Raw genomic sequence first — 889,405 nt, forward strand, 5'->3', positions numbered from 1 at the left:
GTAATCTTTCCTTATTATATTTTCTGAAGAGTTTCCTCGACATTATTCTTTCAACTACATACCCAACAATCTCCCATGTTCAACTGTTTCCCCCAACCCTCCCCCCAATTCCTTGAGGTATTTGACCCATTCTCCCAACCTAGCACCCCTCAAGCCTACAAAGCCCCACCCAAAGTATCTCTATGTCGCCATGTTATCCCTTCCCTGTACAAATACTTACCTCCACTTTATCATAGATTTAGAAAATTGTATAGTCTAAAATATAAACCATAATGTAAACCAAAATGGAACCACGTTTGATAGGTATGCTTTGATATCTGTACATGAGCTGCAGCAAATATAGCATGAACATGTAAAAAGATCATTGCTGGGGAAGGAGGAAGAGGGTTTGATGTTGGATATATTAGAATCCCCTATATAGTATATGTGACTTTACTGTGATCTAAAAATTTTTTGAATACAAAATTAAAATTTAGGGAAAAAAGAGATGTAGACACTGAGGAAGAAATGAAAGAAATTTTCTTGCCCCATACATACAGGGCAACACTTGTTACAGTGATGAAAGGCAAAGCATCAAAAACAAAGTTTTATGATATTTTTCATTTAATACCCCAATTTATTTTTACTTTATTTTAGTTTTTCTAAATTAGTATGTATTCTATTTCTAATCTTTAAACCTATCATTACTATTTCATTATCCTATTAATTGAATTTGGAAATATAATAGGTTTCATTTTTGAAGAAGTTTTGGATTACAGAGGGGTTCAACTATGACAGGGGAGGAACGCTAGTGTGGGGTGTTATTGATGGGGGACACACGGTTGGGAGGGAGTTCTCCAGGGCATGTATATAGTGTATATAAAATTGTTTGGATATTCATTGGGTATTTTCATAGTAGTTAGGATTACAAATGACAATTGAGGGAGTGCTGAGTTCCTAGCCGGGAGAGCTCTGTCACATTCCCCAATGGAACAGCAACAATCCCCTAAGTGCAAGGGCAAAGACCAGTGAAGAAGGATGGTACAATGATGAGCCCTTGATACTGATGACTAGGCTTATGAGCCTGTGTGCCTGAAACATGAACTAGATCTAGAGCTGCAGGGTACCTAAGGGTTACCTCCTGAGAGCCTCCATGTTGCTCAAATGTGATCACTCTCTAAGCCAAACTCAGCATGTAAATGCATTACCTTCCCCTCAGTGTGGGACATGACTTCCAGGGATGAGCCTCCTCAGTGCTGAGGGATTTCTACCAGTCACTAACTGGTGATGCAACTAGAAAAAGGCCTTGAATAAAAGGGGGAAATGGTAAAGACAAATGAGTTTATATGGCTAGGAGTCTTCAAAAAAGAGTTGGGAGGGCATCAGAGGGGTCATGCTTATGCAATTCTCAGCAGGATCCCAGATACAGCCAAAGTAGATACAACCCCTGGTGCTCATGCTCCTGAGGGCTACAGAGACACACAGCTTCTATGGTCATGGCAGTTGGCTCTGGAGTTTAATGCCTTGTCAGTGGGCCCCAGTTTGGAATTTGTGTTCCTGAGTGTTATGGAGTTGGACTCAGATGTGACCTTTCTACACATGCCTCTTCTGTCACTTTTACTGAACCTGTGGTAGGTGCTGGGGTTGGTGTATACCCAGGAAACTTGAATCTCTGGACTGGCCTTGTGCCAGCTGGGCCTGAGTCTCAGTAGTGTTGCAGCTCCTACTCTCTGGTTCATTGGACTTACCCAGGTCAGATAACAGGGAGGTAAAGACGGTCAATCACAACAACAGGGAACTGAGAGTGTCTACAATTGCAAGCAGGAGAATTGTATCTATTAACAATGTGGGATCTAAGACCTGTCTCAATATAGAGGTGGAGTGGACATCACCATCCCAGGGTCCTCGGGATGGAGGAATAAAATATGGATTAGAGTGGACTTACTGGTATTCTACTATAGAACTATTGTGACTAGTAATGAAAGAAACTGTAGCATTGATGTGGAGAAAGTGGCCACAGTAGTTGCTGAGGGCAGGGGGAGGGAAGAAGAGATGTGATGTGGGGGCATTTTTGGGACTTGGAGTTGTCCTGAATGATATTGCAGGGAGAGATGCTGGACATTATATATCCTGCCATAACCCATTGAATATGTGTGTGTGTGTGGGGGGGGAATGTAAACTACAGTGTGAACTATAATCCATATGGTGCAGCAATGCTCCAAGATATACTCAGTAAATGCAATGGATGTGCCACAATGATGAAGAAGGTTGTTGATGTGCGAGGAGTGGATGTGTGTGGGGTATGTAGGAACCTCTTATATTTTTTAATGTAACATTTTTTGTGATCTATGTGTCTTCAAAAAATATAATAAAAAATAAATGCTCATTAAAAAGTTCTTGTATTTTATTTCTTTTTTTATAACTACATTACCATATCATTTTCTTACTAATTGTATTTGGCTATTTTGTTGGCTTCATTTTTTAAGAAGTTTTGGATCACAGAAGGGTTACAATTATGACAGGGGAGGATCATTTGTGTGGGGTATCGGTAATTTTGGATACATGGGAGGAGGTTCACTTGGGCATACAGACAAGGCACATAAATGTATTCAGTTGTTCATTGGGCATTGTCACAGTGAGTGGAGATTCACACAATAAACAAACGAATTTTGAATTCCCATCCTGGGGAGCTCTGCCACTCTCTCTAATAGAACAGCAAGTATCCCCTTAGTACAGGGAAAAAGAGCAGTTAAGAAGGATAGTCCATTGATGGGCCCTTATTATTGATGGCTGTACTTATGAACCTTTACTCCTGAAATTGAAACTTAGCCTAGTATTATAAGATACCTACTGAGAGCCTCCTTGTTGCTCAAATGTGACTTCTCTCTAAGCTGAACTCAGCATATTACCTTCCCCCCAGCATGGGACATGACTCCTGGGGATGAGTCTCCCTGGCACTGAAGAATTACTAACAAGCACCAGCTAGCAATGCAACTGCTGTAAAAAAAAAAAAAAAAACTTGACCACAAGGAGGAAAAGGTAAAGACAAATGAGTTTATATGGCTAAGAGACTTCAAAGTGAGTCAGGAGGACATTCTAGAGGTTACACTAATGCACGCATCAGCAGGATCTCATTGACTGCCTAATTAAATACTACCTCAAATTGTGGGGCTTCTCAGGGCTCTGAAGACATCCAGATACTGTAGTCAGGGCAGATATCTCAGGAATTTGATGCTTTGCCAATGGGCACTACTTTGGAATTTATGCTCCCTCAGTGATAAGAGTTGGATTCAGTTGTGGTTTCTCTAAACATGGCTCTTCTGACCCTTTATCTGAACCTATAATTAGTACTAGGGTTGATAGATGTACGTCCAAAAGACTAAAATCTTTGGGCTGTCCATGTGCCAGATAAGCCCTGATTCATAATGGAGTTGCAGCACCTCTCAAGTTCATTGGACTCACCACGACAACTAACAAGGAGATGATGATGGACAATGACTATCCTGAGGAACAGACTGAGTCTACATCTGCAACCAAGAGAGTCCCTTACATCTGCCCCACAGGATCAAAGCTCCCTCTCAATTAGAGGTGAAGTGGACATCACCATCCCTGAATCCTCAGGAATGGGGAATGAACTATGAACTAAAGTAGACTTACTGGTATTCTACTATATGCTTATTGTGATTCTAGCAGTGGGAGAAATTATATCTTTGATATGCAGGCAGTGGCCACTGGAGGTTCTGTGGGTAGGGAGAGGGAAAAACAGGTGTAATATGGGGGCATTTTTGGGACTTGGGAATTGTATTGAATGATATTACAATAACAGACACAGGCCATTACATATCTTGCTATAACCTACAAAATTGTGTGGAAGAGAGTATAAACTATAGTGTAAACTATAACCCATTCTTAGTGGCAATGCTCCAAAATGTTTTCATCAATTGTGATGAATGTACTACCCTAATGAATGATAACTGTTAATGTGAGAGTTGTAGAGAGCTGTGCATATGGGAATCCTCTATATTTTTATGTAACATTTATGTAATCTAAGAATCTTTTTTAAAAAGCATAAAAATATATTTAAAAAAATAAATGCAAGGTACGACCATATGACATGTCATGAAAATGAGCAATAAAATTGGTATGTGTAGTTCTTGAAGAAGAAGAAGAAAAGAGAAAGGGGAGGATGAGGAAGAAAGAGCTAAAATTGAAGACCTAACTGCACACCAGGAGGACATAGAAAAAGAACAGCAAAATAATCCCAAACCAACCTGAAGGAAAGAATTAGTAAAGATCAGAGTAGAATAAATGAAATCAAGAACAAAAAATCAATAGAGAGAATCAACAAAACCAAAAGCTGGTTCTTTGAGAAGATCAACAAAATAGACAAATCCTTAGCTAGACTGAAAAAGAAAAAAGGAGAAGATGCAAATAAATAAAATCAGAAATAAAAAGATACTATGAACAACTGTGTGCCAAAAAACTAGAACATGTAGATGATATGGACAAATTCCTAGAAACAAACAAATCCATCTACAATGACCCTAGAATAGAAGACTTCAACAAAACAATTCAAGTAAAAAGATTGAAACAGTCATCAAAAACCTCCCAAAGGCTGTGAACGGATGGCTTCACAGGTGAATTCTACCAATCATTCAAAGAGGACCTAATACTGCTCTTGCTCAAGCTCTTCCAAAATGTTGAACAGGAATGAATGTTACCGAACTCATTCTATGAAGGCAACATCACCCCAATACTGAAATCAGATAAAGACATTATGGGAAAAAAAAATTACAGACCAATATCTCTAATGAATGTAGATGCCAAAATCCTCAACAAAATACTTGCAAATGAAATCTAAAAGCACATTAAAAGAATTATACCCCACCATCAAGTGGGTTTTATCACAGGCTGTGCAAGGGTATTTTATCACAAGAAAAACAATTAGTGTAATAAACCACATTGATAAACTGAAGGGAAAAAATTACATGATCCTCTCAACTGATGCAGAAAAGACATTTGGCAAAATACAGCACACTTTCTTGATAAAAACACTCCAAAAGGTAGTACAGAAGGAAGCTTTCTCAATATGGTAAAGTGCATATATGAAAAACCTACAGCTAGCATTGTACTCAATGGTGAAAGACTGAATGCTTTCCTGCTGAGATCAGGAACAAGACAAGGATGCCCACTGTCACCATTTTGATTTAATATTTTGCTAGAGGTTCTAGCTAGAGCAATTAGGCTATCAAAGATAAGGGAAAAGATTATATGATCCTGTATCTAGAAAATTCTGAAAAATCCACAACAAAGCTACTAGAATTAATAGACAAGTTCAGCATGTGGCAGGATACGAGATTAATATGCAAAAATAAATAACTTATCGATACACTATGTGCAATCTGAGGAGAAAATCAGAAAAAAAATTCCATTTATAATAGTGAATAAAAGAATCAAATATTTAGGAATAAACTTAACCAAGGATATAAAGGACCTAAAATCAGAAAACTACCAAACATTGCTAAAAGAAACTGAAGAAGACAGCTGATTCAACGGGAGTAAATATTGGCAGTCACATATCTGATAAGGGTTTAATATCCATGATTTATCAGGATATTATACAATTTAATGATAAAAAGACAAACTATATAATTAAAAACATGGGGAAAAATTAAAAATTAAAAATTAAAAATGGGCAAAAAACTTGAAAAGGAGAAATACAAATGGCAAAGATATGAAAAGATGTTGAACATCACTAGTGATCAGGGAAATGCAAATCAGAAAACTACAATAAAGTACCATTTCACACCTATTAGACTGGCTGCTATTAAGAAGTCAGAAAACTAAATGTTGGAGAGGATGTGGAGAGATAGGAACGCTTATTCACTGTTGGGAGTGTAGAATGTACAGCCTGTATTAGTAGTCGAAAGAGGTGCTGATGCTGATGCAAAGTACCAGAAGTCTGTTGGCTTTTATAAAGGGTATTTATTGTCACAAGAGTTTAACAGTAATTTACTCCCCTCACCAAAATTTGTTACCCCATGTTGGAGCAAGATGGCTGCTAGTCTCTGGTCAGCCTTCCTCTTTCTCCTAAGGCTCTGTGGTCCCTACTTCTTCTGATCTCAGCTGGAGGCTGGAGGGCTCATCTCTCTGGAGGACTATTTGGCAGTTCCTAAAGAAGCTGAATATAGAGTTGCCATGGGACCCAGCAAAACCATTCCTAGGTATATACCCGGAAGAGCTGAGGTCAGTGACACAGATAAACATCTGCAAACTGATGTTCATAGCAGCATTTCTCATAATAACCAAAAGTTGGAAACAACCCAGGATGAAACATTATGCAGTGGTAAGTTGAAATGAAGTCATGAAACATATAACAACGTGGATGATCTGGAGGACATTGTGTTGAGGGAGGCAAGCCAGACACAAAAGGACAGATAGTAAATGACTGCCCTATTGTGAACTAAATATATTGTGTGAAATATAAATATATTATGTGATATATGAATATGGATAAAATTGCATATATAAGACCATTTTTCTTTGAAGGTGAACAAATATAGGTAAATACAGCAAAATGTTAATAACAGACCAAAAAAATTATACTAAATGAAGGAGACCAGACACAGATTCCTATAAATTGTGATTCCATTTATATAAAATGTAAACATAAATCAATTTATAAAGGTGAAATTAGATTAGTGTTTATGTAGGGCTGGGGAAGGAATGCAAAAGGGTGTAGAGTCTTTCTTTTTAGAGTAATGAATTTGTTCTAAAATTTTTGATTTGGTGAATGTGCACCATTGTGAGTATTCTAAAAGCAATCAATTACACACTTTGGATAGATCATATGGTATGTGATTATATCTCAGTAAAACTGCTTAATAAAAAAATAAATAATTATGATAAAATAATGGTGTCCAGAGGACTTTTCTGGCATCGTTAAAATTGGCCAAGGTTTTTTTTTCCAAGCAAAATGTATGTATTACAAATTCAGGGCTTGCTATGGAAAAGATAAGGAACTTGAATATCTTCTTTCTCTCCCCCATACCTATAATTATGTTTTCTACCCTGTTACCCAACCATAGAGGATGTTTCAAAACACTTTTCATCTTTATACATGGAGGATAAACTGGAATAAGAAACTTTAGTCTTATTAGTGCGTAATTTATAAGAGCAACAATTCTTTGAATGTTTATACAGGTATTATACTAAGTACATGAACTCTCAACTCTTTGAGGTAGATATTATTCATCCTATTTATTAGATGAAGATACCATAATTTCAACAACACATAATTTGAAATAGTAGAAGCAGTACTTGAACCTAAATCTGTCTGACTCAGCTTATTGTTCTAAGCTGCCAATAGCTTCACGATCCTTGGGTCATTCTTTCTCAAAGGTTTTGGCCCCAAGATCTTAATATTGATTGTGTTTTAGTTTGTTTTGTTTTTCTAATTTTTTAAAAACATACATGAAAGAAAACAAAATATTACAGCAAAAGACATCTCCTGACACACATACCCCCCAAAAAGAAAGGAAATAATCAGCTACTAAAAGCATTAATAATAAAGGAAATTTTGTAAGTATTAATTCCTTAAGAGTGCTCTCTTTTTCTATTGGTATTCTATAGCAAAATGAACAATAAACTTGTAACTGTTCATTCTAATGTAAAAGAAGCTATCATTATGGGATAGTAGAGAAGATAAGGTTGGTGAATCCAAATTCTACCATTTACCATCTGTGCAAACTCTGAGAAAGTTACTTAGTCTCTCGTGTGTAAAATGAAGAAGATAATAATCAACCCACAGATTAGCTAAGAGGCTCTTTCCTATATTAGGGACCAAATCAGTGAGGCTCTAATCAGAGTAGCAGAAACCACACTTCATATATCAAACCATATATTTGACACAGGAAATTGGTTGTATGGTAGATGCAATGGTTGAAAAGTCAAAGTGAGGACAAGAAGAAATCTAGAGATTATAACAGCAGGAAGCCATTGCTACCTCTAGGCTGAAGGGACAATGGAAGGAACGGTTATAGGGCAGCCCAAAAACAGGCATCACCAGGCAGACACTGGAGCCGTAGACCAGAGCTGGAGACATAGAATAGATGTAGCTGCTGCTGAAAATGGAGTCCAAGGCAATGAAGGAGTGGAAAATATTCTGTTCTTCTTCTACCTGCTCTCCAGTCTCCTGCTGGTGCCTAATTGGCCAAATCCAAACTGAAACCAGCTGACACAATAGTGTGGAAATGCAGCCTATGGGTGTCCTCCCCTACTCCCAACAAAACAAAGAGGAGCAGGGGACACATGAGAAATAGAATTGAGGCACATAGGCCCTGCACCAGCAACGGAGCCTTTCCACATGTTATCTCCTTTGCTAATAAGAATTTCCCTGTATCCTCGATCTCAGCTTAAGTGTCACTCCTCTGAGAGGGCTGCCCTGGTCACCCTACCTAAAGCAGGGTGCTTCCCCGTACTCTCCTCCCCATTTTTCTTTTCCTTCTCAGCACTTATAACTGATTTTAAATATATGCTTTATCTGTTTATTTATGTGGCAAGGTCATAATCTATACAGTGCATATCAGAGATACAGAACACCATAAATTTCTTTATTTTAATAACACATTTTTGTGGGACTTAAATTTGCCAAATGAAGGTAATGAACTCTTTTCCAGTTTAAAATTATTCATTTTGTGAAGATATCCAATCAATTCAAAATTCAGACCCACTGTCAGAGTTGTTATTCTCTCAAATAATTTAGTCTCCCTACCTCATTCACCAAGAAGGTGTGAGTACAGAAGCAATCCATGTCCTTTTATGGCACAGGGAGCCCTGGCACCTATGCTGCCCTCTGTGTCACTCCTGGCCTCAGCCAAGAAGTCCCTCATTCCATCTGGTAATTGACTGGTCTGTGCTGTTAGTGTCTACTCAGGTTTGATGGTCTCATTCAGTTGAGGACCTGAGCTAACATTGGCTGGTGGTCACCAGGAATTAAGCTTTTGCTTCCAGTCTTGAAGGTCCCACACTCTAGAGTTCTTATCCCAACTGCAGCCTCTTCTGCTACACTTTGTCCTCTCAGAAATTGTCTTCCTAGCCACAGTGGATAGTGATGGTCAGCTATTGAGCCAAATTATTTTTCCTTCTTATTACAGGAACTTCACTTATGTATACTAATTCCCCAAACCTAAATTAAAGAAAAGCTCAAATCTTCTCATTCTCTCTCTCTCTCAATCTCTATCACTAAAACCTAGTTTTGCAAATGATCTTTCATCTATTAACTTAATTTTATTTTGAAACTCAATAGAGAGCAACAAATTAATAGGGAAATTGATAGGGAATGAAAAAACACCTAATTTGTATTTTAGATGATTATGCCTGCTATGTTGGTTTGGTTTTTGTTTCGTCTTTTTTTTTTTTTTTTTTCTGTCTCCCCACGAAACATTCTTATAAGAATACTCTTTTTCAGTCCCTGACTCAATCTTCTGGTCTCTCATGGTCTTTGGCCTTTCCCTGTACTATTTTGAGATGATCTAGACTGCAGATGACATTTGTGACAATCATTATTGCTCTCTTCCAATTCCCCTGAGCTCCAGGCCATGATCTGACTGAGATTCCTTATATTTCCATGCAACCACACATAAGCAGTCATTTACTGCTTGGATGATGCCCTTTGCCTAACAGCTTCCTTCTATGCTCAAATATTGAACATGGTAGAGAAAACTCAGGGTCTGGGAGGTCGGTTTACATCTTAAGGACTTCATTTGTGTGGCCAAGTGGTACAGGCAGAAGTAAATGCTAAAACATTTAAGAATTCATCCCTACAACAGTGTGAATCCTATCTTGTACTTTCACAATACAAACTAAGAAAATATCTGATGTCAGAACACTTCTATCTTGGTTTTTATATTTTTCTGAGCTCAAAAAAGCAATTTATGGTTTCCTTAAGAAAGTACTTTGGCCCTCATCTCAAAACCTATAAAAGACACATTGTAGAGAACCAGCAAGTAAGCAAAAGAAGAAATAAACAAACAAATAAGTAAACAGGATGAATTAATAAATAGTGAGCAAAAAAATAAATAGCCTAAGAGATGCCACAAATCTATAAATTAAGTCTGTGTTTCTCACCCACAGGTAACTCTGTTCACTGTAGCTGCATATACAAGTATTTTAAGAATGAAAGAAAAAAAAACCCTAAATAATAGCAGCAATAATTGAAAACTATAACAGCCTGAAGTCACTAAGGATAAGACAATCCAAATATCAAAATAATCAATGTGAATATAATCATGTCATTTTTTGGCTTATTAATTGATATTCATAGTCCTGAGACAGTAAGAAAATGTTCAAGTGATGTCAGAGTCCTCCTTTGAAAATGCGAGAGAAATGTGTAACTCATTTAAAAAAGGCTCCATTCAAAGAAAAATTAAATTTTAAGCCCTTATACAGATAAGCTTCAGCCATCTAAAAAAATTACATACATGGATAATTTCATCCATACACACCTAAAATATTAGTTTACCACTGTAGTAGTTTGGCATTGTTTATGAATTCCAAAAATAGTTATGGGATTATGTTTGTAAACTGGTCTGTCAGAGTTATCAATTTTAATCAATTAAATTATGATTAGGGCTTTGATTGGGCATGGAGTCCCTGCCCCTTGGTGGGGCTCACAGAGAAAAACATGTCCAAGGACAGGGTTGGGAGTTTTTTGAGCTGGAGCTGGGGAAGTGAACACACAGGAGAACACAGAGGAATAGAGACAGCTCCTTAGATCAGGCAGAAGCCGTTGGGAGAGAGACAGAGCCATTCACCTGATAGTCTACAGCTGGCCTAGTGGAGTGAGCACTGCAGCTAAGCCCAGAGAGAAATGGAGCCCTGGGAAGACAGGAACCCAAGAAAAGTGAACACTTAACAGCCGTCATTAGCTATCTTGCCCCAATACATGGCAATAGACTTTGGTGAGGGAAGTAACTTTATCGCCTGGTAACTGTAAGCTTCTACCCCAAATAAATACCCTTTATAAAACCCAGCAGATTTCTGGTATTTTGCATCAACACCCATTTGGCTGACTAATACAACTACTAATATTAATATTATTCCTGTATGGAACTTTTTTTTTAATGGATCACTTAGTCTTTTCCTGAGACTGAAAGATAATGATCTTGGCTTCTAGAATCAATAGAAATCATTAGCTTTCCATTTCTTTTTGGAAATGCATGAGAAACATTCCTTCTTGTTTCTCATCCAGCCTGATACCAACTAGTTCAGTATCCAGAGAGTCTATGAATGTTGTTTTAAGCATATGTCATTGGCTACCATTTCTAGCAATTCTTTTTTCCATCTAATCTCCATAGTCTGTGAGGTAAATCAAATAGAGCTGAAACAAATATGATAAATGTATTCCAAGATAGGAATTATGAAACAAAAATTCTTGACACTAAAAGAGTTGGTCTTTTCTTCATCGGTCAATTCTCAGGGAAGGCAACTTAATTAACTATCACAATTTTGTCTTCAACTAGATAAACTTTAAACTGTGAGGTGATAGATCCGATATAGAATTATAATTCATATATAATGTCTTTGTTTAAATTAAAGAGAAACCACTCCTTCAAATCACATAAGGCTAGTTGGGGATAATTTCCAAAAGAAATACAATTTCTTTTCCATATCAACTTGGATGCCAAGAGCCAGCCTGTGTGATATAGGAGCAAAAAAAAAAAAAGGAAGCAGATTTTCAGTCACCTTTTTGGATATGATCTCCTTACTATAAACCTTGTAAATTTACAATTCAATAGGGATAAATCATTAACTGGAACACAAAAGAATAAAACCCTTGAGCATTTATTTGACTCATGAAGGCTTTTTTTCCTTGAAATTGCCCTGTTTTCTTTAAATGGAAGCACTTGGCTGGAACTTCTTTATGGAAAACTCTTGTTGAATCTCCTCCCGTCTGCTCAAGCGAGACACCAGGATTCAGACTTGACTCTCCTCACTTGTACCCCCTCACGTAAAAAAAAATAACAAGTCCAATGTCCTAAATAATTTTCAAATTGAATCCTTTTTTTCTCTGTCCACACTGTCACAATATTAGTTCAAGTCATCACATCTTTTGCTTAGATTTCTGCAGCAGCATTGTAACTGGTTTCCCTGCATATGTTTCCATTAAATGCATCACTGTGACACCAAGAATGCTTCCACCCCATCCACTCCCTTCTGCAGATTAGGTGACTTTTAAAAATGCAAAATCTAATCAAATCACTCCTCTGCTTATAACCCTTCAGTGGATTCCAACTGTCCTTTGGAAGAAACCCAAATTCCTTAATGCAGTCTAATAAGACACTCCTTAATCAGACATTTTGGATACATTTTCAGCCACATTTTGTATGAGGGATCAACACCTGTGGAAGGAATAGAGAAGAAATGGATTGGGCAGAGGGAGAAGTTGACTTATGATGCAAGTTTTAATAAAGCTTCATCCCACCTGGAGAGAACATCTGGAGCAAATACTGCCATTTAGAGTCATCCTTCTCCTAGCTGAAATAACTAGGCCTTTATGACCTCACATCAATCTATCTTTAGATAAGGGCTTCCAGGAATAGAGTGACCTTGAGTGAAACAGCTCTATGCAGCTGAGACAGATCTAGTAGAACTGGCAGGTGGAAGCCATCTAGTAACCTTACTCTCCATATTTGGGCATTGAGATATTTTTTGGAGGAAGAATTGGGCAGTGCATGTCTGTATCTACTAGTCCATGTCTTTCACCACTTAGAAATAACCCTCAATATACATTTGTAGAACATCTCCTCCAGTGGGCCTCTTTTCCTGAGGAAAATGTAGAAGAAAAAGTTTAGTGGGATGAATGAAAACTTTGTTTTTGTAGCTGTCTTAGGTCCAAAATTCATACTCCACAGCTCCTTCCTCTACTATCTAGTCTAGATTTCCCACATACTTAACTACCACCTCTTCTGTTCTCAGTTTTTTTGGTACCATGAGCCAAATATTCAAACTTCAGGAACTTGGACCTCTGGTCACCATGTCTTCTTTATACTGGTGTTGTTGTAGCTATCCATTTATAGTAACATGTGGGGAAAGGAGCACCAAGAGGCCCCCACATGGATCACCTGGGTTCAACACATATTCCTTCCTGTCTCACTGGGTAATACTAGGTCCATCTCCTGATGATTAGAGTCAGTTACTCCTGCCAAAATGTTAACTGTTCTTGTCTGCCGATCCTAGGATATAAGAATCCCAAAGTACAAAGCTTAAAATTTTATTGTAATCTACAATATAGCTACTAGTGCTAATAAATGAATTAATCAGTTTGGCAGGTGCAAAAAGAACATGCAAAAATCAGTGGTATTCTACGTATTAATAATGACCATTAAAAATAATATCAAGAAACAATACTAATTAAAGTACCAAATATCTAGGAATATATTTAACCAGGGCTACAAATGACTAGTACACAGAGAACTACAAAATATTGCTGAAAGAAATTTTAAAAGATTTAAATAAATGGAAGAATATTTCATGCTCATGGTTTGGATGACTGAATATTTTTATATTAATTCTACCTGTTGTGATTTATAGATTCAAAAGAATCCAAATCCAAATCCCAACAGAAATAGAAAAGTCAATTATTAAATTAATATAGAAGTTTAAGGGTCTCAAAATAACCAAAACCATCTTGAAAAAGAAGGCCAAAGTTGGAGGACTCACACTTCCTAATTTTAAAACTTATTACAAAGCCATAATAATCAAAACAACATGATGCTGGCAAAAGGACAGACATACAGACAAATGGAATTGAATTTAGAATTCAGAAATAAACCCTCACATCTCTGGTCCTTTGATTTTTCACAAGGATGCAAGTCCACTTAATGGGTATAGAATAATTTCTTCAACAGATGGTGCTGAGAAAAATAGATATCTACATGAAAAAGAATGAAAGTGGACCTCTGCCTCACAACATATAAAAAAATGAACTCAAATGGATTAAAGACCCCAACATAAAATCTAAAGATAAAAATCCTGGAAGAAAATATAGGGAAACATTTTCAGGACCTCCTATTAGCCAATAGTTTCTTAGACTTTAAACCAAAAGTACAAACAGTAAAAGAAAAAAATAGAATAAATGGATTTGCTCAAAATTAAAAACTTTATATTCATCAAAGGGCATTATCAAGAATGTGAAAAGACAGCCTCCAAAATTGGAGGAAATAATTGCTGGTCATATATCTTATAAGAATTTGATATCCAGAATATATATATTTTTAAAATCCTACAACTTAATGACAAAAAGATAGGGAAAAAAAACAATTAAAAAATGGACAAAGGATTTGAATAGACATTTCTCCAAAGAGAAGATGTATAAATGACTAATAAGCACATGAAATGATCTCAACATCATTAGTCATTAGGGAAATGCAAATTAAATCTACAATGAGGTATCATTTCACACTCATGAGAACGGCTACTATTAAAAAAAAGAAACAGAAATTGACAAGTGTTATGAGGGCATGAAGAAAAAACAACCCTCATATCTTGTTGATGGCAATATAAAATGGTGAAGCTACTATGGAGAACAATTTAGTTGTTTCTCAGAAATTTACGTATGGAATTACCATATGACCTGGCAAATACACTTCTATGGGTATATACTAAATACTTAAAGTAGGAACTCAAATTGGTATTTGCATATTGATGTTTATAGCACCATTATTCACAATTGTCAGAAGGTATAAGCAGTGTCCATCAATGAAAGAATGGATAAACAAATTGTGGTATATGTATACAATGGGATATCATTCAACTGTGAAAAGGAATGAAGCTTTGATACATGTGACAATATGGATGAATCCTGCTAAGTGAACTAAACTCACACACAAAAGGACAAATATTGTATGATCTCATTGATATGAAATAATTAGAATAACCAAATTCATAAAGTCGGCAATTGAAATACAGGTTACCAGGGACAGGGATAGGGAATGAGGAATTTATGTTTAATTGGTACAGAATTTCTCTTTGGAGTGATGGAAAACATTTGGTAATGGATGGTGGTGATGCTACCACAACAATGTGAATATTTCTAACAGCACTGAGTTGTATACTTGAATGTAGGGGCAGGGAGTATATGGGAATTCTGTACTTTCTGCATGATTTTTCTGTAAACCTACAGAACTACTCCAATTTTTAAAAATTTAATGTGACTTTTGTTCTGTTCCTTGCTGAAAATGTGTCCCTTTGGAGCCGAGGACCTCTAACACTTCAAAGTCAAGGGTTCAAAGGATGTGAATCATAAAGTGTCCAAGATGGTTACTGGGAGTTATGGTAAGTGGGGCCACTCCTGCTTCTACCCCTTGGTTTTCCTTCCTATTAGGAACACAAAAACAAAAGAGGGGTTTTTTAAACAAATCGGTTTTATTAATACATGTTAATAAAGCATATAATTCATCCAAAGTGTATAATCAATGGTATTTGGTATAATCACATAGTTGTTCATTTATCACTTCAATCATTATTAGATCATTTGCATTACTTCAGTAATACTAATAAATAAAAAACAAGCAAGAAAATTCCTCACCTCAAAAGAGGTCTTTGATTCAAAGCATATGCATCCTGAAATTTGGTTCACCATTCACAGAGATTATCATCTCCAACACTAGCACTTCAGTAGGCTGTTTGAGGGCTCTATTGGGCTATCAACTTCTAGACAGTGCAGTACGTGATATGACCAATTGATCCCAGGATCATGGGCCCATTTCCACACCACATTTGATGTAAAGGGTGCCTCCCCAGTCAAATACAATGTTATGTGGGATCCCAAACTAGTGGCTCAATCACTCAAACCTTCAGATAATGGTACTGCCTAAGAAAAAGCAAACCCATACCTGAAATATAAGTCTATTGTTATGGAAATGAGCCACTGGTTCTTCCAGAATGGAAAGGGTTGAATATAATCAGCTTGCCACCAAGTGGTGAATTTATCTCCTCAAAGAATGGTGCCATATGGGGTGCACACTACTTGTCTCTATTACTGGCAGATTAGCTATCAATCAGCATGGTAGTAGCTAGACCAGCCTTGTTAAGTAGGAGTCCATGATATTGGACCCATGTGTGATCTCCATCTCTGCCACAAGGCACTTAAGTCATATACCTATCCTGCCAAACATGAGCAGACAATGATAGAGGATAGTCACTGTCAAAACTGGATGTGTCATATTAAGTACTTGGTTTTTCAGTTACCCTCCCAGTGGTGAATGTTCTCTGGCAGGCATCACAATGGGTTGGCTGAAGCGGGAAGCATTTATTAGCTTGCAGTTTCAGAGGCTGGAAGTCCAAACTCCAGGCTTCAACAAGGCCATGCTTTCTCCCCAAAGTCTGTGGTATTCTGGTGCTGACTTGCTGCAGTCCTTGGTGTTCCTTGACTTATAACTCTGCCTCCTATCTCATTGTGCATTCTCTATCCTTGCATCTGGTCTTCTGGTTTCCTTTGACTTCCCTGTTCTGGCTCCTCCCTGTGGCTTTCTCTGACCTGTCTTTATAAAGCCTCCAGTAATATGAGTGAAGGCCCACCTTGATTTATTTGGACCACATCTTAACAAAAAATAAAATATTCGAAAGGTCATATTTACAAATAAATTCACACCCACAGGAATGCATATTAAGATTAAGAATATGGTATTTTTAAAAGATTTATTTATTTTTTAAATATATCCCCCTCCCCCAGATGGTTCTCTCATCTGTCTGCTCATTGTTTGCTCACCTTCTCCAGGAGGAACCTGGACCTCCCAGATGGGAGGCGAGTGCCCGACAGCCTGAGCCATTTCCACTCCCTGTGCAGCCTGTGGGCTTCTGCTGGCTTGTGGCATCTGCTCATTTTAGATGTCTGCTCGGGAAGTGGGTGCGGTGTCTAGATCATCGCTGTGTCTAGCTCATTGCGGCGGGTATGGTGTCTACTTCATTGTGGCAGGTGCAGCATCTAGCTCACTGTAGTGGGTGTGGTGTCTAGCTTGTCTTCTTTAGGGGGGACTGGGACTCAAACCCAGGACCTCCCATGTGGTAGGCAGACACCCAGCTGGTTGAGCCATATCCACTTCACCAAGAATATGCTTTTCATTAGGATATATAACTCAACTCCCCCACAACATATTTCTATTCCAGACCACCTTGTCCCCAATCTGCCAACCTTTTATAGTCCAAACTCCTCCTAGTCCATCCACCTCTTCCCATAATTCATTAATGTTCTAACCAGGTGCTCCCCAATAACTCTGCTTATTGGGAGGATTTTAGATCACCACTACCTTTCAAAGCCACCCCTGAGTGAGGTTGCAGGCCTTTTTTTTTTTTTACCAAAACATACATTCTTTTATTCTTTGAATCAGCCTTTACTGAGCACCTTCTACATGCCTATTACTTTACTAATGATGGGGACATCAAAGAAAAATAAGATACCATTCTTTCTCACGAGATAATAACCTACATGTAGGAAATTAATAAAACACATTAAGTGATATCAGCAGCATCAATAGTATTCTTTCAAGGAAACAGCTATAAATGTTAGATGTTTCAAAAGTGGAAGTAGCCAACAAAGATACCTCACTAATGTAAAATATTAATAGGGAAAATTATATGGGCAGGGGGTGGGAGCACATATATGGGTACTCTATACTTTCTGCATGGTTTATCTGTATACCTACAACTGCTCTAATAAAAATAAGAATTTAAAGGATGTTACTAAGTAGTATAAAGATTAAGCCTGAAGACTGAATTTATATAATTGACAAAATTATATTTGTAAGGAAACACACAAACATTAATTAATGTATATCCTGTAAAAGTGATCATCAGTCATAGAGATGAAGCTGAGACTATACTTTGGGAAGCTGGGAAAACAGCCCCTGGTTAATACTATAAATGCTGCACACAAAGTTGGGAGCTAATGTAATTCCCCTTTTGCAAACATAATGCTCAGAGAAGCTCTCAGTTACTATGGAAATGTGATGGGAGATAGTATCAAAGGAGGCAAAGAGAGAAGGGCGACAAGTGTGAGCAAAAGAAAGATTAAGTATGACTAGAACAGTGTGTTCCTAAATAATATAGATGTGCTTATTAGATTTCAGAGTCCATGTGGTTTCTGGCACAACTCCTCAAAACAAGTCAATTAGATATAGGCAAATGTTCTAGGCATTGCAAGTGATTGGTCAAGAGTCCAAAAAGGAAATCATATTCTAAAAGAGATTTTGAAATAAAAAACTCAAGCTATTCCAAAAGGAAGAAAGCCAACAATACACTAAAAAATAGGTAGTGTTTATATAAAATTTGAGGTATCAATCTAAGTCACCAGTGGGCCACAAGTGACCCCAAGCTAGGAGATTACCCCAATCCCTGGTCAATTGCAACAGTCACAGAGTAAATCCATTCCTCAAACTGGATATAAACTCTGACCTCTAATTATAGCAAGGGAAAAAAATCAGCTAGCTCAACCCTGAAATTCTAAGAGAATAGCATTGAACATTTAAAAAATCTACTGATACCTTTTTTTAAAAGTCCATAATTTCCCAACTTGAGATCTGACTATAACTACCATGGAAAAGACAATCTTATGGTATTTCCAAAACTTCCTGGATTTAATCAGGATCTCAGATCTCCTGTGTGACTCACCCTTCGTAATGATGAAATGAAAATCAAAGCATGTTTCTTCGAGGATTAGCTTACAATATTTGAGTGAAAAACAACAGACAAGTCCAGAATTACTATGAAGGCATCTTGTCCATCTTGGCATGCAGTCTTTAAATATCATCTGACAGTGAAAGGCATTTTGTGAAAAAGTAAATCTTGCCCAAAGAGTGAGTGAGTTCTTGCCAATGACCATAAGGCATTACTTATATCTAGTAAACTATACTATACCAGTCAATAGGCACTACTTGCTTCCCATAGAATCATTTAAGGACCTAATAAATCTAGCACCACATGCAGTAAGTGAATGGCATAAGATATTCCATTGTTGAGGAATATGCCATCGGAATATTGGTACCATCATCATTTAATGACTGTGAGTACTTCAGAGACTACACCTTCTTTATTATAAGATTCATGATGAATTTGTCTTATGCAAACATATTTAAATAATGAGTAGTATGTTGAACACTGTTAAAATGAATTTTTTTTAAAGATTTATTTATTTTATTTAACACTGCCCCCCTCCCCCCCCCCCCCCCCCCCCCCCGTTGTCTGTTCTCTGTGTCTATTTGCTGCGTCTTGTTTCTTTGTCTGCTTCTGTTGTCGTCAGCAACACGGGAACTGTGGGAGGCACCATTCCTGGGCAGGCTGCACTTTCTTTCGTGCTGGGCGGCTCTCCTTACGGGGCGCACTCCTTGCGCGTGGGGCTCCCGTATGCAGGGGACACCCCTGCGTGGCACGGCACTCCTTGCGCGCATCAGCACTGCACATGGGCCAGCTCCACACGGAGCAAGGAGGCCCGGGGTTTCAACTGCGGACCTCCCATGTGGTAGACGGACACCCTAACCACTGGGCCAAGTCCGTTTCCCAAAGTGAATTTTAATATTATTGTTCCTATGCAATATAGAGTGTCCATAAAATTGCTTTTCATTATAATTGTCTATTTGTTCTACCTCTTTCCTCATAACTAATCCATACCAGGCCTAAGTCTCGAATTTTAAACTCACTCATTTTACAAGAATTGTTCATTGCTTCTCTAAACAGCTAGGGACATGATCAAATATCAAATGCCTTTTATTCTTGGAGGTAAGAAGAGATTTATATAATTATTCATTTTAGCCGAAGACTTAATTTTCCTATAGCCTTGCTAAAAAGTAATCTTATTTTTAAGAGAAAGCATACTGAAACTACTGTTAAAACTGGAGTTTTTATCAAATTTTGCTAAAGGAAAAACATCTAAGGTGAAATAATGTAGTGCTTTGACAATGAACTAGTAGAGCAGACTGTTTCCTGGTCTGCCCTTCATTATAAATATTATCATGTAGCAGCAGCCCAAGGCAGCACCATTCCCTGGAGATTGATAATGCCCTATGGGCCTTAGCCCCACATTGTTTGCCATAGATATCCCCTTTTCAAATTTGCATGTTGCATCGTGAAATGATGAGCTCTTATATGGTTTAATAACAGAAAAATGAAAACAGGAATATTAAAATAGGGTTATTAACTATCTGGTTATGAGTCTAAGGATTTAGTGGCAGGTAAGTTTTAGGTAAAAGTAATAGAAGCTTATGGAAATTTAAACACTAAGAAAATTTATTAGCTAACATAACAGAAACACAAAAAATTCAGGTTTCTGGGTAGAGTACTTCAGCAGTCCAAAATGTCATTAAGGTCCCAGGTTCTTGCCATCTCTCCACTCTCCATTTTTCCCTTCTTGCTTTGACCTCAAGCACAGGCTGTTAGATAGATGGCTGCAGCAGGACCAAATGTTTAATGCAGATAAGAATAGCATACAGACAGAACAAACAGACTATATCCTTTAATGGATATGTTTTAGGATTGCAAACATTCTTCAGAAGATGAGCCAGCAGATTTCATTTCACAGCACTTTTAGGGTCACTTTTCCATTCTTGGACCTATCATTAACAGGTAATCAATAAAGTTACCCTTAAAAACTAGGCATGCACACTCTTGTAGCTGGGAAGGGGTGATCTTCTCTTAGGGGCACATGGCTGCATGTGAGAATTCTGTATACCCGAACAATTTCATGTTTTCTTAGGGAGATGGGGGAAAGTAAATAGATAGGCAACCAATAACAACAATTATAGTTCTAAAGGCAAAAGGTTGGGATTAAGGTGGGTAGAATATTACTGAGGGGGAGAGGATAAGGCATTAGAAATTTAAATTAAGCTCATATTTCTTTCTGTAGAATAAGGATCAGAGAAAACTGAAATATAAATGCTCAACTGATAGAGACTAAATCAAAGGAAATGCATCTTTCAAGAATAAATATTTATCAATACTGAAATGTCCATGACTATGAAAATTCCAGTTCAGTTCCTTGAGTTTATAAATAAGGAAAATGAAGCTTTTTAAAAAATTTCTCTCCCCTTCCCTATAACCCCCACCCCCACCCCGAGTTGTCTGCTCTCTGTGTCCATTTGCTGTGTGTTCTACTGTGTCCACTTGTATTCATGTCAGCAGCACCTGGAATCTGTCTTGTTTTGTTGAGTCATCTTGCTTCATCAGCTCTCCATGTGTGCAGTGCCATTCCTGGGCATGCTGCAATTTTTTTGCACTGGGCAGCTCTCCTAATGGGAAGCACTCCTTGCATGTGGGGCACCCCTATATGGGGGACACCCCTGCATGGCACGGCACTCCTTGCTCTCATCAGGGCTGCACATGGGCCAGCTCTGCACAGGGCAAGGAGGCCTGGGGTTTGAACTGCGGACCTCCCATGTGGTAGGCAGACACCCTATCCATTGGGCCAAATCTGCTTCCTGAAACTGAAGCGTAAAAGACTAAATTATGCAAGATCACAAAAGAAGTAAGTGATAAGCAGATGGCTAAAATCCATGCTACATTCTTTCATAGGTACCCATTTCCATATATACCAATTATAATTTTTAAAAATGAATATTAAAAGTAACATTCCCAATTGTACACAAATGCTTTTATGTTTTACTAGGACAAGAAATGAAGTACCTCTTTTCTCTCATAACATCTCTGTATCTTCTTATAAATTAAGCTGTTATTGAAGTTGATTACAATAATTGGTCATCTACTATGAAGCAAGTAATATGGCAGGTACATTATAGGCATTATCTCTAATTGTCCCATCACCCCAAAATGGAACTCTTTTTTTTTTTTATTTTTATTTTTTTTAAGAGATACATAGACCACCCAAAATGTTACATTAAAAAATATAGGAGATTTGGACAACCAGCAAGATGGCAGCAGAGTGAGGAGCTCCTAAAGTCAACTCCTACCACAGGGCAGTTAGTAAACACTCAGAGCTAGCTGGAGCTAGCTGAAGCACCTGTATGGGGGCTCCAGGAGACCAGAAGAGCATCCTGCTACATCCTTGAAGGAATGGAAGGAGGAGACTGCCCATCTGTGGAGAAAACTTGTAAGTAGAATGCTCCATACCACAGGGACCTGTGCCTATCCTCCACTGGAGGCACAAGACACCTTAGGAGCTGTTCCACAGCTGGAATTGAAAGCTCCACTTCCCAAAAATGGGGGAGGAAGAGATAGCTGGGCACTAACTTCACCTACTGAAGAATAAATTCAGCAGACTAAAGTATAATCCTGAGAACAGTTAAAATTTGAGCCTGTCCAAGTCAGAAAGAGGCCAGTAACCGCTATCTTAACTCTGCAACTGGCATGAGGGGAAGTGGGATGAACTGAAATCCCAGTGCAGGTGGGGACCAGCTTTTTTCCATCCAGATCAGATTGTAGCTTTAGCTCAGGCCCTGTGCCACCTCCAGGAGGGAGGAAGCTGTGGGGACCTGCACCAGCCTCTCCAGGAAATTATTTGCCAAGTCATGGAAACCAGTGATTATCCTACTTTGGCAGCACTAGTCACCCCAGGAGCTATTCTGTGGCCAGAACTGGAAGCTTCATTTCCCAAAAACAGGGAAGGAAGAGAAAGATGGCTGCTGATTTCGGCCACTGATTAGTAGACTTGGTTGGCTAAGATATAACCCTGGGAACAGCTGGGGTGTGGATCTGCTCAAGTCAGAAAGAGGCTGGTGGCTGCCATTTTTACTCCTCCCCCAGCCTGAGGGGAAGCCAGGAGCAAAAATCACAGTGACAGTAGGAACCAGTTTCTTTCACCCAGATCAGCCTGCAGCCCTAGCCTAGGTTTCAGCACTGCCTCTGGTAGGGAGGAGGCCAGCAGGTCCTGCACCAGCCTATCCAGGTAATGGCAGGTACCTTTGGCTGACACAGACTGAAAATTGGAAGTCTACTGGGGCAACTAAGGTCATTTTGGACCCACACTGCATAAATTGCTGCCCACACCTGCAGCTCCATCCCCGCACCCCAGGCAGGGGAGAAAGGGGTGTAAAGCTCCATCAGTCTCCCTGGGCAACTACAGCCTAGGCTTACATGACTTGGATTATCCTACACAGCTGTGATGCTGTCCCTAACCCTGGCAAAGGAGAAAGTTGGGAGAAACTTTTCATCAGTCCTGGGGTAATGAAGGCAGCTTGAGCCTCCACAGATATAATACCAATTACAACCTTGGCTCCTACTACACAACCAGTAAGAGAGAAAGGGCAGGAAGCCCTAACCTAAAAAGAAAAACTGCACCCAGAATAAATACTCTAGTAAGCCAAAATTACAATCCACACCAAGAAACAGGAATCTATGGCCCATTTAAAGGAACAAGCCAGATGACATAAAGGAGTTGAGACAACTAATGATAGACATTTAAACAAATCTCTTTAATAAATTCAATGAAATGGCTAAAGAGATTAAGAATACTAAGAAGACACTGTATGAGCACAAAAAAGAATTCAAAAGCATATGTAGAAATATAGCAGATCTCATGGGAATGAAAGGTGCAATCAGTGAAATTTAAAAAACATTGGAATCATATAATAGCAGATTTGAGGAGGCAGAAAAAAGGATTGGTGAGCTTGAAGAAATGGCCTCTGAAAGTGAACATACAAAAGAACAGAAAAAATTGAACAAGGTCTCAGGGAACTAAATGACAGCAAAGGTGTGCAAACATATGTGTCATAGGTGTCCCAGAAGGAGAAGAGAAGGGAAAAGGGGCAGAAGGAATATTTGAAGAAATAATAGTAGAAAATTTCCCAACCCTATTGAATGACATAGATATCCATGTTCAAGAAGCACAACGTACTCCCATCCAAAAAAATCCAAATAGACCAACTGCGAGACACATACTCTTCAGAATGTTAAATGCCAAACACCAAGAGAGAATTCTGAGAACAGCAAGAGAAAAGCAATGCATAATATATAAGGGATACCCATTAAGATTAGGTGCTGATTTCTCACCAGAAGCCATGGAGGCAAGAAGACAGTGGTCTGATATATTTAAGACACTACAAGAGAAAAACTTCCAGCCAAGAATCTTATATCCAGCAGTACTGTCTTTCAAAAATGAGGGCAAGATTAGAATATTCACAGATAAACAGAAACTCAGAGAATTTCTATGCAAGAGACCAGATTTTCAGGAAATACTAGATATAATAAAGGGTGTGCTAGAACCTGAAAAGAAAAGACAGGAGAAAGAGGCCTGGAAGAGAGTCTAGAAATGAAGATTATATCGATAAAAGTAACTAAAAGTGTAAAAAGAGTGGTAAAAATAAAATATGACAGATAAAACTCAAATAGGAATAAACTTAACCAACGATATAAAACATTTGTATTCAGAAAACTGCACTCAATGTTAAAAGAAATTTTAAAAGGCCTAAATAACTGGAAGAACATTCTATGCTAATGGATTGGAAGACTAAATATCATTAAGATGTCAATTCTACTCAAATTGATAAACAGATTCAATGCAATTCTGATAAAAATTCCACCAGCATTTAAAAAAAATTGAAAACACAATCATCAAATTTATTTGAAATGGTAAGGAGTCCTAAATAGTCAGAAACATCATAAAAGGGAAAAGCAAACCCTCATCTCCAGACTTTAAATCTTATTATCTAGCTATAGTGATAAAAACAGCATAGTGCTGGCATAAAGACAGACACATACACCAATGGAACCAAATTCATGGTTCAGAAACAGACCCTCACATGTATGGTCAAGTGATTTTTGACTAGCCTGTCAAACCCACACAGCTCAGGCAGAAAAGCCATTTCAACAAATGTTGTGAAAGAATTGGATACTATAGCCGAAAGAAGGAAAGAGGACCCCTATCTCACACCTTATCCAAAAATTAACTCAAAATGAACCAAAAACCTAAAAATAAAAGCAAGAACCATAAAACATCTGGAAGAAATTGTTGAGAAATATCTTCAAGCCCTGGTGGTAAGTGGTGGATTCTTAAAGGAGATAAGAGGAGGACTGAGATGGACTACTGATATTTAATGGATATAGAAGTTTCAATTAGCTTTACTGTAAAAGTGTGGAAATGTATAGAGAGGATGGTAACAAAGAGTGAGTAACAACTAGTTTATAAATGGGGATGTGGCTGCAAATGGTAGTCTAGGTATGTAAATACCAATTAACAGAATACTAGAGAATAATCTAGGAACTGAACAGCACAGTAAACCAAGAGTTGGGGAAGAATTGTGGTTGATGGTACAGATGCAAGAATGTCCTTTGTAAGCTAGAGCAAATGTTCATCACTACTGCAGGGTGTTGGGAATGTGGAGAAGCATGGGAAAAATACAGCTAGAGTGACCTATGGACTGTGGTTAGTAATAACAATATAATATTCTTGCATCTATGAGAATGACATACTGTGTTGATAATGAGGCAGTATGGAAAATGTGAGCCAAATGCACACTATGGACATGGCAACAATCAGATGCTATTATCTGTAGCAAATGTTTCACCACATTGTGGTGTGTTGATAGAGGGGTGTTGTTTGGGAATTCTGCACATGTGCATAATTGTTTTATAAGTTTACAACTTCTGTCATAAAAAGTATGTTTATAAAAGAATAATAGAGTGGGTTGGGGGAAAAACACCAAATGTAAGATAAGAACTATGATTAGTAGTAAGATTTTGACAATATATTCTTTCATAATTTGTAAGAAACATCTCATGACAATGCAAAGTGTTGGTGAAGTGTTGGTGTATGGGACCCCTGTATGATGTTATGCATGTTTGCTTTGTAAATTCACAACTTTTACTATACATTTAATTGTTTATGTATGCTCATATATAAATGATACAAAGATAATAACAGGGTTGGTTGGAGGAAAAATACTTTGGTTAGTAGTAATATTTTGACAATGCTCTTTAATCATTAGTTAAAAAGGTTTAACAACAATACAAATTATTGGTGGTAAAGTGAGTCATTAGAGCCCTGTATGTTAATTATGTTTGTTTTGTAAGTTCACAACTATTAACATACACTTATTGTTTATGTATGTTTATGTATGAGTGATATACTTCAACAAATTAATTTTAAAAATACATAGGAGATTCCCATATCCCCACTCCCCACAACCCCCACTTTTTCCACATCAACAACTTCTTTCCTTAGTGTGGTACATTCATTGAATTTGATGAATACATTTTGGAGTATTGCTACACAACATGGATTATAGTTTACATTGTAGTTTATACTCTCTTCCAGTCTATTCAGTAGATTATGGCAGGATATAAAATGGCCTGCATCTGTCCCTGCAAAATCATTCAGGACAACTCCAAGTCCCGAAAATATCCCCACATCACACCTCCTTTTCCCTCTCCCTGTCTTTAGCAATTCCCATGGCCACTGCCTCTACATCAATGATATAATTTCTTCCATTGTTAGAGTCACAGTAATTCAATAGTAGAATATCAGTAAGTCCATATTTTATTCCCCAATCCTGAGATGGTGATGCCCACTCCACCTCTAACTTGAGAAGGGTCTTTGATCCCACATGACTGATGGGTGGGATGCTTCTGCCCGCAGCTGTAGACTTTCTCAGTCAAAAGGGAACTCTTAATAACCCTTTTTTTGAAGATGAAGTAAGACTCAGAGGTTAAGTTACTTGCCCGAGGTAAAGTTGGCTCTGGAGCAGGAGCTTAAATTCAGGTTTGTTTGACTCTAAAACTCTTTCCATGATATGAAGATAACCCAAAAAGTCTTTTGCTCTATGATGATCCTGCTAGATGCTCCATGAAAATAGAGCCTTAGTTTCAAATACATTCTGTAAATACTGTGTTTATACTCCTCTTAGAGATTAAAGATGCACAATAATATTAAAAATAATGGGAAATACTTAAAAGACAGAAATTTCCCCAACTCAGTTTAAGCCCATATTTGCTATTCCTTAAAAATTGAATCCCTTTTTCTCAAAACAAATATTAATATTCAGGAAACTGATGTTCAATGGCACCCACTTTAAGCAATTCTACACTATATTATTTGGCATTCAAACTACATTAATATATGTTAACAATAAAATTATATTTGAATGATAATATTAATATGTAATTATATCATGAATATGTAAACAGTTTAGGATTCTCAACAGGAAATGATTTTTTTTTCAAATCACTGTTCTTACATGTCAAATCTTGCTTTTCCACTTAGTAGCATGTCTCTTCACAACATATTGCCCAAATTACCTCTGTCTTTATAATTCTTTTTCATATTTAAAACTTAATCATTAAAAAAAATAAATAAAATCAATCAAACCAAATGCTGGATCTTTGAGAAGATCAATAAAATGTAATTAACTTTAAGGCAAACTGATTAGGAAAAAAAGGAAGCCACAAGTTAACATTATCAGACATGGGTAGTGATCCTCCAGCTATTAAAATAATAATAGGGGAATATTATGTACGACCTTATGCCAATAAATCCAACAACTTAAATGACATGGAAAAATTCCTTGAAGACATAAACTGCCAAAGCTCACTCAAGAAGTAAATAATTTGAATAGCTCTAGCTCAATTAAGAAATTGAATTTGTACTTTTAAATCCCCCACAAAGAAAACTGCAAGCCAGATGGCTTCACTGGTGAATTCTAATGAATATTTAAAAATGAAATCATACCAATTCTAAACAAATTCTTCCAGAAAATTGAAAAGGAGGAAATATTTCTCAATTCATTCCATGGTGTCAACATTACCCTGAAATCAAAACTGGAGAAAGACTTTCAAATAAAAGGAAACTACAGAAAATATTTCTTATGATTACAGATGCAAAAATTCTAAACAAGATTTTAGCAAATTGAATCTAACAATATATAATCATGATACATCACATCCAAATGGGGTTTATTCCAGGAATGTATGGTGGGTTTACTTCTCAAAGATCAATCAATGTAATTCACCATATTAAGAGATTAAAGAAGTAAAACCACAGGGTCTTGAACAGATACTTGTATATTCATGTTTATAGCAACATTATTCACAATAGCTAAAAGATGGAAAGAGCCCAGATGTCCATCAACAGATGACTGGATGAACAAAATGTGGTATATACACACAATGGAATATTATTTGGACATAAGCAAGAATGAAGTTATGAGACCTGCTGCCACACAGAAGAACCTTGGAAGTATTATGCTCAGTGAAATGAGCAAGGCACATAGAGACAAAAATTGTGTGATAGCACTTATAAAAGATAACTAAAAATAACATATTTGTAGAGACAGAAAGCAAACTAGAAGTTACTGGGTTAAGGAGGGGAGTGAGAAAAGGGGAGTGTTTATGTAAAAATAAAAACATAAAAAAATAAAATGAGTTTAAAAAAATAAAACCATTTGATCAAATAAATGCAGGAAAAGCATCTGACAAAGTCCAACATATCTTTTTTATTAAAAATAAACTCTCAGCAAACTAATACCACAGAACTTCAATCTGATAAAGGAAATCTGTGAAAATTCTCCCACTCACATCATACTTATGATGAAAGACTGAATGTTTTTCAACTAAGGGAAAAAAAAAACAAGACAAGGATGTCGCCTGTCATGACTTCTGTTTATCTTTATACTAGAGGTTCTAGTTACTACGATAAGATATGAAAAAGTAATATGAAGCATCCATATTGGAAAGTAAGAAGTAAAACTGCCTTTATTAACAAATGAAAAGATTGTCTATATAGAAAATCTATTATCTATGCAAAATAGCTACTAGAACTAGTAAGTAGGTTTGGCTAGGTAGTAGGATGTAATAAAATATAAAATTCAATGGCATGTCTATATAATAGAAACTATCATAAATCTAAATTTTAAAGAATCATTTATAATAGCATTATAAATATGAACTACTTTGGAATATATCTGGAAAATATGAGAGAGCTATACATTGGAAACTACAAAACATTGCTGAGAAAATTTTTTAAAATTTCAAAGTGGAGAAATATATCATGTGCAAGGATTTGAAAACTCAAAATGTCAAGATGTCAAGTCTCCACAAATCAATATATAGAGTTAATGTAATTCCAATCAAACACTCAGCAGTACTTTTTGTTAAAGTTGATAAACTGGAAAGGAAATTCAAGTGACCTGGAAAAGCCAAAACAACTTTGAAGAAGATTTACATTACTGACTTCAAGGCTTATTGTAAAGCTATAATAGTCAAGGCGCTACGACATTAGTATAAGGAAGACAAATAGAGGAATAGTTCCACACATATATGGACAAGTAATTTTTGCCAAATGTCCAAAAGTAATTCAGAGAAGAAAGGATAGTCTTTTCAAGAAATAATATTGGCTATCCATATGCAAAATAAAATAAAATAAAATAAAAAGAACCATACCTTCTGCCATGTACAAAAATTAATTCATACTTGATCATATACCTAAATGTAAAATAAACTATAAATCCAGGAGAAAACCTATGAGAATATCTTTGTGATCTTTGGTAGATTTTTGCATTTATTTATACAGTATGAAAAACCTCATTCGTAAAAGAACAATTTGAAAACTTGGACTTTATCAAGATCTAAAACTTCTACTCTTCAAAAGACACTTAAAAGAATAAAAAGAAAAGCCACAGACTTGTAGAAAATATTTGTAAATCATATATCTTATAAAGGGATTATACCCATAATATATAAAGAATTTCAAAACTCAATAATAAATGACAAACCACTATAAAAATGGACAAAAATTTTGAACAGCACCTCACCATAGAAGATATACCAATGGGAAATACATCATTACTTATTAGGGAAAAGCAAATTAAAACAAAAATGAATATGGGTATTCACCTGTTAAACATCATAATCATGTTGAATAAAAGAAACCAGACAAATAGTATATGATCTCACTTATATAAAGTTTGGGTGGGGTAGGGAATGGAGTGTTAATGCTTAATTGGTATGGGGTTTCTATTTGGGGTGAAGGAAAAGTTTTGGCAATGGATGGTGGTGATGGTGGCACAATACTGTGATTGTAATTAAGACAACTGAATTGTGTAATTGAAAATGGATAAAATGCAAAATTTTAGTTTATAAATATTATATGTTACCAGAATAAAAATTTTAAAATAAACAGAATTGTAGAACACAAAGAGTGAGTCCTCATGTAAACTGTGAGCTATATAGTTAATAGTATAATTATAACTTAATGGCTTCATCAATTATGTCAAAGGTACCACACTAATGTAAAATGTTAATAATAAGGGAAACTGTGTTTTCAAGAAGGGTTATATGGGAACTCTGTACTATCTTCATGATTTTTCAGTGATGCAATAACTGCTGTAATTTTTTTAAAAAGACTAACGGATGTGGCTCAACCAATTGGGCTCCCATCTACCATAGGGTTCAATGTTCATGGCCTCCTGGTGAGGGCAAGCTGGCCCACACAGCGAGCTGGCCTGTGCAGACTGCTGGCCCACATGGGAATACAGCCCCATGCAGGAGTGCTACCCTGTGTGGGAATGCCACCCTGCATGGGAAAGCCACCCCACAAAGGAGTGCTGACCAACGTGGAGAACTGGTGCAGCAAGATGATGCAACAGAAGACATAGAGGAGAAAAATAAGAAGATGTAGCAGAACAGGGAGTTGAGGTGGTACAAGAGAGTATTTGCCTCTTTCCCACTCTGGAAAGTCCCAGGATCGGTTCCCAGAACTGCCTAATAAGAATACAAGCAGACACAGAAGAACACACAGCAAATGGATACAGAGAGCTGACAACAGGGGGAATGGAGAGAATGGGGTGAGGGGGAGAAATAAATAAAATAAATCTTTTTAAAAAAAGTCTTATTAACTACTGGTGAGAATATTTAATTGCCCACTCAGACTAGAAAACAGTCCATTTCTAAATCATTTCATCATATATCTACCATATGATGCATCCATTTCACTACTTAGTATTTACCCAAGAGAAATGAAAGCATATGTCCATAAAAAGACTCATACACAGTGGTCATAGAAATTTTATATGTAACAGCCAAAAATTGGGCATAACCCAAATGTCTATCAATGGGTGAATGGCTAGACAGATTATGAAATATCCAAAGTAATACTATTCAGTAAAGTAATACTACTCAGTAATGAAGAAGAATGAACTACCAATAAAATAACATGGACAACTCTCAGGACAAGCATGCTGAGTGGAAGAATCCAGACAAAAAAGAGTTTATGCTACATGATTCCATTTACATAAACTCTATAAAATGCAAACAAATCTACAGAAACAGAAAGCAGATCAACACCTGGGATAGGTGTTGGGGGGGAATTAAAAAGGACATGAGAAAACTTCTGCAGGTGATGGATATGCTCATTACGGATTGTGCTAATGGTTTCTGAGGTCAAAATTTATCAAATTGTACACTTGAAATGTGTGCGGCTCATTGCATGTCAATTATACCTCAATAAAGCTGTTAACAACAATAACAAGAAAACTTAATCTCACTCACTTTTGAAACTTCGAAGTTAACCCAAAACCCATTCCTTTTCCTCCCCCTGCATAGATAAACCATGCAGATCCCAGCTACATGGAGTAGGTAGAGTTCGAAAAAATAAACTTCTAGCTCCTCCAGCGTAGGGCAAGGTCAACAGAGAAGTCATGGTCTCTTTGTGTGATTTCACTCCTGTTGGAAGTTGGGAAATATACATGCCCTTATTTGGAGTGAGCCTGGTTTCATCTGACTCTGGGTCCTTTAATTATTAGAGTCTTCACATGTGCATGGTTGTGCATGGTCTCCTCGGGGTAGTGCTCACTCCCTTATTTGGGGTGAGCCCGGTTTCATCTGACTCTGGGTCCTTCAATTAGTAGGGTTTTCATGTGTGCATGGTTGTACATAGTTTCCTCAGGGTGGTGCTCACTCTCTCCCAGCCTTCCTCCAGTCCTCAAGAGCATTCCTTAGGGGAAGATCCATGTCTCACTTGGGTCCCACCAGCAATAATACATGCCACTCAGCATCTTCTCTGGGTTGGTCATTCTGTCACATTTCTCAGTGGCTACTTGTGCAACATAACAGAAATAATCCATTTATAACCCTCTATATTCCTCCATGTGCAGTTACTTTTCCAGGTCTTTGAGGATCTGGAGTGTGGGAGAAATTGCCTTCGTTTTCTCCATCAGACAAACTACAGTATACCACTAATCCCCCAAGTCTCATTACTCCAGGGGGCCTCCTGTCTTCTGTAAGCAGATCCCAGTCTCTGTTCAAGTAGGCCCCTAAAGTTCTTCTTTCTAGAATGGAGTGGAAGAACTTGGTAGGACAATAGCCATCCTCCTAAACACCCTAAAGCTCTCCCAAGAACTCTCTCACCATGCTCTCTGATAAGGAGGGCTCTGAAGATCAGTAAGCACCCACCAAGTGAAGCGATCTCAGTTTCCCCTTTTTAAGATACCACCGATTTTCAAGTTTGATATTCTTGGGTTCCCTCTCTCGGTTTCTGTAAGGGAGAGAGGGAAAAACTTTTCCCCACAACTTTATTTCACAGAGACAACTAGCTGATTACCAAACCTGTTTTCAATTTTTCTTGGGCACTCAACAAGTCTGTATTTCCCAGAATCGCTAGCATTTACGTGTGGCCATGAGACTCAGTTCTAGCCAATGAATGTGAACAGGAGTGAAGTAGTCAACTTCTGGCCGTATCCCATTAAAACCTCTAAGGCATAATTTTCTCTGTCCTTTCTCCAGCTGCAGGCTGGATGTCGATGCCCAGGAAGACCACAGAAGCCAGTGCTAATGACAGCACAGCCTCCAACAGCTTGGGTCCCTGAAGGAACACATAGATCCAAGATTGCCACCCTCTGCTGGACCCACTTTCCCTGTCAAATAAGCAAAATTTAACTTCTGCTCTCTTATGTTTCCGAAGTTTTTACGTTTGTCTGTTATAGTAATTAACCTACAACGAATTATACAAAAATTGATATTTCGGGTGGGGTGCTGCCTTAAACGAAACCTAAAATATGTGGCTTTGTCTAATCAGACAAGCAGTAAGGAAATATAATATTGGAGGCCAGAAAGATGAACACTCAAATTATGCATTGGCAAAACATTTGACAAAACTGTTTCCTGTTTGGAAGGTAAAGCAATTCTGCCAGGTCCTGGATCTCTGTAAGTGGTTGAAAAAAATGAAAGTGAAAATATCTTGGTTTACTTTCTGCCTTTAACAAGGTATTAACAGAGAGAGATAAGATTAGGAAAGAACTGTATAGCTGTAATCAGAAATGAAAGGAAAAAGACCCCAAAAATGTGGGACCTCAATCATTTGGAAAATCCAACTGTTTCTAGACCCTAACCTGTAAGAGTCTAATAAAGCTTTTGAGCAATAGAAGTACAGCAAGACTTAATTGAACTTGGTGCTTCCTTTGAGACTGAATTAAAGATAGTGCATTCCACCCCAAGCTAACGTTTCATCTGGCCTCAAGACAATTTTCCTTAAGCTGACAGTGAATGGTGATGGGGAGGCTGCAAAGAATAAAGCAGATTTGACAGCTATATTTGGGAAAGAATTTCAGATGTGCTTACTGGTACATGCAACAGATTGGAAACAACTAGATCAAAAGACTTGTAAGATTTGGAAAGAACTGTATTGCAAAACAAAAAGGTGCCTTTGCTTGTTCCTCCAATCTTCATGAGCTCAAATTTGCCTGAGCAGGAAGTAGTTTGCAAAATCTGAACAACCCCCAAAGAGAATATCCCCAATGCCTATTGAAGATACAGTCATGAGGAAAATAGACAGGAAGGAGCCTCCCAGGAAGCAGAGACTAGGGTCTCATAGAACAGTAGTCAGAAATAGCCCTCCGAGATTGCAGAATGAGGGACTAATCAAGCAATTCCCAAGCAAACGACCTTTATTTGCCTACCCTGCAGGTGTTCATCATTGCTATGACCAGACACTGCTGTTTGCCTATCATTCTTCCTGATTTGGATAGTTTATTGCTATAATCTTGTCCCTTCTCCACCATTATATATTGGGTTATAGAGGGAAAGGATAAGCAGATAACTTGTCTTTTTTGTTTAGTTACTAGACCATGAAAAGCTACACCTAGACCATAAAGAGAAGACAGCATATCACCAGAGGCAGGGTAAGTAAATCCCAATCCCATGAATGAGACCTATAAAATGAGTATTTGGTGATCAGACTGTGGAGGCACTGCTCCCTAATCACCAAATCTATTTCTTCACTCTCTTCTTCTTCCTAGGCACATGCGTAGTTTACATTTCCTAAAACCCCTTTGCATTAAGATATGCCCATGAGTCTGAGTTCTAACTAAAGATTCCATTGAGTGGAAGTGATATATAACACATCTGGGCTTGGCCCATAAAATGCTCTCATGTGCAGTCCTCTGTGTTCTCCCTTTCTGGCTGGTTGAAATGAAGATGATCCCAAGGTCAAGCCTGGGAGCCATGTGTTAAAAATGGCAAAGCTGTAAATTGGAAAGAGTCTGGTTGAAGGAGAGGCATCCAACCAGTAACACTCATGCTGTTCTTTTACATGAGTTTGAAAATAATCTTTTACTCTATTAACCTACAGTAATATGGGGGATTGTTAGTTACAGAAGGTAGCATCATTCACTGTCATCTAAAACACCTACAAGGCTGATGATTCCCCCTTTTCTTTCTGGTACTCATAGCAGCCTTACCTCTGGAAAAAAAAATGGAGTAATGTGTCATTGAACTAATATATTGGGTAGCTTTGAAGAAATTATAATCGAGTTCAGAGCATTTATTTGCCCTAAATTATAGGTGGAAATTAGAATAAATCAGAGGTCCCCAAGCATTAATCTGGCATCAAAGATAAATGGGCACTACTGTATGTTCTTGGGCTGAAGGAAAGCAGAAGAGATGGGATAACAGCTGAATGTATGAGCACTTAAAAAAAAGAGACCTAGGGGTAACCAATGGATAATCAGCCCAAATCACCAACCAAAGCCATGACTGCAAACATACCCTGGGAAAACCCTTGGTAAATTGGCCTTGGAAAGTGCAAAGAGAAGTCTTAACATCTAACACATTTCTCTTCAGGTGGGGTGACAGTATATCCAGTTTGTCCAATACGGCCCCAGTTTATGCTATAATACTGCACTGATATAGGTGGCAAATTTTATGAACACTCTCGTGGAATAGATTAAATACACGTATTGAGAGGAAAGACAGCAGAAGGGGTTCCCTAGAAAACTGATGTTTTAACCTTGGAAACTTTAAGTTGTTTTAATTACAACTACATTCCTCATTCCTAGAAGAATCATGTCTTTTCTTTTCCTTGGTTCTTCCTGAAAATGTTTGTGGTTTTTGAGGTACCTTTTTGAATAGTTTTCCTACAATATTACCACAGTTTAAGTGGAATTGTATTTGTGTGTGTGTGTGCCCGTGTATACTTCAATCCTTGGAAATTGTCATGGCATTTGACCAGTCTCAGTTTTCCAGGTTGCTCTCACAAATACCACACAGTGGCTTAGCTTAAACAACAATAATTTGTTGACCCAGTTTTGAGGCTAGGAGAATTCCAAAATCTAGATGATATCAGCAAGGCTTCCTTTCTCCCCAAAGACAGTTGCATTCTGGTGCCTACTGCAGAGCAATCATTGGGTTCTTTGGCTTTCCTGTCACATGACAATGTCCTCTCCTTTCTCTTCCAGGTTTCTGCTGGCTTTCTGCTTCCAGTTTTTCCCCATGGCTTTCTCCATGTCTGGACTTCTACTTTTAAAGGACTCCAGTAATCCAGATTAAGGCACACCCTCATTCAGTTGGGCCACACCACACCCAAAACAGGGCATTTATAAAAGGTCTTATTTACAATGGGTTCATGTCCACAGGCATGAGGATTAAGAGTAAGAACATGTCTAAAACTGGGAGACATGATTCAGACTACCGTAATAGGTGAACTTACTTGTATGGACAATTTTATTACTTCATCAAAACAAGTATGAATTTATTGGGTGGGCCTTGGTTCATTATGAGTTAACATGATTTAGGATACAATGTGAAACAAGCTTATTTCTCACCTTAAGGGCCGGCCATAATTGATAATTGGATAGAACTGTATAGTTTGAATATAACTTCTTACTTATATTGAATACTTGTTAATGAACTACTATAGCAGAGGGTATCTACTGTCTTAAATTTCTTTTTAAGTAAAATTTACTTTTACTTATAACTTAGGTTTCTTGGCAACATACTCTTGCAAGTTTATAATGCTTTTGTCTTAAACTCATGACTGAACCGCATATATGTTCAACTTACAATTACATATATAATACATATTATGCAGATAAGAACAACAAAAGAAAGTTTATATGTATAAGATCTATACAGATAGGGCAAGATGGCATCTGAGTGAGTGCACCTTACGGTCTCTCCTGCGAAGAAGCAGCCGAGTAAGGTTGGAGCCTTGCCAGAGCAGGCTGTCTCAGGAGCTTGCAGGGCGGAGAATGTGTGGACATCGATTTGGAGAGAGAGTGGCGGAGGTGGTGCTTGCTAAGGGTAGAATTGCAGTTTACAAGTACAGAGGTCAGAAGCTGTGGACTGGCAGGATCCTTCCCTGTGGGGCTGTTGGCCACAGTGTTTCCAGAGAACAGTCAGTTGTGCAGTGGTGTTTCTGGGCCCCATGGTCCCGAATGCATGGTCCCCAGGTCAGTGTCCCCTAAGCTCCCATAGCCTGTGTTCCACGGACCTACATGCCCTGGGTCTGTAGAGTCCTGGACTTCCCTTTCCCAAGTCCAGCACTCCTGGAGGCCCAGGATTGCCTTAGCCCTCCGGTTTTGGACTGACTCGGTGGGTTGGGAGGGTTTTGGTGGGGAGTGTAATAGGGGGGGCCCTGGCTAGCGTGGGCTTGATTTTCTGGAGTTCCCCCCAACACACGCTTTTTTTTTCTTTTCTTTTTTTCTTTTCTTGTGCTTGGAGGAGCATACCGGCTGGCTTGGGGAGAGTCTGGGAAGAAAGGAATGGCAAATCTGCTGAGAAAGCCGGATTCACCTAAATACCCTGGGATAGGAAACTTGGCCTGGGAAAAGGTGGAGTCAGAAAATCAACAAGCCCTCTCATAGCACACCTAAAGAAGAGGGACTATAGGAGTTGCTTTCCAGGCCTCCAATAGCATACTTGGGGTTCCTGGTGAGGTGTGGGTGCTCTCTCTCTGGAAATGAAGAGTCATTGTTTTCTGTGTGAAGTTGATTCAACAAGGACCCACTTGAATCAGCTTTCCTGCTGCCTGGGAGAGAGGGAAGTGAGGAAGGGAGAAAAGGGGGAACGTCAGATCCCTAAGCATTTTATTAAACTACAAACAGGATTCCTTGCTTGAAACTTTCCCTAGTATTTGGTTGGTTTTTCCTTCCTTTATCCCCCCAAGGCCTATTTTCTTTCTTTTTTCTTTTTTCTTTCTTTCTCTTTTTCTTTTTCTTGCTTACTTCCCCACTCCCTTTTGTCCCATTTTTTTTTCTCTTTCTTTCTTTCTCTGCTTTCTTACTCTTCTTACATTAGGTGCTGCAGGGAGAGCTTCACATTTGCTGTTTTTCCTCATCCTCCATTTACTCTTTTCTGTGTATATTGATTTTGGCCACCAACACTATTCCCTTTCCTCTACATCTTTCTATGCTCCATCACTGATTATTTCTCTTACATTACACCTCACTTTGTTTGCCACCCTATATTTTTTTACTTTTTATTACTAATACCTTTGTTCTGTTTTCTGCCTTATATTCAGCCTTTATATTATTGTCCTCTCTTTTCTCATTCCCTCTTTCCTAAATACACAGGCCTTTTAATTCATACTGTATTCCTCCCCATATTCAGATTTTTATGTACTCTACTTTTCTTACTGTCATAACTCTACATACCTTACATGAGTCTAATATGCATTCTCCTATATCTCACATGGTTCCTCTGTTAATATTTACTATCATTACTACTATTATTCATTTTCTTTTCTTACTCCTATTGCTGTCTCTGGCCCTAATATTTTCCTTTAAGTAAACTTAGCCAACATGAAGGAAATAAAATAAGAAGAACAAAGTGACAAAGAGAAGACTTAACACACACACAAAAACAACAACTAATTAAACTCCAAACTAGACAAAGAAGCTAAGCAACTGATTAAACACATCAAGATAAAATAATGACCAGACAGCAATAAAAAACTACAAACCAAACCAATAATCAGGAAAACATGCCCAATCCAATGAACAAACTGAAAACCAGGAAGAGGAGCAGAACATCAAACATGTAATTAAATATCTCAAAACATACATTAGGGACCAATTTGATGAGGTGAAGGAAGAGATTAAGAATATGAAGAAAACAATTGGACAGAATACAGAAGAAATTGCAATCATATGCAAAAATATAACGGATATGATGGTGATGAACAGCACAATTCAAGAAATCAATAATAAACTCTCAGCAAATAACAGCAGACTCGAAAGGGAGAGGAGAGAATAAGTGATGTGGAAGACAGTACATCTGAAATCAAACAGATAGCAGAACTGGTTGATAAAAAGATAGGAAAAATCCAGCAGGGGCTTTGGGACCTGAATGGCAAAGCAAAACATGCAAACATATGTATTATAGGCATCCCAGAAGGAGAAGAGAAGGGAAAGGGGACAGAAGGGGTGTTGGAGGAAATAATGGCTGAAAACTTCCCAAACCTATTGAGGGAGATGGATGTACAAGTCCAGGAAGCACAATGCACCCCGAACAGCATAAATCCCAACAGGCCTACACCAAGACATATACTTGTTAAGTTATCCAATGCTCAAGACAAAGAGAAAATACTAAAAGCAGCAAGAGAAAAGAGAACCATCACATACAAAGGAGGCTCCATAAGATGAAGTGCTGATTTCTCATCTGAAACCATGGAGGCAAGAAGACAGTGGTATGACATAGTCAAGGTACTAAAAGAAAAAAATTTCCAACCAAGAATACTCTATCCAGCAAAGCTAGCATTCAAAAATTATGGAGAGTCTAAATATTCACAGATAAACAGAAACTAAGAGAGTATGCCAACAAGAATCCTGCCCTTCAAGAAATACTAAAGGGAGTTCTGCAGGAAAAAAGAAAAAAACAAGAGAGACAGAGTTGGAGGAGAGTGTAAGAGAAACTAAAAAGACAAAAACAGAAAAAGAAAATCAAACAGAATATGACAAACACAAATCCAAAGAAAATATGGCTAATATGAATAATTCCTTGAAAGTAATAATGCTGATGTCACTAGATTAAACTCATCTGTCAAGAAACTCAGACTGGAAGATTGGATAAGGAAATATGACCCATCTATATCCTATCTGCAAGAAACACATCTTAGAGCCAGGGATTCAAGGAGGTTGAAAGTGAAGGGGTGGAAAACAATCTTACAAGCAAACAAATTACCAAAAAAGGGCAGGAGTAGCTATATTAATATCAGACAAAATAGACTTTAAATGCAAAACAATTCTGAGAGAAAATGATGGACACTACATATTAGTGAAAGGGATAATCTTTCAAGAAGAAAGAACAATCATAAACATTTATGCTCCTAACAAGGGTGCCTCCAAATATGTTAGGCAAACACTGGAAAAACTAAGTGAAAGAATAGATGCCTCTACAATTATAGTGGAGACTTTAATACACCTCTATCAACTTTGGACAGAACATCTCAAAAGAGAATCAATAAAGTAACAAAGACTTTGAACAGTATGTTAGAGGAGCTGGACTTAATAGAAATATAGAGAACATTACACCTGAACACAACAGGATATACATTCTTCTCAAGTGCACATGGATCATTCTCCAAGATAGAACACATGCTAGGCCACAGAAAAAGCCTTGATGAATTCAGAATGACTGAAATCATACAAAATAATTTCTCTGACCACAGTGGAATGAAGCTGGAAATCTGCAAGGGCCAGAGACCCAGATTTGGCACCAAGATTTGGAAGTTAAACAACACACTTTTAGAAAAACAGTGGGTCAAGGAGGAAATCTCAAAAGAAATTAATAACTACCTTGAAACTAATGAAAATAATAACACAACATATCCAAACTTATGGGATGCAGCAAAAGCGGTACTGAGAGGGAAACTTATAGCCATAAATTCATACATCAAAAAGGAAGAAAGAGCTAACGTTGAAGAACTAAATGCACACTTAGAGGAATTAGTTAAAAAAAACAACAAACTAACGCCAAAGGAAGAAGAAAGAAAGAAATAACAAACATCAGAGCAGAACTAAATGAAATAGAAAATAAGAAAGCACTTGAAAAAATAAACAAAACCAAGAGCTGGTTCTTTGAGAAAATCAATAAAATTGACAAACCCTTAGCTAGATTAACAAAGAAAAAAAAGAGAGAAGATGCAAATACACAAAATAAGAAATGAAGAAGGAGATATCACCACTGACCCCACAGAAATAAAGGCTATCAGAAGAGGATACTTTGAAAAACTATATTCCAACAAAAACAACAATTTAGAGGAAATGGGCAAATTCCTAAAAACACATAAGCAGCCTACATTGACAAAAGAAAAGTTGATGATCTCAACAAACCAATCACAAATAAAGAGATAGAATCAGTCATTAAAAACCTCACAACTAAAAACAGCCCTGGACCAGATGGCTTCACAGGTGAATTCTACAACAACATTCCACAAAGAACTAACACCAATCTTCCTTAAACTCTTCCAAAAAATTGAAACAGAAGGAACATTGCCTAACCCATTCTATGATGCCAACATTACTCTAGTACCAAAGCCAAACAAAGACACCACAAGAAAGGAAAATTACAGACCAATCTCTCTAATGAACCTAGATGCAAAAATCTTCAACAAAATACTTGCTAATCATATTCAACAACACATTAAACAAATTATGCGCCATGACCATGTGGGGTTCATTCCTGTTATGCAAGGATGGTTCAACATAAGAAAATCAATTAATGTAATGCACCACATAAACAGATTGAAGGGGAAAAATCACATGATCATATCTATAGATGCAGAAAAGGCATTCGACAACATATAGCACCCTTTCTTGATAAAAACACTGCAAAAGATCAGAATAGAAGGAAACTTTCTGAACATTATAAAGAGTATATATGAAAAACCCACAGCTAACATCATTTACAATGGTGAAATCCTAAAATCTTTCCCTCTAAGATCAGGAAAAAGACAAGGATGCCCACTATCATTCCTCCTATTTAACATAGTCTTAGAAGTACTTGCTCGAGCACTGAGGCAAGAACCAGACATAAAAGGTATCCAAATTGGAAAGGAAGAAGTCAAAATTTCACTACTTGCAGATGATATGATCCTATACATAGAAAACCCTGAGAAGTCTACAACAAAGCTTCTAGAACTTATAAATGAGTTCAGTAAAGTCACATGTTACAAGATAAATGCACAAAAATCAGTAGCATTTCTGTACACCAACAATGAGCAATCAGAGGAGGAAATCAGGAACCAAATACCATTCACAATAGTAAATAAAAAAATCAAATACCTAGGAATAAATTTAACTAAAGAGTTAAAAAACTTATACATGGAAAACTATACAACACTGTACAAGGAAATCAAAGAAGACCTAAGTAAATGGAAGAATATTCTCTGTTCATGGATAGAAAGACTAAATATTATTAAGATGTCTATCCTACCAAAACAGATCTACAGTTCAATGCAATCCCAATAAAAATGAACACATCATTTTTTTGTCTTTATTTCTTTTTTTAATATTACATTCAAAAAATATGAGGTCCCCATATACCTCCTACCCTCCTCACCCCACTCCTCCCCCCATAACAACAATCTCCTCCATCATCATGAGACATTCATTGCATTTGGTGAATATATCTCTGAGCACCACTGCACCTCATGGTCAATGGTCCACATTATAGCCCACACTCACCCACAGTCCACCCAGTGGGCCATGAGAGAACATACAATGTCTGGTAACTGTCCCCGCAGCACCACCCAGGACAACTCCAAGTCCCAAAAATGCCCCCACATCTCATCTCTTCCTCCCACTCCCTACCCCCAGCAGCCACCATGGCCACTTTTTCCACACCAATGCAACATTTTCTTCGATTACTAATCACAATGTTCATGAATAGAATATCAGTAAGTCTACTCTAATCCATAATCTATTCCTCCATCTTGTGGACCTTTAATGAACTAGAGAAACTATGAAATTTATTTGGAAAGGAAAGAGACCCCAAATAACCAAAGACATATTGAAAAGGAAAAATGATATTGAAGGAATCACATGACGGGACTTCAAAACATACTACAAAGCTACAGTAGTGAAAACAGCATGGTATTAGCACAAGGAGAGACACACAGACCAATGGAACCAAATTGAGAGTTCTGATATAGATCCTCATATATGTAGTCATATGGTATTTGGCAAGGCCACTAAACCCTCTCAACTGGGAGAGAATGGCCTCCTCAACAAATGGTGCCTGGAGAACTGGATATTCATATGTAAAAGAATGAAAGAGGATTACCAACTTACACTTTATACCAAAATCAACTCAAGATGGATTAAAGACCTAAATATAAAACCCAAGACCATAAAGACCTTGGAAAGCAAAGTAGGGAAGCATCTACAGGACCTTGTAATAGGAAATGGCTTCATGAACTTCACACCAAAAGCACGAGAAGCAAAAGAACAAATAGATAAATGGGACTTACTCAATATTAAAGCCTTTTGCACCTCAAAGGAGTTTGTCAGGAAAGTGAAAAGTGAGCCTACATAATGGGAGAAAATATTTGGTAACTATATATCTGATAGGAGACTTACATCTTGCATATATAAAGAACTCCTATATCTTGAAAATAAGAAGGCAAATAGCCCATTTTAAAAATGGCAAAAAGATTTGAACAGACACTTCTCCAAAGATTTTATACAAATGGCTAAAAAATGCATGAAAAATGCTCAAAATCCCTAGCTATTAGGGAAATGCAAATCAAAACAACAATGAGATACCATCTTACTCCCATAAGACTGGCAACTATCAAAAAATCAGAAGACTACAATTGTTGGAGAGAATGTGGAGGAATGGTAACACTCATCCACTGCTGGTGGGAATGCAGAAGGATCCAGCCATTCTGGAGGACAGTTTGGCTGTTTCTCAAAAAACTAGCTATAGATTTGCCATATGACCCAGCAATTCCACTGCTGGGTATACACCCAGAAGATCTGAGAACAAGGACACAAACTGATATATGCACACCAATGTTCATAGCAGCACTATTCACTATTGCCAAAAGTTGGAATCAACCCAAATGCCTATCAACAGATAAAGGGATAAATAAAATGTGGTATATACATACAATGGAATACTACTCAGCTTTAAGAATGAATACACTACAAACATATGTGATTACATGGATGAATCTTGAGAACCTTATGTTGAATGAAGCAACCCAGGTCTTGAAGGACAAATACTACATGACCTCTCTGATATGAGCTGTTTCAGAGAGTTAGAGACTGGGTGAATAACTTTAAGGTAGTTGGAGGGTGGAGGAAGGTTGTGAGCTGACAGCTACTTGGGTGAAATCTATGATAAGCTGGAGGTAAGTATTTGTACAGGGAAGAGATAAAATGGGAGTATAGGGATAACTTTGGGTGGGGCTGCATGGGCTTTAGGGGCACTAGGGATGGGAAGATTGGTCAGATTGCCCAAGAAATTGGGGAGAGGGTAAGGGGAACATTTGATCATGGGTGATTGTCAGGTATGTGGTTGAAATTGTGGTGCAGAGAAACTCTTTAGAGAATGTAATATGGAAGGTTGCCTGTTTGGGATGCTTAAGGAGGGGACATCTGACACAGGGTAAGCTTCTGGGGAGTGTGTGAGTGCTCATTTTGTCATAGTGGATTATATCCTTGGGTGAAGACCCATACAGTGAGAGTGAAGTTATACCCACATCCTGAGGAGGACTGATTTCTCAAACAGAGGGAATTGTATCTCTTGAGAGAATCAGTGGCTCCCAATGGGTTATGGTAGTCAAGTATGTCAAGCCCTCAACATTTTTGCAAGTATCTCTGAATATGGTCCCTCAAGTAATGAAGATTGATTGTCATGGTGGGCCCTGAGGGGAGGGGGAAAGAGGTGTTGAATACATGGAATCAGTGTAACTGTGGGGCAGGAAGTGTTCCACAAGATCATGCCATCATGGATATAGGTCATGTTAAATTACACCAAAAATGTATAGAAGTCCATAGGCTAAAATGTAAACCATAATGTAAAACATAAGATAGCTAAAAATTTAGAAAATTGTATACTCTTAAATATAAACCATGATGTAAACCCCAATGGAACCATGTTTGAAAGCTATTGTTTCAATATCTGTACATTAGCTGCAACAAATATAATATGAACATGTAAAAAGATCACTGTTGGGGAAGGGACAAAGGGTTTGATGTTGGATATGTGGGAATACATATATTGTATATGTGAATTACTGTGACCTAAAACTTATGTCAAGAGAAACTTAATAATCAGGAAAATAAAAAAGAAAGAAAGGAGGTAGACACTGAGGAAGAAATGGAAGAAATTGCCTTGCCACTGTACATACAGAGCAACACCTGTAGCAGTGATGAAAGGCAAAATGTCAAAACCAAATCTTTTTTATTTTTTCATTTCTTTGATACCCCAATTTATTTTTCCTTTATTTAATTTTTCCAAATTTCTATGTATTCTGTATCTAACCTTTAAACCCATCACCGTATTCCATTTTTCTATTAATGGAACCTGGCAATATATTGAGCTTCCTTTTTGAAGAAGTTTTGGACTACAGAAAGGTTCAACTATGGCAGGGGAGGAGCACTTGTGTGGGTGTCATTAGAGGGGAGCACATGGTTGGGAGGGAGTTCTCCGGGGCATGTATACAGGTACATAGAAAGGTTTGGATATTTTCATAGTGGTTTCAGTTGGAAACAGCAGATGAGAGAGTGCTGAATTCCTGGCCACGGGAGCTCTATCACATTCCCCAAGTGCAATGGCAAAGACCAATAAGATGGATGGTCCAACGATGAGTCCTTGATACTGATGGCACCAATTATGAGCCTGTGTGCCTGAAATATGAACTAGGCATATAGCTGTGGGGTGCCTAAGAGTTACCTTCTGAGAGTCTCCATGTTGCTCAAATGTGGCCAATCTCTAAGCCAAACTCAGCATGTAGATGCATTGCCTTCCCCCCAGCATGGGACATGACTCCCAGGGATGAGCCTCCCTGGCACCAAGGGATTACTACCAAGCACCAGCTGATGATGAAACTACAAAAAGACCATGAACAAAGAGGTCAACTCAGACCAGCAGAATACTTCAGCCTACATGTAATATCAGGTGTTAAAAACTGCTTTTTGACTTTGGATAAAAAAGGGGAAATGGAAAGGACAAGTGCGTTTATATGGCTAAGAGTCTCCAAAAAAGAGTCGGGTGGTCATCAGGGAGTGATGCTTATGCATGCCTCAGCAGGGTACCAGAGACAGCCAAAGTAGATGGAAACCCAGGTGCTGGTTCTCCTGAGGGCTGCAGCAACCCACAGGTTCTATGGTCAAGGCAGATGGCTCTGGAGTTCAAGGCCATGTCAATTGGCCCTACTTTGGAGTTTGTGTTCCTGAGTGTGATGGAGTTGGACTCAGATACAACCTTTCTACACATGCCTCTTCTGTTACTTTTATTGGACCTGTGGTTGGTGTTCGTGTTGGTGTATACTCAGGAGACATGAATCTCTGAACTGTTCATGTGACAGCCAGGCCCTGGGCCCTCAGCAGACTTGTAGCTCCTACCCTCTGGTTTCTTGGACTTACCCTGGCCAGCTGACAGGGAGGTGAAGAGGGTCAACCACCACACCAGGGAGCCAAGAGTGCCCACAGCTGCAAGCAGGAGAATTGCATCCATCATCCATGTGGAATCTAAACCCCCTATGGATGTACCCATCCCAGGTCCATCCCAGGTCCACAAGATGGAGGAATAGATTATGGATTAGAGTGTACTTACTGGTGTTCTTCTGGGGAACTATTGTGATTAATAAGGGAAGAAATTGTAGTAGTGATGTGGAGAGGGTGGCCACAGTGGCTGCTGATGGTTGGGAAAGGGAAGAAGAGATATGGTGTGGGGGCATTTTCAGGATTTGGAGTTGTCCTAGGGGGTGCTGCAGGGATGGATGCTGGACATTGTGTGTCCTGTCGTGGCCCACTGGGTGGACTGGGGAAGAGTGTGGACTACAATGTGGACCACTGTCCATGTGCTGCAGTGCCTCTCCAGAATGTATTTGCCAGGTGCAGTGGATGTGCCACAATGATGGAAGAGTTTGTTGATGTGGGAGGGGTGGTGTTTGTGGGGTGGGGGGTAAATGGGGACCTCATATTTTTTTAAGGTAAAATTTAAAAGAAAATAAAGAAGAAGAAAAAATAAATAAAATTTATGCAAAAAATTAAAATAAAAAAGATCTACACAGAAATTATAATATAAATATATGAACAGATTAATAAAGAAATAAATGAACATATATGAACATATATGTATATCTCTTAAGTATATGAACTATCTCATCAGTAGTAGTATTTTCTTTCATGTTGAGTTTCTGTAAAGAGAATGTCCCACAAATTCAAACTCTCTGTAATTGAAGGAGGAGTTGACTATGGAGGAAATCACTTGGATGTCCAGGAGGTGAAGGTAGAGGATCTCCAGCCCATGGAGGAATTTCCATTAATCCACTGCCTTCATAAACTCTCCAGTGGAAGAACTGGAGAGGGTCATTTCTGCCTGTTGGCTCTGCAGAACTGAGTGGAGCAGAAGTTCAGTGCTGCTTTAACACCGACCCAGGCCAACTGTGGAGGAGGGACCAACAGGAAGCGGAAGGGATCCCAAACACACTGAATTTGGAAAAGTGCCTGGTGCTGTGGTGGTTCTCATGAGCTATTCTTGGGAATATTGTTTATCCTCTCTTCACAAAGAAAATTCTCTTCCTTATTCACCTTGTTCCTGAGGTCACTTCTCAACATTGCCATAATTGCCTTGAGATAATAATCTCCAACTAACATTAATAAAATGAAAAGTCTGAGCACAGTGAATACATAAACCAAAATTATGGATTGATGATCATGGAAGTACTAAGTTTCAATAACAAACAGAGGGGAATAGAAGTCTCTCTCTTCTGAACAAAAAAAGAGAACCTCTTATATAGTTCTCTATAATTTTAGTGAAATCATTAAATGTACAGGAATATCACATAATAGCAAAAATATATTCTGCATTTTAAAAACAGGACAAGTAGACTTTAAATTAATAGAAAGTTTCAACTTTAAAAAGTGATAAGGCAGCAAACCTTTAGAATGTCTGAAACTTTAGGAAGAACTGGGTTATGTTATAAATGAGATTGTATAATATATCAGACAAGTCTATCCAGATGTATTGACATTGGAATAAGAAGTAAGAGAAAAGTAATAATGAGGCCTGGCTTCAAAGCAGATCAAAGTCCTATGGGCAAGGCTATTTTTATGAACAGACAATGGGGAATGACAGATTCAATAAAGGAAAAGATAACAGAGTTTCTTCTAAATAGCGTTTGGTAACATCTTATGTTCCCAGCAGGACTTAAAGAAGATGTTGAATGCATAAGGAGGTAAGGGATGGCAAGGGTTTTAGAACAAAAATTATAAATGATACCTCAGAGGATGCAAAAATAGGAAGTATTTAAAATCTATCTGGCAATAAAAGTTTTAGGGATGAACTTGAGTCATTGGTTTCCCACCAAATTCCCTCTTGCCAATTTCCTTTCTGTCCTCTACAGGAAACAGTTCTTTTTACCTTAAGCCAGATTGCTCCTGGTTGCAGATGCAGATCACAAATGAAATAATAAAATTTTGTAAAAGAAGAATCTTTTCCTATGATAAAACTTTGCTGTTGTTGCCTATTGAAAGTGTCTTACTGTTAAAATAATAATTAAACCTTATCAAGACCTGGGTTCTGTCAACCATCTCTCTCCTCCAACAGGAGATTTCTTTAATACTAATAGGAAGGAATTTACCTGAACTGAGAAGAGAAGGGAATCTTCTGCTGATTGAGTCAGAGAGACTGAGGTATAATAATTCAGATGGGAGAAAGCCAGGAACTGCATAATTATGCAACTTTGCCCAACCTCAATTCTTCCCCACAAGCTGCCTTTTCTTTTTCTTTTGGTTTACTTAAAATTTTAGACAAGCTAACACCATTAACTGAAGCCAAGATAGAGGCCATGGTAAAATGTTGTTAATTCAAGAACATAAAGTCTACGCCTTGGAAATCAGATCATGCCGTGTTAGTCTCACTTAGAGTCCTCCTTGAATGAGACCCGTGGAAGTAATTATTCCCACAGCTACCTTTAGGATTCTCTAGCTGTTTAAGTTAAAGCAACTCATGCTTACCTTCTGAGTCTTAATCAATGCCCCAAATCCTCACTGATCCCTGATGGTTTCCTCACTAACAATTTCATAGCTTCATTTTAATTTCTGCTATCATCCTTTATGGAGTAGACATAGACCCTGCTCATAGGATAATTGAAATGATATATGTATGGGGTAATCATTCAACAATCATTTGAGTATCTTCTAAAATACCAGGCAATTTCACATTTTGTTCATAAGCTCACAGAGGTAGTTTCTTCATCTTTCCATCCCTTTCAGCCTCATCATCTCTAGTGTCCAGCATATTTTAGGAACTCCACAATATTCTAAAATATGTTTATTAGAAATAGAATTAATTTAGGGTCAGATTTATGTGTGAACCTGTAAAATTTCTTCTCATTCATTCTATGAGGTCTGTTCACATGTTTCCCTGAGGGAGTATTCTAGAGCATCTTGAAAAGTGAACAGTTAGTGGATTGAAGAATTTTATGCCTCTCTTCTTTCCACTTATATGATCTAGGCAAATTAATTCACTTGTCTTAGTGTCGGTTCTGTCATCTGTAAAATGAAGGTGATCATGTCCATGCCACATAATTTTTATTCTTTTAGAATAAATGAGCTAATATATAGGCACTGTTTAGCTCTGTGTCCAATAAGAACTCAATAAATATTTACTATTATTATTTTAGTATTTCATCTATTAGCCTCTGTAGTGTCCGTGTTGATCTTCCTGACAGTCTCCTTTCAAGTATTCACCAATTACTCACAACCACTTCTAGAGCTTACACCAACCTCCAATCCTACATTTTTAAATATTCCCTCAGATTCCTCCTATTCTTCACTCTCACATCCAATCAGGCAACTCTATTGATTCTACTTCCAAGCCTACCTTGATCTGTCGTCTTCCTCCCAGTTATACTACCTACCCAAGACCCAGCTGTCATCAACTCTTGCTTGCATTACCAAAGCAGCCTCCAAAGTGGTCTTTCTGCTTCCACTCTTTTTTTTTTTTCATTAGAGAGGTTGTAGGTTTACCAAACAATCATGCATAAAATGCAGGATTTCTGTACACCACCCTTCCAACACATTGCATTACTATCGAACATTTGCTACAATTGTACTATTACTTATGGTTCATGGTTTAACTTAAGGGTCACTGTGTAGTGTAGTTCCACGGACTTTTAAAAATTTTTTATTCTGCTACCATATATACAATCTATATATACAATCTATATATACCATATATACAATCATTTCCCCCTTTTAATCATATCCAGATATATATTTCAGGGCTGTTAATTGCATTCAAAACGTTGTGCTATCATTAACACCATCCATTACCAAAACATTTCCATCATTCCAAATAGGAGCCCTGTATATTTTAAGTCTTAACTTCCCATTACCTATCCCCATTCCACCCCCTGGTAACCTATATTCTAGGTTCTGACTCTATGAGTTTGTTTATTCTAATTGTTCAAACCTGCTTCCATTCTTAACCCTCTATAATCTGTAGTCCACAAAGCAGTCAGAGTGATTTTATAACCCCTAAATCCTGTTATATCATTCTTGTTCTCAAAACTTCCCATTTACTTTCTATAACAATTGGAATTAAATCCAAGACAACATTTCTTTGTTTTTTTCAAATATGCCTTGCTCATTCCCAGCAGGCCTTCACACTCACTGCTTCCCCGACAGGGAATGCCTTTCAAATGATGCTTGTGAATGTCTCTTTCTTCTCTTTCAAATCTCAGACTAAACAACATCTCTTCATGAATGCCTTCTATAGCCACCTAGCCACTCAGATGTTCCTGTGTTCAAAGAAGTTACTGTCACTTTTATTGGTATATGCCCTCCCTTCTTCTGTTTGCAAAGTGCTGCATTCTATTCTTCAGTGACATAAGCCAAAGGAAAAACTCAAGTGTGAGTATCTGTTGATTCCTTCTGGGATGTATTTCTCATTTGGAGTAATTTTCCTACTATCAAAATGAAGTCAAAAGTGTGAGGGGAGGAGATATGTGGCTCAAGCAGTTGAGAGCCTGCTTCCCACATGGGAGGTCCTAGGTTCAGTTCTCAGTGCCTCCTAAAAATAAAACAAAAAAAGCAAACAAGCAAATAAAAGAAAAAACCAACTCAAGGGAGCCAATGTGACTCAATGGTTAAATGCTGGTTTCCCACATACAAGGTCCCAAGATCAATCGCCAGCCCCTGGGCATCTTAAAAAAAAAATAGTGATTGTGATAGAAATGCTATAATCCCTATTTACTTTGTTTGTGTGGCAAATGCTTATTGGTCTTCCATTGTGCAGAGGGCACTGAGATAAGTATTCTAGGTGGTGATGAGAAGAAATAATCTTGCTCCTCTACCCACTGTGTAGGGCAAATATGTGCTTGTCTTGGTTCCCAGGACCCTTGATACACAGTCCTGAGTAAACCAGAAATTCTTGGTCTTGTAGAGACTATATTCTAGCAGAGGAAAGTAGATTACTATCAGATAGATGAAAGAAAGAATGAATAAGAAAAATATCAGGTAGAGATAAATAAGGAAATATGATAAACAATTATTTCTCTGAAACCTAATATTCTGTTAGCAGAAGGTGTAAATAGATTGGTTGCTAGTAAAGGGAGAGAGTTTCAATGAACAACTATCCTTTAGTGACTGTCTCAACAGATGTATTACCTACACGTTCAACTATAGAATTTCCTTCCTTTGGTTTTGTTCATATTTATCCTGGGATGTTTCAAGTGATGGCCAGGCCTGTTGATAAGATGGCTTCTACTAAGGAGGCTCTCAAGAGTGGATGCCACCAGTAGTCTAGATTTGTAACAGTCTGTAGATCTTTATAGTGCCCTCTGCAAATGTTCATCTTCCTTAAATTCTTTAATGAACTAGTGATTTGGGGGCATAAAATTTCTTTTCACTTTATGTATAGAAAAGATACAGTAACAGCAGCAACTGAAATAAGTTTCTAGTTTGGAAAGAATTTGCACACTGATCTCTCAACCTCACTCAAGTTCAGGAGAAATTCAGTTCAGGTCACCTTTCATCATCCTTGGTATTTATTTTAGAAATTCCATCATTGACTGTAGCCCAGAGCATTCTTAGCCACATTGACACAGCAGAACTCAATTTTTCTAGGGACTAGGAAAAGAAAACTCCCAATGTGTTAAAATGGTTTCTGACCTCTATGTGACTATTTTAAATTATGAGTGGAGAAAAATCTAATTGCAAGCTTTATTGGCAGAAATTTTAGGGGCATATTTTTCAAATTGTCTAAACAACACATGATATTTCCTTCCATTCTGTATATTTAAACTCTATATCAGGATCACATAATCTTGGAGGGAGGAGGAATTTCACATTTTGTTCCTCCAGAAGCATGACCATCTGCCAGAAGTTTGACAATCATACTTTGTGCATACTTCTGAACATGTGAGTGCTTCAGGGAATCTCTTCCTGCACATTAGATTAGAAAAAATAATACCACTAATTGGAATCATATTTTAAGTATTAAGATATTAATTTAAATATCATTGAACTAGGCATCTTTTGACCTGTCCATAATTACATGTGTCTCAAGTCTATCTCACCCAACCTGACTCTGAGATTTTCCTACGGGGAACACTATCCGAAAGGTCAGAAATGTAAATGAAAAGAGTCACAACTGGCATTTTTAATTTAGATATAAATGGGTTTGTTAGCACCTTATAAAACACACCTTATTAATACTATCAGCATTGTTTTTAACAGAAATTTCCTCTACTCTGATTTTCATAAAGCAAACAGATACAACATGACTAAGCTGCTGGGGAAACACGCTTTGCTTTGTATTTACGCTCTGGCCATTTTTCAGTTATTAAGAGATCTACCTTAATTGGGAACCAGAAATGAGCATAGCTGTTGCTTGGGCAACACACTTGATTTGTTTGTGTACTTTTGCACTTGGTATATTGTTGCAGGCTATAAAGGTTAAGCTCTTATGATCTGTAGTCACACATGCCAACTGCATGAACCTGAGCAAGATATTTAACCATCCTGTGCCTCAATGTTCATGTTTATAAAATGAGGCTAACAAAACTTCTGCCTTGTAGTGTCACTATGACAATTAAATAGATAATATTTGCAATGATAATACATAATCGGTGCTTAATAAATATTGGCAGATACTACAACAGAGCATCTAATTAGAATGTGTAAGAAGTAGTGTGTAAACATTAATGCTAGAGATGTTAGGAGAGGGGATGGAAAAGGTATATGAAGTAAAGGCTGATTTTGTTCAGTATTGTTTTGATTTTAGCTATTAATTGCTATAAAATTATTATCAAAATTCCTTTAAGGAAACTGACAGCAAGAGCGAGGCTGAAACTCTCCAGTACTACCCCCGATCTTTGTATTAAAGCAATTGTTTTTATAACATGGTTTATGACAACTCAAGTGTTCTTAGAAATGCAACACTTAGTTTATGGCTTAATATTAATTACATAGTCTTATATCCACAGTGCTGATAAGAAAATTAAGGGAAAATGGAAGAGGATATTGAGAATTATTAAAGATTTTACACTAAAGTATTTTTATACTCAATAGACAGCTCACAGGAGAGAATTCTCTCCACCAATGCTTTCAACACTCTTGAAAATTTCCGCCACAAAATATTTGATCCAAGTGGCTTGATTTGACATGCAGACAAATTAAGGAACTCTCAGTGTTTGAAAAATAAAACATTTCCCATCCAGGTAGTATTATCTGATCGGGAAGGCGAGAAGGAACAGATCAAAGGCAAATAAGGTGAGCAAGCCCAGTAGGGGAAATCCATTACAATCCATTTCATAGTGCAGTCTACTAAGTAAATGATGACATAGTGGCAAAAATCACATTTAATCTTACTAGAAGCTAACAAATTTGCCCTCCTTTGGTTTCAATTCACAGGTTTATTTCTCCAACCTTGAAAAGTTACATGAAAATTCAGTTGTCTCTCTAATGAGCAAATTGATTTGGTGCTTAAACTTCTATTCTTATTTTAAATTATTCCTTTCTGGAAAACATCCCTTAACAACTTCTTTGAGTAGCTCTCTCCTTGTGAATGTTCATAACTTCATTCTCTTTATTTTTTTCATAACACTTATCACTATCTGAAAGTATTTGTTTATTCAAGTGTTCCCTAGTCTAATGTTTACCTCCCCAACCTCATTAGCTCTGGTCCCATATGTGCTTGGTTTTTTCATAAAACTTACCTCAATGCCTACCACTAGCAGGCATGCAACCTGTCTCCAGAGATCATATGAAAAGAGATAAAAGTTGTGCAAGAGGCAGATTCAGAAAAATTTCTGCCAACCTCACATTTATTGTTGGGCAAAGGAACAGCAACACAAGTCTGTTAAGTGTATAAGAAAACAACTCACTCTGACACTTCAACACAGTAGTTTTAGTTAATTCTTCCCTTCCCTTTGTTTGTATTCCACTGTTACTGATGGTTTTTCCTCCTTGTTGTTTATTTTACCTTCTTTTGTCAGGATGGATTTAAAACAAAAAACAAACATGGAATGGCAGCACTTTATGCAGTAGTGGTTTTTGGACAACATATCACTAAATGAATTCCAAAAGAGCATTTCTACACTACCTATGGGGAAGTGGATGTCTACACTCTTAACAAAAGAGATTTCAACCTTTTACTTTCTTGCCAGATATTCAAGAACAAGTTTTCCAGCAAATCAACAAAGTGAGGAGTGTAACTATTTGCTGAAATGAGCATTAGTTAGGCTCTACCACAGCCAAATCTTTTTCATCAGAGTAAACTAGTCTTTACTTGAATTCCTATTTCAAGTTAGAATGGATGTGTCTGTCTTTTAAATTTCTAGCATTGTAAAATGTGTTCATGAATCAAAATAAAATAACTCCAGCTACTTGTACTTGATTACTGAAATTGAAAAAAAGAAACATAATTTGTGGAGAAAATCATGGACAAATAACAGTCCCTCACCCAAAAATATGCCAAAACAACTTTGTTAATAAAAAATTACCAAGTCTTTCCTGCAACCAGTGATTACACAAACAGGGTGATAATGTTGTCCTTCAACAGGTGTATCATGGAAACTAATGTTCTGGCACTTTTTGAACTCAACTAAGCTTTAGGAAATCATCTTAGGCTAGATGTATTACATCCTGAGTAACAATTTCCAAGCCATTTGCCAAAATATTTTGTGAAAATTTTTCAATTGTAACTGCCGGGCAGTTACAGCAGGTTGGAATTTTTCCAAAAATTTTATGTACTTACAGAGAAAGAACCCTGAGGACATTTTGTGGTAGTAATCCTACAATGCAAAATGGCCTGAGAGTCGGGGGAACTGATGCTTGGTGAATTGATGCTTTAACTATTTTTCCCCATTCAATTTCCTCCAAATCCCTAGGGAAATCAGAGAATCTAGTACTTAATTCCTTTCATGGGTGAATACATTTTTGACATTTTAAATGACTAATGATAAAATCTATAGTTTCTTTTATGCATTTTATCATACCAAAAAGGGTTTTATGCAACATAAATAAAACTCAAAATAGAATTTGATTTAAAAATTAATCATACAGCTATTGGCAGTGTCAAGAGCTATGACTGATACTTAAAAGAGATACCTAGGACCCATAGGTCAAACAGAATCTATTGTTTTGTTTAATTTCCTTCGTACCATTTTTCATTTTTTGAAATGGCCTTGTTTGTTTATTAGTTACTTGTATATAGACTGTTTCATCTCCTCCTCTCCCTCTCTCCTATTCAGAGTATCAGCTGCAAAAACTCAGGGAGTTTTACCCTGTTATCTGCTGTATCCCAGCCACATATTAGATTTTCAATCAATATTTGTTGAATGAATGAATTTGGAAGGATGGAACAGCCATTGATGAAGAGCATGAAGAGACTGTCTTGGCAAACTATTTCATCCAGTAGAGCTATAGTGGATTGCATAGTGTCTCCAAAAAAGGTATGTCCAAGTCCTAACCCCAATACCTGTGCATGTGACCTTATTTGGAAATTAGGTGTTTGCAGATATAATTAAATTAAGAATCTCAGCATGAGAAGGATCATCCTGGATTTATGGAGACCCTAAATCCCATTGCTGGGATCTGCATTGAAGAAAGGTTGGAGGGGAATTTGAGACAGAGGGACACAGGGGGAAAGGCCATGTAAAGACAGAGGCAGAAATTAGGGTGATGCACCTGCAAGCTAAAGAATGCCAAAAATTGCAGACAGCTATGAGAAGCTAAGAGAGTGGTTCTTCCTCAGAGCCTACAAAAGGAACCAATTCTGTTATCTTGATTTTGGACAGAGAGCCTCCAGAGCTGTGAGGCATATAAAGTTCTATTGTTTTAAGTCACCAAGTTCGTACTAATTATTCGCCACAGCCATGGGAAATTAATACAGTAGCAAACTAGAATTTTTATTTAACTTATTCTTTCTTAGACTGGCAGAAAAGGAAGGAAAAAAAATATCTCAACTGCACGTTCATCAGTGTATGATGAAAGGAGATGATGTCAGGAGCTTTCACTAATAACATTTTCTAATAAACAGTAATGAAAAATCAAAACAGTGGATGAAGTAGTTTGATAAAGTAATGGGTGTGTGAAGAAGTGTCGGCTCTTGGGGTCAGACATCTGCATCCAAATTTTAGTTCTACCATTGACTAGATATATAACATTGGACAAGCTATTTAACATCTTCTGGAAAAGAAGGGCAATAATAGTATCTTTCTCCTAAGGTTGTTGTGGTGATTAATGCAAATAAGACTCTTTGACGGTGCCTGAAACAGTGCTCAGTAAGTGTTAGTGATTATGCATGAGCTTCTTAATCATTGCTTAAGAGAACACAAAGTTATTTAAATAGAGCATGAAATTAACATTGGCTGAAGACAGCATGAAGGGGTAAAACAAAAAATATGTTCCCAATTTTAAAAGGTTTCCAAATTGAAACCACAGGTTTTTAAATCCTGTGGCTTAAAGGTCTCTTCCTCCTTTTCTCTCCCATTCTCTCTAGCACAGCTTTTTGTCTGAAAAGAAATGTTTCCTCTATCCTTTTTATTCAGGTCCATACTTCAGAGAATGGAAGGAATGGGAACAAGGAATGGGGGGAAACCACAGTGTTCCATTTTCCTTCTATGTTAATGGCAGAGATTAGAGTATTTCATTTTAGAGCTTGAAGGCACATTCAAAACCATCCAGTTCTAGTTCAATTCCCTTATTTTACAGATGCTCAGAGAGTTTATGAAACTCATCCAAGGTAACTCAGCTCTGTGAAGGTAAAGAACTTGGGTACCTTATTAACTACTACATATTTATATGCTAATGAGCCTGGCATATAAAAATAAACAACTGAATGATTAACAAGCAAGTTAATGCCATCACCACTGGTATGGTATTACTTTCACATCTCATTGTGAAAGAAAACAAAATATATGATAATATAGTGAAAGACAAATATACTGACTTATATTCAAATGAAGCTAAAGGATGTAATTTTGACTATATTATTGTAGAAAGATGAGCCTTTGTATTACTGAAAATTTATGTCACCTCACCAGTATCTATGCAAGGAGCAAAGATGATTTTATAGGCCTACAGACAGAGTAATAAATGTATTATATTTCTTTTCTTTTTCTTATTCAAAATTTCTCTCCAGGAGATATTAGTGAAATAGCATCTATTTCCAGAAATGCTAGAACCTCCTTTTAGCCCATCTGCAAGACATATGCAATATATAGCCATCTCTACTCTCCTTCAGAGGGAATCAGCCTATGTCCATATCCCAGAAAGTAAATTTGGGAAGTTGGAGAGAGTGGGAGGTGGTAGGGAAGTCAGCCAAAAATGAGCAATTTCAACTTTATTTACTGTAAAAGTATGGTGGCCAAGACCCAAACAGCTCTGGCTCTTTTGCCTGCATATAGTCTTTTCCATTGCTCCTCTCTGGCTAGAACGTTGATCCCAGAACATCACTTATGAGTTCATTAATCTTCAGCTCTGTTTCTAGGCCCTCTTAATGGATATTAAGGAAAACAAGGGAACATGACCATATTAATTATAAAATGCACAAAAATACCCCTTGTCACTTTCTCCAATATTTGCCTTACTGCAAAATCACTTTAGACACATGATAGGTTCATAATAGTATCCCATAAATGGACTCCCTTTACTCACAGATGTTACAATGGGAGGATGAGGAAAAGATTAGACATTTACACAGAAAGTAATTTTTACTTAAAATACATGAAATACAAATAATTATCTCCTAATGTTTTATTCCTTCTAATTTACTGCAGAAGAGAAAAATGAGTTCATTTGAACAAAGGGAAGCCCTGATTCCAGATATCAGAAATATCAGAAGGACACTGCTAGGAGACTATTCATGATGAAGCCTTAAGATATCAGAGTAAATGACCTGTAGAATTTGGAATTCACATTGTACCTATAGCCACTTTATGGTTTAAACTATTCCTTCACACTGATATAAAGGAAGCATCTTTTATTGACTAAAATGTCACCTTCCTTCTATATTCAGCAAGATGTGGCATTGAATTATTTGCTGAAACAAGCTTTTTTTTAATTCAGGGGGGAAAAGTCATGTGCAGGTCACAAGGTCAGCCAAGTCCCCCAAGGAGATCTTTCCTCATACCTAAGTTTCCTGGCCAAAACAGACAGAAGTTCTTATAATTAACAGGCTTAAATTCCCTCAGAACATTGACACCAACTGTCACTTGTGAAATTGTAAAAAACAAAAACAAGAACTCTTAGTGCAGCATTCTTTGTTCCCCATGCATCTCCTAGAATTGTGTTTTCCATCCTTCATGAGTATGTATAGCCAGTAGACTGTGAGCTTTCAAAATGTTTTCTCCAGTTGCTAGTGACATGTTTCTTGTCACTATCACTCTGACTGTGCTCTGCTTTAAACGGAGTAAATATTTGTGAGGTTCTGGTGAACATAGTGCTCATTTTGTTACCATAGCTCAGAGTTTTCCTTTGTAAAGTTCATGTTTTCTTTAGCAGAGGATCATCTACGAGACCTCCTTTTTTTTTTTTAAGATTTATTTTTTATTTGTTTCTCTCCCCTTCCCTTCCCCCTGCCCTACCGCCATTGTCTGCTCTCTGTGTCCATTCGCTGTATGTTCTTCTGTGCCCACTTGTATTCTTGTCAGCAGCACCAGGAATCTATGTCTCTTTCTGTTCCGTCATCTTGCTGTGTCAGCTCTGTGTGTGTGTGGCGCCATTCCTAGGCAGGCTGCACTTTTTTCACATGGGTTAGCTCTCCTTACAGGGTGCACTCCTTGCGCATGGGGCTCCCCTACGCAGGGGACACCCCTGTATGGCACGGCACTCCTTGCATGCATCAGCACTGCGTGTGGGCCAGCTCATCACATGGGTCAGGAGGCCCTGGGTTTGAACCTTGGACCTCCCATGTAGTAGGTGGATGCCCTGTCCATTGGGCCAAATCCACTTCCAGAGACCTCCTATTTTAGCATCTCCGCTTATTGTTTCTTTTTAATGTTTGCCCCTGGCATTCCTCCTTTTGAGAGGTGGTTTGTTTTCTTTCTATAAGACTTATTCACCTCTTGAACAGCTCTTTGAAATAACAAGCCTAAAGAAAAATCCAACAGGGAACAAAGATACTATTTTAGTTTCCTAGCTCTTAAAACAAATACTGTACAAGGGATTAGCTTAACAACAGAAATTTATTGGCTGACAATTTCAGAAACTAGAGGGTTTGATTCCTCCACTGTAGGTATCTTCTAACTGGCAATCTTTGGGGTTCCTGGCTTTTCTGCCACATGGCAATGCACTGGACAGCGTCTTCTCCTTTTCCCCTCCAGTTCCCTTGATTTCCAGTTTCTGGCTGCTCCCCATGGCTTTTCTCATGCCCAATTTCCTTTGCTTATAAGGTCTTCAGGTATATTGGATTAAGACCCATGCTCCTTCAGTTTGGGTACACCCAACTGCAAACATCTTCAAAGGTCTTATTTAAAAATGGGTTTACAACCACAGGACCAGAGGTTGGGACCTGAAAATGCTCATCCAAGGGTGTTATGTTACATCTAGGGCAGGGAAGGTAATGAGCTTATTTGCAGTTTGTCTTAGAGAGGGCCATATTTGAGCAACAAGGAGGTTTTCATGGGGTGACTCTGAGGGATTAATTATAATCAAGCTTAATTTCATCATTACAGAAATAAGTTTCATAAGCACAAGCTTCAAGATCGAGGGTTTGGCTCACTAGCATATTTCCTTTTATTTGGCAAGGCCTATATAGTCTGGTTTATTTTCATAGTCTCCCTGTTATAAATTCATGGGGATAATTTATGGTTAGGAAGATTGTAGGTAAGGTTTTTGGCCTTGGTAGATGGAAGGATTCCAGTAATTTAGCTAATTGAGTTTTAAGATACTATTTGTTCATTTTATCTTTCTTTTGAAAATTGAAGATGGTAGGGACAGTTGAATTTTTGGATGCAAAGTTCCTTGATTACAGTTTTAGTAAATTGGGAACACTTATTACTTGAAAGACTCACAGAAAACCCCAGGTAGTAAAGTTTAATAGTTTTTTCAGCTACTATGAGGGCAGTACCCTTGTGCCCTGGTAAAGCCTCTATCCATCCAGGGAATACACATATAAAAACAAAGACTCATTCGTAACTCATAGAAGTAAGTACCTGTATAAAGTTCATTTGAAAGATGTCCAAAAGGACCTTGTCAGTTGAGGAACCGGCCCCTGCCTCACCTTTACACTCTTAACAAGATTATGTTAATTGACAATTAGAACGAATTTATATACTCACCTTGCTTCTCATTCAAAGTCCTTGTTGCTGAAGATAAAGCTTCGACTGGCAGCTGACTGCATGCACTTTCTGAGAAGCATCAGAATAAAATAATATTTCAGAAATTATTTATAATTTATTTCACTGGAATACTGATAAAATGATAAACTGAAGAAAGCAATATTTCTGGAAACCATCCCCTAAAATAGCTATGTTTTCTGAGCTTTCTTCAATTTAACATTATATCAATATTTCAGGGAGATATAGTATGAATAGTTTTGAAACAGTTTTCTAGAGGCAAGTAGGGAGGACTCATTTACCATTAGTGTTAAGCCATGATTTAATTGTAGGCTTATAAAAGCAGCCAACATTTTTTCTTTTTTTTTCAATAAAGTTGTTTGGTTCAAAATCATTATAGAAATAGGAAAAGACTAGAATTGTTGCTGTATTTTTTGCAGTTCTATCTGCCATGTGGCTGCTAGTGCTTTCGTCTGTATTTGCCTAAGCATGGCTAAGAATTTTAATTATATTCCAAAATCTTTGGTAACAGTGTAGAATATAGCAATTTCCTAAAACAAGAGCTGTTTTCTATTTTTATGCCATTGAAGATTGAAAACCTCTTTTCTCCATAACATCCCACAATTATGAACAACCCCAAAAGCATCCTATCAGGCTATGGAAAATGTACATTTGTTAGATTTATTTCAAGCATAATATAGGAAAACCATTCCATAGCTCTCAGGGACATTTTCCTTTACCTACTGGACCTTTTCAAAGTTGGTTATTGGATTTTACCAAGGCAATAAATATATTTTAATAATGATTTGTCTACTATGGCTACCATCACAAGGTGTTATTAGAAAAAGTAATTCTAAATTGGGGATTCTCTCAGAACTCCTCAGCAACTAGGAATCCACCTTGCATGACAAACCATGTAAAACATGGCCAATTTTGCAACATTTTCCTTTGCCCATCACCACCAATTCCCAAAACCAGTAGAAAAAACTCCAAACCAAACCCGCACCTCCCGAATATTCCTTACATCCAGTCATTTCCCCACAGCTACCTCAACTAACTTGTTGCCACAGTCTTAATTTGCTACTTTACTTCCTGCCAGTTCTGACAGTTTTTCCTTCTGGAAGGATAATTTATGTCTATCGTTTCATAGTTAGAGGTAACAGCATATCCAGCTTGACAGATTCCTTAGTTATCTTTAAACTGGGAACCCTCCATACACCCAATAACATGTATGATCAATTGGGATTCCTATGCCTTGTATAAAAAAAACCTAAGGTGTTCCTTTTGCATTCATGGACAAGGAGAAAAAGAGTAATTTGTAATTACGGTGTCCTAGAGCAGGAGTGCTGAGCAATATATGTTTTATTTTTTTAAATAAAACATTTGGACTAGTTTCATCCCAAATAAGGGGTTCAATTTGTTTAACTTTAAAAAAGATACATAAAGGTTGAGCCATCAAAGAAAAAGTAAGAATCCAATTTCTACAATATCCTGCAAGGCCAAAAGTACAATCTTTTTAATGGAAGGTTTTGGTCTTGGGAGGGAAAGTTAGAATGCTTTGGATACAGCCAAGGTATAGAAGGAGACCCTGGGGGTAGGGATGGGCAAGATAGAATGACTGCAGATAAATGGACTGAAACAGTATTTAAGTGGGTGGCAAGTAGCTTTAAAATTTTATTTCTTTCACTTAAAAGGACAACAATGTGTATGGAACTTAACTCCTTATCCTGGTCTGTTGAATTTGGTTTTAAGATTTCCAAATGAGGGTGGTGGGATTTAAGACAGATACGATGGCCCTAGTATCTGGTGCCTGTGTGCCCTCCTTTCCAACTGATTCCATTTACCAGATCTATTTCACCTAAAGATGTGAAGTGGACAGTTGGAAAAGCCTCTGCCTAGCCGTCATATTGAAAAGCACTTTGCTTTCTTAGAGGGCAAAGAGCATTGCTACTCTTTTAGGGAAGTTTTGGACTGTTCTTTGCCCATATTCAGGTTGTTTACAATAATTTTAAGTACTAGCACCCTGAACCCTGGTACTTAGAGGGTTTACTGGGGCTTATCTAGCTTCTGTTTTAGCTTGGGAGGATTTCTTTTTCTCAGCTTTTTAAAAAGTGTTGTCCAATTGATCTGTAAGATTTATTAAATTACTTAGTTCCATTGTTGCCGGCGGGTGGAGAGGAGCCGCTGGAGGCCTCTGCGACTTCTCTCGGTGGCTCCGAGGCGTGGAGGGCGCGCGAGATTCCGGAAAGAAACTCGCGGAGACAGGCTGGTGGCACAAGTCTGGTTTATTCCGGAAGGGTACACACTTTTATAGGGCTTAGGGTGGCGTAGAGGGCCATTTAGATTGGCTTAAGCTAAAGGCGACTTGTGGTTGGTTGCCATAAGCAGTTACTAGGGACGGGGGCAGTTATCAGGTTAGCTCTGCTATCTATAGGGACGGGGATTGGTTGGGGACTGCATGGAGAGATTTGATAGGTGCAGGCGGGTACTGCTTCCTGATAGGTGGTTGTAAGCAGTTGCTAGGCAGAGGGCAGGCGGAGAGGTTAGGAATGGGGGAGGGGAAAGGGGAAGTGAGAGCCGACCAGATGTTAGGCTAGGCGGGAGATAGTGGGAGGCGACCGTTATTGATGTATCTTGCCCGGGTAGGCTGAGGGCGCTTCGCCCGCACCAGGCTGAGGGCGTGGTCGCCCGTTCCAGCCACCCTGAACTGCGGCTTCAGGCTGGGCACACGCCTGTTGCCAGGTCGGCTTAGCAACGGTGGCTCGCACTCCCACACATTGTGGTCCAATTTAATTGTTTAGGCCTAGTTTTTCTGAAAGACTGTTAACAAAAGTAGAATTAAATAGTGTAAGGGTTGGAATTATTATGATCAAGACCTGAGAATTACTTAAATGTTTTTTGTTGTAATATCCATATATGGGTTCATCAAATTTTGGGGTACATTGTTAGATTTTTCTCCAATTAATAATTTGGGATAAACTTCAGGTATGACCATGAACTCAGTAACTCTTCATTTTTAAAAGTTATTTAAGGGCTTTTTCTCAATTAGTTTTGTCTATCCAGATTTTGGCATGACGTTCACCAGCAGTCTTGTAAATTAATTGGTAAAGGTCTGAGTATTCAGGCTTATAAGACTGAATGATAAGACGTAATTCTTTTGCAAAACCCACTGAGTCTTCAGTAGGATTGGAGAAATCTTATCACTAAAGAAGGGGAATAAGCCTAAGCTAGGATATAGAAGAGGAAGTCAGGAGGAATTACAGAAGGGTTAGAATAGTCAAAGTCAGGAGTCCTAGATAAGTTTTGAAGCTTGATAATGCACTTGAACTTTTAAAACATTTGGATTTAATTTTAAAAACTCTTTTTACATTGGAAGTGTCAGAAATTTGGTTTCCTTGATTCTTGGACTTTAGCAGTATTAATTTCATATATATAGAAAAGTTTATCTTTAAGCAATTTAATAGAGCTCTTTGAAGAACTGTTTATTTGTTAGTTTGGCATTACCATCTGGAGGTAGGAAAATATACATTAAACAGACACAAATAGAAAGTTTATGGCTTTAATTAAATATTTTTTTAGCCATGAATCAGACAGAGAAACCAGCAAATACAAAACTCAGTGGTTTGAACCATAATTTTGTACCTCTTCTATAAATTATTGTTCTGATAATAGGACAGAAGATTGAACATTTGTCCTATTTCTCTTCCCCTTTACAATATAAATCTAATTGTAGGATAGTATTAAAATGTAAAGATTCACCAAACAGGTTGGACATTAATCCACAATAGATCTTCCCTACTCCCAGAAGGAGACTCTAACCAACAATCCTAACAGACAAACATTTGACAAAAGGATAGGTGTTCATATGAGGTTATTCTCCCAAAAGACATCTATTCCTAGAACTAATTCTTTCCTCAAACTTGAAAATAACACTGAATGGTCTGATGTGCTAGGCCAGGACTGAGGGGAACCTTATCATCAAGTCTGTAGATAAATTGGTCTAGGTGGCCATTTAGGGCTAGCAAGGGGGATGTCACACCCCTCCAGAGCTACAGAACACTGGACAGGCAGTCCTGAGACAAGAAGTCCCTTTACGGTCATCAAATTTGTTACTGAGCAAGGACTCACTGCCCACCATGCATAGAGGCCAATACTATGACTTTGGAAAATATATATTTTTTCATTTCATTTCTATTTTATTTATTTTATTATTTTATTTTTATTTTATTTGTATTTCATTTTGAGGTTGACCAGGAAGGACAGGAGGCAAGACTTAAGTTTGTCTTCCCAGTTTGAGAGTTAAGGGAGACTTAATGGGAATGGGAGACAGAAGTGGGGAAGTTTGACTTGGTGTAGTACAAATGGTTATTATAGAGTTGTCCATATGTGGTATAGTGGATTCTAGGCCGGACCTTCCTTACAGAAGAGCATCTCACATTTTATTTGCTTCAGATGTCTCCTTATCCTCATAATCTTGATTACAAGGGAGGTGACCTTTGTTTCTGGTGTCCCAAAGGTCATCTAAAGGACAAAAGTCAGTGTTTCTGCACATGCTCAAGTTATATGACCTTCAGTTAAGTTTAGCTGCCTCTAAAGAAGCTCAGAAGAAAAGTTTACAGGAACAAAAGAAATCCCTACAACCTGGTTTCACCCTGCCCATGGTTTCACTGTTCCCAGTAACAATTATGCACCATTTCTGTTTTATGATCTTGCATGAGTCACTTAAAACTATTCTAGGGGAGCGGATGTGGCTCAAGCAGTTGGGCAACCATCTCTTACATAGGAGGTCCTGTGTCTTTGATTCCTGGTGCTTCCTAAAGAAAATGAACAGACACAATGAGCTGACACAATGAGCTGATGCAACGAGCTGACACAATGAGCAGACAGATGAGGGAGTCATCTGGGGTGGGAGTGGGGAGAACAAAATAAAACAAACAAACAAAAGAAACTATTCCAAATGTAATTTCTCTCATCTGTGAAATGAGGGGGTTGGACTGCTTTATCTCTAAGGTCTTCCCAACTCTAAACATCTATTACATCAGAGAATTTCTAGAAGACCCTAGGATTTTTAAAAACATCCATGATAGAAGACAGGCAAGAGATTTATATATTAGAATCCTAAAACAGATTTTTTTAAAAAATTATTCAACTCTCATAACTGTCTCTTTCATCCAAGTCAGAATACATTCACAGGCATATTTGTGAGGCCCAACAAGCTTGGTATATAAGTTGCTAACAATCTCTAAGATAAGAATTTTACATGTACTTTCACTTGTTTTGCTTGAATGAAACTTCTGAGCTTCTAAATATTCTGGGTACTAAGGAGATAATAACACAGTAATCTCACTTGGATACAAAATAAGGAAAGATAACAGAGAGGTCCTTAAGAAAAAAATACTTCAAACCAAACCAGTTATTGGTTAAATCATGTACAAAGGAATAACAATTACAAAAAATAAATTACAAATGCAAAAGAAAAATTCTACTCTATAAATAATTTTCTTCCAAATAATTTACCTATGAAGTAAACTAATTTTAAAAGTAGAAGGAAAAAAAAAATCTCTCCTATGAGGTCAAAATAACATCCATCCTACCTGCAAATTTAAATGATAATGAAATGAAACTGCATGAATGAAAGACTTTTGTCTGTATACCTGTAACTTTATTTTGAAATAATTTTATTGCAAGTGGCAAGAGAAACCTTAAAAACATTCCCACTGGTTAATGAATGCAGTTTGAGGCAGAACTCTGCCTTGAGACCACAGTATTTGTCAGAAAACGTCCCTGGTTCCTGGGCTTTGCTGTGTGTTTTCCAGCAATGTACTTAGCATGTGACCTTCATGTGGCTGCAAAATTTCCCAACTGTTTTCATAGATCATAAAATGCTTAGGAAGTGTTTATAAAAATTTCTCAAAGAAATTGGACCACAAAAAAACTTGTGCTTCATAGATCTCAATGGTCCAGCTTTAATTTAGTTTTTCAAAGAAGGAATTTTTTCATTGTAAATACACTGGCAACATCTGTATTTCAGGTTTTCTTGGAAGGTCAAGTAAGAAGTTCTGCCCAATGTATATTATTTGGCTATCACTTGAAATATGTGATGCTCCAATTACTCTTCCCATGAAATCATATACAAAAATGAATCATCCTTCTCTTGCTAACATCACCCTCCTTTTGTTGATCGCTTTCAGTTATCTGACCATGGCAGAAAGACATTATGTCATCACCAGCATAATAAAATCTGCAAAAAAGTCCCTTTGGAATCCACTGCTTGAGCTGTCAAAACCAAAGTGTACTCTTGGATCTGAAGTCCACTACTTACAGGGGCTAACCTTTAGCCTTGTAACAATTGAATATTTTTTCATATAAGTTGCTAAGGGATACATTCCCAGAGAAGGATCTCAAACAAGATCTCCATTTATAGCTGTCTGGAGAATCACTGAACTGAGCAACAGCAAAACATTGTAAGTATCAGATTGCCTTTTCTATTTGTTTTTGATGCTTTACAGTATAGAGGGTAGTACTGGACAATTTGAGTTTAATTGAATGTGCAATCTTTGCTCTGAGATGCTGGTTTGGAGCTCTACACTTGGGTTTTATGCCGTGCTTCATGTAATATAATTTTGTACAGGGTAGGCTAATAAATACATAACATATTAAGTGAGTTCATTAATACAAACTCAGCAGAGGAGGCTGTCAGACCAGCTCTAACAGAGCCGTCTCATCCTTGAAGCCCATGTCCCTGAGAAAGGCTCTTGGGGCACTTATACCTAGTCTTCCCTTTTCAATGATTCTATTGATCAAGATTATAACATATATATTTTTTTCAATCAGCCTAGGTCAATAATTTGGGAAGAGAAAGGAGAAAGGGAAGAAACAAGAAATCTGAAAAGATCTTCCTTCTGCCAAATAATGCTACAATTTTTGCTTGACAATTCACAAGTTATATGTAACACATGGACTTTTAGAAAAATACATGTGTGACATTTGTATTTCAGATATCTTACCCAAAGGGAAATTATAATGGAGATCATTTTCCTGGTTATCTGTCTTTGAAGAAGACACAAACTCTTTTCAACACAGAAGGGTTTTTTCCTTTTAAACTAAAGTGCTTGGAGACTAAACAATTAGGGGAGATTGGAGTCCTGAAGCCCAAGGTCATAAATTCCTACTTCACACTGCATATACAAGATAAACTAGGGACCATGTTGTCTGTATTCCGTCATGGCTCATTACCATATGTCTGTTGGAATTTTCCATATGAGGTAGAAAATTCAAAATCTTCTCAAGCTCGCAGTATGTTTCCAGTCTCCTGAGGAAATAGAACCTAGCCTGCCACCTCACTCCTATCTCCTCAAAATCCTGACAGCTGTAAGACTATAAACTACTTTTGAAAACTTGAGAAAAATACAGATATTATACGAAAAAGGATAGATGTAAAATGTGTTTAACTGAGGAAGCTTACCCACAAAGCTGAAAAGAAAAAGGGAGAATGAACTCTATCTGTAATATAGGAACCACTATTTGATTTATGGAATATATTCTTGGCTAATTGTTCCAGCATTCAGTTACATCATAACTTGCATAATAAGAGATTCCATGTACCTCTTAAGTCGTAAACAAGTAAAACTGGACCAACAGATAACAAGCGTTTACCAACTCTTTCATTCTGAAATAAGAAAACTTTGGAAAAGCACAGTGCAAGTTTGAACCCACTCCGTTAAGGAGTTTGTCCCAGTCCAGGTCTTGATTATCACTGCCTGAATCAAGATAGAGCAACTAAAGCCAAGCCTGTACCCAGAAAGAGCCATCAACAGGGGTCACATTCAGCTCATTGTCCTGGTCACTGCTTTGGCCTCCAGAAAACAGGCAAGGCATGGCTGCTTTGGCACCAAGACAGGGTCCCTTGGAACACTCCTCCTCCAAAGTCAGTAGATGATTTTACAAAATAAGAAAAACCTAGAGATTTCCCTTATTTTTCTAGAAAAGAATAAAGCTCTGGGATGAACCTATAGTGGCCATAGTAGCTTGCAAAGCATTTTGACCCTTCACAAAATGGTGCTAATGAGAATCAAGAGGCAAAGAAAAAGTGGGTAAAGGCCCATTCTCTAGGTCTTTTAGGAAGGCGGGGAATTTAAAATATTAAATAATTAAGCCAGCAGGAATGCATGGGAACTTTCAAGGAGAGCTGATACCCCAACCAATCATATGATTCTCAATGTTATTTGGTGCCACAAAGTTACACAATTGAGCAAAGAGTTAGAGTAAGGAAGTTGTAAGAAACAAAGCTCAAGATCCAGTCTCTAGAAGGAAATGGGCAAAATATACTCTGGTGCTCTACTTGAGATTCATGGCAAGGTACTAACTGTACCAGGGAAATATGACAAGAGGCAAGGTAACCAAGTGGATTGCAGATAGAAAATCAAGGCATGTTGAGGGTCAATCTGTAAATGGGAAGTGGGTGCTAGAAATTGGAGGCTATATTATGTCCTCCATAAAATTAATACAAATATGATTTATCTAATTTAAGAAATATAACTCAAGAAGATTTTCTTCTCCTAGATTTATGATTATTGCTTTTTTCTTTGGTCCTGTCTCTCCTTCAGAAATATTTATTATCTGTATTTTGACACTACAATTTCTAATCCCCATTTCTATTGGTCTTCTATCTCATTGTTTTCATCTCTTTGAACATTTCTTCTCTCATTTTGATGAGATCTTAATTCCCGACAGTATTGTTTCCAATTCTGGAATTCCTAGAATTACCCAGTACTATACATTTGACACACTTCCAGTATATGTTTTCTAGTTACTGGAGGAGAACAAGACCATCATAAATAATAAAGCTTAAGGTTTATTTTTTCTTTTTACCATATATATTAGTCAGCCAAAGGGGTGTTGATGTAAAATACCAGAAATCTGTTGGCTTTCATAAAGGGTATTTATTTGGGGTAGAAGCTTACAGTTACCAGGCGATGAAGCATAAGTTACTTCCCTCATCAAAGTCTGTTGCCATGTGTTGGAGCAAGATGGCTGCTGACATCTGACAGGGATCAGGCTTCCTCCCCCTCTTAAGGCTCCATGGTTCCAGCTTCTTCCAATATAAGCTGTAGGCTGGGATAAGTCCCATCTCTCTCCTGGGGCACATTCCTCTTCAGGCTCAGCTGTTCTGCTTGCTGCACAAGCGCAGCTGTAAACTATCAGGTGAATGGCTTTTCTCTATTCCTGGGGCCTCTGCTGTGTCTAATGGAGTCATGTCTAATGCAGTCATCTCTGTTTCCTCATGTAACTGCTTCTCTGTGTTTTTACTTCCTGTGGCTCCAGGATCAAAACTCTATCTTGTCGTTTCCTCTGTGAGTTCTTACCCATCAAGTGGGTGGGCACTGACATCCTCCTGACATGGCCCAATCAAAGCCTAGCCAGTAGAAGTGAGACCTCTGAATTCAATACAATCTTTTTTTTTTAAAGATTTATTTCTCTCCCCTTCCCCAACCCCCACCCGCCCCAGTTGTCTGTTTCTATTTGCTGTGTCTTCTTCTTTGTCCACTTCTGTTGTTGTGAGCAGCATGGGAATCTGTGTTTGTTGTGTCAGCTCTCCGTGTGTGCGGCACCATCCTTGGGCAGGCTGAACTTTCTTTCGCTCTGGGTGGCTCTCCTTACGGGGCACACTCCTTGCGCGTGGGGCTCCCCTATGCAGGGGACACACCTGCATGGCAGGGCACTCCTTGCACGTATGGGCCTGCTGCACACGGGTCAAGGAGGCCCGGGGTTTGAACCGTAGACCTCCCATGTGGTAGACAGATGCCCTAACCACTGGGCCAAGTCCACTTCCCTCAATACAATCTAAGGGTATCACTAGCCGAGAGGAACAGACCAGTTTACAAACATAATCAGTATTTATTTTTGGAAATCATCAGTAATATCAAACTTCCACACCATACATTCATTTTTTTGTTTTTTTTATCCTTTTACCATACATTGTCTTCTTTTGGCCTAAAGAAGTATAAAGTAATATTGGTGTGTGGATGATGATAGCCTTAAGATGTTTCCTGCCCAGCATGAATTCCCATTCCCCTTGGTTTCTGAGAAACATCTCTCCCAGTCTATGTGTTGCTAGAGAGGCTGCCAATCATATGACCAACCCTACCTTGCTGAAGGAGTGGGCACATGATTAAGGTTGATCTAATCATAATACAACATTCACCCATCAATGTAATAGAATTTATATAAGTGCAGGACCTAAGCTTGGCCATCAGTGTACTCTCAGGGATCCTTTAATTTGTTTCAAATTAAATCCTTTAAGCTGTTTCAAAGCATTCTTTTGGTTGAAGCACAAGTTCTAACAAGGTACACCTGGGATTACTTTTTTGCAACATGATAAGAGTCTGTCTACATAGAAGAGGGGGGTCAATACACAAGTATAAGCAATGGCAAACAGAGCCAAGATATTGAGAACTCAAGCCATGAAAATATCATTTGAGCCTGGATTCCAGCCTTGACCTGCACATTACATGAACTAATAAATATTGCTCTTTGTTTAAGCTAGTTTAAATTGGGTTCCAGTCACTTTCAACTAAAAGAGCCCAAGGGTGTATAAATGTCAAATACGATTAACAGCAACACAGTTGATATTAACATGAAGTCTCCATGGTTTAATGAAAAATGACTAATGTATGCTGCTAACTCTTCCCAGAAATTCTTGATGCCCCATGCCAGTATTGTTGCACATGCTCAGTGAGCTTGGTGAGCATATCAGTTACTATGGCTTTTAGAAGGATTGCCAAGTCACTAATTTCTTGATTTTTTGCAAACTTAAACAGGGTTCTGGATCATGGATTTTGGACTTAGAATGATGCAGATCATCCTGATAACAGGAGGCTATACAGTACTGAGCATGGCACAGTTAAGTGGTAAAACCATATCCTGCTGAAGCCAGAAGTAAAATCTTGTAGTCTTATAGTCACCCACAGGAATTGTTTCATACTTAGTGGTGAATATAGGCAACAGACCAATGAAAAATGATTAATTTGGGATAGTAACAAAAGTTATAAAGAAAAATAAGTTGTGTAAGGGAATAGAGAGGTGAAGGCTTCCCTGAGGAGATGTCATTTCAGAAAATAGCTGAAGGACATGAAAGAGTAACATAAGAGAAGTCAGGAAATTAGAAATTTAAAGTCCTGCTGTAGAAATGAGTTCAGCATATTCAAAGAACAAGAACCCAGACAGAATAAAGCAGATGAGTAAGGCCTTGTGGGCCTGGGAAGAGAAATTGTTTTATTCCATATGAGATGCTAAAGAACTGGAGGGTTTTAATTGAAAGAATAGCAGACTACTCTGGGGGTAGGAAGAAGGCAGCAATGGTAGAGGCAAGGAATAAATAGCCAATTAGGGAGTTATTATTATAACCTAAGTAAGACCATATGATGGTTTGAAATAAGAAGTTGGTTTTGTGATATAATTTAAAAGTAGAGTTGAAGTGACTTGCTAACAGATTGACTAGTGGATATGAGCGAAAGACAATAACTAAGGATAAATCTAGGTTTTGGGTTAAGCAACTGTAAATTATCATGGCATTTACTAAGAGAGAGAATGCCAAGAGGGCTGTATGCTTCAGGGTGAAAATCCAGAGGGGTTTTCTGCTTTCCATTTCTGAATGGGACCTGAGGAGTCAGCCAGACCCCAGGAATCTTCTGTTTCCAGCATGACAGGGAGGTAGAGAAGAAGTAGTTTGTACTGTCTCAGCAGAGAGGCCTGAAACAGTCCGAAGAGTTTTCCACACCTAAATGTGATATTGGAGCAAGTACATATTTTCCCTACACCTCAGAACATTGCCATGGCACAGAAAATTGAGGATCATAGACCTTGATGATGGAAATAGGGGGAAACACATCAATGATCTGTGGCAAGACAATGAAACTTTTCAGGAGAGAGCATATGTCAGCAGAACCCAGTAGGAATCAATGACAATAATTCAGACAAGACATACCACCTACCTTGCCCCATTTACCACCCAATGCCTAGAAATGAGGTAAACCCCAACTCCCAACCTTCTTCCATTGAAGGACCTAGACAAAGTACTATGAACATGTGAAAAGATCCATGCAAAATTTAATTTACATCATGCAGTTGAGTAATCAAGTTACGGAAAAATAAAGATAGCTGCACTGCTCTCACCTCTGAGCTTCTGGACTATGATTACTATCTTTTATATATGGCAACTTTTCTAGGGATGATTGGCATCTATTTTGGAAAGACAGGACAGAGAAGGGAAATCATAAAAGTATGTGAGAGTCAAACTGAGACATATTCCCTCGTAATATTTGACCAAGGATTGAAATGGGAATTAAAAGTCATTGCTAAATTCTAGAGAAAATATATTGAAATAATGCTGATTTTACTTTGCTAAAAGCTGCCAAGGCAATATACTAGAAGTGTGTTGGCTTTTACTTTGGAGATTTATTAACTTATAAGCTTATGGTTCTGAGGCCATGAAAATGTCTAAATCAAAACTTCATCAGGTGATGCTTTTCTCCCCAAAGACCAGCTGCCAGCAACCCTGATTCTTGTCACAGGGCAGGACACAATGGCAACATCTGCTGTCTCTCCCTTCTCCTTGAGGTCTCATTGATTTCAGCTTCTGGCTTCCGCGACTTTCTCTCTCAGCTTCGGAGAGTTTTTCTCAGTCTCTGTGACCCCTTCCTTCAGTATTCACCCATTTCTAAAGGACTTCAGTGAAAGCATTAATTCCCACCTTTGGTCATGCCTAACTGAAGTAATCAAACAGTCCCATCTACAATTGGTTCCCACAGGAATGGACCAGTTTCAAAAAGATGATTTTTTGGTGGTATAGACAGTCTCAAACTACCACAATATGAGAAAAGCATAAAATATTTGTAATGTTTAAAATATTCATTCTAAAGTGAGTTGTAAATGGCATAATTATAAATCCTTAATGTGGTTCTGATGATTATCAATTAATTCATTTGTTTTGTGAGATCATAAGTTAAAGAGATTCTTCAGGTACTGTCATTCAAGCCCTGTGCCCCCTAAGTGACAATGACAGTCATGATACTGATGCTCAGACAGGGTATAACTCAGGTAAACAGCATCACTTGCGGAACATTTTCTTAACCAGTTCATTTCCAATCTAGTTGATACATGGAATAACAGTGAAGATTTTTTTGTAAATTTGTTATAAATATAAGCTATATATGATGTTGTTTTGAGTAGTCCAATGCTATCTCAGCCATCAACATTTTCTGCCTGTTTTCTTGAGAACTATAAGGTTATACCTTTCTGTTCACTATAAGGGACAAACAAACATAGATTCAGAGGTTAATCATATTCCAGGGGAAATAATTGCCATTTTGAATATCTAATAATGTAGAATTATTACTTTGTAAGACTTTAGTATAAAAATCTAGTGGAATTCATTTTTACCTAGAAATTTTTAGGTTTTTGCTTAAGAATTGTTCACAACATCGGTGAATTTTCCCAGGAATGATATGAAAACATAGGGTGATGACATCAGAAACTATGACTGCCCATTGTTCTTCCTTCAATTATTTTCTTTTTGTATCAAAGACAGGCAACTTCCTGAGATTATTTGCTGAGTTCATGTTTCATTGATCCCATGATCCATTTCCATATCCTAAAATGTAGAATCAAATATGAAATCTTAGAAAACACTGTCTCCAAAAGGTAATGAAAAATTCTAAGAAAAGCAGATATTCCAAACTGAAGGATATTACCATAAAAAATATTTTAATGAAAAATTAGGGTTTGGTCATCTCTGTTAGCATCATTGAGAGTGAGCTGTGAACAAACCTGGAAAAAATCAAATATTTTTAAAAGTTCCATTCTATAGAAAAGCAAGAAGTATATTTTCTTTTCTTAGGAATATGGGTGCAAGTCTAGTGCTCTTGCTCACAGTGCTTTTTTGTAGTCTGTATGGAATATATTTTTACGTGAAACTGCAGTGCTGGACTAATTATCATGAAATCAGCATTGAATCAAATATACCTTGTTGTTTATCTGTTTAAGTATCTTCAACAGATATTGCTTTAGAAGAACAAAATATCCTGAGCTTTCAAGTGGAATTGGTATAATACCTAAATACAGTTGGGAAAATACTGACTTTCCCAAGAAAGTTCCCAGTTCCTCAGAAAATAGCTTAGGAAAATCTAGTGCCAACTGTGTAATTTTTGAAACAAATATCTCATGGTGACTTCAAATACTTTGGTACAGGTAACATAAGAAAATATTTTAGAATATTTTAGAAGCCATTCTTTTATATTTTAAGTACCTACCCAGTAACTCTTTTCTTTCTCATTGATATAGAAGTCTTATTTACTTTTTAGAAACTAACTTCCTCCAATTGAAATGATTTTAATAATATAAATATCCCAACCATCTTTTTCCCTTCCTGCCTCAACTGAGACTTAATGAACTAGATCCTATTTTTCCCATGACCTGATTGTTCAACTCCCACTTAGATTCCATGGAATGCCCCATATACTTCCCATAAGGTGACATTTTTTTTACTTAGCTTAGCCAAAGAACTCTGATACAATATACAATAATCAAAATCAACTTGGATTCCATTCTTGATCATTTACGAGAATTGCCATAAATGCTACAGTGTTCTGAACCGTGTTGCCTGTAGTCACTGGAATGAAATAAAACTCCTGAGCTTCAATTATCACCTGACTGAGCAAGGTGTTGAAATAAAGGCACTAACCTGTGTTTCATCTGGAACATACATTTTCTGTGTTTTTCTGTCTTTCCATACTACAAACAACTTTCATATTAGAAAATGGTCTCAATTTTCTTACATATGATGATACAGTCTCACTTGCAAGGGCATTTTCTTGGGTCATTACAAATGTTGTTCAGGCAAGAGACATTGTAATACCTTTACATTTTATAATGCTTTATATTGTACCATAAAAGTTCAAGTATGATTCCATTTACTCTGGTTGATAGCACATAGATGAGAAAATTGAAGCTAAAAGAGGTTAAATGGATTTCCCAGTTACACAGTTGATATATGTCAGAAGAGGAACTAGAAGTTTTCTAATTCAAAAATCCAGTGTTGGTTACTTTATATCATAACAGGTTCTCTCTAGAAGATCTACTTTCTAACTTTCTTTCTAATGGGACCCCATGCATTTCTCCCAAAGACATAATACTAGATAGCAGAAAAATTGGCAAAGGACTAACAAATGTCATCAACTATCCATTTGCTGGGGCAAAAATTAATCTGAGTTGTTCACCCAAATTCAGAAAAAAAAATATGTTAGGAAATTTAAAAAACAAAAATTCAAGAACAGTAATATTGAAGCTTACTATAATCTCTTGACACTCCTTCCTCACATTTGTTTAGTTTCTTTAAGGTGGTCTGGCTGAAATGTGCTTACAAGCCCCTATAAACACAGCTAAATAACAGACAAAAAACTCTGGAGCTGATATGTATTTTTGTATTTAGAATATTCATAGTACTGCTTTTAAAATTATGCAGTAAGTTTGCTGTTCTTGTATCCATTATCTATTGATGAATAACAAAATACCCCCAAAATGTAATATCTTAAAAAGCAACCTCGATTTATTTAACTTAAGATCCCGTAGATTGTCAGTTTGAGCTAGGTTCCCCGAAATGTTTATTCCACTGGTTTTAGCTACAGTCATCTGATTTGTGATCAGTCAGTACTTGGACTGAGACTGGGCTGGTTTTGTCTGGGATAACTGGGAAAATTGGCAAATGTGTCTATCATCCAATTGACTAGGCAAGCATAATCACTTGGTAGCAGTCACAGATTTCTCAAGAGCAATAAGAAAGGGCAAGCCCGAGCTTGCAAGTGCTTTTCCAACCCCTGTTTAAATCTTGTTGGATAATGTCCAATTGGCCAAAACAAGTCACAAGGCCTGTCCGGAATCTGCGGGAGGGCACTACTGATGGGAATGAATAGAAGAAAGGAGATAATTCGTAGTGACAGATCTGCCACAGTTCATATAATTTTTGATTGGCTAAAGCATTTTCAATAGGAGACCAGGTTAGGATGTCCTATGTGGCATTTGCTATAGGCATGTTAATGAAATTTCCATTGAATTGAAAATTGGAAAAGTTAGACTATGCCTTTTTAAATGAACAATTTAAATCTGTATCCACTTGAAAAGTGAACGGATACATTCTAAGGCCTTCAAAAGTTCCTAAATTCAATAATAGAACATAATAATAATTTTGTACATAGAATGAAATATGCTTCGTTTGTTTAAAGCATAGCCTGGGGCAACCATCAAGTGTGAGGCTATATTCCATTTTTTAATTTGTCCAAAATTTCTATTTTCTGGGTATGAAGAACCACTTTCTTAGACCTCATCCCTTTTCTTATTGTCCATCATCAGGACTAGTAATTGGCTTTCTTTGCTTTTACAAACACAAATATATACTTACACCAGGAACCCAGAACACTGTTCTCACTTCAGTTTGCTTGGGTTATTCCATATCGGATGATTAGTAGAAAAAGCAAACTACAATAAGGCAATGGAGAAGTATAAGTGGTCAGCCAGGCTCATCCACTAATCTAATAAATACTCAGTTTATTATTCAAGGAAGGTCTCAGCAAAATTACTGATTTATTATACATCATGAAATTTCCCACACAAAGAGTTGTAACCAAAAATGTTAAATCCTTGATTATCAAGATTTTACAAACTCTTATTCTTTATAATCAAGAAAAGCTTTTGAAATATTTGGAAACACTTAGATATATGGATATATATAGATGCTGGGTCAATTTCAAGACAGGAAGTTGTATTATAAAATACAGAACTTGCTTTTAATAATACCAACATCATTTGAAACTTCTTGATACTTTATATTTATAACAAATTTGGCCTAAAAATTATTATCAATAAAAAACTCTGCCAGACCACATAGATGCCTCTTTTACAATTCAAAGCATAAGATAAGTGGGCTGGTGTATTTCTAACATATGCTTCCGTACAGCCTGTCATTCATGGACCCAAGCTTCTTAGAAGTATTTCAATTGCATCCCAAGGTAAAGTTCTGTTTCAAGTCTAAACTATATTAACTTGACTGTAAAAGAAAATAAAAAAAACAAAACGTTTCATTAAACTATTTATTCAACTTAAAGTGGGATGAAATTTTTCTCTTCCACATTAGAAAAAAATATCAGTCTCAGCCACCAAATAAAAATGAAAGGTTGGTAGCTAAAAAACAGCTTTGTTGGCCAATAGAAGAGTCACAAAGGAAACGTCTGGGAAATAACTTTGATCTCTACTGGGTGTGCCCATCATGGTTAGCCATCACAGTTAGTCCTTTACATAGAACAAGGACTCAGGAAATTTCTCCATACTGTTGGTTGAGTCTGACAATGGGGGAAGTTTGCTGGGAAATGAGAACTAAGAAGTAAGTATATTGGATTTTCTTTTTCTGTCGCACCATGTGGTTGTCTGCTTTCCAACCTCCCTATGTCCTGCACTTTTCCTCAGCAAATTCTTCACACCCTCCAACAAGCTTCTTGAATTATGGTCAAACATCTACATACTGTTGTTTTAAAAAGATAATAAAGAAACACTGTAACGTGCTACATTTGGACAGCCTTCTCAGAGAGGCAGAACAGATGTCAAGAGAGGAGGACTATCAATCTAAAGCTAAAGTGAGAGGAGAAAATTAAAATAAAAACTTCAAAATAAATCATTCACTAGGGAGTCAATGGATGACAGAGTATGATAAAGTGGGGTAGCGGCTCAGAGGAGGAGGCTCGAGACAGGCTCAAGATTCTGTTTCAGAACCAGAGTATGTTCAAAATGTCACAAGTGCCTCATTTTAAACAGGATCATCTGTGGATCCACAAAAGAATTGCAAGAGGGAGAATTTCTTATGAAACCAATCTTATGATTCCATTGGCCTCTTTAGAAAGTATTGTCCAAAAACTAATTAGGAACTTTTAATCTGCATGGATTCATCGCTAGCATTCCCAAGCTTCAGCCTTTTACCCTTTCCACATGTTTGTTGAGTTGCTCTATTGTGGTTCCTTTCTTCCTTTCTTTCTTTCTAGCATTTCCCCATTTAGATACAGATAGAAGGATAGATAGATGGTAGATAGATGATAGATTATAGATAGCTGATATATAGCTCTTTGCCAATTTAAAAAAAATCTTCCCCCTTTAAACTACAAGGCTCTGAACAGCAGGAACAATATCTGTTCTTCAGTATACACATTCTAGTGTTTAATTCATATGGTGACTGCTGAGAAACACTGTTGCACTGATTAAATGATTCAAGAATTCCAAAAGTATTAATGTGCATGTAACTGTATATATACAATGAGAACCAAGTGTTTTTGAATGTTTCAGAAGAAAAATGCCAAAACCGTGCTTGGGAAAGACATATGCCTTTATTTGATTTCAGTGGCACTTCAAGAGGCACCCCAGAGGCCAAAACTTAATAGTTTTAAAAATATAGAAAATACCCAGAATCAGCAGTTTCTTTCTGTTTTTGTAAGTTCTATATTTTGGCACTGGAGAAATTATATTTCTGAGGCAAGATTGTCACATCTTCTTGATCCTGTGGCTTATAATTTGAAGATTTCATAGCACTGAATTAGGCAAGCATTGATTCAGTTAAAGTTCAGAAAGCTCTGGTTATGCAAAGAATTCATCTGGCCTAAATCAAACTGGGTGAGAACTTAGCAGCAAAGTAGGGAGAGAACTGTAGTGAGGTATATAAAACTGTCCAGGTCTCTAAGGAGATGAAATTCCAGGAGAAGACGTAGTCTCCTTTGAGTGTCATTTACGCTTATCTCCAGGGGTAGAGTACTAGAAAGGAACTAAGTCAAAAACTATTTTTGTAGTTCTGTACAAGACTGTATCTCAAGTACCCTACATGAATAACTGCCTCTCCTACTCAACATCAGTCCCACAGCACCATCATCAATGTTAATTTCATCCTTTACCAAAAGAGATTCCACATTTTTGCAAGATCTCATTTCCAAGCATCTTACAGCACCTATACCAAGATTCCCTTACTACCTATACCCTATACAAATTTAAGCCCATTCACTTTTATAATCTAAAACACAATGCATGCAGATACTGGTGAATTATCAAAATATAACAAGTGTGATTTAAGCAGACCCAAAGTATGACCCCTTATAATTAAGAGTGATGCAATAAAAGAATAAGGAAACACCTCAAGTGTACAGATCAAAGAAACACAATCACTTTGTCTTGCAATTTTAGATACTTTTGTAATTCACCTGGGCATGCCTGGTTTACTTATTCATATAGTCTCAAGAGACACCAGAATGCCTTTCTGGATGGCTGAAGGAGTTTAAGTTTAATCCACCTGACAGACAACAGGCTGCTCATTTCTATATTCCAAATGATGTGAAAGTTACTTCAGCTCAAAGGCCTGTTAAGAGGCCAGCAATGTAACTGCATTGCATTAACTTTACTTCTGGCCTCTGGATGGTAGTTGTAAAATTGTAGGTCTTGGGATGAGCACTTCACAGATTTGATGATGAGTGCTTTTCCACAAAAGAAAATGTGAGTCACGCAGCTTTTACAAGGCTATCTGCTTCATGAAGACTGAAGAGTGGGAATGAAGTGTTACCTCTGCCAAAAGAGTGTCAGGAGGCATAGGAAAAGACAATATGAGAATTCAAGTAAGATACACTGTATAAATCAAAGTTCCAATTTGCTATTTATAAAATGGGCTTTGGCCCCCAAATTATTTATTGTCCTGAGGAAAAATAGTAGGAACCAGAGTGGTTGCTATGAAAGTTTACAAGGTTTCATGACCCAGTATCTGTTGGCACATTTCCCCAATATTACTCTGGTAGATAATACTTAAGTATATTTAAACACTGTGTGGTATGTGTGGTATGATTCCCTATACCATTTTTAGCTGAAGTGTTAAATCTATTGGGGAGCTTGATAAAATAGGAGGATAGAGGGACAATATGTGTTTGCCATGCAACAACTAGCAATTAAAATCTTCTGTTTTATATTTAACATGGGTGTATTTCATGTAAGGTATGAAATTATGATAATTTGGAAGGGTTGTTAAAGGAATTATATAAATCTCAGAAATAAATATTTATTTCTATAACTGAATCAAAAATATTTGTCAAATTGATTTGAATTGAAAAATGGTACTTTTCCAAAAAATACTTATTTTTAAAACATTTTTATATTTTAGTTTTCTTAGTATTTGCATTTTCTGAATATACTTCCCTGAATGCTAACATTTTTAACTTTTAGGACTTACAATAGGCTAAGTATAAGGATCTTTTCAAGTAATAAGTAATGCATTATCTTTTGCTTTGAGGTTTTGCATTTTTTTCTTTAAATAAAAATGATTTCCATTTATTATGTAATTTTTTAGAGGAAATGTATGAAGAGGTAGGTCTCTAAAATTTAATAGAAAAGCAAGGAGAATTTTAATACATTTCAAAGGTGTTTTGGAAAAATGTCTATTATACTTCCTGTGTTTCTGTGTCCACATAATTCTAAATCTTTTTGTTTACAGCTAATGACAACACCAAAAGACAATAAAAATGAAGTAGACATAAACCTTTTTTATTAAGGAACTTAATTGAATTTAAATAAAGAAAAAAACAGGGTTTTACTCATTAAAAGTCTGACTCCAATTTATGCTGTGTGCTCTCAAACCTTTAATGCCAGATCTAACAATAATAGGGCCAGATCTGTTTTGTGAAATGGCACATACATGAAGACCAATCCTCATATTAGTAAGTTATCCAGATTTTGATAACCGTGAAAAAAATTCTGTGGAAAAGTAAATAAGACCATAGACACATATGTCACGAATCTAAGTTTTATATACCAAATTGCAACAATTATTAGTCAATGACTGTTGTTCACTTAGGAATGCATAGATTTTAGTTAGTTGTGAAAAATATACCAACCAATACCCAAATTGTGTTATCTTTTCCCAGAGAAAATGTAACTCCATTGCTTTCTTGCCCACCTTACAAATTCTATACAATCCTCGTGAGTAATAATAACTATTAGAGAGTTAGCTTCCAATTGAGTCTGATTTTTTAAAATTAATTGCTTTAAAATTTTTTTGGTACTCTCTTTTGCAATACATCCCTGGAAATACAGTTCCCATCAAGTTTTAATTTGGTTCTCAGGGTACTATGGCTGAATATACTACTTCAGAAAAAAACATTTTTTAACCTAATATTCAATACCGGTTTACTATGAACATTTTTGAAAGTAAATGCATATCCCAAAAAGCAAAAATAAATTGGTTACCAAAAAGCATGTGCCAGAGACCACATGAAGGCACACAGCTGCTTGCTAAATCACATGTTTATGATGAAAAACTAGCAATCTGACTTGTTTTCCAAAGCATAAGCCTTTGTACTGAAGGTGACTTTTCCTAAAACATCAACACTTGCAAGCATTTATCCTGGTGTTTGAAAACTACAAGTAAAATAAGTGAACATTCTGGTGCCTTTAAACACATGCTATTGTTTCCAGGACTTAGAAATGAATTATTCAAACTCTTAATTTCTAGGGCCAAATGCCAATGACCTCTGGAAGCAAAAGGGAAATAATTAAAACATCTTCCCTGTGACTTTGTGTGAGTGCCACTGTGAATTTTATGTAAGTATATTAAATCATGAACTGTGAGAGAAAAAACCACACAATTCCAAATTTTAGGTTCATGAAGAAGATTGCTTCTATATAAAGAAGGGGAAGCTAGATTTTACTATTTGAAATCAAAATAAAGTATAACATTTTTCTCTTCATGTTATCTTCAAAGCCTTTGAAAGTGCCTGAATTCAGCCCCTTTCTTGCCTACAAATATTGCTATTTTTAGTTTAATATCATTTGTCCTCCTCAGGGCTCTTTCCTGGAAGGGACTCAATCAAGCCTCAAGGTTAAATTCTGTGTATGTTGCATTCATAAGAAGATTGTGGCACCAAATATCTTACTGTTAACCACACCAATTCATGGCATGCATGGAGAGGCTTGGTCTCCATCCATCCCAGGATATTGGCCTGAGAAGTCAGCACCTTATGAATATTTGAAAGGATAAGTTTCCCAAACAGATGGCAAAAGCTTCATCAACTTTTAGCCAGGGATCACAAAAGTGGGAAGAGGTTTATGTGAGTCTCTCCAGAAAATACTTGCCACGATTTGAAATGATTACCATAGAAAAAAGTTGCCACCACAAAATGGCCAAAATTAGCACAGAAGTAAAGCTTATAATACTGCTATAGTTTGGAGAGGAATAGAACACAAAGTATTTTCCTTCTATCCTAACCTGCTCCTGGAGGAAAAAGCTCACCGTTTAATACTTTCAATAGACTTTACTTCCCATCTTGCATAGACCAATGACAGAAATTGGCTATAAGTTCAAACAGTACTTACTATCCCTCTTCCTAAGTACATATTTTCTAGATATGTACTTATAAATATAAATATACTTCTTGTATATTTTTCACCTCTGCTCAGAGGTAGTTAAGACAGGTAGATATTCTTTGGGCTCTTTCTTCTTAATTACAGGTGAATGATATCAAGTAAACCAGAAGACATATATGAGAGATGGAGAGTCACAGTGTAGAAGGAGTTTAGATCCCTGAATGAATGCATGGGGCAATAATATATGAACTCATTAACATATATGAACTACTCCTCTTCTTTTGCTCAACTTTTTCCTTTCCTCACTACACACAAAAACTCCAGCCTGAAAAATTCCCAAGTGAAGCACAGAGATAGGAATTGGGTCTCTGAGCAACATGCCATGAAAATAATATCCACCAAATGAAAATCCTACTATCCAGTAGTTTCATTTGCTATTTAAATACCTAAGGTATTACTACAATCATGTATATAATCTATTACTCTGGATTTATAGAGAATTTTTTTTCATTGTGGAAGGAGGCTACCATGGCCAAACCAGTAGGAGCTTTGCAAAGGATCTCTCAGCTGGAGTTTTTCTTTAAATCTTCCTCACTCTTGACTCATCCAGTGACCATTCTAAAACCATTTCCTTCTTTGCTACTATAACTCACTTATAAGAATGGGGGAGGTTCTTACAGTAGGATAATGACCTTACAGGTCCACAGAGAGACTAACAGTATGAAGCGGAGATGAGATCACCATGTACTGAACCCCATAACTATGATATCAGAATCAGAGAAGTGTTAAATCATGTTAGCCCACTAACTTTGGTCTTGCTGGAAATTTTCATAGCTCTACAGGATAATAAAATCTTCCATAAACCAGAGATATGTGGACAAAGAAGGAAATTCAAGTAGCCAAGTAGAATTAGCCTTATCTTGTAGATATTGCAAAGTTTCCTACATTTAATCTTTGAGAGCAGTGTGCTTCAATTCTTTGGGGATGACAAACATAGGGAACACATTAGAAATATAAACTCCACTGTTTGACACAGTGGAATTTTCAACCATTGTTTTTAGTTGGAAAAGTATAAAATAATAAACTTAGATGTTCTAAGTATAGCCTTTGGAAATTTCTTTGTTGATGCTATCATGAGCACACATATTAAAATAAAATAGAAGATGAATAGTTTATAGGGTAGGGAAATATTTTCCATCTTCACAATCTACAGTTTCAAAGTTCCCCTAAGGCCCTAAAATGAAGTCTACTTGGTGGTCTCAAATCTAAGCCCTGGAGAATGCACTCCACATCTCCAACACACAACACCTGATTCTGCAGAATTTGACACTTATCTGCAGCCTCCACATAGAAGAAATGTAGGACTTGACATGCACGGAAATTAAATTATCTTCCACCCCTAGAGACGTGCTGTCCTCCCAGGTCAGGGTTACATTAAGGTCAAATGAAGGAGCTCACATTTCAACCAATTCCAACCAAGCTGTGAATCGACAGAAAACACATCCTTTCGAGTCCTTGACAATCTGCTACATTTTATGTGAGCCATCAAAAATAAAAAATAGAAAAAGCACACTAAGTAAATCAGTTTAAATGAAAACTGCTTTTGCATTACCAAACTAGGTGATTACCTTAAAGGCCAGGAGTTGCCTCTAAAGTGTGAGTTTCCCATGGGTTCTCAAATGTGTACAAAAAGTTCTGAATATATTATGTCATAAAAATTCTGACTGAGTTGGCAAAGACTGACTCTAGTAACTTTCATAGATACCTAAGGATCATTGCCTTGCTTTGATTAGTAATTTTCAATCCTATGTCTGAATGGCTTAAATTCAATAAAAAATAGAAAAAAAATTGATTTTAGCCTCAATGAAAATATGGAGGCACCTAGAATATGAGATAAAAATCTTTTTAATCAGAGCTCATTATTCCCATTCAAGGATATCCAATCTATGCATCAATATATTAGATTTACTTAAATTATATATTTTTTCAAACAGTATTTGCATTGCCAAAAGTAGACTATTTTACCTGTCCGCTTCTGGTCAATTCCTTCTCAGCTGATATATCTCTTGGCTAAAATAGGATAAATCTCAGCCAAATCAGAAAAGTTAAAAATAATAATAATAAATCTGAGTGCAATAGAATTTTTCAACTCACTCAGAACATAGTTCCCACCCCCCAGCCAAAACTTGAAATGTTTAATGAATTTATGTGATTATGTATGCAGATGAGGATGACTTGGTTCTATTCCCATGAAGACGCCCAAAATTTGCAGATAATATAAAGTCTTCTAGATTCCTAGATGCCACCTACCATATTCTTCTTCATTCTTTGGTTTGCCTAATCCAGGTTGTTGTTATTATGCCAGAGAAATGGTATCAACAAACAAGCTTTCTTTCCTTCCTCACTTACCCACAGCCTCCATTGAAGACCCAGATGACAACTGTACTACCTCATGAGTAGCAGTAGGTAAATAAGGTCAGGCATGTGCTTTGCCGGACTCAGGACATCCTTTCAAGAATGTGCATGCTGGGCTTAAGCCCATATCTTCATCACCGAGTTATTTGGTCTACTGCACTCATATTTTAATTGACTTATGCTATAAATAAACTGTAAAATTTTTTGCAATAAAATTTCATGTCTGGGAGATACCTGATAAATCAGTAAATACACGTGGCAAGGCAACTCTACTCACTTCCAGAATTAAATAGGAAAAAAGAGACTCCTAAGAAAAGGGAAAATAAAGAAAAACAAAGCATTTCACAAATGGATTCAGAAGAGCAATATAAAGACAGTGTGTTGCGGTCACCCCTCGGGCTGAAGTGTGGTTTGCTGGCCTGGCTGGGGAGCAGCCGCGGCAGGCCAAGCCGCTGCTCCCATAATAGGGTGGCTGGTCGGACTCACCGCCACCCCTGAAGGGAGCTCGGCATGGGCGCAGAGTGCCCTCGGGTCTCCCCTTCTCGGCAGCCATGCTTCCATAGCCTCCTCCCGGATGGCGCCACACGATGCCTGTGGGGCAGTACCCTTCTTCTTCTTTCTCCCTGCCCAGGCGCAGGGCGGAAAAATCCAGTCTGCCCTTTCCCCTCCCCCAACAGCAGCAACAGCCAGGCGTGGGCGGGAAACTCCAGTCTGCCCTCCACCCCAGCAACAGCAGCCACCAATCCCTAAACCCTGCCCCTTCCCCCAGCAACAGCGACAGCCAATCCCTAACCACCACCCCTCCCCCGTCCAGTACCTCCCACTGACCTTTCTCTGGCAACCAATCAGAATAGGGCGTGGCTTCGACCAATCAGCCTTCCCCAGCCCCTATAAAACTGTTGCCTCTCCCTCAATAAAGTGGACTTGCGTGTTTACCTTGTCTCCGCGGTAGTTCTTCTGCCGTGCGCCCTCCAGTCCTGAGAGCCCCCGACAAGGGCCTGGCCTCCCTTGTCCCCAGTTCGTCGCCTGCTTCTCCGGGCGACCCCGTCAGCCGAACCGCACAACCCCTGTGAGACCGATCCCTCGTCCCAAATGGGACCGACCCCTCGTCCGCAGCCAGACCCCACCTCTACCGACCGAGCAAGCCGCCGCAGTGTGTCACCCATTTGACCTCTCACCTTAAAACTGCCTTATTAGCCTCTACTAATTCATCTTTTCATTTGGGCAAAATGGAAAAGAAGCATTTTCAATCAGTATATAATAGTTATTAAAAGTTCAAAGAGTCAAATTACTTAAAGAACTAAAGTCTAAATATCTGCTGGCTTATCAGCACATTAGTAATTTCTCCCACCTTGTTCCAAACAGGGTTTCCTACAACCTGATTGTATTAGAAGAGAAGGCTCTCTAAAAGGCTCTCTTCCATGGCAGATTTTCTAACAATATTCCTAGGTTCCCAGCCTGATATTGCTCACCCTAGTCTCTAAAAAATCATTATCCTCATGGCCTCTCACACTTTAGAATTCTTTGTGCCCAAATACATGTAAGCAAACCTTTCTGGTTAAAAATGCGAAAACTCCTGGGAAACAACAAAAATGTCCTACTAGGCCTGTGATAGTTTGAATTTGGTGAATAAAAAAAATTATATCAGTGAGGCATGACTCAGGTTGGTTTCTGCCCTCTTACGGGAGCATTATGAAAACAAAGACAGAGAGAGAGTGAGAAAGAGAGCTGGGGGAGGGGGGAGGGAGAGAAAGGAAGCTGGCAGTTTGAGTCTGCCTTGTGAGAGAGAGGAAGATAGACCTGAGAGAGGTCCTAGAGTCCAGAATCAACAGAGCACTGAGGCACAGAAAGAGACCCCCAAGGTGCTGGGTCCACAGAGCAGCTCAAGTCTGATGAGAAGAGCCCTATGCCTGATGCCCACAGCTGGGCTCAGGAAGAAAGCAGAGCAGCCAAAGCTAATAGAAAAGCACCAGAAGGAGAAAAGCTATAGGCCTTATCACCCACAGCTGCGCAGGGACCTCAGCAGAGATGGTTGCCATCTTGCTTTGCCACATGGTAGGATGCCAGGAACACCAGAGCTGACTTTGGTGGGAAAGCTTCTCCCTGATGCTTTGACTTGGACATTTCACGGCCTTGGAACTGTAAGCTTTGACTGTAAATAAAATTCCCATTACAAAAGCCAATATTTTTCTGGTACTTTGCATCAGCAGCCCTGTGGAAAACTAAGACAAAGCCTAAGCAGCAACTGCAGAAGTGAGTGACGGTAGCAGTGGTGGCAGCCTTGGTATGGGCAGCAGTGCCCAAAGAGCTATTCTGACTTGAGCACCTAAACTCCTGGTCCCATATGGCCTTATGAAATGGCAAACTTGAGCTGCTTTCTGCCCTCCAGGTAAACTGAGAGTAATAGGAACCACATCAAGTTTCCATTTGTAAAAACCAAATATATTCCCTAAATAGTACTTATTGCTTGCTTATTTATTTTATTTTAATTTAGAAAATAATAAAACAAGTAATATGTGCTGATTATAATAACAAGAATAAATAGGAATATCTACCTTTCCCAAATACCAGAACCTTCACCAGAGATAAGTAACCTGTCAAGCCACTTTCTATGCACTTAAAAAATATGTATAACATGATAATCAAAACTTATATATTGCTTATCATGTGCCAGAATTTTTACCAAGCACTCTTACAAAGATTAAGTTGTATAGTCCTTATAATCAATTAAAAGTGAGCCCAACTTTAATAACAATAAATTTATTAGCCCAATTTTATGGGTAATAAAACTGAGGCACAGAGAAAGTAAGTGACTTGCCCAAGTTCACCCAGCTAGTAAGCAACCCAGCTGAATTTGAATCTAAGATCCTTTGTTCCAGAGCCTATGCTTTTACTGCCATGCAATACCATCCTGAAATAGATATAACAAAAGAAGTGGAGATGGAAGTGCAAGTGAAGGTGGAGGAAGAGTTAGAAATGCTGGCTTTATATAGAAGACAGAACAGACGTAGATGTGGACATACATATCGACATAGGTGTAGACATAGATATAGCTCAAGATAATTTGTGTTATTTTCTGTTTTTCTTGCATTAATAGGATCATCCTCTCTGTATTATTCTGAGATTTTTTTTGTATTATTCTGGTTTGTTGAGATATAATTTCCATAAAATCCAATCCAACTGTTCTTTAGCACATATTGTATGAGTTTAGTTTACCATTTGATTATCAGCACCACAATCAAAATACAGAATATTTCCACTACCCCAAAAGATTCCCTTATGCCACTTGGAAGCTAGAACCTCCCCTCACCTCACAGAAGTCTACCTTCTGTGGGACTTGCTTTTTAAATTATCAGTACATGTTGGGCATTTTTCTGTGGGAATGGAAAGAGTAGAATAAATTACAGTGATTATGCAAAATATACATTATATTAGATAAAATCTGACTTATATTTTCATGTTTAAAACAGACTTTTTTACAGGACATTGGAAATGGGATTGTAGAACAGATTACCAAGTATCAGGAAGAAATAACATGTTAATTTGCCTTCCTTTAATTTGCTGAAAGGCCAAGGGGATAGTTAAAGAGAATTAGTGCAAAGGTGAGGAAAAAGAAAAGAAACATTTAAAACACTGTAAAACTGATTGCATATTTTTAAGGCCATATAAATAAGATTACTGTATATGATGGAGTTGAAACAAATTGAATTGTGCATAGCCTTCCCTCCAGCTGAGAAGCCAAGTCTGCAAATAGTGAGGAAATAGCCAAAAAACAAAGGACTTTTGAAAGAACTTGGGGTGGGGGGGTGGGGGGAAACTCATGTAAGTTCTTGATTTCAGGTAGTGGAAGAAAGCTTGAATAATGTCTTCAGCGCAGTACAACCATGAACCTCAAATATAAGACTTAAAATTCTCATTTAGCATTTCATAAACTTCTGCAAGTTTTCAAAGAAGACCAAGAAGTTTTTTTTCTCTCTTCAGATTAATTTTTTTGGCAGCCCAAATGTGTCCAGAAGAAGCCACAAAATTTATTCATTCACAAGTGCACAGAAAAAAAGCTCAGGTTATTGACTAACAAGCTGATAAATTGTAACTTAGCCAGCAGCTGGTTCTCAAGGAATTGCTTTGCTGTGCGGTGAAATGACAGAAGCAAAATGCCTATTGTTTCTCTATATGGATTGAATCTAGTAGAGTATAGAATTACAGAAAATAAGGCTATTTTACTAAAAAGAAAATCTGTTATACTTATATTTTGTGTGTCAAATTAAACTTATTGGCTTAAACAGGTATAATTTGATGGCAGACATATATCCCTTGGATATTCCTGGAAGGGGTGATAGAGCTTTAGACTCATGGGTCAACTGCAGGATGGTATTTTGGAAGTGCACTGTAGAAAAGAGCAAGGGTCCTGTTCCAAAGCTCATTCATTCTAAGAGATACTTGAAAGGCCCAAATTCTGAGCGCCAGGGTGCACTCTGAAAGAAGCATATGTGTAATGTATGCTCACAGAGATGACAACTAGGTACAGCAGTCTCAAAAGCAGGGAGACCCTGCTGTTTGGTTACCTAAGACATTGAATCCCCTATTCTATCTGATTTTCTGACAAATGCATTCCACCAAAACACCTAAGGAAGAATCATTTCCTTCCTTTACTTCTTTTACTTCCTTTACTTCTAAACCAAGGGATTTATTTTTAACCATTGAACACTCCACCAAACCTCAAATGGTCTAAAGAATTAAGAGCCCTCATCCATGGTTTAAGCCAAAGAGAGAGCTGAGTTGTGGATTGTTAGTGTGTCTCATTCTGCCTTAGGGAAACATCAGTTCCCAATCATGAGCACAAACATCCCAGTAAATTGAGAGGCTTCTGGATTTTTATCCTTCTGAGTTACTTCAATAACTCCATCCTTCAAAGTAAGCACAGTAGGTAGATTGAGAGAGGAGCACAAGTTGAGTGTTTGCTGCACTATTTTACAGGTTTCATCATATTAGTTCTACGTAAAAGAGGATGGGTTAGAGATTAGACTATCTGAGAGAAAACAGCATTTCCAAATTCAGGCAGCAGATGCAATTTTAGAGAAAACTTAAAAATACCAGTCTCAAAACTTAAATAGGAACCAGGTTGTAATATATTGACTAAAAATACATACTAGAGTCTAAAATTCATATCTGTCTTCTGCAAATCAGTCTAATTTCTGCCTAATGCTTTAATTTAAATTGAGATTACATCATATTTGCTGTTTATTGTATAAGACAAATAATATCTATCATTTATCAAGCACTTCATTTTGAGCACTCTCCACAGTTAATCTCACAATTGCCCTGTGAAGTAGGTAGTGATTTTTTTCTGTTTTATTTGGTAAAATTGAATCTAGGAGAGATTGAGAGACCTGCCCAAAAACAGTTTTTAAGTTAAAGAACTGGTATTTCAGTTCAGTGACATTCTTCTATGCCACAGCTGTCTCCTAAATTACTTATTCCCCAAATGAAGAGGTAGTGAAAATATCAAGGCCAGATTAAGGAGAACCCTAGAAATTGTGAGACCCTAATGATTTTAAAACTATTTATTTAAAAATTGCTCTTTAAGATCCTAAAGCTACTAGTAAACTGATTTATTAATACTGGGCTCCCTTTATCGTGCCTGAAATCCACCCCCCAAGATTAAATCTTGCAAATGTCCCAGAACCTGATATAGAATCTATCTCAGTGAGAATAATAACTGGAAATCAGAAATAAAGCCTTGTCTGCTGTTGAGACAGGCGGTCTCAGAACTTTTGTTAGAGTTTGGGGATAATCTGGTTTCTGGCATCAAAGTCATTCAATAAAGAGAATTGAACTTTTTGGAAGAAAACAAGTAGTAGTTTTCTCTGCATATTTATTGGGGATATTTAGACAGGTCAATAGTTTAACTTCTCATTAATTAAATCAAAACTTAAGCATAAGTGCCCAAGGTAAGAAGAAAATTAGATTGATATCTCCCAAACAAACAAACAAAACAGTATTAATAGATGGTATAATTAAGCTTAAAGAACAAATCTGGTCAAAATTTCTCTTCTCCCCAAGGTTCCATGGTGGCCACCACCTCCACATTGCCTGGAGTTGATTAGATAAACATATTTCATAGCACTTTGTGCATATCATTGTCAATATATCCATTTAACTAAGTTCCTGGGATATTGGAACATCTCTTTCTTCTATCCAAAAATAAAACCATCTATAAGAGTTTTCTATTCTGAGATGGCAATTAAGTATCTGTTGAATTGGTCAATTCATTCTGATGTCTTATACTTGATTTCATTAAGACAAGGTTTATCCTAAAGCGCAAGGCACTTAGCCATCTTCAGAGTCATTGGATTGTGGTACTTATTACATATAATTCCAAATGCTAAAGTCCCTTCCGATATATATATATATATTTTGGTGGGAGTAAGTCTGCTTGATGGATGGTCCTGAACAGGAGTTATGTGATCTCTGGCCTTTGTGTGATAGAAAACATTTTTTGGAAAACACTGTCTCAAATAATCCATCATGAAACAATCTTTCAATTTATCTGTTGTGAATCCAGTCTTCCTACACCAACATAAATGTGCTTCAGATAATGTTAGTCCCAGTTCAGATAAAATTCTGCATTTGGCAATCCACCCAACATTGCCAGCTGGAACAAAGCCTCTGAGCTAACACACACATTTAGAATCCAGGCCCAGATACGGGACGAGCTATTTGTTGAACACAGATCTTGTGTGTGAACGCAGCAGATGTGAAAACACCACTACAGCCAGACCCACGCTGCAGGCAGCAAAGGATTCAAGGGGCTCTCTGTGACCCAGGCTGTGCTGAGAGAGCCAGAGGCCATTTGGCTAGCTCTGTACCACTGATAGAGCTAAGAATGCCATTTGCAGTGTCCAAGTGAAACCTTTGCTTTGTTTTTGTTAATTTTAAGTAGCCATATCACTCACCGAACAGTCATTTTCTCACCATGTTTATGCAGGTGACAAGCAGCAGGAAAAAGATCTTGGCCAATGAGTTAGAAAACCTCCTATTGTCGCTTGAAACGATTTTTAGAGTATTGAAGGTTTTATTTCTGTTTTGGCTGTGGTTTCACAACCTTGAAGAAGCCAAACTGTGGGTGTGCAACATTTTTGATTACTTACAATACAGATTCTTAAATCTCTCTGTTTCAAATAGCATTCAGAGCAAAGAATCTGTTTGTAATAATAATAGGCATAAAAATTCCCCACTTCCCCCTAGCTAAATGGATGGCAATACTAGAACTGCTGTGTTTACTTTGCACCTGAATTCCACTGTGGTGAGTATTTGGAAGATTCATATTCCAAGAGATGATTCCAAATGGCATTCTGGCAGATGACAAAGCATACAAATGAAGTTCATTTTTATATTAATTTATAGGCAGCCATGTCCCAAGCCCCTTGGGCATCCTAACAGAATTAGGAAAAAGAAAAATAACTACAAACACATCCAAAAGAAACATATCCAAATAAAACCAAGATCAGGAGCTCAAAATAAATATTGCTATAATGAATACTGCAAATTACAAAAGAAAAACAAAGCCTAAATTACTCAGAGCCCTTAGGCCTGAATATGTGATTAATCGATTAACAGTTGCAAAGCATTTGGAGCTTTAAACCTTCCTATCAATGAGAGAATTATAAATTTGGAATAGTGAATCACAAGAAGATGCCCTTCTCAGATAGCCTTAGTGGAAATAATTCCAGCTCTGTAAGCTACTTCCAGGGATTGAGGCAAGACCCAGGGCAGAGCATCCATTATTTGATTTATTTCACACATGCTTCAAAATAAACAAACAAAAATCAATAGAGCTCTTCTATAAAGGAAGTTGTATATTTCCATCACGAATACCAAGAAATCACTAGCTTTAAATGAGGAAATTAGAAAGGTAGAAATCATGGTATTAAATGAAAAGAAGAAATAAATATTTTTAAAATATATATTCAATTAATTATCTTATATATAGTCAATTAATTATAGTACAAATTAACCTGAGAGTAGGGAGAAAACATTTTTCCTAGGAATAGTGAAAGAGTATACATCACTTAAATCTCAGAATATGTCTACTACATACAATCTTTGACTCAAACTGAATTCAAGGTGTTAATTGAACTCTGAACTTTGGTCCTCCTCCCCTCTTAAATGAAGTAAAAGCAAACAAGGGAACTTCAGCAAACAAGTTGCTTAATATTTTGATTTGTAGTTATAGAAAATAATTGATGCAGCCATTTCATCTTTCTGGGTGAAGCTAGCACAGTATGGAGACTGGCTAACACAAGAGTTAGAGCTGCCCTCTGCAGCATACCAGAGAGCTCTTATGGATACGTATTGCAGAGTGATGCCAGGATTACTTCCACAGTTGAGCTTTTGCAATATTTGTCTAAGGATAACTGTCAATCCACTATTGCCATGTGGAAACCATATAACAAAAATTTTAGTAACATTCCCTTGCCTTGAATGACTGAACTTGAATGTGAAAGTGACTGGGAAATAAAACTCAAACTATGGCATCAGCAAATTTGTTCAAGACTGCAACTGAATAGATTGAGATCTCTGCCAACACTGAAAAATATGTCCAGGCATTTTCATATTTAAAATCTATTTGTAACTTTTATTTAAGGGTATTTCTGAAGAAATCACATGGTCTCATATATTTGTTCTCAGACTTATTTTTAAGCAGTGTAGTGGTGCGTGTTTATATGTCCTTTTAATGAAATCTTAAACAAAATGGCAAAATTTTATCTGGTATTATGGAGGCAGGGCCAGGGGCCCTGCGCTTTCTGGTTTGGCCTCTTCTTTCTCATATTGTTATCATAATCACTTGCTTACTTGTCTTATTCTTCCACATTATCATAAGCTCCATGAAGCCAAAAACTGTATTTTGAATTTTTTATATTCTGAGTGCCATACACAGTGCCTGCCCATAGTGATGATAAATTTTGAGGGAGAAAAGGAGGGAAGAGAGAAAAATCATCAGAAGCTTGGAACGTAAATGAGCACATAGAATACCATACACTACTATAACCATTAGTTTCAGCAGAAGTGTAAGTTGTATCTTGGGTGGGCTATAAAAGCCAAACAGAAACTAAAACTCACCAAGTGTTCCCACTTGGTGCACATTTTTCTGCCATAATATCCATCATATTTTACTTCAATATTTGTTACCACATCTTCCTCATTCTACGAGGCAACATCCACCTAAAAGGTGGTAACTATTTCTTATTCAAACATGTATCTTTTCCACTTAGCACAGGGCCTAGGACATAGTAGGTATTCAATAAATACTTGAATTGATGACCTTTTTCTCTGCTTACAGTGTCTTTTGTGGGAAAAGGTAGCACTTAATTTAAAAATTTTTATCTGCAATATATCAGCATATATTTTAATCCTCATATTTAGGAAAGAATCATTAGTGAATTTGTCATTAAAAGGAAAATGCATTTGTCTTTTGTCCAGTACGAGCAATCCTAAAGGTCAATCTGCAAAGACTGGGAAAGGTGTTTTTTTATTGATGTTGCTTTTGTTGTTGTTGTTGTTACTGCCTGGCATCCAAGGAAAGCTCTTTCATAGCATTAAGCATTAGCTGGATATCAGCTTAAGGAACAGAAGCTTCAGAATCTAACTTCCAGCAAAACACATTAAAATTTCAAATGGTCCAGGTTTTAACAAAAGATTAAAAGAAATAATGACTAAAAACTTTCCAAATGCAATGAAAGGCATGACTATATATATATATACAAGACTCTCAAGACTTCCAACCAACTCCGAACAGAATAAACCCAAATAGACTCAGGCTGCAGCATATTACAATCAAACTGTCGAATGCCAAAGATAGAGAATTCTGAAAGCCACAAGAGAGAAGAAACAAGTCGCAAATAAGAAAGCCTCCATTAGATTAAGGGCTGATTTCTCATTGGAAACCATGGTGATAAGAAGACAGTAGATATCACATTCCAAGTGTTAGAAGTGAAACACTGCTAAGGAGGAATTCTATATCTGGCAAAAAATGTCTTTCAAAAATGAGGGAGAGATGAAGACAGTCCCAGATAAACAAAAGCTGAGAGTATCTGACTACTAGACTAGCCCCACAGGAGAAGCTCAAGAGCAGTCTGAAAGGAAAGGACAATATACAATAGATCACAGCCACATGAAGACATAAAGGCCTCTGGTAAGAGTAATGACTGGGGTAAATAAAAATGCCAGTAGTATTGTATTTTTGGTTTGTAAATCCACTTTTTACCCCCATAAATTCTAAAAGGCAAAGGCATAAAATGTAATGAGCAATCAGTGGTTTTGGACTCATAAAGTAAAACATGTAATGTGTGACAAGAACTACATAAAGTTGGGTGGCTGAAGGATAGTTTGTGTAGACCAATGAAGTTAAGTTGGTATCAAAGCAAACAAGACTGTTACAGATTAGAATGTCAAATTTAGGTCCCATGGTAACTACAAAGAAAATATCAGTGAATACAGAAGCTCATAGAGACAGAAATTAGAGTACAGGTTACCAGAGGTGAGGGATAGGAGGGACATGGAGTTAATGCAAATGGATGTAGTGTTTCTGTTTGGGAAAATGGGAAAATTTTAGCAAAGGAAGGTAGTGAGGGTATTGCAACACAGTAAATGCAATCAGTCCAGTGAATAGTATACTTGAAAGTGGTTGAGATGGGGAAGTGTATATTGCATCTATATGTTCCTACAATAAAAAAGAACAACTGAAGAGAATGACAATTAAAGGCAATACATAATTCTGAATGGGATCTAGCAAGGGATGAGAGAAGGCTCGAAAGGACATCATCTGGACAGATGAAAAAAATTGGGATATAGACTATAAGCTTGATGTCAATATTAAATTTTTTGAACTTGATAACAGCACATAAGGTGGATATATAAATGAATATCCTTGTTTTCAGGAAATGTACATGGAAGTAGTTAAGTGTTCAAGGAGTCGGATGTGTACAACCTACACTCAAGTATTCAGAAAATGCATAGATAAATAGATGGATAGATAGATAGATGCACTGATAGATTGAGGATAGATAGCTAGAATGACATAGCACATGTGGCAAAACGTGAAAATTGGTGGCTCTGAATATTTGAGTATAGGCGTATGTTGGAGTTCTCTGATGAGGTATGTATTATTTTTGTAACTGCCCTATAAGTTTGAAATTATCTCAAAATAATTTTTTTAAAGTTTGCTGCATTATGATTTATTATTCTGGGAAATGCAAATTAGCTAAATGTCAAGAAATTGATAATGGTCAATTATAAAGTGATTATATATTCCCCTAATGGAGATATTATATATCTACTTAGAGTGATTATTTTGAAAGTCATTTAGAAATGCTTAAAATAATTAAGATATATTTATGAAAAATACATGCTAATGTTTGAGCATCTAAAATTTCTATGATGTTAACTACTCCATGAGTTTTCTGATTATGGTTATCTATAGAGTGAGAAGGATAACCTCTTTTCCAGTGCTATAAGTTTATTTGCATATTAAAACAAACTTTATTCTGATAAGACGTAAATTCAGTTATTCAAGGCATTTTAACTTCTGCCTTATAAGAATACCTGTTTCTTCTTAGTGGCAATTAAATAACATTTGTTTATTTATTTAGAGTATAAAAGGGAAGGAACTAACTTTCAGAACACTCTTTCATGAAAAGTATGTTGTTTTGTTTTAACAGCATTTAATTATACCTATTTCCTTCTCCTCATTCCTTCGAATATGACAAGAGAGCACTGAGTAAAGTCACCTGCCTGAGATGCCTCCAAGAATGTCTTATTCAATCTTTCAAATACCTCCATAGTTCTAGCATGCACACCATCATCTGTTCATCAGTGACTTGGAGCAGCTTAGAAATCTTACTCATCACATTTTGCAAATTGACTAGCACACATAATTGAGAAGGATGCCTTCCTCCTTCCTGGAACCCAAAATGATCTTGATAAATTGAAATAACAAATATTTGGCAGGAAGGCAGTCAAGAGAAACACAGATGCATGACACAAATTCAGAATGGGGAAGAAAGGGTTTGCCACAGAGGATAAGATGTGGCATTGTGAACCATTAGCTGACCATGAGTCAGCAGCATACTATTATTTTAAAAACCAGCAAGATAGAGGAATGTACTAAAATGAGTATAAAGTGCAAGAGCTATGAAGTAATTGTCCCACTGGGCATTGGTCAGGCACTAACTAGAGTACTAGATCCAGTTTGAGGCCCAGAAATTAGAGGAGGATAAGGAAACTTGGAGGAGAACAAGAGTAAAGCAAGAAGAATGATGAAAAGTTCAAATAAAAGGGTCTATAAGGAATTGGAATTCACAAAGAAGAGCCTGCAAAAAGTGACTTTTCTAAATGTTCATATAGTTCCATGTTTTTCCCATAAACTTTGTACTTATCTAGGAGATTGTGCAATCTTTTCTTGAGCCCCCTACAGGTTTTTTTACACAACAATGGATAGGAGGAGATAAGAGTAATAAGATAGAAATATTAGATTCTAATTCTGCATCCATTTGTTAATAAAAAAACTTTTGCATAACCTTACACCTACCTGCATAGCATCTATTACTGGCATGTCAGGCCTAACAAAATAATTTCCTTCTGTCAAATCTATGTTTCTTCTCATATCCCCTTATTTTATTTAATGTGAAATAACTATGTGTCCTGACACCCAAGATTTACAAGGAGCCATCTTTGACATCTGAATTTCCAGTGATTCTAACCCCCAGTATTTCTGAGTCTACTCTCTCCTCCATTCTTCCTCCAGTTATCTCCATCCAAGACTTAATCTTCTCTTATTTGGACTATCTACATAGATATGTAACATCAGTCTTTCCCTACTCAGACTCAATCCATACTATAACCCTAAAAGACCTATCTAATTATATTGCTCCTCTGCTTGAAGACTTCAGTTTATTCATGCTTCTTAAGGACTATAATCAAAGTTTTGTAGCATGGCATGCAACACCCTTCAAGTCCCCCACCTCGCTGCTAACCTCAATCCCATTATATCTCTTCTACATACCATATATTCCAGTCACAATGACATTTCTTTCTATTTCCTGACTATACAATGCCCTTTCATGTCTCTATTAATTTTACAATGATTTTTTGCTCTTTCTGAAATGCCCTATCTCTTGGACTCCTATGCATTGGTGTCATACATGTCACATGTTATAGCACCCCACGATTTCCTACTAACTCTTGTTCAAATTTTACATGAGACTCATTTCCTATGTGCACCTTTGTGCTTTTTCCTTTATAGCACTTACTGTACACTATTATAAGAGCTGTCTGACTAGTATCTCTCAAGTCAATCTGTGATCCCCTTAAAAACCCATAATGTATCATTTGCTATCATTATAATTTTGAATTCTCAGTGCCTGGCATACAATAGTCAATAGGTGCCACAAAAATATAACAACTATTTCCCCATTTGGCTCATGTATCTTAAATGAACAGATGTTTTATCTATCTTTGTACAGTCATTGAATAAAACCTGGAGGAATAAACAATTTAAAACCAATCAATTATGAAACTCATAGGGTGTTTATCTCTCTGGTAAGTTTCCATTTACAAGCTATATCTTTGATTTTAAAATTCATTATTAATATAAGGGTTGGACTCAAATTTGCCATAGCATACCAAAGAAACATCATCTAATTTTCAATGGCTCTCAACTGTCATTCACAGGATTTTAGCCTGGGAAAATTGTCATCAAATCAATCACATCTGTTGAAATGACAAAAGCCATGCAAAGAGTAACTAGCCACATGAGCTATACAGTTTTTTTTCCCTTACAAACACAAAAAATTATCAGCTCAAGATAAATATTGGCAGCCCTTACAGATTCATCTGCCAAACAACTCAAGGAAAATTTCAGCACTTTCAAAATCCCAGTAATCTCATCTTCAAAAAAAATTAATTTTATGATTCCTAAATTTGCTAAGAGATTCAAAAATACCTGTTTTAGTTTGATAGCTGCTGAAAGCAGATACCTTAAAAGGAACTGACTTTAACAATTGGAATTTATTAGCTTATAAGCTTACAGCTTTGAGTCCATGAAAATTTCCAAATCAAGGCATCATCAAGATGATCCTTTCTTTCTGAAGACCAGCAATCCTGGTCTCCTCTGTTACATGGCAAGGCACATGATGTTGTCTGCTAATCTCTCCCTTCTCTTAACAGGTTTCCTTGTTTTCAGCTTCTTGCTTCCATGGTGTGCCCGCCCCCTTTCCCTCCCCCTCCCCTTCCCCTTCTACCCCTCCCCCTCTCTCTTTCCCTCTACCTTTCCCTCTCCCTCTCCATATTCATCCTGTTTATAAAGGACTCCAGTAGGAGGATTAAGACTCACCCTGGGCCACAACTTAACTGAAGTAACCTAATCAAAAGGCCCTTCTTGCTACAGGTTTATACCCACAGGAATGAATTAGTTTTAAGAATATGATTTTCTGGGGTACATACAGTTTCAAACCATCATAAAACCTCTATTAATAATTAATTCAAAATAAGAAAACTTATATTTTAAGTATGGAAATAATTTAGAAAGCAGTATACTCAGATATTTAAAATTTTTAAAATGACAGATTCCCTGCATATACTGCTTAAGGAAAGAAAACTTTACACACTTGTGAAATATATTGTTTATAATGATTGCCTATTTAACTGTATGTTGACATCAGTAAAATTTTCTAAAAATTCTAAAATATTAAATAGAATTATCATTTATGTAACAGTTCTGTATCTATAGTAGATTTAATTGTCTTAATTACTAATTACTAATAAATTAAAATTTTTAAGGTGTCACTTATACATATATTCCCAGCTTGAGAGAGAACCTATGCTAAGTAGGTTCTTAGAAAAATATCAGTTTCCTTCCTGTCTACATTCCTATTTTGAGGATAAGAAAATAAATATTTGTGGAGAAATAATGTGCTATAGTTGTTAGAGAAATGTTAAATGTTTATATACAAATTTAAATGGTATTTAATATAGTTCCCAAGTTTAGCCATTGTTCATTGTTGTTATTAAGGTATAATTTACCCATAGTGCCATGCCCAAATTTTAAGTAACTGTTCCATGAATTTTGAGAAATATCCATTAACCTATACCTCAAACAAGTAAAAATACATTTGTGTCACTTCTGACTGTTCTCTCATGCCCTTTCCTAGTCAACCTAGGGACAGTGTTCTGAGTGTAGATCTAACACTATAGATTAACTTATGGACTCTTGTGCTGTGTTTCTTTCATCAGGCATTTATAGAAATATACACATTGTTCATCAATAGTTTATTCAGTTTATTGCTCAATAGTAATCAATTGTATAAATATTGTATTCTTTGTTAATCCATTCTCCTATTAATAGGCATTGTTGTTGTTAATTGATTTACAATAAAATATGAGTCCAATTCAGTTGGGAAAGAAAAATGTTTTGGGTGCTAAAACAACTAGATATCCATATAGAAAAGAAAATCAGTATTGACAGCTCTGCTGGCTATTCCTAGACCTTAGTTTGTTCCCTTGAACTATTTGACTAAGTCATAAACCTTGATTACTGTAAATTTAGGGTAAGTTTTGAAGTCAGATAAAGCAAGTCCTTCGACCTTGTTCTTTTTAGTATTATTTTGGCCATTCTATGTTCTTTGTATTTCAATATACATTTTAGAAGCAATTTGTCTATTTTTATACACACATGCAATTTAGCTGGGATTTTTATTGGAATTGTGATAAAGCTGTAGATCAATTTGGGGAAAATGACATTTAACAATCCATGAATATAGCATATATATATATATATATACACACACACATACATATACACAATTATTTCTTTCAGCAATGTTTTATGGTTCTCATCAAGGAATTCTTGCACATACCTTTGCATCAGACCTTTAAAGATATTGTTCCATTATATTCTGACCTCTATATTTTCTGATAAGAAGTCATCAGTTATCCATATTGTTGTTCTTCTGTATGCGATGTTTTGTTTTTCTCTTTTTTTTTGTCTTCAGCAGTTTGACTATGATGTTCTTAGGTGTTGCATTCTTTGTATTTTTTCTCCTTGAATTTCACTGTTTCTTGGGTCTTTAAATTTGTCTTTCTCTAAAATTGGGAGTTTGGAACAATTATTTATTCAAATAATTTTTCTGTCCCAATCTCTCATCTCTTTCTGAGACTCCAATGTATGTTAAAATTCTTAAATAAATAATTCCATTTATGTTAAAATTTTCAACATTATCCTGGAAGTCCCTGATATTCCATTAATTTTTTTAAATCTTTTTTCAATTGAGATAATTAAATGTCTTTTTAAAAATGTCTTCATGGTCCTTGAATTTTCTACTTGCATTTTCATTCTATAGTTAAACCTAATATTTTAGATATTCCATTTTTCAATTCCAGAATTTTCATATGATTCTTTGTCCTAATTTATATTTCTCTGCTGATATTTCCATTCATTCATTCAATACAAGCATATTTTTCTTTATGACCTTGAGCATAGTCATATGAGCTGCTTTAAAAATCCTTGTTTGCTAGTCCTAAGATCTGAATCATCTCAGAATTGGTCATGATTCTTACTGTATTTCTTCTCTATGTAATGTGGCAATTCAACATTTCTTTATTTGACTGTATTAATACTAGCTTATGTGTGGTTTTAATTGTGTTCATCCTGATTGTAGTCCATTCAGATCCTTGGATTTATAGCTAGATTTTTAAACCAAATTTGGAGACATTTCAGTTATTGCTTTTTCAAATATTTTTCTTACCCCAATGTCTCTCTCCTCTACTTTTGTGGCTATATTTTATCACTTAATATTGTCCCACAGCTCACTGGAGCTCTGTTCATTTGTTTATTTCAGTCTACATTTGCCCTTTTGCTTCAGTTCACACAGTGACTTGTCTTCAAAATGGCATCCATTTTATATTAAGCCCATCCAGTGAAGTTTTCATTTCACATACTATATATTTTAATTTTTAAAATACATTTTTTTAAAAAAACTTGTTTCTCTGCTCAATTTCAATATCCATTTTCTCATCAGTTACCTTTTCCTTCAAATCCTTGAATGTATTTTTAATAGTGGTTTTAAAGTCCTTGCCTGTTCAGTCCAACATCTCTGTCTTCTCTAAGTCTATATCTATTGGCCTTTATCCAACTGACTATGGGTGACAGTTTCTTATTGTCTTATTTCTTAACATTTAGTATTTTAATCATTGGGCATTGTAGTGAATCTGGATTATGATGTCTACATTTAAAGAATTCTGAGTTTTGCTTGGCAGGCAGTTAATTTACTGATGTCTGATGCTTAATTAGTCAGGATTTGTTTCTAGGTTTTGTTGAAGCAGGTCTAAAGCAGTCCTGAGATGTGGAATTATTTCTAATGTGCCACCATTTGGGGCATCTTAGTTGAATTCCTAGGGTATTCAGTGTGTTCTCTCCACTCTGGTAGAACACTTATCTTTTCCCAGTACTGAGTGCCCTATAAAAGCTTCTTTGAGTCCCTATTCCCCCAGTAGGTGCCTTTTGCTAGGTTTGAAGAATCTCACACTGTACACGTGCAGGTTATTATTTAGCCAAAGACTCAAGGAGACCCCTATGCAGACTTCTGGGGTTCCTTCTCTACAGAGAATCCCAGCATATAGTATCCTTACCTACAAATTCCAAACTCTGATCTCTGTTTCCTAGCCCCAGTGAGACCACTGCTCTCTTTTTGGGCTCCACTTCTCAGTGCTGCATTTTGAAAATTACCGTGGGCAGAAAGCCAGAATGAATGTAGAACTCACTTCCTGTGTTTTCCTTTTGTGTAGGATGATATCTCTGTTCTATCTTGAAAATATATTTTGTACAGTCATATAGGTGTTTACTACAGAAGAGTAAATCTGATGTCTTATTCCACTATGTCAGAACAGGATTCCAACATGTTTTTATAAAAGTGCATTTAAAATGTATTAGTCATCTTCTTAAGTAAGGACCAGTTAGCTTCCATTTTGCATTTAAACTAAACCAAACATTAATTTTACTGGATTTCTTTTCTACCATCTGGAATTGAGGTTCAGTGGAAACACTGAAGAATTTCATAGACAAAGCAAGTTCAAGTATGTTATACCTCCTTTCTGTTAGGTCAATTCCAAAGAGATACCAATGTGTAAGTTCACCTTTCATTCTCCAAATGATAAAGAAGTAGTTGTCATTTTTATCATTACCATCAAGCATCTAGGATTCAAAAAGTTTATCTCACAATTGGCAAAACAATGTCCAGGTCCTGCAAACAGCTTAACAGTAAACAAACCTCTTTTTTCTACCCCACAAAAAAAGGTGTAGCATTGAAGTAGTCCTCCAGTTATGCAAAGACATTTGAAATAGTTGAAGGGAAGACTTCAAGGAGGCCTTAGAACTAGTACTGATAATAACTTATTATTATTATTTAAAATTATCTTAAGTAGACAATAAAAGGTCTGTGTTAAAACTCCTTTCTGAAACATTTGCTTCTCAAATAATATAATTATTATGTAACCTATTCATTAACAGGTGCTGGAAAGAATGCGGGAATTTCCCCTGATCTTCCTCAAAAAGTACCCTAAAACTCTAGCACCTAGTACATAAGTGAAAATTCCAAATACAATTTTATAGTAAAATGGTAAAATATTGCTTTTAATCTATCTATGCTTTGTTTTCAGTCATAATCAAGAAGTGGATTCTAAGAAGATGCCCCTAGTTAAATTTGAACTATTTTCTGTAACATACTCCAGAATTAGCAATAGGCAGTTCATTTGCCTTATAGACAATCTTATTTGACCCAATTCATATATGTCCCCAGACTCAGGTAGGTATGTTAAGAAGATATCATTACTATTTCTTAGGATTAGTTTTATGATCACAGGAGAAATAAGGGAAACAGAAGCAATAAGTAAAGTAAGAAAATTTTATGTGGGAGAAACAATTCATTACACTTTTTTCTTTAATTAGTTGTTGTGCTATTCGAATTAAAGTATAATGTTTTCAACAGAGAGACTTGCTGGTGAGCAAGAAACTGTAGACTGGGTGCTTTGGTCATGAGGAAGGGAGCACTGCTTTTCTGACAAGTATCCATTTTGACTTGGCTCATACTCATGAGGTTTTTTGGTTTTGATTAGAAGAAAAGAGAGAGTCATTTTGGGGCAGAACTCTGAGGGGACAGGAAATGAGGACAATGGAAAGGAAGGGATGGTTTTTATTCTCTTACTTCCCAACTAGTCCGAGACGTAGGTTGTGAGCCTTCATTTCAGGACAGGAAGCTGAAGTAACTGCGTGAATGAACAACTGTGAGACTCTGAAGAGAAGGGTCTAAGGATCTAGGGAATGCATCAAACACACAGTTATGGAAAGTGTCCACTGCTTGACCCCACTGTCTTCAATACTAAAATGCTTGGCTGTGAGGAAAGACATCTCAGGGAGCTAAAAGAAGTGGCAGGGACAAGGATACTGTCTAAGTGGCTATAGACACGTGATCATTAATGACGTGCCTGGAGCAGAAACGTCTCCCTAAATACCTAGAAGATGTCTTGGGTCAAAGGCAGCATTAGAATACAGGAAATGTGTTCCTTAAAGCTAAGGAGACCTGATTTACACTCACAGTTGGAGATACCCAGAGCTTTCATGCTATACTTAAAAGCAGTGATGAACTTTGAAGTCCCTCCTGGTATGTTTAAGGGCATACATACCTATAATCAGACACAAATTATTCCCCTTTCTTCCTGAAAGTACCCTCTCTGTCAGTGACTACATTAAACAGTAACCAAGCTGTGATATTCATACTTAGATCCTTTTATTTTCACAGCTCAGCAAATTCTTCTGCAGGAAGATCTTTACTTAGAGATAACCACACAGCTACAATACCCTTACATAATTTGCTTGGTCACCTAAGAAATACATTTACCCTACTTCTCTTATTCATTTTCTTTATGAAACACACACACACACAAAAAAAAGAGTTGTTGAAAAAGTATTCATTGAGCGCAGATGCTATACAATGCCTCATACTCTGTGTATTTTAAGTTATCCTCTGGCTGCAGAGAAACTGAAATCTTTCAAGGAAAATTGAATATTGCATAAATAAATAGAAAATAAGATGGGATGTGATATAGTTTAAGAGATAACTTGTCTCTAGGCATTTAGAAGGAAACAATGAGCAACGACAGCAATAATATCCAACATTTATGGAGCACTTTTAATATATGCCAACAGAATGCTATTCTAAGTCACATGATTTATATCTATTATTTCACTCAATGCTCACCATAAGCCACTAAAATAACTACTAAAATTGTCCCCCATTTTTTAGAAGAATGCACAGAGGCTTAGAAAGGTAAAGTAACATGTATAAGGTCATGAAGCTAGGAATTGTCAAAGCAGGAGAACAGAACAATAGGAATTCACTACATAACACAAAGAAAACCCATAAACTTAACGTCAAATTAGACACAAAAAAAGGTCAGTTCCTTTAACCCCCAAAAATAATGTTGAGAATTTTCAAAAGTCTCCTTCCACTTTTTATTTTTCACAGATTAAATATGAATTTTCTCAAATACAACTATTGAAGGTTAATACATTTTCTCATTCAATTTTGTTTTTCTGTGCATGCACAATTTCTTTTGAAGTAGTATTGATTTTACTTGTTTTCTCCATAATCAGAAGTGTTGCTGACTTTCATGGGCAGCTTGAAAATCTAATGATGAGATTTCTAAAAACCAACTTACAAAGGAACATTTGAAACATACTCACTATATGAGTTGAGAATCCTCAAATACATAAGGAAGAGGATTCATCAATATATGCTAGGTACTGGAGTGGGTACTTGGAAGGTACAAAGATGAATTAAGGAAAGATAATGCCTTGCAAGAATTTCTATTATATAAAATGAATTAAGACCAGTAAATAAATAATTACAATTTAAAATAAATATGCCAAATGCCATTAAAGAGAAACAACTACTATGTCTGTTTGGAGAAATCATGTGTTAACATCAGAAATCAATGAAGACCTTTGGATTCATGCCAACAAACTTCCCATACTTCAAGGCAAATTGACCACCACCAGGCAAACATCCCCACTTTTAAGTAATTGCCTGAGTCTCTGAACCAAAAGGAGGAAGTGCTCAAAACAAAACAAAAATGCTAGTAGAAAAACCAGGACACCACAAACACACACAGCAGAAATGGCAACAATATACTTTAACTTAATGAAGAGTTCCTCCCAATTGGGGCAAAAAACAATTGTAGGAATTAAGATCTACTTCCCTTCCACCCATTCCCACCCTTCTATATACATATATATATATACAAACACATACACATAATATTTACAATGCTTTAAAAACATTTGTTTTACAAAAATATTAACTGTGGCTATTTCCTTCCTATATTTTAATATATTTTGGATTTTTTTTTTTGCAAAATTGTGATCATATTTTATAAATGATTGTATTTTTTTCACTTAACAATTTATTGAATATATCATTCATATATGAACATACAAGAACACTATGTATGTCATAAAGGTTGTGAACTTACAAAACAAACATGCATAATGTCATACAGGGCTCCCAAACATCACCTCACCACAAATTCATTGCTGTGAAACTTTTTCAACAAATTATGAAAGAGTATCATCAAAGTATTACTATTAACTATATTGCATATCTTATATTTGGTGTATTTTCCTCCAACCCACCCTATTATTTTTTTTGTTCATAAACCATACAATTTATCTAAGGTGTACAATCAATGACATTTAGTATAATCACAGAGTTGTGCATTCATCACTTCAATCAATATTAGAGCATTTTCATTACACCAAAAAAAGAGAAAAAGAAAAACCACTATCATACACATGTTAGCACTACTAATTACAAATTCTATGATGTGCTTTCACCATTTCCAAACATTTACAATTTTTCACCAATTCTACACAAATTAAACCTCAACTTTCCGTTCTCTAATGACATTCTAGTCTCTGGTGACATATTCTAGTATTAACTCCATGAGTTTGCTCATTATATTTAGTTCATAATAATGAAATCATACAATATTTGTCCTTTTGCTCCTGACTTGCTTCATTCATCGTAATGTCCTCCAGTATCATCCATGTTGTCATATGATTCATGACTTCATTTCTTCTTACAGCTGAATATATATACCATGTATAGATACCACAGTTTATCCATTCATCGGGTGATGGACACCAGGGTTGTTTCCATCTTTGGCAATTGCAAATAATGTCACTATGAATATTGTTATATAGATGTTGGTTCGTGTCATGCTCTCAGTTTTTCTGGGTATATTCCTAGCAGTGGTGTTACCAGATCACATGGCAGATCTATATCCAACTTCTTTAGGAACCACAAAGTCTTCCACAGTGACTGTACTATTCTGTATTTCCACCAACAGAATATAAGTGTTCCTATCTCTCCACACCATCTCCAACACCTGTAGCTTTCTTTTTTTAATAGTGGCCATTCTAAAGATGTAAATGATATCTCACTGTAGTTTTGATTTGTATTTCCCTAATCAATAATGATGTTGGACATTTTTTTATGTGGTTCTTTGCCATTTGTATTTCTTCTTTAGAAAAATATCTATTCAGGTCTTTTGCACATTTTTAAATCAGATCATTTGTCTTTTTATTGTTGAGTTGTAGAATCTCTTTATATATATGGATATTAGACCCTTTTCAATTGTAGGATTTCCAAATATTTTCTCCTATTGAGTAGGCTGCTTATTTACCCTTTGACAAAGTCCTTTAAGGTATAGAAATATTTAATTTTGAGAAGATCTCATTTATCTATTTTTTCTTTTGTTGCTTGTGCTTTAGGTATAAGTTTTAAGAGGCCGTCACCTATTACAAGGTCTCATAGCTATTTCCTTACATTATCTTCTAGGAGTTTTATGGTCCTGGCTTTTATGTTTAGGTCCTTAATCCATCTTGAGTTAATTCTTGTACAGTGAGTAAGATAGGGGTCTTCATTCTTTTGTTAATGGATATCCAGTTCTCCCAGTACCATTTGTTGAAGAAACTGTTCTGTCCCAGAGAAAAAGTGGACTTGATAGGTATGAAAAATCATTTGACCAAAGACAAGAAGGTCTATTTCTGATCTCTCAATTCTGTTCCATTGATCAATGTCTCTATCTTAATGCCAATACCATGCTGTTTTGAACACCATAGCTTTATAATACACTTCAAGGTAAGAAAGTGTGAGTCCTACAACTTCACTGCTTTATTTTAGGAGTTTTTGGATATTTGGGACCCTGTTCCCTTCCAAGTAAAGTTGGCAATTAACTTTTCTATTTCTGTAAAGTAGACTGTTGTAATTTTGATTGGTATTGCATTCAATCTATAAATCAATTTGGATAGGATTGACATCTTCATATCATTTAGTCTTCTAATCCATGAACACAGAACATGCTTCCATTTGTTTAGGTATTCTTTGATTTCAATTAACAGTATTTTATAGTTTTCTGAATACAAATCCTTTACATTCCTGGTTACATTAATTCTTAGGTATTTGAGTCTTTTTGTTGCTATTGTAAATAGAATTTTTTCTTGATTTCCTGCTCAACTTTCTCCTTGCTAGTATACAGAAGCACTACTGATTTTTGTGCATTATATCCTGCCACTTTGCTGAACTCATTTATTAGCTTTAAAATCTTTGTTGCAGAGAGTATTCATGTCTTATTCCTGTTCTTAATAGGAAAGATTTCAACCTCTCTCCATTGAGTACTATATCAACTGTGGGATTTTCAAATATGCCCTTTATTATGTTGAGGAATTTTCTTTCTGTATGCATCTTTTGAAGTGTCCTTATCCAGAAAGGATGCTGGATTTTGTCAAATGCTTTTTCTGCATCAATTGAGATGATCAAGTGTTTTTTTGCTTTGATTTGTTAATGTGTATTATGTTAAATGATTTTCTCATGCTGAACTACCCTTTTATACCAGGAATAAAACCCACTTGATCATTGTGTATAATTCTTATATTATGCTGTTGGATTTGATTTGCAAGTATTTTATTGCAAATTTTTGCAGCTACATTCATTAGAGAGATTGGTCTGTAATTTTCTTTCCTTGTAGTATCTTTATCTGGCTTTGGTATTCTGGTGATACTGACTTCATAATATGTGTTGGGTAATTTTCCCTCCTCTTCAGTTTTTTGGAAAACTTTAAACAGAACTGGTAGTAATTCTTCTCAAAATGTTTGGTAGAATTCACCTGTGCAACTATCTGGACATTTTTTTGTTGGAAGATTTTTTATGACAGATTCAATCTCTTTACTTGTGGTTGGTTTGTGGAGTTCCTGTATTTCTTGTAGAGTCAATGTAGGTTGTTTGTGCATTTCTAGGAATTTGTCCATTTCATCTAGGTTGTTTAATTTGTTGGCATACAGTTTCTCATAATATCCTTTTATGATTCTTTTTATTTCTATGGGATCAGTGGTAATATCTTCCCTTTTATTCCTGATTTTATTTATTTACATCTTCTCTCTTTTTTTCTTTGTTAGTCTGGCTAAGGGTTTGTTGATTTTATTGATCATCTCAATAGCTTTTGGTTTTGTTGATTTTCTCTTTTTTTGTTCTCAATTTCATTTATTTCTTCTCTAATCTTTGTTCTTTCTTTCTTTCTGTTTTCTTTGAGATTGTTTTGCTGTTCTTTTTCTAGTTTCTCCAGATGCTCAGTTAGGTCTTTAATTTTAGTTTTTCTTTTTAATATAGGTATTTATGGTTATACATTTTCCTCTCAGCACTGCCTTTGTTGTATCTCATAAGTTTTCATAAATTGTGTTCTTATTTTCATTCATCTCAAAATATCTATTAATTTCTCTTACTGTTTCTTCTTTGGACCATTGATTGTTTGGGAATGAGTTGTTTTAGCCTCCATGTATTTGCAAGTTTTCCCCTTTCCTGACTATTATTGATTTCCAGCTTCATCCTATTATGATCAGAGTTGCAATGTATGATTTCAATCTTCTTAAATTTATTGAGAGCTGTGTTGTGACCCAACATGGGGTCTATCCTGGAGAAAGATCCACGAACACTTGAAAAGAATGTACAACCTACTGTTTTGGGATGCAATGTTCTATATTAGTCTGTCAGGCCCAACTCATTTATCATATTGTTCAAGTTCTCTGTTTCCTTCTAAATCTTTTGTCTAGTCGTTCTATCTATTGATATGAGTGGTGTGTTGAAGTCTCCAAGTGTTATTGTAAAGATGTCTAATTTTCCTTTCAGTTTTGCCAAAGTTTGCCTCACATATTTTGTGGCACCATGGTTTGGTGCATAGGTATTTGACTGTTACTACTTTCTAGTAAATTGTGCCTTTTACTGATATATAATAGCCATCTGTATCTCATCACTTTTTTGCATTTAAAGTCCAATACCAGTTTAACTATCCCTGCTCTCTTTTGGTTACTGTTTGCAAGAAACATCTTTTTCCAACCTTTCACTTTCAGTCTATTTGCATCCTTGGGTCTAAGGTGAGTCTTCTGCAGACAGCATATGGATGACTCATATTTTCTTATCTATTCTGTTAGCCTATATCTTTTGATTGGGGACTTTAATCAATTAAAATTCAATGTTATTACTGTAAAGGCATTACTTACTTCAATTATTTTCTCCTTTGGCTATCATATGTCATATCTCATTTTTGCCTGTCTTTTTATCCTTTTGGTTACCTTTTCTGATTGTCTTCACTTCTACACTCTCCTCCAAGCCTCTCTGCATTGTGTTTTCTTTTCTGCCTGCAGAACTCCCTTTAGTGTTTCCTGTGGAGATGGATTCCTGTTTATGAACTTTCTTAATTTCTGTTTACCTGTGAATATTTTAAACTCACCATCATATTTGAAGGACAGTTTTGCTGGATAAAGAATTCTTGGATGGCAGTTTTTCTCTTTCATTACTTAATTATATCATAGCACTGCCTTCTCACCTTCATAGCTTCTGAGGGGAAAACCACACCAAGTTTTACTGGACATCCCTTGTATATGATGTTTTGCTTCTCCCTTACTACTCTGAGAATTTTCTCTTTATCTTTGGCATTCTAAATATTATGTGACTTGAGATAGATCAATTTGGATTTATTCTAATAGAGTGTGCTGTGCTTCCTGGACACATATATTCATGTCTTCCATGTGATTTGGGAAAATTTTGGCCCTTATATCCTCATATAGATTTTCTGCCCGTTTTCCCTTCTTTTCTCCTTTTTGAACCTCCATAACATACATGTTGGTGCACTTTGTGTTATCAGTCACCACCCTGAGCCCCTGCTCAATTTTTTCCATTGTTTTCTCTCTTTTCTCTTTTCATTTTCAACTGTTCTGTCCTCTACTTTGCTGATTATTTCTTCCATGCTTCCGAATCTGCTGTTTTATGCTTCTGTTGCAGTTTTACTCTCATTTATTTTGTTCTTCATTCCCATAAGCTCTGTTACATTTCTATTCAAGGTTTCAAATTTTTCTTTGTGCTCACCCAGTGTCTTCTTAATATCTTTTATTTCTTTAGCCATGTTGTCTTTCAACTCCATAATTTGATTTAGGAAATTTGTATGGACCCCATTGATTCACTGTTTCAAGTCCTATCTCTCATCTGGGGCTTTGATTTGTTCTTTTGCCTGAATCATACCTTCCTTATTAGTATGGCTTATTGTTTTTTGCCGTTGGCTAGTCATCTGATTATGATGCTGAGAGTACTCTGATGTTAATTAATTGTGTACTACCACTGTTCTTTGATTTTTGGTTCAACTTGCTCTAGATATTTAGGATTGCCTCTGTTTAACTACTCAAACCTGAGCCAAGGACCTGTTGGAAGCTGAGGCACAGTGGTCTCACAAGGAGAGACGTGCTGTCTCCATGGCTACACTTTCAACCTAAAGAATGCAGTAATTAAGAGTTCCCGGCAAACAGGATGAAGCTGTTAAAGGCTGAAAGAAGAGATGAGCACATACCTTTTATAGTAAATAGAACACTTAGACTTTGTTCCTTGAGAAAAGATTTTTTTGAATTCCTTAGACTATGAGTAATGCTGATAGTTAACTGCATGTTGCTGCTTGTTGTCACATAGACTGCATGTTGCTGCTTGTTGTCACATAGACTGCTGTATATAGAGAGCCCCTTGTAAACAATGAAGTTGTCTGAGGAGTCATTACTCGCAGACCCCCTGATGCCAGTTCACTCGTTCTTGCTCTTTGTTTCCTTCTCCCTTTTCTCTTTCTTTCATTCCCGATACCCTTCAGGTCCAAATCTCCAACAAGGACCCAGTAATGGGGTGCAGGCCAAGGTGCAGGGCCTTGGAGAGAGAGGCAATAAAGGCACCTGATTGCCTATTTATTTATTTATTTCTCCCTTCTTTTCATGCACTTTTCTGGTCTGCCAGCAGTTGGCACTCTTTGGCAGACCTCTAAGCTCAGACCCTAGATGCTAGGGAGAATGCATTCACTGAAACCTTGCCCAGGTGGGCTGTGCAACAGCAATGTCTTAAGGGTGGCCCAAGCATCCCAAACAAATTTTTTCAGAAACTGCTCTCTTCCTTTGCCTGGCTGCACCTTCCCTCCCTCTACCCAAGGCAGTAGAGAGGGTGTTGAGAAGGAAAATTATCTTTAGCTCCCTACAGACTCTCACTGTAAATAATGCCATGGCCACACCCGGCCTGGAAGTGTGCACCCCTCCAATGCAGCAGACCTAGGTGGCTGGTCAAAATCTGAATTTACTGTAGGCTGTGTCCTTCCCTTTCCCTACTCTTGGGGAAGAGGACCCCTACAGACCCCTCAGCCTGTAGCCACTGGCCAGGGGCCAGAGGACCCACAATTGCTCCAAGGTGGGGGGATGGAAGTCAGCAGCTGCTGCTCCAGCTTTACTTAAGGAAATTTTCCTGTCAGAGGACTACAAAACATATTTACTGTGTGAAGAATAACTTAAGTATTTTCCTTTATATAGAGAAATTTTTAAATGTACATATTAAAGGCATGTTTTCAAACAATTTAGTCCTAAAATTAGCATCTCAAATGAAATTATCAAGTCACAATACTGGGATTTTAATTGATTATATCTTAAAATTCATATTGTGTCATGAAAAAAATCCCATCTAGTAGTTAAGAAAATATTTTTAGTTGACTCCAGTGAATTTTGAAGTTTCCCCTTACTTAACTAGCTAGTAGAGAAAGTTATTTCTGCCTATTCTTTATTATGAATAAGGAATATTTATATTATGCTAAAAGATAATTTTTGAACTATTGCTTCCACTTAAAATTTCGTACAAAGAGTTTTTTCTCCCTTGATTACTAAGATAAAAATCACTCAACAATGTAACTTTGAAGCAATTCTTAGGAGATAACATGGGTGTCACAAAAACTTGCAATTTAAAAACTTAGTTAATTCAATCAGAAGCACATTCTAAAATAAAAATTAACAGAAAAATAACTTCCAACAAAGTCAGCATATTAATGGCTACTTCCCCAGATATTATCGTTATTTTAAATTGTGTGAGCTCAAATAAGAAAGTGACACTTCCCAATTAAATTACTCTGATTCCCATATCTAATTACATCAAGCTGTACCTGCTATTTTGACAAAGAATGAAGTAACTTCAGAGTTATAAAATCTCTAACGTTTTTCCACATTTTTAAGAGCAACGAAAACTTTTCCTTCTATTTTAAGCCATTATTTTTCAAAGGAAATTTGATTATGAAGGTTTCTCAGGGTAAATGGAAGCTTCTGTTAAAACAAACATCAAAAAGCATTCTAAGTAATTTAGGGGATAAAGTTTTTTTAAGGCAGCATTTCAGAGTTGAAATTCTGGAATTGCCACATGGGACAGGAACTTGAAAAAAAATTTTGTTCATAAGTTATAACTCATTTTCTATTAGATTCTGAATTTAGTACATTGATTTATCTCTTTCATAATTTAAATCTAAGAAATCTTGGTAAATTATTTCTGGATAGAACTCCCTAGCAGACCTAACAGTACTTGGCTACTATTTTCACAGAGATTTATTTCTGTGAAGTGTTTTAAGAAGGATTGAAAAAATAATGGGCCTTTAATTGCAATCCAATTTATTAGTGGGACTTAGAAAAAAATTATAAGTGAATAGTTTATCCCTTAGCTATAAAGAAGGTATCTTGGGAAATAAATTAATTAATGAAGACAACCATTTAGTAGTTACTATTTTACTTGAAATGTTTCCCCAACTTTCTCAAATATGAAATTTGATGTATTATACCACTATGTAATTGAAGTAGTACTTATTCTTGCAATTGTGATGTGATTAATGTTACCAAGTTATTAATAAACATGATTTCTCAAAATGATGCATAAGGTATCAAAACTGTAAAGAGTCCTACAAAAAGATTTTTCTATGTAAGAGCTAGATAGAGAATAATTATTCAATATCCTGCTTTGAAAAGTATAAAATTTGTTTCCTAAATTTGGCAAGACACAGATATTATCCAGATTTTACCTTTTTGTGGAAATATAACATACATACGTCCTATGAAGTGTACAAACTTTTACAAAGTTGTCATGCTGTGTAACCACCATCCAGTTCAAAATATTTAACATTACCAGCTCTCCAAAAGTCACTTCACCAGCACCCCATTCATTACCTCCACTGCCAGCTAAGGCTACCACTATTATGACTTCTGTCATCACAGATTACCTTTCTTGTTTTTGAACTTTAAATAAATTGAATGTGCTATGCACACACATACTTATAAATGATCTCTTGTGTCTGGATTTTATCAGTTAACTTTTTTGTGTGAGATTTATCCTCATTGTTAACATGTGCAGAAATTCATTATTTTTCAATGCTATATTATATTCTACTATATTAATACACAGTTTGTAAATTTCTAATTTTGCTAGATGTATGAGCTGTTTCTAGTATTTGACCATTTTGAATCATGCTTCCATGAATGTTCTTCAATGTTTATATTTTGATACAGATAAATATTATTTTCTGTTGGATAAACATCTACCAGTGGAATTTCTGGGTGGCCGTAGGGTATGTATACTCTCTGCCTAAAAGATACTGCCAGATTTTTTTTCACAAGTACTTAAAGTAGTGTATGAAATTTTGAGATGTACATACATACTGGAAATGAGTCATTTGTTAGCTATGTGTATTACATATATCTTCTCTCTATGACTTGGTTTTTATGTTTTCAATGTGTCTTCTGGCTAAAAGAAGTTGTTAATTTTGATAAAATTCAATTTATCACTCTTTCACAGGGCTACTGTTTGACAGGTCATTTGAGAAGACTTGTTTACTTTAAATCATGATAATATCCTACTAATTAGCTATTATAAGCGCTATTGTTTTGCATTTCATGTATTGATATATGTTATGAGATAGGTGGTCAAGTTTCTTTTTTATGAATACATAATTAATCCAGTACCTTTGTTTAAAAGAAATTCTTTCCCTAGTACATTGCAGTACCACTTTTGTCATAAATCAGATATATATAGGTCTCTTTGTTCCATTAATGTATATGTTTATCATTGCTCCAATACAATACTGTTTGAATTGCCATAACTTTAAAATAAATTTTAGTATGTGATAATGTAAATTTTCTACTTTTTTCCTTCATTTTCAAGATCGTCTTGGCTATTCTTGAAACTCTGCATTTCCATATAAGTTTTAGAATCACTTTATCAATTTTTTTTCAGAAACTCTTTCAGGGATTTTATTGGGATTACATTGAATCCACATATCTGTTTTGGGGAAATTCACATCTATATAATATTAAACCTTCCTATCACTCTTGTGTTGGCACTTCAGGATGGCCCACACTGTGGAAGCACTGGCAAAGATCTTTAAAGGAATTTTGGGAGCTGAAGTTATAGACATTTTTGGAGCTTATTTTTTCTTTAATAAAATGAACCCAATCCAAGATTTCTGGCAAATAATGAGCAAGAAATTTCTCTTCATCTTAGAAGTTCATTACAAATCCATTGAACAGTCTGGAATCTATGGAATCAGACAGCAAAATCAAGAAAAATGGTTAAACAGCAAAAATTAGGAACAGTCATCATGCTCAGCTTCCCATTTAAGCTCTTTGAGACCTTGGGAGGGGGGGAGAAAAAAGATGAGCTCAGCACACTGCAGCCTATCAGAAGACCCAAAGAACACCCTACTGAGTAACAGGAACACCTGGCCTGACATGCCTACAGCTCGTTTCCCACCCACTATGCAAAATCCACTGCTTATTTGTTTTCTTCTGTATCATTATTTATTGTCCAAGAATAGTATTTTACAAATTAAAGATCAGGAAGAATGCAAATGCTTTAAATATTTCCCCCCTTGAACAAACTTACTGGTATACAAATAGAAACCTATATTATCGATACCAGAAATAATTAAAATATCTATAAAGCACAGAAAGTTAGTTAGCAAACTCACACATAAAAGTGGCCTACCTCCCTAAAACAAATTAAAGTAACATTTAAAAGGCTGTAGCCTAAGTGCCTTAAGTCCTACAGGCTGGCCGGCTTGGGAGATGAGAAGCCATTCCTTCCAGATTGTAAGGTGCTATAAAAAGGTCTACCAAAAATATTTACATCTTCAGAAATTCTAAGTCAAGGATATTTTGAAACCTCAATAAACAAGTCAATGGGAAGTGGACTTGGCTCAATGGATAGAGCATCCGCCTACCATATGGGAGGTCCACGGTTCAAACCCAGGGCCTCCTTGACCCATGTGGAGCTGGCCCACACACAGTGCTGATGTGCATAAGGAGTGCTCTGCCATGCAAGGGTATCCCCTGTGTAGGGGAGCCCCATGCATAAGGAGAGCTGCCCAGCATGAAAGACAGTTCAGCCTGTCCAGGAGTGGTGCAGCACACACGGAGAGCTGACGCAGCAAAATGACTCAACAAAAAGATACACAGATTCCTGGTGTCGTTGACAAGAATAGAAGCGGACACAGAAGAACACACAGTGAATGACGCAGAGAACAGACAACTGGGGCAAGGGGGTGGGGAAGGGGGGAGAAATAAAAAAAAAAAAAAAAGTCAAGTACTTACTTGCATTACCTTTGTTAGCCATGGTATTCATGACAATGTTATCAATGTTGGATCCCATGTTTTCATCCAATAAGTGGCCAAACTTTTTTTAAAAATCCACGATTTTATTAGAAAAACTTAAAATATATAAGATAGTTAACTTTTTAAAATAGAAGGTTAAACTTACTTCTTCAGCAGATACAAAGAGGCTGGAGTTGTTGAGATTTCTTTTCTTTTTCTGCCTTGATCCTGGAAAAAGTATAATTTTAGATTATGCAGTTGCAAATTCAATGATTTATGGAAAATGTAAATCTTTCAACATCATTTTGTTTAAAAAATTGTATTTGGCTTAAACTCCACAATTGCAATTATTTTCTAACCTCATTAAATAACATTTAAAGACAAAAATATAACTTGGTTTTTTTTTTTTTAGTTAATATCCTAATGAAGCTGTTCAGATAACCAAAGTGTTTTCTTGCCTTCCAGATTTGACCACTCATCAAAGATTACCCATAAGTGAAATACCATGGTATCAGGCAGAATTAAAATTCCTACTTTTCAAGGAAAGGTTTGGGAATATTTAAGTCAAAATGTAAACTCTAAGTAAGAGGGTCATTCTTCAGAGTAACTGTGAAAAAAAACTGAATATGTTTGTGTGGCATGTTGTATCATGTAGCAGTACTTTATTCCTTTTTTATGGCTAAACCACTAGCCAGTCACCAGTTATTTCCCATTTTTGGCTATTATGAATAAAGCTGCTGTGAACAATTGTGTGTAAGTCTTTGTGTGGATATATCAGAGCCACTTTTGATAGTTTCTATAGCATTTCATCTTCCTTTTTATCAAGGAGAAATGTATGATATTTAAGATCTGTTTATGATGCTATTATTAAATACTTTATTTCCAGCTAAAATATCTATTTGCATAGCATTAGGACAGGATTGTTTGGTCCCCATTCATCCTGTAGGTAATATATCTGTGACCCCAAGAGTAAGCACTTACTATACTGCTTTCTTAAAGTTTTCTTAAGGTTTTCTTTCAATGATAGCCAACATATATAAATGCAGGTTAATACCCCCTCTCAATATCAATTAAGAAATTTGTTTGAAATTTTTAAAAAAACGAAAACCTACCTGCTCTGGTTATATATTACTTCATGCAAACCATCCCAAAAATGTGACTTAAAAAATAAGAATTATTTCTTATTCAGCTGAGCAGTTCTTGATCAATTTCCCTCCTGGGACAGCAATCAAATGGTGGCTGACATATTCTAAAGCTTCTCCGTTAACATATCTGGTGCCTAGTTTGGGAGGATGCAAACAAGCGGGAACTAGATGAGCTAGATTTCCTCTGGTATCTCTTTCTATCTTTCTGAATTTATATATTTAATTTGCATATGTATATGTGTAATTATATGAATATTTTCCTCCAACCTTATCTCTTCCTTCACCATTGTGCTTCCATTCATTGTATCTTTGCTGGAAAATTCCCTTTAGTGTTCTTTAACTGAAATCTGCTGGTGATGAATTTGCTCTGCTTTCTTTTTCTCAATTGTTGTTTGAAAACATCTTTTTTCACCAATTCTAAATGGTATTTTTGCTGGATATAGAATTCAAGTTGGCAGTGCTTTCTTTCAACCTAAAAAAAAAAAAATCAACTCTTCATCTTATGGCCTCACTCTTGAACCACAGACTTACAAACAGAAGTCTCCAATAATCTGCGGGAAATACGCATACTTATCTATAAACCATCATGAGAAGCTGCTGACAAAGCCAACCAGCATAGATGTGTTTCAAATGGGTCAGTAACATGTTTATTTTGAAAAGATTTTGTAAATCCTGTTGTTTTTCTGTTGTAATTTTTGTAAGAAAGATGTGACAATTTTAGACAAAGAGCTCTAATATAACTTTATTAAAAGAAGGTGTCTTTTCATGAGCTTTTTTATTCTATTTATAAGTGCTTATATCTCCAATATTTTACTATAAATTTCAGTTTTTGTTTAAATTATTTCCCAATTTGGTGTTTAGATTTTTGTTGATGTATATGATCTCTTACTTTATAAATATATGCTTCCACCCCTGAGTTCCTTCTCAAGATACAGCAACTACTTTTCATGTAGAAATAAACTCACTGGTAGTAATTTTAAATACCAAACTCACAGTAGTGATGTCATCAACATGGTGATATAAACATCCAGTGGAAAAGTCTTCTCCCCAAAATCAACTACTAAAAGGACAAATCCCACTTGCTTAGAACTCTAGAGAACAACAGAGACTGGAGAAGGACTCCACAAATGCTGAATCAAAGAAAAAAAAGGGAAAACTCTCCAAGAGCAGATAGGAGATTTTCTTCCCGACCCACCTGTCTGGACCCCTCTCCCTTCCTGGTCCCCTGCAGCTTGGAAGTCACGCAGAGGCAGAATGGCCCAGGTCCCTCCTAATGGCTGCAGAGCCTTTCATGGCAGTGAGTTAGAACCAAACACATGTCCATGCACAAGGGTCCAAGTCTACAGAGGCCCAGAGCAGAGCACCAGCTACTTGGGAGTACCACTACCAAAGAATCTCCAGGGGGGATAAAAAAGAGAGAGAGAGATACAGTGGCAGAATTGTCGGCAAGATGTGTGCCAACACCTTAATCCAGTCTCTGTTTGCTGGACCACCAAAAGTAAAATGGGCCTTTCTGGATTGACCACCTTTCTAATTGTCCACATCTGGTTCCCTGTGACAGGGTACACTAATGGAGAAGAAACTGTAGGGAGAAAAGCTTCACAGGAAATAAAAGGGGGGAAGGGGCAGCTACTGTAAGACAAGACAGGTTCCAAAACTGAAACATGTAAGGAAAAGCGGGCCCTGAGTGAAGGAAAGAATTTAAACAAATCATAGGAACTGGGGAGAAAATTCTGCATGAAAATAAGCAAAACAGATCAAAATTTCTGGAGAAGAAACAGGAAAAGAACATTTCTCCTGGAGGTGAACCAATCGTACAAAAAGTGCAGTCTTAAAAATTGCACTGCATATCCAGGGCAAGAAACAGATGAAGAAAAGCTGAGAAAATCTCAATAATTAAATATGGACTACTCTAAAGGTCCAGAATAATTTGGACCAAACAACAGAAAAAGAGTCTTAAAGCCAATCAACAGTAAAACTCTACATAAAAGGGAAAAACTGACCTGAAAAATTAATACACACAAATAAAAAAAATTCAAGGGAGCATATATAGTTCAGTGGTTGAGCTCTTGCTTCCAAAGTATGAGATCCTGGGTTCAATACCCTGTACCTCCTAAAAAAAAATAAAATTCAATTTACAATGGCCAACTAAAAAAATCAAGTATCTAGGAATAAATTTAACCAAGGATGCAAAGGACATGCACACAGAAAACTATAAAACTTCACTTAAAAAATCAAAGATGATATATTATAAATACATGGAATGACATTCCATGCTCATGGTTTGGAAGAGTAAATGTTGTTAACAGGTCAATTTTACTCAAAATGATCTACAGATTCAATGCCACTCCAATCAAAATTCCAACAGCCTACTTTGCAGAAATGGAAAAGCCAATTACCAAATTTATTTGGAAGGGAAAGGGGTCCTGAATAGCTAAAATCATCTAGAAAAAGATGTACAAAGTTGAAGGACTCAAACTTTCTGACTTTAAAGCTAATTACAAAGCTACAGTGGTCAAACAGCATTGTACTGGAACAAGAATACACCAATGGAATTGAATTGGGAGTTTAGAAATAAACCCTCGCATCTATGGCCTACTGATTTTTGACAAGGCTGCCAAGTCCAATCAATTGGAAAAAATATTCTTTTCAACAAATGGTGCTAGAACAGGATATCCATATGCAAAAAAGCATGAAGCGGGACCTCTATCTCCCACCATGTACAAAAATTAACTCAAAATGGATCAAAGAGCTAAATATAAGAATAAGGATAATAAAGCTCCTAGAAGAACATGGAAAATATAGGCCAGCATCTTCAGGATCTTATTAGGTAATGGTTACTTAGACTTCATACCCAAAGCACAAGCAACAAAAGAAAAAACAGATAATGTTACCTCATTAAAATTGAGAACTTTTGTGCATCAAAAGACCTTATAACAAAAGCAAAAAGACAACCACTCAATGGGAGAAAATATTTGGAAACCCACATATTAATAGTGGTTTAATATCCAGAATATATAATGAAATCCTACAACTCATCAATAAAAAGACTACCCAATTTAAAAAAGGGCAAAATGCATGAACAGAGAATTCTCCAAATAGGACATACAAATGACTAAAAAAAACAAGAAAAGTTGATCAACATCACTAGCTATTAGGTTAATACAAATCAAAGTCATATGAGATGCCATTTCATACCCACTAGAATGACTACTATTTTTAAAAAAACAAAAAACAGAAAATTACAAGTGTTGGAGAGGATATGGAAATACAGAAACATTCATTCATTGCTGGTGGGAATGTAAAATGATGCAGCCACTGTGGAAGACAGTCAGTTTGGCAGTTCCTCAGAAAGCTAAGTATATAATTACAGAGCTGGCAATATGTTTACTAGGTATATACCCGAAAGAATTGAAAGCAGGGACTCAAATATTTTCCCACCGATGCTTATAGTGGCATTATTCCCAATTGCCAAAGGATGGAATCTACCCAAGTGCCCATCAACAGATGAGTGGATAAACAAAATGTGGTATATATATATATAAAATGGAATATTATTCAGCATTAAAGAGGAGTGAAGTTTTGGTTAATGAGACAATATGGATGGTTTTTGAAGACATTATGTTGAGTGAAATAAGCCAAACACAAAAATTAAATATTGTATAGATCTTACTGATATGAAATAATTAGACTAAGCAAACTCATAGAGTTAGGATTTAGAATATAGATTACCAGGGGCTGGGTTGGTGTCAGAAACAGGGAGTTAATGTTTAATTTGTACATAATTTCTATTTGGAATGATTGTAAAATTTTGGAAATGGATGGTAGTAATGGTAGCACAAAAGTGTAAGTATAATTAACAGTACTGAAGTATATAGGTGGATGTGGTTAATAGAGGAATTTTTTAGGTCAAAAACTACCAGAATAAAAATTAAAAGATAAACATGGTACTGTACCACACAATAGCCCCTATTGCAAATGATGGATTGTATTTAATAGTAAAATTGAAAAATGTTCATTCATGAATTATTATAAATGTATGACATTAATGCAAGGTGTTAATAATAAGGTGACAAACTGAAAGAAATTACCCCCTAATATAAATGACGGACTGTAGTTAATACTAGAGTTATAATATTCTTTCATCAACTATAACAAAGTTACCACACTAATGCAAAGTATTAAAAATAGAGGGGATAAATGGGACACATGATTTTTGTAAACCTACAACTTCTGTAATTAAAAAAAAAAAACTAGCAATGAGTTTTCTAAATGATTCATACTTGCCAGAAATGTTAATTATCTCTCATAATTCAGTTTAGTCTTGTCCTCCTTCATTATTCCTTTTCAACTCTTTATTACTAGGCTTGCATCTAGTCTGGGGGTCCAGGAACGTGCTTTCAAATGCCTAAAGAAGAAAAGGAAAAAAAAAAGATGCTGTATTAGTCAGGGTTCTTGAGGGAAAACAGAATCTACAGGAGATATTTGTATGAGATTTTTGTAAGAGTCTCTCATGTGACGGTGGGGATGCACAAGTCCAGGTTCCACAGGCAAGCTACAAACCAGGGGATCTGATGACAGTCCAAGGAAAGTCCTTGATGAGTTTCTGGGAGACGTTGACTGTCAAAAGACCACCTGGGAAATTCTCTCTGAATGCTGAAATCACTTCCCCTTTTAAGGCATTCAATTGATTAGATAAAGTGCCACTCATGGCTGATGGCAATCTCCTTGACTGATGCAGATGTAATCAGTTATCAAGGCAATAAAGTCATGGTGACTAAAGCCCATAAATGTCCTTGTATTACAATTAGCCCAGTGCTTGCTTGACCAAACTACTGGGCACAATTACCTGGCCCCATTGACACACTAGCCTACCCATTACAGATGCTTAAAATTACCTTACAAATAGATGTTAATAGAAAGTTAATACAATAGTAAGTAAAAAATGATGTGGACTGTGAAAGGAAAGAATGACTAGATGTGCCTCAGCTCTTTGTTGTTGTTTTCTTTTTTTCTGCTTCTTCCCTGGTATCAGACTAGCAGGATTCATTTCCTTGTTAACCTCTGTATTTTCATCTAAAAGCATACTTCCTGCCTTCTAATTTGTTGTATCTTTTGTGCTTCCAACTTGGGTGAGAACTAATTAAGTTGGTTAAAAGTTATTTTGTTAAAAGAAATAATATAGGTTCAGTTTGGGGTTTTTTTGCCCCATATGAGCCATGATGTCTGAATTTTTCTTACTGCCTGAAATAATTAAAAATACAGAAAAATTATGAAACAACAGTTATTTTAAAATTGAACTTCAGAAGAGGAAAATGGATAAAATGGATAAGCACTGAGAGATGGAGAAAAACAAGGTGAACCCTATCATTTTCCCAGTTTACTGCCTGGAAAATGTTTTTCGAGTTGAAGAGCAATGAGAAGAAACTCAGGTAACAGTCTCTCTGAGTTGAAGAGATGGAGCTGGAAGTGTGGGGAGGCTTAGGCAGCTGTGGTTGAGGGGGCAGAGCACCAAATAGGAAAAAGTTATCTAGGGAAGAACTCTGGAGATAGAGGATTCAGCTGCTTACTGATTAGCATATGCAACCATCTGAGAGTGGGTAAAGAACAATTCCCAGAATTTACAATGGGACTGGAAAAGCTCCTGTAAGCATCTGGCATTACTTTTCTTCTTCCTCAATGACTTAACATTTCCTGTAGAGCATGTCTGATGGTGATAGTCATTCAACTTTTCTAAGTCTGAAAAAGTCTTTATTTTTCCTTTGTTTTTGGAAGATATTTTTGCTGAGCATAGTGTTCTAGGTTGACAGTTTTATTTATTTCATACTTTAATGATGATCCTCCACTGTTTCATGGCTTACATTGCATTCTATTGGAAATCTGTGCTACTCCTTCTTCGTCACTCTTTGAGAATGTTTCTTTTTCTTCGTATATCAGGATCTAAAGAAAGGAATGAAAAGCACTGAAAAAGGGAACATTGAAAATGGGAGCACTAAAAATGAAAGTATAAAGATTTTTTTTCTTATTGCTTTAATCTCTTCGAAGAATATTAAAGAAAAATAATAACCATTTATTCTGGGCAATAAAACAAGTCTCAGTGAATATGAAAGGATTCAAGTTATAAAAAGTATGCCTTCATGCCCCAGTGAAATTAAATTAGAAGTCTGTAATAGAAATATATCTTAAAAATCCCTACATATTTGGAGAATTAGTAAAACAATACTAAATATGTTTGGGGAAAAGAATAAAAGAAAAAAATAGTATTTCAAACTATATGAAAATGAAAACATACATATCCAAATTTGTGGATGCAGCAACATCAGTAGAGGAATCAAATTACCAATACCAGAAATGAAAAAGGAGAGATCACTATGTATTCTGTAGATATTATAAGGATAATAAAAGATTATCATAAACAAAATTATGACCATAAGTGTAACAGTTTAAATGAAATGGAAAAATTCCTTGAGAGACACAAAGTAAGAAAGGACACCAAAAAAGAGAAAAACTAATCTAAATAACCTTAGGTCTACTAAAGAAATTGTATTTGTAGTTAAAAAACTTTCCAACCAAGAAAACTCCAGGCCCAGATGGCTTCATTGAGTATTCTGCCAAATATTTAAGGAAGAATTAATAAATATTCAACAAACTAAAATAAAAGAAACCATATGATTATTTCAACAGATTCACTGAAAGCATCTGATAAAAGTCCCTCACACCCATTCTTGATTTAAAAACTCTCCAAAAACTAGGAATAGAAGGGATTTCCTAGGTATGATAAAAGTCATCTAAGAAAATACTACTAGCACCATTCTTAATGATACAAGACTGAAAGTAGTCTCTTGAAGATCAGGAATAAGGGAAGGCTATCTACTTTCACAACTTTTATTCAACAATGTACTGACAGTTACAATGTGTGCAATAAAGCAAGAAAAAGAAATAAAAGCTACCCAGATTGAAATGAAAGAAGTAAAACTGTTTTTATATGCAGCAGACATGATCATGTATATAGAAAATGCTAAGAACTCTTTAAAATTTACTAGAATTACTAAGTGAATTTAGCAAGGTTGCAGGATATAAGAATCAAGTTGCAAAGAACAATTACTCTATTTATAGACTAGCACCAAATCAGATATTGAGATTATGAAAATAATAAATTTTACTTTATTATCAAAAAATGTAAAACACTTAAGGATAAATTGATTTGGGGGACACGTGGGATAAGGTGCACCTGGGGCAGGTTTCTAGGGAATGAATAGTGTTCATCTTGTCATAGTGTATTGTATCAGTGGGTGGAGACACACATAATGAGTGGGAAGGTGTTGGAGTACCATCCTGTGGAGTCCTGTTATGATCTCAAATAGAGGGGCAGGAGTTTCTCGCGAGTATAAGTAGTACCTAATAGGGGAGGGCAGGCCAGTATGTCAAGCCCTCAATGTTGTTGCAAGTAACTGTGAGTCTTGTCCTTCAGTGAATTAATCTTGGTGGTTATCTTGGGTCCCAAGGGGTAGGGAGGGAGGAATAGAGTAAGTGGAACATGGAGCATTTGGGGGGTAATGAAAGTGCTCTTACATCATCTCGTAATGATGGATACAGACCAAGGAAAACTTCATCAAAATCTATAAAAGAGTAAGGTCCAAAATGTAAACCATAATGCAAATCACTGACCATGGTTAGCAGCAGTGTTTCAATATTTGTACATCAAATGTAACAAATGTACCATACACATGTAAAGTGTTATTAGTACAGGAAAGGTAGAAAAGTGGAAGGATGTCAGGTATATGGGAATCCCCTGTATTCTATCCGTAACTTTTCTGTAATCTAAAGCTTCTTGAAGACAAACTGAAAAAAATAAGACACAGGAATAAATGGAAAGAAATATCCCTGCACATACAAGACAGCAGATCTGACAATGATGAAAGACATAATGTCAAAAATGTTCTTAATTTTATATTTTTAATTTTTTTATTATTTCAATTTTTTAAATTGTAATTGATTTGTTATTTTTAAACCTATCATTATTATATCATTTTCCTATTGTATTCGGTTATTTTGTTGGCTTCATTTTTGAAGAAGTTTTGGTTCACAAAAGGGTTAAAACTGTGGCAGGGGAGGATCTGTGGTGAGGGGTGTCAGAGATAGGGGATCCATGGGAAGATGTTCACCTGGGGCATACCTATAAGCCATATGAATGTGTTCAAGTGTTCATGGGGCATTGTCACAGTGAGTGGAGATTTCACACAATAACCAAAAGAATAGTGAATTCCCATCCTGGGGAGCTCTGCCACATTCTCCAATGGGACAGAAAGAATCCTCTGGTACAGGGACAGTGACTAGTGAAGTAGGATAGACCATTAATATGCCCTTAATAGTGTTGACTGTACTTAAGAACCTTTACTTTTGAAATTGTAATTTAGCCAATATAGGGTGCCTAAGAGTTATCTCCTGGCAGCCTCCTTGTTGCTCAAATGTGGCCTCTCTCTAAGCAGAACACAGCATATAAATGCATTACCTTTCCCCCAGCATGGGACAGGAGTCCTGGGGATAAGCCTCCCTGGCCCTAAGGGATTACTACAAAGGATCAACTAACAATACAACTGGAAAAAGACCTTGGCTAAAAGAGGGAACGGGTAAAGATAAATGAGTTTATATGGCTAAGAGACTTCAAAGTGAGTCAGGAGGTCATTCCAGAGGTTATGCGTATGCATGCCTCAGCAGGATCTCACTGACTGCCAAAGTAAATATTGCCCAAAATAACAGGGCTCCTGAGGGCTCTGGACATATCCAGACACTATAGGCACAACAGACAGCTCAGGAGTTTGGTGCTTTGCTATTGGGCCCTACTTTGGAATATATGCTCCTCAACGTGACAGTGTTGGACTCAGTTGTGGTTTTCCTATGCATGGCTCTTCTGCCCTTTCTATTTGAACCTATAGTTAGTACTAGAGTTGATAGGTATATGTCCAAGAGACTTAAATCTTGGGACTGTCCATGTACCATTTGGGCTCTGAATCTCAACAGATTTGTATCACATATTCTCCCGGTTCATTAAACTCACCCAGGACAACTAACAAGGAGATGATGATGGACAGTGACCATCCCAAGGAACAGAGAGAGTCTCCAGCTGCAAGCAAGATAGTCCCATCCATTTCCTCCATGGATTCTAAACCCCTTCTCAATTAGAGGCAGAGTGGGCATCACCATCCCAGAATCCTCAGGATTAAGGAATGAACAATGGACTAGAGTAGACTTACTGGTATTTTACTATAGACGTATTGTTATTCTAACAATGGAAGAACTTTTATCATTAATATGGAGTTGGTGACCACTGGAGTTTCTGAGGGGAGGGAGAGGGAAAAATAGGGGTAATTTGGGGGCATTTTCAGTATTTGGGAATTGTCCTGAATGACATTGCAATGACAGATGCAGGCCATTATATATCTTGCAATAACTTACAAAAATATGTGGGACAGAGTGCAAACTACAATATAAACATAATCCACACTCAGTGGCTGGCCTTCAAAATGTGTTTATCAATTGTAACAAATGTACCACACTAATGAAGGATATTGTTAATGTGGGAAAATGTGGGCATGGTAGGAAGCAGGGCATGTGGGAATCCTCTATATTTTTTAAGTAACATTTATGTAATCTAAGAATCTTTTTTTTTAAATAAAAAAGTATATTTAAAAAATAGTGAATTAAAGAAAAAAGGATAAATTGACAAAAGTTTTGGAAGACCTGTACACTCACACTATAAAACATTGCTGAAAGAAGTTAAAGAAGATTAGAAAAAGAAGGGATGCCTCATGTGCATGAATTGAAAGACTAATATGTTAAGAAATCAGTTCTCCCCAACGTGATATATTGAAGTGTAGATTTAATACTATACCAATTAAAAATTCCAGTAGGTTTTTTTTGTTTGGTTGGTTTTTTTTTTAGAAATTCAAAAGTTGATTCTAAAATTCATATGGAATTCAAACTAGAAAATCCAGAACAACTTTGGATGAGGGTAAGGTCAGAAGATTTGTGCTGCCTGATTTCAAGACTTATTATAAATCTACAGTAGTAAAAACACATGGTATTTACATCAAGATAGACAAATAAAGTAATGGAATCGAGCCTTTTTTGTTCCACAGACCTCTTTGCCATTCAGATGGAAACCATGAAGCCCTTACTAAGTCCACACTATACTGTGTATTTTTGATACAATATCACACCCACACCAACATTTCCCCACAAGAATAATGTTTCTTTGAATTTCAATTCAAGCTCATGGACTCCTGGTTAAGAACCCCTGGTGTAGACTAAAGAGGATATAAATGGATCTATGATTGTTTTTCAACAAAGGCACAAAGCAATTTAATGGAGAATGGGTAGTCTTTTCAAGAAAAGTTGCCAAACAATTGCATTTTTAAAAAAAGAACTCTGATCAATACGTTGCATCATATGTAAAATGAACTTGAAATTGATCATAGAACTAAGTGAAAGAGCTAAAAGTATAAGACTGGAAGAAAGCACAAGAGAAAATCTTAGTGGCCTTGGATTAGGCAATGATTTCTTAGTTGCAACACTAACATTATATTCCATAAAGAATCAAAATTAAGAACGTCTGCTCTTTTAAAGACACTGCTAAGAACATTGAAAAATAAGTCACACTGCAGAGAATATTTGCAAATAACTGATTTGCATATAACTGATAAAGGACTTGAATCAAAATATATAACAAGCTCTCTAAATTTAACAATAAAAAAAACAAAGAATCCAGTTTAAAAAGTGGGCAAATGACTTGGACACTACTTCTATGTGAAGACAAATAAATGGCAAATAAGAACATGAAAAGATTCTCATCATCACTAGTCATTAGGAGATGCACATTAAAAACACTGCACTATTATTAGAATGTCTAAAATTAAAAAGACTGATCATACTAAGTGTTGGCAAGAGTATGGAACAACTTGAACTCTCATACAATAATAAGAATATAAAATGGTATAATCATTTTGGAAAACAGTTTGGTAGTGTTTTAAAGAGTTAAACATAACATCTGTTATGTGACTTCTACTTCTAGCTATTTTTTGTTCCAGAGAAGTGAAAGCATATGTCTATACAAATACTTGCATATGAAAGATTATAGCAATTTTATTTGTAATAATCAAAAGCTTAAAATCCAAATGCCCATCAAATGGTAAATGGATAGATGAGTTATGGCATATCCATTTGATGAAGTATTACACAGCAATAAAAAGAAAACATATCGATGCAATCAGCAACTTGTTCATACATCTTTCTACAAGAGTTTCCACATAATTGCACTGAGTGAAAGAATCAAGGCAAAGAGAATGCATATTTTCTGATTCCTATATATCAACTTCTAAAAAATGGAAACTGATTAATAGTGATGGATATCAGGTTGGTGAAAAGAATGGAAAACAGGAATTAAAAGGGGCATGAGGAAACTTTGGGAGGGTTATGTGGAAATTCATTATCTTGGTTGCAGTGATGGTTTTACATTTGTATCATATGTCAATCTTTATCATGTTGTGCACTTTAAGTATATCCAATTTCATGTGTGTCAATTGTACCTCAATAAAGTTTTTTTTAAATGTTTAAACTATATGGACAATTTTTAAAAAATTTTCCTCTCATTTGGTGACCTTCAAAAACTACTAATATGGAAAGGGAACAACCATATTTATTAGCAGCAAGAATAAACGAATAGAGTGTAGTCATACTTGGCTGTATACACTTGTCTTTATTGCACTCTGCAGATATTTCTCTTTTTAAAAAAAATTGAAATTTTGTGGCAACTCTGCATCTAGCAAGTCTCGGTGCCATTTTTTAATCAGCATGCACTCACTTCATGTCTCTGTGTTACCTTTTGGTAATTCTCTCAATATTTCAAACTTTTCACAATTATATCTGTTATGGTGATCTGTGATCAAGTAATTTTTGATGTTATTATTGTAACTGTTTTAAGGCACCACAAACCACAGCCATATAAAACAGCAATTTTAATCCATACACATGAATTCTGACTTCTCTACTGAAGAGCCAGTCCCCATCTGTCTCCCTCTCCTCAGGCTTCACTATTCCCTTTGATGTAACAATATTGAAATTAGGTCAATTACTAGCCCCACAATGTCCTCTAAACATTTAAGTGAAAGGAAGCAGTTTCATAAGGCCATAGCTGACATACATAGTGATTCCTCTGATGTATCTGGGAAAAGTCCATTGAAAACCTTCTGGAAAGCATTCACTATTCTAGATATGATTAAGAATAATCATGATTCATGGGAGGAGCTCAAAATTTCAACATGAACAGAAGTTTGGAAGAAGTTAATTCCAACCCTTATGGATGACTTTGAGGGATTCAAGACCTTCATGGAAGAAATAACTGCAGATGTGGTGGAAATACTAGAAGAACTATTATTAGAAGTAGAGCCTGAAGATGTGACTGAATTGCTAAAATCTCATGATAAAACTTGAACAGATGCGGAGTTGTTTCTTATGGATGAGCAAATAATATGGTTCTTTTTGATGAAACCTATTCCTGGGGAAGATGCTGTGAACATTGTTGAAATGACAACAAAGGATTTAGAATGATTCATAAATTTAGATGATGAAACTGCAGCCGGGTTGCACAGGATTACTCCAATTTTGAAAGAAGTTCTACTGTGGGTAAAATGCTATCAGAGTATTGCATGCTACAAAGAAATCTTTCATGAAAGGAAGAGTCAATCAATGTGGCAAACTTCATTGTTGTTTTATTTGAAGAAATAGCCAAGCCATCCCAACCTTCAGTAACCCCCATCCTGAGCGGTCAGCAGATATCAACATCAAGCAAGATCCTCCAAGGGCAAAATGATTATGCCTCACTGATGGATCAGATTATGGTTTCCATTTTTTAGCAATAAAGTATTTTATGATTAATATATGTACATTGTTTTTAGATATAATGCTATCATTGCATTCTTAATAGACTACAGTATAATGTAAGTATAACTTATATATATGCTGGGAAACCAGGAAATGTGTATGGTCTGGAGCCAAACTCGCAATATCACCACGGTATGCCTAAATATAGAAAGCCCAAGTATGGGATCAGCTTAAACCAAATGGCTGAGTGTTTTGCACTTAAATAAAATATTAGCTTTGGGAAGATAAAACGATGTTAATTCTAATAGTCATCATCAAATCTTTTAAAACTTCTGGTACTTCAGGTATTTTTCATAAAGGAATATTTTGATAATTATATATAAAAGAATCAAGAAAAATGGGAGTTCTCTTTTTCATGTTATACACCTAGGTTTTAAAAGAAAGGGGATCATGGACTTAAATTTTTATGAAACATTTCCTGGATATGTAACATTTGAGAGTTACTATGAAATACTAAGTTATACCCAATGTGTTTATCCTCATCCAATTCAGCACATGTAGCATTATGGGAATGAAATATTTCCATTAAAGTCTTTGAATAGAGGATGAGATATTGAAAAAGAAATAGAAGACAAGATTTCCCATTTTGTTTGGACCAATTTTCAACCTTGCATGAAGTTATTGACTTGGCCTGTATTAGTTTCATTTTCAATTCAGAAAACCTTTATACTTCAAAATAATTTTGGGCCCATGAATTAACAATTAACTATATACCATTCTCCTTAGAGATCTGCCTAATTATTTTCAGTACTTCAGGTATTACCACACTATCAGAAAATAAATATCCAATATACAATGCATCTCAATACTGGCAAAGACATGATAAGAAAACAAAAAAATAGTTTTCCTTAAGTATTTATGTTTATTGCTTTGTGATTGAGGTCGATTTTGGCACCTAATTTGATGAGATAAGGATCCACATCCATCAGCTGAATAACCAACATGATTGACACGTCTACATAATCTCCTAGTACATATCATCACATGACAGTAAAAGGACCATCACCGAATTGTGTGATTATTTGAATGTGGTTATAAGGAGAAATTTTAGGTTTTATATAATAGGATAAAGTTTTTTAAAAACACACACAATAAACCCTAAGGTAAACTATGATCTATGTTTAATAGTATAGTTATTATATTGTTTCATCAGTTGTAACAAAGATACTGCATTACTATAAATGTTCATTACAGCAAAAGCAGTGTGTGCAATTGGAGGTATATGGGAACATTTTATATACTTTCTCCATGATTTTTCTTTAATACTACTTCTCTAAAAAAATTTTTAAAACACTTGGCAGTCACAACCAAATTAGAAAGGGAAAGGAAGAAAAAGACATAAGATACCTGATTGGACATATGGGATGGAGGAGAGGGTTTATAAATACCATCTTCAGAAACCTTGGTAATGGGAGAAATTTAGTATAACTGATAGGAAGAAACATCAAAGGAAGCTCTTACTGGCTTGCATTTCATGGTGAACAAGAAAGAAAATAAGAAGCATGTTTCAGAAAAGAGAAATAACTATGCAAATGTATCATTGTGAGAGAACATGTATATCTGGAACTTAGACTGTGAGTAGGTTGGAGGAAAAGGGCAACTAGAAATTAGGTGAGAATGTTAAGAAAAGGACAGAACATGGAAAATTATACAGATTTTGTCTCTTCCCAGATAGCGCTCCCAAGGGGGTGTTGACTTCAGGTTGGGCCTTACCTCTGGTGTCCGGGCATCCCCAGAGCCCTCAGAGGCACTTTTGTTTGAGGCTTTGTTTACTGTGGCAGTTTGTGAAATCTACCGGAGGCCTACATTAGTGTATCTCTGACATGCCCTCCTGACTCAGTTTGAAGTGAACAATTTTATTTAATATTTCCCCCTTTTGATCAAGGTCTTTTTACAAATGCTTCACTGAAATGCTTAGTAATAATCCCTCTGTGCCAGGACGCTCATCCCTGGGACTCATGTCCCACATTGTGGAAGAAACTGAAGTATTTTAAAAACAATCTTGATATGCTTAAAACTTTATTTAGAAGGATTATCAGTCATCATATGGAGAATAGTTTCTTTTTCACTTTTTCAGGGATTGAAAAATAGTCATCATATAATTGTGTTGTCTAAAGCTGTTTAAATTGTTTAAGGGAGATATCATTGTTAGCAAGCAAGTAATCTCACTTGGGAAATTCAATGTTCCCAAAGTAAGCATTTTTAAAATCAAATACAAGCATGTCTAGAAATTTTTTTTTAATTCAAAAAAACAAGTAGGAGGAGGAAATTTAAACTCTGAGTCAAAAGTTATGGGTTCTTGTTCTGCCAGTTTCTAATTTTATGATCATGAAAAATCAGTTTCTGAGCTTCAGTTTTCTCACCTGAGAAACTGGAACGATGAACACCTACATCACGGTTCCTTGTACATATTTAATGAAACAATATGCAGTTATAATGATCTGTAGACTATAAAGCACTATACATACACATAAATAAGGTATTGTTAGATGGCCAGCTAGGGAAAACAGAAGAGTGAGGATTCGTGTTTTGGGTCTTTCTTACTTCTATCAGCTAGTAGGTTCATGAACCATTCCTTATTTCTTATTGAGGGTAACCCTTATGTTTCCTTTAAAAGCTGGTTTGAGGACCTGAGATGAATGGTTCTATTTCCCTGTATCAATTCAAATTTGAAGGGATAGTTAGTCAACCTTTCAAGCCAACTTGGAAAATAGGTATTTTCCATTAAATCGTAGATTCGTTATTCTATTACATTACTGCCAGGATGACTTATGAAAGCATTTTTCCATGTATTTTGTTAAGTTGCATAACTGATATGAATAATGTTCTGTTGACATGACTCCATGAAAGAGAGGGTAACAAGATTAAAGCTGCATGATCCAGTTACTTTGGCATTAGTCACTCCATGAAATAAATGCTTGATGGTATAGTGTAACTAATTTTCATTTGACCCATTAAATATTCTGATGTTTTTTCACATTTGAAAATAATTAAAGGGCCATCTACTTCATTGTTTGAATTAGTCCTTTATACATTTATTTCTTCAACTATTTTGTCATTAGGATAGCACTGACATTCACCCAGATGATAAGACCTGTCAGTACAAATATAAATTAAATAGTATACAGTAGGTAATTACATGCTAGATCCAAAACCTTTATTCTGGATATCTGAAATAAAGTAAATGTTGTTTGTTAAGAGGACTGAGTTCACCGGTAAATATGACATAAAGTTCTAGGCAGCAACTGAATAATGCTTAGCATCCTTTTCTAGGCTTCAGGGAAAAGAATGGAAGACCAGAGGAAGAGAGAAAGCATTTTGTCAGGGACAGACAGCTGCAAAGTAATGAGAAATGCAGTAAGAACTGTTTGAGATTATTTGCATTTCAATGCCATTTTACGTTTTTAAGATTTTTTTTAATTTGGCTTAAAATTTTAAGATAGGATTAATTTTAGAACTAGAAAGAAAAAATGGAGTAATTTGTTTGAGTGGTGTTGCCTCAGTGTGTGAAGACAGAAAGACAAAGTGGCACAAGCAATGGGACATAATTTGGATATGGCAGCATGACTCCTCTTCTGGCTTTCCAAGATTGTGTTCCAAGATTACAGTGCCGGTCAAGCTCTTTGTGGGAGGCTACATGAGCTGGCTATGGTACATGCAGTCAGCATGGATGGATCACCATGGATGGGACTTGACGCTGTTTTCTCTGCCTAACTCCACATAATTACATTTTTTAGTTGATAGGGAATTGATTTTCTCTTGCAATGCTTAGTTTTCCCTCCAATTGCAGTCATTAACTTCATAGAGGAAAGTAATAAATCTTTGATACTATAATTTTGAACAGAAGTCAGAAAAACTGAAAATGTTTAAATATATAACTTAATATCCTATTTTCAGATCACTAAACATAAAGGGAGTAGCAAACCATAAGGATTCTATTTGACTTTTCTCGCTTCATTCAGTTGGCATCTTTTTTCAAGTTGCTACATACTTGCAACTAATAATTACACTCAAATAATTTTATTAAACAAAATATTTCTATCGACAATCCATAAAATTATCTCATGATGAAAAATAGGTTAAAAATTAAATTTGTTTTCAGCTGTTTGGTTTTATTTTAAATTTACTGTGCAAGTGTTGATGATACATTGTTGAATCTTTGGAAGTATTGATAAAACTACTACTGTTCAATGGAGCAGCAAGTAAAATAATAGAAGGTAAAAAAAGTAAAGCAACTGTTTCAAATAATCAAAATGGGCAAAACCATAATAAATACTGCAAAGGATTAATTAATTTACTCAACAAGTAGTTATTGATCACCTGACTATATACCAGGAAAAGAAGAGTAAACTGATTATCAGGAACCCTTTTTATGAAAGTGTCCTCCAAAGCATATTGGGCAAACATCATCATATCTGTCATTAGGAATTGTTCTTTATTACTCAACAGAGAGATGCAAAAAGATATGACATATGTCTCCAAGCCTCAATTTCCTCACTTCACAGGGCGATGGTAACAATAGTACCTGTCTTATATATTATTGTGATGATTAAATAAATAAAATACTTTAAAAAGTGGTAAAAATTAAGTATACAATAAAGCATATTAATATAAAACAGTGGAAGTATACTCTATTGTCTACAGATTATAAAGGACCTAAGATGTACAAACTGTAGGTAAACTCAGAATTCCAGTATCTTAGAATACAATCTATATAATGTTTCCTTTAAGCACTAGATATACCTGGCAAGATCTCTTTCTTGACCTGCTCCCATTTCCTTTACATTTTCCCTGACCTTTGGGAATTTCTGTTCATAATCCAGTATGTTGATCCTACACAAGGACCCTATCAGAGTAAATTGCCTTTGCCCCATCTTCTTGCAATAATGTCAATACAATGTTATTATTGATGGTGGTTTCCGAGCTTTAAAATTAAAGGACAGTAAAATTCATAGTCATATTCCAGGTAAGAGAGTATAATAGAGATGAACCTCCTTGCAAGAATATGGTTCTACAAAACTAACTCTTCAGACTGAACTTTTGCTTTGCTTTAGAAATAGACTACATCCCCAGTGAAACTACCAGATCTCTGTAAATCATTAAGAAAGGAAGATATCCCCTTCATCTTCTTATGGACAACAGTCAATATGGGTTAGAGCTGGCTGGCCCTAGCTTCTAAGAACTGATTGCTTGTGTCTCTTCCCATCTTCACATTCAATGACAGTTGGTGTCAAAAAATTACTCATGTCACCGGATCTTTCAGAACAGCGTTGAGGGACTCTTATTTCAACCACCCAACCACTAACTATCCATCCAACAGCCCATCTCTGCATTCATCCATTGTTCCATCCATCCTTCCACTCATCTATCCATTGAACTGCCCATCTCTACATCCATCTATCCATCCATCTATCTACTTACCCATATACCATCCATCCATTCATTCAACTGCCCATGTCTATATCCACCTACATCTACATCTGTTATTTACATCTTCAATTTAGTAACTTGAAGTGACTCCATAGATATTGAAAAATTCATCAATTCCAGGCTTTTTGTACTTCTGAAGAGCCAGTTGGTAAGCACTTACCAGCACATTATTGACACTAACCTACTGACTATTGCCTTCTTCTGATGTTCAGAAAAAGAAAAATTCTGAGAGTCAGAATTTTTTTGGCAGGGGAATAGGATGGACAAATACAAATTTCACTCCGTAAACCTTAGTGTGAAATAAATGACTAAATAAACATTATTTTTTCTATAACTTAATTTAATTTCTCTTTTGAGTCTCATTTCACTAAGTTCTGGAAACTTAATCTCTGTCTTCATCACTCTTTCCCCACAGTAATACATAAATTCTAGTCCACAGTGTGGATTGGAGAGGTTTGTAAAGCTGATCATTGGTGATATCAAATACCCATATTGGCATCTCATCTGGTGTGGTATACTCACTCCCATCCATTTTTCCATCATTATTTATTCTGGTCACTGTTAGCTATCTTTGCCACAAGGAAAAAGTATTCTACTGCTCCCATCCAGCTTCTAGCCTCAGGAAACACTATGAGATTAGCTCAGGACAATCTGCCCAGACATATTCCACAGGTTTTCCACTCCCCCAGTTTCTGCCTTGAATAGTCTAGAGAAGGCGCTCATACAAGATCCTTCTGCTCTCAGATACGCTAATTTAGCTGAGGATTTCTGACACCTCTCTCCCTTCCCTGGCATATAGTAGAACCCTTTCTATAGGAACTGATGGCATAAAATGATTTATTCTTTCTAGTTCTCCCATCTCTACCTCTCATCCGGGGGAATGTTTTTCTTCTAGAAAAAGAAGACATTCTTTAATAGTATCAAGTACTTTATATTTCCTGAGTCCTCAGCACCTAACCTTTTGCCATTCAAAGCTTAAGTTTGCTTAACTTTATTAAAGGGCACTTTTTTCTGCTTTTCTGTTGCATGTTTCTCACCTAAGATGATTACTGCTGACTGCATGGGGAAAATGTTATGAGGTGGAGGTAGAAATAAGCACAAAGAACTGCAAGCACATTTGATAGAACTTCATATAGTCATATCCCACCACACACTTACCTTAACATAATTCTGTAAGAGAGAAAAGCAGAAAAACAGAAACTTCTTTTAAAATGATTACATGACTTATGTTTTATAGGTGCATATAGATTCATGAGAGGTTATATACAGAGTATAGATGGAAAGCAAGTAAGCTGCTAAGGATAAGATCCAGCAACTTCTAGTACAGATTACTATCTGATACCTGTACCAATGGAGGGGAGAAGAGGGAGGATTAGTTAAGGAAACAAGAATAGTTGCATGCATTAGACATATTTTTTTTTTTTAGGTATTCCACATGTAATTGCCTTACTTTTTCCTCCTAGATCCTTGAAAGTTAAAGTGAGATCATAGCTCTCCTGTCGCACAGAAAATTAACTCTTTCCTACTTTCCATTTCAAAACTTGGCACTGAAGAATTAGATTAAAAAACTAATCTAGAATATAAGTCATTACAAAGTTTTATTAAATGTAAAGTCCAGCAATATCTTTGTGCAGCTAGAACACAGATTGCTCCCTAAAACTCCTGTCTGAAGAATGTGAATGGCTGATAGAATCACAATTTTTTGAAACTCTTTCCTAAACTTCCTCAATTATTCACAGCTTCTCCTAACTTCTATAACCCCATAAGATGGTAATGAATCATTGTGAGTGTGAACTCAGTGTAAGTTATCTCACTTCCTAAAGAGAGAAAAAAAGTCACACAGAACATTCTAAATGAAAGGACTGAATGAATCCCATAAAAGAAAATTCATTCAAATACATCTGTTAATTTTTCTCACAAAGACAGATTTTGCAAGACTTGGCCAAGGCAGGGCAGATAATATAACATGGAAATCCCATGCTTGATTACAGTATTTCTCTAGAGCATGCTTATTGTTAATTTATGACTTTGCACCTTCAACAAAAACTATTGGGGAGAAATTCTTCTAGGCACTCTTACTTCTGAATATAAGCTCATAAATATGAAAAATATTCTGGGAAAAATTATGGAGCAATATGCATTACTTAAATTAGTCCCTAGATATTCATTGACTTCAGAAGTGTAAAAGGGTAAATAATGAATGGAACAAGAATTATTAAATTAGAGAAAACTTTCTATGCAATCTCCTATTAAAATACTATAGCATTTTAAGAACCCCAGGGACCAAAAATAAGCAGGAAGTCAAAGGAAGCTATAAATATTAGCACCAAACTAAGGCATCCCATGATGCATAATATCCATTTTCACTCAATGCATATAATACACTACACATCAAAATAGATACCTTTTATCCAGGATTAAGCTGAAAAATAAAATATAGCATAATATCAGTGACTCTTCACCAGAGAAATAATACTAATTTTCTTTAATTTTGGTTTTGATGATAATACCTAACCAACAACAACAAAAATAACAGAAAAAGTCTATAACCACTGTTGTTGTCAAATTATCTTAGAAGAAATAACTCTATGGCAAATGAGCAGACTATGCTGATGAGGCTACACATTGGATCTTGAATACCACAGAGTGTGTGGCATCATTTGTAGTAACTGGAGGTATTATTAGTTCAATTCTGTAACTCTTAGCAAAAATTCTTTCATGGTAAAAGAGCAGAGGGTAGCATTAGGTTCAAGTGGAGCATCTGGAACTAACTATGATTGTCTTGTAATTTCTCCATGAGTCTTGATAGACATATTATTTTGCCCCTATTTTCTGTGCTTAAAATCCTTTCTGGCATATCATATCTTATAACTGATTTAAACAGATTTAATGTTTAAAGAACATGTGTTTTTGGAGACAAATCTGAATTTCAATCCCACTTTCTTTCGCCAATAGTTGTGTAAATGTACACATATTGTCTAACACTTTTTGAGTATCAGTTTCTTCATCTGTAAAATGGTGATAAAATTACCTAAATGGTAATATTGTTGTAAGCATATGGAATATGTATGAAAAACTATTAGCAGAGGGTCCAGCCCAGAATCATTACTGGCTAAATACTCATGCTCTCTAAACCTCTTTCCCTCTTCTGTTGTTGAACATAGAAAGACATGCTGAGCATATGAGGAAAACACAAATCTTACTGGTCATTCAGCTTTAAAAATCTGCTTTGGAAAATCTGTCTTAGCCCAGTTGCCTTGCAAATATATCATAAGGCAAAGCTTGAGTACTGATCCTTTATTGGGAGATGCCACAGCAGAAAAAAAAGGGAATTGAAGTGAGAAAGGATGGGAAGCAAATAGGTTGTGCATTACCTTGATTCATTAAGAAAAACAAACCTCTCTATTTCCTGCAACAACAGGAATAGGCTAAACAGAAAGACAATGCCCAAGGATGGACATGAGGGGGACTGGAGAGGAACTGTCTCTATCTGCTTTCTCTATCTTCCTTTGGTCAGTTTGCCCAGGGGTAGTGCTGGTATGCATTTGGAAGTTTAGAAAATGGAACTGCCCAGAAGCTCCTGCAGCTGCAGCTAGTGCTGAGTAAGAAGTCAAGGGTCCCAGAGATAAGTAAAAACCAGAATAATCTGAAGCAATACCTTTGAGGTTTCCTATAGTGAATCCGTGAATATTAGCATCTTTTCTTCATCAGATTTTGCTTCAGTGTCAGGTAGTACCAAGCTCCCTTTCCAAGTCCCTTAAATCCTATTGTTGGTTTTTAAGCAGACACAGATCAGGGAGGTCTTCAAACTTCAGAAATACCTGTGTAGAAGTATCATAGCACAATCTGAGTCAAATTTTTGAGCCTCAAAACTAGATGTTCATCTTCTAGTCAGTTGTTCAAGCCAAGAGTCACAGACTATGGACAATATTTATGGGGCTGGGAATATTTTAACACAGGGATATAGATGTATCCCAAACTCTCAAAAGAAGTTTATGGTAAGTAGAAATTGAAAACATTAGCCTTAGGAGCATACCGTAGAAATCTTGACTCTTGCAAAAGTAGCAAAGTTCTCACTCTTATTTTGTACCCATTTCCAAGAATCTGACCACGAATAGTAAACAGTTGGAGACTGAGTACCTTCTCACACTGTGTGGCCCAGCGCAACCAAACGGATGTATAATACATTCATTCAGACTTTGAAGTAAATTATTGTTTGATTTTCCTTAAAAGGTATCATGTGGATAATTCTTAAGTCTCAGAATATCTTTTTCCTGCAAGGGATGGAGGAAGTTGGTAATAGTTACATTTTGAGAAAAGAAAAAAAAGCATAATAGAATGATTTGGGGAAAACCTTATTTTATTTTTTGTCTAGGGTAGTTAAGTTTTTTTTAACAACCTGCTTTTCGGAGGTAAGCACAATTGAGGTAATATAAAGAGGTTACACTGGAAGCTCTAATTCTTTGTTTCCTTTGTTTCCCATCAAAATGTTCAATGCATTCAAATGTTATGAGACTTCCATAAATCTTTACATAGGTTTGTCTAGTCCTTTTGTAGAATAAGTATTTAATTATTTGGGCAAAAATGCTCATTTTAATGACATCTGTTCATCCTGTCCCCATCGCTAACTGTTTTGGGGTTCTCAGTAAATTATCTCACTTTTCTATTCCTTAGTTTCCTCATCTATAAAATGGAAATAATAACAGTTATTTTGATGACTGAGGGAGTTAGTTACGGAGTACTTTAAGAAGTGCTAAACATTTTTCAGGTGCTCACGAAAAGTTTATTATTTCTAGTAATATTAGTAGCACTGCCATCATATAACATAGTCATAAATTATGGAAGAGTTCAAAGAAAATCATGAATCACATAAATTCTACCATGCATAAATAATTATCCTTAATAATAATTGAACATTATTTTGGGATCTCTCTATGCATGCATACAGATAGAAGAACACATAGATATAAGAATATATAGTCCACCAAAAATAATCTTCCAAAATTAAAATAATTCTCTATTTTCTATTCTAAAATAAAAATAGTCTAAAAAATGAAATTAAAATATCAAGTTTAATTGTACCTTAAGTACTGAAGTGAAACTATCGGGATTATTGAACTTCAAAATTTCTCTAAATAATAGATATTATTTCTTGAAAGAGGCCTCTGAGATTAAGAAACTATTCTAAAAATCATCATAAAATCTCAGAAGAGTCAGTAGAGCCAAGTGATTCCCTTAGGGATTTTTTTTTTTTTTTGCTTTGATTTCATAACAACTGTCTCCAATTCTCAAAAGATAAAAAAATAAACACAATTCCTTCCACCTTCCCATCCCATTTCCCTTTTTAAAGATATTTATTTTATATTTTCAATGAATATAACATTTATATGTTGCTCTTAAACTGTAATTCCCCAATTTCAAACAAAAATTTGTGTTCTATATTTAAATGAACTCAAATATTTCCTCCTTTTGTGTGATTTTGTTTTTGTTTATTTTCTGTTTTGTTATTTAGTCTTTTGTTTTAAACCACAGCTTCTTTAAGTCTGAATCCTCTGTTTTAATTCCTCTCTTGGTTGTCTGGATTTCATCATCAAGTAAATTTTTTCAAGAAGTGCTCAAATGTGCTATATTCCTTGTGCCTGCCTGAGATGTTTGTCTCTTGCCTTTATCTTCAGAAGACAACTTGGCTCGGTATAAAATTCTTAGGTCTGGGTCACATTTTCCCTTCATAATTTTTATGGCCATTGCTCCACTGTCATCTGGCATGGAGCTTTGCACTAGTCAAACCATGACTTCCCTTACAACCCTGGCTGTCTGGATTTCATCATTGAGTATTCCTCTTTTTTCAAGATTTCCCAGTGCTCTACTCTGTGAGCTTTTCCTGTTTAATAATATTTGCCAGTTACTTTTACCCTTGCGTGGCAACTCAGCTGTGTGTGCAATATTCTTTAGACATAGTTTCTCACAATACTATGTAGATGTTACTTCATTGTGTTTTATTACTGACTATTGCTATAAGTGACATGTATGTATGTGTGTGTGTATGTGTGTGTTTCAGGATTACGAGGATTTATTTATTTACCCTTAGTTTTCAATAACTTTCCCTGACTACGTTAATAATTCTGTATCCATTTTTCTCTGGAACATAGGTATCCTTTCATCTGTAGATTCAGTTTTTTTCTTTACTTAAGAGAAATTATCTTCAATTATATATATGAATACTACTTCTGCCCTATTTGCTGGATTATCTAACACACATATTCTAGTTTTTCTAATCTTGAATAGTCTGTATCCTATTTCTCTTCATCTTCCAGTTATTTTAATCTCTTTTTATTTTATTTTTTGTGTGTGATGATATTGTTTCTTTTAATAATTATTTCAAGTGTCAGCTGTGCCAAATATTTCTCATTTCTGATTTTATTATATAATAGCATTAGTTTGATAACAAGTTTTTTACTGTCATTTTGCAATCTCTATTTTTATCCCAGTCTTCTATTTTGTCATTTTACCTTTGAGGTTTTGTATAGTTGAATTTGTGTTCTTATTAAATTCTTCCATAAAACCAAGCACCTACCCCATTTATTGTGTTTTCCAATACTGGATTCTTTTTCACTTTTTTATATTATATTCCTTTTCTTCATTTCTAGTAATACTATGTTTTCATATATGACATTTCTTTTTTATCTTGCTGTACTTAAGCCAGGTAGCTATATCAATCCTTCTATTTTATCTACTAAAAAACTGAAATTTTCTCCTTGATTGCCTTTTCATCTTATTTGAAACCTGATTTTGCTCCACACAAAAAAGTGGGGAATAGAGGTATGGGAGAAAGAGACAGGGACAACTTTACTGAGGTTATTAACAGCCTTTGTTGGATGACCTTGGCTCTACTGCCTCTTCTGAGATTTCATTAGACATCCTGTACTGGAATTCTTTACACTTGGTCATTGCATTCCATTCCTGTGGGAGGACAACCACAGGTTTCAGAATGTTCTCCCAATTCAATGTGGAGTCCATCAAAAAGAGTCAACCCTGTAATTTACATTCACTATTTTACTCATCTGTTAACCCAGCAGCTGTTTCCATCATCTCACCTCCAGTCTCTCAGTAATAGTTCACATCATGGGAGGGAAACTTTAGCTGAGATTCTCAATGAACACACCCATCCTGTCTATGGTGTGTTTATTCTATTTTCTCTCTCCTGGCCTCATCTATGTGGTTTCATAATCAGAAGCTCACTAAAATATGCATTTAAGTCAAACAAAAATCATTCCAAAGGTAACATAAACAACAAGCTAAAAGTAGATTACCACCTATTGTGTAGCTGTAAATATTTTCAACAAGAAAAGCTGATTTATTCTGAGTCAGCCAGAATGGGCAGTCAGAGAGGTCAGAGATAAAAGTGATCAAGCACTGCTGCAAAGGAGGCACTGAAGCCACTGACCTTGCCCACAGAGCTGTATTTTGGCAATACAGCTGACCAAGTAAGTAACAATGTCTAAAGTGTGCATCAGTCTCAGTTCAGACTAAATTATTGTTATTTAAAAAGTACAACTTAAGAATCTCATGAATAGAGCAGAAACAATGGTTGTAAGATGTAAAGTAGGCAATGCTTACTTAAATATGTAAGCATGTGTAATTTGTAGGCTCTGAGCAAAACTCAATCAGCAGGCTGGGATTCAGGCACAGACTCCTTGGAAAGTGGAATCAGCAAGAAAGCAAGGCTTTATGAAGAAAACAGTGCAACTCTATTATATAATGAAATTAAAACTCAGAACATGCACTGTCTTAGTTTGCCAAGCTACTATAACAAAAAACACAAACTAGGTTGGCTTAAACAACAAGACTTATTTTTCATGCATCATCAAGTCTATTCTTTCTCCTGGATGTCTGTAGCATTTGGTGCTGATTTGCCACAATCCCAGGAGTTCCTTGGCTTGTATCTCTGCCTGCCATCTCATGGCAATCTTCTCTCCTCGTGACTGCTCTTCTGGTTTCAACTGACTTCCAGCTTCTGGCTCCTGTCGTGCCTTCTCTGACTTCTGGCTTCCAATTTCTTCTCTTTATGAGGACTCCAGTAACAGGGACTAAGATCTGCTCTAATTCACTTGACCACTTCTCAACTAAAAATAATATTTTCTGAAGGTCCCATTTATAAATTGTTTCACAGCCACAGAAATATGGGTTAAGATTAAGAACATGCCCTTTCTTGGGGTACATAATTCAATCTGCCACCCAAACCAAAGCCTAACTCACAGAAATGCTTACAAACATGGAAAGTTAGACCTAGGGTATGAGGATGCCATTTAAGTACTAGGAATCTGTATCCCAGGTCTGACTTTCTATACACTCCCATTTGATCCACCACTGGAATAACCTAGTATTTTCTTTTCCTCTCAGGATCGAGTCAGGAGCTGAGTTGGGAAAGAGTCTTCATGAAGGAATATCATGTCTGCCATGTAGGTCTGAAACTGGAAACAGCAGAGGCCGAAGAAAGGTCTCCAGAAACACACTGGTAAGCTTGAATGTCATCAGGTTTTTCAAAGAATTCTCCTCAGTAAAAACGTAAGATTTTGGTTCACTAGAGGAAATGAATATGAATGCCATACAGATTGTTCCTAAAGCATGTTGTTTCCACAGTCTCACCTTACTGATGTTTTAATTTTGAGCACAATTGCAATAGTCAAGTGACTTTGTACAATGTGTTTAAAGACATCTATTTGATTTGACATTATTTTCTCTCATAAGATCTGTAAATTGCTTGGGGAAATTGGCTATCTACTTCCCAAACTCAGGCTATTAGATGGTATGTCTCTCTTAAATATTAATTCCTACCAAGGTAAAGTAGTCTTTTCCAAAGACATTTTTCTTAATTTTATTTTAGTTATTTCTCTCCTGTTCCCTTCCCCCCCCCCCCCCCCCCCGTTGTCTGCTCTTTGTGTCCCATTCGCTATGTGTTCTTCTATGGCTGCTTGCATTCTTGTCATGTGGCACTGGGAAATTGTGTTGCTTTTTTCTGTTGCACCATCTTGCTACATCAGCTCTCCACATGTGCAGCGCCACTCCTGGGTGGGTTGCACTTTTCTCGTGTGGGGCAGCTCTCCTTTGGGGGGGTGCATCCTTGTGCATGGGGCACCCCTACACGGGGGATACCGCTGTGTGGCACAGCCCTCCTTGTGCATGGCAGCCCTGCACATGGGCCAGCTCAACACACGAATCAGGAGGCCCTGGATATAGAATCCTGGACCCTCCATATGGTAGGCAGATGCTCTATCAGTGGAGCCACAACCACTTCCCCCAAAGACATTTTGGTGCAGGCATTTTCTTGCCATAGGAGGTAGAAATTTCTTTGTGAAAAGGGATACATTACACGTTCCCAATACAATTTCCAAAAATATCCTCTATGTATTAATTTTAATCCAAAACCTAAAAATAAAGCTTTAGAAAACTTGTGATGCTTTCTTGTGTTTTAGACTTAATGTAAGAACCTATATATTAAGTGTAAAATCAGCAGTTAGTTTAAACTATAGATGAAAAGTATTCTATACAAGTACTCAGCCATGGTATCTCTATGACTGTATACCTTAGTTTACAGGATTAAGAAGGTGATGAAAAAGTTAGCCTCAGGTCTACAGGAGTAAGGAATCTGCATCTTCAAATAATAACACAGATGCCTCAGAAGAGAATAGGTTCCCATTCATGGAGTGATACAAGCAGAAAGTCTGAGGGACAATTTGTCAGGGATACTGTGGGAGCACATTTGTATTTCTTTGAGATGCATAAGATTCTCACCCACTGTAGCAGTTTGATATTGTTTATGAATTCCAAAAACAGATATTGGATTGTGTTTGTAAACTGTTCCTCTGGGCATATTAAATTGTATTAGGTTCCGCGGTTTTACTTTTACTTTATTAAGTGAAGATTAGGGCTTTTATTCGACCACTGATCATCAGGGTGTGCAGTGTTGAGTCCCCATCCCCTTGGTGTGGATGAAATAGACTCTTATACAGAAGTAAACATATGGAGAAGGAGAACACAGAGAATTTAGTTTTGGATGCTGGAGCCCTGGGTAGAGAACCAAGCCATTCACCTGATAGTTTGCAGCTGAAGAGACCAGAGCCCTGAACAGCTGAGAAGTCCCAGAAAGAAAGGAGCCCCAGGGAGAGAGACAAACTTTATGCTAGCCTACAGCTGAGACTGGAAGGAGCTAGCACCACAGAGCCTTAGGAGGAAGAGGAAGTCTAAACCTTTGCAGAAACTGGCAGCCATCTTCCTCCAACACAAGGCAACAGACTTTGGTGAGGGAAGTAATTTATGCTTTACAGCCTTGTGACTCTAAGCTTCCCCAAATAAATACCCTTTACAAAAGTCAAGAGAGTTCTGGTACTTTGCATCAGCACCTCTTTGGCTGACTAATACACCCACTCTACGAGTTCATGATTCTTTTCTTTCAAGAACTTTATGGGAAAGCAAACATGGCTCAACTGATAGAGCATCCACCTACCATATGGGAAGGGCCAGGGTTCTATACCCAGGGTCTCCTGACCCATGTGGTGAGCTGGCCCATGCACAGTGCTGCCACACGCAAGGAGTGCCCTGCCATGCAGAGGTGCCCCTACATGGGGGTGCCCCATGCGCAAGGAGTATGCCCTGCAAGGAGAGCACCCCAGCATGAAAAAAGTGCAGCCCGCCCAAGAGTGGTGCTGCACACACAGAGAGCTGATGCAGCAAGAGGACGTAACAAGAAAGAGACAGTTTGCCAGTGCCACTAAGGGTGCAAGTAGACACAGCAGAAGAACACACAGGGAGTGGACACAAAGAGCAGACAATGGGAGGGTTGGGAAGGGGGTTGAGGGGGAAGGCGAGAGAAATAAATAAAGTAAATCTTTAAAAAAAATAACTTTATGAAAGTTGATTTAGGACATAAAAAGGGAAGGAAAAAAGATGACATCCCGTGGCTTGTAGGTTCTCAAAGAAAATATTTGCTCAAAGGAGATGGGGCATTTTAAAACTAATCTACCCATAAAATCTCAATAAGGAACAAAGAGAAAAGCATCAAAACCAGCAGTTCTACAAGTGTGGCCAAGTCCCACAGTTCTTTACAAAGACCTTTAAAAAGGTAGCTGCAAAGTCAAAACTATTTTTCCAGTGACACTAAGGCACTGTTTGCCGTCTTTCTTCTCACTTTCTCATGAGTGTACAATGGAGTTTTCCAGATGCTACATGTGTAATAAATCACTACCGTGATAGATAATGAGATGTATTCTTGTGTTTTCTAGAATTTTTTTGGGTGGCAGATTTAAAGCCTAAATATGTGCATTTTCAGAAATTGTCAGTTTGTTCTCAGTACTAATGTGCCCTTACTAGCTTTCTTCACTTATCTGATGTAATCTCTGTAGTCATATTATCATCCATAAATCATTATTTTGAAATTTCAGAGTTTTTCTTGTGCCTATGTGGAAGCACAACAAATTGATATGCTTTGTAGTCTTGTTTTGCAATAGCATTTTAAAATTTTTCTCAGCTTTAATTTGTAATACAATAAAGCTCTTTGGAGTTTTGAATAATTTAAAGAATGTAAAGGGGTCCTCAGACAAAGAACTTTGAGAAGCACTGATCTAAATTAATCTCTATGCCTAAACGGAGATCTCAGATTCATTTAGACTTAACAATTATACAAAATATATCAAGAGGGGCCACCATGGCCAAAGATATATCCAAATATTGTATAAAATTAGTCATTAATCAGAAAATTCAATATCAAAGACTCTTTTAACGATTTCAGAAAAAGAAAATAAACCAAAAATAAGAATTTTGCCTGTGGAAGATGGTTTAAAGGTAAATGGAGACACAGAAAATTGGTTCCAATATTATGTATACAATTTAAAGTAATTCTTCAGTTAACTTATTCTGGATCAAGGGACAATAAATCTGTCTACTCCTTTCTTGTTATTGTGGTAGGGCATTGCTATGGAATATCGTATCCCCTTTCTTAAATGGTCGGGCAGAAGATTAAAAAGAAAAGGCAGACATGAATTATAAATGCATAACTGTATATTTTGTTTAATTAGTTCTAACATATGTAAACTTTTTGGTAGCTCAGAATGTTAAAGAATTTTATAACACTGCTAAAAATCTGTATGTTAATGGTTAATTATTTAATAATCTGCTATTATTGAAAAAAGACAGTTCATATATATCAAAACTTTGCATGTAAAATTCTTTCAAATTCAACATACATTTATACCATGCATTTTTAACATGAGTTTTATTGTCAGATTTTGGGGAGTCTATAAATGCTTTATGAGATTGTCTTAAAAAATATTTATGTAAGAATCTACTGGAATTTTTCTAAGATGAGCTATAACATTCATCAGATTTCCACGGAAGTTCATGACCCAGAAAATATTCTTGAAATAGTGTTCTGAAGTAATGGCTATTTAATCTTTAAAGTAACAGTCAATTGATATGGTTACATATGAATAGTGAAGCATTTTTTTAGAATCCTTTGTTATCAGGGTCATTATAATAAGATATAAATTTAAGAAACTGTCATTTACTTTTATCTATCATTTACAGATATATACACATATAAGGCTTTGGAAATATCATATAAGTGTTCTACATAATTCATTGGAAAGAATGTTTGCATTTAAGAGGACTGCCAAAGTTTCCAAAATAAACAAGGCACGTGAATAACATATATTCTGTTTAATTGGGGATAATTCACATTCTTCTAATGTTTACTTTACTAGAAATGTTTTAAGACTATATGAAAAGCAGCTGATTAAATGAATAGAATTCATAATAATGTGTGTTTCATTAGGTTCTTAGTATTCGTTTAACTTTGCATGTATCCTCTAAGCCTAAAATCGGGCATTTCCTGTCTATTTCAGCTGCAGACTTACAGTCAAATTTTCCTCTATTTTTTATTCTATTGAAAAAATTACAAAATTGGAGTGTATGGCATGTCGGTTTTGAAGACAAGAGAAAGGAGAATCAGACATTACTAAGAAGACAGAATTTATTTCACAAACAATAAATATTATTGTTATAATTATATGTGAATGTCATTTTAAAATCTTGGATAATTGTTGTCATTCACACTAAATATAATGAATTGGGGAACCAAATATTACATTATAATTTTGTCAGTCCCTGCTACAGAATATCAGGAACTGAGAAAAACTCGGTTTGGATAATATGTTTTTCAGGAGTAGATTAAACCACATATAACAGAAATTTTGAATAACAGAGACTTAAATAAGAAGTTTATTAGGACTACTGAGTTGACTTTACAGAAGTATTCACACTCCTCCTACTTTCCCCAGTCTCAGCCCTAAGGTGAGGTCCAGTCCTCCAGTTTCAAGGACAGCTGCTCCAGCAACCCAGGTAGAAGAATGAAGACAGCATGAAAACAGGCCTCCCTCCTCCATTTAAGGAGACTTTCCACAAGTCCCACACAGTACCTCAAATTCCATTCACAGTCGGAACTCCACAATCACCAGGGCAGTATTCAAACTACACCCCACCTCACCCCCCAAAAGATGTCCACTCCCTAATCCCTGAAACTTGTGAATGTTACATGGCAAAAGTCACTTTGCAGATGTAAATAAGGTTACAGGTCTGAAAAAAGGGAAAATATGCTGAATTATCCAGATAGAACCAATCTAATTGCACAAGACTTTAAAAGCTCTGAACTTCTCCAGCTGGAGGCAAGAGAGAGGGAAGTCATAAGGAGCACTCAGATTCCAAACACAAGGATTCAAGGCACCACACCACTGCTGGTACACCCCAAGGGCAAGGAGAATACACAAACATCTAGGAGCCAGCAAGGAAACAGTGTCCTCAGTCCTAACACCCCAAATAAGTAGATTCTGCCACTAACCTGAATGAGCTGGGAAATGGATTATTACCAGATCCTTCTAGTATGAGGTCAGCAAGTTTCTCTTCAAAAGTAGGAAAAGATTTACAATTTTCCTTTATCACCAAAAATCAACTAATGAAAACCAAAACACTCATTTTTGTCTCTATCTAAAAGCTCAGTCTCTGGCTTCATTGAGACCTTGGATCTATAAGTACCACAAACATGTAGAGTTATCAATAAGTTCTTCTCACACTCAAAGAACTGTCAAGGCCTTAGAAAAATTAAGTATATAATCTTCCTGTTCCTCTTCCTTCTCTTGAGTCCTAGAAGTCAACAAGAGTTTCTTGGACTAAAGGGTGAGATGGGAGAGAACTCAAAAAGCATTTAAGAGTCTCAAAATGAGGAGGATGGCAAGCTGGGTGGGAGCCCATCAGATAACTTAGCTGCCTTTGGTTGCTCCCTGATAAAGATCATCCTGGGTGAAGAAATTGCTGTCAGTTATCCCCACCTCATTCATAGTCAGAGGGACTGACGGTCATAAACACCCCTGGGGTGGGGATGGGAGGTAGGTTACGGGAGCATGGAGACCAGATATCTCTGACTAGACAGAAAGCCAGTGATCTTGACAAAAGATGGGAAAGAGGGGCCTTGCATGTGGAAGATGAAGGAACTGTCTGGAACCTTCCCATCCCCATAAGTGAACACTAGAGAGGAAGAGACAGCCCAGAAGGAGCTCCTTCCTCCTTCTGTACCAAGCACCTCCAGGGCAGGATCATACCCTTCAACCATAAAATAGAGGTGAGATTGCCTAGGAGCCACAGGATCAAAGGGAAGTGCCCACCACACCCTGTAGTCCAGATCAGTCCTTGCTGTCAGGGACACTGAGTCAAAAAGGAAACCGAGCTGGAAGACAAATCAAGCAATGGAGAGGTTGATTATTTTATTGTGGCATGAAAAAACACAAGCTGTTTCTTTCTCCTCCTCCCCCCACAAAGTGTGTTCACAGCATTTAAAGGGAAAAAAATCCTACATTATTTTTGGCTGCCTGGGATGGGATCCATAGAGCTGGGTGCAGGGAAAAGAAAAGGAGGAGTATGAGATTCTATTCAATAAACATTCTCTATTCTGAAAGGCTGCTTTAATGGGAATTTCTGGGAAGGAAAAGTAAATCTTATTTTCTAGTAAAACAATTTTTAAAAATTCATCTTCATGAACTAAACTTTTTCTGCCAGAGAATTTCAATTATGTCCTGATCTCCCAAACTTTTTTGCATTAAAAGTATGTTGTACTTTTCATTTGAAGATGATTTCTTTCTGGTGCCAGGCTTTAAGATTCTGTCATGGATTAGTTGAACAGTTTTAATTTATTTATTTTAAAATAACAATAATAAATTACAATGCTGAAATAAATTATTAAAGATAAAATTAACTATGACTCTTACTAGTCCAAAATGACTATTTTCCTTTCAAATTTATTGTGCAGCATTTTGTCTACATGCATATATGGTTTTTACATAATTGTAAACACTAGTATATGCTTATATTATTCTTTTTTCATTTAACATTATATGATAAACATTCTTCCATGTTTTTTAAATAATTTTCCCAATTACCATGTGGAGAATTTTTTTCTCAGCTAACATATGCTTCATGTTTGCACTGACATTCTCTCTGTCATAGCCTTCATTGTCTTACTGCAACATGAGGTACTTGGTCATTAGCTATCTACAGGCAGAAGCAGATGGTGTTTTCTGTGAATCAATTTTCTGGCATTGGTAGCTGTGTGACTTTGGGAAACTTGTGTAACCTCTCTGAAATTGTGTCATCTGTAAATTTAGAAAAAATATGTAATATTTAAGCTGAAGAAAAATTGCAAGGATTGAGAAAAATAATGCACTGCCTTTAGCTCTCTATGTGGTGCCAGCCACATTAGCCCATGATGATGTACACCTCTGCCAGCCTCTCCCTGGCCCCTGTTTCTGCTCTTTTGTATTGTCATATATCCTGATCTGAACCTGTCATTCCTTTTCAGCTATAAGTTCCCCAAGGCTGAGTTAATATCCTACCTCTTTGTGAGCTCGATACAGGAAGATATGATCACACATTTAGCTTGTTATGTCTCGAAAGCAGTGTCTCCTTTGCCCAATATTTCCACTTTGTCCTAGCTGTTGGCATTGCCTTCAGTATTATTCATCTTCCTTACACATTCTAAGTGAATTTTACTTTTTCTCTCATCTTCCTTGGCCTGACTTTACACATCTTCTAAATTAATGTTAAGAATGTTTAGATTTAGAAAAGGGAGATTGTGGTAAAAGAAAATGCAGTTTTGGGTAGACAGATTTTTTCAAACACTAAAATAGGTAAATAAATTGAAAACCTTTATTTAAACTTGCTTTCCATTATATTTATTTATTGTTACAAATCCTTAACTATAAGAGTCCTAAACACAAACATATTTGAAATAAGAGGCTTTTTAAACATATGTGCAGGCATTATCCAAATCTGTTCAATAAGCCCAGAATCAGCAATGTCACTAAATTTGGCATGCTTCAAAACAGATTTTTATAATGGGACCCAATGGATTCACAAACTTCAGGTGTACTTTATGGGTTTATCACTCAGATCCCCCACAGATCAACATTTACAGACACAAGAATTGACAGAAACCCATTTTGATGACCACAGAAAAGTCAAATGAAATTCAGGCGAAACAGCTCTACTGTACATTCATATCTGCAACCTGAAAGTGTAGTCTGTCAAATGTCCAACTCAATGCTGGCAGTGGTTTCAGATAGCCACATTGTATTCTGCTGCTGCTAAATCAAAAGTCATTACTTTTTAACTTGCTGGATCCTTAACATACCGCAACTTATAATAGAGAAATATCCAGCTGACCACTGTACAGGAAATAGAGGCATAGAATATAAAATCACAAGTGTTGAATAGGTATAGTGTGAAATCTCAGCATCCTTTTAAATCTAATTATACTTATGAATTATAAATGGTTCTTAAGTTGGTGAAAGCCTTATATGTGGCATGTAGAGTTCACTTAGGATGAAAATAATATCTGATTAAAATTAAGTTTGTACAGTTCAACCTCATAAATTTATGCTATGGCAAACCACAGACCAAGTAAATTCACTGAAATTAAGTCCACTCATTTTTTTCCGGGCAGAAGATAGGAGATATCCAATACCCTTCGTCTCATGAGGCATCGTGAGGGAGCGGCATGTCAGGCAGATATCCAAAACCCATAACTTCCACTGATAAGTGGCTATTTTTAAAATTAGGATTAGTGAAATGTCTGATCAATGGGTAAGAGCAATTATAAACTAAGAAGAGGCTGATCATAAAAGAGATATAAAAGAAATACATTATTTCTAAAATGAGTAGGAACTCTCTTTAGATCCTTAATGAGCCAGTAGAATTAAGTTGTTTGAAGAAGTGCCTGGTTAGAATTCTATCTTTGCTTCCAAAGCTCAGGTCACCTATTCAGAAAAGCTTTTCCTGATACTCCAGGGATTTTAGTTCCCATTTTAGAATATTCTATTCTCTTTAGTACACTGAGCCATCATATTTATCACTCCTGTTAAACCCAGAATTCCCCATCCACAAAACCATCCTTGAGAAAAATGAGTCTAATTTGTATTTCTTCAAAACTACTCAAAATGACAGCATCATTCCATATTAACCTCTCTTGATTCTAATCCCACCAAAAACATTCTTTTCATCTGTTATATATTCCACATTCCCTGAGAGGTTTTGGTATTTAGATTAGTTCTTTTCTTACCTATTTTTATAAAACCATTGAGACCAAGTAATATGCCATCTCTTTATGTCAGATTTTCATATGATTCATACTCCTATGTACTTTCCACATTGTAGATATTCCATAAGTGGTGGTAGTGCTATATATTTAAATCTTAGAAAACAGGTATAAAGAGAAGGAAGAGATTAATTTCTATTAGCAGAGTAGCTGTGGGCTAATTAAAATAGAGAGCAAATTTGCAATGTTTAATATAGTCACCAGAAAATTATATTCAGCAAATTCAACAAATGCCAAGAACAGTTCCACATGCTTGGGCTGCATCAGTGAACAAACCAAAGAAAGATCCCTGCCCTTGATGAGATTGTATTCTGTTGGATGCAGAGAAATTATCTGAAAATTTTACTTTAAAGTAAATAATACAGTACGGTGGAGACGATAAATAGGATAGGGCAGAAAGGAAGTACTAGAGATGGAGAGCACAAGCTTCAGTATTAAATAAGGTGATCAGGGTAAGCGTCTTTGAGAACGTGCAATTTGGGCAAAGATTGAAGGAGATGAGAGGATTAGCTAAGCAAATTTCTGAGAAAATAACATTCCAGGTGAAAGAAATATCCAAATCAAAGGTCCCAGAGTGGGAGAGTCCCTAGAGCATGAAAGGAATAATGAGGAGCCCCCTGTGACTTCAAAGGACTGAACAAGAGAGAGAGTAGTAGGAGAGAAAGTAGGAGAGGAAATGAGAGATGCTAGCCTTATAGTCCCTGAATATATTTCAGCTTTTACCTTAAGTAAAACGGGGCTCTATTTCAGGGTTTTAAGCAGAGGAGTGTCATGATATGATTCAAATTTTCAGATGCTCACTTTGACTAATTTGTTAAAAATGGATTCTAAGATGTATTCACCAAATGCAATGAATGTCTCATGATGATGGAGGAGAATGTTGCTATATTTTTTAAATATGTAATATTTAAAAAATGAATAAAGACAAAAAAAATGGATTCTAAGTGAACAGGAATAGAAGAAGGAAGAACTGGTTAGGGAGTCTAGGGATTCAGAAGAGGGGATGAAAAGTAGGTAGATTCTGCCTATATTTTGAAATTGGAGCCATGAAGTTCTCTGAAAAATTAGTGTTGACTATGGAAGGCAGATGTGGCCTGGAGGTGCTAATGGGAGTAATTATAATTTTGATGATATTAAGTCCATCAGGCCAGGAGAAATCACAAAGGTGTGAGTATAGATTTTAAAAAGAGGGGGAAAAAAATAGAAGAACCTCATATTCCAAAAATTACAAAGTCAGGAAAAAAGGATTCAGCAAAGAAGACTGAGAAAGAGTAACTGGTAAGATTGGAAGAAAATGAAGAGAGTGTGGTATCATGGAAATCAACTAAATGAAGTTTATTAAGAAAGAGTAATCAAATGTGTCAAATGCTGCTGATAGGTCAGGTAAATGATGACTGAGAATTGCTCATTGGATTTAGCTTCATAGAGATCATTGGTGTCCTTAACAAGAGCAGTTTTTTCAACTGATGGAGAAAGTTTTATTGAACTGGATTAAGAAAGAATGGGAGTAGAGCTGGAGCACTCCAAAGGGGAGCTAAGAAATGGAGTGAAAAGTGGGGTCAAGATAAATATGTTTAAGATAAAAGAAATAGTATGTATCTATATGTTCATGAAAATAATTCAGTAGACAGGAAAAATTTGATGAGGGAAATAGAAAAAGTATTTTGGGGGCAATGTCCCTGAGTAGGTTAGAGGGGATAGGATTTAAAGCATAGGTAGGGAAACTAGCTATACATTAGAGCAGGATAGTGCATCTTTAGTATTAGGTGAAAAAATAGAATCTGTAGGTGCAGAAGCATGTATTTGATAGACGGGTTCATGGGAGTCTGTTGAAATTCTCTTCTAATTGCTTTCATTTTCTCAGTGAATTAGAAAGCAAGGTGTTCAGGAGAATCTAGGAGACATCAAGTCTCAAGTCTAAGGATATGGAAGAAGGTGTGAATTAGTTGCCTGGGAGAGGGAGAGAAAAAGGACCAGAAACATATGTCATGGTTGCCTTTTAACATTAATGGCCCACTGGAGGTTCTTACTCCAGTGAGATTAGTCAGTATGTTTTCCTCCAGCCATATTCAGTTGCCAGGGTACAGGCAGGAAGTAGGCTGAAAGTAAAAGTTAATCAGAGCTATAGTTTTAACAATATGGGTATATAGACATTATTAGTAAAGAGCAGGGAAATCAAAGCTATATGATTGAAAATAGTTAAAATTATTATTCATGGAATTTAAACTGGTAAGGAAATGAAGGAGTATATGATTCGGGTAAGGATAATGTAGAGGTAGATCAATAATTGTGTCCTGGAGAAAAAGGATCATTATAGTCAAGGGTGCTAGAAGGAGAGAGTTGGGCTGATTAGTTCAGTCAGATGAATGTCATTGAGATGATGGAGGAGTTATAATTACTGGTGATAACAAAGTCTAGGATTATGATCATGAAAATGAGTAGCTGAGGTGGCATGGAAGATAACATCAGAGAAGTAAAGGACTTCAAGGCTCTAAGAGGCCAGATGTTGGAAGTATCCTTTACACTCACAGGTATACTAAAAGTGCCAAATATAATACACTAACATTGGCAAGAGTGACTGTGAGCCACAAGTTAAAATTGATGAGAAATAGGAAAGAATCACTCATGATTTTTAACTGATAGAAATATGCGGCATAAAGGATTATATAAACTGTGACATAGGATTCAAAGCTGGGAGATATTAGGGAGGAGAGTGAGAGAAATCATCAGAGAAAGGCAAAGAGAAAATTTACCCCATTTCCAGGCCCAATGATTCAAAGTCATGAAGAAAAAAAATAGGCAGCCATTAAGAAGACCGTAGGGAAAGCAATGTCTTAAGGGAAAAACTGGATTTCTATTAAAGAAAGAAGGAAAAGGAAACATTTGGAGAAGAGGTTCAGGATAAAGGAGATATTATTGGATCCGAATTGAAGAGTGGTGGGAACGAAAAATAGAAAAGGAATGTAAGGCGCCTGTATGGGGATGAGCACATTTCTGCCATTTTCAAGCACTCCAAGCACTACTTGTATAAGTGTTTATATAAACTTAAACACTCCACTCTAAATTTAGTATTTTAGTATTTGGCAATTGGTTGTTCAATGTATACATTATTGAATTTTTCCATTCCACTGCTCACTCTAATCAAATATCAATCTAATGCTAATCAAAGGATTGGTAAGGAAAGGAAATAAAGATAAAACTCAAAATCCATACTAATTTGGACATTTTAAGCCAATCATCTGATTGAAAAAGAAAATTAGGAAATCATAAGAGATTATTTACAAAATAAATTTAATGATTTTCTGAGGATTTCACTAATCTTTGTTATTCATGACATTTTCTGTTGTCATGACATTTCCAAGTTTCATGTCTGAGTATAAATCTATGGACTGCAACTCAAAATTAGTTATAAAAAGGACAGAGGGTAAACCTGATTAGGAGGATATCTGGGATCTTTGGCAAAGATAAAAGAGAGTTTTAGTTATTAATTGCAATAAACACACATGTTCATAATGACAGAGTTTATTTATAGCAATGGAGCACATTACTTCAAAGGAAAATAAAAGAATTTTTTGCAAACACACGTTAAAAACACCTTAAGTGCCCGTTGAATAGAGGGCTGGCTGAAGAACTGCAATGGAACACTGTGCGGGCCTTAAAAGAAGTCTATCTGTATGCCTTCACATGAAAAGAATTCCAATATTTTCTTGGCAAATCAGGCTGATTACAATATCATGTCTAATATGACACTCATAGAAAGTTAGAGTAAGATGATGCTCCTTGAAGAATATTCAATAAAATATAAATGACACCTCACAGTGGTAGGAGTTCAAGTGATCATCTTATTCTCCACATTTTTCCCTGTTGCTTGAATTGTCTCCAATATTATCTCTATGATCAGGGAAAAAATAATAAATCCATTATTATTTTGAATAATAAAAAAGTAAATGATTGGATAAGGTACTGAATCATTTCAGCTATTATCACAAAATACAGGCCTAGACTGCTAACTTCTAGACTTAATTCTATCATTGTCTTGTTTGTGTGGCTTCAAGGAAATAATAGAGTCATTTTTTTACTGTTTTCTCATTGCAAAAAAGATAATAAAGAGTGATTACATCAGTGAGTGGTAGAGTAAATAATCAGAGCTTGAAAACAACTTTAGAAAAGTGATGTCAATAATTTTGAAGATTTTTAAAAAATGTATAGATAAAAACCTGTTCTTTTCCAAGAAAGGAATTCAGACCTACAGAAACTTTTAGTTCCAAAAGCTAAACTCTGTCCTTAGTTATGTATATGAAATTCATTGCATGTACATAATTGAGGGCAGAATCTGATCCTTGAAATTTGAAATAATTTGGATTTTTTTTAATCTGGAAAAAATTAAAATCTTTTAGATAAAATAAATTATAATGTGACCCAATTAAATGAGCTTTGATGTGTTGAGAAAATAATGTTTTCACTTATGTGAGAAAATATTTATTTAGCCCAAGCTAGGACAGACAATTCTTAAGAATAAGAGGGGAGAGACTATCACCACTGACCTCCGCAGGTTCACTCTCTTAGGCCATTACTGCTAAAGACAGCCTCACATAACAAAAGAATTTTTTTAAAAAAGGAAAGGATAAAAGTGGAGTGGAGAAGAGACAAAAAAGAAAGAAAAGATTTCTATATTCTAATTAACTCAACCAAAGAATTTATAGAGGAGGCTTTCGCAGGCATCTGGTATACTTTCAGTATCCACAAGTCCCCCTGCTCTGCCTTCTCGACCCACTGCTAGGGTAAGCTGTTCCACAAATAGGCCTTTCACAAAGTCACCTATCAAGTATAAAATCAGCCCAAACAAAGTGAACTTTCTTTTCAGCATTTGTTTCTACTTCAATTTGAACATAGTTTGTAAATGGGACCACCAAAGTCTTGCTTCTAATAATTTCTGAAGCCACTTTGAATTTTTCATTTTGGAAAAGTAAATTGAAGAAAAAAGTACTTATTAACAAACTGCATACCTAGATTGTTATCATTTTCTAAACTTTCCTTTCAAACGTCACATTTTAAATTCTGACATATACTTTCTACCTTTGCCAGGTCGCTGGGTGAAAGGTCAGCCTGGAGAAATAGAAAAAGCCCAACTCCCCTCCCCCACAGCTGCCTTCAAAAGAAATAAAGGTTAGCTGTGCAGGGTTCCTAACGTTCATTCCTCTGGCTGTGTGTGCTGAGCTATTTATCAACCCACAAAGTATGATCTGTTTCTCCTTTATGGTCCTTTCAACACACAAAAATATTGGCATTCCTTCTGCTTGCCCCTCAAGAGAGTCATCTGAATTATAACCACACTACCCGTGGGTTTAAACCACTTGTAAAGAAGTGGAGTTCTTTTCATTTGGTTTCATGAAACTTTGAAAGCAACCTTAAGCTATCCTCCTTAAATATTAAAAGGCACATTTTTGTGTGCTTTTCGGGCATCTTTACAAGTTCTTGTGAAAGGATAAAAGTGGCTGCTTTGCATTTTATATGGTCATTATGTTGAAATAGCCTTGCCTATCACCACAGTAAAATCAGAAGAAAAAAAGCCAAAGTCTATTTAAATGGCCGTCACTTTAAGGCTGTTTCTGTGTTCCAAAGGCAAGATATTTCACAATTAAATATTAATATGGTCTCTTCTCACTGCTTAAATAATAAAAATTAATGTAATTGGTTAGAGACCCTGGTTCTGCTCATCTCCTCCATCCAAGAAATCACAATTTTCAGCTTGAATTTTTCAAAAGGCTTGTCTATCTTATCAAAATTAAAGCAATTATTTGTTTCCCAATTTTCACCCTAGCAGTCCCCATGAATACCAGTAGATGTTTTACATTCTTTGAAGTTAAACTATGTTTGGAAGGTATTTTAAATTCTGAGGATTAAAAACAACAAGAAAAGAATTGTGATGGAGGCATTCTAGCTTGTACGGAGAAGCTTCCTTATGTTCACGTCACACATACACACATATATCTTCCCAGTAGTTGAGTCCAATTTAGTTAGGTACATCTTGGGGAACTTTACATTTTAAAAGTTTGAAAAAGTTTGTAGGTTATGAATCAATAGTATTTTGAAACATTATTTTTCATGTAGATGAATATGTGGATTTCTTGCCTTCACAGGGGGATGAAATTAATGAATATTTGATAACTGATAAAGGAAGTGAATTGAGTAAGTGAATTTGTCAGTTACATCAATTTTCAAATTGCAACACCTACAATTACAAGGTTTGTGCTGCAATTTTCTAACTAAACGTGCTTCTTGTAAGTCCATAAATGTAAAGATTTTCTTACTATAAATACCTTCCTAATAATTTTTTAATCCCAAATAAATTTTGTCCAAGAGAAAAAAAAACTTTAATTATCCACAATATTAGGTAGGATCAATTCAGCAATCTGGTGATTCAGTGATTCGTGAATCAAATCACTAGAGATTTCCCAAGGAAGTTCTGAGTGCTTCACCGGCCCTGACTGTGCAGGCATTCCCCAGGTCCTGTCAGCAGCTCTCCTCTAGCTCACTTTGCGTAGTTCTCTTGATGATCTCACCCTTCCCCACGGTTTTACTCTCACTTTTATACAGATGACTCCCAAGTCTATATCTCTTCCTGAGCACCCAAAACCACAATCCAACCCGCTGCTGAATCCCTCCGCAGTTCTGCAGGCAGTCTACACAGAAGCCATCTTCTCAAAATCTCATAATCATGTAAATGTTAAGAACATGATTTAAGAATCATACTGATTGGAGTTCTAACTCAAGTGTCCATACCTACTAGTTGATAATATTGGACAAATTACTCAAGCTCTCTGAGCCTTGGGTTACTAATTAATTAAAATAAAATCTCCCTTCCCACCATGGGCTCGCTGTAAAGATTAAATGAGGTAATAAATTTAAAAAGCATTTTCAAAGCATATCCTCAATAGATTAGATCACTACAATACCAAGAAGAAGTAAGGAGAAAGACAGGGAGGTGGGAGGGAGGGAGGAAAAAGAAAGGGAAAAGAAAAGGAAAAGGAAAAAATTTTAATATATGTACATCTTTACTTTTACATATATACACTCTCCATATTCTCTCTATAGGTGTAAGCATATATAACAAATAATATCTATTTTATATATTTTAAATATATATATGGATAAAATCTATTGATTCTCCTTCTAAAATATGTCCCTGATACATCTCCTCTTTTCTACCCTGTTTCAGTTCTAACTTTTATGATTTCTTCAGCTGGTCTCCTAACTAGTCTAATTTTCTCCAGTTTTTCTTCCCTCCAACCTTCCCCCATTGTTTTTATCCATGGTCCTAAGACTTCCTTCATACTTCATACATACTCATATCTTGTTTTTATCTTTTTAGTATATGACTTTATCAATCAAAAATCTTCCACGGTTTCCTCTTGCATAGAATATCAACAAACTAACATTTGTTCTACTCTATTATAACCAATATCTTTTCCCTATTAAAGTACCTAAAGCATCCTAAGCTCCAGCCACAAAAGAGGCATCATTCACAGACACACGCTGCACTTTCCCACTTCTGCTGGCTTTTATTCACAGCATTCCTGCATCTAGAATACCTCCTTCCATAGAGTCACGTATCAAAATGCTACACACTGTTGTATTACGAGAATGATAGTTAATACCAACTCAGTGTTCTTGCTGATGTTCTGAATTGAGTAAGAATAGACACAGTGATCAGTCACATGGGCATTTAGTCAAATAGACATTTAGACATTGTGAAAGGATCAGTTTTATTATTGGTAATATTGGTAATATTGAATCAGAGAATGAAGCTTGATCTGTGACCAGAATTAAGTCTTTTTTCCCTCTCTCCCAACCTCTTCCTTCCTTCCTTCCCTCCTTCCTTCCTTCTTTCCTTCCTTCCTTCTTTCTTTCCTAAATCTGCAGATCAAGACAATTCCTCCAAAGGGAAGTTTAGGTCTGCATGGCAGAAACATTTACCCAGAATCCCTCTCCCAGTTATCAGGCCTCTGGAGTTGGGGTCCCCAAAGATGTGGCCCTGCAGATACAGCTCTGGAAGGTAGGTTCAGAGTCCAGGGACATATAACCTATGGAGAAACGTAGAGAAAAATATACATGTTCTCAAGGCAAGTAGATATCAAAGCTGGGAGAGAGAGTTATATTTGAGCAAGCTTGTATAATGACCCTCCTCTCAATTTCACCAATTAGGCCAGTCTTCTTGGGGGAAGAGGAGAGGTAAGAAATGGATGAAAGAGAGGACCTTTCTCTTTTCATTACTGATGGAAGGATAAAAGTTTCTATTTCTCAAGTCCTGGCAGGAAAACTGTGAGAGGAAGAACATGGTCCCTCCTAGGTCTTTCGCTGTTTAACTCTGAAGCCCTTTGAATGTTTAACTTTGAAACTTTGTGAAGGGAATAAAAAACAAATTTTTCTTTTGGGGAAAGTGGGTAAAGTTATAGCTAAAGATTTTTAAAATGTATAGAAATATGAATACTTTAATGAAAATAATCAGGTAATAAAAAGGAAAAAAAATAAAAGTTTGACTAGTTAAAATGGGGTAAGAAAGAATAAAGGACATATTGAAATCTTGCTCTTGCTTTGCCATTTATTATTATTATAATAGCTTGTGGGACAAAATAAATGAATATAAAAGTTTGTGTATGTTTAAATGCATTTACATTCCTTTTTCTCTGTGGTAGGTAATATCATAAGGCATAACAAATAAGGTATAGTCCATAAGTTTCTGCATTATGTAGTTGCATTGTTTACATTTCCTGAAAGAACAAGTAAAGACTTCTTGACCTTTTCCCAACATACTGTAAATGTGGGATTATAAAATTTTGTTTGGTTTTATTGCTGACTGTACTACAGTGTCATGGTATAATTGTGGTTGAGAAAAACTTCACTAAGACTGAAAATGGGTACTTGAGTTTTTCTCATAAGAGAAATATATATATATATATATATATATATATATGCATGTATATATTCTTAGGGCTGAAATTTCTCATGTTTATTTTTCAGTAAATAAAAATTTTTTTAGAAGCGTGAAAAGATTCCACCCCACCATCTGTGATTTATCTGATATTTTTGAAATCAGGCTTTTTACATTAAAAATAGATTTGAGGGAAACGGACTTGGCCCAGTGGTTAGGGCATCCGTCTACCACATGGGAGGTCCGCGGTTCAAACCGGGGCCCTCCTTGACCCATGTGGAGCTGGTCCATGCGCAGTGCTGATGCGTGCAAGGAGTGTCCTGCCATGCAGGGGTGTCCCCCGCATAGGCGAGCCCCACGCGCAAGGAGTGCACCTTAAGGAGAGCCGCCCAGTGCAAAAGAAAGCGCAGCCTGCCCAGGAATGGCGCCGCCCACACTTCCCGTGCCGCTGAGGACAACAGAAGTGGACAAAGAAACAAGACGCAGCAAATAGACACAGAGAACAGACAACCGGGGGAGAGGGGGATATTAAATAAATAAATAAATCTTTAAAATAAAATAAAAAATAGATTTGAGGTGTGTGTGTGTTTTTTTATCTCAGATAAATTCCAACTATGCTTTTGAAAAAGAATTTTGAATCTGACACTCATTAGAAGTATCTTTGACATACTAGGGAAAAAAATACACCTAGAATTAGAAATAGCCAAGTGTCAAAATCTTCAGAGTTATGTTCAATTACCTCAAATTTTAAATTTTCCACTAAACTTATAGTAAAGTTCAAGAGAAATAGAGTGTTCCAAATTTCTGAAGTAGAGAACATACTAGAGTCCTCACATTAATTCATTAAGAGACAAATTAATTGTGGTCCATTTATCCATTATTTTAAAATATATGTATTTGGTGTCTATCAGGTGTTAAGCACAGTTTTAGGTAGGTGCTTGTTCATAGTAATGAACAAAAAAGATAAAATGTTCAGTTCTTTTGGAGTTTGTATTTCTGTGGGAGAGAGAGATTATAAATACGATAAACAAGAAAAATGCATATAATGTTGTTAAGTGCTAGGAGGGAACATGAAATATTGCAGGAGAGGGGGAGATAACCACTATGCTAAAAATGTTTGTCCTTTTTCAAACATCAGGCCAGTGAATAGTCAGTTTCAGGATAGTAGTGTCCTTGCTTCAAGAACAATGTCTTTTTGGGTCTATTTCTGGTTAGGAGACCATGAAAGGGACACTAGTTCAACCCTACCAGGTACTCACCCTCAGGAGTACTAATTAGACTTAGCAGACATACAAGAAAAGTGTAGAGCACTTCTAGGTAGCAGCCTCAAGGGAATCATGGAAATAAAAATCAGACCTTGAAGATTAGATCAGTTCTCCATTTTAAAAGTGACCAAACAGAGTCCACAGGGTTTAAAACAGAATAATCAAGGTTAGTTAGTGGCAGGATAAGTCATAAAAGATGCTATTTAAACTGTGATCAGAGCTGCTTTATAAATGTTATTTTCTAGTTCTTAGCCAGATATGTACAGAAAGGAAGAAGAGACATTTAGAAGCTCCTATAGCAATTTGACAGAGAAATTTTATTTCTATTATCCTAATAATACAAAATTGTGTCTTGTAGTTTTTTTGTCTCTTCATTTTATTTTTCTAGTAATTCTTTTTTATTATATTTTTACAATCTGAGGCAGTTCGGAAATTCAAAAAACTGATTCTTCTTCACGGATAGTTTGAGAAGCACTATACTAAAATACTGACCCTTTGACTCAAAGCCATTCCAAAAGTAACCATGAACCATAGTGAGGCACAGTGCTAGGTGCCAGATTTAGGCATAAGCAAAACAGAAATGGTCTTTGTCCTCACCGAGCTTACGAGAAGTGAGACAACACACAAGTAAACAAGCAGCATATGCGCAGGCTTGGGGCATGAAAGAGCCCAAAGTTTTCCATTGAGACTTACTGCCTCTCAATTATTGGGACTGAAACATTTTTGTGGATCATGTGGCCATCCATTACCCTAGGACAGATCCACATGTGTAAACAGCAGTTGGAAACACACTTCTTACCCATGTTAGCTAGGCATTTATTTTGAATAGTGGCCTGAGTTTAAGTCTATCTGTCTGTTGGAGCTGAAAATTGGGCCACAAGATCAGGGCATTTGTTCTTATCAGTTGCCCTCAAACAATCTTGCTAAATTGTGCATTCCAAATGTGGTGAAAGGGATACTAAATCTGCAAACCCCCAATCATGATGCTTTCTTTCAACTTTAAACTGCCAAATAAGTCATTCATGAATTTTCATCGGCCTATGACTAATAGCTTTAAGTCTTTTTATAAGTCTCTTAGATTAAATAGTATAGGTGCTAATTAAAATAAACAAATTATTTAAGAAGTATATTTTGAGAAAAGTTTGGGGATCTGTAAGTATTTCAGCTTTGAATCTACGTTAAGTTTCTGAAGAGGTTTAGCCTCTTGTGTTCATCTTTCTTTGCATCTTTCTTTTTAAATCAGTTATTTGTTACAAAGAACAATGATAAAAGGTTGAAATAGAAGAGAGAGGGAAGAGGTGTATAAGACATTTTGAGAGATTTTGAAATGTCCATTTATTGGTCTCTGAGGAAGTACCTAAATTCATGCAGCAGTAAAAATCAGTGCTACTTTGTACCATCTAGAAAATTAGCAGGGTTGTATAAAGAGGATTTTATACTGAAATTCCATAGCTAGAGAGAAAATAAGAACAAGTAAAACTGTTAAGCCAAAGGGGATGGCCAACAGATGGTGAAGGTTGTCCCAATATTTCTCATGACAAAGTAGCAAGAAAGACAGTCAGGAATAATACATTGGTTCAGCTCTCTACATCATTATGAGTAAACGATAAAGCAAATAGACTTGACATGCTAATAAGCAGACCTCAAAGATATTACTGAGGCCCTCTAGTTATCTGATAGATGTTTCATTTCGCTAAAAGACTAGTGTCTGATAAAGTTGCAACTTGCCTTGAAAATCTCATCTCTCAAAAGTTGATGAAACAATGAGAAAAAATTCTTACCCACAGGACCCAATTGTTTGTAAAAGGAAACACAGCTATTAACATGTCACTTCCCAGCTCCAAAACCTCAAAGGCCAAAAGCTGTTGGCTGAATAAAGTACTAATAGCAAGGAACTCTGCAGTTTGGCTCATGCTTCCTTTCCAGGCTTAACTCCCACTTACTTACAAGAAAAGAGATGGAAAGGGTAGAAAGATTTATCTGAGGACATATTGTAAGCCAAGCACTGTATTATGTTATTCCTTTTTATCCTTACAACCCTTACATCATAAAATTATTATGAGGGCTGAAAAAGGCAATGAGTGCAAAGGGCTTTATATAGGTACTTGAGTTAATGCCATTAATGTGTTTAGAACAGTGCCTCACACATAATACGGCCTCAATAAATGTAAGCAATCATCATTATTGGCTTAGGAGAACATAGGGAAAAATAAAATCAACCTGTCTCTTCAGGATCAGGAAACTGATGATCATAAACATTAAATCTCTTTCCCAAAGTGGCAACAATACCAGGATTTTATGTGACCTCAAATCTTTGTTTTCCCAGTATACCAACTTTTTTCTGTGACGACACACTACACTTCAAGTAAAGTGAATATTTTACTATTCTCTAAAACACATCACAAACTTTCCCAACTTTTTACCTAGGCTCATGCTTTTGACCTTTCATAATAATGCCTCTGCCTTGTTGACCACCTGCTGGAGACTGAGGATCCCCTGAAACAACTGTCCACTTCACATCTTTCCAACATACATTTCCAACACCCTGCACAGTCCTGCCCCAGTACCAACACAAAACAAATGTGTTGACTAAAGTTAGACTGGCTCATTTATGATTTTTTTTTCTGCATTATCGCCACTATTATGGCAGAGGAAAGACTCATATTTTTAACTTATTTTAACATTTACTTAGATAAAAATTTGTTTTTAAGATTTTTATTTTCTTATTTATTTCTCTCCCCTTCCTCCCCCCTCCCCAGTTGTCTGCTCTCTGTGTCCATTCACTGTGTGTTCTTCTGTGACTGCTTCTATCCTTATCAGCAGAACCGGGAATCTGTGTTTCTTTTTGTTGCGTCGTCTTGTTGTGTCAGCTCTCAGTATGTGCGGCGCCATTCCTGGGCAGGCTGCACTTTCTTTCACGCTGGGCGGCTCTCCTTACGGGGCACACTCCTTGCGCGTGGAGCTCCCCTACGCGGGGGACACCCCTGCGTGGCACGGCACTCCTTGCGCGCATCAGCGCTGCGCATGGGCCAGCTCCACACGGTCAAGGAGGCCCGGGGTTTGAACAGCCCTATCCATTGGTCCAAGCCCGCTTCCTTAGATAAATATTTATTGAATTTCTGTCACAAGCCTGACACTGGGTATAGAGCAGAGAACAACAAAACAAGGTAGAAAAAAGAGAGTTATACCAACCAAGGCTCAATAAATACTTAACTGTCCTATAATTCAGCTTTTTGAAAAACAAACTCCATCCCCAAATTGCATAGAATAAACTTGTTTATATTTCAGCTACCAGTACATAAACTGATAATTATATTTTTAACACAACCCCATACCCATCTTAATTTGGGGCAACAATATTCCTATACATTGTTGGAATGAATTTTTGCATAAAATATTTAGGTCTCATTTTTCCTTATTCTTCAGATTTTTCCCACACTCCTCTCCTATTGTACCATGTTGGAAGAAAAATGCAAAGATGTCTCAATCTTGGAGACTTGCAAAGTAACTTTTCTAGGCTTGATAATAAGCTGTTCATAGGAGACCCACCAAATGTGCTTTTGGAATATCCCAGACAATGTTGTTTCCTCAGAGACCAAGAGATTGAGCTGTTTATAAATTTCTTTTGGCATTCTATCCTCACAGCATTGATCATCCTCTCGGTTCCTCAAAGTCAACTGACATTTGATTAATTGGAGGCTTACTTTGCTGTTTGATTAATTCCTCCCTCCTCATCCCAGCCCCCTCCCCTGCCCTCAGCTCACATTACCTTGTGTTTTATCAAAAGACCAAGACTTTTAGATAGATAACCCATTGGTTTTTCTTTGTTACACTGTGACACTTCAATTTACCTCCCTAACCATACACTATCTTCTTTTAGATGTTACTATATTTTATTGCTTTCTATGGATTGTTAAAATGCTTTCTTTAAAAAGGAAGTTGTTCAGCCATCCCAATATAATGTTGAATATTAGTTAGAATTTGGCTTTATTAGGTGAGCTCTTTAAGCAGATTTTTAAAAAAACAAAAACAAAAAACACTAGACATGCATTTCTAACATCATTCAAATAACTCGTTGAAACTTCCCTGAGAAAAAAATATGATTCTGGGTTTTGCAGTCACATTGTTAGGATAAGAGTTTCTCCCCACTCATAATAAAGTTTGGCCTGCATTAGATTCCTACAACCTGTTTCCTGTGAGTCATAGTGTGGGGATCTACAGACAATTCTAAACTGACATGTGAGGTAGCCTTGGCCAGGCTGTTTTGGCATAGTTTTAAAATGATGTTCTTCAGTTATTCTACATGCAAACTCTCCAAAGGCACCCCCTTGCCATTTGAATTAAATGTAATGGCCTGGACTGCCCAAAGACTCTGTCCCATCTGGCCCTCAGGAGTCTCTCCAAACCCACCTCCCATTTTCTCACAGCATTCCAATCATACATGCCTTCTTTATAATCCTTTGTTTCTGCCAAGCTCTCTCTCATATCTGAGCCGCCAAACTGGCAAATCACTCACTCTGGTATACTCTTCCTCTAGACCTCATGTAAATGCCTCCTTTTTCCTTTTTAATTTTTCCCCTTTATTAGAGACATTATGGGTTTACAGAACAATCATGCATAAAATACAGGATTCCCATACACGCCCGCCACCTGGCACTGGTGTGGAACATTTGTTACAATTGATGACAGTGAGGGAATACCTCCTTCTCGACCCTGAGGTCTTGGTTCTCAGGGGATGTCTCTGCAGAAGCCCTTGCTAATTCTGTCAGATAAAGGCTCTGGTCTGTGCCCATCCTTCCCATTCCCCACCCCCAGTTGCTTTTTATCACATCAACTTATGTTCTTCACAGCACACGCCAATATGTATTAAATATTATTTAATTATTTTGCTTTATCATCTGCCCCCATCCACCAGAATGTAAATGCCACTAAAACAAAGATTTTTCTCATCTGCAGCTGTATTCTCAGCTGTCAAAGCAGTGTCTATCACAAGGTAGGCTCTGAATAAGTATTTGGCGAGTCAAAAAATACATATTTATTTATAAGAAAGAGCACTGCATGTGGTAAGATCTAAGAGAGAGGGCAGTTATTGACAGGTGTGGCCTCTACCCTGCTGTCCAAGTAATTAAGTACAGCCCTACTCAGCAAGACCTAAACCCTTGGATAACCTGACCACCCTCCTTGCAAGACAATGTGGTGCTGTGCCTATGCAGAGGTGTCTCATCACCCTTCACCACCTAAGTGGATTATGAATTGTTTTTTTCCTTCCAATCACTTTGAGTACTATCCCTGAAAGGATTTCTAATATCTAACTTTACCCCCACTGATATCTTTCCATTGAAGTTTTAGCAGCTCACATAGACTGTCCCAATGAATGGATTTCCCCCTGGTTTGGAAAAACTTCAGTATAGCACACAGAGACTTTGTAATTAGATCCTCTTCTAATTACAGTTCAGAGAATGTGCCTTTTTTCACTCGCTCAGCAGTACTTCTGGAACAGAAGCTACCATGTTTCAGGCACCATTCTTGATACTGGAGATAAAGCAGTCAAAAATGTATAAAGGAGGGGGAAAAACCCCCTCTGCTCTCATGTGATTCACATTCTAACAGCATCAATAAGGCAATAGACAAAATAATAATGTGAACTGTATAGTAAGTTCGATGGTAGTAAATCCTATTGAGAAAAATATAATAGGAAATGGGGATAGGAAGTGCATTAGGGAAGGGGTTACAATTTTAGCAGGATGACCACAGAAGTCCCTACGAAGAAGGAGAAATTTAAATAAAGACTTGAACAACATGAGGGAGCAAGACGCATGGCGAGCTGGGGGAAGAATGGTCCCAACAGGAACAAAGGTGCATGTAAAGGAACAACAAAAAGGCAAGCATGGCTGGAATGAAGTGAGAAAGTTGCTGGTGGAGAGGGGAAGGTGGAGCAGCAGGATAGGTTAGAGAGATGAGAGAGGGCCAGTCAAGGGACCACACAGACAGTGGTGGTAAAACCATAGTTATTTCTCTCAGAGAGATGGGAATGCATCAGAAGGTTTTGAGTAGAAGAGTGCCTTGATCTGCCTTGTGTTTTCATCAGACCACTCTGGCTTCTGTTAAAAATATACTAGGGGGAAGCAAAAGCAGGAGTAGGAGGACAGGCCAAGAGGTCAGTGCAATAAGCCAGGAAACAGTTAATGGAACTTGGATTAGGATAGTTACAACGGTTGTAGGAAATGTTTTGGTTATGAGTAGTCAATATTTGTTGATGAACCACTGAACTCTTTCAAAAAGGAGACACAATATGGTAATTAAGAATACAGCCTCTAACTTGAAAGGGTTTGGGGTACAACTTCTGACTCTGACACTTCCTTAATGCTTAGAGTTGTACAAATTGTCCTCTTTAAATCTCATCATATTCACCTCCTAAAAGAGAAGAGAATGTGTGAGTGTTAAAGTAATACTTAATAAGCTAGCAAACAACTTGAAATGGCAAAATGCCTCTAATGAAAGAGAATTTTTTTTTCTAATTAGTGGTGTCTCTCCTCCAAGAAGTGATTCAGAGGCCTGGCTACTTCCATCTTATGGGTTTGACATTTTTTAGCACATGACTTCTGAGGTCTCCCTAGGCATTGATTTCCAGCCAGCGGATGAGCCTTGAAGCAGCACAAACACCTCTGCCCCATTGCACTGGTTCTTGATCTAAACTCGGTTCCTGGTCACCTGCTGCTGCAAGGGAATCTAGGATACCTGGTCTCTGTGTGCCCAGAAAAAAAGAAATGGGTTTGGTGAGCAGTGATCAGTCTCTACCACTATCAGCATCCATCAGAGGACTATTGTGTCTATTAGGTGAGAAAACATTTGCAAAGCACTTGCCAGAAGGCCTGTAACAATGAATGGCTGTTATTATCAATTCAGAAATGCTATGGGGAAGAGGAAGACCCCACCACTGTTGCTTCTTCCACCATCCAATTCAGAGTTGTTTCTCATTTTTCCCTTCTAGGAGTAGAACCCAGACCTTTTCCATTCAGTATAATAAAAATTTATTGAAACAGGAGAGGTATCCAACTTTCTCGTGAGACTGTTTTTAAGATGTATTTCCTTTCTACCACAATCTTAGATGCCATGCTTGGTAATAGCTATCAAGAATTCTCAAACCGCTTTTAATAGAATGTATTGAGCTGAGAAAACAGGCAGAAATCACAATTTATACCCCTTTTCTTTAAACAGCTTTATTAAGTTATCGTTCATATACCATAAAGTTTATTCATTTTAAGTGTGCATTCAATGACTTTTATTTACATTGTTTTGCAAGCATCACCACAATCTAATTTTAAAACATTTCCATCGTCCCAAAAAGTTCCCTCATGCCCATTTGCAGTCAATTCCTGTTCCCACACTCAGCTCCAAGCAACCACTAATCTACTTTCTTCCTCCTTAGATTCGCCTTTTCTGAACGTTTTGTATAAATGGAATCATAAATATGTAGTCCTTTGTGTCTGGCTTCTTTCACTTAGCTTAACGTTTTTGTGGTCCATCCAGTTTCATCCATTTTATAGTATATGTCCGTAGTTCATTCCTTTTGGTTGCTGAATAGTATCACAGTTGATCCTCATTATCTATGGTAGTTATGTCTATAAAGTCATTTCTAACACTGAATTACAAATACTGAACCATATTCCCAAGGAGAAATACAAGATTAGGTTCTGGTCTTATTTCTCCAAAAGTTCAATATGTAACTTTGTTTTCTGAGTGTTCCTATTTAAAGATACCTAATATCTTTTGCTTCCTCCTTAAATTCTGAAATGATGATTCTGTTGAAGTTCTTTATTTCAACAGTCCCTTAAAGCCTACCCCACTTAATTCCATCCAACAGTATCATTGCCTTCAGAACATTTTAGAGCAGCATTTAAAGAAAGACTCTGAAGATAAATTTAAACCAATTTAATCATAAATCGCATTGGGGACAGGAATAGGAGCTCATTAAATAAGTTATTGATTCATTAATGCTGAACTCACAGCCAACAGCACTATAACTCATATTTATCTAACACATATTTTCTCCATAAGGAATACCACAGTTTTCTTGCTCTTAAGAACACTAGACAGCCCTCTTGCACAACACTTGGGGGCCATTTTAAACAACAAAATCACCACCAAAAAGCACAAAAATATGAAAAATGTAACACTAAATATAGCATGAAAGGATACTTGTTCACAGTATGAGGAGCAAAAACAAGACAGCAGAGCATCATCTTGTTGGACCTCTGCTAGGAATGTGCACATTGAGCAACCCCAGTTTTCTTCCCACTCTGTACCAGTCTATATAACAGCAAAAGCACTGCAAATATTGATTTTGGGGTTACAGTAAGTCTCACCAAGGAGGCAAATTTGCCAAAAATAATGAGGATCAAGTGTATATTGAACGGAGAGATGACATTTTGTTTATACATTTAGCAGTTGATGACCATTTGGATTGTTTCCAGTTTATGATTATTATGAATAATATTAACAGGTTAGCCATCCTTGCAACAGTAGTCAGATGCTACCCTATAGAAGGCTTTGTCGAAGTATGGTGATGACATTTGTATTAACACAATAGTATAGTGGATACATGGTGAGATTTAACACTGAAATGGCTTGAACTTTACATCTTCTCTCATTTCCTAGCTGTCTGGCTTTAGAGAATAACCTCACATTAACTGGGTTGTGGTAGAGATTAATGATATTCCAAATATTAAGAGTCTAGAATGGTATTTCACATAATGCTACACAAATATAAATTCCCATTCTGTTGCCTTCTAGTCTCACATTCTCCTCTAAAATAAACTCAGAACCTCCTAGCAGCATCCCCACATGCCTAGCCACAATTTTCTCTATTCATGTGAACTCATTTACCAAAATTTTGGGTAAAATAAGGATAATGTCAATGTGTAGTTTGGGGGAATCCATTTTCTCTTTTCCTACTGGCTGATAAAGAGAAGATGCTGCTCTCTCAGAAGTATTGGTGAGAAGCATCTATCTCTTCTTCCAGATCTCATTTGTTCTTCCCCAAAAGAGAAATGATTTATCTGTTTAACATGTTGACAGTGTTGTCAGATTTCCCTGGGTTCTTGACTTTGTACATAAGAGAATTTAAGAACATGCCAGTTTAGTTAGTCCAGTAGTTTATTTAGAAAATGAGAGAACAGAAATGGGAGAAAAATAACAGATTACAGGTTCCCAGGAATACTGGCACACTGGTCTAGGCAGAAAGAGGAAAAGGGATGATTTAGACTCTGTACTTGCTTTTTAAATGATTAATTAGTCCTCCCCTTGTTAATATTCAGGCAAGGGGTCCCCACCCATCAATTCCCATGTGGGGAATGGGCAATGATAAGTCCCCTTGAGAATATCCAGGGTTTTTCCTTGATCCCAGACAAAATCCCATTCTAAAGGGGGAATTCTTGTGGGGTTCTTCCAGCAGCCTTCTGGTGGGGGTCTTTCCCTCAGAGGGGTTCCAGGTTGAATTCCATAGCCATGTGTTTCATAGCCATGTTTTTCTTCCAGTTCTGAGAGTTGTCTTCTCATTCCCTAAACTAGCCTGCCTCAACAGGTCTGATGGTCATGGTTCTATTTTTCTAGTGGTCAAAGTTAGCATGGTAAGTCACTGCACACAGGTAGCTTCTTGTGAAATCTTGGGCTTTCTGACTCAACATGGTGAGTCACTGCTGACTGGATAAGTAACTACTCTGGAAATCTTACTTCTCAAATGAATTCAAATATAATTCTGGAAAAAAAATACCCAACCTATATTTGCCCAGCTAGCTTTACCTTCAATAAAACTGGCATTTCAATTTTCTCTGATTGCTGTTGCCTAGTTTGCAATCGTTTGCCATTTTGAGGGGGAAAGGATATGATTAATTCCCTCAAACTCAACATATGGAGGTTTTCTGTCTCTTTCAAAGAGACAGAGCTAGGAATATATTTAGGCAGACCAACTTTTATAGTCTTTTTCCTTCTCCGTGTGGAAGACTCTCTTAAGGACTAACCACCAGTAATATAATATTACTATCCTATCACTTAACAAAAGTTTATCCAATCCCTCTTCAGTTTCCCAAAAAAATTTGTTAGCTTTATTTCTCTGAAGTAACAAATTACAGTTTGAGCCTGCCTCATACACCACATCAATGGCTTGTTCAGCCCCTGGGATTGCTAAATGGTTGACCCAATTGGGTAGTTTTAGCTGTCCAATAATTTGGGGTGTTAAAACAACTGAAGTGGTCTGACTACTTAGACTTAAAATGCCTGACTTAAACCACTATGAAGGCTAAAACATTCAATTTAGCTGGAAAACAAAGTTGTGGAATCTTTTAGATGTCTCCACATCTGTGTCCATGCACACAAACAGTACCTCTCAGGTTCTCTCGCTCACTTGCTCTCTCTCTGTTTCTCTATTCTCACTCTTTATCTCTTTCTCTGTGCCTTTCTACCTCCTTTTTTGTTCTCCCTCTCAAAGCCAGCAAATATCCATAATGGTGAAATATGTGATCCTTACTAGCAGTGCTTATTTATCATTTCACCCAATATTGAATCTAAGATAGACTAAAAAGAAACATTCACACTTGTTTTATTGAAGATTGAAACGAGTCAGTGAATTAGCTCATCCATTAGAAGAAAGAATTTGATCTTGGCAGAAGGAGTTGAATTATAAGGAATATCTTATAGACTGCAATAGGCCACAGCATATCGCTAACATAGGGCAAGCATCCCTGTGGCCCTAGCACTATCTAAATCCTTAGAATAACAGCTTGGAAGTTGCCATGTTTATTTACAACTCAATGTTATTCTCTTGGCAGCCAGCCTTATCCTTTGTCTCTCTTCATCTCTGAGTGCTTTTGGCCATGGATGTTTGGCTGGAGTCCCTCAGAATGTGAATAAATCACTAACTTTGTGAAGATCCAAGCCCAAGAATGATCACTGAAGTAAGATAAAAGCTGAATAATCAGAAAGTAGCAGGAGACACATTAAACTTTTAGCAAATGAAGGTCATCTACTTCTGGGCTACAAGTTAGCCTCTGCTATCATGAGGTCATCCATCCTTTATGACTGGGAAATTAAAGCTGCAGGTGCCCTTCCGTTCTCCCCTTAAATTCCCTCATATGAACACAGAATCAGCCAGAGAAGACACAGCTGGGTTATCCCAAGAGGAACAATGCCTTATCAATAACACAGCAACAAGAGTTAGGTAAATCCCATGAGCAGATCTCCAAAGTTGAGATTATTGGCCATCATTCAAGGTTATAAAATCCTCATTTTGAAGACAACTCTCAAGGACTCTGCTTTTGAAACTTTGGCTCATCAAAGCATATTGCTTTCAATTCTACTGAAATAACCTTATTCAAGACACTACAGAGCCCTGTCCAAAGAAAATGAGAGAACATTTCTCTAATTTGTATAAAGGGAAAAGTACAAAAAGTCTTAATCAAAACACTGTAAGATTGGGAAAACACTTTCTATTACACAACAGATTATTCAGTACATCAAATGTTTTTTGTGAAACATGGAACTATTTAATCATAAAATCATTAATGAATTTCAAATTCATTTGGTTTCAGTTCTTTTTTATTTCTTTTAAAATAAACTGATTATGGTCCTGCTGTCAAGACACTCTAAGACACTATACAGTTTGAATATTTTATTCTGGTTTTTACTTAGACCTGAAAAATGACATAGAGCCTGAAAGATGGGAAAATCTTATACTAATTATTACATATAGATACTTCATTTTAAAGCCTATGGATATCAACCTATCAAGAACTGTAATTCATTTATAATGTTGGATAACATAGTATGGAAAATTTAGCATCTTCAACTACTCTATAAATGCTCAGGAATGATACATGTTCACAAAATTCATTTACACTTTTCAAGGATTCCATATCTATGAATATTAGAATATTTTAGTCCAATTTCTCATCATTCATAGCTCTATTGGAAACAGTTTTACATAATACAATGAGATCATGTAATTATCTTCAGTTTAACCCTACCATAAAAACGATCATTTTGTTTAATGTTTAAATATGAAAAATCATATGCTGTTGATATATTAAGCAAACCACTACCCTGGGACCAACACTTATAATTCTTTGTGCTGGGTTGTCCACTGTAAATAATTTTCTTTCTGAGAAATGTATCAGGAGATGAAAACATGTTGACTATCCAGCATATATTCTATAAAAGTGTGCTGAAAGTTGTCGAGCCAAGTAGCGCACTCCACAGTTAATTTAGTTTCAGTTACAGGTTGATTGCTTACTCCATACATGTTCTTTTTCTCTTTATTGATTTTTATTATGGAAAATTTCAGAGAAAAAAAAATAACAAACACCTATGTATCCTCCACATGGAATTAACAAATGTTAACAATTGGATATATTTACTTCAGATCTGTTGATGGAAGTCTTTTGTTTGTTTGTTTGTTAATAGGAAATAAAATATTACCAATAGCATTGAAATCTTTGTATCTTTAAGTTGTCATATTCCTCTCCTTCTGTACCCACAAGATATTTCTGTCTTGTGTTTGTTGTAAATCCTTCCTGCAGGTTTTATTCTTCTCTCTATCGAAATGGAAATGATAAAGTTAAAAATATCCAAGTTCAGTATATATGACTATTTTATCATAGTATATGTGTGCTTCTTGAATTTTATTTATTAGATTTGTTTGTTTTATTAATGTTGATCCATATAAGTATAGCTTGTTTCTTTTAATTATATCAATGTATTTCGTCATATAAACTTACCACAATCTATTTATCCAGTCCTCTATTGAGGTGCATTTAGATTGTTTCCAATCTTCACTATTATAAATGTCTCCTTGTGCACATATGACAAGAATTCCTCTGGGATATACCAAGAAGTGAAATTGCTAGGTTTTCAGATATTTACAGTTTTAACTATACCATTGTCAAATTAATTTCCAAAATGTACACCTACCAGCATTGTGTGAGAGCTCCTATTATTTGAAATTCTCCCTTGATAGAATTTTCAATATCAAAATTGTGGCTAATGTACTGGTCATAAAATTATACTTTGTTATTGTTTTAACTTGCATTTTATTCATTACTAAACACAGAGATAGATACCTTTCCAAAATTTTTTTTTTTTTTTTTTTTTTTTACCTTTCCAAAATTTAGTAGCCATTTGATCTTCCTCTTTTCCAAGTTGGATCTTCATACCCTTTGCCCATTTTTACAGGATTAAGGAGTTTATGTGAAAAGAGGCTGGAACTATGAACAAAAATGCCAATTTTCAGTTTTGTAAATAAGTTCAAAATGCTCAGATTATCTGTTAAATTTTAAAATGCACATTCTTAGTGTGATGACTAAGTTCATGTGTCAGCTTGGCCAGCTAATAGTATCCAGTTGTTTGATACCTAAGCACTGGCCTCTTTGTTACTGTGAGGCTATTTCATGGATTTATATCATCAGTAATTGATTGCACCTATGACTGATTACATCTACAATCAACTGAGGAGATTGCCTTCAACAATGAGAGAAGTCTCACCTAATCAGTTGAGGGCTTTAGAAGACATGATTATTTTCAGCAGTCAGAAGAGAGTTTCCATCTCTACTTCAGCCAGTCACCTTCTCCTGGGCAATTCATCAAAAGCCTTCATTCGAATTTCCAGGTGGCGGCTTGCCCCACAGTACTGAACTTGCCCATCACCATAGTCATGTCAGGCAATTCTAAGAAAAATCTCATAATATTTACAACTCTCTCCTGTTGGTTCTGTTTCCCTAGAGAATCCTGACTAATATGCTTAGGTTAATTGTGATCTTGTAAACTTGGTTAGCATCACCTGTACTTCACTTACCTGACAAGCCATAAAGATTACTGTATCATCCAGGACACTTGAATGACTTCTTTGCCCCCAAGATCAACAACTTCTCTGACAAAACCAGAGATTTTAGACTCTTCAGATTGGAGTGAAAAAATAGCCCCAAATCTGGAATATTCTTTTGATATATTCCAATTATAGCTCTGTAGCCATATTCTTAAAACAAGGTAAGCCATTTATTTACCCATATTCATATGTTTGTGAGCTTAATCACATGCTTTCAAGCCAACAAAATAAGTAGTAAAATCCATTTTTTATTGGGTTGACTCTTATTGATCTGTAGGATTCCTCTCTATATATAATATATTCTATATATTAGTCCTTTTTCTGTGATAGTAAGCATGTTCTCTCATTCTATTTATTGCAGTCTTTTATTGGAAAGAAATATTTAATTTAGATTTGTAAGTACGAGCATTGATAACAAGGGCCTGGCATATTGGTCTGTCCTTCGCTAGGTGCTGCCTATGTACACTCTAGAGATTCTATTAGAGAATGTAACAGGAATCCCCATCATGGGAATTTAATAATAGTTTGTTGGCTAGTGTGGGTCTCCACCCTCCAGTTTTTCAAATGTTTATTTTATTAGCTCTTCTTTGAAATAGTCTTCAATCATGATCATCTTAATTTCTATTTCATTAATTTCTCTTCTTACCTTTATTATTTCCTTCTTTATACATTCATTGAGTTCAGACTGTTTTTATTTACTAGGTTCTATAGTTGAAAGCTTGCCTATTTATTTTCAGTCTTCTCATTTTATTATATATATATAAAGTCACTTCTCAGTTCTCTTAAACTATACTGTTTTACAAATTTCTTTAAGAAATGCTTTAGTTATATCACGTTTTAATCTGTAGTGCTCTTTTTTAAATAATTTCCATGATTTCTTTTATAATCTACTAATTATTTAGGAGTTTGTTTTCACTTTCTAAGCATATGGGAGTTTTTTACTTTTGTTTCTTTATTGATTTTCAATTTTATTGCATTATGCACAGCAAACCTGAATTTCATCATATAAATTATTTGGAATTCATTGAGAATTTCTTCCTGACCTGGTATAAAATCAACTTTTGCCATATTTTCTAAACATTTTGTTTAGAAAAATTTCCTTCACTATTTATTGTATGATTGTATATATGTACATATACATGTATGTATATAAATGTCATTGTATAAATAAATATATATCATACAAATGACATATATATCTAACATCAAGGTTATTTGTTCTGCTACATAATAAAGCTTCAATTTTATGAAACACTGTTTCAGAAAATGGATAGTTACATCCTCAGTTCTAAAACTCAAATTAACAAATACCAAAATTTGTTTATTTGCAAGAAAAATACATTTAGTGAACACTTTGCTAAATTACGGTTTTCAGTACTTGGGAGAATATAGGAAATATCCTAAAAGTCTCTGTCAACCCCAAATTTTTAATACATTTGTCTCCTCACTTAGCAGGCTATAATGACCTCAGGGAAGGTAATATTAACAATAACAATAATGACTAAATTTTATTGAGCTCTTATCATATGCCAAATATGGTTCTCAACACTTCACTGTTTTAACTCATTTAATTCTCACAATAAACCGGTGAAGTAAATACTATTTATGGATAAGAAAGCTGAAACAGAGAGCTTAGTTTGCCCAATCGTACTGCTGGTTCTCTGAATTCAGAATGTGAACTATTTAGAGTCTTTTGTTCTTAGCTGTAAACCCTAAGCACAATTCTGGGACAATAGAACTTCCCACGTGGTTCCTAACATCGCACTAGTACAATATTTTCATTTACAATGATCTTATCAAAGCTATAACTGGGGTCTTAGAGTGTAAATCATTACAGCTAAAGGAAAACCTTTCCTTCCCTTAAAGTTGCCCCAACTCCACATGCTCCTCAGAGAAATTTTAAAACAGCCATAATTGGATTCACTTTCAAGCCTTTTAAAAACTCAGTATGCTAGTTGGTTCAAATTCATTTGAAATATTCTCCTTCATTGAAAAACACAAGAATTCTTCTTATTAACTGTTAAATGAAGAGCATATTTGATCTTCTATGTTTATATTTGGAAACCAGAGTTTTAGAGGGCTATAAAACCTCACAGTTCAAAGTCTCATGCGACTCAGATTTGGAGTTGCCCTTCCACAGGTTTCCCAACTAATCTTCTTGTTTGATCTTCCATAAAATGCAGATGGAGAGCTGACAACTTGGTGATATTGAAGATTAAGCTTAAAATAATGTTTACCACCTGATACAGTAATATCATTTCTTCAAAAAGAGCTTAAACTAGCAAGTATTTTTATCATGGATAAAATTTGATTCCTTATTTAGCAACACAGAGCTTCAATTTGGGAATATGTAGGAATCCAATGATAGTCCTAAATAAAGTCAGGATTTTGTCTCCTTTAAATTTTACAGTCTGCTTATTGAAATTTGATTTCATTTACACATTTTTTCAGGGTTTGTATTTTAGAACAGGGGCTTTCAAGCTATGTTGCAGGGTGCCCTGGGGGCTACCTATATGCATGGGTCAAAGGAAGACCCTAAGTGCTGGAGCTCCAGGCCCCCTCTTCATCTTCTCTTCATGCCTGTGAGAGATACTGGGCTGAGGCATAAAAGAGCCTTAAAGAAATGGTTCTAAATCCACTGTCTTAGACCTTCTAATTGACTAACATGTCTACTTATCTAATGTGCACATTTCATCATAAATCTTTATTGCACATGTGAATCATAAAGCCATAGACTATGGTCTGATGTCAAATGTGACTTGCTTCTCTGAAAGAAAAGCACTTTTCAGACAACACAGGATAAGGATTATGCAGTGCTACCTTTATTTATTTGATGACTTACATAGAGTTCATTCCTTTGAAAGCTGGGCCGGAAACAACCTCTATAAATACCCTAGCACACCCCCAAAGAATTGATACCAATTCATTCTTAACTTTTAGCTGTTTCTGACATCTTCAGTTTACTTGGCTTTGGTCCTGATACTTAATATTTGATTTTATTTCTGTCTGACACAAATAATATATAAACATTCATAAACAAACACAAACAGTTTTAAAGCTATATTTGGTCTGTGATTCAGATCAACAAAAAGCAGAATATTTGTTGCTGTTGATATTTGCTGTCTTTAGATGCTTTTGTTGTACTGAATCATGTATTAGATCACTAAGTATTCAAGAGTAATCTAGGGTATGTGCTGAGAGCTGAACCCCTTTCTGGTAATGGTGCTGAGCGCAGAACTGAACAGGAGGTATGGATACAGGCTCTGGTGTTTGAACCTCTGCTCCTCTGCTGTGGCTGTGCTGTGAGACGTTGGTCACATGCCTTAGCCTCTCTAAGAGACAATAATGACACAAAGTGAATTCATCTCTCCCAAGTCCTACCCTCAAGGGGTGTATACACCCCTAGAGTTGTTGTGAGAACCAAATGAGAAAATACATGTAAAACAAGTGGAAGAGCATCCATTATATACCTGGCATATAGTAAGAACTCAATCAACATCAAGTTCTGACACATAATAAATGTTACAAACTGTTTTGTATCAGATTTTTAATTTCCATGATTTCTATATTTGCAAAAAATGGACATGATTTTACCTGAAATATAACTGAATCTGTGTTATAATGAGGTGTATTTTACTGACACAAATTGCTTAGGGTACCCAATTAATATAAAAATTCAACTTTCTAAATGTTAATGAGTGACTATTAACCTTTCAATTTGGGGGTATTAACATTTTTGTTAATCTTTGGTTTCAAAATCTCATAAAGCAATTTGTTTTCTGCTCTTTCCTGGGAATCGGTCTTCCCGCCTAACGTTTACTCATGTTCAAACATTAGCAACATTTAAACATCCCTTTTGTCATGGTTTGTTTCTCTAAGTTGTCTCATATTCAAAACAAAAATGATAAAAAACCTGAAAGAATTAGGGTTGTTGTTTGGCTCTGCTCAAACAGACCTCATTCAGCAGAGCAAGGACTTATTTGGATTAGGCATCTTTGATATTCTGGTCAATTCTTTCAATTTTTTGATTCCCTACCTGTTTTATTATCATCCATCATCCCTATCCCTGAAAGTGGACATATTTTAAGGAAGTATACCACCTAGAAAAAGATACTATATTTGTCATATACCAAGAAGGGTCCAGAAGCTATATGGAAAGGCTAGGGGGAAGGATGAGAAAATTTTCTGCTGTAAATACCAATCAGAATGTAATACACATAAATGACATCTGGGGTCAGGCTACTCCGGAAGGAAGCAGAATATTTACCAAGTGGTATGTGAGATTGTCTGAGTTATCCTCTACCACTTGATGGTTTTTAAATACTTTGGGAGAAAGTATAACCTTTCACACAAAAGTCAGCCAAGACCAAAATGCAAATTTGTATGAGCTGCTCATGCCTGTTTTGCTGTCATCATTGGCTGTGATACCTGACTGTTCCATTATGCGTCTAGTAACTTAACTTTAGCTTCAAATAAGGTTTTTTGAACACCCAACCTCCACCCGACTACAACATAAAAGTGTGAAAAGGTTCTGAGGCTCTCACTAAGTATTACTTCCCAGATCTCAAAGTCTGACAAGTCACTGTGTACTTTTGTGACACAAGTGAATTAATCCCAAATCCTATCACAAAGGGGTGTGGTTTTATTTTTTTCTACATTCTGACTCTTTTAAAGGCATTCATATGGATAAGTAAGTCATCTGTAGAAGATCTACCTTCTTGAAAATCCCCTAAGTTTTCTTTCAAGTAAAATTTAATATTTAACAGTTTCATTACACCTATATTTTAGGATTATTATAAATGATGCCCTTTGTATCCTCGAATGTGCCCCAGTTAGGTAATAAATTAGATGGCCACCCTATTCACGCAGCACTCACTTGGTGTTCTAAGCAATTTCCATATATTAACTCATTTATTCCTCACAATATCTCCATAAGGCAGGTTCTAGTATTGTCCCATTTTCAGATGAAGAAACTAAGCACAAAATGGCTAAGTAAATTGCCCAAAACCAGACACAAATGCATAGGAAATATGGGATTTGAATCCGAAAAGTCTGTCTTCTACCTTCCACTTTTTTATATAAATACCCTATGCTATTTTATATTCCATGAAGTTAAATACTTATTTTCCTTTTTTCCCCTTGTGTGTACTTTTAAATGACCCAGACAATCTTTGGGGTTTCCTTGAAACATTTTATACCTGAATTTAGGCTCTCAAATGCCTTGACACTCAGGGGTGTTTTGATCCAAACCTTCCAGAATTGGTTATCTGAATACAGACTCTGGTGCATGGAAGAGAAGGAAGAAGGAAGGACCAAGCACCATCATCACACACCATTACAGGAAGCTAAGCCTGTGTTCTCTTTAGTGCCATGCCATAGAAAATAGTGGAAATGAGAAGAGAAGGTGAGTAGACATTTGAAATTTGGATTTGCCTCTTTTTACAACACAGAGAAAGATCATTTTTTCAGGTTTGTGTAAAGATTATGATGTTTAAGCTAAGAGAGCATTCACTACAAAAAAGATAATTTTTAAAATATAGGGAGTATATTAGCCAAAGGCATGCTGATACAAAGTACCAGAACTCAAAGTTAAGAACTCTGTTGACTTTTATAAAGGATATTTGTTTGGGGTAGAAGCTTACAGTCACATGGCCGTAAGGAGTAAGTTACTTGCCTCACCAGAGTCTCTTGCCATGTGTTGGAGCAATACAGCTGTCAGTCTCTGCAAGGGTTTGGCCTTCCTCTTAAAGCTCCATGATCACAGCTTTTTCCAGTCTCAGCTGTAGGCTTGCATAAGGCTCATCCCTCTTCCCGGGGCTCATCTCTTTCTGGGCTCAGCTGCTCTGCTCTCTCCACAAGGCCAGCTGTAAATTATCAGGTGAATGGTTTGGCTCTCTCTCCAGGTTTCCAGTATCAAAACTATGTGCCCCCATATCATATCTTTTCTTCCCTCCCCCTGCCCTCAGCAACTCTCATGGCCACTGTCTCCCCATCAGTGATACAGTTTCTTCCATTGCTAGAGTCACAATAATTCTATAGTAGAATACCAGTAAATCCTCTCTAATCCATATTTTATTCCTCCATCTTGAGGACCTGGGAACCTCTTATATTTTTTAATGTAACATTTTGTGTGATCTATGTATCTTTAAAAAAAAAAAAAAGATAATAAAAAAATTAAATCAGAAAAAAAAACACTAAATGCTGTCCTCTGCCAGGTGGGTGAGTGTCCGCCCACCAAGGGGGCGGGGATTCAAGGTCCTACTGACTTGGTCAAATCAATGCCCTAATCTTAATTTAATCAAGTAAAAGTGAAATCTCTGGATTTAATACTATCAAAGGGAATCACGTCCAGAGGAACAGACCAGTTTACAAATATAATCAATACTTCTTTTTGGAATTCATAAACAATATCAAACTACCACAGGGAACAAGAACTCACTTTTATTCACAGCACTAGAAGCCAAGGCCATAGTTCTCAGCTGTTGCCAAGATCCACCCAAATATGCCAGATCTGAGGTCTTTCGTCACTTAAACCTACTGTGGAGAGACAGATTCACATCCAGGGACTTATATTAAGAGGTTTCTCCTGTTTCTTTAAACTTGGTCAAAAGACAGTATGACTGATATCCTGTTTTACTGAAATTCCTATCTTAGCCATTCCAGCTCACATTTCCAGACAGCTGTGGAAGATTTTTTAGATAATCAAAGGTCCAAAACAGGAATGGGACCTCCAGTTTTCACCAGTTTATATCTCTCCTAATCCCAATATACTGTTGGGAACTCAAAGTGTTCCCAGGTAGAATCAAGAAAATCATAATGAATGTGACTTAAGCTTTTTAGACATAATTTATTTAGGTGTATATAAATTTTTAAATTTCATATTAAACAATTTTACTTTTCTGCATTGCTTTGAGTTAATTTTGCTTTTTTCTGATTTTTTTCTTCTTTGACAAACTAACTAAATGATTTGCAAATACATGGTAACTTATTCAGAATTAATATTTGTTTCCAAGCTTTTTGCTTCATATTATCCTGTCATACATGTAATTATGAGGAGTGTTGGGAGGTCCCTACACAGCGTCCCCAGGTTCAATGATTCACTGCAAGGACTCAGAGCATATAGTCATCCTTATAGCTAAAATTTATTACAGCAAAAGGATAAGATGCAAAATCAGCAAAGGGAAAAGCCATATCAGGCCAAGTCTGGGGAAAATCTGATGCATATTTCCAGAGTCCTCTCCCAGTCAAATCACACAGGACATATTTAATTCCCTCAGAAAAAGTTGTGACATGTATGAAATGTTGTTTACCAGGGAAGCACATAAAGGACTAGGGTTTTGTTGTTTGTTTTTTATTTTTATTAGAGAAGTTGGAGACATACAGAAAAATCATACAGAAATTACAGAGTCCCATATAACCTCCCTCACATTCTGCTTTCCTTAATATTAACACTTTCCATTAGTGTGGTAACTTTGTTTCGAGTGATGAAACAATATTATTAGAATTATACTATTACCTACAATCCATGCTGTTCATTAGGACTCACCAGTTGTGTTGACTGACCTGTGTATTTTGAGTTTTTTGTTTGTTCGTAATTTTTATTTTGACTACATAGAGACAACCTATAATATCTTTCTTTTAACCACTGTCAAATATACAATTAAGTGCTGTGATTTGCATTTACCATATTGTGCTACTATCATCACCATCCATTGCCAAAACTTTTCCTTCACCTCAAACAGTAACTCCTTACCAATTAAGCATGAACTTCCCATTCTCTACCCACACCCCTGTCCCTAGGCAACTTATATTCTAGTTTGTGATTCTATGACTTTGCATATTCTAATTATTTAATATAGGTGATATAATATGATATTTGTCCTTTTGTGCCACAGCTTATTTCACCTCACATGGTACCTTCAAGATACATCTATGTTGTAGCATATATCAGAATTTACTTCCTTTTTATGGCTAATATTCCAGCAATAATCCAGTGTACATAGAACATCTTGTTTATCCATTCATCTCTTGATGGACACTTAGATTACTTCTATCTTTTGGCAAATGTGAATAACAATGCTATAAACACAGGAGTATAAATTTCTGTTCAAGTTCATACTTTCAATTCTTTGGGATATATACCTAAAAGCAGGATTTTCAGGTCATATGGCACTTGTATACTAGCTTGCAGGGAAACTGCCAAACTGTCTTCCACAGTGCCTATACAATTTTACTTTCCCCTCAGCAATTAATGAGCATTACTATATTTCCATAACTTCTCCAATACTCGTTATTTTACAATTTTTAATATTAGCCATTCTAGTACACTGTGGTTTTGGTTTGCATTTCCCTAATGGCTAATGATGTTGAGTAGCTTTTCCTATGCTTTTTGGAAATTCGTATATCTTTTTGGTAGAAATGTCTATTCAAGACTTTAGCCCATTTTCTAATTAGCTTCTTTTTGTCTTTTTGTTGTTGAGTTGTGCCAATTCATTTTATTCTGGATATTAAACCCAAATCATATACGTGGTTTCCAAATACTTCCTCCAATTCTGTAGATTGTCTTTTTCTTTCCCAACAAAGTCCTTTCATGCACAAAAGTTTTTTTATTTTCATGAAATCACATTTACGTCCTCTTGTGTTGTTTGTGCTTTTGGTATAAAGTCTAAGAAACCATTGCCTACTACAAGGTATGGAAGATGCCTCCCCATGTGTTATTCTAGGTGTTCTATAGATTTGGTTCTTATATTTAGGTCTTTTGTCCAACCTGAGTTAATTTTTGTGTATGGTGTGTATGGGGTCCACTGTCATTCATTTGCATGGGGATGTCCAGTTTTTTCAGCCCCATTTATTGAAGAGATTATCCTTTCATCATTGAGTGGAACTAATACATTTGTCACAAATGAATTGGCCATAGATATGAGGATATACTTCGGAACACCCATTGATCCCATCGGTCTACATGTCTGTCGTTATGCCAGTACCACACAGTTGATTACTATAGCTTTGTAATAAGTTTTAAAATTGGGAAGAATGAAGCCTCCATCTTAATTCTTATTCAAGATGTTTTTCACTATTTGGGGTCCCTAAACTTCCATATTTATTTGATGATTGGCTTTTTCATTTCTGCAACAAAGGCTGTTGAAATTTAGTAGGGATTGCATTGACTCTTTAATTGCTTTGAGTAGTATTTAAGTCTCAATAATATTTAGTTCCAATCCATGAACAAGGAATGAATTTCCATTTATTGTAGTCTTCTGTGTCTTCTTTTAGCAATAATGTGAAGTTTTCTCTATATACGCTTTTTACCTCCTTGGTTAAATATATTCCTAGATATTTGAGTCCTTTTACTATTATAATTAGAAATTTTCCTGATTTCCTTCCACATTATTCATTAACAGAGTAGAAAATACTATTGATTTTTGCATGTTCATTTTGTACCCTGCCACTTTGCTGAATTTGTCATCAACAAATAGAGGAAGTTTTATTCCTTCCTATCCAGTTTTGATGCCTTTTGTTCTTTTTCTTGCCTAATTGGTCTGGCTAGAACTTCCAGTAAAATGCTGACAGTGGGCATCCTAGTCTTGTTGCTGATCTTAGATGAAAGATTTCAATATTTCACCACTGAGTATGATTTTAACTGTGGGCTTTTCCATATATGTCCTCTATCATATTAAGGCAGTTTCCTTCTATTCCTGGTTTTCTAAGTGTGCTTTTCAAGAAGAGGTACTGGATTTTGTCCCATGTTTTTCCATGTCAATTGAGATAATCTTCTGGTCTTTTCCCTTTGTTTTATTAATGTGTTTTATTTCATTAAATGGTTTTCATATGTTAAATCTTTCCAGCATATCTTGGGTAAAACCCACTTGATCATACTGTATAATTATTTTAATGTACTGTTGGATTCAGTTTACTAGTATTTTATTGCAAAATTTTTATATCTGTATTTATAAAGGATATTGATCTGTAATTTTCTCTCCCAGTGGCATCCTTACCTGACTGTGGTGTTAGGATGATATTGGTCTCATAAAATGAATTAGGGAGTATTTTTCCTCTTCAATTGTTTGGAAGAATTTGAGCAGAATTGGTGTCCATTCTTCTCGGGAAGTTTGGTTACATTCACCAGTGAAACCATCTCACCCAGGGATTTTCTTTGTTGGGAGGTTTTTGATGACTGGCTCAATATGTTTAATTTTTAATTGTTACTGATATTTTCTAATTCTTCTAGACTCAAAGTAGATAGATTGTGTTTCTATGATCTTGTCCATTTCATACAGGTTATCTAATTTGTTGACATACACTTACAAATAATATTTTCCTATAATCTTTTTTTTATCTCTGTGGTGTTTGTAGTATTGTCCCTTCTATTATTTCTAATTTTCATTTTTTGCATACACTCGTTTTTCTTTGTCAATCTATTTAAACTTTAGTCAATTTTATTGATATTTCCAAAGAACCAACTTTGTGTGTTGTTTCATCTATAGCTTTTTTCTAATGTGCTATTTCATTTCTTTCTGCTCTAATATTTGTTATTTACTTTCTTCTTCTCACTTTGGGTTTAGTTTTCTTTTTCTAGTTCCTCCAGTTGTGATATAAGGTCTATCCTAGAGAATGACCCATGTGCACTAGAGAAGAATGTGTATTCTGCTGCTCTTGGGTGAACTGTTCTACTTATGTGCTAAGGCTAGTTAACTTATAGTATTATTCAAGACTTTCTTACTGATCTCTTGTTGAGGTGTTCTATCCATTATTGAAAGTGGTGTATTGAAGTCTCCTACTATTAAGGTAGATCTGTCTATTTCTGCCTTCAAATGTGTCAATATATCTTGGGGCTCAGCTGTTAGGCTCATATATAATTGTTATGTCTTCCTATTGAATTGAACATTTTATCCATACACAGTGGCCTCCTATGTCCCTTGTAATAATTTTTTACTTAAAGTCTTTTTATCTGATATTATTATAGCTACCCTAGCTCTCTTTGGTTATAATTTGCATGGAATGTTTTTCCATCCTTTTGCTTTCAACCTCCTTGTATCTTTCAAGTTCAGTTGAGTCTCTTGCATACAGCATATTGTTTAGGTAGTGCTTTTATTTTAATCCTCTCTGTCAGTCTCTGCCTTTGACTGGAAAATCTTATCCATTTACATTTTAAATAACTACTGCCAATGCAGTAGTTTCTTTGGCAAATTTGCTGTTTGATCTTTGTTTTTTTTTTTTTTTTTTTTTTTTTTTTGACTTTGTAATAATATTACATTAAAAATATATATGTGAGGTCCCATTCAACCCCACCCCCCCTCCCCCCCCCAACAACACTCGTTCCCATCATCATGACACATCCATTGCATTTGGTAAGTACATCTTTGGGCACCTCTGCACCTCATGGTCAGTGGTCCACATCATGGCCCATACTCTCCTCCATTCCATCCAGTGGGCCCTGTGAGGATTTACAATGTCCGGTGATTACCTCTGAAGCACCATCCAGGGCAGCTCCATGTCCCAAAGACGCCTCCACCTCTCATCTCTTCCTGCCTTTCCCCATACCCATCGTCCACCATGTCCACTTTTCCCAATCCAATGCCACCTCTTCTATGTGGACATTGGATTGGTTGTGTCCATTGCACCTCTATGTCAAGAGGAGGCTCAGATTCCACATGGATGCTGGATGCAATCCTCCCATTTTCAGTTGTAATCACTCTAGGCTCCATGGTGTGGTGTTTGTCCTTCTTCAACTCCATCTTAGCTGAGTGTGGTAAGTCCAATAGATCAGATTGTAGGTGCTGGAGTCTGTTGAGGCTCAGGACCTGGCTATCACATTGTCAGTCCAGAGATTCAAATCCCCTAAATATATCTTAAACCCCAACATTAACTGCACCTCCAGCACATTAGCATGAAAGTCTTATGAAGGGAGATCCCATTTGAGTCCAGATTCATCACACATAAACACCATTTCCAAAGAGGGGCCATCTGCCCTGGTAGTTAACCCCATCGGCCATGACCATAACTCCCATGGGTCTCTTTAGCCCTCAAAGGAGCCAATATCTGGGGGTTGTATCTGCTTTATCTGTCTCTCTGACTCTGCTCAGTTGTGCATGAGGGCAATCCTTCTGCCAGCCTCCAGACTCTTTTTTAGAAACTCGTAGCCATATAAACTCATTTCTTCTTTCCATTTCCCCCTTACTTTAGGTCAAACAACATTTTAAAGTCATAGTATTTTATGTAGACATGGATATTCTGCTGATCTGCATTGAACCTTCCATATAAGGTCATTTTCCAGTTGCATCATCAGTTGGTAGTTGATAGTGGTCCCTCGTTGCCAGGGAGGCTCATCCCCGGGTGTCATGTCCCACGCTGGGGGGAAGGCATTGCATTTACATGCTGAGTTTGGCTTCGACTGGCCACATTTGAGTAACATGAAGGCTGACAGGAGGAAATTCCCAGGCACAATGTTGCTCTAGGCCTTGTTCTTATTTTAGGTTTATCAGCTCACAAGCATAGTCATTAGCATCAGGGGCTCACTGTTGAACCCTCACTCCCTCCCGGTCCCCGCCACTGTACCTGGGAGACTGTCGCTGCTCCCCTAGGGACCACGACAGAGCACCACTGGCCAGGAACCCAGTACCCCCCCTGCTGTGGTTTTTAATTGTTGCCACTATGAGTATATCCAAACATTACCATGCACCCTGGACATATGTTCTGTACAGCTCCCTGTCAGCCATATATCACCTGTCATTGGTATCCCATACCAGTATCCCTCCATTGCCATTGTTGAAACACTCTGTGATCCAGAACTCCCCGAAATTTGAAGCCCAATATAATGTCATGGTCCCTTACTAGAGAATGGCATATAGCGATGGGTTTAAAGGATAGATAAAGAACTTGGATAAAGGTAGATAAAGAGCTTAGATAAAGAATGTTGACTTGAAAAAATTCCACATCCTATCTTTTTCTTTTTTTTTTTTTTTTTTTTTCCCGCCCCCTAATTATTCAGCTTTTCTTCACAGGAGTCCTAGACCACAGCAATGTATATATATAATATACAGCACTCCCACACATCCACCAGAAAACCTTTTCCCTTCCACAGTGATACTCTTACGCCCTATTCATATCATATTTACTTAAAGTGATGTACAGAGTCTGAGACATTAGCTTTCTAACAAGGTGACATCTATGCTTACATTACTGTAGGATACACAGTTCTTTACATTTTTAGTTATCCTATGTTTTACATTATGGTTTACATTATCAGTCTGTCATCTCCTATATGTTATGGTATAATATTGCATGTTTTATATCCATCCTTGTGTACTCTCAAGAAACTCCTCTCTTACCCCCCATTTACTTTGGTTCCACACATTTAACGTCCATTTTCCCTTCCACCTTGGTGCCCACAGTGACAGCCAACCTCCGTTTCCTGAGGAGCCACTTCCAGAGATAGATGGAATAGTGTTCAGGGCCTAACTTGCTCAACTGCCCCAATGCCCTGGGAGCCACCCTTTCTCTCAAGGGATACAGTTCCCTCTATTTGATGGCATTAGTCCTCCCCAGGATGTGGGTCCACCCCCACTCTCACTACTTGGGTTTCTACCCCATGGTGTCACCCACTCTGGCAGAATGAGCATTTAGACATTCCCCAGGAGCCCGTCCTGCATCAGACCCTCCCCTCCAAGCATTCTAAACAGGTAACCCTCTTTATTATATTTTGATATGATTTTCTCGGCATTTTACTCTCCACCAACACCTGACCCTCTCCTGTGTTCGTATGCTACCCCTCCCTCCCCCCACTTTTGGGCAACGTTACCCATCCGTCCCTCCCCAGCCACCCTCAAACCCGCAAAGCCCCAACCAAAGGCACCCCCTTGCCCCCCTTTTATCTCTTCTTTGTGTTCATACTTACCACCATCTCATCTTAAATTCCACCCCTGCAGACATCGGCTCATATCCTTCCTCCACCCTCCGATTTCCTGTAAGCCTATCGTTCAGTCTCTTGCTATCTAGGGCAGCTTGTTTATTTCATATCATTGAGGTCATGTAGTATTTGTCCTTCAATGTCTGGGTTGCTTCACTCAACATAAGGTTCTCAAGATTCATCCATGTTATCACATGTGTTTGTAGTGTGTTTGTTCTTACAGCCGAGTAGTATTCCATTGTGTGTATATACCACATTTTATTGATCCACTCATCTGTTGATGGGCATTTGGGTTGATTCCAACTTTTGGCGATAGTGAACAATGCTGCTATGAACATTGGTGTACATATATCAGTTTGTGTCCTTGTTTTCAGTTCTGCTGGGTATATACCCAGCAGTGGTATTGCTGGGTCATATGGCAAATCTATGGCTAGTTTTTTGAGAAACCGCCATACTGTCCTCCAGAATGGTTGGATCCTTCTGCATTCCCACCAGCAGTGGATGAGTGTTCCCCTTCCTTCACATCCTCTCCAGCACTTGTATTCTTCTGTTTTTTTCATAGCTGCCAATCTTATGGGTGTAAGATGGTATCTCATTGTAGTTTTGATTTGCATTTCCCTGATAGCTAGAGATTTGGAACATTTTTTCATGTGCTTTCTTGCCATTTGTATTTCTTCTTCGGAGAAGTGTCTGTTTAAGTCTTTTTCCCATTTTTTAAATGGGTTGTTTATCTTTTTATTTTCAAGATATAGGAGTTCTTTATATATGCAAGTTATAAGTTTCTTATCAGATATATGATTGCCAAATATTTTCTCCCACTGTGTGGGCTCCCTTTTTACTTTCTTGACAAACTCCTTTGAGGTGCAGAAGGCTTTAATTTTGAGGAAGTCCCATTTATCTATTAGTTCTTTTGCTGCTCGTGCTTTTGGTGAGATATTCATAAATCCATTTCCTATTACAAGGTCCTGTAGATGTTTCCCTACACTGCTTTCTAAGGTTTTTATGGTCTTGGCTCTTATATTTAGGTCTTTGATCCATCTTGAGTTGATCTTTGTATAAGGTGTGAGATGGTAATCCTCTTTCATTCTTCTACATATGGCTATCCAGTTCTCCAGACACCATTTGTTGAATAGGCCACTCTCTCCCAGTTGAGAGGGTTTGGTGGCTTTATCGAATATTATGTGGTTGTATATGTGAGGTTCTATATCAGAGCTTTCAATTCGATTCCATTGGTCTATGTGTCTCTCCTTATGCCAATACCATGCTGTTTTCACCACCGTAGCTTTATAGTATGTTTTGAAGTCAGGTAGTGTGATTCCTCCAATTTCGTTTTTCTTTTTCAGTATGTCTTTGGCTATTCGGGGTCTCTTTCCTTTCCAAATAAATTTCATAGTTAGTTTTTCTAGTTCCTTAAAGAAGGCTGCATTGATTTTTATTGGGATTGCATTGAATGTGTAGATGAGTTTTGGTAGGATAGACATCTTAATAATGTTCAGTCTTCCTATCCATGAACAAGGAATAGTCTTCCATTTATTTAGGTCTTCTTTGATTTCCTTGAACAATCTTGTATAGTTCTCGGTGTATAAGTTCTTTACCTCTTTAGTTAAATTTATTCCTAAGTATTTGATTTTTTTATTTACTATTGTGAATGGTATTTGTTTCTTGATTTCCTCCTGATCTTGCTCATTATTGGTGTACAGAAATGCTACTGATTTTTGCACATTGATCTTATAACCTGCGACTTTACTAAACTCATTTATGAGTTCTAGAATCTTCGTTGTAGATCTCTCAGGGTTTTCTATGTATAGGATCATGTCATCTGCAAATAATGAAATTTTGACTTCTTCCTCTCCAATTTGAATGCCTTTTATTTCTGGTTCTTGCCTCAGAGCTCGAGCAAGTACTTCTAAGACAATGTTAAATAGGAGCGGAGACAGTGGGCATCCTTGTCTTGTTCCTGAGTTTAGAGGGAAGGTGTCTAGGATTTCTCCATTGTAAACAATATTGGCTTTAGGTTTTTCATATATACTCTTTATCATGTTCAAAAAATTCCCTTGTATTCCAATCTTTTGGAGTGTTTTTATCAAGAAAGGGTGCTGTATTTTGTCAAATGCTTTTTCTGCATCAATAGATATAATCATGTGATTTTTTTCCTTCAATCTGTTTATATGGTGTATTACGTTGATTGATTTTCTTATGTTGAACCATCCTTGCATACCTGGGATGAATCCCACTTGGTCGTGGTGTATAATACGTTTAATGTGTTGTTGAATACGATTAGCAAGTATTTTGTTAAGTATTTTTGTGTCTAGGTTCATTAGAGAAATTGGTCTGTAATTTTCCTTTCTTGTGATGTCTTTGTTTGGCTTTGGTACTAGGGTAATGTTGGCATCATAGAAGGAGTTGGGTAATGTTCTTTCTGTTTCGATGTTTTGGAATAGTTTCAGCAGGATTGGTGTCAGTTCTTTCCGGAATGTTTTGTAGAATTCACCTGTGAAGCCATCTGGCCCTGGGCTCTTCTTAGTTGGGAGATTTTTAATAACTGATTCTCTCTCTCTGCTTGTGATTGGTTTGTTAAGATCATCAATTTCTTCTTTTGTCAATATGGGCTGCTTATGTGTTTCTAGGAATTTGTCCATTTCCTCTAGATTGTCATTTTTGTTGGAATATAGTTTTTCAAAATATCCTCTTATTTTTTCTGTGGGGTCAGTGGTGATATCGCCTTTCTCATTTCTTATTTTGTGTATTTGCATCTTCTCTCTTTTTTTCTTTGTTAGTGTTGCTAAAGGTTTGTCAATTTTGTTCATCTTCTCAAAAAACCAGCTCTTGGTCTTGTTTATCTGTTCAAGTGCTTTCTTATTTTCTATTTCATTTAGTTCTGCTCTTATCTTTGTTATTCCTTCCTTCTTCTTCCTGTTGGGTTACTTTGTTGTTGTTTTTCTAATTCCTTCAAATGTGCAGTTAGTTCTTCAATTTTTGCTCTTTCTTCTTTTTTGATATATGAATTTATGGCTATAAACTTCCCTCTCAGTACTGCTTTTGCTGCATCCCATAAATTTTGGTATGTTGTGTTATCATTATCATTTGTTTCAAGGTAGTCATTGATTTCTTTTGAGATTTCCTCTTTGACCCACTGTTTTTCTAAGAGTGTGCTGTTTAATTTCCAAATCGTGGTGTGAAATCTGGGCTTCTGTCCCTTGCAAATCTCCAGCTTGACTCCACTGTGGTCAGAGATAATGTTTTGTATGATTTCAATCTTTCTGAATTCGTTTAGCCTTTCTTTGTGGCCTAGCATATGATCTATCTTGGAGAATGATCCATGTGCGCTTGAGAAAAATGTATATCCTGCTGTGTTTGGGTGTAGCGATCTATATATGTCTATTAGATCGAGCTCCTCTAATATACTATTCAGATGTTTTGTTTCTTTGGTGATTCTCTTTTGAGATGTTCTGTCCAGAGTTGATAGTGGTGTATTAAAATCCCCCACTATAATTGTAGATGTATCTATTCTTTCACTTAGTTTTTCCAGCGTTTGCCTGACGTATTTAGAGGCACCCTTGTTAGGGGCATAGATATTTATGATTGTTCGATCTTCTTGACAGATTTTCCCTTTGACTAAAATGTAGTATCCTTCTTTGTCTCTCACAATTGTTTCACATTTAAAGTCTATTTTGTCTGATATTAATATAGCTACTCCTGCCTTTTTTTGGTTATTGTTAGCTTGTATGATTGTTTTCCAGCCATTCACTTTCAATCTCCATGCATCTCTGGGTCTAAGATGTGTCTCTTGTAGACAGCATATGGATGGGTCATATTTCCTTATCCAATGTCCCAGTCTGAATCTTTTGATAGGTGAGTTTAATCCGTTGACATTCAGTGTTATTACTATCAAGGAATTATTTGTGTTAGCCATATTTTGATTGGATTTGTGTTTGTCATATTTTGTTTGTATATTTTTTTTTGTCTTTTTTGTTGTTGTTGTTGGTCTTATACTCTCCTCCAACTTTGCCTTTCCTGTTTTTTCCTTTCTTCCTGCAGAACTCCCTTTAGAATTTCTTGAAGGGGAGGTTTCTTGTTGGTATACTCTTTCAGTTTCTGTTTGTCTGCGAATATTTTGAACTCTCCATCATGTTTGAATGCTAGTTTAGCTGGATAGAGTATTCTTGGTTGGAAATTTTTTTCCTTTAGTACCTTGACTATATCATACCACTGTCTTCTTGTCTCCATGGTTTCAGAAGAGAAATCAGCACTTAATCTAATTGAGCTTCCCTTGTATGTGATGGTTTTCTTTTCTCTTGCTGCTTTTAGGATTTTCTCTTTGTCTTGAGCATTGGATAATTTGACAAGTATATGTCTTGGGGTGGGCCTGTTGGGGTTTATGACTTGTGGAGTGTGCTGTGCTTCTTGGATATGTACATCTGTCTCTTTCAGTAGATTTGGGAAGTTTTCAGTCATTATTTCCTGCAACACTCCTTCTGACCCCTTTCCCTTCTCTTCACCTTCTGGAATGCCTATAATACGTATGTTTGAGCGTTTTGCATTGTCATTCAGGTCCCTAAATCCTAATTGGATTTTTTCTATCTTCTTATTAACCCCTTCTACTATCTGTTTGATTTCTGATGTACTGTCTTCCACATCACTAATTCTCTGCTCTGTCTCTTCTAGTCTGCTGATATTTGCTGCAAGTGTATTTTTGATTTCTTGAACTGTGGTGTTCATTCCCATCATATCTGTTATGTTTTTGCGTATGTCTGCAATTTCCCCTCCAAGTGATGTCTTCATGTTGTTAACCTCTTTCATTACTGCATCAAATTTGTCGGTGATAAATGTTCTGAGATCTTTCATTGCTTGTGCCAAGTTTTGCTCCCCTTCGTGATTATTGGTTTGTTGATTGGATTCAGCCATGTTTTCCTGATTATTGGTTTGGTTTGTAGATTTTTGTTGCTTTCTGGTCATCTCTTTATTTTGACGAATTTAATCAGTTCCTTAGCTTCTTTGTCTGCTCTTGGAGGTTAATTAGTTGTTATTTTTGCATAGGTGTTATATCTTCTCTTTGTCACTTTTTTCTTCTTATTCTAGTTACTTGTTGTTGGTTAAGCTCACTTTAGAGGAAAGTATTAGTGTTGGGGAAAGGCAATTGTGTAAGCAAGGGAAAAGTGTAAAGTAGTATTGGTGATGTATGTTAACAAAGCAAGAATATTAGATCTGGGAGGATGGAGGTTAGATTTGTGTAGATTGTATAGAGTTATAGCTGTAGGTAGAGTACCTTTTATGAAGTAGATGACTGAATATGGGAGGAATATGGTATGAACTACAAAGCTATTGTTTTCATGAGAGAGGGAAAAAGAAAAGAAAGGTAATAGTTTCAAGAGTGGATAACAGAAAACAGAACAAAGGTATTAGAAATTAAGAGTTAGACACTTTGTGGATCAAAGAACGGGAGGTGGGGGGTGGAATGTAGGAGAGACAGTAGATGATAGTGGATATCAAGATGCAGGGGAAGGGGGATAGTGTAGGTAGCCTAAATCAGTTCACACAGAAATGAGACAGTGGAGGATGGGAAAACCCCAGCAAATGTGAGGTGTTCCCTGTAGCACCTATTGTATACTTGAATTAAAATAAGTGGAAGATGAGGGACAAGAGGGAAAGAGAAAACCGAAAAACAAAAAAACTAATTATAATAAAGAAAAAAAGAAAGACAAGAAGAAAGGAAGAAAGAAAAAGAGGATGGGCAAACGGTGGGGAACAGCTAGGGGGAAGAGAGATACAGGTATACACGTGTCACAATTGCAACACTATCTAAAACAACAACTTCCCCCCGCTTTGCCCTAAAACCCCCCGTCTGTCTGCCCAAATGGGTCTGCAAGCACCTCCCTTCTCACAAACCCCCAATAGGCTGCCCAGGGCCCACGAACTCCCCAGTACTGCAGATGCTCCAAAAAAAAAAAAAAACAAAGAACAGAAACCCCTCCGCAGGCCCGGCTCCGCCTGCCGCTGCCCGCCGCAGAGGCCTGGACCGGCTCTGCCCGGCTCCTTACGCCGCCGCGGCCTGGCCTGGCTCCGCCCGGCTCCGCTCGCTACAGCGGCCCAGCCAGCTCCCGCGTCCACCTCCCGCCGCCACGGCCTGGACCGGCGCCGCCCGGCTCCGTACGCCGTCGCGGCCCGGCCCGGCTACGCCCGGCTCCGCTCGCTACAGCGGCCCGGCCCGGCTCCGGCGTCCGCCTCTCGCCGCCGCGTCCTGGACTGGCCCCGCCCGGCTCCGTACGCCGCCGTGGCCCGGCCTGGCTACGCCCGGCTCCGCTCCCTACAGCGGCCCAGTCCGGCTCCGGCGTCCGCCACCCGCCCGGCTCCGCATGCCGCCGCCGCCCGGCTCGGCCCGGCTCGGCCCCGCCCGGCCCCGCTCGCTGCCGGCGCAGCCCGGCCCGGCTCCGGCGTCCGCCGCTGCGGCCCGGCCTGGCTCAGCCCCACCGAGCGGGGTTAGATGCCTCATCTCTGCCTACCCAAGGAGGGAATCCTCTACAGGTAGCTGGGATCTCCGTGTATATTTCACAGACAGATCCTCTCTGTTACCTTCCCTCCAAATCGATGTCCAGACACCTCCGGACCAGCAAAAATCCCGAAACAATCCGGTCCCAAAGAGTCTCCAACGCCACCCAGCCGATTCCCTGCAGAAGACCCTAACAGGGATGTTCACTCAGCTGCCATCTTGCCCCCTCTCTCTGATCTTTGTAAGTCATACCTTTTATGTCCTTCAATTCTTCCACTAATGATCAGCTTCATATTTTTTAAAATTTTTTTTATTGTCCCATTTTGAGACATTTCTCATTTCATCTATATATATATTTTCAGATATTTTATTTATGGTTACCATGAAGCTTAAATTTAACATAAATTTATAACAATCACGTTTGATTTTATGCCATTTGTCTTAATTTGCCAAAGGACTTCCAATGCAAAGTACCAGAAATGGGTTGGCTTTTGTAAAGGGGATTTATTTGGAGTAAAAGATTACAGTTCAGTGCCTTGCCAGTGGGTCCTATTTTGGAACTTGTGCTGCTGAGTGTGATCGAGTTGGACTCAAATGTGTCTTCTCTACACATGCCTCTTCTGTCACTTTTACTGAACTCTAGTTGGCACTGGGGTTGGTGTATACCCAGGAGACATGACTCTCTGGACTGTCCATGTACCAGCTGGACCCTGAGCCTCAGCAGAGTTGCAACTTCTACTTTCTGGTTAGTTGGTCTTAACAAGGTCAGTTAAAGGGAGGTGAAGGTGGTCAACCACCACACCAGGGAACCGAGAGCACCTACAACTGCAAGCAAGAGAATTTCTTTATATTTGAAGAGGGAGTGAGAAAAAAATAATGCATGTAGAATCAGAAAGACTGCCATTTAATCAGCTGCGTATAGGCCAAATGATTTTAAGTAAATTATTAACTTCCACTTTGTCTATCTTTGAATTTTCTTTGATTCTTTGGTTCCCTCTTCTGAAACATACTGCCCCTTTTTCCCCACCCCCTCATCTCTCTCTTTGTCTCTGCCTCCATTTATATCAGACCCAGCAAGAGGGCAAAGATACAAGGTGGTTCACACCTTACTGATGTAGTTCACACAAAAGCCCAAAATAGATCTTATCACGTAATCTGCTCAAAGGTCCCTAAACTGAATTTAATGTAATCAAAGGACCCCACAGGGATGGATTAGTTTAAGAACATAACGTTTTTCTGGGATTCATAAAATTCATACTGTCACACAAGCTTAACCTAAATGGCATGCAAACATTGCTTCAGGGCCCTTTAACATCCCCCCTACACATTTTTTGTTGTATTTGTTACAGATATCTTTACATATTATATTCCAGAATCATAGAATTATCATTCCTATTTATGCATTTGCATTTTAGATTCCCTGAGAAGCAAAAACTGGAGTTAAATAACAAAAAAATATAATATATTAGTACTGGCATTTAAAATTACCCAAATGGTTAGCTTTACTGGAGATTTTTATTTCTTTATGCCACTTTCAATCTGAAGAACTCCCTTTAGCATTGCTTTTTGGTCATTTCTAGTGGTGACAAACTCCCTTAGTTTATGTTAATCTCGGAATGTCTTAATCTTGCTCTCACTTTTGTAAGGCATTCTCTGTACATAAAATTCTTGCTTGGCAATTGTTTTCTTTCAACACCTTAAATTTTTTGTCCCACTGCCTTCTTGTCCCTATGGTTTCTGATGAGAAATGAGCTCTTAATCTTATTGGGGCTCTCTTGTTCATAACATTTTGCTTTTCTCTCCCATCTTTCAGAACCCTGTCCTTTTACTTGACATTTGACAGTTTGACTATTATGGGTCTGGGAGTGCTTGTCTTCAAATTTATCTTGTTTGGGGTTCACTGGGATTCTTGAATGTGTATATTCAAGACTTTCATTAAATTTGGAACTTCTCTGCCATTGTCTTTGAATATTTTTCTGCCCCTTTTTCTCTTTCTTCTCCTTCTGGGACTCTGATAATGCATGTAATGGCATGGCTGATGGTGTCCCACAGGTATCTTAGCTGTGTTTGCTTATTATAAATTCATTTTTCTTTTGCTCCTCAGCTTGAATGATATCAATTCTCATCTTTAAGTTCACTGATTATTTATTCCTCCACCTCTAATGTGCTGTTGAAATCGTCTTGGGAATTTTTCACTTCAGTCATTGTGGCCTTCAACTCTAGTATTTCTATTTGGTTCCTTCTTAAAATTTCTGTTTCTATTGAAATTCTCAGATTGTTCATTCATTGTTTTCCTGATATGCTTTAGATATTTTTCTGTGTTTTCATTTATCCCTTTTAGCATATTGAAAATATATTTATTTTCAGCGTTTATCTGGTATGTAAAAAGACTAATATTCTTCATTAGTGTTTTCTTAATTTATATCTTGTTCCTTTGCATGGGCCATAACTTTCTATTTCTTCGTATGTCTCGTCATCTTTTGATGTACGCTGTGCATTTTAATGTTTAACTTTATTAACTTTGGCATTTAGCCTCTGAGATGCCTATTCCCTAAGTTTGTATCCAGACAATATGACAGATTTCCTTGAGTGCCAGGAGCTAACAAAAACAAACAAACCAATGGGAAAAAAAACTTTCAGAGTGTTTGCAAATCTCTGTGCTGATTAGTACTCTCCTTCAGAGTTTAATCCTCCTATCAAGAAGACCAGCCAGAGACTATTATGAGAGATAATCTACATCTTTTCTAACCTCAGGTCTTGTCCTGCCTTAGGAATTCCTCCATTTATAGGAATTTGAATGTCCCTCTTCTCCCCATGAAATAGACTTTACTATTCTTCCAGGTGCTGTACTGTATGTCTTAAGTGGGTAAGCCTTTGCTACAGGGCACTCGGAGCTAATTGTTTCTTACTGGTTTAACTGCCCACAAGCTGTTTCTGCCTGCAGCACAATTTTGGGTGGGCTATCCAGTGCTGAATGACCTGGTTCAATTTTGTCCATGGTACTGATAGATTAGTACCAATATAGTCACCCCAGTATGAACATAAGAGTTACTTTGCTCCTTCTAGAATAGGGCCAAGGACCCACAATGGGGTCCAGAGATTTGAGGAAGATGGCTCTGACAGTCTTTACTATTTGTTCAAAGATTCTGTGGAGGAATTGCATGCTGGTGCATCTTATGCTGCCATCTTGGTTGACTAGAACATATCCAGGGTTTTATTGCTACCCTTTACCTGGCACATACCCAAATTCCAAACTCCCAGGAGGAAATCAGCTGTTCAGCATAAACCCATATTGTTTGCACAAATAGTTTGGGCAGAGTGAGCCACTCTTATCTGGAAATAGTAGTAATGCTCTTAAATTCCAAGTTCCCAGATGCCAGCAAAGACACAACTTTGGTAGGAGGTCTTTTAAAGGTTAGCAGTCTCCGGTATACTATGTTGATTACTTTTCTGTACATGAGAGAAAGCTTTGATTCATACCTTGATTTTCTATAAGTGAAAATAATTTAAAATATCCTAATTATTTTCTTATAACTATGAAGTTATGGTTGAGACAAACCTCAGCTACACTAGCTCCCTACCTAATATTCTTTCCAGTAGATTGTATACCTGTTCAGAAAAGCTTCTCATAGCTGAGCAACTAAGACTGATTTAAATAACTGAAGTGACTAATAATTAAGGAAGCAGTTCTGCTCTTTATCCCTTCACATGAACTGAAAATAATTATTAGTACTGTCCACTAAAACTTTCCTCTGTGATAGAAATATTTTATAATCTGTGCTGTCCAACAGAGGAGCCACTATCCACACACGACTATTAAGCACTTTAAATGTAGTGTGATTGAATATTTAATTTTGTTTAATTTTAATTTAAATAGGCACAGGTTGCTAGTAGCTACATATTGACAGCACAGTCCCTAAATGGTTTAAGATTAAGACTTACTTCACTGAAGCAAGTACATTGAGATTCCTAGATTAAATCAACTCTGGGAACCAAGAACTACTTTGGGCTTACCTGAGGGTTAACCATTACCACAATATGGTCCCCCCAATGATCCTACTACTTCAAGTCTTAATCCAAACTTAGAAGGTTTACCCAGAATAAATACTCCATTTTCGCCAGCCAGACTCTTTTCAAGGGATCATTTCAAAAATAACCTAGTTTCTGGAGGTTGGTAATGCTTCATTTGCAGAAATGGTACTGAATGAAAGCCCTTACATAAAAGAACAGCCTGCCACTTTGTAAGACCAGAATACACGTGCCCAAAATCAGTTAGTGAAACTTAATGGTAATAAATCAGTTCACCTTATATCTTTAGAGTTAACTGGTAATTGTGCTGGAAAAGAATGGAGAAAAAGCAAGAGCAATAATTTTCTCCAAAAAAGTGCCCCCAAAAATAAGTAAATAATAACTTTCAACTTACCCCAAATATTATAATTGGCAAGCAGATCTTCAAAATATTAAATCTCAAAAATTCAGTAGAAAAAAAATCTTTGTATATATGTAAAAATATGATAAAACATATGAAAACATGAAATAAGCAATGTCCTTTTTGTAATGTAGGTCAAAGTTCTATTTTTGCTTTATGTGCCAGTGTTAAAAATCACAATTTTTTCAAGTTAGAAATTAAAAACAAATGAGTGCCATCTTGTGGTGGTATCTACCACTACTACATATTATAAATTGCCCCCTCCTTCCAAAGAGTTTCCACTGGCCTCAATCTTAGGCACCCTCTCATATTTGGTCTCTGACTCATTTCCAGAGTATAGAAGATAATTAAAACAAAAATAGAATAACTGGAGGTAGAAGGAATGGCCTGAGAATATCCTGATAAGAGGTGAATACCAGAGTAAAAAAAAAAAATGTTGCAGTGGAAAATAAACATATTGGTAGTAGGAAAGGGGATTTCAAAAATACACATAGTGAAATTGGGAGCCTTGGGAGAAAATAAATTAAAACATACATAATGCAAGGTCCTTTTTAAGGCAGAAGAAGGAAAAGCACATAAATTAATGTTCACCCTACTGGTAGTAAGGTTGCTAATCATCAAGGAATAGAATAAGAACCAAAAGGGAAAACATGGCTAAATCTATTTTATTCTATTTTTTTAATGCTACAAAATAGTCTAACCATTATGATTAGTGCTTTTCTACAATAAATACATAAAATTGTTCAGTATAGGAACTGGTATTACAAAGTAGGCAAAGTAGAATACTTGATTATAGTGTGAGTCAAAGGAGTTTACTCACATATTTTTCACAATATGTAATACTAAAATATAGAATTCTATGGCAAGTGTTGGGAAATCTGAGGTTAAAACCAATGTCTAATTATGGAAGGATCATTTATAAATTTTAATATGCCATTGTACTTTGTGAATATTCAAGGGAGAGATTTAAGTTTAATCATTTTCTGAACTTTCCAGGTAAAGAACCTTTTTTTTCCCCTTTAGCACATATCTGAGGACTAGTGTTCTATGTGAAATATTTTGAGAAACATTGCTTTTATGCAGTGGTTCCAAATCATTTTAACTGAGGAAGACTTTCAGAATTCTTTCCACTTGCTGTACCTAAACACATGATAGAGGGAAAGTAGTATATAATGAGAAGGTTGTCTTATTCTTAAATAATTATTTGCCCTACTAATTATGATTTGGGAATCACCATATTGTCAACAGAGCCAATGACTTCTTTAAAACTTTTGGTTGTATTTATTGAATTATGGTCCATTCATGGTGTTTAGCACCACTGACAATGTCTTTTGCCCTAAAAACTTACAAAAACAATGAATATGGCAACAAATGTTGATAAATTGACTCTTGGTAGCATAGGCACAATATGTAAAGAGGTCTCAGTAGATATATGATGTGTGGAAAAGACTGGGTTAATGTTCACCAAATTTATTTCACTTTTATCCTAGGCACAAACCTAGGATACATTTTCCAGTCTTTTTTGCATATTAATGTTACAAGTGACTAATGTCTGACCAAGGGAATGTGGATAACATAGTGTATATCACTTCCAGGTATGGGCCATAAAAATTTCCCACATGATCCTCCAATCTCTTCCTTTCCCCAATTCTCCAGTAGCAATTGATGCCAGAATGACCTTGGAAGCCATGAATTGAAAATGGGTCTCCCTCAGTCTGGATTCATGAATAACTGCTCTGATTGGATTTTACATGACGAAAAAGAAACAATTGTATTGTCACTGAGATATCAGGTTTATTCAGTTTATCACATCTACTAATACTTTAACTACCAGTGAAGGACACCTGGCTGTTTGATCAAGCCCAACAGTGGCTTTGCTAAATATGGTTAAATTTATTTTAAATTTTACCACGGTGCCTAGGTTTCTTCTTTTCCATGTCTCTGTTTATTTTCTTTATATTTGAAGAGGCAGTGAGGAAAAAATAATGCATGTAGAATCAGAAAGAATGCCACTTAATCAGCTGCTTATAGGCCAAATGATTTCGAGTAAATTATTAACTTCCACTTTGTCTATCTTTGAATTTTCTTTGATTCTTTGGTTCCCTCTTCTGAAGCATACTGCCCCTTTCTCCACTCTTAAACACATACACACACATATACACATCCAACTAATGCATCTAACATTCCCCTTTGCCTTTTTGGGGCAGGCTTATCTTTTCTTATTCTGCCTTTCTCAAACGCAACTTTCTTAAATCCAGCTTGCAATTATGTCTGCTCCCTTTAACTTACACTTTCTAATTACTGGCTGATATGAAACTCCTCTATGGCCCTCCACCATCTGCTTTGCCTGGCTTTATGTGTGTCACCCACCCCCAGGACAGGCTCGGGTAACCTCAGTTAAGGCTGGACCATGTTCCCACCAAGGTCTTCTATCTCTAAATCCTGTCATCTTTCCACTCTATTACATGCCATTTCCACTACAACATGAAAAAAATTACATTGATAACATCTGACTTGTTTAGTATAATTCATCTATAAACAGAAAAATTAGCTGAAGCAGAGCTAGAGCAGGGAAAGTAGTAAAAGAAAACATTGCATTGGCATACTAAATTTCTTGAAGCCACTACTTTTAGTTATGCCATGTACTCATAGAAAAACAACCTTAGGTTTTCATGTTGAGTCCTAATATGGATGCTTATGAGTATTAAGTTTAGAGAAATGAGCTGATAAATATTTCTGGGTTTCTTTTCTCTCTCCACCACTCCATCATCAACCCCAACATTCAAAGAATGGTAAGTGTTTTCTACATGCACCACTCTTAGGGGTTAACTGTTGGAGCCAAAATCAGAGTCAGTTCTTGATTGTGGTTTCTAAAATAAGCTCTTGTAATTTATAACAAAGATAATAGAAGTCAAAGTCAGAACTCTCTATTTTAATTCTGGACCTTTGAAGAGAGGAAATATTAATATTTTTGAGTGATAAAAAATTAGACTTCGACCATTAAAAGCCTAAAAATCCCAAACATAGCAATTATACAACAAACAATGGCTTCAAAGGAATCTCAGGTTAAAGCAGCTTCCTTCTTGAAAAAGATCCCTCAAGTTCTGAAAGAAGAGGAAGTGGAATGAAGATCCTAATTGGTGAGTGACAACCATTGGTCTATGGTTCTCAATTGACTGGAGTTAATCTAGCAAAAGTCTGTAAATAAAGGAGATTTCATCTCTTTCTACCATTTTTCCCCTGGCACATTGCAAGATAACAATCCTGGATGCATCTGCTCTCTACACCCAACTTCATCTCTGGTGGGTAGTTCCAAGGTCCAGATTAAAAGGTGGAAAGGGCAGGCTAAGTTTCCAATATCCCAAAGTGATATTTTGATCAACTCTCCCACTCCCGTACCTGTCTCTCAATTGGTTCCAAACATAAGAAAGAAATAGGAGTGTTATTAGTGGATTTTACATGAACAAGAAAGTAACAATTGTATTGTCACTGATATTCAAATTTATTAATTTTATAGCATCTAGTATTACTTTAACTACCAATGAAGGACACCTCTCAAACTGCAACATTACCATAAGCAAGTATACCTTGGTTTACTTTATAACGAAGTATTTGAAATACCATATTATGACTATTTCATTTGTTTCTCCAGTCTGCACCTCATATTTTAAAAAAGCTCACTGAAATATATTTTATACAGTGGATAAAAATATATGGAGAAGGAAATTATGGCAAAGAGAAAATAAATGTAGGAAATAACATAAAATGTGAGGTGAGGTTAGAACCCAAGGTTATATGCTAGAAGACCTGAGCAGAGAGTAATGAAGAATGAATTTGTCTCTGAAATTCCTTAGAAACCAACATTGTAATTTTCTGGCCCACTGGATTATAATCTCTTAGAAATGTTACTACTTTAAAGTGAATCAATAACCTGTAGATAGTACTGAATGCTTATAAAAAAGAGACAACATTAAAACCAAATAATCTTTCCTGCGTCTCCTTTTGTTGCATCATCTTGCTGCATCAGCTCTCCATGGGTGCGGTGCCACTCCTGGGTGGGTTTTTTTCACGCGGGGTGGCTCTCCTTATGGAATGTACTCCTTGCACATGGGCACCCCTACACAGGGGTGCCCCTGCGTGGCACAGCAGTCCTTGCATGCAGCAGCACTGTGAATGGGCCAGCTTTCCACACAGGTCAGGAGGCCCTGGGGATCGAACCCTGGACCCTCCATATGGTAGAAGGATGCTCTATCAGTTGAGTCACATCCGCTTCCCAGAACCCAGAGGTTCTTGAGCCTTGGTCTTTAATAGCTAATTAGGATAATTATGACCATTCAAATCTATATGTGATAGTTTTCTACCTTCTTGCTTTAAAAAAAAAATGAGTATAGTCCGTTATACATTTTGTCAAAATCTATAAAATTGTGCAGTGAAAAATGTAAAACATAATGTAAACTATAGACCACAGTTACTACAAAGCTTCAATATGTGCTCATCAATTGTAAAAAATGTACCATGCTAATGAAAGATGATGTTAATGGGGGAGAGTATGGGAGGTGGTGGAGTATATGGGAATCCCCTATATTTTTACTGTAACATTTATAAAATCTAAAGGTCCTTTAAAAATAAAGAAACAAATTATTTTAAAAATATAGTAAATACAGTAGCTAAGCAGGTCAGCATAATCTTCATTTTGAGTCCGAACAGTTTTTAATCAAGAAACATCAATTCCAGTAGGAGAAACTCTACTTATTATTGTCCATGCAGATAATATGTTATTTAATATATCAAATAATACTTCTTAGTCAGTAGAAAACTTCATTTCTGAGGCTTTCTTTTTCATTGGAAAAAATATACCAATATCCCATTTCAATGTCCCATGGAAAGCATTTCCAAAGTAATTTAACTCCTTAATTCAGTTCTGGTGTAAACATAATTTTGCTAGTTTCATGGAAGCTTTTGTAAATAAAAATTTGGGAAAGATGCAAGAAATTCTAATCCTTGGTGATTTGCTTATTGACATGTATGCTCTGGTTCAATATTCTATAATGCATATTAATAATTTTTCAATATTTTCATAATTCTATGCATTCACTATCCTTCTTCAGGTTACACATAATTCATTTAGCTATTTTCCCCCAAAAAATGCAAATATTTCTATGGGATTTGAAGAGAATAGGAAAAATGGCTCAAATTAGGAGGAGAAAGGTTTTCCTGGAGATCTTCATAGCTGATCTGAGGAGACGAAAGATGGAAATAAGAAATAACAAACAGGTTTGTTAATGTAGTAAATGTACTCATTATAAGGTTAAGTAAGAAAACTACATTAATAATTAACTCAATATATTCTATTTATATTTGACCATTCTTAAAGTTCTGTTCACTTTTAGCTTCTCTTTCCTAGTTTCCCTATTCCCTCTAAAAATGCATTTATTCATCCACAAATATTTATTTAGCATATACTTCCAGCTACTATTGAAGATGCTGAGGAGATAACAGTGGACCAAAAATAAGACACTATCTTCTTTCTAGCCAGGGAAAGGCAATTAAAGACAAGATAATAAAAAGATCATATAGTTTCCATTACTGATGACAGTGCTTTTCCAAAAATGAAGCAGGGTAAGAAGATTAAGAGTGATGGAATAGAGGTTATCATTTAAGATACTTCAGCAAAGCCTCTTAGAAGATGTTATTTGAGCAGAGCCTGACTGAAGTTAGGAAGTAAGCCATGCAGATTGCACTTTTAGAAAGCCATGCACTTTTGGAAATGGAAATGGCAATTCCAAAGACTCAGTGGCTGGAACATGTTTGTTCTTAGATCAGAGAGACCCCTATGACTGAACCAGAATGCTGGATGGAAAGAGTGGAAGGCAACAAGTTTGGAGAAGGGGACAGAATCTAGATTGTGTACCAGAGTAAGGACTTAAAATTTCATTCTAAGTATCATCAGAAGCTATAGGGAACTTACGTATCACAGATGGCTTTTTAACAGTGGAGTGAAATGATTTTCATTGTTTTTTAAAAGGATCACTGTGTACTGTGACTGCTTGAAGGAAGGCAAGAATGGGATTTTTCTACCAACTTCAAGATAAATTCCAAATAGCTAACTTGGTTTAATAAGACTTTCATAAACTAGCTCCAATTTATATTTCCTATATCACTTCCTTTCTTAGAGACATCATACAATCTTTACCAAACTATAAATAGCACCCTACTCGAGAAAAACGTTCTCATGCCTTTCAACTTTATCTTTTTATAATGAAATTATAAGAAAATATGCTAGTTGACTTGATTCTATCAAATTCAGATGCTTCCGTTTTGGAATTGGGTGAGAGGTCTGGACTTCAAAGGCCCAAATCTTGTGCTCCGAGATTAATCTTTCTTGAGATTAATCTTTCATTGTTAGTCTCACTGTTGGTCTCAAGGAAATAAAAATAAGAGGGAAAATGCTTGGGGGTAAAAAGAGATTGGCTTAGATAAATTTTGATTTGATAAGGGTAAATTTGTCCATGTAATAGTCATGTAGTATTTATCTTTACCCTAAAGAAAAACACTGTGAATGATGGGAATGTTCTTTTGGCAAAAATGACAGGGGGGGTTACTGGTGCAGGTTGTCAGGGTTGAGGGAATATGTGGGACAGGTCACACCTGGAGCATGCTTCTTTGGGATATGAAAATGGTCATCTTGTCATAGTGCATTATCTCAGTATGTGAAGATCCATACAATAAACAAGAAAATATTAAAACCCCATCCTGAGAAGTCCCGTAATGTTCTCAATTAGAGGGGCAAGAATCTCTTGAAAACATAGGCTGTGCCTAATAAAAGAAAACAAATATGTCAAACCTTAATATTAATACATGTAACTATAAATCTTATTCTTCAAAAATTGAAATTTAGTGGTTACCATAGGTCCCAAGGGGAGGGAGAAGGAAGAATAGACTAGATGGGACATAGGGCACTTTTGGAGCATTGGAATTGTTCTGCATGATTTTACATGACAGAGGCCATAATACATTTTGTCAAAACCTATAAAAGTGTATGGTGCAAAATGTAATCCTAAAGTAAACCATTAACCATAGTTAGTAGCAATGCTTCGATATTTGTTCATCAATTGTAACAAATGAACCATACTCGTGTAAGATGTCATCAGTAGGGGAAAATGTGAGTAAGGGAGGGGGTAGAATATAGGGGAAGCCTCCATGGCACTGAGGGATTATTACCAAGAGCCAAATTTGGAATACATTTGGAAAAAGACCTTGACCAAAATGGGGAAATATTAAATAAAAATGGCGTTTTATGACTAACAGAATTCAAAGTGAATCAGGAGGTCATTCCAGAGGTTACGCTTATACATGTCTCAGGAGGATCTCATTGATTGCCACAGTAAATAGTGCCTCAAGCAGGGGTGCTCCTGAGAGTTCTACAGACACCTAGATACTATAGACAATCTCAGGAATTCTGCACCCTGTCAGTAAGCCTTATCTTAGAATATATGTTCCCCAATGTAACAGAGTTAAACTCACTTATAATTTCCTTAGACATGAACAACACTTCCTAGAATTATTTATTTTCTAGAAGTAACATATCCCACATATCTCACTTTGCTTACAGTCTATATAAAAAAATCATATGCACATCTGCTTTCCACTGAGGAGTGCTCTAACAGTGAGCCTTACAACTGGCACAATAGGTCACTTCCTAATCCCACTGGGAACAGATTTTAAATTAGAGGGCCTTGCAGTCCTTGGACTGTGTATGGCAAATCCTGCTTGCTTACTGGGCTCTTCTAAAAATGGAGGCCACAACCCATCGGAATGCACATGCAAATTCCCATAAATGCTATGGGTGAGAGATAATTCCCAGTATGAGCTCAGCATGGTCACTAAAACCTCACTTGTAAATTGGAGATGGAACCTACAGGAGAGGGCTAAGCCTGACAAACAGGACTTCTCCAAATTACAGGGACATGTGGCTTTCCACATGTTCAGCCTCTTGCCCATGGATCTTGAGATGCTGTAATGGCATCCCCAATGTCCCCTCCTCTAGCCAAGTGGGGAGCCCCAAACTGCCTGACATTAAAAGGAGGTCAGTATATGTCACTGATTGCAATGCTAACATTGTGTGCAACACAGCTTTCCCAGCCTCAAACATCCCACTTCCTTAGAGTGGCCATTTGGGGTCTGCAGAGTTGGCAGAGCTAGAAGTGGTTCACTTAGCCCTCCAGGATGCGCTGAGCTACCAGATGCCAAATTTCCAAATCTTTACAGATTCTTGAGCAATGGCCAAAGGGCTGGAGGGAGGGGTTAGGTCAATGCAAACAAAATAATTTTGACAAAAAAGGAAAAATATTAATACAAATGAGTTTTATGGTTAAGAACTTTCAAAGTGAGTTGGGAGGTCATTCCAGAGGTTATGCTCATGGATATCTAAGTAGGATCTCATTGACAGCCACAGGAACAAGTACCTCAAACAGTGGGGCTCCTGAGGGTTCTAGAGACATCTAGACACTATAGGTAGGGCAGACAATCTCAGGAATTCAGCACCCTGTCAGTGGGCCTTACTTTGGAATATATGTTCCCCAGTATAATGGAGTTAGACTTGTTTATAATTCCCCTACACATGACTCTTCTGCCCCCTTTATTTGAGTCTATAATTAGTATTATACTTGTTAAATATATGTCCCAGAACTTAAATCTTTGGTCTTTTCATATGATGGTTGAGCCCTAAATATCAGCAGAGTTGCAATACCTACTCTCTAGTTCATTGGAGTCACCCAGAACAACTAACAAAAGGATGATGATGGAGAACTCTTATCTCAAAAAACAGAGTATGTATAACTGCAAGCATGACAGTATCATCCTTTTGCCCCATGGTATCTAAGCCCCCTCTCAATCAGAAACAGAGTAGACATCACCATCCCAAAGTCCTCAAGACTGAGGAATGAACAAATATAAGGGGGGAATGCAGCTATGACTAAAGTAGACTTATTACTATTCTAGCAATGGAAGAACATGTATCATTGATATAAAGCCAGTGGTCACCAGAGGTTCTGAGGGGAGGGAGAGGGAAGAATAGGTTTAACATGAGGCATTTTGGGGAACATTGGAATTTTTCTGAATGATATTTCACTAATGGGTACAGGCCATTATACATTTTGTCAAAATCTATAAAAATGTGTGAAAAGTATAATGTAAAGTATTGACCATGGTTAGTAACAAGGCTTAAATATGTGTTCATCAATTGTAACAAATGTACCACACTAATGAAAGATGTTGTTAATGGGGAAAAGTGTGAGAGTGGGAGGAGGTGGGGTATATGGGAATCACCCTATATTTTTGATGTATTGCTTATGTAATCTAAAGCTTTCTTAAAAATACAAAATAAAAATAAATTTTAAAAAAATATTGTGGGTTTGCAAACAATGTGATATGCGATGTGATATAACTAATTCATGTACTTCTAAAAGTTTTTCCCAGTAATAGAATTTCCAGAACAGAGAAGAGGACATTTTCCCCCTTATTTCCCTTCTGCTTTTCTCTGCTAAGTACCACCATAAACCCTGTAAAAACCAAAACCTAAGGAAAACTCAGAAAAATAGTAAGAGGAAGTGAACTGGTCTGAGACCCCAGGATTACAGGTACCACCCAAAAACAGGGCATCTTATGTCCCCCAACCTAACAGGGGAAGGCAATTCAGAACCAGATTCCTGACTCCTGACCTAGCAACAGAAGAGAGCCAAGTAGTTTCATTTCTCCCACAGAAGTTCATCCAACAGCACCAAGCAAGCCCAGCACCACCAGCGAAATGGGTTAATTAGAGCCCTGCTAACAATAAGCTGCCAAGGGAAGCATTCTTCTATCCCATAGGCCTGAGATTCCCCTCCCCAACCAAAAGATACAGGAGCAGTTAGGTGGAATCAACAAGAGGGACCCTGACACACACACACACACAAAAGCCTGATGGGGATGAGCAGCTTTGTCCCATTGGGCTGAGACTTTCCTCCCCCACTCAGAGATACCAGCACTGTGAGAGGCACTGGCAAAATAACTCAACTAAAACATTTAGCCTTGAATGAGAAGAATCTTTGTCCTGCAGCCTCAGACTCCCCTTACCCATTGGGAGACATGAGGGCTGGGGAAGGACATCAGCAAGGGGGACATCATTACCAAGCAGCCTGGCTCAGGAAACCTCTTTACCTCCACTAAGAGATCACTGCAGGCCAATGTATGGCCCAACCTTAAGCACCTCCTGCAATGACAAATAGGAGCCACAACAGCACCAAATAAACAAAGCAGACTTTTTTTTTTAAATTCAAAGACTCTGAAAATTAAACTGATGATAAAACCAGAGCTCATGAAAGTAGGCCAAAACCTTCATGCTAAACCTAAACAAGATGACTGCATGCTAAAATAAAGTATTAAAATAGGACCCAGATCTTCCTAATACAATAGTTAAAATGTGCAGAATACAATAAAAAATCAGCTGCCCTGGCAAAAAGAAAACAAAAAAATCACAATTTAAGTGAGAAAAGGCAATCAGCAGATACCAACACTAAGATGAATCAGATGTTGGAATTATCTGACAAGGATTTTAAAGCAACACTTATGAAAATGCTTCAGTAATCAGTTACAAATTCTCCTGAAAAAAAACGCAAAAATAGAAGATCTCAGTGACGTAACAGAAGTTACAAAAAATAATCAAATGTAAATTATAGAAATGAAATCATAATAATAGATATAAATTTTTAAAACTCACTGGATGGGATCAATAGTAGAGTGGAGAAGACAGCAGATAAAGTTAGTGATCTTGAGGGCAGTTCAATAAATTTTACTCAAGCTGAACAAGACAGAAAATGTAGACACACATGCACAAAAAAGCGCAGATCCTCAGGGACCTATGGGACAGTAAAAAAAAGAAAAAAAAATCAGCACTCATATCATTAGCATTCCAGAAAGACAGGAAAAAGAAAGTAGAGCTAAATGAGTATTCAAAGAAATAATGGCTGAAAAGTTCTCAAAGTTGGTGAAAAACACAAATCTATAGATTTTAAAATCTGAGTGAATCTAAATAAGATAAAACCAAAAAAAAATCTGCATCAAGACACATCACAATTAAACTTATTTTAAAAAAAGAAAAGAAAATATCTTGAAAGCAGCCGGATGAAATCATGCATTACCTAAAGGAGAACAACAATTAGAATGGCAGTGGATTTCTCATCTTAAACAATGGAAGACCTAAAAAAAATGTCCCAATTTTCGAATACCAAAAGAAAATTCTATATCTGATGAAACTATAATTCAGGAATGAAGTGGAAATAAAAACATTCTCAGACAAATACAAACTGAAGAAATTTGTCACTAGAAGTTCAACTGCTAAAGATTAATGGAAGGAAGTCCTCCTAACAGAAAAGAAATGATTTTGAAAAGGAATTTTTGGGCACAGAAAAAGACAGCTGCCATTTTACCCTGACATGGGATAAAGGACTCCAGGGTTGCCTACAGTTGTAGAAAGACAAAAACAAAAAACAAAAAACAAAACCCGAGAAGCTGAGAGAGAGGCAGGAAGCTTAAGAAAGGAGCAATATGCTGATCACCCACAGCTGAGCCTGGGGAGAAAGTGAGCCTGAAGGAGAAAGCAGAGATTGCTGCCATTTTGCTTTGCCATGGCACAGGAGTCCAGAATTGCCAGAAGGCATCCTTTAAAGAGAAAGCATCTCTAGTGGCCTTGATTTGGACATTTTCACAGCCTCAGAACTGTTTACACAATGTTCTCATAACAATGCTACAAGGAAGGTACTGTTATCCTCATCTAAGAGATGAAAATACTGAGACTTGAAGAATTTGTCATTTGCCCAAGATCACCTGTCTATTTGGGACAAAGTCAACATTAAAATACAGGGCTGCCTGGCTTCCAAATCCAACCTCTTTTTTCTATAGTAGAAAGAATCAATCTTTGATATTACTTTACTATGATGAAATGATGTAAAATCAAATACTGCCTCATACCAGAAAAAAAAATCTTTGCATATAAGAAAGGAAGAACAGAAATATGAATACAGACAATAGACTATCCTCATTATGAGTTTTATAAATCATATTTGATGATTGAAACAAAAATTATAATACCATCAAGACAATAATAATTAAAAATGGGGATATTTTACCTCTCCTTAAATGTAAATGAAAGTAAAGTTTCCAAATTTCACTCAAAGTGGTAAAATGTTTATACCATTACATGGTATGAGTTACATATATATACAATAATACACAGAGGAACTACTCCAAAAGCTATACAAAGTAAAGCACTCAAAACCACTATAAATAAATGAAGACGGAATCTTTTAAAAATGTTCAATTGAACTACATGAAATTTTTTTAAAAAGAGAAATGAGAGCCAGAAGATAAACAGTAAGCAAATAATAAAATGGAAGCTATAAGTTGTAACATATCAATAATTACCTTAAATATAAATAATCTTAACATACCACTCAAAAGACAGAGATAGGCAGAATGGATAACAAAACACAACTCAACTACACACTGTTTATAAGAAACACTTCAAATTCAACAACATAGGTAGCTTGAAAATAAAGGGATGAAAAATATCTAACCCTACAAAATGTAATTAAATAAAGCAGAAGTGTCTATATTAATCAGATGAAGTAAACTTCAAAACAAAAAAACTTTAACTAGAGGCAAAGACATAATTATAAAGAGAATTCACCTGGAAGATATGATAATTATAAATGTATAAGCAACAAACAACAGAGCATAAAGCAAAAAAAAAATAGAGAAATCCACAATTATAGTTCAGAACTTCAGCATCCCCTCTCAGCAAATGGTGAACATAGTAGGCAGAAAATCAGCAAGGATATAGAAAATCTGAACAGCAAAATCAACCAAAAGGATTTAATAGGCATACACAGAACATTCCACCCAACAGCAGAACAGACTTTTTTTTTCAAGCACTATATAACATTCACCAAGGTAGATAATATCCTGAAACATAAAACAAACCACAACAATTTTTAAAGAATTTAAATCATATGGAATGTATTTTCTGACCACAATGGAAGTAAATTTGAAGTCAGTAACTAAAAGCAAAAAAGAAAATGTATAAACATGTGGAAATTAAGCAACATACATCTAAATAATCCACAGGCAAAGAGAAAGTCTCAAAACACATTTTTAAAAATGCATCGCACTGAAAAAAAATGAAAAAAAAATACGTGGGATGCAGCTAAAGCAGTGCTAAGAGATATTTATAGCACTAAATGCTTGAAGTAGAAACCAGTAAAGTTTGCAAATCTACAATCTCACTAGAATACAAAGAAAAAAATAAAACTGAAGCAAGCAGAAAGAAATATTCAAGATAAGAAATCAATGAATTGAAAACAAAAGCAAGAGATAATGAAACAAAAAAGCTGACTCTTTGAGGAAAAAATCAAGAAAATTGATAAACCTCTAGCAAGACAGACAAAAAATAGAGAAAACATACGAATTTCTAACATCAAAAATGAAAGAGTTTCCAACTTTTGGCAATGATGAATAATGCCACTATGAAGTTGGTGTGCATGTATCGGCTTATGTCCTTGTTTTCAGTTCTTCTGCGTATAGACCCAGCAGTGGAATTGCTGGGTCATATGGCAAATCTATAGCTAGTTTGTTTTTTTTTTTTAAAGATTTATTTTTATTTATTTAATTCCCCTTCCCTCTCCCGGTTGTCTGTTTTCTGTGTCTTTTTGCTGCGTCTTGTTTCTTTGTCCGCTTCTGTTGTCGTCAGCGGCACGGGAAGTGTGGGCGGCGCCATTCCTGGACAGGCTGCACTTTCCTTCGCGCCAGGTGGCTCTCCTTACAGGTGCACTCCTTGCGCCTGGGGCTCCCCTATGCGGGGGACACCCTTGTGTGGCAGGGCACTCCTTGCGCGCATCAGCACTGCGCATGGGCCAGCTCCACACGGGTCAAGGAGGCCTGGGGTTTGAACCGCGGACCTCCCATGTGGTAGACGGATGCCCTAACCACTGGGCCAAAGTCCGTTTCCCTATAGCTAGTTTTTTGAGGAATCACCAAAATGTCCTCCACAATGGTTGGGCCACTCTACATTCCTACCAGCAGTGGCAGCGGTGGATGAGGGTTCCCATTCCTCCACATCCCTTCCAACACTTGTAGTCCTCTGCTTTTTTAATAGCCACCAGCCTAATAGGGTAAGATGGTATCTCATTGTAGTTCTGTTTTGCATTTCCCCAATAGCTAGTGATGCTGCGCATCTTTTCATGTGCTTTTTAGCCATTTGTATTTCTTCTTTGGAGAAGTGTCTGGTGAAATCAATTGCCCATTTTTTTAGTGGATTGTTCATCTTTTTATTTTCAAGATACAGGATTTCTTTATATATGCTGAATATTAGGCTCCTATCATATATATGGTTACCAAATATTTTCTCCCATTGGGTAGGCTGCCTTTTCACTTTCTTGACAAAATCTTTGGAGGTGCAGAACGTTTTGATTGAGGAGGCCCCATTTATCTATTTTTTCTTTTACTGCTCATTCTTTGGGTGTGAAGTTCATTAAGCCATTTCCTATTACAAGTTCTTGTAGATGCTTCCCTACGTTGTCTTCTGAGGTCTTTATGGTCTTGGCTCTTATTTTTTAGGTCTTTGATCCATCTTGAGTTGATTTTAGTATAAGGTGTGAGAAGGTGTGAGATCTTGCAGCCACTAAAAGGCTAATAAAGGAATACTATGGGCAACTTTTCACTCATGAATTTAACAACTTAAAAGAAATGGAGAACCTATAAATGAGTCTAACTCCTTTATACTGGTGGGTATAAATTCCAAAGTAAGGGTACCCACTGAAAGTGTGCCAAATTCCTGAGCTGTCTGCCCTGCAAATAGTTTCTGGATGTCTCTAGAGCCCTCAGGAGCCCTGCTATTTGAGGCATTGTTTGCTGAGGCACTCAATGAGATCCTGCTGCTACTTGTAAAGTGGGGCCCCTGAAATGAACTCCCAACTCATGTTGAAGGCTCTTAGCCTTAAAAACTCATTTGTATTTACCATTTTCCCCATTTGGTCAAGGTCTTTTCCTGGAAGCATTGCTGTGTGGCACTTGGTAATAATCCTTCAGTGCCAGGGGGGCTTATCCCCACGAGTCAAGTCCCATGCCAGGGGTAAGGTATTGAGTTTATGTGCTGAGTTTGGCTTACAGAGAGGCCACATTTGAGCAACAAGGAGGCTTTCAGGAGGTACATCTTAGGCAATATATAATACTAGGCTAAGTTTCAATTTCACAAGAAAAGGTTCATAAGTATAATCATCGATATCAAGGTCCTGATGTAATGGTCCATCTTCCTTCACTAGGCACTGCCCTTTATACTTGGGAGATTCTTGCTGTCCTATTAGAGAATGTAGCAGAATTCCCCAGAATGGGAATTTAAGATTCTTTCAGTTATTATGTGGCTCTCCACCCACTGAGACAATGCCCCATGAACACTTGAACATATTCGTGTGCCTTTGAGGCATACCCCAGGTGAACCCCTTTCCACATATCTCCTCATCACTTATACCCTGAACCATTGATCTTCTCCTGCAACTGCTGTGACTGTTCTGTGATCCAAAATCTCTCAAAAATGAAGCCAACAAAATAACCAAATAAATTTAGTAAGAAAACAAAATAATAATTTAAAAAATAATCAATATACAAAAATATTTTTAAAATTTGAAATAAAATTAAAAATTTTTTTAATACATTGTGTCTGTCTTTCATCACTGCAAGATCTTTTGTCCTGTATGTACAGTGAAATTTTCTTCCATATATTCCCTCTGTGTCTTATGTTTTTCATCTTTTCTTCAAAGAAACTTTAGGATTCAGAAAAGTCACATAGAGAATATAGGGGATTTGCATTTACTCAGTGCCCTCCCGTTTTTCCCCTATCCCCTACTAATAACATTTTACATGTGGATGGTACATTTGTTACTCTTTGCTCCTTTTAGTTGAACCTATAATTAGCACTATACTTGATAAATATATGTCCCAAAGACTTAAATCTTTGATCCGTCCATGTGCCAGTTAAGCCCTAAATTTCAGCAAAGTTGCAACACCTACTCTCCAGTTCATTGGGCTTACCCAGGACAACTAACAAGGAGATGATGATGGACAATGCCCATCCCAAGGAACAGAGAGTGTCTGCAACTGCAAACAAGATAATTCCACCTATCTGCCCCATGAGATCTAAGCTCCCTCTCAATTAGAAGCAGAGTGGGCATCACCATCCCCAAATCCTCAAGATTGGGAATGAACAATGGACTAAAGTAGACTTATTATTCTACTACAGGCTTACTATTATTATAGCAATGGAAGAACTCTTATCACTGACATAAAGGCAGGGGCCACCAGAGGTTCTGAGAGATGGGAGAGGGAAAAATAGATATAATATGGGGGCATTTGGGGGACAATGGATTTGTCCTGTATGACATTGCAGTGATGGATACAGGCCATGGTATTTTTTTGTCACAACCTACAAAATTGTGCAGGACAGAGTGTAAACTATAATGTAAACTGGATTTCATAGTTAGTAGCAATGCTTCTATGTATATTATTTGCCGTTTTTCTTGTCTTGCCTTAATGTGAAATGGATGAAATAGTGCCGTGAGCCAACACCAATTTTTCCTACCATTCTTTTAAATGCAACGGACAGAATATGTTAGCTTACATGTCAAAGGCAAAGAAAGAATTGACTTTCAGAGTGTCTGTCTCACTTCTATTTAATGCTGTAAAAGCTTTCCCAATGTTAATTTGCATTTTATTAATGTTTTTTATAGCAGAAAAAAGTTTTAATAAAATCAGTAGTAACCTTCCTTTGGAATCAAAAATTATTTCCCTTTGTCTTCTTACATTATAGCAAAATATTAACTTTTCAAGCTCATGAATAAACTGTTTTACCAATATGGAGCTAAAAAAATAATCTGTTTCCATATATGCTTTTCTACTCAACTCACAATGATAAATCAGAAAAGAGAGAAAAATAGAGAGTGAGAGACAGTACGTGTGTGTACAGCTGTAGAGAAATTTTATGGGTTTCTTGACCTTATTTTGGCAACTTGAAAAGAAAACTGCTAGGATTTGAAGTTGTTTTCAAGGAAACTGACATGTGCTGAAGCTGACACGTGGCCTTCTGAGCCATTCCCTCCAGCAGTTAAAATGTTCAGAGAATCTTGGCTTTTTCATGGCAAGACAGCTATAAATTTTTTTAAAAATAATAAATAAATAAATAAAAGAAATGACATTTTAACTAAATAGAAAAAATATTTACTGTTCATTTTTAAGAAAGGAAATATTTTGAAATTATCATAAAAAAAAGCTACTCATCATCATTGATCTTTTATAAAGAATTTTAAGTACTTATTCTGCTTAAGAAATTATAGTTCTCTGTAGGATGAAGGGAAATATGCCTACTTCAGTGTCTAATCCAAAAAAAGGTTAATATTGGACTTCTCTAATGTGAAGTTGTATATTTGTTTTCTAATGGTAATTTGCCTCTTGTTTTCCAGTTATAGTAGGAATAAAATACTATATGAGGATTCAAACACTATCTTCTAATAGTTCCTAGAAACTCACTATGAATATATCTTTCATTTTTCAAGTTCTTAACAGGTCTGAATCCCAAAAGAAGAGAGGCACATAACAGGAGATACATATGCACAAAGCGTCTAAAGTGTGTTCACAAATCCACCATCGCTCTATCATCCAAATTGCAACTCCCCTATAACTCTGCCTCCAGTCCAAATCCCAATTTAATCATAGATTTAACTCCATGTTAGACATTGTTTCAAACCCAGATTTGATAATCTTGGCCCTAGGTTTTGGATACATACTGCCATGAATTGCTGATATTTCACTAGTTAGCAGGATCTAAGTACTCCAAAAAGAAATGGCTTTTATTTCAGTTGATGGTAGAAGGGGTAGAGTGGGCTAAAAGAATTTTCTCAATGTTTAGTTTTCCTGTGATACTTTTTATATATTTTCGGAGGCATTATTTATCTCCTGAGATATCCACATCATATTTTGCCTCCATCATCAACTCTGTCCCGAGAACACTTTTTCTGACTGGAACTGCCTCGGTAATCTTCTAATTTATTAGAAATGGCAAAAACAATGACATTATTAGCCATGGAGAGTTCACCTTTTATAATCAGCTTCAACTGCAAAGTCTTTAGAAAGAATTAGCTTTCTAGGATAAAACTAAGTATTCGAGTCATGAAAATGTATCTTCATCAGTGAGTGTAATGCCAGGCTATGTTCTCTACTCTTCCAAAGAAGAAATCTCAAATGTCTTTCCACATATTGAAAATCCATGTAGTACTATACCTGAAATGAAGGGTAGCAATCTGTGCTATTGTTTTTGTTCCCTTTGGGATGAGTTCATTGAAAATTCAAAGTTTTCCTTGTGAGTCTGGAGTGTTCTCTTAAGCCATTTTGAAAAAGGCTTTTTAGTAAAATGCTCCTTTCGTTGACATATGCAATGGCTACCATTATGACACATTTCACACACGTGAGAATTCTGACCTGGGCCATACATAGCCATTAAGATGCCTGACAGGTTTAGGGAAATATCTCAGGAGTGAGCATGGGCCCAGTGGTGGTGGTAGTGATGGTAATGCTGGTACGGGTCGTAGTGAAGGTCGTTTGATGATACTGGTGATTATGGTACTACGGTGAGTGTTGATGGTGGTCTGGTGACAGTGTCAGTGGTTGCTGCTGATGATATGGCAATATGATAATAGTGGTGACTATGGTGATGGTGACGGTAGCAGTAATAGTAATGGTGGTGGTGGTGATGGTGATGATGGCGGTGGTGCTAGTGTGGACAGTGACAGTGATAGTGGTGGTTACTGTGGTGGTAATCTGATGGTGATGGTTACCATGGTGGTAATCTGATGGTGGCAGTAATGGTAACAGCAGTCGTTTTTAGTAATGACAGTTTTGGTGGTGGTTAAACTAGTAGTGGTACTTTCTTCGTACTGTATTAGAGAGAGAACACAACACTAAGAGGGGTGGATTTTAAACAATCTCCTGACATCTTTTTTCTACTAATATCTGAGAGAAATTGAATACTCAATGAATAGTAAGAAAAAAGCTTTCATTTTATATTTTGGTAATATGGTACTCACAAATATGGCACAAGTCCTTTAAAATAATTTCTTAAGGCCAGCTGGCATCTGCCCCATACCCACCCCCCACACCTCCAGACCACACATACCACAATTTCATTCACTCTTGAATTATTTATGTAAAGAACTCAAACTTTTCCTTATTTCCTCTGAAAAACCTCCCTTGATGCTGCCCCCCGTTATAGTTCCCAGGGCTTTCCACTCTCCAAGCAGGTATCCCAGATTTTAACTATCCACTAGTCCATCTGTCCCAGCAAATAAAAAGATACTTGAAGACAGGCAAAAGTATACTTTTTCATCTTTGTATTTTAATATCTAACATAGCGCATGAAATAAATATTTGTTGAATACCTGCTTGAAAAAAAAGAATGAATTTCTCTATAATATGATGGGCTTCCTTGAGGGGAATTATGAATTTTCCATCTTTGTTGTTTTCTATCTCTCAATATTTCCTATACAGTGAGTGCTTTAATAATAATCAAGGAAATTAAATTCTAAACATAGCTTATTTGAGATAAGCAGACATATTATTTTCCCAAGATTCTTCCATTCTTAGGATTCCAAGGCACTGTTATTTGGGTGATGTATAATTTACAGATGAGAAAGTCTCACTTCAGTTCACATGTTATTTCAGGAGGAGGCCCAAACTGAGCCCAGGCCTTGCTACTCCCTTTCTAGTGCTCTCTTCACAAAATCATATTAACTTACACCTCACTTCTCTTACGTGTCTCTTTTATCCAGTACTAAGTACTTAATTCAACAATCTTCCTCTAGTAAGACATAGAATAGTGGTTAAACTATTTCTGTGCTTAGGCCCTGCTTCTTCTCCAGTTCAAGTAGAGTCAATCACCTTGGAAAATGACACCTGCAAAGATATAGAAAAAAATGATTTGGTCCAGATGGTAACATTTGGCAATTGATGACTGATTTGCATGGCCAGAGCTTTAGGACAAATCAATTCCATCACACCTTTGCTTGGAGATGGGCGGAAAACAAAAACACGATCAGTTCCCAGTGTCATTATAGTTTCTTTGATGTAGAGTCTCACCCATTAGGGACATAGTAGTGAAACCAGAGATCAAAACAACTGGTCTTTATTATCCTTTGTTAGTTCCCCAGGATACCACTTGCTCAAAGGAAAGGAGGTGAATGATTTCCAACTTGGGTTCAGTTCCCCTGAGAAGCTTGTGGTTTCATGAGTCTGAAAACAGTACAATCATTCCCAAGACTACTTTGTCCAATAGTGTTCATAGGATCCCCTGCTCCCAAAGCAAAGCTCCAAAAGCCTTTCCTTCCAGAAAAGCCAGTTCAACCAGCAGCCAAGAGTCAACCTTGATAAATACGGTTTTAATAAGTGCTAGAAAATCAGGAAATTGTAGACTCTTGGCTCTTGTGATTTTTATCATACTGTTTCCCTTTGGAGAACTGCAGAAGAGCCAATAATGTGTCATCCTTTCCATCAGAGAGAGTCCCACAAAAAATCAGTGTTGAAGAGACATCTTCCTGTCAGGTACTACTGTATATCAAATGCATCCCTCTTGGAGAAAAAGATGAAATTAATTTGAAAACAAAGAGAAGAGTCTGTAGCAACACTGGCAGAGGACAAGGCTTATAAGCCGGCCCAAGGGTACTCCAAATCTACCATAAGGGAAACATCTGACAAAGAAAAATGTGTGCTGGCAACTTGTTTGATTGTAATTTCAATGAAAAATTGAAACCATACTTCCATGGGATTAGGCTTCCCTCATTCACCAGAAGGAGGTTCCTGTTAACAATTACGGACCATGTTAGCATCCCTTGCACTTCTACTTTCAGGCTGCTTGCCCCTAAGTATACATTGTGGGCTTTGGATTCCTTGAAATGGAAGAAACCTCCTCAATGAGTCCAGAGATCATAGAATTGGTTTTCAGTAACTTAATGAGGACTACAGTGGTTGTAGTGATGGCTAAAAAGTGGGCATATGTCTTGCAGATGCAGTATTAGTTAGATAAATAAACCAAAGGGTTTCCCTTCCTCTGAGACAATAAGGCTCTCTTAATAGTACTCAAAAGAGGCCATAGTTTACCCACTATAGTGTAACAATGTGGAATGGAGGGAAGACACTTTAATATATTTTCCCATAAGGGAAGTATCTTTATTTTTGTCATACCCAGGAGAATGGTATATGAAAATGGTCATGTTCATAGTTTGCAAAAAAACAAATGTTCAGTAAGGAAAAGCAGTATACTGGACTCTATGAGGTCCTTCACAGTATGTGTTGCACAGAATACCAGAACTGTTTACAGTGTGTAAATATCCCGAAGTGTGAGTCAAAGAGGTGATAATTAATGTGTTTAAAGATTAATGAGCTCAAGACCAGTTTATGGAGAATACAGCTGACGATTTACCAAACGTAAAGGCTGCAGAGGGGTGGGGGGGGGTGGAAAGCGTAATTTGTCTCTGTCTTTATTTATTTATTTTTGACCAGGACTGCTGCTTGTCCTGCATTATGGTTCTCATTTGCCTCTTTGGCAGTACTCTGGTCATCCACCAAAATATGGATATTAGCCTCTTGTGACTAGGTATTTCATAGAAAAATAAATCCTTGGGACAGAGGAAGGATTCTCTGATCCTGTGTAAAGTACTGAATTATACTGCAAGTGAAAAACACATCTGACAGGGGAAAGAGAATGCATCTAAAGGCTAATTCCTTACCAAAGGGCCTTAGCCAAAGAACCTGCTATAGAATATGTGAGGAAATACACTTTTCCAAGGTAGCTCCAATTATGTAGAAAAATGTCCAGTGTTGCCTTGCTATGTCTACTTTTCATGTAAGTTCCCAGAGGCCAGGAGCCACATCTTTTAAACCTTGACCATATTATCTGGCATATGACGAGTTAATAGAATCAAATAAAATTTCCTTTATGTAAACTGTTTTAACACAATTCAAAAGAAAGCACGTAAAAATCCTAAGTTGAATCTTTCCAATAAAAAAAAAAAATAGGACTAACTACAACCAAAGAAAACATTTGTAGGACTTTAGAAGCTACATTAAATCTAACTCCAGCTCTGCCAATGTCAGTCCAAGCCTGATTTGTCTTTATGTATTCCTTCCATTGTTTCAATAGGTAGCTGAATGCCTAAGAATTATCATTGCATTTCCGAAGAGGCTAAATCACTGAGTATGGGCACAGAAGGAATCACTCTAATGATTCTAACAGCTCTCTGCCTGCATAACACCCTGTCCAGTCATAGTGAAAAGACAGAATAACTCATCACATATCTCTGAAGGGTAGGTGTAGAAGCGATTCAGGGCCCAAAATTTTCTATATATTTTTGGCCATCTCATCTGACTTTGTTTAAGAATTGTTCTTCAAAGAGATGAAGCCGGCTAGTAAGGGGAATCAATAGATGGATCTGGAACCTGGCAGAGAGTCCACATGAACATCAATAACCCCAAGACGGCTGCTGGAAGACTCTCACCCCCAAGATTCTGCCATCCAGAACAAAGACTTCTTCTGGAAGCCAGGAGAAGCCCCAGATATTCCCCAAGGATTTTATCATTGGGCCTCACAGAGAATTGATAGGTGGGGTAATCAATCAAAACAACAAACAGCTGGGACCCTTGCCCTGCCATTAGCGAAGGGGTGAAATAATTAAACAGTTCAAAAAGGCAGGCACAGAACCTATAGCACACTGGCTCTTGCTCTCTTACTTGTGGACTGGTTCCTGCCCTCTGCGCACCACTCTCACCGTTTTTCCTCAGCCTTGTGGCCATACAAGTAAACCTAGGGATTTATAATCTATAATGGGGAATTGTAGTCTGTAAATCAGCCCGCTTGACCACTTTTCAGCCCCTTCCTCTCTACCTGGGACCTCTGATCTGTTATTTTCTCTCATTTCTCATCCCTCCGTGCTTGAATAAATTATGGGCCTAACTCAACTGAAGTGAAATTCATTTCTGCAGCATAGTCAAAGAACCTAGATAAAATCCGGTAACAGAGGGAAAAGCTGTTCTCCCATGTATTTTTTGGTTCTAGAAAATAGGGCAAGACTGTGGTAGGAAGCACCTTATATTACAGATGAGCGTTGTGAACTGATATTAATGATCTTGAATCCAAACATTCTGCACATACTGACCACAATTAGAATGTAAACAAATTAAGTTAAACATGTTTTCCTAACAAATGGTAATTCGGCAGGATATATGGACTGGCTTGATGCCTGCCAGTGAGACACTCCCTTGATACGGACTTTACCTACCAGAGCTCTGAGACATAAAAATCCAGTGCAGATGCCACTGTGATGAGCAGCAGAGGCACAGTCTTACACCAGGGTGCTCCGACTTCCAGTTCCAATGCCCATGCTGTGTTTCAAGGCTGTTTGCTGTCCTCACCGCACCACCACCAGCGTCTCCTGTCAATAGCTTTGGATCCTCCACTGATGCCTTATCTGACCTGCTCTGGAGACTGTTCATTAAAAGTATCTGCCTGTCAGCCTACGGCCAATGGGCTTTAGAGACTCTGGTATCCTTCACCTTTAAATGTGGTGCGTGCCCCGGACCTGGTTATTGCATATTGGTTGTGTTGGCAGCTTGCAATTAAGCAAGATTAATTGTATCAAGCATCCAAACTAGAGTTGTTCCAAATCTGCTTTAGATTTGCAATCATTTCGCAGGTCATTTTACGACAATTTTACGACACTTTTGCAACACTGCAGGAGACTCTACTCTGTGAGAAGTCATTAAAGCTCTACCAGATGAAGATGCTGCTTGGAGGTGAAAAGGTTAATGAAACCTCAAAGACTTCGGGTAATTGAAACTAATAGAGAAGACGGTTTTGTTTGTTTGTTTGTTTTCAACAAAATTTTAATCTAATATACCAAAAAGCAAATGAAGAAATGAAAATAACCAGAAATTCGCAGAATGCATGGTCTGAAAATGTGGACCTAGGGCCAGCAGCATCGGTACCCACAGGGAAGCAGCTCGAAATGCAACTTTAGGGACTCTCCCAGCCCTATAGAATTAGAAACTCCAATAGTGCAGTCAAGCAAACTCCAGATGATACTGAAGCTTGCTGAAGTTTGAGAACCCGTAATGTAAACAGTAAGGATGACCACAGGGAAGGGGTAACTGGGAGAAATGAATGTATGCCAGATGGAGATGATTTGAGAAAACGGTGGCAGAAAAAAAGATGGAACAGCAGAGATGATAGTTGCAGACAGCGGATTAACTGATAGAATAACTTTAAATTGTGATCCTTGGAGCAGGTGTACCTCGGTGGTTTAAAACCTGGTTCACGTATATGAGTGCATGGGTTCAATCCCTGGTGCCCCCTGAAAAATATAAATAATTAATCGTGATCCTTAAATGTGTATCCGATTTGATCTGTAAAACAATGCTCCTATTGCCTTCAGTACTTTTTGAACTTCTACTTCATTAATTAAGGTCTACAGTTTTGGAGAGGAAACAACATTTTAATTATTTGGGGGAACATCTCTAAATAAATATAAAGCATTAGAAAAGAAATAAAGACCAAATAACCTAGAGAACAGTTTTGGGGAGAGTCAATGAATATTTTTTAACAGATTCTAAAGCTTAATAATCAGTAATCCTTCTCCGTGGGTGAATAGTTATGAAATATATCAAAGGATTTAAATTAGTTAAGCAAAGTTGTTAAGCAATGGGATGGTTGACACAAATCAGGTGTATAACCTCCTTTTATTGAGATCTTAAATCAATTCTTCTAGAATGGTTTATAAGAAATTCATTCAAATGTGAAGGAGATACATTACTTTCCAGTTCATCTTCTGATATGAAGTCTATGGGTTCATAACATGTATTTCCCAGCCATATATAATTTGATAGATTTGTCTTTTCCTTCTGAAGGGAACCCCAAAACCATAAGGTCATGTTGGGAAATCAAGCTTTTAGGAGGCAATATGGTATAAAAGAAATTTTAAAATAGTTTTGTCTTGAATGCTTGGGTCAGAAGAATTAAGTTGTACTCTGTTTCATCCTAGCTTTGGCACAAGACCCAAAATCTTTCTGAGATTCACATTCTTTATTTTTAATATCCATGTAATCATACTTTTTCAAAAGGTTTTTAAGCTTAGATGTATAATGCCTAGGAAAGCCTTGGTAAAAAGTTTAGTTTGTGTACTACATAAGAAAAAGGTATGGGTTTTCTTAAAATCTAAAACTTACATATGACTTAAAATTTGTTCTTGAAGAATCATTTAGGGAAGTAGATGTGGCTCAAGCGATTGAGCTCCTGCCCTCCACATGGGAGGTCTCTGGTTCAATTCCCAGTGCCTCCTAAAGAAGATGGTGGACTGGCATGACGGGCAGGCATAGCAAGCCAATACAGCAGGAGACACAAGAGGAGGGGTGTAATGAGAGACACAGAAAAGCAGGAAACAGAGGTGGCTCAGGTGATTGGGCACCTCTCTTCCTCATTGGAGGTCCCAGGTTAGGTTCCCAGTGCCTCCTAGAGAGACAAAGAAGATGAACAGACACAGCAGATGCAGAAAAGGAGGGAGTGGGGAGAGACAGATACCTAAAATCTTTTAAAAAAGAGAATCATTTAGCATAAAAACTACATACTGCCAAAATATTCCCTGAGGACTGTTTAATTTTTTATCAGCAAATTAAAATTTTCTCTTTATGTTTAAAATAATGACTAGATTAGGTTCTTCTGAACTACCATAATAAACTATTTTTATTACATTTTAAGAAGTTGTCATTTATTAAGATTAGCCAAAAATAGAACCTGATGAGCACTATTCTGGCTAGTGCTGATACAGGGAGCAATTGTAAAGGGAAATCCTTTGTCTTCTGTGTTCACTTAGCAATTTTATAGCCCAAAATAGAGATGCTCAAAGTGCTATTTTGCAATATCTCAGTCCTTCTAATGTGCCACAAGGCCAGGACGCTGTAGCCTTTGGGAAAGGAGATGTTGTGAGAGCTATAAACAGAACAGCAGCCTAAAATGCTCAGGTGACCTGGAACCACAAATCACACAAAGATTTGCCAAACAAAAGCAAAAGCCAAACATAGCAGAGAAATGAGTTGATCTGATGAACTTTGCCTGATTCATGGTCAAAATACAGTGAAATATAAGAAGACCTGAGAGATTCATTGAGAGCCTATTAAACCATTCCCAATCTTTACTCCTCCAGAGAATCTAGTTATCTGAAAAATGTGACATATAATCGTTTCACTCAATGCTAATCCAACTCTAGGAACACTGCTCTATGCCCCATTTTACTGGTGGCAGTATTTGATTAAATACCCTATTTATAGAGAATAGAGGGTAATCCTCAGAAAAACTAACATTCCTAAGAAATTCTGGCTTTGTAGTTTCTGATGTTGAATTTTACAGGGAGAAAGATATTTTGCTTTGGGAGAAAATCCAAAATGAAGAGACTTGGGAAATAGGACATGCTTCACTCTGTGGAGACAGCAGTGACCCTGGCATTTGCTGAGTGTGTATTCTTAAGTATGGTTTGCATCTATTAAACTCTTGAGCACCCTATATCTTCTGCATTTCATTGCTTAGTGAATTTCCCATTAGTTTTAATTATATAAGTAAACTCCTTCCAGAATGACACCTTTTGCATTGTATGCTCTACAGCTTTCACTAAGGTAAATAATTCTGTGGCTTTTTCCTGTTACAGGAACTTCATTCATTTCATTCAACAAATATTTATTGTTTCTGTATTACATAAGAGGCTGGATACTGCTTCATTCTCTCTCTAATTCTCACTGTTTATTAAACATTCACTTTGAGAATTGGTAATCCTTTGAACATTATCTGAAAAAATTCAAAATGTTCACCAATTACTATTTAAAATGTTATGTTTATTTATGTACCCTACGTAGAAATTAGCACCTGATGAAGAATAGGACACCTTGATTTTAGTCACTGGGCACCAAATTGTTGTGTGATCTTAGATAAATCCCTTAACCTCTCTGGTCCTGGCTTTCCTCCTGAGTAAAATAAGGAGTTAGACTAGAGAATCTCCAGGGTCCTTTTGGTTCTAGGAAGTGTGGACTCCTCCAAGAGCAGTGTACTATCAAGATATAATCTGAAATTTCTGCCTCCCATGGCAGTTATGATGACAATTCCTAGGCAAAATTTTGATTTCAGCATTCATTATCTGAGACACAGATCACTTGAGGTGGACACTATAGCCACACTCAGAAATTATTTTCATCATAAACTATGACAACCACTTCCTTCATGTTCAGTGTCAACTCAATTTCTCACCAGAAGGTTAACTATTCTGTGGTCTAACTGTCAGCTGCATACGTCTGGTCAAACCTCTGATGGCTGGCTCCGGCTGTTGGCCTAGAAGTGAGTTAGAAAATACTTGGATCTTGGACATTTACTATGGAGCTTTCTGATCCAGAGGGAGGTATCAAATATTACGTGGATCAAGCTCTAAAACTCCACTCAGCATAGTCAGGTTTCCACTTCAATTGTGATGCTATGAACTGGATAGTAGCCACTTTAGTGCTATGTACCTCAATCTAAGGAGTCAGCATAGTCTGGGGGGCAGTGAACTTTTGAAGCCCTCCCAATCCTAGAGTTAACAGCTGCCCCACCTCCACCCAGGCAGCACACAGCTGCTTGCAGCCTGCCTACCCTGCACTGAACCCTTTCCTGACATATACTTAAGTCAGCTGCTCTTGGATTTGTGGGGCCAGAGGGAAATAGAGAAGGGGACAGAAGGTGAGAGAGAGGGAAACAGGGGTTTTCATGTCCTGTATCCTCATGGGGTTATCTTCCGGATAAGTTTGAGAGTTCTTTCAGTACATTGTACAGACCCACTGTGTTTTTCAGCATGAGAAAAATGATCCTCATTATGCTTAACAAAAATGCCTTCAGCTTTATTGAAATAAGGTCCATTGCTTGGTCAAGTCCCTGGAGAGTAGAATTCATCAGTCAGTCTCCTCCTCCCTGATTTTCACAACTCCCTCCCATTCCCTACATCCCAGGGCTCTTTTTCCATCCCTTAGCCTCCCCCTCCCCAATCCTCCCATCCCTCATCTCACTTCTGACTTTCTGACTCAGTGTGTCTTGTATTTCTGTCTCTCTTTGTGTCTGTGTGTTTCTGCCTGTGTATCTCTCTCTTTGGCTCGATGTGTGTGTCCAAGTTTGTCTTTTTCTGTATTTATCCGCCTGTCTCTTTATGACTTTCTTTTCATTTCTCTTGCTCTATAACTGTGTGTTTCTCTTTCTGTCTCTTTCTATTTCTCCCTCGCTGCTTCTTCTCCAACCCATTACTAATCACGTTGAAAATAAAACAAATTTCATGCAGCTAAATACACATTAATCACCAATATTATTACTGGTTCTGCTCTCAAAAGTTATGATAGCAATACAAATGTATACTAAAAAGGAAAATTAGATAGAATTGCTTTCTTCTAGGTATCTCCTATAAAATAAAGTGTGGAAATAAATGAAGAATCTTCAAGCAAGAATGAACAAAGTATTTTTTCAGACCTTTCAATGCAAGTGAGTCAACTACCATCACTGGTATTTGGCAGAGGCTCAAAGGCAGGCAGAGGAGTGCAAAAGTTTTATAGTAGAAAAAAGGGAAGACTTCAGGTATGCCCTGATTGGAAGCTGATGGCATGGGAGGCTGGAAGTGGGATAACTATAAGTGGAACATCCTGTGTGTGACAGTGAATTTTGTAAATCCCAAAAAACAAAAGATTATGTTTTAAACTAATCCATTCCTGTGGATGTGAGACCCATTTGACTGGATTATGTCAATGGGGCATGATTCATGTTGAGTCTCTGCCCTCTTGCTGGGTCTGATATAAAGGGAGACACAGAGTGACAGACACAGGAAAAGGAGCTGCCATCTTTGATTCTGCCACGTGAGGGAGAGGACCACAGGAAAACAGAAACTCCTGAGAGGCTCAAAGAGCTGAGGCTCAAAAAGAGATAAGACCTATGCATCATTGTTCACACCTGAAGTCCAAGAGATGGTAGATTCTGGAGGGGATGGCACATCTCCAGAGATCAGCAGCCATCTTGCTTCACCACATGGCAACAACACCAAGATCAACAGTACCTGACTTTTGTGAGAAAATATCTCTGCTGTTACCTCAATTTAGACATTTCATGACTTTGGAACTGTAAGCTTTTACCCCAAATAAATATCCATTATAAAAGCCAACAGATTTCTAGTACTTTGCATTGGCAGCCTTTTAGCAACTAAAACACTATGTGATTGGTTAGTGGAACATATTTGGCTTTCTTGCATTGATCCAAAATTGGAAGTGATGGCAAAATGTAGGGAAGTTATCAGTTAGTGTTTAAGTCCTGGCTATTTTGGGTAGATCATTGCAGGGATTGTGGTTTAACTTCCTGAGATGTTGCTGTAGATAATGGCCAGCTTCCTGGACCAATTGTTGCAGGGAATGGGCTAGACTTTCCTGGTCTGCTTACTGCTGATAGTGGGTTAGTGTTTCCTGGTCATTGTTCATTTGTATTTCATTCTTTCAAAAGGGTCAGAGCATACCTGGAAATTCTTTTCCCAGGCTTGAGAATGTACAGTCAGGAGGGCTCAGTGATGGTTGCCAGAACAATAGCTATGGTCCCAAGGATCCCAAGTTAAGCCTCCAGCCTGTTGGATCCCTTGAGGTGAGGCCAGCCTTGGGAGTGATGGTGAGAGATTTAGTAGCAGCCCATTCATCTCCAGAGCCCTCACTATCTCCAGGGGCTGGTGTTCATCTCAGGCTCCTGGAACTCTTTCAGTAGTTGTTTCTACTAAGGTAGCAGAATAGATTTGTAGAAGTGGCACAAACTTTGGAATTAAAAGACCTAATTTCATAGTCTTCACTTCTGATGATGAGGTGGATCACTTAATTTGGTCTCTTTAGTTTTCTTCTTTTATGAAATGGAGGCAGCAGTAATCTGCCTTATGAGATTTTTGAGGTTGCTGGGACAACACAATGAAATAATATGTAGGGTTGTTATTGTCATGGTTTGGGTTTAGTTTTTTTTTAATTCTGAGAAGCATGATAAATATAAGTTTAAGGCAATGGTTCTCAACCAGGGATATTTTGTCCCCCAAGGGACATTGGACAATGTCTGGAGACAATTTGGGTTGTCACAACTGGAGGGATATTATTGGGATCTACTGGGTAGAGGCCGAGAATACTGCTAAACTTCCTACAATGCACAGAACAACCACTTAAAACAAAGAATTGTCTAGTCCAAAATGACAGGAATGCCAAAGTTGAGAAATCCTGGTTTATAGTGGTAAACTTTTTAGAGTAGTCTTATTTATTTATTATTCTATCTTCATTTTACTCTCATCCTTTTATATTTTTTAGCATGTCCTTTTTGTAAGTGTATTTCACCTATTTTATCTCCTTGGCACAACTATAAGGATATTTCAAACCCTAAGGAAAAGAAGTTGGCCCCTTCTACCCACTGGCTAGCCAGCGCCTAATCTTCCTTGCTTTGATGAACTCCTAAACAATAAATAGAACTTACTTTTTGAAGTTATACAAAAATTCACCAGTCAAAATTCCTCCTCATGGTACATTAATTACAGGTCCAGGGGCAACATGGCTAAGTTTATTCATTCAACCATTTGAGAAATGATTATCTAATTGGGCATGGCATTGTGCTAAGAACTGGGGAGACAATTTTAATATAAATTCAGATATGGACTTTGACAACATTAAAGTCAAGTGGAGAAGGCAGAGGTAGTTTTTATTTTTAATCACACAAATAAATATATAATCATAATTGACAGATCCAGGAGTCAGAAAGTCAGTAAGGATAGAGTTAAATGAACAGCATCATCAACCAATGGGATCTAATTTGAATTTATAGAATACTTCTTCCAACAACAGATTATACAATCTTCTCAAGTTCACATGGAACATTCACCAAGATAGACCAAATCCTGCTCACAAAAACACACCTTAACAAATTTAAATGAATTGAAATCATTCAGAGATGTCCTCAGACCACTATGTAACTAAACTAGAAATCAATAACAGAATAATAGCTGCAAATCTCATCATGTTTGGATATTAAACAACAAACTCCAAAATAACACGTCAGTCAGAGAAAAAGACTCAAGAACAATTAAAAAATATTTTGAACTAACTAAAAGTGAAGATACAACTAATAAAAATTTGTATGATAAAGTAAAAGCAATGCTTGGTGGTAATTTATTAGAAAAGAGGAAAGATCCAAAAATATAATCTAAGCCTCCACCTCAGTAAAGTAAAGAAAGAGGAGCAAATTAGATCTAACGTAAGCAGAATAAAAGAAACAATTAAAATTGGAATAGAAATCAATGAAATTGAAAATGGAAAATCAATAGAAAAAAATCAATGAGACCAAAAGTTCATTCTTTGAAAAGATCAATAAAACTGATAAACCTCTAGCCAGGATGGCCAAGGGTAAAGAGAGACTACACACATTCCTAATATCAGAAATGATATAAACATCATCACTACAGATCCCATGGACATTAAAAGGAAAATAAAGGATTATTATGAGCAAGTCTATGCCCACAAATCTGGTAACTTAGATGAAGTGGATCAATTCCCTAAAAACCACAATCAATCAAAATTCACACAAGAAAAATTAGATAATCTGAATAAGTCTATATCTATGAAACAAATTGAAACAATAATTAATAACCTTCCAAAACAGAAAGCACCAGGCCCCAGATGGTTTCTCTATTGAATTCTACCATTCATTTAAGGAAAAATGATACAAGTACCCTACAATCTCTTCCAAAAAATAGAAGCAGAGGGAACAATTCCTAACACTTCCTAACATTTCCTCATGAGGTCAGCCCTACCCAAATACCAAAACCAGACAAAAACATTACAAATAAGAAAACCTACAGCCCAATATCTCTCATGAGCATAGATGCAAAAATCCTCAACAAAATATTACAAATTAAATCCAACACTGTATAAAAAAAATCATACAACACAACCAAATGGTATTTTTTCCAGGTGTGCAAGACTAGTTCAACATTCAAAAATCAAGTAATGTAATCCATTACATCAACAAGTTAATGAAGAAAAATCATATAATCATATCAACAGATACAAAAAAATTATTTGACAAAATTCAACATCCATTCATTACAGAAAACTAGGAATAGAGGTGAAGTTCCTCAACTTGATAAAGAACATCTACAAAACACCTAAAGGTAACATCAGACTTAATGGTGAGAAACTAGATGCTTTCCCGCTAATATCAGAAACAAGACAAGGATATTCCCTCTTCTAACTAATGCACCAAAAAATGAAAATATGTATACAGATTAAGAAAGAAAAAATAAAACTGTCATTGTTCACAGACGATATGATTGTCTATGTAGAAATCCCAAAAGATTTGACAATAATTTTTTAAAAACTCCTGGAACTAAAAAGCAATTACACCACGGTTGTAGGATACAAGGTACAAAAGTCAACTGCTTTCTATACACCAGCATTGAATGACTGGAATTTAAAAACACAGCACCATTTACTTTAGCACCAAAAAAAAATGAAATTATCAGATATAAAACTAACAAAATATGAGCAAGATATATATGAGGAAAATTACAAAGATCTTATGAAAGATCAACTAAAAAATCTAAGAAGTGGAGAAACATTCCATGTTCATGGATAGGGAGGCTCAATATTGTTATGGTATCCGTTCTTCACAATTTGATCTATAGTGTCAATGCAATCCCAATCAATCCCAGTAAATTTAGTGGGTATTAGCAAACAGATTCTTAGGTTTATATAGAAAATCAAAAGACCCAGAAGAGAACTTAATATTGAATTTTCAATATACAAACCATTCCTTTGCTTCAGATTAGAATTGTGTCTTTGTAACCTATGGAGATTCCAAAGTGAGATGAGGCTTTGGAATTGTCTACTTTACTTCATTCAGTACTTATCTCTTTCATGGGCCTGGGTCTTTTGAAGCCTCTCCAGTGACTATATCTGTTGGAATCCACTGGAGTACAAACCTTTCCCCTTTGGACCTCTTTTCTCTTTTTTTCCCTTTTGCAAAGAATATTGATCCTTTTAAATTTTCGTTTCCCATGCTCCACCCCCAGGCCCCACCTTAGCTCCTCAGTCTCTGCCATGAGTGGCCATTTCAAGGCTCTTCAGTTCCCCTTTGCATGAGCTTAGGGCACTTGGATCCTATCTTTGGGTAGTTACAAAATAATCAGAGATTCCATATAACCAGCTGGACTGCTCATATGTTTTCAACACCAGAGGGAATTACATAAAAGTGAAAATGATGGGAAATTTTAACAGCAATACACTAATTTTGTTTGATTTGCCTTTAGCATAGTAGTTTTCAAAGGATGATTTTGCCCATAAGAAGGCATTTGACAATGTCTGGATACATTTTAGGTTGTCACATTGGGGGTAGGTGCTACAGGCTTCTAGTGGGTAAAAGCCAGGGATGCTGCTAAACATCCTAAAATGCACAAGATAGCCCCCACAGTAAAGAATTATCCATCCCAAAATTTCAATAATAATAATAGTAACAATATAATAATATAATATAAATATAATAATAATTGAGAAACTTTCCTCTTGCACATGCCCTAAATAAGTTTATTTCCATCTTGTCTTTTGAGAGGGGAAACTGTGTTTGAAGAGTGATGAGAAATAATTCACTAAGTCACATGAAAATATTTGTTCCATTTTGTTCTCTTGCAGAGTGATGAAGTTCTTTTAAAATCACTCTGAGTATTTAGAAATGTAGAACAATGTTTCCCTTTTAGCCAGTGGTACATGGTCTCTGTCATGAAAAATTCCATTTTCATGTCCATGTACATTTACTCTCTTTAATCTGGAACTAAATTTGTGAACTTTTGGCACAAAGCCACTTCTTTTGTGGTGCCCTATTCCCTTTATGATATCAACTTGCTCCTATTAAACTTACAGTTCAGACATGTGTTTCAGTTCTTATATTCTGTCTCCTCTTTTTCCTGTCTCTGTTCTTTACCCCTCCATATTTCTGGTTTTACTAAATTTTGAAAACTGGTGGACTTTAAAAAAGAAAAACCTGCCAAGATTCTAAAATATTTTAAGTAAAATCATAACTAACAGAAAACATGAAGGTGACATTTTGTTCCTTCAGCTACGCCATAGGTTGATGCTGAGCATCAGGTTACCAAATCTGAATAACTTCACTTAACACCTCCTCTTTCCAACTAATATTTTAAACCACCTTGTCATGCTGCCATTTTTATCTTTTCTGTCAGAATCACTTGTTATGCAAAATGTTATTTCACTACAAATTTCTCAGCAAATTTAAATTTCCTCTTTTGTCTCTTTGTACCATTTTTGTTTACCTTTCCTAAAAGATTATAGCTAATTGTGGCCATTATAGGTGGTCATGTGAGTTCTACCATAGATGGAAGAAACCCAGTTTGCAAGTATGGTGAACTAGGAGATAGTAAACAATGATGAATTACTTAAGCTCGGTTCTGCAACTGAGTTGTTATATAACTTTGTCCAAAAGAAGTAGTTAGCCTACTGTAGGTAATAACTGAGTCCTCAACCCTGAACATCCCTTCTATGCAGATTGACATGGCTCATCTTCATCTCAGCCTTTAAGGCTGAAGCATGAAAGGGCTGGTTTGGGATAAAATATCTCTTATCATACTGGGTCATAACTCTCATATGGGATCAGCAGTTGTAAAAGAATAAAGTTAGAATGTAGGAAGAAGGGTATATTCTATCTCACCCTCATAGCATTTAAAATAATGGTTTTAAGGCTGTCTGAGTGACTTCAGATGTTTCAACTCTTTGAGAAGATTATTATCCCTTTTTGTCACATCATCACATTGTTAAACATCAAGATGAATTTTCTAGGAAACAACAGGAAATAGATTTCTTTTTGAAGAAAGGAATTAAATGGCCTGAGTGAGGACTTGAGTAGGACATTTTTGGAATAAATATCACAGGTTTGGAAGCCAGAATGCCACCCTTAATACTAATGATTCTGTTTTAATAATCACTGGAGTGTAAGCACTGCTGCAGAAAGACACTACAACTTCAATTACGTAGAAATCTACTCAGTGTTGAAATAATACATATTGTCAAAAATGTACCTCAGTCATATTAAAATGAAAAATATAGGTCAGTAAATTCTGTTCCCTATGTAAATTTAAATGACAGGTTGTTGACCCACAAAATATGCAGTGATGACTATATTTCATCAAATCTAAGAAATTGTCAATTGTCAGACAAATTGTTATTCCAAGTACAAGAAAGAAAAGAAACACTCTCAAGCAATTATAAAAACATTTTAAGTTCAATTAAGAAAGAAAAAAAGAATTATGACATAATGCTTTCCTATTACACTGAATATGAGACATCTCAATTCCAGATGTGTTAAAATATGAAAAATGGGCATCTTAGAATGGATAAAATATGGTAGGTCTGTTTTTTCTTTTGAGTTCTGTTGCATAAAAATGTGTTGAGAAAGACTTTTTCTTCTCCTTTCCCATCACTTCTTACGAGGCTTGGATTATTCTGAAATTGGGAAAACAAAAGAAACAATTTACTAATGTTCTTCAAGGTGGACAAAGACACAGAAACGCTCTGAGCATTATCCTGAAGAGAATTTTAAATTCAGGTTAGTGCCGAAATGCTTTTTGCTCTTGGTAGACTAACAGACCATCATGAGAGGCTGTCTTTGGTAGAATGTTTATTGCTGGGAAGACTGCTTAGTATTTTGTTAGCAGGTCAACTGTTTGACATTTTAACAGTTAAGACTTATCAGGCAAACTTATCTCAAGAAAGAGAAAGTATAAGAAAACAACTGGGTAGATTTAATCTAGTTTATATTTGACTAGACTGCTTATAGCGATGGCTTCTTTCAGTCAATAGTCAAAATAAAGCATTCAGGGGAGCTGGTGTAACTCAGTGATTGAGCGCCTGCTTCCCATGTACGAGGTCCTGGGTTCAATCTCTGGCACCTCTAAAAGAAATACATAAAGCATTCAATATGGCTAACCATAAGCTATCATATCCACCTGGTAGACTATAACAATTGAGTCCACAAATGCCTTCCAATGCTCTACACATCTTTCTCTAATCTGACTTCAGGATATACCACTCCTACCAATCTACTGCTACCAACATCACTGTATGTGTTAAGGTAGTTTTCTGTATCTTAATTTGCTAGGTCTGCTATAACAAAATACCACAGATTAGTTGGCTTAAACAACAGGAATTTATTGTCTCAGTTTTAGAGGATAGACATCATAAATCAAGGTGTGCATAGCATTGTGCTTTCTCTAAAGTCTATAACATTCTAATGATGGCTTGCTGGCAATCTATAACTCAATCTCTGCCTCCATCACATGGCTGTCGCTTTCCCTGTCTGTCTTCTCTTGACTGTTTCCAAATTCCCTTTGCTCATAAGGATTCCAGTCAATTTGGATTAAGATCCACCCTGACTCATTTGGGCCTCATCTTTAACAACATGTTCAAAGATCCTACTTACAAATGGGTTCACATCATAGGAATGGAAAGACTTGAATATGTCTTTCTGGGGGACTTGATTTAATCTATAACATACTGTGACAGATATACCCAACATGCCAGTGTCTTAACCCAATAAAAGTCTATTTCTGCTCATGAGGTAGTTTAAGGCAGGTATTACAGGCCAAAAGCTTCCTAAATTTCTCTCCTCCAGAAACTCAGGGACTCAAACCCCTTCTAAAGTCTATAGAATCTTCTCTACTCATGTGGAGGATGAAGAACTAGAATGGAAAATCATATGAGTAATTCCATTGGACAGAAATTAGTCACGTGGCCATATCTAACTGCACAGGAATCTGGGAAATGAAGTATGCTGTGTGACTGAGAGGAAATAGGAAATAATGAGTTAGTTTCTGCTATGATTATGAATGCTTTTAGGTAACCAAGTGTGTTTCTATTACTTGGACTCTCAGCAGAATTTAAGAAATTTGATCAAACATTCTTTAAAATACTCATTCCTTGGATTCTGTGACACTCCACTAGTTATCCTCCGACTTTAGTGCTCAAAATTGCTTAGTCTCCTTTGTTGACTCTATCTTCTCTGCCTACAGCCAGATGTTGCTGCACTCCAGGACTCAGTTATAAACCTTCTTATTGTCTTTTTGTACTTTCTTCTTAGGTGATTTCATTCAGGCCTATACCTCCAAACACAATTTAGTTACATATGACTTCCAAAATTGTATTTCTGGACTTCGCTCTCCACTATTCTCCAGAATCATTATACATCCAGTTTTCTACTTTGCATATCTATTTAAAAGCCTAATCTATATGTTGCTTAGTACTTCTGTTATATCTAATTATGGGGGAAAAAAAAGCATGTTCTAAATCTTAATCCATTCCTATGTGTGTAAACCCATTGTACCCATTGTAAATAGGACCTTGAAGATGTTATTTTAGTAAAGATGTGGCCCAACTGAATGAGGTTGGACCTTAATCTTACTACTGCAGGTTTTACGAAGACAAAATCGATCAAACCTGGAAGAGAAAGGAGAAGATGCCATATATGTATTGTCACGTGATGGGAAAGCAAAGGACCTAATGAGTGCTGGCAGAATGCCACAGTCTTCAGGGAGAAAGCATTGCCCTACACACCCCTCATTTTGGACTTTTAGCCTCAAATCTGTGAGGTAATAAATTCTTGTAATTTAAACAAGCCTGTTTTGTGGTATTTGTGATCACAGCTGGGAAGCTAAGACACTAGTTGTTCTGATTAACCACAGTTGAGCAGGCAAGATTTTCTTTCCTTGGACAGACAATTCAAGAACTTAATCCAACCTTCACTTGTGCGTGTATGTGACGTGTGTGTGTTATTTCTGCTGTAATTTATCAGTAAGATTATAGCACTCACAGTGAAGGCAGAAATATAAAGTTGATAGAATTTGGGGGAGGAGTACAATTACAAGAGCAATATTAGAAAATATCATGAAAGTACAAGAGAAGGACCTAAGAATAGGTGAGTGAGAGATAAAAGAGATATGGTATTAATGAAGATATAAGGACAGCCAGATTACACTTCAGATATCACTTAAGAATATTGGTTCCACAAAATACTTCAAAAAAGGGTTTTGAGATCAAATATGTTAAGAAATTGTACTTAAGAAACACTACTCTTGAAGATCTGTAATGTACATTTACTAGTGAAGCTTATAAAGACTAGTTGTTTGAGAAATGACCAAATAATTGGATGGATGGATAGATGGGCGGCTTTTTGAAAATTTCTATAAATATTGTTTAAAGTAGTTGTGTTGATTTGAGCAAAGTTAGTGCACCCCAGAAAATTATGTTCTTAAATGGAATCTCTTGTGAACCTTTGATTAGATTAGATCTGTTAAGGGCCATTTGATTAGATTGCTCCTGAAAGGTAGAACCTAGGGTGGATCCTAATCCTTTTACTGGAGTCCTTTATAAATAGAGGACTAAAAAGCCACAGACACAGAAAGAAGGCTGCAGAGACAGAGAAGAACTCACTAAGCCCAGCAAATGCCATGAGAGCTAGTAAGCTGAAAGCAATGTGGACTGAAGGTGAAGGCAAAGATCAACAGAGCTGCCATTGTGCCTTACAACATGGCAGGAGTCCAGGATTGCCAGGAGCTTTACCTGATGCCTGATTTTGACTTTTTTCTCTACCTTGGAACTGTAAATTTTTTCAACCCTCCCCCCTTGCAGCTTTTTGTCTTGCTGTCTGCTCTCTGTGTCCATTTGCTGTGTGTTTCTTCTTTGTCTGTATTTATTTTTGTTTATTCCTTCCCCTTTGCAGCTTGCTTGCTGTCTGCTCTCTGTGTCCATTCACTGTCTGCTCTTCTGTGTTTTTATTTGTCTCCCTTTTTGTTCTGTTACCTTGTAGAGTCAGCTCTCCAAGGCATTTGAGCTGCCAGAGTGCAGGCTAGCCTGCTTTCACAAGGAGGCCCTAGGACGTGAACCCAGAGCCCAACTGATTGAATCACAGCCACTTCCCTGGAACTGTAAATTTTAATTTAATAAATCCCATTGTAAAAAACAACCCATTTCTGGTATATTGCTTTGGCAGCATTTAGCAAACTAAAACAGTATAAAAGTGATACGCATATGTTTCTGTATCTATATTTTGTCTTAAAACTTTCTAAAAGCTGTTACTTTTGTTTTGTGAATATAAAAATTGCCATTACCTACTGCTTACATCTGCATGTGAAATATTTGCCCTTGATCTTCTAAAATTAATGGAAAGTTGTCATAAGAGTGTTGGGGTGGTTGGGTTGAATTTTTAAGGTAATCCTTCCATCTTTAAGTAAATTGTGTAACTAATGTCTGCTATTCCTCTATAACCCTATATTAATCTTTCTCCAAGGATCTATGTCATACATCAAGAAGGATATAGTTCTTTCCAGCTCTGAAATATTCTAAAACTATGATATTTTAAAGTAAAGTAGACTATGGATCGTTAAGTATTAAAAACAAGTTTTCTGCTTGTGTATGGATGTGGAAAGGAAATTAATCCACCTTAGGGTTATTTAAGTAACCATTGTTACAAGAATACTCTTGGCCATAATGACTTTATAATTTAAAGATTTTTAAAAATGTATTTCACTATTATGTAGTATTACATTGATACAACTCTTCATAGAAAATATTTAGCATAGTTGGGAACACCCTACATTAGTTTATTATTTCTGCTGTAACAGTTTACTACAAATTTAGTTGTTTAAAACAACAGAAATTTCTTTTCTTATAGTTCTGGAGATCAGAAGTCTGAAACAGGTCTTATGGAACTCAAATCAAGGTGTTAGCAAAACCATGCTCCCTCTGGAGGCTCTAGAAGAGAATCTATTCCCTTGCTTTTTCCAACATATAAAGCTGCATCCCTGGCATTCTTTGGCTCATGGCCCTTTTCTCCATCTTCAAATCCTGTGGCATAGCATCTGTCTCTGTGACTCAGCTTCTGTTTCTGTTTCATGGCTTTATCTTCTGTATTAAATCTCCCGCTGCCTCCATTTCAAAAGGACATATGTAATTCCATTTAGATAATCCACGATAAGATCCCCATCTCAAGATTCTTAGCTTAATCATATCTGCAATGTCTCTTTTACCATATAAGGTAATAACCACAGTTTCCAGGGATTAGTCTACCATAGTCTGCCCTCTGACCCCCAATGAATCATGACCATCCAACCTCTCCCCAGATAGCCAATTGAAAGGATTTGTATTTATTGTATTTTATTCTGTTTTTGCTTTTGAATAAGAATGTTTTCTCTGGTTAATTTATTTATCTTTTTGGAACAGCCAAGTCGAGCTATTTAGAAATATGTTCTGATTTTCAGAGCCTGGTTTTGTTTAGGCACCAATGTGTGAAAGGCAGCAAGCCAGCTAGAGGCAAAAGTTTTGTCAGTTATCCAAGGCCATCTGATGTTCTGCCTACCATGGAAAATATGAGCCACTAACACAGATATCACACAATCTATTTCTATTTTCTACAGACCTACTTTTTCACTCTTAGGAGTGAGCTATTCATAATGCTGTAAATTTACTTTTGCTTTTTCATTTTAAGTTTTTTAGGGGAGCCTTTTTTTAACCTAGTGGAATTAGAATTCTGTTCAAACTAAAGTTTTACATGCCCATGATTTTTCAAAATTAGAGTTTCTTCAGCTATGGAAAGAAACCAAGGTTTTTGGATAAAAGATTCTGAAATTCAGATGACACAACAGAGGAAACTAAATGTAATAGTAGCAAAAATCAACCCAATTACATGATGGAAATACATATTTGTACTGCTCAAACCCTTTCCTTGTTCAATAGAGTTCCTAGTATATGTCTGTAAAAATATCATTGCATTGTGTCAGCTAAACTGAGAGAGATAACTAAAGCATTAAAAAAATAAAAGGATGGAAAACAGAGGAATGTATAGGAAACATATATAAAAGAAATTGTTTTTTAATTGAAGTTCAAGGTAAGAAGAGGTAGACTGGGACAGATTTAATATCTGAGAAATAATTGTCAAAAATTATCCAAAACTGATAAATTATGTCAACCATGAATTTAAAATAGTCCATGAAATGCAAACAGGATAAGCAAAAAGAAGCATCACACCTAGGTACAGTATAGAAAAAGTTCTTAAAAATCAAAGACAAAGAAAAAAGAAATCTTCAAAACAGAGAAAAAAGTACATACAAACGTTAAAAAATAATAGTCTTTCCTCTGACTCCTCAACAACAACAACAAAAATACAGGACAAAGAACCAAATAAATGGCATATTTAAGTTCTTAAAGGAAATAAATCAACCTAGGATTCTAAACACTCAAAACTGAAGGTGAAAAGACAAAGATGCCAAGACAATTCAATGGGGGAAAGAAGTCTTTTCAACAAATGGTGCTAGGTCAATTGAATATCCACATATAAAAGGATTAATTAAGTCAAAGTAGAACATAGACCTAAGTGTAAAAGCTAAAACTGTAAAACACTTCAAATGAAACAGGAGAAAATCTTCTTGACCTTGAGGTAGTCAGTGATTTCTGAGATACAAAAGCAAAGAAGCATAACTTATAAAAGCAAAAATATGACTGTAGCAGTTTGATATTGTTTATGAATTCCAAAAATAGATATTGGATTATGTTTGTAAACTGTCCTGTCTAAAGTTCTACTTTTACTTAATTAAATTATGATTAGGGCTTTGCTTAGGTCACATCAGTAAGGAGTTGAGTTTTATCTCACAGATAAAAGACATGTCAAAAGACAGAGTTGGAAATTAGGTTTGAGCTGAAGCCTGGGAAGTGAACACACAGGAGAAGAACACAGAGGAATAGAGATGGCTCCTTAAATAGGCAGAAGCCCTGGGGAGAGAGACAGAGCCATTCATCTGATAGTCTAGAGCTGGCCTTGTGGAGTGAGCACTGTAGCTGAGGCTGGAGAGAAAGAGTCCCAGGAAAAGAAAGAGAGGAACCCTGGAAGCCTGAACTCCTGGCAGATATGGGCAGCCATCTTGCCCCAATACCTGGCAACAGACTTTGGTGAGGGAAGTAACTTATGCTTTATGGCCTGATAACTGCAAGATTCAACCCCAAATAAATACCCTTTATGAAAGTCAACAGATTTCTGATATTTTGCATCAGTACCCTTTTGTCTGACTAATACAATGACTTCAGTAAAATTTAAAATATTTGCACTTCAAAAGACATCATTAAGAAAGTGAAAAGGCAAACCATGGGCTGGGCGATAATATTTGCAAATCATATATTTAATAAGCAACTGATATCAGAACGTGTAAGGTACTCTTATAATTCAATAATAAAAAGAAATGTAATCTAGTTTAAAAATTGGGCAAAAGATTTGAATAGACTTTTACCCAAATAAGAAACACAAATGACAAGTATATGAAAAGATGCTCAACATCATTTTTACAAACTGCAAATCAAAACCATAATTAGATAGCACTTCTATCACTACTAGAAAAGCTATAAGAGCAGCAACAAAAAACAGACAATGACAAGTTTGGGAGAATGTAGCGCAATTGAAACCCTCATACATTGCTTATGAGAATGTGAAATGGTTCAACCACTTTGGAAACTAGTTTGGTAGGTTCTTAAATTGTTAAATCTACATTTCCTATTTAACCCAATAATCTCACACCTTGATATATACACAAGAAAAAAGAAACATAAATCCACACAGACTTGTATAGGAATGTTTTTGGCAGGATTATTAATAATAGTCAAAAAGTGAAAACAGCTCAAATTTCCATTAAATGGTGAATGGCTAAAGAAAGCATGATATATCTGTACAAAAGAATACTGTTTGGCAATGAAAAGGAAAAAAATGCACTTCTGTGACATCATGGATAAACCTCAAAAACATTATGTTAAATAAAAGAAGCTAGGCACAAGACTACATATTATAAGATTTCCATTTATATGAAATGTTCTGAAAGGGCAAATCTATAGAGACAGTAAGTAGCTTAATGGTTGCCTGGAATCTCAGAGGTATAAATAGGGAGTGACTGACATGAGCACAAGATTTTTTGAGGGGGCAAAATAATAAAAATAATTGGATAATAAAAATAGTAAGGCCAGGGTCTATTTTTCAAATGGTATATAGTTTTGGGCTATGAATTGCATGGTTTTGTCTACATTGTGATTCTCATATTAGGGTATGCCATAAACTCTACATGGTGTGTTTTCTCACCACTCATATATCTCATACTAGAGGTCTGCTTTGTTTTGTAGCCCTTGTAGCAGGGCTGCTTGCCCCACAGTCAAGTCTTCTGCAGAGCCTTACCTACTGTGGGCCCTACTAAGAGTAGGTGATCTTCTGTGCTATTTGGTAAATGAGTCAACCCATTATTCCCAAGTGTGGGTTATGCTACTCTGAAGACTTCAAGTAGGCATTGTATTTCCTTCTTTGTGATGAGAGATGCAAGACACAACAATTTGCCCCTTACTTTGGAAGAAATATCCCAGCACACCCCAGACCACTGGACACTTACAAACCTCACTGATGTGGTTGGGACCTGAATCTTTGAAGAGTTTATTTCTCCCTCTGGAGTACATGTACCTTACTAAGGCCTCCAATGTACATGCTACGTCTTGTTCACCCTGTCCACTTAACTTTATGACATTGATATGGTGAACCAGTAAATTGTTCTCTGGAATTTTGAGATAGTCCAGATTGCTTTGTGCTATATTGTAACAGAGAACGGGAGATTTAACACTGTGCTGGGGCAAAACCATAAATGTATACTCTTATCTGCCCCACATGAATGCAAACTAGAGTTTCTTTGGGGGGGCGGGGGAGGGAGATGGAAAGGAAAGTAACCACCAGATCAGACTTGACAAAAAAGCTGCAATCAAGGCTACTGCCTGATTAAGTTTTCAGTAGTCCATTGTTGTCTTCCAGGATCAATCTGAATTTTGTAGGGGTCACCACCCCTGCATCCTCTATATCTTTAAGGGTATTCTCTGACATTCCTCCCAGGATGTGAAGTTGTGTTTTTTTTACTTATTGTCTTAGGTAAAGTGAAAAGGGAGTGACAGCTTTTAAAGGATTCTGCTTGGCCTTCCCTCCACTATTATAGCCACACCATACAAGCCGGGAGTCAATGTGGAGACTCTGCCAACTATCAAGTAGAAATCATCCAAATACATACTTTTGGTCAGGATAAGAACCACTGAGAGCTAACAGATCTACTATGAGCCAGATTTGAGCCAGGACTCCATTTATTATCTGGTTCCCATATAGCTTTAGTCCAATAGAAGGATCCTTTTGATGCTTCCAGTTCCTAGGTATCAAGTCCACTTGGTCCCTGTGCCAACATGTTAATGGCCATAGGTCCTTTTGGGGAAGGACTTAGCAAATGACTACTATATACCCTAGTCTCGATGATAGGGGGTTCTTCCTAATAGGGATGACACCTCTCTTCAGTCAGTGGGTTTGGGAATGAAACCTTGCTGAAATCAAGAAATAGTTGAGAAACTGTGAATTTTTATTGGGTGATACTCCTTAGCTTCATCCATCCTCAGTTTCTTTTGATTGTATATATTAAGCAATACCCTTGTTGATTTCTCATCTATTTTGGCCTTAGGAATGACTTATTCTATTAACCATCTCCATAGCTTTCTGTGATCAGACCTCTGACTGCTATTTTGATTAGCCACTCTTTATAATTATCGTCTGTGTTGTTTCTGGTAGTTAAATGCTACCGCTTGGTCTCTAACTTCAGAATATCATCACCTCATTGCTATCAAGGAACTGAGTTTTGTAACAGAATCTCCTACCATCAACCTTAGCCTCCAAAGGACAGCCACCATCTACCTCTACATTCCTTATCACTTTGGTTTATAAAGTGGTACTCCAATTTATTTCATAGATAGGCTATTTTGTTTACAGCCTTAGGTAGTATATCCACTCCTATATATACAGTTCTCCGAGCTCTTTGATCTCTTCTGTCATCTGCCATGGATTTCTGGTACTTCTCTTTCACTTGGCATAAGCCATCATTTTTCCCAGCCTCTAAGTGCTATTCCAACTGCATGTTAGCACCATCTCCTGGGGTCCTTGCCAGGGCGATAATATGAGAGAGTGCTCCTATATCAATAAATTCTCTCTTACACCAGCCTTATGTTCCACTCTACTTGATCCAACACCCTCAGGATCTAGTAGGTTTTTAGTATATCTACTACCATTTATCTAGCACCACCCTTCTGCCAGGACATGTTGGTTGCAGCTTCTTCAATGTAAAATTCCTTAATTCCTTTATCAGGCTTAGCACATCCCTGGCTGGGTTATATTTTATGGCAAAGCATTGGGGAAAAAACTTTATATAGATATTTTAGTCAGTTCCACATGAATTCAAAGGCTTCACATCCTCGTGTTGAAATAGAAAAGAATGCATGTGCCAAATCGACAGCCACATACCACATATTTGAAGACTTATTAGTGTTCTCTAGCAATATATGATACCACACTGGTTAAGTAGGCTACTGTTGGATGAATTTGAAGATTCTACATGGAGAAATGGAGAAGATCTTAATATTTTTATATAATGATGGGAAAGGGAGAAATTAAAGACGCAGGATAAAGAGAGGCAAGTGGCTGAAAAGGTAGGAACTCACTTATACATTAAGTGCATTGTGGTAACTTCTGTGGAGAAAAATAAAGGAGATAAGGGAATAGAGTTTACCAAGGGGAGTATGAGCTATTTTATATAAGGTTGTCAATAAAGAACCTCACAACTAAAGTGACATTTGAGCAGAGACCTGAAGAAAGAAGGGAAATATACCTATTGATATCAGGAGATAAAGCATAGAGGCAGAAGAAATGGTTTAGCACGTTTGAAATGGAGGTGAATATGATTAGAGCAGGACAAAGTAGGCATTGAATGGGAGAAGATGAGGGAAAGGGTTGAGACATGGGGGTCAGGGGATAGGGAATAAGGGAGCAGGGACTTGTAAGTCACTGTAAATTCTGTAGATTTTATTCTGGGTGAGGAATAAGCATTTTGATCAGGCAACTGTTGTGACCCAATTTATATTTTAACAGGATCCCTGCTAGGTTAAAAATATACCATAGGAGAGCTAGAGTAAAAGCAGAGACTAGTTAGTAGCATAAAAATTAATGAATATGGTCTGAATCTCCAGTAAAAGAAACTTTACATAGGAAGAAGTTTTCATGTTCCACGGAAATGGGTAAAAAGGAGAAAATTATGCAAATAGAAAAAGCATATACCAAGGGCTAAATATGAAAGAAAGCTCATCTAATATTCTTTCTTCTGTCAAGCACTGAAAATTATATAGTATAGTCCTCCATGTTTCCTTTTGGTCTTGACTGTCAAGAAGGTCAGAGTCAAATTTAATGCTTAATGAAATCATTCCACAATTTACTCATTCATTCACTCACTCTTACATTCACCCAGTAGCCACCTATTTTGTGGCCAGTATGTGCTAAATACTGTGCTACAAGATATAGTCCCAGCTCTTAAAAACCTCAGCCAAGACAACTGTGAAAAAGAAATCTTTGGGATTATGTGTGTCTATGTGTTTTGTTTTTGCCAAAGATAGAGTCTAGAAAAGTCATTTTTTAATTCTTAAAATTGTGTCACCAATAGATATTGACAAATTAAAATTTGGAAAAAATGCTAAGTATTATTTCAATCAAATAATGGTTAACCTGACATTAACCAACTCATAGTTTTTAGAGTCAAAATTATTTTTTTCTCAGAAATTACAAATATATGAATTGTGAAAATATACTGGGTTTTAGATTTTTTGAAATGTTTTTAATGGTACAGATAACTAATCTAGTCATCCTCAAGGTATTTAAAAATAATATTTTTCATTTAAAATTTTTAACTTGTACAGATGCTACGTAATGAAAAAACATGTGGTTACAGAGTTCAAGAAACTATATGGTGTAATGAGAGCTGGTATGATTAAAGTGTTCTATTTTTACCTCGGCACATGCCTTCAGTCTAGCTCATCAAGGAACTTTTATGGTAACCTATAAATGCTCTTTTTATCCATGATATGGTGTAAATAATCGATGTTGTACCAATAAACCAGGCAACTCAACCAAGTATAGATTAAGAAAAATAATAAACAGTGTCATATTCATTTTAAGACTTTTTAAAAATCTGGAAATCATTGTTGAAAGCTCAGCTTTTGGCATTTAAAAGAACAAATAAATGGTATTGAGAATGATAATTTTGGGGGTTCAAATGTAACCAGCCTGTGATTACCCAAAGAGGAAAAAAAAGTGAAATTTCTTTGTTTTTGTAATTTAAAAACTCTAGGAAAACCTTAAGGGGAAACAAAAGTAAATCTGCTGGATGTCAGCAAAGAAACAATTTTAATTATCTATGGATTTTACTTAGAGTTATTTTCCCAATATTTGGGAATGCATCATAGTTATGATACTTATTTGCAAGTTTTATATATAGAAATTGGAGAATATATAAATAGCAGTCCTAAAATCCTAAGGATTAATAATACAGAAGTGCAACCAGAAAATATAAAATGCAGGCCTTTAAAATACTTGAGATATATACTTCTCAGTCATATATATTTTTCAGTCATACTTAACCATATTATCATCTTCTTGGTCTTTGACTGACCAATTTTTGAATAGTTTCTATTACTGGGGGGAAGTCATTAGATGTATGATTAAAAACAGAATTTCTTCAAGAGTTCTCAGGATGAATACTATTCTGCCTAACTCTTCAGCTTCTATAAGATTTTTTTAAGACCTCTATAGACCAAAAGAAAATGATATTTCTTGAAATATTTTTTCAGTTGGCCTTTTATGTGATTTGGTCCAAGTCAGGATAACATACTTAAGGAAAAAAAAGCAATACATGGAAAAATGCATTTATTCAACAGATATTTATTGAGACATGTACTGTTCCAAACATTTGGGTACAGTAGTGAAAATACTCTGTAGAAACTGCTCTTCTCAATGACTTCCATGATGATCAACGAGTTGGTTTTCATCCTTATCTTTCTGAATCTATCAGCAACATTTGTCACAGTTAACCACCCCTCCTCTTTGATATACTTTCTTCACTCTAATTCCAAAACACCATACTCCCTTGGTTTTCTTCCTACATCAGTTATCACTCCTATTTACACTCCTTTGTTGGTTGTTCCCTTATCCTGATTTTTTTAATGTTGGAGAGTGTTTGGTCTAATCTTTGCTCACTTTCTCTTCTCTATCTATACCTCTCCTTTGGTGAGCTCATCCAGTTTCATAACTATAAAAGCCATCTGTATGTCAATGACTCCCAAATTTATTTTTTCCAATCCTGACTTCATTCCTGAACTCCAGAGTCATATGTATAAATCACTAGTTGATATCTCCATTTAGCTATCGCAAGGACATTGTCAAAATTATGTTTGTAATCGAACACCTGCTATGTCCTCACAACCTTGCTCTATCCCTAGTCTTCCCCATCTTGCATCTGACAATTAATCCCTGAGAAAATCCTGTTGTTCCTGCATTTAAAAGATATTCAAAATCTGACTATTTCTTACTGTCTCTACTGCTACAACCCTGGTCTGAGACACTGTCAGCGATAGTGCACTAACCTTTCAAATTATCTCCCTCTTTCCTCTCTTGCCCTTTGCCATGTCCTTTCCCAACACACTGATTCATTTCAATATAATTCAGATCTTATCACTTCACTACGCAAAATTGTTCAATGACTCTACAGTGTACTCATTTTTAAAAGCCAATGTTTTTAAATCTAGTGACCTAGATACAATATAAGCACAGTTTACTCTTTATTAATGATGTGAGGAAGAGGCCCTACAGACTGCAAAATCTAGGCTTCCTTCTCTATTAGCTCTCTCACCTAATCTCCTTCTACTTTCTTTTTATTTCACTCCACTAGCCTACTTGTTATTTTTCCAACAATATAAACAACCTATTGACTTAAGGCCTTTGCATTGGTTGATCCCTCTGCCTAGACTACAGTTCCCACAGAAATCCACCTGACTCTCACTTTCTTCAAATCCTTTTCAAATGTCAGCCTTTCCAATATGTCTCATCCTAATCATCCTATTTAAAATTGCTAACTGTTCCTTTCACCCGTACTCCTGATTATCTTTTTGCCACCTCTAACATAGTATATATTTCTCTATTATGTGCCTTGTTTATTGACCTGAACTCCAAATGCATATATCCCCAAAGTATGCAAGTTCCACTAGGGCAGAGATTTTTGGCAATTTTGTTCACAGTTGAATTCTCAAGTAGCCAGAACAGTGAATGACATGTATTAAGTAAGTAATATATATTTATATTTTAATAATTTAAATTAAGATATTTGAATATATTTTTCTCATGAAGATAGGAAACAAAAGTTACCATCATATTTCAGAAAAACAACCCAAACTTTTCCCAAATAAACTTAACCTATGTTCAGTGCCTCAGTTTGGTGTCATTTTTAAGGAATAGTCATTATAACTATAAAAACTAAAAGGCCACCCAGATGGTCAGAGTACAAGCACACAAAGTATTGGAGAACAGGCTGATTGGCGACATTGATCCCATAACAAGGAAAAGATGAATGATGAGAGACTGCTCCTGCTATTGCTCTCTTGGCTACCCCCCAGCTTTTCAAAATAATAACATGAGTGTCATAAAAAGCAAAATGGTATAAGGTCATAGAAATTAAGTGACTTATAGTAGTTTAAATAATTGCATACAACAAACCACCCTGGCCCTTGAGAAGATTAGTTGAGTGACTCTATCTTGTGCATGCCTTGATTTTACCCAGGGCATAAATATTTACTGTGTATAACCAATAACGTATTCTAACTCATTGTCTTTGACCTTTCCTCCTGACTGGAAAACACTGTCATCTCATGGATATTTGAGCAATCCAGGGCAAACCATAGACTCACTTCCAAGTTGGATTATATTTCCATTCCAGACATGTTAATTACTATGATAAGGGGTTCACTTTCCATTTGTTTTGATTCATTTATTTAATTGAGTATTTTAAAATCTTCAAAATATTGTCCTAGAAAACAATCAGGTATTATTATGTGATCGGTCAGGCACAGAATAGACATTCAGTATGCAACATATACAGAACATAATAATGGCATAGTGAGTTACACCACCACCCAAATCCCAGAAAACATTTTCAAAACATTAAAACCAATTGCATATATATATATTTTTAATGTAATATTATTACAAAGTCAATAAAAAAATAAATAAAGGAGACAGGTGGAGAGATGAAAAAAAATAAATAAATAAAACCAATTGCATATATAGCTAGTCAATTTTTGGCTCCCTCAATAATTAAATTATTCACTCAAAAATAGATTTTCTTTACCTATATAGCAATTTTATTAATATTTATACTTTCTAATAATAACAGAAATACATGTTCATTGAGAAAATTTTTTAAAAATTGAGAGATTCAATATCCTTGTTCCATAAAGTATACCATAGTCACACATCAGCAATGTTTCAAGGGCAATTAAAGAAAAATAGCTGAGAGAAGGATCTGAGACAGCTCTTCACTTGAAATCAAGAATGTGTTGCTACCAATCCACTTTCAAGATCTGGTTGATGAATTTTCTAAATACTATGCCACTATTCCTTACCATTATTGTGTTTGCAATTAAGCTCAGAGCTGCATGTGCTGACAGAATTTTTTAAACCTATAAAAACAATGTACCTCCAAAGTAATCTTGGAGTCTCAAGATTTGAAATAAAATTTTCAGTATTTAATTCTTTTGCAATCTACTGTGAAGAAAAAGGAATTTTAAATAACCCTTATTGTGGATGGGAAAAAAAAATCTATGCTCCTTTTTTTAAGGGGAAGAAAATACCATAACTGAATTTCATGATTTCTTGAACTATTTTAGTCTTGTTACAGAGCAAAACTAGGTTTTATTCCTTTAAAAATTCTTTCTCTCAAAACACACAATTAAAATTAATAAGAGAAATACAATATAACCTTAAATGAGAGTTTACACAGTGCATTCCTTACAACAGCTGCTTCTACTTCATTTTAAACTAGCCAAGCTTTATGTGGAGTGTTTGGAGCTGAACTTATAGAACTTCAATACTCTTATCCCTAAAGCACATGTTTCTGATTTTGTGTGTCAGAGATACCATTTTTTATAATATTGGAGAAATAAAACTGCATTGTGCCTAAGAGGAAAAGAATTTGTGTATCTTTTAAAATATTATTGAAATCAATATTGATGTTATTCTTTGGGGGAACAGAGAACTATAGACTTTACCATGCTTTTATTTAATATACCATTTCCACCATCTAGAGAGTCTTATCTGGAAAAATAAAAATAGGGCCCATAACTCTGACATTTAAAGAACAGGGTAAACAAGATAAAAAGAGGTATTCTCCACTCAATTTCTCTTCCCAGTGAAATTTTATTTATGTGTATGACTTCCTTCTATGTAGGTAAAGGAATTTTTTATACACTAATTGGCAAATCCTTTCAATAGCCTTTAAAATAGGCAGGAAGTTCCTTTTGGTCAAGAAATGGAAGCAAAATTGCATTCTATTATTTAAGGCAGAAAAGGAAACCTAATGAACAGCTACAAGGAAACTGTTTATTAGCCATTCTTCATCTCTGTTGAGAACCAAAAAAAGGAAATTGATTGAAAATGTTCTTAAATTACAGAAGGGAATATACAATAGCAATAGGTAAGATTTTTCTAATGGTGAGTGTTGAATAACACTGGTTTAGGTTGCTCCAACTACATGGTGAACATTAACAGTGGCGCACAAGCTGCCAGGAAGGGCTGAGATTAGGAAGGGGCACAAGATACCCTCTCACCCTCTGCCCTGTAACCATTCCCCACCACAGGATGTCCAAACACTTGAGCTTGAGTTGTTTTCCCACCACAGTTCCAGCTCTCAGGAAACATATCTTCTGTGTCAATGGTTTTATTCAGGGCAGGCCCCAAAGCTCCTTGATACAATAGTGCCTCGTGAACCATCATTCTCATTTTGAAAGAAGGTAAATAAACATAGATGTCAGTTGTCATTTTTCAGATTATGCCCAGAGGAAATTAATTAATTTTCACCTCAAACTCTTCTACACTCATGAAATTCCATATCAGTGAATTGCATCCTCTCTTAAGGATATTGTCTAAGAGATTATTGACTGAAGGGGTGGGTCAACTAAGTTTACCATAAGGTGCTTTAAGATCCTACAAATCAAAATGCTTTAACAAATTTATTGTCTCTCCTATACTCAGTGAGCAACTATGGTTGTGAAACTTAGAGATTTAGTTATACTTTTTATTAATCTTTCCATGCTATCCCCAAATGTTGTAATTGCATCAACGGTTCAGAGTGCTATGCCTAGCATTTCCTCCCCCAAAGCATGATCTCATTGATTTAATACAGTCCAGTTATATAATTTTTCAAAATTGCCAATTAAAAATTTTCCTTCATTTTAGAGACATTTGTCAAACAAATGAATTCAGAACCCAGGGGGATAATTGTTGCTCTAAAACTGATCTGCCTCTCACTATTCCAAAAAAATATCAAAGCAACAGCCTGTAAACATTTTCAAACTTTTGGGTCTCAATCCAAGGAATCTCACATTTTGTGGTTGTCGGCCATTCACAGATATCATCCCAAATGGCAGGAATCACCAAATAGATTAAATTAATTGACTTAATTCAAAGAACTTTTCTCTTCAAAATTTCGTGTGTTATCTCCAAAAGTATGACTTTGGATCAAAACTTTAATTAGAAGCTCTTTCAGACATAATCCCCCACTTATTTTCTAAACATTAATGTTTGGAATAAATGAAATTTCATAAGATAAAATTAATAATGTGTACTGATTTTCATTCAAATATTCAGCTTGTTCATTTATTCATTTTCTGTAGAGAATAAGAGATCCATACCTCTTGTTTGCAAAATTATTCCACAAGTATCCCACTACAATAGGAGATCTAAGGCAATATAAAAATCATTATTCAATATCTCAGTTATTACTGAGATGGTCTATTCATTTAAATTATTTGATCATTTTAAGATTTCTATTCATACTCTTTTGGCCAACCATCCCTAAAAGTAAAGTCACTCATTAATGCTCTTATGGCAAAATAAAGGTTTTTTCTTTTAAGATGGTACAATCACATTTGCATATTTTTGTTCTAGTATGAAAAAAGACATTTCACATACAAAAGAATTTCTCCAATATTTTTAACAAACTTAGTGTGTTTTAGGGTTCTCCAGGGACAGAACTGACAGTATATATACAGTAAATATTATGAGATTTATATTAGGAATTGGCTCATGCAACTGTGGGGATTGGTTGGCAATTCCAAATTCTGAAGGGCAGTCCACAAACTGGGAACTGTGATGAAGATTCCAATGAATTCTCCAGGAGAAGTAGGCTGGCTGAAATAGAGATGGAAATTATTCTTTCTGACTAGCAACTTCTCTCATCGCTGCAGGCAATCTCTTTTGTTGACTGCAGATGTAATCAGCTATAGAAGCAATCAATTGACTAATAATTTAAATCCAAGAAATATCCTCACAGTAACAAAAGGCCAGTGCTTACTTACCAAACAACTGGAAAGATGACACATGAACTTAAACATCATAGTCCACTCCTTGTCAACTTGGCACCCATAACACATCTCCTAGAATCAAACTTAACCTCTAAATAAACACAGTATCAGTCATACTTTCATTCAACATAATTCAACTGCCCTAAAAACAAACAAAAACACTCTATTTTTTTCTCCAGAACAGGATACAAGTCCCTGGGTGTCTCACTCAAAATATCCTATACTTTAAATACTATGACATAAAGTTAATACAACTTAAGTGATATGATAAGGGGATGTAATAGGAAAGAAAACAAAGATATTTGCTTTGTGTATATATACAAACATATACACAACAAAACAAAGAAGAAGCATTCATAACCATTACAATCCTCATTTCTGCAACTGGACAAGTGGGTGTAGCTCATATTTATAACTTCCTTTTTCCCTGACCCATATTCTCTTTACCCTTAGCAATCTCCATATTCTCTTTACCTTAAGCAAGCTCCATTTTTTTCTTTACCCTTAGCAAGCTCCATATTCTTTTTACCCTTAGCAAGCTCCTCAACTGGCTGTGGTTTTTTGACTGGTGGAGTGAATCAAACCTTCATTCCTGAAGAGTCTGGACCGTTAGTAGTCCTGCTTGGATTGAGATTGCAGTTTTCTATTGACTTTAAACACAGGGCATGGTAGTATTAAGAGACGCGCTGGGGATCTCCTTATTCCAGGCATACTTTTTTTACCTCCATTATATAGTAGCAATCCTATTTCCCCTTGATAATCAGGATAAATTCCCAAAGAGTAAAATAATTCCTATCTTTGCCTGTTGATTCAAAGGCATGAGAAGCCCACAGTGACTGGGTGGAAGCCTTACTTTCCCATCAATGGAATCACTATTATGTCTCCTGGTGGAAGCACTCCTCCTTGCTCTTGGAACTGAAACTATAGATCAGCAGAGGTTAAGGTTGCAGGGACAGAAAGCAAAAACTTTTCCAGTGGATCTTAAGGATTAATAGTGAGGAAACCACCACTTGGTTCCTGGATCCCTGAATTCTGACTATGAGAGAAACAGCACCACAAAGTGTGTGAAGATTAGGCTAATGTGTCACGTCTGCCCATAATTGTGCCCAGTTGTTTGGTCAAACAAGCACTGGGCTAATTATAATACAAGGACATTTAGTCATTAGTAAGTTGATTGCATAGATGGCTGATTACATCTACAGTCAACCAAAGAGATTGCTGTCAGCAATGAGTGATATTCCAATCAGTTGAATGCCTCATTTTTTGTTGTTGTTCTTTTCTGTTGTTGTTAAATGCCTTAAAAGAGGAAGTGATTTCAGTATTCAGAGAGAAATTTCCAGCTTGACTTCAGACAGCCAACATCTCCTGGGGACTCATCAAGGGCCTTCATTGGATCCCCTGGTTTTTAGCCTGCCTGCAGAATTTGGACTTGTGCATCCCCATGGTCACATGAGAGAATTTTATAAAATCTCCTACTATTTATGGATATCTCCTGTGATTCTGTTCCCTAGAGAACCCTGACTAATACAGACTGTATGTTGATTTAGAGCATATACAACTCCTGAGAATATTTCCTCAGGCTTCCTCGTGCCATAATGAGTCCTCAAAAGCTATTCCACTGAACTATCAATCCGGCTGCTTCAACACAATGGGGAACATGGTAAAAACAGTGAATTCCGTGAGTATTTGCCCATTCTCTCACTTCATTTGCTATGATGTGTGTTCCTTGATCAGAAGCAATGTTGTATGGAATAACATGACAGTGGATATGGCATTCTTTAAGTCCATAGATAGTAGTTTTTGCGGAAGTATTGCATGCAAAGAAAGAAAATCTGTATTCAGAGTATGTGTCTATTCCAGTAACAACAGAATATTACTCCTTCCATGATGGAAGTGTTCCAATGTAATCAATGTGCCACCACAGAATGGTGTCAGGTTGGGGAATGAGTATGGGTCTCTGCTACTGGGTGTTTGGGTATGCAGTAATAGCAGTAGCCTGGTTAACTGGTGAGTGAAAGACCATGTTACTGAGCCCATGAAAAACCTAAACCCTTATCACCATAGCAGCTTTATTCATCAACCATTGGGCAATAACAGGAATGATGGAAGAAAGAGGCTGACTGGTATCCACAGAACAGGTCATCTTATCCACTTGATTATTAAAATCCTCCTCTGCTGAATTCATCCTCTGGTAAGCATTCACATGGGACACAAATAACTTCATGTTTTTGCCAACTCAGAAAGGTCTTTCCAAATAACTCTTCTCTTCATCACCAATTTTTCAATCATGTTCTTTCCAAATCCCTAACCATCCAGCTGAATCATTGGTCACAACCCATAAATCAGTATACAAATGCAATTTGTATACTTCAGCAATTTCTGGAAGTTCTGCCTACTGGGAGGATTTCCCTTCACCACTGACCTTCAGGGATATCCCAGATAGTGACTCTAGTGCTGCCTTGTCCACTGATGAGTGCTACCTTTATACTGTACAGAACCATCTGTATATCAGGCCCGAGGTTTCTTTTCCTCAATTAACTTGTCACAGAGAACTTCCCAAGAGGCCTCAGATGCAGGCTGGGAAACAGAAGATAATATAACAGGAATGTGGGCCATGGGCATTTGGGCCATATCTTAGAATAACTTGCTTGTGCTTTCAGGGCCTATTCAAAGATGATCTCATATATACCACTTCTATTTGAAAATGAAGTGCTGCTGTACATGCCCAACTTTACTGCTTGGTGGGCCAGACAGCATTCAGTTCATGATGGGCAACTCAGGTTTCATGGTAACTTGCTGGCTAGTGGTTAAGCATTTATTCAGAATAAGGCCCTGTCAATACCCAAAAGCTGTTTCTTAAAAGGAGAGGAGGTATGTGCAGACAATGGCAGGACTTTGCTCCAAAATCTTAATGGTCTGCACTGTGATTCAATTAGTGGGGCCTGCCAAAGCTCCAAAGAGTATCCTTTTGCCACTGAAACTTCTAACACTAATGTATCTTCTAGATCATATGGACCAAGGGGCAGAGCAACTTGTTTGGCACCCTGAACCTATTGCAGAACTTCCTTGTATTCTAGGCCCCACTCAAAATTAGAAGATTTTTGCATCACTCAATAAATAGGCCAATTAACACACCCAGATGAGGAATATGTTGCCTCCAAAATCCAAAGAGGCCAACTAAGTGTTGTGCCTCTTTTTTAGTTGTAGTTGGGGCCAGATATAGCAGCCTATCGTTCACCTTAAAAGAGATATCATGACATGATTAGAAATTTCACTAAGGTGGAAGGTGCCTGAATTTTGTTGGAGCTATTTGCTATCCTTTGATGTGCAATGCCTTCCCAATAAGTCAAAAGAACTTGCTATTTCTTGCTCACTATGTCCAATCAGCATTATATCAATATAATGGACCACTGTGATGTCTTGTGGAAGGGCGAGTTGATCTAGGTCCCTGCAGACTAGGTTATGACATGGGACGGGGGAATTGATACACCTCTGTGGTAGGACAAGAAGGTATATTGCTGGGGGGTAGGTAGTGGGTTATATGGGGACCTCTTATGTTTTTTAATGTAACATTCTTTATGATCTATTAACTTAATTTAAAAAGTGTTTTTAAAAAAAGAAGGTATATTGCTAGTCTTGCAAGCCGAAAGAAAATAGATTCTGGTGATCTTACTAACAAATATTGAGAAAAAAAGCATTTTCCAGATCAATAGCTGTATCCAGTACAGGGGATGTGTTGATTTGCTCAACAAATGATACCACATCTGGAACTACAGCTGTTATTAGAGTCACCACACGGTTAAGTTTATGATGATCCACTGTCATTCTCCCTGATCCATCTATTTTCTGCATAGGCCAAATAGGAGAGTTGAATGGAGATAAAGTGGGAATCACCAACCTTGCATCCTTCCAAATCCTTGATGGTGGCACTGATCTCTGCAATCACTCCAGGAATTTGCCATTGCTTTTGGTTTACTAGTCTGCTAGTTAGAGGCAGTTCTCATGGTTTGTGTTTGGCCTTTCTTATCAAAAGTGCCCTCACAACACAAATAAGGGGACCGATGTGGAGATTCTGCTAATTGTTAAGTATGTCTATTCTGAGTATGCATTCTTGCACTAAGGAAATAACTGTAGATTGGGTTTGAGGACCCAAAGGACCCACTGTGAGATTCCTTCCTATCCCATCAATACCCCACTTTAACAGCAGACTCCCTGAAAGGTTGGGAATTCAATTTACATTGTAATTCAACCAGCTGGACAATGAGACTCTGAGTCTGGTTATCAGAAATCTCAAGTCTGCAGCTACAAGAAATAAGAGTTTCTTCAGGGCACACATAGAAAATTTTATGTCCTCCCTCCAGTACTTGAGCTGGGAATTTGAAGCTGTGAGCTTATCCCTTTCTTTAGCAACTGTATTCAGCATATTTTGGAACAATCAGCCAACATCATTACTTTTTGAACTCCACAAAATTCTGATAATATATCTAATACACTGTCACCCAGAGCCTTACCTCTTATAAACATTGAGTAGCATATCCAATGTTGGTATTATATGTATCTCTATTGACAGCCCATGCTGTGGACTATCAATGCCATCTTGGATCATTGTAAATAGAATCATTAGTGTCTTTTAATCTAATTGGATTAGGGAACCAATTAAAAAAAAAACAGACTTGGCCCAGTGGTTAGGGTGTCCGTCTACCACATGGGAGGCCCGCGGTACAAACCCGGGCCTCTTTTACCCATGTGGAGCTGGCCCATGTGCAGTGCTGATGTGCTCAAGGAGTGCTGTGTCATACAGGGGTGTCCCAGAGTAGGGAGCCCCACGGGCAAGGAGTGCACTCCGTAAGGAGAGCCGCCCAGCACCAAAGAAAGTGCAGCCTGCCTAAGAATGGCGCCGCCCACATGGAGAGCTGACACAACAAGATGACACAGCAAAAAGAAAACACAGATTCCCATGCCGCTGATAACAACAGAAGCGGGCAAAGAAGACACAGCAAATAGACCCAGAGAACAGACAGCGGGTGGGGGGAAGGGGAGAGAAATAAATAAATAAATAAATCTTTAAAAAAAAAAGAGATGAGTGGTTCTCAGGAAGCACTCTCGGGACCAAAATTTGAATAAGTCAGGATTCTTCTTATATACATATGTAGGCCACTAGCTGGGCACTTCAATAAAGATTTCAGTGAATTCCCCAGGAGAAGATGACAAGCTGAATTAGAGATAATCTTATTTTTTTCTAACTGATAAAGTCATACGTTCTCCCTTTTAGGACTTAATTGATTAGATGAAACTTCTCTAATTGCTGAAGTCAGTCTTCTTTGTTGATTGTAGATGTAATCAGCCATAAATGCAATCAACTTACTAGTGACTTAAGTACATGAAATATCTTACATAATTCTTAATAAAGACTATAAGCTATGGTGTCTTTGAAGATAAATTGGTTAGGAAATTAAAATTATATTTGAAATCTTAAAAGATTTCAAAATCAATCAAGACTTCACTAGTTTAAGTGTATGCTGCATATGGTTGTCTAGTTATATACATAAATCAGAAAATCTACCCCTACAACAAAATTCAGGTGCATTTTTAAAAAAATTTTTTTAAACTTTACTGAAGTATATCATTCATAGAAGACTATACATAAACAATAAGTGTATAGTAAAATTTGTGAACTTACAAAACAAACAGGTATAACATCATACAGAGTCCCATACATAAACCCACATCAACACCTTGAATAGTTGTGAGACATTTGTTATAAATTATGAAAGAATATTGGGAGTGGATGTGGCTCAAGCAGTTGAGCAATGGCCTCCCACAAGGGGGGTCCCAGAGTCAGTTCCTGGTGCCTCCTAAAGAAGACAAAAAAAACAGTGAGCAGACATCAAGCAAAATCAATGAGGAAACAATGAGAAAAAACAAACAATGAACAAGACAACGAGCAAAACAATGAGCAGACAATGAGCAAAAACAAAACAAGCAGGGAGCAGATGTGGCTCAAGAAGTTGAGCACCCAATTCCCACATAGGAGATCCTGGGTTCAGTTCTCAATTCCTCCTAAAGAAAAAACAAAACAGACAACAAGCAGACAACAAGAAAGAAAAAAAAATATGAGCAGACAAGGAGTAAAAAAACAATGAACAAACAGATGAAGAAGCCATCTTGGGGTGGGGGGGTATATTGTTAAAATCTTACTACTAACTATAGTCCATATGTTACATTTGGTGTATTTTTTCCCTACCCTAGGTGCATTTTTTACATGACAAGAATAGTGTACTTTATGGACAATATGAACCTATTGCTGGATACTGAGAATGTGTCTTTAAGTATTCAAACTCATTCAAGTTCCTCTAAAAACTGTCTCCTGAAAAGACTACTAAAGAATTCTAAAGATACTAAAGGATAATATGAGAAGGTTAAGATAAATAAACCAGAAATGAATAGATCTACATATTTGGATTTATACATTTAAAAATATTTCTGATCAAATCTAGTGACAAGTAATCTGATAGCCTGTTTGGTATAATAACAGAATCACTCCATCTGTTTTTGTGCTGTAATTATCTTTCTAGAACAAAATACCCAGTTATAACTGTTTAAAAATTTCTGATTACTAGGACAAATCAAACTCTTTATCATGGTCTTTAAGAATCCTTATATTCTGGCCCCATCCTACCACCCCAGCCTTTCTACCCTCATCTAACCAATGTACTCTGAGTTTCAGCTACCTAATATTCCCTCACTTTAATCTTCCCATTCACACCTTAATCCTTGGTTAAGTTTTGCTTCAACATGAAAAGTCATTCCAATCTCCACCGCAGCAAGGGAATTTTCATTTATTTTAAAATATTCCCTCAGTGTGAAGCTCTTCCTCACACCACCCATCTTCACAGGTGAAATTAGTTGCTTCCTACTCTGTGATCCCCACAGCTCCTTGTTAGTCTATTATGTTACATAACCTATAATATATATTGTTTCATTACTTTTTTGTTTGTTTCAGGTACTTTTTAATAACATCTATTATACCATATATAATATATTATATCAGACTTATATCTATTACATCATGTACTTAGAATGTAATTAATATTATTTACCTTTTTTCTGTTTGTGAGCCTCTTAACTAACAACACCATGAAAGAACATATAATAGTTATCTTTCATTTCCTATAGATCCACGTTTATGATTAATTTGTTTTCAAGTAAATATAATTTCCTAACTAACTTCTTTCAAATGTATTCTTCACTAATGCATAGTGCCTGCACAACCAGGAACTTGGAAGTACTTGATAAATGTTTGCTGCATAAAATTTTAATTTCCTATTATTGCTTGGCTACTGCTTATGATGTAGCTGAAAGCCTTCCCTTTTCATGGACTGTGATTTGATTAAAGTTAATTTTGATAATGCACATAGAACTTCAATAGAATAAATAGGTTAAGTTAATGAAGCAGCAGCATAGAGTGTATCTTTAACTCAGAAATTGCGCTATGCCTTGTATCCCCACATAAGAGAACCCAGAATTAATTTGGGGCATAAATAAACCTGGGCGTTAGTTCACGCCTAACTAAGCACTGAAGTATGAAAAATGTTTACTTATACCTGCAAAAGTATCCATTTTATTTTTATTAGTGGAAAAAATGTTTTAAGTTAATCAAATATGAAAAGGATAAAAACAATCTTTCCTTAACTGTTACATTCCTGACTGATCTTGTTAAAATATTCCTTTGAAAATTATGAAGGCACATCAAAAGACCCAGGAACTCCCAATGAATGACCAAAACTGGAACAATTTGAGCAACAAAGTAAATATCAATAGTATTAGATTATAACTAAAACTGATATACATAAATAACTGAATAAATAAATAGAGGGCAAAAGGAGTAACTATTCCTTAGAGCAAATCATCATTAACCAAGCATCACAGTAATAACTATCACAGGCAAGATCGTAAATAAATGCTAAAATCAGTGAGCTTAACTTTGGTAAGAAACAGGATATTTGCATAGTCTTAAAGTATCTCCCTATGAATGATTAATTCCAAGGGGAAAAATAGTAACTTTGTATAGTGGAAGTCAGGCAGAGACTACTGTTAGCAAGTGATCAAGGTTAACATCAACCAAAAAAAGCTATATCAACATCAATATACTCCTGATATGATGTACTGAAAAGATCACAACAATATTTCTATGTTACTATAACAAAAATTTATAATCTCATTATAATCTTGAGAAAACACCAGACAAATCTACATCATTGAAAGACATTGTTCAAAATAACTGACCAGTAATCCTTAAAAATGTCACTGAAGACAAAGAAAGACAGAGAAACTATCACAGATTGGAGAAGACTAAGGAAACATGACAATTAAATGTAATGTGGGGTCCTGAATTAGATTCTGCACCAGAAAAGGAACATTATTGGGATACTTGGCAAAAATGCAAATAAAGTCTCTCTAAATATACATATATATATTTACAAAAGTTAGTAGTAACATATCAATGTTCATTTTCCAGTTTAGACGACCATGTTATGTTTATGTTAGACGTTAACATTAGGAGCAGCAGAATGAAGGGTATACAGAATCTTGGTACTATTTTTGCAACTTCCATATGTCTATAAAATTATTTCAAAATAAAATTTTAAACATTGAAATCATTTTTTTTAGTTCCTTGTTCAAAACGAATCTACTTTATTAAGTTCCCTCTAATAACCCTAACCAAAAGTGAATTGGAAAGTCTAGAGCCGTACTGCTTGAGCTTGAATCCCATCCCCACAACTTCCTAGTTAACGAAACCCTGGACAAATTACTTTATCTTGCTGTGCTTAGATTTTTCTCATATGTAAAATGGGAGTAATAATAGTACCTACCTGATAGGACTGTTTTAAGGGTAAAATAATTAATATTGTTAAGAACTTAGAAGAGTGCCTGCCACATTGTATTCACTACATACATTGTTATAATATTCTTATCATTACCCTATATACATGGTTTTTATCCCACATTTCTTTCCATTGCAATTCTCAAAATATAAATCCAATCTTGTTTACAGTTCATCACACAAAGACTAAGAGTTACAGGGCTGTGTTTTATAGGTAATCCCCTACTTTTGTACACAATCCATAAACTGTAAATGTCAGAAGTTAAGTTAATACCAATTTATAAGTATAATGGGATTAGTTTATCAGTTGATACATCAAATCCCAAACTCACATTTGAATAATGTTTTGGAAATGTCAATGAATCACACTGGAAAGTATAGGTTTATCAAAAGTTGAAAATATGTAAGAAGGGCTAACCTGAACTCAACTTTATTCCCACACCCATATACAGTGACTTGCACAGGGCTTATCCGATAATAAGCATGAAAACTTTAGTGTAAGGATGAATAAATAAATGAATTTGTATTAAACAATGTTTTATCAGTAATAAATTTGTGTAAAAGCATAATTTGATGCCACTGCTCAAAGTGTAGAAGCTAGGATTATTATCGGGTTCTTTTTTAGAAGTATTTACTGGTTTATTTAATTCTGTTACAACATAAGAGAGTGAGTTGTACCTTGTTCTATTTTAAAGGAGAAATTAGAGTTTGTGGTTCTAATTTGGTTAGGGAAGGGTAAATGAAATTTTATACACAAATAATTACATATCAAATCCTATGAAATAAAGTAGGTTCCCAAACTAAATATGTGACTAACTTAACAACAAGACCATAGGGGCAGAGTTTTTTGAGTAATCATTTAGATGCTTTGAAGGATCTATTTATAATCTCCCCTCCTTACACACATACTACTCACACAACACTCATGAGTTCATAATACCATCAAATTTTCACATTCTTTTTCAGTTTTGCTTTTTTTTTTTTTAAGTTAATGAAATCTTAGCAGCAAAGTTGTATAAATGGTTTTCCCTTCATCATCATATTCAGGAAAAAATGACACCCAAATTTATGTCCTTGAAAATATTTGGAAGAAACCTTTCTGTATGTGTGTATTAGTCAGGGGTCTCTAGGGTAACAGAACCAACAGGAGACATATATAAATATCATGAGATTTTTATAAGAATTGTCTCACATGACTGTATGGATGGGCAAGTACAAATACCCTTGGACAGGCCACAAACTGGGAATTCTAATGAAGGTTTTTGATGAATTCCCCAGGAGAAGCTGGTTGACTGAGGTAAGATGGAAATTCTTTCTTCTGACTGTTGAAATCATCACTTCTTCTTTTAAAGCTTTCAACTGATTGGATGTGACTTTTCTCATTGTTGAAGGCAATCTCCTCAGCCATAGACACAATCAACTTACTGATGATTTTAAGTCCATGAACTATCCTCACAGTAACAAGGAGGCCAATGCTTGCACCATAACTTGGCCAAGTTGATACATGAAATTTACCATCACAAGGGAGAAAATAAACTGCCTACTGAGCATAATGTTCTGATATTTATAAGAAATAGTATTTGAACCAAAATATTATATACAGAATATTATATACATTTTTTAAATTTTAAAAACAGTATATTATATATATTTCTTAATTTTAAGAACTTCCCTTAAGGATTTGAACATCAACAATTCCTCTAAGAGGCTTTCTAGGATCAATTATACCTCTGGATTTAAGCCTAAATAAAAATCAAGCCACAATAAAGCATGTGCCATGTTAGTTTTTATATGAGAGTGTGGGAAAGAAAATCTAAATAGTGACTTAAAATAATCTAGATTGTTAGATTATACTTGAGGTTAAAAGTCACTTTTTATAGAATGAAAAATATAAATTAGTAATCTCATCAGCTTTTTTGACTTTAAGACAAAACATGAGGAAATTTTTAAAGTACAAACACATGTAAGTGGTTTTTTTGCATGTTTTTTGCATTTTGGAAGTGCAATTTGCTTCAGATCTGAACTAAATTAAAAAACAAACAAACAAACAAACAAAAAAAACAGACAGACAATCCTATGAACCAGAGCAAAGATTCAAATAAACTTTATACATCTATTTTTCTCTCAATTTTCCCAATTGATGCCATTTGTTCATCTTATAAAAGAAACTAAAAGTGAAAACACATACAGAAAATTGCTTTATATTTCTTAAGCGTATGTTTTGCCTTTAAATATACCCATTATTCAACTAAATAATTTCTAATATAGACTCAAAATATGATCACCCTTAAAGCAAAACTTCCCTGGGAACAATGAGTAAAATATAGAAAGAAGACAGGGTACAGTTAGCAAGTGATCAAGGTTAGAGATCTCAGGTCTTCTCTTTCTTATGTGTATTTTCCAGTATGCAAATGATTTTACAGAAAACAGTCACTACTCAGAGCAAACAGTTTTCTTTGGATTGAGAAAACTAATGAGTACACAGAAACCTACAATTATTCTCTCTGAGAGATTTTATCTCTGTGGGTTATGGAATTACTGGTTTCGGCTCTTGAATTTCTGACTAGAATTTTCTTCCTGTAAACTGTATAAGTTTATCAGAATGGCATGAAGTTACATACTGCATGCTCTCTGGAGAAAAGAAGGAATGATCATTCTCAATGAAAATCGAATGTAAAGCAATCAAACTCATGGCAGTGCATTTTCTAGGGAAACATTTCATTATTTAAGTTAAAACTTTGTCTAGTGAACTGTCAGGACCATAATTTAGTACATAATAGAACTTAGTCTTAGAATACTATCCAGGGACACTTTGAGGAATAAAATATTTGAGTTTTGTATTGATTTCCACCTCTTAAAGTAGATGGTTTTCTTCAGTCATTCAAAACCCTTAATGGGGCACCTATTATATTGTCAGGTGCTCTACTTGTCCCATCTTCAAGGAGTGTGGGGTCTTAGAAATGGCTGCATAGCACAACCAACAGCCGTAGCACAAAGTGCTTGGAGAGGTGTCTGCCTGGGATTGGATGGGAGCACCTAGAAGAAGCACTAAACTGGACTGGAGTAGGGGCTAGAAACATACTCCTAGCTGGGGTTACTTGAAGGATAAGTGGTATATTCCCACACAGAGAAGAGAAAGGAAGGCTTCCAGACTGAGGAAGAAGCACAGACAGATCTGAGAGCTTTTAGAAAGTGAAATAGTACTTGCTGATCAGATAGGAGTGGGCAGAGAGTGAGGAGAGAGATGAAGGTAAGATAAAGAGAAAAAAATCAATCTCATTTCCCATATATGTGTAACTTTATCAGTACTTCAATCTCCCAGGCAAAATATTAGGTAAGCCCTAAGTAAAATATAAAAATAATAATATATGGTTGTTGTTCTTACAAAGCTTCAAGTCTAGTTAGTGTGGGATTGGGGTTCGGGAAAGGAGTACAGGGACACTTTGTAAAAGCAAGCACAATAAAATGTTATAGGTGGCATGACAGAATTCTTAGAGTTAACAGTTGGTATTCAAGGAAAGGGGCTAATTGTATCTGCGAATTAAATAAGTACTAATAAAGTTGTGATTCATGGTGCCAGTCCTATCCCTTCCCATGGCTTTTAGAGAACACAGCACTCTTGCCTGCTAATCCCACGTTCACTTCTCAAATGATACTCAAGGCACCCACAGCCTATCAGAGTGGCACATAAGGTAAATCAGTATACTCACCAGCTTGAAGACCTTGTCTTTGAAGGGAAAGGAAGAGAAAGTGATGTGGGATTTAAAAATCATGGAGGGAGGAGCCCTGAAAAAATAGGCTCAGGTGACATTGGTTCTATCTCTCCTAACAGGGGGAGGAGTCTTGAAGGGGAAGCAGAGGAGCCAGAAAGATCTTCAAACTGGAGGGCTAGCTGTCTTGGCCCATGCCAGCCCAGGGTGCAACTGGTCTCTGGAAGGAATAGGTAAAGGGCTCCATGGCCCATACACATTTTGATTCAACAGTAAAGAAGAGGAATAGGACCAATAAAAAGGGGGGGGGGGGGGAGATGTCACAGGAAAAGGCCATGCCACCTAAGTGGGGAAAAAGAATAAAGTAGATCAGACATCTTGTTATGAATGGCGGCAGGGACCAGTGGGACCTTATGGGAAGGAAGCCAGGCTTCCTTCAATATAAAACTATCTCAGCATTGCATTGGAAAGAGAATGGAATGCTCATCAATTATATTAAAAGTAGATTGACTTATTTAAAATGTAGCGATGTTTGCCAAAAGCAGATGGAAAACAGAAATTCAAAACAAGGTGAGGTCATTTGCAAAACCCCAGCCCTGCCACTAACTCCGAGCAGCTGACAGATCTCCTCTATCAGTTTGGCGTTGATGGGAGGTGGATGGGAAAGGGAGAAAGATGAGGCCAAACCAAGGAGGGGAGAGGAAAAACCCAAGAACTGGTTTATATGTCCATTCCCTTCCATCATTTCCAATATGGAGAAGGACATCTCCCTTTCCCCTTCTATTTAATAGGCATTGATATCAATTTAGAGTCAGTGAAATACGGGTTGCTTCCTTGTGGGAGTCAGGATTTCCTCCATAAACCTATTCTGGATACATTCTCATTAATCTTAGGCACTGCAATTTATTACAGCTAAAACCAGCCAAACTCTTGTACTTTCTGAGACTGAACTTGGATGATCACTTTCTTTCTATAATATTAGAATTGTAATTCTAAAGTTTGAAATAACCTTAGAAATATCTACTCCATTTCCCTCAATTTCCCTTCTGGGGAAAGTCAAATCCAGAAAATTCGGGTGATTTGCCTTAGTTTACAAAACATGTTTTAGAAACACCAGGGCTAGAATCCAGGACTTCTGGCTTCTTTTACATTGTAAAATTGAAGAAAATGAATATTTTGGCTTTAAACAATTAATTCAAGAGTAAGTTAAGAATGCTATTAAGTGGGTATTCTAACAGTACTTAGTTATTATATTGCTTTAATGGGATCCAATAAGTGGTGATACAATAAACAGCAAGAATGATAAACACATACAAGCATCAATCATGACTCAAATGACTTTAGGGCACCATATCAAGCTTTTATCTTTTAAAAAGTGTTCTTAGGTCTATTACCATCATTGCAACTTACTTTCCTTAAAACAAAAACAAAAACAAAAAAAATAGGCACAGGGAAAAGTAAAGCAAAAAGTTTCCCACCTATTTCTGGGGAAATCATAGTGGTGTGATTGGCAGAGCTTGCACAGGAGAGATTTAGTTAAAAGAAAATCAGTGGAGCAGGTATAGTTCAGTGGTTGAGTGCCTGCTATGTATGTGCAAGGTTTTGAGTCCATTCCCCATACCTCCAAAAAAAAACAAGCCCTTGCTACTTTAATCATTGACCCAGTGGGAATTTTTTTGACAATCACTGTCAATTTGCACATTAAGTCACTATTGAATTATCCCAAATTTGAAACAGAAAGTACTGTTTTCTGCTACAGTGGGATGAAAAATTAAGACATTACAAATTACAGAAATGTTGCCTGTAATCAACTGCTCTTATAGTTCCTTTTCTTCTTTTCTTTTTAATGATTCTTCAGATTAGAACATACAAAACATGGTTTCCAGAAAGACAGATGTGGGTGGGCCTAAAAACACATCGAATACTACTTTTTCTCAAGAGAAAGAAGTATAGTACTTTTCAAAATTAGAGAAAATAGCTAAAATTATTTTTATACTAGAATCCTCTTGGTTTTAAAATAATAGTGAGTTTCTAAAAATAGATAAAATTGATAGATATATGTTGACTGCCTAGAGGCAAAGCATTAGAAATTTAATAGCAGGATCTAAGGGCCAAGCATTAGAGGAATTGACTACTGTCCTGCAAAGATCGAGAGGCCCACTAAGGAGGGGCTATTCCCAGGTCTGAGTGTCTTAGGCCACCAAAGGGGTAAGGACTCCCAGGCCTGCCATTGGCCACATCTGCCAAATTACCAGGAGGGAGGCTGGAGAACAGCATTGTAGCAAGATGGGAGCCTAAGTAGCTGTGTCCTGCTTGAGCTGTGTCTGCCACACCCTGTCCAGGGGTATTATACCATCTGGGGGTTTAGGGAACGTTTCCTCTGCCAGAGCACAGAGGAAGAGGAAACCTTCCCTCTCTGGATACCACGGCACCCCTCTGACAAAGGGCAGCAAGGGTCTGCAATGCTTACGTTGCTGATGACTACACTGCTGAGGCTTTTCGACTCCTGACCCCATGGGTTATAGAGGGCCCAGTCCTTGGCTGTGGACCCTACCCCTCTGAGGTCAATTGGGACACCCTGGAGAGAGAGGTGGTAGAATATGAGACTGTGCAGAGGGTTACCCCTTCAATTTTTCCAGCAACAACCTGCAAGTGTAAGGAGGATACTGAAACCAAAACCAGAATTTTATCAGACAAAAATCTGAGCTGTTCTTAGTTCAGCAGGAAGGAGAAACTGTAGTTGGCTGGTTACTAAGTGTATTCAACCTAGGTCCAAATTTTTAATAACCCCCAGGAGATGAGACAATTGGCAGGCATTGTCAAGGAATCCAAATTATACAATAACCCCCAGGCCTCCATACTAAATTTATTCATGATTACCAGGGTCCTGCTATACTTAAAAGGAACAGGGGCCATCCCATACCTAGGGTAAAAAAGTCAGCAATATAGAAGAGGAGAGTGAGGATGGAAAGGCCTCAGACCCCTCTTAATCCCTGCTCACAGGGATTTTTATGGCCTGGAAGAGAACCCCTCTCTCAGGGGCTGTTGCTGAGACACTTGGGGGAGCATGGAGGAAGTAAGGAACCTCCTGCATACAACAGAAATGGTACGGGTACACCATTTTGATGCCCACCTTGATAAAGCTTTTGTTCACTGGGACAAGGAAAATGCAGCAGATTAGTTGCTGAGAGTCTTTAATATGGGGTCTGAATTGCCCCTCTTCTCCTCCTCAGTAAAATGAAGGAAAAAATGTGGCAACTGACTGGTGTCTTTAAAGATGTCAAGCTCCATCCCTATTGACTTTTTAAAAAATGAGACAAATGAAACCCAACTGTTACTTTAAAAGGTTGAGATGATGCAATGGGCATGAATTTCTTTGACCATGCAGACAAAAGAGAACTAGAGTGGGTCTCTGGCCCTGGGGAAGTCCCCTTTGACACTAGTTTCCTTACCAGGAGTCCCTTCAGCCTCCAACTTACCAGATCGCTTGCTCAACCTTACAAGCAAGGTTCAAACTATCAGAGGCTGTGGGTGGAGTGGTACTATTGGGAGGACTTGTGGCATCAAAGTCACAGATCCTGGCTTATCAGACCCATGTGGCCAACCTGCAGGAGCCACAAGGCCTTCTCCTGGAGAGGTCTTATGTCCTCCTCCTGCATATCAAAGGCTTCTATTTTTCATACCCTGTAGTTTAAAGCTATCAATCCCCAGCATTCACAGGAAAGCCCTTGCTCCTTCCTTCTGGGTCACAATAAAGGCAAGAATGTAGAACTAATACCTTCTTTTTCTTCCCCCCTCCCCCACTGACCCTTGTGGGAGCTTCAGTTAGGTAAACCCTAGGACCTCTGCCACCCTCATTCTCCCTTCTCCTCCTCCAGGCACTTTGATCTAGCAAGCTGTAATTTCATGCATCTATACCACATCACCCAAAGAACTTCCACATAACATCCAAAACAATGGACTCATACAATATAGTCTTTTCTAACAGTCTTCTTTTACTTAGCATAATGCTTTCAGTGTTCATCCATGTTGTAGCATGTATCTGCACTTCATTTCTATCTATTGCCAAACAATATTCAATTATATGCATATACCACATTATATTTATCCATGAATCAGTTGATGGGCATTTGTGTTGTTTCCATTTTTCAGTTATTATAAATAAAAGTGTTGTATTAGTCAGGGTTGTCTAGGGAAACAGAACCAAAAGGATATATATATATATAATATATATAATGTAAATATATATAAATGTAATATATTTATATATAATGTAAAATTTGAGACTTTTTTCATGGGAATTGGCTCATGTGACTGTGGGGATGGGCTACACCAAATTCTGTAGGGCAAGCTGCAAGCTGGGAACTCCAAGGAAGGTTTTCAATGAATTTTCCAGGATAAGCTAGCTGGCTAAAGTAGAGATGGAAAGTTCCCTTCTGGCTACTGAAATAATCACTTCTCCTTTTTTTCTTTTTTTAAAAATATTTATTTTGTTTATTTCTCTCCCTCCCACCCCCTCGTTGTTTGTGCTCACTGTTTTCTCTGTGTGTCTGTTCATTGTGTCTTCTGTGTCTTCTCTTTTTTTTTTTTTTTTTTTAGGAGGCATTATATAAAGAGTTGTAAGAATTCTTTATATATTCTGGGTTCAAGTTTCTTATTAGATATATGATTTACAAATATTTCCTCCCATTCTGTGGACTGTCCTTTTCACTTTCTTGCTGGCATCCTTTGAAGCACAAATGTTTTTTAATTCTGATCATGTCCAATCTATCTATTTTTTCTTTGTCCCTTATGCTTTTGGTATCTTGGTGTCATATCTAAAAAGTCATTACCTAACCCAAGGTCACAAAGATTTACTGCCTTGTTTTCCTCTAAGAGTTGTGTAGTTTTAGTACTTTCATTTAGGTTGACTATCCATTTTGAGTTAAGTTTTGTGAGGTAGGGTGCCAACTTCTTTCTTTTGCATGTTGTCCCAGCACCGTGTTTGAAAAGACTATTCTTTCATGTTGAATTGCTTTGGCACCTGTACCAGATTGAGTTATGTACCCCAGGGGGTGGGGAGGATACAGGTTCTTTAATCTATTACTGTAGATGTGAACCTATTTTTAATAGGGCTTTTTGAAGATGTTAGTTTTAGGTGAGGGGTAGCCCAAATGAATGAGGCTGGGCTTTAATCCTATCACTGGAGGCTTTGTGAAAAGAATGCCATTCTGAGGAGCAGAAGCTAGAAGTCAGTAGAACCCAGAAGAGAAGGGAGAAGACATCACTAAGTGATGGGAAAACAAAGAAACCCCGAGGATTGCAAGACTGCTACTGACCCCAGAAGGAGCAAGCCTTCCAGTGTCAGAAACCATGAGACAATAAATTCTTGTTAATCCAATACATTTTGTGAAATGTATCATTGCAACTAGGACGCTAAGACAGCACATTGATAGAAATTTGTCTGACCATAAATATAAGAGGCTTATTTCTGAACCCTCCCATTCTATTCCATTTATCTCTGTGCCTACCTTTATGCCATAGATGTTTTGAGTCTTGAGGGAATATTTGCCAGCCAGACTAGGGCTCTGGGGGAGCTGGTGTTGGGAGCAGAGAGTATTCAAGACAGAGATAAATGCGTAAGTGGAAACATGGAAGAGGAACATCATGACCTCACAGGGACCAATAAAGAGTAGCCTTTGGCTAGATCATCAACAGCTAGACAGTGTAGCAGGGGGTGGAAAGAGAGTAAGGTCTGTGAATAAAGAGCTTGACCTTTATCCTACAGAAACATGAAGACTTTAACGCGTGATTATATTAGACTCTGGAAAGGCCTCTCTAGTAGTGTAAAGAATGAATTGGAAAGATGATAGGGAAGGGAGAGAAATATTTCAGAAATTTTCTTGTTAAATCCAAGCAGGCAATCAGAAGAGCCTGACGTAAGGCCTTAGCAATGGGGCCAGAGAAGAGGGATGGACGTACTTGAGAGATGTTTAAGGAGAAAGATCAGTAAGAGTTGTTTACCATGTGGATGAGCTAAATTGAGAAAAAGGGAAGAATTATGCTTGACCTCCATGTTGCTGAGTTGTGTACATCACCAACCAAGAGAGAACAACAAGGGGACTGGATTTGTGCAAAACCTAATCACTTTGATTTGGGACATGATGAATATTCCTGAGTACCTTTGTGTGTAAAGCACTATATTAGCTGTTTTATTAATTTTTTTAAAGGATTTATTTATTTATTTCTATCCCCCCCACCCCCCACCCCCTGCCCTGGTTGTCTGTTCTCTGTGTCTATTTGCTGTGTCTTCTTTGTCCGCTTCTGTTCTTGTCAGTGGCACAGGAATCTGTATTTATTTTTGTTGCGTCATCTTGTTGTGTCAGCTCTTCATGTGGGCGGCACCATTCCTGGGCAGGCTAAACTTTCTGTCGCGTTGGGCAGCTCTCCTTACGGGGCGTACTCCTTGCGCGTGGGACTCCCTTATGCTGGGGACACCCCTGTGTGGCAGGGCACTCCTTGCGCGCATCAGCACTGCGCATGGGCCAGCTCCACACGGGTCAAGGAGGCCTGGGGTTTGAACCACGGACCTCCCATGTGGGTAGACGGACGCCTGGCCAAGTCTGCTTCCCTATTAGCTGTTTTAAATATAGTATTTCATTTAATTTGCATGCATTGTCACTGGTCCTATAAAATTTTATTGACTATATTTTACAAAAGAGGAAACTAAGTCTGAAGGAAGATACAAAACCTATCCATCATGTCATATGGCTAGTTGGTAGTAGAACTGAAATTAAAACCCTCATCTATGGTTTTTAAATAACTATACCCATTTAAAGTAACTTGATTGACGATATTTCATTCTAGAAAATCACTGTGGAAGAAATAAACTGTGTAAATTCAAAACCTGAACTCTAATCCGTTCTTTTCCACTTTCATTCTTCTAGGCTGAATAAACTACTTTTGATTTTCACTACTGTCACATTTGGAAAGACAGTCCAAAATAAATATTCAGGTTGGAATGTGGTAGAGAATGGAAGAGAAGAGTATTTAAAATATGCCTTTTTGTAAATACAAATTCAAATTCAACTGGTATTTATTAAACATCTACCACAGCGAGGCTCTTTGTAAGACACATTCTTATAGACTATCTGCCTTAACCAATACTAGAATCATTTAAAACAGGTCATTTCTTGCCTTAATAGAAGTAAACTTGGCATAGAGACTTCCATAATTTTTAACCCAGTTCTTTCTATTTTGGTTCTAAATATAATGCCTTCACATAGAGGTACCCATTTAACAATAATGTATATGGGTGACTCTGCTTTACAGGCGCTAATATGGGAGAAAAACCAAGGCAATTGAGCCTCCTGATTTTGTAACAATGACCTTGAGCAGGTGTGTCCAGAGTCTGTAAATTTTTCACTTTTTAGTCTTTTGGTATTTTGGTGAAATATAAATAAACTTTAGAGAAATATACTGATAAAGTCCTAGAATTTAAGTTGCATCATAATCATTTTATCAAACCTTCTGATTTCTGGAAAACGAATATATCCATCACATAGTAGTCACTCAATAATATATTTTATATTTACTAATTAATTAACTATTTTGAGGCTCCACTTAAATAAGCTTCATATCTTCTTTAATATCTATGGTGTTGGTATACATTTTACTGAACACATTTCAACAGTAGTTTATTTTTTTTAATTGTTTAAAAATAATTATTTTAAATAACAGTTGCCATTTATTTCATTTTTGTTTAATGCATAGAAGAAACAATTATAGGAGAAATGTAGGTTTTCATACTAAGTGTTGTAAATACCACTCATGATACCTTATTGTTCTACCAGGTTGTGATGTCATCTATGTGTTTATTTAGTATAACTTCCCTAAATATTATCTTTTGTCTTTTAATATCTGGTAAACTTGAACCCACCACAGAATGTAGGAATTGCTTTAAAAATATCTGACTTAGCCCTTAAAAACAAGCTATTTTAACCCAGAATTGAAAATGAAATCAGTATCATATAAATTACCACCTTGGGCCACGAGACTGTTTTGTCACTTATATATGCAATCTATTTCTTGCCTTTTTTTTTTTTTTTTGCGAATTAAGCTTATTGTTGGACTATGTAAACATGATCTTTATTCCGTTTCATAATATCCTGTATACCTTCCCAAACTGGCCCAGAAAACCAAATTAATCTCTTCGACCACAACTGAGGTTATAACAATATGCTTCAATATGCAGGCTCTCCAAATACAGCAGGCCTGCAGTCTGTTCCTTAGCCCAGCAATTTTATAGCAACATTGTAAAGCAATGACTTCAATTTCACATAATCATGCTTGGCATAGATAGTGGCCTTTACCCAGGCCTATTTAATTACACCTTTTAGGAATTATGTAAATATCATATGTCTCTTTTCAAAATTTACCACTACTGTGCTCATTACTGACCTCATCTTGCAAAGACCACAAAATGTATCAACCATCTCATTTGTCTTTTTTGCACTTAGCTCATGTGGTGAGCACCTGAAAACCATTCCTAAAACTTACCACCCACTCTCTCGCCTGTGCTGCCTCTGACTTTTAAATCACGCTTGTTAATTTCGGTGGAGACTCAGCTGACAAGCAGGATGTGATGTACTGTGCAGGGTCATGATCACAGAGGTACAATACCAGGTCAGTGTAAGATTTTAACAACGCAGTTATTTATGATTGTTGAGTATGAGCCGAATTAAGTAGAACATAAGCCAAAGGCTTGTGCAAAGCAGTTAACATTTTTCTTATATATCTATATTCACTTTAGAGTATAATCAATATGCATATGATCTCTGGAGTCAGCAGACCTGTGTTAGAGTCCCACTCTGCCACTTCCAAGCTGTGTAAACTTGGGAGGATTCTTTACCCAAGGCTTGCTATGAGAATGACAAGAAAACAATTCATATCAGTCATTTAGCATTTACCTGCCTTCTGGTAATTGCCAGGCAAAATAAAGCTGCTGTTGTTGTCGGTCGGCTGGTTTGGGGGTTCTTTCAGAATATGAGATTGGGCCTGAAAGAGAAGCAAAGCCAATTTTTTTTCTTCCCCTCCCCCAAGCTCACCCCTGCCCCAGCTTTCTGTGTCCATTTACTATGTGATCTTCTGTATCTATTTCTCTTTTTGTCTTCTCATCTTTCTCCCCTAGGATTCACCAGGACTTGATCCTGAGGACCTCTGATGTGAAGAGAGGTTCCCTGTCAATTGTGCCACCTCAGTTCCTGGTCTCTGCTGCACTTCACCTTGACTCTCCCCTTCGTCCCTCTTTTGTTTCGTCATCATCTTGCTGCGTGACTCACTTGGCGTGGACACTGGCTCACTGTGTGGGCTCTTGGCATGCCACGTGGGCACACAACTTGCAACAAGGGCACTGGCTCACTGCACACGCACTGGCTCACCACACGGGCACAGAATGGGCACTTGCAAAGCCAAATTTTAAGTAACTTTGTATAAACTTCCTTTTGAAAACATCTTATTCCTTGATTTTGTGTAAAATACTGAATATTTCCCAAAACATTTTTTGGGAAGGAGGTATAAGAACAAAGTGTACATATATTGATGGTGGTACTTGTCCTGTGTCCCTTTCTTTTCTTCCAGCATTCCTTCTCCCTCCCCTCCATTCTGGCATGTCACCCTATTGTTCTGGCCAAGTGCTGTAGCTGAAAACAGTAAATGGCTGAGAGGATGTGTATCAACAACTACACCCTGGAACAAAGGTGTAACCCTTATCTTGCCACTTACCAACTGTGACCATGAGCAAGTTACTTAACTTCTGTGCCAGCATGTGCTTTAAAATGGTGTCAATAAATTAATACTACCCACCTCAGAGGGTTGTATGAGTTACTACATTAAAATGTTAGTGCAGCGCCTGACACATGGTATTACCTTTTTAATACAGCATGCTGAACTCATACACGTACACACAAACAAACCTGACATTTCCTTTTCTGCCTCACGAGAACTACCTTTCTTTCTACAATGTGACTTTAGGAATCTACATGGGATGACACTCATTTCATTCTCCTTTTCTCATATCTCAGTAACATCTCAGTATTGTTAGCAATTTGGAAATCTCGAACTCCTGCCTTAGGTCACAAAAATTCTGAGACTGTTGTTTTATCTTTAAAGGCTACCAAAAAAAATGTGCCATTACATAGTAAAGTTTGCCATCCAAGGGTTTATCCCCTGAAAATACTCAAGACGTGAATTTTATACTAGTAATTATAGCTAACATATATGGGTCTGAAAATTGTCACATTGCCTCTGATTGATGTGTTTTGTATAGCTTCATTTATGGTTGCAGATCATTATTAAACAAGTAATAAATACATGCATGCATACACCGATATACAAATACACACACACCTGACTTCAACATGAGAGGGAAAAATAGTAAAGGAGTAAGAGACTTTCCTGATCTTTTCATGATGAATTGACAGTCTCCCTAATTGATCCTATTATCTCTGGCATTTTGTTATCAGCAAATTCTAAAACAGGTATCTGGGAACATTGCTCCACATTATAGCTTTGTCTAAGAAAAATAAAAATTTATATTTTCTTGGAAAACAAAGAATAGGTTGTTTATAATAAAGAATAGGAAGTTTATAAATTTATTAGGTTACTGTTATTATTACACAGGCTCTATTCTTCTTGACTTGATAGTCTCAATTCCTTCCCCAAATGGAAAAAAAAAAAGATTTCCTATAGAAAGGGAGATTTTGTGGTATCAAGTCCAGGATGAATCAAGGGTGGCATCAGATACCATGGCCATAACTTTAATTTTAACTACCATGTCCATGGCATTCCTGATGCTTTGGCTCATGATAAAGAAATTATCTCGTTCTTCACTGAATATCACTAGAAGAATTTATACATTTAAGTGTTTGGAGTTGACTCATGTACCTGAGATAACTTGATAAGTTGAAGCCAGCTTAGTGTCTGATCCCAGTGTGTGAGGGATTAATAGCTTTATTGATGATTATAAGACCCTCAGCCTCTGTGCATTTGGCTAATAAAATATATTCATCCCTATGGGTTGAGTACATGTTATTTCCTAGGTAAGAAGAATAAAACATACAATGTGCGACAGGTAGTATTATTTTTATATGAACGTGTTTTCAGTGGTTTTCTGTATTATGTTATCTTATTTCTCTAGAGTGGTTAAGTAACATCTTTTATTAAAGAAAATCTAAAGTCAAGGTAATAGGGTTTATAGAAGTTCTTTAAGAATAAGGCTTGGAAGGGGAGCAGATGTGGCTTAAGCAATCCCCCACATGGGAGGTCCCGGGTTTGGTTCCCAGGGCCTCCTAAAAGAACACAAACAGACACAGAGAGCACACAACAAAAAGACTCAGAGAGCAGACAGCAAGCGCAAACAATGAGGTGGGATATAAATAAATAAATCTTTAAAAAAAAAGAATAAGGCTTGGGAGCTTTGGGATCATTTGATAGTTTTCGAGAATCTAAATTAAACATGCTTGTTTTGCTGAAATTGTTTTATCAATATATAATTTACCTTTAATAAGTACAATATTAAAATTTTGCTGATTTTTCTCTTAGCTTTCAAGGTTGTATCCATTTCTTCAATAATGGTATATATGACTCACTATACTATGATAGTAAGCAATGACATGAGGATTCCAGCAATTCTTAGTTTTCAACCTAATTGGCTCAGGACTGATGACCAAAAATTTAGTTATCGTAAGTCAAATCCTTATTCCATAGGCACCAGATGATAAATTTAGTTTACATTCATGGAAATCCACTTCAAACTATAAAAAATACCAAATATAATTACATACATGTGTATATGCATATGCATGCACACACAAGCAAACGAATATGTAAAGCCAAACCCAAAATAAAAGTCACCTCAGAAGAAGAAAGGGGGCCTAATGCCTGAAATGGAGGTGACTATACATTAAAAATAAAAAATATGGGCAAAAAAATGTATTTATTATAGTTTAAATTACCAAAATTTTCATGACGGAAATGTTAAAAGTTGTCAGAGAATCACCTCCAGAAAGGTACTGGGCCTAGTTGTCTTCAAGAAATTTTTTTCAAACTTTCTAAGAATGCACAATTGCCAAAGTGTCTAAATTATGCAGAGATGAGCATATTTCCAATCTGAAAGCCTGACAAATATAGCATAAAAATATAATGCTCTAAGTCAATCACTATTAATATTGCTGCAAAAATTCTAAATAAATCTTAGAAAATTGAATCCAGTGTTATAGAAAAAGAATACTAAATCCTAATTAAATAATTCCCAATAGTTAATTTTGCCTTCACACAGTTCATATGATAGACATACTCCCATTATTAATTCCTCTCATTACACCAGTAGCAGTTCTTAAAGAGAGTAAATAAGGACAGGATGTTGGTAGTTTGTAAAAGTATATGTGCCAGCTAGCCCCTGGGTCCAAGGAAATATTTTTAAATTATCCTATTTTACTTTCTGTTCTTTTCTGTTTTCTAAATCCTTTGAAATATGCAGATTACACTTATATTCAGAAAAAAATATTCTGAAATACTCAGAAGGGAAATAAACAAAAAACAAAAGCAAATGAAGAATAACATCACAAATGTCCCTGTGTATGGATGAAACTGACAGAGCCTTTAAAATATGAAGTCAACCAAGTTTGGACAGAAGTAGCTCTGTTCCCACAAATACTCCTGTCCAGACATGAACATTCTTCCTTTCTCCAAGAACCTTCAAACTGCATTCAGATTAGGACAATCTGTCTCCAAAATTTAAATTGTTGACAGTGTTCTCTAAAAGTTTTTGAAAGGTGAAATCTGATGCCTTGTTCTGTAAGACCAACTCAAACTGAGTAAATTGAGTCATCACCAACCTCAAACACCTTGTCAGTGTGCCCCTAATTTGGTGCACTGTTGACAAAGGCTAAAGTATTTGGTCATCATAAATACAGATTTTTGTTATTACTCCAGAGATCTTCTTCATTATGAAAAGAAATATCATAAGAGCAAAGGGGTTCACAACTCAAGCTGGTGTAAGATGGAATTTGTCAAAACTGTGAGAATTCCTTTAAATCAAATTTGCTGTAAGGCAAGAACTGCCTATACTAAACTTCATTTTAATGTGCATAGAGACACATAAATTATATATATACATATATATATATACACACACATATGTAATAAATTTGAAATATAATTGTTACTCATGTCAGCTGGAGTCAGCCTTATCCCACAATATCTCATTTCACGGACTGTAAATACTCTAAGGTCCTCCAAAGTTTCCTGAAAGTTCCAGGGGACTGGTATCCTTCTAGCTTCAACCTCCTGCCTCTCCTGAATTACTTCAGTTAGATGTTATCTCACAAGCTCCAGCTGTGTGGTTCCTGCTCTAGGCTAACAGGAACCTAGGGGTGGACCTCAACAACTTTCTGTTCATTTTCACTGAAATAAAATAAAATGCTAACAACAACCAAGAGCAAAACAAAATCAGCTTTACACTAGGTTAACTATGAATGTGGCAGACTTTACATCACAGCAATACAAAGAACATAAAATTGGACATTGGCTGTTTCTGTTCTCAAATAGCCCCTTAGTCATTTCCACAGCTGGAAAATCCAGCTTTCTGCTCTGTTATAGTTCTTATTCTTTCTGCCTTCCTCTCTCTCAATCCCTCCCTCCCCTTCATCCTCTCTCTCTCTTCTCTGTTCTCTTCTCAGCTCTTCCCCCATCCCCAGTAGTTTGGCTATGAATTTTGGGGAGTTTAGCTCATGTTGTCAGGATCTCCACCTCAAGTAGCTAATCAAACTATTTTTTTAAAGAAATACAGTTCCTTTCTAAGATGAATTCTGATGCCAGAAGTTAAAGACCAGTACATTTTATTCCTGCTGTATTACATTAGCTGTCAGCAAAAGGAATGAAGGTAATTTTTCAAGTTGTTTCTAAACTTGATTCAAAAAAGAATTAATAAATTATTCAATATCAACTAATATCAGTAAATTGCCATTCCATATGACCTCTAAGTTGACTGATTAGAAATTATTTAAAAATGTTTCAGTCTCATTGGATTTTATAACCGTATTTATGAACTCTGACCTTGTATTTTAAGCAGTCAACTGTTGCATTCAGCAAATGATTTAAACTACGATTACAAAGTGGAAGGTTTAAAGAAACTAAGAACCCTCTTCGCTTGCTCTGTCCTATCTAGGAGTGTGGGAAGAAAGGCTTGGTTTTTCCTTTCTTCAAAAGATTCCCCACTCAATTAGTATGTGCGGTTATACGCTGCCTAAATGAAGAATGTCAGTTTTTGGTTTGAGGAAGAAAATGAAAATAAATTCTGGTTCAAAATAATTTCTTAGGAAACAGGCTGCTACTGCCATCTGGGGGAGGTTCTTTCTGCTTCATTCAAGAAAGCCAAATGTGCATGTCAGATGAATGAATCCCGTTCTTGTTTTCCCTTGTCATATCCATACAGGAAGAAGACTTTTTAACTCTTTGCCCATGAAATCATAAAGCATTCCAGATGCCGCCAAATTCTCTTCATACAGAAATACATATTTCACAGGCTTTTTCAGTAACAGGAGACTGTGAACCAGAATATAGCCACACTACGGTTTTTATATCTTATACACCAAAAAATATTTTGGAAAGTATAGACTGTATACTAAGAAGTGGAAAAAACAGATTTAATCTTTCAAGAATAAAACCTAAAATTTTAAGCAAAACTTACTTGGTTCTGAGTTTTATATACTGAGTTAATTTGAGTTAATTATACTCCTTTTTAAAAAATATACTGTCATTAATTGATTTGGAAATTGCATGTGCCAATCGAATCATGCCAGTGGTTTAATCAATTAGAATATGATAAAAATTTCTATATAGAAATAGCCGAAAGAGTTTTCTTAGGAAGTTTTTAGTTTATGAGATAAAACTATTATTAAATCACTATCCAATTCTCACACATTTATTATAAATGAATATTTTGAAATGTTATGTGAAGTAGTGTTTTGGTGTTTGTCAATTAAAAGGGAAAAATTGTGACTTGTTATAATTGTGTCTAATACTTACTGATCTTGCATTTTGTATGCTATAGATAAATTATTACCTATTCCAGACTCTAATAAATCAAAGCATTTAGTCCTGGAAATAAAAGTTTCAGGAAGTACCTACTGAAATTGCAAGTCTACTAAATGACATAAAAGAGTCAGTGCAGATTAGAGGAAGACAACTTATCATTTATAAATAGGATGTCTGGTAATAGATTAACTAACTAAAAGACATATAGTGCCAGGCCCAGAGTGGTACGAGAACACTGTCAGAAGACTAAAGTTCATACCAAGGAAAAACAGTACCAGCTTCAAGGACGTCTTTGTGGAGAAAGTATTTTTAAGACTGGGAAAGGTAAGTGATATACAACATATGGATTGGGATAACATATGCAATCTTCAAAAATATCCTGGGCCTGATTCAGGAGAAAAAAATAAATAAATTAGCACCTAAGAGCAGCTGACACTGCTAAAAGATCTGAGTGAACTGGTGTCAACTGAGGGGATCCCAACGAATGTCTTTTTTCTGGTGGAGGAAGAGGAGGTACAGTTTCTTCAAGGTGTACATATTAGGGTCTGGAGAATTGGAGTAAAGGGCACTTAGAGGACAAGGAAAAACCCGAGACACATAAAACCAGATAATGTAGAATTAAGTAAAAATAATAGATATAGGATATTATAATATTTAAAAATTAGCAGATTGAGCACATTTGGTAATTGGCCAGTAGCACTACCTTATCAATCTAATGAAAATTATTGATGACCTTCAAACGTCATAAGATACATATGCTATGCACAAAAGGTTAACTGAACTACACTTTTCAGATGTTATAAATGGAATAGACTCTCACAAGATTGTGCTGCCTCCTAACTGAGCTGTACAATGTGTTGGACTTGAGTCTCTATCTTAAAGAGCCAACAATTGAAAATAATGGGCCATCAAAATAAAAAAAAAGGAAAAAATGAAAAAAAAAGGGCCATCAAGATGATTTATTAATTATTTCATAACTATAAGTAGTTCACATTTCATCAGAATGTTACCTGGTTGTAAAAAAAAAATCTTTAGTAAATAGAAACAGAAGTCTACTTAACTTTATTCATGTTTCATGGGAGAAAAGCAGTCAGGAAGTCAGAAAAGATGATTTTTTGCAGATGCCACTTGTATATTCAGGGTGTGGGGGACATTGTTAAAAATGCAAGAGGGACTGTTTCTTCTACTGTTCTGTCCCCAGTATTCTTCCAAAAGTGAATGTTTTCCAAATACTGCTGCTGCTTGTTACCTGAGCTCAAGAAACTCAACACCCATTCCTAAGCCAACTCACCTATCACACCGATGAGTTAACGTATTTCTTCTAAGCAAGGTTTATATTATCTTCATGCAATTTGAGAGGTTTTTTTTTATTTTGCTGCAGTTATTGCTTCTTCCTTCCCCCTTTCTGACCTGTTTTTTACTTCTCTCTCCCTTCTCACTACTAATATTATTTCAATCTTCCTTTCTGTAACTGGGGTATCTCAACCCCTCCATGATTTAGCTACCGTGAATGAGCAGAAGGCAAATCAAAGGTAAAACTTGGACTGGTCCCGGCCAGGTAGTATGTATATGGAAGCCTCCCTGCTTAGGTTGTGCCTTTGTCTACCCACAGCATGACAGACCCCAACAAAATGATTATCAACTTGGCTCTCTTTGGCATGACTCAGAGTGGAAAAAGTTCTGCTGGGAACATTCTGCTAGGGAGCTTTGACTTCCACAGCAGTTTTGCTCCGTGTTCTGTGACCAAAGATTGTTGCCTAGGCCGCAGTTGCCCCCTGCACAGCTTCATGCGTCAAGCGGGTCAGGAGAAAGCCCTGCAGGTCCAGGTGTTGGACACTCCAGGCTACCCACACAGCAGCCTGAGTAAGGAACAGGTGAAGCAAGAGGTCAAGGAAGCCCTGGTACATCACTTTGGACAAGATGGTCTCCACCTTGCACTGCTGGTCCAGAGAGCAGACATGCCTCTCTGTGAACAGGAAGCATCTTCCCCAATCCAGATGATTCAGGTAAGACAAAGAGGCAAGGGCATTACTGCCAATATTCTCATGGTAGGAAAGAACCACTAAAAGCTGGTTAAAAAGAATAGTTTAAAGCACAAAGTACTGGTCACATAGGAACATTTGGTAAAAACTACTTGATTTTTCCCACCAAGAATCATTTTTATAATTTCCTTTAGGGGAATTCAGCCACCTATATTTAACTGAGTCATAGTAAAAAAAAAAAAAGGAGGGGGGTGGAATATAAAATTTCAGAGGTTAGTTAAGTCTCAAAACCTCGAAGAACTGAAAACTGGAATCTGTTTGTAAAGTGTGGTCCCCAGAATATCTGCACCAGAATCACCTGGGATTGCTGATTAAAAATGCATATTCACCCAAGACCTACTGAAACAGATCCTCTAGAGTGGAGCCCAGATATCTGCATTTTAATAAACTCTCCACAAGGTTCTTAATATTCAAGTTTCAGAATCGCTGACTTATAATACTGACTTGCAGGCATTTGATGTCAAAGGGACAGTCTCTTACAGTTCACCAACAAATGGGTGTTCACTCCCAGATTTGCTTATTGAGCACTGTTTATTGGGCATTTGCAGAGAGCTTAATAATTGGTGAATAAGACGTGGGCTACCCTCAAAAAGCTTACAGTCTAGAAGAGACAAATTGACAAACAAACAAGAATAAGTAAGGTGTTAAGTGCCCAAGAATTGTGACATATGAGGAGAGAAAAGGGAGGCTTCACAGAGACTTTCATTTCAGTAAATATTCAGGGAGATCTATGCTTCGTATAAAATAAAAAATCAGGAATTCTGGGTGCTTTGCTTGCTTCATCACTAAGCCACTGAGCTCAGTCTACTAGATCAATATCTGTTAGAAGCTCCACAGGTAAATCATTTGGAGAATAGAAAGCAGATATTTTCCATTCAAGAACAATTTCTGTGAAGCCAATCTTAGACCAGACTGACAAAGGACCAGTTTTGCCCAGATAGATAGCATACTTTGCTTTAAATAAAGATTTCTTTTCTTTTAATAGTAAAGGCATAAGATTGTTCTAAATTACAGACACACATTGTGTGTTTCAGTAACTGTGCATGTTTTCTAAAAATGAAAAAAAAAAAGCCATATGTATAATCACAAGAAACTAGCAGAAAAATTTAGGGTGACAATAGCATAAAAAATAACCCTAATCATCTAACTCCTGAAAAATCAAGGACATGCTGTACAAAAGCAAAGACGAGAAGATGATTGCAATTAAGAAACAATGTGGAATTTAAGAAAGCCCATTAACCTCCTCCAAACTATTAAATCCTGCATTTTAAACAATATTTCTGTAGAAATCAAGTATGTGTATGTTGGGGGTGGGGAGGGAAGACTTCAATCCATTACATCAGTGTAAATTTTAAATTGTTTTTTTTATTCATTTAAAGCTACTATTAAATAAACGTTTAGTTTAGCTATCAACGGATGTAATTCAGTAAATGCATAAACAATTATTTCACAAAAGCTAACCTGACTCTTGCCATAAGACCTATGATGGCCCCATGCTGAGCCAAAAAGGAACATTTAAAAGATATACATTTTGAAAATAGATTTGTTCAGTTTTAGGATATAAAACAATTTTGTAATCCCCTCGTTTTTACATACAAATAAATCAGATTCGTGCATGTCTCTCGGGTTTTTAAACAGTGTCTGGTATATAGTCTTCTCTTCTTACAGCTGCTCTCTAGTTCAGGCAGAGAGGAGATTGGCTCAGGCAAAGCTCAGATATAGAATTTTTTTTGTCCCCAGAATAAATGACTTCTCTCTTCCAGGAGCTTTGGGAAGCCTCAGAGGTGCCCAAGACCCTGAGAAGCCCAGCAGATCTATTTTGGCGTTCTGCCATGTCCCTTGGTCGAAGATTGCCCAAGCATAGGCTGGCTGTCCATGAACTTCTTCCTGAAGGGGCCTCAGACCCTGGTGGCAGCCATCTGGGTGCGCTCACAGATTGGGAGCAGCTGCGGAAGGTCTGGATGGTCAATAGGTCCAGCAGCTGCTAGGAAGAAGTACGGAGCAGTTAGGGCCCTCTTGTTCAAGAGACACCGGTATGTCTTTTTCTTCCTGACTGAAGCAATACAGAGACTGGACTCTGCTTTTGTCCCCTTTCTTCCCCCCGTTCTGGGGCACCAGTGCCTGCCATGGAAGGAATCTGTTAAGACCAGTGCCAGACAGGTGACTTCTTCCCTGTGCCTCCCTGTTGTTGCTTTACCTATCTCCCCCAATTTTTGTTCTAACGTTTTGGAGAGGGATTATAGGCTACTAGTGTGACAATTGAAACATTTCCCCAAATGATCCTTTTTCTTTATTTATGTTAGGCTATTATTTATTTAGAGCAAAATGATGGAAACATCAGTGAGTCATTTTCCCAAATTTGGGAAATAAAGGGAATGACTCATTTGAATATGATCTGAATTACCACTTGAATGTTTAAAAACATACACAAATAATGGATCAGAGAAGGCACAAGTAAAGTCATCTTAAGAAAAGAGCTGACATTCAGCCAAGATTCTCCAGGAATTGACTGAAGTCCACATTCTTTCCACTATCATAGTATCATGTATTACCACTGTGTACATGGAAGCTTTAAGCATGTATTTTTGTTTCATAATCAAAATTCTGAGGGCCTGAGAATACTAAACAAAGAACATGGGCTTAATCATTAAATAGAATATATTAAAAAATGGAGCCTGGCTACTTTCTAGGTATGTGGCTATAAATAAACTAATGAGCCTTTCTTGGCTTCCATTCTTCATTTGTAAAATGGAGATAATTTTACCTCTTTTAAATAGTTCTGAGGGTTAGAGTTAAGAAATATAAAGTGCCTGGCATTGTTCCTGACTTACATTTGCTTCACAGAAAATGGTAAATTATTACTATCATTGTTGCCATTTTTATTATTATTGTTACCACCCAGATGGTGATTAGTGCTCATTCAAATGAACTACTGGATACAGGCAACATATTACAAAGGTTAAGTACATGGATTTAGGAGTAGTTTCATCTCAGTTCAAGTTCCCAGTTAGCTAAGCTATTTATTTGCTTTGTGACCCTGGGCAGTTAAGAAGCTTCTTTAAACCTTATTTTCTTCATTGGTAAATTGGGAATGATAGCAGGTCTAGTTCATCGGGTTATGTTTGGGATTAATGCCAAGTTAACAGAGCAGTAAATTGTTTAACCCAGCCACTAGAGCATGGTACGTGTATAATAAATGTTAGCTATGGTCATTATTATTTTTTGTTAGTATTTGTTTTGTCTCAAAATAGAACATATTCTTTGTATAAATAGCTTTCTTTGGGGTTATCTTGATAGGCTTCAGAAGAAAGTAAGAGTGAAATCAGATTTACTCAGGCCTGATTTAGAATTATAGTGAATTCCTCATGAATTTAGAAAAAAAAATATTGGAAAGAAACTCACTGGTTCCATAAGGTTAAACTGAGAAATCCGCAATGTAAGGTAAGGACATGGGCTGGCAGTCAGGGGGCGTTTGTTACAGTACCAAGTCTGCCAATAATCAGTTATGTTGGCTTTGGCCAAGGTATGTATAGCATCAGAAGGCCTCAGTATCCTCATCTGTAAAATGAGGCAATTCGGAAAGATGATCTCAAAGGCCTCTACCACCTGAATAGTCTCTGAATCAAAATTCACGATCTTATTTAATGAGGTCTTATCATTCAGCTTTGGCTCTCTGAGAAAGAAAGATGTGGCATTTTAAGTGGAATGAGAATAACGGAATAGCATAAAATATAAAGAATTGTCTTTATTGTCCTCCTTTCGCATGATAACTTATTTTTTTCAGTTGATGTAATAGTTGGCTTTTTAAAAAAGTTTCCCCCTGAAAGTCCAGATGCTATGATTTCATCAACCACAAACAAATGGGGCAGGGTTGGTGAGGTCCTGGGAAAATGATCATAATTCCTGGAAAACAAAGTTTATACTCTAACTAGTTGTCCCAAAAGGACTAGACGAACTCATAACCATTAGCCTTCTGAAACTAAACAATTCATGATTGATTGTAAAATTTCCATCTAGCTTAGTACTATAGTTAAATTATTAACACCAGATAACTTACATTAACTTATCTTGCTCTTGGATTTTTATGTGAGGTATCAATCAACTCTGATTATTCTTTCTCTGGGTCCATGGAGAATATGTTTGGCCACTAACATGATGACTATACACCAAGCGACACTACTTTCAAATATTCCACTATTTTCTGGCCAAAAATCAATCTAAAGGTTATAGGCTAAATCAACCACTCTCTTCTATTTTTGGCAATAATTCAAAAGTGCAATTTCTCTCACAGTTTAAGATATGAGCATCCTTTCATAAATAATTATCAACATATAAAAACTTTTGAGTGACTGAACATATGGTCTCATACATGGCATAGAGCTTACAAATCTATTATCCTTAGGTGATTTACCTTCTTGTTCCTGAAAGAGATTATGGCTTAAAGTGTAGGAAATTTCTAGTGTGGACAAAGAGGAAATGTGTTAATGTTATAATGCAGAAAACCAGAAATCAAAGGAAAATTGTGAAAATGATACCATGTAATGCAATAAGCACTAACCTTGAAAGAGAAAAAATATGCTAGGATATAATTATAATTTTTAACTCAGGAAAGGACTGTTTGTCCCCAAAAATTATTTAGCATGAATTCTTATTAGGGCAATAATGACAAGTATGGCCCAAGCCATCAGTCAAATAGTAGCTGTTTACAAACTTTAATATAAGCATTTCAATATTATGACAACCAGTAAGGCCATAATACAATGTGATTGGGTGAATATTAGGTCTGGCTCTAAATTTGAGAAATCTCCAGAGACAAGAATGATCAAGGATCAAATGCAATAGCTCTGTTTGTAGAAAAATAAAATCCCAATACTATATGATATCTCATATGTTCTCTCACTCTCTTTACTTGAAATGTTTTTACTGCCCTTTAATTCTCTTTTAATTCCTAGTCATTTTTCAAGAATGATCTCAAGGTACCATCACATGCTGGAAATTTTTCCTGAATCCTCCCCTTTATCCTCCTCCATCCCAAACTTGGCTAATAAATATCTGTTCTTTGGTGCCTATCATTTTTTCTATCACAACACTTGTAATTACAATAAATTGAAAGTACTTCTTTCCTTCTGTCTCCCTTGCTTAGTTCTAATTTTGGTAAGAACACAGTAATGTCCACTAGATTCAAACAGGGATATTTTTCTGTCATGTTCCCCATTGTGTTCCTAGCATTTGGAATTGCCTTGGCTAAAGTAGACTCTTAATAAATATTTGCTGAAGGAATAACTCACCTGGGATACTTTTAAAAATTCAGATTCCCAGACTCATGTCTAGAGATTCTAACACATTTTTTGCAAGCATCCCAGCAATCCTGGTATAAAGAGTCCAGAAATATTTTTATTCCCAGATCCTAGATCTAATATATATAGTACTTATTAGATTATAAACCCTATTCATTTACTTTGCCACTATACTATCCCTCCTTCACCAGAGATCTTTTACAAAATATTTAATATCTGACAAGCTTTGAAAAGTCTGCTAATTTTGTTATTTCACCATAAAATAGGATGGTCACATATGTTTAAATTTACACAGACCTATGTTCTTTTAAAGTTGAGTTAAGGCTTTGTAAGTGAGTTTGTGTTTTTAAAGTCTCATAAGAATATTTCAATCAAAGTAACTCTTTGGAAGTTTCTTTTGAAAAGTTTAGAAGTTTTCTGTTAATGCAAATAATTATTTTCTAATGAATAGTTCTTGAAATTTCAATTCAGATTTTCCTGAAGCAGGGCATTGATGGGAGAATTAGGAATTTAAATTATTCTATGATGTAGATAGACAAATTTTGAAAAGATATGAAGAAAACACATGGTAATGAAACTTCTTCAAAATTAAACCTTCCAAAAAATGAAAAATAAAACTCTATACCTACTATTTGAGCTGATAATAAGGGTCTAAGTTCCATATTAATCCAACAGACATTTATTGTGAGTTTACAAAATGCTAGAACCTTTGACTGACACGGAAAGACATAGCCTTTAAGGAGCTCACAGTGAAGTTGTAGAGATGGTTGTATAAATAAATGGCTCTGATAAAAGGCAGACTGTATCATGAGTTGCAATTAGTCACCCATGATCTGAAGATGTTTCTAATTTTAAACATTTTGTCCCACAATTTCCCATGATTATTTTATTAGATTTACATGTCCTGATTTCATCTCTTTCCATCCTTCCTTCCCCCTTTCTTCTTTTCTTTCTTTCCAATTTTTCAATAGCATGAATACTAATTCTGCATTTGTTATATACATTGAAAATATTTTTCCAGATCTTTCTCTTTTCTCAAGATTTTATTTTAAACCAGAGTTTGTATTAATACATGTAACTCAGTCTTTATATCACTGTCCCCACACTATAATGGAGATAATAACAGGGTTTCCCACAAGGCATAATTTTGAGTTTCAAGAGCTTGTGACACAAAATAAGCACTCCCTAAATATTAGTTGCTCATCTTTCTTTCTTTTGATTATTTGAGATTCTGGATATTTCTTGCTATGTTTATTCTTAGGCATTTTATATTTTTCTTGTTATACTATAAACTAATAGCAGCTATAGAAATATTTTGGTAATGGGAGTTTTTAAATGGAAGGAATGTTATTTTATTTACACATTGCTGTGATTTCATATAGTTTTGGAAATATTCAAAGAAAGTTAAACGGTTATTTCTAGATGCCTTTCATCTTGTGTGTGAACAACTTGCCACATGCTGTTACTTCTGCTTTTTATCAGTCTATTTTCACTAATCAAACAAGAATTTATTACATAACCAACTTCCACATATTAATAAACAAAAGAATACCAGTCCTCAATGTTTTAAACCACATTAGAAGGCATCTGATAAATTTTGTTTGATCCTATGCACATGAAGTGAGGAGGACGAAAATCACAGTAGTATTTTGTAGTTGTGCCAAATCACCAAGTGTATTTTGACCATAGCTTTCTTGTTTCATGTCAGTTGATTAATCAATAGAGCATAACCATGGAATTATATAAATATAAATTTTAATAGATGGTTTTAATGATGATGATAACATTCAAACAAGATATGACATATCCCTTAGCCATGATCCTCTGTCTTAAAGGAAGTGGCTTTAATAGATTCAAGTTAACAGGCAAGTAACAATGATTATAGAATATTGTAAATGTAATTATGTCATGTGCACCATGGATAATAAGCAGTTTTGAGTTTATGTATGGGTCAATTACAACAGCAAAATAAAATGGAGAATTGAGACTTTTTCAGGAGTTCCATTCCATTTGCTTAAAATAGATATTTAATACTTGACCCCATTATCACCTTACTTTACATTTGTTAGCTTTTTGAAACCTAATGACAGATGGATCTGTTAGCTGTCTATATTGAACCCTAATAACTCTTTTGCTCTTTTTTGAAGAATATTATCCAAGGCAAACAGATCTCTAACTTCTTCTCTGTTTTAGGAACTTCTGGGACATGCTTGGAAGAATTACACTGCCATTCTCTTCACACACGCAGAGAAAATAGAAGAGGCTGGGTTGAGTGAAGAAGAATATTTACATGAGGCCTCTGAAACTCTGCTAGCCCTACTAAATTCTATTCACCGCAGATGTGTTTTCCAGTATAAAAAAGGAAACTCACTTAAAGAACAAAGAATAACAGTCTTAGAAAGAATCATGGAATTTATAAAAGAAAATTGTTACCAAGTTATTACCTTTTAATAAAATTTAGGTGAAAGGAAAAGAGCATAGGATTTTGGAGCCAGAAACCTGGTTTCAAAAACTAGCTCTATTAATATGGACATGGACTATATCTTCTCGTGAGAGTATACATTGATGTAACCACTTTGGGAAACTTCTTGGCCATTATCTACTAAAAAACATTAGGGATTCATGATTTCGAATGCAAACCTACAACAACAATCCCATTCCTAGTTCCATATGTAACAGAATGTGTACGTTTGTGTATTAAAAGATATGTACAAGAATTAACATAGAAGTACTCTAAATAATAGCTAAAATTGGAAACTCTCCAGACATTAGAATGAATTACGCAAAGGAATATTACAAAGTAATAAGATGAGCAAACTATGACTACAATAAAACAATATAAATGAATTGCTCAAATATCATGTTGAAAAAAGGATCCAGACATAAAAGAGCACATACTTTATGCTTCCATTTGCATAATAATCAAAATAATCCATATTAGTCTAATCTAAACTACTCTGGTGTTCAAAGTGTTAGAACTCATGAGAGTTACCTTTTGGGAGAGTAGAGTGAGTAAAAGGAGGTACTGGGGAAGCTTCTTTGATTCTGGTAATGTTCTGTTTCTTCATTCTGTTCTGTGGGAGCTAGTTACAACAGAATGTGTTCACTGTGTGAAAATCCAACCACAAATACTTTTGATTTATGAACTATACAGTATGTATTTTATACTTAAATAAATGCTAAAAATATATAAATTGTTATCATTTTTTGAAAACTAGCTCCTTGGCTTACTTGAAGCTAGGTGAGGAAAATTACTTAAGCTTTTCAGAGTCTGTTCCCTCACTGGGAATACCTAGTTCCTAGGTATTATAATAGTTAAATGACATGGCAAATAATAGATGCTTGTGGGAGTTAGGTCTCACAGCTGTGAGGACTGAAAGAAAGAAACCTGTGTCAGTCATAATAGCAAGTCTACCAGTCAAAATCAGAATAACCTCATAGTCAACATTTGTCCATGAGCTTTATAATTTAGAAAGTGCATTCACATAAATAATTCCCAATTTACAAACAGCTTGCTTTCCAAAAGTTAATTTATAAATTGGGTTTTTTGGTCTGTGGGCACTGTACTATATTTTCCATTAGAAGAAGGAATATAGCAGGTGATTAGTCTCCCAGGGCAGTCCTCAAAAACCTATTTAATGCTCAGTAGTACCTGAACTTTAGCACAAATGGTGTTAGAAAACCTGTAATCATAATTTATAAACCGTGTCGATGGAAAAACAATACATTATACATATTCCAACTTGCAACAACGTCTCGCTTTATTTCCCCATCCAGCTCATTCTGCTCTCATTGTGTGTTCAGGATTGTGAAGTGGGAACCTCAACAACGGGTAGAGTTTGGGAGTTAGCAGGAACTGACACTTTCCCAGGGGTAGGTGGTATGGCAACAGTGAAAAAGGCTTGAGGCCAAGAAGCTGAAGGGAACATGGAAGATTCAGGCTTTGAGTCCTTCATATCCTACATTCAAGTGGTGTCAACTAAGCTTTCTAGAACACAAATCCTAAGGCACTTTCTGGGAAAATATATTGTACAGAACATTAAGGATTTAAGATTTCTGATGCTGGCCTGGTGTTAATGATGAATAGAGGAAAGATGCCTTTATAGTCAAGGATACAGACTTCTGTGCTCTTCCCTGAATTTAACATATTTTAGATTAGTAAATATATGCATATATATATATACTTATATATACATAATTTTATGTAAATACTCAAATGGGATCAATATTACCCACTTGACTTTCTTTTAGAAGTGTTACGTTTTGCTTGCTTTGGGTTCTACTTTATCTCTCTCTTCTTCCCAACCTTCCTCTTTCTCTATATGAAAATCACCCCATTACACTCAGATAAGTCATGTCAACCAAAAGCCTGGTATGTACTCATTCGTAGTTTCCTGCATGCCCAAATAACCACACACGCACACACACACAGTGTGTATATTCATAAACACCTATTGGGCTTTGTGTCCATTTTACAAAACATTTTTTTATTCACTCTACAGCAACTTTTTTTACTTAATACCACTACTTATAAATCCCTTTTTGGGGGATTGAATCATGTCTCCCACAAAAGACACATCCAAGTCTCAATCTGTGTTCCCATTGGCGTGAACGCATTTGTAAATAGAACCTTTGATGATGGTCTTGTATTATTAGTTAAGGTCTGGACATCCTATTTAGATGAGGCCAAATTGAATCAGGGTGGGCCTTTAATCATTTGGCTTAAGTCCTTATAAGCAAGCCATAGAAATCAATAGAAGTCAGAAGTCAGTAGAAACCAGAAGTAGGAGAAGGCAGATAGAGAGACAGCTATGTGACAGATGATTGTCATCAACAGAAGGCTTATAGACATTGGAGAAACCATGGTCTAGCTGACCTCTTGATTTTGAACTTCCAGCCTTCCAAATTGTGAGCCAATAAATTTCCATTGTTTAAGCCACAAGTGTATGTTATTTTTCATAGCATCCTGGCAGATAACTCCAACACTAAAATCTAGCTCAAATTCATTCTTTTTTAAGGCTGCATAACATTTCACAGAGTATCTGTAACAATGTATGCAACTATTCATCTACTGAAGTACATTCCACTTTCTGGTTTTCAGCCACCCACAGCAAAGCTACAATTTTTCTTATACTGTATTTTAATATAATATTAGACACTTCCCCCTGTATATTATAAATCCAAGAGTGGGGGTTTTGGATTGTAGCATATATATATTTTAACTTTAATATATCTTACTTGATTTTTTTCCAAAAATGTAGCAAACTTTATTTTCAACAATAGGAGTACACTTTTCCTATACCCCTGCTAACACCAGTTTGATAAATGTAAAATATCTTATTTTTATCTTAATTTGTATTTCCCAGACTACTACTAGATTTGAACATGTTTTTATAAGCGTATTAGTCATTTCATCTGTTGGCCTATGAATTGCTTCTTCACATATTTTTGCCTTGTTTCTAAACTTTATGTTTGAAAGTGCTTGGGGCATGTTAGAGGATTGGTAAATAGTATACTTGATATTTTTGTGCAGTTGGAGATAGAGTCTTAATAGAAATCCAATTTTCTTTTGGATTATTTTCTGCTTGGCAAATTTGAAGAGCTCTATGCATATCATAGATATTCATCATCTTTCTGTCCTTTGTGCTGCATTTCCAACGCCCCCCCAATCTATTATTTCCCCATTTCCTTTGTTTATGGTAACTTTTACTGAATTAAATTTGTGAATTCTTAGTCATGTATTTTTATGTAGATGATTCAGGATAGATATAAATAGAGTTAAATAGATATAGATAAAATATCTTGCATAGATTTCTGGTTTCTTAATTCTTTTCCATTATCTATTTTATTTATACAGCTATTAATACCAGAATGACTTAATTATAATGGCATTATATGATTCCTTGGTATCTAGGAAGGCATGTTTCCCTTGTTGATTTTCTTTGTTCAAAATATTTTCTGGCTACTCTCAGGAATTTATTCATATATTTCACCAATTTCCAAAAATATGTATTATTTTTTATGTGTTTATGTATGACAAACAAATACAAACATAAGAACATAGGATGTTTCTCCATTCCTTCCATCTTACTTCATGATTATTTGTCTTAGATTGCCAGGCTGCTATTACAAATACCACACTATGGTTTGGCTTAACAACAGGAATTTATTGTCTCATGATTTTGGAGACCAGAAGACTGCTTTCTACCCCAAGACTGCTGCATTCTGGTACTGGTTGCTGGCAATACTTGAGGTTCTTTGGCTTTCCCATCACGCAGCAGTGTCCTGTTCTTTCTGGTTTCTGTGACTTCCAATGCCTTTTTATATGGCCTCCTGTATTCAGGATTAAGATCTGCTCTTATTCAGCTGGGCCACATCTTAACTAAAAATGAGATGATTTGATCAATATTAAGAACATATCTAAGTCGGAGTACATACTCAGTCCACCACATTATTTATTTTCTATTACTGTATTTCTTTCCATTTTTGCTGATTTGATAAAGTTGCTATTAATTCCATCTTTCTCCTTTATAATATGGAAGATCAACTCTAAATCACATCCATTAAGGATTGCTTTCTTGTTCCTACATATTTCTCTACTATTGCCTGATAGCAAAATAACAACTATTTCCCTAAGCAAGATGTTTTCTCTCTTCATCTTCCCCTCAACAACAAAAATAAGACCCTCAGAATACTTTCATTTCCTTCCTATTCTTTTTTCTTTTCCCAATTCTTCCCAGAGGAGAGGGCTTTGGAATGCTTTTCCCTTTCCCCATATTACCTGATTTTGCAGACAGTTAATTATGTCATTCTGGAATTTCCCTTGCAGGTGGCACTTTTTATTTATTTAATTTTTTCTTAGGTGGCACTGGGTATTGAACCCAGGACCATTTACATGGGGAGCAGGTGCTCAACCATGTGAGCTACATCCTCTCCTCAGCACTTTCCTTCTTTACACTTATATTACTCATTCCTTGGTAGTCTATCATTATTTTTTTTATTTAATTATACAAATACTGGAAAGTTCACTCTTTTCCTTCCTTTTCATCTTCCACCATCTTTTGGGGTAGTGTGCTTTCTCAAGTAGTTTATTTTCTGAATTCTAGCATAGTGTCTTAAGAGGCAACTCACTTTATCTTTTCAATTACAGGTATACTCTTTCTATACCACTAGGTAATAGGAATCCTAAGTCCTCCTGGTAATCAGCATTGTGAATGTAGGGAAATAATTTGTCAGTTGGTGGTGGACTAGTTGAATCATATGATAGTGGGGTACTGAAATGTACATCTTGCTGCTATTCCTGAGTTTGGGTTAGTCAGCTTTTTCTCAGTGCCAGGGCATGTGTATTTGTTGAATAACCTCACCATTTCTGGAGATAATTAAAATCTGTAAGAGAGGACCCTCACTAGAGCACATAACCAGTATTAGCTCTAGGTAAAATAAATGATGTCCAGAAAAATTGTCTTTATTGTCCCACCTATCACCTTTCCTATTAGTCTTTTTTTTCTATTGATGCAATTTTTTCTCAGATGCGCAAGCTGTAGGTTATTCTTTTTTCACTGGAAAGCCCAAAACCCCTATTAAGTTTTTTACATTTGAAAGCACTTGGAACATTTTAGAGGTTTGGCAGATAGCATATATGATATTTTTGTGCAACTAAATTTGAATCTCAATAGTGGATATCATCTTGGAACATCAGTGATCACCCTTAATTTCCATCAACACTTGGCACTGACCCTTGCTAGGTTTAATCTCTTGTATATATCACCACGGCTAGCAATTTCAGACTTTCCTTTTATTTGTCTTTACTCTGCCTGTTTTCATAAATCATCTGCTTAGATTTTCTTTTGATTTTCAGACATACCACAATTCTTGTACGTATGCTAATGTTTTTAAGAGGCATTGATTCTCATTCAAACTATATCCTAAAAATAACTCTCGGGGAGCAGATGTGGCTCAAGTGGTTGAGTTCCTGCTTCCCACATGGGAGGTCCTGGTGTAGTTCCTGATTCCTCCTGAGAAAAGAAAAACAAACAACAAGCAAAACAAAAGACTAACTCAGAAAAGCTGATGTGGCTCATTGGTTAAACTCTGGCTTCCGATATATGAGGTCCCAAGTTCAATATATGGTCCTGGTACTCAAAAAAAAAAAAAAGGAAGGAAAAGTATCTTTTCACAAGCTTCTTAAAAATTTTTGTTTTTAATGTATGATGCTGTTTTTAGAGAAAATGTTATCCTTTCATACAAAAACTGAATATATGTGGAAAATTTATTTCTACTAAAATTATTCTTTTACTACAGTGATTTAAAGTGACTTTTGGTTTGTGTTTTTCATTAATCATTTTCAAAGAGAAATCCAGTTGTGGTGTTGATTTTGGATGATGCTTGCACTGGTCCTTCCAATTTCCCCAGGTGTGAAAAGTTAAGTGGGTTTTAAATTAACAAGTCTCAGCCAAATATGTAATCTTAGGGCTAAAAAGTTAAAATGAATGCATATATTGAGAAGATTTCTCCACTGGGATGTATGATATTCTAATGAGGCAATTTGCAAAAATAAATGTGTAACATTGTCAAAGCAGCCTTTATAGGAAGGCTTTATCACATTAGTGTCATTGTTGAAATGATATAAATTAATAATTGGTATTTGAATGATTTGGTAGGCATTATGTAGCCATAAAGACACAATGCATGGTCAGCTCCTTCATCAAAAAGGATTATTCTTTCTTGCATTTATTAAGTCCTGGGCTTTTTTCTGCTGCTGTTGCTAAGGACAATATCCTGCCAGATAGGAAATGTGTTGATTAAGGCATAAAATAACACTTACACACATTTTTACCAAAAAATCTTGAGAATTGGGAGTAATGTATGTTAGGTAGGGGTGCGAGTTAGGAAGGGGAAGGGGAAGGGAAAAAACCCAAATGGGAATACATAAGATAAAAAATACAATACACAATAATTAATTCACACTCTGAAATTCCAAATGACTCACTTTCAAACAAACAATTATTTCATAGTTCTGGTTCTTTGTCCAAATACTTCTGAGTTATACTCCTATGAATTCTCTCTGCCAACTTATCGAAAGGAAAAACCATATTATAAAAAACACTATAAGCAAGAATGTGTAAGCCACTAAACCTCCTGATTCCAACATATTAAGTGCAGTTTTGTGCAGAGGCATATTAGTCACCGGCCAAATTATCCAAATTTTCATTACTCCTGCAAATATTGGGGTTATCATCCAAGTACTGCAATGGGATGTAACTACAGAGTTGCTTCTAAATCTATCGGTATCTCTCTCTTAGTGTCTTCTCTCCTACACTGACTTTTGGGATGGACTGCTATGAGAGAATCAGTGCCCTGAACAACAGTGCCCTGAACCCAGTTAAGGGAGTATGGCTCTTTTAAAAAGGCAACTGCTGGGAAGTGGGTAGCTCAAGCGGTTGGGCCCCTGCTTCACACTTGCCAGGCCCCTGTACCTCCTAAAAACAAACAACAAACAACAAACAAGCAAAGGAACCAAATTGGGGGAGCCAATGTGGTTCAGTGGTTGAGCGCCGGCTTCCCACACATGAGGCCCAGGTTCAAACCCGAATCCTATTGCTTAAAAAAAAAAAAAAAAGGCAACTGTTGGCAACAGAGTAGCCTGGTTTTGCCAAGAGCATTGTTCCTATGAAATCGCACAGCGAAAGGAAAAATAATTTGATAAATTCTCTTTATAACCCCTCCAAAGGAGTATTTAATGATCTCATCTCCCTCTTCTGAGTTTCTTAAATACTCCACTAAAGGAGCTACCCAAATCTCCTTACATGAATGACTAGAGTTCAAATACTTTTGTATTTCATGCTTTCCCTAGTTTAAGGAAAATAAATTAGGCTTTTCATTCAAATAAAGATCTTAATTATTTCATAATACAATTCATGAAAGTAGACAGATATTATTAATATACCCTTTCATTTGTTGGAGAAGGGCACAATTATTCCATAACAAAAGTTTAAGAGGGCACAGATTTTTCCTACATGGAAGTAATAGTTTTCTCCACAATCCAGCAATTTGTAATACTGTCTGTTGTTATGCTAACCTGCTTCCCCTGGTTCTTGCTTTTATTTTGTATCTTGATGATAATTAGTTTTCACCCTGTTGCACACCACTTAGAACCATGACTTGTCTCACAATTTATGTAGCTAAAGTACATGGCTAATACTATGCACTTCCAACAGTTTTATATTTTTTAAAGGTACAAAATGTCATTTCCCTGTAAAGTTGAAGAGGGATACTCACATCCCTTAGTGCCCCAGTTATGAGCAATAGTAAGATGCTTCCCCACCAATCAAGAGTTTGAAAATATGATTTCTTCCATTTATCACTTCAACCAAGTAAATCAACATACAATGGGTAGAGTCACAATATCTTCCTAGTCTAAGAAATAATAATTACAAAACTATTTGAGGCTTTATCGGTGGTATAAAACCATTGAAAGGGCATCAATTAGCAATGCTGGTCAGCATCCAAAATTGATTTCAGTGAAGATGTGACATCTTTAACGGGTAAACAGAGAGACAGTACATCTGGTATACAGGAACTACTGGGTCTGCTGACATGGCCACAGCCTGTATGAAATATTCCTCGATTAGTCACCTATCTGCTTATTTCATATATACCAAGCAATCTCACGAACAAGAATTCAACTTTTTGCGAGTATCAAAAGTGATGAGAACACTAGTTTCTGGAAAAGACATATCCCTATTACAAACTGATACCAACATAATAAGTTAGTTAACATCTATTATGTTTCAGGCAATGTTTTCAATAGTCTATGGGTACTTGGTCATACAATCTTCACAACTCTGAGGTATGTACTATTATTAGTCCTACTTTACAGATGAGGGAAGTAAGGTACTGAGAGGATAAACAGTTGTCCAAGTTCACATAGGCATGAAGTTGTAGAAAATGGAATAAAAATTAGGCAATCTGTGAAGCGGACTTGGCCCAGTGCATAGGGCGTCCGCCTACCACATAGGAGGTCCACGGTTCAAACCCCAGGCCTCCTTGACCTGTGTGGAGCTGGCCCATGCCCAGTGCTGATGTGCGCAATGAGTGCCCTACCATGCAGGGGTGTCCCTGCGTAGGGGAGCCCCACGCGCGAGGAGTGCGCCCCGTAAGGAGAGCTGCCCAGCGCGAAACAAAGTGCAGCCTGCCCAGGAATGGCGCCGCACACACAGAGGTGGACAAAAGAACACACAGCAAATGGACACAGAGAACCAACAACTAGGGCAGAGAAGGGGAGAGAAATAAAAAATAAATCTTTAAAGAAAAAAAGTTAGGCAATCTGGTTTCAAAACCACTACTACTAAATTCTCTAGATTCCTTAACATTTGAGTCATCCACAAATACAGCTCTCTGGACCTGAAAAAGCTAAGGTCCAGAATCCAGAACATGATTTAATATTTTCTACAGGGTCCCATGTTTAAGCCTTGCAGTGTCCATACCCTCAACCTTGCCAACATGCTTCTTATTAAAATTCCATGAGTTGTATCAAGGAACTTTTCGTCTAAAACGGGAAATTAGTTTTAAATTATCTGTTTGGTGGGTCCTTAATGTTCTTGGAAGAAACAAAACAGGAAAAAAATTTCAATTTTTAATTAAAACCAACCCCCCAAAAGAACTCAAAAGAATACATGGAAATATTAAATATAAGAAATGTTAGTTGAAACAGTCACTATAAGATTATGGGCTGACCTTTCATGAGAATGCACGTTGGGAAAAGACTTTTTTTCCCCTGGTTTAGTTTGCAATACATAAATAAATGTCAAAAGGTTAATGCTCATTATTAATCATGGGCATCAGCTGTTTATCCTATGACCTAACACCACATCCTATCGCAGACATCCTTAAATGGCAGAATACCAGTTAGAAGTCAGGATTATGTCCAGTTTATTAACAATGAAACTTTTTGTTGATTCAATACACTCTTCCATCCCCGAAATCCAATATAACATAATTTTGTGTGAAAATGAGTAGGGACCAAGGTAATAATTTGATTGAATAATGCTTTTAACATTACTAAAAAGATGTTCATTATTGACTCTACTTCATTCTTTAGCACTTCCATGGATTTTTTTTTTAAGATTATTTATTTCTCCCCACCCCCTCAATGTTTGCCCTTGCTGTCTTGTTTCTTTCTAGAAGGCACTGGGAACCAAACCTGGGAACTTCGATGTGGGAGGGAGGTGCCTAATTAATTGGGCCACCTCCATTCCTTGCTTTGCTGTCTCATTGTTTTTCTTTTTGTGCCTCGTTGTGTCAGCTTACTATCTCGTGTTCTTTAGGAGCACTGAAGAATTGCCTGCTTTGTTGTCTCTCATTGTTTTTCTTCTTGTGTCTCATTATCTTGTTGTGTCAGCTTGCCATGGCTACCCATCATGCCAGCTTGCTGTCTTCTTTAGGAGGCACTGGAAACCAAAGCAGGGATCTCCCATATGGTAGGTGGGAGCTCAACTGCTTGAGCCACATTCACTTCCCCTTACATTTTTATATGTTAAGGATTTGGGCAATTATGGTGGGAAGCATCACCAGTTGATAAAATTGGCAGGTTATATAATAATACAGTGCTCGAGAAAGAGAAATATGTTAAATTTTTGCTATGTACATTTTTGTGCTGAAAATTCACAAATAAAACCACTTTCCTGCCATGGGCTTTAAGAAAAGAACAAACTGTTTTTATTTATTATTTCTAGGTTCTGTGTATGGTATAATAAATACAGGTTTCACTATCAAAACTTTAGATAATTGACTTGAGTTAGAGTATTCCATACTTAATTGAGAAAAATGTACAGGGTGGCTATTTCAACTATCTAAATATAGCTGAAATGTTCTTCAAACTTTACTAGAATTATTTAAACAAATATAATTGACAAAAATATAAAACTCACAAGATTTTTATCACAGAAAATCTTTATTTCCCAAGATGAACCTATCGAGCATAAAATAACTTGAAATTCATTTTTTGTTCAGTTATCAACAGAGGTTAATGATGCTATTAGGACTCAATTTTTCAGAAAGAAGATAAAATTTTTATGATAGTGCCATGTCATGGTCTACCAGAGCTCCATGGACTTAAATAAATGAACTTTAATTATATCTTTTATAAATCTGCTTGAAGGACTGATTTATAGTTTTGTTTTGCCTTGCTTTCTGATTGGAGGCTGTAGACAGCTACAGCTGTAGAATGTTTTTGTGTATGATTTTTAAAAAACAACATCTATACTCTTCCTTCCATGAATGAATTCCTTTCTTAGTAGCCTACATTCTCTCTCATCAGCTCAAGGCTGACGAGCACCATATTGACAGCATCATGGCCAAATAAAAGCAAAATAAATCAAACTTAAGTGATCTCCCTAGGATAATAAGCTATAAATACTCTTATTAGACATCTAAAGAATTTTTATAAGGCAGTTATAATTTAAAAAATGGACTCTTTTGTCAATTGTTTGGAAATTACACTGAGAATATTTGGCAATGTGTTTATTCTTTAGAGTTGGCCAAAGCTTTGTTACTGATTAATATGGCAAATGGAAGGAAAAAGCTAAATACACAATTTGAAATTTCAGTTATCTTTTTAAGAAGTCACCTTAATTATAGCAAATCCAGGTTAATATATTTTTGGAGCAAGAGCAAAAATGTTAAAATAGCATATCTCCTAACTTTTCTGTTTGGTTCGCTAGAATCAACAGTCGATCACTTTCAGCATTATAATAATATGGCTAATTAATAAGTTTGTTAAAAATTCCAACTTGTCATTTATTAAGAAGAAAGGGCATTTATAATGCAGATAAACAATACACTAAAAATCCAAAGGCTTTAAATTTTATGCATCATGTGGTCACAAGCAAGGAACTAAATGTTAATCTAGTTCCAGTTATCTAAGTAACTAAAAAAACTAAAAAAAAAAAAAATCTGCTAACCAATATTTAACCTGACAATCAAATTATCACAAAATTTCCTCCCCACATTATAAATGATCAAAAAACTAGGTAAAAATGTAGTTTCCTAATCAATTTAAAACTATATCAGGTAAAACATACATAATAAAGTCTAAAAGAGAAATACAAAAATGAGCCAGTCATACTTTTGAGGTACATATGGATATATCCCTTTTTATTGTTATTAATATTTTCTCCAATGAATCCCAATACTTGAAATATTTTATTTTATTTGATTCCACTGTTGGCCATGGTTTGAGCCTTGCACACTCCCTTCCCTTTCACCTCGAAGGGAGCTCCTTTGTATGTAGCCACACACTCATCATTAGTGTAAAGATCGGGCTGTATCTGCTCCCATATCTTCTTCTTAGGATTTAGCTCCTTGTCAGGCTCTCCTGTTGGGGAAAAAAAAACAACAACAACTGCATAACTAACATACAAAAATATTAAAGAAATTGTCCATAGAGATTTCCTGTGAGTTATCTCAGCAGCAATTTCCAAAGTTTTAGATCTGATAAAATTTTAACATTTACTATATTTTTTATGATGTCAGCAATTTATATTCTTGAATGGTAAAATAGAAGTTGTCATTTTATTAACATTTCTTAAAGATATTAGATATTATTTTTTTCTCTTTTAATAAGTGTACTTTTAGGTAATAGAGCTCAATGAATCTGTTCACCAAATTATTAAAAGAAAAAAGAATTGCGAGCATAATTTGATGTGCTATATTTTTACACCTGGGAGACAAAGCTTACGCTTTGCTATATGTTTCAATATACAAAGTCAGTGATTAATGTTGGGAATAATCGAGCTAAATATATTAACTACTTTGGGTTTCATCTCCTGCCCATTCAACTTGATGGGAGGAAAAGATACAGAGGGTGTGGAAGGGATACAAGGACTTGTATTTGCTAAGCACCAGGAATATATATTGTTGCATGTGATTCCTACAAACCTGATTCTAATTTTAAATATAAAGAAATTGGGACTCAAAAGATGTTACTCAAAGTTTCATGATGAACAAGAGCCAGAATTTGACACTAAAGCCCATGTTCTTCTATAGAAGACTGCCTCTTAATAAAATATGCTTCAGAAATAACCTTCTTACATGTGAATACCCTATCTTCTCTCTATATAATAACACACTATATACTCTACAGTCAGGAGAAAACAAATAAGTAGTAGAAAATATCTGGTCTAGGCCTAAAGACAAATAAAATACCAACAATTCCTCTGTTTAATAATGGGAATGTAGAAAATAAAGTATAATATAACTTAGGTGTAATAGTTGGGATGTTCAATAATTTGGAATTAAGTTTCAGTTCAAGAAACAGTGAAGAGAAGCAATGCATCTCTTTTTCTTTTTTTACATAAATTTTATTTCAACTTCAAAAAATAAAATAACAGACAAAAGGCAGCTTAACAAACTACGGAAACATTACTCTAAAAAATTCTGTCCAGGCACATTTATCTTACTTAATTCTAAAAAAAAGACTCAATTGTTACTAGTGTTCGGAAAGATACATAAATGGGTATAGACTGGTTATATGACATGACCAAGGTCTCCTTGTTAATGAAGAAAATGAAGAAAAAAATGCTTAATTATATGCATATCTCATAAAACTAAACTCCATATTCTTTTTTTGCCCTTTAGCACTGATATAGTACCTTTTTTGTCTTTGCTACAAAAAATATTACAATATTACTATTAACTAATCTATAAGTTACCTTAATTGTATTTTTCCATATTCTTAACACCTTGTAGAACATTCTTGTATTTATACTATTAGCAATAATCCTCAGTTACCACCAAAATATTATGATTTAGTCAGTAGATTATTCTCTAGCTGTTTTTTAATTAACATTAACCTCCCTAGATTATCCCTTTCAGCCACAATTACATTTATAAATGAGCAGTTTGTTATACTTACAACGTGCTGCCATCAACCCCATTACTACAAATTCACTGCATCCTATTTAGTTTCCTATCAGTGAGACACACAATTGTATCTCTTAAGCATTAGGTTTCAATTAGAAAATAACTTTCCTGGACATAATAAAAAGAAAATTACAGAAATACAATTCAATAATTAAAGTATAAACCTTATACAACATTTTCCTCCTGGTGACTCCCAAGTTGAAATCTCCTGAAACTACTTAAAAATAACCCTTTAAACATTATCATAACTGCTTATCTTCTATATTGTGTACCTTATTTTCTAATATTTCCCACAAACATATGTAGATGAACAGATGAATATGGCTACCCGTGGTGGTTTTGTTGCTTATCAGCTCTTCAGAGGCCACAAAACAGGCAAAACAAAACAAAACTGCCTTTTAAAATATAGATTTTTAGAGATGAGAAGAGTTAATTGAATGATAAATCTATAGAACACTCAATAAAATTAAAACGGAAAGACTTATAAACAATGAGGATTTCTCTTAGTACATTAGAAGTATGTGGATAATAGAGAAGCTCTAATAACAGAAGAGAAAAATAAAGTACACTTATGCTGCCCTTCACATCTATAAACGGTACTTTTTTAGTTTTTGTTTCTTAACGATTCACTAAGCTATAAGCATAAACTTACCCTATGCACAGATCACGTGCAGGGATGAGCAATAGTCTCTTATCTGCGTTCTGTCATAAGGATGTGGTCATACTGACAATGAGTTAGTTCAAGAAGCAGAGGGTTCAAGATTTTTGTAAATATTTCTTATTAAGAGTATAGATTGTATGGGTAAATTCTTGCTGAATTTTTCCATAAGACTCAAGTATAAAAAGGCTGTGGTGCAGCAAAAAATTAAGTTCTTGGATCTGGAAAGATATTGCCCTGTCTAGGAAATACTTTTCATAATAACAGATAACATTTCTATAGTTTAACTATACGCTACTCACTGTACTAAGTGCTTTACAGATATTTACTCATTTAATCCTCTTGGTACAATATATAAACTATTAATTACACCCGTTTTAGAGATGAGGAAATTTAGGCACAAAGGTTGCAGCTAAGAGCTTAAAATATCAAGCAGTTTATTAAGTGTTTTAATAGTCAAACCTGGTGGCGGACTTAGCCCAGTGGTTAGAGTGTCCGTTTACTACATGGGAGGTCCGCGGTTCAAACCCCGTGCCCCCTTGACCCTGTGGAGCTGACCCATGCGCAGTGCTGATGTCTGCAAGGAATGCCGTGCCACGCAGGGGTGTCCACGCGCAAGGAGTGCGCCCCATAAGGAGAGCCGCCCAGTGCGAAAGAAAGTGCAGCCTGCCCAGGAATGGTGCCGCACACACGGAAAGCTGACACAACAAGATGACACAACAACAACAGAAAGAAACACAGATTCCTGTGCCGCTGACAAAAACAGAAGCAGACAAAGAAGACGACGCAGCAAACACACAGAAAACAGACAACCGGGGTGGGGGGGAAGGGGAGAGAAATAAATATATAAATAAATCTTAAAAAAAAAAAAGTCAAACCTCACAAAACCAATTTGAGACAGACGCCATTAATAACCCTTTTTTAATGATGAAAAAGCTGAGACCCAGAAATGTTCCCAGGACACCTAGCACTTGTGAAGCCATGATATGAAACAGTTTTAAACTTCTTACATAAAACTGTAGTAATTTTTAAAGAACAAAGATTTTAACTAAAAACAATACTAATAAAAGTCATCACCAAAGCTTGACTGTTACATACCAGATTCAATACCTGAACACCATGAATGTAGCTGCAAGACTTTAACAAATCATTATATGAAACAATGATCATGAAAGTGCACAGTAAACTAAAGTACTAGACAAATGTCTATTCTTAATACTAATGCCAGAAAGATGAGCACATTCACTGCTTTAAGCTAATTTTAAACTATTAGAAATTTTGTAAATTATTGCTTGTTTTTAACTAGATGGGGAAAATTTATATTTTGAAGATTTCAAATTACCTTTAAATAATTAACTACCATTACTTTGCAACCAAAATTGAGATAATAATTAAGACCTGTCACATTAAGGACACTGAATATAAATCACAGAGTTGGAAAAGGATTGGATGCATTATCAATATTTTTGCTTACTCAAAATGTTTCTCAATGATTTATTTTTGGTAAGGTGTGATAGCTAGCTTGAAATGAGACTTTAAATCTCCTGCTGGGAAAAATATCTAATATTTTAAATAAATAATTTAAAAAAAGAACTATATTTCCCAGAGCTGTCTTTCATTGTCCCTGTGTATTGTATCCTTCCTTCTTTTGAATGTTATTTTCTCTTTTTTTTTTAGACTGGCAAAAGGTAAGTGCTGATAGCAATAAAAGTTCCTAAAACTAAAAAGTGCTGTGCTTCTGAAATTGCTAGTGCCAAAACTCACCATTTGGAAAGGTTACATATTTTGTAAGAAAACTAATCATTCAGAAATTACTTTAGGCCAACTCATTCTAAACAAAACACATAGGGAATAGGAACTAGTTCAAAGGAGAAGTCCAGAGACTACCTTTTTAGCATTTAAAATTTAGAAAAAGGAATAAATACAAATTCCAGGGTCCTGCTCATTCAGTCTTTCTCAGTCAAGATTAAGAAAAGAACCTTCATTTTAATTAGGCCATTCTTTTGCCCAGAATCCTCTTTGATCATCAGTTTCCATTTGACATCCAACATGGTCATAAAGCTACCAGCACTAACTCAATTATTTTATTTTTGACTAGCAGGGATCTTGAGCTATTGTAACTGTAACTATTGTCAATGGTGGTTCAAAAATTAAAATAAAAGTTTGCAAATAAGGGGTCAATTAATTTTACAAAGCTATTATATAGACAAGAGTATTTTGGTGGGAATAAACTTGGTAATCATGAAGGAAGACATTCAGATCTATTTGCCAAAACTGTCCTTCCTCCCTCCCTCCCTTCCTTTCTTTATTTTTAAAAACATTTCACAAATACATTTCTTTCTATTTACTAACTAACCATTTTATTGAGGTCCTATTCTATGCCAGGCACTCTCCTAACTTCTAGGAATATAGCCACAAATTAAAAAAGAAAAATCCTAATTTCATGATACTTAATTTTAGTGCAGGCAGACATTATATTGAATGGCATTAAATGCCATTGAATGGCATTTAATGTTATAAAGAAAAATAAAACAAAAAGTTGACATTTGAAAGATCCAAATAGGCCAAGGAAGCAAGTCACTAGCTATCTGGGGAAAGAACTAGTGGCTCAATTGGAGTGAGTGAGGAACAAAGGACACAAGGTTAGTGAAGTAATGCGGAGCCTGACTGCATAGGCTTGTCAGCCAATGTAAGGACACGGGCTTGTATCTGGGGTGAAACAAAAAGCTTTTGAATGATGTTGAGCAATGAGTAATATAATCTGACTTAACATTTTAAAAATATTATTTACAATTACTTCATATCCACTAAACATACCCAAATTCCATACCCAGCAAATCTGACTTACATTTTAAGTGCACCACTTTGGCTACTAAAATTGTGTAATGAAGAAGGGCAAGGGCAAAAACAGGAACGTTACTGGTGATCTTGAACAGAGGAGTTCTGGTGAAATGGCAGAAGGGGAACTGAACTAAAATGGATTTAGAGAGTAGGAGGAGCAGAATTAAGTACAGACAATTCTTTAAATGGGTCCAAAAGTTAAATACTCTTGTATATTAAACAAACTTTGTGATTAAATAGTACTTTAGGGACCAGATACCATATTTAAATACTAAAATTTACAGCTTACATATTTAAGATTAAGAAAGTGTTGGATAGGTAAGTTTTAGGCACTGTTAAAACTCTATAGACGATTTTGACTTTGTAAATGTAGAAGTATTTTCAAGGCCAAATAGCAATTCAAAGTTTGAACACCAAATGTAATTTCTATACTGCACTTAATACATATAACAAGATATATAAATCTCTAAACCCTGAACACACCAAAATATACCAGCCGACACCTTAAACTTTACAACAGATGCTGAAAAGAAGCACTGATAAATCATAGCTTTCCCTAGGAAAATAAAAAACAAAACAAAACAAACTATAAGACTAATGGTCTGTTGTGTAGCAGTAAATATTATTTCTTTTCAGATTTCCTCCTACAGAAGCAATATCTAGTTGTGGAAGCATAAGCAAGATACTATTACCAGACCTCATGCCCTAAATTCATTCAATTATTCCAAGCTATTCAGCTTGGTTAAGCATAGTATGTGTTAGAAAATAATTCAAGTCACCTCACTAACCATTGTAGAGTTAGGTTTTCCCTTCGTTTACTTTACAAATACTTTTTGCACCTTCTCCACATGTTCAAATGATTAAGGCACAGGCAGATTGTGAACTTGAAAGAAATATGAGATTTTAGAACATGTATGCATAAATGTACAAGGAGCCAAACAGAATAATATATTCTAGATTATAATAAATACAAGAAATTCACACCAGGGTCTTTTAGCATCTTTAATGCTAAGTCAGTGGGTAACTGAAAAAAAAACCTATTTCATTTACTTTACAGTAAAATTTAGCTAATAAAAACAGTTTCAAGGGCTGAAATATTAACCTGTTAATTCTAAGAGACAAGGGAATGGAAGAGATCATATTAATAATTTATAAGCCTTCATAAATTAAATAGTCCACATTAATTCATGGCAAGCAACAAATGACAAAGAAAATACTATAGTGCTAAACTAGAAATTCAGTCACATCTATGTTTTGATCCTACCACTAACTGTATATAATCTTAAGCAAGTAACTAAATTTCACTGGGCCTCAGTTTCCTAATTTGTAAAATAGTGAGTATATGTATTTATTTCTTCCAGTTATAAACATCTGAGTATACAAGTTACGTCAAAAAATAGAACTTAAAAAAACAAAAGCAATGTACTAAATCTTAGGTATTTAAATATAAGGAAGACAAATGTTAATCTGTAAAGATAAGACTGGGTTTATTTGTTTTTTTCGGTGTTTCTGAATCTTACAAGAAAAAGTTTACTTTTACTGCCATTCTACTCCATTATAGTGAAAAAAAGATGTGTAAATAGAATTTCGAGTTTGTCCAATAAGCACATGATAGCTTACCTTAATGTATGAGGTTTTGGGAAGTGTTTTGACATTACGGGACTAGAGTGGTGATCATAGGTGCCTATCATCCAAAGGTATCATATTTCTTTGTAAAATGATTTCCCTAAAACCCAATTTACCAAAAGGTTCTTAGATCACAGACATTATGTTTGCCAAGCTACTGAGGACACAAGACACACATATGCATTAGAAGTCATGGATACTTGTAAATAATGCCCTATGCTTTTTTTTTAACAAGTCAAATTCACTGATACATATTAATAAAACATACAATTCATGCAAAGTATGCAAACTATGGTATCTGGTACTCACCCAGTTGTGCATTCATCACTTCGGTCATAATTAAAGGATTTTCATTAGTTCAATAATAATTATAATAAACAAAAAGACATACAAACAAACCAAAAAATTCTTCACCTCACGATCTTTATTTCCCCTGCTGTACATAGTTGCTATTTTTGGCTATTCTTGCACAATTATTTATTAAGCAATTTTACTGAGAAATATTCACATACCATAAGATCTATCCAAAGTGTATAATCAATAGCTTTTAGTATAATAATAATGTTGTACAGTCATCACCACACAAAATTTTAGAACATTTCATTACTCTCAAAAGAGAAATTCACACCTCTTAGCACGCCTTCCCCAGCCCTACATGATCTCTAATCTAATTTCATCTTTATAATTGATTTATATTTACATTTTACATAAATAGAATCATACAATAGTTAGTACTTTGTGTCTGGTTTCTTTCACTTGGCATAACATATATGTTTTTCAGCTATTAACATTTTGTAGAATTAACATACATTTGTTTAGCTTCAAGGGAAAATGGTCTTATATGAAATTTTACCCACATTCATACTTCACATGTGATTTTACTATGCTATACAGCATGTTACATATTTTAGCTTTCCCTTACATAATATACTTGTCCATAGTTTTTCCCTTTAAACCACTTTCATACCCACATAATAGCACTGCTAGTTACAAGTATTATACTGGGCTTTCACCTTTTCTATTCATTTCCAAAGATTAACACACATCCTTTTAACCAATTCTATACAAGTTAACCCTCAGCTTTCCATTCTCCAAACTCACTGTATTTCCTGGTGACACATATTTAAGTTCACAACTCCAGAGATTACACAAAATATTTAGATCATAGTTGGCTATTTTTAAATTGTGCTTGTCTTTTTATTGTTGAGTTACATACAACATTGATATTAAACCTTTATCAGAATGTGATTTCCAAATATTTTCTCTCATTGAATTGGCTGCCTTTTAACCCTTTCCACAAAGTCCTCTGAGGTGGTAAAGTGTTTAATTTTAAGGAGGTCCATTTATCTATTTTTTCTCATTTCACATGCTTTGTATGTAAAGTCCAAGAAATCACCACCTACCACAAGATCTTTAAGATGTTTCCCTATATTTTCTTCTAGTATTTTTATTATCCTTGCTTTTATATTTAGGTCTTTGATCAATTTTGAGTTGATTCTTGTATAGGGAGTGAGACCTCTTTCATAATTTTGGTTATGAATATCCAGTTCTCCTAGACCATTTGTTGAAGTGACTGTTCTGTCCTGTCAACATGGACTTGGTAGGTCTGTCAAAAACCATTTGGTGGGAAGCGGATGTGGCTCAAGCGACTGAGCTCCTGCCTACCACAAGGGAGGTCCTGGGTTCAGTTCCCTGTGCCGAGTGGAGACGAAGAGCAAGAGAGTGAGCTGACGCAACAACATTATGCAACAAGGAGACACAAAGAGGAAGCACAATGAAAGGCAGCTCAAATGATTGAGTGCCTCTCTCCCACATGGGAGGTGCCAGGCTTTGTAATGTTTCAAAGTCAGACAGAGAAATTCCTCTCCTGTGGCTCTTTTTTTTTTTTTTAATGATTTTGGCTATTTGAGTGCAATTTCCCTTTCGAATGAATTTAGTAACTGCCATTTCTATTTCTGTAAAGTAGGCTACTGGAATTTTGAGTGGTATTGCATTGAATCTATAAATTGGTTTGGTTAAGATTGACATCTTCATGATATTTAGTCTTCCAATCCATGAATACAGAAAATCTTTCCATTTGTTTAGGTCTTCACTGATTTCTTTTAGCACTGTTTTGTAGTTTTCTGCACACAGATCCTGTACTTCTTTGGTTAAATTGATTGATAGGTATTTGAGTTAGTATTGCAAGTGGAACTTTTCCTCTGATTTCCTCCTCAGATTGCTCAATACTAGTGTATAGAAACATTATCGAATTTTGCATGTTGATCTTGCATCCCGCCACTTTGCTGAACTCATTTATTAGCTCAAGTAGCTTTATCTTAAGATATTTTAGAATTTTGTAAATACAGGATCATATCATCTGCAAATAGTGAGAGTTTTACTTCCTTTTTACCTATTTTGATGACTTTTATTTGATTACTCATTTTTCTGATCTTAGTGCTCTAGTTTTTTGGAAGAGTGTGAACAGGATTGCTATTAATTCTTCTTGAAACGCTTGGTAGAATTTACCTGTGAAGTCATCTGGTCCTGGATTTTCCTTTGTTGGGAGATTTTGATGATGGATTCATCCTCTTTAAATGTGACTGGTTTGTTAAGTTCTTGTATTTCTTGTAGTGTCAGTGTAGGTGTAGATTTGTGCTTATCTAGGAATTTGTCCATTTTATCTAGGTTGTGTAGTTTGTTGGCATACAGTTTCTCATAATATCCTCTTATGATCCTTTTTATTTCTATGGCGTCAGCCATGACTTCACCCCTTTCATTTATGATTTTATTTATTTGCATCTTCTATCTTTTATCCTTTGTTAGTTTAACTATGGATTTGTCAATTTTATTGATCTTCTCAAAGAAACAGCTTTTTTCCCCCTTATAGTTCTCCTTTAGTCTTTATTAATGATTTCCTTTTGCTTCCTTTAGCAATGGCTTGCTGTTCTTTTTATAGTTTCTACAGTTTTCAATTAGATCTTTGATTTTAGCTTTTTTTTACATTTTTAAAATATAGGCACTTAGGGCTATAAATTTCCCTCTCAAGACTGCCTTTGCTGTATTCTGTATGTTTTGGTAAGTTGCCTTCTCATTTTCTTTGGTCTCATATATTTATTGACTTCACTTGCAATTTCTTCTTTTACTCATGGTTTAGGAATGTGTTGTTTAGCCTCCACACATTTGCAAATTTACCTCTTTCCTGTTTTTATTGACTTGTTTTATTCCATTATGATCTGAGAAGGTTATTTGTATAATTTCAATCTTTTCATTTATTGAGAGCTGCATTGTGACCCAAAATGTGGTTTATTCTGGAAAAATTTACATGGTCACTTGAGAAGAATTTATAATCTGCTGAGTTGGGGTGCAATGTTCTGTATATGTCTATTAGGTCTAGGTCGTTTGTTCCAAGTTCCCCATTTCCTTGTTGATCTTCTGCCTAGTCGTTCTATCTAATGATGCGGATGGTGTGTTGAAGTCTCCAACTATTACTGTAGAGATGTTTATTTCTCCCTTCAGTTTTGCCAGAGTCTGTCTCATGTATTTTGGTGCATCCTGGTTAGGTGTATAGATATTAATGACTGTTATTTCTTTCTGGTGGATTGTCCCTTCTGTTACTATAAAATGGCTGTCTGTATCTCTTAAAACTTATTTTGCATTTAAAGTCTGTTTTGTCTGATATTAGTATAGTTACCCCGCTTTTTGTTGGTTACTATATGCACAGAGTATCTTTTTCCAACCTTTTACTTTCAGCTGGTTTGTATCCCCGGGTCTAAGGTGAGCCTCTTTTAAGTAGCATATGGATGGCTCATGTATTTTTTAAGCCATTCTTTCAGTCTATCTTTTAATTACAGAGTTTAATCCATTCACATTCAATGATATCACTATAAATGCATTATTTACTTTCACCATTTTATTCCTTAGTTTTCATGTGTCATATCTTATTTTCATATGTCTTTTTACACTTTTGGTTACCCTTTCTGCTATTTTTTCTTTTATACTCTCCTCCAAGCCTCTCTCTCATCTTTTTCTTGCAGGCTATAAGGCTTGCTTCAATATTTCTTGAAAAGGCGGATTCTTTTCTATGAACTAGCTTAGTGTCTGTTTGGTTGTTAAGGTTTTAAACTCACCTTCATATATGAAGGAAAATTTTGCTGGATAAAGAATTCTTGGTTGGCAATTTTTTTCTTTCAGGACCCTAATTGTACCACACCACTGTCTTCTTTCCTCCACGGTTTCTGATGAGAAATCCACAGTAAGTCTTACTGGGCGTACCTTGTATGTGATGGTTTCCCCTTCCCTTCTACTCCCAGAAGTTTATGTTTTGGTTTGATATTCTGAGTAGTATGTGTCTTAAAGTAGGTCTATTCATATTTACTCTTATTGGGGTATGCTGAGCTTCTTAGACTTGTAAGTTCATTCTTTCATGAGAGTTGGAGAAATTTTCAGCTGTTATTTACTAAATACTCTTTCTTTCCCTTTTCCATTCTCTTAGCCTTCTGGAAGTTCCATGACACACATGTTGTTGCATTTTGTGTTATCATTCAACCCCCTGAGCCCTTGCTCTATTTTTTCCATTCTTTTTTCTCAATTTCAGCTATTCTGCCTTTGGTATCACTTATTCTTTCTTCTACCATTTTGATTCTTCTTTTGTATTCCTCTAATACATTTTTTAATCAATTTTATTGATACATATTAATAAAGCACAGACTTCTTCCAAGGTATACAATCAATGGAATATCACATAGCTGTGCATTCATCACTTCAATCATTATTAGAGCATTTCCATTATTTCAATATTAATAAACAAAAAAAACCAAAGAAACAAAACAAGAAAATTTCTCACCTCTCAATCCCTCTATGCATCCCCCTTGTACATAACTGATGTTTCTGGATATTCTACCCAAAGTATATAATCAATGGCTGTTAGTATAATCATAATGCTGTAAATTTATCATCTTAAAAATTCTAGACCAATTTCATTATTCCAAAAACAAAACTCCAAACTCATTAGCATTCCCTCCTCAGATATAACAATTAATCTTCCATCTATTTATGAATTTATATTTACATTTTATATAAATGGAATCATATAGTAATATAGTACTCTGAATCTGGTCTCCTTCATTTAGTACAACGTTTTAGTTTTTGTCTGATATTAACATTGTGTAGTATTAACTTACATTTGTTCAGCTTCAAGGAAAAATGGTCTTAAATACACAATTCTACTCATATTCATATTTCACAAAATATATTTATATTTCACATAATATATTTAAAACATAAAAGGGCAATCATATAGTATTTTTCCTTTCATGTCTGGATTGCTTCACTCAACACAATGTCCTCCAGGTTCATCTATGTCATGTTTCACGACTTTATTTCTTTTTGCTGCTGTATAATATTCCATTGTGTGTATACTACACAATTTGTTTATCCATTCATCAACTGATGAACACCTGGGTTGTTTCCAACTTTTGGCTATCATGAATAACTGCTATGAACATCGGTGTACAGGTATCTATTCATGTCACTGCTTTCAGTTCTTTTGGGTCTATAAATAGCAATGGTATTGCAGGGTTCCATGGTAAGTCTATATTCAACTTCATTAAGAATTGCCAAACAGCTCTAATGTGTATTTGGTCTTACCTATCAAGTCTTCCATTCCCATGTCACTTTCTTATTCAGGTTTTCAAATTCTTCTCTGTGCTTGCTTAGTGCCTTCTTAATGTTCTTTATCTCTTTAGCCATAGTTATTCAACTCATTACTTTGACTTTGGAAATTTGTGTGCATCTCATTGATTAATTGTCTCAAGTTCTGTGTCTCTTCTGGGTCTTGCTACATTCTTTTTCTGGGTAATTTCTTCCATTTTCTTAGTATAGCTTGTACTTTTGCTGATGCCTAGGCATCTGATTAGGGTGGTGAGTTTACTCAGTTGCTTGATTTCCCTCTCTTTTGTACAGTCTTAGAGACAGGAAGCTGTGTGTTACTGTTTGTTGATTCTTGGTTCAACCTGTTCTGGGTCTTTAGGATTGTCCCTGATAATTCCTCAAAGCTGGGCCCAGGACCCAGTAATGTAATGGGTTTCAGATCCACTTCCTAGGGTCTTGGGGAGGGAGGCTGTAAAGTCCACAAAAAGTCTCTTACTTATTTACTTTTAATTTCCTTACACACACTTCCTTAGCATGCCAGGAGATGGCATTCTTTGGCAGCCCTCTTATTTCAATGCCTGATTGGAGTGTGTTTGCTCCAACATGGACCAGATCAATATGACAGAGGTTACTGCCTAGATAGTAAGACCCTTGTAATTCAAACTTTCTCAGAGGCAGTTCTCCAACCTTTGCTGGCAAATTCCTCCCTTTTCCTGGGTAGGATATAATTTCACCCCCTCTGCTTTCTCAATAACTAGTCCCTGTCAGTAGAGAGGGAGATTGAGATGGTTGGAACTCTTTAGACCTGTGTCTACTTCCAAGGCAAACAATGGTGTGGTCCCACCCAGACTGGAAGGGCTCTTGGGAAACAGTAAATCAAATTTTGGGGTCAAAAGCTGAGTCAGCTGTAAGCTGTGTTCCTCTCACTCCCTTTTACTGGGGAGCTAGATTCCTTGGACCCTCTTTGTCTGTAGATGCCAGCTCCTAAGTATGAGAATTCAGAAGTGTCTACAGGGTGGGGATGGTGCCAGTATTTGCATACGTGGCTTTTAACTCACAAATTTTCCATCATAATTCTTTTTTTTGGTCCCTCTTTCCTCTGGGCAGGATCCAGCCTTCCCCTAGTGTCCTAAACCCTGGAAGATTTTTTTCCAGGCTGTTTCTGCCTGCCCTCTAGCTATTTTTTTGGAAGAGTCCCATGTCCTTCTAGTCTGCCATGTTCCAGGAAGTCCTATGCTTTTTATTAGTCCATTTTAGATTAGGAGAGACAAGTTGTGTTTCAAGGGAATGACCTCATACTTTCATCTTTCCTTTCTATTATTCCATTATTAAAATTCTTCATATTCTAGTCTTACTTTTTCCCATTTTTTTAATATATTTTTTTTCCTTTTTAAAAGATTTAGATTACATAAATGTTACATAGAATATATAGGGGATTCCCATAAACCTACTCCCCATACCTCCCACATTTTCACAATTGGCAACATCTTTCATTAGCATGGTATATTCACTGCAATTGATAAACACATTTGGAGCACTGCCGGTAAGCATAGATTATGGTTTACATTGTAGTTTACCCTCTCTCCCACTCAACTCTGTAAGTTATGGCAGGATATATAATGGCCTGTATCTGTAGTTGTTATGTCATTCAGAATGGTTCCGAAGTTCCAAAAATGGCCTTGTATCACACTTGTTTTTCTCACGTCCTGCTCTCAGTACCTCCAGTGGCCACTGCCTCCACATCAATGATCTTTCTTCCATTGCTAGAATCACAATAAGTCTATAGTAGAATAGTAAGTCTACTTTAGTCCATAGTTTGTTCTCCAATCCTGAGGACTCTGTGATGGTGATGTGCACTTCACCTTTAATTGAGAGGGGTCTTTGATCCCATATGGCCAATGGATGGGACTTTCTTGCTTGCAGTTGTAGACACTCAGCTTCTTGGTATGTTTTTTCATTGTCTCCTCCTTGTTAGTTGTTCTGGGTGAGTCCAATGAACCGGAGAGTAGGTGCTGAAACTCCGTTGAGATACGGGGCCCAGCTGGCACATGGACAGCCCCAAGATTTAAGTCTCTTGGACATACACCTACCGACTCTAGTACTAATTACAGGTTCAAATAGAAGGACAGAAGAGCTATGTGTGGGAAACCACAGCTGAGTCCAACTCTGTCACACTGGGGAGCATAAATTCCAAAGGAAGGCCCACTGGCAATTCTGAGCTATCTGCCCTGACGTAGTGTTTGGAGGTCTCTATAAACCCTCAGGAGCCCCTCTATTTTGGGTAGTATATACTTTGGCTATCAATGAGATCCTGCTGAGACATGCATAAGCATTACCTCTGGAATGACTTCCTGACTCACTTTGAAGTCTCTTAGCCATATAAACTTATTTGTCTTTACCTTTTCCCCTTTCTGGTTTTTTTTTTTCCTAGTTGCATTGCTTATTGGTACTTGGTAGCAATCTCTTGGTGCCAGGGAAATTCATTCCTGGGAGTTATGTCCCATGCTGGGGGGAAGTAGATGTGTAGTGAAGGGACATGGCAGGGGTGTATTGATACTAATCCTTCATTAAAAAATAGAGGATTATAAAAAATATATGCCTACACACAGCAGCCTTGCTATTCCTTTAAAACTTAACTATTTCTACAAATATGGCCCCAAATCAATTTTAACTTTTGAATTTAATTCTACTTGTTAACCTTATTTCTGTTTTTCCCTAATACTGTAGGCAAATGAACATCTTTGAAATAAATGCAGTCTTCTAATTTCTGTTTTTTGCTCTTATGAGGTCTTTCCCCTTTCATGAAAGAAACCTGTATTCTATATCTGCCAAGCATCATTTCTCTTCTGCTTCAAACATATTTTTAGATGGACTTACACATCTTTCCTCTATGTCTGAATTTTTCCTCTCTTTGTCTTTTGGTGCTGCATTCTAAGATAATCTACAGCTTAAATGCTATTGCAGCAGATTAATTTGTTCTCTGTCTATATCACCCTTTTCCCCTATGGAGGTATTAGTATTTTACCTAATGGAATTTGATGGAATATTATTGTTCATGGAAAGGGGAGTGGTTAAGATAGTTTTGTTCAATATGCCATCTTGAGCCAATCTCAATAATCATTAATTGATATTTAATATGAAGCTTTTTGGAACATACATGACTGATGTTAACCTTAAATATTAGCAGGACTGCTTTAAGGAGAATGATTTTCAAACTATTCCGAATAATTACTAATAATTACTTACCAGGGAAAGCATCAAAAGTAATTCTGTCTCCAGGAAGAGAGCCATTAGGAGGAGCCAAGATTTCAACTTTTTCTGGTGAACTAGCACACATCACCATTGCTTGAGATAGTACTCCCCTCATTTTTGCAGGCTTGAGGTTACAAAGTAAAATCACCATTCGATTTTGCATCTGTGTGAAACATAAATTGATGATTAAAGATGTACAGAATAAATCTAGAATACATTAGGTACACCTAATACACTATATATCAAATTCTCTACTTTTGTGGATATTATCTCTGGTTCTTTCTGTTCAAAATCTCTCTATTGTTGTTAAGAAGCCTTAATAAAACATGAAGACAAAACAAAACAATAAAAACTAAAAACAAAACTGCAAACTGACTAATGCATTAAAGTTAAAACAGCAATAGGTCTTTGAGTTCAATATTTATTGAATGAATGAAGGAAAAACTGGCTGAGTGTAATGAAATACAAAATGAAAGAAATAATATTGAATTTATAGGATTGTCAAAAGGATTAGATCATAATATGTACATAAAACATTTAGTCTAGTGTGAGCACTAGCATTTAGTGTTACTTCTATAATTTGTTATAAAAAGTATGAATAAGAATTTCTTTAATCCTGAAAAGTAGAAGTGTCTTCTCCCAACTGGCAAAAGTATATTCTTGATAAAACACGGTTTTATTAATAAAAGTTAAATGCAAATTTACTCAAGAATTCCACAACTTTTTAAAAAAAAGTCTAAGACTAAAATTAAAAATGCCCTTTGTTATGAAGTCATAATGAATAATACTCTTCTCTAAACATAAAATAACTGAAAATGCCACATAAATGGGAGCTTGAAAAAAAAGAAAGAGGCTACAGCAAATACACAAACTTACAAAATTTGGTATTCAAATTTGGAGACTAAGTTCCTACTTTACAGAATGCTTACTATTACTATATTGATCAATTACATTCAGATGTTTTTATTAATATCTTTGTTTACAGCTTTGAACAACAGCTCTGAGAGAGAAGATGTAGTCTGCAATTTTTTTTCAACTGAGTCTTTTTTTACCTGATACTTTTTTTTTTAAGATTTATTTATTTTTATTTATTTCTCTCCCCTCTCCCCCCTTGGCCCCCATTGTCTGTTCTCTGTGTCCATTTGCTGTGTGTTCTGTGTCCACTTTGCATTCTTGTCAGCAGCACTGGGAATCTGTGCCTCTTTTTGTTGCATCATCTTGCTATATCAGCTCTGTACATGTGTGGCACCACTCCTGGGAGGCTACACGTTTTTTTGCGAGGGGCAGCTCTCCTTATGGGGTGCACTCCTTGCACGTGGGGCTTCCCTAAGTGGGGGACACCCCGGGGTGGCACGGCACTCCTTGTGCACATCAGCACTGCACGTGGGCCAGCTGACTACATGGGTCATGAGGCCCTGGGTTTGAATCCTGGATATCCCATGTGGTAGGCGGATGCTCTATCAGTTGAACCAAATCTGCTTCCCTAGTCTATAATTTTTGAGAACACGAAAGATGAAGCCCTGATGAGAAGGAATTTTTCCAATTTGAACTGGTTTAAAATTAGTTGATTCTTTTCTCTGGAATTCCTTATGAATCTAACTTCATAGAGAGTTATGACTTCATAGAGAGTAGTGGTACTATGCAAGATGAAAATTCAAAAGGAAAAAAGCATGCACATATGACAAATCTATCTCCTTTTTCATAGATAAGAAAACCTTCTTAACTTATCTCCCTAAGTCCATCTTTTTCCCTAAGGAAAGCAGCCAGGAGGATCTTTTTTAAATCTAAGGCAGACCATGTTATTCCACTGTCCAAAAATTCTCCAATGGCTTTCCATCTTACTCAGAACAAAATTAAAAGTCTTTACAATGATTTATAAAACCTTTGTAATTTGGCACCCTATATGTGAATTGATCTCCCTTTACACTTCCCCTTATTTACTCTGTTCTAGCTGCACTGAACTCCTGCTGTTCCTTGAACATCCCAAGCATACACCTGCCTCAGAGTCTTCGTACTTGGCATTTCCTGCTGCCTTAAAGGCTTCCCCCTAGAAACATGATTTGCTTTCATTTCCTTAGATCTTTACTTATATGTCACTTTCTCTGTGAGGCCTTCCCTGGCTACTTCATGTAAAATGAGGTCATCCTGGGCTCCACATCTCCTAGTTCCTTTTCCTACTTCATTTTTTTCCTGGCACCTATCACTACTTAATATATATTTACTTAACATAATATATATTTACTTATGTCATCATAATTTTTTGTCCCTCCACCCCCAAATGTAAGTTTCATAAAAGCAGGGTTTTGTTTTTTAATTCACTACTGTATCCCTTGTATATAGAAGTGCCTGGTGCCTGGTACATTGCAGGTGTTCAACAAATACCTGCATATAGAAATATGAATGAATGAATACTGGTATCTGTACAAGTTCACAAAGCCAAGAATCAGCAGCGTTGGCAATGAACAATGAGGCAGGGCTATCTTACGTGTTGAAGTTCATTCTCTTTGCATTATATCTGAAGAACACTAGCATACAAGAAATTAGTAGATGTATAAAATTAACAAAGAAGACGTGTAAAGAGCAAATTAAAAACTATTACTGTTTTTTATTCTTTCCATTGTCATTAAATAGATTTTTAAAACTCCTTGATTTTTTTGGAAAAGTAAACCTACTCAATAGCAAAGGAAAAAGAAAGGAAGGAAGATGTTTGTGCTGAAGAGGGTGTTTAAAAATTTGTAAGCTTGGATATAAGTAATACCACAGACTAGGTATCAAAACACAAATACTTAACTTGTAGGTAAAGGAAATGAGTAAAGTACACTGAATAGAACACACAGTATTCTTTTTTCCTGAGACATGGTATAAGAAATAGCTTATTTCACTAACCTTACATAAATAAAACAATAACAGAAGAATAATGAAAAATACCAACTGATTCACAACTGACTCCTCACGTGAGCTATGAAACAAATTATGGAGAGGCAAGATGGCAGCGGAGTAAGAACTCGAAGAGTCAGCACGTCCTACAGGGAAGCTTGTAATCATCCAGAGCTAACTAAAGCACCTGTTTGGGAGGCTCAGAAGACCAGAAGAGCATCCCACAACATCCTTGAAAGAATGGAAGGAGAAGACTGCCAATCTGCAGTGAAGATTTTTGAGTAGAGCACTCCATGCAGTGGAGACTGATGCCCATCCTCCACTTGTGAGGCAGTACAAGCTGCCTTTGGAGCTAATCTGTGGCTGGAGGTGGAAGCTCCATTTTCCAAAAACAGATGAGGAATATGCAGTTGGGTATTGAATTCAGCTACTGATTTATAAATTTGGCTGGCTAAAGTATAATCCTAAGAAGGAATAAAGTTCGTGCCTGTCCAGGTTGGAAAGAAGCCGGCAGGTGCCACTTTTACTGTGCCCCCAGCATAAGGGGAAGCTGGGCTGATTGGAAACTACAGTGACGGAAGAGGCCAGTTGAAGCCTGTGCTCCAGTCCCACCTCTGGCAGGGAGGAAACTAGGGGAACCTGCACCAGCTTCTCTGAGCAACTGCAGGTGTTTTTAGCCGGAACAGAATGGATAGTTGGACACCTGGGGCTCCATCCTGGCCCCCGATAGGACAGAAAGGGAGCTGTGATTCCTCTGCTTCTCTGGGCAACTGCACGTGCTTTCAGCCTGCACAGACTGGATATGGACACACCTGTAGCTCCACCCCTACCCTCCAGTAGGATATGAAGGGAGCTGTATTTCCACAATTTCTCTGAACAATGGCTCATACTTCCGGCCTACACAAACTGGACTGCTGAGCTGAGTGCCAGTTACTCCAACCCTATCCCCCAAAAGGAGGGTGATGGTGTTCCCTTAGTCTCTCTGGCCTACTGCAGGCATTTTCAGCCTGCATAGACTGGACTGTTGGGTGCCTGTGGATCCACCACCTTACCCCAATAGAATAGGAGGAAAGCTGTGTTTCCTCAGCTTGTCTTGGCAAATGCAAGTACATTCAGACCACACAGACTGGCTTGTTGGGTGCTAGTGGTTCCATTCGTATCTCTTAAAGGGCAAAAGGGATAGTATTCCCTAAACCTCTCAGGGTAACTTCAGGCACTTTTGGCCCACATGGATTAGACTGTTGGGCATACCAGAGGGTCCATCCACACCTCCGGCAGGGGAGAAGGCAGACTGGTGCCATATCAATCTACCTGGGCAACTGTGGTCACTTTTGATGCCATGTGGCTTAGTATTCTGCTCATACCTGCAGATACATACCAAGCAAAAGGGTATGAAGCCTCATCATGCTCTCCAGGCAATTATAGACAGTTTTGGCCCACATGGCTTGGATTACTACATATGGCAGCAGATCTGTCCATTCCCCTGGCAAAGAAGAAGGATGGGAGAAACTTCCTTGGTTCCTGAGGCAACATGGGCAGCCCCTGTCTCCAAAGCTTACAGTACCAGCTACATCCTCAGCTCCTACTATACAAACAGGTAAGGAGAAAGGGCAAGAAAGCCCTGAACTAAAGAAAGAAAATGCACCCTGAGTAAATACATCTTGTAAGCCTGATGCTAAGACACCAACAAAAAATTACAATCCATATGAAGAAACAGGAAGATACAGCCAAAAGCAACAAAATATACCTCCAAATGACATAAAGGAGGTAAGACAACTAATCATAGATATTCTAACAAATCTCATAAATAAATTCAACGAGATGGTCAGAGATCAAGGACATTAAGAAGACAATGAGTGAACACAAAGAAGAATTTGAATACATACATAGAAAAACAGATCTCATGGGAACGAAAGGCACAACAAATGAAAAAAAATACACTGGAGGCATTTAACAGCAGATTTGAGGAGTCAAAAGAAAGGATCAGTGAGGTTGAAGATACAGCCTTCAAAAATAAACATACAAAAGAACAGATAAAGAATGGAAAAAATTGAACAAGGACTCAGGGAACTATGACAGCTAAAGAAATGCAAACATATGTGTCATGGGCATCTCAACAGGAGAAGAGAAGGAAAAAGAGCAAATGGAATACTTGTAGAAATGATGGTAGAAATTTCCCAATCCTACTGAAGAACCTAGAAATCTGTGTCCAAGAAACAAAAGTACTCCAATCTGAATAAGTCCAAATAGACCTAATCTCATAGACACATACTAATCAAGATGTCAAATGCCAAAATTAAAGAGAGAATTCCGAGAGCAACAAGAAAAAGGCAATGTATCACATACAAAGGATGTCCAGTAAGATAAAGTGCTGATTTCTCATCAGAAACCATGGAGAAAAGAAGGTAGTGGTATATTTAAGACACTGAAAGAGTACACTCGCAGCCAAGAATTGTATATCTGGCAAGACTGTGTTTCAAAATGAGGATGAGTTATAATATTCACAGATAAACAGAAACTGAGTTTGTAGCCAAGAGACCAGCTTTGCAGGAAATACTTAAGGGAGTGCTACAGTCTGATAAGATAGGAGAGAGAAAGGCTTCAAAGATAGTCTAGAAATGAATACTATATGAGTAAAAGTAACTAAAAGTATAAAAATAAAATGACAGTTAAAACCAAAAGACCAAAATGGGTGAAGTAAGAACAGTCCTTTACAGTAATAACACTGAATGCTAATGGGTTAAACTCCCCAATCAAAAGACAAAGACTGGTGAATGGGTAAGAAAATATGAACTATCTATATGCGGTCTACAAGACTCACCTTAAACCCAAGGATATCAATAGATTGAAAGTTAAAGGCTGGAAAAAGACATCCTACGCATGCAATAACAAAAAAAAAAAAAAAGAAAAAAAGAAAAAAAAGCCGGAGTAGCTGTATTTAGATGAGAAAGACTTGAAAAGCAAAACTGTTACTAGACACAAGAAGGACATTATCAATAAAAGGGGCAATTCATCAGGAAGTAATCACAACCATAAACGTATATGCACCTAACCAGCATGCCCCAAATTACATGAGGCAAACACTGGAAAAACTGAAGGGAGAAACAAAGGTCTCTACAATAATAGCTGGAGACTTGAATAAACTACTCTCAGCATCTGACAGACTATCTGGGCAAAGGATCAATAAAGAAACCGAGAGCATGAGTAATATGATAAATGGACTAAACCTAACAGAGATATACAGAAAACTACACCCCAAAACAGCAGGTTATACTTTCTTTCAAGTACTTATAGATTTTTCTCCAGGATAGAACATATGTTGGGTATGTTGCTTCACAAAGCAGAGCTCAATAAATTCAACAAGATGGAAATTTTACAAAGCACATTCTCTGATCATAATGGAATAAAAGTTGGAAATCAACAACAGGTGGAAAGGGAAAATTCACAAATATATGTAGATTAAACAACACATAATCAGTGGACCAAAGCAGAAATTGTGAGAGAAACAATAATTATCTCAAGATGAAGATAAGAACACAATATATTAGAACCTATGGAATGCAGGGAAGGCAGTGCTAAGAGGAAAATTTATAGCCCTCAATGCTTACATTAAAAAAGAAGAAAGAGCTAAACTCAATGACCTCACTACACAGCTTGAGGAATTAGAAAAAGAACAGCAAACCAATCCCAAAGCAATGAGAAGGAAAGAAATAACAAAGATCAGAGCAGAAATAAATGAAATTGATAATAAAATAACAATAGAGAGAATTAACAAAACCAAAACTTGGTTCTTCGAGAAGATTAACAAAATTGACAAACCTTTAGCTAGACTGGCAAAAAAAAAAGAGTAGATGCAAATAAGTAAAATAAAAAATGAAAATAGGGGACATTACCACTGACTCCACAGAAATAAAAGAGATCATAAGAAGATACTATGAACAACTACACACCAACAAACTGGACAATGTAGAATAAATGGAAATTTTCCTAGGAATGTATGAACAACCTACAATGACCCTAGAAGAAACAGAAGATCTCAAAAAACCAATCACAAGTAAAGAGATTTAAACAGTCATTAAACAACTCCCCCAAATGAAAAGCCAAGGATCAGATGGTTTCACAGGTGAGTTCTACCAAGCATTTAAAGAAGATTTAATACCAATCTCACTCAAACTGTTCCAAAAAAATTGAACAAGAAGGAATGCTACCAAACCCATTCTATGAAGCCAGTATCACCCTAATACCAAAGCCAGATAAAGATATTACAAAAAAAGAAAACTACAGACCCATTTCCCTAATGCATATGGATGCAAAAAATCCTCAACAAAATACTTGCTAATCAAATCCCAAAACCCAGTGAAAGAATTATTCATCATGATCAAGTTGGTTATATACCAGGCATGCAGAGGTGGTTCAGCACAAGAAAATCAATCAACTTAACACGTGACATTAATAAATGAAAGAAAAATCACACGATCCTATTGATTTTCCCAGAAAAGGTATTTGACAAAATACAGCATCTTTTCTTGATAAAAAATACCTGAAAAGATAGCAATTAAATGTAACTTTCTTAACATGATAAAGGTCATATATGATTAACCCACAGCTAACACTGTACTCAATGGTGAAAGACTGAAAGCCTTCCCAGTGAGATCAGGAACAAGACAAGGATGTCCACTGTCACCACTGTTTAATATAGTGCTAGAGATTCTAGTTAGAGCAATCAGGCAAGAAAAAGAAATAAAAGGCATCCAAATCAGAAAGGTCAGAGCAGAACTTCGGCTATTCGCAGATGACAAATATGCTTCTATACCTAGAAAGTTCCGAAAAATCTACAACAAAGCTGCTAGAACTAATAAACAATTTCAGCAGAGTAGATTAATAAACAAAGATCAGTAGTGTTTCTATACACTATTAATGCCCAATATGAGGAAGAACTCAGGAAAAAAATTCCATTTAAAATAGCGACTAAATGAATAAAATATTTAGGAATAAACTTAACCAAGGACATAAAACACCAGTATTCAGAAACCTACAATGCATTGCTAAAACAAATTACAAAGACCTAAATAAGTGAGAATATTCTGTGTTCATGAATTGGAAAACCATCTTTAAAATGTCAATTATACCCAAATTGATAAACGGTTCAATGCAATCCCGACAAAAATTCCACCAGCAGTTTATAAAGAAATGAAAAACAATGATCAAATTCATTTGGAAGGGTAAGGGGTCCCAATCAGCCAGAAGCATACTAAAAATGAAGAGGAAAATTGGAGGACTCTCACTTCCAAACTTTAAATCATTACTTAGCTACAGTGGTAAAACAGCATGGTAATGGCATAAAGATAGACACAGACCAACGGACCAGAACTGATGGTTCAGAAAGAGACCACTTGTCAGTGGTTTTTTGACAAGGCTGTCAAACCCACCCAGCTGTGACAGAAGAGTCTATTCAACGAATGGTACTGGGAGAACTGGATATATCCGAAAGAAAGAGGACACCTATTTGATACCTTATACAAAAATTAACTCAAAATGGATCAAAGACCTAAATATAAAAGCTAGAAATCATAAAGTTCCTAGAAGAAAATGTAGGGAAACATCTTCAAGACCTGGTGGTAGGTGGTGGATTCGTAAACACTGCACTGAAAGCATAAGCAAACAAAGAAAACATGGATAAATGGGACCTCCTCAAATTTAAACACACTGTGATTCAAAGGATTTCATCGAGGTGGAAAGGCAATCCACTCAATGGTAGAAAATATTTGGAAACCACATATCCTATAAGGGTTTGATTTCTAGTCTAAAGAGATCATACAACTCAATAATAAAAGAAGAAAAATCCAATTTAAAAAATGGGCAATAGACTTAATAAATAGATGTTCCTCCAAAGAGGAAATAAAAATGGCCAAAAAGCATATGAAAAAATATTCCATACGACTAGCTATTAGGGAAATGCAAATCAAAATGACAATGAGATCTCGCACCACATAGAATGGCCATTACTAAAATAAAAAAACAATTAGTGCTAGAGAGGATGTATTGAAATAGGAACACTACTGTTTGTAGGCATGTAAAATGTTTCAGTCTCTGTGGAAGACAGTTTGGCAGTTCCTCAGGAAGATATATATAGAACTGCTATATGATCCAGCAATTCCTGTACTATGAATATATCCAGAAGAACTGAAACAGACATTTGCACACTGATATTCACAGCAGCATTACTCATATTTGCCAAAAGATGGAACCAACCCAAGTATCCATCAACTGATAAATGGAGAAACAAAATGTGGTATATGCATTTGATGGAATACTATGCTGCTGTAAGAAGAAATTGGGACACATGATACCTTGGATGAACATTGAAGACATTATGCTAATTGGAATAAGCCAGACAGAAAAGAATAAATATTGCATGGTCTCACAATACAAAGAATAAATGCATGGAATTAAAACCTAGAGTATAGGTTACTAAAAGATAAGAGAAGGGCTGAGGACGGGTACTGATGCTTAACGTGTGTGGAAGTTTTAATTAACTTGACTGTAAAAGTGTGGAAATGGACAGAGTTGATGATAACACATTATAGTGAGTACAGCTGGTTTATACATGGGATGGTGACTGAAAAGGTAGTTTAGGGATGTAAATGTCAATGGAAAGAAAGTTAGAGAATCATCTTACAACTGAATAATATAAGTGACCCCAGAAGTGGATGACAATTGCAGTTAATAGTACAAATACAAGAATTTCCTCTATGAACGAGAACAATGTAAATCACCATTGCAAGTGGAAGAAATATGGAGATGCACGGCAAAAACACAAGTGATGTAAGCTAGGGCTATAGTTAACAGTAATACTGTAAATTCTTGTATCAATGCTAAAGATATAGTGTAAATAAGAGGGGGGAATGGAAAAAAATATACCAAATGTATGCTATGGACCATAGTTAGTGATAGTTAAGTCTTATGGTATCTCATGTGTAACAAGTGTTGCATAACAATGTAGTATGTTGGTGGAGGGGTGTTGTATGGGAATTCCACACATGTGAAGTTTAAGTTTACAACTTAAGTTTAAATTTATAACTTCTCTAATAAAAATATATTAAAAAATGATTTTGGAGTGATTGGAACCACAGTGAACTGAAAATTGCCACCTCTGTTGAAAGTGGACACATACTATTTAGTGTCAGCCAATTGTTGGCTTGGGAAAATGGGTGCTTAGTACAGTTAGTTCTGATTTTTCCATAATTAAACGAATCTGGACTTTCATGTGAAATTTTAAAATGCTATGCAAGAAAAACTTTTATTCCTTCCATAGAAAATTTTGTGATTTTGATCTAGTGTATGGCACTAAAAATTATATAACGCCTGTAGTTAGAAAACTCAAGATAGACTATACCCCAACTTGAATGATAAATAAGGAGGCTGACCAATGCTGGTATTCAGATGAAGATATATATACTACTCATTTGCACAAGTTACTTTACTTGCCTAACCTCATCTGTAAAAGGGGATGACTAAATTACTTAACTAGTTATTTACAGTATGAAATGAAATAGCATATAAAACAAACTTACATAGTTCAAGGTATATATTAAGTGCTTTAAAAACAATAGTCATCATCATTGTTCAATCATGGAATTTTGAAATTTCTTTATTTTTAAAGTCACTAGCATAAAAACCCAGAAAGCATGAATCTAAAAGTAAGAGAACCAGTTTTATTTCTATAGAGCCCAAAATTATTTGCATATTTGAGGAAAAAAAAGACAAGGAGCTTCACGGAGACTGAACTTGCTATTTTTAATAGTCTTACTTTATTCCCTAAAAATTGATTATTTTGTATTTCGCTGTTACTTAGCTATTAAAAAAAAGATATATTGCATTACGCATAACAATTCACAAAAATATTCATAAAAAGAAAAACAATATATCGTTTCTTCCTTCTATTCTATAAGTTTCTATGTTAATTTATAGATCTTTGTAGTTTTCAGAGGTTTTATTCACCTTTTTTGTAGAATTTAGCACATTTGATCAAATTCAACTAATCTATTTTGGTTCATGTTACATGCTCATCTGTTAAAAAATTTCAATGGAAAAACATCAAGACAGAGGGAATGAAAGGACATGTATGCATAAATAATTTTAGGTGTACAATTTACCTGTTCAAGGGGAACATGATTCACCAGGCCACTGACAACTGTTCTTGGGGCTGTTTCTCCAACATCTACTTCTTCTACATACAAAGAATCTGCATCAGGGTGTTTTCTGGCTGTGATGATACAACCAATTCTAAGATCCAGACGGGAAGCATCTATTGGCTTAGAATCAGCACTTCCTGCTACTGATTGCTGCTGTTTTTTCTCCTTCTTTTCTCCTAAAAATATCCATGAATAGGGAAAATCAGAAGTAAAGCAAAAATACACTATAAAAAACTCATTTGATAATGATGAGATAAAAGCTGACCTCTGACTTTCAGTTAAATAACAGTAACAAAAGAAAGAAAGAGTCAAGCCATTAACATCTTGAACCCTATTTTAATTATTACTCTGTTGAATAAAATTGTCTATCCCCTGGTTAAAGAAAAGGAGTAGAGGCTGGCAAACTATGCTCATAGGCCAAATCTGGTCTACCACCTGTTTTTATAAATAAAGTTTTATTGAAATACAATCATGTTCATTCATTTATGTATAACTATGGTAGCTTTTGTGCTAAACAATGGCAGAGTTCAGTAGCTGTAACAGATTTATGGCCCATAAAACCCAACATATATACTCATTGCCTTTTATAGGAAAAAGTTTGCCTTTCCCTAAAACAACTATAAGAAATCCTTTGAAAATTTTACCATGATATTTTAGAAGGCAAAAAGCCCTTAATCTACAAAGAACATTACAATCAGTAGCAAACTGACAGAATGAATGATAGCAAGATATAAAATTCCACGGATTAAATGGTTTTTCATCAGTTATACATGCAATTAAGTGTACAAAGAATTTCCCCATTTCTTAGGCTTCTCTGAAACAATTAATTATCAAGACTTTAGGTTTATTCATACCAAATATTTGAGAGGGAAAGAATATTTTATTTTGATTATTTTTAAAAACCAATTTTACTTTATATATTGATAATGTTACTCTTATTAATAAATGATTATTTAAGCCACTTGGTCAAATGCATTCTGCAATAGAGCAGAAAGGTAAGAACATTCTATTCCTTAAATTTACATTTATCTTCACTGACAGAAACAAACTTAACCCCTCCCCCAAAAAAGAAAACTTATTAGCCTTCCAAACTGTACCACAGAGTTAAAGTATTATATTCTGCTAACATTATTTCTCAACTACACCTTTGTTTAATCTTTGAATAAACATTTACCAACTGGTAAGGCACTGGAAATAATGTGAACGGCCCAGGCTGTCAAGGCATTAAAAATCTTCCTTAAGGAATACAGACATGTCTATAATGAGTATGTTATTATAGAAATGCCACATATACAGAAAAAAATACAGAAGCACAGAGAAGAATAAGTACATAAAGCAAGAAAGGTGAACTTTGTGTAATGGATTTTTTGAAATTTAAATAACCAATAGCATTGACTTTTTCTTTTTTTAAAGGAGGTAAGAGGGATTGAACTCAGGTACTCATACATGAGAAGCAGGCACTCAAACCACTGAGCTTTTGCTTCAGGACTTTTATTCATTCATGTTAAGTCACCAGAAATGATACCTGGTACACTTAAATACTCATTAATATAAATGGCTGAACAAAACTATTTCAAGGGATACTCAATATTCCACAAAGTAAGTCATCTCAACACAGCCTCATGACAACTCCCACACTAAAACAGTACTTTATTTTGTAAATTTTGACCCATTATCACTCCCATGTTATGGTTGTATCATCTGTCAAGTGTACAAGGTGATGAAAACTTTTAGTTCAATGGGGGTTGCACTGGAAAATACATGTCTTAAACTCCATATGTTTCAAAACAATTTACATATTGTACTAGTCAGCCAAAAGAGTGCTGATTCAAAGTACCAGAACTCTCTGTTGGCTTTTATAAAGGGTATTTATTTGGCGTAGAAGCTTACAGTTACAATGCCCTAAAGAGTTGAACTCAAGGTTACTGCCTTACCCAAACTCTGTTGCCACATGTTGAAGCAAGCTGGTGGGCAACCTCTACCTGGTCTCTCCTTTCTTCTTCCACTGGCCCATTTTCTTCCAATCTCAGCTGTAGGCTAGCATAGGGTTTGTTTCTCAGGGCTTCTCAGCTGCTCTGGTCTCTTCTAAAGGTCAGCTGTAAATGATCAGGCAAATGGCTCATCTCTCTCTGGGGCCCCAGGATCAATTCTTTCCTGTGCCATGTCTATGGAGCTTTCTCAATTGCCGTGCATCGTCTTCTGTGTGCATTCTTGATTGAGTGTCTATGTACATAGTCCACAAAGGGGGCAAGGAGTCAAACTGAGTTGCCCTAATGATGTGGTCGAATCAAAGCCATAATCTTAACAAAATTTAATCAAAAGCATCTTAGCTGAATCTAATACAATCAAAGGGTATAACACCCAGAGGAACAGCCTAAGTTATAAACATAACCTCTCTTTTTGGAAATCATAAGTAATCTCACACTCACATACTCACATAGTTTATAAAAGAGAAGATACAGCTAATTTAGAGTATGAAACAACATTTAAAATATCATTAGCCAATTTGGAACACATATTGGCTCTCTAGGCTATTGGCCAGCTTGGCAACTTACTGTCTTCTGAGCTGCTCACTGCACAATAGAATCTGGTCCCACCACTACTCCACGACCTTCATCGTCCCATGCCCTGAAGCTACTGCTTCCAGACTAGCTGTATGATTAGGCTACAATCTTCAGTGTGTAAACGTGTTCCTCCTTTATGTGGTGTTCTGGGTCAGACGTTTATGGAGTTTCTGAAGGGCAGGGAAGATTACTGCCAGGCACAGGATAACTTCTATGCAAACAAATGAATTATAGTAATTCATTATCACTTCAACAGGAAACCACCATAAGAGTGGCTAACCTGGACACAGCAGTATTGAACTGAAGTCCACAGTGCATTTTATAAGAGTTCTGACCTGGACTGGATACATCTCAGCACACTTCTTTATAGTACCCAAATATTACTGGATTGAAGAACTGCTGCTTCTTATAAGGATGTTTATTCATTTCCCATTACTCCTAACTTCATACTCAAAGTACTGAGAATTTCAAGTGGAGTATACTGAAGTAGATTTCAGTTTCTTTAAATCATTTCTGCATTTAACTTAAAAGCTTTTTTTTTCATAACCCCAGTGTTTTTAAAATAAATTAACATGGCTCAAATGAACTGCCCAGCTCCTGTGGAAGTCACTTGCAAGAACAAGAGATTTCTTACTACACACAATCCAATCAACAAATCTTAAGAAAATTTATAGAGGAACTTAAGATAGTAACGGTATGGGGACAACTTATGACACTGCTCTTGTGGGAAAAGAAGTAATCCATATTTTTGAAAGGACTTTTGATGATGGCATACCACCATCCAACTAGAGTGTTTTTTTTTTTCAACCAGAGTATTGATGACTGGTTAAGTCTCATAAAGATTAAGTTTTCTGAAGAATCTGGTTGCTGCTGTATTGCTATTCATTGTTTTGAAGGTTTGGGGAGACCTCTGGTGCTTGTTGCTTTAGCATTGATTGAAGGTGGAATGAAATATGAAGATGCAGAACAGTTCATAAAACCAAAGTGGTGTGGAGCTTTTAATAGCAAGCAACTTCTATATTTGGAAAGTATTGTCCTAAAATGAGGATGCGCTTCAAAGACTCCAATGGTCATAGAAAAAAGTGTTGCATTTAATAAAACTGGGGTGCCTGATGCTATTGCCTTGGAAGTGGAACTTGATAGAGGATCTAATTTGTCATACATATTAGCCAACATGTTGGTGAGTAAGTCTAATGAAGCTTCATAGGAGTTCTCAAAAGCAGTTTTACCATGCTACAAGTCTCACATAATTGCAATGCTTGTTTGGTGATGGTCAACCTAATTGGATACTTAGCAAAAGGTTCTTGCTGGTCAGCATTTAACATGTGCTTATTATTTCTAATACCTGACCTTTCCTGAAATCATGCAGTAGTGAGTTAGAAATCTTTAAATCCATTACCATGCCAGAATCTTATCAATATATAAGAATTTAGATATCAGGTGCCAAATATCCAGCACAATACTTGTATTTAGTATCATACAGAACTTAAAATCCCAGCAACTATGAACACTCTAGACATTATGTGGCTTATTCCTTCAGTTATGTCAAACACTGAAAGTTGGGCCTATATAGTTATTTGTCTGTTTATTTTATAATTACATGTCACACATTTATACCAGTATTTATCAGGTTTTCGTAACCACTGAACTTTGTTGGATTTTCAGCCTTACAGTGATTATTTAATGCCTATCTATAAACTATTATTTTTTTTTGAAGTGTAGTTTTATTCCTTCTCTTCCCAACCTCTCTTGCTAATAAATTCAGTAGACATCTAATATTTTATATGCCTTTTGAACTGTGTTACTTAATATGTGGATACATGATAATGTTTTATTAATAAAATGGTATAAAAAACATATATTTATATTGTCTGGAAATGTGCGGTCATAGCACTGTGGGAGATATAATTTGTTAGTATTCACCAGCATGTAAAAACCTATTGTGAAAGCTTAAACATCTAAATAATGAAATGCAATTAAAAAAAAAAATCACATTAGAAATAAAAACGTACCATTTTCCTCAATTAGCAAAGATTACTTGTTAACAACTCAAATGACTTAGAAATATATAATAAATTATTAGATAATTCACACAAAACCCTAATGTTATGTTTAAAAGATTATTTGCTTTATAATTACAATATTGTACCATGAATATTATACTATATCTATATCTATGTATGTGTATATATATACATATATGTGCATATATATTTTTTTATTTTAATGTACTTCCTGGGTATTTGAAATACCTTAAGCAGTATTCTACATTGTAGAAGTGTCTGCAAATATTAAAATCTACACCATGAAATTTGTTAGCTATCATAAGAAATTTTTAGAAATGCTTCATTGGCAAAATGAGTGATGGTCAAGATATGTGGTGATCTAGAAAGATTGTATGAGGCCATAGTCCGTGCATGAAGAGAATTTTAGAATCTGGCAATCCCAGCAGCCAAATACCAATGGAATAGTTCTCTATACCTGTGCTGTTCAATATGATATTGTGGCTATTTACATTTGGCTATTTATATTTAAATTTAAAATAATTAAAACTAAATTAAAAATTCAGATCTCTAGTTACACTAACCACATTTCAAATGCTTCATAGCTACATATGGCATCTGGCTACTATACTGGACACCACAGATACAGGGCATTTCCATCATAAGAGAAAGTTCCACTGGATAGAGTTCTATTCCTAGAGCTACATTTGGTCTTACATACTCTTCTTTTCCCCCATCCCCACTTAAAGAAGGACTTTGTTGCCCCATCTTGCTAGAAAGTTGAATAATGCTGCAGTCAGAATAAACTTAAAAGAACAGGCTGTATGACTTGTTTTTGTGCCTACTTCTTAAAAATACTTGAAAAGTGGGAGTTTAGTCTGACTTGCTTTCATTGTAACCATATAATCCACACAACTTCCTAGTAGTGAAGCTGTGTGAGAGAGCTTGTACAGCCAGTACCTACTTGTAATCAACAGAAGGAACCAACAGAGTACCAAAGGGAACTGACAACTTCTAGATGCCAAATTGACTTAGGTTAGTTAAAAAAATACCTCAACCATTTTATATTTTCCCAACATTTTTAGAAGAGTATGCCAAGTATTATGAGAAGTATGCATTAAGAATTATAAAAATACTCTTTTGGGCATATCTGGGGAAATGTAGTCTAGCAAAGAGTGACGGAGAGTAAATAAAATGGAGTCAGATTTATTATTAGAAATATAGTTTTATCAGAAAGGCAAAGTATAAACTGGAAAAGTTGAGGCTTTAACAATAATCCAGATGAAAGATCATGAGAACTTGACCTAAGACAGTATCTAAAGAAATCAAAGAGCAGAGCTGGTTCCAGATATGTTTTGGTGACAGGAATTGTAAGATTTAGTGGCCATTTAGATATGAAGACCGAAGAAGGATAGGTTAAGATTGACTGTAAGATTTCCAGTCCAGCTGCCTATGTGGATTGTGATACTCCTTTCTAAACTTCAGTTCTTATGGGCTCCTGAAACCTTAACACCCCCACATCTTAATTCAGACATTCTGCTTTGACTTTCTTTTCTGTCTTTGCAATCTGGTCCCAAGTTTTCTATCTCTATTACCTTCCAAATATATAGCAAAATTCAGTCATACCAAACCACACATGGTTCTCCAGTCCTAACTTCATTTTCCATGTTTTTATTTACGCTGGTCTTTCTGCCTAGAATGGCCAGTCTTAACCTGTCTATCTGGTCAACATTCACAAATCCTTTAGGACCCAGCTTTTGGGTTGCAATTTCATTGTTCTTAATTTTATTCAAGCAATCATATCATTGTATTAGGGTTAGTGACATGCCTGTTTATTTTTCCTTTCAGCTTCTCCAGTGCTTCTCCAGGAGCAGTTTTCTGTTGTTCCTTAATCCCTAACACAAAGTTTAGCAGAAGTACACATCCAAATGTATGTTGAAAGAAGACTGCATGAAAATGTCCAGCTGGTGGTCTCTGAAAATGATGTACTATTTTGCCAAAAACTGGATAATGATTGCTGGAGTTTAAAATATTGACAGGCACTTTGGATAGAGATGTTTCCTAATCTATCAAGCCTGAAGATGCTTTATGGAGTATACAGGGTAGAGAGTAGTTGGCTTTAAAATATCAGCTTCAATTTGGATCCCCTCCAAGTTAGAAGAGAATTCATTAGGTTTCCCCTATTTGAACATAAAATAATAGACTTAGATTTAAGGTTGTGATAGCTGCTAATCCAGTGAAAAGACAATCATTTCACAAAAAAAAATAAGAACTTTTCTAGTTAGCCCTATATCTTAATTCAGCACCATAAAACATAATATACTACCTATAAAATATTAAATTTTCTCCACTTATCCTTACCATGAAATGCTAAAATTATTTTCCCTTAAGAAAACCTATAAATAACTTCTCTATAGCAGTACAGAAAATTATGCTGTTTCTGATAACATCTGAGAAAGGAATTTAACAAAACTTAAGACAAATTAAGTACCTTAATTTGATACTCTTTGTTTCTACATCCATTTTCTTCATAATTAAATGAAAACAAGTACGTAACATTTGCCATAAATTAAAACATTATTTAAAATTGATCCTAATCATTAAATATTTTAAAATCCTAATTATTAAATATTTTAAATAATATTTGTATTAGGCAGTCTCCAATGACTCCCACCTCTGATAGTCACACCCTTGCATAATTCCTTCTCCTGTATGTTTATACCTAGTGACTGACTCTTTTCTAAGGAGCAGGCTAGGGCAAAAGTGATGGGTTCTCACTTATAAGATTAGGTTACATAAAGACTATTAAGTTCTCCCTTGCCTACTCTATTTTTTTTTCCTTTATTTTCTTTTAAATTTTACATTAAAAAAATATGAGGTCTCCATATACCCCCCACTCCACCTACGCCACCCCTCCCACATCAACAAACTCTTCCATCATTGTGGCACATCCACTGCACCCGGCGAATACATTCTGAAGAACCACTGCAGCACAGGGACAGTGGTCCACATTGTAGTCCACTCTCCCCCAGTCCACCCAGTGGCCTTCCTACTCTTTTGCTTTCAACCTTAGAGTCCTCATTCTAGTGGAGATAATCTCTCTTGTTGTGAGGAATCCAATGGGCAGGCTTATGGGGCAAAGAACTGATGTCTCTGGCTAGTAGCCACTTAGGACCTGACATCTGCCAAAAGCCATGGGAGCTTGGAAGCAGAGCCTTCACCAGTCAAGCCTTGAGATTACTACAGCCCAACTGACACTTGTCTGTAACCTTGTGAGAGACCCTGAGCCAGAAGGACCCAGCCAAAGCTGCACCAAAACTTCTGACCCACAGAAACTATGAGATAACAAGTGTTTATATTTATAAGGTGCTAAGTTTGGGGGTAATTTGTTACACAGGATTAGATAACATACATTGTAGAAGTATAGTCAATACAGAATAATTTTACTCATTATGATCATGTCTTATTTAATATTTATATAAAGGACTTAAATCCTCAGTGCCCAGGACATAGAAAACAACCTAACATTTAACAAATCAAAGTTCAAACTCATTATAAAAAGGCATTTCTTTTTTTTAAGGAAGTTCACACTGACCACTGAAACTCATTAACAGTTAAGAAATGTCCAAGATTCAAAGTATCTGAAAGACAAAGATCATAATGGTCAAGTACATTTGTTAACATTCCTTTTTATTACCAGGTAATTCTTCAACATTATTGTCCTGCTTTTGCTACTTTGTTAATTACATTAGAATATAAATTTAGAAATTAACTAAACTGTAGATTATATGAAAACTTCCAGCAGGAGGCATGCGAAAACAATGTATTCTTTTGCCAAAAATGGGATGTTTTATAGAGTAGAACCACTGAGAAATATATATTAGAAGTATCTAATATATAGTCTGGATCAATATAAAGGGTAGGGCAAACTCTAGTTCCATATATTCAGGTAAAAGCTGCAATGTCTAACTATATTACAAAAACTCAGCAAAATCTGTCTAATCTGAAGCTAAATTCATTAGGTACAGGCTATCCACCTATTACAAATATGCTAAGAAAGATCATCAGGAACTGTTTTACCCTTGTGACAATGAAAAAAAAAATCTTTCTCCTCTTTCAGTCTATGACATTTTTCCCCCTTAATTAGAAAAGCTGTTTATGTACAGAAAAATAATTCATAAAATACAGGGTCCTATATACCAACCTATTAACACCTTGCATTAGTGTGGTACATTTGTTACAATTGATGAAACTTCATTTTTATAATTATAATATTAACTATTGCCCATGACTTACCTTAGGGTTCACTGATTGTGTTGTAGAGTCCTATAGATTTTTCATTATAGTAACATATACATAATTCAAATTTCCCCCATAAACCACATTCAAATATATGATCCAGTGCTGTTTATTACTTTCACAATATTGTGCTACCATCACCACCACCCATTAACAAAACATTCCCATGGTCCCAAATAGAAACACTTAAGCCTTAAGCCCCTATTTCCTACCACCACCCTGTCCCCTAGAACCCAAATTCTATATTTGACTATGAATTTGCATATTCTCATTATTTCATATCAATGATATCATACAATATTTTGACCTTTTGTGTCTGGCTTATTTCACTCTCTACATTGTCCTCAAGGTATGCCTATGCCCTTGTTGCATATAGGAGAACTTCATTTCTTTTTATGGCTAAATAATATTCTATTGAGCATATATACCAAATTTTGTTTAGCCATTCTGATTGGTGGACACCTGGGATACTTTCCTCTCTTGGCAAATGTGAATAATGCTGCTTTGAACTTCAGTACCAATTATCTGTTTGATTCCCTACATTCAGTTCTGGGTATATACCTGTAGTGGAATTGCTGGGTGATATGGCAATTCTACACTTAACTTTCTGAGGAACTGTCAAACTGTCTCCACATTGTCTGTACCATTTTACATTACCACTAACAACGAATGAGTGTTCCTATTTCTCTACAACCTCTCCAATACTTGAAATTTTCCTTTCTTTAAAAATAGTAGCCATTCTAGTGTGTGCGAAATTGTATATCATTGTAGTTTTGATTTGCATTTCCCTAATGGCAATGATGAGTACCTTCACATGTACTTTTCGGCTATTTATGTTTCTTTTTTGGAGAAATGTCTATGCAAGCCTTTTGCTCATGTTTCAATTGGGTTGTCTGTCTTATGGCTGTTGAGTTTTAGGGTTTCTTTAAAGATTCTGCATATTAAGCCCTTATCAGATATGTAGTTTCCAAATATTTTCTCCAACTGAGTTAGTTGTCTTTTCACTTGTGTGATAAAGTCCTTTGATGTACAAAAGCTTTAAAATTTGGAGACTTCTGGGAAGATGGCAGGTAGAGAGACACAGGACTCCCTTTTCTCATAGAAAAATAGCTAGAGGACAGGAAGAAATGGCCTGGAAAAAAATATTCTAGGGTTTAAGACACCAGGGGAAGACTGGACGCAACCAAGAAGAGAGAGGAACTAAGGAAAAGCTACAGCTGCCCACTCCCCCACCACAGAGCCAACGGCTTTGTATTCTCCAGCGCTGGCTGGTGGCTATGGACAGAGGGAGCTGCAGGGGTCCATCTCCCAAGGAAAGGGGAGAGAAGGACACAGCCTAAGTTTGATCAATTTTTGACCAACAAATTTAGCCCGTTGTGTTCCACAAGCCCTTCCAGGCTGGGTGGGTCCACACCACTGTATGCTGAGAGCCAGCAGGGGACGACCCTCTCAACCACCCTTCCCACTGACTGGGAATGGATTTTGGGGATGCAGAAGGGGAGTGGAATTATTTCCTAACCTGGAAAAGGGAGGGGTCTGCTGGCAAAGTTGGAGAACAACCTCTGAGAACATTTGATTGGCTAGGCTCTGAATAGCCCTGAGCGAGGATCCTGTCATACTGCTGCAGTTGAACACATTCAGGCCAGGGTTTGAACTGAGAGGGCTTCTGAAGAGTGCGATGTGCTGGCAGACCAAAGAAATGCAGGCGAGCAAATTAAAAGTAAATAAATGAGAGGCTTTTTCAAGGTTTTACTGTATCCCTCCCCAAGGCCCCTGAAAGTGGGTCTGCAACCCACTGATGGGTCCATGGCCTGATTTTAAGCAACTAAACAGGGACACTCCTAAAGACCTAGAACAGGTTGAACCAAGAATCAAAGAACAGCAGTAACATAGCATCCTGCCACTAAATTCCTATGAAAAACAGAGAAATTGAACATCAGAGTAAACTCACCATCATCATCAGATGCCCAGATATCAGCAAAAAATTACAGGCCATATTTAGAAAGTAGAAGATATGGCCCAAACAAAGGAATATATCAAAGCCCCAGATGAGACAAAGGATTTGAGACAACTAATCAACAAGATTCATACAAATCTCCTAAATCAAATCAATGAGTTGAAAGACAACATGTCTATGAGTCCAAAAATAAATCCTCACCTGTATGTCCAACTAGCTTTTGACAAATCTACCCAATCCATGTTACTGGTGTAAAACAGTCTCTTCAACAAATGGTGCTGGGAAAACTGGATATCCAAAACCAAAAGAATGAGAGAGAACCCCTATCTTACTCTCTATTCAATAATCAACTCAAAATGAATGAAAGACCTAAATATAAAAGCCAGCACCACAAAACTATTAGAAGAAAATGTAGGGAAACATCTTAAAGATTTTGTGATAGGTGGCGATTTCTTGGATCTTATACCCAAACCATAAGCAACAAAAGAAAAAATAAACGGGACTTCGTCAAAATTAAACACTTTTGCACCTCAAAGGACTTTGTCAAAAGGGTGAAAAGGCAGTTGACTCAATGGGAGAAAGTATTGGGAAATCACTTGTCTGATATGGGTTTAATATCAATGATATATAAAAGAGATGCTACAACTCGACAATAAAAAGATAAACAATTTGAATAAAAGATAGACAAAAGACTTGAACAGACATTTGTCCAAAGTTAAAATACAAATGGCACAAAACAAAAGAAAGAAAAAATGTTCAACATCACTAGTGATTAGGTAAATGCAAGTCAAAGCGATCATGAGATATTATTTCATAACTTTTAGAATGGCCACAAATAAAGAGGCAGAAAAGTACAAGTATTGGCAAGGATGTACAGAAATAGAACATTTACTCACTGTTGCTGGGAATGTAGAATGGTGCAGCCACTGTGGAGGACCATTTGGCAGTTCCTAAGGAAGTGGCATATAGATTTGCCACGTAATATGCAAATACCACTATTAAGCATATACCCAGAAGAACTGAGAGCAGTGACAGACTTGTGCATACCAATGCTCATAGTGGCATTATTCATGATTGCCAAAAGATGGAAACAACTATGGTGCCCATCAATCAAAAATGGATAAACAAATTGTGGTGTGTACACATGATGTAATATTATGCAGTTGTAAGAAGCAATGAAGCTGTGAAGCATATGACAACCTGGAGCACGTTATGTTGAGTGAAGCAAGCCAGACACAATAGGACCAATACTGTATGGTTGTGCTATTATGAACTAAATATATTGTGTTCATAATACATGAACTAAATAAACTCATGGGGTTAATAATTAGAATAAAGGATAATCAGAAAATAGAATGAGAGTAGAGAAATGGAAAGCTGAGGGTTAATTTGTGCAAAATTGGTAAAAAAGATGTTGATAAATTTTTGGAAATGAATAGAAATAGTGAACATGCATCATAGTGCTTGTAATTAGCAGTGCTATTATATGAATGACAGTAGTTGAAAGTAGAAAGTCTAAAGTCATGTATAATACTAGAAGGAAAGCTAAAAATTGTAAAATAGTAAAAATCCTCACGTGAAATATGAGTATGGGTAATATTTGAGGCTGAACAAATGTATGTTAATATTCCAAGATGCAAATCTCAGGCAAAAATACAACCAAAGCAACCTATGGATAGGAGCTTATAATAATATACTAATTATCTTTCATTAAGAGTAAAATCAAAAAGGAAATACACTCAGGGAAAGAAATTAGGCACAAGGTACTACACATTGCTTGATTCCATTCATACAAAATATAAATAAAAATAGAGAGACAGAAAAAGAATAGGAGCTATGTATGGCAGTAGAAGCATAGAGATTGAGAGATGACAAGTTATTTTGTTTGTTGTTTATTATTGGAATAATGAAAATGGTCTAATAATGATTGGAGTGATGAATTCACAACAATGTGATTATTTCAAATACAATTAATGGTATACTTCAGATGGAGTGTAAGTTTATGAATATTTATCAATGAAATGGATAAAAAAGGGCTTTACATTTTGATGAGGTCCCATTTACCTTTTTCTTTTGTTGCTGTGCTTTGGGTGTAAAGTCTAAATAACCATTGCCTAACACAAGGTCCTGAAGATGCTTTCCATGTTCTCTTCTAGTTTGACAGTTCCAGCCTTTATATTTAGATCTCTGATCCATTTTGAGTTGATTTTTTTGTAGTCTGCATAAGGTAGGGGCCCACCTTCATTCTTTTGCAAAAGGATATAGTTTTCCCAGCACCATATGTTAAAGGGACAATTCTTTCCCAAATGAGTGGTCTTTGCCCCCTCGTCAGAAATTACTTTTACGTAATTGAGGGCTGATTTCTGAACTATCAATTTGATTCCATTGGTCTGTATTTCTGTCCTTGTGTCAACAGCTAGCTCTTTTGATTACTGTGACTATGTATTAAGTTTTAAGATAGGGAAATGTGAGCATTCCAACTTCATTATTCTTTTTCATGATGTTTTTGGCTATTCAGGGTCCCTTACCATTCCATGTCTATTTGATGACTGGCTTTTCCATTTCTGCAAAGAAGGTTGTTGGAATTTTGATTTGGACTGTTTGAATCTATTTAATTTTCCAATCCATGAATATGGAATATCCAGCCATTTATTTAGTTCTCCTGTGAATCTTTTAATAATGTTTCATAATTTTATATGTACAAGTTCTTACATCTTGATTAAATTTATTACTAGATATTTGACTCTTTCAGTTGCTATTTTAAATGGAATTGTTTTCTTGATTTCTTCTTCTGATTGTTCACTGCTTGTGAACAGAAAGACTACTGATTTCTGGGTGTTGATCTTACACTCCATCACTCTGCTGAATTTGTGTATTAGTTCGAGAAGCTTTGTTGTGGGTTTTTTAGGACTTTCTGTATAGAATCATGTAATAAGCAAATAGGAAAAGTTTTACTTCTTCCTTTCCAATTTAGATGACTTTAATTTCTTTTTCTTACCTAATTGCCCTGATTAAAACTTCCAGTACAACGATGATTATTAGTGGTGATAGTGGACATCCTTGTCTTTTTCTTGATCCTACAGGGAAAACTTCAAGTCCTTCATCATTAAATATGATGTTAGCTGTGATCAGCCTAAGACTCCTGCTTCACTTCACTCCTCTAGGATGGTCATTCTCTGAAGCTACTGGGTAAAAGGTCAGATCTTGACAATCTGAACAATTCTTAAAGTCTTCACCATTGCTTTCTCTTGTCCTTCAGTTATTCCACTTTCCAATTTTACCTCTTGATGGCTCTTTCCCAAAAGCCATTAAAGAAAATTCAGAGTCCCACAGTGCAACTTGTATCCCTGCTAATCCAAGTTAAAGCTTTCCCCACAGAAATATAAGTACCCATAATGATTATAATGTCCTATAGTATTTAGTCACTTGAGTTCTAGAGTAGTTTAGACCTGGATTTGAATTCTGGTTCTAATAATTGTTAGTAGTGTTACCTTGGACAAGTTCCTAAAACCTATTAACACTAAAGTGCCTTATCTGTAGAATGGACGAAACCCATATAAAAATCCTTTATAGTGCCTGGCTCAAATAGGTATTTAACTAATACTCAAATGTGGTTTAAATAATCTTTAATAGGCACTAACAAAAACATCATCATTTATCATAAACAAATGTCATGAGCCTCCAAATAAACGCTTCAAAACAAAACTAGTTCAAAAGTTAGTTGAGGACTCCCAATACATTTTGGTGAAAGGAGTGTTCATAAATGTTTGAATTTCTTCTGACACCATTATTACAAAAAAAGTTGCCAATATTTGATAAGATTATCAAGAAACAAATAAAGGTTAAAAATACCTTTCTTTTCAATTTTCTCTTTCACCTTCTTTTCTTCTTCTCCTCTTCCTCCATTTATCTGTTCATTGGCACCAGATGGTAAAGTTGTTACTGATGTAGACTGTATCACATTTTCAGAAAGTGTAGGATTAGCTTGCAGTGGAGTACCAGATGGGACTGGTATTTGTTTCACTGAAATAGAAATGAAATAGACCTTATTTATATTCATATTTCTATAAACAAACAAGATGAGAAATGGAACTGTGAATCACAAACAGGTCTTTTTAAAAGAAAAATTCACTGCATATGACTAAAGAGGCTACGGACTAACATCAGAAATTAAATGTATTTTGGCCATTAATGAGGTAACAAAAGAATAAATAAATACATATTCCTATTCAATCACCAATCACTAAAGTGAGGAAACTTCAGATAACAAATTATTATACCTAACATTTATTACGCCCCAGACACTTTCAAAATGCTTTATATAAATTAACTCATCTAATAAATTTTCTAAGAGGAAGATTCTAGTCATGAGTATATTTTACACATGATAAATCTCAGTCACACAAGGGAGGAACTACACATTTCATTGTTTGGCAAGACGACAAGTTTTTCACTCAGGTTTTCTTTTATATCGGGGGTTCTTAACCTTTTTTGTTCACAGACCTCTTTGCCAGTCAGATGAAAACCATGCACCCTGTACTAAGTCCACACTACACTGTGTATTATTTAATAAATATTTGACACCTGCAACAATCCCTCCCCACAATAATAATGTTATTCTGAATTTTCAATTCAAGCTCACAGACCCCCTGAAATCTTTTTACAGACCCCTTGGCGGTCCGTGGACCCCTGGTTAAGAACTCCTGGTTTTATATTTAATAATCATCTGGGAAGGCATTTTAATATTAGTTATTTCTAGATTGCAATTAATGAGAAAAAACATTACTCATTCATAATTCTATTTCAAAAGACGATTTTTTTAAAGAAGCAAAAGAAATTTCTTCAACAATGCTTAAAAATAATCCCATAGCCAAGCAATCGTGGAAAAATCTTGTGAGGGACTCTGATGTGTCTTAGATTCCGGCCAACATTCAGACTACTTTTAGGAGGCATTTTTAAAGATCCCTGGAGGCTAGATGTGCTCAAAATTCTAATTTGTCTCATTTAGTAAAGTGAAGTTATATCTATCCCTATTTCATGATTTACAATTAGACAGAATGGACCACTTCAATTCAAATCACTAATTTAGTTTGATATTTCACAAAATTAAGAGTTTAAAAGTTTAATGTTTATAGGGTTGAGAGAAGTGAAAGCAACTTTACATTGCTAGTATTTTTTAATTGTTAATTTAATGCTATACTATTCTGTATCTAGTAGTCTTGGAAAGCATCAACTAGCCTCACATATTCTATCCAATACTATCTCTGGTTGATAGCTCTAGGCACACATTATTGACTTTTCTGTTACTTTTATTTAGATAAGGGTAGAGTTGATACTGTAACATTAAAAACATAGGAAGCTCAAGAGTTTGGGCACCTGCCTACCACACAGGAGGTCCCAGTGTCTCCTAGTGAAGACAAGAAAGACAGCAATCTGAAGGACAGGCTGGCATGGTGAACTGATGCAACAAGATGACTTAAAAAGGAGACAGAGGCAACAAAATGAGAGACACAAAAAGGCGACGAGGGGAAGTGGCTCAAGTGACTAAGGGCAACTCTCCCACATGGGAGGTCCTGAGTTTGGTTCCCATTGCCTCCTAAAGAGAAGCCGAGCAGACACAGAGGGCATTCAGTGAATGGACACACATAGCACACAATGGGGGGGAGGGGAGCAGGAAATAATCTTAAAAAAAAAAAAAAAAGTAAGAGTACTTCTCACCATACTTGGGCCTCTTTTACTCAGGACATATTTGATTTTTACAATCAAATGCCTTTCTGTGTGACACTTTGAAATTGCAAAAGAACTATTATTAATATTGTTTAAAATTTCAATTTCATTTATAACATAGCAGTTGAAATGATAATTATCTGCTCACTTGGATAACTTAAAAATTTATGATTTGGGGCAAATTTCTTTATATCTCGCTAAGCTTCAATTTCTTCATATATAAACAAAGATATTAATGCACATATATTTTTAAGGTTGAAATAAATAACACATGAAAAGCACTTGGCCTACAGTGCTTAGCAAACAGTAAAACCTAATAAAGTTAACTACATATTATTATGGCTAACTTTTTAATGATTATTCAATAGGGAACAGTGATGGTTAAGGTGAAATACAGCACAGACAATAAAAGAGGAGGTTTATGAACCAAAACTTTGCCACTTTTTTGTGTGATCTCGGGTAATGTTATTTGCTTTTTGTAAGCTTCCATTTTCTCTTCTGTAAAGCAGGGTTGTTGTAATGATAAAACGAGAAACCAAGCATAATACTTAATAAACACTTAATAAAGGATATAATTACTATTATTATAAATCATAACCCAATATTTCTATATTTAATCACCTCCATTTCGAATTTCTGCCTGAATTAACTCTTGTTTCAGTTCTTCAATTTCTTTCTTTAGTTTAGCATTTTCAACACGAAGTTTTTTCTCTTCTTTCAAAGTTGCCTGCAAAACTAGGATCAAACAAAATCTAGTTAGATATGGTTGTGTTTTCTAAAAGTTCTCTTATTAATTCTACTTGAAAAGAGTGCAAACAGCAGATTTAACACAAATAACACATTTGGCCAGTTCCTTTGCGTCAGCCTAATTTTTATGAAAACAAACATGATGTTCAAGAGTGGAGGGAGAAAGAGAGAGAGGGAGAGAGAAAGGGATGAAAATCTGCAAAATAATAGTGAAACAGAAAATCATGTTCCCAGCTTCTGTAAAGATGCTTACTAAAATCAAATTACTACCTTATCATCATTGTAACTAAATTAAAGGGAATGGTAAATAGTTTAAGAATGTAGCACAAAAGTGACAATAAAGAATAAATTATTAAATAAAAAGTATTAGACATATTAAATTACAAAAAGAAGAAAAAGTATGAGGCATAATAATGACAATGAAGAAATATTCTAGTATCTTTTTTTAAGTTATTTCCTTTTAAAGACGTCAAATAATCTTTTATTCTTAATGTAAGAGAAGTTGAACAGGTCAAATATTCAATGACCAAAATACTTCAAAGATTTTCTCAATATGTAATGTGTGTCCTAAGGTGAACAACAGAGTCTATAAAATATAGTAAAATAACAATTGTTCTCAGTGGGGTTGGTTCTACATACTACGTGAGATTTTAAAAAAGGTATAGGAATGTTCTCGGTTATCACAAAAAATGGTAGTTACTACTGGGATTTATTGGATAGGGTCTAGAGATGCCAGATGTCCTGTAATATGCTGGATATTCTTGCATAATGAAGAACAGTCTCATATATTGCAGAGCTTTCCATGATCCACTGTACAGTGTATAGGGGAAGATCCTGTTAAAAATTACTTGAGTTTAGAGCATGGTTATTTTTTGCAAGTAAACACAAAGTATTTTTTAAGCACTTTTATTATACTCTCAATTTTCTAGGATCACTACTATGTAAATCAAGGGAAGACCGTACTTTTTTTTTTTTCCAGAGCTCTACCTAAAGAATCATTCATCCTTGTGAATAAATCAAATACTACTCTGACAGCTGTTTGTGGTATCTGAGTTACCTAAACAGCAGACCAAGTACATACCTGTATTATTTGGCATTGCCATTTGCTACATTCGTCATTTTCTCATTAAGCCTAATAGCATAGTCCTGCCTATGTATTTATTTGTTGAAATATACATTATTACAATTTATAACTTATTTTCTTCTTATTTCTCCTTTATATTACATATAGGATTAACGCATATTAACTGTTTGAAATTTTATGTAAGGGTAGGTTATTTTATCTAAGAAATGATTTCTTTACTGGACATTAAAAGGAATTTTATAAAATATTTACTATAACATAGGAATAACAGGACTGAGAACCACCAGAATAGGCAGCCAAGGAATAAGGCGAATAAAGATGAAGAATCAACATGCAACTAGAGTAGAAAAGCTTTTTCTTTTAATTAGAAAAATTGAAATGTAATAAAGATACCTAAAGAAATGTGTGACAGTTTGAAGTTCTTTTCTGAATCCCAAAAGATTATATTCTTAAATGAGCCTATCCTTGTGGGTGCAGTACCCTTTGACTGCATTAGATTTACTTTAGATCACTTGATTAAAATGCTTTTGACTGGACTTCAGTAAGGTGTGATGTGACTCAGGTTGAATCTCCTTCCTCTTGCTCGGTCTTACATAAGGAAGCTGCCATTTTTGATCCTGCCATGTGAGAGAGAACTCCAGGTTCACCTATAGCTGCAAAAAGGCAGCGAGAGGAGGCCAAGAAAGAGACAAGCCCTATGCCTGGGTTGCACAGCTGAACTCCTGGAAATGGTAGATTTTGGAAGGGAAGGCAGAGATCAGTGACCATATTGCTTCACCATGTGGCAGAACCACTAGCAGCTGACTTTGGTAGATTTTGGAGGTGAAGGCAGAGATCAGTGACCATATTGCTTCACCATGTGGCAGAACCACTAGCAGCTGACTTTGGTGAGAAAGCATCTCTGTTGATGCCTTCATTTGGACATTTCATGGCCTTGGAACTCTAAGCTTTTCCCCTAAATAAAATTCTCATTATAAAGGCCAACCCATTTCTGGTATTTTGCCTCTGTAGCCCTTTGGCAAAGTAAGACAAAATGTATTTATAACATACATTGGATCACAGAGACTCACTGATCATTTCCAGTCTCTTTATTTTAATAATGATAAAGTTTTTGGGAAAAAATTGAATGATTTGTCCAAAATCACTTAGGTCTATTGTGAAAAAGCTAGACTTAAATGACCTTAAAACTTCAGATTCTCCAAATAATGCTTGCCAAAATGTTCCTTTAGTTATAATTTTTTTTCTCAAAAAAGCTTTTAGGATGGTGAATGGCAATTTATTTGAGCCATATTCTTATGAGTCTCTAATATTATCAATATTAAGAGCTACAGAAATATCAGGAATTAAAAGAAAAACCGAGAAACATCATAAAAATGAAATGATCGAAATGGTATCTTAAAATTAAAATTAACAAAAAAAGAATAGGTAAAGGGAAAATTTTTTGGAAAGTAAATGTAGGATTCTGTAAGCCATCTGCAGTTTTATGTAGGAGAAAGAAACATTTATTTCTATTTGTGACAAGAAAAGATTGTGGAACTTTCATTACTTCATTAAATGGGTGTTGAGAAAATTTGGTTTTAAGGAATAAAACAGACAAACAAAACAAAAACAAAAATAAGTCCTGAAGGCAATAATCCAGGTTTGGTATTTTTGTGAGTGTTGCTGGGGGGGGAGTGGTGGGGTGGGGGTGGTGGGGTTGAATGGGACCTCATATTTTTTGAATGTAATATTTTTACAAAATGAATAAAATTTTTTAAAAAAATAGCAATTTCTAAGTAAAAATTAAAGAAATATTTCCACATAAAAATCATTTCAAAAAATGCCTTAGTGTGAGTAATATAAAAATATAACAACATTCTCTTCTATACAAGGTTAGAGGAGATATTTGACTTTATATTCTATTTCATCCAATTTTCTTTATATCAAATCTCTAATTGTACAGCAACTTAAAGATCATGATCTTTTTTAAGAAGACTTAAAATAGATATTTTTTCTCTATATATCATACATTCACTATACACTGATTTTAGTTTTAGTCCTAGATATTATGACACTCAAAATTAAATATTAAAGGAATTTAAAAGTTTTCAACAAGATTATTAAGTAATAACTTATATGGTAAATATATTTGTTTCGCTCTGTCAATAAGCAATTCATTTTTAAAATTTTTTTTTACATTTTAAAATTTTCTTACTTGCTTTCTCCTTAAGAAGAGCAACTTGCTGCTTAAGATATCCAATAATTTGATCTGCCTCTGCACCCTTTTGTTCCAGCCTCTTCAGAACAGCATCGCTGGTTGCCATTTTTGCCAAAACACGGAAGAAAATCCTAAATTATAAATTATAAAATACAAGTGATAAGTGATATTGTGAAAGAAATACATTTATCATTCAGGACATGGTAATAAGCAGTCTGAAAGGAAAAACATTTTCTATCGTAACTTTATCAATACGTGAGAACAACACTTTTCCTAAGTACAACAACAAACCGATAGCAGAAATGTTAAAATAAACTCGTCAATCTGTTTGGGAGAAGAAATATGCATTTTTCCTAAATGCAGAAAACATGCTATTTAACCACATTTCAGGTTTGAAAATTTCAAAGTACTTAATTTAAGACTTCTAAAGAAAAATCATAAACAACAGAGTCTATAAAATACAATAAAATAACAATGGTTCTCTGTGGGGTTGGTTCTACATACTACGTGAGATTTTAAAAAGGTATAGGAATGTTCTTGGTTATCACAAAAAATGGGAGTTACTACTGGGATTTATTGGACAGGGTCTAGAGATGCCAGATGTCCTGTAATATGCTGGATATTCTTGCATAATGAAGAACAGTCTCATATATTGCAGAACTTTCCAGTGATCCACTGTACAGTTGTATAGGGAATTTGATAAAATATTTACTATAATATAGGAGTAACAGGAGCAGTTTGTGTATGTGTGAGCAATGACAACTATGCCACAACTGCCATTTAATCTATAGTGATTTTAAGACATCAACAATTATAAAATACATCATTTCAGATATGTAAAAAAGAGAAAAATGTGCATCTAAGAATTGGTGAACTATAGTAATTTTATTCATTTATTTTCTTCTCTTCTCCTATCGTCATCTCACATCTTACCCCCCAAACTTCTTTCCCCCATTTGCTTTGTGGGCGAATTGCCAATTTACCTCACTATGAAAGAACATCTTTAGTATGGTGCTATGCAATGTGGTACTTTTTGGAAGCAGGTTAAAAACACCAGATAGAGTTTAAAATGTATGTGTCAAAGACTAGTATTTAAAGTATAGTAATCAATAAAATTAAATAAATTGTGAGCAATGCATCCCAGGGATAAAGTAATGAGCAGTCACTCTTCTAAGAATTCCAAGGGTCTTTCATCTACCTTTGCCAAAATTTATAAAGGAGCTAAAACAGTCCTTCTTGTGAAAGTTCATATTTGTTCTTTATTGTTTTCCTTATTCACCCAAGGGTCTTCTTCCCCTTTACTGATGAGGACAGAGGAGAAGGAGAGGTTCTGAAGGGTTTAAATGAAGACTATTAAGAGGATGACCATAAATGGATGGCTCTAAGAGGACAGTGCATGTATTCTGTGTACATTAACACAGAAAACTTCTCTTCCCAGTAAAGTGTGTGTATACAATTCAAAGAGGGATTTATATAGGCATTCCATGACTCTCTTTTATCAAGCAGGGCCCTCTTTTACCTGGTTCAAATTTTCTTCAATAGGATTTAACCATCCCTTTCCATGCACAGATATACTCACCACTATCTTTCTCTCATTTCTTACCCAGGAACACAGGAATTATAGCCACTCCTTTAATGGGCCAGGCACATTACATTCACTGTCATTTATTTTACAATTTAGTGAAATGTTATTTGCATTTTATAGATAAACTGAAATTATATGACGTGTCTATGACCAACTATAAAATGGCAACACCAAGATTTTAACTTAAGTGTTTCATACTCTAAGACTCACACCACAATTCTTTTGGTGGTACTGGGGATTGAACCCAGTACCTCGTACATGGGAAGCAGGTGCTCAACCACTTGAACTACATCTGCTCCTCTCACAATTCATTTTTTAAATGTCTCCCAAACTCCAATTAAAGAAAAAAAAAATGTAATGCACTATCCGTAATCCTCTTTAATATCTAAAATAAGAGTATCCCTTGCTGAGTCACCATTATTTCAACCCAGGATTGAAATAAAAGCCTCCTAACTGGTGTCCTTTCTTCTTCTCTTGTCCCCTTCAGTCTACTCTCAACAGAAAGGAGAGTGATACCATTAAAGAGTAAGTCAGACTTTATTTCTCCAACACTCAAAACTCTCCAAAGGCTTATTTCATTAAGAATAAAACTTAAAATGACTACAATATCCTTCACGACCTGTTTCTGCTCTCTACGATTTGGTCTCCTGTTACTTCTTCACTCAAACTCCGTCCCACAGGCTTTCTTGTATTCCAGGCAAGTTTCTGTCTTACGGCGGCCTTTGCAACGACTAGTCTCTTTGACTGCACTTCCCCAAGGTATATACATGGTTAATTCTCTCACTTTTGTCAGATCCTCACTTAAAAGTCATCTTTTCAATAGCGTCTTCCCATGTCACCCTAAAATTTCAACTTCTCACCTCATACCTTCCTTCCCTTTTTTATTACTTTTATCTTAACACTAACCACGACATAAAATATGGTGTTTCCTAATTTATTTAGTTTAGAATGTGTCTTCCTCATTAAAATGAGAACTCCACGGGGAGAGAAATTTTTGTTTAGCTTGTTGTTCTTTACCCAAAGCCTAAAACAATGCGCATATGGGCGTTTAACAAACATTCGCCGAAAGAATTCCTGTACTACCACTCCCCCATCCAAGTCCTAGGACACACGTATTCACAAAAGAGCAAAATATGCTTGCGAATATATATTTCCCGATAGCATTGCTTCCTTCAGCTCCGTAACCTATTTCGCAAACTTCGCTCCTATACGAGGTCCCAAGCGCGTCCCTACTTTCTCATGCCAAGATTAACCCAAGAACCAGCATTCGCGGGCCAGAGCTTCTCTTACGGAGGGGAGTGAGAGAAAAGAGACAACTTCGGTAGCAATCAACCGCTCTCAGTCCTTCACTCACATAAATCGCGGAACTGTAGTTTCCAAGCAGCTTCAGACTCACGCAGAGCCTCCCGCACTTGAAGGCAGTGAGAAAGGACCCAACACGCTGTCTCCACTAAACGCCTGAGCGACCCATAAATTAAACCGCTAAGTCTCTTGCCCCTTCCTGTGCGCAGTCCTGTTCACCAGCCATATCACGTTCTCTGCCTTCCATTCTCTTACCCAACATCAATCTTCTGCGCACCTCTTCCTCGGTTCCTAAATTTTGTCGTCGGATCAGGCAAGGGGCAAGATGTCGGCAATCGTGGTCTTTGCTCAGGCCTGCGTCGCGGTAACTGTGAGGTCAGAGGCACCCGCCAGACTGAATCTGAGAAGCCGGGAGAAGTCTGGGAACTGTCATTTGAGGAGGCTGGTCTCCTGCTTCTGGCCAGGTTCGGAGCAGAGAACCTCGGCGAATTTAGCTCGCAGGCAACTGGCAAGCTCCGGACTCTCGGCGCTCCAGGAGCGACCTCTTTTGTGCAAGCACAGGACCCGGTCCACTAAGCAGTAGCCCGAACACGAGCTACAGCTGCAGCGCTGGGTCCAGTATAGAAACTCCGGTCCCCAGACTCAGAGGCAGGTATTCGGGTATTTTAGTTTTCTGTGTTGTCGTGGGTGGAGCTCGTGGGAGGCGTAGAAATGTCAGTGTAGCGAGTAGCTGCGAGTATTAACGGTGAGAGAAATAGCGGAGCCGTGGAGCTATTTGCTGCTGAAGACTATGTCTCCATCCTAGCTACCTCCGTCTTCCTCTTAAATCACCAGTTTACCCGAGTCCCTTGGGAACTATAGGCAACTTTTTGGAAGTAACCCCTGCATCTCTGCCTCAAAAATAATAATAATAAGGCTTAAAGAGGAGATAAGAGTGTGTGAACTCTGTCCCCCATTACTCACTATAAATGTGAATTCTCGCTTTTGTTTGTTTCTGGCTGTCGGAATTTAGTCAGTTGTTGAAGTGTACCGTTTCCTTGTGCAGTGGGAGGAAGTGAAAAAGCGGTAAGAAGTTAGTTTAGATTGTCAGTGATTGCTTTCTAAGGACTCCTTTTCCTGTTTCTTTTTAATGACACAAAGACAACTTTTTGAGAGAAGGCTATATGAATTAAATGACTAGGTGAATAAATCTGAAACTTCTATTTATGATGAAATCATCTTTTGCCCTATTTTTTACATTATTCTTTTCCACAATTGAGTTATTCCACTCCAAGTTTTTTGAGGCCACATTTGAGTTACTCTACTCCAGGTATTTTGTTCACTGTGGTTGGTCTGCAGTTGGAAAGTGACTTCAAATATTTGTTGAGTGAATGAGTTTTCAGACCCTTACATTGTTTTCTTTTGTTTTGTTTTTTAATGACTGTTTAATCCCTCACATCAGCTGTACTTTCTGCTTGTTTCCACTCCCAAGTGTGTATGTCTTAGCCTTTTTATGTGTATCCATCTACAGTATTTGAATCAGAACACTAATGAAGTGTTTTATGCTAACTTATTGTTTAATCTTTTTAAGCCATTTGCATTTTGTTTATTTGGTTCTTTGATTTTTTAGTTTTCCATCTAAGTGATAGAGGCATATAGTTGAAAAAAAAATAGTTTAATAGGATTGTGTAGTAAAATTCAGTAATTCACTGTTTTACTCTCCCTGCCCTCAGTCCTGTTCTTCAGAGATAACTTTTTTTAACCTTTTCTAATTCTGGATCTATATATTGAATAATTTGTTAAACTGCAAATTGTTTTTTATTGATTTATTCTTTTGTTAGCTCACACCATTTGCAACTTTTCTTCTCCAGAGTTTTGAATATTTATAATCACACTTTTAAATAGGACTAGAAATTGTGATTACCTTTATAATTCTAAATAATATATGTAAACTCTGCTTCTTTTCACATAAACTTTTGAAAATATATTTTGGCTCCTTATTTGGTAAAATGAGAAAAGTGTCTGTTCTGCTGCGCTAAACAAATGAGCCCAGCCAAGGTCCACCCTGGCCCCTCTTCATAGTGACTCTATTGATAGCAGTAAAAAGTAACCTAGATAACAGAAGTTCCTGTAATTTTAACAACTGATCTATTTGTGTTTTTGTGCTAAGCCGTATACATATGTCATCTCCTTTAATCCCCTAAACAATCCAATATATATTATTGCCTCCAGTTTGTAGATTAACTTGTAGAGCCTGAGGGGTCCTATTCACATGGACTTCAATGAAAATGGTACCCCCATGATATATATGTTTGCACGTCTTTTGTTGTCATTTAGTTCTCTGAGACCTTGTTCAATTTTTTATGTTCTTTTCTTCATCCTTTCTTTTGTATGTTCACTTTCAGAGAACATTTCTTCAAGCTCACCAGTCCTTTCTTCTGCCTCCTCAAATCTGATATTATATGATTCCAATGTTTTTAAAATTTCATTGGTTGCACCTTTCATTCCCATAAGATCTGCTATTTTTCTGTTATGCTTCCAAATTCTTCTTTGTGCTCATCCAATGTCTTCTTAATATCCTTAATCTCTTTAGCTATCTCATTGAATTTATTAGGGAGATTTGTTTGAACATCTTTAATTAGTTGTTTCAACTCCTTTATGCCATCTGGAGACTTATCTTTTTCCTTTAACCGGGCCATAGCTTCGTGTTTCTTGGTGTGGATTGTAATTTTTTGTTGGTGTCTTCGCATCTGGCTTCCTAGAGTATTTATTCTGGGTGCGGTTTTTCTCTTTAGTTTAGGGCTTCCTATTGTTTCATCCTTGCTGGTTGTACAGTAGGAGCCAAGCATGTATTGGTGCTGTAAGCTTGGAAGGCTCAAGCTGCCATCATTACACCAGGGACCAATGAAACTTCTTCCAACTTTCTCCTTTGCCAGGGGTAAGGACAGAGTCACAGCTATGTGGAATAATTCACATGCAGGCCTAGTCTGTAGTTGTCCAGGGAGACTGAAGCTTACAACCCTTTCTCCCGTGCCTGGGGCAGGGATGGGACTGCAGGTGTGGTTCAATCTATGCAGTTCAGGTTCAAAATGACTGCAGTTGCCCTGGTAGACTTCTGATTTTCAATCTATGGCAGCCAAAGTTACCTGCAGTTACCTATATAGGCTGGTGCAGGGCTCCTCAGCCTCCTCCCCACCAGAGGTGGGGCTGAAGCCTAGGCAGGCTGCAGGCAGATCTGTGTGAAAGAAACTGGTTCCTGTCGACACTGAGAGTTTCAGGCAACTGGGCTTCTCAGGCTGGAGGTGGAGTCAGAATGGCAGCTGCTGGCCTCTTTCTGACTTGGGCTGGTTCACACCCCCCTGTTCCAGGGTTATCTCTTAACCAGCCAAGTCTACCAATCAGTAGCCGAAATTGGCAGCCAACCGTCTCCTCCTCCCCTGGTTCTGGGAAATGGAGCTTCCAATTCCTGTCACAGAACAGCTTCTGTGGTGGCTCGTGCTGCCAGAGTAGGACAATCACCAGCCTCCATGGCTTGGCTGGTAATTTCCCGGAGAGGCTGGCGCTGGTTCCCGCAGCTGGAGGTAGCACTGAGGCCTAGGCTAGACCTGCAATATGATCTGGATGGGAAGAAGCTGGTCTCCACCAGCACTGGGATTTTCAGTCCACCCCACTTCCCCTTGTGCCAGGCAGGGAGTTAAGATGGAAGCTCCTGGCCTCTTTCTTACTTGGACAGGCTCAAGCTTTAGCTGCTCTCAGTATCATACTGTAGCCTACTGAGTTTCCTCATCAATAGCTGAAATTGGTGCCCAACTGTTGTCGTGGCTGACCGCCGCTCGGTTGGGAGGCAAAGCCTTACTTGCGCCGCTCTCGTAAGCAGCGGGCTGTCGACGCAACTCACCAGCCATGCGCCGGAGACTGCTGGCCTGGGCTGCTAGTCAGCAGAGGAGGACCGCGCTACAAACTCAAGCAGACCACTGGCTAAACGATGCAACTGGTTTTATTAGCCAAGGCGGAGGAGCCAGGGTATGCAGGTTAATGCGCAGTTTGCGAATGAGTCCGGGGAGGGGGTGGTAAACAGGAGTTACATAGGGTGAACGCGGAAGCATTATTTGATTGGTTGGGACCGCGGTATATCTATATATGGTGGCCTTTAGGATTACTAGTTAGGTTGGGGGGTGGAAGCATGAAGGCAACTCAGTGCATGCGTACTGTCTTTGACCAGTGACTCAGCTCTCTTGAGGGCTATCCCTGAGCTTACTCAAGGGCGTGTAGGGTCTAGAGTTTACTCATAGTCCTGTCCCTTCCAAGGCGAGTCTCATGGCTTGCACTGCAGCTGGGCCGGCTTTTCCATCACCCAACCATATCTTACTCTCCCGTTTTGGGGAAGTGGAGCTTTCAATTCCAGCCTCGGAACAGCTCCCAGGGCAGCTCGTGCCTCCAGTGGAAGATGGGCACCGGCCTCTGTGGCATGTAGTGCTCTACTTATGAGTCTTCTCTGTGGATGGCAGTCTCCTCCTTCCACTCCTTCAAAAACATTGCAGTATGCTCTTCTGGTCTCCTGGAACTCCTGAACAGGTGCTTCAGCCAGCTCCAGAGAGGTCTGTGTGTTTGCTAACTGCCCTGTAGCAGGAGCTGACTCTAGGAGCTCCTTACTCCACCACCATCTTGCTGTTTGTCCAAATGTGCTTAGTTTTAAGATAACTTTGTTATGAGGCAGGAGAAGTTGTGTAGGTACAGAATTTCAAGGAGCAAAATGAATGGAGCTATGCTGATATTAAGTGGGGTTTGTTTGTGAGGAAAACCCAAAAGTCTAGGTTAGCTAGGTTCTAGATAATCCCTGCCACTAGGAGAGATATTAGAACAAGAAATCAAGGCCAACAAGGGTGTAAAGTTAAATATTTATGTTGGGGTTTCCCTGGACATCGACGGAAAAAACATTCAGGGTTGCACCCAAAAATTGAACATAGTGGTTATTAGTTAATTTAGGACTAACATGCTCCTATTGTTTGAGAGAGTAGTAGGAGTTTCCCAGATGAAGTTTATTATTTTGACATTTTCCTAGTCTCTTAGGTGACTTTGCAAATACCTTTTTATTTTATGCCCAAAACTATTTGAAATGCATCACGATATTACAACAATTCTGCACAGAATATCACAATCTCATTTACTCTTTTTGGTCCCATGTTGGCTATGCCATGAAAATAAGTTGACTTATTTAAATTAGATAGTGTTCTACAGAAATTTAAAGAATTTTCTTGACAAAATAAATCTCTTCTTTCTAGTCACCATAATACTTAAATTTTTAAAATACCAGCAATATTATCTTTTTCCTTGTATTTTAATTCTCCTTAGTCTTTAGACTAGCCCCATTTACCTTTTTTTAAAAAAGATTTATTAATTTCTTTCCACCTCCTTCGTAGTTTGCACTTGCTGTGTCTGTCCTTTCTTGTTTCCTTTCAGGAGGCACTGGGAGCTGAACCCAGGACTCCCAATGTGAAAGGGAGGTGTCTAATCACTTGAGCCACCTCTGCTCCCTGCTTTGTTGTGCCACTCATTGTTTTTCCTCCCCGCGAGTCTTGTGTCATCCTGTTTTGTCAGCTCACCCCACCTGCCCTTCATGCTAGCCCGCTGTCTTGTTTAGGAGGCACCAGGATCCAAACCAGTGACCTCTGATGTGATAGATGGGAGCCCAGTCACCTGACCCACATTTGCTTCCCCCCATTTACCTTTTAATTGAAGTCTGATTTCTTTTAGTTCCTTTAATTGAGGTGGCCCTTTAGAATCAATGCTGCCCCCTTTTTTTTTTTTTTTTAATATCTTTAAAGCTAGTTAACTTTACTTGGAGTTCAAGGTGCCATACAGGCCTTTAAAATTTCTAGAGAGCTATTAGATTATACAAAGAGTAAAGCATTTTAAGGCTTAGATAGAACGATTAGAGATCAGAGTTCAGTTTTAAATGTATCTGTGGCAAGAGCTTACAATCTAAGCCCTAATTTCCTTGCATTTTAAATAAAATTGTTTCTACAGATCATTAACTGCAGAAATGGTAAGAGTTTTGCTTCATTTCACTTTTACCTGGGTTATGTTAATCAGCAAGCAAAACTTAACTTACAGACTCTTGCCTTACTTTTTCTTTATAGTCCATTTTGTTTAAGGTAAACTGACTGCATGCTCCTTTAGGGGAGTATCAGAGCAAAAAATTGTAACTAATAAGACATTTTTGTTGTTTTCATAACATCACATTTTTCTAAGAATAACTAAAGCTATAATGATCAATATCAACATGCAGATTAGTCTTAGGATAGACTAGACAGTGATAACTTCAAAAGTCTTTAAAATTTTTCGCATAATTCCCGAATATATTGGTAAGTGAGTACCTGAGTGAACTACCATGCCTAGACAGCAGCAAAAAATTAGTATTGATGCTAAGAAAATGGAAGACATGGCCCAGGAATATATCAAGCCCCCAGAAGAGATGCAGGATGTGAGACAACTGATTAATGAGATGCACACAAATTTGCAAAAACAAATTAATGAGTTGAAAGACAATATAAAGAGATAAATGACATCAGGAAGACATTGAGCAAGCACAAAGAAGAATCTGAAATCCTGAATAGAAAAGAAACAGAGCTCATGGGAATGAAAGACACAAGAAGTGAGATAAAAAACACATTAGAGTCATACAACAGCAGAGTTGAAATAATAGAGGAAAAAATAAGCAATACCAAAGACAGAACAGCTGAATTTAAAGAGAGAAGACTTGAAAAAATTGAGCAGGGACTTGGAGTTGAATGACAACATGACGTGCAACAACATGTGTCATGGGAGTTCCCAAAGGAGAAGAGAAGGGAAAGGGGGCAGAAAGAATATTTAAGGAAATAATAGCAGAAAATTTTCCAGCTCTCACAAAAGAAATGAACTTACATGTCCAAGAAGTGCATCATATCCGAATCAGAATAAATGTGAATAGACCTGCTCCAAGACACATACTGCTCAGAATGTCAAACGTCTAAGACAAAGAAAAATTTCTGAGAGCAGCAAGGGAGAAGCAAACCATTACATAAAAGGGACACCCAGTAAGGCTTAGTGCGAATTTCTTATCAGAAACCATGGAGATGAGAAGACAGTGGTATGATACAATTAGGATACTGTAAGAGAAAAACTGCCAGCCAAGAATTCTTTATCCAGCAAAACTGTCCTTCAAATATGAAGGTGAGTGTAAAATATTCACAAACAAGCAGAAACCAAGAGAGTTCATAAAAGAGAATCCATCTTCGCCAGAAGTATTAAGGAAGTTTTAAAGCCTGAAAGAAAAAGACAGGAGAAAGAGGCTTTAAGGGGAGTATAGAAGAAAGAAGAGCAGAAAGAATAACCAGAAGAGTATAAAAAGACAGATGAAAGTATAATATGACATATGAAAACCAAAGAATAAAATGGTGGAAATAAATAATGCATTTAGGGTAATATCATTGAATGAGAATGGATTAACTTCCTGATCAAAAGATGTAGGCTGATAAAATGGATTAAAAAACATGAATCATCCATATGCTGCTTACAGGAAACTTACCTTAGGTGCAGGGATAGAAACCAGCTGAAAGTGAAAGGTTGGAAAAAGATGCTCCAAGCAAATTAAAAAAGAGCAGGGGTAGCTATACTAATATTGGATAAAACAGACTTTAAATGCAAAAAAAAATAAGAGATACATAAGACCATTATATATTAATAAAAGTTACAATTCATCAGGTTTGTTATGCACTTACCCTGGTTAGGTGCATAGATACTTATTCCAAAATATATCAGAAAAACTCTGGCAGAACTGAAGAGAGAAATAGACACCTTTAAAATAATCACTGGAGACTTCAAAACACCACTCACATCATTAGATAGAACAACCATACAGAAGAACAACAAAGAAGCAGAGAACTTGAACAATATGAGAAACAGTTAGACCTAATAGACATATATAGAACGTTGCATCCAAACTCAGCAGATTATACAATGTTCTCAAGTGCCCATGGATCTCTCTCCAGGATTGACCATGTGAGAGAGCACAATGCTGCTCTCAATAAATATAAAAAGATTGAAATTATACAAAGCCTCTTCTCAGATCATAGTGGAATGACACTGGAAATCAATAATAGACAGGAAAGAAGTAAATTATCAAATGAATGGAGGCTTAGCAATACACTCCTAAATAATCAGCGGTCAAAGAAGAAATTGCAAGTGAAAAGGGTAAATATATTGAGACAAATGAAAACAAGAACACAACTTTACCAAAACTTATGGGATATAGTGAAGACTGTCTTGAAAGGGAAATTTATCATCTTAAACGCCTATATTAAAAAAGAAGAAAGAGCTAAAACCAAAGATTAAACTGAACGATTGGACTAACAAAAAGAAGAACAAACCAATCCCAAAGCAAGCAGAAGGAAAGAAATAATAAAGATTAGAGCAGAAATAAATGAAGTTGAGCATAACAAAATAATAGAGAAAAGCGACAAAACCAAAAGCTGATTCTCTGAGAAGATCAATAAAATTGATCTTGACCCCTAGTAAGGCTAACAAAAAAAGAGAGAAGAAACAAATAGATATGATAAGAAATGAAAGGGGGGAAGTTTCGATTGACCCCAGAGAAATAAAAAGGATCATAAGAGCATACTATGAGAAACTGTATGTCAACAAATTAGACAACCTATATGGAATGGACAAATTCCTAGAAAAGCACAGCCTACACTGACACTACAAGAAATACAGGAACTTAATAAAGCAATCGCATTTAAAGAGATTGAAACCATCATCAAAAATCTCCCAATGACGTGGAGTTGTCCTGGCTGGTGCGTCACGGACAATTACGGGACATTGTAGATCCCCCCAGGGCCCACTGGATGGAACGTGGGAGAGTGTGGGCTATGATGTGAACCATTGACTACGGGGTGCAGTGATGTTCAGAGATGTACTTACCGGGTGCAATGGATGTGTCATGATGATGGGAGAGAGTGTTGCTGTGGGGGGAGTGGGGGGTGGGGGTGATGGGGTTGATTGGGACCTCATATTCTTTTAATGTAATTTTTAAAAATAAATAATTTTAATTAAAAAAAAAAATCTCCCAATGAAGAAAAGTCCAGGCTTCGCAGGTGAGTTCTATCAAGCATTTCAAGAAGAATTAAGACTAATCCTGTTTAAACTCTTCTGAAAATTTGAAGAGGAGGGAAAATTATCCAACATATTTTATGAACCCAATATCACCCTAATACCAAAGCCAGATAAAGACACTGCAAGAAAAGGAAATTACAGACCAATCTCTCTAATGAACACAGATGCAAAAATTCTTTAGAAAATACTTGCAAATTGAAACCAACAATATATCAAAAAACTTATACATCATGACCAAGTTGGTTTATTCCTGGTATGCAAGGCTGGTTCAACATAAGAAAATCAATCAATGAAATATACCACATTAACAAATAGAAGGAAAAACCAAATCACATGATCATCTTAATCAAAGTAGAAAAGGCATTTGACAGAATCCAGCTTCCTTTCTTGACACAACACTCCAAAAGACAGAAATAGGAGGAAAATTCCTTCGTATGATAAAAGGCATGTATGAAAAAACCACAGCTAACATTCTACTCAAGGGGAAACTTTCCCTCTAAAATCAGGAATAAGACAAGGAGGCCCACTGTCACCAGTGTTATTCAACATTGTACTAGAAGTCTAGCTAGAGCAATTAGACAAGAAAAAAAAAATAAGGGCATTCAGATTGGAAAAGCAGAAATAAAACTCTCACTATTTGCAGATGACATGATCCTATATTTAGAAAATTCTGAAATATCTACAACAAAGCTCCCTGAGCTAATAAATGAGTTAGCAAAATGGGAGGATACAAGATCAACATGTAAAAATCATTAATGTTTTTGTACACTAGTATTGAGCAATCTGAGGAGGATCAGGGAAAAAATTCCATTTACAATAGCAAGTAAAAGACTCAAATACCTAGGAATCAGTTTAACCAAAGAAGTACGGGATTTATGTGCAGAAAACTATAAAACAATGCTAAAAGAAACCAATGAGGACCTAAACAAAGGGAAAGACGTTCCGTGTTCATGGGTTGGAAGACTGAATACTGTGAAGATGTCAATCTTACCCAAACTGACTTACAGATTCAAAGCATTAAGAATCAAAATTCCAACAGCCTACTTTGCAGAAATAGAAAAAGCAATTACCAAATTCATTGGGAAGGGAAGTGTGCCAAATAGTCAAAAGCACTCTGAAAAAGGAGCAACATGGGAGGATTTTCACCGTCTGACCTTGAAACATATTACAAAGATACAGTGGTCAGAACAGCTTGGTACTGGCATAAAGATAGCCACATCAATCAGTGGAATAGTATTGAGCATCAGAAATAAACCCTTGCCTCTACAGCCAACTGGTTTTTGACAAACCTATCAAGTCCATGTTAGCAAGACAAAACAGTCTCTTCAACAAATGGTACAGGGAGAACTGGATAATTATAGCCAAAAGAATGAACAAGGATTCCTATCTCACTCCCTATACAAGAATTAACTCAATGACCTAAGTATAAAATCAGGACCATAAAAATACTAGAAGAAAATATAAGGAAACATTTTAAAGACTTTGTGGTAGGTGATGATTTCTTGAACCTTACACCCAAAGCCAGTGCAACAAAAGAAAAAAATAAATAAATGGAAACTCCTCAAAATTAAACACTTTTGTACCTCAAAGGACTTTGTCAAAAGGCTAAAAAGCAAGCTGACTCAACGGGAGAAAATATTTCAAAATCACATTTCCGATAAGGGTTATAATATCCATGATATATAAAGAGATCTTACAACTCTACAGTAAAAAAAGACAAAAGACCTATTAAAAAATGAGCAAAAGACTTGAATAGACATTTGTCCAAAGGAAAAATACAAATGGCAAAAAAGCACATGAAAAATTGTTCAACATCACTAAGGATTAGGGAAATGCAAATCAAAACTACAGTGAGGTAACATTTCACACATGTAAGAATGGCCACTCTTAAAGACAGAGAATGACAGATGTTGGAGAGGATGTAGAGAGATAGGAACATTTATTTACTATTGGTCAGAATGCAAAATAGTACAGCCACTGTGGAGGACTGTTTGGCAGTTCCTTAAAAAGTTAAATATAGATTTTCTATACAACCCTGCCATATCACTAATAGGTATATACCCAAAGAACCGAGAGCAGTGACACAGACATCTTCACAGTAATGTTCATCGTGGCATTATTCACAATTGCCAAAAGTTGGAAACAGCCCAGGTGTCCATCAAGCAATGAATAGATAAACTGTGGTGTTTCACATGATAGAATACTATGCAGTTGTAAGAAAAAATGAAATCATAAAGCATATGACAAGATGGATGAACCTGGAGGACATTATGTTGTAGGAAGCAAGCCAGACACAAAAGGACAAATACTGTATGATTCTGTTACTATGAACTAAATATATTGTGTAACATATTGTATCATTTCATTTATGTAAAATATAAATAGAAATCAATTTATAAAGATGAAATTTTGATTAGTGGTTATATGGGGCTAGGGATGGCATGCTAAGTGGTGTGGAGTTTTTATTTTTGGAGAAATGAAATAATTCTAAAATTTTTTGTGGTGATGAATGCACAGCATTGTGATTATACTAAAAGCCATTGATTATACACTTTATGTAATTTTTATTTATTGACTTCCCCCTCCTCCCTCCATTGTCTGCTGTTTGTGTCCATTTGCTGTGTGTTCTTCTGTGTCTGCTTATATTCTCATTAGGCAGCTCCAGGAACCGATCCTGGGGCTTTCCAGAGTGGGAGAGAGGTAATCATTCTCTTGCACCACTTCAGCTCCCTGATCTGCTGCATCTCTCATTCTTTCTCCTCTGTGTTCTCTTTTTGTTGTTGTTGTGTCATCTTGCTGGCCAGCTCTCTGAATGGGCCAGCTCTCCTGCATGGGGCAGCACTCTACAGAGGCCAGCACTCCCAAGTGGGTCAGTTTACCACATGGGCCAGCATACCTTCACCAGGAGGCCCTGGGCATCAAAACCTGGACCTCCTATGTGGTAGACAGGAGCCCAATTGCTTGAGCCACATCCACTTCCCTGATTATACACTTTAGATAGAGTGTATAGTATGTGAATGTATCTCAATAAAGCTAATTAATACATTTTAAAAATTCAATTGGGGAATTACAAGACAGATGATACAAGGTTGGCTTTTATAAAGGGTATTTTATCTATCTATCTATCTATCTATCTCCCCTTCCCTTCCCCCCCCCACCCAGTTGTCTGCTCTCTGTGTCCATTCGCCATGTGTTCTTCTATATCCGTTTGTGTCAGCAGCACCGGGAATCTGTGTCTTGTTTTTGTTGCGTCATCTTGCTGCATCAGCTCTCCGTGTGTGCATCGCCATTCCTGGGCAGGCTGCACTTTTTTTTGCGCTGGGTGGCTCGCCTTACGGGGTGTGCTCCTTGCGTGTGGGGCTCCCCTACATGGGGGACGTGCTGCATGGCACAGTACTCCTTGCATGTATCAGCACTGCTTGTGGGCCAGCTCATCACACGGGTCAGGAGACCCTGGGTTTGAACCTTGGACCTCCCGTGTGGTAGGCGGACACCCTATCCATTGGGCCGAATCCACTTCCCTATAAAGGATATTTATTTGGGGTAGAAGCTTACAGATACCAGGCCATAAGCATCAGTTACTTCTTTCACCAAAGTCTATTTTCATGTGTTGGAGCAAGATGGCTCCTGATGTCAGGCTTCCAGGTTCTTCTCTTTCAGGGTCTTGTTTCTGTCTGGGTTCAGGGTTCTTCTCTTCCCAGGACTTCCTTTTTCCTGATCTCAGGGTTCCTCTCTTCCCAGGGCTTGTTTTTTCCTGGATTCAAGGTTTCTCTCTTTCTGGGACTTGCTTCTGTTTTCTCTCTGAGCTTACTTCCTGGGCCTCTAGCTTGAGGCTTCAGCATCAAACTGCAACATGAAAACTCCAATATCAAAAGACCTCAACTCAGTCCTTTGCCATGCCTTTTATCTGTGAAGCCCTACCCACCAGGTGTGGGGATTCAGTACCCTAATGACATGGCCAAATCAAAGCCCTAATCATAACTTAATCATGCCCTGCTACAGACCAGATTATAAACATAATCCAGTATCTGTTTTTGGAATATATAACTATGTCAAATTGCTACAGTCCACCTTCTGAATTCCAAAAAGAAATTACAGTGTTGAAAAAAACCTTAAATCAGTGACAATGCAAGTACTCAGTCATATCACAATCAATTTAAAGAAATACAATTTGTCTTGGAGCAAAATCTCATCTGCTATGTAGACCTCTGAAACTTCCTCTCAACCCTCTCAGAGTTGACCCCCTGGCTTGGCTTCTGCTTGCAGTTTATACCAAAATGCTAGACAAGAGAGATACACTGTGGACAGAATTGTCAGGCACAAAGAAAGCAGAGCTAATTTTGGAAATTCCAAGCCTCTGGAAATCAAGCTCCCAGAAGAAAGTGCCCCATTGGAGGACTTAACTGAACTCGGAACTTGTAAATCAGGATTGAAGATACAGTTATCTCAGAAAGACTTGTGGAAAGTCTGTCTGATGGCTTGGACCCCTGCTTCTTACATGCTAAACCAAAAAGGTTTTTGAGAGAACTGTATGAACAAAACCACTGTCAGCTTGGACTAAAAGGGACATGGAAAGGAAAGACTGAAGGAGAAACAGCTTTAGGAGGAAGGCCATGGAAACAGAGTTGGAATTAAAACATCACCTTGGGCCAAGAGAGGAACCCCCCTATGTGTACAGAGAGGGTGAATTTGCACCAGTAGTTGAAGAGGGTGGATGTTCCCACCTGATGTTCTGGGAGAGTTTTGCCACCCAGGGTACAGAGAGGGTAGAGCATATTCCCCAAGGATTATGGCAGTTAAGGTCAGCACCCTACAGGTCTGAGAGGGGTGGACCTGTCCCCCATGGATTAGGGAAGGCCAAGTGGTCAACTCATTGCTCTGAGAGAGTTGAGCCTGCATGCTAAAGGTTAGGGAAGGCCAGGTGGTCAGCTCGTTGCTCTGAGGGGTATGAAATATATACCAAACAAACAAACACAAATAGAGTTAGACACACCAACAGAAACATAAAACTCACTAATTTGACTCATAATTCTCACTCCTTTGGTGTGACTGGCTCCAAGCTTTCTATCATTTCATCTTTCGTTTTTACTGCTTTTTAGATCTCCTTTGGGACCGCTGTTGCCTGTAATATTCAAGCTTATTCTTAAAAACACTTTTATTAGTAACTAAGAACCACTTAGGAATACTTGAGCACTGTAAGTGTAGGTAACCACTAATTTATCAGACATAAATTATAAATTATAAATCTCTAATTTATCAGTTTAGACAGACATTTAAAACTTATATATTCTGGATTACTCTTCAGGAGTACACTTAACGTACAGACTTAAGGTTCAGGAGTATATCCAATGGACAGACTAGAAGTTCAGGAGTAAGCTATAATTCAAAACTGAAAAAGTTGTTGTTCCTGTACTCACCAGAAAATTTACTAATTCTTCACCCACTTTGAAAGAGACCTGAGGTTTCTTATGGGTGATTAGGATCCTTTCCTGACTGGTGGAAAGTGCCCCTGGGCCCCATCTCCCTAGATGGCTTTCTACATCCCCTGTAAGTTGTGGGTTTTGGGCTGTAGGGTTAGGAGTCTTTGGTACTCTTTTCCCTGTGAGACTGGGACATTCTCGTTTCCAATGCCCATCCTCCTTGCAGTAAGCATACTGCTGGGGGCACAGAGGCTTTCTAGGGGTCCTGGAGGTCTTACTGTTCATTGGTCCCCTCTATTGCTGGAGGGTTTTGCTCAGGATTGCTCCTAAAAAGGTTAGCATTTAATTTAGCTTTATATGCCTTTGTTTTCTTCTAATGTTTTCTTGGGCTGCTTCTAGGTTATAGAACACCTTGAAAGTAATCTCTACCAGGGCTGAAAATGGCAGTCCTAGGTTTCCTTCTACTTTTTGAAATTTGGCATTAATATCAGGAGCACTCTGACAAATAAAAGATTGATTAACATTTTGCGGGTTAACAAGATCTTCCAGGTCTAAGTCAGTGAACTTATTTGGAGGTGGGGGAGTTGTAGAAGCAGTGGCTTTACTCGAGACAATAGTAGCTAAGAGCTCATCAGTTGAATTAGAGACTGGGAGAATTTTTTTTTCTTGTTTCTATTCCCCTGTCTTTGCAATTATTTAACTTTGGCTTTTGGACAGGTGGTTGTTTAACTAATTCTTCAGCCAGCTGGGGTGGCAAGTCACCATTTTCTCTAATTTTAGTGTGCTGTGGGCCCTGGGCCTGACTAGTTGGAGTACACCATGTCCAAAACATTCTCTCAAGTTTCTCAGTTTAGGCTAATGCCATAAAGCACTGAATGTAAGGAATTCCATTCCACTTCCTTAAACTTCTACAGAATCGGTCTAAGTGTAGAATAGAATTATACTCTAAAGATGCTGGTGCTGGCCATTTCTGCTTACCTTCGAATGCGTATTGAGGCCAGGCTTCCTTATAAAGATGGATCATTCTCTTTTTTAGAATAGGTTTGTACCTAAGTTGTCCCCAGTATTTAATGATACAACCCAGTGGGTTACTTTTTCCCTTCACTTCTGAACTCTGTTTATTTCCCATTCTAATTAATAAGTTCAAAAACCAAGACCTAGACCACCAAGCTCAGCAACACTTCCTTAAGCCAGGGGCTGCTCCATTTCCTATTCCAACACAAACCACCAAAAACAAGTGCCTCAATTTCCAATTACAACTTTGGCAGGAAATATTGTACAGTATAATGTCTTTTTTTTCTCTCTCTCTCTCCCCTCACCTTGTCTGCTCTCTGTGTCCATTCGCTGTGTGTTCTTCTGTGTCTGCATTATTCAGGTGGCACTGGGAAACTGCTTCTCTTTTCATTGCATCATCTTGCTGCGTCAGCTTTCCATGTGTATGATGCCAATCCTGGGCAGGCTGTGCTTTTTTCACGCAGGGTGGCTCTCCTTGCGGGGCGCACTCCTTGTGCATGGGGCAACCCCTGTGCAGGGGCGCTCCTGCATGGCATGGTACTCCTTGCACGTGGTAGCACTGCACGTGGGCCAGCTCCACACGGGTCAGGAAGCCCTGGGTATCAAACCCTGGACACTCCATATGGTAGGCGGATGCTCTATCAGTTGAGCCATGTCCGCTTCCTAGTATAATGTCTTGATATTTAAGCTACACTGTTTGTCTTCAGTACTACAAATAGAGTTTAAATATTTCTGGTTGGCATTTTATTTCCTCTTTCCTGACTTCCTTCACTCTGTAAGAAGAAAGGGATCTTGACGGTCAGTGGGTTATTCAAGCTTTAGGTAAGAGAAGAGCCTTATTGCTATAAATATGCAATGACAGATGCAAAGCTGAAAGACATCCTAGAATGTTCTCTGTTCCTTTTCATGCCATTGAAGTTCTTTGATTTTGATTTAGAGAGCTGAAATATAAATTTATATTTGTATATTTTTTTCTTTGACATATTCCTATAATTTTTTAACGTTGATATTTTTTGTTGTGAATTGTTCAGATTGACATTTTCTTCCAAGTTGTATATAACTGTCTTTAAGCTGAGATAACCCTGGTACATTGTTTGGTTCATCTATCGTAAAATTCTCTTTTGCCTCTTTCTCCTTTTCCAGGTCATCTTGACAGACCTCTGAAAATGTTTCCCCTGAAGGATGCTGAAATGGGTGCTTTTACCTTCTTTGCCTCGGCTCTGCCCCATGATGTTTGTGGAAGCAACGGGCTTCCTCTCACGCCAAATTCCATCAAAATTTTGGGACGCTTTCAAATTCTTAAGACCATCACTCACCCCAGACTGTGTCAATATGTGGATATTTCTAGGGGAAAACATGGTGAGATTTTTTTCCCCCCTTTTTGTTTTCTCTACTGTTACCCTGATTAGGTTATAAATATACATATATAGCTAAAGAAATCTGCGCAAACACACACACGCATTGACTAACACTTTCCCATTCATTTGTAAATCTGTCAGGGAAAAATCCAAACTCCTTAGCCGGGTATTGTATGTAAGATCCTTCATGGTCTAGTCACTGCTGACCTCTTTAGTTATATTTTTTGTCTTTTTTATAGCTTTAACTCTTCACTGCAGTCACTCTGAGTCACTTACAGTTTTCCTGACTGTGCCATGGCCTTTAAATGTCCTCGCTTTCTTATTTTGCTATTTTCTTTTCCAGATATTACTATACTGTTCCCACTCTTTCTAGTAAATCCTGACTTTTCTTTCAAATCTTGGCTGATGTTACTTTCTGTGGAAGTTTTGCTGCAATCTGGGCCCCTTTCCAAGATGCAGTTATAACTTTTTATCATATGTTATTATCATTTTCTATCTAATTTGTCCCCTCTGAGGTTCTGAGTTCTTGAGGATAAGGACTAAATTACTTCGACTTTAACCTCAGAGCCAGTATGGCACCTGACACATGGGAAGTACTAAATATATTTTTATTGAATGATTGTATGAATTGAATGAATGAATGAATGAACAAATAACTACATTTGAATAATTAATATTTCTCAGATTTGAGAATAAGGACATTTAATTTTCTCATGGAAATTACCTATCCTTAAACATATTTCTTTACCTTCTATAAGAAGGAAGTGAAAGTTCTTATGGGAGAAAACTAAAATTGTCATTGGGATGTGTTTTATGATTGAAAATAATAATTTTTTTCTCTTAGCTGCATTAGTCTTTTCTTGTAGAATTTCATTTAGAGAAATGAAGCAGAAATGTTGAAACCTATTGATTAGAAGGTTTATATTTCACCAGGAAGATTTTTCATGACTTTTTCAATAGTATGTTCAGGATTACTCCATACTCCACTAAAGAGGTCAATGGTGGAAATACTTAAATTATTTTGAAATTTTTATGGAAGATTTATTTGAGGCTGAGGGTGCATTTCTTAAAATTATTTAAATGCATTCCAGTGAAACGTATTTAGCTATTCTAACATAAAATAATCTGGAGATATGAAAATATAGCATATGTGAGGGTTAATCTTAGAAAACTGTTCATATTCTACTGGGGTTTTTTGCCTGTAAAAATAACAATTTCATATATTTAAACCTAATATTAAACACCTTAAAATATGTAGACTACATTTTCCTTATTGTTTTGCTGAATAGTATGCTAAACTTTATTTTCAGGTAGTCTGAGTTACTTCTTTTAAAATATTAGTTCTGAGTTATTTGTGTTTTGTAGACTTTCAGTATAAAAATGTTTTGGTTATGATTACTATAGCTAATATTATGTATCAAACAATATTCTAAGTGCTTTGAATATTTTAGTTAGCTTAATCATAGTATTACTATGAAGTAGAAATTGTTGTTACTTTCATTTTACAGATAAGAACATTAAGGCACAGGATAATAAAAGTAACTAGCTGAGAGACACACAACTAGTAAATAAAAGTGCAATATGGTTTGTCACTTTTTGGAAATATTTTAAAAGCTTCTGTAACTCTATGATAATACAAATATTGACCTCATTCTGCCATTGAGAGCTATTCAGTGTCTTAACCCTAGTACATTGAGATTCTATCACATACATATATGCTTTCAGGAGGCTTAGTGAACAGTCTGGGAAAGAGGGTAGTAAAAAAGGTAATTCTCCAGTAAATGGTTTATATAAATATAAATATAGATATAGCATTAGTCAGGATATATATATATGTAAATATTAAGATATTTATTATAAGAATTGACTCACATGAATGCAAGTAAGCTTCCACAGGTCAGGCAATGTGTTGAGACTCCAATGAAGAATTTGATCAATTACCCAGGTAAAACTGGTTGGCCTACAAAGAAGAAATTATTCTTTCTGAGTTCTGAAGTCATCACTTCTCCCTTTATGGCCTTCAACTGATTGGATGAAACTTCTCTCATTGCTGAAAGCAGTCTCCTTTGTTGATTGTAGATGTAATCAGCCATAGATGAAACCAAATGACAAATTATTTAAGTTCATAAATATCCTTGCAGTAATGGTCAGGACAGGGCTTGCTTGACCAAACAACTGGACACCATTACCTAGCCAAGTTGACACAAGAACTTAACCATCACAGTCTACCTCTTGTCAGCTTGGAAGCCACACACATCTCCTTAAACCACACTTATTCTCTAAATAAAAATACCAACATCACTTTCATCTAAAATAATTCAATTATCCTATGTAAAACCAGAAACACACTAACCCTTTCCACAGAAGAAGATGCAAGTGCTTGGGTAATATTCACTCTTAAATTTGATATCCTGTAACTTATATGCTATGACATAAAGTTAATACAACTTATATTTATAAAATAAAGAGATAAAATAGCAATAAAACAGATTTTGCTCTGGGTATATATACAAACATATTAATTAAAAATCAAGGAAAAATACTCCTTACCTTTACAGTCCTTGTTTCTGCACTGGTCACATGATTGTAGCTCATATTTATAGCTACTTTCTTCTACAACCCTTTCTATATCCCCTTTACCCACAGGAAGCATCTTAGCTGATATGGTTCTTTGTGTGGTGGGACTGCAACCTTCCTTCCTGAATGTTCTGGGCCATTAGTATACCTGCCTGGATTGGGTTGTTGAATTTTTCTTTGGCATTAATCCTAGGCATGGTAGTACTAAGAGACTCCCTAAGGGATCTCCTGTATTTCAGAGAATTTCTTCTTTACTTACATTATGTAGTAGCAAGCCTCTTTCCCCTTAATAATCAGGATTAGTCGCCTAAACCAGTACAGAAACTCCCTTTTTTCGCTGTAGATTCAGAGGCATGAAGAGCCCATAGTGGCTGAATGACAGTTTTAACTTCCAGTTCAGTGGCATCATTGTTGTGTCTCTTGGTGGAAGTACTCCTACTTTAGGGTCTAAGACATGTAGGACTAGCAGAGCTGTTTCTTTTAGCCAGTATCTTATATTAAAATATTGGGAGGGGTAAGAAACTTTTGAAGACAGAGCAGTACCTTTTGCTCTCTGGAAAGTTTTATATACTTATACATTTTAATGGCACTGTGACCTAAAAGGATTAATAGATTTTCAAAAGATGAACCAACCCTTTATTTTTGACATAGACCTAAACAAAATCTTATCATTCTTAATCATTTTTATTCTTTTAAAACTTTACATTTTAAATTCATCACCATCTTATTTTATTCCAGAAAGAACTTGAGGCAAGTTATAGACATATATACAATATTTATTTTTAATATGTGGTACACAAGGGAAAGTATATAATCAAGGTGGGGAGAAAGAAAACAAAGTTAAGAATAAGATATAAATTTAGTAATATTAACTAATATGTAGTTTTTTCAGATGACTAATTTTTTTTTTTGTAAAATTCTGGTAGGTCAAGGAAAAGAGGGAAATCTAACACCTTCAAATTATTTTTATGAGATAGCATATTAAGAAATAATTACTAGATATTTACATAGATATGAAAAAAGATCAGTAGCAAGCTTTATAATGTTCATAAGGCCTGTTGTCTAGGTAAACTATGGTGATATTAGTATAAAAACTTCTTTGCTACAGGGATCTGATATTTCCTACATGTTTTGTTATGGGCAGTGTTCTGAACACATCTGAGTTTGCTTTGCTATACTTTTTCTTGCATTCGTCTCTGAGCTGGAAAGTCTCTGTAACTTTTTGTCCCATGATTTCTGTGAGTAATCATCTAAGGAAATTAAATCCAATAATTAAAATAGTGGCTCTGACATGGGAGTCACTGTGAGCTTTATCAGAGCAGTTTCGGTGGAATCAGGAAGGTAAAACCTCATTGGCCTGGGTTTAAGGGCCAAAGGGATGAGTTGAGTTAGAACCAACGATTATAGACAGCTCTTGGAGGATTTTTACTGTTAAATGGTAACAGGGAATTGAAGTGATAGCTAGAGTGAAAGGAAGGGGTCTGAATAAGGTTTCTGTAAGATGGAGAAATAAGAGCATATTGTATGATGATGGAAAAAATAAAATAAAATAGTGGCTCTAAACCAGGAGTTTTGGGGGCCCATCATTTGGCTTCAGGATGTTTGTAAACTCCTTGAAATTTTTATAAAATTATGTGTGTATGTGTGTGCGCATGTACATGCATGACCATGCAGTTTCTAGATAAAGAGTTCATAGTTTTCATCAGGTTCTCAAAAAGGATTCCTACTGCAAAGAAAGAGTTTAAAACATTGGTATAGGGACTGGATATGTCTCAAGGTGTTGACAGTGTGGCTCCTTCCACATGGAGGTCCTGGGTTCAGTTCCCCATTCCTCCTGATAAACAACAAACAAAACAAATGAGAAAAGCCAACTCAGGGTAACCAACATGGCTCAGTGTTGAGTACTTACTTCCCACATACAAGATCCTGGGTTCAATCCCTGGCCTCTGGTACCTCAAATCCCTGGCCCTTGGTACCGCAAACAAACACACAAAAACCCCCACTGGTGTAGAATATCAAAGGCTATGGAGAGAATTTGTCTTCTTTACTTAAAGGCAAACTTGGGAAGAGCTTATGTGGGGCTTTAGACCTTCTAAAGTTGATTTGACCTGGCCTTAGTAATGTATCATATCACCTGTTTTACCAATCAGGAGACCCAAAGTCAGGGCTACTATCTAGGTTTTTCAGTTTGCTCACTGCACAAAATCTTCTGGGTAATGGAATAAGTATGAGCTGAAATCTGATTCTAATTCTTTTAGTGTGAGGGAGAGTGCTTTTTCTAATTTGCTGAAAGGCACCATGAAGACTTATGATAAGTATAATTATAGTATACTGTAGTTAGCTTTAGCCATCAGCCATTTACCAAAAGCCCAGAAGTGAACTTTTGGCAAGTTTTGTTGTTAACAAAAGAAAAGTGCTTTTTGTTAAAAATTTCTTATTTATTATATGGCTTCCATGACATTGAGTAGATGCTTAAAAATTATAGTGATCTTTTGGGCTTTGCTTTATTGCCTCTTTTGTTCATCTATTGATTTATATTAGACAATACACACTTAGATTAGCGCCATGCAAAAACTATTTTAAAAAATCATGAATTTAGCACTGGATATAAATTTGCTTCTAAACAACAACAAAAAGGAATTTTTTTGAACTATACAATCCATCCAAAGTGTACAATCAATGAATCTTAGTGTAATCACAGAGTTGCGCATTCATCACCACAATCAATTTTAGAACATTTTCATACTCCAAAAAGAAAAAACCCATATCCTTTAGCAGTAACTTTTTATTCCCTTTATCCTTACCCAGCCTACCTAACCACTAATGTAGTTCTGTCTCTGTAGATTTATTTATATTTACATATTATACAAATGGAATCATACCATATGTACTACTTTCTTTGATTTCTTTCACTTAACATACTGTTTTTATTTTATTATAATTTTTTAATTAGAGAAGTTGTAGGTTTACAGAAAGGTCATGCAAAAAATACAACATTCCCAAATACCCCTGTATTGTTGACACTTTGCATTAAAGTTTGGTATTTTTGTTTCAATAGATGAAACAATATTAAAATATTACTTTTAACTATGGTCCATAGTTGCAGTAGGTGTATTTTTCCTATATACCATCATATTATTAACATGTTGTAATAGTGAAGTACATTTTTTATAGTTCATGAAAGAACATTCTTTAATTTGTACTATTAACCACATCCATTATCCAGAACAGGGTTCACCATGTTTCATCCTCTAGCTTTCCTTCTAATGATATTCAAGACTCAAAACTTTCCCTTTTCAACCACATTCACATGCATTATTCAACATTGTTAATTATGCAGTAATGTGCTACTTTCATCTTTATTCATTTCCTAACATTTGTAATCAACCTAATAGAAATTCTAAACAAATTAGCACCAGCTCCCCATTCTCTACCCTCATTTTTTCTCCTGGTAACCTGTATTCTAAATCCTAGTGCTATGAGTTTGCTTATTATAATTATTTCATATTAGTGAGATCAACAATATTTGTCCTTTTCAATGCCTGGCTTATTTCACTCAACATAATGTCGGAAGGTTCATCCATGTTCACAAAATCTTGAAGATGCTTCACTATATTTCCTTCTAGGAGCAATATGGTCTTGGCTCTTATAATTTTAGGTCTTTGATCCCATTTGGGTAAATTTCTCTATAAGGTACAAGATAGGGGTCATCTTTCAATCTTTTGGATATGTACATCCATATCCATATTTTGCTGAAGAGACTATTCTGTTCCAGTTCCTGGACTTGTCAACCTTGTCAAATATCAATTGTTGACAAATGTGATGGTGTATTTCCGAGCTCTCAGTTCCATTCCATTGGTCAATATATCTATCTGTATGCCAGTACCATGCAGTTTTGACCACTGTAACTTTGTAATATGCTTTAAAGTCAGGAAATGTGAATCCTTCAACTTTGTTCTTCTATTTCAAGATGTTTCTTGCTATTCAGGTCCTCTTACCCTTCCAAATAAATTTGGTAACTTGCTTTTCCATTTCTGCAAAGTAGGCTGTTGGAATTTTATTGAGATTGCATTGAATCTGTAAATGAATTTGTGTAGAATTGACATCTTTATGAAATTTAGTCTTCCAATCCATGAACATGGAATATCCTTCTTTTTATTTAGGTCTTCTTTTATTTTTAATTTTTTCACAATGTTTTGAAATTTTCTGTGTACAGATCCTTTACATCCTTGGCTATTCCTAGATTTTTTATTCTTTTAGATGCTATTGTAAATGGAATTTTTTTCTGGTTTCCTCCTCAGATTGCTCATTATTAGTGTATAGAAACACTACTGATTTTTGTGTTTATCATGTATCCTGCCACTTTGCTGAACTTGTTTAGGAGCTCTAATAGCTTTGTTGTTGATTTTTTGAGGGACTTTCTATATATAGGATCATATCATCTGCAAATAGTGAGTTTTGCTTCTTCCTTTCCAGTTTGGATGCCTTTTTCTTTTTCTTACCTTGCTTCTTTAGCTAGAAACTCTAGTACAATGTTGAATAACTGTGGTTGCGGTGGGAATACTTGTCTTGTTGCCAATCTTAGGGGAAAGATTTCATTCTTTCAACGTTGAATATGATGCTAGTTGTGTGTTTTCCATATATGCCGTTTATCATGTTGAGGAAGTTTCCTTCTATTCCTATCTTTGGAAGTGTTTATACCATGAAAGGATGCTGGATTTTGTAAAATGACTTTTCAGCATCAATCAAGATATATGTTTTTTTTCCTTTCAATTTGCTAATGTGATATATTACATTAATTGATTTTCTTACTTTGAACCATCCTTGCATACCTAAGATAAAACCCAGTGGATCATGGTATACAATACTTTTAATGTGCTGTTGGATTTGATTTGCAATTATCTTGTTGAGAATTTTCCACCTGTATTCAGTAGAGAAATTGGTCTATAATTTTCTTTTCTTGTAGTATTTTTATCTGGCTTTGGAATTAGACTGCTCTGGGTTTCATTTAATGAGTTAGGTGGTGTTTGCTCATGTCTTAGTTTGCCAAAGGCTGCCAATGCAAAATACCAAAAATGGGTTGGCTTTTATAATGGAAATTTATTAGGTTAAAAGCTTACTGTTCTGAAGCTGTGAAAATGTCCAAGTCAAGTCATCATCAATGATGCTTTCTCAACAATGGTCAACTGCTGGTGATCCTGGACTCCTGTCATAAGGTAAGGCATAATGGCTGTCAGTCTCTGCCATGGTCTCTGTCTTTCCTTCCAGGTTTACATGCTCCCCAAGCTCAGCTGTGGGTGATGAGGCACATGGCAGGGTATGATGCGGTTCTGTCAGTCGCTGGATCTCAGTTTTGGACAATCAGGCATATGGTTTGTCTCCCTTCTCCCCGCCCGGATTCTTTTAACCTCTCAGGGGCCTCTTTCTATGTCTCTGTGCTCTGCCAATTCCAGCTTCTCCAGGTATCTGACTGAAGCTTTTCTCTCTGTCTTTGGATATTTATCTAGTTTATGACTCCAGTAAAAGGACCAAGATATACCCTGGGTCACACCTCACTGAAGTAATCCGATTAAGGGCCTCCAACTGAATTCAATCCTATCAAAGGGTCCCATGCCCACAGGAATGGATTAGCTCTAAGGACATGATTTTCTGGGGTCCCCCTAGCTTCAAATTGTCATACCTCCTCTTCAATTTTTTTTCAAGAGTTTGAGCTGTATCTAGATTGTATATGTTGGCATACAATTTTTCATAATATTCTTTTATGATCCTCTTTATTTCCATGGGTTCAGTAGTAACGTTTTCCATCTCATTTATGATTTTATTTATTTGCATCTTCTCTCTTTCTTTGACAGTCTAGCTAAGGGTTTGTAGATTTTTTTGATCTCAAAAAACCAACTTTTGGTTTTGTTGGTTCTCTCTCTTTAAATTATCAATTTCATTTGTTTCTGCTCTAATCTTTGTTATTTCTTTCCTTCCATCTGTTTGGGATTAGTTTTCTGTTCTTTTTCTAGTTCCTTCAGGTATGCAGCTAACTCCTTGATTTTAGGTTTTTATTATATTTTAATGTAGGCATTTATGGCTATAAAATTCCCTCTCAGCACTGCCCTCATTGCATCCCATGTTTTATATGTTGTGTTCTCATTTTCATTGGTCTTGAAGTATTTACAGATTTTTCTTGCAGTTTCTTTTTGATGTACTTATTTAAAACTGTGTTTGTTGTTTAACCTTCATATATTTGTGAACTTTCCAGTTCTCTACCTATTATTGATTTCCAGTTTAATTCTATTATGGTCAAAGAAAGTACTTTCTGTAATTTCAATCTTTTTAAATTTCTTGTGACTTGTTTTGTCAGCCAGCATGTGGTCTGTTCTGAAAAATAATCCATGAGTACTTGAGAAGAATGAGTCTCCTACTGTTTTGGCTGTTTTGGGGTGCAATATTCTGTATATGTCTGTTAGGTCTAGTTCATTTATCTTATTATTCCAAGTTCTCTGTTTCCTTATTGATTCTCCATCTAGATGTTCTACTTGTTGATGAGACTAGTGTATTGAAGTCTCCACTATTATTGTAGAGATGTCTACTTCTCACTTCAGTTTTACCAGTGTTTGCATTATGTTTTTGGGGGCACGTTGGTTAAGTAGGTAATTATTTATGATTTTATTTCTTCTTGGTGGATTGCTTCTTAAATTAAGATATTGTGTCCTTCTTTGTCTCTTATAATACTTTCACATTTAAATTTCATTTTTTAAAATATTAGTATAGCTACCCAGGTTTTGTTTGTTGTTTGCTTGGAATCTTTTTCCAATCTTTTATTGTTCACATATTTGTGTCTTTGAGTCTAAGGTGAGTCTCTTGCAGACATCATATAGATGGATCATACATTTTTATCTGTCCTGCCAATCTGTGTCTTTTGACTGGTGTAGCAATTTGATATTGTTTATGAATTCCAAAAACAGATATTAGATTTTGTTTGTAAACTGGTCTGTTCCTCAGGGCATTTTAGATTGTATTGGAGTCAGGGGTTTCACTTTTATTGATTAAATAATGATTAAGTCTTTGATTGGGCCATGTCAGCAAGACCAAGGGGATGGGAACTCATAGAGAAAATGACATGGCAGAGGAGAAAGTTGGAATTTTTTTATATTGGAAGTTAACAGTCAGAGAAGCAGATATGTGAGGAAGGAGAAAAGCTCCATTAGACACTGTAGAGGCCCTGGGAAGAGAGACAAGCCATTCGCTGGTATTCTACAGCTGGCCTTGTAGAGAGAGCAGAGCAGCTGAACCCAGAGAGAAATGAGCCCCAGGAGAGAGATGAGAATTATCCCAGCCTACAGCTGATATTATAAGAAGCTGGGACCATGGAGCCTTAAGAGGAAAAGGAAGCCTGAACCCTTGCAGACGTCTGCAGTTATCTTGCTACAACACATGGGAACATACTTTGGTGAGGGAAGTAATTTATGCTTTATAGCCTGTAACTGTAAGCTTCTTACCCAAATAAATACACTTTATAAAACCTAACCATTTTCTGGTACTTTGCATCAGTACCCCTTTTGGCTTACTAGTACAATTGGGGAGTTTAATCTATTAGCATTCAGTGTTATTACTGTAAAAGGCGTATTTCAACCATTTTATCTTTTGGTTTTTATATGTCATATCTTATTTTTGTCTGTCTTTTTCTCTTTTAGTTACCATTACTGATAATCTTCATTTCTACACTCTCCTCCAAGCCTCTTTCTCCTGCTTTTTCCTTTTTTCTTGTTTTGTACAAGGGAGTTTTGTATTTCTTGTACAGCAGGTCTCCTGTTGACAGACTCTCTCAGCTTTTGCTTATCTGTGACTATTTGAAGCTCTCCCTCATTTTTGAAAGCCAATTTTTCTGTGTAAAGAATTCTTGGCTGGCAATTTTTCTGTCAGTACCTTAAATATATCATATTGTTGTCTTCTCACTGCCATGGTTTCTGATGAGAAATTGGCTCTCATCTTATTTTGTTCCCTTGTTATTAGGATTTATTCTGTTTGGAGTACAGAGGACTTCTTGGATATGTATATTTATGTCTTTCATAAGAGTTGGGAAATTTTTTAGCTATTTTCTCAAATATTCTTTCTGCTCCTTTTCCCTTCTCTTCTTCTGGGATACCTATGAAGTTATCTTTGCCTGTGTTGCTGTCATTTAATACTTTTAAACCCTGCTCAATTTTTTCCATCCTTTATCTTGTCTTCTACCCATCTGGTTTTTAATGTCTTATCTTCTATTTCACTGATTCTTTTTTCTGCCTGTTCAAATTTTATTTTGCACATCTTAGGTATTTTTAATCTCTTCTTTTGTGCCTTACATGCCCATAAGTTCTGTTATGTTTTTTTTCCCCTTTTTCATTTGTTTCTTAATGCTCACTCAGCATCATTTTAATATCCTTTATCCCTTTAGCCATATTTTCCTTAATCACCTTGAATTCACTTACAGAATTTGTTTGAACATCTTTGATTAGCTCTTCCTAATTCTGTGTCTCCTCTGAAGTTTAAATTTGTTCCTTTATACTAAATTTTACTGTTTCTTAGTATGGATTGTAATTTCTTGCTGATATCTTGGCATCTGAATTTTTTGGTGAGTTTGCTCCAAAGACTAATTTCTCTCTCTTGCCTAGGGTTTTATTGTGATTGGTTTCATGTTAAGGTTCTTCTTTGTAATTTTGCTCAACTTATTCTAGACATTTAGAATTGCCCAAGCTTAACTGATCATGCTGATTCAGCCCATCTTCAGGATTCTTGTCCTAGGTACACAGTACAAAATTTTTTTTTTAAAGATTTATCTGTTTGTGCAATTGTTTCACCCCCAAGAAAGTTTCTTTTCTGGTAATCCTTGTCTGTTCTATTTGTCTTTGGTTTGCCTCTGTACTGTTTTTTTTTTTAAACACTCTTTTTTGTTGCCTCTTGATGCCTGTAGGGCAAATTCTGGAAGTAGTATCACCCTGTAGAGGACTTTCCCAAGTCAGTATTTCCCAGCCAATACAGACCCAGGGTTCCACAGAAGGGGCACAGACTTGTTCCATAAAGCTGTGAGTAGAGTGTTAGGAAATAAGCCAAAAAGACTTTTTCACAGTCCCCTGAGGCTGCACCTTCCTGGCTTGCCCACCACATGGTGCTCCTCAGCAAACTGTTCCCTGCAGCCCTAAGGAGTTGTTTTTAAATCTACATTGCCGCCACCCCTGTCAGAAGTGGGGTTGAAACAGTGGTCATATTGGATCTTGTTCAGGGCAGGCTAAAATAGTGGTTCAGAGTTGGAATCCATTGAGCTAAATTCATCACTCAAAATCTGTGATGAGTTCTTGGCCAAGCCCCTTACCCACTCTGTTCTTGGGGACAAGTACTTCCTGTCTCTCTCTGCACACAGCAGCCAGCCAGAGACGGGACATGAGGCAGTTTGCCTCGAGGGTGGGGGTTGGACACTGGCGCTGTTACTCACACAGTTTTCTGTTGCAGTTTCTCAGTGTCTTTATTCTGCTTTTCCCTGAATGCTGTACAAGTGTTTCCCTGACCTCTGGAGCCCCTGATGAGTTGTTTCAGACAGTTTCTGCCTGTCTACTAGCTTTTCTTGGAGGAGGGAGTCCTGGAGTTCCCTGTTCCATCATCTTCCCTGGAACTCTCCTCAAAGAATTTTCATTTTGGTACCATTTTTCTCCTTTATTCTGTTCTTGCTATCTAGATGTCTCACATCTTGTCATTGTTCATTTTTTTCCCCTTATTTCCCCCTTCTCAGTTGGAGTTATATGTGACGTTTCAATTTTAGTAACATTACATTTTCAAATGTTAGTGCATAAATCAGGCTTTTCGCTATTTTCTATATAGCATTCAAAACTGATTCAAGATTATTTTATTTTCTTGCTAACTCAGCAGCTTGAAATACTTAATCCCAAGAAAAGTGGACATTTTATTAGACTTTGAGAATTGGTTTATTAAAGTCAAAGTTGAGAAAGATATCTTTAAAAGAGAAAAAGCCAGTAAACCATGAAAGTACTTAGCAAATTTACTCTTTCTTTTTTCTTAGGAGCTTGAATTCTCAGCAGTGATTAGAAGCAGAGGGAGGGTTATAAATGGTAATGCATGCTATTTTATTTGGCATCAGCTACCCAGATATCTTCAGTGATTTGATTGCAAGTGAAATATTTTAACTAATAAATTTGAAATTCAGGTAGAGAATAATAGAATTGTTAAGGACCTGTAAGATAATTTATTTCCTATTTTTAACTGCATATACATTTCTACTTAAAGCATTTTTCAGATAGGATTCCATCTGAGAAACAGAACCAGTAAGATATATATAGTATAAGATTTGTTGTTAGATTTCTTGGAGTTTGGCTAGGCAAATCCAAACTCCATTGGATGGGCCATCAGGAAAAGCAAGCTGAATTCTCTGGCAGGAACTGAAACTGTGTCTATGGATGGAATTTCTTCATAGATGCCTCAGCTCTGTTCTTAAGACTTTTCAACTAGTTGAATCAGTCCCACCCATGTTATTTTGGATCATCTTCCTTAGTTAAGGTAAACTGACTATAGTCTTTAGTCACATTTACAGAGTGCCTTCAAAACAATACCTAGATTAGTATTTGATTGAATAAGTCGGGACTATAGTCTAGACAAGTTGACATAGAAAACTGAACCTCAGTGTATCCTTGTATGAATCTTTTTTAAGCTTATAATATTTCTTTCACTTCTGTATAGTTACTTAATATTATATTTTAAAAGGTTGTATGCTAGTCTCAATTTTTACTATGAATAACAGAAGAGCAGTGCAGAAACTATATCCTAATAACCCTTCATGTTACCTTAAAACATTCATAATTTCCTTCTTTCTCTATTTTAAAACAAAACAAAACTTGAACTCTCTTATTTTTCTTGCTTATTTCGTACTATCTTTAGTTTCTTAGCACTGACTTAAAACGTGCAGTTTAGGCTAGTTACACTACATGATACTTGGCATTCATCAAATCTATGTTAAGAAGGAAGATTATTTCATTATAGTTGTATATTCTATTCTTTAAAATTCAGGTTAGTTTCATATTTGGTGTTTTTTTTTTATAAATACTATGGGTATATTGCTGATTTATATTTGGCACAGTATGATTCCCAAATATTTTCATCATATTTTATTCTGTGAAACCATATTGGTTTTTTTGTTTTTTTTTTTTTTAAGATTTATCTTATTTATTTCTCTCCCCCTACCCCCTCATTGTTTGCACTTGCCATGTCTGTCTGCTTTGTTTACTTAGGAGGTACCAGGAACCAAACCAGGAACCTCCAATGTGGGAGGAAGTTGCCTTATCACTTAAGCTACCTCTGTTCCCTTTTTGTTGTCTTTTGTTATGTTTATCCACTTGTGTCTCTTGTTGTATCATCTTGTCATGTCAGCTTGCTGCACCTCCCCATTGCAGCAGCTCGCCATCCTGCTTGTCCTCTTTAGGAGGCACCAGGAACCTCTGCCTCCTGTTTTGTTGTGCCTCTCATTATGTTTCTTTTCTTGTGTCTCTTGTTGGGTCATCTTGTTGTGTTGACATGCCACGCCTACCCATTGTGCCAGCTTGCTGTCTTCTTTGGGAGGCCCCAGGAACCAAACCACGGACCTCCCATGTGGTACATGGGAGCCTACTTAACTTGAGCCACATCCACTTCCGCCATATTATTTTTATAACAACCAGAATTTATTTTCCAACAGTGGCCCAGAGGTTATGATGAGGACCTCTAATGAATCCTTTAAAAAAGCTGGTTCACATTGTAAACATTGGTTTTGTATATACTCTATTATGTCTGGGAGAATGTTGATACTCTGTCAAGGATTATGGTTATGCAACATTAAAATATGTTTAAAAGTTCCATAGAATCTTGAAGATTTGGTAATAACTATTTCATTATATTTTAAAGGAACTTCTTGAAGAAGCCTGACAAATTTTAATCTAGTGTTAGAACTCTCTCATAGATGTGTAGACTTCTGAATATGCAATTTACAATTGTTAAAAAGTGAAACAGGGGAAGCAGATGTGACTCAACTGATAGAGCATCCGCCTATTGTATGGGAGGTCCACAGTTCGATACCCAAGGCCTCCTGGCCCATGTGGTGAGCTAGCACACACATAGTGCTGCTGTGCACAAGGAGTGCTGTGCCATGCAGGGGTGCCCCCCACATAGGGGAGCCCCACATGCGAGGAGTGCACCCTGCAGGGAGAGCTGCCCTTCGTGAAAAGCACAGCCCACCCAGGAGTGGTGCCACACACATGGAAAGCTGACGCAGCAAGATGTCGCAAAAAAAGAGACACACTTTCCTGGTGCTGCCTGACAAGAATGCAAGTGGACACAGAAGAACACACAGCGAATCGACACAGAGAGCAGATGGGGGTGGAACGGTGTGGGAAGGGGAGAGAAATAAATCTTTAAAAAAAAAGTGAAACATGCACATTTAAATATATTCTGATGATTTTGTTTCATATTAAACCTAATGCTACTGAGATATTATGAGGTTTACAATGAAGGGCATGTACTTTTCTACCACAGTACAGATCTCTGTTTAGATAATGACTGCTACCATATGAGACTCATCATCATTTCTAATGGCTACACCAACCTTTGTGCGACTTAATTCATTTAACAAGTATTTGTATATTAGATGCCTATGTATTCTGGATGCCATTCTAGACAATGGTAATGCGATATTGAAAAAGACTAACATCATTTCAGCCATCAGCATTCCTGATATCATGAATCATATTGTCTAGTGGAAAAGAAATACATAAAATAAAAATGTACACAAATCCTTGGAGTTGAAACAACTGCTACCAAAGAAAAGTACAATGTATAATATAGTATGTTATAGGAAGAGCAAATTTTTATAAGAGATGAGAAAAATGTTCCTTGAGGAAGTTACATTTAACTGAGGTCTGAGGAATGAATAGTAATAAAAGCTAGCAATAGTGCGTTAGGTATCAGTCACTGTTCCAGGTCTGTATTGTATATTAACGTATTTGAATACACAGAAACTCTATGAAATAGGTGCAGAAGAAGAAAATGGGGAATAGAGACGTTAACAGACTTACCCAAGGTCACATAGCTAATGAGTAGTAAAACTGGGATTTCAGCCCAGACTTACTGGTCTGTTCTCTTAGCCACTCTGCTGCATGATATAGAAACGAAAATGGGGAAGATCATTTCAGGCAATAGGAAGGCATGTGCTAGTGTCCTAATGCATAAAAGAGGAAAGAACGTGTTGAACTAGACATAAAATAACAAGAAAAGAAGCTACATACTCAGATTTGTTATTATATTTTATCACTTGGGATTTTGTGTGGAAAATATATTGATAGGGAATAAGTTAGTTTGAGAAGATCAGTTAAGAGTATATTGTAATAATCTAGGAATGATTCTGGTTTGAACCTAGATTGTGGTAAATGGAGGAAATTGTGCAGATTCTGGAAATATTTGGGAAATAGAAATAGCAAGACTTTTTGTCTCTTTGGATTTGAGAAAGGAAGATAGGGGACAAGAAGTCCAAGGTAGCTGGCTGGATCATGGTTTCAATTCTTGAAATCGTACTAGAAAGGAACAGGATTGAAGAGTAGACCATAAATTCAGTTTTGGTTGTGTTAAATTTGAAGTAATTTTTATTTTAAAGTAGTAGGTTGGCTATGAAATCCTGGAGTTCAGAAGAGAGTTCTGAGTTTGAGATAAAATTTGAGAGTTTTCAGCCTTCAAAATGGTTGAGGAGTTAAACACAGTAAGAAGACCCAGTATCAAAAGTGGAGTATGGAAACACCTAAATTTTGTTAGGAGAGGTGCCAGTCAACAGAAGACTGAAGAGAGGTAGCTAGATAGGTATAAGAAAAATTGAATGAATGTGGTAAAATGGAAATCAAAGGAATGTAGCTTTCCATGTTGGTTTTCTGTAAGTTTGTTATCTGCTTTTTTCTTTTAGAACTTCATGGTTATACTAAATTGCTTGGCGTTCAGCTTTGCATGATCTTTTCTTTATTGAGTTGAAGAACTAGACCTTTTATCTCATAATTTTCCTTTTTTTTCTCATTAGGTATTCTTTCAGATATAGTTTTAAGTTACAGTTTAGACCACTTGGAATCGTTCATGTGAAACTGATAACTTTCATATATAGCATTTTTAATTTTTGTGTTTCAGGTCATTCTGTATAATGCCACCACCTTAAACAGTTTCAGCTAAATATGATTGGTACATTACACTGCCCCCACACTTCAATGACTGCCTACACAAGAGTGTTCTTCATCTCTACTCCCACATGGAAGACCATACCTTGAGTCACTCGTTACTGAGAGTTACTCTATATACTAGATCTTCTACTGTAAAGTTTTCCTTTCCCACCTTCTGCTATCTCATCTTGTACTTTTGCTACCTTTTCACTTTTCCCAAGCCTTCTTTTTGCAGTTATCACTATTCCAATCCCTTTGTCCTTTACTTCTTTATCATGTCTCAGTCTGTCATCTGTATTTTGTGTTAACCTTCCTTATTCATTCTAGAAACCATTTTCCATGTACTCACCAGCACCCCAATTTCTTTTAAACCCTTAATATCTCCTGAAATAACCTAATCCAATTCCTAGCCCCACGTAAGCTCAATTGTATTTTTCTCTTGCTCTTCTTAGATCCATACATTCTCAGTGGTCTTAACAATTACGTGTATTGATCTGCTAGTGCGTCACACAACTGACTAGGGGAAAAAAAATACGGGCTGGCCCTGAGAACTATTCTAAGACAGTTTATCCATTGAAAAATAAAGATTCCATCAGGGTATTGATTGTGTCTACCACGATTTTATATTACTTAATATCAGCAGGCCCAATGATGTTGCAAACACTCCCAAGTTGACTTTCTATTCTTTTTGCACAGCCTTGATACATAACATTTCTACTTTTCTCAGGTTTCTGAACTCAATTTCAGAGACCTTATGTTTACATGAGATTCTCAAGGCAATCTGTTCCTAACTCCCCTGTTTTATTAATATTTTCCTAGCTGTTAAAAGAAATACAGTACAATGGGTTGGCTTAAAAACAGAAATTTATTGGCTCATGGTTTCAGTGGCTAAAAGGCTTGCTATTTCTGGCATTGGTATCTTCTGGCTGGCCAGAAATCTTTAGGGTTCCTTGGTTTTGCTGTCACATGGCTATACCCTTTCTATTCACTTTCAGGTTCCATTGACTTCTGGCTTCTTGCTTCTCTCGTGGCTTCTCTTTCTGTGTCCAATTTCCTTTGCTTATAAGGAATTTAGCCATTTTGGATTAAGGCTCACCCTATTCAGTTTTGGATAACTTTAATAGCATCTTCAAGGGTCCTATTTACAAATGAGTTCACACTAACAGGACCTGAACATGCCTTTTACAGGACCTGAATATGCCTTTTGTGGGGGGCATGATTCAAAAACCCCTATTTCCCTGTACTTCAAAGTTTCTTTATCTCTTGATCCAATTTTTTCTTTTACCCAGTCTGTGTCAGAAAAAGGATCACTTCATTTTGCCAAGATAAAATTTTCCATGTGTTTTTTCTAATGTAACAAGGGAGAAACACACTGATGAAAAAGAATTGTTATCTAATGTGTTGTTTTATGAGATGTTTATCTAAATATTCTGTATATTTGATAATTTTGTGATTAACATAGAATCTGAAAAGCTCTTTTAAAGATTATTTTAGACTATATGCTTGTATCTTCACTGGGATATATTATTTTATTAATTTGTGTTAAATCTAAAGTAGATTTCTTTGTTTTACTCAGAGAGACTGGTGGTGGTGGCTGAACACTGTGAACAGAGTCTGGAAGATTTACTTCGAGAAAGGAAACCTGTGAGGTACTGTGTATTATCAGGGAAATTAAATCAAAAGCAGAAATTGGCAAAAAAAAAAAAAAGGCATTTTAACTAGAATTGTAGGGTTTTTGTTTCTTCTGCTACTTGTTTAATGATAGAGTCCAGGTGCAAAATTTCATTTTAGGACACATAACTCACAGACTTCTTAAAAATTAAACTTTAATATCACCCAGTGTTCAGCTTTTGTGAAGTAGGCACCACAAAATAAATAATAATCATGGTTGGGGGAGAATTTAATGATAGAGTTTAAATTCTGTTATTTCAGATAGAAATTTACTTTCTATCTCTTCGAACGAAGAATATGCAGTCTAAACTTTTATAAATAAGTTTATTATTAAATGACCATCTTTACAGATTTTCTGAAATTATCTTAAAGTTCACCAAAAATTTTACTTTGATGATAAAGTTATAGTAAACCCATCATAAATGCTTTCTGAGATTCTTAATCGGGTTGTAATTATCTATCCTGGTTTAAAGAATAATCATAGTATCATTGGTCAGTATTTTTCTATCACTGCCACATTCTAGATGAAAATAAATCATTCTAGAAGAAAAAAAATGTATATCATATTAAATGGTGATAGTTCAATAGAAAAAAACCAAATAAATTGAACAAAAGTATTTTTCCTTGCTACCTTAAATGATTTAATTTTAAATAATATCTAGAATGAAAGGTGCAGTTATCAAATATCTCAGCCTTACTTCTTTAGAAAAGTTTAATTTGACCATAAGTAATAAAAATGGCTTTTCTATATATTTGCAAATAGCTTAACCTTACTTAGTGAGTTTGTTCTTATAATTGTAATTTTTGTGTGTCATAAGTTTTTTATTGTGTTTTTTTATTTTTATTTTTTTCAAATTCCACTCAATTTATTCATTTTTAAAAAAATATTACATTAAAAAAATATGAGGTCCCCATTCACCCCCACCACCCCTACCCCACCACTCTCCTCACAGTAACACTCTCCCCCATCATGAAGACACATCCATTGCATCTGGTGAGTACATCTCTGGGCATCGCTGCACCCCATGGCCTGTGGTCCACACCATAGCCCACACTCTCCCACGTTCCATCCAGTGGGCCATGGAAGGACATAATGTCCGGCAGTTGTCCCTGCAGCACCACGCAGGACAACTCCAAGTCCCGAAAATGCCTCCACATCTCATCTATTCCTCCCATTCCCCGCACCCAGCAGCCACCATGGCCACTTTTTCCACACCAATGCCACATTTTCTCGATTATTAACCACAATAGTTCATGAATAGAATATCATTAAGTCCACTCTAATCCTTACTGTATTCCTCCTTCCTGTGGACCTTGGCTTGGTTGTGTCCATTCCACGTCTATGTCAAGAGGGGGCTTAGATTCCACATGGATGCTGGATGCAATCCTCCTGCTTTCAATTGTAGGCACGCTAGGCTCCATGGTGTGGTGGTTGACATTCTTCAACTCCATGTTAGCTGAGTGGGGTAAGTCCAATAAATCAGAGTGTAGGAGCTGAAGTCTGTTGAGGCTCAGGGCCTGGCTATCATATTGTCAGTCCAGAGATTCAAATCCCCTAGATATATCTTAAACCCCAGCACCAACTACAATTCCAGTAAAGTAGCATGAAAGGCTTGTGAAAAGGGACCACATCTGAGTCCAGCTCCATCACGCAGAAACACCAGCTCCAAAGAAGGGCCAACTGACATGGCAGTGAACTCCATTTGCCATGACCATAGAACCTGTGGGTCTCTTTAGCCCTCAAAAGAACCAATACCTGGGGTTGTATCTACTTTATCTGTCTCTGAGACTCTGCTCAGGTGTGCATAAGGGCAATCCTTCTGACAACCTCCAGACTCTTTTTTAGAGACTCATAGCCATATAAACTCATTTGTCCTTTCCATTTCCCCCTTACTTTAGGTCAAACAGCATTTTTAACTCCTGTTATTATATGTAGACAGGGATATTCTGCTGGTCTGCATTGAACCTTTAATTCAAGGTCATTTTCTAGTTACGTCATCAGCTGGTACTTGGTAGTGATCCCTTGGTGCCAGGGAGGCTCATCCCCGGGTGTCATGTCCCACACTGGGGGGAAGGCATTGCATTTACATGCTGAGTTTGGCTTCGAGACTGGCCACATTTGAGTAACATGGAGGCTGTCAGGAGGGAACTCTTAGGCACAGTGCTGCTCTAGGTTTTGTTCTTATTTCAGGTGTATAGGCTCACAAGCATAGTCATTAGTATCAGGGGGTCACTGTTGGACGCTCATTCCTTCCTGGTCCTTGCCTTTGCACCTGGGGGACTGCCGCTGCTCCCCTAGGGACCACAACAGAGCCCCCCCGGCCAGGAATCCAGTACCCACCCTGCTGTTGTTTTTAATTGTTTCCACTATGAGTATATCCAAACATTTCCATGCACCCTGGACAAATGCCCGGTATAACTCCCTGTTAACCATATGTCCCCTGTCAATAATATCCCATACCAGTATTCCTCCACTGCCATTGTTGAACCACTCTGTGATCCAAAACTTCCTGAAAAGTGAAGCCCAATATAATGTCAGTTTCCCTTACTAGTAAAATGGAATATAGCGATGAGTTTAAAGGTTAGATATAGAATACATATTGATTTGAAAAGATTCTACATCCTATCTTTTTCTTTTCTTTTTTCCCTAATTATTGAGCTTCTCTTCACAAGAGCCTCTAGATCACAGTAATTCATATATACAATATACAGTACTCCCACATATCCATTATAAAACCTTTTCCCTTCCACAGCGATAATCTTTTAACTTATTCATATCATATTTACTGAAACTGCTATACAGATATTGAGACAATAGCTTTCAAACAAGGTAACATTTGTGTTTACATTGTGGTTTATACTTTAGGCTATACAGTTTTCTAAATTTTTTAGTTGTCCTATGTTTTACATTATGGTGTACATTATTAGTCTGTCGTCCCCTATATGTTTTTGGTGTAATATTACATGTTTTATATCCATCCTTGTATACTCTTGTGAAACACTTCTTTTGCCCTCACATTTACTTTGGTTCTACCTATTCAATATCTATTTCCCCCTCCCCTTGGGGCCCACAGTGACAGTCAGTCTTCATTTCTTGAGGAGCCATGTTCAGAGATACTTGCAACAGTGTTGAGGGCTTGACTTGCTCAACTGCCCTAATGCCCTGGGAGCCACCCTTTCTCTTGAGAGATATAGTTCCCTCTATTTGATGGCATTAGTCTTCCCCAGGATGTGGGTCTACCTTCACTCTCATTATATGGGTCACTACCCAGTGGTTCAACCCACCCTGGCAAAATGAGCACTCAAACACTCCCCAGGAATCTGTCCCGCATCAGACCATCCCCTCTGAGCATACTAAACAGGTAACCCTCCTAATTATATTTTGATATGGTTTTCTCAGCATTTTACTCTCAACCAACACCTGACAATCTCCTATGTTCGTATGTTGCCCCTACCTCCCCCCAATTTTTTGGGCAATATTCCCCATCCGCCCATCCCCAGCCCCCCCAAACCTGCAAAGCCCCACCTAAAGGCAACCCCTTGCCCCCATTTTATCTCTTCTTTGTGCTCATACTTACCGCCAGCTCATCATAGATTCCACTCCTGCAGACGTCAGCTCACATCCTTCCTCCACCCCCCGATTTCCTGTAAACCTATCTTCTAGTCTCTAGCTCTCTGAGGCAGCTTGCTTATTTCATATCATTGAGGTCATTTAGTATTTGTCCTTCAATGCCTGGGTTGCTTCACTCAGCATAAGATTCTCAAGATTCATCCATGTTATCACGTGTGTTTGTGTGTATTTGTTCTTAAAGCCGAGTAGTATTCCATTGTATGTATATACCACATTTTTTTGATCCACTCATCTGTTGATGGGCATTTGGGTCGATTCCAACTTTTGGCGATAGTGAACAATGCTGCTATGAACATTGGTGTGCACATACCGGTTTGTATCTTTGTTTTCAGTTCTGCTGGGTATATACCCAGCAGTGGTATTGCTGGGTCATATGGCAAATCTATGGTTAGTTTTTTGAGAAACCGCCGACTGTCTTCCAGAATGGTTGGATCCTTCTGCATTCCCACCAGCAGTGGATGAGTGTTCCCATTTCTTCACATCATCTCCAGCATTTGTATTCTTCTGTTTTTTCCATAGCTGCCAATCTTATGGGAGTAAGATGGTATCTCATTGTAGTTTTGATTTGCATTTCCCTGATAGCTAGAGATTTGGAGCATTTTTTCATGTGCTTTTTAGCCATTTGTATTTCTTCTTTGGAGAAGTGTCTGTTTAAATCTTTTTCTCATTTTTTAAATGGGTTGTTTATCTTCTTATTTTCAAGATATAGGAGTTCTTTATATATGCAAGTTATAAGTCTCTTATCGGCTATATGGTTGCCAAATATTTTCTCCCATTGTGTAGGTTCCCTTTTTACTTTCTTGACAAACTCCTTTGAGGTGCAGAAGGCTTTGATTTTGAGGAAGTCCCATTTATCTATTTGTTCTTTTGCTGCTCATGCTTTTGGTGTGATGTTCATGAAGCCATTTCCTATTACGAGGTCTTGTAGATGTTTCCCTACACTGCTTTCCAAGGTCTTCATGGTCTTGGTTCTTATATTTAGGTCTTTGATCCATCTTGAGTTGATCTTTGTATAAGGTGTGAGATGGTAATCCTCTTTCATTCTTCTACATATGGCTATCCAGTTCTCCAGACACCATTTGTTGAATAGGCCATTCTCTCCCAGTTGAGAGGGTTTGGTGGCTTTATCGAATATTATATGGCTATATATATGAGGTTCTATATCAGAACTTTCAATTCGTTTCCATTGGTCTGTGTGTCTCTCCTTATGCCAGTACCATGCTGTTTTCACTACTGTAGCTTTGTAGTATGTTTTGAAATCAGGTAGTGTGATTCCTCAAATTTTGTTTTCTTTTTCAATATGTCTTTGGCTATTCGGGGCCTCTTTCCTTTCCAAATAAATTTCATAGTTAGTTTTTCCAGTTCCTTAAAGAAGGCTGTGTTGATTTTTATTGGGATTGCATTAAATGTGTAGATCAGCCTTGGTAGGATAGGCATCTTAATAATATTTAGTCTTCCTATCCATGAACAGGGAATATTCTTCCATTTATTTAGGTTTTCTTTGATTTCCTTGAACAGTCTTATATAGTTCTTAGTGTATAAGTTTTTTACATCTTTAGTTAAATTTATTCCTAAATATTTGAGTTTTTTATTTACTATTGTGAATGGTATTTGTTTCTTGATTTTCTCCTTATCTTGCTCATTATTGGTGTACAGAAATGCTACTGATTTTTGCGCATTGATTTTATAACCTGCGACTTTACTAAACTCATTTATGAGTTCTAGAAGCTTTGTTGTAGACCTCTCAAGGTTTTCTATGTATAGGATCATGTCATCTGCAAATAATGAAATTTTGACTTCTTCCTTTCCAATTTGAATGTCTTTTATATCTGGTTCTTGCCTCAGTGCTCGAGCAAGTACTTGTAAGACAATGTTAAATAGAAGGGGAGAGAGTGGGCATCCTTGTCCTGTTCCTGAGTTTAGAGGGAAGGATTTTAGGATTTCTCCATTGTAAACGATGTTGGCTGTAGGTTTTTCATATATATTCTTTATCATGTTCAAAAAATTTCCTTGTATTCCGATCTTTTGGAGTGTTTTTATCAAGAAAGGGTGCTGTATTTTGTCAAATGCTTTTTCTGCATTTATAGATATAATCATGTGATTTTTTTTCCTTCAATCTGTTTATATGGTGTATTATATTGATTGATTTTCTTATGTTGAACCATCCTTGCATACCTGGAATGAATCCCACTTGGTCGTGGTGTATAATTCGTTTAATGTGTTGTTGAATACGATTAGCAAGTATTTTGTTAAGTATTTTTGCGTCTAGGTTCATTAGAGAAATTGGTCTGTAATTTTCCTTTCTTGTGGTGTCTTTGTTTGGCTTTGGTACTAGGGTAATGTTGGCATCATAGAATGAGTTAGGCAATGTTCCTTCTGTTTTGATTTTTTGGAAGAGTTTCAGCAGGATTGGTGTTAGTTCTTTCCAGAATGTTTTGTAGAATTCACCTGTGAAGCCATCTGGCCCTGGGCTCTTCTTAGTTGGGAGGTTTTTAATGACTGATTCTATCTCTTTACTTGTGATTGGTCTGTGATTGGTTTCTTCTTTCGTCAATATAGGCTGCTTATGTGTTTCTAGGAATTTGTCCATTTCCTCTGAATTGTCATTTTTGTTGGAATATAGTTTTTTAAAGTATCCTCTTATGATAGTCTTTATTTCTGTGGGGTCAGTGGTGATATCTCCTTTCTCATTTCTTATTTTGTGTATTTGCATCTTCTCTCTTTTTTTCTTTATTAGTCTTGCTAAAGGTTTGTCAATTTTATTGATCTTCTCAAAAAACCAGCTCTTGGTCTTGTTTATCTTTTCAAGTGCTTTTTTATTTTCTATTTCATTTAGTTCTGCTCTTATCTTTGTTATTTCCTTCCTACTTCTTCCTGTTGGATTACTTTGTTGTTGTTTTTTCTAATTCCTCCAAATATGCAGTGAGTTCTTCAATTTTTGCTCTCTCTTCTTTTTTGATGTATGAATTTATGGCTATAAATTTCCATCTCAGTACTGCTTTTGCTGCATCCCATAAATTTTGGTATGTTGTGTTATCATTATCATTTGTTTCAAGGTATTCATTGATTTCTTTTGAGATTTCCTCTTTGACCCCCTGTTTTTCTAAGAGTATGCTGTTTGATTTCCATATTTTAGTGTGAAATCTGGGCCTCTGGCCCTTGCAGATTTCCAGCTTTACTCCACTGTGGTCAGAGATATTATTTTGTATGATTTCGATCTTTTTGAATTCATTAAGCCTTTCTTTCTGGCCTAGCATATGGTCTATCTTGGAGAATGATCGATGTGCATTTGAGAAAAATGTATATCCTGCTGTGTTTGGGTGTAATGATCTGTATATGTCTATTAGATCCAGCTCCTCTAATATACTGTTCAAATATTTTGTTTCTTTAGTGATTCTTTTTTGAGATGTTCTGTCCAGAGTTGATAGTGGTGTATTAAAATCTCCCACTATAATTGTAGATGCATCTATTCTTTCACTTAGTTTTTCCAGCGTTTGCCTCACATATTTAGAGGCGCCCTTGTTAGGAGCATAAATATGTATGATTGTTCGTTTTTCTTGAGAGATTGTCCCTTTCACTAATATGTAGTATCCTTCTTTGTCTCTCACAATTGTTTCGCATTTAAAGTCTATTTTGTCTGATATTAATATAGCTACTCCTGCCTTTTTTTGGTTATTGTTTGCTTGTAAGATTGTTTTCCAACCATTCACTTTCAGCCTCCGTGAATCTCTGGGTCTAAGATGTATCTCTTGTAGACAGCATATAGATGGGTCATATTTCCTTATCCAATGTCCCAGTCTGAATCTTTTGATAGGTGAGTTTAATCCATTGACATTCAGTGTTATTACTTTCAAGGAATTATTTATGTTAGCCATATTTTGATTAGACTTGTGTTTGTCATATTTTGTTTTTTTCCTTCTCTTTTTGTCTTTTTTGTTGCTCTTACACTCTCCTCCAACTCTGCCTGTCCTGTTTTTTCATTTCTTGAAGGGAAGGTTTCTTGGTGGCATACTCTTTCAATTTCTGTTTATCTGTGAATATTTTGAACTCTCCATCATTTTTGAATGCTAGTTTAGCTGGATAGAGTATTCTTGGTTGGAAATTTTTTTCTTTTAGTACCTTGACTATATCATACCACTGCCTTCTTGCCTCCATGGTTTCAGATGAGAAATCAGCACTTAAGCTTATGGACCTTCCCTTGTATGTGACGGTTTTCTTTTCTTTTGCTGCTTTTAGAATTTTCTCTTTGTCTTGAGCGTTGTATAATTTGACAAGGGGTCTTGGGGTGTGTCTGTTGGGGTTCATGATGTTTGGGGTGCGCTGTGCTTCTTGGATATGTGTATCTGTCTCTTTCAGTAGATTTGGGAAGTTTTCCATTATTTCCTGCAACACTCCTTCTGACCCCTTTCCCTTCTCTTCTCCTGGGATGCCTATAGTACGTATGTTTGTGCGTTTTGCATTGTCATTCAGGTCCCTAAGTCCTAGCTGGATTTTTTCTATCTTTTTATCAATCAATTCTACTATCTGTTTGATTTCCGATGTACTGTCTTCCACATCGCTAATTCTCTGCTCTGCCTCTTCTAATCTGCTGCTATTTGCTGTGAGTGTATTTTTGATTTCTTGAACTGTGGTGTTCATTCCGATCATATCTGTTATCTTTTTGCGTATGTCTGCAATTTCCCCTCCAAGTGTTGTCTTCATATTGTTAACATCTTCCTTTACTTCATTAAATTTGTCTGTGATATATGTTCTGAGATCTTTAATTACTTGTGCAAAGTTCTGCTCCCCTTCCTGGTTTTTAGTTTGTTCATTGGATTCAGCCATGTTTTCCTGATTACTTGTTTGGTTTGTAGATTTTTGTTGCTCTCTGGTCATCATTTTATCTTGACGGGTTTAATCAGTTCCTTAGCTTCTTTGTCTAGTCTTGGGGATTAATTAGCTGTTGTTTTTGTGTAAGTGTTACATCTTCTCTTTGTCACTTTGTTCTTCTTATTCTAATTTCTTATTGCTGGCTGAGTTCATTTTGACGGAAAGTATTTAGGGCCAGGGAAAGGCAATTGTGTAAGAAAAGATAATGTGTAAAGTTGTATTGGCAATAAATGTTAACAGAGCAACAATATGAGATCTGGGAGGATGGATATTAGATTCGTGTAAGTTGTGTAGAGTTATAGAAGTAAGTAGAGTACCTATAATGAGATCGTCAACTGAATATGGGGAAGAATATAGTATGAATTAAAAGGCTAGTGTTTTCGTGAGAGAGGGAAAGAGAAAAGAAAGGCCAATAGTTTCAAGAGTGGATAAAAGACAGAAAACAAAACAAAGGTATTAGAAATTAAAAGTTAGACAATTTGGGGGCCAAAGAAAGGGAGGTGGAATGTAGGAGAGACAGTAGACAATGGAGCATATCAAGATGTGGGGGAAAGGGGATAATGTAGGTAGCCAAAATCAATTCATACAGAAAAGAGGCAACAGAGGATGAGGAAACCCAGCAAATGTGAGGTGTTCCTGCAGCACCTATTATATAATTAAGATAAAATAAAATAAGAAGAAAATGAGGGATAAGAGAGAAAAAAACAAGGAAGAAAGAAAGAAAAAAGGGGGGTGGGTAAAAGGAGGGGAACAAGTAAGGAAAAGAAAAAAATATATAGAACAACAACAACAGCAACAACTAAAAACCCCCCTAAATAACTGGAATAAAAAAAAAAAGACCTTGGGGGATACAATGGGAGAAAAGACTAGGAGATAATGCAATGTTAGCAATTAGGACAATAAAAAATTGAAAATTTTTTAAAAATTTGAAAAAACAAAAAAAAAGACAAAAAAGAAAAAATGCAAACGTTCAGGGCTAGGACATTCAAGGACCTCAGATGGACCTCAGGGTGTGGTGGATTCAGGGATGGAAAGTCTGTGATATTGCAGACTCAAGAGGTGTGAGTGTCTGGGGTGTGGGCCACCCGGGTTTAGGGGACACAGACCTGGCAACCTCAAATCTGGTTTACAGGCAGCCTGGGAGCACCGCAGTGCAACACAGCCTTCAGGGATCTCCGCAGCTGGGTGCCAGCCCTATGGGGGAGGTCACATCCGCAAACTCTGACCTATGTGTCAGAACCCCGCAATTCACCCTCTCACTAGGGTCTCTTCTGTAGCTGTATCACCAATTCGACTTCAGGACACCTCCCGTCCTGGAAGCCCCTGAAACAGCCACCTGGGAGCGCCTCTACACTGCAGCCAATCTAATGACGCTGCAGATCAGCAGCCAGACCCGGGGGGCTGGGCTCCAGCCGGAAGCGCCGATATCAGTGTCGGAAACCAAAATTCCCACGCCTAGCAAATGATTCCCCTAATCGGCTTCCAGACATCTCCCACCCTGCAGGCCCCTGAAACAGCCTCCTGGTGACGTCTCTTTATTGTGAGCGATTTAATGCTGCTGAAGATCGGCAGCCGGCCTTGGGGGTGGGGCTCTAGCCGGAAGTGCTATTATTCCTGTTGGAAATCAAAAATTCCCCGCCTCACACAAAACTCCCATCTGTCTCCCCAAATTGGTCTGTGAAGGCCTCCTGCCCTCTTAGCCCCCCAATAGTCCGCTCAGGGCTTATAAATTCCCCAGTACCGCAGAGCCTCCAGGAATCGCCGCTGCGGTGCCAGTGCCACGGTTCTGCCCACCCCAGGAGGGAGCGTCCAGCGTGCAGCCCCCACCTCCGTGTAAGAGAGCCTCAATTTTATCTTATCCACGAATTTTCTCTGTTACCTTCCCACCAAATCGATGTCCAGACACCTCCTGCCCTGCAAAATCCCAAAACATCCTCCTCCCGAAGAATTTCCAACACTGCCCAGCCGCTTCTTTGCAGGAGAGATTATCAGGTGCACTCACTCAACCACCATCTTGCCCCACCCTCTATTGTGTTTTTTTAAAAAACCCTAGGATAAAATATTTTAACTGAGCCTGGTTTAAATTTGAGTTGTGATTTAGAATGCAGTACATATGATGAGAAAGGCATAATCTAGGCAGCCTTGGGAAAGTCCTTTAATCATTTTCCCCATCTGTAGAATAGGGACTTTTCTTGATCTAGATCTAGCAATCATTCCAGAACAAATCATTCTCAACTTAATATTTATTTTCTGTATATTACATTTGCTAATATTTTGATCAGTTGCCTTCATAAGTATGTATTTTTATGACTTCTTATTTTAGTATGTTAACCTGCTATCATCCTTTATTTTAATGGTAGATTTCTTGACAGAAGAACATGGGGCAAATCTAAGTGAAATTTCAGGGCTATGACCTAAAAAGCAAAATTGTTTTAGAAACACTTCCTTTATGATTCAGCAGTTCCACTTGTAGTTACAGGGCCTCCTTAAATTTTATGCCCTAAACACCCCATTTGCCTCACCCTAGTCCTTTCCCTGCCTAGGTATTTAAGTAGAGAAAAGGAAAAAACAAAACAAAACAAAAAACACATGTTCACCAAAATATCTGTGCAAGAGTATTCCCAGAAATACTATTCATGGTATCTGGGAAGAACCCAAATGTTCATCAGTGAGAAAATAGATAAATCAATTGTAGTTTATTAATTATAAATATAAAGGAGTGAACTACCAATACACAAAACAATATAGGTAAATCTTAACAATCTCAAAGAAGTTAATCACAAAAGATTTTTTCTTCCATTTTTGTGAAGTTCTAGAACAATCAAAATTCCTCTATGGAGACAAATGAAAATAATTGTTGATTCTAGTTGGGGGAGAGTAGTAGTGTAGGGACTGATTCAAAATGCCGTTAAGGAAACTTTCTTGTGTGGTGGAAATTTTCATCATTTGATCAGGGTATTACTTATGTGGTGCATACTTTTGTCAAAACTTATTGAGGGAAATGAATGTGGCTCAAGCAATTGGGCTCCCATCTACCATATAGGAGGGCCAGGGTCCAATACCCAGGGCCTCCTGGTGAAGGCAAGCTAGCCCACACAGAGTACCAGCCCAAGCAGGAGTGCTGCCCTGAGCAGGGGTGCCGCCCCCGGCAGGAGTTCCATCCAACGTGGAGAGCTGACGTAGCACAATGATGCAACAAAAAGAAACAGAGGAAAGACAATAAGAGACTTAGCATACCAGCTACCTGAGGTGGTGCAAGAGAATGATCACCTCTCTCCCATGCCGAAGGTCCCAGATTGGTTCCCAGAGCTGCCTAATGAAAATACAAGCAGACACAAAAGAATACATAGCGAGTGGACACAGAGAGCAGACAATGGAGGGAGGTGGGATAAATAAATAAATTAATCTTAAAAAAAAAAAAAATTTACAGAAATATACTTATAATGTCAATTATATCTCATTTGAAAAAACAAAGCAAAATTGTTATGTTTTTGGCTTGAGTTCTGAATCCCTCATGTAGAAACAATATTATGTTGTTAATGAAAATACTTATTCCAATAGCATACCTTTGTATTTCTTGACTGGGCCCAGGAGGTGTGTTTCCAAGATGGTTCACTTCACTTATATGATATTAGTTGTTGATGAGAGGCTTAATCCGTCCTGTGAAGTCCTTTCCACAGGCCTCTTGACTTGCTCACAACATGGTGGTTGTTCTCTCAGAGTGAGTAACCCAAGATAGAAAAGATAGCAAGGTGGAAGCTCCAGAGTCTTGAATGACTCAGCCTTAGAGACGGTACACTATCATTTCTGTAATAGCCTATTGATTAAACAGTCATCCCTGTTCATTGTGGAAGGGATTACACAAGAGTGTGAATTCTAGAAGTCATGGGTCACAGAAGTCATAGAGATCACAGAAGTACTTAAATAAAACCTAAATGTTAAAACAACATTAAATTCAAACTGAAAAATAATTGAAGTTCTTAAAATTATTTATATTCACTTAAGGTAGTTTGGACAGATAAAAGGAAGGAATTTACTTTTTGAAGAGAGTGTAGAGTATTAAGGAAATGTCCAGAGGCACTAGAGCTGAAATAGGGGCTCCATGAACTTAGCTAAGCTAGGACAGAAATTGCTATATATCCAGATAATTGATGTCTCCAAGGGTCCTAAGGTCTCAGGAATTCCAGAGGCCTCTGTAAGCCACAACTAGTGGCAGCCTCTAGTCATCATGATGGTAGTGACTGTGAATGGGCCTTCTGATCTCCGTACTCTTCTACCTGAACCCCACCTGTACCTTTTGTCTACTTGCTAAAATAATTGATGTAGAAGAGAGAAGGTGACTCAGAAGGCAGATTTCTATTTTCATCATTATACTTCAACTCTATCCTTATTTTTACTTTCTATTGTACTGAATAAGGATACCATTGTATATTACTTTGCTGATAGGATTACGTTCATTCTCATGAAAAATTTTACTTTTCTGTGTTTCTCATCCTTTATCCTTGATTTTGAGATAATGAATATCATAGCACTGAAAATCAGTTATTTCTACAATCTAAAGAAGTCACCTTCCTTCAATGCTTTTGTGTTTATCTTCATGAAAATATAATGTTATAGATGGAAACATATTCCTTGAGGAAACAGATCGTCATGAATTGTATTAAATGCCAGATTCACATCATCTTTCTTGCCACTTACATTATGTAATAGTCTTTTTCATTTACATGAAATAGAACATATAGTAGCTTTTATAAGCCCTTGTGCTTTCTTTAAATAAGATATATTTGAACATTTGTGTAAATAAAGTACTAATCTTAAAAATTCTGGTAATAAACTAAAATTCAGTATTTTTCTTGTACATTTTAGAATATAACATTCTGCACTTATTGCCTATGAGTAGAAATGATCTGACACAATTCCAAGTTGTTATCTCATCTATCTATCTAAATTAGCTTTGTTGAAAACTATTTGACTTTTCCACATATTTGGGCTGCGTTAGTTTCCAATAACAGAGCAGGTTTCATGTTTAGAGTTGATATGCTGCAATTTTAATTAATTCTGTAATCAGTTTATGGAAAGTGAGATGATATTCTTATGGCTTATAAATCTCTTCTTTCACCTACTACCAAAAATAAACACCCTGCATCTGTAAGAAAGGCCGATGCAGTTAACAGGAAATCTTCTATTTAGATGGGGTTGTAATTTGAGACCCATGATTATTTTTTCTTTTTTCACTTTTTTTTTCCGTTTTTAGGAGGTACCAGGAATTGAACCCAGTACCTTGTCCATGGGAAGCAGGCACTAAACTACTGAGCTACATCTGCACTGCTGAGACCCATGATTTTTACTATAACTATTGCAAACCTGAAAGCCGCCAGTTGTCTGGTGGTTATTTATAATTGATTTTCTAAACTTAAGCATCACCCAAATTATGTATCTTATTTGATTTATATTTTGAAGAAAAATTTAAACCTTTTGTAAAATTGGTGAGATAGGAAATAGGGGAAGGAAAACTAGAACCTTAGATAAGAGTCCTTTGAGTTGACTTATTTACTCTAAAAATTTTTCAGGACAAATTTACTATCATTGAACTAAGCAATATTGCACTAAAATATGACTGTGGTAATTTACATCACAAATATATTACATTATAACTTAAGACTATCTTTCAGAGCTCACTGGGAAATCAAGCATTCTCTCCTTATATTTTCAATGGTCATAAAATCCTTTTGAGAATTCCTATTATCCAAACAGAAAATAATACTTTTGTGCTATGACCTGGAGGTATTATGATATTAACCTTTTATAAAATAATGTTATTTGTGCAGATAGTTGTTGATTTAGTTTAAAGGAGAAAATTGCTCATCATTTTCTTTATATTCCACTCTAGCTTGAATATAAGGAATTAATTTTGAAAGAGGGCTGCTGTCTTGCTAGTGGCTTTTATATGTTACCTGTGCCAGAGCTCTAGCTTGCCAATATTTATCTCAAGTTTCAGTTAATTGATCAAAATTATTTGTTGGAAACATAGAGGCATGGAATTCAATTAAAGTCCTAAAACTGGTGGGTTTCAAGAAGGAAAGTACAGTGTTTTGGAAAATTTTGTTTGAAGTCATCTCATATTTGGTGCCTGTGAATTTCTTTGATTGCTACCCTAAAGCTAGATTGAAGATACTGAAAAGTGGGGAAATTTAGATCTCAATTATTTTTTGAAATATTTTCCAGAGAATGTTAAACAAAGAGATATACCTTCCTCACTTCTATTAAAGCAAGCATGAGGAAATGGTTTTTCTTTTAAGTCTAGGTGCTAATATGGAAAATATTTCCCTTTTGTATTAGTATTATTCAGATGTTGTACTTTTGCTTAAGCTATACAGTGCCAGCAAGTGTAGCTCATACATATTCAGCAGAGATTTGACACTTGCAAAAGTTTCTGCTTTGCCCTTAAATTTGCAAGTGAAGGTGGGGTGGGCAATGCAGGCATGTTTCTTTAATAAAATTCAGTTTGTCATATGTTTGTAAGGTTATGGTTTTGAAAACTTACCAGAGAAACATCAGCATTTAAGAGGTTACACATGGAGACTTTGATGGGAAGCAGACTATGTCTGCAGCTGTTTATTAGCTTGATGGAAAACATGGTCTGACTGACTGAGATGAGTAAGTTTTATTTTCCCATTAAAAGATTGCTGACTCACTAAATTAGATACCCCAAAAGAATTTTGGACACACTCTAGAATGTGGTCCAGAGTTGGATAATGAGACACAGTTCACAGTTATCTGAAATAGATAGCAGATAGTCTTATTTTAGAATGTAAGATGATGGTAGAAGCTGAGGCTCTCATGCATTTTTGTCTTTAAAGGGCCTAGTTTCAAAATCTATTTGAAATTATGACAGGGTGGTCAAGTAAACTAAGATGTATATAACTTTTATTTTTCTTCCGATTGTATCTACTTTGTTTAAGTAAGGAAAATGACACTATTAATATCAAAAGTATCATCTCACCCAAACTTGGGATCTTACACTATCTTTTGCTTTCTTCCTCTTTCGTACCCTATATCCCATTAATTGTGGAGTACAGTTAATACAACCTTGTTGATCTTTCTCTTATCCTTGCTGTCCTCAGCATTCTTTAGTTTAGGCTTTCTCTGACAAACAGCTTGACTATTGCAACATTCTCCTAACTGGCTTTCCTACCTTTAGTCTTTAAATTCTGTAGTCATTGGTACTTTCTGCTGCTGTATTAATATATAACTTCATTCTCTTTTTAAAAATATTTGGTGGCTCCCCATTTTTAAAAAAATAAAATACAATTTATAGGCATAAGATCTGACTCTATTCTAACTAAATTACTTCCAAATAGTGTCTAAATATTGCAGATAGTTTTTATTTTTGCCATTATATAATTGAGGCGATTTAAGTGCTAGAAGCTTGAAATACTCCTGGAAGACTAAGCTGTGTCTTTTCACCCAACAGTGAATCTTTAATCTGCAGTATACTAGGTAGCACTCCTTCCATTAATATACCTTTTTCTGTCTCCTTCTGTAGCCTTCCTTTCAACCAAACCATAAATGATATTTTTCCCCTCCAATCACATATAATACATTATATCTCTCTAGTGTAGTAAGGTGCCTTGCCCTTTCTAGTTTTTAATTGTTTACATGCAATTATAGTATGAAGGAAGGTATGGCTTATCTTAATTAACCATAGATTTTTTTAATCCATGTACTGTAATTTATTCACTCAACTCCTAAAGTTGTTAGCATAAGGATTTGCATATGGTTAATGTGTTGGTAAATGAACTAACTTTATTTTTATGCAGTTTGAATTATGTTTCCCTGACTATTATTTTCATTTTAATTGTGTGCCATAACTTTGTTTCCCAAACAAATGAGTTTTGTTGAAAAAATGATGCAGATATACTTAATATTTTTAAATTTTCCTGGAAATACTTTTTTCTTAAAATAAAATGATTTTCATCATTAGAGGAAGCAAATTGTTAATTGATTAAAAACATATTCCTTACTTTTTATGATAACGAAAGGTAATCAGTATATGTATGGTCATTATTTTAGTTTCAAGTGAGAGAATCTGAATTTTCAAAATAAAATTTAATAAGGCATATTCATGTGTATATGTTATTTGATTGTCTAAATATCTTTTTTGATAATCTATTAGAGATCTAAATTGTAATATCTAATTTCTTGTTAATGATGGATAAACAGTAGTATGTGATTGACTTCCTGTGCTAGAGTCACCTTGAGAAGATAAAATGAATTATAGGTATAATTCACCAGAAGACAAATTTTAAGAAATATGTATTTGGATGCAACCTGACCTTCATGTCTTCCCTGAGGTTTACAAATCCTCATTATAGATTACTTCAAATGCTAACATTGTTATTTGTAACTACAATTAATTTGTTTATTTAAATAGAGATCATACTCTGATACTTTTATTAACACTTTAATTAAAATATTTTGTGGTCCTTACTCTCTCCATTCCTCTTCTCTCTTCCTCTCATACCACTCCCTGATGTAAGTTTTTTTCCATATGCAGTTATTTATAGCTAGTATTAAGAAAAAGTAGAAAATAAAGGTAATGGACAAAAAATAATTATTTGTGCTACTAGATATTTACTAGATAGCACTAGATATTTGTGCTACTGTGTAGATACCAGATATTTATTTAACTGTGTTGGTTGTAGAGGGAGGACTACAATAATCTACCTTCACCCCCAACTCCTTTTCTCAATCAAATTTAAATAGTTTTCTTATCAGCCACATTTTTCTGGAGAGAGAACCATTTAAGGTTGACAAGACTATATTTGAAACTACTAAGGGGAAGTAGATGTTTAGGAAGATGCTTTCCTAGAGGGGTAAAAGTGAGATCCAGACAAGGTTTGTACTGCTTAATTAAAGTCTCAGAATGTCAGACTAAATAATTATTACAATTAATTATTACAATTACTATATGTCTTATAAGTAGATTAACTATTTAGCATGATCAGTTATACTCCATATTTTGGTTTCTGATTAACTATAAATTATACCCTATTAAAAATAATAAGATTAAGTCATTCTGACTTAATCTCTTGCTATTATCAAGAAGTTCTCCTTACCCCTTTAAAATACCCTGTTTTATTTTATGCTTTGGCCTAATATGTATCTTTCCTTTCCTTTCCTTTTTTTTTTTTTTTAAAGATTTATTGTATTTATTTATTTCTCCACACCCTGTTGCTTTTCACTTGCTGTATCTTCCTTGTTTCTTTAGGAGGCACCGGGATCTGAACCAGTGACCTCCCATGTGGTAGGCAGGAGCCTAGTAGCCTGAGCCACATCCACTTCCCATGGGATATTGATATTCTCTTTGCATTCTGCTTTTCTACTCTACCTACTTATTCTGTAATTGATTCCAAAATAAATGTTGCCAGACTTTGATATACAATTTGTTAAAATCCCTAAATTGATATTTTAACTCTTGAATTCAGCTTTTTTGAATTTTTAATTCTTGAATTCAATTTGTTTAGAGAATACAAACCAATTAAGCTAAAACTCTACCAGTTTAATAAAAAAATTTTAATATTTCCTTGAAAATGTCTAATTCATAATTGAAGTAATATTTAGATTATATAAATGCTGACTACTGAGATAGCTTCATGTGACTTTATAGTGCATATTTTTTCTCTTTCAAAGATTCTTTACTGGCCTTTAATTCTTTTTTGTATGTATGTATGTATATACACATGTACATCAAAATACATACACACATATATGCATACAAATATTTTTCACTTTTACTGTATCAGTATACTTTCAAATATTGCATGTATGCATTCATGTATATATATATATATAATTTTCAGGAATTACTCTAAAATTCTGTAAAACTACCTCTAACCCTAAGGATTTGTCTTAGTAGCCTACTTTTTTGAAGATTTGGACTATTAAAAAAATTAGCCTATCAGACAAGAATTTATGGGTAGAGAAGATCTCTTTGTTTTCTTCAATCATTCAATGAATACTTACCATGTTGCCATTTAGCTATCACTAGGGATAAACACCATGATCCTTGTCCTCCAGTAATTTACACTTCCATGTTCTGAATCAGTAAGATAGTATTATTGCAAAGAGCAAAATTTAAAAAGAAAAAACGTTCCCTTGGCTTGAGGACCTTTTTCTATCATCATTATTGCCAGCATCATCATTATTATTATTAAAGTTTAACAAACATATAGAAACAGCACACATTTTAATTATACATCCTACTGAGTATTTATATATGTAAACATAGAACCATCACCTCAGATTAGAATGTTACCAGCATCCCAGAAAGTTCTCTTATAACCAGTCAGTAATTTCCCACAGAGATCCACTAGTATGGCTTTTGTCATCATAGATTAATTTTACTTTGGACATTCATGTAAGGGAGAAATCATTGTATGTTTTTTTTTGTCCTTTTCTCAACATGTCTTTGAGATGCATCCATTTTGTTACATGTATATGGAGTTTCCTTTTTTTTCACATTGCTCTGTGGTATTCCATAGTATGAAACTATATATGTTAGATACATTTATTGCAAATATCATCTCATGTGGATGTCTTACCAGTGTATTTTGGTGAACATAAGCTTTTAAATATATATCCTGCCATAACCCACTGAATGGACTGGGAGAGAATGTAAACTACAACATAAACTATAATCCATGCTGTGTAGCATTTCTCCAAAATGTATTCATTAAATGCAATGAATGTACCACACTAATGAAAGAAGTTGTGACTGTGGGAGGAGTGGGCGTGTATGGGGAGTGGGGTATATGGGAACCTCATATTTTTTGTTGTAACGTTTTCTGTGATTTGTGTATCTTTTTTAAAAAGATTTTTTAAATGTTTTAAGAAAATTTAAATTGGGGAAATAAAAAAAATTTAATGAAATTGAATTTAACAGTTATTTTTGGTTAGATTTTTTGTGTGTATGTCTATTTAAGAAATATTTCCTTATTACTTGGTATTTAAAAGATATTCTGCTGTGTGTTCTCTTTGAAGCTAATTATTGTCTTTCATTTTACAATTAGTTCTATCTTGAATTAATTTTTGTATAAGGTATGAATTAGAGCTCAATTTCATTCTTTTATATGCAGATACCTATTTCATCCAGCACTATTTCTTGAAAATACAAACTCAGTGAATTGTAGTAGAACTGGTATTGTAAATCAATGTCCATGTAAATGTATGTTTGTCCATTAGCTTTCTATTGCTCTGTTACAAAGTGCTACCCACTTAGAAGCTTAAAATAGTACCCATTTATCAGCTAACAGTTCTTTATTAGGTCAGAAGTTCCAGCAAAGCTCAGCTAGGTCCTGTACTCAGGGTCTTACAAAGCTGAAATTAAGATGTCAGCTGGTCTGTATTCTTTCCTTATGGTTCCAGTAAAAAATCCCTGTCCAAGCTCATTCAAATTGTTAGCAGAATTCAGTTCCTTGTGATTGTACTGCTGAGGTGCCTATTTACTTGATTGCTGTCAGTCATACTTTTATTGGATTTTTTCTAGGTTCTTGACTGTGCTGCAGAAATCAGTTTCAAGAGCACATTGGGTGAGTTAGGCCAGTAATTTATTCAGGTAGGGAGGGAAGAGAAATGGAAGAAAATAGCAGATCATGGGTCCCAGGTAGAGAGGAAGGGGCTGAAAAGTAATAAAGAGGGCTGATTCACAAACTAGTTTTCCATAGTAGATTATAAATGCACAGGTTTTACTTGTGTATTGATCCATGCAGGGGGAGAAGGCAGCCACAATCAGGCTCCAAACGGAAGAGAGCTGATTCGGGCTTTGCACTTACTTTTTAAACCATTAATTATTCCACCCCTTTGCTAATGGCAGGGGAGGAGTTCCAGCCCATTGCTATTTTGTTGATTACCCCACCCATCAGTCCCCTGGGAGGGTCCAATGATAAGGTCCTTGCGGAATATCTGGGGCTTTTCCTGGCTTCCGGAGGAAATCTTGTTCTGAATGACAGGATCTTGAGGGCAGGGTCTAGCAGCCATCATGGGGTTTTTGATGTCTACGTGGACTTCTTCCCAGGCTCCAGATCCATCTATTGATTCCCTATCTTACTAGCCGGCTTCAGTACAATATTTGCCCTTTGTGATTGGCTTATTTTACTCAACATTGATGTCTTCAAGGTTCATCCAGCTCCTAGGAGCCATCCAAATTCCTTTTCTCTTGACCTTCTGCGTCTCAAAAGGCAGCAATGGAAAATATCCCTTGGAGCATATCTCTCTCCTGCTTCAAATATCTCTTTATCTCCTCTGCCTCTGACTTTTTGACCCAGATTTAAGTGACTCATGTAATAAGGTCTGACCCATCCAGATAATCCCCCCACCTTTTTTTTAAGTGGAAGCAGTTGTAGGTTTACAGAAAAATCATGGCAGAGTACAGAGTTCCCATATTATCCCCTCCCCCCCCGTGTTAGTTTGAAATTATTTTATGACTCCCAGAATGAGAAATATTATGTTTTAAACTATCCTGTGAGTATTAGACCCATTTGACTGGATTACTTCAGTGGGGCATGCTTCATGTTGCTTCTCCACCCTCTTGCTGACTTTGATATAAAGGGAGACACAGAGACTCAGACAGGGGATAAGGGAGCCAGAATATTTTGATTCTGCAGTGTGAGAGAGAGGATTGCTTAAGCACAAAGCCCCCAAGAAGCTGGGCCCACAGAGCAGCACAAGAGGAAATCAGGTCTGCTATATACCTGAAAGCTTATAGCTGAAGTTGGGAAGAGAGCAGGCCAGGCCAAACTGATATAGGAGGCCCAGAAAGAGACAAGCTCTGGTTGTCCACAGCTGAGCTCCAAGAGATAGTAGATTCTGAAAGGAAGGCAGAGATATCCGCAGAGATTGGCGGCGATCTTGCCTCACCATGTGGCAACAATGTGAGAATCAACAGTAGCTGACTTTGGTGAGAAAGCACCTCTTATAGTGCCTTGAGTTGGACTTCTCACAGTCTTGAAGCTATGAGCTTTTACCTCAAATAAATATACTTTGTAAAAGTCTGGGGGCAAGATGGCAGCAGCGTAAGGAGCGTGAAGAGTTAGCTCATCCTACGGGGCAGTTAGTAATCACCCACAGCCATCTAAATCACCTTTTGGGGGCCTCAGGAGACCATAAAAATATCTGGCAACATCCTTGAAAGAATGGAAGGAGGAGACTGCCCAACTGCAGTGAGGATTATTGAGTAGAGCACTCCATCCCACAGAGGCCAGTGCCTATCCTCTACTGGCAGCTCAAGCTGCCTTGGGAGCTAATCTGTGACTGGTTTTGGAAGCTCCATTTCCTAAAATGGGAAAAAGAGACAGTTGGAAAATGACTTCAGCTACTGATTAATAAATTTGGCTGGCAAAAGTATAATCCTAAGAACAGTTAAATTTTGAACCTGTCCAAGTTGGAAAGAGACTGGTAGCCACCATTTTAACTGTGCCCCCAGCATGAGAGAAAGCAGGACTGATTGAAAATCACAGTGAAGTTACAGATTGACTCTGTCCACCCAGATCAGATTTCAGCTCTAGCCTAGGCCCGAGCCCCATGTCTGGTAGGAAGGAAGCCAGGAACTGCACCAGCCTCCCTGGGCAACTGCAGATGCTTTTGACTAGAACAGAGTGAATAGTTGGTTACCTTGGGCACTATCCCCCAATAAAATAGGACAGGAGGGAAGTTGTGTTTCCTCAGCCTCTCTGGGCAACTGCAGGTGCTTCCAGGTTGCACAGACTGATTTGTTGAGCATCTTTGATTCCAACCCAGCTCCCCTCAGGATAGGAGGGGGCTGGTGTTTCTTCAGCCTCTCTGGACAAACTGCAGGTGCTTTTAGCCTGCATAGACTGCATACTTGGAAACCTATAGTGGTGTTTCCTCAGCCAACTGGCAACTGCAGGTACTTTCAGCCTACATAGACTGGATTCTTGGAAACCTGTAGCTGTGTTTCCTCAGCCCTGTGGATAACTACACATACTTTCTGCCCACATAGACTGGTCTGTTGGAAACGGATGGTTCCATACCCACTCCTTAAAGGGTAGAAGGAACAGTATTCCCTCAGGCTCTCTGGGCAACTCCAGGTGCCTTTGACCCACATAAATTAGATTATTAGGCACGCCAGAGGGTCTATCCCCACCCTTGGCAGGGGAGAAGGGGGGCTGTTGCCACACCAGTCTACCTGGGCAACTGTGGTCAGTTTAGACCCCACATGGCTTTGCCTGCCCACAACTGCAAATTCATCCCAACCAAAGGGGTATGAAGCTTCATTGGTCTCTCCAGGCAAGTTCAGACAGTTGTGGCCTGCACAGCTTGGATTAATACACATGGCTGCAGATCCATCTATATTCCTGGCAGAGAAGAAGGATGGTAGAAACTTCATCAGTTCCTGAGCCAACAGAGACAGTATCAGCCTCCAGAGCTTACAGTACTAACCACATCCTACTACACAACTAGCAAGGGAGAAAGGACAAGAAAGCCTTAAACTAAAGAGTGAAACTTCACCCAGAATAAATGCGTTTAGTAAGCCAGATGACAAGACACCAACAAAAAATTACAACCCGTACAAAGAAACAAGAATATATGGCCCAGTCAAAGGCACAAAATTGGCCTCTAGATTACATAAAGGAGTTGAGACAATTAATCATAGATGTTCAAACAAATCTTTTTAGTAAATTCAATGAGGTGGTCAGAAATTAAGGATGTTAAGACACTGGGTGAGCACAAAGAAGAATTTGAAAGCATACATATAAAAATAGCAGATCTTAGGGGAATGAAAGGCAAAAAAAATGAAATAAAAAATACCCTGGAGGCATATAAGAGCAGTTTTGAAGAGGCAGAGGAAAGGATCAGTATGCTTGAAGACATGGCCTCTGAAAATGAACATACAAAAGAACAGATAAAGAAAACTGTGGAAAAAATTGAACAGGGTCTCAGGGATCTAAATGATGGCAAGAGACATGCAAACATACCTTTAATGGGTATCCCAGAAGAAGAGGATAGGGAGAAGAGGCAGAAGGAATATTCGAAGAAATAAAGGCTTAAAATATCCTGACCCTATTGAAAGACATAGCTATCTATGTCCAAGAAGCACAGCACACTTCCATCCAAATATATCTGAGTAGACCTACTCTGAGACACTTACTTATGAAAATGTCAAATGCCAAAGACAAAGAGAATTTTGTGAGCAGAAAGAGAAAAGCATGTCATCACATACAAGGGATACCCAATAAGATGAAGTGCTGATTTCTCATCAGAAACCATGCAGGCAAGAAGGCAGTGGCATGATATATTTAAAATACTTGAAGACAAAAACTGCCAGCCAAGAATCTTATATCTGGCAACATGGTTTTTCAGAAATGAGGATGAGTTTACAATATTCACATAAACAAACTGGGACAGTTTGTAACAAGATACCAGCCTTGCAGAAAATACTAAAAGGAGTGCTATAGCCTGTAAAGAAAAGACAGGAGAGAGGGGCTTAGAAGAGAGTCCAGAAATGAAGATATCAGTAAAAGTAAATAAAAGTGTAAAAAGAATGGTAAAAATAAAATAAGACAGATAAAATTCAAAGGTCAAAGAGGTGAAGAAGTACCTTTAGAATAGTAACATTGAATGTTAATGGATTAAACTCCCAAATCAAAAGACAAACTGGTGGAATGAATAAGAAAATATGACATCTATATACTGTCTCCAAGAGACTCACCTTAGACCCAAATATACCAATGGATGGAAAATGAAAGGCTGGCAAAAGATATTCCACACATGTAGTAACCAAAAAGAAAAAATAAAATAAAAAGCTTGAGTAGCTATTCTTTTTTTAAAATATATTTTTATTTATTTTTAAGAGATACATTGATCATACAAAATGTTATATTTATGTTAAAAAATATAAGAGGTTCCCCTATGCCCCACTCCCCACACTCCCCACTTTTCCCACATCAACTTCTTTCATTAGTGTGGCACATTCATTGCATTTGATGAATTCATTTTGGAGTACTGCTACACAACACGGATTATAGTTTACATTGCAGTTTATACTCTCTCCCAGTCCATTCGGTGGGTTACGGCAGGGTATATAATATCCTGCATCTGTCCATGCAATACCATTCAGGACAACTCCAAGTCCTGAAAATACCCCCATTATCACACCTCCTTTTCCCTGTCTTCTGCCTTCAGCAATTCCCATGATCACTGTCTCCACATCAATGATATAATTTTTTCCATTGCTAGAGTCTCAAGAATTCTATGGTAGAATACCAGTAAGTCCACTCTAATCCATATTTTTATTCCTCCATCTTGGAGACCCTGGGGTGGCGATGTCCATTCCACCTCTCAGTTGAGAGGGGGCTTTGATCCCACATGGCTGGTGGATGGGACTCTAGTGCCCACAGCTGTGGACTCTCTTGGTTCCTTGGTGTGGTTGTCCAGCCTCACCTCCCTGTCAGCTGACTGGTAAGTCCAACGAACTGAAGAGTAGGTGCTGCAACACCACTGAGACTGAGGGACCAGCTGGCACATGGATAGCCCAGAGATTCAAGTCTCTTGGGCATACACCAAGCCCAGCACCAACCACATGTTCAATAAAAGGGACAGAAGAGGCATGTGTAGAGAAGTCACATTTGAGTCAACTCCATCAAACTCAAGAGGACAAATTCCAAAGTAGGGCCCCCTGGCACGACACCAAACTCCAGAGCCATCTGCCACAAACGTAGGACCTAGGTGTCTCTGTAGCCCTCAGGAGCACCACTACCTGGGGTTGTATCTACTTTGGCTATCTCTGAGATTCTGCTGAGACATGCATAATTCCTTTTGATGACCACCCAACTCATTTTGAAGTCTCTTAGCCATATAAACTCATTTGTCTTTACCATTTCCCCACTTTATTCAAGTCCTTTTTCTACCTGCATCATCAGCTTGTTCTTGATAGTAACCTCGGCACCAGGGAAGGTCATCCCTGGGAGTCATGTCCTATGCTGGGTGGAAGATAATGCATATATGCTGCGTTTGGCTTAGAAAGTGGCCACAGTTGAGCAACATGGAGGCTCTTAGGAGGTAACTCTTAAGCATCCTGCAACACTAGGCCAAGTTGAAATTTCAAGTGCAACAGGCTCATAAGCATAGTTATCAGTATCAAGGGCCCATTATTGGACCATCCTTCTTCAGTGGTCATGCCCTTGCACTTGGGGGATTGTTGCTGTTCCATTGGGGAATGTGGCAGAGCTCCCCAGGATGGGAACCCAGCACCCCCTCAGTTGTCGTGTGAATCTCTACTGACTGTGTCAATATCCAGTGAACATCCAAATTTATCTATATACCCCATATGCATGCCTAGGTGAACTTCCTCCCATGCATCCTCCATCACTCACACCCTAAACCAATGATCTTCCCCTGTGAAGGGGAATTAACCCCTCTGTGATCGAAAACTTCTTCAAAAATAAATCCTAATATATTGCCAAATTCAATTAATAGGAATATGACATAGTAATGGTAGGTTTTAACATTAGAATAAAACACATAATAATTTAGAAAAACTAAAGTAAAAAAAAATTGGGATATTAAAAAATGAAAAATATTATTAAAAATTTTTTTTTGACATTTTGCCTTTCATCACTGTAGTAAGTGTTGTCCTGTATGTACAGTGGCAAGGCAATCTCTTCCATGTCTTACCTCTTTTTTTTTTTTTCATTTTTCATTTTGTCATCAAAGAAGTTTTAGGTCACAGTAAAGTTTCATACAGAATACAGGGGACTCCCAGATACCCAACATCCTCCCCCTTTTCCCTCTTCTCCAACAATGATCTTTTTACATCTGGATGATACATTTGCTACAACTGGTGTACAAATATTGAAACATTGCTACTAACTACGGTCAGTAGATTACATTATGATTTATATTTTAGACTGTATACTTTTATACGTTTTTGGTGAAATTTAACATGGCCTGTATCCATCATTGCATGATCCTGCAGAACGCTTCCATTGCCTCCCAGTCACGCCCTCTTCCATCTATTCTGTTCTCTCCTTCTCCCCTCGGGACCCACAGTGACAAGCAAGTTTCATTACTTGAAGGACAAGATTCATAGATTCTTGCAACAGTGCTGAGAGCTTGACACCCTAGTCTGTCCTCCCTCATTAGAAGTCCCCCTTGGTCTCATGAGACACACTCCCCTCTGTTTGATAACATCGGGCCTCCCCAGGATGGGGTACAACACCTTCCCTCTCATTGTATGGGTCTCCAACCACTGATATTACAGACTGTGACAAGATGAGCACTCACACTCCCTAGAAACCTGCCCCAGATGCACCCTATGCCAAATGCCCCCCATCCAACACCCTAAACCAGTAACCCTTCCTTATTATATTGTCTAAAGAGTTTCCTCAATATTATAATTTCAAGCACATACCTGCCAATCCCCCGGGTTCAGCTGCTTCTCCCCAAACCTCCCCCCAATTCCATTGGCCATCCGACCCATCCTCCCAACCCTAGCCCCCATCAAGCCTGCAAAGCCCAATTCAATAGTATCCCTATCCTCTTGTCACATCACTTCACTGCACTACTACTTACCTCCACCTTATCATAGATTTCGCCAATGTGGGCATTGGCACAAACCTTCCCCTCCCGCCCCAACCCCCCCCATTTCTTGTAAGCCTATCTTCCAGACTCTACTTCTCAGAGACGGCTCTATTTACTGAATTCCTATCAGAGAGGTCATGTACTATTTGTCATTCAATGGATGGCTTGCTTCACTCAACATAAGTCCTCAAGATTCATCTATGTTATTCCCTATGTTAGTATTGTATTCCTTCTTACAGCTAAGTAGTATTCCATTGTATGCATATAACACATCTTGTTTATCCATTGGTCTGTTGATGAGCATTTGGGTTGATTCCAACCTTTGGCAATGGTGAATAATGACGGTATGAACATTGGTGTGCATATATTGGTTTGTGTCCTTGTTTTCAGTTCTTCTGGGTATATACCCAGCAGTGGAATTCAGGCAAATCTATAGCTGGTTGTTTGAGGAACCACCTAACTGTCCTCCACAATGGCTGGATCATTCTATATTCTCACCAGCAGTGGATGAGGATTCCCATTCCTCCACATCCTTTCCAACATTTGTAATCCTCTGTTTTTTAAATAGCCATCAGTCTAATCGGTGTAAGATGGCATCCCATTGTAGTTTTGGTTTGCATTTCCCTGATAGCTAGTGATGTTGCACATCTTTTCATGTGCTCTTTAGCCATTTGTATTTCTTCTTTGGAGAAGTGTCTGTTTAAATCTCTTGCCTAATTTTTAAATGAGTTTTCTCTTTTTATTTTCAAGATATGGGATTTCTTTATATACGCTGGATATTAGTCTCCTTTCAGATACATGGTTACCAAATATTTTCTCCCGTTGGGTAGGCTGTCTTTTCACTTTCTTGACAAACTCCTTTGAGGTATAAAAGGTTTTAATTTTGAGGAGGTCCCATTTATCTATTTTTTCTTTCACTGCTTGTGCTTTGGGTGTGAAGTTCATGAAGCCATTTCCTATTACAAGGTCCTGTAGATGCTTCCTTACATTGTCTTCCAAGGTCTTTATGGTTGTGGCTCTCATATTTCAATCTTTGCTCCATCTTGAGTTCATTTTTCTATGAGGTGTGAGATGGTGTTCCTCTCTCATTCTTTTGCATATGGATATCCAGTTCTCCAAGCTCCATTAGTTGAAGAGGCCATTCTCTCTCAGTTGAATGGGCTTGGTGACCTTGTTAAATATCACATGACTGTATATGTGAGGAGCTAGATCAGAACTCTCAATTCAGTTCCATTGGTCAGTGCCAATTCCATGAAATTTTGACCACTATAGCTTTGTAGTGTATTTTAAAGTCAGGTAGTGTGATTTCTCCAATTTCATTTTTCTTTTTCAAAATGTCTTTGGCTATTTGGGCCCTCTTTCCCTATCAAATAAATTTCATAGTTAGTTTTTCCAGTTCTTTAAAAAATGCTGTTGATTTTTGTTGGGATTTCATTAACTCTGTAGATTAGTTTGGATAAGACAGATGTTTAGTCTTCCTATCTATGAACAGGGAATATTCTTCCATTTATTTAGGTCTTTGATTTCCTTTAGCAGTGTTGTGTAGTTTGTGTATAAGTTATTTACATCTTTAGTTAAATTTATTCCTAGGGATTTGATTTTTTAATTTACTATTGTAAATGATAGTTTTTTCTTCATTTCCTCCCCAGGTTGATCATTATCGGTAACAGAAATGCTACTGATTTTTGCACATTGATCTTATAACCTGCTATTTTACTCTACTCATAAGGTCTAGAAGCTTTGTTTTAGACTTTTCAGGGCTTTCTACATATAGGATCATGTTGTCTGCCAATAGCAAAATTGTGACTTATTCCTTTCCAATTTGGATGTTTTTTATATCTTTTTTTTGCCTCAGTGCTCGAGCAAATGCTTCTAACACAGTGTTAAATAGAAGCAGTGATAGTGCTCATCCTGGTCTTGTTCCCCATCTTAGAGGCAAAGATTTTAGTATTTCACCATTGTATATAATGTTAGCTGTGGGTTTTTCGTACAGACCCTTTATCATGTTCAGAAAGTTTCCTTCTGTTCTTATCTTTTACAGTGTTTTTATCAGGAATGGGTGCTGTATTTTGTTGAATGCTTTTTCTGCATCTATAGATATGATCATGTGATTTTTTTTTTCTTTTGATTTGTTTATTTGGTGTATTACATTCATTGGTTTTCTTACCTTGAACCATCCTTGCATACCAGGGATATAACCCATGTGGTCATGGTGTATAATTCGTTTGATGTGTTGTTGAATATGATTAGTAAGTATTTTGTTGAAGATTTTAGCATCTTGGTTCATTAGAGAGATTGGTCTGTAATTTTCCTTTCTTGTGGCATCTTTGTTTAACTTTGTGTATTAGGGTAATGTTGGCATGATAGAATGAGTTAGGCAGTGTTCCTTCTACTTCAATTTTTTGGAAGAGTTTAAGCAAGATTTATGTTCTTTCCAGAATGTTTGGTAGAATTCACCTGTGAAGCTGTATGGTTCCATGCACTTCTTAATTTTAATGATTGTTTCTATCTCTTTTCTTGTGATTGGTTTGTTGAGATCATCAATTTCTTTTGTCAGTATAGGCTTCTTATGTGTTTCTAGGAATTTTTCCATTTCCTCTAAATTGTTCTTGTTGGCATATAGTTTTTCAAAGTGTCCTCTTATGATACTCTTCATTTCTGTGTGGTCAGTGGTGATATCCCTTTCCTCATTTCTTATTTTGTGTATTTGCATCTTCCCTCTTCTTTCCTTTGTTAGTCTAAGTATGGGTGTTTTTGTTTTTGTTTTTTTCATTTTTATTGATCTTCTCAAAAATCAGCTCTTGGTTTTGTGTATTTTTTCTCATGTTTTCCAATTTTCTATTTCATTTAGTTCTGGTTTTCTAAAAAAGATTTATTTATTTATTTCTCTCCCAGTTTTCTGTTCTCTGTGTCCATTTGCTGCGTGTTCTTCTTTGTCTACTTCTGTTGTTGTCAGCGGCATGGGAATCTGTGTTTCTTTTTGTTACGTCATCTTGCTGTGTCAGCTCTCCATGTGTGTGGTGCCATTCCTGGGCATGTTGCACTTTCTTTCACACTGTGCGGCTCTCCTTACGGGGTGCGCTCCTTGTGCGTGGGGCTCCCCTACGTGGCAGACACCACTGCGTGGCTCTGCACTCCTTGCGCGCATCAGCACTGCACATGGGCCAGCTCCACATGGGTCAAGGAGGTCCAGGGTTTGAACTCTGCACCTCCCGTGTAGTAGACGGACACCCTAACCACTGGGCCAAGTCCACCGCCTAGTTCTGTTCTGATCTTTGTTATTTCTTTCTTTCTAGTTTCTTTGGAGTTAGTTATTTTTTTACTGATTCCTTCAAGCATATGGTTAGATTTTTGATTTTAGCTCTTCTTTTTTGATATGTGAATTTATGGCTATGAATTTCCCTCTCAGTATAGCTATTGTTGCATCCCATAAGATTTCATGTGTAGCGTTGCCATTTTCATTAGTTTCAAGGTAGTTACTGATTTCTTTTGAGGTTTGCTCCTTGATCCAGTGTTTGTCTAAGAATGTGTTGCTTAACTTACATATCCTTGTACCTAATCTGGTCCACTGGCCCTTGTAGAATAACAGTTTCATTCCATTGTGGTCAAAGAAATTACTTTGCATGATTCCATCTTACTGGATTCATTGAGACTTTCTCTGTGGCATAGGATATGCTCTACCTTGAAGAATGATCCATGTACACTTGAGAAGAATGGATGTCCTGCTGTATTTGGGTGTTGTGTTCTGTATATGTGTATTAGGTCCAGATCCTCTAATACATTATTCAAAATCTTTGTTTCTTCATTGATTCTCTGTCACGACATTCTGTCTAATGGAGATAATGGTGTATTAAAGTCCCCCACTATAATTGTAGAGGCATCTATTTCTCCACTTAGTTTTTCCAGTGTTTACCTCATGTATTTTGAGGCACCCTGGTTTGGTGCATAGATGTTTATGATTGTTCTTTCTTCCTGAAAAATTACTCCTTTTACTAATATACTGTATCCATCTTTGTCTCTCACAACAGTTTTGCATTTATAGTCTATTTTGTGTCCTATGTTAGTATAGCTATTCATGCCCTTTTTTTGGTTATTGTTTGTCTGTAAGATTTGTTTTCCAGCCATTCATTTTCAGCCTCCTTAAATTCCTGGATCTAAGGTGGGCTTCTTGTAGACAGCATATAGATGGGTCATATTTCCTTATCTATTCATGAGTTTAATCCATTAACATTTAGTGTTATTACTCTTAAGGAATTACTTATGTTAGCGATATTTTCTTTGAGTTTATATATGTCATATGTTGTTTTTCTCTTTTTGTCTTTTTAGTTGTTCTTACACTCTCCTTCATCTCTCTCTCCTTTTTTTTTTCCTTTCAACCTGCGCAAGTCCCTTTAGTATTTCTTAAAGGGCAGGTTTCTTATTGGCATACTCTTAGTGTCTGTTTATCTGTGAATATTTTGAACTCTTCATCATTTTTGAATGCCAGCTTGCTGGATAGAGAATTCTAGGCTGGGAATTTTTTTCTTTCAGTACCTTGACTAGGTCATACCATGCCTTCTTGCCTCCATAGTTTCAGATGAGAAACTGCTGATTTCACTTGTATGTGATGGTTCTCTTTTCTCTTGCTCCCTTCAGTATTTTCTCTTTGTCTTGAGTACTGGATAATGCTCAAGTATATGTCTTGGAGAAGGCCTGTTGAAATTTATACTGTTTGGGGTGCACTGTGCTTCCACGACATGTACATCCATCTCCCACAATACGGTTGGGAAGTTTTCAGATATTATTTCCTTCAACACACTTTCTGTTCCCTTTCCCTTCTCTTCTCCCTCTGGGATGCCTATAATGCATATGTTTGTGCATTTTGTGTTGTCATTCAAATCCCTAAATCCCTACTTGGTTTTTTCATTCTTTTTATCTATCAGTTCTACTATCTGTTTGATTTCAGATGTACTGTCTTGTACATCACTGTTTTTCTCCTCTGTCCGTTCATATCTGGTGTTACTTGCTCAGAGTATATTCTTGTTTTCTTGGATTGTGCCATTCATCACTGTCATTTCCATTATCTTTTTATGTATGTTTACAATTTCTTCAGTATGCTCTTCCAGTGTTTTCCTAATATCCTTAATCTCTTCCTTCACTTCATCAAGTTGGTCCATGATATTTGTTTGGACAACTTTGATTAGTTGTTCAATGCTCTTCTCTTCCTGGTTTAGTTTGTTCATTGGACTGGGCCATGTTTTCCTCTTTCTTGGTATGATTTGTAACTTTTTGTTGCTGTCTGGTCATCTTTTTATCTTGATGGGTTTGGTGAGTGATTAGCTTCTCCCTCTAGTCTAGGGTTTTATTTAGTTGCTGTTTTTGCATGTGTTTTCTCTTTAATACTTTGTTTTTCTTATTCTCTTTCCTTGTTGTTGTCTAAGTTCCCTTAAAGGAAAAAGATTAGTGCCAGGGAAAGCAAAAGAGGTAAGAAAAGAAAAAGGATAATACTAATATTAATAGTAAAACTTAACAGAAGGACTGTATAATTCCTAGGAAAATGAATATTTAACTCATGTAAGCCATGTAGAGTTATAGGAATAAAAAAGTGGAGTACCTGCAATGAAATGGAAAACGAATATAGAGAAGATATAGTATGAATTAATAGGCCACAGTGATGAGGAGAGAGGGAAAGAGAAAAGAAAGGACAAAAAGAGAAAGAGTTAACAAGAGATAGAAAACAGAATAGAAGCATTAGAAATAAAAAGCCAGAAAAATTGGGGGCTAAACAAAGAGAGGTGGAATATAAGAGCAACAACAGAAACTGGAAGATAGAAAGATGTATGAAGGAAAAAATAACATTGATAGCCAAAATCAGTACATACAGAAAAGGGGAGGTCAATGAAGAGGAAACACAGCAAACTGGAAACAAGCCTGCAGCACCTAATTTTTTTAAAAGGAAAAAAGGGAGGGTGGGGATAAAAAGGAAAGAAAGACAAGAAAACAAAAACCAGACAAACCCACAAGCAAGGAGTCAACCAAACACTAAGGAAAAACAGCCTTCCCTCTTAAGCCCCTGTGGAGCTTCTCAGGCTGCTGATGTTTATCAATATTGCAGCTTTCTCGCTGCAGATTTTGAAGTGGGTTTTAGTGAGTAAACTAAGTTAAAGTATAAAACAAAAGTAACTTTTTTTTTTTTTAAGGAAAAATATGTGGCTCAAGAGAAGCTAATACAAGAATAATGTCTATGTTTTCCCTGGCCTAAAGAATTGGCCAGATGTTTAATATCCCAGTGGGTCACTATTGTAAGTGGAACTGGGAATTGAACTAGAAACCTTATATATTCAAGGCTGAAACTTCCACTGAGCTAAACTTTCTTGTTGGGTTGATTAGCTCTTCAGAAAGCTATTATCCCTTTCCCTCAGGCAGGATTGATTCTTTGCAATTGGGTAAACTGCTGATTAGGGATCTGTCTTTCCCTGTTTTATTCTGCTTTCTCTCCCAGGAAAGCAGGAAGCAATAGCCTGTGTGAGAGTTCCTTTTTGAAATTCAAATGGAACCCTGGTGACTTAACTCACCCCAGAAAAAAATGAGTCTCATCTCTTTTCCTCAAGAGCACCCACTCCTTGCAGGGAACCCCAAATATGTTCCTGGAAGCTTTTTAAGTACTTTCTACTGTCCCTGTCCCTTAGGGGAGTTGTACCGGACTAGTTAATTGCCTGATTCCATCTTCTTCCAGGCCAGTTTTCCCTATCTCAGAGCAGTTAGGTAAATCAGGCTGCCTCAGGAGATTCACCTCTTCCCTCTTCCTGGTACTCCTCTAGCCAGCTGGTATGCTTCTCAAAGTCAAATACGGGGGTCCAGATAATCAAACCCACATAGGATAGACCTCTCTCCATCCTTCACCAGAACCCTCCCACTCTCAGAGTATACCTTCTCTGGCTGGGTAACCGGAAAGAGTCGGGGATCACTGCGGCTTACTGCCTGAAGGTGGGGCTTAGCCATCCCACAGTTCCAGCCTCAATTGCCAGAAACTCATGGTTTTACCTTTAGCAATCAATCTTTTTGTCATGCTATCTTCAGATTGAAGCCCTGAAGCCTCCTGCTTTGTGGGTTCCCCAAATAGCTCACTCAGGCAGGATTTTGCCCCCACTCAGCTGTTTTTTGTAAGAGCAATAATGTGGGTGCACTTAATCCAATGCCATCTTTCCCCTCCCTGAGTAGCTATTCTTATATTGGGGGAAATAGACTTTGAAAGCAAAACTCTTATTAGAGACAAGGGAAGGACATAATATGTTAATTAAATGAGCAATTTACCAGGGAGAAATCACAATCATAAATGTATATGCACCTAATCAGCATGCACCAAATTACATGATGCAAACACTGATAAAACTGAAGAGAAAAGTAGATGTCTCTACCATATTAGTTGGAGACTTCAATACACCACTCAGCATTGGAAAGAACATCTGGGCAGAAATTCAATAAGCAGGTTGAATAATATAAATGGATCAAGCCTTATAGGCATATACAGAACATTGCACCCCAAGAGGGCAGGATATACAATCTTCTGAACTGCTTACTGAACTTTCTCCAGGATAGACCATATTTTGGATCACAAAGCGACTTCAATAATTTCAACAAGATCCATATTATACAAAGCACTTTCTCTGGTCATAATGGAATAAAGCTGGAAGTTGACAACAGGTGGAAAAAGGGAAAATTTACAAATATATGGAGATTAAACAGCACACTCTAAATAGTCATTGGATCTAAGAAGAAATTTCATGAGAAGTAAATATCTTGAAACAAATGAAAATGAGAACACAGCATATAAGAACCTGTGAGATACAGAGAAGGCACTGCTGGGAGGGAAATTTATAGCCCTCAAAACTTACATTAAAAAAGAAAGAGCTAAAATCAAATACCTAACTACACAGCTGGGGGAACTAGAAAAAGAACATCAAATTAATCGCAAATCAAGCAGAAGGAATGAAATAACAAAGATCAGGGCAGAAATAAATGAAATTAAGAACAATTAAGAAAATAAAATTAACAAAACAAAAAAGTTGTTTCTTTGAAAAGAATAACAAAATTGACAAACCCTTAACTAGACTGGCAAAGAAGAAAAAAGATGCAAATAAAATGAAAATGGGAACATTAACAATGACACGACAGAAATAAAAGAGCTCATAAGAGGGTACTAGGAACAGCTATATGCCAACAAACTAGACAATGTACATGAAATGGAAAAATTCCTAGGAATGTATGAACAACCTACAGTAACCCTAGAAGAAATAGAAGACCTCAACACAGCAAATCACAGTCATCAAATGGTTTCAAACAGCCATTAAATGGTTTCAAAATGAAAAACCCTGGACCAGATGGTTTCACTGTGAAAGTTCCGTCATGCTTTCCAAGAAGGTTTAATATCCATCTTACTCAAGCTCTTCAAAAAAATTTAACAATAAAGAATGCTACCAAATTCATTCTATGAAGCCAATATCACCCTAATACCAAAGCCAGATTAAGAAAATACAAAAAAAAAAAAAATTGTAGACCCATTTCCATAATGAATATGGATGCCGAAATCCTCAACAAAATTCTTGCTGATTGATTCCAACAACACATTAAAAGAATTATTCATCATGATCAAGTAGGTTTTATACCAAGCATGTAAAGTTGTTCAACACAAGAAAATCAATCAGTATAATACACCACATTAATAAATCAAAGAAGAAAAATCACATGATCCTATTGATTGATGTAGAAATGGAATTTAACAAAATATACCATCCTTTCTTGATAAAAATACTATGAAAGAGAGGAATTGAAGGAAACTTTCTCAATGTGATAAGGGCCATATGTGAAAAACCCACAGCTAACATTGTACTCAATTGTGAAAGACTGAAAGCTTTCCCATGGAGATCAGGAATAAGACAAGGATGCCCACTGTCACCACTGTTGTTCAATATAATGCTGTAGGGTCTAGCGAGAGCAGTCAGGCAAGAAAAAAGAAATGGAAGGCATCCAAATTGCAAAGGAAAAGTAAAACTTCTACTATGTGTAGATAATAAGTTCCTGTACCTAGAAAGTACCAAAGAATGTACAACAAAGCTGCAAGAGTTAATAAACGATTTCAGCAGAGTGGCTGGAAACAAGATTAATATGCTAAAATCAGTAATGTTTCTATACAGTATTAATGTACAATCTGAAGAGGATGTCAGGGGAAAAAAATCCATTTACAGTAGCAACTAAAAGAATCAAATACTTAGAAATAAACTTAACAAAGTACATAAAGCACTTGTAATCAGAAGACTATAATGCATTGCTAAAAGAAATTTTAAAAGACCTAAATAACTGGAAGAACATTCTTGTGTTAATGGATTGGAAGACTAAATATCATAAGATGTTGATTCTACCCAAATTGATATACAGATTCAATGCAATCCTGAAAAATATTGCACCAGCATTTTTTAAAGAAATGGAACACAGTTATCAAATTTATTTGGAAGAGTAAGGGACCCAAAATAGCCAGAAACATCTTCAATCACATCTATTGTCAGGTGATTTTTGACAAGGCTGTCAAACCCACCCAACTGGGGTAGAACATTAATCAACAAATGGTGCTGGGAGAACTGGCTATCTATAGCCAAAAGAAAAAAGGGATCCCTTATTTCACACCTTATATAAAATTAACTTGAAATGGATTGAAGAGCTAACTTTAAAGTCTACAACCATGAAGTTCCTAGAGGAAAATGTAGGGAAACAACTTCAAGACCTGGTACTAGGTGGTACATTCTGAAACCTTACACTGAAAGCACGAGCAAAGAAAGAAAACATGGTAAATTGAACCACCTCAAAGTTAAACGCTTTTGTGATTCAAAGAAACTTCACCAGGAGGGTGTAAAAGCAGCCCACTCAATGGGAGAAAATACTTGAAACCACATGTCTGATGAGGGTTTGATTTCCATTCTAGAAAAAGATATCGTATAATTCTACAATAAAAGAGCAATTAATCCAATTAATTGATGGGCAAAATACTTAGGCATTTCTCCAGAGAGGAAATACAAATTGCCAAAAAGCTCATGAAACAATTTTCAATATCACTAGCCATTAGGGAAAAATGCAAATCAAACTGACAAAGAGAGACCCTCTCACACCACATAGAGTAGCCTTTATTTTAAAAGAAAACAACAACAAAAAACAGAAAGCAATAACTGCTTGAGAGGATGTGGAGAAATAGAGGAATACCCCTTCAATACTGATGAGAACGTACAATGATACAGCCTCTGTGGAATACAGTTTGGTGGTTCCTCAGGATGCTAAATATAGAACTGCCTTATGTCTCAGCAGTTCCTTTACTAGGAATATATCCAGAAGAACTGAAATTGTGACACGAACAGATATTTGCACACCAGTGTTCATAGTGGCATTATTTACAGTTGCCAAAAGATGGAAACAACCCAAGTGTCCATTGGCCAATGAATGTGGTATGTACCTACAGCAGAATACTATGCTGCTGTAAGAAGAAATGAACTTTGGACACATCTGATAACACAGTTGCCAAAAGTTGGAAACAACCCAAGTGTCCATTGACCAATGAATGTGGTATGTACCTACAATGGAATACTATAAGAAGAAATGCCATAAGAAGAAATGAACTTTGGACACATATGATAACATAGATGAACCTTGAAGACAATATGGTAAGTGAAATAAGTCAGACACAAAAGGGCAAATATTGTAAGGTCTCACAAAGATGAACTAAATATGAATAAACACATGGAGTTAAAACCTAGAGTAAAGGTTATTAGGAGATAAGAGGAGTGCTGAGAAGGTGTTCTGATGCTTCATGTATGTGGAAGTTTTAATTAACATGACTGTAAAAGTGTAGAAATGTATAGAGTTGATGGCAATACATTATAATAAGTAGAACTAATTCAGCTCTTCTATAAAGGGGATTGTGGCTGAAAAGGGTAGTCTAGGGATGTAAATGTCAATTGAAAGAAAGCTAGAGAATAAGTCTTGCAACCAAATAACATAGGGAACCCAGAGGTGCAGGTGGATGAGAATTGTGGTTAAAAGTATAAATACAAGAATGTTCTTCTATGAAATAGAGTAAATGTACATCACTATTGCAAGGTGATAAGAATGTGGATAAGCATGGGAGAAATATGATTAATGTAACCTATGGACTATAGTTAATAGCAATACTGTAATATTCTTATATCAGTGCCAAAGATATACTATTTAAATAATAGGGGGGTATGGAAAAAAGAAGTTACCAAATGTATGCTATAAACCATAGTTAGTGGTAATGTTTAATGATATTATCTCCTAATCTGTAACAAATGTTCCACAAAAATGTAATTTGTTGGTGGAGGGATGTTGTATGGTAATTCCACATATATTCATGATCGTTTTGTAAGTTCACGACCTCTCTAATTTAAAAAATACATATTTTTTATATTTATATATACTATTATATACTATATATATATATATATATATATGAATATATATATATGGCCTGAGCACATTTCTGGTACTTTTCATCAGCAGTCCTTTGGCTAACTAAAATAACCCCCCACTTATTTTACACTATTATTAATATCTTACATTAGTGTAGTACCTCTGTTAAAATTGATGAAACAATATTATTAAAATTATACTATTAATTATAGTCCATAGTTTACAATTCATTCTCTGTGTAGTATAGTTCAATGGATGTTAAAAGTTTTTATTCTGGTAACATATATAAAACCTAAAATTTCCTTTTTTTTACCTCTCAAACAATTCAGTCATGTTAATTACATTCTCAGTGTTGTGGTACCATCACCACCATCCATTAACAAAAATTTTCTGTAGTCCTGAACAGAAACTCTGTAGCAATTAAGCATTAACTCCACATTTCCCACCCCCACCCCATCCCTTGGAAACCTGTGCTCTACTTCCTAACTCTACAAATTTGCATATCCTAATTATTTCATACCGGTGAGATCACACAATACTTATCCTTTGTGACTGGCTTATTTTACTTTTTTTTTTTTTTTAATGTGATGTCTTCATGGTTCATCCATGTAGTCTCACTTATCAGAACTTCATTTCTTTTCATGACTGAATAATACTCCATTTTATGTTTATGCCACATTCTGTTTATCAATACATCTCTGTTCTAGTCATGTTATTTCCATCCTTCTGGAGGAACTAGAAAAAGATGAGAAAACCAAACACAAAGAGAGCAGAAGGAGGGAAATAACATGATTAAAGCAGAGGTGAATGGACAAAATATGACATACACATAAAATGGAATATTATTCATGTGTTTCTAGGAATGTGTGCATTTCATCTAGGTTGTCTAATTTGTTAGCATACAATTGTTCATAGTATCCTCTTATGATCCTTTTCAATGCTGTTTTTCTTAGGTGATAGGTCACACAAGAAGAAATCAAGTGTCTTTGTTTGTTTTGTAGCATTTGCCTGTACAGCAGGGTCAAAATCAGGTCATTCAAAATGATCATATGATGACTAGACATTACCAAATCTGCCATATATATCTGAAACAAAAGCCTTATTTTAAACGTTGTGTTTTAATTTACCTTCGTAGTAATTTATGATCATGAGCTTTCATTATTTTCAATTGTTCTCCCTTCATGAAAGTTTTAACAATGTGAGACTCCTAAATATATGGGAATCTAAGTTGTTTTATATTTTCTCAGAAAATTTATTTTATATGTGTCCACCACTTTCCTGGTAAAATGCTATACTGTGCTTAACTATTAAAATATGGTGAAGTAAATGTCTTTCAACAGATGAATGGATTAAGAAATTTTGGCATATCCATTCAATGGCATTCTGCTCATCAATGAAAAGGAATGAACTGGTGATGCAGACAACAACATGGTTGAATCTCAAGAACATGGTGCTGAGTACAAGAAGCTAGACATAAAATTGTACTGTATTATTCCATTTATGTGAAATTCTTAGAAAGACAAATCATATCTCTAGTGATAGAAGACAGTTTTTGCTTAGAGCCAGGTTTAAGAGTTATGAATTGACTGGGAAGGGGAACAAGACAACCTTTTGGGATGATGGAAATGTTCTCTATCTTATTGTGACTGAAGTTATAAATGTGTGTATGTATTTGTTACAATTCTTCTAAACATTCATTTAAAATGGGTATATTTTACATTACATATTTTATATCTAAATAAAAATGATTTAAATAAAAATATAAAGGATGAATTTCTCTATTTTAATCATATCATGGTGGAAAAAATGAGCCACTTAGATGTCTACAGCATCTTTATAACCAACTTTTAGTTTCCTGTATAAGCTATAACAAATTATCATAAACTGAATGGCTTAAAAAACAGAAATTTGTTATTTTTGATGACAGACTTAATCTCTTTACTTGCAATTGATCTGTTGAGGTCTTCTATGTCTTCTAGATCCTGTATAAGTTGTGTGTTCGTAGGAATTTTTCCATTTCATCTAGGTTGTCTAATTTGTTGGCATACAGTTGTTCATAGTATCCTCATATGATCCTTTTTATTTCTGTGAGGTCAGTAGTAGTCTTCCTCCTCTTATTTATGATTTTATTTATTTGTATCATCTATCATTTTTCTTTGCATTCTAGCTAAAGGTTTGTCAATTTTATTGATCTTTTGAAAGAATCAACTTTTATTGTTGTTTTTTTTAAATTCTATATTTTTATATTCTCAGTTTCACTTATTTCTTTTCTAATGTTTCTTATTACTTTCCTTCTGCTTACTTTGGGATTAGTTTCCTGCTCTTTTTCTAGTTCCTACAGGTGAACAGTTAGGTCTTTGATTTCAGCTCTTTGCTTCTTTATTAATGTAAGTAGTTAAGGCTATAAATTTCCCTCTCAGCACTGCCTTCGCTGCATCTCATAAATTTTCATATTTTGTGATCTTATTTTAATTCATCTAAAGATATTTAACAATTTCCCTTGTAATTTCTTCTTTGACTTGCTGATTGTTTGAGTGTGTCATTTAGCTTCCATATATTTGTGGATTTTCCAGTTCTCTGCCTTTTATACTATGCTTTATTACACTATGATCATAGAACTTGCTTTGTATCATTTCAATCATTTTTAATTTATTGAGACTTGTTTTGCTACCCAAAATGTCATCTATTCTGGAAAATGATCTATGTTCACTTGAGAAGAATATATATCCTGCTGTTTTTGGTGCAACATTCTGAATGTATCTAATAGGTCTAGTTCATTTTTCATATTGTTCAAGTTCTCTCTTTCCTTATTGATCTTCTTTCTGGATGTCATCATGGTTAGGTGCATAAATATTTGTGATTGTTATTTTTTCTTGGTGGATCATCTCTTCTATTAATATATAGTGCTTTCTTTGACTCTTATAAAACCTTATGACTTAAGGCATATTTTGTCTGATACTAGTATAACTACCACAGCTCTTTTTTGATTACTCTTTGTAAGGAATATCTTTTTCCATCTTTTCACTTTCAACCTATTTGTGTCTTTTGGCTTATGGTGAGTTTCCTGTAAACATAAAGCTGAGTCATGTTTTTTATCCATTTGACAACCTGTGTCTTTTGATTGGGAAGTTTAATCACCATTAATATTCAGTATTATTACTGTAAAGGCAGTACTTCAGCCATTTTGTCCTGTGGTTTTTATATGTCATATCTTTTTTTTTTGCCCTCTCTTTTCCTTTATTGCAACCTCCTTTTCTGTATAGTTTATTTCTTGTGATGTATATGACTGTTCCCTTTCTCATTTCTTTTTCTGTATATTCTTAAAATACTTTTTAAAAACTCTATATTTTTAAACACTTTCTTGTGGTTACCCTGTGGTTTATATTTATGTACATCTACTAAAAATTTGAAAATACACCAGCTCAGCTTCAACAGCATACATGTTTTCTGCTCCCATATCCCTCTGTTTCTCTTCTTCATGTTTCTTTTATCCCACTTTACGTGTTTGTATTTTACACACCAATGTATCAGGAAATATGCCTTTTTCTTGTTAAGTTGTATTCTGATTCTTTTATGAACTAAAGGTAGAGTTTGTATATTGAGGATAGAGAACTATTGTGTTTTGCATTTACCCTTTTAGTTACCCTTACTATGATCTTCATTTCTTTGTACTTCTCCAAGCCACTCTCTCCTGTCTTTTCCTTTTCAACCTACAGAACTCCCTTTAGTAATTCTTGTGGGCACTTCTCTTTTTGACATACTCTCTCAGCTTCTGTTTGTCTGTGAATATTTTAAACTGTCCCTCATTTTTGAAGGACAGTTTTTCCAGATAAAGAATTTTTGTCTGGACGTTTTTCTCCTTTAGTACATTTTTCTCTATTTCTTCTCTCCTCCATGATTTCTGATGAGAAATGAGCACTTACTCTTATTGTGTTTCCCATGTATGCGATCACTTGCTTTCCTTTTGCTGCTTTCAGGTTTCTCTATTTACCTGTGGTATTTGATATCCTAATTAGTATGTGTCTCAGAGTAGGCCTATTAGGATTTATTGTTTGGAGCACATTGTATTTCTTGGAGATGTATATTTATGTCTTTTATAAAAGTTGGGGAAATATTGGGCCATTATATTCTCAAATATTTTTTCTGCCCCTCTTCCCTTCTCTTTTGCTTCTGGGATACCCTTGGTGCATATGTTTGTGTGCTTTGTACTGTCACTCAAATACCTGAGACTGTTCAATTTTTTTTTGTTATTTTCTCTATTTGTTCTTCTGTGTGGTTTTGATTGTCCCATTTTCTAGTTCACTGATTCTTTCTTCTACCTTTTAAATCTGCTGTTGTGTGCCTCTAGTGTAATTTTAGTCTCTACTCTTCTGCCTTTCATTCCCATAATTTGTTATATTTCTTTTTATACTTTCACATTCTTCTTTATTTTCACATTATCTTCTTAATATCCTTTATTGCTCTTTTTTTTTTTTTTACCTTAACAAAAGATATTTATTAAGTTGTAAACAAAACAAGACAAAGATATTTTATCTTGGAACTATTTGACTGCCATCAACAGAGGGTCCATAAAGGGTCTGAGAGGATATAGCCATACTCATCATTTAGAGGAAAAATACCCCATAAAATACAGGGCCATCAAACTGTCAAATTCATGTGTATTATCTGGTCTTCTGAGGGGAGACAAATTCCTAACACCTTTAGACACAATCCTCCCTCAAACACCAACACATGCACAGCACCTGTTATTTTATTTTATTTTGTGTGTGTGTGTATAGAGCGGCCTTTTATTTTTTTCCTTTTCATTTTTTTATTGTATTTTTTTGAAGATACATAGATCATGAAAAATGTTACATTAAAAAATATAAAAGGTTCCCACATACCCCATTAGGAGATTTGTTTGAACTTCTTTGATTAGTTGTTCTAAATTTTGTATCCCTCTCTGTTTCTTAGTTTGGCTTTTAATTTTTTACTGATGTCTAGGCATGTGGTTATCTTGATAAGTTATCTCTGGAAGTCAGTCTCTCTTTGACTAGAATTTTATTGTTTTTTTTTTAAAGACTTATTTATTTATTTATTTATCTCCCCTCCCCCCTCCCTGTCCTGGTTGTCTGTTCTCTGTGTCTATTTGCTGCATCTTCTTCTTTGTCTGCTTCTGTTGTTGTCAGCGGGAATCTGTGTTTCTTTTTTGTTGCATCATCTTATTGTGCCAGCTCTCCGTGTGGGTGGTGCCATTCTTAGGCAGGCTGCACTTTCTTTTGCGCTGGGCGGCTTTCCTTACGGGGCACACTCCTTGCGCGTGGGGCTCCCCTACGTGGGGCCACCCCTGTGTGGCACGGCACTCCTTGCACGCATCAGCACTGCGCATGGGCCAGCTCCACACGGGTCAAGGAGGACTGGGGTTTGAACCGCGGACCTCCCATGTGGAGGTAGACAGACGCCCTAACCAATGGGCCAAGTCCGCTTCCCAATTTTATTGTTAATTATCTTTATGTTAAGGCTTTTCTTCAATTCTTGTTTCAACTTATTCTAGAACTTTAAAATAGCCTTTGTTTAACCGATACAACTTCCTCAGCCTTTCTTGGACTTACTCTTTCCCTAGGTAAATGGTACAATTTTTAAGATTGCTGTGTTGGCAATTGTTTCACCTCCAGGAGAAAATGTCCTTTCTTCTTCCTTCTTCAGGAATTTTGATCTGTTCTGTTTGTGTTTGTGTAGAATTTTCTCCCTAGCTCCTTTGATTTGTTTAAATTCTCTCCCTCACTCAGTGCCTTATTTTCCTTACCCTTTCCAATTCTGGGACCCTCCTGTCTTACAGTAGTTAAATTTAAATCCTTCCCCCTTTTTTTCTTGGTTTCTTCCCTGTTAGGGTATCCCATCCTGGAGAGTGAGATGGTATTAGTCCAGAAAGGTGGGCCACTCCAGAAATGTCCATTTTATATCTGTGGTCCAACCAACAGAAACTTGATTGAGTGAGTGCAACACTTTTCAGTTGCAGTTTTACTGTGATTTCCCGCGCCCCGCCCCCGCCCCCATCTAGGAGCCTGTTTGTATGCAGAACTCCTAGTAACTTGTGTTCTGCCCTGGATCTCTGTGGACATGGGTCCCTGTGCCTGGATATGCATCAGGTTCTAACTTGCTACTGTGGGTTCTATAATCTGTGTCCCTGGTGGGACCTCCCAAGCTGTGTAGGACTGAGTGAGGGAGAGGGAGTGGACCAGGAGGTCCAGGGTGGAAGTTTCCTACCTGATATTTTTCTCTTTCTTTGATTCAGATATGTGTAGTCCTTCTCCAGTCTCTACCATCCTCCAGAATTTTAAGCAATTGGAATCTGTCCTTTTACACACTGAATCTCTGGGGAGCTTTTTTCAGGGGATGTCTTGTGTCACCATATTGATGATGTTGTTAAATGAATTTTTTTTTTCCCTTTCCTTCCAACGGTTACCCATATACCTTTTTACCTCTTCTTGTTATAGTTATTATATATTTGTAAAGCCTAGGGTTGAATTTCATCCATAGCTCCAGATTCAGTCTTTCAGTTGGCAAAGTTTGTGGCTTAAATTTCTGCCTGTTACAAAGGGTTGATAGGCCTATTAAGGATTACACTTAGCATAGGATTAGTGATATAGTGATTTTTTATCATTACTATTACTTTAACCTATGCCTGTAGGCAGGTGGAAATACCAGATCATTCAGTGGGTAACACTAAGCCAGTCAGTGAATTAGACCCATAATTGGAATTTAAAATCCAAACATTTATCTTATATTTATCTATGTGATTGATTTACTTTACTTATATTTCATAACATCTTTGCTATCTGCAGTATGACCTTAAATATAGTTAAATGTTAAGAAAAAATGACTTTTTGATTTTCAACCAAAGTTTGGAAGAGCTGAATGACCTAGATATTTTTTAGTTGGGGAGAAAAAATGATTATCACTACCGACCAATAGAAATCAAGTTGATGGCTTCTTTCTATGAAACTTACCCCTGGGAGAAAAGGAAGGGTGGGGAGAGGAGGCTACACACATGAGAAAAGGACACAGCACCAGAGTAAATGAAAGTAAGTTTGGGCACAGAGTTCGATCTATAAATGTTAATTTTGCCTTGTTTTGCTTTTTCTGTGCATGCATCATAGAAACCTGACAGAATGGAGTAGAGATAGTTAATAAGAAAATATGGGTATTTTAGATTTTTCCATCAAAATAATTTCTGATAAATTGAGTGGATAGTATAGCAAGGGAATTTTCACCAACACTCCTTTTATAATTTGCAAAAAACATCACATTATTTGCTGCACATTTATTTCATTTTGACAATCGTTTTATTTTCCCCTACTCTGCTGTCTTTCGGGCACTACTAAATATACCTTCTCCCATTCATTGTTTGTTGTGATGGGTTGGGAATAGGGCTACAAATTGCCTAAGAAATCTAAAATGTTGGTGCACTTAAAAGGTATGAATTGGTCCCAAAATTCTGAACAATAATGGAAATTTGTTACTTTTTTGTTCATACAGCAATAAATAATTAAATTTAAATTTAATTTTAAAAAAAAGACACCTCTTCAAAATAAGTTAGGATACAGATTGACCAAACATTTATTGTCATAACCTCTATCTTAGAGAAAAATTACAGCCTGTGTCATTCCAAATGTTGTCAGTGTGTATAGAATGTGGGATTATTAGCCTGTATGTTTGCACTGCCAGTATCAGTAACTATTGTGAAGGAAGTGTTGATGGAGCTTTTCAGGAAAAGAACACATGAATGGAGCAGAAATATCTAGTTCACCTTGGGATCCTCCAATTCTGTTTACCAAATTTTATATTCATTGAGGAAGTAGGAAATGGTTTTGCTAATTTTATTGTGTCAAGGAAGTAGTTGGAGAGCCCCATTTACAATCTTAGTTAATTAATGGAATGTAGCTATAATATAACAGAATAGTATAATTTTGTAAAAATCATGTTTTTTTTTTTCTTTGAATGGAACTTAAACATTTTGTCTGTTTTGTTTTTCTTTTAAGATGTTCAGGATTCAGTGTGAGGCCATTTAGCCTCTCTGTAGTGTTACATTCCCCTTTTATAAATTTGCAAACTGAGGCAAGAAGTTGAAACACTCCCCAAGTACAGCAAATCAGTGACAGAGCTTTCTGGCTTCATGCCTGAACCTCAAACCAGTAGACTATACTTTCCATATATATTTTGATCTTATAAAATTAATTTTCTGCTGAGAAAGGAAAGTTATATAGTATTCACGTTGGAAAGTTAATTTCCCATTTTATTCTATCACATTGAGAATTAGCTATAGTTCAGATTTATAGAGCAAATCAGTTTTGGTTATTTTGAAGTGAAAGCTCAGTTGTAAATTATGTCCAGTCTCACAACTTAGTGACAGATGAGCTGGGTTTTTTAAGTCCTAGTACTGGATAATATTTACCTAGTTGTTAATCAATACTTCTTCCATTTCAAAACATCTGAATTTAAGGCAAATCAGTTCAAATTTAGCATGGATGGGTAGCCTTTTAGGCTAAAACATGTGTGCCCAATATTGCAATGAGTTATTTTCTTTTTCAAATCTAAAAACTTTATTTTTTTTTTTCCCCTTTAGAAAAGATTGCTGTGTTAAAAGTTGTGTATTTTTAACAAGATGTTAAAATTTAGTAAGTGATAAGTAACAAAATAACTTGAAAAACATGAGCTCATCACTGGATGAGCTCTTCAAATTCTGGAATTATGTATCAGCGAATCACAAAACCTAATGTACTAGTTGACCTCTTTTGTTTTGAGGTTATGGAAGGAGATTATGTATTAAAGATAACATGGGAGTACACATTCATTATTATCTGGACATTAATCATTAGTATTTTATTTCTTCTCTCCATTTCTTAAATCACACAGTAGCTAACAATATTTAATCTGTGTTTCCTCCCCCTTAACATTTTACCCCGGGCTGATACCAAATAAGGAAAGTTTTATACCAACAGGAAAATTTCTGAGAGAATGATCATATTTAATAAGGTGAAAGAACATCTTGAACTCATAAAACCTAAAAGTGTGTTTCCTCCCTTGGTTTGCTGACAGTATGGGTCTTTTGGCTTGTGGAATGGCCCTTAGAAATATCATGGATCATGGATCTGAGAAAATAGCATGTGTGGTTTTGGTTACCACCTATACATGAATGACTTCCAGACCTGTCTCAGCAGCTCTGACCCCTCATTCTCTTTCTTGGCCTTGATCTCTTGCAATCTGAATAATATCTCTTCATGGAAACATTGCAAATGCCTAAAAAACTGATGATTTTGAGGCCAATAGGAATCTCTGTTAAACAACTTAGTATAATACACATCTTTATCCAGATATTAACAAGATTCTACTATTACCCACTGTATCATGGTTCATTCCTAAATCTTTAGATAAAAAAAACAGAGACTAGAAAGAGAGGTGTATTTTCAGCAAATGAGTACTTTTTTGGGGACAGTGTTCTCAACTGACCAAAGGATTAAATATTCTTATAAATGAAGCTAACACTATTGATCTACCACTATTATGACCTTTTCTTTTGAGCTGATATATCATTAGTGGAGAATTTATTATAGTTTCCTCTACTGCCTTGCATCATCATGTGATATCATTTCATACATTTATTGAACACCAGTCATTTAATACATAGTTATTGAGTACCTACCTTACATGCACTATGATAGGCATAGGGAGTCAAAGTTAAATGTGCCAGTACTTGCCTCAAGGTATGATGGGAGAGACAAACCTATACAGAAATAATAACCACAAAATTAATAAGCCCTGCAACTATGTACTGTCAGAAGACAGGAAAGGGGGTACAGTTCTACCCATATTTATGAGTTCACCAGATGGGCAAGGATGAAAAGTTATTATATATTCTGGTCAATATATATATGTGACAAAACACAGGATCTAGAATAAATAGGAAACAAAGGATGTCAAGAAAGAACTGGTTATCTGAGAGAACAGGGGAGGCTCAGAGAATCTTGGGAGGTCACAGGGTCTTGATAAGATTAAAATACAGATCCTCCAGATCCTCAGGAATGAGGAACAGTGAAGTGTAGGGGACTGTAATTGAAAAGCTGGATATTGAAAGTAAAGATATCAGAGGTTGAACAATGTCTCATTGTGACAAACTATCTGTATTTAAAGATATGGCTGTGGTTATGAACATGTGACTCCAACCAATGCATATAGATAATAAATCCATGATCTTAGCCTCATTATTATTGTTTTAACCAGCTAAACTGAGCACCTGCAGATAGGTTAGTGATGACTGAATCAGAAACACAGTGTAAATTTTCTTTGAAATAAATATGGAAAGGGCTAAACTAAATATTCTTGGGATTGTAATAGCTGATTATTTTTTAAAACATTAAACTATGTTCGAAATCCAAATGCAACTGAGTTGACTCTAGAAACTGTCAACAGTTTTTGTTGTTGTTGGTGGTGGTGGTAGCTAATGGTTGTGGGTTTTTTCCTCTTAATAGCTTTTTTTTTTTAAAGATTTATTATTTATTTATTTCTCTCCCCTTCCCTCCGCCCCCCCCTCCCCCCAGTTGTCTGCTCTGCGTCCATTTGCTGAGTGTTCTTCTGTGTCCACTTATATTCTTGTCAGCAACATGGGAATCTGTGTCTCTTTTTTTGTGTCATCTTGCTGCGTCAGCTCTCCATATGCGCGGCACCACTCCTGGACAGGCTGTACTTTTTTTCGCATGAGGTGGCTCTCCTTACAGAACGCACTCCTTGCGTGTGGGGCTCTGTGACGGTCCCGACCCGCGGGACACTAACGAGGGCTCGGAGACCTGCTAAGGAGGAATGGTGGGACAAGAGACACGAAGAATGACAGCAAGACAGTGTTCTGATCAAGCTGCGAAATTTCATTGAGGGAACAAAGCATATATACTCTTGGGAAGGGGAGGAGCGGTGGGTGAGGAGGTGGAGGCTAGGGATTGGCTGTCGCTGTTGCTGGGGTAAGTGGCAGGGTTCAGGGATTGGTGGCTGCTGTTGCTGGGGTGGAAGGCAGACTTCAGTTTCGTGCCTTGCACCTGCGTACTGCTTTATCAGCCTAGGCAGTGGCGGGAAATGGAGAACAAAGGAGTGGGGAGGAAGAAGAATAAGGAAGTGGGCTCCGCTCTGGCGGCCATGTTACTGGCATTGCTGAACTCAGTGTATACTCATATTGACCGCTCCCAACAGGGCTCCCCTACTCACACCCCTGCATGGCACGGCACTCCTTGCGCACATCAGCACTGCTCATGGGCCAGCTCATCACACGGGTCAGGAGGCCCTGGGTTTGAACCCTGGACCTCCCATGTGGTAGGCGGACACTCTATCTGTTGAGCCAAATCCACTTCCCTCTTTTAGTTTTTATCTTACTTTCTCAAGATTTATGATTTTTGTAGATCTGTTTTGGTCTTACCAGTGTGATAAATTTTCTTGTTTTATTTTCCTCTGAAGATAGAAAGCCTGACTAATAATTCTTATCTGTTGACTTAATCTCTTGTGTTTGAAATTGTCAGTTTATAAATCTGTCTCTCTTAATTGTGGAAATTGATTATTCCTTTTCTTATCCACTGGGCCTGATGCAATGCCAAGTTCGTAATAGCCACTCAATGTATTTAAGTATAAATGAAAATACCTTACAATGTCATCTTACTAGAAATTTTCAGTCATATTATTTTAGAAGCTATGTTTTGGTCATATCTATGTTTTTATAATCCCAAGGGATTCTCATGCTCATTAAATTTTTTAGAGTACTAGGGACAATGGTGATAGTAAATGCTACTTTCCAAGTCTCTTAAGTAACAATAGTAACTGAAAATTTCACAAAGAGGAGAATGTTTTCTGACTTAAGTCTGATTCACATTTTCCAAGTTGGCAGTGGGTTTCTCTGTTAAGATTTGGACTTAGGAATTACATAAGATAAAGTCTGTTGTTCTCTGCCAACATCTGGAATGAATCCCATTCTCTTAATTCTAAATTTCATTTTAGAGTCCTTATTCAAGTAAACTGTAACATGCCAACTATTACTGGACATATTCCTTTTTTTTTTTTTTTACTTTCCTGTTCCCTTATAATTACATTAGCTACTTCAGAATTTAAAAAGAAAGATTCTAAGATATCAGTCCTTTGCAGTATTATTGAACACAGCTTTAAAACAAACATTCAAAAAAAATCTCCCAAATACTTAATTTTTCCTTCTCTTCGTTACAGAAAACAAAATTATCTTTTTCTTCTCCTTTGCATTTTCTACTTTGAAATAATAATAATAATTATTATTATTATTTTTTGAGGTACCAGGGCTGGGGATTAAACCTGGGATCTTATGTATAGGAGGCTGGCACTCATCCACTGAGCCACATTGGCTCCCCTGAATTGGCTCAGGAGTTGGCTCCCTCATCTGTTTGCTCATTGTTTGCCCATTCGTTTTTGCTCATTGTTTGCTCTTTGCTTGTCTGCTCATTTTGTGTTTTTTCCCTCCTTATTTGCTCTTTGTTTTGCTCCTTGTCTGCTCATTGTTTTTGCTCCCTGTCTACCACTGCTGTTTTTTTTTTAATTCGTCTCTCTGCTTGTCTGCTCATTGTTTGTTTTGTTTTGTTTTTCTTTAAGAGGCACCAGGAACTGAACCTAGAACCTCCCATATGGGAGGCAGGTGCTCAACTACTTGAACCACATCCATTCCTTTATTTTAAAATAAATTTTAAAATTTAATCCCAAGAATCCAAAAGGGCAGAAAAACAGATCTGACTTATCCATTTAAACTGAAGAGTACTGAGTCCATTAACTATAAGTGACATATAGTCTCAAGTAATAGCTGAGAAAGAGTATGCCATGAGTTTCAACTTTGTTTGAATATTTAAAAATGACTTGTGTTCATATGCTTATCAGTTATTTTTAGCATGAGTGTGCTTTGACATGCAAGTATTTTCCTATTTATATCTTACAGTCAGTTAGCAAAAGCACAAAATAGAGAGTATAATATGCAGTCTTCTGGGTTCAGCTTTTAGAACAAGTTTAATGGAAAAATCACTTTGAAGGTTTGAATATAATTTCTTAAGATATCTGTATTGAAGTAGTGTGCTGCTGAGGCCCTCTAGTGTAACAGCTAAATATAGCACCAGATTTTAAGTATGAAATATTTGTGAATGTGTCTGAGAGAGAGAAAATAAGAACAAAAGCAATGACCTTAATTTAAAGTTGACTCACGGATTCAAATGAGCTAGAAAAGTAGATTTTTGTTAATCAAGCCTGGGGTAAATTTCCCTTGTTTTTAAAGGGGGGAGGATCGTGTTGCATTCTTTCATGTATACATATTTAAGCAGTATAATTTTACTTCTTCAAAATTCTTCTGTAACTACTGATAGAAAAAATAAAAAAAAGAAAATTATTTAACACAGTTTATTTTTTGAGAATTTTTATGAAAACAGATTCCACTCTGTTTATATTTCAGATTATTTTTGTTTCATATATACCCTACTTGATGAAGACTGGCACTTTAGTATATTAGAAACAATTTGCTAAAGAAGCATTGTTTGCAGGTCAATTTAAATAGCATTCTTTATAAATAGTAATCTTCATTGTTTCTTTTTATATACTTCATGGAGTATAGCAGTTTATTGCTTCATTTTAAAATATGACTGTCAACTACAATTTCATACCTTTGAGGAAAAACGTATTTTGAGAGAAAGAGAAATGTCATGGGAGAAGAAAATCTCACCACAGAGGAAATGAAGATTGTATTATTTTTTATTTCCTGAGTTAAAAGAATTCTAATAACTATCCTCAGACTAAAAAGAAAACAACTTATCTATAGCCAAAGAACAGTATTTTTTGAACAAAGAACTAGAGAACAGAGAAGAGTGCCTGGAAGAAAACAGAATAGATAAGGCTAAAATGATGCTCACGGGAAGTTATCTGAAGGATAGATCCAATTTACATCTGCCCACTAAGATTTTCCTATGAAAGATATACTGGAAGAAAGAAAATAAGCAAAAACATAACAGAACTCAACTTTTCTTAGTGTTAATGGGACGTGTGAGTCTTGGGGTTAAAAGGGCATACCTACTGCTAGCTAGCACAAATCCAAAAAAACCCACACCTTGCTTTATTGGGCTAAAATTTTAGAACTATAAGGATAAAATTAAACAGAATACTAAAAGCTTCTGGTGAAGAAAATGGGTATTTACAACAAAATTAGACTTCTCAGAATACTAGAAGATGGAGGATTTCTTTCCAAGCTTAAGTTCAAGAAGAAGATATTTTGAGAGATGTCATGTTTTAGAATATTTTCTACTCATGTTTCTCTAATGAAAAATTTTGTCAAAAAGATATTCTAACTAAATATACAGAACTACAAAAAAGAATAATAGGAGATATAAAAAATGATGGTGACTGATAGCCTTCATGAAGAGAATTATATTTCCAAATTTATAGTATCCATTAAATCTGGATGACAGACATTTTCTCTTGATAGCTAGGATTTTATTGGCTTAAGTTTGTATTTCCTTTTCTGCTTAGTTCTGAAGTGAATATTACAAAGTATAGTACAGAAATATGCCATCTCTTTTAGAGTTAAAACCAAAGGACTTACAATGGCCTAAATGGCCTTGAGTAATCTAGCACCTTACAATCTCTCTGAGCTCATTTCCTATCATTTTCTCCGTTGCTGACTCCACTACAGGCACAGTGACCTCCTTATATTTTCCTGAACTGCTGAGCCTTCTCCAAGTTCAAAACTTACTATGCCCTCTTCCTGAATCCCAGAGAACTGCATATCTCACTTCCTTTAGGTTTCTGCTTAAATGCCACCTCTCTGTGAGGCCTTCCCTGACAACACTATATATAAAACAACAACCAGCTGCCCCACATTCTCTCATCTCTCCTCTCTATTTTTCTCTATAGCATGTAATCACCACATCTCATATCTGTTTGCTTGTTTGTTTTGCCTTCAAGAAAGGAGCACAAATTTCTTTAATCCCATTATAAAATTCAATAAAGTAAATATATAATGGAAATCATGAGTTGGGGGAAAAAATGTGCAAGTTGTAAAAGTATATTATTTTTTCTTATATACTGAAGAATTAGCTATATTAAATAAAAGTCTAAGCACCAAAAAATTGAAAACAGAAATTGCTAAGGGTGATTACCTCTGGGAAGTCAGTCTAGGGTAAGAGGGGAGAGGGAGATATTAGTTTTTCATCTTTGATTCTTCCTCATGGTTTTAATTTAGGGGACAGGGTCATATATTCTTTTTTTTTTTTCTTTTTTTCCACTCACTTTTTTTTTTTTTGCTTAAATCAGGCTTGTTGAGGTGTAATTTACATACCTTGAAATGTACCCTTTCTAGTGTACAGTTCTCTGAGTGTTACACAGTTTTGACCAAAATCAAGAATATAACAGTTCCATCAACCCCTTCCCAAATTTCCTCATAATCTTTTGTAGTTAACCTGTTCCCTACCAAGCCCATGGAATCAGTGATCTGTTTTTCCCTCCTTTTTCTTTAAACTATATCTTTACTTCATTGTGGGTTTCTTATAGACTGAGTATATTTAAGTCTTAATTCTTATCCAATATGACAGTCCATGTCTTTTAATTGGTGAGTTGATATAATTTGCCTTTAAGATAATTATTGACACCTCTTGATGAAAATCTATTAGTTTTCTATTTATCCCATCTGTTCCTGTTCTTTTTTCCATTTTATTCTGTCTGCTTTTGAATTGCATATGATTCCATTTGTTATTTATATCTTATAAAAATTACTTTTAGTGGATACTTGCAGATATAAGTTTTTAAAAATGTAATTTAAAATGTCAAAAAATAGAATATAAATCTATACCAAATGTTAATTTTGGCAGTTTTCGGGGGTTGGATTTGAATTAGCCTCCCTACATTTCTGTATAGTCCTGATTTCCTACATGAATAATTTTTTAAAAATAGCTGGAAAGAAGAGATAGAGAAAGAAAACAACTGGGCAATTGTGTAGAGGATGGCTTAGAAAGGATGGGTAAAGAAGAGACGTTTTCATAAATCAAAAAATTATTAAGGTTACTTTGTAAGTCAATACAGAAAGTAAGCTTATGTCTATATACCATAAAATATAGGTATTTTTGTGTGTGGAGAGGAGTAAATGGTTTTCATTGACTTAGTTCTGCCATGTACCTTAAGTTTTCCTGGTAATTTGACAAACCCAAACCTGTGGAAGGTTAGCTGCTCTTCTCTGAATAATATACACCACCAAAATTAAAGTTCCTCTCTGGAAAATGAAATGCTGTTAGAGTAGTCTTTAAGGAAAATGTGGGATTTTGTCAGATCAATTCTGTTGTAATCAGGAAATCCAGAATATGTACAAGTGGATATTTTAGTTAAGTGTATTTTCTCTGATGGAGGAGCAAGAAAAATATAACTGTTTGAATTTTATCACGAGGTCTCGTGTCATTCTTTAAAACAGGTTCTATATCTGCTTTGTAATTGACCTGTGGCTTTTCCCCCCATTTCTTTATAGCTTTTCAAAGGTTTTGTGCATAGCATTTGAAGTACTTCAAGGATTGCAGTACATGAACAAACATGGTATTGTACACCGTGCACTGTCTCCTCATAATATCCTTTTGGACCGAAAGGTAATTGTCAAATAATGTAATAAAATAATGTGTTTATTCTTTACATTGGAAGCTATTGAATTCAGGCCTACTCAATTAATCAGAAGGACCATATAATAATAATATATTTTAAGAATTCTCATAATGAAAAGACTATGAAAATGATAGTCTTGTGGTTGTTAGAAAAAAATAAGAATCTTTACATTTTATAAAACCATGCACCTTTCACATGGATTATTAATTTTTTTTACAAGACTCCTTTTCTAATTTCATGCTTTGTATTTTAACTCTTTTATCCCACCCCCCTTTTAAATTTGATATCATTTTAAGAAAATTTATACTTATGTAGAATATTATTCTTAAAGTACCATTTCATTGTGTTTTCTCTTCTAAGAGAATTATGAGTACAAGGTGATGTATTTTCAGGAATAATCATGATTTAATTCTTCTTATCAGTAGAATTATCCTTTTTCTTCACTTCTTTTCCAGACTTTCAATACAGTTACCTTATAGTATTAAAATCACAAAAGAGAAAATTGTGCTCACTAATTTCTGACTTAGGACAGTAAAGTTTCATTGCTATAACTAATCTAAATAGTTTTAAAATGGAGATGTTAGACCCAAAAGGTCTTGTAATGCTGGAAAGTTCTTGGTAAGAAAATAAGTACATTTATTTTAAAATTGACTCATTTTTAAAAGCCTTAAACATGTAAAAGAGGAAAATTTGAGACTTATAAAATTTATATTTGCCTTTATTAAGAACGTCACACTTGTGATAATTATTCTCAAACAATACCGAAAGTTGTTGGGAATCTAGTAGATTCACCAAAATCTTGATGATTTATGAACAGATTTTCAAGTTAGAAACTCCCATGTCAGGGTTGAATTATAACATTGGGAATGAACTTGCAACTCCCTGAAAAACGTACTCTTTTGTTAAAATTACCACAAAACATTCTAGCCAAGGATTCAAGAAAAATGAGAGCATTTTTTTATTTTTGCTTTGTCAAAAAGCTGTGGATAATATAAATTGCAAAGTTTTTTGTTTTTCTGCAATGTACACATACACACTCACATATGATGGGTGGGCAGGTCATAATAAATTATAGTAAGTTAAATGTTATTTATTCTCTTAACGTACCTATCTATATAAAGGTTTTCTTTCATAATATGTATTGATAACTTTCCTTGCCAGTAATATTAAAATATTTCTTAATGATTTTTCTCCTTTATTATTGTAGGGCCATATTAAGTTGGCTAAATTTGGACTTTATCACATGACAGCTCATGGTGATGATGTTGATTTCCCAATAGGGTAAGAATATGTATTCTTTTATTCAGAGTCCTGTCTTAAACTGTCTAATCTTTGGCAACATATTACACTAAAAACAGCTCTTCTTTATTAATATGTCTTAGTTTTCCATGTTCTTCTGAAAGAGTAGACAATGAGTTCTTCCCAGTGTCCTAATGATCCCTGATGTTGATCCTTCATTTAATTGTCAGAGAGGTTAACAAATTATTGAATTTCTCTTTACAATGCATTTCTCTTTACAATTGTATTTCTTTCAGAATTAGATAAGTTTAAGGCAAGAAGCCTGACCAGATTCTCCTTTGTGTGCCTCAGGAGTCTGAGGAAGATCACTCTCACGTTGTTTTCCATTTAATATTTCCAAGTTAAATTCCCTGTTCTCTTAGATTCAATTGTAAATTAAGACATAGATTGAAGCCTAGGATATATCTGAGGTAATGAGATAAATTTATACCCAGAAGTCTGTGTTTAACTTTGGAGAGATTCATTTGATCACTTCTTATGTAGAATTCCAGATGTACCTTGGCCTCTAATAAAGGAATAGAAGTTTATTTCATCCTATATTCAACTGGATACTTTTGAGATATAGATTTTTGTGTTATATTTTTTAATGGGTTTAAACATTTTTAATAATTTAATTTTTTAGTTTTTAATTTTGGCATAATTTTAAATACATTAAAGTTTAAAAAGTAGTACGAAGAATTCCTAAATACCCTTGACCCAGATTTCCCAAATGTTAATACTCACTATGTTTGTTTTTATCTTTTGTTGTGGCTTTTTGTTTTTATTTTTTTCTCTGTGACTGTGTATATGTATATATGTATAAATATATTTTTTCCTGAATCATTTAAGAGTAATTAGCATACATGATGATACTTAACTCCTACATACTTCAATTTGTATTTCCTAAAATAAGGAGTTTTCTTATATAACCTCTATACAGTTATCAAAACCGGGAGATTAACATTGATACAATGCTATGATCTAATCTAGAGTCCTTAATCATATTTTTTAAATTGTTGTGTGGTGCTTTTAGTAGTATCCATTTGGTTTTGCTCTTTGGGCTTTCTATAATCAATTCTATCGCACTATTACTGGGAAGTGTGGCATGGAGTCATAGAGTGTTTTTCCTGAAGCAGGACATCGCTTAAAATTTTAATTAAAAATGAAAAAAGTCTCATTTATAAATTGCCCTTTTTTTAAAATTTTTTTTGTCTTTATTTTTTTAATTTACATTCAAAAAAATATGAGGTCCCCATATACCCCTAAATTGCCCTTTTATCTTTATAAGTTAGATTGTAGATTTCTTATCTAAAATTTTCATTAGCTAGGGCATAACTAATAACCTTAGACTTTACATAAATTATTTATTCATTCTTTCCTTTATTCATTGAGAATACATTTTTGGATCACCTTCTCTTCCGGTTGCTGGATATACAAAAATGGATAAGATTGGTTCTTGCCCTCAGGAAGCTCATTGTTTAATGGAAAATTTTCTGTTTAATGGCCTACTTATTAAGGTGCATAAATTCATAGTCTTTATTTTGCCTATCAAAAATTTGTGGTCAAAAGTAATGAATAGGGAAATGGACTTGGCCCAGTGGTTAGGGCATCCGTCTACCACATGGGAGGTCCGCGGTTCAAACCCTGGACCTCCTTGACTCGTGTGGAGCTGGCCCACACGCAGTGCTGATGCGCGCAAGGAGTGCCCTGCCACGCAGCGTGTCCCCCGCATAGGGGAGCCCCACACGCAAGGAGTGCACACTGTAAGGAGAGCTGCCCAGCGCAAAAGAAAGTGCAGCCTGCCCAGGAATGGTGCCGCCCACACTTCCCGTGCTGGTGATGACAACAGAAGCAGACAAAGAAATAAGATGCAGCAAATAGACACAGAGAACAGACAACTGGGGGAAGGGGGGAATTAAATAAATAAAATAAATAAATCTTAAAAAAAAAAGTAATGAATAATTTACAGGCATGAAAACAGTGGTTTGTAAAAACAGTCTATAATTTCTTATTTGTCGAAAAATTCCTTTTGAATTTAGAAAGTTCATAGTAAACTCTTGCATCTTTGCCATGTGACATATGCCTTTTGAAGTGACTTCTAAGGAGCTGTAGTAAATGGCTTCTGCTTCCTTTGGTCTACATTGTTTTGTGTGAAAAAGAACTCCAAAAACAATATAAACAAAAATTGCTTCAAGTTTTCAATTTCTGTTTCAATGTGCTTCAAGTTTTAGTGATGAATAGAAGAGAAGAGGTGATGTTGTGTAAATGCATCAAGCAGTTTGAAAAATTACACTTAAATTTTAAATGCTTACATAGAATTGGTCTTTCATTACCATTTGGTCCAGCTTACTTTGAAGTCTTAGACCCAAAATGTCTTGCCAGAAAGTATCAAAGAGCAAAATGTGAAACATTAGCCAGGAAAAATAGTGATCAAACAGCTAAGGCATGAAAGAAAATATTTACACCAGGAGAAGCTTTCAGTTGATTCAAAAGACAAATATTAAGGAACAACAAAGTAAAATGTTAACATCTGTTTCAAAATACTGTAAAGAGTTAGAAATTGGGCATTCATTTCAGTTGGCCAGTAGCTTAATACCTTGTTAAAACATCAAACAGATGATGAAAGCCACTTACATTTACTTCACTAGTCATACTCACAGCTAAGTTCTGGTAATTGCCTTTGAGTGTTAAAATGCTAAAGCAGAGAAGGTACATCTTCTTGAAAAAAGATGATCCACATTAAAGACCAATTCTAGGGCTTCTTGTTTTTATTAATTTCTGCCCTTGATTAAAAGGGAAACTAGAATTTTTGGAGCAAGGGCCACCTCGGTATTTATAGAGCTCACCGACCAGTTTTTTATGTATTAATTTACCTATATGTTGCTTCGCTTTTCACTACCCATACCATCATTTTTGGGTTAGATTACTGGAAATCAATTAAAAACAAAGAGTACGTAGATCTGTCATGGTCATATTGATAAAAATACAACATGCATTTATGTTACACTTTCCATTTTCATGAAACATCTTTACATATTCACTAACATTTATAACAGTTTAATGAGCTAGGCATTATTTCTTATTTTACAAATGAAGAAGCTCAAATCACATATATAATATGTGGTAGGACTGGAATTAGAACACAGGTCTTATACCATACAGCCAAGTGCTTTCCCCACTATTCTTCAGTTGTTCCCAGAGACTTCACACATTCATTTAGAAAGCGAGCAGTATGGTCATCTTAAAGCAGGTGTTCTTAACCTTTTTTCTTCCATGGACCCCTTTGCTACTCAGGTGAAAACCACAGACCTCTTACTAAGTCCACACTATACTGTGTATTATTAATAAGTATATCCCACACCAACACATCCCCACAAGAATAATGTGTTTTTTTTTTTCATTTCAATTCAAGCTCATGGACCCCTGGTTAAGCACCCCTGTCTTAGAGTAAAATGGCATAGTACAAATTTGTATATAAGAAAAATATATGAGCAAATTAAAAGATATTGATCTCACCAACATCATTACATTGAAAAAAACACTAATTTACCCATTTATCTTTAAAGTTATATTCATTGACTTAGTGGACCTGTATTTTACCTATAAATAAGAAGCACTGGCTTCCTCTCCATAAATCCACCCCTACCATCAGCAGCCATGTCCTGTCATGTTAAATGGCCCATCAGTCTCTCCCTGTTTTCTTAACCCTGCTCTTCAACCTTGGACTTATGAAATCAGCACCCATCAGCCCAATTACTTTTGTCTGTGGTCCTCACCCAGCAGTGGTAGGGGTTATTTTATAATTTACCTTTTCATACTACCCTCCTGAAACTGGACTGCAGTAGGGAGTTGGGGGGAGGAATGATAAGAGCCATTTTTGCTTCCCCATGATGAAGAATTTGTGATTAGTGTCTTCTTCTGGGAAATGTGTTTTTGAAGGAGGTGGCTACACTAGACAATAGAATGTAGAGCTAACAGCCTTCTATTGGAAGAAGATGCCATCTAGGAATTTCGTAGCTAGAGAAGAGGAGTCAATGCCTGGCTTCAAAGCTTCAAAGAACAGGCTGACTCTCTTGTTAAGCTGGTTATGAAGCCAGTGCTCATTTATCATTCTGAAAATCCTAGGGCCCTTAAGAATTATGCTAAATCTACTCTGCTTGTGCTTTGTGTATGAAACAGCAAAGCCTGGAAGACACACCTGTTTATAACATGGCTTAATAAATATTTTAAGCCTACTAGTGAGACCTATTGCTCATAAAAAAGATTCCTTTCAAAATATTACTGTTCATTGGCAATGCACCTGTTCACCCAAGAGCTCCGATTGAGATGTACAAAGAGATTAATGTGTTTTTCATGCCTGCTAACACAACATCCTTTCTGCAGCCCATGAATCAAGTAGTCATTTTGACACTCAAGTCTTATTATTTAAGAAATGTATTCTGTAAGGCTATAGCTGCCATAGAAAGTGATTCTTCTGGTGAATCTGGGCAATGTAAATCAAAATCTTCTAGAAAGAATTCACCATTCTAGATGCTATTAAGAACATTCATGATTCATGGGAGCAGGTCAAAATATTAACAGGAGTTTGAAAGAAATTGATTCCAACTCTCATAGATGACTTTAAGGGTTCAAGACTTCTGTGGAGGAAATAATTAAGATGTGATAGCTAGAGAACTAGAGTTAGGAGTCTGAATCTGTGACTCAATTGCTATAATATCATGATAAAACTTGAATGGATGAAGAGCAAATAAAATGAATTCTTGAGATGAAACCTACTCTTACTGTGAACATTGTTGAAATGACAATAAAGGATTTAGAATATCACAGAAAGTTAGTAGATAAAAGAGTTACAGAGTTTTAACGGATGGACTCCAATTTTTAAAAAGTTCTGCTGTAGGTAAAAGGCTATCAAACAGCATCACATGCTACAGAGAAATCTTTTGTGAAAGGATGAGTCTAATTCATGCAGGAAACTTCATTATTGTCTTATTTTAAGAATTTGCCACAGCCACCCTAACTTTGGCAACCACCACATTTCTCAGTCAGCAGCCATCAACATCAAGCAAGATCTCCACCAGCAGAAAGAGTATTACTTGCCAAAGGCTCACATGATGGTTAGCAATTTTTAGCAACAAAGTATTTTTTAATTAAGATATTTACATTTTTAGATATATTGGTATTGCACACTTAATAGACTGCAGTATAGTGTAAATATAACTTTTATATGCCTAGGGAAACCAAAAATTCTTGTGACTCACTTTATTGCTATATTGACTTTATTGTACTGGTCTGGAATTAAACCTGCAATACCCCAGAGGTATGCCTGTAATATCATATACATATATGTAATATACTATATAAAAATGTAGAATAGGTAAAACAAATGCCTTGTGGCTATTAAAGAACCGTAAGAAGGATACAGATAAAATACTATGGAAATTTGCTGAGAAGAAAGATTATTTTGGCCTAAGCAAATCACCTAAGGTTTCATGGGAATATTCATAAAATGAATTTATCAGAAAATTAAGATTAGAAATGCAACACATCATATAGAATATAACCTTTTTAAAGACTATGTCTTTATTATTAAATAAAACTTTCATTTATGAGTTTAGAAGATAGCAGATATTAGAAAAGGTTTTGTATGGAAACTTGGATTTTAAAAGTGCTTACATGATAGGGTGGTTTACTGTTCTCGTTTGTGTAAAGGGTGTGATTTATGCTTACCTGGAGTTACCCAAACTCTGGGTTATGGGAACAGACCTCCACATTGCCAAGTCTACTGAGACTTTTGACACCAAGTGGAAGTTGTGAGTTTCCCCAAACTACCCTCAGATTCTGTAATTCACTAGGACCTCTCACAGATCTCAAAGATACAGTCTTATTATCATGAAAGAGTATACCAAATTATAACCAGCTAAATGAAGAGGTGCATAGGACGAGGTCTAGGAGGGTTTCAAATGTGAAGCCTCCATACTTTCCTGGGATCTATGGGTAGCAATATTCATAAAGCATTGCCAACTCATAAAGTTTACTGAGTTTCGCTGTCCAGCTTTCTTATTGAGGTTTCATTACATAAGCCTGATTGATTGAATCATTCTCACATGGTTAAATTCAATCTCCAACCCTCTCCCCTCACCAGTTGATTAGCTGATATCACATGGTTCAAAGTCCCAACCAATCACATGGTTTGTGGTCTTTCTGGTGTGGCCAACCCAACCCTAATTAGCATAAACTATCAGGTGTAGTTTCAGGAGCCACTGTGAATAACAAAGGCACTCATGTCAGTAAGAAATTCTAATGGTTTTTGAGGTTATCCCCCAGGAACTTGGATAAAATCCTGACCACTCTTTAGGTGAGACCAAATTCCTTACTACACAATGCTAAACACTTGCTCTTCTTCCAGGGATTTTGAATTTTCATGCATGCTAGGCTATAAGAAAATCTACTTGACTGGCTCAAGTAGATTTTGACTGGACTGCCATAAAAACCTTGGGCACTGAGTCTTTAATGGGCTTCTCTGGTCAGAAACATCTCACATATGTTGCAGCATTTTTGTTGCACTCTGTGTGACCTCCGATGGAAGGGAGCGTGCATAAGGAAGCCTGCATATAGATTCCTTCAGACTGCCTTTGTCTTTTCCCCTTATGATTCTGCTATATGTCTATACTATCTCACTATAGTTAATCTTAGCTGTGAGTACTACTATATGCTAAGTCCTATGAGTCCTTCTAGTGAATCTCTAAATATGGGTGGCCTTGAGAATCCCTAAGAAAACTACCTACTAGATAAATAGACAAAAAATCTGAATGGGCAGTTCATATAAGAGGAAATCTGAATGGCCAAGAAACATGTGAAAGATGCCTCAATCTCATTAATTATCAAAGAAATAGAAATAAAATCACGAAGATGCACAGTGTTTACCCAATAGATTGTCCAACATTAAAAAGTGTGTCAATATTAAGTGTTTGTGAAGAAATAAGGAATAGGGAACTGCCATACACTTCTAGTGGAAATGTAAATTATTACAACCCCTTTTGAATATCATTTGGCATGATATAATAAAGTTGAGAGTGCACACATTGAAGCCTAGGTTTGTACACTTGGGGAATTTTTACATATGTGCACTATAGTATTTTGAGCAACATTGTTTATAATATAAAAACCAGAAAACCACTTAAATGCCCACTGGCATGAGAATAGATAAATAAATTATGGTATATTCATAAAATAAAAGCAAAAATGAATGACAGTTACATGGAATGATACAGGTGACTCTTAGAAATAAATAATACTGATTGAAAAAAGCAGTCCACAAAATACAGTCAGCGTAAGTACAATAATTTAAAGTTCAGAATTATGCTTTACCAAGCAATATATATTTTAGGAATACAAACATAAGGTAAAACTATAAAGAAATAGAAGAGAATAATTAAACAGAAAAATTTCAGATGGCTGTACCTTCTGAGGGTTAGGGAGGGGAATATGTTCAGGGAGAAACAGAAAGACTTTGTGGTGGTAATTTGATGTTCTTTACTTAAACTGTATGGTGGGTACATGGATGTTTGTTGAAGCTTTATTCTTTATATTCAGATTTAATGAAGAGTCTTTTGTGTTCACTCAATATTTACTAAAACAATTTTCAAAACCTTGTTATGTTAGTGAAGGTGCATAGAAATAGTCACCCTCATACATTACTGGTGAGAGTATAAATTGACAACTTGGTGATAACTATTGAAATTAAAATGCCCCTACCTTATTGACCATGCAGTTCCACTTTGAGGAATTTATCCATCAGCTATACATACAGTTGTGGGAAATGCAATATTTACAATTTATTTATTTCAGCATTGTTATAATAGAAAAGAACAGAACTTACAAAACCCTTCATCAGAGTTTAGTCAAATAAATGCATTTCTACAATGAAATTCTTGACAGTTTTAAAAAAGAATGAGGAATCTATACTTGTATTTATATAAGGATCTCTAAAATACACTGTTAATTGGGGGACAAAAAGGTATAAGAGTACAATGTATAGTATGCTGCCACTCTGTGGGGCAGTGGTGATGGGTGGAAAATATATATAAAGAATTGGTCAAGGAGAGAGGAATGGAGGAGATGGAGAATATCTTAGGAAAGACAGACAAAAGATATGGGAAGAGATTTTACTTTTCAATTTATGTTCTTTTTAAGCTTTTGTTTCTTGTTCTACTCAAAAGAATAAATACTGTTGTGAACATAAGTGTACTCTAGATAACAGGTCAGTATAAAGAAAAATAGGCAGTAAGTAGGAAAGAAAAACACCTGGAAACAGGATTGCAAGAGAGACCACCTGATAAAAACAGAGGAGAACAAAGAAAGGAACTAATGCTGTAGGGAGATACAAGGATTTTCAAACTATGTGAAACTGTTATTTACTCATGATGCCTATACATAGAAACCTGTATTATGGTTAGTTTAGAATTCTTCCTAGCAACAGTTAATTTGATTGCATGGAATTTTTACATAGATCTTTTTGCACTGGTAATAAAAATGTACTACTACTTCTTTGTCCCTTTGTTGTATATATCAATTACTCATTATTTTAATGTATCATATAGGTATCCATCATACTTGGCACCTGAAGTAATTGCACAAGGAATTTTCAAAACAACTGATCATATGCCAAGTGAAAAACCATTGCCTTCTGGCCCCAAATCAGATGTGTGGTCTCTTGGAATCATTTTATTTGAGCTTTGTGTGGTATGTATAAAGAAATATTGAATTAATAAAAAGAAGTTGTGTATTTATTGGAATAATCTTTTTGGAAAGAGAAGTTATTTAGGAATAATGTGTTTTTATTTTGCAAATTGCTAAGATTTAAGGAGGAAAGATTTAATTTTCAGTTCAACTTTTTAAATATCTCATTTGATAATTGCATATTATTTTGGTATCTTTAGAAATATTAAAACTGTGTACACTCATTTAGATGATGTGCTCTCTCACCCCTCCATGGCATTCTTTCTTACTAAATAGCCTCTCCTATGCTATTGTCACATGTTTCCTATAAGACTCAGTTCAGATATTGGCATTTTATGAAGCCTTTACCAGATATCCAGTATATTTATTAGGGTAAAGACTAAGCTACTATATCATTTTTTTAAAAATTAAAAATACAGTAGCTTGAAGAGCATAGACTTTTTCTTCTCATATCAGAGTGGATAGATGGGCTCTGCTCTACAATGTCATGCAGAAACCCAAGCTACCAAGGATTGTGCCACCATTCTCAATACCTTCTCCCAATTTGGTGCCTTCGTAAACTTTTTTAGCTAGATAGAAAGGTGAAGAGTGAGTTCAGGGCAACTATCTTTAAGAAGATCTATAAGTTGCAAATTTCAACTCTGTACTTTTCTCTCACGATAATTTACTCATGTGACTACATCTCGCTACAAGGGAGACCATGAAATGCAGTCTTTACTCGGATACCTAAATTTTGAGGAAAAAGATTAGAATGGATTTAGGAGGATAGCTAACACTCTATCAAGTCCTCCCATTCTCACCTATCTACCCTACCTCCAAATACCTGCCAGTGTTAGGTATCCTCTCTTCTCTGCTCTCCTCCATCTAGTGTAGCATTTGTCACTCTATGTGGGCTATCAGGACTTTCAAGACTGAAATTTTGGTTATTCATCTTTGAGGTAAAGCACCTTGGTCTTATTCTAACATATAGTAAGTGCTCAAAAAATATTTGTTGAAAAATTTCATTTCTGTCTTGTGAAGAATTTTCAAAATATGAAAATATTAACTCAGTGATTTTACCATATATATGAATTAAATAGACATCATTTCTCTCATTTTGTGTATTTAATAACTAATTCAACAGCAGGAAAGTATGACAGATAAGAGACAAACTTCTGTAGTAAGAGAGATTTGGATTTGAATTCATATATTGTGCTGTACTGTAGTTGTGTGACTTCAGATGGCTAACTGAACTTCTGAAGCCTTGTGTTCTATTTCTATAAATAATAGTATCTATATTGTAAAATTCTTGGAAAAATTAAATGAACTAATGTATATAAAGTTTTTGATACAGGGTGTGGCATAGGAAACAGTCAATATATGTTATCTTTTATTAATATTATTAAAATAGGAATTTATTCTGGATGACATGGTACCTTACATGTGACTTTTTCTAAGGGAAAATGACAGGTTTTCTAATTTATTGTTATCTTTTGTCTACATACTTTTCATTGCTGAGAAAGTTTGTAAATCTCAAACTTTAAAATGACAGCTTCAGTGAAAATTTTTGCGTGAATGTGAAGTAATATGTGTGTAAATGTCAGCTATATAGTTTCTCCTTTTTATTACCATAGCCTATAACTAAACTCTTTACTAATAATCTTGATATGTCTTATATGACCAATTCAAGTCAACAAATGTTAATGAGACTTTATGGTTTATATAGCATCATGCCAAATGCAAACGAGATAAAATATGATTAAGACAGTGTCATAAAGCTTACATTTTCAATTCAGTTCCATAAAGTAGTGAGATAAATTCAGAGAGCTGTATAAATCCAAAGAAAGGAAACATTAATTCCATCATATGGCTTCATAACATTTTAAGTGGGTCCCAGAATTTGGATAGTCCAGTTTAAGGAAGGAAGAATGAATGTAAACTCACATCTCCCTATACCTCACCAAACCCTTAGATTTGATTTAAATATCAAGAAATAAATTAATAACATACCAGTAAGTAACAAAGGGAACTTTTGTTGCATTAGAAATTTTGAGGAAATAGATAAAAGTCTTACCTCACACTGTTTTGCTAAGAAGCACTTGCCATATTATCAGAAAATCAATATAGCCACACTGCCAGCCAGAAGTTTCCATAGTCCAGACCATGTGTGGTCGTTCCGAGCTGTATATACCCCAGAAAAGTATGTTCTTAAAGTTAATCCATTTCTATGGGTATGGCCCCATTGTAAGTAGGATCTTTTGGAGAATAGGATCTTAAGATATGACCTACCTCATTCAGGATGGGTCTTAATCCTCTTACTGGAATCCTTTAAAATGGGATGAATACAGAGAGAGAGAAAGCCATGGAAGCAAGATGCTAAGATCAAGGAAACCTGAAAGATAAGGGAGAGATTAGCAGTTGCTGCCATGTGCCTTGCCATGTGACAGAAGCATCCAGGATCACAGGCAGCCAGTCTTCAGGGACAAAGCATCACCTAACCATGTCTTTATTTTGTCATTTTTCTCAACTATAAGCTCATAAGCTAATAAATTCTCACTTTGAAAAACCAACCCATTTTATGCTATCTGCTTTTGACAGCCTAGCAAACTAAAACACCAAGTGTAGGAGAATTCTGTGTCAAAAGATGATGAGTGCATGTCTGTGTAACACCAAACATCTAAAGATGTCTTCTACAGTAAAAAAGAAACAACAAACAAGAATTTACACCTAGGAAGCAGTCTTGAAAGTCAATTAAAAAGAATTCAAAGGCAGCAGACTTGGCCCAGTGGATAGGGCGTCCGTCTACCACATGGGAGGTCCACGGTTCAAACCCCGGGCCTCCTTGACCCGTGTGGAGCTGGCCCCTGCGCAGTGCTGATGTGCGCAAGGAGTGCCCTGCCACGCAGGGGTGTCCCCCGCGTATGGGAGCCCCATGCGCAAGGAGTTGCACCCCGTAAGGAGAGCCGCCCAGCGTGAAAGAAAGTACAGCCTGCCCAGGAATGGTGCCACACACACGGAGAACTGACACAACAAGATGACGCAACAAAAAGAAACAAAGATTTCCGTGCCACTGACAACAACAGAAGCGGACAAGGAAGACACAGCAAATAGACACAGAGAACAGACAACCAGGGTGGGGGGAGGGAAGGGGAGAGAAATAAATAAATCTTAAAAAAAAAAAAGACTTTAAAATAAATATATGTATTAAGAGATAGGGGAAACCCTTCATGAAACAATTACAGTGGCTATGAAACAAGAACAGCTACTAAAAACAGTAAGGATACAGTTTTTTGGGAAAAAAGTAATTATTAATAAATGGATCATAGAAAACTGGACACAACTGAAAATGAAAGATAAAGCTGAGGCATTATCTCAGAATATGGCACAAAGAAAATTTAAAAGAAGGAAAATTGCGTTGCAGATGTGACTCAAGCAGCTGAGCGCTTGCTTCCCGCATACGAGGTCCCAGGTTCAGTCCTCGGCCCCAGTACCTAAAAAAAAAAGAAAAGAAAAAAACAGGAAAGATAGATCCAGGTATTCTAACAACCATCTAATTGAAGTATAAGAAGTAGGGAGTAAAATAATTACAGAACAGACAATATTTGAGAAAATGATGACTAAGTGTTTCTCAGAGCTGAAGAAAGATGTGAGTCCTCAGTTTAAAGGAACCTACTAATTACTATGCAAGGTAAATGGAAAAAAATCAAAACACAGAACAAAAACATACCAAGAAACCTTATAGTAAACCTTTAGATAACAGGTAACAAATAATAGGTAACATTTTTCAACACTTATCAAGAGTTCAGGCAGTTTTCTAATCACTTTAAGTACATTATCTTAACCAATCTGCACCCAGACTTATAAAGTTTATCTGATTAACATCTCTTCTTTACAGATTAGGAAACTGACACAGTGAAGTTAAACAACCTGTCTGTTGTATAACAGTAAGAGGATGAGTCAGATTTTGCACCCATAAATCTACCTCCAAAGCTATACTCTACCAAAACACTAAAAGCTGCAGTATCTTCATCAGCGTTAAAGAGAAAATCTTCAAACCTGCCAAAGAGAAAATACAAATTGCTGATAAAGCTTGAGAATTAAACTTACATTAAAAGTGTGGATGCAAGAAAACAGTGGAATAGTGCCATGAAGTGCCGCTAGAAAGTAATTTTGAATTTTGAATTCATTAACTCAAAAAAAAAGCTCACATTCAGGAATGACGGTGAAATAAAAGAACTTTCCTCTATTTTTAAAAAACAAAATTTCAGAGCCTCTTTCTCTCTGTACAAAATCTAGAGAAAAGACTATTTTCTTTTAAGCTGTTGCCTTCTAAGTCTGTTTAAAGGATACTATAAGTTTAAGTTTATCATAAGTGACATAATAACAGCCAACATTTATGAAGCATTTTCTATGTGCCACAAATGTTAAGAATTTTTAAGAATATACTGTTATCCTCACCTCATCACAATCTGTAGCACATATAATGATTAAAATTCTAATTTTAAAGCTGAGAAAAGTGAGTTTTAAGGTGTTCAAATAATTTGCCCACATTATAAAACTGAGTGGTGAAAGCTCAAACTCGGCACACAATGTTGCTCAATACATATTTGTGGAAGGAATAAATTTTTTACTCAACCCAATGCCAAGAAGCTTCCTGGGGCAGACTTATAAGGAAACCACTAAAATATATTGTTCCTGTCTTAAAATAAAGAAACGTATCAGGTGCTATGGGACCAGAAAATGGTTGTCTGCATTATTATGGGAGAAGGAAGGAGTGTCATAGAAGCTTTATCAATGGAAACAACAGACTACCGGAATCATGACATATGAGTAAGAATTAGGTAGATGAAAGAGAAAAGTGAATTATTGCCAGAAGGCATTCTGGTCTCTAAATCAAATAAGATTCCTGGTACTTTGAAATCCCCCTAGATAGCCATATATTCCTGGATCTTAAAAGTGAACAATGCTCAAGACCAAACTGGAATATAACCATCCTTAGGTTATAACAGGTTTGAATGTGAAATTTTATGAAACATGGTTTAAAATGTTGTCTTCATCAATGTTTTTCTTTTTTAGTGGAACTAATTTAAAAATCCAATAAATACCTCTGAAGAAAAATAGAGGTACCTGATAATGTAATTTTCAGCTGTAGAAAAAAAAAAAAAGACCTCACTGGAAGAAAAAAATGAAACTGTTAACAAGAATTTATTTTCCAACTTTGTTTAGGGAAGAAAATTATTTCAGAGCTTGGATATTTCTGAAAGACTAAAATTTTTGCTTACATTGGGTAAGTGTCATGAAATTGTATTATCTTTCAACTGTAAATACAATCTTTAGTAACTTAGAAATCTTGCATATTTAGGATATATTTTTCTGAAATCTTGAATACATAGTGGAATATCCTCACTTTTCTTTAAGTTTCTAATGATCAGTGATATAAACAGCTTAAGAAATGCCTTCTGATTTATATCTATATATATTTTAAAGATTTATTTATTTATTTATCTCCCCTTCCCTCCCCCCACCCTGGTTGTCTGTTCTCTGTGTCTATTTGCTGTGTCTTCCTTGTCCGCTTCTGTTGTTGTCAGTGGCACGGAAATCTTTGTTTCTTTTTGTTGCGTCATCTTGTTGTGTCAGTTCTCCGTGTGTGTGGCACCATTCCTGGGCAGGCTGTACTTTCTTTCACGCTGGGCGGCTCTCCTTACGGGGTGCAACTCCTTGCGCATGGGGCTCCCATACGCGGGGGACACCCCTGCATGGCAGGGCACTCCTTGCGCACATCAGCACTGCACATGGGCCAGCTGCACACGGTTCAAGGAGGCCCGGGGTTTGAACCGCAGACCTCCCATGTGGTAGACGGCCGCCCTAAGCACTGGGCCAAGTCCACCGCTCCTTCTGATATAGTAGAGGTGTCTTTGTTTTTCAAGGAATTTTATTCTGGATGGAAATAACCATAGCTTCATGATCTAGCCAAGTAAACTTGTAAAATCAAAATACAAGAATATAAACTTATACTTCTCTGTAGTTTACCTTCAGACTATATATCTTAACTTTTGTACCATATACATGATGAAACAGGTATAAATAAGAACTCAAGAAGAATATTTATCTTCATGACAGGCTCATATCTTTTATTCATGTATATTAGATGTATTCATCTGTAATTCGAATTAATAAAAATTTGTGTAATCTAATTTAGGGTGGACTTAAGCATGTGTGGTAATAAAGGAGAAAATATGGATAGGCCACTTAAATATAAGAGTGATAGATTGTTGTCTAGATTAAGAGGGTTTACAAAAGTAATCATATATACAAATAGTAATGATAAATATTAAATAAAAATTGTAAATAAAATTGCATAAACTTCTACCATATTTATCCCATTTAATTTTAAGGAGTGATAATATAGCTATTAGGGTGTCTTGAATATTCCTAAATATGGTCTAAAGACTAAACTTTTACTTTGAATCTCCAGGAATGCATATACATTCTCCAAATTGTATATAATAAAAATAGTTTTATCATCATAAAAAAAGCAATAAACCCTTTTAAAAAGCAAAATATATAAAGGAAAGGAGAATCTTTACTTTTCTTGAATCACTACTTCATCTCACTATTTAAACTATCTTTCAGTATCTATGATTCAATTATTATTTAGTGTTTGAGGTCTTTATTTTACCAAAACACTGTGGAGGAAAGTTAAAGTTACATGCTACCAGGGCCAATGATTGAACCCCAAACCTCATATGTGGGAGTCTGGTGCCCAACCACTGGGCCACATCAGCTCCCCTGACTTGACTTTTTCATTTGTTTGTTTTTTTGTTTCTAGTAGCTACTGGGGACTGAACCTGAGACCTCCCGTGTAGGAAGCAGGCACTCAACTGCTTGAGCCACATCCTCTTCCATTACATGCTTGCTTTATTTTTTTTAAGATTTATTTTTTTAATTTCTCCTCACCCCCTCATTGTTTGCACTTGTTGTGTCTGTCTTCCTTGTTTCTTTAGGAGGCACCAGGAGCTGAACCTGGGCCCTCTGATGTGGGAGGGAGGCACCTAATTACTTGAGCCCCTCCACTCCCTGCTTTGTTGTGTCCCTCATTATGTTTTTCCTCTCTTTGTCTCTTGTTGCATCAGCTCACCACACCTGCCTGTCGCATCAGCTTACTCTCTTCTTTAGGAGGCACTGGGAACCTCTGCTCCCCACCTTGTTGTATCTCTCATTACTTTTTTTCTTCTTTGTGTCTCTTGTTGTGTCAGTTTGCTGTACCTACCCATTGTATCAGCTTGCTGTCTTTTTTAGGAGGCACAGGAACCAAACCAGGGACCTCCAATGTGGTAGGCGGAAGCTCAGTCACTTGAGCCAAGTCCGCTTCCCAGTATGCTTTCTAATATTCCAAATTACAAAACCACATAGCACTATTTAAAATAATTATCAGTGTTTGGTTACAGGTTAGCTTGACAGATTAGAAAAGCAGCATTAATTCATAGAGTTTTTTGTTTTATAGACTGCATCGATGACACTATAATAGTTCTGGCTGAAGAGCATGGTTGTCTGGACATTATAAAGGTTTGTGATTAATCTATTAATAAAAAGTTGTATTTTTTTTGTATACTTGAGACCCATTAGCAAGCTGAAAATACTTATTTTTTTAATCAAAATACCTTAAAATAGAGATTTGGATAAAATATATTTTTAAAATAGATCATTTTTTTAAAATTATTTTTTAAAGATACTTAGATTATACAAATATCACATAAAAAATATAGGACATTCTTATTTGCCCTGTTCCCCACACCTCCCATATATTTCCCACGTTAACAACATCCTTCATTAGTAAGGTATATTCATTGCAATTGATGAATACATTTTGGAGCATTGTCCACCAAGTGTGGATTAAAGTTTAAATTGTAGTTTACAATCTCTCCCACCCAAATCTATAGGATGTGGAAAGATTTATAATGGCCTGTGTCTCTCATTGCAGTGTCATTCAGGACAATTCCCAAGTCCTAAAAATGCCTCCTATTACATCTGTTTTTCCCTCTCCCTGCTCTCAGAACCTCCAGTGGCCAGTGCCTCCACATTAATGATTAATTTCTTCCCTTGCTAGAATCACAATAAGTTTATAGTAGAATACCAGTAAGTCTACTTTAGTCCATAGTTCATTCCCCTATCCTGAAGATTCTGGGATGGTGATGTCCACCTCATCTCTAATTGAGAGGGGGCTGTGATACCATAGGGCCAATGGATGGGACTCTCTTACTTGCAGTTGTAGATTCTCTCAGTTCCTTGGTATGGAACTGTCCATCATCACCTCTATGTTAGTTGACCTGGATGAGACCAATGAATTGAAGAGAAGGTGTTGCAACTCCATTGAGATTCAGGACCCAGCTGGCACATGGACAGCCCAACAGTTTAATTCTCTTGGATGTACACCTGCCAACTCTAGTGCTAATTATAGGTTCAAACAGAAGGACAGAAGAGTGATATGTAGGGAAACCACAACTGAGTCCAACTCTGTCACTTCTGGAAACAAATTCCAAAGTAGGGCTCACTGGCAAGATACCAAACTCCTGAGCTACTTGCCCTGACTATAGTGTCTGGATGTCTCCAGAGCCCTCAGGAGCACCGCCATTTGGGGTAGTATCTACTTTGGCAGTCAATGAGATCCTGCTAAGATGTGCATAAGCATAACCTCTGGTCTGACCTCCTGACTCACTTTGAAGTCTTGTAGCCATATAAATTTGTTTGTCTTTACCTTTTCCCCCTTTTAGTCAAGGTTTTTTTCCAGTTGTATTGCTGGTTGGTGCTTGGTAGTAATCCATTGGTACCAGGGAGGCTCATCTCTAGGAGTTATGTTCCACACTGGGAAGAAAGTAATGTGTTTATGTGTTGAGTACAGCTTAGAGAGAAGCCACATTTAAGCAACAAGGAGGCTCCCAGGAGGCAACTCTTAGACACCCTATAATACTAGGCTAAATTTCAATTGCAAGAGTAAAGGTTCATATGCACAGTCATCAATATGAAGGGCCTGCCAAGGCCTTCCTCCTTCACTAGTCACTGCCCCTGTATTTGGGGGATTCTTGTTATCCATTGCAGAATGTGGCAGAGCTCCCCAGGATGGGGATTTGATATCCCTTCAGTTATTGTGTGAATCTCCACTCACTGTGACAATGCCCCATGAACACATTTATATGCATTATATGTATGCCCAGGTGAGCTTCCTCCCGTGTATCCCCCATCACTGACAACCTGCATCAATGATTCTCCCCTGCCACAGTTTTACCCCTTCTGTGATCCAAAACTTCTTCAAAAATGAATAAATTAAATAGCTGAATACAATTAATGATAAAATGAGATATTTTTTAAAAAATAAAAATTTGGAATAAAAAATAATGAAAAAATATTTTTGAAAAGTTTTAACATTTCGTCTTTCATCACTGTAAGATCTGTTCTCCTATATGTACAGTGACATTTCTGTTTATTCCCCCAGTGTCTTTTTTTTTTTTTTTTTTCATTTTATTCTCAAAGAAGTTTTAGGTTACAGAAAAATCATGTACTAAATACAGGGGACTCCATATACCCAACTTCCTCCCCCTTATCCCCCTTCCTCTATTAATAACATTGAATATGTGGATGGTGCATTTTTTAAAACTGATGTACAAATATTGAAACATAGCTGCTAACCATAGTAAATGGTCTATATCATGCTTTATGTTTTGTACTATACACTTTTTATAAACTTTGATATAATTCAACATGGCTTGTATCCATCATAGCAAGATCATGTAGAACACTTCCGTCTTCCCCCAAGTACCCCCTTTTCCATCTATTCTGTTCTTTGCTCCCCCTCCCCTCAGGACCCAGGGCAACCACCAGACTTCAGTCCTTGAAGACAAGATTCATTGTTACTTGCAACAACACTGAGGACTTGACACACTGGTCTGCCCTCCCCTTTAAAAGAGATCATTTTAAATAATTCTTTTCTCTCTCTGTTTACCAGGAGCTTCCTGAAAATGTGATAGATCTTTTGAAGAAGTGCCTCACCTTCCACCCTTCTAAGAGGTTGATATTATTAAGAATCTGGAATTACACTGAGATCTTTAGCATATAAGTAGTAGATTTTTTTTCTTATTATAATATTAATGGATTAAATAAAAATATTTATATATGTAGTAGTAAAAACTTAACACCAGTATCACTACTGTTAGTAATTTAAGGTTTAAATTTTGTGTTAATAGAAGAAAAAGTAATTAAAACTAAACCACAGTCAGAAAGTTGGCATCTACTAGAAGAAGCCACTAGTTTATTTCCTAACTTCTAAGTAGAAAGTCAGCTGAACTGTAGAATATTCCTAGATACAAATGATAAGAGAAATAATAACAAAAGCTTTTTGGCAATATCTATCGAAGTAAAGTGCTTGGCTAAATAGTAAGCTAAGTTAGAAATTATTGACAATATAAAAGAATATCAGAAAATTGTTATTAATTTACTTTGTTTTGATGATATCGTTGTTAGTTATGTAGTTACCCCGAAACTCCTTAGACATACAATGTTTGAGATTTGTATTAATTTGTCTTTAGAAAATCCTTTATCAAGGTACAAAGAATGTTTATGGTTTATGAATATGTATCAATAAAATTGATTTTAAAAAATGATATGAGAAAAAGAGGAATAGTGTTGAAAACATAGTTCTGAGTAAATATGCCTCATTAAACTAAATAGGTAGAAGAAAAAAACTAACTTATTATTAATTAAGATATTCAGTAAAGCACATGAATGATGGTCAGGCTAAAAGTAAAAAATGTAGATGCTCAATAGAGTTTTAATAGATTATAAGGTACAAAAGCACAACAAAAGTAAAAAAGAAATTCAGCATTTACGCATGATCACTTGAATGTTATATAAAGATATACATCTAGGCTCCACTAAGGAGAGCTTTATTATTTTCTGTGCTGATGAGGTATTTAATCCTTTAACTATCCCCTTAAATGTATGCTATTATTCTAGGAACTTTTTAATGACTTTCATTCATGCTCGTATATTAAATGTGTTTCTCAAGGCCAACCCCTGATGATCTAATGCAGGACAAGGTGTTCAGTGACGTGTCACCTTTATATACCACCTTTATCAAGCCTGCAAGTCTATTTTCATCTTCTCTAAGATGTGCTGATTTAACTCTGCCTGAGGATATCAGCCAGCTATGGAAAGGTATGGATAAATAATAAATATAGGTATTAATATGAGCCTTATTATCATAGTTCCTGTTTTGAATTTATCAACAATAAATATTACATGAGTGAGATTTTATGGATAATTATCTGGGCTTTAAGACTTGATTCTGAAAGTGCTTGAAATATAATTGACCTAATATTTTAAAACTTAAAATTTAAAGTTTATGTATATAAACCAAATGCTTATTTTCATGGCACATCTTAGTGTGAAATTAAGGTCTTCTATTTCTAGTGGAATTTTCTATTACACTGGGATATTTCTTCATCAATAATTGTTTATGATATTCCAAATAACTTATCATCAATAGGGTCTAAAAATTGTATTATTGATAAGACAGCCCATTTATTACACCCTGCATGTTTACGAGAATATCAACTTTTTAATTTTCATTCCTGTGCAAAAAATTACCTCTCAGAAAGTGTGTTTTAAAAATTATCTCTCAGAATGTGTGCTTTAGTAACACCATAAGTTACTCCTTTTTTTTTCTTCTTTGAGGTAATGGGGGCCAGGGATTGAACCTGAGACTTCATATGTGGAAAGCCATCACTCAACCACTGAGCCACATTGGCTTCCTGAGTTCGTTTTTTTGTTTGTTTTGCTTATTGTTTGTTTTTGTTGTTGTTTAGGAGGCACTGGGAACCAAACCCGGGACCTCCCATGTGAAAGTAGGTGTGCAACCACTTATGCCACATCTGCTCCTACTCTTACACTAAAAAGTTTCCATGGCAGAAGCCGAAACAGAAGAGATTTACTAAGTAACCATTCAATTAAATATTGAGTCCCTACTATTTGCCACACACTATCCTTAAGTAGCATTCATGCCAGATGGGGAGGCAGACACAATTTAACCAATCCCTATTATAAATGAGGTCAATATGTACATAGCACAGTGATAGCAAAAGGAGCACCTGATTCTTCTTGGAACATCAAGAATTTTCTGAAGAGGCAGCCATTGACTAAAAATGTGAAGAATGGGACAGTTAATGTTATTTTCATGCCCAAATCCTTTTTTTTTTTGTCTTTTTCTTTTTCTTTTTTCTTTTCTCCCTTATTCCTTTCCCACAGAGCCTATCTCCAATATAGAGAGTAAAATTTCCAGATTTACCTCTTGTCTAGCTTCTTTGAGTGCATAGGAAATATGCTTGTGGCCTAGATTTGACTAATTCTGTATTAGTCAAAGGGGTGCTGATGCAAAATACCAGAAATCGGTTAATTTTATAAAGGGTATTTATTTGGGATAGAAGCTTACAGTTACCAGGCCATAAAGCATGAGTTACTTTCCTCACCAGTCTACTGCCATGTGTTGGAGCAAGATGATTGCCAACATCTGCATGGGTTCAGGCTTTTCTTGGCTTCCTCTCTTCCCAGGGTTCATTTCTCTACAGAATCAGCTCCACTGTTTTATCCACAAGGTCAGCTGTAGACTGTCAGGCACGCAGCTCTTTCTCTCCCCAGGGCTTCTCCTGTGTCTAAGACTGTCTCTACTCCTCTGTGTTCTTCTCCTGTGCGTTCACTTCCTGGGCTCCAGCTGAAATACTCCAGCATCAAAACTGCAAAATCAAAACTCCAACTCTCTTCTTTTTGCCATGTCTTATCTGTGAGTCCATACCTACTAAGGGGTGGTGACTCAATGCCCTACTGATGTGACCCAATCAAAGCCCTAATCATTTAATTATGTAGATGTGAAACTTAAGACAGACAAATTTACAAACATAATCCAATATCTATTTTTGGAATTCATTACTCTATCAAACTGCTATAGATGGGATCTGAACGGAAATCTAGACATGAAAGTTTCTTCTAAGAAAAACATTTTTCCTGTTTAAAGGGGTTTACTAGTGTAACAGTTCATCTCTTCTTCCTGGCTTTGAGTACAGGAAATGGGTCTAGTAATTTGACAAGCTTGAGCCCCTGAATAAACCTATGGTTTCATTAAGAGAGGTGAATAAATGCATTTATTCCATAAGCCACATTAAGTAACATATTATTTGTAGCCAGAAGCATTCATTCGTTACGAAAGATGAATCTTCATCAGCCATGTGTAACTCTTACTTTGCCTTCAGTCAGAATTTACCCTTGTTGGTAGTGGTAAGCTAGTAAATACTCCCTCCATAGCTGATATCAAGCTATCATTATGTCACTGAATGCAGAATTGAAAAGAGATCTATAGGAACATACCATTACTTAAAGATAAATTAGACATAATACTAAGAACACTGATAATAGTAAAATGTAGTAAAATAATTAGGAATTGAGTTTTAGTATTCATTACTTTTTATTTTAAAATATTTTTACTTAAGTGTATATGTATATAATTTAATTCTAATAATAGCACTGTTTAATAACCAGCTCAAAGAATTCCTGGGCTGTTATGTAGTGGTAAATGACAGCTCCAGCACACCACTGCATGTATGTCACTACTGACTTCAATCAGACTGAAAGATGAGTTAGAGAAAATACATTTATTTATGTTTGTTAATTAAAAGTTGTCTAATTGCTAGAATTGATCTCTTATACCCTTTATTATCTACTAATAAGAGGTAAGATGTTTGAATTTTTAAGTGTGAGTGAATAACATTCTTTCTTAGTCTTCAATCAAAGTTAAGAAAGGCTTAGTTGCGACGGTTTGCTCGGTCGGTAGAGGTGGGGTCTGGCTGCGGATGAGGGGTCGGTCCAGCTCTGGACGAGGGGTCGGTCCCACTTGGGACGAGGGGTCGGTCCCGCTTGGGACGAGGGGTTGGTCCGGCAGCAGACGAGGGGTCGGTCTCACAGGGGTTGCGCGGTTCGGCTGACGGGGTCGCCCGGCGAAGCCGGCGACAAAGGGGTCGCCCGGAGAAGCAGGCGACGAACTGGGGACAAGGGAGGCCAGGCCCTTGTCGGGGGCTCTCAGGACTGGAGGGTGCATGGCAGAAGAACTGGAGAGGTGCACGGCAGAAGAACTACCGCGGAGACAAGGTAAACACACAGGTCCACTTTATTGAGGGAGAGGCAACAGTTTTATAGGGGATGGGGAAGGCTGATTGGTCGAAGCCACGCCCTATTCTGATTGGTTGCCGGAGAAAGGTCAGTGGGCAGTACTGGATGGGGGAGGGGTGGTGATTAGGGATTGGCTGTTGCTGTTGCTGGGGGAAGTGGCAGGGTTTAGTGATTGGTGGCTGCTGTTGCTGGGGTAGAGGGCAGACTTGAGTTTCCCACCCACGCCTGGCTGTTGCTGCTGTCGGGGGGAGGGAAAAGGGCAGACTGGATTTTTCCGCCCACGCCTGGCTGTTGCTGCTGTCGGGGGAGGGGAAAAGGGCAGACTGGAATTTTCCGCCCTGCGCCTGCACAGGGAGAAAGAAGAAGAAGGGTGCCGCCCCACAGGCATCGTGTGGTGCCATCCGGGAGGAGGGGCGGCCGCGGAAGCATGGCTGCCGAGAAGGGGAGACCCGAGGGCACTCTGCGCCCATGCCGAGCTTCCTTCAGGGGTGGCAGTGGGCCCGACCAACCACCCTATTATGGGGGCAGCGGAATTAGGCCTACCACGGCCTCTCCCCTGCCAGGCCAGCAAACCACACTTCAGCCCGAGGGGTGACCGCACTTAGTAAAACCAGCAAGTGCTTATTGAATTTCTCTTGTATGTGCTTGGGGTATATCAAGGAGATGACACTGTTCTGGAGACACTTAGATAATGTATTAAATAAATAACAAGTTAGAAAAAAATATATAGTTTTTGCTGTTTTGCATATCCCAATTGAGTCATTCAGAGCTTTCTAATTAATGCCCTCATTTATCCAAGCCTGGTATCTGAACTTATTGTTTGAAATTGCATGGAATCTCACAAAACTTCTTTATGTCAACCTGAATAATTCTTTTTGAAATACTGTGAAACTTATGCTCCAAGAAGTTGCTTTCATCGTTTTTAATAAAGTGTTTATTGCTCTGGCCAGGTTAGTAAAATATTATTAGAACTACTTGATTTTTTTTTTTTTTAAGATTTTCTTTTTTGTTGTTTCTCTCTCCCCTTCTTCCCCCATCCTCCCACGCCAGTTATCTGTTCTCTGTGTCCATTTGCTGCATGTTCTTCTTTTGTCTGCTTCTGTTGTCAGCAGCACAGGAATCTGTGTTTCTTTTTGTTGTGTTATCTTGCTGTGTCAGCTCTCCATGTGTGCAGCGCCATTCTTAGGCAGGCTGAACTTTCTTTCATGCTGGGCAGCTCTCCTTACGGGGCGCACTCCTTGCACATGGGGCTCCCCTACACCAGGACACCCGTCTGTGGCATGGCACTCTTTGCGCGCATCAGTATTACACATGGGCCAGCTCCACACGGGTCAAGGAGGCCCAGGGTTTGAACCATGACCTCCCATGTGGTAGTCAGATGCCCTAGCCACTGGGCCAAGTCTGCTTCTCCTATATGATATTTTAAATTCAGCTTTAATGTTAAAAGAAAAAGTCATCTATGTTTCTCCTTTTCTATTGATATGATCAACCATATCATTAAAAAAAAAAGTGAAGACTGAGAATAAAGCAAGACTATTTTATTTAAAATTAAATGTGTATTTTTATTACTAATATGTATCTAATTTCAAATGGAGTGTTATTTTAATGTGTGGTATATTGTAAGTACATTTTTCCTCTTTATATAAACAAATATATTTTTATTTATTTTAATTTTTAACATACCAACAACTTTACTATTTTCCAGGTTTTTGGCACCTAAAAAATATTAATGTATATAATTTTATTACCCATTTGATAGACTATAAAGCCGAAATTTTAGAAAGGAATTTTGACAAATATATACAAGTCAACAGGCCCTTCCTTATCTGCAATTTAGGGAACAAAAATATTTTAAAATCAAAAGCTATTATTTTTTAAAGGAAAATCATTATGTACTTTCTTTTTTCTTTTTTCTTTTGTCTTTACTTATTTTTCTTAATGTTGCATTAAAAAAATAGGAGGTCCCCATATACTCCCCCACCCCCTCACCCCACTCCTCCCTCCATAACAACAACCTCATTGCATTTGGTGAATACATCTCTGAGCACCGCTGTGCCTCATGGTCAATGGTCCACATCATAGCCCTCACTCTCCCACAGTCCACCCAGTGGGCCATGGGAGGACATACAATGTCCAGTAACTGTCCCTGCAGCACCACCCAAGACCATTCCAAGTCCTGAAAATGCCCCCACATCACATCTCTTCCTCCCACTCCCTACCTCGAGCAGCCACTATGGCCACTTTCTCCACACCAATGCCATATTTTCTTCGATTACTACTAATCACAATAGTTCATGAATAGAATATCAGTAAGTCCACTCTAATCCATACTCTATTCCTCCATCCTGTGGACCTTAGAATGGTTGTGTCCACTCCACATCTATATCAAGAGGGAGTTTAGATTCCACATGGATGATAGAGGCAATTCTCCTGCTTTCAGTTGTAGGCACTCATGGCTCCCTGGTGTGGTGGTTGACCTTCTTCACCTCCATGTTAGCTGAGTGGGGTAAGTCCAATAAACCAGAGTGTAGGAGTTGCAATTCTGTTGAGGCCTGGCTATCACATGGTCAGTCCAGAGATTCAGGTCCCCTGGGTATACATTAAACCCCAGCACCAACTACAGTTTCGGTAAAAGTAACAGGAGAGGCTTGTGGACAAAGATCACATCTGAGTCCAGCTCCATCACACAGAAACACAAACTCCAAAGTAGGGCCAACTGACATGGCACTGAACTTCATCTGCCATGACCATAAAACCTGCAGGTCTCTGTAGCCCTCAGTAGAACCAATACCTGGGGTTGTATCTACTTTATCTGTCCCTGGGACTCTGCTCAGGTGTGCATAAGGGCAACCCCTCTGATAACCTCCCGGCTCTTTTTGGAGACTCATAGCCATATAAACTCATTTGTCCTTTCCATTTCCCCCTTTGATTCAGGTCAAAAAGCATTTTTAACTCCTGGTATTATATGTAGACTGAGATATTCTGCTGGTCTGAGTTGACCCTTTTAATCAAGGTCATTTTGTAGTTACATCATCAGCTGGTACTTGGTAGTAATCCCTCAGTGCCAGGGAGGCTCATCCCCAGGAGTCATGTCCGACGCTGGGGGGAAGGCAACACATTTACATGCTGAGTTTAGCTTCAAGACTAAACATTTGAGCAACATGGAGGCTCTCAGGAGGTAACTCTTAGGTACCCTGAAGCTCTAGGCCTTGTTCTTATTTCGTTGCACAGGCTTACAAGCATAGTCATTAGTATCAAGGGCTCATTGTTTGTCCTTCCTTCTTTTTTGATCTTTGCCATTGCACTTGGGGGATTGTTGCTGTTCCTTTAGGTACTGTGATAGAGCGCCCCTGGCTAGGAACTCAGTACTCCCTCAGTTGTTGTTTTTAATTGTAACCACTATGAAAATGTCCAAACATTTTTATGTACCCTGGATATATGCCCTAGAGAACTCCCTGCGAACCATGTGTCCCCTGTCAATAACATCCCACACCAGTATTCCTCCCCTGCCATTGTTGAACCTCTCTGTGATCCAAAACTTCTTCAAAAATGAAGCCCAATATATTGCCAGGTTCCATTAATAGTAAAATGGAATATAGTGATGAGTTTAAAGGTTAGATATAGTTATTTTCCCTAGAGTTTGAAAGCGTAACTAAGTAAAAATTATTGAATTTCATGACTTTAACTGCTGGGATCATGTATTTTCCCCATCTGTCCTAATATAGTAAACATACTTAAATATAAAAAGTTGTTTCTCCTTTTGTACTAGTATTTTTGCATTTTCACATAAAGTTGTAAATATATTACAATTCCATCAATTCTCAAAGAAAATGACTTTACATTCAATGTGTTTATCTACATCTCACCTGTGCATTTTATGATTATGAATATTCTAGAGGGAACCTTGCTTTGCTCAGATTTTGTTTTTTTCAGAATTTCAACTATTCTTGACTGTTGGCCTTTAACAAAAACAGAAAGATTAATAGCTATGATCTCTTTTCAATTTGTTATTAATAGATATAAACAGTGATTTCCTGGCAGAAAGATCTATTGACGAAGTGTATTACCTTTGGTGTTTGGCTGGAGGGGACTTGGAGAAAGAGCTTATGAACAAGGAGATCATTCGATCCAAACCACCTATCTGCACACTCCCCAAGTAAGGAAAGAAAACTGCTCTTGGAATGGAAAGAGAATGTGGTAATAATATTAAAAAAAAAAAAAGATTTCAACTTTTTTTCCTCAAACTGATTTTTAAATATTAACTTACATTATATTGCTCATACATTGAATTAGGTAGAAAAATTAGAAAATAGGATGATGGAAATTCTAAGAGGAAACAGTTTGAAGGCTATATAGATTCTCAAAAGCAGTTCTCTGAAATTCTAAACAAATAGTATGCATTTGTTTTATGAAAACAGATTCTTCTTAGAGGTTATCATCCATTATACTTTTTCTTTTTCCCTTTATCATTTTCCACCCATGTAAACCTCAGGATAGTGTCAGGAGAATAATTTTAGCATTGAACTTCTATGAACAAAGAAATTTATGCTCTTCTATTCTAAAATGCTTTATACTACATTGTATATTCATACTACATCAAGACTTGTCTGGAGAAATCCCAACTAGCAGTTGTTTTTTATTAACCATTCAGTTTGAAATTTTTCTTTCTTTGATTAAAGGATTGGTGACTTATAATAAATTTTATTTTATAGAAGAAACAGTAAATTGAATATTGTGTACTCTTTAGAATAATAATTTTTTAAATATCTTTTCAGTTATCTCTTTGAGGATGGTGAGAGTTTTGGACAAGGTCGAGATAGAAGTTCACTTTTAGATGATACCACCGTGACATTGTCTTTGTGTCAACTAAGAAATGTAAGAATGATATTTTGCCAAATTTACTGTAGATATTTTTTTAAAAATTAGATCTTTATAGATACACATGAAGTCATCTTCCACCCTGATCTCATAGCATATGCGAGAGTTAATCGAAGGTATACCCTGAGGAATGGAATTGCTGGAAAAAACACCTGTACATCTTCAGTTTTTGTAAATATTGTCTATTGTTCACCCAAGTGGTTTTACCAGTTTACTTTTCACCATCATTGGATAAGATTCTCATTTTTCCATATACTTGGTAGACGTGGTATTATCAATTGAGGTTTTCGTATCTGGAAGAGGAAGAGCTCCAGTTTGTTTTCCTCAAAATGAGTTAGGAGGTCTTTAACATTTTGCTCTTCTATTTGATTTTTTATAATCATCTGTCTTATTTTGCGGGGCTACTAGAGCAAATTTCCCACTCACCGGTTGACTTAACAACAGTAATTTATTGTCTTTTTATTTTGAAGCCTAGAAGTACAAAATCAAGAGTTGGCAAGATCGTGCTTTCTTTTTGAAGATGGTAGTATACTGTACTGGCTTGCCATGATCCTTTGGTTTGTTGGCTTGCATCTCTGCTTCCTGTCCTTCGTCTCCTGTCTTTCTCTTCTAGGTTCTACTTATTTCTGACCTCCCTCTGTGGCCTTCTCTGACTCCTGGCTTCCAGTTTCTTCTTTATAAGGCCTCCAAAAATATGGATTAAGACCCACCTGAGGGAAGCGGACTTGGCCCAATGGATAGGGTGTCCACCTACCACATGGGAGGTCGGCGGTTCAAACCCCGGGCCTCCTTGACCCATGTGGAGCTGGCCCATGTGCAGTGCTGATGTGCACAGGGAATGCCGTGCCATGCAGGGGTTTCCCCCACATAGGGGAGCCCCACGCGCAAGGAGTGCACCCCGTAAGGAGAGCCGCCCAGCGCGAAACAAAGTGCAGCTTGCCCACGAATGGTGCCACACACACGGAGAGCTGACACAATGAGATGATGCAACAAAAAGAAACAGATTCCCTGTGTCGCTGATAAGGATAGAAGTGGTTACAGAACCACACACAGCAAATGGACACAGAGAGCAGACAATTGGCGGGGGGAAGGGGAGAGAAATAAATTTAAAAAATAAATCTTAAAAAAAAGCTTTAAAAAAAAAAAGACCTACTTGATATAGTTGGGCAATGTCCTAAAAATAACATCTTCAAAATGTCCTATGTATATAGGGGTTCCCAGTCATAGGAATGCAGGTAGTTGCAACAGAGACTACTTGGCCCACAAAGCTGAAAATATTTATTATCTGGCCCTTTACAGAAAAAATTTGCTGACTCCTGACCAGATTCTACAAATAACATTTATTTGCTTTAATTGTCTGTCTCTTCCCTCTAGATATTTATCTGTCCATCTTATTTTTTTCTTACATTTCAAAGTTAGATGCAGCTATCACTGCACTTCAGCTTGAATATTAACTAGTTTTATATTTGCTTATGGTTCTTTTTTAAGGTAAAACATGCATACAGTGAAATGTACAAATCTTAAGTATATCAATAATTCCGTTTTGAAAAGTGTAACAATAGAAAACCTTTTAAAATGCTATTTCAACTATCGTTTTTTGCACAACTACAAATACAATTAATTTTTGTATGTAGATCTCATATCTAGCAACCTTACTGAACTTGCTCATTCTTAATTTAGATTCTCTTGGGTTTTTCGATGAATTAAGACAGTTTTCTTCACTTCCAATCCTTATCTATGAATTTCTTCACTCCTGATGATTTTTGCTGAGCCTCTAGTACATTATTGAATTGTAACAGTAATAGTAGACATACCTTCCTCATTTCTAGTTTTAAAAGCAGTTGCTTCTTATATTTCATCAAGTGTGGTATTTATTACATCAAGTTATGGAGGTCTCCTACTTTTCTCAGTTTCCTGTGAGGTTTTATTATGAATGAATATTGAATTTTTAACTGACTATATTAAGACAATATGCATTTTTCTCCTTTATTATGTTAGTATGTTTAATTACATTAAGAGAGTTTTCCAGTACTGAATCCTGCTTACATTTCCAGGATAAACCCAACTTGATCATGATTTGGTAATTATTTTTTATACATTTGTGTTTTGATTTGTCTAATATTTTGTTTGGGATTTTTGCATTACTCTTCATATAAAGAAATTGGCCTGTGAGTTTCTTTTCCTCTACATATCTGCTTCTCTGTGTATTTACTTCCCGGGGGTCCAGAATCAAAACTCTCTCTCCTCTGCCTTGTCGTTTTCTCTGAGTCCCCACCCCAATCAAAGCCCTAGTTATAATTTAATCAAGTAAAAGTGAAACCTCTGAATTCAATACAATCTAACAGTATCACTAGCCCATAAGAACAGACCAATTTACAAACATAAACAATATTTCTTTTTGGAATTTATCAACAATCAATAATATCAAACTGCCACATACCCTATGGTTAGGTCCCTCAGTGACAGGTCCCTTACACCTACTTATACAAGATAAACAACTTCTCCTCCTTCCCACGTACTACCTGTGTTGGCCCCTGCAAAAGTCAAAAAAAATTCACCAATACCCACTCTTGCTAGACCAGTGTGTGTATTGACCACCCATATACCACTATAAAGGTTGAGTCCCCAAGTCCACTAAAACCATTTGCTCTCCTTTTGCCTGAGTGAGTCTACGCTCCTGACGTGTTTGCCCCATGTTTCCCTGTGTGACCCTGTGAGGTGTGCCACTCCTCTGTTTTATAACTTTTAAATTCTAATACACAGAGATACACACATATAGTGTGTGTATATCTTACATAAAGTAAGAAAACTTAGAATAAATCTAATAACTGATATATGTAGAAATCAAAAAGAAAATTGTGATATAAAATATGACAAATCAAAATATGCCTTGTTCAAGATATTGGACTCTGTATTTTAAAGACTTCTCTGGCTTTGCTTGTCATTACAATTGACTCTCTATACAAAGATCCTTATTCCCTATATTACAACTGTTTATCCTCATTGCTTTTTTCCCTACCATTTTACTTCTCTTCATTTAACATATTCTGTAGTTTCTAACCTGTACATTTATTACCTGCCTCCTCCCCACTAGAATGCAAGTTGCAGGAGAACTGGAATTTGTTTTATTCTCTGATGCATCCCACAGTGCTTAAAAGAGTATCTAGTACATAATAAAGGTCCCCTATAAATAATAATTGAATGAATTTCTTTTTAATACTCTTTCTTGGTCACAGATTTTAGTTACCCAATTTTCCTACTTTTTTTTTTTTTTTAAGATTTTTATTTCTCTTCCCTCCCCCCACCCCCATTGTCTGCTCTCTGTGTCCATTCGCTGTATGTTCTTCTGTGTCTATTTGCATTCTTGTCAGCAGCACGGGTTATCTATGTCTCATTTTGTTGTGTCATCTTGCTGCGTCAGCTCTCCGTGTATGCAGTGCCACTCCTGGGCAGGCTGTGCTTTTTTCACGTGGGGTGGCTCTCCTTGCAGGGCGCACTCCTTGCACATGGGGCTCCCCTACGCGGGGGACACCCCTACCTATGTGGCACAGCACTCCTTGCACTCATCAGCACTGTGTGTGGGCCAGGTCACCACATGGATCAGGAGGCCCTGGGTTTGAATACTGGACCTCCTATGTTGTAGGCAGATGCTCTGTCAGTTGAGCCAAATCAGCTTCAAGAATTTTCCTTCTTGAAGAAGTATATCTTAGAAATTTTTAGGTTTTTTTGCAAATAAGCTGGCTCAATTGTTACTTAGAAACTTTTCAAAACGTAATATTAAAAAATTGTTTCATTAGTTTAACAATTTTAGGATTACAGTTATTTTCTCAGTTTGGTGATAGTCACTGATGAATTCTGTTGCTGTTGAAAAGTCAGCTATACTTTTAATTGTTTTTATAATATATTTTTTTCTTCCTCATTTTTTTTTGAAGAAAACCAATTTTATTGATACAATTCATCCAAAGTGTATAATCAATGGTATTTGTTATAATCACATAGTTGTGCATTCAACACTTCAAGCATTATTAGAGTATTTTCATTATTTCAATAATAATAATAATAAAAAACAGACAAACAAGAAAATTCTTCAATCTCTCTATGTTTCCCCTGTGGTACTAGCTGCTATTTCCAGGTATTCTTGCACAATTATTTATTTATTCAGCAGATTTATTGAGATATATTCACATACCACCTGATGTATCCAAAGTGTATAATCAGTGGTTTTTAGTATAATCACAGTGCTGTGCATTCGACACCACAAAAAATTTTAGAACAATTTCATTACTCCAAAAAGAAAAACTCCACACCACTTACCAGTCCTTACCCAGACCTACATAACCACTAGTCTAATTTAATCATTATAAATTGATTTATTTTTACATTTTATGTAAATTGAATCATACATGTACTTGTGTCTTGTTTTTTTCACTTAGCATTTTTTTTGTCTATTAAGATCTTGATATTTGATATTTAAATTTTGTAGTATGAATATACATTTGTTCAGTTTCAAAGAAAAATGGTCGTATATATGCAATTTTACCCATATTCATATTTCATACACAGTTTTACTGTACTATATGTTCCCATGTTACATTTGTTAGCTTTCCTTTTAGTAATATACATGACCTTAGGCTTTCCCTTTAAACTACTTTCATACCACGTAATACTATTGCTAATTATAAACATTATGTTGGGCTTTCACCTTTTCTATTCATTTCTAATGTTTAACACATAATCTTTTTACCAATTCTGCACAAGTTAACCCTCAGATTTCCATTCTCCAAATTCATCTGTTTGCGCATTCATTTTCAAGTTAGTAACTCGATGAGATTACACAATATATTTAGTTCATACTAGTGCAATCATACAGCAGTTTTGTCCTTTTGTGTCTGGCTTGCTTCACTCAACATAATGTCCTCCAGGTTCATCCATGTTCTCATATACTTTATGACTTCATTTCTTCTTACAGCTGCATAATATTCCATCATGTGAATACACCAGTTTGTTTATCCATTCATTGGTTGATGGACACCAAGGTTGTTTCCATCTTTTGGCAATCATGAATACACCCCTATGAACATCGGTGTGCAGATGTCATGTGGCAAGTCTATATTCAACTTCTTTAGAAACTGCTAAACAGTCCTCCACAGTGACTATACCATTTCTACATTCCACGAACAGCGAATAATCCTTCCTATCTCTGCACATCTACTCCAATACTTGTAACTTGTAGTTCTCTATCTTTTTAATAGTGGCAATACTAATAGGTGTGAAAAGATATCTCATTGTAGCTTTGATTTGCATTTCCCCAATCATTAGTGATGTTGAACATTTTTTCATGTGTTTTTTTGCCGTTCGTATTTCTTTGACATATGTCTATGTCCTTTGGCCATTTTGTAATCAGGTTGTTCATCTTTTTTATTATTTAGTTGTAGCATCTTTTTTTTTCTCCAATTTTTGAGGTACTGGGCCCAGGAATTGAAACAGGGACCTTGTATGTGGGAACGCTGGTGCTCAGCCACTGAACCACATCAGCTCCTTGTGTTGTAACATCTCTTTATATATCATTGATATTTAACCCTTATTGGCTATGTGATTTGCAAATATTTTCTTGCATTGAATTGGCTGCCTTTTCACCTTTTTGACAAAATCCTGTGAGGTGCAAGTGTTTAATTTTGAGGAGGTCCCATTTGTCTATTTTTTCTTTTGTTGCTCATGTTTTGGGTGTAAGGTCCAAGAAACCACCACCTAAGACAAGGTCTTTATGATGGTTCCCTGCATTTTCTTCTTGTAGTTTTATGGTCCTGGCTTTTTTCCCCCAACTGTCTGAAATTTCTGTAACTTGCTCCATAGATGGAATAGAACAAGATCTCAAACCGTTTCAAAATTGTTCTTGCAAGCAGTGTAGGAATGCACAGGGTCACTGAAGACCAAGTACACTGGAGGCTTGCAAGGTCCTCATGTTTATAATTGACCCATTTTGAAGTTGATTCTTGTATAGGGAGTGAGATAGGGGTCCTCTTTCATTCCTTTGGTTATGGATATTCAGTTCTCCAGAGCACCATTAGTTAAAGAGACTGTTTTGTCCTGTTAACATGGTATATTAGTCAGCAAAAAGGGGTGCTGATGCAAAATACCAGAAATTGGTTGGTTTTTATAAAGAGTATTTATTTGGGGTAGGAGCTTACAGATACCAGGCCATAAAGCATAAGTTAATTCCCTCACCAAAGTCTATTTGGAGCAAGATGGCTGCCGACGTTTACAAGGGTTCAGGCTTCCTGGGTTCCTACGTTCCTGGGGCTTGCTTTACTCTGGCTTCAAGGTTCCTTCCTTCCTGGGTCTGGCTTCTCTTTCCTCTGCATTCTGACTTCCCAGGGATCCAGTTTAAGGCTTCAGCATCAAACTACAAAATCAAAACTCCAACATTAAAAGCCCCAACTCTCTTCTTTGCCATGCCTTTTTAACGCCCTAATCATAACTCAATCATGTCCAGGTACAGATCAAATTACAAGCATAATCCAATATTTCTTTTTGGAATTCATCAATAATATTAAATTGCTACACATGGCTTTGGTAGTTTTGTCGAAAACCAGTTGGCCACAGAGGTGAGGGTTTATTTCTGGATTCTCAGTTCTGTTCCACTGATTAATATGTCTGTCTGTATGCCAATACCATGCTGTTTTGACCAGTGTAGCTTTGTAATATGTTTCAAGGTCAGACTGTGAAATTCCTCCCACATTGCTCTTCTTTTTTAGAATGCTTGTAGCAGTTTGATATGGTTCATGAATTCCAAAAATAGATTGGATTATGTTTGTAAACTGGTCTGTACCTAAGCATGATTAAATTATGAGTATAACTTTGATTGGGCCATGTCAGTAAGGTGTTGAGTCCCCACCCCTTGGTGGGTGGGGATTCGCACATGAAATGATAAAGGACAGAGTTAGAGTTTTGAAGTTGGAGTTTTGATGTTGGAATTTTGAGCTGGACCCCAGGAAGTAAGCATACAGAGGAGCAGAACACTTGAGCCGGGAGAGATTCAAGCCCCAGAGAGAGACAGAGCTGGTCGACTATCCTATCCCAAATAAATACCCTTTATAAAAGCCAATCGATTTCTGGTATTTTGCTTCAGCACCCCTTTCGCTGACTAATAGAGGATTTGATACCGAGGAGTGGGGAAATGCTTTTGCAAAACCCTGGAACCCATTTTTGGAACCCATTTTATAAATGGGTAAGGGGTATTTTGGGGAAGAATTATGACATGCTTGATGGAAAAGTCCTACATTGCTTTGAAGAGACTGTTGATAGGAATATAGATAATAAAGAGACTTTTTATGGGGTCTTGGAAATAAATGATGAAACTATTATTGGAAACTAGAGGAAAGGAAATCCATGTTTTAGAGTTTCAGAGAACTTAACAAGATTAACTCCTGGTGTTCTATTGAAGGCAGAATTTGAAAATAGTGAGCCTGGACATTTAGCTAAAGAACTTTCCAAAGTAAACTCAGAGAATGCAACTTGGCTTCTCCTTGCAGCTTAAAGCAAAGTGCTAGACGAGAGAGATAAACTGAGGACTGAACTATTGGCCACAAAGGAAACAAAAACTGACTGTAGAAATTCCAAGCCTGTGGAAATCAAGCTCATAGATGATAGTTCCCCATTTGAAGACTTATCTAAATTTGGAACTTGTAAATTAGGATCAAAGATGCAGTTATCTAGGAAAGACTTGTGGAAAGTCTTACAGTCTGATGGCATGGACCCCTGCTTCTTGCATGTTAAACCAACACACTTTTTGAGAGAACCATATGAACAAAATCACTTTCAACCTGAAATAAAAGGTACATGGGGGGAGAGACTGAAGGGGAAATGACTTCAAGAGAAAACCATGGGAGCTGAGATCTGGAATTAAGACATCACCTTGAGCCAAGAGAGGAACCCCACCCATGTGTACAGAGAGGGTGAGTTTGCACCAGCAGTTGAAGAGAATGGATGTACCCACCAGATGTTTGGGGAGAGTTTTCCTGCCCCAGGGTACAGAGAGTGGAGCACATTCCTCAAGGATTAGGATGGTTAAGGCCAGTACCCCACAGGTCTGAGAGGGGAGGACTGTGCCCCATGATCTATAAATCAGTTTGGGTAGAATTGACATCTTCATGATATTTAGTCTTACAATCCATGAACACGGAATATCTTTCCATTTGTTTAGGTCTTCATTGATTTCTTTTAGCATTGTTTTTGCAGTTTTCTATATATCAGCCCTGTACATCTATGTTTAAATTGATTCCTAGGTATTTAAGTCTTTTTGTTGCTATTATAAATGGACTTTTTCTCCTGATTTTCTCCTCAGATTGTTCTGTACCAGTGTAAAGAAACATTATTGATTTTTGTGTGTTGATCTTACATCCTGTCACTTCGTTGAACTTGTTTATTAGCTGAAGTAACTTTGTTGTAGACATTTCAGAATTTTCTAAATATATGATCATGTCATCCACAAAAAATGAGAGTTCTACTTCCTCTTTTACTATTTAGATGTCTTTTTTTTCCTTTACACTTTAATTTCATAGCAAAAGTGGCATAGAATACCTAAATGCAAAAGGGAGCATTCATGCGTGATATCTAATTCCTTGATATAATAATGCACACAACATTTCATTGTTATTGCAGTATGATTACAACTAGGACTTCCTGCAGCTACAAGGTGGTGGTTATGGAAACTATGGCCCCCAGTATCAATATCTAGAAATCAGCCACCACCTTCTTCTATGTGTGTTTTTTCTTTATTTTTCTTCATCAATTCTGCTGTTTCTCCTGATTCTTAGCAAAGGTGGTAAAAACAAAGTTGTAATTATTAAACATAGCACTTTGGCAATTGAGATGTTTAAAACCTGCCTTCTGGGATGAAGAAAGCACTATGTGACATTTAGAACTCTGATTTAACCAACAAGGTGGTCATGAATTTTCCTGACTTCAAGATTTCCACAACTTTCTGGATCAGGTCATCATAGGAAGTCTAACTTAAGTTAGTTTGAAAGCTAACATAAGAATATTCTGGTTCTGGAGTTATGTGAATAGTCCAATAAGTTCCATCCAGTTTCATTCCATTCATCTGATACCTGCAAGGATTGAACAGTGTGGCATCAATGGCAGAACCTGGTATCAGGTCACGAATTCCAATCTCACAAATGACATCCTTTACAGTAACACCATCTTTCATGTAGAACTCGTTCATAAATGCTAGGTGAAGTTCACTAATCAGAATTTCCAGGGTTTGACTGAATACACGACTCTGAGAAATCCAGGTATACAAGTACTAACAGTCAGAATTCATCTGTCCCATACAATATGCTGCTCCATTTGGGAAAATTGCATTAAGAAACTCTTTCTTCCTGGAAATTTCAGTGTGGGTACCCTTATGAGAAGGCTTTGTAAAATTCTTATGAGAGTAAAAGAAGCTTTGAATTGAGTCAAGCCCACTGTAATCCCTAATAAGCTTCAACAGGAGAATCAATGTTTTCAGTAAGAGGGTGGGACCACACATCTTCAAATTGAAATCTCTTGGAGACAAACATGCTACTCTCACTGAGTACATAAACTTCCTACTTGTCAGTTTTTGTCACACTCAATGATTGAACATTTTATATCCTTCAAATGTATGTCCCACTCAGATCTTGAGATTATACAAAAAACCCCAGGCCCTTGGTTTGCGTTGGGCTGCTACCAGGAGAATCTGTCAAACTCTTGCTGCTTCTTGGTCTCTTAGGAAAAAATGCTTCCATCACTGTGAGAATCACAAACAACAACCAGAATTAAACCTTTTCTCTCCTGCATGCAGCTGTGTTACTAAAGTTCAGGCTCTTTTTTTTGAAGGACAATTTTGCTGGATAAAAAACTCATGGCTGGCAGTTTTTTTCTTTCAGTATTTTAAATATATCATACCATTGCCTCCTTTCCACCATAGATTCTGAAGAGAAATCTGCACTAAGTCTAATGGATGACCCTTGTATATTATAAATAACTTTTCTCTTGCTGCTTTCAGAATTCTCTGTCTTGGCAGTTGACATTCTGAATAGTATGTGTCTCAGAGTAAGTCTATTCAGATGTATTCTGTTTGGAGTATGTTGTACTCTTAGATATGAGTACTAATGTCTTTCATAAGAGTTGGGAAATTTTCTTTCATTATTTCTTCAAATATACTTTTTGCCCCTGTTTATGTATTTCTTTTTTTAATATTTATTTTACTTATTTTTTCTCCCCCCTTTGTTGTTTGCATTTGCAGTCTGCTCTCTGGGTCTGTTTGTTGTGTGTTCATCTTCTTTTTAGGAGGCACCAGGAATTGAACCCAGGACCTCCCATGTGGGAGGGAAGTATCCAATCACTTGAGCCTCTCTGCTTCCTGCATGTTGTGTCTCTCATTGTATTCCTCATTGTATTTCTTCATTACATCATCTTTTGGGGTCATTTTGTTGTGTCAGTTTACCATGCCAGCCCGTTCCAATAGCTAACTATCTTGCTGCCTTCTTTAGGAGGTACTGGGAACTGAAACTGGGACCTTCCATATAGTAGGCAGGTGCCCAACTGCTCGAGCCACATCCACTTCCCTTGTATATCTCTTTAGCCATATTTTCCTTTATCTTTTGGAATGGATTTAGGAGATTTGTTTGAACATCATTGATTAGTCAGTTCAAATCCTTTGTCTTATCTGAAGCTTACTTTTGTTCCTTTGACTGGGCTATGCCTTCCTGTTTCTTAGTATGGTTTGTAATTTTTTGCTGATGTCTATGCATCTGATTATGTTGGAGCATTTACTCTGATCATCAGTTTCTCTTGCTTAGGATTTTATTGTTGGTTGGCCTTGTATATGGCTCTTCTTTGATTCTTGGTTCAACTTATTCTATATCTTTAAAATTGCCCATGTTTAAACTTACCCATCTTTAAAACTGACCATGATAAAAAGAGGGCCAGGAACCCACTAATGGGGTGCAGACCAGGTAAAAGGTACTCTGGGGATTGAGCAAGAAAGACACCAAAAAAACTTTTTGCCCCCTTCCAGTTGCCAGGAGTGCAATATCCTGGTGTGCCATAAGATGGTGCTCTTTGGCAAACCTTTCCCAGCAGCCACTGGAGAAAGGGAGTATATATTTTTCAATCTCCCATGGATGATATTGAGACAATGGGAACTTATCTGGGCTGACTAGAGCTGTGATTCAAAGCCAAGCCCTGACATACAAACTCACCATTCAGAAGCCATGCTCAGCTCTCTACCAAACCCTGCCTCCCCCCAGGGAGGAAAACGTCCACTTCCATCTCTGTCAGCATCAGCTATTCCCAGGTTGTACTGAGGCTGCTTACCTTGCAGCTTGGTAATGGGTGCTGTTCCCTGCTGCCAGACAATTCACTCAGTTTTTTTTTAGGCTTCTCTGTCTCCCTGTCCTGCTCCCTCCTGGATGATGTGTGGCATTCCTCTGGTCTGCAGATCCCCAAAACAGTTGTTTGGGACAGCTTCTCCCTTTCCTCTTGCTGTTTTTGTAAGAGAGGTGATCTTTGGCATCCCATTTCCTCTACCATCTTCGTGGATCCCCAAATAAGTTTTAACTTATACTTTTTGGATAAGTATTTTTCCCCTTTTTCTTAGAATTAATATGATAAAATTTTAATTAGAAGAAAAGCAGAAAAGACACAATATATGTGATATTGAAGACAGTAAATCTTAGCTATAAAAAATTGTGTTTATTAATAAGGCAGTAAAACTTACTTCACACTTAGAATTTTAATCTTTGAAACCATCACCTAAAGGTTTAAAGCAAAATGGGATAAATGCAGAATATTTTAATTTTTTAAAGAAAAATCGGACAAATTCAGTGATCACCAAATTCTCAGTGTTGAGCAAAGATTTGGGTTTTTAAATTCTGGTAACAACTCACATAGACTAGTCCACAATGACTCTAATCAAAAAAGGATCAATTCAAGCTCCATCTGTCCCCACAGGAAGAGATATTCTGCTTCAAGTTGGAAGCTGAACTGAAAAGCAAAATACTGTAGGCAAAATGGCTTAATTTTAATCACCTTGCTTAGGATGTGTCTGAGGTTTTGCTTTACTACTGTCTGCTCTCTTGTTTTTGAGTAACTATAATCCTGGCTAGGCTGAATGTTATTATTTGGAGCAACATTCATTATAATGACTGTGATAAAAAAATAATCATACATGTTCAAAGTACACATGTGAGAAAAAGCTTTTGTATCCCTTTTTTTTAAACTAGTACCTTAGTCTTTGTTTGTATTAATGTCAAAGCAAAAATAAATCTGACTTGGGCCTTAATTTAAGGAAAATGTATGGTAAGAGTACCTTTTATTTACAATTTTTTTTCATATAATTTAAAAATAGTGTATTCATTTATTCAGTTTTATACTGATGTTAGTAATTCTGAATTGTGTTTGGAAAAATATAACAGTATAGAAGGAAAATTGAGGCAATTTAAAATTTTATCAGATTTTATTTGGGCAATAAATGTTTGTGAATTAGGCAGCGCTAAACCAAAAATAAAAGCCCTCCTGGGGGAGAGGAAGAGAGAATCTTATAGAGGGCAAATGCAGAAAAAAGCAAGGAATGTTTTGAATATCTAATATGTATTACCTTATTTGGGCTGTGTTTTGGTGGAAAACTTCTTTTTATGATATCTATTTTTTATTGGCTAACATTAAGATTTCTTAGTATAGCGGGTGTTTACATAAAGGCAGACTCTCTCAAGTTTCAGTCTTGATACTTGGGTTTGTGGATCAGGGACTGGCCAAGACCAGTCACTCTATTTAATCACCTGCTGAATTTTATTTTAATAACCCAACATTTATGAGTGATACCTGGAGGTAAAGGAAAAAATGAAAAACAAACAAAAAGCTGTTTTTTACAGGTGAAACTTAATCATATATATTTGCATGTTTACAAGAGGAAAGAATTTGAAATTCTATTGTATACAGTTCTTTGCAACTTCATAAATTCATAATTTTTATATTACTTTTTCCTTTATAAAAACCTCAGATGTTTAGACTTAAATGTTTTCTCTTTAAATTCACAGAGATTAAAAGATGTTGGCGGAGAAGCCTTTTACCCACTACTTGAAGATGAGTGAGTATACATGTTTCCTTGAGATTTATTTTTCTTTCTTATGAATATTAGATTGGTAAGAAGTCTGTACATTTTCTTTGAAAAGTGTTTCTTAAACAGAATATAAGAACCTAGTTTTAGGCAGTGTTTTTATTTGTTAAAATTTTGTACATTGTATCAATTTTCCTGCTTTTTTCCCTCTTTTATAGCCAGTCTAATTTACCTCATTCAAATAGCAGTAATGAGTTGTCAGCAGCTGCCACTCTCCCTTTAATCATCCGCGAGAGGGACACAGAGTACCAACTAAACAGAATTATTCTCTTTGACAGGCTGCTAAAGGTAGGAATTCTACAAAAACGTTATAGTAGCCCATATATAATCCTTTCAATAAAAAAAAAAATTCGTTAATTCCTCCAGAATCTTGATATCATCAGAAAACCAATCCTTATGACCTACTTTTCCAATTAACTTTCTCTAATTACAAAAGTGATACATAGTAAATAAAATCAAGGTGCAGTAATATATGCAAAATCATGTCAGGGAAAGGATTAATACCCTTACTATATAAAAAGCTTTTTATATCAAGAAAACAGGAGTTTTGGACTCGTAATACATGAATATGTAATAAGGTACAAGAATTACATAAAGGTGAGGGCAGAGGGATATAGGAACATAGTTTGTGTATACTGTTGAAATTAGTAACAAAGCTAACAAGATTGTTGCAAGATAGGATGTTAAATTTAAGCCTCATGGTAACTACAAAGAAAATAGCAGAAAATATGCAAACTCTTAGGGTTAGAAATTAGAGTACAGATTGCCAGGCAGGGAGAATGGGAGTGTTTTAGTTTCCTAGGCTGCTCAAAGCAATACCATGAATTAGTTAGGCTTAAGCAATGGAAATTTATCTGTTAAGGGTTAGAGTTTTGGAAAATGTCCAAATCAGGGCAGGGCATTCTTCCTGAAGACTGGCTGCCACCAGTCATTGGCCCCTCTGCCACATGGCAAGGCACATGGTAGCATCTTCTGACCTTTCCCTTCTCTTCTGGGTTTCATTGATTTCAGCTTCTTATCTCCATGACTTTCTCTTTTTTCTCTATATTTATTTCCTTATAAAGGACTCCAGTAATGGGATTAATGAGGTGGGTCACACCTTAACTGAAGTAGCCTTATAAAAGATCCTATTTACAATGGGTTACACCCATAAGAATGGATTAGATTTAAGAAAATGCTTTTCTGGGTTATATATAGCTTCAAACCACCATCGGGAGTTAATGCAAAATGTGTGTGGGAAGTGGGGTATATGGGAACCTCTTATATTTTTTAATGTAACATTTTGTGTGATCTTTGTATCTTTTAAAAAAAGATAAAAAATGGGGGAAAAAAGGAAAAAAATGTGTATAGGGTTTCTTTTTGTGAAGATGCGTAAGTTTTAGTAATGAATGGTGATGAGGGTAACAGTAGAGTGACTATTTTTAAGCCACTGAATGATATGCTTAGGAGTGGTTGAGATGGGAAAATTTATATTGTATATATGCTCCCAATTTTAAAAGACAGAGGTAGGGGAAAGGGAGAGAGAGAGAGAGAGAAAGAGAGATAGGTAAAAAGCACCAACACTGAAACAGAGAAATGAGTAAAGGACATAATAGAAATACAATTAGTCAGTAGGGCTAGTCAGATTTTTCATCCTCACTAGTAATGAAAGACAAAACAAAGCAAATTAAGATAGGATTTTTTTTTACCTCCAAATTAGCAAAGTGGATATAAGTTTAATGAGATTGGAGCTCTAATTCTCCTGGAATAAGTGTAAATTGATTGAAGCATTCTGTAATGCAATTTGTAAGTATATGTCAAAAACCTTAGCAATGTCCATACCCTTTGTCCTAATAAATCTCTTCTAGAAATCTCTTCTAAAGATAGTAATCAAAGTATAGACAAATTATTATGCAGAAGTAGCCATATGATAGCTTATATTCATTGAATTCTTTCTATATTATGACTTAGTTTATAAAGTGCTTTTCATACATTATCTTATTTAACTCACTATCTTATTTAACCCATATGAGCCTGGAAGTATCATCGTCATGTAACTAATTCATAATTCTCTCCAAAATAGAGAGGAGTGATATTTTTTAAAAAGTAAAATCAGATACTCTTTCATTGTATTATTCAAGACTTTCAGGGGAATAGAAGACCATTTCACTACTACTTCATTTGTATTAACACCAGATACAGTAATTTCAGATACTTAGAAATTTATTACAAATCACCTTCAATTTTATCCCTGGTATGTTCAGAACTGTCTAGACTAAAATATGACATTTGGTAATTTGAGGCATTTTTAATTTCTTTTTCCATGCTATAGGCCTATCCGTATAAAAAAAATCAAATCTGGAAAGAAGCAAGAGTTGATATTCCTCCTCTTATGAGAGGTTTAACCTGGGCTGCTCTTTTGGGAGTTGAGGTAAGAAAGAAAAGACAAGGTGATTGAAGCTGGTCATTAGTGCTAAGAAAGAAAGAAAGGTAATGCTTTCCCAATATATATGTTTCAAGTTTTTAGAAAACTACATAGTAAGAGATGAGCTTTAAAAATATTTGGACATTTTAATTGAAAAGAATGGAGGAATGGGATGGAATAGAATAGAATGGAATGGAAAGATAAAATTGAATGTTTCTATATTTGTGTATTGATACCATTTAGTAGTTCATTAATAGTGTTCACACAAAGTATCTTGAGTATTAATTTTAAAATGAGAGAATATTTAAGAATATATCCATTATAATTGTATAGTGTTGCTTATAAAGTATGCTTATTAAATGGTTCTGTTTATGTTTGGAGAAAGCTTACAGTCCAATTTGGGCCTTGTCAAAATTACGAACATAATTTAATGTGCATATATGCTTTTGGCATACATATCCCAAAATGGACTATGTTGCCAACACAAATAGTACTTTGCCTTATATAACAATTTATCTGTGGCAGTGAGGACAGGAGAGTGTCAGAACTATTAAGGGCAGCTCGCAGCAGTAACAGAGAACTTTAGTGGCAATAGAGTAATGAGCCAAATCCTTGCCAGCCCTTTTCATTTCCTGTCAAATTATTTGTCATCCTGCCTTCCTTTGTTCTCTTGTAAATATCTTATAGCTATTCATCACCCATTTTTATTCTGACTTCCCTCAACTCTTTTTAATCCTTTTCATACCTCTGTTGGAAGAATTTCCTTTCTTCATTCCTGATTCTCTTGATGAGTTCTTACAAATAATTTGGGGGGTTACTGTACAAGAATGCCTATTGTTCCATATCCCTCTTTGTTAATAGTTAGAACTGTAGAGCCTTATAGCTAAATTTTAGGAGGAGTTAGGAGATCAAATTGTCCAAATGTCTCATCTAATAGATGTCCTAGAGAAGTTGATACAGCAAGTAATATCAGAGTTTAAACCTCAAATTCATGACTCTTTTTTTACTGTGATGATAAACCAGAGTAATGAGATTTGTTTCATGCTTGGTCCTATAACATGACCAAAATTTGAAGTGGTTTATTCAATTATTTCTGCTCTAACAGAATAACTGAAAAATGTAAATGAAGCCCTTTATCCCTTAATTGTTCCACTCTGTCCCAGATTTTTGTTTCCTGGTGCTAAACTACCACTCCTTTAAACAGTTTTATTTTTTTTTCTTTCATTACCAACTTTAACAGGGAAATTTCTTTTGGGATGACCCTTTTCCCCCCTCAAAAAACACACAATATTTAGTTTTTCATGAAAGCTACAAGTTAGGAACTTGTATGAGAAGACAATGAATAGAGAATAAGGCAGTGTTATGTTCTGGAGCTGGGAAGTTGGCTAAGCAAGCTCATTAGCTCAGTGATTCATCCAAGACACCTTCTTTCTGGTGTATGTAATTCAAATGTCTGCCTCAGCAAAATGGCAGATTGTCAATTATTGCATACCTTCATCACATTTTCAGAGATGTAGAAAATTTCTCTAAGAATTATACCTTTGTACCTATCTGTAATTGAGTGGGTTATCAAAGATAGATATTTATAAGAAATGGAATTTATATATATTGATAAGTTATTAAGAATTCTGATAATCAACATATCCTGTTTTATTTTTTATAGGGGGCTATTCATACCAAGTATGATGCAATTGATAAAGACACTCCAATTCCTACAGATAGACAAGTATGATTTAAATTAATTCTTCCAAATCTTTACATTTCAAAGACATGAAGAAATTTTCTTCTTTTCATTGTAGAATATTCAGCAGCTGTCATATACATAAGCATAATTCTTATAATTGGTGAATTAGAACTGTTCCTTATAGAAGTTTAGATCAAGTAATTCTTTCTAATAACTGTACTTTTTCATCTAAGGAATTTGACCCAAGTTTAGAAGAGGTTATAATGGGGAAAATTTTATTGAAAACTGTATTAATACATAGCTTTTTCAAAGACTGAAATGGTCTTTCCTCCCCATTTAAGTATACATATTACTTCTCTGCTATTTACAGAGAATTAATATAAAATTCAGAAACTTTAGACACCAGGATTATGAAGGTTGTATATTCTGAAATTCTTATTATAATCTCTCCTTTTCCTTATCTTAGGGATTATTGGAGATCACACTATCACAGTTCTGTCTTACTGGGTTTTTTAATACCCTAATGCTATTTTTACAGATTGAAGTGGATATTCCTCGTTGTCATCAGTATGATGAACTATTATCATCACCAGAAGGTCATGCAAAATTTAGACGTGTATTAAAAGCCTGGGTAGTATCTCATCCTGATCTTGTGTATTGGCAAGGTAACTTTTCTTTTGCATTTATTAAGACTCTTCCTGTAATATTAGGAACTTGTGCATGACTGACAAATTTAAAATTTAAAATAAAGTATCAAAACATGTTTGACATTCAGAAAAGTCAATAATAAAGTGATGATTCGTTTTTCTGCAAGAGTTATAGAAGAGATTTTTTTTAGAAACTTGGTCTAAATGTCTAGTCAGTATCATTTAAAATGCATAATATTCAAAATGGAACAACTTACCATTTTGTTGATTAGGGAAGTAGAAAGAATATTTGGTGCTATTATTATATTTGTGGATAGACTTTTTTATTTTAACACTTAGGGATGTAATAAGATAATTTTATGCCATAAATAATTTTGGGTTATTTGAGATTCTTACCATTTAATGACCTACCAATTTATGCTTGTCATGGTTATTAGGAATTAAGGAATAAGATAGAATCCTAAATTGTTCGTTTTATTTATTGTCACTGTTCTTTCTCAATATATTTAATGCCCTAGATCCTTGATTTTTAGCTTTGTACTATTATTTTTATGACTATTGATAAATTCATGAATGATTAACCCATTCTTCCCAGACTTATTTTAGAATGTGTTGTAATGAACAGTAGTGTGTACTATTTCAATTCTCTTTTTCTTACTAGTGAAACTTAAAAGTGAAATTTTTTTCCCTAGCTCTGCCCATTGAAAAATAGGTCTGTAGCTTTTTAATAATTATAGGTAGACTTGTGTATATTGTTTCAACAGAACAACATATGAGCAGCATTATTATCAACATAAGAAATATATCATATATTTGTACTACACTTCAGTGTTTTCCAAGGATTTTGTTTTCTTATCTCAAAGAAATATAGAACACAAATCCCCATTTCCTAGATGGGAAAATGTGATTGGAGATGGAAAATGCTTACCAAGATCACACATTTATGATCAGAGATAGGACTATATTCCAGGCCTTCCAATAATTACATGTCTGTATCACTCAACTTGTCTCTTTAATCCATAATAGAGATAAAAGCATTATATTGGGCACTTATTATGAGCCGGATATTATCAGTTACTTCTCACAGTAACTCATGAGGTAATACATTTCTGAATGGGTAATACTTAATCATGTTCAGTCTTTATAGAGATAAGGCAGAGAGCTGAATAAGGTGTATATCTGCAATTCTACCAACTTGTATTTATTTGACTTCTTTCTCTCTGTTTACTAGGTCTTGATTCACTTTGTGCGCCATTCTTATATTTAAATTTCAATAATGAAGGTAAGCTCCTTTATCATTTAAATAATCATTGTGCATGTTATTCTAAAATATTTTATTCAAATGTGAGCAGTTCTTTTTTTTTTTTTAAGATTCTTGTTCTCTCTGATAGATACTGTAAATTTCTCTCAAATAATCTGTCAGGCTAGTTTTAGAGGATTTTAAGAATTGATATATTGCTGGAGAGCTTCAATTATGACCAGGAAGTGACTAGAGATTTGAGGAGACTATAACTAATTAATCTGTATGTATTCACCCACTTTGGTAACCATTTTCAGGAAACTTGGTGAATATTATAACTTCTATAGAGATTGGTTAAGTTTTAGTCTAAGAATACTTTCTCAAAACTTGATAAAGAAATTAATATTGACTGTCTTTTCCCCTAATTTTGGATCTCCAAAGCTTATCATTTGGAACACTACCTCTTTAAAGGGGTAGCAAAGGTTTTCTTATTTTCCTTCCTCTACACATGTAGCACTTTGCATTTCAGGGAATTTATCTTCTGTTTGTCTTATATTCCAGTTATTTATTACACAGATTTTTTTGTTTTCTTCCCCTCTGCTTTATTGCCTTTTTTATAGTAGGCTTTTCCATCAATATATTTTAAATTTAACTCATTCAAATCCCAAATCCCTAATGATACCATGTATAGAGCACATTACCATATGTACTATTAATCTCTAGAAGCTTCAATCCCAGAATCTCTATCCTTTCAAATTTTGCCTGTTTCATTTTTTATAATCTTCTGGGTAGATATAGCATATTCCTAGAGAACTGAAATTTCACTATTTAAATAGTTTTTAAAATGCAGTATTCTCTAATATCATTACTTATTAGGCTAGACTACAGTTTTTGCTATGTTTATTTAGGTAAAGCCCATTATCAAATATATCAATCTAAGAATAGTAAGAGATTTGTGTTTGAAAGTATAATTTATAATATATATTCCTAAATCTAAAGTTCTCAACTCTTGTTTGCATCAACAGTAATTAAGAATTATGAGCTTTGTGTTACTCACTGATAATGATCAGAGATGAGATGAAAAAAGCTTATAAAGTTCAGGTAATAATTCAGTTAATTCAGGTAACAGCACTGAATTATGTATTTTAATGTGCCTAAAAGGGGAATTTTAGGTTGTATATATGTTACTAGAATAAAATTTAAAAAACAACAGCAGCATAGGACTGTACAAAACAATGAACCCTAATAAACCATTCACTACAGTTAATAGAACAATTATAATAATATTTTTTCATCATTTGTAACAAATGTGCCATGCTAATGCAAAATGTTAATGAAAGGGGAGTTTTATAGGAACTCTGTATTTTCTGCATGATTTTTCTGTAAACCTACAACTTCTCTAATTTTAAAAAAAAGGAGACTTGTGAAATTCATTAATAATGATCATATTTGGAGCTGAAAAGGATTTTATAAAGTTTTTATTATTGTTGGATAACAATTGCCATAGTTGTTTGAAATTGTAAGGTTTCTACAGTGGCTATCTTTTGTGGCTAAAAAAATATTTTCTGTTTTAAAGGGCAGAGACTTTTTTTCTTCTTTGCCTTTTTTGTGTGTGTTTCCAGCACTTATTACCATAACTGTTTCTTAATAGTAGACTCAAGAAATGTGTACTGAGTGAATAACTTCTGGTTATTTATCCCATTAATTAATTTGTTTTATCTTTTCTTAGCCTTGGCTTATGCATGTATGTCTGCTTTTATTCCCAAATACCTATATAACTTCTTCTTGAAAGACAACTCACATGTCATACAAGGTAAGCAAATGTCACTTTTTGTCTTTTAACAGGGAAAATACTGATATTTAATTAAATTTATGGTTTTGACCCAATAAATATGGGGATAATCTGTTATTAAAATCCGTGAAGATAGATCATAATGTTTTTATTCTTTCATCCAACTCTACAAGGAATTATGATATTTTTTAATGACTGTAGAGTGTCTGAACTCAATTCAGGCATATTAATCTATGAAAAGGAAAAGAGACTACTATTTGTCTCTCTCACATTAAAATTGACCACAATTTTAATTTTACCGTAGAGTAAGCATATTGTGAATAGTAAAATATATAAACATTGTTTTAATTGTAAGCAATTAGAGTATTAAAATCTTATCCATGTCAATCCTTATGCTTTTCTCTCACCCTAAATATCTTCCCTCTTTTTTCTACATATCTAAAATATACTAATTCCCTCAGAGAACAAATCATAGTATGGCCCATTTGTGAATTCTCTCAAGACTACTTCATCACCTTTTAAACTAATATAATTTTCTCAACTCCTTTTTGGAGGTAGTATAACACAGAAATTAATAATATACACTTTGGAATCAGACAAACATTTCAAATTTAAGCTTCAATATTTATTACTTATGCAATCATTGGCAAATTCCTTACATAGAAACTATGTATCATTTTCCTCAGATGTATAATAAATATCATTGTAAAGATTAAACATATAATATATAAACACCTGGAACATAGAAACATTCAATAAATGCTATTATTTATTTATTATTAGACAGTCAATAAGTCTTTGATGAGAAGGGAATGAGGAGGGCAGACAAACATTCAAAGTCAAAGTCTGTTTGTCAAATATAGGGATATAAAAATAAATCTCCTACCCCACCAAATAACAGAGAGAGAAAGAATATGCAACTTCATTGTAAGTTATATATTTAGAAAAGTGATGCATTGCTGAATTCCAGTTTAATGGCATGGATGACTCAAATGATAGGCTATTGGGGGTTGTAAGGAATACATTTGGCATACAGTGTTGTCTTTTTAAGTATCTTGCATCATGTTACTGAGTAGATTTTTCTTGAGATGGAAAAATATTCTATCTTTACTAGAAATATTATGAGAACTATTAAGGGAGTTTTCTTCCATGTTTTTCACCAAAGCAAGTTATGTGAGCAAAAAAAGAAAAATAGCTCACAAATATAACCCTGAAGATTAATGTTTTCTTCCCTGTCTCTTCTCTATCCATTTAGAATTAAAGGTTTGTGCTTGTTTGTGTGGCTTTAGTCATTAAGCCAAATTTTACAGCTCAAGTCTTTGTAATGAGAAATAACCTAATTTGGGTTCATTTTCAGTAAAATAACATTGGCTTCTTTTGAGTGCTATGAATCAAAATGTCACCAAATGAATTTGTTTGGGCACATTCTTAGTTGACAAGAAATTTGTGACTCTCTGCATATTTATCTATACTTCAAGATAAACTAGAAACATGATGGAAAATAACAGTTACAGAAACTAAGAATGCCATCTCTGATTTGTGAGCAGAGGCAACTGTTTGCTTTATATCCGTCACCCATCATCCTTCTTCTACTTCTTACTCCAGCTAAAAGAAAAAGCTAAAAGACTTGTCTGAAAGGAAAAAAATATGGATACACACGTATGGAGCTTTCTGAAATTTCATGTCTATATGTATTTTATGATTTTTTTACGAAAACAAGCAGATGGCTTATTTATAAACAGCTACACAAAAATATGATAGTGTTCATATAAAATCCTTATACTGAATTCTTTGGAGATTGTCATTAAAAAGTAGGTAATAAATAAATAAGCTATTTTATGTTGAAGAACAATATTTAGAATAAGAAAGGATTAGAAGGGAATAGGATATTTATTTTCATTTTTTTATCTCATTGCAAAACATTAAAAGGTACAAGTTTTCATTAAAATGCAGAAAATTTATATTAGATGTTTTTGTGCAGTATGCAATGTTAAACTCCTCTTGAACTTTAAGTGAAAATATTCCTAAATACCTTAATTTTATTTTAGAGATTAGCATTTACCTTTATATAGGTATCTGCGTTTAGAAAATGCAGTCAATTTTTATTATATACAGTATTTACATTCTATCCAGCCTTCCCAAACAGTAAATTAGCAAATAGTGAATCATCTCCTATTATTCATGGGGGAAATACATGGTTAGGTTTCTGGGAGCCTTTGGTCTCGGCTCAACCAATCAGTATATAACCTTGTTTTTCTGAGTGTTTCTCTTTAAGACCTTTTTATCTTTTGCTTCTTCCTTAAATTTGCATGCAACGATTCCCTAGAAAGTTCTTTGCTTCCCCAGTCTTTTGGGACTACCCCCACTTAACTCCATCTAGAAATAGTATCATTGCCTTCAGAACATTTTAGACCAACATTTAAACAAAGCCTCTGACAATAAATTTCATCAAGTTTAATCATAAATCACCTTAGAGGACATACAAATGTAATTCATTAAATAGGTATTGATTCATTAACACTGAACTCACAGCTAACAACACTATAACTCATGCCTGAATGAAGGTTTTCTAGCAGACATATTTTCTCCATCTGAAATATCACAACCTCCTTGAATTTAGTAACACCACACAGCACTTCAGCACTATGCTTGGGGAAGCATTTTATACAGCAGAATCACCTACGAAAAAAAGACAAAAATGTGGAAAATGTGACACTATACTGACAAAGGACACTTTTTACAGTGTGAGAGCTGAAACAAGAAGGCCTTATTCCACTCATCTGGGAACATATGTTACGGGCAACTCAAATATTTTGCTGCTCTCCACATATCTGTCAGTGACCCCAAATGTTCTGCAAATGTAGAATTCTGTGTTAATGAGAATTGATTGTACTATTTTGGTTTGTTTATTTTAAGACTCTAAATGCATGTATTTATTATTCAGTACAAATCTCATGATGTTTTTTGAACATTTTAGTCTCCTTAAACACAATCAGTAGTTAACTTGCATGTATCTTTTGTTTTATTCTGACACTGGCTTATTTTCCTATAGCTACCCTTAAACTCTTCCATATTGTTTTACAAATCAAAAAACATGTAATTTTAATTTTTTCATTTACTCTAGGATACTTTTAAAAGCTTTTGTGAAATAACTTGGGCTATGACCTAGCACTTTTTCATAAGTTCTACCATACTCACCCTCTTAAATAAATCTTTCTAAGTATAATTGGCCTTCTATATCACATTACAAAGCCTGTCTTGAGCAACCAAAACTTGTGCCAATGTTTTCAATTGTATTTACATCTATGAAATAATATGTATAATAAATGTACATGTGTTTAATTATATGTATGTATGTGTGTATATATAAAATATACACATATATATGGAGAGAATAGTTTGAATTCTAAAAGCATGTACTTGTACACATGTTATATAAATCTAGCCATCAGTATTTGGCAGAACAGAGGAATACTTTTAAGTATTAGGTTTCTTAAGATTAGGTTTCTTCAGTAGATCCTTAATTAGCCATGTAATCCCACATAGTAATTACCTTTTATCAGTCTGGCTCGAATAAGAATGATATTTAATAAACTGAGTCATAGCTGTGGAGAATTTACTGAGGCATGAATTTCTGGTTAAAAATAAAGCATGCTTTTAGCAGAGGATATTGGGAAGATAGTAGAATAGGAAGATCCAGGAATCAGTCCCTCCACGTAAACAACTTTTAACGGCATGAACTGTCTAAATAAACTATTTTAAACCTCTGGAGTCTAGTGGAACACTCTGCAGTATCCAGGGATGAGCTAGAGTAAGAACCTGGTAATTGTAGTAAATATTGGTAAATTTCATTCTCTTCAGTGGCTTCAACTGTTCACCCTCACCCACATGGCAGGGATGGCTATTACTTTTTAAAAAGACTGAAAATAGCAAGTGTTGGCAAGGATGTAAAAAAAAATAGAAACCCCCATGCATTTTTGGTGGGAGTATAAATTGGTACAGCCACTGTGGAAAACAGTTTCGTAGTTTCCTCTTCCTAAGGCTCCGTGGTCCTAGTTCCTTCATTTTTCAGCTGTAGGCTAGCATAAGGCATGTCTCTTTTCCTGGGACTCATTTCTTTCCAGGCTTTCTCAGATGCTCATGGCTCTGGCTTCTTCAACTGCAAGCTGTCAGTCAAATGGCTTGGCTCTGTTTCCAGGGCTCCAGCATTAAGACGCCAACTCCCTCCTCTGCCATATAATTTCTCTGTGAGTCCCCACCCACCAAAGAGGTGGCAATTCACTGTCCTCCTGATATGCCCTAATCAAAGCCTTAATCATGATTTAATCAAGAAAAGTGAAACCTCTGAATCTAATATAATCTCATATGCCCAGAGAAACAAACTAGTTCATAAACATAATCCAGTATCTATTTTTAGAATTCATAAACAATGCCAAACTGCCACACTCAATGCTCTGAATTCTAAAAAGACATTACTGTATTAAAAAAAAAAAATCTTAAATCAGTAACAATACTAAGTACAAAATCATATCACAATCAGTTTAAAGAAATACAGTTTATCTTGGGGCATAGTCCTGTCCTGCTGTAGACCTCTGAAACTTAGTTTATCTGCTTCCAATATACAATTGGACAGAAAATGATAAACATTTGCATTACCATAAGGAGAAATTGGGAGGGAAGCATGAGTCATGGTTTCCCTATGGTTCCATAAACCTTCATGGCATATACTTCATTTGATTTCAAAACCTGAGAGTTATTCCCAAGATGATGGTTTCTTCTTCCTGGAGCCTTATGGGGACCCACCCTTTCCAGAGGCTTTCCCAGTGGTCATTTTCTTGGTTCCACCCTCATCAAGCATCTCTGGGTGGTGACTGACCTCCAGACCTTACCCTCCAAGAGCATTGGCATGATGGCCACACTTTACCCAAAGTTTGGGATAGAATCTTAACCCCCAGTACAGTGAAGTGAAGACAACATCTTCCTTAACCTTTGACATACAGACCCAACCCTCTCCGAGCAATGAGTTGGTGACCTGGCTTTCCTTAATCCTTGAGGGACAGACCCACCCCTCTCATACCTATGGGGTATCAACCTTACTCTCCCCAACTCTTGGAGAATATGCTCCACCCTCTCTGTAATCTGGGTCAGCAAAATTCTCCCTGAACATATTGCTGGAACATCTACCCTCTTCAACTGCCTGGGAAAACTCACCCTCTCTGTACACATGGGTGGGGTTCCTCTCGTGGTCCAAGGAGATATCTTAATTCCAGATACCAGCTTTCATGGTTTCCCTGTTAAATCTCTTCCTTCCATGTCCCTTTTATTCCAGGATAACATTGGTTGTATTCATACAGTTCTCTCAAAAAGCTTGTTGGTTTAGCATGCAAGAAGCAGGATTCTAAGCTATCATACAATAAGACTTTCCCCAAGTCTTTCCCAGATTACTGCATTTCCCATCCTGATTTACAAGTCCCATGTTTAGTCAATTCCTCAAATGAGACACTGTCATCAAGCTTTCCAGAAGCTTGAAATTTCTGGAATCAGTTTCTGTTTTCTTTATGCCCAACAATTCAGTTCTCAGCTTATCTCTCTCATCTAGTGTTTTATAAGCTGCAAGGAGAAGCCAAGCTGCATTCTCCGAGTTTATTTTGGAAAGCTCTTTAGCTAAATGCCCAGGCTCGCCATTTTCAAATTTGGCTTTCCATAAAAGATCAGGAATTAATCTTGCTCAGTTCTCTGCAACTTTAAAACATGGATCACCTTTACTCCAGTTTCCAAAAATAGTTTCATCATTTACTTCTAAGTCTTCATAAAAAATCTCTTAGCATCCACATTCCTGCCATCAGTCTCTTTAAGCAATTTAGGCCTCTTCTATTAAGCATCTCATAATTTCTCCAAAAAAAATACCCTTTACCCATTTATAAAACCATGCCAGCATTTTGGTAATTGCAAATCATGACCCATCTCTGGTATCAAATTCAGTATTAGTCAGCCACAGGGGTGCTGATACAAAATACCAGAAATCTGTTGGCTTTTATAAAGGGTATTTATTTGGGGTAGAAGCTTACAGTCACAATGCCATAAAGCATAAGTTACTTCCCTCACCAAAGTCTATTGCCACATGTTGGAGCAAGATGGCTGCTGGTTTCTGTGAGGGTTCAGCCTTCCTCTTCCTCCTAAGTCTCCATGATCCTAGCTCCTCCAGTTCTTCTCTGTAGGCTAGCGTAAGGCTTGTCTATTTTCTCGGAGCTCGATTCTTTCCAGGCTTTCTCAGCTGCTCAGAGCTCTGGCCTCATAAGCTGCAAACTATCAGGCAAATGGCTTGGCTCTGTCTCCAGGGCTCTAGAATCAAAACTCCAACCCTTTCCTCTGCTGTATCATTTTCTCTGTGAGTCCCCATCCACCAAGGAGGCAGGGACTCACTGTCTTCCTGATGTACCCAAATCAAAGCCTTAATCATAATTTAATCAAGTAAAAGTGAAACCTCTCAATTTAATGCCATTTAATATGCCCAGAGGAACTGACCAGTTTACAAACATAATCCAGTATCTATTTTTGGAATTCATTATCAATGCCAAACTGCCACAATGAGTATGAGTTTTGGTTTGGATGATGAAAATAGTATGGAAATAAATAGTGGTGAAAGTTACATAGTATTGTCAATGTACTTTTTAAACTAGTAAAACTATAATTATATTTTGTCTTTGAGTAGACTGTTACTACTGTCTTTTCTTATATTAGCACATAATGAATAAGTTGGCAAAAATCATAACATGTTGAAAGAATGGAAAAAATAAAGTATTCCTCACATTCCACACTGAACCTTGAAATTTAGAAGAGAATTAAAGTTAACAACAAAGACACTAAAAATTTTTAATTGCTTCTTGAGTGCCTGCTTTCTGATTAATAATATGTTAATTCTTATTATAAATATACCAAAGGAGTCTAAGATGGAAATATATTAGAACTAGAATAGATGTCAAAATCTGCATGCATAAACAACTTTGAGTAATTATAATTCTATTTGTGACTGTTTATAAATGTTGTTCCTCTATAATTACTATAAAAAGAAAACTCAGGAAGATGCAATTACTGTATAGAATGGTAACATACTGTAGCAGTTTGATATGGTTGTGAATTCCAAAAATAGATATTAGATTATGTTTATAATCTGGTCTGTATCTGGGCATGATTAAGTTATGATTAGGGCTTTGATTGGGCTACATCATTAGGGCAGGTGGGGACTCACAGATAAAAAGCATAGCAAAGGACAGAGATGGAGAGGTTTTTGATGTTGGAGTGGCTTTGGATGTTGGAGTTTGATGCTGAAGCCTTAAGATGGAGCCCCGGGAAGTAAGCTCACAGAGGAAACAGAAGCAAGCCCAGGAACCCTGAACCCAGAGCAAAGCAAGTCCCTAAAAACGAGGAACCTAGGAAGCCTGAACCTTCGCAGATGTCAGCAGTCATTTTGTCCCAACACATGAAAAATAGACTTTGGTGAGGGAAGTAACTTATGCTTTGTGGCCTGGTATCTGTAAGTTCCTACCCCAAATAAATTTCCTTTATAAAAACCAGCCAACTTCTGCTATTTTGCATCAGCACCCCTTTGACTGACGAATACACATACCAACTCATTTCTTATATCATAGTATTAAACTGTGTTCAACAGACAAAAAAATAAACGGATGTTGTTCCTTATTTAAGGATCTGGTACCCGTTCAACAGTTAGTGATTAAAATTGTATCAACATTATCTGTTAAAACATTTTCTTCATGAAGAAATTAAATCTTATTCAAAATGTAAATAAATAATTTGTTTGAATTTAATGTCTCTATTTTAGGTAAAATAGATGGTTGTCTTAAACACTGTTGTCATTTCAGAGTATCTCACTGTGTTCTCTCAGATGATTGCATTCCATGATCCAGAGCTGAGTAATCATCTCAATGAGATTGGCTTTATTCCAGACGTAAGTACTTGGTGCATTAATAGAATATGAGATAAACAATAAAACAGGAAATGGCAGCACAAAAGTGTTTTTAAAATTTGGTTGTGGGAATGGATGTGGCTCAAGCAGTTAAGCACCCGCCTCCCACATGGGAGGTCCCATGTTCAGTTCCCAGTGCCTCCTGAAAAAACAAAAACAAACAACAAACAAAACAAATGAAAAAATACACAGGGAAGCAGATGTGGCTCAGTGGTTAAGCACCAGCTTCCCACACACGAGGTCCCAAGTTCAATCTCCAGTTCACTGTACCTAAAAACAATTTTCATGTAACGTCCATATCTGAACAATTTATAACCTTCTGTTGTAGATTTGTATGGTTGCTTTCCCTAGTCTCATTTCAAAATAAGGGAAAGTACTCATTTTTCTTAAGATATTCAATATATTAAATGGTTTTGAAAAATCACGTAATGTGAGTATTGTACCTATGAAGGATTTTCACTTGGATATTATGATAACCAGGACTATTTTTGAAGAAGTAAGAAACTTGAACTTGATGAATTCTTGAGTAGCTGCTTCTGTGTTTTGCTTGATATAATTACCTTGGAAACTTTGCCAGATTTTAGTTTACTTCCTTAGTTTCTTAATAGTCCATATTAAGCTAAAAGTCAGAGTTGAGGCTCAAGTGTTAGCCAGAGTGTGACTGGGTGGTTACTCATTTATTAGCATGTGACAGTAAGTAAAACATCTTTCAGAAAGTAGTTGGAGTACAGTATCAAAAGTTTCTGTAAACCTCAAAAAATGCCTTTTAAGATAGAGATCATATTCCATCTTAACCTTTGTCTTTGGATCATGACTGTACTATTAAAGGGATATAACCTTAATGAGCAAGTTTAGGGGTGAAAAATTGTTATAGTAAAATCAACTAATGTATTTAAAGTATTAACAGTAATACATAGTATAAATATTTGCAGGGTTCTTTGAAGTTTAAAAATACTTCCTTTAACATTATTTCATTTGCTTCTCAAAACAAATCTGTAAGATGTGTGAAGCTGATATTTTCAGCATTTAACAGATAAGAAATTTAGTCTTCAGAAAGATAACAAAACTAATTGTTCACAAAACTAAAACTTTAACCTACATCATTTGGCATCTTCTCTTTTTGCCAACTCTAGGTACATCTTCCATTGGCAGAAAAGGGACTAAAACTTATGTCTCCTATCTTAGTTTGCCATAGAGCTGGCAATGCAAAGTACCTGAAATGTGCTGGCTTTTATAAAAGGGATTTTATTAAGGGGAAAAACCTTTCTGTTCTGAAGCCATGAAATGTCCAAAACAAGGTATCAGCAAAGATGCTTTCTCACCAAAGGTTGTCTGCTAGAATATCCTGTAGTCTAACCACGTGGTGAAGGAAAGATGGTTGCTCTTTGTATTGCACTGTAGCTCTCTATAATGTGATCATCAGGCCTAAAGTAACCATCTTTAACATTTACAGCACCATTTACTTCTACGCTTTTAAAGAAATATCTTTCATTTTAATATAAGAATACATATAGGTTACAAAACAATGAAATAAACAGCAACAGCACAAAGACAAGCCCTGAGAGAGTATTAAACAGGATAAACATGAAGAAAAGTACACCCATTATATGCTGATCACATTATCAGTTCTGAAGTTCTGAAATCCAGATAAGATTGTAGCCATAGCCTAGACTCCAGCCTGAATCCTGGCAGAGAGGAAGCTGGGACACATGCATCAGTCTTTCTGGGCAACTGTACAGTTGGGCTCCTGTGGCTCCATCCCTTACCCCAGTAAGATAGGAGTGGAGTGGTATTTCCCAGTGTTTCAGGGCAACTGCAGATACTTTCAGTCCTCACAGACTGGATAGGCAGACATCTGTGGCTCCATCACTACCACCCCCAACAGAATAGGAGGGGAGCTGTGTTTCCTTAGACTCTGAACAACTGTAGATACTTTCAGCCCTCACAGACTGGATTGTTAGATACCTGTTGTTCCACCCCTGCCCCTGAAATTGCAGAAGGAACCAGCATTCCCTCAGCCTTTCAGGGCAACTGCAGGTGCTTTTGGCCCACACAGATTAGTTTGGTACCCCTGAGGCTCCATCCCCACTGTGGCAGGGGATGAAAGGGGCTGGTGCTACGTCAGTCTACCTGGGCAACTGCAATCAGTTTTAACCTGCATGGTTTAGTTTTCTAACCACACCTGCAGCTCCATCTGCAGGGGAGGAAGGGACATGAAGCTTCATCAGTCTCTCCAGGCAACTACAGTTGGTCTTGGCCTACATGGCTTGGGTACATGGGTACAGCTCCATCCTTACCTCTGGCAGAGGAGAAAGGTGGGAAAAGCTTCATTGGTTCCTGGGGCAATGCTGGCAGCTCCAGCCTCCACCGCTAAAGGTACCAAATGCATCCTCAGCTCCTGCTATGCCCAGCAAGGGAGAAAGGGCAAGAAACAGACAAAAAAGTGTTGAAAAAATTCAGATTGACTAAACACAAGCCACTATAAAGTTCCAAATTAAGTTGATCTGAGTATTAAAGAGGGCTGTAGCACAAAGCCAATCAAAAAGAAAGCCCTAGACTAAAGAGAGAAACTGTGCCCAGAATAAATACTTCTAGTAAACCAGATGCCAAGACACCAACAAAAAATTATAATCCATACCAAGAAACACAAAGATATGACCAAGTTAAAGGAACAAGATAAGCCTCAGATGACATAAAGGAGTTGAGACAACTAACCATAATTGTCTGAACAAATCTCTTTAAAAAATTCAATGAAATGACCAAAGGGATTAAGGACATTAAGAAGACACTGGGTGAACACAAAGAAGAATTTGAAAGCATGTATAGAAAAATAGCAGATCTTGTGGGAACAAAAGGCACAATAAATGAAATTAAAAATATACTGGAGGCATATAACACAGATTTGAAGATGCAAAAGAAGGGATCTGTGAGCTTGAAGACATGGCCTCTGAAAGTGACCATGCAACAGAGCAAATAAAGAATGGAAAAAATTGAACAGGGGCTCAGGAAACTGCATGACAGCAAAAGACATGCAAACATACATGGCACAAATGTCCTAGAAGAAGAGAAGGGAAAAAGGGCAGAAAGAATACTTGAAAAAATAATGACAGAAAATTTCCCAATTTCCCTATTGAAGGATATATATATCTGTGTCCAAGAAGCATACTGTACTCTCATCCAAATAAATCTGAATAGACCTACCTCTGGGCACATACTAATCAGAATGTGATCAGAATATGATCTGGCAACCCCTCTTCTAGGAATATATCCAGAAGAATTGAACACTGTAACACAAACAGATTTTTGCACACATATGTTCATAGCAGCATTATTCACATTGCCAAAAAATGGAAACAACCCAAGTGTCCATCGAATAATGAATGGATAAATAAGTATGATATATACATATGATGGAATACTATGCTGCTATAACAAGAAGTGAATTTGGGACACATGTGATAACATGGATGAACCTTGAAGACATTATGCTGAATGAAATAAGCCAGACACAGAAGGACAAATATTGTATGATCTCACCCATATTAACTAAATACAAAGAATAAAAACATGGAGTTAAAACCTAGAGTATAGGTTACTAGGAGATAGGATAAAGACTGAGAAGGGGTACTGATGGTTAATGTGTGTAGAACTTTTAATTAACTGTAAACATGTAGAAATGGATAGAGTTGATGGCAACATTATACTGAGTATAACTAACATAGCTGATTTATACATGGGATTGTGGCTGAAAGGGGTAGTCTAGGGATATAAATGTCAATTGAAAAAAAGCTAGAGAATAATCTAGGGACTGAATAACATAGTGAAGCCAGAGGGAGATGAGAATTGTGGTTAATAGTACAAATACAAGAATGTTCTTCTATAAACTAGAACAAATGTACATCACTATAACAAGGTGATAAGACTGTGGAGATGCATGGGGAAAATACAATTAATGTAACCTATGGACTATAGTTGACAGCAATATTGTAATATTCTTGCATCAAGGCAAATATTAATAATAGAGGGGTTTAGAAAAAAGAAATCAAATGAATGCTGTATACCATAAATAGTGGTAAAGTCTGATGATGTTATCTCATAATCTCTATCAAATGTTCCATAACAATGTAATGTGCTGGTGGAGGGGTGTTTTATGGAAATTCTACACATTTGTATGATTGTTTTGTAAGTTTACAATGTCTATTTATATATATATGTATATATCAGAGTGAGATTAAGACATTTCCAGATAAACAAAAGCTGAAGGAGATCATCACCACTGGGCCTGCCCTACAAGAAATGCTAAAGGGAGTTCTTCACACTGAGAGGAAAAGACAATACATAGTAGTTAAAGCAGTATTAAAAAAAATAAATATCTATGTTAATTGTAACCATTTGGGTAATTAGAAATTTCGGTATTGTTGTGTTGTATTGTTTTGTATGTAATCTCCACTTCTTACTTCCTACAAGTGCTAAAATGCAAATGCACAAAAAGTAACGAGAAATCGATGTTTTGGGACATATAATGTTGGAAATATATCAAGTACAAAAAATGATTGGGCCCACTGGTATAAGACTACTGTATGTACATTCTATTGAAACTAAGTCTGTATTAAACCAAATTTAATTGTTATATATTAAATACTAAACCTGTGGTACCATAGGAAAATAGGCGAAAAATATATCCAAATACAAATGAGAAGGCACTAAATACAGTACAATACAGAAAAGCAAATAGTACACATTAGCAGAACTGAGGGATAAAAAAGGTATAAGATTTACAAAGGCTAAATAGAAAAATGGCCAGAGAAAGTTCTTTATTATCATTAGTGACTTTAAATATAAAAATGGATTAAACTCTCTAGTCAAAAGGCAGTGATTAACAGAATGGGGGAAAGAACATGAGCCAACTATATGCTGGCTGCAAAAGACTCAACTTACATTTAAAAAATACAAGTAGGTTGAGGGGGAAAGGATGGAAAAATATATACTATGCAAGTAGTAACCCAAAGAGGTCTGGGGTGGCTAACCCTATATTGTATAAAATAGTATTTTAGCCAAAAAAACATTTTGAGGGGGGGAAATGGTCATTACATACTGAAAAGTGGGACAAGACAACAGAAAGATGTTACAGTTATAAATATATATTTCCTAATAGCCGAGTCCCAAAATACATGAAGCAAGTATTGATTTGAAGGGAAAAATTGATGAATCTACAGGAATAGTAGGAAAATTTAGCATACCACTTTCAATAATGGATAGAACATGTAATCAGCCAATGAATAAGGAAGTACAGGGCTTGAATGACACACTAAACTAACTAGTATATAGAACACACACATATAGAACGCTGTACCCGACAATAACAAAATATATATTCTTGCTTGCACATGGATCATTCTCCAGGATAGACCATTTGTCAATTCACAAAACAAGTCTCAAGTAACTCAAAAATATTGAAATCATTTTTCAATATTTCTCCAACCACAGCAAAATGGAGCTAGAAATCAAGAACATAGTGAGCCGGGAAGTTATCAGACCTTATGCACACCTGAGCAGAGTCCCAGAGACAGATAAAGTAGATACAACCCCAGGTATTGGTTCTTCTGAGGGCTACAGAGACCCACAGGTTCTGTGGTCATGGCAGATGGAGTTCAGTGCCATGTCAGTTAGCCCTACTTTGGAGTTTGTGTTTCTGTGTGATGAAGCTGGACTCAGATGTGATCTTTGTCCACAAGTCTCTCCTGTTACTTTTACCAGAACTGTAGTTGGTGCTGGGGTTTAATATATATCCAGGGGACCTGAATCTCTGGACTGACCATGTGGTAGCCAGGCCCTGAGCCTCAACAGACTTGCAACTTCTACACTCTGGTTTGTTGGACTTACCCCACTCAGCTAACATAGAGGTGAAGAAGGTCAACCACCACACCAGGGAGCCAAAAGTGCCTACAGCTGAAAGCAGGAGGATTCCATCCAGCAATTCTTGATATAGATGTGGAGTGGACACAACCATTCTAAGGTCCATAGGATGGAAGAATAGAGTATGGATTAGAGTGGACTTACTGATATTCTATACATGAACTATTGTGATTAGTAATCAAAGAAAATGTGGCATTGGTGTGGAGACAGTAGCCATGGTGGCTGCTGGGGGTAGGGAGTGGAAGGAAGAGATGTGATGTGGGGGCATTTTCAGGAGTTGGAGTTGTCCTGGATGGTGCTGCAGGGACAGTTACTGGACATTGTATGTCCTCCCATGGTCCACTGGGTGGACTGTGGAAGAGTGTGGGCTATGGTGTGGACCATTGACCATCACGTGCAGCGGTGCTCAGAGATGTATTTACCAAGTGCAATGAATGTCTCATGATGATGGAGGAGGTTGTTGTTATGGGGGGAGGAGTGGGATGAGGGGGGTGGGGGTATATGGGGACCTCATATTTTTTTAATGTAACATTAAAAAAAAAAAGACAAAAAAATTGACCAAAAAAACACGGAGAAATGGAAAGCTCACAAATATATGGAAATTAAACACATACTCATAAACAACGTTAAGTTAAGGAGGAAATCAGAATTTAAATTATGAAATATCTTGAGGTGAATGAAAATGAAAACACAAAATACAAAAACTTACGGGATGCATTAAAGGCAGTGCCAAAAGGAAAATTTATAGCTCTAAATGCTTACCTTAAAATGAAGATAGCAATCAGAGACCTAATCTCAAAATTCAAGAAACTAGAAAAAGAAAAGCAAACTAAACCCAAAGCAAGCAGAAGGAAGGAAATAAAGATTAGAGTAAGAGATAAATGAAATAGAAAACAATAGAGACAATCAACAAAATCAATGATTGGTTCTTCGAAAACATCAATAAAATTAACAAATCTTTGGCTAGTTTGACAAAGAAAAAAAGAGGATACAAATAACTAAAATCAGAAATGATAATGGGGACATTACAGTCAACCCCAGAGAAATAAAAAGGACTATAAGAGAATACTATGAACAACTGTATGCCAACAAATTAGATAACCTAGATGAAAGGACACATTCTTAGAAATACAAACTTACTTACATTGACTCAAGAAGAAATAAAAGATCTCAACAAACCAATTACTAGTAGAGAGAGTACATCAGCAATAAAATTTTTTAAAGTAATCCAATTAAAACAAAACACAGGGCCAGATGGATTCCTGGGAATTCTACCAAATATTCCAAGGAGACTGAACTCTAGCTCTGCTCAAGCTCTTCCAAAAAAATTGAAGAATAGAGAACACTCCCTAACTCAATAGAGGCCAACATTACCTCTATTACAAAACCAGATGAAGATACCACAAGAAAAGAAAACTACAGACCAATATCTCTTATATATATTACATGCAAAAATCCTCAACAGAATACTGGCAAATCAAATCCAATAGCATATTAAAAGAAATATATACCATAATCAAGTGGAATTTATACCTGGTACGCAAGGTTGGATCAACTAAGAAAATCAATTAATGTAATACACCACATTTAACAGAACAAAGGGAAAAAAATACACACAAAATCATCTCAATTGATGAAGATAAGGCATTTGATAAAATACAGCATTTCTTCTTGATAAAACCACTCAAAAATTTAGGAATAGAAGGAAACTTCCTCAACGTGTTAAAGGGAATATAGGAAAAGCCCACAACTAACATCCTACTTAATGGTGAACAACTGAAAGCTTTCCCTGAAATGTAGAGAAGTCGGTGTACATGGTATTGAAGACCAGGGCCCGAGAACGCTAAGAAGGAAGTTGATTTATTTCGACCAGCCAGACTCGGTGGACTCCTGTCCTAATAAAAACCAAGTCCCAAATAGAATTTTGGGTTCCCTTTTATACAGAAAAGATATAAGGGTTGGGAGTTAAATGGTGCCCTTTTGAAAGAAAACAACTTTCTTTGTTAGTTAAGTGTTTGTCTGAGTACCAGATAGTTTTCAATTAAAGTACCCCCCACATTTCAGGTGAGCTTGAATTAAATCCCCCCACATTCTGTCTGAATGCAACCTTGAATACACATTCAGTCTTACATCCTTTCTGAACATTCAAAGACTGTAGGGCATATATTACTTATTTGGATTTCTAGAGACTAGATACACTTGGAAACAATTTTGAATTTATGCACAGGCTATATTACTAAGATCAGGACTAAGACAAGGAATTCCACTGTCACCACTGTTGTTCAGCCTTGTACTCTTAAGTTCTTGCCAGAGCAATTGGGTAAGAAAATAAATAAAAGGCATCACAATTAGGAAGGAATAAGTAAATTTCCCTGTTTATAGATTACATGATCTTAAACACAGAAAATCCTGAAAAATGTATAACAAAGCACTTGGAACTAATAAATGAATTCAGCAAAGTGGTTGGGTAAAAGAGCAACACCCAAAAATCAGTATTGTTTTTATAAAAAAACAATGAATAATCAGAAAAGAAATCAAGAAAAAATTCCATTTACAATAGCAACTAAAAGAATCTAATATCTAGGAATAAATCTAACCAAGAATTCAAAGGATTTGTACATAGAAACCTTCAAGATATTGCTAAAACAAATTTTAAAAACCTGTAAAAATGAAATGACATTTTGTGTTCATGGCTTGAAACACAAAATAGAGTTAAGATGTCAGTCTTACCCAAAGCAATTTTTGGTTCAGAGTATTCCCATTCAAATTTCCAATAATCTTCTTTGCAGAAATGAAAAAGCCAATCATCAAGTTCATATGGGAGGATAAGGGCTCCAAATAGTTAAAGCCATCTTAGAAAGATGAATGAAGTAGAAGGGCTCACACTACCTGATCTGAAATCTTATTACAAAGCTACAGTAATCAAAACAGTGGGATACTAGCATAAGGATAGTGTTTTAGTTTGCTAAAGATTGCCAATGCAAAATACTAGAAATGGGTTGGCATTTGATAATGGGAATTTATCAGGTTAAAATATTACAGTTCTGAGGCTGGGAAAATTTCCAAATCTAGCATCATCAGAGCCAAAGGTCAGCTGCTGGCAGTCCTGGACTACTGCCATGAGGCAAGGCAAAATAGTGGCCAGTCTCTGTGGAGGTCTTTGCCTTCTCCAGGCTTACATTCTCCCCCAGCTCAGCTGTGGGCAACCAGGCACATGGCTTGTCTCTCCTCTCTCCTTGAGACTTGTTACTTCAGCTTTGGGCTGCTCTGCTAATTACTGACTACAGCCTCTCAGCGTTTCTCTTTCTGCAGCTGGTGACCCTGGAGTCCTCTCTCACATGGCAGAGTATAATAGCAGCTCTCTTTCTCTGTGTGTCTGTGCATGTTTCTCCTGTTTAGAAAGGACTCCAGCAAGAGGACCAAGACCACCTTGGGTCAAGCCTCACTGAAGTACTCCAATCAAAGGCCCCCAACTGAATTTAATCCAATCAACACTCATTCCTTGAAGATTACAATTTAAAATGGGGCAGCTGCTGTGGAAAAGTTTAGCAGTTCCTCAAAAACCTTTGTATAGAACTACCAAATACCTGACAATCCCAGTACATTATATATACCCAGAAGCATTGAAAGCAGAAACTCAAACAGATATTTGAACTAGATCACATAACAGTATTATTCACTATTGCCAAAACGTGGAAACAGCCCAAGTGTTCATCAGTCAGTAAATGGATAAATAGGACATAGTGTATACATACAGTGGAATATTATTCAGCTGTAGAAAGGAATGAAGGACTGAAACACACAACAACATGGATGAACCTTCTAGACATAATGTTGAGTGATATAAGCCAGCCACAAAAAGACAAATATTGTATTATCTCACTGATTTGAAACAACTAGAATAAATAAACTCATTGAGTCAGAATCTAGAATATGGGTTACCAGGGGATAGAGTGGGTATAGGATATGGAAAGTTAAAGCTTAAAATATGCAGGTTCCTATTTGGAATGATGGGAATGTTTAGGTAGTGGATGATGGTGATGGCAGCATCACATTGTGATTGCAATTAACAGCTCTGAAATACATATCTGAATATGATTAATGGGGGAAATGTTAGATTGTATATTTGGTAACAATAAAAATGAAAAAAAAAAATCCTTGGAACTATGCCACACAGTTAACCCTAAGCTAAACCATGAACTTTAATTAATAGTATAATTATAAAAATATGCTATCATCAATTTTAACAGATATTCTACTCCAATGCAAAGTGTTGGTGGTAGGGTAGTGTCTGGGGATTCTGTATTTTATGTAGACCCACAACTTCTCTAATAAGGAAAAAAGCTATTTTTTTTAAAGTAGTAGTGAGCAAATTACTGTTAAAACATTTCAGCACATTTTAAATGCTTCCTTTGTTCCAAGCACTGTTTCACACTTTTTAAACATAATCACTTATCTATTCCCCACATGTTTGTACATCTATTTAAATAATTAATGATTAAATACTTTTATATCAGGCCAATTTTAGAAAGGTTAATAGCAAGGTAGAAATAGCATTCTAGATAAAAACAACATGAAAGATAAAAGTAAGTGGCAAATCCATTTTAAAGTGTTCCTAATGTTTTTGTATCATATGAGGAAGAAATAAACATGCCAGTCATATTTATATGTTGAGTTAGGGATCCTTTTGGATCTGAGATTTTATTTTACCCTACTTACAAGCTAATTAGTGCCTGTTACTGTTTCGTGGCTACTGGCAGAAAATATAAGACTCCTGGGTCAGAGATAGAAAATTTTATCACTCACAGCACAGCAAGCAGCTTGAGCATCAGTGTGTATGTTGATCCCCTTTGTCCCCAATTCCCATGAAAACAAGACCAAGGGCCCAGATGATAACTGCATGTGTAGTGGATTGGTTATAGGAAAGGAATCTAGAGCTTTGGGAAATCCAAATTTCTCAGATGGGCAGTAAGTCTGCCTTACCTTTGCTTTGGAGAAAAAGAGATATTATCTTTTTCTCCCAAGGATATAAGTAAACCTGTCTTTTGTTCCAGAGAAAAATCTATCTCTGTATTCTCAGGTTGTTTTGTACAAGTGTCTTTGAAAAGATAGTCCAGAACAAAGGGCAGCCAGTGTCTTTGCTCAGAAGACATGCAGAAGTGTAAGAGATCCATGGAGAACTGGCCCACAACAGATGCATGCTAAAGGTGTAATGGTAATCATTAAAAGAATAGAAAGAGAATGTATAACTTTTCAACTAATAAAAGCTGGGATAGAGGGGGCAGTTTGGGAACAAAAAAAAAGTCATTCATTTCTGTAAAGGCAGAAATGGAGAACTCAGAAAGGATGTAAACTTCTGTCAAAAAAGAATATGTGTCAGGCAAATATTAACCAAAAGAAAACTAATAGTGATTTTAATATAAACTCATGAAACAGAAGACAGAACCCAAAACTTACCCATTCATATATGGAATTTTGCATATGACTGAGGTGGACAAATCAGTTAGAAAACAAAGTATTATTGAATAAATGGACCTATACACTTGGATAACTACATGGTGAGGAGGGTTGGGGAAATGGTTAAAGTTCTACCTCCCATACATAAAAATACATTCTAGATTGTTTAGAAGATCTAAAAGTGGAATGTCATATTTATTCTCTTAGACTAGGAAGGACTTCTTATACATGTTATGGAACAGACAAATTTTTAAAGAAAGAAATAGAATGGGGAGTGGTACAACATGGGCTTTCATTATATTGGTAATGTATTCTGTTTTTAAAAAATTTTTTGAAGCAAATGTAAAATATTAATGTTTATTAAATCTGAATAGAGAGTATATTGATGTTAAATGTGCTATACAGGGTAAAAGTGAATTATTCATTTGAGACTATATTTATTTTAAAAGTTCTGTTTCCATCCACCCTCTGCTAAAATTACTGGGATATTTTTGTGTAACGTTTTATAAATACTCTTCAGTAGTAGCAGTAGTAGTATGAAAATAATATTGGTTTATATATGTAGTATAATTAGTCTCGTGGGACATTCAGAAGTCATATGGTATGGGGGACAATTCTAATGATGGAATGCCCAGCACATGACAAATGGTGAGCATACACTGACTCCAGCCCCTGATTGCCAGGAGTTATCCCCTAATCACTGTGACAGTAAAATGCCTCTGCACATATTTCCAAATGTTCTCTGTGAAGCAGTAGTGTCACTATGGAGAATTCTAGAGGACACAGAGAAATAAAGGGAAAGAGAATATTTCTTAACCTGGAGAAAATTATCCTTGTCTGCAAATATTCTCTTGTCACAGTGGGAAAAATAAATTTTTTAAGGAAGAAAGCTAAAATGTTAATATGGCGATTGTTTTCTGAAATTTGTTATTTTTTGTGTGTTTTGTTGATTTGTGTCTAAAATCTATGGATAATTTAAAAGACTTTTGAAATTTAATTTTATAAACATATTTGATGTTTTTAATGTATAGATTATTGACAGTAAATTGTGGTGGGAGGGGTATGATGAAATGAAGAATTTTTCTAAGGTTTTTGTAACTCTGTTAATCATTTATTTTTCAGTTGTTTTCATTACTGCATTTGTACGTACAGTGTTCCTTTTTTAATTGCCTTCAGTGTTCTAGCTTTAAAATAATGTGTTTAGATGACATTCTGTACCTCTAACAATACAGGCTAGGATTTATCAAGATGAGAGGTAGGTATTGGGATAATGAGTTCCCAAACTCAGTTTCCTGCTCAAGAACTAATCCTATCAAAGTAAGCCCTCACTATTCTTTCATCATTGAAATGCATACTCCCCATGCAGGAAAGATTGTGATTTCTGGCTCCTTTCCATTTTCCTTGGGTCACAGAACTCTGAATACTGAATACTGAGCGCTGCTGAAACTTGAATAGTTAGGAGTATTGTGCATTGATGTGATGCTTAGATTATATATGTCATGGTGATTTTGTGATTTACATATAAATAAGGTGGGCAGTGTGTATTTGGCAAAATTAGGGCCAGGGAGATTTTTATCATTTTTGCCTTGGTGTGTGTTTCTGCTTCTGAAAATATATCAGGCCTTTAAAATGAGAATAAGAAAGTATGCTTGCTTATTTCTTATTTCCTCATTCTTAAGGAAGCTGTTTTCCTGAAATAAAATGCATAGCATTTAACATGCAAATTGTGGAAAGTTAAGAGAAATGATAAGGGCTGCATCTTGATATATATATGCCTTTTGAACCTACTGTCATGGCTAAGATACATCTAACAAATTCAGTGATAAGCAAGATTTGCATGCAAAACCATTGTCATTTATCTGCTGTTTGGAAGGATACTTATACTACTACTAATTTTCTCCTTCCTTAAAATTTTATTGCTATTATTTTCAAAATATGTATTCAGCTCTTGAGTTTGTACTAACAGAAAATGTGAAAGGACTGCTCAGAAATTATTTGTTTTTATTCTTTATTCCTGGTCTTCATATAATTATGGTTAAATAAAGAAATTTTAAATTTTAATTTAAAGAGACTATTGATGATGACCTTTTCAGATTTTATCAAGATATAGATACAGGGAAAATTGTGAAAGTCCGCCTTTTATAGATTCTCCCATAACCGGAGTACCTACTATGCTGTCCTACTTGCCTAGTCCTGGGATATGTCTTCTAGTCTGGCCACTACCATAGTGTACCAGACATCAGTCCTAACCCTACTTTATTGTTCTTGGATTCTTTAAGGCCCTTGAATACAAATGGCTTATTGAGCTCTCTTGCTTACAGTAGAGCTTGATTACCTTCATAAAGGGCCCGGAACTTAGAAAGCAAACTCTTATTAATCCCACCTTAGAATGATAAGGTAATATTTTGGTACTTTCTTGATAAAAGCATATACACACAAATTAAATATCTAGCAGGTTTCCTGACTTGGTAAGTTTTTACTTGACTCCCTCATTATGTTTTTAATTTAGTGTATTTTCCTACTGTTTGAGAGACAAGTGAAAGGAAGTACCTGGAGTTAGTCAAACTACTCTTAGGTTTGTGAATTTGCTAGAAGGACTCATAGAGCTAACTGAATGTTATTATTCTTACAATTATGGCTTACTACAAGGAAAGGATAAAGCTTAAAATCATCCAAAGGAAGAGAAAGATAGGGCAGAGTATGGGAGGGTTCCAAATGCAAAGCTTCTATTGTCTACTCTCATGGATTCAGGACATGTTACCCTCCTGGTATTAATGTGTGATAATAACCAGGGTAATTCAACTGAGCTTTGGTGTCCAGTGTTTTATTGGCACCTCATTACATAGGCATAATTAACTATCCATATGAGTGAACTCAGTCTCCAGGTTGACTGAAACCATGTGATCCAATTCCCCTACCCTAAATCACATGATTGGTCTTTCTTACCCTTCCCTAAGATCTGGTATGGCTAGCCCCCACCCTAAACAAAGATACTTCTATCAGGTAAGATAGATTACTTCCCAAAATCTGAGGGTAAAAACCATACCTCTCTTTAGGCAAGGCAAGAACCTTTATTTTACAGACCATTCCCTGGCCTCTGGCCAAGTCTCTCTAACAGTAAATTGATCATGTTTTTCTGGGCATCTACATTTAGTATAACTTTTATATGGTAGGTAAAGCAATCGTACCATTATAAGTATACCTAGCATTTGGAAGAGCCAGTGTGGGGTAGGAATAAATTTAAAGAAACAACTAACCCATCCTTTAAAGTCATAATGTACATTTTCATAATTTTTTACTAATTTGATTACCCTTTCCCTTCCCCCTTTATCTACTGCTCTTGGTACCTATAAAACTTCTCTAGAACTATATTCCATAGAAATCAGCATATGGCTAGCTAAATTTAGTTCTTCCTCAGGCCCCTTATTTTCTATTAATACTACATCCCAAGGAGGATTTAATACAATTTTCCAATGCATTTGACTTTCAATATCAGTATTATAAACTTACCAATAATATCAGTGTTATACCGTATTGCAGTATGGTAGTAGATATAACCTCAAAAATAGAGTCAAAAGATACTGGCACATTACTAGAGTCCCACTTAGTTGTTAAAACAGTTGGTCCAGTTCATCATATCATATGACCAAACTGTTTCCCAGAATGATGCCCCTTACTCTGTTCATGTGACTCAGACTGGTTCCCAAGTTTGGAGTCCTCCATTCAACCTTGTGAGGTTCCAGATATAGGAGTGATCTTCACCTTTTCAGGCATCGGTATAATTGAGCTAAGAGACAATATTATCTCTTGCTCTGAGCCTCTTTGAAGGCATTGGTATAATAATGTTTTTCCCTCATTACATATCCCATTTATTAATTCCTTTACATTCAACTACCATTCCTCTTTCTTTCCATTTATACCTAAACTTTTCCACCTTTGGAAGAGATGTTAGCTTCAGCCACTGTGCTAGTCTAGATTGCTAGCAGCAATATTAGTCTAGTTAGTATCTCCTTCAATTTACTACCATTGATATAGGTTAGGGTTACATAGGTATAGAACTAGTGAGCTATTTCTACCTTTAGGCAGTACAGCTTCGTTCATTGGTAACCTAATTTTGTCAAATGGGGTGAAGGCACACTTCACCCCATCAGACCCTTAGGAATTCTGACATAAAGGTTTAAAAGTGTAATTACAGTTTCTTGCTCAGGGATCATCTGTTTCTGGCACCTTCTGTTTCAGTTCTGCTCTTGGGACCACTGTATTAGGTAGGAAAAAAAGAAAGTCGAGGTGATGTGGGGAGTAAAGAAAATTTATAATCATACGTAAGCAACATCCTTCACCATGGAAAGAATTATATACTTATACCAGTATTCTTTTCAACACCTTCTTCCCAAAACTCCTATAAAAGTGAAAGAATCTATCTAGTAGAGACTCTCCCTTGACTTTCCTCATATTAAATATAAGCACACACTTGCAAATGCATGTAAGCCAGCCCTTCATGCCTTTATTTCCCCCATTTTAGATAACAGATGTTACAAGTGCTTGTTCCAATTATCAAATCATTACTCTGAGGACAGAAGAATGTTCCTTGGTCCGATGAATTGTGTTTCATGTGCAGTATCATCTGTTCTGGTCCTTTTATAGTACTCTGAGCATTTGCATCTACCATCAGATAAACAAAGCCCAGTCCAGAGTATCTATTCCTATCAGGACCCATTTGTAGCTTTCTGGGACTACCAGTATCAGTCATTCCTGCTCACTATATGTGAGCCCTTCCTACCTGGGAATTCTTCCCCATCATCATCTGCAGTCTCTGTTTTTCTTAATGGTATTCAGAATAGTTCTTAATGGCATTTTATGTCTCAGATGGGGCAAGTGGAATATTTCTAGATTCAGTCCATCTCTTCATTGCTGTTCCTGTTCCATTTCATGGCCCAGATAGCCACCGCAAGCAAACTTACTAGATATCTACTTGCTGGTGCCAGTCACTTTCCAATCCTGAATGAAGCTGCTTCTGATGAACGTCAACATGTCCAACTCTAAAGGCATCCCTCACATTCTCTTAGTGATCTCCATCGGTCCCTATTTGGGCATCCTTTAACAGGCCACTTTTCCATTGCCTTTCTGCCTCCCTGTATGTCCAGGCCATAGGTGACTGCTCATGAATAGGTAAAACCCCAACATAGACTCAAACACCATACAATTCAGGCCACTGAGCTCATTTGTTTTTAACCTTTTTCAGTCAGAGTGGAGGCCATCTAAACCAAATACTTGGACATTCACCCTGGAACTGCCATTCACAAACAGTTTAGCAATTTGTTGGTCAATAGAGACTGTCTGTTCATTGGACACCCACCAAAATGGCAGTGGGACCAGGCAAATCCTCAGGGTCCCAAAGTCAGTCCTAAGAGAAAATAGGCTCCCTTCTCATGAGACACTTTTTGCATTTCCCGGGTAGCATGTTCCAGCACAAACTTTTCCCTTTTATTATGGAACTTTTCTGGACTTTGCCCTCCCCATTAGAGCATTTCTCCAACATTACCCAAGGTGTTATGGATATTTCAGGTATTAAGATTATTTTATGTCCTTCAGTCAGGGGCAGTCATGATTAGTTCTCAAGAGCATACTACTTATCCCGCAAATGGAAATTTTCTAGTCCAGAGTCTCCATGGTTGTTGCTGGATGGTGCTCATGGGCTGTTGCCATAAAATTCAGATTGCAACCTTGCAATTGTATAGCCAATTAATGGCCTATGTTGCCTTTAGGCAATCTTACAAGTCCTCATTTAGCATATCCAGTTAGCATTGGTGAATGGTCCATCTACATGCCTCTGTTTTACAATACTAATACTAGCTGGAAGAGGCATTCCCAGTCATAATATCCAACCCCTTTATACATTCAGGTAAAGGAGACACAACCTCTTGACATAAAGTCTGTTCAAACATACCAATTTTCACCTAAATATTTACCTTAATCCTATCAACTCTTACATCCCTATATCTTCCCAATCTAACTGTAATCCCCATAGGACAATAGGTTTTAGAAACACAGTGCGCAAGGCTCCTATGTCAAGGAGACCCAGAAATGTCTTCATCCCCTGACCATTTTGCCTACTTGTGCATATGGCTTTGGGTTCCCAGCCTAGGGTCAGGCCAAAGGACATACATCCTCTTTGAAGTCCTTATCTTGATTAGATTGTATAGCAATCACCCTAAGTCGGTTTCCCAATGTTATCTTTGCTTTGTGGCTTAAAAAAAAAATTCAATTTTATTGGTACATATTAATAAAGTGTGTACTATCCAAAGGTACAGTTAATGGTATTTGGTATAATTACATAATTGTGCATTCATCACTTCAATCATTATTAGAGTATTTTCATTATTTCAATAATAACAATAAACAAAAAAACAAGAAAATTCTTCACCTCTCAATCTCTCTGTGCTTCACCTTAGTGGCTTTTTATATTTCTCCAAACTAGGTGAATAATTCAGATTTGTTTAGGGCACTTTGATGCAGGGGGGGCCAACAGGAGCTCTCAAGCCCACCCACCTTCCTAGAGTGCTGCATTAAAACTACATCAGTGGGAAGCAGATGTAGCTCAGGTGACTGAGCTCCTGCCTACCACATGAGAGGTCTGGGTTTGGTTCCCAGTGCCTCCTAAAGAAGAGGAGCAAGATGACAGGCTGGCATGAAGGGCTGGTGCAGCAAGCTGACACAAGAAGAGGACAGTAAGATGATACAACCAAGAGACAGCAAGGAAACACAATGAGAGATGCTATAAAGCAAGGAGCAGAAGTGGCCCAGGCAATTAGGTGTCTCCCTCCCACATGAGAGGTCCCCAGGTTTGGTTCCTAGAAAGAGAAGACCAGCATAAAACAAACAGACACAGCAAATGCAAACAATGAGGGGGTGGAGAGAAACAAATAAAATAAATCTTAAAAAAAAAAATCTACATCAGTATCTGCTTTATTCATCACATTTCTTAATAACCATTTAAAAATTTCCATCCTGCTGGTTCTAGTCCCTTGTCTCCTTTGTTTTTCTCCTTTCTCTTGCTAATCGATATAACTTTTCCCTTTGGAAAGGCTTTGAGGCTAGCAGCTGTAGAAGCTCTCACTTTCCTGGATCCAAGCTTTGCCCATTTTCAAGATCCACCTCAGCATATTTCTTTGGTAGGGACCCTGTGCTGTAGCTCAGACTGGCTGGTATATATGTTTGACCCAGTATCAGGAACTGCCCCAACATTTTCCTTTAATTTCACTTTAACTTTTCCCCATGGAATTAGCCCTAAGCATAGGGATAGTAGCTCAGAACAGCTATAGTGCAAGCTTTACCCAGCCTCAGGATCTACCCCAACATACTCCCTTACTTTCATTTTAGTTATTATGGATAACAATAAGCAAGTGATTGTATATTTAGCATTTTTCTTATTACTTTGCATTTCCTTAGGCATCAAGTGGGCAACTCCCTGGGAGTTAAATCCATCATTTTAAAATTCCATTGGTAACTTACTTCCAGAAACTGATTGCAGCACAGCTGCAGTCCCATAATATAGATGACCCTCATGGCCATCCAGGAATCATAGATTCATCATATCCTACCTTCTCATCCTTTCTCTTCCCAAACTACATGTTTTAGTTGAGTCAGTTTTGTTCTACCAAATCCCACTTCTCCTGACACAAACTATTCGGTTTACCTCTCAGAAGCAAGGACAAAGACTCTCTTTGGGCAAGGTCAAATTCTTTACTACTCAGAAAGTATAATATAATGCAGTAGATCTCAAACATTTTAGTCTCAGTACTCCTTTTTACTGTTTACATTAATTGGGTGCCCCAAAGTGTTTTTGGTTATGTGGTTATTTCTACAAATATTTACTTACATATTTTTAAGTATTCATTCATTAAAAAATAATCAGGAACTCATTGCATGTAAAAAAATATGTTTTATGAAAAATAGCTATATTTTCCATGCACAAAAAATGAAAAGACTGGTATTGTTTTACATTTTTGCAATCTCTTACTAGAAAGAAGCTGGATTCTCAAAACTGCTTGTGTTCCATCTGTTGCAAAATGTTGTTTCAGTGAAGTATATGAAGAAAATCTAGCCTTACATAGACATGTAGTTGGAAAGGACTTCTTCAGACTAGTGGTAGTTTCTTAAAGGTTAGAATGTGAATGTGAAATCTAAAACCGTATCAATGAACTTTTCATTCCCTGTTACATTAAAATCCATTGGTCTATTTTGTCCTTTGCATGAATGGCTGTTTTTACTCATGCATGATTATATAATGTCATACAATTATCATTTGAGAAATATTGATTCATTAACTTATGTAGATCTTCAGACTGAAATATTTTATTATACCATATATAAAAATCACACACATTACCCAAATATACACTGTTTACAAGAAATTCACATTAAGTGACCCAAGTAGGTTGAAAATGGAAGGATGAAAAAAATAGTAACAAGAAGTGATCTGAGTGGCTATACTAATGCCAGAAAAAATAGCTGGGACAAAGGAGGTCACTATATGCAGAAAAAAGGGTCAGTTCAACAAGAAGCTATAACAGTTACAAATATATGTGCACCTAACAGCAGAACTCCAAAATATATAAAGAAAATATAGGCAGATTTCTAGGGAGAAAAAGCTGGTAGGAGACTTCAATACACCACTCTCAATAATGGTTAGAATATTTAGACATCGTCATTAAGGAAATAGAAGACTTGAAAAATACTGTAGACCAACTAGACTAACAGTCATAGTTAGAATTCTCCACCCAACCCCAAAAGTAGAATACACATTTGTTGCAAGTGGATATAGTTATTTTCTAGGATAGATCATTTCTTAGGTCACAAACAATAAATAAATTTTAAATATTGAAATCATACAATATTTCTTCTCCAGCCAAAAGGTAACAAAACGAGAAATCAATAACCAAAGAGGAACTGAGAAACTCAAAAGTATATGGAAATAAAACAATACACCCTTAAGCAACCAATAGATAAAGAAATCATCAGGGAAACTATCTTGAGATGAATAAAATAAAAAACAAAACTTATCCTATATGTAGCTAAAAGGAGGCCATAAAGTCAGATAGAGGATCTTGTCTTTAGAATTTAGAAAGTAGGAGAAGAAAGATTTTATATAGAAATATTTGAACTTTTGGAACTCAGTAGCTGTGATGGGATTGAGAAATGTTTGACACTAAGAGCCAATAAGACTGTAAATACCTTACCCTTCTTAGACTACACCTTGCCTTAAAAGAATCTACTTCAACCTGTAAAATGACATCTACAGTTCCCAGTGCTTAGTATTTTTTTTTAACTTTCTACTCCTGTCTATCCTTATTCCAAGAAAACAGGTGTGTATCACTTGTTAGATACTTCATGAGATTTTTTTTTAGCCTCCTAAAGTATTTCCCTATTATAGAAGTAGCTGAATAGTTATCAAGAATGATAATTATAACTCCTTTAGTTTTGCCTGACGTATGCCACATCCTCTGTAAGGTATTTTAGATCCATTTACTAATCTACCCTGAAAGTTCAAATAGATATGTAACTTCATCAGAACACAGAGCCCAGAGTTTCAAAGTTTTAAGAAAATATCTATACTGCTTTGAAAACCTGCCAATTTGTAGGCTTCCTTCTTTTGAATGACTAGAGATATATTTCCCTAATGCAGAGAATCATTGCAGGGCATCTAATTAATGATCCATATGTATTTTACAGAGGAAACTTATGGTAACTTAAATATAAAATACTTCTGAGTTGGGAAGCAGCTGTGGCTCAATCAGTTAGGCTCCCTTCTACCATATAGGAGGCCCTGGGTTTGCGTCCCAGGCCTCCTTGTGAAGGCAGGCTTGCCTGCACACTATGGAGAGCCGCCAGCCTGGGTGCCACGGAGAGCCAACTCAGCAAGGTGCACAGCAAACTCGGACACAGAGAGCAGACAGCAAAACAAGTCGCAAGGGCTGGGGAATAAATTTTTAAAAAAACTTCTGAGTTGAGGTAAACAGATAATATAGTATACTTATAAGTAGGTGGATAAGAAAGTCAATTAAAAGGGACTTTTTATAATTGTAAAATACTTATCTATATGTTTATAAATTTATAAATTTAAAAATTCATTTAACAAAATCATTTGACAATAGGTCATGGTTCTAAAGTAGGATTCATAAGAAATATTTCCCTTTTCAATTAACTCTCATTTTTATACATTTGCATATTATGGAGCCCTTTGTTTTTCTTATTGACAGTTTAAATTTGACATTACCATACCATATGAAAAAACCTCATGAAATGCTAAATATTATTATTCTTTCTTGGTATTGCTAGGGGGCAGTATTTACTTAGCTGTCTATTCTAGCAGGTGAACAATAGACCAAATATATATAATTTTGTGATCTGGAGAAAATCATTTCTTCATGTATGATTTCTTTTCAATGGGTTTCAGTTTATAACTTTAATCAGAGAATAGCTAATAATAGCTGTCATTTAATGACACTAATTATGTATTTTCATATTGGTATTCAGATATTTCATTAATTACTATTTTTAAAAATTAAAACCTGCCTGCTATTTCAAATTATCAAATTTTGCTGTCTTTTAGCTTATCTTTCAGTGTTATGAATCTGTCAATATACCAAGGAATTAAAGATTTTAAAAGGGAGAAATAGTAAAAGCATAAATAGCAGGCATTATAATCTCACAGAATGTTACCTATTTTTGACTGATATTAATTGGTAAGAGGTAACCAGTGCTGGTGAGAATCTAGGAGTTGTTATATATTAAAGACACTTACTCAACTTGAATTAGTTATTACTTCTCAAATACTATTAGCATAAGCTTCTGTTTCATTTTTTAATAACATATTTTTCATAGTGGTGATTAAAATATAGGTCTATAACAAATTCTCAAGTTTCATGTTTTTGTTTCAATACTTACTACTATTTATATTAATGGGATTAAAAAAATAATAATAACCAAAGCTTAACTCGAGTTTTTTCATAATTTCATATTTGTTGAAAATTCTTAAGAAAAATATAATCTCTATATCTGTTTCATAACTATTTTAATCTGTTTAATCTATCCCTTTTAGTTAGCTTCATTGTATATTTCATTCATTCTTTCAACAAATATTTGAATGCTTATCAAGCGCTAGGCATTTTTCTACACCCTCAGTACATCAGTGAAAATTTAGACAAAATCTCTGCCCTCATTGAGCTTATATTCTCATGCAGGGGATGCTGATGAACAATAAAGAAGATAAATATACTATGTAATATGTTAGAAAGTGATAAATTCTAGAAAGAAAAAAAGTAAAGCAAGGATAGCAGGGATTAAGTAGTCAGGTGTAGGAAGAACTGAATTTCTAAAAGGAAAGCCAAGGAAAACTTCACAGAAAAGTTGATTTTTTAAAATAAATGCATTAAGGAAGTAAGGGAAACAGCAGTTGCAGAGGCTTCAGTAAATGCCAAGGCTCTTAACTGAATGGAAGCTTGCCAGGGAAGTGGAAGGAACAGCCAGGAGACCATAGTGACTGAAGTAAAGTGAACAGGAGACACGGTCGAGGAGGTAATGGAGAGCCAAGTTACATAGAGCCTTATAACTTGTATTTAGGACTTTGACTTTTATTCTCAGTTGTGAATGCCACTGGAGGCTTTTGAACAGAAGAATAATATATTCTGATTTAAACATTTTAACAAGATCTTCTGGCGGCTATGCTGAGAGAAACAAAAGGAGGCAAAGGTGGCATCTAGAAGACCAGTCGTGGGGCTATTGCAATCATCTAGGCAAGAGATAGTAGTGCCTTGAATCAGGATATTAACTCTGTGTGTGAAAAGTTTCCATATTCTGAATATATTTGGAAATAGAGCCAATAAGACTGCTGGTGAAAAATGCATTATGTGTGAAAAAAAGAAGAGTCAAGAAAAGCTCTAGAAACTTTTACCTGACCAACTGGAAGAATAGAACTGCACCTAACTGAGTTGGAAGACTATATTTGGAGGCACAGATTTTGGAGGAAATATTAGGAGCTCAGCTGAGGGCATGATATATATATCTATTGGACATACAAGTAGAAATGCAAAGTAGGCAGTTGGAGTTTGGAATTTCCGGGAAGAGGTCTGACATGGAGATACATTAATAAATATGGGAGACCTCACACTGTATGCAATCACTTAGAGAAAAAAGAGAAAAGGTCCAAGAGCTGAACCTGGGACACTCCAATATTTAAAAGTAAAAGAGATGAAGAGGAACTAATAAAGGAGATGGAGAAGGAGCAACCAGAAAAGTACAAAGAAAACTAGATGAGTGTGGTATCTTGGAAACCAAGTAGGGGGGTAAAAACCTTTTTGAAGAGGTAGAACTGGGCAGCTATGTCAAATGTTCCTGATTGTGAAAAATAGATTGGGAAGGACTTAGCAACATAGAAATCATTGATGACCAAGGTAAGAGCAATTTCAGTGGAAAGGAGGAGGCAAAACTGATTAGCATGGACGAGGGAATATTTAACGAAGACTTATTGATCTTATTGATCTGTAAGCTCCTTGCAGACTGGAACTATGCTTTGTTCACTGCAATGTCCTGTCACCTAACACAGTCCTAGCATGTGTTTGGCTCTTAGTAAAAACTTGTTGAACTAATGAATAAATGGGTTAAATTACCTTTATCCTCAAGAATCTTATCATTTATCATTTTCCTAGAGAGAGGATGGTAGAAAAGACCGTAAGTCCTTTAACTTTGCTCTCCTTGCCTTAGAAGCAAAAACTTCTGTTGTAGAACTTAACTGTAAAGCACTGCATCCATTCACATATCTGACTCATGTGGGACACATATTGTCTGCTATAAGCATTTCACACTGAATGAATGACGGCATGACTGCATGAAAGAATGAGTGAACATTCTCAGAATTAATTATAATGAGTATGCTGAGAATAGTTACTATAAAAGTACAATATAATTATATATAGTACTATTATATGGTGTGATACAAAGCATAGTGGGATAGGTATAAGAAAAGTTCATAGGAAAAATGACATTTGAGGCAGGCTTTGAAAAAACTGATAGAGTTTGATAGGAATGGTGGAGAAAGAATTTTCAAAGAAGAAAAAAAATAGGAAAGCAGTAGTGTGTTCAGAGAATAGTAAATCATCATCTTAGTAAAACACACATGAGAAAGTAGTGAGATGCAAATATAGCCTGCTGTCCTATTTCTTAATATTGGTAGTAATACTTTAAATTTACTTAATACTTTTACATAGATTATTTTATACTCACAGCATCTATGTGGAATTCTTAAGACAGGTGCTAATTTTACTATTTAGAAGGAAAGAATTTAGAATCCACAGAGGTTAACTGACTTCCCCGACGCACAGAATAAATAATTGGCAGATGAAGGACTCAAGTGCACATTTTTCTGACTCTAAGTCCTTGGCTCTTTTTGCATATTCAAATCATTTTAAATGCCTGACTAAGGAATTTATACTCAATTGTTAAGCAATAGAAAACCAGAAATGTTGGAGTAGAAGAGTTACATTTCTATGAAGGAAAGATTCGAACAGATAGAAACTGAAAGCAGGAGGGAAAACTATGGAACATTCGTGACAGTCCAGATAAGAAGGAATAAAAAAAAAGAAGAGTCCTTTTTTGAAATAACATCTATAGTACTTGACAAAAAATGTTTTAAAATTTTGAGATTTTTTTAGCTTAAGTGACTAGTATAATGACATTGATAGAAAGAAAAGGCAATTTGGAAATGAGTTTTTAATACATGTTGAACCAGAGATGTTAATGAGATATATGGAAAAATCGAAATAGACAATTAGAATTATCATCCGAAAGCTCTGAAGAGATTCTGCAAACATTTCTGTGTTGTTGGGTTTTTTTACATTTTTATTCTAGTTTACCTTTATGCAACCTAAAATTTCCTCTTTTTTTTTTTTATTGACTTTGTAATAATATTACATTAAAAATATATATATATGTGAGGTCCCATTCAACCCCACCCCCCCACCCCCCCTCTCCCCCCCCAACAACACTCGTTCCCATCATCATGACACATCCATTGGATTTGGTAAGTACATCTTTGGGCACCTCTGCACCTCATAGACAATGGTCCACATCATGGCCAATACTCTCCTCCATTCCATCCAGTGGGCCCTGTGAGGATTTACAATGTCCGGTGATTACCTCTGAGGCACCATCCAGGGCAGCTCCATGTCCCAAAGACGCCTCCACCTCTCATCTCTTCCTGCCTTTCCCCATACCCATCGTCCACCATGTCCACTTTTCCCAATCCAATGCCACCTCTTCTATGTGGACATTGGATTGGTTGTGTCCATTGCACCTCTATGTCAAGAGGAGGCTCAGATTCCACATGGATGCTGGATGCAATCCTCCCATTTTCAGTTGTAATCACTCTAGGCTCCATGGTGTGGTGATTGTCCTTCTTCAACTCCATCTTAGCTGAGTGTGACAACCTTCAAATATACAATTCAATGGTGTTAATTAACATTCACAATGTTGTGCTACCATTACTACCATCCATTACCAAAAATTTTTCTATTACCACAAAGAGGAACTCTGTATTAATTAAGCAAGAACTCCCCATTTCATACCCTACCCTGGCCCTGGTAACCAGTATTATCATTTCTGGCTGTATGAATTTGCTTATTTTCATTATTTCATATCAGTGAGATCATACAATATTTGTCCTTTTTTGTCTAGTTATTTCATTCTATATGGTGTCCTCAAGTAGAACATTTTGATGAGGTTACTTCAGTTAAGGCATGGCCCAAGGTGGGTCTTCATAATCTTACTGGAGGTCCTTTGTAAGAGAATGAAATTCAAAGAGAGAAAAAGCTAAAGAAGCAAGAAGCTGAAATCAATGAAACCCAGAAAAGAAGGGGAAAAAATAAAAGACCCTGCCATGAGCCTTGCCATGTGACAGAGGAACAAGGATCTCCAGCCACCGGTCTTCAGGAAGAGAGCATTTCCTTTATGATGTCCTGATTTGGACATTCTCACAACCTCAATTGTAGCTAAAAAATCCCCATTGTTTAAAGCCACCCCAATTTCATGTTATCTGTTTTAAGCAGTCTAGCAAACTAAAACTACCCCAGCTCTTTTTTGGTCACTCTCTCACCAGATATAAAATTCTTGGCTAGCAGTTGTTTTCCTTCAGCCCAAGAAGTATTTTGTCCCACTGCCTACTTGGCCCCTGGTTTCTAATGAGAAATTGGCAAAGCTTATTGGGGCTCCCTTGTACGTAACATGTTGTGTTTCTCTTGAAGCTTTCAGAACTCTCTCCTTGTTTTTGGCATTTGACAACTTGGCTACTTTGTGTCTGACTGAGGTCCTCTTTGCGTTTATCCTGTTTGTAATTTTTGTTGGCTTTCTTGAATGTGGATATTCATGTCTTTCATTAAATTTGAGAATTTTTCCACCATTATTTCTTTGAATATTCTTTTTGCTCTTTTCTTTTTGCTCCTTCTATGACTCCCATATTGCTTATATTAGTACACTTGATGGTGTCTCACAGGTCTCTCTTCACTTTTTTCATTCTTTTTCCTCTATATTCCTCAGCCTGAATCATTTCACTTTTATTGTTTTTTATTTCATTGATTCTTTCTTCTTCCAGGTTCACTCTGCTGTTGAAACCCTGTATGAAATTTTTCATTTGTTATTATATTCTTCAAATCCAGTGTTTATGTTTGTTTCCTTTTTAAAATATCTATCTCTTTATTGAGAATCTCAAATTGTTCATCATCATTTTCATGATATCCTTTGTTTCTTTCTCTGTGTTTTCCTTTATCTCCTTGAGCGTATTGATCAATATGCCCAAAATCAGATCTTCATAGATTGTTACTGAATTTTTATCTTGTTCTTTCGAATGGACCTTCATTATCTGTTTCTTTGTCTTGTAATTGTTTGTTGCATACTGTCAATTTTAATATTTTAAAGTGTTAACTCTGGGATTTAGTCCCAAGGACAAATTCTTGCAGGGCAAGCCAGAAAAGAGTTTCCCAGTTCAGTCTTTTAGGCTGCCACTGGATATGTTGGTAAGGACGTCTCGGTACCCCAGTATGCACATCAGAGTTATTCAACTCCCTCCAAAATATGACCAGGGGCCCACAGTGGTAGTGTAGTACAGGCTGGCTCCACATTGTGCTGGGTAGGGTTTGGGCAAGGGGCCAGCAAGAGTGTAACAAACTTCTACCATTTTTAAATCTGTGTTTTTCTTGATTTGGCATTGGCCAAATTACTGCAACCCTTTAATTCTTTTTTTCTACTTTTGAAGAAGATGGCTCTAGCAGTTTTTGCTAGTCAATCAAAGATTCTGTGAGGGAACAGCGCCCTTGAGTATCATATACTCCAAATTTCTCCACCACTTCTCAGTCTGGTGACTACCTTCAAATCCCCTCCACACTTCAGTGACCCCCAACTCAGGACCCCGTCCCAGAAAGCCTTGGCCTCTTCTTCTCTAATATATTTGATTCCTTGAATTATCATATAATTATATAAGTATTATTTAGATTCCAAATATTTGGGGATTTTCTAGATATATAGATTTTCAGATCATTTGTTTGTATCAGAGAAATACTTTTTGTCACATGAATCTTTTTTAATGTATTGACACACTAGTTTTAGCCCAAAACACTTGGTTTCTTGGTGAATGCTCCATATGCACTGAAAAAGAATATGTATTCTGATGTTGGATGGAGTTTGCTATACATACCAATTAGATGAAATTAGTTGATACTGGTGTTCAAGTCTTCTATATCTTTATTGATTTCTAAGTCTCCTCTTTCTATTACTAATTGAGAGGGGGTATTAAAATCTTCACCTAATAATGTGGATTTATCTATTTCTTCTTTGAATTGTACCAGTTTTTGCTTATTGCATTTTGAAGCTTTGTTATTAGATGCATAAAAATTTAATATTGTTATTTCATCTAGTTGAATTGATCCATCTATTAGTATGAAATGGCCTATTTATTCCTATAAAATTGTTTCCTCTGTAATCAATTTCATCTAATATTAAAATAGCCATCTGTCTTTCTTTCCATTTGTGTATATCTTTTTTTTATTTCTTTTACCTTTTACCTATTTGTGTATTGATATTTCAAGGAGTTTATTTTTTGTTTTCTCTTGTGAACTGTAATAAATGTACAATACTAGTACTTATTGTTAATAATAGGGGATATATGGGAAAAATATACTAAGTATACACTATAGTTGTATAACCATATGGTTAGTGGTAATAGTCTGATCATGTTCTTTTATAATCTGTACATTCCACAAAAATGTAAGGTTTTTGTGGAGGATGGTATACAAGAATTCTGCACATTATGCATGATTGTTTTGTAAGCTCAAAACTTCTCTAATTTTTAAAAAATGACCCAAAAAAAATCCGTTTTCGTGTACTAGGCTGCAGAAAGCAGATACCATGGAATGGGTTGACTTTTAACAATGAGAATTTCTTAGCTTATAAACTTACAGTTTTAAGGCCATGAGAATGTCCAAATTAAGGCTTCATTAAGACTATGCTTTCTTCCTGGAGACCAGCTGCCAGCAATCCTGTCAAGGTGCATGGCATGTCTGCTGGTCTTTCCCTTCTCTTGTGGGTTCATTGCTTTCCACTTCCTGTTTCCATGGCTTTCTCTCTCTGGCTATAATTTATTCTCTTATAAAGGATTCCAGTAAGAAGGTTAAGTTCCTGCAGGTTATGCGTTAACTGAGGTAACCCCATTGAAAGGTCCTACTTAAAATAGGTTTACACCCACAGGAATGGATTGGCTTTAAGAACATGATTTCCTGGGATACATGCAGTTCCAAACCACCATAGAGGGGAACCTCTGCAGATCTCTGAACTTTTCTTCGTTAGCAGCTATATCCTCTCTAGTTCTATGCCCTATGGATTATAGTTACTTTTGCCTCTCCAGACTCCAAACTCTGTTTCCTCAGCTCACGGTGACCACCATGCTCTATATAGGTTCTTCCTCCCTTTGCAGTGGCCTGGAAACTTTGCAGGCAGAAAGCGAAGCAATCATGGGTTTATCTTGTTTGTTTCTACTCTCTGTGCTGACTGATGTCCAAATACACAAATCGTGGTTTCATATTTCTGTCTGATTTTTAGGTATTTCAAGTCACTCCATCTTGGTCAGAAGCAGAATTCCTCTGTATATTCTGACGAAGTTAATAATTGCAGAGAATAGTATAGAGAAATAGGACTGCAGGCTAGTTGCTGAAGTAATTCAGAAAGGATTCCTAAAGTAAACAGTTGGCTTTGATCTGAAGGATAGAGCAGTATGTTTAATATAATTATCCTAAAGGAAAGAAAAGTTGAATGATACTGATAAAACTAATCTCTGCTGATTTTTATATTACACTTAAATTAGGGTAAAATGTTCAGATTTTATTATTTTTTGTTTTCTACAAACCAAACTGTTAACAAAGAAGTCACATCCCTTTCTTTTCCTCATTTTTCCCATTTGTAATGTTACTAGAAGGAATGTCTATGTGACAACATATGTAAATGATAATATTGCAGAGAGCAGTGGGCTTTATTTCACATACTATACCTAGATTCTTAATGCAGTAGCATATATTTATACTTGCATAGGTCTTGATTGATACTTTGATAGCATAAATAATTTTGTGCAATGCAAAGATGAAATGCAACTATATTCATAAATTCATAATTGTAGGCAATGATAGAATATTTATTTAAGCCCTAGAAGTAGTTAAAAAAAAAAAAGCTTCATGTAGTAGGAACCTAAATTTTTTACTCCCAAAATCTCAAAAAATTGATTGAAAGTTGTATATTCATGTCTATATTCCAGGCAGTAAACTTAGAAAAATTAATTTGTTACTAGGCTAAGGAACCGATTTATTCCATTCCTAGACTTACTACTTTTAGTCTTTATAAGGCCTCCTATTACCTGAGGAGGTGGTAACAAAAAGTATAATGCTTCATAAGTGTCACACTTTGAACATTTTTTCAAATATCATCTCATTGATTCTCAAAAATACTTAGTCAAGAGTATCTCAACACTGATGAGGGAGGACTTTTAGAATGTTAGCAATATTTTTATACAATCTGAAAAGTATACCCTTGAAATTAACATACTAATATTACATTTCTACTAGCCATCATCCTGATTGTAGCCTTTGCTGAATTAAAGACATTCTGTGGAATAGTATCTGGGACAAAAGTTATCTATAGCACTTGTAATATAGATAGATATCATTATATTACATAGCATTTGTGATAAGTATAATTATCTACATTCTCTTTGTTCTAATTTATAGAGTAGACCAAAAACCATAACTTTTTTCACCATTCAATTTATTGGTAATCATTCTAATTATCTCCTTTATTTCCTTTTTATCCGTTCCCTGTACCCCTTTCTTTTTCCACTCACAGCTCTATGCCATCCCTTGGTTTCTCACCATGTTTACCCGTAAGTATCATGTTCCCTTCCCTTTTACATTAGCAAAAAGGACAGTTACATTCTGCCTACTATATTTATATTAATATTATGATTTAATAAGCATCCTTATGTAATTCTAATGTAATAGATTTGGGTTGAAAAGAATTTCAGTTTTTCTAACCTGAACATCAAAAATAGAACTTTATAGGATGAAAACCAGTCTAACATGTCATGATTTTGATACGATCTCTACCCATTATTGAAAAAGAAATTAACATTTATATAGTGTTTACAGAAAGTTTTGGAGGGCAACTTCTACAACCAAATCAGGCTTAATTTTTAGAGTTTCTCTAGTAATTAATACTTTTGTCATTTTCCTAAACTAACATTTCTCTGGAATGTTAAGCATCTTATGTGAATATGTAATACTTGAATCAACTACAAATATTAATACAGTGAACACATATGCTCATGTATATACACATGAAAAATAGAATCTAATATTTGAAGTAATCTATATGCGTTGGCCTGGAAAGATACCCATAGTTCATTGTTAAATGAAAAAAGAAACTTGCAAAAAATATAAATTTGTCCATAGATTTTAGAGTGGTAATTTAATAAGGCAATTGTTTAGAGTGCATAATAGAAATGTAACCATACTGTGCCTAAAACAGTTCTAAAGTACATCTAAGAGGATTAATCTGTGCAAATAATATAACCTGGAAGATTATGGGAGAAATACAATATACCAAGATTGTTAATGGAGGTTAGAATATGCCATCTGACCAATCTAATTATTGCTTCTTTGAGGTGACTTAGGAAGTGATAAATCTACAAAGCCAAATAAACATTTTATAAAAAACATTTTGGTAGTAATTTTTCTTCTTAAATAATAGTTTGACCATAAGGTAATAGTCATATGTCTATCAAAGCATATTATTGTTGTTCTAATTTTTATCTGTCTTGTTGTTTTATATATGTATAAATATAATTATCCGCATTTTTTTTTTTTATTTTCACAGATGTATTTCCGCTGCACAAAATTTTTCACCTCTGGGATACCTTACTACTCGGGAATTCCTCTTTCCCGTTCTGTATTGGAGTAGCAATTCTTCAGCAGCTGCGGGACCGGCTTTTGGCTAACGGCTTTAATGAGTGCATTCTCCTCTTCTCTGATTTACCAGGTATAGGTGTAAATACATGGAATCATCAAATGAAATTTGGCTGGAGAGTGATGACATTTTTAAAGCCATTTGCAAAAATAGTCATCCAAGCTTCCTGAATCTCTCTTGATTAGGACTTATCATCTCTCTCTGGCTTCTCTCCATTTGCATACTGGCACTTGCATTGCAAGTACAAAACTGGATCATTCTAAATTACTGTGGTTTACTCAAAGTGATGCCACCAAAAGAGTAAAAGAACAGAAGTCCTGGGGGCATTTGCCTTCTTTAGCATTTTGCTTATGACAGGCCTGTTTATTATCGGTTAATGGAAAGTAAGTGAAGTCCACTTGGGAAGCTGTTTGAGAATCTCTTTGGTTTTACTAAGATATAACTCACGTGGAGCTGTGCTCCCTCTTAGCCATAGCTGTTTGCTAACAATTTGGCAGTTGGAGGAAAGGAAACACTGACATCTTGGTAGGGCAAATCAAATTCTAGTCATTCAATGCATTTGGTAAGTTAGCTATCTAGAGTATTCACAAGTCAGGAGTTTGTAAATCTAGGAATTGAAAGCTAATGAATAAGAACTATAGTCTAAGCTTTGATGCTACAGTTAAAATATGAAATTTACCTGGTTATGTAAGATATAACTAAATCTATGAAAAAGTAAAAAACTGAACTATAGCTTTGCAGAAACTAAAATGTTGCTTAGGTAGAAAATTTCTACTTTATTCACAATATTGCATTGGCTCCATTGCTTCTGCTGATTCTGTTGCTGTTTTCAGTATTTTCAAGTAGGCATATGTGATTGCTGATAATAAATACTTAAAATTATCCTAAGGATATATTTCCCAGAATAACAAACAAAGAATAAAAGATGTAAGTGGAGTAGGTATAGCTAAGTGGTGAAACACCCCTCTCACATATACTAGGTCCCTGGTTTGATTCCCAGGACCTTCTAAGAGAAGAGATCAGAGAGTGATCTATCAAGTTGTCTGGCACTCTGCTGACTATGTAAATGTGACAGGGAATTTTTTTTAAAGTATCTTAAAATTATATACTTATTAATCTCTCTCAGGAGAAGTAAGAAACCTGCCTATGTTGATGGATAGGCTGTACCTGGTATTCCACCATCTCTTTTATTGAAAATCTTTATCCTTATTGGGAAAATAATAACACAAATGCCTTAGATTTATTTAAAACTTCTCCCCCCTCAAAAAATTTTATAAGTATTAGTAACTTATCAAACTCAGTATCCAAGTTATTTCTTATAAGAAAAAATAGTTTATTTTTTATATTATTTTTTCTGGGAGAATCTTTATAAAAATCAAGGTTTTTTTCTTTTGGTTTTGAATAGAAACAATCTCATTTTACAAACTAGGAAGATTGTACCCAGCAGATGTTTTTCTATAATTCTCAACTTGCCAAAATAAACAGAGAATGATTGATAAGGAGTAAAGGAATTTTTCCAGTTATTTCCAAAAAAAAATTATTAAGAATGCTGCTTATGCATTATCAAGTTAAGCAATTTTAATGACTTTCCAATCCCATACAATATCTAGATTCACCAGTTAAACAGTGGTGATAAAAAAAGTTTTCATCTGTAACAGGCAGATTACTAGTTCCTCTGCATGTCCGTGAAAATTATATTTCTGAAACCAGAAGTTAGAACTGACTAGTTGAGAAGTTAAACTAATACTTTTGAAAATAGGGTGCCTCTTATTAACATGAATGCCTTGATTCTCAGTGCCATTATTCTGACTCATCACTTATTTGGTCACTGTATAATAGTAACATATTTTACAGTATAGTTGGGAAAAAAAAGGTTCTGAGAAACACATGGCTTTAAAAAAAAAAAAAAAAGCAGAAAGCATTTTAATGTAAACTATGACTTTTAAGTATACATACCCGTGGTGTTTTTAAAAGAAGAACACCCATTTGGGATATCTTTCCCAAGCAGGCTGAAAGGAATATCATTTTTCATCATGCCAAGCCCCCACCTGTGCTTATACATTTTATTTAGGAAGTGGGAAGTGCTCACAGTAAGAGTTTTAGGTGAATTCAGATCAACAAACACACCAAATTTTCCTTCTCTAAGCAAAACATTATATGATGCTAACCTAGAATATATTTGAAAGAAGCAAGCTACTTCTCCTGTCTACCATAAAAGGTTAGAAAAACAATTTCACTTGTAATTCTTTAGACAAACTCTTTAGTTAAAGATACATTAGAAATAAACATTGTTATGTACTCAACTAATGTGTTATACTTTTTTGAAATGCCCACTTCCTTGAGTTTTAAAAGCATAAGTAAGCTAGCTATCACAGCAAGTTTAACTAAATTCATTGCTGGAGCAGATTGGCAGATTCACTGTTCATTCAGAGTTTTTAAAGCATAAGTAAGCTAGCTATCACAGCAAGTTTAACTAAATTCATTGCTGGAGCAGATTGGCAGATTCACTGTTCATTCAGAATCTCTATTGGCAGTGACATAAATACCACCTAGTTGATAATCTCATGAACAGGATGTATCTGCTTTTCTTTTTCTTTTTTTTTTTTAATCATCCTTCCTAGAGACCTAGTAGCCTAGTGGTGCACATGGACTATAGAGCCAGATTACTTGAGCTCAGATCCTGACTTTGCCACTTAAAGCTGTGTGACTTTAGGGAAATGGTTTAACCTCTTTGTATCTGTTTCCTTATCTGATTATATTATATTAGAATAATAATAGTACCTACCTCAAAGGGTTGTTGTACTAAATAAGTCAGTATATACAAAGAACTTAGAGCAGTACCTGGCAAAGAACGAATACTATGTACGTGGTGGGGCTGATGAAGATGGTTATACTTTTCCTCAGTTTTTCCCTTTTATCATGACATGCTTTCTCATTGGTAGTATAAATGCAACCATTATCCCATTTGGTTCATCCTATAAATTATTGAAGGAAATATCAATCATATGTTATCACCTGCTAGGAAAAGCTAACGAGGAATTATCTAAAAAGACAAGTAAGTCTTCAATGTTAAATGTAAATTATTGCTGAGGAGAATATCTCTTTTCATTACTCAGAGATAGCATAGTATAACGACTGAAGAGCACAGACTTCAGAGTCAGACAGGTGTGGGTTTGAGTCCTAACTGTACCACTCACTAGCTGTGTAATTTGGAAATTTTCAGTATGGTGCTGCTGAAAAAGCATGGCCTGGAGAATAATATAGATATGATTTCACATCCCCGCTCTGGCACCTACTAGTTCTGTGAACTTGGACAAGTAATTTCATCTCACTGGAAATAGAATCCTATGCATGGAGGTTTAAGTAAAATGGGTATAATTCTACATCTGCTGTAGTATTGTTGTGAGCACTTAAAATAATATACAAAACACACATGGCATAAAACCTAGTTCAAAGTAGGCATTCTACAGATATTTAAATCTGAAATGCCAGTTTTTAAAAATATCTAGCATTTAATATTGAACTAGCATTCAGTCTATTTTAGTTCACTTACCTTTCTTCCTCCTTTACTTTATACTGACCCCTTTATTCTTGAAGAGAGAACTCAGCAGAAAAGCATGATATTTCTGGCAAATATTATTTCCAATTTGTGTTACCTTGTAGTAGATGATACAGTGTCATGCTACATTCCAAGGGAGTACAAATAGTGCTAGAAAATTTTGTTGCAAGCTCTTCACATGTCTTTGGAATGTGTGCCATTTTAGTTCTAGAGGAAATAACTATGAGAGCATTACATCTGGCATTTCTCATATACTCTAAAAATAGTAGCAGGGTATTTTGGAATAGATACCATGTTTTTCATAGGACCATTCAATACTTGGATTTTGACCACTGATGTTGAGAGCAGTTTCCATGATTACCGTCATTTAAATCCAATAATTACAGGATGAGAGGATGAGGTTTGTAGCCTTCATTCTGCTCTCTCAATCATTGTGCTGTAGTGTCCATTTCACTGATAGAAAAAAGTGTTTGAAGATATATCCAAGCAGTTTTCAAGATGAGTATGATATATGAATAAAACTAGGAAGGTAGTAATTTTAAAGTAAATTGTAATACCTGATATAAATGTTGAAATAAATTCTTAGATTGTATATTTTTGGATCTCTGAGCAGCTTCAAAGGCTGAAATAATAGAGGCAGGAAAGAAGATCTTCTTAGTATACCTGTGGAAAGAATCTGATAAGTCTGTATAGAACAACCTTATTTTCAGAGATTAAGAGAGTGCTCATTTACAATAGCTCCAAACAAGTGCTCATTTAAAATAACTTCAACCATTAGTTAAAAAGTGACTTGGATGTAGGTTCCAAGAATATGGTGGAATAGAGATAAACAGAGCTTACCTCTCTTTAACATTAAGAGAAAGACGTATATATAAACTATTTTTAAAGGAAATACTGAGAATGCTAAAGGAACTTTGCCATACGAAAAGTTTCAAATTCTGTTTGCAGGAAGAAATTAGACTGAATTTGACTGAAAAACCATAGTTGTATGGGACTTGTTTTACTACAAAAGCTTAATTTAGAGGAAATAGGAAGTGAAATTTTAAAAACATTTTATTTCAGTATTATCTACCTGCTATACAACAGAATTTAATTTCAACACAAATATGGATATTTAAGTAGCATATCACTTAGCATATCACTATTATGTAGCATTTCACAATTTCCTGAAATTATAAGCTTATGTGGCTAGGTAGAGATATTCAATATTAAGCTGCTCTCTAGCTTACACATATGAATAAAATCTTCTAAATCTTTATGTTGGTATAGTTCAAGATTTGCTTTATACAGCATGTTGTTGTAGTATAAGAGTCATATTTTAGGTTGGGCTACCAGAAAAATTGGGATTCCCTGTTAATTTTGAATTTCAGAAAAATAATTAATAATTTTTAGTATAAGTATGTCCCAAGTTATATGAAATTCAAATGTGGGGGGCTAAACTATATTTTTATTTGCTAAATCTGGCAGTCCTAATTATAAGTGTTAAAAAAATGAAATTTAGAGGAAAAAAGATAGAGATAAAAATAGGGGAATTTAGTCATAGCATATATTATTTGGAAGGAAATTTAGCCAAGAAATGGAAATTAATACTCAGATAGTAGCATCTATCCAGTTGGTGGTATATTTACCCTTATCTAGAGAGATATAATGGATTCCTAATATCATATTAATCTTTATTTAGTCCTCTAAGAATAATTACTCTTTAGCAAATTGTAAACACTTCATTTCTAAGTGTTTCTTAAGAAATCCTGAGTATACGCATATCATCTATGGCATCAGTTACTCTAGAATAGGAGTGCATGCTTTGCAAGAACCACAAAATAATTCATAGTCATACACACTGACATTGATTTTTCTTAAATACATTATTCAGCATAAATGCTGGTAGATAGTTGTCACGTTGTCAAATAAAGAATAACATTGAGCAGCCAAAAATCTGTAGGTGATATCCAGTACTCATGTACTATTAGTATATCATTGTTCTTCCACTGTTAATGCCTGGAAGGAATAAACCTCAAAACAAGTGCTCATTTACAATAACTTCAAAACCATTAGTTAAAAAGTGACTTGGAAGTAGGTTCCAAGAAGATGGTGGCATAGAGATAAACAGGGCTCCTCTTCTAACAACACAAGAGGAAAGGCAGAAAACTGCCTGGAAAAGCAGTTATATGAGTTTGCAGACCAGGGGAGTGCTACCTACTTTCCAAGACAGAGGAGGATGGGGAAAAGAAGCCCAAGGGGTGGGAGGGACGTGAGTAAATCAGTCTTGCAGCTGGAAATGGCACCAATCCCCTACTCTTGAGGCAAGCACCCTCCCTACAGAATGTGACTGATGCCTCTGACAGAAAGGAGAGCAGTGATTTTTTTCCTCCCTGGGAAAAGGGAGGGTGCAGTTGAGGAACTAGAGTGGCTTCTTATGAGCAAATTTGTACTGTGGAGCCTGGCTCTGAATATCCAGACCAGTGGGGGAACTCTTGCAGATTGTGTTGGCACCATCCACCTGGTGTAGGTTGGAGTGAACACACGTGTCCCTAGGGCTGAGGAGAAAGTTTGCTGAAGAGCGCATCTGCTAGAAGACCAAGTAAATGCACTCCAGGGGAAAAAAAAGAAAGAGAAAGGAAATAAAGGAAAATATGGCTAAAGAGATGAAGGACATAAAGAAGACATTGGCAGGCAGCAGATGTTGCTCAATTGGTTGAATGACTGTTTCCCATGTACAAGGTCCCATGTTTGATTCCCAGTACCTCCTAAAAACAAAAAACAAACAAGCCAAAACAGAAAACAAGAAAAAAGCAAGTAACTCTCATTGGGGAGCAGATGCAACTCAATGCTTAAGCACCTACTCACATGTACAAGGTCCCTAGTACCTCCTTTAAAAAAAGCAAAAAAGACAGTAGGTGAACATAAAGAAGAATTTGAAAGCTTACAAAGAAAGGTAACAGAGCTTATGGGAATGAGAGACACAATGGATATTAAAAATTCTTTAGAGATTTTCAATAACAGATTTTAAATGACGGAAGAAAGGACCAGCCCACACTGACTTCAAGAAGAAATAGAAGACCTCAACAACCCAATTACAAGTAAAGAGATTAAATCTGTCATCAAAACGACCCAACAAATAAAGCTCATGACCAAATGGCTTCATAGGTGAAATTCTACCAATCATTTCAAAAAATTTCATACCAATATTGCTGAAACTTTTCCAAAAAAATGAAGAGGGGGGAAAACTACCTAACTAATTTTATGAAGCAACATCACCCTAATACCAAAGCCAGATAAAGATACTACAAGAAAAAAAATTGCAGACCAATATATTTCTAACGTAGATAGATGCAAAAATCCTCACATTTTGCAAATTGTTACAGATTATAAGTAATATCACCAAGTGATTGTAAGTTCACAACATCTGTAATGAAAATATAATTTAAAAAATAATAGGGTGTGTTGGAGAAAAACACATGAAAATGTAAGGTATTGACTATAGTTAGTAGTAATATTTTGACAATACTCTTGCACAGTTTGTAACAAATGTTTCACAATAATGCAAGGTATTGGTGGAGGGGTAATGTATGGGACCCCTGTATGATGTTTTGCATGTTTATTTTGTAAGCTCCCAACTTTTACTATATACTTACTGTTTATGTTTGTTCATATATGAATGATATACTTCAATAAAAAATATATTAATAAAAAATTAAAACAAAAAAATACTTGCAAATTTAATCCTACAGTATATTAAAAGCTTTATACACTGTGATCAAGTGGGTTTTATTCCTGGTATGAAAGAGTATTTCAGCACACACACAAAAGCATCAATTAATATAATGCTCAATTACATGCATCAATTAGTGTAATATAATCACATTAACAAATCAAAGGAGAAAAACTATATAATCTTTCTGTTTGATGCAGAAAAGGGATTTGACAAAATCCAGCATCCTTTCTTCATAAAAATACTTGAAATGATAGGAATTGACGGAAACTTCCCCAACGTGATACAGGGAATATATGAAAAATCCAACATCAAACTCAATGGTGAAAGGCTGAAAGCTTTCTCTGTTAAGATCAGGAACAAGACAAGGGTGCCCATTTTCACGGCTGTTATTTAACATTGTGCTAGAAGTTCTAGCTAGAGTAATTAGATAACAAAAAGAAATAAAAGACATCCAAATTGGAAAAAAAGAAGTAAACTTCTCACTATTCTCACATGAAATGATCCTATATTTAGAAAATTCCAGAATATCTACACCAAAGCTACTAGAGCAGTAGAGTTGATAAATGAGTTCAGCAAAATGGCAGGATACAAGATCAACAAGTAAAAATCAGTAGTGTTTCTATATACCATAATACACAATCTAAGGAAGAAATCAAGAAAAAAAGTCCATTTACAATAGCAACTAAGAGAATCAAAATGGATCAAAGACCTAAATATGAAAGTGAGAACCCTAAAACTCCTGGAAGATAATGTAGGAAAGTATCTTCAAGATCTTGTAGTAGGCAGTGGTTTCTTAGACCTTAAATCCAAAGTACAAACAACAAAAGAAAGAAAAATAAATTTGAACTCCTCAAAATTAAACACTTTTGTGCTTCAAAGGATTTTGTCAAGAAGATGAAAAGGCAGCCCACTCAATGGGAGAAAATATATGGAACCCACATATCCAATAAGAATGTAATATCCATGATATATAAAGAGATCCTACAACTCTATGATAAAAAGACAAATGACCTGATTAAAAATTGGGCAAAAAACTTGAACAGACATTTTTCCAAAAAAGAAATACAAATGTCAAAAAGTCCACATGAAAATGAAAACATGTTCAATATCACTAGCTATTAGGGAAATGCAAATCAAAACTACAATGAGGTATCATTTCTTACCTATTAAAATGGCCCTTATTAAAAAATAGAAAACTACAAGTGCTGGAGAGCATGTAGAGAAATAGGAATGTCTATTCACTGTTGGTGGGAAGGTAGAATGGTCCTACTGCTGTGGAAAACTGGTGAATCCTAAGGAAGTTAATTATAGGTTGTCTTTGTGATTTGGCAATCCTACTACTAATTATATACTCAGAAGTACTTGAGAGTAGGAGCATGAACAGATATTTTCACACTGATGTTTGTAGCATAATATTATTCACAATTGCCAAAAGATGGAAACATCCCAGGTGTATATCAGCCAAGGAATGGATAAACAAACTGTGGTATATACATACAATGGAATATTATACAGCTGTAAGACGAAATGAAATAATGAAGCATATGACAGCATGGATGTACCTTAATGACATTATTTTGAGTGAAGCAAGCTAGACTCAAAAGGACAAATATTGTATGATTTTACAAATATGAACTAAATATTATGAGAAAACTAATGGAGTTTATAGCTAGAATATAGGTCACCAGAACATAGAATAAGGTTAGAGAATGGGGAGCTGAAGCTTAATTTGTGCAGAATTTGTAAGAAGTTTTATTGTAAATGTTTCTAAATGAATAGAGGTGATGGTGGCACATTGTAGTTATTGTAATTAGCAGCACTGATATTTGGTTATGATAGTGGTTGGAAGGAAAAGACTAAGGTCGCATATATGTCTAGACGGGAAGCTAATGGATGAAACATAGAACTGTATATCACAGTGAACCCTTTTGTGGGCGATAAGCATGGTTAATTGTGCAAAGATAAGAATGTTTTTCCATGAAACAATAAATGTATGTTAATATTCCAAGATGTAAATAATAGGTTGAAATTTGAGTAAAAATGTAACTAAAGCAAACTATGGACTGTAGGGAATAGTAATATATTAATATTCTTCCACCAATTGTTTAAAAAAATTATGCTAAGTTAAAGAAGCCAAAGCACTACATATTATTTGACTCCATCTATACAAAATGTAAATACAAATAAATTTACAGAGACAGAATTAGATTAGCAGTTACGTATGGCAGAGGCAGGATAGGTGGATTGAAAGGTGACTGCTAAGGTGTAGGGGGGATTCCTTTTTTGGAGTAATGAAAATCCTCTAATATTGATTGTAGTGATGAATGCACAACTCTGTAATTATAACAGAGCTATTGTTTGTACACTTTAGATGGATTGTATGGTTTGTGAATACATTTCAATAAAATTGATATAAAGAACACCATTAGTTAGCATTAATTAAATAGTTAATGACAACACCATGTTGCTTTTTACAGTTGAAAGATATATTTTGTCTTAATAAATTCCATAGGGAAAAAAATCCATCAATATTATATAATATAGCATTACAAGGATCTGCTTTGAATTTACTTTACAGATGGTACAAAATTAAAATAAAGTTTCTTAATTAAAAACTGTGAAAGGACTTTTACATCATTATTAGTAAATGAGCGTTCAAAAGATGTTATCCTGTTGATTTTAGTACTTAAAAAATTAAATGCTAGTAATTTTTATCCTTTCTATTCACAGTATCATCCTGTTGTTCAAACCATATTATGCACCCATTTGTTCAGAGCACTCTACTCAAATAGGAATAAATGAGTTTAGTTGATGTAAAAGTCAGCTGTTCCTATCTGATTCCTACACTTAATTTCTCTTATTTACAATTCCACTTTCTACTCAAATAGTTACTTTGATTTGTTCATCAATAAGTTATCCTACCCACAAAGATAAAGAACGTTTATCTTTTCAATCCTAAATACAGTTCCAACATCATTTGACCCTACCATCTTAGTGCATTGGTAATAGGTATTATTGAAACAGTTAAATAAATGAACAGAAATGACACTTTCCACAGATTTTCAGAGTTACCTAGTTTACCTTTGTTCTCTTCTTCCCTCTTCTTTATAATACTACTTCATTCCTGAATATTATATTTCTGAAGTATTATTAATGGTATAAACTTGAAATAAATAAACCCAGATATTACAAGTGAGCATGAATTTGAAATATGATAAGCATTTAATTGATATAATATTACTTTTTTTCCTTTTATGGCAAAATACATGGTGAATAACAAATATAAGAAAATCATGTACATATTTAAAAATCCTTACATTGAATATTTTTTCTATTTATATTTGGATAAATAGTACAAAAATCTGATGACTTTTAAATTTATTTTTCACCTTTATCATCCTATATAAAATATAAGATGAAAATATTTTTTCTCTTTAGATCTTTGAATTTCCTATGTTAACTAAAATAAACTAAAATGTATTACTTTAGTCAGAAATATAAAACAATTTTGAAGTTTTAACTAATGTGAATTTTCACATTAATCTGAAGTAGCAGATATATATATATGAAATACTTAACCAACAAAAAGAAAGTATAACCAGTGTTAAACTGGTGCAAGATGACCATAAGTTGAACAGACAGTGAGATGCTACAATTTTTCAATTTTTTAGTACTTATCTTAATAAACGAAAAGTATTTCAAGTAAACATAGGCCCAATGGAGCCTTTATACATTCATAGCCCAAAATTCAAAAGTATTTAATAGATTTCTAATTATACAAATGAGAAGCCTGGGTTTTCAGTTAACAATTTCTTCATCCCATTATGCAATACAGATAAATGAAATAGGGTTGCCATAATCTTAAATGTTTAAAAGCCACAGAACTTGCACCAAAATTATATCCAATAGGCAACTAATTTGTGACCTTTTTGTTAGTTATGATGGTGACGTATCCTACAGAAAGCAATAAGAATAGAATATATAACGGGGGCTACCATGTCTCGGGGAATTAGAGAAACTTCCTTAATGAAATTATATTTAAGGTAATATCTGAAATCCATTAAGTGATGTTGGGGATTGGGAAGTGGAGAGAGGGGAGAATATCCTAGGCAGACAGGAGAAAATGTTCAAATGTCCCATACAAGCAACCCAATGAAGGGAAAGTGGCTGGAAAAGAGAATGGAAAGGTAAGCAAAGAATGATCCTGCAGTATCTTGTAGGCCATATACGGATATTTTAAATATATATCTATTTTTTTTTCAAAGCTGTTATATTTCTCATCAGTGTTTTAAAAGTATAAAAAATGTTATTGAATATAACCAAAGTACTAATACTATGTTAATATTTGTAGAACATCCTGGTCTCTGTACATTCTCTTTAAAGCTTGTATTTATTTGTTTTGTTTAATTCTTTTTTTTTTAATTAAGTTGCTTCTTGAAAGCTTGTATTTAAATGATAAGTCAAGGAGATCCACCATAGACAAAGCAAAGGATTCTTAACACAAGTGCTCAATAACTATCCATACTTCTTTTTTTATAGCTGATAGCCAGATACAGGGTGTGATGCTGACTTAATGAAAGAGTAGACCAACTTGTAGCACACTTGTTCAGTGAAGATTTTGTATTGTCAAGCCTGTAAGAATTCATGCCCATTTTACTTGAAGCTGAAACCCATTAATTCTTCACATTTTCTTCTTGTGGCTGCATAATACATGTCTGTTTCTATGTGCATCTTCATGGAATTGCAAAAGGATAGTAGGGGAAGGGAGCTATGTTGATTTCAGTTATGGCCCTCATCTTCCCCACCCCACCCATAAAAATTACATATCAATATTAAAATCTAGATGGCATATTGAATTCATATAAGTTTAAAATCAATTAAGGATAAAGGAGAAAGAAGTTAATTTGTTTTTGTTTTTGTTTTTTTAACATGATTGGATAATCACTAAAATGCAAACCCCATGAAAATTTGTTTTCAAAATCTCAAATCAGTCTTTCTGGGGGTAGAGGTAGAGAAATACTGCATTCTCTTACGGAAAAGGGGAAATTTTTAAATCAGTTGTCAGAATACATTCCTTCTAAGCTGTAAAAAATGTTCATTAAAAAAAAAAACACAAAGCCAGTAGAATGACTAGTGAATACTCTCCAATTGTAAAATGATTCTACGTTAGAAGAATTAGTGTAACACTGACCTAGTTGTTGGTCTTGAGGCATACTACTAAAATTGCAATATGTAAATAGTTTACTGACCTTGAAAATTGAAAGTAGAATACATCTTAAATCTGGTCATAATATTTCAAGAATCTAATAGGATGGCTGTTTATTGTAGGAGAGCTGCTTCTTTTATAATTGACAAAGGTTTTCCTTTCTGAATTTTTTAAGCAATCAAGAAATTATCTTATAGTTTAGATCAGTGATGTTAAACATATTTTGTTTCAATATACAAATGATGGATTTTTATTGTAATTTGTTTTTCTATCAATGTCTGTATGCGACTTGAGTTTACATAACGTTTTAAATATACAGAGCATTTTTCACTTTTGTAGTATATTAAAAGTATCCAACCTCAAAAGCCTTTATATAAGTCTGAAACTATGTTTAAAATTTCCCCACATGTATGCTGATGGATAATGCAAGTAAGAATATAGGGACCAAAACATGTGTTTATAAGTGATGCTTAGCATACATTGTTACCTGTGTGAGATGTCTTTTAATAATGTAGTAAGTCCACTGGATGGACTGGGGGAGAGTGTGAACTACAATATAAACTATGGTCCATGTGGTACAGCAGTGCTCCAGGGTATATTCACCAAATGCAATGACTGTGCCTCACCAATGAAAGGGGATGTTGATGTGGGAGGAGCAGGGGTGAGGTGGAGAGTGGGGTATATGGGAACCTCTTATGTTTTTTAACATAACGTTTTATGTGATCTATTTCTCTTTTTTAAAAAAAGACAATAAAAATTTTTTTTAAATAATGTAGTAAGTAGTAATACTCATGGATCCCATATTTCCTCTCTTCAACCTAGCCCTATTTTGCTATACATTCAGCACAAAAATGAAAGTAATTTGATGTGCTGCCTGTCTTAGTGATCTTCAACAGAGTGGAAAATAACTTCTTACCATGTGTTCCTTCTAAATATACAGTGAGTGTGCTAAGTCAAAACAAAATTCATAAATAAAATAAAAAACAGACTAATAGCCTAGTTTAGAGAAAAGAAAAGGAATAGCTTATAGGCTAGTTATTCAAAATTATGTAACATAGAGGGAATGCTTAGAATTTTCCTATTACAAGAAAATTTTAATTACTCTTAAAAATTCAGATTATTTCTATCACTGAATACAAATGCCTCTCTCTTATGAAACATGCTTGTCAAACTTTTGCACAAGGTTCTTGTTGCCAGAAAAAACAAAGACTCTTGTTTTGTTTCCGATTTACGGTTAAGTATTAAAGAAAGAAAGACAGTAATGATTTCAACTGACCTGATGCTAGATCTTCCAGGCTGCTGCATTTTTCTTTTTTCTGAGATGTGCTATGTGCCATTATCAACACCAACTGTTGTGCATCATGATATCTAACTACTAAGCTGCTAAAAGATAAAGACAATTATGTTAAGAATGGAAAACAGTTTAAGTATCTATATATCAGTAATGTTTATTGCATTTCCTATTTATTTCTCACTTCGCTGTAGGAATTAAATAGCAGAGTTGAAAGATGCTTAGCAAAAATGTGCAAATAATTGCAAGCACATACCCTGGATTCAAAAGCCTGGATGAATTAAAGTAAGAGCCCAGTAATATATTGTACCTTCATGTCTACCTTCGGGTTTATAGCCAAGTTATATTTTTAAAGTATATTCATTCGTTCGTTCAACAAATATTTATTGACTGCCTAGTACAATTGTGTATATATACATGTGCATGTGTGTGTGCATGTGTGTGTGTGTATAATTAGTCTCATAGCTAGTTTATCATTTCTTTGTACTGGCCCAGAGCATTCATTTATAACTATATAAAGATGACACAGTATTTATAATATATCTTAATTGTGGCTGACACTTCTAACTTCAGTAATCTTAATTACATGTATTACCAGTCACTTGACAGGCTGTGCAGTAATTTTCTAATTATTCAGTGGGGTAATTCAGGTTTCCTTTTGGAATTGCCCTGTATAAGCAATAGGATTTATAATCCAGTGGAATGTTAGATGTGTGAATGGATTCCAGTACCTAAACTGAAATAGAGGAGAGAGCAAATAACAGAAGGGTAGGTAAACATGGCATACTTATTATAAGAAAGATAATAAGTAAAGTTTCAGATGTATGCTTATGTTTATGGGACACTTAGATTGAGAAACTGTGGCACTATTAGAGGTTTTGATTGGCAAAACGACAAATTTTGAATATTGGTCTAGTGGCAATTTGTAAGAATAGACTGGAGAAGGAAAATGAAGACAAGATGACAGATAAAATATTGCTATAATCCAGATGTGTGTTAAAAGATTAAAGTTTAAAGATATCCTAAAGAATGAAGAGGAAGAAGCAACTACACATTTTAGAGGAAAAATGAAAGGTACTTAATGAATAGAGAGGTTAAATGAGATTTTTGGAAATCAGGTTACTAGTATGGTGGTGATATCATGAATAGAAATGGGAAATTATGAACATAAGTTCTAGAGTAAAGAAGATGAGTTTCATTTTTAGATGGATTAAGGGTGAGGGAATTCAATTATAAATGGAATAAATTCTGAACTGGAATTCAGAAGTTTTGTGAGATAGCTAATCTCTTTAAGGCCTCTAATTTCTCAAATGTAAAATGAGACTGTTGATAATAAGCCTGCTTGTATTACTAGGCTGTTGTGAGAATCAAGATGGATTGTGGCTATGGTGGTTACTGTGTATTCTACGTTATTGTTTTACCGTAGTATATTTTGATTATTAGATAAAACAGTGTTGATTTGAGGTTTGTCTATATTGAAAGGAACCCTGAAATTGAAAAGCAGAATGATTTCTTAGAATGAACAAGTATAGGCAAAGAAGAGCATAGAGCCAAGTATTGAACTTCATGAACCACTTTCAGATGAGATGTGAGAAGAAGATGAGCAAACTGAAGCAGAGAAGGGAAGTTCAGAATATGACTAAAAAATCAAAATGAAGTATTAAAGAAGTGAAAAGTGATGACTGAATAAAGTTAAAAAAAGAAATGTAACATTAAGTCGCTGCATACCATAGAAGCTCCTCATGTTCTTTCTCAAGATATAAAGTGGGATTCTTACATTCCAACCTGATGGAATCTCAGATACTTCAGACTTCCTCAGAGGGACAATTGCATATAATTCCCAGTGATGAGTTTAGTTTTGCTTTTTGGTTAGGAGAAAAAAGACCTATTAGGATAGCTAAGGAAAAAGGAAAGAAATTTTGTAAGAATGTTTGTGCAATAACCTAAAGCAAAGAAGAATTTAAAAATCAAGGAAGTTCTATAGATCTGTTTTCTTTATGTCTCTCATAAGCTGCAAGGTCTTTTTTTATCTTTTATGGCAACTCTGCTTCTTTATATGGTTTTTATATGTTTTTATGGGCATGTGCTCCCTCATAATTTTAGTCCTTACTTTCACCTCATTCCTTTTCTGGACCAAGATCATCATTTCCCATAGGTTTTTCTTCTTGTTGTTAACTAAAATGAAACTTTTTTTTCAGTCAGAGAATCTGTCTTGTATTTCTTAGATATGTGCTAACTCCCCTAAAATGGGTCTTTTGCTAATAGACCAAGGAATCTAAACTAATTTTAATATACTTTCTGATCTGATTACATTTTATTATATTGGTTGAGCCCATATCAAAGCATTATATAAGGCTTTAGTCTCTTATTGTTAACTAATATTTTTAATTAAATTACTTAGCCTAGAAAATAGAAGGCTGCATATATTTCTATACATATTCTAATCCAGTTATTGAAAAACTGTTCTTCAACACCATAAAAAAAACAACATAATTTGAAGTAGAGGTTATTTCTACTTCAAGAAATTTCAGTTCTTGAATTTTCAATTCTTCTTCATATATATAATGGTACAGGTAATAGGAAATCCATTGATAAATGATTCAAATACGTTCTGAACTGGAATTTGCTCGTTAATTCATTAATCCCCAAATTATTTGTTTTATACCAGAATTTTTTTTTCAGTTAGGCCAGTAAAAAGAATTTATTGAGAAATGGTGGGGAGGGAGGGAAACAGAGCTACATTTAACTGTTGCTTTTTAAATTTAATAACAAAATATATATTTTCTCCTATTTGTTTTCCATAGGATGACATTAAAAATTGGTTTGCTCAGCAGTGTGATGTACTAGGAAGAACATGGGTTCTAGAGTAAAACTCACAGTTTCTTATTATAAAGCTACTGTAACCAAGATAGCATGATACTGGTAATAAGACATACAAATTACTGGAAAAAAATGGAGAGTCAATTGATTTTTGAACCAAGGTACAAAGGCAATTCAAAGGAGAAAGGATAGTCTTTTGAACAAATGTTTCTGGAACAATTGGATATCCATATGGAAAAAAAAAATTGAATTTTGATCCATACTACACATCATTTGCAATGATTAACCTGAAACAAAGCTAAAACTATGAAACTTCTAGAGGAAAACATAGATTTTTTTTTTTTTACCTTGGATTAGGCAGAGATTTCTTAGATATGACACCAAAAGTGTAGTTCATAAGAAAATTTTTTAAAATTTTGGGAGGGGTGGGAAGAAAGGATTATAGAGACAATTATGATTATGAGGAAGCTTTTAGGAGTAATGGATGTATTCATTATCTTGATTGTGGTGAAGTTTAAAATTTTTCAAACTGTATAAATCAAATAAGTGCAGCTTATTGTATGTCAGTTATGCCTTCATAGAATGGTTTTATAAAAAGAATGTTAAACAGTGGTGTCATAACTTAGAATGTAAAGTTTAAAAAAGAGGAGACAATTGAAATATGGGGCTTATGCACTGGGGTTAGAGTTGTTTATTGTAAATAATCTACCAGTGATTATAGAAAAAGCTATATCTAAAAATATCTTTAATTGGATAAGTGACCCTTTAGTAATTTTTTTGTAAAGAAAATTAAAATGTGGTACACTGACCATGCCCATATAGCTTTTATATATATATTTTTTTACTTTTAAATAAACTTTAGATTATATAAATATTACATCAAAAATATAGGGAATTCCTATATGCCATGCCCTCCCCCATACCTCTCCCACACTTTCCCAAATTAACAACATCTTTCATTAATGTGGTACATTTGTTTCAATTGATGAACATATTGAAGCATTGCTACTAACCATGGAATATAGTGTACATTATAGTTTACACTCTACCCCGCATGATTTTATAGGTTTTGACAAAATGTATAATGACCTATATCCGTCATTGCAGTGTTATGCAGGACAATTCCAATGTCCTGTAAATGCCCCCATGTTACACCTATTCTTGCCTCTCCCTCCCCTCAAAACCTCTGGTGGCCACTGCCTTTATATCAATGATACAAGTTCTTCCATTGCTAGAATGATAATAAATCTATAATAGAATAATAAGTCTACTTTAGTATATTATTTATTCCCCAATCTTGAGGATTTGGGGATGGTGATGGCCACTGTTTCTAATTGAGAGGGGCTTATAACCCATGACCATATAGCTTATAATAAGGGTATATTAGCAGAAGGGGGCAAAATATTAGGAATAGTCCCTTGGGTTCTTGGCAGGCCTAATGTGTATCGTCCTATCTAGCCTGGGGGCAACCAGGATCATAGACTGGTTGCATATTCATTGGGTTCCTTTTGGAGTTGTCCAATAAATGCTGGGATGTCCTGACCAATCAGTCCCAAACCAGTCACTTTTCTGTGATATAATAGTTTGGTGACATTGCTCAGGGAGCAACCAGCCTGTTATTTTGGTACTATAAGTATCCTGCTGCTTGGAGTGATTTCTCTGTTCCCAAGAAAAGGGAGACCTTGGACTCATGTGGCCGTACTCAGGGTTAACCATACCACACCATCCCAAAATAATATTGCCCTTCCTTTTCCCTAACAGTTGCTTTTATCCCTTTGTGATTGTTTTGCCTATTGTGTGGCCATTTTGACAGTTATGATATAGGAAAAATTAACTATATATCTAGGGGCATTAGTATGATTGGATCAATCATTTGGGTCAATGTTAGTATGTCTGTAGAACTAAGGTTCATCAAGTGCTTTTGTTCTTCCTTAATTAAATTTCTTAGGGCTATCTAGTCTTTTCCCTGGAGGAGTAAGATCCACAAGGGTAGACCAGAAGTTGGAAAGTGGGAGCTGACCACATATCTAGCAATTAGATTGATTCATAGCAGTGGCATAGGAGTGTGCCCACTGAAGGAAGACATTACCATCAGGGGTCCCTTAAGAATAGGTAGGGCCAATATAATTATATAGAAGGACAGTGAAGAGCAAAAGGAGAGGGAACACAGTGACAGTAATCTACAAATTAGCTTTTGGATCTTGGTTCCTTTTAAAAAGCAGTTTAATATTGGTTATGGGTTCACAGGAATATTGTAAGATAGAAACATCATTACTAGGGCTGTGTGTCTATCTCGCGTTGGGCTATTATTGAACTGAGGTTATCTGCTGTCCATGAAGATTGTTACCCATTTGGTTGTGGTAGAGGATCCTGGGGATTTAGTGGAACTAATTTAACTTAAGAGTAATGGACCCTCAGCCTTATTCCCTACGGCTTAACAAAAGAATGGGTGATGAGTAAAACCTTATAACGCCCATTCTACTGGTACCATAGTTGGTCTTCTGGACATTGATTTTTCCAAGTTTTAAGAAGTACCTCATGAAGATGTACATCTGTGGGAAACTTAAGGGCCTTAAATCATATTGAGTAATAGCAGATTGTCACACCTAAAAATTGTGCACATATCATAGTATCTAATTGCTTAACAATATGTGTATTTGCTAAATCATGGTAAATTTTAGTTCTGAGAAAAGGTCTCCCATATAACATTTCATAAGGATTCAACTGGAGCTTGCTTCTGGGGTCCACTCTTTCCCTAAGCAGTACAATTGGCAATGCTTTGTCCTAAGTCAGGTTAGTTTCTTATGAAGGTTTTCTTTAAGGTATAGTTGATCTTTTCTGTCTTTCCTATAGATTGTGGCCCTCAGGAGGCATGAAGCTTCTATATTCCTAGGGCTCCAGCAACTTCTTGGGTTACTTTATCTATGAAAGCTCCCCCATTATCAGTCTGCATAGAATAAGGCAGTCCTAACCAAATAATTTCTTTTACTAAAGCTTTTGTTACTTCAGAGGCTTTCTCAGTCCTGCATAGAAAAGCTTCTACCCATCCTGAGAAGGTATCCACAAATACTAGCAGTTATGTATTATTTCCCCTGGCTTTGGGCATAAAGGTAAAGTCTAGTTGCCCTTATTCCCCTGGGGAGACCATTCTTACTGACTGGGAACTGGAGAGGATTCCGGTATTCCCCATTACCCCTGTGTGTCTCTCCCATATATGGAGGAGATGCTGAGGGGGGTGGAGAAGCAGCCCAAGATATTAGTTGTGGCAAAGTTAAATCATTTTCCAGTCAGGAATCTGGCAGTACAGACTTCATCCAATTTGTCTGAGCTTCTCCTTTTTGAATCATAATTTTACATTTGTTTTGCAAGTTTTTATTTTATTATAGAGACATAAAAGACTGAATATATGGAATCTTATCCCATTTTCTTCTTGTTTGCAGAACAAATCTAGCTATAGAATGGCATTGTAGTTTAGAGATCCATTTTCAGGCCAGTTTTTCCTCTGAATCCAATTTCTATTGGGACCATGCCATGTTACAAAGAAAAATCATTTTTCCCCTCTTCATTGGTTCATATCTTAATATTGACCAATTACATAAAATACATCCCAAAAGATTGAAGTCAGGTATACACTTAACATTATCCATAATTAGTGATATTTCAGCCTAGGCAAATTATATTTAGTGCTTATAATTCAATCAAACAAAACTTCCACAAGGGAATGCAGGAGTGCAATATTTAGCTAATCAAAAGAGTGCCTTCCATGGCTATAATCCCTTCTTGTCCAAAGAGGTCAGACAAAGTCAGCAAACTTTCATCAGGGGATTTTAACCCTCATTCAGTTACCGAATCTGTGTCCCTAATTTCAACAGAGGAGCATGGGCATTGCCCTCCAACAAATTATTAAATTTTTTAGAACAAATGAGTTTTAACCCCTTCCCCGCCCCCCCCCCCCCCCAGTTGTCTGCTCTCTGTGTCCATTCGCTGAATGTTCTTCTGTGTCCACTTGTATTCTTGTCAGCAGCACCCAGAATCTGTGAACTCTTTTTGTTGTGTCATCTTGCTGCATCCTCTCTCCCTGTGTGCAGCACCATTCCTGGGCAGGCTGCACTTTTTTCGCGTTGGGCTCCTCTCCTTACGGGGTGCACTCCTTGTGCTTGGGGCTCCCCTATGCAGGGGATACCCCTGTGTGGCACAGCACTCCTTATGCTCATCAGCACTGCATGTGGCCAGCTCATCACATGGGTCAGGAGGCCCTGGGTTTGAGCCTTGGGCCTCCCATGTGGTAGGCGGATGCCCTATCCCTCGAGCCAAATCCACTTCCCTGGAAAGGGCTTTTATTGTGAAGTCTACCAACAAAGAGATGAGAGCAAAATCTCAAATCTGTCTCCCCAATCTAAGAACTAAGGGAGATCTATAGGCTGGAAACAAAGGGAGGTGGGATAGTGACAGGATTTAGATTAGCATTTTCTTTTTGGCTGTTTATAGAAAATATGATAGGAGAAGTGAGAGAGTTTCAAAGTGCAAGCGCTAAGCCTGAGCAGATGGAAGTCATACATTGTGCAATCAGAAAATGGCATCCTTAGTATGATGAGTAGGTACAAATATAACAGGGCAGACAGATTACTTTCATTTCTTTTTCTTGCCTTCTTGCTTCAACTAGGACCTTCAACCCAGGGCTGAATAGAATTAGTGAGAACAAACATTCTTTCCTTTTACTGCACTGTTAGGGGGAAAAAGTGTTCAATATTTCACCACTAAGTTTGATGTTAGCTGTACATTTTTTATAGATGTCTTTATCAGATTGAGGAAGTTGACTTCCTTTCCTAGTTTGTTGAGAGTTTATAATGGATGGGAATTGAATTTTGTTAAATGCTTTTTTCAATATTCATTATGATAATCATGTATTTCTCCATCATTCTGTTAATGTGGAGAATTACACTGCTTGATATTCAAATGTTAAGCTAATTTAGCATTCCTAGGATTACCCCTAGAATATACCTTTGTGTATTAGTTTCCTATCACTGCTGTAACACATTATCACAAATTTTGTGGCCTAAAACTCACAAATTTATTATCTTATACTTTTGTTGGTCAGTAGAAAAAAATCAGTCTAACTGGCTACCATCAAGATGTCAACAGGGTTGCTTATCTCTTGAGGCTTTGAGGAGAGAGCTTGTTTCCTTTTGTGACAGCTTCTAGAGGCCACCTGCATTCCTTGGTTCATGGTCCCTTCCTTTATCTACAAAGCCAGTTGCCTACTCTCCCTGATATGCTTCTTATAAAGACAACTGTAATTACATCAGGCCTACCTGAATAATTCAGGATGATCTCCCCATTTCAAGATCCTTAGCTTAGTTATATCTGCAAAATTCTTTTGCCATATAAAGTAACATTCATAGGCTCCAGGGATTCGTATGTGCACTCTTGGGGAAGACATTCGTTATTCAGCTTACACCACTTTGCTAATATTTTATTGATGATTTTTATGTCTTTGTTCATGAGTGAAGTTAGTTTTTTATCTTCTTATAATATTTTTCTAATATTTTGGTATCAGGATTATACTGGCCTCTTAAAATACATTGGGGAATGTTCCTTCTTCTACTGTCTTCTGAAAGAATTTACATATGATTGTTAGAATTTCTTCTTTAAATATTTGATACATTTCACCAGTAGAACTCTTTGGATGTTAATATTCTTTGTAGGATTTTAAAATTAATTTAATATATATTGGCCAATATATAAAAGGCCAATATATAAATAAATAAATAAACTTTATGATTAAAGTACTCTTCTTCTAGATGTTTAAGGTATAAACTTAGATAATTGATAGTATAACTTTATTGTTTTCTTATATATGTGCCACAAAGCACTTCTTTAGTTACATTCAGCAAATTTTACACTGTGTTTTCATTATTACTGCTTTAAAAATATTTTCTAATTTCCATTGGCCTGTTTTCCCAATATTTGGGAGTTTTCTAGATATTTTATTTTTACTGATTTCTAATTTAATTATTTTGTGGTCAAAATTTCAATTTTTAAAATTAGTTGTAACTCATCTTACGTGTTTATTGTTTATCTTGGTAAATGTTCCACTGGCACCTTAAAGTATGTTTATTTTTAAGTTTTTGAGTGTGGCACTCTATAAATGCCAAATAGGTCAGCAATTATGTTTGAATATTTTTTCTATAAATTACTGAGGGGTATTAAAATCTCCAACCATGATTGTGAATTTTTCTCTTTCACCCTTAACTCTGTCTATATTTTGAGGCTCTTTTATGAAATGCATATACATTTAGAATTGCTGTATCATCTGTGCATTTTTCTATTTCACCCTTAATTCTATCTATATTTTGAAGCTCTTTTATGAAATGCATATACATTTAGGATTGCTATATCATCTTGATGGGTTGAATCTTTTATCATAATGAAATGGAACTCCTTATCTCAGTAATACTCCTTGCTTTAGAGTCTGCTTTGCCTAATTAATATAATTAGGTGAGCTTCCTTATACTTAATTTAATATGGTATTGTTTTCTATCATTTTATTTTTTATCTGCCTGTGACATTATATTTAAAATGTTTCAATTTTAGAGAGCATATATTTGTATCTTGTTCTGATATTTTCTGCCTTTTAAATAGATGTTTAATCCATTTACCTTTAATATAATTATTCATGTGGTTGGTTTCATTTTCTAGTTGCCCCTTCTGTACTATGTTCCTCTTCTTGCTTTTCTGACTTCTTTGAATTAATCAAATATTTTAAACATTTAGTTTTATTGCCTTTATTGATTTTAGTTTTATCTTTTGTGTAATTTTTTGGTCATTGATTTAGGGACTATAATCTGCATCCCTAATTTGTCACAGTCTACTGAGAATTTATATTATATGACTTAATAAAAAAATGTAAGAAATTTGTAAAAGTATGATTCCATTACCCTCCATACTTTGTGGTGTTGTATATTTTACATCTACATTTGTAATCTACTCCAGAGTATAATGTTGTTTTTATTTTCTTTAAATAGTTGCCTTTTATATATATTAACAAAAGAAAAATAATTATTTTTTATAATTATTAATACTTTATTTACCATTATCAATGTTGTTCACTTCTTCCTGTAGATTTGAGTTTCCTGTTTATTTTATTTTTTTTTAGGAGTTTGTTAGAGTTCATTTTGGAACTTTCAGTTTGATTCCATTGTTTTATATGTCTGTCCTTATGCCTGTGTCAAGCTGTTTTGAATACAATTGGGAAGTATGAACACTCCAACCTCATTCTTCTTTTTAAATTTTGGCTATTCAGAGCCCCTTACCCTTCTGTACGAATGTACCCATTTCCACAAAGAAGGTTTTGGAGATTTTCATTGGGATTGCATTGAATCTGTAAACCACTTTGGGTAGAATTGACATCTTAACAATATTTCATCTTCCAATCCATGAAGAGAGAATGTCCTTCCTTTTAAGTAGGTCTTCTTTGAGGTCCTTGAGCAGTATTTCATAGTTTTCCAGGGACAAATCCTTTACATTCTTAGATAAATTTATTCCAACATATTTGATTATTTTCATTGCTATTATTAGCAAACTTTTTAAAATTTCCTCTTAAAAATGTTTAGAAATACAAGTCATTTTAACCTGTTGATCTTGTATGGTGCTACTTTGCTGAATATGTTTACTAGCTCTAATAGCTTTGTTGTGGATTTTTCAGGATTTTCAATATATAGCATTTTGTCATTTGCAAATAGGCAAAGTTTTACTTCTTCCTTTCCAGTTTGAATGACTTTCATTTCTTTTTATTGCCTACTTGTTCTAGGTATAACTTCCAGTACAACGTTGAATGACAGTGGTGACTGTAGACATCCTTGTCTTGTTTCTTAGAGGGAAAGCTTTCAGTCTTTCTCTATTGAGTATGATATTAGCTGTGGGTTTTTCATATATGACCTTTGTCACGTTGAGGAAGTTTTCTCCTTCTCCTAGTTTTCTGAGTGTTTTTATCAAGAAAGGGAACTGGATTTTGTCAAATATCTTTTCTGCATCAATTGAGTTGATCAAGTGATTTTTTCTTTTGTTCTATTACTGTAGTGCCTTGTTGATGGTGTATAATTCTTTTAATGTACTGTTGGATTTGGTTTGCTAGTTGTTTTTTGGTTTCTTTGTTTTTGAGAATTTTTGTTCTATATTTATAAGGGAATTGGTCTATAATTTTCTTGTATCTTTTGTCTGACATAGGTATTAGGGTGATGTTGGCTTCATAGAATGAGTTAGGATGTATTCCTTTCTTTTCTATTTCTTCAATATATATGAGCAGTATTGGTGCTAATTATTTTAGGAATACAGTAAAATTCACCAGTGAGTTCATCTAGTCCTGGGATTTTTTTTCTTTGGGAGGTATTTGATTTCTGATCAACCTCTTTAATTTTTATTGGTTTGTTGACATCTTCTATTACTTTTTGAGTTTGTGTAGGTAGTTGAGTGTTTCTAGGAATTTGTCCATTTCCTATGTTATCTAATTTGTTGGTGTACTATTGTTCATAGTATCCTTTTATAATCCTTATTTTTTTTGTGGCGTCAGTAATAATGTTCCCCTTTCATATCTGATTTTAGTTTTGAGTCCTCTCTTTTCTTTGTCAGTCTTGCTAAAGGTTTCTCAATTTTATTGATCTTCGCAAAGAACCAACTTTTGGTTTTGCTTATTCTTGGTTTTTTTGTTTTGTTTTTTTACAGTTTTTTAATCCCCTCTTCCCCTTTGCAGCTTTTTGCGTGCTCTCTGCTCTCTCTATCCATTCGCTGTGCGTTCTTCTGTGTCTGTATATATTTTTTATTTATCCCTTCCGCCTTGCGGCTTGTTTTTTGCTGTCTGCTCTCTGTGTCCGTTCGCTATGCGCTCTTCTGCATTTTTGCTTGTCTCTCTTATCTCTGTTGTTGTGTCACCTTGCTGAGTAGGCTCTCCGCAGTGCTTGCAGGCTAGCGGCACTCTGTGGCACTTGTGGGCCAGGCAGCACCCCACGGGGCCTGGGCCGGCAGCTCTCTGCAGTGTTCAGGCTAGCCTGCCTTCACAAGGAGGCCCTAGGACATGAACCCAGGGCCTCCCATATGGTAGACTGGAGCCCAACTGATTGAGCCATAGCCGCTTCCCTCACTATTGGTTTTTTGTTGTTGTTGTTTTTCTGGTCTAATCTTATTTCCTTTGGGTTTAGTTTCCCCTTTTTTTAGATCCTCCAATTAATAAGGTTAGATCTCTGATGTGAGATCATCCTTTTTTTAATATAACCAATTAGAGCTATAAATTTCTCTCTCAACACTGCCTTTGTTGCATTCTATAAACTTTCTTATATTTTGTCTCTGTTTCATTCACCTAAAGCTATTTCCTAATTTCCCATGTGATTTTTTTTTTACTCATTTGTTGCTTAAGACTGTGTTCTTTCATTTCCACCTTATTTTAATTTTCCTTTTCTCCTTCTATTACTGATTTCTGTCATCATTCCATGGAGGTTGGACCAGATACATTATATGATTTCAATATTTTGCCCTAGAGAATGACCCATGTGAAATAGAGAAAAATGTATGTTTTGCTTCTCTTGTATGGATCATTATATATCTATGGTAGGTCTAGCTAGTTTGTACTATCATTCTAGTCTTCCATTTCCTTACTGATCTTTGTCTAGATGTAAGAAATATTGAAGTCTCCTATTAATGTACAAGTATATTTTTCCCTTCAAATCTGTCAACATTTGCTTCATATATTTTGAGGATCCTCTATTACATCTGCTTCCTGTATTTTGAGGATTCTCCATTTTATATATATATATAGTTGTTTTATCTTCTTGTTGACTTGACCCCTTTATATGTATATTGTTCTTCTTAACAGTTTTTGGCATATAAAGTCTATTTTATCTAACAGTAGCATAGCTACCTTAGCTTTTTTTTTGGTTTCTATTTGCATGGTATATTTTTTTCCTTTCTTTTCCTTTCAACTTACTTGTGTCTGAATGTGAGGTAAATCTCTTATAAACCAAATATAGCTGGGTCATGCCTTTTTAAATATATAATTGTGTCAATCTCTGACTTTTGATAAGAAAATTTAATCCTTTTAAAATGAAAATAACAGGATCTGCTCAATTTTTTGGTGTTTCTGTGGAGAGATGAGCCCTTGGAGCTACCTATTCTGCCATTTTCCCTGTTATTCCTGTACTTGGTTTTTTTTAATTAATAAACTTTATTTTATAGAGCAGTTTTAGGTATAGGTTGATCAGAAAGTACAGACAGTTCTCATATACACTCTCTCCCTTGTTAGTTTCCCTATTTTTAACATCTTACCTTAGTATAACATATTTGTTACAAATATGTGTTACAAATATGTGGGCCAATATTGATATATTATTAAAGAATATCCATAGTTTACATTAGAGTTTACTCTTTGTTTTGTACAATTCCATGGGTTTTTACAAATGCATAATGTCTTGTATCTACCATTACAGTATCGTACAGTAACACCTACCTAAAAATCCCGTCCTACATCTATTCATCCCTCTGATCCTTCCCAAACATCCGTATACCTGGAAACAACTGATTTTTTTTTACTGTTTTTATATTTTGACCTTTTCCACAATGTCATAAAGTTCAAATCATATTGTACAGTCTTTTCAGACTGCTTTCTTTCACTTAGCAATATACAGTTGTTTGCTCCGTGTCTTTTTTTTTTTGCTTGATTGCACATTTCTTTTTATTGCTGAACAATAATCAGAGTCTGTGAGTTTTTGAAAGTTGAAAATAATATATTTTAAAAGGCAATGTCTATGGAGAAATTTACTAAGTTCAGAATTTTTAAAAATTTGCCTATATTTTAAACTGGTTTTAAAACAAGATGGGAGACTTACTGGAATGGCTTATACTTTCTTTACTCTCAGTTGAAGTGCTAAAATTTTTTATTTGTTTTATATATCTGAAAATTTATAATATTCAGGTGTTTTTCTTTGCCTACCAATTTAGCCAAAGCCTTATAATTGAAAGTGTATATAAAGTAATTAAATTTTTGATAATCTGAAAACTTTCTTTCCTGATGGACAAAGAAAGCCTAGGTTTTGCACAAATACAGTCTCCTACCTGTTTGCAGCACATTCTTGTGACCTTGTCATCCAAATGCTTAAACATCATTGTAATAATCTCTCATGTCAATCCACTTTGAAAATTGGGAAAACTTATTTGTGGCTTTCTGTTTGCTCTTGTTCCTAATTTGTTTTAAATTTTCCTACCAATTTGTATTTTCTTAATATATTTTTCTCATAACTATTCTAAAGCACCTGGCTTGTGTTTATGCTGCTAAATATAAATAAGGAAGAAGAGATATAATGTTGATTGAGTGCCTACTATGTGCTGGAAAATTATACTGCATAATGCCCCCAGGAATTAAGTAATATCATCCTATTTTATGATAGAGAAACACAGATGCAGAAAACTGAGTTGGCCAGAGTTACACAAACTTGTAAGTAATTGAACTGAAATTCACACCCAGATCATGCTGCCTCTCAAAGTAATACTCTTTCTAGTACACCATTATTATCATGCTGCTTTTTGAGCAAATATTTCAACTATCATTTTGTGGGACATGAGTGGGTTAGGCTTCAAACCCTTCCTAACCATTTCATTGTTTTAATATCTTTTGCAAACTAAAGATAGTACTTACAAAAGAAGTGTGACCATATAAACAGTAAATCTGGAAGGGCTTTGTTTGGAATAATGGAATCAGAGTTTTAAGACTCAGAATCAGTAGGCATGTCAGAGAGCATGAGCATGTAAATGTAAATTGTTACAACTCCCAGTCCTTTCCCATAGTCTGTTCCCAGGATTGTGGCAGATGGGCTTCGGCCTATCAAGCAGGAGATCAGAGAATTCTTCTATGGAGAAGCTGAATGTCCTAGAAGGATAAATACCTTATTTTGTTGTACTCTAACAAAATGACCATGTGCCCACCAAGTTACCTTATAGTGAATCTACCAGTCAACAAGCCCTGCCCATACATACAAAATTTCCAAACTGGTTTTTGGTGCTTTTAAATATGTAGAGTCATGTATCAAACCTCTAAGGAAAACCTCTAACTGAAAGAGACCAATATGAGCTGAATAAAATAACTCAGAAGAAACAAAGACAATACAAGGAAAAAGAAAATGTGAAAATAATTAATTAGTTCCTTAGTTTTAATCAATTTTATTCTCAGAGAGATAATTAGAAGATATTGCAGTGAAGAAAGAAACAGAACATTATTATTTTAAGTAACAGAACAAAAAAAGATTTACTAGAAATTAATAATGATTTAGAAATTCAATAAACTTCATAATAAAAGGGTTAGGTAATAAAATTGAAGAAATCTCCTGGAGAATGGAACCAAAATACAGATGGAAAGAAAGGAAAAATACAAAATTATTGGGAAAGCAATTCAAGAAGTACAACATCCTTATAATAGAAGAGAGAAGGAAAAAAAGTAAGGAAGAAATTATCACAGACATTGAACATGAAATATTTTCTTAAAGGATTACAAAGGGAATACTAAATTCCCAGTGTAATGAAGTAATATATTATATCCTTATGAAATTTCAGAACATCAAAGATCCTAAAAGCTTACAGAAAGGGAGAAAATCACATTCAAATTATCTCAAATCAGCATTGCATTAGACTTCTCAGAGGAAGACTATGGAGGGAAGCAGATGTGGCTCAAGTAGTTGGGCACCCACCTCACATGGGCAGTCCCAGGTTCAGTTCCTGGTGCTTCTTAAAGAAGATGAGCAGGACAGCGGGCTGACACATTGAGCTGATGCAACAAGATGACACAATGTGATGACACACAATGAAGATACCAATGATGGGAAACACAGTGAGAACCACAACAAGCAGGAGTGGAGGTGACTCAAGCCATTGGGAGCCTCTCTCCCACATGGGAGTTCCTGGGTTTGGTTCCTGTTGCCTCCTAAAAAGAAGACAAGCACACAATAAGCAGACATAGAGAGCAGACAGTGAGTGCAAACAATGGGGGATGGGATAAATTTTAAAAATAAATCTTTAAAAAAAAAAACTCTGGAGCACTGCCTTTCATAACACTGAAGAAAAAAAATTCAAACCTAGAATTCTATGCCTAACCAAACTATCAGTTAAGAACAGAATTTAAAATATTTGGAGGGAAGTGGATGTGGCTCAAGTGATAGAGCTTCCGCCTACCATACGGGAGGACCTAGGTTTGATCCTCGGGGCCTCCTGGTAAAAAAGAAGAAGAGAAAGCGTGCCCTTGAGGCGAGCCAGTACCCACACGAGTGCCCCCATGGTGAACCAGTCCCTGCACAAGTGCCCACACAAGTGCCCACATGGTGAGCCTGTGTCCCACACAAGTGAGTCACACAGCAAGATGATGATGCATCAAAAGAGAGACAAGGGGAGAGTCAAGGCAAAGTGCAGCACCTCTCTGCCAATCAGAGGTCTCCAGGATTGAATCCTGGTAAATCCTAGAGGAGAGAAAATGAGAAGAGATGACAAGATAGACAGCAAAAACAGCAGGGCAGGAGAGTGGAAAGGGAGAAAATAAATCTTTAAAAAAATATATTTGGAGACATGGAAGATCTCAAAATAATTTGCCTCCTGTGTACCTTTTCTTAGAAGCTACTGGCAGGTGTGCTTCACCAAAATGATGAAGTAAATCAAGAAAGAGTAAGTAGTGTCTTACCCATAAAATTAGGAATAAAATATTAGAGAGTCAAAAAGAATTGAATGATAGTAAAGAGAAGCCCTGAAACAATAGCTATTCAATAGATCTAGGAAGCAAATTCATAGGAGTTAAAAACAAGAGAACAGAGGGCTTTAGAACAGATGTCTTTTCCAACTGTCCTCCCCCAAATGGAAACATGTTAGGGTCTTTTATCATTTTTGATAATAGTTTGATAGTTTTGTGGAGAAACATTAGTAATGTATGAGAATGAACAAACCAAGATTTAGAGAAATTTTCTTGCCTGAAGGTATAAAATTAGTGCCTCATGGACCTTGGATTCAAACCAAGGAAAGCAGACTCCAGTGTACATGCTTTATTCACAATATTATATATAAATAGCTATAATACAAGATGGGAAAAGAGTAGTGCCGGGATGTACAGTTTACAAAGCACTTTTTCATATTTTAATTATAAAGTCCTTTGAAAGGACTTTATGATGGAGAGGTAGCATGTATCAAGTAAATGGAGAATAGAATATTTTCCAGTACTAACAATCATGGTAGAATTGGGGTGGACACTAGTAACTTTTCAAAATTCACTGTGAACCTTTTATGTTATTGGTAGGGTTTGGGAAGCAAATACAAATAACATTTTCATAACCAGTGATTTAATGGCTGAATCACAACCTCTGATCTGGATCATTGCCTTGACTTCAAGCTTTTATGTGAGTGACAGATGTATCAAACTGATTTGAGCACTGTGAATGCGAAATCTATGAGCCAAAATGATTTTCCATCAGAGATTGAACAATGTTAGATAACCATTTTTCAGGTGATCGGGTATTTTCTCTCTTTAGCTGCCACTTTTATTTTAACTATTTTAATTGGAAACATTCTCAAGTGAATAGAGTATCTTTCTTCCTTCTTAAGCAGAGTAGAAGAGCATATATTACACTTTGATGTTTTTCCTTAGTGTTTGTATTCTTCTCTTTGTGGAATATCAAATTGATAATGTTATAGAACTTTAAAAAAAAATACATTTCACTATATTGCACTGTTAACTCAAATAGAGCCACATCTCAAAACTTTTTTAGCTTTCTTTTTTTTTAATTAGGTTTTTCTGCTAGGATTAGCATTTTGAGTACAGAAATCTGACTTTTTTGTGTAACCATGGAGGTAACAAGCTATGAATTTGGCAAAAATCACTAATAGTGGATAAAAGAATGCTTAAACGAGTAACTGGCTTTCCAGGCCTGCGTGCAATCCTCTAAATCTAAATATATTGTGAAATGGCCAAAGATGCTCTATAACCCTTTCATAACTGAAGTCATTCTACTCATGATAACACACACAGTTAACACAAAAAGTCACATAGTTTCCTTATGTCTTAGTTTCCTCATCTTCAGTAGAAATGGAGATTACTTAAAGTCATATTTACTTTCCAAAAAAAGGTCACTCATAAAAAAAAAAATAGATATTCTTCCTTTGCACTTTAAAACAATATGTTTTTTTCATTGCTTATCTGAGTGAAAATACTTAACCTTTCTTAAAACATAAAAGAATGTCTGCCAATTGCTGATGTTAGGAATATTTTAAAAAAGAAAGCCTCGTCAGTGCTAACTTCCTTCATCCCCATCAACTTATTGGACTTCTCTTGTCTTTAATCTCTCCACTTTTCCCTGGATAACTCCCCCTCACAGGAATGTTAGCCTCCAGATGAGCTACCATCCCATCAAAAGATACAAACAACTGGGAAGCGGCTGTGGCTCAGTCAGTTGGGCTCCTGTCTACCATGTGGGAAGCCCTGGGTTCACATCCCGGGGCCTCCTTGTGAAGGCAGACTAGCCCACATGCTGCGGAGAGCTACCAGCCTGCAAGCATCATGGAGAGCCAACTCAGCAAGGTGATGCAACTAAAAGGGAGACAAGCGAAAAAAAAATAAAAGAAAACACAGAAGAGCGTGCATAAAATGGACACAGAAAGCAGAGAGCAAGCAAAAAGCTGCAAGGGGGCAGGGAATAAAAAATTCAATAAAAATTTTTAAAAAGATACAAACAGTTAATTGGTATTGTAATGCTTTCCTCTGAATATTATTGCTATATCAAAGATGCTTACATTTCAAGTCTGAGAGGGAAAAGGAAATCTTCAATGAAAATTTGTGGTTATTTTTATTAAGAGCACTTCATCTCTCTCCAAATGAAACCCTACTTAAAGCTTTCTGCACTGCACACAAGGAATTATTTAAAAAACAGGGAGAAATGCTGAAATGAGAGTTGGATTAATTTGCCCTGATGAGGTACCAGAGCCAGGGATTGTACCCGGGACCTCATATGTCGAAGCCAGCACTCAACCATTGAGCCACATAGGCTCCTCTGAGTTGGTTTTTGCGATTGTTTGCTGGTTGTTTGTTTTTGCATTTAGAAGGGACCAGGGACCAAACTGAGACCTCCAGTGTGGGAAGCAGGTGCTCAATAGCTTGAGCCACATCTGCTGATTCTTTTTCATCTTCTCTAAAATAGAAATGAAACTTTTACTAGACTTTACTAGAAGTCATGATGAGTCATCTTCTGAAACTTTCCTGCCCATTCCAAAATTCCAATCATCCCAACCTCTTTGTAATTATCAGGGTAAATAAGTTTTATATAGGGAGATGTGTTATATTCCATGATGTTTAACTAATGATGTCCTGAAATACAAACACACAGAAACATATACACGTGTATGTATATATGAGTAGATAGTAATATCAAATAAAAATATACACATACAAATGTGTGTATTTACATATATAGATAGATAGTATCATTCCAGTCATAAATATGCTTTTTAATATCTACATGGCATCTTTTCTAATTAATCATCTTAATCATATGCTTTTTGGTTATATGCATTTAGGAAAAGATTGTGTTTTTATATATATATAGCAATTCTAATTCTGTACATTTACTTCTTTTACTTTTTCAACTTTTCTGTCTAGAAATTGACATTGAACGCTGTGTACGAGAATCAATCAACCTGTTTTGTTGGACTCCTAAAAGTGCTACATATAGACAGCATGCACAGCCTCCAAAGCCAACTTCTGACAGCAGTGGAGTCCGAAGTTCAACATGTTATTCCTCTTCTGAGGGTCCAGATCCTCCAAAGACAGATTTGGTATGTATTAGCAAATTTAGGTTACAAATTTAGAAGAAAATGGATGTTAAAATTAATATACCCTAGTGTCATTACTTCTGCTTAATAATATTATCTTTTATACTTTTATGCCCTTCTTAACATAGTTATTTTCAATATCATCGTAGTCATATATTTTTCAGAAAACCTTTATGTCTATTTGGGTATATAATTAGAACAATTATTTTTACATACTGGTCCAGGTTATGCAATCGTAGTATCAGCCTGTTATAAAATGAAAGAATTACAGAAACAAAAGAGTAATTATAAAAACAGAAAAAGAGTTGTTAAAACTATAAGAATATGCCATTACTTGTTCTACTTTGGTCAAAGAAACAGCATTTTGAAAAACAATGCAGCTCAGATTTTCTACAATATGTATTCTTAGTAAATGCAACGGCTTTGTAGGTCAACCACATTTTCAGTTATAATAATTCATGTGTTTCAACTTTCCTAAATTACCAAAAATATGTTTTTCCCATGAAATTGAATTAAAATTAATATGTATATAGAGTTTTTGAGATCCCTTAATAAACTTAGTAAGATACATTTTCATTTATACAAAATAAATGTTTTAATGATGTTAATTTTTTTTCATTTTTTATTTCATGTATGTTAAGCAATAGATTTTGTGATTAGGTATATTTTGCAATTATATGTTCTTTTAAATTTCCCAATTCCCCTTGGTACTTTCTGTAATTGTTTCATGTTTCCAAGTATTTGAGTATATCCATGTTTTAACATTTTCTTAACACCACAAATTATGTTTATTGGAGACACTTAGGAACATGATTCTGCTCATGGTTGACTACAAAGCAATTTTAGCAATCATAGTCTCTGCCTCCAGAAATACAGACGATAAAGAAGAAAAGAGCTGTATGAATTTATATGTGAAAAATTATAAGAATTTATAAAATGTCTTGTGAGATAAGACAAGAATATGAATCTATACTAGAAAATAAATATTTGCATTGTAGTTGTCAAAAAAATTGAATAAGTTTCTCTAAGAGAAAGTAAGTTCTCAAATACTAAAGTATTCCTGCAGAAGATATTACTACCATGTAACAGATTTTGGTAAAAGAACTCACTTATCCACTAAAGGTTGTTTTAGATGGCCATATGATAGCTTGAAGCCTTAAAATGCAACAATTCTAAATAAAAAATCATTTCATAGTTTTCTTTTTTGCAAATTTTGAATTGTATCCTCTTCTCAGAAGAAAAGTTCCCATGGTGTCCCATCTTCATAGTTGAGACTTCCTTTGGTGATGGCAAATAATGAAGGGGGAGTAAATAAGCATAGAAAGTAATAAGGCAGAATTGGAAGTTTGAAAAATTGAGTGAAAATAAGAGAATAAGAAAATTAAGAATTATTGACTATTTGGTGTATGACTGGAAATATACTCTATTTTTAAAATATAGATATGTAATTTAATCCTCACAAGAAACTAAGTATAATCAAAATTACTTTATAAAGATATTTATTCTTTTTTTATAATGGGAGCATAAACTGAAGCCCACAATGAGATTGATAACTTACATAGCTAGTAAAGTCAAAATTGAAATTCAGGTCTATATAACATTACAGTATGTGCTCTTATTTTTCAAATTGAGGTATAATTCACTTACCATAATTTCACTCTTTTAAAGTATACAATTAAGTAGATTTTTTTAACTCTTTATTGTAGTAACATGCATACAACTCAGAATTTCCCATTTTAACCATTTCAGATGTACAATTCAGCATTATTAATTGTATTCACAATATTATGCATCCATCATCAACATCTATTAACAAAACTTTTTCATCATCTCAAACAGAAACTCTTGCACAGTATGCAATAACTTCTCATTTTCCCAATAGTCCCATACCCTTGGTACCCACCTGAAATCTACTTGCTGTCTCTATGAATTTGCTTATTCTAAGTATTTCATATAAGAGAGATCATACAATACTTGTCCTATTTTGTCTGACTTATTTTATTCAACATGATGTCTTTAAGGTTCATGTTATAGCATGTATCAGAGCTTCATTATTTTTTAATGACTGAATTCTTTTGTGTGTGTGTGTATATCCATATATTGTTTATCCATTCATCTATTGATAGACACTTGGTTTGCTTCCACCTTTTGGTGATTGTGAATAATCCTGCAATGAACAGTGTGTGCAAATACTTGTTTGAGTATTTACACCATCCTTGCTGGTGTAAAGTGGTATCTCATTGTGGTGTTCAGTTGCATTTCGTTGATGACCAATGATGTTGAGCATCTTTTTCTATGCTTATTGGCATTTGTGTATCTTTTTTGAGAAATATCTCTTCAAGTTTTTTGCTCATTTTTAGTTGGGTTGTTTGCCTCTTTGTTGTTAAGTTGTAACAGTTCTCTATATATTCTGGATATTAACACCTCAACAGATAAATGGTTAACAATTATTTTCTCGCATTCTGTAAGTTGTCTTTTCACTTTCTTCATAATATCCTTTGAAGTACAAAAGTTTTAATTTTGATGAAGTACATTTTATTTAATTTTGCTCTTGCTCCTCATTCTTTTGGTGACATGCCTAAAAAATTATTGCCAAGGTCATGAAGGTTTTCCCTATTTTCTTCTAAGGTGTTTTATGTTTTTAGCTCTTACGTTTCGTTTCCTAATCCAGTCAAAGTTAATTCTTGAATATAGTATGATGTTGGGGCTTAACTTCATTCTTTTGCATGTGGACATACAGTTTTCACAGTGCCATTTGTTGAAGAGACCAGTCTTTCCCAGTTTACTTGGCACACTTGTTGAAAATCAGTTGGCAGTAGGTGTTCAATTCAGTAGGTTTTAGTATATTCACAGAGTTGTGTAACTATCACCACTGTCTAATTTCAGAATATTTTCATCAATTAAAAAAAAAAAAACTGTACCATTTGCAGTCATTCCCCATTCTTCCCTCCCACAACCCCTTATAAATACTTTCTACAGATTTGTTTATTCTAGGCATTCGTATAAATGGAATCATATACTACATGACATTTTGTGACTGTTTTCTTTCACTTAGCATAATGTTTTCAAGATTCATTCATGTTGTAGGATATATCAATATGTCGTTCATTTTTATGGCTGAATTATATTCCATTGTGTGCATATACCATGTTTGTTCATCCATTATCAGTTAATAGACTTTTGGCTTCTTTCTGTTTTTTTGAGCTACTGTGGATAATGCTGTTATAAACATTTCTGTACAGGTTTTTTGGTGGATATATATTTTGATTTTTCTTGGATATATACCAAGGGTTGACATTGCTGAGTCATACAGTGACTCCATGTCTAACTTTGTGAGGGCCCAACTGTTTCACACAGCAGCTGCACCATTTTACATTCTCACAAGCCAGTAGGAAAGTTCCAAATTTTCCACATCTTCCGTAACTCTTGTTATTGTCCATCTTTTTTAGTTATAGCCATTCTAGTAAGAGTGAAGTAGTGTTTCATTATGGGGGTTCCTTACCCCTTTTTAACTTTTTAATGTTGATATACTTTCATACTTACAGGTCAATTGCAAAAATAATACAAACCCCTTACAGAGAACTTTGACATATCATTCTACCTTTCCATCTATCTATCAATCTGTCTCTCCATATCTGCCTATCAATCAATTTTCTGAACACTTTGGTGTAGATTGTATACATCATGCTCCATAAACATTTAATTCTGCCTTGTGCTTTTCCTAAGAACAAGCTTATTATTCAGTGGAATTAACTGCATTCACAATGTTGGAGACTCTCACCAAATCTTCCTTTAGTAAAATTTTCCTGTCTCCTGAAACTGAAGCCCTAAATCCATTATGCATTAATTACCCATTCCCTTTGTCTCCCACACATGGCAACCTATACTCTCCTTTCTGTCTCTATGAGTTTGCATATTCTCCATTATTTTCTTTGGATTTACCACAGTGCATCCTAAAAATATAATAATCTCATTCACTTTGATACCGACTTAATTTCAATAGTATATACTATCGTATAGTATAAACTTCTGTCCCCCCAACTTTATGTAGTTCTTTTTTTTTTTTTTTTTTTTTAATTTTTTTATTTTTTATTGACTTTGTAATAATATTACATTAAAAATATATATGTGAGGTCCCATTCAACCCCACCCCCCCCACCCCCCCTCTCCCCCCCCCCCAACAACACTCGTTCCCATCATCATGACACATCCATTGGATTTGGTAAGTACATCTTTGGGCACCTCTGCACCTCATATACATTGGTTCACATCATGGCCCATACTCTCCTCTATTCCATCATGTAGGCCCTGTGAGGATTTACAATGTCCGGTGATTACCTCTGAAGCACCATCCAGGGCAGCTCCATGTCCCGAAGACGCCTCCACCTCTCATCTCTTCCTGCCTTTCCCCATACCCTTTGTCCATTATGTCCACTTTTCCCAATCCAATGCCACCTCTTCTATGTGGACACTGGATTGGTTGTGTCCATTGCACCTTTATGTCAAGAGGAGGCTCAGATTCCACCTGGATGCTGGATGCAATCCTCCCATTTTCAGTTGTAATCACTCTAGGCTCCATGGTGTGGTGGTTGTCCTTCTTCACCTCCATCTTAGCTGAGTGTGGTAAGTCCAATAAATCAGATTGTAGGTGCTGGAGTCTGTTGAGGCTCAGGATCTGGCTATCACATTGTCAGTCCAGAGATTCAAATCCCCTAAATATATCTTAAACCCCAACATTAACTGCACCTCCAGCACATTAGCATGAAAGTCTTATGAAGGGAGATCCCATCTGAGTCCAGATTCATCACACATAAACACCATTTCCAAAGAGGGGCCATCTGCCCTGGCAGTTAACCCCATCGGCCATGACCATAACTCCCATGGGTCTCTTCAGCCCTCAAAGGAACCAATATCTGGGGGTTGAATCTGCTTTATCTGTCTCTCTGACTCTGCTCAGTTGTGCATGAGGGCAAACCTTCTGCCAGCCTCCAGACTCTTTTTTAGAAACTCGTAGCCATATAAACTCATTTCTCCTTTCCATTTCCCCCTTACTTTAGGTCAAACAGCATTTTAAAGTCATGGTATTTTATGTAGACATGGATATTCTGCTGATCCGCATTGAACCTTCCGTATAAGGTCATTTTCCAGTTGCATCATCAGTTGGTAGTTGATAGTGGTCCCTCGTTGCCAGGGAGGCTCATCCCCGGGTGTCATTTATGTAGTTCTTGTCACAAATTCATGTGACATAAATTATGCTCACTAATTATGAGTCCACAAATGCTGATTTATCATTACATTCATGCCTTTTAGATCCTATAGGAAGCAAAAAGTGAAGTTACAAACCAAAAATAAAATAATACTGACATTGTATTTTTCCCATGTTGTTACTTTCACTGAAGATCTTTATTTCTTCATGTGGCTTTGATCTATTATCTTTTGTCCCTTTCTTTCAACCAAGCATCTTTTGTATACCATTCTAGTGGTGATGAACTCACTCATCTTTTATCTGTGAATATCCTAATCTCTCTGAATTTTTGAAAGACAGTTTTTCCTTATATAGAACTCTTGCTTGAACATTTTTTGCTTTCAGCACTTTAAATATATCATCCCACTGCCTTCTTGCATCTCTGGTTCCCAGTGAGAAATCAGTATTTAATCTTTTGATGCTTCCTTGTCTGTAATACATTGTTCCTTTCTTGCAGCTTTCAGAATTTTCTCTTTATCTTTGGCATTGGACAGTCTGATTATAATATGACACAGGATAGGTTTATCCTGTTTGGAGTTTGTTGAACTTCTCGAATGTGTATATTCATGTCTTTCATTAAATTTGGGAAGTTTTCAACCATTATTTCTTTGAATGCATTTTCTGTCCCTTAATTTCTACTCTATCAGGGACTTCCAGGTTCCTCAGGCTCTGATCACTTTTATTCATTCTTTCTGCTTTCTGTTCTCAGGCAAGATGATTTAAATTCACTTATCTTCAGATTCACTGATTCTTCTCCCAGCAACCATCCACTGCTGAACCCCTCTAGAGAATTTTTTGTTTCTGTTAATGTGGTCTTCAACTCTTTGGGGTTCCATCCCATAATTTCCAACTCTCTACTTATATTCTCTTTGTGTTCATTTATTGTTTACCTCATTTCCTTTCTGCTTTGTACACGTTTTCCCTAAGTTCTTTAAGCATATTTATGACCATTTTTTTAAAGATTTATTTTATTTATTTATACCCCTCCCTCATTGTTTGCGATAACTATCTGCTCTCTGTGTCCAGTTGCTGTGTGCTCTCTGTGCTTGTCTTCTCTTTAGGAGGCTGAACCTGGTACTTTCCATGTGGAAGAGAGGCACTCAATCACCTGAGCCACCTCAGCCCCCTGGTTTGTTGTGTCTGTCATTGTCTCTCCTCTATGTGTCTCTTTTGTGGCATCATATTGTTGCATCAGCTCACTGTGCCTGCCCACTGTGCCAGCTTGTCTTCTCCAGGAAGCACCAGGAACTGAACCCAGGACATTCCATGTGGTAGGCAGAAGCCTAATTGCATAAGCCACATCCGCTACCCTTATGGCCATTTTTTAAAATTCTTTATCTGGTATCTTTCCACATCTGATCCTCCTCATTGATGTATTCTAATACTTTAATCTTCTCTTTTGTCTGGGTCATCACTTCATGGTTTTTTGTACATTTTGTAATCTTGTGTTGACATCTGAACATTTTGATATTTTAGTGGGTTATTGCTAAAATTTAGACTCTGAAGCATCTGTTCCTTAAATTTATATCCAGTTAGTGTTATGACAGAGCTTTCCTTGGTTGTCAGGAGCTAACAAAAACAAAAAAGGAAATAAATACCTTTCTTAGTCTTTGAAAATTGACCTATGTTAGTATTCTCCTTCAAAGCTTATCCATACTATGAGTATAGAAAATAGCTTGAGACTAAACACAGCAGTCTTCGTGATCCTTTCTGTGCATGTGTCATGTCTTGAGCATGTGTGAACAACTCTATGATTTTCCCGTTTTACATTGATATTAGTGTCCCTCTTTTCAGGGAATAATTTCCTCTCAAGTCTCCTGCAGCCCTAGGCAGCCACAATTTGCTTTCTTTACCACAGCATTCTGTAGGAAAGCTTTGTGAGCCACTTTCTACACACAGGGCAAGTTCTCAAATGGTGAACCTGTGACAAGTGTCCTGGTTCAGTCCCTCAGCATGCCATTATACAAATTAGGCCTGAAATACATGCTCCTAGTATGTGCACAGGTGTTACCAAACTGGGGCTAGAGAACCATACTAGGATTTTGGGCTGCCTCTGCACTAAGCCAGTGAGGGGGTGGTAGAAAAGCCAACCAAGGAACCATGAGATCCTTCCACTTTTAAGTTGCATTTTTCTTGATTCAGTGTTCTTCACCCTCCTACTGAAATCCTCTGATTTTATTCTGGAGCTTTGAGAAAGATATTTCTGCCAGTTCTTGCTGGATATCAAGGCTTCTGTGGGGGGGAGAGAGCTCTGAAGCTTTATTGTAGTTTTGATTAGCATTTCCCTAATGATGTTCCATGCCTATTCATGTGTTCATTGACCATTTCTAGATATTCTTTTGAAAAATGTCTATTCAAATCCTTTTCCCACTGTATTAGTCAGCCAAAAGGGGTGCTGATATCTGTTGGCGTTTATAAAGGGTATTTATTTAGGATAGAGGCTTAGAGTTACAAGGCCCTAAAGAGTCCAACGCAAGGTACCATAAGAGGTACTTGCTTACCAAATGTCTTTTGTCACAAGTTGAAACAAGATGGTGGGCAATGTCTACAAGGGTTCTGCCTTCCTCTTCCTCTTAAGGCTCTATGGGCCCAGCTTCTTCCAAACTCAGCTGTAGGCTGACATAGGGCTCATCTCTCTTCCCAGGGCTTTTTTCCTTCTGGGTTCAACTGCTCTGGTTTCTTCACAAGGTCAACTGTAAACTATTAAGTGAATGGCTCATTACTCTTGCCAGGGTGAGTCCATGGAGCTGTCCTTCTTCCTCTGTGTATCTTCTCTTTTTTTGCATATCTGCTTCCATGTCCTTGATTGAGCATCTGTTTATATAGCCCACCAAGGGGGTAGGGACTCAAACTGAGTTGCTTTAATGACATGGTCAAATCAAAGCCCTAATCTTAACATAAATTAATCAAAGGCATCTCAGCTGAATCTAATCACACCCAAATGAACAGACCAGTTTACAAACATAATCTATATCTCTTTTTGGAATTCATAAATAATATCAAACTACAACACCCATTTTTATATTGTGTTCTCTCTTTATTGTTGAGTTATAAGAATTCTTTATATGTTCTGGATACAAATCTCTTATATGATATATGATTTGCAAATGTTTTTTTCCCATTCAATATGTTGTCTTTTCACTTTCTTGATAACATTCTGAAAGCACGTAAGTTTGTTATTTTGATGATGTCCAATTTATGGTTGCTTCTGTCCTGCTGCATTCAAGATTCTCTCTGTCATTGTCGTTTTTTTTTTAATATACTTTTTAATTTTTTTAAAAAGGTAACTTAGATTACATAAATGTTACATTAAAAATATAGGGGCTTCCCATATGCCCCGCTACTCATCCCACATTTTCCCACATTAACAATATCCTTCATTGGTGTAATACATTTGTTACAATTGATGAGCACATTTTGGAGCATTGCCACTAAGCGTGGACTATAGTTTACATTATAATTTACATTCTCTCCCACACATTTTTGTTAGTTATTACAAGATATATAATGGCCTGTATCTGTCACTGCAATGTCATTCAGGACAATTCCCAAGTCCTGCAAATGCCCCCAAATTACACCTATTTTTCCCTCTCCTTCTCATTAGACCCTCAGGAGGCCACTACTACCACATCAGTGATAAAAGTTCTTCTGTTGCTAGAATCACAATAATTCTATAGTAGAATAAGTCTACTCTAGTTGTCATTATCTTTGATTGTTTGATAATGACATGTCTAAATGTGGATCTCTTTCAGCTTATCCTACTTATACTTATAGCTCCTTAGATATGTACATTAATGTTATTCATTAAATTTGGGAAGTTCCTGGCCTTTAGCTCTTCACATATTCTTCCTGCCCCCCCCCCCTTTTTTTAATTTCCCCTCACCTTTGGGACTCCCATTACACATATGTTGATATGGTTGATAGTTTCCCAGAGGTCTCTGAAATGCTGTTCATTTTTCTTTATTCTTTTATCTTCTCTTTCTCAGATTGTATATCTCAATTGTTTACTTGAAATTTCACTGATCCTTCTGCCAGTCCAAATCTGCTGTTGAGTATCTCTAGTGAAATTTTAATTTCAGTTATACTTATTCAACTCCAGAATTTCCACTTGGTTTCTTATTATAATTTCTATCTCTTTATTGATATTCTTTACTTGTTAATACATTGTACTTATCTTCCCTTTAGTTCTTTAGGCATGATTTCCTTTACTTATTCTTAAATTAGCTGATTTAAAGTCTGTGTAATATGTCCATTGTCTCATGATTTTTTAAAAAACTGGACACTTTAAATAATGTGTGGCAAATTTGGAACTCAGATTCTATCTCTTTGTGCAGGCTTTTTGTTGCTCTTTGTTGTTATGATTATTGTTATTGATAATATTTGTTTAGTGACATTTCTGAATTAATCCTGTATAGGCTATATTCTTTGTCATATGTGGACACTGAAGTCTCTCCTCTGTTAGTTAAATGGTCAACTAATGATTAAACAGTGATTTCCTTACATATCTGGAACCAATAAGTCTCTCACCACTTGCAGAGAGGCACTATGTACATCTTGGGACACACCTTCAACATTCAGAGAAGCAATTTACAACTCTTCAATAGCCTTCCCTGCCCACTTGCACAGAGCCTCGAGATCAGCCAAACATGAGAACTAATGACTTCATCAGGGATTTTCTGAACAAAGAAACAGCCCTGTGAATATGTACAGTCCTACACACACACACACACACACACACACACACACACACACACACACACACACACACACAGTCTTCTAGATTCCTGGAAGTAAGTCACAGCTTTTCATAGCCTGCTAAGTACATCTCATTCCTCAGCTTTCCTTTTAATTTTCCAATCAGCATCTTACTCAGCTATTATCACCAGTTGAGGTGCTGAAATGTTAAATAATTACTGCTGATTGTTTTTGACAAATTTCTTAGGAAAAAACTTGTTTGCACTGAGAGAAATCTGAGTCAGGTCATATATAGACAAGCAAGCCCTGTGAGTGTAGGTTTCCAGGGAACTGGCAGACAGGCAAATAATGATAGTTCTTAGACATGGTCTTTTTGGAGAGCTCCAAAACCATTCTTCCCACTCTAGTGGCTGCTGTTTTTCTTACTGATTATGGGGCTGTTGGATTTCAAAATGACTACAGAGAAAAGAAGAATAAAATGGGAATAGGGGAATTAAAATGCCATACAGTTCACTGTTCTTACAGAGATTCAAATGTTTCTCTTGAGTATGCATGCCTCAGATTGTTTCAAACCTTTGTTTAATTCCAAAGGTCTGAAAAAGTTGGTTTTGATCATTTTTAACAATGTTTTGGTTATTTTCATGGAACAGCAGCATTTTGGAGTTCCTTAATCAGTCATTTCCACTGATGTTGCTCACCATCTGTGATCTTATAACTCTACTTCATTTTAACTCTTCAGTGAAGGAAAAATGTTGGGAGATTATAGCTGACTAAGGTTCATAAAGAAAAGTTGCCGCCTATTTTAAATGTGAATAAATGGTTTATAACCTTTTCCTTATACCCTAGTTAGAAATGAGATTTTTGGTTAAATAATTTAATTGTTGGAATGTCACAAAACACCCAATCCCTGTGTATATTCCTACTTATGAGAGGTTTCACAGTTCTGGATTTATTTGTTAAAGCCATGTGATGCAAAGCAAACTTTTTGTGTACGGTTAAATTATATATTATCCCATCAGCAACAGTACTAAGAATGAATAAAAAAGATATGCTGCATTATTTACATGAAATATTGCTATTTGAACAATCAAATTTTAGTTTACTTTTCATTAAAATTATTTTCCCTTTTTATGCAGTATTTCAATCATAAAAAATACAAAGAATAGCACACACAAAAAAACCATCATTCCTTTAGTCAACAGTATATTTGAATGCATACTATAAAACATTGTTTTAAGTTCTGGGCCTATTATACTGGAAAAGAAGAGTGCCTACCCTCATAGACTTTGCATTTAGTGGAGGTCAGTCAATACACAAAAAAAGTAAGTATTTAACATGAGTCAGGGGTATGTGCCATTGAGGAAAATAAGGAATAGGGAGATAGGGAATGCCAAGGAGCAGGAGATGGAGGAACAAGGGCAAAGGGTTGCTGTTTTATTAGGATCTCAGAGAAGGTCTTTCTGATAAGGTGACATTTGATAAGAGAACTTAAAGGAAGTGAGAAAGTGAGTTACATAAATATTTCTTGAGGAATAATGTTCCAGGAAAGGCAATAACAAATACAAAAGCCCAGAGAAGGTAGCATCTTGGTGTATTAGGGGAAAACTAAGGAGACTGCATATAGACTGGAATGAATGAGAAAAGTAGAAGAAGATAAAGTTATAGAGGTATCAGTGGATCAGATCTTGAATGATCTTAAAGTCTTCCTAAGAACTTTGGCTTCATACTGAATGAGATGAAAAGTCATTGGAAGGTTTTGAACAGAGGGGTGACATCATCTGACTTACATGCAGAAGGATTCTTCTGGCTATACATGGAAAATAGACAATAGGAGGACAAAAACAAAAGCAGGAAGACAGGTAGGATATTATGGTTGCTTGGACCTAAATGGTGAGAAGTAGTCAGATAAGTTTTGAAGGTAGAGCCAACATGTTTTGTTGATTGATTGCATGGGAGGTATAAAAGAGAAAGGAATCAAGAATAAATCCAAAATATTTGACCTGGCTAGGAGAATGGTGTTTTCATTTACCAAAATAAGGAAGAATGTAGAAAGAGCAGGTTGGAGGGGGTGTTAAATTTTATTTAGACATGCGGATTTGAGATTCTTATTAGATGTCCATATGAAGAATAAATATACTATTTTGTTAGTTTTGTGTATAATATCTTCATGCCATGATATTTAATAATTGATTACTAATCATTTGATTCTCTTTTTACCTATAATACTTCATATAATTCTTTCGGATGTTTTTTATGAAGGTAATTCAGTCAACTATAAAAATGAAAATATCCATTTCCTTCCGGTTGTTATTCTTCTGATTTTTTTTTTGTCTTATTGCATTAAACAGAACCTCTAGTATAAAGGGAAATAGAAGTGCTGATAGTTAATAAATTTGCTTGTTCCTGAATTTGATAGAAATACCTCTTATTTCACCATTAAGTTTTGATGTTGTTCATATCTATTCTTTTTTTTTTTAGATTTATTTTTTATTTATTTCTCTCCCCTTCCCTCCCCTACACCCAGTTGTCTGCTCTGTGTCCATTCACTGGGTGTTCTTCTGTGTCTGCTTGTATTCTTGTCGGAGGCACCTGGAATCTGTGTCTCATTTTGTTGCATCATCTTGCTGTGTCAGCTCTTTGTGTGTGAGGCGCCATTCCTGGTCAGGCTGCACTTTTTTTTGCGCTGGGCTGCTCTCCTTACGGGGCACGTTCCTTGTGCGTAGGTCTCCCTATGCGGGGGACACCTCTACGTGGCATGGCTCTCCTTGTGTGCATCAGCACTGCACATGGGCCAGCTCATCACACGGATCAGGAAGCCCTGGGTTTGAACCACTGACCCATGTGGTAGGTAGACACCCTATCCTTTTGGCCAAATCCACTCCCCTATATCTACTTTTTATCAGGAAAATGGATTTCCCTTCTGTTTTTATATTGCTAAAAATGTTTATGAATAACTGTTAAATTGTAGAAAATTCTTATTCTGTATTGAGCAAGATAATATTATTGTTTGTTCTTTTAATCTCACAATTTATTACATTGTTGAAATGTCTGATATTGAATGGTCCTTGCATTCCTGAGGTAGACTCTACTTGGTCACTGCAAAAAGAAATACTGACTATATTCTATGTGCTAATATTTTATTTTGAAATTCCACATCTGTGTTCATATGTAAGAAAAATCTATAATTTTCTTTTTCTGTTCTTTCCTTGTCAGGCTTTTATCTTAGATTACATTTCTCGCTCTCTCTTTTTCTACTGTCTAATCAGTTTGTAGAAGAATTAATTGTTTCTTATAGAGTAAAGCTTGTCTATCCAATGAGCTGAGCCTGATGTCTTTTAATCAGGGAGATATTTGATTACTCATTCATTTTATTCTTTAGTCAATTTTGATAAGTTAATGTTTTTCTTTAAAAAATCCATTTAATCAATATGCTTATGCTTATCAGAATTCTTTTTTTAAGTATGTGTTTTATGTTTACATATTATTCATATAAAATATTTTTCCATTTACTCTGAAGTTTTGTCTCCCTTTTTCATCCTTATATTTTTTATTTGAAATCCTCTTGGTTCTATTTTAAGCATTAGTATAATTGAAGGTAAATCCAAAATAAACAATGCATGCATGCTCAATAAAAGCATATTCATTAAAATGAGTATGTATTAGTCAGCCAAAGGGGAACTGATGCAAAATACCTAAAATCTTTTGACTTTTGAAAAGGGTACTTATGTGGGTTAGAAACCTGCAGTTACCAGGCCATAAAGCATTACTTCCCTCAATAAAGTCTTTTGCCATGTGTTAGAGCAAGATGGCTGCCGACATCTGCAAGAATTCAGGCTTCCTGGGTCCCTCTCTTCCTGGCTCATTTCCCTCTGGGCTCAGCTGCTCTGTTCTTTCCACAAGGCCAGCTGTAAATTGTCAGGCAAATGGCTTATCTCTCTTCCTGAGGCCTCTGCTATGTCTAATGGAGCTTTTTCTCTTTCCTCACATATTTACTTCTCTGTGTATTTACTTCCCAGGCTCCAGGATCTAAACTCTACCTAACTATATCATTTTGTTTTTTCTCGGTGAATAAAACACCAGGATCCTTGGTGGGCAGGGACTCAGTGTCCTACTGACATGGCCCAATCAAAGCCTTAATCATTATTTAATCAAGTAAAAGTGAAACCTCTAAATTCAATATAATCTATATGCCCAGAAGAACAGACCAATTCACAAACATAATCCAGTATCTATTTTTGGAATTCATAAACAATATCAAGCTGCTATAGAAGGTAATCACAGTTCAGATTTATAGATACTTTTTTTTTTTAGGTACTAGGGGCCCAGAATTGAACCCAGGATCTTGTATGTGGGAAATGGGCACTCAACCACTGAACCACATTGGCTTCCCTGAGTTGGTTTTTTTGTTGGTTTTGCTTGTTGTTTGTTTTTTCACAAGGCACCGGGAACCAAATTTGGGATCTCCCATGTGGGAGGCAGGAGTGTGGCTTGAGCCACATCTGCTCCACACTACATATTCTTATGTCAGAGTCTATAACAGATAGAAAATGACTTTTGTTAATTAAAAGATAAACTATGCTCTTTGACTAGTAAAATTGAGGTTTGAAATAACGATGAAGAGAAAAATTAAATTTTAATTTACACATACATCTATTCTACTTATTCCATGAAGTATAATGTTGTCTTTATGCACTGAAGCAGATTGCTGTCATAGAAAAAGCATAAGCTTTGCTGTTAGGTGAACCTGGTTTCAAATTTTATTTCTGTCCTTTTTGTTTCTATGATTTTGAATAATTTGAGTCACCTCTCTAAATCCTAGTTCCCTTATTTGTAAAAATGGGAATAATTATAATAATATACCTCAGCAGGTTTGTTTTAAGAATAATATATGAGAGAACCTCTTGAAAAAATGCAGACTAGAAAGACATGGGACTCTCTTCTTTCCTAGAAAAATAGCTAGAGAACAGGAAGAAATGGCCTGGAAAAAGAAATCTAGGGTTTAGGATACCAGGAGAAGGCTGGACACCACCCAGAAGAGAGAGAGGCAAAAGAAAAGAATCACGACAGCAAAACTATGAGTTAAAAGTGGCAGCAGTGGAACTACCAGTATCAATCCCCACCCTATAGAAACTTTTGAATTCTCAGGCCTCAGGGCCGACAGCTACAGACATAGTGGGCCCCAGTGATCTACTTCTAGGAAAGGGGAATGAGAGGAACACAGCCTAAGGCTGACTCAACTTTTGACCCACAGATTTGATCTGCTGCATCCCAGGAGCCCTTCCAGCCAAGTGAGGCCATGCCATTGTTTGCCATGGGAGATGGCAAGGGACTAAAAAAATCTGATCCTCTCACTTTCCCTTTCTACTAAGACTTGTTGAAGATACAGAGGGGAGTGAAATTATTTCCTCCCCAGGAAAAGTATGGGGAGTGGCAGCAAAGGTTGGAGAACTCCCTCTGAAAATGTTTGAATTATGAGGCCCTTAGCCTCCAAGCAGGACGCTTTATCACATTGATCTGGTCCATGTTGCAGCAGACACACTCCCACCAGGCATTGACCAAGACAGCTGCCAAAAAGCACCATCTACTGGTGGTGCGTGTGAGGAAATTAAAGTAAATAAATGAGAGCTTTTTCCAGCCTTTATAACCTCTCTCCTAAAGGCTGTTGGAAGCAGGTCTGCAACTTATTACTGTGTCCAGTGCCCATATTTGAGCAACTAACAGAGACAATCCTAAAGACCCAGATCAAGTTAAATCAAGAATCAAAGAACAGCAGTAACAGACTCCTGCCACTAAATCCCTATGAAAGGGAGAGAAATTGGGCATCTGAGTAAATTCACCATCCTAATAAAATGCCTAGGTATCAGCAAAGAAGTATGATCCATACTAAGAAAATGGAAGAAATGGCCCAAGGAAAGGAATATATCAAACCCCCAGAAGAGACACAGGATTTGAGACAACTAAAAAATGAGATGCATGAATTTCCAAAATCAAGTTAATGAGTTGAAAGACAATATGGCTAAAGAGATAAAGGGCATCAAGAAGACACTGAGTAACACAAAGAAGAATTTGAAAACCTGAATAGAAAACTAACAGAGCTCATGGGAATGAAAGACACAATAAGTGAGATTGAAAACACATTAGGGACATACAACAGCCAACACAAAATGATAGATGAAAGAATAAGTGATACCAAAGACAGAACAGCAGAAATTGAAGAGAGAAAAGAATGAAGGAAAAAAATGAACAGGGGCTCAGGGAGTGAATGATATCTTGAAATGCAACAATATACATGTCATGGGAGTTCCAGAAGGAGAAGAGAAGGGAAAAAGGGCAGAAAGAGTATTTGAGGAAGTAATGGCTGAAAATTTCCCAACTCTCATGAAAGAAATGAGCTTACATGCCCAAGAAACACAGTATTCCCCAATCAGAATATATTCAGGTAGACCTACTCCAAGATACATACTACTCAGAATGTCAAATGTCAAAGATAAAGAGAAAATTCTGAGAGCATCAAGAGAGAAGAAAACCATCACATACAAGGGATGCTCAATAATACTTAATGCAATAAGACTTAATGCAGATATCTTAATGTAGAAACCACGGAGGTGAGAAGACAGTCGTATGATACAGTTAGGGTACTGAAAGAGAAAAACTGACAGCCAAGAATTCATTATCCAGCAAAATTTTCCTTCCAATATGAAGGTGAGTTTAAAATAGTACCAAATGAACAGAAACTAAGAGAATTCGTAAAAAAGAATCCACCTGTGCAGGAAATATTAAAGGGAGCCTTACAGCCTGAAGAAAAACACAGGAGAGAGAGGCTTGGAGGAGAGTATAGAAGACAAGAATAGTACAAAGGATAACCAAAATAATAATAAGACAGATGAAAATAAGATATAACATTTGAAAACCAAAGAATGAAACAGCGGAAATAAATAAAGCATAGTAGTATCATTGAATGAGACTGCATTAAATTCCCCAATCAAACAGTATAGGCTGACAGAATGGATTAAAAACATGAACCATCCATATGCTGTTTACAAGAGACTCACCTTAGACCCAGGATACAAACTGGCTGAAAGTGAAAGCTTGGAAAAAGGTACTCCATGCAAATAGTAACTAAAAAAGAGCAGGGGTAGCTATACTAATATTGGATAAAACAGATTTTAATGCAAAAAAAAAAAAATGAGATACAGACAGCCATCATATATTAACAAAAGGGGCAATCCACCGGGAAGAACTAACAGTTATAAATATCTATGCACCTAACTAATGTGCCCCAAAATACATGAGACAAACTCTGGCAAAACTGAAGGGAGAAACTGACATCTTTACAATAATCACTGGAGACATCAATATATCACCCACATCATTAGATAGAACTAGACAGAAGATCAACAAGGAAACAGAGATTTTGAACAATATGATAAATGAGCTAGACCTAACAAACATATACAGAATATAGCACCCAAACTCAGTGGGTTATACATTCTTCTCAAGTGCTCATGGGTCATTCTCCAGAATAGAACATGTTAGGTCACAAGGCAGGTCTCAATAAATATAAAAAGATCAAAGTTAATCAAAGCACCTTCTCATATCATAATGGAATGAAATTGGAAATCAATAATAAATTAAAAAGTGTTAAATTCACAGATGTGTGGAAGCTGAACAACACATTCTTAAATAATCAATGGGTCAAAGAAGAAATTACAAATGAAATTAGTAAATATATTGAGATGAATGAAAACAGGAGCACAACTTATCAAAACTTATGGGAGACAGCACAGGCAGTTGTAGCAGTTTGATATGCTTTATGAATTCCAAAAATAGATATTGGATTATGTTTGTAAACTGATCTGTACCTGGGCATGATTAAATTATGATTAGGGTTTTGATTGGGCCACATCAGTAGGACATTGTGATAAAACTACATGGCAGAGCAGAGTAGTTAGTTGGAGTTTCAATGTTGGAGTTTTGATGCTGGAGTTTCAACTGGAGCCCAGGAAGTAAGCACACAGAGGAGCAGAGCAGCTGAGCCCTGGGGAGAGAGACAGAGCCAGTTGCCTAGATAGTCTACAGCTGGCCTTGTGGAGAGAGGCAAAGGCTAGAGAGCCACATAGTCTACAGCTGACCTTGTGGAGAAAGCAAGAGAGCTGAGCCCAGAGAGAAATGAACACCGGAAAGAGAGGAACCCAGGAAACCTGAGCCCTGGCACCATCTGTAGCCATCTTGCTCCAACACGTGGCAAAAGACTTTGGTAATAGAAGTAACTCATGCTTTATGGCCTGGTAACTATAAGCTTCTACCCCCAAATTAATACCCTTTACAAAAACCAACTGGTTTCTGGTATTTTGCATCAGCACCCCTTTGGCTGACTAATACAGCAGTCTTGAGAAGGAAATTTATAGCCCTGAATGCCTATATTAAAAAAGAAGAAAGAGCTATATTCAAAGATCTAACTGAATAACTAGAGAATCTAAAAAAGAACAGTAAACAATTCACAAAGCAAGCAGATGGAAAGAAATAACAAAGATTAGAGCAGAAACAAATGGAATTGAGAACAAGAAAACAATAGAGAAAATCAACAAAACCAAAAGCTTGTTCTTTGAGAACATCAATAAAATTGACAAACCCTTAGATAGGCTAACAAAGAAAAAAGGAGAGAAGATACAAATAAATAAAATCAGAAATTAAAAGGGAAAAGTTAAGACTGACCCCACAGAAATCAAAATGATCATAAGAGAATACTATGACATACTGTATGCCAACAAACTAGACAACCTAGATGAAATGGACAAATTCCTAGAAATGCACAAACAACCTATATTTACTTTGCAAGAAATCAAGAACTTAACAAGCCAATCATATTTAAAGAGATTGAATCAGGCATCAAAAATCTCCCAACAAGGAAAAGGCCAGGACCAGATAGCTTCACAGGTGAATTCTACCAAGGCATTTCAAGAAAAATTAACACCAATCCTGTTTAAACTCTTCCAGAAAATTGAAGAGGAGGGAAAATTACCAAATACATGTTATGAAGCCGACATCACCAAAGCCAGATAAAGGTATTACAAGAAAAGAAAATTGCAGACCAGTCTCTGTAATGAACATAGATGCAAAATTTCTCAAGAAAATACTTGCCAATGGGATCTAACAGCATATCAAAAGACCTATACAACACAACCAAATGGGATTTTTCCCTGGTTTGAAAGAGTAGTACAACATTAAAAAATCAATTAACGTAATACCACATCAACAACATGAAGGGGAAAAAAACACATGATCATCTTGATCAATGCAGAAAAGGCATTTGACAAAATCCAGCATTCTTTCTTGATAAAAACACTTTGAATGATTGGAATAGAAGGAAAGTTTCTCAATATGAAAAAGGGCATATATGAAAAACCCATAGTCAACATCACACTCAATGAGGAGAGATTGAAAGTATTCCCTCTAAGGTCAGGAACAAGACAAAGATGCCTACTGTCACCATGGTTATTCAACATTGTGCTAGAAGTTCTGGCTAGAGCAATTAGACAAGAAAAAATAATAAAATACATCCAAATTGGAAAAGAGGAAGTAAAACTCTTACTGTTTGCAGATGACATGATCCTATATTTAGAAAATTTTCAGATGTGTATGACAAAGCTACTCAAGCTGATAAATGAGTACATCAAAGTGACAAGATACAAGATCAACACGCAAAAATCAGTAGTGTTTCTTCTGTACACTAGTATTGAACAATCCAAGATGGAAATTAGGGGGTAAATTCCATTTACAATAGCAAGTAAAAGACTCAAATACCTAAGAATCAATTTAACCAAAGAAGTACAGGACCAAATGCAGAAAACTACAAAACAACGTTAAAAGAAATCAATGAAGACCTCAACAAATGGAAGGACATTCCATGTTCACAGATTGGAAGACTAAATATTGTGAAGATGTCAGTCCTACCCAAACTGATATATAGATTCAATGCAATTACCAATCAAAATTCCAACAGCCTACTGTACAAAAATAGAAAAGGCAATTACCAACTTCATTTGTAAGGGAAAGTGCACCTGAATAGCCAAAAGCATTCTAAAAAAGAAGAGCAATCCGGGAGGAATTTCACTGGCTGACCTTGAAACATATTACAAAGCTGCATTGGTCAAAACAGCATGCTATTGGCATCAAGTTAGATACATAGATCAGTGGAATAGAACTGAGAGTCCAGAAATAAACCCTCACCTCTATGGCCAACTGGTTTTCAACAAACCTACCAAAGCCATGTTAACAGGACCAAACAGTCTCTTCAACAAAAGGTGCTGGGAGAACTGGATATTCATAACGAAAAGAATGAAAAATGACTGCTATCTCACTCCTTATACAAGAATCAACTCAAAATGGATCAAAGACCTAACTATAAAAGCCAAGACCATAAAACTATTAGAAAAAAATGTTGGGAAACATTTTAAAGACTTCGTGGTAGATGGTACTTTCTTGGACCTTACACCCAAAGCATGAGCAATAAAAGAAAAAAATAGATAAATGGGACCTATTCAAAATTAAACACTTTTGTACCTCAAAGGACTTTAAAAGGGTGAAAAGGCAGCCAACTCAATGGGAAAAATATTTGGAAATCAAGTTTCTGATAAGGGTTTAATTGTCATGATATATGAAGAGATGCTACAACTCAACAATAAAAAGACAAACTACCCAATTTTAAAAATGGGCAAAAGACTTGAATAGACATTTTTCCAAAGAAGAAATACAAATGGCAAAGAAATAAAAAATGAAAAGATGTTCAACATCACTAATGATTAGGGAACTTCAAATCAAACCTACAGTGCGCTATCATTTCACACCTATTAAAATGACCACTATTAAAAAGACAGAGAACTACAAGTGTTGGAGAAAAGGTAGAGAAATTCCCACTGTTGGTGGGAATGGGGAATGGTACAGGCATTGTGGAGAAGGGTTTAGCAGATCCTAAAGAAGTTGAATATAGATTTGCCACATGACCTGGCAATATCACTACTTGGTCTATATCCAGCAGCACTGAGAGCAGTGACATAAACATTTGCACACTGATATTCATAGTGGCATTATTCACAACTGTCAAAAGATGGAAACAACCCAGGTGTCTGTTAGCTGATGAACGTATAAACAAACTGTGATATATTGTCATGATGGAATACTGTGGAACTGTAAGAAGAAATGAAGTCATAAGGCATATGACAATATAGATGAGCCTGGAGGACATTATGTTGAGTGGAGCAAGCCAGATACATAAGGACAACTAATGTCTAATTGTGCAACTGTGAACTAAATATATTGTGTAGTCTCATGGAGTTAACTTAAATATGGGTCACCAGAAAATAGAATGAGGTTAGAAAATGGAAAGCTGAGGGTTAACTTGTGCAGAATTGGGCAAAGGAATGTTTGTTAATCTTTGGAAATGAATAGAAAAGGTGAAAGCACAATATAATGTTTGTAACTAGCAATACTATTATGTGGGTATGACAGTGGTTTAAAGGAAAAGTCTAAGGTCATGTATATTACTAAAAGAAAACCTAAAAAATGTAACATGAAAATGTGTAGCATGGAATACCACATGTGAAATATGAATATGGTTAAAATTGGTTATATAAAAGTGTTTTTCTTTCAAACTAAACTAATATATGTTAATATCGTAAGATGTTAAAACCATTATGCTAAGTAAAAAAAACCACACACGAAGTACTACATATTGTATGATTCTATTTATATAAAATGTAAATATAAGAATAATATATGTAAAGCACCTAATTTTCAGTGCCTTGTACATAATAAGCATTCAAAAATCGTAATCATCATTATTACATGTTAAAGGTTAATTAAGGATTGAAAGTTTTTACTTCAAACTCTCCACAAAGAACAATCTTATGTATCTAAGTAATTTGTACAGAAGAAGTGATGTTCTGTTATTCTTGTATTTCTTCTCAGTTATGCTAGCCTTTATTACTATCACTTTAATTTAGAAGCAACTAAAAACAGTAAAGGGAGGGAGCAATGGGGAGGCTGGCTCTCCTAAGAAGGAATCTTTCTGGCAGTTTTACTTCAGTAATTTCGGTTTAAGATTTCATGTTGACCTTTACTTCTTAGTTTTAATACTATTTTGATCCCAAAACTACTGAAGAATTGCCAAAAGAATTATTTCATCTAATGCCAATATCTTTTGTGTCTACTTTTCCCTTAAATTGCTAAGACTGAAAGAGAATTCTGACCACAGCTTTTTAATTAAAGAAAAATATAAATAAAGATATGGAATTTTGATAGAGGAATATAAGTAAAGATATGGATTTTTGATGAATGAAATGAAATGCATTTTTTAAAAATTACCTGTACTTTAGAAAGAAACTCTAGTCAACACTCAATTCCTTTAATCTATTACTTTGTCAATTTTAATCACCATCTTAATTTACTGATGCCTGGTGTAATTTACTTGCATGCAAGCTGAGATTAAGCAAAAATTATGGGTAAGTACTTTTTAATAACCTGGTTATAAACATATATACTAGCCAGAGGTTTTGTTTAAAAAAAAAACTTTATATAATGTTAACTGCTTGCATGCATTATTATAATAAAGAAAGCATAGCAATCACTGAATTATTTTCAGTCTAATGTGTATGCTTTAACTATGGATCAATTATGAATTTAGTAGAGATAAAATCTTTAAAACACATTTTTATACATTAAGTAGGAATAACTTCTAAAGTCAAATGTAAATTCCAGTCTAAAAAATTTCATCTTAATGGTAACACCAGTGTTTTATAGTTAAACAGTTTAATAACAACCTCACAGTGATTTATAGTTTCAGGTACTTTCATATACATTATTTTATCTTCCCGTAAACAAATCTCTGAAATATCTTTATCCCCATTTTGAAGTTGAAGAAACTCATAAAAGTTACTTAATGGAAGTTAACTTGTAAATTGCCATTTTTCAGTAGTGTAAATGTGTGTGTTTCCCCTCTTATTCACTGAAATGTATATACTAACATGTATCACAACTTACTCTAGCCATTGCCTTTAAAGAATTTTTGTATTTTCTTCCATTTCTTTAGTGTATACACTTACATATACTTGTGCAATCACCTACATATGTACTATTAAATGGAAGTGTTTTTACAATAAGATAAAAGGAAAAGCACAGTTATGTGACCTCTTTTTTCTAACACATATTAGCAGTAGAATGTAAACCTAAAGGAGAACTAAACACTGCTGAAATTATTCAGAGCAGGAGAAGAATTGAGAACAAAAGGTTTAGCTTTGCATCTGCTATCATTCATGTTTATGTTTTAATACCATTATTATCAAATGATCTCTCCAAAAGTAAACTGGAATTTTGTAACAATTACAGTAGGCACAATTTTAATAAAAGATGAAAATCTGAAATCCTCATAGCTTAATATATTGGTAAAATTTGTCAGCCCTCTAGAAAGCAAGTAAAATAAAGAAGTTCGATAGAAAACAATAACTTTTGAAAAATGTTTTCCATAATAGTGTGAAAAATATTCCTACCCCACCTATAAAACACAAGGAAGCCTCCCCCCCAAAAAAAAAAAAAAATCTCAGGATAAGACAATGAAGTGTAGGATTTGGGATAGGATATTAAAAAAACTTGATTTACTTGATTAAAATATGGACTTTTTTTTCCAGTAGTCTAAGTTTAAAGAAAATGCAAGGCAAACAAATTCTTAGAGACTTTAAGGAATGCATTAAAAATTCTAAGCACCCTATCAAAACTTTATCTTTAAAAATAAATCTCCTGTAGCAATCAGATCAGTTAACCACTGAATAGTAAAATACCTGTAATGTTGTATAGTATTATATTTTAACTTTCTTTTATAAAAGCGCAAAAACTGATGCTGAATAACATAAAAATTATCCTTTGCATAATATTTGTCCACAGTTTAACTGACAATATAAACATGCAAAGGACTATACATACTAGTAAATTTATATTAATGGGAGAACAAAAGTGTTATATATATAAACATATATTCTAAAACATATATCTAAAAGTGTGGTGGCTTGGAGTTATGTACCCCAAAAAAAAACATGTTCTTAATCTTAATCCATTCCTGTGGGTGTGAACCCATTGTAAACTACCACCTTTTGATGAGGTTATTTTTAGTTAAGGCCCACTGGATCAGGATGTATCTTAACCCTTATTACTGGAGACCTTATAGAGGGCACAGAGAGGTAGTCATGGGCAGCAACCAGAAACTGGAAATCAGTGGAATGCAAAGAGAAAGGAGAAAATCCTGCCACATGCATTGCCATGTGACAGAAAAGCTAAGGACCAAGGATTGCTGACAGCCCCAGACCACCACAGTCTTATGGAAGAAAACATCACCATGCTAGGACCTCAATTTTGGACTTCTTGTAGCCTCAAAACCATGAACCAATAAATCTCTGCTGTTTAGTCCAACCCATTACACGTTATTTCTTTTAGCAACCAGGAAAATAAGACAAAAGTAATTTATATTTGGCTTTAGAATGTGTTTTGTGTATTCTTTATACCTGTGTCTATTAATAAAATATGCATTGTCTTTAGGGAATTTTCTTTTAATTTTAAAAGAAAACTATTGAATATTTGATTTAAGAGGAGACAAGCAGATAATTCAATTTCCCTAAGAAACCTTTTATTTTATTACATTTTCAAGGTGCTGCAGTATTCTTAAGCATATGAGAGAGGATTAAGGAAATAACTTGGAAATTATTGGACTTCTCTCAAACTTTTCATGAAGGCAGAGAATTTTTTAGTATACATGGCAATCAAGGAGAATGAAATGTCAACCAAAAACCAAACCTTAATGTTCTTAGGGGGAAAGGTACCACCTCTTAAAAATCCAGAGAGTAAAATTGCCACTCATAAGGGGAGGTGTCTGTAGTCTTCCTAAATATAATACAGAGTTGACTGCTGAAAAAAACGGCTAACATCTTTCCATAACCTATGTTAGTTGATCAAGCTTAGTTTGATTCTGGTTCTTAACCTTTTGCTTTGATCTCTCTAGAAATGGCTACAATCTTCCCTAATGAATTGTTGCTAGTTAAGAATTTCAAACTACTAATTGATAAATAAACTACTAGGTTGAGAATGGATGCATCAGTGACATTGTTATCAAGTTGAAAATTAGCTAAAATAATAACAGAACTGGAATGGGGAGGGAAATAGAAAATTAAACACTCCAAGGTAACAATTAAGATTTAAAATAAATATACTCAGCATTAGATTAGTAAACTTCTATATTGGGAATGATATAAACTATGAAAAGTAATTTCAACAGTTATTTTCTTTGCTGATCAAGATATATGGTAGCCATAGTGAATCTCAATTGGTAACAAAATTTATGTCACTCACACCAAAATCTCCCCAGGATATATAGATAATCTGTAATTGCTGGTATTCTTTTATGACCATCTTTCTAACCATTCCCATGCTATATTTAAGAAGAGCAAACTTCATTATTCGATTGTTCTTTGTTCTTTATATTATTTTCAGTATGTCCTTACTTGAAGATGTTCACCAAAATGAGAGTGAAGTATGGTTGAGTCAAATTGAATAGTGATTTCCTTTCCTCAATGTGAGATTAATTATTCACCAAGTGTTCATTTTTTAAAATATGCCCCTGTCTATTCAGATAGAAATTTAAACAGTGAGTGAAACTATTTGAAGAAGAGTAGACATTAAAATGTAGTGCTTTGATCATCTAATTTGGAGAAGGGTGGGAAAGTCTTAGAATTCTTCAAATGAGATGGCTGGCAGTACCTTATCACCACCATTGAATTGTTGATTTTTTTTCTTTTTTAATGCCGCCAATTCAACTACATTTGCTTTAAAAAGCAGTAGGAGTTCATGTGCAATTTTCAACTCCAGGAAAGGTATAAAAGAAAAAGTGTGTCAGAAACATTAAGTCTTTTGTATCCAGGGAAATAACTGTGAGTGTGGGTGGCTGTGTGTTTTCCAGAGACAATTTTTTTCATTCCATGTACTTTTTCTGTTTGGCTGCATATCCTTTTCTTTCAAATTTAGATTACTTTTGAGAGAACATAGTATTGTAACAGCAAAAGTTGTGACATTGTACTTTTGTTTTTTTCTTAAACTCTTGAGTTTCAAAACAGTCTCAAGTAATTTGGCAGTTTTTGCAGAATTGCCCTAATCCATTCAATTCTTGTTAATATGATAACACCTACATGTGATGGAAAGACATTCCTTTTGCTAGACATGTGTAATTATTATTGCATGGATGCTATTTATAAAATATTGTTAGACATCTGTTCTCAGAAAGAAACTTCTTTAACTAATCGTGGAGCTTTCACCCATATATATACAAAATGACCATATTTTTGGCCACAGGTAAATTTCAGTAAATTCTAAGTAGGAGAAATAACACAGACAACATTTCTGGGATCATTTTTTAGTAAAATTGGAAAATACTCAAGAGCAAAAATTTCTTACCACTTAGAAATTAAATAAAAACAAAAGAAAAACAAGAGAGAACCTAAACACCCTCTATAGTAGAATATGTACCCCAGAAAAATATGTTCTTAATCCATTCCTATGGTGTGAACCCACCATAAATATAATCTTTTGAAGATGTTATTTTGCGTTAAGGGATGGCAAGCTGAATCAGGGTGGTTCTTACTCTTGTAAGTGGATGTCTTATAGAGAAGGCCACAAGAAGCTAGAAGTCAACCGAAGAGAAAGAAGATGCACCATATGCATTTCCATGTGACAGAAAAGCCAAGCATGCAGGGATCACCAGCAGCCAACCCCAGTATGTTTTAGTCTTCTGAGAGAAAGCATTGCCTTGCTATGTCTCAGTTTTGAACTTCTCCTAGCTTCAAAACCATGAGCCAATAATTGCCTTTGTTTAAGTTTACCTGTTTTTCTAGTATTTGTAATTGAAGCTGGAAAACCAGAAAGTTTTGGGTACCAGAAAATGGGATGCTGCTTTTACAAACTTAAGAATATGGAAGTGGCTTTGGAACCAGGTAATGAGTTGCTTGATAGAAAAAGCCTAGATTGCTTTCAGAAGACTGTTGGTAGAAACATGGGTGTTGTAGCAATCTGATATTGTTTATGAATTCCAAAAATAGATATTGGGTTATGTTTGTAAACTGATCTGTTCCTCTGGGTATATTAGATTGTATTAACCTCAGAGGTTTCATTTTTACTTGTTTAAATTATGATTAGGGCTTTGATTGGCCCATATCAGTAGGACATTGAGTCTTCACCCTCTTGGTGGTGGGGACTCACAGAGAAAACATGACACAGTAGAGAGTTGGGGTTTTGATGCTGGAGCCCCAGGATGTAAATACACAGAGAAACAGATATGCGAGAAAAGAGAGAAGGCTCCATTAGAGCAGTGGACCCAAGGAGAGAATGAGCCTGAGAGTCTACAGCTGACCTTATGAAGAGACCTGAGTAGCTGAGCCCAGAAATAAACAAGCACTGGGGAAAGAGACAAGCCTTATACAAGTCTACAGCTGAGATCAGAAGAAGCTGGGTCCATGGAGCCTTAAGAGGGAGAAAGAAGGCTGAACCCTTTTAGCCATCTTGCTCCAACACATGGCAACAGACTTTGATGAAGGAAGTAACTTATGTTTTATGGCCGGTAACTGTAAGCTTCTACCCCAAGTAAATACCTTTATAAAAGCCAATAGATTTCTTGTATTTTGCATCAGCACTCCTTTGGCTGAAATGTACTTTCAAATGTACATTGTTATTTCCAATAACAAATGTACTTTCCAATTTGTTATTGGAAACTGGTAGAAGGGCAACCCTTGTTATAAAGTGTCAGAGAACTTGCAGAAATTGTGTTCTGATATCAGATAGAAGACATAACTTGCAAATGATGAACTTAGATATTTAGTTGAGATTTCCGAGGTAAATGTGGAAGGTGCAGCCTGCTTTTTCCTTGCAGCTTATAGTAAAGTACAAGAAGAAAGGGATAAGCTGAGAATTAGACTCTTAAACACAGGGAACCAGAAATTGATGATTTTGAAAACCTGTCTAGATCGTTTTTTCTGAGAATAAGGCCAGAAGTGACACTTCAAGGACCTTTGAGCTTCCATGAAGTGAATCCCAAGAGAACAGGGTTCCATGTGAGGGTTTAACTGAAAATTTCTTTGCTAAATGTGTGTCTGAACATTAATCCAGTCAGCCATTTCAGTGGACTTCAGGATTGGAAATGCAATTATCCAGAAAGAATCGGTGGAATGTCCTTTTGTCTGATGGTTTGAACCACCCTTGAACTGTACACAAAGTCCACAGGGTTATTGTAAAAATTTTTGAGCAAAACCACTGCCAACCTGGACTGAAAGGGACAAAGTAAAGGAAGAATGACTTCAGCACGGCTGAACCATGGAAGTAAAAGTCTAGACTGAAAAGATCTTCTTGGGCCTAGAGAGTGGGCCTTCCCTTGTACGGAAAGAATGGGTCCTCTCCCCTGTGCTTGAAGGGTCTGGCACTTGGAAGGGGTGGGCCTACCATTTGGATATTCATGGAGATTGTTACCACCCCAATATTCAGAGAGGGTACCCCAGCTTGTGGAGAGAGCCTGGTTGTCATCCAATGCTTTGAGATGGTGGGACCTACAACCCAGTGTTTGGGGATAGCATGGTCACTGAGCATGCTTTTAGATGAAGTGGGGCTGCCACTGCAGTAGGCCTGGAGGACAAAGCATCAATCCACCAATGACTCTCAGCCCTCAGGATCTAATGGAGTTTGCCCTGCTGTGTTTTGGACATGCTTGGAACCCTCTGGAATGAGTATATTTATCCTATGCCTCTCCCACCTTTGTATTTAGAAGCAAATAATTTGCTTTCTTGTTTCACAGGTCCATTAGGCAGAGTTTCCGTAGGATGGGCTAGACCCATAATTGATTTTGATAAGACCCTGTACTTAACATTGTTACTGAAATGACAAGGCTTTGGGGTGTAGTGATGGAATGAATGTACTTTGCATGTGGAAAGAACATTTCTTTTCTGGATCCAAAGGGCAGACTGTGGTAGGTTGAATTATGTACCCCAGAAAAACATGTTCTTAATCTTACTCCTTTCCCATGGATGCAGACCCCTTGTAAATAGAACCTTTTGAAGATGTTATTTGTAGATAAGATGTGACAAACTGAATCAGAATGGTTCTTAATCCTATTACTGGAGGCAACAGAGAGAAGGCAACATAGAGAAAGCCATGGAGAAGCTAGAAGCTGGAAGTCAACCGATCTGGAAGAAATAGGTGAAGACACGGCCATGTGCATTGCCATGTGACCAAATAGCTAAGGACCCAAGGATGACCAGCAGGCAGCCCCACCACACCACAGTCTTCAGGGAGAAGGAATTGCCTTACCAAATCCTCAAATATGGACATCTAGCCTCAAAGCCAAAAGCCAGTAAATTACTATTGTTTAAACCAAACCATTTTGTGGTTTTTGTGATTGCAGCTGGGAAAGTAAGACATCCTCTTTCCTAATCATGAGAAGGAAAAAAAATCCAAATGAAAATTCTAGAATATCTAGGAAATAATACAGAGATCATATATATCATAACCTATGGGATACAGCTAAACTGGTACTTAAGGAAATTTATAGTTTAAAAGTTATATTAATTATTAGAAAAAAATGAAGGCATTAAACATCCACTTCTGGAAGATAGGAAACTGAAAATTTTAATTGTTTCATTTGCTAAGGAAGTCAAAAGGGAAAAAATAAAGTCAAATCAGAAATTAACATGCACACACACACGCACAAAAACAGCGGAACCAGTATCCTACCGCCATATTAATATGAAGTGATGAAAAAACAAGGTTGTTTATTGCAGATTTCTGGAGTGAAGGCTGAAAATTTGCATTTTTATCAAGCTTCCCAGATGACTCTTATGCACACTAATGATAAAGAATAGCTGCCTCTGGGGCTAAAGTTAGAGTTATTAAGAAACAGAATGTGGTATGAAAAAGATAGCATAAGTTTTATGGAAGAGTTTCATATGGTGTATCAGAAACCTATACCTCATATATTCAGCTGTTCTTTTATTTCTTGTATTTCCTTGTTTTGTCCCCCTTTTGTTTTCTGTTACTGTTTCCTAATTTGAAAATTCCAACCTTTCTCACTTGTACTAAGGGGAATATGGAAGACTTTTTTAATAGGGAGAAGTGGAAAAGGGAAGAAGAGAGTTGAGTGCAGGTGTTCTGGTAGTCTGTAATTGAACTAGATCTCTGTAACAGTGTATTGGGGGGATTAAAGGAGGCAAAGGGAAACATGAAATTCAAGGAAAACAAAATTGGGATTCTTAGCTTTATCATCTAACTTTGCTTCTTTTTCTAACATCAAACCATAGGAGGTTTAAATTTTTTGTTTTTTTTTTTAATTTTATTCCTTTTACTATATTTAGAATTTTTAAAATCAAATAATGCGCATGAAAGCTGGAAAAGGAACTAACATATAGCATTTATTCTATATTTACTTACATAAATAACTTAGTTGGTCTTTTATTCATTCATTCTACAAATGTTTAATGAGTATCACATCCCAATGGGCTAAGAGTAGGGAACAGAAGTCTTGGCATGAATCCCTAGAATAGGATAGTTACTTTATCCTTAATTTGGAGTGACAGCTTTTCCCTCCTCTGTGTATGTTTGAAGACTTTCACACATGGAAAGAGTTTGTATGTTGAGAATGGAACTTTTTTTACACTCCATTAGTTGCATGCTATAAAGAACTTTGAATATCTACCCCATTCAAATGGTTTCTGTTTCTCCTAAATATTGTGGTTGACATTTTCAAAGTACAGAATCTTCAAAATTCTATGCATATGTTGAAAATAGCAGCAGTTATAATTTACTGTCTTTTGATTTTCAGTGGGTATTAGGCATGATTTATTGAAAAAGACAGAAATAACGATTTCATAACTTTACTTTTAGTGTTTATCCTCATCATGCTCAAAGTTATCAGACTACAGAAAAATTTTATGTATTAAAATTGATTTTTGACATATTATAAAACACATGCCTCAAAACGCATTTTGTACTTCAAAGTAGTCATTTAATGATTCCATTGAAGCTGCCATTGGTCAAAAGGACTCTGATGAAATTATCAAATGATACAAAAACAAGGATCTGGCTCTCAATTAGTGCAAAATAATTATTTCTTAGATAAAGTAATGAACAAATGACCCAAAATATGTAACCCTTTCAGATAAGTAAAAGAATGTATCATAGATTTTAAGGTAGGTAGTTTCAAAAGTGAAGAGTTTCAGAAATGTTTTGAGCATTCCCAAGACATTTTTCCTGAATCATTTCTATAATATTTCTTTTTTGCCCCAAATTCTACTCAATTTATTCATTTTTTTAAAAGATATTACATTAAAAAAATATGAGGTCCCCATTCACCCCCACCACCCCCATCCCACCACTCCCCCCACAGTAACACTCTCCCCCATCATCATGTCACATCCTATAATATTTATTTTTAAGGTCACGCTATTTTATGGTTATACTTTTCAGACTCTTCGTTGTTTAAGTTTTGCCACACTGAGAAGAATAATTGTGAGAATCTCTCTAAGACAGTTATATTTCCAAAGCTATGTGAGATATGGTATCAAATCTTCTTTTGACAGCACTTTGTTCTTTTCGTAGTCATATGCCATGAAAGCAATCAATTAATTGAGCTCTTCTTTTTTTTAGACTTTTAGTCCAAAAAGATTCTATTTCCACAAAATGAAATTATACACAAAGATTGACACCTTAATAAATACTATGAAATTTATTTGTCTTTAAAATAGTGGGATTCATTCATTAATACCCAAAGTTACATTGGTGTGAAAATGAAAAAAGGCTTTGGTTTTCATCAAAATTCTGTACCTTCCTTTCAGTAATCCACTGATATGTGCCCACAAATGCTTATTCAGCACAGTGCTAGCTAGATTCAATATAGACATAACAAACAAGCAACAATACTAATAGCAGCAACAAAAATAACATCCTGGCTCCTTACTTCAAGGAATTTTTAAGTTAGCCGTGGGAGATTGTAATGCTATGGAAGTTCAGAGAAGGGAGGATCGTTGAGTTCTGAAGTCAGTAAAGTGTGGTTAAAAAGGCTGGCATTTATGGTATGCTATCGTTGGACTATAAGCTCTTCAGTGTCTCAGACCTGGTTTTAAACTTCTCTATATTGTCTTATCACCTTCCTAATACCTTGCACATAATAAATAGATATTGATTGATTGATTGACCTTCTCAAGTCATTTTATGTGATCTAGTCTTTAAAAATGAATAGGATTTCAAGAGAATAAAAATTTATTTGTCATCACCATGAGCAATCTCAAAACCACCCTTTAAAGGATTTATGGAAAATGAAAATAAGATGGCATATTCACCTAAATTTATTTGTTGTTGTACTTATTCTTTCCACAATAACTTGAACTTTGGTAAATAGCCCTTTACTGTAACAGGCCATATTCTCTCTGCTAATGAGAGGACTTTCAACACCATGGAGTTCCACCACTAATGTTCTAGTATGTTAGGGTTGAAGTTGCTAGAATTCTAACATAAAACATAGTTTGTGACTTTGTGGATATTAAGTTCTTAAGACTTGAAAGCAGCTGGATAGTTGTAATTATTCACAGTGAAATTCAAATTGTTCTTAAATACATACATGTAAATTATAGTTTAAATTAAAGGCAATTCTTCTAATCATAAATTTAATTATCTTTTACTTTGAATATACCTTTCTTGAGTTATACAGGCTAAACCTACCAGAGATCCTTTTTCCTTGTTATTTATATCATTATGTCACATGTGCAAGTTGTATTTAGTTTTCATTACATTTTAAGTGATGAGTTTAGCACTCAGAAATATATTCTACTCTGTAGCAAATACCATGGCACAAAAAAAAGTATGCCTTTGTAATTACAAAATGAGGCTATATAAGTTGCTGAAGAGGAGAGAGGAAAAGAGGACCAGAAGAAATGGCAGAGCCAGAAAGGCATATCCTTGAACTCGATGGATTTATTACTTCTGTGTTTTAACTCATTCTGAGCATTATAACATTACAGTGTTAGTGGAAGCTCTGGGTCCTTGGCAAGAAATGCCTTCTTTGGTTGAGAGGACAATCATTACACCTGCAAGGTTTCTGAAGCCCTTGTCTAATGTTGAAAATGGTGTCTTGATATGAACAGTCATCCCTGAGCAGAACCAATCTTCAGAGGAGAAATGTCACTCAGCTGTCTCTAAGCTAAGTCAGGTTTTTATTTCAATTAGTCAAAGAGAGAACTCTTCCAAGTTGGAAACAGCTGATGAGTACTTGTTTCTGTAGTTAAAGGAAGAGAAGAGCCGACACTGAGTAGTCTTTCAGAATCTAACACTGTGTTCATAAACTGACTGGATTAGTATTACATGGGAAAACTATAATTATTAGCATCATAGTAAATAAAATGAAACTTAATGGATAGAGATTTATTATTTTCTGAAATCCACACTATTTATTATTCTTTAGCATTTAATAATTTGTTTACATGTAATTTTTCTTCTGTTTATGTATTACCTATCATTATATTTTAATATCCATTTACTATGATCATGAGGTTACCAGATTATTCACTTAGTATTCTGTTAGTTGTTTATACCTGACAGGTACATTTAAAATTTCTGGACAAATTCTTAAATCCTTGGTGAAAAATTTTTCCACACCCTTAAAAAATGGATAACTGATTGCAAAAATTTCACACTATTGTTTTAATGATTTGTAGATGTAAAGATAGAGATTATCACCATTCTACAATATTTTTTAACATGACTAAATGGTTCTATTATATTTAAATGTATGTATATAAAATGTATGTATCTTACCCTTTAAGGCAGGACTTGGCATTATGTGTTCTTTGTAATATCAATATAACATGAAATATTAAATATATTGCTAATAGCAAGCTATATTTAAATAGCTCCAAATTTTTCCTTTTCAAAAATGAAAAGTAATTATTTCATGAAGTTTTCGTGGAGATGATATCTCCTAATATTTAAGAAAATTTTATACTGGTTTGTGCTGTAAGTACTTTTATTACCTACTCAAATACTTATATAGTATGGAGGTCTGGATGTTACTGTACTTGGGTAACCAATAAAATATGTAGACCTTGACCTGGTTAAGTCTATTGCTCCTAGAAAGTGAAATTAGTAAAATGAAACCTTTTTGGTAGATGTTCATTTTAACATTTGTTGGGTTTTTTCTATTGTGTTTTTCATATAGTTGTACAAAAGTTAACTGCTCTGTGTAAAGCTCTAGCAATAAACCATTCTTAGCCACAGGTACTTCAGGTAATTTAATAATTATACTATATCTTCCCCTCTCCTCTCTTGCTTTCCTGTTTTAAAGGAAGACAGCATTTCCTATTATAAAGGCCTTCCTTTCCATATTTGTTATTCATCTTATTTCCTTATACTCTTTCCAGGATAATTATTTACCAGTGATGCCCTCTTCACTGGTTCTTTCCTTATTACCTACAAGTATATATATTTTTTTACTTTTCAAAAGTTCCAAACCTTTATATAAATCTTGCTATACCCACAAGCTGTTTTTCTGTCCCACTGCAAACATCTTGAAGTAATTTATATACTATATCTATTCAGTCCTTTAATTTTTCAGCACCCCCCCACACACACCTAATTCAAAACTTTTTGCCATTTTGCTTTTTGTTTTCCAGGAGAACAGAAAACCGTTCTTTTGGAGATTGTGAAATATCAAGACACTAACTCAATGAATTTTGTGTCATTTTGTTTATCTTTCTCATCCCCTGAAGAAATTTGTGTACTGATCATCTACTTCTGCAAATTCTGTTCTCCCTTGGTTATATATTATTCTCTGAGTTCTTCCTCTCCCTTTCTTTGTTTGTTTTAATTTTTTTAATATCTTTTTTGTAAGATACATAGATCACACACAATGTTACATTGAAAATATAAGAGGTTCCCATATACCCCTCTCCCCAGCCCCCACTCCTCCCACATCATTGTCTTTCATCAGTTTGTCATATTTGTTGCATTTGATTAATACATTTTGGAGCACTGCTACACAGCATGAATTATAATTTACATTGTACTTTTCACTCTAACTCCCAAAATGTAGACATTACCAGGGTTCTCTCATAGGTTAGCTGCCTTCTCCAAGAAACTCTTTCCATTGCTTTAACTACCACAAAAATGTCCCAAAATAGAATTCCATCCCCAACCATTTCCTTAAACTCTAACCCCACAGTTCTAACTCTGTGTCATTCAATTTGATAGTCGTTCAAAGCTCAAAATTTCAATCCGAGTTTATCTTTTCTCCAGATGTAAGTTAGGGTTTGCAGGACGTAAAGAAAGGAAATAGGCTAGGATAACCTCAGTTAATGGACATTTTAATAATACAGAGAGAAGTAAGGGAGATAGAAAAATAGTCTCAGCAGCTAGACAGTGAGAATTTTGGAAACTGGAGCATATTGCAGGATAATAATGGTATCTCTGGTTATCCAGTTACACCTTCTGTGACTCATCAGACACTTTCAGAAACTGCTGTTTGTTGCTGTCTATAGGTTGATTCTGGTGCTCACTTGCTGATTCTACTGTTCTCTTGCAACTAATCAACTCACTTTTTCCTTCTACTTTTATGACTTCTGTTTTCCACCATCTCTCTCTGAGTAACTCTACTTCTGCTGACTTTTCTGACTAGTGACTCTCTCCATTTATCTCCCATTCATATTCCAAAAAGGAGTTGTAAAAGTTCTCTCCATTCCTTATACCTATCTTATTCTTAGACTTCTTCATTTTTATTATTTCTCAAGTCCCCTGCAACTGCTCTGATGAAAGTCACAGGTGACTCTTTTCAGTACTGATCTCAATTGATATCTTAGCATTGTCTTTAGAACAATCAACAGTCCACTCTTTTTTTTTTAAGATTGATTTATTTATTTATCTCCCCTTCCCCCACCCCCACCCCAGTTGTCTGTTCTCTGTGTCTATTTGCTGCGTTTTCTTTGTCTGTTTCTGTTGTTGTCAGCAGCACGGGAATCTGTGTTTCTTTTTTTGTTGCATCATCTTGTTGTGTCAGTTCTCCGTGTGTGCGGCCCATTCCTGGGCAGGCTGCACTTTCTTTCGCACTGGGTGGCTCTCCTTAAGGGGCTCACTCCTTGCGCGTGGGGCTCCCCTACGCAGGGACATCCCTGCGTGGCAGGGCACTCCTTTCGCACATCAGCACTGCGCGTGGGCCAGCTCCACACGGGTCAAGGAGGCCCGCGGTTTGAACTGCAGACTTCCCATGTGGTAGACGGACACCCTAATCACTGGGCCAAGTCCACCACTGTTCACTCTTTTTTAAACATTTTTTTTTTCTCTTGGGTTTCTGGTATACCACAAATTCCCTTGTCTTCCTCTTGTCTCTCTGTAACTCTTATTCAGTATCTTTTATTGTCTTTACCTGTCCTTCCATGCCATTAAATGTAACAGTTCTTCAGGCATCTTTGTAAGACTTCTTCTGTTCTCACACAAAACAGGTATTAGGCCAACTTATATACTTGCACCATATAGTTACCATGACTTCCAATTATTAACTCCAGTTTAAAATTCTCTTTTGAGCTCTAGGAAACCCAAATATCCAATGCCTACTCAACATTCCATTTGGGTGTCTCACAGTGTATTAGTTAGCCAAAGGGGTGCTGATGCAAAATACTGGAAATTGGTTGGTTTTTATGAAGGGTATTTATTTGGGGCAGGAGCTTACAGATAACCAGGCCATAGAGCATAAGTTACTTACCTCACCAAAGTCTATTTCCACATTTTGGAGCAAGATGGCTGCCAACATCTGTCAGGGTTCAGGTTTCCTGGGTTCCTCCCTTCCCAGGTCTTGCTTCTCTCTGGACTCAGGTCCTCTGTTTTCTCTACAAGGTCACCTATGGATTATGAGGCTTTCTAGGCTTTGCCTTGTTCCACAAAGTCAGCTGTAGATATCAGGCAGATGGCACTGCCTCTCTCCCCGTGTCTAAGGAGCCATCTCTATTCCTCTATGTTCTCCTGGCCCAAGTCCTTTCTTCCTGAGGCTTGCTTCTCTTTCCTCTGTGTGCATACTTCACAGGGTTCCAGCTCAAACTCCAGCATCAAACTCCAATATCAGAAATCTCCCAGCATCAAACAGCTCCAACTTGTCCTTTGCCATGCCTTTTTAATCTGTGAGTCCCCACCTACCAAGGGGCAGGAACTCAACGCCTTACTGACATGGCCCAATCAAAGCCCTAATCATAATTTAATCATGCCCAGGTACAGACTAGTTTACAAACATAATGCAATATCTATTTTTGTAATTCATAACTATATCAAACTGCTACACACAGGAGGCTCTAATGCAATAAATCTGAAACTGAATTTATCCTTTCCCCTTAGAGCATTCCCTATACCAGTAACTACCAGTACCATCTTCCCATTTATTCAAGCCAGAGTCTTGATTAATCCTTGACTCCTGTCTCATCTTCTAAATTCAATCAATCATAAAGTGATGTTCCTTAAATTTATCTACTTCTGTCCATCTCTAATGCCTTCATTTTAGTCATGTTCACCATGATCTCTTACTTTCTTTTCCATTTTCCCAGTTTCCTGACTGATATCCTTGCATCCACTCTTGTTCTTCTCCAGTCCTCAAACTAATGCTATCATAATATTTTTTAACCAGAATTCTTACCAACACCCTTCCCATTACCCTTACAATAAAATTCAAAATCCTTTGCATAACTCTATATAGTCCTCCCCTTGCCTACTTTGCCAATCTCGTTTATTAATACCCTTCCTCTTATTTTTCTGTGTTCTAGGATAGAAACTAGATTTTTCTCAGTTTAGGAATACCCCATAGATGCTTGTGCCTTAAGGCCTCTGTTTATGCCTTCATTGCCTTTGTTAAAGTTGAGTGAGAACTGTGTCTTAATCATTTTTGTGTTCCCATTACTTACCATAGTGCCTGACACATTGTAGCCTCTAAAAAAAAAAAAAGAATAATAACATTATTTACTACTAGTTTATACATACATTGAGGGAAGAACCATTCTTCTCTAATTCAATACTGGATAAATAGTGCTCTCAACGTATATTTACAAGTAAAGTATCACAAATAATGTTATACTAGTTAAACCTCAATTCAAAGAAGTATTCAGATAATCAGTCGAAGTTCCTTATTCATCGGGCATTCTAGCTATATCTATTTTTCCTATATAGCATAAATTAAATTCATAATTATATTATGAGTATATGTGCATATGATTATATTCACAATTGTCAAATCACATGGAAAGCATCAGGAATTGAAAGTGGCAGTCATCTGCCTCTTGAAAACTTAAAAATATGAACAATTTTACATCAAGAAAAGAAATGGAAAGAAGTGAGGGTAATGTTGAGGATTAAGAAAAATCCAAGAGAAAGATGATAATTTTTAAAATTATGTTATCATTCCTTTTTTCCTCATCCTTTGAAGGGAATTTTAACTAAATTGTTTTCATTCAGCAGTTCAGCAGTCATTTATTGAATACCTACTACATGTCAAGCACCTGATTAATAATTTGTTAAGGGCTTCACACTTGCAAAGAAATTTTCACAGTTCTGATTTCATAACTGTAAGGACTGCATCTTTTTCAAGTATCCTGCTAATTGAAGGTATATGAGCAAAAGTGACTGAGAACATACCTTCAGTTCAAACAGAAGGAAAGATCAGGGACTCCCCCTGCCTTGCCCTCATTACAGCCTTACTATTCATTTTCCCTTCTCAAATGTTATTTACAACAGAGCTCTAAAGTCCAGAGTTAGCAAGATTTTTATCATTTTATATAAACTTCCTTTCCCATAGTATATCTGTTCCAAATTTGGGGTGTAATTAAATTCAACATGCCAGAAAACTATTTTGGTAGATGGAAATAATGCATCAGGAAGGCACAAAAAAACATGTAGTAGATTGTTTGGAAGGATAAAATTAACAAAATGCTGTATCCAGTGTTTTATGAGATGAGTCAAAGTATAAATAAATAAATGTAACAAAATAATAATAATTCTTTATTTCCAGGTCAAGACACTGTAAAGTAGTGATGCATGTTTACCATTGCTATCTTTTTCTCAGTGACCCTTCATATTTTTCTCATTTTAAAAATCTAGTTGTTTCTATTGGAGAAGTCCGAAGCTTTGAAAATTTATATAGCAGTTTGTCACTATATTTTTGAACATTTACTGTTATCCTTTTATGTGAAATGTATGAGGGAAATCAAAATTTGTAGTTGTATATTAAAGTTGTTTTCTTTCTCCCAGCTTTTGAAATCCACAGGTCCTCTCATTCTAAATCATCTAATTATTAAATACCACTTTTCTGAACATAAGAGTTTTTAGTGTGCTTAAGTATCTCCTGAATGGAGTAATGCCTTCTAAATTCAGCAAGTGAAACAAGGAGCATTAAAATGCCCAGGGCCATACAAGAGTTAATGATATAGTGAACTCTAGAATATTTCTTTTTTTTTTTCTTTTTTTTTTTTTAAAGATTTATTTATTTATTTAATTCCTCCCCCTCCCCCTGGTTGTCTGTTCTCTGTGTCTATTTGCTGCATCTTGTTTCTTTGTCCGCTTCTGTTGTTACCAGCGGCACGGGAAGTGTGGGCGGCACCATTCCTGGGCAGGCTGCACTTTCTTTTGCGCTGGGTGGCTCTCCTCATGGGGCAGGGACACCCCTGCGTGGCAGGGCACTCCTTGCACGCATAAGCACTGCACATGGGCCTGCTCTACACGGGTCAAGGAGTCCCGGGGTTTGAACCACGGACCTCCCACGTGGTTAGACGGATGCCCTAACCACTGGGCCAAGTCCGTTTCCCTCTAGAATATTTCTAAGGTGTCCTGTAATTGAGGAAGATATTTTGGGGGGGGATATGAGAAGGAAAAGAATAAAATGTTTAAAAGTTTTGCACTGGAGTGTGTTGGGGCTGATTCTTAGGCATAGCATTAGCATATCCACATTGCAGTTGCTAGGAATGTTATGCTGATAGCAGTTTTTACTCCTTTGCAGCCTGATTTAACTCAGTATTGATTTGAGACATCTCCTGAAGTAATATTTTTCCAGCAGTAAGTCTATAGAATATATTTTCTTCATGAAGGGTAATGGGCACAGATAGCGTAATTCTAACTGTCTAATGAATATCTGGGTCTTACACTAAGATCTTCCTTATGAACCCTCAAAGTTCAGTGATGTCATTTCATGTATCACTGACATTCCTTGGCTTTATAAAGAAATGGATTCTGGCACAATTCTACAGAAAGACTAGCAGTAATAGCCACAGTTTTATTGCACAGGATCAGTGAGTCTAATGAGTTTCACAATTCCAAGATATAAATGCCCTATTTATTCTAGCTCTTCTCCCAAAATATTCTATAAAATATGCAAAATAAGTCATGTAATAGAAGATTCAAGAATTGTTGGGTGGTGGGGTTGAATGGGTCCTCATATATTTTTTTTTAATGTAATATTTTTACAGAATCAATAATTTTTAAAAAAAATTGTAACTAGTTCTGTTACTAAAAATTCAATTTGTGGCGGTGGACTTGGCCCAGTGGTTAGGGCATCCATCTACCGAATGGAAGGTCCGCGGTTCAAACCTCGGGCCTCCTTGACCCGTGTGGAGCAGTGCTGATGCGGGCAAGGAGTGTTCTGCCATGCAGGGGTGTCCCCCGCATAGGGGAGCTCCACGCGCAAGAAGTGCGCCCCGTAAGGAAAACCGCCCAGCGCTAAAGAAAGTGCAGCCTGCCCAAGAATGGTGCCGCACACATGGAGAGCTGATGCAACAAAAAGAAACATGGATTCCTGTGCAGCTGACAACAACAGAAGCGGACAAAGAAGACACTGCAAATAGATATAGAGAACAGACAACCCGGGTGGAGGGGGAGGGGAGAGAAATAAGTAAATCTTTAAAAAAAAAAATTCAATTTGTTAACTTGATTTGTACAGGTGCTAGCCCAGAACTTAACAAAGATGTAAAATGAAAAAAGAAAAAGTAACTTTTATCTTCAGCATTCTTACATTTGCTGGAGAATTATTTCTAAAATTTCATTTTCTTTGTTCCCCCAAACCCAAAATGAATAATTTAAAAGCCTCACTAAACTAAAATTATTCCAAAGCACATCTATTTGAATTCTAGATTATTGTTCAGAAGTCCTAGGGAAATCAAGTAAAACAAACAGAAAGGATGGCCAAGTAAAATCTTAACAAACTTGACTTAATAAATTTTAAACCTTTATGCTTATCAAATGGATATTGTTGGAATTAGTTTAGGATTAAGAAAGTTTATTTTCTTGCATGAACTAAATAATTCCCATTGATTCGAAATGCCCCTTTATGGTAATTTGGATTACTGCATATTATCTATTTACTTTGGTGTCCTTTTCTGTTACTTTCATCTGCTTCAATTTATTTGTTTTCTAGTACCAAGAGGTATAATTATACTATCACTTAGCACTGTTTCTGTATGAATTGTACAATTGGCTTGTCTTTTTCTTCTTTCCCCTGAAAAACAGTCTTGTTTTTATACTGTGATCGAATTAAATTTATGGACAAATAGGAAAAAATATTTTGTGATATTAAGTGGTTTTTTTTTCAAAAACAATGTATGTCTTTGTATTTTTTCAGGTCTTCTTTTTAAGTTTTTCTGTAGCATTTTAATGTTTTATTGCATATTTCTTGTTAGGATTACTCCTAGATATTTTTGCTCTTTGTTGCTTTAATTATTATTAGGAGATTTTATTTCATTATTTTTTTATAGCCAGTTGTTTTGACATGAAAAAATGCTAATTTTACAGTTTGTTGTAATGACTAAAAACACAGACTGGAGCTTTTGATTTCCAGCTCTGCTATACTAGCTATACGACCTTGATCAAGTCTGTTGACCTTTCTATGCTTGTTTCCTTGGCCACAAAATGGGAATAATAATATTATATACATCATAGAATTTATTGAGATGGTTAAATAATTTAATATATGCAGAACACTGCTGACATAGTATATTCTACGTATATCATCATTATCATCCTTTTTCAGCCATATTATTGTTCTCTTATTTGTGTAATAGTTTTTCAGTTCATTCATATTTTCCTGCTATATGTCATCTATGAATTATGGTAATTTTGCTTTGTTCCCAACTTTATACCTTATATCTTTCTATGATTCAATTGTTTCCCTTGTTTCTCCATAGAGTATTAAATAACAGTGGTTTTCTTACTTTCATCTTTACCTTACTCTTAGATTTAATGGAAGTTTTGCTCTCTTTTGGCTTGAGAAATAAGTTGTACCATGTTAAGAAAATGTCATGCATTATGGCTTCTTAAGAGTTTTGTCAAGTGCCTTTTCAGCATGTTTTTCTGATAGGAAGTAGGAAGTGATGATAAGCTATGACTACTGACTCCTAAGCTTTGACTTTCTATTGTATCTCAGCTGTCCAGTGCCAGGTCTAAATATAAATCCTATCCCCTTCTCTTTTTACATTGAAACTAGCATTCCTATCAAAAACTGCCTAACTTTTAGTTTAAGTCATTTTAAAGTCCCTGTTAATGACTGGGTGGAAATATTGTAAGAATTTGTAAAATTTATAAGCCTATGATTTTGAGAGAAAGGAAAAAAAAAATTAGACTTGAGGGTAATAAAATCTTACTGAAAACTAACCACCCGAACTTAAAGAATAAATTTCAGTTAAATTTAAAATATGAAGAAATTCTTTGTATCCTGACTGGTTGGAAAGGAGAGAATTAGTTCCAGTATTAATTAATAAGTAATTAAAAGTTGCCTTTCCTGAGAGGCTGGTACCAGCTTATGGTGTTACATCCACTTGTCATTTATTGGTTAATGCATGGTTATATGTGGCATTCATATTATCATTTATTGCATTATTTCCATTTCAATTAGATTAGGCTTCTGTGTTTTAACCAACAAATTTATCATTTGATGTGGTAGGTTGAAGGTATATGTATGCCAGAAAAACATGTTCTTATATTTAATCCATTTCTGTGGTTGTGAACCCATTTTAAGTAGGAACTTTGAACAAGACTACTTCAGTTAGTGACCCAACTCATTCATGATAAGTCTTAATCCTTAATGGCTTCCTTTATAAATGGAATGAATGCAGAGAGAGAGAGAGAAAGCCACACATACAAGAAGCTGAAAGCAATGAAATCCAAAAAGGAAAGGAGAGACCAGCAGACAGCACCATGTGCTTTGCCATCTACAGATCACTGGCAGCTAGTTTTTGGAAAGAAAGCATAGCCTTGAAGGTACAGATGCTTTGATTTGGACATTTTCATGGCATCAAAACTGTAAGCTAATAAATTCCCATTGTTTAAGCCAACCCATCTTATGTATTTACTTTAAGCAGCCTAGGAAACTAAAACATCTGGTTTTGCAATATAATAGCTATTCTATTTTATTTCTTTAAATAGTAATTATGAACACATTTAAATGACTCTGCAGTTTGGCTGGAGATGCCAAATAATAAATTTAAAATATTTCCCTGTTTGTTTTAAAACAGAGTATAAAATTGTTAAAAGGTATTGGTACATTTTTTAGACATTATACTATTTTTTTTAATTTTTTTGATAGTACCATATATATAATCAAAAATTTCCCCTTTTTACTCTATTCAAATATATAATAAACTGCTCTTTCACAGTGTTAGGCTACCATCACCACTATCCATTACCAAAACTTTATAATCAACCCAAGTAGAACCTCTGTACATTTTAAACCTCTCTACCCCTTACACATACTCTATCCCTGGAAACCTATATTCTAGGTTCTACCACATACAATGTATGTGGCAATATCTGCTGGTCTCTCCTTTCTAGTTCAGGTTGATTGCTTTCCGCTTCTTGCTTCTTTGGCTTTCTCTCTTTTTTAATTTCATTCTCCTTTAGAACTCAAGTAAAAGAATTATGACCTACCCGGGGACATGCCTTACTGAAGTAACCTTATCTAAAGATCCTACTTAAATAAGTTTATACGCCCAAGAATGGATTAGCCTTAAGAATATGATTTCCTAGGGTACATACAGTTTCATTCCACCACAAAATCCTTGGCTAAATTTATTCTAGATATTTGATTCTTTTACTTGCTATTAAAAATGGCATTTTTTTTCTTGACTTGATTGTTCATAGCTACCGTAACACTAGCTACTACATAACTCAAGTTATATAACACTAGCTACTGTAACACATCAGAAACATTACTGACTTCAAAATATTGATCTTGTACCCTGTCACTTTGCTGAATTGATATATTATCTCAAGAAGCTTTATTGTGGATTTTTCAGGATTTTCTGTATATAGGATAATATCATCTGCAAATAGGGAAGGTTTTACTTCTTACTTTACAGTTTGGATGCCTCATTTCTTTTTCTTGCCTAATAACTCTGACAAGAACTTCCAGCACAGTGTTGACCACCAATGGTGACAATGGGTATTGGGTTAATTATTTTTGGAATCTTTGGTATAATTATCCTGTGAAGCATCTGGTCCTGGGCTCTTCTTTGTTGGGAGGTTTTTGAATAAGGATTCAATCTTTTAACTAATTATTGGTGTATTGAGATAATCTATTTCTTTTTTAGTCAATTTAGGTAGTTTGTGTGTTTCTAGGAATTTGTCCATTTCATTGACATTATCAAATTTGTTGGTGTACAGTTATTCATGTATCCTCATAGAGTCCTTTTTATTTCCATGGGATTTGACAGTAATGTCTTCCTTTTCATTTTTTTATGTTAGTGATTAGTGTCCTCTCTCCTTTTTCTTTCATCAGTGTAGATAAAGCTTTGTAAACTTTATTGATCTTTTCAAAGAACCAAACTTTGGGTTTCTTGGTTCTGCCTATTGTTTTTATCCTATTTTTCATTTATCTTTGCACTAATATATTAGTATTTTATGTCTTTCATTATGCTCACATTAAACTTGGTTTGTTCTTCTTTTCTAATTCTTTTTTTTTTAAAGATTTATTTATTTATTTAATTCCCCTCCCCTCCCCCAGTTGTCTGTTCTCTGTGTCTATTTGCTACATCTTGTTTCTTTTTTTTTTTTTCAAGATTTATTTATGTATTTAATTCCCCTCCCCTCCCCTCCCCCGGTTGTCTGTTCTCTGTGTCTTTTTGCTGCGTCTTGTTTCTTTGTCCGCTTCTGCTGTCGTCAGCGGCACGGGAAATGTGGGCAGCACCATTCCTGGGTAGGCTGCACTTTCTTTCGCGCTGGGCAGCTCTCCTTACAGGGCACACTCCTTGCGCGTGGGGCTCCCCTACGCAGGGGACACCCCTGCATGGCAGGGCACTCCTTATGCGCATCAGCACTGCGCTTGGGCCAGCTCCACACAGGTCAAGGAGGCCCGGGGTTTGAACCGCAGACCTCCCATGTGGTAGACGGACGCCCTAACCACTGGGCCAAGTCCATTTCCCGTTCTAATTCTTTCTTGAAGTTAGTTCTCTAATTTGAAGTCTTTTTTTTTTCTTTTTTAATGTAAACATTTAGAACTATTATGTAAATGTGCTTCTACCTTTGCAACATCCCATAAGTTTTAGTATGTTGTATTTTCATTTTCATTCTTCTCAAGATATTTCCTAATTTCTCTTGTGATTTTCTCCTTAGCTCATTGGTTGTTTCAGAGTACTTTAATTTCCACATATTTGTGAATTTTCTGTTTCTCTCTGTTATTGAATTCTAGCTTCATTCCACTTTGGTAAGAGAAAATACATTAATGATTTCAATTTTTTAAATTTATTGAGACTTGTTTTGTGACCTAAGGCATGGTCTGTCCTGGAGAATGATCCATGTGCATTAAAGAAAAATGTGTATCCTGTTGTTGTTGGGTAAAGTTTATTTATTTCTGTTATGTCTTGTTGGTTGAGAGTTTCATTCAAGTCTTCTCTTTCCTTATTGAACTTCTGTCTAGACTTCCTATCCATTATTGAAAGTGGTATATTAAAGTCTCCTACTATTAATGTAGAACAATTTCTCCCTTCAAATCTGTCAGTATTTACTTCATATATTTTGGGGCTCTGCTGTTATGTACATATATATTTAGAATTGTTACATCTTCTTGTTGAATTGACCCCCTTATCAGTATGTAATGACCATCTTTGTCTCTCATAACTGCTTTTGACTGAAAGTCTATTTCATCTGATATTGGTATAGCTACCCCAGCTCTCTTTTGTTTATCACTTGTATAGTATGTTTTTCCATCATTTCATTTTCAACCTACTTATGTTTTTTAATTTAAGTTGATTCTCTTGTATATAGCATAGAGTTGGGTCATGGGTTGTTTTTTTTTTTTAAATCAGATCTACTGTTTTCTGCCTTTTGTCTGGAGTGTTTAATCTATTTACATTTCAAATCATAAGGCAGGACTTTCTTCTGCCAGTTTGCTATTTAGTCCTTCTAGGTCTTATACCTTTGTGATCTTCAATTCTTCCATTAATGCCTATTTTCATATTTATTTGCTTTTTTTTGTATTATACCATATTGAGTCCCTTCTCATTTCTACCTGAATATATTTTTCATTTATTTTCCTTGTGATTACCATGAGGTTAAAATTTAACATCCTAAATATATAATAGTCATACTTCATTTGATGCCAACTTGACTTAAATAGTATACACAGATGCTGTTCCTATAACTCTCCATCTCCCATCTTATTTTGTACTTGTTACAAATTATGCCATTGTACATTGTATTTCCAAAACCATAGATTTATCATTCCTTATTTTTAAAGATTTTATTTACTTGTTTCTCCCCCCTCCCCTCGTTGTTTGCTCTTGCTGTGTGCTGTGTGCTGTGTGCTGTGTCTTTAGGAGGCACCAGGAACTGAACCAAGGACCTCTGATGTGGAAGGATGGTGCCTAATTGCTTGAGCTACCTCCATTCCCTGCTTTGTTATGCCCCTCATTATATTTTTTCTTCCTTCTTGTGTCTCTTGTTGCAGCAGCTTGACATGTCTGCCCATCAGGTCAGCTCACTTTCTTGTTCTTTTTTTCTTAGGAGACACTGGGAAACTCTGCTTTGTTGTGTCTCTCTTTATGTTTTTCTTCTTGTGTCTCTTGTTGCATCATCTTGTTGTGTCAGCTTGCCATGCCTGCCTGTCATGCCAGCTCACTCTCTTCTTTAGGAGGTATCAGGAACCAAATCATGGACCTGGTAGGCAGAGCTCAGTCACCTGAGCCACATCTGCTTCCTATTTTTTATAAATTTGCATTTTAGCACCTATCAGAAGTAACAAGTGGAGTTGCATACCAAAAAATACAATACAGTAATAATTGCATTTATAATTATCCAATGGTTACATTTACTGGAGGTCTTTATTTCTTTATGCCACTTTGAACCACTCTCTAGTGTGTTTTCCTTTCAGTATGAAGCATTGCTTGTAACCCTTTAGCATTGCTTGCATGGCAGGTCCAGAAGTGATGAACTCCCTCAGCTTTTATTTGTCTGGGAACGTCTTAATCTCTTCTTCATTATTGAAAGAAGGCTTACCAGATATAAAATTCTTTCATGGCAGTTATTTTCTTTCAGCACTTTAATATTTCAACCCACTGCCTTCTTGCCTCCCTGATTTCTGATAAGAAATCTAACTGGACCTCCCTTGTACCAAGCATGTTGCTTTTCTCATGCAGCTTTCAAAATTTTTTCCTTGTCCTTTGCATTTGCAATATATGATGGGGCATATTTTCCTTTAAGTTTATCCTGGGCTTTTTGGATGTACATATATGTCTTTTGCTTAGTTTGGGGAGTGTGGCAGTTTGAAATTATTTTATGAATCCCAAAAAGAAATATTATATTTGTAAACTAATCTATTCCTCTGGGTATGATGCCCTTTGATTAAATTTGGTTGAGGGGCCTTTGATTAGATTACTTGATAAGATGAATTTAGGTCTTGCTGGGTCTGATAGAAATGGAAGCACAGAGGGAGATTCCCTCAGATACAGGAAAAGGGAGCCACCATATTTGATCCTGCCATATTAGAAAGAGGACTACAGGATCACTCAAAAACAAAGCCCCAAGAGGCTGAGCCCACAGAACAGCTCAAGAGGAGATGGTCAGCATGTAAGGGAAGGCTAAAACCTTGACAGAGAAGGCAGTCGTCTTACCTTACCATGTGGCAACATGCCAGGGTCAACAGCAGCTGACTGGTGAGAAAATATCTCTGATGGTGCCTCATTATGGACTTTCCATACCCTTGGAACTATAAGCTTTTATAAAAGCTTTTATAAAAGCCATCCCATTTCTGGTACTTTGCATTGGACCCCATTTGGCAAACTAAAACAGGATGTTTTCTGTCATTATTTCTTTTAATATTCCTTCTGCCCCTTTCTCTCTTTCTTGTCCCTCTGGGACTCCCATAATCCATATATTGTTTCACTTGATGGTGTCTCAGAGGTCTCTTAGGCTATTTTTGCTTTTTATAAATCTTTATTCTTCCCACTCCTCTGCTTGACTCACTTCACTGGTCTTGTCTTCAAGTTCACTGATTCTTTCTTCTACCAGCTCCAGTCTGCTGTTGGAACCCTCCTGGATATTTTGATCTCATTTTGGTCTTCAGTTCCAGTAGTTCTCTTCGGTTCTTTTTTAAATTTTTTTCTCTTTACTGCGATTCTTATATCTTTCATTCATTGTTGTCCTTATATCCTTTAGTTCTTTTTTGTATTTTCCTTTATCTTCTTGAACATACTGAAAAATCAGTTTTTAAGTATGTCCACAGACTGATCTTCATTGGTGTTTTTTGGATTTTAATCCTCTTCCTTTGGATAGACTGTCATTTCCTGTTTGTCTTGTACTCTTTTGTTGCACATTATACATTTTAATATTTTTAAATGTTAAGTCTTGAATTTATTTCCTGAGATGTCTGTTTCTTGAGCATGTAACCATTGGTAATTTGGCAGAGATTTTCTTGGATATCAGTCCACCTATAAGAAATGTCTGCCAAAGTTGAATGCACAGTACAGGGTCCTCCCTGTCTTTTATGAGCCTGTGTGTCTTCTTCTAGGCTTCTACTTGCTAGTGACTTGGGAGTTCCCCAGCTACAGGAATTTGAATGCCCCCTCTACTTCCTAGGAAACAGACCTTCTCCATCTCCCAGGTATTCCACTATGGACTTAAATCAGGTTAGCTTTGCTCCAGGCCATCAATCCCAATTATTTCTTACACTACTTTTGTTGTCTCAAACTATTTTTGCCTGGAGGGCAAATCCTGGGAGGGGAGAGCACACTGGAGAGGTTCCCAAGTCAGGATTTCTCAACTGGAGCAAGGCCAGAGACCCACAAAGGGACTGCTGTTTGGCTCCAAACTGCCCTATAGAGGGGATAAGGGAGGGGCCAGGAAGTGTTCCAGGAGCTTCTTCCACATCTCTCCAAAACTGTGCTTTCCTGACCTTCCCATCAAATCAGCCTTTCAGCTGTCCTCCATAGTTGTGAGGAAGTCTACTGTCATTAAGTTTCCTCTACTGCCTTTTTCCAGCATGGGTTGGAATAATGAGCCAAGCCCCTAGAGATCCAAAGTAGCTAATCAAAAACTATGATCCAGAGAAGCAGCTGTGGCTCAATCAGTTGGGCTCCCATCTACCATATAGGAGGCCCTGGGTTCATGTCCCGGGGCCTCCTTATGAAGTCAGGCCCGCACACTGTGGGGAGCTGCCGGCCTGGGCACCGTGGAGAACTGCCAGCCCAGGCGCCACAGAGAGCCGCCAGCCTGGGTACCACAGAGTGCCGCTGGCCCACAAGCACTGTGGAGAGCCAACTCAGCAAGGTGACGCAACAAAAAGGGAGACAAGCAAAAACACAGAAGAACGCACAGTGAGTGGACACAGAGAGCAGACAGCAAGCAAGCTGCAATGAGGGGGAAATAAACAAAAATAAATACAGACACAGAAGAATGCACAGCAAATGGACACAGAGAGCAGACAGCAAGCAAAAAGCCGCAAGTAGGGGGAATAAAAACAAACAAAAAACCATGATCCATGGTCAGACCATCCCTCCCTTCCCTCCCCACCAGATCCTGGGGAACTAGATTTCTATGTCCTTTTCTGCTACCAGCAAGCTTCACTACGGGATGGACCCTACTGCTGCCCAGCACTAGAGTCAGGGATAGGCATTGGTAACCACCTGCAGAGAAAGCAGTTTACTGGTAGTTAACCATAATTTACCAGTCTTTTCCTCCCACTCTTCCCTGAATGTTGTACAATGTTCCAGTGGACTCTGGAGTTTCAAAGTAGTTGATTGAGACAGTTCCTGCCTGATTAATAGTTTTTCTGATAGAAGAACTGATTCCTGATGGTCCCTTCTCTATCTTCCCACAATCCTCTCCCATTGTAACATTTGAAACATTCACTTCACCACAAAAAAAATATTGCCAGGAATTCCTTTATCAAATATATTTTCTTCTGTGTCTTAGATTATTTTTTCATTGCATGTCAAACTGTATTATACCAAAAGGAGAATATGAAGACTTCTTTTAACAACTTCAAAACAGAATATATCTAAAATAAATTTTGTAGTAATTTTATCTAATGCATTACAGATGATAATTCTTGTTAGTTGTTATAGCCATTATATTTAACATAGATTTTGTACATAAAATAATTCATTCAATTTTCTTGTAAAAATTCAGTATTTTTCCATGTCTAATTTATGTTTCTGAATCTAAAACTCTAGTCACATCTTAAATGAATTGAAAAATTAGTTTATCCCTGACTTCTTTTATTAATATTTCCAAAGAGAACATATGGAAAAAATGGGTACTAACCAATTTGACATTATTGAAAGGAGCCATTTAGTCCTATCAGTTCATATTCCATAATAGATATTATAGTGTTTTATATTCAACATACCTCTCGGTGATCTCCAGCTTTAGGGTTGACTGTACACCTAGCCTTTCTGTTAGAATCAGCATCTCTTCACTTATTTGAAAGAAGTTTGAAATATTTGCCAGGCACATATATGATGAACTTATAAGAATTGTCTGGAATAGTTTGTAGTGTATTTAAGTAACTAACTAGAGACAGCTGAGTATTTTTCTTTCTTACGAGATTTTAAGCAACCTTCTGTGTTCACAGCTGAGACTTTGACTTCCCCTTTACCTGAGACATCTCAATTATATTGAAATATAAAGAATTAGCTGGTGCATGATATTAGCTAAACATTCCACCAGAACTTAATCATGGTGATAACAGTTAATAGCACAAGCAGTTTAGTGACTTGACTTACATTGTCCTTGTCACAGCCTATGGATGAAGGGTAGCAGATTTCTAGACTTTCTTCCTCAGAGTATGCTGAAGCTTCCAACAAGAGAATATTTTGGTCATTTACTTTATATCCTTTGTTTAAATAATGAGAGGAGTAGTGGAAGGATTATTCCAGGTGACAAGGAAAAGCTGAGCACATGGAGCAAAAATGGTTTTGTTGATCAGTGTGATGTACCAGGAAGTGGGCAAGGGTGAGAGAGAGGGTAATGAAACAAGCAGACCAATTTAAGTGAAGGCTATACCTTGGAAAGGCAGAGTTTGAGGTGAAAATCAAAACTAACTGAAGTGCTATGGCCATTAGTCAACAGTTACCTCTACTCCTTGAATCTCCAGATCATTGCTACCCCTGAAATTTGGCCATAATGTTCTATGTGGAATAGCAGCTCTATCACATTTCAGAAGCTAGATATCACTTGTTCTGCCTTTAGGAATTAAATTGAGTGGAGCTACTTCCATTTTTTTAAAAATAAAATCCACGGTATATTAAAAGGATAATATATTATAACCAAGATGGGTTTATTCCAGGCTTAACAGTGGAATATCTATGTACTTGATCTCATTAACCAGTTAAGGGAGAAAAAATAGACAATCACTTCCATATATTCAGAAAAAGTGTTTGACAAATTTAGCATCAATTCGTGTTTTTTTTATTTTAGCAAATTAGGTAATTTTTAAGTAAAGTTTTATTGAACTATGTCATTCATATATGAACATACAAAAACAGGTGTATAGTAAGAGGTGTGAACTTACAAAATAAACATTCATATCATCATAAAGGACTCCCATATATCACCCCATAACCAACACCTTGCATTGTTGTGAAACTTTTGTTACAAACAATGAAATAATATCAAAATATTACTAATAACTATATGCCATATCTTATATTTGGTGTATTTTTCCAACACACCTGATAATTAATACCCTATATTAGTATGATAATTTGTTATAGTTCATGAGAAAACATTCTTACATTTGTTCTGTTAAACAAAGTCCATCTTCCACCATTGGATTCCCTGTGTTTTGCAGCCCCATGTTTTGTACAATCCATTCAAAATGTATACTCAGTAGCTCACATTTTCATCACAAAGTTGTGCTGTCATCATCTCAGTCAATTTTAGAATGTTTTCATTACTCCAAAAGGAAAATTCCCATACCTTATTAAACACACCTATAGTTGTCTCTTAGAATTAATATATCTTCTTTGCCATTACTGCAAAAATATTACAATGTTACTGTTAACTATCATCCATAAATTACATTAGTAGTAATTTTCCTGTCTATCACCATATTCTTAACACTCTGTAAAAGAAGAACATTTTCATATTTATACTATTAACCACAATCTTCATCCACTACTGAAATCGCTGTTATACATACCCTAGACTATTCCCTAATTTCCTTTCAGTTGACATTTATGTTCACAAACAACTTCTTTCAGCCACGATCTCATTTATAAATCAGCAGTGTTATATTCACTATAATGCATTATTATCAACTCTATTCATTTTCACACTTTTGCAATAAACTATATTAAAAATTCTATAGGGGAAAGCAGATGTGGCTCAACCGATTGGGCTCCTGTCTACCATATGGGAGGCCCTGGCTTCACTTCCCAGGGCCTCCTTGTGAAGGCAAGCTTGCCTGCGCCTGCGGACTGCTGACAGCCCACACAGACAGAGAGCTGACGGCCTGTGCCTCTGGAGAGCTGGCACAGTAAGATGACGCAACAAGGGGAGACAAGCAGACACAGAAGAACACATGCGAATGGACACACAGAGCAGACAGCAAGCAAGTGACAAGGGGGGGGATAAATAAATAAAATAAATTTTTAAAAAAATTCTGTAGGGGGAGCAATGTGGCTCAAGCTGTTGAGTGCCTGCCTCCCACATGAGAAGTTCCAGGTTCTGTTCTTGGTGCCTCCTAAAGAAAACAAACAAACAATGAGCAGACAACAAGCAAAAATAGAGTAGCAGAGAGCAAATGTGGTTCAAGCAGTTGAGAGCCCACCTCCTACATGGGAGGTCCCAGGTTCAGTTCCCAGTGCCTCCTAAAGAAAAAATAGACAATGAGCAAAAACAACAAGCAGACAATGAGCAAAAACAAGGAACAAACAAGAATCAAAACAAATGAGGGAGTCAAAAAGAAAAAAAAAAATTCTACTCATATCAAGCCCCAGCACCTATTCTTCCCTCACATTCTATTTCCTAGTAACTTATACTCTAGAATTTACCTCCATGAGTTTATTCATCATATTTAGTTCATATTAGTGAGACCATACGATATTTTTCCTTTTGTATCTGGCTTATTTCACTCAACATAATATCCTGAAGGTTCCTCCATGTTGTCATATGCATCCTGATTTCATTTCATCTTACTGCTGAATAGTATTGCATTATATGTATTTACCACATTTTAGTTAGCCATTCATCAGTTGATGGACACTTGGGATGATTCCATATTTTAACAATTATGAATAACGTTGCTATGAACATAAGTTTGCATCCTTGCTTTCAGTTCTTCTGAATATATTCCTAGAAATGGGATTGCTAGATAATATAGCAATTCTATGTTAAGCTTCTTGAGATACTGTCAAACTGTCTTCCACAGAGGCTATACCACTGTACATTCCTACCACCAATATAGGAGTGTTCCTATTTCTCCATATCCTCTCCAGCACTTAATAGTTTTCTATATTTTTGGTGATGACCACTCTATAAGGTGCAAAAAGGTATCTCATAGCAGTTTTCATCTGCATTTCTGTAATAGCTAATGATGTTGAACATTTTTTCATGTGCTTTTTGGCCATTTGTATTGCTCTTTGGAGAAATGTCTATTCAAGTCTTGCGCATTTTTTATTTAGGTTGCTCGTCTTTTTATCGTTGAGTTTTATGTTCTCTTCTTTTAACTTGGATAAAAAACTCTTGTCACAATGTGGTTTCCAAATATTTTCTCCCATTAAGTAGGCTGCCTTTTTACTTTCTTGACAAAGTCTTTTGACAAACAAAGTTGTTTAATTTTGAGGAGGTCCCATTTATCCAGTTTTTTCTTTTGGTGTTCAGACTTTGGGTGTAAGGTTTAAGGAATTCATGCCACCATAAGATAGAAGATGTTCCCCTACCTTTTCTTCTGGAAGTTTTATGATCATAGATTTTATATTTAGGACCTTGATCCACTTGAGGTAATTTTTGTATAAGGCGTAAGATAGGGATCCTTTTTCTTTCTTTTGGATTTGAGTATCCAGTTCCCCCAGACCCATTTATTGAACATACTGTTCTGTCCAGCTGGGTGGGCTTGACAGCCTTGTCAAAAATCACTTCACTGTAGATGTAAGGGTCTATTTCTATAGAGTTCTTGATTCAGTTTCATTTGTCAATTTGTCTGTCTTTATGCCAGTACCATGTTCTTTTTACCACTTTAGCTAAGTAATATGGTTTAAAGTCAGGAAGTGAGATTCCCTAATTCCGTTCCTTTTTCAGATATTTTTGGCTACTCAGGGCCTGTTACCTTTCCAAATAAATTTGATAATTGGCTTTTCCATTTCTGCAAAAAAAGAAAAAAAAAGGCTATTGGGATTTCTATTGGGATTTCTATTGGGATTCCATTGAAACTGTAAATCAGTTTGGATAGAATTGACATCTCAACTAGTCTTCCAGTCCATGAACACAGAATGTCATTCCATTTATTTATGTCTTCATTGGGTTTTTTTAGCAATGTTTCATAGTTTTCTGAATATAGATCCTTTATTTCCTTGGTTAAGTTTATTCCTAAATTATTTGATTCTTTTAGTCACTATTATAAATGTTTTTTTTTCTGACTGCCTCCTCAGATTGCTCATCAGTAGTATATAGACATGCTAATGATTTTTTGCATTTTAATCTTGTATCCCGCCACTTTGCTGAACTCATTTATTAGTTCTAGTAGGTTTTTTGGTAGATTTTTCAGGATTTTTAAAATATAAGATCATATTGTTAGCAAATAGCAAGAGCTTTACTTCTTTCTTTACTGTTTAGGTACCTTTTATTTCTTCATCTTGCCTAATTGGCTTGATTAGAACTTCTATATTTTTATCATATCAACCAACAGTGGTGACAGTGGGTATCTTGTCTTGTTCCCGATCTCAGCAGGAAATCTTTCAGGCTTTCACTGTTGAGTATAATGCACCTGCAGGTTTTTCATATATGCATTTACCATGTTGAGAAAGGTTCCTGTCTTTTGGAGTGTTTCGATCAAGAAAATATGCTGGATTTTGTCAGATGCCTTTTCTGCATCAATCAAGAGGACCATGTGATTTTTCTTCCTATTTTATTAACATGGTTTATTACACTACTTGATTTTCATGTGTTGAACCATCCTTGCATATCTGGGATAAAACCCACTTGATCATGGTGTATAATTCTTTTAATGTACTTTTGGATTTGGTTTGTAAGAATTTTGTTTAGGATTATTGCATCTATTTTCATTAGAGATATTGGTCTGTAATTTTCTTTTTTGTAGTATCTTTATCTGGTTTTGGTATTAGGATGAGGTTGACTTTATAGAATGAGTTTAGCATCATTCCTTCCTGTTCAATTTTTGGAAGAGTTTGAGCAAGATTGGTATTAGATCAAGTTTGAATGATTAGTAGAATTCACCTGTGAAGCCACCTGGTCCTGGGTTTTTCATCTTTGGGAGTTTTTTTTTTTTTTTTTTTAACTTTTTTTTTTAATTGACTTTGTAATAATATTACATTAAAAATATATATGTGAGGTCCCATTCAACCCCACCCCCCTACCCTACCTCTCCCCCCCCCCCCCCCCCCAGCAACACTCGTTCCCATCATCATGACACATCCATTGGATTTGGTAAGTACATCTTTGGGCACCTCTGCACCTCGGTTTTTGATGACTCTTTCAATCTCTTTACTTGTGATTGGATTACTGAAGTCTTCTGTTTCTTCTAGGGTCAGTGTAGGTTGTTTGTGTGTCTCTAGGACTTTGTCCAGTTTGTCTACATTGTCTAGTTTGTTGGTATATATTTGTTCATAGTATCCTCTTATGATCCATCTTATTTTTGCAGGGTCAGTGATAATGTCACCCCTCTTTTCTGATGTTACTCTTTTGCATCTTCTCTCTCTCTCGCTCTCTCTCTCTCTCTCGCTCTCTCGTCAGTCTAGCTAAGTGTTTGTCAATTTTGTCGATCTTCTTGAAGAACCACATTTTAGTTTTTGCTTTCTCTATTGTATTTTTAGTCTCAATTTCACTTATTTCTGTTCTGATCTTTATTATTTCTTTCCTTTGGCTTGGTTTGGAATTAGTTTGCTGTTCTTTTTCTAGTTCCTCCAAGTGTGCAGTTAGGTCTTCAATTTTAGCTCTTCCTTCTTTTTTAATGTAAACATGAAGGGCTATAAAAGTCCCTGTCAGCACTGACTTTACTGTATACCATAGGTTTTGATATTTTGTGTTCTTATGTTAAATTCATCTCAAGGTATTTACTGATTTCTCTTGCAATTTCTTCTTTGACCCACTGATTATTTAAGAGTATATTATTCAATCTCTATGTATTTGTGGATTTTTCCATTTTCACCCCATTATTGATTTCCAGCTTCATTCCATTATGATCAGTGAAAGCATTTTGTATAATTTCTATCTTTTTACTTTTATTGAGACCCATTTTGTGGCCCAAAATATGTTCTATCCTGGAGAAGGATCCAGGAGCTCTTGAAAAGAATGTATATCTTGCTGTTTAGGTGTGTAATGCTCTATAAATGTCTGTTGTGTCTACTTCATTTATCATATTCTTCAAGCTCTCTGTTTCCTTATTTATCCTCTGTCCAGGTGTTCTATCCAATGCTGAGAGTGGTATATTGAAGTCTCCAATTATTATTATTGTAGATACATCTTTTTCTCCCTTCAGTTTTGCCATTGTGCCTCTCATGTATCTTAGGGCACCCAGGTTAGTTGCAAGCAATTATCATAGTTATTTCTTCTTGGTGAATTGTCCCTTTTATTTAATATATAATGAACTTCTTCATCTCTTATAGCAGTCTTGCATTTATAATCTATTTTGTCTGATATTAATATCATGACTCCAGATCTTTTTTGATTATTCTTTGCATGGAATATCGTTTTCTAACCTTTCACTTTTAACCTGGTGTATCCTTACATCTGAGAAAAGTCTCTTGTATATAACATATTGATGGCTCAGACTTTTTATCCTTCCTATCAGTCTGTGTCTTTTGATTGGGAAATTCAGTCCATTAACATTCAGTGTTATTACTCTAAATGCATTACTTACTTCATCCATTTTATCCTTTGGCATTCTGTTGTCATATTTTACTATTGTGTATCTTTTTACCCTTTCAATTACCTTACTAATAATCTTCATTTCTACTCTCTTCTCCAAGTCTTTCTCTCTTTTTTTGTCTTTATTTTTTTAATGTTACATTCAAAAAATATGAGGTCCCCATATACCCCCCCACCCCCTCACCCCACTCCCCCCATAACAACAACTTCCTCCATCATTCCAAGTCTTTCATACTTGCTTTTTCCTTTAAGTCTGTTGTACTCCCATTTAGTATCTTCTGTAAATCTAGTCTTTTGGATACTGTTGTCTGTCTGTGAAAACTGTAGACTCACCCTCTTTTTTGAAGGACGGTTTTCCAGAAACAAAATTCTTGACGGGCAGTTTTTCTCTTTCAGTACCTTAAATACATCATACCACTTTCATCTCACCTCCATGATTTTCTGATGAAAGATCAGCACTTAGTCTTATTGAGGTTGTCCTGTATGTGTCTTTCTTAAGGGTTGGGAAGTTTTCAGTCATTATTTCCTCAAATATTCTTTTCGCCCCTTTTCCATTCTCTTCCCTTTCTGGGATACCAATAACATGTATGTTTTATGTTTGTGCATTTCATGATTTCATTCAATTCCCTGAGAGTCTGTTCCATTTTTTTCCATTCTTTTCTCTTTCTATTCTTCTGTCTTTTAAGTTCAGATGTTCTGTCCTCAATTTAATAAATTTTGTCCTCCATCATTTAAAATTAAAATCTGTTGTTTTATACCTCTAATGTATTTTAATCTCATCCATTGTGTCTTTCATTCCCATAAGCTCTGTTTTTTCTTTTCAGGTTTTGACATTGTTCTTTATACCTATCTAGTGTCTTCTTAATATCCCTTATCGCTTTAGTCATATTTTCCTTCAACTCCTTGAATTGATTTAGGAGTTTTGTGTGATTATCATTGATTAGTTTTCTTAAATCCTATGTGTTATCTGGATTTTTGGTTTGTTCCTTTGGCTGAGCCATATCTTTCTGTTTCTTAATATGGCTTGTAATTTTTTACTGATGTCTAGGCATCCAGAGTAAATTGGTGCATTTACTCTGATGATCAATTTCTCTCTCTTGCCTAGTGGTTTTATTTCACAGCCCTTCTTTGATTTTTGGTTCAACTAATTCTAATTCTTTAAAATTTCCCAGTTTAAGTTTATTGAAATAGTACCAGGGACCCACTAATGAGCCCAGATCCACCCCCAGGAATTTGGAACAAGAGAAGCCTAAAAGCTGTTTTTCTCCTTGCAGTTTCCTGACCAGCCAGCAGATGCTACTCGCTGGCAAATCTTTCCACAGAGGTGACTCAACCTCCACTTGCCTGTGATTCTGGTCTGACCAGGGCCAAGATTCAAGGCAGGCTCTGCTGCCCAAATTCACTGAAGAAAAAACACTCTGTGCCCCTGCCACATCCTCTCTTTCCCCAGAGAGCAAGATATCTATTTCTCTTACAGTTGGCTGCAGTGAGCCATGAGTTTTATCCAGTCTGTTCACCTTGAGGGTGCCATTCCTGGCTTCAGGGTTTAGTAACTCACATTTTCACTTCAGCTTCTTTGTCTCTCTGTCTTTCACCCTCCTAGGAGGTACACAGCACTCTCCTCATCTGCAGAGCCCCAGAGCAGACCCCTCAGACAACTTTTTTCCCTTCCTCCATTGTTTCTGTGAGAGAGTTGAGCCCTGACTACCTATTCCAATGCCATCTACTCAGAAGTTGCCATTTTCATTTTTAACTTGTGTGTCATGTTTATCTCAACCTAGATAATTTATCAGAGTGTTGTCTGTTCTCTGTGTCTATTTGCTGCGTCTTCTTTATCCACTTCTGTTGCTGTCAGCGACACAGGAATCTGTGTTTCTTTTTGTTGCATCATCTTGTTGTGTCAGTTCTCCATGTGTGCAGCACCATTCCTGGGCAGGCTGCACTTTCTTTTGCGCTGGGCAGCACTCCTTACAGGGCACACTCCTTGCACATGGGTCTCCCCCACACGGAGGACACCTCTGCGTGGCATGGCACTCCTTGCGCGCATTAGCGCTGCACATGGGCCAGCTCCACACAGGTAAAGGAGGCCCGGGGTTTGAACCTCTGACCTCCCATGTCGTAGACGGACGCCCTAACCACTAGGCCAAGTCCGCCGCCAACTTACTGTTATCTCTTAATCCTCTGCCCTAACTTAGACCAATTTAAATTGTATGAAATTTTTCCCAGCTACTTATCTTTGAAATGCTTAAGTTCTTACTGACCTAAATTTATATAAGCATGTCATGCTTTATGAACTTTAAATACTTTACTAAACCTCATAATTAGAATCACTCCTTAATTTAAGTAGAAAATCATCTGGTGTCCTTAAGTATTACATATAAAGGATTAACTTTCACCCTTGAAGGAAAGCAAGCATTTTAGGGCCTATTAGTAGTTGAAATTTAATCACAAATAAGGTCATAGAATTTGAGAGCTAGGAGAAACATAAGATATTATCTAGTCCTGCCTCTTTATTTTATATATGAGGAAACTGAGGCTTAGAGCAATGAAATATCTCTAAAACAATGTATATCAAATGGAAAATTACTCCCTTTACAGAAAATTAGGTCACATACAATTTTTCAGGAGTAGATCTTTGAAAATATTAACATAAAATTCTGAATCACTGAAAAAAATGTTCTATACTCTTTGTATTTCATACTTTGCACATTGTTTTCTTCTGTTTGAGAGAGAAATTCTTTCTAGTGTAAGAGTTGTGCAGCTTCTGGAGCATAATGGTTTTATTTTAAACTCCATTTCATATACCCTATTTCTAAATTTTAGAAATAGGAACCTATCCCTATTACCCCCAAAAACAAGAGGGAGAAATAAATATATCAAAACACCACTGAAACAATTTATTGTTTTACATATATGCTTAAAAACATCTTTCTGTTGATAAAGTTTTTGAAGTTAGCTCGTCTTTGTTAAAATACCTATGAGAATGATAGTTAATGCTTGCCTTTTTATTTGCAGAAGCATGATCCTTCTCATACATGAACTTAAAATAGCTAGTACTAAGAAAACAGAGTCTATTTATTATAGGCATGTAGAAATGTAAGAATAAATGAATATTACCATAAAAATTTCAACTTTATAGTTTTCCAAACCTTATTAAAATTTTATATAGCTTAAGATTTCCTCAGTAGTATATACATGTACCTATCAAAATTAGGATGTTTTTTCAGATTTCTTTTTCTTAAAATTACTCATCCTTTCATGTGACTTCAACTGTAATTTCTATACTGATGATTATGAAAAATTTGAACCTCTGGTTGTGACTTTTCCCAAACCCCAGTTTCTTTTTTTTTTTTTAAGATTTATTTTTATTTATTTATCTCCCCTCTCCCCCACCCCGGTTGTCTGTTCTCTGTGTCAATTTGCTGTGTCTTCTTTGTCCACTGCTATTGTTGTCAATGGCACAGAAATCTGTGTTTCTTTTTGTTGCAGTCATCTTGTGTCAATTCTCCCTGTGTGTTGCGTCATCTTGTTGTGTCAGTTCTCCATGTGTGCGGCACCATTCCTGGGCAGGCTGCACTTTCTTTTGCACTGTGCAGCGCCATCCCTGGGCAGTCTGCACTTTCTTTCGCGCTGGCAGCTCTCTTTACGGGGCTCACTCCTTGCACGTAGGACTCCCCTACGCGGAGGACACCCCTGCGTGGCATGGCATTCCTTGGGGGCATCAGCACTGCGCATGGGCGAGCTGCAAACAAGTCAAGGAGGCCTGGGGTTTGAACCAGGACCTCCCATGTGGTAGGTGGATCGTGGACCTCTCATGTGGTAGACAGACGCCCTAACCACTGGGCCAAGTCTGCCGCCCCCAAACCCCAGTTTCTATCGCTCTTGACACTTCAACTTGGTAGACCTTGTGCTATCTTCAGTTCCATATGTCTAAATCTGACACTGTCTTCCCCTAATCTGCTGTCTGTCATTGTTACTATCTTTTTTTTCCCTAATTGACCATGTTAAAAACTTCAGAGCCATTCTTTCCTCATCCCTGACCTTTATGTCCTATATTAATTCTTATTTATATTTTTATAGTGCCTCCCCTGTATCCACATTTCTTGCTCTACTCTTTCATTAATTCACCCAATATTACATAGTAATATGAAGTTCCATACTCTCTTCTCAGCAGTGGAAGTATAAAAACAAACAATTCTGAGTCCCTGGTTTCAAGAAACCCATGGTCTATTGACAGAGACCAGTATCAATGATTTGTGTTTCAAAGGCTGTAAACCTGAAAATTTATGGCTGGTCACTGGTGAACTAACCTTTTGAAAATTATTTCAAAGTAAAATAGGATCCTGATTTAAATTCCTGCCTGATTCATACCAAGCTGAATAGAGAAAAAGTAGTAAAGATTTTAAATGAGAACGGCTTTATTCAGCATACTGCCTAGAGGGAACCAAATCCCTAGATGTAGATTGAAAACACCTTTCTAATGTGTTTGGTAGAATTGTATCATACAACCCTATGCTAGAAACCCCAAGTTCTTCACCTGGAAACATCCTATTCATTCTTTTGATCTTAGCTTATATGTTATCTTTTCAAAGAAGTGTTCCCAAACTGTCCACTGTTTCCTGGCCAAGTTAACCATTCCTTCTTCTGTACTGTGACAGAAACCAGGCTGCAGTGAGTTTAGGAGTAAACAGTAAAGAGAAAGTAGAGATGAGCCAGAAATAAGAGGTTTAGTAACTTGGGAGAGACTCATCCCTTGAAGAGTAATTTTATTATTTATTATTTATTCTCTTAATTTATCTTTCATTGCAGGTAGAAAATAATTGGATATATTTGTAGACCAAGGAAAAATAATCAATGGAAAGGGAAAGACTAAAACAAAAAAAGAGGATAATGGAATAAAGCTCCCAGTTTCCAATGCCATCACTTAGTCTAGATCTTCAAAAAAGTTTGTTTTCTAAATAGTCTTTCTGCCTGTTGTTTTTTTCCCTTTTCTATTTCATCCTTCAAAATACAGCCAAATTAATTTCTCTAAGATACTGCTGTGACCATATGACAAATTCCTCTGAAAATCCTACAGCACTTACACATACTCAAATTTCTCTTTCAAGGGCTTTCAAAGCTCTTATGATCCAGCCCCTATATAACTATCCAACACTATTTTTCTCATTTCCAGGATGGGTGCTCAGCTCATTAAGACTAGTATTTTCATTGTCTTCTTCACACCCATTAACTGTAAGTTCTACAATATTAAGGATCTTTATTTGTCCAATAATATATCTCAAGCACTGTGCATAGGCATTCACTAAACACTTATCCAGTGTGTCCTTGTTCACTGACATCAGAATACTTAGTTACCTACTTCTGCAACTCTCTTCCATCTCTATTACACTCTTCCAAATCCTACTGATTTTCCCTGACTCAACTCAAGTCCTACTTGCAACACCATTATGATGGCTAACTACTTTTGCCCATATCATATTTCTTCCTTTCCGTAAGTTCTCGTGGTATATATGTACCTTTGATCCCATGTATGGAATTTTACAAGAGAGACAGTGTAATGAAATAGCTGAGTTCAGACTCCAGAGCCAGAATGCCCAAATTTGGATCCTGACTGGTTGTATGGTCTTTGTCAGGTTACTTAACCTCTCTTTGACCCAATTTCTTCATCTGTATAATGTACAAAATAACAGACCCTACCTCTTAGGATTGTTATAAGACTTAACTAAGTATATAATGCTTGTAATAGTGACCTGCACATATTTAACACTATATAAATGTTTTCTATTATTTTATAATTTTATCACAGCTTCATTCATGTTAGTATTGTCTTCCCTACCAGATTTTGAGATCTTTGAGGTGACAATGAGATTTTATTACTCCCAAAATGGCCACTGCAAGCCAGTTCATTAATATTTAATTGATGATTATTTAAAATTTAGATTATTTTAAAACTACCATAAAAATCAAGCTGCTTGATTTGGAATCTTATTTCTAATAATAATTTATTTTAAATAAAGATCTACATTCTACCAAACATCTTTTATAACTATTAGACCAATTCACCTCTATAGTAAATTTGTGAGTTGAATAGGACAAACTTTATTATTCTCACTTTATAGCTTAGGTAATTAAGATCAGAGATGGTAAGTGCCTGCCCCTCTCTCATCACTATCTCTTCCTACTTCTTATCTTCTCAGAGAAATACAGGGTCAGATTTATAAGTCTTCTGCCTAAGTAGACATTCCACTACAAAACAGAATGTCAGCACCCTTTCTTGCAGGTATTCCATATCTCTCTAAATAATTGTCTTGGACATTTACTTTGTGAGGGGGGATTTGAGTGGCCAGAAAAACCTATTCCTCTACCCTGTGGGATGGGAAGGAAGATACATCTTACCTTGATGGGAAGGAAGTAATAACCTTCCTTGAACACGGTAAGTTCTACAAAACTGACACACCTCTCCCCTCCAAAAACTTTTTATGTATGCTGGGAAGTAAGGAGATTGTGGGTGATAGATGAAAGTAAAAGGGCCCTTTCTGTCTCTTCTTAGACGTGGGGGAGGTATTGGATTTCTGTTGGTAGTTTCTATTTTTAGGTAGCATATTAGAATCTCTTTGTCTCAATTTAGGGACAATAAGAAAGGTCTCATTCATCATCCTGTTACATATTTCATTTATCAGACATTTTTTAGTTCCTTCTCTGGGCAGGGCCTATTATACTTGCTAAGAGAGGGACGAAAGAAATGTGAAGAACTTAAGCTGTGACTATGACTGTACCTGTACTGTGTGATCATCATGTTTATATTGATCCTATCAGACTTTCTAAATCTAGAAATATCATATGCCACTGGAAAAAAATTTTAGTACAGTTTTGCTTTTACAAGTTGTCCTCAAGAAAAATGTGTTTTTATTGCATTGAAACATACATTATTTAATACAAGCTTAGCCCTTTGAAAGATGTTCCCTGCCTCATAAGCATTCCTGCTTTTGCTTTTCACACTGATTCTAATTTCTGCCTTTCTTTTAGAAGGTTATCTTCAATATTCCAATCAGTTGTAATTATTCAGTGAAATTTAAGTCTTGTAAAAAATTATTGTTCTTGTCCAAAATTAAGATCAATTTTTATAGGTAATGTAGCAAGATATGTGATTTTCTGTGCTGCCTTACTTTAACTTGTCTTAAATTATAAAGTAGATATTTGTTAATAATTCTTTCTCTAAAAGTAAAAATATTTTTAATTAACTCAGAGAACCAGTACCATATACATTCTTTTTTTTTTTTCCACTTTTTTTTTTAATAGATTACATAAATGTTACAGAGAATATATAGGGGATTCCCATATGCCCTGCTCCATATACATTCTGAGGACATCCTGTTTAGTTAAACCTTCAAGAGCTTCAAATAACTATTAAATGCAATGAATATACCACACTAATGAAAGAAATTGTCAAAGTGGGAGGAGTGGGGAGTGTGGAGAGTGGGTTATATGGGAACTTCTTATATTTTTTAGTGTAACATTTTGTGTGATCTATGTATTTTTTTTTTAAAAAAGGGGGCAGAAAATTATTAGAGCTGTCTGACAGCTGCACTACTGGCCTCATTTCTACCTAGTTACTGTAAATATCTTTTGGAGTCTTTAATTTCCAAATAATCTCAGAGATTGAATACTTATATTAATATATTTCATTTATCTTTCACTCTCTGCCTCCCTCCCTCTCCTTTTTTCTCCCTCTCTAACATACACAGAGAGAGAGAGAGAGAAGCATATTATGAAAAACTGCTTCCTTCCATAAAGAAGGGTATGTGTTATTTTGTTTTTAATCTTTCTAATATATGTTATAAATATCTCATTTGGAGTTGTTTGTATCAAAATACATACATTTAACGTAAACAGAATTGTTGCTTGGAAAAATAAGAGTCATTTACGCTGTGATTTACTAAATAATTTCCACTATATTTTATTAAACTAAGGTAAATGTCAATATAATTATATAGTAATAATAATATAATTTGCATTTTTGTTGATAGAGGTTTAGAGAAGTATGTTAAAATATTCTTCCAACAGGCTCTTTTCTCTGAATTCTTCATATATTTTATGAAGAGATAGATAAATAACAGGTTTTTTTTCAAATATTTATTCATACAGAAGGCAGAGTAGTCCTAGCAATTAAACATTCCAGTGAACCTGAAATACTTTCCGTTTTCAATTGCCTATATTCTCTCTTGTGTGTCTTCTTTCCAAACTTGAATACAGAAAAGCCTGCCCTACTTGCTGCTCTTACCATTTTTAACTTTTTTTTTAAAAGATTTATTTATTTATTTAATTCCCCCCCCCCCCCCCCCGGTTGTCTGTTCTTGGTGTCTATTTGCTGCGTCTTGTTTCTTTGTCCGCTTCTGTTGTCGTCAGCGGCACGGGAAGTGTGGGCGGCACCATTCCTCGGCTGCTCCCTCCTTCGTGCTGGGCGGCTCTCCTTACAGGGCGCACTCCTTGCGTGTGGGGCTCCCCTATGCGGGGGACGCCCCTGCGTGGCAGGGCACTCCTTGCGCGCATCAGCACTGCGCATGGGCCAGCTCCACACGGGTCAAGGAGGCCCGGGGCTTGAACCGCGGACCTCCCATGTGGTAGACGGACGCCCTAACCACTGGGCCAAAGTCCGTTTCCCCCATTTTTAACTTTATCTAAATTTAGAATAATATTTATTTTATTGATTCTCTTTATCTAATGTCTCTACATGTTTTCCAGTTCCAGATCTGACTACTTACTTCTGGTGAATGTGATCATGAGTTCTTTTTTGTAAAACCCTTTATATTGTTTTCAAATTTTGTTAAGAATCATCTTTAGATTGATTAGATTCATAGTTATGAAATATTGAAGAAAGTTACATAATATTGCTGGTTCAAAACAAATTTGATATTTTTTATAAATTTTTATCTTTTCAAATAAGTAGTTTATACTTAATGAATTTAACTTGGAAAACACAGAAAAGCATTAAGAAAAAAATCCAATTAATTCCCCCACTCAGAAGTAACCATATATATATAATATCACCAAAAATTTCATGGATGAATGGTATTTCCTTACAATAGATTTGCTAACATTTATTTATCCTACTCCCTCTTATCAAGTATTGACATAATTTACAGTTTTTCATAATTTGAGAAAAACAGAATGCTTGTTAAGTATTTTTACCTTACAGCTATATACAATCTGTGATTATTTCCATAGGACAAAATTCTAAGAATAAATTTCTAGATTAGAAGATATGTATATATGTATATTTGAATGTATTTGATAAGTATTACCAAATTTTCCTACAAGAAGTTTATATTAATTTATACTTTCATTGGGTGTGTTTTAGGGTACCTCTTTTCTATACCCTTATTGTCAGAGTAGCAAAAGATGGCACATCCAATTTAAGATTATTCAAGAAGGGTTTATTTATAGAAGTAGAAACTACAAAGTTAAGAGTGGGATGCTGGGAGAGTGCAAGAGTCAATTCAGCAAATTGTGGATATTAACTATAGACCTCTTACCACCCCTTGACCCAGAAAGATGAGGAGGGAAAGGTTTACCAGAACATGCAAGAAGAGAGGTAGGTTAGAGAAGACATCTTGAAAGGAACAGTGAACTTCAGTCAAGGGACACAGTGAGAACAACGGGACTTCTCAAATAGGAAACCAGGGAAATATATATCCTGACCTTACTCTCCCTATTGTCTGGACCCACTTGAAAGCCAGAGGACATGGGAGCACTCTTGTAGTCCATACATTGCCTCCCAAGGCAGAGAAGAAGGTGAAACCAGTGGAGATTTTTTTTTATATTAAGGGCATCTTAAATTTGTATTGCCTACATATATTACTCTTCTTTAAGAGTTCAGCTTTTGCTATAAGGTTATAAATAATTCTAATTATCAATACTTTTTCTCATCCTCTTTGGATTTCACTTTTCTTATTTAATTGTTTGCTCTATCTATAAATCATTTTGTTGTATAAAATAAGAGAAGTATAATTTTATTTTCTTCCATATATCAAGTTATCCCAACTTTATATCCTAAACAATATATCCTTTCCCCAGTAATTTGACATGGCATCCTTATCTTTTACCAAATACTTATGTATGTATTTGAATCAGTGTCTATGCATTACATTATATCCTGTTGATCTTTTAGTCTAATCTTCAGCAATTCTTATGGTGTTAACGTTATACAGTTTTATATATAAAATGCCTTTTATTATTTTTCAATATTTTCTCGGCATTCTCCCCTATTTACTCTATCAAAATGAACTTTAAAATTAAAGTTTCAAAATTCAAAAAGATCCTTTTTTAAGAGTTTGATGAAAATTGTAATATATTTATAAATTGCTCTGAGAAAAAATAAAGTTCTTATATATAATGGAATCTTTCTTTCTATATAACATTTTTATCTCTCATGTCCATCACAAAACTGTTTCATTGTCTTTAAATGTGTTCATCTGAGAGCAGATGTAGCTTGGTGGTTGAGTGCCTGCCTTCCATGTAGAAGGTCCCAGATTCAATCTCCAGTTCCTCCTTAAAAAAAAAAAAAAAAAGGTGTTGAACCTATTTCTAGATATTGTTTGTTTGTTTGTTTTACATTGAGGATGGAACTTTTGCCTGTTTTATTTTCTGATTGGCTATTGAGCTAATGATTTAGGTATATGTATTTTATATCTAAAATCTTTAATGAATTCTTACCACTTCTACCAGATTTTCCTCTGATTATTTTGGGTTGTGTATTGTATCATCTAAATTCTGTTTATTCTTTTCCAATATTTATACTTCATTTCTTTTTCTTCTCTTATTGTCTCCACAGCAACATCCATAACAATAATGAATAATAGTGCTGACAGCTATATTTCTACATCTGGATTATAATAAGTATGCCTCTAATTGTTCAGCAGTTAATATGTTAAATATTTGAGTTAAAGAAAGTCTGTCTCAAAGAACAGCTTTCATCTTTCATCATTCTAATTAAGTTTCCTTCTGCTATGTCTTTACCGTGAGTTTTTCTTTTTCTGAAATTCAGAATGGATGTGAAATTCTATCATATGTGGCTTTATGTCACCTATAGTGATTACATAGGTTTTCTCCTTTGACTAATTGAGGTGATGAATTAAATTAAAATTTTCCTGATATTGACCATTCTTCATTCCTACTTGTTCAAGTATGTCATTCTTTTAATATGCTACTGCATTCAGTTTTCTAATTTTGAGGGTTTTGTTTTGTTTTTTTAATCTCTATTCATTAGAAACGTTGGTATTTGTGTGTATTTAGATCTTTGTCAGATTTAGGTATTAAATTAAGGTAGTTTCATAAAATGGCACAGGGCACATTTCAATGTTTGCTTTGCTTTGGAACTATTATATGATGGGAATTTTCTAGTCTTTGAAAATGAGATAGAATTGTTTGGAAAGAAATGTTTGGCACATTTTTTCAAAGTAATTTGTTTGAAAACTTTTAAATTTTGCCTACATCTATATAGGTCTATTCAGATTTTCTATGATTTTTGAATGCACACACACACAACTACAAAACCATTCTATTCAACTTTGTTTATGCCTATGAATATATAGGTCATTTCAAGTTTTCTACTCCTTTTGGGATCATTTTTATCATTCAAATTTTGCTAGAAAATGGCCTATATTTTCCAAATATATTAATTTAGATTTGTATATAGTAATGTATTATTTTTAATATTTCTGCCTGCTTATATTCTTTACCATTTCTATATAAATAGAAAGAAAGAAAAAGAATGTAAGCATGTTTATATATTTTCTCACTTCTAATTACATACACACTCTACGTACAGATTTTCTAGCTCTATTGGTTTTCCCTCAAATATCAACTCTAGTATTTTCCTACTTTCTTTCATTAATATATCTATTTCTAAATTATTTCACCTACTTTCCTAAGAATAGTTTGGTTTTTTATTTTTTTCCTTCTTTCTAGCCACCTAACTTCTTTCAATTCATTATATATTAAAAATCTTTTTGCAAGCTGTATATGGCAGCTACTGTCATTAAGTTTTAAATTGAGAAAAGAGTAAAAAATTATTAAAACAGATATAGTTACTCTATTAGTCTGGTAAAGGGATGCTGATGCAAAGTACCAGAAATCTGTTTGCTTTTATAAAGGGAATTTATTTGGGGTAAAGCTAACAGTTAACAAGGCCCTAAAGAGTCCAACTCAGGGTTGCTTTCTCACCAGAATCAGTTGCCACATGTTCTCTCCTTAGGCTTCCTCTTCCTCTTATGGCTCCATGGACCCAAGTTCTTCCCAATCTCAGCTGTAGGCTGGCATAGGGCTTGTCTCTCAGGGCTTCCTCTCTCTCAGCTGCAAACTATCAGGGATGTGACTCATCCCAGTGCCCCAGGATCAAAAATGACAGAGCTCTCTCTCTTCCCATGTATCTTCTTTATTAAGTCTCCATTTATATCAGCCCACCACAGGGGTGGGACTCAGCTGAGACATACCTTACTGACCGGTAATTTGATCAACTGAATCCAATATAATCAGAGGGTGTCATCCCAGAAGAATAAATTAGTTTATAAACATTATCTTTCTCTTTTTGGGATTCACAAAAATAATCTCATAGCTGTTATATTAGGTTGGTGCAAAAGGAATTGCAGCTTTGGACCATAAGTTTTAAATCATAACTAGGCTCAAACACACATCTTTATTAGTCAAAGCAGGAACCATTACAATCAACACATTTTTGCCAACGAGAAATAATTTTGCATATTTCTACAGGGTAAAAATCTGTGCTTCGGGATTTGATGAACTCTTGGAAAGCATTTTCTGTATCCTGCTGGTTGGGGAAGTGTTTTCCCTGCAAAAAGCATCAAGATGCTTGAAGAAGTGGTAGTCTGTTGGCGAGAGGTCAGGTGAATATGGCGAATGAGGCAAAACTTTGTAGCCCATTTCATTCAACTTTTGAAGCATCGGTTGTGCGACATGTGGTTGGGAGTTGTGGTGGAGAAGAATTGGGCTCTTTCTGTTGGCCAATGCCAGCTGCAGGCATTGCAGTTTTCAGCACATCTCATTGATTTTCTGAGCATACTTCTCAGATGTAATGGTTTCACCAGAACTCAGAAAGCTGTAGTGGCTGCAGACCACCAAACAGTGACCATGACTTTTTTTTTTTTGGTGCAAGTTTGACTTTGGGAAGTGCTTTGGAGCTTCTTCTTGGTCCAACCATTGAGCTGGCTATCACCAGTTGTCATATAAAATGCACTTTTTGTCATACATTACAATCCGATCAAGGAATGGTTCATTGTTGCGTAGAATAAGAGAAGACAACACTTCAAAATGACGAATTTTTTATTATGAGGCACCCACTTATCGGACTTTTTCAGCTTTCCAGTTTGCTTCAAATGCCAAATGACTGTACAATGGTCAGCATTGAGTTCTTCGGCAACTTCTCATGTAGTTTAAGAAGATCAGCTTCAATGATTGCTCTCAATTTGTCTTTGTCAACTTCTGATGGCTGACTACTATATTCATCTTCAAGGCTCTCGTCTCCTTTCCAAAACTTCTTGAACCACCACTGCACTGTACATTCATTAGCAGATCCTGGCTAAATGCATTGCTGATATTGTGAGTTGTCCCCGCTGCTTTACGACCCATTTAGAACTCAAATAAGAAAATCACTCAGATTTGCTTTTTGTCTAACATCATTTCCATAGTCTAAAATAAATATAAAATAAACAGCAAGTAATAAGTCATTAACAAAAAATATAAAGCAAGAAATGCACATTAAAATAATGTATAACATAACCACATTTATTTAAGAATGTATCAGGGGAAACGGACTTGGCCCAGTGGTTAGGGCGTCCGTCTACCACATGGGAGATCCGCGGTTCAAACCCCGGGCCTCCCTGACCCGTGTGCAGCTGGCCCATGCACAGTGCTGATGCACGCAAGGAATGCCATGCCACACAGGGGTGTTCCCCGCGTAGGGGAGCCCCACACGCAAGGAGTGCACCCCATAAGGAGAGCCGCCCAGCGCGAAAGAAAGTGCAGCCTGCCCAGGAATGGTGCTGCACACATGGAGAGCTGACACAACAAGATGACACAACAAAAAGAAACACAGATTCCCGTGCCGCTGACAACAACAGAAGCGGACAAAGAAAGAAGATGCAGCAAATAGACACAGAGAACACACAACCGGGGTCAGGGAGGGAAGGAGAGAGAAATAAATAAATAAATCATAAAAAGAAAAAAAAGAATGTATCAGTATCAAACTGCAAAACCACAATTACTTTTGTGCCAACCTAATACTAAAAGCTATTGATTGTACACCTTGGATGGATTATATGGTATGTGAATATATTGCAATAAAACTTTAAAAAAAAAAAAAAGATCTAGATTTCAGCTTTTTTTTATTTTTAATTACCAGGGCCAGGAATTGAACCCTAGACCTGGTCTGTGGCTGCTCAACCACTGAGCCTCATCGGGTCCCCTGAGTTTTGGGGGTTTTTTTCATTTGTTTCCTTGTTGCTTTTTTTTTTTTTTTTTTTTAAAGTGGCGCTGGGACCAAATCCAGGAACTAACCTGTGGGAAGCAGGTACTCAATTGCTTGAGCCACACCTGCGCCCCTTAGTGTTCTTAATTAACCATCATAGTGCCCAGAGGGTGAAGAAAATTGGATGATTTTTCTAACCCTGGTGTCCGTCTAATAATCTAGATATGAGAATAGACTCTGCTCTATAGAGTTATTTATTCATATTTTTCACTCATTCATTTATCAAATATCTATTGAGTTTCTTTGTGCTACAACTTGTGCTAGTATTTTTAAAATTGCAAATATGAAAAGACATAGAACCTGAATTCAAGGAGATTATAAGTGTCAAAATAGATAATATACCACAAATACAATAATTACTATGATGAAGGTATATATACATTATTTGACGAGCATATGCATACCCTTTTGTAACAAAAGTTACTCTAGACAAGTAGAAGATTTAGAAATATTTAATTCATTTATATTCAACAAATATGTTTTAATGCCTTCTATGTGTCAGATAACATGGCCAATCCTAGCGAAGATAGGCATAAAAGTTGTTTTCCTTATTCTAGAAGCACTCTCAGTCTATAGTGAATGAATAATCTCATTATAATAAAAATACATACAGATACCTGTGGGGCCTCAGAAGGAGAAACTAAACAAGTCTGTTGGGAGTTAACCACAAAGACTTTCTTTACAGAGGAAGTAATATTAAACTGAGACTTGAAAGGTGAACAGGGACTTAGTAGGTAGACAAAGTGAGGCATTCCATACAGAAGGACTACATATGCAAAGACACACTGTCAGGAAAAGACAAGTAACCTACTAATGCTGAAGTATAAGGAACAAGGTAGTGAGGTATAAGAGAAGATTCATAACTTAGCAGACATTTATTGAGATCTTGCTATGCAGATACCATTCTAAATATGTCAAATATATTAACTAATTTTATCCTTATAATCAGTAGGGTTCAAATAGCTGCTATTATCCTATTTTGTAGACAAAGAAACTGGGCATAGAGGGTAAATATCTTATAAGTTACATACTTATAAGTGACATGACCAAGATGTGAATCCAAGTAGTGTATATGTATATATGGTAGTATATATCCCCTTCTAATTTGAGAGATTAATTCATAAAGGGCTTTATATGCTATACTGAACAATTTAGTTTTTATTCTCTCAATACCTACAAGTCATTGGGGTGTGTATGGGTTTTTTTTAATGATAAAAGTTACATGCTCTGATTTTTTTTTTTAACTCAGATGGCATTTGGAAGATGTATTAGAAGGTATGACTTCAGGTGAATAGAGGAAGGGGATGAAAGCCAATAGAGAGAGAAACAAACAGCTTTTATAATCTACATAAGAGATAACGAAACCCAGAGAGAGGGCAATGAATCAGTGAACAAATTTAAGAGATATTTTGGTGGAAATTGAGGATATGTTGGATATGAATGGGGAATGATGAAGAAAGAAGAGTTTAGGATGATTTCCTGATTTCTGTCTTTGCTAACCATGTTGAAATTAGTGCCAAAAACCATGACAGAAATTTTGGAAAAGTTTTCTGGTTATTGGCCCTGTATTGACGTAGCTAAAATGCCTTTTATTTAGGAGCTATTGTTGCTAGTTAGATATACAACATAAGGGTATTCAAGTATGCTCTCATTAAAAGTCTGCCATTTCAGACTCGTAAGTATAATAAAATCATTCTCCCAGTAGCTTAATGGACAAAACAAAATGCTGTCTTGTTACCGGGTTAGTTTTTTGCTTGTTTATTAGATTTATCCCTAATTCATCCACATAGCCATTTCAGAGGGCCACACTACCCCAAAGATGGCTTTTATGAGTAACACTGCTATGTAAATTGTGACTCTAAAGATTTACAATAAAATAAGTAAACTTTTAAGCAATTCTCAGACAAACTGATTTCTGAATTTTTAACATCCTAAGCTTAATAATGTCTTATATGTATAGGCTCTTGGGCAGAAATGATAAATTAATAGATAGACATTTCCAGAGTTGTTCTATAGTTATCCTAAATTCTTGTTCATTCTCCATAAACAAAAAAGTTCTATGAATTTGAAATGTCAGCCACACAAGGAAAATGCTAATGTCTGTGATACTAAACTCTAAATAAGACAAAAGTTGTTCAGGGGAAGCTTTATTTTGATTCCTCTAAGTGGAAACTATATAATGAATAGCATAAAAACTTGTAAAACTGTCTTAAAAAAGAAAAACTAGATTCTGCATTTTTTAATATTGTATTTTCTTCTTAAAGCAAAGTAATATAATTTGTGCTAAATATAATTTACTATTTGCAGAGGAAATTGCATGCATGATATACACTTCTCTACTGGTACATACAAAAGTTCAGAAAGCTATGAATCTTGTCAGATTCTTCTCCTTTGGTTCTTCTCATTTCATGTGGTAATGTTCTTTCCTTTGAAAAACTCCTTTCATATCATGCATTTTATTGAAACTAATGCCATGGTCAAATCTTTCTTTCAATCAGTTTTTCATGCTTTGGTCAAATCCTCTTCTTCATCAGCCAGGGTACCTCCTTTCACTCAGACATAACTTCAGTTTGGAATGTCACATTCGTCATTAAATAACTAAATGCTAAACAAGGGTAGTCAAAAGTTCTTTATCTTCATAAATATAAGATTTCATGTGCAGGCTGGAAGAAATGCCAATAGAAATTGAAATCTAATGAAAAAGGAAATGGAAGCATTGATTGTGTGGCTTGCTGATTTTAAAGCTCCTTAATCTTTCTGAAGTACTTTTAATTTCAGACTGTTCGAGTAGCTTTAATTTCTAATATCGAAAAATTTATATTCCTAATGCTTACTTTTTTATTAAGAGTCATAAACCCATAAAGCTTAGCAATTTCCGTTTCTTTCTAGAATGCATGTACTATGCATAAATCATGTCCTCTTTATCCCTACCCATTTCCCTACACCTTCCCTTTGTTTCAACCAGCCATATAAGCTGCTCTGCCAGCTCTTCGAGGAGTAACCTCTTTTGGTCCTACTCTGCATTAATGCAACTTTAGCTCAGTAACTTTACTCTACACCCACTTTAAAAAAAAAATTAATAGAGTGAGAAGAACAAGTGCTCTACCATTAAAAATTAGGGACACGATCAGGGAAACCAAGGACTGAGAGCTGACATCAACCTCAGTTGAAAAATTTTTTTCAAAATAAAGGTTTCTTATAGGTGATTCATATGGTTTATTTTCTCCTAACTAGAAATTCTAAATTCAGAGTCCACAATGGAATTGAGAAAAGAGAGAAAATGAATAAAATGATATAATTATTAGATTCAATTTCAAAAATTTATTACATATATAAATAAACATTCCCCTTTAAATTCCCATGTTTTCAATCAAGTAAATCCTAAAAGTTCTTAAATTCTTAAGTTATAGCCAATAAGTTTTCATGAGTATCTAGTTCTCAATAAATTTATGTTGAATTGAGTTGAATTGTATTAGATTGCCTTTTATAGGGGGAAAAAACCTTCACTCTACTAAATAAAATGGAGAATCACTATGAATTACCCTTAGTCTGAATTGGTCTTTTGCCATATAAAAGACACATAGACCAATGTGCTAGTTTGATAACCTGAAATCTGATTTTACCACTTGCACAATTAAGACATTTTGGCAATTTGGTATATTTTCTAAGAAAGCAAGGTGTTGCTCTTTATTCATCTCTTAGAATCTTAATTTCCACTTAATCATAAATTATGTTATATATGTCTAGTTCACAAATTAGAATCACTTCTTTAATTAGTATGTGTACTGAGTTTTAATGCAATTTCTCGTATTACCTGGGTTGTACTTAATGTGATTCATAACAGTAGTAATTATACTTGTAGAAAAGTGAAATGTACTTAAAGAAGCTGTTTTTCAAGATCACAGTCTCTCATAAGGAATAATGGGCCTCTTCTCTTCCTAAAGAGGTAAGAAGAATAATGTGAGACAAGTAAAGAAATATACTTCAATAATAGGAAGACAGTTACACAATAGTCTGATAAAAAGAGATATAGCTTTTTTTCCCTTTCTTTTCTCCCATATGCTATATTGATTGGTATTAAGAGCCTAAAGATATTCTATACTGCCTATTGTTTGTCTCTCCACAATATTTTCAATGTTTGTGTTGTTTATATATCTTTTTCAGTCAAGAGAATCCATCCCATTAAATGACCTAAAGTCAGAAGTGTCACCCCGTATTTCAGCAGAGGACCTGATTGACTTGTGTGAACTCACAGTGACAGGACATTTCAAAACACCCACCAAGAAAACAAAGTCCAGTAAACCAAAGCTCCTGGTTGTTGACATCCGGAATAGTGAAGAGTATCCTTTATACATGTGATCTTAAAGGGTGGTACTGCCTTATTTATACTGCTTTCTTTTTCATTTAAAGGGTATGTGGTAAAAACAATGAACATTTCTGGCATCCCTGTGAATTCAAATAGCTAAATAACTCTCAAAGCAGATGCCAGGATAGAATTGCATGAAGTTTCATAAGATAACATTACATACCAGAGACCATAAAATGTTTTCCAAACAGCACCAGAATATTGGGATATTTTCTTGGTTTTTGTATTTCTCTGGTGTATATTGTTGTTCTTGTGGACATATGAATCCTTCTGCTATAGACAGAAATTTTGGAAATCGCAGAGTAAGTATATACCTGGTATATCTCATAGTCTTGAGAAAAAAATTGCCAGATCTCAAACTTGTATTTTTTATAATTTTTGAAACATTTGCTTATAGAAAACAAAATAATAACAGTTCAACCTTTCTCCTAATTTCATCATCAGATTCTCATGAAGTAGGTCTTGACTCTCTATACTCTAAAATCTAGATAAATGGTTTTCAAAGTTTTTTTTAAAGGACAGACCCTCTTTTTAATGAACTCTTTCTTAGAAATCCAACATATAACTGTAAATTAAGAATTTTATAATAATGATTTTCATAGGTTCACCTTTATAACAGTTTCATGGTTTCTTATATGCCAAAATTGGCATATAATCATTTTTCATGTGCATATTTTCAATGCCAATCTTTGTATCATACATTTCAACTTTTCAAACCATACATTTAAAAATTCCTTAAGTGAGAAGCGGATATGGCTCAAGTGATTGGGCTCCCGCCTACCACACAGGAGGTCTGTGTTTCAGTTCCCAGTGTTTCCTAAAGAAGACAGTGAGCTGGTGCGACAGGCAGGCACAGCAAGATGACACAACAACATGACGCAACAACAGAAAAAAGAAAAACATAACGAGACACGACAAAGCAGGGAAAGAAGGTAGCTCAAGTGATTAGGTGCCTCCCTCCCATGTTGGATGTCCCAGGTTTGGTTCCAGGTGCCTCCTAAAGAAACAAAGAAGACAAACAGACACAGCAAGTGCAAACAACGAGGAGGTGGGGAGAGATAAATGAATAAAATGAATCTTTAAAAAAAAAATTCCTGAAGCAATCTGTAGACTCTTAGGTTACTGAGAATACAATTTGAGAACCCACTATTTCTAATGATACATCCCATCCTTTATATGAAAAGTTGCTACTGTCTGTTTTTTCTAAACTGTGAGACCCCTAAGTTTGGAGAAAGTATAAATGTTAATAACCTTGGTTACTAGGGCTTCAGAAATAATGGGAGTTCCATGGCACAGTGGGTGAATGGACTCCTAAAAGAAGGAGTAAATTCCATTTGATTAGTCAAGGACCCCTCTGAAGTCCCTCTGATATGTTACTGTAAGAGTTTTAAATACTTATAATGTTTTTAACTTTTTAGTTATGTTTCTCTTGCTTGAGCTTTTGGTCAGACTCATTCTGTCATAAAACTACCATAAAAACATGGCATTATACTACAAAAATAATTGAAATATGTTATCACGCCTCTGATATTTCCTTTCAAATAATTCAACTACTTGAAATTTTAAAACATACAGTACATGAAAATCAAATTCAATCTAAAGTGTTACAGACCTCATTTTCTGATTGTTTTTTCATTGATAAACTCCTCTATTTTCTACAGGCTAAAAACAAACAGTACAGCAGAAAGTAAAGCAGCTAGCCTGCACATTGTTCCATAATAGCTATGGATAAGTGACAATAAAGGAGTGACTCTATGCCATCCTACATTCATGATTCTAGAGTTCAAACTAAGCAGAGACCTAGCAAGTTGTTTTACTATCTAAAACTGCAGGCTATAGTAGACAACCACTATTATTTTATGCCAGTTTAGAGTGGGGGTGGGTCCAAGGGAATGAAGAAAGGAAAATAAAATCACTTATCTTTTATGACCATCCTGAAAGGCCCAGCTTGTGAATTTTTTTAAATCCCTTTTTGAAAGCCTGCTTTAAAACCTAAGATGCTTAAAGTTGGACCATGTATCATCACAATGTGCTTTTTCCCTTCCAGCATCCTCTTACTTTACCATGTATTTTAACACTCCTTCCCCCCCCCCCGCTCAAAAACAAGTATCATAGTGCTTTGAGAGCAACCACAAACTAAACCTTTTCAAAGGGTCATTGGTTATCATTAGATCTCTACTAATATCAGGAATACAATGAAAAATGGAGAGTTGTGGATTCTAAATCCCCTTTGATTGAGGTATCTAAACTACCTAGCTATGGGCTTCCAAGGCTAGGAAAATGCATACATCTTTTATAACCTATTAGTATACATACCATTTGATTATGTTATGAAGAAATAAGTAACCTTTCTTACTATTAAACCCTGTTTTCAATAAATTAAAATATAAGGGAAGAGTGTTTCCATAGTAATGAAGAGATTCATAAATTATTAAAAAATTCATGTTAGAATGTGATGTTTGATTTTTAGATGGCATCATTATTAATAGCACCAGTAAATACTACTCTGTTGCTCTCAGTGCTGTGGATAATTTTTGTTTTGTTTTGTTTTATTCTTTTCCCTCTTTATTTTTTTTTAATGTTACATTAAAAAAATATGAGGTTCCTATATACTCCCCACCCCCTTCACCCCACTCCTCCCACATCAACAACCTCTTTCATCATCGTGGGACAGTCATTGCATTTGGTGAATACATTTTGGAGCACTGCTGCACCACATGCATAGTGGTTTACATTGCAGTTTACACTCTCCCCCAGTTGTGGATAATTTTTAAGAAAGTATAAAGTATAGGTCTTATCCACTAAGTTCCTTTTAGTATGAGAAATATGAAACATGAAAGTATTTTATGTAAAAATAAATGGACAGTAGAAATTTTTAATAGATGCCAAATGAGTGGTTCAAGATAAAAATACATCAACAAGGATATAATCTCTGAGTAAGGAGTCTAGACAGTGATAGGGTTTATGTCCTTTTAATCTTTGTTGCCCCAGCACCATCCTTGGCACCCTAGAGAGCACCTGAAAAATATTATAGAAGGAAGGCAGACAGGATCGCAGACATCAGAGTCCTACATCTTCCCCGTATACCCTTGAAAGTTATAATATAAAGAGCAGTTGGCACTATATAAGCCTTTTTGCATTCTGTAGCTAACCCAGTGACTTCTGAGGCCCTTCTCCCTTCAAGCCCAGAAGCAAAACAATACTTAAAAAAAAAAAACACAGTAGAATCAAAATTTATAGCTAGAAACTTACCTAATCTAACATGCACTCATTTAATAATTATTTATTGACTGTCAGTATTATTACGTGTTGGGAATTTGTTAGTAAGCAAAATGATGAACTCATTTTACTTGTAGAAATTACACTTTAATATGAACGATAGATAATAAACATATCTATATGATCTCAAGTAGCGGTAAATAAAAATACAGCATAGAAAAGGATAAAGAATGATGAAGAGTGTTAGTTTAGTTAGAATACTCAAGGAAAGCCTCTCTAAAAATATTTCAGCAGAGTTGAATAATGTGAAGAGGCAGGCTAAGAATAATATGGGAAGGAATATCCTAGGCAGAATTTCAGCAAGGGCAAAGATCCTGCTGTATAAACATGCTCAGCATCTTGAACCAGCAAGGAAACTGACGTAGTAAGAGATGAAGTCAGAAGAGATAAAATTACTGAAGCCACAAGAATTATGAGACAGTCAGAAATTTCTGCAATATGATTTTGGAGTTACTGAAAAACCCATACCACCTTATTACCTATTCTTACTGATTCCTGAAAATTCACATTTAAAGATTTATATTCTTGACTAAAGACTTGTTAAAACTCTTTATTTAGTTGTTCCAGGCTGCTTTATCACTTATATGATGTTAACTTTCACTTCTTTCATTTTTTTTTCTTAATTAGAGAAGTGGTAAGTTTACAGAACAATTATGCAAGAAGTACAGAGTTCTCATATACCACACACACACAGTTCTCCCTATTATTAATATTTTGTATTAGTGTGGTACCTTTATTAAATATTAGGAAATGATATTTTCTAACTACACTATTAACTATAGTCCATAGTTCACATTAGAGTTCACTCTTTGTGCTGTAAATTCTGGGGTGGTTTTGTTGTGGTTTTTTTTCGTGTTTTTTTTTTTTTTTAGTAACATGTGTAACATAAAATTTCTCCCCTTTTAACCACTTTCAAATATGCAATTCAATAGTATTAATTACCTTCAAGAGTTATGCTGCCAAGGCCACCATTTATGACCAAAACTTTACCATCACTCCAAACAGAACTTTGTACCAATTAAGTGTTAATTACCAGTCTCACCCCCATAATGACCTCTGCTAATCTGAATTCTAGTTTTCTGATGCTATGGATTTTCATATTCTAATTATTTCTTATGAGTGAGAATATACAATATTTATCCTCTTGTATCTGACTTACCCCACTCAACATGATGTCTTCCAACTCATCCATGTTGTAGCATGTACAGAACTTCAGTCCTTTTTATAGCTATATAATATTCCATTGTATTATCCAGCCAAAAGGAGTGCTGATGCAAAGTACCAGAAATCTGTTGGCTTTTATAAAGGGTATATATTTGGGGTAGAAGCTTACAGTCACAAGGCCCTATAGAGTCCAACTTAAGGTACCATAGAGGTACTTTGTCACCCAAAGTCTGTTGCAACATGTTGATGCAAGACGGAAGGTCACATCTGTGAGGCTTCAGCCTTCCTCTTCCCTCTTAAGGCTCTGTGGTTCCAGCTTCTTCTGATCTCAGCTGTAGGCTGGCATAAGATTCATCTTTGTCCCCGGGGCTCATTTCTTTCCAGGCTCAGCTACTCTATTCTCTTCACAAGCTCAGCTGTAGACTATCAGGCTCATCTCTCTTCCTGGGCCCATCTCTAGTCATCTGTGTTATTCACCTGTGTGTGTCCACTTCTCTGTGAGAGTCTCTTTTATCGGCCCACCAAGGGGGCTGGGACTCAAAGTTGAGTTGCACTCTAATGATGTGGTTGAATCAAAGCCCTATTCTTAACATAATTTAATCAACGTTTCAGCTGGATTTAATACAATCAAAGGGTTATCATGCCCAGAGGAACAGACCAGTTTACCAACATAATCTCTCCTATTGGAATTCATAAAAAATATCAAAATGCTACATATGTATATACCATATTTTGTTTATCCATTCATCAGTTGATGGAAACTTGGGTACTTCCACCTTTTGGTGTATATAAATAATGTGCTGTGAGCATTGGTGTGCAAATATCTGTTCAAGACCCTGCTTTCAGCTCTTTTAGGTATATATCTAGAAAAGGAATTGCTGGATCATATGGTAATTCTATAATTAACTTTCTGAGGAAACATCAGACTGTTTTCCACAACAGCTGCACCATTTTACACCATCACCAATAATGTACAAGTGCACCTATTTTTTCATATCTTCTCCAACAATTATTTTCCATTTTTTAACAGTACTCATTCTGGTGTAGATAAAATGTTATCTCCTTGTTTTGATTTGCATTTCCTTAATGGATAATGATACTGAGCCTCTTTTCATGTGCTTATTTTCTATTTGTATATCTTCTTTGGAAAATTATCTATTCCATTCTTTTACCCATTTTTTAAATTGGACTGTTGTCTTTTTCTTGTTGAATTGTAGGAGTTCTTTATATTATGGATATTAATCCCTTTTTAGATATATGATTTCCAAATATCTTCTCCCACACTGTAGTTTCTCTTCTTAAATTTTGTGATAAAGTCCTCTGATGCACAAAAGATTTTAATTTTGATGAAGTCTCATTTATCTGTTTTGTTGCCTTTCATGTAAAGCTATGAGACCATTGCCTAACAGAAGGTCCCAAAGATGTCTCCCTATGTTTTCTTCTAGGAGTTTTGCAGTTTGTTTCTTATAGTTAGGTCTTCCATCTGTTTTGAGTTACTTTTTGTGGGGTATGGGCCCACCTTCATTCTTTTGCCTATGGATATCTAGTTTTCCCAACATCATTTGTTGAAGAGACTATAATTTCTCTATTGAGTAGAGTCAGCCAAAGATATGAAGGTTTATATCTGAAATCTCAATTATATGCCATTAGTCTATATGTCTGTCCTTATACCAGTACCTTGCTGTTTTGGTTTTTGTTTGTTAAAGATTTATTTTATTTACTTTATTTATCACCCCTCTCCCCTGGATACCAGATGATTTGCTCATCTGTCTGCTCATTCTTTGCTCACCTTCTTCAGGAGGCACTAGGAACTGAACCTGGAACCTCCATATGAGAGGTGAGTGCCCAACAGCTTGAGCTGTATCTGCTCCCTGCAAGCTACAGCATCTGCTGGCTGGTGGCATCTGTTTATTGCGGCGGGGTGGAGTCTCACTTGTTGTAGCAAGAGGCAGCATCTAAGCTCATTGCAGTGGGAGGTGGTGTTTGTTCTTCTTTTAGGAGGCACCAGGACCTGAACCAAAGACCTCCCTTGTGGTGGGTAGGAACCCAAGGGGTTGAGCCACATCCGCTTCCCACCAGGATGTTTTGATTATGATAACTTTGCAATAAGTTTTAAAATCAGTAATTTGAATCCTCCAACTTTGTTATTCTTCTTCAAGATGATTTTGCCTATTCAGGGCCCCTTAACCTTCTGGAAAATTCTTGTGCTAGGCTTTTCCATTTCTTCAAAGAAGGCTGTTGGAATTTTGATCAGGACTGCATTAAATCTGTAAATCACTTTGGGTAGTATTGACATCTTAACAATATTTGCTCTTCCAAACCATAAGCATGAGAAATCTTTACATTTTTTTAAGTCTTCTTTAATTTCTTTTAGCAGTGTTTTGTGATTTTCTTTGTACAAGTCCTTTACATCCTTGGTTAAATTTATTCCGAGATAGTTGCTTCTTTTAGTTGCTATTGTAAATGGATTTTTTTCTTTATTTCCTTTTCAAGTTGTTTATTAGTAGTGTTTAGAAACACCATTAATTTTTGCATGTTGATCTTATACCCCACCACTTTGCTGAATTTTTTTATTACCTCTAATAGCTTTGTTGTTGATGTTTCAGAATATTCTCTTTATAGGATCATGTCATCTGCATATAGGGAAAGTTTTATTTCTTCCTTTCTATTGAAAGGCCTTTTATTTCTTTTCTTGCCTAATTGCTCTTGATGAACTTCCAGTACAGTGGTGAAAGTGGGTATTATCTTGTACCTGATCTCAGGGGTGGAAAGCTTTTCACTCTTTCCCCACTGAGTATGTTAGCTGTGTGTTTTTCATAAATGCCCTTAACTTTCTATTTCTGGTTTTCTAAGAGTTTTTTTTTTCAAGAAGTTATGCTGAATTTTGTCAAATGCCTTTTTTGTCAATTAGGATGATCATATGGTTTGTCCTTTGTTACATTAATGTAGCATATTACATTAATTTATATTCTCATGTTGAAACACTCTTGCATTCCTGAGATAAACTCCATTCAATCATAGCATATAAATCTTTTCATGTGCTATTAGATTTGATTTGCTAATATTTTGTTGCGAATCTGCATCTATATTCATGAGTGATATTGATCTGGAATTGTATGTTTTGTGTGTGATATCTGTATTTGGCTTTGCTTAAAGTGATGCTAGCTTCATAGTATGAGTTATGAAGTATTCCTTCCTATTCTACTTTTTGGACGACTTTAAGCAGGATTAATGTTATTCTTCTTTGACTATTTAGTTTATTCATCAGTGAAGCTATCTGATCCTGGCCTTTTCTTTGTTGAGAGGTTTTTGATTACTGACTAAGTCTCTTCACTTGTTACTGGTTTGTTGAGATCCTTTATTCCTTCTTTAGTCATTGTAGATAGTATGTGTGTTTCTAGGAACTTGTCCATTTTTTCTAGGTTATCTCATCTGTTGACATATAATTGTTCATCATATCTTTTTATAATCCTTTTTCTTTCTGTGGGATCAGTTAGGAATGCCTCCCCACCCCCGTATTAGTCAGCCAAAAAAATGCTGACACAAAATACCAGAAATCTTTTGGCATTTATAAAGAGTATTTATTTGGGGTAGAAGCTTACAGTCAAAAGGCTACAAAAGGCTCTCACCAAAGTCTGTTGCCATGTGTTGGAGCAAGATGGCTGCCAATGTCTGCAATGGTCCAGCCTTCCTCTTCCTTCTAGGGCTTCATGGTCCTAGCTTCTTCCAATGTAGAATGGGAAACCTCATCTCTCCCAGGGCTTGTTCCTTGCCATCTCCGAGCTCAGCTGCTCTGATCTTTCCACAGAGCTCAGCTGCTGTGGTCTCTCCACAGGGGCAGGCTCTCTCTCTTTCTGCGGCCTCTTCCGTGCCTCTGAAGCTATCTTTATCCCTCTGCATTCTTTTCCTGTGTGTTTACTTCCTGGGGCTCCAGCATCAGAAAATTCCAACTTTCTCCCCTACCATGTCATTTTCTCTGTGAGACCCCACCTACCAAGGGGGCAGGGCCTCAATGTCCTACTGGTATGGCCCAATCAAAGCCTTAATCATTATTTAATCAAGTAAAAGTGAAACCTCTGAATTTAATACAATCTAATGCATCCAGAGGAATAGAACAGTTTACAAAAATAATCCAAAATCTGTTTTTAGAATTCATAAACAATATCAAACTGCTACACCCCCTTTGATTGCTGATATTAGTTATTTGCATCATCTCTATTTATTTATCAGTCTACCTAAAGATTTGGATTTGTTGGTTTTATTGGTCTTCTCAAAGAACCAGCTTTTAGTTTCATTGATTCTTTGTTTTTTTTTTTAATTCTCTATTTCATTTATCTCCACTCTGATCTTTGTTATTTCCTTCCTTCTACTCACTGTGGATTTAGTTTGCTCACCTTTTTCTAGTTCCTCCAGGTATGAAGTTGGTATCTGATTTGAGATCTCTCTTCTCTTGTAATGAAAGCATTTGGAGTTATAAATTACCATCTCAGCACGGCCTTTGCTTTATCCCATAAGTTTTGGTATGTTATATTTTTGTTTTTCATTCACCTCAAGATATTTCCTAATTTCCCTTTTTGACCCAATGGTTGTTTAAGAGTGTGTTGTTTAATTTCTACATATTCATGAGTTTTCCAGTTCCCCCTCTATTATTGATTTTTAGCTTCATTCGAACTGTGGTGAGGAGAGATACATTGTATGATGTCAATATTTTTAAATTTATTGAGACTTGCTTTGTAACCTAAGCTGCCATCTATCCTAGAGAATCACGCATGTACACTAGAGAAAGATGCATATTCTGCTGCTGTTGGTTGAAGTGTTCTATATATATCTGGTAGGTCTAATTGGTTTAGCATCTCATTTGTGTGCTCTGTTGCTTATTGTTATTCTCTCTAGATTTTCTGTCCATTATTGAAAGTGGTGTATTGATGTCTCCTTCTATTAATGAAGACCCATCTATTTCTCCTTTCAAAATTGTCAATATTTGTTTCATGTATTTTGGGGCCCTGCTAGTGGGGACATATATATTTATTATTGTTATGTCTTGTTGAATTTGATCCTTTATTGTATAAAGTTCCCTCTTAGTCCCTCATAACTGTTGCTGATTAAAAGTCTATTTTATCTGATATTAGTACAGCTACCCCTAGGGAGATTGTATTATTATACTATGATACCAGAGAGATATTAGCATAGCTTTCTTTTGGTTACTCTTTTCCATCCTTTCACTTTCAACCTATTCATGTCCTTGAATTTAAGGTGAGTCACTGGTAAACAGCATATAGTTGGGTCAGGTTTTTTATCCACTCTGCTGATCTCTTGTCTTTAGACTGAAGCTTTTAACCCATTTACATTTAAAGTAACTGTTGCTAATATAGGTCTTTCTTCTGCCACTTTGCTATGTGGTTTTTGTAAGTTTTCTCCCTTTTTTGACCCTCAGTTCTTATGTTAATGTCTACTTCCATATTTATTTAATTTTTTGTAGGGTATCATTTTGAGTCCCTACTCCTTTCCTTCTCTGTTTATTTCTTGGATATTTTCTTTGTGGTTACCATGGGGCTTAAATTTAAACATTCTAAATCTATAACAATCACATTTGATTTGATACCAACATAACTTCAATAGTATATACACCATTGTTCTTATATTCTTCCATCCTGCCACCTTTTCTGTACTTGTTATAAATTACATACAGATATACATTGTATTTCTGAAACTATAGATGTGTCATATTTTTATGCATTTGCATTTTAGGACCTGTAAGAAATAAAAAGTGGCATTACATATAAATACAATACTATACTGGTTACCATATGGTTGTTTACTGGAGATCTTTATTTCTTTATGCCACCTAGATCTAGAAATGTCCTTTCATTTCTATCTAAAGAACTCCCTTTAGCATTGTTTGTGGGCCAGGTCTACTGTTTACTAACTCCCTCAGCTTTCGTTTATCTGGGAATGTCTTAATCTATCCCTCATTTCTGAAAGATATTTCCTACCATATATAAAGTTCTTGGTCAGAAGTTGTTTTCTTTATGCCCTTTAAATATTTTATCCCACTACCTCTTTGGATCAATGGTTCTGATGAGAAATTGGCACTTAATCTTATTGGTGTTCCCTTGTATGTAACAATTGGTTTTCTCTTACATCCTTCAGAACTATTTCCTTTATCTTAGCCTTTTGAAACTGGGAAGTGTTGGATTCCTTTAGGTTCTCTGCTATGTTGCAATAAAGAGTTTAAGAACACACCAGTTTACTTAGGCCAGTAAAAAGAATTTATTGGGAAATGGCAGAAAAGAACAGAACTTGCCGAGAAATGGGAGAGAAGGAGGAAAATACACACTAAAATTTGATGCAGGCTCCTCTAGCAGAGAGAGCAAGATTTGGCTTGTGTGGTTACCTTTTAAACTATTAATTATTCCTCCCCTTGCTAATATTCAGGGCCCCAGCTGTTTGCTCTTCTCATTGATTGCCCCACCTGTCAGGTCCCCAGGGGACCCAATGATGAGTACCCTTGAGTATATCCAGGACTTTTTCTTGACTCCAATGAGGTTCTTATGACCAGGATCTCGTAGTGTCATCTTTCCAGCAGCCTTCTTCTCAGGAGGTTTCCTAATGGGGTCTCACAGCCATGTGGTCTTCCCACCATGTGTTCTTCCAGGCCAGCAACCTTCCCTCTTTCAATATACTAATCTGCCTCAAGTTGACAGTTTGACTACAATGTGTGCACATGGTTTTCTCTGAGTTTATCCTGTTAGGAGTCTGTGGCTTTTGAATGTGTATATTCATGATATCCATTAAATTTGGAAAGTTTCCTACTATTATTTCTTGGAATATTTTTTCTTCCTTTTTCTTTCTTCTCCTTCTGGAACTCTGATAATATATTGGTAACTTAATGGTGTTCGACAAATCTCTCAGGCTCTGTTCATGTTTCTTCATTCTTCTTTTTGTTCCCCAGCCTGAACAGTTTCAATTGTCTTATCTTCAAGATCACTGATTGTTTCTTCTACCTGTTCCAGTCTGCTGTTGAAACCCTCTGGGGAATGTTTTATTTCATTTATTGCCGTATTCAAATCCAATATTTATGTTTTGTTTAGTTTTTATAATTTCTTTCTCTTATTGAGATTCTCATACTGTTTGTTCATTTTTCTCATATGCTTTAGTTCTTTTTCTGTCTTTTCCTTTATCTCTTTAAGCATCTTGGAAATCAGTTTTTTTAAAGTCTTTTTCTGGTATGTCAAAAGTCTAATCTTTGATGGTTTCTGAAGTTTTTTGTTGTTCCTTTGGATCAGCTATCATTTCCTGTTTTTTTGTTGTTGTTGTTGTTGTTATTTCCCTTGTAATCTTTTTATTACATACTGCACATTGTAATATTTTAATGTAACTCTGGAATTTAGTCCTTGAGCTGTTCATTCCTTAGATTAGTATGCAGCTAATGATATCACAGAGATTTCCTCAAGTGCCAGAAGCTAATAAAAACAAACAAATCAATGTAAAAAATGCCTGCCTTAAACGTATTTTTCAAATTGACTCCATGTTGGCTGGTATTCTCCATCAGACTTCAGCCCTTCTGCCAAGAAGCATAGTCCAGATGAAATTGTGGAGTTCTCTCTCCCTTTTCTGAGCATGCCTCTTGTCTTGGACTTGTTGTGGCCTTAGGAATGCCCCCATTTAGGAATTGAATACTCACTCTATTCCCTAACCAGAGTGCTCTATTTTATATCTTAACACCCGGTAATCCTTTCCCTCACGCCACTATAATTATAATTGTTTCTTACACAGCTTTAGCTATAATGAAGCTACCTTGCCTACAGGATAAGTTCTGGGAGTGTGAGCAAGAGATGAATGTCTTGGTTCAATCCTTCAGGATACCACCCAATAGACTGGCACTGACATATAGGTACCCCTGTATACACATAGGGGTACTCTCCTCCCTCTGGGACAGGGCGAGAGACCCACAGTGAGAATGCAGTCCAGCTTCACAACTTGCAGAGGAGGGATTTGGGGCCCGGCCAGCAAGGACACCACAGTTTCTCCTGCTGTTTTTAACCACAGTTTCTCCTGCTGTTTTTAGGTTGTGTCCTTGATTTGGCAGTTCCCAATTACTAGAATCTTTTCAGTGTTTTCTGGAGCCCTGATAAAGATGGCTCTGCCAGTCTTTGCTAGTTACTCAAAGATTCAGTGGGGTATCAGAACTTTGGAGCATCTTATACTAACATCTTGAGCAACTGAGAGCCAATTTTAACATCCTTGGCTTAAGACTTTTTAATGGTCTGCAGAAGATGCAAATGTACATGGCAGCAGTAATGTATTTTGCCTTACCAGTTATTTTAGATCAAGAGGCATTAAGAATGATAAATTTAAGTGAATTGACTTCTAATAATCCCTATCAATATGTCTGTTCACTGTGCTAACCATGGTGCTAGCAGAAATTGTTATTATTTCTGTTTTACTGATAAAGAAACTGAGGCTTGAAAAGATTAAGCAACTTTCCCATGGACATAGAACTGGCAATATAGAGCCAAGCTCATGCTCCTAAGCTTTATGCTATTTGCAGGTGGCTATTTGGTGTCTGCATAGGACTTTTAAACAGCACAAACCAGGTTGAGACAAATGTGTTAATAGAAATTAATGACTAAATAAGACATGAATTGATTCCTCCAAACTCTGTATCCTTATTCAGATGTTATAAATATTCCTTCAGATTTTACACACAAACTCAACTGTTACCTTAAGTGCTAGTAAACATAGGGGTCCTAATGTTTCTGTTTTTGTTTTTATATAGACATTACCAATAGTCAAAGAAAACTGAAGTATTTTAAATTTTGGAAAATGGTGTTAGAAAACTTGCAGTGAGAAAGCAATTTATTTATTTATTTTTTTATTTCTCTCCCCTTCCCCCCCGAACCCCCCACCCCCTGTTCTCTGCTCTCTGTGTCCATTCGCTGTGTGTTCTTCTGTGACCGCTTCTATCCTTATCAGTGGCACCAGGAATCTGTGTTTCTTTTTTGTTGCGTCATCTTGTGTCAGCTCTCTGTGTGTGCGCGCCATCCTTGGGCAGGCTGCACTTTCTTTCGCGGTGGGCAGCTCTCCTTACGGGGCACACTCCTTGCGTGCGGGGCTCCCGTACGCAGGGGACACACCTGCATAGCAGGGGACTCCTTGCACACATCAGCACTGCCCATGGGCCAGCTCCACACGGGTCAGGGAGGCCCAGGGTTTGAACCATGGACCTCCCATGTGGTAGACGGACGCCCTATCCATTGGGCCAAGTCCGCTTCCCGAGAAAGCATTTTAGAAAGGACCTCTCCAATTATATTGACTTAAGTTGTAAGACTTAATCCATTCAAAATTCTTTTTATTAAATTTCCCCAAAACTAGTAAGATGCTGGTGTTTTAAACTTAAGAAATTAGGCAAAGAAGATGCAGCAAATAGACACAGAGAACAGACAACCCGGGGGGGAGGGGGTTTGAGAAAAATAAATCTTTAAAAAAAATAAAAATAAAGCTTAAGAAATTAAAGCCTATTGAAATCCTCAAATGTTTTTGAAAGTAATCATCTTCGTAGAGTAAATCTTAATTTTTACCAGGTAAATCTTTGCAATTAAACTCTACAATTTATGTGACTTTACAAATCTGATTGATAAGAAGCACCTCAGTATTTAATACTAATACAATCTTGAAATGATTTCCTTTTACCTTTGCCACAAAATGAAGCCCTGTGAAGTAAGAGGAAAAAGAAACTTTCTGAATCACCTTTCCCTTCTGCAAAAGAAATTAATTTTGAAGTTTTATTTAGAATATTTTCTAAATTGTTTATAGCTTCTCTGCATCATTTTTATCATCTATTTTGCTTTAAATGGGGAGACTGTCTAACATCTTTAGTTCTTATATCTTTATATAAGTGAAAATTTTGTTTTTTAAATTGTGCTTTCAGATTAAATGTCTAAGATTAGCTTTAATCCCATCATTTTTACTTCTGTAAAGTAATTAGAATGATTGTTTATAAAAGGGAGGGAGAGAATCTTATCCATAGGCAAAATAAGCTACTGTCTGCTAATTAATGTAAGAGACAGCCTTAGCACCCCCACAGAATCCTTCTATGTCTGATGCCTGAAATTCTGCTGTTAAACCTTTAGTCCATTAGCTTGTGGTATTGCTCTTCCCAGTTAAAATGCAAATACTCTGCAAGAGGAAGTATTTTAATCTGTTACTAGTTTTTGGTATTTTTACATGAGGAAAAGCACATCAGGGCACCAGTAACCTTGAAAACTACCAGTACTCCTGGTGGAAGGAAAAGGGTGAGAGTCCAGAAAAGGAAAACTGGAGCATATGAAGACAAACCTCATCAACTTTACAGTAAAGATGTACTTGCAAAACTTTAGAATAAGAAGGAGCCCTAGAGATGATCTAGCATAAAAATTAGAACTAAAGGCTTAGAGAAACTAAACAGCATGCTCAAATTTTTGTTGGAACCATATTTTATTTTTCTTTGTTTTTATAAGAAAGAAACATGAAATGTTAATCTATATAAAGGTTCAAATCAGATACATTTGTTCTTCAATACCTTCCAGGGATTTAGGAGTGAATAATCACATATGATAAACAGACAATAGAAAATGTTTCTTACATAGTGGCATAAATTTCCTTTGTAAGGTCGGTAGTTTCAAAAGTAATATTGAAACTGTTGTTTTAACAGTTATAAATATTTACAGTTTTGAATTTCCTGGAGTTCATATTTAGAGTGGCCTTAGTTATATAAATGCAGGTCCACATGGTAAGTGATATTATCTGTAAATAAATTCTTTGAAGGAGTAATATTCTCATTGCTTGAAGTAAAGGCTGAGTTTTTTTGCAGGTTTATTTGTAAAACTCTTACCTTTAGCTTTTTTAATATCAAAAGTTATAGAAAAGAAAATAAATTTAAAGTTTTTTAAAATGTTAAATATAATCAATTTAAAGTTAACTGAAAATTGTTCATCCTTAGTGAATGTTATTATTGCACTTGTCCCTATATCTAAACTTGTCCTGAAGAAATAATTTCTAAAAACTTCTTCAAAGTAATTAAGAGATACTATGGTCAGAGCAGGATATATAATGACAAAGAGATTTAGTAATATTTCATCATCCCATTTGGATCTAGGTTCAAGTCACCTGAATTAAAATTTCCATCCAGTTATATACCCATATCTATCTAAAAGGACCTTTAGATAATGTGGTAAATACTGCTAAGGAATTTCTCCACTGTCTATATTAATAGTTACCTATGAGAGGTACATTAGCTGTGGTAGAGCTCCTATTTGCTCTTAGACCTGTCCATGGCCCCAGTTCCTAGGGTGCCATACAGACTTATACAGTCCACCAGTCAGTCCTATTTGAGAGCCTGCTTTGCCAGGCATTGGGAATACAGAGTTAAATCACAGCCCCTACTCACCAGAAACTCATGGTCTTGTGGGTCAGACAGGCACATTAAATAGATCATTTCAGTACAATGTGAAACAATCTATGTCTGAGCAAACCCAGAATCCCATGGGAATTAAAGGATGGTAACCTAAAAGAAGTGATGCCTGAGATGGAGTTAACCTAGCAAACAAGAGAGGGAGGAAATTTCAGACTTAAGACACACACTGTATGGGGCACAGAGCCTTATGAGAGGAACACATTCAGGGAATCACAAATACACTGGGTCAGCATGGCTGGAATATATGAGAGTGGTGGGAATGAGACTGGAGTAGACAAAGGCAGTTTCATGGAGAATATTCCATAATATGCGAAGTTTGGAGTTTGTTCTAAAAGCAGTGGGAAAGTATTAAAGAATTTTAATCAGGTAAGTGACATGCCCATATTTGTATTTCAGAAAGATTACTTTGATGTAGGGTGGAGAATGGATGAGAGTGGGAGAGATGGTACAGGCAAGACTAGGGAGATGGATTCACCCAGAGAAGTAATATGCATAAATATTACTTTGTACTCACAAAGATCAAGGACTTTATAGCTTTGCCCTAAAATAAACCAGTTCTACTTGTCCTTTGGGTCAGTACCTGTGCTGGAGAAAATCCAGAGAAAATTACTTTTGCTACTGTTCCTTTCCCTTTTCTCAAACTGTGTGCTAGCAAAGGGGAACTCTGCATTGTGGTACTTGCAAGCATTGATAGGTACTAGTACCATTGACACCATGTATACTGGTATACTCAGTAAACCTGAGTATACTGTTGGTGCTGACACTGGTATCTGGCACAATATTTTTTTTATCCACCCCCCCCCCCTTACTTGCTGTCTGCTCTCTGTGACTATTCGCTGTGCATTCTTCTGTGTCTGTATTTTATTTTTTTACTTATACCCCCGCCCCCTGCCTTTGCAGCTTGCTTGCTGTCTGCTCTCTGTGTCCATTCACTGTGCAATCATCTGTGTTTTTACTTGTCTCCCTTTTTGTTGCGTCACCTTGCTGAGTTGGCATTCCATGGCTCTTGCGGGCCAGTGGCACTCCACAGCACCCAGGTCAGCAGCTCTCCGCAGCATGCAGGCAAGCCTGCCTTCACAAGGAGGCCCCAGGACACGAACTCAGGGCCTCCCATATGGTAGATGGGAGCCCACCTGATTGAGCCATAGCCGCTTCCTGTTTGGCACAATTTTAAAGTTCATTTACTCAGAAATTTAAGCTGCATTCTAGGCACTATATTAATTATGGTAAAAAATTCAAAGATAATGCAGGTAATAGAGAAATATCTTTGTATAAATTATTTAGAGTCTTAATGAAAGTAAGTCATGTACATTAGTATTTTATACAAGATCATATTCTGCCATGAGAGATGTATGAATATTAGAGTGGGAAGAGGAAGCACTTAAAAGGTGGACACTATTTGAACACTCTGAAATATGAAGAAAACTGTTATACAGCTATTAGGGGCTAGGCAGAACATTTACTGAAAAAAGAACACCTTTCAGGTTGGTTGGAACTGAAGTAGTTAGATCCTATTCATGACAGCTGAATTGAGAAATTTTGGCTTTATTCTTTAGGCAGTAATGGAGGGTTTTTCAGTTGGGACATGATAATCAGAACTTTGCTTTAAAATTTTAATCTTGTAATATTATTGTAAATAAAATGTATTTCCAAAGAAAAAAGAAGACCTAAAGAAAATGAAAAGCTACTAGAATAGTCTAAGCTCAAGGTAATTAGTGTCAAAAAAAGGGAATAGGTAATGGGAGTAGAGATAGGATAGAATTTATTAGAGCAGTAGAATGTAGGATATTGCCACTAATGAGCTGTGATGTAAAAAATAAGGTTTTAGATTAAATGATTTGGAGGATAGTAATGCCTTTCAACAAAAGCAGCAGTTTATTTGGAAAGGAAAATGATAACTAAAAATAAATTTTTATGTCAGTTAATGTTATTAATATGAGGAATATGAATATATTAACTTGAGTTATATATGAGGAAATGATGGATTTAATTCCATATTTCCTTTGGTATTGATATACTAAAGGTATAGCCCTTAGTTTGGACTTAAAGATATATAACACCAGTTACAATTAGCTAACATAGCAAATAAGCAAGCCAACATATAAGTATATATACCTTCATAAGTGATCTCATGAAATACTGGTTTGCTTTGTTTATAGAGGTATGATATTACTAAATGTGGTAGCACACAAATATACTGTGCTCTTTTAGGACCTACAGAAACATGAGACCGTTTCTGTGTTGAATTTTGAGCAGTCAAAAATTTTAAAGGTATTTGAAAGTAAATCTTTTGTAAAGAGTATTTTTGGAATATGAATATTTACTCTGGTACACAGTTTATTCTTAGAACTGATTTTTTTTCAGTTTGCTTCATTAACACAAGATATACCAACTTGCAGTATTGTTATATAGTTGGCTTATTTATGAACGCAGAAAAGTCTATCTTAGAAGCCTAGAAGCACACATCATCCTTACCTGTTTAATGCTGTTCTGATAGTCTACCTCTTTTGTCACAGCATTTTACACTATTTTTTCTGATCTATTTGTATGTTTGGGCACCAGATTTTTATTAATGTGAAAATTTATTTTTTTCTATGATACTCATTTGAGCTCTTTTTGGTAATGTCTGCCACGTGGAATAGTGAGCTGAGTTCTAAGTTTTGGGACAGGGGTACAGCTTACAGCAAGACATGATAAGATGGTTAGCATAAGCCTGTACCAAAAAAGGCATGTGATTACCGGAATATATTGCGGCGTGCACGATAGTAAGCAGCTCTACTCAAACACTTGGCCAAGTGACTGCTACAGTAACTGGATGTTTTTATGCTTTTATAGCTACTATTATTTGATGGTAGAGATTCCATTATAATTTACGACTTCTTCAATTGCATTTTTTCTTTGAATTCCTTCAAGTGTTTCATCAAAAATCCTAGTATAGGAAATGTCTGACTGGAAAATTAAAAATTAGTGCATGTGTGTGCCATTGCTACTTCTTACCAAAACCAAACTGAAAATTAATGGTGGGCATTGTTAGGATTACACTATCGAGATTTATATGTGAGTGAAGCCATAGCTTTTTAAGTTCCTGGTTTGTAAAATAGCATAGTGTCTAGCTGTTGGATACAACTTTCAGAAAATAATCTCTTTAAGGATAAATATTGTAATCCCATAACTGTGTTTATGCTCACAGGAAGTGGCTTTTTTAAATGCAAAAGTGAATATAGCAAATTCAGCTATTTGTCTAGAATATAAGGAAATCAATGAAGTGACAGTCATAATCCTAAAATATATATAGTTGCATGTTCATCCTAACACTACCTTGGTGTGCTGAACCTGTACATGCTTGTCTTCTAATGAAGTACAATGAAATAAAATGAAAGTCCTTAGGGCATGGAGAAAGTATATTTCTCAATACCTATGCTTTCATTTGCCCTACTCAGATTTAGGCAAGGATTGATCACAGTTAACTTTGGTCACCCAAAGTCATTGTATATCAGAAATTGTCTTGTTTCACACTTCAATTATCATTCCATCCAATTAACAGAAAATATACAGAAATCTTTGTTCATTTTTCAAATACCTAATAGTTTATTGTGATTGTGAATGGCTCAAAAGGTAAAACAAGTGTTCAACTGCCTACCTTTACAGTATAATCTGTCAGCCTGTCAGATGATTCAAAATTGATTAAAGGAGTTCTACCTCATTTTATGTCTGTGTCACATGAGAATTTGTATTGTCAACCATGAATTTTAAATAATTACCAAGGAAACAAGATCTTCAAATAACCAAAACTGTCTGCATCATCCAATATAAGCAAAAGAGAATGTTTATTGTAAATGTATTAATATGTAACTAGACCAGTTTCATTCTTTCTCTACCATTTGCCAGTAATGAATTTAAGGATAGGAGATTTGGAGGTCCAACCACCCTGCCTACAAACATTCATGATTATTTGGGCTAGAAATTTTAAGACAAGAGTGTTCTTGAATGTTTCCCAGGACTTTTTGGTTGAATTTAGACTAAGAATAGGAAATGTGGTTTAAGGCTTTATTTCTTCTGTGCCTCATCTTCTAAAGTATCAAAATCACCTAAAACGGATTTGGAATTGTTTTGTATTTTGGATAATAACTTTCCTCTTCCTCAGAATTCTATTGCCATCATATTTTTTCAAGCATTTTGACATTTAAACTGAATATTTTTTAACATTAAACCTAGATCACAAGCCAAAGAAAATTCTAGAATGACGAGTTTGATATGCTTTTGGTGACTAAAAAAAGTTTGGAGTAAAATCTTCTATAAAATCTTAAAATAAATGCATGATCCTGAACCAACAAAATCATTCAGATGCTTATCTATGATTTTAGCTACAGATACTGGATGCTGGATATTTAGGTACAGATAGGTACTTTTTAAATATTCACATATTGTAAAATAAACATTTTTACATCTGGAGTCAGGGGCATCTGATTTTTTAATTGTATGTAGTTTAAAAAGTATATGTAGGAAGCACTTAAATGTGACTTTATAAGTCTTTTTATTTTATTACTATTTTTAAAGAAGCTTTAGATGTTACAGTGTTACATTGAATATATAGGAGATTCCATATACTTCACCCCATCCACTTCCTCATTAACAACATCTTTCATTAGTGTGGTACATTTGTTACAATTGATGAACACATACCGAAGTATTGCTACTATGCATGGTCTATAGTTAACATTATGGTTTATATTTTGCACCACACAATTTTATAGGTTTTGACAAAATGTATAATGGCCTGTATCCATCACTGCAATGTCATACAGAGGAATTACAGTGTCTCAAAAATGCCCCATGTTGCACCATTCTTCCCTTTCCCTCCCCCCAGAACCTTTGGTGACCACTGCCTTTATATTAATGTTGCAAGTTCCTGCAGTACTAGAATAATGATAAGTCTACTTTAGTCTATAGTTGCATTGCATTCCCCCGTTATGTGTTTTGTTTTGTTTTTTAAAGATTTATTTATTTATTTAATTCCCCCCCTCCCCCGGTTGTCTCTTCTCTGTGTCTGTTCGCTGCGTCTTGTTTCTTTGTCCGCTTCTGTTGTCGTCAGCGGCATGGGAAGTGTGGGCGGCGCCATTCCTAGGCAGGCTGCACTTTCTTTCGCGCTGGGCGGCTCTCCTTACAGGGCGCACTCCCTGCGTGTGGGGCTCCCCTACGCGGGGGACACCCCTTCGTGGCAGGGCACTCCTTGCGCACATCAGCACTGCGCATGGGCCAGCTCCACATGGGTCAAGGAGGCCCGGGATATGAACCAGGGACCTCCCATATGGTAGACGGACGCCCTAACCACTGGGCCAAGTCCGTTTCCCCGTTATGTTTGTCATTCCTCAATATTGAGGATTTGGGGATGGTGATGCCCACTATGTTTCCAGTTCAAAAGGGCCTCAGATCCTATGGGGCAGATGGGTGGAACTCTCTTCCTTGCACTTGTAGATACTTTCTGTTTTGGGGGATGTGCATGGTCTTTATCATTGTCTTTAGAGAATCGGATTGGCTTAACTTGCATCAGATGTCCACCTTTACCCTCCCCTCCCTATATCCAGTGAGCCATGGTTGTGGCAGAGTCTTCTGATATCAACATGACAGCGTAGGCTCACCCTTTCATCAGAGGCAGTGGTTAGAGGCCCTCCCAATCAAGAAGTAGAATCTGGTGGGCAATCCAAATGTATCTGCCTACAACATTTGCTAGAAGTCTCATTTAACAGTTACTTGCCCAAGGTGGATAGGTGTTTGCATTTTCCAGTTAGACCTAAGAATATCCGCATGCCTGTATCATTTTCAGAGCTTTAAAATAGCTATAGAAATGAACAGAAAGGCATGCATATTACCATGTAATTTACCATTGCTTTGCTGCATCTTGACCATTTTCATAATTCCTTATTTAATCAGGAATATCTTCCTTACATCTTTGATAAATCTTTTTACACTCTCTTTTCGTCTCCATTTTTTTTTCATTATTTTTATCTTAGAGGCACCCTACTTCCTTTAGATAAAATACTAGTGTGCTGAAGCATGGTGAATGTTGGACAGTACTCTTTTCTGGAAATCAGTTACCTTTATGTGTTTTGCTTACACATTCAAGTCTGTGCATAAATATTTTCCTTAAGTTTTTCTTCTCAGTTTTATTCGGGGCCACATTTCAGGCAGCATCAACATTCCATTTAGCACTGCATTCACTTCCGAAGGGGAGCTTACCCAGGGCCCTTATACATCTGTGCTTCAGAGCTTCAGAGGGAAGGTCATTGTCATCGTGGGACATGTAGCAAAACACACATCTGAGGTAAGTGTACTCAGGAATTTCATATGGATATTTGATGAGTTATTTACTTGTCTTCTGTATAGGTTATCTAAAAGTATATTTCTTCAGGAATTGTTCACAAATGAAATGAGCTTTGAAGATCTGCCTATATTCTTACATAGAATGTTTGTTCACCTTTTCCCAGTATAAGAAGTTGTTTTTTAGGTTTCTTCCCCCTCAATGTTCAACATAAGTAACAACAGAAAACTTAGAAAAATCCAAATGATAATGTAAGGCTTCTTCCTAACTACTCCCTTAAATAAAAAGAGGTGGCATGAATTACTTCCATTGGAGAAAAACAGCGCCTGCTTTTAGTGGGGCCTGAATGAAGATTCCAAAAGCTAGTAATGATGGACTTTGTTGGACTGGAGGGTTTTGTTTTCCATATTCTTAAAGCCTTCTGATGATAGGGAATTCAGGAAGGATATAAACTTTCAAATATGTGGAGTATAAGAAAAACAAAATAGCTCCCCTTGTTATTTTCTGAACAAATTGAAAAAATTAAAAATAAAGAGTAGTAGCATAGGGAAGCCAAAAGTATCATTCTTATTATATTTTTTATAAAAGCCAAGTTGAAGAATATACCTTAAAATGATAGTCAAAAGTGGACTTACTAACAGTACCCTCAGAATTAAGCAGGGAGCATATCTAGATGTATGCCACATGGTATCAGGACAGGACCCACCTCTCAAGATGAGGAAGAACCTGCTCCTGGAAAAGTAGCAGATGTAGCTTGCTCCCTCCAGACCCTTGTTTCCAAGAGGGAGAAAAACAAATCAATCTCCCTCACAGGTGTAGAATGAATAAAAAGACAAAAAGGTAGGTCAGGAATACATGCAGAAAAATTTCTCAAGGGAATCAGGAGTGGAGATAAAATATTCCCTTCTAATGTACACATCCCTTTCTATCTCCATAAACTGAACAATACAGAATGTGGTCACTGAAAATGTAGTCAGGTGAGAATTGAAGATTTTTGGTCATAGGCAGTTTTGAGCATCCAACAATCCTTGTCTCAGAAGTACAAGGCTAATGGTAGTATTGGTTTTTGACACTAAATTAAGTTCAAACTTGATGATAAAACTTTAATGGAATGAAACTAGAAATCAATAACAAAAACTAGAAAATTTACAAATGGGTGGAAATTAAACAGCATAGTTGTTAACAGCCAATTGTTTAAAGATGAAATTATAAGGGTAACCAAAAAATACTTAGAGATGAATCAAAACAAAGACACAACTACCAAAACTTATAGGAGGCAGCAAAAACAATGACCAAAGGGAAATTTATAGCTATGAATGTCTATATTAAAAAAAGGTCTCAAATTAATAACCTAACTTTACATCTGAGAAAGTAAAGTAAACCTAATGATAGCAGAAGAAAAGAAATAATTAAGATTAGACCAAAAATAAATGAAATAAAGAACAGGAAAACAATAGAATAAACAAAACTAAAAGTAGTTCATTGAAAAGGCAATAAAATTGACAAATCTTTAGCTAGACTGACAACTATACAAATAACTAGCAACTAAAATCAGAAAGGAAACAACTAAAATCAGAAATGGTTATATCACTACTGACCATACAGAAATTAAAAGACTTGTAAGAGAATATCATGAACAACTGTATGCCAACAAATTAGATAATCTAAAATGGAAAATTCCTAGATATATACCACATGCCCAAATTTACTCAAGTAGAAATAGAAAACATCAGCTAACCTATAACAGGTTCAAAAATCAATAAAGTCCAGGACCAGATGACTTCACTGGTGAAGTCTACCAAGCAGTTAAATAATTAATCTTAATGTTTCTCAGACTCCTTCAAAGAATTCAAGAGGAATGAACACTTTCTAATTCATCTTATGAGGCTAGTATTACTCTGATAACAAAGCCTGGTAAAAACATCAAACAAGATGTTGCAGACCAATTTCCCTTACAAATATAAATGCAAAAATCTTCAGTGAAACACTAGCAAACTGATTCCAACAGCATATTACAAAGTTTATATACTATGGCTAAGTGATATGCATCCTGGGAATGCAAGTGGTTCAAAATACAAAAATTAATCAATGTAATACATTACATAAAAAGAAGGGAAAAAAGCATACTTATCTCAATAGATGCATAAAAGGCATTCAACAAAATCCAGCCCCCTTTCTTGATAAAACTACTCAGAAAAGTAGGAATAAAAGGGAACTTTCTCAACCTGATAAAGGCTATTTATGATAAACCCATAGCTAATATCATACTTAATGGTGAGAGACTTAAAGTTTTCCCCCTAAGATAAGGAACAAGACAAGGTTGCCCACTTTCACCACCACTATACAGTATTATACTAGAAGTTCTTACCAGAGCATTAGACAATAAAAAGAACTAAAAGACATCCAAATTAGAAAGGGAAAAATAAAACTAGCTCTCACTGCAGACTACATGATCTTATATATCAAAAATCCAAAGGAATTCACAAGGAAACTATTAGCTAGAACTAATAAATGAGTTCAGCAAAGTGACAGAGTACAAAATCAACATGCAAAAAACAATTTTGTTCCTAAACACTAGCAATGAACAATCCAAAGAGGAAATTAAGAAAACAATTCCATTTATAGAATGTAAAAGAATAGAATGTCTAGGAATAAATTTAACCAAATGATGTTGGGAAAACTGAAACTGAAAGACCCCTTCCTCATATGATATATAAAAATCAAGTCAAAATATAAGATGTAAAACTATAAAGCATAGAATATAACATAGGAAGAAATCTTAATGACCTGGGATTCAGCAGAGGATTCTTAGATGTGATATCAAAGCATGAGCAACAAAAGAAAGAACAGATAAATTTGATTTTTTCGAAATTAAAAATATTTGTACATCAAATGAAATTATCAAAAAAAAGTGAAAAAACAACATAGAGAAGTAGAGAAAATAATTTCAAACCATATATCAGATAAGGGCTTAATATCCAGAATATATAAAGAAATTTTACAATGCAACAACAAACAGACAAAAGTCCTAATTACAAAATGGGCACAGGACTTGAATAGACATTTCTCTGGAAAAGTTATGCAGATGGGCAAGAAGCACAGTAAGAGATGATCAGCATCATAAGTCATTAGGGAAATGCAAATCAAAACCACAATGAGATACCACTTGATATCCACAAGGATGGCTATTTTTTTTTTAATAGAAAATAAATGGAGCAAATGCAGAGAAATTGGAACTCTAGTGCATTGATGGTGGGAATGTAAAACGGTGTGACCCCTATGGAAAGCAATATGGGGGTTCCTCAGAAAGTTATATATAGAATTACCATGTGATCTGGCAATCCCACTTTTATGTGTATACCCAAAAAGAGTAAAAATCCTACACAAACAGATACTTGTGCACCAATTTATATAGCAGTATTATTTACAGTAGCCAAAGATGGAAGCAGCCCTAGTGTCCATCAACAAATGAATGAATAAACAAAATGTGGCACATACATACAATAGAATATTGTTCAGCCATAAGAAAGATGAGTTATAAGACTTGCTGCAACATGGAAGAACCCTGAAAAAAATTATGCTCAGTGAAATAAAAAGGCACATAAGGACAAGAATTGTATGATATCACTTCTAAGAGATGAATAGAAATTACAAATTTGAAGATAGAAAACAGATAAAGGTTGCCAGGCAAATTGGGTAGGGGGGGTATCTGTAAAAATAGAAAAATATTTTTTTTAAACAGAAAGAAATCCAAGAAATTATAATAAACCCAATTATTAACTGGTCTTTATGTGCTAAGCACTGCTAAGTTCTTTACATATATTATCTCATTTTATTCTTCATAACAACTCTACCAGAGAGACATTGTCTACACATGAGAAAAATTGAGGATCAAAGTTTGTATCGTTTTCCTGTGTCAGAACCATGATTGAAACACTAGACTCTCTGACTTTACAGGCCATATCCTTAACTAACTTAGTGAGCTTTTGAGTCCAAATGCTGCTACCATCTTGTTTTTCAAGTAGGCTTATTCTGACAGTAGTTCTTCCCAGTGTATAAAACCAAGATCAGAAATTAATTTTTATGCTCTAAATGCTGAGTGGATTAGAGCTCTATTTTCTTAAAGCACTGACCATTTGAAAGATGGTACCTAACAAGTAGACTCTATGTTTAATCTTCGTAACTATGCCAAGTGTTTTCAAACATCCTACTTTTTATACTAATCCATAGACTTATGTTTATTCTACTTTTACCATGATAGTCAAAACTTGTATATAGGTCAATAGATAACTCATTTCTTTCATTAAATCATCAATCAAAAAATATTTGTCACATGTTATGTGCAAGACACTGGGGTGATATGCTGTAGTCTATCAGAGTTCTAATAAATTAAGTTCAACATGTAAAGGAAATCTGGAAACATAACTATTCAGATGAAGTAATAGCAGTGTATGGTAATAATAAATAGTCGTCCACATTCAGAATAAATTAGGCAATACTGTGCCTATCCGAAACCAAATGCTATTGTAAACAAAACCCTCCACCATCATTGATTCCTACTTGTAGGCAACAATGGCTGACCAAATTATCTGTTTAGTGTAATGCAATAAAAGAAAGTATATTTGGTGCTGCACCATCCTGCCTGGCCTAGTCATAAATTCCCTTTTTGAGTGAAAATGCTAGCTGGTCCTGTCCTGGGCATAACCCAAATTAGCAAAGCCTGCACCTATACAAGGTTTAGATGAGAGGAGCTGCCTCTAGCTTCTTTGAATGGCCCCTCCGATTTCTTCCCTGAACAACCGCTTGCTGCTGCTCTCTTTTGCACTGCATAATTTATTGGCAGGGCAGGTACTTCAATATGACTTGGATGATAAGATTCTGCCCTCAGCCCTTGCCGTTTGTGCTTTTTTGCACCATACAGTTTGAATTTGCCAATCTCCAAGATTCAGGGGAAAGCCTTACCCCTCCCCTCTGGGTCACAATAAAGGCAAGAACCCAGGACCCACATGCACCTCTCCCCACTCCGAACTCAGACCCTCACAGGAACCTACGTTAGGTAAGTCCAGTGGCCTCCTCACCACCCTCCTTCTCCCATCTCCCCAACCTAGGCCTTTGATCCTTACCTGACTAACTCTCTGTGTTTGTACCTCATCTCCCAAAAAACCTTCACATAACATCTAAAATAGTCAGCTAATAATTCAATCTAACATTAGGAAATCATTTTTGAGAAGCAATTTTAAATATTTGTATAGAGATGTATCTTTTATAATTTTTCTCATCATAGCACCACAGAGAACTTCAGATATCTATTTGCTTATATACTTTTGGATAATTTTTTGTCTGCTATTCAGAACTTAAGAATTTTTTTTAATCCACTAAATTGAATACAACTAGATTTAAAATGTATTTATTGAAACACTATTGTGCATCCATGGTTGTGCTGGATATCTTCCATTTCCGCCACCTCCTACTTCAAATTTATTCTCTAACCTTCTTCACCCTGCTCTCTGTCCCAGGAGACTAACTGCCACGTCTTCTGGTTTCCACTTGTTCAGCCAATGGGAAGCTCTAATACAGTTATGAAAAGGAAGGAGAAGCTTTCATAGGAGCTGTCCTGATCAGGTCTCATCTTCTTCTGTGGATATAAAAAATCCAATGGTTTCCAAAAGTCAGCAGCTCTCTTTCTGAATTGAAATCAGTGTACTGCACCTGGCAGCTGGCAAAGTTGTATTTTGAAAAGTTTTAAAAAGCCACAGTTGAATGTTGTAAAAAGAAAGCAGAGGTGCCAGCTCTCGTCGGTACAGTTATAAATTATCATTGTAAATATTTATGAGTTCTATGTCAAATCCATATTTGGACTTGGAATTCTTTTGTCTGCAAAACAGCACGCACCGATTGTAATTTTTCTAGCTTTACATCGTCTGTGAAATTATTAAAGTCTAATCTGAAAATCCACCAGATGAAAATATTAAATAGAGTATAGCTCAATCAAATAAAGTAAGATATCAATATTGAATTTAACAAGTAGCAAAATATCACTGAACAACTCCAAAAAAGAATAAATGAATCATTTGTCTAGAATGTGACAGTATTAAAAATCATCCATTTGACATAGAGTGCTTGAGTGCCTTTCATAATAAAAATATGAAGAAATTACACTACTGTGACCAGATGTATTGAATATATTCTCTAAAATCACATAGGGAGTACAGAACAGATCTGAGAAATACTACCTATTTATTTGCCTGAGTAACTATAATCAGAAGATATCTGATACAATTTCAATTACTTATTCATTAAATATTTTCTGTAATTACAATGGATTGGCAGTATATTGCTATTAGATGATTTCTTTACATTTATCACTTCATAAATCCTTTGTATTTGGCCTACATGACAACTGAGGATATCAGAAAGTTTATAGAATGTGCTGTTTCTTAAAGATAAAACAATGCTTTTCCCCAGAATAGGGCAAAGAAGAAGGGCTACAAAAATCTTAATTTAATTAAGGTCCCATGTCAAGGCTTCTCTGGACCAGAATTAAGTGCTAAATCTCACTTATCAATTAATCCTTAATTCACCTTATCCTAATAGTTAAAACTGTGAGCTAGTTTATAAGCAAGCATATTCAGATATTCTATGAGCATGGTTATATTAGCATTAAGTGAAATAAGAATTAGATATCCTCAAGTAAAGATTTTGTGCTGATTCTTGCATCTATACGAATATTTAATTTGACAGGCAAAATATAGATTGCATCTAGTGGTCGATTTTAGAGAAGTAGGATGTCCTTTGTATCAAATTAGGTGTACAGCCAATTCAAACCTTAACTGTCACATTTAAAATGAAAAACCTGGCAGGGTCTCAGTCTTGCCTTGTTGCAGAGATAATCATTTTTTTTTCAACACACATGGGAAATTGCATCTTTGGTTGCTAAATTCTAATGAGATTCCATGGGCATAAAGGGAAAATATACCAGCATGATATATACAGAAAGTTCCATAAAAGGTACCTCCTTCAAAATTTTAAGTATACTGAATTAATTCTAGAGGACAAGTATGTGAGTCTGGGAATTAAGGCAATAACTATCATATCAATAAGATGGGGTAGGGGGCAGTAGTCAACCATCCATATCAAGAGTTAAATGAACCTACAGGAAGGGACATTATTATAGCCTTGAGCATATTGTCCAGATTCAAAAACTTTAAAGGAAATTTGCCATTTTGATTTTCGGCATTAATCAAATGTTTTCAAGGGGAAAATGTATGGTTTGTTTTGATACCTATAGAAACCATTATCTACACTATACTATTGTCAACCTAAGGTCTCATATATCTCAGACAAAATTCTCTCATCTAGACAAAACTTAGTGACTTTTCAATCACCATCTCCCATTTAATAAAAATTACAATGATTAGCAAGAATGATGACTTAATACAATAGCATACTTTATGTGTGGTTTGGTTTAGTTTTTCCTGTAGGAAAACAGTATAAATGCAACTCTAGAGATAGTTATGGATCTCAGACTGGAAAACTCATCAACAACATGGACCTGGAAAAAAAATGAAAACTCCAATTAGTGTTTTTCTAGCTTTAGTGAGTCCTGAAGAAAAAACTGAAGGCATATATTGAAGCTCATAAGACTGAAGTCAGTGAAGCTCTTAACGCTTTAAAAATAGTTATTTACTCCCTAGATTATAAATTATAGTTATGAGACAACTAAGATTTCATCTCACCCAGTGTATCACATTCGAAAGGTTATCTAAAAAAGAAATTGAAAGGAATCTTTGTTTCTCATCTTGTCAATTCTCTGGAAAATATTAGGGACAGGTCATTTTAAAGTTGAGGCATTTCTTTTGTCATCAAAAGAAATAGTCCTCTTATAACATGATGGCCAGTTGCAGTAATGAGGTATATGGATCATTGTTTTCCTTTCTTTAGAACAAGACAAAGCAAAACAACAAGCAAACAAAAAAGAGTAAAATATAAATATTTCTGAAAAACATGATTTGGAAATCTTGACAAAAGATGATTTTTATGGAAGTGTTTATTTTATGACAAAACAGTTTAGGTGACTGATATACTATGTGTATCAGTCAGCCAAAGATGTGCTGATGCAAAATACCAGAAATTGTTTGGTTTTTATAAAGGGTATTTATTTGGGGTAGGATCTTACAGATATCAGGCCATAAAGCATAAGTTACTTCCCTCACCAAAATCTATTTTCACGCATTGAAGCAAGATGGGTGACAACGTCTGTGAGGGTTCAGGCTTCCTGGGTTCCTCCCTTCCAGGGTCTTGCTTCTCTCCAGGTTCAGGGTTTCTCTCATACCAGGGCTTGCTTCTTCCTGGGCTCAGGGTTCCTCTCTTCCTGGGCTTGCTTCTTTTTCTTCTGTGAGCTTACTTCCCAGGGCTCCAGCTTAAGGCTTCAGCATCAAATTCCAACATTGAAAATCCTCAACTCTGTCCGTTGCCATGCCTTTTATCTGTGAGTCCCCACCCCACTCAACGCCCAACCAAAGCCCTCATCATAACTTAATCATGCCCAGGTACAGACCAGATTACAAACATAATCCAATATCTATTTTTTTTTATTCATAACCATATCAAACTGCTACACCATTTGTTTTCAGCTGAAGAATCATCAGATTCATAATAAGCAAGGCATGCCATTGCAGCTATTTTTTTAAAATAAGATAGTCTAATTGTGTTCCCTTATACTCTACTGGAAACTAAGGTTATTTGGGTTTCAGCAGTTAGATTGGAAGTTAATTTATACTGTGGTAACATGAAGCTTTCCACCTTAATACTTCCTGGATCCCTTAACCAAGCAAAACCAAGTTTTATGATACTGATGTGATTGATCACTTACTTTTGCCACTCCCTTCTTCTCTCTTTAGCACTGTCTCCTCCTTCCCTCATTGCTCAAGCTCTTCCTTTAGCCCTTTGTTCATAGTCATCTGAGGCTATTTTACTACAAGAATATGCTCAAAGGAGACAGATGACTCTTACCTTTTAAACCAATTTAACATATGTGTTGTCCTATAGTAAACTTCTCTGGCCCCAGATAGTATCTGCCTAATTCTTCAAATTAATATGATACTTTTAAGCCACTTTGTCTGAGATCTTTTACCTGTCAGTAAATGTATTAAACCTGTTTATAGTTGTACTTTAAGCATTTAGATAATGAAAGGGAAGTGAATCTCCTTTATCAGTTCCAAATATGCAAGGAATTCTTCCTTGATCTTGTTAGAACCAGAAGGACTAACTATTGTTAAGTTTGGCTTTCTTTCTTACATTTACCTTGTCTTGATTGTCAGCAAATGTTTTAGTCTATGGGTTTATATCAAATTATATGGAAACATTTTAGATATTAATGCAACTTGAACTTGGTGGACATCATATGAGGCTTAAGAGTAACAGTGAAACTCTTCTATATTATTCTGCATTTGTTAAGAATGGAAGATAACTTACTTTGAAAGACACATGAAACAAAAACCGTCCCTATTCAGATAGCTTTTCAAAAGTTTTATGAAGGGAAAAGCAATATAGAAGTTGAATATACAAAAGAAGACCTTAAAACATCAAATCCAGATTTGGTTGTCTATTTAACACTTCTACAAGAAGTATTATGTGGTAAGGTACCAGCAGTTTTTATAAAGAGAGGACCTCATTTCTAATTTCCAGAAAACTGCCAAGTCATCATCTGAATCTTGTGATCTCTGGCACCTTTGTTCCTGACCTAACACAGGATAAAAGTAATCTTCTCTCAGTATGTGTTATTCTACACACCCACTCTGCCCTCCGCTGCCCTCCATTTAATTACTCCTTAACCACAGGAATGTTTGTGGTTGAATAAGAAACTAACCATAATTGCCTTCCTACTTGACCTACAATGGTTGGAACTGGGCTGTGATCCATCAGAACCTTAAGTATGTTTTGATACTCAGTTTTTATTGTATACATTCTTCTCAGAGCATAGTATACTTTGTGTAATATGACTGGTGAGCTTGAACACAGTGTCAGTTTACTGTTCTCAGTTGCCTAGTGTAAACAGAGGTTGATAAATGATTATTGTTGGAATTCAGGTCCCAAATATTTCAAACTAAAGGAAAACATACTACAAGGGTCATTTATGGCTCCTGATACTAGATGGTATAGATGATGGAATTGTCAGAAAAGGCTTATCCCCTAATAGGAACCAGTATATATTTAGGTTAAGAACTATTTTCAAGCAAAGTTTTCTGTCACATTTTAAAATGTTTTTTCCTATTTTTAAAGTTAACTTTTCAAAAAATTTCCATGAACCCATTCCTGGGAGGACTTGTTTGAAAGTACAAGCTATTGTTAGTTAAACACTAATCTGTAAATCTGTAGGAAGATCCCAGTTGCCATATCCACAAACACAGAGTAACTGCCATAAATTTAAAAATTAAATGAATTAATATAAATGAAAAATTAACCTGGAGTCCATGCATGAGTTTGAATATATCTTTGAACCCACTGAAATTATGTTATGTTGTACATTGCCATTTTTTTAGAGAGAGAAAAGATCCATAATTTTCATCTAATTTACGAAAGAACATGTGACCTAGGAAACATTAAGGGTCTTTGGTATAAATCACTGCTGCATCATATAAAACATAATTAGCATAACTATAAATGGTGATTTTGTAGAATATATCAACTGGCATTATGGTTACCTGTTCATTTATCTATATCCCCAACAAAACTCCAAGCTTATTGAGAACAGAGACTATAATGTGTTACTGTATCCCAGTCCCTGGCACAGGGACCTGCCTTTCAAGTAGGAAACATCCAATAAATAATTGCTGATTGGATTAATTATGATTACAATAATGAAAAGTATTTTGTGGTATACTGAAAAATCTAATTGTTTTATATGATCTAATATATTTTTTAAAGAATTTTTTATATATGATCTAATAATATTTTTTAAAGGATTGTTCTCAGACAAAGTCTGAAAGGGACAAAGGCAGAAACAGTCAAAAAATTATTACAATAATCTAAATAAGAAGTGATGGTCGCTTGTACTAGGTGATGAGTTTAGAAGGGGTGTCATTTAGATCATGTAGGACTTGTAGACCACGCATGGTAAAGACTTTAGATTTCAATCTGAATGAAATGAGAGACCATTAAAGTGCTTGGAGAACAGAGATTATATGATATGACTCACTTTTTTTTCTTTTTCTTCTTCTTTTTTCTTTTTTCTTTTTTCTTTTAGGAGGTACCAGGGGTTGAACCTGGAACCTCGTACATGGGAAGCAGGCACTCAACCACTGAGCTACATTTGCTTCCCCCACATTTTAAAATGGTCATTCTGACTATTGTGTGATGAATAGACCATAGGGAGCAAGGATGGAAGAAGGAAGACCAGCTAGGAGGTTTTTGCAATAATTTAGATAACAAATAATATAGGCTTGGGGTACAGTGGTGATGGTAGAGGTGATGAAAGGAGATCAGATACTGACTATGTTTTAAAAGTTAGAGGTGGTCCATTGGTAGAGAAAAAAGGAAATGGTAGTTATATTGCTTAAGCAACTGAAAGAGTGGAGGGGTGCCATTTCCTGAGGTGGAGAATACTTCAGGAGGGAAGTGGGGGTGGCTTCGAGGTAGTCAAGTGTTCTCCTTTGAAAATATTTGGTTTGAGAATTTTATTAGACATCTAAGTAGAGATGTTGAGGAAGCAGATATTAATAGATTTATAAATTTAGAATTCAGGACAGAAGCTAAAGACATACATTTTAGAGTCATCAGTATACAAATGGGACTTAAAGCCAGGGGACTGGATGAAATTACCTAGGGGATGAATGTAAAGAGAAGAGCATGATCAAATGTGTCAGATTATGTTGATGGCTCAGGTTAGATTCCAAAGGAGTTTTAAACATTAGATTTGGCAACATGACAATGTAGAGATTGTTGTTGATTTGATGTGAGTATTTTGCAGGGAGTGATGGAGACAACAGTCTGATTGGAATGTATTCAAGATCTTTCCTGTAAGGAAATAAAGAAAGATATAGAGGACCTGTATATAAGAGGAGACTTAAAATGCATCCACCGATTACAATGTGTGGACCTTGTTTAGATCCCGATTAAAATAGGTTGTAAAAAAATATAAATTAGCTAATTAAAAATTTAAACAGTTAATGGTTATTTGATTATGTTAAGGAGTTATTGTTCATTTTTCCTATAACGGTATTTTGGCTATATTTTTATATATAAAAGTCCTTCTATTTCAAAGATATTTATGTATGACATAATATCTGGGATGCATATCAAAACTATACAGGAGTGAGAAGAATGGGTGGGAGGAGTAAAGGAAATAAAATTGAGCTATAATTATTCAAAGTGAGTGATGGGTGCAAAGAGATTCATTGTACTCCTTCTATTTTTATATATTTTGACATTAAAATAAACATGGATCAGAAAGCCTGTAATGAATTTTCTTGTAAATATTCCCACTTTTTTTCTCAATGCATAATTATCCATTTCCCAGTATATAACAAACTAAACTAATACCCTGGAATTACCTGTTCTGCTTCTTACTTGACACAAGTGCCGGTGGTAAGGTGTCAAATAATTACTGACCCTGTGTTCACCTTCTTGGTTTTGTCCTGCTGCTGGTTTTACCTCTGTGAGTGCAATTAGAGGATTTGGCAGCCACTACCTCAAAGATGTTAATACTATGAAAACCACCTTCACACCTTATGTAGTACTATTAAAAATAAACTTAAATGAGTTTAATATAAAATATCAGAATACAGAAAACAAGCTGGAGACCAAGCATTTATCTCAGTTATCAAAAGAACACCATAAGCAAAAGATAACATTTCAAAATTATAGTTGACTATATAATCGAGAGAGATCAGTGGAGTATTAACTAAGTCATTCCTACCTCTTTCCTAATCCTTGTCACAGCTTTTATGATTCTAATTGAGATCATTGAGAAGAACAATTCATCAATCAAGACCTTTATTAATTACCCCAGAAATCTCTTAATCAGAAGACAGCACTTCAGTTACATTTAACTCAAGATCACACTGTACTTTAGATGGAAAAATCCTCCCTATTCTATTTCTCATCTCAAATATGCTTATTTGAGTTTTCTAGCCAAACTGTTAAAAACAAAATACATCATTTGCATGAGGTATCAGCTTAGCTCCAATCACACAATGTGAGAAATACTAAATGTGTACCATATTTTCAGCATTCCAGATGGTCAGTGGGACACATAAGGCTAATACAGCACTAGCCCCACAGCTATAAACTCAAGAAAATGAAATTATTATAGCTGTTTGTTATAGTATAAGTGGCGGTGACCTTATTCAAAGCCAACCAAAAGTACTATTTTCATACCCAAACTTTAGCATGACCTGAGGAAAGGACAGATCAAAAACAAAAAAAGACTTCAGTTTCACCATGTCATTCAATCCATGCCAATTGTCCAGTCTCTACTATGAACTTAAAACTCACAAGGCCAGAGTTTTACATCAGAAAACTTAATTGTCTTATGTGTTCCTCTCCCAAGTCTTGGAGAAGCCCAAAGTTTTCTTAGCTTGCTGCTACTACTATTATTCTTCCATACCTATATCATAGGGGACTTAGTGGAAAACAGCATGATCGTGTTCTGTGGTCTTCTCTAACATTACCTATTCTCAGCTTTTCAATTTCTTGGACTTAATGTTCCCTAGTCAGGGGCAGCTCAAAAATCTCTTTCATCTGCTTATTTCCCTGCTGTAGCACAACTTGACTTCCTCTGGGCAAACCTGCCAGATTCTTAGTTCAAGCTAAGATACAAGATACAGAAAACAAGATGAAGGGGCACCCACAGGAGTCTACCACATTCAAACGTGCTGTTTTAAGTTGTGCCTACTCAGGTCCTAGAAATGAATACCAGCACCAGGTTCTGCTAACCAGAGGAGTGATAAACAAGAGCTCTGTCCTTTCCACATGGGAGCACCGCCCACAAGAAATGCAGCTTTCCCTGCCTTCTGGAGATCCCCAAATCCCATCTCAGCTGATACCAGAACATTCCAGCTCCACAAGAGATGTTGCCCTATAGATCTTAGCTAGTTGTGCAGTTTTGAAAGTTCAGCTCTCTCTACATAGGACTTGGTTTCATAAATTCCAACCCTACAGCATTTTCTAGTGCAAAGTCATTTTCTAGTGCATTTTCTAGTGCAAAATGATTTGCTTTCCACATAGGTTTGTCCCTATCCATAATAATCACAATTTGAGGTCCCAGACAAACCAGACCTTCAAATGAATCCAATGCTGGGGAATGGGGGATGCTGGGGAATGGGGGGAACATCTTTAGGAAACAGCTGATGCCAGGGATCCATCCCAAGAAATTCTTGTTTTTATTAGTCTAGAGTAGGCGTACGTATCACTGTTTTCTAAAAGCTCCCATATGATTCTGATACCTTGGTAACCACTGATCCAGTATGATATCCTGCCAGTTCCACCAAGGATATTAGTAAGTCTAGAATTGTTTTTCTGGTTTTTTGGGTTTTTTTATGAGGTTCTGGGAATTGAACCCAGGACCTCATAAATGGGAAACAGGTGCTCAACCACTTAAGCTACATCTGCGCCCCTAGAGCTGTGGTTTTGATTTGAAGTCAGGCCTCTCTCAGTGTGAGAGATACAGTTTCTACACTAGGCTTTTGTTTCCCAAAGTCCATTCCCTTGTATGTTTACTCAGGTTGCTGAAGCCCTGCCAGATGGGGAAGATGGAAGAAACCCTGAACTCTGCATGCTTGATTCTCCCCTGCCCCACTGTATACCTTCTCTGTGTGTGATGTGGCTCTTTTCACATAGGAGAAAGCACATTAGCCCTTTCTTTTCTCAGTAACCTGTCAAGCTTTAGCCACTGAAACACTACCTGATCAATATATGTATTGTGGCCATCACATCTGGATTTCCATTCCCTTCAGGAGTCAATAATGAAAGAGGAAAAGGAAAGAAAAAAAAAATTCTCTATGGTGATTTAAAACCGTATATAGCCCAGAAAAGCATGTTCTTATAGTTAATCCATTCCTGTGGAAGTGGACCCATTGTAAGTAGGATCTTTTGATGAGGCTACTTCAGTTACGGTATGACCCACATCATTCAGGATGGGTCTTAATCCTCTTACTGGAGTCCTTTATAAACAGATGGAATACACACAGAGAGAAAGCCACAAAAGCAAGAAACTGAAAGCAACAAAACCCGGAAGGGAAAGAGAGGGAGAGACCAGCAGATGCTACCATGTACCTTGCCATATGGCAGAGGAGTCAAGAAACTCTAGCAGCCACTCTTCGGGAAGAAAGCATCACCTTGAGATGCCCTGATTTAGACATTTTTCTCAGCCTCAAAACTGTAAGCTAATAAATTCCCATTGTTAAGCTAACCCATTTCAACAGCCTAGCAAACTAAAACGCTCCCCTAACCCCTGTTAAATTTGTAAGTACTCTGAACTTCTGCTTTTGTAAAATCAACACGACTTGATTGTAATTGCTCACAATGACCATCTCCTCCATTGAATAGTAAGCTCCACAAAATAGTAAGCTCCACAAAAACTGAAACAGTGACTAATATTTACTATGTGCCCAGTCAAATGTTCAATTGACAAAAAAATGAATGAATGATAGAGAAGGAAAAGAGAAGTGGTTTCTATGATAGGAATGGAAAAGAGACAGTCATGACTTCAATGTTAGGGACCAGTATTTAGCCTGGATAATTGGAACCAGTTGCAGAGTGGAGCAGAACTCACAATCTTACCTGAAAATTCAGCAATTTCTCTTTTTCTTTACTTAAGCACACCTTTGCTTTTCAAGGGTTCCTAAACATTTGCCATCTCCTTGTACTCCATGTATACTTTTCTTCTTAGACCTCCCACACATCAGCAACCTGATTTTTGGAAAGTATCCAGTTCTGCCTGCTTAGCCTCTACCATTTTCCAGCTCAGCAGCAGCATAATTGTTATGCTCTTCCTTAAAATAACAGTGGGGACTTTTCCAGCTCTACAGCATAGTTTAAAAGAGATTAGTTAAATATACAGTAAGTCCTTCCTTACTCATTTTCTAACCTCCACAGAATTTTGAAAGTACTGAAAGCTAAGACTGCTTATGCACAAGGCTTTTTGAGTAATATTATGTTTATCTTAGAATTCTGGCCCAAATGGTAATTGTATTGCTGCATATGGGAGAATGAAACCAAGATGTTTCAGTTATCATATGGTATCAGGGACTTTGCTGCCTGCACGACTCAGGGTAGATGAATCTGACACCCCAGTTCTTAAGGACTGGGATTTAAAGAGAAATAAGTGAGCACAGGATGAAGACCAGCTCACAATGTCAGTCTAGCTCACTAGACAACTCTTGAAATACTGGTGCACTATTTCTCATCAACATTAATTACTCTTTAAGATTCTTTTCTGGCGGCTCCAAGAGAGTATAGGATTTGAAGTATAAACAGCCTTTTGAATCTTTATTAAGGGGCACTGCAGAGGATGATGGGAGAGGCCCAAAGTATTGAGATCAAATGATGTGAGCTATTTTGAAGTTATCTAATATTCCAGTCTCCAGAAACATCTATTCCACTCACTGACTGATACCTTCACGCTTTAGGCATAAGGCAGTGTTTCTCAAACTATTTTCCATAAAGTACCGGCATCAGAATCATTTAGGGGTGTCTGTTAAAAAATGCATATTACTGAGTCCAGATCATAAAGCTGAATCTCTGGAGTTGAGACCCTAAAATCATCCTAAACAAACCACACAACTGATTCCTTTGAATTCTAAAATCAATATGCTGGCTTGAGACTTTGCTAACTATTAAACTTCAGATACCACCAGAAGCTATAGCACTGTGAGCAGTTATTAGTCATTGTTTTCGAAGGCCCTGAGAGCAGTTTTTGATAGAGGAAGTAATTGAAAAGAACTTCAGAGACTAAATACTCAAGAGGAGGAATGGAACAATACCAAGGAGAAAATGTAGAATGGCCAGAAAGCCAAAGAAAAGCACTACTTTCTAATTTTGCCCCTGGTTATATGGCCATATGCCATAGTTTAGTTCAGTCCAGCAAATATACTGAGCTCCTATCATGTGCCAGGCACTATAAAGAAACATAGCAGAGTCACTCTTCCAGAGGAATTTTTAGTTTGTTATAGGAAGTAGGCTCTTGAATGGGTAATTAACTGTAATAAGACTAAGGAGAGAGACTGACCCAGAAAATTTTGGAGGCTAAGAAGAGTGGCCCCACCTGAGGCTTATAGTGTCAAGGACAGCTACTAGAGAAAGAAGTGCCTCAACAAGGGAATAAGTAGAAGGAGGTGGAGGGCATTGATGAAGAATTAAAGGGGAGCCAAGAGCTGGTAGGAAATCAGCATGTTCCTAATAGAGGGTGACCTACACAAATCAAGGCTCTAAATTACAAAGCAGCAAGATGTATCAAGGATGGACAAGCAGTTCCAGGCTTCTTTATCGTAAAGTACAAGGAATGGGGAATGGTCATTAGTGATCCTAGATAGGAAGGAAGACATGGGCCAAGTCAGGGAGATGTTTGTATGTCTTGAAAACTTTTCCAAAGTCCTATTATTCTAGGCATCTAGACTTCCTGGATTAGTCCTCCAAATTCATTCCAAATTGCAGTCCCAAACAGTTAATTGTGGTAGTTCCAAAACTACAAAATATAACTGGTTTATGGGTCTTCTCTGGGCCATTATGCATGGAATTGCAAAAACTAAAATATTCTCCATAATATCAGAAGTTGTTCAGTATAAATCTGAGAATGTTTTAATTGGAAGAGTACATTAAAAAAAAAATAGTAACGTTAATGACCTCTGAAGAGAGAAACTGAGAGTTTACTACTCGCTGTTTGCACTTTTTATACTTTTTGAATTTATTACCATGTGTATTTATTACCCACGCAAAATTTGTAAAAGAGAACTAAAGAAGTTCTCCTTTTAAATTAAAAAAGTTTTTTGTCAACATATAAAAGAGCAATTTAATCTATATTAAACCAAATTTTTTTTTAAAGTGAAGTAGTTTTGTCTCTCATAGCCTGAGGCAAAAACGGAATGGGAAAGATCATTGGAATATCCTCTGTAATTGTGGCCTTTGTTTGTTTGTTTGATTTTTCAGTTTGCAGCTCATCTTGTGAAGATGAAATATCCCAGAATCTGTATTCTAGATGGTGGCATTAGTAAGATCAAGCCGACAGGTCTCCTCACTGTCCCATCTCCTCAAATTTGAAGAGCCAAGAGTGTGACTGTCAGAAGGACAGAACGGCGTCAGCACCCAACAGGACAGTTCTTCACAGCCTTGCCACTCTCAGAACTAGACACGCAGATGGTTGAATTTCCATAAAGCTTTTGTTATGAGATATTTTTAAGAATCTCATGACCCAAATGTTCAGCTGTCCAGCCAACAAACTTGACTGTATATGTATTGCTGAAAGAATTTTCTTAGTAGTGAAATCCGATCATGCATTTTTACCACACCGCCATACAAAGCCAGAGGAATTCAGCTGACAAGGTAGATTTAGTGATATCAAGAAATCCCAGTTGCACTAAAAAACTGTCCTCCCCACTGCACTGAACAGAAAGTCCTAACAAAGGTATTATTTAGAAATGTAGACATAATGTTGGCTGAAATCATCTTTCTAGGATAATCAAAAGTGAAAAGCAAGCCATTCCTTATAATACATACATATATTAAAATGCATTCCTTATAAATAAATGCTATGTTTGAAAGTTCATTTTGTGCCCAAATAAGTTGCGTGTGTATGTTTGCGTGTGTGTATTTAGAGGGAGCCAAGTTTTGCCCTTTGCAGAAAGTAGAAATAGGTTACCTCAGAAAAATAAAAAAGCATTACCCATTCATATTAAATAGAATATTTGTTCATTTTCTGTAGCAGAGAAACCCAAAATCTGAGTGGATATAACAAACTAGAAATGCATTTCTCTCTCATATAAAAATCTGCATAGTCAGTCTAGAACTAGTATATTAGATTCAGAATCTTTAAGAACTCCGTAATCTCTCATTGCTTAACTACCCTCAATACATGGTTTCCCTCTCATGGATGAATATGGCTGCTCAGATCCCACCATGACATCCACAGACTAGAAGTAAAAGAAGGAAGAAGGAAAAGGAGGGGAAGAAATAGGAAGAGAGGAGACAGGAAAGGGAAAATAAGAAAGAGAAAGGGAGGTAATATGCCTTCCTAGTAAAGGCACAGGCCAGATGCTGCACACAGTACTGCTGCTTACATACTATTGACTAGAACTTAAACATGTGGCCACATCTAGCTGCAAGGAACACTGGGAATGTAGTCTTTGGCTGGGTGGTAATGTACCCAACTTAAGAGTTCTATCACTGTGTGGGAAGAGGAGAGCACATTGAGGGAAACATCAAAGAATCTATATGGTGGCATTAGTTAAGATCAAACCAACATGTCATTCTAAAAAGTAAGCACTGTACTTCATTGAATCAAAGACACCACTAAGATATAGCCCCATTTTATGTACCATGAAGAAAAGAAAAAAAATGCAGCCAAATAAACTGTTAACCACCTTCAATTATAAGAGGCATTCCTATTTCAGAAATGTGAAAAATACGCATTTTAGAATTATTGAAATATAGTACATCCTTCGACAATCTGCTATTTTGTTTTAACTAAAAAGTGTTCGTTCATCTTTAATATTCCTCTTCAGTACTAGTACTACCTAAGCAGAGCACTTCAATGAAGAACTTTCAACTTTCTGGGTGATGGTGTGGTGGCGGTAGTGGTGGTGGTAGTGATTTGTTTGGGGTTTATATAACAAAATTCACCATTTTAAAGTACACATTCAGTGGTTTTTAGTATACTCACAAAGTTGTGCAACCATCACAACTCTAATTCAGAGAATTTTCATCACTCAAAAATGATAATGGATGCAGTCATTCCACATTCCCTACCCCTACCCCCAAAGGTCTTTGCTTTATTTTTGTCTGTGGTTTGAGGTAGTGTTCCAACTTCATTATTTTGCATGTGGATATACAGGGACCATTTTATTTATTTTATTCAATTCAGTCATTCAACAAATATGTCTTGAATACCTACGACACTGATGTGATCAAAGGTTGTATCACTCTATGACCCTCTACATAGTATACAAAGAAAAAAATGAGAATTAATGAGAAAAGAAATTTTTGCCAAGAGTTCTCTAAAATCATTTTTGGGCCCCCTACCAAATATCATTAATCCTTCTTGCCCTGTCAATTACTAGTTCATTTTTCTTCTATCTTTGATGGCATACCTGACTTCATAGTCAGAATGCAGAGCTGATGATTATTTTAAAAGAGGAGTTCTGAATCTTTAACTGTACCTCACTGAGACAGCAGGGAAGTGAAGGAAGGAGATGAGATTTAAAATGAATGGGAACAAGGCCTAGAGCTGCAGAGTGCCTAAGAGTTACCTCCTGAGAGCCTCCTTGTTGCTCAAATGTGACCAGTCTCGAAGCCAAACTCAGCATGTAAATGTGTTGCCTTCCCCCCAGCGTGGGACATGACTCCCAGGGATGAGCCTCCCTGGTGCTGAGGTATTACTACCAAGTACCAGCTGATGATGGATGTAACTAGAAAATGACCTTGAATAAAGGGTCAACTCAGACCAGCAGAATATCTTAGTTTACATATAATACCATGAGTTAAAAATGCTTTTTGATCTGAATAAAAGGGGAAAATGGAAAGGACAAATGAGTTTATATGACTATGAGTCTCCAAAAAGAGCCGGGAGGTTATCAGAGGGGTTGCCCTTATGCACACCTCAGCACAGTCCCAGAGACAGATAAAGTAGACACCACCCCAGGTACTGGTTCTTCTGAAGGCTACAGAGACCCACAGGTTCTATGGTCATGGCAGATGGAATTCAGTGCCATGTCAGTTGGCCCTACTTTGGAGTTTGTGTTTCTGTGTGATGGAGCTGGACTCAGATGTGATCTTTGTCCACAAGCCTCTCCTGTTACTTTTACCAGATCTGTAGTTGGCACTGGGGTTTAGTGTATACCCAAGGGACCTGAATCTCTGGACTGACCATGTGATAGCCAGGCCTCAACAGACTTGCAACTCCTACACTCTGGTTTATTGGACTTACCCCACTCAGCTAACATGGAGGTGAAGAAGGTCAACCACCACACCAGGGAGCCAAGAGTGCCTACAACTGAAAGCAGGAGAATTGCATCCAGCATACATATGGAATCTAAGCCCTCTCTTGATGTAGATGTGGAGTGGGCACAACCATTCTAAGGTCCACAGGATGGAGGAAGAGAGTATGGATTAGAGTAGACTTACCAATATTCTATTCATGAACTATTGTGATTAGTAATCGAAGAAAATGTGGCATTGGTGTGGAGAAAGTGGCCATGGTGGCTGCTGGGGGTAGGGAGTGGGAGGAAGAGATGTGATGTGGGGGCATTTTTGGGACTTGGAGTTGTCCTGGGTGGTGCTGCAGGGACAGTTACCGGGCATTGTATGTCCTCCCATGGCCCACTGGGTGGACTGTGGGAGAGTGTGGGCTATGATGTGGACCATTGACCATGAGGTGCAGCAGTGCTCAGAGATGTATTCACCAAATGCAATGAATGTCTCATGATGATGGAGGAGGTTGTTGTTATGGGGGAAGAAGTGGGGTGAAGGGGATGGGGGGTATATGGAGACCTCATATTTTTTTAATGTAACATTAAAAAAATAAATAAAGACAAAAATAAAATAAAATGAATAGGGTGGTAGGTAAGAGCTGATAGCTTCATCAGCTGATAGCTGATGAAGATCTGAGTATTGTGGGGAGAGTTGTGTGAGAAGATAAAAATAGCCAGTCTCCCTCTGGACTATTTTGCATTTTAACTTTCTTAAATCATGATGTATTTAAGCTTATTTCCCAAAAAAACAGGACTTTTTAAACAAGCAAATTATGAATAATAAATATTCTGAACAGTGAGATAAAGAGCACATCATCACTGCCATGTTTACATGCAGAACATGTTATTCCATGGTAGATGACCTCAACAACTATCTGCTGAATTAAACCTACAGAACCCATGAAGGTACTTTTTAATATTTTACTGATTCCTACACTATCAGTACTCTTTTTTCTGGCATCAGAAGTCGAGTCCCTCTGCCTAGAATGCCGTTGTTACCACTGTCAACCCATTAACACACACATTTATTCATCCTTTATACCCCATTGCTGGTAACATCTCCAGTTTTCTCTGACTTCCCCATGCCACATTAAGTACTTCAAATCTATAAAATCATTCCATTTATCCTTCTAATATTAGCCTTATTGTATCATTTTGCAATTATCTATTCCCATTTGTACCTCATATTGAAATATGATATCCTTTAATGTCAGGGACCATAACTAATACCTCTCATTGCAACCCACTACATTGGTGATGCTCAATAAATGTAAAATCGAATTGAATCACTATAGGAACCATAGGTATCTTTTTTTAGAGTCTATGTGCATGGAGACAAATTAAAACGGCCCATGCTAATATTTTTCAAGTGTTAAAGTTTGTCTGGTACCAGATGATAAAAACAAAATTGAAATCTCATTTCACTGGTGAATAAAGGATCTCTAAAGTTCCACTTAGCTTTAGAATTCTAGAAGTTGGAACAGATAACGTCCAATAACATAGTAAGGTAAGCTAGTTGCATCCTCTCTGCAAAATATACAAATGCTAGATCAAAAAAAGCATGTAAAAAGTATCTCATACTTAACTAAGCTTGTAAGAAAGAAATCCCTTCTGTCAGAAGTGAAGAAAAACTGAAAGCCACAACTATTTGGCCCCTAGTATATTACACATCAATATAGGTTCTAGAAACTGGAGTTTTTAACATTCGTATAGGAATACAAGACACAATCTTCGGCCTTCTGGGTAATGAATTGCAATTAAGACTACTTTACAAAGTAATATTCTAAAGAACTTTGCTATATGAATGACCAGCAATAACTTCTCACCAAATCAGGGAAGCTACGGAGGAAATTGTCTTCAGCCTAGTATTCTGGGTAAAGGAAAACTAATCTGTTACAGACAGATATGTTCAGTGGAAAAGCTGGGATAACTTCCCAAATTGGAATAGACATTAGGGCATGTGTTCATCTGACTATTTAAAAATTCTATAAAAATCTTGGGACTCATAAATGGTATCAGATTTTAAATCTACCCCCATGTTTTCTCCCTCAAAATAGTTAACACCAAAAAAAAGTACTTCTTTGGGAAGCGGATTTGGCTCAACAGATAGAGCATCCACCTACCACATGGGCGGTCCAAGGTTCAAACCCTTGGCCTCCTGACCTGTGTGGTCAAGCTGGTCCATATGTAGTGCTGATGCGCGCAAGGAGTGCCATGCCATACAGGGGTGTCCCCCACGTAGGGGAGCCCCATGCACAAGGAGTGTGCCCCATAAGGAGAGCTGCCCAGAGCGAAAAAAGTGCAGCCTGCCCAGGAGTGGGGCCATACAAATGGAGAGCTAACGCAGCAAGATGATGCAACAAAACAAGACACAGATTCCGGTGCTGCTGACAAGAATACAAGTGGACACAGAAGAACACACAGCAAATGGACACAGAAAGCAGACAACTTGGGGGAGAGGGGAGAAGGGGAGAGAAATAAATAAAAAATAAATCTTTTTAAAAAAAGTACTTCTTTGGAGATTAATATCAAATGTATGCTATGGCTTCCCAATAAGGTCTTTGCAATAGTCACATCCAATGAAATCCACTAGTAGAGAAGGTTGCTTTCAGTAGACTGTTGTAGGATTGGTAGATAATTTTTTCTATTAGAGTCATAAGTAGTAATCCCTTTGTTAAACATGCTGTCTCTAAATATACTTACTATTAATCAAATTGCCAAGAAACCTTGATAAACAGTCATTAAGCCAAAGAGTAGAACAAAATGATAATAGTCATGACAGATTTTTGTTTAGTGGTTCAGAAGGGTCTCAAGACCAAAGACCCTTCATGACTACCAGCTTAGATTTTATTTAGCAAATTAGGGAAGAGTTACAAACCTTAACTGCATAGCACTTGACACTTAGCATATGTAATTGCACACATGCAAACTTTAGGTTTTGTAATCCAATTTTATCTCATATAATATTAGAAATAATACACATTGTAAATAAGCAATATAGTCAGCCATCTAATAAAAAGTTGCTTGTATTTATATATTTCCTGAGTAAGTTTCCTGTTGTTCATGTTTTATGACAGATGCTTGTCAAATAAAGACTAAACTTGGATCTTGGCAAATTCAGGGTTCTGTTGATTGTGATATTCATAGCTTCTACTGTGACTTTTGGGCCTAAGGTCTCCTCTTGGACTAACTTTTTTTTTTTTTTTTTTAATTTATTTCTCTCCCCTTTCCCCCCTCCCCCAGTTGTTTGTCTGTTCTCTGCGTCCATTCGCTGTGTGTTCTTCTGTGACCACTTCTATCCTTATCAGCGGCACCAGGAATCTGTGCCTTGTTTTGTTGCATCATCTTGCTGCATCAGCTCTCCGTTGTGTGTGGCGCCATTCTTGAGCAGGCTGCACTTTCATTCATGCTGGGCGGCTCTCCTTATGGGGTGCACTCCTTGCGCTTGGGGCTCCCCTACGCGGGGGACACCCCTGCGTGGCACTGCACTCCTTGCGCGCATCAGCACTGCACATGGGCCAGCTCCACACGGGTCAAGGAGGCCTGAGGTTTGAGCTGCAGACTTCCCATGTGGTAGGCAGATGCCATATCCATTGGACCAAGTCTGCTTCCCTGGACTAATATTTTTAAATATCTTTTCTTGTCCCTTTCAAAGGACCCATTTTTTTCTTATTTGCGTTGTCTGTGGTATTTCAATAATACTAATCTGTTCCAGTGCTCATTGTGGCCAATAAACAGTGCATGGATGGGTACCAAAGCATTGTGTTGCCCCCATTCCAGGATATTATATATAATTACACTGGGGGTGAGGGTTAAAACACTGTCTTGGGAAGTGGACATGGCTCAACTGATAGAGCATCCTTCTACCGTATGGAGGGTCCAGGGTTCAATCCCCAGGGTCTCCTGACCCTTGTGGTGAGCTGACTCACACATTCTGCTGCAACGTGCAAGGAGGGCTGTGCCACACAGGGGCATCCTGTGTAGGGGAGCCCCACACACAAGGAGTTTGCCTCACAAGGAGAGCCGCCCTGTGTGAAAAAAGGTCAGCCTGCCCAAGAGTGGTGCTCTGCACACACAGAGAGCTGACACAGCAAGATGATTCAACAAAAAAGAGTTTCCCAGTGCTTCTAGATAATGCAAGAAGATGCAGAACAACACACAGCAAATGGACAGAGAGCAGACCAAGGGGGGAAGGGGAAAGAAATAATTAATTAATTAATTAATTAAAAAAATAAAATAAAACCACTCTCTTGTCTTAGAATAAGACTAAATCGTGGAGCTATAACAAATGTACTATATTTAAGGCATTAGATCAGATTCTAAATACTGTTTCCTGAAAGATTCAACATTTGAAAATATTAGTCTTTATATATTATGTGACTTTTTAAAATCAGTGCATGGTATACTTTCTGATTAAAGACTAATAGACTGCCCACTAATTGAAGCATTAAAACCTGAGACAATCCATGCAGAGGAGATTTAATTTTCTAATTTAACCTTGGAAACCTATTTTTCTTTTGACTGTATTTAATTTTCTCTTAAATATATTGGCATGTTTTTCAGTCCTTAATGGTAGAATAGTTTAGTATTTTAAAAACATGAGCGTTGAATATGCCCCTCTCTTCCCAATTCCACCTTCAGGAACCTTACAGTGGTAGCTTAAAATTAGTCATGGGGTGAGCATTTACACCATGGAAACCAGCAAACATCACAAATCAGGACTTTCTGTGTCTTTCTTAGATTTGGAGAAGGTGGCCAAACACATTTACCAGCATACAACTGGTTTTAAGGCTCTTGGGATTATTATATTAGTCTAGAGATTACAAATCATGAGGTAAAGGGAATTTTAAAGATCTTCCGATCCAAACGAGTCATTTTTCAAAATTATAAGAAAAGTGAAAAGATTTTGCAAAGATCGTGCATCTAGTAAAAGGCTAATCCAAAATTACAATTCTGCTTTCCAAATTCCTAGCCTCTTTCCACCACATCAGATAAAGAAGGTAAAAGACACAATGTCAACTCATTTCACATTTTTATTGCAGGCCAACTTTCGGTCTGGTCTGTCTTATGTGTGAGATGCATAAATGGAGCACTGAAAATGATTATCTTTTCGCCTCCAGAACAACAGAGCCCAGAAAAGCATCCCTGCTTGACCCAGAAAAACATCCTTGGTAAAGAACCATATTGTCTCTACAGTAAAATCTTTGATGTACAGGGACCAAAGTTGACCTTTGACCTTTGTATCTATGTCTTAGCCAAGGACCAGGCTAGACAGCTTGGAAAAACTATTGTAACAGCTTCCCAGTCATGTGTGGAAAGCCAAAGAGGGGGACGTGGGGGAAGAGGAGAAATAGTTTGTAGGTCTCTTAACCATAAAACAGAAGAAATAGAGGTCGCTGGCTATCCTGATAATTTGTAAGTTGTCAGATAACATATACATATCTTTTCTAAAATTATCTTTAAGATATTAATAATCCCACTGCCATGGATTCCATATAGGGTCAATAAGCAAGTGAGAAATATGACTGCTGGATTGTGGCCAAATGGCACAGTGGGTAGTTTGCATAGTGATGTGCAACCAAGAAGGGAAATCTTACTTTTTAAAAAATAGGTAGTGGGAATTTCAAATATCTGTGCACTTGCATACACATCTCTCCTTAATTACATATGGCAATACGAGATGACCAGTAAAACATCTGACTAAATGCAGTGCCTAGTGTGACCATTTTATACTCCTTATTCTGAGCCTCTTCCCTCTTTGCAAAGGTCTTGAGAGGCTCTCGTTGTCACAGAAGTATTATCTATCCTTGTCCCCACCTGCCCTAGCATGAATGCCCTACAGAGGCCATCCTGAGATTTGCCTTGGGATGAAAGCCTACCCCTGAGCAACTGCCATAAATAGGCAGGATCCATTTCCAGGGATTTATCCACTTTTACCCCTGGGCAGGAAAAAAATATATTATACAATATTGATGCAGAGCTAGGAATTTAGTTTAGGTTATTTCCTTTCCCAAATTAGTCTGATTTGGTGATTTAGGCTAGAGTTTAGAAGTTTTCATCCCTACACCGGACTACTACAACTCAAAAACTGTACAGTCCCCCTAAATAGTCCCCCTAAATATGTTTAATTTGAAAGAAGACTTTTTGTTCCATATCAACAAGACATTGTTATAGTCAGGTAGTCATTTTGATTTATGCCATATTTTTCACTAAAGAGAGAAGTGAAAGAGTTTTTTCCAGGTTACAAGGTAATTTTTAATTCCCCTTCCCCATTTTATCAATACAAACCTTAAACTGATTTAGTTTAATAATATCCTATTATAGAGAACTAGTTCTGATTTCAGAAATAAATATACCTAGAAATATAATATTTTTAAAAATCGAAGCCTAACATGGGTACTTACTAACCTAATATTTTAATTAACTTGTAAATCATAAATATTTGTTAAAGTGTGCATATGTAATTAAATGAAATAATAAAAAGGAAATGATTTTAATAAATAATTTAAATCTATCCCACTCACTTCAATATAAATTCTGGAAATGTCATTTTAACATGAACCCTATACTATCTATTTAAAATTTTAGTGGGGAATTATATAACTTATATAAAGCAAGATATTCTATACTTATACAAAAACTATCCCATAAGATGACAACAGCTAAGGCAGAAGCTGATTACATTAAGTACCTATAAATAATTAATTGTATGACGTTCTGAAAATGAATTTAAAAGTACCCCTTTTGATTAAGTGAAGTAATATTAAAATTCATATTAAAGTTCATTATTGTCAGCCAAATTAATTCTGTTAAATCAAAAAGAATAAGTTAATGAAATTAATTGTAATAATTTAGCCCTTTTAATTAACTTATCCTGCCCAGGACATTAACTGTACCTTTAAAAAGCTGCTAGGCATGTACATAAAGCCTGATTGAAATTTCATGTGTGTGTATTATGGAGTGTGTAGTTTATTACTTATCATCAAGAACAAAATGATTTTTCGGGTCTGAACACAATGATAAATATCGCTTACAGGTTAGCTGTATAAAAATAACTAAGTGAGGAGAGCCGCCCAGCGTGAAAAGAAAGTGCAGCCTGCCCAGGAATGGCGCCGCCCACACTTCCCGTGCCGCTGACGACAACAGAAGCGGACAAAGAAACAAGACGCAGCAAACAGACACCAAGAACAGACAACCAGGGGAGGGGGGGAAATTAAACAAATAAATAAATCTTTAAAAAAAAATAAAATAAAATAACTAAGTGAAAACAGTACATTCTTAAGGGGTACCACAGAGAATTCCGAAGGCTGTCATTACAAACAATACCCTCTCCCTGAAAGACTGTAGCTCCAGGTCATGATGTTTGTTGCGCCATGAGAGTTATCTCAAGGGCAGGTGAAGCCTTAAACGCCTCCTTGGTTCCTTTCCCCTTAAATGGCATGAGTGTTTTTGTTTATCCAGATCTTGGACTGCTGGAATGAGGAAGAATTTTGCCCTGGGGTTTCAGGTTGGTTGGCGTTTGTTTAGTGTTCATGGCTGAGAGAGGGGCTGAACTTTCTCAAGGATCTTCCATTTCACAACACTAAGTACCCTTAAGCCCACCAGAATTATGGTAAATCCCGCTTCTTGCAGTACTATTTAGGAAGCCCAGCCCTCCCCTGTGGTCTGAAGAATGGCTGTCTTCAGAGCAGTTCCTCCAGAACATGAGAGTCAGATACTAAGAATAAGAAATGTTTCATTTTTCCAACACCATCAGGTTCAATTGTCATCCAAAAACCATGCTGAGCAATACAATACACATTTCAGAAAGAGGAGAGGGAAGGGGCGGTTAGTGCTCTACTCTCTCTTAAAAAACCATAATTAGAGACAGCAACATGAAAAGGAAGAACCAAAGATCATCCTGGATCCTCCTGGCCTCCCCAAGATCAGCCCAGCCTGTCCTTAGGCAATTCCCACACGGAGTCTCTAAGACTCCGGTTCCTCACCTATGAAACAGGGATAATAGCAAAACTCCAGTCTATCTCCCTGGATGACATTGATGCTTATAGGAAAGCATTCTGTAAATGGAAAAGTGCTAATCAAATGTAGTGTTTTATAATTTTCATGAAAGTCAGACCTGTTTTGTAAAACTAGCAAGCCCAAATTTTGATGGATTGAATTGTTTCTAAATTAGAAATTTTAACACAACAAACAACTAACCCTACAATCTGTATTTTCGTCCTATTATACAACGTAAACAAAAGGGAAGACTTCAAAAACAGTGTCAAGACTAAACACTAAACACTTGCTACTGTTTGAGGAAATTAAAAGCAACCATTTCTGCTAAATTGATGGATTCTATCCAATAGCCTTTCTGATTCTTCTGTTTTACACAACACCCTTCTGCTAACCCAGATTTACCAATTTAAAAACAGATCCTTTTACAATAATCTAAATTCTCTCCATAAAATCTGGCAGGTTCAGTTTTGCCAATAAAGCATCCGCACCTAGATGGCAGAGATTAACTATGTTTCAATTCCACTCTTTCCTTCAGTTTTATCTCTCTCTCCCTTGCAGCTCTGTCCTGGACTTCAAAGCAGCTTTGTGGTTTGCCTTGCAGAAAATCAATGGTGGGGAGATGAAAAGCAGCTCTTGTTTATCTCTGTCTGCTGAAGGTCACTCTACTCAGTAGCATTTGTGTGAGATCCGCAGCCATTTTCCTTTGCGTAGGGGAGAAGTGAATTGATTACACACACAGAAACCATTATAAGGAGAGAATGGTGCCCATTTTAAAGGAGTAGGATCAGATCCAAACAGGAATATATTAAGAAGAATCAGTGGAATGCTGAAATACTGGTATGGAGTATAAATTAAGAGTTTTTATTTAATGTGACCCTGATTTTTTAAAAAAGCTATTTTTTATGTTATGTTATGGGGTACAAACTATATAGTTTATCAGATTCTCTAATGGGTACCTAAGGGGTTATTTGAATTTAACAGACCTCAAGGATTATGAGCAATAAGGGGCATTGATAACTTAGTGTGGGTGTCTGATTCTCCCAAGCTACGCAGAAGCATCATTTCCCTACAGCCAGAGTTGTTGGTCTTGCTTCCTCAGTTGTGTATTATATAGAGATGATGCCACACTCCAACCCCACCCTGTCGAATGCATTGCTTAGCTCTCACTGTTCTTTATAGGCCAAAGACGTTTCTTGAACAAGTACTGGAGGAAAGACCTAAAAAGCACATAAATCCCCCAATGCCCTCAAGTCAGAAGTGCCCTTTCCTGGGGTCCTACAGTATATGACTTGGGCTTCCACGTAAACACTGACTTTGGTTTGCCTCAGTGATGTAGTTAGTGGGTTGTGTGAAGGAGTAAAGTCTTGGTAATATTTTGTGGTATTAAAGCCAGGGATCTAAAAATCCTTGCCAGTCACCTTGACATGTTTCCAAGTGAAATTTATACACCAGGGACAACTACAAGTGGTGAACCAAGTACCATTTTATTATGAATTGGGCCAGTGACCACTTCACCCCAATTCAGAGCTTTTGTAACCCTGGGTTAAAGCACAGAGCTGAGGCTCAAGGCCGACTGGGTATTTTCTTTGCCCCAAGCCAAACATTAATCTGGGAATCCTATTTTCTGGTTTATCACACAATATAAGAACTTAAACTGAAGACCAGCAAGGTTAACTGTGCATGTAAAAAGATAAGAACAAAAAAAAGCCGGCCAGGTAACAAAAGGAGTCTTGGTTCAGTCTACCAATTATACCACTTGCAGTGGAAGAGAGGCAAGAAAGAGCTTTTCAAAACAAAATAACCCTGCCCAGCAGTAAGTATGTCTCACAGCCTCTGCTCTTCCCCACCTCCCAAAAAAAAAAAACAAAAAAAAAAACCGTTCTGGACCAGACCAATCAGATTATCATTGCTTCCTTTTGTGAGGAGAAACAAGGAAGGGTTGGAAAGAGGGATTGGCAGTGTAAGAGTGGTTCTAATTCCCTACATACATGATTCACCCCCCTTTCTAGATTTCTTTGAGGGCAAGACAGCTGCATTTTTATTTTGGTATTTCCCATAGAAATTAGTACTCTGTCAGCCCAAAAGTAGGCCCTTAGGATGTGTGTTTTCAGTGAATGTGGGAAGTGAAAACTTGTTCCTACTTAAAAAACATCTACCAACAATGACTGATTAAGTACAAGATAGGTTCCTGCCCCCTGGCATATGCAGTGGGTGATATTAAAGAAACAGAACACAGGCCCGCTTATAAGGGCTGGCACATACAAAGGAATTAGAAAAGAGAACAAAGATGGAACTGTGGGCACAGGCTAAAAGCATACTCTGCATTCAGCAAGCTAGACCTGGTACTTCCCTGCCAGCCAGAACTGTCCCTAAAATGACACTTTACAAGAGGGAAGGCTTTAGAGCTTTGGACTCAGACCTTTGCCACTTACTGGATGTGTGACCTTGGGCAAATTGTTTTGCCTCCCTCAGTCTCAGATCCCTTATATGAAATTGATTAATATCTGCTTTGTAGGCTTGGTATAAGAAGACAGTTATAAGACAAACAGTACTTAGGACATGGAGCACATAAAAGTAGAGGTTAGCTATTTTTATACCTCTTACTATTAACCTACCAGAGGAGAATTTTCCACCTTATTATAAGTTCACCCTTAAAAGCACAGTAAATCTTGTAACTTCATGCTTGAGATCTTTTTCCATTCATTATGTGGAATTAACTAGTCAAGCCAAAAACAGAGTTAAGGTTTGCAGTGGACATGTGGGAGATTCAGAAAGGAAGAAGATGGAATTTACCCTAAAAAGAGAGCTCTGAGTGTTAAACAGTGATGAGAAGGGCGCTGCAGAATTCCATGCTAACTTCCTTTTGCTGATCTTTGGGGAAATGGCACCTTTTTACTAAAGTTATTTGTGAGAAATCCCAAGAGCCATCAAGCATTTGCCTGCTCAATGAAAGACCCTGCAGTGGCCAGCAGCTGCTGCTACCCCACGAATGTTTACCAAAACAATCTAATAACATGAGGAGCTGTGCAATTCTGCCCTGATATGATGCCACACTCCCAACTTAACTGTGGAAGATCCTATTTTGAATCAGTTGTGTGGAGCAGCATGCCAAAAGTCCCTTTTAGCCTCTGGTTATTGCTAACACTTTCTCTTGCCGTAAAAGTGGCTCTTGTCCTTAACGTGCATCCATTTCCTACAAGCACAGCACATTCATTCTGCTGCAGGTGGTGATAGCACGTCTTTGCAGGAACCTCAGCAGGGGAATTTTATCTTGATGCATAGGCTGGTACATAATTTTGGTGCCGCTGAGCACAAAAGTACCATGATAAATCTTTCCTCTGCTGTTTAATTATTGATGTAGTAATAAGTTAGTTATTTTAACTATCTGAGCATTCATGGGCTCAGGTAAGAGGGAAGAGATTTTTATTTCAGGACAGCATAGCACCCTTTTTTGTTTCTACGCTACTAAGTAGTCTAATTGTATAACTGCCTGAAAAGTAAACAATTCTTGTAACCCGTTTCTGTGGAGACTTTTAATTTTCAAAGCTACCTTAAACATGTTTGTTATTACAAACACTCATACTGAATAAAATAAATACAATAAAATAAATAAATTAGCACTTAGCAAGGTATTTTTCTTCTGTAGTGGAAACGATTTATTTTTATTTTTATTGCTCTATATTCTTTTTCTTAAGCACCAACAGCTTCTTGACCATATAGGAATTTTGCCTCCCTAAGAAGACTTTTAGATGTGTTTAAATGCATTTGTAATGATCAGAAGACGTTGCACATTTTGCAGTGGTCTGCTCTAACCAGCCTGCTGTATATAAGTGGAAGAGTGAGTGCTTTCGAGTCACACTAATTTGGATGGGAATGTTGGCTTTACCTCCTGGCTCTGTGTCTTCAGACATTTAATTTAACCTTCAGATCCTCGATTTTTGTATCTGTTAAGTGGGTTTAATAATTGTGTGTGCTTCACAAGATTATTGTGAAGATAAATGAGATAATAACCTGTAAATGACTAATCAGAATGCCTGGCACACAAGAGTGACTCAATAAATGAGGTAGATAATATTATTAATAAGACCACAGCATGCTCCTACTGGTGTGTACATCTTCTAAATTCTCCCGCCTTTGAAATGCAAGGAAGATGCATTTGTTCAGTAGTAGAGGTAGCTTCCTTTGTTCATGGTATCTGCTTGCTAGGAATGGGCTAGAGAATACAAGGAGAATGGAGGAGATGCCAGCCATACCCTTCAAGAGCTAGAAAATGGCCCAAAGTACGCAAGAAAGTAGAAAGCATGCCTGGATTTGCTGGGGTGGTCAGAGAGATCATTCTGAGACCTAACAAGGAATAGATGTTTTCCACTGCAGGGGAGGAAAGGAGGGCACCACAGGCAGAGGGTAAAGAATACACAAAAGCAAGGAGAAAGTGAGGAGATGTGGGGAAGGTTGAGGTAGTAGGGAACGAATGAAGGAGCAACTTACCCACCCCCAACACTTCCCAGACTGGTGCAAGCACTAATGGAGGCCATTCCCTGGCACACCATGCAAGCAGAGCACCTGGGAATCCAGTCACCTGGAGTGGAGCCTTGTTGGGGCTAGGAGGGCAAACTCAAGTTGAGCACATGCTCCTGGCCCCAAGGCAAGGCCAGAGGAGGGTTTGGGAGGGGGCAGTGTTTATTGTGAAGTAACACCAACAGGAGGCTCCAATTGTCTCCTTGCAGGCAGTACCAGGTGGGTCTTTATCTGCCATATATTGGACTTTTGCGCTGTTTTGTAGTGTTGCTCAGACTTGAGTCATTCCTGAAGTACTGTCATGATTTCTGCACTATGTACACAGTCAAGTAGTTACTTATTATTTTTCTCTAAATGAACTCACAGTTCTAACTTAGCCATATCCTAAGCAATAACTATAAAATCTTACATTCAGTTATATATATTTATGTGGATATGTAAACTGTTAAAAAAAATTTTTTTTAAGATTTATTTTATTTATTTTCTCTCCCCTCCCCCCCAACCCGGTTGTCTGTTCTCTGTGTCTATTTGCTGTGTCTTCTTTGTCCGCTTCAGTTGTCTCAGCAGCACGGGAATCTGAGTTTCTTTTTGTTGTGTCATCTTGTTGTGTCAGCTCTCCGTGTGGGCGGCGCCATTCCTGGGCAGGCTGCACTTTCTTTCCCGCTGGGCGGCTCTCCTTACGGGGTGCACTTCTTGCGTGTGGGGCTCCCCTACATGGGGGACACACCTGCGTGGCCCGGCACTCCTTGCGCACATCAGCACTGCGCATGGGCCAGCTCCACACGGGTCAGGAGGCCTGGGGTTTGAGCTGCGGACCTCCCATGTGGTAGGCGGATGCCCTAACCACTGGGCCAACTCCACCGCCAAAAAAAAAAATGTTTTAATGCTTGTCCAAATGCTACCTGAGATCATCTCACATTTATATGTGATACTCATTGTAAATTTTAGGTAACTCCTTTCTGAAGGCAATAGGGAGCCACAGAATCATTCTGATGAGTACCATAACTTGATCAATATTTAAATGTTAGACATGTTACCCTGGTAACAGATAAGAGGGGTGATTGAAGGAGGAAGTGCAATAAGGCTTCCAGCATCGTGTGGGGTGGAGGGCAAGTGCTGAGCAAGGGGAAGAACAGTTAGGATAGAAATGAAAGATAGGAGATATTAAGGACATAGAATTTTTTTTAAAAAACTGATGTTTTGAATGGCGATGCATGTGGATAGAGGGCAGAAAGGTAGATAAATCCAAATTGGTTCCCTGGTTTTAGGTTCCACCAAGAAGCAGTGCCAACTGAGACCTGGTGTGGTGAGGAGAGATGCAGACCTTGGGTTTGGCTCTGGAGTTGAATTGCCTGGTGGAAACCCAAATGGAGTTGCTTGGAAAGAAGTTGAACAAGAGAGCCAAGGGCTTGGGGTAGCAACCGGGCCTGAAGATAAAAGTTTGAGGGTCATCAGCACATTTGTAGTAGTTGTAAAGATGGAAGTCAATGAAATTGGCTGAGTATGTAGTGTGCAACAAGAAGACTGAGTATCGAACCCTGAACCCTAACTAAGGATGGGCAGAGAAAGACAGGAAAGAGATGGATGGGTCAGAGACAGAGAAAAGGAACCAAGAGATCACTGTAACCAGAGCCCAGAGTTTATTTGAAGTAGGAAAGAATGGTTAGGAATGTCAAATGCTGCTGAGAGATCAAGTAATATAAGGAATTAAGAAATGTCTATTTGATCAATTTAGATGTTTCCTCCGGAGAGAGGCCTTCTTTGAGGTACTATTCAATTACCTCATCTCTTCCCATTAATTTTCAAAGCACTTACCCCAATTTGTAATTGTATATATATTTGCAAGTTCATTTGTTTAAAAATCTGTCTCCCCAAGTGTACTGTAAATTGTATGTAAGCAGGGACCATATCTCTCGTTTACTTCAATATCCTCAGTGCTAGCTCGGGATCTGGCATATAACTGCTGTCATGTGGGTAGCATTGATGCTGGATGCTGGCTAGGAGCACAGCCGAGGATGATGTCTGGACACTTGTTCCTGTCTATGACAGCCTCTTCATGAGGCTTCTGGGCCTCCCCAGATTAGAGGCTGGCTTCCAACAAGGGAGCGTTCCAAGCAGCAAAGACCTTCTAGCACCATCTTGGCAATGAGGACGAAGATGATACAAATGGCAGAGCAGAGGCCTGAAGGGATGATTCCTCCCAACCAGCTACCCCTGAGCTTCTTTCACAGAAACAGAAATGAACTTCTGCATTGTCTAAGCCACTGTGTTGCTTTGTTTTTCTGTTCAGTACAGTCAAACCAAATCCTAAATAGTATGCCCAATGACAAAAAGCAGGCAAAGCTTGTGGCTTTACTATAACCAAGAAAAGCAGCATGACAGGGTCAGTGTTTCTCATTTCTACCAAACATTTCTCTTTTTATTACAAATATTTCATAACATCTACTTACTCCCATGAAAAGAAGTTCATAGATAATATTGCCCATTGGCATGAATAATGTACACACATACACACACACACACATATATAATGCCCTAACTATTATAAAGAGGATAAATAAAAGGAGAATAAGTCACAATAAAATAATATATTTTTCAACATGTAAATGTTGGGGCATGACAACCCTAAAAGACATAAAGAAATTGACTGGTGCTTACACCTACATATAAAGAATAAGCTTAGATTTAAGAGAAGTAAAAAGATACTTACTTATATAAATATCACATAGGATACTCAAAAAGCTGCTGTTGGCATCTCTGTTTTCTCCCTGATTGCTTATCTCCAGAACAGCTCTAGTGAAGCTTTTCCCAGTTAAGAATAGCAAATAAAAATATAGGTCTTTCAGTTAAAATTTAATTTCAGATAAACTATTAATAATTTTTTAGTACAAGTGTGTCCAAAATATTGCATGGGATATACTTATACTAAATTATTTGTCATTTACCTGAAACTCAAATTTAACTGGGCACCCTATATTTTATCTGACAACCCTATAGCCAGTGCTCTTCTTTCCCATTAAGATCTTAAGAAAACTTATTCAAAGGACACCGATCCAGTTGGGAGTCTCTATGAACTATGTACATAGTACATACAGCATTTTCTCAAGTGGGTTTCAAGGAGTGGTGCTTCCACACAGTGTGCTGCCAGAAAAAAAAAAAAAGAGGCTGCTTATCTCCTCTTGGAGATTTAAAAGACATATCTCATCAAGAAAAAAAAACCATTTACAATAGCAACTGAAAGAATCAAATACCTATGAATAAATTTAACTAAAGGTGTAAATGATTTATACACAGAAAACTACACAATACTGTTAAAGGAAATCAAAGAAGACTTAAATAAAGCAAAGAATATTCTCTGTTCATGGAAAGGAAGACTAAACATCATTAAGATGTCTATCTTACCCAAACTGATCTACAGACTTAATGCAATCACAATAAAAATCTCCACAGCATTTTTTACTGAATTGGAAAAACTAACTTTGAAATTTATCTGGACGGGAAGAAGCCCCAAATAGCCAAAGACATATTGAAAAAGAATAACAAAATCAGAGGAATCACACTATCTGACTTTAAAGTAAACTACAAAGCTACAGTGGTCAACACTGCATAGTATTGACACAAGGATAGACATACTGACCAATGAAACAGAATTCAGAGTTCTGATAGAGATCCTCACGTGTCAGCTGATATTTGACAAGGTCACCAAACCCATTCAAGTGGGTGAGAATGTCCTCTTCACAAATGGTGCTTGGAGAACTGGATACCATATCCAAAAGAATGAGAGAGGAACCATCTCACACCTTATACAAAATTAACTCAAGATGGATCAAAGATCTAAATATAAGAGCCAAGACCATAAAGACTTTAGAAGACAATATAGGGAAGCATCTGCAGGATCTTGTAATAGGAAATGGTTTCATGAGCTTCACACCCTAAGCACAAGCAGGAAAAGAAAAAATAGATAAATGGGACCTCCTCAAAATTAAAAACTTTGCAGCTCAAGGAGTTTGTCAAGAAAGTGAAAAGGCAGCCTACTCAATGGGAGAAAATAATATTCTGCTTATATAAAGAAATTTTACACCTCAAAAATAAAAAAAACAAACAACCCATTTAAAAAATGGGCAATGGTTAAAAAGCACATGAGAAGATGCTAAACATCACTAGCTATTAGGGAAATGCAAATCAAAACTACAATGAGGGAGACTTCCGGCAAGATGGTGGCTGAGTGAGCTTGCCTTGCCGTCTTTCCTGGGAAGAGGCAGCTGGGCACCGCTGGAGGTTCTCCGGGACCAGGCTTTTTCAGGATTTTTTCAGGGCAGGAAGTGTCTGGACATCGATTTGGTGGGAAGGTAACGGAAAGGACTGGTCTATAAGATATAAATTGGGACTTTTCAGGAGGGGGAGGCAAGATGGCGGCTGAGTGAACTTCCCGGTTACTAGCTCCTGGGGGGAATTGGTTGGGAGGCGTCGGAGACTCTTTGGGACTGGCTGTTTCGGGATTTTTCCTGGTCCGGAGGTGTCTGGACATCGATTTGGAGGGAAGGTAACAGAGAGGATCCATCTGTGAAATATACACGGAGATCCCACCTACGTGTGGAGGATTCCCTCCTTGGGTAGGCGGAGCCGAGGCAGCTAGCACCGCGCGGAGCCCCGGCGGCGGCGGCCAGGGTAGCCGATTCCGGCTGAGCCCGGCTGAGCCGCGGCGGGCGGGGGGGCGGAGCCCGGCTGAGCTCGGCCGAGCCCAGCCGCGCCACGCCGGGCGGCGAGCGGGAGAGCCGCGCCGCGCTGCGCCGCACCGGGCGGCGGGCGGGAAAGCCGAGCCCGGCCGAGCCCAGCCGAGCCCAGCCGAGCCGCGGCGGGCGGCGGGCGGGGGACCGGAGCCCAGCTGAGCCCAGCCGAGCCTGGCGGCGGGGTTTCTGTTCTTTGTTTTTTTTTTTATTTTTTATTTGTTGTTGTTGTTGTTGTTCTTGTTGTTCTTTTTTTTTTTTTTTTTCAATCCTCTCTTTCTTGTCCCCAATATTCTTCTTATACTATTTTACCTTAACAATACAATAGGTCCTACAGGAAATACCTCACATTTGCTGGGTTTCCTCACCCTCCACTGCCTCATTTCTCTGTGAATAGATTTAGCCTATCTACACTATCCCCTTTCCCCTACAACTTGATATCCTCCACCATCTGCTATCTCTCCTATATTCCATCTCCCTTTCTTTGATCCACAAAGTGTCTAACTCTTAATTTCTAATACCTTTGTTTAGTTTTCCATCTGGTATTCGTCCCTGAAACTATTACCTTTCTTTTCTCTTTCCCTCTCTCACGAAAACAATGGCCTCTTAGTACATACCACATTCCTCCCATATTCAGTCGTCTACCTCATTATAGGTACTTTCCTACTACTATAACTCTACACAATTTACATGATCTAACCTCCATCCTCCCAGAACTCATATTGTTGCTTTGTAAACATATATCACCAATACTACTTCACACTTTTTCCTTCCTTACACAATTGACTTTCCCCAGCACTAATACTTTCCTTTAAAGTGAGCTTAACTAGCAATAAGAAATTGGAATAAGAAGAACAAAGTGACAAAGAGAAGATACAACACTTACGCAAAAACAACAGCTAATTAATCTCCAAGACTAGACAAAGAAGCTAAGGAACTGATTAAACCCGTCAAGAAAAAATGTTGACAAGACAGCAACAAAAATCTACAAACCAAACCAGTAATCAGGAAAACATGGCTGAATCCAATCAACAAACTGAAAATCAGGAAGTGGGGCAGGACTTCGCACAAGCAATGAAAGATCTCAGAACATTTATCACCGACAAATTTGATGAAGTAATGAAAGAGGTTAACAGCGTGAAGACAACACTTGGAGGGGAAATTGCAGACATGCGCAAAAAAATAACAGATATGATGGAAATGAACACCACAATTCAAGAAATCAAAAATACACTTGCAGCAAATATCAGCAGACTAGAAGAGGCAGAGCAGAGAATCAGTGATGTGGAAGACAGTGCATTGGAAATCAAACAGATAGTAGAAGTGGTCAATAAAAAGGTAGAAAAAATCCAGATAGGACTTAGGGACCTGAATGATAACGCAAAACGCTCAAACATACGTATTATAGGCATTCCAGAAGGAGAAGAGAAGGGAAAGGGGTCAGAAGGAGTGTTGCAGGAAATAATGAATGAAAACTTCCCAAATCTACTGAAAGAGACAGATGTACATATCCAAGAAGCACAGCGCACTCCACTGGTCATAAACCCCAACAGGCCCACCCCAAGACATATACTTGTCAAATTATCCAATGCTCAAGACAAAGAAAAAATTCTAAAAGCAGCAAGAGAAAAGAAAACCATCACATACAAGGGAAACTCCATAAGATTAAGTGCTGATTTCTCATCTGAAATGATGGAGGCAAGAAGGCAGTGGTATGATATAGTCAAGGTACTAAAGGAAAAAAATTTCCAACCAAGAATACTCTATCCAGCTAAACTAGCATTCAAAAATGATGGAGAGTTCAAAATATTCCCAGATAAACAGAAACTGAAAGAGTATATCAACAAGAAACCTCCCCTTCAAGAAATTCTTAAGGGAATTCTGCAGGAAGAAAGGAAAAAACAGGACAGTCAGAGATGGAGGAGAGTGTAAAAGCAACAAGAAAGACAAAAATAGAAGGGGAAAATAAAATAATACAAACAAAATATAACAAACACAAATCCAACCAAAATATGGCTACCATAAATAACTCTCTAAACGTAATAACACTGAATGTCAATGGATTAAACTCACCTATCAAAAGATTCAGACTGGGACACTGGATAAGGAAATACGACCCATCTATATGCTGCCTACAAGAGACACATCTTAGACCCAGAGACTCATGGAGGTTGAAAGTGAATGGCTGGAAAACAATCATACAAGCAAACAACAACCAAAAAAAGGCAGGAGTAGCTATATTAATATCAGACAAAATAGACTTTAAATGCGAAACAATTGTGAGAGACAAAGAAGGATACTATATTTTAGTGAAAGGGACAATTTGTCAAGAAGATCGAACAATCATAAATATTTATGCTCCTAACAAGGGCGCCTCTAAATATGTGAGGCAAACGCTGGAAAAACTAAGTGAAAGAATAGATGCATCTACAATTATAGTGGGGGATTTTAATACACCACTATCAACTCTGGACAGAACATCTCAAAAGAGAATCACTAAAGAAACAAAACATTTGAACAGTATATTAGAAGAGCTGGATCTAATAGACATATATAGATCATTACACCCAAACACAGCAGGATATACATTTTTCTCAAGCGCACATGGAACATTCTCCAAGATTGACCATATGCTAGGCCACAAAGAAAGGCTTAATGAATTCAGAAAGATCGAAATCATACAAAACAATATCTCTGACCACAGTGGAGTCAAGCTGGAAATTTGCAAGGGACAGAGACCCAGACTTCACACGACAATTTGGAAATTAAACAGCACACTCTTAGAAAAACAGTGGGTCAAAGAGGAAATCTCAAAAGAAATCAATGACTACCTTGAAACAAATGATAATGATAACACAACATACCAAAATTTATGGGATGCAGCAAAAGCGGTACTGAGAGGGAAATTTATAGCCATAAATTCATATATCAAAAAAGAAGAAAGAGCAGAAATTGAAGAATTAACTGCACATTTGAAGGAATTAGAAAAACAACAACAAAGTAACCCAACAGGAAGAAGAAGGAAGGAAATAACAAAGATAAGAGCAGAACTAAATGAAATAGAAAATAAGAAAGCACTTGAAAAAATAAACAAGACCAAGAGCTGGTTTTTTGAGAAGATCAACAAAATTGACAAACCTTTAGCGAGACTAACAAAGAAAAAAAGAGAAAAGATGCAGATACACAAAATAAGAAATGAGAAAGGTGAAATCACCACTGACCCCACAGAAATAAAGACTATCATAAGAGGATACTTTGAAAAACTATATTCCAACAAAAATGACAATTTAGAGGAAATGGACAAATTCCTAGAAATACATAAGCAGCCCATACTGACAAAAGAAGAAATTGATGATCTTAACAAACCAATCACAAGCAAAGAGATAGAATCAGTCATTAAAAATCTCCCAACTAAAAAGGCCCAGGGCCAGACGGCTTCACAGGTGAATTCTACAAAACATTCCGGAAAGAACTAACACCAATCCTGTTGAAACTATTCCAAAAAATTGAAACAGAAGGAACACTGCCTAATTCCTTCTATGATGCCAACATTACCCTAGTACCAAAGCCAAACAAAGACACCACAAGAAAGGAAAATTACAGACCAATTTCTCTAATGAACCTAGACGCAAAAATACTTAACAAAATACTTGCTAATCGTATTCAACAACACATTAAACGAATTATACACCATGACCAAGTGGGATTTATTCCAGGTATGCAAGGATGGTTCAACATAAGAAAATCAATCAATGTAATACACCATATAAACAGATTGAGAGAAAAAAACCACATGATTATATCTATAGATGCAGAAAAGGCATTTGACAAAATACAGCACCCCTTCCTGATAAAAACACTCCAAAAGATCGGAATACAAGGAAACTTTTTGAACATGATAAAGAGTATATATGAAAAACCTAAAGCCAACATTGTTTACAATGGCGAAATCCTGAAATCCTTCCCTCTAAAATCAGGAACAAGACAAGGATGCCCATTGTTTCCGCTCCTATTTAACATTGTCTTGGAAGTACTGGCTCGAGCACTGAGACAAGAACCAGATATAAAAGGCATTCAAATTGGAAGGGAAGAAGTCAAAATTTCATTATTTGCAGATGACATGATCCTATATATAGAAAACCCTGAGAGATCTACAACAAAGCTCCTAGAACTCATAAATGAGTTTAGCAAAGTCGCAGGTTATAAGATCAATGCGCAAAAATCAGTAGCATTTCTATACACCAATAATGAGCAAGATCAGGAGGAAATCAAGAAACAAATACCATTCACAATAGTAAATAAAAAAATCAAATACTTAGGAATAAATTTAACTAAAGATGTAAAAAACTTATACATCGAGAACTATACAAGATTGTTCAAGGAAATCAAAGAAGACCTAAATAAATGGAAGAATATTCCCTGTTCATGGATAGGAAGACTGAATATTATTAAGATGTCTATCCTACCAAAACTGATCTACACATTCAATGCAATCCCAATAAAAATCAACACAGCCTTCTTTAAGGAACTAGAAAAACTAACTATGAAATTTATTTGGAATAAAAAGAGGCCCCGAATAGCCAAAGACATATTGAAAAAGAAAAACGAAATAGGAGGAATCACACTTCCTGACTTCAAAACATACTACAAAGCTACAGTAGTGAAAACAGCATGGTACTGGCATAAGGAGAGACACACAGACCAATGGAATCGAATTGAAAGTTCAGATATAGAACCTCATGTATATAGCCACATAATATTCGATAAAGCCACCAAACCCTCTCAACTGGGAGAGAATGGCCTATTCAACAAATGGTGCCTGGAGAACTGGATAGCTATATGTAGAAGAATGAAAGAGGATTACCATCTCACACCTTATACAAAGATCAACTCAAGATGGATCAAAGACCTAAATATAAGAGCCAAGACCATAAAGACCTTGGAAAGCAGTGTAGGGAAACATCTACAGGACCTTGTAATAGGAAATGGCTTCATGAATATCACACCAAAAGCACGAGCAGCAAAAGAACAAATAGATAAATGGGACTTCCTCAAAATTAAAGCCTTCTGCACCTCAAAGGAGTTTGTCAAGAAAGTAAAAAGGGAACCCACACAATGGGAGAAAATATTTGGCAACCATATATCTGATAAGAGACTTATAACTTGCATATATAAAGAACTCATAGATCTCGAAAACAAAAAGATAAACAACCCATTTAAAAAATGGGAAAAAGATTTAAACAGACACTTCTCCAAAGAAGAAATACAAATGGCTAAAAAGCACATGAAAAAATGCTCCAAATCCCTAGCTATCAGGGAAATGCAAATCAAAACTACAATGAGATACCATCTTACTCCCATAAGATTGGCAGCCATGAAAAAAACAGTAGAATACAAATGCTGGAGAGGATGTGAAGAAAGGGGAACACTCATCCATTGCTGGTGGGAATGCAGAAGGATCCAACCATTCTGGAGGACAGTTTGGCAGTTTCTCAAAAAATTATCCATAGATTTGCCATATGACCCAGCAATACCACTGCTGGGTATATACCCATCAGATCTGAAAACAAGGACACAAACCGATATATGTACACCAATGTTCATAGCAGCATTGTTCACCATCGCCAAAAGTTGGAATCAATCCAAAAGTCCATCAACAGATGAGTGGATCAATAAAATGTGGTATATACACACAATGGAATACTACTCAGCTGTAAGAACCAATACACTACAATCGCACGTGATAACATGGATGAACCTTGAGAATCTTATGTTGAGTGAAGCAACCCAGGCATTGAAGGACAAATACTATATGACCTCAATGATATGAAATAAGTTAACTGCCTCAGAGAGCTAGAGTCTGGAAAAGTGGCTTACTGGAAATCGGGGGGTGGAGGAAGGATGTGAGTTAATGTCTGTAGGGGTGGAATCTGTGATGAGCTGGGGGTAAGTATGAGCACAAAGAAGGGACAAAATGGGGGCAAGGGGTTACCTTCGGGTGGGGTTTTCTGGGTTTGAGGGGGGCTGGGGATGGGAAGAGGGGAAATATGGTCCAAGAAATAGGTGGGAGGGAGGGGCAACATACAAACATGGGAGAGTGCCAGAAGTTCATTGAGAACTAAATGTTGAGTAAAACGTATCAAAGTATAAGTAGGAGGGTTACCTGGTTAGGACGCTCAGGGGGTATGGTCTGATGCGGGAGGACTCCGGAGGGAATAGCTGAAGGCTCATTTTGCCAAGGTGGGTTCTACCATTGGGTGGGGTGGACCCATATCCTGGGGAAGACTAATGCCGTCGAATAGAGAGAACTGTATCTCTCGTGAGAAAGGACGGCTCCCAGGGCATTAGATTGGCAGGCGTTGTGGGCCCTAAGGGGAGGGGAAAATGGACGTGCAATGGATGGAACAAAGGTAAATAAGGGGGCAAAAGAGGAGTTATGTGAGAGTACACGAGGATGAATATAAAACAGCTAATATTACACCAAAAACATATAGGGGATGACAGACTAATAATGAAAACCATAAGACAAAACATAGGATAACTAAAAAATTTAGAAAACTGTACAACCTAAAGTATGGACCACATAGTAAGCACAAATGTTACCTTGTTTGAAAACTATAGTTTTGGAATCTGTACATCAGTTTCAGGAAATATGATATGAATAAGTTAAAAGATTATTGCTGTGGAAGGGAAAAGGTTTTATGGTGGATCTGGGGAAATACTGTATATTGTATATATGAATTTTGGTGATCTAAGACTCTTCTGAAGCTGACATTATGTTGGGATTCACTTTACGGGAAGTTTTGGATCACAGAGTGGTTCAACAATGGCAGCGGAGGAATACTGATATGGGATGTTATTGACAGGATATATATGGTTGACAGGGAGTTATACAGGGCATATGCCCAGGGTATATGGTAATATCTATATATACTCATAGTGGAAACAATTAAAAACAACAGCTGGGGGGGTACTGGGCTCCTGGCCGGGGGGTCACTGTTGTGGGCCCTGGGAGAGCAGCGGCAATCCTCCAGGTGCAACGGCAAGAACCAGGAAGGAAGGAGGGCCCAACAGTGGGCTCTTGATACTAATGGCTACACTTTTGAGCCTATGCACCTGCAATAAGAACAAGGCCTAGAGTAGCATTGTGCCTGGGGGTTTCCTCCTGACAGCCTTCATGTTACTCAAATGTGGCCACTCTCACAGCCAAACTCAGCGTGTAGATGTGATGCATTCCCCCCAGCATGGGACACGACACCCGGGGATGAGCCTCCCTGGCACCGAGGGATCACTACCACATACCAGCTGAAGAAGCAACTAGAAAATGACCTTGAATTAAAGATTCAATGCGGAACAGCAGAATATACCTATCTACATATAATAACATGACTTCGGGAAGCGGTTTGACCTAATGTAAGGGGGAAATGGAAAAGAGAAATGAGATTATAAGGCTGTGAGTCTCTAAAAAAGAGTCTGGAGGTTGTCAGAAGGAATACCCCTATGTACAACTGAACAGAGTCTAAGAGACAGATAAGGTAGATACAACCCCAGGTATTGGTTCTTTTGAGGGATAAAGAGACCCACGGGTTCTATGGTCATGGCAGAAGGGGTTCACTGCCATGACAGATGGCCCTTCTTTGGAGCTGGTGTTTCTGCGTGATGGAAATGGACTCAGAGGGGATCTCTTTTCACAAGACTTGCATGCTACTTTATTGGAATTGTAGTTGGTGCTGGGTTTAAGATATATGTAGGGGATTTGAATCTCTGGACTGATAATATGACACCCAGGCCCAGAGCCTCAACAGACTTCAGCTCCTACACTTTGACTTATTGGACTTACTCCACTCAGCTAACATGGAGTTGAAGAAGGTCAACCACCACAACATGGAGCCTAGAGTGTCTACAACTAGAAGCGGGAAGAGTGCATCCAGTACCCATGTGGAATCTAAGCCCTCACTTGACATAGGTGTGCAATGGACACAACCAATCCAATGTCCACAGAGAAAATGTGGAATGGGTGTGGGAACGGTAGCCATGGGGGCTGCTGGGTGTGGGGAACGGGAGGAAGAGATGAGATGTGGAGGCGTTTTCGGGACGTGGAGTTGTCCCGGATAGTGCTTCACGGACAATTACGGGACACTGTAGATCCCCCCAGGGCCCACTGGGTGGAACGTGAGAGAGTCTGGGCTATGATGTGGACCATTGACTATGGGGTGCAGTGATGTTCAGAGATGAACTTACCAGGTGCAATGGATGTATCACGATGATGGGAGAGAGTGTTGCTGTGAGGGGAGTGGGGGGCGGGGGCGGTGGGGTTGAATGGGACCTCATATATTTTTTTTAATGTAATTAAAAAATAATAATAATAATAAATAAATATTTAAAAAAAAAAAGAAACAAGACGCAGCAAATAGACACAGAGAACAGACAACTGGGGGGGGGGAATTAAATAAATAAATAAATCTTTAAAAAATAAAAAAAATAAAAAAATAATAAAAAAATAAAAAAAAACTACAATGAGATATCATCTTACACCCATTGGACTGGCGGCTATTAAAAAAACAGAGGACTACAACTATTGGAGAAGATGTGGAGGAATGGGAACTTTCATCTACTGCTGGTGGGAATGAAGACTGGTCCACCCATTATGGACAGTATGGTGGTTCCTCAGAAAACTAACTATAGATCTGTCAAATGATCCAGCAATTTCACTGCTGGATATATACACTGAAGAATTGAAAGCAAGGACACAGACAGATATATGCACACCAATATTCATAGCAGCATTATTCACTGTTGCCAAAAGTTGGAATCAGCACAAATGCCCTTCAACAGATGAATGGATAAACAAATTGTAGTATATACATACAATGGAATATTACTCAAGTGTAAGAAGGAATAGAGTATTAACACACAGGTAACATGAATGGATCTTGAGGACCTTATGTTGAGTGAAGTAAGCCAGGCACTGAAGGACAAATATTACATGACCTCACTGATATGAATTAAGCAAATTGAGCAGACTCACAAAACCAGAGTCTGGAAGATTGGTTTTCAGGAAATAGAAAGCAAGAAATATAAAGAAGAAGGCTGTGAGCCAATGCCCAAAGGGCAAAATCTATGATAAGGTGGAAGTGTGTAGTTATGCAGTAGAGGGACATGACAGTGGTGCAGTGGTACTATTGGGCTAGGTAGTGCAGGTATGTCAGGGGGTGTATTAGTTAGCCAAAGGGGTCCTGATGCAAAATACCAAAAATTGGTTGGTTTTTATAAAGGGTATTTATTTGGGTAGGAGCTTACAGACACCAGGGCATAAAGTATAAGTTACTTCCCTTGCCAAAGTCTATTTGGAGCAAGATGGCTGCTGATGTCTGCGAGGGTTCAGGCTTCCTGGGTTCCTACGTTCCTGGGGCTTGCTTTTCTCTGGGTTCAAGGTTCCTTTCTTCCTGGGTCTTGCTTCTCTCTCCTCTGTGAGCTTACTTCCTGGGCCTCCAGCTTAAGTCTTCAGCATCAAACTCCAACATCAGAAACCCTCAACTCTGTTCTTTTCCATGCCTTTTATCTGTAAGTACCCACCCACCAAGGGGTGGGTACTCAATGCCCTAATCATAACTCAATCATGCCCAGGTACAGATCAGATTACAAGCATAATCCAATATCTATTTTTGGAATTCATAACCATATCAAATTGCTACGGGGGAGGTAGGGTAAGGGGGGGGGTGTACTCTCCATAGACCTGGGGGCAGGGTTGGGGGATGGAGCAGGTGAACACTGGGGATTGGTAGGTATGTGGTTGAAACCACAAGGTTGGGAATGCTCTTTTGACAATAGGGCAAGGTAGGGTTCCTGGTTTAGGGTGTTGGATGTGGGGGCCATTCAGGACAGAGTGTACCAGGGGCAGGCTTCTAGGTTGTAAGTGTTAATCTTGACATAGTATTATATCAGTGGGTAGAGACCCACATAATGAGCAGGAAGGTGCTGGACTCCCATCCTGAGAAGACCTGCTATGTTCTCAAATAGAGGAGCAGGAGTCCTTCAAGAGCATGGGTAGTGCTCAATAGGGGAGGACAGACCAATGTGTCAAGCCCTCAGTGTTTTTGCAAGTAACTATGAATCTGGTCCTGCAAAGAGTGAAGCCTAGTGGTTTCCATGGGTCCCGAGGGCAGGGGGAGGGAGAAATAGAATAGATGGAACAGGTGGCATTTTGAGGGCGATGGAAGTATTCTACATGATCTTGCAATGATGGATACAGGCCATGTTAAGTTTCATTAAAATTTATAAAAGTGTATGGTCCAAAATGTAAACCATGATGTAAAACCACTGACCATGGTTGGTAGATATGTTTCAATATTTGTACATCAGCTGTAACAAATGTACCATCCACATATAAAATGTTATTACTAGAGGAAGGGAGGAAGGGGGAAAAGGGGAAGGATGTTGGATATATATATATGAGAGTCCCCTATATTCTGTACATGACTTTGTGTGACCTAAAACCTCTTTGAAGACAAAATGAAAAAAGACATTGAGGGAATAGATGGACAAAAATGTTGCTGTACATAAAGAACAACAGATCTTACAGTGATAAACAGCAAAACGTAAAAAAAAAAACTTTTTATTTTTTCATTATTTTTTATTATCCCCCTTTTTTTTATTTTAAAAGAATTTTTTGTATTTCTTGTTCTTAAAACTATCATTGTTTCATTTTCTTATTAATTGTATTTGGCTATTTTATTGGCTTCATTTTTTAAGAAGTTTTGGATCACAGAAGGATTACAACTGTGGCGGGGGAGGACCATTCGTGTGGGGCATCAGTGAAGGGGGATATATGGGAGGAGGTTCACCTGGGTACACATATAAAGTATATAAATGTATTCAAACGTTCATTGGGCATTGTCACAGTGGGTGGAGATTCACACAATAACTGAAAGAATATTGAATCCCAATCCTGGGGAACTCTGCCACATTCTCTGATGGAACAGCAAGAATCCCCCAAGTACAGAGGCAATGGCTAGTGAAGGAGGATGTTCCATTGATGGGCCCTTGATATTGATAACTCTGCTTATGAAACTTTACTCTTGACATTGAAACTTAGCCTAGTATTATAGGGTGCCTAAGTGTTACCTCCTGAGAGCCTCCTTGTTGCTCATATGTGACCTTTCTCTAAGCAGAACTCAGCATATAAATGCAGTAACTTTCCTCCAGCATGGGACATTACTCCCAGGGATGAGCCTCCCTGGCACCAAGGGATTACTACCAAGCACTAACTAGCAAGGCAACTGGAAAAAGACCTTGACCAAAAGGGGGAAAGGTAAAGACAAGTGAGTTTATGTGGCTAAGAGAATTCTAAATAAGTTGGGAGGTCATTCCAGAAGTTGTGCCTATGCATGTCTCAGCAGGATCTCACTGTCTGCCAAATTAGACACTATCTTAAATAACAGGGCTTCTGAGGGTTAGACACCCAGGCACTATGGTCAGGGCAGATAGCTCAGGAGTTAGGTGCCTTGCCAGTGGTACCTTCTTTGGGGTTTGTGCTCCCCAGTGTGACAGAATTGGACTCAGTTGTGGTTTCCCTACGCATGGCTCTTCAGTCCCTTCTATATGAACCTATAGTTGGTACTGGAGTTGGTAGATGTACGTCCAAGAGACTTGAATCTTTGGACTGTCCATCTGCCAGCTGGGACCTGAACCTCATTGGTGTTGCAACACCTACTCTCCCATTCATTGGACTCACCCAGGACAACTAACAAGGAGATGATGATGGACAACAAACATACCAAGGAACCAAGAGAGCCTACAACTGCAATCAAGAGAGTCCCATCCATTGGCTGTATGGGACTGAAGCCCCTCTCAATTAGAGGTGGAGTGGACATCACCATCCCAGAATTCTCAGGATTGGGGAATGAACTATGGACTAAAGTGGACTTACTGGTATTCTACCATAGACTTATTGTGATTCTAGCAATGGAAGAATTTATGTCATTAATGTGAAGTCAGTGGCTACTGGAGGTTCTGACAGGGAGAGGGAAAACAGGTGTAATATGGGGGCATTTTCAGGATGTGGGAATTGTCCTGAATGACACCAGAACAACAGATACAGGCCATTATATATCTTTCCATAACCTACAAAATTGTGTGGGAGAGAGTTTAAACTACAATGTAAACTATAATCCATGCTTAGTGGCAAAGCTCTAAAATGTGTTCATCAATTGCAACGAATGTACCACACTAACAAAGGATGTTGTTAATAGGGGTAAATGTGGGCAGTGTGGGAAGCAGGGTATATGGGAATCCCCTTTATTTTTTATGTAACATTTATGTAATCTAAATATCTTTTTTAAAAAATTTAAAATTAGGGAAGTAGATGTTGCTCAAGTGATAGAGCTTCCACCTACCTTATGGGAGGACCCAGGTTCGATCCCTGGGGCCTCCTGGTACAAAAGAAGAAGAGAAAACATGCCTGTGAGGTGAGCCAGTGCCTGTGCAAGTGCCTGTATAGTGAGCCAGTGCCTATGCAAGTGAGTCACATAGCAAGATGATGATGTATCAAAAGAGAGACAAGGGGAGAGTCAAGGGAAGTGCAGCAGAAACCAGGAACTGAGGTGGCACATTTGACAGGGAATGTCTCTCCACATCAGAGGTCCCCAGGATCGAATCCTGGTAACTCCTAGAGGAGAGAAAATGAGAAGAGAAGACAACACAGATGGCAAAAACAGCAGGGCAGGAGGAGGGGAAGGGGGGGAAATAAATAAATAAATAAGTCTTAAAAAATAAAATTAAAACTTAAAACAAAAGACATATACTAAAGCTTTAAGAGATCCTACCATAAAAATAACCATTTAATACTTAAGCCAGTATTTTCCAAACCCATTTCACACAGCACCCACTAGCTGCCCTGAGCACCAGTGGGCTATTTCCTACACTCTGTAGGAGGCCAGCTTGAAGCAACTCTAATGCTGGAGCCCTAAACTAGTCCCAGGAAGCCACCACTCATTGTGTGATTACTCTAACTCTATGGACATTTATTTCTCCCCTGAAGAGTGGGAGAGTTGAGTGAGATTAACTTGAAGGTCCCTGGGGAGTATGAAATCTAGGAGAGAAAGCTTTCACATACTTTCTCTCCCCAGAATTCTGCTCAGTCCGCTTTTTGCCAAGGGCCAACTAAAGCCGAACTTGAAAGCTGGCATTAACCAAAAGTTCAAACCTCACACATGAACTATCTCCAGCAGCCTGGCTTTTCCATCCTATTTTCAGCTTTGATCTATCTCAGGCCCAACAGATGTCACAGTGATTATCTCTGTATACTATGGGAAAGATGTGGGAAATCCAATAATAACAGCAATAATTTAACAAACTAGCAGATGCCAGATATTATTTGCGCTTCCCCCATAGCAGGACAGATGATAAACATATGAGTGTAAAAGTGATAAAAGACCTTTAGCACATTTACAGAAGTAAATGTCTCCAACTTGCAGCAAGTTGAGTTCCAGTTGGTGGATAAGTTAGTTTGAGATTCAGAACACATTTCCCACAAAAATGTTTTTCATGGTTTAGAGTCCCAGGAAAACACCTTCCTCAGAACACATTTAATCCTTGATGAAACTATAGTTCAAATAGTATCTTCAGAGGCAGAGCATGGGAAACCATCCACTCGGTCCTCTTTTCCCCCATCTCTTCCCACTCACTTAACGGTCTCTCTTTTCCAGAACTCCCTCCCATTAGCAGCTTCACCAGTCACTAAGGAAAGAAAACTTGAGGCTCCCAAATATAATGGTTTCTTCGGTCTCAGCCATTCAGTGAGTGGGAGCCCAACCCTATTCTCAGAATGATGTTGGTCCACAATTTCTAAATAAGGGATGGGAAAGTTTGAAATTCCTAAGTCAAAGCCTCTACGGCCTGGATGCAAGCAAACAATGCCTGCTCTAAAAGCAAAACATGGGAGTGTCAGTGTTATTTTCATCTTCAATGATCATAAGGAGGTGCCAGCTAGCCTCTAAATGGGTTTCTCTGCTGGGATCCACACGTCTGGGCATGTCTTCCAGTTGGTGGGAAGGACCTCCAAGATAGTTGATGGCACAGGGGTCCAGAGGCAGCAGAAGCTGGACTAGTTTGGTGTTCTCCAGTGTAGCCCCCAAAGCAGCAGCACCAGTGTCATCTGGGAACTTGTGAGATATGTAAATCAAAAAAGTCTGGGGCGATGCCCAGCATCCTGACTTAACAAAGCCGCCAGGAGATTCTGATGCATGATGAAGTTTGAGAACCCTAGGTCGAGAATGTTGGTCCTTCTTCCTGGCCTCCTGAATTTTTATCTGCACTGTGTGAAGAGAGAAGGCTTTAGGCAGAAGACGAAAGAGACAGTCTCCCACGGTTGTGCAGCCTGGCAGCATGCTCACGGCTGCCTAGAAGGCAAAGAGTGACTGGATGCGGGAGACAGTGTAGCTTCAGCCCAGAGAGAAGTCCAGAAGTGCAGCAATTAGCACCCTGAAGGTTGCTGATTTCGGCCCCTGGAAGAAGGCAACCCTATGGCATGGACATCGGGACTGTCAGGAAGGTCACTGGAGCCATGCAGACATAAGGAGAGGCTTCTCGGACCCCAGCGAGGGAACCCTGAGCAGATGAGCACAAGAGGGCTGTTCCTGAGGTCACATGAAGACCCCGCTGGGGAGGCTCCAAAACTGAGTGAGACTGAGTGGGCCATGCAGCTGGGGAGGGGAGAGCTTGTGGCCTGTAGACTGGGACCATTAATATGATCCCCTTAGCCTGGCGAGGCCTGGGAAGCTTGGGTTATAGGAGGAATGGAAACTCATCTTTAGAATAGAGTTTAGCACAGAAGACTCTGATGCCTTTCCTCTCTCTGATGACTCTGGTGTAAACAAAGGCAGAGAAAAATCTTAGCCTGGGTTTAAAAGCAAAGCGGAGTCATCCCCCTACCCTCTCTTATTCTCTCCCTCCCTCCCTCCCTCCCTCCCTCTCTCTCTCTCTCCCTCTCTCTCTCTTCACACACACACACTCATGGGTTCGCATGCATATTACAGAAGGTAATTACTGAGGGCTTCCTGACTGACAATGAAAACCTGCTTGTGTAAACATCAATCAAATTAACAGCCCACCCCCCCCCATTATCCCATCAACTTCAGCTCGCCAGTATGATAAACAAGCCATTCAAAAGTTTCTGTAAGTTTCAGTCCCAGTAATACCTCCTCCAATGCAGTGGTTTGGCAACTTGGGGTCTCCCTGTGCTCTCAAGAAAAGGATATCAAATTTCTGACCACTTTTCTGTGGTTGGACTCCTCCTCCTCCTTTGAAGATCATAATTTCTGAAACATTGGCTTCTCCCTTTTTTTCCTACTTGTCTATCCTCTGGTAACTTGAAGGCTCTGAAGCCCAAATCATGGAAATTAGTAATTGCACCCTTGGTTTCATTGAACAAAAAGAACTGGTGATTGCTCCTGCTGGGGCTGCCAGGAGATTCATGGCCTGTTTATCTGGCAGGGCATGACGGGAACCCACACTAACTGCCTGCTCCTGTCATGGAGCCGCTTCCTTCCAAGGATGGCAGCTTAACCCTCGTGTTGTTACTTTTTAAGTTACTGGGTGTCTGAGCATTTCTTTCTCCAGAAAGTTTTTCTTGAATATTAACATATAATACTATGTGTTACATTGATTCGACCTGGACACCTTTAGCCTCTAAATGAAATCCCTGGGTGTTAGCACTCAATTCTGGTGAGTATATCATTTCCCTCCGACTGTGGAGAGATCAGACCCACTGAGACAAGGATACGGAAATTCTTGTCAACAGTTCAATGCCCACTGTTTATTGTCTGCTCTGGCTTTACGCCATTGTGTCATGTAATGCAAACCTCATCTCCCTCCCATCTTCCCTTACCAACCCTCAGCTGAGCTTCCTACACCAGATAGCAGGAAACCAGTGAACACAAACACTTCCAGTGCCAGAATCTGTTTAGAGCCAGTTCCCTGAGGCCTCTAACTTCAATAAACCACCTCATTTCTGGGATCCCTTTCCAGCAATCTGACTGCCAGAGAGCCCAAACCAAGTATATGTCCTTCCAGTCATTTTCCTTTCAGTTATTTCACATTGAGATTCCCTGATGCTAGAAAAGTGACTTGATGAAATGAAGCAGAGGAAGAGAGGAGATGACATGCAAAACCCACTGTGAACTCCTGAAGACCCGAGGACTGATAGCCACCAGCCAAGGCCACCCTGACAGCTGCAGCCGAGCCACATGTGGGACTCGTCAGGGCCCACCTCCCATACCTCGGCCTGGCAGAGCAAGTGTGCTCGCCAGGCCCTTTTATGTCAGGACAGACTCCTTTAGTTCTGCCGTGGAAATAAATCTCTAAACTGGGATCAGATGTCTCCTATCAAAGCCAAGATTCCGAGTCGGTAACAATGGCTTCTTTGGTCTTATGGAAAGGGAAGGCTTTTGGCTCGGCTCATCTCCCTTTGGGAGGGACATTGCCCCCATCTCCCCTGCTTCCCCTTCCTTCCTCACCTCATACTGTATGATAAACAAGCCAAGCACTGTCCTCCATGTCACCTTGAATGAGCTCTCTTATCACCCCATATTGATGTCACTGACATTTGATTCTGAGGCATTGCAATAGGTGATAAACTTTGTATACAAGTACCAAGAAGAAAGGGTAGTAAGAATAAGCAGGTTCATTGTTGACAGGGTGCCTCCCAGAGAGGAAACCTGTTCACTAGGATACCTTTCCTTCCTTACAAATGGCCTTGCTAATCTGGCCGCACACAGTGATAGAGGTGAGGAGAGGAGGTATCCTAATGTTTGGGAGACTTTATTTAAACTGTCTTACTCAGTGCCCTGAAGTTGAAAGGTTTTCTGGCCTGGTGTCAAGAGTGGTAATGCTAATTAGTAAGCTGGGTCCCCTTTCCATGTTTTTCTTCATAATCAATCTTAATCATAGTTCTGTTCATTTATGAACTCATTTAACCTAGTGGTGAGATACTCATAATCCTGTTTTCAGGCTAATGGTGGAAATAGTTCTCTAGTAATGGGTATTTATTTTCAGTTATGGGTTCCCTGGCCCCATTTTGTGGAAACCAGCCTGGAAACTGGTTTAGGGCATTTGTGGAAACTCCAGGACCAGAAGCTTGACCTTGTAAATAAAGAACTGGAGCCCTGAATCCAGAAGAATGCCACGATTCCACTCTTTAAGCTAACTGCTTGACTGTAGGGTCATAGGAAGGATGTGGGCTACAATTAGACAGATCCAGATTAAATTCCCAGCTGTATAGCTCACAGATCCAGATTAAATTCCTAGCTGTATAACTCTGTGACCTGGGACATTTTAAAGCCTGCGTCAGATCATGACACTCCACATGGCTGCTCATCTCACTCAAAATAAAGTCTAAGACCTTGTATATAGTCCTCAATTCCTACTTAATTTGGCCCCTAGCATGACTCATTCTGCTCTGGTTGACATTGGCCTCCTAACAGTTTCACAAACTCACCAGTCACACCCCAACTCAAGACCTTTGCACATTCTGTTCCATTTGCCTGAAATATCGTCACCAGATGTCTCCAGACCTCACTCTCTCATCTCACCTTACCTTTACTCAAATATCACATTGTCAGCCAGACCTTCCATGTCCATTCTGTTTAAAGTTGTAACCCTAACCCAATTCTGAAGCCTCTTCCATCCTCCTTCCCTGCTTTATTTTTCTCCATATCCCTCACCATCATGTGGAGACTATGTATTTGACTCTTTAATTTTATCATCTGTTGTTCCCCCTTTCCCCTTCCACCCCCCTACTCCATGAGAGTAAGGGAGTTTTGTTCAATCATATGTTCCCATCACATATTAGGTATTCAATAAAAATGTTTTAACCAAATGTGTTGTTGAATGAAATCTCCAGGATTTCTTCCTTTCTCATTCTTACCATCTTTTATTTGCCCCATTCTATACCTCCTCACCAGACTCTTTCTTTTGGCCAAAGGTAATAACAGGAACCTAATATATTCTTAGACACTGTGGTATGTAGAATAATGGTCACCCAAAGCTATCAAGTCCTAATCCCTGGAATTTGTAAATGTTATTATACCTTATTTAGGAAAAGTATTTTTAGATGTAATTAAGTTAAGGATTTTGAGATGAGGGGATTACCCTTGATTACCTGGGTGGGACCTAAATGTCATCACAAGTGTCTTATAGGAGGGAGGCAAATGGAGATAACACAGACAGGCAGAAGAGATGGTGATGTGAAGAAGAAGGCAGAGATTGGAGTGATATGATCACAAGCCCAGGGATGCTGGACCAGCCAGAAGCTGGAAGAAACAAGGAGCAAAGTCTCCCCTGGAGGGGAGAGAGACCATAGGGCTCCTGGCACCTTGATTTTGGACTTCCCACTTTCAGGACTGTAAGAGAATAAATGTCTCCTGTTTGAAGCCACCCAATCAGTGGTAATTTGTTACAGCATCCCTAGGAAACTCATACATACCTCAAACAACTAAAAAACTAGACAAAATATGTGAAATGATGTTTTTTGGATATTGGTCAACAGGCAGTGCTGGATTTTGATCACTGAGAGAAGGGAAATAATTGCCCCACCTTTCTGCCTAGAAAGAGTTTCCAGACTTTAATACAGGAAGAGGAAACACAAATGGAGTCAGTGGTCACCCTGAGTTAAAAAGACAGAGTTGAAACTGTGAGGAGGCCAGCGGAGCTAGAATTCTCAATACCACAGAAGAGAGAGCTAAGGAGAGAGAGCTCTGGAGATATGCAGAAGGTTCACCTCAGGTCTCCAACTGAGTGATCAGCACATGCATGTGAAAAAACTACCTGAATCCAGGGAAAAGACCATGTGAAAGAAACAGGTCGATCAGTTCCTTGAGCTCATAAGAGTTGGGAAAAGCTGATGTTCCCACCAGCTAGAGTAGAAAACTTCATAACTCATGAGATATCAACTACAATATCAGAAGGTTATCATTTCAATACTGGGGCAAAATTAGCTCTAGTCCAGAGCATGCTCTGATAACAGCTAACAAAGTTAAAAAACAAACCTCAGAAGGATCAAACTCTTTCTAAGTAACTTAACTGCATCTCAGAACAAAGCTAAAGCATGTATAAAAGAATAAAAATTATCCATAACCAAAAAAGGTAAAATTTACAGTATCTGATATCCAATAAAAAAATTACCAGGTATGCAAAACAGTAGTAGAAGTTATGATTTATAATAAGGAAAAATATCAATTGAAACTGACTCAAAAGTAAGGATGATAGAAAATTAATAGATAAGCATATTAAAAGGTTATTACAGCCATATTCCAGATGTTCAAGAATTTAGAGAAAAGCATGAGTATGTTAAAGGGAAACATGAAGATATAAAAAGACCCAAATTAAACTTCTAAAGATGAAAAATACAATATCTAACAGCAGATTAGACACTGTAAAAGAAAATATTAATAAACATGAAGACATGGCAATAGAAACTATCCAAAATAAGACATAGAAATTCTCTAAAAATGACTGAAAAACATGAACAGTAAAACTTCAAAAAATGAATGCCTAAAAGGTATAATTGGAGTCCCTGCAAATGGGAAGGCAGAAAAAATACTTGAAGAAATAATGAACAGTTTTTCCAAATTTGATGGAAACTATAAACCCACAGATCCAATACACAAAATAAACCCAAAGTACAAGAAACATGAAGAAACCTATACCAAGATACATCATTACCAAATTGCCTAAAACCAGTGATAAAGAGAAAACCAGAATAGCGCCAAAGAAAGACATATTACATGCAGAAGACCAATGATAAGAATAAGAGGTTTTGTTTTAAAAACAATGCAAGCAATGGAAGAAATTATATCATTGATGTGGAGACAATGACCACTGGAGTTGCTCAAGGCAGGGAGAGGGACAAAAATGTGTAATATGGGGGAATTTGGGGGACTTGGAGTTATCCTGAATGATATTGCAGGGACAGATGCAGGATATTATATATCCTGTCATAACCCACTGAATGGACTAGGTGACAGTGTAAACTACAGTGTAAACTGTAATCTATGCTGTGCAGCAGTGCTCCAAAATGTATTCATCAAATGCAATGAATGTACCACACTAATGAAATAAGTTACTGATGTGGGAAAAGTGGGAGGTGTGGGGAGTGGGGCATATGGGGATCTCCTATATTTTTTAATGTAACATTTTGTGTGACCTATGTATCTTTTAAAAATAAATAAAAAATATATTAGAAGGAAAAAAGAAAAGCAAGCCAAAAGGCAATGCAACACCATCTTTAAAGTACTAAAAGAAAAAAGAACCTTTCAACCTATACCCAAAGAAAATATCTTTCAAAAACCAAGGCAAAATAAAGGCTTTTAAAATATGCAAAAGATGAAAGAATTCATTACCAGCACACCTGCTCTATAAAAAATGTTAAAGGAAGTCTTGCAGCAAAAGTAGAATGATACCAGATGAAAATCTGAATCTACACAACAGACTAAAAAGCAATGGATAACAAGTAAGAGGGTAAAATATGAAATACTTTTTTCTTTATTTTAAAAATCTCTTTAAAATTAGTTGACTATTAAATTAGTTGACTACTTAAGTCAAAGACAATAACAATGTATTAAGTGATATATAAATATCTATCATAATGTATGAAACATAATGTATGACAATGAAAGTATAAAGAAAGGGAGAGGGAAATTAAGTATACGGTTGTAATCTTCTTACACAATACATGAAGGGATATGTTATCTGAAACTATACTACAGTAAATTAAAGTTGCATTCTATAAACCCCAAATGAGCCACTAAGAGATAATCAACTACAACAACAGAAAAACGGGTACAGCAACAACAAAAATCAAAGAGGTATAGCTAAGAAGCAACCAAAGAAGATAAAATGGAAAAATAAAAAATATTCAATCTAAAAGAGGGCAGATAAAAAAGGGAAAGTGGAACAAGGAACACATGAGGAAAATATAAAACAAATAGCAAGATGGTAAATTTAAATCCCAGCATATTAGTTATTACATTTAATGTAAATAAGTCTAAATTAGAAAATAATTTAGTAAATTTACTAGATTAGTAAATAAGTAAATTAAAAGACAGAAGTTTTTACTTTAGATAATTGTAACTATATGTTACCTACAAGAGCCCTTCTTTAAATATAAAGACATAAATAAGTTCAAAGAAAGAGGATTTCGAGAGGATGTGGCTCAAACAGTTGTGTGCCTGTCTCCCACATGGGAGGTCACAGGTTTGGTTTCTGGTGCCTCCTGAAAAAACAAAAACAACAAGCAAAACAAATGAAGCAACTCAGGGAAGCCGATGTGGCTCAGTGGTTGAGCACCAGCTTCCCACATACAAGATCCTGGGATCAATCCCTTGTTCCAGGTATCTCAAATTAAAAAAAAAAAGTAAAAGGATAGAAAACAATATGCCATGCTATACTTCCCCATCCCAGATTCTGGTCCAGGAGTCATAGCTAGTCTATTTCTGAGTCTTTTCTGAGTTGGAACAGAGAGGGCAAAAAGTTTGGAATCTGCTTTCTCCATTAGGACCTGGGTACACATATGTCTTAATGCATTTGCAGCATTTCTATCTGTAGAGCACTTCCCAGGTTTATCACTGCAGTTTCTACTCTCATTCACATTTAGTGATAGGCTCGTAGGGTTATGAGAACTGAAACAAATTTGAATATAAATAAGGATATACTGAGAAGTAAGAGAGACAGGAAGCAGTCGTAGCACTCACACTGCCTGATCAGGGAGACGAGAATATCATTAAGGTTCGAGTGAGAATTGTAAAAGGACAAATATTGTACAATCTCACTAATATGAACTAAATGCAATGAGTAAACTCTAGAGCATAAGCTACTAGGAGATAGAATAAAGGTTGAGAAGGGGAAGCTGATGTTTAATGTAGGTAGAATTTTTAATAAGGTTTATTGCAAATGTGTGGAAATGGATAGAGGTGATGGTAACACATTCTAGTGAGTATAACTAACACTGCTGGTTTATAAGTGTGATTGTGGCCGGAAGGGGCAGTCTAGAGACATAAATGTCAATTGAAAGAAAGCTGGAGAAATGTAGAGGCTGTATAACATAGTGAACTCGGTGGTGAATAAGGTTTGTGGTTAATAGTCTAGTTCTGTGAACTAGAACAAATGGACATCACTATTACAAGGTGTAAAGAATATGGTGACCACTACCTATTGAGGGTCTGCCCCTTCTGGGGTTCAGCCAGACCCCTCTCTGAATCCCAGCTGCAGCGCTGGGCGGGGGTAAGGCCTGCCTCTGTTAAGGTTCTCAGCAACAGTGTGGGAAGATGTGTTACTTCCTCCTGGCGGGGGTGCTGGCTGCTGCCCAGCCCTCCCCCCTCCCCCGCAGCTTCACTCCCCGCTGCCTCCCCAGGAAAGTCAAGCAGCTGCTGCGGCCCCGCACCAGTCTAGGTTCTGGCCCAGCCAGAAGCTTCTTCCACACACAGTGCAGTCTCAGCAGGTACCCTCCTAGCCAAAATACTCCTCCAGATACTTCTTGGATTCAGGTGCTCCACCTGCAGATATTCTCCAGCCCCGGCTGTTCCTCCTCCAGGTGTTCTCCAACCCTAGGCAATTTTCATCCGGGCATGTTCTGATTCAGGTGATCCTCACCTGGAGACTCTAGAGCCTCCCCCTGGGGGCAGAGTGTTGACCCCCTATGGGCAGAGGATTCTGAGCCCTGGGCCTGCCTGATATTGGAGTTTTCCTTGGAGCTGGGGCTATTTCTGGCAGAAGGCGAGGCTCACCTGTGTCTCCAGGCCCCTCCATGAGTGAGGAAAACCAAACCACTGTGGGGCACTCGGCGTTCCCCACGGCAGCAGCCATGCCCCCTGGCCGGGCAGTGGGCCCGGGTGTGGCCTGTGCTTGTCGCGGTTGTGCTGGGGACTGTAGCCTCTCTCTCCTCATCACGCTTGCTGCCAAATGCCACCTCTGCCACCAATACCGTTCTGGTTACCAGCACCACCTGCTGCCTGAGACAGGGAAGAGGGACTACCCAGTGGCGGGTGAAGATGAGGATGGTGATGGCTTCACTAAGGACAATTACATTCAGCCTGGGACTGGCAGGCTGGAGATGGAGGGTAGCAGGGGAAACTCTCCCTCTGAGTGCCAAATCTGGACTCCCACTCCATGCCAGCTTAAGGATCGTGGGGACCACATGAGAGCCCTGAGCCTCAGGGACAGAGGTGGCTGGGGCTTAAGGGTAGAGCAGGGAAGGACACTATTCTCTGCCCAACTCATTCTTCACACTGGCCAGTGACAATGGCCTTCTCTTGCTCAAAAACCCTCAATGGCTCCCTGCTATTTTCAGAGTAAAGCCCAGCAACGGCCTGAAGATGAAAATGAAGCATCCTGATGAGGCCTCTGGCCTCTTGGTTGTCTTTCTTGCTTTTCTCCACTGTATACCTACTTAAAATATTTGTTATTCCCCCACCCATCATCAGCATGCTGATCTTCTATGCTTTGCTTATGCTGTTCTCCTATTTAGACTGTCCTTCCCTTCTTCTCCCGACAAATCCTCTATGGCAGTGATGAAAACCCCTGGCCAATAGACCCCAGGTGGCCGGCCTACCTGGCAGCATTTCAAGTGTGCCTAGATGGTAACATCTAGCAGTTAAAAACCCGCTGCCAAGTTTCCTATTGAATTTTTTTCACAATCCAATGAGGTGGATAATCCAAATTGTTTTAATATATTATGTTTTCACAGGAATTTATAAATCCATTTTCATTATGACTAAAACACTGTAAAAGTCACTCATTTTAAATTTTTCCTGACCTACATAAAAATGTTTCTTATCACTCATGGCTGGAAGACACTGCTCAGACACCCCTTTCCCCAGGACGCCTTCTGTGAGTCCCTGCCTTTAAAAATACCCGGCGAATTTCTCTACCATTGCCCTTGCCACATTTTATTTTAATCTTTATTACAATGTACACTTACCACTTACTGTGCCTGTTCCCACCACTGGACTGTGAGCTCTCACAGGCTGTGTCTTATTCTGCATCTTCAGATTCTCACATGAGATGGATGCTAAATAAATATTTGCAGAATGTATTGAGAAAAAAAAAGAATACAGTGATACAACTAATGTAACTTATTTACTATAATCAACAGGAATATTGTAAAATTTTTCATCAATGGCAAAAAAAGGTGCTATATCAATGCTAAGGGTCAACAATAGGAGGATATAAGGGATATGGGACTTTTCCTTTTAGCATAATGAGAACATTCGAGGACTGAGGCGATAGCACAATACTGTGAGGAACCTGAGAGCCCTGAATGTACGCTTTGGCTGGACTGTAGAAGGCATGGGACTGTAGAATACAGTGAAGCCCCTGATGCATGACGGACTATGGCTAATAGTACAAATATAAGAATGTTCTCTCATGAACTATAACAAATATATAATACTAACATCTGGTGTTAACAATAAGGTGGTTGTATTAGTTAACCAAAGGGGTGTTGATGTGAAATACCAGAAATTTGTTGGCTTTTATAAATGGTATTTATTAGGGGTAGAAGCTTACCATTACCAGGCCATAATGCGTAAGTTACTTGCCTCTCCAGAGTCTGTTGCTGGGTGTTGGAGCAAGACGGCTGCCGACATCTGCCAGGGTTCAGGCTTCCTCTTCCACTTAAGGCTTCATGGTCCCAGCTTCTTCCAGTCTCAGCTGCAGGCCGGAATAAGTCTTGTCTCTCTCCGGGGGCTCATATCTCTCTGGGCTCAGCTGCTCTGGTCTCTCCCAAGGTCAACTGCAGACTGTCAGGCTCTCTCTCTTCCCAGGGCCTCTGCCATCTCGACAGAGCAATCTCTATACTTCTGTGTTCTTCTCCTGTGTGTTTACTTCCCAGGGCACCAGTATCCAAAACTCTAACTTCACCCCTCTGCTGTGCAGTTTTCTCAGTGAATCCCCGCCCACCAAGGGGGTAGGGACTCAACGTCCCACTGACATGGAGCAATCAAAGCCTTCTTCACAACTCAATCAAGTAAAAGTGAAACCTCTGAATCCAATACAATCTAATATGCCCAGAGGAACAGACCAGTTCACAAACACAATCCAATATCTATTTTTGGAATTCATAAACAATATCAAACTGCTATAGTGGTTTACAGGAAAAATACACCAATGTAAGATATGGACTATAGTTAGCAATAATATTCAGATGATGTTCTGTCATTGTGTGTAACAAATATTTCACAACAATACAAGGGGTGGTATATGGAAATCAAACGAAATTCCAGTTTGGGAGAGGATCCAGTCTTGGGTTCCTGGGGGCCAGAGGCTCCCTCCTCTACTGCTCTGCTGGTGTCTGTCCCTGTTTCTACTGCAATACTAATTCTCAGTCTCAGGTCCAGACTCCCCAAGAGAGAGGCTCTGACTGGATAATACAAGTCACTGCTTTATGTAATGTATTATATTAGTCAGGACCCAGAACAACAAGAATAACAACAACAAAACCATACTACCTGGTGCAAATTAGTATGAAGAGCTAGTCACAGGCCTGTTGGAAGACTGAAAAGGCAAACAGGGGACAATAAGGCAAGCAAAAGGACCATTATCCCTACTAGGGCTCGAAATCAAAGAGAAGCAATGGTGTTATCAGACCCATAAGCCCAGGCTGCCCAGAAAATACAGTTTGCAAGGGCCAGCCCCATGCCATGGCAGAGCAGAGAATGCGAAAGACAAGAAATGGCTCTCGAGCAAACACAAATAGGCAAATGACCAGCTGAGGCACTTTAATGGGCAGCATTCTTGTACTGACAATCCTATAAATTGGATCACAGGTCTATCCTTGTTCTTTTGGTTTGGAAGGATTGGAGCATCGTGGTTTTGATACTGCGCATTTTCATATGCAAGCTAGATTCAGATATGAAAATGAGTCTACATTTGATTAAAATCCTGCCTTCACTCTTATTTTAATTCTAATTAATTACATTGGGATTTATGGGAAGTCGTTTTAAAAAAGACATTCAGCTAGTTTCACTGTTAGAATTTTATTTTCCATCATGTTCTGCCATGCTGCAGGTCATTAAGACAATTGTAGCTCAATTTGCTTACTCTTGGTTCCATGCTCTCTTGGTTTTCTAGGGCTGCCATAACAAATCACCACAAACTGGGTAGCTTAAAACAACAGAATTTAACTCTCTCACAGTTCTGGAATCCAGACATCTGAAATCAAGGCATCATCAGAATTGGTTTCTTCTGGAGGCTCAGAGGGAAAGTCTATTCAAATGATTTTCTCCTAGCTTCTGGTGGTGGTCAGCAGTCCTTGGCATTCCTTAGTTTGTAGCCGCATTAATTCCAATCTCTGCCTCTGTCCTCACATGCCCTTCTCTATGTCTGAAATGTCCCTCTGCCTTTCTCTCACAAGAACATCAGTCATTTGGATTCAGGACCCTCCCAGATAACCCAAAATGACCTCATCTCTAGACCCTTAATTATCTGCAAAGATTCTTTTTCCAATAAGGTCACATTACATGTTCCTGTCTCCACAGCCTTGGCGAAATGGAATATAATGGGAGGCTACCATTTAACCCATTACATTTGGTAAGGCAATGCCTGCAGGTTTCATGTTCATGCCTTGAAACCTCTTTCATGTTGCCAAGAGGGAGAGACACAGCATCTTGTACAATGCTGCCATGGTCACTTGTCATCTACTACAGACCCTCCCTTTCGTGGAGTGATTTTATGGCACACAGGTCGCGGCACTTAGGATTTTGTTGTGTAGCGAGGTATTTGTATGGAAGGGCTGGGTTGTGTCCTCTGTGTTGGTCTGACAAGATGCTTATCACCTAATCACTCTGAAAACCTTTTTTTTTTTTTGACTTGGGCAGATTTTGGTTAAATAACAAATTTTTAAAAAAAATTTTTTTAAAGGAGGCTCTGGGGATTGAACCCAGGACCTCATACATAGGAAGCAGGCACTCAAACCACTGAGCTACACCTGCTCCTCATAACCAACTTTTAGTTAGGATTTTTCATGGATTTGTGAATCTCATTTAACTTAGATTTATGTTAAATTTAGTCAGTTTTTAAAATGGGAAGATAAGGGCTTTCTTCCTGTAGGTTATGTCCCTGAATAACAGCTCCATGGAGAATTTCATTGATTTGTTCCTTTAACTGAACAGAAAGAATTTTAAATCTCTAGTGTGAAATAGTCCTTGCTTTGGGTTCACCTGTCTCATCTGTGCCTCTTTGTTACTTCTCCTCTACAATATAAATTCTGTAAGGGCAAGGATACTGTCTTATTCACTGCTATATTCCCAGTATCTAGAATAATTCCTGACACATAGTGAGTTGTCATATGTTTTATTAAATTAAGTGATTTCTAATCCATGCCCTGCATCATTTAATTTCAAGAAATAAGCTCTGGACAGTGACTGGGGCATGAGAACAAAAAATAGAATGTGGACTATGGCAGCCTCTTTAAGAGGAAGGCCCAGGGTTTTTTGTCTTGTTTTGTTTGTTCTTACTAAATGTTTACACCAATATAAATCTGTCCTACAGAGAGTTAGAAAATCAAACATTTACTTTAACTGCTCAAATGGTTAACTTTATTAAGTGTTCTCTTTGTTACCTGTTTTTATGGGTTGAATTATGTCTCCCAAAAAAGATACATTCACGTTCTATCCCCCAAGCCCATGAATGTGGCCTTATTTGGAAATAGGTCGTCTTTAAAGATGTATTGGTGTGGTTCCTTAATCAAATGTGACAGGTGTCTTCCTTCAGAGGGGAGAGGAGACACAGAGAGACACCAAGGAGAAGGCCACATGAGAATGGTGAGGCAGAGGTTGGAGGAATGCATCTACCAGCCAAGGAACACCAAAGACTGCTGGCCAACACCAGAAGCCAAGGGAGGCAAGGAAGGATTCTCCCCTATAGGTTTCAGATGGAGCATGGACCTGCCGACACCATGATTTCAGACTTCTAGCCTCCAGAACTGTGAACTTAAATTTCTATTGTTTTAAGCCATTGCTATAGTCTGCTAGTCTGCCAAAATGCAATATACCAGACATGAGTTGACTTTTAACAATAGGAATTCATTAGTTTACAAGCTTACAGCTTTGGGGCTGAGAAAATGTCCAAATTAAGACATCACTGGGCGATGCTTTCTCTCAAAGACCTGCTGCTGGAGATCCAGGAACTCCCCTGCCACATGGCAAGGCACATGGTTACATCTGCTGGTCTCTCCCTTCTCTTCCAGGTTTCCTTGCTTTCAGCTTCTGGCTCCCTTGGCTGGCGCTCTCGCTCTCTCTCCCCCTCCCCCCCCCCACTTCTCTCTCTCTCCATATCCATCCCATTTATAAAGGGCTTCAGTAAGAGGATAAGACCCACCCTGGACCATACCTTAACTGAAGTAACCTTTCAAAAGGCCCTACTTACAGTAGGTTTATACCCACAGGAATAGATTAGCTTCAAGAACGTGATTTTCTGGGGTCCATGCAGCTTCAAACCATCACAGTCATCCAAATTTGCATTACTTTGTTACAGCAGCCCTAGTAAACTAAGACACCTGTTATATAGAAAAGTGATGGTCAGAAGTTGTTCGTGCAGTAGTGAGAAGGTTGAGGGGCAGTGAGCTGATCCAGCCATCACTAAGCGCACTGCCCCCAGGTGGGCTGTGCAGACCAATCGCCTGTGTGCTCTGCACAGCCAGCTCAGTGGCAGCAAGATCCTGCCCAACAGCTCCAGACTGTTTCCACCTAGCAAACAGCCACGGCCTCCAGGATGGCATAGTAAATCCAGCCATGAGAAAAGAGTTGAAAACTTTGGAAGTTCTACTGTCATCTAGCTGAAGGATGCCCTGGAGGCCCTGAGAGACCATTTTCTCAATTTTCTCTTGTAAAACAGCACTTTGTGAAAATGCATGTTGCAAAGAGACATAAATGTAAGAAATATAACAATTCAGATGAGACTTGAAAAACTTCAGATGTGGCCTTCTAGGGGATACAGGGCCAGTAGACCTGCATTAGTCACACATTTACCCAACTGGCCATGAGGTCCCTGCAGAACAGGGACTCACCTAGCAAGAAAAGAAAAACTCCATACACAACCAGAAATTGTCAAACAAGCGCACTTATCTTGTCAAGTAATCTGCCATGTCATATATTGGATAATAATAGTCCTGATTGAAACAAATACTGGATCTGACTCACAGCTCTCCTCTGACCTGGTCTGGCCCCAAATCCATTTTTATATCAAGGAGTTCTTTTCAGCCTTAAATATCCAAACTCAACCTGAAGAGAGTGAATTTTACACATGATTCCTGGAGCAGTTTTGGAATCACTGGACATAGAGACCCAAATTGACTTTCATTTGCAGACACCTTTGGTAAGGGGAATTCTAACTTCCTAAGCCTAGAAATGTTTGATCTGCAGCCACAAACAGACTTGAGATTCTTCAGATAATTGCCCTCATCCGCCTCAGGGAAGTATTTGGAAACATTCCAGCTTTTCCATGAATACAGATTCATCTGACACAGAAACTCAAACAAGGAATTTCCACTACTAAAAAAAATCTGCTCCAGAAAGCAAAGTTCATTTGAACAGTAGAGACTCACAGACTGTGAGTACTGGTTTTGAAACCCTGGAGAAGTCTATTCCGCACCAGTGATGTAACTCAAACAGCAGTGGATGACTTTCTTTTGACCGATTTGGCCTGGAGCATGATGAAGTCTCAGTGCAGTTTTGTAGAAACCCGGCCATTTGAGGAACTGCATGCAGTCTCCAGCTTCTAAAAGTGGAGTTTGCCTGTGGAAAGACTTGATTTTCTTCTAAATTTAGAAAACAGTGAATGGGAACAACTGTATTACCTATGTTGAATATAGTTGGTTATGCAGTTGTGTGGATTCTTTGTGGTTCTTTGCCTTTTGTACTTGTAAACATGAAATGAGTATATCATAAAGTGCAAAATGTTGGTCTATATATATAATTAAAAGTTATTCTCTCTGCTCTTTGACCTAACTTTCCAAATGGAATAATTCTGATATTCAATAAGGTGTCCCTTAATATTTCTCTTCACTTAGAGCAATGAAGCCATGAGAACCTTAAAGAAATCAATGAAAATTCAAGTTAGTGTGGCAAAAGCAGCCAACCTAATGCTCACTTTATTTAGTCAGTTACTTTGTTTGTGTTTAAGATAGCTTGAAGTACTGAAGAGAATTAAAAACTCAAAGCATAACTCAGATTTTGTGCTCATCTGCACAAGTATGAAGCAGAAATATGGTCTGTCAGGCAGTCCTCCCCTGGGGTTCCTGGTTAATGTTTCTAAGTTCTTCTAGAAAATAGTATGCTAATTTCAGAAACACACTGGCTTATAGTTTATACCAGATCCCACTGGTTATTTGTTCATAAGCAATTTGTTATTAAGGAGGAAAAATCATCCTTCCAACACTTCAGCATGCTTTGCAGTGAGTTATAGCCAGCTTATCTGATGTATCCAGAAAGAAATCTTTTCTGGTTATAACAAAACCAGTTGTGTCCAAAAGTCTTGGATTTAGAGACAAATTAAGCACTTAAAGTTTTTCTCACTGGAAGGCCGTTAGAGGATGATTTTATAAGTGATTTGCTCTACAGACCACCATACTTTCAGTCATAGATTTTTAAAACTTTTTTTTGTAAAATACAACATACATCCGGAAAAGTGGAAAAATATGAATGTACAGTTAACAAATAATCATAAAGCCAACATCCTAGTAAAACTTCTCAGGTCAAACAACAGAACATTGCCAACACCCCAGAAGCTTCTGTTGTTTCCCTTCCCAATCACAACATCCTCCTTCCCCACTACCCTAACTTGTGTGATAGTTATTTCCTTAATTCTCTTTACAGTTTCACTACCTACATACGCATCCCTAAAATTATAATTTAGTTTGATTTAGTTTTGAACTTAATACAAATGAAATCATACTATATATATCTCAAACTCATTTCTTTTGTGCACTATTTTTATAAAGATCCACATTGTTGTCATTTAACTTCATCACATTTTTCTCATTGCTAAATTATATTCCATTATGAATATACCATCATTTATTTATCCATTCAACTTTTGGTAGATATCTGAGTTTATTACAGACTTGAGCAGTCATGAACAAGTCTACTGTAAACTTTTTGGGCACATGCACACATGTTTTTTTCAGGGCATGAAATCCTCTAGGAGGGAGACTGCTGGGATGCACAGAGGACATATATCTTCACCTCTCCCAGATAATGGTAGATAATGGTTGGTGCAATTTACATTTCCACCAGCAGTGGATGAGGGTTCCATTGCTCTATATCCTCATCAACAGTCTTTTATAATTTTTTTTAATTTCAGATTTGATTTTTTCTAGAAATTTCCACCTTAAATTTTAGTGACAGAGGATCACAAAGCTTATTATAACATCCTCAATAAATACTCATTCTGCACAGCCTGACAGAGCAAATGACTCCATTAATACCATTGCCCCACTCTGTACAAGTGACAAAGTAGCCCAGCAGTTGGTTTTGTTTGATGTGGGTCCAAGGCCTTCTCAGTCCTGGTCCCTCGCCAGTGTATATGCTTCACTCTCTCTCTTAAGAGCTCTATTAAGACATTCTCAGAACTGAGCACAGTCATCCCCTGATGATCTGGTGATGTGTAATATAAGGTTTGAGAAGAAATTATTCTGCAGCATCATAAAGATGTAAAGATGCAGGCTACTTGACAAGGTAGCAGAAGCAAGGCATGGCACTACCAGTGTTTTTCTGCAATGTGAATGTGATTTGACAGCTTAACTATTGCAAAACTCTGGGTTTTCTTTTCCTTTCATATGAAGGAAAAGTAATGGAACTGCCAGTGAAGAGAGCTATGAATGTATTTTTGCAGGTTCAGAATACTGCCACCCATTGTTGCCTTATTGTAGTAAATCAGTGCCCTGCCTGCCACCTGCCATCTATGAAGAATGGGAGAATGGTATCTTTCTACTGCTGCTCAAGTAAGTTCCATCAGAAGAAATCTGAGGGTCTTTAAAAGATCATGAAATATAATACTTTTGAGATTGAGAAAACTACTTGAGAGTTCATGGAGAACATCCATCCTAAAAGAGAAAACACAAATAGAAAAAAGTTACATATTTCAAATGTACTAGAAAGAAGACAAGCATTACCATTTATTGAGAGTGGACAAATTACCAGGCCCTGTATTAAGCAATTTACATATATTGTCTTAATTAACTTTCCCAGCAACCCAATATCTGTAATGATCTTCCCCTCCCTATTTTTCCATGCTTCCACCTGGACCACTCCTACTCATCATGCAGTCTTTAACTTAAAAGTCTCTTCTTCCAGGGAGCTTCCCCTCATATCCCAAGACAGGTTGAAAGTAACTCCTCCGCATTTTCATTGAACCCTGAATTTCCTCCATTGTAGAATTAAATGCACCATATTGTAATCTTTCTTGGTCTCAGTTTCTCCACTAGATAATAATTTCCAAAAGAATGGAGACTGTGTTTATCTGCTTTACAATTGCAACTCAGCATCATCGCAGAATATGATCCTGAACTGAGGTCCCAAATTTTTTGTTGAAGAAACAAATGATTATCCTCATTTTATAGAGAAAGTAGGGAAATAAGATTCAAAGAGGTTAAGTGACTTGTCCAAGATTGGAATCTTGGTCAGCCTTAACTCCCAGGCCTATCTTCTTAAAACCAGCATCCTTTGGCTGACTGACACAAATATCTTACCCAAGTTCTCACAACCATTAAATCCAGAACCATGGGCTGAGCTTGTTAGGTTGACTCCCACCCTTCTTTGCCCCAGCCTCCCTCTCTGGACAAGCTAGTTGTACCAAGTATGATTTGTGCAAAGAGACTGCTGTGAATGGAGGAGAGAATTTGCTTTGTTTGTGGCTGGAGTTATCCTCAAATTCTTTCTTTTCATTTGCTAATAATTCTTGGGTAAAATACCTCAGCTGAGCAATCCTGTGTATTATTTAATATCAAAACAGAAACATGACTAGAATCACCATGAATGTTTCTGATTGGGCCTCTGGAGTCAGGTTTTCTGTGTTCAAACACAAACCTGTTGCTCCATGATCGTATAAGCTGGGCGAGTTTCTAAGGCAAACTTCTGTTCCTCATCCTTCACAGGGATGGATGCCACCATGCCACAAAGCCAAAGCGCAAGGCTTGGCACATAAACGTGTACTCATTCAATACCAGTGGATTAGTTAGGATGCTTTTGTTGCAAATAACAGAAGCCTTGATTTGACTAGTTTAAACAACAATAGAATGTACTGTGTCAAAGACCAAAGGTCAGTTGGCTCCAGAGATGGTTAATTCAGGGCTAATCCTCAGGGACTCAGTGGCTCTTACCCATCCAGCCTCTCCCTTGACATCTCCCCACTTCCTCACTTCCTCATAGAGCTTAACATCCCTGTGGTATACTCTATGAATAGTTCTGGATGTAAGTACAGGATTTGACTTCACCAGAAGACTAAAGAAATGTTTTAACCTACACAAATCTCATTAATACAGCCACACTCAGCTCAGACCAATTGCTGGAAAGTCTTCCAGTCCCTGTGGATTCATCTTTCCATTTATGTATTTATCCCTTCTGTGGTGGTCTGAAGCTTTTGGGCCCCAGCAAAATATGTTCTTAAATCTAATCCATCCCTGTAGGTGTGAACCCATTATAAATAGGACCTTTTGATGAGTTACTTCAGTTAAGGCATGGCCCCAGGCGGGGCTCAATCCTTTTATTGGAGTCCTTTATGAGAAAGCCATAGGAAGCAAGAAGCTGCAATGGAACCCAGAAGAGAACAGGAGCCACTGTGCCTTGTCATGGGACAAGTTAAGGACCAAGGGTCACCAGCAGCCAGCCCCAGAAAGGCACAGTCTTGGGGAGAAAGATGATGCCTTGGTTCAGACATTTTCCTAGCCTCAAAATGTAAGCTAATGAATCTCACTGCTGGAGCAGCCTAGGAAGCTAGAACACCTCCCTCACAGCAACCAAGAGGAGTTTCAGGTGAAAAGCTTTCTGTTATTCCTGTTTCCTTCCCATCTCTTTATAACCCCTTCCAGGATCCATGTGTTTATGCTTCATAGGCTCCAACTGGGAAGTCCTATTCTCCGTGGTCCAAATGTGAATTTCCTGCAATGCCCTGCTGTTAGCTTTTTTTTAGATTTATTTTATTTATTTTTATCCCCCCCTTGCTGCTTCCTTACTGTTGGCTCTCTAAGTCCATTTGCTGCACGTTCTTCTGTGTCTGCGTGCCTCCCGTTGTTATGTCATCTTGCTGTGCCAGCTCTCCAAGGGGCACAGGCCATCAGCTCTCCACCGGCGCAGGCCAGCTTGCCTTCACAAGGAGGCCATGGGACGCAAACCCATATGGTAGACTGGAGCCCAATCGATTGAGCCATGTCTGCTTCTCTACTGTCGGCTTTTTAATATGGGAGCCAGTTAGTCTCAGTCTCTAAGACATGAGGATGAGGAGTGGGAATTAGTGGCACTGTCCCCAAAAGCCATGTCTTTTTAAGTAGCTTTCATCTACAGGGTGATAGTGACAGAAATTCCAGGCACTGGGACAAATCAATGCAGTTAACAGTTTAGGACAGGTAAACTCTTAGCTTTTTCTGTAGTGTTTTCTTTCTCTTTCTTGCTTTTTTGTTTTGTTTTTATTTTTAGTTCTTATTTCCAAAGCAAAATCTCAGCACAGAAAAATTTGAAAGCACAGATAAACAAAACAGGTAAGTATCCACAATTCCACACTACTAAAATTAGTTTGATATATATATATACCCAAAAGTTTTATTCTTTACAAATGCATTTTCTTTTCAAACAGAGAATCTCACCACATATTTAGTTTGATAATTGATTTTTCTAACTAGGCAATGTATATGAATATCTTTTTATGTTAATAGATATAGTTCCTCAAAATAAATGTTAGTAACTACAGAGTATTCTGTTGAGTGAATGTATCCATAATGTATTTCAGAAAGCCCCAGTTGTTGGAAAATTTATCATTACAAAGAGCATCTTAGTACATGCTAAGACAGGTAAATTCTTGGGTGTGTTCTTTTTTAAAAAGATTTTCTTTTATTTATTTATTTCTCCCCCTGACTCATTGTTTGCACTTGCTATATCTGTTCATCTTCCTTGTTTCCTTAGGAGGCACCAGGAACCGAACCCGGGACCTCTGATGTAGGAGGGAGGTGACTAATCGCTTGAGCCACATCTGTTCCCTGCATTGCTGTGTCTCTCATTATGTTTTCCTTCTTGAGTCTCTTATTGCATAATCTTGGTGCATCAGCTCACCATACCTGCCCATCTCACCAGCTCGCTGTCTTCTTTAGGAGGCACTGGGAACCAAACCAGGGATCTCCTATGTGGTTGGCGGGAGTCTGCTTCCCTGGTATGTTCTTAAATCTCATTGTATAAGTGGGTTTCTACACTTCTGTGTAACCCTGAATAAGGAATTTCTCTGACACTTGTTTTGCTCATTTTCAAAATAGAGATGATATCTAGCTCTCAGGATCATAGAAATTATATCAATGAAAGTATATAAAAAACTATAGAGTGTTTTAGAAGTGAGGACAGTAATGTTATGATTATTCTTAGATCTAGTTATCTGAGAATATTAATTTAGACACTGAGTCTCTGAGAACCTGTCATATTCTGTGTTAACCTTTAAAAATGATGGTGGACAGCATTCCTCTTTATCTGGCTATGTGGCATCGTGGCATTTTGAAGGCATCTTACTCTGGTTTATCCCAGTCTTTCTAGTGCTTCAGGTCCAAGACATCTCATTTGAGGGGCTCAGGTTGTGCTCACAGACCAGGCTCGTGGCTGTTGCCCTTTTCGTCCAGAAATCACAGAGTGTGAGCGACCTGGGCACCCTTGACTAATATTTAACCTTGTAATATAAACCACAAGTCATTGTCAGAGGCTGGGTGGATTGATCTGGAATGTAAAGGTTTATTTATTTACTAGCTCCCTAATGTGTGGGGTTATGTTACCAGTGGTGACGCTGTTGTCTTGCCAAGAAGGAAATGTGTATGCTCTTAAGGTCGAGACTTAAGTCAGGGCCGTGATATTCTGACCCCAGTGAGTGGTGATTTTCCACAGCTGCAAAGAGGATTTAAAGGTACAGTAGTAGCAGGAGTCCCACATTACTGAGCAGAAGCTAAGGCAGAGCAGAGTCAGGTATTTTCAGCCTCAAACAAGATTTTTTTTTTCGTGCTGCCTGTTTGCCTCCCCCCACAATTACTCACACATACGTGTACACACAGATCTACTTGCCAAAGCCTTCTTTTCAAGGACCATCTCAATACCTTCATCTTTTGTGAACCTTCCCAGACCTTTCCCACCCTTTCTGATATTCCTCTTTAAATTCTTTCAGCACTTAAGAGTCTGTGCCATACACTTGATTGTGAACTGTCATCTCTGTTATTTCAAGCACGTTGGGCTTGTTTCCTGCAACAGATAAGCACTTGGAGGTAAGTGTCATGAATGCTCTCCCTCCACCCTTAGCCAGAGCAAAGCGCAGAGTAAGTGCTCAGCAATTCTGGGGTCGATTGATTCAAACAGGGCTGGCTCTCCCCTTCTTGCTTAAATTTTATTCAACCACCATTTATCAAGGACCCAAGGTAGGCACTTCATGGATGAGGAAGATTCTAATGACTTCAGCGTCTCCTGACTCCAAATATACCATTGAATATACAAAATGCTAATTGTGTACAGTGCAAATTTAAGTAATATTACAATACTTAGAGAAGTTACTAGCATGCTTGTCCCCTCCTTTGTCATTTTGTGTGCTGTGGTTGAATTATGCACCCTAATTTCAACATGTTCTTAATCTTAATCCACATTCCTGTGGGGTGAATAGGACATATTCAAGATGTTGTTTTTAATTAAGGTGTGGCTGAACTGAATCAGGATGACCTTGATCTGCATTATTGAAGTCCTTTATAAGCACAAGAAATTAAAATGCAGTGAGGAAGAGGAGCGAGAAGCCTACATCAGCAGAAAACTGCAACAGCAGACACAAGGAGTGTGAGATCCCCCTGTGTCTGGAGGCAGTGGCAGGTCAAGGATCATGGCAGGCCCGTACCAGAACTCTACAGAATTTGGGAGAAAGCATTGCTGGTGCCTGGATTTTGGACTTCCAGCCTTCTAAACTAGGAGCCAATAAATTCCTGTTGGTAAGCCAACCCATCATGTGGTTTTTGTCACAGCAACCCGGCAAGCTAAGACAGTGACAGGATCCAAGAAGGAAACCGAGGGGAGCTCTGTGCCACGGGTAAGTGGGACTCGAGAGCTCATCCGGTTACTCAGCACGCTTTTGTTGGGTGCCGCCATGCCCGGCGGGCCAAGTGGTAAACAAGACAGAAGGTTCTGCCCTCTTGGCACGCTCTCCTACTCTCATCTTATATATGAATCACGTATTTATAAAACTGATACTAACCCTTCAGAGCTTACCCTGGTCTGCATTCATCCCTTATTCACTCTTATAGATAAGAAATGCTTCTTTAGACCATACCTAAATCTTTCTTGCCACAGTGTGCCTCTCAGATGTGAAACCACTAGTGCAGAACTCTCAGCACACAGGAGGCACTTCAGTAAATATTTACTGGGTGAAAAAACAACGAATAAACTTTTAGAAAACAATATTAAATCCAGTGGAGAATAAAAGGTTTCTGAAGTCATAATCATTGTCTTCTTCATTCTTAAATTCTTTACCTGTTTCCTCTCTGTCACATTTTAGGCTTTCCAAATTTTTAGATGAATGAATTAATGAATGGACAGAAGAAAGGGTCACATTAGCATCTTGAATTGTAATATCAGAGATTTAGAACAGAAAAAAAAGAGAGATTACTGAGGCCAATTTTCTTATTCTTCAGGCATGGCTCTGGCCCAGAAAAGCTAAATGAGGTGCTCAAGGTGACCCAGATAGTTTTTAGGCATTAAAATTATAGCTCTTTGTGCAAAAATCTATAAAACCTTTTGTATTCCTCACTGGAAGAAACTACAAAAATGCATTGTTCAGTAAAATAGTTACATGCCAAGATTCCGTCACAGTAATAGAATTTAAGCATTCAATTCTTTTAGTTACACAGTAAATCCTAACTAATTAGGAACTTCTCATGGAATTCTTTTCAATAAGACAACTGCCTGTCAGGTAAGTACTCCATTAAATAAATAAAAATTCACTTACAGCTTTCTCTGAATAGTCCCAATAGTAGTTGCTATGAGAACTAAAATAGTTCCTCTTTAGGGCAACACTATATAGCTCACAAACCTCACTTTAATTATGTCTTCTCTACCTGCAGCATTCTATGTGTATCAGAAAACTATAAATTCTGTCATGGAATCTGGCTATGAAAAATGGTCTATGTGAAGGAGAATTATAAGAGTAACATCAGCATAGGCTCATTTCACAGCTCCAGTGGGATACAAATAATATTTTTATTTTGCAGAAGTGTGCCCAAAGTTATTTATTCAAAACCCATTTACTTAACACCTGGCGTAGGTAAAGCACAGTGTTAGCCGAGGAAGCACAGACTAATAAGACATGGCAGCATCCCCCAAGGACCGGGCTTTGTGTTACAGGGACAGAAAACCAGTTTAGACTGTGAAGGGGCTCAGGGAGCTAAAAAGCCAAAAGATAATTCTCACTTTGAATGACACTTGATTGAGTGGCTCAGCATATCTCCGAGGACCTAGATTTTTCGTCTTTCTGTGGTCTTTCTTTACTGCAAGGTCAAGTTATCTTCAGGCCCCAAAGACTTGTGGTAGCTTCAGATGTTCCCCTTGTGAGGGCAAGTAGCAGCCACCACTGCAAGACTGTCACCCTTATACCCCACCCTCCAGGGAAGAGAGAGTCTGTCTCCATTTTCTTAGTGACAATTGCGAGGTCTCTTTGCAGATCTCACATCTGAACCAGTCACTACATAAAGGAATATACTCACTGGACTTGATTTTGTGTTACATGCACATCCCTGAACTCTCATCACCACTGGTTGATGACTTAAACTTAAGCTCACCAGGGCCTGCCCTGGAGCTGAGGTGGGGGAGGAGTCAACTCCACCAAAGTGCTTCACACAGACCGAGGAAAGCGAAGTTTCAGACTTCTAGAGAGAGCAGAATGAATAGTAGGGAAGCAACCAGCAGAGCCCAGCGCCTGCCAAATGCTCGAGAGTAAACCCAGGGTGAGAGAGCAGTGATGAGCCCCTGACCAGAACCTGTTTGCGGCACCTTACGCCACGTTACATGGTGCTGACAACCAGGAGCTCGGCCTAAACCACAGTGAAACTATTCACTTATGAGAAGGCTGCTTCAGCTTTCAGCTGGAAAGTTAATTTTCCAGGAAGGCAGTCATACTATCAAAGTTGTGTTTCACTTTTATGGAAGTGATAGAAGCTAGGAACTGAAAAGCAAGCAGAGTGTCAGTGCCTTCTGAAGAAAATCAGATTTCGCGTCTATTGCCAAAGGCCGGAACCCGATCTACCTCTGACCCACACCACCTGTATCAGCAGTTACTTCTTCAACGCTTAATATTAACTGATACTCAGAAGCCTGGCACCGAGGTATAGTAGGGAAAGGCTGAGGTAATATTCAGTACTTCTCGAGAGGTTAATATAGTTTGTGCATAAATTCAAACTTATTTTATATCCAAATATGGCTAGAAAGCCAATTGAGAAGTATAAACTCTATAGGCTTTGGATATTCAGGGAGGATGCAAGCCAAATGCGTCAAGCCCACCTGGAATGTGGGGGGTTTGTGTGAAAAGCCTACCTGGAATGTGGGGGGTTTGTGTGAAAAGCCTACCTGGAATATGGGGGGTTTGTGTTAAAAGCTTACCTGTAATGTGGGGGATATGTGTTAAGTCAAGCTTACCTGGAGGAAATTACCTATCTAATACTCAGATAAAACACTTGAGGAAACTAACAAAAAGTCCTTTTGCATACAAGCACCGTTTGACTCCCCACTCTATTTCCTCTGTATAAAAGGGACCCAAAAATCCTATTTGGGGCTCGGTTTTTATTAGGACAGGAGTCCACCGAGTCCGGCCGGTCAAAATAAACCATCTTCCTTCTCAGAGTTCTCATGTCCTGGCCTTGGATACCCGTACGCCAGACTTCCCTGCTACTACAAGGTAAGCAGCATAATGACTAGAAAATACCTTGAAACAGAAGCCGAAAGACGCAGCTGTGGTGCCAGTCTATGCCACTGACTCAACTAGCAGCAATGAGAAACGGTTGGGCTCTGGAGTCAGGCTGTCTGTGTTCAAATCCCAGCTTCACAGTTTCTAACTGTGTGACCTTTGGCAAATTACTTAATCTCTCTGACTCCCAACTGTTTCATTATTAAAATAAGCATCATAATAATCCTTACTGTTAGTGTGTGAGCTTGCTGCATCTCAGTTTCTTCTCAGGTGAACAAATGAGTGAAGGTTTTACAGCAGCTGTTAATTGCTTGGTGGATACGAGAGGCAGGTGTTCTATCTGTGGACGGGGAAAAACATTCGGAAGTGAGCCTGGTTTATTGCAGTTCATGCCGTGGAAACATTTGGAGGCGACCCCAAACCTCTTCATTCCCAGCGCGGGTGGCCTCAGCTGCTCCGCTGCTCCTGGGAGAACCCGGTGTGTCCTAGGGACGTCGCGGGCTGGACCGGGTCCAGGGCTGGCAGGAGCAAACCGATGGTATCTCTTTATTATCTTTGGAAGACTTCCTGCTTGCTTAATAGCCATTGTTTCTACTCCAAGAGTGTGAAAGTCAGAAGCATCAGCTCCTGTCCGGAGGAAACATTTTCTAAGGAAAATTTCCAAACCACGATCGTGAGAAACGCTCCCAGGCTCCCCAGCGGGAGGCGGCGGCCACACCCGGGGATGTGGCGAGCGAGGCGAGCGCGGGGCCAGTGCTGGCGAGCCCAAGGCTTGGGTTTCATTTCCAGGTCCGCCCTCCCCACTGACTTTGGACAAGTTACTCAGACATCAATTGCCTCATGTGTAGGACAGGGTGTAGGGAATACCTTGCAGGGCAGTTGTGGGGACAAGTGTGACAAAAAGTACTTAGCTCCATCCCTGGCACATGGGATCAGAGAGTGGCGGTTGTATTTGTTTGAGGCCCTGAGAGGACGGCTGTTGAGGTGAAGTGTACTGGACACTGGATTTGTTGCAAGTTGCCCTTAACAAGTGGTTAGGTTAATCCCAGGAGAGGGTAAGACCTGGAATCACTGCCATCTTTGAGAATTTGGGTTCTGAAAAGGATACTTTTTTTTTAAGAATTATTTTATTTATTTCTCCCCACCCCCTTGTTTGCACTTGCTCTGTCTGTTCGGCTTCCCAGCTTCCTTGTTTCTTTAGGAGGCACCAGGGAGCTGAACCTGGGACCTCTAATATGGGAGGGAGGCGCCTAAGCGCTTGAGCCACCTCCATTCCCTGCTTTGCTTTGTCTCTCTTTGTGTTTTTCTTGTGTCTTTTGTTGCATCAGCTTGCCATGCCTGCCTATTGTGCCAGCTCAAAGACTTGTTTAGGAGGCACTGGGAACTGAACCCAGACCTCCCATGGAGTAGGTGGGCGCGCAATTGCTTGAGCCACATCTGCTTCCCAATTATTTTTTTATTTGTTTGTTTGTCTCTTTCTTTCTTTCTCTCAACCCCCTCATTGTTTGCATTTGCTGTGTCTGTTCATTGTGTTCTCATCTTCCTTTTAGGAGTCACCAAGAACGGAACTGGGGAACTCCCATGTGGGAGGGAGGTGCCTAATCTCTTGAGGCACCTCTGCTCCCTGTTTTATGGTATCTCTCATGTTTTCCTCCCTGTGTCTCTTGTGGCTTCATCCTGTTGCATCACCTTGTTGCATCAGCTCACTGAACCAGCCCATTGCATCAGTTCGCTATCTCGCTCGTCTTGTTTAGGAGGCACTGGGAACCGAAACCAGGACTTCCTATGTGGTAGGCAGGAACTCAATCACTTGAGCCACATCCACTTCCCGATACTCTTTTTAATTAAAAATTTTTTTTTTTGATATTGAAAAATATTTAGTACTGCCATTGGTGTTTTAAAAATATCAGCTTTTCAAACAAGGAGAGCATTTTAATGCCCTGTCCAAGTGTCCTACCTTCCTCCTGGTCTTCTCCATAACCTCCAATTAATTCCTCCAATTAATTAGTATGTTTTAATTACAGCTAGTTAGAGCATAATGGGATAATACAATAAATAGCCAAACGGCATGTGATTCAATGGAAAGAGTGTGAAACTTCAGAGCCCATCTGCCACTTACTAACTAGTATGACTTTGGGCAAGTATTTTTATACTCTTGAAGCCTCATTTCCCTCATTTATAGAATGGAGATACTATTTCTTTGTAAGATTGTTGCTAAGTTTAAATAAAACGATATATGGTAGGGGCTTGGCCCATAGTGGGCACTCAATGAACAATTTTTATTATTATTTGTGCATTTTGTTTTCTAGTTTGCTAGCTCTTTGAAAGTGTGGGGTGCATTTACTTTGCCCTTATATTACCTTTTCTAGATTCATACAACATTAAAAAATGTCTAACTCATTTCCAAGACTTTGCCTTGTCTATTGGTTAATTAATGATTTTAGCTTGGATGCCAAAGGTTTACGTTCTTTGGTAACATGAGCTCCATCATCCTAGACAGAGTTTGAATGCCTCATACCTTTTGTCTCATGGATATTCTAAGATTCTTTTCATGCTTCTCACAACTAGCTAGTGAGTTTCCTTGTACTAGATCTATTTCCTGAAGAGAATTCTTTGCCTCAGAATGTTTTATACAATGTCATTTTACACTTACATTGCTTCTTCCTTCCTAGAGAATCCCCGAATCCTCTGCTAGGCTGATCTATAGCTGAGTGAGAGGCAGCTGAGCAATGCTGCTCTGCCTTGTTCCTCAAAATGACTGGACTATGGAAATGGGGACCAAAACCCCAAACTCTGCTCTCTTATTCCTAAACTAGTTACAGAAATGAAATTTCATTCTCTCTTGATCCTGTCGTGCCTAAAATAGCAGATATGTTCTATACATGATGAAAGTGTGCCATGCATCACAAAATAAATGCCAGTCATTCAAAGATGTAAGAATTCTGACTCAGAAACCGGTGTGTATGAGTCTAAGTATATACATTTATATGTGTATGACAAATATGTCAACATTAAGCAGTAGCATTAGTAATAATAATTATTGTACTAATGATAATATTCATAATAATAGTGCCTCTTATGGCCAGGTGCTGTGTTAAGGGCTATACAAATATACTATTCAAATTCAACCTCACATAAGCTCTGCAAAGGAAGTATTAATATTATAATTCTCATTCTAAGTAAGGAAACTGAGAGTCAGAGGGGCTGGATAATTTGCCCAAGTTGACACAGCTGGTCATTGGCAGAAACAGCTGGGCATTACCGGGTTGTACAAAAAGCCTGTGAAACAATGATGATGAGGGGCCTCTTGGACCGTGAGTCGGGGGCCCTGGGTGTGAGGTTCTCGACGAGGCGCCACCAGAAAGAGGAGAGCAAGCACGCAGGGCGCTCGCCCGTGGAGCAGCAGCCCCCGCAGCAACTTCTCCCCTCTTGCCCACACACTCCAGCAGACAGGCCCGACCTGCAGAGAGTCACGATGCAGGGTCTGTGGGGAGAGGCCACTGCTCCCCACTCACAGCGACCCAAGTGGGAACAGAACCCAGGGATTCCGTTTCCACGGTTGCTCTGGGCATTTACAGGGGCCTCACTGAAGCACTGGAGACAGAACTGCCTTTTCCTGTGGCCCCAAGGCATCCCCGTTGAATTAACTTGCTCTTTACCCAAGAGAGAAAATTAAAGACTCATCTTTCCTTGCCCTGCATGCCCAAGAAACATACCTTAGCTAAGCCAAAGCAACTACCAGTACAGATGGTCAGAAGGGCGTTCTTTTCTGTGTTCACTTTGAGCAGAGCAGGGTGTTTTAGATTTCACCTGGAGGTCCAGGGGTATAAGTCATGCCCCGGCCACAGCCACTTTTCTAGGCATCCCCCTTCTTCTTAATGGAACCTTAGAATTCCAGTATAGAAATAGGGTCGCCTCACTGAAGTCGGAGTTGGTCAAATTCGGCTCAGGAGTTTTAGCTTGTAGTATGGGAACTGGAGGGCACAGTTTTTCTCCTGCCTCAGATACTGGGAAAGCACCGGTTCGAAGCTGTGAGTCAGCTCTGGTCTTCCAGGGGACCATGACTGGCTTTCCTTTTCTGTCAGCATGACTCATTCGAGGAGGTTCACCTTTTGGTTCTCCGTCGCTCTGTGCCCTGGGCACCTGCCAGGCTTGTTTTTAGCAGGCTTCTGAGGCCTGGATCCCTGCCCAGAGTCTCCACTGAAGTTTTGGCCTAGCTCCTGTGATTTGGCTGAAGGAAGCAGGAAGACCTAAACCTGGCTTGGTGGCCCACATCCCAAGTGCCCTCATTTCCCAGGACATCCGGCTTTTTGTCTGCCTTCCTGACCAGGCCCCGTGAAGTTGCTCACGAACGCTGCTGCCCGCAAACCTCCTACCCACTTCCTTCAGGGCTCTCTCGCAGTGAGGGAAGCAGGAGTGCAGAGCCAGTTTTAAAGCAGTCAGTTGATATTTGAAGATCTTGATTAGCAGAAACCTTCTCTCCTCTGGATGAGGAACAAACTGAAAAAGACCCAAAGGTCAGATGGAGACCAAAATGGTAGGTGTATCACTGCTAAAGCAAGATCAAGAAGGCAGCTTGCACCTGCAACCAAAATGGCATCCCACCCTTCTACTCAAGAAATGTTGTCAACCAAGGGCTGGTCAGTTCAAGACTTGGATGCTGTCCCCTTTACAGGGCAAGGTCTGCACTAGGGGTTTGTGAAAGACAAAAACATGTGGAGACTGCAGGGAGGCAGAGAAAGAAGGGAGGTCCTTTTAGCCCCACCTAACAGGGAAACATGGACCAAGAGTCCAATCTAACACCTTGTCGTCTCACCAATCACACTCCTAGGATGGAGGGTAAAGAGAATAATGAGAATGCAAGGACTTCTTTGATACCTCAGAGAGGGCACAGCTTCCTGTTTGTGGTCTGGTGGGAACCCAAGGAAGGGGGAAACACCAATCATCACCCCACACCATTCTGAATATACACACACACACACACACACACACACGAGTTCTATCAACAGGCGGCAATAAAGAAGACTCTTGGAGGCAAATGAGAATGAGGAATAAAAGAAAAGTGCCCCCCTGCTCCCCCAAGAATTCAGAAGGAAACATTAGAAGAATAGTTCATAATACTATGAAACATAGTGAATAGTTCAGAGATCCAATATCTGCTAGCTTGTAGACTATTATTATTATTACTATTATTTTTAGGAGGTACCAGGGATTGAACCCAGGACCTTGTACATGAGAAACAGGCACTCAACCACTGAGCTACAGCCACTCCTCAATGACAGTTGGTTTTTTCATTTGTTTTTAAGAGGTACAGGGTTCAAAATGGGACCTCGTACATGGGAAGCAAGCGTTCAACCACTTGAACTACATCTGCTCCCTGACAATTCTTTAATTACTGAAATATGCACTGTGACTGAAACACACTGAGAATGTAGAGGAAAAAGTAAAAGAGGACATTGGTTGACCTTCTGAAGTACCAAATTGTATTGTTCCCTCAAAAATATACCTTTCATGAATGTTGCTGAGAATGGAAAATTATTCTGCTTTCTATTAAAGCATTTAAGAGCCTTGTGGAATATGAACTAAGATCATATCTTCACAATGCAATTAGTTGAGGGTTTTAAATATCAAAATAACTAGATTAGCCCTTTTTTCAATTTTGCACTTTGATCTCCTTTGGAAATGCTGGGGTGAGCAGAGTGGCATTGCCAGGTCAAAGGGGACTCTTGCACCTGGGACAAAACAGCCAGTGACCTCATGTCAAGAGCTGCCAACCACTCCCATTCATGGGAGGGTTTCCTTTGTGCCAAGGAAATCATGGGCTTTCTATAGTAGCAGAACAGGAGGGTGGAATCAAGCCAGTTTTTAACTGTGGCACTGTCCTCATAGCCCTCCCCAGGAAGGTGTGAATAAGGTCAACTTTTGGAGCAAAATAAGAACTTGTTTAGGACAGCTGGCTAATCTTCTTGGATTAATCAAGTTGGAATGGACTTAAAAACATGTAGATATGGAAAGAATAGCAGTATACATTTGACAGAATTCCCCATTAAAGCTATTTTTAAAAATCTCTAGACTCAATATTTTTATAAAAAATTAAATGGTACCCATCACTTATAAGTGTAACCCCCTAAAGGAGAAATTTATGGCAGCTCAGTTTCAGTGATCTCATAAATCTATGTATAGGGAGACATCTGATTTTAAATACAGGGTAAAAACTACTGCATCAAAGTAGAAACATTGTTTTGCAATGCTTCCCTCCCAGGATTATCACGGCCCTTTGAAAATTTGTTGTGTGCAGGAAACCTTCCCATGATCTTGGAGGAACTACAGAAAGAATTCAGGGTTCATGACTCCCTTCAGGTGTTTCAGACACAAATCAGGTCAGCATTTTGAAGGGTATTACTGAGGATGTTCTGAGCATTAAAATCAGATGTATTTAAATGGACCATTGGATTATTATGTGCACATAATTATGCGACCAAAGATTCTAGTTCCCATCTTGCTTGGGTCTTTTGCTGGCTTTGGGGAGCCAGTGGTCATGCTGGAGAAGCTCACATGGCAAGGACCTGCAGGAGGCCTCAATGAGGGCAGCCTCCAGCCAATAGTCTGCTGGGGTCTCCAGCCTCTACCCAGCACGAAAATGAGGTCCTCAGTCCAACAGAAGAAAGGAGCAGAATTCTACCAACAACTACAAGAACTTGTGTTTTAATTACCTCCTCTTTGTCCTTTTGATGAAGAAGGAATCCCCACCCTAGGTTCTGGTGATGGCCAAACCCATGGCACCCAACACTGGATAGATGAGATCGACAGCAATGTATTAGTCACTGATACTCACAGCTGGGGAGAGGACACCACAGGCCATGCAGGGACATATGGGAGCTATACTTGGGAACATAGTGAACAGTCAGGGCTTTTGAGAAGTAAGTTTTATAGTATCAGAGGGCGAGGTGGGCACTGGTTCCAGCAAAAGGATGTGATGGCTTGTTTGAATAATTCCACAGCCTAGCAGGAAACTGAAAGCCACCTTCCAGGGATCAGCTGGAACTACACCTGGTCCCTTGGATAAGGAGGGCTGTTGGCATGGGGACCTCACCACGGGAGCAGAGTGGGGAGGGGAACGCTCAAGACTCCCCCACCCCCCCAGGTTCCCCTAGATGTTGAGGCTGCACATGTTATTGGGTCTGAATTTTAGGCCTTCCGCCACAATTTGGAAATGGATCCTTCTATCATCAAGTCTCAAATGTGATGGTAGCCCTGGCGGATGCCTTGATAACAGAGCTGTAAGACCCTGAAGCTGAGAATTCAGCTATGCCAGCCATGGACTCCTGGCCTACGGATACTGAGATGCTAAATGTGAATTGTTTCAGTCACTAAATTTGTAGAAATATTGCCATACAGCATTAGAAACAAAGAGACTGAGAACAAGACAAATAGACTTCTTTGCAGTATGATCTCATCAAGCTTTGAAATGACACTGGAAAAAGTCCATTTCCCATAGTTTTCTTATTAGACCAAGAAGATACCTTTAAAAATTAACCCTAATGCAAATGCAGAAAGAGTAGGGGCATCTTTCTCATTCCTCAAAACAAAGAACAGACTTCTTAAATACGGAGGCCCAAAGGTCATTATTTTTTCATTCTCCCTGATTAGCACCATAATGTGATGTGGATTGAAGAAAATAAGAGAATTTCCCTAAAGTGAGTTTCTTCACCCTGTTTTCTTTTCTGGCTCTTGAATATTGCTTCTCCAGGTTGGTGGTGCTACCAGAGCAAGAGGTCCTTGGGAGCAATCCAAAAGAGCTTAAAACAGCTCTTAACAGGGCAGCCCATGACAATGAGAGATCCAGAGGTCTAGAGAGAACCTAATCTCACATTACCCTGTGGGAGAATAGATAGCGTTTTTCTAACTTGAAGGTGGATAATTATAAAGCTTGCTTGCAGTCAATTTTCAAATGGGAACCAGGACTTTGATTTGTAAAGAAGCATCTCATCTCTAGTTGGGGAAGCTCAAAGTGTAATATGAGGGAGAATTGAATGAATTGACCAGGATCCCCCCTGAATCAAAAGCAGTGCTAGAGGTGAGAATTAAGGACTCCCAGCTCTCTGAAAGAGCCACACAACTGTTAGAGCATTGTGCTTGGAAATCAAAGCACAGTGTCTAGCTCTGGGGTGGCTAGTAAGTCTAAATGTTTAATGCGAGCTGGAACTGATTAGGTGGGACAGCCTGAAACTGGCCCAGAGAAGGAGCTTGAAGGGGAATCTACGGGGAAAGAGTCTGGTGATGGAAGAGTGAAGGTCTGTGTGCTTAGGAAAACAGCAAGAACCCAGAAGGCGTGCTGAGCCGGAGCAGGTGATGGTGCACAGAGTGGAGAGTGCGCAGAGAAAGCTCCCTGAGCGAAGCTTAGGGCAAGGGAAAATCAGCCCCCAAATGATGCCAACCTCTGCTGAAAAAACCTTGTTTTGTTCAGTCAATATTGCCCAAGGCTTAAGAATCAATGCTGTTACAAGCAGAATAAGGCAAAGTCTTGGTGTGGTTTGGTTTTGCTTGTTTTGTTTTCTTTTTACCTATTCCCCAGAAGCCTTGGACTTGGTAGCAATTTTAGGAAGAATTTTCTTGGCATATCATATTTTTTGCTAACATCCAGCCATATACATCTATTGGAAAGAAATGTCATTTTAAAGAGAACCAAATATAGAAAATACTACTAAACTTGTGCCAATTAGAAGAGTTCCATAGCCACTTGGAGATGCAATTGAAGTTATTTTTTCAGTATTGGTGAAACAGTGGTCCTGATCTGGCCACACATTTACGGGCTCTTCCACTTCCAGAGTGGCTCATCAGCATTCACACTGCCTCCTGTGGCAAACTTCCAGAATGAAGCCGAGTTATCCATAAAGGCACCTACTGTCATGGTGGTTCAATCAACAGAAAGTCAGAGGAATAACACACTAAGCTCGACTACAGACTATGCAAACCTAAAAACTTCCACTACTGCTCTTTGCTAACTCCCATCCAAATGGGCCGCTGAGCAGCAAACTTTGTCGTCCTTTTTCTTAGGTTGTTTTAAAATAAAATCTTCTAGGAGCTAAAAAGAAAGATTCCTATTGGCCTGTTTCTCCCCTATTTCTAAAAAGAATTAGTAACCACTCAGGCCTGGCATTTCAAGGAATCTAACTTCATGCACTACATACCAGGCCTCAGGGAAAGTTTCCATGGTTCACTGCAGCAAGCGAAGGAAAGAGGCCGGCAATTACAAACAGGTTGTGACTCATTTCCTGTGGCATAATTGGGCTTCTGGAATCCCTGTCTACAGTGGCTGTCCAAAGTCCCAGAGAATCAATTTAATGTTTGTGGTTTATCCATTCAATAGATTACTATGCAGCCATTAAAAGGAGGTAGTAGAAAAGCATGTTCAATTTTGGGGACAGCTGTTCACTAAGTATTGTTTAGTATAAGCATTAGAATAAATAAACCAAAAAGTCTGAGAGGATATATACCAGAGGGTTAACAATGACTATTTCTGGGTTAAGGTGTAGTGCATTTTCCGTGCCTCCCTCCCTATTCCTTCCTTCCTTCTTTCTATCTCCATTCTCCTTTCCTTTCTTCCCTCTTTCTCCTTGAATTTTCCCATATTCTATGATAAGCATGTATTATTTTTGTGCATTTACAAAACTCTTGCTGGGTTCCCTGAGTACAACTAAGTGGACGTTCAGACCTTGAAATCTCTTCCTGTCCTGCTCCTGACCTTGCCCCTCAGCCCTGCTGAGCTCTCATGACTTACCATTCTGGCTCTGCAGTAAATAAGAACTGCTTAAGAATCAGACCTGGACTTGAGTTCCAGCACTGAACCTGCCATCCAAGTGACTTTTAGAAATTTGGTTAACTCAGTGAGCCTCAGATTCCTCATCTAGAAAATGAGAAACCAAATATAACTTACCCTCCAGCATGGCAGTTCAATGAGGGAAACATATATTATTGAATGAGATCAAATGAAATATTGAATGGAGAAGTATTTGCTAATGGTAAAATGACTACAACTCTTTGCTTTTATCATGATCCCCTCTGTAGTGTTGTCCACACAGGAATAGAAAAGTCTAGAGGACCCAAGCCCTGAGTGTCAGGACTGTATCGTATAAGCGTATTAAGGGTATTACGAGGTGTAATCGTTCCTTTTGGACAGAAATGCTTGGGGCTCAATTTAATGATGTAGTTTTAGTCAAGTTCACTTTGTACTACTCAGAATTATGTGATTTTATTAAAGTATATGCTTAGTATATTCTCTTTTAGTTATTAGTAGTAATTGAGCCAACTGTGCTATCTGGCCTGACAGGCTTAATTGAGTTCCCTGGTTGCACCAGAGTAGAAGATAGACACATGCGTTCCTTTTTAAAATTTTTATTGTCATATTTATTGTCTAAAATTCCATTTCTCTGTGACAGTGCTGGGGCAGTGTTAGAGTAATGTGCACTAAACACATAACCACATCAGTCCATGATTAATCAACTGACATTCACTGAATGCTTAATATGTGCCAATAATTGTGTTAAAACAGGAGCAAATTGAAAATACAGTAACTGCGTTTGCACAAGCTTACAGTCTAGTAGGAGAGATGCGTCAAAAGCTCCTGAAACATTTAGAGTCCAATAAAAGAAATGATCAAAAGTGAGGAGGCGTGGTACAGGCCGCAAATGTAGGGCAGTTACTCTGGGGGTGGCCACTCTGGGAGTTTACTACTTAAGAAAGGAGGTTTCCTGAGGCAGGTGGACTTCAATGGATGCTTAAGATCTGTGGTCAAATGTTTGCAGATACTCCCCTCCATGTATCCCTTCTCCTTGGCAATGTAAGTTTTCAGTGACTCACATTGAGAGGTAGAATCTACTCCACCCCTGGAACCTGAGCTGGCAGAGGTAATGGTGGCAGACACATTGTTCAAGTTCTGAGCTAGGCCTCAGAGGCCTTGTGTCTTCCGGTTGCTCTCCTGGAATATGTCTGGGAGCCCTGAACAAGTAGCCTCCTGCCATATGAGACCATGGGAAGGAGGACGAGCTGTCTTGGCTGAGTCCATCTGGAACTAGCCAGCCCCTAGCAGAGCTGTCAGTGAGGCCAGTCAAGACCAGAAGAATACTCAGCTGAGCCCAGCACACATGACCAACCAGAAAAATCATGGACTAAATGAACTAAATTGATATGGTTTTAGGCCAACAAATTTTGGAGTGGTTTGTCACATTTGACAAACAGCCAGGGCTAATTGGTAAAGGGTCTGGAAACGTGGAGAGGTTGGGGTCTATTTGGTTCCTAAGCTCTTGCTTTTGGCCAAAATAAGGGCTGAACGAACTCCCTCCAGCTTAGAGTTGTCTAGTTTGTGTTTCTCAAACTTTCTGTTTTGAAAATTTTCAAATCTAAAGAAAATGAGCAGAAAATGTACAATGAGCATTCATAAATCTTTCACATAGATTTGCCAAATGTTCACATTTTGCCTATTTGATTTCTCTTTTTCTCTGATATACCTATTTTGTTGGTGATATTGAACCATTTGAGAACAGCTTTCAATGTTTATTTCACCTCTAAATACTTCCATGTAAATCTCAAAAAAAAAAAATTCTTCTGACCTACATACCTAAACTGCAATATTCTTAACACACTCCATTGATAAAAAACTATTATCTAAATCAAATTCCCCTAGTTGTCTCAATAATGGTCTAGTTATTTTTTCCCAAACTAGTATCTAATAAAACCTCATGCATTATATTTAATTTTCATGTCATTGTAGCGTCCTTTAGTGGGGAACAGTCCCCAAGTCTTTTATTTTTTTCATCATTCTTGACACTGACATTTTTGAAGAATCCAATCTAGTTGTTCTACAAAGTGTCCCTCAATTTGTATTTGTCTGATTGTTTCTTCACTGTTAGATGCAGGTAGATTTATAGTTTATTTTATGTGTCTTAGAGACCCACCCATCCATCCATCCACCCATCCATCCACCCATCCATCCACCCATCCATTCATCCATCCATCCATCCATCCATCCATCCATCCATCCAACATGTCCTTCCATCAAATATTTATGGAGTGTGCCCTTGGTGCCTGGTAGCATGACGTAGAGAGGTTTATAAAGTAGTCTCCCCCAGGAGACCCACCACCAAAAACACCATCACTGTGGCCCCTGCTTGTAAGGGGGGCACAGCGCATGGCTGTAGCTTTGGACTAGAATGAAAAGAAGCTAGGGTAGAAGATGGGGAAGCAATTTATAAAGATTTTAAGAAATATTAGCTGTGAATCATAAGTAAAGTGTCATACAGATTATGAAATATGCTGAGATGTCGCCAAATATGCTCACTGAGAATTATATTTGAGAATTAAAGCACTGGGTTCAAAGAAGCACTTTAAAAGCCAGATTGACATACTCTAAAAGTTCCAGAACTGCTTCTTGGTCTGTGTATGGAATTGGTTTTGTACCTACAGTTAGACCACCTACAGCCTGTTAATAAAAATAGCAACCTAGAATCACCCATAGACAGTGAATTTTTGACCCCAACAAAAAGTATTTGCATAAATTAATATGCTTCACTGCAAAAAGAAAAAATATATCTTGTTTATTATTCATATAACAGTTCCCTGCTTTCTCACAGTGTAGGCATACATATGTTCTTTTTATACCTAGATGTTATTTCACAAAAGGCCTGAAAAGATATAGATTAATAGGTAAGAAGTATAGTGTCTAATCTACTTAAGCACACAAATTTTGAAAACCTGGTGAATTTTAGTTTTCAAATAAAAGTTACAAAAATTATACAATGAAAAACTCATAAATCTTTCACCTAGATTCACTAGATGCTCATGTTTGCCTCATTTGCTTTACCCCTTTCTCTCTATCTATATTTATGTTGTTTTTGAACTTTTAAAGAGGAAGTTGTGAATTTTAGTTTTCATGAGTCTTTATCCATTATTCTAAATGTTTGAAATATGTTTCCCAAAAAGTAGAAAACACTTTGGAGTTTGCAGCTGTGTTTGAAACTTCCCCTCTATTCAGCTTTTCAAACAGCTGGTAGAGATACCTTTGGAATTGTGTTTTTGGGCTCCAAGATTAGCCCTGCCGCTTAATATTAGTATGGTCTTGACCAGTCAGTTAATCTTTCTCAAACTCAGTTTCCTCGTCTTTTGCAGGAGGCAATGATGTCTACTTCCTTGTACTGCAATGGGGATTAAATGAAATACCACGAAAGCTCCATATAAACTGCAAACCTGCTGTATATATACAAAATGATATAATTCATAGTACCAATGAAATAACATCCACTTACGTTTTAGTTATGAACTGGCCTTAAAACCTTATTCAACCTCATCCCTTTAGCTATTTGATGGCACCTACAGCAGTGCTGGCATTTGGTGGGCACTCGATAAACCATTATGGAAGGCAGGAAGGCAGGGAGTTTCTGGGCTTGTCGATGACCCAGAACTGCCATCTCTGAAACAGTGGTGCTCCAACTTGGAGTGCATCAAGATCATCTGGAGGGTTTGTTAAAACACAGACTGTTAGAGTCACTCAAGAGCTTCAGGAGGTCTGGGGAAGGCTTGAGGATTTTCATTTTTAACAAGTACCGTAGTGATGTTGATGCAATGGATTTCAGAACCATACTTTGAGAACTCATTGCCCTAAAACGTGGTAAGGACAGGCAGATTTGTTTCACAGGAGCTCATATGTGGGAAAAAGCTATACTTTATAGAAAAGCTTTATACACTAAAGTGTTACTCTGCAAAACTTCAAGGGCATACATACAAATCACCTAGGGTATCTTGTTAAAATGTGGGTTTCAATTCAATAGATTTGGAGTGGGGCCCATGAGTCTGCATTTACAAAATCTCACAGATGATGATGCTTTGCTGCTAGTCCACTCACCATATTTTGACTAAGAAGACTGAAAAGGATGGCTCATGGCTATGCATTTATGTTCTATTGAAAAGGAAAAAGGAAAAGATTGCCACTTCTCAGCTGTTCAGAAAGTTTAGACAGTAAATTCAACCTTGCAGGAATTAATGTTTTATATATATAATATATATATACACACAGCAGATTTGGAGGAGCTTACAAAAATACATCCAGTACAAAAGGATAAATGAAAAAATTCTGCTCTGCATCCATGGCTCTTGTCTGCCAAAGAGACAAAACTATTTCATGAGAGGGGACAAAGCAGTACTATTAACCCATTATTTAAAATGCTTTATGAATGAAGTCATCATGGGGAAATTCACTGTTAATTTCAGATTTAAAAATATAACCCCAGATATTTTGCTTTTATGAGTTGGGCGGGGACGGCGTGCAAACAGAAGAACAGAAGCAGAGCTATTAGAATTGGCCAATGATTTGAATAAATATGGGTACAGATTTCAAAGATGCATGACATTGATAAGAGAGATTTCATTCAGATGGAGGGAATTATAGAGGGGAGCAGGTATGGGGGAAAGGGAAGGGGGAGATTAAAACTTCAGTTTGGGCATTGGGAAGACGGAGGCTCCCTTATGGATCTCCTGGAACCTTTCCAATAGATGGCTGGAAATGTGGGAGTGTGGCTCATGGGACCCAGAAAGTGGATGTAGCTACTCACCACTACCAGATGCTATTGGCATGAAGATATATGTGGATATATGTACAAGGTACTGAGCAGCTTTCAAAAGAACAGGTTTGGTAAAAGAGTGGCCTTAAAATTAAGAGTTAAGGGGTGAGACAGCGGTGGTAGTAAAGCTTTCGAAGCTTTGTTTCAGGGTAGAAAACAGAAAATATATGAAACAGAAATAATCTCCAACTAACGTGCATCAGAATCACCTGGAAAACTTATTACAAAACAGATTGCAGGGCTTCACCCCCATAGTTTCCAAATCTGTAGGTCGAATGTGGAACCCAGAAAAATTCATTTCTAACATGTTCCCAGTACTAAAGCTGTTAGTTGGGAATCACTCTTTGGGAATCATTGATTTAGAATCGGTGATTTAGATGAGGGTTTCTCAACCTTGGCACTATTGACATTTGGGGCCGGATAATTCTTTGTTGTAGGGGACTGCCCTGCGCTTTAGAGGTTCTTTAGTAACATCACTGGCCTCCGCCCACTACATGACAGTAGGCTCCTCCAGTTGCCACAACCAAAAATATTTCTAGGTATTACCAAATGCTTCCTGATGATCAAAATTGTTCCAAGTTGGGAACTACTGATTAGATAATTCAACACATAGAAAAGGCTGTTTGCAAGCAGATCCAGGAGGGGGCTTGTCTGGAAAATGAAGATCTACAGGCAACAATGGAACAGAGCCTACAGGGCAGCTCTTCTAGGCTCTTAGGTATAAATTTGTTAAATGGAAATTGTATTTTAACTGAGGCCCAACTTTGAGCTTTTAAAGGACTTACCAAAGAGTATGAAGTTGGAACTAATCTCCACCGTAATTCCAGGTTGCTTCCAGATTTCTGCATTCTAAGCCCTACAAAGCATTTCTAGTAAATTATCCCCAATTTGTCTTCTAAGATGTAGGCCTCCTGCATCACAGCATTGTATTAATATTTTAGTGGCCTCAATTGTGACTACCTTATTCTGAAGGCCCTGCCATGTGTTAAGATAAAGCAATGTTACGCACCAGGTGGGCAAGTTTAACTAGCCCATGCCTCCCAAAGGGAGTTTGAGGAAAAAACTAAAGTGGAATTTGGCAAATATTTGTATATGGAGATCGTGCAACCATGGACCTTTAGGCCTTTCCAAAAGTGAATGTTAACAGAGATTAAGGTCCCAGTTCCCCTGAATATTTTATGACTAAGACCTGGTTACTCCAACTATGGCCCCAGGAGCAGCGTTGCCATCATCTGGGAGTTGGTTAGAAATGCAGCTCTCGGGCCCCACACCAGAGCCACCAAAGTGGACACTGCATATTATCAAGTTACATGGAAATTTGTGTGTATATTAAAGTTTGAAAAGCCCTGCGATAAGGTCTTGGAACCCATCACGCTTTCGGAGCCCTCAAGGCACCGCTTTTCAGAATAGCAGTTTTGCGTTTATGTATATGACTGATAAATGTCCATTCCCTTCTCCAGATTGAAACCCCAAAAGGGCAAGTCTACTTACTGTTGAACCCAAGCCATGCACATCGTGCATGCTCTAAAATCTGCTAAGTCAGTCAGTCAATGACTTTCTGGACCCTGTAATCCCATAATTATCTGCTTTCCCTACCCCCCACCCCCCACAATGGGCTTTAGAAGAGGCCTAACTTCTTTATTTGCATACTCAGAAAGCCTGAACTTTCTTAGACCTCCAGTGGACCATAATGAAAGGTTCCCTGAAATAAGAAGAATGCAATTTTTCTTTATATTTTGCTTGAAGTATGTATTTATCCAAGTCCCCCAGTTGGCAGGGGTGCTCTTAGTATTGGAAAAAGAAGATACCATTGAACATCTGTATAATTCTGCAGAAGGACTAATTTCAATGCTGCATTGTTTCATTAATTGTTTCTTTAGGTCATTGTTATTTCCACCAAGAAAAGTTATTGGAGTATGAGTAACATGTCATAAATTATAAAATCACCCCTAGTAACAAGACCTATTTTTCATTGATAATCCATACAGACTCAAATATTTATAGCTTATCCTGCCTTTCCATAAAAGGATTTGAAACAAATATATACAACTAAATGATATATATATAAGATAAATAAAGCAACTTGTCTAAGGTGTGAAATGGATTAATTATTGTGATAATCCTACCCTCTGAATGCTGATGAAAGTCTCATATTTTACAATCTAGAAAGCATAAAATGTAAGATCTTTGCATTCCAAGAAGTAACACACTACTACTAACAAGGGATAGATGGCTGTTGTGTATATATCAATGAACTAGATCAATCCTTTTCTCCCAATCACAAAAAAACAAAACTCAGAACATGAAGTAACAGACAACTAGTATTAACAGTGTTTTTAATTTACAAAGATTTATTTTTATTTGGCTGTTTTGGAAAACGATGAACACTTTACACTTTAGAAAACATTAAATAATAAACAAGTAAGATGTTATACAGTACTTTGGATAACTTCTTCCATCAGCTTAGTGCAATGTATTATTGGCACCTAAAAGTGAAATTTTTAAATTATTTTCCCCTTTCATCCTTCATTCCCCAAAGGAAATGAATCATTAAAATGGATCTAGGGCCACATTTTCTGGCCTCTACTCAAAGGCTCAATGATTTATATTCTCCCTCCACTAGCCACCCACCCCCCAAGTTAAATGACAAAAAAACATCCTATTGTAACAAAACACCATCACTTTGTGGAATTTGGGAGACTGCAATTTATAACAGAAACCAAATTATGTCAATTGGGGGAAGGAAGGTCCTGGCAGTGGTGTTGGGTACAGCACTTTTCTTTAGACAAGTTAACTTGTCATACAGAAAGAATGTACTAGATAAAAATAACAGATAAAAATCTGTCTGAAGGTGTTCCTCGGTAGAGTATCTTTGAAAAACTGAAACATCATCTGTTGAACAAGTTAAAGGTTTATACCTTAACCAAGAAAAAACAAAAACATCACACAGGACATCACTGAGATATTAAAATGTCTGTGATACTCTCTTTTGGAACAACAAGAAAAACAACATTTTTGTATTTTGTTTTCACACTGCTAGGCTTGCCATAAAGGGAGAGACATTTTAGTGAGCTCAACATTTGGTGGACAACTTTTGTCTTTATCTATGACTTATCATAAAGAGGCCAAGACAGAATTGTCTACATTAGACCCCAGCCTAACCCAAATTACTTTGTTCTGAGGATTTTCATTACATAGTAATAGAATAAAAACATCTTTGGGGAGATTCTCTAAATTACTACTTTACTTTGAGGTAAGACCATCTTAACCATCTTAAACAGGTAAGTTTTTATCTAATATTTTAAAAGCCTCAAAGAAAAAAAAAAGATTCACACTTCTTTTTTAACAACTGTCCCTGTCAGGAAATGCTCCCTCATACTCAGGTCTCAACCTGTTTCCTCTTGTTCTATTCTTAGTGCATATGGAGAACAGCTGGTCACCAGCCTTTCTGCACCAACCCTTCATACACTTGAAAACCATCAATGGTTTGCCCCTCAGTCTTCTCTTCTCCAGGCTGAATAATCCCAGTTTCTTTAATTTTTCATCATAGATCTTTTTTTCCAACCCTTTAATCATCTTTGTGATTCCTGGCAAAAACAGCAAAAAATATTTTGATTACTTGAGCAGAAATGAAGAAAAGCCTCAGGAGTACGTTGTCTTTTACAAGTTATGTGATTTTTAATATAAAGGTAAAATATGCACAGAGGAAATACAGTTGGGGGTTTGTTAGAATTCCAGTCTTGTCCTCTAATGTGTGTGAATCCATTCCAACACATTCAATGTCTCAAAGCACGGGGCTGGCTTTCTATCAGACCTGCCCAATTTATAATGATTTAAAAATCAGCGTGAAAAACTGCTCCAATGGAGCTTCCCCCATGCTGCCCCACCCCCCACTCCCATAAACAAACTGAATATTTTCTGTAAAACAACCAGAACTTTTACAAAGCTGTCTACAGGTTACCAGAGAGAGCCATGTTATGGTAAAAACATTGGTTTGAATGTATAAACTGAAACAGTGAGAGTTTTATATGTTAGCTGTGGTTACGTGTCTATCTGGTTTACTAACCTTTGTACAGATGAAACTCAAGATCATTTAAAAAATCTCACTCCACTACCACAAACTGACAACTCTTCCAATTTTCTCTTTTCACCATAAATTTTTTTAACTCAAGAGATCACAAGCTGCCTTTTACCTTGCAACTAGAGTCAGCAAATATTAGGAACATGTAAATATTTAATACCAATAGCACATTTACACAAAACACACTACTTCTAACAAGGGATAGCGTGCCCAGTCTACATAACTGACCTTAAAATAAAAATACAGGTAACACGGTAAGAATAACTGCATCTTGATATGTTACACACCCTTCTTTTATAAAGTAAATAGCAGTAAAAGTCAAGAGTTCACGTTCAGACCAGAACTAAGTTAAATGAAGAGGAAAAACCAATTTCACAAGCACAGGGCATATCATATCTTAAGGGGAGTCAATACTACTCATGGTACAACACTGAACAGATAAACAGGATGGCCATTTGCAAAGATTTCTTTTGAAAATGTCTCCCATAATTTGCTCCCATGTTTTGCCACAAGGAGTACCTTGTAACCAGAATGAAGAATAGTATGGGTCATACATGCCAAAAGCCTTCCTAAAAGAGACTCAGGAGAGACAGGAACACCCAAGATGGCTTGTATGTGTCTATGGATGCCCCTTATATTTCAAAGAGGGCTCCAATGTTGATTGGGATTGCACAAAAGCAGGCCAGCAAGACGTGGGTCACCAACCAGATTCTCCTGACCCACTCTTCTCCTAGGCCTAACAAGAGGGAGTAGCAGACAGGAGGTGAGGATTGGAAAAGAAGAGGAAGCAACATAGAGTTCATTGCTAGTTCTGGAGTTGCTAGGGTTCTTCCGAGCAGTGGCCTTTTTTCAAGCTCACATCATCCAATCCAATCTCCCCAGTGTGACCACGCCTTTTTTCGCCTTTGAAGATGACCTAGGGAGAGAACCATACACCAGTCAAGCCTCCTCTGCCCCTTTCCAAGCCCACTCAGTTCACAACATAAAGGCAACCCGTCCCCAAAACTAAACATTAAATTTCTTTAACACAAGGGAAGACTAGAACATAGACGCCAATGCCACCTAAAAAAGAGGCTTGCCTTTTGGTAGAAACTGAATTCATCAGTAAACTTTTAAACAAACCACATTACTTAGAAGAGGCTATTCTTTAAAAAGCCATTCTAAACTATAGACCACTTCTATTTGGGAATGCTAACTAAGCAGGCACTTTAGTCAAAGATTACCAAGGTCTGAAATAAGAAGAGTGTTATGGGACATAAAGATGCAGAAGTTAAGAGCCAAAGAGCTGAAAGATCATAATCATGCAGCCTATCTTGTATGTTTCTTAGTTTCCCCCTTTGCTTAAAATTGAATAGAACTGCCATGTTGTTTTACCTAGGTAAAGAGCAAAATGTTTCACTATTTTTATATTTTATCAGAAGATAGAGAATATCCTTGCTCCTTTAAAAATAGGAGAAACCTTTCAGTACTCTGATTTGAAACTATTTATCATCTTGTTTAACTTCTCCAGACAATATATATATTGAAAAAACCATTTTAAGGGGAAAAAAGTCAAAGTAAAGCATCAAAATCCACTAACATAAGTTGTATTAATGGAGTCTTTTTCTTTCCAAAATTGTTTCTAGAAACTACCCATAGACATAGATGCAAATCTTCTAACAGCAAAAGTTTCATAAGCATCTACATGCAGAGGAAACTTTGTTCAAATACATTCGTTATTTTGGTGGGGTGTTAGAGACCATTTTTCATTGCTATTTTGATTACTCAAAATAAAATTAATATATTCAATCAAAGCTTATCCCACATCCTGTGATGAATAGAATAGTGCTTTCCAAGAGTATTGTTCTAAGTTCCCACCCAAGACTGCTTAACTATGATCTCAGAGGCAGAAGAAAAGAAAATCGGACTTTAAAGAAACATTCCAACAAAGAAAATGAAACACTTCCAGAGTAATGGTAGTGAAAGCTTGAAATATAAGGAACTGAAAGAGAAAGAAAAGCAGGTAAGGTTAAATTCACCACCTCCACCCTTTCAAGTTTCTGTTGATCAGTACTTTTTGTACTTTTTCTATTCCTTTTTTTTTTATTTTACAAAAAGGGGGTGGTAGTATTTGCCAGAGTAGGGAGTGGTGGTGGTGGTGGTGTCGTAGGCAATGAGGAAGGCTGAAAAAGCAAAAAGCGATGACAGAAAGAGGCCCAGAAAAACAAACTTTTGTCTGAATGTGACTTATTGTAGACAACAAGCCTTCTTCAAATTCAGATCCCTGAACTGTCCTAGGAAAGCAAAGATTCCCAGGTTCTGCCTTCTTTGAGATTCTACTTACGCTCTTGACGTCAGCCCCTCGCAAGGAGATCTGTGTCTGCCTCCAGCCATGGCCACCATTTCTTCCCCACAGGGCTGCTCCTTGGGCACCGTGTTTTCTCACAAACACCTGGAGTGTGCCGGAGTGCAGCCCAGTCACCTTATGCCTGAATGATAGGCACAGGTCCCCTGAATGCATGAGGTGGCCGAGAGGTAGCACCAAGCGAGCAGCTTTTCCCCCTGGGCCTTTGGCTGCCGAGACTGTCAGATACTGTCCACCTGGAATAGGAAGAGTAGGGCCATGTGTGTCTGTGCCGATCCCGTTCTAGCACAAACAGCATGGGCAGCAGCTGTTCTGTTTTTTTCCTTTTAAGAAACTGCACACTGTGACAGTCATTTGTAAAGAATGCCAGGTATCTGAAGGAGCAAAATATACCTTATTTCCATACCTGCCTGAAATTCTATGGTTTTATATTTTTACAAGAAAATATTCATTAATTTTGCTGATGGAGAGTAGACATTATGCCAAGCACACGTAATAACTAGTAACCTAAAAACTATGAAATTTCCAATGGAATATTATCAGACATACATGAGCATACACAAATATACCCACATTCACCACCCCCTGAATGGTTACATGGTCTGAAACCTCCTGCCAACCTAGTTGGTAGTTTGGTATAATTCACCTTAAGTTGCCAGGGGCAATGTTCTATGTGGATAATTAATCTCTGGAGAGTGGAACAGATGATAATTTAAAGGTCAATGTACCTGGTTTATTCTCTCCTTCTCCCACTTAAAAAATACATATCTTAAGAGCAGATGTGGCTAAAGCGGTTGGGCACCCACCTCCTACATAGGAGATCCGGGTTCAGTTCCCAGTGCCTCCTAAAGAAGACGAGCAGACAAGGAGCAGACACAACAAGCAGACACAGCAAGCAGACAGAGCAAGCAGACACAACGAGCAGACAATGAGCAGACAGATAAGGGACCCATCTCGGGGTGTATGTGTGATTCTTAGGAGAGAAGAACCCTTAAAAAAAGTATCAGAATTTGCCATGCATCTCACACTGGTGTTCACTTAACTCCAGGAGGATGCAGAGGTGTTTTGGGGTTACTTGAAAAATACACCACATCCTCCTGGAGCATCAATTTTATTTGGAGGTAAGTAGTTTAGGACATTCTCATATTAAAACAAATCTACAACATTATATATTATATACATATATCCTATTATATCTACATGAACACAAAATATCAATACAAAATTTCATTTTGACCATGTCCTCAGACCCCTACCACTACAATGTTTGTTTCCCTCTGTTGTTAGGGAAAGTGTAATTAAAAAAAAAACGAGTTTAAGCAGCATTAAGTGGGGGTGCCCCACTGCTTCTCAAGAGAGAAGGTAGTTGCAGGTGGTAAAGTGGTATTTTGACACTGAATCCTTGTACAAATGAGAGTTGGGTCACTTCCCTGAGGCTGTTTTTCAGCCAAGGTGAAAACTATACTATATGTTTCGATATTGATTTGTCCAGAGGAAAACTGGAATGCTGACCACATGTGTCTGTTTTGGGGTCACAACTTATTTTCTAGTTAAAAAATAAACCATCACCTTTTATTCTGATTTGTACAAGACATTATAAACTTTGGAATGCTCACCTATTCTTCAAGTGTCTTCTCCTCTAGCAAGTTCCTTCGAGTTCCATACTCACCATGTGTCAGGCTTGGTGCTAAGGGCCCTATACGGAATGTCTCAATTAACCCTCCTAACAAGCCTTTTAAGGGAACACTATTGTTAATCTGTTTTGCAGAAGGAGCAGCCAAGGCTTTGAAAAGATAATCCCCAAGGTGGGTGGCAGAGTAGTGATTTGCATTTGGAACTGCCCGACCCTGTCTTTCAGCGCTTGGGACATTTATACATTTCTCTCACCCAAAAGATTGTAAACCCCATGAAGTCAGAACCAACATTTCCCCTACACCACCTTGTTGCACTGCCTGAGATATGGCAGGTGTTTAGTACTGTCTGTTGAACAAATGAATGATGTTCCAAAACACAGAAAACAAAAAAACCTGCAGGGAAATAGATCCTTGACTCATGTACTTGAATCACAAAAACAAACATACACAATTCTTTATCCTCTCTCTGTCCTTGAAATTTATAAAAACAATATTTTGGGACAAAACATTTACATTCGATGAATCAGCTTTTGAATCATGACAGGTATTTTGGCTAAAACCAAGATGTACACTTATTACAGTTAACCTGCAATTTTTAAGAAAACAAGGATTATCTTAATTCCCCGTGGAATGTATACAAATATCATTCTGCCAAAAGCTGCCTGCAAACAAAGCAACCTAACAAATCAAGCCAACCTAATAAAAGTTTCAAATATTTTTTGTAGGTATTTAAAACTGATAAGCGAGGCTATACCTACTTTTCCTCTACAGAGCTACTCTGTGGGCACCTGTTTTCTTTTCCTTCTTTTTAGTTTTCCCAACTATAAGGAATTCTTTTATGGTATAAAAGGAAACATTACAAATTGGGACAGTAGCTAAGGAAATGGCTAACTGTAGCTAAGCTACCTGCTAAGTAAAAATTTCACTTTTGATAAAACTGTATTAAATGTTTTCCCTCTTTTAGTTTAAAGCATTACAACATTTTTTTTTTGGTAAATAATTGATACTGCAAAATTTGACCAAAAAATTTTAATCTGCTTGTTTTTAATTTTTCACTAGTTTGTGCCTTTACAATTTTCAATTTACAAAGAGAATAACAATGTTTATTCCTTTAACCTGTTAACTGTGTAGTCAGAGAATGGGATGAAAGGTTTGCAGTGATTTCATTTACATCACATGAACCAGATGAGAAACCAGTGCAGGGAGAAATAAGGTCATTATGGTTTGCTGTCAGTGCAAATAGCTTTGTTTTTTTCTAACAAAAGAAGTATAACATGGCCATTACAAGGGAGTAAGAGAGAGAGGGGAAAGAAAACAGAAACATGAAGAAAACGTAAATCATAATTCTAAAACCCAGAGATAATTTGTTAACATTTTGACTACTTAACTTTTTCCTATATAAATAATGCAAACAAATATCCATGAATATGTACTTTTTTAAAAAAGGGAATATATTTGTAGTGTTTGCAACTTGCTTTTTTCCTTAAATATATCATAACCATTTTTCTATGTCAATAAACAGACAAATTAATAGCTGCAAGTATACAATTAACTGGCTGTATATGCGGATGGCAATGGGAGCCAGGGATGGCAGGGCACCTTCTATTTCACTGTTTATTTTTCCACGTGCATATTGTTCTCTTTCCAAATAATGTTTTCAATGCCGCAATAAACATATTTGTATGTACACTTTGACACACTCATCATTTAAGTAAATTCCTTGCAGTAATCAGTAGCAGGCAGAGTTCTGAGTCAGTTGCCTTTTATCCTAATCCCCAGAGATCAGGGTTCCAGGAAAAGGGCCCCAGCCTCAGCTTCTACTGGAAATGGGTGTATGCAATTGGTCACAGCTACATGCTTGTGGCATGTCACCACATCTGTTGACAGCACCATTTTACACTCCTTAGAGGAAAGTATTATTTCCATTATCTCACAATTAACTTCAGGACTAATGTGATAAGGCCTAAGGAGCATCAGGAAGGTCAATTAGCAAAGACAGTTATTTTGCAGTTGCTTCTTAAGGTCTTTTCTTTATTTGAGGGCTTTCTTAGCTATATTAGTACATGAAAGTATTTGCAAATCTGGATCCTGCATAAGAAATTCACACTATTAGAACAGCCCATAAATGTGGAAATCCAAATATATGTTCCTACAAATGGCAAAATCTAGATAGAAACAAGTAAACAATTAAGTTGGAAATCAGAATAATATATAGAAATAACTTATTTAATCACACGTTATTCTTCAATTTGGGCATGTGTTATATACACTATACACACCAACCTCAACTGAACTTCCTAGAAGAAAAATAGGCGATGAGAAGTTAAGCTTTATTAGTATTTTCCATCAGAATTTCCCAACAATTCTAAAAAGCCCACTCACAATTCCATCCTGATATATGCCATGTACACCTAACCCTTTCTTCCAACTTTGCCACCTTTTGGTCTTCCCATTCGTTTTCAAGGCTAGACAACTCTGCTCAATTCTGAACCAGAGGTTCCCAAAACTGGTTTAAGAGATTTTCTAATCCAACCCTCAACCAATGCTCAAAACCCCCTTACAATATCTTCCCATGCATCACCCAGTCAGGGATCAAACATGTCCACCAACAGAAAGCTCACCACTTCCATGTCAGCCTGACCCGTATTTAGACAGTTCTACTCAAAAGTCCCTTCTGAGGCTGAACCAAATTTGATCTCCGTGTAGCTTCTCCATCCCTTGTGTTCACAGACACCAACTCTAACCCTTGTTCACAGGATAACCCTCCAACTATTAGAAAAGCAGCCATACCCAATTGTTTCTTCTCCAGACTAACCAGCTCAGTTTCTTCATCTGTTTTTCACAGGCCTCAAGTTACCTTTCCATTCAAGTCACTTTCTCTGAGTTACCTATAATTATCTCTATTTTATCAGAAAGAACTCTCAAAAGCGGTTTAACTAACTCAGAATGAGCTGCAATTATCCTTTCCTCGTTCTAGAAAATGACCCAGCTTTTTGGCAGTGGTGTCACAGACTTCACTCATACTGATTTCAATATCCACTAAAACTCTGAAGTCTTTTCACACTTACTGCTAAGGCATACTTTCTCCCTCCTACAGGTATGTACTTGTTTTCTAGACCTTGAACACTTCCTTATATTCTTCCCCATTATCTTTCACTCTCTAAAACGTGAACTATTCATCTAAACTTTTGGATCCTGGTTGTGTCAGTTTGCTCAGTCACCTTGCCCTCTGGCTTTGTGTTATCTACACTTTGGTTAGTACGTCTTCATCCCTTCATCCAAGTTATTGAAACAAACTTGGAATAACCTTGGAGGAGCATCCTCTAGAGAGGCAGACTCAACCATCAACTGCCTAACTAGTCGTGAATGCCTCTCAATTTGTTCTGTACTATCATGGCCAAATGTCCATTTCAAACTGTTTTGCCTATCATTTAGTGTTCCAATCACCTTGACATTTTTTTTTCATAGAAGGGAAGGGGAATTTGGGTCACAACACATTTAAACATTTATAAATGTACAAATAATAAAAATTTTACAAAGTACTAAATTGGTTCTAAAATAGAATGCTTAAATTCTAAAAATCAAAATCAAGTATTTTATATAGATAATGAATTCTTCTGTTTATAGCATGAATTACTTGCCCTAATGAACCTTACTTAAATTTTATTCATTATGACCATGGACACTATTCACCATTCTAGCATACAAGGCTGACACATATACTTCTTCATGTAGCAGATTATTCCAGGTCAGCAATCCACCAGATCTATGAACCTGCAATCTGCTAATTAGATCATGAACACTAGTACAAGGGATTGAGGTCATATGGTAGGAGAGTGGAAAACCCAGGCTAATGCTGCAGAAGTGCTAGCCACTGAAAGGCCTAGATGTGAAGTCAGCCTGGACACTAAATTTTACCACTCCTTAGCTCTGTGGTCTTAAGAAATTTAGGTAACCTTTTTGGGCCTCAATACATCCTTTATAAAATAAAGACAATATGACACTTCACGGGGTGGATAAGAGATGGTCAATGAGCCAGGACTACAGTAAACATTAAATAAATGTTGGTATCTCTCTTACCCACAGATTATCTATAGCATTAATAATTATCTTTTCCTGCTCAGAGTTAACATTATATAAGTGGAGGAGAGAATAGAAGAATGAGAATGTGTGCTGTGTGAGGCATTCAGTGATATTTTATTTTTAACTAAAAGAAATCTAAAAGCCCATTTAGATTATTGAATATTCATATTTTTAAAAAGACCACCTACAATTTGATTTTTTAAAAATATGTATGTTATGTTTCAATATTAGGGGCTCTAATATCTAAACTGATTTTTTTTTTTAACACATTGTCACTCAAAATAAAGGTCGATGACCAGCACCATAGATATCCCACAGAGCCTGTTGGAAATGCAGAATCTCAGGCCACATACCAGGCCTACTGGGTCAAAATCTGCATTTTAACAAGTTTCCAGGTGATTTCTACACACATTAAAGTTTGAGAAGAATTCATTTAACAGATCATATGTTCTTTCATGTTAATATTGGTGAGTTTTGTGCTCAACCTATATACTAGGCACCTATTTAAGTATTAGGTTGTAAAATAAATTAAATAGCACACTTAAAAGTTTTTCTTCACATCTGGTATCTTTCATTGTTAGGTCTAGAATAAGGAGTATAAAAAGGAAAAGCATAAGCCAAAGTCCTCATCCTTGCATTAAGCTGGTCTTACCCATAAAAGATTTAGTTATTGAGAGGAGGAAAAAAACCAGCAATAGGTAGCTCTGTTTCTTGAAACAAGAAGATACAACGTCTTATAAGCACTAAAACTGTAGATTAACAAGAATTATGAAATTTAAAAGTCTATTAATTTTCTAAGGAACTATTTCTAAATCTACCTAACAACTTTTTTCTGTGGAATAAGGAATGGTAATTTATAACTAACTTCTCTAGCATCCAAGTCAAAATATTTTTTTCCAGATATTCACAACCTCACAAATATGTACTATTTCCTACTATCTCTCAAATCTTAAAAAAAAAAAAAAAAGTGTGGGGAGGGGACATAATTGAGTTGCCCTATTAATTTGTTACCTGCCTTCCTATAATATAATCCTAGCTGATAGGTAACACATTTAGTTCACTTAAAGAAGAGGGAATATATATGCTGGACATGATCTGTTTTTACTCTCTTTATGAAGGAAATAGAGAAATGCGTTATAACATACTTGATTAGCAGAACTTGGGTCTTTGAAAGGGTCAAACTGATATGAGTACCAGAGAGAATTAGATGAAATGGTTTTACCTGCTGGATCCCTAACTGGTTCCCAGTGCAAGTCATTGTCTTTTTCCCTGATCCATCCACAAAGTCCATGATCAAAATTACAACTGTGTATGAGAACACCTACAAGGAAATGATCACAAAGGAGAGGAGATTACAAACTCAACACGTAGCTACAAAGAAGACTTTGTGAACGAGGGTATCTGTACTACATGTGTTCTCTCCTACACACACTGAACTATCCCACCAGAACTTCTCTCCAAGAGATCAAAGGGAAATGACATGAATCCTTTCTTGGCCCAATTGTGCCTGTGTGCTCAGCTGTACAAATAAAACACAAAAGTGTTGCCAAATTATGGCCTTGTTACATCGTCACTTAAAAAATATGATTTCCTCACAGGCTACAGATTGCTTTTTATATATTTATTTTTTAAAAAGGAAAAATGCTGATTCATAATTATTTTTGCTTAGCTGATTTAACTACAGGGGAAACCAGGTTGCTATGGGGGAAAAAAAAGAGAGAGGCATAATTTTCCCAACCAAATATAACCAAGCAACTGAAATTTAAAAATAATTTTTAAGTGGCAATAATAGGGGAACATAAGGGATATGTTATACTGATTATACTCAAAGCCATTGATTGTATACTTTGGATGGATTGTATGTGAATTTTTTTAAAAAAGTCATGCAAAAAAGGTTATTTTCATGAAATGGAGGGAAAGAACAAAATGCATTATAATGGGTTTAAAGGATATAAGTGCCTACCTGGATCATCCTTTGCTTCATCATCTGCACTGATTCCTCTTTCTATTTCGAATATTTCGAACAAGTCATTTGAAGGCTGCCGTGGAACTGCAAGGGAGAGAATTTTTTTAAGATGAAGTATTGATAAGGAAGCTTTAACTCTAACAAGGAACATGGGGCGGGGGGAATCTGAAGCATTTCACTCCTCTGGAAGAATTCAAACTATTTAATTATATTTCTTATGAAAATTCGTGAAGCTTGCTCTGTAGTGTAACAATGTAGTAGACCCAACACAAAAAGTATTTTCAAAAGTTTCTAAAATTCGACATAAAAATATGCAAAAAGTGTTCATCTGGAAATACATTTTTAAAAAGCTACCAATTTCCAACAAAATATTGAAGGATACGACACTTCTCTGTAATAGATGCATTATTATGAACTCTGAATTAAGGCTGCCTTAACTGACAATGGCTATAATTACAGTGAATGGTTTGGTCTTTCTAGCAAGAATAGACTGCTCTAATTAAGTCCACACGTTGCTGTACTCTAACATATATTTCTTATCATGGTCTTCTTTGCTCAAGCAGGTTCCATGACTCCTTCAAGATCAAATGCAAACTTCTTGGCCCCCCTTTAATCATCTACCACCACCCCCACCCCCACACACAAAATACAACACTGTCCAAACATGCTATTCCTTTGCTCCTCTCGAACCCCTATTCCCCAGCTTGGGATGTTCTGGTTCCTGCTAATTAACCTGCCAAACTTCCCTCTTCATTCAAGACTCAGTGTAAACATGACTGCTTCTTTGAAAACCTCGAGGCCCCAGGCAGAATTAAATTCCTCCCTCGTGTACTCCAGCAGCTCCTGCTTAAAGCCGCCACTACACCCTTCCACAAAGCAGTGCAGTTTATTTACACGAAGATGGTCTCGGAGGTCCTGGAGGGCATCAATCTTACCTTGTGGCACTTCCAGGGCCTGACCTGGTGACAGGCACTCAATGGATGTTTACTAAGCAAATACAGAGATCCCCTTGGCCACCCATGTCATTTGTCAACCCTTTTCACTCAAAATAATACAAGTGGGACAGAGCTTAAGAATCTACTTTTTAAAAATAATGGCTTCCACTCTCATGTATTCATTTGTTCAATGAATGTGATTGCTAACCACAGCCGAGCACTGTGCTAGTCCCCAACCAGACAGGGGGAACAGCCTGACCAGGTGCCCCACGTGGAGCCTACATTCTAACGGGACAGGCAGATATTAAGCAAGTAGGAAAATGAAAGAATAATTCCAGATTGGGATAAGGGCTAGGAAGGGGGGGGGACCGAAAAACAAAACAGATGATATTGTGAAAAGTGACTTCGTGAGGAGGGGTTGGGAAGGTGAGGGTGAGAAGAATTCTTGGCAAAAGGCCAGGGAAGACTCCCCTCTGTTTGCCAGACCTTGAGTTAATTAGCTCTATTTTCACAAGACAGGGAGTAAAAGATGTAGAATGCTCAGAAACAGACACCCGTCAAAAGGGTTCTTTTTTCAACAATGTCCCTGTTATTTTTAGCAAGTATTTATAAAAGTAAAGCTCTCATAACATTTGAACTGATTTCTTAGCTTACTACTTTTAAATAAACTTTTTTCTCTTTTTGTTTCAAAATTCCAAACAGAAGCCCCTTCCCCTTCTCACAACTCACACTCCCACATACCCACCCTGAGCGGGTACGAGCTCAATAACGAGCTCTCGGAAGACAGACGGTCTGCTGACTGGTGCTTTGGCAGTGAGACAACTAGCCTCCTCTTTTACACACCAAATAACTGACAGCATTGATATCCAACTGCAGCTTTTCTTTCCTCACTTGGAGCTCAGAGAAGGGGACTCTTTCTATTCCTTACTGGAAATATCACAAAGTTGCAGTCAAGGATATTTCATTTCTCATGACTCGAGAAAGTTTTAAAATCTCAGTAGGAAAAAAGCCATGCTTTTGTTCCCTTCCCTTGTAGTAACCTATACAAATTATCTCCAGAATGGATTAGCTCAAATCTTACAATACTCAAGTTCTGGCACACAGGAGGCATTATGAGTTTCTCAAAACCCTCTTTTTTCCCAGATGAAGGATTCTCAAATGGCAGGCAGAGTCAAGTCTACAGAGGCAGGGCCATAAAAAGGTTTCCTGGCACAGGGGGCCTGTTTTATAAAGAGGGGTCGAGCAGAGCCTCTCTGAGGAAAGTATTTAAAACTTAGTCCTGAAGAATGTGGTACCCATGAAGCAAAAGAGTGGAGTATTGGGGTGAAGAGGGAGTGTTTCAGGCAGCAGGTACAAAGAAATTCCTTGGAACTTTTAAAGAATAGAAAGGTATTCTCAGTAGATGGAGGGCACTGAGAAATGGAAAGCGTGGCATGGGATGAGTTTGAAAAGAAACGAAGGGACTGTGCCATGCAGTTGGAAATAGCAACCTGAAGAATTGGTTATCTGACAATCTGCAAAGCCTCAGATGGTTTTAGGTGCATGGTTTCCAAGAACCATTTAATTTTACAGCTAATGATTATGCATACCTACATTACAATACATTGGGAAAAATTCCAAGGAATTTAGACATGCTTAGCAGCTATGAGTTCTTATAATTTTGTATACTGTACTCTGTACACTGCCAAATTATTTAACTAATTCTCCTTTCTCATCCATGCCAGTATGGATTCTGAACAGCACCCAATAAAGTATCAAGAGAAGATACACTACTCACTCCCTGGTATATTTTACAGTTTATGCAAAAATATTAAGTGGCATAAATAGTGGGCAAAGTTTTTCACAGAGTTTGATCTCAGCTATATATAAGGAAAAAAAACAAACCAATATAATTATAGAAAAATGTGTGACAAGAAATGTTTCAATGTGCTAATAGTGGCAGTCTTTGAGTAAGTAATCTATTCTCATTTGTTGATTTGTCATTTGTAATTCTGTTTTTAAGATGTCTATAGAAAGAAAAATTTTCTATTATGAAAAACAAAAGTCTTACCTAAATCACAGAAAGAAAAGAACATTCTGTTGGAGCACATATACATACTCCTACCCCATAGGAACTAGATGTCTAGTCTATAAAAAGAGTTTGATACATGTTGCTAAATGCAGAAAATTTTAATTAAATGATTGGCCTTCTCTGAAAAGAGAAGTATAACCAGGACACTGTTACATGGTTTTTCTACTTCACACTTTAATTAGCATTCAATTTAAATGTATAATATACATGTTCTATAAAAACATACATATTGGATGTTCTCTGTGGTTGGGCCATGAATTCCTAGAATTTAAATAGTATTAACTTGAGAGATTAAAGAAAGGACAAGATAAATGTGGATAATATAATTCCTCTACCATCTATCCATCTATCCCCCACCCCTCCCCTCATCCATCCACTCATTTATGCAATCTTTCAAGAAATAATTACTGAGCATCAACTAGATATGAGGTCCTGGGCTAAGTGCTTGTTGTGAAGCAATGGACAGGCATACCCTTGCCTTCATGCGACCCACCTTCTAGAGGTGAAGATAGACATCTAACAATTTCAATGCTTTAAAGAAGTAGCACATGCTATGTAAGCATGGAGGCGAGGGTTAGGGATGCTGCCTAAGCTTCCATGGTGAGGATGGCTATCATGAAAATCTTCTCTGAGAAGTGATACTTACCCTAGAACATAGAGGGTGAGTTACTGTGAACTAAGGTTCTAGATCACTGAAAGAGCATGACACTAAAAAATCAATATAGGGAAGCAGACTTGGCCCAATGGATGGGGCATCCGCCTACCACATGAGAGGTCCGCGGTTCAAACCTGGGCCTCCTTGACCTGTGTGGAGCTGGCCCATGCACAGTGCTGATGTGTGCAAGGAGTGCCCTGCCACGCAGAGGTGTCCCCATATAGGGGAGCCCCATGTGCAAGGAGTGTGCCCCATAAGGAGAGCCGCCCAGCGCAAAAGAAAGTGCAGCCTGCAAAAGAATGGCGAAGCACACACGGAGAATTGACACAGCAAGATGATGCAACAAAAAGAAACACAGATTCCTGGTGCCGCTGATAGGATAGAAGCGGTCACAGAAGAACACACAGTGAATGAACACAGAGAGCAGACAACTGGGGGAGGGTAAGGGGAGAGAAATAAATAAATAAATCTTTAAAAAAATCAATATAGCTGGAGAGCTTATAGGAGGAGGGGTAGGGTACAGGAAAAAGGGCACTGAATGAAACTGGAGCTGTAGGCAGACTGTGCAGGTCCTTGTAAATATTTTGGACTTTACCTTGGTGGAAACCGGAAGGATTTTAACTGAGGGATTTTAACCGAGAAGTGCCAAACCTAGGTTTGCATGTTAAAGTCAGCATTCTAGCTGTAACACAGAGATTGAACAGGAGGGAGGTAAGAGTGGGTGGCAGAGACCAGACAGGACCAAAATTAAACTAAAGAATGTTTGTAAACTCTTTAAAAGATTTATGTCCTAAAATATTTTCTTCCATTGGTCATTTTTTTTGGCCTCTAAAAAATATACTTACTCATTGCTTCCTAAAACCCCTGCATGAACTAAAAGGAAAGGGATTGTACAGTTACCAAAGCAAGCAGACCACAGGATAAAAATGTGGTTGGGTCGGGTTTGGGGGAAGGTACTCTTTCGTAATGGCTGTGGAGCTCTGGAGCCAGTAAGAACAATCAGTCACACAAACGAGCAGCAACTTCCAAACAAGAAACTCTGGCCTGGCACTTTCTATTAAATAACTTTTCCCCAGAGTTGTAACAGTATTAAGACAGTGTTAATATATAATCTGCAACCAGAAATAGAATTTCCCAAATAAGTGTATATTTTTAACCAAAAAGCATTAAGAACAAGCCCAGGGAATTAAATGTAAGTATTATCATACATGCCTTCCTCTGTCAGACCTCTTACAAAGAGTAACTACAGTAAAATGTAAGCACTGTTTATTAAAGGCAGGTTTACAAGGTCTGTTTCTGTTCTAAGATGACTCCCCTGACATTACCCAGGCAATTCTGACATTTGTTGTCAGGCTAAAAGATAAAAGACAATAATATCTTAAAGTATTTCTTTGTGTAAGGGTTTACTTCATTGATAGGAATGGTACATAACCTTAGTAATATCCTGAAGACTCCTTCTGGTAGCAGAACTTAGGATTTTTAGAGATTACAAATGAATGACACTTGATGAATGACTAGGGTTTTATGGTCTGTCTGTCTGTCTCTTTCCCTTTTTCCCAGATGCAGAACATATGCATAATTGCATTAAATGATTGCAGAATCAAGTAAAAGACTGGAAATGAGTTTCTGTAATTTCCTTAACCACATTAGAGAAAAATCTTAGCCATTTATTGATTACTAGCAAAAAGGAAATGGTTGCTGAGCTCCACAGAAATAACCCCTTATTTGTCAATGCTTTCAGCCCATAGGAAGAATCTACAACATTCAAAAGACACCTTTGGGGGAAGCAGACTTGGCCCAGTGGTTAGGGCGTCTGTCCGCCTACCACATGGGAGGTCCGCAGCTCAAACCCCAGGCCTCCTTGACCCGTGCGGAGCTGGCCCATGCGCAGTGCTGATGCGCGCAAGGAGTGCCCTGCCACGCAGGGATGTCCCTGCATAGGGGAGCCCGATGCACAAGGAGTGCACCCATAAGGAGAACCGCCCAGAGTGAAAGTGCAGCCTGCCCAGGAATGGCACCGCACACGGAGAACAGACGCAGCAAGATGATGCAACAAAAACAAACACAGATTCCCCTGCTGCTGACAACAACCAAAGTGGACAAAGAAGAACACACAGCAAATAGACACAGAGAACAGACAACTGGGGTGGGGGCGGGAAGGGGAGAGAAATAAATAAATAAATAAATATTTTTAAAAAAACAAAAAAAAGACACCTTTGGGCTGAGAGTAAAGAGCAAAAATGAAACAAAACAAAATAAAACACTAGATCTCTGGCGAAAGGTAGAGCAATTTTTATGACACACCTATTTCTCCTTTCTGTACTATACCTTTAATAAAGTTTCAGACTAACTGGAGCTCTGCCTGAAGCAATCCCAGGGGAACTAAGTATCAAAAAGATGGTTCTTTTCTAAGCACAAGCACAAGGATCATATCACAACTTTTTCATATCAAGGAAACACTTGACAGGTTTCAATCTCGTTCCCTCTTTTGAGCCGAAGGGAACCGTGAAGATCAGGCTCTGTCAGAATCAAGTCCAGCCAAGCAGAACACATGCGGTGAGTAGAATCTAAGAGATGGACTTGGACTGCATGCAGCATGGACACCTTCTGGGGCACAGGCGAAGCCCACCAGGTGTCAAAGGCTCAGGCCAACAGGATCCATTTACAGGAAGAAATAAAGCTTGTATCACTGATATTCATTAGAATCATTATGTAATTCCATCTAGACAGATTCATCCCTGAAAAGGCTACTGACTTTTAAATTTTATTTATTTATTTATTATTTTTCAATAAAAAGCTGAACTGTCTGCAAATGACTGCCTGACACAATATGATCATCATAAATGCTGCTTATACGGTAAGGAAGTTGAAGTGAGGATATCTTCATTTTACCATCACAACTGTTCAACTAGAGACTATAAATACCTTAATGAAGCATGAATTTCCAATTATGTGATAAGTAAAGGATATATACAAAGTAACCAGATTCTATTTTCATTTTCTCTAATCATGTAATAGCTCTCACTTGCAAATCAATTTGTTCCAAATGGACCTGGTAGGCCAAAAATAGCATAAAAACACTAATGAACCATAATAAAGAATATCAGAAAAACAAAAACTCAGAAGTAGAACACAAAATAAGGATGTCTTTTTATCAGGGTTAAGTAGGAAATGCTATCATTACCATATAAATGTATTCAGCAATAATAATAGTCTTTATTATGTGTCATGAACTACAGCAAGAGTTTTACCTGCACCCTTTCATTTCATTTTCACAGCACTCCAATGAGGTGGATACTATTACCATCCTCAACTTAAAGAATCAAAGGCTTAGGAAGATTTAGGAAAAGTTCCCAAATCACAGAGTGGCTATGAGTGTAGGACTTTTAATTACAAGTCTACAAGATAGCTATTTTTGAAACAAATGTTCATATAACTTTTTAGAAAACTGATTTCAGACTTTGGTCACATTCACCAAGAATTCAATTTATACCTTCTGGAGAGAACTATTTTTTTCTTTACCAGCCACCATAGGATCCAATTAAAATATAAATCAAAAATCTCGAAAACTTTCAGAATTCATAGCACCAGATCCTGACCTAGAAAGCAGCAGCAACTCACTCCCTCAAAACACTAACAGAAATTTAATCTTCAGAGAGATGTCAGGCATCTTCTCAGGGTCCCTCTGGGCCTTGATGTTTACTAGAAAGCAAACTAGTTTGAGGACCTTTTCACCCCTCAGCAGAAACAATCTTTTCACTCATCATCACACAGAACCAGGAAGGAGACCGTAGTATTTCCGTGACTAAGAACAATGTGATCACATCATCCACAGACTCCGTAAAATTTGTAGAAAAGAAATGAGGTGAAGACCTGGGGATGGCAAGCAGCAATGCAGCAATCAATAAAAAGAAAACAAATTTCTTCTTACTGTTTGGAACCCTGGAGTTTCAACATTCTCATGATCTGTAATGACTTGGACAATGAGTCTGCTTCTCCAAAAACAGCAATAGGAGCAGAGGACCTGACACGTGACATTTTACTCTATAATCTCAACTCTGTGATACCTTTCCTCTTTACATATATGAGTAGACACATGCATAGCCACAAATGCCACTTTTTAAACATTCCACATCTGGCTAATCCTGTCTCCAGCCAAGACTTGGTTCTGCTAGGTTGGAGCTATCCTTTAAAATTTAGAGAGCCCTCTTACTCAAAGTGTGGTCTGCAGCCCAGAAGCATTTCCTGTGATTTGGTTAGAAATGCAGAATCCTAGGTCCTACCCCAGACCTGCGAAATCAGAATCTCTATTTTGACAAGATCCCCATATGATTTTATGCACATTAAAGACTGAAAGGTGTTGTGCTACAACGTCCAACTTGGTACATGTGCTGTAGGGATGAGGAATCTACATCTTAACTAAGTCCCACAGGTTATTCTGGTTCAGTTGGGCTTCTGGCAACACTTTGAGAGAAAAAAAAATCTGCTTTCTGATCCAAGTGCTATATTCCTTGCAGTAATCTAAATTTTCTAGCTAAAATTGGACATAGTAACTTGTCCAAAATCACATAACTCATAAATAATAGAAGAATCAAAAGCAGATCTTTGATTCAATTCATTCTATCATTAGCTGTAGTTAAAAGCCCCCATTTCACATGTTTCAACCTGATTTTCATATTCCTTTTTAATGCCTTTTCACTTTATCAGCTTAAAATTCAGAAGTATATTAGATTTAATTTAGACTTTTCTAAAAGTCTTGTTTTTTTTTCAATTAATGTATCACATTGTATCAGGTAAAGAGAAGGACCATAATATGACATAACTGATGATTTGGGGAAGAATTAACAGAATGAACAAGTGAAATTCAGCTAGTTCAAGCATATGAAGGTTTATTTGGAGAGAATGGAAAGAAAGAAAATTGTACCAAATATAGAATCCCATTTTACTCCATTCAACAAATATTTCAGAGTGCCTACCATATACCAGGTGGGACAGTTTGAGGGAAATATATCTGGAGATTAGATAGCTGCCTATGAATCTGAAATATAACCTATTTGGCAAAGGAGAAACATTTTAGCTTATAAAACCATGTTATAAATAAGAAACAAACTTACTTGTGATCAATATTGGATCAGATCTTACTACTATATCTTTTGATTCCATAGTTTAAATGGATTTGGGAAACAAAGAATGTACAAAGGACAAGCCAAACAGAATGCTAAGAAAACTTTATCCCTAAGAAAAGATAAAAGAAACAGAAATGACTGTGCCCAAAGAAGAAACTGTTGAGTAATTTCCTGAGAATCCCTTGGGTACACTAAGCATGGTGTCTGGAGACAAGGACCAACTGTATTGTGACCCTTGAGGACCTGGCAAGACAAAAGTGGTGTAAACCACAGTTTCATGAATTTAGGTTCAATATAAAAAGAAAATTCCAATAGTGGATGGGCTACTGGGAGAGACTGTATTTATATTAGAGATTTGAATAATTGGGATAATTTAATAGAGACCTTAACAGGAAATCACACTTGAGTTAATTACTTACTGTTGGTTTACATGGAAAATTTTAGGCCCCAAATTAAAATGCCAAAAAGGTTATTATAACTATCACTTCTGAAATGCTTACTTGAAGTTTAAATAACTTAGTTTTGTTGTTTTGAACTCCTTTCTTTTACATCAGTAGTAAAAGGACAAAAAACTCCAGGACAATATCAATGATACTTTGTTTATACTTATAGGAAACATTGTTTTAAGGGTTGTTTCTTATATTAAATAATTTGTGCACCTTCACACAGGCTAGATTTCAAATAATAAAATTATTTAATTTTTCATTATCTCTGAATTTATATCATTTCCCTTCTCATTAGCATTGATCTTTCTAACTTGATAATCCACTTTTACAATACAAATCTCCAAAAGGCATGGATGTGGAAAGGTGGAGAGAAGAGAAAGAGAGAAAGAAAAAATGGTGGCGGAGCAGATGTAGTTCAAATGGTTGAGCACTTGCTTCCCATGTACAAAGTCTCAGGTTCAATCCCTGGTACCTCCTAAAAACAAACAAATTTAAAAAAGAACAAATTTTGGGTAGTGGATGTAGCTCAAGTGGTAGAGCACCTGTTTCCCATGTACAAGGTCTCAGGTTCAATCCCTGACACCTCCTAAAAATAAACAAGAAACTAACAAACAAACGAAAAACAACTTGAGGGAGCTGAAGTAGCTCAGTGGTTGAGTGCTGGCTTTCCACATACAAGGTCACGGGTTCAATCCCCAGCCCTGGTATCTTAAAAAAAAAAAAAAAGGGAAGAAAAGGGGAAAGGCAATTTAATTTTAAAAAGCTTCTCCTAATATAAAAATAAGAAACAACAATCAGAAAATAATATATTTTTAATTCATAAACTTGGATGAAATGTTATTACATTAAATTAGCTTTTGTATTGAAAATTTGATTGCATCATAATAATTCTTATTTATTCTAAAAAATTACATATAATCTATTCATTCATTCTTTTGTTTAACAAATAGTGTTTAATAGCCAATGACATACCAGGCACCATTCAGGTTTGTGGGATACACCAATGAGCAAAACAGACACAGATCTCTGTTCTGGCAAAGCTTATATGCAAGTAAAGAGAGATAAAAAATAGACAAAATAAGTAGAAAATATAGTATATTAGAAGGTAATAAATGCCATATAAAAAAGGGAAGAACAATAGAGAACAGCAAGATCAGGAATGCTGCTGTTGACTGGTGAATCTCCCAGAATTAAACAGAGGGTCAGAGCGGCCTCACTGACAACCTGATGGGAGCAGAGGCGAAGAAGCCAGCCAAGCTGCTTACTGGGGGGAGGGTTCCAGGTAGAGGGAACAGTCGGAGCAAAGGTCACAAGAGGGGAGAACTCAGGAACACCACGGAGGCGAGAGAAGCTGGAGTGGACTGAACGAGGGGGAGGGGACTCGGAGATGAGATTTAGAACTTGGTAAGTCACTGGAGGGCTTAGACTTGCACTGAATGAACGGGTGCCTTTGGGTGCTGTTTGAGAACTGATTACAGAGAGAAAAGGGTGGAAGCAGGGAGCATGCTGGAAGGCTTTTGCAGCATAGCTCCATGGTTTCTCACCCTTAACACTGAAATCCACAAACTGTTTCTGTCAAGCATAAGGAGGGAACACTATACCAACAAGTAACTACCTACATGTCTTTATGTAGCCAAATTAGTGTGCATATACATATACTTCATGGTAGAAATGTAACATGCTTGATTACATAATATATAGCATATATAGCATATGTGCCTTACTTTTCTAAAATCTGAAAAATGCTGTACTCCATAACTCTTCTGAAAAAAGGATTTTAGAACTGGAAACCAGAGAGAGAAGATTTGGGCCAGATGGTAGCATTAGAAACAGTAAGAATTTGTTGCAATGTCAGATATGATTTGAAAGTAGGGCTAACAGGATTTCCTTATGGATTGGACATTGGATGTGAAAAGAGGAATCTGGGATGACTCCAATGTCTTTAGCTAAGTTGTAGGATGGAGTTACCACCAACTGGGGTGGGGAAGCTACGGGTGGTACATGTTTTTGGCGGAAGGTAAGGAGCAGTTTGGGCATGTCAGGTTTGAGACATCTATTTTCAGCCAACTGGAGAGGTTATCATCTCCAGTGATATACAAATCTAGTTTGAGGAAAAGTCTGGGTTGAGATGTCATGTTAAAATTTTTCTTTCTTGCTTTATTTTTAGTATATCTTTACAATCTTTTCTCAGGGAGATGACACCCACATCCTCAAATTGTAAAGAAAACTCTGTGTAACAATCTCTTCCATTAAAAAAAAAAATCCCTTTCATAAAGAAAAACAATTGATATATAGGGCTATTTATAGTTAGACTGCTAAATAGTTGCCATCATTAATAACATCTGAAAATTCATGAAGCAAACCAGATTCTATTCTCAAACATACAGGGAATAAAGGTGGTTTAAGGAATTATTATGCAAGTGCAGAAAATATTCAATAAAGAAATGGTATTAACTAAAATAGCACTGTCTTTTCTGCTTTCCAGAGTGAATACACACACATTATTTGTTCTGAATTTAAAACTTATAACACTTTTTTGATTCAGACTACATGCTATAATCACAAGACAGCAAGTTAAGAACTGTCCAAAATATTCTTGTCCACACTAAAATTAACCAGCAGCTAGCTATAGCTGAAGATGAAACGAGGGTGGATTTTATTTTTTCTGGCAGGAGTGTCTAAAGGCAGCAATGCTATCTGTGGCATGCAACAGCCTTGGCACAGGATCAAGGAAACCCTTCTTTAAGAGCACACTGTCTTATAATGAGAGCACTCAAAATTACTGAAACTCCATATTTCACCAATTTCATTCTGTTAAAATTCTATTGGTGACCTTCAACATTATTTATAATATATTTGTATTATATAATTTATATAACATTATTATAACTTATATATATGGAGAAAAGCATTGGGAAGAAAGAGGAACTTTTTAAAAGGAGAAAACACTAAAAGGAAGACTCAGAAAGGCATATATATACATATACATACCTTTCTATATATATTATGGTTAGAGTGACTGTTTAAATTAAATAGCCTAGTTTTTAAGACCCTAAATTTAAGACAACAGAATAATGTAAATACCAGATTATGTAAGCATCCATGAATAAAATCCCATTGTGATTACAAAGAGATGGAACAAAATGAAACCATAACAGAGAGAGTAGGTGGAGAGAGAGAGGGAAGGAGGGAGGGAAGAGAAAATTGCAAAAATATATTTTTAAAAAGATATTGACATATAAAAAATATATGGTTTAACAGCTACTAATTGCTCTAAAAATTACCCTTATTGCCCAAAATATACATAAATACATCAGAATTCTTTAATTCTCTTAATCTCTCTCTCTTTTTTTTTTAAAGATTTATTTATCCCCCCGCCCAGTTGTCTGTTCTCTGTGTCTATTTGCTGCATTTTCTTTTTCTGCTTCTGTTGTTGTCAGCGGCACTGGAGTGTGTGCGGCACCATTCCTGGGCAGGCTGCTCTTTCTTTCACGCTGGGCGGCTCTCCTTACGGGGTGCACTCCTTGCACATGGGGCTCCCCTATGCGGGGGACGCCCTTGCATGGCAGGGCACTCCTTGTACGCATCAGCACTGCACATGGGCCAGCTCCACATAGGTCAAGGAGGCCCGGGGTTTGAACCGCGGACCTCCCATGTGGTAGATGGACGCCCTAACCACTGGGCCAAGTCCGCTGCCCTTAATCTCTCTTTAAAGGAACAATGACCAAGAGAAAAAAAAATTAAGGTGAGAGTCACATGTAAGTAAAAAGAAGCTTTAATTTTCTCTCTTAAAAAATATGAGCTGCAGTGTTCCTTTCGTCTACTAAAAATAAAATCAGTTACTCAACATAAAAGGAACAAATTTAGTTCCAACATGGATTTAATGGAAGAAGGAAAAGAAGCAGTAGGTAATACAGAAAGGAGGAGGACAGGAGGAAAAAATGGGAAGATAGCTAAAAATAAGAAAAGAGAAATGTGACAAATGGATAAATACAAAGAAAAGATGAAAGTTATAAAATGCAAATTTTGGTCTGGTAATATTTTTCTGTTTCTAAACTTGCTTTCCTTCTATAGCCTCTTTCCATTAGGCTATAACATTCTATACTCAGTCACCCGTTAAAAATTTGGGAGTCCTCAATGTAAACCTGCTCTAGTCTAGCTCTACCTATCAGTTTACAGCAAATATGGGCTGTGGGGTGAGAGTAGCTGTTCACCTTCTCTCACCTGTTGCCATCATGAACCTCCAGTTTATGGTAGTTTATTATTTATGCTCTACTGTTTCTTACTTCTGTGCCTTTGTCGTGCTGGTCTCTTTAAGTCCTCCCTTTCCACATCCCTTTTGTTGAGCAAGCCATCATTTCATTTAGGAGGCCCCCCTGTCTGCCTAGTGTCTGCCCAAAGGCTGATTGTGTCCCTTTCTCTCTGTCCCCACGTCCTACATAAATCTCTTCCACGACACCTGACATGTAAGTATCACAGCTATCTTCTAGGTGACTCTCTTTCCTACCAGACTGGAACTGTTTCTGTTAGAGCTTTGTAAACCCAGTGTCTATTACAGGGCCTGGCACTTTAAAGACACTCAAAACTGTTCACTGATGGAAAGAATGAACAGCTGGACTCAAAGCAAAATGCCATGGGGATGAAGTAAGTCCCCAACTCCTGAGAGTTTTCAAGTAAAACTGAACATGTTTGAAGAATCCCCATTCTAGATCGGAGCTGTAATTTTACTATAGATACCTTTGCGATATCCCTTCCATTTCTACACACGTTCTTTCCTATTGTCCAACTGAATGACTCTTTGCACAGCTCTTTATCATATTTATCAACAAGGATATGTGACTTTCTACTTTATACAGCAAATTCTTTTCATAAGTTTGATTCTTAGTCAAGGCATGGCTATCGTTGAAATGTCCTCATAAATGACCTGTAAAAAATGTCCAAAAATGTTTATGACTTACTGAACACATCTCCTCTGGGTTTCTGAGGATCAGTCTGCAGCCTGTTGTCAACTGTAATCCTTCCTGGAGATGTACTGGCAGCTGGTGCTACAGTTGTCGGCCTGGTGGTCAGCCTTGCTGGGGTTGGTGGGGGAGGAGTTCTCAGCTCTGTTGGGGGGGGTGGAGGCGGGGGTGGGGTAGGCTGTGGTGTTGGCCTTGGTGTAGGTCTTGTTGTGGGCTTAGAAGTAGGTCTGTTGGTAGTGACTAGAGGAATATATGGTGTCTTCAGAGGCCACCTAGTACTTCCAACATCAGGAATCAAATTACTGTGTCCTCCATCACCCTTGAAAAATGTGCCATTTCCCTTCGGTACATGAATTGGACCTGAAGGCTCAATCATGACTTTTGGAATATCTAAAAGAGTCAAAAAATTTAAATTAATGTGTAACCATCTCCCCTTTGGAGGGAAAACATCAAACTGTAAAAACAAATGCACAGAAACATCTCACGCTAACTAGATTTACTTTTCACATTTAGAATATTTCCTTACTATCTAAGTCAGGCAGCTTTCCAAATAACAAATATGTATGCATGTGTGTGTATGATATATATACATAAATATATGTGCATAACTGTATTAGTACACACATATCCATCTTTTGGATGTGGGCAAAAAATATATTGGTGTTTCTGTAATAAATATGTATTATTTGAAAAACAAAATGTTATAAATATTTATAAAGTGGATACAGACAAAAACCAATGAGATTTTTAAAATTGCACAGTGGGGAAGAGGACAGAGGTATTCTAAGTTGTTGTTGTTGTTTTTATTTGAGATATGTATATTTAGAATCTCTGTCAAATGTCCCTCCATGAATATAAAATATTTAGACAATTCTATTCATGTTTAGACAATTCTAAACATGATAATTAAATCATGTTTAGAACTGTTTAAAGACTAATATTTTTCTCAGCTGTACTTTATCTAAATTCAACACATACAAAAACATGTTGAGTAAATGTTCCACCTATTGTTTTATAGTTGGTTTTCCTTCCCTCTTACTAATTTATGCAATTGCTTTTTAAAAAGAAATTTTCCAGGGAGGTGGGGATGGTCAACCACCACACTAGGGAACCGAGAGAGTCTACAACTGCAAGCAGGAGAACTCTATCCATCAGCCATGTGGGATCTAAGTCCCCTCTGGAGTTAGAGGCAGAGTTGGCATCGCCATGCCAGGGTCCTCAGGATGGAGGAATAAAATATGGATTAGAGTGGACTTATTGTTATTCTACTATAGAATTATTGTGACTCTAACAATGGAAGAAACTGTATTATTGATGTGGAGACAGTGACCACGGTAGTTGCTTAAGAGCAAGGAGAAGGAAGAAGAGGTGTTTTATGGGGGCATTTTCAGAACTTAGAGTTGTCCTGAATGATACTGCAGGGACAGATGCAGGACATTGTATATCCTGCCATAACCCACTGAATGGACTGGGAGAGAGTGTAAATTATAATGTAAACTGTAATCCATGCTGTGTGGCAGTGCTCCAAAATGTATCCATCAAATGCAATGAATGTGCCACACTGATGAAAGAACTTGGTGATATGGAAGGAGTGGGGGGAGGGGAATGGAGGTATATGGGATCCTCTTATATTTTTTAAGGTAACATTTTGTATGATCTATGTATCCTTAAAAAATATTTTTTAATCTATTAAAAAAAGAAAAGAAAAGAAAGTTTAGAGTTCACCAAAATCATCTGTGGAATCTTCTTCCTTGATAATCTTTACCCTCCCAAAAAATAATAATATTTAATCTTCCTGGAATGATATACTCCAGACCAGGAATGACTACATGATCCTACCAAAAAACCTTTTAATCCCCATAACATATGTACATATATGTATGTATATATCATACACACACAATTCTTTATGCATGATTTTCAGTAAATATTTTACTCGGGAAAGTCTATAAAATTATGTATTGCCACATGAAATATATGCTAAGTTATGGCTTTTGGTTTGTAAAACTTTCATCTTGGAGGTTATTTTTTTTTTCATGTTTATATAACATAACCACTACTCCGAATATAGCTTATAAAATTTTAAAAAGAGAAAGTTCTAAAAGTAGAGAAAATAAATGAGAATGATTTTTAAAATAACGGAATTGGAAGACAAAAACCAGAAACAAAAAAATGTAGAACATATTCATGTTATCTCACTATCAGAACCTAATGCTAATGACAAACCAACATTTATTTCTGATTTTAACAAAATCAGATTTTCAGGGAGGGCTTTTTAATTTCTTCCCAGGTAAAGGGAAGCTATTGAGAGATTTTAGTCAACGGAATTACATGCTTTTAATATTAAAATGTATTATTAAAACTTTAATTTTTAAAAATACTTGAGCAAATGGTTCTATTGTTTGAGGAAAGCACAGACTAATGTTACCAGCTATGAAAATTATACTTTGGTAAAAACATTTTTTTAATCTCCCCTTTAAGAGCCTTTCTGTAGTCCTACATTTCCTGCTCGAATTTAGAGTTGGAAGAGAAGTGTTACTCACACGTGCAACTCAGTCCATCACCCTGGTATCCTTCTTTACATTTACATTTGTAGGACCCGTATACATTATAACATCGAGCAAAGCTGCTGCACTGATGCTTACCAAGGGAACATTCATCTATATCTGCATCAGGAAGAGGGGGAAAAAAGGTTTACTTGAGAGATAAATAGGATGACATGAAAAAGAGATATAGCTTCAAAAATGAATTTCTTTTCTTTGTGAAGGTTCATATAAAATTGGTGGATAGAAGAATTATGGACCCAGAACTATCAGTGATCGAACATGACTTCTGTCTGTCTGTCTAATGCAATATCCTCTCCCATCCTAGCCATCACCAGGAATTAGGAGACCTTTGGGCTTTGTAAGAAGAAATAACAGACAACAAACAGACAAAACAAACAACAGAAAAAGAAATAAAGCAACAGTAGCGTTTCATTACCATGACACTGGTATTTGCCTCCAATGTACATGAGGTCAAATCCTTTATGGCACTTGCAGATGTAACTCCCAAAAGTATTGACACACTGCCTGAATCTAGGGCACGAGGCTCTTCCAGTAGCACATTCATCAATATCTAGAAATGCAAGTCACATCTTAGGTTAAAAGCAAGAGCATATTCAGATGGAGAAGATTTTATAACAAAAAGATGAACTGTCTGCAAATGGTTGCCTGGCACACAATAGGATCATCCTAAATATTATACAGCTGGTTACCCCCACAGGCAATGTAAATCCCACATCTCCAAAATTCAGCTCGTAAGCCAAGACATTCTCTTTTACCTCAGCACAGACTACTTATATCCAGCTAGAGGCTTGAACTTAAAAAATGAGTTATCCTTAACAATCCTCTTTCTCATAATACCCAAATCACAAAGTCCAGTTAATTCTACCTCCGAAAAGTTATTTGAACCCATCTACTTTTCTCTTCCCCATTGCCACTACCCCAGTGCAAGTCACCATCTTCCAGGTTTGACTTTCATAAGAGCCTCTTTGATGGTCTCTTTATTGTCAGTCTTACTCCCTCCAAAGCATTCTCCACCCAGTGTGTACAATCTTGCCAAAACACAGATCTGTTTCTGTGTGCTTTCTGAAATAAATCCACATTCTTCACCACATCCTTGAAGGCTCTGCAGTACCTGTCCCCTTGCTTCATTACCTGTTGTATTTCAAGCCACCACCCTTCATACTCACTATGCACTTCTGCCATGTTGATGTTTCTTTAAAAACCTCAAACAAGCCAAACTCTCGCTCTCTCACTTCAGTGCCAGGGAAATGATTCACCTGCTTGCTTGGCTGGCTTGCCACATAGTTCTTCCTCCAAGTCTTACTTCAGAGATTTCTCTGATCACTATTTTCCAGAGAAGATCTTGTTTCTCTCTCTTTTCTCTTAGAATCCCTGTTAGCACTTAGTACAATCCATAATTTTATTGGGTATTTGTTTATTTTCTGTCCCCTTTTTCCATCACTACCTATACATATCAATTAGCAGTGTTTGCAATAATGTACTCACTAAACATCTGTTGAGTGACTCCATTCACTGCTTAAAACATGCTAGGTTCTCTGTGAAGCTCTTTGCATATATGACTTACTCAGTCCTCACAATGGTTCCATGTGTCATTATAAGGAGACTTAAGCGCAAAGAAAGAAGTCTCTAGATATATAGAGGTCATTTATCTAGTATATGGCAGAACCAGGTCTTAAATCAAAGCCCAGTCTTTTAACCATTGCCTTCCTAATTTACAGGAGAAAAAGTCTAACCCTTGTAGCTCAACACATACTTTGGCTTGTCTACCTGCTCAATTTAATTACTCTCCCTTCACCTTTGTCCCTTACATTGAAGAAATGCTGAGTCCTGGACATTCTGCTCCCCTTGAACTTCAGCACCTTTGAACATGTGGATCCCTCTTTCTGATGCTTTCTTTTGTCCCTCATCCATAAGAAAACAAGGTTTCCATGTTTTATTCATAGAGAGCAGTCCTCATCTGAGACATTTGACATCTTCTGCAGAATAGCTAATTACCTGATATAGGTAATTGCCCTTTTTTTCCTCACTCCCATCACCATTCATTTTCTTCCTTTCATCCGAGAGTGTTTGCTTACAGAGATGCCGGATTTTACAACTCACCCACACAGGTCCTCCCATCAGGAGCCAGCTGCAGGCCAGGAGAGGGACACTGACATTGGATCTGTCCTTTTACAACAGCACAGCCATACTGACAGTTTGCCATAGAGCACGTCAGGGCACCTGGAAAGAGAGTGGCTGGCTATCAGAGATAAGGAACAGACTGTGTAATTGAAATAAATATGTTTTTTACTTGCCCTGAGATCAGTGACACTGAATCAACAAGGAAGACAAAGAGGCCTCAAGTATCCAACATTCTAAAGAGAGTTAAAAAAGGAGGGAGGGACAAAAGGGTACATGCACACACACACACACACTCAGGGGTGATTAAGGAGTGAACAAGCTCTGTCATCCGCTGAGATACTTTTGAAGAGTTAGAAAGGAAATTAAAACTTTATCCCACATAGATTATTACCTCAAAAAATTTCCAGTAGTCTAGAAAAGTGGAGAATTGAGGTATTTTTCCAGATCATTGAAACTGTAATGCTGCTCTTAACTCAAACAACCAGTAGCTCAACTGCCCATTTAATTTTCCCAGAGACAGCAGAAGGTTTCCCACTGAGTTGCATAATATGATACGATTCTAGCAGCATCACCACATGTTGTTAAACGTGTACTCCATTACAAAAAGTTTCAGTCTATGTTTATGCAATGGTGAATAAAATTAGTCAATCTTGTTTATTTTATAAAATGCAACCCAGTTAACGGATAATTGGGTCAAAATAAAAATCATCAACTATTTGATATCATATAAACACAACTTCAATGTTCAGTCTGCAGAGAAGTTTAAGACATCATCCATCTTATAAGCAAACCTACATGAGTGTAGGAAACACCATATGTTTCTCTTCTACAAAGATACACATGAAATCTACTTTTCTGTTATCATTTTTTCTATTTAAAGCAGTTTTTTTTTTTTAGAAAAGAGAAGTAACCATCTTTAGATGATTGTAAGGAAATGTAAAAATGAAGTGAGGAGGTATTTATAAATGATTTACAACCACTCAAGAGACCTGACGGATCCTCTACTAGCAAACAGCCCAGTGCTCAGCCTTTCAGAAAGCACAATGGTCTCCAACTGGCCGCTAACGTTCTTTTTCTACCTGGCTGAGCCCTTTTATGTCCTAGTGGAAGACAGGGAAACCCATGTTGGGAAAGGCATTAGAAAATATATTTAGTCTTGTGATTCTTGTTTCAAATACCATTTCCAAGTCAATTTAACATTGCTACCCATGGCAAAAGATGTTACTCATCTCAAATGGGCATCTCTTATTTGATTTTCAATTCCTCAGGCATGCATACGAACACACACATCCCATGGAGGAGGGCCTGGGGGGCGGGCTACCCAAGCACAACACAGAATGAAGCCCAAAGCACTTATGAAACAGTTAGGATGCTTGACATACTTGAGCAGGACCCATCCGGCATGAGCATGTACCCGCTGAGACAGTAGCACTTGTAACTGCCGTGTGTGTTCATGCACCTGTGCTTACAGGGCCGCGGCTTCAGGCCACACTCATTGAGATCTGCAGAGAACGGGGCACGCAGTGGACAAGTCACAAACCTTCAGCACTAATGTAGCAAATGCGTAAAATGTCTCTTTATATTGAAGAAGGAGGGAGAAAAGTAGGTCAAGCTATTATGAGCGGTCACTTACAGAAGACAGAGATCATGTTCATGCAGTATTAATTTGAATACTGGCTGTACTAGGGGTGACCAAGAGTTTCTCATTAGATGCTACTGAAAGCTTTAAAACAGTGAGAAGGCCATGTGTGTTTCTGGGGCTTAAATTATGCAGTGCATGTGATCTCTGTCCAGAAAGGACACCTGGGAAGATTCTCCCCACAGATGTGTGCCTCCCTCGTCATCCCTAGAAAGAACTGCATATCAACTGCCTCACAGGGAGGGGTGCTCTATCGTCTATTAACTATTTGGGCTGACAAAAGCCTCAAAATATCTGGAGCTACCTCCTAGATTCACTCCTGACAATGTGCTCTCACTCTTTCAATTTCTTCCTTTCTCTATTGTACTTTCTAGGAACTATACAGATTTTAAAACATTAGAACACTTTGACCTTCCTAAAGAAAAGCTATATTTTCAGAGGACAAGAGCTGCATGAATTAGAGTGATCCTTACTATGTTTTTACTTCTTCGATCTTGTAGCTTCTAAACTGATCACAGATTAAATGAACTTAAAAATCCTCCAAAATACTTTTATTCATTTGACAGTTAGGAACGCAAATGGAAATGCTAATGGACAATATATAATGGACTATCATTAGGTATTTTAGGTTTATTGGTTTAAATATCAATCTTAAGTGAATTAATGAACTTCACATTATGAATGAAAATTTTCCAACCCATTGGCACTTTGCCTCAAGTGAACATAAAACTCATAATGTCAAATAAACACTGAAATAGTAATGCCCAAAATATAGACTTCTTTAAAAAGAAAACTGACAACATGCTTATTTTAGCTAGAAGCACCAGCATAAGCACCTGATTAGCATAATTTAATTGTATATTAATCTGTATCAATGAATCAGATATATAGATTATAAAATACCTAGGTATGAAGTTTTCAAATGTAATCATTTAAATCTGGCCTGCTTATTTATTAGAAATTTATATAGTTCATTTAATTAAACTACCAGGTTACATTATGTATTAAAATTACTAAATAATTATTGCATCTAAAATTTTTTCCCCATCCAACTAACCAACTTGTTTTTTTCTTACCCTTACCACATCTAGAAGTGGATCTCTAGCTGGGCACAACCTGGGAAGGTTAAATGAATACACCAGATACCTTTGATATCTTCTATGCTTCTCTTCAATTCTTTGCTTTATTGCCACTTATCCAGTAAAGGATATTCCAAATGGAATCACATTTAAAAATATTTCAGAAGAAATTTCCCTCATAGAATATGCCTTGCAAATTACTATCAATAAAAATTTGATTTCTCCCTCTGTTAAGTGAAGTAAAAAAAAATTAAAACAAGTAAAAAGACTAGGAAAAGAATTTTCTCTCCTTCCCGTATTTTTTTACCTTATACTTCAGTGTTTATTAAAGTCAGGGAATCTTTCCTCATTTTCTAGGAGAAATTGATCATCATTCCTAGGCATGATCACACCTGGTTTTGATAAATCCCTGATTTATATTATAGCAAACAGTATTTAAATCTCGTACACTGAAAAGTTAGCCTCTGTGTTTCAAGTATTTTTCTCCACTAAACAGAAGTAAGCAAAACAATACAACAAAATAATAGAGTAAGACTGAATTCTACATCTCAAGGGACAGGTATTAATGGATATTAAATACGTGCCCATTAAGAACCTTAGGACTACTTTTAAAGAACTACAGAAACTTTTGTGTGTTCCTGATGGTACACGCAACTGGTCAGAGGCCTATAGCTGCAGGCAGCTGGTAAATGAGAGGGGCTCTGTTACAGGACTAAAGCTGAAGCCCAGCTGAGGCAGCTTTTCCACAACCTGGCTCCAGCCCTGTTCAATAGAGGACCTCTTAGCATAGCCCTGAGGGTCTTCCTCAGCCCTACTAGAGCGGTGGTGGTTTTAGAGACTGGCTTCAACTCAGATTTTTCCTTTCCTACTATGAGAAGAAGCACTTTGGGTGAGGGATTGTGCGATTCAAAGAAAAGACAATGATAGGCAATCACAATTTAAAGAATCAAATGGAAATCATTCCACAAAATAATATGGCAAAGGAAAGTAAGCACACAACATTCAATGTGTCAATGTAAAGACATTTGAGTATTTCATCTGTTATTAAACTGGCACACAAGTATTCAAATATAATAATAGCAATTCGCGAAACCTGTAGTCTAACAACTTTTGATGGACTAGATGAAATTCCCTAACAGCGGGCCAGTGTTGATCTCCTCTATGACTGCCATCATTTCCCCACCTAGTGCAGGCATCTGTCTGCTCAAAATTCCACACTGACCCTCACAAAGACCACTGAAGAAATTAATAATGTCCACAACTATTCCCGATTATCAATATTTAACAAATATCAGATTTGTTCAAACTTTGAAAGATTAAAAGCATCAGGTATCCTGGTGATGAATCTTTTTTCTAGAAGATTTTCAGTTTCTTTTCTATGATTATTACACTTTATTTTTTATTGACCAAATGTCTTATAAAATTGAGTTAACATGTGCTGCTTCCAAATAACTGCTGTTTTCATTATCACAATCTATTGGAATACAGACTTAGTTGTGCTTGTATTATTAAATATTAAGTCAAAAATTCAAAAATGGTATTTCCCAGTTATAACAAATGCTCTTTTATTACTAAGTGAACAATATTAAGAATATGAAAGTTCTTCTTGATGACACTGTCTCAATAATAAATCCTAAAAATAAATCTTAAAAGTTGATGAGAGAACCATGAAAAGAAAATGTTAGTTTTTGTTTGCTTTATTCTTGCTTCTTCTTTGGGAGTTTATAATAGAATACAAATTTAAGGAAAATCTATTATAAAAATATATTTAATGAATTCCATCCTGTATCTATTTTATCAATCCAAAGGTCAGAACTTTACAATTAAACCACTTACATTTAAATTCTATAATTATGTAGATAATTATTAAAAAGCATCTACTACCATCAAGAGTATATTTAAGCAGGTTGGTGGAACCAGGAGCTTGCAGCTGGGGAAGGGAAAGAAGGGAGCTGGTCTAGAACAGAAATGCAAGCTGCATAGCATTATTATTACACTTCAGGAAAAAAATGGATCAGAAATTTAATTAGCATGCAGAACACTGAAAAGTAGCTTGAAAAACCTGGAAAAAATTCATTGAATAAGATTATAAGGAAAATAACCTGTTATTCATTTTAATGCATTTGGATTTTTTTCCCCTTTGATGCTTAAACGAGGCAGCGTTTCAGAAATCTAAGCTTTTAAATTTTATCTGACTAAGGTGGAGGTCGTAGGCAAACAGCTGTCAAAAGGTTAACTGTCATAAACTTTTATTTTTAACGACTTTGAAATTAATCTCACTGTTCTAATCTCGTCTAGAAAATATACAAATACATTAAATTCCCTATTAGCGCAGAGATAATGTAAACTATTTTAATTCAGTCATCTAAATTTGCAGCTCTATGAGTGGGTGAGGGATACAGTCCCTTACAAGATTTTTCAAATGATCCTGCCAATTTACTCTTCTATAAAACTTTCCAGCAAAACACAGACATTATTATTTTTGGTGACCTGATTCTCACACAAACCCTGAAGGCGAGTAGGGCTGGCATTACTCTCACCATATTACTTATTAGTTACCTACGGCCCGGAAACACTAAATGACTTGCTTATGGTCCATGCAGCTAAGCACGGGCCATAATGGAACCAGAATGTAAGCTTTCTGATGTTACAAAATATACACCAAAGAAAGGAAGTTGATGCATAATTTGACTTCAGGTATATACCTCAAATAGATGGTGTGGAGAGGAAGACTTGATCATTTCTAAATTCTACTTGGCAAAAGCCAGCAAAACCCCAATCTCTGTTGCTTTTGAATTCCTGATTTGCCCTCTATATGAAAACAAAACTTATTCTGCATATCTGGTTTTTAGAAAAAAAAAAATTGAAACTGAGAAAAGAAGAGGAAAAACAATGATGCTTGAAAGGACAGTGGAGGCTCCAGGCTTTTCAGAGCAGAGAGAATCAGCACCAGGTGACAATTCCTGCCGCTTGCTTCACATGCTCAGGATGCTAAAGGCTGGGCACTCTGGGGTCTAGTCTTGAACATTTGCAAGAAGTGACATAACTGCAGGAAGCTGTGCAGATGGAAGAAGGAGACCTCCTGAGACAAGGCACGCTCACCCCTTGTAGGCAAACTTGTGGCTTGATGATCCAGGGGTTGGAAAAGAGGCTGTTCACTGCCTTGGTCAAGAGGAGTTGGGTAGAAGTTTTCAGCTTCACAACAGGAAGAAGGTAATAAGAGTCAACTGATGTCATTTTTAGCCCTAAAAATCCTTATAAGTATATATTAAACAACTACATAAAGTTGGTAGACTGTAAAAAGAATACTTTAGATGCTTTATAAAAAATACCTTCCAGTTCTATTGGTTTCTCATTTTTTAATTTTAAATTTCAATTTTCCTAAAATCTATCACTTCCACCTTTCCTCTCAAGAAGACATGCATATTATAAGTTTAACAATCCATCTCTCTCACATTGATTTTTAAAAGAGATAAAAAAGATTCAGTCATTTTAGAAAGCACAAGAAAGCTCAGTTTAAAAACATATTATACAAATATTGATTAGAATCAACCTGCTCCCTTTAGGCACCCTGAAGTCTTAATTCAGTAACATGATTTTTTTCCTATATTACTATGTTGTACAATAATAGTCTATAATACTCTAAAATTATGAACAGAAATTATGATTCTCAAAGATCTTAATGAAATAGAGTGATAGATCATCAATTTTTTCATTCAAACGCAAGAACTTGTATTACATTTAAGTCACATTAAATTAGAGCATACTAAGAAACTTTATGCAAAAAATGTTAACTGTTGCCATTTTTTTTTTACCAAAATAAAAGATAGGTAAGAATCAAGGTAGAAAAGTCAATAACGAAATCATATCCTGCTTTGAGAATGCTATGTTATTAACAGTTAAACTTCCAAATCAGACAAACATTGCATTGATTTCTGGAGTTAAAACCACAAATATAAAAATAAAAAATGTTGTCAGCAATAAGCTTAATATTTTGATGAAAGTATTTCGACTGTTGTGTTTAGGAAAACAGGCAATTTTAAGATTTAGCCAACTAATCCACCAATGTTTGCTGTCTGATTCAGTGCTACAAGACACTGATTTTTTTTTCCTAGGGATCAGGAATTCAACATATGAGACATAAACCATGTAAAAACATTATTAATTGGTTATTATAAAATGCTTTTCCTGACATTATTACAATATACACTGTGAATTCACAAGTATAATTCTTTCATTCCTGAAAATAAGTAATGATATTATAGCTTACATGCTAGATAGCATCCCCAATAGGGAAGTTATACAAAGATTATTATCTATAATGGCATCTCTGTTTGACTGGGGGAAAGGGAATTTGTGTGGATACAGAGATTCAATGAGGGGGAAATATGCATGAATAAAATTACTGGAGAAACGAAGTGGGGAGAAAAGTAAATGATCAAGGAGAATCTCACCAGAGTTTGGTTTAGAATTTCAACTACAGTAAAAGATACCATGTCCCCTACAGGGTATGTTAATGGTCAGTCCAAGTCATTTTCTATATCTGGTCTATGTGTAGCAAATCCAGAAAATGACTCAAAGGAAAGAGCGAGCCATCACTAGCAGATTCACGCTAACCATGTGATAAGACTGTTAAATTCAGCCAGTTCTAAAATGAGGCTTGGCCTGCTATTCTGGGAGCTCCCCAGGCAATCTGAAAGCCCTCCTTAAGCGCTTGTCATTTACTCAAGCTGTGTGCTCTGCCAAGCATGTTTCCAGGGGGTTACTTCTTAAAGTACTTAATTCTCAGTGAATACTTGCCTTATGCAAAACCTACTTTTAGTCAAAAGCAATTTCCAGTCCTATGAAACGATCTCAAATTTATTTTTTCTCCTAGAGAAAAAAGAAACCTCTTTGGTTTCCCATATCTCTGAAACGTGTTTTCCACTTTATTAAAATGTCTGGGCCTGGGTGAAAACAGTTTAAATTCATTTATTTAGCAGATATAGACAATATGCTCTAATGACTTTTATGGAGTCTTCTAAGCAACTCTCCCACATGCTCAGTCCCTTATAACAGCCTCTCGCAACCTGGAAAGGCTCTCAGTCCAATGCAGAGTCCAGTGCTCTCCTGGGCAACTCCATGGAACTCTTTCAGGACCGAAAACCATTACACAAAACAGCCATTCATTTAACAAGTAGTTAATGTGCACTTATCATGTGCAAGCCACTTTATTACCAGTTTTTTTTTTGGGAACCCAAAAATCAGAAAGACACCACAAAGGGTTCCTGCACTTCAAGGAGCATAAACCTTTCAATCAGGAATATGCCACAGCTTCTTATTGCAGAGGGCAAAGTAAGAGATGATTAAAGTAGGTAGCTTTAATGTAAGCTGGTGTTATATTTTCAAGATTGAACTTGACATTACGTGTTCAGTGTCAGAATTATTTTTCCAAGTGTAAAATTCATTTTGCTACTAATGAAATCCTCTTTCTTTTAAGAAATATGGTTTTGGGAGGCAAGACTTTGACTCAGTATATGCTTAATTTTTTCTTTATATAAACAGGTATATGTTAAAGGGAAAAGTTTGTGGTAAAACTGGCTTTCTGAAAATAAGAGATACCCAGAGATGGATCCTCATTCTAGTAATAGGTTGTGTCTTTGAAGCTTATTCGGACTGAGGTACTTCTACAAATAAATTTAAATTAATTTCTGTGCTTCCTCTAATAGTCTTCTTTGTATAAATTCCTAACATAGAGACAAACAACTTTCATGGTGCTGACTTATTAATGAATGAAATCTCTGATGGTTTATGTTCACCACTTTAAAAAAAAAAGAGAGAAAGAAGCATACTGGAATTCCAAGATGAACACCAATAACTCAACTATCAGAACTTGCTATTTGTGAACCTGGATTGAGAAAAGAAAATCAAAAGGATTTTTAAAAGAGTAAACAGAGATAATAGAAAAAACACTTATTTCACAAAGACTGTCTAGGTATGTTTGGTGAATTCCAAGGTAAAAAAATATGTATTATAAGATAGAAAAGAAGCACTGGAAAAAATCAGTTAAAAATCAAATAGATAATATATAAGAACATACTTTAGAATAATAGCTTGCCTTACCATTGGTCATATCACGTTTTACTAGCCTGGATTTCATCCAATAGTTCAGAAACAATTAAATACTACTTTGAAACATCAGTGTTCTAGACTGTTGTGAAAACTATGACTATAAATTAATAGTTTACATGGCATACCTCAAGGAGTATCCTGGGATAAATACCAGATATTGAGGGTCAGGAATATTTCAACAATATCATTTCTGTATCACATAATATCCAGTAAGTATCAATAGGATACTGCGACCCCACATTTTAGTTATCACTTGAAACAATAGGGAGTATCGCTTTAAGAAATAAGTAAAAATTGACTTATTTTATCTTTCTAGTGAAATTTAACCATAGCTTTTCTTTATTTCCGGCTTTTTAAATCCCAATAGAAATTTTTTAGCTGAAATTATAAAGACAAGGCTCTGATAGACTTGTTTAGTAAGAGTCAGAGAAAAAAATAAAACAAATTTAAAAATTAAAAAGTATCAGAGGATTACATTTCCAATTATATTTTCTTCATCTAAAACTAATATGCCAGAAAGAGCATGGATTATGTGGCCAGTAGGTCTAAATTGATATCTTAGTTCTTTTACCAACTAAACCTGGGCAGGGCCTTTACTATACCTGTTTTTCAGCTTCTTAAAATGAAAACTAGAGTAATAATTAATCCTATTATTTATAACAATTATAATTTAAAAATACTACTTCCTATGGTTGTTGTAAGCATGAAAATAGAAAATATATGCAAAATACTAAGGACACTGTGAGTGTTGAATAAATGTTTGCATTTATAAGCAACTGAAGCCAATTTAAAAAGACGTGCTAATTAACCAACATTTTTATCTCTCACAGGAACATTCCAGGCTGGTCAGAAGCTGGGAGATTTAATCACAGACTCAAAAGGCTCAAAGTCTGAAGGAATCTATTTCAAACAAACCTTCCCCCTGCCTTTGGGTATTAAATGTTTTCTCCCAAGGGGAAACAGGTCCAAGAAAATTGCTGAAGGCTACCTAAATAGTGGTGGTGGAAGAATAAGGGATCAGAATGAAAAGCTTCTACCTCTCTGATGTAGTGATTCTCTTCTTCAGAATACATTCTGATTAGTTTCAGACAATAAGAATAAAGGGATAAAATTATTTTAATTGTCCTCTGATGAAATATATTAAAAGATTTATCATTATTATATTTGTGTCTACCAGTAAAATGGCAGATCACATATTTCACAGAAATAGAGGTGGATTGTGATTGTACATTTGTGTCAAACTGTTTTCCTACCTTGATTACAGGTTTTTCCGGCATATCCAGGATGACATTTGCACTTGTTTGGTCCAACACATTCACCATATTTGCATCGTGGTTGGCACACAGCTATGAAAAGTGGATATCAGGCATTACTTCTAGGTAGGTAGCACATCTACTATATAGTATCTATGTCATGTACTAGTTTGATGATAAAAGAAAAAACTAAGAACTTAGAACAAAGCACAAATATACAAAATCACCGTGTTATGGAGTGGTAAGTACTGTTAAGAGTACACCGTCACACACATGTGTGCATATATGTATGTGTGTGTGCATGTGTGTATCACTTGATCCTGGAAAATTTGCTAAATCTGAAGACAATACTCAAAATTAAATAGTCATAAAAAAGAGAAGATATATAAAACTATGCATAACCATTATTGATGTTAGTCAACGGTTAGGTTACAATAACTTGCACCCACAGTTTCAAATCTATTTTCCAAATTATGCTTCAAAAAAGTATTCCTTAGTCCAATGATAATGGGTATGTATGAAATGCAGATAAATTTCCAATTAAGTTCTAAAATAAATATTTACTTTATTGGAAATTACATTACTAAGGATAAAATGATTTAAAAAATCTAAATCTCAACAATTTTTTAACTTCAATTTAAGACTACTTCTTCTGACAACTTGATCTTTCTTAACCCCAAGGGGTAATGCAATTGCTTATCAATCTACAGTGGTTTTCTACGGTCTATCAAAGAAAATGGAAAGCTCTCAGTTTAACATTTCCCATCTTCTATCAATTGAGTTCCTCTTCCTTCAGGACCCCCAAATATTTGAAAGCATCCATTGTATTGACTGGAATTCATTCTGTCCACTCTATACCAGTGACTCTCAACTGGGTGTGCTTTTGCCCTTGGGAATATCTGGCAATGTCTGGATACATTTTCTGTTGTCATAAATGGGTAGGGATTGCTACTGGCATCTACTGGATCAAGGATTCTGTTACATACTCTATAATGCACAGGACAGCACTCAACAACAGCAGCTTATCCAGCCCCAAAAGTCAAAGTACCAAGATTAAGAAACTCTGTTCTATAATAAATATATATGTAGTGCTATGCCAGGTACTACAAGAAATGAAAAGAATTATATACTGTGGTTACTGGTCTTGAGAAAGTTACAATCTAGATGAAGACAAGACAACCACACATTTTTAATTCAAGACAATATTTATTTATGAGCAAAATGGGTAACATGATATTTGTGAAGAAATCTACAAACAACAGGTTCATATGGCATAGAAAACCTCCTAGAAAAGGTTTGAGTTGGATCTTGAAGCATGGATAGACAGAGAAGGGAGAAGAGTACCCTAGATGAAGAGAACTGTATGGCAAAATAGAACATCGTTTATTTAAGGGACACTGGGGAAGTTTGTCAAGCTGAAGAGATGGGTAAATGCTGGTGAAATAGTGAGAGGCGGACAAGGTGTGTGGTACCAGAGGATGTTCCCTAATTTTCAGACTGAGGAATATATACTTTATCTGTGGGAAATGGGAAGTTTCTGGAACTCTACCATCATCAGAATTACTGGATAAAGATCAGAATTCTGGAAATAGCCTCGTGATGGCCATACGTAGGATATGCAGGATAGAGTAAAAGAGTCCAGAGGCAGAGAAAGAAGTTAGAAGACAGTGAAGTCATCCAGGTCTGATGTGAGGAAGGCATGGTTTGTGGTGGTGACGGGAGTAGACAGGCTTCAGTGACCACTGTGTGAAGAGCAGATGGGCACAGGGCGAACAGGGCCAGCAATGACACTGAGTTTTGAGGCACCCAATATTTGTTTATTCCCACCCTTGCTCAGGCTTTTCTCTAATCTGAATATGCTCCCAACTTCTCAAACATCAGTTCCTTCAACACTTTATCACTCTGTGAACCTGATGTTATTTATGCTGCTTTCTGTGTTTCCACACTCAATTCTCGAATCCTTCCCCCACCTGGTGCTCCATGGGGCCTCTTTGCCAATTTTACTCTCCAGGCCTTGTCACCCCAACTGGATTCTGCCCTCCTAATAATCCTTAGAAGTGTTGCTCAGTAGGTATTTAACTAAGAAGCTTGCAGAAAGGATAAACAGTGTGAACAGTTGAGAAATGTACTTGGAAAACTCTTAAACTCAGATTTTAGATGTCATCAAGTGCAAAAGGAAGCAATTTTGTTCAGGGCTGTGAAAAGAAATGGACTGGGCAGGAGGGACTGACAATTTTACTCCTCAGTCAGTGGTTCACCAGTAGAGGGTTTATATGCAGTTTATAAAACAAGGCCTAGAAACAAGCCATTCTTTATGTAATTCCCAGGCCCCATCACCAAGAAATTCAAATTTAAAAACATTTTAATCTTAAAAAAAAAATGTTCCATAAACCTTAACTTTTGTAAATGAATGTAACCTGAATGAATCAAACATCACGGGAGCACCCAGAGTGCCGTTCTTAAAAAGAAAAGCAGACATCTCAAAATCATTAAATCCAAGCCTAGGCAATACCCCCCAAATAATTGGAGTTTGAAAATCTCTCTTAAAAGTGTGAAAAAGTCATTTAGAAAAAGCTTATGTAGCAGAGGACACTTTATGAAAAATTAAACCTGAGACCCCAGTCTGCATTATCTTTGAACCTCCTGACCAGCCTGATGACCATCCATTTATAGTGCTCTCAGGTGCTTTATAAGAACAAGTTTTTATTGACTCCCTTTATCTGTTTGTTCTCAGTGAATTGTCCTAATCTTGGACACCTAAAAAGCACACATACAAGAGGCCAAAACTGTTAATGTTTCTTACATGTTAAGGGAGTCAGTAACATGCTGCTTGCACATTTATCTGACAGACTGCTAACTAAAGTAACCAACCACCCTTAAAATTAGCCAACGGCTATTAAATGTGGCAGGATACTCATAAAACTGATATATATCAATTTTTTTTCTCCTTACTAAAAGAAAACCCCTTAAAAATATTGCATAAAAGTACTTTCACCTTTTATCTTGTTGGCATTAGGTCTGGAATTGAATTCAAAAAACATGTATGTTTGCTACATACAATGCAGACAAATTTGGGGGGATAAGAGATTCACAGAGGATTAAAAAAACTTAACAACAGAACTATAATATATTGGCCAAACCATGACAAGGACTATGAAAGAGAGAAGAATGAACACAGTAGGGAGAGGGGAAGGGTGCAGATAGTACCTATGACGCTGATCCTGCAAAAGCCTCAATTAGCAAACGTGATCTAAGCAACACCTTAGCTGTAAGAGGCAGAAGAAGCAGGATGGAAACAAAATCCTTTCAGAACATGAGTAAGGGAGGGGTGGTTGTGAAGGGTCATCAGGGAGCACCAAGGATTCCAGTGGGGATACAGGGTAAAGTGTTCAAAACAGATGAGATTGAAAAAAGGGCCAGGACTAGATCACAAAAGGTCTTGGTGGCAGACACTGCTGGATGCTTACCATTATCAATTGTTCTCTTTTTCTTTACAATGGAATCACTTCTCCTCCACCCCCAGGAAGGGAGATGGTAGCTATGGGAAACTACATTTCCCAAGCCCTCTGGAGCATAGGAGTGACTTGTGATAAATTCTGGTCAATAGTACATAGTAAAAATTACTAGGTGGGGCTTTTGGAACTCTAAAAGAGAGCTGACTCATATAGTATGTCTTCTTCTCTCTTCTTTCCTAGAATGCAGACGTAATGACTGAAGCTGCGGGGGCCCCTATATGACCATGAGATGACCCTGAGATTTTTGAAAGGAGGATGGAGCAAAAAGTCATAAAATTAGGCCTAAACTGCCATTCTAGCAATCTAGGGGAATGGTTTTTTGCATGTGTCACTGTTACTTGGAACCAAATATAATTCCTAACTGACTGTCCTCGAGGTGCAGGTTGTGGCACCTGAACTTGAGTCTGTGTTTAACAGCAAGCCAGCAGGGGTTTTCCTGGATACGCATTAAGGGTAAAAGTGTTATGAGTAGATCCTAATACAGAAATCAACTTTTCAAATTTATTTTATACCTATAATATCATAAACTGATGAGACTATATAAAGAACTTCATTTCTACGTCTAAGATATTAGATTAGAGACTAGAGAAAAATGACTCCCACTTCCTTAGAAATTGGCACAGTGTAATGTGAGTTCTTAGGAGCAACACAAATCAACCTTTATACCTGTGTTTGTCTGTAGTTAGGCGGGAAGCAAAAAAATGGATGAGTGGTTCATTTTCAGTAGTCCATTTTAGTGGCCTTTTAAAAGCCTAGAAAATAGATGATGCATTTTTGTGCAGGAAACAAAGGCCATTGGTGCTATAGGTTAATCAGAGAGAACGGCCTTGATCCTCTGAACTTCATGTGGCTCAAGGACAAGAAGTTTGAGGTATATTGGATGGTCTACTGTCCCCTGGCTTGCACAAATGGTTTAGCAACTCAGTAAATAAAGGCCAGGTAAGGGTCACAGATATCAATGAATGAGAGATTTTTTCCCCCAAAAAAGCAGTTGCCAGAATTAAGCCCAAATGGGCAATTCATGTTTACAAAATTAATTTGCTAACATTCCTGCAGCATAATCTCCAAAATGCCCTTAACCTCTAAGTCATTTTTTAACTAAAAAAAGAAACCAGTTTCAACTGACAAAGCAAACAGAACTCTTTAATGTCACGTGCCCAAGCCTCTTCTGTGTGACTACATTCTAAAACTGTACTCTTAAAAATGCATCCTAACTTACGTAACTGGGTTCTGAGAACTGGACACTGTTTTCTGACTCTGATATGATTAGTGAATTGTGAAATAAATTAGGGAAAACTTAAACTGCTACATCAGTCTGTTATACTGGTTTTTATGTAAGCTAATCATATTGAGAGTCAAATGCCAATATTTGAAAACATAAGAACGAGTTGAGATTCCCAAGGAGATAGTGGCTCTAGAAGGGAAAAGCCAAACCAGCCTTAGTAATATGAGAAGGGTTTTCTAAATGTAAATAACATTGTCTCTGAATCCCAAGAGCCATTTGTAATTTTTGCTATCTACATTATGTTGTAGGTCTGTCTGGTTATTCTGGCATAGGGCCACTAAAAGCTGAACAAAGGTCCATGTCCTTCAGGGTATGTAATGTAGAAACAAAAGTGACATACAAGCATGCAAGGGTAGAGCAGAAGAATGAACAGAAACAAAACTCGGAGATCTCAAAGAGTTCTGATTACAATTAAGCAGCTTCATAGAACTTAGATATGGACAAACTTGTTTGAAGGGAACAGGAAAATATCATTAGGAATATCACCACAAAGGTTTTTGAAAGAGCATTTGGCCTTGCTAAAAGAAGCATGAAATAACTTATGCTGTAGTAATGGGACCTGGAAGGAATGAAGGCAGAATTTTAAAGGGCTCCACTGGAAAGGGTTTTGATCCCTCACATATCACAGGTAAAACAAAACCCAGAGGAAAGAGTCCCACTGTCCAAGCCTTCCAGAGGAAAACATTCTCTAGCTTTCCTAATATCCTGTATTCTAGTGTTAATTATTCTATGTTCAAATCAAAATTCCTGGTGAAGCAAAAGCCAAAATAAAACTACTTTTGGTTGTTATCACTATAAAATACCACCCATTAAATGTTCTCATGAATATAAAACCACTTTATATGCCTGATTAAACTTATTCTCATAATAATCATTTAAGGGAGGAGAGAGGCAGACATTATCCTCTTTACCAGCAGACAAGTAAAAGCACAGAAGATTAAGAAACTTACCCAATTCCAGTTAAAACTTTTTATCCCAGTTCAATGCTCAATCTACTAGTTCATCTAGTGGTCAGAAAAAGGCCAAAAAGCCTAGTATTTTTAGTAGATTTGGAAAGGAGGAGAGTGGGATTATAGTAAAACATTATTATATCTCTCACTATTTAGCTTTTGATTTCTGAAGTAGCCTAAGGTGAAAAGAGTGGCTGCATCTGCATCCTTGTCATCTCAAGCCACATTATTTATCATAATTAAGCACTCTCCTTTTCCACTTAAAGAATCTTCCTCTGAACAGCATTGTCATTTTTCATTTACTTGGCACTTAAACTTTTTCTTTCTGTGTTCATTACAATATAAAAGTGTAATTTAGATTAATGCCAAATCAGACTTTAAGAACATGTAAGTAAGTGCTAATATTTATTTGGAAGCACAAAGTGAGGTTGGTTTGTTTTTAAGCAGGGTAACAGTAGCAATAAGCATACCTAGCACATAGTTTCTAAATACCACTCCCCAATAAAACAATCAGGGCTGGGACAGGGAGGCCAGGATATTTTGCTGTGAAAAAGAGCAAGAAAGTGAAAAAGACATAGGAGATGGTTTGGAGGGGCTCTCACTGGCCAAATTTGGAACAATTCAAATATCACGAAGAATTAGTAGAGATACAAGAATCAGTAGAGATACATGCTTGGCATCTCCTCATCTAAGTGATCAAACTTAGCATCACTAATAAAGGAACAAACTGACATTATGTGCTATGGGAATATCATATCATTACATATATAATATTCTTGCACAGAAGGTCTAATTTGAATCTAATGATGAAGAAACCACAGATAAATTTAGGTTGTGGAACATACTACCAAGTAACTCTTCAAAATATCACTGTCGAGAAGTTAAGGAAAGAAAAAAGTGGCACAATTATTGTAGATTAAAGATGACCAAAGAAAGTCAACTAAATTTAATGTGATTGGATCTGGATCAAAAAGGAAAAAATCTATTCAAGTCATTATTGGGACAATTGGGGAAATTTAAATATAGACTGTTTATTACATAAAATTATTGTACCTATGTTAAATTTCTTCAATGTGGTAATGACATTGTGGTTTTCAGGTAAATGTCTGTTCCTAGGAGATATGTGTTGAAATATTTAGGCATGAAGTGCCATATGTCTGTAACTTACCAAAGGATCAATGGGATTAAATATATAGATAAACCAATCAATGGCGGGGGGGGGGGGGGCGGGGAACGGAAGAGAAAGCAACTGTGTAAAGTATTAACAACTGTAGAGAAGGAGTATATGAATGCTTACTGTTCTTAATCTTTCAACTCTTCTACAAATTTGAAAATTTTCAAATACAAAATTGGGAAAATTTTATAATGCAAGTACAATAGTCTGCATACCTTAACAATTATTACTAGTTAACTTGTGGGATATTGTTCGCTTGTCAATGCACTTTAGAGAAGCAGTTAAGAGCACAGATGCGGCAGCGGACTTGGCCCAGTGGTTAGGGCGTCCGTCTACCACATAGGAGGTCCGCAGTTCAAACCCCAGGCCTCCTTGACCCGTATGGAGCTGGCCCACACACAGTGCTGATGCGTGCAAGGAGTGCCCTGCCACGCAGGGGCGTCCCCCGCATAGGGGAGCCCCACGTGCAAGGAGTGCGCCCTGTAAGGAGAGCCGCCCAGCGCGAAAGAAAGTGCAGCCTGCCCAGGAACGGCTCCGCACACGGAGAGCTGACAAAGCAAGATGACGCAAAAGAAACACAGATTCCCAGGCCGCTGACAACAACGAAGTGGACAAAGAAGACGCAGCAAATAGACACAGAGAACAGACAACCGGGGTCGGGGGAGGAAGGGGAGAGGAATAAATAAATAAATCTTAAAAAAAAAAAAAAAGAGCACAGATGCTGGAGTTAGGTGGTTGGGGTTTGAGTCCCAACACCACCACTTACAAAATATAAGACCTAGGCTGGTTATCCAGCTGCTCTGTGCTCTAAAAAATGGAGGTCATAGGTTGAATTATAGAAAGTTGACAGCACTGCCATTTTTATTTAAAAAAATAGTAAATCTACAAAGTTCATATAGCATCTACTCACAGGGCTACTGGGAGGATTAAATGAGAAGTCCACATAAAACATTTAGAACAGTACTCATCAATAGTAAGACTCAATAAAACAATTAATGCTGGAGAGGACTACAAGGAGGATAAGCCCTAAAAACACTGTGTTAAGAACTGGAATATAAAGATGGATAGAGGCCAAGTCCTGATCCTACAGTAGTAAGTCTAATAAGGAGTGCCAGAAGGAAGCAAAGAGGTTTTAATAGTATATATAAAGGATATGAAACAAGAAGTGATCAAGAAAGTAGAGTTAAAAAATATCTTTCATAAAATGACATTTACAAGACATCTGATTATTAATGTAAGACTTCATCAGAAGACAATAAAACACAATACAGAATTTCTTTTCATTGAAAATTATTGTTTTTTACCTGAAGATATGATGCTCTAATTTTGAGAATACTTACTGAACCATCACAAAAGCCTAGAAAATGTTAATGTAACATCATCACCTCTATGCCATCCCAAATCCCTATGTTTTAAAAAGTCACTGATCACCATGAATTGAGTCTTATATTAACTATTTTAAAAAACCTTTGTGACCATGAAAAGATGTATGTAGTGCAAAACATTTGTTAGTTTGCCCTTCTGTTTTTAAAAAAAGAGGTAAATCTAATTATTTAGTCATTCCAAGTTTATCTGATGAAGAACTTTAAATAAAAGTTTAGAAACCACCTACATGTCCATCCATGAGGGATCGGCTAACTGAGCGGGGACACAGTGGGCTTGCTGCCTCCAGCACTGTGCACTTCTTGCAGATGCGACCGCTGTGAGGGGAACCTGCTGACCCAGGATTTCCTCCTGCCATTCCCCTGCCTGCACTCATCGCCTGGAGCTGGTCATGTCTGGTGAGCTCAGCATACTATTCAAATTTTTTGTAAGGCATTCAACCCCACATTTCACAATTTGACTCCCACCTAATTCACCAGCCTCATCTCCAATCACACCCATAAATATACTAATTATAGTTCCCCCAAATAGCATTGTCTAATACTGCCACACTTTTACATAGAATGCCATTCTTCCTCTTGTCTGCTGGACTAATATTTAGACAGGCTTCAATACTCCGCTGAAATATTATCATCTCCAGGAGTTCTTTCAGCCCCTCATGCTGAGTTTATAGTCCTCTCCAGGACTTTCATTAACCTCCAGGCATATCACTATCACAAATTATATATATATATATATATATATTTATATTTACATACACGTATGTCATATATTATGTTGTCATAATCACTTTTCTTCTCTAGCTCCGCCACTAGACTGTGGGTGCTTCAAATACACAGTTCCTTTTCTGAAAGAGTGTGCAGTCTCCCAACAAAGACAGACATGACAGGTGTACAAGGTGTTAAAGGAATAAAGAAGAAGGAATTTCTCTGCAGGGAGGTGGGAGTAGGAAAGATGTCAGGAAAGGCTTTTAAGAGAAAGTGTGAGCTGAATCTGAAAGCATGAGTAGGAATTCACCAAGCAGATGGGTGATGGGCCTTTCACTCAGAATGAGCAGCACAGGCAAAGCCAGAGAGGCATGAAGCTGCAGAGGGTATTTGAGAATGCAAGGGTGTTCACCGTCACTGGGACCATATAACAACAACAACAACAAAACAGTCCTTCATAGACAAGGCAGCTGTCAGCCTGAAGAGCCTTATATAAAAAATCTGGATACTATCCACAAATGTGGACAATCAATGGATTTTAAGCAGAAGACACAATCAGGGGAAAACAGACTTGGCCCAGTGGTTAGGGCGTCCGTCTACCACATGGGAGGTCTGCGGTTCAAACCCCGGGCCTCCTTGACCCGTGTGGAGCTGGCCCATGCGCAGTGCTGATGCGCACAAGGAGTGCCCTGCCTCGCAGGGGTGTCCCCCGCGTAGGGGAGCCCCATGCGCAAGGAGTGCGCCCGTGAGGAGAGCCGCCCAGCGTGAAAGAGAGAACAGCCTGCCCAGGAATGGCGCCGCCCACACTTCCCGTGCTACTGATGACAAAAGAAGCGGACAAAGAAACAAGACGCAGTAAATAGACACAGAGAACAGGGGGGTAAATAAATAAATAAACCTTTAAAAAAAAAAGAAGACAAATCAGGTTACATTTTATGTGCTTTCAAGCATGTGAATTGATTTCTTTTTAGAATTTCAATCAAGAGTGAAGATCTATGATACATCATATGATAGGCAGATGAATTAAATATATTCATTTTGCTAGTAAATTGTCTTCCCTAAAAACCACCATCTGTTTATTAAGATTACATCTTATTCATCTTTTTTTTCATCTGTTTTATATAGAACTGGCTGGCTCTTACACATTCAAAAGCATACTGAACTGAACTCGACTAGGCATTGCCGAAGCTATTACACTGGATTTAAAGATGACTGAGACACAGTCCCCACCTTCAGGGAACGAACAGTCAGCAGAACTAATGATACCGCTCCACAAATGACCACAATATAGGGCAGTATGAGCCAGCTCCAGGCAAGTGCTACCACCAAATGTAGAAAAGGGAGAGACTTCCTGAAAAAGTCTGAAGGCATAAAGAGAAGGTGACATTTGAGCTGCGACTTGAGGCAGGGCTGAATTTCATTATGCTGAGTTAGGAGAGAATTTGAACTTAAAAATAAGTGTGATCATTCATTCCTAACAATGATTTTGCTTTTAGTAGAATATTTGCTTAGAATTAGGATTCATAGTCATGTAAAACAGAGAAAAAGCTAACCGTAAGGAGGAAGAGGTGTAAAATCAGTAGTGGTTGATTTTTTTCAGTCCTTGACATAAATGAATGTTGAATTAGTTTCTTCGTGGGCCAAAGTGTCCGGAACAATTTTTTTCAAGAACTTATAATGATTAGATAAATTTTCAGCAGACTTGCAACATAGTATTTATGTACCCCACATTCTTCTCATACTATTTAAAGGTGATCCTGTACAGAGGTGGTCGTGACCACAATCAGCGCTGAGTGGAGTTCGCAAAGGGGAAGGAAGGTTCGAGTAGGACAACAGTGATGAGACCATCAGATGAAGCCTGTGCCCCACTTAGGTCTCCTGGCTAGGCTCCAGACCTCAGCATCCACCCACATATCAAACCTCTACAGTCAAAAGTCTCACAAGGACTCCAAACATCATAAATCAAAAACTGTAGTCATTGTCTCCATCTGCACCTTCTCCTGTGTTCTCTGGTTCACTGAATAACACACCAAAAACTTGGGAGTCATTCTTGATGCCTCCACCTTCCTCATGCCCCACATCATGCTCACCACCACTATAGGCACCATTTTGTTACATGAGAACGAGCCAGTTACTGAGCTAAGTGCTTTGTGTTTTCTCATTTGATCTTCATCCTCATAAAAAGTCTATGAGATAGGACTCTTATTTTATTTTAAAAAGAAGCAACAACTCAGAAGGGTTAGATAAGTTTCTCAAAAACAGAGCTCATGGTGGCACCCAGCTCTATCTGCCCAGCCCATGTCCACTCACTGCCTTATACCACCTGACTCTCCAACCTTTCTTTTCAGTATCTTTCAAGCCCTATCCTTCTCTCTGTTCTACCACTAGCCCTTAAAGGGAGTGGGGCATATGGGAATCCCTTATATTTTTAAAGTAATCTAAAGCTTCTTTAAAAATAAAAAAAATAATGAAAAAAAAAACCAGCCTAATTTCTCACCAGGTTTACTGTAACAGGACCTATTCCTGAGACTCAAATACCCATTGTCCACACTGTCAGTGAGGAAAGCACTTAAAAATTGGCGTCTGACCCTCACATGCCTTCAAGTCCTAGGCATTTGTCTTAAAGGAATTGAGCCCCGTGGTGAAATGGACATATGCTCCTACACTAGACAGCTGCTAAGCAGCTCTAGCTCACTGATTCCCTGCAGCAGTACAGAGTTATTGATTTTTCAAGAAAAGCCTGAAATCTGTGTTTTCTGTGAAAACACAGGCAACTATTTCAAAATACATTGAAACATTCTTGAATGAAACCAAATTCACCTGTAAACTAGATCTGACCCAATGCAACCAATTTACAATCCCTTGAAATATAAATTTGACCATGTAATTTCCATGCTTAAAATATTTACAATGTTCTCTACCAGTTCAGGATAAAGGCTAAACTATTTATTATGACATCAGAGGATTTCCATGAGTCAATACACATCTCTCTTTAGACTCCCATCAAACATATTCCCCACTGAGGTTCCTGCATTCCCTAGAAGGGATTTGCTCATTTTCACTTCTGAGGCCTTAATGCATTGTCCTGTCTACCCACGCTGTCTTTCACTTGCTGACTGATTCCTCAGGGTTTGACTGGGTCATCACAACTCCATCACTTCTGGTACAGCCACCTCAATATGCTCCCGTGGCACCCTTTACCAAAACACACCTGTATTAAAACATGCCTCATCCTGTTTCATCATCATGTGTGGGTCTTCAACACTGACAGTAAGTGATAGGAATGCCCAGAGTTTCCTCTTATTATGAAGATATCCACAGTGGTTGGCCTAAGTCCAGGCAGGTATTAACATTCAATAAATATCTGTTGAACAACTGAACTAACTGAATGCCAGAAGTCTTCCTTGATCCTGCCCAGCAAGAACTGTTTCTTCCCCTGAACTCCTTCATCTCTTTGTCCCTATTTCTTTCATACTTTAGGTTTGTGGAAGCAATAAGAGCTAGCTATCTTATCAAATTGAGCCCATTACAGGCAAGGCTCCATGGTTTACTAATTTTTGCATCGCTCCCAAGTGCCTAACTGAGCTCCTTGTCCCTAACAAGCTTTTAAATATTTGTCCAATAAATAATTGTTAAAATTTAATTTTATTTCCTTCCACTTCCTTTTCCAGCTGCAAACACTGTTAGGTGAACCAAACCGTACTCCACTCTGAGGTTCATAGATGAATATTATTAGAGAAGTGGAGGAAGGAATGGTTCAGAAGTACTGACAGCTATCAATGAAAGTCTTATTTGAAAAAATGAAACATATGAGAAATTTCCTCCTTCCAAATAATTATTTTTTTTAAAATAGGCATAGTAAAAAAATATATTAAAAGAATGCTATATTATGTATCCTATGATGCACCCTAGTAAAAAAAACTGCTCAGAATTCTCGATTTTTGTATTCTGTATATTGACCACACACTGATACTAGCTACCATTAATTAAGAGCTATCCTCCAACAGGCAGTCTTCTTTCAACAAGCTTGCAAAGGAGGTTTAAAGATGAGGAAATTGTGACTCAGAAAAGTTAAATAAAATGTCTAATATCTCATGGCTGATAGGTGACAGAAAACCATCCTGAATCTAGATCTGTTGGTGACAAAGTGCACGTCCTGCCCTTTTCTTGGTGTTGCCTCCCTAACCTCAGCCATATCTCCGCTAGTCAACTTTTTGACACCTAGCCATTATAAGATACATATGCTTTGAATCCTCCTTAACTTTCATTTCCAGCACTATCAATTTTTCCCCAAATTTCTAGAATTTAAAATCCCACCTGAAAAAAAGAGTTTCTATGACATGAAATAGCATCATTCATCCATCAGGTTAAAGTACGTTGGCTTTATGGCACCACTTCTCTGAAACATTAGACTTTCTTATATTTCACGAAAATTTTCTCCCTAAGTCATAAAGGTGATTTGTTAAATGGTACTTCCAAAAATATATTTTAAACAAAGAACTCTTTATGTACTAAAATAATGGGATGAATGCCCATAGGTGCTATTATAACATCTTGCATATTTTATACAATAAAAGCAGTTCTTACCTGAATTGTTCCATGGGGAATTAATGAATATGAGATACAATTCCCTCAGGTTAATGATAGGCTGATGTTAGTAATTTCATTTGGTGTATTTTTTAAAAAATATTTGCTTCTTTAAGTATTAAAAATAGGATAGAGTTGAATTTATTAGATTTATAAAACAGGAGAAAGAAATGATAAACTGAAAGGGAAAAGTTTAATGTAATAACTGAATTTAAATTAACTTAGTATCATTATGAACAGAATAAACACATCTCTAAGGAATATAGTTTTCCCCCCAAAAAGCAACTCAGAAACAAAAGCAATGTTAAGTTTTATTTATAGCTCTATAAAGTTATTATTTAGAAATTATGTCTTTCAAGACATAGATTAGCCAACATTATTTCAAGAAATATGTTCATCTAACCTTGGAGCTGGCACCTTATCCTGGCTAGTCTCTGCCTTAAGACGTAGAAAGCTGCAAAACAAATGTCCAAAAAAAGAAATTCCAGATCTTTTCTCTGTAAGGAGGCTGGACTTGGGTATTTATCAACTTGTTACATTCCCGGAGACTTACACATATTCAATTTCAGTGTTTTTCTGAAACAAAAAAAAATCTAGGACATGTTTAAAATAGTAATAATTTAGTCACCATTTTGTTATTTAAAAACATTTTGTAACAAAAATGTTAACCAATAATTGAAGTTAATGCTCTTCTTCCATAAACCAAATTCTAAATTAAAGTATTTCAGACCTTTTGTGACATCGTACCTTCCAATCCAATTTTTCAATTTCAGAATATTAATTTTTGATTCCTAGAGACAGTATCCTTTATATTTAAATAGGTGCTAGATAAAACATCTGAAAAAAATTAAAACTTTTGAACAATTAATAATCAAGCCTGGTATTTTAAAAATTGATATACCTTTTACTTACCTGTTTCTTACATACTATATGTTCCCTTTTCTCTCCAATTTTGGAGAGGAAATATTTAAGGATTTTTTCCCTCCCGTGCCACACCATCTTCTACTTGCTTGGCTGCTTTGGTTGTCAATAGCAACAAGAATTACTGTGAATGCTCAGCCATTACAATAGAAGATATATAAATAACCCGGTTCAATGAAAGTAAAGGGAACAAGGGAAGAAAACTTGAAACACCACTGATAATGGTCAGAGTTCAGTCTAGCTTAGAGGTCCTATAGGGAAGGGAAAAGATGATTTTACTACTTCTCTGCATGAGTAACACCTTTCCTCTTTGGAACATAAAATACCCACTTTAACTTGAGATTTGTGTGTTTATTTGTATAATTTAAAATTAGGTGAAAGGGATCTTTTGGGGATAACAGCAGAAGAAAACAAAAAAGTTTTAAGTCTAATCTGATTCATCTGCAGTAATAATTTGGATACTGACCCAAAGTAATGGCCATGTATTTTTAAAGTTACACATTACATTTGCTTGTAAGAAGTTGTTGTTGTTTTTTCTGTGTTGGTTATATTTAAACAAAACAGGGTTTTTGGCTTTTGTTAAATTTAAAAGAACGCACCATATCTTAACATTGATACATTTATTAAAGTAGAATAATGAAACATGTCAGGTAAAATCTAAGCCAAAGATTGAAAATAAATCAATAGCATGCATAGCAAATTACATTCTGGATTACATATTAAAGAAAACTGTTTATGACTCTGGTTATAGATAAGAAGGTAAGTATGTAAAAGGACACAGTTTCTTTAATACTCTTTAATAGCTAAACTTGATTTATATTGTCAGGGAAATATTTTAAATGTTTTAAAACAAAGGTAAAGCAAATTAAAGAAGAGCAAACATCATTATTTTCTAATGAACAGCCAAGCAGTTCTATATAGTTTATTTTCTTCTTATATCTTAAAATTGGTTCACGCTTTCCCTAGTTAACAAAATTTAGCCTTGACACAGATAAATTTAGTAAATCTCATGGTGTTAACATGTAAACATCTTAAATAAAACCTCCCATAAAATTTTAGCCAACATTTCACATTGACTGAAAAATTTTTTTTAACTATACAAAGCTGCATTTTAAATCTAAGCAATGTTAATCCTGAGAAGATGACTTCCAGGAAGTTTCTGGGGTCTATTCTCCATTGATGCATGAGGAAATTTTCATAGGTAACCATCACCACGACTTCCGTGATCAATGCCAAAAATAAATGCCTTCCATGCTTCTTGTGGGGGAAAAACCCCACATGAGAAGCACTAAAATAGGACTGATTAATAGCACATGATATAGATAAAATCTGTCGCATTTTCTTTTGATAACCTCTTTCTCTATAGCCATTGTAAGATGACCACAGTAGTAAATGCATGCAGCCTTGCCAGCAAAGCCACTTGGTTATAGTTTGCAACTCTAGCATCCTTGTCCACAACGTGTCCAAGAACAATTGCTTCAGTTCATCTGAGAGTTATTATGTGTTTTCTAGGCATAGTTAAAACAAAATAAGCACTCTGAAGATTTTATGAAATCTAGGCTCATATAAACCAAAGAAACTAAACTATTTGAAATCACTTTTTCTTGCCTGCTAAAAGCAGTTTACAGAATTTAAGGCAAATGAAGCCGAGTATACCCATCTTCTGGTGTGTAGTTTAATTTACTAAAAGGGTTATAAAATGCCATAATGGTAAGCCCAGCATAACTTTTGAAAAGGAAAGAATAAAATGTTGCTGACTAAGATGGTTGGTATAGTTACCGTGAGACCTAGATTGGAGTTATTTGGCCTCTTAAACAACACAGCAAGAGGCATCACTTCCTTACAGGGTACAAACGCCACATGCACACGTGGAAGGGCAAGGCGCTCCTTAACATGGTACTCCCGCCCCAACACTGACCTTCAACTATAAAAAGCAGTAACTCCTTTTTAATTTCTCTCCTCTCCGCCCCTCCTCCACCAGTTGTCTGCTCTCTGTGTCCATTCGCTGTGTGTTCTTCTGTGACTGCTTCTATTCTTATTGGAGGCATCCGGAATCTGTGTTTCTTTTCGTTGCATCATCTTGTTCTGTCAGCTCTCCGTGTGTGCGGCGCCATTCCTGGCCAGGCTGCACTTTCTTTCACACTGGGTGGCTCTCCTTACGGGGCACACTCCTTGCGCGTGGGGCTCCCCTACGCGGGGACACCCCTGCATGGCACGGCACTCCTTGTACACATCAGCACTGCGCATGGGCCAGCTGCACACAGGTCAAGGAGGCCCGGGGTTTGAAGTGTGGACCTCCCAAAGTTCTCCATACCCCAGCCTTAAATTCCATGCTATAGTTTTCATTGTCAAAAAGATTGATATTAGCCTGGCAAACTCTATTCACAAATATCGAACTCTGCATATTTTTAATGCCAATATCCAGGACAAAAGACCCCATGAACAGCATTTTGAGTAAGAATTTGGATGACCCCAACTTTTAGTACACTAGTTTATAGGTATTAGAGCTATATAAGAGTTCATCAAGGTCAGATGAACACAAAGTCAGAGAAGGGAACATTTTGCAAATTACATCTTATTTCTTTGTAATTTTATACTTTTTCCACACAATGGGAGATCTTAGCCCTTAGAACTGAACTCCCCAGTTCTCCAGTTTGATACCAGGTGACAATCCAGACAGGTTAGATTCTTGGTTCATGCTGATTTCTGAGGAAAGGCATGCAAACTCCTCCGCTTCTCACAAGGAGAAAATGTGCCCTCTCAGGACACAGGCTGAGCCATCTTTCCTAGGAGTGGGTGATACTTGCATCAGGGCTTCAGGTTCCATTGCCTCAAGGTCTCAGGAGCACTCAAGATTCAGCCTTTCCTCACCCCAGAGTGACAAGAAGCAAGTCTTAAATATGGGTACTGGATGGTGAATGGAGAGTGCTTCTCACAGAATCTGCCTTCAGTCTATTTAGGCCTGAGTGCCTTAAGATAAAGTGGCTCCACACGAGATTCAGGAAGACTAGCTTAATGGTTAAGGATCACTTTGGCTCCTTTGTACATCTGTAACCTTCAGAAGCTTCAGGGAAGTGAGAACTGGTCAAGGGCAGCATTCTGGTGGTGCTGAGTTCACTGGCTCTTATTCCACATAATTGCATAGGTAAGCTAAATGATGCTGGAAGCAATGCAGTGTGCTTGCGCCTCTCCTCCTTGTCCCAAGCCATTCATATACATGGAAATGAATCAATACAGAGCCAAAACTAGGATGAGCTTGTATATTGATATCCAATGAACAAAAAGTTAACAACTGAGAAGAAAACTAATCCCACTAATTTCTTTGCAGAAATTATACTTATATACTGGGTCTAGGAAACACCTATCTGCACTGCATTTACAATTTCTCTGGATACCAAATCCATCAGTGGTTGACAGATTTTTAAAATATAGAGACTGGACTTTAAGCAAATACACAGCAAAACTTCAGCACTTTGTTAGAGATTCTACCTTAGAACTACCTTGTCAAACTTGGAATTTTTCATCAAAAACCATCAACAGTTCTCCTAACACAGTTAGATATTCTGGGCTGGATCAAGCTGGATCATCAGAAAGCACTTATTGTTTTCAAGCTTCATATAGAATAGCTTTCCATGGACTGCACTCTGGAGTAAGGACCTCGTTTTATGTTGAGGACTCTCCTATGAAATATCTTTACAAACTCCACCAGTGGCTTCACAATAGGAATGCTCCTGAGGCCCCCTGCATTCCATCCTTCACTCCCACCATGTGAAGGACCACATAAAAGTATCCTTTCAGTACTACAAGCAGAAGAAGCCATAATTTCTCCCAAATAATTGGTTTGCTTTTTCCCCTTAGGAGACAACATGAATCACATATACAATAACATTTTCCTTTCCCTAACAATATAGAACATAAACAAGGTGAAACAAAGAAATCAATTACATTTATCTGTTGAGGTGTCTTCTAAGGATTCAAAAATAGAAAGTGACTGAACAGACTATTTCCATGCTCTAATATAAGCCATAATTTATCCTCCTTTAAATTACATATTTTATATAAGAACATTTACAACAATAAAATTGAGAGCTCTTCAATTCTTGTACTAATTAATAGAATGCCTTTATAATTGCCCCACATCTAAATGTATATTACAGGGATGATGAATATGCAAAGATACACAGTACAGCATATTCTGTAAAAACAAACTATGGAAGGAAACCTAAATGTCCATAAATAGGGGATTGTTTAATTAATTTTGGTACATCCGTACAACAGCATACTGTGCAACCATTAAAAATAACAAGTCAGGTTTACATGCACCAATAAGGACAGGTGTCCAAAATGTAATGTTATATTAAAAAAAGCAAGACACAGAATAGTTTGCACTGCATGCTATCATTTTATGAAAAAGGATTCTTTTTGGAAATGTTTAGAAATCTCTTCAAAGATCAGCAGGAAGCAATGCTTCCTCTAAGAGCAGGGGTTATTGACCTTTTTGGTTCCATGGACTCCTTTGTCAGTCAGGTGAAAACCACAGACCTCTTACCAAGTCCACACTATACTGTGTATTATCTAATAAATATATTACCCCGTACCAGTCCCACAAGAATAAAGTTTATTTGAATTTCAATTCAAGCTCACTGACCCCTTATTAAGAACCCTGTGTGAGAGGTTAGAACTAGGTGCAGGCAAACAGGGAAGTTAGAAAGCCTTACCTTTGCTGCCTTCCCCTCCCTCTCAATTCTGTCCTTATGCATGTATTTCTTGTTTTTTAAAAAACAAGACTAAGTCCATAATGGGACTAAGGATGAGAATAGCAAAGGGAAAAGATATGCTCCTACGCTTTTTAAGTATTTTTTAAAAATATTTAAGTCTTTTTATAATGAAAGATGTTCTGAAAAACTTTAACATCTCAAAATTCTCACATGCTCCCTTCTTAATAGGTCATGGGTCTAGAGAAAAGCAAACACTGTATACATAGCCTTAACAATAATGGCTGAACTAAAGATAATAAAAGATAACTAAGAAATTCCTAAAAGAATGCTTGAGTCTTTCTTACAAGTAATAAGGACCTCACATCCATGAAAAGTAGATAACTGGTAGGCAGGAAGCCAGATAAGAGTAAAAGAGACCCCAGCAAAAGGACAAGCACATCCCATCCTTCCAACATCAACCGACCCCCTGTCTAGGAGGAAAGCAGATGAAAGATGGGGACAGACTGTCATGGACATGCCAGATTCTGAGTATGGGATTGTTCAAGACTTGAATCAGCAATGAAATCCAATCTTTTCCATTTCCTACCTACTATCCAGTAAAACACCATTGGCCAATGGAACAAAATTACAAATGGATTTGCCATTTGATTTTTCTAAATATTTATCCTGTAGAAATGCTAGAACACACGTAAGGCAACATATGTTCAAGGTTGTTTATTTTAGCACTGTTTGTTTTAGCAAAAGATTAAAACCAACATAAAAAGCCATCAGTAAGGGACTGGTTAATAAATTATGGTATAGCATACAACTGAATACCTAGATCCATAAAAAAGTGAGGAGGCTCTTCAGGTACTGATGATATAGAATGTGCTTCAAGATGTATTGGTAGGAGGCAGCAGACTTGGCCCAGTGGTTAGGGCATTCGTCTACCACATGGGAGGTCTGTGATTCAAATCCCAGGCCTCCTTGACCCCTGTGCAGCTGGCCCAAAGAAAGTGCAGCTTGCCCAGGAATGGTGCCCACACACAGAGAGCTGACACAACAAGATGACACAACAAAAAGAGACACAGATTCCTGTGCCTCTGACAAAAACAGAGGTGGACAAAGAAGGAGCCACAGCAAATAGACACAGAGAACAGATAACCAGGGTGGAGGGGGAAGGGAAGAGAAATAAATAAATCTTTTTTTTTTTAAAAAAAAAGATGTATTGGTAAGGAAAAAAAAACAAAGTGCAGAACAATGTATGTAGTTGATTTCTATTTGTATAAAATAAGTAGTGGGAAGAAGATATATTGGAATTTGCCCAAAAGTATGTAAAATATTTCCTGAAGGTACAAAAGAAGTTGATAAAAACTTGTTACCTCTAAAGAGGGGCTTTTGAGGGAATTAATGTATAATATTACAAAATAAATATTTTTAAAAGATTGACAAGATTTTTTTTAAGGAAACCTGCACACAATTGGTGTATCTCTGCGGGGTGGAGGTGGAAACCTTGTCTCCTTCCCTTTCACTTGCCCAGTGATGAATGCTGAGCCCCTGTGCTGAGTGAAGGATAGACACGACATGGAATCTCACAACATCACTGGATTATCACCTTAAAATCATGCAGTTGATTCAACTGATTCAAAATGCATATAACATGAATTATGCCGGTAAAATGCACTCAATATTTCAATTTCCTATTAATTGAATTTGGCAATATATTAGGCTTCATTGTTGAAGAAATTTTGGACCACAAAGAAGTTCAACTATGACAGGGGAGGAACACTGGTGTGGGGTGTTACTGATGGGGGGCACATGAATGGGGGGAAGTTCTCCAGGGCATGTATATAGGGGACATAAAAAATGTTCTGATGTATGTTGGGTATTTGTATAGTAGTTACAAACGTCAACTGAGGGAGTGTTGAGTTCCCACCCAGGGGAGCTCTGTCACATTCCCCAATGGAACAACAATAAGCGCCCAACTGCAACGGCAAAGACCAATGAAGAAGGATGGTCCAATGATGAACCCTTGATACTGATGTCTATGCTTATGAGCCTGTGTGCCTGAAATATGAACTAGGCCTAGAGCTGCAGGGTGCCTAAGTGTTACCTCCTGAAAGCCTCCATGTTGCTAAATGTGGCCACTCTCTAAGCCAAACTCAGCATGTAAATGCATTACCTTTCCCCCAGCATGCAGCATGACTCCTGGGAATGAGCCTCCCTAGCACCAATCACTAACAGGTGATGCAACTAGAAAGAGACCTTGAATAAAAGGGTCAACTTAGATCAGCAGAATATCTCAGCCTATGTATTGGATTAAGTGTTAAAAACTGCTTTTGGCCTTGAATAAAAGGGAGAAATGGTATGAATTTATATGGCTAAGAGTCTTCCAAAACAAGTCGGGAGTTCATCAGTGGGGTCATGCTTACACACACCTCAGCAGGACCCCAGAGAGAGCCGAAGTAGATACAACACTAGGTGCTGGTAACTGAAGGCTATGGAGATCCACAGGGTATCTGGTCATGGCAGATGGATTTGGAGTTCTGTGCCATGTCAGAGAGCCCTAGTTTGGAATTTGTGCTCTTGACTGTGATGGAGCTGGACTGAGATGTGACTTTCCCACACATGCCTCTCCTGTCACTTTTCCTGAACCTGTGATTGGTGCTAGGGATGGTGTATACTCAGGGGACTTGAATCTCTGGACTGCCCATGTGCCAGCTGGGCCCTGAGCCTCAGCAGAGTTGCGACTCCTACTCTCTGGTTCATTGGACTTACCCAGGTCAGCTAACAGGGAAGTGAAGATGGTCAACCACCACACCAGGGAATCAAGAGTGCCAACAACTGCAAGCAGCAGAATTGCATTCATCATCCATGTGGATCCCCCTCTTGATCTAGAGGTGGAGTGGACATCACCATCCCATGGTTCACAGAATGGAGGAATAAAATATGGAATAGAGTGGACTTACTGATATTCTACTATAAAATTATTGTGACTAGTAATAGAAGAAACTGTGGCATTGATGTGGAGAAAGTAGTTCTCAGTATTTGCTGAGGGCAGGAAGAAGGAGGAAGAGATGTGATATGGGGCTACTTTGGGGACACTGAGTTGTCCTAAATGATACTGCAGGGTCAGATGCTGGACTTTATATATCCTATCATAACCTACTGAATGTACTGAGGGAGAGTGTGAACTATAGGGTAAACTATTATCTATGTGGTACAGCAGTGTTCCAAAATGTGTTCACCGAGTGCGATGAGTGTGCCACAATGATGGAGAAGGTTGTTGGTGTGGGAGGAGTGGGGGTGGGGGGGTGCGGGGAACCTCTTATATATATATTTTTTTTCATGAGACATTCATTGCATTTGGTGAATACATCTCTGAGCACCGCTGCACTTCATGGTCAATGGTCCACATCATAGCCCACACTCTCCCACAGTCCACCCAGTGGGCCATGGAAGGACATACAATGTCCAGTAACTGTCCCTGCTACACCACTCAGGACAACTCCAAGTCCCAAAAATGCTCCCACATCACATCTCTTCCTCCTACTCCCTACCCCCAGCAGCCACCATGGCCACTTTCTCCACACCAATGTCACATTTTCTTTGATTACTAATCACAATAGTTCATGAATAGAATATTAATGTAACTTTTTTTTGATGATGTATATATCTTAAAAAAAAATAAAATTTGCAAAAATGATGGGGTGAGGAGGTGGGGGGGTGGAGAGTGGTGTATATGGGTACCTCTTATTTTTTTTTGTTTTTTAATGATTTTTAATGTAACGTTCTTTGTGATCTATTAACTTTAATTTAAAAAGTGTAAAAAATGTTTGAAAAGACAATAATTTTAAAAATTAAAAAAATAAAAATAAAATGCACTGAACAGAAATGCTGGACACTATACCTGCTATAACAAGGGGAGGAGGGAAAACACACCTACTTTTTCAAAATCTTATTGAAAAATTTCAAAGTAGGAAATACAGTGCTGTTTCTGTAGCCAGAAGTACCTCCATAGTACCAGTAGGTAAACAGTACATCCCTGTAGCAGTTGTTTGAGGACAGCCCTAGCAGTTTCTGAATTTGCAGGAACTAGAGCACTTCCCTTTATTTGGCCTGACCTCCCAGCTTGAGAGGTATTAGGACTTCTAATCCATAAAAGTTAAGATCTGCCAGTATTAACTTTATAAGGGGATCTTAGGAAATTAGTAGATCTTAAGAGTATTTCACAAAGATCAGTTCTAATGGGGAAAAAGATTGAAAGAACTAGAAGTTATTTCTGTAAAACTTTCTTTGAAAACTATACTTGTTTGAAAATTACCTGTTTGGAAAGGTCAGACTACTTCAACACTGATTTTAGTTTGGAATCTACATTCCAAGATCACTTGAAGTTACCCAGAGTACATGGTGTTCTCCAATAACCTTTTCTAGGAAAGCGGTGGTTGAATAATAATCTTGATCAAAAATACTTCCTAAGGATTTGGGGATTCAGGGTTAGTACTAAAAGTCATTATAAAATTATCCACTGCTTTGCTTTTATTCCTACCTCAAAAAAAATCAAACTTTTCCCTTCTCATGCCAAAATTAGGGGAGGACGCTAATAAACATGAGGACAGTAATGCAAGCTCAGCTTCATTAAGTCCAACCAAGGACCCCTCAAGCAGACTTCAAAATGCCTCTGGATAATACAACCTCCACTCCCCATCACTCAAGGGGCACAAATAATTGTATGTGTATAAAAATACTTTATGTAGAAAATATTGGTTCATGTTCAGTGGAGATTGCCACAGTTGTTAACTACAAATGGAAAGGCATTCATTAGGAATAACCTTTGTGGGAGGAACATGGTGTGTGGCCTTCAAAGCAGGGTGCAATATTTTTCATTTATTCTTGGTTATTTTAAGGAAAGTGTTTAGGATCTATATAATCAAAGAAAGGTGCTGTCTATACTATATATTTTTTTAAAGATTTGTTTTTTTAATTAATTAATTAATTATTAATGTTACATTAAAAAATATGAGATCCCCATACACCCCCAACCCCCTTACTCCACTCCTCCCATAACTCCTCCATCATCATGGGACATTCATTGCACTTGGTGAATACATCTCTGAGCACTGCTGCACCACATGGTCAATAGTCCACATTACAGTTTACACTCTCCCCCAGTCCACCCAGTGGGCCATGGGAGGACATACAATGTCCAGTAACTGGCCCTGCAGTACCACCTAGGACACCTCCAAGTCCTGAAAATGCCCCCACATCATATCTCTTCTTCCCATTCCCACCCTCAGCAGCTACCATATACACTTTCTCCATCTCAGTGTTACATTTACTTCCACTACTAATCACATTAGTTCCAGAATAGAATCAGTAAGTCCACTCTAATCCATACTCTATTCCTCCATTCTGTGGACCTTGGGATGGCTATGTCCACTCCACCCCTCTATCAAGAGGGTGCCTCAACTCCATTTGGACGATCAATGCAATTCTCCTGTTTGCAGGCACTTTTGACTCCCTGTTTGTAGGCACTTTTGGCTCCCTGGTGTGGTGGCTGACCTTCTTCACCTCCCTGTTAACTGGCTGGAGTAAGTTCATTAAAACAGAGGGTAGGAGTTGCAGGTCTTTTGAGGCTCAGAGCCTGGCTATCACATGGAGAGTCCAGAGATTCAGGTCCCCTGAGTATACACTAAACCCCAGCGCCAACCACAGGTCTGTAAAAGTGACAGGAGAGGCTTGTGAACAAAGATCACACCTGAGTCCAACTCCATCACACTCAGGACCACAAACTCCAAAGTAGGGCTAACTGACATGGCACTGAAGTCCATCTGCCATGATCATAGAACCTGTGGGTCTCTGTAGCTCTCAGAAGAACCAATACCTGGGGTTGTATCTACTTTAGCTATCTCTGGGATTCTGCTGCAGTGTGCATAAGGGCGACCCTCTGATGACCTCCCGGCTCTTTTTTGGAGACTCATACCCATATAAACTCATTTGTCCTTTCCATTTCCCCCTTTTATTCAGGGTCAAAATGCATTTTTAACTCCTGATATTACATGTAAGCTGAGATATTCTGCTGGTCTGAGTTGACTCTTTTATTCAAGGTCATTCTCCAGCCACATCATCAGCTGGTACTTGGTAGTAATCCCTCGGTGCCAGGGAGGTTTATCCCCAGGAGTCATGTCCCACACTGGGGGGAATTTACATGCTTAGTTTGGCTTCGAGACTGGCCACATTTGAGCAACATGGAGGCTCTCAGGAGGTAACTCTTAGGCACCTTGCAGCTCTAGGCCTAGTTCTTATTTCAGGCCCACAGGCCCACAAGCATAGTCATTAGTATCAAGGGCTCATTGTTGGACCACCCTTCCTTATTGGTCTTAGCCATTGCACTCAGAGGATTGTTGTTGTTTCATTGAGGAGTGTGACAGAGCTCCCCTGGCACATTCCCACAGCACTCCCACAGCCATCATTCCCAACTGTAACCATTATGAAAATATCCAAACATTTTTATGCACCCCGCACATATGCCCTGGAGAACTCCCTCCCAACCATGCACCCCCCACCAATAACACCCCACACCAGTATTTCTCCCCCACCACCATCAAACCCCTCTGTGGTTGAAAACCTCCCTGAAAATGAAGCCCAATATATTGCCAGGTTCCATTAATAGTAAAATGGGATATAGGGATGGGTTTAGAGGTTAGATATAGAATACATACTAATTTAGAAAAATTAAAGTAAAAATAAATTGGGGTATCAAAAATTTAAAAATGAAAAAGCTTTGTTTTTGATGTTTCGCCTTCCATCACTGCAATAAGTGTTTCCCTGTATGCACATTGGCAAGGCAACTAGTCTATACTATATTGTGACTAGGGACAACTCCTAGTCAATGATGAGTGCAGGGAGCAAGAATTAATAATTATGTCCATTTACAAGGCTTATAGGGAACTTTCCAAACTAATACACAAAGAAAAAGTGAAATAAATTTAAATATTTAATTTACTAAGTCAAAATTATTTGTTTAAACTAAAAGCCTTTTCATTTGAAATGCAGAAAACATTAATTCAATAATGTGTTCATTATTCTTTCCAGTGGTTCACAATCATTAGCTTGATAATTTACATTATCCAACTAAAATTTCTCCTTCTTTATGTTATTTAATAACTCCAAAATAGCTTCAAAACAAATTACTATTTCTCGGTCCCTATGGCGCACTAACCTGTAACTTTTTCTAAAGCTGATAATAAAACAAAAATTTAACATTACATGCCAATTGTACATTATAATTTTCATTTACTTCAGGAAAGAAGTAGGAGGAAATGAGGTACAGAATTAATAGAGCAAAGGCAATCTTTAGGTGTAGCTTCTGTATCTTTTGAAAATCTTAGGCAGCAACATAGTAAAACATCTGTACTTCGCCTGGTCTTATGAAGAAATAACACAAAACCACCCTAATTCACTAATTTCCTTCAGAAACCACAAAGTGTTCACTGACAGCCAAAGAATTCATAAACTAAATAGCTCTGTTGAAACCTGGAACTAGTTATATTTGAGTTTTTCTTCACAGCTCCATAAAGTGCTTTCAACAGAAACCTATTGTCGTAAGCCACATATGCAGCCAAATCTCCAAGTTAACTGAGAGACAACCGTATGGAAGTACTTTACCTAGACCTATATGATCTAGTCTACACTAGAGAAATTCTCAGATGGAGTTTAGAGCTAGAAAATGCCTTAGAAATTAGCTGAGAATTGTTAAACACCTAATCTGTTGCAAAAGTCAGCACTCGATCTCAGGTCTCCCAAATTGTCTAGACCTTTTAGTTAAGAATTGTTGCTCCAACTGCCAACTCAAGAATTTTATAACTGATGAGACTTTCCTTCCAAAATAGGGTGTGATTAAGATATTCCCACGTAAGTAAAAGCTGAGGGAGCTCATCACCACTAGACCTGCCCTACTAGCAATGCTAACAGGAGTTCTTTAGACTGAAAGGAAAAGACACAACACAATGGTTCAAAGTGGCATAAAGAAATTAAGACTCTGGTAAAGGTAACAATTTGGGTAATTATAAATGCCAGTACTATTGTAATACATTGTTTGGTATGTAACTCTACTTCTTACTTCCTACAGATGCCAAAATGCAAGTGCATAAAAAGTAATGAAGAATCTATGGTTTTGAACATACAATGTACAAAAGATATAAGTGGTAACACGTACCCAAAATGGGGAGGAGGGAATGATATAGGAAAATTATATGTGCATGCTACTGAAGTCAAGTTGATATCAAACCACACATGATTGCTATATATTTAGGATGTTATACTCTAAACCCCGTAGTAACCACAAAGAAAATAAATGAAGAATTATTCAGATAAAAAGGGAAGGCACTTAGTATGGTACAACACAAAAAGTCAAATAAATATAAAAGAAGGCATAAATGGAAGAATTGAAGGACAAAAAGGTATCAGGGTTAGAAAGGCTCAATAGCAAAGTGGCTTAAGAAAGTTCTGCATTATCAGAAGTGACTTTAAATGTAAATGGATTAAACACTCCAGTCGAAAGACAGACATTGCCAAAGACAAAATAGCATGACCCAACTATATGCTGTCCGCAAAAGACTCACCTTAAATTCAAACACACAAGTAGGTAGAAAGTGAAAGAATGGAAAAAATATAGCTATACAAATATCACATAAAATAGACTTCATGTAAAAAACAGTTACAAGGGACAAAGACTATAATTATATACAGTTAATGGGGCTGATTCAATAAGATGTAACAATTATATGCATCTAACAGCAGAGTCTCCAAAATACATGAAGCAAATACTGACAGATTTTAAAAGGGACCTTGACTGTTTTACATTAGCAGTAGGAGACTTTAATATAACACTTTAAAAGATAAATAGAACATCTAGACAGAAGATCAATAAGGAAATAAAAGACTTGAACAATTCTCTAAACCAACTAGACCTAACACAGAATATTTCACCCAACAACAACTGAATTCACATTCTTCTCAAGTGCACGTGAATCACTCCATAAGACAGACCATTATCTTAGGTAGCACAACTAGTCTCAATAAATTGAAAAATATTGAAATTACACAATGTAACCACAATGGAATGAAACTAGAAATCAATAACAGAGAAAGAAAATGAAATTTACAAATATGTGGAAACTAAACAGTGTACTGTTAAACAGCCAATGGGTTAAAGAAGAAATCTCAAGGCAAATTAGGAAATATCTTGAGATAAACAAAATGAATACACAACACACTAAAACTTAAGGGAAGCAGCAAAGGCAGTGCTGAGCAGGAAATTGATAGCTCTAAATGCTTACACTAAAAAAGAAGTTGTCATGTCAGAGAACTAACTAAAAAACTAGAAGACCTAGAAAAAGAAAAGCCAACTAAACCCAAAGCAAGCAGAAGGAAGGAAAGAACAAAGATTAGAGTGGAGATAAATGAAATAATATAGAAAAATAACAGAGAGAATCCACAAAACCAAAAATTGGTTCTTTGAAAAGATCAATAAAATTGACAAACCTTTAGCAAGACTGATGAAGAAAACAAAGAGAAAGGGCACAAATAACAAAAATCAGAATGCAAAAGGGGGACATACTATCAACCATGCTGAAATAAAAGGACTATAAGACGATGCAAAGAACAACTGTATGCCAATAAATTAGATAACCTAGATGAAATGGGCAAATTCCTAGAAATTCCTACCTACACTGACTCAAGAAAAACAGAAGATCGCAACAAACCAATAAGTAGTAAAAAGACTTAATCTGTAATCAACCTCCCAACAATGAAAAGCCTAGGACTAGATGGCTTCATGGGAATTTTACCAAACATTCCAAGAAAAATGGAATCCAGCTCAAACTCTTTCAAAAAAAAAAATTGAAAAGGAGGGAACATCCTCTAATTCATTCTGAGGCCACTATCACCCACATACCAAAGCCAGATAAAGCTATCACAAGGAAAGAAAATTACGAACCAATATCTTTTATGAATATAGATGCAAAAATCCTCAAGAGAATACTAGCAAACTGAACCAACAGCACATTACAAGAATTAGACCATGATCAATTGGAATTTATTCCTGGTATGCAAGGGTGGTTCAACATAAGAAAATCAATTAATGTAATAAACACATGACCACCTCAGTTGATGCAGAAAAGGCATTTAACAAAATTCAGCATCCCTTCTTGATAAAAAATTTTTTTAGAAAATTAGGAATATAAAGAAACATCCTCAACAGGATAAAGGGCATATATGAAAAATCCATAACTAACATGCTACTTAACATGCTACTGAGGTCAGCAACAAGACAAGGATGCCCACTGTCACTACTGTTAATCAACATTGTACTGGAAGTTCATAGGAGTACAATCAGGAAAGAAAAAGAAATAAAAGTCATCAAAATTGGGAAAGAATAAGACTTTTCCTATTTACAGATCACATGATCTTAATTAAATACAGAAAATCCTGAAAAATCCACAAAAAGCTGCTAGATCTAAAAAACAAATTTAGCAAAGTGGTGGAGTACAAGATCAACACCCAAAAATCAGTAGTGTTTCTATACACAAGCAATGAACAATCAGAAGAAGAAATCAAGAAAAGAATTCCATTCACAATAGTAACTAAAACAATCAAATATCTAGGAATAAATGTAACCAAGAATGTAAGGGACTTGTACATAGAAAACTACAAAACACTGCTAACAGAAATAAAAGGCCTAAATAAAAAGAACATTCTGCATTAATGGATTGGAAACTAAATATTCTTAAAATGTCAGTCCTACCCAAAGTGAGTTATAGACTCAATGCAATCCCTGTCACTATTCCAGCAGCCTTCTTCACAGAGACAGAAAAGCCAATCATCAAATTTATATGAAGGGTAAGGGGCCCCGATTAATGAAAATATCTTGAAAAAGAAAAATGAAGTTGGAAGACTTCCATTTACCATTCTTAAAACTTATTACAAAAGCCACAGTAATCAAAACAGCATGGTAGTGGCACAAGGATAGACATATAGACCAATGGAATTGAACTGAGAGCTCAGAAATCAACCCTAACATTTATGGCCAACTGATTTTTGAAAAAGATGTCAAGTCCACTCAATTGGGAAGAATTGTCTCTTCAACAAACAGTGGTGGGAAAATTGGATTTCCTTTTGCAAAAGAGAGAATAAGGAGCCCTACCTCAACCTTATACAAAAATCAACTCAAAATGAATAAAAAATCCTAAATATAAGAGCCAGAACTATCACACTCCTAGAAGTAAACAAAGGGAAGCATCTTCAGGACACTGTGTTGGGTAATGATTTCTTAGACTTTAGACCCAAAATACACTCAACAAAAGAAAAAATAGATAAATTAGACCTCATCAAAATTTAAAACTTCTGATCTTCTAAGAATTTTATCATGAAAGTAAAATGACAACCTACACAATGGGAGAAAGTATTTGGAAACCACATGTCCAACAAAGGATTAATATCCCATATATAAAAAGAAATCCTTCAACTTAACAACAAAAAGACAGACAACTCAGTTTAAAAATGGACAAAAGACTCTGAGTGGACATATTTCCAAAGAAGATATATAAATGGTCAAAAAGCATATGAAAAGATGCTCAACATCATTAGCCACCAGGGAAATGTAAATCAAAACCACAATGAGATACTATTTCACATCCACTAGAATGGGTACTACTGGAAAAAAAAGGAAAATTACAAGTGTTTGAGAGGATGTAGAGAAACAGGAACACTCATTCATTGCTGGTGGCAATGTAAAATGGTAAAGCCATTTTGGAAGACAGTTTCATGATTCCTCAGAAAGCTCAGTATAAAATTACCATATTACTCAGCAATCCCACACTAGGTACATAACAAAAGAAAATTTTCAGCAGGGACTCAGACGGATATTTGTACACCAATGCTTATAGCAGCATTATTCACAATTTCCAAAAGATGCAAGTATCCCAAGTGTCCATTAACCAATGAATGGATAAATAAAATATGGTATATACAGACTCTGGAATATTATTCAGCCATGAAACAAAATGAAGTTCTGATACATGTGACAATGTGGATGAACCTTGAAGACATCAGGTTGAGTGAAATAAGCCAGACACAAAAGAACAATATTATATGATCTAACTTATATGAAATAATCAGAATAAGCAAACTCATAATAGAGTTAGAATCTAGAATACAGGTTACCAGGGGATGGGGTAGATATAAGAAATAGGAAGTTAAAGGTTAAAATGTACCATGTTCCTATTTGAAAAGTACAGTGTTCCTATTTGGAATGACAGAAATGTTTTGGCAACAGTGGTAATGGGAGTACAACATTGTGAACATAACTAACAGCATTGAATATGTGTCTGATTATGATTCAAAGGGGAAAGATTAGGTGGCATATATGGTAATAGAATAATTTTTTTTACTCGATGGAGGATAGCAAATTGTGATATATACATACAATGGAATATTACTCAGCTGTTATTAGGAATGCAGAGGACAACATGGATGTAAACCAGTCACTGAAGGACAAATATTATATGACCTCACAAATACGAATTAAGCAAATTGAGCAGACTCACAGAGCCAGAGTCTGGAATATAGGTTAAAAGAAACAGAAAGGAAGTAGAGTGTGGTGAGCTGATGCTCAGTATGGGCAAAACCTATGATAAAGTGGAAGGAAGGGGGTGGGAGCCACTTATCCAATAAAGGTCAATATATGCTGGATATTAGACCCTTATTGAGTCTAATATCCAGCATATATAAAGAAATCCTAAATCTCAAAAATAAAAAGGCAAACAACCCATTTTAAAAAATGACATTTGAATAGACACTTTTCCAAAGAGGAAATACAAATGGCTAAAAAGCACATGAATATGGGAAGTGGGGCATATGGGAATCTCCTATTTTTTTTTATTTTTTAATATAACACTTAGTGTGATCTACAGATCTTTTAAAAATAAATAAATATATTTTTAAAAACTCTAAAAAAATGTTCATCATCACTAGTTATTACGGTAACACAAATCAAAACTACAGTGAGATCCCATCTTATACCTATTAGACTGGCTGCTATTTAAAAAAACAAAACAAACAAAAAACCCCAGAAAACTACAAGAGTTGGAGAGGGTGTGAAGAAATGGGAACACTCATCCACTGCTGGTGGGAATGTAAAATGGTGCAGTCATTGTGGAAGATGGTTTGTCAGTTCCTCAGGAAGTTAATTATAGAATTGCCATATGATCCAGCAATCCCACTGCTGGTTATGTACCCAGAAGAACGGAGATCAGGGATGCGAACAGATATATATATATATACACCAATGGTCATAGCAGCATTATTTATTATTGCCAAGAGTTGGAAGCAACCCATTTGTCTATCAACAGATGAATGGATAAGCAAAATGTGGTATAAACATACAATGGAATATTACAGAGCTGTAAGAAGGAATGAAGTTTGACACATGCCACACATAGATGAATCTCAAAGACCTTATGTTGAGTGAAGTAAGCCAGTCACCAAAGGACAAATATTGCATGGCCTTGACAATATGACCCAGGCATAATGAGCAGACTCACAAAGTTAGAGTTATCAGGAGACAGAAAGGGAGTCTAGAATGGTAAGCCGATGCTCAATCTCAGCAGATCCTAACAAGGTAGAAGAGGGTGGTTGGGCAGTGGAAGGGGCTGATGTTTGTGTAGGGATGTAAGGGGGGGTAGAAGGTCCTGGGATGTGAGAGGGTAAAGGGTGGGAGGGTTGGGTTGGACTATCCATTGACATGGCAGGGAGGAATGGAAGAAGGAATAGGTGAACTCTGGGGATTTGTAGACCTGTGATTAAAACTACAGTGATGGGAATGTTCTTTTGGCAAATATAGCAGGGGAGGGTTACTGGTGCAGAGCATAGGGGGTGAGGGGCGATGTGGGATAGGGCACACCTGAGGCATGCGTCTGTGGAATATGTAAGTGTTAATCTTGTAATAGTGTGTTATCTCAGTGGGTGGAGACCCATACAATAAACAACAAAATACTAAACTCCCAGATGGGAAATCCTATTATGTTATTAATTATTAGGGAAAGAATCTCTCAAGAACATAGGCAGTGCTTATAAAAGAAAACCTGCCAATATGTCAAGCCCTCAATATTAATGCATGCAACTATGAACCTTATTCTTCAAAAATTGAAGTTTAGTGGTTACCATAGGTTCTGAGGGGGAGGGAAAGGGAAGAATAGAATAGTGGAACATAGGGCATTGGAATTGTTCTGCATGATCTTGCAGGAATGAATACAGGCCATTATAAATTCTGTAAAAAACCTATAAAAGTGTTCAGGGCAAAATGTAACTCATTATGTAAACCACTGACCATGGTTAGTAGCAATGCTTCAATATTTGTTCATCATTTGAAACAAATGTACCATACTCATGAAAGATATTATTAATAGGGGAAAATGTGAGAAGGTGAGGGGGTGGGTTTAGGGAGTTTCCTCTATTTTCTATGTGACTTCTGTAACCTAAAGCTTCTTTGAAAATAAAGTGAAAAAAATAATAAGACACTGGGGGAATATACAGAAGAAATTATCACTATAGGTATAAGATAACATTTTATGGTGAGGAAAGAAATGAAAAACTTTTTATCTTTTAATTTTTTACTTTTGTATTTGTTATTTTAATTTTATTTTTTGGCTTTGTTTTTGGGGAGGTTTTGGCTTGCAGAAGGGGTGCAACTTGGCAGGGGAGGGTCACTGGTGTGGGATGTTGGTGCTGGAGGGATGTTTCGGGAGGGGTACACCTGAGGCATGCCTTTGTGTAATATGAATATGTTCAAGTGGTCATTGGGGTGTAATCTTGGTGGGTGCAGACCCAAACAATAACAGAAAGAATACTGAATTCCCATCCTGGTAAGTCCTGCTACATTCTTTAATAGAGCGGCAAGAATCCCTGGAGTACATGGCCTAGCAAAGACAACAGACCAATACTCCAGGCCCCTTAATATTGATGCTTGTACTTATGAACCCTGTCCTTGTGAAATTGAAACTTAGTCTACAATTATATATTGCCTAAGAGTTATCTCCTGAAAGTCTCCTTGTTGCTCAAATGTGGCCTCTCTCTAAGCCAAACTTAGCATATAAATTCACTACATTCCCCCCAAAGTGGGACAGGATTCCCAGGGATGAGCCTCCCTGGCACTGAGGGATTATTAGTTGCTAGCACCTATTAGCAATGCATTTGGAAAAAGACCTTGACCAAAAAGGGGAAATATTAAATACAAATGAGTTTTTATGGCTAAGAGATTTCAAAGGGAATAGGTAGGTCATTCCAGAGGTTACACTTATACACATCTCAGCAAGATCTCATTGACTGCCACAGTAAACAGAGCCTCAAGCAGGGGTGCTCCTGAGGACTCTAGAGACATCTAGACACTATAGGCAGGGCAGACAAGCTCAGGAATTTGGCATCCTGTCAGTGGGCTTTACCTTGGAATATATGTTCCCCAATGTATAATTTCCCTACACATGGCTCTTCTGCCCCTTTTATTGGAATCTATAATTTAGCACTATGCTCATTAAATATATGTCCCAGAGACTTAAATCTTTGGTCTGTTCATATGCCAGTTGAGCCCTGAATCTCACCAGAGTTGCAACACCTACTCTCCAGTTTATCAGACTTGTCCAGGACAACTAACAAAAGGATGATGATGGACAATACCCATCCCAAAAAACAGAGAGCATCTACAATTGCAAGCAGGACAGTTCCATCCATATGGCCCATGGGATCTAAGCCCTCTCTCAATCAGAAACAGAGTGGGCATCACCACCTAAAAGCCTCAAGATTGAGGAATGAACAAATATAAGGGAAGAAAGCAACTATGGAATAAAGTAGGCTTATTATTTTTTTGTTTGGCTTTTTGTTTTAATTATGTTTTATTTTTAAAGAAGCTTTAGATTACATAAATGTTACATTAACAAATATAAGGAATTCCCAAGTGCCCCTCCCTCCCCCTCTTACACTTTCCTACATCAATATCCCTCATTAGTGATACATTTGTTACAACTGATGAACACACATTGAAGCACTGCTACTATGGATTACAGTTTACATTATAGTTTACATTCTGTCTGCAAAATTTTGTAGGTTACGACAAAATACACAATGGCCTATATACATCACTGCAATGTAAAGTAGACTTATTATTAGCCTAGCAATGGAAACACTTGTAATACTGATATAAAGGCAGTGGCCATGAGAGGTTCTGAGGGAAGGGAGAGGGAAGAACAGGTGTAACATGGGGCATTTTGTGGACATTGTGATTGATCTGAACAACATTGCAATGATGAATAATGATGGTCACTATACATTTTGTTAAAACCTATAAAAATGTACATGCAGTGCAAAGTATAAACTATAATGTAAACTACTGACCATGGTTAGTAGCAATGCTGCAATATGTGTTCATCAATTGTAACAAATAGACCACACCAACGAAAGATGTTGTTAATAGGGAAAAGTGTGTGGGGGGAGGGGTGGAACCCCTGGGGACAGAGATGGAACCCAGGACCTCCTATGTGGGAAGCCGGCACTCAACCACTGAGCTACATCAGCTTCCCCCAGTTGGTTTCTTCATTTGTTTTAAGTAGGTACCACAGATTGAAGCCAGAACCACATAAGTGGGAAGCAGGCGCTCAACTGCTTGAGCTACATCTGCTCCCCAAATTCCCTTATATTTTTGATGTATCATTTATGTAATCTAAAGTTTCTTTAAAGATAAAATAAACTAATTTTTTTTTTAATCCATGGAACTACACTACATAAACAGTGAACTTGAACTTAAACCATGGACTATAGATAACAGCACAATTATAAAAATGTGCTTTCATGAATTATAACAAATGTACCACACTGATGTAAGGTGTTACTAATAGGTTGGCATACAGAAATCTTGAATTTTATGCATGATTTTTCTGTAAACTCACAACTTCTCTAATTTTTTTTAAAAAAGGACTGTTATTCCATGCCATTGTTTCCCCAGATTACACAGCTTTTTAAAATATATATCCCCAGAGAAATCTTTATTACAGAGGTCTCAACTTTGTATGAGAAATTGTTAATATAATTAAAATGAAATGTATATTAAGATGATGGAAAAGTTAAGGAATGCAATAATTACAGAGCAAGAAACAAATATTTTGTGATGATCCATGTGTAATTAAGGTCCTGTGTGCTGTGAATGTATAATCAGTATGACCATACAAAGCAAATTTCACTTTACAATAATAAGCCATGCCAAAAGTCAGTAAAGGTAAAATCCAAGACAATTACAAAATCAAATTTTTTATTTTCAAGATGCTGGAAATTCATTTATGAGTCAAAATACAAAACAAAGAATCAGAGAACAAAAGAAGCCAAGGGTATAACCTTCAAAAGAACTATTAAAATACAACTGGCCTATTTCTGGATTAACTCATGCTTCCGGCAGCAGGGCAGGTGTGTTGGGATAAACGGATGGACGGTGCGGACAGGAAGCAGGAAGACAACTCCTATGCCTGTTTAGTTAGCATCTCTGATGCTTCCTTCCTCAGTCCTAGAGGAAAGGAAGAGAAGTTCCAGCATGAAAGTGGCTTTGAGGCTAGCTTTGTGAGCCAGAGGGGAGGTTGAGCAATTCCATCAGCCTGCAAGGTTAGTCCGCCTCTCCCAACAACCGGGTGAACAAGGGGGTAACCAGTGAAAATGAAATGCTGCATGTTTCGTGGAGACGCGTATAGGACACATGAATATTGAGTCAAAATGTCTCACAAATGTTCAACCAAATGGACAGACACTCACCCAAGGATCTCTGCAGTGTGGCATGAGATCTTGTAAATAATAAAACAAGCCCCCCCCCCCCCCCCCCCCCCGACACACTTGCCTTCTCAGGGCTTAAATGAGAGGTTCTATGTGTAGGTGGGAATAGTTTTCTTATATTCGGCTGTGCTAACTTAAAGGAAAATTCCAAAGTGAATCATTCAGAAAAACGAGAACCAGGGCACCTTTGATAAGGAAGGGAGAACATGACTCATGAGAAAGAAATCTGAGAATACCTAAAAGTCAGAAAGGCAAAAACATCTTTTACATTAAATTTCTTAGCTCTTTGGAATTTTTTATAGGTAATCCATTACTAGGTTTATTTGTTCAAGAATAGCAATACATTTTCCTTGAATAAGAGTAGTCAACTTTTAATTTCACAGATGTCCTTCAAAAAATAATCAGCTTGTTTTCAGAGATGAACCATCTATCCCCACAAGCCTCTTTGGGGGGCCGCCCTTCCCATCTGAGCTGACCTCTCACCCCCACATTCCTCTACCTGCTTATATCAAAACAGAGATGGGCAGAATGCTGAACTGACAGGAGACATTTGGATCAGTGAGGTGGGGGGCGGGGTGGGCACAGAACATACACACAGAAGGAAAGGTACATATTTCAACTCACTTTTATAGTCTTGGCATCTTCAATACTACTGGTAAAGAACCACATGGCCCCTTTTAACTTAAAGGAATTTTATTTTATTGCAACACAGAGAACCATGGAAACATTTTTCGTTTTGGCAGCATAAATGCAAACATATACATATATGTGTGTGTGTGTGCGTGTGTATGCAATGTCTAATGAACAAAGGATGCGATAGGCACAGATAAATGTAAATTCTTTACATTCCTTTACTTTTGTCAAACATACAAATATATAGTATTTACTCTGTGCCATGAAGCATTTTAAGTATGTCACAAACAGGAACTCATTTAAATTTCATAAGGGTCCTTTGTGGCATGTACTATATTATATCCATTTTAGAGATGAGGAAATTAAAGCACAGAGAGGCAGAGTGACTTGTCCGAAGTCACATAGCTAATAAGAGGTGGAACTAGAATTTAAACCCAACAGTCTAGTTCCAGAGTCCATGTTCCCCTCCAATGTGCTGCCTCTCAAACTTTCAAACTTTTACCAAATCTAAGTTAAAATAAACTGTGATTTGTGCCAGATCATTGTATACACCTTTAGAACATTACCATTTAATAATTAGTTCATGTGTTATACTTTCCTCAGATTCTTGAAACAAGAGGGATTGGACAAATACTATTTGTAACAACTTTGCATTTGTTTGGAAACAAATGAAATTATAAAAATAATAAAATAGTGTTCCATCTCTTCAGAGAAAGCCACTGTGCAGAGAAGAAATGCTAGGAACTAGCTTGGATGTTCAAATTTTATAATATCACGAAGTGTCTTTAGATGCATTCATATATCACCAAGCTAGTGCATAGCAGAGAAAATTTAATTACATGTGTAAAGAGAAACAGAACAGCTCTTAAAGGCTCTTCCTGAGGAATTCCACAGTTGATGAATCTCTAAGAATCAGAGGAGTCCCTCTTGGAATTCTGTAGCACGTCTGGTAGAGTGCATATGTACTCCTACACCTCTCCCGGTTGCTCTGGCACTCTGCCTCGAGGGAAGGTGCGCTCTGCTGCTGCTCAGGATATCCTGGCAACACAGCGTGGTCTGGTGGGGTGGGGGGCTGAGGCGCTCCGTGCATTTCACAGCACTTCAACATTCACTGTGCTGTGGAGGTTTCCTGCAACTTAAGGCAGTCGAGGAAGGAAACTATTTCTACAGAGAAACTATCTTTTTAAAAAATTATTATTCAGAAGAGGTGGTGTGAGTGTGTGTTTATGAGCCAAGAAAATGGTCCTCTCCTCATCCCTTCGTTATCAAAGCCTGATGGCTCTTCACATTCGACACCTGTGGCCTCCAGCTGCACACATACTTCTCACACTGTGGTATAACTAGCAGAAGACTAAATTCCACTCTGCATCTTTCTTCTTTTTGATCATCTTTCCTTAAAAACAGTCTTAAACAAGCTAACCAGTGGGGGCACAGCAGCTAGCCTAGTTCTTTCCTTATCTGGAAACTAGAGTTACAGAATTCAGTGGTCCAACCGTACAAGGGTCTAACTCTGTAGCTTACACACAGCAGGTGGTCAAACATGAGTGCCCTTCACCTTTCCACTCCCAACTCAGAGATTCAGAATGTACATATGATTTCAGAGTCAACCTCTGCCTGGCACTCTCCCTCCTTCACAAAATTAAGGATAGATGATGTGTACTTCTCAAGGATTAAAAGACTTGGGAATTCCTTTCGTTTCCAAACTTTAATTTACCTGATGACTCCTTACAGTGACAGTAGTAAGGAGTCCTATCTGAGGAAGGCTCCCCCCTATCCAGCTCCAGTCTTCTTAATTTCCCTAGTCTACTCCTCTAAGCCACTCCCTCAGTAGGAAAGCACATATGCCAAAGTGAAACCCAACTGGGTTTCATCAGACATGTCAACCCAGCATTCTAAAGATGTTCTGAAAATTTACATGGTCATTTGGGGCTTTGGAGGAGAGGGGTATGGAGATAAAATTGGAGATTCAGATAAAATGCTGGGGAAAAAATTTTCTTAAATTCTCCATACATGTGATGTGACTCTAAATTTGGGCATTAAAAATTCATTTCTGATCATAGAAAATGTGAGACCGGTATTCTGATTTGGTACCTACTGCACGATGCTGATCACTTATAGAACTTAGAAATTATGTTCTTAGAGATTTTATTTGACTACACTGGGTGGCCCATTTAGAACACAGTCAATACAACCTCACTTCAGAAACAGGTTTGCAAAAGGGCCTCTTTACTCAACAGCTCTGGGAAGGAATATTATAAGGGCTTTAAGGTTCAGGATTTATTTAGTGTAAATACAGTCTAGACTCATTATCTTACTCCCATCTCAGATGGAGCAAAGAAAGGAGAGAAAACAGGAGCTGGAGCTATTAGGTACAAATGCTAAAATGAGCATCCTAGGTGGCTCTCTATAAACAAATCTTACTACAGGTGGCTCAGGTTGTAAGAGTCAGAGACTATATCTGAAAACTCACACAACAGACCGGCATGCTAAGCCTTGTTCCGCAATGAGCCCTCTACTGTGTGAAGTCATGAATGGTGGTGGAAAGCCCCACCTCCCAAGTGGCTGAAGGCCGCAGGGATGATACTCACGCTGACACTGTCCCCAGGACTGGCGGGCCCAGCCCCAGCAGCAATCAATCCTCCCACCATAACGACACAGGCCAATCGATGACACTATGTGCCTGGGCCACCTACCAAATAAAAAGGTTCAAAATAAATAAAGACACCATTAAAAATAACATCATCATCAATATTATTTTAGAAAAAAATTTTGAAACCATACCCAACAATTTTATACTCTTTCATGCCTGCAGAAATTTAAGGATAAAACTCCCTCACTGAAATAGTTTTGTTGTAATCTAATTTCATATTTCAGACAGTTACATACACACCCAACACACAAGGGTCGGAAAAAAAGGGTGGAGGGGGGATATCCTCTCTTAGCTGGAAAAAGCACCAGTTAAAACCAAGAATTCCCAAGGCTGCCACTCACAGGGTGGTTTCTGAAGCTTGAAATAAAACAGATTCCAAAGACTGGCACCCGTTATTGTGCGGAATGTCAGTTTTCTGGCTGATTCAACATAAACTGAAAACTATTCAATAATATAAGGCATATCAAATCAGAAAGAAAAATTATTTGCTGTCTCATTTAAAGAGTAGATGGGCCAGAAAGAGAAAAGATTCCTCAAAATCAAATGAAAAAGAATTCTTTTCAAGATACTCCTCTTTGGTAGAAAAAGTTCCCAGGGGAAAAAAAAGGACTAGAAAAAGAAACCTAAATAAAACCCAGGAGAGTTTAGAGTATAGCTGACTTTTCAAGTGTCGATGTAGTTTGAAATCTGCCTGTATCAACAATTCATATTATTTTCCTCTCTAATGTAAATAAGGACTAAAGAAAGAATTCAGTTTTAGGATACCGATTTATCCACCCGGTTCCACTCTGACACCTTTTATGGTAAATTGTCTCTTTGTTTAGATTCACACCTAAATGCCTTTCTTTTTTTCTTTTCATTGCCGAGGACCGACATTTTTGCTGGTTGTTTTAGACACCTTTTTAAAGCCACATTAAAATCGTATACATAATCAGGTGATGTAGTCATGTTACAAATGGGTGTGTGCAAGAAATGCACAACAAACCCCGGTGTGTGGGCAAAGAATTGCTTAAAAAAAAAAAAAATGTCTACCCTTTTCTCGCTAGCCACACGTTCTTAAATTCTCCTTATCTTTTCAACTCTTTTTCCTGTACTTCCTACATCCGCAGGCCCCAAATACAAAATAACCCGGAACTTTCTATTTCCTCCAGCCCGGAGATAAACCAGCGGCTGGGCTTTTTCTCCTGAGCGTTTCGATGGTTCCTCTCGGTTCCCCTCCAGAAACAAGAAAGCCAATCAATCGTGGAATTGATTGATTCCAAGACTGCAGGTAAAACAGGTGCGGCATCTTCCTTAGGGGCTGCTGCGGCAGGAGTGGGGGGAGCTGCGCCCCAGTGACCGAGGTTAAAACCTTTCCCAGCTGCGCTTGCCTCCTTTGCGAGGGAAGCGGCGATCAGCTCACCAGGCGGGTCTCGTCAGTGAAGGTGCGGCGGTCGGGTAACCTGGCTCGCCCTCCCGGCACGCAAACGCACTCTCGCCCGCACGCACACACACGCCCGAGCGGGTCTCAGGGCGCCGCGCGCCGCCGCCGCAGGACCCGGTGACTGACAGCAGAGACCGAGCCCGGGGTTGTTGGAACCTGTCAGAGCACGCCGCAGCAGGCTCGCCCGAGGTTTAAGGAGCAGTGCACGCACGTTTACGCACACACTTGTGGCGTTTCTCCTCTCAGTCCTTATTTTAAGGCCCCCTTCCTCAAGAAATCCGAGAGGGGAGCTAACCGGTCCCCGCTCCTCGCCCAATGCTCCTCGCCCCCACCCCTTTGTGTCGCCGGTCGTGACAACGCCAAATCGGTATTTCGCCCCTGCCGCCTGTAAATTACCCCGAGTCGCCGTCTAAATAAAGAGCTAGAGTTTCCCAGCCAAGATATGTCCCGCGCGTCACTGCCTCTTAGTGGGCTAAATCGCGCCCTCAAAGCCGAGATCCCGAGCTGGAGCCTCTCTTCGCCCCCAGCGCCAATCCCCGAGCCCAGAACCGGGAAGGGCGGCTTGCCGGGCTGAGAAGACGCCCTCCCGAGCCCAGTCGCGGCTGCGCCCCAGGACTCGCCGGGGACTCGCCCTCCCCGGTCCAGGGACGTCTCGTCTCCCAAAGCGTTCTCAGCGCTCGGAGCGGCTCGACAGCAATTCTCCCGCCAAGGCTGTGCAGTGGTCCAACTTCTGCACAGGGGAGACGCTTCTCTGACGGCGTATTTCCTCGAGGAGACCCCAGAGCAGCGAGCGTGAAATGAGAAAGGAAGGAGGAGAGAGAAACCTGGGGGCCATCTCACCTCCCGTCGAACTCCGCGGCCGCCTGCAGGTACACGGAGGACAGGAGCACCAGTGCCGGGAGGAAATCCATGCTTGGCGGCGAGATCCGGGAGACGGCTGAGCACCGGGCACAGGTTGGGGCGGGGGGCGAGGGGCGGGTGCTGGGCGCACCGGAGAGACGCGCTCGCTTCCTCCACTCGGCTCTGCCCCGGCGCCCGCGAGCCGCAGACTCCGGGAACCCCCTGACGCCGCCGCCACTGCTGCCACTCCCGGAGGAGAGCCGCGAGGCGCGCAGCCGGAGCAGGTCTGCTGCGCGGCGCCCGGAGCCCCCTCCGGCTCCCTCCCCGGGAAGGGAGGCGCTGCAGGGGGAGCCGCGCCGCCCGCGAGGAGGGGCGCGGGAGTGAGGGGGGGCGCGCGCGTGCGCCGGACTTACCGCCCTCCCAGCCCTGGGCGAGGGGTGAGGGCGCTCAGCCGCTCCAGGGGGACTGGCGTGGCGGGAAGCTCGGCGACCGGGTTGCTGCGGGAAGACACTGTTTTTCCGGGGCCAGCCAAGCGGGCGAGCCCCAGGCTGTGAGGAAAGTTGAAAGCCTGGCCCGGGAGAGGGAAATCAGGGTGCTCTGCAGGAAAGCGTGAGCGGGGGAGGAACCCAGCCCCCGAGCGTAGGTGCGCACTCCGCGGGTCCCGCCTCAACAGGTGGTGACCTCAGGGGCGAGCACTAGCTTTCGCGGAGGGCTGAGAAGCCCCGAGACTAGAGAGGTTTATGGGTTTGGAGCTAAGTACTGTCTGCGTTTAGTGAAACCACAGCACGACTTGGGCAAATTAGCAAAGGCAAACTCCAGTAGTTGCTTCTCCCACAGAGTTGGCAAAGGCGTATTTTTTATTTTGTAACCAACCGAAAGAAATGTTTGGCACTCCAGCCGAGTTTTGAAGTCTCTTGCAGACTGTTTCTATATCCGTCAGCTCAGCTCAGAACACATTAGAAGGATAGCAACAGGCCGCCGCCGCTCCAGGGGTGTTTGCCCACCAGAGAGAGAGGGCTGCTACTACTAGTCTAGTAGTGCCCGGTGTTTCAGAGATCATTTAAAAACCATATTAAGTAACCACTGTTCTGTTGTTTCAGAGTGAAACGTATTGTACTAAAGAATTGTTCAAATGAAAACACACAATGGTTATCCTAAACGCACGTTAAAACATAAGTCAGATCAAGTCAGCCGTACCCCAATGACTCCCCAGTACAGTGATCTGAGGTCACCCCTACTTCTCCAACCTGATTCCTCTTTGTCTTTCTCCAGTGGGTTGCCTTGCCGTTTTCTATCACACTCGAGGCGTGACCCAGTGTTGGGGCCATTGACTGACTGTTTCCTCTGCCTCAAACCAGATATCTGCATGCCTCCAACCTCACTTCCTGCTGTCTTTGCTCAAATGTTACCTCTTTGATGAGGCCAACCATGACCTCCCTATTTAAAATTGCAGGCTGCCCCTCCTGATTCCCCCTACCTATTCTACTTTCTCTTTTCCCTATACCTTGCCTCTTCTATTATAGCCTGATACATAAATCTGCTTATTTCTTGTTGGTATGCCTGTATGTTTGTATGTCTCCTTTCTAATAGAAACCGTGGAACAGCACCTGGCACATAGATGAATTTGGTACACTAAATTTTTTTCTATCTTTATTTTCTTTTTGAGGTTTCTACAACCTCACAATTTTAACGGAAAGTTCTGTGGCAGTGTGAACTTACTATCTTGAGCTCTCAGTGTGTGCAAAAACAGGAATTTTCTGCAAGAAAAGGAAAAAGAATAGTTTCAACTTAAATGACTCTTTGATTTCTAAGTTGTTTTCTGTTAGCAAAACAAGTTTCTATTTTAACCTCAGGAAATATCCATGCCAATTCAGGGTTGGGACATTATTTTAGGCAAACAGCTTGGTGTCATCCATTTCAGATCCTTCTAATGAAGTCCAAATATGTAGGAATCAAAACATTTTTTCTACAGAAAATCAAATTTTTTGTAAGTGTAATGTAGGCAGAGTTCCAGGCTCCAGTGGCTACTCCATAGCTGCTTTCTTTGTTATTGGTTCCTGGGTTTCACTGGCAAATAAACCCCACCAAAGCAATGAATGATTAGGGAGAAAAGGGCTCTCCTTCAGGCTGAAAAACTGGAAGTGAAAGGAAAGAAGGAAGAGCCGGTGAATATGGGATGGTTGTATGGAGCAAAAGTATAATGCTGTGATTGTTAAGTTCATGTGTCAGTATGGCCAGATTATGGTGTCCAGTCATTTGACCAAGGAAGCATGGGCCTGATTATTACTGTGAGGATATTTCATGGTCTTAAATCATCAATAAATTGATTGCATTTATGTCTGATTACATCTACAATCAACTGATGAGATTACCTTCAACCATGAGAGAAGTCTCATCCAATCAGTAGAAGGCTTTCAAAGGAAAAGAGATAATTTCATCTTGCCCTATGGAATTTGGATCTGCCCATCCCCACAGTCACATGAGACAATTCTAAAAGACTTGTGTGAGTTCTCCAAATTATATAGACAGAAATCAGGGAATATGTGTGGAAGTGGGAATTTATATTAAGGGTGCAGGGTAATGGAGGAAGGAATGTAAAGTTGGATCAGGCTGTATTTGTTGACATGGGTCCACTAAGCAGAGATTCTGGATTCAGTGTTGTAGCTTGAGGGGCTAGAAAGGGCTCTAACAATTTTTTGGGTGGTTGGCTGAAACAAGAACCAAAAGGTGGCCTACATTGCCTGGGGTTGGAAATGCCAGGACTGCTCAGGTATACTGTAGATGAGGGGATCCAAAGGCTTATAGAGATTGTTATGTTAGAGTAGATTTATCATGTAAGACCTGCTCACCCACCACAGAAATGTCCAGAGGATGCATCTTTCACCAGGACTGGGAGGAGTAAATTCATGAGACTAATTCCATCATTCCTGAAGAGCTCTGTGGTCACTCTTCTTGGTAGGTCACATATCAATGTGGGAATTGCTGTCTCTGAAGTTGGATCCTTAAATACAATGGGTGTGATCAGGTCCCAGGTGGGCAGACACCAAGTGGCAGCTCTTAATTACCAAAGGCAAGGTCACATGGCTTTTAACAGATAGCAGACTCATAGTGGTAATCAAAATAGTTTGACTTGTAGAAACTAACAGATCATGGGGTACCTAGAAGTAAAATATATGGGCAATCTACTAAATTCTTTTTAGCTGTAATGAACAAAAATCTAATTTGAATTACAAAAACCAAGAGCCATGACTCGTTAATCAATTTCCAGCCTTAAGACTGTTTATAGACCGAGAGCCCCTTGAATGAATGGAAGGACCCTGGTATACTTCCTCCCAGCCTTTCCTAAAGAGACCTATGGCCTTTCACCAGGGTAACTGTGCATTGGGGAAAAGGAAATGATCAGACATTTCAGGGATTATTAGATAATGACTCCCAAGTGACATTAATTCTAGAAGACCCAAAACATTACTGTAGTCTACCAGTCAGAGGAGCTTATGGAGGTGATGATATATGGAGTTTTAATTCTTATCCATTCCACAGTGGGTCTCTATACTCATTCTATGGTTATTTTCCCAGTTCTAGAATGTATAATTGGAATAGACATACTCAACAATTGACAGAATCCCCACATTGGTTCCCTGACTTGTGGAGCGAGGGCTATTATGGTTGGAAAGGCCAAGCGGAAGCCACTAGAACCACCTCTACCTAGCAAAATAGTAACTCAGAAACAATACTGGATCCCTGAAGGGACTGCAAAGATTAGTGGCACCATCAAGGACAAAGAATAAAGTTGTGGTGATTCCTACCACATCCCCATTCAACCCTCCTATTTTGCCTATGCAGAAAATAGATGGATCTTGGAGGATGACAGTGGATTATTGTAAACTTGACCAGGTGGTGACTCCAATTGCAGCTGCTGTTCCAGATGTGGTATTATTTCTTGAGCAAATCATCATCACATCCTGTGGTACCTGATATGCATCAGCTATTGAGCTGGCAAATGATTTTTATCCCTCCATTTCTATTAGTAAGGACCACCAGAAACAGTTTGCTTTCATCTGGCAAGGCCAGCAATTGACCTTCACTATCTTATCAAAGAGCTATATCAAAATCTAGTCCACAGATGCCTTAATTGTCTGTCCCTCCCACAAGACATCACGCTGGTCCATTATACTGATATTGTTGTGTTGATTGGACTTGGTGAGCAAGAAGTAGTGATTGCGATTACACTATTGGTAAGGCGTTTGTATGTCAGAGGGTGGGAGATAAATCTAACAAAAATACAGAGTCCTTCTACCTCAGTGAAATTTCTAGGTATCCGGTGGTGTGGGGCATGTCAAGATATCCCCTCTAAGGTGAAGAATAAGCTGTTGCATCTGGCCCCACCTACAATAAAAAAAGAGCCACAATGCCTAGTTGGCCTCTTTGGATTTTGGAGTGTGCTACTCTGGCCTGTTTCCCACATGACCCGAAATTTGCTAGTTTTGAGTGGGAACTAGTATAAGAGGAGGCTGTGCAGCAGGTTCAGGCTGCTGTGCAAGCTGCTCTGCCACTTGGGCCATATGATCCAGCAGATCCAATGATGCTGGAAGTGTCAATGGCAAATAGAGATGCTACCTGGAGCCTTTGGCAGGTCTCCATAGGAGAATCATAATGCAGACCCTTAGGATTCTGGAGTAAAGCCTTACCGTCTTCTGTAGATAAGTACTTTCCTTTTGGTCTGCTACTGGGCCTTAGTAGAGACCAACCACTTAACCACAGACCACCAAATTACCATAAGTCCTGAGTTGCCTCTCATGAAATGGGTATTGTCTGACTCACCAAACCATAAAGTTGGGCATACACAGAAGTCCACCATCATGAAATGGAAGTGGTATATATGAAACAGAGCTCAAGTAACAAATAAGTTACTTGAGGAAGTGATCCAAATGCCTATGGCCCCCACTCCTGCTGCATTACATTCTCTTTCCCAACACACAGCTATGGCCTCTTGGAGTGTTCCTTATGATTAGCTGACTAAGTAAGAGAAAACTTGTGCTTGGTTTACACATGGTTCTGCATGATATACAGGTTCCATCAGAAAGTGAACAGCTGTAGCACTGCACTCCCTTTCTGGGACATACTTTCACAGTGGTGAAGGGAAATGCACAACTTCAAGCAGTGCACCTGGTTGTTTATTTTGCTTGGAAGGAGAAATGGCTGGAGGTGCTTTGTACGATGATTCATGGGCTGCTGCAAATGATTTTACTGGATGGTCAGGGATTTGGAAGGACCATGATTGGAAAATTAGTGACAAGAGGTCTGTGGAAGAGGTATATGGATAGACCTTTCTAAGTGGGCAAAAAACATGAAGATATTTGTTTCCCATATGAATGCTCACCAGAGGGAGACTTCAGAAGAGGAATTTTTAATAATCAAGTGGATAAGATGACCTGTCCTGTGGCTAGCAGTCAGCCTCTCTTCCCAGCCACTCATGTCAGTGGTCTCATGAACAAAGTCTCCATGGAGGTAGGAATGAAGGTTATGCATGGGCTCAGTAACATAGACTTCTCCTCACCAAAGCTGGCCTGGCTATAGCCACTGCTGAGTGCCCAATCTGCCAGCAAAAGAGACCAATGCTGATTCCCTGATATGGCACCATTCCCAAAAGTGATCACCCTGCTCCCTGGTGGCAGGTTGATTATATTGGTATACTTCCATCATGGAAGGGGCAGTGATTTGTTCTAACTGGAAAAGACACATACTCCCGATATGGGTTTGTATTCCCAGCACACAGAGCTTATGCCAAAACTACCATCTGTGGACTTACAGAGTGCCTTCTCCACCATCATGGTATTCCATACAGCCTTGCTTCTGATTAAACAACATACTTCACAGCAAATGGGATGCAGGAATGAGTACATGGTCATGGAATTCACTGGTCTTACCATGTTCCCCATCATCCTGAAGCAGCTGGATTGATAGAATGGTGGAATGGCCTTTTGAAGACTCAATTAGGGACCAAATAGCTTCCAGTCCCTTGCAGGGCTGGGGTAATGTTCTCCAGGAGGCTGTGTGTGCTCTAAATCATTGTCCACTCTATGGTGCTGTTTCTTCCATAACCAGGATTCACAGGTCCAGGAATCAAGGGGTGGAAATGGGAGCAGCATTACTCACTATTACCCATAGTGATCTACTAGGAAAATTTTTGCTTCCTGTTCCTGCATCCTTAAGCTCTACTGTCTACAAGTCTTCATTCCAAAAGGACATGAAGAGTACGTTTACCAGGAGATACAACATTGTTTCCCTTGAACAGAAAGTTAAGATTACCACTTGGCCACTTGGGGTTCCTCATGCCTCTGAATCAACAGGCAGAGAAGGGAATTACTGTACTGGCTGGGTCGATTGAGCCTATCAAGGGGAAATAGGATTGCAAATACAAAATGAAGGTAAAGAAGAGTTTACCTGGAATACAGGAGGTCCCCTTGGGCATCTTTTAGTACTATCATACCCTATGACTAAAGTCAATGGAAAACTGCAAGAACGCAATCCAGGTAGGACTACCAAGGGCCCCAAAACTGCAGGAATGAATGTCACCCCACCAAGCAAAGAACCATGGCCAGTTGGGTGCTTGCTGAGGGTAAAGGGAATATAGGGAATATGGAATTGGTAGTAGAAAAAAGTAGTAACAACCACAGGACCAGTTATAGAAACAGGGACAGTAATGGCTATGAATATTTCTTCCTTGTTTTGTTATGAATTTGTTTATAGATATGCATAAAGCAATGATCTCTGTTTTTTTCCCATCTTATCCCCTTGTTACATGACATAAGTTGTGTTAACGTCAAGTTGTAATATTTAAGTGTAGGATATCAAGCTTAAGAGTGAATACTACCCAAGACTTGTACTCTATTCTGGGGAAAGTTAGTGCATTTCCAGTTGTATGCAGGACAATTGAGCATTGTTAGATGAAAATATGGATGTTATTGTTTTTATTTAGAGATTAAGTATGGTTTAAGGAGATCTACATGAATATCAAATAGATAAGGATGAACTATGATGTATCCATTTGACCAGGTTATAGTATCCAGTTGTTTGGTCAAACAAGCACTGGCCTGATTGTTACTGTGAGGGTATTTCATGGATTTAATCATCAGTTGATTGCATCTATGACTGATTACATCTACAATCAACTAAGGAGATGGCCTTCAACAATGAGAGAAGCTCCATCCAATCAGTTGAAGGCTTTCACAGAAGAAGTGATGATTTCAGCAGTCAGCAGAGAGAATTTCCATCTCTACTTCAGCCAGTCAGCTTCTCCTTGGAAATTCATCAAAAACCTTTATCACAGTTCCTGGCTTAGCCTGCCTTGTTGGTTCTGCTTTCCTAGAGAACCGTGACTAATACAAATGCCCCATCTTCATGTCTCTTATTTTTTCCATATCTTTTCTTTGACCTAGAAAATGCTCCATTCACCTTTCTTCTTTATTTGGACAATCTCCACTTACTTTTGCATCCCTGTTTAGTGAACACTTAGCCCAAAAGACATCTCAGGTTTTTGAGTCTGTTGAGACTCCTGTAATATGTTCTATTATAGCAATATATACTCCCTAGAGTAACTCTTAATGTACTACATTATAATTGCTTTTCTGCCAGACTGTGTCCCTAAGACACTAGTCTAATCAATGGGAGAAGAGCAGTGTCTATCTTTTTACTATATCTCAAGCACCCAGTATAATGCTGGTATAAGTATTAAATTCAGTGAAGATGGATTGGATTGGATTGGACTGGATTGAATTCTGCCTGGTGAATTTTAGTTTCTCTCTTGAGTAAGCTGTAGCCAATTATGTCAGTCTTTGTTAAATTATGAAATGAGAGTATACAAGAATGACCTCCAGTGATTATCACCAAAAAAGAAATGGAGTACCCATGGGAGTGACATTTCACTATTTCAGTCATGAAAAACAAACAAACAAAAATAAGATCAAAGCAACTTTGCATTTAGCAACATCTGTCCTTTTCCCATACAGCAACCTTTTGGTTTTGTTTCATATCAGGTAATACCACCTTGCAAGAAGTAATCTCAGTTTTCTCACACACAAATAATTATCTATTTCTGTTCACAATGTGATAGAGAAATAACAAAATACTACCAAACAAATACAACTTCATGCACTTGGAATTTAAGAGCTCTTTCTTAATTATTTGGTCTTTTTGTTTTAAACAAATGTTTATGGAGAATCTACAATGTGTCACTACTTCTAAGTGTTGGGAATTCATTTAGGAACAAGACAAAGTCCTGTCCCAAAAGAGTTTATATTCCAGTGTGGGAGCAAGATAATAAGTGCTATGAAGAAAAATAGGGAGAAATAGGGGGGACAAGGTGATAAAAATGATGGGTGTATAATTTTAGATGGGCTAGGTTGGTTACTTCTAGAGAGGTGACATTTGAGCAGAGACTGACTGATATGAATATCAATTTCAAAGACTTAAGTGATTAGGAAGTATAATCTAGGAATTTATTAAACGAATAATGCATTACAATCAAGTTGACAGAAAAACTCTATGTGGATAAAGGGTTAATAAAATCCTCTCCCCTTCTGCATGAGAATTTGACCTCCTGTTAATGTTCTAGCTCTGTCCCCCTAGCAACCCGATAAGGTGGTGTGTGAACTATGTTGCTAGGCTGCTGGTAAAAATGATCCCCTGATTGGTGAACTGCATTTGGACAGGGAGAACCAAATATATTTGATGGCAAACCATAGCTTTCGACCTCTCTGCATGCAATGACTATGCCTGTGAGTGTGTTACAAGGGATATGGGCTCTTGAAGGTGATGAGACTGTTAAACCAGGGCAGTGTCATACCTGTCCAGTGATTTCTCATCTTGTATCTAAGGTGTACTGCTGTAGGGATTTCTCTAAGGATTTCCATTGAAGAGGAGCACTGGATGCTGCTATGCTGGCAAACTGTGGTCCCTGTCCTTTATCCTTCTGGGTAAATAGGTAGCACCCCAGTAGCCATCGTAATCTTGAGTCTGAATGTTTACTGGAACCTAAGAAGACCTCCTCAGGCTGTTACAGACCCTACGATCAGTGCTATGGATTTCTTATTTAAAAACCCTATTAATAAAATAGGGATGGTTGGATAATTTTTAAATGATAAATATATATATATCAAACTAAACTAGTGATGAAACATTGGGAGATTCTCATTAAGGTCAGAAACAAATTGAGGGTGTCCTTATCACTGCTTTTGTAATATTCTAAAAGTTTTATTCTATTCAATTAGAAAAGAAAAAATATGCATCATTGAAATCAAGAGGCAAAGTTCTAATTATTTGCAGATGATAGGATTATGTAACTAGAATAGGCAAGATAATTATTAGGGATTGAATCATGTCCCCCACAAAAGATATGTTCAGGTCCCAAGCCCTGGTCTTGTGGCTGTGAACCAAGTGTAAATAGAACCTTTGAAAATGTTAATTTGTGCCCAATTTGAATGATTGTAGGCCTTACTACAATAAAGTCCTGATAAGCAAAGAAAATTAAACTTGGAGATAGAAGCCATGGAAAGCTTGAACTCAATGGAACCTGGGAGAGAAAGGAGAAGCTGCTGCCATGTGCATTGCCATGTGACAGAAAAGCCAAGGACCAAGGATTACTGGCAGCCAGCCCCAGAATGGCACAGTCTTAGGGGGGAAATCATCACCTTGTTGACACCTGGATTTTGGACTTCTCCTAGCCATTAAATTCCCATTGTTAAGCCAACCCATTGTATGGTATTAGTTTTAGTAGGCAGGCAACTAAAACAGTATTCGATTAAAATTTATTTGATGGAAAGGACAAATAAGTTTATATGGCTATGAGTCCCCAAAAAGAGCCAGGAGGTTATCAGAGGGGTTGCCCTTATGCACACCTGAGCAGAGTCCCAGAGACAGCTAAAGTAGATACAACCCCAGGTATTGGTTCTTCTGAGGGCTACAGAGACCCACAGGTTCTATGGTCATGGCAGATGGAGTTCAGTGCCATGTCAGTTGGCCCTACTTTGGAGTTTGTGTTTCTGTGTGATGGAGCTGGACTCAGATGTGATCTTTGTCCACAAGTCTCTCCTGTTACTTTTACTGGAACTGTAGTTGGTGCTGGGGTTTAATGTATACCCAGGGGACCTGAATCTCTGGACTGACCATGTGATAGCCAGACCCTGATCCTCAGCAGACTTGCAATTCCTACACTCTGGTTTATTGGACTTACCCCACTCAGCTAACATGGAGGTGAAGAAGGTCAACCACTACATCAGGGAGCCAAGAGTGCCTACAACTGAAAGCAGGAGAATTGCATTCATCATCCATGTGGAATCTAAGCCCCCTCTTGATATAGATGTGGAATGGATACAACCACTCTAAGGTCCACAGGATGGAGGAATAGAGTATGGATTAAAGTGGATTTACTGATATTCTATTCATGAACTATTGTGATTAGTAATTGAAGAAAATGTGGCATCGGTGTGGAGAAAGTGGCCATGGTGGCTGCTGGGGGTAGGGAGTGGGAGGAAGAGATGTGATGTGGGGGCATTTTTGGGACTTGGAGTTGTCCTGGGTGGTGCTGCAGGGACAGTTACCGGACATTGTATGTCCTCCCATGGCCCACTGGGTGGACTGTGGGAGAGTGTGGGCTATGGTGTGGACCATTGGCCATGAGGTACAGCAGTGCTCAGAGGTGTATTCACCAAATGCAGTGAATATCTCATGATGATGGAGAAGGTTGTTGTTATGGGGGAAGGAGTTGGGGGGAGGAGTGGGGTGAGGGGGGTGGGGGGTATATGGGGGCCTCATATTTTTTGAATATAATATTAAAAAAATAAATAAAGAGAAAAAAAATTTATTTGAGGGGAGCAGATACAGCTCAAGTGGTTAAGCACCTGCTTCCCATGTACGACGTCCTGGGTTCAATCTCTGTGTCACCTTAAAAATTTTTTTTTGAAAAATAATATCTAGTACGATAGTAAGAAAAACTGGTAATGTAACTGTATATATATCTGTATATGTATACACACACACACACAAAGCACATGAAAAAGTTAAAAATATAAAGAAAAACTTACCACCTTAAAAAATTTTATACCAGCTTTCTCCTTATACAGTGAAAGCATAGGTCTTTTACATTAATGCAGCACCCATGGAAACCAACACACTTCAGGCACTACTATTACAGTGGATGACTTTCATTCATTTTCAAATAATTCTACCAAAGACAATGGAGAACTTTATTTGATAGCCCTTCAATTCTGTTTTAATATCACTGGAAGAACTGAAATAGGCAGGAATGGCAGACCAGCAAATTAGAATGCAATCTCAAGAGTTATAAAATAGAGTTATGTTTTAATCTCCCATCCTTCAGCCTTTTCAAATTGTATCTTACTGGTCTGATACCAATTTTAAAGAAATTTTAATTCATGTGTTTGCATATAAAAATAGGAAGATCTTTCCCATCACAGACCCAGGAGTGGCTTTATATTAAAGGAACCCTAGCTAGCTGGCTTCTGCAACACACTACCCCCAATGTCTCTGGCTTAATACAATAAAAATTCCTTTCATTTAAAATTTAATGCAAGTTGTAAACTTTAATGCAAAGCTTAACGCAGGTTGGGTAGCTCTCTTAAAGACCTCTTCAAGTACCTACTCGGGGATCTCCCATCATCTTGTTGTTCTATCTTCCTCGGGTTCTCCTCATGCAACTTCATGGACAAGGGAGAGAGAGAGTGAGCATGGGCTCTCATACATGTGGATTCGTGACCAGGCCCAGAAGTGGGGCTTCCCATTGGCCACCACCTGGTCACACGCCCCCACCTGAATTGTAAGGGAAAGTGAAAAGTATTTTTCCCATGTGCCAAGGAGGAAAATGGAACCGTTAATTGAATACATACCATTGTCTGTGCTACAGCTTCAAGAAGCAAGTGAACATATTTAAAAACTGCCACTAATTATGGCATTGTTAAGAAATAATTGTCTTTGAAAATCATTCTCCAAAATTCATTTAGGCTATTGTTTTCTTTATATAGCAAGCCAATATGTTTATTTGGCAATTCCTAACATCTAACTCACCTAATTAAATTAGGAAAATTGCATAAAGAACCTACACTAGCACATGGCACATATACTAAGTCCTAAACAATACAGATTGCCTCCTCAATCTGAATGACAGTTTTGCTGCTGGGAATTGTAAGTACTTCTTCTCTAACATTTTTCTATGTCCAAGACAGGCAACTGCAAACACTTGTCATGAATATTTTCCATGTCGAAACCACGTCTGACATGCTGTATTATGAATTTCTAATCTCAACTGAGCTTTCATCAAAGTGAGCAGATCCAGAATCACCTTAAATTACCCTTGCATCCAGCTGCCACATGGGGGAAGTACTAGTTTAGCTTCTCAACTTTCATAATAAATTGTCAACTTTTCTGGTTTGCAAAACATGGATCACTTCTCAAACAACACAGAAGACCATCCTTCAGGAAAAATGTTAGTACTTACAAAAAACTTTATTGAAATAAATGATATTTATAGAAGTTATAAATGATATTTATAGCAGTTCTAGGTGGGGGGTATGCTATCTACCAACTCCTCTGGGTTTCCCAAATATTAACTCTGGATCAAGTTGGCTTCTTGGAACTTAACTTAGAACCTGGAAGTCATTTTTCATATTGAATTGGACTTTCAGATTTTAGGAGTTTGTTAAAAGAAATATTCAAATGAAAGTTGCATCTGCACTTTCTGGAAGACTGTTATAGATGTTAACTGAGGTGTCTATTCTGATATAGTTGGGTGACTAGTTTCTTTTTCTTTGTCCGCTTCTGTTGTCGTCAGCGGCACGGGAAGTGTGGGCGGCGCCATTCCTGGGCAGGCTGCTCTTTCTTTCGCGCTGGGCGGCTCTCCTTACGGGGCGCACTCCTTGCGCGTGGGGCTCCCCTACGCGGGGGACACTCCTGCGTGGGGCGGCACTCCTTGCGCACATCAGCACTGCGCATGAGCCAGCTCCACACAGGTCAAGGAGGCCCGGGGTTTGAACCGCGGACCTCCCTGTGGTAGACGGATGCCCTAACCACTGGGCCAAGTCCGTTTCCCACAAGAATTACGTTAATTCTTATGGTGGGTTAGCATGTTTGCTCTTTTCCTGCTTGCCCTGGTCCTGATTTTCTCTATTTTATTACCCTTATTTGATATTGTCATCTCCTGACGTTTTCTCCAAGTCCATTTTGGAAAGCAGCAGAACTAAAATTCAATAAAAAACTAAAAAAAAAATGTCACTACCCACTGATTAGCATTAGGATTGATCTCAAAGCTGCAAAGATTGAGCTCAAAATTACTGCTTAGTTGTTCATTTAACATTTCCCATCAAAGTGGATTTTTATCTTACTGCTTCTTACATTGAGTTCTGTTCTCCAGAAAATCTTTAAATATCTAATTGTACTCCTTCCTCTAAATAGGGAGTTTCCATCCTTCATAATTGTTCACTTTTGCCTCCTCCATTCAAACAATAAAATTTGTCTCCTATAGAATAGATTGTCTTTCTCTAAGGGAAGATGCAAAACACAATTCCAAGATCCCTCTTTGTTGGAAAGTTTGTTATGTATAATCTAAATTGGTTAAGGCCATTTTTACTTGTTCAGTCCCAAGTGGAAAAGACTACCCACCATTCTAAACAAAGCTCAAACTATACGGCCTATTGAATGAGCAAGGTCATAGTCTCTAATGCAACAGACATGAAGTATAAAATTCATTGAAATTAAACAGTTGGGATATTATTGGTAGGTTAAGGTTTTTTTTATTTTGAGACAGGTTGTCTTTGACCTGGTAAACATGCAGTCTAATTACAATTAATATGCAAAATAATTTCATCATAGAAGTAAAATCACTTTAGAGGTATTATTTCACTTTTCTGGGAATAGGGTGTGATTTGGAAGAACTTTACATAAGGAAAAATTAATGCAGGATAGCACTTAGGGTCAATCAGAGTTAGGATTTTTTTCTCTCTCTCTCTTTTTCCCCCACCCCAGTTGTCTGTTCTCTGTGTCCATTTGCTGCGTGTTCTTATTTTTGTCCACTTCTATCGTCAGCAGCACAGCAATCTGTTTCTTTTTGTTGCATCATCTTGCTGCGTCAGCTCTCCATGTGTGTGGCACCATTCCTGGGCAGGCTGTACTTTCTTTCGCGCTGGGCGGCTCTTCTTACGGGGCGCACTCCTTGCGCGTGGGTCTCCCCTACGTGGGGGACACCCCTGCGTGGCACGGCATTCCTCGCTCGCATCAGCACTGCGCATGGGCCAGCTCCACACGGGTCAAGGAGGCCTGGGGTTTGAACCGCAGACCTCCCATGTGGTAGACAGACGCCCTAACCACTGGGCCAAGTCCATTTCCCCAGAGTTAGGATTTAATCCCATTCTGATAAGGACCAGCTGAGCTCCCACTAATTATTTAATCTCTAAATTCGGTCTCTTCTTTTATCAATACAATAACATGTATCTTTAGGGTTATTGTAAAAATATAGTAAATATAATAAATGAATATGTAATGCCTTCACTACAGTACCTGGCCCATAGAAAACATTCAATAAATGGCAGCAATAAATAAAAATTAATCTAACATATGCAGGTGTAATGCAAATGTTTATGGTCTGGGTCACAGTCCATGCTTCTGCATATCTGTCTTTAATGCCTTGGAGCATCTGTACCTCCATCTCTTTCCATAGCCTCTGAGATAGAATGAAATGCTGGGCCAGTTCTGCATTCTTATAAACAAATCTTTTTTGCTAGTTATTTCATGAATCTTACTATGACAGATGCTGGAAGTAGAGGCTCTTGTCTTTCAACAACAGGTATGAATTGCTACCTACAGAGTAGCCAATTTAAGCCATAGGAAGCTTCCAGAGAGGGACAGGTTCACCTGGATTAAAGAAATAAGAACTGATTATTTTTTTGAAATAGAGAAAGCCACACATACCAGTTCAGAAGAAGGAAAAGAAGGGGCTGACTGGATTTGATACCCAGATTCCGTTTAAGGAGTAGTGCCAAATGCTCCCTGCCAGGCAAAAGCTAGTCCTCTCAGCTCATAATCCTTGGTGCAATCAGCACTATTTTCCTCATAGTTTAGAAGAGAGATTGATTCTCAATAAAAAATTTAAAAGGTATCTATTGCATAATCTTATGTGTTGTACTATATTAAATCTAAGTCCTACTCTAAGCCCTTTAGAACCGAGATTAAAGACAGGTTCATCCCTGTAGTCATTTAATTTGATTTAGTTTTCCCAAAACAAAACAGATTTTGCCTTTTTTTAGGTTAATGAATCCTTTTGAAAGTGCCCAAGTAACATCCTGGAAAATAAAGGGATCTACACAACAGATTCCTCAAGGTATTAATGGTAGAAGAATATGTTGGTCCTGCCATCCTGTGGCAATGATTTTGATCACTTTAGGAATGTTTCCAACTTTTCCCTTTGACCTACCTGTGACATTTAAACCCATTTTTTTTTTTTTTTGCCCACTAAAAGTTTGTCTGTCAGGCCATTTAGGACTCTATCACCTATATCATTTGTAGGAATTTGCTTGCTACTTGAAATCTGGAGAGTAAGATCATGGGATATACAACAAAAATACAGGCTAGAATTCTGCTTCTAGAATGGTGGCCTAGGATGGTTTGAACAGCCATCCCTTTGAGAATAACTAGAAAATGTACTAAGGAACTAGAATTGTGGGGTCCAGATATGGAAGCCTAGGAAAACCCAAAGAAGCAAACCTGACATTGCACTGCTTTCCCCTTCCAGGAACTGCCAATTCTCATATGAGCAGAGGTTTCAACATATTCATGAGTCTGGGGGAAGAAAAATTAAGAGTTCAGAACTTTCCATGAGGATGGTCCAGTAACATCCCCAGGTGTTGAATTGAAATCCTGAAAGTATATATCCAAGGAGTTCAGAACCTGATTGATAAGGTGATCTGGGACTTCCATTGTCCTAGCCTAGCTGCCTGCCAGAAGCAAAATGAACCTTCTTTGGAGGAAGAGAACACTCATCCATGGCCTCAAATTTTCTCTGAAGGTTTTATGTCAATGTCTAGCACTCAATCAAAAATTATCATGCATATAAGATGAGTCTGAAAGACAGAAGAAAAGAGATACAGACCCAAAGAGGATTCAGATATTAGAGCTATCCAACACAGAATTTAAAATAATTGATTAATATGTTCAAGAAGTTAAAAGACAAGATTGAGATTTGGGGCAGAGAATAGGAAACCCAGATAATATTTTAAAAATAATAAGGGATTTCTTAAACAGAAAAATAATTGATATTAAGAATTCAATGAATGGTTTAATAGCAGATTAGACACAGCTGAAAAAGAATCAGAAAAATCAGAAGAAAATATCTAGAGTGAATATTGCAATAGGATGAAATACACAGAAAAATAGTTTAAGAGACATATGGATAGGTGATAAAGTCTAATATAAGGATTCTGGTCCTAGAAAAAGAAAGAGGACAGGAGAAAGCGACTGGAGTAGAATAAAAGTACAAAGAGATAATGGCTGAGAATTTTCCAAAATTGTTGAAAGAAATCAAGCCACAGATTTAAGCATCATGAATCCTAAGCAGGATGTGTACAAAGAAAACTAGACCTTGGCAATGCTTTTAAAATCCAGGACAAAAGCTTAAATGCAGGCAAAAACAAACAACAACAACAAAAAACCCAAGCATAAAAGAATATATTGGCTATTCCTATCTCCTATCTTAGGGTGGTGATTTAAGGGAACAGCTTTATGTGGGAGTCTGTATGGAACATAGGCAAATAAACTTTGGTTTATTTTAATCTTTGTTTTCACCAATTGCCAGTTACTTTGGGGAATTTGAGGCAGCTTTCTTCACTTTCCAAGTCTTTATATTATTTATTTAGGATGATAAATAACCATTTAGCACATAAAACCTGCTATGCATTGTATATATAACTAACTTTGAGGGCTTATGACATGCTAGACACTATTATTTTCCCCAATTTTAGACAAGCAAACCAACACTTAGAGACGGTAAATACTTTGCCTAAGGTAAAAGCCTAGTAAGAAGTTACGATTCATATCCAATCTGCTGGACTTTGTGGCCCCTGCTCCTAACCCCTTCATTTATGTCATCCAGTGGGAATGGTAAATTCCTAAAGAGAGGATTTTAGCTCAAACTTTATTATCCTTTACAATGCCTGGCCTAGTTCCTTTTAGCCAGTGATTGCTCAAATTATAATAATTTTAAAAACAATCCTAATAACATTTGACTTTATCAAGCACTTATGTCAAGACACATTTACTTCCTACAGCTCTCCTCTGAGGTATCATCCCAATTTATACATTGAAACACCAAGGCATAGTTCACACTTTATTAAGTGATGGAACTGGAATCCAAATCCAGGCAGTTTGACTTCAGAGCCTGTGTTTGTAACCATCATGCTTACTGCCCTTGCTTTATTATTGTTCATTAAGAAGAAAGGTAGAGGAGTAAGAGGTGCCTGTTTCCACAGGGACAAGGTTAAAGTAGCACATATGTAGGCCATGGAAGACCACCCAATTTAGAGATACCAAGAAGGGCAAATGATCATATAGGAAACTAGGAAAACTTTGGCATATATTTTGGTTATAGGGACATTCTTTAGAACTTTTGCAGTCCATCCATGTGAGTTTCTCCATAAGGTGAATGCCTAATATCTATTCACCATAATTATTTTTATCACATATTTTTCAATTCCCTATATTTTTATTGAAACTTTTTTGTATCCTTCCAAATTCATTATACTTTTATCTTATGCCTTAGGTTAAAAGAACTGATTTATATTTGATGCTTTAAAAAAAAGTAAATGAACTAGGCTCCAGGACTTCACTCCCCTACAGAAACTTTGAACAACCAGCAAATACTGGCAGAAACAACTTTTTCAGAGCTTCAGAAAACAGTGAAAGGGTTGGAATAGCAGGGTGAGTGCTGAATCAAGAAAAAGGCTACTTAAAATGGTAGGAAAATCTCACTGGCCTCACCTCCATCCCTCAGTGCAGGTCCCTGGTCCTGGTTCCAGAGGGAGAAGAAAAACCTTTGTGCACATACTGAGGTATGTGGATGTCTGCCATTCTGGTTCAGCATGAAGTACTGAACCGGGACACACACCATAGCCTCACTATCCTAGAACTTGCGTTGAGCCTCGAGAGTGCTCATATAGCTCTCTCACAAAACAGGGAGCAATCAAATTGTAGCTGCCTGGGGCAAAGGAGTACCAGCTGTGGTACATATAGTGGGGCAGCCAGGATCATGAGGAAACACTGTTTTCTAGGAGAATTAAAACATTGGTATCCATGTAGGTGGAGGAATTCCTAGGACCATGTCCACATGCCACGGCAAGATATATGTTCAGAAAAGATTAGAGAGGACCATACACTTTTGCCTTGGGCTATTCTCTAAAGTCTTTAGTAGGACAGCTAAGCTTTGAAGGACAGCACTCTTGCAGTCTAATCTGCAAAGACCAGGAAAGGTGATTTCCTTTTTTCCTTGTCTTTGTTGTTGTTAACTCTTGACATTCAAGAAAATCAGTCATAGCACTGGCTGGATAGAAGCTAAATATCATATACCTCAGAGTCTAAATTCAGAGAAAACACATTAAAATATCAAAATATTCAGGTTGTAACAATGCATTAAAAATCATGCAAAGAAATAGGAAAAGATGGCCAAGGCAAAGGAGAAGACTGAAGCATTAGAAACCATCAAGAAGGAGGACCAGACCTGGGACATACCTGACAGAAGACTTTTAAAAAATGGTCCTAAATATGCTAAAGACCTAAAGGAAAATATGGGCAAAAAACTATAGAATATCAGGAAAACTATAGATGAACACAAAAAACATTTCAGTTTAAGAAATTGAAATCATGAAAGGAGCCAAACTGAACTGAACACCACACTAACAGAAATAAAAAATTTCCTAGTGGGGTTCAGCAGCAGAGTAGAGCTGTGAGGCTGAAGATAAGCCAATTGATATAATTTAGTTTGAGGAGCAGAAAGGAATAAAGAATGAGGAAAAGTGAACAGGGCCTGAGAGACCTATGGGATACCATCAAGTATACCAATATATGTGTTATGGGAATCTCAGAAGGAGAAGAGAGATAGGGGCAAAGATAATATTCAAAGAAATAATAACCAAAAGCTTCCCAAAGTTAATGAAAGACCTGAATATATATGTCCAAGATTCTCCATGAACTCTAAACAGTAAAATCTGAAATAGATATACACCAGGACATATTATAATCAAACTATCACATGCCAAAAATAAAGAGAATCCTGAAAGCCACGAGAGATACAATGCATTACATACAAAGGAGCCTCAAAGTTTCAGTGGTGAGAAACCATGGAAGCAAGAAAGGAGTTGGATAAAGGGCTTAAAGCAAAAAATTGCCAACCAAGAATTCTGTATCTGCAAAACTCTCTTTCAAAAATGAGTGAGCCAAGCAAGTTTGTGTGGGGACATATGTTTTCCTTTTTCCTGGGTGTATACCTGGGGGTGGGGTTGCTGGATCATATAGTAGCTCTATCCTTAAGCTTTTTTTTTTTTTTTAAGATTTATTTATTTATTTAATTCCCCCCCTCCCCCAGTTGTCTGTTCTCTGTGTCTATTTGCTGCGTCTTGTTTCTTTGTCCACTTCTGTTGTCATCAGTGGCATGGGAAGTGTGTGCGGCGCCATTCCTGGGCAGGCTGCACTTTCTTTCACACTGGGCGGCTCTCCTTACAGGCGCACTCCTTGCATGTGGGGCTCCCCTACATGGGGACACCCCTGCGTGGCAGGGCACTCCTTGCCCGCATCAGCACTGGGCATGGGCCAGCTCCACACAGGTCAAGGAAGCCCGGGGTTTGAACCGCGAACCTCCCATGTGGTAGACGGACGCCCTGACCACTGGGCCAAGTCCATTTCCCTCCTTAAGCTTTTGAGGAGCTGCCAGATTGTTTTCTGGGGTGGCTGCATCATTTTACATTTCCGTGTTAACCTTTTCATCCAGCAATTCTTACATGTGCCCTAAGATTTATATATAAGGATGATCATTGTAAGCAAAAATAAAACAAACAAGCAAAAAACTAAAAACACCAAATTTCTGTAAATAAAAAACCCAGTTAAACCATTGTATTTCTGGATTATGGAATATTATACAGCTGCTAAAAAGAATGAAGAACTATATTTTCTTATTGGGAAAGATATTCAAGATATATTAAGTAAAAAACAAGCTGTAAATCAATATGTATGGTGTTATTTATTTGTGTAAAAACAATTATTGCACATATTCTTATGTGTGCATAGATTTCTACAAGGATCTGTAAGAAATTGTTAACAGTGCCTATCTCTGGAGAGTAGAACTGGGGCATAATGCTGGTGGTCTGAAGTGTGTTGTGGGGAGGGGAATTACTTTTCAATTTAAAGCTTTCTGAATATTACTTTTAAAAACTAATGTGTATTATTTTACAATAAAAAAAAAAAAAAGAATGAGCAATTAGGATTTCCCCAGATAAACAAAAGCTGAGGGAGTTTCCTCACCACTATAGTGGCCCTACAAGGAATTCTAAAAGGAGGTTGAAAGGAAAGGACACTAGACAATAGACCAAGATTGCATGGAGAAATAAAGATCTCTAGTAAAGATAACAATATGGGTAAATAAATGCTGGTACCATTGTACTTTTAGCCTGTAACTTTTTTTTTTTTACTTCCTATGGGACCTAAAATGCAAATACTTTAAAACTAATGATAAATCAATGGTTTTGAACACATACATTTATACATACATATATAAATATATGTATATATATATATACACACACACATACATAAATATGTAATGTGACAAGAATAATGTAAGGTCAGGTAGATGGAGGAATATAGGAACATAGGTTGGGTATGCTATAGAAGTTCAAACCAATCAAGATTGTAATAGATTTGTAGGTTAAGCATAATCTCTGTAGGTTTTCTGTCTGGGGTGATGGCAGTGATTGATGGTGAAGGTAGCACAACACTTTGAATGTGATTAATCCCATTGACTAGAGTGCTTGGGAGTGGTTGAGATGGGAAAGTTCATGTTGTATATATGTTTCTACAATTTCAAAAAAGAGAGAGAGCAACTGAGACAATGATAATTAAATGACATATAAAATCCTGGACTGGATCTAGTAATGGAGGAGAAAAGGCTCTAAAGGAATTGGAACATATGAAGAAATTGAAATATTTACAATAAGATTTGTATCAATGATACAATTCTTGAACTGGATAATTGTATATAAGGTACTTATATAAGTAAGTATCCTTGTTTTTAGGAAATGTCCTGGGAAATATTATGTGTTCAAGGGTCATGATGTAGACAACCTACTCTCAAATGTTTAGAAAATGGATGGACAGATGGATGGAGGGACAGACAGACAGAAAGATATATAGATATAATGATACAGCAAAGTGATAAAATGTTAAAATTGGTGGTATCAGCAGGGGGGGGATGTTTATTAGAGTTTTGTATTATTTTTGCAACTGCCCTGTAAGTTTGGAATTATTTCAAAATAAAAATTTGAAGAAAGAAAACCCCATTGAACTGGATACATGTCAGAAATAGTTCTTTGTTAGATCCCAAATTAGTTGAAGATAGACAAAAATACTAAAGTCATCTGAGCTTTTTAAGGAATGTTTGGAAGGAGAAGACCACTGTGAAGAGAACAGGCCTTCTGCCTGGGGGAAGATGGCATAATGTTAGCAGGCACCAGGAAGAAGGTGAAACTGTTCAACTCCTGCTTTTTTCTTCCTCAAGGAAAATGAAGCATCTTCACATTGAAAAACCTAGGGCAGATGTAAAGTGTGAGCCATAAATTTTACAACTCACTCTCTAAGAAGGAATTGAATTACAAAATATGATGGTCTAACTTTCTCTAAGGCCTCATATATCTAATCCAATACTACAGTTAACATTAAGTTCTAAATGTCAGTAGTCTCAGAAGAAAGAACACAAATCTTCCGATGAAAGTATTTCAAAGATGTTGTTTTCAAATGCTCTCAGGCTGTGAATGGAATTAGACAGGTAGAATTTCTGAAGGAATATGGACTCACTCTGCCCTAGGGCTCATTTGGTTGTGAGAAACAGAAACCCATTCTGACTACTTCAAGTAAAAGGATTTATTATACAACAGCTCCTACGAAATTCAAGAGAGGAAGGATAGGCAGGCCCCTTGGGAAATTAGACTTGGAAACTGAAAAGCCTTCAGGAACTAAAGTGGCTATTCTCTCGGGCTACATGTTCTCTCACCTACTTTTTTTTTCTTTACAAATATCACATTTAATTCTTAAAACAACCCTAGGAGATAGCCGCTATTTTTTTTACCTTTTTTAAAAAAATAGAATTTCACTGAAGTATATCATTCATACATGAACATACCTAAGCAATAAGGACACTAAAAATTGTGAACTTATAAAACAAACATGCGTATCATCATTCTCTCACCTACTTTTTTTTTTGTTTCCCTTCTCCAGTTCTCCACTGCACACCGGCTCTCTCTCTGTGTCCCTCACAGGTATGGCTCCCAACAGCGAGCCTAGCCTCTGATTCTATATAGGTCAGCTCTAGCGACCTTGCAGCTCTAGTGACTACCACCCCCTGACTCCCAGCCTGACTCTCAGCTCAAATTCTCAAGAGAAGAAAACACAAACTGGCCTGGTTCAAGACCCAGGTGCCCTTCTTTTGTCTAGTCAGGGAGGATCAGGTTTATGTGGAAAAACTGGGACAAGGTGCCAACTGCTGGTGATCTATGAGGGAGAGGGGAAAGCGGATGTTCTCAAAGAAGAGAACTAGGAAGAAACTCTCAAAATGTACCTCTAATCACTATGGTCTGGGCTCGTGCTCCAGCGTCCCAAGTCTTCACAAAATCTGAAATAGCTACCAAGGATATGTTTACATATTAGGACAAGCTTTGGGGGGAAAAGCCATTAAAAGGGAAAATTGGACATTTAATAATAAATATGTTAATTATTTTCCACCAAGCGGTATATACTCATACAGACAGACAAAGAGATGGATAGATAGAATGATATAGCAAATGTGGCAAAATGTTAAAGTTGGTGGATCTGGATATCTCCACCAATGTAGTGAAATTCTAAAGTTAAAACGTTTAGTGACACACTTGAACTTTGAAGATTTTTTGGATATTAGAGAATATTCAGTTCTTGTACTTGCAAAAAGTGATTATCAATACATAATTTAAAGTAAAAACTCTCTTTATTGTGCTGTAACTTGAATGAGAGAATGTTAAAATTTTCGGGAGAGGGGTCATAGCCGAGTGAGGCATTTTACATTTTTTCTCTTCACTTAACCAAATTGGAGTTAGTGTCTAAATTAGAGGAGGGTTTGGATCAAGAAGTTCCTAAAGAGGCAGCTTCCAAGCCAGGTTAAAGCTCAAGGTCAAATCCAGGCTGCCCAGCCCTGCAGTAATAGAGTGGGGGCCAGACAATGGGGGAATCAGATGTGGGCAACTGGCTTGACTTCCACTTTCCAGGATCATTTTTTCCCTATTAGAATTCATGTCTGCCAGTGGAGTAGTTTAATAGCAAAATAACATTCTCAATTTCTAATAAAGTATGGACTTTTTTTTTTAGGAGGTGCCAGGAATTGAACCCAGGACCTTGTACATGGGAAACAGGTGCCCAACCACTGAACCACACCTGCTCCCCGGGACTCATATTTATTAATAGTTATTTTTCAATTAAAATATAGGATTTACAGCCATTTAAATAGTAAAAATGTTTATGTCAATTTAAAAATAAGTGGTTGTCTCATCCTATTTAAGCAAATAATCATTTGTGTGACTGTATGGTTGCAAATATTTGTAGACAGTTTTGAAACATTGTTTTTGCAGTTTTTCATGATATAATTAAAAATAAAATTAATTTTAGTATATTATTTTTATTTTTTTTTACTCTGAAACATGAATGATTGATTTTTTGCTTTTGAAATTCTTTTTCAATGTCACTGTATCACACTGGTGTTTTTTGCCTAATCCTTTAACACCTAACTTTTGGGTATAAGTGAGTGGACTATCATTTTTGGTCAAATGCTAAAAAATTATGTTATTTTTGTATGGTTTCAATACTTAAGGATATCTTATTTTAAATCTAATGAAAGACAATATTTTCAAGAGGGAAAAGAAAATGTATCTGATTGGACACTTAACATTTGGCCTTTATTTGCAGGCAGGGAAAGGAAGTTGGGTAACTAAACAGACTCTTCCAGGAAAAACAATAACCTTGTTAAGTCAGTGTTATCCCTGGTTTTCAGATGGGGAACCTGAGACCTAGAGAGGTTACATAACCTACCCAAGGTTACACAGCTAGTAAGTGGCAGAGTCTGGTTTCTAGTTCAGGTCTGTCTGATTCTGAAGTCCATACTCTTGTCTATTGCATCCTGTTGCTTGATAGTTTCACAGACTATAGATTCACAGCACATTTCAGCTACGGCAGAAGAAAATGAATGATTAGTTGTAACACAATTCAATGTAAAGATCCATTTTGAGTATATGTGTATGTATGAGTATGAAGGGGGTGGTAGGAAAGTGATTATCTCACTCCCTCATCACAAAATCATTTTCTCTGTACCCATAATTATGGCAACCCACTTTCTCCTATAAAAGAAGAGGAAATAGCTGATAACATATTGGCTATAGAGCCTTGAGCAGTAAACCCTCCTTAGGTTTGACTTATTACGGCTAAAGTAAACCCAAAGAATCTGTAGTGCGGTTACATGAAAACAACAACATAAAAACTATTCTACTTCTGAGTGTTTGGCAGTATTAAAAGTAGGATAAAAGGAACATTGTTTCATATTTTTGGATTCTGAAGATTTTTCTTACTAGGAAAAATTTATATTCAGCAGACAGGGTAAGAGTGAGGTCTAAGAGTAGGTATGTTACAGGATCATCCATGAGTTAAGGTGGAGAGCCAGGGATGGGACTAGTTAAAAGGAGGACATTCAGATGGCCTCTCAACCAAAATGGAGCATGTGGAAGATTACTGAAAAAATGTATCAGGACCCAAGGGACTGATGATAAGAAACGCAGTACTCCAAACACTGCATATGGAGGTATTTAAACTAGTTTTGGATTTTCTTCCTGGTCTCTCCTTAAAGCCTAGATCTAAGTCCGCTCAATTATCTTCTTCCTCTTAAATTAATTCCCCTATATATAGAGAGAATGTGCATGTGTGCTTCCACTAGATGAAAAAAGTGGCTCTAAAAATGACAAAGACACTGATGAAGAAGATTCATGAGAAGAATATAAATAATTTTTTCTTAAATGTTAAGAAAAAAATATTTCTATGTTAATCTATATTTTTATTTGTGATTTTAAAGTATTATGTGTAACTAAATTAATAAATCAAATATTATAAATAGACATATGTATTTCATCTACATCCTTGAAGGATTTCTCACTGGAAAAATACATATCTCATCATTTGTCATCAAATTATTGATTTTTATTTTTATCTTTCAGTAAACCTTGGGTAAGGAATAAGATGATGACAAAAGTCTTCAAGAGAAATCATTATGAGAGCTAGGTATAAATGAATTGAGAATATCTGAAGAGGAGGGTGTTATAAAGGAATACAGAACGCTGGATGTTGTGTGTCCTGCCGTGGCCCGCTGGGTGGACTGGGGGAGAGTGTGGACTACAATGTGGACCAGACCACTGTCCATGTGCTGGAGCAGTGCTCCAGAATGTATTCACCAGGTGCAGTGGATGTACCACAATGATGGAAGAGTTTGTTGATGTGGGAGGGGTGGCGTGGGTGGGGTGGGGAGTATATGGGGACCTCATATTTTTTTAATGTAACATTTTTTTAAAAATGAAGAAAAAAAAATAAAGGAATACAGAGAACTGAAAAAGAAGTGAGGTTTTCAAGAACTTTTACCAAGAATGGTTCTGGGTGACAGAATAGGTATAGGGCATGAGATTACTTAAAAAAATGAAGTAAAGGTGATCCTGAATTCCAGGACTGTTACTTAGAAAGGTAATAGTAGTGGCAATATTAAGACTGGTTGAAAATAGAGAGGAAGAGAGTAAAGCTGAGAATTTATGTTTGTAAATAGAAAAAGGTAAAGATGTCAGTTATTTCCTGATTTTTAAAGCTCAGTACTATTCTAAAAAATATCACTGGGACCTTTTAGAGGCATCATTGTTTCTGGACTTGCTCTAATTCTCTTTTTTATTTATTTTATTTTTTTATTTTTTCTTCTTTATTTTATTTTAAATGATACATTAAAAAAATGTGAGGGAAGCAAACTTGGCCCAGTGGTTAGGGCATCCATCTACCACATGGGAGGTCCACAGTTCAAACCCAGGGCCTCTTGACCTGTGTGATGAGCTGGCCCACGTGCAAGGAGTGCGCCCTGCAAGGAGAGCTGCCCAGCGTGAAAGAAAGTGCAGCCTGCCCAGGAATGGTGTTGCACACACGGAGAGCTGACATAACAAGATGACGCAACAAAAGAAACACAGATTCTCATGCACTGACAACAACAGAAGTGGACAAAGAAGACGCAGCAAATAGACACAGAGAATAGAAAACAGGGGTGGCGGGGGGGGGGGGGGCGGGGAGAGAAATAAATAAATAAATAAATCTTAAAAAATATATGAGATCTCCATATACCCCTCCATCCCACCCCACCCCTCCCACATCAACAACGTCTCCATCATCGTGGCACATCCACTGCACCTGGCAAATACATTCTGGAGCACTGCTGTAGCACATGGACAGTGGTCCACATTGTAGTTCACACTCTCCCCTAGTCCACCCAGTGGCCACGGCAGGACACACAACATCCAGCATCCTGATCATTCACCTGTATCCATGACAACTCTCATTAATTATTGCTAAGGGATGTAAGCATATTGTGCTGCAGTAGTGTGTAAATTTCCACACAGTAGAGTCAGAGTACCAACTTCTATTTAAGTTGTGCACCTCCTCTAAGGAGACAAGAGGTCCAAGGCATGAGAGCTCTGAGGAGAATTGAGAAGGAGATAATGGATTCCCTGGCAAACTCAGTCCCCAGAAATCGTCTAAACACATTCTAGATAAGATTATAGAGGTCTCATAGACCAATAGTTGTTAAATTGGTGTTAGTGTCAATTAGGTCAGTATAAAGATCAAGATCCTTTCTTGGAGAAACCCTTGTGAGAAGTTTGCTGATGTTTATTGGCCCTTCAGAACTTCTTTCTCATCCCAGTCAGCGTGCCTGCCTGTTATAAATATCTACTGATGGAACTAATTCTGCATTCTCTGTTACTTCAGACAGAAATGGTGGGGCCTAAAGTAACCACTGTAAGTCACAATAGACACAATAAAACTCTCCCCAACAGACTCAAGCTAGTGAAATTCATTTTCAAATCACTTAAGGTGTTTGAGAAGCACACAAATGTTCCTGAATAGTTTGGAAAGAGGACATTTTTGTATTCAAATCAAAATGAGCTTAAATGTCTAAATATTACAAATGATAGTTGTGATGGTCTGAAGCTGCATATACCCTAGAAAAGAATGTTCTTAAAGTTAATCCATCCCTGTGCTGTGGACTCATTGTAAGTAGACTCTCTTGGTGAGTAGGATCTTAAGATGTGACCCACCAGATTCAGGGTGGGTCTTAATCCTCTTAGTGGAGTCCTTTATAAGAGAATGAAATTCAGACAAAGAGAGAAAGCAACAGAAGCAAGAAGGAACAGAAGCAAGAAGGTGAAAGCAAGAAAACCCAGAACAGAAGGGAGAGACCCGCAGATGCCACCATGTGCCTTGACATGTGGTAGAAGAGTCCAGGATTGCTGGAAGTGGGTCTTTGGGAAGAAAGAATAGCCTTGATATGCCTTGATTTGGACATTTTCATGGCCTCAAAACTGTAAGCTTGTAAACTAACACATTCCCATTGTTAAAAGCCAACCCATGGGGAGTGGATGCAGCTCAGTGGTTGAGCACCTGCTTCCCATGTTCAAGGTCCTGGGTTCAATCCCTGGTACCTCCTTAAAAAAAAAAGCCAGCCAATTTCATGGTATCTGCTTTCAGCAGTAAAGCAAACTAAAACAATAGTGTGCGTGTGTGTGTGTGTGTATATATATATGTGCACTGAGTGCTTGGCTATGTATTGTGGGCTAAGGAGTTAGACTGCTATTTGAAATCCTATGTGCTCAGATTTCCCCAAATTAATGTCAGTCAATTAAAAATGCAATTTAAAAAATGAAATCAGCTTCTTTATACTTTTAAAAGTATTATACATACATGATAAATCAAATTAAGGCAACACATAAAGATATAAAATTAAATGTAAGACTCCTTTTTCACACTCTGAACTCTCAGTCCCACTCCCCAGAATTAATTACCTCAGTCACAAATGCTTCTGGCTGCAAGTAACAAAAACCCCTACTAATAGTGGCTATTGTTTATTTACATGAAGTTCAGGGGTAGGTGGTCTCAGGTCGGTTCCATAGCCCGTGACATAATCAAGAACCTAGGCTCCACTGACAGTGTGCCAGCACCATCACACCTCATTGTCACAAGATGGCTTTCATAGCTCTATACAGCATGCTTTCAAAGGAAAGATTCCAAAGCTGGAAGGAAAGGAGTAGAAGAAAAAGAGCTTTCTCCTTATGTACATCTCTATTTTCTGAGGAGGAAAATCTAAGAAGTCCTAAGCACACCTCTCCTTATCTCTCATTCTCAAGGCAAGAACAGAGTTACTTGCCTATCCCTAGACACCATAGCAAAAGAGGACGATATGCTAATCATAACTTATCCCCTAGAACAAGGTACATGGCTGCCTGAACAAAATCAGTGCTCTGTTGGCAAAGAACAAGGAAAATGACTACTGGGTAGGCAACCACCAGCGATTACCACAGTGAACATTATTTACTGTCTTAATATCTGCCCAGACATTTTCTATATTTAAGTAAATATATTTTATGTACCATACAATGTATATAATATACATATACACACATACATTTGTATATGTGTATACATACATATATGTACATATATACATACCCATACAAATATTCACAAATGATTCTTACCTAAGTATCTTACATTTTTTAGATAAATGAAGTACTCTATGCCCAATGCTTAGCTTCATGGCTGGAACATATTAATTGCTTTGTTAATGCTCATTACTATTACTATATTATCATTGTTATTACTTACAGTCTTTGGGACAATATACCCCATTTTAAAAAAGAATGAGGATCATTTTCTAGTAGATACAAATATTTATTTTAACAGTACTTTAAAAATTATGCCAACACTTTTACTCTTTGCTATTGAATATTCTTAAAGATATTAGTTGAATTGCTCCTTTGAAAAGCTATAAGAATTACTGTGGTCAGCAGTAAATTCCATTTAAACATAGTGAAATGACTTTGGGAATAAAAGCTAGGTGACTAAATGTTTGCTTTCAGATGAATATCTAGCCACAAATATTTTCTAATCATGTTACTATGCAGGCAAAAGTAAGATGGTTAGGCATTAAATATTTTTGGTATATTTGCACAAAATATCATGTTAACTGGTGAATTTTAAATTATTGACAGATTTTTGAAGGAGAAAATAACTTCACTTCTATTTGGCCTAATATATACAGAACAGAGAGGAGAGTTGTTTAAGAAATTTTTATAGAACAGAAGGCCAATATAGATACTGCAAGTAAAAGCAAAACATTTTTCTTCAAGTATTTGAGAAAATTGGATGAAAGCCTGTGGGAGAGAAAGAATGTAGAGGAGGGAAGTCTCCTTAGTTATCCCTGTAATAGTTTCCTGCTTAAGAATCTACCTTAGGCTTTGATGAATACTGTGTCCTACTTCAGATGCTATTTGGCCCTCAAGGAGGCTGACCTCTGAAAGTCCTTCAGGCCAAATTGTAAAATGGCTTGCCTTTAAGGTAAAAACCTTATCTTTTAGCCCCATTTTTCATTGTTATAAAATGCATTGTTAAAATATGAAAATATTGACTATATATGGCAAGTTAGTCTCTGAGACTTCATGTTCTTCCATTTCCAAAAGAAGTGGATTGAATTTGATGCTGGCAGAGATCTCCTGAGATCTAAAATTCTAAATTAAAGGTCAGTGTTTCCAGAAATAACAAGTAATCAGAATTATTTGGGGGCGTTTGAAAAGCACAGGTTTTTTTTACCCTACCTTCAGAAATTCTGATTCACTCATTCAACAAATGTTCATTGAGGACCTTGGGCTAAATGCTGAGTACACAATGATGAATGAACCAGACATGATCCCAATACTCTTCGAATTTACAGAAGCACTGAGATTGAGCCCAGTAATCTGTGTTTTTAATTCTTTGCAGGCAATTCTCATAACTAAACAGATTAGAGAACTGATGGTACAGACCAAATGGAAACAGGAGATATTTCTGAAGGACCATTTTTACTTTATTGGGGATGAACTCACTTTATACCCTGAGAAATGCTTCAATATGTTTTTCAATGAAGTTTATAAAATATTCACAGACTGCATCTCTAGAACAAATATATAACCTAGATTGAAACATAAATATTAACAAAAAGAAAACACTCACTTGACAAGTGTAGTTACACTATGCTGGTGTTAGGTGAGGTTTTAACAAATTAATGTTGGTGGTTGATACATTAACTGTAGACATTTGTGCAAGTTAAAAGAAAATCATATTTGGATTTGAAACTTTGAAAGTAAAAGTTCAGATTGCTTATGCAAATATTTGTTTCAAATTTTATTATTTATTTTGATTTCCTCTTTAAGGGACTTAAAAACCTAATGTACATTAAATGTACATTTGAAAACTTGCTGAAGTGTTTTACTTTACGACCTCTGAATGCCAAGATTTAAAAACAGACATTTTATACTTGCTGGGGTGATACAACTCTATTTTCCTTTAAACAATTTGAGAACTCAACAAGATGAAATAAATTAAGGAATCTGTTTCAATGCTGCCAAATTATAAACAAAAATGGGAATGACAACAAAACTCCAGGAGGTATAACTCTAAAAGACCACAAGTATAAATGTTAACAAAAGGGCTCTAGATAGTCAGCTCTTGATTGTTCATTATGTAAATTAGTCAAGCCCTTTCTGACGAGTTTTCTTCTGCATTAACACCACATTCTATGTCTGTTTATTTTTAGTCTCTATCAATCAGCGTTCCAGTTGGTTCAAATGAAGTCTTTAATGAAGGCACCACAGAGGTGTAGGCTGGGTGAAGGGAATGAAAAAGAGATGGTGAGATGCCAAGAGACAAGCAAAAGTGGGAAACAGGTGAACAGTCTTGGGTCCAAAGGGACAAGAGGAAGAAACCTAGTTCAGTGAAGACTGGAATCACAGAGAGGACCCCTGGATGGGAGTTTTTGTTAAGGAACAAAAGTGTCAGAGACACCTTGCCTGAAGCAAAGGACAGAGAGTAATACTCTCACCTCTCTCCTACTGCCTTTAATTTTCCTGCTGATCTTTCCCCAGGTGTCAGTTACCTGAGGGCATAAGGAGGGCAGGTAATGAATAGGGACCTGTGCACAATTTAAGAATAACAAGTAGACTCTAAAAAAGACAATTCGTAGCAGACCTTTAAAACTACACTCCATTCTCTTTATGTAGACTATTTACTTTATGGATCCATGGCTATTTTTGACTCTAAAACATGGTTTTTGTTACAAACAAGTTTTACTCTGTTTTTACTAAATTCCAGTGGCAAGAATCCTATTCTTTTATGCTGCCTATCCCTCTAATCAATTATTACATTATTAGTAATAAATTGCAAGCAAGGAGGCAAATCTACTAAAAGGTATTTTGGATTAGCTCTATCCTTATTTAGAATGGATAATCCAGAATTTGACTATGGTGATTAAAATAACTGATTAATAAATGATTCAATGTTTTATGTGTGCATCTCCTCTTGTTATAGGGAGTTGACTGTGTAGCTATCATTAGCTTGGGTGTGAGCCTAAGTCAATGCTCACACAAAAGCTTGTCTTTTTGAATACTTGGGTAATTAAAAATGCCAAGACACATTTTATAAAATCAGCAAACCAAAGAGTAATTATCATTAATGCTACTGAAAATCTGGATTAACAATACGCTTGGAGATGCTGCAAGATGAAGACAACAGCAGCTCAAATGCCATTGCCCAAAGAAGGACAACTAGTATCAGGCTAGCTGCCATTCATGTGATTTCACAAAAGATTACCCAGAAGGGCTGTTACCCCTTCAAGAAGCATAAATGTTGTTGCATTTATTCTTCAAATGCAGTGATATAAAAAGACCAAAGGCAATTTGATCCAGAATGTTAGATTCAGCATCATAAATGAAATGTGCATCCAGAAAGTAGTATGCCTTTCCCGAGAAAAAAACATGAATACAGCATCAGAACATTAGAATCACAAAGAAATCTACTGGTTATTAGTTTTCAAGGGATAATTTAAAGTCAGTGATTTTATAGCACAATAGCTAAGTAAAAACTGGCATTAAATTGTCTGAGTAAATGTCATAAACAATTCTTGACAATTTATGAATCTTTGGTGAGGAGGTTGTGTGGTGAACAGTCTTGAAAAGCACACCCAGTTTCAAATCTTTACTTGCTATTATTAGGTATATTGTCTAGAATAAGTTATGTTTCCTCAATGAGTCAGATTATGTATCCATAAAATGAGGGATTTGTACCCATTAGGAATGTGAACAATATTGGCATACAATCAGTAGAAATAAGTGATGTAGCATAACTCTGTAGAAAGTTACAAAAAAATTTTACAACCATAAATTCCCATAGCAATTCCCTGGTTTTTAAACCAACTTTCCCCAGTCTTCCAAAAACTCCTTGGGTCACTTTTGTGAACTGCCTGTTCATCTATCCCATTCCACAAGCATTTAAAAGAACAAATAAAGCAATATTCACCTAGAACATTAGTTATTAACACATATTGGGTCACAAGGCCCCCTTGAGAATCTGAGAAAAGTCATGGGGCAATAAATTCTATATATTGCTTCTTGGAATGATGGACGCCTCCCTGCCTCCCCAGCAATGCCTACTGTATGAACCCCAGTTTAAGCAGACTTGCCCTTGAATAAGTATTCTCTTTCTTTCTTTCTTTTTTTTTTTTTGTAGCTTAAAATTAATTTATTTAACAAATATAGCTATAATATAAATGATTATAAAATTTCAAATATACAGTATATTACATAGTACACACAGTTCCTTCCGAAGGCATTCTTGAGAGCCACACAAATGTATTGTTAAATACAAACAGAATTTTTCTTTACTTTACATATTTTTCTGGTACTGGTAAGAGAGTGTTCACCCCCCTTCAACCTAGGTTTTAATGCATCTGTGTACCCCTCCCCAAGCAAATGTTTTGCTCTTGCAGTTCTCTTAAGTTTTCCAATGGAAGGAGCAAGAATCCATATCCCCTGGTACACACACACCTCTCTTTCTCTCCATCTGCTCTCATTTCCAAAATCGTCAAGCATGGATTTCTCTGGACTGGTCCCGCCTGGTGCAAGGCAGGGGACAGAGATGCAGCATGTGTCTCTTGCTTTCTTGAGACGAATTAATTCAGAGATCAACAAAATTTTTCTGTAAAGGGACAGAAAATATGTATTTTCAACTTTAGGGGACAATCTCTATTGCAACTCCTCAATTTTGCCTCTAACAGTGCAAAAGTAACCATAGAAAATGTGTAAACAAATGAGCATGGTTGTGTTCCTATAAAAATTTGCAAAAATAAGCTGTGGGCTGACTTTGGCCCTGTAGTTGTAGTTTGAGGACTATGAAATAATTGAATTAATTCTTTCAAGAGGATTGACAGGATTGTAATAGTCATGAACTGGGAAACTCTAGAATAAACACATACATCCACACACAAACATATACAAACACACACATAGACATAATAAAGGCCACATAAATCCACTGTAAGAGAACAGCAGCTGCTGAGTCTTCTTCCCTCTGGAATGTCTAGAATGGGAAACAAGACACTAATGACATGGTCCTTCCCTACCTTTACATTTGATAAAAATCTTTTAATTTGTCCTCTGATGGCAACTGGCAGTGTTCTTGCAATTGTTCTGGCACATCATCAGATCCATCCATAAGTGTTTTTTACCAGTGACATAAATTTATAGTACTATTTAATTTATGACTGGGGACATAGGAAAACACACAGGATTGAGAATACATTTCTCTGTACTTACATTTTACCACATTTTAAGGACAATATTCCTCTTTAAGAAATGTTTAATGTTCCATTCTGCTGTGTATTTTTTATTACTGTTTTTCTAAAATTTGTTCTTGGAAAGCACATGATGATATTCACAGTAAAAGCCTGTAAAACCTACAGCAATGTGTATAGACATACAGTAAATGTCTGTAAATTAAAAAACCATTGAAAGAAATAAGTTGCAAGCATCTGGGTGATAGCTGCCAGAAGTCTTCATGAAGAATAAATGTTCTTAGACTAATCTGATCTATTAGGACAAAATTTCCAGATAGATCAAGAAAAAGACAGAGTTCTAGTAGTTCTAATTTATCTTGACTCTACAAAGGCTAGGTGATTCAGTTGTATAAGGAAATAAAATTGGAAAATATGGTCCAGACAATATAACATAATTATTAGGTATTTGCTAGAACACAAATTGCTAGAGGGTCAAAAAATAATAATGGTCTTTTTCAAAGTCAGTTAGGAGCCTAGTTTTTTGTTTGTTTTTGTTTTTTGTTTTAAGATTTCATTATCAGCCTAATAAAGAAAAAAAGAAATCAACCTGGACAATCTCTTAGAAAAATGATTCAAAAAATAAAACATCTAAATTTACCAATAACCATCAAAGAAATTTAGTAAGTGGCTTAAAGTCTAACTCTCATTCCCTCCTCACCAAATATACTAAATGGTTTTGCAAACCAGACAAGCAAGCATTCAAGAAAGAAAATCTTCATCTTATAAAAACAATTACAGAGAATAGAAAAAAAATTTTTTCAAATCAATTCATGGTTCTATCCAAATCAGAACAGGAAAGCATAAGTCCAATCACACTTATGAATAAAAATGATAAAATTAAAAATAAAATATTAGTAACTGGGAAAAACATTAGTAAAGTTTTCCCCAGGAATATAAGGACAGTTTAATATTAGAAAATATATAATGGAATGAGTTTCATTAAATACTAAAAGAAGAAAAACCAGATGACCACTTCCATGGACATAAGAAAGGCATTGCTAAAATCAGTGATCTAGGCACGATAAAATAGAAATTAAAGTGAACTACCTCTGGATCACAGAGTGTTTCAAAAATGGCAATGGAGGGATACTGGTATGGGATACCAATGACAGGTGATATATGGCTGACAGGGAGCTGTACAGAACATATGTCCAGGGTGCATGGTAATGTATGGATATACTCATATTGGCAACAATTAAAAACCACAGTAGGGGGGGTACTGGGTTCCTGGCCAGTGGTGCTCTGTCGTGGTCCCTAGGGGAGCAGCGACAGTCTCCCAGGTGCAGTGGCGGGGACCGGGAGGGAGTGAGGGTTCAACGGTGAGCCCCTGATGCTGATGACTATGCTTGTGAGCTGATAAACCTAGAATAGGAACAAGGCCTAGAGCAACATTGTGCCTGGGAGTTTCCTCCTGTCAGCCTTCATGTTGCTCAGGTGTGGCCAGTCTCGGAGCCAAACTCAGCATGTAAATGCGGTGCCTTCCCCCCAGCGTGGGACATGACACCCGGGGATGAGCCTCCCTGGCAACGAGGGACCACTATCAACTACCAACTGATGATGCAACTGGAAAATGACCTTATACGGAAGGTTCAATGCGGATCAGCAGAATATCCATGTCTACATAAAATAACATGACTTTAAAATGCTGTTTGACCTAAAGTAAGGGGGAAATGGAAAGGAGAAATGAGTTTATATGGCTACGAGTTTCTAAAAAAGAGTCTGGAGGCTGGCAGAAGGATTGCCCTCATGCACAACTCAGCAGAGTCAGAGAGACAGATAAAGCAGATACAACCCCCAGATATTGGTTCCTCTGAGGGCTAAAGAGATCCATGGGAGTTATGGTCATGGCCGATGGGGTTAACTACCAGGGCAGATGGCCCCTCTTTGGAAATGGTGTTTATGTGTGATGAATCTGGACTCAGATGGGATCTCCCTTCATAAGACTTTCATGCTAATGTGCTGGAGGTGCAGTTAATGTTGGGGTTTAAGATATATTTAGGGGATTTGAATCTCTGGACTGACAATGTGATAGCCAGGTCCTGAGCCTCAACAGACTCCAGCACCTACAATCTGATCTATTGGACTTACCACACTCAGCTAAGATGGAGTTGAAGAAGGACAACCACCACACCATGGAGCCTAGAGTGATTACAACTGAAAGTGGGAGGATTGCATCCAGCATCCATGTGGAATCTGAGCCTCCTCTTGACATAGAGGTGCAATGGACACAACCAATCCAATGTCCACATAGAAGAGGTGACATTGGATTGGGAAAAGTGGACATGGTGGACGATGGGTATGGGGAAAGGCAGGAAGAGATGAGAGGTGGAGGCGTCTTTGGGACATGGAGCTGCCCTGGATGGTGCTTCAGAGGTAATCACCGGACATTGTAAATCCTCACAGGGCCCACTAGATGGAATGGAGGAGAGTATGGGCCATGCTGTGAACCATTGTCTATGAGGTGCAGAGGTGCCCAAAGATGTACTTACCAAATCCAATGGATGTGTCATGATGATGGGAACGAGTGTTGTTGGGGGGGGAGGGGGGGTGGGGGGGTGGGGTTGAATGGGACCTCACATATATATTTTTAATGTAATATTATTACAAAGTCAATAAAAAAAAAATAAAGTGAACTACCTTGTTTATATATACCTTGTTCAGGAAAAAGATGATTAAACATTGTTAAGTAATTGATTCTTTCCCAATAAATCTTTTTTTTGTCTTAATTTTTTTAATGTTACATTAAAAAAATAAGAGGTCCTCATATACCCCCTACCCCCCTCACCCCACTCCTCCCCCCATAACAACAACCTCCTCCATCATCATGAGACATCCATTGCATTTGGTGAATACAAAATTCAGTGCAGTGGCAATAAAAATCCCTAAAGGCTTTTTCAGGGATTATGACAAACCAAACCTAAAATTTTAGATGGAAGAGCAAGAACAGGAATAGCCAAGACTATTGTGAGGATGACAGACATCAAGATTTAGAAAGCCTTAGTTAATTTAGAGAGTAATTGGTATGAATTACTCTGTTCTGATCACTTACCTTTGTAATGCATCCAAGATTTACAGCTGAGAAGGTGGTGGAAGTTCAGCTAGGTTTGGAAGGGAACCTTAGGAATATTCAAAGACATAGAAAATAAGACTCAAAAAATAGAATTAGGGCTGTTCAGTCTGATGATAACTCTAACAATACTATACAATAATAAAGAAAACACAGGCCTGAAGTAATACTTTTTAAGTAAATTTAAAATTTAAAAACGAAGAAAAGTTATTTCATAGCTGTTGTTTTTTTTTATTGACATGAGCAACTGATATGGACATTAAATGCAGCATGAGCAATTTGGCTTATTTAATATAGAAGGATTTCCTTGAGGAAAATACACTAAAGACTTACTGAGGGAGTGGTAACATCTTTTGCTCTGGAATGTCGTTAAGCAGGAAATTTTGGAGTTTAATTTAATATAGGTGCTGAAATTTATAATTTGACAACATGAACTATTTCTGGTTGTGCAATTCAGTAAATAATTAGAAGATACTCACTTATAGTGACAGTGAGAGGGAAACTGAACAATATTAATTCATATGCATTGTCTTCTCACCACTCCGTACAGTTCTCCAAATACACACACGCATACATTCCCAAAGAAACTGTCTGCTCTTAATTCAGCAACAGACGTGCCTCCAAATAGTGAGTAAAACCTACTTAGAGTATCAATATGTCATCACTCTGCATTGCTGCAGTAATACACTCAAAATATAATAAAGGAAGTGTAGTCTCTATCTAATCAGAAATGTACTTACACATTTTTATCTCATAAAATTCAAAGTAGATTACCTAGATGATTTATCTAGGATCTTAAATAAATAATAGGCAGAAGGTTTGAATCAAAGAAATAAATGAGATGGTCATTTATAAATTAGTAGTGAAATATATTTTATATATAAAATTCATCTTTATAACTGGCTATAATACACAGCCAACACCTAATTGGCTATGTATGTAACTATGCTTTTAACAATATGCTAAAATTTCATCACTAGGCTCTATTCCCTTGCCTACACAAGAAATTCTAACTACTTTTCCTAATTATTGAGAACTTAACGTTGTTTTTCTTAACAAAGTATGTGCTGCATTTTAAATCTACATTGGTTTATCTATGATTCTCAGATGAGTTAGCTGTTCTATGCAAAGGAGAAAACATCATGCAGGAAAAATAATCTGTGGGACTCCAAGGATTTGCATATGCTCTCCCTGTGACTGAAATGCTGGCAGATGGTTGATAAATGATCTGTAACTGAGCCCAGTTTTCAAACATGTGAAGAGCAAGCTTCTTTTCTCACTGAAGATGCTCTAGTGACAGAGAAATGACATCTCCCTGCAGGTTGCACACTCCACTGTTTTATTTCATTCACTATCACTCATTTAAGAGATATTTATTAAGCACCTAATTTGAGCCAGGCTGTCCAATAGGGAAGTTTACAGTGGTAAACATCAAACTAAAATTCATTGAGACCTGCTCTGGTTTAATTTAAACCCATTCCATTTTTGCCTCTTCCATGGACAGGGGAAATAATTTGTCAGTAATCTCTTCATAAAAACTATTCAGATCACATAAGGCAATAACTCTCTTCTTTAGAACTGGATTTACTAAATATGCTTAAAAACATTAGGCAAAATGAAAAGACTACAACCTAAAACTGTAAAATCCCACATGCCTGCTACCTGGTTATGTCTACAGAGGGGAAAGGAAAACCTCATATACATTTTTTCCTTACACTGAAAGTGCTGAAATATGCTATTCATTCAATAAATGTTTATTGAGTTCCTATTGTGTGACCAGTGCTGGGTTAAGTACAGAAAAGCTTAATGGTAGATAAAACAACTTCTTGAAGCTTAAATCCTAGTGAGGAAAACATAATAGACATATAGAAATAAACAAGAGGCAACCTGTAAATACATATTTGTAGGGAGATACAGAATAACTGGGAGAGGGCTTTTAGATCAGTCAGTTGGCCAGAGAACAGACAACTGGGGGGAGAGGGGAAGGGGAGAGAAATAAAATAAAATAAATAAAAAATTTAAAAAAAGAATAAAAAAAGAGGCATATTAGCATTTTGACTTAAAACCACACATCAAAAGAAATTCTTACTGGATTAAAGATTTAAATGTGAAAACTATTTTTTTAAAAAAGATTTATTTATTTTATTTCTCTCCCCTTCTCCTCTTCTTCCCTCTGCCCCCCATCCACCCCCCCACCCCTGCCGCAGTTGTCTGTTCTCTGTGCCTATTTGCTGCGTGTTGTTCTTTTTCCACTTGCTTCTCTTGTTGTCAGCGGCTCAGGAATCTGTCTTTCTTTTTGTTGCATCATTTTGTTGTGTCAGTTCTCCGTGTGTGTGGCGCCATTCCTGGGCAGGCTGAACTTTCTTTGGCGCTGGGTGGCTCTCCTTATGGGGCACACTCCTTGTGCGTGGGGCTCCCCTACGCAGGGGACACCCCTGCGTGGCAGGGCACTCCTTGCGCGCATCAGAACTGTGCATGGGCCAGCTCCACACGGGCGGAGGCCCGGGGTTTGAACCGTGGACGTCCCATGTGGTAGACAGATGCCCTAACCACTGGACCAAGTCTGCTTCCCTAAAACTATTAAACCATTGTAATTCTAATGATTTAGGTAAATATTTTTTATTGATGGTTGAGAAAAGTCTTTCTAAGCAGAAATCACAAGTAAAAGAATGACATATAAGACCACTTATATATTGTGAATTTAATGGCATAAGAAAAGCAAGAACCTCTTCCTCCAAAAAGGCCAATTTAAAATTTAATATCATCAAAAGGCCTTAAATCCAAAAATAAACTTTTACTAATCTTTACGTAAAAGATGACTATTCTAGATGAAAATGGGCTTGGGAAATGAACATAATGCTCAGCTTCAAAAGGGCTGAATAGATATTGATTAAAAGAATAAATTGATGAATGAATAGGCAATTCACAGAAGACAAATGGCCAATAAACATACAAAAGGCATGCAACCATATGAATAATTTCAAAAATGAAAATTATAAACAAGATATCATTTTTGCCCATCAAATTGACTGAGAATGAAAAAAAATCTGATAATGACTGTGTTGGCTATGTGTGCAAGGTAATACTCATATATTCTTAGTAGCTGTATAACCTGGTACCTTATAGAAGGAATGTATGACATTTTAGATCAAGTGCTTTAATATAGGAGGTAGATTTAAGAATCTGAAACTCCATTTAATAAGGGTTTCTTCGAACGCCTAAAATAATAAAACAACTCCTTTGAGTGTTTTTTCTGGAAAATTCCTTTCTGAAGATAAATGTGAAAAGTCCACACAGCAATGACAGGAAATGTTTGTTGCACAGGCCCTCTCTATCTCTTTGGTGGAGCCAATATAATTCCCTACACCAAGTCAATAGCACTCTGGACCTCTCCCTGTAAAATGTGAGATGATAGGCTTTACTCTGCTCTCCTACAGCTTCTTTCTCCCTCCACCCACATCTTTCCTTTCTCCTCCTCCTCAAACTACATTGCTCGTGGTACAACACATTATTGTTTGCAATTATCCTCACCCCCCTCCAAGGTTACATGTCCTCACCCTATTAAACCCAGAAAAGGCCATGTAGCTTGTTTTAGCCAGCGAACTGAGAAAAGTGATATGTATCGCATTTTCAGTTTTATTCCAGATAGAGGCTGCTCTTTCAATCTTGGTTGGGTTTGAAGATAATGTGGAGTAGAATCCCAGCTGACCAGCGGAGGATATTTATAGCATGAGCCAAAGAGAACTCTTTCTGTGTGAAGGCACTGAATTTTGTTATCACAGCTATCCTAGTCAATCCTCATAGGATGGCTAAAGCATCTGAATTTTAAAATATCAGCTCTGCTAAGTATTGGCTAAGTTCAAATCCAGGTCTGACCACACTATGTAAACGTATCCTTAGTTTCTGTAAAATGAGATAGATAATGGCATCTAGCTCTTAGGGTCATTGAGAAGATAAAGTGATTTAAAAGAGGAAATGTGTTATAATTTATAAAGGGCTCAGAAAAGTGCCTAGAAAATATTATGTACTATATTGGTGTTTCTTAAAAAGAAATTCATGTGAGTATTTGTATAGAACAGTCTAGGTAGGTATTCAACAAAGTATTAACAATGTGATTTAAAAATTTTTCTTCTTTTCGCTTAGCCACTCTTCTAATTTTTCTACAACAAACATGTATTTCTTGTGTAATTAAAAATTTTGATTCAAAAACTCACTTCTTTGATTTGATGGACCATTT

The 889,405-nt window shown here is 36.8% G+C and overlaps 4 protein-coding genes, 2 long non-coding RNA genes, 1 other non-coding gene and 2 pseudogenes across 23 annotated transcripts; 4 read left to right on the forward strand and 5 right to left on the reverse strand.

The window, feature by feature from the left end:
* Positions 1–206,097: 206,097 nt before the first annotated feature.
* LOC105744442 (uncharacterized) lies at positions 206,098–279,334 on the forward strand. Its single transcript, XR_001117520.2, has 3 exons — positions 206,098–206,300; positions 277,986–278,151; positions 278,657–279,334. It is a non-coding gene; the product is annotated as an uncharacterized lncRNA (long non-coding RNA).
* A 6,841-nt stretch (positions 279,335–286,175) lies between these two features.
* GIMD1 (GIMAP family P-loop NTPase domain containing 1) lies at positions 286,176–294,352 on the forward strand. Its single transcript, XM_004476200.1, has 2 exons — positions 286,176–286,568; positions 294,095–294,352. Exons 1-2 carry the CDS (start codon positions 286,176–286,178, stop codon positions 294,350–294,352), a joined length of 651 nt encoding a protein of 216 aa, XP_004476257.1.
* Positions 294,353–304,834: 10,482 nt separating this feature from the next.
* Positions 304,835–356,768, reverse strand: AIMP1 (aminoacyl tRNA synthetase complex interacting multifunctional protein 1). Of its 3 annotated transcripts, none has more exons than XM_004476204.4 (7): positions 356,623–356,768; positions 353,478–353,611; positions 350,074–350,187; positions 347,578–347,748; positions 332,864–333,078; positions 321,825–321,993; positions 304,835–306,275 (listed from the first exon to the last, which is right to left on the reverse strand). In XM_004476204.4, exons 2-7 carry the CDS (start codon positions 353,584–353,586, stop codon positions 306,109–306,111), a joined length of 945 nt encoding a protein of 314 aa, XP_004476261.2. In that variant the 5' UTR covers positions 353,587–353,611; positions 356,623–356,768; the 3' UTR covers positions 304,835–306,108. The 3 variants fall into 3 exon arrangements, with proteins under 3 accessions (XP_004476261.2, XP_004476259.2, XP_004476260.2); XM_004476202.5 differs by having other exon boundaries at positions 356,420–356,697; XM_004476203.5 differs by lacking the exon at positions 356,623–356,768 and adding an exon at positions 356,356–356,488.
* Positions 336,039–336,561, forward strand: LOC131278033 (protein tyrosine phosphatase type IVA 1 pseudogene; annotated as a pseudogene).
* On the forward strand, positions 356,738–801,806 carry TBCK (TBC1 domain containing kinase). Of its 7 annotated transcripts, none has more exons than XM_058294462.2 (27): positions 356,746–357,015; positions 373,077–373,292; positions 391,643–391,715; positions 446,811–446,925; positions 448,146–448,219; positions 456,817–456,958; positions 462,161–462,221; positions 464,439–464,500; positions 466,935–466,996; positions 467,994–468,142; positions 475,160–475,298; positions 475,918–476,017; positions 489,088–489,137; positions 489,326–489,455; positions 491,479–491,577; positions 493,235–493,297; positions 493,794–493,920; positions 495,134–495,184; positions 496,872–496,955; positions 504,815–504,900; positions 535,723–535,759; positions 536,752–536,913; positions 570,096–570,271; positions 646,519–646,694; positions 668,781–668,940; positions 673,859–673,993; positions 687,082–687,678. In XM_058294462.2, exons 2-26 carry the CDS (start codon positions 373,100–373,102, stop codon positions 673,991–673,993), a joined length of 2,706 nt encoding a protein of 901 aa, XP_058150445.1. In that variant the 5' UTR covers positions 356,746–357,015; positions 373,077–373,099; the 3' UTR covers positions 687,082–687,678. The 7 variants fall into 7 exon arrangements, with proteins under 7 accessions (XP_058150451.1, XP_058150445.1, XP_071071332.1 ...); XM_058294463.2 differs by having other exon boundaries at positions 356,953–357,019; XM_058294468.2 differs by lacking the exon at positions 673,859–673,993 and having other exon boundaries at positions 356,738–357,015.
* On the reverse strand, positions 481,841–481,973 carry LOC111759921 (small nucleolar RNA SNORA9). The gene has a single exon (XR_002793758.1). It is a non-coding gene; the product is annotated as a small nucleolar RNA SNORA9 (small nucleolar RNA).
* LOC139436289 (S-adenosylmethionine decarboxylase proenzyme 1-like) lies at positions 484,808–485,606 on the reverse strand (annotated as a pseudogene).
* On the reverse strand, positions 764,463–848,561 carry NPNT (nephronectin). Of its 9 annotated transcripts, XM_004476208.5 has the most exons (14): positions 847,832–848,430; positions 845,507–845,607; positions 819,206–819,256; positions 805,202–805,294; positions 800,940–801,032; positions 796,502–796,621; positions 795,099–795,218; positions 793,414–793,548; positions 792,975–793,097; positions 790,429–790,821; positions 776,235–776,321; positions 775,494–775,592; positions 768,534–768,790; positions 764,463–767,126 (listed from the first exon to the last, which is right to left on the reverse strand). In XM_004476208.5, the coding sequence occupies exons 1-14, from the start codon at positions 847,900–847,902 to the stop codon at positions 767,031–767,033; spliced, it is 1,839 nt and encodes a 612-aa protein (XP_004476265.1). In that variant the 5' UTR covers positions 847,903–848,430; the 3' UTR covers positions 764,463–767,030. The 9 variants fall into 9 exon arrangements, with proteins under 9 accessions (XP_004476265.1, XP_004476266.1, XP_004476267.1 ...); XM_004476209.5 differs by lacking the exon at positions 819,206–819,256; XM_004476210.5 differs by lacking the exon at positions 800,940–801,032.
* A 32,558-nt stretch (positions 848,562–881,119) lies between these two features.
* LOC139439034 (uncharacterized) lies at positions 881,120–885,830 on the reverse strand. Its single transcript, XR_011648843.1, has 2 exons — positions 885,151–885,830; positions 881,120–881,464 (listed from the first exon to the last, which is right to left on the reverse strand). It is a non-coding gene; the product is annotated as an uncharacterized lncRNA (long non-coding RNA).
* Between the last annotated feature and the right edge of the window lie 3,575 nt (positions 885,831–889,405).

This window comes from Dasypus novemcinctus, chromosome 1 (genome assembly GCF_030445035.2).
Source record: "Dasypus novemcinctus isolate mDasNov1 chromosome 1, mDasNov1.1.hap2, whole genome shotgun sequence".
Lineage (NCBI taxonomy): Eukaryota > Metazoa > Chordata > Mammalia > Cingulata > Dasypodidae > Dasypus > Dasypus novemcinctus.

Excerpts from the sequence above, each read along its gene's own strand:
- GIMD1 (XM_004476200.1), top strand. The coding sequence starts at position 286,176 with ATGACAGACCCCAACAAAATGATTATCAACTTGGCTCTCTTTGGCATG. Across the intron at positions 286,569-294,094 it reads CCCCAATCCAGATGATTCAG|GAACTTCTGGGACATGCTTG; the intron begins GTAAGACAAAGA and ends TCTCTGTTTTAG.
- AIMP1 (XM_004476202.5), bottom strand. Across the intron at positions 347,749-350,073 it reads GGCAGAAATTCGAAATGGAG|TGAAACAAATACCAGTCCCA; the intron begins GTGATTAAATAT and ends TTTCTATTTCAG. Across the intron at positions 333,079-347,577 it reads AGAGAAAATTGAAAAGAAAG|GAGAAAAGAAGGAGAAAAAA; the intron begins GTATTTTTAACC and ends GGATATTTTTAG.
- TBCK (XM_058294462.2), top strand. The coding sequence starts at position 373,100 with ATGTTTCCCCTGAAGGATGCTGAAATGGGTGCTTTTACCTTCTTTGCC. Across the intron at positions 391,716-446,810 it reads CGAGAAAGGAAACCTGTGAG|CTTTTCAAAGGTTTTGTGCA; the intron begins GTACTGTGTATT and ends ATTTCTTTATAG. Across the intron at positions 489,456-491,478 it reads TCTTTGACAGGCTGCTAAAG|GCCTATCCGTATAAAAAAAA; the intron begins GTAGGAATTCTA and ends TCCATGCTATAG.
- NPNT (XM_004476208.5), bottom strand. The coding sequence starts at position 847,902 with ATGGATTTCCTCCCGGCACTGGTGCTCCTGTCCTCCGTGTACCTGCAG. Across the intron at positions 796,622-800,939 it reads CACAAGTTTGCCTACAAGGG|ATCTCAATGAGTGTGGCCTG; the intron begins GTGAGCGTGCCT and ends CGTTCTCTGCAG. Across the intron at positions 767,127-768,533 it reads GAGGGGCTGACGTCAAGAGC|GTCATCTTCAAAGGCGAAAA; the intron begins GTAAGTAGAATC and ends TTCTCTCCCTAG.